Genomic DNA, 1153433 nt, shown 5'->3' with positions numbered 1-1153433 from the left:
AATACAGTTATGTTTTTAGCAGGAGTATCACATATGTGATTCTGTGTTTTTTGTTTGCATCCCATCAGGTGGTACATGATTCCAGTTTTTCCTTCACCACTTGATTAAGGTGTGTCTGTCAGGTTTCTCCACTGTGAGGTTAAACATTTTTCTCTTTATAGTCAGTATGGATTTTGTGGGGGAAGTACTTCGCATATAAACATCTTGTTCCTTGCGCCTTTTCCTCACTAATTTTAGCATTCATTGATGTTTCTTGACCTAATTTATGACTAGGATTGATGGCAAGTAGTGATTTTCTAATTTCACCTTTTCTTTCACATTCATCAGTTGACATTCCACTGTAAGGTGAAGCTTTCTTTACTCCCTGATTATTTGTATTAGTATGGACTTATGCTATTTTATTTTAATGGGTCATATTCCACTAATGTCATTTATTTTGATGTTCATACTGTCTCAGGTTTGCCTGGTGGGACCTCTTTAAGCCGGCTTCTGTGTCTTTTGACCTATCATTTCAGAGAAGCATTTCTCTACTCTGATGCAACAGTATAATCTAGGCTCATCTTATATTATTCCTGCTGTAGTTCTGAAATCACCATTTCTCTGAGGAGCCTTGATTCCTTTTAGGTGAGAATAATATTTAGAAGCCAAAGTGGGTGCTAGGTGTGGGTTATTGCTACTCTCAGTCAGCATGGCTAGGAAATTGTGTGTGTGTGTGTATTCCTACAGAGATACATATTTCTATTAATTCACATCTTATATTGTTTTTATATCTATGTAGAAAACTGTGGGCCAGGTGCGATGGCTCACACCTGTAATCCTAGCACTTTGGGAGGCCGAGGCCAGTGGGATGACTTGAGGTCCGGAGTTCGAAACCAGCCTGGCTAATGAAACCCTGTCTCTACTAAAAATACAAAAATTAGCCGGGCATAGTGGGGCACGCCGGTAATCCCAGCTGCTTGGGAGGCTGAGGCATGATGAGAATCACTTGAACCCTGGAGGCAGAGAGGGTGCAGTGAGCCAATATCACACCACTTCACTCCAGCCTGAATGACGGAGTGAGATTCTGTCTCAAAAAAAAAAAAAAAAAAATTGGCTGGGCCCAGTGGCTCACGCCTCTAGTCCCAGCATGTTGGGAGGCCGAGGCAGGTGGATCATGAGGTCAGGAGTTCAAGACCAGCCTGGCCAAGATGGCGAAACCCCGTCTCTACTAAAAAATACAAAAATTAGTCGGGTATGGTAGCGGGCACCTGTAATCCCAGCTACTCAGGAGGCTGAGGCAGGAGAATTGCTTGAACTCGGGAGGCAGAGGTTGCTGTGAGCCAAGATTGTGCCACTGCACCTCAGCCTGGGCAACAGAGCAAGACTCCGTCTCTCTCTCTCTCTCTCTCTCTCCTCTCTCTCTCTCTCTCTCTCTATATATATATATATATTAGCTGGGCATGGTGGTGGATGCCTGTAATCCCAGCTACTCGGGAGGCTGAGACAGGAGAATCGCTTGAACCTGGGAGTCGGAGGTTGCAGTGAACTGAGATTGTGCCACTGCACTCCAGCCCGGGTGACAGAATGAGACTCTGTCTCAAAAAAAAGAGAACAAACTGTGAGGTCACAATACTTTTGATTCATTATGTGAATACATGTACACACTTACATCTCTATTACTGTATCTATCTCTATATATTGAACTCCATATGCTCATAGTAACTTCTCCAAATCCAACCCAACAAAACAGGGTTCATTTTAATTTTTCCCCCATATTTATGATTCTCAGACAGAAACCTTACTCTCACTATTTTTAATAGTTTACTTATTTGATCAATCTCTCCTGTTTTGACGTACCTTCTGTTGCTGCTCCACTTAAGGCCGATGCTATTCTAACCCAGTTCAGGGTTGCTGCTACTTTCCTGCATGCCAGTCCTTTTCACTCCTCTTGGGATTTGATATTCAGCTTCAGTTCACTGCTTCCACTTTTGTTGATCTTTTCACCTTGCTCTGAGATTGTCCCCACCCCTATCCCCAACCCCTTAGGGGAGCCAACCTTACTCAGGCTCTTATACTAGTATTGGACTGCCCTCTCCTCCCCAGCATGGATAATTACTATGCTTGAACTCACCTCATGGCTTTTTTTTTTCTTTTTTTGAGACAGGGTCTCATTTTATCACCCAGGCTGAAGTGCAGTGGTGCAGTTTTGGCTCACTGCAGCCTCGACCTCTTGGGCTCAAGCAGTCCTTCCACTTTAGCCCTCTAAGTAGATGGGACTACAAGGCGCACCCATCCCACCCAGCTAAGTTTTCTGTATTTTTTGTAGAGTTGAGGTTTCATCATGTTGCTCAGGCTGGTCTTGAACTCCTGAGCTCAAGTGAACTGCCTGCTCTGGCCTCCCAAAGTGCTAGGATTACAGGCATGAGCCACTATGCCTAGCCCCATCTCATGGCTTTAAGACTAAAGTGTTGAAGGAGAAAAGGAGCGAGGGTGGACCAAAGAAGGAATTATTTAGATATAAATATTTTATTAGCCTAGAATTAATTTTAGAATATGGTAAGATTCGTGCCCAACTTTCCCCGCCACCTGGTTAGTCAACTTTTTCAACACTATTGCTGAATAATCTATGTTTTCCATTGTGATTTGAAATATTGTTTGAATCATTACTAAATTCTTGAATACGTGAGTATGTTTCTGGACTTTTTATGTGTTCCATTGGTGTGTCTATTTTTATCCTGGTGCCACACTATTTTAAATTATTATGGCTTTATATACATTTTAGTATATGGTAAGACAAATATTGTCATGTATTTTTCTAGATGAACATTAGGACTAATAAGAGCACAGTTTAGACTATATTAGAGTTACAGTGAAATACTGTTTTAGGGATGAATGTATTTTTACAGTGTTGAATCCTTCCTTCCAGAAGCATGGTGTATCTGTTTATCAAGTTTACTTTTTTCTTCTTTCTATTTCTTTCCTTTTTATAGCTTTTCTTTTTTTTTTTTTTTTTTTTTTTTTTTTTTTTGAGACAGAGTCTCGCTCTGTCGCCCAGGCTGGAGTGCAGTGGCGCGATCTCAGCTCACTGCAAGCTCCACCTTCCGGGTTCACGCCATTCTCCTGCCTCAGCCTCTCCGAGTAGCTCGGACTACAGGCACCCGCCACCACGCCCGGCTAATATTTTTTTTGTATTTTTAGTAGAGACGGGGTTTCACTGTGGTCTCAATCTCCTGACCTCGTGATCCGCCTGCCTCGGCCTCCCAAAGTGCTGGGATTACAAGCGTGAGCCACCGCACCCGGCCAAAATATTTATTTCTTTATTTCAGTAGGTTTTTGGGGAACAGGTGGTGCTTGCTTACATGACTAAGTTCTTTAGTGATTTCTGAGATTTCAGTGTACCCATCACCCAAGCAGTGTACACTGTGCCCAGTGTGTAGTCTTCTATCTCTCACCCCATTCCCATCCTTTCCCCCAAGTCCCCAAAGTTCATTGTATATCATTCTGATCCCTTTGTGTCCTCATAGCTTAACTTCTTTTTATTTATTTGTTTGTTTGGTTGGTTGGTTTTTTTTTTTTTCTTTTTTTTGAGACAGAGTCTTGCTCTGTCACCCATGCTGGAGTGCAGTGGTTCACTCTTGGCTCACTGCAACCTCTACCTCCTGGGTTTAAGCAATTCTCGTGCCTCGGCCTCCCAAGTAGCTGGGATTACAGGCATGCATCACCACTCCCGGCTAGTTTTTTGTATTTTTAGTAGAGACAGGTTTTTGCCACATTGATCAGGCTGGGCTTGAACTCCTGGCCTCAAGTGATCTGCCAGCCTTGGCTGCCTCCCAAAGTTCTGGGATTACAGGTGTGAACCAGTGCACCTGGTCTATTAATTTTTTATAGAGACAGGATCTCCCTATGTTGCCCAGGGTGGTCTCTAACTCTTGGTCTCAAGGAATCTTCCTATCTCAGCCTCTCAAAGTGCCGGGATTACAGTCGTGAGCCAGCATCCCTGGCCAGTGGCCAGTTTTTATACAATTTAAATCATTGTATCCTATTTTTATATTTTTGACTGCTAATATTTTCTTCTGTAACATGTGGTAACTCATCATTTCACTGACATGTTTTGTTAAAATTACCTTTTAATAAGTTCTCAGAAAAGTGAAGATTGTGGCAACAAAGGGATTTGTGAACTTTTTTGGGGTAGAAGCTTGTATTCTTCAGAGTCAAGGAAGCATTCATTTTAGAAAGCTACAGTTTCCATAGAGAGTAGTTAGCAGATGATGAGTATATCATACGTGTGTGTGTGTGTGTGTGTGTGTGTATATATATATATATACACAACATATATATATACACAACATATATATACAGCATATATATATACACAACATATATATACAACATATATATATATTTTTTTTTAATAGTCCTTCTTTATTGGATAGCCCTGAAGTAAAGAGTGTTTATAAGTATAGGAAGGATGATCATAGGCCAAAGAAACAAACAAAAACATCAAAAAACATGATGTCATCTAATTGTAAGATTAAACCTCATGGAAGTCTTAGAAATTGCTAACCTGTCTCCCCTTTATTTTTTTCCAAAAGTAATAGTAGTGGATAGCAATTAAGTTTTTATATTTAGCGTCTGTGTAAAAGATTTTTTTTGAGCCTTGCTCTGTGGCCCAGGCTGGAGTGCAGCAGCTCGATCTTGGCTCACTGCAATCTCCACCTCCCAGGTTCAAGCGATTCTCCTGCCTCAACCTCCCAAGTAGCTGGGACTACAGGCCAGGATGGTCTTGATCTCCTGACCTCGTGATCCACCCACCTTGGCCTCCCAAAGTGTTCGGATTACAGGCGTGAGCCACCGCGCCTGGCCAGGACTTTTTTTTTTTTTTTTTTTTTTTGAGATGGAGTCTCATTCTGTTACCCAGGCTGGAGTGTGGTGCTGAGATCTCGGCTTACTGCAACCTCCGCCTCCCAGGTTCAAGCGATTCTCCTGCCTCAGCCCCCCGAGTAGCTGGGATTACAGGCATCCACTACCACACCCAGCTAATTTTTTTTTTTTTAAGGCAGATTCTCACTCCATCACTCAGGTTGGAGTGCAGTGGTGTGATCTTGGCCCAGTGCACCCTCTCTGCCTCCCAGGTTTAAGCGATTCTCGTCATGCCTCAGCCTCCTGAGTAGCTGGGATTATAGGCGGGACCACCATGCCCAGCTAATTTTTGTATTTTTAGTAGAGATGGGGTTTTGCCATGTTGGCCAGGCTGGGCTCAAGCTCCTGACCTCAAGTGATCCAGTGGCCTTAGTCTCCCAAAATGCTGGGATTACAGGTGTAAGCCACTGTGCCTGGCCAAGTAAAAGATGTTTTTGAAAGCACTAAATATTCTTTATGGGTTTAGGACTCCCACAAATGAGGTTTCAGGTAAATAGGGAAGCTAAACATTTCATCTGTCTGCCCATTCATCTTGTCCTCATTTCTGGCATGTCTTCTTACATGTACCAGGTCTGTATGGTGGATAGACGTGCATCAATCGGTGATTGTTAAACAATAATATGTGCAAGGATTTTCGAGGTACAGTGGATGTCCACCTAACCTTTAACAGGACTGAGGAAAGAGGGAGGAGGTATCTTAGAAAAGGTCGCAGTTTTTCCTAAGAGTAAGAAACCTCCAGGTGCTGGCTGTGAAGAGAGGAGAAAGGAAGGAGCATGTGAGTGGCTGTTAATTTTACAGATTGAAGGAGCAAAAGCTTTGACGTGGGAAATAACAAGGAGAGTGGTGAGCAGGGGGAGGGATCTGGGATGGTGGCAGGGAGAAGGGTAGTATTGTTAGGACCCTGAATGTGCGAGGCAGAATGCTGAGAGGGACTGTCAAGGGTCAGATATTCAAGCACCTCATGCATCATGTTAAGGAGCCTAAAGTTTATCCCTATTGAAGGGTTTTTATGTTCAGGAAGGATATGCTTAGGTCTGTCATTCTAATGGATCGGGGGAAGGAGGATTGGGAGATGGAAGATAGAAGAGACAAGAGACCTAGAATCTATTTAGACTCTGACAGTGTCCCAGACACTGGAATGAGGATCTGAAGTAGTAGGAACAACGGGACAGAGACATTCGGTAATATGTAAGAGCTTCAGCTGACCAGCCTGGTGATCAGTTTAATGTGACAGAGAAGAGGGAGGAAGAAATATCAGAATGGGATTTCCATTTCAAGAATATAAGTACTAGGCGCATCACCACCACCTGAGATAGAACACACACACACACACACACACACACACAGAGACACACACACACACACACACACACAGTGAGTTAATTGAAACGTTTCTTAGAATGAAGAGATAGACACTAAGTTTTAAATTCCTGGCTTATGTTCATGGAACATATTACCCTGTTTGTAAAACAAATCTTGTGTCTACAAATTGTTCACTGGCATATATTAATAAGATGATAATAAGGCCCCCAGATATTCACATTTGTACGAAAGCATTGAATATATTTGCATTTGTCTATATCTAATAAATGTTTATTTTTGCTTGGCACTTTATACTAGTTACTTAGATGAGTGCTTAAATTAATTTTTCTTTTCTGGAGAATTGAATCATTTTGGAAAGCTAAATCTTGCAGTTCTATCGGTAAAAAAATTCTTTTTCTCTTTTTGATGCATCAGCTGATTCTCATTTTGAAATTTCCTATTTGACTTCTCTCTGTTGTCTTTGTGTGCTCTCTCTCTCCTGTCCCCTGTCCCCAACCCTAGTTACACATTCTCTCACACTTGGTATTCTCTTTTTCTCAGGAATAGTAAACTATTATTCATTATATTTGTTTCTTGTGGTCTCTCCTCCCCTTCCCCTCCCCTCTTCTTTTTTTCCAACATGGTCTCACTGTTCCCCAGGCTGGAGTGCAGTGGTGCAATTACAGCTCACTGTAGCTTCGACCTCCCAGCCTCAAGTGATCCTCAGCCTCTTGAGTAGCTGGGACTACAGGCATTCACCATCATGTCTGGCTACTTTTGTTTTCATTTTTTATAGAGATGGGATCTCACTATGCTGCCTAGGCTGGTCTTGAACTCCTGGATTCAGACAACCCCCCTGCCCTGGCCTCCCAAAGTGTTGGAATTACAAGCATGAGCCGCCACGCCTGGCCTCTTTGTGTCTTTTGTGCTTGTCAACTTTATATATTATTTGCTTTCTTGATCCCAACAATTCCAAGACTCAAAGGCCTGTTTATCTGATAAGGACTGTGGAAGAATGGCACTACAATATCCCTCAGTGTTATTTCTTTTCTCTTAGCTACCAAAGGCAGCAAACTAGCTACCAAAGGCAGCAAACATTCCAGTCTAAACTTTTGGAAATGGGAGTGTACAGTAGCTAACTTAAAATTGTTCATGAGATTGAAATCTATAATCTCACTGACCAACATTGCCTATCTCAGTGCTTTTCTTTTTGTAATATTTATTTATTTAGTGACAGAGTCTTAGTCCATCACCCCAGGGTGGACTGCAGTGGACAATTATGGCTCACGATAGCCTCAAACTCCTGGCCTCAATCAATCAGTCCTCCCACCTCAGCCTCCCAAGTAGCTAGGAGTACAGGTGCCACCACTACACCCAGTTTTTTTTTTTTAAATATTGGTAGAATTGGTAGAGAGACAGCGTCTTGCTCTATAGCCCAGGCTGGTCGTGAGCTCCTGGCCTCAAGTTATCCTTCCACCTCAGCCTCCCAAAATGCTGGGATTACACTCAACCACTATGCCTGGCCCTATCTCAGTATTTTTTTTTTTAATGTTCATTTAGCTTCTGGAGTACTCTAGAAGATAGGTATTTATATAATATAATCTGATAAGAAATTGATTAGGAGATTTTACAAAAACTGATACTTAAGGGGAGGTTACATTGCTGGGCAACATGGTATCAAAATAAGACAGGTCAAATTTGAGAAATCTCTGATTCTACAGGTTACCCTACAGGTAACTGACTCAATGTCTCAGTCCTAAATTTCCAGGAGAGCAATTCTGATGTAAGCACCTGGATTTAGAAGCTGTTTTCACCTAGACAGACATGAGTACCTAGGCACCATTCCATTATTAGAAATTGAGTATAGATGCTAATTTCTAGAAAAGAGAGCTGGGTTGTCCAGGTAAGCAAGAAGTTGCAGTTTTGATCAGGCTGCTGCTGCTGGTAATTTTTTTCCAGCTACAAAGTTCCAGGATACACAGTTTGCGTCTTTCTTCCCTACCCCCGGCTGGTCCCCCCATTATAGGTCAAATTTATTTTTTTTGAAAGTTGATAGCATTGATGTATCCTGGAATTGTGACCATTTAAATTCCCAGATAACACACCATGTGATCATCTTTTTATAGGGTTATGTCAAGAACCTTTTGTATGTACTGCCTCTTCCCCACAGTGATGAACAAACAAAGGAATGCATGTTAGTTGCAAAAGTATGATTGAAGTAGACTCCTAGATTAACGTGTCTTATGTGACACTAGGAGCATATAGATCATTTTCAAGGGCATATAAGTAACTGTGATGATTAATGTTTACAAATTGGTTTTAATTTTTTGAAGCTGTTGTTGTGCCATGAAATCCATTGTTTTTCTTCACATAAACATTTAAATGGAGTTTTTTCCTTTATCTAAACTCTTAACCAAAAAATTTTTTTCTTTTGTTTTGAGATGGAGTCTCACTCTGTTGCCCAGGCTGGAGTGCAGTGGTGCGATCTTGGCTCACTGCAACCTCCTTCTCCCGAGTTCAAGCCATGCTCCTGTCTCAGCTTCCTGAGTAGCTGGGATTATAGGTGTCCACCACCACGCTCAGCTAATTTTTTTTGTTGTATTTTTGGTAGAGGCGGGGTTTCACCATGTTGGCCAGGCTGGTCTCGAATTCCTGATATCAGGTGATTTGCCCACCTTGGCCTCTGAAAGTGCTGGGATTACAGGTGCGAGCCTCTGTGCTGGCCTTGATTGATTTCTTTTATGCCTGATATAAAGAACAGCTTTGGGGCCTATTTCCAATTTTATTCAACTGTTTTCTAATTTGTTTGCTTCTGCTTTTAAAGCTTTAATACTTACTCTACTTACTGTGACATTATTTTGTTTATTAAGAATTTATTTCTGGGCTGGGTGCAGTGGCTCACGCCTGTAATCCCAGCACTTTGAGAGGCCGAGATGGGTGGATCATGAGGTCAGGAGATCGAGACCATCCTGGCTAACACAGTGAAACTCTGTCTCTACTAAAAATACAAAAAAATTAGCCGGGCATAGTGGCAGGCGCCTATAGTCCCAGCTACTCGGGAGGCTGAGGCAGGAGAATGGCGTGAACCCAGGAGGCAGAGCTTGCAGTGAGCCGAGATCGCACTACTGCACTCCAGCCTGGGCCACAAAGTGAGACTCTGTCTCAAAAAAAAAAAAAAAAAGAATTTATTTCTGAAATTGTTAAATATATAAAACAGTAAGCAATAATATAACAAACACCCCGCATACATTCATCACCCGATGCTAAAACATGAACAGCTCATAGCCAGTTTTTCATACACCCCCTGTAGTAGTTTCCTAGGGCTGCTGTAACAAAATATCACAAACTTGGTGGCTTAAAGCAGCAGAAATTTCTTCTCACAATTAAGGAGGCTACAAGTCTGAAATCTAGATATCAGCTGGGTTGGATCCTTCTGAGAACCCTTAAGGGAAATCTGTTCCATGCCTCCTAGCTTCTGGTGATGGGTGTCAATGATTGACAGGTTTTTTTTTTTTTTTAATTGCCCTAACCTCTGCTTCTATCTTCACATTCCATCCTTCCTTTGTCTCTGTCTCCATATGGCCATCTTCTTATTAGGAGATCAGTCATATTGGCTTAGGGGCCTGCCCTACTCCATCACGTGACCTCATCCTAATTACATTTGCAATGATCCTTTTTCCAAATAAGGTTACTCTCTAAGATACTGGGGGTTAAGGACTTCACATGCATTTCTTGGGGACCACAATTCAACCCATAGCAGTCTGCCTTCTGGGCTCCCCAAAATTTATGTTCTTTCCACATACAAAATAGATGTGCTGTATCCCAGTATCCCCCAAAAGTGTTAATCCATTTTGATGTAAACTCTATAAGTAAGTCTCACATCTTACCTGAATAGAATAAACTCAGAAAGTCCCAAATCTCATCTTCTGAATCATCTGAATTGGCAATGGGTTAAGACGCTGGTTAATCCTGAAGCAAAATTTCTATCTCTGCTGGGCATGGTGGCTCACGCCTGTAATCTCAGCACTTCAGGAGGCTGAGGCGGGCAGCTTACCTGAGGTCAGGAGTTGAAGACCAGCCTGGCTAACACAATAAAACTCTGTCTCTACTAAAAATACAAAAATTAGCCAGGTGTGGTGGCATACGCCTGTAGTCCCAGCTACTCGGCAGGCTGAGGCAGGAGAGTTGCTTGAACCTGGGAGGCAGAGGTTGCAGTGAGCTGAGGTTGCGCCATTGCACTCCAGCCTGGGTGGCAAGAGTGAGACTCTGTCTTAAAAAACAAACAAACAAGCAAAAGCTTCTATTTCTAAACCTGTGATACATAGAAAACAAGTTATCTGTTTCTGAGATGCACTGGTGGGACAGGCAGAGAAGCAGTCCCATTCCAAAAGAGATAAATTGGAAGGAAAAAAGGGGCTTAAAGCAGGTTTGTAAGTCTGCAGGACAAATTCCATTCAGTTCTGAGACTTGAAAATAGTTCTCTGTGGCTTGATATTCTGTTCTCTAGGCCCATTGGCATGGCCTTACCCCTTGGTCCTGGGTTGGCAGCCTGCCCTTTTTTTTTTCTTATGACTACTTAGTTCCTGTTTTGTTTTCTACCTTTTTAATCTTAAGTACAGATGCTTCTTGAGTTATGATGAGCTTACATTCTGATAAGGCAGGAGGATTATTTGAGCCCAGGATTTTGAGGCTTTAGTGCATGATTATCACACCTGTGAACAGCCACTTCACTGCAGCCTAGGCAATATAGTGAGACCCCATCTCTTTAAAAAAAGAAAAGAAAGAAATATACCTTATTTATCTAACATCTTGGCTTAGCCTAGCCTACCTTAAACATGCTCAGAACACTTACATTAGCCTACAATTGGGAAAAAATCATCTGGCTACATGGTTCACTGGTCAAGCAAGCATTGGTTGTTTAGTCTCTGATGGCGTAGCTGACTGGGAGTTGTGGCTTGCTGCCACTGCCCAGCATCGCAAGAGAATATTGTACTAATGTGTATCAGGTTTGCATCATGGTGGTAAAGTTAAGAAACTGTAAGTAGAATGATTTTAAGTTGGATACCACCTATAGATACTTTCTAGTATACCATTTTCATTTCTTTTATTTTTCATTTTTATTTTATTTTATTTTTTTCAGATAGGGTCTTGCTCTGTCACCCTGTCTGGAGTGCAGTGGCACTGTCACGGTCAATCCAACATCAACCTCCCAGGTTCGAGTGATCCTCCCCGCTCAGCCTCGCAAGCAGCAGGGACTACTGCCACATTGTCGGGGGAAATTCAGCCCGTGATATTTCACGTGAGTTCTTTTCTATTTTCCCTAAATGTCAACCAGTCTGAGAAATAAAGGGAAACAGTACAAAAGAGAGAAATTTTAAAGCTGGGTGTCCAGGGGAGACATCACATGTCGGCAGGTTCTGTGATGCCCCCTAAGCCGCAAAACCAGCAAGTTTTTATTAGTGATTTTCAAAAGGGGAGGGAGTGTACGAATAGGGTGTGGGGCACAGAGATCACATGCTTCACAAGGTAATACAATATCACAAGGCAAATGGAGGCAGGGTGAGATCACAGGACCAGGGCGAAATTAAAATTGCTAATGAAGTTTCGGGCACGCGTTGTCATTGATAACATCTTATCAGGAGACAGGGTTTGAGAGCAGACAACCAGTCTGACCAAAATTTATAAGGCGGGAATTTCCTCATCCTAATAAGCCTGGGAGTGCTATAGGAGACCAGGGCTTATTTCATCCCTTATCAAAACCATAAAAGACAAACGTTCCCAAAGCGGCCATTTCAGAGACCCCCCCTTAGGAACGCATTCTCTTTCTCAGGGATGTTCCTTCCTGAGAAAAAGAATTCAGCAATATTTCTCCTATTTGCTTTTGAAAGAAGAGAAGTATGGCTCTCTTCCGCCTGGCCCACAGGCCGCCAGACTTTGAGGTTATCTCCTTTCTTCCCTGAACATCACTGTTATCCTGTTCTTTTTTCAAGGTGCCCAGATTTCATGCTGTTCAAACACACATGCTTTACCAACAATTTGTGCAGTTAACACAACCATCACAGGGTCCTGAGGCGACATTCATCCTCAGCTTACGAAGATGACAGGATTAAGAGATTAAAGACAAGACAGGCATAGGAAATCACAAGAGTATTGATTGGGGAAGTGATAAATGTCCATTAAATCTTCACAATTTATGTTCAGAGATTGCAGTAAAGACAGGCGTAAGAAATTATAAAAGTATTAATTTGGGGAACTAATAAATGTCCATGAAATCTTCACAATTTATGTTCTTCTGCCATGGCTTCAGCCGGTCCCTCCGTTCGGGGTCCCTGACTTGCCGCAACAACATGCCATCATGCCTAAGTTTTTTCTTGTTTGTAGTGATGGGCTATGTTGCCCAGGCTGGGCTCAAGCTATCCTCCTGCTTCAGTCTCCCAAAGTGCTGGGAAGTACAGGTGTTTGGCTCACTGGTCTGGCCTTCTTTATGATTTTTAAAACGATTTTTCTTGGGTTATTTTCTTAGTGGTTGTTGTAGGGCTTACTGTCTTTATCTTAACTTGCTAGACTGTACTTAATTTTAGTAAGATGTATAAGCATATCTGTTTTTTTTTCTTAAGCATATCTCATTTTATTGGGCTCCTATTTATTGTACTTCACAGGAATTGCATGTTTTTTTTCTTTTTTACCAAATTGAAGGTTTGTGGCAACCCTGGAGTAAGGAAGTCTATCAGTTTCATTTTTCCAACAGCATGTACTGACTTAGTGACTCTTTGTCCCTTTTTAAAATTCTCATAATATTTCACACATTTTCATTATTACATCTGTTATAGTTACGTGTGATCAGTGACCTTTGATGTTACTATGAGGTGAAGTTAATAAATGTTGTATGTGTTCTGACTGCTGTACCAGTTGGCTGTTCCCTCATCTCTCTCTACTCTCCTCAGGCCTCCCTATTCCTTAAGACACAGCAATATTGAATGTAAGCCAATTAGTAACACATATTACTTTGAAAATAAATAAATGGGTAATAGTAATTAAACAGAAAATGAGAAACAAAGTGATAATCACAAAATGTATAATTGGTGCCAACAATCCAATTAACTAAAGATGTTAAAAATATAAAGAGTTTCCTACAGATCAATTTTGACAATGCACATAGTCACCTAGGAGCTCTGATGAAGATATACAAGAAAATGTTCTTTTCATGCCTGCTAACACAACATCCATCCTGCAGTCTGGATCCAGGAGTCAATTTGATGTAAAAGTCTTATTATTTAAGAAATACATTTTGAAAGGCTATGGCTGCTATATAGAGGGTGATTCCTCTGATGGATCTGGGCAAAGTACATTGAAAACTTTCTGAAAAGAATTCACCATTCTAGGTACCATTAAGAACATTTGTGTTTTATGGGAGGAGGTCAAAATACCAACATGAACGGGATTTTGAAAAGAAGTTGATTCTGTCCTTCATGGATGACTGAGAGATTCAAGACTTTGATGGAGGCTGCAGATGTGGTGGCCAATAGCAAGAGAGCTAGAATTAGAAGTGGAGCCTGAAGATGTGACTGAATTGCTGCAATCTCATGGTCAAACTTGAAAAAATATCTTCTCATAGATGAACAAAGAAAGTGCTTTCCTGAAATGGAGTCTGTTTCCTGTGAAGATGGTGTAAACATTGTTGAAATGACAACAAAGGATGTAGAATATGCCCTATACTTAGTTGATAAAGTGGCAGCAAGGTTTGAGAGAATTGGCCCCAATTTTGAAGAAAGTTTTACTGTAGGTAAAATGCTGTCAAATGGCAGCACGTGCTATAGAGCAATGTTTTGTGAAAGGAAGAGTCAATTGATACAGCCAACTTCATTGTTACTTTAAAAAATGGCTGGATGTGGTAGTTCACACCTTTAATCACAACCTTTTCAAAGACAGTAGGATTGCTTGAAGCCAGGAATTTGAGACCACCCAGGGCAACAAAGCAAGACCTTGTCTCTACTAAAAAAAAAAGAAAAAAAAAAAGAGTGAAGTGAAAGTGCCACAACCACCACCTCAGTGAGTTAGAAGCCATCAACACTGAGGCAGGACTTTTTACCAGCAAAAAGATAGACTTGCAGAAAGCAGTTTTCTCCTGTAAAGCTCCATTGCCCTCTTCCCCCTTTTGCTGTTATTATAATAAACATTATATATGAGATCACACCACTGCACTCTAGCCTGGGCAGCAGAGTGAGACTCCTGTCTCAAAAAAAAAAAACAAAAAACAAAAAACCAGGCTGGGTGCAGTGGCTCATGCCTGTAATCCCAGCACTTTGGGAGGCCGAGACAGGCGGATTACCTGAGGTTGGGAATTGGAGACCAGCCTGACCAGCATGGAGAAACCTCGTCTCTACCAAAAGTACAAAATTAGCGGGGTGTGCTGGGGCATGCCTGTAGTCCCAGCTACTTGGGACGCTGAGGCAGGAGAATTGCTTGAACCCGGGAGGCAGAGGTTGTGGTGAGCTGAGATCATGCCATTGCCCTCCAGCCTGGGCGACAAGAGCAAAAACTCTGTCTCGAAAAAGAAAAAAAAGAATATATATTAATATTGGTAGTGAATGTTGGTATACATTTAGTCAAAAAAATTGATCTGTAGGAAACTCTTTATATTTTTAACATCTTTAGTTAATTGGATTGTTGGCACCAATTATACATTTTGTGATTATCACTTTGTTTCTCATTTTCTGTTTAATTACATTACCCATTTATTTATTTTCATTTTTATTTACTGAGAAATAGTAAAACTGAAGTAGGGCTGTTTTGTAACTCACCTAAAAACCTTCAGAAAAATATATTTAAATACAACTTTGGGAATTCTTTAGATTTGCTCACTACTTGCTGTCACACAGGATCATGGTGTTAGTACCATCTGATTGGCTGTTACATATCTGTATCCGTGTTCCTTTGAAGGGTCAGTATGTCTGATGTCCCGAGTGTCTGTTTCTCATTCTTTGTAATGGTAGATATGCATACACTGAAGGTTTAAGGCTTCTTTATTTTGCTTTTAGTTTCTAATTTTTAAATTATTATCTTTCCCTTGTGAATGGGGCTATTTCTTTTTAAAATAAATACTACAAGGGGCCCCTGTCTTATGAAATGAGCAGCTTAGGCCTCTAATATTCTGGTTCTTGTATATGAATTACCTAAGAGCGTGTGTCTGTATATCCTTTGATGCTGAATGCTTTGATTTATTTTAATGACTAACAAAAATTTTGAGATTATAAAATTGAAAATTTTTGTCAGGCGTGGTGGCTCACACCTGTAATCCCAGCACTTTGGGAGGCTGAGGCGGGTGGATCACAAGGTCAGGAGATCGAGACCATCTTGGCTAACACAGTGAAACCCCGTCTCTACTAAAAATACAAAAAATTAGCCGGGCATGGCGTGTGGCTGTAGTCCCAGCTGCTGGGGAGGCTGAGGCAAGAGAATGGTGTGAACCTGGGAGGTGGAGCTTGCAGTGAGCTGTGATCACACCACTGCACTCCAGCCTGGGCAACAGGGTGAGACTCTGTCTAAAAAAAAAAAATTGAAAATTTTTCTTCCTAGGTGTAATAAGCATATAGTAATGTTCATTTTTAAATGAGAGATGATGTATATAAAATTTTAAAAAAGGACTTCGAAGATCGTGCAAATAGGATTTTCTTATTGCTAATTACAGACATGATGTTATCCCATTTGATAGTTGGGAAAAAATGTCTGTTTAATAATTTAATAAGATTGTATAATCTTTACATTTGCATGGAATTTGAACTTTTTTATAGTCATTTTTATCCAGTCTACACCAGTTAGATGTGGTACCACCAACTTTTAAGCACCTCAAATAACTCTCACCTTCATACTTAATTATGCAATGGTACAAGTGTTTTAAACAGAAATGTGTGATGCTGTTTAGTAATGCTTTGAAAATGCATGAGTCTAATACTGACAGTTCCTTTAATTTTTAATTTTTTTTCTTTATTTGCTCTATCAAATATAATATGCAGGAATTTTTTCTTATTGAACTGCAGAGATAAATTTTTAGAAAACTGTATACCTTGGCCGGGCGCAGTGGCTCACGCCTGTAATCCCAGCACTTTGGAAGGCCGAGGCGGGCAGATCACGAGGTCAGGAGATCGAGACCATGGTGAAACCCCGTCTCTACTAAAAATACAAAAAATTAGCCGGGCGAGGTGGCAGGCGCCTGTAGTCCCAGCTACTCGGGAGGCTGAGGCAGGAGAATGGCGTGAACCCCGGGGGGCGGAGCCTGCAGTGAGCCGAGATCGCGCCACTGCACTCCAGCCTGGGCGACAGCGAGACTCCGTCTCAAAAAAAAGAAAACTGTATACCTTAATACTGATGGTATAAGATTAAAAGTCTTCTTGCTTTTCCTAGTGGCATAAAGTAACATTTCAAATATTTACCTTTCTATTCTTCAGTGGTGCAATCATGGCTCACTGCTTCCTGGAACTCATGGGCTCCAGCAGTCCTCCTGCCTCAGCCTCCTGACTAGGTTGGACTAGGCACACGCCACCATGCCTGGCTAATTTCTTTGACTTTTCTCTAGAGACAGGGTTCACCTGTTTCCCAGGCTGGTCTCAGACTTCTAGACTCAAGTGAACCTGAACCTCCTGCCTCAGCCTCTCAAATTGCTGGGATTAACAGGTGTGAGCCACCACACCCAGCATGAATTTCTTATGTGCCACGGTACTGCAAAATGTCATTATTAGGGGCAGCTGGATGGAAGGTGTAGGAGGACACCAGAGTGCCTTTTCAATATTTCTGTGTATCTAAAATCATTTCAACAGGAAACATTTATTTTAAAACATAAAGGGCGATTCTGGCGAGGGCTCAGAAGAGGAGAGCTGGACAGAATGTTGGTGGCATATGGAGTGGATCGGGCATGGTGTCTCATGCCTGGAATCTTAGCACTTTGGGAGGCCGAGATGGGAGGATTGCTTGAGGATGAGAGTTCAAGACCAACCTGGCCAATATAGGGAGACCCAGTCTCTTAAAAAAGTAAAAATATGGAAGGGAAAAGTCATTCAGATGAAGTCTCAGATGGCAATGAAGAACATGTTATTGGAAACTGGAGGAAAGGTGACGCTTGTCGTAAAGTGACAAAGAACTTGGCCACATTGTGCTCCTAAGTGTTTTCTGGAAGGCAGAACTTGCCGGCGATGAACCTGAAATTTGGCAGAAGAAATATCTAAGCAAAGTATTGAAGGAGCAGCTTCATTCTCTTGAATATTTCTAGGAAAATGAAAGAAAAGAGGAATGATTTAGAGACAGAGCTTATAATCAAAAGGGAAGCAGAACTTAAAAATTTGGGAAATTTTTAGCCGTCTCAGCCTGCCCATCTTGAACAGATAAGAAAGTGTGTTTGGGAGAGAACACGAGGGTGTGGGTCAGGAGGCCTGCATGGATCAGGGCTGTGCTCTTCACCAGGACAACGGAAGAGCGACCCTGAAGGCACTGTGTAGGTCGCTCAGGCTGCAGTCTCATCACAGGCCCATGGTGCCAGGGCACTGATGGCAGTATGGTTTCCAAGGAAGGCCCTGGGGTGCCCTGAGGACCTTGGGGCTTGCTGCCCAGCACTCCCTGAAGTCACTGGTCCCCACGTTCTGGTGTGGCACTCCTTGACTGCTCCAAGTGTTGCTTAATGGGCTCCAATCCAGGGGGGACGTGATGTCACCACTCCAGAGGACACAGGCAGAAAACCCTTCAGCAGCATCTATGTGGTGCTACTTCTGCAGGTGTACAGATTTTGCTTTTCCCTCATAGAAATGGTGAAGTCAATGAAGAAATTAGCAGGGATGGATGTGGAGCTGACAGCTGAAGAAAGAAACCTCCTATCTGTTACATATAAGAATGTGACTGGAGCTAGAAGAGCCTCCTAGAGAATAGTCAGCAGCCTTGAACAGAAAGAAGGAACAAGAGAGGAGAAGACAAGGGAAAATGATTCAAAAGTATGGCAAGTGGTGAGACTGTTGTACCACAGTCTCCTCTTATCCGCAGTTTGAGTTACCAGTGGTACAGTACAATAAGATATTTTGAGAGAAAGAGACACGATGTTCATATAATTTCTGTTAGAGCATGTTATAATTGTTGTGTTGATCTTTTACTGTGCCTAGTTTACAAATTAATCTTTACCATGAGTATGTATGTATAGAACAAAACACAGTATATGTAAGGTTTGGTATTATCCATGGTTTCAGCGTATCCACTGGGGAGTCTCAGAATGGATCCCTCTCAGATAAAAGGGAACTCCTGTATTTTCAAGAAAAATGATGAGTGTTTTTGGTTAAATTTGTTCCACTCTTCTTTTTATTGAAAGATCAGGTTTTTTTAAATCCAATTCCATAGTTTTTAATCTTTGGGTTTTATACAACATAAATTGTCTGGGGGAAGGAGGTTGTTGTCACCTGAATATGTCCTAATTTTGGCCTTTTATTTTTATAGTTTTAGAAAATGTCTCTGAAAAGGGAGGCTTGTTTCTTTTGAGCATCTGGCTTAGTTCTCAGGCTTATGTCTGTCAATAATTTGGCCATAGTCATTGGCATTTGAGGTCACAGCCTAGTAGCTCACTGGATTGTATATGTAGTACACATTTTATATCTTGGTAGATTTTTATCTTTTGCTCTTGTGGATTAGGCTACAGAATATTTCAGGGCGGAGGTGAATAACTTTTTCTCCTGGAAGCTGCAGTAGCGGGCAAAAAAAAGTGAGACCCTGTCCCTAAAAATAGAGTCGTAAGCTGGGGTTGATGTTACCATTTCCATGAAATACGTTGGGTCAAAGAATTTCAATGACCAATAGACAAGTTTTGTGTCCCAGAGGAATGAGGAAGTGAGAAAGTTGAAAGTGCTGAAGAAAGAAGTCCATGAGCTACACTGTGGGACTTGGGCTAGCTAGGATAGGGAAGCAGGACGCAAAGAGAGCAACTGATACACTGGGAGAAGATGTGGAAAGTTCCAGTCTGGATGTCTTGAGATGAAGGAAGGGAGGGAGGAGATGTCTTGATGAGTCCCTAAGTAGAAACAAGAAGAGAAAAGGAACTAAAAGAGGAAGCCACGGCCAAGAGTGGAGCATTGCAGTGTAAGACTTCTAGTATGGAGCAGCACAGTTAGCTGTATGGATAACTGCAAGTGTTGGAGTAGAAAGCAAAGAACTCTGTTGAATGGAACGTGGCCACACCATACCTTGGTGTGATCTCAGGTATTGGATAGCTTGGCTGTAGATAGTCAGTGGATGTGGGATAAGGACCTAGAGATCTATTGATGACAGAAACTGAGAAATGGAATGTAGAATATCGGCTTTTGAGGAGGAAGGATTTGGAGTAACAGGAGAGCAGTCATTGAGTATGTGAGGAGCTAGGAGAACATGGAAACCTTTAGTCTCCTACAGCAGTCTCTATTTGAAAAGTGATCAGGAAGACAGTTTATTCAGAAAATTGTTTTGCTTAGCTAAGATAAGAATGCTATTATGGAAGAAAGAGTGAGAGAATGTTTTACAGTGGAAAGGAGGTTCCAGGGGCATGAGAGGAACCTAGAAAGGTTCAACTGTAGTGCCATGAGCATGAGTTCATAGAAAATAGGAAGCAAGCGGCCGGGCACGGTGGCTCACGCCTGTAATCCCAGCACTTTGGGAGGCCGAGGCGGGAAGATCATGGGGACAGGAGATCGAGGCCATCCTGGCTAACACAGTGAAACCCTGTCTCTACTAAAAATACCAAAAAAAAAAAAAAAAAAAAAAAAAAAAATTAGCCGGGCATGGTGGTGGCTGCCTGTAGTCCCAGCTACTCAAGAGGCTGAGGCAGGAGAATGGTGTGAACCCAGGAGGCAGAGCTTGCAGTGAGCTGAGATGGTGCCACTGCACTCCAGCCTGAGGGACAAAGCAAGACTCCATCTCAAAAAAAAAAAAAAAAAGGAAGCAAGCTGGGTATGTGCGTTTAGAGGTGCTGTACGTTTTCAGTATTAGAAATGAATAGAGATGAGTGGCAATAGTTTCTTTGGTCCATAGATTTTTGGTATCTTAACTTGTTTTGGATCTCTTCCACTAAAGGGATTGCCTGTTGAACGTTGTTAGGAATGTAAGTACTGAAGCAAACTGCCTGGATTTGAATTTTGTTCTGTCCCTTGCACCCTGCCTGGCTTCAAATCCTAGCTCTGCTTATTAAGTTCTTTTTAGGATCTGCTTTCCCAAGTAAATGGACACAATAGTTGCTACCTTGTGAAAGATTAATGTAATTGACCAGCATTTACCAAGTAGCATCAGTGTTCAGTTTCAGTCACTGGTGATTCTGTAGTTCGATTGTGAGCGGGTGCTGGGGCGGGGGGTGGTGTGTGTGTCTAGCACTTAATTGCATGCAGAAAGGAAAAGATACTTTTGATAACCGAGAGGCAGCTTTTCTCTGACTTTGTGTCAAAAGGGAAGAAGGGAGTTTGGAGAGGGAAACGAATTCTCTGTAACACTAAGCTCTCTTCCACAAAAACAGAGGTAGATAGAATGTGTAATAAATTTGCAGAATTTCTAGACTGAAACAATCTGATTTTTTAAAATTTATTTTTATTTTTTCACGTTGAGACTGAGCTAAAGTTAATCTGTGGTGACGTTCTGGATGCACTTGACAAACACCTCATTCCAGCAGCTACCACTGGCAAGTCCAAGGTTTTCTATGATGAAATGTAGGTTCTATACTAGAAAGGAAAATGTAAGATTAAAAGTTGCCCTTTTTAGAATCATGACTTTCTTCTATGTAGGTTTCCAACTTTTATTTACAAATAATTGTTTAATGTTAGAAGGATAGTTGATGTTGGAATAAAAAGATGGTCAGGCTATTATAAAAATGCATTAGCTTTTGCTTTACTTACTCATATTCTTTTGCTTTCATGGGACCTATCTCATTCCCCTCCCCCAAACGGCCACATATTGCACAGTGCTGGCTGAATGTTTCATGTAGAAATTTTATTTTATGATTAATACACTTGTGCCATTTCTTGGAGCCACTTGCTTGTTTAGTTCTAGTCTATCAAGTGATAGTTTTGTTGATATTTAGAGGCTCCTCAGTTAATTTCTGTGGGAGTTTTGGTTATATTTAATAAGGAAGATAGTATGAAATGTCTAAGAAAAAAATGAAATGAAGCCAAATATTCCTGAAAGTGTTTAAAATTATTGAAGTACACTTGTTAGTTGTTACATATATTTTTGTCACATATTTATATTATATAGAACAATTTTAGCTATTTTACTTTGAAAATCATTGTTCCTGGTTTAATTTTTTTTTTTTATTTTGCTTTAGGAAAGGGGACTACCACAGGTATCTGGCAGAATTTGCCACAGGAAATGACAAGAAGGAGGCGGCGGAGAACAGCTTAGTGGCTTACAAAGCTGCTAGTGATATTGCAGTGAGAGAACTTTCACCAACGCATCCCATTCACTTATGTCTTGCTCTCAATTTTTCCATATTCTCCTGTGAAATTCTGAATTTCCCTGACCCTGCCTGCAGGTAAGTTGTGGGGAAGAACACAAGCTGTCAGTGTGAAAGTGAAGAAGGATAGCTATTTGAGTGTTCCGTCTTGTTTCTTGGGACTGCCTTTGTAGGCTTGGCTGCATAGTAATTCTTACGGCTCTTATTGAAGCTGCTTTGTATTAAAACAGACCTATCTCAACCCAGTAGCATAGCAGTCAGGATAATTATTTTGATGTGGCATATTGTTGTTGTTAGTAAACTGAAAAGAAATCTAACATGTTAATATAACTAGAGGAAGGAAATGAGAGAAAATTATAATAGAATTATCTTAATTTTTGTATATTAGTGTTCAGTCTTGTGGGCATGTTTTTAATAGAAGGTGAAAGACTCATACATTGAAAATGATAAAACCTTGCTGAAAGTAATTAAAGGAGACATAAGTAAATGAAAGACATCCTGTGTTTATGAAGGAAGACTTAATATTGTTATGATGTCAAGACTATCCAAAGCAACCTACAGATTCGATGTAATCCTTCTGAATATTCCAATGGCATGTCTGATTTTCTTTCTGAAATAGAAAAGTCATCCTAAACCTCATAGGGAATTTCAAGGCACCCTCCCTGAATAATCAAAACAATTGGGAAAAAGAAGAAAAAAGTTGGAGAACTTGGCCGGGCATGGTGGCTCACGCCTGTAATCCCAGCACTTTGGGAGGCAAAGGCAGGTGGATCACGAGGTCAGGAGATTGAGACCATCCTGGCTAACACAATGAAACCCTGTCTCTACTAAAAATACAAAAAAATTAGCCAGGCATGGTGGCGGGCACCTGTAGTCCCAGCTACTCGGGAGGCTGAGGCAGGAGAATGGCGTGAACCGGGGAGGCAGAGCTTGCAGTGAGCTGAGATCATGCCACTGCACTGTAGTCTGGGCAACAGAGTAAGATTCCTGTCTCAAAAAAAAAACAAAAAAAAAACAGGCCAGGTGCAGTGGCTCTCACACCTGTAATCCCAGCACTTTGGGAGGCCAAGGTGGGTGGATCTCTTGAGGTCAGGAGTTCAAGACCAGCCTGGCCAACATGGTGAAACCCGGTCTCTACAAGAAATACAAAATAGCTGGGCAGGGTGGCATGCACCTGTAATTCCAGCTACTCAGGAGGCTGAGGCAGGAGAATCACTTGAACCCAGAAGGCAGAGGTTGTAGTGAGCCAAGATAATGCCACTGCATTCCAGCCTGGGTGACAGAGTGAGACTCTTTTCAAAAAAAAAAAAAAAAGGAAAAGAAAAACCAAAAACTGTGATACTGGCATAAGGACAGACATCTAGATCAATGGGATGGAATAGAGGGCCCAGAAACAAACCCTCACGTCAGTGGTCAGTTGAGTTTTGAAAAGGGTGCCAAGATGTGCTGGGCACCGTGGCTCACACCAGTAATCCTAATACTTTGGGAGGCTGAGGCAGGAGGATCACTTGTGGTCAGGAGTTTGAGACCAGCCTGGCCAACATGGCAAAACCTTGTCTTTACCAAAAATACAAAAATTAGCCAGGTGTGGTGGCACATGCCTGTAATCCTAGATACTCGAGAAGCTGAGGCACGAGAATCACTTGAAGCCAGAAGGTTCAGGTTGCAGTGAGCCGGGATCACTCCACTGCACTCCAGCCTGGGTGACAGAGTGAGACTCTGAGAAAGAAAGAGAGAGAGAGTTGAGGTTGCAGTGAGCCAAGATCACTCCACTGTACTTGAGCCTGGGTGACAAAGTGAGACAAGAAAGAAAGAAAGAGAAAGAGAGAGAGAAAGAGAAAGAGAGAAGGAAAGAGGGAAGGAAGGGAGGGAGGGAGGAAATAGAGAAAAGAAAGAAAGGAAAGAGAGATGTGCCAAGACCATTTAATGGGGGAAAAACCAATCTTTTTAATAAACAGTGCTGAGAAAACTGAGTATATGTAAAAGAATGAAGTAGGATTCTTACCATATACCATATATAAATTTAACTCAAAATGGATCAAAAACATAAGAGCTAAAATCATGAAACTCAGAAGAAAACATAGGGGAAACCCTTGAAAACATGGGATTCAGCAATGTTTTCTTGGATATAACACTCAAAGCACAGGCAACACAAGAAAATAGATAAATTGATCTTCATCAATTGAAGAACTTTCATCAAACAACACTATGAAGAGAGTGAAAAGAGGCCAGGTGGGGTGGCTCATGCCTGTAAATCCCAGCATTTTGGGATGCTAAGGTGGGAAGATGAGTTGTGCCCAGGAGTTTGAGACCAGCCTGGGCAACACAGGGGGACCCCCATCTCTATAAATAAAAAAAATAAAAAATAAAAAATTAGCTGGGCATGGTGACATGTGCCTGTAGTCCCAGCTACTTGGGAGGCTGAGGTGGGAGGACTGCTTGAGCCCAAGAGGTCGAGGCTGCAGTGAGCCATGATTACACCACCGCACTCCAACATGGGTGGCAGAGTGAGACCGTATCTCAAAAGAAAAGACCAAAAAAAGTGCGAAAAGACAACTCACAGAATGCGAAAATATATTTGCAAATTGTGTGTCTGATAAGGGATTAATATCGAGAACATATTAAAAAAACTCCTACAACTCAACAATTACAAAAACAAGGAAGCCAATTCAAAACTGGGCAACAGGCTTATACATTTCCCCAAAGAATACAGGCACACATGAAAAGAAGCTCCACGTCGCTGATCACACCAGGGCGGTGGCTCATGGTGGAGGGAGGATGGTTTGAATCCAGGAATTTGAGACCAGCTTGGGCAACATAGTGAGATCCCATCTTTACAAAAAGTAAAATAAAACTCAGCCAGGCATGGTGGTGCACACTTGTGGTCCCAGCTACTCTGGGTGGGGCGCTGAGGCAGGAGGATTGCCTGAATCCAAAGAATTCAAGCTTGAAATAAACTATGATTGCACCACTGCACTCCAGCCTGGGCAGCAGAGCAAGACCTTGTCTCAAAGAAAAGAAAAAGAAAAAGAACTCAGTCTAAACTCAATTTTCATCCTTCTGTGTTCCCTACACATTTGCAAGATACCACACCATTATTCGTCATTAAACATAGCAATGGCTGCATAATTTTCTAGCCTTCAGATGGCCATAGTGGAATTTATTCACCCTTTCTTGGTCATGTAGGTCATTTCTCTTTTTTTTTTTTTAAGTGTCTTGCTATTGGCTGTTTATTATCTTTGCTTTCTGAATCATTTCTGCTTCAGGTCCTGTGGCCCTGCTTGGCTCCTGCCCCTTCTTTCCGTTGGCTGCCACCTCTCCCTCCTCCTCTCCCACTGGGTCAGGGACTTCCTGGGAAAGACACATCTGGCTTTGTGTGTCTTGCCTATAGCCATGGTTTTACCATGTGATGTCACCACATCACTGACACTTGACTTAAGGAGATGAGTCATAACTTGTGCTGTCATTTCTCTCCTGAGAAGCTAAACTAAGAGATACACGAAGTGCTCCTGAGCAGCCCTGGAGAGCCAGACTGGAAAGCCACTCACACTTGGGGCTGAGGCCACCGATTTCATTTTATTTTATTGTTTTTGAGACAGGATCTCACTCCGTCACCCAGGCTGGAGTACAGCGGTACTATCTCAGCTCACCGCAGCCTCTGTCTCCCAGACTCAAGCGGTCCTCCTACCTCAGCCTCCTGAGTAGCTGGTATCACAGGTGGATGCCACCATGCCTGGCTAGTTTTTTGTATTTTTCATAGAGACGGGGTTTTGCCATGTTGCCCAGGCTGGTCTTGAACTCCTGGGCTCAACTGCTCCACCTGCTTCAGTCTCCCAAAGTGCTGGGATCAAAGGTGTCAGCCATGGTGCCCGGAGGCTACCATTTTGGATCACCCATGTAGTGATGGATCAGCCTAGAAAGCGTGTTGTGGCAACTCAAGCGTCAGTTACAGATTAATGGGTAAAGAAATGGTGGTATAGACATACAAGACAGTAACATTCAGCCCTAAAAAAGAAGGGAATCTTGCCTTTTGCAACAACATGGATGGACCTGGAGGACATTATGCCAAGTGAAATAAGCCAGGCAAATAAGAAGGACAAATACTGCACGGTTCCTTTTTTTTTGGCAGGGGACAGAGTCTCGCTCTGTCGCCCAGGCTGGAGTGCAGTGGTGCAGTCTCGGCTCACTGCAAGCTCCGCTTCCCGGGTTCATGCCATTCTCCTGCCTCAGCCTCCTGAGTAGCTGGGACTACAGGCACCCGCCACCACGCCCGGCTAATTTTTTGTATTTTTAGTAGAGACGGGGTTTCATCGTGTTAGCCAGGGTGGTCTTGATCTCCTGACCTCGTGATCTGCCCACCTCGGCCTCCCAATCCCAAAGTGCTAGGATTATAGGCATGAGCCACTGCGCCTGGCCACATGGTTCCATTTTTATGAGGTATCTACAACAGTGAAACTCACAGAAGCAATGCATACAATAGTGGTTAGCAGGGGCTGGAGGGTGGGCAAAACGGGGTGTTGTTCCATGGGTGCAAAGTTTCAGTTATGCTAGAGGAATACGTTCTAGAGATGTGTTGTACAACACAGGGCCTATGAATAACAATACTGTACATTTCAAAATCTGTTAAGTGGGTAGGTCTCAGGTTGTGTTGTTACCACACCAAAAAACCCAAAACAAAAACAAAACCAAAGAGACACAAGGAAACTTGGGGAGGTGTTGGCTATGTCTATTCCCTCAGTGTAGTGATAGTATCATGGGTGTTTGCAAATGTCCAGACTTACCAAATTGTACACATTAACCATGTGCAGTTCTGTGCATATCAGTTATTCCTCAATAAGGCTGTTTCTTTTTTCTTTTTTTGAGACGGCGTCTCCTTCTATCTCCCAGGCTGGAGTGCAGTGGTGCGATCATAGCTCGCTGCAGCCTTGAATTCCCAGGCTCAAGTGATCCTCCCGCCTCAGCCTTCAGAGTAGCCACCACGCCCTGCTAATTTTTATTTTTTTAATTTTTTGTAGAGATGCAACCTCGATGTGTTGCCCAGGCTCTTGAACTCCTGGGCTCAAATTATTCTCCTGTCTCGGCCTCTTAAAGTGCTGGGATTATAGGCGTGAGCCACCGCGCCTGGCCTCCTCTCTCTCCCTTTTTCTGTTCAGGATAAACCAGTGGTCCCTGGGGTTGTTTCTCATCTGTACCCCAGGAGTCTTCTGGAGCTGAACCAAGGCTCTTGCACACACACATCTGGGCTTGGACACAACATCATCAGAACTGATGCTCTAGACACATGGCTTTGACTCTTTTCATAAAACGTCCACATCAGCAGCTTTTACCGATTTGTTCAACAAATACTCATTAGTGGGCTCCTGTTCCCTCAGCCTTGGTGTAGGCCCTGGAGTTACTGGGGGTAATGGTGGGTATGGCCCCTACTCTCATGAAGGTTAGTGGTGAGAGAAAGGAAGAAATAACTATACAAGATGCTTTTGGTGATGAACGCCCTGAAGGACAGAAAGCAGGGAGATGTGGAAGTGCCTGGGGTTGGCGGGGCAGGCCTCACAGGGCAATGGCACTTGAGTTGAGACCTGGACGATAGATTGCATCAGAGCACCAAGCGGGGCTCTTTGTCACAAACAACAGGATCCCACTCTGGTTAACATAAGCAGAAAAGGAACGCATGGGAAGGGGTGTCAGGTGGTTCAGAGAATGAGCTGGAGGCCTGGAGAGTTGGGCCAGCACACAGGGGCTTCCTAAGGGAGTTGGCAGCCAGAACCTTCAGCAGAGTCATGCCGCAGAGGGATCTGGTGGGGACCGAGCTGCTGCCACCCTGGATACTGGACGCCATTTGGGCCTTGAAGGCGGGACCCTCTGGCAAGCCCTCAACAGAGGGACCTTCAACCTGGGCCTGCTGACCTGCCCCAGATTACAGGTTTGTCTTCTACTGGACGTCTTTTAGAACTAAAGATGGCTTCCCATCTCACGCACAGTGAAAGCCACACTCTTTATAAAGTTCTACATGTAGCTGGTGCAGTGGTTCATGCCTGTAATCCCAGCACTCAGCACTTTAGGAGGCTGTGGCGGGATTGCATGAGCCCAGCAGTTCAAGACCAGCCTGGGCAACATAGCAAAACCCCATCTCTGCAAAATAAAAATTAAAAGAATAGCCAGGTCTCAGCTACTCAGGAGGCTAAAGCAGGAGGTCAAGGCTGCAGTGAGCCATGATCACGTCACTGCACTCCAGCCTGGGAGATACAATGAGAACCTGTCTCAAAAAAAAAAAAAGTTGCTACATGACTTGGGTCCAATCTTCTGCCCTCATCCACTGTTCTTCCCTTGCCCCATCCTGCTCTGGCCACATTGGCCACTTTGCTTTTTCTCAGTCATGCCAAGCATGGCTCTGCCTTCAGAACCTTTTCCCCAGATGTCTCCATTGCTCCCTTCCGCCCCTCCTCCAAGTCTTAGCTCAACACTTACCTCGAGGCCCGCCTGACCTCCCTATTAAGCACAACCTTGCCTGCCCACCCGGTTCCTTTATGCTCATAGTTTTTGCTACTGGTCACCTTCTAACATACCATTATTGTGTCTGCTGTTCATGGATGATCTCACTGATGACTGTCTCTCAGGGGCCCAGGCGGGGGCTGACGTTAGAGTCAATACTCCACAGCTGTTTGTTGAATGAGTAGGTAACAGCATGGCTGACTGGTCCTGGTGCAAACAGTCTTGGGAGGCCTCAGTTTGAATCGTGCTTCTGTCATCAACCAGCTGTGTGACTCTGCACAAGTATTTTAACCTCTCTGGGCCTCAGTTTCCCCATCTGTAACTTGGGGGCCTACCTCAAATGGTTCCTGGTGAAGAGTAACAAGACCATATCCTAAGTTCCAGTTGCCTTTTCCTCTGCCTTTCCACCTTCCCCTCCAGCCCCTCCAAATCTTTTTTGTTAAGACAGGGTCTCACTCTGTCACCCAGGCTGGAATGCCATGATCTCGGTTCACTGCAACCTCTATCTCCCATGCTCAAGTGAAACCCACCACAGCCTCCCAAAGTGCTGAGTGCTGGGATTATAGGCGTGAAACACTGCACCAGCTACACGTAGAACTTGATAAAGACTGGCTTTCACCGTGTGTGAGATGGGGAGCCATCTTCAGTTCTGTAGCTGGGACGACAAGTGCATGCCACTACGCCCTGGTTTTGTGTTTTTTTGTGTTTTCTGATTTTGTACAGACGGGTTTCTCCATGTTGGCCAGTCTGGGCTCGAACTCCTGGTTTCAAGCGAACCTCCCAACTTGGCTTCCCAAAGTGCTGGGATTACAGGTGTGAGCCACAGTCCGCGCCCCCTCGAAATGTTAGGACGAGAGTCTCGCCAAGGCAATGCAATCGCAATATGATGTTTCCATTTACTTTGAATTATACGTCATTATGAATATTAACAAGACTTAAAAAGGACACCTTCGGGTAGGTCAGACGAAAGCACAAAAATTGCGTTGTGGGGCTGCAGTTTGAGGACAGTGTCTGCAGCCGTCACATGGTAGCAAAACGGTGTTAAGCAGTGCAGGAGAGTCTGCATCGACGACAGCCAGAGTCCATACCTCGGGAGGTTTATTTGGTTTGAGAGGGAACAACAGGCAGGACGGGCACCGCCCGGGGCTCCACAGGCAGGCGGGCCAGGGTGTGGTTCCTCGCGCTGGCCACTAGAGGTGAGGCGTTTACCGCTTCAGGGCTGGAAGATGGGCCCTCGGGGATTGGCTAGTGCTGGCCCCGGGCGGAAACCCGGGCGGGGTTGGATGCGGCGCCTCGGGCGGCCCCCCTAGTTACCAACACCCGACTTTGGCATGACTTTATTTTTTTTTCCCCCATCAGATTTCCTGTCTTTGTGGGCTGATGGACTAAAGGAAAGATGCCCGTTGAGGGTCAAAGGCAGAGCCTCTTCTGCAGCTTCTCAAAGCGCCTTCTTTAACACAGACAATCTGCATGGGGTCTAGAACAGTTCTGAAATCCTGATGAAGGTTTCAAAACTTCCTGTGGGGGTCTCCTGCCGGAGCGCCTACGCTGCCCCTGGGCTGACTGGCCAGTGAGCCCCGCCTCCCAGCCTGACTGTCCCTGCATCAGCCTGGACCATCTTTCGGGACCAGCCCCGTTTGCACAGCCTGAGCTATAGGGGGCCCTGGAGTTCGGGGTTCTTGTCCCAACTGCCCTTGCAGGCCTGTTCCACCCACTGAGGCTCAGTTTCCCCATGTGCCTAATAAGGAAGTCATGCTAGGTGGGGCTTACAGCCTCTTGCAGCTTTGCCATTCATCACTTCCGCGTCTTCAGAGAGGCTGCCAAGTCTCCTCTGAATGAAGTTCCCCAAAAAGCAAACGTAAGAAAATACACAGAGCTTACCCAGACACAAGGCCCTTTAGAAATAGACCATTTCTTATCTTAGGCCCCCAGAAGGTCCTCGTTCTAGCTTTGTGGAGAAGAGAGGAGCCTTTGCCTCAGCCCCCAGAGGTTGGGGTGGGGTGGCTGAATTTTGAGGCCGGGATTGGCAACTCTGGGGAAGCCCAAAGTGACAGGAATGGTTTCAAAGCCACCTAGAGGATAAGGTGTCAGGACAGTGACAAGACCCCAGGTCCCTATCACACACCAGAGCTCACTGAGCCTCCACCTGGGGTCTCTGCTGAGTCTCTGACAGGCCAGGAGAGAAGAGACTAGGGGTACTGACCCCCAGAAAGTCAGAGAATGTGGCAGTTGGAGGACCTGGGTTTGAGTCCTGGATCACCCCTTCCCTGCCTTGGTAAACTACTCAGACTCTGGAAACCTGTTTCACCTGTAAGATGGGGATGACAATCAAACCCACCTTTCAGGACTGTGAAGATGCTTAAGACAAGTGCATGCAAAAACTTTCACACACCCAAAGCCTTCCTAAAGATGGGGAGACAAGGCCTCATGAGCAGCAGGTGGCCAGGCACTACGTGGGGGCTGGGGTCCTGTTTTCCCTGCAACCTGGGAAAGGACTGATGGGCACTTAGTGGGTTTCGAATCATGACCCTGGACCTCAGGTGGTGATGTGCTTTGTGTCTGCAGCAGAAGGCCCCAGCCTCGTGCCTGTGAGTCTTGCTACCAATGTTGAAGGGGTGGACAGCAGGCGGGTGAGCCCCAGGCTGGCAGCTAGCAAGACCTCTCCCGTGTGAGCCCAGCACCCCACTTCCCCTGAAATGTGATGTCCAGTGCTCCAGGCTGGGGGCTGTGGATCCTGGTTCCAGCTGTGTGAGGGCTGGAAGGCCCTGGGCAGGTCATCTGCCCTCTCTGGGCCTATTTCCATCACACACTGAGGGGGTTAGCACACTGGACTCTATAGCTGTACAACTCCTTGGCTCTGCTTTTGTTCCTGAGGGCCCCTTAGGCAGGGAAAGTTTGAGGGCCTCAGGGCTGGGCCCCAAGACTCAGATGCTTTCAACCCCTTCCTGGAGTGCCTAACTCAGGGGAGCAGACAGGGCCAGCGGACAGGGTGACTCTCTTGCTCAGCTCCTGGAGCTATATGGTTTTTTAGCCTACTATTTTACTTAAGAATACATCATGAGCGTTGACTATTCTAAAACATGATTTCATGACTATGTAGAAGTCCATTGTATCAATATACAATCACTTAACCAATTCTTTATTGAAAATGGTGGTGTGGCCGGGCACGGTGGCTCACGCCTGTAATCCCAGCACTTTGGGAGGCCGAGGTGGGTGGATCACGAGGTCAGGAGATCGAGACCATGCTGGCTAACACGGTGAAACCCCATCTCTACTAAAAAAAATACAAAAAATTAGCCGGGCGTGGTGGTGGGCGCCTGTAGTCCCAGCTACTCAGGAGGCTGAGGCAGGAGAATGGCGTGAACCCAGGAGGCGGAGCTTGGAGTGAGCCGAGATCGCGCCACTGCACTCCAGCCTGGGTGGAAGTGCAAGACTCTGTCTCAAAAAAAAAAAAAAAAAGAAAGAAAATGGTGGTGTATACATACAAGAAAATACCATTCAGCCCTAAAAAAAAAGGGAATCTTGCCGTTTGCAACCACATGGATGGGCCTGGAGGACATTATGCTAAGTGAAATAAGCCAGGCACTTGTTTTCCAATTTCTGGTTGATTGACGTGTAGCTCTTCAGACGTTGAATCTTATTTGGACATATGATGTGAGGCACAGACGGAACTTTATGCCTTTCCAAGTGCTTAGTCAGTCATCTCTGCACCATTGATTTAATAATCAAGACATCCTCTCCCCACGGCTTTGAAATGCCTCGGTGCCCATGTACTTCATTCGTACATTCCTGCAGGTCTGTGTGTGGGCTCCCTTGTCTACTCATCCCACTGCTGTTCTATTCTCATGCTAGTCCCAAACCTCTTTGACTTTGTAGCAGAAAGTTCAGTGGTCGGATGACCAACCACGCAAGGCTGGTTCTGCTTTGGTTCCTCTACTGGATAGGGCTTGACACCCGCTTTTGCTTGGGAATGTCATCTGCAGCCAGTTATTACTGAACATTTAGTACTGACATGGAAAACCAGCACTTTCTATTTAAGAGGGAAAAGCTGTTGTGATGATTGTGGAACTAGCTCTTCTTACTAACTACAGTCATCATCCTTAAGAATGCCCATCACCACAAATGTCCAAGAGACGGGGAAATCTCAAGAATTCTGACGGCACTGACTTCCTGCAGTACTGCAAAATGATCCCAAACTACTACTCTTTTGTTCTCCTGCTTTTTGAAATTATTGTCTCCTCCCTTGGTGTCAAGTCATCCGCAGTCACTTCTTGCCTCTAACAGCTCTCCTTCTTGTCATATTCTGTCCTGATCACCCACGGGTTGCAAGCTCCAGTAATTAAGCTTGGTGACGGTATTGGTTGCTGCTGTGTACTGACTGCCTCTTTGTGCCAGGCTCTGCTAAACAGTGTATTTAACCTTGAATCCTTACCACAACTCTGTTATGTACCTGTGATGATCCTTACATTTTGAGATGATAATTTTTTAGCAGTGAATGATAATAGACTTTCTGAAACAAGGTGGATAGACGTGTATCGGAAACTCGAGGAAGGATCCTTTGGGAAAAGCATCTCAGTAAAGCCCACAAGTCTCAGGCATGGGAGGGAGAAGGGGAAATGAAAGTCAGGTTGCAAAGTGTTATCAAGGAATGGGGACAGAGGGAGCGGGAGTAGAGAAAGGCAGGGGGCCTCTGGCGGAGCAAGGTTTTGGAGGGGTAGAAAGGGAGTAGATGAAGAGTTGAAGTGGAAGGGGATATCCGCTCCTCTGAGTTATCATAAAAGGAGGAGAAGCTATATACTGATGCAGAGAAACGTGGAGGTTGAGCCAAGTGTCTGGTCACAGACGTTTTGTGGGAAAGGAGAGAGAAGTCACTGGATAGAGCTGTTGAGCTCCTTGTTGGGATGAAGCTCAGTTGCCCATAATGGTAGCTGGCTTGAAATTGCAGTCTGCATTGACTGCTTTCACTTCCCTACCTGACTTCTCTCTCCGCCAGTGTTTCCGGGGATCACCTCCCAAATAAGCTAGCTAGCTGCCTGCCTGCCTGCCTTCCTTCCTTCCTTCCTTCCTTCCTTCCTTCCTCTTTCTTTTTTTGACATAGTCTTGCACTGTTGCCTGGGTTGGAGTGCATTGGCACAATCTTGGCTCACTGCAACCTCCACTTCCCAGGTTCAAGCAGTTCTCCTAAAGCAAAACCGAAATTTTGAAAAAAAATTAGGCTGGTGTGGTGGCTCACGCCTGTAATCCCAGCACTTTGGGAAGCCGAGGCAGGTGGATCACAGGGTCAGGAGATCGAGACCATCCTGGCTAATACGGTGAAACCCCATCTCTACTAAAAATACAAAAAAATTAGCCAGGCATGGTGGTGGGTGCCTGTAGTCCCAGCTACTTGGGAGGCTGAGGCAGGAGAATGGCGTGAACCCGGGAGGCAGATCTTGCAGTTAGCTGAGATCACGCCACTGCACTTCAGCCTGGGCGACAGAGCGAGACTCTGTCTCAAAAAAAAAAGCGAGTTAGGATCCTGTCTTATTCACCTGTCTCCCTACCTAGTACTGGACCAGGCACATGGCAAGCTCTCTGTAAGGCATTAAATATCCCCGTTTTACAGATCAGCAAACTGAGGCCTACAGAGGGAAAAATGACTCACCCCAATGACACTGCTAGTCAGGGGCAGGGCAGAATGGAATTAAGGATTTGGAGACTCTGTTGTCTGGTGCTGTTCCCTGCACTGCTCTGTTACTGTACAGTTACAGAAGCCGGATTTAGGAGAAATCAAAACACAAAGAGTCATTATTTTCAAGTTTGTTATTTTTTACTATGCTTGACTCTGGTCTTTCCAAACATGGTTCTCCTGATAATTCAGGATCTGAGAGGAAAACCTTCACACAGCTTTGCTCTCAAACGGGTCAGAAAGAGCAACTGGCACTCTGGGAGGCTGGGGCAGGTGGATCACTTGAGGGCAGGAGATCAAGACCAGCCTGGCCAACTTGGTGAAACCCCATCTCTACTAAAAATAGAAAAAATTATCTGGGCATGGTGGTGGACGCCTGTAATATCAGTTACTCAGGAGGCTGAGGCAGGAGAATCACTTGGACCCAGGAGGCAAAGGTTGCAGTGAGCCGAGATCGGGCCATTGCACTCCAGCTTGGCAACAGAGAGAGACTCTGTCTAAAAAAAACAGAAGGAGGCTGGGCACGGTGTCTCACACCTGTAATCCCAGCACTTTTGGAGGCCAAGGTGGGCAGATCACAAGGTCAGAAGATCTAGAAGATCAAGACCGTCCTGGCTAACATGGTGAAACCCCTTCTCTACTAAAAATACAAAAAATTAGCCAGACGTGGTGGCAGATGCCTGTAGTCCCAGCTACTCATGAGGCTGAGGCAGGAGAATGGCATGAACCCAAGAGGTGAAGCTTGCAGTGAGCCGAGATTGCACCACTGCACTCCAGCCTGGGCGACAGAGCGAGACTCCATCTCAATAACAACAACAACAACAAAAGACAACCAAAAACAGAAACAAACAAACAAAACAAAATTGATCCTATACTCATTGCTCCCAGTCTACTAAAGCAGAAAGAAAACTGGACCCGTGATCTTCAGCAGGAGGGACCTCATATGACTCATTCAGTCATATGCAGATCCTCTCTATCTCCTAGTGCTCCTGGTCCAGCCACCTCATTTTATAGAAGTGACTTGGTCCCAGAGAGGAAGCGTGACTTGCTTCAGATTACTTAGCTAGTAGATGGCAGTGTTAGGCTTAGAATGCAAGTCTTCTGGACCCAAAGCTATTTCTCATTAAAAAACAAAATTATTTTTCAATAAAATTCACTTCTCAGGCCAGACACAGTGGCTGACGCCTGTAATCCCAGCATATTGGGAGGCCAAGGCAGGCGGATCACTTGAGCCCAGGAGTTGAAGACCAGCCTAGGCAATGTGATGAAAACCCATCTCTACAAAATATACAAAAATTAGCCAAGAGTGGTGGCACGCACCTGTGGTCCCAGCTACTCAGGAGGCTGAGGTGGGAGGATCACTTCAGCCCAGGAGGTCAAGGCTGCAGTGAGCCATATTCCCGCTACTGCACTCTAGCCTGGATGACAGAGAGAGATCGTGTCTCAAAAACATAAAATAAAATTCACTTTTCATCCCATACTTATTCATCTCCATCACTTCCTTGCATATCCTCAACTCTCTCTTCCTTCACTTCACGCTGCTTTGCCAAAACCACAGCCCTGGTTAAATCCAACTCTGCTTACTTAGCACCTGACCCTGTGTAGCTGAACAAAATTTGTGAAGAAAGCACAACCATACCAGCTGCTCTTGCATTTACATTCACGTTTAATGATGCCAGGGAGTCATACTACACATTCCCAGTCAATAGACATTGGCACATCCCACTCAATATTTGTTGAATGAATGAGTTGAATGCATGAATTTTCATTAGGGTCCCATTAATGCTATAGTTCTGCTTGTCCAGCTTCAACCATTTCACAAAATGGATTTTGAAACCAGGTTCAGGCTGAAATGGTAACATTGTCATGTTTGTTTGGAAGCTGTCTTAATGGTGTTTGCCTGGGCTGGTTCAACCTATAGGCGAAGGAGGCTTTTACTTGATTTAAATTGTGGTTGGAGCCAGGGCTTGACCTGAGAGCCTCAGGACTTTTCTTCCTCCAGAAAGAGCCTTTTGAAACAAGTCTAGGGGTCGGTCCAAAGCTCAGGAGCTGCAACTCAACTTACAATGCCTTTTTATAGTATTACTTGCATAAGTAAGTAGTTGGCTTCCTATTTCAAGAAAAGATGTGTTTGTTCTCAAGGCTGTCTCCTGGCACCCATTAGGGATGCTGGAAAACACACCTCTGCCCTCCTGATGCTGTTTTGAAATAGCTGGCGCAGTTTGGATTCTTTGACCACAAAAACAATTGTACGCTGCAGCTGAAATACAAGCCACACTGCTTCCTCGGCTCCGCTTTGAATCCCATCTGTCCCCTACTTCGTCATAAAGCTTACTAAGAACCTGGCCTCCTCTCCACTCACTGTAGGTGCTCATGCCGATGACACACATTATTTATTTTTCATTGATGTCAGCAGTGCTAATGATTAAGTGAAACGCTCCACTCCATTCAAACGTCTCGCTTTCACCTGCCTATCCCATTGTGAAGAAAGGTGCAGCGTGCCTTCCAATATTTCTCCTAGAACAGCGCAAGTGAGGTGAAACAGTGGAAAGTCAGCCCTGTTGATTTGAATCATGCCACCCCACCTTACCAGCGCCCCAAATGTCGGCCTTCTTCCCACTCAGATGTGGTTGTCCTTGGAAAGACCCAGAACAGATATTTCATCACCAAGTGGTACTAGACAAAAATGGAAGGTATAAGCAAAGCAGACATAAGTACTTATCAAGGTAGGTACTTCAGTTGTGCACTCTTTATGTAACTGACAACCCAATTGAATTTTTTTTTTTTTTAGACTAAGTCTCGTTTGTCACCCAGGCTAGAGTGCAATGGCACAATCTCGGCTCACTGCAATATCTGCCTCCCAGGTTCAAGTGATTCTCCAGCCTCAGCCTCCCAAGTAGCTGTGACTACAGGCACGTGCCACCACACCTGGCTAGTTTTTGAATTTTTAGTAGAGACGGGGTTTCACTATGTTGGCCAGGCTGGTCTCGAACTCCTGACCTCATGATCTACCTGCCTTGGCTGAACTTGTTTTTCATGATGCAGAATTCTAGCTCATGTTCTGACTAAGGTAGGATTTAGGGGTGGGGGCAAGCGAGAATGCTATTACTCTGAGCTCTGGGTTGTCTTTAACAAGAGAACACTAAAACAGTGAAGAAAAATTGCCAATTGTTGTTTCAAAAAAAGAACAATAAAAGGCAAGCCCCCTGCCCCTGCCCCCTACTCTTTCCTCCTTAACACTCTCAATCTCTCCATGAGATTTAAAAAAGAAAAGCCCAGGAAATTCCAAGCATGAATGCCTCCCCAGATAAGACAGAAATGGAAGAAAACCAAACTTTGAAAAGTAAGCATTTTGATCTTCATGCAAACATGGAGTTAATCTGGGGACAGCTAGGCACAATTACACAGATGAATTCATTGTGTGAAATGGTCGCTGAGCGTAGAGAATGTCAGTGCCAGTTCAGAGTCCAAGCTCTGTAGGGGTCATACCTGAATCTGCTGAGCTGAGCACATGGAAACCTCAGTGTGCATTCAGCCTTGACCATTCTTTTTAATTTATTTCAGAGTGGCTCACTGGGGTGGCTTCAGGAAATACAAATCAAGTGCCCACCATGGTGTTAGAAAACATGCCGGGTTTTGATATGTGTTTGACTGAAAATAGAAATAAAAATCTTTGGGTCTCTATTTACATGTGTTAAAGTTGTTCTTAAGATAACGGTATGTTTTTTAGACTCTTTTACTCTTCAGGTCAGCTTGTATTCATCTGAGGAGGAAGCCCTCTCGAGTGGCAGCCTTAGGCTGATGGCAGCCAGGTACTGACTCTGGTTGTGTCAAATTCCCTAGGGGTCCTAGGGGACATCATTCCTTGACTCTGGGTCTCCACATCTGTCAACTGAGGAGTCCCAGAACTGGTGGCTACAGTGCAAGTGAGGTGAAACAGTGGAAAGTCAGCCCTGTTGATCTGAATCCTGTCACCCCACCCTTCCAGCACCCTGAATGTCGGCCTTCTCCCCACTTGGATGTGGTTGTCCTTGGAAAGACCCAGAACAGATATTTCACTACCAAGGGGTACTAGACAAAAATGGAAGGTATTAGCAAAGCAGAAGTATGTGCTGGACTAACTCCATATCCAGTTCTCTAGTTCTGAGGCTCCAACTCAGTGGAGTTCGGAAATACCCCTCCATCTTGAGGATCTGATTTTAAACAAATGGCTAGTATTTTGACAGGGTAAACTGCTTGTGACTCTCCAGCCTAATTGACTTACCAAACCCACAGACTCAGGGCCCCAGCTGGAAAGGACTCAAGTCTTTTGTTTTAAACAGCCATCCCTGTTCCAATCAAGAAAAAATTATAAACTCATCAGGTATCATAGGCCATGATACATGTGTGACATTTAGCATTACAAAGGAACTACATTATTGAGCGGATCTTCTCAGTGTTTATAATTATAAAATATTTGCACTGAAAGAGTCCTTAACAAGCATATAAACCCAGAATGATTAAGCAACTTGCCCAAGAGCACACAGGCAGCAGGGAGGGAGTCAGGACCAAAATGCAGGTCTCCTGGCTCCCAGCCGGGTTCAGGCTCCTGCACATGCCCTTCAGAGATAGGAAAGTTCACCTTTTGAATTTGCCTTTTCATATTCACCTGCACCCTTAACAAATAGGGAATGGAAATGTTGAATTTTGCATGTTGGAGTTAGATTATGTTGCAATTCATTAGAGAAATCAGGATTGATGAAAAATTCACAGTTGCCTAGTCTGTAGGACAGATGATGGTCTTCATTTGACGCTGCCCCTGTGTCGTCACCAGAAGTGGAGCAACCAGGAGACAACGGAAGGAAAGAGGCCCTGGTCTCCTCGGGAACTGTGTTACTGACAGAACAAGGAACAGCTTTGGCTGGAGATAATTTATGCTGACTTTGGAGTATGGATCAGAAGAGGGTCCTGGCTTGCTGATGGAGCTCAGGCCTATGGAAAACAGGATGATCTTAGAGTTAAAAACAAACAACCCTGGGTGTGGTCTCAGAACATCCCCTGATCTCACAGCTTTGGAAAAAGGACTGCCATTTCCAGCATTCTCAAATGCTTAAGCCACCAACACACTCGTCTCCCAAAGTCCAAGCTTACAGGCAAGGCGCCACACTTCTATTCCATGCACGTGAATTCAGGGATCGTGTCTGCCCCAGGTCCTCTGAGGAGGGAGGGCAGGGCCTGGGAGGAAAGGATGAATCAGCTGAAACTGATGGAAATTAACCGGAAGTCTAAGAGAAGCTAGCATGGCACTGCAAGGTGAAGTAGGGGGAACGGCCCAGAACCAGAAGAGCTGAGCTTTGCTGCCTTTGGGCTGTGTGACCTTGGGCAGGAAATTTGCCCTGTTTCCTTATCTGTGAGATAAGGAGAACCATACCTCCTGAAAGTATTAAAGGAGAAGACTTATATCTAGCTCCCTTCCTCCCCCACTTTCCTTAACAGAATCTCTCAAGAGATGCTGCCATTTCCTGAGCACCCGTGAGCTCATCTTATCCTCACAACTGAAAGTGCTTTTTCTGATGTCAGACATGGAAAAATATGGCACCTGAAAGAGGATGTCACTTTGACAACCAATCCTCCCCCAGCCCAAAACCAATTATTATAATCACTGATGAAACTGTGATATGGCCTGTGATTCACTTACGTACTCTTCTGTGTCCACAAGATCAGCTTCTGTCTTCCGCTTCCGCCATTCCCAGTTCTCACTCTATTCCTAGTGTTACCTCTTGAAGATGATGCCTGTCCCTTAAGTAGCAGAAGCAGCTTTCTGTATCTGGAAGAGGAGGGGCCACACCGGGCTTGAGGAGACACCATGATTTATGGTCCTGGATGATGTCCCCTTCTCACCATTCCGACACACAGTCACCTTTTGAGCTTGCACCATCCTCATAGGGGACCCTTTTGGCACCACTATGTGGGGGAACAGCGACCCTCAAGGTTCAGGTGCAGAAGCAAGCACCTGTCAGGTGTGATCCTGGCTCTGCCACTCACTGTGGGACCTAAGCCAATCCACTTCCTCTCTCTGAGCCTCAGTTTTCCCAAGGGTAAAAAGAAGGCTCTAGATGAGATACCTCTCAAGGGCCACTCCAGCTCAGATCCTCTGACTTGCTTAGTGTGTGATGAGAGTTATCATCTCCCAGAAAAGGCTTCTTTTTCTAAAGCCTTGTGTAGCAAGGACTCCTCTACCCTTTTTAGGCATTTCAGACTTTCTTTAAAAAGATCTTATTTTGGCCCAGCGCAGTGGCTCAAGCCTGTAATCCCAGCACTTTGGGAGGCCGAGGTGGGTGGATCACGAGGTCAGGAGTTCGAGACCAGCCTAACCAACATGGTGAAATCCCGTCTGTACTAAAGATACAAAAAAAAAAAAAAGAAAAAATTAGCCAAGCATGGTGGTGTGCGCCTGTAATCCCAGCTACTTAGGAGGCTGAGGCCGGAGAATCACTTGAACCTGGGAGGCAGAGGTTGCAGTGAGCCGAGATTGCACCATTGTGCTCCAGCCTGGACGACAGGGCAAGACTGTCTCAAAAAAAAAAAAAAAAAAAAGAAAGAAAGAAAGAAAAAAAGGATCTTATTTTACCAGGCTTTTTGGGGCCCACTGCCACTCAGAGGCCAAAATTCTCCCCATGTCAGTGGCTAGAAGAAAATCAGATCAAAAAGCATCCCTGTGCCTCATCTGAACCCAATTTCTGCTTTGAACCTTTTGCCAAGTCTAGGGCTTATCAGCCAGAGTGTGTGTGAATTACCATATGAAAGGACTCTCTTGGATCATATTTAAAAGAATCATCATTTCAATTTAGATCAGAAAAATACCCAGTCCTTCAGAAAATACATATAAATTCTTCTCTAAATGTCCAAACAGATTTATGGCATAGGAGATGTAATTATCTCCTTCTGGGATAAAGGAATCTTCTAGCTGTGAGGGTGAGCCAAAAAGTGAGAACTTTCTGCCTAAGAGGAGACTGCAGCAGGACCACTACAGAAGGTTGTCCAAGTTGTTCACTGCACAAGGGCACTGGGCCAAGAGCGGGTAGGGGAGGCAGGAGTAGCTGCTTAAATCCAGCCTGAGCTCCACCGGCCGAGTCATGTGTTCAGTGCAAGGTTAGGTCAGTTCAAATGGAGGTGCACCTCTTGGTAATTCAGTAGAGGCACTGCATGTGCTAGCAGGCAGCCACTCGGCATGGAAAAATGGGTCTTTCCTTTGTTAACAAACACAACAGCTCCCAAAGGCTCACAGCAAGAGCAGATGGCAGGAAAGCAGAAGTGAAGGCTGGGTGGCGGGGCAGGCGTGGGGAAAGTTGGGGAAACCATCTTGGGTGTCTGTAGAGGAGCTTACACCCTAATGCCTCCCAGCTGGCCTAAATGAACAGTTCTGAGAAGACCCCAGTAAGAGACTGTTTCCAGCCCCTCCCCTCCTTTACTGCCCCTCCTTTGGGGCTCTGCTCAGCCTTCCCTGACCTCCCAGCCTACATCAGAGCCCCCGTTGCAGGTTCTCTGAGCACCTTTGTTTTTCCTTTACAACACCCAAGCTGCACTTCGTAATTATGTGGGTGTAGGGAATTTCAGTCACCTCTCTTCTCCCCCCATTAGACTGGAAGCCGTGTGAAGGCAAACTATGTTGGGTTTTGCTCTTGTATCCCCAGGACCCAGCATAGTGTCTGGGGCATGAAGCAGGAACTATGAATGAATTAAAATGGTGTGAATTAAAGGTGTGGGCCTTGCACTCTGCATCCCTTTTTGCCAGGCCTAGGAGGCTGTTTGGGCACAGTGACATGTGGTCACCATGATGTAAGCTCTGTGCCCACCCCCAGGAGATACAGTCCAGAAAAGACATATCCAACCCTGGCTAGGCATTCAAAACACATATGAAGACCAATGAAAACAGCTTCCCAAAACCCATCCCAAGACATTGTGATTCAGGGCTAGGATTTGTGTATTTAACAAGGTGGCCCAGGTGACACGAATCTGCCTATCAGAACCAACAGATACTGTTGCAATAGATACAAAGAAGCACGGGGACCAAAGAGAAGGATCCTGAGGTCCCACATAAAGATCTGTGGAAGGCTTTCCAGCGCAAATGATGTCCCAGCCAGGTCTTGATGGCTGGGAAGGGCATTCTGGGTCAAGGGAATGACATAAAGACAGAGACAGAGACATTGGTGCACATAGGGTGAACAAATGGGGACAGGGTAGCAGGGTTGAATCCAAATGACAAGAATCCATTCCTGGGGGACAATCAAGCATAAGTCACCCACCACTCGGCTGGGCTCCCAGAGCCCTTTTAGGTAAGAAGCCCACATTTTGGCAGCCCCCAGAGGAGTTTCTCTGCACCCCCATTTTCCATGCAGCTTCCATCCTATTTTCAGTCCCATTTCCTGTCTCCCTCTTTCTCATGTTCTTTCTCCAGTTAGATTGTGGGCTCCTGGGGTCCCATGGCCATCAGGGTAGTATTGCCGTGGACTTCTTTGATAAATAGGCCTTATTTAAGAATTCTAAACTATCTTGGCTGGATATAGGAGACTGCTGAAGCTGGCAAAAATAGTAGTCCCTAAAGCCAATATCTACAGCCATGCATCTCCAGCGTGGCAGAGAAGGGTCATTTTACTTAATATAAAAGCAGTATCTGGAGCATGAAGGTCAGGCCCCAGAGGCCTACACATCATGCTGCACTTCCATCTTTTTTTCTTTTTTTTTTTTTGAGCCCAGAATGAGGAGGCTAACATTAGAAACAACAGAGAGGAAGCCTGTGGGATGGGAGGGCAGATCCTCAACGACCTGCCTGAGCCCTGCCTGAGCTGGAGGGGAGAATCCACATGCTGGGTGACTCAGGCTACAGGAATGAGCTCTCACCCCAGGCTCCCATCCATCGTTCCACATCTTTCCATGACTTCCTTTCTCCCCATCCCCTCCCACTTCCTCTCTCCCCATCCCCTCCCTCTTCCTCCAAGGGGCCTGGGCTGGGTTGGCATGCCGGTGCTCTCTCTTCACTGGACTTTTCTAACAGGTCTGCCTGTTGCCTGGACATGTTTTCTACAAGTAAATATGCTGGAGGGAGGAAACAGAAGTCCTCAGCACATGGTTCCTCTCTTTGGACCAAGTGGCCTCTGGGGAACCAGTGAGGATCTGAAGTTCCCAGCCTCTGCACCAAGCTGCAGACCCAGGTGTCTTTTGAGCAATGCCCCGCGCCACAGTTCAGTGCCACCCCGCCAAAGCCTGGACTATCTTGTCTGCTGTCCAGTTATAAATTAATCTCTTGTCATCAGTGATTAACTTATTCAAGCCACAGGAGCTGCTGAACCGAAACAGCCCCCTGGGGTGAAAGAGCCTCCAGCATGGTGTGGCGTGTAGGTCTGTCTGTGACCCTGGCCATGCTGGCTCTTGCGCTGTGTCAGCAGGGCTGCAGGGATGGCCAGGGCAGGGGTCCGGCTCTGGGCACTGCTGCCCTGAATGTTCACTGAGTCCCTTGAAGTGGAGATCCATGCTGCAAATATCTAGGGCTTGTTTTTGTGTGTGTGTTTGTCTGCAAGGAAGGCTTTGAAAAGGGGGTTGGGGTGGGCCATGTCCCTAGGGGCACATGTCACCTGAATATAAACCGCCTGGACTGATAGAGGAGCAAAGGGGAGCCCAACTTTGGAATTCACAGATGTTGAGGGGAGTTATGGGCCACCTATTAGAGCATAAGCCATCACAGTGGGAAGAGGCCTCCAATGTCATTAGTTCCAACTTCCTAATTCTATAGAGGCCATGGAAGAAGGCTTGACTCACCCAAGGCCACACTCTAGAGCCAACGGGGAGGAAAAGAACAAATGTCAAATCTTGTCTATATGTCAGATAAAGGCTCATTTAGTCATGACCATGATGATAGGCAACAAACAACTTCCTTAGGAAAACATTTCCAAGGAATCCTTCTATACCCCACCACTACCATTTAAAGATCTCAAAAGGAAGATTTCTTTGATTTTTTTCTGAATAGCCCTGGCAGATTTGGTCTCAATTCTTAGTTCAGGGCACCTCACAGCAATTTAAAAATGGTGCCTTTATTCACCTCTAGGGTGGTCCTCCCCCAGAAAACCGTAACCCCAGCCTAACCAGGAGAAAAACATCAGAACAACCCAAAGTGAGGGATGTTCTACAAAGAACTTCACCCCTACTCCTCAAAACTGTCACGGTCACCAAAGCCAAGGAAAGCCTGAGAAACTGTCACAGACTGGGGGGCTAAGGAGACAGGATGATTGAGTGCAATGTGGCACCGCGGATGGGATCCAGGAATAGGAAAAGGTCATTAGGAAAAATGAGTGGAATATGAATAAAGTATAGAGTTTAGTTAACAGTAGTGTAACAATGCTGGCTCCTTAGTTGCAACAAATGCACTACAGTAATGTAAGCCTATGGCCACACCACCCTGAACTTGTCTAGAGTAACGTAAAATGTTAACAATAGGGAAAACTGGGTATGAGATACACAAACTCTGTACTCCTGTTGCATCTTTTCTGTAAATCTCTTTTTTGAGACGGAGTCTTGCTCTGTCGCCCAGGCTGCAGTGCAGTGGCACAATCTCAGCTCACTGCAAGCTCTGCCTCCCAGGTTCAAGCAATTCTCTTGCCTCAGCCTCCCAAGTAGCTGGGACTACAGGTGCCCGCCACCACGCCCGGCTAATTTTTTGTATTTTTAGGAGAGACAGGGTTTCACCATGTTAGCCAGGATGGTCTTGATCTCCTGACCTCGTGATCCGCCTGCCTCGGCCTCCCAAAGTGCTGGGATTACAGGCGTGAGCCACCGTGCCCGGCCGAGAGTTTCTTAAAAAAGAGAGTTACTTTAAAAAGACAGAGTTTCATTCTTGTCACCCAGGCTGAAGTGCAATGGCACAATCTCATCTCACTGCAACCTCTGCTTCCCGGGTTCAAGCGATTCTCTTGCCTCAATCTCCCAAGTAGCTGGGATTATAGGTGCCTGCCACCACGCCTGGCTAATTTTTGTATTTTTAGTAAGGACGGGGTTTCACTATGTTGGCCAGGCTGGTCTCGAACTCCTGGCCTCAGTTGATCTACCCGCCTCAGCCTCCCAAAGTGCGGGGATTACAGGCATCAGCCACCATGCCCGGCCCTTTTCTGTAAATCTAAAACTATTTTAAAACAAAGCATTTATTTAAAACTTTTTTAAAATAGTGATTTTCATTTTCTTTAGACTGGAACCTTTATCAGAAGGTTCATTACAGTGTCCATAACATGGTAGATGTGGGATAACAAGTATTTGAAAGAGGAAAGAAAGAATGAGAGAGGGAAGGAAGGAGGACTAGAGAAGAGAGGAAGGAAAGAAGGAAGGGCAAGAGGGAGGGAGAAAGATATTAAGGGACAAAATACAGAAGTAAATAGACCCAGTCAGGTGTGGTGGCTCACGCCTGTAATCCCTTCACCGAGAGGCCTAGGCGGGTGGATTGCTTGATCCCAGGAATTGGAGACCAGACTAAGCAACATGACGAGACCCCATCTCTACTAAAAATACAAAAAATTAGCTGGGCATGGTGGTGTGTACTTGTAGTCCCCACTACTTGGGAGGCTGAGGTGGGAGGATCACCTGAGCCCGGGAAGTAGAGGCCACAGTGAGCTGTGATTGGACCACTGCACTCCTACCTTGGTGACAGAATGAGACCCTGCCTCAAAAAGAAAAAAGTAAGTAGAACCATTCATCAACTGATAAATAGATAACTGTAGTATCTCTATGCAATGGATTCAATGGGATATTGGGCCATAAAAAGAAATTAAGTAGGCCGGGCGCGGTGGCTCACACTTGTAATCCCAGCACTTTGGGAGGCTGAGGCGGGCAGATCACGAGGTCAGGAGATCGAGACCACGATGAAACCCCGTCTCTACTAAAAAATACAAAAAAATTAGCTGGCCGTGGTGGCGGGTGCCTGTAGTCCCAGCTACTCGGAGAGGCTGAGGCAGGAGAATGGCGTGAACCCGGGAGGCGGAGCTTGCAGTGAGCCGAGATTGCGCCACTGCACTCCAGCCTGGGCGACAGAGCAAGACTCCGTCTCAAAAAAAAAAAAAAAAGAAATTAAGTAGTAATACATGCTATAACATGGAAGAGCTTGGAGACATTATGCTAAGTTAAAGTAAGTTTGCCAAAGAGACCACATATTGCATGATTCCATTGATATGAAATGTCCATATGCAGATATGAAATGTCCAAAGGCAAATCCACAGAATAGCAAATAGATGAGTGATTACCATCTTACCCGTGGGGACTGGGGAGGAGAAACAGGAGCAGCTGCTTATGGTCATAGGGTTTCTTTTTGGGGCAATGAAAATGTCCCAGAATTAGATAGAAGTGATTGCACAACCTTGTGAATATATTAAAAGCACTGAATTGTACACTTTAAAATGGTGAATTTTATGGCATGTAAATTACATAATAAAGTTTAAAATAAAATAAATGAAAATTCGCAAAACTCAATACAACCCGATCTGTACCTTCAAGGAGCTCACAGTGTGCTGGGGGCACCATTTCAGTCCAGGTGACTATAAGCCTCTCCCCTTGTCTGTAAACTCTATGGGGGTAAGAGCCATGAGTGTTTTGTTCATTCTTGTGCCCAGCACCTGGTAGGATCTCAGTAAGCACTCACTGAATGAAGGAGTCAGTATGTGAAGTCTTGAGACAAGTATATGTGCAGGAGCTCTGGGGCCACAGAGGAGAGGCTAATTTTATTTATTTATTTATTTAGTTATTTAGTTATTTATTTTTGAGACAGAATCTTGCCCTGATGCCCAACCTGGAGTGCAGTTGTGCCTGCATAGCTTACTGCAGCCTCAAACTCAAGCATCCCCAGTAGTGGGGACTACGGACATCCACCACCGTGCCCAGCCTTTTTTATTTTTGTAGAGACGAGATCTGTCTACGCTGCCCAGGCTGGTCTCGAACTCTCAGCCTCAAGCAATCCTCCCACCTTGGCCTCCCAAAGTGCTTGGATTACAGGTATGAGCCACTGCACCTGGCCAGAGCGGCTAACTTTCTAAGGCATTCAGAAAAACCACAGGCTCTGATGTGGACAAGATTGAACAAATCATGACACCATAAAGATTTTGAAAACTCTCCCTAGTGACTAATCCAGGCAGTTCCAAGTCCCCAAGCAAAGCCCTGAAAAGGTGGCTTCTTCCAGCCCACCTCCCCACTCCCTGTGCTCGGCAACCACTTTCTCTTGAATACCCACAAACTCCTTGGGGGAAATGTGGTCTCCCCTATCCCAAGAACTCATAGTCTAGAGAAAGGGATGAGTCTGCACACCCCCTAATACCCTGCCTCTGCTGCTGCAGTATGCTGAGAAGGAGAGCAAAGGGATGTGCCCCAGGACCATGACTAGCAGGTCACAGCCCTGGAGCAGCTTTGGTGACATCATATCAGTATGAGGGGCCTTGAAGCACAAAGGAATGAATTTATTCTGAAATACAGTTTCTGGGTTGGTCTATCTCCACTATTCCTCCTACAAATGGTTGTGTGTATTCTTCCTCCTTTCAACAGGGAGTGCTTCATAGATCCTTAGCTCTAGCCTTTAATGTCATCAAGGCCCCAGTAAGATCCCCCGGTGACCTGACTACTCAAAGCTAAGTGCTATTACAAAAAAAAATGAAAACTGCTTTTTGACTTCTTGAGCCACCCAGAAGGAAGTGAATATTTTTTTTAATCTAGTTTCAAGTACCTCAAAATACTGGGCAGCTCTGGCTGGAAACTTTCACAGATATAGAAAGGACTCAGCAGAGAGCTCTTGATCACAAAAATGAGCTTAGCGGGGAAAGAAATCTACCCAACTAAGCACTGCAGTCTTGGCAGATCAGAAGTGGAAACGCAAAGGACTTGTAGGCACACAAGGCTGGATGTAATAACAGCCCAGCTATGTCAGCTTAGGAAGGTAAACTCTGAGCTTCATATGTAATATGAGGATCTAGTGCCCACCTCACTGTGTCATTTTTAGATTACAAAGATTATGTGTGTCAAAGCATCCTGATCAAGGTCTGGCAAATAAGAGACACGCAATAAACTGCAGGTCTTGTTTTTCATTGTTGCTATTACTATTGTAATTATACCTTGTAAATTTGGAAAGTATTTGAAAATAAATTTTTCATCAAAAAACTATCTCTAATCCTCCAGTGTATTCTAAAACCTATTCAAAGAACAATTGAGCCCTGGATTTTTATCCTGGACTAAACTGCAAATAGAGTTTCTATGCTGTTTTGTAATGAGTATGTTGTGATAAAATCACAGAACAACAGACACCGGATTTTAGACACCCACTCCCCTGCCTTTCAGCCTTGTCTGTAAAACAAAACAAAATACAACAAAGCACCAATCAGCCTCAGTGGATAGGCTGAGAAGATTTTGGCCCTAAAACATCTCAAGCTTCATGTGAAATCTGATTTCAATCTTTATTTCTTATTAAAATGTCAGCTTTGCAGGAATGCACTACTTTAACACCTGATAGAAGTAGCAACTCACATGGTTTAAACAGAAGAAGGAGGAAGAGGGGGAAGGAGGGGGAGGGAGAGTAAGTAATAGCAATAGCAACTGCTCTGCACCAAATAGCTCTGATCTTGGCTAGCTACTAACTTGAATTTCTCTGGAAAATCAAGGGCGATGCATTACACATAGGAGTTCTAGGAACCAGGTTTACCAAGTTTGATTTACCTAACTCATCAATTAGCACATGCTTCCCCACAACCCCGTCCCCCACCCCACCCCACCCCACCACCACCAGTGACCAAACACTATTTGGAGGTTGTCTTTTCCTTGTCTGCCTTCTAAATCCTGCCCACCCTTGAGGGTCCAATCCCCATTCCCATGAAGTCTCCAGAAATGATTCACCATTCTTTTGCTTTGATGAACTCAGACTGACAGAAACTTAAGGTTGAAGTGGACAGTAGAGTTTCTTACCCACCCTCAAATACTGCAAAATTCCCGAGCCATCACCACCTGTGCTGAAATATCTCTGGTAACAGAGAATACATCACTGAACATGGCATTCATAGGTTCTGTTACTGACTGCTAGAAACAGCAGAACCAAACTCAGTTTCCCTGCTACTTCCATTCATAGGGCCCCAGTCAGCCTCAGGGTCACAGAGGGTAGATGTCATTCCTCTTCCTCAGCAGGCTGGCTTCAGGACCCCAGACTCAGAAGGGCACTATGTGACAGGCTCTGCTTTAGCCACAGGACATTCAATTCAGGGGTGTTTAAGTCATGGTCCCTGCCCCCACCCCCTGCATTTGGAGTGGGTGGCAGACAAGGAAGCAGATTATAAACAAGAGGTTCTCAAAGTGATCCCTGGACGAACACCAGCAACAGCACCTGGGAACATGTCAGAGATGCCAAATCTCAGAGCCCCACTATTTGATACTGGAAATAAATACTATCAAATATTCATAGTGGCTCTCTCTGGAGCTAAATTGGTTTATATTTTCTTTCTTTTTTTTCTTTGAGACAGAGTCTCACTCTGTCGCCAGGCTGGAGTGCAGCGGCGCGATCTCGGCTCACTACAACCTCCACCTCCCAGGTTCAAGTGATTCTCCTGCCTCAGCCTCCTGAGTAGCTGGGATTACAGGCATGCGCCACCATGCCCAGCTAATTTTTTGTAGTTTTTAGTAGAGACAGAGTTTCACCATGTTGGCCAGGATAGTCTTCATCCTTGACTTCATGATCCAACCAACTTGGCCTCCCAAAGTGCTGGGATTACAGACATAAGCCACTGCTCCTGGCCTGTATTTTCTTTTTTATGTTGCTCCATGCTGTCTATATTTTCCACTTTTATAGGCAGAAGAACCTTACTATTACAATAGATGATTATAATTCACCAAGGCCCTGCCTTCCTTGTCAAGACTATGAAGCCCCATTCACACCTAGGCCTGGGTAGTTAGCAGAATTTCCATACCCCTTCTCTTTGTTATAACATTTGGCCCATATGACCAGATTGTAGCGCTCATCCCAGATCTGGATTGTCTCCTCCAGAGTGGTAGGAATCTACCCCTTTAGCCTCCTGTCTAGAAGAAGAAGAAGGTTTACTCAGTGCTAGTTACAGGCTAAATGCTTTGCATGTGTTACATTTACTCTCCCTAAGGATCCTAGCAGGTTGGTTAAATTCTCCCTATTTACCAATGAGAAAACTGAGACTCAGAGGAATTAAGTCACTTGTTCAAAGATCACACCTTTTTTCAGTCTCGGCCATTTCTGCTAATAGGCATTTTAACCCTGGCTTCATTTAAAAGTTTTCTGGGCCGGGCGTGGTGGCTCACTTCTGTAATCCCAGCACTTTGGGAGGCCAAGGCGGGTGGATCACCTGAGGTTAGGAATTCGAGACCAGCCTGGCCAACATGGTGAAACCCCATCTCTACTAAAAATACAAAAATTAGCAGGGTGTGGTGGTGTGCCTCTGTAATCCCAGCTACTTGGGAGGCTGAGGCAGGAGAATTGTTTGAATTAGGAGGCGGAGGTTGCAGTGAGTTGGGATTGCGCCATTGCACTCCAGACTGGGCGACAAGAGTGAGACTCCATCTCAAATTAAAAAAAAAAAAGTTTTCTGGAAAACTTAAAAAGAAAAGAACAACAAAAAAACAAGCCTGATTTCCACTACAAACCAATGACATCCACATCTCTGGGGGTAAGGTCCAGGTATCGGTATGTCTTACAAACACCCCAGGTAGTTCCAGTGTGCAGCCAGAGGGAGATCCATTAGGGGGTGCCAATTCCTTGAGCTCTTAACCATCCACCCAACCCCAGTAAAATAGTAAACAGGAAATACTTGCTTCTTGTGTCTTCCTCCAGGCCCAGTTGGGTTTAATAGAATTGCACCAACCCGACATTTATTGTACTTGACAGATACTGCTGCACACCATGTGCTTATTGTAAAATGATCACTTGGAGCACTAGGAACCACGATAGATCAAGGCCAACACTGTGCATTAGCATTTACGTGTTAATAGAGGAGCTCAAGGCCTCAGCCAGGTGGATGTGGCTGTTTAAACACTTGATGACTTAAGGGATTTCAAATATTCACTGGACAATCTAAGCTATTGGTCTCATCACAAACACCACATCCAAAGAAGAAAATTCGAAAATTTTTTTTTTTTTTTTTTGAGACAGAGTCTTGCTCTGTCACCCAGGCTGCAGTGCAGTGGCACAATCTCGGCTCACTGCAAGCCCCGCCTCCCAGGTTCACGCCATTCTCCTGCCTCAGCCTCCCGAGTAGCTACGCCCAGCTAACTTTTTTTTGTATTTTTAGTAGAACGGGGTTTCACCGTGTTAGCCAGGATGGTCTCGATCTCCTGACCTCATGATCCGCCCACCTCAGCCTCCCAAAGTGCTGGGATTACAGGCGTGAGCCACCGCGCCTGGCCGAAAAAAATTTTTAAATAATTTTTAAAATTATAGTTCTTTCTTTTCAGCTTTATCCCATCATGGTTTCAGGTTGTTTCTGAAGTTTCCTCCTGTTCATGTCACCACTAGATGGTGCACGTTACAAAACATTAGCCCAGGAGTGGAGCTGCATTTGTCACTTTGCAATAACTGGAAGGGAATCAGAGGTAGGGCTACCAGACTGACCAAATCAAAATAAAAGACTTCCAGGGGCCGGGTGCAGTGGCTCATGCCTGTAATCCCAGCACTTTGGGAGGCCCAGGTGGGTGGATCACGAGGTCAGGAGTTCGTGACCAGCATGGCCAATATGGTAAAACCCCGTCTCTACTAAAAATACAAAAATTAGCTGGGCGTGGTGGTGGGCACCTGTAGTCCCATCTGCTTGGGAGGCTGAGGCAGGAGAATTGTTCGAACCCAGGAGGTGGAGGTTGCAGTGAGCTGAGATCGCACCACTGCACTCCAGCCTGGGTGACAGAGTGAGACTCCGTCTCAAAAAAAAAAAAAGGCTTAAAGTTAAATTTGAATTTTAGCTAAAATATCGCATGGGACATACTTATGCTAAAAAATAAAAATAAAAAAAAACCTACTCATTGTTTATCTGAAATTCTAATTTAACTGGACATCCTAAATTCTACCTGGCAACTCTACTGGGAGGGACTTCAGGAAATAAGTAGATAACACGATAGCTGTCAGCTTTTTCAAACACTAGAATTTTTGCTGGCATGCTTGGAGGGATCAAAAGACTCAAAGCCACAGGAAACAAGCCAGCAATTATGACAACACAATCACAACTACAGCACAACAATGTCTTCAGGGTCCAAAAGCCTTAGCAAGGAACCCGCTACTCCCTGGTTTGCCCCAAGTCATTGTGTTCCTGCCCTGAACACATCTCTTATGTAATCAAGGCAAAGTTCTTGAATGCTCCAGCAAACTCCCTTGCTTTCCTTGGCAATGGCTTGATGGAACCTTGCCCTATGCCATCTAGATCTTAAAGTAAGTTGGACCTAAACTATTTTGAGGCATAGAACCTCAGTGTTCAATTTGACAGGGAAGAGAGTAATCATTTGTAAGAAAACTAATTTTTATATGTTGATCAAAACTTAGCGGCCTATATGTAAATGTGGGTATTGCACCTCCTGCCCATAGCTGGCAGCCCTTGGCCAGCCTCAAGTTTAATAACTCGTGGAGAAGAAAAGCTACTTAACCTGCCTTCGGAGCTCTTTCTTGACATGCATTGGCTTGACCTGCTTGACCATAAGCCCTCTACAAGAAGGGACCATCTTTACAGCATCCTGAATAGAGAACAGCTGAAACGCAACCTTGAATTCAGGGCATTGCACTCTGAATCAATGTTGCACTCAATATGTTTCTAGAAAATTGATTGTCCCCACTTTGTGATCCAAGCTGTGGTCCACAGATCTACCTGTGTGACAAAGGGGTCCCTGAGTATAGGATAGGGAGATGAAAAAAGAAAAAGAATTGGAGAAGCTCAGATTGGAAGCATTAAGCATCAAAGCTTCACAGTTGGAGCCTACTCTGATATCTGATTACTCTCTCTGTTGAGAGGGTGAGGAAGGCTTGATGGTCAGCTAGCTCAGTCTCAACTCCACTATTTCTTTCTCCTGGAAAATGATCACTTGCAGGAATAGGTAACATGGGAGAAAACATAGATGATACAATTCATTCTTGACTATGCTCCGAAACTTGTGAACACATTGAGAAGAATCGACTTTCTTGCTTCTAGAAACCCATTCCAAGTAGAGCAGCCCCACAGGAATGCTGCCTCCCCCATAAGACTAAAAACAGAATATTTGGCTGGGCACAGTGGCTCACGCCTGTAATCCCAGCACTTTGGGAGGCCAAGGTGGACAGATCACCTGAGGTCAGGAGTTCAAAACCAGCCTGGCCAACATGGCGAAACCCCGTCTCTAATAAAAATACAAAAAATTAGCCAGGCATGGTGGCATGGCGCCTGTAGTCCCAGCTACTTGGGAAGGCTGAGGCAGGAGAGTCACTTGAACCCGAAGGCAGAGGTTGCAGTAAGCCGAGATCGCGCCACTGCACGCCAGCCTGGGTGACAGAGCAAGACTCCATCTCAAAAAAAAAAAAAAAAAAAAGAATATTCATTTTCCTGGTGAAGAGGGGACATTTGGGGGCCGGGGACCTCCTCTTGGTAGATTCCTGACAAGTTGTGTAAGTTGTTAGGCCCAGGGGAGTTTAAAGAAGATCATGAGGTTTTTCATCTGCAGAATGGGTACATGATCCCTTCGCTTCCTCTCGGTAATCCTTAACTAACACACTCACACCTAGGAAAATTTAGGTCCTAAAGTAACATCCTATTTAGACAGCCACATAAGAATTGTCAGGCAGTGACATGATTTAGACATTTTTGCTCTGTGAGATATCCTGAATTCCTTAGGTTAACACATGGATAAACATGCAAAGGAAAAGACCCCACATTTTTCAGATTTTGCTCACAATCCTCAAAGCATAACGGTTCTGGAGGAAGCTGAGCATTCCTACTTGGGAAGGGAGGGTAGGAATCAAGAATGATTGAAGTGAGTCATCCTAACTCCCCTGCTGAGAGGTTCCCATCCCCAGGAACTGTGCCTGTCTGCAAGGATTCATTCCTCACACACTGTTGAGCATCTTGTGTGTGCCAGGTGCTGCAGATGAAAATATCGCATCGTTTTGCAAGTGAGAAAACCAAGACTCAGAGAGTTCCCAAGATAACATAGCAAGTGATGCAGCTGAGATTTTAACCCAGGCAGTCTGGCTGCAGAGAAGCTGGAGTACCTACCCATTATAGAAACTTCAACAACAATCAAAACGCAGTTCCTGGGCCGGGCATGGCGGCTCATGCCTGTATTCCCAGCACTTTGGGAGGCCGAGAAAGGTGGATCATGAGGTCAGGAGATCGAGACCATCCTGGCCAACATGGTGAAACCCCATCTCTACTAAAATACAAAAAATTAGCTGGGCGTGGTGGTGCTCACCTGTAGTCCCAGCTATTCGGGAGGCTGAGGCAGGGGAATCGCTTGAACCTGGGAGGCAGAGGTTGCAGTGAGCTGAGATTGCACCACTGCACTCCAGCCTGGTGACAGAGTGAGACTCCATCAAAAAAAAAAAAAAAAAGTGGTCCCTTTTCTCTAGGAGATTATCATTAAGTGAGGAGAGCAGATAAATAAATCAATAATTAAGTAGAGACAGAGTGGTATTAGAGGTGAATCATATAGGAAAGCCACAGAGGTACCAAACAAGGGAACTTAAACCAGTGGTGGGTGGAAGTGAGCACAAGGCGAGCACAAGGAGATTTCCTGAAATAATGAGTTTTTAAAAATAAGGAAGGATCTTCCAGGGAAAAGAGGGGAAGAATTGTTTCCTTGAAGAGAGAAAATAGCAGATGCAACGTTTCTGATGCAGTAAGTAGCTTTAAGAAAGCTGTAAAAATATCAGTGATTGGAGCAGAGGGCAGAAGTGGCCAAGAAGAGTAGTAAGAAGTGAGACAGAAGAGGCAGGCAGGGGCCAATAACAAACGGCCTTTTATACTACTTGAAAGTTGGATTTTATTCTGAAACTAACGGGATCCATTGAAGGATTTTCAACTGAGAGGGCAAGGTAATATAAAACTTTACCAAGTTTGCTTGAGCAATATTATGGAAAATGGATTGGAGGGGCACAAGAACAAGTTAAAATACTCAAAAATATCTTCCATACCTTCTCCAGTCTGAGCCAATTGTTCTCTAGAGAACATGCACAGCTTTCTTTGTTGCCCTTCACTCTATTGTCTTCCTACATTGGCTTTATCTTCCTCTTCCTGTCCACACCTTGTTGGAGTAGATTCTCATGTAAAAATACTAAGGAAATCTGCTTTATAGGTAAAATTTCTGAGTTCTTGTACATCTGAACTGCCTTTATTCTGCCCTCATTCTTGATAGATAATTTGACTGGGTATAGAATTCTAGGTTGAAGCTGCAAAAAAAAAAAAAAGAAAAAAAAAAAGAAATATACTTAACCAAAGAAGTGAAAGAGTTCTACAAGGAAAACTACGAAACACTGCTGAAAGAAATCATTGATGACACAAACAAATAAAAACACATCCCATACTCATGGATAGGTAGAATCAATATCATGAAAATGACCATACTGCCAAAAGCAATCTACAGATTTGTGCAGTTCCCCTCAAAATACCATATTGTTCTTCAGAGAACTAGAAAAAAAAATCCTAAAATTCATTTGAACCAAAAAAGAGCCCACATAGCCAAGGCAATACTAAGCAAGAAGAACAAATCTGGAGGCATCACATTACCTGACTTCAAATTATATTACAAGGTTAAAGTCATCAAAACAGCATGGCATTGGTATTAAAATAGGCATGTAGACCAATGGACAGAACCCATAAATCAAATCAAATACTTACAGCCAACTGATCTTCAACAAAGCGTACAAAATAAAAATTGGGAAAAGGAAACCCTATTCAATAAATGGTGCTGGGAAAACTGGCAAGCCAGATGTAGAAGAATGAAATTGGATCCTCATGTATTACTTTATGCAAAAATCAACTCAAGATGGATCAAAGACTTAAATCTAAGACCTGAAACCATAAAAAATTATAAAAGATAACATCAGAAAAACTCTTCTAGACACTGGCTTAGGCAAAGAATTCATAACTAAGACCCCAAAAGCAAATGCAACAAAAACAAAAATAAATAAATGGGACCTAATTAAATTGTATACCCCGTCAAAAATAAATAAATGGGGCCTAATTAAACTAAAAGTCTTTTGCACAGCAAAAGAGATAAGCAGCAGAGTAAACAGACAACCCACAGAGTGGGAGAAATATTCATAAACTATGTATCCGACGAAGGACTAATATCCAAAATCTACAAGGAACTCAAACAAATCAGCAAGAAAAAGATAAATAATCCCATCAAAAAGTGGGCAAAGGACATGAATAGAAAATTCTCAAAAGAAGACACACAAACATGAAAAAGCACTCAACATTGCTAAGTGTCAGGGAAATGTAAGCTTAAACCACAATGAGATACCACCTTACTCCTGCAAGAATAGTTATAATTAAAAAGTCAAAAAATAATAGATGTTGACGTGGATGTGGTGAAAAGGGAACACTTCTACACTGCTCATGGGAATGTAAACTAGTAAAACCACTATGGAAAACAGTATTGAGATTCCTTAAAGAACTAAAAGTAGAACTACCATTCGACCCAGAAATCCTGCTATTGGGTGTCCACCCAAAGGAAAAGAAGTCATTATATAAAAATGATACATGCATGTGTATGTTTATAGTGGCAGAATTCACAGTTGCAAAGATATGAAACCAACCTAAGTGCCCATCAACTAACAAGTGGATAAAGAAAATATGGTGTATATGTGCTATATTGGAATACTACTCAGCCATAAAAAGGAATGAAATAATGTCTTTTGCAGCAACTTGGATGGAGCTGGAGGCCATATTCTAAGTGAAGTAACTCAAGAATGGAAAACTAAATATCACATGTTTTCATTTATAAGTAGGAGCTAAGCTATGAGGATGCAAAGGCATAAGAATGACATAATGAACACTGGGGACTCAAGGGGAAAAGAGTGTGAGGAGGGTGAGGGATAAAAGACTATATGTAGGGTACAGCGTATACTGCTTGAGTGATGGGTGTACTAAAATTTCAGAAATTAACCACTAAAGAACTTATCTATGTAACCAAAAACACCTGTAACCAAGAAACTACTGAAATTTTTTAAAAAAGAATTCTAGGTTGAAAAAAACATTTTCCCTCAGGACTTTGAAAGCATTGCTCCATTATCTTCTGGTGATCCCAGTCTGGTTCTCTTTCCTTTGCTCTCCCATTCATAAGAATTATCTTGTATTTCACATCATCTTGGTCATTACACTTCAGCGGTGCTGGCCTTCTTGTTTTTCCTTGAACATATCAAACTTTACTTACCTACCTCTTGCCTCTTCCTGAAATGTTCTTCCCCCAATCCCCTTGTGGCTGGCTTCATTTCATCAATCAGGTCTGAGCTCAAATGTTGGCTCTCCGAGGACTTTCTTTACCAACCTAGCTAAACTGGCAAACACTAGATGTGTAAAAATACTGAGTTAATTTAAAATAATTAATTCATTCATTAAATCTAATTGGGCCAGGCACAGTAGCATGTAATCCCAGATCCTCAGGAGGCTGAGGTGGGAGGATTGCTTGAGCCCAGGAGTTTGAAACCAGCCTGGACAACATATTAAGACCCACATCTCAAAAAAAAAAAACTAATTGAGGTTCTGCAGAATATTTCAAAAAAGAGTTAGTATTATTTGAACTGTGCCAAATTCACAATTTTATTCATTTTCATGGCCATGCATGTGGGAAAAAAATGAATCCCAAATACCTACCTCATACCATACATAAAAAATAATTTAGGTGCCATATAGCTCTAAATGTAAAAGAAAAACTAATAAATATTCTAGAATAAGACATAACGGCCAGACGCGGTGGCTCACGCTTGTAATCCCTGCACTTTGGGAGGCCGAGGTGGGCGGATCACGAGGTCAGGAGATCGAGACCACAGTGAAACCCCGTCTCTACTAAAAATAGAAAAAATTAGCCGGGCGTGGTGGCGGGCGCCTGTAGTCCCAGCTACTCGGAGAGGCTGAGGCAGGAGAATGGAGTGAACCCGGGAGGCGGAGCTTGCAGTGAGCCGAGATTGTGCCACTGCACTCCAGCCTGGGCGACAGAGCGAGACTCCGTCTTAAAAAAAAAAAAAAAAGACATAACATATCTTTATGATCTTTGTAGGATGGCAGATTCTTAAGCGGGACATAAAAAGCCTTGACCAAAACTTAATAAATTGGACTAGATTAAAATTTAAAGCTTCTGTTCATCAAAAGACATCATGAAGTGAGTAAAAAGACAAATGAGAAAAGATATTTGCAATACACAATGCACAAAGAACCCATTTTCAGAATATATAAAGAAGGTTGACCATTAGTAAGAAGGCAGACAATGAAGACATACCAACAGAAAAATGAGCAAAATATTTGAACAAATACTACACAAAAGAAGATATCCAAGTGGCTGACAAAGATATGAACATAGTGCTCAACTTCACTACTCCTCAAAGAAATGCAATTTAAAAGCATAACATAATATCACTATACATTTACCAGAGTAGCTAAAATGAAAAAGACAAATGATATTAAATGCCAGCCAGTGTTTGGAGCTTCTAGGACTCATATTCAGTGCTGGATATGTATACTTATCAATTTCCTTTGGAAATCATCTTTAAAGCTAAACATATCCATGCACTGTGACTTGGCAATTCCACTTCTGGAAAAATTCCTGATAGAATTGTTCACGTATTTTCATCAAAAGGTATTTACCAAAAGAATGCTCACAGCAGAACTATTAGTAATAGCCTAAAACAGGAGGCTGGGCACGGTGGCTGACGCCTGTAATCCCAGCAATTTGGGAGGCCAAGACGGGTGGATCACCTGAGGATGGGAGTTCAAGACCAGCCTGACCAACATGGAGAAACCCCATCTCTACTGAAAATACAAAATTAGCTGGGTGTGGTGGCACGTGCCTGTAATCCCAGCTTCGCAGGAGGCTGAGGTTTCAGTGAGCCAAGATCATGCCATTGCACTCCAGCCTGGGCAACAAGAGCAAAACTCTGTCTCAAAAAAAAAAAAAAAAAAAAAACCAGGAAACTACCCAAATATCTCTGAAAAGTAGAATGGATACATTGTGCTGTTGCTGTAAAATGGAATATTATTTAGTATGAGAATAAATGAACTATTATATGCAACAACATGAATACACCTCATAAACATATACATAGTAAGAGAAGCAACATACCAAAGATTTTATGTTCTGTTCCGTTTATATAAAATTCAAAAATAGGCAAAAACAATCTACGGGTTTAAAGTTACTATCTTTGCTTTCTCTTGGAGTAGGTGGGTAGTGGGGGCTGAACAGAACTGAGAGAGGGCACCAGTGAGATTTCTGGGGCACTGGTAATGTTTTTAGCTTTTGATCTGGGTGCTGATTACATGGATATATTCACTTTGTGAAAATTCATCAATCTATACATTTATGATTTGTACACTTTTCTGTATGTATGTTATAGTTCAATAGAAAGGTTGCCAAAAAATGATGTTGTGGAAATTAAATAAGATAAAAAATTAAGGAACCCTATTCAGTGCATAGCAGATGACAAGTACCCATTAAATGTTAATTGTTAAATTTCATAGTATAGTAATCATAGTGAGCCAAAGTGAGACTTTTTTTTTTTACCACTGCAGAAAGTAAATTTGAAAAGCAGAATCTTACCCATTAGGATGGCCATTATTTGAAAAAACAAAAAGACAATAAAAAGTATTGGCAAAGATGTGGAGAAATTGGAAACCTGTACATTGCTGATAGGAATGTAAGACGGTGCAGCCACTGTGGAAAATAGTATGGCGGTTCCTCAAACAATTAAACATGGAATTACCACATGATCCAGCAATTCCACTTCTAGATATATACCCAAAAGAATGGAAAGCAGGGACTTGAAGAGATATTTGTACACCAAAGTTCATACCAGCAATATTCACGATAGCTATAAGGTAAAAACAACCCGATGTCCATCAACAGATGAATGTATAAACAAAATGTTGTATATTCATACAATTGAATAGTATTCAGCCTTAAATGCCAGGAAAGGTGACTCACGCTTGTAATCCCAGCACTTTGGGAGGCCAAGGTGGGTGGATCACAAGCTCAGGAGATCGAGACCATCCGGGCTAACATGGCGAAACTCCGTTTCTAAACTAAAAATACAAAAACTTAGCTGGGTGTAGTGGCGGATGCCTGTAGTCCCAGCTACTCGGCAGGCTGAAGCAGGAGAATGGCGTGAACCCAGGAGGTGGAGCTTGCAGTGAGCCAAGATTATGCCACTGTACTCCAGCCTGGGCGACAGAGCGAGACTCCATCTCAAAAAAAAAAAAAAAAAAAAAAAAAGGAATGAATTTCTGACACATGCTGCAACTTGGATAAACCTTGAAGACAGTATGCTAAGTGAAATAAGCCATACATAAAAGGACATTGTCTAAATAAATCTTTTCCACACTGCTCTGAAATATCAAGTGGGCTATATGTGTCAGTTCACTTCTAGACCCTCTATTCTATTTGTGCGTTTGTCTATTTTTGGTCCATAATACCATACTATCTTAGTTACTGTAACTTCCAATAAGGCATGATATGCAGTAGTATAATCCTTCCAGCTCTGTTGTGCGTCAGGATTATCATGGCTATTTGCATTTCTATGCATATTTTAGACTCCCACTGCTTATTGATTTCCATTAAAGCATATGCTGGGATTTTGAATGAAATTGCATTGAATTTATGAATCAACTTGATAAGAATACCGATGCTTTGAATTAGTAACTATCCCCATTATGGAGATGAGAAAACAGTTTTGAAGGGATTATGTAACTTGCTCAAAGTAACACAGCCAGAATTTGAACCCAGCACTGCACTCTTCTATGTCTGACTTCAGAGCCTTCACATTGAACTATGCCTTCTAAGCAGACTAAAATATCTCTACTACTGCTGTCACTCATTGCCATCTGAGGACAGAAATTATGTCATCTATGTTTGTATCTACTTAGCTGCTAGACATTGCCCAGGACTCAGAAACTGTTCAATAAGCGCTGAATCAGTGATCAATTAAATGGGTGGGTGAGTAAGGGAGTGAATAACTAGCTTCTGAGAACATAATGCCTTGCTGGCTGCTAGATGCATTTTCATTTGCCCCTCACAGACAAAGACCTAAATGAACAAACCAAACAGACTGGGTGTGGTGGCTGTCATCCCAGCACTTTGGGAGGCTGAGATGGGAGGATCGCTTGAGCCCAGGAGTTCAAGACCAGCCCGGGCAACATAGGGAGACCCTGTCTCTACAAAAAAAAGAAAAATGTTTAAAAGGTTTTTTTTTTGTTGTTTTTTTGTTTTTGAGACAGAGTCTCGCTCTGTCACCCAGGCTGGAGTGCAGTGGCACAATCTCAGCTCACTGCAAGCTCCACCTTCTGGGTTCATGCCATTCTCCTGCCTCAGCCTCTGGAGTAGCTGGGACTACAGGCGCCCGCCACTACACCCCGCTAATTTTTTGTATTTTTAGTAGAGATGGTGTTTCACCATGTTAGCCAGGATGATCTCGATCTCCTGACCTTGTGATCCGCCCACCTCGGCCTCCCAAAGTGCTGGGATTTTTAAAAACCAAAACTGACATTAATTAAATAAAAATTTTGTTCTGTTACTTTTTCCTTTTTTTTTTTTTTTTTTTTTTTGAGATGGAGTGTCGCCCAGGCTGGAGTGAAGGGCGTGATCTTGGCTCACTGCAACCTCCACCTCCCAGGTTCAAATGATTCTCCTGCCTCGGCCTCCCGAGTAGCTGGGATTACAGATGCGTGCCACCACGCCCAGCTAATTTTTGTATTTTTAGTAGAGATGGGGTTTCACCGTGTTGGCCAGGCTGGTCTCGAACTCCTGACCTCATGATCCTCCTATCTTGGCCTCCCAAAGTCCTGGGATTACAGAAGTGAGCCACTGAGCCACTGCACCTGTCCTGTTCTACTACATTTTAACCCCTAACAGCTTAAGTCTTACCACCTAACTACTATTTGACTTCCTGTAGAACTCTCCAACTCGTTCTCATTTTGATCCAACTGCCATGACTGAATGGAATAAAATCTACAGTGCCATGTAACCAACATCACTAGGTGTAAGGGAAGTCTGTTGGATTAGAGCTGCCCCACATTTACTCCCCATCCCTAACAGCATCCTAGTTTCCTTTATTGGAATCACCTCTTCTGCACCAGGCATAGGTTGGTGGTTCTACTAACTCCTAGCTGAGAGGTGGGCGGGTGGCCCAAGCTTGATCAATCTGATGTTCTTTCCCTGGCATTGGAATCTTGAGCAAAAAGAAAATAAGCAGGGATTGGCCACAGCACCACGCCACCCTGCCCCGCACTGGCCAGGCAGTTCCTCAAGAGGATGGTTGCTGAGGTTTTCCAGCTGTGCTCTCCAGTCTCCTGATGATTCTTTGAGCCTCTGGGAGCCTTCCAGCATATTTATTTTTTGCTTAAAATTTTTTGCTACCAAAAGTTTCCTCACTGACACAGAATCTAATACCAGAAGTGGGATGTTGCAGGGCTAAATGGAGGCATTTGAGTGAAAAGAAATAATTGATATCTGAGAATTTAGTAATTCTTTGTTAAGTTATAGTAAATGGCTGGTTAAACCATTGCCTAGTAAGTCCTGAGATTTAGACTGTATGCTTCCTGAGGCTTTAACATGAAAGGATATTGTAAAAAAATGAAAATAAAAAATAAAAAAATAAAAAAGTTTTGGATTTTGGAGTGCGCCGACAAGTTCTTCAGTAAGGTCTTCCAAGAAAGAGGTAAGATTAGACTGAAACTGTCAGAGGCGTTTGAGCCAGAGCAACTCCATCTTGAATAGGATCTCACAGAATGAGATACGAGGTCAGCACAAGATAAAAGTCACAAAGACCTCACTGATAAAACATCATGTGGTAAAGAAGCCTGCCAAATCCCACCAAAACCAAGACGGTGACAAAAGTGACCTCTGGTCATCCTCACTGCTGATTATACGCTAATTATAATGCATTGGCATGCTAAAAGACACTCCCACCAGTACCTTGACAGTTTACAAATGCCATGGCAACGTCAAGAAGTTACCCTATACTGCCTAAAAAGGGGAGAAACCCCCAGTTCCGGAAAGTGCCCACTCCTTTCCTGAAAAACTCATGAATAATTCATCCCTCGTTTAGCATATAATCAAGAAATAACCATAAAAATGGCCAACCAGCAGCTCATGCTGCTGCTCTGCCTATGGAGTAGCCATTCTTTATTCCTTTACTTTCTTAATAAACTTGCTTTCACTGTATGCACTCACCCTGAATTCTCTTGCACAAGATCCAAAGACCCTCCCTTGGGGTCTGGATTGGGACTCATTTCCAATAACAAAACTGGCCCATCTAAAAGCAAGAGACAAGAGAAAATAACAGGTTTGCTAAGAGTTGCCTTTTTTGCCAATGGCCTGCTGTTCCATTTGTCCGGGAGTACAGGAAAAGCTCCTTTCTTCACCCTCAAAGTTGGCAAAAGAGCTGGGCACGGTGGCTTGCGCCTATAATCCCAGTAGTTTGGGAAGCTAAGGCAGGTAGATAGTTGGAAGCCAGGAATTCAAGACCAGCCTGGGCAACATAGTGAGAGTCTACCTCTACAAAAAAAAAAAAAATTTTTTTAATTAGGGCATGGTGACATGTCTTCCCCCCTACTAGGGAGTCTGAGGCAAGAGGATCACTTGAGTGCAGAAATTCAAGGCTGCAGGAGCTACGATCACACCACTGCACTCCAGCCTGAGTGACAGAGGGAGACCCCATGTAAAATACAATACAATATAATATGAAACATAAAGTGAGCAAAAGAAAGGCGGGAACATGGGAACCAAACAGGAAATCAGATTGAGGCCTGGGAGGCAGCCCTCCCAAGCACCTCCTATTATGCCTTGAACAAAGAAGTCAACACTGCCCTTGGGAAGATGCAGCAAGACGCAGCCCGAGAGCAGCACGCAACAGGGATTATTGCTCCATGAGGACTGCCGGCCCAGGCCCCCTGGGGTTGAATCCCCACTCTGCCACTTACTAGCAGGTTACTTTATTGCTCCATGAATAGTTTTCCCAAATTGTGCATGGTAACAGTTCCTGTCTCACAGGGCTGCTTATGAAGATTAAGTGAGTTAATAATACATGTAAAGCCTTTACAACAGTGCCTGCCCCGTAGTAAGCAATCAATACATGTTACTCCTAATATTTTTGTTGTTATTATGAGGAACGAGTAGTTTGAGTCCTCCCCACCCACCCTATTATTTTGGCTTTTCTCCAGTTGAGGCCAAGACAAAAGCATCAAACTGAAGGGATCAGGGGATGGCCAGAGCACTGGGCCCCATGCTAGGAGATTGATATTCCCAGGGAGGGTTTTGTTTCAAAGAGTATGACATGGTAAGATCTCTGACTCTGGGTACTCTCCATGGCATTAGCCAGGAGCAAATAGACCAGGACCTCGTTGACTTTTTAAGGGTGTCATTTTGCCAAATAATCCTCAAGCCTGGCCTACAATGGCCTAGGATGGTGATTTCCAGACTTCCAAATTCACATCAACAGAGAGAGAGCTGCTGAAACAGTGCCGCTCCCAGAAAGGGGTACTCCTCCTCAATGTGCATGTCACAGGGTCCCATGAAGGACAGTCCATAGGAGAGATTTTCCCAGAGAGACAAGCAGGGGCCCCAGAGGCCAACGGACAAAGGGGAGCCTTGCACAGGGCAGAGCTGGGGGAAGTCACTTATCTGCTCCCAGGAGACCAAGTCCATGTGATTTCTGGCAGAGTCAGATACGGGCTATGGGCCAGAGACCACTGTGAGTTGTTTCCTATTCTTTCGTTTTCCAAAGGAGAGTTATTACGGCAATTTCCTTGTTCTCTCTCTGCCACTGTCTACTGAGTGTTGATTAAATTTACCATTTAACCTCAGTGGACCGCAGGGGACCAATAAGAGATCCATGTATGAGGACCACACATCACCCAGAGAACCAGAGCTAGATAAAATCATGGCTTGTCTCTTTGAGGGAAAGAGGTTGATTGGGTTTGGTGTGGAGGGTGGATATTTTTGAAGGCTTGTTTATGAAGATAGAGGTAAGTGTGGCTATTGGGAGCTAGAGGGGGTAGACTGTACTAGACGTATGTTGTTTTTGCAACCCAGCCTCCACTCAATCTTCTGATAAAATAGCCTCTTCCAAATGTGGTTGGGTTGGCATCCCAGTCCTATGCAAAAATCCAGGGATGGGCCTTGATTCCCTTAAGCCAATTGACTTGCCCTATCCTCCACCTATATAAAGAAAGCCAATGAAATTTGATACATGTGCTAAGTCTGGAAAAAGAAGAGTTTCTCACTCCTCTCTCCATCTGTCTTCAACAGAAGTTACTGGAAAGAGATCTCTCTTCCCCTGGATGGCATCATGTGAAGACGTGTGACTTGCAGTCACTGTGGACATTTTTGACCACAAAGACCCATGAAACTGGATCATGAAGCCAAATCTAATACTACAGAAGGCAGAGCAAGGAGAGGGGGAGAGGCCGGCCTTGGTGACATTGTTTGAATCTAGTCTTCTCTGAATCAGTCCCACCTTAGCCCTTCTCAATCACGTAAGTCAGAAAATCCCCTCGTTTAAGCCACAGCTTCTGTCATAGCATAAGGAGTTCTTGTAGGTTCATTAGTACAATTGGTGCTTTTTATCTTTTAATAAAACATGTTATTCATCAAGAGCTTTATAGTTTACAAAACATTTGCATAGACAGACCTCTTTTGATGTTGTTACCTCCTAAATAGGGCAGGCAGACCTTGCGTTATTATCCTCCCTTTACTAGATGAGGAAACTGGGCTTGGAGAGTCTACTGCCGAGGGACACTCAGCCAGTAATTAGAAGGGCTAGAGCTTGACTCAGGTCTTCTGGCTTTAAGAAAAATTCTCATGTTGCAGTAGGTGTTGCACAGACCCATAGCAGAACATAGCTTCTGTTCTAAATTCTGCAGTAGAACGGGATAGTCCTGCACCCAACCCAACTGATGTTCTCTCTCCATCAAATTCTCAACAGTTTTGCCTGGATTTCAAATCCTGAGCCCCGGAACAATTACTTCTGCAGGAGGGGAAAGGACTCTGAGATATCTCTGGGGCAGTCATGCAGGAGATCATTTTCCCTTGTGGTTTCATTGATTTTATGATGAGGGAGTCTGTGATCTTAGTTGGAAATATTTATGCTCTAACGGGAGAGACTCAGGATTCTCAGTCGTGTCTGTAGGCCACTCACCCCCAGGGACCTTCTTAATTTAGTGATTCCTCCCCTCCGGCCCCCCTTCCCCTGTCAGCCTGCCTTTACTCAGTTCGAGGCAGAGTGGGTGATGTATTTATGAGAGTGGAGTTCCAGAGCCCACGTGGAGGAGTAAATTACAAGTGAATGCACCTCCAGGATGGGGTGGCCTCCCTTGTCCTGGCGGCACTTCAAAGCTTCCTGAAAATTCCCCAAGGAGAACAGCCAGTCTCAGATGGCTTCAACCCTCTAATGGCTTTGTCAGACACCAGTCCAAGCGTCCTCCAAGATCTGCCAGCTTTAACTAACTTGTTTCCACACCTGCTCACACAGAGAGCAGTGCCCCTTTGCAGAAGGAGACACGGAGGTGCAGGGAGGCCCAGATTATAAAGTTAGAAGGCTCAGGGGCTAAATCCACCCTCCAGATGCCCTTCTGGAGTTCCGTATACCAGTGCTACCTTCCCTGAAGGGCCAGAACTGTGTCTCATCTGTCTTTAAAGCCCCATCTCTAGCACAAACTATGGCCAACAGATGGGGCTCAGTACATTTTTGTGGAAATCATTGGCAATTTTGCCATCCTTTTGATTAAAGTCCCACTTGGATTTCCCATTCCTTTAGGCCACAGAGAACAAAGACCTTAAGATGCTCATAGGCATTGGATAGTATCCCATCTGATTCCTCAGTAACTCTTCCAGGTACCAAAATAAAAATCATTTACATTAGTAAAATTTCTTTACAATTTACAAAGCACCTTTACTTATATCCTGCCATTCATTTCTACAACCACGAGGCTGGCACAGTTTCACCCATCTCAGAGATGAGGAAACGAAGACACAGAGAGTTTGGGTAATTTGCCAAAAGTCACATAGCTGATAAGTGACAAAGACAGGACTCACGCCCAGGTTTTTAAATTCTGAGTCCAGGGTTCTTTCCACTGTATCATAACAAGCAGCGTTTCTTGTTTTGTTTTGTTGTTGTTGTTGTTGTTGTTTTGAGACGGAGTCTCGCACTGTTGCCTGAGCTGGATGGAGTGCAATGGCGTGATCTTGGCTCACTGCAACCTCCACCTCCCAGGTTCATGCGATTCTCCTGCCTCAGCCTCCCTAGTAGCTGAGATTACAGGCGCCCACCACCACACCCGGGTAACTTTTTGTATTTTTAGTAGAGATGGGGTTTCACCATGTTGTCCAGGCTGGTCTCAAACTCCTGACCTCGTGAAACGCCCTCCTCGGCCTCCCAAAGTGCTGGGATTACAGGCGTGAGCCACCGCGTCCCGCCATGGTGTATTTTTATGACCACCTTCTCACAGGCCCTGATGGGCTCCTGGAGAAAGAGGAAGCTGGGTCCAGGGTGGGAAATCCCCTACTCCACCCGAGGCAATGGAGCAGGAAGATGAAGGTTGTCTCCAAGCTTCCTCCACTTCCTGTGCACCTACTGCAGGCCAGGTCCCTGCACACACTGACGTGCTTCCAGGAGAGGATTTACAGAGAAGCTGAAGCTTCAAGCCCCTCCTGTGGCCCCGGTTAATGGGTGCCACCAATTGACTACACAAAAACACCTGAAATACCCTGAGCTCATAAATAAAAGAAATCTCAGAGAGGTTTTCCCAAATTTGACAACAGTCCTAAAAATGTGCATGACATTACAAATAATGATTAGTGGCGCTGAATAATAAGCTCCCAGTCATCAAAACCAACTTTTGATGAACAGTGCTATTAAAAGACTGAATTATACTTCTCTTCTGGCTATGGACAATATTACAAAATCTTTGTCATTGTAGGGAGTGATCAAACAGCATTTAGTCAAAACATAGGAAAGAAAGTATTTCAATTTTATTTTATTTTTATTTTTATTTATTTATTTATTTGTTTTTGAGACGGAGTCTCGCTCTGTCCCTCAGACTGGAGTACAGTGGCACAATCTTGGCTCGCTGCAAGCTCCGCCTCCCGGGTTCACACCATTCTCCTGCCTCAGCCTCTCCAAGTAGCTGGGACTACAGGCGCCCACCACCACGCCCGGCTAATTTTTTGTGTTTTTACTAGAGACGGGGTTTCACCATGTTAGCCAGGATGGTCTCCATCTCCTGACCTCGTGATCCACCCGCCTCAGCCTCCCAAAGTGCTGGGATTCTAGGCGTGAGCCATCGCGCCCGGACAAGTATTTCTATTTTAGATTCGGGGTATGTGTGCAGGTTTGTTACAAGGATATATTGTGTAATGCTGGTGTTTGGGCTTCTCTTGAACCCCACCCAAATGGTGAACGTAGTGCCCAACAGGTAGTTTTTCTACCCACCCTCCTGTCCTTCCTCCCCCATTTTGGAGTCCCCAGTGTCTATTGTTTCCATCGTTACGTTCGTGCACACCTGTTGTTTAACTCCCACTTATAAGTAAGAACATGCAGGATTTGGTTTTCTGTTTCTGCATTAATTTGCTTAGGATTATGGCATCCAGCTGCATCTATGTCGCTGCAAAGGATATGATTTCATCAGAAAGAAAGTATCTGAAAGGGCTTTGTTCAGGTAGTTAATTTTTTCTTGGATTTGTGATGTTTATGCTGTTTGTTGGCTTTTAAAATGTATAATTTTTGTCAATTCTAATTATAAATAAATGCTCATTTTGTACCTAACTTATTATAATTTTCCATCCTGTTTCCTTAAAGAAAGCCCCATCAAATTGTAAAAGCCTCAGGTTGGATCCAACCCTGCAGGGCCATCTCATTTAGATATTATTAGCATAATAACTCTAGGAAAGAATTACTATTATTATCTTCATTTTACAGATGAAGAAACTAAGGTTCGGAGATGATCATTTTGTCCAGATCCCACAAACTAGTCAGGAGCAAGTCTTGGTTTCAAACTCAGATGTGACCCACAGTCCAAGTTTTTCCTACTATGTGATTACTAGAACCAACCTTTGTGGAAATTCATTTATGGTCCAGCCACTTGATATTTTGGGAAACTGTGGTTTTAAAATATGCCCACAAATTATTTGGTACTCTTTCCTCCAAGAGGTCATCCCTAACTCCGCTCCCATTGTGTGCAGGCTGGACTTAATGACTTGCTTTGAGCAAATAGAATATTGAGAATGATGGCAAGAGATTGGATCTTGAAAGATGCTGGGGCTTCCTTCTAGTTCTCTCTTCCTTGGACTACTCTTTCCAGGTCATGCTAACTATCATGTCATGAGGACACTCAGGCAGCCTATGGAGAGGTCCACATGGTGAGGAACTGAGACCTCTGGCCAACAGCTTTGTGAGTGTACCATCTTGAATCTCCAACCCCAATCCAGCCTTCAGATGATGGTAGCCCAACCAACATTGTGACTGCAATCTCATGAGAGACCACTCATTGCAAACCTGCTCCTGGATTCCTGACCCTCAGATACTATGAGATAATAAATGTTTTTAGCTGCTAAGTGTGGGGGTAATTTGTTATGCAGCAATAGATAATTAATATGGGAATTGCTTAATGTTGTTGTAATGGAGATGCTGGCTAGGTGTTTCTAAAATGTTTACACAGGAGATTGATTGGGAGGGTGCGATTGGCTCCCTGCAAATCCATCACTACTGGAAAACAATTTCATACACATGTTTTACCAAGGGTGGATCAATATTGTATTTTATTCTGCATTTGCAAATATCCTCTCAATTAATCAGACTAGCTGTGGTGGTGCAGATATTCCAGCTGCCCTCCCATCACCAAAATGATCTCTTTACATTGAGGACCCAAGCGAAGGTTAAGAGGGAAAATATCTCATTTTTTGTTACCTCTCTCACTTGACAAAGGATTTGAAACTTTTTATAATATTACATCCTTTTAGTATATAAATAAGACAATGAGAAACAAAAGTCAAAAGCAGAATGTTGAACAATCTGAAGATCAAGACTAGAGCAAAGTTGGAATGTGCTATGCAAGCTCCAGGTCCTCCACAGTTATTCAAAATAAGCCATTCATTTTGGCTCTGAGCGTCCCAGAGGAAGCACAGGAAGCAAATTCCCACTGTCAGGGCCAGCTTCATGTGTCTGCAGACAGTGCAGTTGCACAAGGCCCTGTACTCCAAAGGGCCCCATACTTGGGAGTAATGCTCTGAGGTTGCATTTTGAAATTCTTCAGTATTTTATCCTTGAATTTGTGTTTTGTAAGTGAAATCTGACATCCCAGTGGAGCATATATTGGGGATTTGGAGCCTCTGCTCACAGTCTCTTCCTGCTGCCTGCTGTCTGTCACCTCCCTGCCCCCTGGTGGGCTACGCTTGCCCCGCCTCCCCTTCCCCTCCCTGCTCTACAACAGCCACCACCCTCCACCCAGGGAGGTATCAGCAGAGGGAGGCCAGCACCCTGCCATCACTCTTTGCCCTGCCACAGGGACCTGGGCATAGATGTGGGTAGGGTAAGAGGTGTGTGCCCCAAGGTGTCTTGGTGCAGGACAAGGTGGTGGTCGTCCCCACCTCTGGCTGGCAGTGCCCCACGTGTCTAAAAGGAATCCTCCCTACAGCTCTCAGGAAAGGAGAGACTGAGGGATATTCTTTGCTGCTGTGGCCAGGCAGAGGCACTGGCACCAGGGTGAGGAGTGTGGCTGAGAGGCCGGCTGCCCAGGGACCCACCCATGCAAGGAGCTCTGCAGCCTCTGAATCCAACCCTGAAGCACCAAGTGTCTGCAGCCCCGCTGAGCTCTCGCAGCAGCCCACGAGGTGCAGAACAGGCTGTGCTGTATTCTCTGTGACTGGAAATTCACAGGCATTCGGTGAGCCAACTCCGTGTGGTTTGAAAATGCCACTAAAATGTCGTACAGGCTTGGCAGCCGGTCTGTGTGTCCTGGGGGGAGTCTCTATGCCAGGGGCTGCTCCTTTGCCTGGGAGCAAATCACAGTGTCCCACACAGGTAGGCTGACTTGGTAAAGGAGGGGACACAGGCCCACCCTGTGCAGGCAGCAGGGGTTTGTCATGGGGGTCTAGAGTCTGACCAAAATCAAGGGACTCTATGGGAAAGATGTGAAGACAGAGTTTACAGACTTGCCACATGGACCTATTTGCAGAAGTCCCCTCCTCTCTGCCCTCCCATTGCCTCCTTGTCAAATGAGGCATTTCCAGGCATCTCCCTCTGCAGGGTCTTCGGGGCCAGGCTTGCCAATCCTGAGCAGAGTACAGAAGGCACTGGGAGGAATTAATGTCATATTTTGTTACTAGATGGCAAGCTCTTCTGATTCCAAAGGAGTACATTTACTTTTCCATCCAAAACAAAAATCTCCAAACACTCCCTTGGGCCAGCAAGTCTACCTGAGATGTCACCGGCATTTAGGGTTTGTCCAGGACATTTAGAGCATTTTTGTTTGTCCAGGGCTGAGGGGTTTCAGTGCTAAAATGAGGCCACTCTCAGGCAAATAGGAAGGTTGGTCACCCAATTGCCATTTAGATAACTGAGAAGCCAGGTAAATCCAGATTATTTTTTCACTAAAAAATTAATGATCACATTTATCACTCACCTTCAGGAGGACATATCTTAATATGAAATAAAACTGTCTGTGCTGAATTTCCTCAGGAAAGCCCAGAGGTCTTTCATGAGGATACAGTAAGGGAAAGGAAGGACAGAGATCTGTTTCCTAGACTTGGCCTCTTTGCCTTAAAGTTGAGTTTTATCTAGCAGCACCTGCAAATGATAACTCCTCGGAGAACTGTGCTTTTCTAGAAAGGCGAGTAAGGTGAGAGGTCAGTTGTTCTCTGCGTACACACGCCTACGTGGAAGAAAACTGTTCAACTTAAAATGCTAGCAAGGGCCTCCCAGGGATGCCTACTTTTCAAAGGTTTGCGCTATTCTTGAATATGAAAATGAGCCTGCAACATCAACTGTGCAAGAAAATTAACTTTTTTTTTTTAAAGCTCTTAGCTTAAGTTATACCAGGAGTCTCCATTGTATTGTGGTGGCGGAAGCTTGATCTTAGCCTATTCCAGAGTCCCCATCTTTTCTTCAGGGTTAATATTGAAGTTAGGAGGGGTCAGGAGAGGGAGCACTTAGTGTAATGCCAAGGTGTAAGGCAAGAAGGCGGGGGAACTGTCATCTCATGAGACCAGGAGCAAATACTTAGCACTTCCACTGTGCCAGATGCTAAGAGCTTCACCTGTGTTCCATCTTTTGTTATCTTGGATCAGTAGTGATCCGTACGATTTTTACCCACATTTCATAGATGAGGCACAGAGAAGGTAACGGGCTTACAAAAGGATTATTTGGCTAGGAAGAGGCAGAGCTGAGATTTAAAACCAAAGGCCTGATTCCAGAGGTAGCACACCTAAGGTCATTCATTTAACAAATATTGACGGATCACCTATTTTCTGACCTAGGCCCACGGGATGGAGCCTAAACAGAAAGGAATCCCTGCCTCAAGGAGCTTCTACTCTGGCCTCTTCACTCCACGGTTTCTTGCAGCAGCTGTGAGGCATCCACTCCCCGTCCTGGTCCTGGGGCCTTATTTCCTCCAGGCTGCCTTTTTCCTCTCTCATTCTAGGGGACCCTTCAGGCCCTGTGACTCTCTTTTTATTTCCCCTCATCTCCTAGGAAGGTGGACATGCCTTCTGCTATCTGCACAGTGCTGGCTCGGATCTCTTCTACTTCCACCTGCTCACAAACTGAAAGCACTTCTAAACCCCAGGCACATCTGCTCACTCATCACGCGGAGGGCCATTTCAGACGGGCACATCGACCATGCACATGGGCCATTCCTGCTCTGGGGCCTGATCCCCAGAACTCTGAACATCTAGCTCAAATGGGGAACAGGGTGTCATAACTTCCTTTCTCAGGAAGATCTAGGCATGTCTCCTTTCTCTTCTTACTCCCCTCCTTCCCTGGTGGTGGGAAAACTGGTTCTAACTCACCCACTTTCTTCTAGGTCCTGGGTCACCTCACAGCCATGGATTTTAAGTTTCCAAACCCTAAAGCGTTCTCTGCTAGCTACAGAAAATCCCCTCCCTCCTACTCCGTGTGTGTGGCTGATCCTAAGTAGTGGAAGGGTCAAGCAGGGAATAGAGAAAAGACATGAGAACGAACCCACCAGTTAACACTACACAAGACCCCTTCATTTCAAACACCTGCCTGTTATGATGTCTACATTTCAGGCCCCATAGGTAAACACATTTCATGCACTATTAATGCTCACCATGCCCTTTTGACAAATCCCCCTTTGTGCTCCAATTTACTCACTTGTAAAGTAGGAATAATGATAGTGCCCACCTCATAAAATGGTTGGGAAGATTAAAATCAGTTAAAGAGTATGAAGTGCTCAGAACAGTTTCTGGCAAAGAGGGAGTGCCCTGTACATTGTTAGCTGTTATTATTACGATTATTATCATTTGTTGTTGTCATAGTTGTCTTTCTCATTACACATGTTTCAGGGTGGAGATAATGTTTTAAAAATTTATCTCCGTATCCGATTCAGCACATACCAGGGCCCAGCACACAGTAGGTATTCCGTACATGTTGATTTATTGTTTTTATTTATGTATGTATTTATTTATTTATTTTAGAGAAAGGGCCTCGCTCTGTCAGCCAGACTGTAGTGCAGTGACACAACCATAGCTCACTGCAACCTGGAACTCCTTGACTCAAGCGATCCTCCCACCTCAGCCTCCTGAGTAGCTAGGAAAACAGGCACACACCACCACACCTGGCTAATTTTTTAAAATTTTCTCTAGAGATGGGATCTCACTATGTTGCCCAGGCTTTGACTTTTAACTGAGGAAACAAACTGTTTTGTTTTGTTCTCTCTTAATAAAAATTCAGATTCAGATCTTTGATGTAAAGAAGTTACTTGACTCCTCCCCATTCACCACCCGCCCCTGCCACTTAAAAAAGATTACATTCCTTAGACTGTCAGAGCTGGAAGAGACCTGGGGGATCATCTGGTCTAACCTTAGTTCACAGAGAAGAATTACAAAGCCCAGGAAGAGGAAAATGAATGGCTCATGGTCACTTAGTGGGTAAAAGAAGAATTTATAAGCCAGCTGGTGGGAGTTTAATCATTTCCTTTACAGGACTGTTCTCGGAGAAACAAAGCTCATCCCTTCCTTGTGCTCATGACTCATTGACAACCTTTAATGAACACTCACCCTATGCCATGCTTAGGAGTGGGAAGACTGCAAGCCATGAGGCTAGAGCAGGGTTCAAATCCCAGTAACACCCCTCGGCAGCTCACACTCTTGAATAAACCGAGCCTCATTATCCTCACTTATAAAACAGGGACAAATAATAAAGAGATGGCAGGAGCTTTGTGGGGAGTCAATGAACTAATATGTTCATGTTTCTAGCATATAGTAGCAGTGTTTGTTCCCTTCCTCTCCACTCTGGTAGCAAGCCAAAGAAGTAGAAGATGGGCCCTTGTCCTCAAGGAGATTATGATCCTGTCCCTTTGCAAGATGAAGAAGCTTGAGCAGAGATGAGCTGAGCGGAAAGTCAAAGGACAAGGAGAGTTAACTGGGAATGTTCAATGGGAGAGGCAATTCTAGTTTTAAAAGAGGGAAAGAAGATCAATTGGCAGGGAGCATTAGAAAGATTTCCTAACGTGCTCTTCAGAGAGGCTTCCCCTGACCACCTGTGCGAAGTAGCCCCCCATCACTCTCTGCCCCCTTGCCCAGCATTGTGTATCACAGCATTTACAGCTCTGACACCCTTGCTTGTCTTTCTGTTTGTCATCTGTACCCCCAACTAGAATGTATGCTCCAAAGAACAGGAAATTCTTCATTTGCCATCTGCTCGGTGCTGTCACTCCTGTTCTAAACAATGTCCGGCATATCATAATCGCTCGAAAAATGTTTGTCATGTGAATATAGAGTGACAAATTACAAAAGTAGCTGAGTGATCTTGGGAAGAAAGCAATGATTTGCCTGGGAAGAGCATCTATGTTTAAAATATCAAGGAATTAGTGAATGGTGCTACGGTACTAACGGCTGGGATTTGACCATTTCCGAGGGCAGAAAGGAGGCCTCTTCTGTTGAGCTGGTGGAGTAGCTTCCCTCCCTGGAAGGCCCACATTCCCGACCTTTGACCAGCTCTTTTCACTCCTATACCAACGTAAGCTGAGAGAGATAACCCCACCTCCTCAAGACTCGGGGTGCCTTTAGGTTAGCGCTTTACATGGGATCATCTGAAGTCACAAGTAATTCTCGAGTGCGTCTGACTTTGTCGAGTGTTAGTCCAGCTAAGTGTTAGAGAGATGGATGCTCACAGCCCACAAACAGCATGGTTGAATCACCAAGCCTCTTGTTTGTGTTAGAGAGTGAGATAAACTCTAGGAGCCTTCACCCATAAAACTGTCTGCAGTATTGAAAACATGCTTCATAAAAACTCCCTGATGACCAGGAATGTATCCTTCTAACGTGGGATTGGCTGAAAACACTTTTGAAAACAAATTACTATGGGCTGTCCAGTTTTGCTCATATGCAGTAGGGGGCGCTGTTGATACAAATTCCATCAGTACTACATGGGCTCCATTACACTAACCACGGGTGCGCCCTGTTCACAGATTTACCCAGACACTTAGCCCTGGTTCTTAACACTGAAGAGTTAACAGGTGTGCCAGGAGAAGAGCGTGGCTAACTCAAACTGTTTGAAGGATATAATTTTCTTGGTTGGCATCCTATCAACTCTTAACTAGTTCTCTTCCTACAGAAATTTTTCACCTTTTTCAGTTCTTACCATATAATATTGACTTTTCTCCTAAAGAGATTATTTGTTGTTCATCCTAAGGATTAATGTTTGGTGTCCTGAGAATCACCATATTGGAGAAATGTCAAGATGTCTGAAGTGAGGAAGCCCAAGTCCTACCCACCAACTAGAAGAAAATTTAGACAAAGTCAAGTTGAACCCAACTCTCCCAAGAGATGAACTGACTAGGGCTGCAAAGGTACTTGTCTGGAAAACCACTCTTGGGTTTCCCCATAAGCAATATAGTCATTTAGGGAAGAAAGCTGCCCCTATAGAAGTCCCAAAGTGGGGTGCATGAGAGTTTCCAAATGCCAAATATTGTAGGGATATTCACCCACTTAGAAATTGGGCGATAGATTTGCATTTCTGGAAGCTCTGAGCTTATAGAATAAGGGATGAATAAAGGGTACCCTGGACCGTGAATAAAAGATGCCCTCCAATCCTTCACCCTCTCTTAAGCAGCAAGCTTCCAAGGCTGACTGGGCTTCACCAGATCCTGCTTTGGCCATCTTGGGATGACCAAATTACCACGTGGGTGAAGAAAGTACCGAGAACTGGGGGGCTATGAAGATACTTTGACCTTTTCTGGAGTCTAGGACCTTCACTGTCCTCGACGGTGCTTCTATTCTAGTTCTTCTAGCAGAGGAGGGCAGTGTTCCTATGAAATTCCTATGCTCCCTGTGGCTCAAAGCCTTTGAAACTGGGGATCCCGACTGAAGGCTGACTCAGTGTCTCAGGACCCAGCAAGCCCCTCAGCCCCTCAGCTCCTTCAGCCTCCCTCCACACAATGCAGTGGATGGAGGTGCCAGAGAGAGGCAGCGAAACAAAGGTGGCTTTCACCCAGAGCCAGCTGAGAGGTGCTGACTGTGGTGATGGGGTCTGCAGCCCTGAAGCTGGGTGCCGTCCTGTGACTCTGAGCTCAAAAATGTGTGAAATTTCTTTTTGCTGGGTATTCTACATCAAGCGGAACCTGTTCTCAGAGAAACATTCCATTTCACAGACCCTAATGGCTTTCCTCTGTGCTGATGCATTAATGAGGCTCCGACTCGTTCTAATCAGAAGGAAGCCATGCAGATAATTGCCTGAATTTTTAATTCAGGGTTATGATAGGGGAATCAAAGTCACACTGCAGTTGCTGAGGCTGCCTCTAGTTCCAGGCCATTGACTTTTGCAATTTTCTTTGATTTCCCCCTCCCTGTCACTTTCTCCCCTCTCCCTCTCTCTCTCTCTCTCTCTCAGGCTTGGTGGAGACTGACAGTCAGTTTCAGGTTGGGGTGGAGTAGAGAAATAGGGGCAGCCCTTGGGGTCTCCCACAGTCTGTCTTCCTCCTCCTCTTTTGCAATCCTTCCCCTCCCCCATGAAAGCGTGGATCCTGCCTGCACCTGTCACCCCAGGGCTGGTTCTGGGAGAGTGCCCTGCAACTGGCCTTCCCACTCAGGGTCTCCGTGCCCATAAGCAAGGACAGGAAATTTGCCCCAGGAGAGGATCTCCCTTGGCAATTTACTTCTCATTTCATCTCAGGTTTTAGGGCAAAGGAGAGAAATGATAAAGGGAAGCGAAAAAGAGATCAGGTGGGCAGACATCTTCCAATTCCTTGCAAAGGCAATTTGTTCTCCATTGTTGCTGAGACCAAGGGTAGGTGGGAAGTTGGAGGAACCTAACTAAGCCTGAGGTCCTTCCTGAATTTTCTCCCCTGACGTAATCATCACCGAGTGCTAGAACTTTAAAGAACTTACAGAACCCTGACAACTACAGGTGGTAGACAGAAGTAAATGCAAACTGGCTGTATGATAGGCCAGTAACCCACAAATTAAAAAAAGGACCCAGAGGGTGGTACAGAAAGAGCCTCCCTGACATTGGCCAGTTTGCCCAGAATGTCCAGGACCTTGGGCTGACACAGAATTTGCTAGGGTGAGACTTGGCAGCCTTTATGGCTCAATTCCAACCAATGGTCACTTTCCAGGAGAGTGACTATTCTTGCAAGGGAAGTTTCTTCTCCCAGTATGCTCCGGTGCTGGCTATAGCAACACTATCGGCACACATTTACACTTTAAGCCGGCATTCAGCAGAGGGATTCTTTCCCTTCCAGATTGGTCTCCGAATCACTGGGCACCACATACATGGCATCTAAGAGCAAAATGTATCTCCACATCTCTGGCTCTGTATATCGGTTCAGGATTTTTACTTTTAAGAGACAGAAGATAATTTTCACTGGGACTGACATCTCCTGGGTGCCAAGGACATTATATACCATCATTCCATTTAACCATTACCAGTATGTTGTGAAGAAGAGATGACTGTCTCTACTTTCGAGATCAGGAAACTTGGGTTCACCAAAAAAGAACAGAAATTTTACTGCCACCTGCACGTCACCTTCCAGGGGGAGTTTTGTTTTGTGGAATCCAGAAATCCCTTTAAAGGTGCATTTCTAGGGCTTAGCAATGCTACTGATAATGCAGTCTTTCCAATTGCAGGCTACAGCTTTCAGAAATCAAAAGAGGCAGTTACCTTTATTATGCTGGTGGAATTTGACCTCCACTGGGCTTTTGTTTCCTCAATAAAACATGGCCTCATATCTGAATAGCCCCCCTCTCCCAAGAATGCCAAAGCAACCTCACAAACTCTTCAGTCATCAACACGCTGACTCCTTAAGAACATCCCCAACAGAACTATCACTTGACCCAGCAATCCCATGACTGGGTATCTACCCAAAGGAAAATAAATCGTTCTACCAAAAAGACACATGCACTCGCATGTTCATCGCCATGTCATTCACAATAGCAAAGACGTGGAGTCACCTAGATGCCCATCCACGGTGGATTGGATAAAGCAAATGTGGTACATATACACCATAGAATACTATGCAGCAATAAAAAAGAATGAAATCACATCCTTTGCAGCAACATGGATGCAGCTGGAGGCCATTATCTCAAAGAAATTAATGCAGGAACAGAAAACCAAATACTACATGTTCTCACTTATAAGTGGGAGCTGACCACTGGGTACATACAGACACAAAGATAGGAGCAATAGACACTGGGGACTCCAAAAGGGGAGAGGGAGGGAGGAGGGCAAGGGCCGAAAAACTACCTATTGGGTACTATGCTCACTACTTGGGTGACAGGATCATTGATACCCCAAACCTTGTTGTCATACAATATACCCAGACAGCAAACCTGCACAGGTACCCCGAATCTAAAATAAAAGTTGAAGTTATTAAAAAAAAAAAAAAAAAGCAGTGCATCTCTTCCAGAAGAGTGGACCTCATCATGGTGCTAGACTATTTTATGATAGCACAGAGTATCTCCGGGGATTTTTGTGAACCTCTGTTGAAATTTTAAAGCAAAATCAGTTGCCATTTCTTTTTTTTTTTTTTTTCATTTTTATTTTCATAAGAGACGGAGTCTCACTTTGTTGTCCAGGTTGGTCTTGAACCCTGGGCTCAAGTGATTCTCTTGTCTCAGCTTCCAAAACTGCTGGGATTACAGGCATCAGCCACTGCACCCAGTCAGGTTTCTGTGTCTTTTAATGTTTTTTTTAAAGGCATGTGCTTTGGGACGCCTTTAGGCAGAGTTAGGGCCTCATTTATTCAATCAATCAGGGTATATTTAATGAGCACCAACTATGCACCAGATTGTTCCAAGCACTGAGTCCTGCCCTCCGAGGGGAGCATCACAGTTTAGTGGGGTAGATGAATGCAGGCTGAGGGATGTGGCAGAGGGAAGCACAATCTGCTATGAACGTTGAAAGGAAATCCTGAAATCAAGCTAACAACATGTTGTGTAAACTCCAACAAAATTGAGAGTAACAGCAAGCGCCCTTGTTCCTGAGCCCAGAGCATAGATCCATTCAGGGATGAAAAAACCCCATTTTAAACTTTGGTCCCCTCCCATCTCAAAAGCCACCTTTCTCTTAGCTCCCTGGAGACCCGGTCTGCTCCCCAGTTCCTGCGCATTCCAGCTCCAGCCCTGTGAACTTGGAGTTAATGATTAAACCAGGTGGTAGTGCCGTGGCTGGAGGCCGAGGCTTCCTTGGGGTGAGCTGGGTGGCTCAGCCCTGGAAACTGCCAAGTTCCTGGCTCGTTTCCAGCCAGGGATAGGCCGGAGACAGATCCAGCCCCCACACCCACATGCAGCTCATTTTCAAACTTGGCTGCAGTCTCAACAAGCTCTAGTCACAGAACCTCCTGCTACAAACCTAAGGCACTGTGGTATAGTGGAAAATCGAATGTAAAAGGAAACGCAAGTCTTGGGTGCAAATTCTGATCCTGCTACTAATTCACGGGGTGACCTTGGGGTAGTCTCCTCACCTTTTCTGGGCTTCAAGTTCCTCATCCATATGGAACAATGTTGGACCAGAACGTGCCATGTTCTCTTACAATTCTGTGCATTTGCACATGCTGTTACATTTGCCTGGTACACCCTTCCTATCTCTTTTGTCTTCTTACTCATCCTCCAAAGTGCAGCTGAGGGGTCACCATCTTCAGAAAGCTTTCCCTGACCCTCTCCCAACAGGCTAAGCTAGATGCCCCTTCTTTTAGTCCCATAGCACCCTGTATTTCCTTTATCATAACACTTAGCCTACTGTTTTTACAGGCATATTTTGGAGATATTGTGGGTTCAGTTCCAGACTACTGCGATAAAGCAAATATGGCAATACAGTGAGTCACACAAATGTTTTGGTTTCCCAGTGCATGTAAGAGTTATGATCACACTATACTGTAGTCTATTAAGCGTACCATAGCATCACATCTTTTAAAAAGTACATACCTTAATTTTAGAACACTTTGTTGCTAAAAAAAAAAAAAGGTAGCAATCATCTGAGCCCTCAGTGAGTAGTAATCTTTTTGCTGGTGCAGGGTCTTGCTTCACTGTTGGTGGATGCTGACTGATCAGGGTGGCGGTTGCTGAAGATTGAGTTTGTCGTGGCAATTTAAAAAAAATAAGACAATGGGCCGGGTGCGGTGGCTCACGCTTGTAATCCCAGCACTTTGGGAGGCTGAGGCGGGCGGATCATGAGGTCAGGAGATCGAGACCACGGTGAAACCCCGTCTCTACTAAAAATACAAAAAAAATTAGCTGGGTGTGGTGGCGGGCGCCTGTAGTCCCAGCTACTCGGAGAGGCTGAGGCAGGAGAATGGCGTGAACCCCGGGAGGCGGAGCTTGCAGTGAGCCGAGATTGCACCACTGCACTCCAGCCTGGGCGACAGAGCGAGACTCCGTCTCAAAAAAAAAAAAAAAAAATAAGACAATGAAGTTTGTGACATAGATGGACTTTTCCTTTTACAAAAGATTTCTCTGTAGCATGCAGTGCTTTTTAGTAGCATTTTGTCCACAATAGAAGTTCTTTCAAAATTGGTCTCAAATCCTGCCACCACTTTATCAACTAAGTTTATGTGGTATTCTCAATCCTTTGTTGTCATTTCAACAATGTTCACAGCATCTTCACCAGGAGTGGATTCCATCTCAAAAAACTACTTTCTTTGCTCATCTATAAGAACCAACTCCTCGTCTGTCAAAGTTACATCATGAGATTCCAGGAATTATGACACAAAGGTGGAATAGACATTAATTTTGTGCATTCTTTGGTAATTTTTTTTTGTTTTTTTGTAACTACAAAGCTTTGCTACAATTTTATGCATTTCATTCAAGTCAGTGATCTGTGTTTGTACAATTTCCAAAACATAATTGTGGATTATAAAAATGTAACATCATAATTACATTTCTAACTAGAATTAGTATGTCTAGTTTTGTATCTTTATGCCATATTTTTTATTTTATTGTATTGTAAGTTCCATAATACATGTGCAGGATGTGCAGGTTTGTTACATACATAAATGTGTGCCATGGTGATTTGCTACACCTATCAACCCATCACCTGAGTATTAAACCCTGCATGCATTAGCTGTTTTTCCTGATTCTCTCCCTCCCCCACCCCCCAACAGGCCCCAGTGTGTGTTGTTTCCCTCCCTGTGTCCATGTGTTCTCATTGTTCAGCTCCCACTTATAAGTGAAAATATGCAGTGTTTGGTTTTTTGTTCCTGTGTTAGTTTGCTAAGGATAATGGCTTCCAGCTCCATCCATGTCACTGCAAAGGACGTGATGTCATTCCTTCTTATGGCTGCATAATATTCCATGGTGTATATGTACCACATTTTCTTTATCCGGTCTACCATTGGGTTGGTTACATGCCTTTGCTATTGAGGAATAGTGCTGCAATGGACATATGTGTGCATGTATCTTTGTAATCGAATGATTTATATTCCTTTGGGTACATACCAAGTAATGGAATTGCTGGGTCAAATGGCATTTCTGGTTCTAGGTCTTTGAGGAATTGCCATACTGTCTTCTACAATGGTTGAACTAATTTACATTTCCACCAACAGTGTAAAAGTGTTCCTATTTCTCCACAGCCTCGCCAGCATCTGCTGTTTCTTGACTTTTTAATAATCACCATTCTGGCTGGTGTGAGATGGTATCTCACTGTGGTTTTGATTTGCATTTCTCTAATGATCAGTGATGTTGACCCTTTATTTTTATGTTTGTTGGTCATATAAATGTCTTCTTTTGGGAACTGTCTGTTCGTGTGCTTTGCTCACTTGTTAATGGGGTTTTTTTTCTTGTAAACTTAAGTTCCTTGTAGATTCTGAATATTGGACCTTTGTCAAATGGATAGATTGCAAAACTTTTCTCCCATTCTATAGGTTGTCTGTTCACTCTGATGATAGTTTCTTTTGCTGTGCAGAAGCTCTTTAGTTTAATTAGATCCCATTTGTCAATTTTTGCTTAGACTCCCACACAATAATAGTGGGAGACCTTAACACCTCACTGCCAATATTAGACAGATCATCAAGACAGAAAATTAACAAAGATATTCAGGACTTGAACTCAGCTCTGGATCAAGTGGACCTGACAGATATCTACAGAACTCTTCACCCAAAAGCAACAGAATATACATTCTTGGCACCACATGGCACTTACTATAAAATCGATCACATAATTGGAAGTAAAACACTCCTCAGCAAATGCAAGAGAGCTGAAATCATAACAAACAGTCTCTCAGAGCACAGCACAATCGAATTAGAACTGAAGATTAAGAAGCTCACTCAAAACCACACAACTACATGGAAATTGAACAGCCTGCTCCTGAATGATACCTGGGTAAATAATGAAATTAAGGCAGAAATCAAGAAGTTGTTTGAAACCAATGAGAACAAAGAGACAACATGCCAGAATCTCTGGGATGCAGCTAAAGCAGTGTTAACAGAGAAATTTATAGCACTAAATGCTATAACACAAAAAGGTAGAAAGATCTCAAATTGACAATCTAACATCACAACTAAAAGAACTAGAGAGCCAAGAGCAAACAAACCCCAAAGCTGGCAGAAGACAAGAAATAACCAAGATCAGAGCAGAACTGAAGGAGATAGAGATACAAAAAAACCCTTCAAAAAATCTACAAATCCAGGAGCTGATTTTTTGAGGAAAAAAAAAAAAAGACTGCTAGCTAGACTAATAAAGAAGAAAGGAGAGAAGAATCAAATAGACACAACAAAAAAATGATAAAGGGGATATCACCACTGACCCCACAGAAATACAACCATCAGATAACATTAAGAACACCACTATGCAAATAAACTAGAAAATCTACAAGAAATGGATAAGTTCCTGGACACATACACTCTCCCAAGACTGAACCAGGAAGAAGTTGAATCCCTGAGTAAACCAATAACAAGTTCTGAAATTGAGGCAATAATTAATAGCCTACCAACCAAAAAAAGCCCAGGACCAGACGGATTTACAACTGAATTTTACCAGAGGTACAAAGAGGAGCTGGTACCATTTCTTCTGAAACTATTCCAAACCATTGAAAAGGAGGGACTCCTCCCTAACTTATTTTATGAGGCCAGTGTCATTCTGATACCAAAAGCTGGCAGAGATACAACAAAAAAAGAAAACTTCAGGCCAATATCCCTCATAAACATTGATGCAAAAATCCTCAATAAAATACTGGCAAGCCGAATCCAGCAGCATATCAAAAAGTTTATCTACCACGATCAAGTCAGCTTCATCCCTAGGACGCAAGGCTGGTTCAACATATGCAAATCAATAAACACAATTCATCACATAAACAGAACTAAAGACAAAAACCACATGATTATCTCAATAGACACGGAAAAGGCCTTCCATAAAATTCAACATCCCTTCATGTTAAAAACTCTCAATAAACTACGTATTGATGGAACATACATCAAGACAATAAGAGACATTTCTAACAAACCCACAGCCAATATCATACTGAATGGGCACAAGTTGGAAGCATTCTCCTTGAAAACCAGCACAAGACAAGGATGCCCTCTCTCACCACTCCTATTCAACATAGTATTGGGAGTTCTAGCCAGGGCAGTCAGGCAAAAGAGAGAAAGAAAGCGTATTCGAATAGGAAAAGAGGAAGTCAAACTGTCTCTGTTCACAGATGACGTGATCCTATATCTAGAAAACCCCATCGTCTCAGCCCAAAAGCTCTTAAGCTGATAAGCAACTTCAGCAAAGTCTTAAGAAATCAATGTGCAAAAATCACAAGCATGCCTATACACCAAGAATAAACAAGCAGAGAGCCAAATCATGAAAGAACTCTCATTCACAATTGCTACGAAGAGAATAAAATACCTAAGAACACAGCTAACAAGGGAAGTGAAGGATCTCTTCAAGGAGAACTACAAACCACTGCTCAAGGAAATCACAGAGGACACAAAGAAATGGAAAAACATTCTATGTTCATCGATAGGCAGAATCAATATCATGAAAATGGCCATACTGCCCAAAGTAATTTATAGATTCAATGCTATTCCCATTAAATGACCATTGACATTCTTCACACAATTAGAAAAAAAAACTACTTTTTATGCTGCATTTTAACACTTTGTATTACTTAGGTTATTTTGTTTTGGTTAAAATGGCTCAAGTAGAAAAAGCAATCCAATTCATATTAAGACAATGTACAAAACTGTAAATAAAATGTGTAAAGAGGATTGTCTTTTAGGCAACTAGATTTGTCCTTTTATTTCTCCATCTCTATAGAAAGAATTTGTACCTCTTATTGCAAGGTACAGTTGCAAGGCAGTCTCTATTGTGTCTTCTTTTGTGGTGTCTTCCGTGGGAACAGCATAAGCTTGGAGCACCAGTTTGATTATTATGTTTATTACAATTTGTAATAAATTGAGAAGATAGTATCATATATATGGGGAAAAAAGCTATATCATGAGATTGCAGCAATTCAGTTGCATCTTCAGGCTCCACTGTTTTTTTTAGAAGCAGGGAGGAGGGAACAGGCTCCATTTCTAATTCTGGTTATCTTGCTATTTTCACCACATCTGCTGTGACTTCCCCCACTGAAGCCACGCATAAGGGTTGGAATCAACTTCTTCCAAATTCTTGTTAATGTTGATATCTTGACCCTGACCCATGAATCATGAATGTTCTTAATGACATGTAGAACGATGAATCCTTTCCAGAAGGTTTTCAATTTACTTTGCCCAGATCCATCAGAGAAACCACTATCTATGGCTGTATAGCCTTATGAATGTATTTCTTAAGTAATAAGATTTGAGAGTCAAAATTACTCCTTGATCCATAGACTACAGAATGGATGTTGTATTAGCAGGCATGAAAACAACATTCATCTCCTCGTACATCTCCATTAGAGTTATTGGGTGACCAGGTGCGTTGTCAGTGAGCAGTAATATTTTGAAAGGGATCTTTATTTCTAAGCAGTAGTTTTCAACAGTGGGCTTAAAATATTCAGGAAACCATGCTGTAAACAGATGTCCTGTCATCAGGCTTTGTTATTCTATTTCTAGAGCACAAGCAGAGTAGGGTTAGCATATTTCTTAAAAGTCCTAGGACTTTTGAAATAGTCAATGAGCTCGAATGCTCACGCCTGTAATCCCAGCACTTTGGGAGGCCAAGGTGGGTGGATCACGAGGTCTGGAGTTCAAGACCAGCCTGGCCAAGATGGTGAAACCCCGTCTCTACTAAGAACTACAAAAAATTACCCGGGTGTGGTGGCAGGGGCCTGTAATCCCAGCTACTCAGGAGCCTAAGGCAGGAGAATTGCTTGAACCTGGGTGGCAGAGGTTGCAGTGAGCCGAGATTGTGCCACTGCACTCCAGCCTAGGACAGAGTGAGACTCCATCAAAAAAAAAAAAGAAAGAAAGAAAAGGAAGGAAGAAAGAAAGAAGAAAAGAAAGAAAGAAAGAAAGAAAGAAGAAAGAAAGAAAGAAAGAAAGAAAGAAAGAAAGAAAGAAAGTCAATGAGCATTGGCTTCAACTTAAAGTCACCAACTCCATTAGCTTCTAACAAGAGAGTCAGCCTGTCCTTTGAAGCTTTGAGGCCAGGTATTGACTTCTTTCTAGCTATGAAAGTCCTAGGTAGCATCTTCTTCTAATAGAAGGCTGTTTGGTCTACACTGAAAATCTGTTGCTTAGTGTAGCCGCCTTCATCAGCGATCTTAGCTAAATCTCCTAGATAACTTGCTACAGCTTCTACATCAGCACTTACTGCTTCTTTTGCACTTTTATGTTATAGAGATGATTGCTTTCCTTAAATCTCATCAACCAAACTCTGCTAGCTTAAAAAAAATATTTTGCAGCCTCCTCACCTCTCTCTGCCTTCACAAATTTGAAGAGAATGAGGGCCTTTCTCTGGCCCTGGCTAAGGCTTTGGCTTAAGGGAATATAGTGGCTGGTTTGATCCTCTATTCCCACCACTCAAGCTTTCTGCATATCAGCAATAAAGCTGTTTCCCTTTCTAATCATGCATGTGTCCACTGGAGTAGCACTTTCCATTTCCTTCAAGAAATTTTCTTTGCCTTCACAACTCAGCTAACTGTTTGGTGCAAGAGGCCTAGCTTTCGGTTTAGTTCAGCTTTCACATGCCTTCCTCACTAAGCTTAAGCTTTTGATTTAAAAAGAGAGATGTGCAACTCTTCCTTTCACTTGAACACTGTGAGGCCACCGCAGGGATTATTAGTTGGCCTGTTTCAATATATTGTGTCCCAGGGAATAGGGAGGCCCAAGGAGTGGGAGAGAGATGGGGGGACAGCTGGTTGGTGGAGGAATCAGAACACACATATTTATCGAGTAAGTTTACTATCCTATATGGTGAGGTTTGTGGTGCGCCCCAAAACAATGACAGTGGTTAACATCAAAGATCACTGATCACAGATCAACATAATATATGTAATAATATGAAAAAGTTAGAAATATTGCAAGCATTACCAAAATGTGACCCTGAGACAAAAAATGAGCATATGCTGTTGGAAAATTGGCACCAATAGTATTGCTCAATGCAGGGTTGCCAAAAGTTGTGCATATGTTAAAAAAAACACAAAAACTCAGTATATGAGAAGCAGCACAATAGAATGAGGTATTGCTTTGCTTAGCCTCATTCTCAGCCCTGCCCCACCCACTACTGGACAATAAGCTTTTGAAGACAGAAGCTTTTGTTTATCTATTTTTGTATTGGGCACAGCATAGTACCTGGCATCAAGTGTGTGTTCAGAAATTTTAAGTTTCCTCCAATTAGAATCATTATGGTTAATGATATTTGTGAATTTACTTCTACCATTTTATTTTGTGTTTTCTTTTTATCTTTACTTCTTTTCTCCTCTCTCTTTTTTATTTTTATTTTTTGCAATCTACCAATTGATCATATTATTGTTCTTCATTGGTTTGAAAGTTTTACATTCCATTTCTACTCTTTTAGTGGGAACCCTTAAATTTTTAATATAAATACTTGTCTTAATTAGTCTAAAGTTAATCAATATCTCTAATGACTTTTCCCAAAATATAAAACCTTAGGAGACTTTAATTTGCCCTTGTCAAATGCCTACTGTGTCCTAGTAATTTAGTTTCATCTTATTTTTAAACCCACCAAAATTACTCTTTTAACAAATTTTTATAGGCCAGGTATAGTGGTGCATGCCTATAATCCCAGCACTTAGAGAGGCCAAGGTGGGAGGATTGCTTGAGCCCAAGATTTTGAGACCAGCCTGGGCAACATAGGGAGACCCCATCTCTACAAAAGATAAAAAAATTAGCCAGGCTTGGTGGCCCATGCCTCTTGTCCCAGCTACTCAGGAGGCTGAAGTAGGAGCACATCCCTACATATACATCTTGGGTGCCTGGGGTTCTGTTTTTTTTTTTTTTTTTTTTTTGAGACAGAGTCTCTCTCTGTTGCCCAGGCTGGAGTGCAGTGGCAAGATCTCGGCTCACTGCAACCTCCGCCTCCTGGATTCAAGCGATTCTCCTGCCTCAACCTCCTGAGTAGCTGGGATTACAGGCATCCGCCACCACACCCAGCTAATTTTTGTATTTTTAGTAGAGATGAGGTTTCGCCATGTTGGCCAGACTGGTCTCGAACTCCTGACCTCAGGTGATCCTCCTGCCTCAGCCTTCCAAAGTGCTGGGATTACAGGCATAAGCCACCGTGCCCAGCATGTGCCCGTTCTGCATTTCTAACAAGCTCCCAGATAATGCCAGTGCTGCTGGTGCATGGACCACGTTTGACCAGCAAGGGTCCAATACAACCAGACACTGTGCTATGAACATAGGCAATGAGGGGGTTGGAGATGGTGAGTTTAAAAAGAACAACAAGGTTTTAGAAAGGAACACCCAGACTCTCAAAGCTCAGCTTTAGTGACCACAGGAAAATACGCTACAGTTATCGTGAAGGTTTGCCTGTTCGTACATATTATTCTAGGTGCACAGGAAAAGGAAGAACAAATTATTTCCCTGTGTGAACCACAGAAAAGGACCCCCCTGATATACTTCTTTGCATTCCAGCCACTTCCCTCTTTAGTGACTAATGCCAACATTTTTTTTTCCTGAGTTCTGAAGCAAAACTACGCCAAGGCTACCTCCTTAAGTCACAACTCCTTCTGGGCAGGGGGAACCCCATCTTCTTATGTACCCACAAATGCCACTGCAGCATAACTACATCTGGTCATTTCATCAGATTACATTGCACAGATGTCAGCCTCACTGTTCCCTCTGAGCCCACCTGCTTGGAGAAACCATCCTAGAAAGGTTGAGAATTCCTGAATTGTTGGTATGGCGTTGAAAGAGGGAGAAATTGCAATGATAGGGGCTGGCCATCTGCCTATAAATTATCATACCTGTAGCTTGTGTTGTTCTAGAGAGCACCTTCACTACACTTCTCTGATGCTACCAACCTGCTGTTTTTATTTTTAAAGAGGAAAAAAAAACCCTATTCCAGTAATAATCCCATCTACATTTAATTATATTGCCCTGGGCACTTTTCTTTCATTGGCAATGAATGAGGCCTATGAAGTGTCTAGGGCCCTCAGGCCGTAGTCACTTCCTGCAAGAGAAACTGAGATGGGATCCCCCGAGCCTGCTTAGAGCTGCGTCGTGCCCAGGGTCTGCACTGCTCCCCAGTGTCATGGGCACACCAAAACTGACCCCAAACTCCCCAGAGTTCTTTGAAATATGCTAGGAAAGAGAGCAAAAATGAAGAAGGACATTCTCTGAAGGGGCCACTCAAATTCTGTTGCTCTCCAATTCTGTATATTCAATCTTTTTTTTTTTTGACAGAGTCTCGCTCTGTCGCCCAGGCTGGAGTGCAGTGGCGCGATCTCGGCTCACTGCAAGCTCCGCCTCCCGGGTTCACGCCATTCTCCTGCCTCAGCCTCCCGAGTAGCTGGGACTACAGGTGCCTGCCACCACACCCGGCTAATTTTGTTTTTGTATTTTTAGTAGAAACGGGGTTTCACCGTGTTAGCCAGGATGGTCTTGATCTGCTGACCTCCTGATCCGCCCACCTCGGCCTCCCAAAGTGTTGGGATTACAGGCGTGAGCCACCGCGCCGGGCCCAATCCTTTCTTTCTTGAAGATTGACAAGGAGAAAGCAGCTAAACTGAGTGGAGTTCTACAAAATCCACAGGCCCTAAGTGCACGATCAGAGGCAGAGCAGTGGCCCGCACAGAAGAGCTACAGTAACCCTCAACTTTAGCATGGGGTGGGGGTACTTTCAGAGAAGGAGGGACCATAACAGTTGCCTAAATCAACCCCTTGGTTTCCAGGGAAACCAAGGTCCAGGAAGGAGAAGAGAGGACTGGACTACAAATATCCATAGGGTATTTTTAATGCATTTAAAATACAGCAATGGGCCAGGCATGGTGGCTCACACCTGTAATCCCAGCACTTTGGGAGGCCAAGGTGGGCAGATCACCTGAGGTCAGGAGCTCAAGACCAGCCTGGCCAACATGGCAAAACCCCGTCTCTACTAAAAAATACAAAAATTAGCTGGGCATGGCGACAGGTACCAGTAATCCCAGCCACTCGGGAGGGTGAGGCAGGAGAATCACTTGAACCAGGGAGGCAGAGGTTGCAGTGAGCCAAGATTGTGCCACTGCACCCCAGCCTGGGCGATAGAGCAAGACTCTTTATCAAAAAATAATAATTAATTTAATTAAATACAGAAATTTTTTATTAAATCCCCTTGGCATATTGTCACAGAGAGCTTCAGAACTGATCTTTGAAAGCTCAAAAGCTATAAACCATCAGGCACCAGGAACATGGCTGCCACAGCAGTGAGTCTCACTGTGGAAGGCATAGGAATTTGGGGAATGAGTAGCGATTTTCCCCCAAATTACACTGTGATGTAATGAGAGAATCAGTCCCCAAATCCAAATCAAGCAATTCTCAACTCAGTGCTCTCTCCACCCCACTCAAGAGATGTGTTAGAAAACATAAAATATAAATGAAAAGATCATAGCACTGAACTTCGCCCCCACACAAATAGGAAAGTAGGACTTGTGCACTGAGGTTTACTGTTTGATCAAGTGAGCCAGTAGTTTCAATGTATTATAAAAGTCAAAATTAGAAAAACTTGTTTTTAATAGTTTAATGAATCCCCCAAGAAAAGAACTAGAGAGGCAGTGATCAGAGGGACAGGTTTAACCCTAAATGCAAGACTTAGGCAGAAATTCCATTTTAGGTGTTTTTTTTTTTTTTTTTTTTTTTGAGACGGAGTCTCACTCTGTCGCCCAGGCTGGAGTGCAGTGGCGCAATCTCGGCTCACTGCAAGCTCCGCCTCCCGGGTTCAAGCCATTCTCCTGCCTCAGCCTCTCCGAGTTTTAAACCAGAAATAAATTTGGGAAGAATCATGTTTTAATATCAAATACTTAAGCCCTGTAGGAGTACATGCGTTAACAAGCTCACAGATGGTAAATATCTGCCTTTTGCTGGTCTGCAACTATGCCCAGCCTAATTTCCATTACTTCCATACTGCCTTCAAATTTCTGGCTTCCAACATCAAAATTCCACAAACTGCATCCTCTTGGTTCCTAAAGAACCTACTTATTACTGACCTGAGTTACTAACGTCACTAGTTGCACACCTTCTTTTGCTACTAGCTTTGGATCAAATACTAATTACATTGCCAATGATTATGTGAAGTCGTATCAGCTTTCTAGAAGGCAAATTGGCAATACATGTCAAAAGCCACAAAAATGTCTATACCCTTGGGCTAAAAATCCCACTCCTGGAACTTTTCCTCTGAAGAGAAGTCAAAAAAAGAACAGATATTATAAAAGATGTCCATCATGGAGTCATCAAGAACTATCCAACAATACGGTCAACGACGGCACATCTCTAAGAACAGCTACCATTGGCTGAAGAAATTCTCTGCCAGGCCTCTACATGTTTTACTTCTAAACCTCACAGTAACCCTGCCACGTCTGTGTGACCTCCCACTTCACAGATTAGAAAATAGGCTCAAAGCACAAAGCAGTAACTGAGCCAAGGTCATATGAGTAGTAAGTGCCAGAAGCAAGGCTTGAACCCAAGGCTTTGTAACTCTGATACCTCTGCCTGTTCCATTCACCCCTGGGATTGCTTGCAACCAAGATGCTGGAGCACTGAGTCCCAAGAACAAGCCATGATGCAGTAGCTTCCGTGATAAGCAGGAAGAAGCAGCAGTGTCGAAAAAGCCCTCCTGGGCCGGGCATGGTGGCTCAGGCTTGTAATCCCAGCACTTTGGGAGGCTGAGGCAGGCGGATCACTTGAGGCCAAGAGTTTGAGACCAGCCTGGCCAACATGACGAAACTCTGTCTCTACTAAAAATACAAAAATTAGCTGAGCATGGTGGTACACACCTGTAATCCCAGCTACTTGGGAGGCTGAGGCAGGAGAATCGCTTGAACCAGGGAGGCAGAGGTTGCAGTGAGCCAAGACGGTGCCACTGAACTCCAGCATGGACAATGGAGCAAGACGCCATCTCAAAAAAAAAAAAACCTTCCTGAAATAACATTCAGGGAAAGAGAAGGAGATTAAATTAAATTAAACCTATAGTATAATTATAATTTTTATTAAAATATGTATTGCATTTAAAAGTGATCACTTTTAAATGGAAATAATAGGGCTAGCATTTGGTGGTGGGGAATGGGTGGGTGCTTTATTCTATTTATAGTTCCTTAAATGGTGTTATACTAATGTCTTAACAGCAAGCCTTAAAAAAATTAATAATAAAGACGGACTTGACCACTGTCTGAAGCTTAATAAAAGCATGTGAGTGTTTTTCTCTCTCTCTTACCTTTGGGTGAGTTCTCCACCCTGCCAGTTCTCTCTCGGTTTCATGATGCTTGCACCTTTCTGAAACCACAACTTCCCCCAGAGTGTTGCTGAGTACCCAGGAGACAGTCACTGGTAGGCCTTTTTCAGTAGAGGTGAGAGGACGTTGGAATAATGACATCACTATTCAAATGGGAAGGAGAAAGGGAGAGCACCAAACAAACTCACACACCAAGGAGAAAACCAGTGGGCTTTTATGGCTCTGTTTATGGGAAGTGCTTCACCAACTGAAAGGTCAGGAGCTGACGTGTCCAACGGCACTGGAGCATTACATGAAATTGCAAAAGTAGAACCTTATAAAAATTCATAAGCTCATGAAACACCCTATTGACTATAACAGTTACGGGTACAGTGCCCAGGATTCTGTCAGGCTCCAGAAAAAATGAAACATTAGCAGCCATGTCCCGAGCACCCCAGCATTGTCTTAGAACAATGTCCTCAGCATTGTTCTAGGTCCTTCTCCTAGTAAAAAACCTGCATTGGGTGCTTACTGTATCCTGTGCTTTGTGGAGCTCCTCCTGTGTTAACTGTTTTCATCCCCGTGTACAATCCTATAATAGACATTATCAGCTTACAGGTGAGAAAACCAAGGCTTAAACCTACAGTACGATTATAATTTTCAATAAAATGTGTGTAACAGCTAAAACATGATTACAGAGGGAAATAGTGGGACTGGCATTTTTGAATGGGGTTAAAAAAAAAAAAAAACTTGCCCAGCTGAGATTCAGGTCCAGGTCTGCCTGACACCAATTGCTGCACTCTGCAGCCTCTCACAACGCCACACCACCCAAAGTCTGTTTCAGCCTCTCAACACCCTGTGTGGCTCTAAGCACTGTCCTTTATATGGAGAGCACGGCCCTCTACCTGCATGATCAGAGCTGAGAGTTCACCAAGCTTCCTGTCTTCTCAGTAAAAGAAAAGTGTTCCATGATGGAAAGAATGTGGCCTTTGGCACTAGACGAATCCAGGTTTGCATCCTGACTTCTGCATTCAGTAACTTCAGTAAATCACCGAATGTCTCTGAGTCTCCATTTTCTCATCTGCAGAATGGGAGCCCCCCTCTCAGTGATGAGGACTGGAGTCCAGCACAGAGCCTGGTTAGAGTGGGAGTATTTTCATGTGGTTACCCATTGATTGTGAGGAACCACTAAGGTCCAGCTCTCCCCACTCCAGTGAAGCTGCTGTGAGACAATCATTGGTTGTTAGAAGTGCTCTCGAAATAATGAAGGATGAGCAAGAAGTTCAGTGGCCCCTCAATGAAAAAAACTAATTACCCAGGATGTTCCTCCAGCTGCTACCTTTGCCATTTCCTTCCGCTCCTTCCAACTGATGCCACCAGACTTTGCCCAATTCATCCACCAGTGGGATGCCTGTATCCTTTGATGAGACTATCCATTCCCCAATCTCCTAAGATGTTTATCTTCATCCTCATTGTGCCTAGTCATTGATTTTCTTGTTTTACCCCCGTTTCCAAGCTCACCAGATGCTCTGTGCCTCAACTGTTCCACATTGCTCTTTGCATCTCCTGTAGTTGGCACACAGAAAATTCTAGTAGGGTGCATGACACAAGGGCAGTGACCACATCCCCAGGCCCAAGCACCATGCCTACCATATAGGAGGTGTTCAATAAATGTGTGATATGTGGGTGAATGAAGGAAGGAATGAATCATTAACAAGTAGTATGTATGGCCTGAGTGGAGCGTGAGTTATCCAACAGTAGGTTCTTGCAGAGGGCCTGTTGTTGGCTGTGAGCAGAGACTCACAAGACAGGTCGGCCAGGCTCCCTGGGAGGCAGGGCGGATTACGTGCAGTCTTTCTGTTACATGTTTCATATATATCAAGCCTGTCCAACCCGTGGCCCATGGGCCACATGTGGCCTGGGACAGCTTTGAATGCGGTCCAACACAAATTTGTAAATTTTCTTAAAACATTATGAGATTTGCGATTTTTTTTAGCTCATCAGCTATCGTTAGTGTTAGTGTATTTTATATGTGGCCCCAAACAATTTTTATTCCAATGTGGCCCAGGCAAGCCAAAAGATTGGACATCCCGGTATATATCATCTCATTTAGTTCTCAAAAGAACCCTAGCCATGCAAGTGGAAACCCAATCTTACAAAGAAGACTCACTCGCCTGGTTACCCAGCAAGGTGGGGAGTCTAACCCAGGTCTCTCTGACTCCAAAGCCAGTGTCGCTTCCTCACGCTGGGGGTTAAGTGCATGGGCTCTGATGCCAGACAATTTGGGTTCATATCCTGATTTGCCTCTTACTGGCAGAAGGAACTATGACAATTCAAAGGACTCCCAAGTCCTGATTATCTTTTTTTTTTTTTTTTTGAGATGGTGTCTCGCTCTGTCACCCAGGCTGGAGTGCAGTGGCATGATCTCGGCTCACTACAAGCTCCGCCGCCTGGGTTCACGCCATTCTCCTGCCTCAGCCTCCTGAGTTAGCTGGGACTACAGGCGCGCACCACCAAGCCCGGCTAATTTTTTTGTATTTTTAGTAGAGACGGGGTTTCACTGTGCTAGCCAGGATGGTCTGGATCTCCTGACCTCGTGATCCCCACCCCGGCCTCCCAAAGTGCTGGGATTACAGGCGTGAGCCACCGTGCCTGGACCCCAAGTCCTGACTATCTTATCTGTAAAATGAGGATAGTTATATTTCCTACTTCAAGAGTTGCTGTGAGAATTACATGAGATAATATAAGAAAAAGATCACGAGCCAAGCACACAGCAAGTCTTCAGTAGCAGCGGTAACAGCAGCAACAATAGCAATAGTGGTAGTGGTGGTAGCGGTACTAGGAATGGTGTGAACGGTGGTAGCAGTGGCAGTGGTAGGGGTGGTATTCATAATGGTAGGAGTGTAATTAATAGTAATCATAGTGGCCAAGTGCTGTGGTTCACACCTGTAATCCCAGCACTTTGCAAGGCCAAGGCAGGAGGATTGCTTGAGGGCAGGAGTTCAAGACCCCATTTCTGGAAAAAATTTTTAAAAATTGGTCAGGTGTGCTGGCATGCACCTGTAGTCCAAGCTATTTGGGGGCTGAGACAGGAGGATTACTTGAGCCCAGGAGTTCAAGGCTGCAGTGAGCTATGATTGTACCACTGCATTCCAGCCTGGGCGACAGGGCGAGACACCAACTCTTAAAAAAAAAAAAAAAGTATATTGGTGGTGGTGGTATTAATAGTGGTAGTGGTAGTAGCAGTATTAATAGTGGTAAGAATGGTAATAGTAGTGGCATTAATGGTGGTTGTAGTGATAGTAACACTAGTGGTGGTGGTGGTAGTGGCAGTAGTAGTGGTATTAATGGTGGTAGTCGTGACCGTAGCACTGGTCATGTAGTGGTAGTAATTGTGGTATTAATAGAGGTTGTAATGGTCTTGGCAGTAGTGATATTAACAGTGATAGAAGTGGTGGTAGTAGTAGTAATGGTAGTGGTTGCAGAGTAGGGTATTAGTCGTGGTGGCAGGAATTGAGTGGTGGTAGTAAGTAGTGGTAGTACTGGGGTGATTTTAATGTGGACGTATCCTGAAGGCATGGTGCCATTTGAGGATGCCAGGTGGGCTTGTTAACTTAAGGTGCTTCCACTCTGGGAGACGGGGTGAGTATAGCAGTGGCAGAGGGATGCAATGGAAACCTATATTCTGGGGGCGCAGTTGTCCTTAGGAGCAGGAGAGCTGTAATTCCCAGGCACAGCCACAAGGCGGGGGCAATGATTTGGCACTCATGACATCTGAACAGGCCCAGGAAAAAATAACTGGCTCAGGAGCTGGGAGCACCCTGAGGACCCCAGGAGACTCCTGGGAAATGAAGGAGAGTTGGCTGGCTGAGCTTCAGAAACAATTTGATCCTTGGGGTTTAAGACAGACATCAGCAGAGCAGGGTCAGCCACAGGAAAGCAGGAAGGGAAAGTGCAAAATGGGACGAGAGCAACAGGGGTGACCCCAAAACTGTGGTTCTCAACTTGTTTCCACCTGAGCGACAACATTGGGACAGGGTGTGCGTGTGCGGCCCTCACTTCCAGGGGTGGGTGGACGCAAATGGGCCACAGATGACAAGCAGTTCCCCTTTCTCTCTCACTCATCAGGACCCTCTATTATGCGGTGGGTGTCCGAGAGTTTGAGGACCACTGATTTGGGCCAGAACATGGTGGCCAGAGGACGCAGAGAGAAAGTTTAAAAGATACAGTCATCTTTCAAGGAGCCACCTACACACAGAGGACTAGAGTGGCTGAGGGTGGGCTGTGGGTGTCAGTGCTAAAAACATGGCTTTAGGGTTAGGGTTTATAAAAGGGGCCCAGATTCCAATTCTGGCTCTACACTTTTAGCTACATGACCTTGGACAAAGAGATACTATTAGTACTGGTAGGTTTGTTGTCCAGAGTAAATGAGATGATATCTTTAAAGTGCTTCGCATGTGCCTGGTAGTAACTACAGTTAACTGCTCAAAAAAGGGCAGCTATGATTATTACTATCATTACTGTTACATGGGCGTGATGATGGAGAGCGATTGCTTTTAAATCCTGTCTCTACAATCCCACCAATGTTACAGGGTCTTATACAGGAACTGTCTTGTATTTTGCTCAAGGTGTGTTATGTGTGGTAGAACTGGCTTCCCAATGAGATTTCAAGGCCCCCCAGGGTAAAGATATATGTCTCTTGACTTTTGGACAATTCTGATTATAACTCTGGACATAGAGTAGTTGGGTGATCAATACACTTGTCCATTGGTCTGTTGTAAAATTGGTAGCCTGTAAGTTTTCTGGCGTGGCACCTAACAAAGCAATGCAACATTATTTGCTAAGCACCTGCTGTATGCTGAGAACACTGGGATAGTCTAATTTGGGGAGATTATCCTATGCATCTCTGTCTTCTCATTGCTAAGCTATGACTCTGGGGAAGTCCACTGAATCTCTCCTCTTCCCTCCACTCTGACCAAACTGACCCCATTTCTGGGCAGAAACACTGGCATGAAACAGAAGAGACAGTACTAGAAACTAACTTGGTTCAGTGAATTTAGGCATTTGTTTTTCAAGTTCACAAGACCATTTCCTGAGGGACTAGACAAAATTGATATAAAGTTGCTGTGACACTGAAGGAAAGGAAGAGAGAAAGAACTGAAAGTCCTGCTTAAATAAACTCAAAGGAAGCCAACGGGGTAAAGGTCCACATGAAATATCTTCTCTGGCCTCCTTGGCCTCGTTGCTCTTCTGCCTTACGGGTCTGTTTCCTCATCTGGAACATAAGGGTACAAAAGCAGTGGGTTGCCAAAGTCATTTAAGGACCCTGGACATAGCTCTTTGTGGAGACTCACGGTGACAGAATTATGGCTGCTTTTTAGTCACTACCTCCCTGTGTGGTCAGGGCCCTGGAGTCACTCATCCTGTCCGCACCTCAGCTTCCCCAAGTACAGGTGACCTCCAAGTTTGCCCTGGCTGACCTTTAAAGGCCATCCCAGCCGGGACACCAGTGCTAACGTTCTGCCCAGTTCTGCCCTGCTCTCACCCCTGACCCAACACTGTTTGGGGTTTGAGTAGTGGGTGAGTTTCACTTCTTTTTCTTTGTCTTGGTGGCAGGTAACTTTTGTGATGACATACTCCTGCAAAGACGGTGTGGGACACAATTCTCATGGATGGAGGTGACCATGACTGTCCCTTGATACAAGGGGTAGAATTGATTGGGTTGCTGTTGTCCTTTGAGAATCACCACCGGACTCTGTGTGGCTGTTTCTTCAATTGCAAAATGAGAGAGCATGTTTCCTTTTTAATCAGCAATATTACCCTTAAGGAAACCTTGAAGGGCAGTTCTATTATTAAATATCTCAAGCACAAACTTTGATAAATGGCTTCTTTTTTTTTTTTTGCAAATTACAAATTGAATAGCCTTCTCTCCTCCTGTGCTCCTGCACTCTCTTCAACCCCGAACCACAGGGGCTCTTTCAAGGGCAGTTACCCTTTGAGATGGGGAAAGAGGTGCCATTAATATGAACTTTCTCCCTCATCCTGATTCACTCTCCATTTCATTGCTGGCTGAAGGCCTCCTGTACAACCAGACACATTTGAATAATTAATACTCAGTAAATTGAATGGTTGACCTTCAACAGCTGTATGGCTCCTGAAACCGAGAGTGCTGTCTGTGAAAGCAGGGTCTTATGAAAAGGTCCAGGATGGCGCCTGAGGGAGGCTTCCTCATTAAACTCAAAGAATGTGGGATGAGAGCAGAAGCTGGCATGACTGCAGCCTCACCCAAGCCTCTGTGGAGAGCATCTTAGGTAGGAAGTGGACTTAAGTGAGAGTCAGTGATAAATGAGTGGCCATACCACATTTCAGAAGAGTGAACATGTGACTGAGATAAAAATGATCCGGTCTGCAGATCAGGAAGAGATGAGACCCTAAGACCTGTCAGGGGACAGGGAATGAATGTCCTTCATTCATCCACTCAAAAAACATGTATTGGGGCCAGGCACGGTGGCTCATGCCTATAATCCCAGCACTTTGGGAGGCCGAGGTGGGTGAATCACCTGAGGTCAGGAGTTCAAGACCAGCCTGGCCAACATGGCGAAACTCTGTCTCTACTAAAATACCAAAAAATTAGCCAGGCATTGTGGCGCATGCCTGTAGCTACTTGGGAGGCTGAGGCAGGAGAATGGCGTGAACCCCGGGGGACAGAGCCTGCAGTGAGCCGAGATCGCGCCACTGCACTCCAGCCTGGGTGAAAGAGTGAGACTCCTTCTCAAAAAAAAACAAAAAACAAAAAAAAACCACCACGTATTGAGAGCTACAAAGTGCCAGGCATTGTTGTAGACACCAGGGTTATATTAGTGAACAAACCAGAACCTCCCCTCCCAAAAGAGAAACCCTGCCTTTGTGGGGCTTACATTCTAGTTGGGGAGATAAATGACAAATAAAATGAACTGGTTCAATGCATCGTTTGCCAGATGGTGATAAGTGCTTAGAAGGAGAAAGGAGGCAGAGCATGGGGCTGGAGAACTTTGGGTAGGAGATGAGCTGCAGTTTTAATAAAGGTGGGCAAGGGAAGCCTCCCCGAGGAGATGGCAAATTAGCACACATTTGGGGGAGCTGAGGAGTGGGCTCTGCAGCCATTTGGGGAAGAGGGTCCCAGAGCAGGAAAACTGCAAGTGCAAAGGCCCTGGGGCAGAAATGTGTCCTGATGTGTTCCAGAAAGAGCCAGGAGACCCCATGGGGGGAGTCAAGTCTGTCTCATAGGGCTTTTGCTCCCAGTGAGACCGGAAGCCATTCCAGCGTTTATCAGCAGAGAAAGGCATGATGTGGCTTCTGACTTAACAAGATTCCTCTGGCTACTATGTGGAGAAGAGATTGTAGGGAGCAAGGGAAGATGCAGAGAGACCAAATGAGATGACAGGAAAGATGCCTGGTGTGACTGAAAGGAGACTGATGGAGGAGCCAAGAAGTGGTCAGATCCTGGGTTTATGTTGAAGGAAGTTTGGCAGATTTGCTGAAGGAGTAGATACTGGTGTAAGAGAAAAGGACAAGTCATTGGTTCTCGTTCTGGGGCCTGAGCAGCTAGAAAGATGAAATTCCCATGTGTGGAACCGAGAGAGATTGCAAGAGAGTTGAGCAAGAAAATAGGAAGCAGCATATGAACAATGCGGGGAGGGGATGTGTGGCATGCCTGCCCTACCTAGGAGAGTTCAAGGAATCTTACAAAACCATGTCAGCTGGGGCACGCTGCACAAGCGGTGCTGCAGGGTAAGAGAACATTTTCTTGAGTCAGAGCACCTGGCTTCATTCAGGTCCCCCGTCTGCCACTCTCTAGTGAAGGGATTTGGGACACATCATTTAAGCAACCTGTGTGTGCTTCAGTCTACTCATCTTCAAAATCCCAGAGTGTGTGTGTGCGGGAGTGTGTGTGTGTGTGTGTGTGTGTGAATATATATATAGCTTCGAAAATGCAAAACATGGCTGAGTGCGGTGGCTCATGCCTGTAATCCCAGCACTTTGGGAGGCTGAGGCGGGCGGATCATGAGGTCAGGAGATCGAGACCATCCTGGCTAACACGGTGAAACCCCGTCTCTACTGAAAATACAAAAAACTAGCCGGGTGTGGTGGCAGGTGCCTGTAGTCCCAGCTACTCGGGAGGCTGAGGCAGGAGAATGGCTTGAACCTGGGAGGCAGAGCTTGCAGTGAGCCGAGATTGCACCACCGCACTCCAGCCTAGGGGACAGAGTGAGACTCCATCTCAAAACAAAAAACAAAACAAAAAAAAATGCAAAACATTAAACCCAGAGGCAGAGGTACAGTGAAAGGAGATTAGACTTTGGAATCGAAAGAGCTGCAGCCCCTTCCTAGCTACATGATGTTGGGCAAGTTTCTTTTTTTTGGAGACGAAGTCTCACTCTGTCACCCGGGCTAGAGTGCAGTGGCGTGATCTCAGCGCACTGCAACCTCCGCCTCCTGGGCTCAAGCGATTCTCCTGCCTCAGCCTCCTGAGTAGCTGGGATTACAGGCGTATGCCACCGTGCCCATCTAATTTTTGTTGTTGTTGGTTCTTTTTTTTAGTAGAGACGGGGTTTTGCCATGTTGCCCAGGCTGGTCTCGAACTTCTGACCTCGGGTAATCCTCCTGCTTCGGCCTCCCAAAGTGCTGGGATTACAAGCATGAACCACCATGCCCGGCCAATGTTGGGCAAGTTTTTTAATCTCTCAAAGTCTTGGTTTCCTCATGTGTAAAACAGAGATAGCACTGCCTACCTTATAAGATTGTCATGAGGGTTTCAGAGATAAGGCTTTTAAAGCATCTAGCAGAGAGCTAGGTACATAGTAGGATCCCGATATAGCTGTTATTACACATAAAATAACAGTTATTATAGGTGTATTTATTTGTGTGTTGGCCACCTGGGTGGCCCCAAAGCCCGGCAACATAGATGATATTATTTTATCTTGTGATGTAACATTGATAAATGATTTATTATGTATTTGCCTGTGGCCACATATACTCTGTGAGATTACAAGCTTCCAAGAAACTCCTAGGAGCTGAGAAATAATAAAAGAGGCTTAAATATCCAATCACACTTTCTTGAGACAAGGGATCTCATTTTATATTTTTTTCTTTGTATCTTTTACTGCAGACCTGGTTCAATGACTACACTTGAAAGTTATTTAATAGATAGATAGGATCAAAGAAAGGGAGCTTAGACATTCTTTTACTTAACCACTTTCATTTAAATCTAAGAAAACCAGAGCCCTGAGAGGGCCAGTGACTTGCCAGATTGAACCAGCAAGTGAGTAGCTGATCTAGGGCTGGTATGAAGCTCACCTACCTCTTAGATCGATGGCTTTCCACTCTACTTCTCATCGCTGTGGAATGAATGAAACCAGGCATGGTGAAATCAAGATCCTTTATTGACTTGGACCCTCTTTGATGGGCTCATCCAGTCTGACAAAGATTCAGAAGATTTCCTTGTAATTCCTTGTAATGACAATAGGATAAAGCAAGGGTTCTTGAATGGCTCCTTGAGCTTCTTGGATTTCTCTGGGGCCTGCAGTGTTTGCACTGGTCTAGACATTTTCCACCGAACCTCCCAGCAAATATTTGAAGGCCTTGATACAATGCCATACAAATAAACATATCTAAAGCTCTCCCGCGTAAACAGCCTGAGGTCCTCAGTCAGTCAGCCGTGAGCGCAGGAAAAAAAAAAAAAAAAAAAAACAAAACTTGGCTCCTAGAAACAGTTCTTAAAAGGAAAACCTCAAAGACAACCTAGGAAGTAAAACATTTTTGTTGTGGTTAAAGTCACAATTGTTATTTATACCATTCATTGACAGCTGGGAAAGAGATGTGTGTGTGTGTGTGTGTGTGTGTGTGTGTATTTTAACAGCTTTTCAAAGATACAGAAGAAATTCCCTTAGCAAATGTTATTTTTTAAAAGTAACCTTTAAACTTTAAAAGATCCTGTGCCTCTTGTTCTGTTCCAAGTGTTGCATGTGTAACATTTAAATTTTAATAAGAGGTAGGGAAAAGACTTTGGAGTTAGATCAAATGGAGAAAAAAAATTGCTGTGGAATTTTGACATGGTTCATATAATAAGTTTCTTGTCATTGTCAGAGGAAAAAAGCAAGCACCATCTCCTCACATATTAGCAATCTGGCAGTAGGACTAAAGATTTATATAGGGAAATGCACATGAAATCTCAAGAACAGTAGTTAAGAGTTTATGACCAAACAAGCCACAGCCAGACACCACAGATCAGAAAGTCCCAGGCCATCATCTAGCCGGACGACCTACTTGTCCCCACTCACTGCTTCCAACCTCCACAATCTTCATGATTACTTCTGCACTACCTCCCTACCTCCCAACCTTGTAAATCAACAATCTTATTTCCTAAAACCTTCTACTTTATTTATCCCCAGTAATCACAGGTTAATCAGATAAACTACCCTGTGGTCATCAATAAGCAAGTCCTTTAGCAAAAGCAAGTAACAAAATAACCTAAATGTGCTATTATTGATAATCATAGCAACTAACATTTCTGATGCTTTATGAAAATACTGTGCATTATCTAATTTAATCTTCATTCAAACTATGAATTTGAACTTACATTATCTCCATTTTTACCAATGTAGAACCTAAATTCTAACTAGTACTCTATTCTAGTTTAAATACATAAAGGATCTTTAGCAATAATTGATAGAATTTGAGAATTATAAAAGTCTCTAAGAGATCATATAATCTTAATGTAGCCTACTGCATGTTTATTCTTGTCACTAATATTTGATTGACAGTAATTCCTAAGCCATAAATAGGACCATACTACAAAAATGTTTGAAACTTTTTTCAGTTAATATATTGAGATATCATTAAATAAATAAGAATTAGTGTCAGTAACAGTTGAGATTAAAGAAACTTGCACTTTCTCATTTTGCATTAATTTTTTACAATGATTGTATATTACCAAGAACTAAAAAAAAAAAGTTATTTCCATTTTTAAAAGTTAAAAGGGATTACAGTACTTTATAGCAGAACATTGACGTGAACCCATTGATATAAAAGTTCAGTCATTCGCAGGGAGGGGAACATCACACACCAGGGCCTGTCGGTGGGTAGGGGGCAAGGGGAGGGAGAGAATTAGGACAAATACCTAATGCACGCAGAGCTTAAAACCTAGAGGGCAAGTTGATAGGTACAGCAAACCACCATGGCACATGTATACCTATGTAACAAACCTGCACGCTCTGCACGTTGTATCCCAGAACTTAAAGTAAATTTTTTTTAAAAGTTCAGTTATTTATACCAACCTAGAGCTTTACGGTTTGCAAAGCACTTCTGCATGCACATTCCATTTTAATCTTCACAATAACCCTATAAGATATATAATTTTCTGGGGAAGGAAACTGAGGCTGGACATGGTGGCTGATGCCTGTAATCCCAACACTTTTGGAGGCTGAAGCAAGTGGATTGCTTGACCTCAAGAGTTTGAGACCAGGGTGGGCAACATGGTGAAACCCTGCCTATACAAAAAATACAAAAATTAGCCGGGCATGGTGGCTCACGCCTGTAGTCCCAGCTACTTGGGGCTGAGGTGAGAGGATTGCTTGAGCCCAGGAGGTGGAGGTTGCAGTGAGCCGAGATTGTACTACTGAACTCCAGCCTGGGTGAGAGAGTAAGACCCTGTCTCAAAAAAAAAAAAAAAAAAAAAAAAAAAAAAAAAAAAGAGGGTATAGTGTGTGTGACTCAAGGTTATATATATCCATAAGGTAGAACTTGAACTCAGACTTCTGGACCCCATGTGCTGCACATATTCCAAGACCCCAAGACCTTCCTATAATCACTTATCCATGTGTCCCGGGTCCTAAATGCTTTCCGGATTCTGCTCTGTCACCTGTACCTAGAAGTTTATATTATGAGTTTTCACTTCCAGGATCTACTAATTTGAAAAGGATATCCACCATGTACCAGCTGCTTCTCATCACTGGAAAGAACAGAATAATGCTGCTGCTGCTGCTGCTGCTTTTTTCAAAGAGTCTCACTCTGTTGCCCAGGCTGGAGTGAAGTGGTACGATCTCAGCTCACTGCAGCCTCAACCTCCCAGGCTCAAGCGATCCTCCTGCTATGGCCTCCTGAGTAGCTGGGACTATAGGTGTGCACCACCACACCAGGCTAATTTTTTTTATTTTTTGTAGAGAAGGCGTTCTCACTTGTTGCCCAGGCTGGTCTTGAACTCCTTGGCTCAAGTGATCCAGCTGCCTCGGCCTCCCAAAGTGCGGGATTATAGGCGTGAGCCACCTCACCTGGCCAATCACTCTTCTTAACTAGACCCTTTGGGTAAGATGATACGTGCATCCTAGGCACGAGCATAGCGCCTGCTAAGAGGTTCTCCCTTTCCCTCTCCTCTTCTTGCTACAGACTTCCTTGAGCCCTGACTGCACACAGAGCCCATGTTATGGAAGAAACTTCCAGAAGCGCATAACCAGTCAGCCCTGACTACATGTTTCCTATGTGCCAACATCTTCCACTGTTTTCTTCATTAAGTCTCAGCAATAATATTATCCCACCTTTCAGATGAGGAAACTGAGCTTTAGAGAAATTAAATCACTAGTGAATGGTCACAGTGAGTAAGGGGAGGAATGGAAATTCCAGTCAGCCTTCTGTTCCCACCACCCACATTCTTAAGTTCTCCTTTTGGCTCCCTTTGAGGAGTGTACAAGGGAGAAGAAGGAATCAATGATCTGTTTTGGCTTTTTTTTTTTTTTTGAGATGGGGTCTCCCTCTGTCGCCCAGGCTGGGGTGCAGTGGCGCGATCTCGGCTCACTGCAAGCTCTGCCTCCCGGGTTCACACCATTCTCCCGCCTCAGCCTCCCGAATAGCTGGGACTACAGATGCGCACCACCAGCCCATCTAATTTTTTTGTATTTTTTTAGTAGAGACGGGGTTTCACCATGTTAGCCAGGATGGTCTTGATCTCCTGACCTCATGATCCGCCCTCCTCGGCCTCCCAAAGTGCTGGGATCACGGGCATGAGCCACCGTGCTCGGCCCTGTTTTGGCTTTTAATAGCATATATGCATGCGTGCATGCACGTGTGTATGTATATCTGTGCAAGCAGGAAAAACAGTACAAAGGAAACAAACTGAATAGCAATTGCCTAGATAAAGAGAGGAGATTGGGAATAAATCTCAAGGAGGCGAGGTGACAAACAGGTGAGAAAGCAGACTTTCTCTTTTTGCTTTAGTAAGTTTTGATTATTGGAATTTATCATAATGTCTATTTGATCTTTTTAAATTATGATAAATGCACATAGCATAATATCTACTGTCTTGACCATTTTAAGTGTACAGTTCAATAGTATTTTAAGCACATCGTTATTATTGGGCAGCCATCAGCACCATCCGGCTCCATAACCTTCATCTTGCAAAACTGAAACTCTGTACCCGTTAAACAATAACTCCCCATCCCTCACCTCCCAGCCCCTGAAAACCACCATTCTACTTTCAGTCTCTATTAATTTGGCTACTCTAGAAATCTCATATAAGTGGAATCATAGAGTTTTCGTCTTTGCATGTCTGGCTTATTTCAGTAGCATAACGTTCTCAAGGTTCATCCCTGTTGAGATATGTGTCAGAATTTCCTTCCTTCTTTTTTTTTTTCTGAGATGGAGGTGTGAGCCACACGCCTGGCCAGAATTTCCTTCCTACTTAAGGCTTAATAATTTTCCATTGTATGTATACATATATACATGTATATATAAAATGTATATATGTATGTATATATGTTATATACATATATACATGTATATATAAAATGTATATATGTATGTATATATGTTATATACATACTATATGTGTATACATACAATGGAAAATTATTGTGTCTATTGAGAGATGAACGAATAAACAAATATATATATATATATATATATATATATATATATAAAATCTCTTAATAGACACTTGAAGCTGGGTGCAGTGGCTCACGCTTGTAATCCTAGCACTTTGGGAGGCGGAGATGGGCAGATCACTTGAGGTCAGGAGTTCAAGACCAGCCTGCACAACATGGTGAAACCTTGTCTCTACCAAAAATACAAAAATTCCCCGGGTGTGGTGGTGGGCGCCTGTAATCCCAGCTACTCAGGAGGCTGAGGCAGGAGGATCGCTTGAACCTGGGAGAAGGAGGCTGCAGTGAGCCAAGATTGTGCCATTGCACCCCAGCCTGGGTGACAAGAGTGAAACTCCGTCTCAAAAAAAAAAAAAAAAATAGACATTTGAGTTGCTTCCACCTTTTGGCTAGTGTGAATAATTCTGCTATGAACATAGGTGTATAAATATCTCTTCAAGACCCTGCTTTCAATTCTTTGGGGCATATACCCAGAAATAGAATTGCTAGATTATATGGTGATATTTATTAGTTTTGTAATTCAAAAACTAAAAGCCTTTTTAAAAAGTGAATGCTCACATAGATTACAATAATATTCAATAACAAGACAAGGAAGACAGCAGTGAAAATGACAGGCTTAAGGGTCACTGCAGTTGTCATGGGCTGTGAGCTTCCTGGGGGCAGGGGCCAGCTTTGCAGCTTTATACCCTACCCCACCACCCCATGCCCGACACATGCCTGTCTTCTTTAGGTGCTCAATATGTTTAAACTCAATCCCATTGCCCTAAAGCAATGACTTCACCAGAGTAGCTAGGCAAGTTACAAATCTTCCCAAAGGAAACAAAAGGCCTGCATGGAGGCAGTGCCCTGATGACAATGGAGGACAGGTCTTGATCACCTGCTCACTCACTGTATGACCTTGAGCCCTTAAGTTCTGGGGCCTCAGTCTCCTTGGTTCCATGAAGATCCTGTCCACCTTGCATTGTCACAGAATTATCGTGAAAATTCACCATTTATTCCTTCGACAAATTGCATGCCTCCTGGTGCAGGGCTAGATCAAATTTGAAAGTAAAAAATTTCATTCAAAAAGCATTGCTTGTGTTTTTATGTTTGTATTATTTGCATAGCATTTTTTTATTATTTTATTTTGTATTCCTTAATTCATTCTACACTGAATTGCCTTGTCTCATTCCTTTGTTTTTAATGCAAGAGTCTAAAAAGAAAAAGTGCTCAGGGTTCTTGAAGAGCTTGGAATATGACTTTCTTCTGATGGCCCCATAAACCAGATTATCTCCCATGCCCTACAGGTGAGAACTCCCAGGTCAGGAACTTCTGGGAAACTATGCATTCCTCTGCTCTCTGAAAAACCTGTCAGCTCTTCTACTCCATAATGGTCATCTCCAGCTGCAAGGAGAAGTTAATGAGGTGTGTGGGACAGTGATGGGAAAAGGTCAGCCTCCACGTCACCCCTGACACCACTGCCAAGTGAGGGCCACGAAGGGGAACTGGCCATCGGGTAAGAGAGCTGGACCAGAAAGCAATCTCCATTGCATTAGCTGGTGGCTCTGAACGTGTGGAAAGAGGCCAAGGTCCAGCCTATGGACTGTGACGGAACATTCTTAAAACACTGAGAGGTCTGAGCAAAGGCCGGGCAGATAGCACAGGCACTGCCTCTGTCCGGTGGCGTCTTGGGGGCATTTTTTCCTTACTTTTTGCCTTTCTCCCTCCCTCTCTCCCTCCCTCTCTCCCTCTCTCCTTCTCTCTCTCCCTCCCTTTCTTCCTTTCCCTCTCCCTTTCTTACCTTCCTTCTTTTCTTTTCTTTCTTCATTTCTTTCTTTTTCTTTCCTTCTCTCCTTCCCTTTTATCTTGCTTTCTTTTTTTTTAAAAAAAGCTTATTTCTTTTATTTCTTTTCTTCATTATCCTCCTTTTCTTTTCTTCCTCTCTGCCTTTCTCTCTCCTCCTATACCTCCAATCAATCTCCCTTATTATTTTCCAAATCGTAAAAAAGTCCTGAGAGGTGTCTGTCTGGTGACCTCTAGGCAAGTTTCTTCTTATCCAAAAATAAAATAGTATTTAGTACTTTTCTACCTTAGAACAGGGGTCCCCAAGTGGGGGAAGCACAAGCTGATATATTGAGGGTACAAGATGAAAATCTCGGGTTTTTTTTTTTTTTTTTTTTTTGAGTCAGAGTTTCATTCTTGTTGCCCAGGCTGGAGTGCAATGGTGCGGTCTCAGCTTACTGTAACCCCCGCCTGCTGGGTTCAAGCCATTCTCCTGCCTCAGCCACCCAAGTAGCTGGGATTACAGGTGCCCGCCACCACACCCAGCTATTACTTATTTATTTTTTTGTATTGGTAGCAGAGATGTGGTTTCGCCATTTTGGCCAGGCTGGTCTCAAACTCCTGACCTCAGGTGATCCGCCCACCTCAGCCTCCCAAGTACTGGGATTACAGGCGTGAACCACCACGCCCGGCCTTATTTTTATATTTATGTTAACTCCATACTTTTTATTCTTGTGTTAGTCTTATAATGAGCATAAAATATTAGTATGGTAGCACATGTAGCAAGTTAATTAATTCATTCATACAAACAGTGGAAATGAGGTGTTCAAACTTTTTTTTAATTGAGAGGAGTAACTTGGGAAAAATATTTTCACACAAATGCTTTAAAGAAAAGCCCTTTAAAAACTTAACAATACTTCATTCAACTCATTCCTACTTATAGTCAGTGTCTTTGCAACTCAGAAGGGATTTCTGGGCATGCATAGGGCCTGTAGGGTGGGTGGAGCACACCAACATCCCAAGAAGTCCAAGTTGATTTCCAGCCACACGTCACTTTTGAACCTCCTTCCCCAGGAAGATCCCTCACTTTCAACAGTGTCCCTCACACTTCCTTTTCACTGTCCCCTGCCCTTTCATTTTTCTCGATTATACATCCTCTTTTGTGATACACCATGGATTGACTTGCTGTCTGTCCCTGGCTCTTGCTGGCAGGTGAGCTCTGCGAGGACAGGGGCTTTGTCTGTTTCATTCACGGCTGCATCACCAGTACCCAGAATAGGGCCTGACACAGACACATACTTGTTGAACAAACAAACCAACTGCTGCAAAGGTCCGAGTTACAAACCCAAACGAAGCTTGAGAACTCTCTGTTACAAACAGAATTTTCTAATTCTGACGGAATTAAAATTCTACTGTATTTTCTCTCTTCTCTTGTTGATCATTAGTTTTCTGAAGGCTAATTTCACAGCAATTATGATGCTTAATTACATGGAGTTACAACACTTTCTGGCCAGGCACAGTGGCTCATGCCTGTAATCCCAACACTTTGGGAGGCCAAGGGGGGCGGATGACGAGGTCAGGAGTTTGAGACCAGCCTGGCCAATATGGTGAAACGCTGTCTCTACTAAAAATACAAATATTAGCTAGGCGTGGTGGTGCTCACGTGTAGTCCCAGCTACTTGGGAGGCTGAGGCAGAAGAATCACTTAAACCCAGGAGGCAGAGGTTTCAGTGAGCCGAGATCGTGCCACTGCACTCCAGCCTGGGCAACAGAGGGAGACTCCATCTCAAAAAAACAAAACAAAACAAAACAAATCAACAAACATCTTTCTAACTCCCTGGCCAGACTGAACTCCTTGAGAATAGAAATTGTATCTTTAAGCCGGGTGCAATGGCTCACACCTGTAATCCCAACACTTTGGGAGGCCGAGGTGGGTGGATCACCTGAGGTCAGGAGTTTGAGACCAGCCTGACTAACATGGAGAAACCCCATCTCTACTAAAAATACAAAATTATCCAGGCATGATGGCACATGCCTGTAATCCCAGCTACTCAGGAGGCTGAGGCAGGAGAATCGCTTGAACCCAGGATGCAGAGGTTGCGGTGAGCCGAGACCGCGCCATTGCACTTCAGTCTGGGCAACAAGAGCAAAACTCCATCTCAAAAAAAAAAAAAAAAAAAAGAAAGAAAAAGAAACAAAAGAAAAGAAATTGTACCTTTAACATCTTTAAATCTCCAGTGTTTTGCATATAGTAAATTCTGACTGGCTGTTTGTTGAATGAATAACAAATGTAATCTGGGCCTTGGACATGCACAAAGGTAGACACAGAACACAACAAAAGACGTTATTGCTTACAGAGCACCTGCTGCATACAGTGCACTGTTCTAAGCACAACTGAGCAACACAGACTACTTAGAAAGTTTATTTCCTGGCCAGGCATGGTGGCTGATGCCTGTAATTCCAGCACTTTGGGAGGCCGAGGCAGTTGGATCACTTGAGGTCAGGAGTGCAAGACCAGCCTGGCCAATATGGTGAAACCCTGTCTCTACTAAAAACACAAAAATTAGCCAGGTATGGTGGCACACGCCTGTAATTCCAGCTACTCAGGAGGCTGAAGCAGAAGAATCACTTGCACCTGGGAGGCGGAGGGTGCTGTGAGCCGAGATCGTGCCACTGCACTCCTGCCTGGGCTACAAGAGTGAGACCCCATCCCAAAAAAAAAAAAAAAGGAAAGAAAAAGAAAAAAAGTGTATTTCCTGTGCTTTAGGGATTTACAATCCACTTAGGAAAGACACAACAATCATGTAATACCTCAAGAACAACTGTAAATCATTTTAGACTTCCAACAAACACAAAACAATAGGTTAAAATATGATAAAGTAAGTTCACCAACTTGTCGGCCAGTATAGTCAGTGAATTACTATGCCCCATCACCACCTTAGGTCCTGGTGCTAAGGATCTGAGATTGATAAAAATTCAACCCTGTATTTGAAGAAACTTCTGGTCTAGACACATGATGAGGTCATTTCCACAACCTGAGCAAAGAGCCAGGACAGAAATCAGCCCAGAGGGCATGGGAACAGAAAGGAAGAATACAAAATCCCGTGTTTCTCAACCTCAGCCCCGTGGACATTTTTTTTTTTTAATTTTTAAAAATAGAGATGTGGTCTCACTATGTTGCTCAGGTTGGTCTCGAACTCCTGGGCTCAAGAGATCCTCCTGCCTCAGCCTCCCAAAGTGCTAGGATTATAGGCATGAGCCACCTCGCCCAGCCCCATGGACATTTTAGACCAGATAATTCGTTGTTGTGGGAGGCTGTCCCGTGCACTGTGGTATGTTCAGTGACATCCCTGGCCTCTACCCACTAGATGCCAGTAGCACCACCCTCAGCCATGACAACTAAAAACATCTCTAGACATTAGGACCAACTACATAATTTGCGAGGCCCAGTGCAAAAACAAAGTGTGGGACCCTTCGTTTATAAAGCAGAGGGAAAGTGCCATTGAAGATACTCAGATATAAAGTGTTTTCATTCCCTAGGGATAGGCACACTAGCAGGGTGAGTGCAAACCCTTATAGGTGTCTGGTGACCCCACTCCATGACTCAGCACACACACACATGCAACCCACCAGCTGCCATGTCCCTGCTCTGACCAGCCACTGGGCCATGCATTTGCCCTTCCGAGGGCATGGAAGTCAAACCAGGTCTCCCTTCCCACAACTCCCTGCTCCAACCCATGGCAGATGGACAACCCCCAAGGGCATTACAACCATGGCACAAGGACACCCTTGGTCCAGATGTGGGTAAAAAGCATGCCCCCATGTAGCCTATTGCCTAATGCTCCATGGCACTGCCAGCCTGGGTCAGGGATGGCCACTGCCATGCTTCACCCTGAGATGCCGTGCCACAAAAGCACCCTATCTCAGCCTCTCCATGCCCACATGAAGACGCCCTAAGGACAGAGAGGGCAGGGGCGGTTGCTGAGTGGGAGTAGGAAGAGAGAGGCCTGGCCAGGCCAGGGGCATCGGTGGATGGAGAGCTGGGACCTGAAACCCATGCCAGAAAGACAAGGAGGCAGCAGGAGGGGGGACCACATGAACTGAGACTCTAAGCCCCTGGCATACGCTCTGTTGTCCCATCAGTTTCACCTACAAAACAGAAAGTCAAAGATAAAACTATTAAGAATTTCAAGATGGCAACTACAGTGCATTAAACCCCAAGCACACTCATGAAGCTGGCCCTTCCAGACATTACCAAGGCCCCCTAGGAGTTAAAACCATGCCCAAGTGAGAACCACTGAGTAATAACTCAACCTAGGGTCAGGTGGGGCTTCTCAAGGACTCGAGCTCTCAGCTGATCCCAGAAGGTTACGGGGTGGGGTAGGGGGGATGATTAGAAGGAACAGAGCTAGTCGGGAAAGCTTCCAGCCGCTCATGAATTTTAAACCACATTCTCAGGGAAGTTGCAAAGTCTGGTTTGGCTGGAAGGAGCTCTTCCAGGTGGAGGAAGTGGCAGGTGAACAGGTATAGGAATGGAAATTAGCAAGGAGCTATAGGGGCTAATAGGGAGAATGGTTTGGCAGGGGAAATGTGGGGAGAGGGTGAATAAGAGAGGGGTCTTTTAACCTTACATAGATTATATCTGAACTTTCCTGTTGCCCCACTGTGGCTTCTGGTGAGTTGCTGAACTTCTAGGCCTCCTCCTGCATGTGGTGTGGGCTGTGACTCACTCTTCCTAAGGCCCTGGTACGTGAAAGCTGAGGGACACCCATCAGCAACCTCGAAGAGGCTCCTTCCATGGAGACCCTCATCTCCGCCCTGGTTTCTTCCCCTCTGTGCTGCCCCACAACACCTTCACTCACCTCCTGTCACTCATCTCCTGTGGACAAAGGCTCACTGGAGGGTCTCCATCAATGAACCCACTGGGACCGCTTCTCTCTAAGTGTGTCACCTTGGGCAATCATCATCTTTAAATAAGAGCTATTGAGAGCTTATTGACAGCCTCTCTTCTAATTGATTGATTTATTTATTTTTTGAGACGGAGTCTCGCTCTGTTGCCCAGGCTGGAGTGCAGTGGCGCGATCTCGACTCACTGCAAGCTCTGCCTCCCGGGTTCACGCCATTCTCCTGCCTCAGCCTCTCCGAGTAGCTGGGACTACACGCGCCCGCCACCACGCCCGGCTAATTTTTTGTATTTTTAGTAGAGACGGAGTTTCACCGTGGTCTCGATCTCCTGACCTCGTGTTCTGCCCGCCTCGGCCTCCCAAAGTGCTGGGATTACAAGCGTGAGCCACCGCGCCCGGCCCTAATTGATTTATATATGCATTGACCATTTACTCTTTACAACCTCCCTGTTAGGTAAATGCTATCTCCATCCCCATTTTAAAGGTGGGAATGGTGAGCCCCACAGAGGTTTAGTAAATTGCCCATACACAGTTAGTGAGCTGTGAGTCCAAAATCTGAATCCTGGCAATTTGGCTACACAGTCTTCATATTGAACCATTTCACTCAGTTTTGTAAAATGGAGATAATAAGAGTAACCTCAGGCCAGGCACAGTGGCTCATGTCTGTAATCCCGGCAGTTTGGGAGGTGGAGGTAGGAAGATCGCTGAGGTCAGGAGTTCAAGACCAGCCTGGCCAACATGGTGAAACCTTGTCTCTACTAAAAATACAAAAATTAGCCGGGTATGGTGGCACACGCCTGTAATCCCAGACACTCGGGAGGCTGAGGCACAAGAATCACTTGAACCCAAAAGGTGGAGTTTGCAGTGCACTGAGATCATGCCACTACACTCCAGCCTGGGCGACAGAATGAGGTTCCATCTCAAAAACAAAACAAAACAAAACAAAACAAAAACCGGTAACCTCAGATAATTTTAAGGATCAGATGAGATTACAGTGCAAATCTTCGCACAGTGATGTAGGTACACAATAAGTAGTCACTACTATCGTTATTGTTGTTACAAGCATGCTTAAAAAAAACACAAATTAAATAATGGCTCATATGCCATTGAAAACTTTGAGATGCCTCATTGCCTAAGGAGAGAGGATGAGACCCCCAGGCCTGGCATTCAGTGTTTGCTCACGACCAGCCCTGTCCTTACTTTCCAGTGTCATCGTTAGCAAGATTCCTCCGTGGTCCGGGCAGCCCAGCTTGCCCTCCTCCGCCGTCGCCTCATTACCTGCTTTCATGCTTGGCTCGGCTCTTCTTTCTGCCTGAAATGTTCTCTGGCTTCTCCTTGATGTCAAAATTCTATGTAATCTTCAAGGGCCCTGAGCCCCGACAGAATTTTGTTGGTTCCCCTATTATTATTGACATTTGCTTCTATTTATTAATTGTGTAGGGTGGTTTACATATACTATCTGGTCTGCCAATTTCTATACTGTCCTCCTTTTTACAGATAAAGAAACTGAAGTTCAGAGTGTCAGCTTACCCAAGGTCACATCTGAAAAGCAGCAGAGACAGGTTTCAACCCAGATTGGGCTGACTCCAAGCCCCATGCTGATTCCCTGTGGCACCTGCCTCTTGGCTGGTACAGAAAACCAGGGAGAGCTGCATTTGAATCTCAACCCAATCTGAGCAAGAACAAGCTCTGTGCAACTCCAACAGTTTAAGCGTCAGTTAGGAACACTAAAAAAAATAATAATAATACTGTCTCATGGGCAGTTATGAGGAGCAAATGAGATGCTTTGTGTAAAGCAATCAGCACGGTGCTATGATGAAGCCTGCTCCACTCTGTCTAGCAATAGAGGTGTGTGTCCGTGTCTGTCCCTCCCTCTGGATAACCAACTCCTTTAGAGCAGGAAGTGAATCTGGTTGCTGCAGCAGTGCCAGACACTGACTGCATGCCCAGCACATAGCGGATGCTCCATAAATGTTTGCTGCATTGACTCAGCAGCCCTGCATGGCTCTTCACCCCCAGGCCTGGAAACAGGGCATAGTCATCAGAGCACAAAAGGATACCTCGGTCATCCCTTAGTGTGAGGCTGAGTGGTAACTCTCATGCCCAAGGCATAGGTCATGGACAGCACTCCCGACCAGACACAATAGGGTGAGTGGAGGCAGAGTCCACTTCGCTCCTGCTCTGCAACCAGGACCTCTAGAATCAGAGAAGACTCATCAGTGGGGAGAAACAGGATAATATCAAGTGGGCAGAGGCTCTTGACTCACAGATCGAACTCTTTCCTGGAATCTTTACCAGAGAGGAAGGAAAAAGCCTTTGCCTCACTCAAGCAGGGCATCAGGAGCAGAAACTGGGGTGTCTTATTGTGTCTTCCTCTTAGGCCTGGTCCCTCTTCCTGGGCTGTGCTTTGTGCTGATCTTGTCATTATACAAACCCAATGTCATGGAGGAAACACTGGGTTCTAGATGTGGAAGTCTCAGGTGGTGATTCTGGCACCTTTTGGGGGTCGTTTTTCCTCTGGGCCTCAGTTTCCTCATCTGTGAAATGTGGGTAGTAGTGCCTGCCTTGCCTTCTTTGCAGGACTCTTGAAGATTAAATGAAAGAGGAAAGCTCTTTGCACACCATAAAATACTGTATAAATAGCATAGTTCTTTATGTGCCAGGTATCTCCTTTGACAGGAAAGACTATGATCTGTCTCACCCTGTCCCCTCTCTGTCTCCTTTCTCCCTCTCTCTCTCCCTCTCTAAAGCAATCACAAGATTTCTCTGTGTGCTGAGACTTTTCAGCGTGCTTCTCTGTGTGCCCCCACCTGTTTCGGGGCTCGGAAGGTGTCAAAGTGTCACAAACGAGGCACTTAACATGGGATCTGGAGGTCGTCCGTGCAAGTCCGGGGTTCTGCTCCTTAACCGTTTGTGGGTCCTTGGAGCCTCCATTTCCTCATCATTAAAGCAAGGATGGAGGATATTGCCTACTTCATAAGTCTGTGAGGGAGGAAAAAGGAGAGAGTGTAGCTAGGTCACCTCAATAACACTTGTTTATTTAAATATTAATCTGAAAACAGGTTCCAGAAAATTCTAGTAAAGATTATTGCTTTTTTTCCAAAACACCGCAGCCTAGCCATGATCATTTATTCAGTAAACATTTATGGAACACCTGCTGTGTGCTGGGCTCACCATTTACTCCATAAACACTCATGGGGCACCTTCTGTGTGCTGGGCCCACCGCCAATCTCATTTTTCACGGATGTTGTGGTAAAGAAAGAGAAGTAGATGGTTGCTGTGGAGTGAAGGCTCTCTATGGTAGGTGTAGTATTTATTAGTTTAATATCATACTAGGTTGCCGGTTTTAATTTAATCTTTTACAAGCTACTGGGAATACCCTATTTCTAAAAAATGACCCAGCAGAAGGACGTGGGTTGTTGAATCAAAATGAGAGAGAAATCTTCTTTACCTTTAGGAGTTTCCCTGGCAATGATCATCTAATAGCAGCATGTCTGGGAAATAAAAGCTCAGAGCCGAAAGGGATTTCTGGAAAGGAAGCTGATGGTGGGGATTGGTGGGATCTGGGATCTTCCTGTATCCATTTATTTCCTCAGAGTGCTCCCCAGAGTGCTCCACGCAGAGTAGACACTCGGTAGTGTTTGTCAGTGAACTCAGACCAGAAACTCTGCATTTTGAAGGAAGGGAGGGAGGACATGAGGGAGCCTCTGAGCCATGTGCTGTGACCAAGCAAGTACTCCATGTGTTCCCAGTTCGTGCCAACCCCACACAAGGTGTTTTTCTGTGTTCATTTAGTTCTTCCAACAACCTTATAAGGTATGAATTCCATTATTACCACTGTTTACCTTTGGTGACAATATAAGGCTGAAAGAAATTTAGTAACTTGCCCAAAGTTATGGCCACACACTCCCAGAAAGCAGGTGGCCCATCTGACTCCAGAACTGATTCTCCTAGGGTCCTGTGCTCTTGGGAAAGTCATTTATCCTCCCTGAATTTGCTTCCTTATCCCAAAGAGGAAGACGTGAAAGGGGATGATTTTAAGGTCCCTTTTGGATCTGTGGACTTCTAGTGGCATAAGTGCTTTATCCAGGGGTTGACAAACTGTGACACATGGGCCAAATGCAGCCAGCTAATTGTTTTTGTAAATAAGTTTTATTGGAACACAGCCACACATATTCATTTATGTATTGTCGATAACAGCAGAGTTGAGTAGTTGTAACAGAGACCGTCTGGCCCACAAAACCTAAAATATTTACTATTTTGCCCTTTATAGGTAAAGTTTGCTGACTCCTGGAATATACTAAGCTATAGACCTTAATGATGATTAACTATAATGATGAATAGGAAAAAATCTGGAGGACTGAACATCAACTGTGAACCGTTGAGGGGGGTAAGAAGATTATTTACACTGTTTACGTTTTTTTTTTTTTTTATTTTTTTTCAGATGGAGTCTCGCTCTGTCGCCCAGGCTGGCGTGCAGTGGTGCAATCTCGGCTCACTGCAACCTCTGCCTCCCGGGTTCACACCAGTCTCTTGTCTCAGCCTCCTGAGTAGCTGGGACTACAGGTGCCCGCCACCACACCCGGCTAATTTTGTATTTTTAGTAGAGATAGGGTTTCACCGTGTTAGCCAGGATGGTCTCGATTTTCTGACCTCGTGACCCACCCGCCTCAGCCTCCCAAAGTGCTGGGATTACAGGCGTGAGCCACCACGCCTGGCCCTACACTGTTTACGTTTTATACTTGGAATTACTTATTTAATTTACTTTATACGAATTTATAACTTATATATGGCAACATGCACAAATCCCACATGTATAGCCTGGTGATGGATCCACCATCCCAATCAAAATATAGAACCTTTTCTAGCACCCCAGAAACCTCTAGCACCATGGATTTGTTTTTCCACTTTTTAACTTTATATAAATGGAATCACACGGTATATACTTTTTTGTGTCTGGTAAAAGTAGTTATTTATTTATTTAGAGAATGGGGTCTCATTCTGTCACCCAGGCTGAAGTGCAGTGACATGATCATAGTTCAACGGAACCTCAGACTCCTGGGCTCAAGCCATCCTCCCACCTCAGTCTCCTGAGTAGCCAGGACTATAAGCATGCACTACCATGCCTGGCTAATTTTTTTATTTTTTATTTTTGTAGAGACAGGGTCTCACTATTTTGCTCGAACTCCTGGGCTCAAGCTATCCTCCCACCTCGACCTCCCAAAGCACTGGGATCACAGGTGTGAGCCACCACACCTGGCAAGTATTTAGTTTTAACAGTATTGTCCAGAGGCAATCACATGTTGGTTTGCTCAGTAAGCATTTTCTTGAGCATCTACCATGCACCAGCACTTCTCCAGGCACTGAGGAGTAAGACATGAGAAGATGCCTGCCCCTCATAGGGTTTACTCTCTGTGGTGTATTTTTTCGTGGCTAGTCAAGGCTTCATGTCCACTACTACATGGAGGTCTGGCCTGAGCCCTTGGCCCATCTGCCCAAAGGCCTGCAAGTAGACACCCTAATAATTTAAGACCTTTTATGAATTTCAAACTATAAAAAAATTTGGAGGACCTAAATGGTTATCCAAACCAATGGCCATTTTTCAAAGGTAGAATCAGAGACCCAGAGAAGGTGCTCACCAAAACTTTTGGGGAGATGAATCACCCAGAAAGGGGTATTGTAGCCAGAAGAAGAACCTCAGGCTCTTTCCAGACCCTGAAGTCTAGAATGTTCTCCAGGTTGCAACACTGCTCTCTAACAAGAAGGCCCCTGACCTCCTGCAGAACAGGTTAGGATGGTATTTATGTTTTACTCTAGAGATGATTTTATTTTGAGGCCTTCTAGATACTCTGTGAACCAATGAGAAAGCCTGGGAGAGTGGAGTGGCAGGGGGTAGAAATGACCAGAATCTCTTCTGTAAACAAAGAAGTGCAACCGTGAAAAGTAGGGGAAAGATTGCATACACAAATCGGAAAAGAAATATCACTTGTGCTGCTAAGTTCCAGGGGAGATGAGTTCGCAGAAGCCACATTTGCCAATCTGTGGAATGACCAGCATGGTGCTCAGAATGCCTTCATAGAGTGATGAGTCAACTGCATTTCAACTTATTTTATACCAGGGATTGCACCTCCCATAAAAAAACAAACAAACAAACAAACAAACAAACAAACAAAAAACCTTGGGATATGAACTGAAAATTCATCTAGTTTGAGTAGATGAAACTGATATGGTCTCTTCAAATTCAGTAGCTCTTAAAAACATGCTGGGACTATAAGAGCCTAAAGACATCAGTTGCCTCAGTTCTCAGCACATTTTCAAGATGTGTCTCTTCTTTCTAAATACATGACAGCCCACCATATTCTAGGAACCTGTAGTTGCTAACTCACCTAATCTTCACACAGGCACAGTAGAGTGTCATTATCATTTTGCACTGAGGAAACTAAGGATCAGAAAGATGATGTAACATGCCCAAAGTCACACAGCACGTGAAGCCGATCTTGGGTTCAAGTTTAGTTCTGTTTGACTACTCCAAAGCCTGCCCTCTATTCTCTGCTGGGTATCCTCCACCTCTCCCCCAGAGAATCCCCCTTTCAACTTCTCATCTCTCAAAACAATGACAGCTAGAGACCCTTCCCTTTCATCCTAAAACCCTGCTCAAAAGTTCTGAGCCCCAATCTCAACCCTTCCATTAATTTGCTGAGATGGCTACAAGCAACCTGAGACTCTCCCATATCTTATTTTTCCATTTTTAAAAATGGGGTTATTCTATCAGTCCATCACCACTTTATTCTGTGTGAAGCATAAACAGATGTTATTTCAATCCTACTCCATCTTCCTCTATTTGGGGGAAGTTTAACTGAAGAGTTTTATAACATAGCTCACTTAGCATTATGACCTGCATTCTGAAAGACTATCTGCTGGTCTACTTTACACATCTCTTTTTAAATTTCCATATGAAGGGATTGGTGAATCTGCTTGAAGATCTATAGTACAGAACAATTACTTGATGAGCGCTTATCTTGCACAAAGTGGCATATTACAAGGTAGGTCTAGGAAGCAGCATTACAGGAAGTTGCTGGATATGAATAGCCAGATTACCTGGAAAACATACCTGGACACTCATAGGAAGTTTGTCCTATCCTCTGTGTGAAATTGCCTGCACGTTCACGTAGTTAGCCGGGGTGTGGGGAAGAATGGGTTAGCTGACACCTGAATTTTGAGAGAGAATGAGGCTTGGGAATCAGATGGGGCACACAGCAGCTGGAACTGCCAATCAAAGTTTTGTTGTTACAACAGAAGTGATCGCTGTTTTTTAAATGGGTTTTCCCAGCTTAACGCAGAAACTGATCTTCATCACACTTAATGCTTCTAACCTGATAGCGAGTGAGAGACAGAAAAAGAGATTGTTCTTCAGGGACATTTACTCTGAACACTTCATTATCTCTGGGTAGGCAGAGAATGTTCTTCCATTGGGCAGAATTATGAGAGGCAAAGATTTACCACCTATTACAACAAACTAGAGGGAAAGAAGGCGAAATGAAAAGCCAACATTTTCATGAAGTTATGACTCCCTCTGGCACCCTGAGGAGTAATGGGTGTCTGGAGGCTGAAGGATGGAGAGGTTCCTGAATTTGGGGTTTGCTTGTCTCAGGGAAAGAGGGGCAGTGTAAACCTTCCCCAGGCTCCATGCACACAACCATCCTGCTTCCTTCTGGCTCTCATCACAAGTGGCCCAGGCACCTGTAGCAGACCCTGTATTTAAGAGGCATCTTAGCTCCTTAACAGCCTGACTTGATAAATTACACCATCAGCCCTTGCACACCTAGGAGATTAGATCCTGCCCCTAGGCAGATGAGAGCTGCTAGACTCTTCCTCCTCCTGCTGAAATTCCTCTCTATCCCTAACCTAACCTTACTTCCTCCTAGATATCTTTCAAGAGTGGGAGAGGAAGGAAAATGTGCTTAGAAACTCCTTTGCAATTTTTCTGCTGATTCTGAAACCCCAGTCCCCCAATCCCTCCAACCCCAGCACTGTATCACCAATTCTGAAAACCCTAAGTTTCCAGAGTAACTCAATTTTACTACTGGGAACTGGCTTCCCGTCTTCTCAGACCAGAAAGTGTTGAACTTTATTATTAGACCAAGAGGTTGCACAAGTGGCCTCAGTCAATATACACAACCCCCCAAAAAAGGTATCAGTGGTATCCTCTTTTTGCAGATGAGGAAACTGAGGCTCCCAGAAGGGAAGCGTTATGCTCCTCCCCAGAAGCTTTAGGTCTGTGTGTGGTGGAAGCAAGGAAACCCCTTTCCCTGTTCTACAGGTCAAGTCCCAGCTTGCAGGTTTGGGCGCGCTTCCGCCGCCCTCCCCTCCTGCCCATCACCAGAGGAGAAGCAGGTGAAACTCCAGTAGCGCTGCAAGGCCTATGGCTTCCTACCTGGCCCAGGCCAAAGTGGGGAAAAAAACTTCTTTCCCTCAATAGCTCTGTCAACACCTTCTCTACTATGAGCGCAAGATTCCTGCCACTGCTGCGGTGACCTCGTCTACAGAGCTCGTCCCAGGCCCAGGGAACCACAGATGTTCTGGAACTGCTAATAAACCAGAAATGAGTGGGCCGGGGGGACACTCGGCTGCAAATGTCTACCCAGTGCAGGTCAAGCTTTGCTTTCACTGCCTCACCATCCTAGTGCCTCACCATTATGCCTCACCATCCTTCCCCAAGGCGGAGGCGCCTTGACATCCGGGTTTAAACAGGAGAGTGAGGAGCCCCAGGGGTCCAGCTCCCCAGTGGCGTGGCCAGGCTGGGCGCCGGTGCAGCCTGGCTGCTGGGGGAGCTTCACTTTGGCTACTACCTCTGCCCATAAAGTGTTCTCTTTCCAAGAGTCCTCCCGGACTCCTTCACTCTCGCCTACGCTCTCTGGCGGGCAGTTCTGCAAACCCAAACCGCCAGACCAGGCCAGGGAGGTTCTGGGGCCTGGAGGTAGTAACCGAGGTTGAAACAAATGGAGTCCCTCCAGGGCGCGCTCACCTCACCTAACGCTGCCTTACCTCCCCCGTGGCCTCGGCTTCCCTTCCTAAGTGGTCAGTTTTTCTTCCGCCCTGCAGGCTCTCCTGGCCCACCACCTGCGTCGGCCGGGACGCGTCCAGGGTCTCTACTCTTCGCTTCCTCCTGCGTCCCCTTCTTCCACGAGCACCCCAGCTTCCTCCGGCTCTCACCTGAACCCCGAAGCGTAGTGTTTTCTCTCTGGACTAAAGCGGAACTGAGAACCGGTGGAAAAGCCCCGCGCCTAGGCTGCAAGGCACTGGCTTAACAAGTCCAAAGGTTAGCTGAAGTTTGGCTGATAAGCAGAACCAGAAAAAGAAGGTCTCCAGCCCCCCAGCGTGAGTACAGTGGACCCTGGCAAAGCCCCGCTCCCGGCCCGGGTCTTCTACTCTCCAGGTCTGCCCCTCCGGCTCTCCCTCTCTCCGGGTTTCCCCCTCCCCACCATCATTTGCATCCAGCCGAAAGCTGGGCCCTTCCCACTAATTTGCATATCTTATATGGCCTAATGGTGGCGATCATGGCAAGTTAGAAGTTTTCTGACTCCTCTCAGAGGAGCCTCCGGGACCCCGGGGAGTAACAGGTGTCTGGACGCTGAAGGGTGGAGGGGTTCCTGGATTTGGGGTTTGCTTGCGAAACTCCCCTCCACCCTCCTCTCTCGCACCCACCCACCCCCTCACCCCCTTCTTTTTCCGTCCTTGGAAAATGGTGTCCAAGCTCACGTCGCTCCAGCAAGAACTCCTGAGCGCCCTGCTGAGCTCCGGGGTCACCAAGGAGGTGTTGATTCAGGCCTTGGAGGAGTTGCTGCCATCCCCGAACTTCGGGGTGAAGCTGGAGACGCTGCCCCTGTCCCCTGGCAGCGGGGCAGAGCCCGACACCAAGCCGGTCTTCCATACTCTCACCAACGGCCACGCCAAGGGCCGCTTGTCCGGCGACGAGGGCTCCGAGGACGGCGACGACTATGACACACCTCCCATCCTCAAGGAGCTGCAGGCGCTCAACACCGAGGAGGCGGCGGAGCAGCGGGCGGAGGTGGACCGGATGCTCAGGTAGGCGCAGAGCGAGGTGGAGATGACCCACCCGAACCCCTGGAGCCCCGGCCCCGGGCCTGAGTGACACTGCGCCCGACCACACTCGCCAAGCCCGTTTCCCACCAGAGAAGTCCCCCGGGGGGCGCTCTGCTTCTCTCCCAACACCTGGACCCTTCCCAATCCCTTAGCCGGACGACCCTGCGGCCCACCGGGCTTCTTCTCCCTAGGCCCAGGCCAGCGTCCGAGACCCAAGGGCTTTTCCCCGCGGGGCTGGGGCTCGGCCGGGGAGAATTGGAGCTGCGGAGCCCTTTACCAGGAGGTTTGCCCACGCAACTGAAGTTGCGAGTGGGTGCAGTGAAACCGCTGCGACTTCCCGGGAGCAGAGGCTCGCGCCGCTACAAGCCCCAGGCCGCGCATTTTTCCTGCGCGCTGCCTCGGGCCTGGAAAGCCGCATGTCGGCCTCGGACACATTGACCTGCATGATGACCTGCAGTTCTTTGCCGAAGGACAGGCGGCATCCGGAGCCGGGATCTGGGAGGCGAGTTCCCTGGTGGGCACTCTTGTTAACCGCGCCCATGCAAGGCCCGGAATTCTCCGGGATCCCCAACGCGGGTTTAGATTCGCAAAGGGCATGTTGCATGTAGGGTCGGGGTGGACCCGCGCGGGGCCAAAGAAACCAAGCGCGGTGGTGTGGAGGCGAACGCGTCTCAGACCTCAGTTCGCAGAGGATCTGGTCTCAGTCTGAGAAAGGAGGGCGTTTCTAGACCTCGCTGCTCACCCCCGGCCTCTCCCCGGGAGGTCAGGCCGGCTGGCAGTGTATCCCCAGGGCCTGGATCGTTTGTGGGTCCTCCCTGACCGCCGTAGGCTTTGACAGCTGGTTACTAATTATCTAAGGAGCCGAGCGGTTCCCTGAGACAGCACGTCGCTCCCGGGCCACTCCGCTTTAGGACGGAGCCCATCGCGTGGCTTCGGACACTGAAGCGCCGCGATTTCGGGGCTGAGCCTCGGCCGCACGTCCGCAGCGGCGGTTTGGGGTGGGATATGACCTTGCATTTGAATTTGCGCTCCGAGGGCCTGGCGGTTTGCCCTCCAGGCAAAACAATCAGGGGAACTTGCAGATTTTTTTTTCCCCAAACACACTTGGTATAATTCATAGGTTTGAGGTTCTTCCCTCGTCGCTCCCCCGCCCGGAGGTGATTTCTCCCCTACCGGAGAGAACTCCTGCAAGAGAGTTCCGCGACGCGGAAGGTGTGAGTCGCAGAGGCTAAGAGGGGTCCAGAGAGTGGCCCCTAGGAGCGGCTGGGGCGCCAGGGCTGTCGGGGAGGTCGCTCAGGACCTGGCGGATGAACCAGGCTCCCACCGCCGGCCACCGGGGGCCACAGGGCCTAGGCCCTCCCGCCCGGCCGCAGGCGCCCGCTTTCTAGGGCGGCGCTGGAAGGACCTGGGGCGCCCCTCCGCACCCAGCCCCGCGCCGGGCTGGCTGCAACTGAGACGTAACATAAACTGCAGCACGTGGAGTTGGGGTGTTATTAATTTATTTCTATAAATCATCAACAGAAAGATACACAAAGAGCCGTGATTAGGTTGAAAAGAGAGGCGGGTTATTCATTGGTGAAGTTGTAAACGCGCCTTAGAGGGGGAAGGAAATCAAAACGCGGGCGCGGGGCTGCTCGCCGCTCCCAGCGCGCACCCAGCCAGGCGCCCGGCGCGGGACACTGGCTCTCTGAGCGCCGGAGCCGCCCGCGGAGCACCCGGGTCGCCGACACCCGCAAGCCCGGCCCAGGGTCCTTAGACCCCAGCCCCCCTCTTCCCTCTCCAAAGCCCCAGGCCCCAGCAGGGCAGGGAGGGGGACTGGGGAGCCGGAGACCCTCGCCGAGTTGGAGACGCGGGACAGACCTGGAGGCTTTTTTCTCCCGTCCCGAGCGGGTGCGGCCTTTCCTCCCCCTCTTCCGGGAGCGCCGGACTTGATTAAAGTAATTTTTCAAGAAATCGCTAGCGGTTCGTAGGTCACTGCGCAGGGGGCTCCCGAGCCTCCGGCACACGCACTCCCTTCTTTTGCCCACAGTGTTCCCTTAAGACGAAAAGCAAAGAGAAACCGAAGTCGCGTTTTGGAGTTCCTGGAGTTCTAGTGAACCTCCTAGAAGAGAAAGGCAGGGAAGGAAGGTCCGGACTGCGCGCTTCCCGGTCTCCGGCTCCCTGCCGGAGCTGGCCTTGCTCGCGGCCTCGAGGCAGGCGCGACGGGGGCGTCTAGAAAGTGGGCTGCGTTCTAAGAAGCCACAGTTGGGCTCCTTAACGAACGCGCTGCGGACTGCGCTGGGGTTCAGGCGTCTCTGCTCCTGGGCAGCAAAGTCATTGTTTGAGAAGGAGCGTGCGGGACGTACCCTGCGGGCGCCGCGGCCAGCGTTTGACACCTGCGCTTGGGACACAATGGCCGCTGGCGCTCTTCGGGACCCGTGCCTTTCTCCGTGTTAGGAACCCCTGAACCTGAGCTGTGATTTCAAATAAAAAAAATAACCAGCTCTCCCGGCTCTTCCCGGTGAACACACGTGAATTTTGGGGTCAGAGAGCTGTGAAGGTATAACTGCGCCATCTTACTCCTCACTCTCTTTTAAGTCGGACTTAAAAGGTTTTGCCATTATTTATAAGGTTTTGGGGGGCTTTTTTTCCCTCCCCAATTGTTGGGCTAATTCACTGTTTCCACAGAATCATTCCCACTTAGAACAGTACCCTATTTTTCTAGGTTTCTTAGGCATACAAAATGAGCACAGGTAAAGGCATTTAAACAAAAGAAAAATAGCCGAAGAATTTGCTAAAGCAATATTCACTTTTAAAATGCAATTTTTCCCCTAAGGTTCGAAGCGTCTTGTTCGTAACCGTTGAAAGTATTTTTCCACCCTAAAAATATCTGTGGAAATATTGACCAGAAATAAACTTTTAAATGATCTGTGATGTTTACAAGGATATGTCTAAAACGTTTATTACATTATTTTCCTCTTAATGTGAATTCTCCACGTTTGAAACTGTAACTCGTTTTCTCATTTTTTGTTCTTGTTGTTACTTCCTTATATTGTGTACTCGGAAAGTACCTTTGTAAATACTTGAGAAATTCGTTCTTATATATAATTAATATAAAAAGTTTGCATTTCTCAAAAACATCTCTATCAAAGCCTGTGTTCTCACGAGTTTAATATCAAAGTCTTGATAAAATAATCACAACTACCCAAATGCTTACAAAATATGTTCCATTACTGGATTTTTATTCATTAAACAAAATTAATTTTATTTGACATATTAAAGGCACCATTTAGAAATAAAATTGCTTATTATGTTGCAATGCTGTGTCTATTTCAGCCTCTACACCGTTTTCTTTTTTGTTTCACCTGAAACTAGTTTTCCCTTCTGTTTTTTTCATGTTCTATCAAACTGATATATGTATCAACATACAGTAATGGGATGCTGGTTTTTGTAAGTTAAATATGTACCTGCATTAAATAAATAGTAAACGTGTATATATTGCTTCTTTAGCACTTTTGTTCTGTGCTGCACACTATTTTCTTAATTTCTAGTTTTGAATTATATCTCTCTTTTCAAAGCATCTGTTCAATAAGCCAGAAAAGATATTGGCAAAGTTGAAACCATTCTAGACAAATAAAATTCAAAGGTGCTAAAACTAGCAGTTTACACACCTGTGTTTATGAGAAATGAAAAGTATAACCATGTTCTTATCCAGTATTTAAAATTTATGAGAAACACGATAATACAGGAAAACAAGCATCTAAAATTGTGAATGTCCAAAATTGAAGCTATTTGTCCCCATTAGCCCAGTAGATTTTGTCTGGAAGGTAGGGCTGTGGATTTTTTTTTTTTTTTTTTAACTACTTGCCTCACCTCAGTGGTGTGATCCTCCAGTCCCAAAGAGGTACAACATTGTATTTTGGAAAACTTTTCTAAAACTCTGAAAATTATTTACTGTTTGGCTAAGACACCCTCCTTGCTTCTTAGAAGGTGAACACATACATTTCACCCCTGTTTTATAAGAAATGGAGATACCCATTCAAAAGGAAAATAATGTAGGAGAGGTTGAAACTAAAATTGGGCAAATTCAGAAACTGATGCTATCCCTCCTTCATTGTAGGATCAGTGAGTCCAGCCCCAAGCTAAAGGCATCCCCACTTTACAGTGGGCCACCTGCCTTTTAAATCTCCCACATTCCAGGAAAATGAAGGAAAGCAAAATAAAACGGCCAGGTGCGGTGGCTCACGTCTGTAATCCCAGCACTTTGGGAGGCCGAGGCAGATGGATCACCTAAGGTTAGGAGTGTGAGACCAGCCTGGCCAACATGGCGAAACCCCATCTCTACTAAAAATACAAAATTTAGCTGGGTGTGGTGCTGGGCATCTATAATCCCAGTTACTCGGGAGGCTGAGGCAGGAGAATCGCTTGAACCCAGGAGGCGGAGGTTGCAGTGAGCCAAGATGCTGTTGCACTCCAGTCTGGGTGACAAGAGCAAAACTCCACATCAATCAATCAATAAATAAATAAATAAGCAAACAAACAAACAAGAGCTTTTCTTTTTGCTTAATAAGAGAGAGTGGTGGTGGTGCTTTTTTCTTCCTGAAGATGGGAAGTCCTCTTTTGCCCGCTAACCTCGGAAGAACGGGATGAGGTGTACCATACAGGGGCCGTCACCTTCTCTTCTGTTTAGCTTCCATTTTGGCCTCATGTCTATCCCAAAGTTGTAACTTAGATGGGTGGAAAATTCAGAATTTTGCATAGACCATAGGTAGCACACCCTCGAAAGAGAATATTTCTCCCCAGATGTCTCCCACTAGTAACCTAACCATCTGCTTGTCTGTCTAGTGAGGACCCTTGGAGGGCTGCTAAAATGATCAAGGGCTACATGCAGCAACACAACATCCCCCAGAGGGAGGTGGTCGATGTCACCGGCCTGAACCAATCGCACCTCTCCCAGCATCTCAACAAGGGCACCCCTATGAAGACCCAGAAGCGTGCCGCCCTGTACACTTGGTACGTCAGAAAGCAACGAGAGATCCTCCGACGTAAGTGTTTTCATCCTGCCTCTGCCTCAACCTGAAGTGACCTTTGCCCTCTCACCCCATGGGCTGCCCCAGTTTCCCTTTCATCGACAAGGCCTTGTGAGCACTTGGCAGATATGAGGAAGGTGGCAAGTAGATTTGGCCTTGGTGGCTGCTGTACAATGGATTGGCTTCTGTCATGTTCTTCAGTCACAGCCCCTTGCTACCCAGCCAGTTGCTCTGAGGAGCCTGTCAGTGTATGGCAGCGTGCCTTAAACTTTTTGGCTCCTCCTTCCAACATCCTTCTCTTTGAAACCAAGTAGGTGACAGAGTGAAATATCCTCCCCGAGAGAAAACCCAGCATCTCCCCTTGATACATGACCATCAGTCAATTTCCAAAGAAGACATTTCGTTGCAGTCAATAATATTGATTACTGTTACTGTTAATTTCCTCCTCTCTGGAAAAAGTATCAGCAATAGGAGACATTTGTATGGAAACATATATATTCAGAACTTCACCCTGTTCTTGGAGGATAGTGGGAGGGATTGAATCCTGAGGCAATTTAAGGTGTTTACCCACATTTTCCAACATTGGTAGACTGTGGGGACCTCAGCTGGTGGCCCTGCTCATGAAGAAGCTACTTCTGGCTAAGGCAGGGCACAGGAAAAGTGTCTGCATTTGGAACTCTGACCCATCAATTCTTGTCATTCCCATTCCCATCCCAAAGTTTTTTTTCTGTCCCAAGATTTCTCCCACGCAATAATTCTGAAAGGTTTTTGTTTTGAAGTACGTCTAGAGAAGTTTGAACTGCCTATGAATAACAAGAGTAGGAATGACATACTGTCTGTATTTTAGGAAAGTATTCTTTGACATTACACTTTCATTACTTTGAGCCAATCCTTTCCCTGGAAAATTTGTATAGGTTTTCACTCTCCCCACACACTCTCCTCTGGCTTTATCTAGCCTTCTCTGTCTTTATCAAGATGTTAATTTCCACCACTTTCTGGGTTGGGTTTTTTCCCTGTGGCTTTTTGAAATGACTCTTGTCTTCTGTTACGCACTGCTCTAAAGTGATTGTTTCAGTATTTATTGTCTCAATGTCCCTGGGCTGGTGAAAGGAAGGGTTTTAGGTGTTCATTTCATATTGTGGTGTTTGTGCTTTTGTTGGGAGCATTACATGAATAGATTGGAAGAAGCAACGTGAGAGCTGTTTGCTGCTTAGAGCGGGAGACCTTTCCAAGAATGGGTTGGCCCCCCATACTTGGTGACTAGCTCTTTAAGAATTTGTGTTCCTGACGTGAAGCAACTCTCTGTAGTTCCTGGAAAGCCTAAAAAAATTCTCAGGAGCCATTGTCTTCAAAGACCCAACAACCCTTGGGCCCTGCCCAATTTAAGCTTTATATAGCATCTCCAGTCTGTGCTGCCTGTCTGTATTCAATGAGAATTTCTTCAGAAAGGAGAAGGAGGCAGGAAAGGCAGACTGGAAACTTCTCAAAAGACAGAGGTCCAGAAAGTTTCTCAAGATGCTGAGGAAGGGGCATTTTACAGATACAACAGCCTCTTCAAGAGATTGTTGTTGTTGTTATTTTTGTTTTATTTATTTATTTATTTATTTAACTTTTTGAGACGGGGTCTCGCTCTGCCGCCCAGACTGGAGTGCAGTGGCACGATCTTGGCTCACTGCAAGCTCTGCCTCGCGGGTTCATGCCATTCTCCTGCCTCAGCCTCCTGGGTAGCTGGGACTACAGGTGCCCACCCCCACATCTGGCTAATTTTTTTTTTTTGTATTTTTAGTAGAGATGGGGTTTCACTATGTTGGCCATGCTGGTCTCAATCCCCTGACCTCGCGATCCACCCGCCTCAGCCTCCCAAAGTGCTGGGATTACAGGCGTGAGCCACCGCACCCAGCTGTTATTTTTGTTTTAAAGTCACATGAGACATAAAAGCTTAAGAAACATTCCTTCCTTCTGTAACTATTATACAGGCACCTACTATGTGCCAAACACGATGCTAAGCTATGGAATACATAGGTTCTTTTCTCCAGGGACTTACCTGCCATCCAGTGAGGAAGTGGAGATGTTTGAGTAAATAATGCTATTCACTTTCTAAGAGCTGTTATAAAGATATACACAAGGGGCAGGAGAGGAATTGCTAAATTGCCTGGAGACATCATGGAAGGCTTCCTAGAAGAGGTGACATTCAAATCATGTCTTGAAGGATGAATGTAAGACATGCAAGCATGATCTAAGAATTAGGAAGTAAGAGAAATAAAAGAGGGACACAAGTGAAGGGTGGGGAGAAGGAGGAAGAGAGGGGAGAGAATAAAAAATGATACATGATTACAAATTTCCTGGAAAAACTAAAAATAACAAATGGTAATATTCATGGGCCCCTCTACACACACAGAACCTCCTTGTCCAAGCAGCCCCCAAGCCTATAAAGAGGCTACTGAAGCCAACTTCTCCAAGATAATTTTCATGGGCAATGAACATTTTCTTCCCCAACCCCAATTAATCTGAAGGGAAGTAGAGAAGAGTTGTTGGTGGCTAGAGGGAGCAAATGTGGGAGTCTAGTTCTTCAAAAATTGGAAGAGGCTAGAGCCAAGCCCCTGAGGTCAGTGGAACCTGAATGGTTCTGAGCACCTACAGGCAAACCCACCGGCTGATTTGAGGACACACTGAGCTCTGAACACTGTTCAGGCTGCTACCTCCTCAAAGGGCAGATGAGAGACTGCGGCAGCCCCCACACTAGGGAGCAGCTGCAAGAGTGTCTCACACCCACCAGACACAAAGCTTCAGGAGTCGGTTTTGTCACCTCCACACAAGTCAGATCTGAAGCGTTTGCAGGGTACATGGCTTGGGTTTTTTTTTGTTTTGTTTTGTTTTGTTTTGTTTTTTTTGAGGCTGAGTCTCGCTTTCTTGCCCAGGCTGGAGTGCAGTGGCACGATCTCGTCTCACTGCAAGCTCTGCCTCCTGGGTTCACGCCATTCTCCTGCCTCAGCCTCCCGAGTAGCTGGGACCACAGGCGCCCACCACTGCGCCCAGCTAATTTTTTGTATTTTTAGTAGAGACGGGGTTTCACTGTGTTAGCCAGGATGGTCTCGATCTCCTGACCTTGTGATCCGCCCACCTTGGCCTCCCAAAGTGCTGGGATTACAGGCGTGAGCCACCGCGCCCGGCCCGGTTTTGTTTTTAGTGAGAGGTGATGGGCAGGCTGGTAGTTAGGAGCCTGCAAGCCTGCAGGCTGGGCTCATGTCCGGGCTCATGTCCAGGCTCCTGCCCCAAGTCCACATGACTTTGAGCAAGTCACTTAACCAGTCTGAACCTCAGTTTCTTCATCTGTAAAATGAAGTTGGCCATACTTCTCACATGGAGTGGTTGTAAGAATTAGATGAAGGAATATATGTAGAGGATTTGGCACAATACCTCACCATAGAAATGGTTCAATAAATGTGAACCATTATTGTGTCTGTTCACATTAAATGAAAAAATCTCACATTGCTCCCAGGCCCTTGGGATGATCCACAGTGGCTTTGGCCATTGGTGACTCCACCGGTGCCACACAGGGCCCACGGGGAGGAGAGAAGACACTGTGACAGACCTCACTGAGCAGGGGACATCTCCTTCTCCCCCTTTGATTTCCCCTCAAGTAACTGCATTTAGAGAGCTGCTGTGAAGCCAAATGCCATAGAAGGGCTAAAGCACTTTGAAAAGTATAATCAGGTGGGGCATGGTGGCTCACGCCTGTAACCCCAATGCTTTGGGAGGCTGAGGTGGCGGGAAGACTGCCTGAGGCCAGGAGTCTGAGACCAGCCTGGGCAACATAGCGAGACCCTGTCTCTACGAAAATAATTTTTTTTAATTAGTCAGGTGTGGTGGCTTGCACACCTGTAGTCCCAGCTACTTGGGAGGCTAAGGCGAGAGGATAGCTTGAGCCCAGGAGGTCAGCTGCAGTGAGCTATGATCGTACTACTGCATTCCAGCCTGGGTCACAGAGAAAGACCTTGTTCGAAAAAAAGAAAAAGTATAACCCCCAAAGGAATTTGGGCCAACATCACTATCATCCTGACTAGGGGCAGGTATTCTAAAAGACTAGTTAGTGTCCCTAAGCTTTCAGTCAGTCTCATTCCACAGCTGGGGAGATTAAGTGATGAGGGAATTAAGCTGGGGCCCCACATGATCCCACTAGCAGTGACTTCCTGCTAGTACGTTTGACAGGGACTCTCTCAGGTCTATAGTGGCATTGTTGGGCACCACTGAAAACAGAGCCCTAAGGTGGCCTAAGAATCCTCCAAGGTGAATGGGCTGAAATCAAAGGCCCCAGTGACATGGTCAGTCCACAGTTAAACAAAGCCCAACACCATCTGCAGTTGGGATCCCAAGTCCTGGCTGGCTAGGGGCCCTAACCATTCCTCCTGATGGAGCAAAATGGAAATGAGCCTTAGATAGGTGGTAAGTTCCCTGCTTCTGGAGGCATATACACTGGAGGGCCACTCCGTGGGGGGTTGTAGAGGGGATTCAAACGTTAAGTAGTAGCCTGACTTGAACTTTGAGGATTTTGGATCCAGTTGTCCAAAGGAACGAGAAGGATAGCATGTAAATGATGGGACATTTAGAGCTTATCACAAAGGGAGGTGGTCGCCTTCCACTCTCTGTGACCTGTGGGAGTAATTACAGGAACTGAGAAAGAAAGTCATCAAGGCCGGGCATGGTGGCTCATGCCTGTAATCCCTGCACTTCGGGAGGCCGAGGCAGGTGGATCACCTGAGGTCGGGAGTTTGAGACCAGCCTGCCCAACATGATGAAACTCCATCTCTATAAAAATTCAAAAAATTAGCTGGGCATGGTGCCGCACACCTATAATCCCAGCTACTCAGGAGGCTGAGGCAGGAGAATCGTTTGAACCCGGGAGGCGGAGATTGTAGTGAGCCGAGATCACACCACTGCACTCCAGCCTGGGCAACAAGAGCAAAACTTTGTCTCAAAAAAAAAAAAAAAGATATTAAGATCCAGAACATAGGGACCCAGAGCTAGGAAGGGAATGTGTTATGTGTCTGCTCAGCAGAGTGCTCAGCCTCTATGTTTATTCATCTGTAAAATGGAATTAATCACTCCTGATGAGCCCTGCTTCATGCAGATGTGAAGACGAGGACAGCAAAGCTTTCTTCTTCAGTAATGTAAATATCAAATCTCATTAAACCATGTAGGCTAAGGCATCACCACTGGGCCGAGCTGCTAGCTCTCATTCATTCCACAAAAATCTCCTGAGGGTCACAGAGTGCCTGGACCCAAGGAATTGGACAGACAAAGAGCATCATTTCCAGCTAATTAAACACCACTCCCAGACAGGTCCTGTGTTTGTAGTCTTTGAAATTATTTGAGATCTAAAGCACATTTTCTCTTTCCAATACAAAGCTCCAGTTATATTTATTTCAAAGCATGTTTCAAAAGGTTTGGGGTTTTTCTAAAAACCTGACTTTATAATGTAGATACCTAGGATATAGGAAGAGGGAGGAGAGGTGGGGAGTGCTATCTACAGCCTCTGAATATTTTGTGCAAGTGTCAGTTGTACCTTTGAGCAGTTCTCCCCTGGATCTGAGACTTGATTGAGCTCACCCACTTGATATCAAATACAAGAGTTCAGGATGCAGAGTGTTGCTTCATGTCTGAGGGCCAGTGAGCCAAAGGGGGAAAAAAATTTTTTTCTTAAAACAACGGCTGGCTATGTTTGAGCTCCTTCAAAGAAAGGAAAAGGGTGGCTTTGCTGGGGCAACTGAGGTGGGCAGTAAGGGCCTGTGCTGAGGCCTCCCTGTCTCCAGCTCCATATGCAGTGAGAACAGATTGCAAAGCTTAGATGAGGGGAATAAAGGTGTCTTCGTCCGTTGTCTGTCTGTGTCTGTCTGCTGAGTGAAGGCTACAGACCCTATCAAATCTACTCCTTTCTCTTTTCAGAATTCAACCAGACAGTCCAGAGTTCTGGAAATATGACAGACAAAAGCAGTCAGGATCAGCTGCTGTTTCTCTTTCCAGAGTTCAGTCAACAGAGCCAGGGGCCTGGGCAGTCCGATGATGCCTGCTCTGAGCCCACCAACAAGAAGATGCGCCGCAACCGATTCAAATGGGGGCCCGCGTCCCAGCAAATCTTGTACCAGGCCTACGATCGGCAAAAGAACCCCAGCAAGGAAGAGAGAGAGGCCTTAGTGGAGGAATGCAACAGGTAACACCACCAGAAGCTCACCTGGGCGCTGGGCACGCACACGGACCCAGGATCTCTCCCCCTCGGTCCTGGGATATTGAGACACTAGTTATACAGATAAGTGTGGCTAAATCAGAGCTTCTCAAAGTATGTTCCACAGAACCCCAATATCAATTCATTAATCAGTAAGTCTGAGAACCAGCATATGGATACTTCCCCTTAGAGAGTCACAACATATATTAAAGGCTCCGAGAAGCCCTGCAGTCAAGAAACCCACTTAGCTTTGTTGAATTGGTTGTTAACTATGGAATCTTTGGTGGAGTACAAACAACCCCATGAATTATTATTCTAGGGAAGATACTCTGGAGAATGCTAACGTAAAATATGATACTTGTAAAGTGAAAGTTGTGTGTTTGACCTCCCTACAGGCCAGGGTAAAACTTTCCCTTAGCCACAGACTCTAGATCTGGCCTCTACCAATTGTCAGACATGCAGTGGTCCAAAAGGAAACTTGACAGGAGAGTAAGAATTGGTCAGATCTGTTCAGTCACTCTGCCCCCGCTGACTCAACAGAGTTCTTTTTACGTGTTAACTACCAGCCAGGCACGGTGACTCACACTTATAATCCCAGCACTTTGGGAGGCCGAGGCAGGAGGATTGCTTGAGCCCAGGAGTTTGAGACCAGCCTGGGCAACATGGCGAGGCCCTATCTCTATTTAAACAAAACAAAAAAACTATGTGTTATTTTATGTATTTATTTTTAAGATGTGGTCTTGCTATGTTGCCCAGCAGATCTTGAACTGGGCTTAAGCGATCCTCCTGCCTTGGCCTCCTAAATAGCTGGGATTACAGGCTCTAGCCACAGGGCCCAGCTATTTTTTTTTTTTTAAACAATTGGAAAACCTTGGGAAATCTTTTTACTTCATTCCTGCCCTGTTCTCCTTGACTCCAGTATTGACTTTCTAAAACTTCAGCTCTTTGGTCTGGCCAAGACCTGTATGCGCTTTCTCTGTCTCTGGGCTGGGCTGGCCTTGGCCGTGGAAAGAATGCAGCCAGGGAGGTCAGGCTGGGAAGCAGGGAGGCCTGTATTGCCACTGAGTCCTCAGGCTGTGCTCCGTACCCCAACTAATGAAATGCCTTGCAGCACCCAGTAGTGTCTAAGAATCTCTCACACCTGGTTTTGAGGTTTCACCAGCCCTGATAAAGCTAGAGACTGGCCATCTCAATGCACCCTGCTTTGTACCCCACCCAGCCTGCCTTTTGGAGGGGATAAGGCATCTTGCTTCCTGGCACTCTTTCAGGGATTTCAAGCCCCAAAAGACCAGAAATCCTCTCGAAGTGCTTTGAAGCCACTCAAGACAGAGCCAGTGAAGGGCTTTGCCTTTTGTGTGGTGGGAAGAATGGCTAAATAAGGAGGTGTCAGGAAGCCCCATCTGGACCTTCCCCTGGACTGCCTGTCCCCGGCTCGCTCTCTTCTCCTCGGGAGCCACACCAGAGCCAAAGCCCCTGACTCCCAGGGTGGCATAGCCTTTTCTGTCCCTGTGTTCAGGCCCACTTCAGCCATCTTCATCAGATCACTCCATGGATTGGCCTTTTCTCTGCATAGGCCTCTCCTCCCCAGCCTTCCATTCTGCCCACAGCCCCTTCACACTCCCAATCAAGACTGCTGTGATTGTGTGTTTTTGACCAAGCACCAACAAGTCCCCCCGCCACCCTCACTCACCATCTCCCCTCCATCCATTCCCAGGGCAGAATGTTTGCAGCGAGGGGTGTCCCCCTCCAAAGCCCACGGCCTGGGCTCCAACTTGGTCACTGAAGTCCGTGTCTACAACTGGTTTGCGAACCGCAGGAAAGAGGAGGCATTCCGGCAAAAGCTGGCCATGGACGCCTATAGCTCCAACCAGACTCACAGCCTGAACCCTCTGCTCTCCCACAGCTCCCCCCACCACCAGCCCAGCTCCTCTCCTCCAAACAAGCTGTCAGGTAAGCAAAGGTTGGGCCTCACTGCCTTGGCAACCTGACCATCCTGGTTCTCCCCACGGATCTTATCTGGTTTAAGGGTTTTCAGAGGAGCAAATGTTTTGAGATGATCCTAGGGCCCCTCTCTCATTGCCAGAATATTCCCCTGGAAATATTATGTGGCTCTGATCAGTCTCCTCCAACTCCTGGCTCAGCCATTGCCCTGTGAAGGCTCACTCGGCTTCCAGGGAGCCCTTTACCCTATTTGTCTCCTTCCCTCTTCTTCTCCCTGTGTGGCTGCTGACTCAGCAGTCATTCTACACTGAGGAGGCTGCCTTATGGGTAGGCCAGATGCAAACCGCAGGCAAAGGGGTGGCGATGGCGCGGCATCCCTCACTGTGTTGGAGGATGGCACTCCGGCTACCGCCTCCATCCCTGGCCATATCCTGCCCCTCGCTCGGTCCTGGCTGCCTCAGGAGAAGCCCAGTGGCCTTTGGGGACAGCCACTCTGTTGGTGGCCTCTGCTTGTTGGCTTCCATGTGTCATCAGGGTTGGTGGGGGTCAGTCACTTGAAATCTTTGCAGCGATGAGTTGGGCAAAACTGACTAAGTACCTGCTCCATCATGCTTGATTGAGTGCTCCTGCGTGCTGGGCCCTGGCCTGGATTAGAATGCCTCTGCCGTGGGCTCTGAGTTTGTCAGGATGGAACACTACAGCCTTCTTGGGGGAAAGCACACCTACATGCTGCGTGCTGTGTTAGGCACAGGCTGGGATGGAGCACTTCTTCTGGTCCTTCATTCTCCTGGCACAGCTGCCTTCCTAGAACTGATGTGCTCACTGGGGTCTATGCAGTGCCCATGAGGACAAAGTGTAGCAGCCTCCTGCTGCTCCAAGAAAAGGGCTTGCGAAAGGAAAGCCAAACACTGTTTCTAACTCGGGGGTGATTCTGAAACCTGTTGCTCCCCTCACCTGTTGGTTGCCCTTCTGATGAGAAAGGCCTGAGGGCTGGGAGCTGACCCAAGTGTTGAGGGGAACCAAAGCCACCAAGACAGGCTCAGAGCCATCAGCTGGGTGGTGTACAAGCATTTGTTCCATGCCTGCTTTGCCCTCCCGTAGCACAGCCTCTTCCAGGGCCTCTGGGAGCCTGACAGTGCCCAGCATGAAGCTGGGGCCAGTGCTGGGGGTTTCTGTAGGTCCCACTCCCACAGAGGAGAGAGACTCAGCCACACAGGAAGAAAGTCTTGGTTACTTAAGAGGCAGAGAAGCCCCTAGGCAAAGACTGGCCTGATTGCAGAGTAACTTCGCCCCTTTAGGGAAATTCAAAGCAGGGTTCTGAGGGTTGTGGCAAATGGCACGTGGCTGGCACCGGGCAGGACCGGAGCGCTTGCCCGCCACAGCGATCCACGGTGCTGAAGCTGGGAGCTGCGGGGGGCGTGGTTGGGGCAAGGGGCATTATTGGGAAGACAATGGCCATTGTGCTGGGACCTGTGATCTCCACACCAAAGTCAGGGAGCCTGGAAGCCAAACAAAGGCCCAGCAGCCTTCTGACAAGCTGGGGCTGTGCTGAGGTCACCACGGGGTCGTTGGTTTAGGCATCCTGTGTGCTGACAGGAGACCCAGAGAGCTGGGGCTGGAGGGACGGGAAGCAGTTGCTGGAAACCCGGCAGGGTGGGCAGAAGACACAGCCTGTGTACTCCTCTGACTGCAGTCTAGGAAGGGCGTGTCCCACGGGAAGTGGATACTCTGGGGTGCCCCTGAAGTCTGGATCTTTCTTAAAAGCTTGTAATATTAGAATTTGGAGGGAATTTGAAGAAAGGAACTGAGGCCCAGAAAGAGGCAGTGATTTGCCAAAGTGACACAGAGTAATGGTAGCAAAACAAGGACTAGAGCTCAGGCCTGCTGGTTCCCACTCCATACTTTGCCACAGCACTGCGATGTGCTGAGTGCTTACCAAGTCCTGGGAATATGCTAGTGTTGTACGAGCTGCACGTCCTGCCTGGTAGGAAAGATATTGGGTCACTGTCGAGTCACCAGAACCAGCTGCAGATCGGGGTTTTGTTTGGGGGCTTTGTGGATCTTTCTGCGGTGTAATAGATCCTATTACTGTTTCTGGAGCAACAGTTATGGGACACTGAATATTATCAGTAGCTGCCTTTCTTCTGTGTTTTTTTTTTTTTTTTTTTTTTTTGAGAGACAGGGTCTCCCTCTGTCACCCGAGCTAGAGTGCAGTGGTGCAGTCTTGGCTCACTACAGCCGCGAACTCCTGATCTCAAGCAGTCCTCCTGCCTTAGCCTCCCAAAGTGCTGGGATTACAGTTGTGAGATTGTGCCCAGCCCTTCTGCCTTTTCACTCTGGGCTCCTCAACATGGTCCTTGTCCCAAGCCCAGGGACTGGCTTCTCTTTCTCTGAGTATAGTTATGCATCTGGGTTCTATCCAGTGAGGTTATAACTGTGGCTAATTCACATAACTTCTCTAAGTCTGAATTTCCTGCCTACAAAATGGAGAAATAGGACCTTCCACACAGGGCGCGTGTGAGAATGAAAGGAGTGAATGTATAAAGACACCTTTCCCGATAACTCATACTACCCTTATTATGACTCTTAACATTAGAGAGGGCTAAACAAGGGCAGTGAGAAGACTGGCATGCAGCAGAAATCATTTTCTTTTTGATCTCACACACCAGGGCATTCCCCCTAAGAGGCAGTGAGATGTGTCTTGGCCCTGGAACTAGAAACAGAGGTAGCTGCTGTGCTAGGGCCTGAGATGCAGGATGCTGGGGTCAAAGACTTGTGTCCCCATCTCAGGCTGCCAGGATGGCATGTGTGCCGTGACAGGGCTCCTGAGTAATGCACTCAGGCAGACAGCGGGCTGGAGCTCAGCATTCGGGGTGGCTTCTGTCTGTAGAGCCGCATGGCACTCTTCCCACCTCAGTGCCCACAGCCAAGGTATGGTCACTAACCAAGCCAGAAACGTAACTGTGTGCAGAATACCGAAAAAAAAAAGGCCAGGTACGGTGGCTCATGCCTGTAATCCCAGCACTTTGGGAGGCTGAGGCGGGCGGATCACGAGGTCAGGAGATCGAGACCATCCTGGCTAACACGGTGAAACCCCGTCTCTACTAAAAATACAAAAAATTAGCCGGGCGTGGTGGCAGGCGCCTGTAGTCCCAGCTACTTGGGAGGCTGAGACAGGAGAATGGTGTGAACCCAGGAGGCAGAGGTTGCAGTGAGCAGAGATCACGCCACTGCACTCCAGCCTGGGCAACAGAGCGAGACTCTGTCTCAAAAAAAAACAACAAAAAAACAAAAAAACACTCTGTGGGCTAGGTGTGGTGGCTCGTGCCTGAAATCCCAGAACTTTGGAAGGCCAAGGCAGGCAGATCACTTGAGGTCAGGAGTTTGAGACCAGCCTGACCAACATGGTGAAACCCCATCTCTACTAAAAACACAAAAATCAGCTGGGCATGGTGGCAGGCGCCTGTAATCCCAGCAACTCCGGAGGCTGAGGCAGGAGAATCGCTTGAACCCGGGAGGCGGGAGGCGGAGGTTGCAGTGAGCTGAGATGGGCCACTCCACTTCACTCCAACCTGGGCGACAGAGCAAGACTGTCTTAAAAAAAAAAAAAAAAAAAAATAGATCTCCATGTTGCTGAGGAGAGCCCAAATCCACAGTCAGCACTAGCAACCCCAAAGACTGAGCTGGGGGGAACAAGGCCCGAATCCCCCCACACCCACTCTCCACGCTCTCCCCTCTCCAAACACCGGCACCTGAGCTAGGAGGGCTGGCAGCACCTTGGAGATGAAGCTTCCCCAGAACCCTCTTCCTAGAGAGGAAGAGCAGCCTTTCTCTAACAGCACTTTCCCTCCCAGCTATGCTTACCACGCTGTGGCCCACTTGCCCACGATGACCACGGTGTGACCCTAGTCCTGGAATGTCCGGCACAATAGGGGTGGCAGGAGGAGCACTCTGCCTCTGTCAGCGGCTGATTGGTTACAAGATGCCCTACGAACACATTGTCAGCAGAGTCAGCTGTTTCCAGCGTTGCCCCTCCTCGGCTTTACAATCACACACCAGCATGCAGCCAAGGGTTGTCATGGCTTTGTCTCCCTTATGCATGCTTAATTGACAATTAAGTTGGGGCTTTGAACCAGCCTGGCTGCCGCTGCTGGGCCTTCATCTTTCCAGGGAGTGTCACAGGGCCACCCTTTGTTTGCTCTTCTTGGGGGCCTGAAGTTACTGTAGCAGGCTGCAGGCAGCCATTTATCTTCAGCCTGGAAGGCCTTTATCCGCCCCCACCCCCTATTCCAGCTCTTGGCCAGCAGGAGCTGTCCCTGGTTATAGGCCCCATGACAGCCCATTCTGAAGCCATTGAGCAGGTCCGGAATGATGGCCTCTACCTCCCTTCTGGAGATGAATCAAGAGAAAGGCCCCCAAAAGGTCAGAGGGCAGGGCGGCAGCAAGGAGAAGGACTGGTTGGAGCCTGGTGCTTGTATTGATTGGCTCGAGGAGGAGGAGGAGGAAGTTGGCGCGGGATGGAAACTCGGCTAGCCTTGGCCCAAGCCGTGGTATCTGCTGTGTGATCTGTGGCGACCTTGCTCCCTGTACCCTTTGCTCTAGTCGGCAGCAAGCTCACCTGGCCACTACCTCGAGGAGGAGAGGAGGGGTAAAAGGTCTTCATCAGCCTCCGCTCTCCCACGCTTGATGTCCTCACTCTTGTGTCACCTTTTGAGAGGGAAGTGGGGACTTATTCTCCTGGAAAGAAAGTGAGGCATGAAGAAAAAGAGAAGAGTCCCTGCCAGGAGGACTTTCAGGGGTCCCGAACCATAGCCCCATTACCAAAGAGGAGACACTTATTTCTGTGGCTGCTGCTCCTCCTTCTCACTGAACTCTATTCCTCCCTCTCCAAGCCCAGTGGACTTGACTTCCCTGACGTGGCTTAGAGCTTGAAAAACAGAGAATCCTGCCTCCTGCCTCTCGCTCATCCCCTTTCACAGCCCCTCCCAGGTTACCTGAGGGAATCTAACCCTGGGTCTCAGACCAGCCAAACTCTGGGCCAGGGTACCTATGTGAATGCTGTTGTTTTCCCTGGCACTGAATTCTGCAGGACCGGAGGAAATCTCCAAGTTTCCAGTGGCAAGGTAGTGACTCAGCGAGAGGAATTCTAATGGCCAGTGTTGATGGAGCACTTCCTTGGTCCCAGGCCCCACGCCGAGTTCCTCCGTGCATCGTCTTAAGTGACCCGCACAACAGCCCTGCAGAGTAGGAGCCATCTGTAGTGTCATCTTCATTTTACAATCAAGAGAAGTGACCTATTTAGAATGGAAGGAATGTGCCCAAGTTCATATTCTTAGTAAGTGGTGGGGAGAGGTTTTGAGCTGTTGCACACTGTCCATCTCTTTTTGCTTTATGCAGATGCTAAGAACTTTTCAGGCACAAAACCCAACACAGAGAGAGAGAGAGAAAGACACACACACACACACACACACAGCCCCCAGCAGTTCCTTTTCCCACATTCCTACCGTTCCCCTCTAAATAACACTGAGGCTTTGGGAGATCATGGCCAAAGGGTGGGGTAAGTGTGGGAGTCTCCCATTCTGGCTAGTTTACTGCTTCCTCCCCAACCACTGCTCCTGACCAAGGTGGATTCTGTGCCCTGCCCAGGCAAGAAATCAAAGCCCCCTCTTTCACGACCCCATCCCCATCTGCGTGGGGATTTGAACTGCCCTTGCAGTCAGCACTGTCTGGGTTACTAAATGCCTTAACAACTTAATGGGGCTTCTGAGACAGTGCAAGCACCTCAGCTCACCTCTGGGAGCTCCGCCCCCTCCCTGGGCAGCAGACAGTGGGAGGGGTTTATGAGGGTAGTTGTAAAAATATTCATCTCAGCAGCAAAGTTCCTCATGGTAAATAAGGCCCATTGTCCCTAAGTAGCAGATGATTTCAGTTCAGAAGAGAGACGAATCCTGCCTTGAAATGTCTGCAATTCTAGGAAACACATTCATATTGACTTGAGGTTTAGTGGTGGACATGGGTGGCTCCAGCGTTCTCCGTCTTAGGGACTTTATCTGAGTGCCATTTTATCTCTTGAATTTGAAGGTCATTTTATCTTGTGGGTACCACCCCATCGGCTGCCACTAGATTGGGGAAGACAATCAGGATATTAATGAGATTAAGAGGCCTAGCCTTCAGGGTGTTCTGCTGTCAGCCTCCCCCCTGATAGGGGACCAGCCCTGGTCTGCATACAAAGAAACCAGGCTGCTGTGCTGGTGGGGCTCCAAGCCTCTGCACAAAGGGGCCAGGAGATACTGGAGTCCTATCACCTAAGGGTCATGCCTAATCCCCATGAAGGATGCTTAGACGATTCAAGGACTCCTTGCTGCCTCCAGTGAGCTCTGAGGAGGCAGGAAGCTGCCTGCAAGCACACAGCCCTGGCCTGCAGCTTATGGGAGAAGTACTCTTGGAAACTGTTGAAGGTTTGATGAGAAGTGACAGGAACTTGGAGAGAATTAAGTATCGCAGGTGCAGAGAGAGGCAGAGATCTGTGCAAGGGCCTTTGAAGCTACCTGCTTAATGGAATGGAACAAGATCTGGCCTTATGCCTCTACCTATCTTTTAGGGGGAAGTACAAACGCAAATGAAGAGGAGAGAGAGAAATATACATACATATATATGTATTTTATATATATATATACACACACACACACATACATATAGAAGTTATATATATAAAAGGAATACAGCCCACAAATAAAGTCAGATCAATCAGTCAGTCATGGTTATCGTCCTAGCTATTCATAAATTCTCTAGAACAGGGATTGACAAACTTTTTCTGTAAAGAGCCAGAGAGTAAATATTAAGTATTTTAAACTATTCAGTTGTAATTACTCAACTGTGCCTTTATAGCACCAAAGCAGCCATAGACCATAGACATGGAAGTGAATGAACATCACTGTCTTCCAGTCAAACTTTATTTTATGGGGACTGAAATTTAAATTTCGTATAATTTTCACATATCATCCTATAGTCTTTAATTGATTTTTTCTCAACTATTTAAAAATGTAAAACCCATTCCTAGCTTGTGGGTCATACAAAAACAGACTGCTTTGGCCAACAGACCAGTTTGCTGACCCTGCTGTAGGACAATAGTTCTCAAATGTGGCCACACTTTAGAATCTCCCGAGGGAGTATCTAAAAATCCCAGTATCCAAGCTGCACCCTGGACCTGTCAGAACGCCTGGGGAGCAGGACTACACATCAGTAGTTAAAACTTTCTAAGTGATACCAATGTGCGGCTAAATTTGAGAACCAGTTCTAAGGTTCTCAAATTTAGCTTCTCAAATGTTAAAGTGCATGCTGATTCCCTGAGGCGGGGAGTGTTAGGATACAGATTCCCATTCTGTAGGCCTGGGGTAAGGCCTGAGTTTCTGCATTTTCAACAAGTTCCCAGGTGCTGTTGAAGAGGATGGTCTGGGACACACTTTTGAGTACTGGGGTTGGATTAGCAGCTAACTCCCCTTGGCCTCCCAACCTGTGTAATTTGCCTCACCATCACCAGCCTTGACATCTAATATGGGGAAATGCTCCTTTAAATCCAGCTGGCACAGCGACAAAATTACAGGCTATGGAGGCAGACCCAAATTCCAACCTTAACTTCGGCACTTACGGCTGTGTGACCCTGGGCAAGTCTCTGGAATCTCTGTGCTTGCCTCTTGAGGTGTGGAGATACCCACTCATGCAGATGCTGGAAGAATTAAATGAGATAATATATATATAAAACACTCTGGACATAACAGGCTCTCATAAATAGTGGCTGTTACCATTGCTTGCAGAGGCTTGTGGGTTGTTTCTTTGTTTTTTGTTTTTTTAGTTGTTTCCCTCTTTCCTTGTCCTTCTTGGAGGTTTCATTCAACCCTGATTTTTAAAGAATTTGAGTATCTCCAACTAGATATTCATCTTGGTGTTTGCAGCAAACTTAGGCTGGCTTCTTGCAGCACATTGGGTATGAGGCAGTCTCCCGCTCTTCCTAGGACTTCTCTGTGACATCCACAAGGCATGTTAAGTGCCGTAAGGCATTTAGTACAAATTCAGGAAACAGTGAGGGGAAGCTGGGAAGACCATGGATTGGTGGGGGCAGAGGGGAGGGTCATGACCATGTAGCAGGAGGTCAGGTTCACGATGTTCATGAAGTCGAGATGACCATGAATTTCCTGTAACTAACAGGGCATTTTTCTTTTTTCTTTTTCTTTTCCTTTTTTGAGACAGAGTCTCGCTGTCTCCCAGGCTGGAGTGCAGTGGCACGATTTCGGCTCACTGCAAGCTCCACCTCCCGGGTTCACGCCATTCTCCTGCCTCAGCCTCCCAAGTAGCTGGGACTACAGGCACCCGCCACCACGCCTGGCTAATTTTTGTATTTTTTTTTTTTTTTTAGTAGAGACGGGGTTTCACCTTGTTAGCCAGGATGGTCTTGATCTCCTGACCTCGTGATCCACCCACCTCAGCCTCCCAAAGTGCTGGGATTACAGGCATGAGCCACCACGCCTGGCCATTTTTCTTTTTTAATTAAAGGAGGTGTGAATACCACTCTCATGTGTATTGCTTGTTAGTAATTAGCCCTGGGAACCTACCAGGTAGAGGGGTGTGGGATGTTCCCAGTGGAGGCTGCATCTGGGAAGCTTAATGGCCTTTGTTCTTAGAAGGGAAGTTCCCCCAAACTTCAGGCGAAGGAGCATTTAAGAAAGAGAAGGTGCACACAGCCCCACGGTGAGCAAAGGGAAACCTCAGAAACTCCTAAGGGCTAATTTTCTGGAAACCTCTCCACTCAACCTGTGAGCATACATCTGCTTCAGGTATCTTGCCGTTACCCTACGCTCCGACTTCAGCAACCTCCGCAATAGCACACTTGTGTGAGTTCAGCCACTGAGGAATCAACTGGCAAGGGGGGACTCGATGCCTCTGACGCTTATGGAAAGTCAAGAGTCAGTTTTCTCAGGACTTGTACTCTGCATGTTCTTTCTAAGTTGGAGAAACACCGTGCAGATGGTCTTTAGCATATAGACTTTCCCAAGGGAAGTCTACCTGAGCCAAGGTGAGCTGGTTATGGCCAGTCCCTTCTCAGGACCAGATTCAGATGTGTGTGTCTGGGTAGCCAAGTATAGCACCCAAATCAGGCTTGGCTTGGGTTGTGGTTCTGTCACTATCTGGCAGTGTGGCCTCAAGTTATTAGCCTCTCTGTCCCAATACCTATCCCCTTAGGGGTGCTATGAGGCTTAAATATGATGAGACACACTCAGTGCCAAACACAGTGCCGCAAGGAAGGTTAGCTGCCATTACAGTATTATTGAATTGACTCAGAAACTTCAGGGTGTTGAGAGAACGGAAGAGCTTGGGTCCTCCCTGGGTTCTTGACAAGGGTCTTACCTTGTAGTTTCACTCTGGAAGGATTTTCCTTTCCATGAACCCTGCTTGTCATTTGAAACATCAGAAACAATGAACTAAGTATTGGCAAGATCTGTGGTTCTCAAATCTCTCTCCAGACCACACAAAAATCATCCAGGGAGCTCATTAAAAATACACATGGCTCCCTCCACCCACGCACACCTTTGGAATCAGAATTGAGAGATGAGGGGTTCACAGGCATAAGAACTTTCGACAAAAGCCCTAAGAGATTCCCCTAGAGTCCCAGCTACTTGTGAGGCTGGGGTAGCAGGGTCACTTGAGCCCAGGAGTTTGAGGCTGAAGTGAGCTATGGCAGTTGGGTTGTAGACAACAAGGAACACAGGCTGCTTATCTTTGTCTCCTTCCATAAAACACCTTGAGATAAATTAAGCACTTTTTTCCCATTGGCGCCACTGCAGTACAGCCCGGGTAACAGAGTGAGACCCTGTCTCTAAAAAAGAAAAAAGAGAGAGAGATTTGGATGCACAGTCAGGGTTGACATTACTAGGCCAGAGGGAGCAGGAGAGTTCTGAAGGGGTTGAAGGTAATCCTCATGACCTCTTGCTGAAATGGGAAAGGAGAAGCAGCCGGGGTGAGGGGCTTTGGACTAGGATTCAGGAGATCAGAGCCACCAATGAGCAAGGGTGACCTTGGGTGAATCATTTAACTTCCTGGGAATTCTGGCAAATGAGGGTGTGGGATGAGGGCCTTTCCACTATGACAGGCTATTATTTGGAGGCTGTGTGTTGCATGCAGTCTTGGGGCCCAGGACTCCGCAGCTTGAAGTGCAGAGGGAGGCCTGCCATTGTGGTATTTTATTGTGAAACTCATCATCTGTCTCTCTCTCCTTCTCTCCCTCACTCTCTTGCTCCTTCCCCATTTCAGGAACTGTGTGCTGTTAGAAGCCTTCCACCTTTATTAGGGATCATTAGAGCTTTACAACACCAGCAGATTGGGTGGGGCCAGTCACAATAAACAGATTTATAATGGGTATAAACGAGACACCTATAACTGCTAGAGGTTAACACTTTGAGGGCCTCTGAATAGCAGCCGGCATGCCCATGCCTTCTGGCCCTGTCACTGCAGAGTGCCTCTTCCTGCTTGGCACCCATTGGACTGGGTTGGCAATGAAGCCTAAGTGAGTTCTTGTTCAGCAAGAGTGGAAAACCCTTAAACAGCATCTCCTATTTGTGTAACATCAGTTTGCATGATGGGCACAAAAGTGCTTAATTTATCTCAAGGTGTTTTAGGGATGGAGACAGAAATGAGCGGCCTTTCTTCCTCATTGTCTACAACCCTACAGCCAGGGGAACTAGAGGGTTTGCATCCCTACCTATAAACTTTAATCTCACGGTGAAGAAGAAGGTCCCTGAAGTCTCTGAACACCTTGCTCTCTGTGTATGTATTCTGAGTGGCAGAATTGTGGGCTGTACCAACATCTGAGCCTGAGGTGGATTTCTTCACCGTTGTGTCTCTAGCCCATAGCCCCGTGCCTGGCACACGGTAGACACTCCATATATTTGTGAAATAAAGATATCTATCATAGAATGCTTCCTGTCAAAGCATATGCAGAAACCCCCTGTTTTACAAATTTGGTATTCAGTTTAAGAATTAAACTGAGCCTAGGATTAGTTTTGTTTTATATAGCATATATGTGCTATGTAATTATATATGTGTGTATATATAAAGGCATATTTTCTCTTCTCTAGAAACAATGTAACCCAGCTTCAACCCTATTAACACTGCTTAAGTATACAGTTCACAAATTAATGTCGACATTTAATGTTACCAGAAAGTTTTCAAAGAACGTATTATGAGTTTCTCCCTAATGTTCTACTAGTAAACTAGTCTACTCATTTAATTTAGTTCTACTAGTTAGTTTAATGTTCTACTACTTTCATTCGTTTTAAAATCTCTTACCAGGATCCCTAGGGCAAGAAAAGAGCAAGAACATCTCCTCTTGTGTTTCCATTGAGCAAAGCGAGGTCTAGAAAGGGGACTGGACTACTGCAAATCAATTATCTGGACAGACAGAAACAAAACTGCCCTGCTCTGGGCAGCCATCAGGTCTCTGGTGGTGCTCCCTGCGCACTTGGCTGGTGCTCCTATCTCAGTGCCCAACACCTGGTGTTGCTTGGGACGAGCCTCCTTGGGCCTGCTGGTGGTCGGCAGCTATCTGTCATGATGATGGTGATGATGGTGGTGATAATGATACTGATGGAGATGCCCTCTGTGGCAATGATGAAGAGGCTGGGATCTGGCCAGGCAAATCCCTAACACAAGGCAGCTCTGACACTTGCCAGACCTCAAAGGATCTTCTCCCTGGGTATCATCTCCCAGTATGGTCTTTGTTATGAATAGGCTGTGGTGGAAAACCTCTCTTTTCTAAGGCAATTTTATTAGCCGTTCACTCACAATACAGATGTCTGTTTATAGGACCTTACTTTTGTGTGGACACCCAGTGGCTCAGCCTGCTGATGGCTTTATAGCTTTTCTCCCTTTGCCCAGACCCACTGGGAGCATCACCATTCTCCTTGTCCGCCAGGCCTAGAGGCCTTTGTTGCAGCCCTATTATCTCTGCCGGCAAAGGCAGCTGCTCAGAAAATACCAGACCCCGGGAGCCAGACTGCAGAAGGGCTCTCTCTGTCCCCACAGCCTTTAGGCCTAATGATGTCCACCATTAACCCTTCTTAGTTTTACCCTAGTTTCTTTGGAGAAAGGGGCATTTAAGTTATTCATGTTGCCACAGTAAATTCCCATTAATTGACTCTTCTCCCTATCCCCAAATCAACCCAGTGGCCCCCAAACTCGGTTTTTCAAATGTGAAACTGCCCAAGTCTATCAATACTGTTTCTTCAATTTTGATTATATTTTAATCTCTCTCTCCTTTTCTCTTACTCCTCTTTCTTCCTCCTTAAAAAGAATGCCTGCCTCTCCTTGCCCACAGAAAAACAGGGAGAGGGAGGCCAAAGCGGAAGGACTACTTTAGCCCAGGAGTTTGAGACCACCCTGGGCAACATAGACCCCCCCCATCTCTACAAAATAATAACAATAATAATAATAATATTAATAAATTAGACAGGCATGGTGGCATGTGCCTGTAGTCTCAACTATTTGGGGGGGCTGAGGTGGGAGGATTCCTTGAGCCCAGGAGTTCAAGGCTGCAGTGAGCTGTGATTGCGCCACCACAGTCCAGCCTGGGCGACAGAGCTAGGGCTTGCCTCAAAAAAGAAAAGAAAAACTGGGAGATTTAGAGGATAAATGGATATACTCCAGTCACTTCACCACCACTCAACTCAACAGTCTAAAGGTGAAAGTGATGTGGAGTCATCAGTCAGAGTTTAAGCATAGGTTATTCATTCATCATTTACTCCTTCAACAGATGTTTACTGAATGCTTAGCATGACTCTGCCGAGAAGAAAATGGAGAATACAGACAAGGTCCTGCCCTCATGGGGCTTACATTCCAGTGAGGGATGCAGCCAAGGAACAAGTAAACAAACCTGCAAAATCATTTCAAGCTATTAGTGGGTCATGATGGGGAAGCTCTACATATCTGGAGCCCATTTGGGGCTTATGAGGAAGAGGGAGAAGGGTCAGCTTTGGAATACCACTGACTTGCTGGGAGACCCCCTAGCAAGGAGCAGTGCAAACAACCTTGTCCTCTCCGAACCTCAGTTTTCCACTCTGTCAAATGGGTGCTTGTGACCCACTGAGAAGCAGATGGGTGTAACATACTCTCAGATGTGAGGACTGCCCAAGTTCTCAAGTGCCAGTCTGGTTCCTTTTACCTACAGCAGCAATCTTCAGGCTGAAGTATTCGTTGCAAACCACCTGATGTGTGCCTGCAGAAACTGCCACTCTACTAAGGATGAGGTGTGGTGGCACAGGTAGACCTTGTGGGGGAGGACACACAGAGTTTCTGTTGCTCTTCTACCTCCCCATGTGTGCAGTTTTTTCAAGTGCACCCTGCACGTTAGCTTCTGTTCTCAGCCCAGGTGCTTTTGATGAAAGATTTTTTTTCTTTTCTTGGTTACGTTTGCTTTGATTTTTTTTTTTAAATAAGAAAACCAGTTTGTGGGCTTCCCTTAAGTATCACTCAACTTTTACTCCTTGAGTCAAGAATGTTTACTGTCCCCGCAGGCCTGTCTGTATTTCTCCTCTTATGAATTGAGCTCCTAACTAAGCCATGTTAGGTAGAAAGGGATCTGGAATTGAAACCAGCCCAGCATTTAGATTGCTTTCATCTTGCATCAGCTTTTTCTTCCACATTTGCAGATTTTTAATCTTCTAAACTCTTTGCAAACATGAATCTTTATCCTCGCAGAGAAGGAAATATTAATAAGAACTAGCAAAAGTCCTGTGCTACAAACAAGGAAACTGAGGCAGCAATGCTAACTCATTCGAAAGCTTTCATTTCTGGAGTTCTCAATTTCAAGCCAGGGAATTGTTCACATTCTTTTCTTCCAAATGGGCCTCTCAGAAGTTCACCAGATGGAATCATTTGTCTCTCTGCCTCTGTCCCTAAGAAAAGTAACGTGTTTAGGGAGAAGGTAGAGTTATCAGGACACAGTACTGGGTCCATCAAGCCTGGCCCAGTCTCTCCCTGTCATCTCCCCAATATAATGATTTGGCTTCATAGAAAAGATGGCTCTGTCTACTCATAATTTATGAACAATGAGCATAGTTATTACCTTTCGGAAGAGCTTTCTCCTTCGCATGCTCTCTCCTCCTGAGTTTAAATTCCCAGTTTCTAGACCCAACAGGGCTGGGCTGCACTCTGCATGAGGTTAGAAACACAGGGGAAGAATGTGTGTGACAGAGCCCCAGCCAGTTGAGTAATGTTTATTCTGTTGGTGGCTGGGACGCTCACTTACGCTGGCAGAGGTCCACCAGCCGGAGGAACATTCCTGCATTATCAGGGATGGGAGGTTGGCTCTGAAATGTCAAGGGTGAAAGGCATCCCACCAGATTCTGGGTGCAGCTCACAGACTTCAGTGAAAGGAACCCCCAGGCTTCAGCGCCAAAAGCCACATCACCGGCAAGCTGAGCCCCACATTGCCCAGGAATCCCCACTTTCCTCATTTCTTCTTACTAAAAGAGCAATTCTGGTCCTGTTTTCCTGGTTGACATTGCTCTTCTGTTTACCCAGCAGAACCAGTGCATCTCTGACATTATTTTATTCATTCATTATTCTGGCTTGTGAAGAAGGAATATCTGTATGCCCCTTTCACAGACAAAAATGCCAAGGCCCAAAAGTTAACTGACCCAGAATCATCAGAGAGTTAAGGCAGAGAGAGAGAGAGAGAGAGAGAGAGATTGTTAAAATGTTTAGAGGCTGGTGACTAGTTGATCTCTGGAATCGTGGAATTGGGGTTTCAGCTGTTTTTTTGAAGCTCTTAGAGCTGAATTAAATCGCCAGGGGCTCTATGAGCTGTAGCTCTAAGGCCCTGAAGCACAGGTTTCTGCAAAGTCTCTGGTGAATGGCACCCTGAGCAGCTCCTCTCTGGGGTCCTCCCGTAAGGCAGTCATGTTTGTCTTTGAACACACAGGCACAGTAGGGTCTATATAACCTCACATATGCAGCCTAAAAATCACCAGAGTTTGCTAAGCCATGTGATAAGAACCACAGGGCTTGTGGGAAAAACAGGATTAAAAACACAACACTTGAGGCCGGGCACGGTGGCTCATGCCTGCAATCCCAGCACTTTGGGAGGCTGAGGCGGGCGGATCACTTGAGGTCAGGAGTTTGAGACCAGCCTGGCCAACACGGTGAAACTCTGTCTCTACCAAAAATACAAAAATTTAGCTGAGCGTGGTGGTGGGTGCCTGTAGTTCTAGCTACTCAGGAGGCTGAGGCAGGAGAATCACTTGAGCCCAGGAGGCGAAGGTTGCCATGAGCCGAGATTACGCCACTGTACTCCAGACTAGGTGACAGAATGAGACTCTGTCTCTGAAATAAACTTTTTAAAAAGCACAACACTTGAAAACTTCCTCAGCGACACATTTTTTTTTGTTTTGAGATGGAGTCTTGCTCTGGTCACCCAGGCTGGAGTGCAGTGGCACGATCTCAGCTCACTGCAACCTCTGCCTCCCAGGTTCAAGCAATTCTCCTGCCTTAGCTTCCTGAGTAGCGAGGATTACACCACTATGCCTGGCTAATGCGTGTACCACCATACCCAGCTAATTTTTGTATTTTTAGTAGACAGGGTTTCACCATGTTGGCCAGGCTGGTCTCAAACTCCTGACCTCAAGTGATACACCCGCCTCGGCTTCCCAAAGTGCTGGGATTACAGGCATGAGCTACTGTGCCCGGCCAACACATTTTTAAAAGATAAGAATCCAATAAAAAGATTACCAGAGTTTTATACCCGTTAAATAGTTAAGAAATATATAAATGCTGTACAACAGCAAATATGGCAAGTTTGCCTAGGGAAGTGGGCATCAGAAGGGCTGCGGGTTGTGAGTTACTGTGAAGCAGTGGAGAAAGGGTTATCTGAAATGGGAAGGAAAAGATGTGACTCCATATTGCATGGATGTGTCTTACCAGTGCACACAGTGGACTGAGGCGGCTGGTGGATGTTTGAGGTGCGCATATGTACACACAGGAGCATTGTTAGTATTCTCCTATGTGGTTCCATTCAGCTGGATGCAGGTTTCTGAATTCACTAAGTGTTTTCCAAATGTGAAATTGACATTACACTAAATTATCCCCAATATGTCAATAGAATTGGAACAAATTTACACTTTCACTGCAATAAATACAGAACTGACTGTATTTTCTCCTTCTGCTAGACGTGATGCTCCTTGTCTGGGGCATGGGTGCTCAAAGCTGCTGGGGTTTCATTCCTTCAGTCAATAAATATTCACAGTACTAGGCAGTCTGCTAGGCTGTGAGGATACAACAAGTAAAAACTCATCTCTTTCTTTAAGAGGCAGAGAAAAGTAAACATATCCTCAGCGTGCATGCAGTGTGACTGACTCTTGCTGTAAGTCTCTGTCTAGTGCATGTAAAATACAAAGGATGGAGCAGCCATCTCCCAGGATGAATCAAGAAGAGCTTCACAGCGGGGCGACATGTGACACGAGATGCTTTCCAGGCAGAGGGAACAGCAAAGGTGCAGAGGCAGGAGACAGTCAGGCCGTTTGAGAAATGCATTAAGGTTGTGGCGAGAGATCATGCAAATAAAACAGACGAATCACAAAGGCCCAGTTCTGCCAGTCTCAGGTGTTGGGGCTTTTCTGGAAAGCAGTGAGGAGCCATCAGACGTTTCCAGGCAGGGCAGAGGCATGGTGTGACTTTGTTTTAGAAGGAAATCCCAGGCTGCGGCAGTGTGAAAGGCACCCTGGAGACGGTGCTGGTAGAGGAAGGCAGAGCAAGGATGCTGGCTTCTTGGAAACATGTACCTCTGCCATGCCTTTGGCACTTCTGAGCAGTCATATGGGATAGAAACCGAATGATCTGCGTCTGCCCCATATGCTGTTGGGAATCCAGGAATAACCCAACACCCATGATGCTGATGCCTAGGAACAGAGGAAAGTAGATGATCTACTCACCAGGGCCTCAGGGATGTCTCAACTCCACCTTGGATGGCTTTTGCTGCTGGACACACTTGCTGTGGTTCATAGAGCCAACAATGGGGACGGGGCCAATTAGTGGCTTGAGCTAGGAAGTAAGTGGAAGGTGAATGGCTACCATCTGCCACTGTCATTTCTCCTATGGGTACTCTGTGGCTATTAACCTGGCATCTTTGGTTAATCAATATTAAACCAGAGCTCTTGTCATATGTTCACTTTAAGAACTTGCATTGGTGAAGGAAGAAGGGAAGATGCCATTCCATTTCTTAATGCTCCCTAGCACAGTGCCTGGCACATGGTAGGTGCTCAATAGAGTGGCATGACCTCAGCCTTCCTAAAAATGTCTTTTAAACAAAGACAGTCCCAAAATAGGAGGAATTGACGTGTTTTCAGCAACTGTTATGTGCCCAGCATGGTCTGGATATTTGGACATCCATTAACTCATTCCGTTCTCTTCCCAATGACCTGACGGGTGGATATTGTTAACAGTAAGGAACTGAAGCTCAGGGAGGTTAAGTAACTTCCCAAGGTCACATAGGTCTTACGGGGTAGAGCCAAGATTTAAACCCAGGTCACCTGGCTCCAGAGCCTGCACACTTTGCACTTATTTTTGTTCTCACTTCAAGTGCTCTTCTGAGTTTTTGAAATATAGGAGGACTGGCCTCTCCTTCCTCTAACAAGAGCACCTATTTTTGGTGTACGCCTTGTGATGCGCCCCCACCCCGCCCCCTCATAAGATGGCTGGCTGATTACAGCCACCCTCTCAGGGGCCAGTGATTGCCACATTCTTGGTGAGAGGAGCATTGTGGGAACAGCTGCAGGTGGATCTGGGGCTGATGAGCAGCCTTGTGTCTGGCTCCCATCACTCTGCTGTGACAATGGCCCCCTCCCCACAGTGGGCAGTCCTCTGGCTTATAGATGAGGAAGCTGGTGCTCACCCAAGAAATTGATAGCAGAGCTGAGATTAAAACAGGGATCCCCCAGTTTCCAGCCAGGCCTCTATCACTTAACCAGAGGCTTTTAAAGGAACGTTCAAAGGTCTAGGCTCATCTGTCTTTTGACAGAGCAGCTTCACCATTATATTTCTTATATAATAAAGTTTTGTTGGGGAGAAAAACAAAGTGTAAAAACCACAGCAGCCTTGGAATAAGCTGCCTGGATTCTAACAAATGGCTCTTGAGTCTCTCCTGACATGCTCCCTTGTAAAGAAGCCTTTTGTTTCCTGCGGAAATCCTTGGTTAATTATTTTTAAATAAATAATTGCGTAGCCTTTGGTAGGGGAGAAGCCTCCCTGTGACCCATATTTGATCATCAGAGGGCTGGCCCTTTTCCGTCAGCCAAATTAAATAGGCTAAATCCAGAGACTGTTTGACTTGAGACTGAATCGATGATGGGGACAGGCTGGGAGGTGAAAACACACCTGACTCCCAGCGTTATCACCACTCTCTCAGGAGCAGAGCCTCTCGGGGAGGTAAATAGCTGGTTAGGGAGTCAGAGAAAGCAGGAGAAAAACAGGGTGAAGTCCAGTTCCTCCAAAAGAACAGAGCAAGAGGGCAGCGGCCAGACCTCTCTCCCAAGTTGCTTCCAGGGCAAAGCATCAGTGGTTCTGCCAGGGTAGGATTCTTTGGAAACTGTTCTCTATGGAAGGATAATTCCATTCAGTGTTTAGAATCTGTCCTAAGCCATCTAGAATTCTAGGATCTTAGGGCAAATATCTTGGGGTCCATTCCTATACCAGCTTCCTCCCCACAGCATCCCCACCCATAGTTGCCATTTATATGGCATTTTGCAAGAAACTGTATAGATGTTACCTCTAATCCCAAAAGAGCCCTGTTGAGGATGCATTATCTCCATTTTTCTAGAGGAAACAAAGGCACAGAGAGGGAAAGTAATTTTCCCATGATCCCAGATCTATTAAGAGCAGCATCAGAATTTGAACCCGAGTTGGTTTAGCTGCAGAGTCCATAGTCTTCCCACTGCCCCTCCTTGATAGAAAATTCTTCCTTTTATTTATTTGAAGTCTGCCTCCCTGTTTTCCATTGGACCTAGCTCTGCCTTCAGAGCTCATAAGGTTCAAATCTCTTTCTTCTTTCATGTAACAACACTTTGAACTGTTGGAAGCATCCTGCTGGGAACTGGGTGGCAAATGTGAGTGAAGAAAGAAGGCCTCATTTAATCCAACGGGATGGCATCGATGGCAAACAGGAGACGTGGGGGCTGCAAATAGGTGCACAGGAGGACAGGGGACTGGGCACGGGCTGTTGACTTGGGGAGCTGGACGCTGTTCCTCCTTTTAACTTCATGATTTCTGTTCTTCCCAAAAAATGTAGTGCCTTAAACCAATACACCAATTCCAGCACCATCCCACTGTCACCACCTCCCCCACTAGCAGCTCCTTGATTCAAAGAATGGGGAAAATGGCCAATAGAAAAGCTCATAGAGCAAGCATCAAGCCACTACATATTCAGACAAGTTGCTCTTGAAGGTTAGAACCCAGCTTTAGCATTTGTTTTGTTTTTTTCCCCAGCCCTCTTAAGCTCTAGGTCATATCAGCTTTGGGTAATGTCTTTAGGAAGATCCAGGGAAAACTGGCTTGGGGCTCATCTAGTCTCATCTTGGTAAGCTTCATCTTAGTGAATTAGAGGCAGATTATGACACTGATTATGGCAGTGTGCCTGGCCCCTGGGGGAACTTTGTAGCCTCCTCTGGAAGGTGGGGCTCTAGCTAGGGCAGGGGGTGGGTAGATGAAAGAGCAACAACAGAATCAGTATACAGGGATGGTTCATCTTGGGAAACTGGGCAAAGGAAGACGTGCAGCCAAAGAGTTGGTCCACTTATCCAGATGATTCCATGCCTAGAGCATTTGGTCTCTGCAGGACAGGGTCCTCCACACCTTTTTGTCAAATCCAAAGCAAAAAACAAGAACACTGTCTTTCTAAGCACTGAGCTTAGGGGTGAGATGCCCCATGTACCCTCAACCTTGTCCTTGACTGTTTCATGGGCACATCAAGCAGGTCTTCCATCTGCAAACTGGACCCAGGCGTTCTTTTGGCTTCCTTCAGTTGCCTGATCTCTGTCCAGTACTTTTCTTTCCTGAGAGCAGACCTCCATTTTGGTTCCCGAGCAAGAGGGAGGGTCAGAGCAGTGAGGCTGTAAACATGTTTGGTTCTACCCTTCCCCTGCAGAGCAAACTCCAGTGGTTTACTAAGCATCCACATCTGCCTGTGTGTGCTGCCTGCCCCACCTCCCGGCAGATGCACCTTTCCCTGTGCCCTGGAAGGCAGCCAAATGGGACCCCAGCAAAGGAATGTGAGTTCTACAGCCTAGCTCCCAGACACAGCCTCATCCCTGTCCTGCTCTGCCTGTGTCCATGCCCCTGACCTCTTGGGCCTGGCCACAAAGGTGGTACACAGAGACTGATGCCTAAGCTACGGTTCTTTCAAGGGTCACTGGACAAGGGCTTCTTCTTTGTCACATGGGTCTACTTATACTTTGCAGGACCACGAGAGATGCCAGGGAAACATTTCTAGAAGGCATTTTAAAGAATAAAAGAAATACTGCAGCCAGTAACAGAAGGCTAGTCTCAACCCCCAAATCCTCAAAGAGCTGTGCGGAAGCAATAACAAACAGAATCCATCCAGTCATTCATTTATTCATCAGAAGTTTACCGAGTGGCTATTCAGCGCCAAGGCACTGGGGATACATCAGTGAACAAAACAAAAGAGATAAAAATGTCCTGCCCTCATGGAGCTTACATTCTAGAATTAAATAGAGAACATGCCATATTTACCCTGGAGAAAAGCAGCCGATATTTCTTGTGGGTGGACGGGAGGAGAAGGCTACTTTATTTTCTTATTACCCACCCTTGAAAACAAGAGGTGCCGAGTCATTGTTCCAGGGCCCTGGTGGCACTAATGTTCCCTATTGGGTTTGTGTTGTTTTGCAGGAGTGCGCTACAGCCAGCAGGGAAACAATGAGGTCACTTCCTCCTCAACAATCAGTCACCATGGCAACAGCGCCATGGTGACCAGCCAGTCGGTTTTACAGCAAGTCTCCCCAGCCAGCCTGGACCCAGGCCACAATCTCCTCTCACCTGATGGTAAAATGGTGAGTACACCTGGGCCATTGTCGCTCTGGAGCTGATAAGATAAGAGGCAAAACAAACACAACTTCTCACAAGGCCTGCCTCAAACAATGAACCATTGTAGCCCCATAGGGGAAAATGAGGGCTGTCCAGAGTTGGAAAGGAGAGGTAGTGCTGGCGACCCAGCCTTCGGCGGGTAGAAGAGGTGTTCGGTTTGAACCCAGCCAATAAATCTGACAGAGTTCTGCTCTCATTTTATTGATTGAATGCCTCATAAAGGAGCAAGCCCGGTGGGACACTGTTTGTTTTGGGGCTTGCCAATGACATTTGTGTTGATAAAATGTTCATTCATCCCTCCCCCCAAGGCCTCCAAAGCCAATTTTTTAACTTAGAGAGCACCTCACTTTGACACAAGCCCCCTCTTCCTCTTTACCATCCCCTTGGTACTCACAAGAAGAGTCATTAGCAAGTCAGGATGTAGTGGATAGGAGGTGATGGGGAGAAGCTTCTTGAACTGGAACGGTGAAAGACATGGGATGCCACGACAGCGAAGATCACAGCACAAATGGTAGATGGGGTGGGGCGATGCTTAGGGAGGGAGAAACACCAACTTTGAAGTTACAATTGCCCAGGTTCAAAACCCAGCTCCGGCTCTTAATAGCTGTGTAGCCTGAGCAGGTTACTCGACTACTTATGATCTCTTCCTCATCTATCAAATGGGGGCGGTAACAAGAGACTTGGTGGGGGCATGAGCGTGATAACATTTGAGAAATACTCTGCAGTGTTTTTTGCCATAGGAAATAGTCAATAAATTGCAGTATTGTTGTTGTTGTCATGTTAATGTCAATATCATTCTCATTAAATGAAGTTTTCTATATCCGTAACCACAGCCCCATACCCAGATGGAAGTTTAGCACACTTGGTGAAGAATGGACAATTTGAATTTGAATTTTCTACATCAAACTAAATTCTAGGCCAGGTGCAGTGGCTCATACCTGTAATTCCAGCACTTGGGGAGACTGAGGCAGGTGGATCACTTGAGGCCAGAAAGTTTGAGACCAGCCTGGACAACATGATGAAACACCATCTCTATAAAAAAAAAATACAAAAATTAGCCAGGAATGGTGGCATGCACCTGTAATCCCAGCTACTCGGGAGGCTGAGGCGGGAGGCTCACTTGAGCCTGGGAGGCGGAGGTTGCAGTGAGCCGAGTTCACACCACTGCACTCCAGCCTGGGCAACAGAGTGAGACTCGGGTGTCTCAAAAAATAATAATTAATAATAATAATAAAACAAATAACTAGGATTAGGCTCTGATCCTGTAGCAACACAAGTGCAGGAGAGAGTGGCTTATGGGAGATCAGGAGCATTACGACACTGGCGAGGGGAGAGAATGGAAAGCTCTATTCTTTGGGTCATGCTCTGTTTTTCAGGGGAGGGAGGAGCCGCAGCTTCCTGACTTTCATGCTGAAGGTGTAGCTGCACACATTCCCATAGTGGGGGCCAGGGTGGGTGAGGGCAACAGGGTGCAGAGGCCATTTTAGATCTTGACGTGCGTGCTGTGTAGGCAACACAGAAACGGTGAGTCACAGGTGATCGAGTCCCTGGCTCCCTGGAGGAAAAACAAAGTGTGGTTTCTGAGGGGATCACTGACCCGGCCAATTCTGGTTTCAGAGGACCTGAGCCGCTCGCCCTGGTCGTGGTCTCTGAAAACAAAAATGAAAGGGCATTCCTGGGGGAGGCATTTCGCAGCCACCTTCTCCTACTCCCACCTATCCCTTAAGAAAGATTCTTCTCCATATGAAGAACCACTTGTGTCAGTTACCTGTGAGAGGCACAGACAAGTCTTTCTGACTTCTCAAGAGTGTCCCAAACAAGTTAGGGTTAAGGATTACCCAGGCTTCCATGGAGAAGGGGGCCTTATGGAAGAGGTCTTGACTTCTCAGTGTGGAAAAACCTTCCAGGTCTCAGCTCTTATTGCTTGAAGGTCCTTGGGGTTTCCTATTGAGCTCTGCCACTCCTCCTTCTAAGAGGCAAGCTGCCTCACCCAGGCCAGGGCCGCTCTGAATGCAGCCTGCGGACACGCTTTTTGCTTCCTGTTCTGCTCGGCAGTGCTTTAACTGGGCAGTGTGTTATTGGATTGATGATTGACCAAGACTGCACACCTCAACGTTAGCAAACACCTGGAAGCTTGTTTGCAGGGTATGGCTTTCCTCTTGTCTCCAACACCCTAGTGCATGTGCTGTTTCACTATCGTAAGAGACCCAAATTCGAGAGTCTGTTTTCTTGTTAATATAATAAGATGTCCATCACGGATCTTGGTCCCCCAAGGCAAGAGTGGAGTATGGTTAAAAAGGAATGCAGGGAAGGGAACCAGTATGTGCAAGTCTTGGCTCTGTCATTCACCAGCAGTAGTGTGGACAAATTGCTTAACCTCAGTTTCTTCATCTGTAAAATGGGGGATAATGATGCCTACGTCATAGGGTTGGTGTGAAGATTGCTTGTAGCGCCGTTGTTCTTTGGGTCAGCCCTGTTCTAGGAATGACAATCTCTGCATGCTGACTTTCAGTAGGACGTGCCTTGAAATCTTTCCCCAAGGACTGGTTTTGGAAATAAAGCCAATCCATTTGAACTCTCTGTTGTACTGTCTGCCCCTACCCACCCCCATACCCAAATGTCACGCATTGACAAAAAACTGGCTAGGTTCAGGGTTGTAGTCTGTGCGTGTCGAACCTTTAAAAAAAAAAAAAAAAAAAGAAGGAAAGAACAAAGAAAAGCACATACTGAATACTTTCACAGTATCAAGCAGTATGTCCTAATGGTGAAAAGCTCAGGCCGTGGTGGTAGAGAGCCTGCTTTCAACCCCAATTCTACCACTTGGGCACACTTCTTAACTTCTCTAAATTTCAGTATCCTTATCTATGAAATAGGGATAATAATACCAACCTTATAGATTATAGATATTTAAAGAACCTAGCATAGTGAAGAGACCGTTAATGACACCATTAATATAATTCAGGCTCTCCAAATTATCATGTAAGGATCACCACTGATATCCTTAGCAGTGCCCTAGCTTCCATCAGTCCAGGAGCCAAATAGAAAGTAATGGTTGTAGCCGGGCGCAGTGGCTCACACGTATAATTCCACTATTTTGGGAGGTGAGGAAAGGTAATTGCTTGAGCCCAGGAGTTTGAGACCAGCTTGGGTAACACAGCAAGACCCTGTCTCTACAAAAAATAAAAAAATTAGCCGGGCATGGTGGTGCATGCCTGTTGTCCCAGCTACTCCAGAGGTTGAGGTGACAAGATCGCTTAATTCCAGGAGTTCGAAGCTGCGGTGAGCTGCGATCATGCCACTGCACTCCAGCCTTGGCGATAGAGTAAGAACCTGTCTCAAAAAAAAAAAAAAAGTCAAAAAATAATGGTTGCATTTTAGAATGGGAAGTAACTTGATCAAGGTTGCCCAAACTTAGTAAGTGGATAAGATTTAAGCTCCAGCAAAACTGGATTTTAACTCTGGCTTTTTCACTTATGAGTCAAGTGACATAGAAATATTCTCAACTCTTTTGAAGATCAGTTTCTTAATCTGTAATATAGGGACTGATAGTAATAATGCCTGCCCTACTTGTGTCATTATCTATTAAGGACAATCAGTGAAAGCACTTTACAAATCCTAAAGTCACACACATTTAAATTATTTTTATCATTGGCCTCCACACTTCTCTTATACCATCAACCAAATGCTGAAATGTCAGAGAAATTACTGTCACTTGGTTGACTTTCTGTAAAGGAACTACATTACCCAAGAGATTCAGTCTGAGGGCAGGCTACGGATTTTTTTTTTTTTTTTTTTTTTTTTTTTTTTTTTTTTAATGACTGGCATTTTGAAAAACAAGTCCAGCAAACAGGCTGGTTCTCTCTTGTTTGATGTGGTCAGAATTCCTTCTTGGTCATGTGACCCCCTAACTCATTTCTTGATGCTTATTTTAAAAACACAAACAAACCTGTTTGGTTTTTGCTTTCTTTCTTTTTCAAATTAACCTTGGATGCTGTGGAGTTGACCAGAAGGGCAGGGTGGGAGACAGTATCTTACCTGGGTGCTGGTGGGAGACCTATAGTCTGAAAAGCTCTGGGAAGTGAAAGATGGAAGAAGGAAAGTTGAGTTACTCAGACATCTGGTGTATCCTAACCCCAAAGCACCTCTCAGTGTTCCTGATGCTCTCAAGCACGCCTGGGTTCAGAATAAGAGGGGCCAGTCCTTTCTTAATAATAACTTTAAAAATTATTTTGAGGCTGGGCACAGTGGCTCTCACCTGTAATCCCAGCACTTTGGGAGGCCTAGGTGGGCACATAACCTGAGGTCAGGAGTTCAAGACCAGCCTGGCCAACATAGTGAAATCCTGTCTCTACTAAAAATACAAAAATTAGCCAGGCGTGGTGGTGGGTGCCTGTAGTTCCATCCACTCGGGAGGCTGAGGCAGGAGAACTGCTTGAACCCACGAGGCAGAGGTTGCAGTGAGCAGAGATCACGCCACTGCACTCTAGCCTGGGCAACAGAGCTGGACTCCACCTCAAAAAAAGAAAAAAATTATTTTGAAACTATAAGTAGTAAACTAATTTATCATGGAAAAAGTGTAGGTGTGTATAAAACTGATCGCGCCCTTATAATTACAATTAGAGTTAATGGGAAAACATTGGAAACATTTCTGATAACATCAGAACCAAAATAAGCACATCTATTACAGCTGTTATTATTTAATACTATAAGTTCTAAGCAATACAATAGGACATGTAGACATATCAGTACTAGCAAGGAAAAGACCCTGTTACCATCAGATGCTTGTATTACAATTACATACTTGGAAAAAAATCAATGAGGAAAAGACACTAGTAGGATTCAGTGAAGTGGTCATGTACAAAGTAAATACACAAAAATCAGTAGCTTTCTCATACTAATCAGTCATTAAAATATAATGGTGATTACAATACAGGATCCTTGACCAAAAAAGAAAAAAGAAAAAATTTTCTAATGTGTACTGGAGATGTGGAAAAAGTAGAGAAACCTTATAATGGCTAATCTCCCCCAACCCTTAGTAATTTCTGAAGCTGGCTAGTAACTCAGACAGTCAACAATAGATGTACCATGGGGGCAGGGATCATTGTCTGTTTTACTTACTGCTGTATCCCCAGCATCTAGAATAGTGTCTGTCCCACAGTAGACACTTAATCATTGTGTTTTTTTCTTTTTTTGTAGAGATGGGATTTCACCATGTTGCCCAGGCTGGTCTTGAACTCCTGAGCTCAGGCAGTCCTCCTGTCTTGGCCTCCCAAAGTGCTGGGATTATAGGGGTGAAGCACCACGCCCAGCCAATAATTGTTATTGAGGGAATGAAGGAATGAATTTGAGAACTAGCCATGCCAAGGAATCACTAGTCACATCATGTTGGAAACTGCTCTTTGTGGTCCAAGTCCACCCATGTTTCTCTTGTTTTTTTCTCTCCATCAGATCTCAGTCTCGGGAGGAGGTTTGCCCCCAGTCAGCACCTTGACGAATATCCACAGCCTCTCCCACCATAATCCCCAGCAATCTCAAAACCTCATCATGACACCCCTCTCTGGAGTCATGGCAATTGCACAAAGTAAGTTCTGTTCTTGGTCGGAAAACTTGGGGGCAGGGAGAAGAAGAATGGGAAGCAAATTAATGTGGCGAAAAATAACTGTAGGTCTCCTTCAAACTCACCCACGACTAGTAGATTTGGTTTAACTTCTTTAGTTTCTCATCTGTCTCCTTAAATCCAATATTTGGATTGTTTAGCCTAAAACAAGAGAAAATTATGGAATGGATTTGGATCCCGGTCACAGTTTAGCAGCTGTGCATCCTGGGTCAAATCATTGAACCTTTAGGAGATTCAATGTCCTCATCTATAAAATAGGTTGTTGAAGTGATCAAATGACAGTGAATAGGAACATGCTTGTAAATCTCTAAAGCATGAATGTGTATAACATCGTAGCTTGCACTTTGTCTTGAGTTCATTCCTATCACTAAGTAGGTGGTAGATTTTTCAGGAGCTTCTTTCTGTTTGGTGATGATGAAGTAAGAATGACAGGTTTGCTTCTAAATGGGGAATTTTGTGTGGTATACGAAATCTCCTTGGCCAGCAGTGAGAATACACCGAGGGAGGACCCAGAGGGAAACTACCATTGTATCTGAGAGCTTTGAAAACTTTAAGGAGAAAGAGGTTGCTTTGGCACATCACATGCCTGAAGACACGGAGATGGATCAGGTCCCTCCAGCTCCAGGAGGCTCATATTCAACAGCAAGCCTGTGCCCTCCCATACATGGGCCATCTTGAGGCATGAGAAGGCTGAAGGGAACTGTGGTTGTGGATGTCTCTTTGAGAGTTTTAATGTTGATGAGTATTCAGCATATTTTCAGCTTCACCATGACAGCTCAGGTGTCATTGTTTCTCAAAACCATCCTTGTGACCCTTGGATGTATTGCTGGATGTCTTGGGAGAGATCTAAGGGTAGCACATTGGTCATCTTTCTTTCAACCTTGTATCACTCCATTGTCCTCTTACCTTCCTTGTGTCTAGGGCTCATGTTGGCCACCTCTTTGTTTTGTTTCTGCCTTTTTCTTTCTTCCCTCTTCTCTCCCTAAATCAGCTCTAGCTAGGGTCGGAACTTGGATTCTCACTTCTGAAGAGAATGACTTACACATCCTTTGAGGTCAGAACAGGGCTAGGCCCATTGGAGGCACACAAATTTATTGAATATGTGTGGCTCTCACTCTATCCTTAGCTGCTTGGAAATTGACACACAGTGCATTTATTTTGGCAGAAGGAAAATGGGAATGGGGAAGCATTTAGAGAACTCACAATATAAACGATCATTTTAAATGTACTGCCTTTTGACTGGGCCCTCTGGTATATGGAATATGGTAATTATACTAATACCAGAGTTTGGAATGAGTTAAGATACCTAAAACCAGCTTGTTTGCCATTTAGAAGATTTGATTAAAAGGCCCATGGGGAAGATAATCCACTTGTTTCTGCAACCAAAATAATAAACAAACTGTCCCACTTAACTTCTTTCTTTCCATTCCAAACTTTCACTGCCATACAGTTATATATATAAATATATTATATATATATCTGAATTAAAATTTTCCCTGGGGCTAGTCTGTATCTTTCAATTTTGTTCTTTCTAATTTCCTCTACTCATATTTCTCTATCATCTCACAATGCTCCTTAATCTCCTATTCAGATGGGCTACACCAGAGTGCACACTGACCTTAGAAGGGTGGCTGTGTGTGTACATATCTGTGAACACTTGGGGTAGACAGAGCATGAGAAATGGTGAGAATCACCAGAAAACTGCTGAGACCCAGAGGTCCTACACTGTGGAGTGTTAGGATGAGAAATTGGTTGCAGGCATCCTCATTTAACTGACTGATGTGTTGAGTACCACGGGCCCTGCCTCAGAATTGCAGAAGCCCGTGGAGAAGGTGGTAACAAATTATTTGGCAGGGCCAGTTCCTTATTCTCTACTCATTCTTACCTCTTCATCCTATTCTCTTCCTCATGTCTTCCCTGGACTGTATAGCATACTTCCCAAGCAAGAACCAGTGCCCAGAAACAAAAACAGATGAAAAGGTCAAGACTTACCCACTGAGGGAGCTGGAATGACATCAGAGGCTCTCGATCCTGGAATTGAGGCACATCAGGATCACAGACTACATTGAAAATAAGATTCCTGGGCCCCACCTCTGAAGGTTCTGACTCATTAGGTCTTGGGTGGGGCCCAGGAATGTCTATTTGTTAAAGAGCTCCCCCAGATGATTTCTGAAGCACACGCAGGTTTCAGAACTATGCTTTCAAATGTCGTCCACTCTAGACAGGATCATTTGCTTTGCTGGGCAGCAGTTTCCCAAAAAGAGCAGCAGTAGTGCTCTCAGAGATTTCTCAAAAACGGCACATTCATGGAGCTTCCTGGGAGACTGAGACCAAAAGCAGGAGGTAGGAAAGGGAAACACGGTCATCAGGGTATCTGGTGAGATGCTGGCTTGAGGAGACGCTGAGCCCCCTGGGGAACTGGAGACAGTGCTGTTCTGAGGGTGATCAGAGGGTCGCACCCCCACCCCCCACCCAGGAGAGCCAGAAGCAGGATTCTCCCCCTGTCCTTTCTGCTCAGGGGTCTCGCCTTTTAGGTTTCTGATAACAGTATCAGCTAAAGCTCTGAGTAGGCAATTGTTGAGGACTCTGTGTTATCTCCATTGATGACTTCCCACAAACCTGCTTATGAAACCCTCTCCATTTCAGGAAAGCCTCTCTAGGTGTCCCTTCCGCATCCACCTAAATCAGACCTTTTTCTGGATTCCTTCTTCATCCCATTCTTCCCCCAACTTCCCAGAAAGCAAGAACACAGGAACATAGTCGACCCCAGGAAGTAGGTCCAGGTATCTTGTCTCCTGATCGTCCTGTCCCCACTCCGATCCTACCTTAGCTGTCTTCCTCCGTGTCGCTTTCAGGGAGGAGATAGAGCATGGGTACCAGGGGCTCCCATCCTCAGAGGGCTGTCCCGGGTCCTAAAGAGGCCTCAGGATACACAGTTCCAAGTCACAGAGGCCCTGACATCCCCAGAACAGAAAGATGGGAAGACCCATTATAAATGCCAAGAGTCAACCTTTAATGTACTACTTCCTCTTTCTAAAACCTGGTCCTTTTAGTGCAAGGGTCTTCCATCTTCATACTCCCGGGACTATGGAAGTTGTTTTTAGTCGAAATTTGCGTCCCTGCACACTCCTGCCCTCTACTGGACAGACTGATCTGGGCAATAACCTGTGCCTCAGTGTGGACCTCTTTCACTCTGCCCTGCAGGCACCAGGGCAAGCCTCTCTCACAGCCTGGCATGGATGGAGTGGGCAAGTAGAGCCAGCTTTTCCAAAGCCCTGGTAACCTCAAGAGAGCTAAGTTTGGGAGGTCACCAGATGACTTTGGGAGACTCTCAGGCTTTAATCAGATCTGTTTAATGCCCATCTCCAACCCACAACTCATTGTGGAACTTGAGCAAGTAAATTAATATCTCCAAGTCTCCGTTTCTTTAAACTTGCCTCCCATGCAATCTCCTATGTAACAGGCTCAGCCCAGTGACTGGGACATTGAGCAGGGGCTCAAATGATGACATCCATCCACCTCTCCTTATCCCAGGAGCTGTCTCTGATCTTTTCCTCTTGCTCCCACAGGCCTCAACACCTCCCAAGCACAGAGTGTCCCTGTCATCAACAGTGTGGCCGGCAGCCTGGCAGCCCTGCAGCCCGTCCAGTTCTCCCAGCAGCTGCACAGCCCTCACCAGCAGCCCCTCATGCAGCAGAGCCCAGGCGGCCACATGGCCCAGCAGCCCTTCATGGCAGCTGTGACTCAGCTGCAGAACTCACACAGTAAGGACATGGGCATGTGGAGGGAGGGAGCACCGAGGACCCTCCGTGGCCAACCACTTTCCCTCTCTGGGTCTGAACTTTCTCGGAAGTGTATTGGCTTGGTCACTTTTCCCTGCCTGTGATCAACCGACCAAGACAATTTCTCAAGCATAACTCTTGAGTGTTGCTGTACCTTTTCTAGTCCTCTTCTCTACCCCTGGGACTCCCAGGGAAAGGTTTGAAGAGGACAGTTTAGGCCTACAGATGAAGGGGAATTGGAGCCAGACAGCATGTGGAACACACACCGCCAATTTCCCGTTCCAACACCTCTGGAAAAGATCGCGCCCATAAACCACCAGCACCTTTTCCCAGTGAACCTCAACTTAGCCTTTACAATCTACACTCCCAAGCAGCCATTATCAAATGATCACAGTTGGCATCTAATTTGCATCCTGTTTGCCTTCCCTAAGAGAGAAGAATCTTCTAGAGTCCCGTGTCCTCCAATTTATACACCCCAAACACCTCTAATCAAGAACCATGAACACAAGCAAAAAATACCAGTGGCACACCATCCTGGGCATTCGAGTTTCTTCCTCCCTGCCACCCCTGCATCCCTGCACACAGACTGTTTCTCATATCCAATTTCTATACCTACCCCAAGCCTACCTTTCGACCGCTTATTTCCCATCCAGTCGCAGCCTCTGTTTCTCTGCCTTTCATCCTGAGTCCCAGGCTTCCAATCCTCTGGCCAGGTCTGGCTATAGTCCCTGACACAGGAGTTTGGGGAGGAATCATGGCTTCTCTGCTTCAGAAACCCCAAGGAAGTGTTCAGTATAAAGCACTAGTCTTAGATCAGACAGACCCAGATTTAAATCCTGGCTGTGATACTTACCAGCTATGTAGCCTAATGCAAGTTACTTAGCCACTCTAAGCCCAATCTCTTTACCCATAAAATGGAAATAGTATGCATTTAGGCTCATTATGAATAGGAAATAAACATAGGGGTAAATGCGTTCGGTAAGCATAAAAGTTTATGAAGATTATTTATAAAGGGACTCCTAGAAGGCAATGATGGTCAAAGAGGTTTGTGTTTCTTCCCTAGCTGCATCAGATAAGCTGTGGGTTTTGGGGAGAACGGCCAAGTCCAGCCTTCTATCTTCAGGGCTCAATCCCCACTCAGGCCTGTGGAGCTGGTTTCTGAGCACCATCTCACATTCCAGTCACATTTTAGTGGCTTCTGAAAATCTGCCACAGCCTGTAGCAGAGTCTGAGACCACATGTGCCCCACTTCCCATCCTCCCAGAGCCTGGCAATGTTCTCCCCACTTACCCCTCTCCCTTCACCTGGCCAGGCTTCCTTAGTGGCGAGGCCTGGGTGGGACAGTTAGAGAGTGGTCACCAGCGACCTGTGGACTGCTGAGGCCCAGCAGGCCTGGCCACCCAAGAAGAGAGAGCCCATGGTGCCCTGGACCAGGAAATAACCTGCCTCCCTGCCTGAGAAGGGCAAGCTGAGGCAACGGCCAGTGACCTTCACTCCCGTTCCATACCGGAGGCCTCCCTGGTAGGCCCCGTGTTCTGAGAGCAGGCTGGTCTCTCTCTCCCAGCCAAGCATCCACATGCTTTCGGGAGTTGGTCACGTGACTTGGAATTTACATGAATCTTATGGATAACTAATATGAGAAATCCCCACTATAACCACCACCCCTTTTATCCACCTGAGGAGATGGGAGCTGTGGTGTGGGATGGGGGCTCTGTACCTGTGTATGTGCCTATGTATGCACCTTGATTCTGTCTTCACTCTGTCTCTCCAGTGTATGCACACAAGCAGGAGCCCCCCCAGTATTCCCACACCTCCCGGTTTCCATCTGCAATGGTGGTCACAGATACCAGCAGCATCAGTACACTCACCAACATGTCTTCAAGTAAACAGGTAATGCCAGCAGGACTTGCGGGGGTTGGGGTGTGGGCAGGGTGTGACTAAGGCTATTGATGTGCAGAGGTTGTGGCAAGCATGGACTTGGCCAGAAATTAGGTCCTTCTGAGGCTCCCTGTTATTTGCAAAGAGAATCCTTAAGGTCCCAGGGTGAAAAAAAAAGGGCCACAGGCTGAAAGGGCTTATTGCTCCCCCAGATTCCCCAGGAAGAGCACCAAACAAGGACAGAAGTTTGATAGGTTGCTGGAGACTGGATGACATAGAGCGCTTAGGCATTGAGATTGAGTGTTCCCTAATAGAATGATCAATGGTCCACGGAAAAGGTATTTCCAAGGAGGGCTCAGGAGGACAGATCCCCCGCTGAGGTTCATGCTTTGCAAGAGGGATCCCTGAGCATCCACAAAGTAGTCAGTGGAGACAGTGAGTAGGAAGTCAGAGGTCCTGAGGCTGATTCCCCTGGACCCAGAATGCTATAAGCTCTGGGAATGACCCAGTTATGTCAGCCCATGGGGACTCCCCAGTAGACAACCTGGCTTTTCCAGGGGTAAGCATCCACTTGGGGTTTTATCAACTTCCTGGTGCACTGAAAGTGGGGAATCCAGAGGCTTAGTCACTGTTTCAGTTGATGACTAAGTCCCACCTCCGAATAGAGGTGATGGAATAGTAAAGACAGGCAGCTGATGGCGAGGCTCATTGCTACAGCTTGGACAGCTGGACTGCAAGAAGACACCGAGAGTTAGAAAACAGGACAAGCTGTCTGAACACAGGTGATGATTCCAGAGTAACACAATGAGACCTTTTAGTAGCTGGGGTCTGTGCAGTGTGGGAACTGTTTGGCCTCTATCGATTACTAGATAAGTAGGTGACAACCTTGAACTTCATGTCAGAAGCTCTCAGAATTTGGTCTTGTTGATGGTCTTGTTTTCATCTGAGCCCTGCAAGTCACACTTCAGCCACTGCCATGGGCTTCCCAGGAGGTTCCTTCATGGGATCAGGGTTCTCTATCCTTTCCTCTGCCCCGATCTCCTCCCAGCCCTAGAGTGTAGTGGAGCAGGTGGGTTCTATTCCTGATTCTGCCATTTGCTTGGTGACCTTGACCTCCCTGAGCCTTCATTTCTTCATCTTTAAAGTGAGAGTTGTAACATCCGCTTTTTCTGAGGATTCAGCAAGGTTGCGTAGACTAAGTAACTGGTGTCTTGGGCACTGAAACACACACACGACCAAGGCAGCTGGGCTCTGGAGCCGGGGGTAGAGGGAGAGGTGTGTGGGACCTGCTTTGCCACTCTCCTCTCACCCAATAGAAGATGAAAGGACAACCCCTCGCTATCCTGCCCTTCGACTCCCGTGTGAGTTCCCACTCTTTGTAGTGAGCAGGGAAAACATTTATCTGTGCTCACAAATCTCAATCGGGGGGCAGCCAGGCGCAGCGGCCCTCCTTGGGAATACCTTCCCCTTTGAAAGGTTTATCAATCCATCTGCCGCTTGATCAGCCCCAGACAGGACCATGATTAATTATTCCTGTCCTTCCCAAGTTGACTTTGATGGTTGCTTGTTGAAACAAGCCCTCTGAATTCAGGAAATGGTCTCTTAATCAAAATACTTTAAGACGCTCCCTGAGACGCTGCACAAGCCCCCCACTGGCTTCTCCTCTCCATTGGACGGAGTGGCCAGCCGACCTTGAAGCTGCATGAGTGGCCTCCCAGAACGGCTGTGATGTTGTCTCCATGTCCCCAGACATTTCAGGAGTCTGGCAATAGACTCATTTCTGCGATCATGAGGATTGATTATTACACTCAGTAAGGATGAAAAATGCTCATGTGGCACGTTACAGTTTATACTTCTCATGAACTTTGTCTCATCCTTCTATTTTTACTGCAGCCTCCTAAGTACAAAGAAATAAACTAAAACCCAGAGATGAAGAGTGACCTGCCCAAGGTCACACAGATGATAAATTCTAGTGCTGGACCTTCAGGCTTTGGTCTTTGACTCCACATACTTACCTTCCACTACCCATCTTTAAAATTCTATGGTAACTGCTGCCACTCTTGTTGTCTTTGTGGCCAGGAACAAGAGTAAAAAATAAGTTCACTTCCCATATTCCACTCAGGAAACATTCTTCCAACAAGTTGAAAGAGAAGGAGGAATGGGAAAGGCGCAGTGAAGTAAAATGAGGGTAAAGGTGCTGCCTCCTGACAGCAGAAGGTACCCAAGGTGAAGACAGTTTGTACAAACTCTGTTCCTAAGGCAAAGGGTCAGAAGTGAGTTCTGAAAGAGACCTGATGGCAATTCTGCTTTTTTGGTTTTGTTTTAAGGTCTTATATTCCAACAGGAATTTCAAATTCATTTCTGGCATGTTCAGATTTATTGCTTATAGCGATGTCTGTTTGCGTCGCTATAAAGAAATATCTGAGGCTGGGTAAAAGAGGTTCAAAGGCTCATGGTTCTGCAGGCTGTACAGGAAGCATGATGCCAGCATCTGCCTCTGCTGAAGGCCTCAGAAGGTTTACAATCATGGCGGAAGGTGCAGGCAGGGCAGGTGCATCACATGGCAAGAGTGGCAGCAGGAGGGAGAAGGGGGAGGCCCTGCCCTGGGCTCTTATTTATTTATTTATTTATTTATTTATTTATTTATATTTTTATGTTTTGAGACAGGGTCCCGTTCTGTCACCCAGGCTGGAGTGCAGTGGCACGATCACAGCTCACTGCAGCTTTAACCTCCTGGGCTCAATCAATCCTCCCTCCTCAGCCTCCAGAGTAGCTGAGACTACAGGCGCACACCACCATGACAGGCTAAATTTTTGCATTTTTTTTTGTTTTGCCATGTTGCCCAGGCTGGTCTCAAACTCCTGCGCTCAAGTGAACCGCCTGCCTTGGCCTCCCAAAGTGCTGGGATTACAGGTGTGAGCCACCATGCCTAGCCCTCGACTCTTAAGCAGCCAGATCTCATGTGAACTAACTAAGCATGAATTCCTCACCCATCACCAAGGGGATGATGCTAAGCCATTTATGAGCGATCTGTCCCCATGATCCATTACCTCCCACTGAGCCCCACCTCCAACATTGGGAATCACATTTCAACATGAGATTTGGAGGGGACACACATCCAAACCATATCATTCCACCCCTGGCCTCCCAAATCTCATGTCCTTCTCACATTGAGAAATACAGTCATCCCTTCCCACTAGTCCCTTAAAGTCTTAACTCATTACAGCATTAACTCAAAGTCCAAAGTCTCATCTGAGACTCAAGAGCAAGTCCTTCCACCTATGAGCTTGTAAAATAAAAAACTATATACTTACTTCCAAAATACAGTGGTGGTACAGGCATTGGGTAGACATTCCCATCCCAAAAGAAATAAATTGGCCAAAAGAAAGGGGTAACACCCCATGCAAGTCTGAAACCCAACAGGGCAGGCATTAAATCTTAAAGCTCCAAAATAATCCTTGATTCCATGTCCCACATCCTGGGCACATTGGCGTGCCAGCTGGGCTCCCAAGGCCTTGGGCAGCTCTGTTCCTGTGGCTTTTCCATGCTGAGGTTGCAAGCTGCTAGTGGCCTTACCATTCTGAGGTCTAGAGGGTGGCCGGCCCATTCCCACAGCTCCATTAGGCAGTATCCTGGTGGGGACTCTGTGTGGGGGGGGGTGGGGCTCCAATCCCACATTTCCTCTCAGCACTGCCCTAGTGGAGGTTCTCTGTGGGGGCTCTGCCCCTGCAGCAGGCTTCTGCCTGGGCACCCAGGCTTTCTGATACATCCTCTGAAATCTAGGTGGAAGCTGCCAAGCCTCCTTCACTCTTGCATTCTGTGCATCTGCAGGCTTAACACCACATGAAACCCACCAAGGCTTACAGACTGCACTCTCTAGAGTGGTGGTCTGAGCTGTACCTGGGGCCCTTTGAGCCAGGGCTGAAGCTAGAGCAGCGGGTATGCAGGGAGCAGTGTCCCAAGGCTGTGCAGGGCAGCAGGGCCTTTGGTCTGGCCCCAAAACCATATTGTCTTCCTTGGCCTCTGGGCCTCTAATGGGAGGGGCTGCCCAGAAGATTTCTGAAATACTTCAATGCCTTTTTTCCATTGTCTTGGCTATTAGCATGCAGCCCTCTTTAGTCAAGCTAATCTCTCTAGCAAGTTGTTGCTCCATAGGCCACTTGAATTCCTTCTCTACCACAGGGTTAGGCTGCAAATTTTCTGAACATTTATGCTCTGCTTCCCTTTTTAAATGTAAATTCCAACATTCCAAATGTAAGTCATTCCTTTGCTTCCATAGCAAAGGAATGGATTGTTAGAAGCAGCCAGGCCACATCATGAATGTTTTACTGCTTAGAAATGTCTTCCGTTAGATACCCTAGGCTATCATTCTGAAGTTCAAACTTCCACAGATCCCTAGAATATGGACACAATGCAGCCAAGTTCTCTGCCTGGGCGTAAGGAGGGTGACCTTTGCTCTAGTTCCCAATCAGTACCTCATTTCCATCTGAGATTTCATCAGCCTGGCCTTCACTCTCCATATTTCTACCAGGATTTTGGTCACAACCACTTAACAGGTCTCTAAGAAATTCTAAACTTTCCTTCATCTTCCTGTCTTCTTCTGTTCCTCCAAATGCCCAATCTCTGCCTGTTACTCATTGCCAAAGCTGCTTCCACATCTTCAAGTATCTTTTTTTTTTCGGTGGGGGAGACAGAGTTTTGCTCTTGTTGCCCAAGCTGGAGTGCAATGGTGTGATCTCAGCTCACTGCAGCCTCCACCTCCCAGGTTCAAGTGATTCTGCCTCAGCATCCTGAGTAGCTAGGATTACAGGTGCAGGCCACCACGCCTGGCTAATTTTTTGTATTTTTAGTAGAAACAGGGATTCACCATGTTGGCCAGGCTGGTCTCGAACTCCTGACCTCAGGTGATCCACCCGCCTCAGCCTCCCAAAGTGCTGGGATTACAGGTGTGAGCCACTGCGCCTGGCCATCTTCAAGTATCTTTATAGTAATGCCCTCCTCCCAGGACCAGTTTTTTGTGTTAGTCCATTTGCATCACTATAAAGGAATGCCTGAGGCTGGGTAACTTAAAAAGAAAATATGTTTAATCGGCTCATGGCTCTGCAGGTTGTGGTGCCAGCGTCTGCTTCTGGTGAGGGCCTTAGGAAGCTTACAGTCAGGGCAGAAGGTAAAGGGGGAATAGGCATGTCACATGGTGAGATAAAGAGCAAGAGAGAGAAAGGGGACATCCCAGACTCTTAAACAACCAGATCTTGTGTGAATTAACTTGAGTCAGAGCTCACTTATCACCAAGGGGATGGCGCTGAGCCATTCATGAGGGATCTGCCCCCATGATCCAATATCTCCCACTAGGCCTTACCTCCAATACTGGGTATCATATTTCACCATGAGATTTGGAAGGGACACACATCTAAACCATATCACTAGGTATCAAGGACATACGAGTGAGGGGAGAGAAGGATTTCTTGGTCAAATGTGTTGGGGGAACTGCTGGATTACAGAAAGTTAAATGCCACTGGGCAGGGCTTCTCAGAGCATTTCACTTGCTGATGTGTGCACTGAACCGGGCAATTAGCGTGCACCCTGCTTGGGTCAAAGGGACACATCCTGAGCAGTCCTATTTTAGAGGCATTGTACAGTGGTAGGAAACGCCAGCTGACCTGAGCTACTTTCAGCTTCATCACCCCCTGGTATGTGACCTTGGGCGGTTAATTCCCTGTTGGGAGACTCAGTTTCTTCATCTATAAATGGGGAAAATCCCACCCCCATCTCACAAAATATTCAACGTGCCTAACAGAATGCCTAGTACCTAGTCAAGTACTCAAAGTGGTAGCCCCCTCCCTGTTTTCTCTCCCGTCCATGATCCTTTAGGAGATAGTTGTCTCCCCTTCCAGTGACTCTTTTTTTTTTTTTTTTTTTTTTTTTGAGATGGAATCTCACTCTGTCACCCAGGCTGGAGTGCAATGGCGTGGTCTCAGCTCACTGCAACCTCCACCTACTGGGTTCAAGCAATTCTCCTGCCTCAGCCTCCCAAGTAGCTGGAACTACAGGCACACGCCACCACACCTAGATAATTTTTTGTATTTGTAATAGAGACGGGGTTTCACTATGTTGGCCAGGCTGCTCTGAAACTCCTGACCTTGTGATCCGCCCGCCTCCTCCTCCCAAAGTGCTGGAATTACAGGTGTGAGCCACTGGGCCCAGCCTAGTGACTCTTTCAATATCCAACTCAGTAAATGCCTGGGCTATATTAGATGTTCAGTAAATAACAAAGCATGAATGAACGAACGAATGAATGAATGAATACAGAACCCGTGTTATTTGATGCCTCCATTTTCCAAGCAGCATCCCAGATGCCTTTCTAGCTTACATTTCCTGGAGAACGCTCTTACCCATTCTGCAGGGTCGTTATTTTTATGCCTGATTTACAAAACAGAAAACTGAGGTTCAAAGATGAGTATGGATCTGGTCAAGTTCAAACAGATCATAAATTCCGGAGCTGGACTTCCAGACTGGTTTTCTCACTCCAGACCCATTAAACAACGTTCATCTTCCAATATCCACTTTTAAGCACCCATAATAACAACCCAAGGTTATGCAGGTATAAGGCTAAAGCCAGGATTTGTACTTGTATCTGTCTGATCCCAGTACTTCCTGTTTTCAAGGCAGACAATCCCCAAGGGCCTTGGGGATTACAGGTCAGGAACCCCAGGCTGGGACTTCTCGCTGCCAAGAATCCTTCTGCGTCTACTGCCGTCTGTCCCTTCCAGAGCACATACCTCTCCCTCCTTCTTAACTCTTGGGTGCTGGCAAGTTATCTCTGAGTGGGTTTGTGCCTGAGTTCAACAATGCCCCGCTAGTCTGGAAACAAGACCACAGCAAGCACTGACCTCAGTTAGAACAAGTGTAGGCAGGTTGTGAGCCAACTCCTGTTTCCGCAGTGTTCTCTCCCCACTGCTTGACTTCCTAGTTTATGGGAAGGTGAAGAGAGGGCCCCCAGAGCAGTAACTAGTCAGGGAACTGACAACGGGGGAGGTGGGCGGCCTCATCATCTGTCCCCTTCGGCTGTTCCCTCCCTCCCAGCTTCTTCACTGGGTGGGGAAGCAGAGTGTTCTGATGGTTGGGAGCATCCACCTGGGAGTTAGGCAGATCTGGGCTCAAGATTCTACCACTTTCTACCTGTGTGACCTCAGAGAAATGTCTTAGCCTCTCTGAGCCTCTGTTTGCTCAGCTGTAAAATGAAGATAATGATACTTCTTTCATGGGATCACTGAAAGGACTAACTGCATGAAGACTTGTAAAATACTTTACTCAGTGCATGTCCCAAAGGAAACACCCAGCCCGTGGAAGCTGGGTCACTCTTGACTTCCCCTGCTAGCACCCCTGAGCGGCTCTGAGTTTGGAAAAAGGGTTTTACGTGGCAAAGGGCATTTATTTCCCTGTGTTGAGGGGGTTGAAAGAAGTGCTCTTACATAGGGGTGAAGAGCACAAGCCTTGCTGTTGTGAGACCCTGGCCAACTTACTTATCACCTCTCCAGGCCACACTTTCCTCATCTGTAAAACCGGAATTATAATCATGACTTTTAATTAATGGAGCTACAGTGAATCTCACGTAAGTTCATGGTCATAGAAGTGACTTATCTGCCCTCACTGTCTCCACTTCCTCACCCTCAATTCTCTCTTGAGATCACTGCAGACTGACTTTTGTCCTCACACCTCACTGTGTCCAGCTCACGATCCCCTCCATGCTGCTGAATCCAATGGTTACTTTTCAACCTCTGTGTTTGACACAACTGATCGCTCCCTCCTTTTTTCCATGGGAGTTTGGGATACTACCATTCCTGGTTCTTCTACGGCACTGGCCACTTCTCATCTCCTCGGCTGGCAACTCATCTTCCCAACATGTATGTGTTGGAGGGCCCCGGGCCTCATTCTTTGGCCTCTTCTCATCTATTCTCACGCCTGGATGATCTCTTCCAGTCCCATGGCTTCAGGACAAGTGTACGCGCTGATGGCTCCTGTAATTCTGTCTACAGTCCAGTCTTCCCTACTGAGTGCTCACTCACAAATCCAGTGCTGCTTTGGCAGGTCTAAAATATCTAATAAGCCTCTTGAATTCAGCGTGCCTAAGATAGGAACTCTTCATTTTGCCCTGATTTCATCGCATCAAAATTGCTTCCTCCGTGGGCTTCTCCATTTCCAAAACTGGTACCAGTTGTTCAAGTGAGAGAGCTGAGAGTATCCCTGATTCTTCTCTCCACATCACATCAGTCCATCAGTAAGTTCTACTAGGGGACCCTCAGCATACATCCTAAATCTGACCTCTTCTCACACTCCCCATCAGGACGTCCTAGTCCCAGCCCAGGCCCCCGTGTCTCTCCCTGATCTCTTTAGGTGGCCCTTGCCTGTCTCCCACCTCCACCTTTGCCCCTCTAGGGTCTGTTCGCCAGAGTGATCTCTTACAAGGAGACATCAAGCCTGTCAATCCCCTGTCAAAACTCTCCAATAGCTTTCCATTACAACCAAACCAAAACAGAGACATACAGGACCCTATGTGATTATGCCCCTGCCAGTGCCGCCGTTCTCACCTCCTTCCTCCCTCCATCACCCGCTCAGCCTCAGCTGTGCTAGGGCTGAAGAGATCCCAATCCAGGACTCCTGCATTTGGGGTGTCTGCCTGGAGCTCTTTTTTTCTGTGCATTTTTACATGCTCGCCCCTTCACTTCATTCAGCTCAAATGTTGCCATTTCAAAGAGGCCTCGCCTGATTCCGCTATCTAAGTTAATCTCTTTCCTCAAGCTGTCCTAACCTCTGTGCTTACTTTTCTATGGAGTGCTCATCTCCATCTAAAGTTGTATTGTGTGTGTGTGTCTGTGTGTGTGTGCATTTGTTTACTTGTTTATTATTTAAAGCCTTCACTAGGAGGTAAAGTCTGTGAAGAAGTGGGCAGGGTCTTGTTTACAGCTGCATCTCCAGCGTCTAAAAAAGTGCTAAATACACAGTAGGCACTCAAACGTGTTAAATGAATTCACGATAATCACCTACTTCAAAGGGTCGATATAAGAATTCAAGGCAGTGATGCTTGTGAAGCCCTTAGTATGGTGCCTGGCACACAGTAGGACGTCGATAAATGTTAGCTCTTACCATTATGTAACAAATCCTCTTAGAATGAGGTTGCCCTTCACATTTGCCACAGCTACCACACCTTTCAGACGGGGGGCCCTGCGGTCTCTCGGAGATCTTCTGGGCCAGGCCCCTGTGGGGCTGCATGTGCTGGGCCTCCAGTTCTAAGGGACCACAGTGCACCCCTTATCAGATGTTTGTGTTTAGACTCTGAAGGGGGCAAATAACTCTAGTTCTTTTGACAACATTTTGGGCTCTGCCACCATTTTATTATGTGAGCAAACATTTGATAGCTGGGAAGCCCATCCCTAATGACAGGCCATAGAATCTCACTGGCGTCTCCTTATCTGCCCTTCTTGTTTGCTCTTCTTTTGAAACCTGCAAGGTCACAAGCCGTTTTCTCTCTCCTCCACCTGAAATCTGAAAATTGGAAAAAGGCTGATAGTGGGAAGTAAAGAGACTTGAGAGTGGGGGTGGGCCAGGGGAGGAAGAGGAGGCAAAGGGTATCAGAGGACCCTGACCAACGTCTCAAGAATGTGGAAGGGTCAGAAGCCTGTATCCTCACATGCACGCACTGCTCAGCCCCCCTCTTTTTTTTTTTTTTTTTTTTTTTTTTTTGTGAGACCGAGTCTTGCTCTGTTGCCCAGGCTGGAGTGCAGTAGCGTAGTATTGGCTCACCACAACCTCCGCCTCCTGGGTTCAAGCAGTTCTCTTGCCTCAGCCTCCCAAGTAGCTGGGACTACAGGTGCGCACCACCATGCCCGGCTAATTTTTGTATTTTTAGTAGGGATGGGGTTTCACTATGTTAGCCAGGCTGGTCTCGATCTCCTGACCTCATAATCCGCCTGCCTCGGCCTCTCAAAGTGCTGGGATTACGGGCGTGAGCCACCGCGCCCGGCCTTCAGCCCCACTCTTAAGAGCACTGAGGAGCAGCATGGGCTTAGGCTGAAGAACCCCATGTTAATAAAATTGTGCCAAGGACCACGCTCAGGACTCCACTCATCTAATCACGCAACAACTCCCATTTTATAGGGGAAGAAACTGAGGCACAGAGAGAGTAGTAACTTGTCCAAGAGCACAAAGCTTAGTAGAAGTCTCCTCACCTCCAAGCATGATTGAAAGAGCACACGCTGAGTGGCCACCTAGACAGCTAGTTTGAAGCTGTGGCTCCACACTCTCCTAGTTCTTAAACCTCGGACAGTTCACTGACTCTCTTTTAGCCTTGTTTTCCTAATCTGTCAAATAGACATAATGGTATCCTCATATAGGGTTATGGTTGGAGCACTGATCAATGTGAGAACAGTGGCCTTCAGTAGTATTGGTAGGTGTAAGTGTGTGTGTGTGTGTGCGTGGTGTGTGTGTGTGTGTGTGTGTGTGTTTGGGGGGATCTTGAGAGAATAAGCCACTAAGTCAAAGGCAGAACCTTAGATGCCAACAAAAGCAAAAGGGAAGGAGGAGACACAGGGAGACAAAAAGAGACTCCCCAGAAGTGAAAAGGAAAGCAGTGACACTCCATGACAGTTCAAATGAATAAGGCCCGGGCACTGGAGGGCGAGGCTGCCCTGAGTTGGGTGAGGTGGCTTCTCTCGAGGGCTTCTCCAGCCATTGTGGGGTCTCCTGCCCTGGCCCACCCACAAGGATGGCATCAGAGGCCTTCAGCCTTTGGATCCTTTCCCTGGTCCTCTGAGTTTCTTATCCCAAAGTAAGAAACCCGTAGAAAGCACTTTGCAATTTGCAAAGCTCCTTCCTGATAAGTAGTTTGAGTGGTCATTTTCTTGTGTGCTTCCTGGCCTTGCTGCCCTAGGTGAGCAGCACTGGCACACCCTGGGAACTTGTTAGAAATGCAGACTCTTAGGTGCACCCCAGGCCTACAAGTCAGAATTAAACCAGAATCCACATTTTCACAGTCTGTCTGGTACTTGTGGGTCCATTAAAGTTTGAGAAGCATTAGTATAGGAGACCTCTGCTCTTAGAGGCCTTAGGAAGAGACCCTTGCTTCCACGAGAGGCAAGAGCTCACCATCTAGCTGCCTTTTCAAGTACACTGAGCACTCTATAAATGTCACTGTCACAGAAAGGCAAGCCCGGCTTCAAGATTAAGGTCAGCAAGTTAGGACTATTTCAAGGTCCCCAACAATTCACTTCTCTCTTCTGAAGTGGCCAGGAAAGCCGGCTGCCAGGTTTTCCTGCAGGAAGTGTGCCTCAGCATGAAAACTGCAGAACTGAGCAGACATGAGGCCCCCAGCCCTCCACCTGCTGCTCTTTGCTGGTTGAGTTGGGCATCAGCTCCCTTAGAGAAGCCAAACTAATGGCCCATGTCCCTGCCAAATGACACAGCTGAGCACTCTCCCTCCTCTCTCTCTGCAGTGTCCTCTACAAGCCTGGTGATGCCCACACACCACTTACTTTGCGTGCAGCAACAAGGACCCTGTTTTCCACACCATCACCCTCTGGGCAGCTGTCATGGAAAAGCCCAGTGACCTGACAAGCACCTGCGAGAGGTCCCTGCTTACCTGACGGACGTCCTGCTGGCACCTCAGACAATCCACTCTCAGGAGGCGCAGCCCGAAGCCCAGCTTCCCTTCTATGCAGTATTGCCACGATGCCTCTCCCACGATGTCAAGGACTCCTGTCTGTCCTGGAGGTGGGAGACAAGGAACCGCCGAAGAGGAAGCAAGAAAGCCGTACTGTCTACGTTGTGATCCTTCATCGAACAAACTGATGTGAAAACTTGAATCTGTTACTGAAACGAGGAGAGAAGGACACGTGCTATTGAACTGAGCCAAACACACTGTAAATATCCGCAGACTCCCTCTCCCGCCCCCATCCCAAATGATCTTGAGATTTCTTTTAAAGAAGTAAATTTGTCCAATGGCTGTAAACTATAAACTACTGTAATTAAGTGCAATTTCCCCTCTGTGTCCTCTCCCCTCTGTCCTGTATATAATACTAAAGTGTCTGTAAAGGTCAGAGTCAAAATTTCAAAAGTGATCTGTCCCCTCTCTCTTCCCTCATGGAGAAACATCCTAAGTGGGAAGTGAAGCCCCTTGTCCTCTCCCTCAGGCCTGGACATTTACGGGGACGGCATACCTTGGACTGACTACCAGCTAACTCCAGTCTCCTGACATTAAGACACACCTCTGGGCCGGGCGCGGTGGCTCACGCTTGTAATCTCAGCACTTTGGGAGGCCGAGGCGGGCGGATCACGAGGTCAGGAGATCGAGACCACGGTGAAACCCTGTCTCTACTAAAAATACAAAAAAATTAGCCGGGCGTGGTGGCGGGCGCCTGTAGTCCCAGCTACTCGGAGAGGCTGAGGCAGGAGAATGGCGTGAACCCGGGAGGCAGAGCTTGCAGTGAGCCGAGATTGCGCCACCGCACTCCAGCCTGGGCGACAGAGCGAGACTCCGTCTCGGAAAAAAAAAAAAAAAAGACACACCTCTCGATCCCTGGAGGGGCTGAACGTAGTGTGTCAGAGTAACGTGCCAGCTTCTTGTGGGCCAGGAGTTCAGCCGTGCACTCCCTAAGAAACCCCAGGGCAGGGAAACTGGCTGATAGCAGAAGAAAAAGTTGCAGTCTCAGAAAGCCTTCCATTAAAACAATTTATTTTATCACTACCCAGAGTCTCATATTTCTGTCTCTGATACTTTCCCTGCCGTGGTTCCACCAATAACCCCTGGCCCCTGGTCTCCTTGGAATTTTCTGTGTACTCCACTGGGATCACGTAGTGTGTCATCTAGGGGTGTAGAGAGGCGGGTGGCCTTCTCTTGCCGTCATGTTCCTGGTGTCTTTGTGTAGGCTTTACTGCTAATTGAGGTAAAGGAGAGTTGAATCCCCCAGTCAGATTCCACAAGTCGCTCAGAGGGAATCTGGCCAGAGCAGGAGTTAGCACTCTTTTCTTCCCTGCAACTCTCAGGGGTAAAGTCATAGAGTCAATTCTTGGTGGGTGACCTGTGTGATAGAAACAGACAAAAAGTAGGATGAATGAAAACCCTGCGGGTGAATTGTTTAGCCTCATTTAAAGCATTAATTCCAGCCTTTCTTCCTGCCCTCCTTTTCCTTCCCTTAGAGCTCTCAGTCACTAAGTGAATGGGCTCTTGTGGACGTCACCTCTTGCCCAAGATTCTCTCTCTGGTGGGGGTGCTAAGGAATACAAATAGTCCAAACAGTAAAAAGCCAAAGGCCCAGAGACTCCACCAGCAGGGACTTTACCACAAATAATTCAGTGCTGACTCCAGGAGAAAGGAAGATGGAGCTGTCTTCTTTGCTATTTCCTTTTTTGCCAAACAGCATAGGCCTACTGGCCTGTGGTTCTTCGCTTTTAGGCAGAGCATGTCCCAACGAAAGTGGAAGCAAAGATTGTGCTAACCAGGCCATGAGTGATGGATTTTTTCAAAATCCCATTGTAGTGGGAGACTCAATTCTCAGTGAGCTGGGCAAATTTACTGAGTACCTACTCTGTGGCCAGAGCAGGAATGGATGGATAAGGAAATACTGACTTTAATTGATTCCTAGCTCCCCCTAACAATGTAATTTGGATTGAAACAGTCAAGAGAAAAGTTCATGACTGGGTTGAGGAGGGCTGAGGACAAGGCCGAGCACTACATATGGAGAGAGGCCAAGATCCCCTTTCATTAGTTGAGCTGTCCTGTTGGATGGCTCCTGTGAGCTCCGGGAAGAGGAAAGGAACACAGGCCTCAAGCTCCAGCCCCAGTTGAAGCCCTATATCTGGACTTGGGTTGTTTCTGGAAAAGCAAGCATCTGCTTTTGGTAGATTTTAGATCTTGCATTTAGACCCTGAAAACCCAGAAGGTCACATTTGTCTAACAGGTCATCTGGGCAGAGGTGTAGATGGAAGAGAGGGAGGATGGCTGGGTTGGGGACAGTCTCTAGAGTTTTCCTAACGAAATCCTACTTGAACCAAGATATGTAGACAGCTGACCCTGGCAACTGACAGCCCCAAGGATGGTTAGCTTCACCTTTCTAAATCAAACAGGGACCTCCCTCCAATGGCTATACGAGGGCCAAGGGGAATCACACACTCTGAAGACTCATTGGCAAGCTTCAACCCCCACACCTTCCTCCCACCACCTGATGGACCAACAATCTCCAGGGTGTCTTTTCATACCCTGACCCCAGGCTCACAGACAGATGGTTCCATTTTTTTCAGAGCCAGCTGTCACTTTCTAGGGTGAGCCTGAGGAAGGCAAATTTCATTTTAACATCCATGGATAGGAAATAAAATCAGTACTGAAAACTCGCCTTAAACTGTATTAAACTTTTCCATGCTAACCAGTTATGGGGTATTCCACCAAAGGCAGAGATAATGCAGTGTTAGCTGCTGAATTCAGGTAGATAAGAAAGAATACAATGCAGACAGTCAGGGAATCTGGGCTCTTGGCCCACAGTTGGGGGCAAGTCTTTGAATTACCTTTGGAGCCAGAATTCCTTGATTAGAATCTCCAACTCCACCATTTAACCTCCCTGGTCCTCCTTAGTGTCCTGCTATGTGAAACTGGAATGATAATGGTACTACCTACTTTATAAGATTGTTTGAGAAGTAAGAGGGTTAATATATGTTAAACACTTAGAACTATGTATACAATGGGTATTGTATGTTAGTATCATCTCACCCCGGAGTGCCTTCTCCTGTAGTCTTGTGTAGTCTTCTGGGTTTGGTTGACATTTCCAGATAACTTCATCACCAAGTTGACGTTTGGTTAAAAAAAAAAAAACTGCCAATAATTGGTAACGTTTTTGTTCATCTGTGTGGTATATGGCAAATCTCAGTGGTAAACCAAGGCTGAGTCGGGAAGGAGAGGCCTGAGGAGAAGAGAAAGACTTCACTGCAGAGAGTCTTTGTCCTCCTTAGGAAAAGAAGAAGATAAAATGTGATGATCTTATATGAGTGGGAGGGCCACAGAGAGCACTGGGAAGATGGAACTAAAAGTGGCTTTGTGTTCTACAAAGCGGGTTGGGGATCATGGAGGATCCCAGTGAGCAAGGAAGAGTGAGGGTCAGGAAGGGGTGGGAGCTAACTTCTGTCCAAGGAAAATCAGGGTCGATGTGTCCCCTTTGACTTAGGAATTAATTCAAACACGCCATCCAAAGCTGCTCTGGAAAATGAGATGTGACATATCCATGTCTTCATGCTTCAGACACATCCCAACAGCATCACACAGGCTGAATATTTATGAGAAATTGCAATCAGCTGAACCAAGTGCCTGTTAGGCCCCTCCTCCCCACCCCCCTCCCTCCTCCTCTTCTTCTGGGTGCAGAGGTCATTCTAGCTGGACAAATACTGGATTGTGTGCCGAGATTTATAACATGACTATTTTACAAATGAATCTTTAGAGCGTGCAGGACTTTGCACGTGCCTGGATGAACATTCCTTTTTCCTGGGTGCATGCCTATAGAGAAAACACTTTCTAAGGGAGAACCCGCAAAGCAAATATGAGGGGGACAACATCAACAGCAGGAAACACCAAAGCAGGCTTCACGCGATCTGCATATGTACGTTTACACCAACAGATCACGCAACACAAAAACAAGATGTTTCTTTCCCCGTCTTTTATTTTTTCACCAGATACACACTGTTATATTCCCCAAAGAAAGATTTCTTTCCTGTGCCATATTGTCTTGACATCATTAATGAACTAATATATTAAATTATCCCCAATTAAGGCCGGGCGCTGTGGCTCACGCTTGTAATCCCAGCACTTTGGGAGGCCGAGGCAGGCGGATCACGAGGTCAGGAGATCAAGACCATCCTGGCTAACACGGTGAAACCCCGTCTCTACTAAAAATACAAAAAATTAGCCGGGCGTGGTGGCGGGCGCCTGTATTCCCAGCTATTCGGGAGGCTGAGGCAGGAGAATGGTGCAAACCCTGGAGGCAGAGCTTGCAGTGAGCCGAGATAGCGCCACTGCACTCCAGCCTGGGTGACAGAGCAAGACTCCGTCTCAAAAAAATAATAATAAAAATAAATAAATAAATAAATAAAATAATAATAAATTATCCCCAATTAATTATGAAGGTTGAAGGTAATAAATGGATAAAGCTAATTTTTTAAAAAGACCAAAAAATACCAGTATAAGGAAAACATGTCTGATTTCCCGAGCCATTACAAGATCTTCTGTGTATATCTTTGCTTTTGGAAATGTATAATTCAAAATAATATTTCCCCTTCATTTATTCAAGAAATACTTACTGGCACTTGCTGCATGTCAAGCACTATTGTTCTAGACACTGGAGATCTATCAGTAGACCAAATAGATAAAAATCCTTACCTTCATGAACCCTGCATTCTAGTCAGGGAGATAGCAAATAAATGTGTGAATATATGTATGTGTATGTGTGTGTGTCAGATGATTTTAAAAATCTATGCAAATTGGCCGGGTGCAGTGGCTCACGCCTGTAATCCCAGCACTTTGGGAGGCCGAGGCAGGCGGATCACCTGAGGTGGGGAGTTTGAGACCAGCCTGACCAATATGGGGAAACCCTATCTCTACTAAAAATACAAAATTAGCCAGGCATGGTGGCGCATGCCTGTAATCCCAGCTACTCGGGAGGCTGAGGCAGGAGAAGCGCTTGAACCCGGGAGGTGGAGGTTGCGGTGAGCTGAGATAGTGCCATTGCACTCCAGCCTGAGCAACAAGAGTGAACTCCATCTCAAAAAAAAAAAAAATCTATGCAAATTATAGCAGGTAAAGGAGATACTAGGGGTAGCCATTGATTTTTATTTATTTATTTTTAATTTTTTTTGAGACAGAGTCTCACTCTGTGGCCCAGGCTGGAGTACAGTGACATGATATCGGCTCACTGCAACCTTCACCTCCCGGGTTCAAGCAATTCTCCTGCCTCAGCCTCCTGAGTAGCTGGAACTACAGGCACACGCTACCATGCCCGGCTAATTTTTGTATTTTTTAGTAGAGACAGGGTTTTGCCATGTTGGCTGGTCTGGAACTCCTGACCTCAGGTGATCTGCCCACCTTGGCCTCCCTATGTGCTGGGATTACAGGCGTGAGCCACTGTGCCCAGCCTGGCAGCCATTTTAAACAGTATGGACAAGGAAGAAGAGAGTGGCCACTGAGAACGTGACGTCTGAGAGCCCTAAGGCTGCTGAGTGAGCCATGTGGACATCTAGGAGGAGAGCATTCCAGGCAGAGGTAACAGCAAGTGCGAAGGCCCTGGGGCAGGAACAGAAACATATAGCAGAGCAGCTAGAGCAGAGAGAGAGGGAAAGTTGTGGTTCACAGAGGTAAACAGGTGCAGGGGCACGATGACAAAGGGCCTTGTGACCATTCGTAAGGACTTCTGCCAACTGCTGTAAGAACTTTGGCTTTTACTTTGTGTGAGCTGGTAGCCAGCAGAGAATTTTGAATACAGCAAGGACAAGGTACGACTTCTGTTTTAAAAGGATCCCTCTGACTGCTGAGCTTTTGGGGAAGGGAGTGCCAACAGTGACAGCAAAGAGATTATCAGGAAGTTGTTGCCATAATCTAAGCATGGGTGATGAGAGGTGATCTGATTGTGTATTTTTAAGGTAGAGGATTTGAAGATACCAGGATTTTCTGATGGTTTAGATGTGGAATGTGAGAAAGAGTGATCCAAAATAATTCCAAGATTTGGGCCCTAAACGAAGTAGGAAATAGAAATTAGTGTTGTTGGCCAGGTGTGGTAGCTCACACCCATAATCCCAGCACTTTGGGAGGCCAAGGCAAGTGGATCTCTTGAACCCTGGAGTTTGTGACCAGCCTGGGCAGCACAGCAAGACTTTGTCTCCACTAAAAATTAAGAAAATCCAGGTATGGTGGCGTGCACCTGTGGTCCCAGCTACTCAGAAAGCTAAGGTGAGAGGATTGCTTGAGGAGGTCAAGGCTGCAGTGAGCCAAGATTGCACCACTGCCCTCCAGCCTGGGCAACAGAGCGAGACCCTGTCTCAGAAAAAATAATTTAAAAAATAAAAATAAACGCTGCTGCTGTAGAAAATGAAAAACAATGTTACACAAACATAGGCTGTGTCTTGGTTATTCTTTAAAGTGGTACCTTAGGAAGCATCTTAGTAGTATGTTATGCTGTAATGTGATATTATCATATCCCTAATACGATGTCAGGCTCTTCAGTAACATGACATTCACTTGGTTGATGTATTAGTCCGTTCTCACACTGCTATAAAGACATACCTGAGACTGGATAATTTATAAAGAAAAGAGGTTTAATCAGCTCACGGTTATGTGGGCTATACAGGCTTCTGCTTCTGGGGAGGCCTCAGGAAACTTACTATGATGGTGGAAGGCAAAGCGGAAGCAAGCACGTCTTACGTGGCAGGCAGGAGAAAGAGAGAGAAGGGGGAGGTGCTACACACTTCCTTTTTTTTTTTTTTTGAATGGTAGTTTTGTTTTATTTTATTTTTTATACATATATTTTTTATTATACTTTAAGTTCTAGGGTACATGTGCACAACGTGCAGGTTTGTTACATATGTATACATGTGCCATGTTGGTGTGCTGCACCCATTAACTCATCATTTAACAATAGGTATATCTCCTAATGCTATCCCTCCCCCCTCCCCCACCTCACAACAGGCCCCAGTGTGTGATGTTCCCCTTCCTGTGTCCATGTGTTCTCATTGTTCAATTCCCACCTATGAGTGAGAACATGTGGTGTTTGGTTTTTTGTCCTTGCGATAGTTTGCTGAGAATGATAGTTTCCAGCTTCATCCATGTCCCTACAAAGGACATGAACTCATCATTTTTTATGGCTGCATAGTATTCCATGGTGTACATGTGCCACATTTTCTTAATCCAGTCTATCATTGTTGGACATTTGGGTTGGTTCCAAGTCTTTGCTATTGTGAATAGTGCCACAATAAACATATGTGTGCATGTGTCTTTATAGCAGCATGATTTATAATCTTTTGGGTATATACCCAGTAATGGGATGGCTGGGTCAAATGGTATTTCTAGTTCTAGATCCCTGAGGAATCACCACACTGACTTCCACAATGGTTGAACTAGTTTACAGTCCTACCAACAGTGTAAAAGTGTTCCTATTTCTCCACATCCTCTCCAGCACCTGTTCTTTCCTGAGTTTTTAATGATGGCCATTCTAACTGGTGTGAGATGGTATCTCATTGTGGTTTTGATTTGCATTTCTCTGATGGCCAGTGATGATGAGCATTTATGCAGTCTGTTGGCTGCATAAATGTCTTCTTTTGAGAAGTGTCTGTTCATATCCTTCAACCACTTGTTGATGGGGTTGTTTTCTCGTAAATTTGTTTGAGTTCATTGTAGATTCTGGATATTAGGCCTTTGTCAGATGAGTAGATTGCAAAAATTTTCTCCCATTCTGTAGGTTGCCTGTTCACTCTGATGGTAGTTTCTTTTGCTGTGCAGAAGCTCTTTAGTTTAGTTAGATCCCATTTGTCAATTTTGGCTTTTGTTGCCATTGCTTTTGGTGTTTTAGACATGAAGTCCTTGCCCACGCCTATGTCCTGAATGGTATTGCCTAGGTTTTCTTGTAGGATTTTAATGGTTTTAGGTCTAACATTTAAGTCTTTAATCCATCTTGAATTAATTTTTGCATAAGGTGTAAGGAAGGGATCCAGTTTCAGCTTTCTACATATGGCTAGCCAGTTTTCCCAGCACCATTTGTTGAATAGGGAATCCTTTCCTCATTTCTTGTTTTTGTCAGGTTTGTCAAAGATCAGATAGTTGTAGATGTGTGGCATTATTTCTGAGGGCTCTGTTCTGTTCCATTGGTCTATATATCCGTTTTGGTACCAGTACCATGCTGTTTTGGTTACTGGATGCTACACACTTTCAAGTGACCAGATCTCATGAGAACTCTAGCAGGAGACAGCACTGGGGGATGGTGCTAAAACCATTAGAAACCACCCCCATGATCCAATCACCTCCCACTAGGCCCCACCTCCAACGTTGGGATTTACAATTTGACATGAGATTTGGGTGGAGACCCAGAGCCAAACCACATTAGTAAACAAGTGTTTATTGAGTGCTTACTATATGCTACATACTTCTCTAGGTGTGGGAAGGAAAGCAGTTTATAAAAGGTCACTTCCCCATGGGGTTTACATTCAACTGGGTGGGAGCCAACAAAAACTAAACAATATACTAAATATATACTAAATAAACAAATATACGAGTGTTGATACATACTAGAAAGAAGAACAAAGCAGAGAAAGGTGAAAAAGGAGGGTGGGGAAGGAGGTGGATTCATATGTGCATGGGTATCTTTGCTTTCCAAGATAGGATTTCTTTTGGGCATCCTGACCAAAAAGATAACTGAGTGAATATTTCTGAATCACCTGCACTGCCTGCTGAAGACTTCGTTTCCCTACTGCTTCCTCCTCTAGGAGATTCTGTCAGTTCCCCCTTGCTGCTGTAACAAATTACCAAAAATGTGGTGGCTTTAAATAACAGAAATTTGTTCTCTCACAGTTCTGGAGGCCGGAAGTCCAAAATCAGTGTCACTGGACCAAAATCAGGCTGTCAACAGGCTGTCACTCACTCGAAATTTAGGAGGATCTTACCTTGATTCTTCCAGCCTCTATTGGCTGTCAGCAGTTCTTGGCTTGTGGCCACATCACTCCTATCTCTGCCTCCGTGGTCACATCGCCTTCTCTTCTGTGTCAAGTCTCCCTCTTCCTCCCTCTTATAAGGATACATGTGATTGTATTCACAGCCCACTGTGTTGCTTAGGATAATCTTCCTTAATCACATCAGCAAAGACCCTTTTTCCTTTTAATGTGACATTTACAGGATGGAGGGTTAGGACCTGCTATCTTTGGGGGTCATTCATTCAGCCTAATACAGAGACTTTATCACAAACCCACACATTCAAAGCCAGAAAAGAGAACTTAAGGTGATACTTTCTTTTGTACAACTTTTTCCATTATAATTCATCATTATTTTCATAAAATAGGTTGTCTTGTCCAGGAAACACGGATAGTAACAAGAAAGACACTTGTTTCTTAATCATTACAAAATCTACTTTCAGGAACCACACTTTGGGGCACTCGAATCAATAAGTCAATGAAAAACTTAAGCATGTTGCTCATGTTTGTATCATGGAGACAAAACAATAGTTTGCCACTGTAGTTAGGGTTAACCATTTATCTACTCATTTGTTCGTCTAGTAAATATTTACTGCTGCCTTATAGAGTTGTGGTTAAGAGCTCAGAGTAAGGAGTAATTCAAATCTGATTTCAAATCCTGACTCTACCACTTACTAGCTGTGAGATATTTGGAAGGCAACTTAACCTCTCTGAATGTTTCCTTACCTGAAAATGGGGTTGTCCGGGGATTAAATGAGACAGAAGATGCATAAAGCCCTTTGCCTGGTACATAAGAAAGGGCTCAATAAATGTTCATCATTAGCGTCCAATTCAGGAATACAACATGAGATAGCACAGTGGGCCCCTTCCCTGCTGTCACTGTCTTCCTCCCACCAGAATATAGGTTTTGTGAGAGCAGGGATGTGGTGTTTTGTTCACTGGTTTGTCCCCGGCATCTGGTACCTGACACACATTGGCACTTGGTAGATATTCTTCGAATAAGTGAATGTGTGTATGTGTCTCATGGAGTTTACTAGTTTTCTGTTTGGAAAATGACCCCAATACACACCTCCCACCACCACCATCACCATCACTCTCTGGGGCCTCCCAAGATTCAAAGGAAGAAGCAAGTCATTGGTATTACTTCTATCGCTGGGGATAAGGAGAAAGAAGAGATGAAAATGGCAGTCCTGGGTGGTGTTTTATGGCTAGTGTATTACTATGGATAGTTGGAAGTGTGCCTTGTTTAGTACTAAACTAAAAGTGAAAGTTAAAACAATTGAGAGAGCTAAAGAAAAACAGGCCGCCTCTCAAACTCAGTTCAGCTTCGAGCTGGCACTAAAAGGGGGGAAAAAACCCAACACTCATGCCGTATACCACCTGCAAATACTCCTACTATTCACAGAAAGAAAATCAGATTGCAAACTTCTTAAGGACAAAGACCTTATGTTATGCCTACCAGCCTAACCCAGGTTCTTCATTCCTTTGACTATATTCTTTGTACATTTTCAATATGCAAAACACGTAAGTGTAGTGGGGAGACACTGCACTTGAGGGTGAGTGCTCATTCAACAAACCTCTTTTGCACACTGACTTTGAGTCAGGCATGGTAGTGGGTGGTGGGGATTCTAAAATGCCCTGAAGCAGTTACCAGCCTGGCTGGGGAGACAGACAACTTAGCAAGTGATTTCAATTACAGAGTGTAAGTGTTAGAAAGAATACTGACAGGACAACAGAGGAAATTCTGCTTGGATGGCAATCAGAGAAGTTTCCTTGGTAGATACGTAAACTGTGTCATGAAGAATGAGTGACAGTTCACCAGGTGAATGGGGAGCAGAGGACAGTGGAGGAGGCATTCCAGGCTAAAGACCCACAACGCAAAGTGAATGTCCAAATCAATGAATTCGTAGTGTTTCAGTCCAAATTCTCTGTCCTCATTGATTCCCCCAACCCAGCTCTGCATGCCTGAGACCACTGCCTGAACTTCTCTTGCCCTGGCTCTGTAAATCATGATCTGACAGAGTGAAATGTGTTCTCCAGGCTGCAGGGTGTCAGGTCAAGGTAATGGGTCACTGGTCAGCCGGTGCCCCAGCAGAGTGAACCAGGGCCTGAGAATCAAATATGTAGCCCCCACATCTCAGATGAGCAGAGGTGGGGCATGGGGTAAAGCATGTGATGTTTATGTTCAGAAACTGCAAAGCCACTAGCTTGCAAAGTGTCATTACATCGGCAGGTGGAGGGTAATTTTCCTGTTACTCAAGGTCTCCTAATCGGGCTCTGATTGGTTTCTGGGGAATTGTTTTATGACCCAGAGCCAGGCAGCGATAGATAGGAGATGTGGTTTGGTGGGCAGCAGTTTACAAGGCAGGAAATTGCTTCACTGGGCACAACCATTCATAAGAAACACCTCTGGGAAAAGGAGACCCGGGATCCTGGCAGGTCCACCCCTGGCCATCTGTTTACATCAGAAACAACCCACGTTCCTGGTTACACAATGTGGCAGCGTCATTTTGAGTGGGGGATCTTTGCCCCTTGGAAGAATAAACACATTCCTCACTCTCAATAGAATTAGCAGACCTCACAGACTTTTCAGTGACTCTCCTGGAGGCCTTAATGTCATAGGAAGGTGACTCTAAACATGATTAGCTGTACAACCTCACTCATTCCAAATTCAATTGAATTTTCCTTTAAGGGCAGTGAAGGCTCAGATGAAGATACTCCAAAGGCGAAGGGTGGAAGTGACAATCCTTTGTCACGATTGTCAGTTGCCAAGGCCATGCCAAGTTTCTTAGGAACAAACCATTAGGGCCAGGTATAGTGGCTCACGCCTGTAATCCCAGCACTTTGGGAGGCTGAGGCGGGCGGATCATTTGAGGTCAGGAGTTCGAGACCAGCCTGGACAACACGGCAAAACCCTGTCTCTACTGAAAATACGAAAAAAAAAAAAAAATTAGCTGGGCGCAGTGGCGTGCTCCTGTAATCCCAGCTACTCAGGAGGCTGAGGCAGGAGAATCCACTTGAACTCAGGCGGCAGTGGTTGCAGTGAGCCGAGATTGTGCCACTTGCATTCCAGCCTGGGCGACACAGCAAGACTGTATCTCAAAAAAAAAAGGAACAATGCATTCACTGGCTTAGGGGTCATTGGTCAGTCTGGGGCGGAGGAGGCAGGGCTGTGGGTTGTTCGGACACGTTGCACATATTTCCATTGTCCCATCAGCTCTGCAATTCCTTAGCTGAGTTCTAGAGTCCAGAGTTTTTAGCACCTAGAGCCATCAAATCCACGTGCGCCATGGGGAGAAAAGATAAGGGGCAGTGGCAGAGTCTCCAGAACCATCGGGATCTGTCTGGAGAGTCACTGGAAGCCTCCAGCCCAGCACTGGTCAGTAAAATCAAGAGACGCCAGGCATGGTGGCTCATGCCTGTAATCCTAGCACAAATTAGCTGAGTGTGGTGGCATGCACCTGTAGTCCCAGCTACTTGAGAGGCTGAGGTGGAAGGATCCCTTGAACCCAGGAGGCGGAGGTTGCAGTAAGCCAAGAGCCAAGATCATGCCACTGCACTCCAGCCTAGGTGACAAAGTGAGACTCTGTCTCAAAAGAGTCATGCCCCAAAGATTCCTCCTCCCCACCTATTTGTAAACTCCATCTTACTCCCATCCTGGCCAGGTGAGCTTCACCTCCCTAAGGTCTCAGGTTCTGTATCTTTGAAATGGAGAGAATCATGGCACTTAACTTCACAGCCCTAATGTGAGGACTAAATGAAATAATGAATTTCTTTACTCTTAAGTGTGTTTGCACACTTAAGGTTTGGTGCATTTTCTCTGGGGCAGTCGAGCAGGTGGAAGGACTTGGAGGTGAATTTCATTTTATGTTTGTTTTTACTTTCCATATGAGGAATAATAGACAATCTATTGCTATCCGTGACTTAGTCCAGGACCTACTAACTGTGTTCTTAGGCTATTGGGCAGAACATCCAGGAGCAGTCAGCAGGAGAAAGCCCTGGGCTTGCCCCGTCTCAACTTGCTTTGTTTGCTTCCATGGAGACCATTTGTTTAACTTCGTCTCCCACTTGCAAATTCTAAGGGGGCCCAGACCATGCCATTCTTGCTTACCACTATACCTCCAGGACTTCATACAGTGCCTGAAGCATAGTAGGTTCTCTATAAAGACTTTTTGAATGAATAAGAAAATGCATTAATGTGTGAGTGAAAAAATGAAGGCATCACACCTCTTTAAAAACTTAAAAAACACTAATACAGTGAATCCATAATAAACCTATATGGACTTGGGATCATAGAACTTCTCCATTACCAGATAAAATGTAGTCTTGACTCTGTTTCCTCGTACAGATAAAGCAATTGTGTCAGGGAACACTAAATGGGGTATTGTGCTAAAGCTACCAAGGCAGTTGTGAGAACAATCCCTAGACCAGGACCCTTTAGAGAGACAATTAGTTCAAGTATCTGCATTAGCTGTTAGTTGTTTTTGGTTTTTTTTTGAGACGGAGTCTCATTCTGTCGCCCAGGCTGGAGTGCGGTTGTGCAATCTCGGCTCACTGCAACCTCCGCCTCCTGGGTTCAAGCGATTCTCCTGCCTCAGCCTCCCAAGTAGCTGGGATTACAGGCATGTGCTGCCATGTCTCATTTTTGTATTTTTAGTAGAGACAGGGTTTCACCATGTTGGCCAGGCTGGTCTCCAACTCCTGACCTCAGGTGATCTGCCCGCCTTGACCTCCCAAAGTGCTCCGATTACAAGCGTGAGCCACCGCACCTGGCCGTGTGAGTTGTTGTGAACTCCCCTCAGGATCCCATGCTCACTGCTGCTTCTGCCTTACTCATTCTCTGTGAAGGAGACTCCAAAAAGATTGACGGCCATTGCCCCAGACATCTGGGGAATATGGTCACTGGCCACCTGATCTCCAAACCCTGCTGTAGGGACCAGGATAAGCCCAGAGGTGGAGGGATGGTCCTGTGGGGTCAGACTGAAGGAGTGTGTGACCAGGGCAGCATAGGCCAAATCCAGAAGAGTGTTTCCGGGTCAAGGGCATAGGCCATGCAAGTGTGTTAGAAATCCACTTTGGGGTGACACCCTGAATGTGGTACCTCTGGGCCTGATGTCCCAAAAGGCAAGCTTCTCAACCTAGGGTAATAGGGCTGTGAGCCAGAGGTTGCAAGAAGTCCCAGGAAAGATGGCTTATCTTCCTGGAGTGTCCATTTTATTCAGATATAAGAAATGTTAACTGCATTTTTCAATAAAAGCAAACTGATGGATTATGGTAGAAAATAGAAAATTTAAATGTACTTTTTTTTTTTTTTGAGACGGAGTCTCGCTGTGTTGCCCAGGCTAGAGTGCAATGGCACAATCTCGGCTCACTGCAAGCTCCGCCTCCCGGGTTCACGCCATTGTCCTGCCTCAGCCTCCCGAGTAGCTGGGACTACAGGCGCCCGCCACTATGCCCGGGTAGAGACGGGGTTTCACTGTGTTAGCCAGGATGGTCTCGGTCTCCTGACCTTGTGATCCACCTGCCTCGGCCTCCCAAAGTGCTGGATTACAGGCATGAGCCACCACGCCCGGCCTAAATGTACTTTTAAGACAAAACATGGGGCTTCAAAGAAAGTTTCTGTGTGCAGTGATCTAAAACCCCATGCCCCTTGTGAAGTGTGAATTCACTCTCTGCCACTAATGGTACTTCACATGAAAAGCTTCAAAAGCACTGACTGCAAAGAGCCACACAGAAAACGCCACCCATGGACACTGCACCACACTGCCCACACATACACTGCTAGGCCCCCACTCCACACAGTAAAGGTCCCCTCCATGAGACAATGGCATTGGGATGCAACAGCCTCTCATATCACGTGGGCTGACTCTCAGTCCCCTAGAGATCGACTGGCTGTCCTTCTTCCCGCAGGTTCTCAGAGATATCAGTCCCTGTCTGAAAGGAGGAGCTACAGCCATGATGTTAATTTCTCTATTTCCACTGTCCAGCATGCTTGGCACAGATGAGGCATTCAATTAATGTGTGTTGGGATGAACTGAACTCCAGACGGACGCCTCCACCTCCTCATTCCTTCCTCCTGAGGATGGAGGCAGCTGTGGCCTCAAATCCACAGGCAGCTCAAACCAAATAGTATGGGGCCCAGCTAACAAGCACAGCTCCAGCTAGGGCCCAGTGGGGGCCAGTTTCCCTTCTTCTGTTCCCAGAGCTAAAGGGCTGAAAAATCCATTCCAAGCGAGGATACTAGAAATTACTTTTCTTCCCATTGTTGAGAGGAGGATACAAGTCATAAAGGAAAAGCCTCCACATGCTGTTAGTTGGCAAGTTATCAGCTCCACTCTGGAATAGACCAAGACCAACGGTGAATAGGTATCTGAGTCTCTGGCATCTGTGGTAAGTTCACTCTGGGCAAACTTTCCCAAGACCCCAGGCCTCTGGTTGTCAAAGCAGCTTCCTGGGGTCCCCAGATCCAGCTCTTCCTCTGACCTCTAGGGAAGTGAAGCTTCAGTGGGTCTCCCCGACTCCAGCATAAGCCCCTGAGAGTGGGAATGGTGTCCAATTAATCTTTGTATCCCTACTGCTTAGCAGAGTCGCTGCACATAAGATACCCTGAAGAAATATGTGCTGGTAGGGATGACACCATTCACCTAGTCATTTAACAAATATTTATGTTCTATGCAGTCTTTGGGGCCTAGGAATTCAGTGATGAATCAGAAACGGTGTCTTCCCTTAAGGGACCCATAGCTTAGTAGGGAAGGCTAACAACTGCCAACTGCAATATGGTGTAAACACAATGACAGAGGCCTGTACAGAATAAAGAGGCAGCACGAGGGCCCTCCAGGCAGTGCAGGTGCTGCCTGCTCTCTAGTTGGTGGACTCAGTAGCTTCAAGTGGGGACTTTTAAAGCCATTGAGATGGGCTCAGTCTCCTGTAGCTGAAGTCATGGGAGGGTGGGGGAGAGGGAGGGTCATGTTCGAAGGTGGGCTTTCACAATCACAGGAATGCCCAGCGTGGGTGGGCCAGAGGGTGACCTTCTCATCACCCTGTAGGAAAGTGAGGCCCCGCTAACACCTGTTGGAACAGGTAACTCCCATTTGCCCATTGTCCTGTGTTTGCAGAGGAGGAGCAGGGAACTCCTCAGGGAGTAAGAGGGAATGGGTCACAACCAGGTGAGCCTCCTTTTGGCACCACAAGCATTAGCACAGAGATAGGGCAGCCGCCCTGGGCAGGATTTATAACTCCAGATTTCAAGGTCTTATCATAAACAAGCTCTTTCTGAATTGCAACATGTCAGGGGTAGGGGGAGCAGGCAGACAGAGACAGACTAGAGAGCGGTGTTGGGGGTGGGGGCGTTAGAATGTGGCTGATAGGGAAGTTGTGGGGGAGAGGTGGAGCTATTCATGGCTAATATTGTATGGGACATGGAACTGGTTAAAAATAATGCTTTGCTTCTTATCCCATTCCCATGGCCCAACCCTGAAAGGTAATAAACGTGATTTGGAACATAGTGAAATCCTGGGGCAAGGCAAGCCCAGAGAGGCAAGCATTGTTTTACGCAGGCTCCGGCTCTCTAGAACTTTCTTCCCCACTCCATGGATTCCTCATCAGTGCATTTTATTGAGTGTGAGTAGGGGGTGGGTGGGCAATGTCTCTGGTCATTACCTAAGGCTTCTGAGCTGTCGCTGGGAAATGGCAAATTGCCCACTCATGCTGCTTTGGTGGGGAGAAGGGGTGAAGCATGGGGCAGGAGTCAGGGAGGCACCTGGCAGAGGTGTGATTGGGGACCTCAGGGCAAAGTGGAGAGACCTGCTGTGGCCCTTAAGGCACCAGCGCTGCCTCTGGATGTCTCTTTCTCTCTTCAAGTCTTCCCTTGACTTTCATTCTCACCGGATGCCACCTGAATAAAGACAATGACCAAGGGAAGCAGCCTACTCTCCAACTGGCCCTGGACCACACTCCTGTAAACTACCTTGAAGGGAGGGGACTAGGTGTCCCCTTCACTACAGGCCTGTCACTAGCCCTTCTGGACCTGGGCCTGGTCTTCCTTCTGTTCAGACCAGGTGGGACGGGAGGCTCAGCAGGGGCTGAAAGATGTCTCTCAGAGGACCCCCAGAGCGTGCCTCCCTCCTCCTGCTTCTCCCGAGACATCAAACACACCAGGCCCGGGTAGGCAGGTGGAGTTAATAAACACAGCGAGGCTTCGGGGAGGCATGGAGGCCTCTCCTTCAGACTCCCAACTCCAGCCCGAGCAAATCCCCTGTGACTTCAAAGCCAGCAGCTTGTTTGCCTGGCCACAGGGCAGCAACAATGCTTTCCCTTATGACCTAAGAAAGCATCCCTGGGGATGGGAGTGGTGGCTCATGCCTGTAATCCCAGCACTTTCGGAAGCTGAGGTGGGCAGATCCCCTGAGATCAGGAGTTTGAGACCAGCCTGGGCAACATGGTGAAACCCCACCTCTACTAAAAATACAAAAATTAGCTGGGCATGGTGGTGCACACCTGTAATCTCAGCCACCTGGGAGGCTGAGGCAGGACAATCACTTGAACCTGGGAGGCGGATGTTGCAGTGAGCTGAGAACGCACCACTGCACTCCAGCCTGGGCGACAGAGTAAGACTCCATCTCAAAACAATAATAAATAAATAAATAAATAAATACACAAACAAATAAATAAGCATCCTTGGCATCGTTGCTGGAGGACTGCTGGCCAGGGTGGGGAGTGGAGAGGTCACTGACCTAAACCCTGCTTAGGGGCTCTGAGGTAAGCATTCCTGCCAGCCTGCCCTGCTGATCCAAGACCAGGGGGATGTGTTGGGCAGGCCTGATAGAAACCGTATCCCCACACTCCTGGAAAGAATGACCCAGCCAGGACTCAGGGCAGACAGAACAGGCCTACCTCAACCCAGCAGGGCATGGCAGGCCACATCAATGCACCCGGGAATGGAGACCACACCATGCACTTGCTGGCCCCCTGACGGCCACCCTTATTTCCGGGGATTCGCACCATGAATGTGGCAGTATGTGTGCTTGTCTGTGCCAGGTGCATGTGTATGCATAGAAGCGTACACATCCTGGCTGGGCACAGTGGTTCACGCCTGTAATCCCAGCACTTTGGGAGGCTGAGGTGGGTGGATCACCTGAGGTCAGGAGTTCAAGACCAGCCTGACCAACATGGCAAAACCCTGTCTCTACTAAAAATACAAAATTAGCTGGGTGTGGTGACGCATGCCTGTAATCCCAGCTACTTGGGAGGCTGAGGCAGGAAAATCACTTGAACCCAGGAGGCGGAGGTTGCAGTGAGCCAAGATCACGCCATTGCACTCCAGCCTGGGTGACAAAGTGAAACTCCGTCTCAAAAAAATAAAATAAATAAAATAAAATAAAATAAATAAAATAGAATAAAATAAAATAAAAGTGCACACTCCAGCGATCCCAGACATCGCCACACGGTTCTTTAGGAACTATGCCCTTGACTCGCATCCTGAAAAAAAATAAAGCTATGCTTGATCTAAAAGCAAGGGCCTCCTATTGCTGCTATCACCAGTTTAAAAAATAAAATAAAAGCGAAAGCCAGAGAGCTATATATGAGAAGCAGTAACTTAATTCAACCCGTCAGCTCAAGAAATGAAGAAACCTATCTTAGGACAGGAGGCTTAATTACCCTTCAGCTAACTTCTGCCAAGTTGATGATGAAACACTCATACTTTCAGGGATCCTCACATTGAAGTTTAAATAATCCCACATTATAGCATCCAGCACCCAGTGGATCTTCGACAAGATGTTTCAGTAATGATTATGATGATTTTTTCCCTGAACAAGGGCCCCCGTATATTCTCTATCCCATGCAAAAGAGGGTATGGAGAGTGTCTTAGCTCTTTCTGAAGATTTGACCTCACCATTGCGACTGTGTAGGTTAAGCGGAGGTGTCTGGACACTAAAATCACTCTGAGCTGGGTTCACATTCTTATTTCTGTCACTTATTCCCTATGTGACCCTGACTACACTAACTCTCCGAGCCTATGTTTCCTCATCCAGAAAGGAGCTAAAGCCTGCTGGCAGTTCCTGTCCTAAGAAAGTAATCATGTTCTTGGTGATTATAATAAGAAGTCATTTGGCAAAGAACAGCTCATGGACAAAAACCCAGGACTGGGGCTGCACACCCCACACAGAAATCCATTGCAGCTCCCTCCACAATTTAGTGAGACAACGTAAGATAGTGGTTAAGAGCACTGGAGCTGGACTGTATGAACTCCAGTCCCACTCTGCCACTTTTAGCTGTGTGACCTTGGACAAACAATCTCTGTGCCTCAGTTTCCTCAACTGTAAAACAAAGATAATAACATTATGTACCACACAGGACTGTTGTCCTTTGGATGAAATGAATTAACGTCATGAAATGAGTTCACATCTATAAAGTGCTTAGAACAATGGGTGGCACATCACAAGTGCCACATGTTTGCAGTTTTTATTATTGCATTGTCAATGCTAGATACACACAACACTGTCCTTGTGAATACTACACAGGTAAAGTTACAAGTATTTAGTGAAGATGACGAGCATGTGTTGGGGTGGAGGATGTTTATTGATTTGTAAGTATGAGTTTTTGAGCAGGATAGGCAGAAGGGAGATATGGGTAGCTAGGATTTCGGTCTCAAAAACATACCTTGAAGTTGATTTGTGCTAGTCAGATGGAAGGGTGGATGCCAATCTCACTAAACCAGGAGGTGTGAGACTGAGCTGAGGAGAGCACTCCTGCTGCCCCTTCCCTTCCTGTGGATCTTCCAACATCAAGTAAGGTTTTTAAAAATTCATGAAGTGGTTTCATGTAAGAAATTGAGGCTGGAAGTGGTGGCTCACGCCTGTAATCCCAGCACTTTGGGAGGCCGAGGCAGGTGGATCACTTGAGGCCAGGAGTTCAAGACCAGTTTGGCCAACATGGCAAAACACCGTCTCTACTAAAAATACAAAAATTAGCTCGGTGTGGTGGTGCACGCCTGTAATCCCAGCCACCTGGGAGGCTGAGGCATGAGAATCGCTTGAACCTGGGAGGCAGAGGTGCAGTGAGCCAAGATAGCGCCACTGCACTCCGGCCTGGGTGACAGAGCAAGGTTCCATCTCAAAAAAAAGAAATTGAATTTTAATTCTATAGTAAAAATCCCAATGTACCAGTATTCTGAAATTTGAGGACAGTGTTTTATTCTGTCCTGGGACAGCAGTCCTAATGACTTTCCCTACCCCTGACCAAGCAGGTGTTTCCTGGTAACCTACTGGCAGCCTCCAAGCTGCAGGTGCTGCCCCATTTGTCTCCAAAACAGAGTAGATTTCTGTCCTGGTTCCTTCCCCACAGACTTTGCTCTGTCTTGGAGAGCTCCAAAGTGCTGCAGGAAAGGGCATAGGGGATGAAAGATTAAAAACAAACAAATATACCTCCATGGCTTCTGGTCTGAATGATTAGGCAATGCAGGACAATTTGTCTTTGCATTCTGCAAGTGCAGGCCTCGCCTCTATACAGAAGGCATGCTTGATCACATTTATAGATGGCCAATTATGAAGTAACCACACAAATTATTAAATTTAGTGAGGATATATATAAATTCCTGTCTTCAGAAGCATTTTTCTTCTCTTTTTTAACATACAAATAGTATATTTTCAGAAATGCAGTTCAAATAAAAAACATATGGAGGGCTTAATTAACCCTAAACTCACCACAAATAAGCAGTGTGTCATAGCTACTAAAGACACAAATCTAGACAGCATCAATAGAAGTAACTGTGTCCAGATGATATGAGGCCCACTTTGTTTGCAATCCGAATACATCTTGAAAACCTAGCCATCATTTTCTTTACTTTTGTTTTCTTTTTTTTTTTTTCTTGAGACAGAGACTCACTCTGTCACCCAGGCTGGAGGCAGCAGTGCTATCTTAGCTCACTGCAATCTTCCCCTCCCCTGCTCAAGCAATCCTCCCACCTCAGCCTCCCAAGTAGCTGGGACTAAGGCGCATGCCACCATACCTGGCTAATTTTTGTATTTTTTTTAATAGAGATGGGGTTTCACCATGTTGCCCAGGCTGGTCTCGAACTCTTGGCCTCAAGCAATCCTCCCACGTTGGCCTCCCAAAGTGCTGAGATTACAGGCATGAGCCACCAAACCCAGCCCCATCTAATTTTTGTATTTTTTGTAGAGACAGGTTTTTGCCATGTTGCCCAGGCTGGTCTTGAACTCCTGAGCTCAAGGGATCCACCTATCCTGGCCTCCCAAAGTGCTGGGATTATAGGCGCGAGCCACTGCACCTGGCCTAGGCAACATTTTCAAGAGGGACATTGGCCAACTAGAAAGCACTGAGAGGAGAATGACCAGGATAGTGAGAAGTCTGGAAACTATCTCATTCAGACAATAACTAAACCTCCTAGAGACAAGTAGTCTGAGAAACTAACAAAGATGTGAAGAGCTATCATGTAGAGGAGAAAACATAACTCTCTAGATCAGTGGGCAGATTGTAGATTCACATGAGAATTTATTCAACAGCTTGCTGGTGAGGTGAACCCATCCCTGGCAGTTGGTAAATGCTGGAGGATGATCTGTCAGGGATGCAATACAGGGATAACTACATTACATAGTGGGTTGGATAAGACAAGAAGCCATTCAACTCTAAGAGTCAATGAATCTGTTTTTAAAAAATTATAAATAAGCAGAGTCTTCTGTTTAGGCAAAATAGGATACTTGCCTAAAACTCCCACTGTTAAAAAATCATTGAAATGGGCAAAAGCATTGTTTGTTCTAAAGTATCTCTTTTAAAATGCACTCTACGGCCAGGCGTGGTAGCTCATACCTATAATCCCAACACTTCGGGAGGCCATGGTGGGAGGACTGCTTGAGCCCAGGAGTTCACAGCTGCAGTGAGCCATGATCTGCACTCCAGCCTTCGCAACAGAGCAAGACTCTGCCTCAAAAAAATAAATAACTAAATAAATAATAAGATAAAATGCAATATGTTATCTGGGATGGGCAACATATTAGCACAGATAGATTTATCAGGTAACTAGCTGGAAGGAAGTGTGGAATCATGGAAATGGCATTCAACTGGAAATCGGAAGATCTGGGTGTGAATCTCCCACTTATAAACTGTGTGGTCTTTAGCAAGTTACTTACCTCTTTGAGTTTCTTTTGTTTTTTAAATTTTTTGTAGAGACAAGGTCTCCTTATATTGTGCAGGCTGGTTTCAATCTCCTGGCTTCAAACAATCCCTTCTGCCTCAGCCTCTCAAAGTGCTGGGTTTACAGACCTGGTTACCTCTTTGAGTTTCTGTTTCTTTATCTATTAAATGAGAATAGAAATACCTACTCTCAAACACCAAAGGTGTACACATTTTGAACACCAAAGATACATACATTTTGCTGGTACAGGTCTGGCAGGCACAGCATAGCTCTAAAGCCAATAGCTCTGGTGATATATCCCTGTTAAGGTGGCATGTCCCTTTAACTAACAGCTATCTGCTTTCACCACCTTCTTTCATTTCGTTGCATTTTACTGGCTATCCCAGCCAATGCAATAAGGCAGGGAAATAAACAGGCATAAGGATTGGAAAGGAAAAAGTAAAATTGTTGCTATTTGTTGACAATATGATTGTTTACATAGAGAATCCAAGATAATGTATAGACAAGCTATCAGAACGACTGAAAGGATTGCTCAAGGTTGCTGGATTCAGAATCAACATAGAAAAAGTCAGATGCGTTCCTATACACATGCAAAGCTAATTAGAAAATGTAGTCTTAAAGGGACCCTGTTACATATCTGCCAAAACTAAAAGGTATTAGCAATAGATCTAATAAAAGAAGTGTTAACCCAAATGAAGAAAATTATAAAACTTTATTGATGGACATAAAAGAAGCCCTAAATAAATAGAACAATATACCATGTTTGTGAACAGAAATACCCACTGTTATAAACACAGTCAATCGTCCCCCAAATTTATCTATAAATTCAATGCAATACCAAAAAAAGAATCCCAACTTGGCTATATTTATATTTATATACAGTATATAAAAAACTTACAAACTAATCTTCAAATATGAACTAGAAAAGAGTCAAGAATGGCTAAGACACTTGGGGGGTGGGTTGTTTTTGTTTTTATTTTGAAACAGGGTCTCTCTCTGTCACCCAGCCGGGAATGCAGTGGTGTGATTCTTGGTTTGCAGACAATTGCCTTTTTGCTATGTCCTCACATGGCCTTTCCTTGCTCATGGAGAGAGAACTCTCTCTCATCCTCTTCTTAAAAGGGCACTAATCCCACCAAGAGAGTCCTACCCTCATGACTTAATCTAAACCTAATTACTCATTACTCCCCAAAGGCCTCACCTTTAAATACCATCACACTGGGGACTAGGGATTCAGCATATTAATTTTGGGGAAACACAAACATTCCCTCCACAACAGTCTACCAGGTACCTCAGACAATAAGGATGAAGGTGGAGTGAAAAATATAAAGACCTATGAAAATCTTTTCTTTTTTTCTTTTTCTTTTGAGACAGAGTCTCACTCTGTTGCCCAGGCTGAAGGGCAGTGGTACGATGTCAGCTCACTGCAACCTCAGCCTCTCGGGTTCAAGTGATCCTCCCACCTCAGCCTCCTGAGTAGCTGGCACTACAGGCACGTGCCACCACACCTGGCTAATTTTTGTATTTTTAGTAGAGACAGGGTTTTGCCACATTGCTCAGGCTGGTCTTGAACTCTTGGCCTCAAGTGATCTGCCTGCCTTGACCTCCCAAAGTGCTGGGATTACAGCTGTGAGCCACCACACCTGGCCTGATGGAAATCTTTGAAAAACAATTAGGTTCCCAGCTTCCCTTCCTTGCTTCATGCAGCCAGACCTTTGAAGAGGGTAAAACAAAGAGTCTCTGGAAAGCAGAATAACAGACAAAGCTGAGCCCAGGTTACTCTGTCCAATCCATGAATCTACCTTAAACATTCCTGACAAAGGGTAAGCCAGCCTTATGCTTGAACCCGTGCAGTGACAAAGAACTCCCTCCTTACCAGTAATAATAACAATAACTAACCCTTACTGAGTGCTAACTACGTGCCTAGCCCTTTAAGCCCTTCCCATATATTGACTCTTTGAAAGTTGGCTCATTCCAAATTTGGACAGCTCTGTCTGTAAAAGGTTCAAACAGGCCTCTAAAGTTTCCCTCCTACCTTCATGGGTCTCTAAACTGAGGAAGAAGGAGGATTTTCATCTTGGGATGGCAGGCCCATAGAGATTATGTATGGCAAGAGAAATGTTCATTGTGTTACATGTTTATCATCAAAAGCACAGTCTATACTGGGCTCTAAAGTAATAGCAATAGTCATAGTTATTGTAAAGCATGTACTCACTCTACGTGCATTTAACTCTCTTGATTCACATAACAATTGTATTTTTCTACAAACTGATTCTTTGAAAGATTAAGTGTTCTAAGTTTATAGAGCTAGTTACTGGCATTCTGGCCCAGTCTGTTTGACCCAGAGGCTGAGCTGTTAATCACACCAGTCAACACAAGTTTTCATCTACTATGTTTCTGAGAAGTGTGTACCGGAAAAATCTCTGAATTTGGAGAAGATCTGAGCTCTGCTCCCTCCTCTGCTACTTTCCTGTGAGCTTGAGCAAATCGTTTTCTCTTTTCCTTAAGTATAAAACAAGAGGGCTGAACTAGATGATCTCAGAAGCCCAAATTTAACTCTAATCATCTATGTTCCAAGTTAAAGGTGTCTATAATCCTTCTCCATCTGGTAACATTTCTTGGAGCATCCAGTTAACATGTGGAGATGATGATGATGATGATGATGAATGAATGAATGAATGTATGAATGTATGAATGAATGTATGAATATATGAATGAATGAATGTATGAATGAATGGAGTGAAATCTTTCACATTTTCTTTTGCACAAGGCTGCCCCTGGCCAGATGTTCCTGCAGGAGGAAAGAGAGTTCTTGTCTCCCTTTTCAGTTCCGGTTGCTTTTCACCAGTTGGCCTCAAATCTATGGTGCAAATAAAGCCAGCTTCACCTCCAGGCCTTTCTCTCAAGGCCCAGCTGTAGGCTAGAAGCAGAAAGTGAATATGCAGAGTGGCCAATTAGTTCACTGTGTGCCCTCATGACCTCTGACCCCTGCTGGGCCACCCCATCCATTAGCTGTCCTCTTGCCCCTCCACCCTCTTCTCTCAGTTTGAGTCGTTGTCCTGCCATTCTCTTTCAGCAAAGAAACATGCTCAGGCATTTGGGCAGCAGCCTCCACTTTCTGCTCTTTTGTCTCCTCCCTCTGTTGCCCTTGTTGCTAACCTGGTCACCACTCCTTGACCCTACTGTTCTCGCCCCTCCTGGGGCTGGGGAGGGACAGTATTCCAAGACAGGGTTTGCAGGGAGGAAGAAGGCAAGCCCTTGCTTTTCCTTTTCACTTGGGTTTCATTCCACAAATGAATTTTGATACTACTCCTTATTGCAAGAAATTCCCTATAATGCTTCCTCTGGGATGATGATTTCTTTCAAAAGCAAGTGTTTTGAGAAGTCCATGTGGGTGAAGGCAGCAGTATGTTCCTTTGAGATGTTGGCTATTCCTTTATGAGGTTGGAAAATATATATACAGTATATAAACATATATTATAAATTATACATATTCTGTTGATTGAGGAGGGAAAAGCTGTTCAAGATTATGGGTATGTGAGTATATAGTTGTGAAATACAAAGCAATCATCAAAAGAGAAAATCAACCAATTAACTTTATTACACTTGAAAAAAACATTTTCAAGTGTTGACAGCATCTGCTAAGTCTTCAGAATCTCAGCTCGGACAGAAAAGGAGCTGGTGGTGAGTTTATCAGCAAAAGGCAAGTGCTTGAGAGTCAGACCCACTAGATTTAAATCTAAGTCCTGCCACTTGGCCACTAGGTGACTTCTGGTAATAATAGTAGCTTCTATTGTCTGACTGCATGCTAGATGCCAAGCACTTTACACATATCATCTCCTTTCATCCTCATAATAAGCATTGAGTGAGAGATGATCAGTCATCATCCTTATTTTATGAATAAAGAAATGAAAGCCTAGAGTAATTAAATTGGCTCAGGGCTGTATAAATAGTAAATGGCAGAAAAGGAAGGTGAACAAGGTAACATGGCTCCAGAGTTCTTAAATCCAATGTTATACTTCCTCCAAATTACAAAGTACAGTACTTAAGTTATTTAACCTTTATGAGCTTTGGTTTCCTTGCCTGTAAGATGATCATCTATAAAATACCTACTAGCAATGATTAACAACTGAATGCTTATTATAGTCCAGGCATTTTTCTAAATGCTGAATTCTTTACTTCATTTAATACTTATGAAGTCCCCCAAAATAGGAACTAGTATCCCCATGCCACAGAGGAGGAAACTGGGGCTTAGAGAGGTTAAGAAACTAACCCAGATCAGAGGAAAAGGAGTCATTATATGAAAAAGATACTTCCACATGCATGTTTATAGCAGCACAATTTGCAATTGCAAAAATGTGGAACCAACCCAAAGGCTCATCAATCAACGAGTGGGTAAAGAAACCGTGGTATACATAGACGATGAAATACTACTCAGTCATAAAAAGGAATGAATTAACAGCATTTGCAGCAACCTAGATGGGACTGGAGACTACAATTCTAAGTGAAGTAACTCAAGAATGGAAAACCATACATCATATATTCTCACTTATAAGTGAGAGCTAAACTATGAGGATGCAAAGGCATAAGAATGACTTTGGGGACTCAGGGGGAAGGAGTGGGAAGGGGATGAGGGATAAAGACTGCAAATCAGGTTCAGTGTACACTGCGTTGGTGATGGGTGCACCAAAATCTCACAAATCACCACTGAACTTACTTGTGTGACCACAAACCACGTTCTCCAAAAACCTATGGAAATAAATTTTTTTTTTAAAAAAAGAAACTAACCCAGATCACACACAACTATTAAGTGATAGAGCTGGAATTCTAATTTGAGCCTGTGTGGCTGCAGAGCCCATGCTCTTTCCACTTTCCACTCCGTGACAATTGCCTCAAATAGGCCTACTGAGGAAAATGGAGTGTATATACAGAGAAGGCTATGGGAACACAGGGATGGAGAAAAATTAATTCCAACTGAGGGTAGCAGGGACAGATTTATGAAGAATGTAGAGATTCACTTGATAGACATTCACTTTAATGCCAGAAAGGCTCAGAAATACATCTGTTTAATAAAGTTGGGCACACCCTAATTGTGTACTAATGTTAATGCTAAAGAAGCTAGGTCCTTGCCATAAAAATGCTTCATAAATAGTAAAGCAGGGACTGTATCCTACTCATCTAAGTAGTACTATCCCGCACCCTTATACTTTCCCAGTCTAATGGCAACTAGAATAGTGCCTTGCGCATAGTAGGCAATTGACAGATATTTCCAAAATGAATAAGTGAATGATACTTCAGGAAAGACTTGGTTTGGGACCTTGCTAAGTTGGGGGATGCTGTAGCCCCCCAAGCTGGAAGACCCTTTTCCCTCTCATCTTTCTCCCTGCAGTTCCTCTGACAAGCCCATAGGCTGAGTGATAGGGGATCCACTGTACCGGAGATGATTTATGGTTCTTTGTTATACAAATCCTTTCACATTCCTCCCCATCCTCTTTTCGCAGCCAATTCATCATGATATTTAAATGAAACTTTGGTTAGTGAACTATGGCTCACCACCCTGAAGACAATTATTCAAGATGCCAACTCTAAAAAAGTTTTTAAAAAGACCCGCACTCCATCAGGATTGCCTTAGATTTCCCTGCTTTTCCCAAGGACCCAGGGAAAGGCCTTTGCTTTTACCTTAGAGAATCCCAGGTACTTGGCTGGAGCAGTGAAAAGAAAGAAGGCAATGCTCTGTAATTGCTCCATAATTAAAATACTAGAAGCCCCAAGGAAGATATAACCACAGTATTTCAGCCTAGGTTACAGAATAACTTTGCAAAGATGCCTCAGAGATATTTTACTTAATGCTCTGGGAATCTCAGCTTTATTGAGTCAATCTGCTATCAAAATGATGATGGCAAAGTAAAGTGAAACTTTCTGATTCTTTATGCCATTAATGCATGCTGGTGTTACCCTAATCAAACTAAACCCCTTATCGTGACTATAGGAATGAAACAGAAGCAAGCATTTCCTCCATCTGTCATTAAGCTTATTTCAAGCATATCACTCATGGGATATGATATATGCTGCCATTATCTTGACTGTGTCAGTACAGTCAATAGAACTGAGACAAATTCTTGGGCAAAAAAAAAATCACATATGTTAATTCTAATACAAGATCGTGCAGAAATGGGTACTTTGATTTACTGATTTCACATAGCATCACTTTATTATGAAAATAATGGCTGTTAGATACTAATTACATGATATTTTATAATAAAGATGAGTAGCTGGTGCCTTTTAATTTCCTACTATGTGATGCTAAATAAACTCACTGCTTTTCTCTGTGCTTCATTTTCCCTTTATATATAGTAGAAGAATGTTTTGCGTCCCATACTTCCAAAAGACAGAAAACTCAAAATGCAACTGAACACAGTGAGGTATTTTATAAAATAATGTGTATTTTTAAAAGTTGGGCAGCTGGTCATGGTGGCACAGACCTATAATCCCAGTTACTAGAGAGGTTGAGGCAGGAGGATTACTTGACCCCAGGAGTTTCGGTCCAGCCTGGGAAACAGCAAAAACACCGGTCTAAAAATTTTTTTGTTAATAAAGAAATACAACCTATTTTCTAAAAAGTTGGGCATATATCTCAATTTCAGTAATTTTTTTAAAGTAGGGCACACATCTCAATTTCAGTGAACCACATCATACTTTAAATGTATCAAAGCAGCTTGGCGTGGTGGCTCACGCCTGTAATCTCAGCACTTTGGGAGACTGAGGCAGGAGGACTGCTTGAGGTCAGGAATTCGAGACCAGCCTGGGCAACATAGTGAGACCCCGTCTCTATTTTAAAATTTAAAAAACTTTAATTAATTAATTTATTTATTTTACTTTAAGTTCTAGGGTACACGTGCACAACGTGCAGGTTTGTTACATACGTATACATGTGCCATGTTGGTGTGCTGCACCCAGTAACTCGTCATTTACATTAGGTATATCTCCTAATGCTATCCCTTCCCCCTCCTCTCTGCCCCACTACAGGCCCCAGTGTGTGATGTTCCCCTTCCTGTGTCCATGTGTTCTTATTATTCAATTCCCACCTACGAGTGAGAACATGTGGTGTTTGGTTTTTTGTCCTTGTGATAGTTTGCTGAGAATGATGGTTTCCAGCTTCCTCCATGTCCCTACAAAGGACATGAACTCATCATTTTTTATGGCTGCATAGTATTCCATGGTGTACATGTGCCACATTTTCTTAATCCAGTCTGTCACTGTTGTACATTTGGGTTGGCTCCAAGTCTTTGCTATTGTGAATAGTACCCCAATAACATATGTGTGCATGTGTCTTTATAGCAGCATGATTTATAATCCTTTGGGTATACACCCAGTAATGGGATGGCGGGGTCAAATGGTATTTCTAGTTCTAGATCCCTGAGGAATTGCCACACTGAATTCCACAATGGTTGAACTAGTTTACAGTCCCACCAACAGTGTAAAAGTGTTCCTATTTCTCCACATCCTCTCCAGCACCTGTTGTTTCCTGACTTTTTAATGATCGCCATTCTAACTGGTGTGAGATGGTATCTGATTGTGGTTTTGATTTGCATTTCTCTGATGGCCAGTGATGATGAGCAATTTTTCATGTGTCTTTTGGCTGCATAAATGTCTTCTTTTGAGAAGTGTCTGTTCATATCCTTCAACCACTTGTTGATGGGGTTGTTTTTTTCTTGTAAATTTGTTTGAGTTCTTTGTAGATTCTGGATATTAGGCCTTTGTCAGATGAGTAGATTGTAAAAATTTTTTCCCATTCTGTAGGTTGCCTGTTCACTCTGATGGTAGTTTCTTTTGCTGTGTGGAAGCTCTTTAGTTTCATTAGATCCCATTTGTCAATTTTGACTTTTGTTGCCATTGCTTTTGGTGTTTAGACATGAAGTCCTTGCCCATGCCTATGTCCTGAATGGTATTGCCTAGGTTTTCTTCTAGGGTTTTTATGGTTTTAGGTCTAACATTTAAGTCTTTAATCCATCTTGAATTAATTTTTGCATAAGGTGTAAGGAAGGGATCCAGTTTCAGCTTTCTACATATGGCTAGCCAGTTTTCCCAGCACCATTTATTAAATAGGGAATCCTTTCCCTATTTTTTGTTTTTGTCAGGTTTGTCAAAGATCAGATAGTTGTAGATGTGTGGCATTATTTCTGAGGGCTCTGTTCTGTTCCTCTGGTCTATATCTCTGTTTTGGTAGCAGTACCATGCTGTTTTGGTTACTGTGGCCTTGTAGTACAGTTTGAAGTCAGGTAGTGTGATGCCTCCAGCTTTGTTCTTTTGGTTTAGGATTGACTTGGCAATGTGGGCTTTTTTTTGGTTCCATATGAACTTTAAAGTAGTTTTTTCCAATTCTGTGAGGAAAGTCATTGGTAGCTTGATGGGGATGGCATTGAATCTATAAATTACTTCGGGCAGTATGGCCATTTTTGCGACATTGATTCTTCCTATCCATGAGCATGAAATGTTCTTCCATTTGTTTGTATCCTCTTTTATTTCATTGAGCAGCAGTTTGTAGTTCTCCTTGAAGAGGTCCTTCACATCCCTTGTAAGTTGGATTCCTAGGTATCTTATTCTCTTTGAAGCAATTGTGAATGGGAGTTCACTCATGATTTGGCTCTCTGTTTGTCTGTTATTTGTGTATAAGAATGCTTGTGATTTTTGCACATTGATTTTGTATCCTGAGATTTTGCTGAAGTTGCTTATCAGCTTAAGGAGATTTTGGGCTGAGACGATGAGGTTTTCTAGATATACAATCATGTCATCTGTGAACAGGGACAATTTGACTTCCTCTTTTCCTAATTAAATACCCTTTATTTCCTTCTCCTGCCTGATTGCCCTGGCCAGAACTTCCAGCACTATGTTGAATAGGAGTGGTGAGAGAGGGCATCCCTGTCTTGTGCCAGTTTTCAATGGGAATGCTTCCAGTTTTTGCCCATTCAGTATGATATTGGCTGTGGGTTTGTCATAAATAGCTCTTATTATTTTGAGATACGTCCCATCAATACCTAATTTATTGAGAGTTTTTAGCATGAAGGGCTGTTGAATTTTGTCAAAGGCCTTTTCTGCATCTATTGAGATAATCATGTGGTTTTTGTCGTTGGTTCTGTTTATATGCTGGGTTACGTTTATTGGTTTGCGTATGTTGAACCAGCCTTGCAACCCAGGGATGAAGCCCACTTGATCATGGTGGATAAGCTTTTTGATGTGTTTTTTTTAAGTATCAAAGAAACTCACATAATATTATTTTGTAAAAATAATCAAGTCCTTTGTATACTAGTTTAGAACATTCAAAACTTCAAGTAACAAATCTGCTTAAAAGAGAGGTTCAATTAGGCCAGGCATGGTGGCTCACGCCTGTAATCCCAGCACTTTAGGAAGCCGAGGCGGGCGGACTGCCTGAGCTCAGGAGTTCGCGACCAGCCTGGGCAACATTGTGAAACCTCATCTCTACTAAAATACAAAAAATTAGCTGGGCATGGTGGCGTGTGCCTGTAGTCTCAGCTACTTGGGAGGCTGAGGCAGGAAATTGCTTGAACCCAGGAGGCTGAGGATGCAGTGAACCAAGAGAGCGCCACGGCACTGCAGCCTGGGCAGCCGAGCAAGACTCCGTCTAAAAAAAAAAAAAAAAAAAAAAAAGAGAGGTTCAACTAAACTTACGAAGTTCCTTGAGTTCATCCTATGTACTTGGTGGTATAAAATATTTTTATTACATATATTATCAGCTGAAACATTTATTATGTACTGTCCTTGCTTTCCACTCCTTGAATGCAAGCAGTTACCTTTGACCAAAAGATGTTAACAATTTATTATTCATTCCAAATGAGTCTGTTTCTATTTGTCTATAAAAGTCTATCCCAAGCAATTAGATAAAACAAAAAAGACATGAATTCATATGAAAAGCAAGATTTTTAAGATATTAACTCTTTATACAATTTGTTAATATTCACACTAATTATTAAGTAATATTAGAAATCACAATCTGATTTAGATTTTTCCCGAAGAATTTTTATTTCTTTTTTATTTTTTTGAGGCAAAGTCTTGCTCTGTCATCCAGGCTGGAGCGCAGTGGAACAATCATAGCTCACGGTAGCCTCAAACTCCTGGGCTCAAGCGATCCTCCTACCTCAACCTCCTGAGTAGCTGGGAATATGGGCACATACCACTATCCCCAGCTAATGTTTTAATTTTCTGTACAGACAAGGTCTTGATATGTTGCCCAGGCTGGTCTTGAACTCTGGGGCTCAAGCCATCCTCCTGCCTCGGCTTCCCAAAGTGCTAGGATTACAGGCGTGAACCACCACATATGACCTCCCCAAGAATTTTGTCCCCAAAACTGAAAAAAAATGCTGTGGTAGAACCACAGTTCCCAAACTGTGCCCCAAGGAACTCCAGCATGGAACAGTAGCAAGTCCATAGAGCGACACAGAATATTTCAAATATTCAAGGACAACACAATGATACTCAACATCTGTTGAAAACCACATGAACTACTAGTATGAGATAGTCATGGTTTCAACATTCAAATAGTACCCTTTTGGTAATGTCAGATCATTGCAAAGCTGAGTTTTCTGTGGTCGCTGGGATGAAAAACAAGTACTATGTGAATATCAACATGAATCAGGAAATGAGTGCATCAGTGTCCAATCTGAGCCCAAGGTTTGAGAAGACGTGCAGCATCCAATAAGCTTGTACTGCAACCTTATGTTATAGAGCCTTTTATTTATTTTTATTTATTTATTTTGAGAGAGGGAGTCTCACTCACTCTGTCACCCAGGCTGGAGGGCAGTGGCACAATCTCGGCTCACTGCTACCTCTGCTTCCTGGGTTCAAGCAATGCTCCTGCCTCAGTCTCCTGAGTAGCTGAGATTACAGGCATCCGCCACCACGCCCGGCTAATTTTTGTATTTTTAGTAGAGATGGGGTTTCACCATGTTGGCCAGGCTTGTCTCAAACTCCTGACCTCAAGTGATCTGCCCACCTTAACCTCCCAAAGTGCTGAGATAAGAGGCGTGAGCCACCGCACCGGCCTACATTATAGATACTATCATTAGACTCATTTTATAGTTGAAAAAAACAAGGTTCCCAAACTTTATTCATTACTTTGCTCTTAGTGTCTGGGTAATTTTTTTTTTTTTTTGCAACTCTCATTAGCAAGTACATGTAATTATTTTAAAATGAAATACAATTTTTTTCCTTTAAATTTATATGTATGGACCAGGGCGGTAGCTCATGCCTTTAATCCCAGCTCTTTCGGAGGCTGGGGCAGGAGCATCACTTGAGACCAGGAGTTTGAGATCAGCCTGGTCAACATAGCGAAACCCCGTCTCTACTAAAAATTCAAAAATTACCTGGGTGTGTTGGTGCACGCCTGTAATCCTAGCTACTTGGGAGGCTGATGCATGAGAATTGATTGAACCTAGGAGGCAGAGGTTACAGTGAGCTGCGATCACGTCACCACACTTCAACCTGGGCAACAGAGTGAGACTCTGTCTCAAAAATATAAAAATTTTTTAATATGTATTATTTTTTCAAATGGCTACTAAGTTGTAAAATCATAAGTATATATTAAGATATTTGGGCTTAACTTAATAAATGGAATTATTACATATTTCTTTGAGCCTGGAGTTGTGAAAAAATTACTGAGACTCTAGAAGCACAGTTATCAAGAAAGTTTGGGAACCTTGGTTTTATCAAGTATAAAATGAGTCTAATAATAGTATTTACAGCATAGGGTTGCAGTGAGATTAAATGAGTTAATCTACAAAAAGTATTCAGAATAGTACTAGGCACCTTGTAGTAGTAACAATATTACCACCTCATTACCTAGGACAGTTCTCTTCAATGATCTTACACTCATTTCTATGTGATCGATAATAAAAGAGTTTTGAAGTACATCTGCATGAGTAACATTAAAATTTTATAACTGCCATCATAATCAGAAGGGTTTTTTTTTTTTTTTTTGAGACAGAGTCTGTTGCCCAAGCTGGAGTGCAGTGGCGCAATCTCGGCTCACTGCAAGCTCCGCCTCCTGGGTTCACACCATTCTTCTGCCTCAGCCTCCCGAGTAGCTGGGACTACAGGCGCGCGCCACCGTGCCCGGCTAATTTTTTGTATTTTTAGTAGAGACGGGGTTTCACCATGTTATCCAGGATGGTCTCGGTTTCCTGATGTCGTGATCTGCCCACCTCAGCCTCCCAAAGTCCTGGGATTACAGGTGTGAGCCACCGCACCCAGCCATAATCGTAAGTTTTTATTTAAATTTACTATCTGGGAAGAGAACAGAAATTACTCTATTTCTTTATTTTTTGATTTCTTAAATTGTTAGGTCTTCTGGGATTAAAATTTTCATTCTATATTTTTTTAAATAACTAGAAACCCAGAATTTCTCTCTATTACAGAGTTTAAAAAAAAAAAACAAACTTCAAAATTCTTTTGTTTTAAAAAACAATTTTAGGTCAGGCACAGTGGCTCACACCTGTAATCCCAGCACTTTGGGAGGCCGAGGTGGGCAGATCACGAGGTCAGGAGATCGAGACCATCCTGGCTAACACGGTGAAAACCTGTCTCTACTAAAAATACAAAAAATGAGCCGGGCGTGGTGGCGGGCGCCTGTAGTCCCAGCTACTCGGGAGACTGAGGCAGGAGAATGGTGTGAACCCGGGAGGTGGAGCTTGCAGTGAGCCGAGATCACGCCACTGCACTCCAGCCTGGGCAACAGAGCGAGACTCCGTCTCAAAAAAAAAAAAACAAAATTAAAAAAATTGTGTTCATGCCAAGTGTGGTGGCTCACACTTGTAATTCCAGCATTTTGGGAGGTCGAGGTGGGAAGACTGCTTGAGGCCAGGAGTTCAAGACCAGCCTGGGCAACATAGAGAGACACCATCTCTACAAAATAAAAACAAAAGTAATTAGCCAGATGTAGTGCTGGGTGATGACAGTCCAAGCTACTTGATTGGCTGAGGTAGCAGGATTACTTGGGCCCAAGAGGTCGAGGCTGCAGTAAGCTACAATTTTAACACTGTACTCCAGCCTGGGCAACAGAGCAAGACCCTGTCTCGAAAATTAAAATAAAAATTGTGTTTAAAGAAGCATCCAATAAGGTATTTGCCCTCTTCCCACTCCCCCACAGCCCAACTAAGACCTTCTATAAGCTGTTCTGCTAGGAAGGTGAGCAGAATTTACTTGCTACACATTGATTACAGCCTTTGTCTTGCTACAGCTTAGTAATCCTCAAAAGTGTTTTACTTATCTCTTTTTATTTCTTAATTTCAGACTTACAGAAAAGGTACAGAAATTGTACAAAAAAATTCCCGTATACTCTTCACCCAATTTCCTAAATATTGCTATTTTACCACGTTTGCTTTATCATTTTGGTCATTTCACTAACTAGTATCTGACATATTTCTCCACTCTAAATTTACAATTTTTCTCCTTATAATTAATACATATCTTGTGGGGGGGACATACTTTGTGACTATGTAAATATCCCATTTCTCAACCAAACTTTACCTGCCAGTTTTCCTATCCATCGATGAGTCAATTATTACCACGATGGTTGCTAGATGGTGATTTCCTAATTCCATTATTCCTTCTACATTTATTAGTTGATATTCTACAATAAGGACTCACTTTTCCTTCTCCCACATTTATTTACTCTTATTTATATGCCCACATATGTTATTCGATGAGTTATAATACATTACTATCATTATTTATTTTTATGCTTAAATTTTCCAGATTTGGCCAGCAGGAATCCCTTCAGGATAACTCTTGGACATTTTGACATGCCTGATCCTACATTTTTAAAGCACTTTCTAACTTAACAGCTTAATAAGATGTGCAAGGCTCATCTTGTATCTCCCTAGCCCTAGCCTCCCTGGAAGAGGCCAATTCCTCAAGGAGCTCTGGTTCCTTTAAATAGTGAACAAAATTAGAAATCATGATCTAAGTGACAGGTGTGCTCATTGCTCTTGGGGTGTCACTGTCTCTGGGATTTCTCAGTGAATAGAGCCAGGGAATATATACATGCATATATATATATGATTATATGTACACAATAAAAACATTCTCATACCTTTCTTAAAAAACATGAGTTTTATACTGTCATTGCAAGTCTAATCCAACACTATAGGATTCATTCTACTTTTGTCCCGTTCTAATTTGTAACTCTCTTCTCTCTGTGAGGAAAATGAATTCCATTATCTGTAATAAATTTACTTATTTGCCCAATTCCAGAATACACAGAAGTAGTTTTAGAACTGCTACCAAAAGACATCCTCTAGTGCAAAAAAAAGTAACTAAAATTTAATATTCATTTGCAGTTTATTTAGTCTTTAGTCTGAGAGTATATAGTAAAAAAAAAAATTATATTCTACAGTTGCTTGGATTGGGTTAGTCCCCCCACCAACATACCTGCTCTTCAGGGTGATTCTATTATTCACTTGAAACTGTTAGGTTGATTTGTTTGTATTCCATTTTAGGATTTCCCTCCCCATTTGTGTGTGTGTGTGTGTATGTGTGTTTTAGTATATGAACATTAACATGGTTCCAAAAAATAGACCCATACAAAAAGAAATATTCAAGAAAACTGTCAGTCCCTATCCCCTCCACTCAGTCCCCAGCCTCCTCACCCTTTCGTCCTCATTTCCACCCACTTCCTGTAGGTAACCAATCCCATTACTTTCTAATTTATCCTTCTCGGTTTTCTTTTTTGGTCAAAAAAGCAGACACGTGTATGTTTTCTCACTTTTTTTTTTTTTTTACACAAAAAGTAGCATACTATAGATACTGTTTTGTACTCTACCTTTTTCACTAAATAATATATCCTAGAAATCATTCTCTATCGGTTCACAGATATCTTCCTCATTTTTTTTTCTTTTTTGAGACAGAGTCTTGCTCTATCGCCCAGGTTGGAGTGCAGTGGCGCACTCTCAGCTCTGCAACCTCTGTCTCCTGGGTTCAGGCAATTCTCCTGCCTCAGCCTCCCAAGTAGCTGGGATTACAGGCATGCACCACCATGCCCAGCTAATTTTTGTATTTTTAGTAGAGATGGGGTTTCACCATGTTAACCAGGCTGGTCTCAAACTCCTGACCTCAGGTGATCCACCTGCCTCAGCCTTCCAAAGTGCTGGGAATACAGGCGTGAGCCACTGCACCTGGCCCCTCACTTTTTTATAGATTTATAGTACTTTATTATGTACTTGTACTGTAGTTTATTCAACCACTCTCCTCCACAGGAGACTATTTTTTTCTGAGTTTGCTTGCTAGAGAACCATATGGGAATTTAGATTTTCTCAATTATTTCCCAAATACAAACAATGCTGCAATATATAAACTTATGCATATGTATTTTTACATTGCCGTAGGTGTATATTCAGGGTAAATTCTTAAAATGATTACTGGGCCAAAAGTAAACACATTTGAAGTGTTTTTGATACCTATAATGTTTTAATATAGAGATTTAAAGTAGTTTTGTAATAATATTATTTGTCTATATAGGTGTTTTGTTTTAGATTTTGAGTCACCAGACTTTGTCTTTTACACAGCACAATTATACCTTAACAAATATGTGCTGGTGACTATAAGCAATTGAATAACAAAATTATTCCTAAGTAGTATTAGATTTTGTATTTATTTATTTTTTGTTTTTTATTTTTGAGACGGAGTGTTGCTCTGTCACCCAGGCTGGAGTGCAGTGGCACAATCTCAGCTCACTGCAACCCCCACTTCCTGGGGTCCTGCCTCGGCCTCCCGAGTAGCTGGGATTACAGGCACGTGTCAAAACACCTGGCTAAATTTTGGATTTTTAGTAGAGACAGGGTTTTGCCATCTTGCCCAGGCTGGTCTCAAACTCCTGAGCTCAAAGTGATCCACCCGCCTCAGACTCTCATCAAGTGCTGGGATTACAGGTGTGAGCTACCGTGCCCGGCCTTATATTTATTTAATTAGTTTAGTTCTGAGAGTAATGCTGTATAAAAATAATGGGGTAGGGGGAAGAGCCCTTAGATATGAGAAATAGTAGATACATAAGGATAGATCACATTCTGCCTGTGGGAATGGTTGGGGATATATTTTCACATCTCTAAGAAGGATGTATTTCCTCCCAGCAGAGTTGATGATCTGAAGTTGCTGGAAACATGATAAATAGTGAAGGGAGCGGGTCTGCCTGTGCTACAGGGCCTGGTTAATTACACTGTAAATCATGCAAATACCGACATGTTAAACAAAAAGCTTCTCCAGACATCTTCTCCTTCTCACTAAAAGACAGTTCTTTTAAAAAATAGGCAGATTGGTAATTATCTCAAGCTGAGAATATACAAAATGCTGATATTAACCCCTAGAGATGCAGAAAAGTTTTAGGGCTTTGAAGTCTGTAAGGCATTAAAAAATGCTTCACAAATATGATTTACAAATCGTACACTCTTGATTAAGCATTTTATTAGTAGGACAACCAACTCCCACTCCCCATAGCCTACAATCAGTACTATAACATTATTCTAGAATTTTATTATTTGCATCTTTCTTTTGGGAGCCTTCCCTTGTATACAGTCTAGGATTCACGAATAATTCTCTACCCCTTAGAAAGGTAAATGTTTCATTTGGAAATCTTTGTGCAATCTGGGCTTTCACAGATGGAGATCAAAGATAGGAATTAGTCCTATACTCCACTCCTGACCAATGTCAGCAAATCCTCCCTTGTCCCTTTGTCTCTTCCACAATAAAAGCAAAAGAATATCACCATGGTGTACATATTGATATTTTACCACTTTTATGTTACCACTTATACTGTGACCATTTCATCACATGGTATCTTCCAGGTTGCTTCCCTGTAAATTTTCTATTTTTCTCTTTGTAATTAATCAATACCTTGTGGGACACACTTTGTGACTATGTAAATATCGTGTTTCTCATATGTGACAAAGAGTTTCATGAGGAGGCCACAAATTCACAATAGGGGCCCTCATTAGATCTCCTTAAATATGATATTATTTAAAACACCTCATGCCAAATAGTCTATACCTGAAGAAAACCAAGTTTCATTAATTGCTGCTTTTATCTTGGCATCAGTGATATGAGGCAATGCAGCCTTGTTTAAAGAGTGTAAGCTTGGGGATCACACAGATCGGGTTCAAAACCCAGTATGGCCACTTACTACCTATATGATGTGAGAGACAAGCTACTTAATGTCCCTGAGCCCTAGTTTCTTCTCAGAAAAATGAGAACACTGTAATATCAACCTCATAGAGCTGCTGTGAGTTCAATGAGCTCATATAATATGAAAAGTACCCTGAACCCAATGTAGCACAGAGCAGACATTCAATAAATGGTATCTATTAGTAAATAATAATAGTGAAATTATTTTGGTTACTTTTGAACCCTGATGACATTTTTATGGATGGAGACATTCTGGCATACTTTACACCTATTCTATTGATCCAGCCTTACGTCAGAGCTGATTTAAAAACAGAAAGGCAAATTCCTTGGTAGATTCTCTTCAGGAAATTAAACTGTGGGGTCTATGGGCCCAGAGTTCATGTCAACTCTTCACTTCAATGTCCATTTGGAGGTTAATAAGATGATTCCAGAGAGCCCTTTATTCCAAGACTGGAGTGCCACCGTGAGGTCAGCATTGGTCCTTGTGCTATTTACTTCGATTCGGTCCTGATTAAAAGAATATTTGAGTAGTTACACTTACATTGCATTGTAGCCTAAAAAGTACACTCTGTTGACTATTGGTAGCAAAAAAAAAAAAAAGTGTAAGAATTTGGATTTCTTGAGTACTTGATTTGGATTTCTAAAATACTAGACTATTGGTAAATCTTGAGAATTTGAAGCTGGAAACTCAGCCCCGGGGAAAGCAAGGTTTTTCTCACTGTGGGAATGGCTTCTGGATTTGTTATCTACAGCCAATCACCCTCTCCTCAACTCACTTTTAAATTAAGATCCTGAAGTTATAGTGCAAAAGTTCCTAGCTCCCGTTGCAAAGAAATAATAATTCCTACTTTCAAATAACCATTAGAAACTTCATTCAAATGTCCCACAAAAATCTCAAACTCAACGTATTCAGAATTAAACTTACTATTAATATATAGTCCTCACACAAACCTAGCCCTTCAGTATTCCCCCTTTCCGTGAAAAGGCTCACCCCTACTCAGTCACCAAAGTTTGAGACCTGGGAGTTATTTTAGGCTTCTCCCTCTCCTGCTATCCTCCCACATCCAATCACTTTACCTCCTTAATGTCCTTTAGATCTGCTCCTTTCTCCTCTTCCTTCCTACAGCCACTGCCTTCTTTCCTCACTAGACTGCTATTTCAATATTGTCCTGGTCTCCCTGACTCCAACTCGCCTCTCTTCTGTGTTGCTGCTAAAGTGATGTTTTAAAATTAAAAACTGCCAGGCACAGTGGCTCATGCCTGTCATCCCAGCACATTGGGAGGCCGAGGCAGGTGGATTGCTTGAGCCCAGGAGTTCAAGACCAGCCTAGGCAACATGGCAAAACCCCATCCCTACAAAAAATGTAAAAATTTGCAGGGCATGGTGGTGCATGCCTGTAGTCCCAGCTACTACGGAGGCTGAGGTGGGAGGATCACCTGAGCCTGGGGAGGGCAAGGCTGCAGTGAGCTACGAGTGTACCACTGCACTGCAGCCTGGATGACAGGGTGAGACCCTGTCTCTAAATAAATAAATATGAAATTAAAAACTGTTTATATCAGTGGCTTAACATCCTTTAATGGCTCTCAGTGCCTATAAGACCAGGTTCAAAGTCCTCAGTGTACACAAAAGGCCCGTCACAAGCTGGTCCCTACCTATCTGTCCAGCTCCGATTCTTGCTGCAGCATCCACTTCCAGCTTTGTTGAGCCACTAGTAGCTCCCCAAACACAACAGGGTGCTTCATCCCTCCTTACATTTGTCATGCTGCTCTTCTCTCTACTTAAATACTTTTACCTGTCTTGTCTAATTGGTCAACACTTTATTTGTTAAGGCTATGCCAGCTTTGTCTTCTCTATAAAGTCTTTTCTAACTTTCCACAAAGCCCACTCCATCCTGCCACCCTTACTCCCTCACTTCCTATAACTTATACTGCAGTGCCTAGAGAATTTCCTTGTTCTGTTTGCAAACAGTTCTCTGTCCCTTGCAGACTCAAAGCTACTTGAGACCAAGGACTGTGTCTAGTTCATTTTTGGATCCCTAAGCCCTAGTCCATGCCAGAAACACTGTAAAAACAACCACTACCAAGTCTGTTGAATGATAAACAAGGAGTGGAGAAAAAGTTTTCAAAAACATACTCTTAGGACATAGAGTGATCACTCTATTCACAACAAGTTATCCCAACTAGCTTTTCCACTGCAGTGTTATACAGACTTTGTGTTCTCACTTGCTACAGCTGAGAAACCATGTGTGTCTACCAGTCAGACCGTACTGGTTTTTAGAGAAATTCCAGTTATACAAAACCACGATTCAGTTTCCTCACCACTTTTGTTGACAATGCTTCTAAGTTGTTTTGTTTTGTTTTTTCCCCAGAAGGAAATGGTCCTTTAATGAGTCAGCTGGACATTGTGAGGGTATGAAATGGTCTAAGTCTAACACTTTCTATTTGTCTTCTTTCATTCATTCATCTAAAATTTATCACAAAGCACCAAGCGAAAAACATAAGGTCCATTCCAAAATTCACTGAGGTTGGCAATTTCAGGGGTCTTTGTCTATTTCATTTCACTTCATTAATTTGACAAGATTTACTGACCACTTACTGTGAAACAGACTCCATGAGAAGCAAACAATACAAAGATAAATGAGATGTAGGAACAGCCCTCAAAAAGCTCAAAGTCTGTGGACATACATGGAAATATCATTTCAATGCTATAGGAAAAGAGCTAAAACAGAGGTACTTATGAAGTGGCATGAGAACTCAAAGAAAGATGGACTATGTCAAAGAGGGGACATTCAGGGTAAGTTTCACTCAGGAGAGGACATGTAAACTGAGTATTGAAAAATATAAGGAGTTCTCCATGGAGGAAAGGAAGAGAGGACATTCCAAGAAGAAAAAAAAAATAAGTACAAAGGTTCTGAGTTGTAAGCAAAGCTGAAATGAGGTGAGAAAACTAAAGCTTAGAGAGGATACGTAACCACACAGCTGGTTAAGTGATAGGACTGAGAGTTGAACCCAAGCTGAAGCTGTTTATGGGAGGGAGTCATATTTCTTGAGAATGCTGAAGCAGATAAAATGTTGAGAACCACTGCTTAGGGCCTGACATACAAGTTATAGTCCAGACTACATTCAGTAGACAATGGGGAATCAAGAGAGGTTTTTAAGCAGTGAAGCAACATGGTCCACATTTGGGCTTCAGAAATATAATTCCAGCAGGTGGATTCTTAACGTTGACTACAATTAGAATCACTTGAGAAGCTTTCAAAAATTACAGGCTAGGGAACCAGTATAGAACAATTAAACCAGAATTTCTGGGGGTGGGAATCAGTTTTGTTTTGTTTGTTTGTTTTGAGGCAGGGTCTTGCTCTGTTGCCCAGGCTGGAGTGTAGTGGTGTGACCATGGCTCATTGCAACCTCGACCTCCCAGGCTCAATTGATCTTCCCAGCTCAGCCTCCCTAGTAGCTGGGACTACAGGTACACCACCACACTAATTTTTAAAAAATTGTTTGGTAGAAATGGGGTCTCCCCATGTTGCCTAGGCTGGTCTTGAATTCCTGGCCTGAAGCAATCCTCCTGCCTCGGCTTCCCAAAGTTCTGGGATTATAGGTGTGAGCCACTGCACTTGGTCACTTGTTTTGTAAGTTCTTCAGAAGATTCTAATGTGTGGTTAGGGTCAAGAACTATTGCTCTAGAAGGAAGAACTGAAAGATGGAAACGAACTACTATTGATTGAGAACCTACTATGTGTGAGATTTTGTTCCAAATGCTTTATACAATAACTACAGAATGTATACATATATATATACGTATATATGTATATATACGTGTATATATATACGTATATATGTATATATATACGTATATATATACACATATATATATAAGGATTTTATACATATCTAGTATTCTGACCCATCTCAACCATTTTGAGCCCTGTGTGGTGAAAAATTATGCTACTCCTAACCTCAAGGTAGGTATTATAATCCTATAATTGCTATTTTACCAACAAGGAAACTGAGGCACAGACCAGTGAAATAACTCATTTAAGATTATCAAATTACTAAATGACACATTGGACTCAAACATTAAGTCTTTCTGATGCCCCAAACCTACACTCCTTCCACTACACACCACTGCCTATGAGCCTAGCTTAATCTTCAGAACGATTCCAAAGTAGCTATCATGATCCTCATTTTACAAACAAAGAAATTAGTCCCAGAAAGATTAATGTGACAAAATCACAAATCACAGCTAATAGGTGAAGAGGCTGGGAGAATTTAAACTCAGCCCTATTTAACTCCCAGTCCATGCTTACGAAGGTAAATAATATAGTACATATTCAACACTCAATATAATTCTTCTTTTCTCTGATAGGAAAGCAGCAAGTTCAGTTATTAGTATAACACAGAGTATTATTCCTAGTGGCTTCCTCTTCCTTCTTCAGTCCTAGGTGGCTAAACTTCTATTGAACTATCAATCTCAGGCGCTTTTCTTGTTGGAGTGGGGAGGACAGAACTCTGCCATAACCTTCCATGATATTAACCTGGCAAAAGTTTAACCCTGGCCACATATAACACTATACACTTCACACCCTTGTTTAAGTGGCTGAATCATGCTAATTTGTCTCCTTTTAAATTAATTGCCCTGAACCTCAAATAGGCATTCATTGCCCAGAATTATTACCGCCTTTCTTCAGTAAGTTCATTTTCCCACTGTTAGAGAATATTATTTCACATCACTTCTCTTCTCAGCCCTCCAACACACCCTGACAAAGTTTCATCCCACCCCCATCCCATAATTATCCCTTCTCTGTTGCAGCAACAGTTCATACCTTTCCACTGGGTCATCCCATATAATTTACAAACATCTCCTAGCACCCATATTTAAAAACACCAAAAACCAAAAGCAAAACTCTCCTTTGAATCCACATCTGGCTATAGCTACCACCCCACTTCTCTGCTATTCTGCTCAGCTAAATCTTTGGAAGAGTTGGTTTCATCCATCTCCATTTCACCACCTTCACCAATCATCTCTGTTCACCAATGTCCCTGAAACTGACATTATCAGGGACTCTAGTGACCTCCACATTGCCAAATGCAGTGATCTTTTCTGTCTTCAGCCTCTCAACAGCCTTTGAAATAGCTGATCACTACCTTCTTAAAACTTCTGTCTGGCTTTGGTGACACCAAATTCCTGGTCTTCCTACCTCACTGCTTGCTTTCTGCTTCACTTGCTTCTTCTCAGACTCTTGTTTTACAGGGGTTTCCTCCTCCACCTCATCTCCAAGCATTAGAGTACCATAGGGTCAGTCCTGGGTCCCCTTCTCTTCTCTATTCACACATTTTCTCTAAGTGATCACATTCATGCTCATGCTTTTGGAGATGAGTTTGTTACCACTTACATAGGGATTAGGTTCTAAATCAGCTCATAAAGAAAAAAAATCTCATAAAGTTGAATTTTTTTAAAATTCCGTAAGCCATCCACAAACCATGGTAGTTGTCATTTCATACATGTTAACTTTATATATGGCTGTGGCCATATTTATGTGCCAAACTGAAGAACAACACACTAATATTGAGTTTTTCCTCTTATGTTGAAATAGATTAATTTTATTTATTTTTGAGACAAGGTCTCACTCTGTCACCCAGGTTGGAGTGCAATGGTGCCGTTACGAGTCACTGCAGCCTCAACCTCCCAAGCTCATGCAATCTTCCTGCCTCAGCCTCCCAAGTGGCTAGGACTGTAGGTGTGTGCCACTACACCCAGCTAATGTTTTAATTTTTGTAGAGATGGAGTTCCGCCACGTTGCCCAGGCTTGTTTCAAACTCTTGAGCTGAAGTAATCTGCCCACCTTGACCTCCTAAAGTGCTAGGATTACAGGTATAAGCCACTGCGCCTGGCCGAAGATAAACTATTTTTATTGAACAACAGATGAAGTACTTGGGAAATTCCTATTTTTAAAGAGTAGACACACTTGGGACAGGAAGACCACCACCCCCCACTGTAATAGGGAGTAAGGGACTGAATTCATCTGAGAAACGGCAGATTCACATCCCCCATCACATGCTCACCTCACACCTGCTTTCCTTGATTATAAAGGACTCACCCATACAATTTCAAGTATGTTTCATTCTCTTTGATCAAATACATATAACTGAATTTTTTAAGTTAAATGCTTATATGATGCAACTCCTTTGTATCATTTATATGTTGATGACTTCCAAATTAATTTATCTAGCCCTAATTTTTGTTCCTGAGCTTCAGACTCAGAACCAACTACCTACTTGGATGTCTCCACTTAAAGTAACCAGGCATCTTAACATGTCCAAAACATAACAATTGATTCACCCTCCATGTCTCACTTGTACCAGAAAGCCCTTCTTCTTTTAGGCTTTCTTAGCTCATTAAATGGCATGCCATCTACTCAGCCAAAAAACTAGGAGTGATCTTTGATTTCTCCCTTTCTCTCACCTCTGCATAAAATCCGTCAGGTACATTTAGCTCTACCTCCAAAATACATGCCAGATCTATCCATTTATCTCTCTCAGCACAGATACCAACTTAGACAAGCCGTGATCATCATTCTACTTTGACTAACCTGTTTCCACTCAGCTTTTCTATGGTCCACTCTCCAAATAGCCATGTAATCCTTTATGAAACATTCACTCATTCATTCACCAAAGTGCACCGGAACTGGGGATACACAGTGAAGCAAAGTATATCCCTGTGCTCAGGGACTTACATTCAAGAAGAGGGAGAGGCAATAAGCAGTAAATAATTTCGTACAGATGTAATAAATATAAAAAATTAAATGTGATAAACTAAATCACGTTCTCTCCACAAAACTTTTCAAATAGTTTCCCAAGGTGGAAGTCCAAATTCCTTACTATGACCTTGTTACAAGATTCTGTGAGATCTGGCTTCTGTTTGTCCCTCCAACCTTATCTGTACTACTCTATCACACTGCAACTTGGCTCCAGTCACACTGGCATTATTTCTATTCCCTCAAGGTTCCTATTTTTTTCCCTTCAGCCACGTGTTTCCCCTATCTGGAATGCTGTTCCCAGACCCTAAGAGGTTGCTTCCTCTTAGCTCAAGTTATCACTTCAACAGAGTGAATTTCACTAAGTCAGCTCCCCCATCATTTTCTCTATCAATTACACCTTTTTGTTTCATAGCACTTATTACTTTACAGAGATTTTGCTTATTTATTTGTTAACAATAGCTGTTGTCCCTACTAAAACGTAAGCTTCGTAAAAAGAGGAATCTTAAGATGTTGTTTACTATAGTATCCCTCAAAGTCTAGAACAGTGCCCAACATAAGAGGATACTGAGAAATATTTTTTAAAAGAATTTACACACGCCTGTAGTCCCAGCAGTTTGGGAGACTGAGGTGGGAGGATCACTTGAGCCCAGGAGTTCGAGGCTGCGATTGCGCCACTGCGCTCCAGCGCTTGGGCGACAGAGAGAGACCTTGTTTCAAAAAAAAAAAAAGATAAATAATGACGGAGTACACGATAATAAATTAGCCTCGTCTCTCTCCCAGCCAGGCTCCGCCTACAGGAGCCAATTACGCTCAAGCCTTCTTCCGACGCTGCCCGGGGCCCGGGAAGTAGTCTGCGCAGGCGCTGTAGCACCGCGGAGCTTTTTGGGTAAAGATGGACGTCCACGATCTCTTTCGCCGGCTCGGCGCGGGGGCCAAATTCGACACGAGACGCTTCTCGGCAGACGCAGCTCGATTCCAGGTACTGTGCCCAAGGGACCGAGGGCCGAGTAACTGAGAAGGAGCAGGACCCCGGGAATGAACCCGCTGCTGGGGTAGGCCGACGCACATGGACACCCGTGGCCTGGCTCTCACCACCATTGGGGTATTTTGCTTCCTTTTGTGTTCAGCTTGGCTGCACACCTACTCGGTTCAAGCCTTCTGAATAAGCTCTTTAACTGTCCTGTTGTAGACCTAGTTGGGCCTGGCACGGAAACGCTCTTTCCTCCCTCTTATTCAAAGCAAAGTTGGAATCCTCCTTTCAAAAGGAACTTTTTCTCCGAACCTAGAGGAAAGGAATTTCGAAAACAGAAACAACCAAAGATGGAGAAAACAGATTCTCTCACTATAGTCTCCCAAAGTTTGGCTTGGCATGCGTATAGTTGTACTGGGCGTGGTTCTTGTTATTGCTTCAACCCCATGGCTTAAGTAACCAATGAGAAGAGCGATTAAGAAATGAGGGATCTTACCTAGAGAAGTAGTGAGTGATACATCGGGGGAAGTCAATTGGGGCCCAATTCTGGAAAATCTTTAATGTCTACTTTGTTGTTTGGATGTGTATATGTGTGTGACATGTGTTTCTTCTTTCTCTAACTGGTGAGTATGAACTCTGGAGCCAGATTATCTGGGTATAAATGCTAAGTCTGCCAGTTACTAATTTTGAGACCTACCTCAAGTTAGTTAATTTCCGAATGCCTTGGTTTTCTCATTCGTAATACTGCTATTTACCTTATAGAGTTGTAAATATGAAGTAATTTAATATGTATAAACATGCTTAGAAATCTGCTTGACATTTAGTAAGCATATATGTGTTCATTGCTAATATTAATTTGTTACTATTATGACGTCAGGGAAGGTCTCTTCAGATTCCATTTGCCGAGACACCTGTTAGCTGGACAGATATTTGGTGAAAGGGTAGAAAAGATGAAGAGTCATTGAACAATCTTGCTTGAATGAAAGCAATGGTATTCTGTCAGGTTTCATTTTAAATTTTTTGGGTTTTAGATAGGAAAAAGGAAATATGACTTTGATTCTTCGGAGGTGCTTCAGGGACTGGACTTTCTTGGAAACAAGAAGTCTGTCCCAGGTGTGTGTGGAGCATCACAAACATATCAGAAGTCCCAAAATGAAGAGAAAAACGAGAGCATAACTGAAAGGAAGAGGGAGCAGAGCAAGAAAAAAAGGAAGACGATGACTTCAGGTTAGTGTTTGATTTCTGTTATGTTTTTTCCCTTTAACTTTTTTCAGTTATAAAAATAATACAGGCTTATGGCTACAAGTCAGACAATAAGGTCATTTATCAGCTGATGGCACTCAGGTTGTTTCCAGGTATTTGTCATTAGAAATATTGTTACAGCAAAGATAATTTTAAGTAAAGATACTTATACGTAAATCCTTTTGTACAGGTACTGTTATTTCTGCAGAATACCATCCCAAAAGTAGCATCATATGGTGAAAGGGTATGTACCCTTTCTCTGAAAAATGGCTGAAAAACTACAAAGTGACTTCCCAAGTCCTTGTCGGTGCTGAATATTATTGGTGTTAATTTTTTTCCCAAGCTAATGAATAAAACTTTTTTTTTTTGAGACGGAGTCTCGCTCTGTCGCCAGGCTGGAGTGCAGTGGCGCGATCTCGGCTCACTGCAACCTCTGTGCCCAGCTAATTTTTGTATTTTTAGTAGAGATGGGGTTTCACCATGTTGGCCAGGATGGCCTGGATCGCTTGACCTCGTGATCCGCCCGCCTCAGCCTCCCAAAGTGCTGGGATTATAGGCGTGAACCACTGCGCCCGGCCTGAAACTATTTTATATTTATATTTTATTGATAACTGGTGAGGTTGAGCATTTTTTTTTTTTTTTTGAGATGAGTCTCACTGTCGCCCAGTCTGTAGTGCAGTGGTGCAATCTCGGCTCACTGCAAGCTCCGTCTCCCAGGTTCACGCCATTCTGCTGCCTCAGCCTCCCGAGTAGCTGGGACTACAGGCGCCCGCAACCACACCTGGCTAATTTTTTGTATTTTTAGTAGAGACCGGGTTTTACTGTGTTAGCCAGGATAGTCTTGATCCCCTGACCTCGTGATCCACCTGCCTCCACCTCCCAAAGTGCTGGGATTACAGGCATGAGCCACCACACCTGGCTGGTGAGCATATTTTTGTATGCTTTACTGGACATTAACATTTCACCTTTTGTGAATTGTTTCTTCTTACTCTTTGCCCATTTTGACAGAGGTTTTTGTGTTTTTTTTTTTTTTTTTTTTTTTTTTTTTTTGAGACAGAGTCTCACTGTGTTGCCTAGGCTGGAGTGCAATGGCACGTTGTCTGCTCACTGCAACCTCCTCCGCTCACTGCAACCTCCTCTGCTCACTGCAACTTCTGCCTCCCGGATTCAAGTGATTCTTCTGCCTCAGCCTCCTGAGTAGCTGGGATTACAGGTGTGCCTCAACACGCCTGGCGAATTTTTGTATTTTTAAGTAGAGACGGGATTTCTCCACGTTGGTCGTGCTGGTCTTGAACTCCTGACCTCGTGATCCGCCCACCTCGGCCTCCCAAAGTGCTGGATTACAGGTGTGAGCCACCGTGCCTGGCCTTTTTTTTTTTTTCTTTTCTTTTCTCGTACTGTACTCTAGGGCTATTTATATTTTTTAAAAATCTATAATATTAAGTTTCCTAGTCATTTACCTTTTTTTGGTAAACACTTGAGTTATACAATGATGAAAAGTAAAGTTCTTTCCTATTGTTTATCTCCAGTCCCCTGTTTTTCCAGAGGCAGCCACTGTTAATCAATTTCTTTTGTAATTTTCTGGGGACACTCTATTCCTATGTATTTATGCCAGACTCAAAAAAAAGCAAATACTCCACATACTATGTTTATATACTTTGATTACTCTATATACACTCTGTTGGGAGCAACTCCTACTACCTTCCCCTTTTTTAAAAACAATGTATCTTGGAGGTTGTTTGGAATCAGTAGGAAGTACATTGCCTTGTTCATTTTAACACAGCATTGTATCCCATTGTGTATTGCATAATTGATTTAACAAGTTCCTGTGTGATGGATATTTATATATCATTTTTGCTGTTGTAGTTTTGCAGCATCATTCTACTTATGTTTGCATGTATATGTGAGTATATCTGTCCCATAAATTCTTAGAAGTGGAATTGCAGAGTTAACAAATAGATTTATCCACCAGAAACATTGCATCAGTAGGAAGTACTTCGCCTTCCTCATTGTAACACAGCATAGTAGCCCATCATACATTGTAGGGATGCCCCATGATCAATTTGGCATGTTACTGTGTGATGGACATTTAGTACATTGTTCGCATGCTTTTGCTGTTACAGTGCTGCAGTAAAAGTCATTCTTCCCTGGCTGCAAGGAAGTTTGATAAAACCTTTACCAGTAAGAAAGACATGCCAGAAACTTAGGAAAAGGATTCAAATGTTGGGCCACCAGAAATATACAGCTGTGTACTGTAACCATTGTGGCAACAAATGTATTTAGGCCGTAGATCTATGATAAATGTGTAGGCATGTATCAATTTTTTTTTTTTTCCAAGACTGAGTCTCACTCTGTCGCTCAGGCTGGAGTGCAGTGGCGAGAGCTCTGCTCACTGCAAGCTCCGCCTCCTGGGTTCACACCATTCTTCTGCCTCAGCCTCCCGAGTAGCTGGGACTACACGCGTCCACCACCACGCCCAGCTGATTTTGTTTTTGTATTTTTAGTAAAGACGGGGTTTCACCATGTTAGCCAGTATGGTCTCGATCTCCTGACCTCGTGATTCACCTTGGGCTCCCAGAGTGCTGGGATTACAGGTGTGAGCCACCACACCGGGCCAGGCATGTATCTATTTTTAACTGGAAAATTGAAGAGCTTGTGAATTAGTAATGATTTGGGTCATTTAGTACCAACTGTCTCATAAAGGGAACAAAACTTTTTTTAAAGTCATTCTACTTTGCGATGCCTTCCAGCAAGGTATGAGACTTTTCTCTTTTTGTAAATTTGTCTCTTCATGTACATTTTACCCTTATTGTATTACATTGTTCCCTTATCGGATTACATTGTTCATCTGTTTCTTCTTAATTTATTAAACCTCATATATTGAGGAAATTAGCTCTATGTCTGGCATATTATGTGTACAAATATGTTTTCCAGATTGTCATATGTCACTTGTCTTATTTATTTATTTACTTTTTGGCCTTCTGTGCATTACGTTTGTTTTTTTAAAATTCTAGGCTGGGTGCAGTGGCTCACTTCTGTAATCCCAACACTTTGGGAGGCTGAGGCGGGCTGATCACTTGAGGTCAGGAGTTTCAGACGAGCCTGGCCAACATGGTGAAACTCTGTCTCTACTAAAAATATAAAAAAATTAGCCAGATACGGTGGTGCACGCCTATAATCCCAGCTATGTGGGAGGCTGAGGCAGGAAAATCGCTTGAACCCAGGAGGTGGAGGTTGCAGTGAGCTGAGATCATGCCTCTGCATTCCAGCCTGGGTGACAGAGCAAGACTCTGTCTCAAAAAAAAGAAGAAAGAAAAAAAAACTTCCATGTCTTCTTAGTTGTAGTTTCAATTTGTTATATTAAAATCTTTGACCCTGTGAAATTTCATTTGGTATAAGGAGTGAATAGGGAACTAAAATTTTTTTCAGATGTCTGAGTAATTGTCTTAATAACATAATTGTCTTAATACCATATGTTGGTGTTTTGTCTTATGTTGACTAATTGTCTTAATACCATATGTTGATAATCCATGTTTTCTCTATTGGACTTTAATGCAACTTTAATTGTATACTTATTTTCCATATGTATTCAAGTCTGCCTCTGGACCTCTTCTATTCTGTTTCTGTATTTGTATACCAATACTAGCTTGTTTTAATTACTATGGCCTTATATGTTATAAAATCCAGTAGAGTGGAGAGGCATACCAATATTTTAGGCAACTCAATATTTTCTCCCCATAGTGATCTACAGAATCATTGCAATCCCAATTAGAATTCTAGCAGATTTTTTTTGTAGGAATTTCTGCTAAATCTTCGGCTAACTTTCTTCAAACACTCTCTTAATAAGCAGATACTACTCTTCGGCCTTCCAGAAAGTCAACAAGCAAAGTGCCTTGAGCATCCAAAAAACCTGTTGCTGTTGCCTTTGCTCTTGACTGGTCAACTTTTGTTTTGACTGGACCACTTCCACTTCTTGGTAGCCATTGGTTTAATTGTGCTTTGTCTTCATGATCAAACTGGTAAAACCATGTTTCATCTTCTGTTATAGTTCTTCAAAGAAATGCTTTAGGACCTTGATTCCACTTGTTTAAAATTTCTTTTGAAATCTCTGCTCTTGTCTGCAGCTGATTTGGAAGCAGTGGTTTTGGCACCCATCAAATGGAAAATTTGCTCAACTAATTTTTCATTAAGAATTGGTAGGTAGAAGGCTGGGCCTTCTTGGTGGCTCATGCTTGTAATCCCAGCACTTTGGGATGCCGAGGTGGGTGGATCACCTGAGGTTAGGAGTTTGAAACCAGCCTGGCCAACATGGTGAAATCCCGTCTCTACTAAAAATACAAAATTAACCGGGCGTGGTGGCACATGCCTATAATCTCAGCTACCTGGGAGGCTAAGGCAGGAGAATCACTTGAACCTGGGAGGCGGAGGTTGCAGTGAGCTGAGATCACGCCATTGCACTCCAGCCTGGGCAACAAGAGTGAAACTCCGTCTCAAAAACAAACAACAAAGAATTGGTAGGGAGGCCAGGAGCAGTGGCTCACCTATAATCCCAGTGCTTTGGGAAGCTGAGGTAGGAGGATCAGATGAGGCCAGGAATTTTGAGACCAGCTTGGGCAACATAGCAATACTCCATCTATACAGAAAATAGGGCCAGGAGCGGTGGCTCATGCCTATAATCCCAGCACTTTGGGAGGCTGAGGTGGGTGGATCACCTGAAGTTAGGAGTTCGAAACCAGCCTGGCCAACATGGTGAAATCCTGTCTCTACTAAAAATACAAAATTAGCTGGATGTGGTGGCGCATGCCTGTAATCTCAGCTACCTGGGAGGCTAAGGCAGGAGAATCGCTTGAACCTGGGGGGCGGAGGTTGCAGTGAGCCACAGCCGAGATCACACCACTGCACTCCAGCTTGGGTGACACAGTAAGACTCCAAAAAGAAAAAAAAAAATTAGCTGCACGTGGTAGCACATGTCTGTAGTCCCAGCTACTTGGGAGGCTGAGACAGGAGGATTGCTTTAGCCCAAGAGTGTGAGGTTACAGTGAGCTGTGATCATGCCTGTATACTCTAGCCTGGCTGACAGAACAAAACCCTATCTTGAAAAAAAAAAAAAAAAAAATATATATATATATATATATATATATATATATATGGTGTAAGCCAAATCATATATATATATATTTGGGATTACAAGCATAAGCTTGTAATTGGTTATGTACACTCAGATGTCTGTGGTGTTGGCTATTGTTTCTGCTGTTAATCAACAGTCCTCTTCAATTAGGGCATGAACAAGATGAATTTTTTCCTTATAAATTGATGTGGGTGGTCTGCTGCTACAGACTTCATCTTCAATATTATCTTATTCCTTCTTAAAACAGGTTATCCATTTGTAAACAGCTGATTTCTCTGGGGCCTTGTCCCCATAAACTTTTCATAAAGCATCAGTGATTTCACTATTCTTCTACCCAAGCTTCACTGTAAATTTGAAGTTTGTTCTTGCTTCAGTTTTAAGCAGAATTCGTGTTGCTTTTTTCAAACTGCTGTCTTATCCTTCTTAGTGTCTCAGACTAGATCCAGTTCACCCATATTATAACAAGTTGATATGAGTTTATTTTGGTGCAAAAAATTTTGAAATTTTTGCATAGTTTTTTCATAATATGGATTTTCCATGAACTTTTTGAAGACCCCCTTATATATAGATCAGTGAAACAGAATAGCTAGTCCACAAACCCATGCATATATGGTCAGTTAATTCTCAACAGAAGTAATAAGGTAATTCAGCTGGGAAAGGAAAGTCTTTTCGACAAACGGTGCTGGATCCATGGGGAAAAAAGTGAACATCAAACCTAACTTTACATTGTAAGCAAAAATTAACTTCAAATGACTCAGACTGAAGTTTACAACTATAAAAGTTCTAGAAGAAAACACAGGAAAAAAATCTTTGTGTCTTTGAGATATGTCAAGGTTCCTTAGCACAACAACAACAAAAATTTTTTAAAAAGAAAAAATTGATATATTGGACTTATCAAAACTAAAAATTTTCATTCTTCAAAAGATAACATTAAGAAAATGAAAAGGCAAGCCACAGATGGGAAAATATTTGCAAAATGTATATCAAAGGACTTGTATCTACTCACTAAAGAAGATAATACACATGGTGATAAGCACATAAAAAACATTCAACATCAGTAGCCATCAGGCAAATTAAAACCACAATACAATACTACTACATACCCATTAGAATGGCTAAAAATAAAAAAGGGTGGCCGTACCAAGTATGAGCAAGGATGTACAGAAACAAGCTCTCACAGTGTTGATGGTAAAATGGTACAACCACTTTGGAAGATAGTTGGGGATTTTTTTTTTTAAGTTAAACATATATTTACCATATTACCCAGCTATTCCACTTGTCAATATTTACCTTAGAGACAGGAAAATATACATCTTCAGGAAGACTTGTACACAAATTGTCATAGCAACATTACTTATAGCCAAAAGCTGGAAATGACCCAAATGTCCCTCAACAGGTGAATGATGAACTGTACATCCATACAATGGAATACTACCTAGTAATAAAATGGTAAGTTGTTGATACATGCTGCAACATAGATGAATTTCAAAATAACTATCTTGAGTGAAAGAAGCCAGGCAAAAATTAGTACATATGACATGATTCCGTTTATATAAAATTCCAGAAAAGGCAAACTAATCTATAGTGGCATAAATTAGATTGGTGGTTGCCTATGCATGGAGTGATGGATTATAAGGGGTCATGAGGAAATTTGGAGAAGTGATAGAAATAACCTTGAATGTGGTGATGGTTTTTTGGGTGTGTAGATATGTTAAAATTCAGCAAATTAGATACTTTAAATATATGCAGATTATTGTATATATTTATGCCTCAGTGAAGTTGAAAAAAAATTAAGAAATTAGAACTAGTCTTTGCTAGTTTTAGAACTAATTTAGAAATTAGAACTAGTCTTTGCTTTGTAGAACTAGTCTTTGCTTATTAAACTTAAAATTTTTTTAGGTTAGGCCAGGTGCGGTGGCTCACACCTGTAATCCCAAAACTTTGGGAAGCTGAGGTGGGCGGATCATGAGGTAGGAGTTTGAGACCAGCCTGGCCAACGTGGTGAAACCCCGTCTCTACTAAAAATACAAAAATTAGCTGGACATGGTGGCATGCCTCTGTAGTCTCAGCTACTCTGGAGGCTGAGAATCACCTGGGAGACAAAGGTTGCAGTGAGCCAAGATCATGCCACTGCACTCCAGCCTGGGTGACAGAGCAAGACTCCATCTCAAAAAAAAAAAAAAAAAATTAGGTTAGTCTTACATATTTATTCTCCCATAGAAACTGTTAAGTCAGCTGGTCTAGTCACCAAAACAGTTCTGCCATTACTTTTAATTGGCTAGTGTTCTTCATAGATCGAGGGATAATGGCTGTCTTTGTAATACTGAGTAGCTCAAAGTATTGTGTTATGTTCATTGCTATTTATTTATTTATTTAGAGACAGAGTCTTGCTCTGTTGCTGAGGCCGGAGTGCAGTGGCACAATCTCGGCTCACTACAACCTCCACCTCCTGGCTTCAAGTGATTCTCCTGCCTCAGCCTCCTGAGTAACTAGGATTACAGGCACCTGCCATCATGCCTGGCTAATTTTTGTGTTTTTGTAGGGACAGGGTTTCATCATGTTGTCCAGGCTGGTCTTAAACTCCTGACCTCAGGTGATCCACCCGCCTTGGCCTCCCAAAGTGCTGGGATTACAGGCATCAGCCACTGCGCCTGGCCGTTCATTGCTATTTTAAGTGAGATCTTTCATCATATTTATTTTTTAGTTGTTGGTTGTTTACATATAGAGAACCTGGCTGCCTTATTGAAATTTCTCGTTGTTTGGCCAGGCACGGTGGCTCACGCCTGTAATCCCAGCACTTTGAGAGGCCGAGGCGGGTGGATCACTTGAGGTCAGGTGTTTGAGACCAGCCTGGCCAAGATGGTGAAACTTCATCTCTACTAAAAATACAAAACAAAATTAGCCAGGCATGGTGGCGGATGCCTGTAATCCCAGCTATTTGGGAGGCTGAGGCAGAGAATTGTTTGAACCAGGGAGGCAGCAGTTTCAGTGAGCCGAGATCATGCCACTGCACTCCAGCCTGGGCAACAGAGCGAGACTCCATCTCAAGAAAAAAAAAAAAAGGAAAGAAATTTATCATTGTTTAAGTCGCTTTTCAATTAATCCCCTGTTGTTTTCAAGTATACTCAGTACACTGCTGAAACAGCCAACAAAGGGAAGATAGTAAGCTTCGGAGCTCTGATCATACCAACACAGAACTTGCCTTTTCATTTCCATTTTTATACATCCTATTACTTTCTCTTAACCTAGTTGCATCAGCTATACGTTTTCCTTTTTTAGTGTGAAGGTATGGCTCTCTTGCTACACATACACCCAAGATTAAAACCTTTTTTTCTTTTCTTTTTTTTTTTGTTTTTTTTTGTTGTTGTTGTTGTTTTTTGTTTTTTGAGACAAGGTTTTTCTCTGTTACCCAGGCTGGAATGCAGTGGTGTGATCACAGCTGTCTGCAGCCTCAACCTCCCAGGCTCAAATGATCCTACCCCCTCAGCCTCCTGAGTAGCTGGGACTACAGGCTTGCACCACCACCCACCCTTGACTAATTTTTAGTTTTTTTTTTTTTTTTTAAGAGACAGGTCCTCACTATGTTGCCTAGACTGTTAAAATCTTTTACTTTTTAAAAATATATTTTAGAAATTATTTCCCAAGAAGAAGGTGCTACTATACAGTGGATATCATCTGTAGAAGCAAAGATTGAAGACAAAAAAGTTCAGCGAGAAAGTAAACTAACTTCCGGAAAGTTGGAGAATCTCAGAAAAGAAAAGGTTAGAAAAATATTTTGGGGCCAAAAGTATATATATTTTCTGACCAAGTGACTTATTCGCTGGATTTGGGTTATTCTGTTGTTAACGTGAACATAGTTTTGTTAAGATAGAAGGTTAATTACATTCATTTAGATTTTACTTTAATGAAAACTTAAAGCAAAGTAGGCATTTGTGCTGTGGGTGAACATTTTAAAATTTAAATTACAGATATATATATAAAATTCTTGACCTGCTCAAGTTTCAAGATTGATAGTATGTTTAGAATTAAATTTTTAAAATTTTGTAACTGTTTTCGATAAACAAACAAAATTTGGCTCCCTTTCTTCTCTGTGTTGAGCTCACCAGTTTAGAGGGATTTCCTCTGACACAGATCAGAGGGTTAGAATTCTTAAGAAAGGTATTTTATGACTTGGGAATAAGAGGAGTAGGATATGGAAGAAACAACAAATACACCTTTTTTGTGTCTGCTGTACACCTGCCATATTCCTGATGGAGAGGTATATTCAGCTCACTTCAGGGATTACTATGGCAATGCTTCAGTAACCCAGAAACCAGAATTTGGCTGTCTCTGGTCCAGAGAATGGGGAAACAAACCAAATCAGCACTACTAGACTCCACTTTTTGGCACTCAGTTTTAATAAGCAGAGTTTTAGGGTAAATCATCAAAAAGCATTGATACTTGTATGGTAACCACCATATTAAAATGGTAGATGGGTTCAATGCCTGCCTTCTAAGAAGTTTATTTAAGGTTAGAAGTTATGACTATGACAGTAACACATTAATATGAAGAAAGCATAGACATTTTATGAAGGTTTTCTATGAAAGGGCATGAAATGTACCTAGTATCTGTGATGTTTTGGTTCTTGGATTTAACCAAAAAGTTTCATATGCTGCTAAGGGTTATCCCAGAAACTGTTAATGTTGCTTTATAACATCTGAGAATGTATTTATTTGGCCATATCCATGGTGGCCTGTTTACTTCACTTTTCAGATAAACTTCTTGCGGAATAAACACAAAATTCACGTCCAAGGAACCGATCTTCCTGACCCAATTGCTACATTTCAGCAACTTGACCAGGAATATAAAATCAATTCTCGACTACTTCAGAACATTCTAGATGCAGGTTTCCAAATGCCTACGCCAATCCAAATGCAAGCCATCCCAGTTATGCTGCATGTGAGTATGAAGATCTAGAATGCCTGTAACATTCCTTCCTCTGTGTGTTGGCTCATTCTCTTCCCTCTCCTCTTGAAATCTTTTTTTCCACCTTATTTCCCCTGTTAAAATCCTTCACTTCCTTTTAAGGTTCATCAAATGCCTGTGCCTCCATAAAAGTTGTCTTGATCACTCCACCTAGATGTGATCTTCTTCTTTTTCTAGTACCCTTTCTGGTATTTGGTGTGTTCTTTTCCTTACAACATTTATTTTACATTTTACACTACTTTGTATTTGCACCAATCATATTTATCTTTTTCATTTTACTAGTGTGTAACCCCTTGGAGAATGGGGATTATGTTCTATTCATTCATTCATTATTTAGTTTATAATGCCCAGGAACTACTCCAGAAATACAAATGCTTTCTAAAGTTCTTGTACATAACCTGACTTATTTTTCTGAATACTTTTTATTATTAAAGTATACTTTACATACAATAAAATGCATAGATTTTTAAGTGCCCAGTTTAGTGAGTTTCAGCAATGCATACCCTGTGTAACCACTATTCCAGTGAAGATAGAGAACATATGTATTACCCTGAACAATTTTCTTGTGCCCTTTCCATTCAGTCCTCACCCGGCCGCTGCTCAGAGGCAACTACTATTCTGATTTCTACTGCTGTATATTCCTTTTGCCTCTTCTAGAGTTTTATATGAGTGGAATCACACATTAATCTTTTATTTCTGGTTTCTTTCACTTTGTGTAATGCTTTGAGATTCTTCTATATTACATAGAGCAATAGTTTGTTACCGAGTAGTATTATGTTGTATGAATATACCACAATTTGTTATCCAGTCACTTGTTGATAGAGGTATGGATTAACTTAGGTTTTCGGACGTTAAGTTTTTCTGAGGTTTGTTTCTGTAGCGATGAGAGTTGGGTTTTTTCCCCATGTAACCGAGATGGCCTTCGGTTCTGGTTTCCAAAGGATATAAGATACCTTTTCATCTATACTAGTCCTTTTCGTTTTCTTTGAGAGCTGAAATGAGAATACAATCATACATTTAAATGATGCTGTTGACTCATGTTATAGTAAATTTGCTTTTAATTTTTGTTTAAGATTGTTTCTGTCATGGCTTTAGCTTAAAGCTTAAAAAATCACAGTGGGCTGGGTGCGGTGGCTCACGCCTGTAATCCCAGCACTTTGGGAGACCGAGGCGGGCAGATCACGAGGTCAGGAGTTCAAGACCAGCCTGGCCAATATGGTGAAACCCTGTCTCTACTAAAAATACAAAAACTAGCTGGGCGTGGTGGCGTGTGCCTGTAATCCCAGCTACTCAGGAGGCCAAGGCAGAAGAATCGCTTGAACCTGGGAGGCGGAGGTTGCAGTGAGCTGAGATCGCGCCACTGCACTCCAGCCTGGGTGACAGAGTGAGACTCCGTGTGAAGAAAAAAAAAAAAATCACAGCGAGTTTTTGAAAACCGTCTCCTGGAAATTACTCTGTCCCTCAGGTCATTGCCATTTTTTATTTCTTCAGCCATTCTGTTATTTAATAAAACCTTCCCTAGTGATTGAGCAATGTAGATACCAGGACAAAAAGTTGGTTTTATAATTTTATTTTGACAATAGTTTAGTGGAAAAGAAAAATTGAAATAATGGATATAACTTAGGTTATGGAATATCTTTGGGTTTTAGTTATCCGTATTCTTTTTTTTTTTTTTTTTTTGAGACGGAGTCTCGCTCTGTCACCCAGGCTGGAGTGCAGTGGTGCGATCTCGGCTCACTGGTTCACGCCATTCTCCTGCCTCAGCCTCTCCGAGTAGCTGGGACTATAGGCGCCCGCCACCATGCCTGGCAAATTTTTTGTATTTTTAGTAGAGACGGGCTTTCACCGTGGTCTCGATCTCCTGACCTCGTGATCCGCCTGCCTCGGCCTCCCAAAGTGCTGGGAATACAAGCGTGAGCCACCGCGCCTGGCCTAGTTATCCGTATTCTTTACACTCATTCAAAGGGAATTCAAGGGCAATGCTCAGAAACTTTGTTGGGGTGATAGTGGCATGGATGGATGATGTTAGGAAAGCAGATATGACTTGAATGATTAGATTCATTATGTAAAATTGTATTTGTTTTTTTCTATGGCTGGTAGCATTATTTGACCAGGCTCTGAAAAATTTATGTACTTTCTTTGTAGTATTTAATATACCCTATGTTTTTAGGGTCGGGAACTTCTGGCTTCTGCTCCAACTGGATCTGGAAAAACATTAGCTTTTAGCATTCCTATTTTAATGCAGCTGAAACAACCTGCAAATAAAGGCTTCAGAGCCCTGATTATATCACCAACACGAGAACTTGCCAGCCAGGTATGACTTGTAGCTTTTGAAGAGAATGCGATTGGTGTTTACTTCAGTGATCTTTCTTATTCGAAGGTAATAAAAAGGTCTTAAAAAAGCAAGGCCCATGTCTTCTGTCATGGTAAAGTATCCTCTACACAGCACAGTTCTCTGGATCTTACTCCATGTGGGCAAGTCTTTTAAGTCTTTCTATAAGTTTCTAAAACACAGTGATTTTAATATTTACACTTCTTTGGTAAATGCTTTAAGGTCTTTGAAGTTGAAAGGCTAATGAAATATAGTCCTTCTTGGACTTTTATTTTTCTCATCTTAAAAAAAAGGAATACTCATGTTAGTTTTGGTTTTTATTTATTTATTTGTTTGTTTTTAGCCACAGATTCTTACTCTGTTACCCAGGCTGGCATGCAGTGGTGTGATCATGGCTTACTGCAACCTTGATCTCCTGGCCTCAAGAGATCTCCCGCTTCAGCCTCTTGAGTAACTGGGACTACAGGCACATGCCACTGCGCCTGGTTATTTTTTTTCTTTTTGTAGAAACAAGGTCTCCCTATGTTACCCAGGCTGATCTTGAACTCCTGGGTTCAAGTGATCCTCCCACCTTGGCCTACTAAAGTACAGGGCTTACAGGCATGAGTCATTATGCCTGACTCATCTCTGTTGTTTTTTTTTTTTTGAGAAGGGAAAACTATACAGTGATCTGTTCTACCCTCCCAATGTGCTTAATATGAAACACCTATCAAGTAAGAAATACTCTTGTAATAGTACTATACGTGTGTGTGTGTGTGTGTGTATGTATATATATATATATATATATATATATGTATTTATTTTTTTTTTTTTTTTTTGGAACAGTCATGCTCTGTGGACCAGGCTGGAGTGCAGTGGCGCCATCTCGGCTCACTGCAACCTCTGCCTCCCAGGTTCAAGTGATTCTCCTGCCTCAGCCTCCCAAGTACCTGAGTTACAGGTGCGCACCATCACACCTGGCTAATTGTTTTTGTGTTTTTAGTAGAGATGGGGTTTTGCCACGTTGGCCAGGCTGGTCTCGAGCTCCTGGCCTCAAGTGATCCACCCACCTTGTCCTCCTAAATTGCTGGGATTACAGGCGTGAGCCCCTGCACCTGGCCGATAGTACTGTATTCTGAAAACAATACGTAATAGGTTAGTTTTATCTCTGGCAACTAGTTTATTCCACCTGAAGAAATTATTGAATCTTATTAGGCATCGAAGTTTCAAAATGCTAAGATTTCAGGTTAATCTCCAGATTGTTATGAGTGTAATTTCAGATATTCATGGGTTGGTAATAGATTTATTTCATTAATCATGTAAAAGAGAGTATACATCTTGTCCAAGTATATTAGCAGCTAATGTTTTTATCTTTTTTTTTTTTTTTTTTTTAGATTCACAGAGAGTTAATAAAAATTTCTGAGGGAACAGGATTCAGGATACACATGATCCACAAAGCAGCAGTGGCAGCCAAGAAATTTGGACCTAAATCATCTAAAAAGTTTGGTAAGGAATTCATACATGGGATGTAGAGCATGTAAGGAATCCGGAAATTATAAATATCCTAATTACTATGTAAGTGTTGTTAAAGTATAGTCATGTATGTATAAAATTTGAATTTTAGAGAACTAAAGAGATCCCCTTCTCACTCTACTGAGAAGTTATACATAAATATATACCGGTAGTTCTCAACTAGAGATAATCTTGCCCCCCACCTTTCACCACAGGGACATTTGGCAATAATCTGGAGACATTTGTAGTTGTCACAACTGGGGAGAAGTGCTACTAGCCTGTAGTTACAAGCCTATAGCCAAGGATGCTGTTAAACATTCTGCAGTACACAAGACAGTCTCCTGCAACCAACACTTAGCTGGCCCAAAGTGGTAACAGTGCTGAGGCTGAAAAATTCTGATTTATACCATTGATTTTTAATCTGCCATGGAAATACTCTGGCAGACAAGAATGGCATGCATAGCTGGGTGCAGTGGCTCACACCTGTATTCTTCTCCATACCTGTAGCTAAGGAGAAGCTGAGATGGGAGGATTGCTTGAGGCCAGGAGTTTGAGACCAGCCTTGGCAACATAGCGAGACTCGATCTCTAAAAGAAATTTTTTAAATAAAAAAAAATTAGCCAGGCATAGTGGTGCACGCCTGTAGACCTAGCTACTTGGGAGTATGAGGTGGGAAGATCACTTGAGCCCAGGAGTTCAAGGCTGCCATGAGTTATGATTGCACCACTGTACTTCAGCCTGAGCAACAGAGTGAGACTCCATCTTAAAAAAAAAACAAAAAGAACGGCTTACATCCTCACCCTTATATCAGTCAGAGAATCTGCTTTCATCTATTTTTCTTTCTTCTTGTTTTTTGACATTGTCCACTTGGAGATAAGCTTTCATCTGTTTTTTTTTTGTTTTTGTTTTTGTTTTTAACTCTTGGGCCTCTGCGTAAAATTCCATGTAAAAAAAATTGATTTTCCTGGGGGGAAAAAAAGGTGTGAAAATTAAATTGTTCTTTCCTCTTAGAAATTGAGAAGAGGCTGGGTGTTGTGGCTCATGCCTGTAATCCGGCATTTTGGGAGGCTGAGGCAGGGAGATTGCTTGAGCCCAGGAATTCGAGACCAGCCCGGACAGCATAGGGAGACCCTGTTTCTACAAAAATAAAAGTAAAAAAAAAATTTACCATCTCTACTAAAAATACAAAAAATTAGCCAGTCGTGATGGTGGGTGCTAGCAGTCCCAGCTAGTAGTAGTCCCAGCTAGTAGTAGTCCCGGCTACTCGGGAGTGAGAATGGCGTGAACCCGGGAGGCGGAGCTTGCAGTGAGCCAAGGTCGTGCCACTGCACTCCAGCCTGGGCGACAGAGCTAGACTCTGTCTCAAAAAAAAATAATAATAAAAATAAGCCAGGTTCAGTGGCATGTGCCTGTAGTCCCAGCTACTCAGAATGCTGATGCCAGAGGATCTCTTGAGCCCAGGTGTTTGAAGTTGCATGCAGTGAGCTATGATCACACCATTGTACTCTATCCAGCCTGGGTGACACAGCAAGACCCTGTCTCAAAAAAAAAGAAAAAGAGAAAGCTACTCAGATATAATAAAAAGAAAGTAAGGATATAATAGTTTTGTGTTGTTGGCTGTAACTACTTCCCACTTCAGGTTATCAACTGAAGTTGAGGAGGCTTAATTCCTAGTTCAAGAGGGATAAATCCTGTTTTTGCAATTTCTACCATTTGTTTTTCCTATAGATATTCTTGTGACTACTCCAAATCGACTAATCTATTTATTAAAGCAAGATCCCCCCGGAATCGACCTAACAAGGTATAGATGATATTTTCATGTCTTTCGTGTGTATTTTTAATTTAGTTGATTATATTTTGTCCTCCATTGCTTGTATTCTTTCGTCTTTGGAGCTTGCTGTTTGCTACCTTCAGTCAGTGTTGGCACTCAGAATAATGGTTTTTTAAAAAAATTCATAGAAAAGAAAACTATCTTGTCTGGAAGAAAGTTACACATTTTGATAAGCAGTTGGTACAGAATTCCCCTAGACCTTTTTGCATCTTTCAGCAATGGTGATGGGGTTAATGAAGTTTATGAAAATCTCTGTTGTCGTTAATGGAACCTCGTATCTTTGAGGCTATTGGAATAGGTACATTAAGCTATGTTTATCTTCCTTTTACCTTTTTCCTGCTGTGTTAGTCTGTTTTCATGCTGCTCTAAACAGCTACCTGAGACTGGGTAATTTATAAAGAATGGAAGGTTTAATTGACCCACAAGTCAGGGCATGACTGGGGAGGCCTTAGGAAACTTACGGTCATGGCAGAAGGGGAAGCAAGGCACATCTTACATGGTGGCAGATGGGGGAGAGAGAGAGAGAGAGTGCCCCCGTGAGCCAGTCACCTCCCACCAGGTCCCTCCCTCAACACGTGGGGATTACAATTCGAGATGAGATTTGGGTGGGGATACACAGCCAAACCATATCACCTGCTTGTTTTTCTTATTTTTTTTTTCTGGTATGATAAAGTGGATCTGAGAAGCAGCATCATAATTTGACTTCCTCATGTGTCCACTGCCCCCACGGTTTACTGAAGTGTCTTGGATCTTTCAGTTCAATATCCACAAGTTGTTTTGTTATTTCTTAGTGTTGAGTGGCTTGTAGTAGACGAATCAGATAAACTGTTTGAAGATGGCAAAACTGGGTTCAGAGACCAGCTGGCTTCCATTTTCCTGGCCTGCACGTCCCACAAGGTCCGAAGAGCTATGTTCAGTGCAACTTTTGCATATGATGTTGAACAGTGGTGCAAACTCAACCTGGACAATGTCATCAGTGTGTCCATTGGAGCAAGGTATTGAATTGTTTTTCAACATTATCACACTGATTTTTTTTTTAAATACAAGTCTTTTTTAAAGACTGAAGGAGATAGGTTTCTTGGCCTGAGACTAGCAAGGGAGAGAGTTTTACTGATTGAAACGTGTTCTTTTAAGCCAAGATTGTTTAAGGCTTTTTATTTTAGAGTAATCTAAAAGAAGGTTTTTATATTGTCATATTGACATTCCTGTCATTATGCTTTTAGGTGTTTTTTTCCATCCACAGAGTATAACATGAGCTCTGTGGCCACCTGGAAGATTTAGTTTCTTTGATGGCTTAAATAAGTGGACCACAGAGGAAGAACTTGATGTTACTGAGCCACTTGATATATATTTCCTTTTAAAAAATGTTTTGGGGAGCATTTTATGCTAAATAAATGCTCAGTGATAGAAAAAAGTTTAAAGAAATTATGATACTGCTACCTGATGGATTATGTAACCCCTGAAATGATGTAGGAAGACTGTAGCTATATGAAAAAGTGTTTGTAGTACCATATTAAGTGAAAAAGTAGCCAATGGAACAGTAAAGAATACCCTATTTTAAACCTAAAATTCCCGTTTATAAGAAGAAAGCAAGGTTGGGTACGGTGCCTCACACCTGTAATCACGGCACTTTGGGAGGCAGAGGCAGGTGGATCACTTGAGGTCAGGAGTTCAAGACGAGCCTGACCAACATGGTGAAACCCTGTCTCTTCCAAAAATACAAAAATTGGTGTGTGCCTGTAATCCCAGCTACTTGGGAGGCTGAGGCAGGAGTATTGCTTGAACTTGGGAGGTGGAGGTTGCAATGGGCCAAGATTGCCCCACTGCACTCCAGCCTGGATGACAGAGTGAGACTCCATCTTGAAAAAAAAAAAAAAGAGGAAAGCAGAGTGAGTTCACCATAAACATAATTTAAATGGGAAATTAAACATATTTAAATATAATTAATTTATATTTAAATATATTTAGATAAACATAATTAAATGGGAAAAATATGATACAACACAGTACATTGTAACATCTTACAGAGTATTAATAAAGTCTTCATATGTCTCAACCCTGTTGGTCTATAAATAAATCTTTGCTAATCATTATGAAAAATGTTTAACCATATGTAATAACAACCTTAAAAATGTTTTTATTATTTTACTCAATAATTTTACAGTCAGAAATTTTTTATAAATAATCAAATACATGAAAATTTATGACTGAAACATAAGTTTTAATGGGTGGCATTTCAAGATATTTTTAAAATTAGAAGAAAGCATTTAAAAATAATTTTGTCTTCAAGTTAAAGTATAAATAATTAAGTACTTATTAATATTGACAGTGGAAAAATTGATTTTATTGGAGTTGTGTGTAAATTTTTTCATTTATTTAGAGTTCAGGGGGAAAAAGCAAAAATTAACTCTTACAAACTACAAGGTATATTTCCTTCTCAGGAATTCTGCAGTAGAAACTGTAGAACAAGAGCTTCTCTTTGTTGGATCTGAGACTGGAAAACTTCTGGCCATGAGAGAACTTGTTAAAAAGGTATATTTGTATTACCTTCTTGAATTTTGGTAAAGTTTGCCAAGACACATATTACTGGTGTGAGGCTATTACAGTGGTAGCACTGTATCATCATCATCTTGCCTCGTATTCAGTAATCCACTGGTAAATTGATAAGAAAGTACATTGTGCTAACTATATGATCATCCTGCATCGTATTTAGTAATCTAGGAGTAAATTGTTAAGAAGCATGTTGTCCCAACTCTTATCCCAAGGGACAGAAGCTTGCCTCTCAGAATATGGTAAGTTGTCTTTTAGCAGCTCAGATTAGGCTAGGAAACGATCTGCTGCCCTGAGAATCTCATTTTTCCACATTTGCCTGCTCCATCCCTCTGCTGGTTTCTTATAGAAGAACTGGGGTGTAGGACACTGAGTGGGGTTTTCTGTTTTTATCCTTTCAGTAAGTACTGAGTAGAAGCCATAGTTAAAAAGTACTGAGGTGTCAGTGCTGAGCAATACAAGAAATCTCCTAAGCCCTGCCCCTGGAATTTAGTCTTATTTAGAGGGATAAAATAAATACACTTGTGTAACATAGTCTCTGGTAAAGTGTCCTAAAGGGCTAAAGAGTACTTTTTTAAGCATCCATATAGTCATAATGGGGCCACCAGGGTGAGCCAAATTGGTTGAGCCTTATAGAAGAAATGCTACTAAACTGATCCTTGAAAGATTTTCAGGATAAAACGTGGAGGGGAAGAGCATTGACGGCTGGGGGAGCAGCTTGAGTAAAGCCTTAAGAGGTGGAAGTGAACACCATGTGTTTGAAGACTAATGAAGCAGTTACCTGTCTAAGGCAAACAGTTTATAGTATGGAATTGAAAACCAGGTTGGACAGGAAAGCTGGGGTCAGGATATTTTTGAAGAATGTGACTACATAATTTTGTTTTTGAGACGGAATCTTGCTCTTTCACCCAGGCTGGAGTGCAGTGGTGTCATCTTGGCTCACTGCAAGCTCTGCCTCCTGGGTTCACGCCATTCTCCTACCTCAGTCTCCCGAGTACCTGGGACTACAGGCGCCTGCCACCACGCCCGGCTAATTGTGACTACATAATTTTTAAGGAAAATTAGTTAAACTGTAATATGTAAGGTGAATTGTAATGGGAAATATGGAAAGTAAGGAAACCAATCAGGCTTTTAAACTGGGGTAGGCAGAGATGAGGAAGAAATAAGGGCAGCAGCCTTAGTGGTGGGACATTAAGTATAGTTGGAGAATGAAAGGGAAAAGTTTGCAAGTACCTGGCGACTATAGAAATGGTTTGCTTTAGTGGTTAAGACCATGGACTCTGGAGCTAGGCTACTTGGGTAGAAGTTCTAGCTCCACCACGATAGCTTTGCACAACTTAACCTCTCTTCCACATTTTCCTTGTCTGTAAAATGGGATAATAATATCTACCTCATAGAGCTGTTTTACTATTAATTCATTAGTACGAGCATAGTACTTATTATATAATAGTGCTTGGCACATAGTAAATGCTAAATGTATTTTATTAATATTCTTAAGAGAATCATTTGGTACTAGGAAATTTAAGGTTTTCCAGGATATTCCTTGGAGATTATACACCAGAGATGTTTAGCCATGTATGAGCTTTGGGAGGTCTGCAAACCCTGTAAAATTATACGTAAGATTTTTGTGTGAATGAGTGGTTACTTATTAGAAAGTTTCTTAGCTTTCATTAGATTCTGAAAGAGATGTTTAAGCCATCATAAAAAGGCTAAGAAACTCGGCCAGGCGCGGTGGCTCACCTCTGTAATCCCAGCACTTTGGAGGCTGAAGCAGGCGGATCATTAGGTCAGCAGTTCGAGACCAGCCTGACCAACATGGTGAAACCCCGTCTCTACTAAAAATAAAAAAAAATTAGCCAGGCGTGGTGGTGCGTGCCTGTAATCCCAGCTACTCAGGAGGCTGAGGCAGGAGAATCGCTTGAACCTGGGAGGCAGAGGTTGCAGTGAGCCAAGATTGCATCACTGTATTCCAGCCTGGGCAATGGAGCGAGACTCCATCTCAAAAAAAAAAAAAAAAAAAAAAAAGGCTAAGAAACTCTAATATGAACAATTAAAAAGATAGAAAGCTGGTTTGAGAGAGAGAAAGGGTTTGATAGTGTAAATGTAAAAATAATTTGCTTAGATACGCAGACATCAGATGTAGTAAAAAAAAAAAGTTTACTTAGAGATAGTAGTAGAGATTCAACTCAGTAAAATAAAGATTATATTGAAAGAACTGAGAACCAAGGACTAAGCTTGGGGAGAGCACCAGAATTAGGACAAATAATGAGTTAATGAGGGATGAAATACCACCTGTGGGGTTCAGTATACACCTTTGGGGTGATGGGTACACTAAAAGCCCAGATTTCCCCAGTATGCAATATATCTGTGTAACACAATTGCACCTGTACCCCTAAATCCATAAGAATAAAAAAATTAATTTCACCCCAAAAAACCCAATGAATTAAAAATATAATTGTTTCATTTTAAGCAGAATAAAAAAAGTTTCGAGGCACAGAAGTCAAGAGATGATTATTTCAAAGTTTGGGCATCTGTTATCGTAGGCGGTGTAGGGGGATTGATTAGACAACATTATTGGAATTAGCAAGGTGGAAAATATAGTTCAAGTTGAGTGGAAATAACCAATTGGAGAGAATGGTGACGAAGATGGAGGCAGAGTTAGACCACTAGTCCAAGAAATTTAGCCAAGAAAGTACACTAAATTGAAATGGGTTCTTAGAAGCTACAATCAAATTATGAAATAATGACCAATTGTATTCTTGATTGAGTTATGTATGCCAATTTTTGCCTTCTTTTAGGGTTTCAATCCACCTGTTCTTGTTTTTGTTCAGTCCATTGAAAGGGCTAAAGAACTTTTTCATGAGCTCATATATGAAGGTATTAATGTGGATGTTATTCATGCAGAGAGAACACAACAACAGGTAAAATCAAATATATACTTTGAAACTCAGAAGAACTACTTGATTTTAAACTATTGACATTAAATTTATGAAGTACCTGTTTTCATTCTAAAACAATTTTAATATATATTCTGTTAACCAGAGAGATAACACAGTCCACAGTTTCAGAGCAGGAAAAATCTGGGTTCTGATTTGTACAGCTTTGCTAGCAAGAGGGATTGATTTTAAAGGTGTGAACTTGGTGATCAACTATGACTTTCCAACCAGCTCAGTGGAATATATCCACAGGATAGGTGAGTTGTCTTTTTTTCCTTCCCCTCTGTCACCCACTGATCTGTGTTAGGACCTCTGCTATTCCCTGTGCATATGCTCACTTCTTAGTGCTGTGAAAATCCAGTGACTTTTATAAATGAATTTTGAGAGCCTCCTTCCCCCCAAAATGTGTTTTTTAATGGTCTAATTTTTCTTAGGTCGAACTGGAAGAGCAGGGAATAAGGGAAAAGCAATTACATTTTTCACTGAAGATGATAAGCCATTATTAAGAAGGTAAATTAGAAAAAATAACCTAGTGTTATTGGCAAAATTGCTTCATTATTCTTATATGTATATTCAATTAAGAGATAATTACAAAATGGCTATGTCCCAAATTCTACTGATAATGGTGTTAGTTGACCAAATTTTAGCCATGGGAAAGGAAAAATGATCAAAAGGCCTTTTTGCCCTTCCATTATTAGAATTTGGAAATACATATTCAAAGTGGAATGTTCATTGTAAGTTTCAGACTCATAGGACTCTTTCAATGGTTGATGTTAGATTTTAATGTAGAAGATGAGTTTCCTGCAGTTTGACTGCCTACAGTAATTTTTGGTTGATGATGATTAACACTTCACATTTCTAGCTAATGAAATCTAGTTTTGGCCAAAGGGGGTTTGTACTTAGATCTGTTTATCAGTTTTGGTAAATATTTTAGTTGTGCTTTCTGAGCTTTGGCTCTGCCACCTGTCAGCCTTTGTATCGCTTTAAGCGGATTCAAATGTGCGTGTGTAGAGGGATATATTCCAACAACCTAGATCCACCATAGGCCTCAGCAACTCCAAGCATGTGAATCTCATGACCCAAATATTAGTGTAACTATGCACCTCAGTTTTCCATCTGTGAAATGAGGATAGTGATAGTATTTACAACACAGGCTTGTCGTGAAGAGTGAAGAAGTTACTATACACAAAAAACTTGGCAACAGTGCCAACCCCATAGTAGGCACTTTCACTTAATGAATTTAAGCTTGTCTCTGGCTTCAGTCAATGCTCCTCCAAGATTGAGTTTACCAGCTTTATAGGGCTTGATAAATGTTGAAATAGCTGCTATCTATAGTTATTCATCAGTGCATTAATTTCAGCCCAGTGGATAGTTCTCTCTGTAATCCAGTGTGCTTACATCAGGTAATAATTGAGAATATATCAGAACACTTTGTGGATTACTTTGTGTAGTTTTAGTTCCCTGGAAGGTTGTGCAGAGGGTTTACATTCATAAACATCAATTTAGCAAAGATACAAGTTTATGTTTATGGGTTTCTTTTTCAGCGTTGCCAATGTTATACAGCAGGCCGGGTGTCCTGTACCAGAATACATAAAAGGTTTTCAGAAACTACTAAGGTACAATCTTGAATTTACCTTTATCTTTGTCTCTTTGTATATACATTCTTTTTTTTTTTTTCTTGCTCTGTTGCCCAGACTGGAGTGCAGTGGCATGATCACAGCCCACTGTAGTCTTGATCTCCTAGGCTCAAGTGATCCTCCTGCCTCAGTCCCCTGAGTAGCTGGGACAACAGGAATGTACCACCATGCCTGGCTATAATATTTTTTAGATTTTTGGGGTGTAGGAATGGGGTCTTGCTGTGTTAACCAGGCTAGTCTTGAACTCCTGGCCTCAAGTGATCTTGCTATCTTATATCTTTGCCTCCCGAAGTACTAGGATTACAGACATGTGTCACTGCGCCCAGTCCAAAACTGCTTGTGAATATTACATGTTATTTCCTTGCCAGTTTTTTATCCTTTATTTATTTTTTTTATTTTTTTCCTTGAGATGAAGTCTCAGCTCATTGCAACCTCTGCCTCCCAGGTTTAAGCAGTTCTCCTGCCTCAGCCTCTCAAGTGGCTGGAATTACAGGTGTGCGCCACCACGCCCAGCTAATCTTTGTATTTTTAGTAGAGATGGGGTTTCACCATGTTGGCCAGGCTGGTCTCAAACTCCTGACCTCAAGTGATCTGCCCGCCTCGGCCTCCCAAAGTGCTGGGATTATAGGCATGAGCTACTGCACCTAGGCTGATCCTTGAAATTTTAAGTATTCTGATTCTTTTAAAAGTATTCAGTATAAGTAAAATATGCTGAGAATTATCTTAGTTCATAAAGCTGGTAAAAAACTTAATTGATCAAAATCAAACTCTGATGCTTGTTGACATAGGATATAAGGTTGGCACAGGACATATTTTAATCACAGTCAGTAGCTTTTTAAAAGGTTGATTGAATTTATCATCCCTTTGAGTTAGCTCTCTAAATGCTATTAGATGATCTCGTTTATTAGTTACAGCCCCACCTTAAGCCAGTAAATGGTTTTAAAAAATGAATTTTGTGGCCGAGCATGGTAGCTCACGCCTGTAATCCCGGCACTTTGGGAGGCCGAGGCGGGCGGATGACCTGAGGTCGGGAGTTTGAGACCAGCCTGACCAACATGGAGAAACCCCATCTCTACTTGAAATACAAAAAAAATTTAGCTGGGCATGGTGGTGCATGTCTGTAATCACAGCTACTCGGGAAGCTAAGGCAGGAGAATCGCCTGAACCCAGGAGGCAGAGGTTGCTGTGATCCGAGATTGCGCCATTGCACTCCAGCCTGGGAAACAAGAGAAAAACTCCGTCTCAAAGTAAAAAAAAATGAATTTTGTGATCAAGGATCAAAACTAATTTTAGCTTTAACTCGTCTAATTGAAGTTGCACTTAATTTGTTTCCTCTTTTACTTTGTAACTTTCAGCAAACAAAAGAAAAAGATGATTAAGAAACCATTGGAAAGGGAGAGCATTAGTACAACTCCAAAATGTTTCTTAGAAAAAGCTAAGGATAAACGGTAAGTATGTGGTAAGAAAAATGGCTGTTTGACACCATCATAAAGTTATAGTAGGCATTATTTTTCCTTAGGTAAATTTTTAAAAGTAGAATTGATACCACAGTCTGTTATAAAACGTGACAAAAATAATATATTTTTTAGGTTTGTTTGGTTGGCCTGTAATTGGTGGAAGTTTGGTTGGTTGATTTGTAGTTGATGTTGGGTATTTTGTTTTTAGTAGAGGGTTATGGTCTCGATCTACTGTCGCCGCCCCTAAGTGCTGGATCGTGCCCGCCCTTGTTTGTTTGTTTGAGATGGAGTCTCGCACTGTCGCCCAGGCTGGAGTGCAATGGCGTGATCTCGGCTCACTGCAACCTCTGCCTCCCGGGTTCAAGCCATTCTACTGCCTCATCATCCCAAATAGCTGGGATTACAGGCTCCTGCCACCGCACCCAGCTATTTTTTTTTTTTTTTTTTGTATTTTTATTAGACACGGAGTTTCACCATGTTGGCCAGGCTGACCTCAGGTGATCCACCTGCCTCAGCCTTCTGAAGTGCTGTGATTACAGGCGTGAGCCACCATGCCCGGCCAGGAATTTGTTTTAATATTGGAATTTTTCTGTATCAATATGTTGATGATCTGTTTTTTTTCCATCCTGGAAAATATTATTTCAGTTCTCTATAAATTAGAATTATACTGCCCACCTTCTCTACCCAGCCCACATTAGGACATGCTACTAAGGCCAATAGTTAGGACCATTGACTTACATGGATCTAGTCTTCTTTGAAGCTGCATATTCTGGGCAGGATTTCAATATGATCTCAGGCTTATGCAGATGCACATTGTAACACCTGTAAAAAGTATTACTTAGGTAAATTTGTGCTAGCTTAGCTGAGTTTTATGAGGATATTATAGTTTTTTAGCATACATATAGGCTACCTTATTTTGCCCAGTAATACTAGGAAGCTTTATATTTTGAAAAGGATAGGCCAAGATATTTTGAACAGTTATACTCTTTGCACTATTTAAGGAAAACGGCACTCTTCACATTCTACCAGAACCAGGTTATTATATACTCTTAATAGAATTGTTCAAGTCTGTAATTTATTGGTTTTTTTTTCCCCTGAGAGTGCTATCAGTGGCCTAGGATATTACCATTGTGAAATATGCTAATGCTTATTTCCAGTTACCTCACATCTGTTCTATGGAAGTCATTAGAAAGAAACTTTCCATCAACCAGTAGGCATTTACCAAGTTGTTCTGCAAGGTACCTGGTGGTGGTAGGGTATACAATTGAATATAAAATGCGACTCCTCTCCTGAAGTTAGGGAAAGAAGATTGGTGTACATGACAGAAAATTAGAGACTGGTTTTTAAATAAAATAGGAGTTAAGAGAAAGAAGATTGTGAATTGGTGTGGTTACAGAAGTTTCAACAAAGTAGAACTATCTTTAAGGATAGATAAAATTTAGGCATGGAGAAGGGAACAAGAAGAACAGAGGCATGAAAATTAGAGTGTGCTTTGTAAATAAGTGAACAAGAGTTTTCACATGTTGGTATTGACTATGAGGAATAAAAGTCAGTTCAAATATACAATGTATATATAGTGTCCCAAAATTTTATCATACTTTTAAGTTTTAATAACTTGGGAAGGGTAAGTGCTACAAACTGAAAAAAGTATATTTGAATGATCAGTCCTTTTAATTCCATTTGTACTTACTCAGTTTTGGGAATGCTTCACAATCACATTTACTTTTTTTTTTTTTTTTTTTTTGAGATGGAGTCTTGCTCTGGCACCCTGTCGCCCAAGCTGGAGTGCAGTGCAATCTCGGCTCACTGCAACCTCCACCTCCCAGATTCAAGTGATTCTCATGCCTCAGCCTCCTGGGTAGCTGGGATTACAGGCACCCGCCACCATGCCTGGCTAATTTTTTTGTATTTTTACTGGAGATGGGGTTTCACCATGTTGGCCAGGATGGTCTAGATCTCTTGAACTCCTGGCCTCATGTGATCTCCCACCTCAGCCTCAGCCTACCAAAGTGCTGGGATTACAAGTGTGAACCACTGCCCCTGGCCAACATTTTTAAATTTTAATTTTCTGTCACAACAGTTTCTGGGTGACACTTAGACCAGTGGATTGGTAGCGAACCTTGTTATGCTTGGCCACTTTGGTCACCTAATCTGTCTTAATAGATTTGTTGGTGGTAGAGGAGTGGGTCACATCAGAACTGTTGTGCATGCGTTACTCTTCGGATGGTCTTAAAGCCAAGATAACAAATGCAGTCCTTTCAGGCACTGAGCAGCAACTGATGAAAGTTTTTACAAAGGTCAAAAATCAACCAGAACATAAGATGGTGGCTATGTTGAATTTTAATAAGATACATCAGTATTTTAAATAATTACACTTTAAATGCTGATTTGTTTTTGTTTTGAGATGGAATCTCTGTCGTTAGGCGGGAGTGCAGTGGCGCAATCTCGGCTCACTGCAACCTCCACCTCCCGGGTTCAAGTGATTCTCCTGCCTCAGCCTCCTGAGTAGCTGGGATTACAGGCACGCACCACCATGCCCAGCTAATTTTTGCATTTTTAGTAGAGATGGGGTTTCACCACGTTGGCCAGGGTGGTCTTGATCTCCTGACCTTGTGATCTGCCCGCCTCGGCCTCCCAAAGTGCTGGGGTTACAGGCATGACCCACCGCGCCCAGTCTAAATGCTGATTTTTATAAGTTTATAGCATTTCTACTTCTGGGGTTTTTTGAGACAGGGTCTCAGTCTGTCACCCAGACTGGAGTGCAGTGGCACAATCAGGGCTCGCTGCAGCCTCGACCTCCTGGGCTCAAGCAGTCCTCCCACCTCAGCCCCCTGAGAAGCTGGGACTACAGGCTTATGCCACTGTGCCTGGCTAATATTTTTTATTTTTAGTAGAGATGGGGTTTCGCCATGTTGCCCAGGCTGGTCTCAAACTCCTGGACTCAAGCGATCTGCCTGCCTCTGCCTCCCAACATGGTGGGATTACAGGCATAAGCCACTGCACCTACCTTCTTCTGAGGTTATTAAAACTTAATTTGTACTAAGACTTCGAAGACACTTGATATAAATCTTGTCATATCAGCCCCCTGCTTAAGGTGCTTTGGTTGTGTCTCCATTTTTTTCATATGTAAAGGCCATACTACTAAACATAGCGTACAAGCAAGACCCATCATGATCCAACTCTGGCTTACCTCTACGCTATAGATGTTTCCTTAATGATCCCACCCATGCCTATAGGCTCAGCTCATACTTCTATGCTGATAGCTCTTAAGGTCTTATCTTCAGCCCCAACTTCCCCATTGAGCTACAAACCTGAATCCTTGTTGCCTAGTGGACCTTACTTCAGGCACCACAAACTCAGCCCCATGCAGTGAGTGGGGGAGGAACTGGATTTGGAGCCAGAAGAACTGGTTCTAATATCTGCTTCCCTGTGTAGAGTTGGGATTTGGGATTATATGAGTTAATATACACCAAAGAACTTTGTATTACTGTAATAATAGTGTGCAAACATTGATTATTTTCTCAAAACTTTTTTCCTTTATCTGTTACCACTTAATGACATTCAACCTTCACTAGGCTATAGGATCAGACTGATAGGATTCGTGTCTAACATGGATTGCCAGTGAGTGATGACTAGCAAGTGCCTCAACCACTCTATGCCTCATTTTCCTCGTCTGTAAACGGAGGATAATAATAGAATACTCCTCATAAGTTGTTAGGAAAATTACCCGAGTTAATACATGTAAAGCACTTAATAACCGTTTCTAGCATGTAGTAAGCACTGAATCAATGTGAACTCATTAGGTCAGGATCTGAATCTAACTGTCATACCATGTAGTAATGTAGTTTACTGTGATGGTTCTGCCTCACTTAGGTGATTGTGATTTTCTAAAGGGCAGAGACCATGTCTAATGCATCTTTGTGTTCCTAGTACCTCATTATTTGATACACAGTAGGTTTCAGTAAATGTTTATTAAACTGGTGGTAGGGTTATGGAAAGTAAATATATGTAGAATTTTTTATTCAATTTTCCTTACTTTGCTCTTTACAGGAAAAAGGTCACTGGTCAGAACAACAGGAAGAAAGTAGCTCTTGAAGATAAAAGTTAAAAACAGACTTTAAAAATACTGTCCCAGAAATGTAATTTTATGATCCCAGCATGAATGTTGTTTTCATGGAATACTTGAAGTCTTACAGTCACCTGTACCAAACATTTGAAATCAACTACAAGTACATGGGATTGGTGATAAATGATCCTAAACTATCAAGTCAATTTCAATTTGTAGGTGCCTTTTTTTTTTTCCTGTAGAGATGAGGGTCTCGCCATGTTGCCCAGGCTGGTCTTGAACTCCTGACCTCACACAATCCTCCTGCCTCAGCCTCCTGAGTAGCTGAGATTACAGGCACAAGCTCCTGCAGCCAACTCTGTAGGTGACTTTTAAATGATTATACAATGGAAATAACATTCATTAACATTTCTGTGGTTTGAATCCAGAGGGATACTTCTTATAGAAGAACAAATGTTTATGCTAAAAATAACACCAAAATGTGGTGAACTCTTAAGGACTTTTCCCTTCAAGTGTGAAGGAAGGTGTGATGAATGCTGTGGAGAGGCATCTGGAACAGAAATTCGAAATAAAGCCTTGACATTAAATACCCCTTCCACTGCTCACTTTGTGGATGGTAACATGGGCTGTCTACCAAGAAGAAACCTGCTGCTCTCTTAATTTTAATATTTCCTAATTTGTTGATGGCCTTTTGTGTTGTGAACCGCAACAAAGAGAGGCCTCTTCTGTGGCTGGTTGTTCCAGTTCCCTGGGATTTTAAATTCTTTGGTCTATTAAGTATCCTTGTATTGGATACTTAATACCTTAGCACTGTCATAATGTTGTACAAGATCATGATCAGCTTCTCCCTTTCTTCATTTTCTGTCATTTAACCATGTTCTTTCCTGTCTCTTTCCATTTAAGATATTTTATTTGAATACTGATAAACATTTTATCCTGATAAGGAAGAATGTTCTTGTTACTTGATATACCTCTGTCTTCATTCTCTTCACAGCTTATCTTTCCTTAGGTTGATGGTGCCTCATTTAGTAAGTAGATCTCTACCTAAGCTAAAGGATTATGATCATATGGTGTTGGAGACTATTAGCTATTAGATTTTTCTCAAATACGAGTTTTGTACAATGGAATGAAAAATTGACTTCATATACGTAAGACTGGTGCCTAAGAATGACTTGAATGTTACCAGTACTACCACAGAACTATAATATACATTACCTTTTCTCAGCAGCATTTGAATTCAACTTATTTATTTCCTCTATTCGTAGCTTTTTGTTCTAGAGTCAGAACAGGTGGACTTTGCTTTGAATATTTTAGATGGGACAAAAATTGTTCATCTTCAGAATTTATTTAAAGAAAGACCTACTGGTACAGGGTGTAAAAATACTTACAAGAATATGATTTTTTTGTTTGTTCATGCAAACAGATCCTTTACCCAATATGTATTCTGGAGGTAGGTATACTGATGCAACCCATTTGCCAGCTGTGTGACTTTGAGTAAGTTCTTAATTTCTCAGAGTTTCAGTGTTCTCATCTATGAAATTATGTCTCAAATTGTAAGTACCTAGCACTGTACCTGACACATAGTAAACTCACAATAAATATTTCTTTAACAAACATAGATGTTGTTAGGAATACAAGCTTGATAACACAGTCCTTACCCTTACAATGTAATGTTAGAGATAAAGGAGCAAATAGAGTCACGCATCACTTAATGACAGAGATATGTTCTGAGAAACGCATCGTTGGGTGATTTTGTCATTGTGCAAACATCATGTTGTATACTTCCACAAACCTAGATGGTATAGCCTACCAGTACACCTAGGCTATATGGCACAGTCTGTTGCTCCTAGGCTACAAGCCCGTATAGCATGTTACAGTCCTGAACGCTATAGACAGTTGGAACATGTAGACTTGTATAAACACTGCAACACTTAACCTATACGAAATTTATTGAAAATATTTTTCTTGGCCAGGCACGGTGGCTCATGCCTGTAATCCTAACACTTTGGGAGCCCTAGGCGGGCAGGTTGTCTGAGCTCAGGATTTTAGAGACGAGCCCGGGCAACATGGCAAAACCCCATCTCTACTAAAAAAATACCAAAAAAAGTTAGCCGGGTGTGGTGGCATAGTCCCAGCTAGTCAGGAGTCTGAGACAGGAGAATAGCTTGAACCTGTGAGGCGGAGGTTGCAGTAAGCCGAGATCGCGCTACTGCACTCCAGCCTGGGTGACAGGGCAAGACTGTCTTGAAAATATATTTATATACACGCACACACACACACATTATATATATTATGTGTTATATATATTAGATATATATTGTTTTCTTCAATAAATTAAACTTAGCTTACTGTAACTTTTTTACTGTATAAGATTTTTTTTTCTTTTTTTTTTTTGAGAAACAGGGTCTGTCACCTAATTTGGAGTTTAGTGGCACAATAATGGCCCACTGCAGCCTTGACCTCTTAGGCTCAAGTGATCCTCAAACCTCAGCCTCCCGAGTAGCTGGTACTATAGGTGCGGGCCACCAACACTCAGCTAATTTTTAAATTTTGTAGAGACGAGGTCTTGCTTGTTGTCCAGGTTGGGTTTTTTAGAATTTTTTTGTTTTTTTTTTTTTTGGAGATGGAGTCTTGCTCTGTCGCCCAGGCTGGAGTGCAGTGGCATGATCTTGGCTCACTGCAACCTCTGACTCCTGGGGTCAAGTGATTCTCCTGCCTCAGCCTCCCGAGTTGCTGGGACTACAGGCGTGCACCACCACACCCAGCTAATTTTTGTATTTTTAGTAGTGACAGGGTTTCACCATGTTGGCCAGGCTGGTCTCAAACTCCTGACCTTGGGTGAGCCACTATATCCGGCCTTTATAAACTTTTTGACTCTTGTAATAACACTTAGCCTAAAATGCAAATGTACAGCTGTAGAAAAATTCTTTGTTTATATCCTTACTCTAGAAGCTTTTTTTCTATTAAGTTTTTTGTTTGTTTTGTTTTACTATTTACTTTTAAAACTTTTTTGTTAAAAACCATGGCACAAACACACATTATGCTAGGCCTACAAAAGGTCAGGATCATCTGTCTCACTGTCTACCACCCCCACCTCTCATCCCACCATTGTATCTGCTGTCTGTGGCTGACCAAAACATCATCATGTAGCACATGACTAATGTGGCAAGTGCTCTGTTAGATGTAAGGCCATGTGATGCTAAAGCATCACGGGAGGGCATCTAACCCAGATTGGGGATGTCATGGAAGGCCGACAACCTGAGTTGAATCCTGCAAATGTAAAAACCAATAGGCAAAGAAGAGGAACAAAAGGGATTCCAGGACAAACTGAGGTCACATCTATAATCCTTGACTTTATTGTGTTTGTTTAAAGTATCTGCAGTAACCTGTATCAACCTAGTTTGTCAGTGTATTAATACTAAATTTAGCTCCTTCAAAGCAGCTGAACTATGTGCTACATAAATTTCAGCTTCACCCAAGGAAGGGAAGGAGTGAAATTAGTGAATAGACAGTTACAGCAAAAGAAACAAAAAACATAAAAATTGAATAGCTGGCACTGGTGAAATCAGCAAGGACTTTGGAGTCAAACTGGCCTGGATTTGAATCCTGATCCTATTGCTTGTAGCTGTATGATCTGGACAAATAACAGTAACTGTTTCTAACCTTGATTTTCTCATCTGTAAGATGCCAATTGTAACTCCTAAGGATACTGAGGATTTTTAAAAATGCCTGTACAGTTCCTGACCAGTGGTTTGTGCCTAATAACTTACTACAAATTATTACCCAGTAAAAACCCTGAGACGAGTGAAAACATAAAGCTAATTGATCCATTACTTGTTAGCAAGCAAACTACGTGCTTGAGAAAATTACTCAACTTTCATGTTTTACTTCCAGACAGTAGTTTGATTAAAAGAAAAAAAAAATCACAGTCCAGGCATGTGGCTCACACCCTGGCACTTACTTGGAGGCCGAGGTGGGAGCATAGCTTGAGCCCAGCAATTTGAAACCAGCCTGGGCAACATGGATCCTATCTACAAAAAAAAAAAAAAAAAAAAAAATTGGCCTGGTGTGGTGGTGCATGCCTGTGGTCCCAGCTACTCAGGAGGCTGAGGCGAGAGGATCGCTTGAGCCCGGGAGGTTGAGGCTGCTGTGAACCATGATCATGCCACTGCACTCCAGCCTGGACAACAGAGCAAGACCCTGTCTCAAAAAAAAAAAAAATCAGTAAAAAATAGCCGAAATAGCTGCAGAGTAATTTTGAACTGCCTTCCAAAAACCACTGTTTTGCACTTGCCTGCAAGAATAGGAAAAACAAAGGGACTGTAAGGTGGCAGGATGGCAGAACCAAACAAGAGTAGTACACCTTGGAGTTTTTTTGAAATATGGGTTGGGTTTTTGTGCTCTTGGTTGATTTAAAATAAAATTTAAATGCCTTCAGCGTCTGTGATAGGTGCCAACATGAAGCTACCGAGTTCCAGAGAAAGACGGGAGAGCTAATCAGTGCTGCGAGACTATCAAAGGGCCCTTCAGAACCTATCTGTTCTTTGTCTGTAAAGAGTAACAATAAAAGAACACCAGTGTACCCACCGTATAGTTTAAAAATCAGGACTCAGCCTACTCTTTCCACTAACCGCGATCATGGTTTTCAAACGGAGGACCAACGGCGCTTTGCCACTGGGTCGCCAGCTGCGCCCTGCAGAGGGCCTACCAGACAATGAATCAGCTCCCTTGGAGAGGCGCCCGCGACCGCCCCACCAGCCCGAGAGCTAGAATTGAACCTGGGGCACCCCTGCGGCGCTGGATCACGTGCCGTGGGCGCGCCACGCCTCCCCGAGGGCCGGGGGAGTCACGTGGGCGCACGGCCCCGCCCCATCGTCCGCGGCGAGGTGGGGCCTGGTGTTTGCCCCGGAAGTGGCTGTCTTCAGCTGACAGTGCTGATAAGGTGGCGGCGGCGAAGGCAGCGGCAGGTCGGGAGCAAGATGGCGCTGCGGCCAGGAGGTGGTTCTGGCGGCGGCGGGGCCGCGGGAGCCGGCGCGGGGTCCGCCGGGGGAGGCGGGTAGGTGTGAAGAGCCGGGCAGGAGCCCGCTGGCCTCCGCGGGGGCGGCGAGGGGCGCTTGGCAGTTATGGCAGTTTTCTCCAGCTCCGATCCTTTTCCTCGGAACTGGGCTGCGGGTGGAGGGTCATCCCCCAGGGACCCAGGCCGAAAGGGGCGTGTGGAGCCCGGGTGCCGGACGCTTGTGTTCCGGGATCAGTTGGGGGCGCCGGCCGCCTGGGGTCGAGCGGGGAGCGAGCGCGCGCCCAGTGTGGGAGGGGAGAGAAGATGAGGGTCCTCTTGGGGTGAGGGGGCGGGGTAAATCAAGAACCGCGACTCCGCTCCTAGTCCTGGCTGCCTCTGAAGCGACCAGGGTCTTCCCTTTCCCTGGGCTTTCTAGACTTAACTAGATGTATTGGAGGGAGGGCTTTAAAAATCTGTTCACAAAGCTGGAGGACTGTTTCCAAGGGGGGTGTGTGTGGACGATTTGTCTCTTTCCCTTTTAAAGTGTCCTGTCCTCTTTATTTCCTTAACCCGCGACAAACAGCAGGAACATCTAAAGACCTGAATTAGTAATGGTCTTGAGATAGAGTTCTTGTCTTGTACACTAACTCTTAAGACTTGTCTGTCTCCTTTTTAAAAAGGCATTTAAAAACAAAGAAAGTGCACTGTTAAACAGCAGTTGCGTATTTATTAGAACAAAGCTTCCAGACTCAGCCCTTAAACAAATGTGCCCTCTGCCACATTTCAGCCAAGAACTGCCGTGGTTCTTATACCCAGAATGGTAAGGGAGATGTACATTTTACAAGTTAACAGATTCGTTATCATTTAAGGAAATATTTTATTCTGGGAAGTTTTCACTCCACTTCTATAATGACCTAGTCTGCTTTTGTTTTACTAACCAACACATAACAGCACACACATTTGGAGGTAAAAGTAGCTTTGCATCTTCAGTATCCTAAATTATCTTTGGAAAACGAAGTGTTAGGTGTTTTTTTTTTTTTATATGTAGTGTTCCAATTTCGGAGTCGTGAACACTACAAAAGTGTAAGGTCCTTAAAGTTATCACCTCTTGCAGGTGCTTGTCAGTAAACGAGCAGTGGCTGTTCAATAAACCACCTGTGTGCAACCCCATTTTTCATTTCCTCTGCACATCTTTTAGATTTTTAAACCTTTTGTTTTCTCTTTTGTTCTCTTCGTTGTTTCATTAGAGGGTTTTTTAAAAAATAAATACTTCGTATAAGCCAGTTTCTGGCTGGAGAAGAAACATATGTAATAATTTCCCCTCTATTTGTTTTTTCTTTTTCTTTTTTCTTTTGTCTTGTTTGTTTTTTTCTGGTTTTTTTTTTTTTTTTTTTTTTTTCCCGAGAGGAAGTCTTGCTCTGTTGCCCAGGCCAGAGTGCAGCGGCGTGATCTTCACCCACTGCAGCCTCTGCCTCCTGGGTTCAAGCGATTCTCCTGCCTCAGCCTCGGAGCAGCTGGGATTACAGGTGCGCGCCACCATGCCCGGCTAATTTTGTTGATTGATCGATTGAGACAGAGTCTCGTTCTGTCACCCAGGCTAGAGTGCAGTGGCACGATGTTGGCTCACTGCAACCTCGACCTCCCGGGTTCAAGCGATTCTCCTGCCTCAGCCTCCCAAGTAGCTGGGATTACCGGCGTGCGCCACCACGCCCAGCTAATTTCTGTATTTTTAGTAGAGACGGGGTTTCACCATGTTAGCCAGGCTGGTCTCAAACTCCTGGCCTCAAGTGATCCGCCCACCTTGGCCTCCCAAAGTTCCAGAATTACAGGCGTGAGTCACCACGCCCGGCATCCTCTATTTATTTCCTATTATAGTTTCTAAAATGTCCCTGGATGGTATTAATTTGATCAAGTATATGATTAATCATGGCACCAAGTTCTGGGAAAATGTAAACTTAGAAGAATTGGTATCTAGACCCAAATTTTTATTTACTTAAAAAATGTTTTTGGGTGGGGAGGACCTCAGGTTCAGAAATTCAAGTGCATTATTCCCTTTAGTTTATAATATTTGAGTATCATTGGTCCATGGACACAAATTTTTAAAATAAATATGGGTTGAATTTTGATAGAAATTAGAATGATTTTAAAATTTCCCTCCTTTGTAAATGTAGTAACATCTGCATTCTAAAACTGTAAACGATATATGGGAGAGAAGGAAGTGGTTAAAATGATCCTTACCTTGAAAAATGTATGGTACGGATGTTACATATATTGGCAACTTTCTGAGGCTGAGAAGCTGTATCCTTAATAGAAAAAGGAATATTATGCATTTTTAGAGAGTAATGGTAAAGGCTGAAGTTATTTTATTTTATTTTTAATTTTCTTTTTGCCACCCACCCTCCCTAAAATTATTTTGTAAGGAAACTTAACATTATGGCAACCTAAGTATATTTGAAGAAAAAAAAAAGGCAACTTCTCTACACCTTTAATGGAGAAAATCCATGAACTATAACTGACCGTATTGTTTACATACTTCTCTCTATTCTAAGAGGCTACAATAACGTTTTCCAAATTTAATATTACCCTACTTTTGATTGGTGTCCTGAATGAGCTACTTTAGAATAAATGGTAGAGTTGTATAAAGGGCAAAATTTGCCTAAGAGATGAGAAGTAGATATATATATCTATATATAGATATATAGATATATTTTTTTTTAATCAAGGCAGGAAAAAAAAGAGTTGAAAGATCTGGATTAGTCTGTAGTCATTGAATGCCTACATGGGTAAGGTACTGTTCTTGATGCTGTAATGAATTAAAAAGACATCAAAACATGGTCCCTATCCTTGGAGAATGTACAAAATAACTGTGGTACAAAGTAAAGGAGAACAAAGAGGTCACGTTCTTCTGGGATGTTGTCATTTGTGAACTTGTCTGTTTTTTCCTGATCTTTTACAAGCTTTTAGAGGGCTTCCTCATCTTTTCTTCTTTCACTGCGTCTAGCACATTTTGCACATAAAAAAACATTCTGTAAATATTTGTGGATTCCAGCTATATCAAAGGCAAATAAGGGGTATTTCAGTTGGCCCACAGAGTTAGAGGAAGAGGAAGCGGTCAAGAGATCGTCATAGAGATGGGAAGGCCTAGTGAACACTAAGGAAATAATGTACCTGCAGCGCCAGATGACTGTGGCTCTGAGTGGCAGAGAAGAGTTTCGTGAGATGAAACTGCAAAGTAGAGTTGTGCCCAAACTAGAGAGGGCCTTGAGTGTAAACTAAGGAAATTCAGTTTCAGAGAAATCATTCCATAGTTTTAACTTCAGGAGTGCATCTTGCTAAAGGACCATTTAATTATTGCGTAATGGTCCATCATTTAGAAAGATGTCTCTCACTTGTGCTGCATCAGATGAATTAGAAACCAGAGTCTGGAGGTGGGGAGATCCATTAGGAAGTCTTTATGTAGGAGTCTAGGCCTAAGAAGTGAAGCCTAGTGTCAAATCTAGGTTAGTAACAAAGGTAACTGAAAAGGAGGGACAGATGAGATAGGTAAGTGACAGAGCTCTGCTTTCATACTGAGATGTCAGTAATATAAGAATTAGTGGTTTTACCTTTGAAATTAAATTGTTGGTCACCTTCCTGCCCAGTTTTTTGCCAAGCTTTTACTGTCTTATTAATGCCTTAACTGCTTATCTAACCAATCTTTAAGCATGTTGATACTAGTTGTCTAAACATTTCAGAGAAAAATACGAATTTTTCATAAGTCACTAAGCAGTTCGAGTTGCTAAATTCTTACTAGAGAAAGTCATGTTTGACAGTATTAATTTTGTTTTTATTTTGTTTTCCAAGTAACCTTTATACATCTGTTTATGTATTCATGTCTATGTGATTGTCTTAGCCGAGACTTTGGCAGACTTGATTCTACGTCCCCATTTGACAGAGGGGAAACCAGACAGGGGCTGAAGGAGATTGCACAGAGCTTCACAGTTAATTTATGGCAAGGCTGGAAGAAAGAAAATATAACACGAGTTTCCAATTCTTTTGAGCCACTAGGCCATATGACTAATTTAAATGTTTAAGCCTGATTTTTAAAAATCTTGACAGCTTGATTACTTAAATGTATTCATTGCTCCTAAATTTATCAATTTTAGGATATGAGTAATGTCTTTAAAAACTGAATACAGGCATACCTCATTGCAGTTAGCAGATACAGTGTTTTTTATAAATTGAAGGTTTGTGGCAACTCTGCATCGAGCAAGTTTATCCGCACAATTTTTCCACAGCCTGTGTTCACTTCATGTCTCTGTCACGTTTTGGTAATTCTCACAGTATTTCAAACTCTTTCATTATTATTATTTGTTATGGTGATCTGTGATCAGTGATCTTTGATGTTACTAGTGTAGTTGTTTTGGAGCACCACAAAGCCAGCTCGTGTAAGACAGCAAACGTAATTGATAAATGTTTTGTGTAGTCTGACTGCTCCACCTACCGGCTGTTCCCCTGTCTTCCTCTCCAAGGGCCTCCATATTCCCTGAGACATAAGAGTGTTGAAATTAGGGTGATTAACCCTACAATGGCCTCTAAGTGTTCAAGTGAAAGGAAGAGTCGCACATCTCTCCCTTTAAATCCGAAGCTAGAAATGATAAAGCTTAGTCATTAAGTGTTGAAAGCTGAGGTAGGTCAAAAGCAAGGCCTCTTACACCAGTTAACTAAGTTGTGAATGCAGAGGAGAAGTTCTTGAAGGAAATTAAAAGTCCTATTCCAGGAAACGCAAATGTTAAGAAAGTTAAACAGCTTTATTGCTGATATTGAGAAAGGGTGAGTGGTCTAGATAGAAGATTAAACCACCCTTAACATTCCCTTAAGCCAAAGCCTAATCTGAAGCAAGATCCTTAGTCTCTTCAATTCTGTGAAGGCTGAAGGCTGAGAGAGAGGTGAGGAAGCTGCAGAAGAAAAGTTGGAAGCTAACAGGTCAGTTTATGAGGTTTAAGCAAAGAAGCTATCTCCATAACAAAAAAGTGCAAGGTGAAGCAGCAAGTGCTGATGTAGAAGCTTTAGCAAGTTATTCAGAAGAGCTAAGATCATTGATGAAGGTGGCTATGCTAAACAATAGATTTTTCTTTTTTCTTTTTTTTTATAGACAGAGTGTCACTCTCACCCAGGCTGGAGTGCAGTGGCGTGATCTCAGCTCAGTGTAACCTCCGCCTCCTGGGTTCAAGTGATTCTTCTGCCTCAGCCTCCCCAGTAGCTGAGATTACAGGCACGCACCACCACGCCCGGCTAATTTTATATTTTTAGTAGAGATGGGGTTTCACTATGTTGGCCAGGCTGGTCACATACTCCTGACCTCAGGCACCCATCTCGGCCTCCCAAAGTGCTGGGATTACAGGCATGAGCCACCATACCTGGCCAGATTTTCAATGCAGATGAAGATGCGTTCTAAGACTTTCCTAGCTAGGGAGGAGAAGTCAATGCCTGGCGCCACAGGACAGGCTGACTGTCTTGTTAGGGCCTAATGCAGCAGGTGACTTTAAATTAAACCAGTACTCACTGACCACTATGAAAATATCAGGGCTTTTTAAAAGTATGCTAAATATACTCTGCCTATACTCCATAAATTGAACCACAAAGCCTGGGTGACAGCACATCTATTTACAGCATGGTTTACTGAGTATTTTAAGCCCATTGTTGAGACCTACTTCTCAGAAAAAAGATTCTTTTGAAAATGTTATTGCTTCTTGACAATGTGCCTGGTCACCCAAGAGCTCTGATGGCAGTGCATAAGAAGGTTAATGTTCTCATGTCTGCTAAAACAACATCCATTCTGCAGTCCATGAATCAAGGAGTAATTTCTTCTTTCATCTCTTATTATTTGAGAAATTCATTCTAAGGCTATATCTAAGGCTGTAACTCCCATAGATACTGATTCTTTTGATGGAAATGGGCACAGTAAATTGAAAACTTTCTGGAAAAGAATCACCATTATAATTTTTATGTTATTTATTGTTGTTTTTATTGTTGTTATTATTTTGGAGAGATGAGGTCTCACTATGTTGGCCCAGGCTGGTCTCAAACTCATGGGCTCAAGCAGTCCTCTCACTTTGGCCTCCCAAAGTGCTGGGATTATTATAGGCGTGAGCCACCAGCCCCAGCCATTCACTAGATTCTCTAAAGAGTATCTAGAAACCTCCTTTTCAGATCCTTGACTCCCAGATTAAGAGCCTTTCTCACTCAGAGGTCTTCCTTGATTTGTCCCTTTTTCTTTCTAGGCTCAGAGAAAGAAGTCCCACCTCCTTTTCAAAGCAGATCCGTTTTGCTACTTTGTTTGTTTGTTTTGTTTTGTTTTGAGACAGTCTCGTTCTGTCGTTCTGTCTGCTCAGGCTGGAGTGCAGTGGGGCAGTCTCAGCTCACTGCAACCTCTGCCTCCTGGGTTCAAGCAATTCTCATGTCTCAGCCTGCTGGATAGCTGGGATTACAGGCATATGCCACCACGCCTGGCTAATTTTTGTATTTTTAGTAAAGATGGGGTTTCGCCGTGTTGACCAGGCTGGTCTTGAACTCCTGGCCTCAAGTGATCCGCCTGCCTTGGCCTCCCAAAGTGCTGGGATTACAGGCATGCACCACCTCATCTGGCCCCCTTTTGCTCCTTTGCGTGTTAATCCCATTTCCTTAAAAACCTTATCAATCACTAGGTATGTATTTTGTCTCTTAAATTTTTTCTCCCTAGGGTCTCTTCCCCTTTCTCTGCTGAAACTAGCTCACTTAACGATCACCATTTTTGAAAGCAGTGATTTATTTTTTAATCTTCATTCTCACCGCTATTCTACAGCATTAGACACTGGTAACTACTTCCTTCTTGAAATGTGGTCCTTCTTCAGTTATAACTCTCAGTTATATGCACTCCCTTGGTTCTCTTTTTTTTTTTTTTTTTGAGACGGAGTCTCGCTCTGTAGTCCAGGCTGGAGTGCAGTGGCGCAATCTCGGCTCACTGCAAGCTCCACCTCCTGGGTTCACGCCATTCTCCTGCCTCAGCCTCTCCGAGTAGCTGGGACTACAGGCACCCGCCACCATGCCCGGCTAATTTTTTTGTATTTTTTTTTAGTAGAAACGGGGTTTCACCGTGGTCTCGATCTCCTGACCTCGTGATCCGTCCGCCTCGGCCTCCCAAAGTGCTGGGATTACAAGTGTGAGCCACCACGCCTGGCCTCCCTTGGTTCTCAATGACCATTTCCTACTCAGTTTTCACTGTAAGAATTCTCCAAGTTTGTCCTTAGTTGTTTTGTTACTGGATATATGCCCTTGGCTCTTTCATCTACAACCAGAGCTTCTTTTTTTTTTTTTTTTTTTTTTGAAACGGAGTTTCACTCTTGTTGCCCAGGCTAGAGTGCAATGGCGCGATCTTGGCTCACTGCAACCTCCACCTCCCGAGTTCATGTGATTCTTCTGCCTCAGCCTCCTGAGTAGCTGGGATTGCAGGCATGTGCCACCATGCCCAGCTAATTTTGTATTTTTAGTAGAGACGGAGTTTCTGCATGTTGGTCAGGCTGGTCTGGAACTCCCAACCTTAGGTTATCCACCTACCTTGGCCTCCCAAAGTGCTGGGATTACAGGCGTGAGCCACCGCACCTAGCCAGAGCTTAACTTTTTAACCCTTATTTATTTATTTGAGACGGAATCTCACTCTGTTGCCCAGGCTTAACCTTTATTTAAAAGAGCCTAGGCCAAGTGCCGTAGCTCACGCCTGTAACCCCAGCACTTTGGGAGGCCAAGGCAGGCAGATCATGAGGCCAGGAGTTCAAGACCAGCCTGGCCATCATGGTGAAACCCTGTCTCTACTGAAAATACAATAATTAGCCAGGTTTGGTAGTGCTTGCCTGTAGTCCCAGCTACATGGGAGGCTGAAGCAGGAGAATCACTTGAGCCTGGCAGGCGGAGGTTGCAGTGAGCTGAGATCATGCCATCACACTCCAGCCTGGACGACAAGAGCAAACTCCGTCTCAAAAAAATAAAAATAAAGTTGTCAGCTTAAAAAACCCTTAGAAGAGAGCTTTCTTATGCTCTAAAATGAGGACTTATTGTTTAATGGGTACAGAGTTTCTGTTTGGGATGATGGAAAAGTTCTGGAAATGGATAGTGGTAATGGTTGACAATATTGTGAATGTCGTTAATTATGCTGTGGAATTATACACTTAAAAATGGTTAAAATGATAGGATTTTATGTTATGTATATGTTACCACAATAACAATAAAACCTCTGACGACTTCATATAATATTCAAAATAAAATTAAACATTTTAAAGGCCCTTGACCAGGCACAGTGGCTCACGCCTGTAATCCCAGCACTTTGGGAGGCTGAGGTGGGTGGATCACCTGAGGTCAGGAGTTCGAGAGCAGCCTGGCCAACATGGTGAAACCCTGCCTCTACTAAAAATACAAAAAATTAGCCAGTCGTGGTGGTGGGCGCCTGTAATCCCAGCTACTCAGGAGGCTGAGGCAGGAGAATTGCTTGAACACAGGAGGCGGAGGCTGCAGTGAGCCGAGATCGTGCCATTGCACTCCAGCCTGGGCAACAAGAGCAAAACTCCATCTCACAAAAATAAATAAATAAAAATAAAAATAAAGGCCCTGTATAATCTGCTTGCTTTTAAATCATATAGTTAACATTTAACCTGCATTCATTTCTCCAAACATCCCTGCATCTCTGCCTCAGAGCTTTTGCTCAAAATATATAGTGTGCCTCTATTTTCCTTTAAGATTCAGCTCCAGAGCTACTTCCATAAAGCTTCTCAAGATATAGCCCATTAAAATTCATCTTTTTCTTCTCATCTCTATTAATAATTTGGACCTCGCTTATAGCAATTAGCACATTTACCCTGTGGTATAGTTATTTGCCTGCATATGTGTATTTTTGATTATAAGGTTCCATCATTTCATGTAGTTGACACTCAATAGATGTTGACTAAATTGAATCTAAACTCTCTCATTTTATAGATGGGGAAATTGGAATCCAGAGAGGACACACGGTGACAGAGCCAGGACTAGTTTCAGGGTCTTCTGTCTTTTGTTTCAACAAGTTTCCGTCTGCAGTAGCATGCTGACATGCATCCTATGGATGCTCAGTGTACTGATGTTGGGCAATTCAGTATTGTGGTGCAGAATAAACACCAGGTCCCATCTATGAGTCTTTTATCCATGTAAAAAAGTATATATGTTATTTGAAATCTTTGTACATATGAAGATTATAATGCATTTTTATTCTGTTTTCAGCTTCATGTTTCCTGTTGCAGGTGGGATAAGACCCCCTCAAGGTATGTGAGAGCTTAAGTTTTGAACTTTTATGTTTTACTCTTGTGTTTCTGAATCTGGGAATTAAATAAGTAAATAGAAAATAAGTTATGTTGCTGCTAAATAGAGTAAAATTTTCTACACTCTTAAACCTATATGACAGCTACTCTTAAAATTTCTCAAAAATTATATAATTTTGGGAGTAATAAGGATCACTCCTCGTTTCTCCCAAACTTATATAAACATTATGTTCATAGATTGTTTAACCTCAGAGGTGAAAGAGACTTTTAGGACAAGAATGTTAAAGAATAAGTGATAAAAATGAAACGAGCTGTAATTCACTTGATGTCTTTCTCCTTCTATCTAGTCTTCTGCTAGATTGTTAGTGCCAAGTCTGTCTAATGCTCATCTAGCATTATCTGTAGCACCCAGCATGTTGATTTAGCATAATAGGTTATCTGTAGATGTTTGTTGAATGAATAAATGAACATCTTTAGTTGTTTCACACTGCTATTTTTTCTCTATATGATAGTATCTTATTATAATCATGTTTTATAAACATATAATTTTGAAATTAAAAGAGATCACATAGTCTGATTCAGCTTAAGTATTTAAGTCTCAGGATTTTGTTTGGTTTTTTATTTTTATTTTTGAGATGGGGTCTCTTGCTCTGTCGCCCAGGCTGGAGTACAAGTGACACAGTCATAGCTTACTGCAGCCTCAGCCTCCTAGGCTCAAGCATTCCTCCCATGTCAGCTTCCCAGGTAGCTGGGACCACAGGTGCATACCACCACGCCTGGCTAATTTTTAAATATTCTGTAGAGACAAGGTCTCCTTATGTTGCCCAGGCTGGTATCAAATTCCTCGGTTTAAGCGATTCTTCTGCCTTGGCCTCCCAAAGCACTGGGATTACAGGCATGAGCCACCACATCCGGCCAAGTCTCAGTTCTATTCCCAGAAATTTCTCTACAAAGTATACCTCTTCTCTCTTGGTCTCAGACCAGGACCCACCAATATCAATTCTGGCTTTATCTTCAAGGAAATAGTAGTGAAGGAATATAATTTTGACCCATGCTGCCATGCAGTTGGGACACAACAGTGAAGAAGGAATAGATCTGCCTTTCTCTGGCTTCTTTCCGCTCATTTCTCGCACTCTGATGTCTTCTCTCTCCCCTCACACCAAGATGCTTCTGAAAACTGGCTCTTCTTAAAAAGCCAGCGTTGATTGTTTGTCATAGATTTGCTAAAGAAACAGAGACTCCTAGGTCAGCAGTAGAGATAAAAGATAAAGAGCAGCTCAGTAGCAGGTGGTCAGTGGCTCATCCTGACTTGGTCTTCATTTATAATCAGTGATGGCGGTTGAGTTTCGGGTAAGTTTTTCCAAGGGTCAGTTGTATTCTTTTCATCGTGTTCACGTTTATGCATTATTTAAGCTATCTGTAATTAGATGTGTCCCAGATTGAGATCAAATGGTTTGAGATCTTTTGTTCTTTAGGAAGGTATTACAGAATTATGTGTCCATTATCATGTTTGTTATTTTGCATTTCTATACACTTTCAAGTAAAAATATGCATATGGAGTGAAGGAACTGGACAAGAAGAGATCCCAAAGTGTTGCCTGATATTTTTTCTTAGGGAATTTGGAATTGGTTTGGAGATTTTTTTTTAACAATTGTTAGAATGGACTTTTTGATCATTTGAAGGCTTTAAATTATGCATAGATCATTTCTGAAAACATATGTAAGAAACCGACAGCAAGGATGGCCACAAGATCATGAGTACTTGAACAGGGGACAGAGGAGAGAAAGAGACCTGTTTTTTACTGTGTACACTTTTGTGCCTTGAAATATTATGCCAGATATCTGAGTTACCCATTCAGAAATAAAATAAAATCAATTAAAATGAATAAAACTTTTAAGTCCAAAGAAATAAGATGGAAAACATCTTACTGTGGCTATTTTCAATCTGTGTATTCTAATTCTCCCTGACACCTCATCATCTTTGTACTTGGTGTTCTTTGGTCTGGAATATTCTTCCCAAATATCTGCATGGCTTGATTCTTTATTTCCTTGAGGTCCTTGCTGAAATACTACCCTGTTGGTAAAACTTTTTCTGATTGCCCTATGTAAAATAGCAACCACTCCATTCCCCCTTGCCCTGCTTTATTTTTTGCCCTAGCTCTTATCACCACCTGACATGTACTTATTTTTTTGTTATCTACCTCTCCTAATTACAGTGTAAGTTCCATGAGAGTGAAGACCTGGTTTTGTTCATGGCTATGTCCCTAGAACAGTGCCTAATATGGAGTAGGCTTCAAATATTTGAATAAGTGGAAGGCCTACCTCCAATAACTGTTAGCCACAAATGTGGATGTCCATGCTTCTGAAATTAGGCTAGGTTATAAATAACCTGGGAGGTACACAAAAACCGTAAGATAAACATGGTATAATTTCCTAGATCTTTAATTTTTCAAATTGACAGTTTGATATAAAGTTCCTTATGATAGAACCAACATGGACGTAGTTTGAATGCAAAATTAGAATGAAATTTGTGCTCAGGCTATGTAGGGATTTTGTTTTATTCACTTCTGTGTACCAAGCACATAGAACTATGCCTAGCATATGGTAGGCATTTAGTATTTATTAAAATCCCAAAGGGATGTATATTCATTCACCTCTGCTCTTGGAAAAGTTTGGGAAACACTAGCCTAAATCATACTTTTGTGGTAGTTTTCTGCCATTGCACGTGCTGCTGGCTGTTTTGTGGTAACTGTTATATTACCTATTCATGTAAGAAAAAGGAAGAAGAATAACATTTCTTTGAGCATAGTAAGTATTAAACAGTTTTACAAATGAGAAACCAAGGCATAGAAAGAAGCAGATTGCCCAAGGTTCCAAAGTAGTATGTGTCATTTCTAGTTGGCTCCCAGAGTTCATGCTCCTAACTGTTATTTTGTTAGTTATCTGCTGCTGTGTAGCAAATTATCCCGAACTTTAAAAGGTAAACATTTTGTTATTTCATAATGTGTCTGTGGGTCAGGAATCTAGGAGTAGCTCTGCTGGGTGGTTCAGGCTCAAGACCTCTTACGAGATTGCAGTGAAGATGTCAGCCAGGCTTGCAGTCATCTGAAAGTTTCATGGAGATGCTGCCAAGGTGGCTGACTGAGATAGATGGCAAATTCATGCTGCCTTTTGGCAGAAGACCTCAGTACCTTACCACATGGATTCTCCATAGGTCTTATTGAGTATTTCATGACTTGGCAGTGGCTTGCTCCAGAGCAAGTGATCCAAAAGAACCAGGAGGAAACTATAGTGTCTTTTAAGAACTAGCCTTCAGGCCAGGCACAGTGGCTCACACCTGTAATCCCAGCACTTTGGGAGGCTGAGGCAGGTGTTGAGGTCAGGAGTTCAAGACCAGCCTGGCCAAGATGGCGAAACCCCATCTCTACTAAAAAATACAAAAATTAGCCAGGCGTGGTGGCAGGCACCTGTAGTCCCAGCTACTCGGGAGCCTTGAACCCAAGAGGTGGAAGTTGTAGTGAGCTGAGATCGTGCCACTGCACTCCAGCCTGGGTGACAGAGTGAGACTCTGTCTCAAAAGAAAAAAAAAAATAACTAGTCTTCGAAGTTACATGCTGTCATTTCCACAGTATCCTATTGGTTATACTGATCAGCCCTATTCAGTATGGAATGGAACAACACAAGGGTATGAATACCAGGAGACAGAGGTCATTGGAGGCCATCTTGAAGGCTGAGTACCCCAATTAGGCCATACTGTTTTTTAATATGCATACAAATTCCATAGAAGAGATATTATCTTCATTTTACAGATGAAGTTTTGTAACTTGTTCAAGATCACACAGCTAAGTAAATGATGGAGTTGGAATTCACATTCACATCTATCTCACTCAGGACCCTGTGCTTTTTCATTACACTCTGCTTCCTGCCAAGTAACAAGTCCTTTAGGTACTTATGGTTTTAAGAAAATAAACTTTAAAACACATTGACTTTAATAATGTCTTTATATTTTCAGCAGGCCTGATGCCGATGCAGCAACAAGGATTTCCTATGGTCTCTGTCATGCAGCCTAATATGCAAGGCATTATGGGAATGAATTACAGCTCTCAGATGTCCCAAGGACCTATTGCTATGCAGGTACTTGCTTCTTTAGTTGGTTTCTTACAAAGTTATTGTTTGTTGTTACGTTTATATATCAAGAGCTACAGGCGAAGAGCTTAATGTTACAATTAGAAATAAGCATAAATAAATGGCTTCCTTCAAACTAAAATGAAGATGTGTTCACCCTCCAAGAGTGAGGGAAAGGCTAGGCACAGTGGCTCATGCTTGTAATCCCAGCACTTTGGGAGGCCGAGGCAGGCAGATCACTTGAGGTCAGGAGCTTGAGACCAGCCTGGCCAACATGGCAAAACCCCATCTCTACTAAAACTACAAAAATTACCTGGGCGTGGTGGCATGTGCCTGTAGTCCCAGCTACTCGGGATGCTGAGGCAAGACAATCCCTTAAACCCCAGAGGCGGAGGTTGCAGTGAGCCGAGATCATGCCACTGTACTCCAGCCTGGGCAACAAAGTGAGACTCCCGTCTCAAAAAAAAAACAAAGGCCAGAGGAAAAAAAGGTTTTTGCTTTTGTACTATTAACAGCTGTCTTTAAGGCCATATACTGTATTTCTTTTTTACCTAATACTTTATTTATTTTTGCTTTTTTCAACTTATATTTTAGATTCAGGGGGCACGTGTGTAGGTTTGTTAAACTAATATGTTGTGTGATGCTGAGGGTTGGGGTATGATGGAACCCATCACCCGGGTAGTGAGCATAGTACCAACAAGTGGTTTTTCAACCCTTCCGCCACTCTTTCTCCCCTCTTGTAGTCTCCAGTGTCTGTCGAGCCTATCTTTATGTCCATGTGCACCCAGTGTTTAGCTCTCACTTCTAAGTGAGAACATGCAGTATTTGGTTTTTTGTTTCTGCGTTAGTTTCCTTATTCACCTAATACTTTAACATTTTCTATTTCTGTGTGTTTTGTTATACAGTGTATACTTTTATACAGTAACACATGTATATAACTTATAAATAAGTAATATTAGGAGTTCACGACCAGAATTTTAAGTTGAAACCATTGTTGTTTTGAAGTCGATTATGCAAATAAAGCTTCTGTTTTGTGTTTAAGGGTCAGGAAAACTTCCAGTGTCATTTTTTATCCGTCTCTAGAAAGAAGGGAATACATTGAGATTTTGTAGGTTTTTAATTCACGTTAAGCTAGCTTTCACTAGGCTGTGCTGCAGAAACAGTCCCCAGATCTCAGTGACTTACAAAAGTTTATTCCTCACTCGTGATACATATCCTTATGGGTTAGTGCTGACTCTGCTCCATGTTTTCTTTATCCTAGGACCCTCAGCCAGGACATCTTAGGCTCTTGGCATAGGAAAAAGAGATGGCCAAACCCTGTGATGTCTTTTAAAGCTAACACTTGGAGGTAGCATTTATTAGTCACTTCTGCTCACCAAAGTAATGTGGCCTTAACATCAATAGGGGAGGAATATACCAGGAGGAATGTAAACCACATAGGGATGTGTAGTTCTCTTAGAATAAAGGCAGCAAATGTCTGGGAGCAGTGGCTCACACCTGTAGTTCCAGCACTTTGGGAGGCTGAGGCGGGCAGATCATGAGGTCAGGAGATCGAGACCAGCCTGACCAACATGGTGAAACCTCGTCTCTACTAAAAATACAAAAATTAGCCAGGCGTGGTGGTGCGTGCCTGTAATCCCAGCTACTCAGGAGGCTGAAGCAGGAGAATCGCTTGAACCCGGGAGGCGGAGGTTGCGGTGAGCAGAGATCACACCACTGCACTCCAGCCTGGGTGACAGAGTGAGACTCCATCTCAAAAAAAAAGAATAAAGGCAGCAAATAACTAAAAACAATCTACCATAGAATACAATGTATTTTAAATTAAGACTTCCTAAGCTCAATACTGAATCTTAATAACAATTGATACAAATTTTAGATGATTAATTTTTACACTAAACATTATTTTATGACTTACACAATTATCTGAAAAATGTTTTTAGCGTTTGAAACAACCAAAAACAGTAAGAGTCTCTAATATGCAGAACAATAAGAAAAAAGTAAACTATGAGAGTTGTTAGTGCCTTAATAATGTCCCTGAATATCAGAAGCTTGAGTATTAGTGATTCTAAGACAAAGCAGCCAAAGTCTTTTTCTTTAACCTTTAATCTTGCTGACAGGCATTATACTGTTTGGAAGCTGCTTGCCACTTTTTTTTTTTTTTTTTTTTTTTTTGAGATGGAGTTTTGCTCTTGTTGCCCAGGCTGGAGTGCAATGGCATGATCTCGGCTCACTGCAACCTCCACCTCCCAGGTTCAAGCGATTCTGCTGCCTCACCCTCCCATGTAGCTGGGATTACAGGCGTGTGTCACCACGCCCGGCTAATTTTGTATTTTTAGTAGAGATGGGGTTTTGCCACGTTGACCAGGCTGGTTTCAAACCCCTGACCTCAGGTGATCAGCCCGCCTCGGCCTCCCAAAGTGCTGGGATTATAGGCAAGAGCCACCACACCCGGCCGCTGCTCACCATTTTTTAAGGAGAAAAACATCCAGATTTTATTTTCCTCCTCCGAAACTCAATAGCCCTAACCAGCCAGGGACATATATGAAGCAAACCCATTGTTCCTTTAGTTATCTCTTAAGTCTTTGGAGATAAAAGTGATGATTCGGATAAAAGTCAACATAAAAAAAAATTTAGTCTTTTTTTTGAGACAGAGTCTGGCTTTGTTGCCCAGGGTGGAGTGCAGTGGTACAGTCTCGGCTCACTGCAACTTTTGCCTCCTGGGTTCAAGTGATTCTCCTGCTTCAGCTTCCCAAGCAGCTGGGATTACAGGGGCATGCCACCACATCTGGCTAATTTTTGTATTTTTAGTAGAGACAGGATTTCATTGTGTTGGCCAGGCTGGTCTTGAACTCTTGACCTCAAGTGATCCACCTGCTTTGGCCTCCCAAAGTGCTGGGATTACAGGCGTGAGCCATCGCGCTGGCCAGAAATTTAGTCTTGATTATTATTATAGTATTACTGATTATTATAATCTCTCCCTTCCCCAAAACACATAAAAAGAAAACACTCCTCATGATGTACAATACATTTTAAAATTATTATTCTGAAGCATTTCAAACATCTAGGCAAGTGTAGAGCACATGATGGACATGTGTAAACCTGTTGCAAACTGTTGTGTTATCATAAGAAATAACAGAAATCCTTTGCCCAGTTCCCCTATTGGTAAAACTTGTAGAACTATAGTAACACAACCAGCATATGCACATTGGCACAGCTGAGATACAGAACATTTCCACCTCCCCAAGGATCTCCTCACCTTGCCCTTTTGTAGCTGTACTCACTTCCTTCCTGCCCCACCTTACCCCTTTTGCATTCACTAGTGTGTTCCCCATTTCTGTAATTTTGTGTTTTCAAAAATGTTATATAAATTGAATCATTAACCTTTTGGGTTTGGCGTTTGTCGCTTAGAATAATCCCTTCCGATTCATCCAAATTGTTGCATGTATCAGTAGTTCATTTTTTTTATAATTGATGAGTAATAGTCCATGGTGTGGATGTATGACAGTTTGTTTAACCTTTTGCTCACTGAAGGACATCAGAGTTGTTTACAATTTTTGGCTATCACAAATAAAGGTTTTTGTATGAACATAAGTCCTCATTTCTTTTTTTTTTTTTTTTTTTGAGACGGAGTCTTGCTCTGTCCCCCAGGCTGGAGTGCAGTGGCGCGATCTCGGCTCACTGCAAGCTCCGCCTCCCGGGGTTCACGCCATTCTCCTGCCTCAGCCTCCCGAGTAGCTGGGACTACAGGCGCCCGCCAACACGCCCGGCTAATTTTTTGTATTTTTAGTAGAGACGGGGTTTCACCCTGTTAGCCAGGATGGTCTCGATCTCCTGACCTCGTGATCCGCCCGCCTCGGCCTCCCAAAGTGCTGGGATTACAGGCGTGAGCCACCATGCCAGGCCCATAAGTCCTCATTTCTTGGGATAAATGCCCAAGAGTGCAATTACTGGGTTGCATGGTATTGCATTTTTAGTTTTTTAAGATGCTGCCAAACTTTTTTCCAGAGTAGCTGTGCATTCCCACCGGCAATGTATCAGAGGTTCAATTATACTGCATCCTTACCTGCATTTAGTGTCATTATTTTTTGTTTAGCCATTCTCACAGGTACGTTGTAATATCTCATGGTTTTAATTTGCATGGTTTTAATGTGCAGATGATGTTGAGCATCTTTTCATTTGTTTATTTACCATCATTACATTTTCTTCAGAGAAATGCCTTTTCATAACTTCTGACCATTTTCTAATTGCATTTTTTGGTATTTTACTATTGAATTTTGAGAGTTCTTTATATCTTGTAGGTACTACTCCTTTGTCAGATATGTGGTTTACAAGTATTTTCTTCTTGTCTTTAGCTTGTCTTTTCACCCTCTTAATGGGGTCTTTCACAGAGCAAAAGTTCAATTTTGATGAAATTTAATTTACCAACTTTTCCTGTTATGGATCATGCATTGGTATAAGTCTAAGAGTTCATTGCCTTGCCCTAGATTCTGAAGATTTTCTCCTATGTTTTTTTCTAAAAGTTTTATAGTTTTAATTTAAGTCCGTGATCCATTTTGAGTTAATTTTTGTGTAAGATCTAAGACTTAGATTGAGGTTGTTTTTTCTCTCTCTCTTTTTATCTATGCAAGTGCGATTGCCCCAGCAACATTTGTGGAAAAAGCTATTCTGCTTCCATTGAAATGCTTTCACGTTTTTGTCAGAAATCAGTTGAGCATGCTTGTATGGATCTTTCTCTAGGTTCTCTGTTCTGTTCTATTGTTTTACGTATATGCCTGTTCCTTCACCAATAACACAGTCTTCATGACGGTAGCTATACGATAAGGTTGATTCCTCCTACATTCTTCTTCTTTTCAAAATTTAACTATTCTGGTTCCTCTGTCTTTCCATATTAATTTTGGGATAGTCTTGTCTATCTTTGGAAAAACTCTTGCTGGAGTTTTGATAGGCATTGTGTTAAACCTCTGTATGAATTTAGGGAGAATTGATGTCTTCCAACATATCAATATGGGATGTCTTTTCATTTGTTTAGATCTTTGGTTTCTTCTATCAGAAGACTATGTAAACTATCATTTACATAGTTTTCAGCATAAAAGTCACATTCATGTTTGGTTAGATTTACATCTAAATATTTTGATTTTTTTGAGTAATTATAATGGTGTTTTTTAATATCAGTGTTCACGTATTCATTGCTAGTATATAGAAATATAATTGATTGTATATGTTTGTTTTATATCCTTCAACCTTACTGAACTCATTTTATTAGCTCTGGGAATTTTTTTGTGGATTCCATGGGATTTTTTATATAGGTAGTCATGTCCTACCTTTATCAAATTTTAACATGCTGCATTTGCTTTACATTTTTTTAAAGAATTAAAAAATACTTTCCGTCCTCTCCTTCCTCAGAGGTTGTTATCACTATCATGAATTCAGTGTTTATAGTTCTCGTATATATTTTTATACTACTCTGTCACCCAGGCTTGGAGTGCAGTGGCGTGATCTTGACTCACTGCAAACTCCACCTCCTGGGTTTAAGCAATTCTCCTGCCTCAGCATCCCTAGTACCGGGGATTACAGGTGCCTGCCACCTCACCCAGCTAATTTTTGTATTTTAGTAGAGATGGGGTTTCACCATGTTGGCCAGGCTGGTCTCGAGCTCCTGACCTCAAGCAATCCACCCACCTCCGCCTCCCAAAGTGCTGGGATTACAGGCATGAGCCACTGCGCCTGGCCATATTTTTATACTTTTATTATTTTATATATTTGTATACTCATGAACAATATATCATATTTTCTAGGTTTTAAATTTTACGTGTGTACCCTTCAAATTCTTGACTTTTTAATTTAACATTGTTTTCCCCCGAGATTTATCCCTGTTGTAAAATTATGCCAAGTTCATTCATAGTAGCTGCTGTGTGGTATTTCATAGAGTGAATATATGTTGTTCTATTGACAGACATTTAAATTGCTTCTAATGTTTTGCTGTTTTGATCTAATTGATTTCCGAGTGTTCATTATATATTCTAGATTCTAATCCTTTGTAGTTACATGTGTTGCCAGTATCTTCTCCTAGTCATTGGCATCTCTTTTAATTTTGTTTATAGTGTCATGTTGTGTCGAAATTAAGACAGATGGATAAATCATTTCTTTTTTTTTTTCTGACTTATCTAAGACATTCTTCCCTACCTATATCTTCTTATTTTAAAAAAGTTAAGTTTCTTTTCTTTTCTTTTTTTTTTTTTTTTGAGACAGAGTCTCGCCCTGTCGTCCAGGCTGGAGTGTGGCGCAATCTCAGCTCACTGCAACTGCTGCCTCCCGGCCTCAAGCAGTTCACCTGCCTTAGCCTCCAGAGTAGTTGGGACTACAGGCATGCATCATCATGCCTGGCTAGTTTTTGTATTTTTAGTAGAGATGGGATTTTACCATGTTGCCTAGGCTGATCTGGAACTCCTGGCCTCAAGTGATCTGCCTGCCCCAGCCTCCCAAAGTGCTGGGATTACATGTGTGAGCCAATGCGCCTGGCCTGTCTTTTCAAATTAAGTCTCTAACCTACCTAGAATTGTTCTTTAGAATCAGTGTGAGGTAGAAGGATGTAATTTTATTATGTTCCATTGTAGTCAGTTATTTCCAAATCATTTATAAATAGCCTTTTTTTTTTTCCTTTTTGAGTCAGAGTCGCACTCTGTCACCCAGGCTGGAGTGCAGTGACGTGATCTTGGCTCACTGCACGCCCCGCGTCCTGGGTTCATGCCATTCTCCTGCATCAGCCTCCCGAATAGCTAGGACTACAGGCACCTGCCACCACGCCTGGCTAATTTTTTGTATTTTTAGTAGAGATGGGATTTCATCGTGTTAGCCAGGATGGTCTCGATCTCCTGACCTCGTGATCCGCCCACCTCGGCCTCCCAAAGAGCTGGAATTACAGGCGTGAGCCACCTCACCCGGCCCTAAATAGCCCATTTTTAATTTATTGATTTCTATGATTATTCCTGTAATATCACATTTCTTTATATGCTTTGGATTAATTTCTGGGCTCATGTATTTGTCCCATTGCTGTATCTGTCTTTCCTTCCATCAGTAAATATCTTATGCCTTAATTATCTAGCCTGAAATAAGCATTGATATCTGGTAGTATGGATCAACCTTCTTTTACAGAATTGTAGCTGATTCGTGGTCCTTTGCCCTTCAGTATAATTTTAAGATCAACTTGTCAAAACAAAACTGTTGGGGCTCTGACTGAAATGGACACTTTTACTCTTTTAGTCTTAACTGTCACACTATACTTCTTAACTTATTGAAATCTTAAGTGCCATCAGTAGTTTATCAAATGTATCTCAGATTTCTGAGTTCTTTCTTTTGTTATGTCATCCATTCAGTATACAATTAAAGACTAGTATCTCTTAACCTTTTAGTTTATTTAGATTTCAAAAGTCTATTAAAAGTTAGATAGTCCCTCCTTTCCAGGTGTAGGGGAAACACAAAATGCTGTTTAGTAAATTTGAATTTTCCTCAAGAAAGGAGTCTGTATGTAAGAAGGCAATATGCATAACACCTTTCTTTCTTTCATTCTTTATTATTTTTGTAGAATACTTTGCCTTATTTTTAATCTCTATGATTTGGGTAGTTTCTTTTGTATTTTATATACTTTGGGTGAAATGAGTAAAAAAAAAAAGAAAAATTTAATTCTAGGACTGTGATACTAATTTTTAGCAGCAAGAGATCAATACTGTGATTTAAAATAAGTATACAAAGCTATCTCCACCCAAGATTTAGAATAGAGAATGTTAGCAATAAACCAATATTGTGTGTAACTCCGGTTGTAGAGTGCTAGAAACCCTCCAAAGGCATTCCAAGCTGGCTAGGCTTGGTGGCTCACGCCTGTAATCCCAGCACATTGGGAGGCCAAGGTGGGTGGATCACTTGAGGTCAGGAATTCGAGACCAGCCTAGCCAACCTGGTGAAACCCCATCTCTACTGAAAATACAAAAATTAGTTGGGCATGGTGGCACATGCCTGTAGTCTCAGCTACTTGGGAGGCTGAGGTGGGAGAATCACTTTAGCCTGGGAGGTGGAGGTTGCAGTGAGCTGAGATCGCACTACTGCATCCCAACTTTGGTGACAGAGTGAGACCCTGTCTCAAAAAAAAAAAAGAATTTAAAGTGAATCCTCAATGTTTTTCTCTCCAGCATGGTTCAGTGGTTTTTGTATAAGCATGGAGAAATCGATTAGTTGATTCTAATCGGGGTGAAGTTTCCCAGGAGACCATGTTAAGGAATTGACAATTAAGGGAATTAAGGATATTTACAAGGGCATTTAATATGGAACCCTAGAATCTAAGTCGAGCAAGAAGGGAAGTGAGGATATAATGAAGATGATTAATCATGAGAAAAGTGGCAAAATTAACAGGTGGAATCTACAAAATAAGCTCAGGGAAAAAAAATAAATTATTAGGTGGGAGATATTAATGAGATAGGAACATTACTGGTCTAGATGAGCTAGAAGGATAGGAGGTGGTGGTCAAGTGTCGGGATGCCTAACATCCAGATTTTGGACATGACACAGTCTTTGGTGCAGATAGATCATGGGTATTACCATGGAATGGGAAGCTGGATTTGTATGTTGGGCATGATTGTGATGAGGAGGCTAAAGACCTGGAAGACCACAGTGTTGGGTGAGTTACCCATGTGGGTGATTGTTGACGGTACCAAGAGCAGTTTTGGGGTAGAATGGAAGACAGCAAAGTCTGAAGTGTTCAACTGAAGAGTGAGGAAGTTGAGGGTCAGTAGATGACATGAACAAGATCAGACAGTAAATGATGAAGTCTGTTAGTGAGAAATTAAAATGTATTCAGGTTTTTGAAGGTAGAGAGAGGAGAAAAGGTTTAGAAGAAGCAAGGAGGAATATTCCCCACTTACAGGAAGTATAGAAGAGAAGTAGCAGTCTCCAAATGAGAGTGTTTCACGGACAGACTTTAGTTAGGGACAGAAGGGGAACTTTTCAGGGAGAAGGTTGAGTAGTAGAAGGGTTTTCACTCATTAAAAATTAGCCATTTAATTATTATCATTGTCGTCATTCTTAATATTAGATTTTGAGCCAGCTGCGATGGCACACGCCTATAGCCCAAGCTACTCTGGGGCTGAGGCGGGAGGATCTCTTGAGCCCAAGAGTTGGAGGCTGCAGTGAGTTGTGATTGCGCCTTTGCACTCCAGCCTGGGTGACACAATGAGACCCTGTCTCTAAAAACATAATATTATTAAATTTTGTGATTAGCTATTGGGTTATTCTTATTTCTGGACACTTTAACAAACTTTATTATATTGTATTATGTCATTTTTTATTGAATATGTGTCATTTTCTTTTTTTTTTTTTGAGACGGAGTCTCGCTCTGTCACCCAGGCTGGAGTGCTGTGGCGCAGTCTCCGCTCACTGCAAGCTCCGCCTCCCAGGTTCATGCCATTCTCCTGCCTCAGCCTCTCCGAGTAGCTGGGACTACAGGCGCCCGCCACCACGCCTGGCTAATTTTTTGTATTGTTTTAGTAGAGACGGGGTTTCACTGTGGTCTCGATCTCCTGACCTCGTGATCCGCCCGCCTCGGCCTCCCAAAGTGCTGGGATTACAAGCGTGAGCCACCGCGCCCAGCCTGAATATGTGTCATTTTCTATAAAAGTTTGGCTGTTAGGCCTTTGATAACATCAAAATATTCATTATCCTGTCATATATATTGGAAAATCAGATTTAATTTCATTTGTGGTATATTTACCATATGCCAGGCTCTTACCTATTATTGCAAATTGAAAATATGTAAGATATAATACCTCTTCTCAAAGAGGATTAGTGAGCTCACAAGAATATAACTTGTGGGCATATAGTTCCATAACACACCAATCAGACTGTTAGCAGTGGTCACCTCTGGGACAGTGAAGGGAATGGAGGGGTTAGATATTAAGAGGAGCCTTCCATTTTTAGCATCTTTTAATATAATATATTTCTTTGTATATTTGCATCTTTTATTTATTTGCATTTTTGCATCTTTTAATACAAGATATTTCTATTTTTTACAAATAAAAGTATTAAGATAGAATTTATGGAAGTCACATTTTTTGTGTGTGATAATTAAAGGGATAAATTGTGTTTTTTAAGCCTTTGTCTATTTCTTCTAGGCAGGAATACCAATGGGACCAATGCCAGCAGCGGGAATGCCTTATCTAGGACAAGCACCCTTTCTGGGCATGCGTCCTCCAGGCCCACAGTACACTCCAGACATGCAGAAGCAGTTTGCCGAAGAGCAGCAGTAAGAAATCACCAGAATTAAAGGATAACAAAGATAGATTATAGCATGTATCTTAAGAATTGTCTAATGATCTCTAGTGCAGATTTGAAACTAAAACAGTCAAAAGTTGTCTTTAAAACTCTTAAGGCCTGGCCCAGTGGTTCATGCCTATAATCCCAGCACTTCGGAAGGCTGAGGCGGGCAGATTGCTTGAGCCCAGGAGTTCGAGACCAGCCTGAGCAACATGGTGAAACCCTGCCTCTACAAAAAATACAAAATATTAGCCAGGTTTGATGGCTCATGCCTGTAGTCCCAGCTGCTCAGGAGGCTGAGGTGGGAGGATCACCTGGGCCCCGAGGTTGAGGCTGCAGTCAGCCGTGATCATGCCACGGTACTCCAGCTTGGGTGACAGAGTGAGACCCTGTTTAAAAACAAAAACAAAAACAAAAAAGCCTCTTTAAAATACCATTATTATAAGTTTAGAGTCAAAAAGGACCTTAGAGATCCTCTAATTCAACCCTCTTGTTTTATATCTAGTGAAAGTGAAGTCCAGGAAAATGAAACAACTTGTCAGTCCAGGTTACACAGTTACCAGCAAAGCCTGGACCTAAAGGCAGGCCTCCTGATTCCCAGATCATTACTCTTTCTGCTGTATGACACTGCCTTCCCAAGCAGGTTCTTTTTTAATATGCAGAGCAAAGTGTGTTCTTATGTTTGTCTGCCTGTTTTTTGAGAATACTTTTGTATGCAAAAGCTTGTTTCCTCCTCTTGCAAATTAGATGAGAAATAAATTCATATACATAATTTAGGTAAATCATTCTTTAGACTCATGTCAAATATTTTGGAATTAATATAGTGAGGAAACAGGATTGTCGTAAGAAAACTAGATATTTATCAATGAAATTTACACTTCTGGAAGTGCAACATGATATTGCTGAAACTGTTAGAAATCTGAATATAAAACACAGTGTATAATTCCGGGAGCTGGTTCTTTATTAGATCATTTTTCCTTCAGGAAACGATTTGAACAGCAGCAAAAACTCTTAGAAGAAGAAAGAAAAAGACGCCAGTTTGAAGAGCAGAAGCAAAAGCTCAGACTTTTGAGCAGTGTGAAACCCAAGGTAGTATTTCAATACTTCTCTTCACCCAGAACATACACACCCTGAATGTGCCTCTTCCCACTCATTGAGTGGATTTTGTCATTGGGGCACCAGCCCAAGCTGAGGCTTTGATTGATTCTTCTCATTTCGGTTTATCTAATTCTTAATGTGAAGGATTTTTCATTTTCTGCAAAGATACACTGCTGTCAATGAGAATAGGGTATCAGCCATTATCTTCTCAACTCTTTTTTAGTATCATGGCAATGTCTGTAATCTTTTTCTTGGGAAGCAGTAATCCTGAATTCAGTGATATTTCATGTTTCTCTTAGAGCCTTCACAGGACATTTAATATCAAACAGGTCTATCCTAAAGTATTTATACATTGGCCTTGCAATGTTTTTATTTTCTGTGGAGTGTCATTGTTTAATCATTTACCAATGTCTTTCTAACTTGGAGAATTCATTATCGGAAGTATGTGGTAAAAATATTGGAAATAGATGAATATCTATGCTTTTCTTAATTTGGGAGGGTTTAGGATACAGTGAAGGATAAGTAAAGAAATATACATATATTTGTTGTCTCTTAGACTGGAGAGAAGAGTAGAGATGATGCTTTGGAAGCCATAAAAGGAAATTTAGATGGGTTTTCCAGAGATGCAAAAATGCACCCTACTCCAGCATCGCACCCCAAGAAATCAGGTAGTTTTAAGAGGCATTACGTTTTTCTTTTCTGGGAAGGTGATTTATGTAGTCCCTGTTTCTTTACCTCGCCATTATATGTGTGTGTGAAAAGTCAATGTAGAACTCTTCCTTCAAGCTAAGTACAGCTTTGGATGTTCTCAAATATACAGTGGCTTAAGAGCTCTGGTCTGGATAACAACTGTCTTGGGAGGAAAAAACCTCTTTGTCTTCTAATTAAATGTCAGTATGACAATTTCACCTGTAAGTTTTCTGTATATAAATACGTTAACATTAGTAAAATCTGTTCACCCAGAGCAAATGCCTCATTTTAAAAAAATCATGGGTGTAATTATGCTCTTCTTGAAATTTTACTTTCCCTAATGCATTTCTTTGTAATTTTTGTCATCATTTATTGTCAGGTAAGCAAAAAGAAATGTGCCTGTTTTAGAGCAGGGCAAAGGGATTGCGGGGTGGGGTTTGGTTGTTCTTTTGAACATTTAGCAGTTGAAATGAGTCTTGTATTTGCATAATTGTTACCACATTATTTTTTAAAAATTCAACATTTCAAGCCAGGCGCCGTGGCTCATGCCTGTAATCCCAGCACTTTGGGAGGCCGAGGCGGGTGGGATCACTTGAGGTCAGGAGTTCGAGACCAGCCTGGCCAACATGGTGAAACCCTGTCTCTACTAAAAATAAAAAAATTAGCTGGGCATGGTGGTGCGTGCCTGTATTCCCAGCTACTCGGGAAGCTGAGGCAGGAGAATCACTTGAACCCGGGAGGTGGAGGTTACAGTGAGCCGAGATCATGCCACTGCCCGCTCCAGCTTAGGCATCAGAGCAAGACTCCATCTCAAAAAAAAAACAAAAACAAAAACAAAAAAACCAAATTCAACGTTTTGACATTTTATCAGCTGATTCCAAGAAAACATACCTAATAGGTGAACAGTTTTCATAAATCATTTAGCCAGCCAAGAAAGTACTATCTTCTGCTGGAAAATGTTGCATTGATAAATTTTATCTTGAACCCTTGTATTATAGTACCTTTCATGGGTGATATCAAGAGGGAATAATCACTGGCATAGTAACCAGTTCTTGATTTTTCCGGGACAACTTTGACTCTGTTCTGTTAATTTCACTTAAGATTCCCATTCCAAAAGTATGCCCCAAAATAAAATATACAAGATTGAAAAGAAAACAGATATTAGCAATCAGGCTGAGATTAGAAAGGAAAAACATATCTAAAAATGAAAATTATAAGCCAAATAAGCTAATCAAGAAGTAATTTAGGAATATATATTAGAAGTTAATACTAGAACTGGACCTAGGCTGGAGGTTAGGAAAAGTAGAGAAAGGCAGTCAGGAGTTCAAGACAAGCCTGGCCAACATGGTGAAACCCCATCTCTACTAAAAATACAAAAAATTAGCCAGGCGTGGTGGCGTGTCCCTATAATCCCAGTCACTTGGTAGGCTGAGGCAAGAGAATAGCTTGAACCTGGGAGATAGAGGCTGCAGTGAGTCGAGACTGCACCACTGCACTCCAGCCTGGACGACAGAGTGAGACTCCATCTCAAAAAAAAAAAAAAAAAAAACCAAAAACCTAGTCCTAAAGTATTTATAAAAAGAGTTTCCAGCCATTCTACCACGAAAGGCACCTTTTAAATTTCTCTTTATAGATTGTTTATCTTAAAATACTGAATACTGAATATACAAACTATATTGATCATGTAACTTTTTTTTTGAGACAGGGTCTCATTCTATTGCCCTAATGCGGTGACATGATCACAGTTCACTGCAGCCATGACCTCCCAGGCTCAGATGATCCTGCCACTTCAACCTCACGAGTAATCGGGACTACAGATGCACACCACCACGCCCAGCTAATTTTTGTGTCTTTTGTAGAGACAGGATTTCGCCATGTTGCCCAGGCTGGTCTCAAACTCCTGGACTCAAGCAGTCCACCTGCTTTAGCCTTCCAAAGTGCTAGGATTACAGGTGTGAGCAACTGTGCCTGGCCCATCATATAACTTTTATACTTCTTTTTAATCATATACATCGCTGCTAGAGTTGGTATGGGCCAAAATATATTCCACGTAGAATTCACACATTCCAGCCAAATGCAAAGAAACATTGGTTTGGTCTTTACAGTATATCCCAAGGAAATAGGGTCCATTTAAAAAATATTTTAAGTAGCTGGGAACCCAAATTGAGAACCTAAATCCAGTCTTGGTAATTGTTGGGAAGCTTGGAATACAATGTGGGAGGGCTTTTTCTTTTTTAAACAAACTTAATTAAGGCAATAATTTTACATCTTTCTTAGAACTTTCAGTGCATCCAGGTTTTATTGCATTGATCCTAAAGAGAGGAAAGAAGTATGCAGGGTCTCCATTTTTCAGATAAGAGCCATTTCTTAAAAAAAAGACTACTCCTGAGCTTCAAGTCAGTGACAAAAAAAAAAAAAGACTGCTTATTGTGACAATAGACTTTAGTCATATTAAAGCAATTCAAAGTAATTTAAAATGTGGGGAAGCCGGGTGCGGTGGCTCATGCCTGTAATCCCAGCACTTTGGGAGGCCGAGGTGGGCGGATCACCTGAGGTTGGGAGTTCAAGACCAGCCTGACCAACATGGCAAAACCCTGTCTCTACTAAAAATACAAAATTAGCCAGGTGTGGTGGTGCATGCCTGTAATCCCAGCCATTCAGGAGGCTGAGGCAGGAGAATCTCTTGAACCCAGAAGGCGGAGGTTGCTGTGAGCAGAGATCACGCCATTGCACTCCAGCCTGGGCAACAGAGCCAGACTCTGTCTCAAAAAAAAAAAAAAAAAAAAAATATGGGGCCAGGCGTGGTGGTGCACACCTGTAATCCCAGCTACTTGGGAGGCTGAGGCAGAAGAATTGCTTGAAGCTGGAAGGCAGAGGTTGCAGTGAGCTGAGATTGCGCCCCTGCACTCCAGCCTGGGCGACAGAGCTAGACTCCATCTCAAAAAAACAAAAACAAAGAAGGTGAGGCGTGGTGGCTCACGCCTATAATCCCAATACTTTGGGAGAGACCAAGGCAGGCAGATCACCTGAAGTCAGGAGTTTGAGACCAGCCTGGCCAACATGGTGAAACCCTATCTCTACTAAAAATACAAAAATTAGCCGGCCGTGGTGGTGGGCACCTGTAGTCCCAGCTGCTTGCGAGGCTGAGGCACGAGAATCGCTTGAACCTGGGAGGCAGAGGTTGCAGTGAGCTGAGATTGTGCCACTGTACTCTAGCCTGGATGACAGAGGGAGACCCAGTATCATAATAATAATAATAATAATAGTAATAAGAATAATAAATGTGAAGAAGCAACAATAAAATAGTATTGTTAATGAGCTTCATGTTAAATGTAGCCCCAGTAGAGGTTTATTACATAAGTGAATTTTACATTTAACAATAAAAAGCCACAGTGACATTTATATCCTTTAGTGCCAAAGGTCTTTTAAAGGTAGTCATAGTCTTTAGGCAGGGTTTACTTTCTTAAATTGACTATAGTTGTTTGATTCAGCTCTTTATGATATCCTAATGTTGATGCTTTTCACAAGAAAATATCACCTTAATAATGTGTTTAATGTTCTTGTCTTGGCCAGGCATGGTGGCTCATGCCTATAATCCCAGCGCTTTGGGAGGCCAAGGTGGGTGGATCACCTGAGGTCAGGAGTTCAAGACCAGCCTGGCCAATATGGTGAAACCCCCATCTCTACTAAAAATACAAAAATTTAGCTGGGCATGGGGACTCACACCTGTAATCCCAGCACTTTGGGAGGCCAAGGCAGGTAGGTCATGAAGTCAGGAGTTCGAGACCAGCCTGGCCAATATGGTGAAACCCCGTCTCTACTAAAAATACAAAGTTAGCTGGGTGTGGTGGCACGCACCTGTAGCCCCAGCTACTTGGGAGGTTGAGGCAGAAGAATCGCTTGAACCCAGGAGGCGGAGGTTGCAGTGAGCCGCGATCGTGCCACTGCACTCAAGTCTGGGCGACAGAGCAAGACTCCGTCTGTCACACACACACACACACACAAAAATACAAAGATTAACTGGGCATGGCGGTGCGTACCTGTAGTCCCAGCTACTTGAGAGGCTGAGGCAGAAAAATCTCTTGAACCCGGGGAACAAAGCAGAGGTTGCAGTGAGCTGAGCTCATGCCATCGCACTGTAGCCTGGGCATCGCAGCAAGATTCCATCTCAAAAAAAAAAAAAAAGTTCTTTTGTAATTTTTATTTCTCATATGGTAACTTTACTGAAATATGATCTATGCAAGTGTATGGATCAGGCATGATATTTCAAAAATTACAAGTTTGTATTGTGCATTATTTCTTACTGAATTTCTTAATAAATAATGAAATTTAGTCATCATGGTATATATCTGTCCAAAATGTATTCAGCACTATATAGGTAGGTTTTCTTATATCTGATGTATACTGGTTTGAGATAATATTATCTAGATAAACAGATCATTTTGACTTCAAAAATAATTATCACTTTGATGTAAATCATAATGGTCTCAGGGGAAAAATTATTAATCTAATAAAAGGAAGACAGTCAAGGCCGGGAGCTCGAGACCAGCTTGGGCAACATAGTGAGACACCATCTCTATGAAAAAAAAAAAAAAAGAAAGGAAGAATTAGCTGGGTATGCTGGCATGTGCCTATATTCCTAGCTATTCAGGAGGCTGAGGCTGAAGGATTGCTTGATCCCACGAGTTTGAGGCTGCTATGATCATGAGCTATGAGCATGCCACAGCACTCTAGCCTAGGTGACAGAGCAAGATCCTGTCTCTAAAATAAATGGATACATAGATTTTTAGTTTTACCTTTTTTGAACCAAATGCAAAATAGCTATTAAAACTCTCCTTTAAAAAGACATAAAATTGTGTATAAATAGACATCAAAGTGTTTTACATGCATCATGTAATTCCATTTGACTATTGTTACTTGTTATTTCTTGTTCACCTCCACTATTTATGTTTCAATATATTCTTTTGGAATTATACTACATCTTAATTCCTTTTTCTCTGTTGGTTTCCATTTTTGTGTGTTTCATTGCCATTTTCCATTTTGCAGATTGCCCCACATCATCTCATTCTACTAAAACTGTCTCCCCATCACCTGCCTTTCTTGATGAAGAAGAATTCAGTGACTTTATGCAGGGACCTGTTGAAGTTCCCCCATGTGGGCCTTCTTCCACATCCCAGCCCTTTCAGTCTTTCCACCCCTCCACCCCACTTGGCCAGTTGCATACACAGAAGGCTGGGACACAGCCTCTCCCTCCAAGTCAGAGTCCAGTGCCTTTTGCCTTACATGGTGTCCCTGGGCAAATTCCTTACTTCTCTACTGCTTCAGCCTCACACAGTGTACCAAAAGCAGGTAACTCTTAGCATTATTAATGAAAATATTCTTAAGATATCCTGGGATAACTTATTTTTGTTATATAAGTAGAATAATCCAGTGATGTTGGCAAGTAAACATGTACATGAATGCATAACTGCTGTTGAAATTCAACAAAACAAGTGTCTAGATTTTTAAGTTCTGGGGTCTTCACATTCCAGAAAGGTGATTTAAAACTTTTGCTCCTCAACTAGGAGCACTTTAAACTGCCTTATAACTTTAAAAGAAATCTTCTGATTTTTCCAGAAGATTGTTGTTTGGGAGATTCACCAATATCATTTTCTTAAGAATAAGGAGCTAGGAAAGGCTTCTTTAGAAAGTACTCTTTCAGCTTCAGTGACAGGGCACTTGGGGGCAGAAGCCCAGGTTGTTCATTTACTACCAATTTGTCCTTGGTGTGCCTTAGATTTTGTCATCTATAAAATGAATAGAGACAGCTACATATCCTGGCTTGAGACAGGGTGCTGGGAGGGATCTTGGCAGACATGTACTTAGTCCAGACTGTCTCATTTGATGGACGTGGAAACAGACCAAGAGATGACGATGATGTTACTGGCCAGAGGCCTCCCTAGGAGTTAGTGAAAGTGTTATCTTATGTAGATTGTCAGATTTCAAAGGTAGTGTTCCTTCCTTCCACTACACTCTTCCACCTACTATCTCATAGAATTCTTTAGAATCACAGTAGATAATTATGTTTACATTCTCTAAAATCTCAAGTCTCTCAAGTCCTATACAAATGTGCAGTGATTGAATTATTTCAACGTTTACTTTTTTTTTGTTTTTTTTTTTTTTGAGACAGAGTCTTGCACTGTCACCCAGGCTGGAGTGCAGTGGCGTGATCTCAGCTCACTGCAACCTCCGCCTCCTGGGTTCAAGTGATTCTCTTGCCTCAGCCTTCCGAGTAGCTGAAATTACAGGCGCCCGCCATCACGCCGGGCTAATTTTTTGTATTTTTAGTAGAGATGGGGTTTCACTATGTGGGTCAGGCTGGTCTTGAACTCCTGACCTCATGGTCTGCCTGCCTTGGCCTCCCAAAGTGCTGGGATTACAGGCTTGAGCCATGGCGCCTGGCCACAATGTTTACATTACATGTGGCAGGGCCTCCCTTTAGAATATGGGGGTGATGGCCGGACTCGGTGGCTCACGCTTGTAATCCCAGCACTTTGGGAGGTTGAGGCGGGCGGATCACGAGGTCAGGAGATCGAGACCATCCTGGCTAACACGGTGAAACCCCGTCTCTACTAAAAATACAAAAAATTAGCTGGGCGTGGTGGCGGGCGCCTGTAGTCCCAGCTACTCGGGAGGCTGAGGCAGGAGAATGGCGCAAACCCGGGAGGCGGAGCTTGCAGTGAGCCGAGATCGTGCCACTGCACTCCAGCCTGGGCAACAGAGCGAGACTCCGTCTCAAAAAAAAAAAAAGAATATGGGGGTGAGCTGGGCACCGTGGCTCACTTCTGTAATCCCAGCACTTTGGGAGGCTGAGGTGGGTAGATCACCTGAGGTCAGGAGTTCGAGACCAGCCTGTCCAACATGGCGAAACCCCGTCTCTACTAAAAATACAAAAATTAGCCAGGCTTGGTGGCGGGCGCCTATAATCTCAGCTACTAAGGAGGCTGAGGCAGGAGAATCGCTTGAACCTGGGAAGCAGAGGTTGCCGTGAGCCGAGATCATGCCAATTACAGCCTGGGCGACAGAGTGAGATTCCGTCTCAAAAAAAAAAAAAAAAAAGAATATGGGGGTGGAGATGAATGATTAAAAAGATTAGACATATACAGTTATGTACAAATAATCCTTCATGCTGTTTGTTTAGGCCCTTCCTTGGAGGAGAAGTTCCTAGTATCTTGTGATATAAGTACATCTGGGCAGGAACAAATTAAATTAAATACTTCTGAAGTTGGCCACAAAGCCTTAGGCCCAGGTTCCAGTAAGAAGTATCCCAGTTTAACGGCCAGTAACGGGGGTGCTGTAGATGGATGTGTAAGTGGTACCACCACTGCAGAGGCAGAAAAGACTTCAGATCAAAACCTGTCAATTGAAGAGAGTGGTGAGCTCGTGAAACATTCAGCAAAAAACTTGTTTAACCAAACGTTGCTCAAATGCTAACACCTTAAGCATTAATCTTCAAATGAATGCTGCTTCATTTTGCTAATTGAAATTTTGCTTGAAATATATTTAATGCATTCCTTTCTCCAATTAACCCCTAAGATTTTGCTCTGAATTCTTTCAACACACTGTTACTCCTTTTTAAAAATGATTTTGATAACTGGTTTTCTTAATTGGAATCATTTCTGATTTAAAATTTTCTTTCCTTTTATTTTATAAAAACTCTCTTTTTTTTCCCCCCTTATACTTTCTGTTCTTCCATAAAGGTTGAAAAGTTGAAATGTAACTGGAAAAGTCACCAATGAGAATATAGTTTTGGTTTCTCTAAAATAAATCATATGCAGCACTGCCTAAAAGATCTAAATTTTATAAATTCAACCCTCAGAAATGAATTAGAATGTGGGCAGCCTAGGAGGCAAACTTTTGGGAGGATATTTTACTGGACAAAAAGCCCCCAAAAGTCCTATATATTTAAGACAGCAGTATCATATGTAGATTAAAAAACAATGAAACTTTGCAGAGAAGCATTAGTAAAAACTGCAAGTAAAGCTTGGACAATTCAATATTTTTAGATACATAATTTTAAGCTATCATGTATCATGTTTTTTTCCTTAATTTGTAATACATGTTAAATGGTGCAAGGCTTATATGATTTAGAGTATTGATTTGATACATTTTAGTTTTTGTATAATTTACTCTTTAGAACATAGTTAACGTGCAAGAGTTGCTTAGAAACCAAATATTTTATTCTGAATCGGAGGCAGGGGGTACCAAATATTTTCATTGTATTGGTGACTTTTTTTAGTGTCTCCAGCCAGTGCTCTTTATAAAAAACCATGACTCAGTGTGATTTCGCTATCTTCTCCATGGACCACTATATACATTAATGTTTCTTATCTTCTAGGTGTGGGAGTATTTCCCTCACAGGATCCTGCTCAGCCCAGAATGCCTCCTTGGATTTACAATGAGAGTTTGGTTCCAGGTAAAAAAGCTTCTTTACCCAGGATTCCTATCTGGATATTTTGGTTTAAATATTGTAAATTGAGTTGTAAATATTTACTGTTGTAGTTACAAAATATGCAGGAGGAGTTGTCACTTTTCTTTTTTTCTGAAAGAGTACAGAAATTAAATAAATGTCGTGTTTCATAAGACTGCCTCATGTATGGAATAACTATATAAATAAAGGAGAATAGTTTTGTTTTAATGTTTTATCAACCGTCATACTTTTATTTCTAAAAGCTCTCTTAGATTTATTTTGCTTTAATGGACATTATCAAATATTTACTTCAGCGATTAATAACTTATCAAGAATTTTACTAAAATAATTAATTTTCTGAATTCTTAGTTTATATTTTTAAAAATATTCTTTCTATGACTTGTCATGTAATACTATATGAAATAAAAGACCATGTGGGATCTTTTTTTTCACATCAGAAGGTGTGAAGGATAGTGTTTACTTTTTGTTTGTTTGTTTTTTTGAGACAAGGTCTTACTCTGTCACCCAGGCTGGAGTGCAGTGGCAGGATCTTGGCTCACTGCAGCCTTGACCTCCCCAGGCTCAGGCAATCCTCCCACCTCAGCCTCTCAAGTAGCTGGGACTACAGGCGCGTGCCACTACACCCAGCTAATTTTTGTAGAGACGGGGTCTCGTCATGTTGCTCAGGCTGGTCTCAAACTCCTGGGCTCAAGTGATCTGCCTGCCTTGGTCTCCCAAAGTGCTGGAATTACAGGTGTGAGCCACTGCACCTGACCTACTTTTTCTTTACGTATATTTTTACTGCTGAGCCAAAAAGAAAAAAAAAAGAAAAGAAAATCCTTAAAGTGCATTTTCTTCTTTAAAGAAAAAAAAATTTATTTTTAATTTTTATGGCTACATAATAAGTGTATATTTTTATGGAGTACATGAGATACTTTGATACAGACATACATTGTGTAATAATCACATCAGGGTAGATACGGTATCCATTACCTCAAGCATGTATTACTTCTTTGTGTTATGAACATTCCAATTATACTCTAAGTTATTTTAAGTGTACAATAAATTATTGTTGACTGTAGCTACCTTGTAGTGCTATCAAATACTAGATCTTATTCCTCCTATCCAACTATATTTTTATGCCCACTAACCATCCCCATTATTCCCGCCCCCCCACTACCCTTCTCAGCCTCTGGAAACCATCATTCTATTCTCTGTCTCCATGAGTTCAGTTGTTTTAATTTTTAGCTTCCACAAATGAATGAAAATATATGAAATTTGTCTTTCTATGCCTGGCTTATTTCACTTAATATAGTGTCCTCCAATTCCAACCATGTTGTTGGAAATGACAGGATCTCAATTTTTTTTATGGCTGAATTGTGCTCTATTGTGTACATGTACCACATTTTCTTTTTTTCTTTTTTTTTTTTTTTTTTGAGACGGAGTCTCGCTCTGTCACCCAGGCTGGAGTGCAGTGGCGCGATCTCTGCTCACTGCAAGCTCCGCCTCCCGGGTTCACTCCATTCTTCTGCCTCAGCCTCTCCGAGTAGCTGGGACTACAGGCGCCCGCCACCATGCCCGGCTAATTTTTTGTATTTTTAGTAGAGACGGGGTTTCACCGTGGTCTCGATCTCCTGACCTTGTGATCCGCCCGCCTCGGCCTCCCACAGTGCTGGGATTACAAGCGTGAGCCACCGCGCTCGGCCCCACATTTTCTTTATCCATTCGTCTGTTGATGGACACTTAGGTTGCTTTTGAATCTTGGCTTATAAATTAGTACAGCCACTATGGAGAAACCTTTATACTGTTCTCCATAGTGACTATACTAATTTACATTCCTACCAACAGTGTACTAGGGTTCTCTTTTCTCCACATCCTCACCAGCATTCGTTATTGCCTGTCTTTTGGATAAAAGCCATTTTAAGTGGGGTGAGATGATATCTTATTGTAGTTTTGATTGACATTTCTCTGATGATCAATGATGTTGAGCCTCTTTTCATAAACTTGTTTGCCATTTGCATGTCTTCTTTTGAGAAATGCCTGTTCAGTTGTCTTGCCCATTTTAAAATCAGATTATTAGCTTTTTTTCTATTGAGTTGTTTGAGCTTCTTATATATTTTGGTTATTAATCCCTTGTCAGATGGATAGTTTGCAGATATTTTCTCCTGTTCTGTGGGTTGTCCATTTTGTTGATTGTTTCCTTTGCAGTGCAAAAGCTTTTTAACTTGATGTGATCCCATTTGTCCATTTTTGCTTTGATTGCCTTTACTTTTGGGTTATTACTCAAGACATCTTTGCCCAGACGAATGTCCTGGAGAGTTTCCCCCAGTTTTCTTTTAGTAGTTTCATAGTTTCTGGCCTTAGATTTAAATCTTTAATTCATTTCTATTTGATTTTTTTATTTGGTGTGGGATGGGGTCTAGTTTTATTCTTCCGCATATGGAGATCCAGTTTTTCCAGCACCGTTTATTGAAGAGACCCTCCCCAATGTATGTTCTTCGCACCTTTCTGAAAAATGAGTTCACTGTGGATGTGTGGATTTATTTCTGGGTTCTCTATTCTGTTGCATTGGTCTCTGTGTCTGTTTTTGTGTTATTACTATGCTGTTTTGGTTACTATAGCTTTGTAGTATAATTTGAAGTCAGGTAATATACAGTAATGTACTGTAATCCCTCCAGTTTTTTTCTTTTTGCCCAGAATGGCTTTGGCTATTCTGGGTCCTTTGTGGTACCATATAAATTTTAGGATTATGTTTTCTGTTTCTGTGAAGAATGTAATTGGTATTGATAGGGATTGCATTGAATCTGTACTACCCATTGCTTTGGGTATTATGGACATTTTAACAACATTGATTCTTCCAAAACATGAACATGGAATATTTCTCTAATTTTTATGTCCCCTTCAATTTCTTGCATTAATGTTTTATAGTTTTCATTCAAATGCATTTTCTCATACTACTCATAATGACAAAAGGCTATTACCAAAATAGTATGTACAATTCAAGTGTACATTAAAATAGTGGCTTTTCTTCCAAATGCCTATTAGACAGTTTGCATCTTTTCTTCTCTGTCCTCAAGCCAAACAAACGATATCTAGATCTTGGTATATTTTGGAGTTTTATCCATTTTCTGCCAGTTTGTATTACTTTACTTTCTCCCTCTTCCTTCCAAACATACATGCACGTATACTTTCTAGTCAAAATATGTTTTGTTTGTTTGTTTGTTTGTTTTTGAGACGGAGTCTCGCTCTGTCACCCAGGTTGGAGTGCAGTGGCACAATCTCGGCTCACTGCAACCTCTGCCTCCTGGGTTCAAGCAATTCTCCTGCCTCAGCCTCCCGAGTAGGTGGGGTTACAGGCGTGCACCACCACGCCTGGCTAATTTTTTTTTATTTTTAGTAGAGACAGGATTTCACCATATTGGCTAGGCTGGTCTCGAACTCCTGACCTTGTGACCCGCCCACCTCGGCATCCCAAAGCGCTGGGATTACAGGCGTGAGCCACCACATCTGGCCAAAAGTATGTGTTCTTATGGAGAGCCCACTAACCTGTAATCCATACTTATAATCCCAGATGTAAAATTTTTGTTTTAAACAGTTTCTCTGTCCCCCTTAGCCCTACTAACTTTCATTTCCCTAACTAAGCTTGCTACATTTAGTAAGTAACCATACAGGATGCCCAGTTAAATTTGAATTTCAAGTAAACAACAAATAATTTTTTAGTATAAGTATGTCCCATGCAATATTGGCATTCTTTATTTTAGCCCTATGTCTAACAACATTTCCCACTTGGTCCTTTGGAAAACCCATGTTATTGTCAAAAACTCACCGACTGTACCCCCCTTTTTAAGACACTTGTTCTGCCTCCTCACCTTAACAGAGACTGGATCTTTCCTTAAAGGCTGTATTTCCATAGCACCTTCTCCGATGGTGTTTTCTCTCGCAGCCTCTAATTTACTGGAGAAGAGTGATGTTGGTATAATTCTTACTTCCTGTTGCTCTTTTCAAACTGTTCCCACCATCATTACTCTACAGCTTCTCTTGTAAAGTCCAAAACATGCTGTCTTGTTACAATCTTCTACTGAATTATAAGACTTTGTCTTACCTCTAGCCCTAAATTTAATCTTTAGTACCAAGCTTCAGACTCTTAATTGTCTGCTGGACATTTCCACTTGAATATCTCAAATTTTTTTTTCTTTTTTTTGAAACGGAATGTCACTGTTGCCCAGGCTGGAGTGCAGAGTCGCGATCTTGGCTCACTGCAACCTTTGTCTCGGGGTTCAAGTGATTCTCCTGCCTCAGCCTCCCGAGTAGCTGGGCTTACAGGCACATGCCACCATGCGTGGCTAACTTTTGTATTTTTAGTAGAGATGGGGTTTCACTATGTTGGCCAGGCTGGTCTTGAACACCTGACCTCAGATGATCTGCTGGCCTTGGCCTCCCAAGTGCTGAGATTACAGACGTGAGCCACCACGCCCAGCTGCACTTGAATATGTTTAAAGCAATTTAAACCCTGACATGGCTTCGGTTCTATTAAAGCAGTTTGATTGAAGATTATTCTTGTATACCAACAATGGCACCCCAAAAAATAAATCACTTGGAATGTGTTTCCATTTGTAATCTGGTCTTTCCTTTAATAGATGCCTATAAGAAAATCTTAGAAACCACAATGACTCCAACTGGAATAGATACTGCCAAACTGTATCCCATTCTGATGTCATCTGGGCTTCCCAGGGAAACTCTTGGACAGATATGGGCCTTAGCTAATCGAACTACACCTGGCAAACTTACAAAAGAAGAACTTTATACCGTTCTAGCCATGATAGCAGTAACACAGGTAAACAATGTTTCTTAAGTTAGATCAAATAACTTTATTAATATAAATTGCAAGGATATGAAATCTTTTTTACTACATTGTGTAACTCCTGGTACATTAAAATTTAGATCATTTTCAGGATATAGTACTTCAAAAATGTAGAGTTTATATGATGTGCATAATAGCAAGTTATTCCTTTGTTTAAAGACTTTTTATTTTGGTTTGTTTTTGAGACTGAGTCTCATTCTGTTGCCCAGGCTGGAGTGCAGTGGCGCGATCTCAGCTCACTGCAACTTCCGCCTCCCGGGTTCAAGTGATTCTCGTGCCTCAGCCTCCCAAGTAGCTGAGATTACAGGCACCCACCACCATGCCCGGCTACTTTTTGTATTTTTAGTAGAGATGGGGTTTTACCATGTTGGCCAGGCTGGTCTCGAACTCCTGACCTCAAGTGATCCACCTGTCTTGGCCTCCCAAAGTGCTGGGATTACAGGTGTGAGCCACCATGCCTGGCCTAAAGACTTTTAATATATTAACATTCTCTGAACTTGAAAGTTAGTCAGTAATAGGTGAAATTACTCTGTGTTTTGAAATGCTCTAAAATTTCATAGATATAGATAAAGTATTCTCAGTCTGGTATAAATTTTTCTTTTATTGCAAAGTCATTTTAAATGATTTGATGATACAGAATTAACCAAACTTGTCAGAAAGTGAAAATGTCAGAACTGATATGTGTTGGCCATTTATTTGTTAAGTATTAGGTTTGCATTGACCTTGTAACTTTTTTTCTTAAATCAAATTCATGAGTTTTGAGAGCTGGAGTGGAAACATGCAAAGGCTACGGATTTTTACCTTTCGGTCTCTGCCAGATTTCGACCGTATGTGGTTTACAATCCCCTAATCCATTTTCTTTCTATCATTTGTAGAGGGGCGTTCCCGCAATGAGTCCTGATGCTTTAAACCAGTTCCCAGCAGCTCCTATTCCAACTTTAAGTGGCTTTTCTATGACTCTGCCTACGCCGGTGAGTCAGCCAACCGTGATACCTTCAGGCCCTGCGAGCTCCATGCCCCTCAGCCTTGGACAGCCAGTCATGGGCATTAACCTTGTTGGACCAGTGGGTGGAGCTGCAGCCCAGGCTTCCAGTGGTTTCATACCAACCTATCCTGCAAATCAGGTAAATGGCAAAGTTGTGCATATTTCAAATAATCACTGAAAGTGAATCTGGGCACCATTTTTTCCAGGGATACATAGAGTAGGTTACTGGATTATGGTGAGCACATTTAAATTCTTAGGTTGTATCTTTCAGGAAAACTGCTAAATCTGAAATTAAAATACTTTAGTTTTTCACTTCTCAGATTAGCAAAAATGTTTTAAATATATAATATTTGATGTCATTGAAAAAGTAGGGTAAAAGTGACTAATACACTCTAGGCTTATTGGTACAGCCTTGTTGAAAGGCAGGCTTGGCAATAGCTATCAAAATTCTACATGTTGAGCTGGGCGTGGTGATGTGTACCTGTAGTCCCAGCTACCCCGGAGGCTGAGGCAGGAGGATCACTTGATCCCAGGAGTTCAAGTCTGCAGTGAGCTATAATTATGATCACACCATTGCACTCCTGCTTGGCAACAGAAGGAGACTGAGTTTAAAAAAAAAAAAAGCCTCAGCATGTCTATATCTTCTATCCTAGTAGTCACATTATTAGAAATCTATCCCAAGAAATAGTGACTCAAATTAGCAAAGATATACAAGAATTTTTGTTGTAACATTCTTTGTTAGAGTAAAAAGTAGAAATAGCTAAATATCCAACAGGAGGAGAAAAGTTAAATAAATTTCAGTTCATTCACACAGTGGTAATCATTAAGCTGAATGAGATAGATCTACATGTACTGCATGGAAATGTGTCTTTGTTATATGGTTAAAGTATAGAGCAACATAGTGTAATCTCATTTTTCTTTAAAACAAATGAGCTGTTAACAGTACTTCTGGAGTGTGGGATTAGGAGTCAGTGTCCACTCTTTGTACATGTATGTGATTGGTTATGATGAGCTTGTGTCACTTAATTTGCAAACATGCATGATATATCTGTATGTCTTTTTTTTTTTTTTAGCATTTTGACCTTTCCTTTTTAATTTTTTTTTTTTTTTTTTTTTTTTTTTTTTGAGACACAGTTTCAGGCTGGAGTGCAGTGGCACGATCATGGCTCACTGCAACCTCTGCCTCCCAGATTCAAGCCATTCTCCTGCCTCAGCCTGCCAAGTAGCTGGGATTACAGGTGCCCGCCACCACACCTGGCTAGATATGTCTTTTAAAGATGGTAGGCGCTCAGTAACCCAATGAATGTCATTCAGCTATTTTACAAATGTATAGATTAGCTTTTTTTTTTTTTTCAGCCAGAGTCTTGCTCTGTTGCCCAGACTGGAGCGTAGTGGAAGGATCTCGGCTCACTGCAACCTCCGCCTCCTGGGTTCAAGTGATTCTCCTGCCTCAGCCACCCATGTAGCTGGGACCACAGGCACATGCCACCGTGCCCAGCTAATTTTTGTATTTTTAGTGGAGATGGCGTTTCGCCATGTTAGCCAGACTGGTCTCGAACTTCTGACCTCAGGAGATCTGCCCGCCTCGGCCTCCCAAAGGGCTGGGATTACAGGTGTGAACCACTGCTCCCAGCCTAGATTAGCTATTTAAACCAGTCTTTTACCATTTGTACCAGAGAGCATCTAAAAATACAAAACAGGATTCCTGCCGTAAGCACTTGAGTTAATGTATCTAAACTGAGAAATTTTAAAGGCAGTCTTTGAGATTGACTTTTGGAGGTTTGTTGTGTATTTATTTTGTCAGTCAGTGCTATTTATTTAAATGTCCTTTATAAACCTAGGTAGTAAAGCCAGAAGAAGACGACTTCCAGGATTTTCAAGATGCTTCTAAGTCAGGATCCCTTGATGACTCATTCAGTGATTTCCAAGAGTTGCCTGCTTCTTCAAAAACAAGTAACTCCCAGCATGGAAACAGGTAGCAAAGAGTTTAATATATTTAATATTGCATTTAACCATTAAGAAAGAGGCATCCATAATAGGAAGGCTAGGTGTGAGAAATTTAAAAATTAAGACTCCTTACTCTACTACTTTCTGTGATTATTCCCTCTGTATTAATACTTCTACTCTTCAAACTTCTCTCCCCTTTGTCCACCTTAAATTTCAGCTTCTACTGTTTCCTGTAAGTACACACCTGCCTGCCAATATTCTTTTTTACCTGTGCCAAACCTTTATTATAGCTAAGAGCACCTGTGCAGTGATGACTTCGTGTTCCTGTATTAAAGCAAGGTCTTCAACTGTTAAAAAGTTTTTTAGGCAGGAGCACATAATTGTACGTTTTTGTAATGTTACGTACTGTTGCTTTTCCACAGAATCATAATTCAGAACTCTAATCATATTCATTCACATTTCTTGTATATTTGACATTAGTGTCTTTTAAGCCTTCAGATTTCTGTTGCTGACGGCTGCATAAACATTTCTCTAAGGTTTTACACGCCACCTTAACCTTCAGGTACAGTAACTGATTCAGTATGTTGTCAGCATTTTTAATTTTTTTTTGAGATGGGGTCTTGCTCTGTCACCCAGGCTGGAGGGCAGTGGCGTGATCTCGGCTCACTGCAACCTCCACCTCCCAAGTTCTCCTGCCTCAGTCTCCCTAGTAGCTGGGATTACAGGTGTCCACCACCATGCCAAGCTTATTTTTTGTATTTTTAGTAGAGATGGGGTTTCACCATTTCACCATGTTGGCCAGGCTGGTCTCAAACTCCTGGCCTCAAGTGAGTCTCTCTACTTGGCCTCCTAAAGTGCTAGGATTACAGGCATGAGCCACCATGCCCAGCCGGCATTTTTAAGAAAGTATTTGGATATTTCTGCAAAGTGGAAGACATCAGACACCAGAGTAAGCGATATGAATTCCTTTGGTTTTATTTTTCAAATTGGTTTTTGTCAGAATACATATTCCATGTATCCTATGTTCCTGTTTATGCAGTTTCGCTCATCTCTTCCCCTTTAGCCAATTGATTATCTCTTAGCACTTTGCTGCATACACACTGTAACAAGAACTAAGGGATAGACATTATAGAGAATTACAAATTAGGAAAAGAGATTATTCTCCTGATTTTAAAAACATGTTAAATGTATGTACGTAACATATAGAAGAAACATATAAGGAATGTGACCATAGAGTGCTGGTATTTCCAGGACTGCTGCACCAACACAAGTTAAACCTTCTAGACACGTAAATTGTATTTCTACTCCAGATCTCTTCCTTTGAACAAAATTTATATGTACTACTGCTATCTAAGCATCCCTATCTGAATGACTCAAGGCATCTCAAATTCACTGCATGAAATTAACTGTATTGTTTTCCTACTCAAAGCCAAATAAAAATGTGTTAAATCGTTATTCCCTTCCTTGGTGAATGATGTCACCATATTCAGTCACCAAATTAAAAGCATGCTATTTACTTTGGCTCTGTCCTCTCTCCTTTACCACCATTAACTCTGTCAGCTCTGTGTGACAGTGTGTGATCTTAACTCCTGCCCACTCTCAACTCTTGCTATTCCCCATGACTTACACTCCAGCCTTGCCAGCATGACTCCAAACTGACCATGCTCTTCCAAGCTTTATCCGTTCTGTTTGCTTCAGTCTGAAATACCCTTACCTGATCTCCCTATAGTTATAGTTCCATTTCAGAAATCAGCTAAATATAGGAAGTTTTTCCTAACCAATTCCCACCTCCTTTGCTACTGCTATAGTACCTGATGAATATCTGTGCCCTAACTGTAATTGCTGGTTTACCTGACTGTTTCCCTCTCTAGGCTGTAAGTATCTGAAGACAGTCATTCATGTTTATATATGTAGTGCTTGGCCCCATCATATGTAATTAATAAAGATCTGTTGGATGACTATGTTATAGTATGTGGGTTATAAACCTGATTTATCAAATGGGTGGTTTATTTCTCTGAGCAAAACTGTTTGTAGATGAAATTAAAATTTGGGGGTAGAAAGTTTTAAGATGGTAGCCAGACCTGAGATATATGGGGTATTAGCAATCTCCATGTAATAGTTTACTTTCATATATGATACTTTGCAGCTATTCCTCTTACATACAGCTCTGACTTGACTACTTCCATACTTCCCTTGAATGAAACTTTTTTTTTTTTTTAAGATGGAGTCTTGCTCTGTCTCCAGGCTGAAGTGCAGTTGCGCAATCTCAGCTCACTGAAACTTCTGCCTCCCAGGTTCAAGTGATTCTCCTGCCTCAGCCTCCCTAGTAGCTGGGACTACAGGCACACGCCACTACACCCAGCTAATTTTTGTATTTTTAGTAGAGATGGGGTTTTACCATATTGTCCTGGCTGGTCTTGAACTCCTGACCTCAGGTGATCTGCCTGCCTCGGCCCCCCGAAGTGCTGGAATTACAGGCGTGAGCCACCATGCCCAGCTGAATGAAACTATTTTGGTTTTATCTAGAATTCATACTCATTATTCATTTATTCATCCAGCAAACATTTATTTGGCATTTGCTATATGCCAGACACTGGGATAGGCATGAGAAATACAGAAGCAAAAACCACAGTTCCTGCTCTAAAGACACTTAGTTTTATCTGGTATTTAAATTATCTGATAAAGTTGTCTTAGGATTAGTCCTTAAATGTATATATAAAATGTATTCTTTAGTTTATGATAATCTGTACTCCAAATTGTTTTAAAAAGAGATTTGTTAAATCATGATGTGAATAGCTAAGCCTAGGAAAGACCATTTTGGACAGAAAATGGGCATGGCTTGTTAGAGAAGATGAAAAGGCAAGTAAGGTTTTAGGAGTAGACCGGAATGGAGAGCATTGTTAGTCTGTGAGAAAATAACATTAGTTAGGGACAGCACCAGTTGTGGGATGGCTTATGACTTATGACAGTCTCTATTTTAAAGCATTTTAGGAGTAAGAAGTGGCACAATGAAAGTGATTCTTGCTACCGTGTATAGAATAAATTCAATTGCTGTGGTAATCCTGCTGTGAGATGATGAGAATTACTCAGGGTTTAGAGTTGTAGACACTGAACAGTTTATATCTGAGAAATTGGTTAGACTCAGTGTTAAACTAGATGAGTCAAAGGAGAGATGGCAGTTGAGCCTGCACATAAGACCTGAAGGACCTCTGGAAGGCAGCAACATCATCCAGTCATTCATTCAGAAAATACTATGTGCCAGGCACTCGGGAGCCTAATCAACAAAGCAGATATGGGACATTGATCATAGAAAAGTTAACAAGGGGGCCAGGGTTGGCCAGGCACAGTGGTTCACACCTGTAATCCCAGCACTTTGGGAGGCCGAGGCAGACGGATCATCCGAGGTCAGGAGTTTGAGACCAGCCTGGCCAACATGGTGAAACCCCGTCTCTACAAAAAAAAAAACATACCAAAATTACCCAGGCCTGGTGGCGTGTGCCTGTAATCCCAGCTACTTGGGAGGCTGAGGCAGGAGAATTGCTGAACTTGGGAGGTGGAGTTTGCAGTGAGCCAAGATCACACCACTGCACTCCTGCCTGGGAGACAGAGTAAGAATTTGTCTTAAAAAAAAAAAAAAAGCTGGCGGGGAAGGCTGGGTGCAGTGGCTCTTGCCTGTAAACCTAGCACTTTGGGAGGCCAAGGCGGGCAGATCACTTGAGCCCAGGAGTTCACTTGATCCTGGACAACCTATGGAGATGCCATCTCTACAAAAAATGCAAAAATTAGCTGGGCATGGTGGTGCATGCCTGTAGTACCAGCTGTCCCAGCTACTTGGGTTGCTGAGGCAGGAGAATCACTTGAACCCAGGAGGTCGAAACTGCAGTGTGCTATGATGGTGCCTCTGCACTCCAGCCTGGGCAACAGAGCAAGACAGTGTCTCAAAAAATAAATAAATAAAAGTTCACAAAGGGTTAACGTATAGGACTTCGGGGTTGGTTAGTTTATTCTACTGAGATCAAAATATTTCTTTTTAAATGTATATATTTAGCAGGGTAAGCAACTAAATAAAACTGTCTACCACAGTTATATGGAGTGATTGTAAAACACTAATAGATTCACTAGTGAAAATGTAAAATACTTTTTTGTGGCCGAATTTTTTAAGTCTTACCTTTTAGTAGAATACAGGTTCTTAAGTGTAAAATCATAGATGCCTTTCTCACTTGAGTATTTTCATTAGTGTGAAAGGGTAGAAATACTGTCTTCATGTTTGGAACGGATGATGACTACTATGTAACTGGCATAAACACTTTCATGGTGATTGCAGTGGTTTTTAAAAATAATAACTTCAGAGAAAGAACTGGAATAAAATACTCATTTGCAGTGTGCATAAAATTACAGTCTGAGTCATAACTTTTTTTGAATGGAATTTTGTTGACTTTAATCAGCAAGCAGTAGTTCATTACCCTAAAGATTCTGTTGGGTTTTTTTTCCAATTCTGTGAATATAATTTTAAAATTAATAATCAATTAAGTGTAACATTTAGTAGAAAGATTTTTACCAATGAGGCTTAAAAGGCCATAGCTAAAGCTGGAGGGTCATGAAAAATAAAGAAATCATTCAACTTTTGGGGTTTTTTTCCCTAAGATGTTAATTTCCTTTATTCCCATGTAACATTCTGTACAGTGAACTGTACTTTAATTACTTACGGAACTTTTAAAAAGTCAACTTACAGTGTATAGATGATGACTTATTTCATTTGTCAAGATCAGTTATGTAGCAGCTGTTTGGTGGTGATGTGAAATCATAATATTTGATGGCATTAAGCCCTAAAGGACTGTGTACCCCATTAGAATGCAGCTGCCAGAGCCTAGTTTTTACCTTGCTTGTAAGCCACTGATAAGAAGATTTAATGACTGTGGAAAGATTTTTGCTCCAGGGCAAAGAACTCAATAGAAATCAATTTATATAATTTGTGCATGGTATTGAATGACACAAACTAGTGGTGGAATGTAGTCATTCATATGTAAAAGTGTTCTTCCAGGGAGCTGCCTGGGTCTGATAAGGGAAGAAGAAGAAGAAAAAAAAAGTAATGCTTTTATAGTATGTGTTTAAGCCTGCTAAGAATTACCCACACAGGTATTACTCATTAACGCTATTTTTCCATCCAGCACGAAGTATGTCCACAGGCAAAAGTATCTTTATCTAATTTTGAAGTGATTGTTGTTTTGTTACAAAGATAGCTTCTGGAACTGCTGATGTGACCCTTGTAAAAATGCAAATTGTATTAACTCTATGGCAGCTTATCAGATGTATGCACTTCTGCCAGTAGGCAATGCAGTACAATCAGAAGAAAAACAATTTACATTTTAGCTTGAACAGCATTTCATAAATAGATTTTTATCTTAACTCTTCTACCTCTGCACTCTGAACCCATTGAAGATAATAATTTATATTAAGGTTAACATTTATTTTAAAACATTGAGTATACATATGTGGAACAGTTCACTTTTGCAGTTTTATGGACCTTAAGCTAAAATTGCAGGAAGTCATCATTCTTTAATAATCTACTTCCAACACCATTCCAGTTGTTGCTATGGCTTAAAGAGATGCTTAGACAGTCAGCATGGATCTGACCCCTCTTCATTTAATCAAGAAAAAAATGATTGGGTAATGTTTTTTGTTTTGTTTTGTTTTTTGAAAAAGGACATCTTTTTTTTTCTTTGTGGTATATATGTATACTATATAGTTTCTAACTTTTAAAGCAGAGAACCATGAGTTTTAATGAAATACCTGTTTGCCATTTTAATTTGAACTTCCTTTTAGATGATAAAGGAAGGATTCAATGTCATCAAAATATGTTTCTTTTTTCCTTCAGTGCCCCTTCTTTGTTGATGCCACTTCCTGGAACTAAAGCATTGCCTTCAATGGACAAATATGCTGTGTTTAAAGGAATTGCAGCTGACAAGTCCTCTGAAAATACTGTTCCACCTGGAGGTAAAAACAGTTGGTAAATTCATAAACTTGTGAATGCTAAATTGCATAATATTTAAATTGTATGAATCTTTAAGTGGTGGTCTTCTGTGCCAAATATGTAAAATGCCTATATACCACATGTTAATAGTGTTTGGTTAAACCAATCTGCCTCACTTCCTGGAGCTGTGATTTCAAGATTCCTAACATTAACTGAGCTTCTGTCCTTTCTATCATAGATTCTGGTGATAAATACAGTGCTTTCAGAGAACTCGAACAGACAGCAGAGAATAAACCTTTAGGTAAGTTTTTGAGTCCTCAGAAGGATAAATTATTTCCATTTTTAATAAAAAAGGGATTTTTGATGGTTCTTTCAGTGGCATTCCCTTTATTTGTGTGTGTGTGTGTGTGTGTGTGTGTGTGTGTGTGTGTGTGTGTGTGTTTAGGAGAAAAAAACTGAATGGATAAAACAATATGGTATAGTAGTGATGTTTATAATAGATACTCAAACTGTAAGTATTCTAATTCAAAAAACCTTAATAATAGCTACCGAGTTTAGGCTGGGTGCAGTGGCTCACGCCTGTAATCCCAGCAGTTTGGAAGGCCGAGGGGGGTGGATCACCTGAGGTCAGGAGTTTGAGACCAGCCTGGCCAACACGGCAAAACCCTGTCTTTACTAAAAATATGAAAATTAACCAGGTGTGGTGGTGCGCACCTGTAGTCCCGGGTACGCAGGAGGCTGAGGCAAAAGAATCACTTGAACCCAAGAGGCAGAGGTTGCAGTGAGCTGAGATTGCGCCACTGCACTCCAGCCTGAGTGACAGAGCAAGACTCCATCTCAAAAAAAAAAAAAAAATAGCTATTGTTTTTAAAAAATATCATGATAGGGTCGGGCACAGTAGCTCACACCTGTATTCCCAGCACTTTGGGAGGCTGATGTGGGCGGATCACCTGAGGTCAGGAGTTCCAGACCAGCCTGGCCAACATGGTAAAACCCCATCTCTACTAAAAATACAAAAAAGTTAGCCAGGCATGGGCACATGCCTGTAGTCCCAGCTACTCAGGAGGTTGAGGCACAAGAATCACTTGAACTCAGGGAGGCAGAGGTTGCAGTGAGCCGAGATCATGCCACTGCACTCCAGCCTGGGCACACAGCAAGATTCCATCTCAAAAAAAAAAAATGGTAGGTACTAAATGGGGGATTATCTAGTAGAAGGGGGATAAGATTACTTCTTGTGGTTCTGGAAATTACAAGGAGGTAAATGTGCTTCAGTTATCGAGAATTATTTATTTTCTAAAATTTAGGGCACACCAGGCACAGTGGCTCATGCCCGTAATTCCAGCACTTTGGGAGGCCAAAGTGGGAGGATGGCTTGAGCCCAGGAGTTTGAGACCAGCCTGGGCAACATAGTGAGACCTTGTCTCTACAAAAAAAATAAATAAATAAATAAAAAGCCAGATGTGGTGGTGCACACCTGTGGTCCCTGCTACTTGAGAGGCTGAGGTGGGAGGATTGCTTGATCCTGGGAGGTCGAGGCTGCAATGAGCCATGATTGTGCCACTGTACCCCAGCCTGGTCACAGTAAAAATAAAATTTAGGGCAAATTCCAAATCAGTGTAGTTTCCTCTGAAGATAGGACATTCCCTTTCATGGGAAGCTTGCATGACAAGTTAAATTCCCTTGTCAAATGAGAGCCGTGGTTACTCTGATTTATTACACTGCTCAACAATGTACTGCTAATACTCAAACTACACTGCTTGAAGTATTAGCAGTACAGCAATCTGCGGACTGTAAAGGCAGCAACTAGTCTTTTTTTTTTTTTGGAACAGAGTTTTATTCTTGTCAACCAGGCTGGAGTGCAGTGGCATGATCTCGGCTCACTGCAGCCTCCACCTCTTGGGTTCAAGCGATTCTTCTTTCTCAGCCTCTCAAGTAGCTGGGGTTACAGGTACCTGCCACCACGCCTGGCTAATTTTCATATTTTTAGTAGAGACAGGGTTTCACCATGTTGGCCAGGCTGGTCTCAAACTCCTGACCTCAGGTGATCTGCCCACCTCGGCCTCCCACAGTGCTGGGATTACAGGCATGAGCCACCACACTTGGCCAGTCTTTTCCTTTTCAAGATTTTTTTTTCTATTGCTGTTGCGGTACTTGGTACCATTATTATTTGTTATTTTTTAGCCTTTCAATCATGTTCTAGAGATAAAACATTCTAGAGTAACATTATTAAAAATGACTTGATTAAGGCATAGTCACTGCTACATATCATAATGCAGGTACAAGATACATTCACAGAGGTATATTACAGTACTGTCTTACATCTATAATACTAGAGCATACAATTAAAAAGGCACTATATAAGATTTGATTCTACTCTTCCAGCAGAGAGCCCAAAGGATGGTAATGACACAGCTCTCATACAGAAATGCACCTTCTTAGCTAGGATTTTCTTTCATTAGTAGCATGGTTATAGGTACTCACTTTTCTTCATGAACATCAGCTAAAAATAATTTAAAAACAAACCAATGAAACATTGGATTCCTACAAAGATGACCAAGTGGGGGTAAGCAGGACTCAACCAAACTCGTATTTTACCAAATCCTTCATGTTAGAACGGTGAGAGCTCTGTGAAAGAAAGGGAATGGCAAGTAGCACTTCAAAGCTCGGGCCACAACCAAAACACAGGATCATTTCAAACAGAAGCAGTAGCCAAACAATGCTCACTTAGTATGTTCAAGGATGCAGACGTTGATACTCAATCATCTGCACACTAATCCAGTAAGAATGAGTGATCAGTTACTATACTTTGCTTGTGTTAAACTCAATCACCACTTTACAAAATTTTCAAGATTGGCTGTAATTTAATGAGAAAGATGAAGAGAGAGGGGTTTATGTGCACGTGTGGTTACCATCTCTGATAGTAAGACCTAGAGTACAAGGGAATATAAAATGATTATTTGGGAGTCATATATGTAAAAACTGGATGTTATGTTTGTGGTTAAATCCTACTGTAAACATGATGGGTAGGGTTTAGTTAACCCATAGGTCAAAATATGTTCTCCAAAGCTTAACTATGCATGCTATGAAATGTGTATACTCAAATGAGAATTTCCTTCTGGGAACAATACCAATTCTATCTTTACGTATTGAATGCTCAAACTTGGGACATCCTTCAGCAATCTTTTATTTCCACCCTTCTGCTAGGGGTCGGGGAGAGAAGGTAGGTAGGTATGGTAGAAATTGTATTGCTTAATCATCTTTAAAGAAGGAAAGCCCAACTCTTATAAGAATATTCAGCCCCTTATAACTGTTAGGTTCTAGAAATATTTTCTTGTGTTTTATCCAAGCTTTTAGAATGTAATAGCCATTTCTTCCTCAGTGCCTGTATCAGATACACAGTGGGAGTAACAGAGATAAACCTGAGGGGAACTTTTGACTTGTTAGGTTTTTATTTACACCTAGCAATGCTTTCATCAACACTTGGGCCAAGACAAGTTTGGAGTAAAGAGCACATGGTTTAACATGAGGGTTCTTTGTGTAATATGGTATTAATGACCATAATGTGTATTCCTGTAATAGACAATAGGAAAAGACAGTGGTGTCACCAAAATGTAAGCAGTACCTTAGTCCTGCCTTTTCAATACTTTTTTTTTTTTTGAGAGACAGTGTCTTGCTCTGTCATCCAGCCTGGAGTGCAGTGGTGCAGTCATAGCTCACAGCAACTTCCAACTCCTGGACTCAAGCAGCCTCAGCCTCCCTCCCAAGTAGCTGGTACTGTAGATGTGCACCACCACAGTGGGGTCTTGCTGTGTTGCCCAGGCTAGTCTTGAACTCCTGACCTCAAGCAGTCTTTCCAGCCCAGCCTCCCAAAATGCTGGGATTACAAGTGTGAGCCACCATGGCCAGCCACATTTCAGTACTTTTTAAACAAAGTTCCAGATTGTTGTTATTTTCATTTACTTGCTTTCATTCCTATCTTAATTTTAATTCTAAGGTCTTCCAAGTAGCGTTGCCAACTTGATGCATTTTAGGAGAATAGATTTTATTTTCCTAAATGGTGTGATATCTTTTTTATACTCATTAAAAAATACATTGGCTTGACTTTGTCAAAGTACGTTAGTATCTTAGAATTTATGAAGAATCTTTATAGTATTGTGTTGTTCAGAGCTGTGGGTTTCTTAGGTTACTGAATGACAGAGTTTAATAATATTTCCTTTTTTCCATCTCCAGAGTTTAAGCCATAAATTAAAGTAAATGAGGAAATGTTCTATATAAAGAAATGACACATTTTTATTGAAGTTTTAGCAAAAAAATGGTCTTTTTTGAGATTTTTGGAGTCTAAAAAGTGACAGAGAGGGAAACTTGCAAGTATGTAGACATTAACCAAAAAGCTAACCATGAAATAATATGCTTAATATGCCTTCTGATAGACAAGCTTCCATTGACTGTGACTAATTTATTTGCCAACAAATTCCCTTTGTAAACCCACCCGCTTTTATTTCCTTTTAGCCCTTTCACCCAGCTTACATTTCCAATGGAAAAGTTTACAATTCATCAGTAAGTGTAGTTTGCTGTGGTGATTAAAACAAATAAACAAACAAAGCAATACTTGTCAATTTCACAGATATTTCAAAGCAACACATTAAAAATTTAGGCTGTGATAAAAATGGCTGCTTATCACCTCTACATTTTCAGAAATAATACAAGTATGATCAGTGATACTACTTATCTAAAAAATTCTAGGGTGATTTTTAAAAGTTTTACATCTTCTGTCAGTTTGTGAAATTGACTTGAATTTTACTAGTGGTATGTCTTACAAATATAAATTACAGGAAATCTGAATGCTGTTCCTCTCTTATTAGATGAATTCCTTGGTGTTGATGAATTATGCTGGTGAATTGGTTAACTATCTCAGGTTAGGAGGAAAAACAGCTTGTATTGTTTTTGGTGCTTTTTTTTTTCATCTGCTGTATCCAAGTATATATCTTGTTACAAGCACAGTATATTTTTTTTAATTTATTTTTATTTTTATTTTATTAATTTATTTATTTTGATACGGAGTTTTGCTCTTGTTGCCCAGGCTGGAGTGCAATGGCACAATCTCGGCTCACTGCAACCTCTGCCTCCAGGGTTCAAGCGATTCTCCTGCCTCAGCCTCCCAAGTAGCTAGGATTACAGGCACCTGCCACCACACCCAGCTAATTTTTTGTATTTTTAGTAGAGATGGGGTTTCACTATGTTGGCCAGGCTGGTCTCAAACTCAAGACCTCAGGTGACCCACCTGCCTTGACCTCCCAAAGTGCAGGGATTACAGGCGTGAGCCACTGTGCCTGGCCCAAGCACAGTATATTTTAAGCCTGCATTATTTTATATGCCAATTTAAGAATTGGATTTTGGTTCTCAATACATTTTTATTATTGATATGCTCTTACATGTCATTTTTAGGGGAAATGTAATTTTTTAAAATGGATGAGGAAATTAAAGCTTGTATTTTAATTTACTTAATTTTAATCTCCAGAAATGGCAGTCATTTTTTTAAATAATAAATGAGTTGGTTGGTATAGCTATATTTATTTGTTTTTTTATTTTTATTTTTGAGACAGAATCTCTCTCTGTCCTCCAGGCTGGAGTGCAGCGGTGGGATCTTGGCTTACTGCAACCTCCGCCTCCCAGGTTCAAACAATTCTTGTGCCTCAGCCTCCCGAGTAGCTGGGATTACAGGCATGTGCCTCCATGCCCAGCTAATTTTTCTGTATTTTAAGTAGAGATGGGGTTTCTCCATGTTGGCCAGGCCCGTCTTGAACTCCTCCTGGCCTCAAGTGATACGCCCGCCTCGGTCTTCCAAAGTGCTGGGATTACAGGTGTGAGTCACTGTGCCCGGCCTTGGCATAACTATATTTACATTTGGTTTATCTCTGGTTTTTATTACCTGGTATAGCCTAGTGGATTTTATGGTTGACCTTCAGATACTGTTAGAAAACTGAGATCATCTGCATCCTGATGCTGTACCTGAGTGATAACATTACTATGATAATAAAGAATATAGAAACCTTTTAAGAATCACAGGCCTTGAGCCAGGTGCTGTAGCTCACGCCTGTGATCCCAGTAGTTTGGGAGGCCGAGGCAGGTGGATCACCGGAGGTCAGGAGTTCGAGACCAGCCGAGCCGACATGGCGAAACCCCGTCTCTACTAAAATTACAAAAATTAGCTGGGCATGGTGGCAGGTGGCTGTAATCCCAGCTACTTGGGAGGCTGAGGCAGGAGAATCGCTTGAACCTGGGAGGTGGAGGTTGCAGTGAGCCGAGATCGCAGCATTGCACTCCAGCCTGGGTGACAATAATGAAACTCTGTCTCAAAAAAAAAAGAATCATAGGCCTAAATTTTTATCAATGTCTTAACTGAGTCTGTTTAATTATTTATGAGAAGTGTGTAAGTACCCGCTCTAACCAGAATATAAAAATAAACAATTCTGAGACACATGTTTCTCAGGATCTCTTGAGAGCTGTGTCATGGGCAAAAGAAATTTTATTTAAAATAAATAAAATAAATAAACAATTCCGTCAGTTACCCCATCCTCAGAGTAGCATAATGTAAACTAAAGTCGTCTAAGTCATACCCTCCAAAACTTTATATAACAGAGTTGGTATTTATTCAAATCCTTTTGAATTTTAATAAATAAAAATAAGTGCTCATTGATACAGTGAGACAGCTGATTTCTAGAAAAGCTCACGTGCTCATAGACTTTTTTTCTGTGAGATTCAGCTTATTAGAGACGATGGGGAGGAGCTGCTTTACAATGTGCCCCACCTAGAATGCTTTGCAAATAAATAGACACCTTTTCAAAAATGTTCATCAAAGTTCCCTTCCAATTAATGCCTTCATTTGCTTGAACAAGACCACATAGTATCTAATGTTATTCTTAAAGTGCCTGGCTGAACCAAGTGTTGTACATCCTGAATATCAGAGGTAGGATTTTTCATAATACTTTATTGGTGCCTCTAATTTTTTTAATGGGTAACATGTTTATCTTTAAAGGGCCACTATTTTAATATGCCTCTCTTCAAGAACCTCTAGCCCTATTTCTTATTGTATTGTCTGCTTGGCTGGCTAGCTGTGGGAACAAAAAGTGAGAGGAGTACTTTTAGCCAATTGTAGGATCTGGAGCTAAGAGAGATCCCACACTGAAAGCATGAGCAACTGAAAATGGTACTGTCAGGTACTTTCAGTTTGATGTCTATTTATTTCAGTATCACTAGACTTCAGTGTGGAAACAACTGTGTAGTTCCATAGGGTTTAAACTATGTAAACATTATTACGTAATGTCAAGTCAGTGGAGAAAAGTCAGTAAAATTATGCTTGCAGTTTAATATGCTGTGTATTATATGGTTTTCAGTTCAGCATTCCTATTTGTTTGGTGGTATTTTTTCTTTCAGGAGAAAGCTTTGCAGAATTCAGATCTGCGGGAACTGATGATGGTTTCACCGATTTTAAAACAGCTGATAGTGTGTCACCACTAGAGCCACCGACAAAAGACAAAACTTTTCCACCATCCTTCCCCTCAGGAACTATACAACAGAAACAACAAACACAAGCGAAAAACCCTCTGAACTTAGCAGACCTAGATATGTTTTCCTCAGTTAATTGCAGCAGCGAGAAACCATTGTCTTTTTCAGCTGCGTTTAGCACATCAAAATCAGTTTCCACACCACAGTCAACAGGTTCTGCTGCTACTACGACAGCATTGGCATCAACAAAAACTTCTAGTTTGGCTGATGATTTTGGAGAATTCAGCCTTTTTGGGGAATATTCTGGTCTAGCACCTGTTGGGGAGCAGGATGACTTTGCAGATTTTATGGCTTTCAGTAATAGCTCTATTTCATCTGAGCAAAAGCCAGATGACAAATATGTTGCCCTTAAAGAGGAACCCAGTCCTGTTCCTCTAACCAGCAACGTGGGCAGCACAGTGAAGGGTGGACAAAACTCAATTGCTGCGTCTACCAAGTATGATGTCTTCAGACAACTTTCTCTGGAAGGGTCTGGACTAGGTGTTGAAGACCTAAAAGATAACATTCCTTCAGGAAAAAGTGATGATGATTTTGCTGACTTCCACTCCAGTAAATTTTCTTCCATAAGCTCGGACAAATCCCTGGGAGAGAAAGCAGTGGCTTTCAGACACACCAAAGAAGACTCTGCATCAGTGAAGTCCTTGGATCTCCCTTCCATTGGTGGCAGCAGTGTTGGCAAGGAGGACTCTGAAGATGCACTCTCTGTTCAGTTTGACATGAAATTGGCTGATGTGGGAGGAGATCTTAAGCATGTCATGTCTGATAGCTCTTTGGATTTACCAACAGTTAGTGGCCAGCATCCTCCTGCTGCAGGTGAGGAATTGGTGAGATTGCTCTGGTGATGGTGTTGTAGATTTCAAAGATGATTCTGCAGGTGTTGATTTACATGAGTAAGGCTCTGGCCCTTTATCTTTATGAATCTCTAATAATCAACCTCTTTGTTGCCAGTCTCCTTAAAGCAGTGTTAAATTTGATGCTATGGATACTTGATATGGATACTATGACTACTGTGGAACTTAGATTGGGTAGCTAAGATATTTTTATTTTTGAAATCTAGCACCAGCTTGGTGTTAGAGGCACATAAAAAGTCACTGCTAAGTGAACCTCACATTGCCAGAAATTTGATAAAGACCTTTGCAGTGCCAGCAGTGTTCCTTCATTTCTGTGAGTAAAATCAGTGTTTCCCTCTCCTTTTTTCTTCTCTTGGATATACACAGCAACTGCCAGTATAGTATTCTGTTTGATTTACAGAAACTAACTCTTGTTAGGCCAAGAAAGTAAAAATTTCTAACCACTTGTAGTGCAGTTTGCCACATCCTTTTAAGAGAAGAAGAAGGAAAGAGTGTATATATGAATGTTCTGTGTGTCAGGGCCTGGCAAAGAGGAGGGTGTGTGTTGTCAGTGGAATCCAGGAGCTGTTTTCAGTGTTAACTCTGTTACGGGAAATATGAAGTTGTAGCAAATCTGTAGATGCTAGGATAGGGTAACTGCTAACTTTCTGATAAAATGTTTGAAAACATCTTATTAGGGAGCCCTCTTTAAATTCTGTGTGGATTTACATGTAGCAATTTACTCTCTAGTTCAACTTCTGTCATAAAAACTAGATTCCCAAGTGTCCTGGTTTTTCTTTTGTTTTGTTTTTTGATATGTATATAGAAAGATAAACCTATTTTGTGGCCTTTTAATAATGAGAAATATCTCAGTATCACTGTATTATTCTAGAATATGTATTATGCATATGAAGGGTTTGGTTTTGTCTAACTAGGGGGGACACGTGAGACACTTCCAAGCCTACAGATTCAGGCAGAAATTGTAAAGTCCTATAGCTTTTGCATATGTCAAATTGGCAAGTCGGAAAACAAAATTGCATCCATCCTTTGGTTATGGAAATTTTGTAGGTATTCCTAAACAGGGTGCTGAATCAGGAGCAAGTTAGCAGAGACATTGCATGTTTCATGTTGCTACTTGCTAAGGTATTTTTCAAATGCAGTGGGCAGTCTGAAGAGCTCCTGTGCCCTTGACTGTCTACTTTCTTTCTTTTTTTTTTTTTTTTTGTACTTTTCCTCAGAAATTTTCTTATTTTTTTGCTATTTGTTTGATAGAGTGATTGTGGGTTTTTGTTGTTGTTTTTTTTTTGTATGAGCTGCTTGAACCACAGCAGTTGGTTGCAAAGTGCTCTTCTGAACAATATTGGATTTTATTTAAAAATCTCATAACATGTATACTAGCCTTTTGGAATCTGAAGTTATTAATTAGAAACTATTTTTCTGAAGGTGAATCTATATTCTTTCACAGTGCCAAGCTAGATGTCTTTATGAAATGAGTCTAATCCGGGTTTGGGGTGTCTTTTTTTTTCCCCCATTTCATTTGGAGGTTGGTTTTTTTGACCAAGCTTGTTCTTACTGACCTGTTAAAATAATCTTCTGTGCTCATGTTCTTTTATGTATGTTTGGAACATCCCCAGCTTGGAGCCTGTAATGTTCAAGCTAACTCTCTTCAGTTGGAGGATATTCTTAAAAGCAGATGGTTTCCTCCCATTGATCTGTAAACCTCCTGTCAGAAAGGAGCAGTATCCCTTTAGAGCGGTTGTTAAAAGGGGTTGATGTCTGACCAATGCGCTATATTGCTGTTGTGCAAAATTGCTGCATAAATGTATTGTAGAGGGTAAATGGCAAGGACTTATTCAAAATAATATAGTTTTATTTTATCCTCATGTTCACCACAGTATCTCTTGCTCTCTTAGTTTGAGGGTTAAAGGTACTTCATGTTGGAGAAATAAGAAGTGAGCTGATGAAGAAAGAATAAAACCTGGTAGATTGCTATCTGTGGACCTTAATCCTGTTTAGAAGCCCTAACTTAACTCTGAAGGGGATACTGTCTCTTTTAACTCTTGCTATAATTCTTTGTATGGAAGGTAGATAATACTGATAACATTGCCTGATTTCTCTGCATATTATTACATTTAACCCTTTGAGCCCTTGCTGCATATAATTTCAACTAGGCTGCTTTTTCCCCCTGACTAAATTTAATCTGTGGCACTGAAGCATCTTGACATGCAGTCATTAAAATCATATGGTTTTATTGGCAGCAAGAGCTGACCCTCATCTGTGACATTTTCAAAGGGTTAGCAAGACTTCTGTAGCTACCTACCTACCTATCTGTAAAGTAGCTCTTCTTTGACATTGAAAATCTTTGTATTTTAATTAGCACCCTTTTTTTTTGGCTGCTTTTCTGATGTCTTTTTTTCAATTTAGACATTTTCTGTGTGAATGTGCCTTCGAATTTGCTTTAGTGTATTCCTCTGCAAATACTGATCTGCATGCATATTCTGATGACTTCTTTTCCAGCTCTTCTGTATCACTCTCTTTTGTGATCTGTAAGTCTTGTGTTAATAAATAATTCTTTGGCATATTTTGAAAGTGTGGGGATGTGTGTAATTTGTACTTTTTCAGGGTTAGACCAAAGAAATACCTGGCTGATACCAAGTTGAAAGCAATAGTATCCTGAGACTAGAGGGTTTTCCCCTTTTGTTTTGTTTCGTCAAACACTTGTCTCCTAAGAAACTATTGGTACATTTTAGCTTTTGTTTCTTATAATTCCATTAATGTAAGTTTTTAACATGGCATTGGATTGAAATATAACTTTAAACTTAAATAAGAGTAAACCTTACACTACTTTACATGATAGGGAGAAAGAACATTTATTGCAGTTTCTTCTCTTGAAGAAACTGATCATATTTTATTGTAGAGAATCTGTCTCTACCAGGCATTACATTGAAGAGAAGAGAAGGGGAAGGTGGGGAAAAAGACCTAAGAGTTGAGTGTTGTGGAAGGAGTTAACTATACCTATCTAGTTATCTAATAGCTAGTTATTAGATATATATCTAATATATATCTAATAACTAGCTATTAGATAGATATATATCATCAAATAATATTGAAATGGACTTCTGAGCACAGTAAATGTAAACTGTATTTAAATTGATAATCTGCATAATGGAAAGTGTTCTGTATTAGTAACAGGAAGTCTTCAGGATGGAATTTGATTTGAGTTTGAAATTGGGTACTCAGCCGGGCACGCTGGCTCACACCTGTAATACCAGTACTTTGGGAGGCCAAGGTGGGTGGATTGCTTGAGGCTAGTAGTTCATGACCAGCCTGGGCAACATGGCAAAACCCCATCTTTACCAAAAAATACAAAAATTAGCCGAGCACGGTTGTGTGCACCTGTAGTCCCAGCTACTCAGGAGGCTAAAGTGTGAGGATCAGTTGATCTGGGAGGTAGAGGCTGCAGTGAGCTGTGATCACATCACTGTACTCCAGCCTGGGTGACAGAGCAAGACCCTGTCTCAAAGAAAGAAAAATTGGGTACTCCATCCTCTAATTGCAGAGCATGTTAGGTTTGCAGTTATGTGTTCTGTATGATGAAGCAACCCTCAGCCCTTTTTTTTTTTTTTTTTTAACTCATAGTACATAAAGCAAATTCTTAAAACATGTTACTTTAGGGGGTGTGTCTAACAAAGTAAGGTTCGAACCATTCTTATTTTTAAGAAAACATTTTCTAGAAGGACCAATGAAATGTGGCAACAAGTGTAGGCCAAACATGGAAAATATTTTCTCCATTTTAGAGTATGGTAACCGTAAAAAAAAAACCTTGAGAATATTACTGTTTTTCAGATTAGAAACCCCAAAGCAATAAAATCCCTGGGAAAAGGGGATATTTCCATGGTTTACATTTTGTATTCTTATGTTTTGAGGCTTTAATTCTTTGTTCTTTTTTAGAATTTGAGGAAGGAAGGCAATTAAATCACTGAAGATGAAGACTTCTTTTTTTTTTTTTCTGAGACTGAGTTTCATTTCTTGTTGTCCAGGCTGGAGTGCAATGGCACGATCTCGGCTCACTGCAACCTCTGCCTCCCAGGTTCAAGTGATTCCTGCCTCGGCCTCCTGAGTAGCTGGGATTAAACGCACATGCCAACACACCCAGCTAATTTTGTATTTTTAGTAGAGATGGGGGTTTCTCCATGTTGGTCAGGCTGGTCTCAAACTCCTGACCTCAGGTAATCCACCCCCCTTGGCTTCCCAAAGTGCTGGGATTACAGGCATGAGCCACCGTGCCCATTTTTTTGTTGTTGTTGTTGTTTTTTAAAGACAGAGTTTCTCTCTTGTCACCCAGGCTGGAGTGCAATGGTGCGATCTTGGATCTCGGCTCACTGCAACCTCTGCCTCTGAGGTTCAAGTGACTCTGCTGCCTCAGCCTCCCAAGTAACTGGGATTCCAGGTGCCTGCCTCCATGCCCAGCTAATTTTTGTATTTTTAGTAGAAATGGGGTTTCACCATGTTGGCCAGGCTGGTGTCAAACTCCTGGCCTCAAGTGATCCACTTGCCTCGGCCTCCCAAAGTAGTGGGATTACAGGTGTGAGCCACCGCACCCGGCCTAGAAGAAGATGAAGATTTTGAATAGGATTCCTAAGAGATCACTTGTAGTGTCTTAAATATGCCATTTAAGAAAGAAAAGTTGCATATAGAGGTTTAGCTTAACTCTGAGGAAAGCCAGGCCTGCCATTCAAAATACAGCATTTTCCAGAGCATACTGCTTTAAAAAGCTGAATAATACTTGGTTTCAAAAACCTTGTGTAAATGCATTATATTTTATTTATGATACGTGCTCCTAACAAATTTGAAAGAAAGAGATCTTAGTGTAGCTTCCATGTAGTGATAATGCCAGCTGCCCTTTATTTTGGATTTTCCCGTGCTATTTATAAAACCAATCTCTTGATGGCTTTGGCTGAGGAATTTCTTTGTCAATGGAATTCTGTAATGCTAGATTAGTCCATGTAGGACTGCTTTATTTTAACTCTTTTCTGCATTTATCTGAGCAGGCTGCAGAAAATGACTGAATGTAACTGTGTGTAAAGCATACATTCACAAATTGAGTAATGAATATTTCCAAAGTAACATTACTTTTTAGGGAGGTAGTTTTAATATAATGACTTAAACTTCTTTTGCAAAAAAGACTGGAAGAATTCTATGCTATAGGTTTAAACAAACAAAAAAAATACTGTTTTGTTTACCCTAATGCCAAGTAACATGGTTAGTGCTTCACTTCATGTATCAGTGCCTGAGAAAGTATACCTATGTATCTGTTGTTCTGTAGTCACTCTGTTGTTCACATCAAAATCCCTGCTGATTTTTAGAAGTAGCAAATGACAGCCGGGCACAGTGGCTCACGCCTGTAATCCCAGCACTTTGGGAGGCGAAGGCGGGCGGATCACCTGAGGTCAGGAGTTGGAGACCAGCCTGGCTAACATGGTGAAACCCATCTCTACTAAAAATACAAAAATTAGCCAGGTGTGGTGGCTCGTGCCTGTAATCCCAGCTACTCGGAGGGCTGAGGCACGAGAATTGCTTGAACCTGTGAGGCGGAGGTTGCAGTAAGCCGAGATTGCGCCACTCATACTGCAGCCTAGGCGACAGAGCGAGACTCCGTCTCAAAAAAAAAGCAGCAAATGAACATGAAGGGAACACTGGCAATATCAAAAAACCTGTGCTAAATCCTAAAATAATGCAAAGAACCAAAAGGCCTCAGTTGCACTTCCTGTCTTCTGTATTCATTTGGTGTCTTTTTGATGAGATTTTTACTGATAACCAGGGGCAGTCCCACTGTGTATCCTGACACCATTCCTTGGCCTTCTGTCTTCGTCTAACTTAAAATATCCACAGGATTTCCAGTTTTCTTTTTTGAACTTAAAACACACAGAAACCCAAAGGTGCTTATAGATAGTGTGGATATAATTTATTCCATAGAGTTGTGTGAGTCAGTGCAAATGAAGAAGAGGAAATTTTCATACAGATTAGAAAACACTGGAAGGCAATTAAACAGCAGCATTTTTCAGCCTGTCACTTATACTGTGATCACTTTCATTCCTGTTTTCTTCGGTATTTGAGACTGATACGACACAAACCAGGTTTTTTAGTTAATAGAGAATATGAATATAACTGATCTCATACGTAGATCGAAGATAGAATAGGGACTAAGGGAGATTAGGGCCCCGGGTAGAGAGAAACTGAAATGTACAAGTATTTTACGGTTTGCTTTGGTAAATGAAGTTTAGAGTAAATCAGTGCTGTAAATTAAAATATATTTCTTTCTTAGTCCAATGAACATTTTTATTGCTATATAAAATGAGAATGGTGGAATTTGCACATATTTCTCCTTTCTTCTTTCTCCAAACTCCTTCAAAAGCCAGTAACTCTTCCTCACCTGGGCATATACTTAACAGCTTTAGCAAATGTCCCTGGGAATGAGCTTGGCTGTCTGTGTCCTGTAGTAGCAGCCAACATTCTTTGTTCCAAAAAACACCCTGATTTCATGTACAACATCCATTCAAAAGAGATTTGAATAGAGGTTATGGAAGAGACTGATAGGGTTACTTGCCAACATAAGCAAGAAATATGCGTTTTGATTTGAGATCCATGATGGAAAACAGATCGTATACATTTATTTATTTGGCCTTTGTAATAGGACATCCCTGATTGCAAACAGATGTATGCATTAAAACAACAATTTGGCATATTATCTGTGTGCAAATGCAGTCAACCTAGCACAGCCTAGGAGTTTTGCAGCAGAACTGGAAATACATAGTGATTTTCTGTTCATTTTATTGCATTCATTCTCCATTTTCTTTTTCCTTTTTCTCTTGCAATTTTCAGAATTCGGCTATCAAATTGAACATCCATCTATACTAGCTTCAGTGATTACAAACTAAAATGTGGGTTATTCCACATCATTTTTTCTATCACTTATGTTGTAGGTCTTACATAATCTTTAATATTTTTAAGACCATTATACAATAATACCTATAACTGGACTGCTTAGAAATGTAGAACTATTAACAGGGGAAATGAAGAATTTTCTTACTTTAAGCTACCTTCAATGAACTGATGTACCACATTTTTCTTAGAAAATGGTTTACATATATTTGCTATGCCAGAACATACTGCCCTGTAATTATATTGTTTATAAATTGTAAGTTTAGGGGCATGGTGTTCTGTCTCACATTCCTTATGTACCATCAGTACTTGTGTTCAAATGAATTACACTTTACGAAATTACTTTTTCACACTATAATAGCCAACAAATAAGCAAAAGTAAATTTAAAACTCAATTTTGAGGCTTGATTTTAGTGACTCTTATATATTTACTCTTCACTTTAAGTATAAAATATTTCTTTTTAAGTCTTTCATTTGCTTTTCTAGTCTTTCATTTAGTCTTTTCTGGGAGTTGCTCCAAAAGGCAAGATGTTACAGGCGTATCATTTTTAATAAAAATAAGATTTCCTGAAATTTTTAAAATGCTTAAAAATGCCTCAGCTTAGGCAATCCCTTATTCCCTGTAATGCCTTTTACCTGATTATATTAGTCATTTTAGTTTTTTAAAAGACATTTGCTTGTTGCATAATTGCACAGAAAGATCTTTTTATTACCATAGTAATATCTTGATTACAGTGTTTGAACTGGAGCTATCTTTTCATTAAATTTATCATTTGCTTCTAGGAAAATTGTCTCCTTTTTTTGAGACAGTCTCAAACTGTCTCCAGGCTGGAGTGCAGTGGTGCCATCTTGGCTTACTGCAATCTCTGATTCCCTGATTCAAGCGATTCTTCTGCCTCACCCTCCCAAGTAGCTGGAATTACAGGCACGCACCACCACGCCCAGCTAATTATTATTATTATTATTTTTTTTTTGAGACGGAGTTTCGCTCTTGTTGCCCAGGCTGGAGTCCAATGGCGTGATCTCAGCTCACCACAACCTCCGCCTCCCGGGTTCAAGTGATTCTCCTACCTCAGCCTCCTGAGTAGCCGGAATTACAGGCATGCGCCACCATGCCCAGCTAATTTTGTATTTTTAGTAGAAACAGGGTTTCTCCATGTTGGTCAGGCTGGTCTCGAACTCCCAAACTCTGGTGATCCACCCACCGCAGCCTCCCAAAGTGCTGGGATTACAGGTGTGAGCCACCATGCCCGGCCTGCTAACCTTTTAATAGGAAAGATTCTGGGAGCAGTTCCTAATATAGTTTCCCAAAACGCTTTCGTAGGGCCTAGTAATAAAAATATCTGTATTATGAAACATTTTTCTGAATGTATCCCTCCAAGAATAGTCCTGTATTTAACTGCATCACCCGCTGATTGAATTTCACCTCATTTGAGTCTGGACACCTTCTGGTCCCTTTAAATCGTGGGGAAAAAAAACAAAAACAAAAAATCACTACAGCAAAAGACCAAGAAAGCTTTAGGCTAAAGGCTTTTCCATTCATTCTAAACTATAAAGTTTTCACCTGAGGCCACGCACAATGGCTCACGCCTGTAATCCCAGCACTTTGGGAGGCCGAGATGGGTGGATCACCTGAGGTCAGGAGTTCAAGACCAGCCTGGCCAACATGGTGAAACCCCGTCTCTACTTAAAATACAAAAACTAGCCGGGCGTGGTGGCGGGTGCCTGTAATCCCAACTAATCGGGAGGCTGAGACAGGAGAATTACTTGAACCCAGGAGGCGGAGGTAGTAGTAAGCCGAGATCACGCCATTGCACTCCAGGCTGGGTGACAAGAATGAAACTCCATCTCAAAAAATGAATTAAAATAAAAAAACTTTTCACCTGAATCGTTTTTTCCTTGTTTTATAAACCACATTGAAGGGTACCATTGCACTACAGAATTTTTAAATATGCCATCATTTTGTGAAAGCTGTTTGCTTTTTGCTGGTTGGTTTTTTGTACGGCTAGTGTTTTTTGTTTTTATTATTAGTACCCCTTTCCTAAAAAGAGAGATTTGGATTATACCATTAGAAGAGCTATGGAAATGTCAGGAGCCTCTTACCCCTCATAAATTATGCAGTATTGCTGTGAATGAAAGAGAAGAATGACTCCATGTCGGTTCACTTATTGACTTAGTTCTGAAAATCTAGGTCATAAAGCTTTTGAGCACTTTCCTTGTAAATCATGTATATGGTTGTCAGAGGGAGAGTCTCGTATTTGGTTTTCTTGCCTCATGTACAGTGACTACAGTGAAACTAAATGCATATCAACCCACTTCTCCACACCAGCCTAATTCAGTCTCGGCTGGTTTTGCTTTTTGAAAATGAGCAAGAAACTTTTTCTCCTACTAACACCACTAAAATGCTGAGTTGACTTTTCATTTTTGCTTTGAAATTCCACTGTAGGCCCTAAAGCAGCAATTAACTGTCAAGTTGAGGCTGGTGGTACCTATGCTGAGCAGACACTAGCTATTATGTATTGCTCCCCAGGCGCCAACCTGGCCTTTCACATACATGATCATGGTTGATGGTCATAACACAGTCCTTCCAAGTACACGGTCTTCTCCTCATTTGACTGATAAGCAAACTGAGGTTCAGAAATGTTCAATCATTTGCCTAGTGTCATACAAATAGTAGGTAGCAGAGTTGAACTCAGGTCTTTCCAAATCAAAAACCTACATTCTTCATGCTGTTTTATGCTACCTCTTAAATTACTTAACTATATATTAAGAATGCTTTGTAAAATCAGTTGTCTGCCCCAGCAGTTCTTTCTTTTTCTTCTTTCCTTTTTTGTTTTAAATGGGGAGTAGATACATAGTTGAAGGAAAAAGTGGAGCCCAACAGGACCCAGATCTTTTTATTGTATTTTATAAGGGCTAAAGTAGATCAGATTGATTTTTCTTTCCTCATACTTCATCACAGCAATATGATGTCCAATTTGACCAAAATAACAACTAGGTAAGTAATTGCTTGATTAAAATCTCATATTTGGCATTGCCTGAGACAGAAATCCTAATAATTGATAATATTATGACAGAAACCCTAATAATTGATTAAAAGTTAGATGACATTATTTTCATTTTAGTTTTGAGAAACTGTCAACTTTTAATTATTTTGCCATGTGCATTTCACATGACCATGTTTTAAAGGCACATTTTCCAACAAAGTCAAGATCAAGGGAGACATGTTTTAGGCAAGGAATATCAGTACATTTTTAAGTTGATAAGGGAACAATTTATTAAATGGCCCTAATCTTATGTCAAACAGTGTATACATTGGTAGATGAACCTCCTGTCTTTTTTTAGTAATTTTTATAGCCAAAGAAAATGGTTCTTGGTAACTAAATGTAAATGCCAACTCAAGGCTAATGTGGGTTTTTTTAAGATCAGATTTTACAGCCCAACTCTTTTAATTTTAGTACAAACTCTAAATTTAGCTAATTTCAACATAGTATAAAACTAATAAATATGCTAGGCATTTTGCTTCTACAGAGTTTAGGGCATTTTGCCTAAATTGCTTGCCTCTAATTGTGGGGTCTTACTTCCCTTTCAGATATAGAGGACTTAAAATATGCTGCTTTTGGAAGCTACAGTAGCAATTTTGCAGTGAGCACACTTACAAGCTATGACTGGTCAGACAGGGATGATGCAACTCAGGGCAGAAAACTCTCTCCATTTGTCCTCTCAGCAGGAAGTGGATCCCCCTCAGCCACCTCAATTCTTCAAAAGAAAGAGACTTCATTTGGCAGTTCTGAAAACATCACCATGACATCTCTCTCCAAAGTAACGACCTTTGCAAGTGAAGATGCTCTTCCAGAGACCACCTTCCCAGCTTTTGCCAGTTTTAAAGACACGATGCCTCAGACCAGTGAGCAAAAGGAATATGAAAACAGAGACTATAAAGATTTCACAAGACAGGACCTGCCCACGGCTGAACGGAGCCAGGAGGCCACATGTCCCAGCCCAGCGTCAAGTGGCGCCTCTCAAGAAACCCCCAACGAATGTTCCGATGACTTTGGAGAGTTTCAAAGTGAAAAGCCCAAAATCAGCAAATTTGACTTCTTAGTAGCCACTTCACAAAGCAAAATGAAATCCAGTGAAGAAATGATCAAAAGTGAGCTGGCAACCTTTGACCTTTCTGTTCAAGGTGAGTAGCTTCCAAGGTAGATTTTACTATTGTGGTTTTTTTCCACTGAGATCTTAGATGTTCTTAAGAATAAAATGTTGCTCCCTGGTTTAGCAGGAAATAGATTCTTCTAATCTTTGAGATCAGGGTAAATTACAGATAGCTATAATAAAGATTTCCCTGAGACGGGAGTCAAAATCAGCATCCCTCAGATAACTGCTTTATGGGCTAAAAACAAGCACAGCATGCAGGTATTGCTCATTAGCTTGTTTAGTTAGAGGTGTGCTGTGTTCAAAGAGCCAGATAAATGGATTTGAGCCACTTGTGGGCACGTTAGCTCCGCTCATGTTCCCTGGGCACAGATAATGTCTTTTAATCCAAAGGTTGCAATGTGGGGGCCGGGGATCTGCATCCAGCCTGCATATCACATTGACCCGCATGAAAGATTTTTAAGTACGAAGTAATTGCCAGTATTTAAAAGACATGAGATTTCCCAATCTGGATTTCCATGTTTTCTTGAGAAGTCATAATATCTGGCACTAGTGGGTCTGCACTCCCGTATGTTGGCAGCTGGAGCCGAAGAGCACCACTCCCTATAGGTGGGTCATTCTCTCTCTCCTGCCATAATCCCCACCGCTTCCTGTCTCAGTGGACCTACTTAAGTTATTCACTTTACTTGCCTGGTCTCTGAAGGCATTTGAGTTTGCCTCTTCTGCTTTAATCTCATCCTGACAGAAGGGATTGTTGATTTCAGCTGGATTGAGAGCCTATGAAGGAACTTGGTTACAAATCCATAACAAATGACTGGAAAAGCCACACAACTCTTACATACTGATATTTAGAAAGGTGCTTTTGTTCTCCAGGCTCCAGTGATTCTGCACTGAGCATTATGGAAGACTTGTGATAGATCAGAGAAGAGTCATGTTGAAAACGAAACGCAGGGAAACCATGCAAGAGAGAACAGTAGGAAGGATTTAACATGTAGCTTCCCAGAAAGAATGAATGAGGAATGTGTTTGTGAATGCCTCATGACATAAGCATCTGAAGAGAGTCGTGGGCTGGGCGCAGTGGCTCACACCTGTAATCTCAACACTTTGGGTGGCGGAGGCAGGCAGATAACTTGAGGTCAGGAGTTCCAGACCAGCCTGGCCAACACAGTGAAACTGTGTATCTACTAAAAATACAAAAATTAGCCAGGTATGGTGGTGTGCACCTATGGTCCCAGCTACTCAGGAGGCTGAGGCAGGAGAATTGCTTGAACCCAGGAGGCGGAGGTTGCACTGAGCCAAGATCACACCACCATACTCCAGTCTGAGCGACAGAGCAAGACTGTCTCAAAAAAAAAAAAAAAAAAGAAGAAGAAGAGGGTTGTGGTAGCGAGGAAGAGCCTCTGCCTGAACTAAGGTGAGTAGCCAAAACCTTTGACTGTATTATCCCCTTCTCCCAGGATCACACAAGAGGAGTTTGAGCCTCGGTGATAAAGAAATAAGCCGTTCTTCTCCTTCTCCGGCTTTGGAGCAGCCTTTCAGAGACCGTTCCAATACTCTGAATGAGAAGCCCGCCCTGCCCGTCATCCGAGACAAGTACAAAGACCTGACGGGAGAGGTGGAGGTGAGAGGAGAGCTTTCTACAGGGGGTGGGTAACAGACCAGCAAGCACACAGGGCCCCAAGAAAGAATGCTGTCAGCTTTCACGTGGGGAAAATGAGGGGCAGAAAGACACAAAGCACCAGACATAAACTATGTAATTAAAGTGAGGCAAGGGTAACATTAGCCCTGGGTGAAAACATTTCCCAGGTGTGGCACCCACTGAAACTAGTCAGTGACCCTAAAACCAAAACTATTCATGGGACTTCACAAGGATGGCAGTGTTTGTGTCATTCTTCTCGAGCACTTAGACTTTATTGTCTTCATGAAACCTCAAAATAGAGGAGACGGAAAATATTCTGAATTTTTGGCCGGGCGCGGTTGCTCACACTTGTAATCCCAGCACTTTGGGAGGCCAAGGCGGGCGGATCATGAGGTCAGGAGATCGAGACCACAGTGAAACCCCGTCTCTACTAAAAATACAAAAAAACTAGCTGGGCGTGGTGGCAGGCGCCTGTAGTCCCAGCTACTCGGAGAGGCTGAGGCAGGAGATGGCGTGAACCCGGGAGGCGGAGCTGGCAGTGAGCCGAGATCGCGCCACTGCACTCCAGCCTGGGCGACAGAGCGAGACTCCATCTCAAAAAAAAAAAAAAAAAAAATAAGAAAATATTCTGAATTTTTTATTTCTGTCTGCTGCATCTTAGTGCCATGCTGTGTTCCTCCTATGGTCAACACACTTAACTTCCCACCTTTCCCTACGCCTTGTTACATGTGCACATGGGCCACGTCCTCACACACAGCATTATAACTGTGTGTGAGGATTGCTTGCATCCAGTGCAGTGAGCAGAAATCATGCCACTGCACTTCAGCCTGGGCAACAGAGCAAGACCTTATCTCAAAAAAAAAAAAAAAATATATATATATATATATATATATATATATAAACTGCTTGAACTAGAGTGATTGTAATAAAAAGGAAAGTCCTCCAAGCTCTTCGAATTGACAGTCATCAGTAGAAGATTCCAGATTTGCGTGTTTAACCCAGTTCTTTTTATCCAATTCACAGGAAAATGAGAGATATGCATATGAATGGCAGAGATGCCTGGGGAGCGCCCTGAATGTGAGTATGTCACTTTCGCGTTCACACGTATGTGAGTGCTCTCTTGTGCCTTTTTGCCTTCTTGGTTCATTTGAATTGACAGAGGCAAACTTCAGGAGAGCCTTACTTGGATGTCCCTGGGCAAAGTATAACTCTGTGGAAGTCATGCATCTTAGGTGAGGCTTCTTTCACACTTAAAATAGCAGACTGGCTCATGTGTCAGTCATCCCCTCATCTGTCATTGTGTTTAAGAAATAACAAAGTGATTTCATTAACTCTGACTAAATCAAAATAATATTTAAGCTAAAGAACCAGTCTTGGCCGGGTGCAGTGGCTCAACACATATAATCCTAGCACTTTGGTAGGCCAAGGCGGGTGGATCACGAGGTCAGGAGTTTGAGACCAGCCTGACCAACATGGTGAAACCCTGTCTCTACTAAAAATGCAAAAATTAGCCAGGCGTGGTGGCACGTGCCTGTAATCCCAGCTACTCAGGAAACTGAGGCAGGAGAATCACTTGAACCTGGGAGTCGGGGATTCAGTGAGCTGAGATCTTGCCACTGCACTCCAACCTGTGCTACAGAGCAAGACTCTGTCTCAAAACAAAAGAAAACAAAACAAAACAAAAGGAAAAAACCATATTTTCTCTTCCAAAGAAATGGAGGATTGTTTCTTCAAGGATAAAATGAGATTTTTTGACACCTCCTGGCTTTTCGGTTGGGTTTTCTACTAATAGTAAATTGATTTGCAATGACTTTTCTCAGTTATGTAAGGTGATGTGATTTCATTTCTTGTAGGTCATTAAGAAGGCAAATGATACCTTAAATGGAATCAGTAGTAGTTCTGTTTGCACAGAAGTAATTCAGTCAGCTCAAGGCATGGAATATTTATTAGGTATGTTCTTTCATATTTTACTATTGAAAATGATGGCACTTTGCATTATTTTCAGTTTTCCCTTTAATTATTTTAAGCTAGATCTCTCAAGTTACATATGACTTCAGTAAGAAGCATCGGCATTTGTGGGTAAGACACTCAAGCTACAGGCAGTAAACTATTGGACTTAAAAAGTCTCTATGGCTAAGTTTCCTCATCCTTGTTATATACGTAATAGCAAAAATGTAAAATTATATCTGTGTTACTGGTTTATCAAAGAATCTGAACTACTGATGCACTAAAATAAAATCATCTTGTCTCCCATCAATTCCTTACCATACTCTCTATTCTTTCTCTCGACCGCTTAATGACACCACAGAGTCCTTAACCTCCTGGCCATCTGCAGCAATTCGATGTGTCAGTCCAACGTGAAAGTGTAGTCTCTGTCCACTTCGGTGTTCCTCCCTTCCCCAAGATCAGGCTTGGCCCATGGCCAGAGCCACACACACTGGACCCTAATCTTTTTCAAATCTTTACTCAAATGTTAGCTTCTGAGTGAAATCTTTCCTAGCATCCATCTCTCCAAAGAGTATCCTCTCTCCCTACCCTGGCACTTCCCATCCCATTCTCTGCTGGATTTTCTCCTTAGCCCTATTACCTTTAATTTCTTACATATGTTACTTATTATTCTTTTCTTTTCTTTTCCTTTTTAAGACAGGGTCACACTCTCTCACCCTGGTTGGAGTGTAGTGATGTGATCATGACTCACTGCAGCGTCCACCTCCCAGGCACAAGCAATCCTCCCACCTCAGCCTCCCAAGTAGCTGGAACCACAGGTGCGCACCACCGCGTGCCCAGCTAAATTTTGTAGTTTTTGTAGAGACAGGTTTCCGCCATGTTGCCCAGGCTGGTCTCGAACTCCTGAGCTCAAGCGACCCACCCACCTTGGCCTGCCGAAGTGCTGGGATCACAGGCGTGAGCCTAGCTACTTGTTGTTGTTTTTACTCTCTGTCTCCCTTCACTAGAATGAACCTCCAAGAAGGCAAGGATTTTGGTCTGTTTTGTTCACTGGTGTGTCCCCAACACCTAATCCAGTGTCTTGCACATAGTTGACACTCAAAAATATTTGCTGGATGAGTGGAGAGTGCAGGGATGTAGCCTCTGCCTTACTCCTGCCACCTCACTCGGGGTCTTCTTTTCCTGCTCAGACAGGCACAGTTCTGCATAAGCAGATGTCCACCAGGAAATGCGGCAGCTGTCTTTTCTCCTAGTATCCTTGTATCTATGGAAGATTCTCTTAGAAGCCCCCGCACTTGGCTTAGGATGGGCAGTAGTTTCTGCCCCTCCCTTGGGGAAGGAAGAAGAAAAGCCATAGTGCTGTACACAGGGCTGCTGAGGCCCTGCTCTGAAGATCCCCTGGAGTTCCTCCAGTGTTCACTTAGAGAGGTCGGGGTCATGTCTTTGGTGACTGTCACATCGCAGGGGTTAGGGATGTGTCTGGTGGCTGTCCTTAGAATGTGGAGGTACTTAGCACCTCTCATCCTTGCTTCAAGAGTTCAACCACAATTTAGAGACCATAGGAAAAGAACTGTTCTGCATCCTGTTACGTGTATAAAGATAAGTGAAGTCAAAGTGTTTGTAAGACCTTCAGATTCAGAGGGGTGAGATGTTTCTTAATTACTTTGTGATGCTACTAACATTTAGATTCTTTTAAATTTTTACTATCCCCATTTTCAGCTAGTTTATTGGGATTTCCCAGATTCAAACAGATGGACTCATAAATAAACCTCCCAAAAAACAAAAGCTAATAACTTGCATAGTACCTGCCATTCTCCAAGCACTGTTGTAAGCCTTTTACCATATTAACCTATTTAACCCTCTCAACCATCCTTGGAGGAGCTACTGTTACCATCTTAACTTCACAGATGAGGAAACTGAGGTACAGAGAGGTTATGTGACTTGCCTAAGGTCATGTAGCCAGCAAGAGGCGTAGCTGGGGTTTGAACCCAAGCAGTGCAGCTTTAGAGTCTATGCTCTTACCAGTAAGCTATACAGCAGCATTGAGAAGTGGATTGGTCCCCAAGAATAGTAAGTACACCCCTGTCCAGATATACCCATCGTTTCTGACAGATATCAGCAAGCAATAATGCTCCCCTGTCTGGTTCCTCTGTGTCTCCACTGCCAACACCCTCTGTCTGCTCTCTCATCCCGTCAGGTGTTGTTGAAGTGTACAGGGTAACCAAGCGTGTGGAGCTGGGGATAAAAGCCACTGCAGTGTGCAGTGAGAAGCTACAGCAGTTGCTGAAGGACATCGATAAAGTATGGAATAACCTAATCGGCTTCATGTCACTCGCCACACTCACAGTAAGCCCATGAGACAACTCAGCAGTTGCTTTCCTTTCCAGAAACCTAAGTTGTAAAGCAGAGTGTATATTCCTATGATGGTACTTACTGGAGGCTGAAGGTGCCAACTGGAGCATGTTATATTAGAGGAGGGAGATCACAGGTGTGTGGTCAGTTGAACAGTACCAGGTGGGCTTCTGATCTCTCCAAGGCCCAGTGAACCTAAAAAAAAGAGTATAGGAAAACATTCACTCCGGCTACACGTTTCTTAATTCACATAATACATGGAAGTTTTGCAGAGCAGTGGTTTGAGATACTCCCTTTGCACTTCTAGTTATTTATGTCCCCATATGTGTCCTTTCAAAAAGCTATATGATACCTCATGTTGCCATCCTGTAGTTTGTTTAGCCCTTCTTTTTTTAGGTTCTTGGGTTATTTTCATTTTTCCCTGTTATGAGTAGTTCTCTGAATAGACAAATCACTCTTCCTTTGTGGGGATGTATTTCCTCCAGGTGGACTAGGAGGTCAGTGTGTGTGTCTGCACAGGTGCATGCATGCATATGTAGCTGTTGTTACATTTATTAGAAGGCTTTCCAAATAGCTTGTATTGGTTGCAATGCTACCAGAAATATATAAGTACATGCATACATTTCTCTACATTATGTCGTATCAATTTCTTAATTTAACAAGCATGCAATTATTCCCTAAGGTATTTTTTACTTTTTTTTTTTTAATTTCATGAGAGGCTTTGCAGTGTTCCAAATGACAATTTACTATTTCTGTTTCCTTTGTGTATAAACAGATTGGACTCTTTTGACCATTTGACCATTTATTCCTTGGAATATGGTTATTGACCTTATATATTTCATATTTGTAATAGGTTTATATACATATATATAAGCTTGTAAACTTTTATCAGCTTTTTTCCTCCTTTATTATTGTCCCTTTTTTACATTTCATTGGGCAAAACTACTTTATTTTTATATATTCATACCTATTCAATTTGTCTCTGATGATATCCTTTATTTCACAATAGTCAGAAGTTTATCTTCCTTCCACAGCTGGAATAAATATGCTATTCCAATTTTTTTTTTTCACATGGAACTCTGCGACCCATCTGAATGGGATTGCAGCTGTGTGGGAGGAAGCAGTTCTAATTTTCTGAACTGATAGCCAGGTGGATACCCAGCTACCCCAACAACGTGTCTTCAGCAGCACATCCTCTCACCATTGTCATGTTGCTTCTGGTTTGTAATATTAAAGTCTTTAAGAGTTTAAGTAATTTCCAAAACTTTTTCTTGTTCCCTTGAATCACTTCTCATTTTCTAACCTAAAATTGTATGTAGATAATTAAAAAAAAAAAAATACTGTTCTAGCAAGTGAAATAAGAAATGGAGTGTTAATATTTGAAAAAAGAGATAAAATTATGTTTACTGGTGATAATGAAATTCTTTTAAAAATGCAAATTCAAGCAGCCAGGTGCAGTGGCTCACCCCTGTCATCCCAGCACTTTGGGGAGGCTGAGGTGGGCGGATCACTTGAGCCCAGGAGTTTGAGACCAGCCTGGGCAACATGGCAAAACTCCGTCTCTACCAAAAATACAAAAATTAACCAGTCTCATAACCCGGTCTATAGATAGATAGATAGATTAAAAAATGTATTTTTTAATCTAAATTCAGGAGTTTAAATGTATTGCATTTGGCAAAAATTCATAACAATCCTACATATTATTAGTAGTTAGAAAATATGATGAAATTAGGCTGGGCGTGGTGGCTCATGCTTGAATCCCAGCACTTTGGGAGGCCAAGGCGGGCAGATCAATTGAGGCCAGGAGTTCGAGACCAGCCTGGCCAAAATGGTGAAACCCCGTCTCTACTAAAAATACAAAAAAAAAAAAAAAAAAAAATTTAGCTGACCATGGTAGCAGGTGCCTGTAATCCCCGCTACTCCGGAGGCTGAGGCAGGAGAATTGCTTGAACCCGGGAAATGGAGGTTGTAGTAAGCCAAGATCGTGCCACTGCACTCCAGCCTAGGTGACAGAGCAAGACTCTGTCTCAAAAAAAAAAAAAAAAAAAAAAAGAAAAGAAAAGAAAATGAAGTTAGAAACCTTATTTTTTTTTTGTTAGAAAATATAACAAAGGCCAGGCGCAGTGGCTCACGCCTGTAATCCCAGCACTTTGGGAGGCTGAGGTGGGTGGATCACCTGAGGTCGGGAGTTCGAAACCAGCCTGACCAACCCTGTCTGTACTAAAAATACAAAATTAGCTGGGTGTGGTGGTGCATGCCTGTAATCCCAGCTACTTGGGAGGCTGTGGCAGGAGAATTGCTTGAATCCAGGAGTCGGAGGTTGCAGTGAGCCGAGATCACGCCACTGCCCTCCAGCCTGGGCAACAGGAGTGAAACTGTCTCAAAAAAAAAAAAAAGAAGAAGAGAAAAGAAAGAAAGAAAGAAAATATAATGAAATTAGAAATCTTTTTTAAAAAAATCTATTAACTAATTCAAGCCCTTATCACTTTTGAACTTCTGACCTCATAGCTAGGGTTACTGGTTCCATTTTTTTTTAATCTCCTAGTAATCTATTCCACACACCTCTACCAGACTGTTTTTTTGTTTGTTTGTTTTGTTTTGTTTTCAGAGAGAGTCTCACTCTGTCACCCAGGCTGGAGGGCAGTGGTGTGATCTTGGCTCACTGCAACCTCCAATTCCTGGGTTCGAGCGATTCTCCCGCCTCAGCCTACTGAGTAGCTGGGATTACAGGCATGCGCCACCACACCCAGCCAATTTTTATATTTTTAGTAGAGACGGGGTCTTGACATTTTGGCCAGGCTGGTCTTGAACTCCTGGGCTCAAGTGATCCACCCACCTTGGCCTCCCAAAAGTGTTGGGATTAGAGGCATGAACCACTGTGCCTGGCCTTGGTACTAATATCAGGAAGAAATTTCTTCTTTGGGTTCTCATAAAGAGGAAACTAATATAATCAACATTGCCTTCAAAAAAAAGAAAAATCCTTTCAGTAAATAAAGCAACAGGTTTCATTGGGTAGTTTCTTATTACATTGCTCAATATAGGCCAAATGGCATAACTCCAAAGTATGAGTGGAAGTCATTTTAAGTGTGGAAGAAATAGGTTAAATTGTAAACTAGGAGGTGTAGTAGTGCATACAAATGGCAGGCTCATGTCTTTGCTCTGTAAAGGAAGCATACAAATCAATGAGAAATATACCAACATCCCAGTAACGTATGAGCAAAAACATGAAGTGATTCATAAAAGGGGAGGTACAATTAATCAGTAAACATTAATTCAAATTAAAACAAGGTTTCATTTTTTACCTACTAATTTTTTTCTTTTTTTTTTTTTTTTTTTTGAGACAGAGCTCACTCTGTCACCCAGGCTGGAGTGCAGTGGCGCGATCTCGGCTCACTGCAACCTCTGCCTCCCGGGTTCAAGCAATTCTCATGCCTCACCCTCCCAAGTAGTTGGGATTACAGGCGCGTGCCACCACGCCCAGCTAGTTTTTGTATTTTTAGTAGAGACGGGGTTTCACCCTGTTGGCCAGGCTGGTCTCAAACTCCTGGCCTCAAGTAATTCACCCACCTCTGCCTCCCAAAGTGCTAGAGGCATTACAGGCATGAGCCACCATGCCTGGCCTGCCTACTAATTAAGCCCAATTTTTGTATGGTCTGTTTGTTTGAATACTAATAGTGTTGATGTGGTAAAATGTGGACTATATACTGTAGGGTGGAATCACCTATGGAAAGAGAAGTTTGGCACCATGCTTTCGCCCTGACTGTCAACTTCTTGAAGACAGAGATCAAGACTGCGTTCTTCATCTTTTCTTCTTTATCTGAGCACAGTGCCAGGCACTATGTAAACATTCAGTAAACAAAGTTGAATGAATTAAAGGACTTAATATGCATTCAGAGTAGCTGACTCAGTAATTCCAATTCTGAGAAAATGTCCTAAGGCAGCGATTCTAAATGTGAATTCACAGAAAGAAGCAAGTTAAGTGTACAAAGTTGTTCTTTGTAAACGTGAAAAATTAGAGACAACCTGAAAGTCCAAACCTAGAGGATTGGTTAAGTAAGTTGTGGTGAATCTTTACCCCAGGGTCTCACGCAGCCATTTTGTAAAGGAGCACAAGGTTTGAATGACACAGAACTGTTACTACAGGGCTTGAAGGAAATCTGCCAAAATGATATTAGGGATGTGTTTGGGTGATGAGACACTGGGTGGTTTTTTTTTTTCTTTTTTAGACAGGGTCTCCCTCTGTCACCCATGCTGGAGTACGATGACGTGATCACAGTTCACAGCAGCCTTGACGTCCTGGGCTCTAGCAATTCTCCCACCTCAGCCTCCTGAGTAGCTGGGACCACGGTGCACACCACCAAGCCCAGCCAATGTTTCTGTATTTTTTGTAAAGACAGGGTTTTGCCATGTTGCTCAGGCTGGTCTCAAACTCCTTGGGCTCAAGGAATCCATTCATCTTGGCCTCCCAAAGTGCTGGGATTACAGGCATGAGCCACTGTGTCCAGCCAAAACACTGGATTTTTAAATATTCTTTTAGTTTTTTAATTTTTTCAACTTTCTTTTGATAGCATTTGTTGCGTTTATAATGGAAAAACAAGTGTTTTTACTCTAGTGGGAGAAATGTTTTTACTCTAGTGGGAGAAATTCACTTGCACAAACCCTCCCTGTAGATAGCCCTTGTTACCCTTGCCCACTTCTCCTTTCCATTGTAGTGATAGATTATCAAGTTCTCACAACTGGATTTTATTTACTTCCCTGTTTATTTATTGTTTAGAGACAGGGTCTCACACTGTCACCCAGGTTTGAGTGCAGCGGCACAATCACGGCTCACTACAGCCTTGAACTCCCAGGCTCAAGTGATCTTTCCATCCCAACCTCCCACAGCTGGGACTACAGGCATGCACCACCATGCCTGGCCTGCTAGGGACAGGGCCTCACTATATTGCCCAGGCTCGTCTCAAACTCTTGACCTCAAGCAGTCTTCTCACCTCAACCTCCCAAAGGGCTGGGATTACAGGTGTGAGCCACCACGCCCAGACTACTTTAGGGACTTTAATTGCAGTAAATCTGCATGGCAACCTGACATCTTTACCCTGCCGTCATCCTCTCCTGAAGCAGAGGAGAATCATGCCCAAGGTACCAGACATCTTTTGTCCTGACAGTCCACCTGACAAAGGAGGACTATAGTACCACACATCACTGCCTCTAAAAGGCAGCTGAATCAGAATACTGCGAACAGAAGCCGGGAAGAAGGAATGGGGGTAGTTTACTACTTATCCTCCATTTCTCTATTTACATTCAGAGAGGCAGAATTCTTGGGGTCTGAGTGAGAGTCTTCCAGTTCTGTCCTTAATGGATTGGTTAACTGTTATGATGACTAATCCAAGGAACTTGGAAAAAAAGCACGTGTTTACTGCAGTCTTCCAATTTTCTTTGAGCTTCTGGAATTCAGTTCATTATCCTCTGGATCAGAGAAATGCATTAAACTCTGCATTTACTTCCTGAGCTCCAGCTACTAATGAAATTGATTGGCTAGCGATACGTGCCGAGGGTGCCTGTGAAGCTGTGGGGTAGAGAAGGATATGTCACCATTTGTGAACCTGGAGATCAGTATGTGTCTGCGTCTTTCCTAATTCACCCACCTGCCGCTTCCTGACCTTGTCCTAATATGGAGCAGATTAAGCCTGAATATCATCATAGGAGTAAATACTTTTATTCTCCCCTTTTACAGATGAAGAAACTGAAGCACAGAGATACTGGTGAGGCCTGGGTTTATTCTGAAAGTCAGAAGTCAACTTTCTCAACCTCTATTCTTTGTGGCGTCCTTGAGATGGACAGGTTGGGTGGGTAAAACCAGAGAGGTACTAAAGTTTTTGTCGGGGGGAGTGGGTTGATTTTAGCATCAAGGTTAATGAGTTCAAACGCCAGGAGTCTTTTCTGGCAGCAACTTGTTATAAACAGTCGAGTTCTTTTCTGCACATTGCCCTTGTATATATATACCAGGACTGTAGAGTAACTTAAAAGCCTCCTTCTTTACATTTAGATTTTAAGGTTCTTTGTTTGGGTGACAGTCGGTTCTTATTGCAGTTAACACCTGAAAACTAGATTTCTATACAACCCCCAAATCAGCCACCCATCTCTTCTCTCCTAGTGCTGCTGGGAAAAGATGACTGTGATTACAGAGCATCTCTCTCCTTACCATGAGCTCTTAGAATAAAAGGTGTCACAGAGACCAGGCGTACTTGCCAAGCTTGAGAATTTGGGGAAAGGATAAATGGGGAGATTCCTGGGTTGCTGCTGTGCATTTACTTCTTGAGGTAGCTCGTCTCACCAGGTGAAGTGCAAGCCAGTTTCATTTTTGTACCTTTTCCCAAGCTCCTGTGGCTACAAGCTTGCTACAGCTGCACCTTCTAGACTCTGAACACCCCTCCACACCTTTTCTTTTCTTTTTTTGTTTTTTTTTTTTTTTTTGGTAAAGTATATATATATATACAATAAGATGCGGAAATCTTGGTTGTACCACTCCATGAGTTTTGAAAAATGCATACCCTCATATAACCCATGCCTCCATCAAGATACAGACTACTCCATCATTCCAGAAGTTTTCTTATGCACCTTCCTAATCATCACCCTACTCAGATATAATCCCTGGTGTGATTTTTTTTTTTATACCAAGGATTAGTTTTGTCCAGACCTTTTTAAAGAGACCTTGGAATTTGATTTTGTTATTTTGAAGAAAGCCTATTGGGTTTGGGGCCCATCTAACCTGGAGCATTGCCCTGTTCACATATGGTGGCTCTTACTCCTTTAGTATAAACAGATGTGAGGTAAATGGAGAAAAGGGCTGGGCATTTATGCCTTTCCCTCAGACTCCCCTTGTAAGCATCCTTTTCTAGCATCAGTGTCTAGATGCTAAAGAGTGGTTTTACCGACCTTTTGTTTTCTAAGACACCAGGTAAGGGTATAGAGATGAATTAATCTTCCAACTTGACAACACAGGAATGTATTGTAAACTGAACCTGAACACCAGAGTATTCATTTCTCTAATTACCCATGTGCTTTCCGTTATAATTGCTTTTTTCACTAGGTTAGCTGTGACAGAACAACAATCATTCTTTGCCCAGATTATACCATGTCATTGTACCCTTGATAACTGCTAGGTGTGTCCTCTGTCTGTAAAATTTGAGTTGCCCACTGCATGAGGAATAGCACACATTCCACAGAAATAGTGTAAGGTGTTACTTGTCATGAAGAAGCCATTACTCTAGCAGAACTGATAAGAATAGCTGCATAAATGTAAATGACATAAACCAACATCTATGTAGTTCAAATCATTTGTAACAAAACTATACAAACTCCCAGGACTCTGGATTAGACGCTCAAAGTGGAGAAATCATTATTAGAAAGAGGCATGATTGAGGTTTTATGGGAAGCTTTTAATGCTTAACACTATTGCTTCATTTCAGGTAAATGACTTCCTAAATGAACTATATTGCCACAGTGAGGCCCTTTGATTCCATACTATTACTATTACTATTAGTATTATTACTACTGGTTACCATTTATTAATATTTTGCACCTAGGGCCTGCCAGTCCTTGTGCTATATGCTTTACATTCATTCTAATTTAATCCTGGTAACCCCATGTCATCACATGATGAGTCCTTATAAGGGGAAGGTAGGAGGGTAAGAGTGGGAGAAAGTGATGTGACAACAGAAGCAGAGAGAAGAAGAGAGTGGCAGATGCTACCTGCTGGCTTTGAAGATAGGACCACGAGCCAAGAAGTGCAGAGGCCGTCTCTAGAAGCTAGATTATATTCTAGAAGTATAATTATCACTTTTACAGTTGAAGAAATTAGAGCTTTTGAGAAGATGAAACTTGATTGAAACTGACAAGTCTGTGATTTGAATCTATATCATTTCAGAATCCATTCTTCCTACTCTGTGTTACTTCTAGCTTTTAAGTTACTGAAAATGACTTATTTCTTCCCATGAGGACTCTGTGAGGCTGTTTCTATCGGAAGACAGCTGCATCACTTTCTCCAGTGAAAGTCACAGAATGTAGTGCGGCATCACAGTAGTCGTGCTTGGGCTAAGGAAGGCAGGGTACACAGTCTTAAACTCCAAATTGTGGCTCCTTGCTGTTTATTTAAGCTGGAAATGACACAGTCATTCCCCTATCCATGGGCTGGAATTGGTTCCAGGACATCCCCCATTTCTGGATATAAAAATCTGCAGACGTTCAAGTTCCTGATAAGAAATGGCATAGGATTTGCATATAACCTATGCACATCCTCCTGTGTATTTTAAATAATCTCTAGATTACTTATAATACCTAATACAATGTAAATGCTGTGTAAATAGTTATTATACTGTATTGGATTTTTTTATTTGTATCATTTTGTTTTTTTCTATTTTTTCCTCCAAATATTTTTGATCTGAGATTGGTTGAACCCACAGATGTGGAACCCATGGATACCGAGGGCTGACTGTACTGGCAGAGCTTTATGCTCTCTTTCTCTTTAATACGCTTTATCCATGGGCTAAGACTCCCTCTTGTGGTAGAAGCATGTCTCCTCCGGGCACAGACTGAAGACCTGCTTCTTTCTCAAGAGGTAAAACTCACCTGGTGTAGTGAGATGTGATGGTTGGCTCCCTGAGTGACTTGCCATCTAAGGTTTTATCTTGTGAAGTGGGTTGAAGTTCAGTAGGTTTGGAACAAACAGAGAATTCTGTCCTGGAAAATTAATCGATTTTTGCCATATAAAATCTAAGAGAAGAGAAAAGGTTGTTATTCGCCTGAATTTTAGTCAATTGGCAATCACACAGGCTCTCTGATTCCACTGTTCACCTCAGTGAAATGTGAATTCTTTATTACTTCCTTTCAATGTGAAATTGACCAGTGAATTTCAGAGTCCTTATTTCCTATTGCTATGACATATCAGGAGAACAGTTTATTTTCAATGGTGATAGCATTTTTGTCATCTTGCCAGTCTGCACAATGTTTTAGAGACAGGATCTTTACTGTGTCTCTGCATGGCTGTCCTCAGTTGACAGAAGGCGGCTGTGGTAGACAGAATGATGGCCCCCTCAAAGCTACCCGTGTCCCAGGAGCTTGTCAATATGTTACCTTTGCAAATGGGATTAAGTTAAAGGTCTTTCTTTGGGGAAGGTATCCTGGATTTTCCAGGTGGCCCCAGTGTCATCACATGGATCCTTAGAAGGGGAAGGTAGGAGGGGAAGAGTGAGAAAAAGTGATGTGACAACAGAAGCAGAGAGAAGAAGAGAGTGGCAGATGCTACCTGCTGGCTTTGAAGATGGGACCATAAGCCAGGGAATGCAGAGGCCGCCCCTAGAAGCTAGAAAAGGCAAGGAAACAGATTTTCCCCTAGAACTCCCAGAAGGAATGCAGTCCTGCTCACCCATTTTAGACTTCTGAAATCCACAAGTATAAGAGGATACAGTTATGTTGTTTTAAGCCATTAAGTTTGTGCTTTGTTACAGCAGCAATAGGAAAGATTATACAAGACATTGTAACCAAGCAAATATCAAAACCTTATAATTGCCTATGGAACCTGTGTCTAGATCACCCTTTGTATCAGTCAAATTAGACTAGGTTATGCTTCAGTAACAAACAGCTTCTTCCATCTTAGTAAAAGCAAAGCTTTATTTCTTGCTCAGGCTGTATGTCCATCTCAAGTTGGTGGGGGGCTTTATTTTGAGATGGCATCTTCCTCTGTCGCCCAGGCTGGAGTGCAGTGGTGCAATCTCAGCTCACTGCAGCCTCCACCTCTTGGGTTCAAGCTATTCTCCTGCCTCAGCCTCCCAAATAGCTGGGATTACAGGCACCCGCCACCACACCCGGCTAATTGCTTTGTTTTGTTTTGTTTTTGAGACGGAATCTCGCTCTGTCGCCCAGGCTGGAGTGCAATGGCGCGATCTTGGCTCACTTCAACCTCCACCTCCTGGGTTCAAGCAATTCTCCTGCCTCAGCCTCCTGAATAGCTGGGATTACAGGCAAGCGCCACCACACCTGGCTAATTTTTGTATTTTTAGTAGAGACGGGGTTTCATCATGTTGGCCAGGCTGGTCTCGAAGGCCTGACCTCGTGATCCGCCTGCCTTGGCCTCCCAAAGTGCTGAGATCACACGTGTGAGCCACCGTGCCCGGCATTTTTTTGTATTTTTAGTAGAGACGGGGCTTTGCCATGTTGGCCAGGCTGGTCTTAAACTCCTGACCTCAGGTGATCCACCCACCTCGGCCTCCCAAGGTGCTGGGGTTACAGGTGTGAGCCACCATGCACCCGGCCTACATGTGACTTTTGCTTAGTTATTGACTGTGGCAAGTTACAGGCCAATGCCTGATTGAAAAAGGGGCAGGGAAGGCCCATCCTGCCATTCCATAAAAAGGAGAAAGATTATTGGTGAAGAACACTAATTACTACCAAACTCTTCTTCCTTAATAAGGATCTTCTTGGACACCATTGTAGCAGTTTATTGGAGGCTAAAGATTCAGGATTATATATCTCAGTCTGACATTGGGACTTATCAGTGTCAGTAGGCCATATATAATATGTATATATTTTTTAAAATCTTTACTAAATGCATGAAATACTTGCCAAATAAGGAGATTATCAATTTAAGGTGACTTGTAAAGGGCATACCTTCTTATATGATGACACCCAAACTGTTATCTTAGACGATTGGTGCCAAACTGTTACTATTACACTACAATAAACACCCTGTTTATACATGTGTACTTAAGAAGGTTAATTTTATCAGCTGAAGGAGTAATTTGATCACAGGGTCATTTATGCAGAGCCTTATGGTTTTCATTGGCGATTACAGTATGATCTTTTCATTTGCTTTCCTTATGCCTTTGGTAAACAGATATTAAGGGGCGTCTATTAAGTTGATTGATTTCAGGATTCAGAGTTTTCCCAGATTCTAATTATTTCTCAAATAGCCCTGATTCAGTAACATGACGACTATCTATAATGTGGATTACAGAGGTGACACTATGTTTTAACCTCTTTTAAAAGCTTGCTAAGAGTTCGTCAAAGTGAATAATTGTGATAATCGTATAGACTATTTTTTCACTTCCAGAGCATGTTTTATGTCCATCTGAGATATATAGAAATGGGAGAGAGGTGTAGGGCAAGTGAAATAGTTACCATTTTACAGATGACTGACTGCAGAACAAACAAGTGTTAGCGCCAGCCTCTTCTACATTTGACCAGGGTGACCACGGTTGCACCACAAAAGAAAAGAGAGAAAAGAAAAAATATCCTGTGACTTGGCTAAGTCCATGTGAGTTTACTTTGATCACCTACACCAGAGTCCTTTTGCACACAGTTGAAACATACACCTCACCTTTTCTTCTTTGAAAACCACGTGTTCTTCCTTCCCCTGCTGTGATCTCAGTGGACCTCGTTCAAATGTGTTTAAGAAAGGTTTGTGGAGCTAGTTCATAGTTTATTATTTCAAATTAGAAAGGAACAGGGAACATCATACATAATCTACACATTTTTATAAGGAGAAATCTTTTTTTTTTCTGGTGAGGAAAAATGCGGATCATATAATTTTGCTTTGTTGCTCAAAAACAACGTGGAAACTCCTCAGTGGTTAAGACTGGAAGAACTATGGGAAATGTAGCTGTTAATTTGGCAGGAATTTGCCATCATCCTGGGTCACCTCAGTATCCATGAAGACAAACCAGCTGCCATGCCAGGCTCCCAGACGCTTGACTGCCTGGACCACAGAGCCCTCGCTTCCCCTGCACTTCAGCCACCCACTGTCATCACCACGATGGGCCGTGTTGGCAAACACTGTGCAGCGCCTGTGCAGTCTCGAACCCCGACATCGAACTTGCAGAATCCAGATTGGCAACCCCCCCGCTGTCTCACTCCACTGGCACTGCTCTTGTTTTTGGTTCTCAAGACAGGATATTGTCTCTTTTACTGTGTTCCTATCAGCCCTCTTCTGTCTTCACTTCTTTTCTCACCTCCTTACTCTCCACAGTGCATGGGGCATCCCTCCTCACTCACTTCAGTCATACTCATTAGACCGAACCCAACTGGAATCAGTGCAGCCATCCACCTTCTCCTCCCACCTTGACCCACTGTGTGCTGGTGGAGACAGTCACACCACCAGAGTTTGCTGCTTGGAGTTCGCAAGGCTATTTGTCATTTCAGACACAGCTGATGATCTCACCTCCTGCTTTAGAGTGAGGATAAGCCCTCTGAGAGGAACCCCTCAACTTCTAGCCTCCCAGCTGAGGTTCCCTTCTGTCGCACTAGTGTGTCACATCCCGTTCTTACTGGCTTGCAAGAGTTGATTGTTAAATGTTCAGGAATTTTATGAGCCAGTTGTTAAACACGGTTATTACTAAAAATTAAATGAAGACTGGGTGCAGTGGCTCATGCCTCTAATCCCAACACTTTGGGAGGCTGAGGTGGGAGGATTGCTTGAGGCCAGAAGTTCTAGACCAGCCTGGGCAACATAGCGAGACCTCATCTCTACTAAAAATAAAAAGTAGCCAGATGTAGTGGCACACACCTGTAGTCCCAGCTACTCAGGAGGCTGAGGCAAAAGGATTGCTTGATCCCAAGAGTTTGAGGCTGCAGTGAGCCATGATCACGCATGCCTCTGCACTCCACCCTGGGTGACAGTGAGACTCTATCTCAAAAGCAAGACAAACACAAATGATATAAACTTGCAGTTAAATATATTATATTAAAAATAGTGGTAATAAATACTTAAAACATTCTAGTTCTTAAATTTTACTGTTGTCTAGCTTTCAGGGTTATTTATGTCTATCACAGGGCAACCAACTGTCCCTGTTTGGTCAGGACTGAGGGATTTCCTCAGTGCTAAAAAGTGATGGAGAAAATGTTATTAGTGCAGATTAAACTTAAAAGTGTGTGGCCAGGCACAGTGGCTCACACCTGTAATCCCAGCCCTTTGGGAGGCCAAGGTGGACAGATCACGAGGTCAGGAGTTCAAGACCAGCCTGGCCAATATGGTGAAACCCCGTCTCTACTAAAAATACAAAAATTAGCCAGATGTGGTGGTGCACGCCTATAGTCCCAGCTACTTGGGAGGCTGAGGCAGAAGAATCCCTTGAACCCAGGAGGCGGAGGTTGCAGTGAGCCGAAATTGCACCACTGCACTCCAGCCTGGGCTATGGAGCAAGACGCCATCTCAAAAAAAAAAAAAAGTGTGTTAGCTGGGCATGGTGGTGCACACCTGTAGTCCCAGCTACTCAGGAGGCTGAGGCGGGAAGATTGCTTGAGCCTGGGAGGCGGAGGCTGCAGTAAGCCAAGGTGACACCACCGTACTCCAGTCTGGGCAACAGAGTGAGACCCTGTCTCAAAATAAAAATAAGAGTGCTGCGGGGCCGGGCACAGTGGCTCATGCCTGTAAAACCACCACTTTGGGAGGATCACTTGAGCCCAGGAGTTCAGGATCAGCCTGGGCAACATAGGGAGATAATCATCTTTACAAAAAATCAAAAAATTAGCTGGGCATGGTGGCATGCACATGTGGCCCCAGCTATTTGAGAGTCTGAGGTGGGAGGATCTCTTGAGCCCAGGAAGTCAAGGCTGCGGTGAGCTGTGATCACGCCACTGTACTCCAGCCTGAGCAACAGAGTGACTGGACAGCTTTCTAAGATTGAGACCTACCCTTTTAACCATTGTGTGTGTGTGTGTGTGTGAATTAGATAATGCGTGTAAAGAGCTTAGTATAGTGCTTGGCAAAGTAAGGGCATATTAGCTATTGTTCTATTTATGGTCTTCAGCTGGTGACTGTCAGATCTCTCCACAAGCAGTAGGCCTGTACGTGTATCCAACCACCTGCTTATATAGCATGTGGCCTTCGCTTCCCACAGGCAGCTCCAGCTCAGCTTGGACCAAACTAAACTCTTCTCAGCTTCCATCCTCAAACCTGGTCCTTCTCTCACGTGTCTTATTATGGTGAATCCTCTCAGCTGCCCGGGTCCCCCAACCTCTCCCATGCAGCAGGTCACCCAGGCCTGCTCATTCTCCTGCCTTGGCCGCTCTTTCACGTGCCCATTTCTCTCTGTTCCCCACCGCCGCTGCCTCCATTCTGACCATCGGTATCTGTCTCCAGGACTGCTACAGCAGACTTCTGGCTGAGGCCTATGCTCTGAGGATTGCCACCCCCAATTGATTGCCTATTACTGTAGCGAGAGGGATCTGTCAGTAATACGAACCTGGGCCTGTCGTGATCCAGAACCCTTAGTGGCTTTCAGGATGCTCCTTATCTTCCTTGAAGTCCTCATGCTGCGGCTTCATCTCCTCTTTTCCTGGGCTCTGTCCCCACCCTCTAGATTTCTTCCCATACCCCATCTTTAGCTCAGAGGCCTTTGCCTGTGCTGCTCGTTCTGCATAGAATATCCTTCCGTCCCCTACCTCACCCAACCCTGTCCCCTTCACCTAGCAGCTCCCATCTACACTCAGCCAAGGTGATTCTAAGTTCTAGGAAGCAGGCCAGGCGCGGTGGCTTATGCCTGTAATCCCACCACTTTGGGAGGCTGAGGCGGGTGGATCACCTGAAATCAGGAGTTCAAGACCAGCCTGACCAACATGGTGAAGCCCTGTCTCTACTAAAAATACAAAATTAACTGGGCGTGGTGGCACGCCTGTAATCCCAGCTACTCAGAAGGCTGAGACAGGAGAATCGCTTGAACCCGGGAGGCGGAGGTTGCCATGAGCCGAGATCACACCATTGCACTCCAGCCTGGGTGACAGAGTGAGACTCTGTCTCAAAAAAAAAAAAAAAAAAAAAAAAAAAAAAAAAGTTCTAGGAAGCAGTCTGTGGCTTCAGGCCCCATCCTCCTCGGGTTGGGCTAAGTGCCGCTCCCTTGTGCCTTGGCACTCAGGACTTCCCCCAAGTAAGCACACACGGCACTCATGGCACTGCACTGGCTCCCCTGGCGCCCACCCGAGACTGAGTTCTCAGAGGACAGAGGGCGTGTTGTACTGGTGCCGGCCTTCCTAACACCTGGAACCATGGCTGGTTCCCAGTGGATGTGTGGGAAGTTAGATTCGTGTAGTGGTGGTGTTAGAGTACTTAACTTGCCGCTAGTCCTACTGGGGGTGAGTGATGAGGGAGTGAAGCGAACAGCGTGTGGACTTGCTGGACTTCTTACCCATTTGTCTTGTCATCCTCACAGCCAGATGAAAACTCGCTGGATTTTTCCTCCTGTATGCTACGGCCTGGGATTAAAAATGCTCAGGAGCTTGCCTGTGGAGTGTGCCTCTTGAATGTGGACTCGAGGAGCCGGGTAAGTCACGCAGCCTCCTTGCAGACGGCAAAGGGCTTCCCTAACGTGACTCTGGACAACCTCATCTGGCCCACTTTACTGCAAAGTTTGTGACCAGAGGTGGGGATTTTCTCAAGTCCTAAAAGCTGATGGTAGGAGCAGACACATTCCCTCGAGAGGGCGGCGGGGGAGCTGTGGAGGGAATGGACGCGGCTCTCATGCCTGTGGCACCCTGTGCATAGTGGGGAGGTCAGGAGAAAAGGGTGAACCTGTAAGGATGTGTTTGGAGGCAAGAGGCCCTGTTCTGGGAATGTTGTTGACCTATGGTTTCAACGTTATTTCAGAAAGAAGAGAAGCCTGCAGAAGAACATCCTAAAAAAGTATGAACCAGTTACACCTTATCTTGGCGTCTCCATTTCAATTTTGAGTGTGCAGGGCAAATTGGATGAGTCCATCCGTTGCCATCCTGAACTGTTCTAATCGTGAATCCTTCACTGAGTCAGTTTTGTTCCCGTCATGTTTGATGGAGTCTCCTACTGTGTCTGTGTGGGTCACTGCTGGCTTATTTGCGTACTTGTTTCACATAATTGGCTTCTGGTGTTGCAGTTATTTTTCTCTGTGATGAATGGGGCGACAGAATGAGCAACTTCTGGAAGTCTGGAAGTTGTAGTGACACACAGATGGAGATCAAAGAGCTTCAGGATGTAGCCATTTAGCCATTTTAACAGACAAGCAGCAAATTGGGTTTGAGAGTTTTGTTTATTTGCAGTGCATATTAGAAAACTAACCCCAGGAAGTGGTTGAGGTTTGGACTCTACTTTTCCATGGCTGACTGTAGCTTACTGATAAGCCTGTTCACCTGGAAATAATTCTTACGTGTTTAATGCCCATTCATTTTGAGGCATTTTTTTTTTTAACTCTATTCCTGTTTGGACTTTTTGATAATGTAGATTCATTAGGCATTAGGGTCAATTCAAAGGCATTAAGGTCAATGCCATTAGACCCTAAGAGTTGTTATCTGTCGTTCTCTAACTCTCTGGTTTTGTAACTCTCTCGTTCTCTTAACTCTCTTGTAATTTTTTGTCACGATAGGCTTGTGGTCAGCTACAGGAGTGGAAAGGATTGCATGCTGTAGTCAGATGCCGGCCTTAGGAGGAGGGCTTCCTTCAGCACAGTGAGGGATGAAAGCTCTCCACAGCCCTTGGCTACTTTAGTTCCCCTTATCATGATTCCCCCCCTCCGCCCTATAACCTCTGTCTGCCTTTTCCATGGAAGATTTGGCCACCTTTTGCTGAAACTAGGTTTAGTGGTAACAATTTTATAGCTTTAATTAGCAGTAAAAAACCTTCTCTCTTGAATTCCTGTAGCTATCCGCTCAGCTTTTTTGTGTGTGCCATTTTGGCCTCAGCCTCTGTGACCCGGAGAGATGTACATGTTGGTTGCTGAAAAGCTCTGAGATGCAGAAAAAGCCTGACTTGCCCCACATCTCTGTTTATTTCTGGCAGGCATTCAACTCAGAAACAGACAGTTTCAAGCTGGCCTATGGAGGGCACCAGTATCACGCCAGCTGTGCCAACTTCTGGATCAACTGTGTCGAACCGAAGCCTCCTGGCCTCGTCCTGCCTGACCTGCTCTGAACAACTCCTCTGTGAAGCATTGACTTTTTTTTTTTTCTGTGACACCCCATGGGGTGACAGGGACCAATAAATAGAATGCGAGCACTGCACAGTTCGCTTCCCTGAATCGATACGAAGAACACCGCAAGGGACGGGGCCCACGTCATCCCCACGGCCAGTCTGCGGGACTTGAGGTAAAATTGTCCCACCCAAGCTACACGTGGCACCAGAAGCTTGCTCACTTATCACTTGTGAAGATTTTCTAAAATATGGACCACAGCTTTCTTGATCTAAGGAAGAACTTGCTGCTGCAGTATTGAAACTGTGAAGAACTGACATTTGAAGAAAAATAGATTACTGTTGCAGGACTAGAATGGGCGACTGCTTGGAGCCAGTGCTTGTTTTTATCTAGGACACTTACTGTCCTGTGAAATAGAATGCATTTATCTGCATTTAGTTTGTTAATGTCTGAAATGAATAAAAAGAAGAAATTGCGATTAAACTGATGTTCTGCTTTTTATGGAGAAGATTCTGCCCATCTCCCCTGGACAGTAGCAGGCAGGTGAGGGCAGATTTTACCCACGTGGTTGTCACAACTGAACCAGTTCTCTGCTCCTTTCCTTCACTTCTGTCAACTCTCAAGACTTTTTCCCAAAACATGCCTGGGCACTCTGCAGTCGTGAAGAATGCTCATTTTGACAGAGGCCCACATCCTGTGTATTAGGACAATATCCTTCCCCCCAGGAGCCTTCACTGCAGACCTGTTTTGCCGCATGCAAAGACTGTGACTGTGGAGTTTTCTCAGACGAGATTTGGAAAGGCAGTGGAATGAAATCTCTTTGCAGTGGCCTCTCTCCAAATTTCCAAAGATGACTGCATAGGGACCGACACTGCCTGACTTTGCAGTATCTGTGAGAAAAACCTGAAAATTAATTCAGGGTGAAAATGTGGAGCTCTCAGCCTAGTGTAAAGTATCAAGATGTATATTTATGGGGTAGATACATGACTTAGAAGAAGTAGAAGAAAATTGTCCAGAAACAGTACTGAATTTTAGAGGGAAAAGGCTGGTGCTTCCTGGAGTAGGGAATTGTCTTTGCCATTTAATCTGAATGCATAAAATTAGGGGAAAAAACCCAAGTGGCTAAGAGCTGTGTTATTCCTGGGAAGAACTACCAATCTAGGGCGCACGTCTCTCTGAGTTGTTGATTATGTGCTTTATGAAGAGATTTTTCAATCTCGTATGCTTTACTTTGTGTGGTTTAGGCCCTCTGACCTAGACTTTTATTTTTAAACTGAAAAAGTTGGTCTTGTCTATATAATTGCTGCTTTTACATAATTTATTTTCTCCGCTCAGGACAAATTCTATCTTGCTCCATCTTACAGCTTTTCCGTGTTCTCCAAGAAAGGTGTGGAACATTTTCATTAAACAGCTGTTGCTGAGGCTTCTGCTTGACCTTCTGCATGCCCGAATGCACACAGAGGCACCGAGGAGAGAAAGGCTTTTCTCACTTGCTCCCGATGATACCGTCTCTGGCCATTCCTGACTGAGGCAGCTCACTCTGAATGGGCACCTTTGGAGCTTTTGCCCACCACGAGGCTACTGAGGTGTTTCTAACAACACAGGTGGGACAGCTTTTGGCAGGCTTTTTCCGAGGCCTCAGCGCTGCCATCCTGGACAGCACCACTTCTGCGTGGAGCTGGAATGCAAGCAGGCTGCTAATTGGCCTTAAAAATTCTTTTTTTTTTTTTTTTTTTTTTTTTTGAGATGGAGTTTCACTCTTGTTGCCCAGGCTTGAGTGCAATGGCACAATCTCAGCTCAGTGCAACCTCCGCCTCCCAGGTTCAAGCGATTCTCCTGCCTCAGCCTTGTGAGTAGCTGGGATTACAGGTGTGCATCACCACGCCCAGCTAATTTTGTATTTTTAGTAGAGGCAAGGTTTCTCCATGTTGGCCAGGCTCGAACTCCGGACCTCAGGCGATCCGCCCGCCTCAGCCTCCCAAAGTACTGGGATTACAGGCATGAGCCACTGCGCCTGGCCTAAATTTCATAACAGAACGATGACAGCAGAATCTACCTTTGCAATAAGAATGTTTCCCAGGAGTCAGAGACCAGCCCTGGGCATGATGGCAAGACCCCAGCTAATTATACAAAAAATAATTAGCTGGGCGTGGTGGAGTGCATCTGCGGACATTTGTGGTCCCAGCTACTAGGTAAGCTGAGGCGGGAGGATCGCATTGAGTCCAGGAGTTTGAGGCTGCAGTGACAGCCTAGGTGATGACAGAGCGAGACACTGTCTCTTAAAAAAATGTTTCCCAGTGTGAATTTGTATTGCTGAAACATTTTTTTTTGAAATGCTGTATAGACGCCTGTCATGTCACAGTGGCCCAGTATCAACATTTTAAAAAGCTCACTTGGTAGCTGGGCTGGTTTCTATTCCTGAGAAATTCCAGAATGCCTCAGATAAAATTCCTTAGTATAATCCCCATTTTCCTTACCAAGGACGGTAGGCTTAATCACTCCTTGGGAGGTGCCACAGGAGATTCAGCAGATATCAACAGAAAAAAAGCCTTTGCTATGAAAAGTATTCACTATCTTTCATATCTCTTGAATACTTGAAATGTTTAATTAGATGCCACCAATAGGGATCCAAGGAGTGTGGGACACGGTTGCGCTGCTTTTCTTTATAAACGTTTATTAAAATGGCTCAACGCTGCATTCAGCTTCACCTCAGCTCTTGTTGTCAGCCAGGAGCCCCGTGTCCTTGGAAACCGTAGCCAAGGTTACTTATTTCCATACTGTGCATTGTGTCAGCCCGCTTCACCCCACTGCTTGAATGGCCATTAATAAGCACTTTTTTTGGTGGGATGTTTTGCCTTTAAAATTTTTATGGCTTTGTGTGTAATTTAATTTTTGTCTGGACACGCTTGAGATAGAAGAGGTACTGGATATATGAGGATATTTTCCATGCTTTATTTTTCCTGTGGCTACTAGTTAGCATTCCATAGGGGTTGTGAATTTTTAATTATTTGAATATTTTGTGTACATATACATATTTGAAGGGTTTGGGGAGGGGTCTTATTTGTTTAAAGGTGTCTGCTGTTTGCCTATTTAAAGTGTACTTCAGCTTTGCAAAGATTATAGGGCTGTATGTTACAGAAATAGGAAATGCTGGCCCTGGACTGGGGACCACTACCAAAATTCCCTTTAACACCTTCGAGGTCAAATGCCTGCCTTTGTGAACAGTTAATAAACTTTGACGTTTTCAGACATTTGCCATTCAGAAGGAAGCATTGTAGCCTGCTGTAGACCATTCCAGCAAATGTCAGAATGCAGGGCAAGATGTGTGTCGACTGTGTTTTTTATGTTTAAGTTACTTACTTATTTCTTCAGGTTAGTGTGTACCAAATAATAATACTGAAAAGGCTGCCCCTTGCCAGGCCGAGGAAATAAAGCTTAAGTGAAACAGCTCTTGGGGGAAAAATGCCACTTTACAAATACTTTTCTAACAAAATAGCATTATAATGAAGTTTTTACTTAATTCCATTATTTATGGATGTGAATATAAGTGGTTAAAAAAGTATTCATGTGGGACATCTCATTACTTTGTAGCTGTGGCTTTATTAACCAGTGAATGCTGTGGTCCTTAGTGAAATGCGTTGTCTTCTGTGTGATGTGGAATTCGCGCCTGTATTTTAAAAGATGGTGTGGTTTCTCCCTTGTTTGTATTTTAATACACAAACAACTGCTCTAATTGGTATGTTTAGACATTATAAAGCTTTACCTTTAAAGTATTTTCAGGGTCTGTTCTGAAATCACCCCTTGTTAAACTTCCCTAACCAAAATACAAGTGTAGAAGAATGTCAGGCTACTAAGCCTTTTCTTGGTCTTGTCTTTGTTGGGTTGATTTCGTGTAGATACAAGTCACTAGGATGAACAGGGGCCCATGCACTTAAGATTACAAAGGTGTTCAGCTTCCCATGTGCGAAGAACTCTTAGTTACAGCCCCGTAGTGCTGCTTGCCAGGAATTCTACAGGTAATTTTCATTTATTACCAAGAATATCTGTCACCAGGTGTCTTCTCGCCCTAGGACAATGATTATTTGGGGGCTCTTATTCAGAAACTCCCAGACTCAAAGCTGAGCCTCATACTAAAGCAGCCAGAGCCTCCCTGGATTTTTTTTTTTTTTTTTTTAATCATCTTTTGTAGCATTTGTTGGTTCCTCAGATTTCCCACAGAAACTATTAATAATTTTTTTCATTTTAATTTTTCTAGAGAATAATGATGCATGTTTATAACAGTGGGCAGCCACGGGTATAAAGCAATAAAAGGTAGGTAGAATTTAGATGGAAAAAAAACATTGCCACAAACCAGGTAAAATGTGGAGGATATTTGTCTAAATATGTAGCTACTGGCCTATGTATGGCTTCCTGCCAAAACTGACCCAAAAAATCTAGAAAACTATTCCTCTGGTGAGCAAGCTACAACCTCCCTGACAAATGAAGCCAAAGAGCAGTGCCACGGCGGGTTCCCATCGCACAGGCACACGCCCAGGACACCCTCCATCCAGAAGAAAGGCACGCCCTAGGACAGTGGTTACTTGGGGGCATGTGGAAAGTGCCCAGGAGTGTCCCAGGGGCGAGCTCATTCACCTTCTACCATGTATCTGATGATGAGCGGTGCTGCCCATTTTATCAGGAGCAGTGAACTGGGTGACATTCCCAAAGTTAACCAAAGGCAGCCATTGTTTGTTATTTGCTTATCGCTCATACTGAGGTTTGGTTTAGGGCATTTTCGTATGCGGTAATAGTCAAGCAGAGGCACCATTTATTGAAAACCAGTTTCTCTGACGGAGGACATGCTGCTTCGGGGCGCTCCGCTAACCAAGAGGAAACCAAAACCAGCACCCCTGATCAGAGCGTGCACGATTATCATCTCCCACCGGCCCAGCACTGGGGACGGTGTGTCTGCCCGTCCACCAGGATGTGATGTGCCGACAGGACTCCGCTGGGATGTGCATTTTAAGTAGTGTTCACAACTGTCTGTCACAGGAGCCACATTTCAGCAGTTACTGGAGAGCACCTTTTTTCCATCATCAACACACACACACCCTGAAATTATTAGTAAAAATTCTAATATGTTAAGCATATAGATTTATTAAAAATAATGCTAATAATATAATCCTGGGCACATGGATTCCAAGAGAGTTTTTGCAGCAGATTTCATTATAGTTACTTAACAGCTAAATAATAAGGGTGTATTTATTTTAACTTACAGAGTCACTAAATAATAGAGGGGAAAGGAAAGAGTAGGGCTAATCCAGTAGAGACTGAAGCTGGTATCAACCTTCCCTAAGCATCTGTCTGGTCAGCAGCCTGGGGCAAAGTTTGTCTCTAAAGGGTTAATGAGGCCCCAAAGTGATTTTTGCACTGAGCTCCTCCTGCACCTACCAAGGTGCCAAAGGCATGAGATTCAGAAGAGAGCAGAACCAGTTTATTAAACTGTTCAAATTGGTAAAAATGATTAAAAGCTAAAGATTTTCATAAACACTATTCCAAAATGTTAATTTTAAAAATGTGACTAGCAATGTATGCATTCCCTTTATGTCCCCTCCCTCCCTATCTCTTAAAATAAATTTGAACACCCAGTGTAAAAAACACTTGAGGGAGAACCAGAAGTCAGCCATTTGAGAAGAGAGTGGAGAGGGAGCAGACGGCGGGGAGCAGATGCCGGCCCCGCTCGGGCTGCTGACGCAGACTTCGGTGGCACTAAATCCCCCAGTAAGGCATCAGGTGTCGGGACTCCTTCTCATAGACGTCGGGAACTATGCCATAAGGTGTCTGTACCATTTTAACTGTCGACTTCCCAAAGAGCTGGCGCTCGTAGTCTATCAGTTGCCTCCAGAAGCCTACGTTGGGCCTGATGACAGGTCGCCGGGCTTTCACCCAGTTGTACGCCTCCAGCAGGCACACGTTGTGGAATTTCATCAGGTACGCGATACACAGCGTGGCTGAGCGGCTCACCCCTGCAGCACAGTGCACCAAGGTGGCCCCGTGCTTCCTGCTCACACTGTGGATCTTGTCAGCCACGGTGTCAAAGTACAGTCCAATGGGGGCGTGCGGCATGTCAGCCAGAGGCACTTTAACATACTCAAATTGGGGCCAGTTGAAATTAGGGATCTCAATGGTAGCATTAACAATGCAGGTGATGCCACGAGCCTGGAGGAGGTGCCGATTGGAGGCCACACTGCCTCTGCCCAGGAATAGAGAGGAGGTGATTTGAGCAATGCCTCCTATGTCTCCCTCGGAAATCATCCGAGGGGCCATGAGAGTCCTTGGTAGCGTGCTGTGACCTCTGGAGCTCATGAAGACACCAGCAGTCACACTTGCATCGTTGGGGGCAAGACCAGAGTGTTTTATTTTCCTCCACCAAGGAATCCAAAATTACAGTCTCCTTCCTGCAAAATACAGGTATGTGTCAATACTTTAAATGCTACTGATTCATCACAGCCTTCTGTCACGTTTGTCAAATGGGAAGATTAGAGGTTTTTTTTTTTATAATACAGTACAATCTTTCAAGGATACAGACAAATCATTTTCTATCAATTAACAGTTGGGAAAAGTCACCTAGGACACAAACATGTGAAATCAATGTAAAATTCAGCTCTCTGGTGATTGTCCAAAAAAAAAAAAAAAAAGTGGGGGGGGGGGTGGCTGGGCATGGTGGCTCACACCTGTAATCCCAGCACTTTGGGAGGCTGAGGTGGGAGGACTGCTTAAGCCCAGGAGTTCAAGACCAGAAGACCAGCCTGGGCAACACAGTGAGACCCCATCTCTAAAAAAAATAAATAAATAAATAAAAAAAATTTTTTTTTTTTTAATTAGCTGGGCGTGGTGGTGCATGCCTGCAGTCCCAGCTACTCAGGAGACTGAGGTGAGCAGATCACTTGAGCCCGGGAGGTCGAGGCTGCAGTGAGCTGTGGTTGCGCCACCACCACACTGCAACCTGGGCAACAGGGAGACCCGGTCTCAAAAAAAAAAAAAAAAGGCCAGGCAAGGTAGCTCATGCCTGTAATCCCAGTACTTTCGGAGGCTGAGGCGGGTGGATCACCTGAGGTCAGGAGTTCGAGACCAGCCTGGCCAACACTGGGCCTGTAATAGAGTAGAGACAGGGCCTGTCTCTACTAAAAATACAAAAATTAGCTGGGCATGGTGGCAAGCGCCTGTAATCCCAGCTACCCGGGAGGCTGAGGCAAGAGACTCGCTTGAGCCTGGGAGGTGGAGGTTGCAACTAGCTGAGATCATGCCACTACACTCCAGCCTGGGTGACAGACTCTGTCTCAAAACAAAAACAAAAAAAAAACCCAAACCAAAAACTATTTCCTATAATTTTGTGACAATGTGAACACAGTGGCATTTCCATGGAAATAATCCCAGGCAATTTGAAGGCCATGGTCTTCAAAGTTCATTCCTTTAAGTTAAATGAGCATTTTACCTGACCTGACCTTGGGTGTGGCTAAATAACTTCACCTTAATTCTGAGCTCCACGATGAATCCCACTGGCTTTTAATGTCTGAACGTCGCTATCCTCTCATTATTCCAGTGTTTGCTATTAAATGTCAATATATACATTTACATATATATTGATATATATATTACATATATTGACATTTAATAAGAGCAGAAAAGGAAGTTCTCAGTTTCCTGAGATCTTAGATACATCCGTTCCTCTCACCAAAAAAAAATCACAATGCTTTATCACCTGTGCCCAGTGGCAAGTGCGCCTGCCCACACCCAGGGGACCATCGGGAAGCCTGCAGTGACTTCAGTCAGACAAGAGCCTCCCCGAGTTCAACAGGCAGGCAGTGCTGGGGTACTCACTTCAACAGTCCAGTGTGCGCTGCCTGGGTCTGGATCCAGAAAGTCCTAAGTGAGCAGTGCTGGTGACAGTGGATACAAATCAAATCTGCGGGAAGACAAGGAGGCAAGGACACAGCCAATCAGGAAGTTCCAAAGAATTCCTCACGGACTTTCACTACGACCTCGGGTTTGACCGAAATAGAGCCAGGAAGTGGAAGGTGCGCTGAACATTTGCAGATGTGCATTTAAAGGCTGCACCAGTAAGAAACACCAGCCTAAGTCTCAGCTTTTTGTTACTGACACATAACCCGCGGTGTGACAAATAGAGTTTTGACAATAACACAGACAAAGCTCCTCCTCTTGAGAGGAGGAGACTCAGAGACCACAACCTATCCGCGAAATATCCAGCACTGCTGCCTGCTCGGTGGGCTGTGAGGACACAGCACGGACTCGAGTCTCTTCCATGCACCGTTAGCCAGCCCTGCAGTGAGAAGGCCTGGGTGGCACCGCGGTGGGAGGATGGACAGGCCAGGTGCAGTGAGGGTAAGCCAAGCAGCCCCATGCCTGAACACAAGGTGGAGGACAGTGCACCAGGAAGCTAAGGACAGGCGCGGCCGGGACATGGCAGGGAGGAGCTTCATGAGGAGCAGGACCGCAGATGTGGCTGCAGCCAGGAACGCTAACTACAGGCGGTGCTAGTGTTCAGGATGGCAGTTTGACATTTTCCTTCATTTTGTTTTCTTTTCCATGTTGGCCCTATTTTACTCATTTATGTTATGTAAGTACCATGAATATCATAAAAAATGTGTTCTTCTACCACCTGTTCCCCTGCCTTTCCCAGGTAACTGTCAGACCTGTCGTGGTTTTTTTTACAGCTCTGTTGAGGTGTACTTGACATATAAACTGCTATACAACTTGATCAAGTACATAACCTGATGAGTTCTGACATATGTACACAATGGAGACACCACGACATCATCATCATAAACACATCCATCATCCCCCTCGAAATTTCCTCATTTTTTTTATAATCCAACCCTTTCTTGTGCTTTACCCCATTCCCAAGCAACCACTGATCTTTCTTGTCACTATGGTTTGCACTCTAGACTTTTCTATCAATGGACTTTTATATATTTATAGCATATAAATATATATAGACCAAGCGTGGTGGCTCACGCCTGTAATCCCAGCACTTTGGGAGGCCGAGGCGGGTGGATCACTTGAGGCCAGGAGTTCGAGACCAGCCTTGCCAATGTGGAGAAACCCAGGTCTCTACTAAAAATACCAAAATTATCCAGGCACGTTGGCGCACACCTGTAATCCCAGCTACTTGGGTGGCTGAGGCAGGAGAATCACTAGAACCCAGGAGGAGATGGAAGTTGCAGTGGGGCCGAAATTGCACCACTGCACTCCAGCCTGGGCAACAGAGCAAGACTCTGCCTCAAAAACTAAACACACACACACACACACACACACACACACACAAAATATATATATATATGCACATTATATATATTCAGGGTTTTGTTTTTGGTCTGGCTTCTTTCACTCAGCATAACTTAAACATTCACCCATGACGTTGGGTTATCAACAGTTCACCTTCTTACTGCTGATAGTACTCTGCTGTATAGATACATCACAATCTGTTTATCCATTCACCTACTGATGAACCTGGGTTGTCTCTAGTTTAAAGCTATTGTGAGTACAGCTGCTATGAGCATCCACGTACAGGTCTTTGTGCATACATATGCCTTCCTCTCTCAGTTCAATACCCAGGAGTGAAGGGCTGGGTCCTATGACACGTATGTTTAACATTTTAAAATGGTTTTTTAAAAAGAAACATTTATAAATATATATTATATATATAAATAAATTATATATATATATATATATATATAAAATTTTGAGATGGAGTCTGGCTCTGTCACCCAGGCTGGAGTGCAGTGGCGCAATCTCAGCTCACTGCAACCTCCACCTCCCAGGTTCAAGAGATTCTCCTGCCTCAGCCTCCTGAGTAGCTGGGATTACAGGCGTGCACCACCACACACGGCTATTTTTTGTACTTTTAGTAGAGACGGGGTTTTGCCACATTGGCCAGGCTGGTCTCAAACTCCTGACCTCAAGTGATCCACCCACCTTGGCCTCCCAGGGTGCTGGGATTACAGGCATGAGGCATGAGCCACTGTGCCTGGCTCCATTTACAACTATTTCTATCATCATAATGCAGGGGCTGTCAAACCTGAGCATGCCTCAGAATCCCCCAGAGGGCTGTGCGCATAGACTGCTGGACCTTTCGCCAGCTTCTGATTCCATCCCTCTTAGAGTGGGGCTGGAAGAGTTGCCCTTCTGAGGTGAGGCTGTGGGTCGGGGGCACGCTCTGAGAACTGCTGCAGAGGTGAGTGCTGTGGCTCTGTCTGCATTCCCCCTGCAAGACTGAGACACCAAGCGTGCTGGTGCTAGCAGACCACAAGTCCCTCCTGGACACTGGCCTTCTCTGAAGGGAGCTGCCTCCTCACTCCAGGCTAGGCCCCGCTTTGGGAGCCCACATCCCATGACTGGTTAATGCTACGGGAGTACACAGAACAGTCCACAGGTGAAATCACAGCATGAGGAGGAACGAGGACGCAGTCACATAAGGAAACTGGGTGTGTGTGCATTGGATGTAAAAGATGAACAGGGCAGAAACTCTGAGAACATCCTTTCCTACAGCAGAGCAGGGTCTCCTGCCACTTCCAAGTCTTCCCTGGCAGAATCTTACTGGTCTAAAAAGCAAAGTCACTGTGGTAATAAACACAAAATTAGGACTTCAAGCTGCTGGGGATGGCGCTCCTCACTGTGGAAAATCTGGAAGATGCTAATCCAATTTCCAAGTAGGTTATCTAGTTGTCTAATTAAGAGAGGCTTGGCCATAGACATGGTGGCTCACGACTATAATCCCAGCACTTTGGGAGGCCGAGGCGGGCAGATCACCTGAGACCAGCCTGGGCAACACGGTGAAACCCCGTCTCTACTAAAAATACAAAAATTAGCCGGGCGCAGTGGTGCATGCCTATAATCCCAGCTAGTAGGGAGGCTGAGCCAAGAGAATCGCTTGAACCCGGGAGGTGGAGGCTGCAGTGAGCTGAGATCGCGCCATTGCACTCCAGCCTGGGTGGCAGAGCGATGCATCCTCCCAAATTATGCTGTCTGGGAAGCCACTTGCCTTCCTGAGGCAAACGAGCCCAGGTTCCCTGTGGAAGCCGGGCTGATTCTGTTAACTCACATTTGCTGAGTGGCGCTAGGGTACTTGGTGCTGTAGGGAAAACAGATTGTGAGCCCTCGGGGCAGAATCCAAGTGAGACAGACACATTGCTCCCTCCCTGATGCTGCCAGTCCATCTCTTTGCCAACAAACCTGCTTAAAACGCCAAAGCTGGTCCCAAATTTCAGGAAAACAACTTCCACCAGAGGGCATGTAGAGGGCACAGATGCTATAGATGCTTCTCTGACAAACACTCCTGACCCCGTTGACAGATTGGAAAATACACGGTTCAGAAAGGGTGAGAGATTTCAACTTGAGAAGTGAAACTAGGAAAAGATGCAAGGTGTCCGGATTTCTAGCTCAAGTCCACACGCTGCTTCTCTGCGGTGACTGCATCGTGGCTGTGTTCTCATTACCTGCCTCGCGGCGCTCCACACCACCAGCCAGCGCCTGCCACACACGAGGGGGGGTGCGGATCTGCCTAAGAAGGTGTTTCAGTGCTACTTACAGAAAGGCTAAGCCCAGATGGGCTGAGCTGCTCCAGTTTCCCCTAGTGCCAGAACAGGGAACTACTGCCACATCCTGGTACACCATTTGGTGCACAAAACATCCCCCTGGCTGCAGAGGGTGGACCTCGGCAAGGAGCAGCCCCAGAGTAGGCACTACAAGAAGCCCTAGAGTCATCCAGTTCTAAGATCAGTAGAACTGGATGGTAAAAAATAAAAAACCATGGGTATTACATCACAGGTGCATGAAAATCTACTAGTAAATGTGTCCTGAAAGACAGGGAAAGGAGACAGGGTAGCAGAGTTTGACCCGTATTTGAAGGATCACAGATTGCATGGTGCTCTCTGAGTGAACATGCCATCCCACTGCAGGACAATGGTCTCTGGGACGAAGATGACCACGGAGAATGCTGAAGAATGACCACATCACTGTCTGTGGTGTTCAACTTGGCCTTCCCAAGATGCTCTGGCAATGGCACGTGCTTCTTGGAGGAAAAAATGTTTTCCTGGCTGGGGGGATGGGGGTAGGGTAGAGTGAAAGACAGAAAGTAAGTGCTGTTCTAAACCAACCCCAGGGTTTTTTGGGTTTTTGTTTTTGTTTTTGTTTTTGCAGGGGGACGGGGGCGGGGGAGGAGATGGAGTCTCACTCTGTCACCGAGACTAGAGTGCAATGGCGCGATCTCGGCTCACTGCAACCTCCACCTCCTGGGTTCAAATGATCCTCCTGCCTCAGCCTCCCGAGTAGCTGGGATTACAGGTGCATGCCACCACGCCCAGCTAATTTTCTGTATTTTTTAGTAGAAACAGAGTTTTGCCATGTTGCTCAGACTGGTCTTGAACTCCTGACCTCAGGTGATCCACCTGCCTCAGCCTCCCAAAGTGCTGGGATTACAGGCTTGAACCACTGCGCCCGGCCTGGTTTGTTCTTAACCTGCTATAAGCAACATCTCAGAGACGATGCTGGTCTTTTTGGATAATAAGCATTGAACACTAAGTACTGAACAAAATACAATATTAGTGTCTTCCCAGCGGGCCTCTGATCTCAGTAATGCATACACTAATATTAATAACACCTGATTGCTCCCTGCACCACGGAGCTCCTGGGATGCGGGCATCAGCCTTGTGGCCTTGTGGTCAGCACTGGCATCTGTACCTGGAGCAGTGGTACCTGACACTTAGAATTGCTACATGGGGTCATGGCCTAATCAGAGACAGCATCCATCCTAATGCCATGGAGGTTACTTTTCTTCAAAAAAAAAAAAAGATGACAACCACCAGAATCAGCAGTTAACTGAAATTCTATCTACGGCTTTTCTTTTCATGTTCAGTCAACAGCAGAAAATGGCCACAACAGTACTTCAGATGACTGTGTAAAATGCTCTCACTAAAATACTTTTCAGTTTTAGGAATTTCAGAGGGCCAGAGTATATACTGGAGAGGCCTACACTGTTACCTTTTTATATTCAAAAAGCTTATGTAATCACATTTTCTCCTTCTAATAAAGTAAATGTCTGTCTAGTCCTTTTTGTTTTGAGACCGAGTCTCTCTCTTGCCCAGGCTAGAGTACAGTGGCACAATCTTAGGTCACTATAGCCTTGCTCTCCCAGGCTCAAGAGGTCCTGGGATTACAGGGGTGAGCCACCAGGTCCGGCCCACATTTCTGATTTAGCAACGAAAATGATAATCCTAGCACTTTGGGAGGCCAAGGTGGTTCCATCACTTTAGCTCAGGAGTTGGGGACCAGCCTGGGCAACATGGCGAAACTCCATTTCTACCAAAAAACTTCAAAAAACAGCTAAGCCAACATGGTGAAACCCTGTCTCTACTAAAAATACAAAAATCAGCCGGGCATAGTGGTGTGCACCTGGAATCCCAGCTACCTGGGAGGCTGAGGCACTAGAATCGCTTGAACCCGGGAGGCGGAGGCTGCAGTGAGCCAAGATCGTGCCGCTGCACTCCAGCCTGGTTAACAGAGCGAGACTCTGTCGCAAAAAATAAAAATAAAAAAGTAAAATTTCAGCCAGGCACAGTGGCTCACAACTGTAATCACAGCATTTTGGGAGGCTGCGGCAGGAGGACTCCTTAAACCCAAGAGTTTAAGACCAGCCGGGGTAACATGAGACCCTGTCTCTACAAAAACAATTTTAAAAATTAGCCGGGCATGGTGTCACGCGCCTATAATCCCAGCTACTCAGGAGGCCGAGATGAGGAGGTCACTTGAGTCTGGGAAGTCGAGGCTGCAGTGAGCCATGATTGTGCCACTGCACTCCAGCCAGGGTGACCCTGTCTTATATATACATATTAAAGTAAAATGAAGTAAAAGATATTCACAAATTGTTCTGTCACCTGGAAAGCTTTAGCAATTGTGGTAAAACATCTCAACATCTTCTACTTACTTTGGAGGAGGGATCGTTTTTGCTTTTCTCACTGTATTAATTAACTGATATGATGGGATAAATACATGAGGATATGTACACATGAGGAGGATATGAGGAGGATAAATACACATAAGATACATAAAGCCAAAGACTGAGAGTCACACTCCGGTTCAGCCACAGATAATCCCTCAGTGTGACACGCAGTCACAGAGCAGCTGCCTATGTAGGTGTGACCAGGCCAGCCATCTCGATGTCCGCAGATGGACCAGTGCCTGTTCACACTGCATTTGCTGAGGCTAAGAGAAGCCGATCATTGGTTTTTGTTTTTGTTTGAGATGGTGGCTTGCTCTGTCACTCAGGCTGGAGTGCAGTGATGCGATCTTGGCTCACTGCAACCTCCACCTCCCGGGTTCAAGTGATTCTCCTGCCTCAGCCTCCCAAGTAGCTGGGATTACAGGCATACACCACCACACCTGGCTAATTTTTGTATTTTTAGTAGAGACAGGGGGTTTCACCATGTTGGCTAGGCTGGTCTCAAACTCCTGACCTCAGGCGATCTGCCCACCTTGGCCTCCCAAAGTGCTGGGATTACAGGCATGGGCCACCACGCCCAGCCCGATCACTGTAAGATACTAGCCAGCTGCTGGGATATGCCACAGCCCAAGAAGGAGAGGGGCAATACACTAGATAAGCAGGAAAAACCATGCCAACATCGTGACACAAATGCAAAGATTTGAAGAAGTTCAGTTCCACGTGATCAATTCATAGATTCTCCATGTTGGAAACAGAAAGAGTAGAGATAGCAAGAAGAGACCATCAATAACTATAAAAGGTGGAAGGTCTGCATTTATCTCGGTACCATGGGGGTAATCTGTTCACATCTGGAATTGAATTCTTGTATTTGGTCCTCACCCACCTTGGTGCTTAAATTACCTACCACTCATTTACACAACAGTCTTTCACTGAGTTTATGCAATGCAGTGAACACCCTGCTGAGTGTTGTTGCGACTGCTGCAGAATGTATTCCCCAGAGATGGCCACAGCATCTCCCGTCTCACATGACATTCTTACAATGTAACCTTGTTTTTTATTGTTTTGTTTTTGACACAGGGTCTCCCTCTGTAGCCCAGACTGGAGTGCAGTGGTATGATTTTGGCTCACTGCCACTTCCACCTCCCAGATTCAAGTGATTCTCCCACCTCAGCCTCCTCATGTTGCTGGAACCACAGGTGTGCACCACCATGGCCAGCTAATGTTTGTATTTTTTATAGAGACAGGGTTTCCCCATGTTGCCCACGCTGGTCTCAAACTCCTGGGCTCAAGCAATCTGCCTACCTCAGCCTCCCAGAGTGCTGGGATTACAGGCGTAAGCCACTGTGGCCAGCCCTTACAGTGTAATCTTGACACTCCTCCCATCCAACAGTGGGGCTGATGTCCCCTCATTTGAACCCTGAGAAACCTTTGTGATGGCCTCAACCAAAAAAATACACTAACGGCTGGGCGTGGGGCTCATGCTTGTAATCCCAGCACTTTGGGAGGCTGAGGCAGGATGACCGCTTGAGCTCAGGAGTTCAAGGTTATAGGGGGCTATGATGGCACCACTGCACTCTAACCTAAGCGACAGAACGACGCTGTCTTTAAAGCAACAAACAAACAAAAAAATACAGTAGAAATGATGCTTCTGAGGCCAGAGCACAAACATGCCGCACACTGCTACCTTGTTCTCTTAGGACTTGCCCTTGGAACCCAGCTGCCATGCTGTGAGGAAGCCCAAACTAGCCCAACAGAGCTACCACACGGAGAGGCCATGGGTGTTTAGCTAACATGCCAACTGAGTCCCAGCTGATACCCAAGCTCAACCACTAGATATGTAAGTACAGATACTTTATTATGATTATAGCTCCCAGCCATCAAGTCACCCACAGGCTTTGAATCTCCTACCTAAGGCCTCAGATATTGTGAAGCAAAAGCAAGTTGCCCCTACTAGTGAGGTCCAAATTCCTGACCTACAGGAATCTGTGAGTACAATACAAACAGTCATTTTAGGCCAGGGGCAGTGGCTCAAGCCTGTAATTCCAGCACTTTAGGAGGCCGAAGCAGAAGGACTGCTTGAGCCCCGGAGTTTCGAGACCAACTGAGGCAACGTGAGAAGACTCTCTCTCTACTAAAAAAAAAAAAAAAAAAAAAAAAAAATAGCTGGGCGTGGTGATGTGCACCTGTGGTCCCAGCTACATGGCAGGCAGGGGCAGAAGCACTGCTTGAGTCCAGGAGGTCAAAGCTGCAGGGAGTTGTGATTGCATCACTACACTCCAGCCTGGGGAACAGAGCGAGTCCCTATCTTAAAAAAAAAACAGGGACTTGCAAACAAGTTTTGTTTGATAAGCAAACAAAACAAATAGTTATTTTACAACGAGTTTTAGAGCTGTGTTATGTAGCAGTAGTAACTAGAGCAGGGATATACAGGTAACATAAGGCATAACCCTGTGCTAGGATTTTATCATCTAACAGAAATGACACAAGATACACATATAAAAACAACTGAGTAACAGTAAGAGATGGACTACCATTGAGTGAACGAAACAACTGGTGCAAAAAAACTGGTGATCAAAGCAAAGTAAAAACAGCCCATAGTACTGAAAACCTGAGTTGTTTCTTGGGGAGTTGTTTTATAGATTGTATACCATGCTTTTTCTCCTCCCATTCTTGCCTTTCAAGAGCCCCCTTGGCCAGGCACGGTGGCTCATGCCTATAATCTCAGCACTTTGGGAGGCCGAGGCAGACAGACTGCCTGAGGTCAGGAGTTCATGACCAGCCTGGCAAACATGGTAAAACCCTGTCTCTACTAAAAAATATGAAAATTAGCCAGGCGTGGTGGTGGGCGCCTGTAATCCCAGCTATTTGGGAGGCTGAGGCAAGAGAATCACTTGAACCCGGGAGGCGGAGGTTGCAGTGAGCCGAGATGGCTCCATTGCACTCCAGCCTGGGTGATGAGAAACTCTATCTAAAAAAAAAAGGGCCTCCTGTTTTAGACTTGGAATGGGGGCTATTCTCCATTGGAATGGAGAATATAGCCCTTTTCTACAGCCCTCACCATTTAGCAAGTGTGATCCAAGCCCCAGCAGCATCAATACCACCTGGAGGCTTGAAAGAAATGCAGAACGCAGGCTCTATTCCAAGACCTACAGAATCGGCTCCAGCAGGTTAACAAGATCCCAGGTGATTTGTATACACAGTTTTTGAAAAGTGCAAACTGAAGATTAAACTCATTAAAAACTACCTTAATACAATGTGAAAATCTGCCTCATTCTGCCCCATCTGACCTGTGGCAGCACATTCGGGCACCTGTCCCACATAAGCCACATAAGCACTGCTCAGCCTCTCCCAGATCAGTATCATTCTGCTGTTGCGGTTTCCAGAGAATCAGAGATAAATAGAGGTTAAGAGGCTTTCCCAGACTCTACATAGAAAATTAGTAGCCCCACTGGGACCAGAACCATCCTTCCATGAGTTGTCCATTTGTGGCTCAGTCATACAATTGGACCACAACGGATCCATCCGTTCAAAGTCTACCAAAATGTACATTTCATTGGCCGGGGCAGGGGGCGGCGGGAAACTGCAGCAAGAAAAGAGTTAACATAAGGTCAGGTCGATGTGACTGTGCTTTACTTCTACAGTATGGGGAGTAATCTCTAAGAATCCTAAACTGTTGGTGGTACAAGATGGTCTTCGGGTGTGAAATATTCAATAAAAAGCTCGCAAAAGTCCACAACTGTATTTAAACTTGTTTAGTGGTAACTGGAAACCAATTTGAGCAACGGCTTATACAAATAACATTTTAAAATCTTCCAGGACTAAGTGGTAAAAATTAAATGTGAATCATATGTGCTTCGTTAAATGATAAACTGTTATTTATGTAAGTCAGAACATCTAGAGGCAAAGTGCTTAAAAAAATCACTAATCAGCAATAAAACCCAGGTAGGTATGAGTTTGCCTCAAAACTGTCAAAGTTACTACTGCCCTCTGAGAAGCAAGACCAGGACATCTCAGAAAATGCAGGTCTTTTCATAAATAAGATTTCAGTCCTTACAAGCTCATTATTACTTTAAGGGAAGATAAAGAACAGAATTTATAAATTAGAATAAAGTTCACAGGACTAAGAGCTCAGCAGTTAATAATCACCCTTTGATCATCTTTGATGTCTCATTAGACATATCAAAATCCTTAAAGCTCCAGTGGTGAGCTTCAACCTTCACCCTATGAGGACTTTATCATATACCTGGTCCAATTCCACATCTTTTAGTGATTTTATACCAAATTAACTTCATTTATAATGTATTCATAAATTAATTTCCCATTTTTCTTTACAAATCAAAGGCACCTATAATTACCACGCTTGAGTTTCCGAGCAGGGTGAGGTAAACAGCTGAGTCTTCTGCTTCAGCGGGATGGAGGCAATTGGCGAAGGCCATGCCCGCTCCCATGCTGAGAGCAGTCCGACTGCATTGTGAGGGCAACTGGGTGTCTGTGCCATCCTACAGCAAAGGGAGGGATGAAGTTTTCAGCTGAACGAGAGGGGTCCCAAGGCAGAGGATCCTGAAGTTATTCCCTTGGCTTTAACTGAAAAAATACTGTCTGGAAACACAATATGACAATGTAATAGTTCCCTTTAGAAGACTACATTACTAATTAGAGTAAAACATTTCTAGGCTGGGCATGGTGGCTCACGCCTGTAATCCTAGTACTTTGGGAGGCTGAGGTGAGTGGATCACCTGAGGTCAGGAGTTTGAGACAAGCCCGGCCAACATGGTGAAACCCCGTCTCTACTAAAAATATAACAATTAGCCAGGTGTGGTGGTGGGCGCCTATAATCCCAGCTACTCGGGAGGCTGAGGCAGGAGAATCGCTTGAACCCGGGGGGACGGAGGTTGCAGTGAGCCGAGATTGTGCCACTTCACTCCAGCCTGGGTGAAAGAGTGAACCTCTGTCTCAAAAAACAAAAAACAAACAAACAAACAAAAACACTTCTAGAGGGTTGGGTGTGGTGGCTCACACCTGTAATCCCAGTACTTTGGGAGGCCAAGGCAGGAGGATTGCTTGAGCCCAGCAATTCGAGGCTACAGTGAGCCAGGATCATGCCACTGTACTCCAGACTGAGCCAAACAGTGAGACCCCAACTCTTAAAATAAAAATATTAAAAAAAATTTTTTTTTAAAAGTTTGCCAACTGATATGGTTAGGCTCTGTGTCCCCACTCAAATCTCACCTTGAATTGTAATCCCCATAATCCCCATGTGTCAAGGGCAGGACCAGGTGGGGGCGGTTTCCCCCATGCTGTTCTGGTGATTGTGAGTGAGATCTGATGGTTTTATAAGCGTCTGGCATTTCCCCGGCCTGCACTGACTGTAAGTTTCCTGAGGCCTTCCCAGCAATGTGCAACTGTGAGTCAATTAAACCTCTTTCCTTTATAAATTACCCAGTCTCAGGCAGTTCTTCATAGCAGCGTGAGAATGGGCTACTACACCAATCCTTGGTTGAAATTAGTAAGTTATAAAACCATCACAGCATAGTAGACGCATTCTTCAAAGTGTGGTCCCAAGGAGTCCTACACGAGAATCACCTGGGCTGCCTGTTAGACTGCAGACTCCTAGACCCCACCCCAGACCTAATTAATCAGAATTTCTGGAAGTGAAGGCCTGGGAATTCATATTTCTAGCAAGTACCTTTTTAGAAGAAATCTAAAAATATTATTGAGTAATCTGATATTGTGGAAAAAATCATTATCTAGGAGGATAAATGGAATAAGAAACTCCATAAGTGTCATTTTTATAAAAAAAAAAAACTGATTACTTTCATATAATACAGTAGTCATTTGGATTTAAGATACAGTCTAGGCCGGGTGCGGTGGCTCACGCCTGTAATCCCAGCACTTTGGGAGGCTGAGGCAGGTGGATCACGAGATCAGGAGATCGAGACCATCCTGGCTAACACAGTGAAACCCCGTCTCTACTAAAAATACAAAAAATTAGCCGGGCGTGGTGGCGGGCGCCTGTAGTCCCAGCTACTGGGGAGGATGAGGCAGGAGAATGGCATGAACCCGGGAGGCAGAGCTTGCAGTGAGCCGAGACTGCGCCACTCCACTCCAGCCTGGGCGACAGAGCAAGACTCTGTCTCAAAAAAAAAAAAAAAAAAAAAAAAAAGAGATACAATCTAATACACAAAACAAGTTCCGCTCCATTTCCATTTTGGATCATCTTTGGCTGAAAGTTTACACCAAGTAATTGAAGCTCTGTAAAACACTAAATACATCTCCAATTTTTGTTAACAAGAAACATCATGTGACAAAAAGGAAAAAAAAGAAACATCATGTGAAATGTGAAATGCTCGGCCGGGCGCGGTGGCTCACGCTTGTAATCCCAGCACTTTGGGAGGCCAAGGAGGGTGGATCATGAGGTCAGGAGATCGAGATCACGGTGAAACCCCGTCCCTACTAAAAAATACAAAAAATTAGCAGGGGGGGTGGTGGCAGGCGCCTGTAGTCCCAGCTACTCGGAGAGGCTGAGGCAGGAGAATGGCGTGAACCCGGGAGGCGGAGCTTGCAGTGAGCCGAGATTGCGCCACCGCACTCCAGCCTGGGCGACAGAGCGAGACTCCGTCTCAAAAAAAAAAAAAAAAGAAAGAAATGTGAAATGCTCTAAGAGTTCCATGCCCTAAACATAGAATATATGTGACAGTACAAAATAAAGGCTAGTAAAGATTTCTGTCCTTTTTTTTTTTTTTTTTTGAGACAGGGTCTTGCTCCGTCACCCAGGCTGGAGTGCAGTGGCGCAACCTAGGCTCACTGCGGCCTCAACCTCTGGGACTCAAGACTCAAGCGATCCTCCCACCTCTGCCTCCTGAGTAGCTGGGGCTACAGGGGTGCACCACCACGCCTGGCTAATTTTTTGTAGAGACAGGGTTTTGCTATGTTGCCTAGGCTGGTCTTGAATTCTCGGACTCAAGTGATACTCTGGCTGGCCTCGGCTTCCCAAAGTGCTGGGATTGTAGGCGTGGGCCACCATGCCTAGTCTAGTCTTGTCTTTTTTTTTTGGAGCAAGAGTCCTGGAGCACAGTGGCACAATCATGGCTTACTGCAGCCCGACCTCCTAAGCTCAAGCAATCCCCCCACCTCAGCTTCCCAAGTAGCTGTAACGACAGCCATGAGCCACCACATCCAGTTAATTTTTGTGTTTTTTGTAGAGACAGGGCTTTGCCATGTTGCCCAGGCTGGACTCGAACTCCTGGGCTCAAGCCATCCACCTCCCTAGGCCTCCCAAAGTGCTGGGATTACAGGCATGAGCCACCACACCCGGCCTCTATGTCCTTTTGACATTCATCAAAAATGCAGTTTGAAGGCTGGGCGCGGTAGCTCACGCCTGTAATCCCAGCACTCTGGGAGGCCAAGGCAGGTGGATCACTTGAGGTCAGGGGTTTGAGACCAGCCTGGCCAACATGGTGAAACCCCATCTCTATTAAAAATACAAAAATTAGCTGGGCATGGTGGCACATGCCCGTAATCCCTGCTACTTGGGAGGCTGAGGTAAGAGAATCACTTGAACCTGGAGGGCGGAGGTTGCAGTGAGCCGAGATTGTGCCACAGCACTCCAGCCTGGGGAAGAGACTGTCTTTAAAAAAAAAAAAAAAAAAAAATGCAGTTTGAAGTAAAATTGATATTTAAATAGAGTTGGAAGGAAATGTACCAAATTCATGGGAGTGGTTGTCTCAGTGGGAAAGGAAGAGAAATGGCCCAAGGAAGCTTTGACTTGATAATGCTTAATTTTTAAGCATTACAAAAAATAAAGTATGACCAATGATCTTTGACTGGTGAGTTATGATGTTGGTTAATTTGCTTTCAATAATTTTCTTTTCTTTTTTTTTGAACCAGAGTCTTAACTCTGTTGCCCAGGCTGGAGTGCAGTGGCACAATCTCTGCTCACTGCAACTGCCGCGTCCTAGGTTCAAGCAATTCTCCTGCCTCAGTCTCCCAAGTAGCTGAGATTACAGGTGCATGCCACCACACCTGGCTAATTTTTTGTTTGTTTGTTTGCAGTGGAGTCTTGTTCTTTCACCCAAGCTGGATTGCAGTGTTGTGATCTTGGCTCACTTGAACCTCCGCCTCCCAGGTTCAAGCAATTCTGTCTCAGCCTCTGGAGTAGCTGGGATTACAGGCATGCACCACCATGCCCGGCTAACTTTGTATTTTTAGTAGAGACAGGGTTTCTCCATATTGGTCAGGCTGGTCTCGAACTTCCGACCTCAGGTGATCCGCCCGCCTCAGCCTCCCAAAGTGCTGGGATTACAGGCGTGAGCCACTGTGCCCAGCCTAATTTTTGTATCTTTAGTAGAGACGGGGGTTTCACTATGTTGGTCAGGCTGGTCTCGAACTCCTGACCTCATGATACACCCGCCTCAGCCTCCCAAAGTGCTGGGATTATAGGTGTGAGCCACTGTGCCCAGCATAATTTTCTATATGATTTCAATTTCTAAAAGTAAAAAATATTTTTAATAGAAGAAAATTAACAACACATAGTTGTCAGTCCAAGCCCCCTCTCCACTTCTGGCCTGAGCCTGCCAGTGCTCTTTATATAGGAGCCAAAATAACACCAAAGATTTATAATGATGACACAAAGTGTGTCTTCATTATAAATGTTTTGTGTTTTATAATGAAACACAAAGATTTAAAAGATTTAGTTAAATCTAAGATTTAGATTTTAGCTACATTGGCAAAATTCTTCATTATAAATCTTTAAATTTGTATGTAATTTGTATGTTGACAGTACTTCCAGATTTTATTTTTACAAGTGCTTCCTTAAAACTTAAAGCAGCCTGGGCACGGTGGCTCATGCCTGTAATCCCAGCACTTTGGGAGTCCGAGGCAGGTGGATCACGAGGTCATGAGATCGAGACCAGCCTGACCAACATGGTGAAACCCCGTCTCTACTAAAAATAGAAAAATTAGCTGGGCGTGGTGGCACACGCCTGTAATCCCAGCTACTCGGGAGGCTGAGGCAGGAGAATTGCTTGAACCTGGGAAGTGGAGGTTGCAGTGAGCCGAGATCGCGCCACTGCACTCCAGCCTGGTGACGGAGCAAGACTCCGTCTCAACAAAAACAAAAACAAAAAAACTTAAAGCAAGTTCACCTCCTGGTCACTCTCGCAGGTGGGGAAGGCTGGTGCTTTGAAGGCACTCTCTGCCACATAATGTTTACTAGTCAACAGAAGCAGCATGCTCTAGCTAAGGAGTTTTCTCATATGTACCCACACGCTCAAAGACATAAGGAGTCAAAAAACAAAACGAAACAAAACAAAAAAACTCGCCCTAGGCCACTGATGCTGAAACTGTTCTGGGGCAAAGACAGAAGTAAACCCAGCAGTTGCATATGAACTTCAAAAGAACCTTCTTGTCCACTGAGGTTTCAACATGGCATGGGGTGTGAAAAGCTGATCCAACTGGACCTCTGGTTGCTCTAGGTTGCTGCAAGAACAGAATGGGACGTGCCCAGGTGAGCTGGGTGGGCTGCACGTGAAAGGGCATGGCTGTGATCTCAGCCCTAGGCCTCCTCGCCCAGGCTGAGGCTGACCCTGCCCTGCAACAGGTGGAAAATGGAGCTCCTTTGTGAAAGCTGCCCGCCGGAAGGCCGATGGGGTGACAAAGAACACGACAGGGCTCCTCCCCCATCACTCAGATCAACAGGTTCCCATACTAACGACTTCTTACTCCTCCTCCTTTGGGTGTCTTTTCCTGAAAACTTCTAATTTATCCGCATGTGGTTTCTAAAATTATGATTATTTTGGAGAATCTGAAAAAAAATCTTTACTATAATGAGCAAAAAAGTCTTTGTGACTTATGTAAATAAAGACTGAAAATAGAGTGATTTAGCTATTTTCCAAGATGCTTCAGAGAAGAAATAAAAAGGATCTACAAATCTCAGTCTTTGTGCTACTGTTCTTCCATCATCCCTCCAGCTAAAAAGGATTCCCCTGAGGTATTTTGTAAACCTACAGAATTGCATAACATTCTGCTCTAAGGGCAGAAACACAGCACATAATACTAGGCACATGGTAAGTACTCAATGAACACCTGAATTTAACAGCTGCCCTCAGGTGAACTGCCCATCTCTCCCCACACCCTCCCTCCTGCTCCTTCTCTTTCTCACATTCTCTCACTCTCTCTCACACATACACTTTAAATCCAGCTGGCAAAACTAAAAACAGGCAATCAAAGTGAACCTGGCAACTGTCTGTTCAGAAAGCAGGAATTCAAGCTGGGTGTGGCACATGCTGCAGTCCCAGCTTTTAGGAGGCTGAGGTGGGAGGATCCCTTGAGCCCAGGAGTTCAAGGCTAGCCTGAGCCACATTGCTAGACTCCATCTCTTACAAAGAAAACGACAAAAACCCTGCTCTAAGCTACTACTTTCTCAGGCAAAGGAAAATTTGGAGAAAAATACATGTAAAAGATTTAAAGGCCGGGCATGGTGGCTCACGCCTGTAATTCCAGCACTTTGAGAGGCTGAGGCGGGTGGATCACGAGGTCAGGAGATTAAGACCATTCTGGCTAACACGGTGAAACCCCGTCTCTACTAAAAATACAAAAAATTAGCCGGGCGTGGTGGCGGGCACCTGTAGTCCCAGCTACTAGGGAGGCTGAGGCAGGAGAATGGCATGAACCCGGGAGGCGGAGCTTGCAGTGAGCCAAGATCACGCCACTGCACTCTGGGCGACAGAGTGAGACTCTGTCTCAAAAAAAAAAAAAAAAAAAAAAAGGTTTAAAAGAGTCATTGATTCCTGTAGCACAGAGTCTGTGGTTACTTTGGAATTGCCAAGAAGTATGAGTTAGGGTCTGTGCACAGTGCCTTTTAAGGATTCTCATCTACTTTAACAAGGATAGGCCTGGGTTCCTGCACAATACACTGTCCTACACGTTTAGGGCTGGGCACAGTAGAAGCATTCATCAGAGGCAGGATTCATTCAAGAGCCTTAAAAAACGTCTAGGTACTAGCCACTTATTTTTAGTACTTCATTTTGCATATTTAAAATTTCCTATAACTACTCATCTGTTCAAAAAAAAAAAGATTGATGAAAGGATTCCATTAGATATTTGTCAACCAAACAGTGGGAAAACCATTTCTGGTGTTTGGGTGGTTAGTCCAAACCATATAACTAAATAAAAATACGCTGGTACATGACAGGCCAAAAATCAGACTACCTGGGGACCTTTATTCATTCATTCAGAAAATATTCAAGCATAATTGTGGTTAAACAGCATATACAGTGACTTACAAACTCAAGGCTGACACCACTGAAGGAATGTAAATTGGTACAACCACTTTGGAAACCAGGTATCAACTAGTAAAGCTGAAGGTATGCACACCTGACTCAGGGCTGTTCATAATTGCCCCAGACCAGAAACAACCCAGATGTCCATCAACAGTGGACAGGTAATTTGTGGTATGTTCATAAGACAAAAATGTACTAACTGGGCTGGGTGTGGTGGCTCACACCTGTAATCTCAGCACTTTGGGAGGCCCAGGAAGGAGGATCCCTTGAGCCCAGGAGTTCAAGACCAGCCTGGGTAATATAGTGAGACCTTGTCTCTAAAAAAATTAAAAAACAAAAACAACTATAGGCATAGGCAACAATATGGATAAGTCTTTTAAAATAGCATGCTGCAGAAATTTTAAAAATTATATATGTGCGTGTGTATACACATACACACACATACATACATACGTACACATACACACACACGAGACTGACCAGAAGGAAGGATTCACAAGAGTATCTACTTTTAGTTTGCACTGAGGTTAAAAACAAGCAAAATAAAACTATGTCAATTAGGGATTTACATTTAGGGGATAAAAACTATAGAAAAGAAGGAAATGATTTCCATAAAAGTCAGGGTAGCTTCTGGCTAGGACCTCTGGGGGAGGGGGAGAGTGTGGAGTCAGATTCTTGACCTGCAAGACGGTTACACTTATGTTTTTGTTAAAATAATCCATCAAATTATCCATTTGTTTTAGACACTTTTTTACATAATTCACAATTCAATAAATCTAATGTTGATTTCTGGGAATTCAGAACCATGACAACAATTCTGGCCAACCCTCTCTGAATGTCACTATTTGCCTGTCAGCTTCATAAGGTCAGAGACCGACCTTACTTGCCTTCTTCCTCTGTATTCAGGCACAGCACCTTTAGCATGGTAAAAGTCCTTGGTAAATGTATAATATATAAATCCACAGACTCCTGACATGAATTTTGTTTTAACCCATCCATTTCCTGAAATTACTGATTTGAAGGGTGCCCACATTAACACTTTCCTTTGTCTTCACCTAGGTGAAGTGAAGCTTTCATAAATAATAAAGCCATCTTAAATGTTAGCTCTGTAAGTTTATACCCAGGCCTTGGTTGCTTTAGCAACTCTCCCTGCCTTCCACTCCCTTTGACGTTTCTTTATAAGCAATGACAAGACAATAGGCTAGTAGTCCTAGATTTTTTTTTTTAAATAGGAAAGTTTTATTCAGCACCTAAGAGTAAAACCTAGGATCGTAATGATTCTACTACTTTGAAGTTGTTTAAAAGTGGTAATTTGCCCCTTGCCCTGCCCTGAGAAGTAACACCGTCTATCAGGATTATTAAACCTTTACCAACAGTTGTACTTAAACACGTTACTTGTTCTTGACAGAAGCCAAATCTTTATAAACAGGACAAGTCAACTTTAAAATAATCAATTTCGGTTAAAAAACCACTTTGTGCAAACAGACATTTATAAAAATGCTTAGAAAAGTCTAAAAAGATACACACAAACCGATCAAGATGCACTCGGCAGTTACTTTTGAGAAAGAGGTTCAAAAGAAAGCTTTAACCTTATTAGTAAAGTTTAAATGTCACAGAGAATGGTTAATGTATTTCTTGTGATTTTGGGAAAAGCATTTTTAATCCATTTTGTCTTAAAATCCCAATTGCAAAGGAACCCATCAAACATAGCCCTCCCTAAAGCCCACCTTTTAAAAATGTTAAAGTCTTAAAGAATTTCCTGGACTTACATACTTGGCTAGTCTTTTATGATATGAATATACATTTATGCCATTCTATTAATTATTATTACAGAATTCATACCTGCAGTCAACCGATATGAAAGCTTTCAGATGAGAACTCAGGACACACACGTTCAACAGTGACATTAAAACGACTTGGAATGAAGGAAACTGTCTCCAGTTTTATGGGGGAAAGCCAAAAATACCAAGCAACTACCTCTCCTCCCCCAAGCGTCAGAAGATGAGTCAGAGCTGGAGGCAGGAATAGGGCCCATGTGTCAAGCCTCCTGTGCAGGGCTCCTTCCTACCTCCTCGTGGCAACCCTCGTCCCTCCCCCAGGTCAGGGTCTCTGCCCTGGCCTGTCCCTGATGTGAATTCTCAGGCGTCTCGGGCGAAGAAGAGGCGTTCACTGTGGAGGTGTCTCCTTCCCTGCATTTCTCAAGGGAACCAAGACTGGGGGCCTTTATGAGTCCACAACAACTAACAATAACCAAATCGCAGCTCAAGGGAGTGGAGCTTCCAGACACACGCACAGCTCTGCAAAGAATACAGCACCTTTGTTCCCCTGGTTTTAGAGAGCAGGAAGGAAATGAGCGGAGAGAAACTGTGACTTGTCCAGTGTGACTTAACTTTGTGGCAGAGCTGAGTCTCGGGCATGGAGCTGCCGGCTGGCCTCGGCCTCTCTGACTCTTAAGTGATCTGTAGAATGTCAGGGAGGACGGTCCAACATTCCATTATACTTCTGAGTGGCCTTAGGGACTAGGAATTCCAGGAGACTCTGGGTTAAATCTCTTGGTCCCTATTCCTTTAAGGTTACTAAGGATACCCGGAGTTTGCTCTTCGCCTCCGTTTTTACATCTGTAAAACGGGATGGTAACGCTCTCCACCCCCCTCTCTTATAAAACCATAATGAACAGCTAACGAGTTAACACACATTAAATGTCCGGAGGTCCTGCTGGATAGAAAGTACAAGGTGGTTTAAAAAAAAAATCCCTGCATAGTAAAACTGCATTTGTAAGTCGCTCCTCCTTCCCTAGCCTCTGGGATGCCCAGTTACCATAACACTGGCTGGTACCACTGGCAACATCCACCTAAATAAAATACAGTTATACAATCCACTTAAGGCGGCCACAGCACGCACCTCCTCTTTACAAACAACAACTCAACTTCGCTCCGGAGCAAGGGTACTTAGGAGAACTAAAAAGACAGAGCTGAGCACCGCGCACACCCATCTACCACCGCAGAGGAAGACTCAAGTTGGACACTTGGCATCGCTGAAAGTCAAGTTGCTTCTATCCACGCACCAGAAACCGCGGGGAGATGCAAAAAGCCGCGGCGCGCTCCAGAGCGGGTGGATGCCAGCGAGACTAGGCGGCCTCAGCGGGGTCGAAAGGCGACGAAGGAGAGGCGCGGCCGAGGATGCTGGAGCTCCGGGGCACAGGGACAGGGTCGCGGGGGCGGCGGGGGAGCGGCAGGGGGCGCACGCCCAGGGCCGGCGAGGGTGCGCTGCGGAGGGTCCCGGGCCTCTCCTCCCTGCGCCGCCCCGAAGAGTCAAGGACCGCCGGGGAGCAGGTGGGGGCGCCGGCACAAAGTTTCCAGAGGCGGGGTAGCGCGGGCCTCTGGGTCCCCCTGCGCCCAGGGACCCGAAGCGCGAAGTCCCGCCCTCCTGCCCCCACCCCAACACCTTCCCCACAACCCCCACCCCCGGGCCTGCGGGTCCCCTACCGGCGCGGCGCAGCGCGGCGCGGGTAGCTGCTGGGGATCCGTCCTCCTGCGCGGCCGCCGGCTTCTGCGGGCTGGGCGCCGCGCGCACCGCCTCCTCCTCCCTCCGCCCGCGCCCGGGGCGGGCCGCGCGCACGCTCCCTGCGCCTAGCCGCCCTCTCCCGAGGTGGGGGGACGCGGCGCGGGGCGGGGGGACGCGCGGGGCGGCAGGCGGCGCGCGTGCGCGTTGGGCTTCTGCGCCGTGCGGGGTGGCCCGGGCGCGCCCCGAGCTCCCAAGGCAGCCGCCGCCTCCCGGGCGCTCCCTCCGTGCAGGTTCCCTGGTCTCTTACCCTGCCTCACACACGGGCGACCCCTCGCTTCCCCAGTCAGCGTCTGCGTATGAGCAGGGCTCGAGGCAGGCTGCGGGGGCGCTCTGCTGGGGTGCTTTCGGGATTGGAGAGGATTAAAGGCGAGAAAGCAAATCCGATACAGGTGTGAAGCCGCCGCGGGTGGCTCGGGACGGCCTCGACCCCACCCCACCGCCTCCCCAGCCCGGAGAGCCCGGGAGTTGGGACCCAAGAGCGAAGGGAAAATCAGTAGCGCGGCAGTTCCTGGCTGACCCTTGCTGGAACAGGTACGGGCAGCCGTAGCGCCCGAGACCCGGAGGTGAACATGCAACCTACGTGCGCATCTCCGCCTGCTCCCGCCACGCCAAGGTGCCGTCCGAGTCTCGGAGCCCACACCCACCGCCCGAGTCCCCGAGGCAGGGCAGGGGTTCTCCGGAGCGCAGGCGGGACACAGGCATTTGAGGGCTCATTTGCTGTGTGACTCTGAGGGTCTTTTAAAATTCAGGTCTGCCCATCTGTAACCTAAGTGGGTGCTAAACGGACGTTTTCTAGCACAGCCCCGCCTCCCCTCCGCCTCTGGCAGGTGAGGGGAGACACGTGGGAGGCAAAGCGACTTCCTCAAGGCTCTGCCGTGAGTCAAGGCACCTAAGAGTCCTGACTCCATGCCCAGTCCTTGACTCACCAGCCCCTGCTCCTCGCCATGCAAATCGTTGGCCTCAGAATTGCTGAGCAGTCAAACGAGTAGGCATGGGTTTGCGGGGAGGGGTGGAGAGGAGAAGTAAAACCCGCGTTTGGGGTTTACATCTCCCGATGTCTTCAACCAAAAGCTTTGAAGCTTTTTCATGTTCTTCCTGATCTCCACTGCCCAACCGGCTTCAGAGTCATCTGGTGCGTGCTGGACTATCTAAAAGTTAGTGATAATTTTAATGATAATCCTGGGAAACGAAAAAGGCCCAGACTAGAGAGATTTATTTTCGTCTTCGTAAAAAGAGAATCAAAGCTTTAAAATTAGGCAAAATTAATCTAAGAGAAAACAAAGCAGCATACTTTGCTAGATTCAGGAAACAGTGAGTTCAAATCGTGCCTGGGAAAAGCATCTTCCTAACACTAAATTGTGACGTCAGTTGACTTAGTGACTTACTTATTTACATGCCAATACGAAAAGAGCAAATCTCTAACAGAAAGGATTGTGTGTTTTCATTTCTACGCAGCACCCCCTAGTCCTTGAAGCTTCAGTCAATTCAATGACTCAGCAGCACAGATAGATGCATCCCTCTTCACATTCCAGCTTGTTACACTGTAGGCAGGTTTCCAAAACAAGCTCTAGTGACAAGGAGCTAGGCATTTTCATGGATTATAGGAACTAAACCTACCATGAAGAGTCAGTGAAGAGGAGGGAGGTGGGCTAAAATAGAGTTTGTGTTGCGTGCGATGTGCGTGTCAAGATTTAGAGATTAAGTAGAAAGAAGTGCTGAAGTCACACCATTTAATGACTGTACAGACATGCCCCGGGGTAGGGAGGCGCTTTATGCCTTTACAGAATGTGGAAGTGCGGGCTTATACATGCCTCTACCAAAAATGCAATTTGAAGGTATTCTCTTCTGGACCAGCACTGTCCAGTAGAACTTTGTGTGATGATGGACATGTTCTGTATTTCCACTATCCCGTACAGTAGCCACTAGCCTCATGTGGCTACTGAACACTTGAAATGTGGCTAGTGTAACTAAGGAAGTGAATTTAAAATTTTATTTTAGTAAATTTAGATAGCCACATGTGGCTAGTGGCTACCTTACTGGACAGCACATTTCTAGACTATAAGTATGTGAGTTTTTTTATAGGTGCCAATTTTTCTTTTTTTTTTTTTTAGATAGGCTTCAGGATGGAGTGCAGTGGTGCCATCATGGCTCACTGAAGCCGCTACTTCCCGGGCTCAGGTGGTCCTCCCACTTCAGCTTCCCAAGTAGCTGGGACTACAGGCACGCCACCACGCCTGGCTAATTAATTACTGTTTTTATTATTTTTGGGGGGACGGAGTTTCGCTCTTGTTGCCTAGGGTGGAGTGCAATGGCACGATCTCGGCCCAGCGCAACGTCCGCCTCCCGGGTTCAAGTGAGTCTCCTGCCTCAGCCTCCCGAGTAGCTGGGATTACAGGCACGCGCCACTACGCCTGGCCAATTTTGTATTCTTAGTAGAGACAGGGTTTCTCCATGTTGGTCAGGCTGGTCTTGAATTCCCGACCTCAGGTGATGCCCCCTGAGGTTACAGACGTGAGCCACCGCACCTGGCCCTGTTATTACTATTTAAAGAGACCTGGTCTCTTTAAGTAATGTTGCCCAGGCTGGTCTCGAACTCCTAGGCTCAAGCAATCCTCCCGCCTCAGCCTCCCATAGTGCTGGGATTAGAGGCATGAGCCACTGCGCCTGGCAGTATCAACTATTGTGGATGTAGAAACATTTTAGAGGCTGTCTGCTATAAAATTACAATTTGTCTATGCCCAGGGAGGGTTTGGGTTCTCCTGACTCCCAGCTAAATAAGCAGTGCTTTCGAGCAGGGCAGCATCTACGAAGAGTGAGAGCTGATATGATTAACACAGTAAGTAGAGGGTGGAAATTTGTACTCTGCTTAGCTTCTGATGTCTGCCTTTCCAAAAATATTCTCCTTAACTGCTTGGGCAATGACTGCTCCTTAGATTAATCAGACTTTTATGGGTCCCTCAGTATGAATAGTTCCATCTTCCATTTGTATCAATGCCTCTGGTTAACAAATTAGCAGCAGCTTTGATCTGTCAGAATTGGGGAACAGCGGTCAACAAGGCTCCCAGTCTACAGAAGTTTGATTTCAGGGTGCCATCGGGTCTTGTGGCTCCAAGAGGTTCGGAAGGCCTGCTTGCCTGTGCCTCTAATTCCAAATTATATGCCACTGATGGCTATAAAAATGCAACTCCCCGAGATAAATAAATCTTTAAGCTACTGTCCTTTGGCAGATTTGAGAGGGACACTGGACACCAGGTTTCTGGGAGAAAAGATTTCTTAAAAACTAGCAGGATAGAAGTCTCAGAACACATTTCTTCTACTACAGAAGTTTGCCTAAGGCTTGTGCTATTTCATAAGATGTAAAGTAGCACCTTATCTAGATATCAAGGATTAGCTAGGTGTTATTAAATGTAAAATACTTTGAACTTCTGCTTTCCGAGTTTTCACAGTTCTCATAAAATGTACTTTCCAGGTAATAAAGAATTGTCACATTACAAATAAGAAAAAGAAAAAAAAAGCAAAAAGGAGAGAAAAAGCATTGCTTACCACAATTTTATTACTTAACAAAACAACAATTAGCATCTGGATTTCTTTCTGGTCTTGATTGTATGCAAGATTTTTTACTTTTGTTAACACAATTACAATCAAAGTATGAATACAGTCCTGTAACCTGACATCAAGCTTTTTGAGCCAGGCATTATAAAAGGGAACATTACAACATGTCTAGGATAATCAGGTAATTTCAAATCTGTCTCTGAAATGTTTTTCCCTTAATTCAACCCTTCGGCAGTAGCGATGCAGTGATGAGAATTTCAAGATAAACAACATCCTTGTATAATGCACATCTGTCTGTTTTAACATTTGTTCTTGCAGATCTTCATGTCCCTCTGTAAGATTTTTGCATGATGTGAATTGGGTGGTACAGGAAAATCATGTACTGCTCATACCTGACTGCAGTGAAACTAAATGTCAAAGGCTTAGTGGGAAAAGAAAAGGAAGGGAGGCACCAGGTGTGTTATATACCTTAACCCATTTAATCTTTTGTTTGTTTGTTTTTTGTTTTTTTGAGACGGAGTCTCACCCTGTAGCCCAAGTTGGAGTGCTGTGGTGCGAGTAACTCGGACCACAGGCGTGCACCACCAAGCCCAGCTAATTTTTTGTATTTTAGTAGAGACAAGGTTTCACCATGTTGCCCAGGGTGGTCTCAAACTCCTGAGCTCAGGCCGGGCGCGGTGGCTCACGCCTGTAATCCCAGCACTTTGGGAGGCCGAGGCGGGCAGATCACGAGGTCAGGAGGTAAGAGACCATCCTGGCGAACGTCAAACCCCGTCTCTACTAAAAATGCAAAAAAAAAAAATTATCCAGGCGTGGTGGCAGGCGCCTGTAGTCCCAGCTACTCGGGAGGCTGAGGCAGGAGAATGGCATGAACCCAGGAGGCGGAGCTTGCAGTGAGCAGAGAGCGCGCCACTGCACTCCAGCCTGGGCGACAGAGCGAGACTCCGTCTCAAAAAAAAAAAAAAAAAAAGAAAACTCCTGAGCTCAGGTGATTCACCCGCCTTGGCCTCCCAAAGTGCTGGGATTACAGGCGTAAGCCACCACACCCGGCCCATTTAATCTTCATCAACCCAGTCAGGTAGGTATTACCAACCACACTTTAGACATGAAGTATTAAGAAACTGCCCAAGGTTGCATTATTATTAAATACCGGAACAGGGATTAGTGCTCAGATCTTTTCAGTACACCAGGCAGGTAAACAAGAAAGCATTTAGCTGTAGAGGGCCAGTAATGTCAACAATCCCTACTTCTTCCTCAGTTATTTGCTCTATTTTTTTTTTTTTTGAGACGGAGTTTCACTCTTGTTGCCCAAGCCGGAGTGCAATGGCGCGATCTCGGCTCACTGCAGCCTCCAACTCGCGGGTTCAAGCGATTCTCCTGCCTCAGCCTCCCGAGTAGCCGGGATTACAGGCATGAGCCACTGTGCCCAGCCTGCTCTATAAACTCTTAATTTTAAAATGGGTGTTTTGGTGGGGCAAGGTGGCTCGCACCTGTAATCCTAGCACTCTGGGAGGCCAAAGTAGGTGGATCACTTGAGGTCAGGAGATGGAGACCAGCATGACCCTACATGGTGAAATCCCATCTCTACTAAAGATACAAAAATTAGCTGCGCCTGGTGGTGTGCGCCTGTAATCCCAGCTACTCGGGAAGTTGAGGCAGGAGAACTGCTTGAACCAGGGAGGCAGAGGTTTCAGTGAGCCGAGATCACACCACTGCAACTCCAGCCTGGGTGACACAGTGAGACTCCATCTCAAAAAATAAATGGCTGGGCGCAGTGGCTCACGCCTGTAATCCCAGCACTTTGGGAAGCCGAGGCGGGTGGATCTCCTGAGGTCAGGAGTTCGAGATCAGCCTGACCAACAAGGTGAAACCCCATCTCTACTAAAAATATAAAAATTAGCTGGGCATGGTGGCAGACGCTTGTAGTCCCAGCTACTCAGAAGGCTGAGACAGGAGAATTGCTTGAATCTGGGAGGCAGAGGTTACAGTGAGCCGAGATCGCGCCACTGCACTCCAGCCTGGGCGACAGAGTGAGATTCCGTCTCAAAAAAAATAAAAATAAAATGAGTGTTTAAAACGATTTTGTTTACAACTAGAATGTATTGGAAGAAAAGAAAATTTTAAAGAGACCTTTTTAAAAAGGGTAAATGAACTATTCTCCCCTCAGGAGTTAGTTATCTCTGGTAGTAAGTATACCAGAAATTATAACATACCTACCTTTAAAGACAAACAAGCTAATGAATGATGCTTTGCATAAGCTCATGGAACAAAGAAGAAAACCTGGACTTACTGAAGGGGAGTAAATTTCCAAACCAGCCCAAAAAACCTGGAGACTTCTCCTCTAGTTATAAACTACTACATGTATCATAACCAAACTACTGAATATGCAAATGAAGGTGTGCTGAATATGCTAAGAAACAGAATGTGAATGGAAAGGTAGCAGAGGTTCCCAGATTGGTTAAAAGGCAACATCTAACCTACAGTCTTGCTCATCTGCTCTTTGCTTTGCCAAATAATAGCAAATCTGTTACAGGAAGTCAGAAGACTCAAATTAATTCTTCACCAGACCCAAGATGTACATATTGTTGTAAACAAATCCTTGATGCAGTGTCTCCAGAGCCCTGGAGCAGTGTCTGGCCACATCCTGGACGCTAAATAGGGGTATCAACTTTCATCAGAGGGCCTCTAAGCTTCTGGTCCCTACATCCACCCCATCTTGCCACATGTGCTAGAAATCTGTAGCTTGTCTTCCCCCCACCCCCCAACACACACACTCCTAGTTTCCATGGAGACGCAACAGTTTACTCTTTTCCCCCAATTGTAAGCCATGGTTATTTTTAACTGGAAAACTCTGAGCCAGGTCACAGCTGGGATTTGGATGACGCAATGACGTCTATAGCCACCCTTCTCTCCCACAAACGCCTTCTTTTCCACTGTCGCTGGGGGCGGGCGGAGGCACCCCTGGGAGACTTTGCTCTCAAAAGCATTTTGCTTTGCATCTTCCATTTGTATCATTGGAAGTTGAAATTAAATGAAATTAAAACCCATGCCCATTTTAGATCTGACAGGTGTCCTGAATCTGAAGCTATGCATGCCCAGAACAAGGCCAAGATTTTCTTGTTGGGGTTGACAGCCAGGTGAGGTTGACATTCCTATCACCTGTCTGTGGCTAGAGCTTAGATAAATGCTTCTGCCTCCACTGGAGTGGCTTTATCAGCTGCAGTTTGCCCTTAAAAAGGCCAAAAAGAGGTTCCTACTAGGGATATTGTGTGGAAAAGCTGTTACCCCACCTCTCCAAAGCAAATAACCACGATCTCAGGGTCGGAATCCTGCTGTCTCATCTGCTACTAAAAAGTTCAAGTCAGTCCATCCATCTCAGCTAGAGTCTTCGAGGCATTTCTGAACTTTTTGTGCTTTTTCAATAATTTTTGGGAAAAGCTATTAAATTACCCCAAAAATTGGCCTTTTCATCTTTGACAACTTCCTAAAGATTAGAAACTGAAATAAAAACATCAGTTTTCTTATAGGGGACATCAATTGGGCAAATGCACTATTCTCTCCCTCAGTCCAGGAGTTAGTTATCTCTGGTAGTAACTATCAGAAATGGTAACAGCCCACAGCCCAGATTCCTTTTTTTTTTTTTTTTTTAGACAGAGTCTTACTCTGTCACCCAGGCTGTAGTGCAGTGGCACGATCTTGGCTCACTGCAACCTCCACCTCCTGGGTTCAAGCAATTCTCCTGCCTCAGCCGCCTCAGCCTCCCAAGTAGCTGGGATTACAGGCATGCACCACCACACCCGGCTAATTTTTGTATTTTTAGTAGAGACGGTGTTTCACCATGTTGGCGACGTTGGTCTCGAACTCCTGACCTCGAGTGATCCACCCACCTCAGCCTCTCAAAGTGCTGGGATTACAGGTGTGAGTCACCACGCCTGCCCTCCACTGATTTTTAACTTCTTAATATGTTTTTCTGTTTTAAAGGAATTCCCTAAATGATGATAATGAAAGGTGAGGGGTGAGGGAAGGATCCAAATCAATAGTTATATATTGTTCGATAGGAGGAAAGTCTTAGGTCATTGCAAACAATTTCAGAAATGGAGAGTATACTCGGCAGCTAGCTTTCCAACAAGAGGAGAGATATGTTAGAAGTGTCATGGGTTGGCACTTGGCTGTCAGTTCACTGAATAAGGGTAATTCGATGGCAGCATTTCAGCATTTCTGCATAAGAAAGTGCTGGTTTCTTAAAACAACTGTGAGGCCTTCTCCTTTCCATATTTCCTAAGATGCTGATTCTGTTCAACACAACTCTGGTCCAAGGCAGGATTATTATAAGCTACCTGGAAGATTTTTGCAATCCACGGCCTCAGGGGAGACCAGACCAAGATGAAAAAAGTGTTGCTTGGTTAAGAAGAGGGGGTTAATTCAACCAAATGATTAGTTTGGTGCCACAAAAATCCATTCCGGTGCTCTAACATAGAAAATAGGTGCATCAGACTCAATTATTCAGCCCAAGTCTGGGCTGGCAAAATTTAACTACAGGGTTTTCAAAGACAAGGGTAAGTACAGTGACCTTCAGGGCTACATCTATGAAATAAATTTTTTGTAGTTTTCAGGGGTTTGAACCTTTTAGTGGTAACTTCCTGTGCTAGCCCCATTTCCTTATTCCTACTGTCAACAGGGAAGGGCGCCTAGGACACGATGCATAACAAGCTACTCAAGTGACAAAGGAATTGTAATGGCAGATGCACGACATTCATCTTTCCCTTAAATAATGTCTCTGATTTGTAGCTTAGTCAATCAAATCAAAGGGCAGTTTGATTGCAGTACACCTTAACTGCTGGAAGCCAAGGCAACGAACAACAGAAAAAGAACTCCCTGCCATTAGACAAAGAAACTGGTTTTCCATACCTCTCAGAAACTGTTCATTTTTCCCTCCTCAAACACAGCATACTAACACATCAGTTCTGATGCATACTTCAAGGACTGGCTACTTAGGTTCCAAATTCCCAAGTTAAAAGCTCCTCACTTTTTTTTTTTTTTTGACAGTATTGTTCTGTTGCCCAGGCTGGAGTGCAGTGGCGCAATCTCGGCTCACTGCAGCCTCCGCCTCCTGGGTTCAAGTGATTCTACTGCCTCAGCCTCCCTGAGGCTGGGATTATAGGCGTGAACCAGCACGCCTGGGTAATTTTTGTATGTTTAGTAGAGACTGGGGTTCACTATGTTGGCCAGGCTGGTCTTGAGCTTCTGATCTCAAGTGATCCGCCCACCTTATCCTTCCAAAGTGCTGGGATTACAGGCATGAGCCACCGGCCTAAAAGCTCTTCACTGTTGTTCTCACTCCCAAATCAAGTGCCTATGCCAGCAAGACTTACTATTCAGGCTGCTCTGACCCTGCTCTTGTTCTGTTTCACTTACATTTGGCTCAAAAGGACTAGGTATCGTCTTTTTTTTTTTTTTTTTTTTTTTTTTTTTTTTTTGGTAGAGACAGGGTCTTGCCCTGTCACTCAAGCTACATTACAGTGGCACAATCATGGCTTACTGCAGCCTTGACTACCCAGGCCCAAGCAATCCTCCTGCCTTAGCCTTCCAAGTAGCTAGGACAAAAAGCGTGAGCCACCACACCCAGCATTCTTTCTTTTTTTTTTAATGTAGAGATGGGGGTCTTGCTGTGTTGCCCAGCCTGGTCTCAAACTCCTGGCTTCAAGTGATTCTCCCACTTCAGCCACACAAAGTGTTGGGATTACAGGCATGAGCCACTGCACCCAGCCTGTGTCTGATTAAATAGAAATCTTTTAGCTTGGCCAACTCTTCTATGCAAGACCACAGACATGGCCGTGTCCTGGTGTTCCAAAGATGGTCCTTTCTGGCAGATGTGGGAAAGGTTAGCTGAATTTGGCTAAGCACATTGGAAAGGAAAGCAAAGCTTCCAGATCAGCAGTACCTCTTGAATCAAACTTTTATTTAAATATAATTTTTAGAAATTCAAACAAAAAGCTAGGTGCATATAAGATACAGAAAACCCTGTGTTGTCAAGGATAATGCAATGTATATTTAGAAGGTGTCCACAAAGATATCCTTAAAAATGAATGGGTGAAGTTCCCCAGAATGCTGTTGAGAATACAGTACCACTGTTTGCTTAAAGATGGGTGAAAAAGTGTTTTTTGGAGGGATTCTAGGCGTAAAGCTTTGCAAAGTTGGGTTTACCAAAGAAATAATAAAACTCGTACATATTTATGAGTGAGTTTTCCCAAACTGCTGTGTAATGTGGCCTCTGATTCTTCAATGGAGATTTTTTCTCTTGTTACATACCTACATATTTCCTAAAGCTAGAATGACTTGCAAACTGGGATTTTGTTGTTATTCATGAATGCCATTGGTTTTCTCCCTTCTCCAGCTAACCCCCAGCTGAGGAAGATTTCAATGACTGGTTGCTTAACTGAGTTCAGATTTTTAAAAGCGGGGGAAGTGAAGACAGTTAACAATAAAAGGAAAGAAATTGGGACCTAGGAAAAGATAAACTGAATATTTCGTATTAATTGGTATCTCAAGAGACAGAGTCTTGGTCTTTGAGCACAGAGAAGAGTCATTACATGGAAAGAGATCTGTTCTTTGTTTCCCACCACTTAGAAAAATATGCATAAAACTCCAGGGGAAACTTTTAATGTTAAATTGCAGTAAAAATTTCAGTAAACAGGTCTTATTCATGTCATTAAGTTTCAGGGTAAACCCTCTCTCTTCTGAGACAATCTGGGGAGACCTCTATCAGGGTAGTTGGTTTATGGCCAACCCTGTCTAGAAGCAAAGAGGAAGGATGCAATGCTACGTATCTTTGCAAAGTTGGGTATACCAAAGAAATAATAATCCTACTTTTGAAAATCCAGTCATTTAAAACTTTGGTCTTATTTTTCTATTACTATTTTCAACCATGCCATTTTCCTCATGAAATCTACTGATTTCCCATCAGCTTTTCAGAGTTCAACTGGTTCCAAGGTTTCTGTCAGACTGTCCTACCATCCTCCCACTCCTAACTACCCAGCTGCCCCTTGTGTTCTAGCCAAATAAATCTCTTGGCACCATTGTCCTTACACCCACTGTTGCCTCCACATCATTCTCCACCCCCTGTGTGTGGAACTGTCTCCCACTTCCATCTGCCATTTTTCTCTCTTCTCTATCATATAATTGCCCCAAAAGCCCACCTCTCCCAGGAAGCCTTCCTTAATCAAGGTTAAGGACTCTTCAGACTACAACAGACATCACCTAACACTGATGTCTAATGCATCCCAACTTTTCAGAACAGGAGTTTCCTTTCAGGGATAAGAGGCAATCACTTCAAAACCAACTAGGGGTGATGGTAGTGGTAAAATGTTTTCTACGAGATATGACTATACAAGGGAAATAGATCATTTCCACGTCATTCTTTTTAAAAAATTGAAGTCCTCTATTTGAATTCCCTCAGGTCCTGAGAGTGTCTTTTTCATTTCTCATCCCTTAGATGAATCCCTTCCCAGCTGCATGCATATTTACAACAGTCAAAAGTTTGAGCAGATGCTTCCAACAAAGCACACAATATTTTAATTAGATATTTGAATGTAGAAGGAATTAAAGAGTCAACTATTTGATGTATTTGTGTAGATTCTGACGAAGTTATTTCTATATACAACTTTGTTTCTAACAGAAACAAGATAACCGTAAGTTTGGCTTCTTATTCTGCAGAAAGGTTTGAGGACCAAGTTTCACATGTGGTGGGCCTACTCACCCTCATATCTAGTGAGTCCCATATATAAAGCTGCTTTACTTCTGTTTTAAAAGCAGCTTTTATTGCAGCCTAGCCTTTCACCATTGAGAAATAGGGTTCAAGTCTCAATCCAAGCAAAGCTGAGGTTTGTTGCATCATCTCCATCCTCAGGGGCTTGGTATCCTGGGAAACCCAGGGCAAAAACAGGGTGAGTTCAGGACACATATGACAGCAAACAGTGCAGCGTGATGGGGTGGGCATCCAACACCTTAAGTGTGTTTCAGTTACCAGAATATTTGACACACCCACAAATTAAATAGCAAAACATTTTAATTAATTCTAAAAATAACAGAGACATGTTATATCCGGTGCCACCTCTTCAAAAGACTACTGCAGATTAGACAGGCAGACTGCAAAGTACAAAGCCAGACGTTAAAGTTTTTTTTTTTTTTTTTTTTTGAGACAGAGTCTCACTCTGTCGCCCAGGCTGGAGCACAGTGGCGCGATCTCGGCTCGCTGCAACCTCCGCCTCCTGGGTTCAAGCAGTTCTCCTGCCTCAGCCTCCTGAGTAGCTAGGATTACAGGCGTGTGCCACCACACCCAGCTAATTTTTGTATTTTTAGTAGAGACGGTTTCACCATGTTGGTCAGGCTGGTCTTGAACTCCTGACCTCGTGATCCGCCCACCTTAGCCTCCCAAAGTGCTGGGATTACAGGCGAGCCACCTTGCCCAGCCGAAGTTAAAGATGCAGTTTGGGATAAGACCATCATAAGGATATTTTCTTCCCCTTTACTCATAAAAGTTGTCAGCTTAGGCCAGGCGCAATGGCTCACGCCTGTAATCCCAATACTTTGGGAGGCCGAGGCGGGCAGATCACCTGAGGTGAGGAGTTTGCGACCAGACTGGCCAACATGACAAAACCCTGTCTCTACTAAAATACAAAATTAGCCAGGTGTGGTAGTAGTCCCAGCTACTCGGGAGGCTGAGGCAGGAGAATCACTTGAACCTGGGAGGCAGAGGTTGCACTGAGCTGAGATCTTGCCATCACACTCCAGCCTGGAGGACAAGAGCAAATTCTGTCTCAAAAAAAAAAAGTTGTCAGCTTAAAAAATCCTTCGAGGAGAGCTTTCTTACGCTCTAAAACCTTTCTCTTTATTTTAAATCTGTCTGCAGTGTTTGAAGGCAAGGCAGATAATCAGCAAACTTACCTCGCAATATAAGGATCTGAGCTGGACTCCTGGGACTACAGACTGTGGTTTAGTTCTATTTCTACCAGCACTGTGATGTGAGGTACTATGGTTCTTTTAGTTACAAGAGGTGTTAGGAATGAATGCCCACTCACATTTAATAATAGCTTATCTAGCACACAACTCTGCAGCACAATACCAACAACAGGAGTGTTTTAAAGCAGGATGGAGAAGAAAGCAGACTTAATACAACTTAAGGTTTCCTTTGTCCTTTCCCCTCTTTTCACTATGAGAATTCAGCTGAAAAACAACTCTCCAGAATGCCCACCCACACTGTCCTTTGACCCACCACATTCCAAACTTCTGACTTCTGATCCCAAGCCCTTGGAGCCTTAGCCTTTAGTGATGTATCCTTCTCGGATGAGGAAATCATAGATTTTCCGGGTTTTGTTCACATCTATCTTGATGAGTGCTCTTGCCTGCGCCAGTCTTAAGCCTCCTTGCTTGTTACATTCGTTCAATAGAGCAGATTTGTATTCTAAATAGGCTCCAGGGACCAACCTCACCATCTGACAGAGCTGCAAGACATGGCAAATTTAATAAACATTAACATCTGTCATTTTCGTAATTTAATCCAGCAGGTATAGCAAAAAATTTTTTTAAAGTGACATCAACCTCCAACTATTTATAGGAGCTGATGGGTGGCTGGACTACATTCCATTTAGTCTCTTCCTCTCTGGAGAGAACACTCCCTAAGGACACACACCCAGGAAGAGAAAGCCAGGGTGTGATGCTAGAAGAGGCTTTAGCACGTGCCAGCTGGCTCAGGGGCCTGGGTTTGTTAGGGATTACAAATATGTGCTCCTGAGGAGCAGCCTGGCTCTTTCAGGAGTCAAACACTAAATGCCCAGGTACAGTCCCAGCACCAATGGTCAGGGAAGAGCCATGGGGCACAGTGGGGGAAGGATGCACAGACACTTGGATTCTCAAGGCTGCATCACATTGTTTTTAGTGTCAGCATAAAGCAGTAGTCCCTGCTTTGGGGATTACATTTCCTACTTCAAAGGGAAAGGAGATAAAGAGACCTTGCTAAGAGGAGGTAACTTTAACTGCTAAAAATCTAGAAAATTGCCACATTATCCAGCAATGAGGAGTCTGAGGTCACTATTTTTGGGTAAGGATAAAAAAAGCTTGAAATTCCAGGCCATTCAATATTTGAATCAGGCTGAACTATGACCTTCTTCAGCAATACATAGATACTACATACATTTCCTTCCACTCCCAAACTAATCCTTACTGTTCCTGGTGGATAAAATAAGACTAACACTATCCCCTACATTATGACCCTTCCTTATTATCTGAACTGAACTAATGATATATGGTGGGAGATGGGGAACTGACCTTGGGAATTATGAAAGGAGCATATGAGGAGCAAAAGAGGAACTCCTCCAAAAGAGGAACAGACTTCAGAGATGTGACACAGTTTTCTGAAAACTCCTGATGATGACTCTTATGAGGCTGGCTTTAAATTTTAGAAACAGATAAAATCAATATGAAGACATGTCTGACGATTGCAATTGGAAAAAGTAGGTCACATAATTTTTTAAATCAGGCCGGGCGCAGTGGCTCACATCTATAATCCCAGCACTTTGAGAGCTGGTGTGAGTGGATCACCTGAAGTCAGGAGTTCAAGACCAGCCTGGCTAACAAGGTGAAACCCCGTCTCTACTAAAAATACAAAAATTAGCCGGGTGTGGTGGTGGGCGCCTGTAGTCCCAGCTACTCAGGGGCAGGAGAATCGTTTGAACGCGGGAGGCAGAGGTTGCAGTGAGCCGAGATCACACCACTGCACTCCAGCCTGGGTGACAGAGGGAGACTGTCTCAAAAAAATAAAAATAAAAAATAGGCTGGGCAAGGTGGCTCACACCTGTAATCCCAGCACTCTGGGAGGCTGAGGTGGATGGATCATGAGGTCAGGAGTTCAAGATCAGCCTGGCCAACATGGTGAAACTCCGTCTCTACTAAAAACTACAAAAATTAGCCAGGCGTGGTGGCACACGCCTGTAGTCCAGTCCCAGCTGCTCGGGAAGCTGAGACAGAAGAATCACTTGAACCTGGGAGGTGGAGGCTGCAGTGAGCTGTGATCGCGTCACTGCACTCCAGCCTGGGCGACAGGGCAAGTCTCTGTCTCAAAAAAATAAATAAATAAATAAAAATAAAAATAAAAAAATAATGATTTTTAAAATCAAAATTAACATGACTATGTATGATGTAAAAATCTTTTCCTTATGTTTATAAACATGCTCTGGAGACAATTTACAAAAATGTTTTAAATAATGATTATGTTGTTGGAATAAGTATAGAACTTTTCAAGGCAGCCATTCTAATAGGAAATACCTATTTCATGTAAAAGTTACTTTAGGTTTACAAAAAATTAATTTTATTTACATAAAGCACTTAGTAGAGAGCACATGGCAAGTGCTCAATAGATGATAGTTGCTATTATGATGTAATGTACATACCACATGTGCTTTCCCCAAAAGAGGGATGGTGGTAGGGTGACAAGGTAAGCAATTCTCTGAAATCTGCCACAAATGGCTCTTTAGCTCTTGGACTTCTAGGATTCACCAGAGCTGTGCATATATGTTAGATGAATGAAACAAAAGGGGTGTGACCCTGTAATGGATTTTTAATGACAACTCAATGAATAATCAGCCCCTATTCTCTTTCTCCCAGCCCCCTCCCTTTTGTTACCTCCTTTTCTTTTTCATTCAGCTTCTCTGTGCCAGGGAGGCCAGTGAGGTTCAAGGGTGGTGCACTCCGTCTACCTATAGACAGAGAAAGGAAACAGCATAGATTTAATAGGAGTGACAATTTCTCAGGTGTAAAGTATTAAAAAGTTCAGTGCAGCCAGGCCAGCTAGGTATAGGATCACTGTATCCAGCTTAGGAAATCCTGTCCCATTCCCTCAGGTCTGTTTAGCTAACAACATAGGCACCCGAACATTCACTTGAAAATAAAAATGAATTACATATTCAGGGCACATGAATTACCCACAATCTGCTAAAATACACATACAGTCACACATACCTTAGCATCAAATGTAACTACTCACCACAGTAGTTATCTCTTATTTTTTATTATTTTTGAGACAGGGTCTCACTCTGTTGCCCAGGCTGGAGTGCAGTGTTGCGATCATAGCTCACTATAGCCTCAATCTCCCTGGCTCAAGTGATCCTCCTGCCTCAGCCTCCCAACTACCTGGGAAGACAGGCATATGCCACCATGCCCGACTATCACGTATTTCTTCCTAACCATGTAGGAGACTCTAAAATCTGATGCCCAGATGTCATCCAGTTAAGAAAGGTCACACAATGCCTGCTTTGACAGCTGATGAATGGAAATAATAACTGCAGAACAGACATTCCCTAATCCTTGCCACTTGGCCAGCAGTACAAGGCAAACATGGTAATTAACCAAGTATTGTGTGCCTTCAGATCAAAGAAAGACTGTTAGGCCAGCAAAAGGCCCTTCTTTTTTATTATGTGAGGGAATATCTGTTCCTTCCAAAGTAGCCCTGTTTACCTGCAAGATCCACAAACAGGAACAATGAGGCATTATATGGCAAAGCAGGGGCTGAGGTCAACTCACACACCTGAGAAAGAAACCCAAGTAGGAGGTCACAGGCCATGAGAGGAAGCTTGATGAGCAAAACTTTTTTGGTTTTGTTTTGAATGTGTATTAGGGATTGGTATTCAGCTGGGAATGGATAGACTGAGTTAAGCAAAGAAAATGTTGAAGTTTTATAGAGGTTGCTTTTCAAGTGGGGCAGAGAAAGGGGAGGGACTGTTACAAGCTCCTCTGGTGGAAAACAGGCTTCTCTGCTATATCAACAAAAGGCATAAGGGATTACTCCAAATCCTCAAAAAGGGAGATAAAACCATTTGGTTCCTCACAAAAGTCACCAGAGGCTAGGCTACAATCAAAGATGCCAGGCTTCCAATACATAGATGCCTTAAGAACTCAGAACATAAAGGAGAGCAAGAGATCTCCTCAGCCTAAATATAAGGGGTGAGAAAGGCTAACACAGGCTAGGAACAAACAATGAACAAGAGGCTGGGTGCAGAGGCTCACACCTGTAATCTCAGCATTTTGGGAGGCTGAAGCAGGAGGATCCCTTGAGCCCAGGAGTTCAAGACCAACCTGGGTGATATAGTAAGATCTTGTCTCTACCAAAAAAAAAATCTCCAGGTTTGGTGGCATTCGCCTGTAGTCCCAGCTACTCAGGAGCTGAATTGGGAGGATCACTTAGGCCTGGGAGTTTGAGGCTGCAGTGAGCCATGATCACACACTGCACTCCAGCCTGGATAGTAGAGGGAGACCCTGTCTCACAAAAAAAGAAAAAAGAAACAATGAACAAGTCAGTGCAGATGGTACAGAGAACAAAAATCTATGATCATGTTAGCCAGTTCCTTCATTTAATTTAATTAATTAATTTATTTTTTGAGACAGTCTTACTCTGTCACCCCGGCTGGAGCGCAATGGCGCGATCTTGGCTTACTGAAACCTCTGCCTCCCGGATTCAAGCGATTCTCCTGCCTCAGCCTCTGGAGTAGCTGGGATTACAGATGTGTACCACTACACCCAGCTAATTTTTATATTTTTTTTTTCAGGAGAGATGGGGTTTCACCACGTTGGTCAGGCTGGTCTCGAACTCCCAACCTCAGGTGATCTGCCCACCTCAGCTTCCCAAAGTGCTGGGATTACAGGCATGAGCCACTGCACCTGGCCCAGTTCCTTCATTTTAATTAGCCAGTATTAACTTAGTTTTATTTAGATTTTAGGGGTAGAGTGTTGGCAATAAGAAACTTACAAAATAAAACTTTGATTTCACTGTCTTGGCTACTCCCCTAAAACACTACCTTTTTCTTCCTTCCATATTAAGAAAAAATTACTTGAAATAAAGGAATAAATGGGAAAAAAAAAAGTCCCTACAGTGACCAGGTGCAGTGGCTCACGCCTGTAATCCCAGCACTTTGGGAGGCTGACGCAGGCAGATCACCTGAGGTCAGGAGTTCGAGACCTGCCTGGCCAACCTGGTGAAACCCCATCTCTACTAAAAGTACAAAAATCAGCTGGGCATAGTGGCAGGTGCCTCTCATCCCAGCTACTTGGGAGGCTGAGGCAGGAGAATCACTTGAACCCAGAAGGCAGAGGTTGCAGTAAGCCAAGATTGCGTCACTGCACTCCAGCCTGGGTGACAGAGCAAGACTCCATCTCAACAAAAAAAAAAAGTCCCTAACGCAGACAAATCTGAGACCCAGATTCTGAATCTACTGAGACATACCTCCCCAAATTCCCAGTCATCGATTACCAATCACCAAGGATCATCAGATAGCACATGGCTTAATCTTGCTCTGTATACTAATCTCAAAATAGGACATACTCAAAGAGGTAAAACAAAGAAATAGAAATACTTTAGGTCTCCAACTTAAAAATCCTTATGTTTCTGGCAAGTAACATGCTTCTTTGCTCATGTTATATAAAAATAAAAAGCTTAGGCTGGGCATGGTGGCTCACGCCTGTAATTCCAGCACTTTGGGAGGCCGTGGTGGGTGGATCACTTGAGGTCAGGAGTTTGAGACCAGCCTGGCCAACATGGCAAAACCGTCTCTACCAAAAATACAAAAATTAGCCAGGCGTGGTGGTGCGTGCCTGTAATCCCAGTTATTCGGGAGGCTGGGGCAGGAGAATCACTTGAACCTGGGAGGCAGAGGTTGCAGTGAACTGAGATCACACCACTGCATTCCAGCCTGGGCAACAGACTGAGACTCTGTCTCAAAAAATAAGTAAATAAATAAAAAATAATACAAAGCTTTTAATGTATCTCCTGTGAAATAGGTCTCAAAATTAGTGGTAGACACAACTGCAGTAAACTAACTGCTCATAAACATTGGTAAAATAAAGAAGTTACCTCTCTGAAGTTCTTTTTTCCCCGTCTCTATACTCTCTATACTCTATACTCTCACTCTGAGGATAGTCTCTGTCTGGCCATGAAGATTCCGAAAACATACTGATGTTTATATATTGGGCTAACACTTGATTACTGTTACTCTGCCTAAGCACCCTGACACCACAGAGGAAGGAAGATTGCTGGGTCACTATAACCTCTACGATGCAAACTTCACAATTAAGACTTGTTCTGGCCTGAGAAATAATTACCTGAATTCGAAGCCATTGGAATGGAAGGACTCACGCCGGAATCACTACAATGAAGAAGAGGAATTTAAACTTAGGTCATATCAAACAAGGTGATTTCCAAAAGCTCCGGTGAGACTGGGTGCCACTTATCAGGTAGGTCACCTTGAAGAAGTGTAATGAGATAGACTGAACTATGTTTTACAGATATCTCACTGTATTGAGCAGGAAAGAAAATCTGTTCTGAGGAAGAAAAATTCCTCAGATTTCTTAAGAAGAGCTTGTAATCTAGAACACCACTAACACCACTCAAGGGGAAGGGATACAAACATGATTCTCCAGTGAAAATCTAGGTATGAAGAGAGAGTTGAAGTCATGGGTAGAAGGCTAGGGGAAAATACACTCATTTTAAAAAATAAGATCAAAGTAGTAAAGTATGATTCTAGGAGGTCAGTTGTTTCTCAAAACTGTCAGTATGGCACTGTTTCTGAGATGGACTGCTAAAATATTTCTGAATTCTTCTAGCTACTCAATTATTATTACTCTGCCATCTAGGGTGCCCAAAAATACATGTGAAGGCCAAGGCATCCCAGAAAGAATGCCTCCTTCACCCTGGAGTAATTACTCACATGTCAGCTTGCCGGCGGAGCCACTGCTGGCAAGCACTACTGTCCTGGATATACTGGAGAACTTCTGAGAGCATAGTGCGTTTAAGGCGCTCTTCTTCCCGTGTCTTCTTGAGGTGATCATAGGTTCTGGCACCTGGGGGTATAGAAAACACAATGACCACAATGACAATGCAGCAGAACTGAAGGGCTTCCTAACTGACCAAGAAACTGGTTTTGGGTTTTGTTCTTAAAGTCTGTTTCCTCTGCAAAACTGCTTTCACAATTATTTCTCCAAGACCCAAGCAGATTTTCCCTAGTCTGAAATCCTTTTCTTAATACTAAGTATTAAATATTAAATATTTGTATTCCTTTTCTATCTGTAAGAAATTTGGGAGAAAAAAACCAACAGAAAAGTACAAAGAAAGTAACAATTGCTCATATTTCCGCTCTCAAAAAGTAACCAACTTTTACTATAGTCATATTTTCTTCCTGTTTTTTCTATTTTTATAAATTTTTTCAAAGTCACGCAAGTGCTTTATAAGCATAAGCCTTTCCTTAAAAAACAATTAGAATTACAAAAAGAGTTCTCTTTGACATGTAGTACCTCTTCTCCATATTTCTCAGAGGCAGCCAATATCAGGAAACCAAAATTTGTTATCAGAGTCTCTATATGCATCTTACTAAACAGAAGAGCTGCATGGTGTTTTCTACATGTTAACAAAGGTTCACAGATTCCAAAATACTGCACCAGTGGGTTTCAAAATTCAAACTAGGTTCCACAGAGCCCCAGGATACCACAGGAGTATCTTAGAGGTTAATGTAAAGAGAAAGGGCACTGCCAGATACCGGCGGGTCCTGGGCTCTACACATAAATTGAACCATTAAAGTTCAACCAAAGTAATTCCACTTTTATCTTTTTTTTTTTTTTTTTGAGACGGAGTTTCGCTCTTGTTGCCCAGGCTGGAGTGCAATGGCGCGATCTCGGCTCACAGCAACCTCCGCCTCCTGGGTTCAAGCCATTCTCCTGCCTCAGCCTCCAGAGTAGCTGGGATTACAGGCATGCGCCACCATGCCCGGCTAATTTTGTATTTTTAGTAGACACGGGGTTTCTCCATGTTGGTCAGGCTGGTCTTGAACTCTGGACCTCAGGTGATCCGCCCGCCTCGGCCTCCCAAAGTGCTGGGATTACAGGCGTGAGCCACTGCACCCGGCCCACTTTTATCTTATTTGTAGATTGGGGCTCCACACAAAATTTAATTTCAAAAATGGTTTCCACTGTTAAAGAACCATTATACTAGGCTGAACTTACATCCATAAGGCTATGTTGCACCCACAGGGCTGTGTTAAGAAGCCAACTATTGCCAGGCGTGGTGGCTCACACCTGTAATCTCAGCACTTTGGGAGGCTGAGGCAGGCGGATCACCTGAGGTCAGGAGTTCGAGATCAGCCTGACCAACATGGAGAAACCCCATCTCTACTAAAAATACAGAAAAAAAATTAGCCGGGTATGGTGGCGCATGACTGTAGTCTCAGTTACTCAGGAGGCTGAGGCAGGAGAATCACCTGAACCTAGGAGGCGGAGGTTGTGGTGAGCCAAGATGGCACCACTGAACTCCAGCCTGTGCAACAGAGCCAGACTCCGTCTCAAAAAAAAAAAAAGATGCCAACTATTTCTTATAGATAGTAGGTGACAGCTGTCAATAATCACAAAAACTTCAAATAGGAAGAAGGAGGGAATGCTAAAGATCATTTCAACAATGACAGCAAAACAATAGAAACTGCCATTTATTGAGGAATTATTGTGTGCCAGATACTGTGCTATGCTTATATGCAGTATCTCTAATTAAATCTTTACACTAACTCTAAGAACCTTAGAAAATTAAAATGAATAGAGGCCAGGCACAGTTGCTCACACCTGTAATCCCAGCACTCTGACAGGCCAAGGCGGGAGGACTGCTTGAGGCCAGGAGTTTGAGACCAGCCTGGGCAACATAGCAAGACTCAGTCTCTAGGGAAAAAAAAAAAAAGGAAAGAAAAATAAATTTGGATAGAATCACATCACAGAGCTGGCAAGCTGGAGAGCCAAAATTTATACTCAAGCTTTTTAAGTCTAGACCCAAGCCCTTAACTACTATAATACACTATCTCTTATGACCTGGTTCTAGTACTAACTAGCTCTGTAACCTCTTTATACCTTAATTTCTTCACTAAATGGAAGTAATGGTACTTTATAAGTTTGTCATGAGAATTCAGTGACTTGATCCAGGTGAAATGGTTAGCATAGAGACTGGTACATGGTAAATATCTGATAGATGTTAGCTGCTAATAATATAATTATTGTCACTACCCCAAGTAACTGGGATGCAAGCACCTGGAGCCAGTTGAAGCTTCATTATTTTATAAAAATGCTAAGACCATGTATCATTAAATTTGAAAAGGGTGACACACCTAAAATATAAAATTCCTTTTTTTTTTTTTTTGAAATATAATCTCCTTCTGCTGCCCAGGCTGGAGTACAGTAGCACGATCTCGGCTCACTGCTTCTCAGGTTCAAGCGATTCTTGTGCCTCAGCCTCCCGAGTAGTTGGGATTAAACGTGTGCACCACAACGCCTGGCTAATTTTTTTATTTTTAGTAGAGATGGGGTTTCACCATGTTGGTCAGGCTTGTCTCGAACTCCTGGACTCAAGTGACTCACCTGCCTTGGCCTCCCAAAGTGCTGGGATTACAGGTGTGAGCCACTGCACCCAGCCCAAGATTCTCTTTTTTTAAAGAGCCTCGGCAGAATCCTAAATCTAAAGCAGCACCTCTCTTTCCTTTGTCTCACAACTTTTATTTTACCAAAGATAATCTATATAAAGGTATTTATAGGGATTAAATAGCCAAAACTTTACTGGAAAGATTTAAAGCATTCTGGTAAAGGAAAGCTTGTTTTTTTAACAAAAATTCACAACAACTCAGAGACTTCCTCTGTGTGTTTGGAAGACACCTGCCCTCAGGTACGGTATGTAGCTGAAGCATACTTACTACAAAAATTGGTAATGCCTGCTGTCCTGTATTCTTGGAGCCTCTTGATTTCCCTTCGGAGTTCAAATTCCACTGTTTTCCCCAAAAGGAATGAAGGAAAAAATTACAAAAACAAAAACATCAGTGAGCACTTTTGCTATTGAGCATTTTCATTAATTCTGCCTTATAAGACTAGGCAAGTTCATTTGGAGAATCCTACTTGTTGGTAACTTCTCATTAGAAATTTTACCCAAGAGCTGAGGAAAACCTACTCCAGCTGTCTTCCAGCTGCTGTCTCCAGAGGCAGCAGCTGGAACTGTCTTCTAGAAAACTTAGTGAAATGGTTGAATTCATTTGTCTACAAAAGTAACAATTTTTTTTTTTTTTTTTTTTTTTGAGACAGAGTCTCGCTCTGTCACCCAGGCTGGAGTGCAATGGCACAATCTCGGCTCACTGCAACCTCCGCCTCCCGGGTTCAAGCGATTCCCCCTGCCTCAGTGCCCTGAGTAGCTGGGATTACAGGCATCCACCACCACACCCGGCTAATTTTTGTATTTTTAGTAGAGACGGGGTTTTGCCATGTTGGCCAGGCTGGTCTCGAATTCCTGACCTCAGGTGATCCACCCGCCTAGGCCTCCCAAAGTGCTGGCATTATAGGAATGAGCCACTGCGCCAGGTAAAATATAATTTTTTTATCAACCAAGTTTCCCTGCTCTAACTATCTTCTGTTAAAAGTTCTACAAATCATTCTAATTTGGCTGCTTTTGAAACAGAGAATGAAGGAAGAGCCTGGACAATCCATGGGGTGTAGTTCTTTGGAGTGACACATAAACCAGGGGTGTGTCCCAAGCTGGGACAGGAAGTAAAGGATCAGTCACCTGGTACAAACCACATAAAGAATGCTAACCAAACAAGGTGTTTGGTGAGGACAACCAACCTGGCTCAGATAAATGTCTGCAATGCTACATAAGAAATATTTTCATGATGAGAATAAGGGCTTTAGTAGAGTACCTTCCCAGAACTAAACTTAGAGGCCACATACACAAATGTCATGATGAAAGGTACAAAATAAGCCAGAGTCTATATTATTTTAACAATCTAGGCCTTACTGCCATACCAACATATTTTTTGTTTTGAAACAGGGTCTCACTCTGTCGCTCAGGCTGGAGTGCAGTGGTGTGATCTCAGCTCACTGCAACCTCCGCTACCTAGGTTCAAGCAATCCTCCCACCTCAGCCTCCAACGCAGCTGAGACTACAGGTGTGCACTACCATGCCTGGCTAACTTTTGTATTTTTGTAGAGATGGAGTTTTACTATGTTGCCCAGATTGGTCTCGAACTTCTCGACTCAAGCAATCCTCTCGCCTCGGCCTCCCAAAGTGCTGGGATTACAGGTGTGAGCCACCATGCCCGGCCTCATAACAACTTTTAATTTTTTTATAGTGAAAAATCAAATGGTAACTAGGTAGATCTCTCACAGAAATACCACAGAAAGGCAAGAGATCGATGGAAGTACTATCTCCACAAGCTATCCATCTCTGTCCTCATTTTTAAAACTACTTTTAATACTAAAATATTTATGAACAAAATAAAATGATGTCTGGGATTTGCTTCAGAATAATCCAGTTGAGGGCAGGAGGGAAGAGTGAGTGGTAAAGATGAAACCAAACTGGCCATGTGTTGAAAACTGCTGAAGCTGGATGATGGATACACGGGAGTTTATCATATTATCATCTCTACTTCTATATATATTTGAAAGTTCCCATGATACAAAGTAGGGAGAAAAACTACTAAATTATTGTTTATCTGGGGCAATGGGGGAAGTCATTAGGGCTTTTTAACCTCTCTTCTGCCACCTCCACAGTCCCAAATTTGTCTCATGGTAATAAAGGGGAACAAAGAGAGAAATATCCATTTATTTATTTATAGCACTTCACATAAAACACATCATTATCTCTCCTATTTATACAAATATACACAAACAAATACCGCTCAAGGCTCAAAAACCACCTACATGCATGGCTTTCAATGAATTTGTCATGTTCCACTGGCCCCACAATTCTTGCAAATCGCCTCATTGTTTCATACAGGTCCTGGACCTCCTTGGGATACCGCCGTTCCATTACTACAGAGAAAATAAAACATAAATGTGCCATGGGAAATGTAAGGATCCCTGAGTTTTCAGCATTTTTTTTTTTTACAATTAGTAAAACGGAAGAACGTTATTCATAACCTCACATGACTAACTTATCCATGACAGGAAGCAAACAGGAAAGCCAAGAATGCAAAACACTAATCATAATGACAGCACCATAGCAACTATCCCACAGGGATGTTGTTATCACTGGAGATCGTCTCCACCACTGAGCACTACTCATCTCCCACATCTACTGTCTTTTTTTTTTGAGATGGAGTCTTGCTCTGTCTCCCAGGCTGGAGTGCATTGGCGCGATCTCGGTGCACTGCAACCTCCATCTCCTGGATTCAAGCAATTCTCCTACCTCAACCTCCCAAAGTAGCTGGGATTACAGGCACCCGCCACTACGCCCATCTAATTTTTGAATTTTTAGTAAAGATGGAGTTTCACCACGTTGGCCAGGCTGGTCTTGAACTCTTGACCTCAGGTGATCCACCCACCTTGGCCTCCCAAAGTGCTGAGATTACATGCATGAGCCACCGCGCCCAGCCACCTCACTGTCTTTTTTTTTTTTTTTTGAGATGGAGTCTTCCTCTGTGGCCCAGGCTGGAGAGCAGTGGTGTGATCTCAGCTCACTGCAACCTCTGCCTCCCCAGGTTCAAGCAATTTTCCTGTCTCAGCCTCCCAAGTAGCTGGGATTACAGGCATGCCGCCACGCTCGGCTAATTTTTTGTATTTTAGTAGAGACGGGGTTTCACCATGTTGGCCAAGCTGGTCTTGAACTCCTGAGCTCAGGCAGTCTACCCGCCTCAGCCTCCCAAAGTGCTAGGATTACAGGTGTGAGCCACCGCGCCCAGCCACCTCACTGTCTTTTAAACTACACAGGGGCAGGAACTGCTGGCAGTAATGGACGAGACAATTAAAGGCAGATCTTACATTCTTAGGAAGAATTATGGCCAAAATTTATGGTATTAACTCCCACAGGAAAACAAAGAAGCTACAGACAAAATAATCCATCCAGAAGATTTCCCATTAGCTGAGAAAAAGTGTGATTTCTTGCATGTCCCACCTACACATCCTCAAGCAAGTATTTTTTTCATCCTTCATATGGGTCATTTCGCCTTTCTCCAAACTAAATTAACTACTACAATGTAATTTACTGCAAATGAAGTTTTATTTGACAACTGTCATGCAAATATCATGCAGAGACACCAGAGCAGCAACTCTGGGGATCACTACTGACCAAACAACTAATCCAAAGATGTATCTGCAAAGAAGATGGAGAGTAAAACTGACTAACAATAACTGGTAGATTGGGGCAGTCAGGAACTCTCCAACTGCTACTTGGGTCATTTCAATCAGTAATTAGGTTAGTTCTATCTACTCTTGGACTAAAGATACAGACTTTCATTTATGACAGCTTTTTTTTTTCCTAGCTTACTTTTTAATTTATTTTATTTTTTTTGAGATGGAGTCTCGCTGTGTCGCCCAGGCTGGAGTGCAGTGGCACGATCTCGGCTCACTGCAACCTCCACCTCCCGGGTTCAAGTGATTCTCCTGCCTCAGCCTCCCGAGTAGTTGGGACTACAGGCGCACACCACCACACCTGGCTAATTTTTTTATTTTTTAGTAGAGACGGGGCTTCACCATGTTGACCAGGATGGTCTCGATCTCCTGACATCGTGATCCGCCTGCCTCAGCCTCCCAAAGTGCTGGGACTACAGGCGTGAGCCACTGCGACTGGCCTTTTTATTTTTTATTTTTGAGACAGGGTCTCACTCTGTTTCCCAGGCTGGAGTGCAGTGGCACAATCACAGTTCACTGTAGCCTCAACATCCCAGGCTCAAGAGATTCTCTCACCTTAGCCTCCCAAATACCTGGGACTACAGCCATATGCCACCATGCTTGGCTTTTTTATACAGAGGTGGGGGTCTCCCTATGTTGCCCAGGCTGGTCTTTAACTCCTAGGGTCAAAATCATTCCTCCCGCCTCAGCCTCCCAAAGTGCTGGGAGCCACCACGCCCAGACTATGACAGCTATTTAAATTAAGTCCTCTTTTTAGGTGAATCTCTTCTCTTGCAGGAGACATTTTTATCCAAAAATTCTAGAAGCTGATTTAAGTAGCAGCCATAGATCATTTAAAAAAGCAACCAACAACAAAAAACAAAGCAGAAGAAAATGGAGTAAAATTTTTAAATTTGAAGAAAAAAAAACCCTGCCTACCATATTAAGGTCAATCGTATATTCAGTATAATGGCAACTGAAAACCTCTGAAACCACATTGCACATGCTACTTCTACACTCTTAGAAGCAACAGAGCTTCCCCTCAGCCCTCTATTTGAAAAAATATAGATAACAGAATAATGAAGCCAAACTGACCTCTATCAGTTGAAAGAAGAATTTATCTAAGAGTCAATGTCTACAAGCAGTAAAGATAAAAAATTAACTGACCTATTATGGAAAACCCAGGAATTCAGATAGAGAACCTACTACTGTGGCTACTAGAACCTGACCAATTAATCTGATCCTGAATTATTTTTGCAAATCCACAGGTCTTGATAAGGATGGGGTTCACTAGGGAATCTCATACACTGCTAGAAGAAACAGAAATTAACACAACCATCTTTTGGAAAGCAACTTGGCAGCAGGCATAAATAATTTTTAGTGGTCATAATTTTAGATGTATTAATCCCACTTCTAAAAATCTACCTTTAAAAAAATCCTAAATAATGACAAAGCTTTATTCACAAGTTCAGCATAGCATTATTTATGTCATGACTAAAAGAACTGAAAACAAGCTAAACACCTAAAGAGAGAAGTTAAGCATATAATTATATCTCTTATATGTATATATACAACATATTCAACTAATAAAGTACATATTATGTAACCTATAAAAACTGATATCCTCAAAACACTACAGTAACTTGAAAAATATATAACATAAAGTAAAAAAAGGAAATAAGGCCGGCATGGTGGCTCACACTCTGGGAGGCCGAGGTGGGCAGATTGCTTGAGTCCAAGGAGCTCAAGACCGGCCTTGACAACATGGTGGCACATGCCTATAATCCCAGCTACTTGGGAGGCTGAGGTGGGAGAATCACCTGAGCCTGGGAGGTGGAGACTGCAGTGAGCTGAGCCACTGCACTCCAGCCTGGACAACTGGAGTGAGGCCCTGTCTCAAAAAATAAATAAATAATAAGGGACCTAAAATGTAACATACTTATGATCATAGCTATATTTTTAAAAAATAATATAGATTTTCTGTTGCCCAGGCTGGAGTGCAGTGACATGATTATAGCTCACTGCAGCCTTGAACTCCTGGGCTCAAGCGATCCACTGCCTCAGCCTCCCAAGTAGCTGGGATTATAGGCGCAAGCCACCATGCCTGGCTAGATATTTATTTAGACTAAAAAGACACTTAACCTTGTTGACTGAACCCTACGATGCTATGTATTATTAAATAAATACCCCTACAAGAATCTATCAATTGGGATATGTTTTACAATAACCATTAGGTTATTGTACAAACCTAACCATTAGGTTATTCTTTACAAAAAAAGAATATTATGACACACAACTATTACAAATATTTTAATACAAACATCGTGATTGTTATTATGACATCATCCTTCTTAGTTGTGGAAGCCTCTATGTTGTGGAAGAAGAAAAAGTACAGGGACTTTTTCTGCCCTGCTTAGGTATCTCTGATATTTAAAATAATAAAGGCCAGGCACGATAGCTGGAGCCTGTAATAAGGAGGCTGAAGTGGGAGGATCACTTGCACCAGGAGTTCAAGGCTGCAGCAAGATACCATCACGCCACTGCACTCCATCCTGGGCAATAGTGCAAGACCCTGTCTCTTAAAAAACAACAACAACAAAAAACCACAGTAAGGTCAAAGGTGGCATTTATTTTAAAAATCACTATATGTATTTTTATCACCATCATATAATATTAAATATCATTTATTTTGTCTGTCTACAACCATCCAAAATAAAGATCACTTTCTGTTATTTATCTAAAGTATTTTTACAACCTGAAGATTAAGGTTATGTTATGCTTAACACATACTTGCAAAACATGACTCTATCCAGAAAATTATTCATTAATAGTCACACTGTAATTACTATACAAATTTAAAAAAAAATTTTAATACAAGTTTTGTTGACTACAAATTAATACATTTATTTCTTAGCTTGTTTATTTATTTATTTTTGAGACCAAGTCTTGCTCTGTCACCCAGGCTGGAGTGCACTGGCGTGATCTTGCCTCACTGCAACCTTCACCTCCTGGGTTCAAGTGATCCTCCTGCCTCAGCCTCCCAAGTAGCTGGGATTGCAGGTGTATGCCACCACGCCTGGCTAATTTTTTTTTTTGTATTTTTAGTAGAGATGGGGTTTCACCATGTTAGCCAGGATGGTCTTGATCTCGTGACCTCGTGATCCACCCACCTCCGCCTCCCAAAGTGCTGGGATTACAGGCAAGAGCCACCGTGCCTGGCCCCAAATTAATACTTTTAAACTCTCACTATGGATCAGAATTGCCCCGAAGACTTTTTAAAATGCAGATGCTGTGCCTCCAACTCCACAGATTCTTACTTAATTAGTCTGGGGTGACAGCCAGGCTAATATGCAACTTGGATTAAGAACTACAATACATGATTTATTTAAAATTATTCAATAATATTGGAAAAAAATTGTAAAATAAAGAACACTGCTAATACTTACATTGAAACTTTCTAAGGTTGATTAATCCATGGTCTCTTATAATTCTAGAATGAAAAGCCACAATAATTTGTGCATTAGAATTATTTTCACATTTACTAATGCTTTACACATATAGCTGTCATCAGACATCTTAAACATGCTGAGGTGGAATACAATACAGAGGTCCAAAGAAGTCGCTCCCACAAACTTCTGCAGGTCAGTGAATCACTAACACAATTTTAGACTCTCAGGCAACACAGGTTTTTCCTCTTGTTGGGCATAGTAGACTCTCTATGACTATTTGCTGAACAAATGAATGAATCAATAACCACTCACGAATGCTGAAAAACGTGTCTGTCACTTAAGATGAAACTGAAAAGAATCTCTGTCCATGTCATAAAGTTAATCTATTCAGCTTGTGGAAATAACTGAGAACAGCCATTTTAGAGAAATCTGCTAAAGGGCACCATGATCACATATTCAACATTTACAACTGTGCATTCACACAACACTGGCGGTACTGGAAATAAACATTGTGCAAACAAAGGGCATTATAAAACAAAAGATTTGATAGCAACATCAACAACTGAGTTCTACAGTACTCTCTAGCTCAAATTGCGTGTTTTAAGCAAAAGAGAATTTAAACCAGGCAAAGTATGTGTCTTGAATCTGATTTATACCAGAGGTATTCATAACTAGCAATGAAGCTTCTCATAGGAGCAACTGGGTATGCTTCTTCAGCATTTCATGGAAGCTAACTCCAGACGTGCAGAAAGTTTTACTTTAGATCAGGAGTTTCCAAACCCTGGGCCATGGACCAGTTAGGAACCAGGCTGCACAGCAGGTGAGCAGCTTTACTGCCTGAGCTCTGCCTCCTGTCAGAGGAGCGGCAGCATTAGATTCTCATAGGAGCGCGATCCCTATTGTGAACTGCTCACGTGAAGGATCTAGGATGTGTGCTCCTTATGAGAATCTAACCAATACCTGATGATCTGAGGTGGAAGAGTTTCATCCCAAAACCATTCCTGCCCCCAGCCATCCATGGAAAAACTGTCTTCCATGAAACCACTCACTGATGCCAAAAAGGTTGAGGACTGCTGCTTTAGATCACGTCTTAGTTCCTCCAGAGTGAATCTCAAGTCCCTTTTTTTTCTTTTACTTTTAGAGATGGGGTTTTCCTATGTTGCCCAGACTGGGCTTGAATTCCTGGGCTCAAGTCATCCTCTCACCTTAGCCTCGCAAATAGCTAGGACTAGAGGTTCATGCTACCACACCTGGCTTCTTTCCTTTTTATTGCTGAGATATCACTGTGTCTACAGTTAGTAACACCACAGTAAATACATACCTACACATATATACACACACACATGCATACTTATACCCTCTGCATACTCTTCTCTGAAACCAACAGGGGGTCTGAGATCCATAATTTCTAAGTCTGAATGTATACTTTTTGATATGTTGCGAAGACAGGAATAACCAGTATGCCTGCAACTTGTTCAGAATTCCTTTGAAATCCTTTTAGATGAAAGACTTCTCATTAAAAAATGAACAGTTAGAATGAGACCATTAAAAAAGCACAATAGGGCTGGGGGCAGTGGCTCATGCCTGTAATCCCAGCATTTGGGAGGCTGAGGTGGGCGGATCACCTGAGGCCAGGAGTTTGAGACCAGCCTGGCCAACATGGCGAAACTGTGTCTCTACTAAAAATAAAAAATTAGCCAGGCATGATGGCACGTGCCTGTAGTCCCAGCTACTTGGGAGGCTGAGGCACGTTAATTGCTTGAACTCAGGAGGCAGACGCTACAGTGAGCTGAGATCACGCCATTACATTCCAGCCTGGGTGACAGAGCAAGACTGTCTCAAAAATAATAATAATAAAAGAAAAAATAAAATAAAAAAGCCTAACAGGCCGAGTGCAGTGGCTCACACCTGTAATTCCAGCACTCTGGGAGGCCAAGGCAGTAGGATGCCTTGAGTCTAGGAGTTCAGGACCAGACCAGGCAACATTGTGAGACCCCGTCCCAAAAAAAAAAAAAAAGTTGTTTTTTTTTTGTTTTTTGTTTTTTGAGATGGAGTCTCACCCTGTCGCCCAGGCTGGAGTGCAGTGGTGTGATCTTGGCTCACTGCAACCTCCGCCTCCTGGGTTCAAGCAATTCTCCTGCCTCAGCCTCCCGAGTAGCTTGGACTACAGGCGTGCACCACCACCCCTAGCTAATTTTTGTATTTTTAGTAGAGATGGGGTTTCACCATGTTGGCCAGGCTGGTCTTGAACTCCTGACCTCAGGTGATCCACCAGCCGCGGCCTCCCAAAGTGCTGGGATTACAGGTGTGAGCCACCGTGCCCGGCCTAAAAAAAGAAAAAGGTTTTAAAATTAGCCAACTGTGGTGGTGCACACCTGTAGTCCTAACTACTTGGGAGGCTGAGGTGGGAGGGCTGTTTGAGCCCAGGAGTTGGAGACTACAGTGAGCCATGATAGTGCCGCTGCACTCCAGCCTGGGTGACAGAGTTAAGTGTGAGACTCTGTCTTTTATTTAACAACAACAACAAAAAAGGTTGAACACGGTGGCTCACGCCTGTAATCCCAGCACTTTGGGAGGCAGAGGGGGATGGATCACTTAAGGTGGGGAGTTCGAGACCAGCCTGGACAACATGGCAAAATTCCATCTCTATTAAAAATGCAAAAATTAGCCAGGCGTGGTGGTGCACACCTATAGTCCCAGCCACTTGGGAGGCTGAGGCAGGAGAATCACATGAACCCAGGAGGCAGAGCTTGCAGTGAGCTGAGATCACACCACTGCACTCCAGCCTGGGTGACAGAATGAGACTCCATCTCAAAAAAAAAAAAAAAAAGAGAGAGAAAAGCAAAGAATGATTCACAAATATTAAAAAAAAAAGTGTAACAATAATGTCTTGATGCCTTTATTTTATCTTGTTCTTTTACTTCAAAGAGCTTAAAACAGTGCACCCATATTATTCATTGTCCATCATAACATCAATAAAGGATAAGGACAGAGGATATAAAAATAACACAGGAATTACTATCCTCAATTGAGAGAAGGAAAAATTGAGGTCTAAGGAGGGTAAGAGTATTCTCCAAGGTCAAAAGATGAGTCACAAGTGGAGCATTCTCTCATGGACTATATGTGGTCAATCACTCAAAGCTGAGGCCAGGCACAGTGCCTCATGCCTGCAATCCTAACACTTTGGGAACCGAGGAGGGAGGGTCACTTAAGTCCAGGAGTTTGAGACCAGCCTGGCCAACATAGCAAAACCCCGTATCTACAAAAAATACAAAAAATTAGCCAGGCATGGTGGCGCACTGCTGTAGTCCCACATGCTCAGGAGGCTGAGGTGGGAGAATCGACTGAGCCTGAGAGGTTGAGGCTGCAGTGAGCCATGATTGTGCTGCTGCTCTACAGCCTGGGCAACAGTGAGACCCTGTCTCTCTCACAGACACACACACACACACACACATACACACATACACACACAACAATAATCCACAGCTGAAAGGAGGCCAGGATGGTTTTTTATACTTACTTTTTTCGTCTTTGTCTCTCCTTTAACCTGGAATGATAGATATCTACCACAGCCATCTTCAGAGCTACAAATAAATTCATACATATACTATATGTATACACATCATATATATATTATATAATATAAATAAATAAAACCAAGACAAAAATAAATCTTTTACCCAAACTTTGAACCTCATATTGCTAATTACTCCACACTCACTAGTCTAGAAAACATAAAAATATTCCAGCATAATGAATTTCTCTATCAGTAAGTAAAGTTATTTTTCCCCTATTTATATATCTTATGGCATTACTCAGATTATAATTTCTGCTTTCTGCAGTCAGAAAAATGAATAAGATCATGTCCTTTGCCAGGACACGAATGGAGCTAGAGGCCATTATCCTTAGCAAACTAACACAGGAACAGAAAACCAAATACCACATGTTCTCACTTATAAGCGGGAGCTAAATGATGAGAACACATGGACACATAGAGGGGAACAACACACACTAGGGCCTATCAGAGGGTGGAGGGTGGAGGGTGGGAGGAGGGAGAGGATCAGGAAAAATAACTAATGGGTACTAGGCTTAATACCTGGATGATGCAATAATCTGTATAACAAACCCTATGACACAAGTTTACCTATCCAATATACCTGCATATGTACCCCTGAATTTAAAATAAAAGTCAAAAAAATTATTCTATTAAATACCTTATTTGGACATTGTTATGTATCTATTACTATATATAGTGAATATCTGATCTTTGGTAATACATGGGCTAGAAATTGCATCAGAGTACTCATAAGAATGAATATTGGGCTGGGTGTGGTGGTTCACACCTGTAATCCCAGCACTTTGGGAGGCTGAGACAGGCAAATCACCTGAGGTCAGGAGTTCAAGACCAGCCTGGCCAACATGGTGAAACCCCATCTCTATAAAAATACAAAAATTAGCCAGGCATGATAGCAGTTGCCTGTAATCCCAGCTACTCGGGAGACTGAGGTGGGAGAATCGCTCAAAGCCAGGAGGTGAGGTTGCAGTGAGCCGAGATCATGCCACTACACTCCAGCCTGGGGCAACAGAGCGAGACTCGTCTCAAAAAAAAAAGAATTGGCCGGGTGCGGTGGCTCACGCTTGTAATCCCAGCACTTTGGGAGGCCGAGGCGGGCGGATCACGAGGTCAGGAGATCGAGACCACGGTGAAACCCCGTCTCTATTAAAAATACAAAAAAATCAGCCGGGCGTGGTGGCGGGCGCCTGTAGTCCCAGCTACTCGGAGAAGCTGAGGCAGGAGAATGGCGTGAACCCGGGAGGCGGAGCTTGCAGTGAGCCCAGATTGCGCCACTGCACTCCAGCCTGGGCGACAGAGCAAGACTCCGTCTCAAAAAAAAAAAAAAAATTAATGTTGGTCGGGCGCAGTGGCTCACACCTGTAATCCCAGCACTTTGTAAGACTGAAGTGGATGGATCACTTGAGGTCAGGGGTTCAAGATCAGCCTGGCCAATATGGTGAAACCCAGTCTTTACTAAAAATACAAATATTGGCTGGGTGTGGTGGCAAGTGCCTGTAGTCCCAGCTACTTGGGAGGCTGAGGCAGGAGAATCCATTGAACCTGGGAAGCAGAGGTTACAGTGAGCCGAGATGGCGCCACTACATTCCAGCCGGGGTGTTGCTGCGAGACTCCGTCTCAAAAAAAAAGAATATTGATCGTAGTCATAACTGCACAGGAGTAAGAGACAACGTCAAGGCAAGACAAATGTGAATAAAGGTACTGTGTAGACATTTTCCCAGAGTAGGAGTTTTCAGTTGGGGAGCAGCAACTGTTTAGAGTGTAGAGTTTTGCATTCTGTAGTGAAAAGTTCCATCAAGTACCCTAACCAGTGTAAAAGCCTTGTTTGGTTTCCCAGGACCCAGTCCTTTCCTGGCTTTAGTCTCATGTTAAAGACACAGGGAATAAGGAGGAAAGAGGCTGTAAATAGTAAAAGTTTTAATCAGTGTAATAGTTCTGGTTCTTTCTTTCCCTAGCCACTCTTTCCATCTTCAGAGTTCCAAAGGTTCTGTTCTAATTTCTTTTTACCCCTCACCTTAGTCCTACAAATTCCTCTACTTCTATGGGTCCAAGTACCATCAAAATGCATAATTTCAAACTCGACATCTATTTTAAGCTCCATGTGCTACTGGATATCATTACTCACATGCCCTTCAGTTGCAAACTTATATTCTACCCCTTTCCTATCTTCTAAAACTCCTATATTGGATAACTGCATCACAGTAAAGATAGCTGTCCAAGACAGAACTCAATCTGGATTCTTCCTCCTTCTCCTCCAGTCGATGAGTCTTAGCAACACTGCACTTAACACTTACATCTCTCAAATTCATCCCTTCATCCCTAATCCTATTCCCTAGCTCAGGCATCTTGTCTCTCCTGTCATCTTCATGCTATCCTGTAGGAGAGGCATCATTACTTACTGACTCCATTCTTGCCTTACTCTAACTCACCCCTTCCAAATGGTACTCGAGAAATATTTTAAAGCACAATGTAATGGTGTAATTCCCTTGCTTATCATTCTTCAGTGGCTTCTCATCCACATACAGTTCAAACTCTTGCATGTTACACAAGACTATTTACTGTCTTGATTATGCTTACCTTTCCACTCTTTTTCTGAGATGGAGTCTCACTCTGTTGCCCAGGCTGGAGTGCAAGGGCGCTTGGCTCACTGCAACCTCTGCCTCCCGGGTTCAAGGGATTCTCCTGCCTCAGCCTCCCAAGCAGCTGGGATTACAGGTGTGCGCCACCATGCCTGGCTAATTTTGTACTTTTAGTAGAGACAGGGTTTCGCCATATTGGCCAGGCTGGGGGAACGGGGAACCCCTGACCTCAAGTAATCCACCCACTTCAGCCTCCTGAAGTGCTGGAATTACAGGCGTGAGCTACTGCACCCGGCCCCATTCTTGTTTCCTATCACTCCCACATATGCCCTATACACCATGCATACAAAACAAATGGCCCAAGATCACACAGCTGTTAAGTACAGAGCAGGGATCCAAACCTAAGCAGTCTGGTTCCAGAGTATTAAGTAGCAAAAACACTGAAATTGTCTAAATGTTTACTTTCTCTGTGTTCATGCTATATTCTAAATCTGCCTTAATTGAAAATTAAATGTGTATTTTAAAAAACCTCGTAAGCGGCCAGGCGCAGTGGCTCATGCCTGTGATCCTAGCACTTTGGGAGGCCGAGGCGGGTGGGTCACGAGGTCAGGAGCTCCAGACCATCCTGGCTAACATGGTGAAACCCCATCTCTACTAAAAATATAAAAAATTAGCTGGGCATGGTGGCAGGCGCCTGTAGACCCAGCTACTCGGGAGGCTGAGGCAGGAGAATGGCCTGAACCCGGGAGGCAGAGCTTGCAGTGAACCGAGATCACACTACTGCACTCCAGCCTGGGTGACAGAGTGAGACTCCGTCTCAAAAAAAAAAAAAAAAAATTCAGAAGCAAAAAACTCCCACAGTTTTTTTTTTTTTATAACCAGAAGACCTCTAGGGTTAAGAAATGAATGCCAGATAGTAACAACGCTAGAAGAAAATATGAGTAATGCAAAATTTGGCACTATGCTACATTAAACCTTTCTTCTCACTTATGGATCCTGAAAGCATCTTGAGATGGAATGATTGCAATAGAATCTGAAATTTTCTTAATAACTTATCAATTAAGCTTTGTGTAAGTTGAGAGTTTGGTGTTTTTTTGTTTTAATTACTGAATGTATTTGTGGAAGAGGCTCTATAGCACAATATAACCTGCCATGTGTCCTCTGAAAAACTAAAATACATTATTCAAATGTTAGGTAATATAATTTATATTTTTTTACAGTCCAATCTTTAAGAATCTGATGTGCCAACTTGGTGTTTTGAACCAACTCGGGGAGCTGACACTTTCACAGGCTTCACAATCTTTTGTGTAGATGCTGCCTTAGCAGTAGCCATTGAGGTCTTTTTAGATGCTAGCTTAGCCTTTTTTGCTTCCTTGGTAGCCCTGCTAGCTTTTCATTGAACCTTTTTAACTTAATGTTTCTCATTCCTCTTGGCCACTATATTAGCAAGAGATGCATCAGTAATGGCCCTCTGGAATTTGACTGCTCAGCAGTTTCTTTTCTTTCTAATTTCTTCCAAGTGTCCCTTTTTTATGCTTTCTTCTGTAGAGGACCAGTTTATCTGCTGCGGATTCCTTAGAAAGGAATGCCCTTGGCCAGGCACAGTGGCTCACGCCCGTAATCCCAGCACTTTGGGAGGCCGAGGCAGGTGGATCATGAGGTCAGGAGTTCAAGACCAGCCTGGCCAAGACGGCGAAACTCCATCTCTATTAAAAATACAAAATTTAGCTGGATGTGGTGGCAGGTACCTGTAATCCCAGCTACTCAGGAGGCTGAGGCAGAGAATTGCTTGAACCTGGGAGGTGGAGATGGCAGTGAGCCGAGATCATGCCACTGCACTCCAGCCTGGGTGACAGAGCAAGACTCCAAAAAAAAAAAAAAAAAAAAAAAAAGAAAGAAAGGAATGCCCTCGCATTTTGCACTAGAACTGGAAAACTTCCCATCAGTCCTGGCATAGCGCCTCTTGTGTCTGGGGTAGATCTTGTACCTGCTGAAACTGCATAGCTCAACTTTCAGGGCAGAAGCTCCAGAGGCTCAATGTTATGTAATTTCTAATAACATATCAACCTTTGTAACAAAGAATTTGGCCACATATTAGAATTTCTTTCATCCAGGCGCGGTGGCTCACGCCTGTAATCCCAGCACTTTGGGAGGCTGAGGCAGGTGGATCACCTGAGGTCAGGAGTTCAAGACCAGCCTGGCCAACATGGCGAAACCCTGTCTCTACTAAAAAATACAAAAAATTAGCTGGGTGTGGTAGCAGGCACCTGTAATCCCAGCTACTCAGGGGGCTGAGGCAGGAGAATCTCTTGAACCCGGGAGGCAGAGGTTGCAGTGAGCCGAGATCACACCACTGCACTCCAGTCTGGGCAACAAGAGTAAAACTCTGTCTCAAAAAAAAAAAAAAAAAAAAAAAAAAAAAAAAAGAATCAGTTATTTCAAGATACTAAGCTTCAATCCAAAATAGAGCCTAGAGCCTCTGGAATGCTGATTAACTCTGAAGAGTAACACAATCTCATTCCTCATCCAAAGAAAGTGAGATCCAAGTTCCAGTTTAGCCCATGAGGGCAATGAGTCAACACATTATTTACATGTTCTACTACAATAAGTTTTAAACTGTATGTTCAAATAAAATCTTATTTGGAACAGATAAGCCAAATCTGCTCTAGCTGAACCCCTTCTGCCTGTTCTAGCTCCAGCTGCCTTTCCCAGAAGTAGTCCCTGAAGGTGCCTCCATGGAACAACTGGAAGCCACACTTCTGCTGGATGTAGATGTTAGGGCAGAAAAAAAGTGGGACCAATCAAGTAAAAGAACAGAATACAATAGCTCATTAGAATCAACAATTTATTTTATTACATGAAAGCAAACAAAAATTGAGCAAGGTACAATGCTGATGCACTGTTAATAACCCTGATAAGATAATAGAGATAAATTCTGATACCACATACTGACTCATTACTGTGCATCTCACTGCTACCTGCCCTTAAGATACTCTTTTTCTTTTCTCTCTCTCTCTCTCTCTCTCTACATGTTCTCATCTGAAGGATATTCTTAGACTGGAAAGTTCAATACCAAAATCTTACATGCTGGGCTATGAGCAGATGTCCTATATATATGTATGTAACTTCAATCACTGGGAGATGTTCAGGAGTACTTTATCCAGGTCATTCTCCCTTGGGTCTGAGATAAAAATAACCTAAGCCCTATCTGGATAATCTGAAGAAGTGAGGAAATGCAGTATTTTTAAAAGTTTAGGGTAAAAAAAGAAAAAGTATCTACCACGGATTCTTTTTGTTCATTTCTAACAAGTTCAAATATTTAAACATTGGTTTACTTTTCCTTATCCTGCCCACAAACTAAAAATAATTCAATACTGTCAGGTCCAAGATTTAAGGCAATAGTTTTCAAACTCTTTTTTTTAGGTAGCAGAACTCTTTCTACAAATGAAATATTTCTTCATTTATAGGGTTATTACACATAAAAGTTCAGATATCATAGAATGCCTATACCTGTCACTGTTTTATAACACAGTTGCTGTGGAATGATGGGCTTTAGAATGTTATGCTGGTGGAGATGCACTTTACAAGCCTATGTGGTAGAAGTGGTGGGTAGAAACAAGGATAGGAAGTGCCTCTGACATACAGTATAACCAAATACAAGTTTTATAGTGGACTCTATCTCTTAAGAGAAAGGAAGGATTAGGAAGTCAACAGTTCAAGGCAGAAAGGGAAACAAATACAATAATGATAGCTAAAACACACTGAGTACTTACCATATTTCAGGATCTTTTTTTTTGAGGTGGAGTCTTGCTCTGTCTCCCAGGCTGGAGTGCAGTGGCATGATCTCAGCTCACTGCAACCTCCACCTCCCAGGTTCAAGCCATTCTCCTGCCTCAGTCTCCCAGGTAACTGGGATTACAGGTGCATGCCACCATACCCAGCTAATTTTTGTATTTTTAGTAGAGACCGGGTTTTGCCACGTTGGCCAGGCTGGTCTGCAACTCCTGACCTCAAGTGATCCACCACCTTGGCCTCCCAAAGTGCTGGGAATACAGGTGTGGCCATCGCGCCTGGCCATATTTCAAGATCTTTATAAGCCTTATCTCATTTACCTACTCAGTAAGATGAATTTAATAGGAAAGAAAACGTCTTGAAGAGCCAGTAAAATTACTGCTAATTTTAACAAAACATTTTTGTGATTTTTTATTTTCGAGACGGTTTCGCTCTTGTTACCCAGGCTGGAGTGCAACAGCACAGTCTTGGCTCACTGCAACCTCTGTCTCCCAGGCTCAAGCAATTCTCCTGCCCCTGCCTCCCAAGTAGCTGGGATTACAGGTGCCCACCACCACATCCGGCTAATTTTTGTATTTTTAGTAGAGACGGGGTTTCACTGTGTTGGCCAGGCTGAACTCAAACTCCTGACCTCAGGTGATCTGCCCATCTTAGCCTCCCAAAGTGCTGGGATTACAGGCATGAGCCACTGTGCCACGCCCTTTCTGTGATTTTTGTAAGACACAACATGCCATGTTGTTTCCTGAGATTTGTGTGGGAGTGATTTAATTTTTAAAAAAGGCCGGGCATGGTGGCTCACACCTGTAATCCCAGCACTTTGAGAAACCGAGGTGGGCAGATGGCTTGAGCTTAGGAGTTCAAGACCAGCCTGGGCAACATAATGAAGCCCTGTCCCTACAAAAATGTACCAAAAAATTAGCCAGACATGGTGGTATGTGCCTGTAGTCCCAGCTACTTGGGAGGCTGAGGTGGAAGCATCGCTACAGCCTGGGAGGCAGAGGCTGCAGTGAGCTAAGATTGCACCACTGCACTCCAACCTGGGCTACAGAGGGCGTCTCAAAAAAAAAAAAAAAAAAAAGCCAAAAAACAAAAAAACCTGTAATCCCAGACTTTGGGAGGCTGAGGTGGGAGGATCACTTGAGGCCAGGAGTTTTGAGACCAGCCTGGACAACACATTGAGATTCTGTCTCTACAAAAAATGTTTTCATAAATTAGCCAAGTGTGGTGGCGTGTGCCTGTTGTCCTAGCTACTTGCGAGGCTAAGGCGGGAGGATCATTTGAGCCCAGGAATTCAAAGCTACAGTGAGCTAAAGATTGTACCACTGCATTCCGTCCTGGGCAACAGAAGGAGACTCTGTTTCTTAAAAAAAAAAAAAAAAAAAAAGCCTCTAAATAAATACTGCTGATAATTGGTACTATAGTTTGATCATTTCAGTAGTTTAAACTTGTACAACTGGCTCTGGAGAACAAAAGGAATAAAAGAAACACATAGCAGCAAATGGGAAGGGAACTGGAATTCTCCCAGATAAAAATTCATATTTGAAGCTATCTCTGAGCATACTCAGCGGCAACTGAATACAAGATCTTAACTGTATGAATAACCTAGGGAAGACCACAGCACAGCAGGCAGAACAGAAATGAGAAGGCAGAATCTACAAGAATGAGAATCACTTGTTCACAGTCTACTTAAAGCGGCTGGAAGCTGCAGTATAAGCTAGCAAACAGAGAACCAGAGATCATCAAAAATAAACAAACAAACCAAAATCACCTGTAATTTGTCCATTGATACAAGGCCCCTGAAATCTCAGCTTTGGGGGAAGCAAAGTCTCCCTGTGATTACACTGGAGAATGATAAAGTTTCCAAACGGCTAGCCTTAAAATATTTCAAGTGGGCAGAAGTCAGAGGCAGCTCCTTCCCACTGCAATGTATTTCTAACATTGTTCAAAATAGCTAACAACATGTTTCTGTTTTCTTGACAGAAGGCACTTACTGCTTGCTTGGCAAGAAAACCAACTCAGAGGCCTTAACTGCAGGGAGGCCAATCAAAATCCCTACTGCAACCAAACAAGTAGAAACCTGTGACACAGGTATTCCCTAGAAGCAACACTTTTTAAAAGTCATTTCCCCCCAAGCTTTTGGCCAAGATGCACACAAATAATTTTGTGAAGGGAAGATCATGTGATCTAATGGCTAAAGTCAGCAACCAGGAAGCATTAGGCCAAGCTTATCCAACCTGTGGCTCGTGAGTCACATGCAGCCCAGGACGGCTTTGAATGCAGCCCAATACAAATTCGTAAACTTTCTTAAGACATTATGAGTTTGTTTGTTTTTTATTCCTTAGCTCATCAGCTATCGTTAATGTATTTTATGTGTGGCCCAGGACACTTCTTCCAATGTGGGCCAGGGAAGCCAAAAGACTGACACCCCTGGATTAGGCAAATTACTTAACTTCTTTGTCTGCTTCCCTGAATGTAAAACAGGAAAATATCTATTCCTCAGGAATGTGTTGAAGCTATAGAAGATAACAAATGTGAAACCTCACAAAAATGAAACAGCAACAAACATTCAAGGTTGAGCCTGGGCAACATAGTGAGACCCTGTCCCTACAAAAAAATTTTAAAAATTAGCCAGGTGTGATGGTGCACGTCTGGAGTCCCAGCTACTCAGGGGGCTGAGGTGGGAGGATAGTTTGAGCCCAGGAGGTTGAGGCTGCAGTGAGCCATGATTGTGCCACTATACTCCAGCATGGGCAATAGGGCATGACCCTGTCTAAAAAAAAAAAAAAAAAAAAAAAAAAAAAAAAAATCAAGATTGTAAAGACAGTTAAGTATTGTACAATATTAAGAACACAGACTTGGGGATGACTCTACCTCTTGCTGGCTGTATGATCTCAGGCAAGTTATCTAACCTTTCTATGCTTCAATGTCCTCATCCGTAAAAATGAGGATAATAATAATATGCAACTCATAAGGCTTTGAGGATTAAATTACTTAATATATATGAAGGGCTTAAAATGGTAACTAATAGTAAATGCTATATGTATTAGCAATTATTACTGATAGTATTCATGTCTAAAATATCCTATGTATAAAACAGTGAAATCAGGCCGGGCACGGTGGCTCACACCCGGCCAGCACTTTGGGAGGCTGAGGCGGGCAGATCACGAGGTCAGGAGATCGAGACCATCCTGGCTAACACGGTGAAACCCCATCTCTACTAAAAAATACAAAAAATTAGCCGGGCATGGTGGCGGGCGCCTGTAGTCCCAGCTACTCAGGAGGCTGAGGCAGGAGAATGGCGTGAACCAGGGAGGCAGAGCTTGCAGTGAGCTGAGATCGCGCCACTGCGCTCCAGCCTGGGAGATAGAGCGAGACTCTGTCTCAAAAAAAAAAAAACAAAAACAAACCAGGAAATCACTATAAAGTGAAAGGAACTGCCAGTAGGTGAATATACAGAGACCAGGCTGGACCTCTGCTCTACTAATTGTTAAAGGATTTAAAGGCTAATAACATGTGCCAAAGAAATACAATTTGAAAAATACAGTGGGAGGTGAAAGGGTCCACAGATCCACACCTAGGAGAGAAAACTTTCTGAAATTACCTTTCCAGACAGAGGGAGAAGAAATTGTGAACTGTACTAAGGTGCAACCCTGAGAAGTACTGGAAACACAGACCCAACACATAGGAGGAGCTCATCATATCTCTTGCTTGCCTGGGTTATGGGGCAACAATGACTTAGAAGACACTACAACCAGGACTTTAGGATCCTGAGAAACTCAGGGAAAGAGTACTCTAAAAATTTAGGAAGAATTTTTACAAATGAAAAGAGATGGGGAAAGAGATGGCAACAGGAAGGAACTACACTAAGCATGTGCATTGAGATCTCACAACATACATGAGACAAGACAGTTCTAAGATATGAGTCTTCTGTATCTCTCTTTCTGAACCAAGTATTTCTGCTTATTTCAATAAAATATGAGTAAGTACCAATTAGGGATCACGGAACTTCCTTATTTTTCCTTGGATACTGCTTCACTTGCAGTATACATTTGAAATACATTCTGAAAGCCTTCTGGTATGGTTGCAATACAATTATCCCTCCATTGTGTCCCAGGCCTCTATAATGAACCATGCAAACCAAATTTATTAAACAAATTCCAGGATTCAAGGCAAAAATCTTTGTGTGGGTGAGGAAAAGGTCTTGGTGGCATCAGCCAATATTCTGGATAGGTTCTAAATACAAAACCCAGCCAAACAGTCTGCAACCTTCCAGTAGTTCTAAATGAGGAACCATAAAAATAATGTTGTTAATTCTCAGTAATATTAAGAGCATAATGGTATAATGGAATGGTAATAACACAAATCTGAATTATGTACCATATTTCATTAAGACATTTACACACTGACTAATCAGTGTCACCTCTTCTTTAATGGCAGAGGACACAAAGAAACAGCAAGCAAGATTCCAAGGACTTACTCATGATTATACCGTGACTCAGAAGCCAGCCAGAGGCTGAATCAGTGTCCTGATTTCCACAAAATCTGTGCCCCTCTCTCTGTTCCAGGTGTGCTTATAAAGTCCCTTTTCATTCCTTATTGACTTTCCATGGGCTCCTAGTGCACTTCACTGAGTGTTCTGCGAGTGACAGCTCAGGGACAATATGCCCCTGGACATGGTCATGCTGCCACAGGAGCTACTGTAAGAACTCAGAGCTGTAAACAAAATACCTCTCTGTGGCATGAGCAAGTCATTCCTTTGGTCTGTAGGGCTGACAAGCTTCTTTAAAATGTTATCATCTTTTTTATTTTTTAGAGGTGGAGGTCTCACTTTGTTGTCTAGGCTGACCTTGAACTCCTGGGCTCAAGAAATCCTCCCGCTTTGGCCTCCCAAAGTGTTAGGATTACAGGTGTGAGCCAACCATACCCAAATCTAAAGTGTTATCATCTTTTTAAAAGCATTCATTTAGGGCCGGACGTGGTGGCTCACTCCTGTAATCCCAGCACTTTGGGAGGCAGAGGTGGGCAGATCAGTTGAGGCCAAGAGTTTGAGACCAGCCTTGCAAACCCTGGTCTCTACTAACAGGGCGAAACCCTGTCTCTACTAAAAATATAAAAATTAGCTGGGCATGGTGGCGCTAATGCCAGCTATGCCAGAGGCTGAGGCATGAGAATCACTTGAGCCTGGGAGCCAAGAAGTTGCAGTGAGCCAAGATCATGCTACTGCGCTCCAGCCTGGGTGACAGAGTGAGACTCTTCACAAAAAAAATAAAAAATAAAAGCACTTATCTAAACATCTTACAGTTTACTATGGGGCAGAGGGAAAGAATTATTATTTATGTTGTGTTAAAGCTACTATGTATAAAGATTAATAACATAAGTTCCAGTTATAGCTCAAATGAAAATCAATAATTTACAGGGCTATAGAAACTTCAGGGAGAGTACAAATACCTAAAGTATGTTATGGGTTTGAAAAGCTAACTGAACTATAAATTGCTGATCAATGAATTGTTTCTGTTTCTTTTTATCCCCACTTAATTACAAAAAGGACCCCAAGTGAACCAGAAGGAACTGCAAGTCCTGCTCCCATGAAGAATGAAGAATGAAATTAAATACCGACCATTACTACAGTTTTCTTAATAATGTTGAGAAGTACGAATGAAGACCTTGGATTAGGCTCTAGAGAAGTGATTCAGCAAGTCAAGCCATTATTAACTTTATAGATGTTGACTTTAAAATTCTGTAAAAAATAAATATATAAGTAAAAATAAAAAGCAGGGAGGAGGAGGAGAAGGAAAAACAATAATAATATTTTAAACATTTGTTTTAAAGGTTTTTTTTTTTTAGAGACAGGGTCTCACTGTGTTGCCCAGGCTGGTCTTGAACTCCTGGCCTCAAGTGATCATCCAACTTCAGCCTCCCAAAATGCTAGGATTATAGGTGTGAGCCACCATGCCCAGCCAAAAATTTGGTATTTTTTAGCAGAACCTAAAAGAATGGTATTTATGAAGCTGCCCCTTTTGCACAGAGTAGTCTGGCTTTCTATAAGAAAGATACAAGCCAGAAAACAATACCATTTTAATTAAAGCTGGTGTGTATGAGGAGAAATACTGAATGGCAGTCTGCATACTACCTTCAAAGGGAACACCACAAGAGGTGAGAAAAGATAACATGAGTCACTGGGATTGACGAGACTGACATGGAAGACTGAACAAATACAATGGATTTAGTTAATGCTAAAGTAGTTTGCTTTCAAGCTTTCCTCTTTTAGTTCAGTCTGCGTCACTTTGACTTTCCTTAAAGTTGTGTGGGATAAAAGGAGGAATAAAATTTTGCCAAAAAAAAAAAAAAACCACCGCTCAAGAAATGTGTAGGGAAAAATTTCTTGAGGTAAAATTTTTATGGAGACTATTTCTTTATCTTAGATCTGGTATAACAAATATCCAGGCAGCTCTTCTATGGACAGAAAAGAATCAAGTTCCCCTTCTAGGGACAGTGTACCAGTTCATGCAATATGAAAACTTGATTTATAATTTAACAAGTATACTCTACTTGTCTTTCCTGCCTGGGATGTAAATTTAACAGAAATCATGAAGATGCTGTTTGGGAAATACAGATTCCAATAGAGAATTACTGATCTACTGCATCATATTCAATTCTGAACTAAAATTTTAAAAAAAGGATTGGGTATTATTATGTAGTATTAGTATATATTAGTATGTAGTTCACTGAAAATGGAAAGAAGGGAAAAAGGGACTCAAAGTCTAACTATCTGCTCTTAACAGCTCTTTGGCATTCACCACTTAAGTTTTAGGAAAAGAGTTAACATAAACCCTTAGAGGGCTAATCAAAGATTAGAATTTAGCAGTGTTGGGGCAGGCGTGGTAATCCCAGCACTTTCGGAAGCTGAGACGGGCAGATCACTTGAGGTTAGGAGTTGCAGACCAGCCTGGCCAACATGGCGAAACCCCATCTCTAATAAAAAAACAAAAATTAGCTGGGCATGGTGGCAAACACCTGTAATCCCAGCTATTTGGGAGGCTGAGGTTGCAGTGAGCCGAGATCGCGCCACTGCACTCCAGCCTGGGCAACAGAGTGAGACCCCATCTCAAAAACAAACATAAAAAAGAATCCAGCAGTGCTGAAAATTCAACAGTCCTGAGAAACAAGAAATTCTCCACTTGGGCCTAAAAACTCTTGAGGAATTTCCATTCTTTTTCCTTGCTAGGGGAAATTTCGGGTAACAAAATACAGTGAACATTTAGTGTTAGCAGTTGCTAGTGAAGTCCCAAGAATTCAAACTGATTTCCTTCCTTCTAAGAATGCAAGTGAGGGCCATTTAACCAATTACCTTAGTGTAGACTTATCTCAGATAAAAGTAAAATCACACAGTCCAACAGATAGTTCCTACTACTATTATATAATCAATATTTTTACCCTCATCACAAGTCTTATTCACTGTGGTCAAAATCCAACAACAGAGTAAGTTCAGCAACTTAACCACTAGATTTTTGAATTTCATAAGGGCAGGGGACCATGTTCTATTCATCCTTCAATTCCTAGCACCCAACACAGTGTCATCACACAGTTGGCGCTCGATAAACATTTGACAAAATAAACTGTTACCATGTAAAATGTCCGAGTCATCTTCAACAAAATCAATGTCTCTCAAGTCCCATTCTGCGTAATTGTCAAATTCCTGTTTAGGGGAACAAAAAAATCCCCACCCCAAACCCATCGGCTTTGATTAATGTCTTTACAGCAGCCATGCTTTAGAAGTAAACAGAAAAAACACAAGCAAACAATTGTTTAAAAAGTCTAAATAGGGCAAAAGGCCACAATACTGGCACAGGTAATAGGAAGTCATGGGAAAAACCTAAGAGGCTTACAAGCAGTAGTGACAACAAAAAATTGGAATAGTTATGAGTTTAGGAATGAAGCTAAACATACTGCTCTAAAAACTAAAATTAGTCTGAGCTGGGCACAGTAGCATGCACCTGTAATCCCAGCAACTCAGGAGATTTAGGTGGAAAAATCACTTGAGACCAGGAGTTCAAGACTGCCTAGGAAACAGAGCAAGATCCTGTCTCTGAAATAAATAAATAAATAAAGTCAATTCATTCTTTTTTTTTTTGGAAACAGGGTCTCACTCTGTCACTCAGGCTGTAGTGCAGTGGTGTGATCTTGGCTCACTGCAGCCTCGAACCCCCAGGCTCAAGTGATTCTCTTGCCTCAGCCTCTCAAGCAGCTGGGTCTACAGGCATGTGCCACCACATTCAGCTAATTTTTGGTTTTGGGTTTTTTTTTTTGAAGAAACAGTGTTTTGCCATGTTGCCCAGGCTGGTCTCAAACTCCTGAACTCAAGCAATCCGCCTGCCTCAGCCTCCCAAAGTTCTGGGATTTATAGGTGTAAGCTACCACATTTGGCCAAATGATCTTTCAAGTTGTGAACTAGATGATAAATCAAAAGACTTGTGGCTACATTCACATGTCTTTCAATTCCACAGCTGAGCAAGGAACGCATAGTTTTTATACACATTCATCATTCTTTATATACTTGTGGACATAGTACAGGAATCAGTAAACTACTATTCAGCCTACTGTCTGTTTTTGTACATAAAGTTTTACTGGAACACAGGCATATTCATTTGTTCTTATATTATCCCATGCTGTTTTAGCACAATAATGACAAAGTATAGTTACAATATAAATTTTATAGCATACGAAACCTAAAATATTTACTATCTGGCCTTTAATACAGTAAGTTTGCCAACCCCTGATACAGTACAATCTTGAAAGCCCCTAGATGTACAGTAAGAACCAGACTACAGGCCGGGTACGGTGGCTCACGCCTGTAATCCCAGCACTTCGGGAGGCCGAGGCTGGCGGATTGCCTGAGGTCAGGAGTTTGAGACCAGCCTGGCCAACATGGTGAAACCCTATCTCTACTAAAAATAATAGCCGGGCATGGTGGCAGGCACCTGTAGTCTCAGCTACTTGGGAGGCTGAGACAGGAGAATCACTTGAACCCAGGAAGTGGAGGTTGCAATGGGCCAAGACCATGCCATTGCACTCCAGCCTGGGCAACAAGAGCAAAAACTCTGTCTCAAAAAAAAAAAAAAAAGAACCAGACTACAGGAATTTCATACCTAAGGAAGTGGAAGCCAGCACTGATGTAACTTAAGAAATGGGTTATCTGGGGTTTTTTTGTTTTTTGGAGACAGGGTCTCACTCTGTTGTCTAGGGTGCAGTTTAGTGGAATGATCACTACTCACTGCAGCCTTAACCTCCCAGGCTCAAATGATCCTCCCATATCAGCCTCCCAAGTAGTTGGGACTACAGGCATGCACCAGCACACCCAGCTAATTTTTTATTTTTTGTAGAAACAGGGTCTCACTATGTTGCCCAGGCTAGTCTCGAACACCTGGACTCAAGCAATCCTCCATTCTCAGCTCCCAAAGTGCTGGGATTACAGGTGTAAGCCACTGTGCCCGGCCAGAAATAGGTTGTTTGTTTAAAGAATTTTTACTGTTCCATATGTGAAAATGTTTACAAATGAGAAAAGGCACTCAAACGTAAGAAAATGTGGCTGCCTAAAGGTCCTACAAATTATAGTGCCTTGAAAAATCTCCTTTTAGTGGTATGGAATCTATGGGTGAGACAGAAGGTTCATGAGAAACAAAAACAAATTTTTCCTACTTTGTGCTAAAAACACATTTATCCTACCTCAATGAAATCTGCTCGAGCTGGCATGTACCCGGCCATGTCCCGAGAAAGCAAGGAGTCAAAGGTAGGTCGGGGAGGGTCATCTGTAGCTGGAAGAATTTAGAAGGTTTCTGAGTTAACTAATACAATATTGGCATGAAAAAATGACATAATAGTCCAAGAATAAATAAAATTTAAAATGGTTTTTATAAAAGGAAATGTGAAAAAGATAAAGTATTATGAAAACAGGTTTTTTAAAAAGAAAAACCAAGACTCAGGCAATCCTTTAAGTAAATATAGGGAAATTTCTTCTGATTTCTGCTTTCCTAAAATGAAAGGAAATCATGACTTTTTTCTTTTAATATTACAGAACCTAAATATTTACCGTTGGCTTCGGCTCCCTTATCCCTTAGGATGAACCTCAATTTACAAAACTCATCCAACTGAGAGGCAAAAAAAAAAAAAGACGGGAAAAAAACAAACACTGGAATTGGAAGTTAGCTGGAATTAAGTCCTAGCTCCAACACACACTAGTTCCATGACCCTGCACAAACTAACCTTTCTGCATCGGTCTCCTCGAATGTAAAACAAAAGCACTTGCTCTGCCTATCTCACTGGGTTGCTGTCAGGAAACAAATGGTCTAATGGATTTGAGAACAAAGTGCTAACATCAAAGTGCTATCCAAATAGGAGGTATCAACCAGGCACAGTGGCTCACACCTGTAATCCCAGCACTTTGGGAGGCCGAGGTGGGCAGATCATCTAAGGTCGGGAGTTCGAGACCAGTCTTGCCAACACAGCAAAACCTTGTCTCTACTAAAAATACAAAAAATTAGCCAGGTGTGGTGGCACACACCTGTGGTACCAGCTACTCGGGAGGCTGAGGCACGAGAATCGTTTGAACCCTGGAGGTGGAGGTTGCAGTGAGCTGAGGTTGTGCCACTGCACTCCAGCCTGGGAGACAGAGCAAGACTCTGTCTCAAAAAAAGAAAAAAAAAAAAGGAGGTATTACAACCTTTAAGTTAGTCAGCTATAAAACTGTTTCTAGAGAGTATGAGGAAAGAGAAAAGGGAAGGGAAAACATTCATATCTCATTACTTGTGCCCTGGGAGTCATTCAGGAAAGATGGTCATTTATAATTCATCATGTTTTTGGTTATATTTTATTAAGAGACCCACTGGTCCCACAGGTACATGAGATTAAAAAGTTCGCCATCACTGACACAACCAAGTGAACAAAAATAACAAACTTGGGCTTGACACCGAGGCAATTAATAATAATGAGTCAAATACTGTATTCTCTAAGCAACTCATATGTATAATCATAAGCTCTCCAAAGGGATTGAAAAAAAACTTGCACTTGTAACAGCATAGAAAAGGTTTTCCCTTTTTGACATCTTATTTTACAAAGGAAAGCACTGAAGTTAACTGATATGTTCAAAGGACTCAAGGTAGGTGGAACTACACATTGGCTTCAAGCACCTTGATGTCCTGTATAGAACTCTGACCCTTAGAGTATGTTCCTTCTTTGCCACATTATAATCCTGACTCTTTTTTTTTTTTTTTTTTTAAGAGACGAAGTCTCACTCTGTCACCCAGGTTGGAGTGCAGTGATGTGATCTTGGCTCACTGCAATCTCTGCCTACCTGGTTCAAGTGATTCTCCTGCCTCAGCCTCCCCAGTAGCTGGGATTACAGGTGTCTGCCACCACGTCCAGCTAATCTTTATATTTTTAGTTGAGACAGGGTTTTGCCATGTTGGCCAGGCTGGTCTTGAACTCCTGGCCTCAAGTGATTTACCCGCCTTGGCCTCCCAAAGTGCTGGGATTACAGGCACAAGCCACCATGCCAGGTCGATCCTGACTCAATAGCTGCCATACTAACTCCTCCTATCTTCCGTGATATCATTAGCTGTCCAAGTCATCAAATCACTGTTTATCTGCTACACAAACAGGGCCCAAGGATGAGCTAAGTATCTCTTAACAAGATAGGGAGGCACTTACAGTGAAATGGAATAGCTGTGTCGGCAGTTTTTGCTTCCTCTGCTTGTTTCAGGTTCAGCAGGGTAGATGCAAACAGAGGGTTATTGATGAAATGCTTCATATAGTGCTTCTCACACTCCTCCTTGGTCTTGGTGCACATTTGATTGGCTACATCCTGCCTAGAGGATTGTGGGAAAAAGAGAGAAGAAAGTGGTACTTGCATTTACACATAATAGTAAAAGCATCATTTGCTCTTTTGATATTTTAAGTCACATCCATATAATATACTCTGATATTTCCAAATTGATATCAAAAAGATATCAGCAGAAAAATGAGATAAATATAAGCCTAGATTGGTGTAATCTGGTGTTCCATATCTTGCTAGTCTAAAACACAGAAATAATGACTAAAAAGTCCTTTCTTTTCCACTTAAAGAAAGATGACTGAGGCCAGGCGCAGTGGCTCACGCCTGTAATCCCAGCACTTTGGGAGGTAGGTGGATCACCTGAGGTTGGGAGTTAGAGACCAGCCTGATCAACACGGAGAAACCCTGTCTCTACTAAAAATACAAAATTAGCCAGGCGTGGTGGTGCATGCCTGTAATCCCAGCTACTTGGGAGGCTGAGGCAGGAGAATTGCTTGAACCCAGGAGGCAGAGGTTGTGGTGAGCAGAGATCGTGCCATTGCACTCCAGCCTGGGCAACGAGAGCGAAACTCCATCTCAAAAAAATAAATAAATAAATAAAGATGACTGGAAAATTTGTAAATTTTCCTGTGAGCTAGGCCCTACAGAAATAATTGCCGTAAATAATAATAAGTGACTTCAGAACATTCAAAATATACAGAAATATAGTTTTATTTTGCATAATATTTTATGGTTTACCAAACACTTCACATAAACATTTCTTTACTAGAGCTGCTATGAGATGCCAGGCACTGAGCTAGAAACATTCACAACAGAATTTAAGTAAAACCTAGTGTTAAATTTGTGGTATGGGTATTGTTACTATCTCAATTTCAAAGAAGAAAAAATGAGGCCCAAAAGAATTAATAAACTTGCTTAAGAATCTGACCAGGCATGGTGGCGCACACCTGTTATTCCAGCACTTTGGGAGGCCAACGTGGGAGGATGGCTTGAACTCAGGAGTTAGAGACCAGCCTGGGCAACACAGTAAAATCCTATCTCAACAAAACATACAAAAATTAGGCAGCGGTGGTTGCACACGCCAGTAGTCCCAGCTACTAGGGAGCCTGAGCTGGGAGGATCACCTGAGCCTGGAAGGTCGAAGCTGAAATGATTCGAGCTCATGCCCCTGTACTCCACCCTGGGCGACAGAGCAAGATCCTGTTTCCAAATAATAATAATAATAAAATTTAAAAATTAGCTGAGTATGGTGGCGCACACCTGTTGTTCCAACTACTTGGGAGTCTGAGGAGGGAAAGATCCCTTGAGCCCAGGAGTTCGGGGTTACAGTGACTGTGATCATACCACTGCATTTCAGCCTGGGTGATAAAGTGAGACTGTCTCAATAAAAAAAAATCCCTGACCTGAGCCAAGGTAATGGAGAGGTAGAGGTGAAGTCCTCTCCTCAAGGTCTCTTTTCCACAGCATTTCACTTGTCTTCCCCTAAGGCATCACTGTGCTGTTTTGTGTACTTCAATCACTTGTATAGATATTTTAAGTCCCCTGCTACAACTATAAGCTTCCTGAAGACAGGATGCATCTCATAATTCTTAGCTCTAGCCCACTCACTGTCAAACTTAGTGCCTTACCCACAGCGGATAGAGAAGCTATGTCTTTTTTATGTTCTTTGTTAAGAGGGAAGGACAGAGAGGATTAGACTATTTTAGAGAGAATGGTAAGCAAAAAAAGCAAAAAATGAAAAACTAGGCCAAAGATGACTAGCAAACTCCTCACAAGTGATTACTTTTCTACCTCCTTTGATATTCCTCATTGTACACAGTATTTTATGATGCTTAATAAATACTGAATGAATGAATACAAGCAAAATGTGAACTAAATTCAGGTCTCCTTCTTCAGGTCCCTGGACATAAGGGAGGGAGCAGAGCTTATTCTAATGAACACCAAGAAAGGTTATATACACCAGCAAGTCAGGACAGGGAGGACCTAATTAAGAGTCCTTCAGTAATAAGCTATGTAATCAAAAGAAATCATTTCAACCCCCTAGGCTTCAGATAATTTGTGAACAAAATATATTCAATGCCTCTGCTATCTAGTTCATAAAATAAAAGCATCCATATGAAAGTGTTCCCAAAAGATAAAAACGAAAGTGGTAGTATTAAGTGGTGCTGCCCCCTAGGTCAACAGCAGTGAGTGCTATTCAGTTTGGCCGGTTTTGGACTAAGGCAGGTGTTTGAAAGCTAAAAACAGAGAATGCTATCGGGAAGTCTGTGAAACTTGAATCTTAGGTATGACCATCTAGCTAAAGTCTGATTCACTTAAATGACTAGGGCATCTACAACCAACCAAAATTCATAAAATCAGAAGGGAGTAATAACTAACGAAACTAAACTTCCCTACTATTCAGAAAGGAATAATAATCTTCCCACTGTTGATACATCCAAAGTGGCCTTTTAAAGCTGCTCAGTCATGGACCGCTAAACATTCCATATCCTTGTGACACATTTCGACACTGGAAAAATAATGTACAGAGGGGACTAACTTGTCTCTAAATCATGGGTTGATAGGAAAGCAACACATACTTTCTCTTCCTGAGGTTCCTTCCTTTACTCTTCAACAACTTCTTCTCTGAGCCCACTGGGGCAGGACAACTCTTAACACCAAGCTCTTACCAATTTCCAAAGCCACAGTCCATCACAGCTTCTAAAAGGGCCATTTCTTCTTGAGCAGTCCAGCTGGGATCAAGGACAGGAAAATCTGAAGTCTAAGGAGAAAAAAGTTTTGCTTAAGAAAAGAGATACTGGCTGGGCGTGGTGGCTCATGCCTGTAATCCCAGCACTTTGGGAGGCCGAGGAGGGTGGATCACGAGGTCAGGAGATCGAGACCATCTTGGCTAACATGGTGAAACCCTGTTTCTACTAAAAATACAAAAAATGAGCCGGGCACGGAGGCGGGCACCTGTAGTCCCAGCTACTCGGGAGGCTGAGGCAGGAGAATGGCGTGAACCCAGGAGGCGGAGGTTGCAGTGAGCTGAGATTGCGCCACTGCACTCCAGCCTGGGCAACAGAGCGAGACTCCGTCTCAAAAAAAAAAAAAAAAGAACAGAGATACAAATGGAATCTGGGGGCCAGGCACGGTGGCTCACGCCTATAATCCCAACACTTTGGAAGGCAGAGGCGGGTGGATCACTTGAGGTCAGGAGTTCAAGACCAGCCTGGCCAATATGGTGAAACTCCGTCTCTACTAAAAACACAAAAATTAGCTGGGCATGGTGGCACATGCCTGTAGTCCCAGCTACTCAGGAGGCTGAGGCAGGAGAATCACTTGAACTGCGGAAGTGGAGGTTGCAGTGAGCTGAGATCGCGCCACCGCACTTCAGCCTGGGCGTCGCAACAAGACTCCGTCTCAAAAATCAAAAATAGGCCGGGCACAGTGGCTCACACCTGTAATCCCAGCACTTTGGGAGGCCAAGGCGGGCAGATCACGAGGTCAGGAGATTGAGACCATCCTGGCTAACACAGTGAAACCCCATCTCTACTAAAAATATAAAAAATTAGCCGGGCCTGGTGGTGAGCGCCTGTAGTCCCAGCTACTCGGGAGGCTGAGGCAAAAGAATGGCATGAACCCGGGAGGCAGAGCTTGCAGTGAGCCGAGACTGCGCCACTGCACTCCAGCCTGGGCAACAAAGCAAGACTCCGTTTCAAAAAAAAAATTAAAAATTAAAAATAAATGGAATCTAGGAACTTCAACTGTAGTACTAGTTTATAGCTGAATGATGAGAGATACCTAGAGTACATTCTTATTAGTTGTCCACCTCTCCCACTGGTTTCCACCATTAGCTAGAAGGGCCTCCATATCACCTATAAATGCCAAACAATTCATGCCGATAGACATATATTTTTAAACTTAACACAGAGGTAGAGATAAATATTTTAGTATGCTCCCATTTAGCTAAGAAAGAGGAAAAGACAAGTATGTATGTATTTTTTTAAATGGAAGAATAAAACACATTTTAAAAAAAAAAAAGGTTACTATGGGGAGGAAAAAGAGAACAGGGTAGAGACGCCTATCCAGAAGCTAGACATCTCTGAATATTCCTTGCTTGTAGATTTAACTTTGAAACATAAAGAGTATAACATTAAACTTTAGGCTGGCCTCAGTGGCTCATGCCTATAATCCCAACACTTTGGGAGGCCAAGGCAGGTAGATCTCTTGAGGTCAGGAGTTCAAGACAAGGCTGGCCAACATGGTGAAACCTCGTCTACTAAAAACACAAAAATTAGCCGGGCATGGTGGCACGCACCTGTAGTCCCAGCTACTCGGGAGGCTGAGGCAGGATAATCGCTTGAACTGGAAGGTGGAGGCTGCAGTGAGCCGAGATCACACCACTGCACCCTAGTGTGGGCAACAGAGCAAGACTCCATCTCAAAAAATTAAAATAAAAATAAACTTCAAAATCTTAAGAATAAAATGCAAAATATAACGAACTTGGAAATCAATTTGAAGGCATAATCACACAGAAAGGAACTATTTCAAGTGATTTTGAAACACTTAATTTGACTAAATATCTCTAAGTAGGATATACCTTAAAAACAAAAGAAACTGCCAAATCTTAAATTGTTTCTTTAGTATTGACAGTTATTTTGAGATTAGTGTATATGCATATGTTACGAGGTAAAGCAAATAAATAATTACGTTGGTTAGTGTCATTGGGAAGTGTAATTTTTGGCTTGGGAAAAAAGAAAAGATACAGCTGTAAGATCTATGAGGTTATGTAAAAACCTCGTAGTTGGCCAAGCATGGTGGCTCATGCCTGCAATCTCAGCATTTTGGGAGGCCTGGGTGGGTGGATTTTTTGGGCTCAGGAGTTTGAGACCAGCCTGGGCAACATAGTGAAACCCCATCTCTACAAAAACTACAAAAATTAGCTGGGAGTGCTGGCATGCACCTGTAGTGTATGCCACTTTGGGAGACCTGGGTGCGTGGATTGCTTGAGCTCAGAAGTTTGAGACCAGCCTGGGCAACATGGCAAAACCCTGTCTCTACAAAAACTACAAAAATTAGCTGGGCATGGTGGCACGCACCTGTGGTTCCAGCTACTTGGCAGGCTGAGGCGGGAGGATCGCTTGAACCCAGGAGGTAGAGTCTGCAGTGAGTCGAGACTGCACCACTGCTCTCCAGCCTGGGCAAGAGACTCTGTCTCATAAAAACCAAAAACAGGCTGGGCGCCGTGGCTCACACCTGTAATCCCAGCACTTTGAGAGGCCGAGGTGGGTGGATCACGAGGTCAGGAGATCGAGACCATTCTGGCCAACACGGTGAAACCCCGTCTCTACTAAAAATGCAAAAAATTAGCCGGGTGTGGTGGCGGGTGCCTGTAGTCCGAGCTGCTCAGGAGGCTGAGGCAGGAGAATGGCGTGAACCCAGGAGGTGGAGCTTGCAGTGAGCCAAGATGGCGCCACTGCACTCCAGCCTGCGGGAAAGAGAGAGACTCCGTCTCAAAAACAAAGAAACAAACAGAAAACAAACAAACAAAACTCTTGTAGTCTCGTATTTAAATTGAAAGTTTTATTATGAACTCATGTGTTGTATCTTAAAAGAAAAATAATTTCCTAACACTGTTCACTGAAAAGGTCTAGAAAAAATGACCAACCCAGTAGCAATGAGTAGCTGGGATTACAAGCATGTGCCACCACACCTGGCTAATTTTGTATTTTTAGTAGAGACAGGGTTTCTCCACGTTGGTCAGGCTGGTCTCGAACTCCTGACCTCAGGTGATTCTCCTGCCTGGGCCTCCCAAAGTGCTGGGATTATAGGCATGAGCCACCGTGCCTGGCAGTAAAGAAGCTCTTAAAGACTATAAAGGTCATGTCAAAAAAATTCAGAAGTCAACTTCCAGAGACTCCTGTTAACTAAAAATGGAATATTTTGAGCATCAATAAGGATAATAACCACAAAGGATTGAAACATCAAATATTTTAAATATGTGGAGGATGCTAGGAAACCAATGCATATTCTCAAAACTGGTAAATAAAGGGAAGTAATCATCATTTCTCTTTCCTTTCCTGTATAAACGTTACTCCGAGGGACCACATAATAATAAGAAATTTCTAACTCATAAATTAAAATGAGTGATAGAATTAAAAGATTAATGTTTTGCAATCCTTGGTGAATTAGCAGATCCAGACAATGGAATGAATCTGAAGTAGTCATTAAATGTAACTACTAATTTATAGGAAACACAGAAGAGAGAGGAACACATTAGTCAACAAAATCCAGACTGTACTAACTTCTGTAAGACAAACAATCCAGTTTTTAAAAATCAAACAAATAATAAGAAATGAGAGCGAGGAGCTTTCGGGCTGCTGAACACATGGAGGTGGAGGGCAGTGTACCCAGGGAAGACAGGAAAACTCTGTACCCCTTCCCACATACACCCTGCCTCATGCATCTCTTATGGCTGGCTGCTCGTTTTTCACATCACCAGTGTTAAATTATGTATCGTCTGATATGATAAAATGAGAAGGCAATTCACCTCTGTGATCTTCCACCTAAACACCTATAATCCAAATCTAATCATGATAAAACATCAAACCTATGAAGACAAAATTGAGAGACACCGTACAAAATACACTTCGACCTGTCAAGGTCATGAACAAGGAAAATCTAAGAAACTGTCACAGATTGGAGAAAACATTATGACTAAATGCAGTGTGGGATCCCCAATTGGATCCTGCAACAGAAAAGGACATTTGTGGAAAATCTGGAGAAATCTGAATAAAATCTATAGTTACTAGTATTGTAGTAATGTTCATTTCTTTTTCCTTTTTTTTTTTGAGATCAAGTCTTGCTCCATAGCCCAGGCTGGAGTGAAGCTGCATGATCTCAGCTTACCGCAACCTCCACCTCCTGGGTTCAAGCGACTCTCCTGCCTCAGCCTCCAGAGCATCTGGGATTACAGGCACACACAACTATACCTGGCTAATTTTTTGTATTTTCAGTAGAGACAGGGTTTCACCATGTTGGCCAGGCTGGTCTTGAACTCCTGACCTCAAGTAATCCGCCCACCTCGGACTCCCAAAATGCTGGGATTACAGGCATGAGGCACCGAGCTCAGCCCTTTTTTCTCTTTGAGACAGGGTCTTGTGGCTGGAGTGCACTGGTGTGATCATGGCTCACCGTAGCTTCAAACTCCCGAACTCAAGCAATCCTCCTGCCTCCACCAGCCAAGCAGCTAAGAATATAAGCATGTGCAACCACCCCCACCTAATTTTCCAATTTTTCTGCAGCAATGGGGTCTTTCTAGATTGCCCAGGCTGGTATCAAACTCCTGGACTCAAACAATTCTCCTACCACAGCCTCTCAAAGTGCTGGGATTATAGGAAAAGAGCCACCGCACCCGGCCAATGTTCATTTCTCAACTTTGACAAATGTACTATAATGTAAGATGTTAACATTTGGGGAAGCAGGATGAAGGATATATGGGAACTCTCTGTACTACATCTGCAACTTCAGTAAACCCAAAAATGGCTGGGCACAGTGGCTCACACCTGTAATCCTAGCACTTTGGGAGGCCAAGGTGGGAGGATCCCTTGAGTCCAGGAGTTTAAGACCACCCTGGACAACATGGCAAAACTCTATTTCTATTTCTCTATATATTTAAGAAGATAAAATTTAAAAAATAATTACTCTAAAATAAGACAAAAAAAAAAAAAAGAAATGAGCGAAAGGGAAGGAAAACCCATACAGAATAGAAAATACGTAAAAGGCAACCAATTGGAAAATTGAAATGTGTGAATCTTATTTGTATCTGAATTAAACTGCAAAAAGTAAAAAAAAAAAAATTGTAATACCACACTACACTGACTAAAATAGCTAAAATGAATGAAACTGATAATGCCAAATGTTGGCAAGCACATGAAGCAATCAGAACTCTCATATATTGTTGACAGAGGTGTAAAATGATACAAATGCTTTGGAAAACTTGCCAATCGTTTCTTTAAAAGTTAAACAATCATTTACTCTATGACCCAGCAATTTCACTCCTAGGTATTTATCCAAAAAAAAAGTGAAAACGTATGTACATAGAAAGCTTTATTCACAAGAGCCCAAACCTGGGTAAGGCCCAGGTGTCCATCAAAGGGAGAATGGATAAAAAACTATATTATGTTCATACAACAGAATATTACTCAGTAATTAAAAGAAATGATTAGCAGCAAATGTACTAGTAACATACACAACATGACTAAAACTCAACAGCATGCTGAGTGAGGCCGGGCGCGGTGGCTCACATCTGTAATTCCAGCACTCTGGGAGGCCAAGGCAGGTGGACCACCTGAGGTCAGGGGTTCGAGGCCAACCTGGCCAACATGGTGAAACCCCGTCTCTACTAAAAATACAAAATTAGCTGGGCGTGGTGGTGGGCGCCTATAATCCCAGCTACTTGGGAGGCTGAGGCAGGAGAATTGCTTGAACCTGGGAGGCAGAGGTTGCAGTGAGCCGAGATTGTGCCACTGCACTCCAGCCTGGGAAATAGAGAGACTCTGTCTCAAAAAAAAAAAAAAAAAAAAAAAAAATGCTGAGTGAAGGAAACCAGAAACAACAGAAGTGTACATATAGTATGATTCCATATATATGCAGTTCTAGAATATGCAAACCGATCTATGCTGATAAAAAGAAAAATCAGAACAATGATTGTTTCAGGGGTAAAAAAGGCAGCAGGGTTTTAGATATTAAGCCTTTATGAAATGATGGGGAATGTGAAGTGACTAGAATTACGTAGAAGCCTAATGAAATACTAAAAGATGAAATGATATACTGTCTAGGTTATTTGCTTCAAAATAATCTAGAAAGGTGATGGTTTAGGCCAGGTGCGGTGGCTCACGCTTGTCATCCCAGCACTTTGGGAGGCCGAGGTGGGCAGATCACCTGAGGTCAGGAGTTCAAGACCAGCCTGGCCAACATGGCGAAACCCCGTCTCTACAAAAATACAAAAATTAGCCAGGCATGGTGGTGTGTGCCTATAATCCGAGCTACTCAGGAGGCTGAGGCGGGAGAATCACTTGGACCCAGGAGTCGGAGGTTGCAGTGAGCCTAAATCAACCCATTGCACTCCAGCCTGGGCAACAGGGCAGGATTCCGTCTCAAAAAAAAAAAAAAAAAGAAAAGATAAAAGAAAAGGTGGCTTCCTTCCTTCCTTCCTTCCTTCCTTCCTTCCTTCCTTCCTTCCTTCCTCCTCCCTCCCTCCCTCCCTTTCTTTCTTTCTTTCTTTCTTCTCCTCTGTGGCGCAGGCTGCAATCTCCTCAGCTCGCTGCTGCCCGCGCCGCGGACTCCCTGGGACTGCCGCCGCACGCCACCGCTGCCTGCTTTTTCTCCTTCGGCTGCAGGCGCGCGGTCGCCATGTTGGCCACGCTGCTCGCCAGCTCCTGACCCCGAGTGCTCTGCCCGCCTCAGCCTCCCGAGCCCCTGCCCGGCCACCGCCCCGTCTGGGACGTGAGGACCGCCTCTGCCCGGCCGCCCCGTCCGGGAAGAAGTGAGGAGCGCCTCTGCCCGGCCGCCCCGTCCGGGAAGAAGTGAGGAGCGCCTCTGCCCGGCCGCCCCGTCTGGGAAGAGGTGAGGGGTACCTCTGCCCGGCCGCCCCGTCTGGGAAGTGAGGAGCACCTCTGCCCGGCCGCCCCGTCTGGGAAGTGAGGAGCGCCTCTGCCCGGCCGCCGCGTCTGGGAAGTGAGGAGCGCCTCTGCCCGGCCGCCCCGTCTGGGAAGTGAGGAGCGCCTCTGCCCGGCCGCCCCGTCTGGGAAGTGAGGAGCGCCTCTGCCCGGCCGTCCTGTCTGGGAAGTGAGGAGCGCCTCTGCCCGGCCACCCACCGTCTGGGAGGAGCGCCTCTGCCCCCCCGTCTGGGAAGTGAGGAGCGCCTCTGCCCGGCCACCCACCGTCTGGGAAGTGAGGAGCGCCTCTGCCCGGCCACCCACCGTCTGGGAAGTGAGGAGCGCCTCTGCCCGGCCGCCCCGTCTAGGAAGTGAGGAGCGCCTCTGCCCGGCCACCCACCGTCTGGGAAGTGAGGAGCGCCTCTGCCCGGCCCCCCCGTCTGGGAAGTGAGGAGCGCCTCTGCCCGGCCACCCACCGTCTGGGAAGTGAGGAGCGCCTCTGCCCGGCCACCCACCGTCTGGGAAGTGAGGAGCGCCTCTGCCCGGCCGCCCCGTCTGGGAAGTGAGGAGCGCCTCTGCCCGGCCGCCCCGTCCGGGAAGAAGTGAGGAGCGCCTCTGCCCGGCCACCCACCGTCTGGGAAGTGAGGAGCGCCTCTGCCCGGCCACCCACCGTCTGGGAAGTGAGGAGCGCCTCTGCCCGGCCGCCCCGTCCGGGAAGAAGTGAGGAGCGCCTCTGCCCGGCCGCCCCGTCCGGGAAGAAGTGAGGAGTGCCTCTGCCCAGCCGCCCCGTCTGGGAAGTGAGGACCGCCTCTGCCCGGCCGCCCCGTCCGGGAAGAAGTGAGGAGCGCCTCTGCCCGGCCGCCCCATCCGGGAAGAAGTGAGGAGCGCCTCTGCCTGGCCGCCCCGTCCGTGAAGAAGTGAGGAGCGCCTCTGCCCGGCCGCCCCGTCTGGGAAGTGAGGAGTGCCTCGGCCCGGCCGCCCCGTCTGGGAAGTGAGGAGCGCCTCTGCCCGGCCGCCCCGTCTGGGAAGTGAGGAGCACCTCTGCCCGGCCACCCATCGTCTGGGAAGTGAGGAGCGCCTCTGCCCGGCCACCCATTGTCTGGGAAGTGAGGGGCGCCTCTGCCCGGCCACCTATCGTCTGGGAAGAAGTGAGGAGCGTCTCTGCCTGGCCGCCCCATCTGGGAAGTGAGGAGCGCCTCTGCCCGGCCGCCCCGTGTCTGGGAAGAAGTGAGGAGCGCCTCTGCCCGGCCGCCCCGTGTCTGGGAAGAAGTGAGGAGCGCCTCTGCCCGGCCGCTCCGTCTGGGAGGTCTACAATGGAGGCCAGAAGCAATGTGGGGGCTGGACGTGGTGGCTCACGCCTGTGGTCCCGGCACTCTGGGAGGCGAGGCGGGTTGATCACTTCGGGCTAGGAGTTCGAGACCAGTCTGGCCAACTTGGCGAAACATGAAAAATACAACAGACAAACCAACCAACCAACTCAGTGACAACAAAGCAGGTCTACCCTGGAGTCATACTCTAATTTTTTTTGTTTTCCTCCCTTTCCGATCCTTTGTCCCACTTTCTTTTTCTTCCTCTTCCTTCTCCCTCTTCTTTGTCAAATAGAGGATTGGGTTGTTATCACTGATCCACATAAAGTCCCTCTCTACCTTATTTTAACTCCCACCCCCCATTTCTATTCCCCGACTTCCCATGTGTAACCTTCCTAATATGTTTGATATGCATCTTTTTGTTTGTATGTATTTTTAGAAAATGTTTATTGTTTTTGTGTGCAAAAAAAAAATTAATTAAAAAAAAAAAAAAAAAGAAAAGGTGATGGTTTAGATAAAGTAAGATTGGCCACGAGTCAATAATTTTAAGAGCTAGTGATGGGTAAATGGAAATTTATTACCACTATGTGGTAGTTAGTTACAACGACGGACCACATTTTCATCTGTGCACGTACTATGAATATGCCTAGCACGATGATGACCACATTTTCATCTGAGCATGTACTATGAATATGCCTAGCACATGAGGTATTATGAGATCCAAGAGAGAAATTTTGGAGTCTATGTCTATACTAAATTCATAACCCTCTTGGGACTTTCAGCCTAAGTACATCATGTGGAGCCAAGAGCCACCCTCACTGTGCCTAATCTGAATGCCTGACCCACAAAACTGTGGGAGATAATAAAATGGTCATTTTTAAGCATGAGGTTTTGAGGTAGCTGTTACATAGCAATAGATAGCCAAACATCATTCTCTCTTGTGTATATCTGAACTTTTCCATAATAACAAGTAAAAAAAAATAATCTGAAGACCACACAAGAGGTCTTTAGATTACACAGGCACTTAGAACTTGTTATACCTTTTGTTAATGACAAAAAAAACCTGTCATGATTTGTGAGATTACACTACCAATAAGCAACACATTTTCATCTGAGCACGTACTATGAATATGTCTAGCACATGAGGTATTAGGAAATCCAACAGAGAAATTTCAGAGTCTGTATCTATACTAAATTCATAATCACTCTCAATTCAGCAAGTACCAAAAGACATATAAATATGACAATGCACACATTAGTTGAAGAGACTTATTTGTGAAACTGTATTTTAGAATATTAATTGTTTCTCAACCAACTTTACTGTGAGATAAACAATAAAAACTTTCTACATCACAGACACACCAAAGAAGGCACAAGGCAGTTTTACATAAAGTTTAATTAATATTATTCAACTCCTGGACCAAACCTCAGCACTTCTGAACCACAATCTCTCACAGAAGAGTCTAGAAATCTACATGTATAAGAAGCTCCCAGGCAATTCTCATGTACTGAAGTTTAAGAATCACTGGTATAAAAGGGTGTGGCAGAAAGAGCTGCCTTGACTTGTTCAAAGTTCTAAGAATTACAAGACAAAAATAGGCATAGAATTCAGAAATCCTGGTTAACACACCACCTACCACAGCATGAGTAACTCCCAAAAATACAGCTCTGTGACATGACAAAAGTACTGAAAACCATTTAAAGTTATCTGAGGCAAAAAAATCAAGTTTTGTGTAGAAAGCTAAAATTTGGTCATCATGCCTATAGAAGGAAAGATTCACTGGGAATAAATAAGGTGGGCCACAAAAAGGAAGTATTAGTAACCCCCAAAAGCTCCCCAAAGTAAAGGACAGTACTCTGAAATGTGATTGTATGGGTGTTGAATATGTGAGAAAAGGATGATGTAATCAGAATGAAGTGATGTGGAGTGAAACTTAGTCAGTACTTTCAGCATTATGAAGAAGACATGATGCCAGAATAGCTAAAGAAAGCTTGTGGTCAGCTTTCCTGCAGTGAATAAGCATGACTACCAACCTACCCAAGCTATACTGAATTATCCCTTAAGGAATTATTTCACAATGTGAATGAATAAATTTGTATTCTGGCTCTAGGTATTCTTGCATTAATTTGGGAAAAATAAACCAGCTTTCTGAAGACCTGATAACCTTGGTGAAATTAACTCAAATCCACAGCTACTTTGAACAGTCTCCTAACCCTTCATTTTTGCAATTAAAGGGGGAAAAAAATTTATTCCAAGTCTTACAATTACTGAAGCCATTAAAAGACTGAAATTGTTTAGAGATGGATAGAGGAAGGCTAGCTAGTTGGCTCCCAAGAACTCTAACTAGTTCTTTGATTAATTCATTGTGGCCTAGAATCTGACCCTGAATATTATAAGCCCAGAAACTCATTTTAATAGGACTCCACCAATAGTCAGGCTCAGAGATGCTGATTCACCCTTTCTAAACTTTTAAGAGACTGAAGTAAATATACTACAGTGCTGTAGGAGGCCCAGTTCTAAAGATGTTCTCTGGCTGGGCATGGTGGCTCATGTCTATAATTCCAGCACTTTGGGAGGCCAAAGTGGGAGGATCACTTGAACCCCAGAGTTCGAGACCTGCCTGGGCAACATGGAGAAACACTGTCTCTATTTTTTTTTTCAATAAATAAATAAAATAAAAATAAAGATGCTCCCCTCATCCTAAGATTCCTGTTTTCTGATTATTCCATCAAACACTAAAGAGGCATTGCTGGGAAAGGACTTTACAGATGGAATAAAGGTTACTAATCAGCTGACCTTAAAGTAGAGAGACTATCCTGGATTACCTAGACAGGCCGAATGTAATCCACGAGTCCTTATACACAGTTGAGGTGCCTGCTGTGGTGGCTCACACTTGTAATCCCAGCACTTTAGGAGGTTGAGGGTTGAGGTGGGAGGATCACTTGAGCCCAGGAGTTTGAGACCAGCCTGAATAACATAGAAAGACCCCTGTCTACAAAATTTTTCTTTTTTTTTTGAGACAGAGTCTCGCTCTGTTGCCCAGGCTGGAGTGCAGTGACACAATCTCAGCTCAATACAAGCTCTGCCTCCCCGGTTCACACCATTCTCCTGCCTCAGCCTCCTAAGTAGCGGGGACTATAGGCGCCCACCACCACACCCTGCTAATTTTTTGTGTTTTTAGTAGAGATGGGGTTTCACCATGTTAGCCAGGATGGTCTCGATCTCCTGACCTCATGATTCACCCGCCTTGGCCTCCCAAAGTGCTGGGATTACAGGCGTGCACCACCAAGCCCGGCCTACAAAAATATTTTTTAAATTAGCCAGGCATGGTGGCTTGTGCCTATAGTCCCAGCTAGTCAGGTGGCTGAGATAGAAGGATAGCTTAAGCCTGGGAGGTTGAGGCTACAGTGAGCTGTGATTGTGCCACTGCTCTTTAGCCTGGGTGATAGAGTGAGACCCTGTCTCAAAGTAGAAGAGGAAAGCAGAAGAATCACTCAAAGATTCAGCACAGGAAAGATAAGGCAGTAGGAGAGGTCATAGAGATTCCCTGGATTTCATCAACAACCTCAAAGACTTCCTGTGCTCCTGGCTTTGAGGATGGAGAAAGGGGGCCCAGAGCCAGGGAATGCAGACAGCCTGTGGAAATGGAGAACATGCCCTGATCAAAACAGTGGCATCCTTCCTAAAACCTTAAGGCAGTGAATTCTGCCAACAACCTGAAAGAATCTAGAAGTGGATTCTACCCCAGGGCCTCCAGGTGAGAGTCCAGGCTGGCCAACATCTTCATTTCAGCCTTATGGAACCTGGAGCAAACCAGTTGAGCCTAATGATCTTCTGATCCACAGAACTGTGAGACAAATTTGTGTTGTCTTAAGATATCTATTTTTTGGTAATTTGTTGCAGCATCAATAGAAAACTAATATAGATTAATCTACTATGTGAAATTTTAACTGTCAAGCCTGCCAGCATCCTTTCCTGTAAGAAAAACTACATGGGGGCCAAATGTCAGAAAACTGCTTGAAGCAGGAGATTTAGTTATATGCTTAATATGCTCTGATAACTGACAAAACTCTGAAAAAACTTTCTTTTTTTTTTTTTTTGAGACGGAGTCTCACTCTGTCACCCAGGCTGGAGTGCAGTGGTGCGATCTTGGCTCACTGCAACCTCTGCCTCCCGGGTTCAAGCGATTCTCCTGCCTCAGACGCCCAAGTAGCTGAGACTATAGGTGCACATCACCACACCCAGCTAATTTTTGTATTCTTAATAGAGACGGGGTTTCACCATATATTGGCTAGGCTGGTCTTGAAGTCCCGACCTCAAGTGATCTGCCCAACTCAGCCTCTGGAAGTGCTAGGATTACAGGCGTGAGCTACCGTGCCTGGCCGACAAAACTATCTTGACAAAGGTATATATACCCGTCAAGCAGACTGGATATTCACTTTGGCTTATTAAACCACCCACTCCCATGGCCAGGGCTTGGAAGGACACTACGAACACTCTTATTCCTTCTTTAAAGGTGGCAATAAAATTAATCTATAGCCAAGTCTTATTCAGGCTTATAAACCAGTCTGCCTCTTCAGTGATTTGATGTATTAAATCATTTGCTGTGTTCACTTTATAACTTGACTCTCAGAAGGTAACTAATTTCCCCAAGGCAAGGGAATGAACTGCTCAACAAAAACACCACTGTCCACATGAACCACATAAAAATACCATGAGCACACAGTGACAACGCATTGGCTGTGTTTATCAATGAGTTTAAAAAGCAGCATACCTGTTATCCTCATATCAAAAGTATTTCCTTTGAATACTTTCCAAATTTCAAACAAAAATCTGAGTATATAAAACTATTTTTGTGCTTAAAAACCTTGATAGATCCACAAAACCCTAAAAAACTTATTGGATAATAATTACCTATTTCCGAAGGGGAGAAAAGGTAAAGATACTCAGAGATTAAGAAAACTAATTCCCTGAAGTCTAAGAGAGCTTAAAGAAAAATGGAAGAAAAGAAAAACTACTTCCCAGTCTAATTCTTGAAAAAAGTGAACAGAAATTCCCAGCAACTTCATCATTACCATTATTTCATAAGTATGATCGCTTTGATGTTTCTTGTACTCAAAGCCTCGAGTGAAACACTGCAAAGAAAGAAAAATTAAGTTAGCAAAAGCTACTTTCTTAAAGGACAGAGGTGGTTTATGTTATTCTTCTGACAAGTTTGGGTTTTTAAAATTTTATTTTTGGAGACAGGGTCTCGCTCTGTCACCGAGGCCGAAGTGCAGTGGCACCATCATAGCTCACTGCAGCCTTAAACTCCTAGGCTCAAGGGATCCTTGTACCTCAGTTTCCCAAAGTGCTAAGATTACAGGTGTGGGCCACCACACCACTTCTTGACAAGTTTTTTTTTTTTTTGAGACAGAGTCTTGCTCTTTCACCCAGGCTGGAGTGGTGCCATCTTGGCTCACTGCAACCTCCGCCTCCCAGGTTCAAGTTGATTCTCCTGCTTCAGCCTCTGGAGTAGCTGGGATTACAGACACCCGGCACAACACTCAGCTAATTTTCATATTTTTAGTAGAGATGGGATTTCACCATCTTGGCCAGGCTGGCCTCGAACTCCTCATCTTGTGATTCACCTGTCTTGGCCTACCAAAGTGCTGGGATTACAGGCATGAGCCACCTAGCCCGGCCAACAATTTTTTAAGGATTCATTTAATCTTGTCTGCAGCTGCAACAGAATGGTGGAATCATGATCACAGCTTTTCAGTGGCCCTCACAGAGAAAAAACAAGTCTGAAAAAAATACTTTTTTCTAAGACAACTCTTTGAGAAGAGCATACACCCTGGAATCACAATCATACAGCCTAAATTTGAATCCTGGCTCTGTAACCGTATTTCAGCCATTCTAAGATAAATATTTTTTCATATTTTAAACTCTGGGCTGGGCATTGTGGCTTGTGCCCATAGACCTAGTTACCCAGGGCAGGCCGAGGGAGGAGGATCATTGAGCCCAGGAGGTCGAGGCTGCAGTGAGCTATGATTACACCACTGCACTCCAGGCTGAGCAGCAGAGCAAGACCCCATCTCTAAAAAAAATTCTTTAATTTTTTTTAAAGAAAAATAAAAAGTCCCTGAAGTAGGCCTGGAGTAATCCTAGCATTCTGGGAGGCTGAGGCGATAGGATTGCTTGAGCTCAAGAGTTCCAGACCAGCCTGAGCAACAAGGCGAGACCCTTTCTCCACAGAAAAGAAAAAAAAAAATTAGCTGGACATGGTGGCACAAGCATGTAGTCCCAGATACTTGGGAAGCTGAGGTGGAAGGATCACTTAAGCCTGGAAGATAGAGGTAGCATTGAGCCATGATCATGCCACTGCACTCCAGCCTAGAGGACACAGTGAAACCTTGTCTCAAAAAAATAAAAAAACTCTCTGAAATCAAGATTCATCTTATAATCGAAAGTACATCACAACTTTCGAGGCCGGGCGGGGTGGCTCACGCCTGTAATCCCAGCACTTTGGGAGGCCGAGGCAGGTGGATCACGCGGTCAGGAGATCGAGACCATCCTGGCTAACACGGTGAAACCCCGTCTCTACTAAAAAATACAAAAAATTAGCCGGGCGTGGTAGCGGAGCCTGTAATCCCAGCTACTCGGGAGGCTGAGGCAGGAGAATGGCATGAACCCGGGAGGCGGAACTTGCAGTGAGCCTAGATGGCGCCACTGAACTCCAGCCTGGGCGACAGAGTGAGATTGATTCCGTCTCAAAAAAAAAAAAAGAAAAAAAAAAAAAAAAGAAAGTACATCACAACTTTCAGCAGCCAATTTTACATTTTAACATTTCTGAAATTCAGGTGCTTCTTATAATCAATGGTGTCTTAGATCTGATAAAATATGGTATTTGCTGTGTGACCTTGAACAAGTTACTTAACCTCTCTTAGCCTAAATTTCTTCATCTGTAAAACGGGGATACTAATCATAGGTACTTCATAGGATTATAGTGATGATTTAAGGGTTAATTCATGTAAAGTACTCAAAGTGGTGCCTAGTAAAGAGTAGGTACTTATAATTAGTATTATTATTACCATTATCACCCACAAAAATTGTTTCTTCCCTTGTCATCTATACAGAGATCAGTCTTCAACAAGACAATAAACAGTGTCATCAAAAGGAATAATCTTCCAGTTGTTTCCTGTAATTTCAATACTTTAACTTAAAAAAACAGTGTTACGGCTGGGTGTGGTAGTTCACGTCTGCAATCCCAGCACTTCCGGGGCTGAGGCAGGAGGATCATTTGAGGTCAGGAGTTTGAGACCAGCCTGGCCAATGTGAGAAAACCCCGTCTCTACCAAAAATATAAAAAATTAGCTGGGAATGGTGGCATGCACCCGTAACCACAGCTACTCGGGAGGTTGAGGCAGGAGAATCCCTCGAACCCGGGAGGCAGAGCTTGCAGTGAACCGAGATCACGCCACTGCACTCCAGCCTGGGTGATAGAGCAAGACTCTGTCGTGGAAAAGAAAAAAAAAAAAAACAGCCGGGCATGGTGGCTCACGCCCTGTAATCCCAGCACTTTGGGAGACCGAGGCAGGCAGATCACCTGAGGTCTAGAGTTCAAGACCAGCCTGACCAACGTGGAGAAACCCCGTCTCTACTAAAAATACAAAATTAGCCGGAGGTGGTAGTGCATGCCTGTAATCCCAGCTACTCGGGAGGCTGAGGCAGGAGAATCGCTTGAACCCGGGAGGCAGAGGTTGCGGCAAGCCAAGATCACACCATTGCACTCCAGCCTGGGAAACAAGAGCGAAACTCCGTCTCAACAAAACAACAACAAAAAAAACAATGTTAACTATTAGGGTTTTGTTTGTTTTTTGATACAGAGTCTTGCTCTCTCGCCCAGGCTGGAGTGCAATGTGCGAGGCAGGAGAATCACTTGAACCCGGGAAGTGGAGGTTGCAGTGAGCCAAGATTGTGCCACTGCACTCCAGCCTGGTGACGCAGCGAGACTTCGTCTCAAAAAAAACAGAGATTCTCCTGCCTCGGCCTCCCAAGTAGCTGGGATTACAGGCACCCGCCATCATGCCCAGCTAATTTTTTTTTATTTTTGTGGAGACGGGATTTCACCACGTTGACTAGGCTGGTCTTGAACTCTTGACCTCAGGTGATCCACCTGCCTCGTCCTCCAAAACTGCTGCGACTACAGGCATGAGCCACTGTGCCTGGCCAAGTATTAGGTTTAAAAACAGATGTGGACTAATCAACAGTCTGTCTCACCTAACTGCTCTGTTTCTCAACTTTTCGCTGGTAAAACGTATAATGAAAAATTGGGGCCAGGCGCAGTGGTTCACACCTGTAATCCCAGAACTTTGGGAGGCTGAGGCAGGTGGATCATGAGGTTAGGAGTTCGAAACCACCCTGACCAACATGGTGAAACCCCGTCTCTACTAAAAATACAAAAATCAGCCGGGCGTAATGGTTGGTGTGTGCCTGTAATCTCAGCTACTCAGGAGGCTGAGGCAGGAGAATCGCTTGAACCTAAGAGGCAGAGATTGCAGTGAACAGAGATCACACCACTGCACTCCAGCCTGGGCGACAGAGTGAGACTCCATCTCAAAAAAAAAAAAAAAAGAAAAAGAAAAATTGGAAGGAATAGATTTAATAAGATATAGATCTCCTTAGCAGTTGACAGTAATCTCCGAAATATTACATCATAAAAAATAGCATAAAACTAGGCTAGGAGAGGCCAGCATTAGTGAGTTACCTGCAAGCAGAGGAAAAAAGGAGGCGGCCCACATTCAGCACACTTGATATAAGGCTCCATGAGGTAGGAGGAGCAGCCTCGGCAAGGTGGCTTATCAGAGGGATCATCTAGAACAAACAGAAAACAAATGCACATTTCAGACCACCTTATGGTTACCTTAAGTGCAAAAAGGTGAAAATCCCCAAATGACCACACAAGTAGTGAGCTGAGCTGAAAAGTTCATGGAGACAAGATGAGCTCATTACAAATAAAAAAAAGCAAAAATTATGCTCCTTTTAACTTCAGGGCAGCATTGTTCCTTTTCACACAGCATTTACGTAGATATGAACCCTGCAGAGAAATTTACAAGCATATGTTTGTTCATTTATTTATATACTTTTAGAGACAGGGTCTTGCTCTGCCACCCAGGCTGGAGTGCAGTGGCTTGACAATAGCTCACTGTAACCTGAAACCCCTGGGCTCAAGTGATCCTCCTGCCTCAGCCTCCCAAGTAGTTAGGACTACAGGCACATGCCACCACACCTGGTTAATTTTTTGTAGAGACGATGTCTCACCATGTTGCCCAGGCTGGTCTTGAACTTTTAGGTTCAAAGAATGTTCCTGCCTTGGCCTCTCAAAGCTCTGGAATTATAGGTATGAGCTACCATGCCCAGTCACAAACATATTTTTAACTGGAAGTTTCATAATATCCCAAACTTATTTTTCCGGGAGCATAAAATGGATACATACCTACATATACAATATAAAGAAAATCTGACAGAATGTTAACAATTGCTGAATCTAGGTAGCAAGCATATAAATAATCACTGTAGGCCGGCCACCTTAGCTTACTCTGTAATTCCAGCACTTTGGGAGGCCAAGGTGGGTGCATCACCTGAGGCCAGAAGTTTGGGACCAGCCTCGCCAACCTGGCGAAATCCTGTCTCTACTAAAAATAAAAACAGCCAGGGATGGGGGCGCAGCCTATAATCCCAGCTACTTGCGAAGTTGAGGCACAAGAATCACTTGAACCCAGAAGGTGAAGGTTGCCGTGAGCCAAGATTGTGCCACTGCACTCCAGCCTGGGCGACAGAGCTAGACCCTGTCTCAAATAATAATAATAATAATAACAACAATAATAATAATAATAATCAGCTGGGCATGGTGGCTCACGCCTGTAATCCCAGCACTTTGGGAGGCTGAGGCAGGCAGATTACCTGAGCTTAGGAGTTTGAGACCAGCCTGGGCAACACAGTGAAACCCTGTCTCTACTAAAAATACAAAAAAATTGGCTGGGCATGGTGGCTCATGCCTGTAATCCCAGCACTTTGGGGGGCCGAGGCGGGTGGATCATGAGGTGAGGAGTTCAAGACCAGCCTGGCCAAGATGGTGAAACCCCATCTCTACTAAAAATACAAAAATTAGCCGTGTGTGGTGGTGCACACCTGTAATCCCAGCTACTCAGGAGGCTGAGGCAGAGGAATCGCTTGAACCCAGGAGGCAGAGGTTGCAGTGAGTCGAGATCGCACCGCTGCACTCCAGCCTGGGCGACAGAGTAAGACTCCATCTCAAAAAAAAAACAAACAAACAATCAAACAAAAAAAAAATCAGCCAAGCATGGCGGCATGCACCTGTAGTCCCAGCTACACAGGAGGCTGAGGCAGAAGAACTGCTTGAACCCGGGAGGTGGAGGTTGCAGTGATCCAAGATCGTGCCACTGCACTCCAGTCTAGGCGACAGAGAGACTCCGTCTCCAAAAAAAAATGAAAAAATAAAAAAACACATCATCATCACTGTACTGTTCTTTTGACTTTTCTATTTAAGTTTAAAATTTTTCATAATAAAAAGTCGGGGCAAATAAGAGAAAACTCCTTTATTTTTTTGAGATAGGGTCTCACTCTGTCACCTAGGCTGAAGTGTGGTTGCACGATCATGCCTCAATGTAGCCTCAACCTCCCAGGCTCATGTGAGCCTCCCACCGCAGCCTCCTAACTAGCAGGGACTACAGGCACAAGCCACCACACCCGGGTACTTTTTTACAATTTATTTTCTGTAGAGACAGAGTTTCACTATGTTGCCTAGGCTGGTCTCGAATTCCTGGGCTCAAACGGTCCCAGGAATTTGAGCTGCCTCAGCTTCCTAAAGTGTTGGAATTACAGGTATGAGCCACCACACTCAGCTAGCCTCTAAATACATGTCTCCTCTAAATACGTATCTTGGAATATACTATTTTATATCTGAGTTCGGATTTTTTTTTTTTCTTGAGACAGGGTCTTCTTGAGACAGGGTCTTGGACTGTCGCCCAGGCTGGAGTGCAGTGGTGTGATCACGGCTCACTGTGGCTTCAATCTCCCCAGGCTCAGGTGATCCTCCCACCTCAGCCTCCCAAGAGGAGGGACAGACTTGCACCATCGCGCCTGGCTAAATTTTTAATTTTTGTAGAGACAGGGTCTCACTATGTTGCCCACACTGGTCTTAAGAAGTCCTCCTGCCTCAGCTTCCCAAAGTGGTGGAATTATAGGCATGAGCCACCGCACCTGGCTCTGAGTGGGAACTGAAACCCAGGAAGCTTCCTCCCTTTCTCTCATGGTAAGTACATAACACAGCAGATCTTCTACTCCAATGACAGTGGTATGTCTCCAAACTATGAAGACAAGGAGTACAATCCAAACTCTCAAAACTCATAAAAATGCTGATATATGTGTCCCTGGTTGCCCCAAATTTGGCCTCTAGTCACGGCAACCTAGCAAAATTGTTCTCTATGATCAATCACAAGAATCTAAGAAAAGAAAGCCTTTGAAAATAGATGAAGGAATTTAATTTGTTCAGCCTGGAACAGGATTTCTCACATTCTGTAATAGTATTTGCCTCCCTAAAGTCCAAGAAACATTCTTCAAGGTACCTTTCCCTCTTCCAAGTGATGATCACTGTTCTCTTTATTTGTTTTTAAGAAGATATAGAGGGTGGGTGCGGTGGCTCAAACCTATAATCCCAGCACTTTGGGAGGCCGAGGCGGGTTGATCACTTGAGCTCAGGGGTTCAAGACTAACCTGACCAGCATGGCGAAACCCCATCTCCACTAAAAATACAAAAATTAGCCAGGTGTGGTGGCGGGCACCTGTAATCTCAGCTACTCAGGAGGCTGAGGCAGGAGAATTGTTTGAACCCGGGAGGCAGAGGTTGCAGTAAGCTGAGATCATGCCATTGCACTCCAGCCTGGCTGACAAGAGCGAAACTCCATCTCAAAAAAAAAAAAAAAAAAAGACACAGAAGAAAATGATGAAAGAAAAAGATGTACTCCTGGCAGTAGCTTCAAATTCAGTATATGAAACTGCACAGCTACTCCATTTCCCCCGTTTTAAATTTTAATACAGAAGAACAAATCTTGCTATGTTGCACAGGCTGGTCTCAAACTCCCAGCCTCAAGTGATCCTTCTGCCCCAGCCTCCCAAAGTACTGTGATTATAGGAGTGAGCCACTGCGCTGAGCCAAAAATTGTTGTATATTAAGTGACAGATGCCAACTTCTATCAAGTTACCCTCTTCCTCACTTCCTGTTAGATAAGCTTGCTTCTCTCTTTCCTCCAACTATCCTATTTTTAAAAAAGGCATAGCCATTGAGCAAAGTAGTTTTTTGTTGTTGTTGTTTTTTGTTTTTTTTTGAGATGGAGTCTTGCTCTGTCGCCCAGGCTGGAGTGCAGTGGCACGATCTCAGCTCACTGCAACCTCCACCTCCTGGATTCAGGTGATTCTTCTCCCTCAGCCTCCCGAGTAGCTGGGACTACAAGCGCACACCACCATGACGGGCTAATTTTTGATATTTTTAGTAGAGACAGGGTTTCACCATATTGGCCAGGCTGGTCTCGAACTCCTGAAAAGTGGTCTTTTTTTTTTTGAGACAGTGTCTTACTCTGGTTACTCAGGCTGCAGTGCAGTGGCTTGATCTCAGCTCACTGAAACCTCAGCCTCCCACGTTCAAGCAATTCTCATGCCTCAGCCTCCCAAGTAGCTGGATTACATGTATGTGCACTATGCCCAGCTAAATTTTGTATTTTTAGTGGGGGGGGGGGGTTTCCATGTTGCCCAGGCTGGTCTTGAACTCCTGGATTCAAGAAATCTACCTGGCGTAGCCTCCCAAAGTGCTAGGATTGCAGGCCCAAAGTGATTTTTTAAATCCTTATGTCAAGAAGCAATTACTGGGCGGGCCACAGTGGCTCATGCATGTAATTCCAGCACTCTGGGAGATGAAGGTGGGTGGATCACTTGAGCTCAGGAGTTCGAGACCAGCCTGGGGAACATGGTGAAACCCTGTCTCTACAAAAAAAAAAACCTCACAAAATTAGGCAGGTGCAGTGGTGCATGCTTGGTGGTCCCAGCTATACAGAGGCCTGAGGTAGGAGGATCACTTGAGCTGAGGTCGAGGCTGCAGTAAGCCATGAGCACGCCATTACACTCCAGCCTGGGTAAGAAAGCAAGACCCTGTCTCAAAAAGAAAAAAAAAAAAGCAATTACTTTGTAAAAGTAAGTTCTTAACATTCCAGACTAAAATAAAACTGTAAAGTATGTCATCCACAATTAGCATTTTGAAAAATATTTTTCCAACCTTTCTTCTATATAATATAGTACATATATTCAACAAAAGTAGAGGCTGGGTTCGGTGGGTCATGCCTGTAACCCCAGCACTTTGGGAGGAAAAGGCAGGATGATCGCTTCAGCTTAGGAAGTCAAGACCACTCTGGGCAATACGGCGAGAGCCTGCTTCTACCAAAAATAATAAAAAGAAAAAATAGCCAGGCACAGTGGCTCATACCTATAATCCCAGCACTTTGGGAGGCTAAGCCAGGTGGATCACCAGAGGTTAGGAGTTCAAGACCAGCCTGGCCAACATGGCGAAACCCCCACGTCTACTAAAAATACAAAAATTAGCTGGATGTGGTGGTGGGCGCCTAATCCCAGCTACTCAGGAGGCTGAGGCAGGAGAATCACTTGAACCCAGGAGGCGGAGGTTGCAGTGAGCTGAGATCACGCCACTGCACTCCAGCCTGGGTGACAAGAGCGAAACTCCGTCTCAAAAAAAAAAAGAAAAAGAAAAAGAAAAAGTGGAATATCATACATGATGTTTTTTCACTTGACAATATATTGTGGACATCTTTTCATGACAATACACATTGACCTTCCTTGTTCTTTCTAATGGATAAATAACATTCCATTGTATCGATTATATTATATAACCTAATTGTACTCAACTCCCCCCTAGGGAGACATTTGGAAATCTTAGGAGGTACCTTTTTGTTGCCACAGTGACCAGAGAGCCCCACTGGCATTCTGCAGGCCCCTAAAACAGGGATTCTAGATATCCTGCAATGCTCAATACATTCTAATAAAAATTGACTTTTTTGTGTGTCCTGTGCAACTTTCAAATGTCCCACCAGACATTCAAGTGAATGAAAAACCTCATATGACCTAGAACCTAATTCCATGTTATATAAAAAGTGAAGTATTTTTGACAGTTTTAATATGCACTGAAATTTCCAGAAAGGCAATTGTATATAACTCTAAAGGGGAATGTATTTTGTTTTGTTCAGAACGTTTAGTTATTCTAGCTTGTGGTGTTTCTTAGTCACCAACATGACACACTTGAATCATTCTGCATTTGTATATGCACAGTGATTGAACATATGGGTTCAAGTATCTAGTACTTAAATCATGTCTTCTATCATAATCTAAACATATTGAAATACATATTGCTTTATTATAAATTGCATTGTTTTACCATAGATTACTTCTCTTGTATTTATCTCTTTTATTATAGTTAGGGCATTATTATTTTTACTTTTTGAAATTACGTATGCCAGGCATGGTGGCTCACGCCTGTAATCCCAGCACTTTGGGAGGCCAAGACAGGTGGACCACTTGAGGCCAGAAGTTCAAGACCACCTCTACTAAAAATACAAAAATTGTCCGGGCCTGGTGACGCACACCTGTAGTCCTAGCTACTCCGGAGGCTGCAGCATGAGAATCACTTGAACCTAGGAGGCAGAGGTGGCAATGAGCTGAGATTGTGCCACTGCACTCTAGCATGGGCAACAGAGCGAGACTATGTCTCAAGAAAAAAAGAAGAAATCATGTATGTAGACATATTGTCCATGTATTTTATTTCCTAATAGTAAACTTGGCTGATTGCAAACTCTGCCTCCCAGACTCAGTGATCCTCCCACCTCAGCCTCCCTAGTATCTGGGACTACAGGTGCATGCCACCACGCCCAGCTAATTTTTTTTTTTTTTTGAGATGGAGTCTTGCTCTGTCGCCCAGGCTGTAGTGCAGTGGTGTGATCTCAGCTCACTGCAGCCTCTGCCTATCAAGTTCAAGCGACTCTCCTGCCTCAGCCTCCCAAGTAGCTGGAATTACGCCCACCAACACACCCAGCTGATTTTTGTATTTTCAGTAGAGGTGGGGTGTCACCATGTTGGCCAGGCTGGTCTCGAACTCCTGACCTCAGGTGATCCGTCTGCCTCGGCCTCCCAGGGTGCTGGGATTACAGTCGTAAGCCACTGTGCCCGGTCTCTTGTATGTACATTTCACATTTGTTCCTCAGGATATGTATTTTCCTAGAACTAGAATTGCTGAGTGTACAGTTATTGAGCATTTTTTAGGTTTTTGATACAGAACCCAACTGTCCTTCAAAAGGTATTTCAAAATTTTTTAAAACCTAAAAGAAAGGCTTTTTTATTTATCTATTTTTTCACTGAGATAACAGGAAACAAGAAAGAGGTTTTTTTTTGTTTTTTTTTTTTTTGAGGCAGACTCTCATTCTGTTGCCAGGCTGGCAGGCTGGAGCGTAGTGGTGCGATCTTGGCTCACTCCAACCTCTGCCTGCAGGGTTCAAGCGATTCTCCTGCCTCAGCCTCTCAAGTAGTTGGGACTATAGGTGTGTGCCACCATGCCCAGCTAATTTTTGTATTTTCAGTAGAGACGGCGTTTCACCATGTTGGCCAGGATGGTCTCAATCTCCTGACCTCGTGATCCGCCTGCCTCGGCCTCCCAAAGAGCTGAGACTACAGGCATGAGCGACCATGCGTGGCCGAATGAGGCTTTTTAACCATCATTCAAAATCCAGGGGCAATAAAGGGTTAATAAACTTGACTACATTAATAAGAAGAAAACAAAAAACTTTTTTTGGCAAAAACTCCATAAGGAAAGTAAAAAAGCAAGTATACTGTAAGAAAATATTTGTAAACATATCAGAAAAAAGCACTGAAATCCCCAGTATGCAAACAACTTTAAAAAATTGAGAGGGAGGCCGAGGCAGGCAGATCACCTGAGGTTGGGAGTTCGAGACCAGCCCGGCCACCACGAAGGAAACCCCATCTCTACTAAAAATACAAAAATTATCTGGGCGTGGCTGCATGTGCCTGTAATCCCAGCTGCTTGGGAGGCTGAGGCAGGAGAATCGCTTGAACCTGGGAGACAGAGGTTACGGTGGGCCGAGACCGCACCATTGCACTCCAGCCTGGGTGACAAGAGCGAAACTCCATTTAAAAAAAAAAAAAATTGAGAGGGAGAATAAAAGACCAAAGATCCTGCTGTGAAAGACACAAAGATACTTTGAGGAAAAAAAAAGAGACAAAATGGCCTCAAACATACGAAAAAATGTTCAGCTTCACTCATAAGCAAGATAAAAATTAAAACTACCCTGACATACAGTTTCTCACCCATCAGATTGGCAAAAGTTTCAATGCCTGACAATATAATTAGTCAGGCTGTGGGAATATAGACACTTTTTTTTTTTTGTTTTTGAGAAGGAGTTTCATTCTTGTCGCCCAGGCTGGAGTGCAGTGGCACAATCTTGGCTCACTGCAACCTCTGCATCCCAGGTTCAAGCGATTCTCCTGCCTCAGCCTCCTGAGTAGCCGGGATTACAGGCACGTACCACCAAGCCTGGCTAATGTTTTGTATTTTTAGTAGAGGCTTCACCATGGTGGTCAGGCTAGTCTCGAACACCTGACCTCATGATCCACCTGCCTCGGCCTCCCAAAGTTCTGGGATTACATGCCTGAGCCACCGCGCCCAGCCCGGGCACTCTTACGTATCACTGGTGGGAATACAAAATAGTACAACTCATACAGAGGGGGATTATCTTTTAACCCAACAATCTCACTTCTAGGAATTTTTTACCATGAATATACATTTCCAATAATACAAAAATACTCATGTCCAAGGTTATATATTATAATATTAGATGTAATTACAAAATACTACTTAGATGTCCAAGTATAAGCAATTATTTGAATAATAATATATCCACACAATCAAGTATTATGCAACTATAAAAAACAGAATGAGGACAATCTCTACCAACTAATACAGTATTTCCAGGAGATACTATTAAGTGGGGGAAAAAAAGTACAATCCTGGTGCTGATTGAAGAATTTTTTTAAAAGTACAAAAGAACACATATATATAGTATGCTATCTTTCCTATAAGAAATTAGAGGCCGGGCACGGTGGCTTGTGCCTGTAATCCCAGTACTTTGGGAGGCCAAGGCGGGTGGATCACCTGAGATCAGGAGTTCAAGACCAGCCTGGCCAACATGGTGAAATCCCGTATACAAAAATTAGCCAGGCGTGGTGACAGACGCCTGTAATCCCAGCTACTCAGGAGGCTGAGGCAGGACAATCACCTGAATCCAGGAGGTGGAGATTGCAGTAAGCTGAGATTGTGGCACTGCACTCTAGCCTGGGTGACAAGAGCGAAACTCTGTCTCAGAAAAAAAAAAGAGAAAAGAAAAAGAAAAAAATTAGAGTAAAAAACAGTCCTCTTATCTTTGCAAAAAGGATTAAGGGACAGATTAAACCAGAAAACAATGAAGTTGGTAAGTACAAGGGGTTGAGGGCAGGGGATAGTGGAATTGTACTGATGTTGGGAGCCAGGGTTCTCACTGAGTAGAGACATGTGAATGAGGAATTAATGCAGATAAGAAAAAAGCCTATGATGACGAATTAGAGGTAAGAATGTGAACTCATGATTTCCTAAAAAGAAGTATATGTGTACGTAAATGTATATGTATACTGGCATATATGTATATAGCACATAACATGCATATATTTCCTAGTTCTGTCAGCCCAAAAGGGCCAAGATGCAAAAATATTCTAGTAGATGGAAAGATCTTGGTCTCTGATATCACTCCCTTGTAAAAGTACCAGGACTCCTTAGAGAAGTGGCTGATTCCAGGGTGGGGGGAGTACAGGATGCACTTGGAGTATTTAGTTATGCCAAAAAGGATGGAGATGCTAAAAAGAAAAAAAAATGATGAGGGTACACTATAAGGATGTAGAAGCCCATTTGAAGGGATGCCCAGTGGCCAAATTTGGAATAATCCATGAACCTAGCTAGTTATGTATGCTAATAAATCATAAATCATTGAAAAAATAGGAATTCCTGTGTCCATAATAAAAAATAAGTTAAAAAGTGAACAGATAAAGAAAACGTGGTACATATACACCACGGAATACTATGCAGCCATAAAAAAGTAATGAGATCACGTCCTTTGCAGCAACATGGATGGAGCTGGAGGTCATTATCCTAAGCAAACTAACACAGGAAAACTAAATACTCTCTGATCTCACAAGTATGAGCTAAAAAAACAAGAACACATGGACACAAAGAGGGGAACAGAAACCAGGGCCTTCTTGATGGTGAACAGTGGGAGGAGGGAGAGGATCCAAAAACTACCTCTCGAGTGCTATGCTTATCATCTTGGTGACAAAATAATTTGTACACAAAACTCCTGTGACAAGAAGTTTATCTATATAACAACCCTGCACATGTACCCCTGAACCTAAAATAAAAACTAAAAATGCTAACTAGTAAATGTGGAGAGAGCACTAGATTTTGGGAGGGGGACGGGAAATCATCTTTTTGCAATCTTAATAGTAAAGATTGGGCCAGGCATGGTAGCTTATGCCTATAATACCAACACACTGGGAGGCCAAGGTGGGGACATCGCTTGAGCCCAGGAATTCAAGGCTCCAGTGGGCTATGATTGTGCCACTGCACTCCAGCCTGGGTGATAGAGTGAGACCCCATCTCTTAAAAACAAAAAAAAATTAAAAAATAAAAAACATATATATACATACACAGAGAGAGAGAGAGAGAGCACGCATGCAAATGACAAAGCAGATGGAGTAAAGGGTTAACAATAGGTATGTGGGTATTGTTTGTATTCTTATTCTTGCAACTTAAGTTTGAAATTATTTCCAAAAAGAAGTTTAACACTATTTTGGATATTCCCAGCATTGGAGCAGTCCACTTAGATTTCTCTGTATGTAAAATGAAAGAGTTGAACTAGATGTGTCTAAAGACTCCATTCTCTCCTAAATTTATATTAGGAGTGTGATCAAAGAGTAAATTACAGCTCCTTTAAGAAACTGTTCTGTCAGGCCGGGAGTGGTGGCTCATCCCTGTAATCCTAGCACTTTGGGAGGCCGAGGCTGGTGGATCACCTGAGGTCAGGAGTTCAAGACCAGCCTGACCAACAAGGTGAAACCCTGTCTCTACTAAAAATACAAAAATTAGCCGGGCATGGTGGCAGACACCTATACTCCCAGCTACTCTGGAGGCTGAGATGGAGAATTGCTTGAACCCGGGAGGCGGAGGTTGCAGTAAGCCGAGATCATGCCACTGCACTCCAGCCTGGGTAACGCAGCAAGACTCCATCTCAAAAAAAAACAGGAATTGTTGAAGAGGAAACAACACCCAAAAAGTACCTTTCTGATTCTTCTCATTGGGATACTACTAAACATCTAACAATGGAATTTCTATTTCTGCCAAATCTCATATATTCAGAATCAGGGAAAAAGAGCAGTATAATTTTTTTTTTTTGAGACAGATTCTTGCTCTTGTCACCCAGGCTGGAGTGCAGTGGCATGATCTTGGTTTACTGTAGCCTCTGCCTCCCAGGTTCAAGCGATTCTCCTGCCTCAGCCTCCCGAGTAGCTGGGATTATAGTCACCCGCCATCACCCCCAGCTAATTTTTGTATAAAAATACAAAAAAGTAGAGACGGGGTTTCGCCTTGTTGGCCAGGCTGGTTTCAAACTCCTGACCTCATGATCCACCTGCCTAGACCTCCCAAAGTGCTGGGATTACAGGCGTGAGCCACGGTGCCTGGCCAGTACAATTTTTTTATCCATAGTTATGGCTACTTGAATTTACTTTACACATACCCCATAATTCTCTACATTATTCTACTGTGGTTTAGAAACAAGTTCCACATCATGGGGGAGGTGGAGTGATCTTTCCTTTATCTTACCACTGACACATTTCTTATCAAGGTGCCTGAAACATGTTATTGATCTAAACAGAAATCCCATGGCTTTTCTAGGTTTAACTACAGGTTAATCAGAATATGCCTGGTCCATCTCAGCCTCATTTTCTTTTTTTTTTTTTTTTCTTTTTTTGAGACAGAGTCTCACTCTGTCGCCCAAGCTGGAGTGCAGTGGCACAATCTCGGCTCACTGCAAGCTCCGCCTCCCGGGTTCACGCCATTCTCCTGCCTCAGCCTCCCGAGTAGCTGGGACTACAGGTGCCTGCCACCACGCCTGGCTAATTTTTTCTATTTTTTACTAGAGACGGGATTTCACTGTGTTAGCCAGGATGGTCTCCATCTCCTGACCTCGTGATCTGCCTGCCTCGGCCTCCCAAAGTGCTGGCATTACAGGCGTGAGCCACTGTGCCCGGCCGCTTCATTTTCTTCTAAGACCCAGGGTCCTATGTTTGTGTCATGTGTTCAATGGGTAATCAATATGTATTAATTGATTTTATTTTGATACTCATAATTCCCTTAGAATCAGAGTCAAAGGGCTTTATTGCCTAACTTCATTGTTTATTTTTCTTCCTTGATCAACTTCCACTCTAGTTTGCTATTAATAGTCACCTGAAGGCCAGGAGTGGTGACTCACACCTGTAATCCCAGCACTTTGGGACTCCGAGGTGGGCGGATCACCTGAGGTCGGGAGTTCAAGACCAGCCTGGCCAACATGGTGAAACCCTATCTCTACTAAAAATAAAAATAAAAAAAATTAGCTGTGTGTGGTGGCGCACACCTGTAGTCCCAGCTACTTGGGTGGCTGAGGCAGGAGAATCATTTAAAGCTGGGAGGCAGAAGTTGCAGTGAGCCAAGATCATGCCACTGCACCCCAGGCTGGGCAACAGAGGGAGAGTCCACCTCAAAAAATAGTAATAATAATAAGTCACCTGAGACTTGTTCCCACTGTACTTACTGCTAAAGGAACCCAAACGGTCCATTCCCTAATTGGCAATGAGTGCTGCTTTGGTCTTCCTCAGCACAGAGCTTCTTCAAGACTTCAGAACCGGCCAACACATACACCAAAGTTTGATGACTCCCTAGGAACAAACAAAAGTGGCACATGGATCAGAAAATCATTCAAAGGGACAAGATAAAGAGAAGATATGCAACACACTCAGCTATGCCACATCTTAGCTTTGTAATGTTGAAAAATTATTCTACCTCTGAAAACCTGTTTCTTCCTCTGTAGTGGGTATAACAGTGCCTACCTCGAAAGTTGTGAGAATTAAATGTCATAATCAAGTATCATAATCCATATAAGTAATGTAGCATGGTACCTGGTCCTCTATAAATGCTACATATTTCTTTTTCTTTTTTATGAGGAAGGATCTGGGTTTGTGGGGCAGGGAGGGTGGGAGGGGCAAATGATACATATTTCTAATAAACAACTGTTGGCTTTCTCTACTCAACTTCATTTCTCTCCTTAGCCGCCATCTTTATTTGGGAAACTGACCCTCCCACATTTCATGTGGTACTGGTGGGGCTGCCAATCACAATACCCCATTCCCCACCCCTGACAAAAGCTAAAGCAACCAGGTCTCTTCTTCCAGAAATCTGGATCTTGAGTAAGACACGAAAGGAGAGAAGGCAGTTGGAGCTTAGTTATTCACTAGAATTCACTCAAAGAATTCAGTCCATGTGCTCTGGCTGTTGAGATCCCTAGCCCCAGGTGGCTCAACTGTTTAACTCTTCTCTCATTTCTCTATCTTTAATAAACTTTAATAAACTCAACTTTAATAATAAGACTGAACGAGTTTCTGTAACTGGAAACCAAAAAAACCTATCTATTACAACATACATTTGTTCCTCACTCTTTCAACAAGTACGTAACAGGGCCAGGCACAGTGGCTCATGCCTGTAATCCCAGCACTCTGGGAGGCTGACGTGGGAGGATTACTGGGACCCAGGAGTTCAAGACCAGCCTGGGCAACATAGGGAGACCCCATCTCTTAAAAAAAAAAAAAGTTAGTTGGGTACAGTGGCCCATGCCTATGGTCCCAGCTACTCAGGAGGATGAGGTGGAACACTTGGGCCTGGGAGGTCAAGGATGCAGTGAGCCACCACTGCACTCCAGCTTGGAGGACAGACTAAGTCTCTTTTGCTTTTTTATTTTGGAGACACAGTCTGGCTCTGTTGCCCAGGCTGGAGTACTCACTGCAACCTCTGCCTCCCACGTTCAAGGGATTCTAATTCTCCATTTGGTTCTCATTTTTAATTCTCGTGTCTTGTGCCACCACCATACCTGGCTAATTGTTTTGTATTTTTAGGAGAGACAGGGTTTCACCATGTTGGCCAGGCTGGTCTCAAACGCTTAGCCTCAAGTGATCCGCCCACCTCGGCCTCCAAAAGTGCTGGAGTGCTGGGATTACAAGTGCGAGCCACCATGCCTGGCCCAAAGTATCTTCTTTGAAGCAGAATTGAAATAATATTTTACACTAAGTCAAAAAATAATCCTTCTGTAGACTCACAGCTTTTTGTTTGTTTGTTTTTGAGACTAAGTCTCACTCTCGTTGCCCAGGCTGGAGTGCAATGGCACCATCTTAGCTCACTGCAACCTCCGCCTCCCGGGTTCAAGCGATTCTCCTGCCTCTGCCTCCCAATTAGCTGGGATCACAGGCGCGGGCCACCAGGCCTGGCTAATTTTTGTATTTTTAGTAGAGACGGGGTTTCACCATGTTGGCCAGGCTGGTCTCGAACTCCTGACCTCAGGCGATCTGCCCACCTCAGCCTCCCCAAGTGCCAGGATTACAGGCATGAGCCACCGTGCTCGGCCCACTCACAGCTTTTTATCTGGCATTTTTCACATTCTACTTTGTGAGTATTACCTCTGAATGTATATTTTCCCCCACTTCTAAATTAAGTGAAAGCAGGCTGGGTGTGGTAGCTCATGCCTATAACTCCAGCACTTTGGGAGACTGAGGCAGGTCAATCTCCTGAAGTCAGGAGTTTCAGACCAGCCTGGGCAACACAGTTGAGAACCCCGTCTCTACCAAAAATACAAAAAAATTAGCTTGGCATGGTGGCAGGCGCCTATAATCCCAGCTACTCAGGAGGCTGAGGCATGACAGTTGCTTGAATCCGGCAGGTGGAGATTGCAGTGAGCTGAAAATGTGCCACTGCACTCCAGCCTGGGCGACAGTGTAAGATCCTGTCTCAAAAATAAATAATAAATAAATAAGTGAGGCCGGGCGCGGTGGCTCACGCTTGTAATCCCAGCACTTTGGGAGGCTGAGGCGGGCGGATCACGAGGTCAGGAGATCGAGACCACGGTGAAACCCCGTCTCTACTAAAAATACAAAAAATTAGCCGGGCGTGGTGGCGGGCGCCTGTAGTCCCAGCTACTCGGAGAGGCTGAGGCAGGAGAATGGCGTGAACCCGGGAGGCAGAGTTTGCAGTGAGCCGAGACCGTGCCACTGCACTCCAGCCTGGGTGCCTGGGTGACAGAGCGAGACTCCGTCTCAAAAAAAAAATAAAATAAAATAAAAAAAAAATAAATAAATAAATAAATAAGTGAAAGCAGAGACTATATTGGATACATATTCGTATGCTTTTAAAATGCCAAGCATACAGGAGGAATATAATAAACACATAGTAGTGGACTAATAAATGTTAATTCTACAAAAGGTTAATTCATCTTTAGCTTTTCTGAAGTGATTTTTTTCACCCTGGTAATTTTTAGCTTGGAGAATAATTCATCACTAAGTGTGGGCAACATTTCCGCTAACGCTGCCATCAAAGAACTTTCCCTTTTTGGGGTGGGGTAGGTCTCCCTTTGCTGTCGTCTCAGGAAAAGTTGAGCTCTGAAGAAAAATGAGTCTAGCAAGGGTGTATTACGAACACAGCAATCAAATAACAGCCAAATTTACTGAACTTTTTCCATTTGCTAGGCACCCATGGGTACCACGGTGTGGGGATTCTTTGAATCCTCACTCCCACACTTCTGGGGCAAGCTGCTTTTTCAAAACAAAGCAAGCTCCGAAAGAGTATGTTACTTGAGCAGTGTCTTACAAGGGATAGCTGTGTCATTTCAAACACAGATGTCAAGGCTGGACGCAGTGGCTCACGCCTGTAATCCCAGCACTTTAGCAGGCCCAGGCGGGCAGATCACCTGAAGTCGGGAGTCCGAGATCAGCCTGACCAACATGTAGAAACCCTGTCTCTACTAAAAATACAAAATTAGCTGGGCGTGGTGGCGTATGCCTGTAATCCAGCTACTTGGGAGGCTGAGGCAAGAGAACTGCTTGAACCCGGGAGGTGGAGGTTGCAGTGGGCTGAGAACACGCCGTTGCACTCTGGCCTGAGCAACAAGTGTGAAACTCCCTCTCAAAAAAAAAAAAAACAAAAACAGATGTCTAGTAAAGGATGCACAGTCAATAGGGACTGAACAACACTCAAAAAAGCACAGTAGGAGGCCGGGCGCAGTGGCTCACGCCTGTAATCCCAGCACTTCGGGAGTCCCAGGTGGGCAGATCACCTGAGGTCAGGAGTTCGAGATCAGCCTGGCCAACACAGCAAAACCCCATCTCTACTAAAAATACAAAAAATAGCCAGGCGTGGTGGCAGGCGCCTGTAATCCCAGGTACTCGGGAGGCTGAGGCAGGAGAATCACTTGAACCCAGGAAGCAGAGGTTGCAGTGAGTTAAGATGGCGCCACTGCACTCTAGCCTGGGCGAAAGAAACTCCATCTCAAAAAAAAAAAAAAAAAATTGTAGGGCCGGGCGCGGTGGCTCACGCCTGTAATCCCAGCACTTTGGGAGGCCGAGGCGGAAGGATCACTTGAGGTCAGGAGTTCGAGACCAGCCTGGCCAACATGGTGAAACCCCATCTCTACTAAAAATACAAATATTAGCCGGGCGTGGTGGCCCGCGCCTCAGGCACGAGAATCGCTTGAGCCTGGGAGGCAGATTGCAGTGAGCCGCGATCGTGCCACTGCACTGCACTACAGCCTAGGAGAAAAAAAAAAAGGCAAAAAAGCACAATATTGCAGTCGGCAGAATCTTCTTTCTCCTCCTTTCACAAGAGACCACATTCTGACACCAACTTCCGTGGAAGCACTGGCGCTAGCTCCAAACTAACAATCGCCAAATTCGAATCAGTTACCGGGAGAGGGAAGTGAGGCACTTCGCCGGGCAGGAGTCCACGTTGGGAGGAGGAAAGGCGCAGGCTCCCGAGTTGTGGAGCCAACGTTCAAATCCTTACGGGGTGGAACCGGCCTGGGCCAGTCATTTTACCTGCGCCTCAGCTCTAACAGGGTACCGAAATACCTACTTTGGAGGGCCTGCTAGGAAATTCAAATGGGTAACGCTGGTCAGGGGCATCAGGCACAGTGGCCATTCTTAGTAGAGCGACGCGCTCCAGGGCTGAGCGGGAAATGGCGAGGCCGGGCACTGGGGCACCGCCCAGACGCGGGGCGGACCCCAGGGGTCAGACCGGGCCCCGCACCGCCCTCCACCACAGAGCGGCGAGGCCCGGCACCGCCCGCCCGCCAGCCCGCCGCGTCGGGCCCGCAGCGCGCGCCTCCTCCCCCACCGCATCTCGTGGCCCCCGCTTCCCCCTAGTCCCGCTAGAAGGGCTCGCGCCCCGCCACCCGCCCGCCCAGCGCTGCCTGGCGCCTCACCTCGCCGAGTCCCCCTAATCCGCGCCAAAGAGTCGCCGGTCTCGCGCGCCTCCGGGCTTTGCGTGCGCGCCCCCGGGCGGCGCAGTGGCGAGCGCGCCGCGTGCGGCGCGCCCGCCGCCTCCGCCCCTCGGCCGTGGAGGCCCCCACCGGGTGCCGAGCGCCCGCCACCGCCCCCTTGGCTTTTTCCCGGTCCCCGCTGCGCGTCCGCTGCTGTCCCTGTGCCCGAGGACTGGGAGGATGGGGCTGAGCCGCTTGCCTGACTTTTGATCCGACCAGTAATCACTTTGCCCGTGTGGCGCGTGGCCCGTTGCCTGAGGCTTCCCGGCGCGTGGGGCTGTTTGGTCGCCTCCGGAGTGCGGTGAGGCGGGCCGAGCCGGGACTGCCTGGGTTTGGGGATAACGTTCCCACCTCCACCCCTGTTGCAGCAAGGGAAATTGAGGCTGAGGGAACTGGGCCCAGGGACGGCGAGCCGTGGCTGCCTCTCCAGTCCGGGCCCCGAAGGGCTGCTCGTGGATGAACCAGACTGATTTTAAGGGGTGAAGAGGGTGCGTTTCAATCAGATGCTTCTGGAACGTCGAAATTGTCTTCTTTGGAAAGAACCATCCCCTCTTTGGGCTTCAGAGGCCCAAATTGAGGCGCAATGATGAGAGGATGTGGTGGTCTACTCTGATGTCAATCTTGAGGGCTAGGTACGTCCCAACATCTCTTATTACTGCTGTTAATGATGATTCTAATAGCTACCATTTGTCGAGTACTTATTGCATGCCAGACATTGCACAAAGCAGGTTACACATACGGTCTCATTTAAAACTTGTGAGGTAGGCACCTGTTGTTATCCCCATTTTCCAGGTGAAGAAATCTAGGCACTGACACATAAATAACTTGGGATCACACTGCTAGGAAGTACTGGGGAAGAGAATTCAAGTCTTGGTTTATCTGAACTATATAACTGTTACATCTATTTAGAAGTCTGCCTTTGATAAATTTGCCCAACCTTTTTTTAGAATTCACTTACACTTTATGCCTGTGTGAACCCTGTCATTCTTTTTTGGTACATGCATAATACAAGTTCATTCTAAAAAAAAAAAAAAAAAAAAAAGCCCTGCCGGGTGCGGTGGCTCGCGCCTGTAATTCCAGCACTTTGGCAGGCCGAGGCGGGCGGATCACAGGGTCTGGAGTTCTAGACCAGCCTGACCAACATGGTGAAATCCCGTCTCTACTAAAAATACAAAAAATTATGCGGGCGTGGTGGCAGGCACCTGTAATCCCAGCTACTCGGGAGGCTGAGGCAGTAGAATCGCTTGAACCCTGGGGGCAGAGGTTGCAATGAGCCAAGATCCTGCCATTCCACTCCAGCCTGGGCAACAAGAGCGAAACTCTGTCTCAAAAAAAAAAAAAAGAAAAGAAAAACCACCTCCCACCAGGTTAAATAAATAATTAACATTTTGGTATGTACCCTTCCAGACATTTTCCTATGCATCACATCAATAAATATATGATAGGATATTTTACATTTGATGTATCCTGAAGATTGATTAATTCAACAAATGTTTAGTGAGTAGGCTTGTTGTAGGTGCTGGGAATTCAGCAGTGAAGAAAACAAAGTCTCTGCCTCATGGATCTCATATTATAGTAGGGAAGACTGTCAATAAGCAATATACACATTACTAAATAATAGATAATGCCCAGTAATGTGGCAAGTTTTATGGAAAAATAAATCAGGATAAGAGTGATGTGGGGATTCTCTTTTAGTTAGGGTAGATAAGGAAGGCCTCTTAGCTAAGGAGGCACATAAACAAATATCTGATCATTTAATGAGAGAAGGAGCTACATGGATTTCTAGAGGGAAACTATCCTAGAAGAGAAGCAGCAAGTGCAGTGGCCCTGAAATGGGGATTTGTTTGGCATGGAAAAAGGGCAAGACCAGTGTGGCTGGAGCACAGCAAATGAGAGCAATTAGATGGAAATCATAGGTGGATCATGTATCATCTGGTAAGGTTTGGATTTTATTGGGAAGTGACAGAATATGACAAAGGGTTGAGACCAAAGGAGTAGCTTTGCTGTAAAAGGATCACTGTGGGCTGGGAGCGGTGGCTCACACCTGTAATCCCATCACTTTGGGAGGCCGAGGCAGGCGGATCACTTGAGGTTAGAAGTTCGAGACCAGCCTGTTCAACATGGTGAGCCCTCATCTCTACTAAAAATACAAAAAAAATTAGATGGGCATGGTGACGGGTGCCTGTAATCCCAGCTACTCGGGAGGCTGAGGTAGGAGAATCACTTGAACCCGGGAGGTGGAGGTTGCAGTGAGCCAAGATCGTGCCACTACACTCAAGCCTGGACAACAGAGTGAAACTACATCTCAAAAAAAAAAAAAAAAAAAGGAACACCGTGGCAGCTGTGTGGAGAATGGATGGTAGAAATATTAAAATTGCCCTTTGCCTGGTGAAGTGGTGTGTACCTGTAATCCCAGCTACTCGAGAGACTGAGGCAAGAGGATGGATTGAGCCCAAGTTTGAGACCAGCGTAGGCAACGTATCGAGACCCCCATCTCTAAAAAAATTTTAAATTGCCCTCTAAGGCATAAATTGTCCTTTTACACGGTAGTTGTTCAGCAGATAGTTTATTAACATTAGTGTTTCACCTATAGCTGTACAGCTTTACAGCCACTCTCAACTTCACATAGTGGAAGTGGGGTCAGTCATTTAGGACATATCTGTGTCTTTTTCATTGAAAACTCAAATTTTGAAACTGGCTAAGGCAAATATCCAGATCTGGATGTCATGATTGTCAACAATGAATATCAGTAATTAGTGTTGTAATACTGTGGAAAAATTAGTCCCACATAATACTGAGATCTAGTCATTAAAAACATAGCATTCAGGGGCTAGGCACGGTGGCTCATGCCTGTAATCCCAGCAGTTTGGAAGGCCAAGGTGGGTGGATCATTTGAGGCCAGTATTTCAAGATCAGCCTGGGCAACATGGGAAAACCCATCTCTGCTAAAAATACAAAAATTAGCTGGGTGTGGTGGTGCATGCCTGTAATCCCAGCTTCTTGGGAGGCACAAGAATTGCTTGAACCCTGGATGTGGAGGTTGCAGTGAGCTGAAATCGCACCACTGCCCTCCAGCCTGTTCAACAGAGCAAGAGTCTGTCTCAAAAACAAAAAACAAAAATCATAGCATTCAAGTACCTGGAAATTACCCTCTCCCTTCAGTTGATGTTAGGCTCTACTTAGACCAATTTAGTCAGTGTGCTTAAGAAAGATGTGGAGAGGGCAGGACACAGTGCCTCACACCTGGGATCCCTGCATTTTGGGAAGCCAAGGTGGGCAGATCACTTGAGTTCAGGAGTTCAAGGAGGCACGAGAACTGGGCAACATGGTGAAACCTCGTCTCTACAAAAAATGCAAAAATTAGCCAGGTGTAGTGGCGTATGCCTATAGTCCCAGCTACTTAGGAGGCTGAGGTGAGAGGATCGCTTGAGCCCAGAGGGTTGAGGCTGCATTGAGCCAGTATCACACCACTGCAGTCCAGCCTAGGTAACAGAGTGAGACACTGTATCAAAAAAAAAAGATGTGGTGAAATTAAAATGCACAGTGAGAAGAAGGGTAACACTGATTAAGGCAGCGCTCCTCTGGGTTTTTGTCTTAAGTGGATGTGATAGTGGCATCACTTACACGACCAGCTGAATGAAGAAGAGATTTGGAGGAGAAATTGAAAGTTCTGTTTTGGATCTGTGTTTTGCATTCTGACTGGAAATGACAAATACAAGTCTACAGCTCATTGGAGGCGTCAGAACTAAAACTGTATAACTGTATTAGAATTGTTTATTTGGCTGTGTGTCTTACCTAGACAGACCTTGAGGACAGACACTGTTATCTTTATAACCTCAGTGCTCTGAAGTGTATCCTCAAATATTTGTGAAATGAGCAAGTAAAGGCAAAAGTAAAAATGAAGTCACTGGCTGGGTGCAGTGGCTCACGCCTGTAATCCCAGCACTTTGGGAGGCCGAGGCGGGCGGATCACGAGGTCAGGAGATCGAGACCATCCTGGCTAACACGGTGAAACCCCATCTCTACTAAAAATACAAAAAATTAGCCAGGCGTGGTAGCAGGCGCCTGTGGTCCCAGCTGCTCGGGAGGCTGAGGAAGAAGAATGGCGTGAACCCGGGAGGCGGAGCTTGCAGTGAGCTGAGATCGTGCCACTGCACTCCAGCCTGGGCAACAGAGCGAGACTGTGTCTCAAAAAAAAAAAAGAATGAAGTCACTTAGGCAAAATGTAGAAGATACATACTGTATGCTTTCACTGAAAGTCCAAGCACGTGAATGTGACTTACAAGTAGGGTGACCATAATTTCTGATTTGCTGAGAATAGCCTGGTTTACATCTGTTGTCCCTACATAAGTATTAATATTGCCTGGTTTCACTCTCAGTAGTGTCTCCGTTTGTACAATAAATTTATATTGTCATTCTTTTTAGAAGGCCCTTCCGGATCTAGCGTCTTCCTATATCTTTATCATCACTGCCCCATCTTAGACTCCATTTGCCAGCCAGGCGGACATACCTTCATTTCTCATATGCACTCTTAACTTCAAGATTTTTTTTGCCAAGGTACTGCCTACCTCACTTAGACATCACTTCCTTAGGAACACTTCTCCTGACCCCCCAATGGCTGAGTTAAGTGACCCTCTTACATGTTCCCAGTACACCTTGTATTTAACCTGTCATAGCAAAGATGACTAAGTGCCTTGTTCCCTCACTAAATATCTCTGTAAAGGAACCTGAAAAAACACCTTTTGTCCTCTTTAAGCCATAAATTTATATTAATAATATCCAAATCCATGTTGAACCAGTATTTCTGAAGATTGACCTTCAGGATAAACTAATAGCACAATCTTCATGCCCTTTCATTCATAACTAACTGAAAAGGTTGACTTTTGTACCAGGAACGCAACAAAGAAAACTTGTATCTTGTCAGGGTCGGTAACCTGGCTGCCATTGACTGAGACCAAAATATCCCAACAGTTTGTCCTCAGCTGCTAAGCTGCTGTGGTTAGAATCAAACGTAGAGTTTCTGGCCTGGTGCGGTGGCTCATGCCTGTAATCCCAATACTTTGACAGTCCTAGGTGGGAAGATTGCTTGAGCTCAGGAGTTCGAGACTAAACTGGGTGACTTAGTGAGAGTTCAACTCTACAAAAAAATAAAAAAATTAGCTGGGCATGGTAGCACACGCCTGTGGTCCCAGCTACTTGGGAGGCTGAGGTGGGAGAATCACTTGAGCTCAGACAGTTGAGGCTGTAGTGACACTTGATTGTGCCACTTTACTCCAGCCTGGGCAACAGAGTGAGACCTTGTCTGGGAAAAAAAAAAAAAAGGTAAGGAGACAACCTACGGAATGGGAGAAAATATTCATGAGCCCTACAGCATATAAGTGGACAAGGGCCTGAAAAGACATTGCTCAAAAGAAGACATGCAAGTAGCATGGGAGGCCGAAGCGGACGGATCACCTGAGGTTAGGAGTTCGAGACCAGCCGGGCCAACCTGGTGAAACCCTGTCTCTACTAAAAAAACAAAAATTAGCTGGGCGTGGTGGCGGGCGCTTGTATTCCCAGCTACTCAGGAGGCTGAGGCAGGAGAATCACTTGAACCCAGGAGGCAGAGGTTGCAGTGAGCCAAGATTGCACCCTTGCACTCCAGCCTGGGCAACAGCGAGACTCTATCTCAAAAATAAAAAAAAAAAAAGAGAGAAAAAAAAAGAAGACATGCAAATAGCTAGCTGGTATGTGAAAAAAATGTTCAGCATCACTAATCATCAGGGAAATGTGAATTAAAACTACCATGAGATATCACCTCACACCTGTCAGAATGATTATTATCAAAAAGCGAGATAAGCATTGGCAAGGATGTGGAGAAAAACCCTGTACACTGTCAGTGGGAATGTAAATTAGTACAGCCATTTTGGAAAATAGTATGGAGGTTCCTTAAAAATTTTTAAATGGAACTACCATATGATCCAATAATCCACTTCTGGGTATATATCTAAAAGAAATGAAATCCGCATGTCAAGGTATCTGTACTCCCATATCCATTGCAGCATTATTCACCATAGCCAAGACATGGAAACAGCCTACATGTACACCAATGGATGACTGAATAAACAAAATGTGAAATATATATATGTGTGTGTACACACACACACACACACACATGCACACACACAATGGAATACTGTTCAGCCTTAAAAAATAAGGAAATCCTGTCACTTGCAGCAACATAGATGAACCTGGAAGACATTATGCCAAGTGAAATAAGCCAGGCACAGAAAGACAAATACTGCTTAATCTCACTTATGTGTGGCATCTACAAAAGTCAAGCTTGTAGAAGTAGCAGCATGGTGGTTACCAGGGGATGGGAGAGAAAGAATTGGAGGATTTTGGCCAAAGGATACAAAATTTCAGTTAGACAGCAGGAATAAGTGCAGGAGATCTATTATACTACATGGTGACTATAGTTAAAAATATATACTTGAGGCCTGGCACTGTGGCTCACACCTGTAATCCCAGGACTTTGGGAGGCTGAGGTGGGTGGGTCATCTGAGGTCAGGGGTTTCAGACCAGCCTGGCCCACATGGTGAAACCCCATCTCTACTAAAAATACAAAAATTAGCCAGGCGTGGTGGTGCATGCCTGTAATCCCAACTACTCAGGAGGCTGAGGCATGAGAATCACTTGAACCTGGGAGGCAGAGGTTGCAGTGAGCCAAGATTGCATCACTGCACTCCAGCCTGGGCAACAGAGCAAGACCGTGTCTCAAAAACAAAAACAAACAAACAAACAAAATATATATATATATACTTGAAAATTGCTAAGAGAGTAGATTTTAGTTGTTCTTACCACACAAAAAAATAAGTATTTGCAGTAATCGGTATATATTTGCGGTAATGGATTTGTTAATTAACTTGATTTAGCCATTCCACAATGAGTATGTCTATCAACACATGTTGTACATCATGAATATACACAATTTTTATTTGCCGAAAAATGTTTAAATATGCCATAAGTAAGTTAAATAAAATATATTTCTTAGAACGTTATTTATAAAAATAAAGCAAAAAACCAGATCTGTCCAAATATAACTAATAAACTGACTCTTATTATTTAACACTCAAGAGTTGGCTGGTATCAGGATTTTCATAATGCCATGGCCATTAAACAGTTTTCGTGAATCCAGGCCTTCGTTACCTATCTCTTCTGCTTCTTCCTCACCTTACTGACTTCTTTCTCATGTACACAAAATGTGGAATATCTGTCTCATGAGTCACCAGCCTTTGGGCAGAACCCAAAAAATTAGGTGAACTAGAAATATATTGTTGCTAAGTGGCTCGGTTTATCAGACAATTCTAAAATGCCTACTAGGCTGCCTAGTTGCATACTTTACTTTTCTGCCTAATGTACAGGACCTCCACCTTGTGACTGTCAAAACAGGCTCCTAAATTATTTTGCATCATTTGGTGACAGGCAGTCTATACTCTTGTGCAACCAACAAGTGCCCAATAAATGTTTGGAATATGCAAGGAACTTGGCATGGTTTAATATAATTGAAAAAGCAAGCATGGACTTTGAGACTTTCCTGAATTTGAATTCTGTCTCCACTCCTTATCACCTTTAAGAATTTAGGGCCTGGTGCGGTGGCTCACGCCTATAATCCCAGCACTTTGGGAGGCCGAGGCGGGCAGATCACTTGAGATCAGGAGTTCGAGACCAGCCTAGCCAACATGGTGAAACCCCATCTCTACTAAAAATATAAAAAATTAGCCGGGCATGGTGCTGCATGCTTATAATCCCAACTACTTGGGAGGCTGAGGCAGGAGAGAATCGCTTGAACCCAGGAGGCAGCGGTTGCCGTGAGCCGAGATCCCACCATTGCACTCCAGCCTGGGCAACAAGAGTGAACAAGAGTGAAACTCCATCTAAAAAAAAAAAAAAAAAAAAAATTTTGGGAAGTTATTATCTTCCTGCATCTCTTTTCTCCTCCTGCGTAACATGAAAATAATAATGTCTAATTCGTAAGAGTTTCATAAGGATATGATGAAAGCCCGATGCAGTAGCTCACGCCTTGTAATCCCAGCACTTTGAGAGGCTGATGTGGGTGGGTCACTTGAAGTCAGTAGTTCGAGACTAGCCTGGCCAACATGGTGAAACCCTGTCTCTACTAAAAATACAAAAACTAGCTGGGCATGGTGGCATGCACCTGTAATCCCAGCTACCTGGGAGGCTGAGGCATGAGAATCACTTGAATCTGGGAGGCAGACGTTGCAGTGAGGCATGATCACTCTGTTCCCCACTCTAGCCTGGGGGACAGAGCGAGACTCAGTCTAAAAAAAAAAGGGGGGGTGGGATGATATATGTATGTGTACTACTACCTTGTTCATGGTGGGAGTCAAATATAATTTTATTTATAGAAGTGCTCCACAGGATGATCCTGGGGCTTAGTTAGAAGTTGTTCTATGTAGGTTAACTAGTGCTCAGCATAGAATTTTTCATTATTTAAATAAAAAACTCTTATCTACTGGAAACCTGTAGGTTTCAAGAACAACAGCCAATTAAACAGAATTTTTTTTACTGGCAGTTTCTTCAGCATTTTCCTCACTATAGAATATTACGGAAAGTGTATGTTATCTCACAGATCGCAGGACAAATGTGTAGTTGCAATATAGGATGGAGGATCCAGCCTTGCCTCAAATGGAGAGCAAACTCAGGAGCTATGTCTCATTTAATTAATGCAAATAGTGAACAAACTTACGCATTATTAGCAATTAACTATAAGACTGTTCCTTAGAGTACAGAGTACTTTTATTGTAATCAAAACTTACAACAAGGTTAATCTGATGTGTATTTAATAATATATGTAATTGTTATGGTGTTGCATGATAATTAGGCCCTACACGTTAAATTGTTTACATAAATGACTATAATTGGTTATTTTTACACAGCCAAACACATAAAGCGTTTGCCTGCTCATTTTATTAATTTTCTAGATTCTATAAGCATGCCAAAGACAACAGTTTATCTGAAATCCTTTACTACTTAATCATGCACTGACAAACACACTATTCAAAATGACACAGCAGGGTTTCCCCTGGTACTGAAAATAGCTACTATTCAAGGCTTTCTGTATATATTCTATCATTTAATGCCTAAGAAACCCTTTAAGGGAGGTGGTATTACTCCCATTTTACTGATGCAGAAAGTGATACTTAAGAGAATGTAAGTAGGCAGCATAGTGGAGATTGAGACTACTACCACAATCCCTGACACTATACCATCTCAGAAGGTAATGGATCACAGCAGAGATATGTAAAGTTAGTTTAGGAAACAAAGTGGCTCTGAAAAATACAGAATATATATAGCATATCCAAAGGGAGAATGAATCAACCTGAAAAAGAGAGAGGTTAGTCAGTAATGGAACAGTAATGGGAGGGCTGGAGCTGACTTAGTGCCCGTTCAAGGAAGAGAGCCTTGGCCAGTGCATTTCAGGCATTATTACCCCATTATAGCTCACTATATTATAGAGATACTTATCAGACTAATGCCATCTAATATTTAAACTTTAAAACTAACTCCTGCTACTCTAATTTCTTTTCTTTTTTTGAGATGGAGTCTCCCTCTTGTTGCCCAGGCTGGAGTGCAGTGGTGCCATCTCGGCTCACTGCAACCTCTGCCTCCTGGGTTCAAGCAATTCTCCTCCCTCAGCCCCCTAAATAGCTGGGATTACAGGCATGCGCCACCACACCCGGTTAATTTTTGTATTTTTAGTAGAGACAGGGTTTCACCTTGTTGGTCAGGCTGGTCTCTGACTCCTGACCTCAGATGATCACCTACCTCAGCCTCCCAAAGTGCTAGGATTACAGGCATGAGCCAACACCCCCAGCCTTATTTTTTCTTTTTTTTTTTTTTTTTTTTTGAGATGGAGTCTTGCTCTGTCGCCCAGGCTGGAGTGCAGTGGCGCAGTCTCGGCTCACTGCAACCTCCGCTTCCTGGGTTCACGCCATTATCCATTATGCTGCCTCAGCCTCCCGAGTAGCTGGGACTACAGGCGCCTGCCACCATGCCTGGCTAATTTTTTGTATTTTTAGTAGAGACGGGGTTTCACCGTGTTAGCCAGGATGGTCTTGATCTCCTGGGTCTCGTGATGCACCCCCCTCGGCCTCCCAAAGTGCTGGGATTATAGGCATGAGCCACCTCGCCCGGCCTTCTTTTTTTTTTTTTTTTTTTTTTTTTAGTTGGAGTTTCACTCTTGTTGCCCAGGCTGGAGTGCAATGGCGCAGTCTCAGCTCACCACAACCTCCGCCTCCTGAGTTCAAGCGATTCTCCTGCCTCAGCCTCCCAAGTACCTGGGATTATAGGCATCTGCCACCACGCCTGGCTAATTTTTATTTTTAGTAGAGACAGGTTTCTGCCTGTTGGCCAGTCTGGTCTTGAACTCCTGACTTCAGGTGATCTGCCCACCTTGGCTTCCCAAAGCGCTGGGATTACAGGCGTGAGCCGCCGTGCCTGGCCTCAAATTTCTTAAAAAGTAATTATTGTAAGGCTGGGTGGGGCAGCTCACCCCTGTAATCCCAGCACTTTGGGAGGCCGAGGTGGGCGGATCATCAGGTCAGGAGTTCGAGACCAGCCTTACCAACATGGTGAAACCCCATCTCTACTAAAAATACAAAAATTAGCCGGGTGTGGTGGCACGTGCCTGTAATCCCAGCTACTCGGGAGGCTGAGGCAGAAGAATCGCTTGAACCTGGGAGGCGGAGCTTGCAGTGAGCCGAGATGGTACCATTGCACTCCAGCCTGGGTGACAGAGCGAGACTCCTTCACAAAAAAAAAGAAAAAAAATTATTGTAGGCTGGGTGCAGTGGCTCATGCCTGTAATCCCAGCACTTTGGGAGGCTGAGGTGGGTGGATCACTTGTGGTCGGGAGTTCAAGACCAGCCTGGCCAACATGGTGAAACCCTGTCTCTATTAAAAATACAAAAATCAGCCAGGTGTGGTGCTGCACGCCTGTAATCCCAGCTACTAGGGAGGCTGAGGCAGGAGAATAGCTTGAACCTGGAGGCAGAGGTTGCAGTGAGCTGAGATCACGCCATTGCTCTCCAGCCTGGGCCACAGAGTGAGACTCCTTCTCAAAAAAAAATAATAATAATAGTAATTATTGTAGGGATTAAACTAATGTTTTTCAAGTTTTTTTAGTCATTATTAGCAGCCCTAAAGAACCTTTTTAGACATATACCTCTCCCCCACAAAGTTTTAATGCCATAAACTATATATATGTTTATGTACTATATATATATACTCTGTATATAAAAAGATTAAATTTTTTTGCCCCTTAGAATAAGACTTTTTTCCCCCCTTTTTGAGTGCATGGGTTACACAATGTTGCATGAATGATTCGGCTTCCCCCATAGAACTACCTTCAGATTCAGAACATGCGTTATGCAAAGGATAGTATTTCTGTACATATGACAATTATATTTCTCATTGTAAGTTAATAAATAATTTCTGTGCATATGACATAATTCTCATAAACTAATAAACTAATTGACAATTTTACTTTTGAGCTTGCTTAGTGTGATTCTGCTCCTTAATAAGGGGGTTATTCTCTATGTGTGGAAAATTTGGGTTTCTAAGCCTGTAAAATAGCATGAGAGGCCTTTTGATAGCCTGCTAGCTTTCACCAAGGCTTTTTGCTTGAAACTTCTAGAGCATTCTTAGTTGTTCATTTAGTAAGTATTGAGTCCTACTATAGGCCAAGGACTGTGCCAGGTACTAGGGATTCAAAGACTAATAAAATAGTGTTCCCTCCAGAAGCACTCACTGTCCAGTTGGGGAGACAGATATGCACACAAATATTACAATACAAAGTAATATGTGCTGTAACAGAGATATGCTAGAGATACTAAGAGCTCCAAGAAGAGATTACTTTATTTTAGGGAGAATTAAGTGGTAGAACTCTATAAAGTGATGAGTTAAATCTTGGAGAAGAATGAGGAGGAAATTCCAAGTGGAAAGAGCAAATTATATAAGGCCCAGAAATATGAAATAGCATGGCCAGTTTGGTCTTTGCGACTGGAGTGCAGGGAGTAAGAAACAGGAAGGCCCCTCCTAAAGTAGAGTAACTTGCACAGGTAAAGATTAGACTATAAAGGGCTTTATACTTTATTTATAAGGCTATGGGGAACCAGTGAAGCATTTTGAATTGCGGAGCGATGCTATCACTAATCTGGGCTTTATCTTTCCAACCAGTGGTGTGGATTGAGAAGTGGCAAGATACAAAGCCTGGAGTTATAGCAGTCCAAGTAAGAGATGGTGAGGGAACATAATTGGAATGGGAAGGAGGAAGAAGAAATTGATTAAAGGTATTTAAGAAGTAATTAATTAGAGGGAGAAGAGAGAGGAAGGTGATAGGATTAGAGATGGTCCTCAGATGTCCAGCTGAGGTGGATACTGATGCTACTCACCCAGAGAGAGACAGCAGAGGGCAAAGCACAGACATGAAGGGAAAAGGGGAGATTTTGTTCTGGATATGTTGAGTTTCAGGTGCCTGTACGATATACAGGCACTGTTCAATAGATGGATTCAAAAGCCAAGGGAGGCCGGGTGCTGTGGCTCACGCCTGTAATCCCAGCACTTTGGGAGGCCGAAGCAGGTGGATCACTTGAGGTCAGGAGTTCGAGACCAGCTTAGCCAACATGGTGAAACCCCGTCTCTACTAAAAATACAAAAATTAGCCAGGTATTGTGGCGAGCATCTGTAATCCCAGCTACTCAGGAGGCTGAGGCAGGAGAATTGCTTGAACCTGGGAGGCGGAGGTTGCAGTGACCCGAGATGGCGCCACTGCACTCCATCCAGCCTGGGCGACAGAGGGAGTCTCCGTCTAAAAAAATGGAAAAAAGCCAAGGGGGACATTCAGGTCAGAGTTAAATAGATGAGGGAGTGAGCAAGAGATTGATGGAAAATTGGAAGCCACAGAAGACAAGATTGCTTGAACTCATTGAATGGAAAAACACGAAGGAAGAGTGAAGAATAGAAACTTGGATGACAACAGGTAAGACAGAGAAGAGCCCAGTAATCCAGAAAGGGAGAAGTAGATTTAAGAGAAAGAAGTAGCAGTGAAGGTGGGAGGAGTAGTCAGCAGAGCATTATTAAGACCATTTAGGCCCTAAAAAAAGGAAATATTATGGTGCTTGCCATGTAATTTTAATTTCAAGTGGATTAAACATTTAAAGAAAAAAAAAAGGCCAGGCGCAGTGGCTCACGGCTGTAATCCCAGCACTTTGGGAGGCCGAGGCTGGTAGATCATCTGAGATCAAGAGTTTGAGACCAGCCTGATCAATATAGTGAAACCCCGTCTCTACTAAAAATACAAGAATTAGCCAGGTGTGGTGGCGTGCATCTGTAGTCCCAGCTACTAGGGAGACTGAGACAGGGGAATTGCTTGAACCCGGGCGACAGAGGTTGCAGTGAGCCGAGATCGCGCCACTGCACTCCAGCGTGGGCAACAGAGGAAGACTCTGTCTCAAAAAGAAAAAGAACTATAAAACTATTAGAAGAGAATATGAGAGAATTCCTACATAATTTTGACATGGGGAAGCAAAAATCTTCCTAACTATGGCTCAAAATACAGAAGGCATAGAAACAGAGGTTAATAATTTGACTATACAAAACTCAAAATTTCTGCACAGCAAAAAACAAAAATCCTATGTCAAAACATAAATTGGGCCGGGCGCGGTAGTTCACATTTGTAATCCCAGAACTTTGGGAGGCCGAGGTGGGCGAGTCATCTGAGGTCAGGAGTTCGAGACCAGCCTGGCTAACATGGTGAAAACCTGTCTCTATTAAAAATACAAAAATCAGCCAGGCGTGGTGGTGCATACCTGTAATCCCAGCTACTAGGGAGGCTGAGGCAGGAGAATTGCTTGAACCCAGGAGGCGTAGGTTGCAGTGAGCCAAGATTGTGCCACTGCACTTCAGCCTGGGTGACACAGCAAGACTCCATCTCTTAAAAAAAAAAAAAAAAAAAAAAAACCACATAAATGGAAAAATGTTTGCTACTCATATCACAAATGGCTAATCATCTAATATAAAGAGCTCCTAGAGCAGTGAGCCATGATCATGCCACTGCGCTCTAGCCTGCGCAACAGAGTGAGACCCCATCTCACACATACACACACACACACACACAAAAGCAGCTCCTAGAGTGAGACCCCGTCTCACACACACACACACACACACACACACAAAAGCAGCTCCTAGAGTGAGACCCCGTCTCACACACACACACACACACACACACACACACACAAAAGCAGCTCCTAGAGTGAGATCCCATCTCACGCACACACACACACAAAAGCAGCTCCTAGAGTGAGACCCCATCTCACACACACACACACACACGCAGAAGCAGCTCCTAGAAATAGATAAGTAAGAAATAGATCAGCCACTCAATAGAAACGTCAATGAAAGACATAAATAGAGGTTATGTGATGTGTAGTGGTTAAGAGTATGGAGATTTTGAAGTTACCTACCTATGTCGGAATCTTAGTTATGTCTCTTGCTAGCTCTATGACCTTGGGCAAGTTTCTGATCCTCAACTTCCTCTTCTATAAAATGCAGGTAGTAATTGTAACTACCTCAAGGGAGTAAGTGAGAAAAAGACCAGTAGTATTTAATAGTAAATGGGTGACTCATGGTAAAAGAAGAAAGGGCACCTAGAAAATGGCTTCTAAATTTCTGGTATCTGGAACTTTGAAACAAAAGAGATTCTGGGAAAAGGACCAACCCAATCCCCATCTGTCTTTTTTTCATTAAGGGCGCATATTTACTAAGTCGCTACAAAAATGTGAGACATAGCTCTGGGCCTTGAAATACAGTGTAAGATTCATTGTCTCTCTATAAGAGAACCAAGCATCAATGAAATACTGCGGAAACACATAATTACCAACAGGTGAATACCACGAAGGAAATTTACACTATAAAACAGTATAGAGGAATCTGATGGAGTTTAGAAGGTCAGACTGAGGAGGTGACTACTGAGCCAATATCTGAAGGAAGAGTGAAAAGTTAAACAGGCTAATAGTAGTGAAGAAGGGGAAAGGGGATGAGAGAGTAGAAACAATACTCCAGGCAGACAGAGCAGCACAGGACTTGAGGCAGGAAAGGAGCTAGTCCATTGCCACTGAAGCTAGAGAAGGGGAAGAGTGGGGCAGGGGAGACTGGAGAGAGGCAGATTATCTAGGGCCTTGGCAGTCGTCTTGAGGGTTTTGGACTTTATCCTGATAGCAGTGGGAATTCACTGAAAGTTTTTTAGCAAAAGAGTAACAAGATCAAATCTGTATTTTGAAAAGCTGTTTACAATGTGGAGAATTGTATGCAGATTAAACTGAGGCAAGAGAGTGTATGGGGAGACAGATTCTGAGAATATGGTAGTTCAGGCCAATGATATGCTCCCTAAACACACTTGTTTTCCTAACATTACTTTAGTAGAATGCAAAGACGTTAATTCTTACATAGTAAACGTGCATCGAATATTAGCTATTATTATTATCTATAGCTAGAGATAAAAGGCTTAAAATTAATCTACCAGGAAGAATGAATTCATTGGAGTGAAAGGATTTCATTGAAAGCATGGATATGCGAATCAAATTCTTTTCTTTCTAGAACAGAGGGAGGGAGTTAGAGGAGTTAAAAAGTGATATCACAGGCCGGCTGTGGTGGCTCATGCCTGTAATCTCAGAACTTTGGGAGGCTGAGGCAGGCGAATGACAAGGTCAGGAGTTTGAGACCAGCCTGGCCAACATGGTGAAACCCCATCTCTACTAAAAATACAAAAAATTAGCTGGGCATGGTGGCGGGCACCTGTAATCTCAGCTACTCAGGAGGCTGAGACAGGAGAATCACTTGAACCCAGGAGGCGGAGGTTGCAGTGAGCCGAGATTGTGCCACTGCACTCCAGCCTGGGCAACAGTGCGAGACTCTGTCTCAAAAAACAAAAAAAAAGTCCGGGCATGGTGGCTCACGCCTGTAATGCTAGCACTTTTGGAGGCCGAGGTGGGCGGATCACCTGAGGTCGGGAGTTCGAGACAGCCTGACCAATATGGAGAAACCACATCTCTACTAAAAATACAAAATTAGCAGGGCATGCGGCCACCCATCGTCTGGGAAGTGAGGAGCGCCTCTGCCCAGCCGCCCCATCTGGGAAGTGAGGAGCGCCTCTGCCCAGCCGCCCCGTCTGGGAAGTGAGGAGCGCCTCTGCCCGGCCACCCCGTCTGGGAAGTGAGGAGCGCCTCTGCCCGGCCACCCATCGTCTGGGAAGTGAGGAGCGCCTCTGCCCGGCCACCCATCGTCTGGGAAGTGAGGAGCGCCTCTGCCCGGCCGCCCCGTCTGGGAAGTGAGGAGCGCCTCTGCCCGGCCACCCATCGTCTGGGAAGTGAGGAGCGCCTCTGCCTGGCCACCCATCGTCTGGGAAGTGAGGAGCGCCTCTGCCCGGCCACCCATCGTCTGGGAAGTGGGGAGCGCCTCTGCCCGGCCGCCCCGTCTGGGAAGTGAGGAGCGCCTCTGCCCAGCCACCCATCGTCTGGGAAGTGAGGAGCGCCTCTGCCCGGCCGCCCCGTCCGGGAAGAAGTGAGGAGCGCCTCTGCCCGGCCACCCCGTCTGGGAAGTGAGGAGCGCCTCTGCCCGGCCGCCCCGTCTGGGAAGTGGGGAGCGCCTCTGCCCGGCCACCCTGTCTGGGATGTGGGGAGCGCCTCTGCCCGACCGCCCCGTCTGGGAGGTATACCACGGAGGCCAGAAGCAATCTGGGGGCTGGACGTGGTGGCTCACGCCTGTGGTCCCGGCACTCTGGGGGGCCGAGGCGGATTGATCACTTCGGGCTAGGAGTTCGAGACCAGTCTGGCCAACATGGCGAAACATATGAAAAATACAACAGACAAACCAACCAACCAACTCAGTGACAACAAAACAGGTCTATCCTGGAGTCATACTCTAATTTTTTCTATTTTCCTCCCTTTCTGATCCTTTATCCCACTTTCTTTTTCTTCCTTTTCCTTCTCCTTCTTCGTCAAATAGAGGATTGAGTTATTATCACTGATCCATATAAAGTCCCTCTCTCATTTATTTTGATTCCCACTCCCCATTTCTATTCCCCGTCTTCCCATGTGCAACCTTCCTAATATGTTTGATACGCATCTTTTTGTTTGTATGTATTTTTAGAAAATGTTTATTGTTTTTATGTGCAAAGAAAATTAATAAAAAAAAAAAATTAGCAGGGCATGGTGGCGCATGTCTGTAATCCCAGCTACTCAGGAGGCTGAGGCAGGAGAATCACCTGAACCCAGGAGGCAGAGGTTGCAGTGAGCTGAGATTGCACCGTTGCATTCCAGCCTGGGCAACAAGAATGAAACTTCATCTCAAAAAAAAAAGTGATACCACAGCAGCTAGAAGAGGAGGCCAGACTTTTTTTTTTTTTTTGAGATGGAGTCTCACCCTGTCACCCAGGCTGGAGTGCAATGGCGTGATCTCAGCTCACTGCAACCTCCGCCTCCCTGGTTCAAGTGATTCTCCTGCCTCAGGCTGAGTAGCTGGGAGTACAGGCACGCGCCACCGTGCCCAGCTAATTTTTTGTATTTTTAGTAGAGACGGGGTTTCACAGTGTTAGCCAGGATGGTCTCGATCTCTTGACCTTGTGATCCACCTGCCTCGGCCTCCCAAAATGCTGGGATTACAGGCATGAGCCACCGCGCCCAGCCCCCATTTTACATTTTTTTTGTTTGTGCCCACTGCCTTTTTTCAGAGGATGCAGTTAGCAATTTCAGCCACTGGATGGTGCAAATTCACAAGAGTCCAGTGAAAGTTCCTCAATTACGGTCCAAGGTGCACCTGTTGCTACACTGCACCAAGTGAAGGAGGGTGGGGTAAAGGACTTTTTGGATCTGAAATTTCAGTATAAACATGGATCGAAGTTCACTAGAAGTTCAGATTGAGGGAAATTTTTAGAATTTGATCACTGACAAGTCAGGTCATTGAATAAGGAAAGACAAAAGAAAAGTGTTGTAATAATGAAGAGGAAGAGAAAAAGGAACAGACGATGAAATATGAGGGAAAATAAGTCTAAAGAGATGAATTCAAGCGTTAGCAACAATTATAGTATGACCCTTTACTGGTTTGCATTTCCCTGGTAACTGATAGCAACTTTGATGTAAAAATAAAGCTTACTTCATTCTCTTCTAGAAAGTCAGCTATGCTACCCTTAGCTTATCCATTTGGTGGTGTGACATTATCAACAAATATTTTTAGTATCTACTATGAACATGGTGCTTTGTTGATACAAAGTAATATAGAGATATACAAATTAACACAGATACTGGGCTTCGAGCAGAAGAACCAGTAAGTACATATAAGAAGATAAGTAATTGACTGGATTAAGAAAATGTGGCACATATACACCATGGAATACTATGCAGCCATAGGAAAGGATGAGTTCATGTCCTTTGTAGGGACATGGATGAAGCTGGAAACCATCATCCTAAGCAAATATCGCAAGGATAGAAAACCAAACATCGCATGTTCTCACTCATAGGTGGAAACTGAACAATGAGAACACTTGGACACAGGGCTGGGAACATCACACACCAGTGCCTGTCGTGGGGTGGGGGGATGGGGGAGGGATAGCATTAGGAGAAATACCTAATGTAAATGACGAGTTAATGGGTGCAGCAAATCAACATGGCACATGTATACATATGTAACAAACCTGGACATTGCGCACATGTACCCTAGAATTTAAAGTATAATAATAATAATAATAATAATAAAGAAGATAAGTAATTCAAGGCAACCTGAGGGCCATTGTGTCAACTCAGAAAATGGAATACTTTTTGAGAGTGGGAGTGGAGTATCAGTGGGATGGGGAGGAAGGGATCATAGGACTCTCAACCTGTTCAGGGCAAACAAAAAATAAAAAGATTTCTTCTGGCCTTTAGTTATAAGTACATGCAGCAACTCTTCCTTGGTAAATGGCTAGTTATGGACATAGACATAGGAAAAGTGCTCTAGGTCAGAATCTGCTGGGCAGTGATTAAAAAGCATCCAAAATATTAATAGGAGGGGGTAGGAGATATGAGGAAATAATGGTTAAGGCCAGTACCACTCCTGAAACCACCGTTGCACTAGCCCGGGAGTACAGAAAAGGAAGGATGTTAATGGCTTGTTCAGGCCTTTCAGAGATCCAAAGTCCCAGGTCACTTTGATTTTTGAGATTATGGGTTTATCTAAAAAACGAAGAAATGGCAAAACAGATACAAAATATGTTTTATATTTTATTTATATTTATCTTTTTTTTTTTTTGAGATGGAGTCTCACTCTGTCACCCAGACTGGAGTGCAGTGTCGCCATCTCAGCTCACTGCAACCTCTGCCTCCTGGGTTCAAGTGATTCTCCTGCCTCAGCCTCCCGAGTAGGTGGGATTACAGGCATGTGCCACCACACCCAGCTAATTTTTGTATTTTTAGTAGAGACAGGGTTTCACCATCTTGGCCAGGCTGGCCTGAAACTCCTGACCCCAGATGATCCACCCGACTCGGCCCTCCAAAGTGCTGGGCTTACAGGCGTGAGCTACCGCGCCTGGCTGTTGTATATTTTAAGTGTTTCTGTTTAACAAAGTACTGCTTTTAATACACACGCAAATATGGCTGTTTACTTAATGTCATTCAGCAATAGCTTAAAAAGTTTAAATTGGAGGTTTTTGTGAATGTACCTTCTTTGCCCTAAGCAACTACCTATCTTAATTTTGGGGCCTATCAAAAAGTATTGGGGTGACATCAACCCTTTAAAAAGGTGGAACAGGCTGGGCACAGTGGCTCACGCTTGTAATCCCAGCACTTTGGGAGGCCAAGGTGGGCAGATCACCTGAGGTCGGGAGTTCGAGACCAGCCTGACCAACATGGTGAAACCTCGTCTCTACTAAAAATACAAAAATTAGCCGAGCATGGTGGTGCATGCCTGTAATCCCAGCTACTTGGGAGGCTGAGGCAGGAGAATTGGCTTGAACCCGGGAGGTGGAGGTTGCGGTGAGCCGAGATCACGCCATTGCACTCCAGCTTGGGCAACAAGAGCGAAACTCCATCTCAAAAAATTAAAATTTAAAAAAAGGTGGAACAGCTTCTAGTCACCTCTAAAACTTGAAAATAAACACAACTTCTTGAAATGTAGTAGTAATATATTAGCCAAGAAGAAGAGACAGATTTTTTTTTTTTTGAGATGGAGTCTTGCTTTGTCACCCAGGCTAGAGTGCAGTGACATGATCTCAGCTCACCACAACCTCAGCCTCCTGGGTTCAAGCGATTCTCCTGCCTTAGCCTCCTGAGTAGCTGGGATTACAGGCGCCTGCCACCACGCCCAACTAATTTTTTGTATTTTTAGTAAAGATGGTGTTTCACCATGTTGACCAGGCTGGTCTCAAACTCCTGACTCAAGTGATCCACCTGCCTTGGCCTCCCAAAGTACAAGGATTATAGGCATGAGCCACCACGCCCAGCCAAAGACACAGATTTAAAGTGGTGTGAAGAATATGAAGTTTTGTATGTGTCTTTTTATTATATGTGTATATATATTTATACTGTCCATAAAGAGATATATTAACCACTGATTACATATTAACCAGTGTTAATGATTATCTCTGGGAAGAGAGATTAGGTATTACTTTTATTCTTTATACTTTTGAGTATTTTCTAAAAGCTTTTATAATGAGAATGTACTTTATTTATTTTACTATATATTATATATATACATATTTTTTGAGACAGAGTCTCGCTGTGTCGCCCAGGCTGGAGTGCAGTGGCATGATCTCGGCTCACTGCAAGCTCCGCCTCCCAGGTTCATGCCATTCTCCTGCCTCAGCCTCCCGAGTAGCTAGGACTACAGATGCCTGCCACCACACCTAACTAATTTTTTTTTTTTTTTTTTAGTAGAGATGGGGTTTTGCCGTGTTAGCCAGGATGGTCTCGATCTCCTGACCTCGTGATCTGCCTGCCTCGGCCTCCCAAAGTGCTGGGATTACAGGCGTGAGCCACTGCGCCCGGCCGAGAATGCACTTTAATAATTATAAAAACAAAGTGTGGTAGCTTAATAAGAAAGAACTTGCAATAGAAACAGCTAATAAGGCTAGGCGCGGTGGCTCATGCCTAGCCTTTTTACTCCAGCACTTCGGGAGGCCGACGCGGGTGGATACCTTGAGGTCAGGAGTTGGAGACCAGCCTGACCAATATGGTGAAACCCCATCTCTACTAAAAATACAAAAATTAGCTGGGTGTGATGGCTTATGCCTGTAATCCCAGCTACTGGGAAGGCTGAGGCACGAGAATAGTTTGAACCCGGGAAGCAGAGGTTGCAGTGAGCTGAGATTGTGCCATTGCACTCCAGCCTGGGCAACAGAGCGAAACTCCATCTCAAAAAAAAAAAAACAAAAGAAAAAGAAGAAAAGAAACAGCGAATAATTCCACAGGAATAATTGGCACTTCCATAGAAACAGTGTTTTATCAAGTTTTGTATAACTTGGTCTATAATGGTGACACTAGAAATGGTGCCCAGGTCTGAAGTGATCTGCAGATCCACATCCCAAAGCCCACACAGGAGTTCTCCTTTCTCCTCTGCCATCTCTCCCATCTCTGTTTTTATAGATCTTCACTGGTAAGGAAATATAGGACTTGAAGTTACTAACTGATTAGGGAGTCAGAAAATCCTCAGAGGGGTCTATGCTTTGTCAGGGGAAACAAATTGTTCCCAAAGCAAAATAATTTTGATTCTGTCTGTGAATTTCTATAAAGTCAGTAGAAATGTTACCCAAATTATACTCTTTTTTTTTTTTTTTTTTTGAGACAGTCTCGCTCTGTTACCCAGGCTGGAGTGCAATGGTTCAATCTCAGGCTCAAGCAATTCTTGTGCCTCAGCCTCCAGAGTAGCTGAGATTACAGGTGCACACCAGCATGCCTGCCTAATTTTTGTATTTTTAGTAGAGATGGGTTTCACCATGTTGTCCAGGCTGGTCTCAAACTCCTGGCCTCAAGCCATCTACCCACCTCGGCCTCCCGAGGTGTTAGGATTACAGGCTTGAGCCACCATGCCCGGCCTCCAATTATACTCTTGCAGGAGAGTTGATGAGAGCAGATTTTGCCATAGGTTTTATCTCCTGGGAAATCTCATGTTTCAGGATTAAGGGACATTCAGTGGTGGGTGAGGCTGGGAAGGGTGAAGATGCATGTAGGCATTAGTTCTGGACCAAGAGCTTCTAATTATATAATGCTTTTAATCATCCTCACCAGTGGTCTTGGGAAAGAGCAGGCATTTTTTTTCTTCCTATTTTATTGTCGAACTAAGTCACAGATGGCAAAATAAACTTGAGGCAACATTGTGGATCAGTGGCAGGATGCAAATAATATACTCATTCATCCAAATGCCAACCTCAGTGTTCTTTCCTATCTACTATATTTTCAAGGTATGCTCTGTGGACATTTAGAGGTTCTTTTTTTTTTTTTTTTTTTTTTGAGATGGAGTTTTGCTCCTGTCGCTCAGGCTAGAGTGCAATGGTGAGATCTCGGCTCACTGCAACCTCCACCTCCCAGGTTCAAGTGATTCTCCTGCCTCAGCCTCCCCAGTAGCTGAGATTATAGGTGCCCTCCACCATGCCTGACTAATTTTTGTATGTTTAGTAGAGACGGGTTTCACCATGTTGTCCAGGCCGGTCTCAAACTCCTGGCCTCAAGCCATCTACCCACCTTGGCCTCCCAAAGTGCTGGTATTACAGGCGTGAGCCACCACGCCCGGCCCTAGAGGTTCTTTGCAGCTTCTTTGAAACATGTCCTCATTATCCATGCTTTATATCTGTTCTCTTTCAGGCTGGGCTTAAATATTAAATCGAGCCTTAGGGCGAGATTTTCCCCTGTTGGTATTGTTTTGATAATCACTTTTTGGACAGCACTTGAAGTGAAAGAAAGAAGGATACAGTTTATGTATTTTTTTTTTTAACCAGAGAACTAAGAAAACAGAATTACTTAGAAACAGACATATTTCACCAAAATGAAATGGAATGGTTTCAGACTCTTAGGAAAAGAAGCAGGGCCTCACCCTGTCTTATCCCTCCTGACGTTTCCTTTTTCACCTCAACGTTGATTCAAGATCAGGTGGTTTCACTTTCTCACCAAACTCTTATTTAAGCAGGTTAGATTTGACTCATAGCTATTCTCCTGTGAGAAACAGCATTATCATAATTATTTTGCTCTGGAATCTTTGTCCAAAAGGTATGCAGCTCTCTATTAAACTATGATATAATATCAGAGCCACCTTAGGAATTCTGGATCGTCAGAAGACTTCACTTGGGTACTAATGGTCTGTAGTCCCTGAACCCCTTGGGGATAACTTATGAGGAAGACTTTTGGAATGCGTACGGTCAAGTTCCCTTCAGCAGTGTGTGAATAGGTACATGTAGCACCAGAAACTAAATTACAAAACCTTATAAACGTCAACCAGGGAGATCAGGAGTCCCACTCTAAGCTATTGAGGGCCAGTGAGTGTGAAGTCAGCTGTGAAGATAACAGAGGAGTTGGAAGCTGTGTCACACTAACAGCTGCCTTGTTCCTTAGAGGCTGTGTTTGAGTCTTCTGTCAAAGAGAGCAGTAAGGTCCATTCATAGTGCTTGGAGGGAATGCTTTTTGTTCTCATTTGAGGGGATGGAAAGATATCAATTTAGATGGATGTATGAAGTGAATTACAGAAGGTTGTGGCTCAGGTAGGGGCATGAGGGTAACTCTGCTAAGCCCACACTTTCCCTTCATTAACCAGGAATTGGTGTTTGATTGTAATGTCCCTGCTGAAGATACGAGTGTGAAATTGGCAAGAATGTGCCCATGTTAATAGGGAGAAGACTGTGTAGTATCATTCAGTGTTTGAGATAGAGCATACTTTTCAGAAGTATGTCTGGTGGATAACAGTGATCCCTGAAGCTTTCTTTGGGTTTGATGAATTGGCAGCATCTTGTGCAACCTAGAGATTGAAAGGAAATATGAAAGTTAAAAAAGGATGCAAGTGTATAGTTCTTCATGTACCAAGAAAAGGGCTGGCTAAGTACAAAACCCCATGTAATTCCAAGTGCACTTCATTTTGCCTCTTTGTTAATCGATAATTACACTGAGCAAGTATGATCAAGGTGTACATAGGTATGAGAACCTATAATTGCTTGGAACCTATAACCCACTAGCAAAGTAATTATAAGATCTGGATCATAGTTCTGTTTCTACCAGCTGTGTAACTTTGGGAAGTCACATAACCTCTTCAAGCCTCAACTTAAGTATGAGTAAAATGTAGATACTTGCCCTGGCTACTTTCCAGGATTTCTGTAAGGCTCAAATGAGATAATGTATATAAGATTGCTATCTTAGTACTTTTTTTTTTTTTTTTTGAGACAGAGTCTCGCTCTGTCACCAAGGCTGCAGTGCAGTGGTGTGATCTCGGCTCACTGCAGCCTGTGCCTCCCGGGTTCAAGCGATTATCCTGCCTCAGCCTCCTGAGTAGCTGGGATTACTGGTGTGTGCCACCATGCCTGGGTAATTTTTTGTATTTTTAGTAGAGATGGAGTTTCACCATGTTGGTCAGGCTGGTCTCGAACTCCTGACCTCCTGATCCCTCCACCTCGGCCTCCCAAAGTGCTGGGATTACAGGCGTGAGCCACCGCGCCTGGCCGTATTTGTATTCCTTTTTTTTTTTTTTTTTTTGAGACGGAGTCTCGCTCTGTCGCCCAGGCTGGAGTGCAGTGGCGCAATCTCGGCTCACTGCAAGCTCCGCCTCCCGGGTTCACGCCATTCTCCTGCCTCAGCCTCTCCGAGTAGCTAGGACTACAGGCGCCCGCCACCACGCCCGGCTAATTTTTTGTATTTTTAGTAGAGACGGGGTTTCACCGTGGTCTTGATCTCCTGACCTCATGATCCGCCCGCTTCGGCCTCCCAAAGTGCTGGGATTACAAGCGTGAGCCACGGCGCCCGGCCTGTATTCCTTTATCATTTAGTAGCTTATTGTGTTCATAGAAGTTCAATCACAGTTGCAGCTACCTGGTTATCTCTAATTCTATTCTGGACTAGACTTTGTAGTCCCTTAAGGCCTATTTCTTCCAATGTTCAGGAGAAATGATAAATTTTTTTGTTTATTTGTTTGTTTTTTTTTTTGGAGACAGGGTCTCACTCTTTTTCCCAGGCTGGAGTGCAGTGGCTCGATCATAGCTCACTGCAGCCTTCAATTCCTGAGCCCAAGTGATCCTCCCACCTCAGCCTCCCAAGAAGCTAGGGCTACAGGCACATGCCACCAGCTGGCTTTTTTTTTTTCTTTTTTTTTGAGACAGAGTCTTGCTCTGTCACCCAGGCTGGAGTGCAGTGGCGCAATCTTGGCTCACCACAACCTCCGTCTCCTGGGTTCAAGCAATTCTCCTGCCTCAGCCTCCGGAGTAGCTGGGTCTACGGGTGCATGCCACCATGCCCCGCCAATTTTTGTATTTTTAGTAGAGACAGGGTTTCACCATTTTGGCTAGGATGGTCTCGATCTCTTGACCTCGTGATCCACCTGCCTCGGCCTCCCAAAGTGCTAGGATTACAGGCGTGAGCCACCATGCCTGGCCCAGCTGGCCATTTATTTTTTTTTTATGGAGACAGTGTCTCGCTGTGTTGCCTAGGCTGGTCTCAAACTCCTGGACTCTAGCAAGTCTCCTGCCTCTGCCTCCCAAAGCACTGGGATTACAGGCATGATGAATCAGGCTTGGCCTTAAAAATCTTAAAATAAGATTCTTGACTCCAATCTAAACGATCTGATTCAGTTTATATGTGGCCCAGAGGTATGTGTATTCAATAAGCACCCTATTGTGTCATGTCTGGACTGATGTTAGGAAAAGAGTAGGATAAAATCCTACCTATTTCCTGACATAAGAAGGATTGCCCACATTTGCTTCATAACTGAAGCAGCTCCCTGTTCCCAGCACATTAAAAAAATATTTTTTCACAGTCCTCTTAGGGACGAATCTCCTAGCACTTATATATTAACCCCATTTTCTTTTTTTCTTTTTTCTTTTCTTTTTTTTTTTTTTTTTTTTTTGAGACAGAGTCTTACTCTGTTGCCCAGGCTGGAGTACAATGGCACAATCACGGCTCACTGCAACCTCCACCTCCCAGGATCAAGCGATTCTCCTGCCTCAGCCTCCCGAGTAGCTGGGAGTACAGGCATGTGCCACCTGGCTAATTTTTGTATTTTTAGGAGAGACAGGGTTTCGTCATGTTGGTCAGGCTGGTCTCGATCACCTCAGGTGATCCACCTGCCTCGGCCTGTCAAAGTGCTGGGAATAGAGGTGTGAGCCACTGCGCCTGGCCTCTACCCCACCTTCTTTATGCAAATGACATAAACCACACAGAGAACACTTTCCTTCTGGGGCTGAGAGTCAGGCTTGGATTCAGCTGTCCCGGGTGGCTGGCCTCCCTTCTTTTGCCATCTCCACAACCACTGGCATTGGCACAGCTCCCTGGCTCCTAGGCATTGACACTGAAGGGAGAAAATGACTGGTATTAATATCAAGTGGTTGGTAAGCATTTGGTTTTCTTCCAAACCTCTTGTTGGGCAACTTAAAGGAAGTCATCTCTTCTAAATAAAATATTCAGTCCTATTGGACCTATCCTTTCTAGAAAATGTCTAAGTACAGCAGAGGAAAGGAACTTGCATTTAGCGAGCACCTATGTGCCAGGTGCCTTTCACACAGGATCTCAATCTTTATAACTGTCATGAGAGGCAAATATCATGAGACTTATTTTACACAAGGCCACTGAGGTTAGAACAGTCAAGCAATTTCCCAAAACCGCTCAGCTAGTGAGTGTGAGTGGCAGATCTCCTCAAATTCCAAAGTCTATGCTTTTCTCCTTATACCAGGCTGCCTCTGGAACAGGAGAAAGTCTTTATAGGTCAAGTTCAAGGATTCAGTACAACAGCAAACTTACAGGACATGGGACTTCAAAAATTACAAATACTATAATGGCGACTCCACTGAGCAACAGGGTGACAGCAATCAGAATTTTGACCACAATACTCCATTTCTGTCTCTTCTCTAAGTTCTCATCTGTGTCTAAAGGAGAGAGGGGAGCGAAAGAGGGAGAAAAGAAAATTTGAGAGAGGGAAGAGATTGATCCTTTGACCTGAAGTTCTTCTGGCTCTCAAGACTATTAGAGGCCCAGCCTAACCCAGAGGCAGAGGCAGAATTTCAAATTCAAACTCAGGGTTGGAGGGGGTGAGGGTGAGCTGAGCATCATGGGCTCTGCTCTTACTTCTTTTGCACTCTCTTCCCAGTGAGTCACCTTCCCTGGAATTGGGGATTTTCCATAATCACATAGGGCTGATTCTTAACACTGCTCACAGGAAGAAAAATCTCGGGGACACATGGAGCTCTAAACTTCTTTTACTGTCAGCTTTATCAGGGTTCCTACCATTTTGCTCTGACACATTTTATGGGATTAGAAAATCGCCTTTCCTATGTTTCTCCTGGCTTTCATAGAATATAAGAGGAAGAAATGTAAAAATTAGCACTGCTTCTGGGTCAGAAGCTCAATCTGGCAGCAAATGGCTAATATGCATTTTTTTCTCACTCTGTCACTCAAGACTGGCATGCAGTGGCACAATCTCGGCTCACTTCAGCCTCAATCTCCCAGGCTCAAACCATCCTCCCACCTTAGCCTCCTGAGTAGCTCAGACCAGAGGCGAACGCCACCATGCCCGGCTAATTTTTTAAAATTTTTTGTACAGACAGAGTCTCATTATATTTCCCGCTAAGCTTGAACTCCTGGCCTCAAGTGATCCTACAGTCTTGGCCTCCCAAAGTGCTGGAATATTACAGGTGTGAGCCAACTCACCTGGCCCTAATGTGCATCTTGTTATTACTAATATCACATTTTTTCCCCTGGTAGAAACTAGGATGTAACCCAAATTGGAATCTTACAGAATTTTAGTCCTGGCCAATTTAAGGAGGACTGTTGCTAAAAAACAGTGAAGAAGGCTGTGTGCGGTGGCTCACGCCTGTAATCCCAGCACTTTGGGAGGCCGAGGTGGGCAGATCACTTGAGGTCAGGAGTTTGAGACCAGCCTGGCCAACATGGTGAAACCCGTCTCTACTAAAAATACAAAAATTAGCCAGGCATGATGGTGCATGCCTGTCGTCCCAGCTACTCAGGAGACTGAGGCAGGAGAATTTCTTGGATCCGGGAGGCAGAGGTTGCAGTGAGCTGAGATTGCGCTACTGCACTCCAGCCTGGAGGACAGAGTGAGACTCCACCCTAAAGAACAAAAACCCAAAAAACAGTGAAGATGAAAACATGCTGTTGGAGGCCAGGCGCAGTGGCTCATGCCTGTAATCCCAGCACTTTGGGAGACTGAGGCAGGCGGATCACAAAGTCAGGAGTTCGAGACCAGCCTGGCAAACATAGTGAAATCTTGTCTCTGCTAAAAATACAAAAATTAGCCAGGCATGGTGGTGCATGCCTGTAATCTCAGCTACTCAGGAGGCTGAGGCAGGAGAACTGCTTGAACCCACGAGGCGGAGGTTGTGGTGAGCTGAGATCACACCACTGCACTCCAGCCTGGGTGACAGAGTGAGACTCCATATCAAAACAAATATATGCTCTTGGGGACGGGCGTGGTGGGCAATGCCTGTAATCCCAGCAGTTTGGGAGGCTGAGGCGGTAGGATCGCTTGAGCCCAGGAGTCTGAGACCAGCTTGGACAATGTGGCGAGACCCTGTTTCTACAAAAATTTAAAAATTAGCTGAACATGGTGGCACGCACCGGTAGTCCCAGCTACTCAGGAGGCTGAGGTGGGGGGATCACTTGAGCCCCAGAGGTCAAGGCTGCAGTGAGCCATGTTTGCACCACTGCACTCCAGTCTGGGCAACACAAGACCCTGTCTCAAAAAAAAAAAAAGAAAAAGAAAAGCACTTGGTTGGTGTCATCACTCTTATAATTGCTTAGTGTTTAAATATTGTCCATCTATACATACAGTGGCTAGAATTACCTACTACAGAAATACAGTTTTTTCTGTCCCTAATTCTGGCGACAGGGTGAGCTCATTTGTGTGGAGATAAATGATCATTGATGGTGTCAAATTACAAATATTTCTGGGACCTTCTTTATAGAGAAGCTAATTTTTGTTGTTGTTGTTGTTGTTGTTGTTGTTGAGACGAAGTCTCACTCTGTCGCCCCTGCTGGAGTGCAGTGGGACAATCTCGGCTCACTGCAACCTCCACCTCCCAGGTTCAAACAATTCTCCTGCCTCAGCCCTCCATCTAGCTGGGATTACAGGCGTGCGCCATCACATCTGGCTAATTTTTGTATTTTTGGTAGAGACGGGGTTTCACCATATTGGTCAGGCTGGTCTTGAACTCCTGACCTCAGGTGATCTGCCCACCTCGGCCTCCCAAAGTGCTAGGATTACAGATGTGAGCCACAGCACCCGGCCTAGAGAAGGTAATTTTTTAAAATGAAAAATTGAATGATTTTTCAGTGTACATTCAGTAACTTCTTAACCTTAAGGAAAATATCAGGCCGGGCACAGTGACTCACGCTTGTAATCCCAGCGCTTTGGGAGGCCGAGGTGGGCGGATCACGAGGTCAGGAGATCAAGACCACGGTGAAACCCCGTCTCTACTAAAAATACAAAAAATTAGCCGGGCGTGGTGGCGGGCGCCTGTAGTCCCAGCTACTCGGAGAGGCTGAGGCAGGAGAATGGCGTGAACCCGGGAGGCGGAGCTTGCAGTGAGCCGAGATTGCGCCACTGCACTCCAGCCTGGGCGACAGAGCGAGACTCCGTCTCAAAAAAAAGAAAAAAGAAAAATAACAGTAGATCCAGACTAAAGTTGGGGCTAAAAATGTTTCTTTTCTGTTCTTATTTTACTCCTACTTATTCTGTACTTTGGCATTTCAAAGCTAGAAAAATTACCAGTACTTGTAGTTTTCTCTCCTTCTTTATTCCCAGGAGTTATAGAAGGGGTAGTGGTGGAAAAAGTCTCTGATGAAGCCGCCATCACTGGATAGACTTTACATTGTGACATCCCTGGTAAAAAAGCTATAAAACAAAGTAGAAAACATGAAACTTTAGGGGAAAACTTTATCCTGCCTTTGATTTTACCTGATAAAACCCTACCTAGCTGATAGTAAACTTCCAATTGTGGTCCCATTAACCTGTCTGTCCATAGGTTTAGGGTGTGAGCACAAAATAATGCCAAGAGTAAATGAGGATAGAGGTACTAATAAGAGATATGGATTAAATGTCCATGGGACTTTTGACTAACATAGGATCAAAGTGAAGGAGTGATACCAATGATATCATTGCCTATCATTATTTAGGCCATAATAATAATAAAGATGAAGGTCATAAAAACTGTTGACAGTTTCCTTCTTTAAAAAGAGATGGCTCCAAAGTCCAAGGAAGAACATGAACTATCACAGTTAGCCTTAATGACTGCTGCAAGTGTGTCTAGTAGAATCTAGATCAACTACTCTGAGAGGGGACTGGGGAAAGCAGGAGGAGCTGGAAGAAGGAAAAGCCACCCAGCTTCATGTACTCCTCGATTTCATTCATTCAGCATTTTTTTTTTTTTTTTTTGAGACAGGGTCCCCCTCTGTCACCCAGGCTGGAAAGCAGTGGCATAATCTCGGCTCACTGCAACCTCTGCCTCCCAGATTAAAATGACTCTCGTGCCTCAGCCTCCCAAGTAGCTGAGACTACAGGTGCGCACCATCGTACCCAGCTAATTTTTGTATTTTTTGGTAGAGATGGGGTTTCACCACGCTGGCCAGGCTGGTCTTAAACTCCTGACCTCAAGTGATCCGCCCACCTTGGCCTCCCAAAGTGCTAGGATTACAGACATGAGCCACTGTGCCCAGCCTGGCCTTGCTTTCAAAGGATCTCTGGGCTACTGTGTTGGGAATGGGTTGGGGTGGGCAAGGGTAGAAGGAGGGTAACCTGTTGGGAGGCCATTGCAAAAGTCCAGATGAGAGATGATGTGATTCACACCAGCAGTGGAAGTGATGGGAGATGGATAGAGTCTAGCTGGAGTCTGGAAATAACCTCACTCATCTCCAGAATTGACATAATCCAATTCAGACAGTGTGGTTTCTGTTCTCTGTTTAGTGGTCTCATATCATTGCTTATTAAATTAAGGTCTATAAATTCTACTTGACTTTTCTAAATTACTCTTCCATGTCTTAAGTCCATAAGAAAATGATAGTTCTTTACCTCAGAGGCCAGTGGCCATAGTGCCAGGCACTGTACATGAAATCATAGGGGAAGAGGTAATCCCTGATTCCAGTTTAATCAGGAAGACATTGTTGGCAGACATTGGCAGAGACAGACATAAAGTCAACAAGTTCAAAAGGAAAAACAAGAACAGTTTCAGCATAGTGCTAGTCAGTTCTTGAAGTGATAACTTACGTGTTTATGAGTCATATTAGATAAAAATAAACAAATCTCACTTTGGACAGGTCACCACAAGTTCTCTGTGTTTTGTTTTTTTTAATCTGTGAGATGATAGTAGTAAAATAATACTTGCTCTACCTATTTCACAGGGGTGTTGTGAAGATCAGAAACAAATAACAATGAGAAAGCATGTGTGTAAACACTTTGCAAACTGAATGATATTATGATTGAAAGAGGGGGCAAAAGATGACCTAATGAGTCATCTGTCTCCACCAGAAGGAAATTTTGAAATATTGATAATAGCTGTCTTTTCCTTTTCCAAATTTCTTAAATAATAACAAATAGTCTCCATTTACCTCTTTCTACATTCCATGTTGACCCACATCTTCTGATGAGCATTCGTATTGCAATTGCAGAACATTCTCACCCTTACAGTTCCAAATTTCTATTTTACTTGAGGACATTTCCATGAACTGTCTTCTGACCGTTTCCGGGACATCCTTCTGTGCAGACTGTCTGGGACAACAGGCGCACACCACACCTGGCGAATTTTTGTATTTTTAGTAGAGACGGGGTTTCACTATGTTGGCCAGGCTGGTCTCGAACTCCTGACCTCATGTTCTGCCCGCCTCGGGCTCCCAAAGTGCTGTGATTACAGGCATGAGACACCGCGCCCGGCTCTTATTTTTATTTCTACCCTGTTTGAGGTTTATCACTCCTAGTACTGAGTGGAGATTTAAATTCAGAATAGAAAGTTTCAAACTTATAGAAGGGATTATGTTTCAAAAGTTCATACATAAATTGGTTGTTTTGGACCAAGTGAGGTGGCTCACGCCTATAATCCCAGCACTTTGGGTGGCTGAGGTGGGCAGATCACTTGAGGACAGGAGCTTGAGACCAGCCTGGCCAACATAGCAAAATCTTGTCTCTACTAAAAATACAAAAAATTAGCTGGGCATGGTGGTGCAGGCCTGTAATCCCAGCTACTTGAGAGGCTGAGGCACGAGAATTGCTTGAACCTGGGAGGCGGAGGTTGCAGTGAGCCGAGGTCACACCACTGCACCCCATCCTGGGGGACAAAGCGAGACTCTGTCTCAAATAAATAAATAGGTTGTTTGGGATTCATCATTATGGTTTCATAAAAATGTATCATGAGTGATGATTAGGTCCCCAGACTAATCTACAAATATCCATTTGATCTTTTTGCATAGCTCAAATAGTACAGAGTATTAGCTTAAATTCTAGATGTGGGAACCAACTACTATGTTATGAAGGAAGGAGGAAGAGTTTCTTTTTCTCTGGGAGGCTAACCAAATGCAAATTTTTGAATTAGGTCAGGTCGATCTTTGGCATCTCTCCTCCCCCTTAACCTCTCAGTTTTCCTTGTCCCCGTTTCTAAGAGCTGATGTCCTTAATTGCCCCGAGTCTTACAGTGCCTAGCACTATGTTCACTCCACCCAGAGCGCTCCAAACTCCAAAATGACTGAAGGCCACTATTCCCCAACACAGCTGCCACGGACAGCAAGGTGTCCCAAGTTAAGAGGGAAACAATTTGATTTAATTAATTTGCATTAATATTCAAAGTTCAAAACCCTGCCAGAGTCTTTTGAGTTTGTTTATTTTTTGAGATGGTGTCTCGCTCTATCGCCCAGGCTGGGGTGCAGTGGTGCGATCTCGGCTCACTGCAACCTCCGCCTCCCTGGTTCAAGTCAGTCTTCTGTCTCAGCCTCCCGAGTAGCTGAGACTACAGGAGCGTGCCTCCATGCCTGGCTAATTTTTTTTATTTTGTTTTGTTTTGTTTTTTGAGACAGAGTCTCGCTCTGTCACCAGGCTGGAGTGCAGTGGTGTGATCTCAGCTCACTGCAACCTCCGAATTCTGGGTTCAAGCCATTCTTCTGTCTCAGCCTCCCGAGTAGCTGGGACTACAGGCACACACCACCATGCCCAGCTAATTTTTGTATTTTTAGTAGAGATGAGGTTTCACTATGTTGGCCAGGATGGTCCTGATCTCTTGATCTCATGATCCGCCTGCCTCGGCCTTCCAAGGTGCTGGGGTTACAGGCGTGAGCCACCGCAGCTGACACTTTTGAGTTTTTAAGAGTTTTTCTGTAACATGTAAATTATACATGTTAGCATGTATAATTTACAGTACCTGAGTCACATCCTGACAGCCTATCCACTTATTTCCCAGTTTTAGTCTAGTGTTTAAAGTTTTTTCCATTATTCTGCTTGTGGATCCCCAATTTCTCTTAAAATGTCAAGTTTTATTTTATTTTTCCAGTAATGTAGCAATAGCATCTGGGGGATTGCCAGTTTATAACGAGGAACTGGCTACACTAAAAAAAAAAAAAAAAAAAAAAAAAAAAAAAAAAAAAAAAAAAAAAAAAAAAAAGACTGTATGGAAAAAAAGAAAGGGTGAGAAAAGGAAATGAGGGCAGAAGGAGAGAAACTTCAGGCTGAGGTTAAGAACCACTGCCTAGCAGCTGTGGTGAGAATAGGCATTCTCACCCAATGTGGGTATGCACAATGGAACCAACCTCTAGTGAGGGTAATTTAGCAGTAACTATCAACCTTTGATGCAACAATCCTGCTTCTTGGAATCTTATTGATAAATTGATAAATCTTATTGATAAATTGCAGGTATACAAGAAGAATATATATAGATCCTGAGTAATAGTGAAAGAGAGGAAAAGAATTTATTTAAAAAAAAGAAAAAAAGAAGAATATATACGGTCATTGTTTGCGGAATTGTTTGTATTTGCAAAAGATTGGAAATGACCAAAATATATATCAATAGGGGGCTAGTAGAATATAGAAGAGACATGGCCGGGTGCAGTGGCTCATGCCTGTAATCCCAGCACTTTGGGAGGCCAAGGCGGGCAGATCACAAGGTCAGGAGATCAAGAACATCCTGGCTAACACAGTGAAACCCCATCTCTACCAAAAATACAAAAAATTAACCGGGTGTGGTGGTGAGCACCTGTAGTTCCAGCTACTTGGGAGGCTGAGGCAGGAGAATGGCGTGAACCCGAGAGGCAGAGCTTGCAGTGAGCCGAGATCACACCACTGCACTCCAGCCTGGGCAACAGAGTGAGACTCCGTCTCAAAAAAAAAAAAAAAAAAGACTGTGGAAGAGACATACTATGGAATAATGTAAAACTGTTAAAAAAGAATGAGGCAAATATTAAAAAAAGTATGGGGTAAATATATACGTATTGCAATAGAACGACCTATAAGATATATTATTAAATGGAAAAGCAAGGGATTGGCCGGGCGCAGTGGCTAACGCTTGTAATCCTAGCACTTTGGGAGGCTGAGGTGGGTGAATCACTTGAAGTCAGGAGTTCAACACTAGCCTGGCCAACATGGTGAAACCTTGTCTCTACTAAAAATACAAAAATTCACTGGGTGTGGTGGCGGGCACCTGTAATCCCAGCTAATTGGAAAGCTGAGACAGGAGAATCACGTGAATCTGGGAGGAGGAGATTGCAGTGAGACGAGATCGTGCCACTGCACTCCAGCCTGGGTGACAGAGTGAGTCTCCATCTCCAAAGAAAACAACAACAACAACAACAACAACAAAAAATAACAACAAAAAATAACAACAACAAAAAAAACAAGCAAAAGCAAGGGGCAGAACAATGTATATAGTATGCTACCATTTATGTTTTTAAAATATGCACATTCATACATTCTTAGAGTATCTCTGGAAGGAAATATAATAAGTTGTTAATAGTGGTTCCATCAGGGATAGAGAACTGGAGAACTGAGAGACAGGAGTAGGAGACAGACTTACTTTTCACTATAAATCTATGCTGTTTGAATATTTTACTCTGTGCATGCAAAATGAAATTAAAAAAAAAAAAAAACCTGGCCAGGCACAGTGGCTCATGCCTGTAATCCCAGCAGTTTGGGAGGTCAAGGCAGGCAGATCACTTGAGGTCAGAGATCAGGACCAGCCTGGCCAACATGGTGAAATCCTGTCTCTACTAAAAATACAAAAATTAGCCAGTCATGGTGGCAGACACCTGTAATCCTAGCTACTTGGGAGGCTGAGGCAGGAGAATCACTTTAACCTGGGAGGCAGAGGTTGCAGTGGGCCAAGGTCGCACCACTGGACTCCAACCTGGGTGACAGAGCGAGACACCGTCTCAAAAACAAAACAAAACAAAACAAAAAATTTTTAAAAACTGTCAAAAGAAGACCCATCAGAAATGGGGATCACATGAAAATCACAGTGTATCAGGGCTAGAAGGGATCTTAGAGATTGTAAAACTGACTTTCAGAGAGCATGTAGATTTGCCCAAGGGGAGGATAATTCATTTTCTTGTAGCTTTTCCTGCTACTGAGTTCTGGCTGCCTTCAAGGATGTCAACTAAAAATTAAGCCTGCCCCCTTCCTCTTTTCCAATCTCACCTTTGCCTGTTAGAAGAGTCTGAAACTTGGATGTGGGGATTAGGTGACAGCTTGAGGAGGCAGAGCTGTTTCTGCGGGGAGCAGCAATGATTCTCAGGTTCTTCAGAATATGCTTGACCTTTGGCCTTCTCTCCAAATATACAAGGTTGACTTTTACTTTGCTGTCAGAGCCAAGGCACTGCAGGGTAGCTATAGTCCGATTTTGAATGAATGTTGTCCTTTTGGTTTCTGTGTGAGTTTCTGGAAGGAGAAGAACCAGATAGAAAAATGGAGCTGGTTTTGTTTTTTGTTTGGTTGGTTTTTTTGAGACAGGGCCTTGCTCTGTCACCCAAGCTGGAGTGCAGTGGCGCAATCATGGCTCACTCCAGCCTCAAACTCCCTCAATCTCCGAGCAATCCTCCCACCTCAGCCTCCTGAGTAGCTGGGACTATGGGGGCTATAGGTGTATGCCGCTATGCTCGGCTAATTTTTTAATTTTTTAAAAGACAGGGTCTTGCTGTGTTGCCCAAGCTGGTCTCGAACTCCTGGGCTCAAGCAATCCTCCCACCTTGGCCTCCCAAAGTGCTGGGATTACAGACGTGAGCCACGGCACCCGATCTTGAAGCTTTTGCTCTTGTTGTCCAGGCTAGAGTGCAATGGCACGATCTCTGAGTTTTGCTCTTGTTGCCCGGAGTTTTGCTCTTGTTGCCCGGAGTTTTGCTCTTGTTGCTCAGGCTGGAGTGCAATGGCGCGATCTCAGCTCACTGCAACCTCTGTCTCCCCAGTTCAAGTGATTCTCCTGCCTCAGCCTCCCAGGTAGCTGGGGTTACAGGTGTGCACCACCACACGCTAATTTTTGTGTCTTTAGTAGAGATGGGGTTTCACTATGTTGGTCAGGCTAGTCTCAAACTCGTGACCTCAGGTGATCCACCTGCCTTGGCCTCCCAAAGTGCTGGGATTACAGGCGTGAGCCACCATGCCTGGCCAAAGCTGGATTTTAATCTGAACAGTGCCAAGCTAACCCACTTCCATTCATGACCCCTGTTAAACTCCACTGCTGTACTGTCTCCTCCTTTTAGTTAACTTCTTCTTCAGTTTGTGTTCATAGTACTAATATACAAGTCCTGCCTTTCTTCCTGCCATGGTTCCCATGAAGGTTGGTGACAGCAGTAAATTTAGCACAGAGAGATGCTCATAGATTTTCTTTAATGCAGAGAGGGGTAGGTTCTGCCTCCGTCTCTTTTTTCATCTCCATCCGTTTGAGTAATATAGGCATGCTTTAGGTAATGACAGTTAATTTAAAGATTGGTTTCCAGAAAGCCTCCTGGGAGGATACAGATCCTTAAAATAGTATATTTGAGATATGGGCTAGGAAGTGGGAAGATGAGACATCTTTTAAAGGTAAAAATTTTTTGGAATGGCAATATCATTTTCCAGAAAGCACCCATTCCCTACCTTGCATTTGCAATTCTCTGATGCTTCTCACGTCCTTTGGGAAGATCCCAGGCAGCTGTTCCACTCGGCAACTGCTATCTCTGAGGTCTGGGGGTGAGCAGAGGGGGAGGAGGGAAACCGGGGGAGGTTTGGGGAAAATCAGAATTTACTGGTACTTACTTTTTAGAATTCTGGGCAATGGAGGAGAAGATATGAAAGAATGCAGTTCCTGCTCATAAAACTTGCAACTTGGGAGATCACTCTCTAAAAAGACTTTACTTTTATTTATTTATTTATTTATTTATTTACTGAGATGGAGTCTCGCTCTGTCGCCCAGGATGGAGTGCAGTGACGTGATCTGTGCTCATTGCAACCTCCACCTCCTGGGTTCAAGGGATTCTTCTGCCTTAGCCTCCCGAGTAGCTGGGATTACGGGCATGAGCCACCATGCCCAGCTGATTTTTGTATTTTTAGTAGAGATGGGGTTTCGCCATTTTGGCTATGCTGGTCTCAAACTCCTTACTTCAGGTGATCCACCTGCCTTGGCCTCCCAAAGTGCTAGGATTACAGGCGAGAGCCACCATGCCCGGCCCTCAAAAAAGAACACCCAGCCAAATACATACAAAGTAGTAGTTGACCTAGTATAAAGAATACTTAGTACCAATCTATTACCCTTAGGACAAAGAAAGGTGAAATAGAGTTAAGAAAACTTACTAAGTTAATGAAAGACTAACCAACCTATTTCCTTAAATACTGCTTATTTTCTCTTCTCCCTCCTATTCTATCTTCTTTCTTGTATTAAATAAAGCTTTTGGAGATTTATATTGTCTGACTTTGGTATCTCTATAGGTTTCCACAGAACCATAGGTCTTAGTTATTTATGCTTTTTGGCACATAATTCAAAGGGTTGTGACATTTTTATAATTTGTCAAATTTGTTACTGCTGCACTTTGTGCCATTTGGTCTTAATTCTGATTAGCTAATTTTTTTATTTTAATTTTTTATTTTTTGAGACAGAGTCTCATTCTGTTACCGAGGCTGGAGTTCAGTGGTACGATCTCAGCTCACTGCAACCTCACCTCCCAGGTTTAAGTGATTCTTGTGCCTCAGCCACCCGAGTAGCTGAGATTACAGGTGCATGCCACCATGCCTGGCTAATTTTCACATTTTTAGTAGAGATGGGGTTTCACCATGTTGGCCAGGCTGGTCTCGAACTCCTGACCTCAGGTGATCCACCAATCTCGGCCTCCCAAAGTGCTGGGATTACAGGCATGAGCTACCGTGCCCAGCCTTGATTAGCTAATTTTAGAGATGAAATGTTTATGAAACTTTGAAAACTCATGCTTTAAATAAGCAGTTACCAAAGAGCAGCAAATGATGCCATTCCACCCAATATCACCCTTTCCCTCAGCTCTCCCCACCCAAGAATGTCACCATCTAGCTACTTACATGTACCAACTTAAAAAAGGCAACATCTTATGAACAGTTATGAATTTGGGAATCTTAGGTGATGACAATACTGAAACTCTAAAGAAAGCCATCCAACAGTGAAAGGACTTTTAATGTTAATTACATGAACAAGACATAAGAATGCATCACATTCTCTGAAGACCTCTCATCATGAAACAGACAGCTATCTCTCTGGAATGAATAAGTTGCAGTCCTTCTTAGAGGCGAGTGGATACATGGGATTAACTCTGGAAAGTATTGCTTGCTGGATATCAGCTACATCTCTATCTGGTGGAAGAGACCCCGAAACTCTTTCTAGGCCTCTCTCTGTATTTTCCAGGAGATTAGGCTAGAGAATTACCTACCTTTCTTGTTGGCATCATAGGATACAATGATTAGGCTGAAGACCAAGATGGTATCCATGTTAGCTTGAGCACATGCTCATTGCAGACAGACCACTGCTCATCTGCCACAGCCCTTGATAGCTCTGCCTCTAGTTGCTTTCACCACACGCAGCTGGAACCAAGTTTGACCCTGAGAGACTCTGATTCCACCCTGATTATTTTGCCCCAATTTCCTGAAGACCCAGGAATAGATCTAATTGGAGAAAGGGCTAATTCTGCTTATTAATAATTCACTCAGAGTTCTTCTGACTTCGCTGCCGGTGCTGACATAGAGAACTGGATTACCTAGAGGTGTCTCGAGCAGGAAGGCCATAAACGCCCATTGATATGCTTTACAAATACTTGCAGATAGACACGTATACATTTACATGCATGCTCACTGACACAGGCACAGAGATTTATATACTTTCATGAAAAGATGTGGAGATTTCTAGTAAGGAATATAATTTCTAGAATAGAGCGGGAAACTAGGACTAGGAGTCAGTACAGTTGAGTTCTAGTACAGGCCCTGTTATTAGCTATCACCTTGAGAAAATTACTTGACTTCTTGGGATCTAAATGTTCTCTTCTATAAATTGAGAGTCCTGAACCATATGATCTCTTTTTTTTGTTGTTGCTGAGGCAGAGTCTCGCTCGGTCGCCCAGGCTGGAGTGCAGTGACATGATCTCGGCTCATGCAAGCTCTGTCTCCCAGGCTCACGCCATTCTCCTGCCTCAGCCTCCTGAGTAACTGGGACTACAGGCGCCCACCACCATGCCTGGCTGATGTTTTTGTGTTTTTAGTAGAGACAGGGTTTCACCGTGTTAGACAGGATGGTCTTAATCTCCTGAACTTGTGATCCACCCGCCTCGGCCTCCCAAAATGCTGGGATTACAGGCATGAGCCACCGTGCCTGGCCTTTTTTTTTTTTTTTTTTGGAAATGGAGTCTCGTTCTGTTGCCCAGGCTGGAGTGCAGTGGCATAATCTTGGCTCACTGCAACCTTCATCTCCTGGGTTCAAGTGATTCTCCTGCCTCAGTCTCCTGAATAGCTGGGATTACATGTGTGTGCCACCCTGCTGGCTAATTTTTATATTTTTAGTAGAGACAGGTTTCACCATGTTGGCCAGGCTGGTCTCGAACTCCTGACCTCAAGTGATCTGCCCCCATCGGCCTCCCAAAGTGCTGGGATTATAGCCGTGAGCCACCCTGGCCGGCCCTGAACCATATGATCTCTAGAATTAATCCACAGTTACATGCATAAACTCGCATTAGCACAGACATACCTATTGAGTTTTGCACATCTTCACCCTCCTGAATAGTGAAGCGAGTATTGGTGGACAACATTCCGATGACCATTGGGCTGAGAGGTTGTGAGGAAGAGCTAAATACAGTAGGTGAGTGGTACTGTCTGTGGCTTGGGAAGGTTTTCCTAGACAGATAACTGTTGTTGAAGATCTTTCCAAATTTGTATTTTTCAGTGTCTAGTGTAATAATCTGTAGACTTTGTGATGGCATAGATAGATAGAGCAAAAAAGAGAATGAAGGGCCAGGCGCGGTGGCTCGTGCCTGTAATCCCAGCACTTTGGGAGGCTGAGGCGGGTGGATCACCTGAGGTCGGGAGTTCAAGACCAGCCTGACCAACATGGAGAAACTCCATCTCTACTGAAAGTACAAAAATTAGCTGGGCATGGTGGCGCATGTTTGTAATCCCAGCTACTCGGGAGGCTGAGGTAGGAGAATCGCTTGAACCTGGGAGGTGGAGGTTGCAGTGAGCTGAGATTGCGCCATTGCACTCCAGCCTGGGCAACAAGAGCGAAACTCCATCTCAAAAAAAAAAAAAAAGAAAGAAAAAAGAGAATAAATATCTACTCTGTCTTTATCAAACTCTAGAGCTTCTTTGGTCTTGTTTTATTTTGGAGATGGGGTTATGTTTTGTAGAGACAGGGTCTGACTGTGTTGCCCAGGTTGGTCTCAAACTCCTGAGCTCCAGCAATCTGCCCCCCTTGGCCTTCCAAAGTGCTGGCGCACTTTGTGAGCCACTGCACCCGGCCTAGAAAAGTTTTTCAAAAAGTTTTGCTGTGAGAAAGAAAGCAGAGAAATGAGGCCACTGACTAGAGGGAACATAAATGCCTCACATCTTTATTGGCCCAAGCAAATCTTTATTCATCCTCCCCACCCTCTTGCCCCCGGCTGCCTGCTTCTCTTAGCAGAGGAGGTGGTTAGGGCAGAGGGGCTCCATTGCCTTCCTTGGGTTTTGTGATTTTTGCTTACTATTTCCTTAACATGATGACATGATTCTCTGCTCCCCTGAGGTATTATCACCTTCCCTCCTGTTGCTCTATTTGAAACTCTCTGTACATTAGTTCCTAGATGCCACGGTACAATGCTGCCACCTTGGAGCAGGAGTAGGAACTGATCTGAGGGCTTGCTGTTCTCATCCAGTGTCACAAGGTGGCAAAAGAGCTCACTTTTCCCAAAAGAGACCTTGTGCTTGGCCAAAGATGAAGTCTAAGAGTTTTCTTTGATCACCTCTCAGACCCTACCCTTTTCTTTTGTAACTTAAAGACTCTAAAGTCAGCCTGGGCCAGGCGCGGTAGTTCACACCTGTAATCTCAGCATGTTGGGAGGCCAAGGCGGGTGGAGTTCAAGACCAGCTTGACTAACATGGTGAAACCCTGTCTCTACTAAAAATACAAAATTAGCCAGGAGTGGTAGCGCACGTCTCTAATCCCAGCTACTTGGGAGGCTGAGGCAGGAGAATCGTTTGAACTCAGGAAGCAGAGGTTGTGGTGAGCTGACAGCACGCCGCTGCTCTCCATCCTAAGCAACGGAGCAAGACTCCACCTGAAAAAAAAAAAAAAAAAAAAAAAGCCTGCATATTGGAGTAGGCCATACTGTCAGGGACAGAGCGGTGGAAGAGCTACAGTCAAAATATCCAGGAGTAGGCCGGGCATTGTGGCTCACACCCATAATCCTAGCACTTTGGGAGGCTGAGTCAGATGGATCATGAGGTCAGGAGTTCAAAACCAGCCTGGCCAACATGGTGAAACCCCATCTCCACTAAAAATACAAAAATTATCTGGGCGTTGTGGCACATGCCTATAGTCCCAGCTACTTGGGAGGCTGAGGCAGGAGAATCACTTGAACCCGGGAGGCGGAGGTTGCAGTGAGCCGAGATTGCGCCACTGCACTCCAGCCTGTGTGACAGTGCTAGACTCCATCCCCCACACCAAAAAAAAAAAAAAAAAAAAAAAAAAAATCCAAGAGTAGACAAATAGATCCATGTTTCTATTATTTCTAATAGACGATTTCTCTACTCCTAGATATTTTGACTGACTTTCTAAGCATTTAGAATATCAGTGGAGCAGAGTATATCTCTTCTGATCTCCTTTTCCCACAACAAAAACATCAAATTTAGCAGGAAAAAAGTTATGAGTTTTATGACATATGCAATTCAGAGATATGACGTTGGAAGAGAGTAGGAACTAGGACCAAATGGATGAATCAGGATGGGTCTGCAGAAGGAGCACTTGACAGGAAGCCAGGAGGCCTACCCCAGGCTCTTTAATTGACTAAATCAATTTGAACAAGTCACTTGTCTTCTCTTGGCCTCTATTTTGGTTTCTGTAATGAGGTGGTTGGACAGAATGGCTTACAAGGCCTCTTCTGGCTTTAAAATTATTGTACCTGCACACTATGCAACTCTTTTTTCTTTTTTTTTTTTTTGAGACTGAGTCTCTCTCTGTCACCCAGGCTGGAGTGCAGTGGCGTGATCTCGGCTCACTGCAAGCTCTGCCTCCCGGGTTCACACCATTCTCCTGCCACAGCCTCCCAAGTAGCTGGGACTACAGGCACCCGCCACCACACTTGGCTAATTTTTTGTGTTTTTAGTAGAGATGGGGTTTCACCATGTTAGCCAGGATGGTCTCGATCTCCTGACCTCGTGATCTGCCTGACTTGGCCTCCCAAAGTGCTGGGATTGCAGGCACGAGCCATCGCGTCTGGCTTATGCTACTGCTTTTTAAAAGCTACATGCCATTTTGTTCATTTGGTTTGGTTTGGTTTTAAATTAAAAAAGAAATTAATAATGGAGGCAGGGTCTCAGTATGTTGCCAAAGCTGGTCTTGAACTCCTGGCTCAAGCAGTCCTCCCACCCCAGCCTCTCAAAGTGCTGGGATCATAGGGATGAGCCACCAGCATGGCCATTTTCTTTCTTTATTTCTTTTTTTTTTTTTTTTTTTTTTTTGTGACGTAGTCTCGCTGTGTCCCCCAGTCTGGAGTACGGTGGCGTGATCTCAGCTCACTGCAACCTCCGCCTCCCAGGTTCAAGCCATTCTCCTGCCTCAGCCTCCCAAATAGCTGGGATTACAAGCGCCCACCACCGCGCCTGGCTAATTTTTGTATTTTTAGTAGAGACGGGGTTTCACCATGTTGGTCAGGCTGGTCTCAAACTCCTGACCTCAAGTGATCCACCCGCCTCAGCCTCCCAAAGTGCTGGGATTACAGGCATGAGCTACTCGGTCTGGCCGTGGCCGTTTTTTAATTGTGGAATATACCATATATACAGGAGAGTATATAGAACATAAGTATATTTTCAATAATAACAATAATACTGAAAAGGTGAACATATGTTACCATCACCCAAATTAAGAAATTGAACATTGCCAACATCATGGATGCTCTTTACATGTCTGTGCCTCTGGTCCTCTGGTCTCTTTCCTCCTCCCAATTTTTATTTTTCCATGTTTTGTAAAATCATTGAACTATCAGCCGGGCGTGGTGGCTCATGCCTGTAATCCCAGCACTTTGGGAGGCTGAGTCAGGCGGATCACCTGAGATCAGGAGTTCAAGACCAGCCTGACCAACATGGAGAAACTCTGTCTCTACTAAAAATACAAAATTAGCCAGGCATGGTGGCAGAAGCCTGTAATCCCAGCTACTCGGGAGGCTGAGGCAGGAGAATCGCTTGAACGCGGGAGGTGGAGGTTGCAGTGAGCCGAGATCATGACATTGCACTCCAGCCTGGGCAACAAGAGTGAAATTCCATTTCAAAAACAAACAAAAAAATTGAACTCTCTATATATGTATCATTAAAAATATTTTGTTTACTTTTGCATATTATATAAATGGAATCAAACTCTATGTATTTTTTTTTTTTTTTTGAGATAGAGACTTCCTCTGTTGCCCAAGCTGGAGTGCAGTGGCATAATCTCAGTTCACTACAACCTCTGCCTCCCAGGTTCAGGCGATTCTCCTGCCTCAGCCTCCCAAGTAGCTGGGATTACAGGCATGTGCCACCAAGTCCGGCTAATTTTTGTATGTTTAGTAGAGACCGGGTTTCGCCATGTTGGCCGGCCTGGTCTCGAACTCCTGACCTCAGGGTGATCCGCCCACCTCAGCCTCCCAAAGTGCAGGGATTACAGGGATGAGCCACTGTACCCGACCTAATTTTTATTTATTTATTTATTATTATTTTTGGAGACAGAGTCTAGCTCTGTCACCCAGGCTGGAGTGCAGTGGCACAATCTCGGCTCACTGCAACGTCCACCTCCCGGGTTCAAGCAATTCTTCTGCCTCAGCCTCCCAAGTAGTTGAGACTACAGGCATACACCACCATGCCCAGCGAATTTTTTTTTTTTTTTTTTTTTTTTTTTTTTTTTCTGGTAGAGATGAGTTTTCACCGTGTTGCCCAGGCTGGTCTTAAACTACTGAGCTCAGGCAATCTGACTACCTTGGCCTCCCAAAGTGCTAGGATTACAGGCGTGAGCCACCACACCTGGCCAATTTTTGTATTTTTAATAGAGACAGGGTTTTAGCATGTTGGCCAGGCTGGTCTTGAACTTCTGACCTCAAGTGATCCGCCTGCCTTGGCCTCCTAAAGTGCTGGGATTACAGGCGTGAGCCGCCACGTGTGGGCTGGAAATTTCTTTTATGTGTTTTCCCAGTCACTACTCACCATCAGAAGTAAATATTATCAGCTGGACACTGGCTCACACCTGTATTCCCAGCACTTTGGGAAGCTGAGGCAAGTGGATCACCTGAGATCAGGAGTTCAAGATCAGCCTGGCCAACATGGTGAAACCCTGTCTCTACTAAATATACAAAAATTAGATGGGCATGGTGGCTCATGCCTGTAGTCCAGCTACTCAGGAGTCTGAGGCAGGAGAATCGCTTGAACCCAGGAGGCAGAGGTTGCAGAGCCAAGACTGGGCCACTGCATTCCAGCCTTGGTGACAGAGTAAGACTCTGTCTCAAAAAGAAAAAAAAAAAAAAAAAAAAAAAGGAGGGGCCAGGCACAGTGGTTCACGCCTGTAATCCCAGCACTTTGGGAGGCTGAGGCGGGCAGATCACCTGAGGTCAGGAGTTGGAGACCAGCCTAGCCAACATGGTGAAACCTCATCTCTACTAAAAATATAAAAATCAGATGGGTGTGGTGGTATGCACCTGTAATCTCAGCTACTCGGGAAGCTGAGGCAAGAGAATTGCTTGAACCTGGGAGGTGGAGGTTGCAGTGAGCTGAGATTGCACCACTGCCCTCCAGCCTGCAGTTACAGAGCAAGACTCCGTCTCAAAAAAAAAAAAAAAAAAAAAAAAAAAGAGTGTATTATCCAGATTCTTGCCATCACAAATGAGTTTTGCCTATTTTTTTTTTTTCTAGAAATGGGGTCTCTCTCTGTCTGTGTTGCCCAGGCCAGATTTGAACTCCTAGGCTCAAGCGATCCTACCACCTCAGCTTCCTGACTAACTGAGACTACAGGGGCATGTACCTGGCTTGTTTTGCCCATTTTTTTTTGTTGTTTTATTTTGACAGGGTCTTGCTATGTCACCCAGGCTGGAGTGGAATTGTGTGATCAAGACTCACTGAAGCCTCCAACTCCTGGGCTCAAGCAATCCTCCCACCTCAGCCTCCCAAGTAGCTGGGACTACAGGCGTGTATCACCTGCCCAGCTAAATTGTTTATAATTTTTATGAGACAGGGTCTCCCTATGTTGCCCAGGCTGGTCGCAATCTCCTGGCCTCAAGTGATCCTCCTGCTTTAGTCTCTCAAAGTGCTAGAATTACAGGCATGAGCCACTGGTACCTGGCCTGTTTTGCCTGTTTTTGTAGCAGGAAACATACATTTTTTGCTCAACATTATGTTGGTAAAATTCATCCATATTACTTCATGTAGCAATCATCTGTTCATTCTCATCGCTTTATAATATTTCATTGTATGAATGTATCACAATTTATATATTCATTCTGCTGTTGAGAGACATTTGTGTTGTTTCCAGTTTGTAGCCATAATGAGCAATATTTCTGGGGCAGTTTTGAAAGTTTCTCCAGGGTATAAATCCAGAAGTAGAAGCTGGTTATAGGGTATGCAGGGTATGTACAACTTTACCAATTAATGCCAAACTGTTTTCTAAGGGATCGTCCTCATTACACTCCTACTTGTAATATATGCAAGTTCCTACTATTACACATCCTTGCCAAAGGGGCCAAAGAATCTTTCCTGTGTGATGCAATAATAAGCCTGAGTGGGGCCAGGCATACTCACAGGTGCCAGCCCTTTGGTTGGTACTCAGAAGCTCAGGCCACAGTCATTTGCTCCCTCCAAGTAAGGGTAAAGGATTCATAATATCCCAAGGTCCCTGATCACATGCTCCATTAACCTGGAAATATTGGGGCGGATGGGTTGGTGAACTGAATTTTCATTTTATTATTATTAGTTTTTTAGATGGAGTCTTGCTCTTGTCACTCAGGCTGGAGTGCAATGGCGTAATTTTGGCTCACTGCAACCACCACCACCTGGGATCAAGTGATTATCCTCCTTCAGCTTCCCGAGTAGCTGAGATTACAGGTTCCTGCCACCACGCCCAGCTAATTTTTGTATTTTTAGTAGAGACAGGGTTTCAACATGTTGGCCAGGCTGGTCTTGAACTCCTGACCTCAGGTGATTCACCCACCTCGGCCTCCCAAAGTGCTGGGATTATAGGCGTGAACCACTGTGCCCAGCCACTGAATTTTTTATTTATTTATTTTTTATTTTTTGAGACAGAGTCTTGCTCTGTCACCCAGGCTGGAGTGCAGTGGTGCAAACACGGCTCACTGCAACCTCCGCCCCCCGGGTTCAAGTGATTCTCCCTCCTCGGCCTCCCTCATAGCTAAGACAGGGCCTCCACTCCGTTGCTCAAGGTGGGTGCAGGGGGCAGTGAATTTAGTAATGACACAATTTTTTTTTTTTTTTTTTTGAGGCAGAGTCTCACTCTGTCTTGCCCAGGCTGGAGTGCAGTGGTGTGATCTCGGCTCACTGCAACCTCCGCCTCCTGGGTTCAAGCAAGTCTCCTTTCTCAGCCTCCCAAGTAGCTAGGACTATAGGTGTGTGCCACCACACCCGGCTAATTTTGTATTTTTAGTAGAGACGGGGTTTCACCATGTTGGCCAGGTTCATCTTGAACTCCTGACCTCAGGTGATCCACCCATCTCGGCCTCTCAAAGTGTTGGGATTACAAGCATGAGCCACCGCGCCCAGCAATCACAATTTCTGAATCAAGTGAGGATCCATAAAGCACTCTGTTCTGTATTGATTACTAATAGGAAATGAAAGGAAAGGAACATGGAGAGAAAGGGGAAAGTAATATTTTCTGTGTGCCTACTATCTTACAAGCTCTGTGCCAGAAGCTTAACATGTTGGTTACATCATTTAATCCAAAACACCACCTTAGAAGGTAGGCTTTATATCCTGAATATAAGATAGATATATATAATATAGATAAGGAAACTGAGGCTCAGAAAGGTGTCACTTCCTCAAGGCCACAGAGCTAATTAGTGAGAGAGTCAGGATTTAAAGCATAGCCTATCTGATTAAAGAGCTCAAGCTGTTTACAATACAGAGCACAGAGAAGGTAGAGTTGCTGCTGCTCTTGAGACTGACACTGCCAATACCAATAATCGGTTCTTCTCAGTTTTGCTTGCCTGTATTCACCCCCAAAACTATGTTTTTCAACTGATTATGGCCATCTTGTTCATTGATTGAAGCTACATTTCCTTTTCATGGATTTTTTTGTTGTCTTTATTCTTTCTTCCTTTTTTTTTTCTTTTTCCAATAAGAAAATTGGGCACATCAGCACAATAGGTCCACTGATAAACAAGACTTGTGTTGGAAAATAACTTTCTACCTGCAGGTCTAGGAGTTAACCAGAGGTGAGATGATATATATATATATTTTTTTCTGAGACGCAGTCTTGCTCTGTCACTCAGGCTGGAGTGCGATGGCATGATCTCGGCTCACTGCAACTTCCGCCTCCCGGATTCAACGGATTCTCCTGCCTCAGCCTCCTGAGTAGCTGGGATTACAGGTGCCTGCCACGACACCCAGGTAATTTTTGTACTTTTAGTAGAGACAGGGTTTCTCTGTGTTAGTCATGCTGGTCTCAAACTCCTGACCTCAGGTAACCCTACTGCTTCGGCCTCCCAAAGTGCTAGGATTATAGGCATGAGCCACCACACCTGGCCCAGAGGTGAGATTTTTTAAAAAGACATGACATTGTGGCCAGGCGTGGTGGCTCATGCCTGTAATCCCAGCACTTTGGGAGGCTGAGGCGGGTGGATCATGAGGTTAGGAGTTCAAGACCAGCCTGGCCAAAATGGTGAAACCCTGTCTTTACTAAATATACAAAAATTAGCCAGGTGTGGTGGTGGGTGCCTGTAATCCCAGCTACTTGGGAGGCTGAGGCAGGAGAATCGCTTTAACCCGGGAGGCAGAGGTTGCAGACAGCCAATATCGTGCCACTGCATTCCAGCCTGGGTGACAGAGTGAGACTCCGTCTCAAAAAAAAAAAAAAAAAGACGTGACATTGTGAAATCTTCTGCTCTAAGATATGACATACAGGAAAATTTTAAGACAGAAGGTATTAAAAGGATAAAAAGAAATTGAATGATGACTCAATTTTTCTTGACGATAAAGGCTCTACAAAATTATTAATGTTATATTTTATTATGTATTGTGTTTCATATATAATAACAACAATAAAGAATGAAGGTAGAAGACAGGTAGAGGCCTAAATATGTAGCAGGAAAAACCTGAACCTGCCGGGCGCGGTGGCTCACGCTTGTAATCCCAGCACTTTGGGAGGCCGAGGCAGGCGGATCACGAGGTCAGGAGATCGAGACCACGGTGAAACCCCGTCTCTACTAAAAATACAAAAAATTAGCCGGGCGTGGTGGTGGGCGCCTGTAGTCCCAGCTACTCGGAGAGGCTGAGGCAGGAGAATGGCATGAACCCGGGAGGCGGAGCTTGCAGTGAGCCGAGATTGCGCCACTGCACTCCAGCCTGGGCGACAGAGCGAGACTCCGTCTCAAAAAAAAAAAAAAAAAAAAAAAAAGAAAAACCTGAACCTGATATAGGAATAATGGAGACACTAGGGAAGTCTAAAGAGAAGGTAGGGACGGGGCAGGAAATAAACTTACCAGGAGTACCGTCATGGCTTCAGAGGAAAGTGAAGTCAGGGATGGCTAGGCTATTAAGCTGATCAACATAAAATGTCAGAATCCTACGATTGGGCAAAATCCAAACAAGTCATCTTGTCCATTTTCCTGTCTTTAAAGAGCCCTTTAAAATTTCTCCAGGTATTTTAGTTGTGAGGTTTGTAGGACTTAGAAAGGGATTTTAAAAACGTATATATTGGAGGTGTCATGGAGGAAGAAGTTAAGATTTGGTAACTGGCTGAAGTATAGAGACTGGAAGTGTTTGCTATTGGATAAGGAAGGAGTGAGAGCAGAAATACACGTGAAAACCCTGTGTCCATGTGAAAACATCGTGGCGAGTCTCTACTATTCACGCTGTCCTTCATTGTGCAATTCTACCTTTCATCATTAGGACCAGACTTATGAAGTGGCCTCCCTGAGGACATTTTCTGATCTTATGGTATGAAGTTCCTTCAGGCTCTTAATTCTGGATAAACTGGAGTGATTAACAAGAGCAAAGAGACATAGTATTCTGATAAGGACTTTGTGTCTTATTTTTCTTTTATATCACAATTGGAGCCACAGTTGTGGGCAAGGCACTGACTTTCTTGATGAATTCTGTCCATCTGTAAAGCAGCTAAATATCCCACTGGAGGCTTTGCCTCTCAGAGACAACGTGAAGACAGATAAGCAGGCATCAGGAGCAGAGTGGCCTCTCAGGTACAGAGCTAATCTTTATTTCAGTCAATGAAGCACTTACTAATAGAAATACCTAGTCCTACTCGAAGAGCTATAAAAGGGGGTAGAAAACTGTAAGAGGTGGTCTCTGCCTTCAGGATTTAACTGGAGAGCTAAAACCAGTATGCAGACAAAAAATATATATATCCTAATTAAATTCTGAACTGTGGGCCAGGCATGGTGGCTCACACCTGTAATCCCAGCATTTTGGGAGGCAGAGGTGGGAGGATCATTTGAGGTCAGGTGTTTGAGACCAGCCTGGCCAACATAGTGAGACTCTGTCTCTGCTGGAAATACAAAAATTGGCTGGGCATGGTAGCACATACCTGTGATTCCAGCTACTCGGGAGGCTGAGGCAGGAGAATCACTTGAACCTGGGAGGCGGAAGTTGCAGTGAGCTGACAGTGCGCCACTGAACTACAGCCTGGGAGACAGAGCGAGACTGTCTCAAAAAAAAAAATTCTGAACTGTGTAGTATGACCATATTGCTACAAGAATTCAGAGGAGAGAGAGATCAGTGAAAGCTGGAGAAGTAAGAGAAATCTTGGAGAATATGGGACTTCCAAGGACTAGAAAGATTCAGAAAAATAGGAGAAAAGTTGGACAAGTCTGCCACCATAAACAAAGGTATAAGGATAAGAATAAGCATGGCAAGTGCCAGAAGCCAGATTAAAGTTTAACTATTGGTGGTCGGCAGGAAATAATATCCCAATAATTCCTCTATTCTCTGTCCTAAAGATTGATCACTGACCTTGTTATCTACGAATTTGGATTCATGGTCAGACAGCCCCAGGACAGGGGGCTCTTCATGGTTCTATTTTCTTTTTTTTTTTTTTTTTTGAGATGGAGTCTCTCTCTGTCTCCCAGGCTGGAGGTGCAGTGGCGCTGTTGGCTCACTACAACCTCTGCCTCTCGGGTTCAAGTGATTCTCCTGCCTCAGCCTCCTAAGTAGCTGGGATTATAGGTGCCCGCCACCATGCCAGGCTGGTTTTTGTACTTTTAGTAGACATGGGGTTTTGCCACATTGGCCAGCCTGGTCTCGAACTCCTGACTTCAGGTGATCTGCCCGTCTTGGCCTCCCAAAGTGTTGGGATTACAGGCATGAGCCACCATGCCTGGACTCTTTTCTTTTTTTTTTGAGATGGAGTCTTGCTTTGTTGCTCAGGCTGGAGTACAGTGGTGCAATCTTGGCTCACTGCAACCTCTGTCTCCTGGGTTCAAGTGATTCTCCTGCCTCAGTCTCCCAAGTAGCTGAGACTACAGGCACGTGCCACCATACCCAGCCATTTTTTTATTTTTTATTTTTATTTTTTTTGACAGAGTCTCACTCTGTCACCCAGGCTGGAGTGCAGTGGCATGATCTCGGCTCACTGCAACCTCTGCCTCCCGGGTTCAAACAATTCTCCTGCCTCAGCCTCCTGAGTAGCTGGGATTACAGGTGCCTGCCACCATGCCCAGCTAATTTTTTGTATTTTTAATACAGACAGGGTTTCGCCATATTGGCCAGGCTAGTCTTGAACTCCTGATCTCCGGTGATCCACCCGCCTCGCCCTCCCAAAGTGCTGGGTTTACAGGCATGAGCCACTGTGCCCTGCCGCAAATTTTGTATTTTTAGTAGAGACAGGGTTTCAGTATGTTGGCCAGGCTGGTCTAGAACTCCTGACCTCGGGTGATCCACCCGCCTTGTGCTCCCAAAGTGCTGGGATTACAGGCGTGAGCCGCCGTACCCAGCCCATGGTTCTATTTTCTATTAAGGCACTTTCTTTCCTCCCTTGATTCAACTCAAACCTGACTTGAGAGACTTTCTTGTCCTAAGAGTGACAGGTATTGAAGGCTTTGTTGTTCAACAGAGACTCCGGCAGCAAAGAGGGGAACAATAATGATAAATCTTAAACGACTGTTCTCAAACTTCAGGGTGATTAATTATTAGGGATGCTTTAAAAAAAGAAAAAGTCGGCCAGGTCCAGTGGCTCACGCCTGCAATCCCAGCACTTTGGGAGGCCAAGGCGGGTGGATCACAACGTCAGGAGTTTAAGACCAGCCTGACCAACATGGTGAAGCCGCGTCTCTCCTAAAAATACAAAAATTAGCTGGGCATGGTGGCATGCGCCAGTAATCCCAGCTACTTGGGAGGCTGAGGCAGAAGAATCACTTGAACCCGGGAGGTGGAGGTTGCAGTGAGCCGAGATTGTGCCACTGCACTCCAGCCTGGGTGACAGAGAGAGATTCCGTCTCAAAAAAAAAAAGAAAAAGAAAAAGAGAAACAGTCAACCAGGTGTGGTGGCATGTCCCTGTAGTCCCAGCTACTTGAGAGGCTGAGGTGGCAGGATCGCTTGAGCTCAGGAGTTGGGGCTGCAGTGAGTTATGATTGTGCTGCTGCACAAAAAAAAAAAAAAAAAAAGCTAGGAATCTGCATTTTTAACAAGCACCCTGGTGTTTTTTTTTTTTTTTGAGACGGATTCTCGCTCTGTCGCCAGGCTGGAGTGCAGTGGTGCGATCTCAGCTCACTGCAAGCTCTGCCTCCCGGGTTCACGCCTTCACGCCATTCTCCTGCCTCAGCCTCCGGAGTAGCAGGGACTACAGGCGCCTGCCACCACACTCGGCTAATTTTTTGTGTTTTTAGTAGAGACGGGTTTTCACCATGTTAGCCAGGATGGTCTCGATATCCTGACCTCGTGATCCACCCGCCTCGGCCTCCCGAAGTGCTGGGATTACAGGCATGAGCCACCGCGCCCGGTGCACCCTGTTTCATCAGGTGGTCAGTGGGACATACTTTGAGAAACGATGCCCTAATCTAAATATTTGACCGAAAAATGCCAAATGAAGCTGTCTGCACAGTGGCGCATATAATGTTTATATATATCTGGGTTTATCAATTTTTGAGAATTTATCTTTTCTCATCTATGGCTATTACAAATTCATATGGCTATCATCTAAAGAGTGTGACACAGACACTCTGTTTTAATGTGCTAGTTTTGTCTTCTTAAATAGACTATAATCACCTCGAAAACAGGGACCTCTCATACTTTTCTGACTTTACCCACAGGAAGATAAGAAAGCAACTTTAAGGTTGGAAGGTAGCTGGGATGCTCAGGATGAATCACTAATACCTTTACATCACCTTGAAAACCCTGGAAGTCATATATTTGGGATTTTGTATTCGTTTTCTAGGGCTGCTATAACAAAGTACCACAGACTGGTGGCTTAAACAACAGAAATGCATTTCCTCAGTTCTGAAGGCTAGAAGTCCAAGATTAAGGTGTCAGCAGTTAGTTTTTTTCTGATACTTTCTCCTTGGCTTGTAGATGGCCATGGATGCCCTATGTCTTCATATGTGTGTCTGTGTCCTCATCCCCTCGTCTTATAAGGACGCCAGTCATACTGGATTAGGGCCCACCCTTATGACCTCATTTTAATTTAATTACTTCTATAAAGACTTTGTCTCCAAATATACTCACATTCTGAGGTTCTAGGGGTTAGGACTTCAACATATGAATTTTGGGATACAATTCAGCCCATAACAGACCTCTAGTATTAACTTCTAGAAATGTACCACTCATCCTTCTCTTCCATTTGTTAGTCTCATATAGTAAGTTCTCTCCACCCTTTGGTTCTCCTCCTCCGCCTCTTACAGACGTAATAGCTTGTGTAGCAATAACTCATGGAGCAGCTCTAAAGAACCTACAGTAGGGATGGGCAGGTTGTGGCATGCACCAAACACCATAACACTCAGGGGTTGCTGAAATTCCAGTTGTACTGTCTTAAAGACATAGCTCTTTGCTCATTCTCTGCCCAGCTGTCTTAGCATTTGGTGATAAGAATTAGATTATTAGATCCTCTGTAAGTGACCTTGGTATCGTAACTCATCCTTCCTTAATTACTTTTTTTTTTTCACTGTAGCTTCTATTAGGCCTTTCTTTGGCCAGTTCTTTAGCAAGCTCAATTATTTAAAATAATCAGTGAGGTCAAAAGCAGGACATGCAGGGGCTGGCTGAAATTTCACATAAGGACAGTTTTTGAGGGTAAATCCCTGGTTTTGCAGAGCTCCTAAAGCTGGTAAACAGCAACACCATTAAAAATCCTGGAGAGACTTGGCGTGGTGGATCACGCCTGTGGCCAGCACTTTGGGAGGCCAAGGTGGGCGGATCACGAGGTCAAGAGATTGAGACCATCCTGGCCAACATGGTGAAATCCCGTCTCTACTAAAAATACAAAAATTAGCTGGACTTGGTGGTGTGTGCCTGGAGTCCCAGCTATTCAGGAGGCTGAGGCAGGAGAATCGCTTGAACCTGGGAGGCGGAGGTTGCAGTGAGCTGAGATTGCACCACGGCACTCCAGCCTGGGCGACAGAGCGAGACTCCATCTCAAAAAAAAAAAAAAAAAAAGAATCCTAGGGAAAGAATTCCTATTACTTAATAGGATCTAGGAAAGGTAAAAGAAAAATAAGAGGCAACCGCATGGTTTTTAGTTCTGTTAAAGTCACTCCCTTCATGTCAGCTTCAGAGACTGCTGTTATGGAAAGGCAAGGCTTCCCTCTTCCCAGGCCATTTTTTTCGGTGAGTCAAATCAAACATCTTACTAAACCAGGGAGTCTTGCTCAATTATCTTTTTCCCCCCACTACCTTTGTCCAACTGATTGATGCATCAGTGATACAATTATTGTGAAATATGAATCCCTGTTCTGTAGAGTCCACATCTTCTTTCCTAAGTTCTCTGCTTCCAATCCCTGTTATTTAATTAATTTATTTATATAGAGATGGGGTCTTTTTACGTTGCCAGTGCTGGGGTGCAGTGGCTATTCACAGGCGCAGGCGCAGTACACTACATACAGCCTTGAACTCCTCGCCTCAAGCCATCCACCCACCTCAACCTTCTGAGTAGGTGGGACTACAGTCCAGGTACATGCCACTGTGCTTGACCCTATTATTTTAAAAATGGGTTGATAAATTCTTCGGGAAGCCCCACTTAGTGGGATTATGAGGGCTCCTAGATAAATATTGTTCTTTGTTGACCAATCTTTCCCTCTTCCTGCCTCAGCTTCCGCCAAGAACTTCTTACCGGGGCATGTATTTCTATCCTATTCACTTTTTACCCTCTGGCGTAGAACTTCTTCCTACCAAACTGTCATCCTCTGCACCTCTCCTGGCCTTCCTCACAAGTTTGTAAGCATTAAGAAGGTGCGCCGCATGCTTCATTAAATTCCTCCTTGGAAGGGCTGAGTTCACCCTGTTCTTCTCAAGTGCAATTTTCTCGAAGTTTCTTCCCTACGCAATGTTTGTATTGTGTTGGGACCCCTTCCAGTTATTATTAATTTTCTTTTTTTTTTTTTTTTTTTGAGACGGAGTCTCGCTCTGTCGCCCAGGCTGGAGTGCAGTGGCGCAATCTCGGCTCACTGCAAGCTCCGCCTCCCGGGTTCATGCCATTCTCCTGCCTCAGCCTTTCCGAGTAGCTGGGACTACAGGCGCCCGCCACCGCGCCCGGCTAATTTTTTTTTTTGTATTTTTAGTAGAGACGGGGTTTCACCATGGTCTCGATCTCCTGACCTCGTGATCCGCCCGCCTCGGCCTCCCAAAGTGCTGGGATTACAGGCGTGAGCCACCGCGCCCGGCCTATTATTAATTTTCAACACACAGCTACGATTAAAGTCTTGCTATGAAGTAACCGGCAAAACTGGAGACACCGACTGGCTTCCTCTCAAAGGCTCGGCGTGCCCACAGTGGAGGACGGGAAGCATTCTCCAATCCGAAAAGTCTAGAACGCTTTGGCAACTATTTTGCTCAGGGCAGGCAGAAGACGGTGGTTCTTTGGTACAGTCCCCTTCTTACTGAGCTTCGTTTACTGAGGCTTCTCCTTAACACGCCAGGATCCAGCATGTATAACACCTTTCGAGTGGGCTGTCTCGGGGCTGAGGAGCGAAACGGGGGGCTGGTTATGGAGTTCCAGCATGGGGTTACTTAGCTCGCCCAGACTTGGAAACCAGCCAGCGTGATGAGGACAGGTAGTGGACGCGATTGCCCACCCCTTGTTAATGTGTTAGGATTAAATAGACAATTAAACGGGCCCGCACACCGCCTGCCCCATTCAGCCCGCCTTAATTCTGGGTTCCCTTTCCCCCCTCTACAGGCCGGTTAGTCCTGGCCCCTCACTTGGGACGCCTCTGTCCCTGCTGCGAGGCGCATGCGGGACCGCTTCCCCCACTCCCCTCTCCGCCAGGAGGAGGAGCCGAGGGGCTGGCCCGCACCCGGTTGTGGCAGAAGGGGCCGCGAAGGCCTGGCCAGGGGCGCCACGACTGCCCAGGGCCCGCCCGCGGCCCGCCCGCCCTCTAGCCGCTCGGCCCCGAATGGCAGATCCGCGCTCGGACCATCGACATCGCCTCACATCGCCCCGCCCCGCGCCGCCCTCTCATTGGCTGCCGCTGAGCCCTCGGGCCCGCGCCTCGCCCCCCGGCGGCCCTGGCCTCGCCGCAGCCCGGAGCGGGGTCGGAGGTGAACGGCCTGGAGTAACCCCGGACGTAGTCACCACTTGGGGCTCGCCGGCTGAGGTGGGAGGCAGGGGGTGGGGCGGGGCGGGGCGGGGCAGGGGCGGGTCAGGCCCCCTGAAGCCCCGCCCATTCTCCGTGTGCCGGGCCGGCCTGGTGCTGCGAGCCTGTCAGCCATCGCCGGAGCCGCCGGCGTCTTCTCCCGCCCAGCAGTTCCTCCACGCAGGGCCTCCGGAACCGCCCGACTGCACACGTTGCCACTCTGAGGTGAGGTGAGGGCCGGCCCAGAACCTGTGACCGGGGACGTGGAGAAATTGGGGCCAAGGGAGGGGCGGCGGCAGGCAGGGGGCCGCCTCCCAGCCTGCGCTCGCCCGCACGCGGCCTGGGCTTCACACTGTCCAGACCCGGTGCCGGGCAGCCCAGCCCTTCCTGCAGCTCTGAGGCCTTGAGGTCCCCTCCCTAGAGACATGGAGAGGTCTGGGGTCTCGGGAGGTGGGAATTCAGATCCCGGAACTGGGAGGCGTACAGTTCAGGGCTCCTCTAGGAAGGGGCTGGAGTTTCTGCCTGGAGCTCGCCCCCCACCCCTCCTGCCCAGCTCCAGCGTGGTCTGATTCCTTCCAGACCCCTCTCCAATCCGATTCTGGGCTCAGGAGAGGGAGAAGACCACGTGGGAAGGGGGCGTTGCGGGTTGGGTCTGATTGCATTGAAAGTCCTCTCTCTCTTGCAGAGTGAGGTGTGGGGTGCAGACCTCACTTGCTCTCTCCGTGCCTTTGTATCGTGGCGAGAGTCAGGGCCAGGCAGGTTGTCCCTGCCAGTCCCTGTTCCCAGGATTTTATTATGTTCTCTGCGAGGGACGTAGTAAATGTACATGCCTTTTGTTACTCTCTCCTCGTTTGCCATGCTGATCAAGGGAAGTTACTGGAAACAGGACGTAGGAAGCTGATGTGAAACTAATGATTTCACAGGAAAATGTGCGTGTCCTGCCCGGATCCGGGCCAACAATATTTTAGATTTGGGAGTGGGAGAGTGGACGCTAATGGACACTTGAAATCACCTCTAAAAATCAGGGACTTCGTGTAGGCCTTGTGGGTTTTATAGAGGCATTTAAGAATATAACTGCTCAGGAGAAATAGTTTAATTTCAGATATCTTTGTTTGGGGGTTTAAGACTGGAATAAAAAAAGACCCTAGGCCTTCCTGATTCCGTTTCTACTTAAGCGATGTTTCAGTAATTTCCTAATGTGTGGATAAACCTAGTAACCACATCTTCAGTCTCAGAAGTTTATTTCCTTGGATTTTCTCTCTTTCCATTCATTTTTTCCCTCCCGATTCGGTAGTATAGATTGAGAAGCATGCTTTCTTTGGTTACGTGGTCTCTTCTCCCTCAGCAGGGAGGAATACTCATATTTGTCTCTTCTGGAGGGGGATGCCCTGGATGTCTGTGATGAGAAGGATTTCTGTGCAGCTTATTTGACAGGCACTTTCCAGAAAAGCATTGTGGCCTAATAGAGCAGGACCACAGTTTACCTGTCCAGATAGATACCTGCTTGCTACAAATAGCAAGTTTCTTCCCACTTCTCTTGCCTCAGTTTCTTCATTTCTCAGTAAAACTGAATGCGTAACAGGAGGACTGATGTGAACCCAAGAATATTAAACATTTTAAAGTGGGCATATGAAAGATGCCAAAGGTAAAGTATTAATTTATGAAGCCATCTGTGTTTACTAGGATTGTAGAATTTTGTTGTTGTTGTTTTGTTTGTTTGTTTGAGATGGAGTCTTGCTCTGTCACCCAGACTGGAGTGCAATGGTGCGATCTCGGCTCACTGCAACTTTCATCTCCTGGTTTCAAGCGATTCTCCTGCCTCAGCCTCCCGAGTAGCTGGGATTACACACGTGCGCCACTACGCCTGGCTAATTTTTGTATTTTCAGTAGAGACAGGGTTTCACCATGTTGGCCAGGCTGGTCTCCAACTCCTGACCTCAGGTGATCCACCCTCCTCGGCCTCCCAAAGTGCTGGGATTATAGGCATGAGCCACCACGCCAGGCTTGTTTTGTTTGATTTACCAGTGCATAATAGAAGTACATCAAGCATAAGATTAAATTGCTTTTTAAAAAGGAAGTCTTGGGAAATGGTGGCATTTATCTTAGTGAATTTATAGTTCAATAACTAGGTAATGCTGAAGACCTGGTATTGTGAAAGCCAGCCTCAGAGAACACTCATCTGATGTTGACCTCTCTAAAGTGCTGTGAACAGGTTCAGGTGTAGATCACTATGTGACACTATTTCCTTTGCAGTCAATGACTGGGAAAATTTTTATACCTGTCACACGGACTGATTTAACAGGTCTAGGGCTAGTGTCTTTCTTTCTTTAAAATCTTTTTTTCCTTTAATTGGATGGCTAATATCCTAATAGTCTTAGTTGAGGAAAGAAGTAAATTAAAATAGAAACTGTGGAATAATACATTAGAAATTAGTATTTTCAATTGTTGGGGGAGAAGAGAATCCTTCTGTAATTCAGAAAAAAAAGTTATGTCATTATCTAACATGTTCTTAAAGATTAATAATTATAGGAGCTGCCGGGCGCGGTGGCTCACTCCTGTAATCCCAGCACTTTGGGAGGCAGAGGCGGGTGGATCATGAGGTCTGGAGATCGAGACCATCCTGGCGAACACAGTGAAACCCCGTCTCTACTAAAAATACAAAAAATTAGCAGGGCGTGGTGGTGGGCGCCTGCAGTCCCAGCTACTCGGGAGGCTGAGGCAGGAGAATGGCGTGAACCCGGGAGGCAGGAGAATGGCATGAACCCGGGAGGCAGAGCTTGCAGTGAGCCGAGATTGTACCACTGCACTCCAGCCTGTGTGACAGAGTGAGACTCCGTCTCAAAAACATAGAAAAAAATAAAAATAAAAATAATTATAGAAGCTATGTGTCAAGCATCTTTCCAAACCCGTAAAACAGTAAGATTACAAAAAAGCAAATAAACACTAGAGACTGATTGGCTAAAAAATTCCTATTAACTATTGAGATAATTACCATTAATCTTCTACTTTAACAGATTATTAACTGTTTTTTTGTTTGTTTCAGTTTAATTTAATTTTATTATTTTTTGGAGTCGGAGTCTCGCTTTTTTGCCCAGGCTGGAGTGCAGTGGCACAATCTTGGCTCACTGCAACCTCCACCTCTCAGGTTCTAGCAATCCTGCCTCAGCCCCCTAAGTAGCTGGGACTACAAGGTGTGTGCCACCATGCCCGGCTAATTTTTTGTATTTTTGGTAGAGACGGGGTTTCGTCATGTCGGCCAGGCTGCTCATAAACTCCTGACCTCAGGTGATCCGCCCGCCTCGTCCTCCCAAAGTGTTGGGATTACAGGCGTGAGCCACTGCATCCGGCCTCAATTTTATTTTATTTATTTATTTATTTATTTGAGACAGAGTTTCGCTCTTGTTGCCCAGGCTGGAGTGCAATGATGCAATCTCGGTTCACCGCAACCTCCACCTCCCGGGTTCAAGCGATTCTCCTGCCTCAGCCCCCCAAGCAGCTGGGGTTATAGGCATGTGCCACCACGTCTGGCTAATTTTTTTGTATTTTTGGTAGAGATGGGGTTTCTCCATGTTGGTCAGGCTGGTCTTGAACTCCCGACCTCAGATAATCTGCCTACCTCAGCCTCCCAAAGTGTTGGGATTACGGGCGTGAGCCACCGCACTTGGCTATTTTATTTTATTTTTTTGAGACAGAGTCTCACTCTGTCACCCAGGCTGGAGTGCAATGGTGTGATCTTGGCTCACTTTTACCTCCACCTCCCAGGTGCAAGCGAGTCTCCTGCCTCAGCCTCCCATGTAGCTCGGATTACAGATGCCTGCCAGCACGCCTGGCTAATTTTTGTATTTTTAGTAGAGACAGGGTTTCACCATGTTGGCCAGCCTGGTCTTGAACTCCTGACCTCGTGATCCATCCGCTTCGGCCTCCCAAAGTGCTGGGATTACAGGTGTGAGCCACTGCACCTGGCCACTTTATTTTTTATGTATTTATTTATTTTTTTTGGAGATAGAGTCTCACTTTGTCACCCAGGCTGGAGTGCAGTGGTGTGATCTCGGCTCACTGCAACCTCTACCACCTGGGTTCAAGCAATTCTCCTGCCTCAGCCTCCCAAGTAGCTGGGATTACAGGTGAATGCCACCATGCCCGGCTAATTTTTGTATATTAATAGAGATGGGGTTTCACCATATTGGCCAGGTTGTGCTCTGACATCAGGTAATCTGCCCGCCTCGGCCTCCCAAAGTGCTGGGATTACAGGCATGAGCCACTGTGCCTGGCCTTTATTTTTAAATGTTATTTATTTATTTTTTTTTTAGAGATTCTCTCGCTGTGTCACCCAGGCCGGATGGAGTGCAGTGACGTGATCATTGCTCACTGCAGCCTCAACCTGGGCTCAAGCAGTCCTCCACCTTACCTTCTGGAGTAGCTGGGACTGCAGGTGTACACCACTGCGCCCAGCTAATTTTAAATTTTTTTTGTGGGGTGGAGTGGGGGTCTCGCTTTATTGCCCAGACTGGTCTCGAACCCCTGGCTTCAAGTGATCCTCCGACTTCAGCCTCCCAAAGTGTTGGGATTACAGGCATGTGCCATTGCACTCAGCCTGTTTAATTTTAAAAAAACTGTAATGAGTACTATATTCGCTTGAAACTAATGGACTATTTGAAGGTGATGTTAAACAGGTAAGAAACTATGACAAATAGTATCATAAGGATGTTGCACTTACATGGTGTAAATCTGATTGAAATGGCATTAATTCTTATGAGTTTAGCTGGTGAATCTCAGTTAAGTGTTCTCTAATGATGCAGTTCTCTTACTAATTTGTTACTTTTTCAAGCTACCATTGGGCTGTCTAGTCTCAGGATATTTAAGGAGGCAAGTGAAAAGTGGCTTCAGCAAGAGCTATTCAGTGCCCTACCTGAAGATTGGTGGCCCCAGTTGGTCTTGCCTTCCGATGATGTTGAGACTTAGACTCATTGCATCCTTTTAGCATGCCATACTCATGCTGTTTTATATAAGGAACCACAATAACGTTTACCATTCCATGACATCAGGACTGGAAATTGCATGGCAGTACTATTTATGGAGTGGTTATTTCAGATAGAATAAAATTGTATAAATTATTTTCTTTATTTTGAGACAGGGTCTCTCTCTGTCATCCAGGCTGGAGTGCAGTGGTGCAAACATGGCTCACTACAACCTTGACCTGGACTCAAGCGATCCTCCCACCTCAGCCTCCTGAGTAGCTGGGATCACAGGCACATGTCACCATGCCTAGCTAATTTTTAAATTTTCTGTAGAGACGATGTCTCAGTGTAATGCTCAGGCTGGTTTCAAACTCCTAGGCTCAAGCAATCCTCCTGCCTTGGCCTCCCAGAGTTTTGGGATTACAAGCATGAGCCACCATGCCCAGCAAAGTTTGAAAATTCCGAATGAACTCATGAAGTTTGAAAAACAGACTCAGTTTTGGGGAATCTTTCTCAAGAAATATAAGGCCTCATTTATGAATATTTGGTTATCCTCTCTGATAGAAATAGAGTATAATACTCGTTAATGAAGTTCCTGTAAAATTATCTTCTTTTTGTTTTTTTTTTAGACAGAGTCTTGCTCTGTCGCCTAGGCTGGAGTGCAGTGACGTGATCTCAGCTCACTGCAATCTCCTTCTCCTGGGTTCAAGTGATTCTCCTGCCTCAGCCTCTTGATTAGCTGGGATTATAGGCGCACACCACCATGCCCAGCTAATTTTTGTATTTTTAGTAGACAGGGCTTCACCGTATTGGTAAGGCTGGTCTTGAACTCCTGACCTCAAGTGATCTGCCAGCCTTGGCCTCCCAAAGTGCTGGGATTACAGTTGTGAGCCACTGTGCCCAGCCTATCTTCTTTTTTTTATAAGCAGATCTCAAATCTATTCTTAGTTTTGTGTATATATTTTACACACATGCCAAGATTTGGAATAGTAGGTTGATAGGAGCTTGATTAGTTTTTAAGTTTATTAGGAGTAATATCGGTAGATTAGCAGCAAGAAAATGAATCACTGGGTCCTGTTTTATGCTTTAGCATTTAGTGGTATTCCTGGCCCTGGCAAGGCAAGCTGTTTAATTTTACTTTGATTCTATCTCAAAATTCAATAACTTAATAGAACATTTAGTACTGGAAAGTACCTAACGGATTTTCTTTTCCAGTTTTCCACTTAATGTGAGAGAATATTTTATCTGGTGTACGTTTGAAAGTTTCCAACTATAGGCACATCTGGCTTAAGGCATCATGGGGCAACTGATTTTTGGGAGTTCTTCATAATTTTCAACTTAAAACTGCCTCCCTAAAACTGCATAGGATGTTGTAGCTACAAAGGAATTAGGAATTTTTGCTTTAACCTGTAAATGTCTCCAGCATAGATCTCTGTTAGATAATATAAAGTATAATGCCTTAACACATCCATAGGACTTGAAGGCAAAAAAAAAAAAAAAAGCAGTATTTCCTTAAGGAAGAAATTTCTTTTCTTTTCTTTTCTTTTTTGATAGGGTCTCACTCTGTCGCCCTCGCTGGAGTGCGCTGGCACAATCATGGCTCACTGCAGCCTCAACCTCTCAGGCTCAAGTGATCCACTCACTTCAGCCTCCCAAGTAGCCGGGGCTACAGACACACCCCACCATACCTGGCTATTTTTTTTTTTTTTTTTTAAATTTTGATAGAGATGGGGTTGCATCATGTTGCCCAGGCTGGTCTCAAACTCCTGGGCTCAAGCAATCTTGCTGCCTTGGGCTCCCAAAGTGTTGAGATTATATAGCCATGAGCCAGTTCTTTTCCTTGAGACTCTGGTTTTCTCTAAATGCAGCTCTGTGAAATAAGATTATGAGCATAAATTGATTCATCCTAGAACTTCCTGAATTCACAAAACGGCATTTTACCTGGAGGCCTCTAAATGTTTCTAGAGGATAATGTCTGAAATAACGGCTTAGTTTATGTCTCCTAGTTTTGTAACTCAAATATTCGTTGCAATTCTGATAAAACATGAAGCCTGGCCAGGCACGGTGGCTCACCCCTGTAATCCCAGCACTTTGGGAGGCTGAGGCGGGCGGATCACAGGGTCAGGAGATCGAGACCATCCTGGGTAACGTGGTGAAGCCCTGTCTCTACTAAAAAGTTAGCCGAATGTGGTGGTGGGTGCCTGTAGTCCCAGCTACTCGGGAGGCTGAGGCAGGAGAATGGCATGAACCCGGGAGGTGGAGCTTGCAGTGAGCCGAGATCGCGCCACTGTACTCCAGCCTGGGTGACAGAGCGAGACTCCGTCTCAAAAAAAAAAAAGAAAATGCAGTCTGTGAAAGCCTGGTGTTTACACAGCATTGTGAGGCATTGAGGGTGGTGGATCTAAAACAATTAGAAGAGGCTGGGCATGGTGGCTCACATCTGTAATCCTAGCACTTGGGGAGGCCAAGATGGGAGGATTGCTTGAGGCCAGCAGTACAAGACCAGCCTCGTTAACATAGCAAGACCTCCATTTCTCTCTTTTTTGTTCTTTTTGGAAGAGAGAATAACTTTTCCCAGCCTCATCTAGGAGATAACCCAGAGTCAATTACATAGTAACCCATATTAAAGAAATAACTGAATAACATTTCAGTTGTCTGGCTAAATACTCTGACAGATATAAGGGATCAGAGTAGCATGGAATTAATTGAAAAGCTTCTTATTAAACTTCTTTATGAAAGCTTCTTATTAAACTTACTTAAAATCTTCAGTTGGCAATACATTCATGTGGTTCAACATTTTATTTTATTTATTTATTTTTTGAGACAGAGTCTCACTCTTTGTCACCCCAGGCTGGAGTGCAGTGGCAGGATCTTGACTCACTGCAACCTCTGCTTCCTGGGTTCAAGCAATTCTCGTGCCTCAGCCTCCCGAGTAGCTGGGATTACAGGTGTGTGCCACCAGGCCCAGCTAATTTTTTGTATTTTTAGTAGAGACGGGGTTTTACCATGTTGGCCAGGCTGGTCTTGAACCCCTGACATCAGGTGATCCTCTGGTCTCAGCCTCCCAAAGTGCTGAGATTACAGGCATGAGCCACCGTGCCCAGCCTGTTTCAACATTTTATTTTATATTTTATTTTATTTTTGAGGCAATCTTGCTTTGTTGCCCAGGCTGGAGTGCAGTGGTGCGATCTCAGCGCACTGCAATCCCTGCCTCCCAGGTTCAAGCAATTCTCCTGCCTCAGGTTTCCGAGTAGCTGGGATTACGGGCATACGCCACGCTCTACCACGCCCCTCTAATTTTTGTATTTTTAATGGAGACAGGGTTTTACCATGTTGGCCAGGCTGGTCCGGAACTCCTGACCTCAGGTGATCTGCCCACCTCGGCCTCCCAGAGTGTTGGGATTACAGGCATGGGCCACTGCACCTGGCCTGGTTCAACATTTTAAAAGCACAAAAGGGGGCCGTGTACATTGGAGTACAATGGCCTGATCTTGGCTCACCGCAACCTCCGCCTCCCAGCTTCAAGCGATTCTCCTGCCTCAGCCTCCCCAGTAGCTGGGATTACAGGCATGCGCCACCACGCCCAGATAATTTTGTATTTTTAGTAGAGACAGGGTTTCTCCATGTTGGTCAGGCTGGTCTCAAACTTCCAATCTCAGGTGATCTACCTGCCTCAGCCTCCCAAAGTGCTAGGATTACAGGTGCGAACCACCACGCCCAGCCCGAAACACATTTTTTTGTTTGTTCATTGTTTTGTTTTCGAGACAGGGTCTCGCTCTTTTGCCCATGCTGGAATGCAGTGGTACAGTCACGGCTTACTGCAGCCTCAACCTCCTGGGCTTAGGTGATCTTCCCACCTAAGGGTCCCAAGTAGCTGGGACTACAGGCATGTGCCACCACACCCAGCTAATTTTTTATGTTTTTTTTTGTTGTTGTTGAGACGGGTTCACTATATTGCCCAGACTGGAGTACAGTGGTGCAATTATGGCTCACTGCAGCCTCGACCTCCTGGAGTCAAGCAGTCCGCCCATATCAGCCTTCTGTGTAGCTGGGACCATAGGCATGTGCCACCATGCCTAGCTAATTTTTAATTTTTTTATTTTTTATAGAGACAGAGTCTCACTTTGTTGCCCAGGCTGGTCTTGAACTCCTGAGCAGTCCTAATGCCTCAGCCTCCGAAAGTGTTGGGATTACAGGCGTGAGCCACTGTGCCTAGCCTGTTGTATACTTCTATTGCATCACATCCAGTGGCATATGTCAGTTTTTCCTAATATTGATGATATTTAGTTTGAATACTTAGTTAAGATGGTATCCATCAGATTTCTCCATTGTAAAAATACTTTTCCCTTTTGTAATTAATATGTAAGAATATGGCCATGTGCAGTGGCTCACGCCTGTAATCCCAGCACTTTGGGAGGCTGAGGCAGGCGGATCACTTGAGGTCAGAAGTTCGAGACCAGCCTGGCCAACGTGGTGCAATACTGTCTCTATTAAAAATACAAAAAAACTAGCTGGGTGAAGTGGTGAGTACCTGTAATCCCAGCTACTTGGGAGGCTGAGGCAGAAGAATTGTTTGAACCTGGGAGGCGGAGGTTGAAGTGAGCTGAGATCTGGCCATTGCACTCCAGCCTGGGCCAGAGCGAGACTCTGTCTCAAAAAAAAAAAAAAGCTATATATATATATACACACACACATATGTAAGATATATATATGTAAGATATATCTTATATACGTATATATGTAAAATATATATGTAAGATATGTCTTATATAAGATGTATGTATATATAATATATATTATATATATATGTTTTTTATATATATATATATTATATATATATGTAAGAATATGTTGTTTTCACCGAGCATGGTGGCTCATGCCTGTAATCCCAGCGCTCTGGGAGGCCGAGGCAGATTGATCGCTTGAGGACAGGAGTTCGAGACCAGCCTGGCCAATGTGGCAAAACCTCATCTCTACTAAAAATATAAAAATTAGCCAGGTGTTGGGGCACATGCCTGTAATCCCAATTACTTGGGAGTCTGAGGCACGGTAATTGCTTGAGTCTGGGAGATGGAGGTTGCAGTGAGCGGAGATCATGCCACTGCACTCCCATCTGGGCAACAGAGCGAGACTCCATCTCAAAAAAAAAAAAAAAAAATAAAGAATATATTGTTTTCTGAAAACCCTTTATCCAATGGTTTTAACATATATTTACGATATTTGCCAACATCAATTATTTTATTGCATTGGTGTTTTTTTTTTTTTTTTTTTTTTATTTTGTTTTTTTTTTTTTTGAGACGGAGTCTCGCTCTGTCGCCCAGGCTGGAGTGCAGTGGCGCGATCTCGGCTCACTGCAACCTCTGCCTCATGGGTTCACGCCATTCTTCTGCCTCAGCCTCCCGAGTAGCTGGGACTACAGGCGCCCGCCACCACCCCTGGCTAATTTTTTGTATTTTTAGTAGAGACGGGGTTTCACCATGGTCTCAATCTCCTGATCTCGTGATCCGCCCGTCTCTGCCTCCCAAAGTGTGGAATTACCGCTCCTGTATGGCATTGGTGTTTGTAAAATGAATTATGTTTTCTAATTGCATCATTCTCGGAGGTAATTATTTTGAGATTTTGCTATCTGAAAATATGTCCTGTCCTCACAATTTGCCATCTGAAAATATGTCCTATTGTGTGTAAAATTCTAGATTGAAAATAATTTTTCTTCAGAATTTTGAAGGCATTGTTTAATAACCTTCAAGCTTCTGTTGTTATTTCTGATAAGTCTGAAAGGCATTCAAATTCTTGATCATTTGTATGTGAACTTTTTTCTCTTAGGAAGCTTGTAGAATCTTTTCTTGTGTTCAGTTTCTGAAATTTCAGTGATGTGCCTTGGTGTCTGTTTTTATTCATTATGGTAGGCAATTTTTGGGCCTTTTTAATCTGGCAATGACCATGGCAATCTGGCATGATTATCAGATTAAAATTTTTGCCCTTTGTTTTGTTCTTGCTTTTGGCAGCTTCCGTTACTTAGATATGGACCTTCTGAACAGGTTCTCTAATCTTCTTTTTCTCTCCTGTTGTTCATCACTTTGAATTTTTTTTTTTTTTTTTGAGAGACGGAGTCTCACTCTGTTGCCCAGGTTGGGTACTGCAACCTCTGCCTCCTGGGTACAAACAGTTCTGCTGCCTCAGCCTCCCAAGTAGCTGGGATTACAGGCATGCGGCACCACACCTGGCTAATTTTTGCATTTTTAGTACAGTTGGGGTTTCACCCTGTTGGCCAAGGCTGGTCTTGAACTCCCGACCTCAGGTGATCCACCCACCTTGGCCTCCCGAAGTGCTAGGATTACAGGCATGAGCCACTGTACCTGGCCCTCTTTGACTTTTTATTCTGATGTGTGAAAGCTTTTTTTTAACCTTATCTTCTGAGTTTTTTCATTGCTGTGATCATATTTTTAGCTTTTAAAAATTCTTTCTTGTTAAAAAATTTTTTTTCTTTTTTTTTTACGTAAATAGGGATGGCATTATGCTTTGTTGCTCAGGCTGGTCTGGAACTCCTGGACTCAAGTGGCCCTCCTGCCTCAGCCTCCCAAAGTGTTGGGATTACAGGTGCGAGCTGCTGCACCTGGCCTAAAATAGTTATTTTAAAAATATTTCAGACCAGCTGTCGTGACTCACACCTGCAGTCCTAACATTTTGGGAAGTTGAGGCTGGAGGATCACTTGAGCAGGAGGTTGAGATCAGCCTGGGCAACATAACAAAACCCCGTCTCCACAAAAATCACAAAAAAGCTAGCTGGGTGTGGTAGTGTGCGCCTAGTCCCAGCTACTCAGGAGGCTGAGGTAGGAGGATTACTTGAGCCTGTGTATTAGTCTGTTTTCACACTGCTGATAAAGACATACTCGAGACTGGACAATTTACAAAAGAAAGAGGTTTAATGGACTTACTGTGCTATATGGCCAGGGAGACCTCACAATCATGGCAGAAGGCAAGGAGGAGCACGTCATGTTTTACATGGATGGAAGCAGGCAAAGAGAGAGTTTGTGCAGGGAAATTCCCATTTTTAAAACCGTCAGAACTCATGAGACTTATTCACTAACACGAGAACAGCATGGGAAAGACCCACCCCCAGGATTCGATTACCTCCCACCAGGTCCCTCCCACAACACGTGGGAATTAAAGAGGAGGTTTGGGTGGGGACACAGCCAAACCATATCATTCAGCCCCTGGCCCCTCCCAAATCTCATGTTCTCACATTTCAAAACCAATCATGCCTTCCCAACAGTCCCTCAAAGTCTTAACTCATTTCAGCATTAACTCATTAGTCCACAGTCCAGAGTCTCATCTGAGACAAGGCAAGTCCCTTCTGCCTATGAGCCTGTAAAATCTAAAGCAAGTTATTTACTTCCTAGATACTATGGGAATACAGGCATTGGGTAAATGTAGCCATTCCAAATCGGAGAAATTGACCAAAACAAAGGGGCTACAGGCTCCATGCAATTCCATAATCTAGCAGGGCAATCAAATCTTTTTTTTTTTTTTTTTTTTTTTTTTTTTTTGAGATAGAGTCTTGCTCTGTCGCCTAGGCTGGAGTGCAGTGGCGTGATCTCGGCTCACTGCAAGCTCCACCTTTCAGGTTCATGCCATTCTCCTGCCTCAGCCTCCTGAGTAGCTGAGACTACAGGCGCCTGCCACCACGCCCAGCTAATTTTTCTGTATTTTTAGTAGAGACGGGGTTTCACCGTGTTAGCCAGGATGGTCTCGATCTCCTGACCTTGTGATCCACCTGCCTCGGCCTCCCAAAGTGCTGGGATTACAGGCGTGAGCCACCATGCCTGGTCTCAATAGATATTTTTTCTTATCGCTTCCCTCCTCCCATCTGCTACCCTCAAGTAGGCAATTGTTAATATCTTACATAGCCATAGTACTTTTTTTTTTTTTTTTTTTTTGAGATAGAGTCTTGCTCTGTTGGTCAGGCTGGAGTGCAGTGGCACGATCTCGGCTCACTGCAACCTCTGCCTCCTGGGTTCAAGTGATTCTCCCGCCTCAGCCTCCCAAGTAGCTGAGATTACAGGTGCATGCCTCCATGCCTGGCTAACCATAATACTTTAGTCAAAACTATGAAACTAACATTGGTACAATAGTAACTAAACTATAAAACTGTATTTCCTGGTTTTTTTTTCCTCTAGAGATAGGGTCCCTCTCTGTCACCCGGGCCGGAGTGCAGGGGCTCATTATAGCTCATTGTAATGTGAAACTCCTAACCTCAAGTGATCCTCCTGCCTAGGCTTCCGAAAGTGTTGAGATTACAGGTATGAACCACCATGCTGGCCTTCTGTAGCTTTTCTTTTTTAGTGATGTGTTTTTCTATTCCAGTATTTAATGTAGGATACCACACTGTATTTAGTGGTCATGTCTCATTAATCTCCCCTGATCTGTGATAGTTTCTTAGTCTTTCCTTTTTTGTAATGGCTTGATGATTTTGAATAGTACTCATCAAGTATTTTATAGAATGTCCCTCAATTCATATTTGTCTGATACTTTCTCATTAGACTAGGGTTATGGGTTTTTTGGGAAAATACCACAGAGGTGAAGTTGCTTTCCCCTCCCCTCGACCCCTGTAGTTTGTAATGGTTTCTTGTTCCCTGTAATCTCTTTTCTTCAAGTTGCATTTTTTTGATCTACAGGTAGTTATTTGTTTTTAGTCTTTCATGTTGAAGTTTTTCTCAGACATCTGGTAATCTTTATTGTCCATTTATATTTAAGAGGAAGTGTTGAAAGCTGATTAGAGGTGGTTAGCTTACTACAGTGTAATCTGGTTGGGCAACTCAATTAGGGACATTGATGTTAGTAACGTTAGTTATTTTTTTCTCCTTGAGCTGGTCAGATTCTCCAAAGAAGGATCCTCTAGGCTGGGCACGGTGGCTCACACCTATAATCCCGGCACTTTGGGAGGCCAAGGCAGGTGGATCATGAGGTCAGGAGTTCGAGACCAGCCTGGCCAATATGGTGAAACCCCGTCTCTGCTAAAAATACAAAAATTAGCCGGGCATGGTGGTGCGGGCCTGTAGTCCCAGCTACTCGGGAGGCTGAGGCAGAAGAATCTCTTGAACCTGGGAGGCAGAGGTTGCGGTGAGCCGAGATCATGCCACTGGACTCCAGCCTGGGCAACAGAGTGAGACACTGTCTCAAAAAAAAAAAAAAAAAAAAAAAGAAGAAGGATCCTCTAATCTCTCTCTGGGAGGGTGACGATTAGGGAAAGAGGACCGGAAAATCTTACTCAATATATTGACTTAATTTATTTATTTTCAGTATTGTACCCTGCCCCTTACTGTTGCTGGTATCCCCCAATCTAGAAACCCTCTGTTTAACCCTCTCTAGAGAATAAACCTAAAGTCTCAGGATGGTAGAGCAGCAGGCACCTGACTTCACTAGTCGGGGAGAAAATGTAATGATCTGAAGCTTCGGAACCAATTTCAACCAATCCTCCTTATTTTCTTTAGCTCTCTTTCACCTCCACTTTCTGAACATTTTGGGGAACCTATGATATAAATTGTGTTGATCGTAAGTTTACCACAGATGGGCTATGATTCAGTTTTCTTGGGCTTGCCTAGTCATTTATTGCTCTTCTATCTGCTTTCCAAGAAAATTGTCTTGTTGTCTACCCAGACTTTTTAATTTCTTTTTTGGTCTTTTTGTGGGTTATGCCTTTTTAGTTTATTTATTTATTTATTTATTTTTATTTTCTTGAGAAGGAGTCTCGCTCTGTCACCCAGGCTGGAATGCAATGCCATGATCTCAGCTCATTGCGGCCTCTGCCTTCTGGGTTCAAGCGATTCTCCTGCCTCAGCCTCCCAAGTAGCTGGGATTATAGGTGCACGCCACCACGCCCAGCTAATTTTTGTGTTTTTAGTAGAAACTGGGTTTCACCATGTTGGCCAGGCTGGTCTGGAACTCCTGACCTCAAGCAATCAGCCTGTCTCATCCTCCCAAAGTGCTGTGATTACAGGTGTGAGCTGCCATGCCCAGCCCAACCCATTGTCTTCAGACAGTTTTTGCCATGGTGTCCAGGCTGGTGTCAAACTCCTGGGCTCAAGCCATCCTCTTGCCTCAGCCTCCCAGAATGCTGGGATTACAGGTGTGAACCACCACACCTGGCCTAGAGGGCTTTTTTTCTTTTTAAAACAATTTTTAAATTTCTTTTTTCTTTTTTATCTTTTTTTCATTTATATTTTTTGTAAGTGTTTTCAGAGATTATTATACTACTGTAATTGTATATTTAGGTGTCAAGAGCCACTTAGCTAGGGACAAATCTTATTTATCTTTGAATAACCAGTATCTGTTTCACTATTTGGAACACAAGTTCTTGTTATTTTAAAATTTAAAACTTGTAAATTAAAATAGTTTTTAAAATAAAATTTTCTGTAATCCTTTTATGAATCACTGAATTAATAACCAAAATCCATTAAAAAATAAATGACAAAATGGAAAAGGCAAATTCACTTATTCTCTTTGAAAACTTTTTTTTTTTTTGAGACAGAGTCTCACTCTGTTGCCCAGGCTGGAGTACAGTGGTACAATCTCGGCTCACTGCAACATCTGCCTTCTGGGTTCAAGCAGTTCTCTGCCTCAACCTCCCAGGTAGCTGGGATTACAGGCACCCGCCACCAGGCCTGGCTAATTTTTACATTTTTAGTAGAGACAGGGTTTCACCATCTTGACCAGGCTGGTCTTGAACTCCTGACCTTGTGATCCACCTGTCTTGGCCTCACAAAGTGCTGGGATTACAGGCGTGAGCCGCTGCACCCGGCCTCTTTGAAAACATTTAAGTGAATTTACTATGACTTGAGAGGCAAGGACATGTTGTGCAAGCTTGGATACTTTTATCAGTGTCTACGAAAACTAATTGCTGCCTCTTTATTAGAATTGCTTGGAAAATACAGTGTAATTTGAGTTCAAGGAGAATATGCTAACTAAATTTGGCAAAATCTCTTGTATTTATTTAGAAAAAGATCTCTGGGCCGGCCACAGTGGCTCACGCCTGTAATCCCAGCACTTTGGGAGGCTGAGGCAGGTGGATCACCTGATATCAGGAGTTTCAGACCAGCCTGGCCAACATGGTGAAACGCCGTCTCTACTAAAAATACAAAAATCAGCCAGGTGTGGTGGCATGCATCTGTAATCCCAGCTACTCGGAAGGCTGAGGCAGGAGAATCGCTTGAACCCGGGAGGCAGAGGTTCCATTGAGCTGAGATCGTGCTACTGCACTCCAGCCTGGGTGACAGATTGAGACTCCGTTTCAATAAAAAGAAAAAAAAAAAATCTCTGAATGAAATGCAGGCTGACTTTTTTTGTTTTTGTTTTTGAGACAAGGTCTCATTCTGTTGGCCAGGCTGGAGTACAGTGGCACTTCAGCCTCGATCTTCTGGGCTCAAGTGTTCCTCCCACTTCAGCCTCCCAAGTAGCTGGGACCATGGGCATGTGCTACCACATCCAGCTTTTTTTTTTTTTTTTTTTTTTTTTTTTGGTAGAGATGGGGTTTCGTCATATTGCCCAGGCTGGTCTTGAACTCCTGGACTCAAGGGATTCTCCCACCTCAGCCTCCCAAATGGCTGAGATTACAGGCATGAGCCACCGCTCCTGGCCCAGGCTGACTCTTAAATACATTAGCTGTAATTAGCTTTACCACATTTTCAGGAACATAAGGCACAGTTTGGGAGCCTTCTGCAAAAATTTTCAAGAGTCTCCAAATAAAAGCTGAAGAATACATTATATATATAGTGTATATATAGGATATATATATGTATTTAAAAAGTACATATATATATTTAAAAATATATATGTATATATATATATATTTTTTTTTTTGAGAGACAGTCTTACTTTGTCCGCAGCCTAGAGTGCAGTGGTGCCTTCTCGACTCACTGCAACGTCTGCTTCCTGGGTTCGAGCTATTCTCCTTCCTCAGCCTCCCCAGTGGCTGGGATTACAGGTGCCTGCCAACATGCCTGGCTAATTTTTGTAGTTTTAGTAGAGGCGGGGTTTCACCATGTTGGCCAGCTGGTCTCGAACTCTGAACCTCAAGTGATCTGCCTGTCTTCATCTCCCAAAGTGCTGGGATTACAGGTGTGAGCCACTGCACCTGGCCCCATGATATATCTTTTAAATAAAAGAGAATTTGACATTATCAACAATTTTATATAATGAAGAAAATAATTTTTATTTGAGTAGGCAGACTGGATCTGGAAAAAGGCCCTGTTTTAGAACTAAGACAGCAATTATATGAGCCTTCCCCAAAGGTCGGCTTCTTTTTTAGTCCTCTTTCTGGAGAAAGAGGTCTTAACCTAATTCAGGGCAGGAGTTTAGGAATCCCAAACCTGTATGGAAGGAAAATTTTGTATGAGGGTACATTTTTGTCAAGAAAAGGTCCATAGCTTTCATCAAATTTCCAACAGTTGAGACACTTTTAAGAATCATTGGTTTATGTACTTAACTGGCTGTCTTTGCTGTCTAGTGAGGTTATAAAGTGGAGGGGGTGAGGGAGTAAGGATTAGTTGTGGCTTTAAGGCTTTTTTTTTTTTTTTTTTCTTGAGACAGAGTCTTGCTCTGCTGCCCAGGCTACAGTGCAGTGGGGTGATCTCGGCTCACTGCAACCTCTGCCTCTCGGGTTCAAGCGATTCTCCTGCCTCAGCCTCCCGAGTAGCTGGGATTACAGGCACACCACGCCCGGCTGATTTTTGTATTTTTAGTAAAGACGAGGTTTCACCATGTTGGCCCAGCTGGTTTTGACTCCTGATCTCAGGTGATCTGCCCATCTTGGCCTCCCAAAGTGCTGGGATTACAGGTGTGAGCCACCACATCTGGCTGCTTTAAGACTTTTTTGACACAACTCATAATAAAATGTCATTTACATCATGACCTATATATAACTGAAACAAAAATTTACAGAACTATGGATACTCTCATAAACTATGGTATATCTTAACATTTTCTATCTTATTTCATTTTCAAAATATTGGTTATAACTTGCTACATTGATTTCTTAATGTTTTGCTGGGTGGTAACCCATAATTTGAAAAACACTGGCCTATTGCATTATAGTTTACAAAATCCTTTCATATATTCTTAGTTTTCACAGCAGTCCCATGAGGTACATATGACCTTCTTTAAACTTAATTAAATTCGTTAATTTATTTATTTTTGAGATGGGGTCTTGCTATGTTGCCCAGGCTGGAGTGCATTGGCTTTTCACAGTGTGATCATAGCACTCTGCAGCCTCCAACTGCTGGACTCTAGCACACCTCTGCCTCAGCCTCCCAAGTAGCTGGGACTATAGGTGCACACCACTGCCCAGACTTTCTTTTTTATTTTTACAGATGAGGAGGCTTGTCTGTACCATATACAGAGACATTAAGTGACCTGTTCAAGTCTGCCGTCACTTGCAATACTTGACAGTCGGAGTTTGAGCTTGATTGGTCCTAGGTTTTAACTCCACCTTCACTGCATCTTTGGTTACATGATCCAAACTTTTTCCTTCCTCTTCTCAATTGTAGGGAATAATACTAGCTCAGACTGCATAACTGGATAAATCCTAATATCCTAAATCTTGTCTCTTGTCATTGAGGGGTCCTCTCTTGGAAGTTTTAGATTTCCCTATCAGTGTAATAGGTTCTTTCCTTCTGTTTCTTCTCTGTCCTGAACCAGTGGTTCTCAAGCGTGTATTTCCATCAGTGTCAATTAACTGTGGAACTTAAAGTTGATATCCCTGGGTCTCCAGCTGCAATTCTGATTCAGCAGATCTAGGGTGGAGTTTAGACTTTGTAAAATTTTTAAAAGCTCCGCAGGCGGCCGGGCACGGTGGCTCACGCCTGTAATCCCAGCACTTTGGGAGGCCGAGGCAGGCGGGCGGATCACGAGGTCAGGAGATCGAGACCATCCTGGCTAACACGGTGAAACCCTGTCTCTACTAAAAATACAAAAAATTAGCCGGGCGAGGTGGCGGGCGCCTGTAGTCCCAGCTACTCGGGAGGCTGAGGCAGGAGAATGGTGTGAATCCCAGGGGGCGGAGCCTGCAGTGAGCCGAGATAGCGACACTGCACTCCAGCCTGCACTCCAGCGACAGCAAGACTCCGTCTCAAACAAACAAAAAAGCTCCGCAGGTGATTCTTAAACATAATCAGAGTTGAGAATTTCTACCCTAGATACATTTAAATTGTCAGGCTTAAGAAGGAAACCGAGGATTTGGGGAGTTTGCTAGAGACTCTTTGATCCCTTACAGTTTAGGGACTTAGTATAATGGGCGCTCTGTCTTCCCCCTGGCTCCTAACTTTTGTGTGTAGGTGTAACCGCTTGGAAACATAATCAGAGCTTAAGTGAATTGTAGAGAATCTAGTGGTTCTCTTCTCCCCACTGCCTCTTTTTTGATGAAATATTAGAAATGAAAATGTTGAAATGTATTCATCGAGTATACAATTGGAAAAGCCACCTTGTGAAATGGTAAGCTTGTTATATTGTTTAATATTTTCTTAAACAATAAAGCCTTTATGTAATGTGTTTGATTTACAGAATTGAACAAATAATAAACTGCTAAACTTTGTGCTTTAAGTTAAATAATAGATTTGACCAGTAAAATAGATACTTTATATATTATTACCTTTGTATTATGCTGAGCAAGACAGGAATTGACAAAAGTTTGTTTCTTAAAAAAAAAAAACCTTAAAATCTTTCTCTCTTTTTCTCTCTAGTTCTTTTTGGAAGTGGATATCTACTCAGACAGTAAGAATTATAAGAGGTCAGTTACAAATAATACTCCTTGTTTACAATGTGATAAAAATTTTGTTCATGTTGTAAAATATCACACTGTAGGCTTTTGTGTTAAAAATTGACTTCCACAAAATAATATAGGCAGATTTAGGGTGGATAACCTGAAGTGAACAAAGAGTCTAACAATGGTACTCAACTGTGTTCTCTCTTTAATTCAGGACTAGAATCAGTGGAAATGGGACAGGCTGTGGAGTAGCTTCTAGAGTGTCTGGACAGCTACTCAGTAATTTTCCATACATGACCTCTCTTTTCTGTTGGTTTGTAGGCTCGTGCCTGGGAAATACTATTCAGTACAGTTGCTGGACAGGCTTTTTAGCTGTTCACACTGAGTTGCCTCCAATCTATGTAACCGTTTAGAGAAGGCTGCCTTCATGGTCTTCTTAGCTAGGAACTTGAAGTTGGCCTTATTGAGACTCTCACTTATTAGCCCAGGAACCCTGTTTTATTAACTCTCTTTTTCTTCTCCCATGGAATCAAAGAATTGTGCCTTGTGGATTTTCTCTTTTGTGTGTGGTCATCTAACTTCAGTCAGACTGCAAGCTAGAGTCTACACCTGCGTGTCTTGCTTTCTTACTTTGTGAAGAAGGCACCCATTATCTTCTGTTAGTTGGGATGGGATTTTGTTTTTTGGATCTACTGTTACTTTTAAACATAACTATTTACTGCTGTAAATGTGAAAGAAATAGGCTTTTTGCTGCTGTAACTTTTGGTGTTCTTCAGTGTGGTCAGTCTGTTGGAACTTTCCCTTCCCTCCTCCTTTCTTTCTTTTTCCCTCCCTTTTACCCCTTTTTCCTCCCTTTTCCCCTTTTCCCTCCCTCTCTGCCTTTTTTCTTCCTTTTTTTTTTTCTTTTGAGACGGAGGGAGTCTCTGTCACCCAGGCTAGAGTATAGTGGCGTGATCTCAGCACACTGCAACCTCTGCCTCCTGGGTTCAAGCGATTCTCATGCCTCAGCCTCCCAAGTAGCTGGGATTACAGGTGCCCACCGCCACGCCTGGCTAATTTTTTGTATTTTTAGTAAAGATGGGGTTTCACCATGTTGGCCAGGCTGGTCTTGAACTCCTGATCTCAGATGATCCACTTGCCTTGGCCTCCCAAAGTGCTGGGATTACAGGCATTAGCGACTGTGCCTGGCCAAAAATAATGGGAGCCCTTTAAAGGTTTTTTGTTTTTTTTCTGTTTTTTGAGACAGAGTCTTGCTCTGTCACCTCCCAGGTTCAAGCGATTCTCCTTACCTCAGCCTCCCAAGTAGATGGGATTACAGGCATGCGCCACGCCCGGCTAATTTTTGTATTTTTAGTAGAGATGGGGTTTCGCCATGTTGGCCAGACTAGTCTCAAACTCCTGACCTCAGGTGATCTACCTGCCTCAGCCTCCCAAAGTGCTGGGATTACAGGCATGAGCCACTGTGCCTGGCCTGTATTTTTAGTAGAGATGGGGTTTCCCCATGTTGGGCAGGCTGGTCTTGAACTTTTTTTAAGACCTAATATTTCAAGGGAGAAATGTATACTAAATTTAGACAGCAAATTTTTTCTGTTGCATGATACTTTTCTTTTTTTTTTTTGAGACGGAGTCTCGCTCTGTCACCAGGTTGGAGTGCAGTGGCGTGATCTCTGCTCACTGCAAGCTCCGCCCCCTGGGTTCACGCCATTCTCCTGCCTCAGCCTCCCGAGTAGCTGGGACTACAGGTGCCCGCCACTACGCCCGGCTAATTTTTTGTATATTTAGTAGAGACGTGGTTTCACCATGTTAGCCAGGATGGATGGTTTCGATCTCCTGACCTTGTGATCCACCCGCCTCGGCCTCCCAAAGTGCTGGGATTACAGCCGTGAGCCACTGTGCCCAGCTGATTCTAGTTTTAAAGATAAAAGTTAGCTAAAGTAATCTCCAGTTCACTTTCAGAAAATGTTAGGCTGGGCTCAGTGGCTCACACCTATAATCCCAACCCTTTGGGAGGCCAAGGTGGGAGGATCACTTGAGCTCAGGAGTTTGAGACTGGTCTGGGCAACATGTGGAGATGCTGTCTGTACAAAAAAACAAAAAGTAGCCAGGCATAGTGGTGCATGCCTGTAGTCCCAGCTATTTTGGAGGTTGAGGGTGGAGGATTGCTTGAGCCCAGGAGTTTGAGGCTGCAGTGAACGAGGATCATGCCACTGCACTCTAGCCTGAGTGACAGAGCAAGACCCTGCCTCTAAAAAAAAGGGAAATGTCTATAGTTTTCTTTACTTTTTTTTTTTTTTTTTTGAGACAGAGTCCTACTCTGTCACCAAGGCTGGAGTACAGTGGTGCTATCACAGCACACTGCAGTCTTGAACTCCTGGGCTCAAACGATTCTCCCACCTCAGCCTCCCCAGTAGCTGGGACTACAGGTGCATGCCACCACACGCAGCTAATTAAAAAAAAAATTTTTTTTAGAGATGGGATCTCACTATGGTGCCCAGGCTGGTATAGGTTTTCTTTAGTTTTGTTTTAGCAGTCTTGCCAATATGTTAATTACTGTTTTATTCTTGTACCACAGTGATTCTCAACCTTTAGGGCTTGTGAAAGCATAGATTAATGGATGCTGGCCTGTAGGTTCTGATACGGTTAGTTGGTCTGGGGTAGGGCCCAAGAATTTGCACTTCTAACAAGTTCCCAGGTGATGCCAATGGTCTAGGGACCACACTTTGAGAACCACACTATGCTAGCATTTATAAATGCTGTTTGTCTCTGTAAGTGAATAAACTGACTCACAAATTACACCAGAACAATCGTGCATATGTAATTTTCACATGTTGAGTGGTGATTCCCAGACATTTTAAAGTATTGACGGTTTCTCATCTGATGTCAAGGAATGCTGTTGTCCACTTACTTTCATACTTCACGGTGGGTTATAGCATACAGTTATTAATAATACATTTATTATCTATTAATGTACCATATCTTAGAGCACCTCAAAATCACAATTGGGAATTATTATTTTTCTATTTTTATTTTTGCAGTTGCAAGATTTAAGAGAGTGAAGACAGAGCTCCCATACAAAGGGAGGGGACCCAAAGAGGGTAGCTGTAGCTGGCTCGAATGCCTGGGTTTATATCCTGATCATTGTCCCTCCCGCTGTGCTCTCAGGCAACAGATGATTGACTATTTCTTTACCTCCTGTTTTTGCCTAATTAGCATTTTAGTGAGCTCTCTTTAGTATCCGATTGGTTGGGCGTGAGCTAAGTTGCAAGCCCCGTGTTTAAAGGTGGAAGCAGTCACCTTCCCAGCTGGCTTAGGGATTCTTAGTCGGCCTAGGAAATTCAGCTAGTCCTGTCTCTCAGTTCCCCCTCTCAACAGGAAAACCCAACTGCTGTTGGGGAGGTTGGCCAACAACCGCTCTAACTGCTTCTTGCTGAATTGGGGCATAGTAGGGGTTGTGCAGTTGAGATTTCCTCGGGAGGGGTGCCTTTGATGTCATTAACATCAGAGCATGGGCTAGCAGGCCGGTCCAGGGGTCCGTGGTAGATTTTACTCATGGACTGCATCTGGGGCTCCATTTGAAGAACCATTTGTAGCTTTACAGCTTCAATTCTGCAAAAGATAAACTTAACAAGGAGGTTAAACATACAGGGTCCAAAGAGGAGTAGCAATATTATAGCTGCTAGAGATCCTAAGAAGGGGAGAATCCAGGGCATCCATTGGCTGAGGAGGCCCCAGGGTCTAGTGTTTTGAAGCTCCTCTGCTCTACGTTGTATTCGATCTTGAATTTCTTTAACTTTCTCAGTGATGATTCCGGATTGATTAACATAACAACAGCATTTTTCCTCTAAAAATAAAAAGGTTCCCCTGCTTTCGGCGGTTAGCAAGTCTAAAGCTCTTCGATTTTGAAGGACTACTGATGCTAGGGAGTTAAGTTGATCTTGCAAGGTGACCAGGGTATCAGCAGCCCATTCCATGTCACCATTTAGTTCTTGAGATAGTTTGTAGTAGAACTGAGTAGAGGTTGTGATACCGCCAGTGCCAGTACCTAGTCCGCCTAGCACTCCTGCTCCGGTAACAAGAGGAGGAATGGGTACTCTTTTGTTGTGGGGCTTAGGTACGACATGATTGTATAAGTCTTGTTCAGTGTAGATGGTCATAGGGGGCACTAAGAATGAGAGGAAGCACATAGATTCTGAAGAGCCATTCAAACAACGATAGGCTGAGGTACCACAGACAAAAAATATTACTAACTCCTCCCAGACTATTCGTGTGGGAGGAGTTACCCACCTGATGTATTGGGAGTTGGTTGTGTATATAGTACTGCTAAATTTTACACAGGTGAGGTTTGAGGTATGGGTTATTTCCAGATTGGAAACAAGAGGACCTACTAAAACAGAAGTGGTGTTTATTTCTGTGCTGAAGTTGTTCCATTGTTCAGGTATAGGGATTGAAATGTATGGCCTAAAGTGCGGGGGGAGGCACATCCAACAGTTAGTAGGGTTTTGGGCCGAGACCTCATGGAGCCCAGTGAGGGTAGTATTAAATAGGCTTACCAGGCCAGTGTGGGTATGGAGGGTTTCATGTAGTTCTGAGAGATCTAGTCCTTTGTAGGGGCTAGGGGTGCTATGTACCCAGGTCAGTTGGGAGATTACTTCCTTTATGTGTTTTTCTCTTGCCTGATCTTGAACTCCATCCCCATCAGACATACCGGTATGAGTGAAGTAAGTCCAACAGACAGTGGCTCCAAGTCCTCCAGGACAACTGGGATTAATCATTTTTCCTGTCCAATAATGAGTATTTGCATGCATGCAAAGAGTGGCAGAGTTATAGCAGTTGTGGGGCGTATGGGTGTGGGCAGTGAAGATGGGGGTTCCCTTAGATAAACTCCTATACAATGGGGCATCAATATTTCCAGGACGCTGCATTCTCCATAGAAACTCTTGCTAAGGGGAGCTACTGGTCGTACAGCAGCATGGACAGGGTGCAGTGAGAATGAAAGGGGGTAAGAGAACAGTAAAGAGAAAAATATGATAAGGGAGGGCCATGGGGATTTACGATTTTAGTTACTTTCCTCCCGGTTGTCATTTGAAGAGCAGGCGCAGATCCTCTAGAGGTTCACAGGAATAGCTACCGTTGTCTTGTGGATTTTCGGGTTCCTTTGGCAATATCCAGGGTTTGACTCGAGTATGATGTATCCAAGACTCCACTCCAGCCACTTTAACCGCAGTTAGGGTAGATAAAATGACTGGATATGTTCCTTCCCAGGATGTATCCAGGGATGGGGAATTAGAGGGAAGGGACTTGACTAATACCATGTCACCAGGGTGGAATAGTTCCTTTCCCTCTTCTCGGGGAGAGGCTCCCTGTAATGTTTTTTTTTTTTTTTTTTTTTTTGAGACGGAGTCTCGCTCTGTCGCCCAGGCTGGAGTGCAGTGGCGCAATTTCGGCTCACTGCAAGCTCCGCCTCCTGGGTTCACGCCATTCTGCCTCAGCCTCTCCGAGTAGCTGGGACTACAGGCGCCTGCCACCACGCCCAGCTGATTTTTTGTATTTTTTAGTAGAGACGGGGTTTCACTGTGGTCTCGATCTCCTGACCTCGTGATCCGCCCGCCTCGGCCTCCCAAAGTGCTGGGATTACAAGCCCTGTAATGTTTTAAGAACCTGTTGATACTTGGCTAAGGAGGTGATGTCTGTAACTAAGTTGGCTATCTCTCGGTCAAGCACAAGGTCATTGGTTAGGAAGGGCCGTCCATACAGCATTTCGTATGGACTAAGTCCTGCTTTTTGGGGAGAGTTTCGGATTCTTAGTAAGGCTATAGGCAACAGAGCAGGCCATGCGAGGTGGGTTTCCTGGATTAGCTTTTTTAGATGTCGTTTGAGTGTTTCGTTCATTTTCTTGACCTTTCCTGAGGACTGTGGCCTCCAGGCACAGTGTGAGTGATATTGTATACCTAACACCTGGGATACTCCCTGGGTTACTGTAGCCTTGAAAGCAGGGCCATTGTCACTCTGTAAGCCTCGGGGAAGTCCGAATCTGGGAATTATTTCATGAACTAGTACCTTTATTACCTCTTGGGCCTTTTCTGTCCTACAGGGGAAGGCCTCTGCCCAACCAGTGAAAGTATCTACCCAAACTAGTAGATACTGAAATCCCTGAGATTTGGGCATGTGGGTAAAATCTAGTTGCCAGTCTTCTCTTGGGTAATGGCCTGTTCTTTGTTCTCCTGAAGGAGCTTGGCGATAAGGCAGGGGATTATTTCTTTGGCACACTTCACAGGCCCTGACTATCTGCTTGATAGTTTTGAAAAGGCCTGGTCCAATAAATAATGATTTGGCCATCTGATGGGTGCTATCAATGCCTAAGTGAAAGGTTTGGTGAAGGGTTTTAAGTAATTTCCATTGGTTAGCTGCAGGCAAAAGTATTTTTCCTTCTTTGGTGGCTAGCCATCCTGAGGGGAGGAAACTATGTCCTTGTGAGGTTCCCCATTCTATTTCTTCTTCTGAGTACTGGGGCTTGGTTTCCTGGAGGGGATTACCCCATACTAGGGGTCCTTCTATAAGCATTTCTAATGGAGGGTCCTGCTTTGCGGCTCTTTTGGCTTCAATATCTGCTTGGTGGTTCCCTTCTATTTCCCTTTCCTTTCCTTTCCTTTCTGATGATACCGGTAGTGTAAGACTGCCACCTCTTTAGGTTTCTGTATAGCCAAGAATAATCTCCTAATGGCTTCCTGATGTTTGATAGGTGTTCTTTTGAAGTTAGGAATTCCCTTTCTCTCCATACTGCTGCATAGCCATGGAGGACTAGGTAAGCATACTTAGAGTCTGTATATATATTTACCCTTTTTCCTTCTCCTAATTCTAGTGCCCGAGTGAGGGCTATGAGTTCTGCCAGCTGAGCACTAGTTCCTGGAGTGAGGGGATTACTTTCAAGTATTCCATTATCACTGACCACTGCATACCCTGATTTTCAAAGTCCTTTTTCTTTTCTTTTTTTTTTTTTTTTTTTGAGACGGAGTCTCGCTCTCTCACCCAGGCTGGAGTGCAGTGGCGCAATCTCGGCTCACTGCAAGCTCCGCCTCCCGGGTTCACGCCATTCTCCTGCCTCAGCCTCTCCGAGTAGCTGGGACTACAGGCGCCCGCCACCACGCCCGGCTAATTTTTTTGTATTTTTAGTAGAGACGGGGTTTCACCGTGGTCTCGATCTCCTGACCTCGTGATCCACCCGCCTCGGCCTCCCAAAGTGCTGGGATTACAAGCGTGAGCCACCGCGCCCGGCCTTCAAAGTCCTTTTTCTACAAAGGAACTTCCATCAGTATACAAGTTGAGGTCGGGATCAGTCAAGGGAACCTCTAAAAGGTCCACAATTGGGAATTATTAATCTTTTTTTTTTTCCTTTCTAGACGGAGTCTCGCTCTGTCACCCAGGCTGGAGTGCAGAGGCATGATCTCGGCTCACTGCAACCTCCGCCTCCTGGGTTCAAGCAATTCTTCTGCCTCAGCCTCCTGAGTAGCTGGGATTATACACGTGTTACCACACCCAGCTAATTTTTGTATTTTTAGTAGAGACGGTTTCACCATGTTGGCCAGGTTGGTCTTGAACTGCTGACCTCAGGTGATCCACCCGCCTCGGCCTACCAAAGTGCTGGTATTTACAGGTGTGAGCCACCGCGTCCGGCCAATCTTTTTTTTTTTGTACAGATGGGATCTCATTTTGATGCTCATGCTAGTCTTAAACTCCTGGACTCAAACAATCCTCCTGCCTCTGCCTCCCAAGTTGTTGGGATTATAGGCGTGAGCCACTGCGCCCAGGCTTATTTTCTGAATTAAAATAATTGATCTGGGTACAAATTATTTAATACTGAGTTGATCTGTAGTTTTGAAATTTTGAAATAGGATTTTTGAGATGACAGAATAACTATTGTTTCATTTAGTTTGGGTTTTTATTGTTGTGGGCTCTTATTTTGGTTTTTAAAAAATATTTTTAAATTTTTATGGGCAGCACTTCATTCCATAAAAGAGAATGAATGTTGCTGTTTTGGTCTTTATTAATTAGTTTCTTTTTCTTTCTTTTTTTTTTTTTTTATTATACTTTAAGTTCTGGGATACATGTGCAGAGCATGCAGGTTTGTTACGTAGGTAAACACGTGCCATGATGGTTTGCTGTTAATTAGTTTCTTAGTTAGCTATTGGCAGTATCTAATCCTAATTAGTAAGGCCCTACATTTAGAAAAATTATACTTACTTGAGATGATTATAGATTTTAAATTTGGTGATAGATTCACTTTCTCTTCATATGAATGTCAGCACATTAGAGCCAAAAGTAGTCATTTTGGGGTGAAATTTTAAAATGCATAATTTAAGAAAAAACTCATGAGGACAAGTAAAGTTTTTTTTTTTTTAAATTAAAAATTACCTATCTGGAGTTTGTTTTAAAAGTATACACATATGTAAAATTCATAGGCCAGGCACAGTGGCTCATGCCTGTAATCCCAGCAGTTTAGGAGCCTGAGGTGAGAGGATTGCTTGAGCCCAGGAGTTCAAGACCAGCCTAGGCAACATAGGGAGTCCCCATTTCTACAAAATATTTAAAAATTAGACCGGGCACAGTGGCTCACACCCATAATCCTAGCACTTTGAGAGGCTGAGGTGGGTGGATCACGAGATCAGGAGTTCAAGACCAGCCTAGCCAAGATAGTGAAACCCCGTGTCTACTAAAAATACAAAAATCAGCTGGGCATGGTGGTGGGTACCTGTAGTCCCAGCTACTTGGGAGGCTGAGGCAGAGAATTGCTTGAACCCGGGAGGCGGAAGTTGCAGTGAGCTGAGATCGCGCCATTGCACTCCAGCCTGGGCGACAGAGCGAGACTCCGTCTCAAAAAAGAAAAAAAAAAAAAAAAAAAAGGCCAGGCACGGTGGCTCACGCTTGTAATCCCAGCACTTTGGGAGGCCGAGGTGGGTGGATCACGAGGTCAGGAGATCGAGACCACGGTGAAACCCCGTCTCTACTAAAAATACAAAAAAATTAGCTGGGCGTGGTGGCGGGCGCCCGTAGTCCCAGCTACTCAGAGAGGCTGAGGCAGGAGAATGGCGTGAACCCGGGAGGCGGAGCTTGCAGTGAGCCGAGATTGCGCCAGAGCGAGACTCCGTCTCAAAAAAAAAAAAAAAAAAAAAAGAAAAAAAAAAAATAGGCCGGGTGCGGTGGCTCACACTTGGAATCCCAGCACTTTGGGAGGCCGAGGCGGAAGGTCAGGAGATTGAGACCATCTTGGCTACACAGTGAAACCCCATCTCTACTAAAAATACAAAAAATTAGCCGGGTGTTGTGGCGGGCACCTGTAGTCCCAGCTACTCGGGAGGCTGAGGCAGGAGAATGGCATGAACCCGGGAGGCGGAGCTTGCAGTGCGTGGAGACCGCACCACTGCGCTTCAGCCTGGGCGACAGAGCGAGACTCCGTCTCTAAATAGATAGATAAATAAATAAATAAAAAATAAAAATAGAATTAGCCGGGCATGGTGGCACGTGCCTGTAGTCCCAGCTACTGGGGAGGCTGAGGTAGGAGGATCACTTGAGCCCAAAGAGTTTGAGGCTGCAGTGAACCATGATTGTAGTACTGCATGCTGTGTGGGTGACAGAGTGAGACCCTGTCTCAAATAAATAAATAATAAAATAAAAGTTATAGCCTCTCAATATATAGTGTTTGAAGCCAGATGAGCATTATGCAGTTTAAATATCATTTCAAACAACCCTTACTCTATCTAAACCCTTACCATTTAGTCCCCCATTACTAACAACCAAAATAGCAATATCACAACAAGCAGCTTTTGCCTACTGCAAAGGTTTCCCCGTTGATCATAATTATTTCCTGGACACCACCAAATGATAATGAGATTAGGAATGGCTTATAGGTTTTTGAGAAAAATTTCTTTGAGGAAAAGGGAACTGGTTTTAATTTATGGGCATAGTTATCATGATCTCAATTTTCCTCCCTTGTAGAAATTAAAGGCCCTGAAATAGAATAGCCAAGGAAGTTAGTTCTCAAATTGCCTTGCTTCCAAGTCTCAGCTATGGTTTATTAGATATAACCTCTGGCTGACCTCAGATATAGATTATTATTCATAACCTGCCTTTCTCACTTTTCATTTTCTCCATAGCTCTAAGAGCTCATTTTGGAGGAATAATGGATGAACCATCTCACTTGGCCAAACCTCTGGAGCTGAACCAGCACTCTCGATTCATAATAGGTTCTGTGTCTGAAGATAACTCAGAGGATGAGATCAGCAATCTGGTAAAGCTGGACCTACTGGAGGAGAAGGAGGGCTCTTTGTCACCTGCTTCTGTTGGCTCAGATACACTCTCTGATTTGGGGATCTCTAGCCTACAGGATGGCTTGGCCTTGCACATAAGGTAAGAGAGAGTTTAATGGTCTACTTATTTAATCTGTCTTGTTAGTTTTGTTGATTATGTTCTGAAAAGAGCAAGAATGATTTCAGCCAAGACTGCTTTGCCTTTTCCTATGTCACTGAACTCAAAGCTTTGTTGAGGAAGTCAGAAATGATGTATTTTTCAGAAATCATGTATGTTCCCATCAAATTTTTCATGTCTTACTAGGTTTTTTTTTTTTTTTTTTTTTTTTTTTTTGAGACAGAGTCTTGCTCTGTTGCCCAAGCTGGAGTGCAGTGGTGCGGTCTCAGCTCACTGCAACCTCTGCCTCCTGGGTTCAAGCAATTCTTCTGCCTCAGCCTCCCAAGTAGCTGGGATTACAGGCGCCTGCCATCATGCCCAGCTAATTTTTTTGTATTTTAGTAGAGATGGAGTTTCACCATGTTGGCCAGGCTGGTCTTGAACTCCTGACCTCGTGATCCGCCCACCTCAGCTTCCCAAAGTGCTGGGATTAGAGGTGTGAGCCACCCCGCCCAGCCTTTTTTATTTTTTTTTTTGAGATAGAGTCTCGCTCTGTCGCCCAAATGGGAGTGCAGCGGTACAATCTCAGCTCATTGCAACCTCTGCCTCCCAGGTTCAAGAGATTCTCCTGCCTCAGCCTCCTGAATAGCTGGGACTACAAGTGCGTGCCCTCGTGCCTAGCTGATTTTTGTTGTTTTTGATAGACACCGGGTTTTGCCATGTTGGCCAGACTGGTCTTGAATTCCTGGCCTCAAGTGATCCGCCTGCCTCAGTCTCTCAAAGTGCAGGGATTAAAGATATGAACCACTACACCTGGCCACTTCTACCTGCTAGGTCTTTCAGTGAGACCTAGTGAGTAAGAGTTAGGTTGAGGAATTTCAGTTTTTGTACTACTTTGACTAACATTGTTTTAACTATCTTGATGATTGATAGGAATTCTCCAGGGGTTGTCAACTTCGTAGTAAGTTTTTTTGAACTAATTCATCAGATTGTCAGGAAGTTATATTCTGTTTCTTGCAGGGCCAGTCCCCAATCAAGGGCTGTTAATAGAGCTCTCCTTTTTCTCTAGAAACACAATTCTACCTAACTGAGAATGTCAGTACATAGTAACACTAGATTGTTTTTATTTATCGATGTTTGATTATATAACTAGCGTGTGAGATGCTAACCTTTGGTCATTTACTTTTCAGTTCTTGGATTAAAAGGTCTGGATCAGTGGTTCTTGGTTCTCACTGTTCATCAGAATCACCTCGGGGAGCCTTGGGAGATAAGCCCCATCCCCAGAGATTTTGATTCATTCGATACTGGCTTGGTGTGGAACTGGGGCTTTTTTTTAAGGTATCCTGGTGATTGTTGTGTACAGCCAGCACTCAGATTATAGGTGTACCCTAGATAAACATAAGTTAGGGTGGCTGTTGCTGCTGTTGTTATCTTGGCACCTTTATTATTAATGGGTCATAAAATAGTTCAGCTCTATTTTATACACTAAATATTACCGACTCTGTAATAAAATCCTATATGAGATCTGGCTGGATGTGATTGTTCTGTCTTACTGTTATCCCTGAGGCTTGGGATCAGGGCTTCTGAGAGACTAGGCAGTGTTTGTTAGTGGTCACCTTCATTTAGCTATGTAGAGGTCAAAAGAAAAGTGTAAAGCAAGTTAATTATGTTTTACTTCACAGGTTCCTAGAATTGTAATAAACCAGAGAGATAATTTAGCCTAACACTTTTATTTTATTTTTAAAAATTAATTTAAAACATTATTTAAATAGAGACAGAGGTCTTACTATGTTGCCCGGACTGGTCTTGAACTCCTGGCCTCAAGCGATCCTCCTATCATGGCCTGCCAAAATGCTGGGATTACAGGCATGAGCCACCATACCTGGTCGCAAAATACTTTTTAATAGTTGGGAAAACTAAGGCCCAATGAGGAGAAATAACTTGCCTAAGTTTGAATAGCCAGAGAACTTGGATTCAAACTCATATCCTGATTTTATTTCACTAACTTTTCTACTCTACTTCCCTGTCCATACAGGTGTCTTAATTATATAACTGGTTCAGACAAAGTTGGTTTTATGGAGTTAGTGAACAAAGCATTATCTCTGGGTTAAAAAGAGGAATAGAGAGCAGTATTTTAGTGGCAGGGAAAAGGGATTAGGTCTTTATGTAAACATTTTTTATTTTATAGTTCACTTAATGATTGGCTCTAAGGTTAATACTAGTGGTGGCATTCTTCTCTCCTGAGGTCATTTGGAAGTGTGTGTAGGGGGGTTGTGACTGGCAGGACTACTTGCATTTAGTGGACAAAGGACAAAGGACCAATGATACTAAACCTTCTGTGGTATAGTAGATAATCCTACACAACCAAGAAATCTCCTACTCAAAATGTCGTATTGCCCCTGTTGAGAAAGACTGGTTTAACTCTAAATCCATAAAACCACACAGCACCTTGAGAAATCTGTCCAGTTTGAGTCTATGTGAAACATAATATCCATTTGCTGGATTAGGAAACTGAGTTTGGCTATGGTGAGATAAACGCGTTATAAGAAACTCAGCTAGTGATATCACAAGGCAGTTTGTAGTTGCCAAGTCATTCCCAAAGTTGATGGTTCTTATGCAAAGTCTATGTGGTCAGTGGCATGAGTGTCTGGAATTTCTTTGCATGCCTTACTGTTGCAAAAATCATGTCCGTAGCTCGTGGAGGAGCCATGGATTGAAGTGTGATCAGCTGCATGGAGAGGAGACAATGCCATTTCCAACTCACTCCTCAGCTAGCTAATGTTCTAAAATAGAAAAAACATTTTCTGTTTATCCATTCCTTAAGTCACTTCTGGATATGGTGACCTTTGGGGTAATTTTAATTGAGTCAAATTCATTTGATAGGTGAAAGACCTCTGTTATGACATCTGCCACTAATTAGATGTGTGACCATGGGCAGTACATATTATCTCCTTGGAGTCATCTATAAAAATGAAGATATTGATTCAGATACTCCTTTTCACTCCTGAAACTCAAAGTTAAATAGAGACTAAGTTGAGTTTAGGATCAGCTCTTAGAACGAATAGCCTAATCCTTCACAGGTGACATAGATTAAGGGGGCAGGTGCATTCCTAGGAGATGTTAACTGGAAGTCATCTGAAACCAAATGAAGTAATTGCCATAATGTAAGATGGGACCGAGTCTCTCTCTCAAGTTTAGGTGCTGAGAAGTCTAGTGGTGTGATGGATGAGCCCAAATAGAAAATAGACTTTTCCTGAGATGGAGATGATTTGCCTCATGTATTTTCTAGAGTCCAGTGAAAGACTGGGTGAATCACTTTCTTTTTCTTTTTCTTTTTTTTTTTTTTTTTTTTTTAAGAGAGAGACTCGCTCTGTCACCCAGGCTGGAGTGCAGTGGCACCATCTCGGCTCACTGCAACCTTCACTTCCTAGGTTGAAGAGATTCTCCTGCCTCAGCCTCCCAAGTAGCTGAGATTACAGGCACCCGCTGCCATTCCTGGCTGTTTTGTATTTTTAGTAGAGACGGGGTTTCACCATGTTGGCCAGACTGGTCTCGAACTCCTGACCTCAGGTGATCTGCCCTCCTCAGCCTCCCAAAGTGCTGGGATTACAGGCGTGAGCCACCGCGCCCAGCCTTTTTTTTTTTTTCTTTTGAGATGGAGTTTCGCTCTTGTTACCCAGGCTGGAGTGTAATGGCGCAATCTCCACTCACCACAACCTCTGCCTCCCGCGTTCAAGAGATTCTCCTGCCTCAGCCTCCTGAGTAGCTGGGATTACAGGCATACGCCACCACGCCAGGCTGATTTTGTGTTTTTAGTAGAGACAGAGTTTCTCCATGTTAGGCTAGACTCTAACTCCCGACCTCAGGTGATCCACCCGCCTTGGCCTCCCAAAGTGCTGAGATTACAGGCATGAGCCTGTAATCTGTGCCTGTCAGCCTATGCCTGACCCTGGCCTTTTTTTTTTCTTCTTTTTTTTTTTGAGACGGTCTTGCTCTTTCGCCCAGGCTGCATTACAGTGGTGCAATCTCAGCCCACTGCAACCTCCACCTCCCAGGTTCAAGATATTCTTGTGCCTCAGTCTCCTGAGCAGCTAGTACTAGAGGTGTGTGCCACCACGCCCGGCTAATTTTTTTGTATTAGTAGAGATGGGGTTTCACCATATTGGCCAGGCTGGTCTTGAACTCCTGATCTCAGGCAATCCACCTGCCTCAGCCTTCCAAAGTGCTAGGATTACAGGTGTGAGCCACCATGCCCAGCTGGATGAATCACTTTCTAAGCTTTGTGACCCAAACATTTGAAAATAAGACCCTGGCTGGGCGTGGTGGCTCACGCCTGTAATCCCAGCACTTTAGGGAGCCAAGGTGGGTGGATCACCTGAAGTCAGCAGTTCAAGACCAGCCTGACCAATATGGAGAAACCCCATCTCTACTAAAAATACAAAATTAGCCGAGCATGATGGCACATGCCTGTAGTTCCAGCCTTCCAGCCAGTTGGAAGGCTGAGGCAGGAGAAGTGCTTGAATCCGGGGGTGCAGAGGTTGCGGTGAGCCGAGATCATGCCATTGCACTCCAGCCTGGGCAACAGAGCAAAAAAAAAAAAAAAAAAAAAAGAAAAGAAAAGAAAATAAGACCCTAAGTAAAAAGTAGTTATACAGACCTCATTGTAGACAACTGATTTGGGTTTTTATTTTTAGATAAGATCAGCTAGAGGTTGATATATCAGCCGGGTTGATATATTTCTGGAACTCACTAGTATTCAATTGAACATTTAAGAAGAAAGGCTGAAATGTGGACTTTTTTTTTTTTTTTTGAGACTGAGTTTCACTCTTGTACAGGCTGGAGTGCAATAGTGTGATCTTGGCTCACTGCAACCTCTGCTTCCTGGTTTCAAGCAATTCTCCTCCCTCAGCCTCCCAAGTAGCTGCGATTACAGGTGCTCTCCACCATGCCCCACTAATTTTTTTTTTTTTTTTTTATTGAGAGGGAGTCTCACTCTGTCCCCAGGCTAGAGTGCAGTGGCGCCATCTTGGCTCACTGCAACCTCTGCCTCCTGGGTTCAAGCGATTCTCCTGCCTCAGCCCCCTGAGTAGCTGGGATTAGAGGTGCGTGCCACCATTCCCGGCTAATTTTTATATTTTTAGCAGAGACAGGGTTTCACTGTGTTCATCAGGCAGGTCTCGAACTCCTGACTTTGTCATCTGCCTGCCTCGGCCTCCCAAAGTGCTGGATTACAGGTGTGAGCCACTGTGCCCAGCCCACCATGCCTGGCTAATTTTTTGTATTTTATTTTATTTTACTTATTCATTTATTTTTTTAATTAATTTTTTTTAATTGAGTCAGAGTTTCACTGTTGTTCCCCAGGCTGGAGTGCAATGGCACAATCTCAGCTCACCACAACCTCCACCTCCCAGGTTCAAGCAATTCTCCTCCCTCACCCTCTCAAGTAGCTGGGACTACAGGCATGCGCCACCATGCCTGGCTAATTTTTTTTTTTTTTTTTGAGACGGAGTTTCTCTCTTGTTGCCCAGGCTGGAGTGCAGTGGCATGGTCTCAGCTCACTGCCACCTCTGCCTCCTGGGTTCAAGTGATTCTCCTGCCTCGGCCTCCCGAGTAGCTGGGATTACAGGCATGAGCCACCATGCCCAGCTAATTTTGTATTTTTTAGTAGAGACGGGGTTTCTCCATGTTGGTCAGGCTGGTTTCAAACTCCCGACCTCACGTGATCTGCCCGCCTCAGCCTCCCAAAGTGCTAGGAGTATGGGTGGGCATGAGCCACCGCGCCTGGCTTATTTATTAATTTTTTTGAGACAGAGTTTCGCTCTTGTTGTCCAGGCTGGAGTGCAGTGGCGCAATCTCGGCTCACCGCAGCTTCTGCCTCCCAGGTTCATGTGATTCTCCTGCCTCAGCCTCCCGAGTAGCTGGGACTACAGGCATGCGCCACCAGGTCTGGCTAATTTTGTATTTGTAGTAGAGATGGGGTTTCTCCATGTAGGTCAGGCTGGTCTTGAATTCCCGACCTCAGGTGATCTGCCTACCTTGGCCTCCCAAAGTGCTGGGATTACAGGTGTGAGCCACTGTGCCCAGCTAATTTTTTGCATTTTTAATAGAGACGGGGTTTCACCATGTTGGCTAAGCTGGTCTTGAACCTCTGATCTCAGGTGATCCACCCACCTTGGCCTCCCAAAGTGCTGGGATTACAGGCGCCTGGCCAGTGGACATCTTAATTTTGATAACCAGTGTATGATTTGGTGGCATATAACAGAGCCATCTAGTTGTATGGATATTGGCAGTTTCTCTGCTCCTATGGGATGTCACTTGAGGTCAGATCGTTTTGCATACTTAAAATTCACCACATGCTATCAACCAAACAGAACTGTAAACAGTTTGTCAACTAATAAGCTGAATTTCTGGTTGAAGTTTTGCATACTTAAAATTCACTACATGCTATCAACCAAACAGAACTGTAAACAGTTTGTCAACTAATAAGCTGAATTTCTGGTTCAGTTGGAACAGGTTATCTCCACATTTGGGTCTTTTACCTCTTAACACAGTGTGATTTCTTTCCTCTTTTTTAAAAATCCACCTCCTTCCTCTCTAGCATAGTGTGATTTCTTTAAATCTTTTTTATCCTATGCTAAATGTATGGGTTTTTTGTTTGTTTGTTTATTTGGTCTCACTCTGTCACCCAGGCTGAAGTGTTCATTGGCGCAATCATAGCTCACTAACTTCCAGCTCCTGGGCTCAAACAATCCTCCCGCTTCAGCCTTCTGAGTAGTGGAGATTATAGGTGTGCACCACCGTGCTCAGCTAATTTTTAAATTTTTTTAGAGATGGGGTCTTGCTATGTTGCCCTGGCTGGTCTTGAATTCCTGGCCTCAAGTGATTGTCTGGCCTTGGCCTTCCCAAGTGCTGGGATGACAGGTGTGAGCTACCTTGCCCAGTGTATACTTCATGTTACAGTGAAACAGGAGAGTTCCCTCATCTCCCTTGCAGGATGTGCCACAGGAATGTGTCTCGCTCCTTCGGTTGCCCCACTGCTCAAACCCCTAAGGGGAGGATGCAGATAGGCAAATGCAGCAGCCATGGGAAGCACTTTTGGGCTCCAGCCCCACGGCACCATCTTGGGGTGGTGTCTGCGACTCCGGAAGCCCAAGTGAGCATGTGTTACGGTGTGCTCTTTCAGCTTTGCTGTCTGCAGACAGCTTGTGTTAACCAGCTCAATAGACCGTCTGCCTTATTGCAAGGGCAGAGGGCCAGTGTGACAGCTTTCTGTATCCTGAGCTCTTGCCCAGTGTACCAGAAAAATTGGATCACATGTGGGCTCGAAGGATGAGTGCAAGGTTTTATTGAGTGGTGGAAGTGGCTCTCAGCGACATGGATGGGTAGCTGGAAGGAGGGGCTGGAGTAGGGAGGTGGTCTTCCCCAGGAATCAGGGCTTCTGGCGGCTGGACTCTTCTCTGACTGCCCCGAGTTGAATTCCCTTCGGCGTCCAGACGTCCCTCCTCTCTTTCTCTGCCTTGTTGTTCCGCCATTGCAAGTCTGCTGGCCTGCTGGTGTCTGCTGGTCTGTTCCTCTGCTCCTCTTGATGTTCAATCACTTGTGTCTGTGCCTGCTAAGATCTCGGGTTTATATGGGCACAGGATTGGGGGTGTTGCAGGCCAGAGTGGTCTTGGAAAATGAAGCATTTGGATGGAAAAACAGGCATGCCTGTTCTCACTTAGGTCCATAGGCACAGGTCAAAGGTGGAGCCCTTGGCAGGGACTCTGCCCTTCTCTACCCAGTACTTCCCTGTCCCCTTCCCATATCAGTAGTATTTGAAACTCAATCTCCATTTTCTTTCATGTGTCTTAAAACATATGTTCAAGTCATTGAATGACCTTCATTTTATGGTTAACATAAAATGAAACATGTTTGGTTAACAACTTTATCTGAGAACAATCTGTATTTGCTGTTATCTGTGTATACCTGAAACCAGCAGAAGATGTCTATCACTGGGGTTCAAGACAATAGTTGTTGCTTTGGAAGGAGAAAGTGTATTCACTCAGGAAGGGCTCTGAAGTTGACTTATATTTCTATTTCTTTTCTGATCTAGAAAGAAAAGTTCTTTACCAATATTTTTGAAAATTGAGAATTCAGATGAGATTGCCTGTAAAGATGTTGGACTCTTCAGAATAATTTAACTAGAAAAGTTTGAGCTCTTTTGTAATTAGAAATAATTTGTAAAGTTTCTCCCATGATACTAGTCATAGTATGTTAATGAGTTTGGAATCAGCTCCTAGATACCACATTTCATTTTCTTTTCTTTTTTGAGATGGTGTCTTGCTCTGTCGCCCAGGCTAGAGTGCAGTGGCGCGATCTCGGCTTACTGCAACCTCCGCCTCCTGGGTTCAAGCGATTTCTCCTGCCTCAGCCTCCTGAGTAGCTGGGATAACAGGTGTGCACCACCATGCCCGGCTAATTTTTGTATTTGTATTTTTATTTTTTAATTATTTATTTATTTATTTTGAGATGGAGTCTTGCTCTGTCACCCAGGCTGGAAGGCAGTGGCGCAATCTTGGCTCACTGCAAGCTCCGCCTCCCGGGTTCACGCCATTCTCCTGCCTCAGCCTCCCCAGCAGCTGGGACTACAGGCACATGCCGCCACGCCTGGCTAATTTTTGTATTTTTAGTAGAGACACCATGTTGGTCAGGCTGGTCTTGAACTCCTGACCTCGTGATCCGCCTGCCTTGGCCTCCCAAAGTGCTGGGATTACAGGTGTGAGCTACCACGCTCAGCCACATTTCATTTTCATTCACAATTCATATAAAGCTGTGCAGACCTTTATCCATAGGAAATAATAGTGTCAAGGTCAGATTCTGGGAGGATCTGGGATTGACTTTCAACTTCTTCCATTGGGTCAAAAGAGAAGTTTAGGGGACAATAATGAGAGAAGGCCTATCTATTGTTCCTACATTCTATTTTTCACATTAACTTTAGGAAATATTAGTCAAGTTTTCTCAGTGGCTAATTAGAAAAATAATGGTAATAGTAGGTTACATTTAATAAGTGCTTTACTGTATGCCAGATACTCTGCTGTGCTTTTTGTGGAGTACCACACTGAATTGTCAAAATAATCCCGTGAGGTAGGTATTGTGCTATTATTTCCCACAATTTTTTTTTTCTTTTTTTTTTTTGAGATGGAGTCTCACTCTGTCACCCAGGCTGGAGTGCAATGGCGTGATCTTGGCTCACTGCAACCTCTGCCTCCCAGGTTCAAGCAATCCTCTAGCCTCAGCCTCCCAAGTAGCTGGGATTACAGGTGCCCGCCACCATGCCTGGCTAATTTTTGTATTTTTAGTAGAGACAGGGTTCCACCATATTGGTCAGGCTGGTCTCAAACCCCTGACCTCAGGTGATCCACCCACCTCGGCCTCCCAAAGTGCCGGGATTACAGTCAGGAGCCACCGTGCCCGGCCTATTGCCCACAATTTATGGATGGGGAATTGAGACATAAATTAAATAACATGCCCAAGGTGGCCAGCTTGGGTATTGAATCTAATCAGAGCTCATACTATAAACTACTACACTAAACTAAAACCTTTGGTGTAACAGATATGCTTTTTTTTTTTTGAGGTGAAGTCTGGGTCTGTTGCCCAGGCTGGAGTGCAGTGGTGTGATCTCAGCTCACTGCAACCTCTGCCTCCCAGGTTCAAGCTATTTTCCTGCCTCAGCCTCCTGTGTAGCTAGGACAACAGGTGTGTGCCACCATGCCTAGCTAATTTTTGTTTTTTTAGTAGAGACAGGGTTTCGCCATTTTGGCCAGCTGGTCTCGAACTCCTGACCTCAGGTGATCCACCCGCCTCAGCCTCCCAAAGTGCTAGGATTACAGGCGTGAGCCACTGCGCCCAGGCCTTATGTTCTGTTGAGCAGTTCTTCTCTAATTAAATGTTAGCCTTGTTAGAAAGGGATAGAAGTTAGAAAATATATATTTATATGTACTTAAAAAATTTTTTTTAGAGACAGAGTTTCTCTCTGTTGTCCAGGCTGGAGTGCAGTGGTGTGATCATGGTTCACTGTACCTTCAGACTCCTGGGCTCAAGCAGTCCTCTTGCTCAGTCCCTGAGTAGTTGGGACTATAGATATGTGCCACCATTCCCAGCTAACTTTATTTATTTATTTATTTATTTTTTGAGATGGAGTCTCACTCTGTTGCCAAGGCTGGAGTGCAGTGTCATGATCTTGGCTCACTGCAACCTCTGCCTCCCAGGTTCAAGCAATTCTCTGCCTCAGCCTCACAGGCGTGAGCCACAGCGCTTGGCCTAAAATTTTTTGTAGAGATGGGGTCTCACCACGTTGCCCAGGGTGGTCTCGAACTCCTGGGCTCAAGTGATCCTCCCACTTTGGCCTGTCAAAGTGCCGGGATTACAGGTGTGAGCTACCGTGCCCAGCCTAGAAAAAATATTTTTAAATCATGCTTTATTAAAGAAGCAGAATAGAAAATAAAAAACAACACAAGCAAGCAAACATAAACCCTTGTATATTTGCCACCCAAAGGTTACTCCCTACCATCTGTATCCTTTTCTATGCATATATGTATATATTCATATTTTTTTACTAAAATGAGGTCATACTGTACACAGTGTTTTATAATCTGCTTTTTTTAGTCAAAAAATTTTCACTTTCTATTTCAATAAATTTTAATCTAATTTAATATACACACTCTATTCATTTCTCCAAGGAACCTGAAAATTCTGGTTCCTTCATGCAAGTATCCAATCCACGTCTACAAATTGTATATTATGTTCTTTAAATTTCTTAATCTGTCACTTTCTATCACATTACCACCCCCTCACCTTTTTTTTTTATGACAGTGACTAGTGACTTGTTTAAGAGGAAGTTAGCAAATTATGAAAGTATATGATTGCTAGTGAAAATTTGGTAGCATATAGAGAAATAGAAGGAAAAATAAAGGAAGATTTACCATTCTACACTTTTTGTAGTTACAGAGCAACAATTGGTATTAATTGCATTAATGATGATATTTTAATTAATTTTATAATTATTTTATGTACCATTTATGACAGAGCTTTTTAGTTTTAGCTATATATGTTTGTGTTTGACTAGGAAAGACATACAGATTCTCATTTCTTTTTAGTCTCACTTTAAACTCCTTGAGTTTGAAATGACTTTATTTAAATCTAGTGGTAGAGATAGAGTTAAGTAATAGCTATGAAAGCTTTTGGAATAGTAAAATGTGCCATGCTGGTATAATATTTATTATCAAGGAGTTCTTTTGTAAGATAAAAATTTTTTACTGGAAAAACCTCTTTAAGTCTTTTGCATGTTAGTGCTTAAAACTTGGAAATGTAGGTCTGAAAGCCTTTTGATGATGGCAAATATATACTATCAATATTATAATTCACACGTTGAGAATAACCACTACTGAAAATGCAGGAGGCTAGGCGCGGTGGCTCACGCCTGTAATCCCAGCACTTTGGGAAGCCAAGGCAGGCAGATCACCTGAGGTCAGGAGTTCAAAACCAACCTGGCCAACATGGCGAAACCCTGTCTCTACTAAAAATACGAAAATTAGCCAGGTGGTGGCGAGCACCTGTAATCCCAACTACTCGGGAGGCTGAAGCATAAGAATTGCTTGAACCCGGGAGGTGGAGGTTGTAGTGAGCTCACACAGCACGCCACTGCACTGCACTCCAGCCTGAGCAACAGAGCAAGACTCCATCTCAAAAACAGCAAAAAAGAAAAGAAAGTGCAGGAAATTTTATTCCTGCTTCCTATCTATTGGCTCATCACTATCAAGCTTTGACATGGGAAATAAGGAAATTGGCTCTGTTTTTGTTTATACTAATGCTTTGCTTACGGATAGTTTGAGAGTGGTCTTACTTAGCATTTCTCATTTAGCTTCCCTGAGCTTCTTCCCTTCCCCTAATAGCTCTCCAAACTTTCTACTTTCAGTGCTCCTTCCTTGATATTCTGAGGTTCCCAGTTGCCATGGTGCCTTTGTAGTGAGTAGACAGAGAAGGTCATTATGAGATCTGCAACTTGGTACTCCTTTGCTGAGGGCACTAGTTTCCTCTCTCCATCTCCCATCCTCCCCTTCTTTCCATTCAGAAAACAGGATCTGTCTGTGGCCATGTGTGTATTTTAGTCTCTGGAGTGCATTCTATAAACTTAGCTAATTGTGGAAATGAAATTATGAATGTTATAAGTAAGGCTCGGTACAGCTGCTTGACAGTGTTTATTTTATTATTTCAAGTGTAATACATGCATTTCCCCCTCTTTTCTTTCTGTTAGCATAAATTTACAAGTGAAGTTTGCATTTACTACATTATATTGTTAAATTATTAGAAATAATGTAGGTTTATTATTAGAAAAGTAGGAAATCCAAGAAGTTTTTTTTTCCAGATAGAGTCTTGCCGTATTGCCCAGGCTGGAGTGCAGTGGCATGATCTTGGCTCACTGCCTTCACCTCCCGGGTTCAAGCGATTCTCATGCCTCAGCCTACTGAGTAGCTGAGATTACAGGTGCCCGCCACTATTCCCAGCTAATTTTTGTATTTTTAGTAGAGACGGGGTTTCGCCCTGTTGCCTAGGCAGGGCTGCCTGCCTTGGCCTCCCAAAGTGCTGGGATTGCAGGCGTGAGCCACCGTGCCCAGCCTCGAAAAGTATTTAAAACAATAGAAACACTGAGGAATACAATCATTCCATAATAATCACTATTCATATTTTATATATTTCCTTTCTGTATTTTTTACCACTTAAGGATAAATGTCATTAAAAATATACATATAGATGATATTATAATGAATATACAGCTCTGCTTTCTGCTTTTTTTCCCCATATAGCAACACTTTGTCATGTCATTGCAAATCTTTTTTCTTTTTTTTTTTTCTGTGACAGGGTCTCTGTCACCCAGGCTGGAGTGCAGTGGCATGATCACGGCTCACTGCAGCTTCGACCTCCCTGGGCTCAAGTGATCCTCCCACGTCACCCTCCCAAGTAGATGGGACTACAGACATACACCACCACACCCAGCTAATTTTTGTATTTTTTGTAGAGACACGGTTTCGCCATGTTGGCCAGGCTGGTCTCGAACTCCGGACCTTAGGTGGTCTACCCTCCTCGGCCTCCCAAAGTGCTGGGATTACAGGCATGAGCTACCTCGCCTGGCCTGAGTCTAAATTTTGGCTATTGTGAATAGTGCTGCAGTAAATATGGAGTGTAGATATCTCTTTGATATGTTGATTTCCTTTCTTTTGGATATATACCCAATAGTGGAATTGCTGGGTTATATGGAAGCTCTATTTTTAGTTTTTTGAAGAGGTTTCATACTGCTTTCCATGGTGGCAGTACTAATTTCTATTCCTACCAACAGTGTACGAGGTTTCCCCTTTCTCCACATCTTCATCTCATGATACTACTTCAGTGGGTTCTTGTTACCCATAGGATATGTTAGTGTCTAGCCAAACATTGTGTCACAGGTGCTTCACATTATTTCTAACACTCACAACAGTACTAATCATTATTATGGTGAGCTCATTGAGTTCTGTTAAGGGTCCAATAAGGTCTTGGAGATGTTTGAACTAGAATTTTGAAGGACGAACAGAAAAAAGGCTAGCAAAGCTAGGGGTGTGTGTGTGTGTGTGTGTGTGTAAGGGTAGAGCTGGTGGGGTAGACAACATGTGCAGAAGTGTCAGTGAAACGTCTAGCATTTTCAGGCAATTACAAGTCATTGACTATTACTGGAATGGAAGATGGGCAGCATGATCAATGCAGAAGAAGAGGCTGGTGAGACAGAGGTCAGGTCATTAAGGGTCTTTCATGTCATACTGTGATAATAAATAAGCATTTGGTCTCTATCCTTGGTTCCTGGCACACAGTTCCTAAAACCCTTGGGATTTCTTGACCGGTAAGTATCTTTTATGATAATGAGATGACTGGGGTCTGAGGGCCCCTGGATAGCTTCAGGCTGGGGTCTGGTAACCAGAAAGACCAAGGAATAATTAGAGAGTTGGAATTTTCACGTCTGCTCTCTAACCTCCAGGGAGGGGCAAGGGGCTGAAAATTGAGCTAATCACAAGTGGCCAGAGATTTAATCAGTCACGCCTACTTAATGAAACCTCCATAAAACCTCCTAAACAACAGAGTTCATAGAGCTTCTGGGATGGTCAACACATGGAGGTTCTGGTAGAGCTGTATGCCTGGAGGAAGGTTTGGAAGTTCTGTGCCCCTTCCCCCATACCTTGCCCTATGTGTCTCTTCCTGAGTTCTTGAGTTGTATCCTTTATAAACCAGTAATAGTAAGTAAACTCTTTTCCTCTGTTCTGTATGTCATTCTAGCAAATTATCAAACACGTGGAAGGGGTCATGGGAATCTCTGATTTATAGCTGGTTGGTCAGAAGTACAGGTGGCTGGGATTTGCAACTGGTATCTGAAGTAGGGGACAGTCTTGTGGGACTGAGCCCTTAACCTGTAGGATCTATGCTAACTCTGGGTAATTAATATAAGAATTCAATTGTGAGACTCCCAGTTGGTATCTGGACAGAACTGGTTGTTGATATGGAAAAAACCAGTACATTTGGTGTCAGAAGTGTTGTAAGTAAATACAGCTCAGACATAAGACATCTGTAAAATGCAAAACAATATTTAGGTTCTCCTTAACTGTGCAACAGACTTTATTAAAAATATAGATTCCGGCTGGGTACGGTGGCTCATGCCTGTAATCCCAGCACTTTGGGAGGCAGAGGCGGGTGGATCACCTGAGGTCAGGAGTTCGAGACCAGCCTGACCAACATGGAGAAACCCCATCTCTACTAAAAATACAAAATTAGCTGGGCGTGGTGGCACATTCTTGTAATCCCAGCTACTCGGGAGGCTGAGGCAGGAGAATGGCTTGAACCTGGGAGGTGGAGGTTGTGGTGAGCCGAGATTGTGCCGTTGCGCTCCAGCCTGGGCAACAAGAGCGAAACTCCATCTCAAAAAAAAAAAAAAAAAAAAAAAAGGATTCCTGGCCGGGTGCGGTAGCTCATGCCTGTAAATTCCCAGCACTTTGGGAGGCTGAGGCAGACAAATCACTTGAGGTCAGGAGTTTGAGAACAGCCTGGCCAACATAGTGAAACCACGTCTCTACTAGAGATAGAAAACTTACCTGGGCATGGGGATATGTACCTGTAGTCCCAGCTACTTGGGAGGCTGAGGCAGGAGAATCACTTGAACTCAGAAGGCGGAGGTTGCAGTGAGCCAAAATCGTGCCACTGTACTTCCAGCCTGGGAGACAGAGTGAGATACCATCTCAAAAAAAAAAAAAAAAAAAAAAAAAAGTGTGGATTCCTGAGTCCTATCCCGGATTTATTAGATTACAGCCTCTGGTCGTGGAGCCCAGGAATCGTTATTCTAATACTTTCCAGGAGAGTCTGGTATGAATCCTGAGCCAAGAAGCACTTTTTCGGAGCTTAGAACAATGCCTGGCACATTTCAGTGCCTAATAAATGTTACATTGAAATTAAAGTTGTACAAATGGAAATCTACTTACACAAGAATATATAGTAGAGTGGCCGGGTGCAGTGGCTCACGCCTGTAATCCCAGCACTTTGGGAGGCCGAGGCGGGCAGATCACGAGGTCAGGAGATCGAGACCATCCTGGCTAACATGGTGAAACCTCGTCTCTACTAAAAATACAAAAAATTAGCTGGGCGTGGTGGTGGGCATCTGTAGTCCCAGCTACTCGGGAGGCTGAGGCAGAATAGCGTGAACCCGTGAGGCGGAGCTTGCAGTGAGCCAAGATTTCGCCACTGCACTCCAGCCTGGGTGACAGAGCGAGACTCCATCTCAAAAAAAAAAAAAAAAAAGAAAAAAAAGAAGAATATATAGTAGAAAGGAAGTGTGTCTTAAGGAAATATCTACCTCATTTTTTTTTATGGCTCAATAGTACTCCATTGTGTATATAGAGTAGATGTACTCTATTTTATTACATATTTCTTTTTATCCATTCAGCTGTTGATGGACCCTTATGTTGATTCCAAATCTTGGCTGTTGTGAATAGTGCTGTAATAAACGTGGGAGTGCAGATATCCCTTCAATATACTGATTTCCTTTCTTTTTTGCATTTACCTAGCAGTGGGATTGCTGGGTTATATGGCAGTTCCATTTTTAGTTTTTTGAGGAACCTCCATACTGTTCTCCATAGTGGCTGTACTAATTTACATTCCCATTGTGTTTTAATTTATACAACCATCAAGGGAACCACCAATACAAGGGTTCCCTTTTCTCCACATCCTCTCAGCATTTGTTACTGCCTCTTTTGGGTAAAAGCCTTAACTGGAATGAGATTATATCTCATTGTAGTTTTGATTTGCTTTTCTCTGATGATCAGTGATGTTGAGCACCTTTTCATATAGCTGTTTGCTAATTGTATGTCTCCTTTTGAGAAATGTGTATTCAGAACTTTTGCCTATTTTAAAATTGGATTATTAGATATTTTCCTATTGAATTGTTTGAGCTCCTTATATATTCTGGCTATTAATCCTCTGTCAGATGGAGATACTGTTTATTGAAATGAAAATGAAGTTGTAATAACCATAGTTTGATATCTCATATTTTTCTGAGTATTCTTTCTCCCAATATTCATAGTTCTTTAGTTCTTTTTTTTTTCCCCTTCAACTTCTATTTTAAGTTATGGGGTACACCTGCAGGATGTGCAGGAGGTAAATGTATGCAATGGTGGTTTGCTGCGTAGATGAACCCATCACCTTGGTATTAAGCTCAGTATCCATTAGCTATTCTTCCTGATGCTCTCCCTCCTGCAACCCCCCAAAATTCTTATCTCAAAATGCTAAATTTAATAATTCTTCATAAGTCAAAATTCTAACCTCCTCCCTAGTAAAATCTAATGATAGTCATGAAACTGGGACTCCATTAGTCAGGAAAATGTCTAGGAGTTCATCAAGGAAAGATTCTTCAGAGTGTTCAGAATATTGAATTTGGGTTCCAGGATATCCTGATCCACTAAGTGTATCATGACCCACTAATTGTGTCATGTCATCTCTATATTTTTTTCCCTTTATATATTTTTTTTGTTTCTTTAAAAATTTTTTTTGTTGAGATAGGGTCTTTTTTTTTTTTTTTTTTGAGACAGAGTCTTGCTCTGTCACCCAGGCTAGAGTGCAGTGGCGTGATCTCCGCTCACTGCAAGCTGCGCCTCCTGGGTTCACGCCATTCTCCTGCCTCAGCCTCCCGAGTAGCTGGGACTACAGGCGCCCGCCACCACGCCCAGCTAATTTTTTTGTATTTTTAGTAGAGACGGGGTTTCACCGTGTTAGCCAGGATGGTCTCGATCTCCTGACCTTGTGATCTGCCCACCTCGGCCTCCCAAAGTGCTCGGATTACAGGCATGAGCCACCGTGCCCGGCGAGATAGGGTCTTGCTATGTTGTCCAGGCTGGTTTCAAACTCCTGGACTCCAGTGATTCTTCCGCCTCGGCCTTTCGAAGTGCTGACATTACAGGTGTGAGCCACCTGACCCAGCTGCCTTTATATCTATTATTTCAGTTCCCACCATCACTGACCTTATGTAGGTGTTCATTATCTCTAGCCTAGTCTATTGCAATAGCCTTTAACTATTTTCTCTTACTTTAGTCTCTCCCTGTTTCACATCTGTTCAAAAACATGTAATGTTTTCCCTCTGCTTTCAGAGTAAAGCCCAAGATAACAACCCCAACCTTTACTGCCATTTATTGAGCATTTACTGTGAGTTAAGCACTAAGTGCTTTCAATATTTATCTTATGTAAGCAAACAACAGTCAGTCCTGTAAAATAGGCATTAATTATCTCCATTTTCCAGAAGAGGAGGATACAGGCTCAGAGAGATTATGTAATTTACCTACCTAATAAGTGGTGGAGGCATTCAGTCATGGTATTCAAATTCTTCCACAATCAGGCCACAGCTGATTTTTCCAGTCTTGTTTCCACCCAGTGTTTTTTTCCTCTTTGCTTATTCCAGTTGCAGTAGACAATTGCCTGTTTCATTAAATTCCATATACTTTCCATCTTTATGCCCTTTGATCATTCTGTTTGTGTCTCAGTCTCTTTTCCTGTGTCTCTCTTTGTCATGTATCCTTATTGAAATGCAATTTCCCTGACTGTTGAAATTCCATTTACCCTTGGAGGTCATCACTCCTTCTTTTTTTTATGAGATGAAGTCTTGCTATGTTGTCCAGATGGGTCTCAAACTCCTGGCCTCAAGTGATCTCCTCACCTCAGTTTCCCAAATGCCAGGATTACAAGTGTGAGTCACCATGCCCATCTGAGGTCATCAATCTTTAAGGACCTTCTGAAATGCTGCCTGTGCTATGAAGCTTTTCTTTTTTCTCTTCTCCTTCTTTTTTTTTTTTTTGAGACAGGGTCTTGCTCTGTCACCCATGCTGGAGTGCAGTAGCATGATCTCGGCTCACTGCAAACTCCACCTCCTGGGTTCAAGCAGTTCTCCTGCCTCAGCCTCCTGAGTAGCTGGGATTACAGGTGTGCGCCACCATGCCCAACTAATATGAAGCTTTTCTTGTTCTTCCTCCTATATTGTTTTTCTCTTCTGGTAATTTGGCCTTCCATTTTCTGCAACAGTAATTTCATTTCTTCTCCATTGTGCTTAAACCAGCAGTTCCATTTGTGCCATTTCCTGCCTCTTCTAGACACTTTTAATTTATAGCTTTGCCACATTATTTTATTAAGAAAATAGAGACTATCTGGCTAGTAATTCTTCTTTCTTTTTTTTTTTTTTTTTTTTTTTTTTGAGACGGAGTCTTGCTCTGTGCCCCAGGCTGGAGTGCAGTGGCGCGATCTCGGCTCACTGCAAGCTCCGCCTCCCGGGTTCACGCCATTCTCCTGCCTCAGCCTCCCGAGTAGCTGGGACTACAGGCGCCCGCCAACACACCCGGCTAATTTTTTGTATTTTTAGTAGAGACGGGGTTTCACTGTGTTAGCCAGGATGGTCTCGATCTCCTGACCTCGTGATCCGCCCGCCTCGGCCTCCCAAAGTGCTGGGATTACAGGCTTGAGCCACCGCGCCCGGCCTAGTAATTCTTCTTTCTAACACCTCATTTCAGACTTACTTTTATCTGTATTCTCCTTCTCATTTTTCCTTCATGCATGTGTGTGTATGTGTGTGTGTATTTGTGTGTGTGTGTGTGTGTGTGTGCGTGTTTTGTTGTAACCCAGAACAATGCTGACAACATTTTTCCTTCTTTCCTGAGAAGTGTTCCATCTGCTTGGAACAGAGGATGACCAAAGGAGGGAGGGTCCTGAGAAGTGTTCCAAGCACTCTGATTTCTTCCATCTTTATAGAAGACCTTTTTTGATAGCTACATTCCCTTTGGATTATTGCCTTATCTCTCTGCCCCATTTTATGGTCAAGATTTTCAGAAGTGCTATCCCTACTTCCTCATCTCCCATTCATTCTTAAAGCTATTCTGTTCTGTCCTCTACCCAACTATGCTATTGAAACTGCTCTCGTAAAAACCACTAATGACTATTGTATTGCTAAATCAGTGGATGCTTTTCAGTTCTCATCCTTCTAGGTCTCTCAACAGTTCCGTACAAGTGACTACCTTTTTCTTGAAACACTTGCCTTCTTTTCTGCTAAAGACTACACTTTCATGACTCCTGTGTTACCTCCATTCTACTCTTACCAATCTCCAGTCTCCCTTGCAAGCCCTTCTGCTTTCATGCAACCTCTGAGTGTTGAATACTTTCATTGCTTGGTTTTGGTCCTTCTTATCTTTTTGCTTGATATACATTTTCTTCCCTTTTTTTTTTTTTTTGAGATGGAGTCTCGCTCTGTTGCCCAGGGTAGAGTGCAGTGTTGCAATCTTGGCTCTCTGCAACCTCTGCCTCTGGGTTCAAGTGATTCTCTTGCTTCAGCCTCCCAGGTAGCTGGGATTACAGGCGCCCACCATCATGCCTGGCTAATTTTTTGCATTTTTAGCAGAGACAGGGTTTCACCATGTTGGCCAGGCTGGTCTCCGACTCCTGACCTCAGGTGATCCACCTGCCTCTGCCTCCCAAAGTGCTGGGATTACAGGTGTGAGCCACTGTACCCAGCCACATTTTCTATATATAAAATTCATCCCTTTGCTACTGCTTATATGCTGATGATTCCCAAATTTATAATATCCATCCCAGACCTATCCTCTGAGATCACTTGTTATGTTCACCTATTTATATGACATTTTCATTTGAATGTCCTATAGACATTAAATTCTTGATTTCCCCTACCTTCTTCATAAATTTGATCCTCCTCCAATCTTTTACATCTCATTAAATAGCATCTCCAGCCACCCTGCTCAAACCAAAAAACCTGGGAATTGTACTTCAGTTTGGTTGATTCTATCTCCAGTATTGACCCCAGTACATTCACTTGCAATCACCTTAGTCCAAGCCTTAGCACGTCAACTCTTGCTTGGACTACTAGAATGATCACCTAACTAGATTTCCTGTCTGTATTATACTCTTGCCTCGTTATTTCTTGCTGCACATAGCATAAGATACAAAATTCTTGTTTTTCTGTTTTTTTGTTTTGAGACAGGGTCTTGCTCTGTCACCCAGGCTGGAGTAGTGCAAACAGGGCTCACTGCAGCCTCAACCTTCTGGGCTCAAGCCTCAGACTCCCAAGTAGCTGGGTCAATAGGTGCATGCCACCCTGCTTGGATAATTTTTTAATTTTTTTGTAGAGACGGGTTCTCACTATGTGGCCCAGGCTGGTCTCAAAGTCTTGGACTCAAGTGATCCTCTCGCCTCCACCTCCCAAAGTGCTGGGATTACAGGTGTAAGCCACCACACCTGGCCTAGATACAAAATTTTTAACTCAGCTCATGAGACCCTGAATGATCTGACCTCTGTCAACTTCCACTTACTGACAGGGCTTCAATCATATTGGCCTTTCAGTTCCCCTGAAAAGATAGTAGGCCAATATTTTTCCTATCTCAAGGCCACATGCACTGGTCCTTATGCCTAGAATTCACTTTCACTCTCTTTGATCACTTGAGGTCTTTATCCTTTAGCTTTCAGGTCAAATATCATTTCCCCAAAGAGGCTCTATTGTTACAGTGTTCCTTTTTTTCCCATTGCGATAGCATTTATCACAATTTGTAATATTTTTAGTAGTATATTTATTTGATTTCTTGTCGCCATTATACTGTAACATGAGCGCAGAAACCATATATTTTGTTTATAGCTGTATACTCATCATTTTCTGTAGCATATAATAGTCACTCAGTAAATACTTGTTGAAGCCAGGCATCGTGGCTCATGCCTGTAATCCCAGAGCTTTGGGAGACTAAAGCAGGAGGTTTGCTTGAGCCCAGGAATTTGGGACCAGCCTGGGCAACATAGAGAGACCCATACTCTACAAAAAAAAATTTTCTTTAAATAGCTGGGCATGGTGTTGCATGCCTGTATTCCTAGCTACTCGGAAGGCTGAGGCGAGAGGACTGTTTGAGCCCCCAAGAGTTTAAGGCCGCAGTGAACTATGATCGTGCTACTGTACTCCAGCCTAGGCAACAGAGCAAGACTGTCTCTACAAAGTAAATAAAAACATAAAATAAATACTTGTGAATAAGTGGTAGAGGTATAAAGATTGATTGGGAACAGTCACAAAAGATAATAGTAGTAGTTTTTGTTTTTCCATTTTCATTTTTATTTTATTTGAGGGCAGTAGCACAATCTTGGCTCACTGCAACCTCCGCCTCTCAGGTTCAAGCAGTTCTTGTGCCTCAGTCTCCCGAGTAGCTAGGATACAGGCGCACACCACTAAGCCAGCTAATTTTTGTATTTTTAGTAGAGGCAGGGTTTCACCATATTACCCAGGCTGATCTCAAACTCCTGACCTCAAATGATCCACCTGCCTTGGCCTCCCAACGTGCTGGGATTATAGGCGTGAGCCACCACACCTCGCTAGTAGTTTTTAAATTATACATATTATGTATTTGATTTCTGTAGTAGATTTAGGATTATTCAGATTTTCATGTCTTTCTGGGTGGAATGGAAAGTTTTTAAGAAATTTATTAATTTTTTTCTAACATTTCAAATTTATTGGCGTAAAGTTTGTAATAATATGCTTGTTTTTCATGTCTAAAGGATTTATAGTGATTCCCTCGTCCTCATTCCTGATATTGGCAATTAGCATTTTTTCTTTTATTTTTATCAGTCTTAGTAGAAATTTATCAATTCAGTTGGCCTTTTCAAAGAATTAACTTCTGGCTTTGTTGATATCCATCTCTTTATCTCTGTATTCACTCATAAATTCGTCTTATTATATTCCTCAAGCTTTGATATACATTTTCATTATTAGTCAATTAAAATATTTTCTTAATTTCCTAGTGATTTTTTGACTCATAAATTGTTTAGAAATATATCAAGACACTTGTGGATTTTATTACCTTTGTTATTGATTTTTAGTGTAATCCATTGTGTTCAGAGCATATACGCTATGTGATTTCAGACCTTTGAAATTTATTGATACTTTATGGCTTAGTATATGGTCTATTTTGATAAAGTTTCATAAACACTTGCAATGAATGTATATGTTGCAGTTGTGATTATAGGTTCTATCTATGTTCAGTTTTTCAGTTGTTCTTCTGTGTCTTTGATTTTTTTTTTCTACTTGTTATATCAGTTGCTGAAGAGGAATATTAAAATATCGTACTACAAGGATCTTATGACTGGGCACAGTGGCTCACACCTATAATCCTACCACCTTGGGAGGCCAAGGTGGATGGATTGCCTGAGCTCAGGAGTTTGAGGCCAGCTGGGGCAACATTATGAAACCCTATCTCTACTAAAAATATAAAAAATTAGCCAGGCATGGTGCCACACGCCTTTAGTCTCAGCTACTTGGGAGGCTGAGGCACGAGAACCACTTGAACCTAGGAGGCGGAGGTTGCAGTGAGCTGAGATTGCACTCCAGCCTGGGTGATAGAGTGAGACTCTGTCTCAAAAACAAAGCAAAACAAAACAATAAGAAAAAAGACATTCAACACAATAGAAATATGGGGAAAAGACTTCAACAGGCACTTCAAAAGAAGATACCAAATGTCAAGTAAGCATATGAAAAGTTGCTCAATACTACTAGTCATCAGGGATTTGCAAATTAAAATTACAATGAGTTAAACACATATCCCAACCAAAAAAGCTAAAATTAAAAAACCAGCAATATCAAGTGTTAGCAGGGAAATGGAACACACTGACTCTCACACATCACTGGTATTAATATGAATTGGTACAGCCATTTTAGAAAACTATTCAGCAGTATCATTTAAAGCTAAACATGCACATACCTCAGTAGTAAGCAATTTCATTTTAGTGTATATTCCCAGAGGAAATTAGTTCATTTTTCCATCAAAAATAAGCAAATATTGTCAAAACTCATAAACAACCCAAATGTCCATGAATAGTAGAATAGGTAAGTAAATCATGGTATATCATATGATGGAATCCCATACAGAAATGAAAATGAACAAACTACTGCTGTATCACAACATGGGTGAATTTTTTTTTCCATAAATTCAACCAAGTGGTAAGCGTAGATAAATTTTATACACATAAGGCCAGGCATGGTGGCTCACGCCTGTAATCCCAGCACTTTGGGAGGCCGAGGTGGGAGGATCAGTTGAGGCCAGGAGTTCGAGACCAGCCTGGCCAAAATGGTGAAACCTCATCTCTAGTAAAAATACAAAAAAAATTAGCTGGGTGTGGTGGTGCTCACCTCTAATCCCAGCTACTTGGAAGGCTGAGGCAGGAGAATCCCTTGATCCCAGGAGGCAGAGGTTGCAGTGAGCCGAGAGTGCGCTACTGCACTCCAGCCTGGGTGACAGAGCAAGACTCCATCGCAAAAAAAAAAAAGATTTTATACACATAATATTGATCAAAAGAAGTTAGACATTAAAGTACATACATTATGTAACACTATATATATGAAGTTCAAGAGTAAACAAGACTGATTAATGGTTATAAAAGGTCAGAGTAGTCTTTACCTTTAAGGGAGAATATTGACGAGGAAGGGACACAAGCCCTCTGGGACTCTGGAAATATTCTGTATCTTAATGAGGTGACTGGTTATATGGCTATATATATATTAATTTTACATATATATGTTTTATACTTAAGATTTTTCCACTTCATTGTATGAAGTTGTATCGGTCATTAAAAAGTAAATAAAACAGGGAGGACTTCCAGGTATAGCTGAATGAGGAGATTGGCAGATCTTCAACACAAAAACCAACTGTAAAGATTGACAAACTTGACAAAATTAACCATTTTAACACTCTTGAAATCAACCAAAAGGCATACAATAATTTGAGAAAATTTTATGATTAAAAAACTGCTGGCTGGGCGTGGTGGCTCACTCCTGTAATCCCAGCACTTTGGGAGGCCGAGGTGGGCGGATCGCAAGGTCATCCTGGCTAACACGGTGAAACCCCATCTCTACTAAAAATACAAAAAATTAGCTGGGCGTGGTGATGGGCACCTGTAGTCCCAGCTGCTCGGGAGGCTGAGGCAGGAGAATGGCGGGAACCTGGGAGGCGGAGCTTGCAGTGAGCAGAGATAGTGCCACTGCACTCCAGCCTAGGCGACAGAGCAAGACTCTGTCTCAAAAAAAAAAAAAAAAAGCTAAAATTCCGTAAAACAGCAGGAGTTTGTGGTATTCTTGTCTGGGATTGTTCCTATTCCCCTTTCCCCAGCTGATTCGTCATGGAAGTTTCACCAATGTGGGTAGACCATGAAGACCAGCTGCTTTGATGCTGTGGTTGAAGGGAGTTTACTCAGTTTGGGTGGTGGATGATGTCCATGCTCAATGGCATTGTTGGGAGAAGTGACCACTTGGGAGTGGGTGAGTGGCACAGGCCAGTGACTTTGCCAGACTGAGGCCTGTTTGTGGTTGGGGCAAGCATATTGCAGGCAGAGGCATGTACATGCACAGAAGAGACATGATAAGGCCCAACGGAAAGTAACAGCTAGGGCAGACTTGAAAAACCTGAACTTTGAATGCACTACTCTATATCCCCCATACTCCAGACCCATAAACAGAGGACAAAAGCCTTTCTAGCTTTAAGTATATGAGCATAAACTCTATCTAATCATTGGCTACACAGACATAGGGGTGACTCCTCAAAAGCCACATTTAAACATAAAACCAAGAAATAAAAAGAAAATGATCTGAGACATCAGTGGCTGCACACTGTTAGGGAAACAGAATTCACAGATTTAGCTCAGGCAAATGATTAAGCCAAGAAAGAAAGAAACAAACTGTAGTAACAACTTTCATGGGTGAAAGAAATCAGAATCCAAATTGTTCATATGTTCAATTTGTAAATTGTTCATATGCATAATTTGTTTTCTAATCCCATGACAGGTTATATTCAATTTTTAATTAAAAAGCCATGAAACATGTAAAGATACAGGAAAATGTGACCCATGTTTAGGAAAAAAAGAAGTCAATAGAAATTATCTACAAGTGTCCCTAGATACTGGATTTAACAAAGATTTCAAAGTAGCGACTGTAAATGTGTTCAAAGACCTAAAGGAAAACATGTTTTAATAATTTTTAAAAACATATTTTTTATTTTTATATATTATAGGGACAGAGTCTTACCATGTTGCCCAGGCTGGTTTCGAACTCCTGGCCTCAAACGACCTTCTTGCCTTGGCCTCCCAAATCTCTGGAATTACAGGTGTGAGCCACTGTGCCCCATCTTAAATACTATTTTTTTTTTTTTTTTTTTTGAGACAGTTTTGCTGTTGTTGCCCAGGCTGGAGTGCAATGGTGCGATCTTGGCTCACCGCAACCTCTGCCTCTCAGGTTCAAGCAATTCTCCTGCCTCAGCCTCCTGAGTAGCTGGTACAGGCATGCACCACCATGCCCAGCTAATTTTGTATTTTTAGTAGAGATGGGGTTTCTCCACGTTGGTCAGGCTGGTCTCGAACTCCTGACCTCAGGTTATTGCCCGCCTCTGCCTTCCAAAGTGCTGGGATTATAGGCGTGAGCCACCGCGCCTGGCCCCTTAAATACTGTTTTTTAAAGCATGACAACAATGAATCAATAAATAGAACTTCTCAGCTGAGTGCAGTGGCTCATGCTTGTAATCCCAGTGCTTTGGGGAGGTAAGCCGGGTGGATTTCCTGAGCCCAGGAATTTGAGACTCCATCTCTACAAAAATTTTAAAATTACTTGAGCATGGTGGCATATGTCTGTGGTCCCAGCTACTTGGGAGGCTGAGACAGGAGGATTGCTTGAGCATATTGAGTGTTTGCACCACTACATTCCAGCCTGGGCAAAAGAGCAAGACTGTCTAAAAAATTAAAAATAAAATAAAATAAATAGAAATTCTCAATAAGAAAAGAGAAATGATTTTTAAAAAGAAGCAAATGACCCAGCACTTTGGGAGGCCGAGGCGGGCGGATCACGAGGTCAGGAGATCGAGACCACGGTGAAACCCCGTCTCTACTAACAATACAAAAAACTAGCCGGGCGTGGTGGCGGGCGCCTGTAGTCCCAGCTACTCGGAGAGGCTGAGGCAGGAGAATGGCGCGAACCTGGGAGGCGGAGCTTGCAGTGAGCCGAGATCGCGCCACTGCACTCCAGCCTGGGCGACAGAGCGAGACTCCGTCTCAAAAAAAAAAAAAAAAAAAAAAAAAAGAAGCAAATGAAACCAAAGAGGATATACCTATGGCAAATAAGCACATGAAAAGGTGTTTTATAATTATCTAATAGTTATTAGGTATTAGGAAAATGCAAATATTAATTAGTATTAGGAAAACGCAAATGAAAATATCAATGAGATATCATTACATACTTATCAGAATGCCTAAAATAAGAAATAGACATAATACCAAAGGTTTGTGAGAATGCAGAAAAATTGGATTTTTTGTGCATTGCTGGTGGGAATGTAAAATGATACAGCCACTCTGGAAAATAATTTGACACTTTCTTTTTTTTTTTGAGATGGAGTCTTGCTCTGTTGCCCAGGCTGGAATGCAATGGCACGATCTTGGCTCGTTGCAGCCTCCGCCTCCTGGGTTCAAGCGATTCTCCTGCCTCAGCCTCTTGAGTAGCTGGTATTACAGGTGCCTGTCACCATGCCTAGGTAATTTTTGTATTTTTAGTAGAGATGGGGTTTCACCATGTTGGCCAGGCCGGTCTCGAACTCCTGATCTCAAGTGATCCGCTTGCCTCGGCCTCCCAAAGTGCTAGGATTACAGGCGTGAGCACTGTGCCTGGCTAATTCGACACTTTCTTATAAAACTAAACTCTCACCATATGAACCATATGATCTGGCAGCTTCACTCCTTATTGTATACCCAAGAGAAAGGAAAGCATATGTCCACATAAAAATTTATACATGAATGTTCATAACAACATTATTAATAAGAGCCATAAAATGGAAACAACCCAATATCCATTAACTGATAATGTATAAACAAAATATGATATGTCCACACATTGAAATATTATTCAACCATAAAAAAAACGAAGTACTGATACATGCTACAGCATTGAAAACATTATGCTAACTGAAAGAAGCCTGTCACAAAAGGCCACATATTATATTATTCCATTTATATGAAATGTCTGTAATAGGCAAATCTATAAAGACAGAAAGTAGATTAGTGGTTGGCTAGGATTGGGGAGCATACTGGAGAAATGAGGAGTGGCTGCTACTGGGCATGGGGTTTCTTTTGGGGGTAGTAAAAATGTTCTAAAATTGCCATGCGTGGTGCATGTGCCTGTAGTCCCAGCTACCTGGGAGGCTGAGGCAGGAGGATTGCTTGAGCCCAGGAGTTTAAGTCCAGCCTGTGCAACATAGCAAGACCTCATCTCTTTAAAAAAATGACACATATAATGAAATGAAAATGTCCTTAAATTTATTGTGATGATAGTTCATAACTATGTGAATATACTAAAAACTATTGAATTGTACCCTTTAAGTGGGTGAAACGTATGGTATGTGAATTGTATCTCAGTAAAGTTGTTAACAAAAAATTTCTAAATGAGTTTATCAAGATCACAGGATGGAAGATCTATATAGAAAAGTTGATTATATTTCTATATGCTAGCTAGAAATGAACAATCCAAAAATGAAATTAAGAAAATATTCTGTTCATGATAGCATCAAAAAGAATAAAATAGGAATAAATTGAGCAAAAAAGGTACAAGACTTATACACTAAAGCTTGTGGAACATTGCTGACAGAAATTAAATAAAATTGGCCAGGTGTGGTGGCTCACGCCTGTAATCCCAAACCCAGAGGCTGAGGCGGATGGATCACCTGAGGTCAAGAGTTCCAGACCGGCCGGGCGCGGTGACTCACGCCTGTAATCCCAGCACTTTGGGAGGCTGAGGTGGGTGGATCACCTGAGGTCAGGAGTTCGAGACCAGTCTAGCCAACATGGTTAAACCCCGTCTCTACTAAAAATACAAATATTAGCCTGGCATGGTGGCGGGCACCTGTAATCCCAGCTACTTGGGAGGCTGAAGCGGGAGAATCGCTTGAACCCGGGAGGTGGAGGTTGCAGATTGCAGTGAGCCAAGATCACGCCATTGCACTCCAGCCTGGGTCACAGGAGTGAAACCCTGTCTCAAAAAAAAAAAGAGTTCCAGACCAGCCTGTCCAACATGGTGAAACCCCGTCTCTAGTAAAAATACAAAAAATTAGCTGGGCGTGGTGGTGTTCTTTTAGTTCCAGTTACTCGGGAGGCTGAGAGGCAGGAGAATCGCTTGAACCCAGGAGGCAGAGGTTGTGAGTGGAGATCGTGCCACTGCACTCCAGCCTGGGAGACAGAGCGAGACTCCATCTCGAAAAATAAAAAAAAAAAAGAAATTAAATAAAATCTAAATAAATGGAGAGGCAGTCCATGTGCATGGATTAGAAGACTCAGTATTGTCAAGACAGCAGTTCTCCTTAAATTGATCATAAATTCACAGTCCATATCAAATTTCTAGCAGCCTTTTTCTTTCTAGAATTTGACAAGCCGATCCTAAAATTTACATGGAAACAAAGGACCTAGAATAGCCAAAACACTTTTGAAAAGGGAATGTGTAGTTGGAGGTCTTCATACTACCTGATTTCAAAACCTACTAAAAGTCACAGTTATCAAGACCATGTGGCATTGCTTCAAGGCTAGGCATATAGGTCAATGGATCAGAATTTAGAGTCCACAAAGAAACCTTTAAATATATGGTCACTTGATTTTTTGACAGAGACACATCCTTGATTGAAGATTTCTCTGCTTGTAAAAGCCCCAATGTAAAACAGTCTCTCACAGTGTGTGTGCTGCAGTATAACTCAGACTGCGTTGCAGTCAAGCTAGTGAATGCATCACTGTCTGCCGGGTAAACTGCTACGTCATCCTTGGTGTTTGGCATGTTACAATGCTGGGATCAGTGTGGGCTTCTAGTTGGATTTTGTGCCAGGTATGTGTCTACATTGGACACTGTTCATGGTAGACTAAAAGGGGGATGCTTTAAATTTGGAGAAATGAATGTGGCTTTTTATTTCTTGTATTCTAATATTAAAGAAAGATTGTGAGCAGCAGTGTCCATAAAAGATCTACATAGATCTCTAGCTTTGCTTTTGGACCTGGGTATGCTGTGTTAGTGTTTGGTTGTCGTAGAAAGATCCCTTTGGTGAAAGGAAGCGTAAACTCGATTATTGAGTGTGCCTCTTTAGTATATTTTTCTGATACAGTCGAGTGCAAAATAGTCTGTCTTATTTTTACACTTAGTGCTTTATTTGCATTTTTGAATGGTGAACTGGTATAACAAGTTTGTTTTGTAGACACTTAGGTGTGTGTAAAATTGAGCAGCTTCTCATCTGTGGCCACTGAACTGTCCTGAACAAAGGCTGCAGTGCTCTATTTTTGAGACAGGTTATTCTGAAGAGACATAAAGATAGAAGGGCTCCTCTGTGTCAGCTTGGTTCTTTAAAGGGAAAGTAAACTTGACTAACTTAATGGGCATTGACACATTGTGGAAGGGATGATGCAAAGTGCAGACCAGAGAACAACCAGGACTTCCATTTTTTATTATAGCTGGTTGTCATGTTGGGTGGCCTGATTGAGTTGCTTTCAAATTTGGGCAACTTGAGTCTTTACAACTTAAGTTGCCCGAATGTCCTTCAGATCAATGTTTATTTGTTGTAATCATGTATCTTTTATCTGATTATTTAACTTCTATCTATGCTCCAGGTCATTTGTGTACTTCTGTGTTCGAAGGTTTTTCTGGAAGCTTAATATATTCTCAGCGTGGTTGGCATCAGATTGTTAACTATTTCTATCCAGCATTTTGATGGGAATAAATTTTTTATGGTTCATGATTCAGGTTAGATTTGGTGTACAGGCCTGAGGACTTGCCTCAGGAAGTTGTCATTCTATAGATTCTAAGCCTTTAGGGTCTTTTGCCGTTGATTTTTCTCCTAATACACAGAATATCATGAGCATCTACTTAAGTAAAAGCTAAAAACAGGAAGATATTACAGTATAACATTCAGCTAGTGTTTATTTCTTTAAGAGATCCGTCTGTGGCAAATTTGCTTTCATAGTAATATATGTGTCTCAGTAAGTAGTTTTTCTAGGCAGGATTTTTCTTCCCTGCTTAAGGGGGTTAGACCTCCAAAATATTTGTCAGAGTCTCTTTTCCTTTTAAGAGTTTAACCCACAATCTTTTCTGTATCCCTTTTGTACCAGCTCCATTCTTATTCTCAAGCTTTGGTGCATAAAACCTTAGTTTAGGTGTCTATATGTACCACTACTTTGGTCTGAAAATTAGAATTGTGGCTCACACTTGATTCTAAGTTCCCTAGTAGTGCGTGGCGTGTTTCCTTTCTACGTGCTGTCTTTCCCACCTGACCTGCTTTTCCCCACCGTGCAGTCTGATAATTGGTATTATTTGTTTTGATTGGCTCTCAGAAATTACCTCTTTAGACCAAGCTGTGCTCCTCCCTCTGGATTTCATGAGCCCATTATTTTTTTGGCTTAATTGTCCTTGTAAATTTTGTCTTTTTGTCCTGGGCTTTCCCTGTCATGTGCTCCTGGCAGCCAGGAGAGGCAGTGGAGCTTTTCTCCGTTGACTGTCAGAAGAAAGTGACTGTTGTTGAAAATGTTTGCTGCAACTAGAGGAGAGCTGCTAAGATCTACTTTCTAGTTACACAAGCTTTTATATTTCTCCCTGGCTCCTCTCAGTTCCCTTGGGAAATCAACTAATTCTGTGTGTAGGCTAACCGTGTGGAGGAGAGAAGATGCAAAAAGGAAGAGAAAGGTGGGGAAGGAAGGAAATTGGGAACAATTAGACAAAAAGACTATGGTTTGAGGCCATCAGGAGTATTCTAGTCTGAATGAAGCCAGGCAGAAGGCACAGTATCTCTTGTCCTCCTGGGTTTTAAGCAGCTGCAACAGAAGGAGGAACTGCGGCTTGTGTTTACAAGGCCAAAATCTGAAGAAAAAGCTTCCATTCTTTTCCCATCTTGATATGGAGGGTTCTCCAGAGGAAAATAAGGAAATGAGATATTACATGCTTCAAAGGTAAGTGTTAGGCTACCACATTTGGGTAATATATATATCTTTAAAAAGAACGGTAAGGTACTGACAGCTAAGCCCTGAAATTTATTTGATCATTTTTTTTCTATCTTTAAAAAATGAAGGCTATTTTTTTAAGAAAATGAATAAAAATGGGCATATTGGCTCCTGAATTTCTAAACCTTTATTTTACATTGGGAATTTGAATAAAAGATCCCTGAGCCCATGTGTGATATTATAGCTACGTTGAAAACAAGCACCCCATGCAGACCCTGCTGTGCTATTATTGCCTGAAGGGAGCCTCAGATGTATCAAATTTACTCCCTGGATTTGGCTAGTATTTCCAGTGAAGTCTCTTCAACTGCTGTAAAGGAAAGATATTGTATAGTTTTGCAGAAAACTTTTTTAGAATGTGTGTCTGGGGCTAGGAAAGGTGCCTGCTGTGATTGTGACATGTAGTCAGAGTTGTTCAGGATGCCGAACTCCTTCACTTTGGGACCTTTCTTACTGCCATTAGAACTCAGGCTGAGGAGGAAATGAGTCAGGCCTTCTTGGGCCCTCTTCAGGCCTCTTGCAGGTCTGCACCTCCCTGCAGAGAATTGACATAAAAGACTTGAATGATTTGCTTGTGCAGTGGTGCAGTCATAGCTCACAGTAGCCTTGAACTCCTGGGCTCAAGTGATCCTCCCACCTCAGCCTCCTGGGTAGCTGGGACTACAGGCATGCACCATCAGGCCTGGCTAATTTTTTTTTCTTTTTAAGTTTTTTTGTAGAGATGGGGTCTCACTGTGTTGCCCAGGCTAGTCTCAAACTCCTATACTCAAGCAATTCTCCCACTTTGGCCTCCAGCAGTTGGTATTACAGGCCACTGTGCCTGGCATCCCTCCATTATCTTTTTTGTTTGCTTGTTTTTATAATGTAGAGTTTTTATTTTGAAGAAAATTACTGAAAGTTAAACTAAGGCAAAGACAGGAAATAAACAAAAAACACTGAGTTGGCAAAATCTGTCTTTAGATCATCCTTTTCCATTCCTTTTTCCCCCCCAACTGCCTCTGTAATTGCCCCTTTTTCTTTTTTACCACTTCTTCCACCCTTTGAGGGGATAACTAAGCAAAACTTCCACTGAGAGGCAAAGAGGTATAAAAGTAACTACAATATAGCTGGGTGCAGTGGCATGAGCCTGTAGTACCAGCTACTCTGGAGGCTGAGGCCAGAGAATTGCTTGAGCCCAGAAGTTTGAGGTTGCAGGGAGATATATTCCTGCCACTGCACTGCAGCCTGGTCAACAGTGAGAACCCATCTCTAAAAATTTTTTTTTCAAAGTAACTGAAATATATTATATATAATCTATGTTTGTGTATATATATATAAAAAATACAGTATCAAAATTTTTTATGTATATACTTGTATAAATATATATTTCAAAAATGTATATATAGGCTGGACATGGTGGTGGCTTATGCCTGTAATCCCAGTACTTTGCGAGGCCAAGGTGGGTGGATCATCTGAGGTCACGAGTACGAGACCAGCCTGGCCAACATGGTGAAACCCCGTCTCTACTAAAAATACAAAAATTAGCTGGGCGTGGTGGCAGGCACCTGTAGTCTCATCTACTTGGGAGGCCGAGGCAGGAGAATTGCTTGATCGATCGAACCCAGGAGGCAGAATTTGCAGTGAGCAGAGATCATGCCATCACACTTTGGGTGATAAGAGCGAAACTCCGTCTCAAAAAAAAAAAAAAATGTATATATATATATACGTACACACACACATATATATACATATATATAGGTACACACACGCATGTGTGTGAAAAATGTTTCACTTTTGTCGCCCAGGCTGGAGTGTGATGGCGCGATCTTGGCTCACCACAACCTCTGCCTCCCGGGTTCAAGCGATTCCCCTGCCTCAGCCTCCCAAGTAGCTGGGGTTACAGGCATGCACCACCATGCCCCGCTAATTTTGTATTTTTAGTAGAGATGGGGTTTCTCCATGTTGGTCAGACTGGTCTCGAACTCCCGACCTCAGGTGATATGCCCGCCTCGGCCTCTCAAAGTGCTGGGATTACAGGCGTGAGCCACCGTGCCCGGCCTTAAATGTGTTTTATATATAACATAGTTTTTATATAAAAACCTCATGCCTATACATATAGAAATAAAATGTGCATATATATCTCTATAAGTATATATTAATATATAGTGTCTGAATGTGTCTTTGCCAAAATTTATATGTTGAGGCTGGGCGCGGTGGCTCATGTCTGTAACCTCAGCACTTTGGGAGGCCGAGGCGGGCAGATACCTGAGGCCAGGAGTTCGAGACCAGCCTGGGCAACATGGCGAAACTCCATCTCTACTAAAAATACAAAAATTAGCCGGGTAGGATAATTTTTATAAAGATAAAAATTTTTATTTTTAAAAAGATAAAAATAAAGATGGTAGGATCCTGTAATCCCAGCTACTCAGGTGGTTGAGGCACAAGAATTGCTTGAAACTGGGACATGGAGGTTGCAGTGACCTGACATTGTGCTACTGCACTTCAGCCTGGACTACAGAGCGAGACTCTGCCTCACACACACAAAAAATGTATATGTTGAAATCTAATTACCACTATGTCAAGAAGTGGGGCCTTTGGGAGTTGAGTAGATCATGGGGCAGAGCCCTCATGAATGGGATTAGTGCCCTTATAAAATAGGCTCCAGGCCAGGCGCAGTGGCTCACGCCTGTAATCCCAGCACTTTGGGAGGCTGAGGCAGGCGGATCACGAGGTCAGGAGATCGAGACTATCCTGGCTAACATCGTGAAACTCCGTCTCTACTAAAAATACAAAAAATTAGCCGGGCGTGGTGGCGGGCGCATGTAGTCCCAGCTACTCTAGAGGCTGAGGGAGGAGAATGGTGTGAACCCAGGAGGCGGAGCTTGCAGTGAGCTGAGATCGCACCACTGCACTCCAGACTGGAAGAGAGAGCGAGACTCTGTCTCAAAAAAAAAAAAAAAAAAAAAATAGGCTCCAAATATCTGCCTTTCCCCTTCCACTCTGTGAGGACACAATGAGAATCATGCAAGCGAGTAGGACCTGGAGGCAGGGAACCCAAGAACTTCCTAGAACTAAATCAAATGGAAACAAACACTTCAGTTATGACAGGAAACATCCTCTTCCTTTACTTAGGATATACACTGAATAAATGACTTTGTAACTTTACTTCATTGTCTTTATTTACACAGGATGTACACCAAGTAACAATGGAAATCTCTAGAGGATATTTAAACCCCAGAAAATTCTGTAACCAGACCCTTGCGCGGCTTGCTTGAGCTAGCTCCCAACCTGTAGAGTGTGCTTCATTTTCTTTTTTTGTTGTTGTTCTAATTTTTTGATTTTTTGAAACGGAGTCTCGCTCTTTAGCCCAGGCTGGAGTGCAGTGGTGCGATCTTGGCTCATTGAGACCTTTGCCTCCCGGGTTCAAGCAATTCTCATGCCTCAGCCTCCCGAGTAGCTGGGACTACAGGCGCCTGCCACCACGCCCGGCTAAGCTAATTTTTTTGTATTTTTTAGTAGAGATGGGGTTTCACTGTGTTAGCCAGGATGGTCTTGATCTCCTGACCTCGTGATCCGCCCGCCTCAGCCTCCCAATGTGTTGGGATTACAGGTGTGAGCCACTGTGCCCGGCCTAATTTTTGTATTTTTAGTAGAGACAACGTTTCAACATGTTGGCTAGGCTGGTCTCGAACTCCTGACCTCGTGTTATCCCCCCACATCTACCTCCCAAAGTGCTGGAATTACAGACGTGAGCCACTGTGCCTGGCCGTGCGCTTTCATTTTCAGTTAAGTCTCTGCTTTTGTTGCTTTATTCTTTCCCTGCTTTGTTTGTGTTTTGTTCAATTCTTTGTTCAAAACACCAAGAACTTGTACACCCTCCACTGGTAACGTATTTTGGCAAGCCAGCCAGGAGGTCATCTCAAAGTTTGGGGTTTATTTTTCTCGTTTGTTTTTCCTGCACCATTTAGGGGAATCTCAGTCTCTCTCTCTCTTTTCCTTTCCAACTTGGGACCGTTGGTGGGCAGCACCTAAACACAGAGGCAACTTCAGGTTTCTGGCCAGGGCCACTCTGAAGGACTCCTTTCTATCTTTTCCAGCTGTGGTCCCTGATCCCTAGGTGTGGCACAGCTTGGGGTGAGCTGGCATTTGTTTCAGCGACTTAAACCTTGTTTTCTCATGCTAAATTCTTCCCTTCCCCTACTCTACTGGCTAAGGACAAAAGAAACCCACCCACCCTCCAGTTCCTATCATTACAGTTCATGGCTATCACTCTAGTGGAACAGGAAGCATGGGGAAGTGTGGCCTTATCAAATTATAAGGATGCCAGAAGTCCAGGCCTTCATCCAGGGACAGAAGGAAACCTCATCGTAGGCCATCGCCTCTGAAGGGAAAACATGCTAAGCAGCACCAGTGCCCACCTAAGGTCAGAGATGTCTGACACTCTAAGACTGGACCCCAAAGGGGGATGGCCCAGGGATCCTCCAGACCTCAACTTCTCTAAAGGGGACACCCTAGGCAGAGTTCTGAGGTCTAGTATTAAGCCCTCCTTAGAATTTTCTCTTGCAGTTGTAATACTGTTTGGCTCCAATATTGTTTGGAATCTGGAGCTTGCTGTTGAATGGGAAAGTGGGGTGGAGTTGCATATGTCAAACTATGCTTTATCTGAAATTTTGGTTCACAGCCTTCATTGGATTATCTATTGGGGCAAACAAAGTAAAACCCCCCAAGCTTGTATTGCTATCTCATGCCTTAAGATTCCAAGTTAAAAGTGATTGAATCTTCATTTGTGTGCATCTATACATGTCTACGTGTGTTTACTTGTATGCACACTTATTGTTACATGTCGTGTCTACCAAATTGGCTTATGAATAAAAGAGCACTTAAAAATTAAGTAAATAAGTCTAAGCAATTTTCAAGTTCATGTGACTTAAGTATAACTTTACTAAACAAGCTGGCTTTAAAGTTATTAGTAAAATAAAACTAGAAATGCCTTCAGAATTGTCAGAATACATTTTTTGTCTGGATTTTATATTTGTCTTTGCTAAATATTTTGAGATGTCAATGTTTGGCATAGAAGGTTATAAAACTACTAACTTAGCCCAAACAAAATGATCTTGGTTTGTGTGCCTTTTTTTTTTTCAACAAATGAGAGTAACTTAATGTTGTTAGCTAAGTCTTCTGAGTTACTGGCAAAAAAAAAAATACCAATGTATTTACCTTTAAGGCTGTTACTTAGGTTTAGGTGAGCAGCTTATGTTCACTGGCTATTAAAAACATGGTTAGCAAGGAAATAACTAACTTTAAATGATAGTGTCTGATATCTCCGTTTATAGAAGTTATCTAAATAAACTGTTAAACATGAAAGAATTGAGTACAGTGAATGGGATAAATGTTTTAGGTAATCTTTTTGCGTAAATTAAAATCTTGGCCAGGCGGGGTGGCTCATGCCTATAATCCCAGCACTTTGGAAGGCCAAGGAGGGTGGATCACCTGAGATCAGGAGTTCGAGACCAGCCTGGCCAGTGTGGCGAAACCCCATCCCTACTGAAAATACAAAAATTAGCTGGGCATAGTGGTGTGTGCCTGTAATCCCAGTTACTCGGGGGCTGAGGCTGGAGAATTGCTTGAATCTGGGAAGAGGAGGTTACAGTGAGTTGAGATTACACCACTGCACTCCAGCCTGGGGGACAGAGCAAGACTGTCTCAAAAAAAAAAAAAAAAAAAAAAAAATCCTAAAATTATTTTTGATGCTCATTGAATATCTGGGTCAGTTCCAATTAAGAAAAGGTTGTGACATGGGGAAATATGTTTCTAAAAATTGTGGAATTGTTCTTATCTATAATGCTTTTATCTCTGATGGTTCAGGATTCTTGCTTTTTCGGGTTTCACTAAAGTTTTAGGTTACTAAGGATAAGAATTCTAGTTAACACATGATTCTGTATACAAAATGTGCCAGAAAGTGTGTGATTAGTGAGAAAAAATAATAATTTTGTCTAATTCAGAAGTTATCTAAAAGTTAGTTCAATTATACAGATTTGAAAGGTTATTTATGAAACAATGTAGTAAGGAACCGGTAAGGAGGGGAGAAAGACATGGAAAAGTTTAGATAATAAAATATTTCTTAAAACCTGATAGAGAACTGGAGAAATTTGGCTAATTAACATTTTTATAGTTAAAGTTCTTAGTCTTGATTAAAGTAAAAATAAGTATTGTAAAAAAATGTTGGCAGTTTGCCAATTTTTTTAAATATCTAGTTAATCATAAAGCTGGATTTAGTGTGGAGCCAAATTTCACATATGTGCTTGCATTGCTTCACACTTTGTTTCCTGTTTTGTATGGATAGTGCCGGCACTGGAGTACTTATTGGTCATTTGCCTAGAGTCAATTTCTTTTTTTTTGAGACCAAGTCTTGCTCTGTCGCCCAGGCTGGAGTGCAGTGGTACGATCTCAGCTCACTGCAACCTCTGCCTCCCAGATTCAAGCGATTCTCCTGTCTCAGCTTCCCGAGTAGCTGGGACTACAGGCACACCACCATGCCCAGCTAATTTTTGTATTTTTTTTTTTTTTTAGTAGAGATGTGGTTTTGCCATGTTGGCAAGGCTGGCCTTGAATTCCTGGCTTCAAGCCATCCGCCCACCTTGGCCTCCCAAGGTGCTGAGATTACAGGTGTAAGCCACCACACCTGGCCTTTCTTATACTCTTTATCCTTTTTTATTCTCTTCTTTTCATTTTGAAATCTTCCAGGATGATGCACAGAAAAATGCTTATGTTTAAAGTCTGATCTTTCTTTTAACTTGCTTAAGTTAAAGAATGCCTTTTTTTGTTAACTTCTGGCTTTCGCTTGAGAGGACTTTATATACTTTGCCCTGTTCAGAAAGTTCCAAGGGGAATCAAAGCTTGTTTTTCTCAAGATGCTTTGAGAATTTCATAGCAGCATAATGGCAGCAAGGGTAAACCTTGAAAGACTATCATTACAAAGTCTGTTTAATGCTTTTTAAGTAGTAAGTTTAGTGTTTGCCCCTTATTGCTTTACTTAGCAAGTTGAAACTATATTCACAAAACAAAATCATACGAATTTACATGATGTTATACAGTTATACAGAGCTTTACAAATGCTCGTATCACCCTCTTTAAAATTACCTATTATCCCTTAGGCCATTGAACAGGTAATACATTTCTGCAAGGGTAGTTCAACTTTGCTTATTAGATGCATAAGCACATTTTTCATTGAATATATGAAATTCATACTACGTTTTGTGCAACATTAAAAAATTACTTCTTAGAGCAGTCACATTAACATTCTAGTATCTTCACATTTTTACAGTTTCAATGAAAAAAAAATTTCTCCTAAAAGGCATTGCCTTTTACTCTTGCCCTTTCCTTCATGTTTCATTTTATCTTAATTTTTTGATAACTTTAAGACTACATTTATTTAGTATATGTTGTCTCAGATTAGTATAATCGTATCAGTCATTTATTTAATAACATCATCAGGCGTTCTTTCAGTTCTTGAGAGAATTGAGATTTGTAATGGTTAATATGACCGGCATATATTTGGGGCTTATATGTAAACATTGGAAGACATGGGCAGCAAAGATCTAAGAAATTTGTTCTCCAAAAACTGTTTTAAAGAAACATCACCTGGTATTTGCTCTAAAGTAAGCTCGTCCAAACCACTGCCCATGGACTGCATGTAGCCCAGGACAGCTTTGGATGAGGCCCAACACAAATTCGTAAACTTGCTTAAAATATTACGAGATTTTTGACCAGGTGTGGTGGCTCATGCCTGTAATCCCAGCACTTTGGGAGGCCGAGGCGGGTGGATCACCTGAGGTTGGGAGCTCGAGACCAGCCTGACCAACACAGAGAAACCCCATCTCTACTAAAAACACAAAATTAGCCGGGCATGGTGGCGCATGCCTGTAATCCCAGCTACTCGGGAAGGCTGAGGCAGGAGAACCGCTTGAACCCAGGAGGGCGGAGGTTGCGGTGAGCCGAGATCGCACCATTGTACTCCAGCCTGGGCAACAAGAGCAAAACTCCATCTCAAAACAAAAACAAAAACAAATATGAGATGTGTGTGTGTGTGTGTGTGTGTATGTGTTTCTCATCAGCTATCATTAGTGTTAGTGTGTTTCTTTTTTTTTTTTTTTTTTAAGACGGAGTCTTGCTCTGTTGCCAGGCTGGAGTGTAGTGGCGTGATCTCGGCTCACTGCAACCTCCGCCTCCCGGGTTCAAGCGGTTCTCCTGCCTCCGCTTCCCAAGTAGCTGGGACTACAGGCACACACCACCACGCCCGGCTAATTTTTTGTATTTTTAGTAGAGATGGGGTTTCACCATGTTGGCCAGGATGGCCTTGATCTCTTGACCTCGTGGTCCACCTACCTCAGTTTCCCAAAGTGCTGGAATTCAGGCACAAGCCACTGTGCCCGCCAGTGTTAGCGTATTTTATATGTGGCCCAAGACAATTCTTCTTCTTCCAATGTGGCCCAGGGAAGCCAAAAGATTGGATACCCCTGCTCTAAAAACATAATTCTTTACATGGATATACAGTGAATAATTAACTGTGACTATATTCAGTGCAGGTTAACTTAAGGCAGTATTGTAGGATATCAAGTTCAAGGAGTTAGAGTCAGAAAGGTTGGATTCAGATGTGTTTTGTTACGTCTGGCTGTGTGAATGATCATGGGCAAGTTACCTAATCCCGCTGAGCCTCACTTGTAAAATGGTGCTCAAACATCATAGCATTATTGTGAGGATTAATACACCAATACATGTAAAGAGCTTAGCATAGTGTCTGTCCCATAGCGAGTACTCAGAAATAGTGTTACTTTGTGTAGTTGTCAATAATTAATAAATAATAATCACCATTCAAAAATGTTTGAGCAGGCTAGGTGTGGTGGCTCCCACTTGTAATCCCAGCATTTTGGAAGGCTGAGGTGGGCAGATAACTTGAGACCAGGAATCTGAGACCAGCCTGGCCAACATGGTGAAACCCCGTCCGTGCTAAAAATAGAAAAAATTAGTCGACCGTGGTGGCACATGCCTGTAATTCCAGCTACTTGGGAGGCTGAGGCACAAGAATCACTTGAACCTGGGAGGCGGAGGTTGCAATAAGCCGAGATTGGACCACTGCACTCCAGCCTGGGTGACAGAGTGAGACTGTCTAAAAAAAAAAAAACCCAAAGATGTTTGAGCAGTTTCTGTCTGTGCCAGGTACCCTTTGGTGCTGGAGATACAGCAATAGATAAGAATCTCTGACCTCAAGGGATGAATAAGAGTATCTGACCTCAAGGAACACACACTATTTATCAGGGAAAACAGATGTGTTAAACTCATGTAACAGTCCAGTGTGATTGGGAGGAAAGATGTAAGTGCATGTTCTGGTGTGGCACAGAGGAAGCTCAGTTATCTACCTCCTTAAGGGGTGAAGTTGGAAGGATCAGTATCAGCAAAGGCTCACTGGGAGCACTGACAGTTTAGTTGCATTTTGAAGAATGAATTGGAGTAGTACTGACAAAAATACTATAATGCAGTGGTGAATTCCTGTTGTTGAGAAAGCCAAGTTGTGATAGAGTAGATTATATTTCTGCCGGAGAGCACATGGTATTGGTTAGGTATCTAAATGTATATGGGGTAATGGAAAAATGGAAGTTCCTAAGAAGATCAGTCCTAGTTTGCATTTTGATTGACATTTTTGTATCCTCAGACTTTGAAATACTTGTGGGATATGAAGTGGAGGTGCCCAGAGGGTTGAAGATAATGAGGACAGATGAAGAAATGTTTGATTGTGCCATACTTATAGTTGCCGATTTTCAAGGTGTGGGTACTTCCTTAGCCTTATTCTCTGTGTTGCCTTTCCATACCATTAGTAACAGTTGTTTAAAAGCCAACTTTATTGAGGAATAATTTACAGCCAAATATACCTGTTTTATGTGGACAGTTAAATGATTTTTTTGTTTTTTTTTTTGAGATGGAGTCTAACTCTGTTGCCTAGGCTAGAGTGCAGTGGCGTGATCTCGGCTCACTGCAACCTCTGTCTCCCGGGTTCAAGCGATTTTCCTGCTCAGCCTCCCGAGTAGCTGGGACTACAGGCGCCTGCCACCACGCCCGGCTAATTTTTGTAATTTTAGTAGAGACGGGGTTTCACCATATTGGTCAGGCTGGTCTCGAACTCCTGACCTCAAGTGATCCATCTGCCTCAGCCTCCCAATGTGCTGGGATTACAGGTGGGAGCCACCATGCCTGGCAGTTAAATGAGTATTTTCAAAAGTCAGGTTTGTTGAGGTATAATTTAAGTATAGTAAAGTTTACCCTTTTTTTTTTTTGGTGGAGTGGGGTTGGGATCTCACTCTGTCACCTAGGCTGGAGTGCAGTGGTGTGATCATAGCTTACTGCAGCCTAGTCTTCCTGGCTCAAGTGATTCTCCCACCTCAGACTCCTAAGTAGCTGGGACTATAGGCGTGTGCCACCAAGGCCGGCTAATTTTTTGATTTTTTTTTTCATTTTCTTTTTATTTTTTTTTTGCATACAAAAACAATAAACATTTTCTAAAAATACATACAAACAAAAAGATACGTATCAAACATATTAGGAAGGTTACACATGGGAAGTCGGGGAATAGAAATGGGGGGTGGGAGTTAAAATAAATGAGAGAGGGACTTTATATGGATCAGTGATAATAACTCAATCCTCTATTTGACAAAGAAGAGGGAGAAGGAAGAGGAAGAAAAAGAAAGTGGGATAAAGGATCAGAAAGGGAGGAAAATAGAAAAAATTAGAGTATGACTCCAGGGTAGACCTGTTTTGTTGTCACTGAGTTGGTTGGTTGGTTTGTCTGTTGTATTTTTCATGTTTCGCCATGTTGGCCAGGCTGGTCTCGAACTCCTAGCCCGAAGTGATCAACCCGCCTCGCCCCCCAGAGTGCCGGGACCACAGGCGTGAGCCACCACGTCCAGCCCCCACATTGCTTCTGGCCTCCGTGGTAGACCTCCCAGATGGAGCGGCCGGGCAGAGGCGCTCCTCACTTCTTCCCAGACATGGGGCGGCAGGGCAGAGGCGCTCCTCACTTCTTCCCAGACGATAGGTGGCCGGGCAGAGGCGCTCCTCACTTCTTCCCAGACGATAGGTGGCCGGGCAGAGGCGCCCCTCACTTCCCAGACGATGGGTGGCCGGGCAGAGGCGCTCCTCACTTCCCAGACAATGGGTGGCCGGGCAGAGGCGCTCCTCACTTCCCAGACGGGGCGGCCGGGCAGAGGCGCTCCTCACTTCCCAGACAATGGGTGGCCGGGCAGAGGCGCTCCTCACTTCCCAGACGGGGCGGCCGGGCAGAGGCGCTCCTCACTTCCCAGACGGGGCGGCCGGGCAGAGGCGCTCCTCACTTCCCAGACGGTGGGTGGCCGGGCAGAGGCGCTCCTCACTTCCCAGACGATGGGTGGCCGGGCAGAGGCGCTCCTCACTTCCCAGACGATGGGTGGCCGGGCAGAGGCGCTCCTCACTTCCCAGACGATGGGTGGCCGGGCAGAGGCGCTCCTCACTTCCCAGACGATGGGTGGCCGGGCAGAGGCGCTCCTCACTTCCCAGACGATGGGTGGCCGGGCAGAGGCGCTCCTCACTTCCCAGACGGGGTGGCCAGGCAGAGGCGCTCCTCACTTCCCAGACGGTGGGTGGCCGGGCAGAGGCACTCCTCACTTCCCAGACGGGGCGGCCGGGCAGAGGCGCTCCTCACTTCCCAGACGGGGCGGCCGGGCAGAGGCGCTCCTCACTTCCCAGACGGTGGGTGGCCGGGCAGAGGCGCTCCTCACTTCCCAGACGGTGGGTGGCCGGGCAGAGGCGCTCCTCACCTCCCAGACGGTGGGTGGCCGGGCAGAGGCGCTCCTCACTTCCCAGACGGGGCGGCCGGGCAGAGGCGCTCCTCACTTCCCAGACGGTGGGTGGCCGGGCAGAGGCGCTCCTCACTTCCCAGACGGGGCGGCCGGGCAGAGGCGCTCCTCACTTCCCAGACGATGGGTGGCCGGGCAGAGGCGCTCCTCACTTCCCAGACGGGGCGGCCGGGCAGAGGCGCTCCTCACTTCCCAGACGGTGGGTGGCCAGGCAGAGGCGCTCCTCACTTCCCAGACGGGGCGGCCGGGCAGAGGCGCTCCTCACTTCCCAGACGGGGCGGCCGGGCAGAGGTGCTCCTCACTTCCCAGATGATGGGTGGCCGGGCAGAGGCGCTCCTCACTTCCCAGACGGGGTGGCCGGGCAGAGGCGCTCCTCACTTCCCAGACGATGGGTGGCCGGGCAGAGGCGCTCCTCACTTCCCAGACGGTGGGTGGCCGGGCAGAGGCTCTCCTCACTTCCCAGACGATGGGTGGCCGGGCAGAGGCGCTCCTCACTTCCCAGACGGGGCGGCCGGGCAGAGGCGCTTCTCACTTCCCAGACGGTGGGTGGCCGGGCAGAGGCGCTCCTCACTTCCCAGACGATAGGTGGCCGGGCAGAGGCTCTCCTCACTTCCCAGACGGGGCGGCCGGGCAGAGGCTCTCCTCACTTCCCAGACGGGGCGGCTGGGCAGAGGCGCTCCTCACTTCTTCCCGGACAGGGCGGCCGGGCAGAGACGCTCCTCACTTCTTCCCGGACGGGGCGGCCGGGCAGAGGCGCTCCTCACTTCCTCCCGGATGGGGCGGCCGGGCAGAGGCGCTCCTCACCTCCCAGACGGGGCGGCCGGGCAGAGGCGCTCCTCACCTCCCAGACGATAGGTGGCCGGGCAGAGGCGCTCCTCACTTCCCAGACGATAGGTGGCTGGGCAGAGGCGCTCCTCACTTCCCAGACGATGGGTGGCCGGGCTGAGGCGCTCCTCACTTCCCAGACGATGGGTGGCCGGGCAGAGGCGCTCCTCACTTCCCAGATGGGGCGGCCGGGCAGAGGCGCTCCTCACTTCCCAGACGGTGGGTGGCCGGGCAGAGGCGCTCCTCACTTCCCAGACGGGGCAGCCGGGCAGAGGCGCTCCTCACCTCCCAGACGATGGGTGGCCGGGCAGAGGCGCTCCTCACTTCCCAGGCGATGGGTGGCCGGGCAGAGGCGTTCCTCATTTCCCAGATGGGGAGGCCGGGCAGAGGGGCGGCCGGGCAGAGACGCTCCCCACCTCCCAGACGGGGCGGCGGCCGGGCAGGGGCTGCAATCCCAGCACCCTGGTAGGCCAAGGCAGGCTGCTGGGAGGCGGAGGCTACTGTGAGCCCAGACCACGCCACCGCACTCCAGCCCGGGCAACACCGAGCACCGGGTGAGCGAGACTCCGTCTGCAGTCCCAGCACCTCGGGAGGCTGAGGCGGGCAGAGCACTCGGCGTCAGGAGCTGGCAACCAGCGTGGCCAAGATGGCGAACGCGCGCCTGCAGCCAAAGGAGAAAAAGCAGGCAGCGGTGGTGCACGGCGGCAGTCCCAGGCAGTCCGCGGCGCGGGCAGCAGCTAGCCGAGTAGATTGCAGCCTGGGCCACAGAGAGAAAAGAAAGAAAGAAAGGAAGGAAGGGAGGGAGGGAGGGAGGGAGGGAGGAAGCTAATTTTTTGATTTTTTTGTATAGATGAGCTCTTTCTGTGTTACCCAGGCTGGTCTTGAACTCCTGGGCTCAAGTAATCCTTCTGCCTTGCCCTCCCAAAGTGCTGGGTTTACACGTGTGAACCAATGTACCAGGCCAAGTTCACCTTTTAAAATTATGTAGTTTGATGGTTTTAACACATATATCTACCCGTGTAACCATTACTACAAGATCAAGATATAGAACATTTCCATCATTCCCATACTCTCTTGCGTCGGTTCCTACAGCTCCAGCCCACTGATTCGTGTTCTGCACTGTAGATTAGTTATCCTTGTCATATAAATGGAGTCATATGGTATATACTTTTTTGTGTCTGGTTTCCTTCTCTGAACATGAGGTTTTTGAGATTCATTCGTGTTATTGCCCAGTCTGATACACTGATAATGATCCATGGACTTGGGGCCCAAAAGAAGTAGGTTCATGACAAAGTTAAGGACAGAAAGGTAATTTTTATTTATTTAAAAACATATGCAATAATAAAAAAATTAAAAAGAATGTATGAAAGAAGAATGAAACGATTAAAAAAGTGAAACAAAACATGTACACTGGCACTGTTTTTAGACCTCTGGTGTTTATTATCATTAGATATGTTGCATAGTGTAATTGGAAGAACATTGAAATGACCATGAAACCTGATTTTCTGGTCTATATATGCTACAGACTTCCTTTGTGACCTTAGACAAATCATTCTCCTTCTGGGCCTCTTTTTCTATAAGGTGCCTCTTAACTTTAAAGTTCCACTCCAGATGCAGTATAACTAAATACCTGGATAGAAAAGGATGAAGAAAATTTTAATAGATTGACTAGCTTGAAATGTCAGTCTCTAAGAAGGGTACAGAGCATTTTATATTGAGTGCCAACAGCAGAATGCATAGCCTTTTTTACGGCTATCCATAAGTCTAGTAGGCAAAGTAGCTGCTAGACTCTGAACTGTCCCTTCTTGTTTTTTTTTGTTTTTTTGTGGGTTTTTTTTGTCTTTTTGTTTTTGAGACAGAGTCTCGCTCTGTCGCCCAGGCTGGAGTGCAGTGGCTTGATCTCTGCTCACTGCAACCTCTGCCTCCTGGGTTCAAGTGATTCTCCCACCTCAGCCTCCTGAGTAGCTGGGATTACAGATGTGCACCACCATGCCTGGCTATTTTTTTTTTTTTTTTTTTTTTAGTAGAGACATGGTTTCGCCATGTTGGCCAAGCTGGTCTAGAACTCCTGGCCTCAAGTGATCCGCCTGCCTCGGCCTCCCAAAGTGCTGGGATTACAGGTGTGAGCCACCGTGCCTGGCCTTGTCCCTTCTTGTTATACTCCCGTAGGTGGTGGTTTTGCAAGTTAAGAGCCACACTAAGTCATGTGAAGTGTAGGGAAAATGCCCACTCATTGAGTTTTATGCATAGAGACACTCAGAGAAGAAAGAAAGACTGATCTCATTTATATGTGTATATGTAAAACTATGTATGTGCACAGAAATCTAGATATTTTGCTGCATGTAGGAAGATTTTAATCATACCTTCTTATTTTGAAAAGATACCTTACTGCCCCATCAAGTTTAAATTGTAAGGGAAAGGAAGAAAAGGTGGGAATAGGAAAAGAAAACAACTGTCTATCGAACAGTGTACAAAAGAGCTTATATCCACTATCTTATTTAATCCTCTGAACACTCTTTTGGGGGGTCTATCAGTCAAGGTGCAGTCAAAAGGAAAATAAATTGTACTAGGTGTTATAAACAGAGAACATTCAATAGTGAGAATTGCATAATTGGGTGTTAGAAGAATAAAAGAACAACAACAAAAAAGGCACTCTGAGGTACCCCAGAGTTAATAACTAGAGGAAGTGGCTATCACCCGTAAGTCTGGGAGAACAAAAGGGAGGTAGTGTTACCAGAACCTAGGAGCTTGGTGGAGGTCCCCTGGAGGGCTGGTGCCTGGACCTCTGGGCATAAGCTTTGAGTAGCTGGTACTCAGATCCTTGGCCTGACAGGTGATTGATAGGCCCAGGCAGTGAGGTCCAGAGGATGAGTGAGCATGGCAAGGTTGATATTCTGACTGCCAAAGAGCCACAACCCACTGTTGCTGGTACCTCTATGGCTTTTCACCAGACTGTTGAAAGAAGCTAGAGACTGGAATTAAGTCTCTGTTACAGCTGGAGCAATGCTGATAACAGCTGGGAAATAGGAAGGAAGGCCCTTTTCTTACCTTTCTGCCTTCCGGTTTGGTGAACAGAACAGGAAGGAGCTAGCAAAGGAGTCTTGGAAATGAAGTTTGCAGAATCTTGGCCCCGTTGTCACAGAGCACAGCATAAAAGGGTAGGTTTGGAGCTGAGAGACAATAGGTAAATAACCGGGACAGTGAATATTATGCATATTTTACAAAGAGAACACTGAAGCTGAGAAGGTTAAATTATTTGCAAAAGATCATTTAAGTGGACAGATCTGGAATGTAAACTCAGGCCTGTGCTGTTTCCACTATCATATTTTGTCTAATCCAAGGTGCCATTGATCGTTAGAAATGCTGTTATTTTATGTACCACTAAGGAAAAAATACAGTACTGCCGGCCAGGCACGGTGGCTCATGCCTGTAATCACAACACTTTGGAAGGCCGAGGTGGGCGGATCACCTGAGGTCAGGAGTTCGAGACCAGCCTGGTCAACATGGCGAAACCTTGTCTCTACTAAAAATACAAAAATTAGCCAGGTGTGGTGGCACGCGCCTACAGTCTCAGCTACTCTGCAGGCTGAGGCAGGAGAATCGCTTGAACCTGGGAGTTGAAGGTTATAGTGAGTCGAGATCTGGCCAGTGCATTCCAACCTGGGCGACAGAGCAAGACTCTGGCACAAAACAACAACAAAAACAGTACTGCCAATTTAATAAGGCATCAATTGTAAAATACATACCAATTTCAGTTTTTTTTTTTTTTTTTTTTTTTTTTTTTTTTTTTGAGACACCCATATCATTCTGTCACCCAGGCTGGAGTGCAGTAGCACGACTATGACTTACTGCAGCCTCGACCACCCATGCCCAAGCAATTCACCTGCCTCAGCTGCCCCCCACCCCACCCCAAGTAACTGGGGCTACAGGCACACACGACTGTGCCAGCTAATTTTTGTATTTGTTTTATAGACAGGGTTTTGCCATGTTGCCTAGGCTGGTCTTGAATTCCTGGTCTCAAGCCATCCTGTCATCTCAGCCTCCCAAAGTGCTGGGATTACAGGCATGAGCCACAGCACCTGGCCTAGGAGATTTTTTTAAAGTAAAAAGAAAAGAAGTAGAACCTTAAAACTGATTAAATATGGCATATTATGCTGCCTTGTAAAGAATTTTGTTTTGGAGTTGTTGATTTTGAAATACCTAGGGGATACCCAGGTAAAACGTTTAGTAGGCAGTTTTAAAATGTGGAGTTACAGGTCATAAGAAAGATAGAAGTCAGAGATACAGAGGTGAAGTTCATCTGCACACCAGAGTCACGATCCAGAAACAACCCTGGTAACTTGTTTTTTGGCTTTAACGGTCTCTGAGTCTATTATTTCTACCGTCTATCCTTTGCCTATCTCTTTGTGATGGCATCTGCTGGTAAACCTTGATACTATCTTTTATTATTCAGAAACGCTCTTTTTTTTCTTAAATTTCCACAAGCAAGAATCATTTTCTTTTCTTTTATTTGAAAAGTACGTGACCTGCCAGCATGCAGTCTTCACAGGATGCAGTTGTGAAAGTACTGTTATGGGTATGGTAGTGAAAAGCAGGTCTCCAGAAAATATAGGTGGTGTTTTTATGGCTTCTGTATTTTTATAGGTCCAGCATGTCTGGCTTGCACCTAGTAAAGCAGGGCCGAGACAGAAAGAAAATAGATTCTCAACGAGATTTCACTGTGGCTTCTCCAGCAGAATTTGTTACTCGCTTTGGGGGAAATAAAGTGATTGAGAAGGTAAGTTGTAACTTGCTGAATTATTTTGTCAGAAGCACATAGGATTCAATGCTTGCCTAGATTTGTTGTCTAGATTTGCTCCCAATTGATATTTAGATTCTCAGAGGCTTTGCCTCTTTATGTGAATTATAGCCTTTCTGCCTCCCTAGCATCCTATTAATATAATTTTACTGTTTTCTTATAATATGTATTTACCACAGATAATTTAATCATAGCTAATTAAGGAGTTAAAATGGTGCTCATAAAGTTATTTTTGAATCCTAGCAACTTGGGAGGCTGAAATGGAAGGATCACTTGAGCCCAGGAGTTCAAGGTTGCAGTGAGCTATGGATTGTGCCACTGCACTCCAACGTGGGCGACAGAGGGACCCTGTCTCAAAACAAAACACGTTTTTGAAAGATCTTGTGGTTTTACAGGGTGGGGCTGCACTGATCCGACAGAGTATGAAGAATTGATTAGCTTGTGGGTGCTGGTGGGGAGATAATATGCCACAGCATTGGATTGAAAGCTAAGGGAGTAGAGAGAGTTTCAGAAGAGAAGGCTTAAAGAGTTTGATACACTGTGACTTACTGGCTTCCACCAAGTATTTGAGATGTTTCAAGGGAATATACCACATGATATACTTAGAGATTCCAGGTATTTTGAAATGTAATTCCGTGTCACTTTTATCTAAACCATGTCAGAGCTGAGAGGATGACTTGGCTGAAATAGCTTCCAGTGATTAAACGATTAAAGGATGGGGACCTGTATTTCCACTCCTAAAAGTATTACTTCATCAGCATCCTTTTATTAGTCTTCCAATAAAGACAGAGTATGTGTCTATTAGTCTATGTTATCCTTAGAGGCATGACTGCAAGATAGGTAAGGAGATGAAAGGTTTGTTTACAGAAAGTCTCAGGATTATTAGATTTTTCTACAGCAGTGACCATTCTTTCTGAGGCATTCTCTACAATTCTAAGGTATTGGAGTTCAGCATTTTGGAGAAAAGTAACTAATACCAGGGTTTTTAAACATGCTCAGTGCTCTGTACCTCATTTTATTGCAACAGAAAAGAGTGCATGGCCCTGCACTGGTTGGCCTTTCCCCATTCCTGATTACATAATATATCATCCCTCTGAATTTCATTGTCTTCTGTTCCCTAGTAATTGATATGGTAGTATGGTAGAATAATTCACAAAGTCACAGGATTTAAGTAATTGTGAATTTTCCCTTCAAATAAATGAAGTTAGAAAGGAGTATGTTTTAGCTGGCACATACTCAAGTATTTGCTTAGTTAACATTTAAAGATACTGCTTGGCGATGGGGAAGCTAGTTTCTAACAGTCTGGACCATAACAAGAATTCTTGGTTGAAAGTATGACTTTTACACAGAAAGATAGATATGCAAAAATTCTCTCATCTCTTTTCCTCCATTAAAAAAGGCTTTTTTCTGCCTTTTCCTCCCCTTCCCATCTCCTTCCCCCTCCCAGGTTCTTATTGCTAACAATGGCATTGCAGCAGTGAAATGCATGCGGTCTATCCGTAGGTGGTCTTATGAAATGTTTCGAAATGAACGTGCAATTCGATTCGTTGTCATGGTCACACCTGAAGACCTTAAAGCCAATGCAGGTGAGTTATTAGCATTATGAAAGCATCACTCTCAAAACTAAAACATCGAACAGCACAGCCTTTAAGTAGGAGAATGTTAACTTAGGGGGATTCCCAAACACAGGACTTCCAAGTAAAATCCTTTTAAAATAATTTCTGTTTAAAATGTGTCAGTAATAGGCATATAAAAGTGATTGCACTATAGTCAACCTCAATACAGATTCCTGTGTTCTAGGGCTAAGTAGGAAGAAATTTAACAAAAGTGTTGATTTGGGCTTTCAAGTGTATGCCTTTTTCAGTGTTAAATATTTGCTATGCCACATTCTTTGGAATGTGTAAGTGGAAAGATTTAGAAGGAAATGCTGTTTTTTCCTTATGCATTATATTGAATTATAGAAAAACTTTGGGCTAAGATTTTTTTTTTTTCTCCTCCTGAGGGAGAGGCCTTTTGGGACTGAAGTGTGTTTCACTCTATAAATTCGTCTACATATTCTTTTTACTCAGATGGTTCTCGGTCTGATAGTTGTAGATAAAGACTATTGGTATAGCTGAAAGATGTGACTAGTCTTTCTTCTCCATACCTTCTATCAGTAAGGTATAATCTCTTAAGGTAGAGTACCCACAGATAATGTGAAGAGCTATCTTTTTTTACATTTTTTTATCTTTTACTCCTAGGAAGCTGCGAAAAAGAGCTATCCTTTTATACTTATTTTAGTCTGCGTATGTTTTTTCTTTGTTGAGACAATGGTATTATGATTATTCCTAAGAAAGAAAGGTTATTATATCATCTTATTTAGAAATTGAGAAGTCACCAATTTATTAGAAAGCAAATGTTATATATTAGGTCATTCTTGCATTGCCATAAAGAAATACCTGAGGCTGGGTAATTTGTAAAGAAAAGAGGATTAATTGGCTCACGATTCTGCAGGCTTTACAGGAAGCATGGTGCTGGCATCTGCTCTGCTTCTGGGGAGGCCTCAGGACACTTACTATCCTGGGGGAAGGTGAAGGGGGAGTAGGCACATCACATAGCCAGAGCAGGAACAAGACAGAGAATTGTGGGGAGGGTGCCACACACTTTTAAACAACCAGATCTCATATGAACTTAGAGTGAGAACTCACGTATCATCAAGGAGATGGCCCAAGCCATTCATGAGGGAGCTGCCCTCATGATCCAAACACCTCCTACCAGGCCCCATTTCCGAGACTGGGGATTACAATTCAACATGACATTTGGTGAGGGACATACATTCAAACTATATCATGTTATTATATGAAATCATTTAGATGCACACTTTCACATCTCTGAGCCACAAGTTTCATACTTATAAAAGGAAGATCCTAATGTCTATTTCACTGGGTAATTGTAAAGATGAGATCATCTATAATAAATACAGATTATCTTGCGTGGTTTTTTTTTTTCTTTTGAGAGGGAGTCTTGCTCTGTCGCCAGGCTGCAGTGCAGTGGTGCAAACTCAGCTCACTGCAACCTCTGCCTCCCGGGTTCATGCAATTCTTCTGCCTCAGCCTCCCAAGTAGCTGGGACTACAGGTGCGTGCCACCATGCCCAGCTAATTTTTGTATTTTTAGTAGAGACAGAGTTTCACCATGTTTGCGAGGATGGTCTGGGTCTCTTGACCTTGTGATCCACCTGCCTCGGCCTCCCAAAGTGCTAGGATTACAGGTGTAAGCCACGTGCCTGGCCCGGTTTCTTTTTCCTCATTCATTTCTACCTGGTACTCCAATTAATTCATTTATTCATTCACTTAACATGGAGACTGACAGTTGAATAAGATGTGATCTTGTTCTAGGAAACAAATGATTTCAATACAATGAGGTAAGTGCTATAAAAGACACATGCACAGGGTCCAGTGAGAACACAGAGATGAGACATCTAATTCTTGGGGGCAGGCTTAAGAGAAAGCTTTCTTAGGCTGAGTGTGGTTGCTCATGCCTGTAATCCTAGCACTTTGGGATGCTGAAGTGGGTGGATCACTTGAGGTCAGGAGTTTGGGACCAGCCTGGCCAACATGATGAAACCCCGTCTCCACTAAAAATACAAAAATTAGCTGGGCATGGTGCTGGCGCCTGTAAATCCAGCTACTTGGAAGCTGAGGTAGGAGAATCGCATGAACCCAGGAGGAGGAGGTTGTGGTGAGCTGAGATAGTGCCACCGCATTCCAGCCTGGGCCACAAAGCGAGACTCAGTCTCAACGAAAAAAAAAAAAGAGAGAGAAAGCTTTCTGAAAGAGATGATGTCTAACCAGGAATGAGTAAGAGTTAGTGAAGCAATTGAGGGGAGAGAAGGGTGTACCAGACAGAAAGAACAGCATATGCAAATGCATAAAGGTATGACACAAGTGGTTTTCTAGAAATTACGGATGGCTACAAGATGTGATATAGTATTTGCCAAGGGGGACCTTGTTTTCCATCCTCAAAAGCACGACTTTGTCTTTTAGGGAGAGTATGTGTGTGTGTTGGACATCTAAGGATTTGCATTTTAAATGAATGTGTTTTTTGGTGTGTGTGTGTGTGTGTGTGTGTGTGTGTGTGTGTTAACTATGTAAAAGTTGAAGAGTATAATGAATCCCTTCCCATCTACCTGTCATGCAATATCAATAATTATCATCTCATGGCTAATCTAGTTTCATCTATATTCTTAACCCCGTGCACAATTATTTTGATGCAAATCCTTGATATCATATTATTCTTCATATTATGTGTGAAGATACTCTACCTTAAGATTAAGAGATTATACCTTATTGATAAAATGTATGGAGGGCCAGGCATGTGGCTTACGCCTATAATCTCAGCACTTTGGGAGGCCAAGGCAGGCAGATCGCTTGAACCCAGGAGTTCAAGGTCAGCCTGGACAATGTGGTGAAACTTTGTCTCTACAAAAAATGCAAAAATTAGCCGGGCATAGAGGTGCATGCCTGTAGTCTCAGCTACTCCAGAGGCTGAGGTGGGAGAATCACCTGAGCCCGGGAGGTCAAGGTCGCAGTGAGCCATGATCATGCCACTGCATTCCAGTCTGGGTGTCAGAGTGAGATCCAGTCTCAAAAACAAACAAACAAACAAACAAAAAAGAAATCTAAACCAAAACAATACTAAAGATTTTTTTTAACTTACAAAACTGACAAAATTGAAAACATTGATAATACCTAACATAGGTAAGAGTATTTGGTACCCATGTTGCTAGTGAGAGTTTGAAAATATGAATACCTTTTGACCCAATAGTTTTATTGCTAGTAACATATCTGTGGATATAATTGGACAGCCGTACAGGGACACACATTATTTTATTATTTTTCAAATTATACATAATCTGTACTTCCATCGATAAGTTAGTAGTCAAATGAACTATATAGGCTATTGAAATATTAGGTATCCATAAAAAAATTAAACATATATATACCTATATATATACATATTTATATACAATAAAGCATAAACTGGTTGTCTTTGAGGTGGGACAATAGGTGAGAGTCTCACTCTGTCCCCCAGGCTGGAGTGCAGTGGCACAATCTCGGCTCACTGCAACCCCTGCCTCCTGGGTTCAAACAATTCACATGCCTCAGCCTCCTGAGTGGCTGGGATTACAGGTGCCCACCACCACGCCCAGCTAATTTTTTCTTTTTTTTTTTTTTTAGACAGAGTCTTGCTCTGTCACCCAGGTTGGTGCAGTGGCGTGATCTCAGCTTACTGCAACCTCTGCCTCCCAGGTTCAAGCAATTCTCCTGCCTCAGCCTCTGTCAGCCTCACTCTGTCTGTGGTGGGACTACAGGCATGTGCCACCATCCCCGGCTAATTTTTTGTATTTTTAGTAGAGACGGGGTTTCACCATGTTAGCCAGGATGGTGTCCATCTCCCGACCTCGTGATCCGCCCACCTCAGCCTCCCAAAATGCTAGGATTACTAGCGTGAGCCACTGCGCCTGGCCAATTTTCACTTTTAAAATATAGTATTGTTATATTCTGTTGTATTATCTAACATTATTTAATAATTCGCATGCTTTCCCTCCTATAATCAAAGAGAACAATAAGCCTATTTTAATTTTGAAGAAATTCTAGCGGAATTTTTTTTAGTAGAATTTTTTTTTAGAAAGGACTTAAAATCATTTAGAAATAAGAACAAGATAATCACCATTCTGACTGGCGTGAGATGATATCATTATGGTTTTGATTTGCATTTCTCTAATGATCACTGATGTTGAGGTTTTTTTTTAAATATGTTTGTTGGCCGCATAAATGTCTTCTTTTGAGAAGTGTCTGTCTGTTCCTGTCCTTTACCAGTGCATGTGGGGCTTAATACCTAGGTGATGGGCTGATAGGTGCAGCAAACCACCATGGCACACGTTTACCTATGTAACAAACCTGGATGTCCTGCACATGTATCCTGGAACTTACATTTTTAAAAAAGAACAAGATAAAATAAATTTATTATTAGTAAATAATGGTGGATGCTTGAGTTGAAATTTGAAAGCTAAAATAAATATATAAATGGTGGAAATGAACTTTGAGGAAGTTACTTAACTCCTCCAAGCCATCATTTTCTGTCACATATCATATATTGGGTTGATGAGAGAATTAAATGAGATAATGTATATATAAAGTGCTAGTTACAGTCCCTACATGTGGTAGCTCTTCTGTTACAATTGTCATTGCCAGAATAGGAAAATAGAGATGTTAGATAACAAATTTGAAAGGGAATACTGTATAACAAATATATATAAGACAGTGATTATCTTTCCAAAGTTTCTTTCAAATACCTGTTACCCTCAGTATTCCAGATAAACTCTTTCCAGACACTCTTGTAACTAACCTTTCTTGTTTAGCCAGTTTGCAAGCCATTCAGGCTCTGTATCAGGAAAAGGGCTTTCTCTAGGTCCAGTGCCAGTTAAAGACAAAGGATGTCAGGACTAGAACTTTTTCTCAGAATAGAGTAATTGCACTTGGGCCCCTAACTGACAGATACATCAGCCTTGATATAGAAGTCATAAAGATTCCTCAGAAAGATTACATAGTGAAATGTTGGAGAACTGCTGTTTTAGTATAAGAGCTTCTAAATATGGGATTAACTCGTATTAGTGCTTGTGACTTAACAAACTAAGAGCCTCGAACTAAATGGTCCTGGAAATTATCCTACTAATGCTGTTTGTCCTGTGGTTACTTATGATAGTCCCTGACCTTTACATAGTTTTGCTGTGCAATTAAATTTCTGGAAAAAAAACAATCATGTGTTCTCTATTAATTTGCTTGCATTTTCAGAATACATTAAGATGGCAGATCACTATGTGCCAGTGCCTGGAGGACCAAACAACAACAACTATGCAAATGTGGAATTAATTCTTGATATTGCTAAAAGGATCCCAGTACAAGTAAGAGATGCCAGTGTGTCCTTTAAAACCAAATTCAGCCATTTTATAGTTAGGCACAAGGGGATATCTAGAGAAGAACATTTTTGTAAAGCATCGTTTTTGAAAATTATTAAATGCCTGTGTATGGGGTAACTAAACCAAATAAGGAAAAGAAAGATGGAAATAATGGAATGGCTAAAAATAAAGTAAACGTAATACAAACAGAAGGTTTAGAAGCGTCTTTCAGAGATTATTTATTCTAGGTATCTCACCTTTGAGCCAGTAAAAATTACCTATTTATTGTGGAATATTAGCCTAAAGGATGGTGGTATATTAAAGAAGTAGGCTGTTTCTTCCCTGTCACATTGTGTTAGTAAGTTTAGGGTAGGTACCTTAAAGCCCAAAGAGGAAAAAACTCTAAACTTAGATGGCAGTGTAATCAATAAAGATGTAATGGAGTGGCCATAGTAATTGAATATGTGAAACATAGCCAGTTTTTCTAGAAAACGCCCTTTACAGCCTAGGCTGTGAATTGAGTTTCCTAAAGAGCAACAAGCATAACTGGACCTTAGTATCAATTTCAACTTGGTTTTGACCCCTTCAGAGCTCTTGCCACAATGGACTACTTATTGTTACTCTGTAAAGAGTTTGCCAACAATCAAGCATAGAAGCTGAATTAAGTATTAGGCTGCTGTGGAACTATTGTACCTCAAGAAACAGGGCCAGCCTGGATAGAGAGTCATGCAGTTTGTGGGGGTTTTGTATGAATTTTAAGAATGAATTATATTGTATTCCCTTGCAGGCAGTGTGGGCTGGCTGGGGTCATGCTTCTGAGAATCCCAAACTACCAGAACTTCTCTTGAAAAATGGCATTGCCTTCATGGGTAAGGCGTTCTGACATATTGCCCCTGTCTTTCTGTTTCTTTCTGTCAATTTTGCCCACATTTTACTCTATAGTCTGATTTTCTTCTGTTTAACATATGCTGGGCTCTCTCTCTCTCTTTTTTTTTTTTCCTCAATCTATTACTAACTCTCAGAGTAACCCTCTTCATTTCTTTCATTTTTTTCATATTTTGCTTATCTCACTTCATCTTGATTTTGTTTTCTGTCCCTGGGTCAGATATGGAGATGTGGAGAAGGCTTTGGTATCTAAAACACTGACCTTTTAAAACTTTGCAACTAACCTTAAGAAAGCATGTGGGAAATGACCTGTTTTTAGATAGTGAAGATAACTGAATACTCAGGATGCCCTGGAAGTGTGCCCTTAAATATGAATCAGCACCTTTGCATTTAAGCATATAGGTGATACTCCTACAAGTGAGAGACACTTCTTCTGACTTTTCTGCTGTCATTATTATCAGAGAGAAAAACAGAGGTTATATAGCTCAAAGTATTTTTCTCTCTGTCTCAGAGACCTTAAACAATGAAGATTATGTTTTGTAAACCTTTTTAAAGATGTCTCCTTTTTGGGTTCCCCTAAGACCAAAGAGGGTATACTATTTCAGACTTGAATCCTAAAACTTTAAAGTCCTTATTTCAGGATATTGACTTAAAAAAGGAGACTTTATTGATCTGGTAAAGTTGGATCATGAAGAATGATAACATTCTAGCTGGATTTGTCAAAAATTTAATTCAGCATATATTTATATATATTGAGCTCTCACTCTGCACAAAAAGCTTACTACATTAGGTTTTATAGATGGTACAAAGATAAGTCAAAGCATAATAGTCCCCATAATCAATTTATGATCTCCTTGATATGTGAGGGGTGGGGGGAGGACAAGACAAATACATAAATAGCTATAATACAAGGCAACTACATGTGCCAGAAATGAGGCCAAGGTGTTACAGTCAGGATTCTTTTCCTGTTTTGTTTTTAGGTCCTCCAAGCCAGGCCATGTGGGCTTTAGGGGATAAGATTGCATCTTCCATAGTGGCTCAAACTGCAGGTATCCCAACTCTTCCCTGGAGTGGCAGTGGTAAGAACTGAATTCTTGTTTGTATCTTGAAGTACAGAATAGCTCAGTAGGATATTTGGGACTTACCTCTTTTGAAAAAGTATTGGGATACTTGACAAGAAATAGAATACTGGTTGATTAATGGTACCTTGTAGCTCCTGGCTTAATTAATACACCTGTGATTCTTTTAGGAATATAAATTTAGTTCCAGGGACACAGATGCTAAATTGTGATCTGGAGTGATCTTGTGAGTTAACTTAGAAAAACCCTGGGAAAACAAATATATGGTTTTGTGGGTTTAGATGTACTCTGGGCAGGCTAGAATCTTCCTCAGAGGTGGGCTTCCCAGGTCTTCGGACCTGCCTGGGAGTAGCCTGGATCACTAGGAAAAACCTAAAACCTACTTACTCAAATGTTTCCTTGCCAATGTTTTCTTTCTTTTTTTTTTTTTTGAAATGGAGTCTCACTCTGTTGCCCAGGCTGGAGTGCAGTGGCATGATCTTGGCTCACTGCATCCTCCACCTCCTGGGTTCAAACAGTTCTCTGCTTCAGCCTCCTGAGTAGCTGGGATCACAGGCACCTGCCACCACACCCGGTAATTTTTGTATTTTTTTGTAGAGACAGGGTTTCACCATCTTGGCCAGGCTGGTCTTGAACTCCTGACCTTGTGATCCACCTGCCTCGGCCTCCCAAAGTGCTGGGATTACAGGCATGAGCCACCGCGCCTGGCGCCAGTGTTTTCTTGATATCAACCCACAATCTATTGATGATTTGCTTTGACTGTTTAAAAACCATTCAACCTCATTTGCCCTTGATGCAGAAAATGAGGTCAGTAATTAACCTTTCTTCCAGGCATGCCAGAGGGGCAAGAATTTTCAAAAAGTAATTTATTCTCAATACATCCCTTAAACAGTTCCATGTGAATTATTATAGCTGATAACAATATGAACTTTTTTTTTTTTTTAGTACTCAAGCACTGGGAACAGACATACACTAAAACCTCTTTTAAATGGGAATGACCACTGTCTTGAGGCTGAACAGATTTGAACCCTTGTTACTCTGGCTCTCCAGGGAGATTGCAATATCCTCTCCAGATCTGCTGGGTCAAATAGTTTAAAATAAAAGGTTAAATTTGTTCTTGTTTGAATGGAGAGGCTATAGTGTTCCCCTTGTGGCTGAGTGCAGGGACGTTTAGAGAGCATGGAATCATGACTCTGCTGAGGCCGATAAAACCGCCATTTCTATTTCCAAGGGCTCATAAAGATTGAATTATTTCCCAGACCTCTTGGCCCTGGAGCAGGCCTGAACACACAGTTTGAAGGTATTTTGCCTGCTGAGTTGCTGTGAGAAGTATGCCATGCTCTTTTTTTGTTTGTTTTGGTCTTGTACGTCTTTGCATTTTTATAAGTTGCTCCCTGTTAGCTCGGCTGGCTTTTGCCAGTGTAAGAACCCAAGTTGCCGGGTCATGCTGTGGCTAAATCCTGTTAACCCCAAGGACTGATCAGGGTTTTATGGCATCCTTCTTTCTCCCATACACTCTCAGTTTTGGATAAATATGATAGCATTTCAAAGAATGCAGAGCAGAAAATTGACAAGAGCAGAAGCTCTTGTAATTGCCCTAAGTTGCTATTGTCTGTTGCAGGTCTTCGTGTGGACTGGCAGGAAAATGATTTTTCAAAACGTATCTTAAATGTTCCCCAGGAGCTATATGAAAAAGGTTATGTGAAAGATGTGGATGATGGGCTACAGGTAGGTTACTAACTCCAGGGAGTGATACCTTTCAACTGACCAATTATAGTCACAAATGTGGAGATTGGGAGCCTGGCTCGTGATATACACCCAAGGTGGTGTTAGGGATGTAAGACCAGGAGGTGTAGTTTAAAAGTATAGAATACTCTGGTTTCTCTTTAGATTGCGTAAGTCTTTTGCCTTTAAAAAGTACAGATTGAGGAAGTGACTTTAAATGTAAACAATCTAAATTCATTTTGAAGCAGGCTGCTCATCTGGACAGAACATTTCTTAGGTGATTAAGTCAGAGTTTTAAGGAGGTGCTGATTCTCTCTCTCTCTACCACCTGTTAGTGTGTGAGGGCGGGGACAACAAACAACATACTTTTTCCACTGGTTGAATTCAGAACCAAGAAGCCAGGAAGCAGAGATCAAACAGTCAGCTTTATTACGAACAGAGATGTTGGTGAAAATGGCTTAAGTGCGTAGCAACATTCAGATTTGTAAACTGAACACCAGAGTTAAGCAGGCTCACTTACCCACTGGTTACTGGCAGTGCTGAATGACCACAGATTTCCCCCGACAGAGAGAGAGCTTAATTCAGCTTAGTGTATGGCTGAGAGCTGACAAAGAGCATATGTCCTGTGCAGTGGGCTGATCCCAAAGGGGAAGAGGCTGAGCTATGCATATTCAGTCCCTCCTTCCAAGTTGACCAATCACATAATTTATTATTTTTCCCTTGGGGAGGAGCAAGGGAGTGAACCCAGAAAGACTGAAAGTGTTACTCTTAATTATTGTCTATTCATGTAGAAATGTGAACCTAGGCAAAAGGAGATCCTTTCCCCAACATTACCTTTTCTTTCCTTATAGTTCCCTCCAATTTGTTCCCCTTTCACTTTTATAAATAAAGTGTTGGTTGTGCTTCCAGGTATAATGAAAGAGGCTAATGTAGAAAAATACGCTGCTTGAGTTTGACTTGTGTCATGTAAATTCAAGAGGGATGCTGAATGTTCAAATAATTTTGCTGTATTGTTTGCATTTTAAGTTAAACATCCTGTAATCTCCTTAATAAGAAGAATTAATATTTCTAATTGAATTGCAAATGCTTTATTTTGTTTGTTATAATTTGCAAAAGAGTAGAAGCTCTTTGTAAGGAACTAGCTATTCTAGCTATTTTGGTTATCGACTAACATTCTTTTTTATTTTTTCTGGTTATAATTATAAATAGCATTTTCTGGTAGAAAATTTGAAAAGCCAAAGATGATGATAAAGCCACATGCAAACACACCATCCAAAGATAATGCCCATTAACCTATTCATATTTTTTTATCCTTTTTCAACTCATAGATTTATATCATATAAAAATCTTTATTAATAGACTCCTATACTTATAATTATGATAATTATAAGTTTTGGGTCTTACTATATGTATTGTGTTGGTAATCATAATACTTTTTTCTACTTAATATTTTTTTGTCCTTCTACCTCCCCGCTCCTTACTTAACATTATATTAAAGTGTTAAAATTCTTCCAAAATATTTTTAATGGGCGACCTGTAACTAAAGCTTTCATATATTTTTAAAAGGCCTACCTTCTTACTTACTGACCTCCTGTGGGATACCTCCCTTTTTTTTAAGTCTTTTTCCACACTTGTGCTATCTCTTTGATCATCTATCACTCAGCAATTGAGTTCATCATACTAACTCTGTTTATATGAGCATAGAAAAGAATAGAGTTAAAGAAACATTAGAAAAGGTGAGACTGTGAGTAAAAGATTTTCATTCATTAAGTAATTGATTGACACAGATTAAAAATTGAAATGTTCTTTTTCTGGGTGATACTTTTTTTATTTTATTTTTTTGGGTTGGAGTCTCACTCTGTTGCCCAGGCTGGAGTACAGTGATGCCATCTTGGTTCACCGTAACCTCCACTTCCCAGATTCAAGTGATTCTCCTGCCTCAGCCTCCCGAGTAGCTGTGATTACAGGTGCCCGCCACCATGACCAGCTAATTTTTGTATTTTTAGTGCAGACAGGGTTTCACCAAGTTGGGCTGGCTGGTCTCCAACTCCTGACCTCAAGTGATCCACCCACTTTGGCCTCCCAAAGTGCTGGGATTACAGGTGTGAAGCACTGGGCTAGGCCTGGTGATACATTTTAAAGATATTCTTATAATGTAGCAAAACCTTAAAAGACTGGAATATTTTGACAAAGGAATGACTTGGTTATTTTATTGAGACAGGGTCTCACTTTGTTGCCCAAGCTGGAATGCATTGGCACGATCTTGGCTCATTGCAACCTTTGCCTCCCAGGTTCAAGCAATTCTCGTGCTGCAGCCTCTGGAATTATAGGCATGCAGTATACGCCCAGCTAATTTTTTGTATTTTTAATAGGGCCAGGGGTTTCACCATGTTGGCCAGGCTGATCTCGAACTCCTGACCTCAGGTGATCCACCTGCCTCAGCCTCTCAAAGTGTTGGGATTACAGGCATGAGCCACTGCAACCAACCCCATTTCAGCTTATTTTAAGTGAACTCCTTATGTCTTTTTTTTTTATTGTAATACATGGATACCTGCATACTATAAGCAAGAAATTCCAATAATGCAGAAATATATACAGTGAAAAAGGAAAGTTTATATCCACGCATCTTTCTTTGTTTTTTGTTTTTGTTTTTTTGAGATGGAGTTTCGCTCTTGTTGCCCAGGCTGGAGTGCAATGGCGTGATCTTGGCTCACTGCAACCTCCACCTCCCAGGTTCAAGCGATTCTCCTGCCTCAGCCTCCCGAGTAGCTGGGATTACAGGCATGCGCCATCACACCCAGCTAATTTTGTATTTTTAGTAGAGACGGGGTTTCTCCATGTTGGTCAGGCTGGTCTTGAACTCCCGACCTCAGGTGATCCACCCGCCTTGGCCTCCCAAAGTGCTGTGATTACAGGCGTTAGCCACTGTGCCTGGACCCATCTTTCTTTTCTAAATCATTGCCGGTATGTACTCTGGACTTCACTTCTTTGCACTTACATGTGTGGGTGTATGAATGCATATATAATTTTGTTTTTGACCCATGTGACATTACTTTAGATTGAACCATAAGAAATTGCCTATATTCAGTCATTTTTTTTAATCTATGAAAAAGGCAATTTCTTTTGGTTCAACCTGATACTACAAATATTGTTCTACTATTTATTTTTTCACCTAATAGTGTATCTTGGAGATCTTTCTATTTTACTGTATTTAGACTTACTAAATGACTGCATTCTTAAAGGGAGAAAAATGCCAGTTTTCTCCTTCCCTAGTAATAACACTGTATCTTCTATTTTTTTTTCTTCCTTCTTGAAGGCAGCTGAGGAAGTTGGATATCCAGTAATGATCAAGGCCTCAGAGGGAGGAGGAGGGAAGGGAATTAGAAAAGTCAACAATGCAGATGACTTCCCTAATCTCTTCAGACAGGTAGAGTATAAGCTGTTTTTGTTTGTTTGAACTAACATGTATATCAGAGATACATGATTTAACTCATACTATAATTTGGATGTCCAGAAAATATTTAATTTTTAATTTTATCTATAGCTAATGGTCTTTCTCTCTAGTTTCTACCTACATATTAGCAGAGAAAAAAGGTTAATGAAATGTCCAACTCAATTTTAAGTTTTATTTAATTAGGTAATTCAAACAGTAGAGTTATTCTGTCTTATGTAAACATCCTCAGTTTCTCAGATAGCTCTTCCCTACATGGTGCGTATGGCTTATAAGACCTCATAATGGCAAAGAAAAATCAATACCTTTCTATATTTTTGTGCCCCTGTTCTGCTGACTTTGTAGGTAATATGTGGTATGGTGGTATGATACTGATATGGTTGCTCTTGGCTTGGCCAGGCCCAGGCTCTCTGATTGACTTTTTCTCACTTTAGTTCACATTGCCTAGAGACCTCTGAGTTTCTATCATATGTCTCATCTACCTTGCTGTCCCAGCAGTCTATACCCTAGCCCGGGCTGCAAGGCCACCACACCCTGGCACAGGAACCCTATGGCAGGCCCACAGTATATAGGAACTGAGAGTGACTCAGGAAAGCTCGATGTAGGATCTATCTTTGCCTTACCCTCTGCTTTGTAGCCAAGTTGATGTGGCCATTCTATACATTGGTTGTAGAGATGACCAAAGAAGTGATGTCTTTTTAGAATCTTAAGCAGAATGAGAAAAGGGAGACAGGGGTCTCTTTTTGTTCTGCCCTCAGAGTTACCCTCACATATTTAACTCACTTTTTTTCCTCCCACCAATACATAGTAAAAGACTTGGCAAAAAATGGAAAATTGGTACAGAAGTCTGCTCTTTTCACTCTCCTAGCTTCCCTCTTTTTCATAGTTTCCTTATCATCTTCTACTTTGCACTTCTTTTACTAGTGTGCCATGCCACCTTTTATTTGGCTTTTTTTTTTTTCTTAAAACACTTAGCAGCAAACTCCTTGCTTCACTGTCAAGACTTAAAAGGAAAATCTTACGAGCTGGGTCTTCCATGATTTCATATACAGGTGGTCCCCCACTTAAAATTTCAACCTACAAAGTCAATCAACAAACAAACAACTTTACAATGGTGTGCAGGTGATAATGCATTCAGTATAAATCTTACTTTGAGTGCCCATACAGCTATTGTTTTTCACTTTCAGTACAACATTCAGTAAACTACATGAGATAGTCAACACTATATTATAATACAGGCTTTGTGTTAGAAGATTTTGCCCAACTGTAGGCTAATGTGTTTTAAGCACATTTGAGGTAGGCTAGACTAATCTATGATGTTCATTAGTTAGGTATATTAAATGCAATTTTGACTTAGAACATTTTCAACTTATGTTGGGTTTATTGGGACATAACCTTATTGTAAGTCAAAGAGCATCTGTACTAGATAAAGGAAGTGATAAAGGTGTTGTCTTGGCCGGGCTTGGTGGTTTATGCCTATAATCCTAGCACTTTGGGAGTCTAAAGCGGGGGCATTGCTTGAAGCCAGAAATTTGAGATCAGTCTGGAAGATAAAGTGAGACTCTATCTCTACAAAAAATTGTAAAATAAATAAATCAATAAATAAGGTATTGTTTTGCCACATTATCCTATTTTAAGTGTCAGAAATTGAATATTACCTTGGGTTGTTTTTTTTTTTTTACATTTTTTTCATTGAATTCTAATTTCATAGGTAGATCAGTGACTCAGAGGGTCTAGAGAAAAAGACTTTGCTCTTAGAAGCAAAAAGAAAAAAAAGGCATGTTAATTAATGTTAACTCTTACAGACATTTCAAAACTACTCATTACGTATGGAATCAAATAGTGGAAAAGTCTTAAAACACTAAGGGGAGGTTTTCTGTGAAAGTCGTTAAGTTTCAATACTAGTTGGCTGAATAAACCAATCCTCCCATTGGGAACAAACTAGAAAAGCTGAACCAGATTTCTTTATATATATATATATATATAAATATATATATTTATAAATAAATATATAATATATATATATTATATATATATATATATATATATGTATATTACATTTTATGGCATTAGAGACCATTCAAGACAGTGAAAAATTATGGGGCTAACATATAGGAGAAAAAGGAAACCCAGAGATGTGAGCCTGACATATGAGGCTACTTTTCCCCTAGATATATCTTCTAGTTCAAGAAGAAGCATCTGAAAGGCTGATAAGTTTTCAACAGTCTTAAAAGACTAAGAGGGCTTCCTGGGGAGGGGTGCCCTGGAAAACCTCCCACATTTTAGGTTAGGATCTTTAAGGACTGACTACATCATGGGAGAAAGGGTGAACTGGAAATAGACTAGCCCTCACAGGGACTAAATCTTGGCTTCAAAACATTCAACCTCTGATTTAAGCAAGATGTTTTAGGATTGCTAGTGCTTCTAGACACCTGCAGGAAGCAAATGCAAATCCTTTCCAGAGAAAGATAACATCCAGAACTTAAAATTATTTCTATTAATTTTTCTTACAGCATATCAACCACTCAGTTGAAAATAGGCATACAAAATTAGATGATTGAAAACCAAGAAGAACAAAACAGTAGAAACAGACCCACAGCAGGTTTAGATAATGAGCTTATCAGACAAGGACTTTAAAGTAATTCTGCTTAACATATTAAAGGAAATTAAAGGCAAGATTGAGAATTTTGGTAGAGAACTGGAAACCATAAAGAAGAAACAAAAGTTCTAGAACTGAAAATGCAACAACTAAAATTAAGAAGTCAATATCAGTAGCCGGGCATGGTGGCTCATGCCTATTATCCCAGCACTTTGGGAGGCTGAGGCAGGTAGATCACTTGAAGTCAGGGGTTCAAGATCAGCCTGGCCAACATGATGAAACCCCGTCTCTACTAAAAATATAAAAATTAGCTGGGCCTGGTGGCACATGCCTGTAATCCCAGCTACTTGGGTGGCTGAGGCGGGAGAATCACTTGAACCCAGGAGGCAGAGGCTGCAGTGAGCTGAGATTGTGCCACTGCACTCCAGTCTGGGTGACAGAGTGAGACCCTGTCTAAAAAAGAAGAAGAAGAAGAAGAAGAAGAAGAAGAAGAAGAAGAAGAAGAAGAAGAAGAGGAGGAGGAGGAAGAGGAAGAAGTCAATATAGGAGTTTAAAATTATAGCGTATTAGATGCAGTTGAAGAGAATCAGTAACTGGCACTGGAGACTGAGATAGGAGAATCCCCTGAGCCCAGGAGTTTGAGGCTGCCTTGAGCTATGGTCATGCCACTGCATTCCAGCCTGGGTGACAAAACAAAAAATCTAGAAAAAGATAAATAATTAATGACTGGTGAGTAGATCAGAAGGAAATTCAAACTGAAGCATGAAGAGAGACAAAAGGATGAAAAACATAGAGCAATGTGAGAAATTATTTGCAAAGATGATCATGATAACTCTTTCCATTTCTATGTACCTACTCTGCGCACCATTATTTTGCAGCTCCTCCTATCAAGAAGTAGAGTCTTTTTTCCCCAACCCTTGAATTTCAGCTGGGCTTGTGACTTGTTTTGGCCAATAGAATGTGTCAGAAATGGTATACAAGTTCTGAGGCCTAAACTTCAGATGGTTTTGTAGTTGTTGCTCTTGCTGTCTTGGAGCGAGCCCTCAGACTATCATGTGAAGAGCCTATTCTAGCCTACTGGAGAAGGAGAGGTCACATGAGCAGAGATGAGTTGTCCCAGCTAAGGCCTCGTAGTCCTACTAGCTGACAGTCAGCAGCACCACATTTGAGACATGTAAATGAGACCATATTTGACCATCTAACCCCAGTTGAGCTGCCAGATGACTATAGCTGCATGAGTTACACCAGGCAAGATCAGAACTGTCAGTTGTGCCCAGTTCACAATGCTGATCCACACACTCATGAGCAAATAAAATAAAATGGTTGCTATACCAAGTCACTAAGATTTTGGTAGTTTGTTAGGTATCAATGGATAATTGACACAGAAATTGATACCTAACGGTATGATGTTGCCATAACAGAAAAGTAAAACCTAAGACATTGACTTTAAAAGTGGCTCATAGGTGTAGGCTGGAAAATTGGTGAGGAGGATGTTAATGAAGACTGGAAGAATGATGAATTGTTAAGGGAGACTGGAAAAGCAGTGTAGTAATTGTTACTGGAGTCTGGAAAAAAGATCCACGTTCTGTAATAATGGAATAATTGGTAAAAAATGTTATCTGAGGTAACTTGGAAGACAAATAATATATTTAATGAAGTCATGGATCTGGTTAAGGAGCTCTCTACAAGTGTTTAAAGTATCTGTGGAGTGCTTCTAGTTGCTTATGCTAAGAAACTGTAAAAGAGAGGTAAGCTAGAGAAGATGTTTTGCTTGCAAGCAGAATTTACAGAATTTACAGAAATGTAAAGGACCCAGAACTTGTTGAAAATAGAATTGTTTCTCATCCTGAGTCTCTCCAGCTGGCAAAAGATTTGCAAAGTAAAAAATGCCTCGGAGTAAAGACCAAGTCAAGAGTGCCTGTGACTTTAAGGCCTCAGAAATCTTTAAGGTAGTAGCTAATAAATTACCCTTTCAGCTAGAAAGATGCTTCTAAGTATCTTTTTTTTTTTTAACCCTTTCAGCTGGAAACATGCTTCTAACTATCTTCTTTTTTTTCTTTTTTTGAGAGGGAGTCTCACTCTGTCACCCAGGCTGGAGTGCAGTGGCGCGATCTCGGCTCACTGCAACCTCCACCTCCCAGATTTAAGTGATTCTCCTGCCTCAGCCTCCCGAGTAGTTGGGATTACAGGTGCCCACCACAATGCCTGGCTAGTTTTTGTGTTTTGACTAGAGATGAGGTTTCACCATGTTGCTCAGGCTGGTCTCGAACTCCTGACATCAGATGATCCTCCCACCTTGGCCTCCCAAAGTGCTGGGATCACAGACATAAGCCACCACGCCTGGCCCTAAGTATCTTAAGGGTACTGTCTCACAGCATCCTGACATGCCCAAAGTATAGAGAGGTCTATGCAGACATGAGTTGTGGATGTGTCTCTTTGGGTGAGAGGTGAACCCCAATATGATTCATAGGAAACCCACAAAGTTGTCAAGAGACTTGTGTTGATGAATGCATCAAGGGACTGAAAGGGCCAGAAACAGTTCAAAATGAAAAGTGACCTCTGAGCCTTAAACTTTTTAATGGGCAGGAAGCAGACAGAAAGCTATTCAGCTGTAAACAGCTGTCATTTCAAATAAAAAGAGATTTCTCAGAGAGTGGAGTCAGGAGCCCAGAGGGCAGAGCTAGGAGCAGGGGATGCCATGGATTAAGGACCCACTCCCAGGGAACCAAACTAGACCCTGAAAAACAAAACAAAACAAAACAAAACGAAAAGCATTCCTGACCCTGGAGTAAGAGAATCTGACAGCATGTACCTATCTGGATTTCAGGATTGCTGTGGACCAATGACTACTATGTACCTCCTATTTCCTCCTCTTTGAACAGCAGTCTCATTTGCAGTTATCCTCTCCCAATATCGTCATAAATATTGGGAGTGTTGGGGCAGATAACTTGTCTTTTTAGTTCCCAGGTCTTTGGATCAAGAGAAACTGTACCTGAGGAGTTGCACCCAAGGAACCTCATTTTCTTCTGGACATGACTCATGAGAAAATAGACATCAAGCCCAATGCCATGATTGGATGAGACTTTGGGGGTCTTGGGAGGGGGTGAGCCTGTTTTGCATGAGGGAGGTATGTGAATTATTGTGGCCACAGGGTAGAGCATAGTAAGTTGTTTGCAAGAGATGGCCACAATAACTCCTCCCATTCCTGTATGTACACTCTTTGCAATGTGACTTTGCTGTTCCTCCCCTCCAGGGGTGGCATCTATTTTCCCTACCCCTTGAATCTTAGCTGGCTTTGTGGCTTGCTTAGACCATTAGAATGTGGCCAAAGTGATGTGTAAATTCTAGAGCCTAGACCTCAAGAGGCCTTACAGCTTCTTCCCCTCTTGGAATACATCACTGAAGAAGCCTAGTCTAGCCTGCTGGAGAATGAGAAGCCACCTGCATTGGAGATGAACGATTCCAGCTGAGGCTCCCTAGACCTACCAGCCAGCAGTCAGCACAAATCACCAGACATCTGAGTGAGACCATTCTACCCCACTCAAGCTACCAGATGATGATATGTATATAAGTGCAAGACCAGAAGAACTGCCCAGATGAGAACAGCATCATAAAAGGTTGATGTTCTAAGCAAGCCACTGAGTTTTGAGATGACTTGCTACATGGCAAAACAGAGCAAAAAAGATACAGAGCATAAAAGACATATGGGTTATGTGAAATGGTCTAACATCATGTACTTTAAGTCTCAGAGGAGAAGAGAAAGAGAATGGAGCAGAAGCAATATTTGAAGAAATGATGAAGCAGAAGCCATATTTGAAGAGAGAAAAGCTAAGAATTTCTTTGAACAGTTAAAAGATACCAAGGACAGATTCAAAAAGCACTATGAGCCTTAAGCAGGACAAATACAAAGAACCACATCTATGCTTATCAGCGTAAATCTACCACTCTCCCCACTATAAAAGACAGAAAGAGAGAAAATCTTAAACCAGCTGAGGAATAAAGATTACTTTCAAAAGAGTAACAATAAGATTGACAGTTGGCATCTCAGTAGAAACAGTGAAAGCCAAAAATCATTGGGATTATTTAAAGTGCTGAGAAAAAAAATAGTTACCATTTTAGAATTCTGTCCCCAACGGTAATATTCTTCAAAACTAAAGATGAAAGTCCTTTGGCTGCAACAATACCATATATGATGTAATGTGAACCAGGAAAGTATCTTGTCTGGAACAAGTTGTACGTTTGGTTGTACAGAGTACAGGATGGCAGTATTTTGCCCTGTTGTTGGATTTGTGTATGTGCCTATGTTTTCAAATATTTTGTTGTTTACCTTTGTGATGCACCAGATGTTCGTATGTTTTCATATTTATCAATTAATATTGATTATGTAAGAATGCAGCATCTTAAAGATATTAAAGACGACAGCATGGACTGTATTTTATTCAGTTTTGTATTTCTGCTGATTAACATGGTTCCTGACACTTCTGGACATCTGTTTGTTGAAATCACAGTAGCTTATCAAGATAGATAAAAAGTTTAAAATTTAAGAAATGTTTTTTTTTTCCCCCCTTTTCTAATACAGGTTCAAGCTGAAGTTCCTGGATCTCCCATATTTGTGATGAGACTAGCCAAACAATCTCGTCATCTGGAGGTGCAGATCTTAGCAGACCAATATGGCAATGCTATCTCTTTGTTTGGTCGTGATTGCTCTGTACAACGCAGGCATCAGAAGATTATTGAAGAAGCCCCTGCTACTATTGCTACTCCAGCAGTATTTGAACACATGGAACAGGTACATATATTAAAAGGCTTACTTTATGTTTTCTTACACAGAACATTTTTCATTCAGTTCATGTACCAATCTGAGAACAATGGGATTTTAAGCAACGATTCTGAATAATTAATAAAATTATATCCTTTTCTTAGAGAAAAAAATTCTACTGTTCTCCCACTAAGAGAATTGTCAAGGAACATGGCAAGCTCTAAAAGTAGTTAACGCTTTCTAAAAAAAATCAGTGTACCATTTCGGAATACAGGGATAAAGAAGAGAAATGTTTTGAAATTTTTAATTTTTAAGAGGCTCATAATCAGGTAGTTTTATTTGCTGGGTTGAGTATCATCAAGTCTTCAGCTGAATTTAATCAACTCTATTATCTTTTTTGGAAAGTCCTCTAAATATCTTCAGAGTTCACACATTCTATCTTTTTGTATAGAAAATAGTTTCTCAAAGTCATGAACGATGCCTTCGGAATAACTATAGTTTAGAGGCCTGAAGATAGTCTTTTCTGGAGTCCTAACCCAGTCTCTACATCAAAATATATTCTTCAAAATATATTTCATGTGTGTTAGAGGTCTATTTCCAATGTTGTGTATATATTATGATGTACTCTTGAACTGCTGTAATAAAGATGGCTTCAAAATATAGTGGCTTGGCCGAGCATGGTGGCTCTTGCCTGTAATCCTAGCACTTTAGGAGGCTAAGGCGGACAGATCACTTGAGCCCTGGAATTCGAGACTGGCCTGGGCAATATGGTGAAACCCTGTCTCTACTAAAAATACAAAAATTAGCTGAGTGTCATGGCACATGTCTGTACTCTCAGCTGCTTGGGAGGCTGAGGTGGGAGGATCACTTGACACTGGGAGGTCAAAGCTGCAGTGAGCCTTGATGATGCTACTGCACTCCAACCTGGGTGACAGAGCAAGACCCCATCTCAAAACAAATAAATAAATAAGCAAAATACAGTGGCTTAAACAAGGTATAAGTTTCTATTTCTCTTTCATCATAGTTCAGAGATGAGCTGTTACCAGAAACAGGTTTATTGCTCACCTGTTGCCTGTTTTTGTAAATAAAATTTTGTTGGAACACATGATGCTCATTTATTTATGTGTTATTTATGGCTGCTTTATCACTATAATGGTAGAATTGAATAGTTGTGACAGAGGCTATATGGCCCACAAAATTGAAAATAATTACTATCTGGCGCTTTACCAAAAAAGTTTGCCAAACTTTGCTCTTGGACATTGTCATCTTCATGATTCAGCTAACTCACACAAGATTATGTTCACATTGTGGCCTGTGGGAGGAAGAGACAGAGGATGTGGAGGGCAAGCATATGGAAGCATGATCTTGAAGTCACATACGTCACTTCTGCTCACATTCCACTGGACAAAATTCAGTTACACAATTATACCTAGCACAAAGGATGTTAGGAATTGTGGTCACTAACTGGGTGACCATGTGCTCAGCAAAAATTTCGATTTTATTCCTAAAATGATGAAGTAGGGAAAAGTCACTGGAGGGCATTTCATAATCTGTGCCTCAGTCTGTTCCTCTGGTTACCCATTATCCCTTTATCGTTTTTCCTACTTTTAGAAAACACATAGCCTTTGTCCAAGGAAGACAGCCCGAAGCCCCGTCTAGTTACTAGTAACTGGATGGGTTATTACTGGAGGTGATTCCGGATCTCTATATGATGTATATTCCTCTCCATTAGATATGTATTGTGGCTTTTCATGGGCCAGTGACTCAAAATACAAGTTATTTACCCGTTATCATAACTCCCTTGCCTTCACCATACACCCAATATACAATGATGGAATAGGAACAGGATAACTCTCATTTGGAAAAATGAAAAATACATAGCAATCATTGGTCCACAGCAGTTATCAAATCCTCCTCGTTAGGTAGGAATTGCAATGATTCCCTGCTATATAATAGAATACTACCTCAGTTAGACCTTCTGGCTGTCCCTGGTTCTGCTACTGCACACTCCAGAGAAGTGCAATAAGGGAGTAAATCCCTTGTTCATTGTCCTTCAAGACACCTGACATTGTTTTCTGGGAAGTTCTTCTTCATTCAGTTTTCTCTGTGAGTTGGGCTTTGGAGACTATGCCTTCTTTGGCATAACTTTCACCACCCACTTCCTGCTGGTGCAGGATTGAGGGCACAAATATCCCAATCATCAGTCACTGGCTTTTCAAGGCCAGGTTTGTGGTTTGTTTAGAAATACAATTCCTTCAAATACTTACTAAGCTTCTGAGCTATTTGCTTGCAATCAGCTTTGGGTTGGATTAATCATACTCATAGATTTCTTCTAGATATAGAAACTTTTCTTCTATTATTTACTGGCTTTTGTGCTTAGCCCATCTCTCTTGCCTCGATTTAATACTGGCTATCTTGGGGCCAGCTGAAACTAAAGCAGCACGTTTGGTCTTTGACACTGAGTTGCTTCAGGGTGATAATCTCATTTTCTGTTTGGGGGAATACAAAAGAAGTTGGCTTTTTCGACACTCTGACCCTTTCAGACCATCTTTTTTAAGGGTTAGTTGGTGTGTTGTCAGTATTCCAAGTTATTGTAGGAAACAGTTTACCAAATGTTGTGTTTCCAGCCTGCAGTATCTGTTTCTGTGCTACCCACTACCCTTTTGCTAAGCTAGCATCTCATATTTTAATATTTTTAAACAGCAACATTCTACCTGCACTTAATAATTCCTGTATCGATTAGGATACAGGTTAAACTGCTATAACAAAAAGGTCCAAAAAACACAGCGGACCCCCCCAAAATAGAAGTTTATTTTTCTCTCCCATCCTAGCCTGAGGTGAGCTTTTCAGGGCTGGTGGAAGTGTTTTATTCCACGAGGCCATCTTGGGATTCAGGTTCGTTCTTTTCTTTTCTTTTCTTTTCCTTTCTTTCTTTTCTTGCTGTTCTTAGTGTGTTCTCATTTGCATGATTGAAGCTGGCTTATACTATCATGACCATGTTCCAGTGAATAAGAAGGAAAAAGCCAGAAATAGAGAATGAGACATTTCCTTTTCAAAATATGACTTAGGGCCGGGTGCTGTGGCTCACGCCAATAATCCCAGCACTTTAGGAGGCTGAGGTGGGCGCATCACCTGAGATCAGGAGTTCGAGACCAGCCTGGCCAACATGACGAAAACCCATCTCTACTAAAGATACAAAAATTAGCCTGACATGGTGGCATGTGCCTGTGATCCCAGCTACTCAGGAGGCTGAGGTAGGAGAATCACTTGAACCCGAGAGGCGGAGGTTGCAGTGAGCAGAGATTGTGCCACTGTGCTCCATCCTGGGTGACAAAGCGAGACTCCATCTCCAAAAAAAAAAAATACATATGTATATATGACTTAGGAATTATGCATATCACTTACCAATGCTGATGTCCTGTTTGTCAAAACTTAGCCACTAACCAGGCCAGGCATGGTGGCTCATGCCTGTAATCCCAGCACTTTGGTAGGGCAAGGCGAGTAGATCACCTGAGGTCAGGAGTTTGAGACCAGGCTGGCCAACATGGGGAAACCCCATCTCTACTAAAAATACAAAAATTAGCCAGGCATGGTGGTGCATGCCTGTAATCTCAGCTACCTGGGGGGCTGAGGCAGGAGAATCACTTGAACCCGGGAGGCAGAGTTTGCAGTGAGCCACGAGATTGTGCCACTTCACTCCAGCCTGGGAGACAGAGTGAGACTCTGTCTCCAAAAAAAAAAAAGTCTCTAGCTAGTTAGCTATGTTTCTAGGAAGAAGAGGAGCATATTGGAAATACTGGAAACTGGACAAGAGTCTGTCCCCATGTTTTTTTGTCTGCATGCATTTATGTCTGATGAGGTGAGGTTGCTTTTGATGCAAAGTGAAAAATACTCTTTTCTCCCAATTTTTCACTGAGTTTTTCATCCTTGTCCAGGGATATTGTGTAATAATCAGAAATGTGCTCTCATGTGGCTAAAAGCTTTTGATGGCTCTTATACACACTGAACAGTTGAGTCTGAGAGGCTCTAGTGGTCTAGCAGTTGGATAAGGTGAGATACTTATGTTTGCTTATCTCTCTTCTTTGAGTGTGCGGTGAAACTTGCCAAAATGGTGGGTTATGTGAGTGCTGGGACTGTGGAATACCTGTACAGCCAGGATGGCAGCTTCTACTTTCTGGAATTGAATCCTCGGCTACAGGTAGAGCACCCTTGTACAGAGATGGTGGCTGATGTCAATCTCCCTGCAGCACAGCTCCAGGTGAGTCTCCCTGATCTGGGTTGCAGAGCCTAGAAAAGTCAGAGAGGCCTGGAAAATGGGTTTAACCAGTGTGTGATAAGAGAAAAGCACCTCCTATCTGAGTCACACCTAATGGTCATTTCTCTTTCACGCTGTATGGGTTATGCATGTGTGGTTTGGTTTTCCTGATGTAGTACAGACGTAGGAATGTTACTTTTTCTAGCCAGACACATCTGATATAATGTGTCATGTTTTAGAAATAAATGTTAATAACGTATGCTTTATTCAATTATTTAGCTATAGTAAACTTCACAACTTTGTATTATAATTATTCCCTACTCATTTTTTTTTTTTACTAGTGTTCTTTATTGAAATAATTCTGCATCAGAGATTAGTGGTTGAAGTTTTTCCTTACAAGAGTGTGGTAGCACACATATATTTTTATAATTTGTAAAGTGCTTGCTGTCAATATTATTGTCTTCTCTCAGCCCAGGAAACAAATATTATGGAAAGCAGTAATACTTAATGATAAGGCTTGATATTATTTTTATCTAACATTATTTGCCCACATCGAGAACACCTTCTGGGTTCCTATTAAAGATTAAAGATTTACTTACTTCCTCCAGTGGTTTGCAGGGATGGAAGAGATAATTATGACACAAGTAAGACTTTCTAGCTGTCTGTTTTTGGATAGCTATTAACATTTACTCCTCTGTTGGATATTTTCATTCTTATTTCGTGATGGAGAAATGACAAGAGGGGAACTTGTGTCTGTTGCATTAGGAATGTGGGGACTTCTTTAGAAGTGGAGAATATTCTAACTACTTATCTGTAGTGATATATTGTATTTCAAGCAACTTAGAGTTGATGATTTTAGAATACAGGTTATAAAAATAGAATGTTTTAGGGAGCGGCTCCAAAAATAAAAATATTTTAGGTTATCTGATAGCCTCTACACTTTAAGGGAAGTAACTGAAAAATTAAAGATGTGTGTTTTATTACCTTTCAGATTGCCATGGGGATTCCTCTATATAGAATCAAGGATATCCGTATGATGTACGGGGTATCTCCCTGGGGTGATTCTCCCATTGATTTTGAAGATTCTGCACACGTTCCTTGCCCAAGGGGCCATGTTATTGCTGCTCGGATCACTAGTGAAAATCCAGATGAGGTAACCCATCACTTAAAAGGTTTATACCGCTTTTTAATGAACTTTAATGTTAAGACAGTATCTGAGAGTATAATTCTGAAATATCTTGGGACTTCCTCTGGAGTGGGAAATATAGAGGTTTCTCAGAGCAGATAAGTAAATGGTCGTTGCTTTATTGGTTATTTAATCCCACTTAAGTCACTGTAGAGTCTTCAGTGGGTCTGTAGCACTGGGTCTTGGCCTTTATAATTTTCGTGTGTCTTCTCTGCTTCCATGTGTGATTAACACAGAACTTAAACAATATATAAATCTTCTCTTCCTTCGAAACATAATATGGTCTCTCATTCTTCATTCTCTAACAGGGTTTTAAGCCCAGCTCAGGAACAGTTCAGGAACTAAATTTCCGCAGCAATAAGAATGTTTGGGGATATTTCAGTGTTGCTGCTGCAGGGGGACTTCATGAATTTGCTGATTCTCAGTTTGGTCACTGCTTTTCTTGGGGAGAAAACAGAGAGGAGGCAATTTCGTGAGTATAATAGCATTTGATTGCATTTTACAAAATAAATTTGTGCTAATATTAAGTGAAGGTGTGAGCATGGGAATAGGAATCATCTGCTGTCAAAGTAATAATATAACCTTTTTGAAGAAATTTTGAATATCTTTAATTGTACTTGCATTCATGTTGTATTAAATTATGCAGTGCTTGGAGATGTTTTTCTGTTTGTTGTTCTGAGCCTTTTGAAGTATTTTTCCTTTCAAGTGTTTTTGATAAATATATAAAATTGATTGCTTTAAAGGTATCTTAGTTTTCCACAGGAACAGTACTGTTATTGAGGGGAGGTAGATTCTTGGCCAAGAACTAGGTATCAAATAAATCATAGACTTTTATTTTTTTCTTGTGAGAAGACTTAAAATCTATTAGCAATTTTCAAGTACACAATCTATTGTTATGAGCCATAGTCACCATGATGTACTCTTATAGTTATTTAAAATAATAAAATTATACTGCTCATATTATGAAAAGGACATAAAGAAACTGTCTACATTGCTAGTATAAGAGACCTTAGTGTGCTGTAAAATATATAACAGCTTATGCAAATATAACTGCTATATCATAAATGTTAGATAATATTCTATTAATCATAAACAATGAATATTAAATTAACAGCACTTTTGCTTGCCTAAAACATAGGGCTGAAGGAGGTAATTTTAACAGTTTAGGTCTTTTGGAATATCTATCCAAAATTGAAACTTGAACTAGTTCTTTTCTGTTTTTTAATGGTTTATTGCCTTGTATCAAACATTTAATACCATTCCCTTTACCTTTGAACTGTACACGGAGTAGGTAATTAATAAGTGTTTATTAGTATTAATTACTAGTAAATAGCATTTGTTTATTAGTAATTTCTTAATCCGAATATATGGTTATTTGTATTAATAAACACTTATTGATTAGTTTTATATTTTTATCAATTTCCTGCATTAATTTTAAGAGGCAGAGTCTTGCTCTGTCACCCAGGCTGGAATGCAGTGGTGCCGTCATAGCTCACTGAAACCTCGACCTCCTGGGCTCAAGCAGTCCTTTTGCCTCAGCCTCTTGAATTGCTGGGACTGCAGGTGTGCATCACCATGTCCGGCTAATTTTAAATTTTTTGTAGAGATGGGGTCTCCCATTGTTGCCCAGGCTAGTCTCAAACTCCTGGGCTCTAATGGCCCCACAAAGTGCTGGTATTATAGGCATGAGCCACTGCACCCAGCCTTGATTAGTTAGTTTTTAATATTATTTTTAGAAGTAGGGAAATCTCATTATTTCTCTATTTTGTCCTTGACATTTCTTCTCATTCTTCAAAACTATAAGTGGAATTTTTCAAAATTAAAACACTGCTACCAGAAAAAAAATTGGTATGAAGTTGCCTTTTAAGCATATTCACTGCCATATTATGCTCTGCAAAGTGAAAAAGGTTTACACTAGAGCTTGCACATTGTTGGCTTTCTGGTGAGTCTCAACGTACAGATGTGTTTTGATGGGCTCACAGAGTGTTAATTTTTTTAGTTTGACAATATTAAAAAATCAGGAGATTGAAATCAAAATATGGATTTCTGCTAGCTCTTAAAAGTAGGACTATAATGACAACATTGGTTTTACATTCTAGTTGTTAAAAGTTAGCTAATTTTGCCTGGGCACGGTGGCTCACACCTGTAATCACAGCACTTTGGGAGCCCGAGGTGGGCAGATCACTTAAGGTCAGGAGTTTGAGACCAACGTCGCCAATATGGTGAAACCCCGTCTCTGCTGAAAATACAAAAATTAGCCAGGCGTGATGGCAAGTGCCTGTAATCCCAGCTACTCGGGAAGCTGAGGCAGGAGAATCACTTGAACCCAGTAGGCTGAGGTTGCAGTGAGCCAAGATCACGCCATTGCACTCCAGCCTGGGCAACAAGAGCAAAACTCTGTCTCAAAAAAACAAAAAACAAACAAAAAACGGCTAGTTTTGTGTGGCTGCTTCTTTTCGATGGGACATAAACTTTGTAGTTAACACAGCTCCTATTCAGTCTGCCTCACTCATTTATGTTCCCAGACTGGCCTCTGTTGGCATTTACGTTTAAGTCCTGATTTGGCAGACCACTGTGTATTTTCTTCAGGGAATGTCCTACAACCCAATCCAGAAGCCTTGTTCCTTATTTCTGACCAGCTCTGTACATTTGTCTACAGTACAAAGCTAGCTAGCTTAATTTTTAGCATGTTAAAAATACGTTGTCTACAATAAGTCTCCTTCTTGACACTATGCCAAAAGTTCATTCTTCAGCTTAGAGCTTTCTTTGTTTCTTATTTCTTCATTACATTAGGTCTATATCTCAGCTTGGGGTTTGGACTCTTGTTTGCCAGAATGCCCCAACTCGTATATTCCAGTATAATTTCCCATGGGTCATAATCTAAATACCATGAGAAAAGGACTGTGTCTTGTTACTGCTATCTCCCCTGAACATAGTAGGCATTCAGTAAACATTGGTTGAATGGATTAGCCACTCATTCCTATTCTTATACCTCTGCTTCAATCATACCATTCCCTGAACTCAAGCTGTATTTTCCTTTTTTTTTGAGACAGAGTCTTGTTCTGTCGCCCAGGCTGGAGTGCAGTGGCACGATCTCAGCTCACTGTAGCCTCTTCCTCTTGGGTTCAAGTGATTCTCCTGCCTCAGCTTCCTGAGTAACTGGGATTACAGGCACGTGCCACCATGCCCGGCTGATTTTGTCAATCTGTATTTTCTTCCCTCTGCTTCTTTGTTCTTGCTATTTCTTCTGTTCATTCATTTATTCTTTTTTTTTTTTTTCTGACGTGGAGTGCCCACCACCACACCCAGCTAGTTTTTGTATTTGTAGTAGAGACGGGTTTCATCATGTCAGCCAGGCTGGTCTCGAATTCCTGACCTCAAGTGATCTGCCCACCTCGGCCTCCCAAAGTGCTGGGATTACAGGTGTGAGCCACTGTGCCAGGCCCATTCATTTGTTCTATTCAACAAATATTTACTGAGTATCTACTATCTACCGGTTCTGGCAATACAGTGACGTCCAAAATAGAATCTCTGTCCTCACAAAACTTTACAATCCAGAGGGTGTAAGACAATTGGCAGTTAAAATACAATGTATTAAGTATGATGATAGTCAGATTATTTAAGGGCATTATAGGATCATACAGATGAGTCAACTAACTCAGTCTAGAGGGGTTCTGGGAAGGTATCCCAGAAGACAGTGACGTCTAGATTGATAATTGAAGTTTGTAGAAGTAAGTCAGGTCAAAGGAGGACATAGAAAGGAGGACAGAGGTAGGCAACAGAATAATATTTTAGGCTGAGGGAATGCCTGGACCACCTGGGATATGATTCCTCTCACAGTTATAATTATCAGCTACACTTTAGCCCATGTCAGATTCCACATTTTTCATGAAACTGTAGGGAAATGAATTTCTCCCTTTTTACATCCTCTCCAGAACTTTGTGTAAGTATTCTGACTGGCATTGATGATATTCTGCCATATATTTTGAAAATGATTATTGTATTTATGTTCTTTCTTCCTTACAATCATAGTATGTGTCTTATTAATATGAGGTACATAATTAGTATTTGTTGAAGTAAGTACCTGTCCCATGTGGGATAGACACTAGGCATAAATATACAGAAAAGCCCCATAGTATTTGAAATTCTGCTAAAATTGGATCACTTTGCACTTAACTGGGAAGTAATAAAAGTAATGAGCAAATCATTGCATAGATATCCAAAATGCAGTTTAAAAAAAACACTGTCACATGCAGTGTCAGGCTGATATATGACTGCACCCAGAGAGTTGCTTCACTGTATGGAAATCTTTAAATTAAGCACTTGGGAAAATTCATTGAACTGTATACTTAAAATAAGCATATTTTATTGTATATAAATTATACATAAAATAAATAAGGTATAAGGATAGGGAGAATTAATGCCCTAATTCTTGTTAGCCAACAATAAATGAATGGAATAAGGGAAACTTAGTAAATAAAAGCTGAGGGTGGTTTGCATATAATTTGTTATAATTTGTTCTGTACTCATTATAATGAAATGTTTCTGATTTGCTGATGTTCTTATGGTAATATCAGTTAGAATTCATACGTTTTCTGACTTTTTGCAAATTTTCCTCTCTTGAATGCACATGAATGAGCACACTTAACATGTGCACCCTTATTTGTTTTTGGAACTGCCTCTCTCCCTCTCAAGATTCCAAAGGAATGAAACAGTTCTTTCTTTTATTTTTACTTTTATTTTTTTGTGGGGGACAGAGTCTCACTCAGTTGCCCAGGCTGGAGTGCAGTGGTGTGATCTCGGCTCACTGCAAGCTCCGCCTCCTGGGTTCACGCCATTCTCCTGCCTCAGCCTCCCGAGTAGCTGGGACTACAGGCGCCCGCCACCATGCCTGGCTAATTTTTTGTATTTTTAGTAGAGACAGGGTTTCACCATGTTAGCCAGGATGGTCTCGGTCTCCTGACTTCGTGATCCGCCTGTCTTGGCCTCCCAAAGTGTTAGGATTACGGGTGAGCCACCACGCCTGGCCAAACAGATCTTTAAAATGATTGAAAAACATTAAAAGTGTTTGTTGCTGAAACAGATTGACATCTGTTCTTCTCCCAGAAACATGGTGGTGGCTTTGAAGGAGCTGTCTATTCGGGGTGACTTTCGAACTACAGTTGAATACCTGATCAAATTGTTAGAGACTGAAAGCTTTCAGATGAACAGAATTGATACTGGCTGGCTGGACAGACTGATAGCAGAAAAAGTACAGGTGTGTATTTCTCCACTTGCACAAACAGATGCTGGGATTGGGTTTTTATAGACTTGTGTGCTCAATCCCTGTCACTAAATGAAATTTTTTGATTCTAATGTAAATTGTTCTTGATCTACCTGGAAAAATCTAGGAGTCAGTGTAATTTTAGCACTCTGATGGTTCCTGTGCTTGTGTAACACAGTCATTTTATGTTCTAGCATTACTTCCTGAGGTATATTTGAAGAGAGGCATGCAGAGATTGAATTACTTTCTTTTTCTTCATTTAATGTTAAATCTGGTCCATAGTTGCCAACTTCTGTATCTACCAGATGCTGAAGAGAGAGGCCTCATTTAGATCAAGAGTTATCACTTATTCCTTAATTCCTGGGGCTATGCTAAATTATCCAAGATTTTGTATAAAATCGTTAGATTCATATAATTTGGAGGTCCAAATTTTGGCTATACACCGTTTTTCTTTGAGATTATCAGTAGCCAAATCGCTGTGTCTTTTTAAATTTATTTCTGTCAGAAGCCTATTTTTGAGCTACTCAATGATTGGCTCAGTGGAAGTCTTAGGGAGAGAGAAGAAGAAAGTTGTTTTTCATTTCTCTTCAAATGGTGAAGTTGTTTTTCATTTCTCTTCAAATTCTAAAAGTGAATGTGTTCGTTTTTATCTAAAAAATCAGTCGGGCAGTGAGAATGGAGATTTTCATTGCTAGCTGTTTCATCACAACAAATTTGAGCCTGATTTCATTTGAGAGGCTGTGGTGCCAAGTGACCATGCATTCGATCTGCCCTCTTTTTCCTCCTTTCAGGCTGAGCGACCTGACACCATGTTGGGGGTTGTGTGTGGGGCCCTCCACGTGGCAGATGTGAGCCTGCGGAATAGCATCTCTAACTTCCTTCACTCCTTAGAAAGGTAGGCTTTGTTTCTTATAGGCCACACAAACTAATCAATGGTCCTGAGTACAGGGACTGAAGCTCAAAGACCCATTTATTCTTCTGTCCATTCCTGGCAGCTTATGAGTATGGTGGCAAGAAAGAGAGGGGATGTTGATGTTTATGGCAAATTATCTGGGGAGTCTAACTGCAGATTCTAGACGTTAACTTATACCACAGTTAGAACAGGTTGCCTCTTTAAAAACTGGAATCCAGCTGCAGTAGATATTCTGTCCTGTATAAGTATCAAATCTCTCCAAATCCTGGTGATAAAAATCTGGTATTTCTCCCTAGCACTGAACCCTAAATATTTCATGTATTACCTGCACCACCTTTCAGAAATAAATAATTAAGGCTGATATTCAGGATGACCTTATGAGTCTTTCAAGCAGAGGGTCAGACATCTATAGGGCTAAACTAATTTCTAATGCTGATTGAAGAGACTAAGCTCTGCCTTTGAGTCCCCAGAGGAATGTTCCAAGTGGCTAATCATTTTAAAGCACTTTAATCACAGGCACTTTTATTTCCTTCTGTGTTGTTAGACTTACATCAGTTCCCTTTTGAGGTATCTGAAAGAAAGAAAAGAAACAAAATTTAAAAATTGAACTGAGATTTCCGAGTTATTCAAGTCCTGTGATAAGTATCTTTCACTGTGTTACTCTCATGTTGTAAAACCTTCAGCAGCTTGGCGTTTCTCTTCTGTATCAAATCTAAATCCCTTGGCGTGACTTTTAACTCCCTGTATACATGGGCCGGTTTTTACCAATCCAGTCTTATTTATTTCTGTTCTGCAACGTATAATCTGTAACCTAGTTAAATAGTTTTATTTATTTATTTATTTATTTTTTTTACTGATTTTTTTTGCACACAAAAACAATAAACATTTTCTAAAAATACATACAAACAAAAAGATGCATATCAAACATATTAGGAAGGTTACACATGGAAAGTCGGGGAATAGAAATGGGGGGTGGGAGTTAAAATAAATGAGAGAGGGACTTTATATGGATCAGTGATAATAACTCAATCCTCTATTTGACAAAGAAGAGGGAGAAGGAAGAGGAAGAAAAAGAAAGTGGGATAAAGGATCAGAAAGGGAGGAAAATAGAAGAAATTAGAGTATGATTCCAGGGTAGACCTGTTTTGTTGTCACTGAGTTGGTTGGTTGGTTTGTCTGTTGTATTTTTCATGTTTCGCCAAGTTGGCCAGACTGGTCTCGAACTCCTAGCCCGAAGTGATCAACCCGCCTCGCCCCCCAGAGTGCCAGGACCACAGGCGTGAGCCACCACGTCCAGCCCCCACATTGCTTCTGGCCTCCGTGGTAGACCTCCCAGACGGAGCGGCCGGGCAGAGGCGCTCCTCACTTCTTCCCAGACATGGGGCGGCCGGGCAGAGGCGCTCCTCACTTCTTCCCAGACGATAGGTGGCCGGGCAGAGGCGCTCCTCACTTCCCAGACGATGGGTGGCCGGGCAGAGGCGCTCCTCACTTCCCAGACGATGGGTGGCCGGGCAGAGGCGCTCCTCACTTCCCAGACGGGGCGGCTGGGCAGAGGCGCTCCTCACTTCCCAGACGGGGCGGCCGGGCCGAGGCGCTCCTCACTTCCCAGACGATGGGTGGCCGGGCAGAGGCGCTCCTCACTTCCCAGACGATGGGTGGCCGGGCAGAGGCGCTCCTCATTTCCCAGATGGGGCGGCCGGGCAGAGGCGCTCCTCACTTCTTCCTGGACGGGGCGGCCGGGCAGAGGCGCTCCTCACTTCTTCCGGACGGGGCGGCCGGGCAGAGGCGCTCCTCACTTCTTCCCGGACGGGGCGGCCGGGCAGAGGCGCTCCTCACTTCTTCCCGGACGGGGCGGCCGGGCAGAGGCGCTCCTCACCTCCCAGACGGGGCGGCCGGGCAGAGGCGCTCCTCACCTCCCAGACGATAGGTGGCCGGGCAGAGGCGCTCCTCACTTCCCAGACGATGGGTGGCCGGGCAGAGGCGCTCCTCACTTCCCAGACGATGGGTGGCCGGGCAGAGGCGCTCCTCACTTCCCAGACGATGGGTGGCCGGGCAGAGGCGCTCCTCACTTCCCAGACGGGGGGGCCGGGCAGAGGCACCCCTCACCTCTTCCCGGACGGGGCGGCTGGGCAGAGGCACTCCTCACCTCTTCCCGGACGGGGCGGCCGGGCAGAGGCGCTCCTCACTTCTTCCCGGACGGGGCGCCCGGGCAGAGGCGCTCCTCACTTCTTCCCAGACGGGGCAGCCGGGCAGAGGCGCTCCTCACTTCTTCCCAGACGGGGCAGCCGGGCAGAGGCGCTCCTCACTTCTTCCCAGACGGGGCGGCCGGGCAGAGGCGCTCCTCACTTCCCAGACGATGGGTGGCCGGGCAGAGGCGCTCCTCACTTCCCAGACGATGGGTGGCCGGGCAGAGGTGCTCCTCACTTCCCAGACGATGGGTGGCCGGGCAGAGGCGCTCCTCACTTCCCAGACGATGGGTGGCCGGGCAGAGGCGCTCCTCACTTCCCAGACGGGGCGGCTGGGCAGAGGCGCTCCTCACTTCCCAGACGGGGCGGCCGGGCCGAGGCGCTCCTCACTTCCCAGACGATGGGTGGCCAGGCAGAGGCGCTCCTCACTTCTTCCCAGACATGGGGCGGCCGGGCAGAGGCGCTCCTCACTTCTTCCCAGACATGGGGCGGCCGGGCAGAGGCGCTCCTCACTTCTTCCGGACGGGGCGGCCGGGCAGAGGCGCTCCTCACTTCTTCCCGGATGGGGCGGCCTGGCAGAGGCGCTCCTCACCTCCCAGACGGGGCGGCCGGGCAGAGGCGCTCCTCACCTCCCAGACGATAGGTGGCCGGGCAGAGGCGCTCCTCACTTCCCAGACGATGGGTGGCCGGGCAGAGGCGCTCCTCACTTCCCAGACGATGGGTGGCCGGGCAGAGGCGCTCCTCACTTCCCAGACGATGGGTGGCCGGGCAGAGGCGCTCCTCACTTCCCAGACGATGGGTGGCCGGGCAGAGGCGCTCCTCACTTCCCAGACGGGGCGGCCGGGCAGAGGCACCCCTCACCTCTTCCCAGATGGGGCGGCCGGGCAGAGGCACTCCTCACCTCTTCCCGGACGGGGCGGCCGGGCAGAGGCGCTCCTCACCTCTTCCCGGACAGAGCGCCCGGGCAGAGGTGCTCCTCACTTCTTCCCAGATGGGGCGGCCGGGCAGAGGCGCTCCTCACTTCTTCCCAGACGGGGCGGCCGGGCAGAGGTGCTCCTCACTTCCCAGACGGGGCGGCCGGGCAGAGGCGCTCCTCACTTCCCAGATGATGGGTGGCCGGGCAGAGGTGCTCCTCACTTCCCAGACGATGCGTGGCCGGGCAGAGGTGCTCCTCACTTCCCAGACGATGGGTGGCCGGGCAGAGGCGCTCCTCATTTCCCAGACGGGGCGGCCGGGCAGAGGCGCTCCTCACTTCCCAGACGGGGCGGCCGGGCAGAGGGGCTCCTCACTTCTTCCCGGACAGGGCGGCCGGGCAGAGGCGCTCCTCACTTCTTCCCGGACAGGGCGGCAGGGCAGAGGCGCTCCTCACTTCTTCCCGGACGGGGCGGCCGGGCAGAGGCGCTCTTCACTTCCCAGATGGGGCGGCCGGGCAGAAGCGCTCCTCACTTCTTCCCAGACGGGGCGGCCGGGCAGAGGCGCTCCTCACTTCCCAGATGGGGCGGCCGGGCAGAGGTGCTCCTCACTTCTTCCCAGACGGGGCGGCCAGGTAGAGGCGCTCCTCACTTCCCAGACGATGGGTGGCCGGGCAGAAGCGCTCCTCACTTCCCAGACGATGGGTGGCCGGGCAGAGGCGCTCCTCACCTCCCAGACGATGGGTGGCCGGGCAGAGGCGCTCCTCACCTCCCAGACGATGGGTGGCCGGGCAGAGGCGCTCCTCACTTCCCAGATGGGGAGGCCGGGCAGAGGGGCGGCCGGGCAGAGACGCTCCCCACCTCCCAGACGGGGCGGCGGCCGGGCAGGGGCTGCAATCCCAGCACCCTGGTAGGCCAAGGCAGGCGGCTGGGAGGCGGAGGCTGCCTCGTGCCCAGACCACGCCACCGCACTCCAGCCCGGGCAACACCGAGCACCGGGTGAGCGAGACTCCGTCTGCAGTCCCAGTACCTCGGGAGGCTGAGGCGGGCAGAGCACTCGGCGTCAGGAGCTGGCGACCAGCGTGGCCAACATGGCGAACGCGCGCCTGCAGCCAAAGGAGAAAAAGCAGGCAGCGGTGGCGCGCGCCGGCAGTCCCAGGCAGTCCGTGGCGCGGGCAGCAGCGAGCCGAGTAGATTGCAGCCTGGGCCACAGAGGGAAAGAAGAAAAAAAGAAAGAAAGAAAGAAAGAAAGAAAGGAGGGAGGGAGGGAGGGAGGGAGGGAGGGAGGGAAGGAAGGAAGGAAGGAAGGATAGTTTTCTTATTGGTGTACAAATATGTCAAATGCATTTTCCTCTACAAGCCCCCCCCCACCTTTTAAAATGCTTTTGTTTTTAACTTATTTTATTTTATTATTATTATTATTATTTTTTGAGACAGAGTCTTGCACTGTTGCCCAGGCTGGAGTGCAGTGGCGCGATATTGGCTCACTGCAAGGTCCGCCTCCCGGGTTCACGCCATTCTCCTGCCTCAGCCTCTCGAGTAGCTGGGACTACAGGCACCTGCCACCACGCCCGGCTAATTTTTTTTGTATTTTTATTAGCGACAGGGTTTCACCATGTTAGCCAGGATGGTCTCAATCTCCTGACCTTGTGATCCACCCGCCTCGGCCTCCCAAAGTGCTGGGATTATAGGCGTGAGCCACCGTGCCCAGCCACCCGGCCTTTTTTAAGACTCTCAAAGTTTCAGTTGCTAGGAGTAGATATGCTTACACTGAAGTTTTATAATTTTTTTCGCGTTTAATCTTTATCTTTTTTTTTGAGATGGAGCCTTGCTCTGTCACCAGGCTGGAGTGCAGTGGCATGATCTCTGCTCACTCTAACCTCCGCCTCCCGGGTTCAAGGGATTCTCCTGCCTCAGCCACCTGAGTACCTGGGACTACAGGCACACGCCGCCACGCCCAGCTCATTTTCGTATTTTTAGTAGAGACGGAGTTTCAACATGTTGGCCAGGATGGTCTCGATCTCTTGACCTCGTGATCTGCCCGCTTTGGCCTCCCAAATAGCTGGAATTACAGGCGTGAGCCACTGCGCCCAACCTTAATCTTTATCTTTAAGAACAGTTAACACATTTATGTGGTTCAAAATTCAAAAGGCACAAAAAAGATAAGCAGTGAAAAGTCTCTCTCTTACGTCTGTTCCTTGGCCATCCAGTTTCCGTCCCCTAAAGTAAATTCATGTTACCAGTTTCTTTTCTAACCTTCCAAAGATATCCTAAACTTACATGAACATATACATGTGTATTAGTCTGTTCTCACACTGCTAATAAAGACATACCCAAGATTGTCTAATTTATAAAGGAAAGAAGTTTAATTGAGTCACAGTTCCAGATGGCTGGGGAGGCCTCACAATCATGGCAGAAGGCAAAGGAAGAGCAAAGTCACATCTTTCGTGGTGGCAGCCAAGAGAGAAAATGAGAGCCAAGTGAAAGGGGTTTCCTCTTATGAAATGATCAGATCTTGTGAGACTTATTCACTACCATGAGAACAGCATGGGGGAACCGCTTCCATGATTCAAGTATCTCCCACCGGGTCCATCCTACACCACATGAGAATTATGGGAGCTACAGTTCAAGATGAGATTTGAGTGGGAACACAGCCGTACCATATCAACATGTAATATTTGTTTCTTCCCACCTCCTGGTTTTTTAAAACTCAAATGGTAGCATGCTGTGAAGCTGTTCTTTACCTTGCTTTTTAATTCAACAGTATATTTTTTAAAGTGTTTTTTAGTTCACATCTTTTTAATGTCTGTATGTTTTGTTCCACATGTGAAAACATGCACAACATCACTAATCATTAAGTAAATAAAATCAAAACCATGATGAGATACCACCTCACACCCATTAGGATGCCCACTGTCAAAAAACAGAAAATAGCAAGTATTGGCAAGTACGTAGAGAAATTGGGACACTTGTGCACTCTTGATGGGAATGTAAAATGATGCAGCCACTATTGAATAATGGTATTGCAATTACTGAAAAAATTAAAAATAGAATTACCATATGATCTGGTAATACCCACTTCTGGGTATTCTGAAAGAACTGAAAGCAGGGTCTGAAAGATACTTGCACAGCCACATTCATAGGAGGATTATTCACAGTAGCTAAAAGATGGGAGCAGCTCAGATGTTGGTTGATGGATGACTGCATAAACAAAATGTGGCATATACATACAATAGAGTATTATTCAGCCTTAAAGAGGAAGGAAATTCTGACACATGCCAAAACATAGGTGAATCTTAAGGACATTAGGGCAAGTGAATTAAGCCTGTCACAAAAAGACAAATACTATATGGTTTTACTTATATGAAGTATGAAGACTAGTCAGACTTATAGAACTAGAAAGTAGAATGATGGTTACCAGGAACTGAGGGGAGGGGGAAATTGGGAGTTGTTAATGGGTATAGAGTTTCACTTTTGCCAGATGAAAAAGTCCTGCAGATCGGTTGCAGAATAGTGTTAATATCCCCAACACTATAGAACTGTGCATTTTGTAATGGTTAAGATGGCAAATTTAATGTAATGTATATTTTACCCTAATTTTAAAAAATCCATTATAAGATTCATAATTGATGTGATCAATTCCTTACAAATGATCATTTAAGTATTTAGGTTGTTTCTAGTCTTTTGTTATTCTAGGAAGTGCTACAATCAATAATCTTTTAGATTCTCTTATTAACTGTTAGAACTTTGTAGTAAGTTTCTCTCTCATTGTTGTTCTTTCAGGGGTCAAGTTCTTCCTGCTCATACACTTCTGAATACAGTAGATGTTGAACTTATCTATGAGGGAGTCAAGTATGTACTTAAGGTATGCAGAACCCCATTGGAGCTTGCACCTTACTTTTTTAGCTATCTTTCTTTAGGTTGAGAGGCAGGAGGAAAAGTTTGATTTAATGCAGGGATGGGGGTATTAGTGAAATTACCGTTATTATTTGTGTCAGTGTCCTGAAGCAGCATTTGTTGTTCTATGAAAATCTTTTTTGTTGTTCTTCAACTTCACATATACCGCCAAGAGATAAAGGAGAGAAAGGGAACAACCACAGTTGGGAAAAACAACTAAGGTTGCCCTCTTTGCTTATAGTAGGACTGAGCCATGTCCACAGACACTGTACAAATAGCATCGGTGTCATGAATTTTCTTCCTCCTGACAGATCTTTCTTACCTGTATTTTTGAAGCATTCAAATTTCGTTTGGAGCTGTACCTGGAAGGGACACACTGATCCTCATTCTCATTCCCTACAGGTGACTCGACAGTCCCCCAACTCCTATGTGGTGATCATGAATGGCTCATGTGTAGAAGTAGATGTACATCGGCTGAGTGACGGTGGACTGCTCTTGTCCTATGATGGCAGCAGTTATACTACGTATATGAAAGAGGAAGTGGATAGGTAAGTGGCTGAGGTCCATTTGCTGGTCATCCTATTAGTCTTTTCTCTTATTAGTTACTAGCTCTTGGGATTTTCCCAGGCTTTTTTTGGTACTCATTTGTAGTTAAAAAAAAAAAAAAAAAATAGTACATGCACTTAACAAAAATATCAAGAGTGTAAAAGTGTTTATAATTAAAAACATGTCTCCCTACCACTCCAGTGTATGTGGACAATGAAAAATAAGTTCCCCTTTTTATAAGTAACCATTGTTAAAAGTTTCTTATATATTTGAGTAGAAATTTTATATGCATATACAAGTTACACTCATGTACATACTGTTTTTCTTTAAATACATTCACAAATGTGGCTGGGCACGGTGGCTCGCGCCTGTAATCCCAGCACTTTGGGAGGTCGAGGCAGGTAGATCACCTGAGGTCGGGAGTTCAAGACTGGCGTGGCCAACATGGTGAAACCGTCTCTACTAAAAATACAAAATTAACCAGATGTGGTGGCTTATGCCTGTAGTCCCAGCTACTTGGGAGGCTGAGGCAGGAGAATCACATGAACCTGGGAGGTGGAGGTTGCAGTGAGCCGAGATCACGCCATTGCACTCCAGTCTGGGCAACAAGAGCAAAACTCCATCTCAAAAAAAAAAAAAAAAAGAAATTCACAAATGTTGAACACCAGTTATGGTGTTATGAGAATGAAATAAATTAACATGTTGAAAATGTGTAGAACATTGCCACAACACAGCTAGGCTTCAAGAAATGTTAGCGATTACGTCATCAATATCTTTGTGTGTGTGTTTTTAAATGGTGGTACCTGTTATTTTTAATAGTCATGTAGTATTCCATTATATGATTATACTATATTTAATCTGATCCTTATTGAAGGAAATTTTTGTTAATTGACATTATAAACAAAGATGCAGTGAATGTGTGTGTGTGTGTGTGTGTGTGTGTGTGTGTATAATAAAGTTTTCAGGATTTTTTTTTCTTTGAAGGTTGACATTCTCTACCATTCTCATTTACATCCTGAGGTGCTTTCTTAGCTTACATACTTCCACTTGTCTCCTAGATATCGCATCACGATTGGCAATAAAACCTGTGTGTTTGAGAAGGAAAATGACCCATCAGTGATGCGCTCACCTTCTGCTGGGAAGTTAATCCAGTACATTGTAGAAGATGGAGGTCATGTGTTTGCTGGCCAGTGCTATGCTGAGATTGAGGTCAGGGTGGTGAAAGGACTGTGGGATCATGGGAGGGGAAGGTAGGAAAAGGGTTGGCTGGGATGGACTAGGACTGAAAAGTTACAGAAAGGAGGCTGGGCACAGTGGCTTGTGCCTGTAATCCCACCACTTTGGGAGGCTGAGGCAGGAAGATCGCTTGAGCCCAGGAGTTCCAGACTAGCCTGGGCAAGATGGTGAGACCCTGTCTCTATGAAAAATTAAAAACTTAGCGGCGTACAGTGGCACATGCCTGTAGACCCAGCCACTCTGGCAGCTAAGGCGGGAGGATCCCTTGAGCCCAGGAATTCAAGGCGGCAGTGAATGGAGATTGTACCACTGTACTGGAGTGGTACAATTTGTGGCCTGTGCCACAAATCAAGACCGTATTTCTAAAAGATTAAAAAAAAAGTAACAGATTGGAAATAAGGATGAAAAAGAAATATCAGTTGGCTTAATTAGAAGTGCGAACCTTAAGATTTTTAAACACATAAAAACACTTTGGCAAATGAGGAATCTCTAGCTCTAAAAATAGATACTAGGCAATAGCACTTGTTGAATGTTAGGTGTCCTAACTGCTGGCTATCCAGAGAAAATACATGGAGGTGAGGCACAAAACAGACAAGTAATGTCATGTGATTAAGAGAGCTAAGCATAGAGTGCAGAGGGTCACCTAACCCAAATCAAGCTAAGCTTGTATGGGAAGATATTCTGAAAGGAGAGACATTTGATCTTAGTTTTGAAAGACAGATAGTGATAGAGCAGGTGAAGAAGGGCGGGGAAGAGTGCTTAAAGTTGAAGGAATAGCAGGTACAAAGAAGCAAGACAGCACAGTGTATTTAGGGAACTGCAAGTATGTGTTGGTGTGGCTTGAGAATAGAGTAAGGTTTAATGGGGAGGGACAAGCAAAGATGCTAAAGAAGTAATGTGAGATCTTGAATGTGAGGTTATGAAGGATCTTATAAGCCATACTAGTAAGTTTACACTATCCTGGAGGCAGTGGGTAATCTCTGAAAGATTTAAGTGGGAAAGTAGTATGATGAGATTTGGGGTCTAGAAAGATTGCTTTTCGTGACCTTGCGGGAGGTATGTAGCCAGTAGGGAGATCTCTTAGGGGGTCTTTGAAGTACTTTGGACCAGAAATGAAGAAGGCATAAACTAAAGAGATGGCAAGAGAGGAAGATTTTTGAGAAAGCTTTAGAACATATGCCTGGCTGGGTTGGTAATTGGTAGGTAAGGGAGAAAGAGGAGTGAAGAATAATCCTTAGGTTTCGGCCTGGATGTCTTACATTGGATTCACTGGTATGAGGATATTAAATTGTTCCTTACTTTCTAAGTACAAAGCAAATGTAATCACAAATTATGCCAAAATGGTTTTAAAAGTTAGAAATGTGAAATGTCAATAACTGTTAATAATTCCTAAAGTGAGGTACTGAGAGATTTTCTAATTGCCTGCCTTGATAGTCCCTAGGAGATGTTGGTAAATTCCCATTTTTTCTTGGTCAAATTAGGTGTGGTCCAACTTAGATGCTAAGGGAAAAATTTACCTCTTTTAAGCATTCACCTGTGTAAAGAGAGATAAATCTGAGTCTAATTTATTTTTCACTATAGGTGATGAAGATGGTAATGACCTTAACAGCTGTGGAGTCTGGCTGTATCCATTACGTCAAGCGACCTGGAGCAGCTCTTGACCCTGGCTGTGTACTAGCCAAAATGCAACTGGACAACCCTAGCAAGGTTCAGCAGGTGAGTAGGAAGGTGCTCCGAATATTGCTCTCTAAGAGCTAAAGAACTTGGTGGTTTGGAGAGGCAAGTGATTTCAATGCTTGGTTTGCCAGTGTTTTCTTTAGCTTTGTCCCCTATTAACCTTATGCCTTGTATTTGTACCTGTAGTATTATGGAACTAGAGTTTGCAAGAGTTACTGTAATACTAAGATTCTGTAATTTCCTTATGATGTTTCCTCCATTGACTTCTCTCCTGGTAGCTGGGTATGATGTCTCGATTTTGAATGATAACTCTTAAGTTGCAGTGGTGTGTTTATACCTTAGATCAAAAGTAGTAGATGACTTGATCTCTTGTTGGGGTTGACAGGCTGAACTTCACACAGGTAGTCTGCCACGGATCCAGAGCACGGCACTCAGAGGCGAGAAACTCCATCGAGTGTTCCATTATGTCCTGGATAATCTGGTCAACATAATGAATGGATACTGCCTTCCAGATCCTTTCTTTAGCAGCAAGGTATGAATCACGTCTCCTGGGGAAGGGATGTACAAATGGGATACATATTCTCCAAAATAGTTCCAAGTCTCATAATGATTGTTTAAGAGGGAGGAAAAGAAAGCTGTTTGGCCTAGAACTCTTTCACCTTCAGTTGTGGGACTTGAGGTCTTTAAATCCATGTTTCTTATCCTTGCCATGGACTTCACATTTAATTGTGATTACTCCTTTTTTTTTTTTCCTCAAGACGGTCTTGCTCTGTTGCCCAGGCTGGAGTGCAGTGGCGCAAACTCAGCTAACTGCAACCTCCACCTCCTGGGTTCAAGTGATTCTCCTGCCTCAACCTCCTGAGTAGTGGGGATTGTAGGCACGTGCCACCAGGCCCGGCTAATTTTTTTTTTTTTTTTTTTAGTAGAGTCGGGGTTTCACCATGTTGGCCAGACTGGTCTTGAACTCCTGACTTTGTGATCTGCCTGCCTTGGCCTCCCAAAGTGCTGGGATTATAGGCATGAGCCACTGTGCCCGCCCGTGATTAGTCCTTTTTAAACTGGAGAATAGGGGGATTATTAGATGCTTACGTTGCAATTTCAAAGTACTCTATGATAGTTGGCCCACACCTGTGATCCCACCACTTTGGGAAGCTGAGATGGAAAGATCGCTTGAGGCCAGGAGTTTGAGACCAGCCTGATCAACATAGTGAGACCCCATATCTATTGAAAATTATATAAATTTTTATTGAAAAGAAGTAGTATATGATAGTGAATTCAGATATAGTTGACTCTTGAACAATACAGGTTTCAACTGTGTGGGTCCACTTATATGTGGATTTTTTCAGCCAAACATGGATCAAAATTACAGTATTGATGAGATATGGAACCCACAACTATTTCTATACATGGGTTCCGTAGGGCTCAAGTATGTGCAGATTTTCATATATGAGTGGTGGTTCTGGAACCAATTTCCCACGTATACAGAATGACAACTATATATCTTTTTATTTGGGGGATTGTGTTAACTTGGGTCCTATTTTACCAATGCTTTTTTTTTAGGTAAAAGACTGGGTAGAGCGATTGATGAAAACCCTCAGAGATCCCTCCCTGCCTCTCCTAGAATTGCAAGATATCATGACCAGTGTGTCTGGCCGCATTCCCCCCAATGTGGAGAAGTCTATCAAGAAGGAAATGGCTCAGTATGCTAGCAACATCACATCAGTCCTCTGTCAGTTTCCCAGCCAGCAGGTATTTATAGGATAACACCGTATTTTTTTCTGGCTACCAATGCCGGAGTTTATGTTGTAGGATTCCTTCCTATTTGGATCCTCCTTACTTTTTGGATGTTGTGCTTATATACTTTTAAGCATTGTATTCCTCACAAAACTGCCTCAGGGTACAAACCCAACAGTGAAAGTACTGTATGTGAAGGATAAAGTATCCGTAGTTATGTGAAAAGCACACTTGGATCATGTATACCGTATAGCTTTGTTCCTGGGGCTATTCCCTAATTAGAGGTATTTTCATGAATTGAAAATAGAGTGATATTAGTTGATTGATTTATTGATTCATTCGTTCATTGATTTAGAGATGGAGTCTAGCTCTGTCACCAGGCTGGAGTGCAGTGGCTGATCTCGGCTCACTGCAACCTCTGCCTCCCGGGTTCAAGCAATTCTCCTGCCTCAGCCTCTTGAGTAGCTGGGATTACATTCACATGCCGCCATGCCAGCTAATTTTTGCATTTTTAGTAGCCACGGCGTTTCACCATGTTGGCCAGGATGGTCTCGATCTCCTGACCTCGTGATCCGCCCACCTTGGCCTCCCAAAGTGCTGGGATTACAGGCGTGAGCCACCGTGCCCAGCTGTTTATTTATTTATTTATTTATTTTTGAGACAGGGTCTTGCCCTGTCTCCCAGGCTGGAGTGCAGTGGTGTGGTCATGGCTCGCTGTAGCCTTGACCCCATAGGCCCAATGGCTCATCCCACCTCAGCCTCCAAAGTAGCTGGGACTACAGATGTGTATCACTATGCCCAGCTAATTTTTAAAAAATTTTTATAGAGATGGGGGTCTCGTTATGTTGCCTAGGTTGGTATTGAACTCATGGGCTCAAGCTATCCTCCCTCCTTGGCCTCCCAAAGTGCTGAGGTTACAGGTGTGAGCCACCACACATGGCCTATTGGTAGTTTTATTTTCAGAGACATTCTTACTACCTTGGCAGCATCTTTACTCTTTACCCATAAAGCAGAGGTACGTGTAGGGAATATAGATAGACAAGTGGGGAGTGAAGTTTGGATCTTGACCTTGAAGAGATCTTGGTAAGATGATAGTTTTTGTAATGTAGTCATTAATTCATCTGGGAAAGGGTGACAAGGGATGAAATCTGCTTGCTTATTTAGCATGATCCTCTATATAGACTATACCTAGTAACTTCCAGCTGCTGCCAACATGTGAGAGATAGGAATTGCCATGTTATAACAAGAAGATTCCTACTGGTTGTACTATAGAGGCTGATGCTTTGGGGCATTTTGTTGGGTTGGGCCTAATTTTTTTCCCTTTTTTATACCTTAGATTGCCAACATCCTAGATAGCCATGCAGCTACATTGAACCGGAAATCTGAACGAGAAGTCTTCTTTATGAATACTCAGAGCATTGTTCAGCTGGTACAGAGGTAGTAACTTGTAACTCCAGATTCCCAGACCTGTCCATACTCATGTCTTCCTTTCTTTCAAGTGGTCACAAAAAAATTTACCTTCGGATTTGACTTCAAGAAATTAGAAAGCACCTTATATCTTAGAAAGTACCTTGTCTTTTCTAAATATCTTAGAATTGTGAGCTAACTCTCATGCTCAATATTTCTGACTTCTTAATATTCTGTATTTTTTTCTGTCAATTATTTATTATTATTATTATTTTTTGAGACAGAGTCTCACTCTGTTGCCCCAGCTGGAGTGCATTGGCTCAATCATGGCTCATTGCAGCCTCAACTTCCCGAGGCTCAGGTGATCCTCCTGTTTCAACCCCTCTGAATAGCTGGGACTACAGCTGTGCACCACCATGTCCAGCTAATTTTTGTATTTTTAGAAGAGGTGGGGTTTTGCCATGTTGCCCAGGCTCATCTCAAACTCTTGGGCTCAAATGATCCACCTGCCTCGGCCTCCCAAACTATTGGGATTACAGGCATGAGCCACTGTGTCCAGCCTGTCAATTAATAAGGCACAGAAATTTTGTTGTTTTCTTTTTCCTTGCCATTTTGATGAAGCTCCTAATTTTTCTTCTGTCACAGGGCCCAGTATGACATTTTTTCTTCTTAGCTTATGGAGCCTATTATATTAGGTTGGTGCAAAAGTAATTGTGGTTGTTGCTATTAATACTAAAGGGATATTCACAGAGCATATTTATTTATTTATTTATTTATTTTTTTGGAGACAGGGTCTCACACTGTCATCCAGGTTGTAGTACAGTAGCACAATCTCAGCTCACTGCAACCTCTGCCTCCCAGGCTCAAGCAATCCTCCCACCTCAGCCTCTTGAGTAGCTGGGACTACAGTCACATGCTACCACGCTTGGCTAATTTTTTTGTATTTTTTGTAGATAAGAGGTTTTGCCATACTGCCTAGGCTGGTCTGGAGCTCCTAGACTCAAGTGATCCTCCTGCCTTGGCCTCCCAAAGTTCTGGGATTGCAGATGTGAGCTATGGCACCCAGCCTCACAGAACACTTTTAACTTTAAGATACTTATAAATTTTTCAGATATCTCAGCCATTTCAAGAGTACGGTAATAATTTCTACTTAGCAGTAGGAACTGAATCAAGGTGTTGGTAGGTGGGGCTATGCAGGGTTTTGTTGTCTTTTCTTCTTCATTAAAAAAGATCTTGTCTATAGTGAGATTTCTTTTAGGCTTAGAATTTAAGTTAATTTTGTAGTTCATTTTAGGCTGTTCTTTATTCAGAGGGAAAGCAGTTCAGTGAAATGTCGTGGAGGTAAATTTGGCCTTTGGGTTTATTGCTTAATCGTGTTGGATTGTCAGGTTTTTCAGTGGAGCCTTTCTATTTGCCTAGGTACCGAAGTGGCATCCGAGGCCACATGAAGGCTGTGGTGATGGATCTGCTCCGGCAGTACCTGCGAGTAGAGACGCAATTCCAGAATGGTAAGCCTCTTCCTGAGGACTCTCTAGCTAAGAAAGCCTTGATTCTGATAACCAACCCAAACTATCGCTATAGGACTGTGTAAGAGCTAAGCCCCCTCCTGTCAACAACACTTCCCATTAATAAACAGTCTCCTATCACCACTCCCTTAAAAACTAAACCTCTATATCCACTAGCTCTAAAGAAAGAACAACGAAACACAGCTTGATGAAATTAGGAATCCAGTGTGCTTCTGAGACAGGGCCGAAGTAATTTTTCTAATAGAGATTACCATTCCTGTTGATATCTTTTTGACCTTGTATAGTGTAAGTTGATTGAGTCATCACAGGCTGAAATTGAGAAACCCATATCTGAAGAGGATTCTTGGCAGCTAATCCATGAATTGAACCAGAGGCATCTAGGAAGAGCAAGTTCAGATTTTCCAGTACTTTTTAGTATATCATTTAGGTGGACTTTATCCCTGGCTTTCTCTGAAGAGCTTCACTAAATGATAAATTGTCTCTTAAGTGTGAAATAACCTTAGCTAAAATTTTAAAGCTGTGTACTGCTGACATTGCTTCCTGCCACAAGATGGCAGTGAAACATCACAGAATTTGAAACATCTGAAATTTGAAACATTTTCCTTTATCTGCTCCTTTTTACTTCCTTTAAAAGCAGCCTATGCCACTCATGACTAGCAAAAATCCTCATGTAGATATCAGCAAACCGCATCCAGTAACATACAAAATAATACATAACGACCAAGTTGGCTTTATCCCACGCATTCAAGGTTGATCAGTTTGGAGAAAGTCAATTAATATAATTTATCATGAAATAGATGAAAGGAGGAAAAACATGCTCATTATCTCAAGATAACAGGGTGTGGAGAGGGAGCATTTGACAGAATTTAACATCCATTCATGACAAACTCTTGGAAACTAGGAGTGAAATGGAACTTTTAAAATCTTGTAAAAGGGACCCACAAAAAAATCTGCAGGATATGCATTATGGTAAAACGTTGAAAACATTATCTTTAAGATTAGGAATAAGACAAGGATGCCTGCTGTCACTAGTTCTATTCAGCATTATGGTGGATGTCCTAGCCAGTGCAGTGAGACAAGGAAAAGAATTAAAGGGTATAAGAGCTAGAAAGTAATAAAGCAATATATCTGCCATTATTAAATATGATAGGGTGTCTCTTTAGAAAGCCTCAAAGGATTCACAAATTGATTATTAAATTATTTAAAATCTAACATGATTGCTAAATGCAAAAGTCAACATACAAAATTCAGTAGTATTTGTTTACAGTAGAGCAATTGTTTAGAAAAGCAGTTCAGGAAAAAAAAATTAAAATAGCAGGCTAGATGTAGTGGCTCACGCTTGTCATCTTAGTACTTTGGGAGGCCAGGACAGGAGGATTGCTTGAGGCCAGGAGTTTGAGACCAGCCTTGGCAACATAGTGAGACCCCATCTCTACAAAAAATTAAAAACAATTAGCCAGGCATGATGGCACATGCCTATAGTCCTACCTACTCAAGAGACTGAAACAAGAGGATTGCCTGAGCCCAGGGTTTCAAGGGTGCAGTGAGCTATGATTGTACCACTGCACTCAGCTCAGGCAACAGAGCAAGACCCTGTCTCTAAATAATTAATTAATTACTTGATAAAATAGCAACCCAAAAGATGAAATACTAAGGAGTAAATCTAACAAAAAATGTGCAAGCCTCTTTTTAAGAAAATTATAATCAAGAAGATTATAATAGTAAAGAAGATTTAAATAAATTATCAAGGTCTTAAATTGGAATGTACACTATTAGGTGCTGATTCTTCCTAAATTCATCTGTAGGTGTAATGCTAATTATAAAATTTCCATAAAAGACAAGTCTCACAATAACCAAGATACTTCCAAAGAAATACAAGGTGAAAAGATTTGCCTAATCAGATATCAAGATTTAATATAAAGCCATATTAATTAAGAAATTGTGAGATAGGTGTAGGGATAGATTTATAGATCAGTGGAACCTAATGACCCGGAAACAGATCCAGCCATATATGAAAACTTATTTTATGATAGAGGAGGCATTGTAGATCATGAGGAAAGGATAGATTTTTTTTTCAATAAATGATACCAGCACAATGGGTTATTCATTTAAAAAAAAAAAAGAGGAAAGAAAGAAATGGAATCCCTATCTTATACCTATACACAAAAATCAATTCCCGATAAATTAAAGACTTAAATATGTACTAACGAGGTGAAGCTGTTAAATGGTTAGGAGAATATCGTTAGAACCTCAGGATAGGAAGATTTTGTTGTATAAGACACAGCAAATACAAACTACAAAAGAAAAGATTGATTACTTAAACTCCACTCAAGAACTTCTGTTCATCAAAATACATCATAAGGAGACTGAAAAGCCTATAATCCTAGCACTTTCGGAGGCCAAAGCCGGCAGATTGCTTGAGCCCAGGAGTTCGAGACCAGCCTGGGCAACATAGCAAGACCCCGTCTCTAAAAAAATACAAAAATTAGCCAGGTGTAGTGGTATGTGCCTGTAGTCCTAGCTTCTTGGGAGGCTCAGATTGGAGGATCGCCTGAGCCTGGGGAGGTCGAGGCTGCAGTGAGCCATGATTGCATCACTGCCCTCCAGCCCCGTTGACAGAGCAGGACACTGTCTCCAAAAAAAGGGAGACTGAAAATATAAGCTACAAAGTGTGAGAAGATATTTACAAAATATATACCTAAAAAATAATTAGAAGTATCTAGAGAATTGGTATGAATCATCAAGTTAAAGACATCCTAATAGCGAAATGGGCAAAAGATATAAAAAGATATTTTACAGAAGAAGAAGTACAAATAATTTATAAACTTACACAAAGATGCTCAATCCCGTTAGTAATTAGAGTCATATGAACCAAAACCACAATGAGAGTGGCAAAAATTTAAAAGTCACATCATCATCTTCATTGCTTCTGTACATGGAAGTACAAATTGGTATACCACTTTGGTAACAGTTGGTCAGTACCTAATAAAGTTGGAACTTATTTGTATTCTTTAGTAATTTTACTCCTAGAAAATATACTCTAGAGAAACTATTACACATGTTTACTAGGAGACATATACAGGAGTATTTGTGACAGCACTGTTCATAATCTCAAAAAAGACAAGAAACAATCTAAATATACATAGGTAGAGTGGATCATTGAAGTCTGGTGTATTCTTACCATGGATTACTATGCAGCAGTGAAAATGAATGCACCAAGGCATACACTGAACAAAAGGATGAATCTCAAAAATACAATTTTAAGGAAAAGAAATGGTACAGTGATTCCATTTTTTTCAGGTTCAAAAACCAGGAAAATTAAGCTATACGTACATTGGTGATAAAAGTTAAGAAAAACAAAAGAATAATTAACATAAAATTCAGCTTAGTAGTTGTTTCTGAGGAGGGTTATGCAGGCATCTTCCAAGATACTAGAGATGTTCTGTTAAAATTTAATAGCTTTAAAATAACACATGAGTGTTTATTTCAACTGATATTGAATGATACCATATATTCTATATGTTCTTCTGTATATATATTTCATAATTAAACTGTTTTGTTTTTTGTTTTGTGTGTGTTGTTCTTTTTTTTTTTTTTTGAGATGGAGTCTCACTCTGACACCCAAGCTGGAGTGCAGTGGTGCAATCTCTGCTCACTGCAACTTCTGCCTCCTGGGTTCAAGTGATTCTTCTGTCTCAGCCTCCTGTGTAGCTGGGATTATAGGTGTGTACCACCATGCCTGGCTAATTTTTGTAGTTTTAGTAGAGATGGGGTTTCACCCTGTTGGCCAGGCTGGTCTCAAACACCTGACCTCAAGTGATCCACCTGCCTTGGCTGCCCAAAGTGCTGGGATTACAAGGGTGAGCCACTGCGCCCAGCCAATTAAATGTTTTAAAAAAAGAGTGTCTTGGTGTGCAGGATCTTCAAAGTAAAAAAAAAAAAACTATCATTGCTTTCTTTCTGTTAATGTCTCCCCTCACCCCGGGTAAATGTGTTCTTTTTATTTCCCCTGGTCCTATTGCCAAAGTTTATTTGTGTTGTCACTTCAAAGCTAAGTCTTGATGGAGAAAAATATTAATACAGAACAGCTAATTTTTAAACAGCTTCCCTTTTGGTCTAAATGTGTCTTTTATGAAATTGGCAGCTCTCTCGATATTGTAGTCCATTGTTTTTCAAATGTAATTTTATTTGGAAAAAAATTGCTTATGTCAATCTCTAATATTTAGAATAATTAAAAGCCCGGTTACACTGGTCCAGTGTACTCAGTGTTCTAGGAAACCACGATAATGCAGTTTGAACGTCACTGTTCTGGTTTGTAACTTAATGTGGAATCTGAACTGAGGTGATAATCCTTTACTGTTTTCATGATTTCACAAAATTCTGACCCTTGAGAATATTCAAACACTAATTCCTCTTTACTTGGAAATTTAATTCTGAGGTAGGCTGTTTTCTAAAGAACTGAATATTACTTATATCCCATGGCAGATATCACTACAGTGCACCAGAGGCTTATGCTTCTGTTGTAAAACATAACTTTCCTACTCAGAACTAACCTGCCCCTAGTGGCCTTATGGAAGGCAAGTGAAAATATGCATAACTTTAGTATCCCTACAGACCTTTTGACTTAATGCAAGATTCTCCTTGATCTATACCTTGGGTTGGATTTGGCGTTCCTAGGCGTTACTTAGCTGTTTCAAGGACTAACAGAAGAAAATGTTGATTCCAGGGGTAGCAGTCACACTTCTCATGGATATTGCTAAGTTTGGTGTGGTTTTATTTTTTGAGATAAAATTGTTCCTACTGGTTAGGGTCAACTATTTTCTGCAACTCAAACATGGAATCAGAATCTCAAGCTCTGGGGGAGACCTTAAAGATCATCAAGTTTAATGATATTTACATTTCTTTTTAAACAGCAGAAATTTCTCAAGAAATCATGAGAGAGTTTAGAGTAAGATTGGGGTTTGAGTTATTCCCAATCTTTCAGTCTTTAAGGCACACCCACCTCCCCAATTTTTAAAAAATTTAATAAAATTGAGGCCCAGAGAGGTAAAGTGATTTGCCCAGGAGCACACAGTAAATTGCTAACAGAACTAGGCCTTGAACCCAGATCTTATATCCAAATTGCCTGACTCCTAGTCCAGTGTTCCTTTTACTAAATCACATTGCCAGTTTCTGTACAAATCCATCAAAGAAAATCCTTACGATGTTTCTTCTCACTGCTCATCTCATAAATTATAGACAATACAAAACATATAGCATGTAAATGTGAACATTTATACATGGGTGAGAACCAGTTCTTTTCATGGCGTGCAGGTCACTATGACAAATGTGTATTCGCCCTCCGGGAAGAGAATAAAAGTGACATGAACACTGTACTGAACTACATCTTCTCTCACGCTCAAGTCACCAAGAAGAATCTTCTGGTCACAATGCTTATTGTGAGTACCATTTTTCAGAACTTGTAAGGACCGTCAATGATATACAAAAAGTATTTTTTCCTTTTGATGGCTATAGCCAGAGAAAAAAACTACTGCCTTTTATAATTATGGGATGAGTGGGGCTTGAGCTGTGGATTAACAGTTTCTCACATCTACCTTTGTCCTTGGTCTGAAGGAACCTGCTTTAGTGAGAAAATGACTCTTCTGGCCATTATGCATATACTCATTCACAGGAACTTATACCTCCTAACTCTGTTTAGAAATGCCCCGTGCTTCACCATTCCTGTGGTCATCATGACAGCAGCTTTAAAATTTCATCTTATTTAGCCAATATACTCTAATTTTAACTCTTGTTCTATAGATACAAGCAATGGCTTTTATGTCAAACTTGAAAAAAAAAATAGAAATCCAGCACTCCCCCTCCCTGACCAGAGAAATTTAAATGTATTCTGCATCTTCATTGGTCCGTTTTTATTTACATTGAAAATCTAAGCTTGGATTATTGTATTGGTAGTAAATATATGATTTTTTTCTCCCCATAACTTAGTAAAATAAGAATTAGTAGGAAGTGGGAATAGGGAGTGAGCCTGGTAAGTTTGATAAGAGCTAATGTGCATTTGGCCAGTGGGTGGAATTTTTGTGGGCTGAAGGATTTTTAAAGATGACTTGCAAGTCCTTCACTCCTAGCTCATTCTGGTTGAGTTAGTTGTAGGAATTAGTACAGTAGGACTATTCCTAGAGTCCCTCACCCCATGGTCCTGAGCATTTGCCTTGCTGCTGCATGCCTGTCTTTTTGGGGACTATAGTGCCTTTTCACTCCTAGAGTTTTCTTTTTTGTCTCTTTGTGGAATTGGGATTCTTGGTACGTTAATTACATCATTTTTTCATGGAGGAAAAAAACATACAACTTCATAGCTATTTTTTATTTCTTGCTTCAGAATGAAGGGAAACTATCTACCATACACCTCTGATTAGCAAGAGTGCCACTCATTCAGTTATCTGCCTAGCTGGTTAACTCTAAAGCATATAACATTTTTTAGAATAGCCACTTTAAAAAATATGTAATTATAGGGAGAGTTCATTGCCTTTGCTACCCTAGAATGGCTAGATGGTGGGGAAACGAGAAGATGCATTTGAGAGGGAAAAATATATATATTAGTACTATGTAATACTTCAGCTTCCCCCAAGTGACAGGTTTCAGCTAAGAAATGATATAATCTATGGCAACTTGCTAATTTTTTTTGTCAGTCAAAAGAAGGAAGAAAGACTATTTCGATTTTTTTTAAATTTAATGAAAGGATTGTTAAATCTCATTTGGATAAAGCCAAGACTTTCTGTCAGACAAGGGTAATGATGAGGAGGGTAGAAGAATCTGTCAGTTTGGACCTAGAATGGGGTGGAATTCACCTTTATAGGAAGCTAATTATGGTGAGTTTTTCTTTTTATTGTGATTACGTTTTTAAGAACTTAACAGTTTTCTGCACTAAAAATAGACCAAAGCCTAGAATCCTTGGAGCAGCAGAAGAGTAATGATCGTCCAAGACTGTCGCTGGGTTTCTTAAATTCTAATTTGTAAGATATAGGGGCTCAGCTCGCTCCTTTTGCGGAGTGATTGTAAGTAACGCTTGCCTTAAGAATCTCATTATTGGAACACGGAGCCATATTTCCTCTGAGAATTCTGGAGTAGCTTTGAGCCGGGGCTGTTCATTTCTCAAGTAATCACGCTGGTGTGATGGAGAGAGAAAATGGCAGCTGTTCGGAGCTCAGGCCTTCAATTTTCTTCAGAGTCCAGTCACTCAAGTGTGTAATTACACGGGGGGTGCTGCAGAGGCGTTGGGCCCTGTCAGAGAACTGGTTTGAGGCTTTGCTTTCTGCTTTTGCCAGTCAGGACAGGCAGAAGCCAATGGGACTCTGACTTTCCACACTGTTCTTTTTTTCTCCCACCTTGTCATCCTGATTACTTCTTACCTGCATGGATAGTACCCAAACTTTCTTTCCAACAGGCTGAGCTCTTTAGAGAAAAGAGCTGTTTCAGAGTTTGAGTTTGGGTGAATAGGATGGAGGAGGAGGAGGACAAGGGGGACAGGAAGAGGAGGAGGAGGAGGAGGAGAAGGACAGTTGAACATGTGAACCGGGAAGCCGGATTTGTCCTTTTCTTTATTTTGATGTCATTACATTTTTCTTTAAAAAAAACAAAAACAAAATGAGACCCAGTAAACATAAGAGGATCTGTAAGCTTTCATGTCATTAATTTCTTTTCAAATATCAGTTGTTTTCATTTCATCTTAGAGATTTGGAAATCAAGAAGTTAATGATATGATCAAGCTCAGGGCCAGCTAACAGTGACTTACAGAACATGGGTAAAAGCTCAAGACGGTGCTCTTTTCTGATCTGATGTTACTGAATGCCAGACATGTCTTCCGCTTTTCCTTTTTGACAACGCTTAGCTGCTCCCCCTTCCTTCTTCCTCTCCCTCCTCCTCTCCCACATCTGCATTAATGGTAGTAGCTGGTAAGAGCCATTTTGGTTGTTTGGATTATTCTTTCCTTGGATCTTAGTGTCTTTTACAGATGTCACCTGCACATGGTAGCACTTCGATTCCCCCAGCTTGTGTTCTCTGCTGGTTCCCCTTTCTTTGCATATCTTGGCTTCCTGATTGATGGTTATGTGCCCAGTGTTCCATTCTCTGCTTTCTAGAAGTAGGAATGTTGATAGTATGCTTTGCTGAGCTAGATGATGATTTCTGGGGCTTTTGAACCTGCAGGGAGGGAGGTATCAAGAAAATCAGGCTTCCGTCGTGAGTCAGTGTCATGGGATATGCCTTGTTCTAGTAAAGAGGTACCTTCATCCTCTCCATGTGTTAGCATAACTTGCCCAGTGGTGACTTGCCTCATGGGCTCTCAAGCAGATTTCTGGTAATCTTTCACTCTGTGTGGAAAGCAAAGTATCAGGTAAAAGGCTAAAGTCCTATCAGGTTTCCTCCATTTAAAGGGACATTGTAACATAATTTAACACAAAGTCTGGAAGACCAATAGTACATTTATTTTTTGAAAGCTCCTCTTATTTCTTAAATTTAACTTTATAGGAAAAAGCTTAGAACTCAGAACATTGTTTATGTTTGCTTAGAGATATTTAAGGAACTCTTTAATCTTTAGCCAGATTAAGCTAATTGGTACAAATACAAAGTATCAACATCTTCATAGCTATCTAGATGGCAATGTACATATCTTCTAGCCACCTTGATGGTAGGTAGTCTTCCCCTCACTGCTTGTAACTTATTTTTGATACGGTCCACATGAACATGCTATAAACCATGCTTCTGTATGAGTAATGCCATGCCTATGAACCCCTGATTTGGTTTAGATGGGGAGAATTTATAATGCTGATCAGCACCTTTCCTTCCTCCACTTAACCTGAGTGCAAATAATTTTGTCCAATGTGTAAATAAAGAAGAAAAGTCTTTCTTAGTGATTCCACATTCACTGAATAAGGGTGATATTAACAATTTATTGTTAAACTTACCCTATGACATTTCTTGGGATATCAAAAAGTGCAGATATGACTAGAAGAAGCTACCAGTTCATTGCTGATACTGGGTTTAGTGCCTACCCGGCTGAACAATAGTTAATGTCTTGAGGGCATTACACATAAGGTCACATTCTTTTTGTTTTGAATTGCCTTCTAAGATCAAGTTGGACTATGTTGGTTTCTTCTGTCAGTCAGCTGTGTAACTTTGGCTATGCCTTTTTTTTTGTTTTTTTGTTTTTTTTTTTTTAATTAAAGATGTGGTCTCACTGTGTTGCCTGGGCTGCTGTCAAACTTCTGTGCTTAAATGGTCTCGGCCTCCCATCTTGGCCTCCCAAAATGCTGGGACTACAGGCATGAGCCACTGTGCCCAGCCTTGGCTATGGGTTGAACATTTTATCATGTTTGTTGTATTTCTGCAAATTCAAACTATTTCCTATAGTTAGCTACCATCTAGGTCAAAAGTAAAAGCAAGAAATAACTATTTTGTACTAGTATGGCTGAATAATAATTTTCACTTTGTTTTATGACTCTGGACAGTTGGAACAGACCTTTGGTTGGTGGATTGGGACGCCAGATTTTTGCACGTAACTTGTAATCCCAAAATCATCTGGTTGGCTCTTTAAACAAACCTTTTTATGTTGACTAAACACATCCGCTGACATAGACACCATCTAAAGATATTGTTACAAAATGTTCACCAGGATTAGATGGTGATGTTGGTTTGTCCAGTTGCCCAAAAGAAGCCTGTCTCTAGGACAGAGGGTAATAAACTTCCTGTTGGATGTTAGTTGGCATTTTAAGATGGGTGGTTCTGAAAATTACGCTGATGTTTTCTTTCAGAACCTGAATGCTGTGTCTAGGTCAGGGACAAGACAGGGTTGAGAAAGTTATTCTACACATAATTTTCTGTTGCCAATTTTTTTTTAAGTATTAATGATGACAGTGGAGAAAATATTTGAATGGAAAACTTCCAAGTCAGAATAGACTAATGAAAATAGTGGTTAATTCATACTGTTTGATAATTACTTCACATTTATTTATTTATTTATTTATTTATATTTTTTTTGAGATGGAGTCTTGCTCTTGTTGCCCAGGCTGGAGTGCAATGGCGCGATCTTGGCTCACCACAACCTCTGCCTCCTAGGTTCAAGCGATTCTCCTGCCTCAGCCTCCTGAGTAGCTGGGATAACAGGCATGCACCACTGTGCCCAGTTAATTTTGTATTTTTAGTAGAGACTGGGTTTCTCCATGTTGGTCAGGCTGGTCTCGAACTCCTGACCTCAGGTGATCCGCCTACCTTGGCCTCCCAAAGTGCTGGGATTACAGGTGTGAGCCACCGCACCTATTTATTTATTTTTATTTTATTTTATTTTATTTTATTTTGAGACGGAATTTCACTCTTGTTGCCCAGGCTGGAGTGCAATGACGCAATCTCAGCTCACTGCAACCTCCACCTCCCAGGCGGTTCTCCGGCCTCAGCCTCTCAAGTAGCTGAGATTACAGGCATGCGCCACCACGCCTGGCTAATTTTTTTGTATTTAGTAGAGACGGGATTTCATCATGTTGGTCAGGCTGGTCTCTAACTGACCTCAGGTAATCCACCCGCCTCGGCCTCCCAAAGTGTTGGGATTACAGGCGTGAGCCACTACGCCTGGCCCACATTTATTTTTTCTAATCTCCATAGTTCGCTTTTCCTACACATACTGTTGCTTTTTCCTGAAGCCCTTTTTTACTCCCTTTCTCTCATAGTGGGAAGATAAAATTAAAAAGTGGTTTTTAAAAAAAGTGGTTTTGCGTGTTTTGCTTTGTTTTGTCTTTTAAGTTAGAACATGATCTGTAACTATGCAAGAGCATAACTCCATTTTTAAAAATTTTAGTGTAATCTCTAAAGGTAAACCTATATTTCCTTTAAAGGGAATGCATTCCGTATCAAATCTGATACAGGTTGCAGAGGTGATTAGTGTTCTTATTTTGTCATGTTGGCTTTTGTTTTTAATGTTGAGACTTTAGTCTGGCTTTGTACAGAGGAGGTGAGTTATGGCATTACCCAGTACACTTCTTATGTTTTTAGGCATTTTGGTGGGTCATTCCAATGCTTTTAGTAAGTACCTCGGAAAGATGTGTGTTTGCTCTATTAAGAACATTAGGAAAGGGACTTAGGTAGGAAAAAATGATGTTGGTTTCCCTACCTACTGTTATCTATCAATTCTTTCCTTCTGCCTTTTTATGGTCCTGTTTCTGGTAGTTTTACATATTCCTTTGAAATTCTGTTTCGCTCATTAGTTCTCAGTAAAAGGTGAGATTTACTTGCATTTTCTTTCTCCTGTTTGCTTTTATGCCTAGGAGAGGTAGAACAGATTCTCTAATCTGTGCTACCTGTTCAGTAGAACCTCTGGGTTTATCTTCACTTTAATAGCAGCTTTTATTTTTCTCACTCAGATGAGTGAATTATCTGGGTTAAATGGGTGAAAACAGTACTTTCACTTCCTTAATTATAAATCCCATCATGTGTTTTATGACTCTGGACAGTCAGATCAGACCTCTGATTGTTGGATTAGGGAACCAGAATCCCATCTCTACTAAAAATACAAAAAATTAGCCGGGCGAGGTGGCGGGCGCCTGTAGTCCCAGCTACTCGGGAGGCTGAGGCAGGAGAATGGCGTGAACCCTGGGGGGTGGAGCCTGCAGTGAGCCGAGATCACGCCACTGCACTCCAACCTGGGTGACAGCAAGACTCTGTCTCAAAAAAAAAAAATAAAAAAGGTTTGAGAAACCTTCCCAGCATGATGGCATTGAGTATTTCAAAAGTATTTACTTTGTGATGTGGAAGGTGGGGGTTTTGGAAAAAGTATGTCTTTTATTTATACTGCATTTATTTATACTGCTGTGATAAAGGTCCCTGAGATGGGGAAGGTTAAGTATGAAATAGAAATTCTTCAAGAAAAGAGTGGGGAGAAGATTAACATGCAGCAACAAGCAGGCCCTTTGGGTCTTCTCTCATGTCCCATTGGTAGTAGGGGGAGAATAAATATGTATTAAAATACAAAGGCAATTCTTTAAATTTTTTTTTTTTTTTTTTTTTTTTTTTTTTTTTTTGAGATGGAGTCTCGCTCTGTCACCCAGGCTGGAGTGCAGTGGCATGATCTCGGCTCACTGCAAGCTCTGCCTCCCGGGTTCACGCCATTCTCCTGCCTCAGCCTCCCAAGTAGCTGGGACTACAGGTGCCCGCCACCACGCCTGGCTAATTTTTTGTATTTTTAGTAGAGACGGGTTTTCACTGTGTTAGCCAGGATGGTCTCGATCTCCTGGCTTCGTGATCTGCCCGCCTTGGCCTCCCAAAGTGCTGAGATTACAGGTGTGAGCCACCGCGCCCAGCCTAAATTTTTTATTTTATTTATTTTTTATTTTTAGAGATGGGGGTCTCACCATGTTGCCCAGGCTGGTCTTGAACTCCTGGGCTCAAGCAGGAGTAATTCCTCAAGGGATTACAGGTGTGAGCCACCCTGCCCAGCCAAGGCAATTATTTAAAACTCCGAGTAGAGGTAGTGATATCTAAATGGATATATTTTATATGGTGTGGTGTTAATAATTACTACTACTAGTAGCTCTGTAAAATTCAAGAAGGACAGACATAAAAACTGCATTTACAGTTTTTTCAGCTTAGATGGAAATTGCATGGATAATGGATGAATTTAGGGAATGAACTGATATTCCACTGGACTCCAGTAATAATATTTCTCTCAGAATATGATTGGGATTATTTTCTTAACATTTTTGATTTCTTAGAAGAGGAAGGACCCAATACTGAATAAACCATGGATTCTATAGTAGGAGCCGGTTTTTTTCCTCTAATTCAGCTAAGGATTCACATGTTTAAGTATCATGGAATGATTCTTGGTACAGGAAGAAGAGAAATGATTTGGGATGCAGAATTGCCAGCATATGAGATGGTGTTTTTAGTTAGTGTGTGTTTATAAATAAGTAATTTATTCTTGTGTTTCCGTTTTGCATCCTCCTGGGTTGCTGAAAATTTGGTTTATGAGATGAAAACCACTGGGGTGGTTCTTTTTGCCTTGTATCTACCTTCTTTCCAAAAGTGGGAGGGGAAACAGGAAGGCCTTTAGTCCCTGTTATTTAAAACTTTCTCTTAAAACTTTGAGACATAATCTATTATTTCTTACTCAGAATCCCCTTAGCCCCTTTTAGTGGTCTGTAATGATTCCTTCTGCGTGTTTAAAGTATGGTGTTGATTTATAAGGAAATACATTAGGAATTTTGAGTGAAGGATTTGGGCTGCCTCTCCTTAGCCAAACTTCCTCTGGGATCTTCTTTACCACATTGTTTAGGGTAAAAATAATAGGAAGTTTGCATTTTCTTATTAATCCAGCTGCGTTTACTTTGTTTTCATTCCTTTTCTCTATTTTAAAATTCTATCCACCTGTTCTTTTTAATATGGCTATGTTCTTTTTTACATTAACAATTAGGATCAGTTGTGTGGCCGAGACCCTACTCTCACTGATGAGCTTCTGAATATTCTCACAGAGCTAACTCAACTCAGTAAGACCACCAATGCCAAAGTAGCACTTCGAGCACGCCAGGTAAGTACATTTGTTGGTTTTCTTAAAGGAGGGATGGCTTTCATAGATCAGGCAGTCCTAGACACAATGAACTTTTGCTTAATCACTTTACAAAGAACATGTTATTTTCTATGTATGTGTCACATTTTCCTCAGAACAAATGTTTTCATGTGGTATGTTTTTTAAAGAGAAAGGAAAAGATTAATGCTGCGTCTCTTTAAAATAGAAGCCCTTTCCCCCTTAAAAAATCCTGGTATCATTCCCTTCCCTCCCTAGTAGCCCTGTGATAGTAAACCAGGGTCAGGTGGAGGAAAGGACACTCAGGGAAGAAAATAGACTCAATATTTCTTACTTCCCAAAGGGAGCTTAGAAGCAGATGAAAACTTCCAAGTATACAGGAAATAATCAAGTGTGGAAAGCAGAAAGGTAATGAAATGAATCTTAGGCGGTAGCAATCAGAACAACCCCAGAGAAGTCCAGTTAGTTTCACCCTGCAGTCTTCATTTCCATTCCAAAAGGTTTCAGCAGGGAAGCCAAGAGTTGGCACTCCCTTTGTGTTTCAGTGCATGGGCATTGACAAGGAAGCAGCATTTGAAGCTGTTCAGTGACCTTCTGCTTTCTCTACAATTGTATCCATGTCACTGAACTACTCAAAGCTATTGAACCTCTCAGTGACCTGCTGAGGGTATTCAGATCCTACCGTGTCACTGTTTGTTTGTTTATGACACTGCTTTCACTCTCTCTGCCCCTCACACGCACTGGTGTTACTTCCTGACGCGTTCTCCTTGGTGCTGAGTACCTGGGGCTGTCAAAGCAGCTTTCCCTAGTCTGTCTTTCTACTTCAGAGTTGTAAAAGGCTAGCTCTGCTGCATCTACCTTCCCCACAGCTGCTCCCTGCCAGACCTGATTCCCAATTAACAGCTAGTCATGCAGTCCCTAGGACCAGCAGCTTTGCAATGGTAAATCACACACACTGATGGAACTTGATTGAAGCTGTTTTCTCTCCCTTCCCCCTACCCACCATGGGAAATTGGCCACAATGCAAATCATGGTGAGAGTCAACTGAGATTCAGTATTTGGTGGCATTGGCTTTATGTTACAGGACCTAGAAGTTGTTTTGCTTGGTCTCTGTTTTATCTGTGATGCCTGCACTTACAGATTTATATTTATTGCTTTTGTATCAGAGCTGCCTAATAGGAGTCTAGAATAATCACTCCCTGAGGAACGTGTGCCTCCTATTTTGTTCTCACTCTAGGTTCTTATTGCCTCCCATTTGCCATCATATGAGCTTCGCCATAACCAAGTAGAGTCTATCTTCCTATCAGCTATTGACATGTATGGACATCAATTTTGCATTGAGAACCTGCAGGTATATATATATATATATATATATATAGCCCTTTCCTGCCTATCTGGACTCTTACCTCCTTTATTTTCAAGCATAGTTTAAGTAATTAATTAATTAATTTTTATTTTCCGTGTAATGGAGTTTCATACCTTGACTTTCTAAAATGATTTATACTTATGAATTTTTTTCATACAAATGCTGTTAGAATTGTGGTTTAGCTTAAAAATCAAATAGGCCTGCCTTGGTAGAAGTGTCCTATTGAAGTCTTTATCTTTGTACTTTACCTAGAAAGTATTCTAGGCCAGAATTAAATGACGAGGCTGGTTGATTTCTGATATATATATACACACATTTCTCTAATGATTTATGATATTTGAATCAGATGTATACATAGGTAGTTGTTACTCTTCTGGAGACAAAGCTGTTTAAGTATCATTTAATTTTAATTTTATGTTAATGCTAACTATTGAGCTTTATAAAAAGCCCATTTTTAAGAGATTATTGGCTAATTTTACTACTAATCAGAAGGACCACTGCAATTATTTTTTAAACATTATCTTCTCAGGAATGACTTTATATTTTTCCACCTGGAAACAAGGATACCATTGTTATATCTGGCCCAGGGGTATCTTTAGACTTTCTGTAACATTTCTTCCTGGGGAACCTAGAGGGGGAAAAAGGATGTTTTCTGTTATTTGGTTAACAGCTGAAATCTAGGGTTTTCAGCTGGGGTTCAAATCTAGGGTTTACCATAGTGGAGTATTGAGACAATATTTATTTTATTTAATTTTTCTGAGACAGAGTCTCTGTTTCCCAGGCTGGAGTGCTGTAGCATAATCTCGGCTCACTGCAACCTCCACCTCCTGAGTTCAAGCAATTCTTGTGCCTCGGCCTCCAGAGTAGCTGGGATTACAGGCACTCACTACCATGCCCGGCTAATTTTTGTATTTTTAACAGAGACGGGGTTTCGCCATGTTGGCCAGGCTGGTCTCGAACTCCTGACCTCAAGTGATCTGCCTTCCTCGGCCTCCTAAAGTGCTGGGATTATAGGCGTGAGCCACCATTTCTGGTGAAGACAATATTTAGAGAGTACAGATAAATGTCAGAAAAGAATAATGTCATAAATACTTATATTAGCATACAAATAATGCATTGTTAATTCAGTATTCTAAGAATTTTACATGTATTTACTCATATAATAAAACAGCCCTACGAGGATAGGTATTTTATTTTCTCCATTTTGTAGCTCAGGAAGCTGAGGCACAGAGAGATTATGGCATTCAGAGACAAAATTCTTAGGTTTCACTAAATGCTTCAAATGCCAAATAGTGTCCATTGAAATTGTTTTCTTTTGATGTAAGGCTTAAGCCTTCTTTGTATCTTCTAGAAACTCATCCTATCAGAAACATCTATTTTTGATGTCCTACCAAACTTCTTCTATCACAGCAACCAAGTAGTGAGGATGGCAGCTCTGGAGGTAAGTATTTATGGTAATGGGACATGACCTTTTCCTTTGTTTGTAGCTGGTTTCTTCTATTTGGCTGCCATGTCAGTTCTAGTTCTGTGGCCTTAACGTTGGTTCTTAAGGGTAGTTAGTCTCTTTTCCTCTGAAACAGTACGTGCTTACTCAGATACTTTACTCAAGTGTTTCATCTGAACTCATCACCAGCTTCTAGGTTCCAATCACAGGAAAATAGCTGCCAGCATTTTTCAGTAGTTTCTATTTTCCAGGTATTTGAATTCTCCCATTTCATAATGAGTTAGGATTCCTTGTAACACAAAAAGCGAAAATATATGGCTGATCAGAGCATGTGTCATCTTACCATTGTGCAGTTTGAGCCAAATTAAAATTGATTTTAGTTATGTTTTGGATTGTCAAGCAGCTCTTATGAAATACTTCCTCAAAGGAAAGAAAGTAATAGCATTTAATGAACTGTGTTTTAGGTATTTTATTTTTCTCATTTAATCCTACTGTTACTTTAGGAAGTAAGAAGAAAGTGAGACTCTGAGAGGTTAAGTGATTTTCCAAAATCACATAGATGTAGTAAGTGGAAGAGTCTGCATGTGAACTCAGGCTAATCTGACTCCAAAGACTTTTGTTTCCACTACAGCACACTACCTCATTAAGCATAAAAATTGCAGGCCCTGAATACCACTGTAAAGTTGCCAAATAGATGTTTTTTGAAGATGGGGAAAAAGAGTGTTTTAGATGATTTTATGTAATGTAACATCACGGTAGTCTGTTGCCAGCTCTTTTGTGTTACTTTTTATTTGTACTCTGTGATAGAGTGTAAATTATCCTACTCAGTAAATGCCAAAAGTTTTAAAACATTTAAGTGTTTTGTAGTGTTTTCATCTCATTTAATGAGAAGCTTCCTTATATACTTCCTGTGCCATAGAATCTCAGGTAGCATTTTATGTGCATGGCAAATTTGCTGTGAAATGTGTGAGGTTGGACTGACAGTTTTTGCAGAGATGTAGCCTATTGCTGTTTCTTTTTTTAAATTTAAATTTATTTTTTTTTTATTTTATTGCTGTTCCTTTAACTCTTGAGTCAAGTTCGTGTATTTGAGATATTATATGTCAAATTATGTCTTACTTCTTATGCCTTACTGCTTTTGATCAGGATTTGCTGAAAACTGATTTTGAACGGGTGGGGTAGTCGGGGAGGACACAAAACAAAGACATGAGATAGTAAAAGAGTTGAACTGTACTGTGATTGCTTGTGTCTTCTATTTTCACTCCGTAAGTGGCTCAAAATCAGCACCTCTCATTTTTCTCACTGCTTAATCTTCTGTTGAAATGATCATGCTTAATAGATTAATAGTTGTAGTTCTATATGCTGTCTTTTGCTAAAGATTAAACCTTCTCCAGGGTTTAGGTTAGTGTGGAAGAAGGTTTACAGTGCACATAGGTGTCCAGCAGAGGCAGCCTACTTTTGTTTTCATTAGTAGTCATGGTTATAGCATTAAGACTCCAGCTTTATTAATTAAAGCAAGATATGTACATATACATAGGGCCTTGGGACTTCTCTCCCCCCAGAGCACCTTCTGCCTCAGATACCTCGTTTCAAGACTCTTTTTCTGGGCTATTTTCTTAATTTCTGTTTTTGAAATTTATTTACTGAGGGTTTCTTTTGAACCAGGTGTATGTTCGAAGGGCTTATATTGCCTACGAACTTAACAGCGTACAACACCGCCAGCTTAAGGACAACACCTGTGTGGTGGAATTCCAGTTCATGCTGCCCACATCTCATCCAAACAGGTGAGTTTGAGGTGGTATGTGCACCTGAGCCAGCCAGAGGTATACCATGAGAATCAAGGGGAGTAATATGTATGACAATTCCATGCTTTTTTAGTTAGAAATGTAGGGCAAAAAATGAACAATATGAACCATAAGAGAAGAGCGTTTTGGTGCGCACTTCTTTGATCTAAAGAGAAAAATTATGGTCTAAGTAAGATGAAAGTTTAGGATTACTCCATTCATTCTTGCTTGTATTAGGTCACTGAGGAAATAGTTTCTTTCTTTTTTAAAAAATTAGAAAGAATTTACTAGCATTTTACTTGCTAGAACTTTGCCAGAAAAATCACTTTTTTCAACAATTTAAATCAGCAATTAGACCAAAAAAATATTTTGGGTGGAATGCTTTTCTTTTCTATATGTTTGCTATGGGTTAAGGTTATACCTGAGCCAGTTTCATTATCTCCCTAAAACAGACAACCTGAATTTAGCAGTTGAAATTCAGTCAGTTTTTAAAAATTACATTTCAGAACCAAACTTCTTAATCTCAAATACATTACTGAATTAAGCCATGATAATTACATTATTTGTCCCTTCCTGTGTCTTTTAAAAAATAAAATGTACATATGGACACTTTTGTTTCAGAATTGCTTTTGTTTTAAAATGAAAATATTTTATCTTATAGACTATCTTTTAAAAAGTATTCTAAGGCAATGAAAATCTAGGAATTCCACCCACATATAGGTTCATCCCCTCCTGTACTTTCATTCTTTTTAGTAATACCACAGGAAATATAAATACCACAGCCAATCTTAACCTGCCCCTCTCCATTTCTTCTTTATGGCCTTTGGTTCTTCACTTGGTATTACAAAATACTGTGTCTTTGGGGAACCTTAGTTATAGACACCAGAAATGGTTTTGTTCTAAATTGCCACTTCACCCAAAGCAATAGAAACCCTTTCTGGAGACAAAGAAGTCTGTGCTGAGACTTTTGGCCACTGGATGCCACTGTTGATCCAGCAGAGGTCGGCAGATGAGCAGAGGCATCTTCAGATAAAGTACCCTCTTCTTTGTCTCAGAATATCCTTTCACTTCTCTACCTCAAAAATACCTTATGGCTGGCAGAGAAAAGCATATATCCTTGATTTTAGCAAGCATCTCTTGGTACATTTTTGCCTCCGTGGATTTCAGAATCTCATTTTCTAGAAACGAATGGTTGTCCTTCAGTGAGCGGCGAAGTACTCATGGCACACATGGGCACAGCACTCAGTCTTCTTTCTTTTCCTGCATTCCTTGAATAATTGTAGAGAACTACATGCTATACTTAATGCTCTTTGTAATTCTCAGGGCAGTTCTCCTTTTCTTCCTGCCTTCTCCTGCTTCCCTTTGGGCAGTGATTTGTAGTCAGGCTGCAGGGCTGCTTCTGATTTCCTTCCCTCCTCATCACTCTCCTTGTCTTTCTTAATTGTTCTCCCTGTCCTACTTTTTTTATTTGAGGATATGTCCAGTATGGTGAGGGAATGTTGGCTGAAAAATGAGAGAAATTCTTCTTGACTGCTTTGTTAAGAAATCTTATTCGCCTTTCTATGTCAAGAGTATGAATCTTGGTTAGTTCAATGTGGTTACAAAACTTATATGCCTGTCCCTCCCAACATCTGGACATGCCTGTGGATAAAGATCAGACTTGAACATAACAGTAATCCTGTAATCTCCCTGAAGTCTCCCTTGGTTGTCGGTGTAATTCTAAACCTGCTGGATTATTATTGTTATTGTCATCATTATTATTGGTATAACTGTGAAGGTGAAGATAATTGCAAAATAAAAAGGAAAAATAAAATCATCTTTGTGAAAACCAGAAAAATGTTAAAATTGCTTCAATTTTTTTTGGATCTAAGTTCTTTCGTTTAGGATCAAATGATCAGGTTTGATCATAAAATGATGTATTCAGTTCCAGAGTATAGCTTGTTCGGTTAGTGCAGATTTACTACTTGAATTTAGTTTTATAAGATTATATACATAATATATATAATATATATGAAAAATATATATTATATATATATAAAATATATTTTTCCCCCAAATGTTTTTGTTACAATTTGGATTTATAACCTTATTGTGACACCAGCTGGTGTACTGCAATTGAATTCTGACACTAGCCATCTGAAGTTAGATCAGATGCCACAGGCTAAGGGCTCAGTCCACCACCAAATTGTCCCTACTTCAGATGGGGCCATAAGTGGGGTCCCCTGGCCACTTGCACTTCTGACCAACTGGCTACAAATTTGAGGGTCCCCTCAATTTTCTCAGTTTGATAATTCCCTCAGAACAACTCACAGAGTTCAAGCACTACAGTTTTATTGTCAGGATCAGCCAAAAGCACGAGACGCTTAGGGTAAAGTGTGGGACGGTTTCAAACACGGAGCTTCCCTGTTTGTTCCCTGTGGAATCAGAGTTTATCAACCCTCTCAGCACATCCATGTGTTCACCAACCAAGAAGCTCCATTGACCTGCAGTGTCCAGAGTATTTTAAAATCAGGGCTTCATTACATAGGCATGCTTGATTAAATCATAGCCTACATGATTAAACTCAATCTCCCCTCCCAGAGGTCCGGCTGGCTGAAAGCCCTCAACCCTCTAATCATGTAGTTGGTCTTTCTAGTGACCAGCTCCCCTCCTGAGTCATCTCATTTGTTAGCATAAACTCAGGTGTGATCCAAGGGGCTTATAAATAACAATGACACTCCTATTACTTGGGAAATTATAAGGATTTAGTCTCTCTTCCAGGAACCAGAGACAATGGCCAAAGTCTTTATTATACAATAGGCCTGCTCATCTTAAACAGAAATCTAAGCTGTTTTAGATTTAGCTAGTTTTGAGCCAAGTACTTTTCTTTTTTTTCTAACTCCAGTACTTTTTTTGTGTGTTGTTGTTTTGATCAAGCAGGCAAAAAGCATATTGTTTCTCATTCTACAGAAAGAAGTTACAGAGGGCTACCAATATTTGTTCCACTGTCAGTCCTATAAGGCTCAGTTATGTCCACTAACCTCTAGATTAATGATTCTCAGAATAATCTGAGGGGTAATTTGAAAATACACATATTGGGGTCCTGACTTTCAAGACCCGATTCATTTTGGATTAGATTCCAGGTGACCACTTTGAAAAGCTCCTCTGAACTCTGATGAACAGCTATAATTGACCGTTACTACTTCTAAACCAGTACTGTCAAATAGAAATATAATACAAGCCACATGTTATTTAAATTTTTCTATTGGCCACATTTAAAAGAGTAAAAAGAAACAGATAAAATTCATTCAAATAACATCTTATTTAACCCATTATATCCAAAATACCATTTCAATATGTAATAACAATTGTTAATATTTTTTCTTTTATTCATACTGTATCAAACTAGCCATATTTCAAGTACTACCCTAGCTGCATGTGCTAATGGCTGCTATATTAGACAGTTCAACTTAGACCAAAAATTAATTAGGACAATCACACTGAGCCCTCTTTTTTGTTGTTGTTGTTGTTACTGGTAGTGCCCTTGGAGAGAGGAAAAATTATTATTCTTATGTTGCTTATTCTTAGTAGTTACAGGAATTATCCACACTTGATATTATAGATGTTACCCTACAATATTTTATGCATGCTTTAAAAATCAGTGAGAATAAAGAAAAGGTATATGAATCATACATATTTTACTTATCAATGCAAAACAGAATTTTATATTTTTCCCAATTGAGGTTAACAGACCAATTTTTTTTTTCCCCTCCTATAGAGATGGGGTCTTGCCATGTTCCCAGGCTGGTCTCAAATAATTCTCCTGCTTCAGTCTCTCAAGTAGCTGGGACTATAGGCATATGCCACCATACCTAGTACAGACCAAAAATTATTGGGGGAGAAAACAGGTATTTTTTTTTTTTTTTTTTTGAGACAGAGTCTCACTCTGTCACCCAGGCTAGAGTGCAGTGGCGTGATCTGGGCTTACTGCAAACTCCCCCTCCTGGGTTCAAGAGATTCTCCTGCCTCAGCCTCCTGAGTAGCTGGGACTACAGGTGCCCGCCATGATGCCTGGCTAATTTTTTGTATTTTTAACAGAGATGGGATTTCACCGTGTTAGCCAGGATAGTCTCGATCTCCTGACCTCGTGATCCGCCTGCCTCGGCCTCCCAAAGTGTTGGGATTACAGGCGTGAGCCACAGTATTTTGTTTAACCAATTTTTTGTGTTTTCTTTCCTTGCACTTGGTCTTCACATTCCTAGCTAGGTGTTTTTGAAGTAGACAAAATTTGTCCAGCACATCATTAGAAGTGTCTTAGTAAGCTGTAATATCAAAGCAAGACTGCAGTCTCATTGTGTATGGAATTCCATTCCTGCAGCTTTTTTTTTTTTTTTTTTTTGAGATAGAGTTTTGCTCTTGTTGCCCAGGCTGGAGTGCAGTGACGCTATCTTGGCTCAACGCAACCTCTGCCTTCCGGGTTCAAGCGATTCTTCTGCCTCAGCCTCCCGATTAGCTGGGATTACAGGCATGCGCCACCACACCCCGCTAATTTTGTATTTTTTAGTAGAGATGGGGTTGGCCGTGTTGGTCAGGCTGGTCTCCAACTCCCAACCTCAGGTGATCTACCTGCCTCGGCCTCCCAAAGTGCTGGGATTACAAGCGTGAGCCACTGCACCCGCCCTTGTTTTTGTTTTTTAACTTCTCTTACTATAATTCCGAGTCACGCAGTTTGTTTTTGACTGTGATTTAGCCTCCACAGGTTGGGGTGAAACATGGCACTCTGTCTGCAAACTGGCAGCAGAGTTTTTTTTTTTTTTTTTGAGGAAAATCCTTTACTTGCTGTTGGGATTGAAGACCTGTATCTTATTAGGACCTATTTTGATTTTTAGAGAAGTAGGCAAAATATATTGCAAATGACTAGGGGAGCTTCTGAAAAGGGAGAAGACACCCGTTTTTAGCACACTTGAACAGTTGCTATGTAGTAACATATTTGGTACATTTTTATTTTTGTTTTAATTCATCATAGGACTTTGCATTGTTTGACATGTGGTTACTCTGTTTTTTGGTATAATTTGACTATTTTTAGAAAAAAAATACTCCAATAATTTTTTTAAAAAGCAGATTACTAAATAGTTTATTCCTAATCTGTGTGACTTCCTGTTTCATCCTTCTTGCTAGGTGTGCATCAGTCGAGGTATATTATCTCCTTTTTGATCTTCTACCCAAGACTTCTAAATTTTTGTCTGGGGACTGTAGTTCCAACTTATTTGGCATCTGTAGGTCTTATTCACTAGAGGATCCAGTTATTAGAACTTCACTCAGGGAAGCTCCTGGTCTGGATTTACCCTTTACTTCTAAAATTTCCTTCAGTTGAACAGCAGCTAAAGAGATTTTTCTGATTTAAGCATAGTTAGAAACATATTTTATATATATACACACACACACACGTATATGTATATGTAACGCATGTGTATGTTGTGTGTGTGTGTGTGTGTGTGTGTGCGTTTCCTTTTTTACCTTCTTAGCATTTAAAGGCTGTGTGATTCTTTTTGAGGGGAGGGGATTTTTTTTTTTTAATTTGTCATTTTTTAACTGACTTGTGTTCTTGAAGGAGAAGTGACTATCTCAAGTTGTTTTCGTGGTGCAAGAATATTCAGGGCAGCTGGTCTATACTAAGGGAGCATCTTATGCAGACTTCTAGAACCTAATTCTCTCATTGAAGATTCTGTGAGCCCAGCCCTTTAGTGAGTTTTACATGAATTAACCCTGGAGTTCAAATTATAGCACTGAATATTCCTTTTTCTCCTTCTTTCCCTAGTGAGTCTTAGGGTTTAGAGCCTAAGTTTTGTATATGTCTGTCTTTTTTCCTATTCAGAAACTTAAGTATCACTCACTGGTGCTGGAGATGGGAAAGCTTGTTACACTGAAGCATCATCCTGAATGTCTGTATTTTGCACAATTCGTTGAATCATTTGACCCTCAGGATTTCACTAAGCTTTGGGCATATTAACTGCCTCAGAATAATCTGGAAACAAATTCTTCAGTCAACTAGTATTTGATCTTTTAAAATATAGCTATATTTATACAAACATATGTAAAGTATATTATCTCATAAATTGTGCCTATGCATATGACTCTATATAATATAATATGACAGTCTGGGAGTACACAATTTAAAACTCCAAATGATTTTTATAATTAATATACGCTAGTGAACATGAGTAATCTTTTTAACCTTTAATCTGTGATTCAAATAAGAAGCATCACATTTGATGCAGGAGATGGAAGTGTACTTTGTTATACGTTTCTATACATATATAATGGGTGAGGACCTATTGGTGTTTATTTCCACCTATTTCGTAGATGGAAATCCGTGCTTTAGTTAAGTCGGATTCCATTGAACCTTCTCTGCTATTTGCTACTTGTGAATTTGGCCTTCTGTGTTAATGTTTTAATTCAAATACTTCCCTTTTCTCATGTCTTACCTCCAGAAGAGGTCGGCTGTGTTTTCCCCTGATAGCATGTGTTTTGGTCATGGCTGAGTTTAGGCTGCTTGGCATCCATCCTCAATGTTCAGCTGTCAGTGGGTGGCCTCTGGACTTTTTATTCGTAAGGAAGGTTAGAAATCAGGAGCCTTCCATGTGACTAATTGGTAGCCAACTGCCATTCTCAAGAATTCTAATAATCTTTAACACCCAGAGATTAGACCTTTCTTTGGATAGTACTGAGATACTCAGAAGTCATCCAACTTGTAGCATTGTTTCTGCAGTGGGAGCACTTGTTGTAGTTAGCAAGCCAGAATGAGCTATAAATAAATGAAATCTTACAGTGCTTGCTTCCTTCATTCAGGGTAGTCTGCTGATAAGATGCAAGTATCTGGCAGAAGAGAAGATTCTCAGCAGGTTTAAGTGCTTACCAAAGTGCTTTCCTGTATCCATGGCTCAACTTCTAGTCTCTGCTGTGTTATTTTGGCACTCTAGACTTGTAAGATTGGAGAGTTGAGTTTAAAATTCTCAATATATCACTAAGGTAGCCCAAGGTCCTTCTTGTCAAGGAAGACTAGCTGAGTCCGGGGGGAAGGAAAAGCAGAATCCAGGACACCTGTAAATCCCTGTAGTTTTGTGCTGTGGGTTCGTAGCTAATTATACAGCAGGCAACAGTAATATGCTGTAGCTCTGTTGGTGTACTTGTTTCAGAAAGAGCAAAATCTTCCAACAGAGCAAAGAAGGGGCTTTGGAGGGACTGCAAATGAATGAAGTAATGATCATTTTATTGTAAACTAAAGCTCTGCAGTAGAATCAGCGCATCTGAACTGCAAGGAGGTGGTGGGGGAGATGCCAGTAGAAATACATGATTCACATGTGTTTTACAGTTCTTGATTTGGATTCTCCTGCAGAAATATAGTCATGCAAAGAGACCACCACTGGTCACAGCCAGTCAAATTGCTCTTTCTCCTATGGTACTGCTGTTAGTGGCTGCTAGTAGGTTATTCAGCCGACCTCTTCTGATTCTGCTTTGCTGCCTGATTTCAAAAGAGTTGCCCTATACTGGCTTTCAGTCACAGCTTGATGTAACCACTGCTTGTTTGCATGCATCCCCATCATTTTCATATAGGCTCTTTTTTTTTTCTTCTTCAAGTTAGGAAGCAAAAGAATCAGGAGCATTTTTATATGATAAAAGATTTATGTAGGGCCAGCTAGAATCAAGCCAAATGAAATTCAGCTGGAAGGGTTGGTGAAAAGGCTCACAGAACTTGTGGCTGCCAGAGAAGTCAGTGTTCCTTAAATTAAAGAGGGTTCAGCTAGCAGGCGGCAACTCTGACTTTGCATTCATGTTGAAGCAAGCTCTCCAGCCATTCTGGGAAGGCAGAGCAATAAAATCAGAGGTGACTTAGTGCCAGGAACCTCAGAATTCGTAGGATTTCTCTTGTCTTTCTTTAAAATCTGTATTGATGTGGAATGCTAACTTGGAGAGCGGAGATGAGAAAATGCCAGGTCTAGATTGTGGTTTATGACACTGTATTGAACAATGTCATTGGAAAGCATCCTCTTTGGTTTTTTGGTTATCACATCTGTAAAATGGAGCTAATCTACTAGAAAGAAAGTGGTTCTAATATTTATCAAATGTTGTAAATGAAGATTCATTATAATAAGTGTTTTGAATAGCCCAAATAGCAGATAAGAAGTGAATTTATATCCCATTTACATATTTGAAAATATTATTAATTGCCTTATGAAAGATTGAGCAATTTTACTTTCTTTCTTTTTTTTTTTTTTTTTTTTTGAGACTTACTTTGTCACCCAGGCTGGAGTGCAGTGGCATGATCTTGGCTCACTGCAACCTCTGCCTCCTGGCTCAAGCGATCCTCCCACCTCAACCTTCTGAGTAGCTGGGATTACAGGTGTACTGTGTGCCACCACACCTGGCTAACTTGTGTGTGTGTGTGTGTGTGTGTGTGTAAAGATGGATTTTGGAGATGTTGCCCAGGCTGGTTTTAAATTCCTGGCTCAAGTGATCCACCCACCTCAGTCTCCCAAAGTGCTGGGATTATAGGCATGAGCCACTGTGCCCCGCCTAATTTGACTATTTTTGCGTGATGAGTATGCAGTGGGATGTGGCAAATTTTATTTTCAGCTACATAAATGGAATATTTGACTCCTGTACAATCTCTTCCCTTAGTTGTGTGTGTGGCTTTTTTTTTTTTTTTTTTTTTTTTTTTTTTTTTTTTGGTACAGAGTGTTAATCTAGCTTTCTGGTGTATCACAGTAGTGTGCGATATGCCACATTTGTCATATTCTTAAATTGACCATATAGCCCTTGTATAGGATAAAAATATGTAGTGGCCAGGTTTGCTGGCTCATATCTATAATCCTAGCACTTTGGGAGGCTGAGATAGGAGGATCACTTGAGCTCAGGAGTTCAAGACTAGCCTGGGCAACATAGTGGGACCTTGTCTCTATTTCTTAAAAAAAGAAAAAGAAAAAAAAATGTAAATGATCATTATGGACATGACTAAGTATTTACCTGTTAATAGACAGTTTATCCTTCCTTCCTTCCTTGCTTAACTCCCTTATATCCCCACAGATTCTTATTCTACCAAAGTGGATAAGCTGGCTCTAAACCTACTTACATGATTGATTTGGGACCATTCCTTTAAAAATTAGAGATGTTGGGAGTTTTTGCTTTTTGCCCCATACTGTGTAGATGGTGCATAATTCTTATAACAAAGCAGCAGGGGGCTCTCTGTAGGAGCTTGAGAGTTGCTGATGGAGAAAGCCTGGCTTTTTGTTGTTATTGGTGTTCTTTTCAGTTCAGGCCTTTTTCTACTTAAAACGTGGCCGTCATCCTGTGAAGACTCCCAAAGGGATTAGAATGTAGCTACAGAAGCAGTTAGATTATTTTATTAGATTAGGAAATTTGTTAACAGTTGAGAGAGATTATACTGGTTTCTAAACTCTAGAAACCCGGATGAATGGAACCTGAGGTTTTTTTGGTTGTAGAGTTCTCTCTGAACTGAGATTCATGGTAAGAAACTGTGCAGGTGGCCCCTTTCTTTAGCATCCTTTATATCTTAAAAGAAGACTATTCTCATTAGCATCTGCAGTTAGCTTTCTGTTCAGCTGTACCTCCCTCTGTTCTAGAACCTGTGCATATTTTTTCTGTATTGTTGAGGCCCAAGTGCATTATAACTAAGGATCTCTTGTAAAAATCAAACCCACTCTCCTGAGAGGCTTAAGGAATCCAAACAGCAAAGGTTCAGGTTTTTGCACTCGGAGGTTGCTCTTGCTGCCTTATGAATTCACTCTGTGATACAGGTTTGATGCAAAGAGCATTTCTACTCACAAATCACATGAGGTATACAGTTTGTGTGCAGTGATATGTCACAGCTTTTTATTTATATGGCCTGCTCAGTCTATTCTGCTCCTTCCACTGCCATGGAAAGTGCATCATTTTCCTCCCTCTATCTTCCTTCCCACATATCATCAGCACCACCCACTATGTTCTGCCCATTAAGTCCTCTGCGTGCTAGAAAACCCTAACAGTGATTAAATGCTGATAAAAGAATGTTAGAAGGTTAAGATATCAACTGATCAGCCCCCTTACAATGCCCCTAAATTGTAGGTGGTAAGTATAACTTTGCCCATTTAACATTGAAAATAAAGGTTTTTATTTGTTTGATTATTTTTCAGTTGGGGAAATCTTTTAAAAGGAGTTAGTGGCAAAGGCCAAAGAGAATGTGGGAGATGTGCCTTGTAGTTTCCTTTTCTTATCGTGGTCTTTCTTTCATGATTTTGGCACATTCTCTATAAGGAAGTTCTATGGTAGTCAAATTTAGATAAGGTTTTATTTATGAGAGGCCTAGAGTTTTTAAGCTAACAGCAATTTTTAAAATCATTATGACCCTAAACTCATTTAATTAAAAAGTATTAATTAATTTTAACAACTTATACTGCTCTGATCATAGAATCATTTATCATTACTTTCCTGCATGATTTTCAGTTCTTTTAAGCGCCTAGAATACAGTACCCTCCCCACTGCTCTCCTTCATGGGAGGAAGAGTATGGTTAAAAAGACTTAGAACAGGTAGCTGGGAACCCAGATTCCTGGATACTTTTCTTTGGTGGAGAATTTGTAGGTCTGTCACATATCCTGGATAAGGGATTAAGGTAGGAGGAGCTGTGGAATCAACTTCCCTGGACCTCCTTATTACACCTTCAATAATAGGAACAAGAAAGAAGAGTCTCTAAGAATCCTGTGAAGAATTATATTTCTTATTGAAGCTTAAGTTAATATACCATATCATATAGCTTAAATTAATTTTCATCAGCCTGTGTTTTACCACTACTCTGCATTTTTTTTTTTTTTTTTTTTTTTTGTAATAGAGCTATTTTTAAAATCCATGGTAAATACATTTTGACCCTTTCCATCAACAGCTGCTGTGGTGAGGTAGGTTAGGAGCGTGCCTCTTTGGAGGCATCCTGGGGGCTGAAGGGTAATGAGCACTTAATTATGTCTGCTGAATGCCAGAGCTGCCAAACTGGAGCTCTTCATGACTGGTCTGTATCTGCTCTGACAATTCTTTTATTATGGCTTTCACTAACCTATCAGTAACTAACTGTGGTTGTTTAATTACAGAGGGAACATCCCTACGCTAAACAGGTACCGTATGTTTAGTTTCTTTTCCAATTAAAAGCACCTTTATGTAACTTAGAATAGTGAAACCAGGAAAAAAATAACACAACGCTTGACATGATAATGTGTTATCTGCTAGGGAGTCCTGAGCTCCCCTTTGGACATACTAAATTATTCTTTCTGTTTGGAAAACATGTCTTCAGCTTTTCTTCAGCTGTTCAAAAAGCACTACTTGAAAAGCCTCAGTATGGAGAAGCTCCCATCTAGCTGTATATGATAGGGGGTTTGTCTGCTTTATGTTCGGCCTTGCTAGCAATATCTTCTTTTGCTAAGTTCTCTGTGTAGTTTGGGGCTTTCAGTGGAGAAACCCTTAAGGTTACTCCTATCCTGGCAAATTATTCACAGTTTTTACAATTTTTAGTTTCTCTAATTTGCTTCTCCTTTTAGAGGAGTGCAGATCCAGAAATAGCTGATCTCATGTTTTATCAGTTTGTTAGTTAATTTTCTAACGTGTTAAAATGTTATAATGATAGTCAGTTTTTATTTCAGACCTATAATAAGATTAACATTGGAAAAGTATATTTAAGTTTTGATGTGTTTAACCCTGTGTGGAGGTTTCCAGGCTAATATAACATAAGTGATATTTTAGTATTTTGGGTTTCGCCTGTCTCTTGAACCAAGCAAGGCAACACAATGCAAGTTTGAGAGGATAACAATTCTGATTGGAATTGAATCCACAAAATGCAAAAGCAATAGTAAGTCGATGGCAAGTTCTTTGCAGATAATCAGCTACACATGGAACTATTTATAGATTTACATTTATTTTGTCCCTCTCCCTTTAAAATATTAAGTAATCAAAACTAATCATAGCTTTTAGATCCCAATTTGGATGTGGAGAGGAAAGGGAATGCTTTTAATTGGTCTTGTAATCTTCCCTTGATGAGTGGGCTTGGCTCATTCCTGCCTGTCTTTAGCCGCCCTGGTTCACAAGCATAGCAGTGAGGGGAAACTGAATAGTCCGTATTTCCCATGGGGTTCAGTTGAGTGAAAAAGCTACTTAACCCCATGGTTGCCACAAACATAGTTTGTGAGCTTCTTCAGAGGGAGTTCCCTTTAAATGTGGTCTGGAACCCTTTTATCTTTCCTGTCTAATGCCAAGCAAGTAGAAAAGATACAATGCCTCACAAACTTGCTCTTTTAGTACATATATTTGGTGATCCTAGAAAAGAGGAGGATGATAGCACTTCTGTGGTAATACAGCTCTGAATCCCAGTTTCTAGTGAGCACCATGTGTAAGACTTGCTTGATGTGTGTTTCATTTGTTTGTTTCATTCATTGTATCAATGGTTTCCTCTCCCACTTTGCCTTCTACTCCCGAGTGCTGTCAAAAGATGATGTACCTTTTCCATAGTCATCACTCGCCAAAGGAATAAAAACCTGGAGTGTCAGTCTCTATAGTCTGTGTGAGCAGCACTCCCGTCCTATAAAGAATTCCATTGCCTTGTAATTATGATTTGCAATAGGGTACAGTATGTACCCAGATATCCAGTCCACGTTGTCGTCTCTCTTCCCCCTGCAACACCACAGGTGGTGTACTTCAAGGAGATTTCTGGGGCAGTTCCCCAAATTCAAGTGCCATTGCCTTGCCCTGAACTTGCTTCAGATCGGTATGCTGGTAACATGTCAGGCAAGTCCTGGAGGCATCCTTTAGCTTGCTCCTTCCTAACAGGCTGTCCTGATTGAGCATTCAGAAACACTTTACAGTATTATTTATCAGTACATACTGTTAAGGTGCATCAAGAAATATAGAGATTCATTGTTTTTAGATTGAACAAATCAGTTCAGTTCTCTTCAGGCATCTCCATTTAGCAGCTGCTTGTCATGCTTACACATACTTTGAGACCCATGCTCTGCCCTTTTGTATCTTGCTGGAAATTATTAAGGGCTTTCAATGGAGATTTTTTTGTTTTGGTATAGAAGTGTTTAACTATGAAAAGAAAAACGTGCAATTTGGGGTTGAAAAATAGCTCTCTTTCAAAAAGGGAGAACTGTAACCCCAATAACTATCCCTACGAACCCATTAAAGGAAAAAGTAAATTCCTCAGTAAAGTTCCTTTTATAGACTGTGACCTGTTTCTATACCCTAATATTTTATATAATTATTTACTAAACCATTCCAGGCTACTTAAATACAATTGTTGTTTTACATGCATATATATACCTATCTCTTTATATATCTGTGAATACTTACTCTATTACAGTTCCTAGAAAACAAAATGCCTTAAGCATTGCATAGTTACAACTCACTTGGCTTGCTTACTTCCTTTTAAAGGAGGGAATGCTTTAGGGAGGGGGAAGATGCAGGATGGTTTTTAACCCCTATGTGCTGTTCATTCATTGGACATCTTATAATGTAATTGTATTAAAACTGCCTGGAAATTCCTAACAGTCCTTAGCTTTTTGTTTGAAGAAATTTTGGAATAATGAAAATATAGTTTATATGGGGAAATTCAAAAGAAAGGGTTAACATGAATCCAGCAAAACAACCTTATCCATAGCGGGTAAAAAAACCAAATCTGCTCTGCAACCTGACCCTACTTCAGAGTTTTTTCCTAGTTCCTTTTCCCTCCTGTTACTTTCCCAGTCCTTGCTCCTACCCTCCGTGTCTAATGAACGTGATTGAATTACCATTTAGAATGTCCTTCTCCTCCAACCTCAACCACTACGGCATGACCCATGTGGCTAGTGTCAGCGATGTACTGTTGGACAGCTCATTCACTCCACCTTGTCAGCGGATGGGCGGAATGGTCTCTTTTCGGACTTTTGAAGATTTTGTCAGGTAAGACATTGTGGAACTGTGTCTGTACAAGGGGAGCCATGGACATCTGTGTTTTGGGGTCTCAGCTTTCTGCAAAATGAATAAAGGTCTCCCAAATAGCCATGAGCCAGCTAAAAAGATGTAACCCTTGCTGTATATGCCCTTGGAGAGGTATATATCCTTGCATTTCTACCTGTCATTCAGATTCTACAAGCCTCTGCTTGTAGTATGGGCCTGGTCAGAAAAAAAGAAACAAACAAAAACCATCTTTTCCTGAGGAGCTAACAGAAGAAGCTGTCTGCTCTGTGATGAGTGAAATGTCAGGAGAAATTAAACATAACACTAGAGTGAGCCCCACAAGAGACGATACATCTTTTGATTAAATGCATTCAGCATCTATCTCTTGATGCATTACCCTAGGGGGAGGGGTAATTACATTGGTCTGTCACTACTCCAGTTCCAGGCACTTTCTGTTGCTTTAAGACCGATGATGACAGCAGTGCTCATATCTTACATATGAGGAAAACAAAACAAACAAAAAAGCTTTAGATCATTCTTTCTAAAAAAGAAAAAAATATATATGGTTTATTAAAGTTTAAACAATCCATCCTCCTAATTTCTGCCACTTGGTGAAATTTTGCATGTCACCTCTAGCCACTGGTGATTCTATTCAGTTAACTATTGAGTCCAGGCTAAGATAGATTATTCTTTTAGACTCAGCTGGCAATGGCAGTGTTAGTTTCCTGCCACTTGGGTTTTCATGGTGGGTGTTTCTCTTGTATTTTTTAGGATCTTTGATGAAGTGATGGGCTGCTTCTCTGACTCCCCACCCCAGAGTCCCACATTCCCTGAGGCGGGTCACACATCTCTTTATGATGAAGATAAGGTATAATGTCCCTTTTGGGAGACTGCTTTGTTCCCCTCAGACATGGGACTTGTACTGTATACTATCTTTCTGACTTTGAACTATTGTAGGAAAGAATTCATCCTCTTACCCCACTTTATAGTATTTAATTTTGTATGCCTCACCAAAGTATTTTCTGGAAACAAGTGGAATATAAATCCTAACTTAAAAAAACTGTATTAATTTTGGAGTCCATAGTATAGAATGGTCTCCGCTATGTCCATTGCAGCTGCCTCTGAACCTCTGAATGTTGTTTTAAGGATTTGGGCTTTGGTTGCTGGAATTCTTACTCAGCCATGGCTTATATTTTTGCATAGCGATGCAATCATAGTCCTCAGAGAATGGAGGACTTTAGATTACAGAAAAAAAGTAGGCATTTTGTTTAAAACTTTGTCTTTTTATTAAATCATTTCTTTTTACTTATCAGTAAATAAATTATTCTTTCTCTATGATGTTATTTTTTCATGATTTGATACTTCCATTGTTTGATAAATTGTAAGGAAATATATTATGTGGGAATATGTCCAGATGGCTTATATCACTCATTTTCCTTCACATTCTGTGAAGAGATGTGGCAAATAGTTTCACCCCCATTTTATTGGTGAAAAAGGTGAGACATAGTGATCTTCAACTTCATGCCAAGTGAAGATTGGGCCACCTGTTACTAATGCCTCTGCTGCGTTATCTTTTAAAAGTTATATTCTTTACCTTATTTAATCTCTCTGTGGCTATTGGGCAGTGGTTTCAATTTGCTCATTCCTACTGCTGGGCAAACCAAAATATCCTGTGGAGTGTGTCTCTTTTTCGGGTATTCTACCAAATATTATAACTTCTACCTGCATCTGTATTGGCCAGCCTCATAATTTCTTTGGCTTGTATTCTTGAGTTACAGGTTCCCAGGGATGAACCAATTCACATTCTCAATGTGGCTATCAAGACTGACTGTGATATTGAGGATGACAGGCTGGCAGCTATGTTCAGAGAATTTACCCAGCAAAATGTAAGTTCTTGATTGGGTGGAAGCTTGTGATGGCCCCTTTCCTACTGGCTGTGTATCATAGCTATCCTTTTATCAGTTGCTAGTTTATGGCTATGTCTTTTATCATAACTCTCAGAAATATGGCTAGTTCTGCATTTAGGGATAAAATCCCAAAGTAACTTAATAATATATAATGAATATCTTTGTGTGTCAACAGATATAGACCTCAAATATTTAAAATGTTTTTAAGGGAAGTTATCTTCCTAAATCTCTCCCAGAGCTCCAGTCTTGAACTTCGAATCACCTACCAAGTATTTTCCTTTGGTGACTTTCCACATGTCTAAGCCCAAACTCCCCTTAGGTCCCTTCTGTGTCTTCCCCTCCCCTCCTTTGAAAATATCAGTTATACACCTATCCTCTTTTCAATTTTATGTCACTTGGATATCTCCTGTTGACATCAAACGCCATAGTCTAAATGACATTTTCCATCATTTTCCTTCACCTCTTCTCGTCCCTCTCCAATCCCCTCATAAAACAAAACAAAAAACCTCACAACTCACTATACCTTTTACTCCCAATCATTCAGAAGTCATTGACTTTTTCCTTGATATTCCTTCATTCTACCCTTCTACCCACAATCTGTACATACTTATTTGTATCTGGTCAGTCACCAAGGTCTGTTAGTTTTTCTTTGCAGTCCTTTTTACCCTTTCTCTTTTTCTTCTTTCCAGTTTTAAAATTCCCACTGCCATTTCTAATTCAAACCCTTACTATCTTACGCCTGAGGCACCGCAGCAGGCTTACTTGTGATCTACTTATCTTCCTTCACTTTCTCCCTCCAAAGAGTTTCTATTCTGCTCACCACCACAAAATTAAACGTCCCAAATGTGCTCTTACCATGTTATTTTCCCACTTAACAGTGATTCTCTCTGACCTTCAGAATACCTCCTTAACTTTAGCTTCAACATCATCAGCCTATTGAAAGACTAACATGTAGCCTTTGCTATTTTGTGAAAAGACCTGTGTTCATTGTCTAATGTGCCTCATTTACTGTACTTCTTTGACTTCCTCTTACCTAGAAAGTTTTCTTTCACCTTTCTTTCTAAATCTTGCTTGTCTTAAGAACTGTCTCAAATTTCATCTCTTCAATGAGGACTTCTGAGTAGCCCTAACTAAAATGTATGTTCCTCCTTTGAATTCCTAATTGGTCAGCATACATTTATTAGCAATAATAATGCCTTTTATTTATAAAAAAATTCTACCTAAATTTTTTATTTGCATCTTACCACAGTTCCTTGGGGTTAGATAAGTCAGGAATTATTCCAGTTGTACACATGGGCAAAAGCTGGAACTCAGAGAAATTAAGACCCCTAGGTCACCAGCTAGAAGATGATAGAGCAAATACTAGAATTTAAGGATTTGATACCAGGTGTAGGGGGCACAGATCTAGGTACTTTAGTAAATAATACATTCTTAGCCCTGAAGATGCTTATAGTCTAGTTGAGGGGACAGGATAGGCATGCTTAAAATAATAATCTACAGCTATATTTCATTATGATATGTGATAGATGGCAAAGTGTCCTCTTAAACTGCCCTTGATGGCAAGACCCATATGTTCTCTTGGAGTGGACAGCACTTAGCCCATGGACCTGTTGCAGAGAAAGAACTCAGTAGATGTTTTCAAAATTTAATTCAGTGGTGTAGACAATTCGTACCATTGGCATTCACATCATGTAATGCCAATGGTAGATATCTAGGGGAAAAAATGGTAAATTTGTGATGACTATGAGTCTTAGTACTTATTCCATGACGCTGTTGTAGCACTTAAACTAACTGTGGGATTGCAGTGGCCAATATGAGGAAAAGGTGCTTCCAGAGAAGTGAAAGTAGGGGATATGCCTAGGGCTTTTTCTGTAGACAGAAATTTACCTTCCTTCTTGCCCTTGGCCAGTGACCACATAAAATTAACCTAAAGCTAGTGATCAAGGTAATCTTTGCTGGAAGAGGTTTTTTTTTTTTTTTTTTGAGATGGAGTTTCACTCTTATTGCCCAGGCTGGAGTGCGATGGTGCGATCTCAGCTTACAGCAACCTCTGCCTCCCGGGTTCAAGTGATTCTCCTGCCTCGGCCTCCTGAGTAGCTGGAATTACAGGCATGCGCCACCACACCCAGCTAATTTTTGTATTTTAGTAGAGATGGGGTTTCTGCATGGTGGTCAGGCTGATCTTAAACTCCCGACCTCAGGTGATCTGCCTGCCTCAGCCTCCCAAAGTGCTGGGATTACAGGCGTGAACCACTGTGCCCGGCCTGGAAGAGTCTTAATGTTATATGTGGCTGCTGCTGCTGCTTCATGAAATAATCTATGAAAGTTTCTTCCTAGGTTTTGAGGCACTAATTGCCCATGTTTGAGTATTTTTCCATAATTTGACCACAACTTGACACTTTTTGTTGCCCTCAAATCTAAGTGTCCTATTTATCAACACATGTTGATCTACAAAGACATTTTCAGCCAGGCGCAGTGGCTCACGCCTGTAATCTCAACACTTTGGGAGGCCGAGGTGGGCGGATCACAAGGTCAGGAGTTCAAGACACCAGCCTGGCCAATATGGGGAAACCCCGTCTCTACTAAAAATGCAAAAATTAGCCAGGTGTGGTGGCGGGCACCTGTAGTCCCAGCTACTCGGGAGGCTGAGGCAAGAGAATTGCTTGAACCTGGGGGCGGAGGTTGCTGTGAGCCGAGATTGCATCACTGCACTTCCAGCCTGGTGAAAGAGCGAGACTCCATCTCAATTAAAAAAAAAAAAAAAAAAAAAGCATTTTCTTCATATTCGCTACATATGTTTGTAACATTAATGAGAAATAAGAAATTACCCTTTTCCTTGACTAGGTGTGAAAACTAAGGCACAGAGAAATCCAATGTCTTTGCCTAAGGCTATTTAGAAAGGTAAGGGTAGACTGTGCTGACACTCTAAGCATAGAGAAGCTATTTACTGCATCAGGTACTGTGCTTATCCAGGGACATTTGGCATTTTCATCTCCTTGTTAAAATATATGTATATATATACTTTCATATATATATATATATATATATATATATATGAAAGAAAAGGAAAGAAAAGCAATTTAAGAAAAAAACAAAAGATGAAGTGGCAACTAGTTTTGTTTTTCACTTCATGACCATGCTCCTAGCAGTTTAGAAAAAGTTTTTTTTTTTAAAGCACACGTTAAACTATCAAATAGGTTGATCCAAATTGTCCATATAATCTTCTAGTCCCAGCATGTCTTTTTTTCTCTCATAGAAATTAGGATCATATATTTGTAAATGACTTGTGGAGGAGATTGAAGCAGTCAGTGTAAATGGAGTTTCTCCAGGTGCTGACGCCTAATCGCTGGGTAATAGCTGTGGACTTGCTGTGAGACCCGCATTATTACAATGTAATCAGAATCCTGTTGCTCTGCTGTTATTGTCAGCCACTTGTGGAATTTTAAAAGCAATAACAATTTTGATTTTAAATCATGGCATTATTAAAGTTATTTTCTTCCCTTGCCAGAACATAGCTACGGATGCTTGTCTTTGAAGGACTTGACTGTAGTGGAATCTTTGTTGATGTCAGAAGTATTTCTGTTCCTGGCCACACTGAGAAACCCCTCCTTTCTTTCGACACATTTTTTTCATATTGTTGTGTCAATACTTGGTTATTTACAGCAAGGCATGTGATGGCAGTACAAATAATTTTTTAATGCAGTTAAACCAAAATTTATTTATATTTGACCTGATAATTTATTATTTTATTATTTGCTTATAGAAAATTAATTTTTCCAGTTATCTTTTATTTATGCTGTTAATAAAATTAATTTTATTACTCAGCAATGCGATCACAGAATTGAAGAAATTAGAATAACCCAAGAATGTGCTTCCTTATAAGGGGAAGACAATTTAAATTTTAAAAAATATATAATATCATGAATGTTAAGAACTGACCTATAAACATATCTCTTGGTTAGAGTTATAGCAAGAAATGTGGTCAAACTAAAGTCTGGATATAGGCTGGGAAAGTCCACATTACTTTTCTATTTGTACTATTCATATGTTTTCTCAGGTCATTCAACTGGTGGGGTTGCTTTTCTGCTTGTTGTTATAATCCTTCTTTGTTAGGGACCTCTAAACACATGTCTTTTACTTAATTCATTAATTTGTTTCTTTGTCCCTGCCTTTTGAAGCAAGTGAGCAGTATAGGGAAGAGGAAGGCTTTAGGTCCAGATGCCCAAGACTCATATAAGTGGCTGTCTTGAAACTACTGGTGTCTGTTGACTTCTTCTATTTTATTTTATTTTATTTATTTATTTTTTTTTGAGGCTGTCTCACTCTGTCACCCAGGCTGGAGTACAGTGACGCGATCTCGGCAACCTCTGCCTCCTTGGTCCAAACGATTTTCTTGCTCATTCTCTCAAGTATCTGGGATTACAAGAATGTGCCACCACACTTGGCTCATTTTTTGCTATTTTTAGTAGAGACAGGGTTTTGCCATGTTGGCCAGGCTGGTCTCAAACTCCTGGCCTCAAGTGATCTGCCCATCTTGGCCCCACAAAGTGTTGGGATTACAGGCGTGAGCCACCACTCCCGGCCTTCTGTTGACTTCTAATATACTAGTCGCCTATGCCTAGTGGAGACGTGAATAATTCCTAAATTTAAAGGCCTATTAAATGTTGCTTTTAACAATTTTAAAAGAGAACCGTTTTTAAAAAATGCCTTCATGTAAGGTAAGGGGGAACTGTTGTATCAAAACTGAAAGGTTACAATTTGTTAGATTGAATTCTAGGGATGCTATATCTGATGGTAGGTAACATCTATAATCTAAACAGTTTAGGACCTGTGTTTTATGTTTTATGGAAAGTCCTTCTTTTCTCTCTACCTTATTTCATTTAGCATCTTTATCAATATTAATGTTTACATTTGAATACATGCCCAACAGTATGATTTCTATAATCATAAATTGTGTCGTGGCCTACCTTTATGTAAATCAGTTCTGAGGTAGTTTAGTTGATGTCATACCACCCTTTCTCCTCCACAAAGTTCTCTTTCAGTTTTGTCCAAATCAATATAAAATTTATTTCGTAAGACTTAGTCCTAGGAGCCAGGTTGAAATTTGTTCACTTGTAAGTTTAAAGGTACTAAGCTAAGATAAAGAGAACCAAAAAGCATATTTAACTCCACCAAAGCCTTACAAGGGCTGAATGGGATAAAATTTAGAATGAATGGAAATCTCATCTATCTTCTGTTTTACATGTTTTTGCTCCTAGAAAGCTACCCTGGTTGACCATGGGATCCGGCGCCTTACTTTCCTGGTTGCACAAAAGGTACTGACATGTGAATTGTACCTCTTTAATATTTCTTATGCTGCTGCTACAACTTAATAAAAAATGGGATTGTAATCTTATGCTTACTAGTAGAATTTATGCAGAGAAATCACCACTTTTCTATAAGTTTCATTTTTAAAAAACAGTTTAACTCATCATCTTTTACTCAATTTGTTTTTGATTTTGTTACTAATTGCCAACTTCTGCTGTCTTTCTTTCCTTTCTGTCTTTTTTGTTTGAAAGGATTTCAGAAAACAGGTCAACTATGAGGTGGATCGGAGATTTCATGTAAGTAAAATTAACAATAGTGAAAGATTACTTACCGTTTTGTCTGCCACTGATTGTTTAACCAGAATATATGTTAGAAGGGCTGGACTGATATTTGGTCCCTCTTCTTTTAGAAATTATTATAATAAATATTCAGTTCTCTGTAATCCCGGCACTTTGGGAGGCTGAGGCAGGAAAATTGCTTGAGCCCACAAGTTTGAGATGAGCCTGGGCCACATAATGAGACCCCGCCCTTTATTAATTAAAAAAAAATTTTTTTAAATTCTTATATCAAGTGTTCCAGCTAAAGGTTTTTCCTTTTTTTAACCCTATAATGTATTCTCAGTATATCTCTGAGAAATAGTTAAGAATGAACATAAGCATTTATCCAGATGAATAAGGTAGAAACAAGCTAACTAGTAATTTCTTCTGTGCTTATAGTGAATCAATAATCAGGAACAGCCAGTTGCATTTTGTGGTCTTGGCTTCTTTATTGAGAAGTCTCAATTCTAAAGAACAATGATTTGTTATTTAAAATGCCTTGACAGAGCCAAGTTGCTATTTTTTGTCTTATGTTAATCCTAGGAACAGGAAATAAGTAAAAATTAAACACTCTGTTGCTTATTCTCCATTTAACTGAATTAACTGTTAATATTCATGAGATTAAAATTTTTATTGAAAAGAGAATTAATGGCCTGGCATCTGAACTATGGTATACCCATATGATCATACCCAGTACAGTGACAGCAGTAAGGCCAGAAATCCAGTTTGGAATCAACATGTCGTTTTCAAAATGACTGATTATAATCAAAATATTTCATAAAAATTGATTCTAATGTAGCTAAACTAAGATTCTAGAGGATGTTAAGAAGTCTTTTTTTTTTCTTTTTTTTTTTTTTGAGAGGGTGTCTTGCTCAGTTGCCCAGGCTGGAGTGCAGTGGCGCAATCTCAGCTCACTGCAACCTCTGCCCCCCCGGGTTCCAGCGATTCTCCTGCCTCAGCCTCCCAAGTAGCTGGGATTACAGGCATGTGCCACCACACCTGGCTAATTTTTGTATTTTTAGTAGAGACAGGGGTTCACCATGTTAGCCAGGCTGGTCTCAAACTCCTGACCTCAGGTGATCTGCCCACCTCAGTCTCCCAAAGTGCTGGGATTACAGGCATGAGCCACTGTGCCCGGCCTGTTTGGTTTGGTTTTAGCAATTAAGGTAATTTGGTTGTTAAGCTTTGCTTGTTTGCAGCAATGAAGATAGCATTTGAGATTCTGGAATGGACTTTCTAAACTCAAGGACCTATGTGTGATTGCTTTTATTACCTTTTTGTTTACTAGGTTTTCAGGACTTGACATTTTGTTTTCCTTCATACAGTTCACCTTGTTGGTCTAGTCTATAGAGAAGCAAGAGAGCTAAGATTTTCTGAAATGCTTTAGGAAATGTTGTGGACTACATGACTCCCCTGTGTTATTGATGTCAGAAAATCAAGCAGAGTGTAGATATATATCAATCAATAACTTTAGATAGGAAACGTAGTCAGTGGAGAAGTATGAGGAGCTTAAAAAGAACCCTAGGGCTTTAGGAAGAAAAATCAGGAGCTTAGAGAATAAAATTGATACTTTGGGATAGAATATGAAAGCCCATGAACAAACACTGTGGCTGGTAGATGCTGATCAGAACTAACGTAGACATGCCAGAGCCAGGCCCTGGATTTTAGAAGAGTATTGTGCTAGATTCTTAAATATTACTGTGCTTTTTATCACCGACTTTAGAATAACAGCATATTCTAGGGAATAACACTAAATTTGTAAAATTGTTTTCCTTTTTGCTAATGGATTAGATAGAATCTTCACATCTATAGCACACTAACTGGTTTCTATAATAAATACACTGATCAACTAAAACTGTCCACTACAATTTTTAAAAAACCAAAGTGATTAGTTCTCACTGACATTTTCTCATATATGTAACACACATAAAAAAACCCTTTCTTGTCTCTGAATCTGTAGTGTATAGTTATAAATATGCCCTAGTATTAAGAGTATACTTAACAGCTTTAAAACATTTTTTTCTCTCTGCTCTCCTGATATTTCTGGATCTAGGTTTAATAGGGACATGTATAGGCAAAATCGGCTAGAAAATAAGGCCAGCAGGGGATCTTCCGTGACAATCATTGTCTGATTCCTATTTATAGTGGCATCAAGTGGGAAATCACTTAAATTATCAAGTGATTTGATTTGTCATGAGTGTAGGAAAAGCTGCTTTAGAGCATAGAGAACATTAAGGTTTAAGTGAGGACTAGATTTGCTCTGAAGAATTGAATGGCAGAGAAGTTGGGGTGTTTTTATGTTAGTCCCTTTAAAAATGATAAGTGATTTTGCAAGGTGCAAGGGCAACTATTAAACCGAACTCCATCCAGAATCTATTATACAATCCAGGATCTACACTAGCCAGGAAGCCTTGGCAGAAACTGTACAAATGTGGGGGTCACCGTCATGGTGCTGCTGTGAGTTCTTTTGCTGACGGTAGCTTGACATTCATGAAGGATGCTTAGCCTCTGTCATGTCATCTGATTGTGCTTGCCCCATAGTTAGTGTACTGTGAAAAAGAGGAAGCTTTCTGGAAGTGTCAGAGATGAATCCCTTGATCTCTCTGGCTTCTTGGTAGTCCACTGTGATGTATGCAGCCTCCCCTGTCCTATGCTGTGAAATCCCTATATTATTGAATGGAAGAGAGAATTTGCACTTGAGGGGGCAAGGAGAGGAGGAAGGTTACCAAGTTTGATTCAAGCCCATTGGTTAGTGGAATAAAGCAAGCTGTGCTGTTATATAGTTGTTGGTCTTTCAAATTGCCTCAGAACCAGAACAAGACAAATGAGGGCCAGAGTAGAGGTTGCTAGAGAGCTATGTATATTGCTAGGTGCTGATTTGGATGCCAGTGATTGCTATAAGCATTTACAATACTTCGTAGTTTAACCACAGTTGTCCCAGATAGCTGCCCACAGGTATGTCTGTTGCCGCCCTAGTCCCTTGACCCTGCATGGAGATTATTTCTGTGACAGCAGTCTTCACCAGTGTTAAGGAGGCTGGGAGTTGACTCTGTTTCCATAACCATCTAATTAAATCAAGTGCCCATAATGGAACTTGAATAACTGCCTAACATTGATATTTAAACAGAAACTTTGAGGAAAAACAAGTCTGTTTTTGTAAATATATCCTTGTTAAGAAAAAATAAAGTAGATCATGATGTTCATCTGAAAAGAAAAAATAAAAGAAAAAAATGGACAAGATGTTAAAAAAAAAAAGAAAAAAGATCAAAGCCTTGAATGGAAAAGAGGCTTCTTGAATTTCTGCAGCTATCTAAACTGCAGCTCCACAGTTTTCTGTTAGTTAAAACTTACTGACTCACTCTCTCTTAGTTTCACTCACATTTTAGGAATGGAATTCCAAAAGATTCAGCAGAAAGTGCTGTCTAATTGGGATATAATATTATGCTTTTTTTTTTTTTAAGCTTTCCATATTTTTTTCAGCAAAGTTTGGCTAAGGACATCGGAATACAAATTTTCAGGACTTCTTATCCCCCATTAGGTCCTAAAACCGTGGTAAGATTCTAAATCAAACAGTTTTACATCTGTTAATAAAATGTTACCTTTTGTTCTTGTAAAATTTCATGAGATTTAAAAAAAATGTCTACAAATCTCCCGGGAGAGAGTTGTTGTTTTATGACTATTGTGTGATTCCCACTTTAAAATGAAATGTTTTAGATTATTTGGACCTTGAAGGAAGAGCTCACTATATGAGCAGTTATCATAATTAGTAGTTCTTTTTTTCTTTTTTTTTAAGATAGTTGTTTGGTAGTGGACCGACTATTAGTTTTCAGAAGGGTTGGTTTGGGTTTTTGTTTTAATTACAGTCTATATAATTAGTTCTCAGCATGTTGAGGTAAAAGAGAATTGCACCAGCAAGCTCCCAATTTCTTCATCTCATTAGGTTTTTAACACGATTATTAGTATCATAATCAGCTATGATGTTTTTTGTTGCAGGTTTTCACATTCTCTGATTTGCAGGGTGTCTTGATTGGCTAATTTGGGCAAATTATTTTGATTGTCTTGATGATGGTTGGCTGATTAGAACACAGCAGGAGCATAATTTCTTCCTGTGAAACGTTGCATTCTTTTGTTTTTTTGGTACCAGAACACTAAGAGCGTTTTTCTTTGTGTACATTCAATTATGATATTTGCCCATGACACTAGTAGAATACTTGGAAAGCAAATACATTGATGATGGAATAAGCATGAATGCTTTCAGTGGAAAAACTGGCAGTATGAGGATGAGATAGGATAAAAGAATTTACTAAAACCCTAGGATCAGACTTTTAGATTTCTTCTTTTCTCTGTTTTCTGTGATTCTGTGGTTTTTGAGTGCCAAAAGAGGTTACTTTCTCTAAGAGTCTTCAGACTTCCAAGTCACTGAAGAATTGCTTAGTAGTTCCACTTTTCCATTGCACAGAGGTTCTTGCCGTCTCTTGTTCTGAATGTTTAATACTTAAATTAGGATTTTACCGGGGAGTTACAAATTTACTCAGAAGTTTTTTTAAAAAAAAGTTGTTTATATGATCTCATGACACCTTTTCTTAGCTAACCTTAATGAAAGTGGTTTTTCTAATTCGTAGTCATTGCCCACCTCTGCCAAGAATTAGTCAGTTTCTTCATTATTTGTATTAAAGGCATTTCCATTCAAACTGCTTTATATCCCTTTCAGTTACTACAAATTTTCTTAATTGGTGTAGTGGAAAAGAAAGCATTTTTTTATTACTATTGTTTTGTTTTTGAAAGGAAATGGTTTTGATCCTATAAATGTACATAATTAAATAAATGGCATCCTAAGCAAACATTTTAATTAATTAGCTAATAATAGTTCAGGCGGAATAGAAAAGTGTGTGCCTAAAATATCATATTATCACTTTCCTTGACTTTTCTTTCAGAGAGTTCCATGGAAAGATTTTGTCATTCTTCCTTTTTTGACATGTGTTACTTTTTAGGTAATGCTCTGAAAGCTGTACCTCACTAGAATAAAACCAAAACTAGGTTATATAAACCATGAGCATGATATTTACTGACACCTCAGCTGAATGCATCTTACTTAACCTTGAAGTCATTCCTATGTGCTTCACTCTCATGGCAGGGAGGAGAGGTCAGAGAATTATTTACAACAAAACTTCATTAGGAGAATTTCAGTCCTGTGTAAAATCCACTTTAAAAAGGCTTTTAAAAAGGGATTTCCCTGAGGTTGGTAAATGAGCTCCTAGGAACCTTTTAAATGCAGTCTTACAGTTAAAATACCAAGGAAAAGATAAAAAGATTTATTAACTGTGCAAGCTTTAGTTAAGGTGAGAGTGAGGTGTAACACTTAATGGAATGTATTCAGGAAATTTTCAGGAAATTCAAGAACCACAGGTTTACAGCATGAGTTTTGCTTTGTTTGCTTTCTGCTTTTTAAATTTAAAGTCTTAATTTCTGTGTTTTTGTCTCATCAAAGAGAAATCCTCTAAATGAGGAATTTAGACTATAATAAAAAGAGAAAGGTAATACTCTGCCCTTGAGAGATCAGAGGGCACGGGCTCTGGCACTAGAGAGACCCAAGTTTATCTTCTAGCTCTGTGATTCTGAGCATATACTTGAGCCAAGGCTTCTGTAAGATGAAGGTCACAATATCTATCCCTAGAGGTTGTTGAGAGCATCAGATGGGACAACACATGAGAGTACCTCTCACCAGAAGATTTTCAGTCCATGTTTCCTTCACAGTTCCTAAAGCTCATTGAGGATATGTAGGCAGCTAGTCCCAGCCTCTCTGCCTTGTACTGATAAGTGTTTGATTATATTGCACTCATAATGAAGAAGATGCCTAATGAAACCTCCTGTAGAGGCAGATAGTAATGATTTGATTCCAGCACTGCCAGTAGAGTTTCCCATCTGAGAAACAGGGGTATTTGGCATTAGTAAGTTAAATTTCAGAAACTAATGAACTCTGCTAATTGAATTCATCTTTGTTAATTAATAAGGTTCTAGTAAATTGGGTTTTTTTGTGTGTGTAATGCCCTACAAAAAAGCAGGAAGACCTAATGATTACAAGTTCACTAGTGCTAACCTCATTCTTTCCTATACATATAGTGGTAGTGACCAAGGTAGCATCTTATATTTTTCTTCATCTTCAAATGTTATCATTTAAACCCTTGACATTATTGACTTGAGAATGAATGTGAAAATCATGAACTGAGCACTCTATACTGTCTGACTAGTTTACATTTTAAGAGTTTCTTAAAGAGAAACTTGGGAAATCAGTCCAGTAACTACTATTGCAGTGACTGCGGCACAAGGGTATATTGGTTTTATTTGCCAGGTTGTGCCAAGAGTAATATCTAGCAAAAAAATTTTTTTCACTTGGGAGATTTAAAAAATACATACATTTTTTTCCCCCCTGGGAGAGGGTAGATACTAAAGTTAGGTTTATAATGTGGTGATTCTCAAATTTGGAAACGGGGTCAAAGTGATGGTTATGCGGAGGATCATTCATATTTCCTGGACTAAGCTTAGGTAAGAAGCTTGTTTTCTAGAAAACTGTCTTCTAAATGCTTAACTGTTTCTATACTGTTTGTTTCCAAAGAGCCATGTCTATGAACTACTGACACATTTTTCCCTCTTCTTTAATACAGAGAGAATTCCCTAAATTTTTTACATTCCGAGCAAGGGATAAGGTAAGGATTGATTTCTTTCCTATTTAAAAAAAAAAATTACTTTTTCTTAACAGCCCAAGAGTGGCTTATCTTTGCTGTATGTTCTTCTTGCCATTCTTTGTTCTCTTATTGAACTTGTGCTTCCTGTTGCCTTACATGAGTCTTAGAAGTAAAGCCGATTCCTTTCTGAAAGAGTTTAGTTTAGGAAACAACCAAATGTATTGAGCTACTCAAAGAAGGTGCTACCTTTCCAAATCATCCTTGTCCTGTAGATTGATCCTAATGATGTGATCTTAAAGGACCATTCTTGTTATCTACAAATAGTTAACTGATTCTCAACTCTATTTTATGTGAATTTGCTTTTCAATTTTAAAATACAAAACTTCAGACCATGTTGCTTTCTTCCTGTTACTGGCTTATATTTTTGACTCTCTCTCTCCATTCACTCAATTGACATGTATTCCAGAAAAATACTTTAGTTTCACTGAAACATACAGAACATATACAGTAAATACAGTAAAGTTATATACTAATACAACTTTTAAAAAACATATATAAGTAATTATATATCTATGGATATAGTGTTCCAAAGCCAAATATCTCTTTAATTAAAAAATTGTATGATGTTTGTTTGTTGAGTATTTATTATGTCCTTTGTACTTATCATAAGTGAGAAAATTTTTAGATTAGTTGAGTAAGCTCAAAACATTGGCATGTGAAGTAGATATTAATGTGAAGCAGTCTGTAATTAATATAAAAATGAATTATATAAAGACATTAAATGCTGTAGGAGTTCTAAGGAAATTGAGGATTTTTTGTTTGTTTTTAATGCATATCATCACCACTTGTAAAATCATAAATGATGAAAGTTTAGGAATATCATCCTATAAAGTACCTATATAATAGGTACTTTAGTGCCTAATCTTATGTAAGCTATAGCATTAGCCTTGAACGTAGCTCATTTTTGTTGCTCATTAGCACATCATAGCTTATGTCTCTATTTTCAGGCATCTCTTTTACATTCACATTCAAAGTATAGTTTTGTAACTGCCTCTTGTGAGCTGTTTTTTCTCTGATTCTTGTACTCAGTTTGAGGAGGATCGTATCTATCGTCACCTGGAACCTGCTCTGGCTTTCCAGTTAGAGCTGAACCGGATGAGAAATTTTGACCTCACTGCCATTCCATGTGCTAATCACAAGATGCACCTGTATCTCGGGGCAGCCAAGGTGGAAGTGGGTACAGAAGTGACAGACTACAGGTTCTTTGTTCGTGCAATCATCAGGCATTCTGATCTGGTCACCAAGGTGGGTGCTGTACTTTAATAGGATGTTATCCCTGAGGGAAGGGACAGAGTAATAGATATGATTCAAAATTAGGTTTTATGCTTCTGCTGAGAGAGAGCATAAAAAAAAATCAGGTTTTCATTTTTTGAATCAAGGTTCTTGTTCTATTTCAATGTTTACAAAAGTAAATATTTCATATAATAAAGGTTTTTTTTTTCTACAGAGCAGAAAGTGCATCTGAAAAAAAATAAAAAATGAAGGCTCTTTTTCCACTTTAATTTGATTTTTCTTGGTAGCAGAAGCATAATAGCACTCAAGAAAAGACAAAGCATACAAACAGAAAAATCACAGGAAGAATTGGGAGATGATAGAGCATAAGGAGATAAGTTAGGAAAGAGGTGATCCCATTGTACACCTGTCTAGAGGTATGAGTAGTGTCTGTATATAGCAAGGCACTTCCTGATGTGTTCATTATTATTATATCCCATAGCCGTACCCTTTCTTCAGCTTTTCCTTTCTAAATAGCTCTGTTTCGCATATGTGAAATATCATCCTATTGAACTTACAGCTATGGGGATGCCCAGTATTTCTACCTCTTGGAAAGGAATGATACACTAAGAGTAAGGAGAAAGGGCTGACATGGACTCTTTATCTGGCCCTTGCCTGCGCCTGCTCCCTGTGGTTACTGGACTGACTCTAGGGAGAAAGATAAACAATGTCTTCACCAAGTGCCTTATGATTCATGACATACTGCCGCTTAAGTGATTATAATAGCCATTTCTTTATTGCCTCTTTTAAACTACATTATTGTTGATTATTTTCTTCCTGTATAGGAAGCTTCTTTTGAATATCTGCAAAATGAAGGGGAGCGGCTACTCCTGGAAGCCATGGATGAGTTGGAAGTTGCTTTTAACAATACAAATGTCCGTACTGACTGTAACCACATCTTCCTCAACTTTGTGCCCACGGTTATCATGGACCCGTCAAAGGTACATTTCTCCTTAGCTTCTCTCCCGGCACTAGCAAGCATAAGCACAGAAGTTCATTCATATTTATCTCACTTGGACTTGGAAACAGGTACTGCTTGTTCAGGCTGTTGTGCCTTTAATCTGTAAAGTTTATAGAATGTTTATAAGATTGAGTTTCTGGGACAGTGTCAAAAATTTGATATAGCCATTGAAAAAACAGTTCTCAAAACTGAAGGTTTTGGTGTTAGCTTGCTGTATAAGCAGTACAAAAACGTGAAAACATTTTCTTTTGTTGGTACCTGTTTTATGATATTTGCCATAATAGTGGTCCTGTTTTGTATTATTCCCTACTATTTCTCATCCGGAATTATTAATTTTACTGTTACTAAGCATTTTGGCTAAATTACTGCTTCTGTGCACTAAATGTTAATTACCTGGTGACCTTAGTGAGATAATGCACCTTTTCAAAGTGTCTAACCCAGCTCTCTTTAGTGTTTTTCCACAGGGAGAGAATTTGGCTGATAAGGAATTTCACATGTATTATGTATATTTTCTTCCCTGAGGGTCTATTCTGAAATGCATTCTATATAATTTAAGGAAGAAAAACAAGGTGATTCTGTACTTGACCTTTTATCCCCGGTGTAATAAAGACAGGCTGCTCTCTGTTTCTGCTCCCTCTAATGCTTTCTTTCTTTTCTTTTCTTTTTTTTTTTTTTTTTGAGACAGAGTCTCACTCTATTACCCAGGCTGGAGCAATGGCACCATCTCAGCTCACTGCAACCTCCACCTCCCAGGTTCAAGAGACTGTCATGCTTCAGCCTCCCCGAGTAGCAGGGACTACAGGCATGTGCCACCACGCCTGGCTAATTTTTGTATTTTTAGTAGAAATGGGGTTTCACCATGTTAGTCAGGCTGGTCTCCAACTCCTGACCTCAAGTGATCTGCCTGCCTCAGCCTCCCAAAGTGCTGGGATTACAGGTGTGAGCCACCGTGCCTGGCCCCTTCTAACTCTTTCTATCATGATACTGTGGAATTTGGATAGGAGAACCAGTATCTCCCTTTTTCAAGATCAATTGTAGGCATGAATTTTTGATGCTGCTGCTGCTGCTTTTTTTTTTCTTTTTCTTTTTTTCTTATAGAGACAGGGTCTTGTTGCCCAGGCTAGTCTTGAACTCCTGGCCTCAAGCGATCCTCCTGCCTCAGACTCCCAAAGTGCTGGGATTACAGGCATGAGTCATCATGCCTGGTAGACTTTTGCTTCTTGAACTTAGTATCTGAGATCTGAGAAGTAGTTTTCTACCTTTTTCCCTTCAAAATTCCAAGCTAATGATGGGTTGCTTTAGCCTGTAAGGAATGCCAAGGTCAGGGCTACTCATTTGACTCAAATCTCATCATCTAGTTTAAGCAAAACTTCTCCTAAGCATTCTGGGACTAACAAGCTGGGAGACTTAAAACATGGCATGGACACTATACAGCTGTATTTTTTTTAGATTTGGCTTACCTTTTCTCTGAGTTTTTCAGATCAGCCTCTGCTTTCATTCTAACCACCCATATACACTGGCTCTGCTTTTCTAATGATAGATAGCTGCCAATTTTCTGTTGGCTTTTGTTCCCTCAAGAAAAGAATGGATAAATATCTCTTGATTAACAAACAAGTGTGATAATAGAGAGTTTAACTCTCTGAAATTCATTCTAACTTAAAATTTGTGGTGCAGAAACAAACTGCAAGGGTGGAACATGCTGCTAAAGAACCACAAGAGAAAGGGAACGTAAGATATTCTTGATTTTCTAAGAAATTGAGGAAGCATTTTAGAAAGATACTGCATTTAAGGAAACATTAATTTCGAATAGCATGTTCTAGCTGCATTATGTTCTATGCAGCCATGTTGGGGAAAAAGTTTTGCTTTAGCATGTAAATAACAAGAAATCATGTCTAAGGCCATTTAGTTAAAATAACTGTCCTACCCCTAAAAACTGAGAGCATTAAGCTGCCTTGGTATAAACTCAGAGAAACGTGGGAACATCTGCCCCATCTTCTTAAATCCTAGATGGACTTAGCAGTGGCCAAGCTTCAGAGCTCTGTTTAGAGAGAATGTTCTAGCGCCACCTACAAATTGCCTTTCTTTAATTTGTGCAATTTACCAAGAGACATATAAAGTTTAATAAAATTGTATGGAAAAACCTCATGGTGGTAATTGCTGTGTTGATTTAAAGTCCTGTAAGTGCAATGAAACATAGTTACCATGCATATAAATGCTACTTAATAGCTATTTAGCTAGAGATTTTATTCTTATTTGGAGCTTCCTCTTAAATCCCATGGCTTGTAATTTTAGATATTGCAGATCTTTGATATAGAATATGAATATAATTGGGAAAGAGGAAGGAGTTGAAGAGATTTGGGTGTTATTATCCAGAGAAAACCACTGAAATGCCAGGCCAGCATGAAATTGTCCCTGACTTGTTCCAAGAAAGAATAGTTTAGGGAGAAACTATCTGACCACTTTTTGTAAGGTGTGCATCTCCACAAACCAACCTGTTTTTTTTTTTAGCCTTTCCTTCTCAAATATGAGCAGACCTGAAACAGGTCTTAGTTACAAGATATTTAAGTTTTGTGCTTGGTGATGTGTCTGTGTCAGATTGAGGAATCTGTGCGGAGCATGGTAATGCGGTATGGAAGTCGCCTGTGGAAATTGCGTGTCCTGCAGGCAGAACTGAAAATCAACATTCGCCTGACGCCAACTGGAAAAGCAATTCCCATCCGCCTCTTCCTGACAAACGAGTCTGGCTATTACTTGGATATCAGCCTATACAAGGAAGTGACTGACTCCAGGACAGCACAGGTACAATACTCAAACAGGCTCCTCAGAGTTTTGATTTGGTCCTACAGATAAGACACTCGTCCTTGTTATAGAAGACCCAAACTCACAAATCCCATTGGTTCACCTGGTGGGGTTATCCTCTGTAAGATTAAATGATTGTATGAATTTGAAAAACTTCATCTGCCTTATAAGATTTGCCTATGTTCTCTATCATGGATGTTATAAAACCCTTAACCATTTGTCATATATTGGTAAGCACTAACAGATGCCAAGTGAACCTGACTCCAGAGGTTATTGTGCAATTTAGACTCTTTTTTTAGAGGGCTCGTGGGTTATTTCAGCAATCTAATCTTTGGTCTGATGCATCCTTTCCGTTTTCACCATAATTAAACTACTCATTGGCAAATGAGGAAAAGAGAATTATTGGATTTATGTCGCCAACTTCTATGTTAAAGAAGGAAAATTTCAACATAGTATAGTGGCATGAGCACTACCATCATCAGTGTCTATCATATTTATCTATTGTGTTCTGTTTCTGTTTTTATCATATTTATTGTGTTATCTATTATGTTGTTCCCTTTCCTTCAAAGATTTCAGGGTGTCATATATTATACAAGAGCAAAGTGGCAAATTTAAACCCGTTTTCAGGTAGGAAAATTGAGAATGTAAAAATAGAAAGTGAGTCAGTACACTAATTCTGTGAAACAGAGAATTCCCTTTTAATCTTTTTTACTACGTTGGTTTCTAAATATTTGGGCTCTTTACTATGATACTGAAATTAGGTTGGTTCACCATTGTTCACATTTTTGAAGAACTAGGATGTTTTATGGCTTTGGCCTGAATTCAAGAATTGCATTTCTTCTGATTAAAGGATGAACATGCTCCAGTATACATAAACAAGGGTTTCAGTCTATTCCGTGCTTTGGGTGCCAGGGAGAGATTATGTGTCTCTTGTTTTTATCTATATCCTTTTAAATCCAGGAATAGAGTCAGGAAAATATATTTTTCAGTCTTTTGAAGATGAATTTTAAAAAATCTCAGTTTGGACTGTTGTCAGAATGACCTTTCATTTTGTGCTTTGATTCCCAGTGAGGTGGCTAGAGAAATCTATCCTATGAGAAGTGAGCAGTTAAAAACAGAGAGAGAGAGTGCGCAAGAGCGTGAGTGGTGACCAAGAGAAAGAGTATTCAATACTTTTTGCTGTATTTGATGTTTTTTTAGTGCAACTTTAAAGACATTTTCAGTCAAAGCTTTCAATGGGTAGGGATGTTTTTAATTAACTTCTACAATAGCTTCAAGGCAGGTCTATTCTTGTGAAAAGTAAGATGGCCACTTGAGATTTTAATGTTTTTGATAAATATGTTTGTTCTTCATAACTACTTTCTTTCTTTCTTTTTTTTCCTTTCCTTTATTAGGAAACTCTGAGATTTCCCTCATGCTAGCTAATGGTGACACAGGAGTGTGAAAGGCACAGATGCCTTCAATCAGGGTTTAGTATTACACATGGTACAAAATAAGCACACAATAAGCATCTGAAAGAATGAACAAACCACCTTCAGCCTGAAGGAGAACACTTTTTACCTAGGGTCCTGCATATTTTAAAAGCCCAGAAGGAAGAGGTCTTCTACGGACTCTTCACTTGAGTGAGTTCAAGAGCTACTGCCACATGGGAACTAACTTTTGAGCCTGTGGCTAGAGGTGGGAACTGACAAAAGGAGCAGCCTCCAACCCAGTTCTGGTGCTCCTAATGCCTACATGGTGCTTATTGTCAAACTGTTTTTCCCTTTCTTTAATGAATCATTGTATGAAGTTAATACAGAACCATGTCTGTTATTCATTCATTTGTTTTTTAATTTAATATTGATTGACTACTTATAGTATGTCAGGCACTATGCATATAAAGACAAAAAGCAAACTGTACTCAAGAAATTTACATCACAATGGAAGAAGACAAATGATTTGTTTCTCTGTGGCAAATATGTGCTATTATAAATAAGTACAGGGTTCTAAGGGAGCAGACTATAGGTCAGAAATTATTTTCTAAAATCTTTTTGATGGCTTCTGGTGAAAGGTGTGTGATATATGAAATGTGTACATATTTTCATGAACTTCTAAAATACATACTTTACAGTTTTTAGTTACTGCGTTCATTATAGTAGAAAATGGAACTAACATAGATAGTTGAGTATTCAGGAACTGAATTCTCAATAAGGAACAAGTTTGATTGGCTTGAGTTTTATTTTGTTTCATTTTCCTCATACAGTCTTTGTAGTATAGGCTGTAATGAACACTGATGTCAGGCAGTCATAATGGGGAGAAGAGATTTGGGTAATCCATTGCATAAGTGAATTGATTTCCAAGGTGCAGTGTAAGAGAAAAATAACATTTTAGGCTGGGCGCAGTGACTCACGCCTGTAATCCCAGCACTTTGGGAGGCCAAGGCGGATGGATCACCTGAGGTCAGGAGTTTGAGACCAGCCTGACCAACAAGGTGAAAGCCTGTCTCTACTAAAAATACAAAAATTAGCCGAGCATAGTGGCAGGGGCCTGTAGTCCCAGCTACTCAGGAGGCTGAGACAGGAGAATTGCTTGAACCCGGGAGGCGGAGGTTGTAGTGGGCGGAGATCGTGCCACTGTGCTCTAACCTGGGCAATGGAGCAAGAATCCGTCTCAAAAAAAAGAAAAATAACATTTTAAAATCATCTTTGGGTGGGGCATGGTGGCTCATACCTGTAATCCCAGCACTTTGGGAGACCAAGGTGGGAGGATCACATGAGCCCAGGAGTTTGACAGTAGCCAGCACAGCAAGGCAAGACCCTGTCTCTACCAAAAAAAAAAAAAAAAAAAAAAAGCCAGGCATGGTGTCATGCACCTGTAGTACAAATTACTCAGGAGACTGAGGCAGAAGGATCACTTGGGCCCAGGAGTTTGAAGCTGCAATGAGCTATGATTGTGACACCACACTCCAGCCTGGGCGAGAGAGTGAGACACTGCCTCTAAAAATAATAAATAACACCTTTATTGAAGTGCAATTTACATATAATAAAATGGACTCGTTTTGTATGTACAGTTCAATTCATTCTGTCAAATGTATACACCATGTAAGTACTATCACAGTCGTGGTAGATAACATCTCATCACTGCAGAAAGTTCTCTTATTTGCCTTTGCAGTCAAAAGTAGAAGCACCATCCCCGGCCTTAGGCAACCACTGATCTGCTTTCTGTTACTATAGATTGGTTTTGCCTGTCCTAGAATTTAAATCAAACAGTGTGTACTATTTTGTGTCTAGCTTATTTTACTCAGCATAGTGTTTTTGAGGTTCAGCCATGTTGCATAGATTATGTGTATGTTCCTTTTCATTTTTGGATAGTATTCCGTTTCATGGAATTTTTTTTTTTTTGAGACAGGGTCTCACTATCTCGCCCAAGCTAGAGTGCAGTATTGTAATCATAGCTGACCACAGCCTCGACCTTCTGGGCTCAAGCAGTCCTCCCACCTCAGCCTCCTAAGTAGCTGGGACTAAAGGTGTGTACCACCATGCCCAGCTAGTTTTTAAATTTTTTTAGAGACAGGGTCCCACAATGTTGCCCAGGCTTGTTTCAAACTCCTGGATTCATAGGACCTTCCCACCTTGGCCTACCAAAGTGCTGGGATTACAGGTGTAAGCTGCCATACCCAGCCCCATTTAATGGATTTATTGAAATTTTTACATTCGTTTATCAAAATGTTTATATTCACAGATATTTTTTGGCAGGTAAGGTGACTAACTGGGAGCTCTGACATGTTCCAAGGAAACAAGGCTTTCTGAATTTCCATCAGATATAGCTTTGACTAGCAAGGGGCACCCCCAAAGGGCAGGCAATATCTTGACACTGTTTTCATTTCTATTTCATTTGGGGATTGGTGACTGCCAACTCAGATATTAGATGGTTCTTTATGAATTAATGGAAGGAATGATGAGAATAGAGGTCTCTATTGAGTAGGAGAGAGTAAACTAAGACCACATGCTTGTGATGATAGTTTACAACGATTTGTGCGAGGAGTTACATGTATATTTCCTAAGTCCATATTCAAATCATGGATATTAAAACTGGCTGGGCGTGGTGGCTCACACCTGTAATGCCAGCACTTTGGGAGGCCGAGGTGGGCAAATCAGCTGAGGTTGGGAGTTTGAGACCAGTCTGACCAATATGGAGAAACCCCATCTCTACTAAAAATACAAAATTAGCTGGGTGTGGCGGTGCATGCCTGTAATCCCAGCTACTCGGGAGGCTGAGACAGGAGAATTACTTGAACCCAGGGGGCAGAGGTTGTGGTGAGCCGAGATTGCACCATTGCACTCCAGCCTGGGCAACAAGAGTGAAACTCTAGTTCTCATTTTCTTTTCTTTCTTTTTTTTTTTTCTTTTGAGACGGAGTCTCGCTCCGTCGCCCAGGCTGGAGTGCGGTGGCATGATCTTGGCTCACTGCAAATTCCGCCTCCCAGGTTCATACCATTCTCCTGCCTCAGCCTCCCAAGTAGCTGGGACTACAGGCACCCCCCACTACACCTGACTAATTTTTTTTTTTTTTTTGTATTTTTAGTAGAGATGGGGTTTCACTGTGTTAGCCAGGATGGTCTCGATCTCCTGACCTCATGATCTGCCTGCTTTGGCCTCCCAAAGTGCTGGGATTGCAGGTGTGTGAGCCACTGCGCCCGGCCCTCTAGTTCTCATTTTCTTATTTTCCAAGATAACCTGTTGATGGACATTTGGGGTTTTATTTCCTAGTTTGAGCTATTAGTAGTAATAAAGCTGCTGTGAACATTCATTTACAAATCTTTGTGTAGATATATTTTTATTTCTCTTGGGTAAATATGTAAAAGTGTAATGGTGGGACACAGTAAGCATATGTTTAACTTTATAAGAAATTGACAAACTGCCAAAATATTTGTACCATTTAAATTTCTGCCAGCAATATACATATGTACCTAGATTGTTTTCTCCAATCCCCTTCCTCAGTGCACGATTATGTTGCTTGACTATGACCAGCCTGTCTTCATCCCAAAGCTTGGCCAAACCGAGTCTCAAGGTCTTGTCTCTCTTAACAGACGAGAAATGTAGTTCTAGGAACCTGCTGCGTTTACCCCATTTTCTTATTTTGATTCAGCTTACTTGCTCTGAGTACAGTTTTCTCATATCGTACCCTTGCCTTACTTAACACTTTGAATCTCTTAAAACATTATTGCTTTTACTGTCACATTCCTAAGACATTACTAATTCTGCTTCCCCCAGGGTGACTTTTCCTATTGACCTTGTGTAAGAGGACTGAGAGCTCTAGTCTCTGGGCCTTTAAAGCAGCCTGAGAATGTTTTCCCCAGAACAGGACCTGATTGACAAATTAGCAGAACACTCATTCCTCTGAGCTAAGGGGCTAAGGATTTACAGATGAACTGTACCCAGGATTTAGGAAAGTACCTAATTCTATTCCTGTGCATGTATGTCAGGTCCACAAATCTATTCATTAATGGTAGACTTGTGCTTATTTTGTAGGTCTGAATAGGTATGTAGGTATACACCTACCCTTACATCCCAATCTCCATTTGTATTCACTGCATTGAGAATTTACATTTTATGTATCCATGCATGAAGTGCCTAGTTTAGTGTTATACAACCTCTGGGCACTCAATAAATATTAATTGAATTTAAATAATGGCATCCCTTATAAATATTCATAAGCAAATAAAACTATCTAAATATATGGAGTATGAAGCACTCCTCTAGAAATATTTGAGTTAAAATGATTAAAAACCAGTGTAGTGATTTCATTATGTGACAATATAGGTATTGCAGGAGCTATTCACTAGTTGTAGACAGTATCTTGAGAAGTAAGTACGTGTATATATATATATATATATATATATATAATGTTTTTTAATATGCATAATTTAATATAATATGGTTATTTTACTGTATGTAAAATATGAGGCTATGTCTCATGGGCTAACAAGAATTAACTATCTAGATGGATGGATGAAATCCACTTCTGGCAGAAATCTTTGAAGCCTTTGCGTAGCTAGTAATACTTATGAAGTACTATCTAATCAAGTGAGTTAAAGGACTAAAGCACAGATGATATAGTAGAGTCTTGATCTGGCCTTCTGCCATTCTGCCATTGAGGAAAGAAGAGAATTATCTTTACTGCATAGCTGTTCTTCAACTTCAACACTAGGGCTGCTCAGACTGGTTAGTTGATGTACTTCATTTCTGAGTATATGAGATTCAACTCACTTCAGATGCCTAGCATGGTCAGTCTGCCTTTGAGATGTGAAATGTGCACCATGCTTTCTTGTTTATTTCCTTTTTTTTTTTTTTTTTTGGATATGGAGTCTTGCTCTGTCGCCCAGGCTGGAGTGCAGTGGCGCAATCTCGGCTCACTGCAAGCTCCACCTCCTGAGTTCATGCCATTCTCCTGCCTCAGCCTCCTAAGTAGCTGGGACTACAGGCACCCGCCACCACGCCCAGCTAATTTTTTTGTATTTTCAGTAGAGACGGGGTTTCACCATGTTAGCCAGGATGGTCTCGATCTCCTGACCTCATGATCCGCCCGCCTTGGCCTCCCAAAGTGCTGGGATTATAGTCATGAGCCACCGCACCTGGCCTGCTTTCTTGTTGATTTCAACTAATCTAAAAGTGAGAGCAGTTATGGTGTATGGCTGGTTATATATATATTTTTTGGAGTTGGTTAATCTGTGGAGAGGTGAGAGCACCAAGTACCCAATGTTAAGAGGCATATCTCAGCTACTCAACCTACCAAAAATGTTTTCGAAGAGATAACATTTGTGCAAAAAAGCCCCTCTAGGCAGCTCTCTGGTTTTTTTCTGTCTCTTAACTCCCCATTCCATTTTTTTTCCTGCAGATCATGTTTCAGGCATATGGAGACAAACAGGGACCACTGCATGGAATGTTAATCAATACTCCTTATGTGACCAAAGACCTGCTGCAATCAAAGAGGTTCCAGGCGCAATCCTTAGGGACAACATACATATATGATATCCCAGAGATGTTTCGGCAGGTAAGATGCCAAACTCTGGAGGGTCTGACATGTTCTAAGGAGGCAAGGTTTCCCTGAATTTCCATCAGATGCGGTTTTGGCTAGAAGGGGGCACTCCAAAGGGCAAGAAGTACCTTGACACTGTTTTCATTTCTCTTTCGTTTGAGGGTTGGTGACTGCCAATTCAGATATTGGATGGTTCTTTATGAATTAATGAGAGGAATGGTGAGAATAGAAGTCTCTATTGAGTAGGAGAGAGTAAACTAAGATTATATTCCTGTGGTGATAGTTTACAGTGACTTGTGTGAAGAGTTACATGTGTATTTCCTAAGTCTATATTCAAATTATGGATATTAAAAAAGAGATCTGATACTTTAGTTCTCATTTTCCAATATAACCCTGGTTCCTAGTTGATACCCTAGATTAATATGATGAGAATCAATATAGATAACATAGACAAATGGATATAGAGTTCATGGTACACAGTTTAGAGTCTAAGTTCTTTTGTGGGAGATTTGTTATAGCTGAATAAAAACTAGCATGAGAAATCTGACATTATGAATCTCAACCTCTATATGAAAATAAATTCCTTCAATCTGTATGGTGAATCATCTCTATGCTGCAGATTTTTCTTCTATCAATAGAAGGCAAGAAAAGTGTATCACCAGTAGAAAATGCAACCGGGCGCGGTGGCTCACGCCTGTAATCTGAGCACTTTGGGAGGCTGAGGCAGGCGGATCATGAGGTCAGGAGATTGAGACCATCCTGGCTAACACAGTGAAACCCCATCTCTACTAAAAATACAAAAACTTAGCTGGGTGAGGTGGCAGGCGCCTGTAGTCCCAGCTACTCAGGAGGCTGAGGCAGGAGAATGGCGTGAACCCCGGGGGGCAGAGCCTGCAGTGAGCCGAGATCGCGCCACTGCACTCCAGCCTGGGCGACAGCGAGACTCTGTCTCGGAAAAAAAAAAAAAAGAAAATGCAACCAATAAAGAATAAGGTATCAAAAGAATACTGAATTTGTCCTTTTTTAAAAAAATCTATGAATATAGGATTTTTCCAAGTCTCCTAGTCAATACTACCAGTATTACCACATTTGAATTTTAGTAAAGTAATATATGTGGCCTTAGTAAATAGTCTATGTAGAATTCCTGTGTTATTCACAAATACAAGAGATTACCTTTATGCAACCATTTGTTTACAAGTTCTGTCTCCTGAAAGATACCTTCATTTGGTATTTCCCTTTTATAGCATTGCTAGCCTAAAAGCTGAGTGTTACTTCTGTTTCCAATGCCAGTGCTATAAATATAATATAAATCACATTCTATATAAATATAATATAAATCACATTCTAAGTAATTCTTCCTATATAATAGGCATAAACACAGTGATTAGGACACATAGGTATGTATGAGTCATTTGGGATTCAAATGTTGCTTTGAGGCAAGCAAAGAAAGAGCTGAACTAGCTCCCACTTCACAAGGGATTTATTTATAGGAAGTTGGAAATGGAAATTGTAATATTTTTTAAATGAATTGGTATGTCTGTTTTTTTCAAAATTGAGCAGAATTGATCTGCACATTTACAAATAGTCACACACATCTAGTGAGCTAATTCCTGTGTGTGGTCCTATAGCTATGAAAAATATTAGAAAGAGGTTTCTTCCCTGGAATTTCTAGTAGAAACTTCATTCTGGCCTTCTTGGATTTTCTTTTTATTAGTTGAGCGTCATGTCATTTTCCTGGATATTTCTTTGTTGTCAAGTTTCTTTAGGATTTTCTTTTTCTTTAAGGAGTTGATGCTACTTATTTAGTTTTTTAATTTTAATATTCCTAGGATAGTGTTAGGTCTTTCCTGTTTGTTAATGCTCTGGTGCTGATTTGGAATCACTCAGTAGTTTGACGTTGTTGGAAAAGTGCCTGACTTTTGGCATGTAAAAAATAATTACAAATCTATTTTAACTGAGAACGGGAGCTGGAGAATTTAGTCTAATGTTTACACTCTGCAGAACACTTGGAAAAGAAGGCAAAACCAGATTGACTGAATCTTAATAATTATTTTTGTCTATATTGAAATTATTGTGACTGATCAGTCAAACTTCTTTTCTCCACTAGTCCCTGATCAAACTCTGGGAGTCTATGTCCACTCAAGCATTTCTTCCATCTCCCCCTCTGCCTTCTGACATGCTGACTTACACCGAACTGGTATTGGATGATCAAGGTCAGCTGGTCCACATGAACAGGCTTCCAGGAGGAAATGAGGCAAGTAGTTGAAACCCCCCTTCCCTTTCTTATCTCTGTGCCCACTAGTACCAGCTTTCTGTGAGATGGTCATTAAATAGCACTGCAGCATGGTAGTCTTGTTGGGAGAGTTCTTCAGAGAGAGCATTGACTGAGTATCAAGAAATTATTAATTTTTTAGGTGTGATAATGATATTGTGATTTTGCTTTTTAAAATAGTGTTGTTTTAACACAAAACTCAGTTATAAAAAAAATAAAAAGGAATATTGTTTTCTTTTAGAGATACAGACTAAAACATTTACAGATGCAATGATTTGCTTCTAAATAAAGAGGTGTGATGGTGGGTGTGTAGATGAAACAGGGTTGGTCGTGAGTTGATCATTGAAGCTAGGTGATAGGTACATGAAAATAGATTATTTTCCCTGTTTTAGTCTATGTGTGAAATTTGGGGATTTTCTTTTTTTGAGATGGTGTCTCACTCTGTCACACAGTCTGGAGTGCAGTGGCTCAATCTCAGCTCACTGCAGCCTTGACCTCCCTGTCTCAAGTGATCCTCTCACCTCAGCCTCCTGAGTAGCTGGTACTACAGGTGTGCACCACTACACTTGGCTAATTTTTGTATTTTTTTCTTGAGGTGGGGTTTCACCATGTTGGTCTCAAGCTCCTGAGCTCAAGCAATCTGCCTGCCTCAGCCCCGCAAAGTGCTGGGATTATAGTAGGTGTGCACCATTGTGCCCCACCGGGATTTTCTATAACGAAAACATTTAGAGTATTGTTTTGCCTAATGTTTTTTCTTATTTGGATTCGTATTAATAGATGCATTTTTCAGTGTCTTTTCCATACTCAATTCATTTGATCTGGTGCTGTTGTGAGCATGATAAATGTGTTCTTCAAGGGGCTCAATCAGAATTAGGGGTTCAAACATAAAAGAATGTAGCAAAGAGCCCATTTTTTGATAATTATCCCAAGAATGCATTTTCTAGCCTTGGCGTCCTTTCTCTCAGAGTGAAGTATGAATAGTGATATAAAGCCCTATTTTGCCCTGTACTCTTATACTCTTGTCCATGCATTATGATTCTTTCTGATTTTAACTGTGCTCTTAATGTACAGTTATAACAATGATAATACCAGTAACAAACCTAAAAAGAGAGATATTTTTATTTCAACCTTAAATATAATCCCTAGATAGATTTCATTCCATTGAAGGAGTAATCTTTACCTATGTGTTCACCACAAACAGGCTGGGTAGACCTTTGGAAATGATAAGCAGTTTGTTTCTATTTTGTTCAATCTTTTTCAAAAAATTTCACTATATATACAAGGTGTATGGCTATTTCAGTAATATGCCAGTGGATGCCAACAGTAGATGATTTGGTATCAAGATGGATGCAAGCATTGGACCAGATGGAGAGTATCAGACTTGTAGGAGTCTCAACAAATAGCAAAGTCAAGAGGATTGGGGTGGAAGGATGCAAAACATTTTGACAAGCATAGATATATACTCATCAGCACACAAAGTTGAAACAGAGGTTTGTGCCACTGTATGTAGCATCTGCCTAGTGAGCCCCTCAGCAACAAAGAAAAGCTTCATTGTGCTAGACTTAAATTCTGATTCATTGAACAGTGTAGTCTTCAGGAATGGAAGGCACCCTTGTGAACATGGGGCTGAGAGTAAAATGGTTTTAACTAATGTAATTAAAACACAGAATGAGATTTTTGGCCACGTGAAAGCTAGCTGCAGTGCTGTGTGAAACCCCTTGCCATGATCTTTCTCTCCTGCTTTCTTTCTGCCCTCATTCTGTGTTTGAGTGAATGGAGACTCAGGGAATAGTGAAGTCCCAGAGGGACAGAGCTCTGTTCTTGCTGAAATTACAAGCACAGAGCTGCCTGGGCATGAACATGTAGTGTTTACTCTGCCAGTATGAATACAAATAGTCTTATTATACGGGCCTCTGTACCCACAGACCACACACACACACACAGACACACACACACACACACACATGAATTTTTTAAAAATTAAAGGTTTTTTTTAACCCCTTTAAGACCTAACAAACCTTAGTGGAAAAGATATGTCTTAAACAGTTGCATAGGACTATAGCTATGACTAGTAGTAGATCTAGTATAGGAGCTACATGTTTTCCTTTGTCCAGTGCTTTAATGGTTTTGAAACCAGAAAGTGAATAGTATTTGTTCAAAAGATTTTGAGTTTTTGTCAGTTCTCACTTTCTTCTTCTACAGTTTTCCCTCCTTAGTTGCCTATTTTCTTTGTTCTCTTTTTCTTTTCAAATGATTGACTAGGATTGAGGCTGAGTGTTAGCTTGCTGTTTCTGAGCCTTTGAGCTCGGGAGGAGTTAGACTGATGTTCTTTTGTGAGCAGTTAGTGACTAATGCCCAGGATGGCTGGTGAAGTCAGTCATTGGCCTTAGCTAGATTATAGGGCACTGCACAACAGGAATGAGGTTGGGGTGTTAGTATCAAACTCTGCTACCAATAGCTTGAACATACAGTGGAGCATGTCCACTGAGAGACTGACCGATCTAAGGATGGAGTTTCAGCAGTCGGAACTCTGAGAGACAGCTGTGCCTAAGAGATGACGAGGTGTCAGTTGGATGTATTTCCTCGTGCTGAGCCCAGTTTTATCAGGGCAAGTTGACTTTCAGCTATTGCGGTTTAATTTTCTTTGGCCAAAGAGCAAGTTTGTCATGAGCCTGGCACTCTACATATTACCCCAAGAATGATGTGAAGGGAATGAAAAGAGCTCATGCTGATGAGATTTGGAGCAAATCTGTCCTGTCCCAAAGAGAATGGGCATCTGAACAGAGTCTTGATAAATAGTTTTATTAAAAAAGAATAAAAAATTGACCTGTTAATGTTCTGAAAGCCAAGGCTCAATGTAAATGCATTGGTGCTATGTAGACATTAAATCATCATAATGTGGTGTTCTCCAAAAGTGATGGCTCTACCAGGTCATCATTGTGGGTGGTATTGCATTACCTTGAAGGATTGGAGTTTCTGGGTTTGAAAACTAGCACATGGATGTAAGGAGTAAGGGTAAAATGAGAGATTCCTTCAGAGTTTTCCCATGAATTGAGGTGCTTTTCTCCATGATCGAAGGCAGAAAACCTGCACTTATCAGACCATTGGCTGTATGGGTGGCCAGTCTTTCTAATTTTTTTTTCCAGGACAGTAAATAGGTAAAAAGGTGATGGGACCAGGACTTGGACCAATTCAGTTCCATTTAGTTTTAGGTAACTTCTTCGCCATTTGAGGAGGAATATTGGCTGTTTCAGTAAAGATGTGACCTGCATTTTGAACATTTATGCCTGTGTTTACAGCAGGAGAAAGAGCTTTTCTGATGCAGTATTAGCTACTGTCTCCTTTCTATTTTCCTAGTTGTCCCTTCCCCATAAAGAAAGATGTAACTAAAGGAATACCACCTAATGCATGATGAAAGGTATAGGAGAACACATTTTTCTCATTGTCATATTTGAATGGTATTACATTTAGTATCAATTTAGAGTAGGAATAAAAAAGATGTAGACTAAATCTGTGAACTACGTTACTTGCAAATAGCTCCAAAGATGAGTTGTCCAAGATTTTTCTTAATAGTTTCAAGTAAAGATGAAAATTGAGGAAAATGTGATTGCAACATAGACTAAACTGATCTCACTTCTAGCTGCTATGATGCTACAGTGATGGGCACTGTATGTAAATACACAGCTAGATGAATGTGTGCTGTTGAGCCTGGATACAGAAGAAATGCAGCTATCCAACAGTTCTACTTTACCACTTCTCAATTTTGGAGGAATTGTTTTCATTTTCCTGCCAGTTTGCTAACCTGTTTTGATCCTTCGGTGGAAGCTATAATTGCAGGTGGGGACATTTTGAGTAACAGTTCGCAATCCAGTACAGCTGCTTTTCGCATTAAATCCTGTTATTAAAAAGCTCAGGCTAAGATCAAGCCAAGGGCTGTAACGGACTTGACAGAGAACAACTTAACTTTGCCTGGTAGGACAAAGAAAATCCTAGCCTTCTCGAGACTATGCTCTTGTTTATTCCGAAATAAGTTACTAGCATTCTTTTATTTCTTTTTGTCAGCTCTGCGAACTAGACCAATAATCTCTAAATTCGGCAATGCTGAAAGATATGTTAGAGAGTCAACTACCATAGTAACTTTAGTGCTAGTAGAAATTAGGATTCTGTTTTTCTTACCATATCAGAACATGGGCAGCTTTTTAACATTCTGTCTCATCATGCCTGTCATAATGAAAAACTGAGATGAGAAGACGATGTTGCGATGTTGTATTTGGAAGCAGCTATAATAATTAGGTACAAGATGTATACCCAAAAAAGGGTTGGTATTCAGAGACTGGAATTCTTTGCATAAAAGTTTTCTGGGAGGAAAGTATATTGAAAATTGAATGCAACTGGGGCCGGGCACGGTGGCTCATACCTGTAATCCCAGCACTTTAGGAGGCTGAGGCGGGCAGATCATGAGGTCAAGAGATCGAGACCATCCTGGCCCACATGGTGAAACCCTGTCTACTAAAAATACAAAAATTAGCCAGGCGTGGTGGTGGGTGCCTGTAGTCCCAGCTACTCGGGAGGCTGAGACAGGTGAATCGCTTGAACCTGGGAGGCAGAGGTTGCAGTGAGCCAGGATCGCGCCATTGTACTCCGGCCTGGTTACAGAGCAAGACTCTGTCTCAAAAAAAAAAAAAAAAAAGAAAGAAAAAAGAAAATTGAATGCAATTTGATGGTCACCTCTACACACACTACCACTCAAGAACTGTGGTAGCTCTAAGCCTTCATTTTTTCCGATGGGCACTAGGTGTCAGGGTTTTTCCTTCTCAGCAGCTTAGCATTCACATGAGCCTCTTGAATTGCCTTGTTTGTTGAGGCAGATTCACTGGTGTCCTTCTTTTTTCAGTTGGTATAGTAGCCTTTACCTAGTGTTCCTACAGTAAGCAATTGCAATTTTAACTCTTTGGTTGAAGATCCTTTGAACCTTGCATTAGGGATCTGCTTTTTTTTTTTTTTTTAAGGAAGAGGATGATTGAAGAGGAAATAAAGTAGTGTAAATTAAAGTTTAAAGACTAGCTGACAGCCAGGAGCGGTGGCGCACGCCTGTAATCCCAACACTTTGGGAGACCAGGGTTGGCGGATCACTTGAGGCCAGGAGTTTGAGACCAGCCTGGCCAACATGGTGAAACCCTATCTCTAAAAAAAATATATATATATATATTAGCCAGGCGTGTTGGCAGGCGCCTGTAATCCCAGCTACTCAGGAGGCTGAGGCACAGGAATCTCTTGAGCCCAGGAGGCGGAGGATGCAGTGAGCCAAGATTGCACCACTGCACTCCAGCCTGGGCGACACAGTGAGACTCTGGCTGAAAAAAAAAAAAAAGACTAGCTGCCATCATGACTGGTATTTTGGTTTTAGTCTTGCTTTATGCTCTCAGGGGTGAAATGGTAGGGACAGTGGGGATTAGGGGTTCAGTTTTGGAACTGCTCAGCCCAACTAATACCCATATTTAATTATTGTTTTAATTGTTGGCAATGTACTGATATCCTATATCTCCCAAAGTATAGCGTCTCATTAATTTTTTTATTTTAAACATATAAAAAAATACAGAGTGATATGACAAATACCCCTGCCTCTACTGACCAGCTTAAACAAATCTTACCATTTTGACTGGGCTCCTCACTTACAAGTTACTATAATCCTTTGAATCTCTAATTTGAGTATCAAAAACACAATTTAGAAGTTGGTAGGGAAAGGAAGTTGGTAAGCTTATATAAGCCTAAAAGATTAGAAGAAATTAATTAGTAGATCCATTTTGACAGTTCTTAGGCTGGACCTCTTAACCCAAAGGACCTCTTATTTTAGAAAAACCACCATAACCCTCTGTCTTAATTCACTTGGTTGACATTTTCCATACTCTCAAAGGAATTGCTTGGGTTATCCTGGACTCAGATTCTAGTGGAAAGCATTATGTTCTAAAACTCTGCCTGTAGAGAGTGTGTATATGCTTACGGGTTTTGGTGGTGAGAAAAGGGTAGGCTAGGCCATTTCTCATGAACACAGGACCCAAATATTTAACATTAGATTTTTTAAATTGTTTTACTCAATTTAACCTCAAAATAGCTCCATGAATGTGATGCTAATTTGGATGTACTTTACTGTGCTTTTGTTTCATTCTTTTTAAAACAGTTTGCCTTTTCATGCCGTGTATAGAAATTGAGTCAGTGTTAGTCTTTTAGATATGTGTTAGAAAAGAGGCATATTTAAATTGTACTATGCTGAAGGTGAGTTCTGAAATAGACCTAAGCGAAGCGGATCTGTAAAACAGGACCATGGTCTATGCATTGATTGTTCAACTTATAAAAAGGGTCTTTGCCATTAATCTGTCCCTAAAGATAGGAGAATGTTTATAAGTGCTTTGGGATCCTCAGCAGAAAAGGGTCAAATACATATGATTATGTATAATTATGATTATCCATAAATGATTATGATTATACATAAATATTCATGATTTGTGCTTGCCTTATTTTTCGTCAAGGCTTTGAAAAATCAATTTTGAATCCTTGAGATTAAGTATAGAGAAAGATATATTATGGCATATATGGTAAGATAGTTTTATGTTAATTCTGTGTTTTTGTTCTTTTATTCCCATTCTAAGTAAGTATATTTGGCTGCAAGTCTTTGTCTAAAATGATCTTCCAAACCAAATTTGGATCCCTCATTAGAAAAATATGGAGGCTAATTTTGAAAAATAAGTCTTCCTACCATGGAATTACTTCTAATGAATTTCTGACACTGTTCTTTTGGGATGTATATACTTTTCTCAGAATTTCTTCTGAATGACTATTATTGGTGTTGGAGATTTCTCATCAGGTTGAGTAGTTTTTACTCATTTTTGATAGCAAAATGAGGCTCAATAACCTTGATTGACTGAAAATCCTAATGCATCCACTGGCCCACTAAAGTAGCACTTGTGGAGGGCTCCTCAGTTTCTTTCAAAAATAAGTCTAGAGATAGCCTTCAAACAAAAGAATGTACTTGCCAGCATATTTATACCTGTCTTAAGTTGTAAGATTTTACTGAAAAAGAATGTGACATAGTACCCTATGTCAAGAAACTTTACAGCTCCAACCAGAGGCAATAATGAACATCAGGACAGCAACAGATGACACCAGAGAATGAGGTGTAGCGTGGAGCACCAGAGTTCAGCACTCATTCGTATGATTAATGGACAAGGCTTCTGGGACTATAGTAGGCCAACTTGGTTAATTTCCATACCAACCAATTAATCCTGGGCCCCATTTCTCAAATACCACTGGCTTCTATGTGCTCCACTGCATGTTTTTTTAAAAAATAATTCCTATGCTTATTAAATTACTGTGTGTACATGTGTAAAATTACTGTGATTTCATGTATATAAATGTTACAGGGAGAAATAATTCCCCTGTTCAAAATTATTATTTCTAATCTTTGATAACATTTTCAAAGAATTACCTCTGGGATGAAAATTTTTTGCTCTAAAAGTTATATTTTTCTTACCCTTTTATCGCTGTTTAGAGAGGTTGAGGTGAGTTTGTTCAGCCATTTTTGAATTAAGCCATAAGACTTAAAATACAATATTTGACTTAATTTGTGCCATTTGGAAAAGCCATGCTGAAAAGTATGTCAATGCCTTTCCATATTGTGTTATTTGTCAGATATCAATGTTTTATTGTTTAGTGTTCTGTGATCACATGAAAGAGCCCAAAATAATTTTCTTAAGAGCTGAAAAACTCTTTTTTTCATGCTTGGATACAAGATACAAAAGGGGGAAAGAGGTAACATTTTGTTATATATCTGAAAAGGGACTCAAGTTCAGATTCCTGCTCTCTGGGTCTTAGTTTTCTCATCTTTATGATGCAGATGATGCCCAAGTCTGGGTTAGCACTAACATGCCTGGATTCTTTGTATTGCTGCTCAAGGACCTTGCAGTAAGGTAGTCATCTTCCTGGCATTAGCAGAATTAGAACAATAGCTTTTACAGACTCTTCCAAAAAAAACTCAAGATCATTTTAGCATGAATATAACAAGGCTTTTAGCATGAATGTAACAAATACAGCTTCAACATCTCAGCCACAGCCTAACCTGTATTTAAATCTGTGTGTAAAGGTATTGTTACAGCTCAAGTCAAAGTGTGGAGATATGAGAAAGGCAACTGTGGCAAAGATATTCCCTTTCTGCTTCCCACAGCATAGCTAGAGTTGATGGATATGTCTTTCACCCTTAAAAAACAAAATGCCGGCATGTTTTGCCCCTTAGCTTTTCCTGCAGATTTCTTTGTTGAGCTTAATATTGTTGTTTTATTTTGTAGTAAAAACAGCAGCTTTGGGAAGTGCCTGTGTGCGCCTGCACATTCTGTTCACACTGATAGTACAATTAATGTTGATGTCAATTTTGGTGTTAATTTTGGGTCATGATTAGTGTTGACACTTTGTGTCAGACTAATGGCATTTATGGGCACCATCAGAATAAATGTTAATATTATCATGTTTTCATTATCTGTTATAGTAACATTAAACCAAGGTACTTTCAGGAGAAAAAATACATATATGGATAGATAGATAATGCCTTTCTGTATCGCTGGTGTTACTCAGCGAGAAAATGACATCTCAGGGCAGAATCCTAATCACTGTTTGGAGCATCAGAAATAATGATCACCTCTGATCGGAGGTTGTGAATAATTCATTTGGTTTGATTTTCACGTCCTGTCCAGTGATACTTTTCAAACCAAATGTGTTTCTACAGGAAAATAATGGTCCCACTTCTTATGGAAATACTGTGGCACAAATCATTTTACCCACATAAAAACAGTTAAATAAGACTGTTCTCTTCTGCTTGCTTTCTCCTTCCCATCCCTTCCTCCCTCACTTGAGCGTGTTCATTCCAGAATCAGAATGTAGCCAAAGAAATATGTTCTGCCTTAGAACTTGTACAAGGGAAACAAATATTTATTTCTGCTTGTCCTTAGCTTATTCACTGTAGCTCTTTTCATCCTCTTCCCTTTTTCACTTTAAGATAATTAGCTTAGGTTGATAACCCTAAACCTAATAAACCTGCTCATTGGAATGTTCTGTTATGAAAAATAATCTGAAATTAAATATTTTAAAACTTATTCATGGCTATAGTAATGAAAAAATAATTTGTAGTAAGTACCTAGGACCACTTGGTTAGTCAGTGCATGAGAGAGGCAGTGATCAGAGAAGATGACGCTGGCACTGCCCGTTTGAGTCTAAAACTCATTAGACCATAAACCCGCCCACTTACATGCAGGCTACAGGGTACCTTTTTGTTAATTTCTTAGCTCTTCCATCTTCCTTCAGCTCTTAGTCCTGGCATGTCATTTTCACTGGGTTTCACCTGGATAAAAATGTTGGAGAGAAAGAGAAGACCCCCAAAAAGAGGGATTCAATGATGGGGTCTCCTTTAGTCATTATTCTTCAGTTAACATACACGGCAGATTGGGCTTAGGTGAAATCAATGAATGTCACATTGCTAATCACATTGTCCCACTGTGTATACTTTTATAGTAATTGTAGAATTTTTGATATGAAATCTCCATTATGTATATAATATAGATAGACCCATCTATAGAAAGTAATTTGACTGAAAAACTTACAGTGTACTAATTAGAGAGTGAAATATGACTCTCTTCCAAAGCAATGACCTAATCCTTTGAGATGAAGCTATTCTTAGATAGAATATTTTGAACCATTTCTCCTGAATGTTGTAACACTTTTTTTTTTTCCTAAATCTAACAAGGGCAGGGGGAAGCATTTTTCAACCTAGTTTGCATCATCAGACAGAAAGTATTTTGCATTCAGAAACCATTTCCAGTATCAAATTCAATTTTATCAAGTGATTAGTTGAGTTTGGTAGAGAATAATTTAAAAACACAAGGCTGGAAATGGCTATGGTGCTTCTACACTGGAGGAGAGCAGTTGCTATTCTCAAGTTGCAAGCTTCCTCTCAGTGACTGTGCATCACAACTGGATTATTGTGTTGTATGTCTTTGCAGCTGTTACAGACCTGCATCTGTTGACACCGTGTGTTCCTACCCAGGACTGGTAGAAGAAATAGGGGAGTGGGTGAATGAGTACCTTCCCTGCCTATCAGTGCAAACGTCCTCTTTTGTACATATGTTTGTAAAGTTCTTTAGCCCTCTTCAGGATGAAAGGTTCTGTATAAATATAAGCTTTCGATTTTAGTACATGTTTGTAATACATGTGGTACAGTCCTAAATATGTATTTAGCTGATAGGCACTGTTCTTGTGTATTGTACAAATATTGACTTTAAAAATATAAATATGTATTTAACCATCAGACCAGAAAAACACTGAAGCAGTTACTTCTGAGGTAGAGACATTAATATTGTATAAACCTATATATACATATGTTTACACTCTACCACATCATTGTAGAGCATTTCTTTTTAGAAAATGAAATGATAACCCAACAAACTAACATAGTTCTTGATATTTCTTTCTCTTTAAAGTGAGTCTTGATTTTTAATTTTCATACATTTATCTCTTTCAAATTTTATATAAATAAGATCTGTTGTAGTATGACTAAAATCTAGAATTAGTTCCTCTAAAATATGGGAAATCGATTAGGCTGGTGAGATTTTCCCCCCCTTAAATTTTTTTTTTTGTTATGGAAATGCTCAAACGTACACTAAAGTAGGCATAAATAATATAAACTCCCACGTACCTATCGCCCATTGAAGAAGTATTTGGTAGTTTTCTTTTCTTAGTTATTTTTTATTTTATAAAAAGTTAAAGTTATCAATGCAATATAAAATAAAAAAAATTGGAGAATGGAAAAAAAAATACAATTTCATCATCCCAATAATTATCACCTCATTTTGCTGTTTCTTATTTTTTTGTTTTTACCCCCCAAAGTGCTTTTCAATTGATGAAGTTGTCATTCATACTATGCACTTACTGTATACCAGGCACTATCCTAGGACTTAACATGTATTTAATCCTTACAACAAACTTATGCAGTGGATTTTTTATTACCGTTGTTTCACCAGTGAAGGAACTGAGGTACAGGGAGGTTGATAACTTACCTATGGATATATGGCTAGAAAGCTGAGTCTCAGTTCTGTCAAATTATCTTAGATTCAGATTCAGAGTCTCAGAATGTGGCTCCTGAGTCTGAACCCTTTTCAAATTTAGTATTACATCATGGGTATTTTAAAATGCTATTCATAGTCTTCATAGTCATCATCTTGTAAGGCTGTACAGAACACTAACAGTGATCTTACTATCCAATTTACTTCCCTCCAAAATAATTTTAGATTTTCAGGAAAGTTACAAAGATAGTATTAGAGAGTTCTGGTATACCCTTTCCCAGCTTCTCTTAATGTTAAAACACTTTATGTAACCATGATATAATTACCAAACTAAGAAATAAATATTGATACAATTGTATTAAATAAACCACAGACTTTTTTTTTTTTTTGCCAGTTTTTCTACTAATATCTTTTTAATTAAGGAACATACTGCCTTAATTTCTCTAGTAAAGAAAATACCATTTCTTGGCTGGGTGCGGTGGTTCATGCCTGTTATCCCAGCACTTTGGGAGGCCGAGGCAAGTGGATCACCTGAGGTCAGGGGTTCGAGACCAGCCTGGCCAACATGGTGAAATCCCGTCTCTACTAAAAATACAAAAATTAGGCAGGCGTGGTGTTATGTGCCTGTAATCCTAGCTACTTGGGAGGCTGAGGCAGGATAATCACTTGAACCTGAGAGGCGGAGGTTGCAGCAAGCCAAGATTGCGTCACTGCACTCCAACCTAGGCAGAGGTTGTAGCAAGCCAAGATCGCGCCACTGTACTCCAGCCTGGGCAATGGCCTGAGACTCCGTCTCAGATTAAAAAAAAAAAAAAAGAAAGAAAATACCATTTTTGTGTATGTGAACCTCCTTTTAAAAAATAAGCACTTTGGGAGGCCAAGGTGGGCGGATCACAAGGTCAGGAGTTCAAGACCAGCCTGGCCAACATGGTGAAACCCCATCTCTACCAAAAAAAAAAAAAACAAAAAACAAAAATTAGCCAGGCCTGGTGGCGTGCGCCTGTAATCCCAGCTACTCAGGAGACTGAGGCAGGAGAATTGCTTGAACTCGGGAGGCAGAGGTTGCAGTGACCCAAGATTGCGCCACTGCACTCCAGCCTGGGTGACTGAGCAAGACTCCATCTCAAAAAAAAAAAATAAGTAAACAATTCACATTAGCTGTAAGGACAGGTTACTTAATTCCTCTGTGCCTTAATTTCCTCATGGCAATAATTACAGCTACCTTTGAGTTAATAGTAACTACCATTTGAGGGGTTTTGTATGCCAGGCTCTGTACTAGTTTAATATGGTGTTGCTCGCAACAATACCTCCAGAAAGGTGCTGTCATCCCCATTTTATAATTGGAAAAGTGAAACTGTAAAAGGTTAAGTGTCCAAGGTTATACAGCTAGCATAAAACTGAGATTTGAACCAAGACAGCTTGACTTTGCAGCTTAAGCTACTATCAGTAGTTGTCAACTTTTAGAACAGTACAGCAGATAGTAAATGTTCAATTAATGGTAGTTATTATGATAGCTATTGTTATTTTTAAAATAAAATAGTTTAAGAATATTCAGGACTCTTATTCTATGATTCCTAAAATATAAGTGGCAATGTTCTAAGCCCTTGGTGTTAACTATTTTTCAAGTATTATTTTTAAAAGTGAGGCAGGGTGCAGTGGCTCACACCTGTAATCCCAGCATTTTGGGAGGCCGAGACAGGAGGATCACTTGAGTCCAGGAGTTCAAGACCAGCCTGGGCAAGATGGTGAGACCCCATCTGTACAAAAAATAAAAAAAAATTAGCTGGGCATGGTGGTAACACACACGCCTGTGGTCCCAGCTACCTGACTGGGAGAATCACTTAAGCCCAGGAGGCCGAGGCCGCAGTGAGCTGTATTTGCACCACCACACTCCAGCCTAGGTGACATAGCAAGACCCTGTCTTAAAAAAAAATTACATTGAAAAAATAAAAAGACTCTGGAACTAGCAAGCATTTATTACTCTCAGACTATGTTTAGTGTTCCTGGGAAGCACTACAGGAGATGCTATAATGGTTCAAGATGGTAAGCCAAAAGCAATCCTAGGCAGCATATAATTAGTTATCAGAAGAATTCTTAGGCTGGGCAAGGTGGCTCACACCTGTAATCCCAGTAATTTGGGAGGCCTAAGCAGGAGAATGGCTTGAGGCCAGGAGTTTGAGACCAGCCTGGGCAACATGGTAAAATCCTATCTCTACAAAAAAATGCAAAAATTGGCCGAGTGTGGTGGCACATGCCTGTAGTCCCAGTTATTTGGGAGGCTGAGATGGGAGGATTGCCTTGAGCCCAGGAGTTGGAGGTTGCAGTGAGCCAAGATTGTGCCACTACACTCCAGCCTGGGTGACAGAGCGAGACTCTGTCTCAAAAAAAAAAAAATTTTTTTTTCTAAGACCTACAGAGGTCTTAGTAGGAGATCAGAAAAGAGAGAAATTACTTTAGGCTGGGAGAAGCTTTACTGAGGAAATGGAATTTGGATGAACCTTTTGGAATGGATAAGATTTGGACAGAGTGAGAGGAGAGGAGAGAGAAAGACAGTTTTTTACATAGAAGTTAATATAGTAGATTTCTGCTTCTAATAGTGTGTTTATCAAACCCATGGGTATTATTTTCTTAATTTCGCATGTGGGGACATTGAAGCTCAGTAAAATTAAATAATTTTCTTAAGATCACACAGTTAGTTAATATAAGTGATAGTGCCTGGATTTGGATCTAAGTTTGTTGGACTCCAAAGCCCATGTTCACCTTTATATGCCATATCCTTTGATTAGCAGTGATATCTAAATTTTAATGTAAATTGGATAATAGATGCTTTCTTAGATGTTTGTCCATCATGCTACCTCAAAACTGAATGTCTTTCAATCAGGAATTTTGCTGCACTGAGACTGGGATAACACTCTCCATTCTGTAATGGTACTTTTTAAGACGGGGGGTGGGGGGGCGGAGGCGGTCGATGAGCAACATACTTTGGAAAGACATTGATAAAGAATAGTGTGTTCTTGGTGCTGCTGTGTTGACACCTAATTAGAAGTCAATATTGCAAGCATAATGACCTAGCCAATTGCTGAACTCACTGCCCAAGTGACACAGTTAGTGTCCCCAGGTAGTAATGAAAGGTAAGAGTATTATTTGCCTGCCCAGTGCCACATGGTCACAATGTTTACATTAGCACACAAATGCTGAAGTAGATTCTTCAGGGCTTGTATCTAAGCTGCTTCTGGCCTATGTGGCTAAGGTTAATGTATCATAAAATTTGGTGTAAAACCCAATCTTTCTAACTACAAGTGCATTTAGAGGAAAATTGACAGAAAATAGCTTTTCATTCCTGAAAAACAAAAGGTTTGGGGTTAGAGGGGCATGTGCGAAGGCAGATAAAGCATTTCTCCTCATGCAGGAATTATATTAACTAGTTTCTTAGAAACCACAACCAAAATTATCCTGATATTTGAGTGTTCACTGTGCTATTTTTTGAATGATCTATTTTTCCTTCCTTTCTCTGTCTTTAATGAGTAGATAGAGAAATACCTTATCTTAGAAAGTGATTGGATTTTTTTTCTGTGTATTATATCCATTTTGACTTGTATTTGGCCAATGGTATGATATATTAAATAGCTTATATTTATCTGTGGGTGTTTCATATATATATTTCCTAATGCTGAGAATCACAAATAGCTGTGTAGAATGCTTCACCCAGCCTGATTACAGTGGATGTGCAATTGGATTGAGGAATGTGTACTCAGAGCTTATGATCACTGGCCCGGTTGAGTCTGGGTGATGCGTGTGGCTTTCCAGGGATGCTGCTATTTACATCTGTTAATGGCCCTTCTTGATAGCCAGCTCCCCAATGAGGTGATATGCAGCAGCCTGGGGATGAGGGACCAAGGCTGCAGATGTGGCTGGGCTCCATTAGGCAGGACCAGGGATGCTCATCTGGTAGGTAGGCTTTGTGTTTGGTGGCGAGTGGTGGGGGCAAGGAGGGGGGTGAGAGACAGGAAGAAAGGGTGAAAAAAAGAATGGAAAACATTACTTATCCAGGTATAGGGGAAGCAGACAGGCAGACATGAAAAACTACAGCTGTAACTAGAGTATGAGTGAATAGCATAGAAAAGAAATGGAACTAGCAAATATACAAGTAGAAGGATTGACTAGTTCTCATATAGAAGGGGATTAAAACAGGAGAGGGCTATGAGAGTTTGGGAAGAGACATGTCAGCTCTGCCTTTTAAGTCGATATCATTTATTTGTGTAGCTGGCCGGATGCTGCTGAACAGAGAGCAGAGATTTACATATAGTGCAGCAAGAGATTAGTTCTTTCCATCCTTTGGTTTTTCTGGTGCTAGGAGAAAGCAAGAGATGCTCATAAGGATGCAATGTTGAGCATTGGTAAATTCTAGCAGAAATGGAACATACCTGAAACAAATCAGTAAAGAGTGTTTCTGTTATTCCTATCAAATGCTAGAGGACAGTACAAGGAGCCTGGATCATGAAAGGTGTACAGTCCGTGAGAAGTGATTCTTTTTCTGCTTCCTTGTGTGTTAAAGATTTCTTGGAACAATTGTGACAAAAGATGGAAATAGTGTCTGTGATAGTCCATTTGTGTTGCTATAAAGGAATACCTGAGGCTGGATAATTCATAAAGAAAAAATGTTTATTTTTGGCTCATGGTTCTGCAGGCTCTATAAGCATGGCAACTGCATCTGTTGGGCTTCTGCTAAGGGTCTCAGGAAGCTTATGATCTTGGAGGAAGGTGAAGGGGGACCCAGCACATTACATGGTGAGAGAGGGAGCAAGAGAGAGGTGAGAGGGAGCAAGAGAGAGGTGGGGGGCAAGGTGCCACACTCTTTTTTTTTTTTTTTTTTTTTTTTTTTTTAGCACCGTGACATTCTTGAGTTAATTTAAGCCACACCTGGGTGAGAGGGCCCTGCACCTAGAAGAAGGTGTTGGGCCTCTTGGTGGTGAAGTATGGCTTATGCTAACCATGCAGGACCCCTTGGGGCAATGGGAACTTGATCTCGGAGTCATGGAACTGTTTGACCGCCAGCTGGCAGCACTTGCTGGCCACAGTCTCCACCTTCATGATCTGGGTGGAGTGGGCCTGTGTGTGATGCCAGGTGCCCATGTCTCACTAGCAATGGATGACAGCACCCCATGGTGGTCAAGTCCTGATATCCATGGGCAGGCAGCAACCCACCACCTTGTACTCTTGTAGTGTGCCCAAGGCATTCATAGCACTCTCTTTGTGCTTGCCTTCACCCACAAAAGGCCACACTCTTTCAAACAACCAGATCTAGCATGAACTCAGATCAGAGGGGAGCACCAAGCCATTCATGAGGGATCCACCCCATGACCCAAACACCCCACACCAGGCCCCACCTCTAATGTTAGGGATCATATATCAACATGAGATTTAGAGAGGACAGACATCCAAACCATATCAGTGTCTTAGTATATACGGCAGTGAAATGAGAAATCTAGATTTAATCAACAGTGCCATGGCATTCTTCCACATGTATCCTGAGTGCATTTAAATTTTGGCTTTTCTCTCTTCTTTGAGCAGGCCCAAAGAAGGAATTGAGACAGTTTTGAAATACACAGTAGACCAGCTGTTCTCAGCATGATCTAGCAGTATACTAGAATGTCTTTTGTAGTTTCCCACAGGGAGTTTGGCTCTTTAGCAATGTGTATCTTTACATAATGGCTGTGCCTAGGTATACTCTGATACCTTCAAGGAACCTGAAAAAAATTCTGCCTGTAAGAAACTTCTGTTCATTCATTTGTTTATGCCTTTCCAGATTGGCATGGTAGCTTGGAAAATGACCTTTAAAAGTCCTGAATATCCAGAAGGCCGAGATATCATTGTTATTGGCAATGACATCACATACCGAATTGGGTCCTTTGGGCCTCAAGAGGATTTGTTATTTCTCAGAGCTTCTGAACTTGCTAGGGCAGAAGGTATTCCACGCATCTATGTATCAGCCAACAGTGGAGCAAGAATCGGACTGGCAGAAGAAATTCGTCATATGTTTCATGTGGCCTGGATAGATCCTGAGGATCCTTACAAGGTACACACTAAGAACATGTAATACTTCAAGGTGCTATGTGGTTATGCTACATGTGTGGAGAGGTGGGGGAAGGGTAGAGGTTTAAGTTCAAAAATCACCACTTGTGGTAAAAATTAAATATAAACAAAATTATGAAAATTCCTTAAGACACCATATTAGAGACAAATTATTTCTCAATATGTTCACTTGGTTTTTCTTCCATCTATAAAACGGGTTGCTGTTTCTTTGGTTGAGCATGAGATGAAATAGTAGGTATGCATTTAGTGTGACATGCTAAATCAAAAATAGGTATCTTTAAACTATTTCATTGTGGCTTCCAGGACTTATGGTCAATCATCAACAAAATCCCTTACCTCCTCATCTTCTGCTCCAGCCTCCTTGTTCACCTTGAGATCTGTCTCTCCTCTAAAGATATTGCTTCCCCTGTAGCCCTCTGAAGTATTGACTGATTTCTGTCTTTCTTTTGTACCACTGAGCCTGGAAGGGGAATATTGTCCTCCTTGATCCTCATTGCTGCTTCCAGACACCTCTCGCTTCTCTCTGAAAAAATCCCGTCTTTGAATCTCATGTCATCAGACTGTGCCATACCCTCACTGCTCCTTGTGTTTCCTGATCCTTTGGTCACTCCCTCTCATTCTTTGCATCTTTTAATTCCTGGCACATTGTCACTCTGTCCATTACTACTAGTCATGTGGTAATTCTTGGTGATTGCTATATCCACATAGATGATCCTTCCCATAATCTGGCCTCTTGGATCCTTGACTTCTTTTCTTCTAGTGGTTCTATCCTATACCCTAGCTCAGCCTCTCATTCCCCATAATCTCAATTTCAAGTATCTCTTTCTTTGCTACCCCCTCCATCCTCTCTTTCCAGCTCCCTCTCTCTAGTCCAGCAATCCTTTGAAATCATCAGTACCATTGAGTTGAACTCACCTGTTTATCCTCCCACCTTTCTTCTGTTCTTCACTCCCTCCTTATACCTCATTTCATTCCTATCTGGCCTAAACTCCAAGGTCAGTCCTTGATTAATCATTATAATCACCATCTTTTCTGCACCTTCAACTTTCTCTCTGAACTTGCTTCAACTTGCTTCTCTCTTCACTCTGCTTACTCTGTGCTTTTACAGAGTGTTTAAATCCAACTCTTTCCATTCTGCTCCCATGCCTGCACCTGCCCAGCTGAACTTTGATGGAGAAAAAAACAGTTCTGTTGACTGATCTTACTTTAAATTCAAGCTTAGCAACCTCCTGGATGACGGTTTCACATCTCTCCCCTCAAACCTCTAACACCCACTTCCCTCTCCCCACTCTTAGCTGATATCATCAGACCTTGCTTCCCAATTTTCAAGAAAAGAGAAACAATGAGAAGAGAGCTTCTACAAGCTCCCATGTCCTGCATCTGTTGTGCCCTTACTCTTCACCTTTTCTTCTACACTTTGAACAGTTCCTATTTCTGTCTAAAGCCAATCCCTCCTCTTGTACACTTGATCTCCTTTCTTGCTAACTTAAGTGTATGATCAACACTTCTTCCTGCTCTTTTGTGCATCAGCACTTTTTCCCTCTGTACTGTATCAGCCCTTTTAGCATACAAACACCCCTCCAGTCACTATCCCTCCCCTCCTTCCCTTTACAGGAAAATTTTTTTAAAGGAGTTGTTCTTGCTGTCTCCAGATGTTCTTCTCCCATTCCCTCTTGAACCCACTTCACTTGAGCTTGCACCCTTACCATTCCACTGAAGCTGCTTTTGTCAGGGTCACCAGTGATTCCATATTACTGAATTCTATGGTGAATTCTCAGTCCTCACCTTAGTTATTTGACAATAGCATTAGCATTTGACACAGTTGGTAATTCCTTCATCTTTGAAATACTTTCTTGTGTTGGCTTCCAAGAGCCCAAAGTCTCCTTATTATCTTCCTGCATTCCTGGCTCCTCTTTCTCAGTTTCCTTTGCTGCCTTTCACATCTTTAAATGTAAGAGTATTTCAGGAGATTATGGAAATATTCTATATTTTGATTGTGGTGGTGGCTACCTAAGTACATACATTTGTCATAACTCATCAAATTATAACACTTAAAACTGATGAATTTTATTGCATGTAAATTATATTTCAATACAGTTCATAGAAAAACTTTATTAAAATATGGGAATTGATCCAGTACAGGGGTTTTTCTGGGACTGATGAAAATATTCTGGAATTAGTGGTAATGGTTGCACAACATCTGAATATACTAAAATCTACTGAGCTATACGTTTCAAAATGGTGAATTTTGGCTGGATTCAGTAACCCAGCACTTTGGGAGGCTGACGTAGGCAGATCACTTGAGTACAGGAGTTCGAGATCAGCCTGGCTAGCATAGCGAAATACCATCTCTACTAAAATATAAAAAATTCGCTGGTCATGGTAGCACACGTCTGTAATCTCAGCTATTCGGGAGGTAGAGAGGCATGAGAATTGCTTGAATGCAGGAGGCGGAGGTTGCAGTGAGCCGGGATTGCGCCATTGCACGCAGCCTGGGTGACAGAGTAAGACTCAAAAAAAACTTTAAAAACCAAAATGTTGAATTTTATGTTATATTAATTTTATCTCTTTTGTTTTTTTAAGAGACAGGGTCTAGCTCTGTCACCCAGGCTGGAGTGCAGTGGCACATTCATAGCCTACTGCATCTGCCAACTCCTGGGCTCAAGTGATCCTCCCACCTCCACCTCTCAAGTAGCTGGGACTACAGGCGCACACCACTACACCCACCTAATTTTTTTATTTTTCATAAAGACAAGGTTTTGCTATGTTGCCCAGACTTGTCTCAAACTCCTGGCCTCAAGTGATGCTCCCACCTGGGCCTCCCCAAGTGCTGAGATTATAGGCATTAGCCACTGTGCCTGGCCAGTTTTTTTAATTATAAAAAAATGTGAATGGAGACATGTCAGGAGCACAGAGGCTGCAGCAGGACCAAGAAGTTCTGGGCTCCCCATTCTCAACCCCACTAGGACCCAATGCCCTCTCACCTGGTGGTTTGGCAAGACAGCCAATATAGAAAGTAGGGTAGAAGGAAAAAAGTGATTCAAGGGCTTGGTCCCTGGACTACTCCTCTTTTCCTATTCACCTTCCCGTGGTGATCTCATCCTGTTTTTTTGTTTTGTTTTGTTTTTTTGAGACAAGGTCTCACTCTGTTGCCCAGGCTGGAGTGCAGTGGTGCAGTTATGGCTCACTGCAACCTCTGCCTCCTGGGTTGAAGCAATTTTCCAGCCTCACCCTCCTGAGTAACTGAGACTACAGCCATGCACTAGCATGCCCGGCTAATTTTTTTGTTTTTTGTAGAGATGGGGTTTCCCCACGTTGCCCAGGCTGGTCTCGAATTCCTGAGCTCAAAGTGATCCGCTCATCTTGCATCTTGGCCTCCCAAAGTGCAGGAATTAGAGGTGTGAACCACCACACCCAGCCTCATCCAGTCTTTTAAAGCTTAAAGTTTCATATACAAGCTGATAGACTTCCAAATTTATATCTTACCCCTGAACATAAGATTCATATATCCAGACTCAACATCTCTACTTACATCTGCCTAAATGTCTGACTAAATTGTAGCTTCTAATCTTCCTTTAATGTGTTCTTCCCACTGTCTTCCGTCTCAACAGATGGTACCTCTATTGTTTCATTTGTTCAAGTAAAAGACCTTGGAGTTATTCTTGACTTCTGTCTTTCTTGCACACCCCACATTCACTTCCACACCCCATTCATCTATCTAAACAGTAAATCATGTTTACATCCCTACCTTAAAATATATCCAGAATCTGAGTACTTCTAACCAATTCCACTGCTACTTACTAGCAGTAGCAGTAGTCCAGTAGTCTAACTCTTCTTACCTGCATATTGCAGTACCCTCCTAATTGGTCTTCCTGCCTCTGGCCTTGCTCCCAGCCCCACCCAAGGTCTGTTCTCAACAGAATGTAGAATGAGGCCATGTGTGGTAGCTCATGCTCATGCCTGTAATCCCAGCACTTTGGGAGGCTGAGGCAGACGGATCAACTTGAGGTCAGGAGCTTGAGAACAGCCTGGCCAACATGGTGAAACCCTCTCTCTGCTAAAAATATAAAAATTAGCTGAGCATTGTGACGGATGCCTGTAATCCCAGCTACTTGGGATGCTGAGGTGGGAGAATTACTTTAGCCCAGGAGGCAGAGGTTGCAGTGAGTCAAGATCGCACCACTGCACTCCTGCCTGGGTGACAGAAGGAGACTCTGCTCAAAAAAAAAAAAAAAAAGGTAGAATTATCTAGTTAAAACATAAATCAGATCACAAAATTTTTCTCTGCTTAAAACCCTTTAATAGCTTCCCAGTTCATTCAAGTAAAAGCCAAAGATCATATAGTTGCCTAGAAGGCCTTACATAGATTGGCTTTCCAGTACCACTCTGCCCTCATTTATTGCTACAGCCTCCCCCAACCATTCCACACATTGGCTCTACCCGACTCTGCTTTCTTAAACCTGCGAAGCACATCATGCCTCAGTGCATTTGTACTTGCTGTTCCTTCTACCTAGAATGCTTTTTCTTCAGATATCCTCATGTCTCATAGCCTCAGCTCCTTTAGGTCTTTACTCAAATGACACTTTTCAATGAGGCTTTCCTTGGCTATTTTTCCTAAAAGTTCAACTGTCTACCTTCTCTTTCATTTTGTTTTCCGTAAACATTATTCCCATTCACATTATACATTTTACTTATTTTGTGTATTTCCTGACTTTCCCAGTAGGAGGTATGTTTCATAAGGGTAGGAATTCTTGTCTATTTTTGTTAATTCCTGTTTTTCCAGTGCCTGGAATAACACCTTGTACATAATAGGCACTCAGTAAATGTGTACTGACTGACATACTAATGACACTCAGTGCTATCAGGCATTCTCGACACAAATCATGCAAGACCAATTGCAGATTTATGTCTTTTCCATGTTGTGCTCACTGTGGGACATACATTTATTGAATTAAATGGTGGGCATAATTTCTCATAGTATTTAAAATGCTTCCCTGTGTTTACTTATTTTTTTGACTGAGTGACTAATTCACTTAAGTTAAACACATATACCGTGTAACTCTACTTTGTATGTGGCTGTGTGTATAGATACATATAAATCAATTATGAAATGTTGATATAATTGTTTAAATGTAAATGGGCATTAGGAGTTGTTTATTGAAAAAACAAAAGATGAGTTCAGTGTTCACTATTAGCACTGTATAGACTTCTGATTTTAATATCGAATCTCCTAGATTTGCGGTTCTCTGTTATCTCTTGCTTATATTTATTTGATGATCCTGTGGATTTGAGAGAGTAAAAAATAGTAATTCACACAATTCTTTAATAACATGTTGATATCTTTAATAGAGATGTCACCAAAGATCAGAAAATGACCCTTTAACCCTGTTGAAAATGAAATGAGGCCAGGAGCAGTGGCTCACGCCTTTAATCCCAGCACTTTGGGAGGCCGAGGCGGGCGAATCGTGAGGTCAGGAGATTGAGACCATCCTGGCTAACACGGTGAAACCCTGTCTCTACTAAAAATACAAAAAATTAGCCAGGCGAGGTGGTGGGTGCCTGTAGTCCCAGCTACTTGGGAGGCTGAGGCAGGAGAATGGCGTGAACCCGGGAGGCGGAACTTGCAGTGAGCCGAGATCGCGCCACTGCACTCCAGTCTGGGCGACAGAGCGAGACTCCGTCTCAAAAAAAAAAAGAAAAGAAAAGAAAGAAAATGAAATGAATGGAATATACTTGGAATTGCAGCTATAAGGTATCTTGTTTCAAGGACAGTTAGTGACTGAAAAAATAGGCACTTCCATCTTTCAAAGGAGGACTGTCTGTGCTAGTGTTCTATTAGACAGTAAACCTAAGAAGTGATGTGGCAATTTAAAGCTAGCTGTGGAACGAGCTTCATTATGTATGCTTTGCTGTATCTTCTGATTATATGACAATGGCAAATAATGAGTTAAAAACTATTTGTGCTTCACAGGGATACAGATATTTATATCTGACCCCTCAAGATTATAAGAGAGTCAGTGCTCTCAACTCTGTCCATTGTGAACACGTGGAGGATGAAGGAGAATCCAGGTAGGTATATATATATATTGGAATAATTTGGTCATGACTAAAGAAAGGAGAATATGGTATTTTTTTCCATATTGTACAGCTGTTCAGAACCTTGAAGAACATTGAAGATGACATAATCTAGATATCTTAGGTTTATATCCAGCTCTACCACTTATTTGCTGAAGAACCTTGGGTTATTGATTGAAGTTTTTAAATGTCTAATACTTAATTCATTTTAGAAAAACTGAAACATGTAAACAATTATGAAGAAAAAAAAATTAGCCACAATCCCACCTTCATGCCACAATTATGAATTTATGTTATACTCTTGCTGTCTTTTCTATAGACATATCTTTTTTCTATGTGATTGAGATTATAATAAGAATTTCTTTTATAATTTATCCTTTTCACTAAAAACTTTTTGGGGAAATTTCATGTATTCTTAAAACATTATTTAAGAATATGATGCTTAATGGCTACATAGTATTTTATTATAATAAATATATTTGAACATTCAGACTGTTTCTAATTTTTCACATCCCTGGGCTGAACCCCCTTAAGGGACATTTATATAAGTTTCATATAAACTTTTAGGAATTAAAAGCTCTGATCATCCCTTTTTGGTTAATTTCTAGAAGTGAAATTGCAGGTCAAAAAGTCAATTTTTAAGGGTTTTAAAAAATAATTTTAAATTGCCTTCCCAAGGTTTGCATTTCTGTCAGCAGTGTAGAATAGGATTTGTTTCCCTCTTTAATTTTTCTTCACCCCTGCCAGCATTGATTATTGTCAATTAATAAAATGGAATAAAAATGGCAATTGTTATTTTAACTTGTATTTTTGACTCCCAGTGAAGTTGAACGTTTTTATATAATCTATCTGCAAGTATTTTTAAGAATGTTAATTGCTCGGCCGGGCGCGGTGTTTCACGCCCGTAATCCCAGCACTTTGGGAGGCCAAAGCAGGCAGATCACTTCAGGTCAAGAGTGCGAGATCAGCCTGGCCAACATGGAGAAACCCCATCCCTACTAAAAATACACAAATTAGCCAGGTGTGGTGGCGCATGCCTGTAGTCCCAGCTACTTGGGAGGCTGAGGCAGGAGAATCACTTGAACCCGGGAGGTGGAGGTTGCAGTGAGCCGAGATGACACCACTGCACTCCAGCCTGGGTGACAGAACAAGATTCTATCTCAAAAAAAAGAAAAAAATAAAAGTTAATTGCCCTAATACTATTTACTGAAAATTTACTCTTTTGTGTTTTTTTGTTCTGTCTGTCTACTCTTGGGCTAATACCACACTATTTAAACTATTCTAGTGAGGCAAATTTTCTCACATTTTTAATTTTTCCTCAAGTATTATTGGCTACTTTTGCTTTTTTTAATGTAGAGGGTTTTTGTTTTTAGAGACAGGGTTTCACTCTGTTGCCCAGGCTGGGATGCAGTGGTGTGATCATAGGTCACTAAACCCTCAAACTCCTGAGCTTCAGAGATTGTCCCACGTCAGCCTCCCCAGTAGTGGGACTATAGACAGGTGCCATCATGCCTAGCTAATTATTTTTTTAATTTTAGAGATAGAGTCTTGCTAGGTTCCCCAGGCTGGTCTCGAACTCCTGACCTCAAATAATTCTCCCACCTCAACCTCTCAAGTAGCTGGGATTACAGGGGCAAGCCACTGTGTTTGGCTAGAGGCTCATGTTTTTCTAATTCCAAAAAAGTTTCCATAATGATTTTGATTCAGATTGCATTGAGTTTACACATTAATTTAAGAACTGACATCTTCATAATACTAACTTTCCCCAAAAAGAAACAGGGTGTGTTTTTCCATTTGTATGAGTGTTTTTTTGTTGTTGTTGTTTTGTTTTTACGTTTTGTAGTTTTCTTCATATAGGTTTTGCCAGAGGTTCCCAAACTTTCTTCTTTCATGGCATCCTTAGTGTCTCAGTAATTTTTTCATAGCACCCCTAGGCCATAAGATATACTTAATATTTCTGCTTATTAGGTAGTTAAACAATAAGTATTTGTGTCCTAAGAACTTAATAATCATTTGAAAAAATTATATACATAAATTGAAAAAATTATTCTTAAATAATTACAGTTACTAATGAGATATTTGTATCTGCATAACATCTCAAACCTTGGAATCAGCTTGGATATAGCCACCCACATTTATTGTTCTTCATTGAGTTTTCACAGAATCTTCAAAAATCTAGCTTGCAAAGACAGGACATTTTCAAAAGGAATGTAGCACTATTCTAACGTTAAACTGTGAACTACTATGAACTATCTAAAGCTAATAGTTCACATAGGGTCACAGATACCACATATAATAGTGCTTCTCTCAAAAATTTAAAATATCTTGTAGTGCTTCTGGGAGTTCATCACGGTGCCCTGGGACACAATATAGTATTGGTAAGATTCTGCCAATTTCTTCATGCTTATTTCTAAATATTTTGCATTTTTTCTTGCTACTCTGAATGGGATATTCCCCTGTGATATTTTTTAACTCTTCATTTCTGGAATCTATGAATATTGAGTTTGTTACAGGCAAGTCTGGCTGGGTCCTTGAATATTTACAACTATATGGACCTTATACAAACAGGCACACACACACATATACAATTAATGTAGTTAATTAACCCCCTTAAGGGACAGTAGCTTCATTTCTGACATAACTTTAGGATAGAGTCTAGATACAGAACAAAAGGAAGAACTGGGAAATTATTGGATATTAGGAGAGGCTAAAAATAGAAAGGCAGCAGAATCTGGGAAGCAGAGATGCAAAGTCACAGACCAACAGCAAGGGCAAAGAAAAAGAATTGATGGAGGGCTGGAAATGAAGGGAGTGGGAAAATATGGGGGCAGGAGGAAGTATTTTAAGAGCCACTATGGGGTACTTATTTATTATTTCAATTTATAAAACTGTGCCCACTGCCAAGCCTTCTGGGTACACGTGGAACAATAAATAATATATGCCCATCTCTACTTCCAACTTTGTATTTTTCCTTTCTTTTATTAGTTTCATTCCCCATCTCCCATTTCCCATTATCAGCTATCACTCCTAATCCCCTGCCAGGAAGACAGATGAGTGACTCCCACTAGATCCACAGGATGCTTCCTGGACAACTTGGTCAGCATTTCATTTCTACACACATTCCACCTGCCCCTCCAGAGGACATATCCAGGGACCCTTGTGTATCTACTTGATATTTATGAAGGAGCACGAATGGGAGTTCAGTATTTTGACCTTTGCTTCATCCTACCTTAGAAGAGGATTTTTGACTTGAGAAACTAAGCTGAGCATTCTCACTACCGCTCTGTTTGGATATTCTCTTCCTACGTAAAATTGTCTAAAGTTGTTGATATGATGCCTATTGCTCATTATAGAGATATACATTGACCTTGCTTTTAAGAAACTTGTTCCAGAAAATAAGAGAGGGCATCTAAAATCTGAGGGCCATCTATAACGTCAAACCTTTTCCTTGTTTGGTTTAGTTTAACTTTCTTGTCAACCCTTAGAGGTAGATACTATTATTCCCATTTTGTAGAAGTTATTATTATTTCTAGAGTCACACTCCTGTGTGTATCAGAGCAAGGATTTAAATCTATCTGCTTGGCCGGGCGCGGTGGCTCACACCTGTAATCCCAGCTCTTTGGGAGGCCAAGGCGGGTGGATCACAAGGTCAAGAGATCGAGACCATCCTGGCCAACATGGTGAAACCCTGTCTCTACTAAAAATACAAAAATTAGCCGGGCGTGGTGGTGGGCGCCTGTAGTCCCAGCTACTCGGGAGGCTGAGGCAGGAGAATGACATGAACCCGGGAGACGGAGCTTGCAGTGAGCCGAGATTGCACCACTGCACTCCAGCCTGCCAATAGAGCGAGACTCCGCTTCAAAAAAAAAAAAAAAAAAAGTCTATCTGCTTAATTCCAGATTTTACTCTTTCTATTAAACCATGTTGCTTCCAGGTTAAAATAGGCACCAAGCTAAGAAGGAAAGACATATGAATGAAGAGTATAAAAGGAAGCACATAAGGCCCTGGTATTAAATATAAGCTTTCAATACACTTTTAGCAGCCTTTTAATGGTGATTATTCTTTTAATGGCTTGTTGTTACTGTGTTTAACATTCATAATTTGACATGGCCATATCCAATAGGTACAAGATAACAGATATTATTGGGAAAGAAGAGGGAATTGGACCCGAGAACCTTCGAGGTTCTGGAATGATTGCTGGAGAATCCTCATTGGCCTATAATGAGATCATTACCATCAGCCTGGTAAATCTTTCCAGAATGTGAAATTTTTGAAGATCTGGCTGTGTGGCTAGGTTTATTTTTTCTCTTATCACTGCTATGCAGTCCCAAATGAGAGCATTTCTTGAAGATTATATGTCTGTAATTTTATTTTAATCACACATGATAATAGGAAGATAGGATAATATAAATAACTGAATTTTTCAGATAAACCCAGCACTTTGTTTTAGCTTTTAGTTTAACTTCTTTTTATTTTCTTTCTTTCTTTTTTTTTTTTTTAGAGACGGAGTCTTGCCCTGTCACCAGGCTGGAGTGCAGTGGCACGATCTCAGCTCACTGCAACCTCCGCCTCCCACGTTCAAGCAATTTTCCTGCCTCAGCCTCCTGAGTAGCTGGGACTACAGGCATGCGCCACCATGCCCAGCTAATTTTCGTATTTTTCATAGAGACGGGGTTTCACCATGTTGGCCAGGATGGTCTCAATCTCTTGACCTCGTGATCCACCCGCCTCAGCCTCCAAAAGTGCTGGGATTACTGGCATGAGCCACCACACCTGGCCCCTCTTTCTTTTTTTTAAGAGACAGGGTCTTATTCTATCACCCAGGCTAGAGTACAGTGGTGCAATCATAGCTCACTGCAGCCTTTACCCCCTGGGCTCAAGTGATCCTCCTACCTCAGCTTCCAGGTAGCTAGGACTACAGGCATGTGCCACCACCTCCAACTAATTTTTAAATTTTTTGTAGTGATGGTAGTCTCGCTATGTTGCCCAAGTAGGTGTTTTTTTTTTTTTTGAGACAGAGTCTCACTCTGTTGCCCAGGATGGAATGCAGTGGCGTGATCTCCACCTCCCAGGTTCAAGTGGTTTTCCTGCCTTGGCCTTCCATGTAGCTGGGATTACAGGCACGTGCCACAACTCCCAGATAATTTTTGTATTTTTGCTAGAGACAGGGTTTCACCATGTTGGCCAGGCTGGTCTTGAACTCCTGACCTCAAGTAATTCGCTGGCCTCAGCCTTCCAAAGTGCCGGGATTACAGGTGTGAGCTGCCTCGCCCGGCCCCAAGGTAGTCTTGAACTCCTGGGCTCAAGCGATCTGCCCACCTCAGACTCCTAAAGTGCTAGGATGATAGGCATGAGCCATTGCACCCAGCCTGAATTTTGCATCACTGTATTTTCTTTTCTTTGACCACGAAATTTGTGTGTGTGTTGTTATCAATCAAACAGACTTCATAAAAAGCAATGTTTATTTCTGTTAATTTGGATTTTACTTATCTATGCCTTAGTTCTTATAGCTTCAGAGAGGACATAAATATGTGACATGTAGAATTTATTCTTTTTTAAGGTGACGTGCCGGGCCATTGGGATTGGGGCTTACCTTGTCCGGCTGGGACAGAGAACCATCCAGGTTGAGAATTCTCACTTAATTCTAACAGGAGCTGGAGCCCTCAACAAAGTAAGTTTCTAGGGTTTTGAAGAAGTATGCATAGCTGATTGAAGATTATTGTGTGAATTCTTAATTCAAGATCCTGATTGGAAGGAAGCAGTTCAATCCATGCCTTCCTCAGACTATCTCTTCCCCTCTCCCTCCATCTTTTCTGCCCATTGACTTGCTTGCCTTTTTATTCATTCATTCATTCATTTCATTTATCAACTATTTTGAGTACTTACTGTTTTCTAGGCACTGTTCCAAGCCCTGTGTATATGTTAGCGAACAAACCATATAAAACCGCTGCTCCACAGCACTTATGTTTTAGTGTCGTTGTAGAAAGACAGAATTAATTGAACGCTTCTGTTCTGTCCCACCTCTCCTCTCTTTTTCTTAATCTATTAGTAAAAGATGTGAGGAGATCTGTACTCACACATTGAGCTGTCTCTGATTCCAGCTGTGCTAGTTCCCATTTCAGGCCTACATCATGAATTAGGTACCGGCCTAGGTGTTGAGACTATTAAGTTTTAATGATTTTGTGAAATCTGAAATACACCTCTCGAAAAGGGCACTGATGGTGGTCTCTTGTACATAGAAGAAATATTTGGCAAATATTGTGTGGGAAGATGGGTGGATGGATGCATGGATGGATTACTGGGAAAGAGTATGCATAAAGATTTATCTTCCCTTCCAAAGAAAGGTTTGTGCCTTTTTAATCCAACTTCACAAGGGCTTTTCCAAAGGGGAAAAAAATGGATGGCAAGGTCACTGCTCGAAAGAGTGAAAACTATCTAAGAATACTTGAATATATCAAGGACAGTGCAGTTCTGACATCTTTGCAAGCATAGGAAAATTATTTTCTCTTCAGGGCCAGAAAAATGTAATGGAATGGTCTGAGACTGACTGCCCTTGTGCAACTTATATAACCTCTCAGCTCCTCAGCTTTCTTATCTGTCAAAGGGGGATAATAATCTAAATCTTTAAATAATGTGGAGCTCAAATGAGAAAACATAAGTAAAAGTACCTAGTTCTACTGGGCATGCCTAGATTCCCAGCTACTCAGGAGGCTGAAGCAGGAGGATAGCTTGAACCCAGGAGTTTGAATCCAGCCTGGACAACACAGTAAGACCCCATCTCTTAAAAAAAAAAAAAAAAAAGAGTACCTAGTTCTTGGCAAAAAGTGTTGGCCCACATTCAAATTTCAGTTTCCCATTCCTCTCTCTAACATGATTTGGTGATTGAGCTTATGGAGTTAATACACATACTAAATTGTATCAGATATTATGTTTACTCCACTTGCAGGAACTTTTTATCAAGTCTTGACTTTCAAGTGTAAGGGTAAGAATTAAGTGTTCTGTCATTCCCATTTAGGAAAAAGTTGATAATTCCATTGGTTTAATTAGATTTTGTGGACGTCAGAAATTAGAGGATTCATTTGATGCGATCAGCTTGCTCTGTGCATTCATATGAACTCTGTATCCTCCTCTGGGCCTGCTTTTCTCATCAAGGAAAGGCACAGCAGTGCTAACAGTGGTGAACTTGGCTGTCTTCCTCCCTTTTTGGAGAGTAGCCTGGAAATGAAGGTTGTGAGCCACTACTGCTGAAGATTATTATTGCAGTGGGAGAAACTGCTGAGAATCTTAAGGTTGTTGTTTTTTTTTAAGTTGCTCTTTTGGATACCTTCTTAGCATGAGATATTGATGAATGCTGAAGATAATTTTAGGTACCATTATCTATGAGAACAGAATTTTTGAAAGATTTTAAAAATTCTGTTCTCATAGATAATGGTACTTAAAAAACCTATATTTCCATGATGTTACCATACCCAGTCAGAGAGCTAATTTCTGAAATATATCTTCTTATATTGAGTTTCTTTCTCCCCCCGCCCCGATACTATATTATATACAAAGAATATTACAAAAAGCAGATGTTGGGTTTTTGGTTTTGTTTTGCTTGAAAACTTGCTAGTTGAATTTCATTTGTGCCATGAAGAAACATTAGAGATTGATTTCTTAAAATCTGATCGAATTGTTCTAATCAAATTCATTATATTCACCTTCATAGCTTACAGGGCTCCTTGTTAAAAGAAAAGCTTAGTTACGGGATGAAAGACAAATAAAGCTATAGCTTTAACTTACCAAACAATGCTCACTTCCAAAAGGACGTGATTGTTTTTAGCTGAAGGGGAGTGATCAGATACAGAGGTTACCTAATGTTGCTCTGCCTGCTTCACTATCTTCATGTCAGCTCCTCTTAAGTATAGAGCTGTGCTGCTGAAGACGCCTTGATTTCATGCAAATTCGTTCAGAATGTCCTATCAGCCTCTTTGCCTATAATGTATGAAAAAGGAAACTACTATGCTCAGATGGCTTCCTCTGACTCACTCCTTCTGCGTGTTGTCTTTTTGTGTGCTGGTGTTTTTCTTCATCTCTGTTTGCCTTTCTGTAGCTATCTCTCTGTATTGTGTACTCTGGGTGTGTGCAAGTCACCCTGAGTGCATGTCTCTTTCTGTGTGGGTGCTGATCTTTCTGTCTCTTTGTGTCTGTGTTTTGCGTATAGATCCCCCTCTTTCTCTGTCTGTGTGCCGCCCTGTGTGTCCATGTGTGAGAAAGTCTTTGTGTTTTTGAAACATTATGGAGCCTCCTTTCTTAAGCCTTGGCCATTTTGCTCATAGTACGTACCTATGTAAAGTGGAAATGTAGGAGACATATGCAGGCTTATATACAGTCTTAGACTGTAAATATTTGACCCCCACCTTTTTGAGTCTTCATCCTTTATGTTAAACATTGGGGTGAAGAATAAGGAGTGGGGGTGTTCAGAGGTTGTAGGGGAAAAAAATCTTGTGTGTGCAAGTGCCGATCCCGTTGACCCCTTTGAAAATTGAAATAATGATAATGCGCGTCTCCTGACTGCATCAAAGTATCAGCACATCAAAAGCCAGGAGGCATGAAATGCAAATGATAAAGTGAAAGCAGATGGATTGTGCATGATCGCCTGATGCCCAATGAATTTTAAAAGGTGCTGGTTTGCAGGAAGGGGGGGTTGGGGGGTTTTGGGGGGAACTGAAATAAACACGTTATCCCTGCAATTTTTTTTTTTGTTCTTGATGCTCACTCCTGACAGTATTTTTTCACACTTGAGTGAACACCCTCTCTCTCTCTCCCCCTCCCTCTCTCTCTCTCTCTTTCTCTCCCCTCTCCAACTCCCCTCCTCTGCCCCCCACCCCCACCTCTTACACGTCTCAGGTCATGTCGCTGCAGCTCCGGTGGAAATAATAAGATATAAACCACGAGGTTGTTATTTGCATAGAAATAGCATGGAGCCCCAGGCAGCAAGGGAGAAGGACACAGGGATCGTTTGTCTAAAATTTTAATGAAAACTTTTGCTGAGGCAGAGATTTTTAAAAACTTTCTTCCTCCCTGCTTTTCCCCTTCCTTCCCCTACCCCCCAAACCCCATCATTGATTTTACTTAACATGGTTCAGTTTGAAGAGAAAAGGTTGACACTCCACATATCATACTCCCATAATGCAGCAACCTGTAAATTGTTTCTTCTTTAATAGATATGAAGCTGAAGAGACATGCATTTTCAACTTAATACATTGCATGTGTGCGCCAGGCTTTTATGGCTATACTCCATCTCAGTGTACACATGATGTTGCCTGTCATTAGCCTGTTTTTAATTACTTTACACCTTCCTATCTTTTGCTTCCAAAGACTCTTACTTTTTAAAGGATTTCTTTTTATAGCCAACAGTAGTAACCTTCATATAAAATAAATATTTTCTGGTGTTTTCCTGTTTTTTTACTTTTGGTGGTTTTTCTCTATACTTACATGTTTTATTCATGGACGCCATCCTTTGCCACTGTGTCTTTTATTCCAAAACCAGGAAGTGCTTCCCACCTTTGTATTTTTATCCTTTTCCCCCTGTGAACTCACCATTTGTGTATCTTCTTTCCATGTCTGTCTTGCTTTGTTGCCTGCAGTTATTTGTAAAATATTCAAAATATTACCCAAATTGAGATGAGATGTAGTATCTGGATTTTATTGAGTGTTACTAAGCACATTTGACATTAGAACTAAAGGCAATAGGCTGGTGATTAGAAGCAGCCCAAGTGGGTTTACTTGAAATTCAGTCAAGAATATCTGTCTGGTTCCTTGCTGTCTTCTGGAATGGGCTAATGGTATCAGGGCTGTATTTCGTAGACAGGAAGACAAAAACAGTAGAAGGGAAAGTGACTTAGTTTCATTGACAGGGACTAGATCAGGGTGAGAACATGAACTTTCATGTCCCTAAGTTTCATTGAAGAAAGCTCAGTCCTCTTTGCTTAGTGGTCTGTAAAACCTAAGAGAAGGTGGTCCGGTCGTTTTCCTGTTTGTCCAAATGTCGTGAGAATGATGACATTAATAAGAGAAGTTTCTAGGGGCTTGCTATTTCATGTCACTCAAGGTAGTAGATCCTGACTCTAGGAACTGTAGGCTGTGGGTGACAGATTCCTCAAAATGCCTCATTGCGTGGCAGACCTGATGTGTGTGGCAAATTACCCTGCTTGAAGGGAGTCATGCTGGCCTGGCAAAGGCAGTAACCTGTGTACTTGGGGAACTGGTAAGATGCACCCTAAAGGAGCTGGGATGATTGCAGAGTCATAAGCTCTAAGTCTATGTGCCACTGGGCATTTGCAGAGATGTTCATATTTATTTTCCCTCCCCCCACCACTCTTCCTCTCAGTTTCCTTTTTACTTTATTTTTTCTCCCTTTCCTGGTAAAAGTATTAGTATGTTTAACATACTGTTAGGTGGCAGATAGGCTGGGAAGAACTAGTATTGTAAAGGAACACTGATGTGTACTGGAGCCTACTAGCTCTCAATCCATTGCCCCAGACTTGGGGAGAGAGAGCACATTCTCTATCCAGAGAAATAAGAATATGCAGTTTATGGTTGTCCTCTGGACATTAACTGCCTGTGAAGGTAAGTTATATGCCAAAGGCAGTGATATGCAGGTGATAGATTCACCAGGAGATGATATGTGACTTTTCTTGTATTTTAAAGCTCTGCTTCTTTTTTAGAAAAAAATATCCTATACTGTCATCCCCCTTAGCAAGATCAGGCCCCTATTTCCACTGAATCTGCCAAGAAAAAAGAAATTATATGATGGGTATGACTAGGGCCATTAGTTTGGTAGGGGGCTAATTCTGCTAATCTTGCTTTTGAGACTTGGTGCAAGTAAGTTACATTTCTCTCTGGTTCTCATATACGTATTTGTCTGCAGCTATGCAGTATGAAATGTGAAGTTGTCGTAGCTGACTCTGTTAGGCACAGTACCAGAGTTCCTCTCATGAGTGGGAATTGTCTGTTACACCAAGGACCTGCACTGTATAGTCTCCATGCTCACCCTTGACTCTGTGACACACAACGTGAAAGTCATGGAGGCTCAAGAAGGGAAGGAGGGATTACTTAGCTCTCACTGTGGGGCGGGCAGCATTGTAACTTTCACATAACTTAAAGAGGTTACGATAGAGACAGCGCCGGGGCAAGCGAGAGCCAGATGGGCACTGGGTGACTCTGTACCTCGCTGTGGAAAAATAAACATGGTCAAAGGAGATCCTAAGAAGCCTAGAGGCAAGATGTTGTCATACGCATTTTTTGTGCAAACTTGTTGGGAGGAGCATAAGAAGAAGCATCCAGATGCTTCAATCAACTTCTCAGTTTTCTAAGAAGTGCTCAGAGAGGTGGAAGACCATGTCTGCTAAACAGAAGGGAAAACTTAAAGATATGGCAAAAGCAGACAAGACCCATTATGAAAGAGAAATTAAAACCTATATCCCTCCTGAAGGGGAGACAAAAAAGAAGTTCAGGGATCCCAATGCACCCAAGAGGCCTCCTTCAGTGTTCTTCCTGTTGTATTCTGAGTATCGCCCAAAAATCAAAGGAGAACAGCCTGGCCTGTCCATTGGTGATGTTGCGAAGAAACTGGGAGAGATGTGGAATAACACTGCTGCAGATGACAAGCAGCCTTATGAAAAGAAGGCTGCGAAGCTGAAGGAAAAATACGAAAAGGATACTGCTGCATATTGAGCTAAAGGAAAGCCTGATGCAGCAAAAAAGGGAGTTGCCAAGGCTGAAAAAGCAAGAAAAAGAAGGAAGATGAGGAAGATGAAGAGGATGAGGAGGAGGAAAATGAAGAAGAAGATGATGATGAATAAGTTGGTTCTAGCACTGATTTTTTTCTTGTCTATAAAGCATTTAACCCCCCTGTATACAACTCACTCCTTTTGAAGAGAAAAATTGAAATGTAAGGCTATGTAAGAATTTTTTAAACATGTATGGTGTCTTTTTTTGTATAGTTAACACACTACCAAATGTGTCTTTAGATAGCCCTGTCCTGGTGGTATTTTCATAGCCACTAACCCTGCCTGGTACGGTATGGCGGTTGTAAATTGGCATAAAAATTTTAAGCAGGTTCTTGTTGGTGCACAGCACAAGTAAGATATATATGGGGATGGTAGTTTTTTCATTTTCAATTGTCTCTGATGCAGCTTATATGAAACAATTGTTCTGTTAACTGAATACCACTCTGTAATTGCAAAAAAAAAAAAAAAGTTTTAGCTGTTTTGTTGGCATTCTGAATGCTTCTAAGTAAATTACAATTTTTTTTTATTAGTTTAAAAAAAAAAAAAAGATGTTATGAGCATGGAGAGGCTAGAGCCAGGCTGCCTAGGTTTAATTCTTGGCTCTACCACCTACTTAGTTGTGTGACCTCGGGCAATTTATTTAACTTCTCTGGGTTACAGTTTTATTAACCGTAAAAGAGGGGATAATAATAGTATCTGTGTACCAGAGTCGTTGTGAGAATTAAATGACCCAAAATAGGTAAAACATTGGCACTGCCATAGTCTTCTCTAAGTTGCATTTAGGGTTCCTTCTCATTGCAATTTCTTATCCTGGTTCTGGAAAGGAAATACAAACACATTATTCTCTATACTTTCTGATTCTTTGAAGGCAAAAATTCCTTCAAGAAAATGTTAGATGACAGTCCTCACTGTGGCAGTACATTCATGTATTGACTTTCCCAATAGATGTATCTAACAACAATCAACGCACTTTGGAAAAGCCATTAATGTGAGAGGCACAATGTTCGGTCGTGACAGGGTAGTATATATGTCAGTCATCTGTCTACAAGAGTCCCCAAGGACTTGTTGATACAATAGCTCATAATCACTCTAAGGATCAGTCTAGCAATTTGCATTTTTAAAAGTCTCCAACTACCTATTTTCACAATAGACAGTCCCTGTACTCCCATAGCTCCAGATGGGATCACTCTCCTTTCTAAAGAGGGCATTTTAGCTTCCTTTATGAGTAATCCTTGCTTTCGCATTATGAATGAGTTCTCAGAAAGTATTGCACAATGGACAGATCTCCTAATTTTCAAGCGCTCCCTCCCCACACATAAAATATTGGTAAATCTGGCCCCATTTGGGGGGATTGTTTTGTTTGTTTTTCATTTGATATTCCTCAAGTTTGGTAGAAAACTATACCAGGTTATGTTTGACTCTATTAGTGTGCCTTAGTGACCTGCCAGCAATCCTGAGTGCTCTGGTTTGGAGATCTTGCAGGGTGGAATCGCCACACAGACCTCCACTACAGAAGTTGTCTCTGACTCTAAGAGAGCCCATGCATATATGGTGGCTTGGAGTCTAAGAATTTGGGAGACCCTACAGCAAGTACCAGTCCAGAGCTTCTAGATAAAGTGAAAGCTCTGAGACCCTGTTTGGGGCATTGAATACAGACTCAGAAATTATCATGTTTGACAACCTATTATGAATGTGCTCAAACTTTTTGGAGTTACAGAACCTTTAGATTAAAAAAAAAAAAAAAAACTTGGCCAGGCATGGTGGCTCACGCCTGTAATCCCAGCACTTTGGGAGGCAGAGGCAGGCGGATCACCTGAGGTCAGTGATTTGAGACCAGCCTGGCCAACATGGTAAAGCCCTGTCTCTACTAAAAATACAAAATTAGCCAGGCGTGGTGGCACACACCTGTAATCCCAGCTACTCAGGAGGCTGAGGCAGGAGAATCACTTGAACCTGGGAGGCAGAGGTGGCAGTGAGCCAAGATTGCACCATTGCATTCCAGCTTGGGCAAAAACAGCAAAACTCCATCTCAGAGAAAAAAAAAAAAAAAACTTTCAATTATTCTTCTCCCTGACATTTACTAGGTAAGCAACTTTGGGCTTTAATCTGTTTAGATGTTAGTTTCCTCTTTGTGAAATGGAAGGCATAATACATTTCCCATTTTAAAGTAGAAAATCAGGTTGGCGTGATAATCCTATAATCCAAGCAGTTTGGTAGGCCGAGGAAGGAGGATGGCTTGAGGCCAGGAGTTCAAGACCAGGCTGGGCAATATAGCAAGAAGCAAGACCCCGTCTACAAAATAATTAAAAAATTAGCCAGGTGTGGGGGTGCCTGAGATGGGGAACCGTGGAACCTTTGGCAGTGGCATCCAGGGCTGGGACCATGGCTGTGAACAGGGCCTGGGCCCCACAGAGCTCATGGAGGCAAGGCCGAGGGCAAGGAATGGATGACCAAGTTGGGCCACCTGGTCAAGCACATGAAGATCAAGTCCCTGGAGGAGATCTATCTCTTCTCCCTGCCCTTCAAGGAATCTGAGATCACTAACTTTTTCGTGGGGACCTCTCTCAAGGATGAGGTTTTGAAGATTATGCCAGTGTAGAAGCAGACCCATGCTTGCCAGCATGCCAGGTTCAAAATGTTTGTTGCCATCAGGGACTACAATGGCCATGTTGGTCTGGGTGTTAAGTACTCCAGGGAGGGGGCCACTGCCATCCATGGGGCCATCATCCCGGCCAAGCTCTTCATTGTCCCCATGCACAGAGGTTACTGGGAGAAGAAGGCCCATACCATCCCTTGCAAGGTGACAGGTGGCTGTGGCTCTGTGCTGGTGCGCCTCATCCCCGCGCCCAGGGCACTGGCATCGTCTCGGCCCTGGTGCCCAAGAAGCTGCTGATGATGGCCAGTATTGATGACTGCTACACCTCAGCCAGGGGCTGCACTGCCACCCTAGGGAACTTTCTCAAGGCCACCTTTGATGCCATCTCTAAAACCTACAGCTACCTGACCCCCGACCTCTGGAAGGAGACTGTATTCATCAAGTCTTCCTGTCAGGAATTCACTGACCACCTCGTCAAGACCCACACCAGAGTCTCCATGCAGGGGACCCAGGCTCCAACTGTGGCTACAACACAGAGTTTGTACTAAGAAAAATAAGGTGGATTAAGCCTGTTTTTGGTTTGTTTGTTTTTTTAAGTAGAAGACCAGAGGATCTCTTAATCTTAAATTTTCTTCAATGTCTAGTATTCTGTGACGCTATGAAGATGCATATTGATCTGTAGCCAGGGAACTGTTTTAGGCTGGGGAGTGAATAGATAGGAGGTGGGGAATTTTAAAAGTTATTGCATATTAGGGTATTATATATTAAATTACATATTAGTGATATGTAAAATTATTACATACTCGTGAGACCAGGAATGGAAGTTGAAGAGCACGATGATTTAAAATTTTTTTAATTTTGTTTCTTATCTGTATTACAGAAAAGCAAACACTATATGTTGTTCACAATCACAAGTGGCTGTAGAATTATAAATCTTGGGAGGATCCTCAAAAGTTGAGGGAGGGAGGATCCTCAAAAGTTCATCCACACAATTGTTGTGTGAATCTCCTCTGTGACACCATTGCTAAATATTCACCCAATTATGTGTGAAAAATTCAACTGAATGGGAGCTTAGTACTTTTGGAGCCAATCCCACTCATCTATGTATTCATCTGTGAGTTCTTTTTTATATTTGGCTAAAGTCTGTTTCCCTGTACAGAGAGACTGATCACTCTTTAAAGACAGTGTTCAAATTTAGTAAAGAAACTCCCAGTTTTATGATATGACCAATTGGAAATTGAATGGAACCAAAATCTTTCTTATGTACTTTTGTGTTCAGAGTCTGGTCTTGTCTCAAGAACAAATGTAGTGAAGATGAAAATGCTATTCCAAGATAGAAAAGAAATTGGATTCATAAATAACTGCCAGTTAAAAATGTGAAATAAGTAGAAGAAACAAGAGAAACAGTTAAAACTTAATTCCACTTGGAAGTACTCCTTGGAACCTTAGGGGTTTCCTGCAGTGCCATGCAGTACCTTCAGAGCCCGATTATCTTCTGCTGTCTCCTCCTCTGCTTTGTTGAAAGTCAAGATCCTGATATAAGGTTGGAGGATAGTTCTTTTTGACTGCTCTATTTGTAGATACCAGCTAAAACTCATTGGGTCTAAGGTTTGGTGGAATCAGTAAAGGTGATGTAGACTTAGATACTCAAACCCTAAGGGTACACAAACACAAGCTAAACTGCTAGAATGTATTACCCTCTTGCCTCAGTGAACACTCTCTGGCTCACTTCATCCATGTGGACCTTCATAATATCTCTACCCTATATCCATTGTCCATTTCCAACTCCAGGGTTCTGATGTGTTCTGAGTATTAGAATGAAGAAATGCCTCTACCTCACACTTTGGGTGGCATGTAGGGTCTCTGCACTGTCTGTCTCTAATAAAACATTGTCTCTGAACTCAAGCTAAGGGCCCACTTAGCTCTGTACACACGGTTCCTTAGGAAGATTGGTTTCTTCCTCTTCATTTTCTATTCAGTTGTATGTTACACCTTCATATGTTGAATTTTCTTCACCTGTCTCTCTTTCTACATATATTCATAGCTCTGTCTTTGCAGATCAGTGCTCACTTGAAGCTTTGCTACTCTGTCAGCCCCTCTCCTCTCTTCAGCCTTTCTTCTCCCCCAACCCCAGCCTGAAGCCCAAGTAAATTAGCTTCTCACCCCTGCCCCCTAGTTTTTAAAAAAATCCCATACTCCTCCAACAGTGTCTATTCTTGGATTTGCAGTCAGCAACCATCTCCAATAACCATCAGGCTGTCAGCTTTGCAGCTCCCTACCACCTCCCACCTCCCCCATCACTCACCAGAGGAAAAAGAGAGCCAGAGCAAGAGCTTGAAATATATCATGCAATAGTGTATCATGAATTTGTTGTGAATCACAGTGGTGAAGCAGGTTTATTTATTTCTGAGACCTTAAATCAATACAAAGTAGGTCTCTTAGTTCTGAAGCTGGGATGGAGTGTGAAAAAATGAGCCCACTGTACTCTTAAAACTTTGGGGAAAGGAGATGACAGCTATATAATTCCATTTACCAGGCACTAGGGGCTTTAATGTGAAGGTGACAGGGAGCTCTTTGTGCATTTAGAGCACCATATCTTCTAAATAAAAGATCTGTAGACTTGATAGTGGAGCATAGCTCCAAGTTTAATAATCTCCAAGCATTAGACTGAGCCAATATGTTCCCAAGTCAGAGAGGTCCCCCTAAACACTCATAAATTAAAAGTGCAAAGAACCGCACATGTTGGTAGATTAGAAATGCAAGGACTCCAGTCTTTTCTAGAAGGAAGACAGAGCTGGGCCCTGGCTGTACACAGACTGATCTATGAATATGGTAAAGAAGCAGAAACGAGACTGTTTAGAAACCTGACTCCTAGCTGTTCATCATTCTTGGGAATGTTCCCTGTGCATGGATCCAAATCTAGCTATGTCCCTTCTCATTCAGATTGGCCATCATCACACAGTCTAATCAGCTAGTGTACACGGTCAGAAATGTTGGATTATGAAAGAAGAAGCTTAAAGAGCTTTTTAGATTGAACTACAGATTACCATGCCTGGGCTTCAAGATTTCCTGGCTGATTTTTGACCGGTTCCTAATTTTAATAATGTCTCAGTGTCTGGGATTTAAGCCTTCTAAAATAGTATGCGCATCTAAGAAATTGAGAAATCAGTGTTGGTAAGGAAAAGAACCCACCCAAATTTAACCAACAGCATAAGATGCAAATATGAGAAGTCAAGACCATTGGAACATGTAATCAACTTTTGAGTATCTTCATTTTCTACCTGACCCATTGGTAAAATATGCCTTTCTCAATAGGTAAAGCAGGTTTATGCAGCTCAGAAGAGCATTCCTAACATAATATGACTTTATAGTACTTAGAATTACTAGTTTAATTTTAGCCCATGTAAAGAATTTTGACAGGGGGAGGGAGGGAAAGGAGCATCTACATTGGGGAAAACTAAAAAGGTAGGAAAATTGAACCACTCCTTTTGCTTCAGAGAGCCACTATGCATTATAACACTAATATGAAAGACTTATTTTGCTTATAGTGGTTAAACTTGCTGAACATACTAATCAGTTGAGTTTTTATAGAATACATAGAACTGTGGTAGATCACATGCATTTATTGCATGCCTGTTAGTTATAAAGCTGTTCTTATGCTGTGGCAATACAAAGATGATTCCTGCTTTCATGGAGCTGAAATTTAGATAAAAGACAATAATAGGCTTTTCATGTGTTCTAAAGAAAAAAATAAAATTGCTGCTCACCAGATGTCAATGAGAAAACACAAACCAAAAGGCCACAGAGATAATAAGTCAGTGCTACTCCCCTGCACTGGGGAGGCCCTGCAAACACCAGACTCTTGGGGCCTGGCACTGATGAGCAATGCAGTCAGTCACAGCCTATTCAGTAAAACCAGTAGGAGGCGACTGACAAACAGGGATTTTTAAAAAAGTTTTCCATCTTTAGAAAATACATAATCTGATAAAAGATTGGTATCCAAAAGAATTCTCAAACTCAACAAGAAAACAACCCAGTAATTAAAAACATGGGCAAGAAATTTGAACAGACATTTCACCAAAGAAAATATAAGGATGGTAAATAAGCACATGAAAAGATGCTTATCATTAGTCATTAGAGAAATGAAGATTAAACCACAGCTTGACACCACTAAATGGTGTTTTTTGTTTTGTTTTTTTGTTTTTTTTTTTGAGACGGAGTCTCGCTCTGTTGCCCAGGCTGGAGTACAGTGGCGCGATCTCGGCTCACTGCAACCTCCACCTCCCGGGTTCAAGCGATTCTCCTGCCTCAGCCTCCCAAGTAGCTGGGACTACAGGCACGTGCCACCACGCCCCGGCTAATTTTTTATATTTTTAGTAGAGATGGGGTTTCACCATGTTATCCAAGATGGTCTCAATCTCCTTACCTCATGATCCGCCTGCCTAGGCCTCCCAAAGTGCTGGGATTACAGGTGTGAGCCACTGCGCCTGGCCTAAATGGTTTTTTTTTTTAATGTTTGACAAATACCAAGTGTTGATGAGGATGCAGGACAGCTGGAACTCTCATAAATTGTTGGTGGCAATGCAAAATGGCACAGCCACTTTGAAAAAGGTTGGGCTTTTCTTAAAACCTGTACACAAATGTCTATAGCAGCATTATTTATAATCCTCCAAAAGTGAAAACAACCCAAGTGGACACCAACAGGCAAACGGGTGACCAAGTTGTGATACTTCCATAAAATGGAATATTACTCAGAAATAAAAATAAACTACTGATACCTGCATCAGCATGAATGAGGCTCACATGCAGTATGCTAACTGAAAGAAGCTAGATTCAAAAGGCTATATACTGTATGACTCCATTTATGTAACATTCTAGAAAAGGCAAAACTATTGGAACAAAAAGATCAATGGTTGTTAGGGGTGGAGGGAGGGAAGGGAACATGAGAAGACTTTGGGATGATGAAAATGCTCTCTATCTTGATTGTTGTGGTGGTTATATGACTATGTGTATTAAAATTCACAGACTTGTATACTTATGATGGACAGTTTTGCTGTATGTAAATTATACTTCAATAAACCAGACTTTATTTAAGATTTTTAAAAATTGGCTGGGCATGGTGGCTCATGTCTGTAATCCCAGCACTTTGGGAGACTGAGGTGAGAGGCTTGCTTGAGGCCAGGTCTTCGAGACCAGCCTAGACAACATAGCAAGACCTTGTCTCTACAAAAAAAAAAAAAAAAAAAAAAAAAAGAATTCCTGTTTGGAATTAACTTATCATCAGAAATCTCAAGTCCCTACCTACATGAGCAGTTGGGTGAGTGATTACTTTTGGCAGCTTTCTTTGCAGAAGCCTGTGCTTCTTCTCATACATTTAGCAAGCAAACTATTGTGTGGCTCCTCTCTACCTTTTACATTACAAATGAGTCTCTGTTCCTTACCCACTCCACCTTCAAATCCTTATTGTCTTTCTGCTGTCTAATTCATTCCTCTGTTCTCCAGTGAGCCCTGCACCTCAGTAAAGAGATGTCTTCCAGTGTTATTTCTGGCCTATATTCAGCCTCTTTTTGGCTGTTTCTTTTCCTTCCACTGGCAGCACCACCCCTTTGCCCCAGTTTATCCTTCAGCATACCTGATCACTTCATAATTTGCTGCTTATAGAGAGATTTTTGGCCTTATAGCAGATGGTCTTGAATCCAGCTGTGGCTCACGTCAGAGGCTTTTCTCTCCTCTGCCCACAGTATGTCACCAAGCCCCTTCTCTACCCCAACCCTAGCCTAGCACCTGCCAGCCAGCACTCCAGTTTGCCAGTGACAGTAGTGGCAATAAAGTGGGGAAAAAATTATAACCCTTTGCCTATGTATTAAGAAACTGTATTTTGGAACCCCCAAATAATCTTGGTGGTCACATAGGTCCTGGTTCCATCTCCCTAGAGATTTAATTCCATTCACCCTTGGATATATTCCTCAAGAAACATTGACACAGTGATATGTGCAGCACCACTTAAAATTGTTAATTGGAGATTGAATTACTTGTCAGATTTTTAAAATGTAGTCCTCTCAGGTCAGGGAGGAGGATATTAGCTGCACTGAGTAGATGAGCTATTGCATTTTTTTCTTCTCCTTCCTCTTTTCTCTCCCCCTCCCTTTTCCTCTCTCTCATCCTTCCTTGTTTCTTTTGTCCCTATTTTACCACTTTTCCCCTACTCCTGCTTATTCTTTCTCATATCTGTTCTCTTTCAGCTTTAGCCAACCTTTATCAATAACCTGACAGATCCCAGAGTGACTTTAATATCTAGAATCATGGATGAAGTCCAGTGATGACAATTACTCAGTAAATTTACAAAACCCCTCCTCAAATCCTCTTGAGAATGGAAATGTCCTAATAAGGAGGATTGCAGCGAGGACTCAGCTTTTGTGTAGCCTAATTCTTAGATGCAGGAGGAATTTTGTATTCCCTGCTTCCTTAAATAGATGTCCTGACCCACCAAGGATTGTTTAAAAAGGGGGAAAAGACTGAATAAAACGGGGAGAGAAGGAATAGATTTCATTTTTTATTCCATCATTGATATGCATCATAATTTTTCACATCTTCACCACATAATTGCAAATATTTGCCTGTAAGTCTAAGGGTCCCCAACATAATGTGTATGTCAGGACAAAAGCAATTTTTTAAAAATTAAGCTAAGTTGCATCTGTGAAACTTGGAAATCTCAATGCCCGTGCTGACAAATATCCTGACAAGTAAATACTGCACTCATTCAGTATTACATAGTGATTTCATTTGCACAAAACCTTACAATGCTCTGCCACTTCAGTCAAACGTCTGGAGCATGGGGGAAAGGAAGAACGTGTTTATCTTGATCTCCAAAAAGGGCTTTAAGGGAGAGAGCAGGCGGTATATTAGGCTGTTTTCATTGCCTGTCAGCTGTGGTAAACCTGAGCTGTCTGCAATGTCTCTAGATAAGCAGCAGCAGCAGCAGCAGCAGAGGCCTGAGCATGGACGTATGACTGCATTCATTTGTACTTCTTATGTATCTCAACATTTCTAAAGGCTACGTAGCATCTTTGGTGGAGCCTTTAACAATTGTGTCTCTGCTAATCACCAGCTTTTATGTGGTGCCCTTAATTCTTAGGTCCTCCAGCTGCAATGAATGAAGTGCTGGATGAGGCTTAAGTTTATATTGAGAATGAGTCAAGATCCTCTTTCCTCTCAGATTCAGCCCTTATTCAGTTCTGTCAGCATGCCACTCTTCAGCAGAGGACCCCGAGGGTGGAGCCTATTCCTAATATTGCATGGTACTGCTTTTCCACTTAGATCTGGAGGGCGAGAAAGTGAGGCCTGAGGAGAATCACCTCTGTTTGACTCACTCCTGTGTTTAAATGATTATTGATGCTTGCTGGACAGATAAATTAAAAGTTTGTATCATACAGTAAGTAGAATGTAAGAGGAATATATTTGGGAACTGAAACACGGCAAGAAATGCGTAGGTCAAAGTTTAAAAGAGTGTTGAACACAGCTGACCTGCTTCATGAAAATATGTTGATGAGAGTTGTTGACCCCAGGTTTTTCTGTAGAAGGTCAGTAGGGCAACCTTGAGGAAGAAAACAATGGTTCTGTCTATGTGGGCTCCATTCATCTTCCTAGATACCGATGAGGGTTTATGTAGCTGTTATAGCATGATCATTTCAGAGTTAGGCAGAATGGATTTTATCCTAACCCAGATACTGCTTCCTTGGTTGGAGCTTTTGTTGTGAAGTATTCTAAAATCATTAAAACCACTTGAGTCAGCAATGACCCCTATAAATCAGGAGCTATTGTGTGCGCTCTCATTCTACTGGTGCATACTCCAAACGTGGTCATTGAGGATGAACTGGAGGGTACTGCTTTCTCTTCACCGATTGTTAAGTAGTTACGATTGTTAGCATTTGTTTGTGATTAGTGGAGCAGTTTCATTTCTGTGCCCATCCCCACCCTACCCCCCATCTCCCAAGATGAGACTGGTCAGAGAGTGATATTGGGATACTCTTAGTCTATTCTGTAATTTTTCTCCTTAATTTCTGAATTAAATGAACTTTCTCACATGACAAACACTTCTTTAGCTCAGAAATAATGTTCTTGGTTATGTTAAGCCCTGGTTAGGTTTCTCCTAAACATAGGAAAGGAGAGATGTAGAAATACTGCTGCCTTTTCAGAACAATGCCAAAGCATCAGAACCCGAGTTTTAATTTAGCTTGTAAAGGGAAGAGTACTCAGTTACTGAGCCTACCAAGTTTGCCTCCCATTATTTTGTAAAAATACGAGGTAGAATGGATAAGTGGCAGAGGATCACTTTTAAATGAGGAGGCAAAGACATCAGAAGAAAGTATGTTTAAACAGCTGAGCAGTCCCTTTTCCTGAGTGTAGTTCTTCATTGGTCCATTATTAGTTTTGGAGATGTGTAAGATTCTAAGTGGCTGGACATTATCAGGTATTAGAGATAGGAAGAAAATAGTGTTTCTGAGTAGAAAATGGCCCCAGCTCTCTCTTCTGGGCAACAAGGAGTACTTGGCTCCTGACCTAGATTGTGAATATCAGATTTTCAGGGTCAGCACAGTGTCTCCTTTTTTATTCCTTTTCCCCCTTTCCAATTTTATTTTAATAATTAAAAATACTGCTGATCACACTGAATGCCTTCTAACAGAGAGGCAGTCTGTCCCAGAAGGACCAGTTGTGGGCCATCGGGTTTATGACGACCATAAAACCAGAGCCAGAGCGTGGCTTCCGTAAGTGACAGGGTTTCTGCCTCTACCAGGCTCCCGCATCAACAGACTGCTTTGGATATTTGCTTTGGTTTGGATTTTTTGTTCTGTTTTGTTTCCTGATGCATGTGTGAGTGTGCATGTGTGTGCACATTTAAAGATATAAATGAAACAGGTATGTAATGCCCTCTGCCTGTTAGAAAGACTAAAGTCATAAAAATAACAAACGGCGTGTATTTGCTAGAATGTCAAAGTTATGAGTTTATTTTGTAATGATGTGCTCCTGCCTTCATGAGGTAAACTGGCCGTGGCGGAGGTGTTATTAGTAATATGGACTCAGCGGAGCAGAAAGCCGAGTGACCGAGAGATCAGTGTATCAGTCAGAGAGAGGGCAAATGGAAAGAGACAGCAGGAGAATGAGAAAAGAGCCGCAGTGCCTGGGCTGAGATTAAAGACGGACTGAGAGGCGGATGGGAGCTCAGTGGTCAGATGCGGTCTCCCCTGTTCACAAGACTCCTTCAAAGGAGCTGCCAGCATGTTGCTCAGCTTGGGGCTGCCTGTAAAGGCTTGTTTCTGCGCTTCCTTATCAAGGAAAACAGTAATCTGAGAGCAATTTTGCTTTCCATATTCCTTTCAGAAAAGTATCTTATGCCCTTCCTAGCTGAAGTTAAATGGAATCAAGGCCAATTGGGTCACACTGAGGTTATTACTTTGGTCACCAACTTCCTCCACCTTTGGAGGGTCCTGATGGGGGTGCTGACCCAGCATGCAGGGGAACCTCTCAAAGCTCCTAACAAGAAGGGGCAAAATGGGAATATACAGGCAGACTTTGCTGGCCCTTAGTTAGTTAGATTCTCCCCAGAGACTGAAAATGAATACAAGTAGGGAAGAAATTTTGTATTGTCGTTATTTTTTAAAGAAGGAGAGGAAAGGAAAAAGAAAAGGTAAAATACAGTAAGTACTCTACAACTGTTTAGAGCTCTCCGGGGCTACCTTAGATGACTGGCAATTACTACACACTCAGCAGTTTGCAATAGTCAGTGATCAGGCTGCCCAGCTTCCATCTGCTGGGTCAGAAAACCTCCTTCCCTGAAAGAAATTATTAACCAGTCTTCAAGGGAAAAAGAAACCCTACAATTTCCAAGTCCAGGAATATCTTTTCTTCCTCTTTTTTTCTTCTTTAAAGGAAACTTTGTGGTTTCCAATTGCAGGTGCCCTTTGATCTTACAAGGATTAAACTCCTCCAAGGATATACAGGGATTGAGGCCCCGAACTCCTTGGAGCCTTGGAAGGAGGAGGGGAAGCGTGCTTGGGTATAAATCACAGCCCTGCACCCAGCACACACAAAAAAACTTGAGACTCAGGGGTTCATGTATGTATCATGAGTTGCTTCAGGATTTTGCTAGCTTTAGGGCTTGTGCGTGGAGGCCAGTGTTAGGTTGGTGCAAAAGTAATTGCGGTTTTGCCATTAAATGACAAAAACCACAATTACTTTTGCACCGACCTAATAAAAATCAAATATAAGGAAAAAATAATCCTTTTTAAAAATGAGGAACCTAAGCCCCCAGAGTTTCTTTAACTGAGACTTGTCACTAAATATTGTTGAAAGACAGGCATGTTACCTTTTTGTGTCTATGCGCAAAGAGACTTGCACGCAATGAGGTAGCCTATGCCTCTGGGTCTCAGCCTCACCCTCCACTGCAGTTTCAGCTGAGGGTGGAAGTATGCTTTGCCTATCTGTGGCAGCTGGTGGAGAGAAAGGGGCTTGCTGGTTTTAAAATTGCAACCATGAATGTGATTGTTAAAAGTATTTTTTGTTTTCTAAGTTTTCTTTTTAGGAAGAAGATTCAGATAGTCCCTCAGAACAACCCATGGAGACTGAAATCTCTGTTTTGTGGAGAAAAGAACCCATTTTAGTGTGACTTGTGAAATAGACCATGCCTTTATTTCTATAGAGACAAATGTCTTTTCTCTTGCTCATTTCAATAGGTTCTTGGGCGGGAAGTGTATACCTCCAATAACCAGCTGGGGGGCATCCAGATTATGCACAACAATGGGGTGACCCACTGCACTGTGTGTGATGACTTTGAAGGGGTTTTCACTGTCCTGCACTGGCTGTCTTACATGCCCAAGGTGAGCCCTTCCTACCCAGCACTGACATGGCCTGCAGAGCCTGTCATTTCCGCCACAGCTCACTGCCTCTGTGTTTAAGTTCTTGTCTTTATGGTGGAAGAATTTTTTTATAAAATATTTCTCTGAAAGCTATTGATTTCTCTTTTCCTTACAGCCATATTTTGCCTTCTACCTTTAAAATGTATTTGGATTTCATTAGTTGGGCCCCTTTCTAATGTCTTCCAGCCACGGAAGCCCTCATGGCCTACCTAAGGCTCAGATCCCAGTATATTAAGCTTCCTCCTCATTGTGGGTTTTCTCCTTTGTAATAGCCATTCATTCCTCAGAGGAGCATCCCAGAAAGCATGGGCACACTGAAATCAAGAGTCAAAACACACCACTTTGTGCCAGCCTCCTAAATGAGACTATTGACCTATACATGTTCCTTGGGGCCTGGCACATACCTAGGATTCTTTCAGCTGAAGACTGGGACTATTGGGTGTAATTCCATATGTGGGCCCTGCTCTCTTTGTCTATAGCTATTGTTGCTGAGTTGGAGTCTAGGGCTGTCGCCCACTGATTGCTGTGCTCTTTCTCTTCCAATCTCCTTTTAGAGCGTGCACAGTTCAGTTCCTTTTCTGAACTCAAAGGATCCTATAGACAGAATCATCGAGTTTGTTCCCACAAAGGCCCCATACGATCCTCGATGGATGCTAGCAGGCCGTCCTCACCCAAGTATGTATATGTTTGAGGACCCTATGGTACCTGGTTCTTAAGCTTTTAGCATTCTTTTCAATCACTATCCAATTCCTGAACAACCACATGTGACTAAGAAAACAGAGCTAAGTACCTAGAAATGAGAAAGACCTGAAAACCAGCCCTCTGAAGAAAAAGGTGGGAAATCCTTCATGAACAAATGAAAAATAAATAAAATGAGATTTCCCAATCACCCATTGAATCGAGCAGTGCAGTCACTAATACATTTCTTCTGTTTATTCTGTTATTAAAGCACTTATTACTTAATGGGTTCAAAGACTTTAAAACAGTTCAATATAAGCCATAAAGTCATAGAATTATAGGGCTAGAATCTTCAGTCATCTAATCCCTATAACCAAAAGAGATTAATCAGTTTCGTTTTAGCACACGTCTTTGAGACCCTTCAGTGTAGAATATGACTTCACTCTTCCCAGCAAGCTCTGAGCACCCACGCTGCATGTGCCCTTCTTTTCTTATGATATTGGTAATGGTATTGGTACTTGCTTCAGTAATTAATAGAAGGCTACTTTGTAAGCTCATTTATTCCTGAAGAGATTGTCCAGAACTTTTAATTATATAGATACATGAAGTGAGAATAAGCCCTCCCTCCAGATAGATCTAATCTATCACTTTGTCTTTTACCTAACTTAGAAACAGAACAGGAAAAAGAAGTAACTCTGTGTACATTCTCATTTGTCAGTCCATTTGGCTGTTCTAGCAAACCTTACTTACCAGGAGGTTCTTTTGTGGAGCACCAAATCCCTCTGCTGTATTTTGAATCCATTTTTTCAAACTATGTGAGGAAGCATTTGTTCTTTTTTGCATATTTATTGCAACCATTTCAAAGAAAGGCTATATATAAAAGTAGAAGAGATTGCAGAAGGTATTTTATTAAGTGTAAAAGTCATTGTGATTTTGCGGAAAGAGAGGTCTTCATAAGGAAGACCTAATAAACCTTTGTGGGTACCCACTGTAAGCCAGGTGGGACTGTAAAGCACTTCCATATACGTTATCTTATTTGCACTTACAACCTTAGGTAAAGAGAGATAACTATTTTACAAAAATCAGAGAAGTTGAGTGATTCGTACAAGGTCACATAGCTATTACATAGCTATTATATTGGTTTTCTACAATATCTACATTAGACTTTCTATTATATAAAAACATGAGAGAAGTGTTTATTTTAGTTTATAACTTTACCTGTTGTCTTCAGTGCCTCTTCTTGTTAATTTTAATAAAACGAAATAGTTTTTCTTACATAGCCTGGAAAATCACCATACTAACCTTCTCCCTGCTGTTTCTTTTTTTTTTTTTTTTTTTTTTTGAGAGGGAGTTTTGCTCTTGTCCTCCAGGCTGGAGTACAATGGCATGATCTCGGCTCACTGCAACCTCCACTTCCACTTACCCCTTCTTTCCCCTTCTTTTTGTGCCCTGATTATGATAAGAACTATGAGCCTAAGATTACCTGTCAGTCTTTTTTTTTTTTTTTTTTTTTTTTTTTTTTTTTTTTGAGACGGAGTCTCACTCTGTCGCCAGGCTGGAGTGCATTGGCGCAATCTCGGCTCACTGCAACCTCCGCCTCCCGGGTTCAATTGATTCTCCTGCTTCAGCCTCCCAAGCAGCTGGGACTAAAGGCGCATGCCACCACGCCCAGCTAATTTTTGTAATTTTAGTAGAGACGGGGTTTCACCATGTTGGCCAGGATGGTCTTCATCTCTTGACCTCGTGATCCACCCACCTCTCAAAGTGCTGGGATTACAGGTGTGAGCCACCGTGCCCGGCTACCTGTCAGTCTTAAAATGCAGGACTTTTCTGGGAATGAAGTGAGCCTCTTTACTTCTAGAATTTGGAACAAGACTTAGTGAATTTTTTTCCTGGGAAATACGGGACGCCATCTTAGCCGTCTTCTAAGGTTCTGCATCGGAACTGGGTAGGATCTACTCTCTGGGGACTGTGAAGCATAGCTACAATAGTCAGTGACTCCTCCTACCTTTAGCAAGAGAGTTTTTAAAGAAGAAAACATTTCCATCTTGAAGTTAATTCTATAGTTCCAAATCCCTGTTATTGAAGTAAGAATTAGAAAATGATCCAAAGATATAAAGTTAAAATTCAGTATTCTGATGAACCTAGAAATTTGGTTTAGAACCTTCACCAAAATTTGAGCCCTTCTTTCATGGGTGAACAGAAGTATGTGTGTGTAGGTGGGCATTATCCTGGCCATTATTAATGAGATCCACAGAATAAAATGAAATTTTTGATAAACTAAGTTTTCTGTTTTTTGGATAATATTTTTTCATTGACTCCCTAGTAATTCATCCTGCTGTCTATGTGCAGCTAACACTCGCTCCCAAATCGAGTGACTTCAGATTTTAATTTAGTGGAAGCGTTAAAGAAAGCAGATGATTCCCTGTGATAAGTTAAAGCAGATATCTTCTAGGTGAAAAGTTAAAGTCATTTATTAGAGGAGATAGTGCTGTGATATTCTTCAAACTGACGCCCAACCCAAGACCAGAATCTAAACGATCGGCTTTGAGCTCACGGATGGAGAGATAATTTTGAAATGGATGATCACATTTTACACTGGGGCCATAGAGGCAAGGAATGTAGAACACAGTAATTACAAGTTTAGTCTTGATAAAACACTCTCCATCCTGTTTAAGTCAGCAGAGGTTAGCTTGCTCAGATCTCCACTTTTAATTGGTTTTGGACTTGGGTTTTTAGGGGGTGGAGGGCCATGTTCAAATTAGAAGAATCACTGAAAACCGTGAGCTGAGAGGGCAAACTAGGAAACAGTTATTTGCAGAAGCTTTTATGGGGCTTTGGTCAAACATTCATACCTGTGGAACAAAAGTTTTTTTCTTAAACTAACATGTTGAAAATTTTGGTTCTTGCCAGTGAAGGAAATTCTATGTGCAAGGAAGATTAATGGCATTAAGTATGTGCATCTTAACCATTGTATTTTTACTATCTGTCAAGAATATGTGGCCCTTTTTTGTAGAAAGATTATACTTTATCAGCTGTTTAATAAAGTAGATATATCTTGTTGCTTTTGTAGCAGAGAAACTGAGTTCCTATTTTTCCCTCCAAATTTGGATCCTTATCTGATCATTAATACTTATTGTTTGGTTGTTTTCAGTCTTCAGTTAAAAGAAAGTCAGTGGAATCAAACAAAATTGTAAGGCAAGTTTTAAAATAGAAATAGACATTTTGAAAATATCTTTAATGACTTGGCAGCCTTTTGGCAAATGTTTGTAGTGTCTTGAAGAAAGTCAAGTTATTTATTTAAAAGCATGCAAACTGTCTCTGCTAGCTGAATCCTGTCGTTTAACAATAAATGATGCTTTTGCTGATAAATGATTCTTTTTATGCAGACTAGCAAATGAAATAAGAGATAATGTCTGAAGGCAGATGAACATTCAGCTGCCTAATGCTTCCATCTATTATAATTTGGTTAAAAAACAACAAACTCCCTAAAATAATCCCCAAACCACCTTAAATTTGTCAGTTCCAGCACATTGTCAATGGATTCACTGTCCTTATTCTCTGTTTTCTTTCTTTCCCTTCTATAGCCCAAAAAGGTCAATGGTTGAGTGGCTTTTTTGACTATGGATCTTTCTCAGAGATTATGCAGCCCTGGGCACAGACTGTGGTGGTTGGTAGAGCCAGGTAAGAGCTCTTTTGTTTTGGCAGCTCTTTTTCCTCCCAACTAAAAATAAGAAAGAAAAGAGCCATGGCTATATAGATATATACCAATAATGTTCTCTTTGTCTGAACTGTCTGAGAATATTGGATTACAGCCATGCCCAAGGCAGAATAATTGGAGTGCTGGTTCTCAGTTGCCATTTTGTGTGTCACTCCAATGATGCGTTTAATCTGAAGGCTAATTTTGACAACATTTCCTTTTTATAATGTTTCAGGAAAAACACTTTGGGAGCTATAAAGCCCAACTACAATAGCCAGAGCCCACCAATGACTTTCCCTCTCCCAAAGACAATTTTCTTTCAGGAATAGGTGACAAGTGATTCAGAGACTCATCTGCTTTTCTGTGTAACTGGAAAGAGGTTCTTCCTGGCACCAAGATTATTTAAGTGACAAATGTACTATATTGGATTATAATCAGATTTGAATTGCCAAAAAAAAAAATTTACCTGAAACAGGAGTAAAATAAGCTGAAATAGGTTGCCAAGATACCTATATTTTTCAAGTGGGAAATTGAAGTTTCTATTAAATTTTAATACCTACTCTAAGAAGTGCTTCACTCAACAGCAAGCTCTGCGCAGAATAATCTGTAGCGCTTGCTATAACGAGCTATAATGAGCACCTGCCACGACTGATCTTAATCTACTTCTGCACTGCAGAGACATGCTGCTGAGGGACCGCATCTGGAGCTCACCTTCCTCTGGGGGCAATCAGTTTTCCTTATCTTGGTGAAAAGTGGCACCTGCTCAAGATTCTCAAACATGCCACATTGGGTTGAGATTTAGATTCCAGCCTTGAAAATAATTCTAGGCTCTGTGGTTCTCTCAGTACAGCAGGTCAGCATGCTTCCATGCTGCATGTGATAAGAAGCCATCAGAGGGCAAATCCCACAGACAGGGTCTTCCTCTGTGACACTGAATAGGATTCTGGCCCGGAGTCAGCTCAGACTGAATGTCCCAAAGCCTACTTGTCTGTTTTCTTTAAAGTCTCAGGTCTTTTATCTCACCCCAGGCTTCTCAGTCCCAGTGAGAAGTATTCTCTGTGCCTGGTAAAATTCCCACTGGGGAGCTGGAAGTAGGAGATGCACTGGAGCAAGAACCCTGATACTCAACTCCTATATCAGCTTGTTAGATTCCTCACGGCACACTAAGACCAACTTCTTTGAGATCTGTCTCATCTATTCTGCTTCAGTTTTCCTGTCTGTGAAAAATCATGACAGATTTTAAGTCTCAGAAAGCCAAACCTTTGTTAAGTTCTTTAAGATCCTCCCATGGGAAATAAGAGAATAATACTTTACACTTATGATTAGAAGAATAGGGATTGCTTTGCGACCAAGATCAGTCAAGCTTGGCTTTGGTTAGCTCTGCCATTGTTTATTGCAACACTCACTCTGACTTCCTCCTTTCTTTCCATCTGATGAGTTCTGGGTTTCTTACTCCAAACATATACACATACTCACAAGTATATAAAACACAAATGGAGCTCTAGCTTCTTTCAAAAGCAATGGCATTTCAAGAAATAAATATAAATGTATTCTTCTGGGATTGTTACTGTAAGTGCTGCCAAAACTCATCTTTGGTATGTATGTTTGGAATATGTGTGCTATTGGCTGTAAATTGTCTTTTATTATTCCATGGCACCTTGTCCAGGGACACACTATAAAACAAGATGTAGCATCTTCATGTGCTAGCCTGATAAAATTTATATGAAGTATAATAGAAAACAGAAGTTGTTCTGAGCTGTTTTCAAGTTCAATAAATAACTGTAATACTCGGATAAAGATGTTCTTTATTAGGTCACATGGGCCCTAATATATAAGTTATAAGTTACCGATTTAGGGTGGCTTTTGCAATTACAAGTTTCCAGTTGGATTGTTAATCATTGTGAACAGAAATATTTCTAAACCCTCCTGTGTACCTCCTGCTCGTTGTCTGGTTGTCTAGAGGGCTTTTGATTCTGATTCAGTGCAGGCAAGTGACAAGGGGGTGGGTGGTCTCCATTCAGGCCCTTGTCAGGCCTCTTGTGATGACAGGAATCCATTTTCACTAGCCAATTTAACAACCAAAGGCCATCCATCATGGAAAAGTTTGTTATGGAGATGCTGTGAGAAATGAGATACTATAACCCATCCCAGCCCCGACCCCAAGGAATGCAACAGTGAGAATGAAGACTGCATCACATTTTCCAGAGTAAAGACTCACCCTGTACTTTGCCTTGCTCTCTGATTTTTCCTAGAAAATCTTTATGAGGACCAAACTGGGAAGTCATAGTGGAGTATAAGGTGCAGAGGCTTTGAGCTCCTAAACAGTTTTTTAAATTAACATAGCTTTGAGATTAAATATATACTTCTAATATAGACTTCACCAGGATTACTACTAAAAATTATCCTTGTCCCATTGGTCTTTTCCAAGGAAGGAGAAAGTTAAAGGCTTGTTGATCCACTTCCCTATTCTTGGCATGTATTTTTCATCATCATCATAACATGCCTACATACTCCCTATCCACACACCCAATAGTAAGACCTATTGTACCCTCAAATCTTATCTGGAACCACATTATTGGTATTCCATAGAAAACTACAGCTCCATTTCAGCAAGGTCAGCCCTCATTAAAAGTTACTGAAAGTCTCAGATTCCTACTGCCTTTCAGACCATTTCCTACCATCTTCACCAAGGAGATGCTCTAGAGTGAACTGAGAAATTTCATTTGGCAGCCACAGGGGTAGGGATGTGTATATGTGCTAGGCTGTTGAGTCTAAATGCAGAGGCTCCCCTAGAACAGCCCTTGGTTTGAATTTATCTTGTGTTGGGGCATTTCCGAATAGAAGTGATTCTGAGGGTGGTTTCCCACCATATTTAGAGAGTAAATATCAAATCCGTAGAGTTTCACATTTAACTCGTAGAAGAATCGTATTTCCCCTGCTCTCTGTGTTTGTTTCTAGTTTTTTCCCCAATGTCTTGATTTGGGATTGGAAAACAAATGGCTAGCTATAATGTTGACATACATTGGGTTCTTATGTGACTCATGTTTTATCAGGCTAGGAGGAATACCTGTGGGAGTTGTTGCTGTAGAAACCCGAACAGTAGAACTAAGTATCCCAGCTGATCCAGCAAACCTGGATTCTGAAGCCAAGGTAGGCCACCCCAAATACACTGGGGGCTGTGCTTGGAGGGTTTTTCTCTTCGCAGTGCCTGTGAATACATCGGGAGCATTGCAAACCATCAGTTTTAGAGGGAAGGCCATCAGCAGCCTTGAATGATTTTAGAACATCATGTGCTCACTTTTAAGATGAGTCTAAATGAACTAGAAGCTAAATTCTGCCTCAAAAATTAAATAAGTCTTTACAGTAGTCTTCTTGATGCTAGAAAACAGTATACTTTTGTTGGGGAGATGGTCTTATAGAAAGGAAGCTGAGATAATACTGAAGGCTCTTTGGTCCCCTATTCTCTGAGTATACACATGGAAGAGCTACAGCTAGAGTTAATGGTGAAGTCTGCCGTAATGCCAAGGATGAACATCACAGCCCTTTTTTTTGAGACATGGTTTATGGCCCAAGCTGGAGTGCAGTGGTGTGATTTTGACTCACTGCAGCCTTGACCTCCTGGGCTCAAGGGATCCTCCCGCCTCGGCCTCCCAAAGTGTTGGGATGAGCCACTGTGCCTGGCGCCATTTTTTTTTTTTAAAGGATGGATTATATTTTCACATCCTGACACCATTCAGAAAGTGAGGGGTCGGGGAGGCCAGGGAGGAGGCTATTCAGCAGTGTGACGTCAACTGTCTATTCGTTAGCCACGGTATAGGAAAATGCTATACTAAGCACAAAGGTGAAAGGACTGGGAGACTGTGTACAATTGACTTGCTTTAAAGGGTAGCACAATGGAGCCATTTTAAGTAGCTTTTGGGAAACCTAGAACAAGGGTTCTTAGGACTGCATTCTTCCCTTTTGACTACAGAGTTGTTATAATCAGGACTTAAAAAGAATAGTATTTGACAAGGTCAAAGATCGAGGATCCTTTCTTCTTTTTTACTCCAAACATGATGATCTTGATGAACAATAGTTTTTGTTGGTCTGATTTTTAGTTTTCAGTTTTAAATAAGTAAAATCTTGTTCACCTTGGAGAGATTTCCCCCTGGAGCTGTGTTGTTAATTGTGTCTTCTTTGACTTTTCCCAATAGATAATCCAGCAGGCTGGCCAGGTTTGGTTCCCAGATTCTGCGTTTAAGACATATCAGGCCATCAAGGACTTCAACAGGGAAGGGCTGCCTCTGATGGTCTTTGCCAACTGGAGAGGCTTCTCTGGTGGAATGAAAGGTGACTGGCCTGCCTGTGGGCTGGAGGGGCATCACTGATTACTGGGCACTCTGTGGCAGAGGGAGGGTGTAGATTCAGCAGAATCTGTGGGTGTCCTAATAGCCTAGGCTTTTTGGGGATTCTGCCCTCTCTGAGACATCTTTTGAGTTGCAACTTGAATGGAAAAAAGTACACTTTATAATTCCATACAGAATTTCAGAATAATCTACTACTAGTGTTACTGAGGTGACCTACTGTTGTAGATCTCGCTCTCACAGGTGGATGCTGGACCATTCTGATGGTGCTGGGGAAATATGATTGTGACTCTGTCCCTCTTTTCTGGGCATATACTTTGTTGGTGTTATTCCTAATATTCTACAGTGACCAAGACAGATACTGAAATTAGCATTTACTGGAAGAAAATGAACAAATTCAGTACCAGAGGCTGTTCTTTGTGGCAATTTGTGCTATGTTGTATTATTATCTAACAACAGCCCTGGGCCTGTGGCCCCAGCATATTAGACCATTATTATAAAGGCTCTACTCCATGCTATGGGAATTGCTAAGTAATTAGGCAGCCAGTATCACTATTTACAGAGAATCCTTAATGTGTAGAGCGACTGTGGACACTACAGGGAGAGCCAAAAAACACTACCTCTTACAGTAGTGAAGCCCTCTGTCCCATGGCCAGAGAATTCATGGCCATGCTAAGCCAGAGACTACATACCTGGACAGTATGAGAGTATGCTAAGTATAAATTCCATCTGTCTTGGGGAGAATTGGGGGTTCTAAAGCAATAGGATAGGGCCAGGCGGGGTGGCTCATGCCTGTAATCCCAGCACTTTGGGAGGCTGAGGCAGGTGGATCACTTGAGGTCAGGAGTTTGAGACCATCCTGGTCAACATGGTGAAACCTTGTCTCTACTAAAATACAAAACTTAGCTGGCGTGGTGGTGGGTACTTGTAGTCCCAGCTACTCGGGAGGCTGAGGCAGGAGAATCACTTGAACCTGGGAGGCAGAGATTGCAGTGAGCCAAGATCATGCCACTGCACTTTAGCCTGGGCAAAAGGGTAAGACTCCATCTCAAAAAAAAAAAAAAGGAAAAAACAGTAGGATAGGTTAGGAAGGAGGGAGGAGTAGAAACTGTTGGAGTAAATAGTGATTAGAAAATGCTTAGGATGGCCAGGCGCAGTGGCTCACGTCTGTAGTCCCAGCACTTTGGGAGGCCGAGGTGGGTGGATCACCTGAGGTCAGGAGTTCGAAACCAGCCTGTCCAACATAGTGAAAACCTGTCTCTACAAAAAATACAAAATTAGCCAGGTGTGGTGGCACATGCCTATAATCCCCAGCTACTTGGGAGGCTGAGGCAGGAGAATCACTTGAACCCAGGAGGCGGAGGTTGCAGTGAGCCAAGATTGCACCACTGCACTCCAGCCTGGGCGACCGAGCAAGACTCCATCTCAAAAAAAAAAAAAAAAAAAAAAAGAAAAAGAAAAGAAAATGCTTAAGACATACAAAATGTGAAACAATGAACTCTCAATAGGGCACTTAAAAATAGCTTAGGGCAGAAGCATCCCCAGCCTATGAGGGAGGAAATGCCTGGGGAAACTACCAGATGGTCAGTTATGTGGCAAGAGGGATTTGAAATTTTTGCCGACAATTTTTCCTTACTTGTCTAGGAAGAGCCCTGTATGGCCAGGCCTCCTTGGCAAAATGTAGACTAGGTTGATTGTGTGTGTGTGTGTGTGTGTGTATGTGTGTGTGTGTTTTGTTTGTTTGGTTGGTTGAAAAGTTTACCTTTGCCTATATTTACTGGAGAACTACCACATTTTATACTTTTCTTGGGGGAGACTTGGACTATATATCCAAATTAATGATTGTATATATTTTTTAGATTATCAAGGTGAATTATTTTTTGACCGAGATAATAAATTAGTGGAAATACCATGAGAAATTGAGAGTATACGATTAAGTCAATCCTACACATTTTTATTGAGTTCTGTGTGTTAGGAACTATGCTAGCCACTTCAGAGAACAAAAATAAGTCAAAATAAGTCAGAAACAATACATTGCCTCACAGAGACAAGAAAAATGTCTTGAGCAAAATGATAAAGCCATAATGTATAAAAAAAATACCAGGATATTCAAAAGAAGATGGTAGTAGTATATCAAAGGGTAGGGGGGCCTGAAACCCCCTCATTCATATATATGAGGTTCATTCCACATTAGATTTCACTTGATCCCAAATTCCTTGGCTCTAATATTTTTGTTGAGACCTGGGAGAGAATGCTATGCTATTACTCCTTACTTATCTCTTTGTGGGGGGCCCATTGAGAATGTACTCTTCCTGACATTACTTCATTGTCACCCTGGATATTTTATCCTAACTGGAGTTCAGAGTTCAAAAGTTTCCAATGTGCCACTTCTAGGAAAAGCTTCAATTCTGCTACATATTTTGGCTCAGGCCCAGATTGGCTGCCGCGCTGTAACACTGAGAACAACAACAATTAAGATTCATTGAGCTCTTTTCACCAGAAACTTGTGCTAACAATTTTACATGTATTATCTTACATAATCATCACAACAAGCACCTCTAAGGGGTAGGTTATATTGTTATCCACATTTTACATAAATTAAGATTTATGTAAATTAGGTTAAGTAAATTTCCCAAGCTCATTCAGCTAAAAAATGGCAGAGTTGGGAAAGGAAGGTGGATCTTTCTGACTCTCTGTAACACAGTTGGCTGATTTTAGAGCCTAAAACCAGAACTAGATCTACTAGAATATCCCTATAACAGAATGTCAAGGTTCCTGAAAAAGTTATTATCCACCTACTTCCCCTCTACTTTGGGGATGTCCTTGGTTATTGTGAAAAGAAATTTCAAGAGCTCAGAAATGAGTTCATTTTTTATTGTGGTAAAATATACATAATATTTATAACTTTAATTATTTGTAAGTGTACAATTCAGTGGCACTAAATACATTCACAGTGTTGTGTAACTATCAGTGGTATCTACACCCAAAACTTCATCATCCTCAACATAAACTCTATACCCCTTAAACAATAAGTACCCATTCCTTTCTCCCCACTGCCCTTGGTCTGAAATGAGTTTTTGGCCTGATATATAGACCAGGGCAAGTTCTGTCTTCTTAATTTTGGTGCTGATGCATCCTTTTACACCTCGCGTAAGACAAATAAGATTTAGGGAAGATAGAGATCCCTGTGAAGGTAGGAGGGGGAGGAACAGTGCCTTTCATATTTACATACAGGTCAGGGTGTTGTATTATCTCATGTAAAGGGACCTAAACTGAGGGCCTCTTGTCATTCTTCACATCCCTTGGGGAGATGTTTGCAGTTTTGGTTTCAATACTGGCTGGGGATTATGCAGGGAGGGAAAATAAACAATTATGCCATCCCTCAGTGCACACAAACACACAGCCAGGAGCCGACTGCACTGTGGGTAAAATGACTCCAAAATTGTGTGTAATGAGTAGGAAAAGATTAGAGACAGCTCTTGCTATGCTGAAAATTGACATTAGTGGAGGGAAAAAAAAAAAAACTCTTTACTAGTCGGCCTAGGAGGTCTAATTCGAGCAGTAAAAATATAAATAAATAAATAAAAGCATGTCAAGATGGTATTGGTGCTTTTTTTCCAATGAGCTCTATCTGGCCGGAAGGCTATTCAGCATAATGCAAAATTAAATTATAAAAACTGGCTGAATATTTAGATGGAAGAGCCATTTGGAAGCAGTTTATTTAGACGAACCGGCAATGACCCACAACAGGGAGACATCAAGCGTGAAATTTACTAGAAATTAGCACCAGGGTCCCAGCCTCAGCATGAATAGCTTGATAGGATGCAAATCCCAGTGATATTAAGCTGCCTCACTGCTGGTGCTACAGGGTCACTCTCAGTTGGCTTTTCATGTTATACTTATTATTTTTTCCTGGGACAGCTTATAAATAATAAAAAACATTTATTGAAAACTTTAACTGGAATGAAAGTCTATTTTAAAGTCTCTGATTACTTGGATGTTGAAATACAGTGTCAGCCGATCATAATGAACTAAGGAGAGACATTATGTATATGTAGCTTGTGTATGGCTAATGTTTACCTTCAGTTTCTAACAGATAATCTTGCCCAAGCCAATAGGATCCGTTTCATTTTCAAGAGTGTGGGACACTGTGGAAACACTCTGCCACCCTGTTCCCTTGTTTGATACACATGGCTCCCACGGTTTATCCATGTTTATAACAATAAAAGCCCTAGGCAGGGTTGGTGCCTAGGTGCTGAGAGCACACTGCAAAGGTTGTGGGTGATCACCATTCATGCAGATGTGCTTTGCCCAGCATGCTAGAAAACTCCAAGCTCCCGCCTCTCCAGTGAGGAACCTATCAGTATTTTCTATTCCCAGTTGCGTTTCTCAGGGCCTGAGAATTGACAGCATATGCATAGCTTTAAAATTCTGTAGACTGATTTCTAACCTAAACCCTTGGGGATTGCCCCTCCCCTGCTGCTATTGGCTGTGCTTTCGCTCTGTCTCTTAAATAGGAAGGGATTTCAGACAATTGTGTGTCAGATTGTTGCCAAGTGTTTCAACCTGCCTTTCAAAATAAGTGCTTTGGAGCAGCTGCAGTTCAGTCTGAGCATGTTGATTACAGAGTTTATTTTTGTGTTTGTTTATATTTTAATAGCCTGCTTTTTGGGTGTTTTGATGGTTGGGCTGTGGGTCTATAGGTGTTCCAAGTTAGATGGAGGCAATATATTAGTCCCAAACATGTCAGCTTTAACAAACCCTGATGCTCCTTTCCTACTCACAGTCTTGGGGCCGAAAAATATTTGTTTGGCAGTCCGATCCAAGCCTCACACAGGCTGGTAGTCTTATCAGTATAGTTTTGAACGTTTCTTAACACAGAGGAAATCCAGCAACAGTTGGGAATATTCAATCATGTATGCAAGTCTCTTTTTCTGGTTTTATTTTACTCATCGTATTAGATGTTGGAAAGCAGAGTACCTCAGTCTCATGCTGTCTCTCCTAGCAGTAAGAATGAAGTAGTAGAGGCTGGGCACAGAGGCTCACACCTGTAATCCCAACATTTTGGAAGGCCGAGGTGGGCGGATGGCTTGAGCTCAGTGAGACCAGTCTGGGCAACATGGTGAAACCCCGTCTCTACAAAAAATACAAAAATTAGCTGCGCATGGTGGCACGCACCTGTAGTCTCAGCTACTTGGGGTGTTGATGGAGGAGGATCGTCTGAACCCAGGAGGCAGAGGTTGCAGTGAGCCGAGGTTGTGCCACTGCACTCCAGCCTGGGCGACAGAGTGAGACCCTGGCGCCCCACTCCCCACCTCAAAAAAAAAAAAAAAAAAAAGAATGAAGTAGTAGAATGTGGACATTAGGGCCAACAAGATCTAGATTTGAGTCTTATCTCTGCCACTCACTCTTATTTAAGCCCCAGTTTACTCACCTGCAACTTGGATATATAAATAAGATAATGTTCTGATGATTAAATGATTTATATGTGTGTATATATAATCATGTTCCCTGGTACACAGTAAGCTAGCCATGATGATGACAAAAAGGAGCCCACGTCCCTTTCATAAAAGTAAAAATCGCACACACACACTCATCTTCATTCGAAACTGTTTGCATATACCATGAAATCTAGTATTTTTTTAAAATAGATGAATGAAAATACATTTTAAATAAAGTCTCCCCTTCTTTTTGGGATATCAATCTGTTAATTATAATACAGAGATAGATTTTGTTGTAGCTAAGTCTTTAACAAGAAGTGAGTAAAAGAGCTGGAAACTTTGTCTTCACTTACCTCTAACTTTTTTTTTCTTTTTCAGGTAGAATGACTTTTTATGCTGTCTTTTATTGCTTTATTTTCTCCTTTTATCTATACCTTCCATTTCTTCTCTTTGCATGATATCATTGAGGGACACTCTTTTCTGTTACTTGTTCTGAGACTGTACTCTTGGCAGCACTGAAAAATGTACTGCTAATTACACAATTATTTTATTATGTAGCACTGGTTGAAATATCCACTAAAGAATTAATTTAGTTAAAATAATTTGAACTGAGGAATTATTTTCATAACTACAGAATTAGCGTAAAGCGCTTAAAGTCCTTTATTCCCTGCTCTTCATATAGCAGTTGTGTAATTAGCAGTAAATTTTTTTGGTCTTAGCTTTTCTCCCAAAGGAATAAATGTCTTCACTCTGATCTTATACATGGAGTATATAATCATACACATTCCACATGGAGTAGGGAGTGTTTTCTGGGGCAACTTGGAATTTCTGAAGTATTCACAGACACACCAGGTTGGAGCAGTGGAGCATGTGCCTTGCAGTGAACTATGCTCACTGATGGTTTGTATATTAAGCCATTTTTACTTTAGAGAAGGTGGCAGTTTAATTTGCCAGTAACTACAATGAAAGCAATTTCTATTTGGTTTGCTCTTAACTTCCTGAAAAATGCTTCTTTGCCTTGGATTCCCAGAATTGATTTATTCCAAATTGAGATCCTCTCTTTGATAAGAAAGTTTGATTTCAGTTGAACCTGTTATTTGGTATTTAGAAAGGATCCATTGTGGCTCCACTGAAGTACTCATTAAACATCTGGACTCATAAACCTAAAGCTTTAGCAATGGACTTCAGTGAGCTGGGAAATGGGAAGTCCATAAAAAGTTGGGAAATAAATAACTGATCCAGTTTTCCAAGGACTCACTTTATGTGTACATCATGGGTCCTTTTCTTCAGGTGCTCCTGGCTTTGGAGGGATTACAAAATGTACTCTTTTTTTTTTTTTTAAGGCAGGGCCTCGCTCTGTTACCCAGACTGGAGTACAGCAGCATGATCACAGCTCACTGCGGTTCTCGGCCTCCTAGGCTCAGATCCTCCCACCTCACCCTCCCGGTTTGCTGGGACTATGGGAATGTGCCACCATGTTTTGCTAATTTTTTTGTTTTTTGTAGAGATAGGGTCTCTCTCTGTTAATCTTGAACTCCTGGGCTCAAGCGGTCCTCCCACCTCAGCCTCCCAAGGAGCTGTGATTATAGGTGTGAGCTACCATTCCCAGTCTACAAAGCGTACTCTTTAGCAGAATGAAGAGGTGGTTCCTCTTGTTTTTTGTTTATTTTGTTTTATGTTGTTTTTGAGACAGGGTCTTGTTCTGTCACCCAGGCTAGAGTGCAGTGGCAAGATCATGGCTCACTGCAGCCTCAACCTCTTGGGCTCAAGTGATCCTCCCACCTCAGCCAAGTGACTGGGACTATAGGCATGCACTACCATGCCCAGCTAATTTTTTATTATTTGTAGAGACAGGTTCTCACTATGTTGCCCTGGTTGGGTCTCTTCTTCTCATGTGGCTGTGTGGTATTTCCTAAGTATTTTTTAAATTTTTCTCTCATTGATACCCTATAAAAATGCAACTGTTAAAGAATTTGTTTTTCTTTCTCATTATATTCTTTCCAGAGTATAAAACTAATTTATTCAGCATTCATTCATTCAGGCACTGGGCAGGGCTATCGGGATACCAAGATAAAAAATAGTTTTTAAAGATAATTTCCATTAGCTGCACATTTGAAGAGCTCATCCTATGCTAAGCATCATGAGAATAACTGAAAAGAGGTAGAATAGTTCCTTCCTTTAGTAAACTTAATGTAGTGGGAGAGCACATATTGACATGAAAAATACTCAACGTTTGTAGAGCAAATGTGAATTAATGTGGTGAAACCTGAGTACAGAAATTCAGAGAGGACATAAAGTGGAAAGGCAATCTGGAAGACTTACACACTGTGTCTTGTGAAAGACAGTGCATCTCTCTGTTGCTGTCTTGTGCTTTTGAAGATCCTCTGGAGTCTTGAATGGGATATAGGTCGATACTCCCTTTAGTCTTTAGGGTGGCCAAACAGGAGGCTGTTCGTGGCCAGAGGTCCTGAACAGTGTTTAAAAGTACTGCTTTGAGGAAGAGAAATTTCATGATTTCTAATGTGTCTCATTCTCCGTAGACATGTACGACCAAGTGCTGAAGTTTGGTGCTTACATTGTGGACGGCTTGAGGGAGTGCTCCCAGCCTGTGCTGGTTTACATTCCTCCCCAGGCTGAGCTGCGGGGTGGCTCCTGGGTAGTGATTGACTCCTCCATCAACCCCCGGCACATGGAGATGTATGCTGACCGAGAAAGCAGGTAGCGTGCCTTCCACATTTCTTGTAGTGTCCTACAAGCAGACTGACAGCTGTGGTATAGGTGAGATAGATAGATAGATAGATAGATAGATAGATAGATAGATAGATAGATAGATAGAATTGATGAAGTATTGCCCTTCATCATTGTACATCCTACGTGATGGAGGTGGTTCCCCTGTCACTGTGCCTACAGCATTTTTTTTCCCTGGAAAATAAAGAGTGATTCCTGTTACTCTTATCAGCTGTAGGTGGTGGAATCTGTATTCTTCTCCCTTTGAAATGGAAGTCGACTGGTGTGGTAATGAGAATTATTTTAATTGCTTTTTGCCAGGCCTTTCTCATACCTCACTTAGACACTTCTCTGGTGCCTACTATTCTCCCTGGGGAGATGTCTGTTAACCATAGGTAGGCAAAACGATAATGAAGCTATTTCCTGGTCCACAAATTGTAACTGGCCTCATTCTGTTGTCTCCTTCCTTTAAAGTGCCTCTATTTCTGTTTTGTTTTCTTTCTTTCTGATCCAGGGGATCTGTTCTGGAGCCAGAAGGGACAGTAGAAATCAAATTCCGCAGAAAGGATCTGGTGAAAACCATGCGTCGGGTGGATCCAGTCTACATCCACTTGGCTGAGCGATTGGGTATGTCTGCTTGTCCTCCTGGCAAATCAATGAGCCATTCAGCTGATTTGTAATGAGTGCATTCATAGGCCAGGGGAGGAGGCACTGAAGCATTTGATCAAATTCATGATAATCTTTATTTACTGTCCTCTATATGGTAAGAACCCTGGTAGAATGAAATAGTGTGTATAATAGGGAAAGTGAGCCCTAAAAAAGCAAAAGTCACCTGATTTTTTTTCCTGATTATTTCCTTAGAGTACAAAAAGCCTGTCTTTCTAAGATGCCCTTGTAGAGAATGATTAGCTAGAGTTGCTGCTGGGGGCAGGCCTCACCAGAGAATATGCTAGATTTAAATATGTCCTGTTTCTGCTTGTTTCTTTGGACAGCTCACTTCATTTCTGAGAGATGGGATAGAAAAGCAGGAGTCTTTACCCAGGCAGTGTTCCGGGGTCATCCTGAGCTAGAGAAATAGAAGTAAAGATTGCGCACTGTGTGCTTCCAAATATTGTAGCTGCTGCCAGAATAGCCCTGAGAGCAGGCGTGCTTAATGCTTCCAGCCATTACTCTGTTGCTCATTTGTTTTCAGAGCTTTTGGAAGCCACTTGCAATTTGAACATAGGACTAAACCGTGGGAGTCCTGTGTTGAGTCCAGAGTATAAATGAGTTTCAGATTCTTTTAAAACACTGATTTTCTGCCCAGGTCTCCCATTGAGCCCCTTGCTATGTTAGTAAAGATAATTGCTCGAGGTTCTTTTGTCAGTTGGCTTGTCTTATTTTTGTTTTTTTCTAAAGGAACAGAGATTGCCTTTAAAAGGTAGTGAATGGAGAAGAGAGATGCTAGCTCATTTATGTTCCAAATGGTAATTTAATTAATAAAGTACCATTTGTGGACTGTATATCCCCACCATCCAGAGACAGAAAAATCCCGTTTGCCTACACTGTGGAGACTGTACATCCAGGCATTTGGAGCCGTGAGCCAGGTTGCCTGCCAAACATGGTGACTTGGGTTACAAGAAACCCTGTTGGTGTCCCATCGTTTGCCACTGGGTAACAGCCACCAATAACTCTTAACTCACCACAGTCTGATCCTTTTATGGGGAATGCACACATACAAGAAATGAGAGTTGTTTCTAAAATCTATTGCCACCCAGAATTGTTGAGGTGGTTTTTTTTCTCTTTCTTTTCCAAACAGAATAATTACTTCTGACCAATCCCATACACTTTAATTAAAGTAACTGCAGCTCAAGAGCAAGTTACTTACAACTGTACATAGAGAGAGCTCTAAAAGCTTCAGCCACTGATAAGCATCTCACTTAGATGGCTCATAATTGCTCCCAGCATCCCGCGATTGTTGCCGCTGTGTTTACGACTAATTCCATACAAAGGCAGCAGTGCCGCAATTGCAGGACACAGCAAATTGCATCATTTTCCTTTTTCTTTTTTTCTTCCTTTTTCTTTTCCTTTTTTTTTTTTCTTTTTCTTTTTTTTCTTTTTGCTGGTTTTCTTTCTGGCCAATTTAAAATTTGTCAAAGTCGGTCTTCTTCTGGATCACTGCCCTTTGATATTTCGCGCACTCCATTTGCCACAAAGAAGCCGCAGGGCCGCAGTTCATGCTGACTCTAGCAGAAGCAGAGAGAGCTCCATTTATCTTACACTGCCTGCTGAATTCCTACTCATTAACTGGGGGTTCACTGCCTCTTTTTAACCCCCCAATGGCTGTTATCATCCCTTCAGAGTAACTGGGTGGTAGGGAGAGGGATCCTTTCTCTGTTTGCAGAAGGACTGGATGGTGAAGAGCGTGGGGATGAAGCTTCTTTCTCTTCAAGGAAAGTGATGTCGCTCCCACCTTCAACCAGCACCTTTTAACTTTTGACGCACATGAAGGGGAGAGGGAGGAGACTCCCAAGTGATAGCCATTTAATCATTTGTTACAAATCATCTCATTATCAATTTCCTGTCCGCATTGGAGAAAACCATATTTATTTAACCTTGACCAAAATGGCACTTGAAAAAGGACCCTTAGTCTGCTAAATGTGAAGCAGGCTCTGGCCTAGGGCAGCTTGGGAACATGAGCAGTGGACTTGGAATAAGAATAACGAACTACGAGTCTTGTAAATTATTTCACTTCTCCGAACATCAGTTTTTTTCCAACCATAAAGTGGAGATCACACCTCTGCCTAGCTAATATGAGGAGCAGATGAGCATGCATTTACTTCATTGCATCATTATCTTTCCGTCTTAATCATTAGAAAAAGCAGATGGCCATGTTTGGTATCCAGTATTCTCTGTGGCTCAGTCCCACATGTGAAAATATGAAAGAAACAGAAGTATAGTCCTGTCTCTCAGGGATATCCTACACGGGCAGCTGTCTCTGCGACAAAGCAGGTCAGCCTGGATATAACAGGACATACTATGAACCCAGTTCCTTTGGGGTTCACAATGATTCTGGCTCTTTTAGCAATGCCTAGAACCAAACTACCAAAATTCTTTTTCACAAAGTGAGTGAAATGGTCTCATTTTTCAGACTGGGAAATTGAGGCCAAAAAAGTGAATCATCTAAGATACAAAATAAATAAATGCACATCAGAGTCCAGAATGGAATTCTCATTCTCTGTGTTCTCCTTTTCTCAGGATTTCTTCAGATTTTTCCTCAGCTGAATACTGAGCCTGAACTAAATTAAACAAGGATTCTTTCCCTTTGTGATCTAAAGCCAATTCCACAGAGAAAATCTGATTTAGGAGAAATCCTGTAGGAGTGGATCTTATCTTGTGTTCCCGTTCTCTCCCCAAATCTGCCTCTTTACTGGGGAGCGCGCTCACAGATCACTTAGACAAACCAGCGCACAACTGATTGACTGTGTTCAAAAACATAGTTACTCTGGGCACGGTGGCTCACGCCTGTAATCCCAGCACTTTGGGAGGAGGAGGTGGGCAGATCACCTGAGGTTGGGAGTTCAAGACCAGCCTGACCAACATGGAGAAACCCCATCTCTACTAAAAATACAAAATTAGCCGGGCATGGTGTTACATGTCTGTAGTCCCAGCTACTCAGGAGGCTGAGGCAGGAGAATTGCTTGAACCTGGGAGGTGGAGGTTGCAGTGAGCCGAGATTCGCCATTGCACTCCAGCCTGGGCAAGAAGAGCAAAACCCTGTCTTAAACAAAAAAAAAAATCATAATTACTATGTATTTTATAAGAATGAGTAATATTTGACTTCTGAGCAGCTAACTTTATCTCTTCTAGAATTTTTATTTTTTTAAGTGGCCTTTTGTCATCTTACATGGTTAATTTGGGTCGAAAGATGGTGAATTACTAATTTGCAGGTCTGTGATTATAACAGAAAATATGTAAGTAGTGCCTACACTGATTCCTAATAGAAGTAAAGGGAAGAATTACCTCAGAAAGAAAAGTGAACAAAGCCCAGGCCCCAGAGTCTTGCATTGCTGAATCAGTTCTGACCCTGATTCACAGAACCAGGGCTTGGTAGAGTCATTGCAAGGAGAATTACTTCCTACCATTTGGTTGCCTTAAGGAAATTAAATTTCTTCTCTGGAAATGGAGCCGCAGCCCTCCCAGGCCTTTTTGTCTCTCTCTGACATCCTTCTACTGCCTCACAAGGCCAGGAGCAGGGAGAGTGGCTGTGGAGCGGGACGGCCTTGCTAGCCTGGCCTCTTGAGTGCTGTGACCTGAGGTCCTCTCCTGGATCCTTCCCTTCCTCTTGTGTTCAGAGAGAAATGACAAATCAATTTAGATGGAGAGAGAACTGTCCAGCCCAAGTGTGAAGCAATTGTAAGCTCCCCACTGTCCCTCTCTCTCAAAACGAAGAGCACCTGGGCAAAGGAGCCGCTTAGGGGAACTTGTTCTTAGTTGTGGCCCTGTTCCCAGGCAGCCGGGCAGCCTGCCACGTAGCACTGCACTGCACCCACAGAGAACATGCCCTGACTGCCTGCCACAGGGAGTAGCAGCATGGACTGAGTGAGCACTGCTGCTGGCCCTCGCCTGGTCCTTCTAGGCCTGCCCACACCCACCATGCCTTCAGGGTCAAGGTTGCCCCAGGTGCAGATATGGAGCATTGTGGTGGCAGGTGAGGATACGCTTCTCTGTAAAAATCTTCAGGAATGCTTTCCTCCCGAGCTTTCTCTTTAGCAGCCAGAATGACAGGAAAAGGACTGTTCCCTGGGCTAAGGGGACTTAAGGGTTAAGCTGCTTTTCTGGCAGAGGTGATCAAAGTATCTGAGCTGTGTTTTTCCAACTCTTGTGTCCGTCTTCGAGAGGCTGAAAGCTGAAAAGAGCCAGAGTTGCTTGTTTGAGGCAGAAAGTATGTCTTTGCCTGGAAAGTTAAGACTAGGAAAGAAGTTCCGATATGCATACCTTAGTGAGTGGCCTTTCACCTCTCACTTGTTGAACTTGGAGTGTCCTCACTGACACTATGGCCACTGTGTCCTTTGCAGTAAGGAGGCTGATGAGAAATAACACGAGGCTTTCTATCACAAAGGTAGACATGGGATCTTGCCTCCTCTCTTTTGTTAGCAGTAGCTGAAAACCTACCTGTCACATTGATTCAGAAGCTATTTGGCTTGGTGAAGTTTAGTGCAATAGTGACAACATTTTCTGAGAAGAGAAAGGGGTCATTTTAGTTTGATCCTTTAATCTGATTGTATTTATAAAAGCACCTGGGCTTGCCTCCCCCAAGGAAGCAGTGTTTCACAATTCTGTTTGGCCAGAGGGACCTGGCAGGCATTTAGTTAGAGGGAACCCAAGAGAAAGCTGACATGAGAATGTGTCTTGGTCCCAAATGACCAGATCCCCGTATCCTGACCTGCCAGACATAGGGAGAGCAAATTAGGGAAGGAAAATAATGAAGACTGCAGAAGCATATTTCTACCAGAAGAATTCAGAGAATTCTGTGCTGTTTCCTGACCTTTTTTATATGGCTATGTCTGCATGGAAACACAGGGACGGGACTGATGGGGGAGCAGTGTTTTTTTAATTCCTGTTTGGAAATCTCTGGGTTTTCTATTAATATAATGATTTTTAAAAATATGAACAGTAGAGCACTAACACTATTGCAAGGAACTTTAGGGTTAAACATCCCCTGAGAGGATTGCTGTTAAAATCAATATGCAAATGTGGGTATATTTAGATAGGTATGGCCCCCATTGAAGAAAAGCAGATATATGAAAATGGGATTTTAAAAAAAGCTAGATACATTGGGAGAAATTATTCCCATTACAAAAGGATTATTTGCCTTACCAAAGGATTCACTGCAGGGTTCCTCATAAAATAGCTCCCTTAAGGCATTTAAAACAGGATCTGATTTACGCAGTTTTTCAAGAATGCTTTTGTGTAAAGAAAGTCTCACCTGTTACGGATATAGAAATCGTTTTGCAGGATTTTTTTTTTTACCTATCTTACTATCTTTATAGAAAAATTTCTTTCAACATAGAAAATGTGATTACATAGATCTTTTAAACAACTGCTTGTATTTGTACTTCTGAATCTTAATAAGATTCCAGGCTTTTTTATACTGATTTTTCAGTCTCAAGGTTGAGGGATGGGAGTATGTTTTAATATCTGAGATATTCAGGAGCTTTCTGGGGAGGATGGTCTTGTTCTTATCTCTAGCATCATAAGTATTGAACCAATCAAAGCAAATTGCTTGCTTGCTTGCTTGCTTGCTTTCTTCTTTCTTTCTTTCTTTCTTTCTCTCTCTCTCTTTCTTCCTTTTTTTTTTTGAGACAGAATTTCACTCTTGTTGCCCAGGCTGGAGTGCAATGGCACGATCACGGCTCACTGCAACCTCTGCCTCCCAAGTTCAAGCGATTCTCCTGCCTCAGCCTCCCAAGTAGCTGAGATTACAGGCGCCTGCCACCAAGTATAACTTTTTTAAAAGTTGAGAATGTTTTTAAAAACACTTTAATATCACATTCTTTTATAAAACATTTTCCCTGTTTGCCAGACTGGCATTGTTGTTACATAAATGAGGAACTCAACTCAGAAAAGGAAAAAGATTTCTACAAAGTCACCTAGAGCCTTTGGCTGAGCAGAGAATTTTTAGTTTACCAGTCTGATTTTTATTCCAAGCTTTGAAGATGTCACCTCCCCCAAATCCTACTTTTAGGATGTAGTTTGTTCATACACAGACTAGGGCTGGCCTTCTCCTGGCCTATTTAAGTGGTATGGCTGGGCAAAAAATTGCCTCCTGCTGCCGAAATCAGCCGTTTCCTCTGGGAGTTTCTCTTTAGCTTTTTTTTTTTTTTTGTCGGTCAGAGACAGATTCTCACTCTGTCTGCCAGCCTGGAGTGCAGTGTCATGATCACAGCTCACCACACCTCGACCTGTCAGGCTCAAGCAATTCTCCCACCTCAGTCTCGAGTAGCTAGGACTACAAGGCATGCGCCACCACATTCAGCTAATTTTTAAATATTTGTAGAGAGAGAATTTCCCTGTGTTGCCTGGGCTGGTCTCAAACTCCTGGCCTCAAGCAATCCTTCCCGCCTTGGCCTCTCAAAGTGCTGATATTACAGGCATGACCCACCGTGTCCAGCCTCTCTTCACCTTTGATACCATGGAGGAGAAATGTGGCTTTTCTTTGTATCCTGGCTCCAGGGAACACCTGATAGGCCACTGTGCTGCGGATACTTTCAAGTCAATTTGAACTGCTTTGTTTAAGGAGCATGGGCTCTTAAACCAGATTACTTAGTCCAAAATCACAACTCCGCTATTTCCTAGCTTTGTGGCCTTGGGTGAGTTACTTTTTTGTGCCTCAGTTTCCTCATCTTTTAGGATTGTTGTAAGGATTAAATGAGATAAAAAGTACTTTAACAGTACCAGCACACAGTAACATCTCAATGCTGTTAGCTCTTCTTATTTGATCAGTGATATTTCGTCTCTGTTTAACTCTTTAAAATTTTTCATTAGAAGTGTGCATTTTTAGGATTTCATGGGGACTTATTTTTTCAGAGACAAGGTCACCCTCTTTCACCTAAGCCAAACTTGTCCAACCGTGGCCTGCAGGCCACATGTGGCCCAACACAAATTTGTAAACTTTCTTAAAACGAGATTTTTTTACAATTTTTTTTTCCAGCTCATTGGCTATCGTTAGTGTTAGTGTATTTTATGTGTGGCCCAGGATAATTCTTCTTCTTCCAGTGTGGCCCAAGGAAGCCAAAAGATTGGACACTCCTGTCCTAGGCTGGAGTGCAGCAGCACGATCATAGTTCACCGCGGCTTGGACTCCTGGGCTCCAGCGATCCTCCTGCCTCAGCCACCAGAGTATCTCTGGGACTATAGGCATACTTCACCATGCCTGGCTAATTTTCGGGGGCATGCGGGAGGAAAGACAGGGTCTTGCTCTGTTGCCCAGGCTGGTATTGAACCCCTGGGCTCAAGCCATCCTCCCACGTTGGCCTCCCAAAGTTCTGAGATGACAGGTGTGAGCTACTACACTTGGCATTTTGTGTGTGTGTGTGTGTGTGTGTGTGTGTGCTTGTTTGTAGAGACAGGGTCTTGCTTTGTTGTCCAGGCTGATCTTGAAATCCTGGCTTCAGGCAGTCCTCCCAACTTGCATAGGGACTTTTTATTTTGGATAGGAAAGGATGGGAGCACCTACCTTTTTACTCCCGCTCAGCCATTTCCTAATGTAGAATTCTAGAAAAGAATGACTTTTCTCTCTGTAGCATATTCTTAAACACACTCACACACGTGTACACACCAACTTGCTTTCCTAAAAACCCCGAGGCCCTGCAATCTGGCTAGAAAAGAAAGAAAACCATTTCAAGATATTTAATTGTACAGGGAGCTTACAGCATTGATCGAGAGCTTAGCTTTTTACAATAGTCCAGTGAATAAGAAATGCTCCTGACAAACGATCAATGATAGGATAATCACTCTTTATCCCCCTCCTCATTCTTACCTTCTTTCTTTCAGGAGAACAGGGTTCAGAAGTCAAAAATCTTTATAGACGCCACTTTTAAATTAAGCAGAAAATAGACATTGACATATTTGTTAATCTCCCGTAAATCATTACCGGGGCTGGCTGCTTTGCTGTACAAGGAGAGAAGGGCCCTTGGTGTGCAACACATGATATAACTGGCTTAACAGCAGCCTTTTATTTTTAGAAAATAAAATTTTAAAAATCTTTTTTCCCCTAAAACAAAGCACACAAATCCTTGACCTTCACATGGGCATTTAAAAACACATATATTCTCCACTTCAGTCTTTTCCTTGTTTTGATGCTTTTTTGAGGTGGGTCTTGAACCATAATCAGAGGCATTACTGAAGGAATCAAACAAGGCAGGCTTTGGAGGAATGCCCTGCCATCTCGCTAGTCTCAGGAGGGCCAGAGCATTATAGGCGTTTATTTTGTTATTCTTTCAAAGCTCTAGAATAGCTTGATTGAGAGGGCAAGACCTTTGTTAGCCCAGAAGCCAGCATCCTCCGTCCTTCCAACTTGACGAAGCCAAAGCCTGGTTTCTGAAACACTGTCCTCGGCCCGTAGCGCCTCCCTCTTCTGCAGCCAGTGCTGAGCCTTGCTCTTAACTCCTTGCGAACAACAAACCAACTCTCCAGCTGGTTTCCCTGTAGTGGCCACTGCAGGATATCTGCTTGCCAGCCTTCAATACCATTTAATGTGGAAGAACACAGGCTTTGGAGAGAGCCAGACCCAAGTGTAAATCCTGACTTTCCCACTTAAGAGCTGGATGCAGCCAGGTGCGGTGGCTCATGCCTGTAATCCCAGCACTTTTGGAGGCCGAGGCAGGCAGATCACCTGAGGTCAGTTTGAGACCAGTCTGGCCAACATGGTGAAACCACATCTCTATGAAAAATTCAAAAATTAGCTGGGCTTGGTGACAGGCACCTGTAATCCCAGCTACTCGGGAGTCTGAGGCAGAAGAATTGCTTGAGTTCAGGGGGCAGAGGTTGCAGTGAGCCGAGATCGCGCCACTGCACTCCAGCCTGGGCGACAAAGCAAAACTCCGTCTCAAAAAAAAAAAAAAAAAAAAGGGCTGAATGCCATTGGGGAAGTCCCTTTACATTTCAGAGCTGTGGTTTTCTTACCTGTAAAATAGACAGCCTGGCGTAAAGTTGAGTTGTCCCAAGGATTAGAGATCATGTACCTGAAGCAACTGGGAAAGCACTCAGTAACGTTGAAGTATTCAGCTTGGCAGCAGTGTTACCAGCTGACCAGATGTAGGTGTGTAGATCTGAATTGTGCTTGGTGATTTATGAGATATGTGATCCTGAAAGATTTGAGAGCAGTGCCTGGTACACAGTAAATGCTCAATAAATGGTGTGTTAGATATGGTCCATGTATATGTGCATTCAGCCATGTCAGTGGTCTTGCCATCCCTTTGCTCCCTGCAGGGCTGTGACTTTACCTATTGTATTAGTTCTTGAACTCACAGTAACAAGAGACGCAACTCTTAAATCTTAGGCCTGCCTAGGAAATTGCATCTGAATGGGAACTATTGGAGACATTGTCCTGGTCTTAGTTATGGAATTGGGACTAAGATAGAACCTTTATCAGCCAGGAGCCCACCATCATCACTTAGCCTCTCAGAAATTAAAGAGACATTACTACTGAAGCACGGGTCTTCTGCCCAAGTAAGCAAGAAGAGACAGCTAACAGTGTTCAAAAGCTTTGGGACCCAAACTGCTGCATTGAGTCTTGGCTCTGTCACTTGCTAGCTTTGTGACCTTGGTAAGTCACGTAAATTCTCAGTGCCTCAGTCTCCTCACCTGTAAAATGGGAATAATAAGAATACCAGTCTCCTAAGGTTGTTGTGATAATAAATTTACAGATATAAAGCACTTAGAATGGTGCCAAGTACCCTATACATATTAGCTTTGATTATTGATTGTATGCATTGGATAGCCAGGAATAAGTTTTCTTTTCCAGCTTGCCTAATTTTTAAAACTTTTCAATTTCACAAAAAAGTTACAAGAATAATACAATGCTTTTTTCTCAAATTCACCTATTGTTAATATCCCATTGCTTTATTATTTCTGCATATTCACATGTGTACATGTATTTAGTCTCTCTTGCTCCATACACATATGCATTTTCTTTGAGCCATTTGAGAGTAATCTGTGGACCTCTTGCCTTTTTTTTTTTTTTTTTTTTGAGACAGAGTCTCACTCAGTCACCCAGGCTGGAGTGCAGTGGTGCCATCTTAACTCACTGCAAACTCCTGTTCCCGGGTTCAAGCAATTCTCATGCCTCAGCCTCCTGAGTAGCTGGGATGACAGGCATGTGCCACCATGCCTGGCTAATTTTTGTATTTTTAGTAGAGACAAGGTCTTGCCATGTTGGCCAGGCTGGTCTCAAACTCCTGGCCTCAAGTAACCCCCCTACCTCAGCCTCCCAAAGTGCTGGGATTACAGGTGTGAGCCACTCGCCTGGCCCTAATGCTTCTTTATTCATAAATATTAGTGTGTATTTCTAAGAACACAGACTTTCTCCTACATAACCACAATACATTTATCAAAATCAAGAACTGTAAACATTGATACTACTGTCTAATCCATGATTCATATTAAAATTTTACCAACTGTCTCAATGTCCTTTTTAGCTTTTTTTTTTTTTTTTTTTTGAGGGGGCGGTCTGAGATCTGATCTAATGAGCACACATTGAAATTCATTGTCAAGTATTTTTGGTCTCCTTTAATCTGGACTGATTCTTCGACCTTTCTTTGTTTTTCATGTTTTTCACATTTTTGAAGAGTGGGCCACTTTTTTGTAGCATGTTTCCTCAGTTTGGGTTTATGGTTAGATTCCGATTCTGCTTTTTGGGCAGGAATGTTGCAGAAGTCACGTTCTGTCCTTCTCAGGACATCATCAGGAGTCAGGGTATCAGTCTGTCCTATTGGTGATAATTTAATTACTTGTTTAAGGTGTTGTTCACTAGGTTAATCCACGATAAAGTTACCATTTTCCCCTTTGTAATTAATAAGTGATTTGTAAGGAATATTTTAAGACTTTGTGAATATTCTGTTTCTTATCAAACTTTCACCCACTGGCTTTGACATCCATTGATGATTCTTGGCAGAGTAATTTACTGTGATGCTTGTAAAACGGTGATTTTTCTAATTCCATCATTTCCTCTACACTTACTGTTCTTCTGCTGGAAGAGAGAGTGTTCCCTTTCCCTTCTCCCTCATTTAATTACTTATATGAGGGTGAATTGGTAGATTCTAGTTTCATTCCACAAATATTCTGTCTGTTAATAAATATCATTATTTATTTTAGTGCTCATTGTCCCAGATTTGGCCAGTGGGAATACATTCAAAACTGGCTCCTGCATTTTTCTAGCATGTCTCAATCGTTTTTTGAGGGCTTCCTTGTTTTTTGTCACAATATACCCCAGGTTCATCTGATGTTTTCCCTAACAAATCCCTAGAATCAGCTATTTCTCCAGGGAATCTTGGTTTCTTTCTGTGGAGAAGGGAAAACATTTGCTTCCCTAACAAGGGTGTTCTGAGAATGTCTCATCTCTGAAGACACCAGCCAGCCCTCCATCCCTCAGCCCTCCTCCCATCAGCCCTCCATCCCTCAGCCCTCCTCCCATCAGCCCTCCTGCCATCAGCCCTCCCACCATCAGCCCTCCTGCCATCAGCCCTCCCACCATCAGCCCTCCCGCCATCAGCCCTCCCACCATCAGCCCTCCCGCCATCAGCCCTCCCGCCATCAGCCCTCCTGCCATCAGCCCTCCCGCCATCAGCCCTCCTGCCATCAGTCCTTCAGGCAGATCTACACTAGAATGCATGGGCCTTTGTGTCATCCCTTAGTGTGGGGCCCGGTGCGTTCATGCTGTTCAGGTGTTTTGGAAGGAACACTGCTGAGGCGCCGGGGCCTAAAGCAGCAGATCAGTGGCACCTTCATCACAGTTTTAAAATGGTGATGAGCTTAAAAAAAGAGGTAGAGTTGGGCATCCAAAAAACTAATAAAAATGAAACTTAAGTACTATAGTTACATCCCTCCTCTCTTAACCTGTGTTTATGTATAATACTTACCGCTCAGTCAGCAGCCCAAGGCTGTTTATGGCATATGATTCATTGTGGTGTAAAAAACAAGGCCTGTTCCCAGACAGGCATGCTTGAAATAGACCTTCCTCTTCTGCATCCTATCACCTGTACTTATGTATTTATTTGTCAGCTTTGGTGACAAAGCACTTCAGGGTGTCCCTAACACCAGGGGCTGTCACCTATTGCTCTTTCAGCTAGACTTACTCCTCCTTACTAGGCAGGCAGCTAAATTTTCAGTATTGATTGCAGATCCCATAATTAGGAAGAAAGGGACACCATACCAACATCTCTACTGGGACACTATTGATTGGGGCAGGGGTCCCTCCTTGGTATAAGGGGTTCCAAACTCTTCTGTCTGTTGAGTCAGGGTACCGTGCACAGTGATCCAAATGAGGTTTGCTGACTGCCTTTCTCTTTTTACATCCTCCTTCTCCTTTAGCCCAAGAAGTAGAATGTCTTTGTCACTCTGGTCAGGGATTGGCTCTGGCAGTAGCAGCCCAGGCGGGAGAGCACAGGCTAACCCACCGAGCTGACACAAGACATGAGGATCTGGTTCTAATTAGATTGAGTTCTATTAATTAGAGGTTAAGCGTATATAAACCTGAGATTAGAAGCCATGAAGTACTATGGCTTGTAACTTTAGGAGTTATTCAAGTCCTTGCCAAGTTTGGCAGATAACTCGCATGTACACAGGGAAACAGGAGCTACTAGTTTGTGCTTGGAGTTTAGGGGTGCTATCACCACATCCCACGTGTGGAATAGCCCAGCTGCTTTGATGCTGGTCAGCAGGGATGGGCATGGTGTCAGTGTACAAGTACTGGCCTCAGGGGAAGGAGGAGCCTGGGTGGTGTCAGCAATATGCTGCGGGCCTCTAGGTCGCTACTTGCACCTTCTCAGGGAGAGGGATGGGAGAGGGGCTGCTATCTGCCTTCACACTTGTGACTGCCACAGGGAAAAAAGGGCATGTGGGCTTCCTGTGGCAAGGTAAAGACAGGTCTGGCATCTTGTAGGGCCCTGTTAATCAGCAAAGAGCAGAGAAGACAACGGAGAGCCAGGCCACAGAGGGAAGAGGGGGCAGGCTGATGTTGAGCTTCCTGTGATTGTGGCTGCTTTTGTGCAGAGAGATTCCTGGTCATTACAGAGTGTGACGGGCATGTTTATCTAATTGCAGGGACCCCAGAGCTAAGCACGGCTGAGCGGAAGGAGTTGGAGAACAAGTTGAAGGAGCGGGAGGAATTCCTAATTCCCATTTACCATCAGGTAGCCGTGCAGTTTGCTGACTTGCACGACACACCAGGCCGGATGCAGGAGAAGGGTGTTATTAGCGTAAGTACAAGAAGTGCCACTTCTTGTCAGAGGCCCACATGTGGGCAAGTGTGTGTGTGTGTTGCACACAGGCTCACAAGCAGGGAGCTATGAGGGCCAAATTAAAACAACTTCTGCAGATCAAAACATTTTCAATGTTTTTTAGATTTTCGCTTTTTCTGTAACTGTTGTCATCCTAAAACAATGTATAATTTAGGTTTCCATTAATTCCTCAGGAGGCAAGCTGCATTTTACTGGAGGGAAACTGAGTCACACGTGACTTCATTGGTGACGGGTCCTCAGGATGTGGGTTACTATAGGGTCAAGGCTCCCGCAGCAGCTAATTCATAATTGATCTGCAAGTTGTTTGATCCATCTTCTCAGAACCAATTTATCCTTGTCTGGTTATCGGGGAATTCACAGCCTCTTCCCCAGAACATCTCAGCCATGTGTGGGATCAGCATTAGCCAGGCCCATGGCTGTGCACAGTGCTGCAGACAGCAGGGCCTGTGGGCTGCATTTCTGCCCCGGGGGACATCTGGAAGTGCTAGGAGTTTACAGTCAGCTCTTGGGTCTGTGAAGGGCTTGCCTGGAGAATCAGTTTTTATGCCTGTGGGTTTCCCTCCAGACAGAGCATTAAGCAGGAATTAGGACTGGGCTGACTAAGCTTATTCTTCTCTGCATGTAGGATATCCTGGATTGGAAAACATCCCGTACCTTCTTCTACTGGCGGCTGAGGCGTCTTCTGCTGGAGGACCTGGTCAAGAAGAAAATCCACAATGCCAACCCTGAGCTGACTGACGGCCAGATTCAAGCCATGTTAAGGCGCTGGTTTGTGGAAGTGGAAGGAACAGTGAAGGTAGGTGGGACACTCAAAGAGAAGCCTTTTCGCTAAGTTCCTCACACCACCTGAGGGCTGCAAGGCTCGCCAGCAAAGAGTCCACAGGCCTCTAAGGGCAGGAGTGGAAGGGAAACATAGAGATCCAAGCTGTTTCCTCTCCCAGCTACTCCCCCTAACGTGTCATGTCATGATATCTTGTTAGAAGAGGTAGTAGGGCATATGTTGCAGCTTATGCAATCATTCAGCAGACCTTTTTGAACACTTACTGTGTACTAGACACTGCATTTGCTTCCGGGGGCATGGCAGTGAAAGAGGCAAATGTTGTTCCTATCCACATAGAGCTCACCATCTAGAGCAGGAAACAGATAAAGAGGTCATGCACAACAGTGGGGCCCATGTTAAACACAGCAAAGGGCACAGTCAGACCCTCTCTGGGAAGGATGGGGGAGAGTCTAAGAAGCCTTGTGGAGTAAGTGATGTCTCAACAGAGGCTGGAAAACAAAGCAGAAATGAACCAGAGGAAAAGGCTGGATTTGGGGGTGGTCAGGGCTTAGGAGGAATGTTCCTGCAGAAGGAACAGCATCATCCTAAGCCATGAGAGAGTAAGAGTAACATGCATCAAAGGAACATCCTGCAACTGTTTCAGGGCAGCTCAGAGACTGGGTGCCTGGTAGGAAGAAGGGGCAGGGGCATGATCACACAAGGCCATGTAAGCTGTCAAGGAGTTTGCACTTTGTCCTGAGGCCTGTGGGAAACCACTCAGGTATTTTAAGCAGTGGAGTGACATGCTCTGATTTCTATTTTAGAAAGACCACTCAGGGGGCTGTGTGGAGGAGGGAATTGGAGGGGCTAAGAGCAGAAGCCTAACAGGATATGATCGGCAGGAGATGCCATGACTACAACTAAAGAGCTGCCTACTTCCAGTCAGAGATGGAAGGAAGTATCCACCCTTATGCGGGGAAAGGGATCTATGAAGCTGGCATTTTCTTGGGGTGATCTCACAGAGAGGGCTCGTGACCTAGAGCAGTAACCCTACTGAGATGGTGTCCCTGGTGCTCTAGCCTCAGTGTGGGGGATGGGGTGGGTCTCAAGCCAGGATGACCTAGCAAGGGCACCAGCATTTGCCCCTGGAATAGTGGGCTGCATAAGACACTCCATGGGAGAGGATGGGAAGAAAAAGCTGGAACTTTTATTTCTGTTTATTTTTACTAACAAAAAGAAATTAACCTTTATTAGTAATTAATGTATGGATTAGTCATTTACATCATATATGCATTTTATCAGAATATTGGTAGTATGTGCTCAAAATATATTTGTCTGTCTTTCTCGTTGCTATGTGATCACAAACGTTTGGTGACTACCAGGTTAGAGTATTGATGGAGGGCTGGGTGGCTGGTGGTGGCTTGAAGGGTCCTGGCCCACTAAGAGGGGCACTCTGGCCTCTGCCTAGAAAGTGTTGCCTGAAGCCTCTGCTAATCGTTCTCAAGGAGGAACTCCAAGATTTGTTGTCAATTTTAAAGCCAGTGAATTGGGGTGCTTCTAGGATTCACTGTTGTATTAAGTCTGCCCATTTTTTTATGACCGAAAAGCTTCTTTGGATAAATATTTCAAATGTGCAGTGGGGGAGCACAGCCTTCTCCGACATTTGGTTCAGGTTAAGGTCAGTCTGTGGCATCATAATTGAGTGAGACAGTTTTGTCAGTGGCTACTGGCAGCTTCTAGTGGAAGTTGGCATTGAAAGTCACGCAAGTGTAAAATAAGAGGTTGTTCTCCAGTTAAGAGTGGCCGGCTAGGTAAATGGAGTGTGTGTGTATGTGTGTGGCCAGGAGAGGCCTGCACTGCCTCCCTACCACATTTAGTCACTAATGGACGTGTCTAGCCTCAGTAGGTACAAGGATGAGGAGAAGGAATAGTTTCCCCCCAAGCATGAAGCAAGTAGATAGGCCCTTCAGCTTTTCCCTAGCATCCTGCTCCCAAGCGGACAGAGCGTCTGAAGAAATAGGTCACTGCCGTCTTTTATCAATGGAGAGAACAGTTGACCACGTGGGTACAAGCTCCTGGCTGGAATTGAAGCACAGAAGAGAACCCCAACCCCATAGCTCAGGAAGAGGCTGCCTAGGCACTGGGAGCCAACTATGCTGAGCATTGAGACTATTTCCCTTGTGCCCACCTACAAAAGGCAGCATTCTCCTGAGTTCTCTGAGAGGAATGCCAAGGACTGAACGTGAGGATGGGTAATCCTATGATGTCAGGGCATGTGGCTTTGAAACCTCCTTCCATATTCTGCAGGCTCAGCAGGACCTAGTTTAGTGTGGGGTGGGGGATAAAATCTGCAGCGCCCTCGAGAGAAGAAAGGGTTGCAGTGTTCAAAAGCCATCTGTGTGCCTCCGAAGGAGTGATACACAATCTGCTTGCTGTTTGGAAATGGTTTTTTTTTTTGGAGGGGGTTCTTCAAAGAATGATAGATACTGTGTGTTGTGTTTCTCAAGTGCAAAGACTGGCTGAGTCTAGACCCTGGCTTTGCACCAGAAAGTGACCCTCTAATCCTTATTGTGGTTGGTTACTGGTAAGAAAAGACATTTCATGATAGGCATCTATTAGCCATTCTGTGTGTTCTTTTTGTTCCCAGAGAATTTGTTTTCTTAATCTTAATCCTGAAAACAGAGATTCTGGGACAGAAAATTGAAGACATGGTGATGTTATATAACTGAGCACTATAATTCTTTTGTTTCCCTTAGAGATATCTGTTACCATGAGTTATGGGAGTCTATTTGAATCCACTGGGACAATCCTACTGTAGGAAATAGTAGGATTTATGGTTCATAGTTTCACTGCAGGCAGAAGCAAAGCATCACTACAGCTCCTTGACGAAAATAACAAGAACAGTAGTTTAAATTGGGTCATAAGAACATGGCACACATTTGTATCCTGGGCATGGTTTCTCACTTGATTCTTAGATCCAAAATTTGAAGTATGTGGTTTTTCAAACAGGCTGATTTATTTTTTCCCAAACCCCAATAGTAGAAATTGAAATTAGGACTCTGCATGGAACAATGAGAATGTGGGTTTTGAAATCTCATAAACTTTGGGATCCCAGCTTTGTCATTTACTGGCATGGGCATATTATTTAAGCCTCCATTCCCTCATCTGTAAAATGGGGGTGGTGTTTATGTCATGGGGTTCAGTGAGTTTTAAATAACATGAGTAAAGTATAGAGCATAAGTCAGATGTGGTGGCTCACGCCTGTAATCCCAGTGCTTTGGGAAGCTGAAGTGGGAGGATCACTTGAGGCCAGGAGTTTGAGCAGCCTGGATAACAAAGCAAGACTCTGTCTTCACAAAAAATTTTAAAATTTGCTCAGTGTCGTGGCACACCATGTAGTCCTAGCTCCTCAGGGGGCTGAGGCAGGAGCATCGCTTGGGCCAAGGAATTTGAGGTTATAGTGAGCTATGATGGCATCACTGCACCCCAGCCTGGGCAACAGAGTGAGACCCTGTCTCCAAAAAGAAAAAGTATGGAACACAATATCTGGCTCAGTAGACATTCAGTTATGCTAGTTTCCCTTCCTCTATGTTAGAAGGTAAAAAAATAATAGCAACATAGACCAAGTCAAAAATGTACAGCTGATTGGCCTCGGCGGAAAGGGGGCTGACTCCTGAGCACAGTGGGTGCTCAGACGCTCTTTGGTTTGGCATGCTCTCATGTTCCCACAGCCTGATGCCGTGGTGCATTCTTATTGTTCACACAGCTACCCACTCGCTCTTATTCTGGATTTCCAAGTGAAATGAATGCTCAACGGAGGCCCCTGTGAGGATCACAGAGGGAAAAACACTATTGATAGGGTCACTTATTTCCACTGACCTCAAAACCTGGCCTCAGGCTGCTGATGAATAAGTCTCATACACCAAACTTCTCACACAGGGCCAGGCAGGGAGGAGGTAAGGTAGAACCTGGAAAGCATTGCTTGGCCCTGCTATGGGCCTGGAGCTGAGATGGGATTGGCTCACAGGAGCTTGGTTCACAGGGGTCTGATGGCCACCCTAGCCCACATGTCCTTTGGCTATTGTACTCTAAAGCCTCTGGAAAAAAAAATCACATCCTTTCTTGGGCTTCTGTTGGATAGGGCTTAGCCTTGTAAGTGCAGGTGTAGTGAAAATGTCTTTCCAAAATACGAGTGTACCTTGGGATGTGTATGCCATCCCTACACCCATCAGGCTGTGTGTTTCCCAGAAGTCTAGAAGGTCAGAAATGGGAGGAGCCTCCCTAGCTGGAGGTGTCTCCAAGCAGCTCCCAAGGTGAGTTATTAGTAGGGTATAGTAATCAGGGCTCACATCCATCAGGTTGTGCCCTGGTCACTCCCTGGCCTTGCTGAACCATTGTCTAAGGAGGACTTAACAGCTATCCAATATGTTAGAAATGAAACTTTCCAAACAGGTCATTTAGATGTTGTGAGATAGAGTAATTACTACATAAAATTAGTGAGGCTGACTAGTGCCTGAGATACTTATCCGCTGATGCAGAGAGAAAGTGTCTGTTGAACATTCATTTTAGGACAGGCCACTGTTGTGATGTAAAATTATTGATATTTTACTGGTAAAATGTTCTGATACAGATGGATATGCAGACAGGTGGCATACGGGCCCAGGCCTGTCATGATGTCAGCAGCCTAGCATATCACACTTATTTAAAGTCCACGCTGGAATACTAGGAATGACTGGCCACATTTTCTTTCCTTTTTTTTTTTTTTTTTTTTTTTTTTTTTTTTTTTTTTTTGGTCTCACTCTGTTGCCCAGGCTGCTGGAGTAGGTATGATGACTCACTTTCAGCCTCAACCTCCTGGGCTCAGGTGATCCTCCCCTCCCACCTCAGCCTCCCAAGTAGCTGGGACTATAGGCACACACCACCCCACCTGGCTGATTTTTTTGTAGAGATAGATAGGGTTTTACCATGTTGCCCAGGCTGGTCAGAAACTCCTGGACTCCAGCAATTCCCTGCCTCAGCCTCCCAAATTGCTGGGATAACAGGCGTGAGCCACTGTGCCAGGCCCATTTGCATAATTTTAAGGAGGGAAATAATAATGGCTTCTTCCTGGGAATAAGGTTGGCCTATCCTTCTGGATGACTGGAATTGAGTCTTCCAACTGTTCTAAGAGAGCAAACAAGAAACTGTAGGCTCTGTCTGGGCACAGTGGCGCATGCCTATAATCCCAGCACTTTGGGAGGCCAAGGCAGGGGAACTGCTTGAGCCCAGGAGTTCAAGACCAGCCTGGGCAACATAACGAGACCCTGTTTCTACCAAAAAAAGTTTTGCCAGGCATGGTGGGGCATGCCTGTAATCCTAGCTATTCAGGATGCTGATGCAAGAGAATCACATGAGCCCAGGAGTTTCGGGCTGCAATGAGCCGTGATCATGCCACTGTACTCCAGCCTGGGCAACAGGAGGAGACCCTGTCTGGGGGAAGAAAAACAAAAAAACTGTAAACTCTATAACCCATTGGAAGGGAGCTTGCTTTTCCCAGGTGGAGGAAATTAGCCCACAACAATATAGTAACGCTCCCAGGTCTGTTGAGAAAAACCAGTGGCACTATGCTTACATAAGTTTGTTATTTTTGCTAAACATGCAGTTGATTAGAACTTGAGACCCCTTTCCTTCATGTACTCTAGGCTATAATCCACTGGGGTTTGGCGTGGTCACTGTCATCCAGTTGTACTTTGCGTAAACAGCAGATCTTTTTATAGGGCCCATATTTTCAAGCAACTGTAAAACTTGGAATGCGTTGCCCTAATCCTGTCTAGGAACTTTTCGAAATGTTTAATTTAAACACCTAGCATACTCTGTGGCTGCAGGAGGGGAAGGCAGAAGAGTTTTCTCTAGAGGGTAGCTGGCTTTCCAGTGTAGCGTCTGAGCATCATTGGAAGCAGGCATCTTGTTAGCTAATACATTACACCAATCAAGGAGAGTTATCTTAAGCCACAATTAATCTGCTCCCTGGCATATGTTGATAGGAAAGCATCATGCTGTTTCTTAATTAAAAGCAAACGGATTAAAAATGATTAATAAGAGTATTAAATATTCTCCTAAACTAAAGGCTTTGGGATTCTTGGGTAAATCTAAAAATCTTGGGTTTTTTTTTTTTCCATTCTGAAATCCAAGAAGCATTTATTGTTTTATTTTTCCTCCCCTCCACCCCAGTCTTCATAAGTAGGGGTATGTGTAGAAGCCCTGAAACCATGGAGCAGAAGAGTAAATTGCCAATGATGGAAATGGAAATGTTGAAATTTAGGTGGCGACGTTTAGGAGTCCAGGGGGACCCATCCATATGTGGGGCGTGCAGCAAGTTGGGTCACAAGAGTGAGTTAAAACCATGTTATGGGAAAAGCAGTGCTACCTTCTCCCTGGTGGATAGGGGCTGATGTGACACTTCCTTTCCTTAGGCGCAAAACACTTTCTCAAGGCAGTTTGGCCTTGAGAGATGCTGGGAGTCCTAACCCAGGCACAGAGAGAAGAGGCTCACTCAGGTTTGCACTGACGGGGCCACACACCCCAGCTGAAGAATTGCTGATCTGCTTATCAGTGATTAGAAACAGAACTGGGCACATTTGAGTCAGAAAAAGAAATGGACAAAGAACTAAAAGAGACATACTGCTGATCCTTAGTCCCTGGAAGCCTTCATCTTTCCAATGTAAAGAACTTACTTTTTAGAAACAGATGTCGATGAAATGACATACATTAAATAACCAGTCACAACTAAGTCGGCAGCTAAGTTAGAGACAGGAAATGAGAGTCTGAAAAGAAACCATTATATTTGAAGGCACGAGATAGTTAGAAAATAGCCTAGTGCTCAGTTTTGTACTGTTTAAGGCCTCTTGTGATGAAAACATTTCCTCTGCAGCCCAGTAGTCACAGCTGTGGCTTTGGTGACCTTGCTTGTATACAGGCTTCCTGTAGCCACGTCTCAAACCTCAAAGCCTCAGAGTCCCTAATGCACCCACCTATTAAATTACAGCACCAAACTCATTGTCATTCTGACTTTGACTTCGTTAGTGATAACAGAGAAGGATAGCGCACCTTTAAATGACGAGCTTTGTGTTTAATTACCCAAACAAAATGACATAAATATGAATGAGCCCTAATTGTGGTACTTGGTTTTCCGGAAACCATTAACAAAACGATTCCTAAATGATTTGTAAAGAAAATGAGAGGAGAAAAGAGCAAGGAGAAGGCTATTAGGCTTCTAACACACTCCTGAATTATTATGTAGTCAACCACCTAGGAAATACTCAGCTAAATGATCTTGAAAAGGAGGTGAGAAGTGGTTTGTTGAGACTTTCAGGGTTATGGACGTCTTGATCCTTTTGAATACTCTCGTAGGTAATAAAATGGGGCTTAGGTTTCTGACCTGGTGGCTGTACCCTGGCAACAAGACTTCCCTCCCATCAGTTCCCTGTCCGTGCCTCATCAAAAGACAGTGAGCTCTATTTCAGGACTGCCAGGCCTCACTGGTTCTAGAGATTTATACTTTAGGCATTGTGTCTCAGCTCGTCTGAAAGCAAAACACCAAATAAACAGCCTCGCCTTCTCAATCACACTTTTACTAAGTAATTTGGGCTTTTAACTGGTTCTCTCAAATGTATCAGGTTATTGAATTCTCTTAGCCTTTGTCAAATAAATAGGTAGGTCCCTAGAGTCTGACAGGACAGAGTCAGGGTATGAGCACCAGAGTGCTCGGGAGAGCCCCATGGAGACTTCAGGTGTACACCTGTGTCCATAAAGGAAGAGAAGGAGAAGGGGCGCAGCTCCTGCCTCGAGGCCTACTTCCTCCTCCTGCACGATGCCGACAGTGAAGGAGAATCGTGGACGCGGAGCACACTTTCGGAGTAAGCACTCCAGATCCTGAACAGTCAGGGTGTCCCGGCCTGGCCTGACCCCTGGTGTTTGACCAAGAGTCATCTGTTTGCAGGCCTATGTTTGGGACAATAATAAGGATCTGGCGGAGTGGCTAGAGAAACAGCTGACAGAGGAGGATGGTGTTCACTCGGTAATAGAGGAAAACATCAAATGCATCAGCAGAGACTACGTCCTCAAGCAAATCCGCAGGTGAGACCAATGTGGGGAACTCCACTAGAGGAGGGCTAATTTCTTTGGAATAAAAAGTTTCCAAACAAATCATGAGATGATCGCAGAAACCTTGCGATCTCTGCAGTCTCTTGCTGTTTGAGACAGCTGTAGTTGACCCACAGGTACAGATATGGCCCGAAGCCCAATTCTTTTTCAGCTACTGCTCCCCAGGGGCACTTAGTAATCTCAGCTAGATGAGGGCTTAGTTCACTGTGCCCACCTCTTAGCTCTGAATGCTGATACTCAAACCGGATGAACGACTCTGGGAGGAAAGCTGATTGTGTGTCTCGTGGTCTCCTGGGAAACCACCTCCTCACCTCCTCCAGCCAAGAGTTAGCTGTATTCTTCTAGAGGCTTCCATCTCCTCCATAGGATCGGTGGTAGAGACTGCAGGGGCATTTTTATAAAACTTTATTTGGAAACATTTCACTTACAGAAAAGTTATAAAATTAAAAGCAGTACAGAGAACACCCCTATATATAATATCTTACTCAGATTTACCTGTTACATTTTCTCCCCCTTGCTTTATCACTTATGAGTCTGCCTGCCCTCCCATATGTGTATACATTTTTCCTGTTTCTGAACTACTTAAGGGTGTTACATATATCATGGCCTTTACCCCCAAATATTTTAGTGTGCATTTGCTGAGAATGTAACCATCATAAAATGATCCACTGTTGTAAATTTAACATTGATTAAAAACTTTTATCTGATACCTACCATCTGTAGAACATTGCTCATTTTGAGTTTGTCTGATGTCTCCCCATGATGAGATGCAGGTGAAGCGCTCTGGCCAGAACCTTCACAGGGCACCACATCTGGGGGCACATGCTGTTTATCTGCTCCTCCTCGTGTTAATTTCATCCCCTGGTCAAGATGTTGCTCCATTTCTCTACCGTATAATTACTGATTTCCCCCCCTTGCACCTAATAAGTAGTCTGTGGGAAGACATTTTAAGGCCATGCAAGTATCTTGCTTTCATCAAAATTTCCCTCTGGTGCAGTCTTTACAATGAGCTTGCAAAATGATAACTTTCCAACTCCAGCACACCCTCCACAATTACCAGTCACCACTCAGTCCTCACTCCTGCCGATTCGTTTATATATTCATTATTGGTATAGACTCATGAAGTTCTATTTTTTACTGATTTATAATTCATTACTGGGCTTCTTTTGATGCCCCAATTGCTGTCTTTGTGACATGCCCCCATTGTTTTTGTTTTGGGTTTAATTCCTTTTTCAACATAGCAAAATGTTTTGAGTTCGTCTTGCACTACCTTGGCTGGATGTTTGTAATATAGGGAAACAAATAAGGTGAGGCGTGACTAAAATGTCTGCAGTGGACGGTGCACGCATGTTTATTGGGCAGTTCTTTAGCTGTCCTGATCTAGACACTTCTGCCTCTCTTTTCTTCACCATTTTCAATCTTCCTTTCCAGCTTGGTCCAGGCCAATCCAGAGGTTGCCATGGATTCCATCATCCATATGACCCAGCATATATCACCCACTCAGCGAGCAGAAGTCGTACGGATCCTCTCCACAATGGATTCCCCTTCCACGTAGGAAGAGCTTCCTGCCTGTCCCTGCCCTGTCTGTGGAGAAAAGGACTAGAGCTGCCTTTTACAACTGCAACCACTGTAATGAGAAGGCACAGGAGACCCAGCACTGGAGTCAAAGTGGCATTTTACTTCCTCTCAAGTGTTTCAGGTTATGCATGACATCCTGGGATGTAAGATCACAGAATCCCCTCCAGCCCACCAGTCACATCTACCCCATTCAGTATTTATTACCCTGGTCAGGCCTAGTCCTCCACTCCCTGCACAGCACTGAGAAGGCAATGAAAGGTACAAACATGTACCATGAGGTCTTACTACCCAAAGCAGGGCTGCCCCTCCTGTCCTGACAGCCCCTTGGCCCCCCAGCATGGGGAAGCGTGAGGAGTTGCCAGGCAGTGAGCAGCCCCCCTCACCCCTGGCCCCATGAGCCACAGCCACAGGCAGCAGAGGAGGGCTAAGGAGAGGAGGACGCCTCAAGTCCATTGTTTATTACCCTGACTCTTAGCCCAGCACACAGTAGGCACTGGAGAGGAATGATTCCCAGTTTAACCACACCATGGTACCTTTTATGAAGAAAAATTGAGCATAAAATCTACTATAAGCTCCATAGGAACTCAAAGATGAGGGCAAAACTGTGAGACAAGAAGCAGAGAAAGAAAATAGACCCAGTTATTCTTGATTTAGGGGACCTCAACCTTGGGTTCAGTCTCTGAGGACAAAGGGAAAGGTAGTTGGCCTGCCTCTCGCCTGCACGTCACTGCTGGACTAGCTGTCGCATGTGGCTGGGAGCTGCAAGGCCAGTGCCTGAGGGGCCCCAGCAGTTCCACAGGCGGTGAAGCCTGAGTTGGCAGAGGAGGAGCCAGAAAACTGCCCTTTCTGCACTGGTGGAAACTAGGTATTTATGCCATGTGGAGAGCCAGCGAGATAGTCTGTTTTGAGGACTTGGAAAGTTGTTCCTATGAAGCCTGGAGCTTGGATGGTTTTGAGAGGTTAATGGCGTCTCCACAGTCACTCTTCCCTAGTTCCAGGATTACTGTCCTAGCAGCTAACAGTTCTACTCTCTTCCCCAGAATGTAGACAGGCAGCAGATGTAGCAGGTCTCCCCACAGCTCTGAAAGGACCCTGGTGACAGCTACGCCCTCAGCACCAGGATCTGGCCTTCCCAATGAGGGAGGCTTCCAGGAAACACAGAATCCACATGACCTTAAGATTATTTACAACTCAGTCATGGTGCTGCTGTCCTCCAGGCTTACTGGCCCCTCCTGACTGGCATCAGGGGCTTCCTCAGGTGGTGGAGAGAGTTTACTTTCAACAACTAGTTTATTCAAGAAAAGAACTTACTTACTGATTCCCCTGTACCTAAAGCAAGAGTGGCAGGTGATCAGGGCTGGTGTAGCATCCAGTTCCTTTAGTGCAGCTAATTACATTTGTCACTGATGACCAAGGAGGAAATCACTAAGACGTTTGAGAAGCAGTGGTATGAACGCTCTTGGACAAGCTACAGTTCTGAGCCTTAACCCTGTAGTTTGCACACAAGAACGAGCTCCACCTCCCCTTCTTCAGGAGGAATCTGTGCGGATGGATTGGCTGGACTTGTCAATGGTTCTGGGTTGCAGGTGGGCGTTGTATGGCTGGGTATGGAGCAGACAGCCCCCAGGAGTCAGAGCCTCAGCCCGGCTGCCCTGGTGGAAGGTGCGGGTGTTCAGCACCTTCAGAGAAGGGCATAAAGCGGTGGGGGACAATTCTCAGTCCAGGAAAATGCATTGACCATTGCTGGGTATTTGCTTACCTAGTAAGAATTGGATTCATTTTTGACCAGATTATTCTTCTATGCTTTTTTGCAATAAATCAAATCCCACATATCTACAAGTGGTATGAAGTCCTGCACCCCCCAGGAGGCCTGTCCAGGCATCTCTTCAGAGGCAGGGTGGGTTACACTCATTTACCTCCCCTCTTCCCACCAAATTATGACACAAACGAGTACGTTTCCTCTCTAGAACCCTGTAATGCCTCCTCCCCCATCCCCAGAGCTCCTCACTGTAGGTCTTATCCTGGACAAGGATTTTTCAAGTCGGAGGCGCAGAACATGAGCAATCTGACATTCCTACAGCCCCTCACACATGCAAGGCTACTAAGGCAGGAGGAGTATAAATGATGGATATTGACCAAGACCTGCTTGGACGGAGACTGCCATATTATCTGTTCTCTTCGTTCACAAAACAGCCTTCACTTGTCTCAGAATTTGATGGACACATACCGTGATGAGCAGGAGCTTCAGATGCACTCTTTACACATTTTGTTGAAATAAACCTCTACATTTGTAGAAGAGTTACAGTTTGTCATTTCACTCCATGCCCAGCCACCTCATCTCTTGTTCTGCTTTCAGCAGGGGCTCAGTGTGGGGCAAGCCCCTCCATGGCCCTGTAACACCTAAAGCCCTTTGTCTCCCGAACGTACATAAAGATGATGGGTAGGCAGTAAAAAGCTGGCCTTGGCCAGCCCTGTCTTATTGGCTGATTCAAGGTCAAATTCTGAAAGGCTACAAATGCTCGGGAACCCCATGGCAGAGAGTCAGTTTTTTAGTTTCTGTTGAGTTTTTCAGGATGGGCAACTTCTTCCTGCTGAGAGCTGGATGGGAGTCCTGGCAGGAATGTCCCCTCCAAAAGAGAATGTCTTTAGAGCAGGGACAAGAAAGACCGTAGCTGTTTAGTGAGGATAACAGCTCCAAGCCTTTGAAGCCCAGAGCCCACTGTCCTTCTCAGCATACAGGAAGTTGAGAGTGCTCTGATAACTCAGTGTAAACACTGGGGCCGCATGGCCCTTGTTAGAGATTTTAGAGGAAGGTTTTAGATTTTCTTTATTTAGCTATTCATGGATTTTTAACTCTGGGCACAAAAAGGCACTCGGGGCAGGAAGCTCATGATTGCGTGCCTTCAACCCTCTGCCTCAGTTTCTCTCTCTAAAAAAGCTTTCTATGGGCTGGGCATGGTAGCTCACCCCTATAATCCTAGCACTTTGGGAGGCTGAGGTGGGTGTATCATGAGATCAGGAGATTGAGGCCATCCTGGCTAACACGGTGAAACCCCCTAAAAATATATAAAAAATTAGGTGGGAGCAGTGGCACACACCTGTAGTCCCAGCTACTCAGGAGGCTGAGGCAGGAGAATGGCACGAACTTGGGAGGTGGAGGTTGCAGTGAGCTGAGATCACACCACTGCACTCCAGCCTGGTGACAGAGCAAGACTCCGTCTCAAAAAAAAAAAAAAAAAAAAAAAAAAAAAAAAAAAAGCTTTCTATGAATCCCTGTAATTAAGGCAGGAATAAGCACCAATTCCTGAATATCTGCAAAGATACAGGTTACAGGAGGCAAATCCCTGCCCTTTGCTGATTATTAAACTCAATGTTGTATCTGTCTCTCTCTTTGGGATATATTGCAAAGCAAAGGGTTGCTTTTTCTAAAATGAAATAGAGTGTTAAGAAAATATCAATTTGATTCACCCTGAGCCAGATGTTCCAGAAAGGGGAGTCAGAAGGGAGATACAGGATAAAGGATCCAGGGGGAAGATTGCTACTGTTTGCCTCCCACTGCTGCTCTTCATGGGCAAGGAAGCCCCGTCTGCGTGGCGGCCTGGGCCTCTTCCTTCTTCCCTCCTCCCTAAGCAGGCAGCTGAAGACAGGCCGCAGGTGTAAGCGCTCGGCCGGCACCTGTTGGTGGTTCTGAGGCGGGATTCTGCTGCTGCCTCTGGGAGCTTGCCCGATACAGTTTCTTCTGCTGGGGCGCTACACTTCCTTCACTCCTCTTTTCAACAAAAGGAAGTAAGTCCCCATTGGTCTTACTTTGGGGTAGTAAGGAAAAGACTGCACAGTGAGGGTTCTAGGATCCAGACCTAGGCCCACCTCTCTTTCCCCGGTGGAACAATAACACAGTGATGAACGCAAATGCCTAAGGACCATGGGGAGGACTGTTCACCCCTAGTACACAGGGCTCGGTGCCGGGCAGCAGGGAAAGGCCTGTAGAGAGGCACTGAGCTGAAAGACAAACCTTCCTTCAAACCACTGGCTCCTCAGGCCCTGGGTATAAGAAGGGTAACACCTGGGCGTGCCCTGTTCCACCTGGTGAGGCAGAAAGCATCATGGGCCAGAGGGAGTGGTATGGACAAATGAAGCTTATTGGCAGAGAGAGGCTACCAGCTGTGGCAGGGTGGAAGCCAGGGCATTCCAGGCCAGGGCACTGGGATTTACAAAGTTATTTGGGGGGCACTGGGAAGGTTGAAGGGGAGTAGAGCAGTCACTTGGGAGAGTAATAGACAATGAACTCCCAAAAAACAAGTCGGCACCAGATATAAAGATCCTTAAATGCCAGGCCAAGGAGCAAGGGTTTGTCCTTTGGTGGTTTATGGGCACGGGAAGGCTGTGTATAAAGCTTTCAAATGCAGCCAATTGAATGAAAAGAGCACAGTCTTGAGTGCCAAGAAAACTGGGTCCAAGCTCAGCTTGATCGTGTGCAGTCCCCATGCTGGAGGGACACCCAGGACAGTATGCCCGGGCCACCCACAGGAGTGAGGAACGATTGGCTATTTCCAGTGCTCTAGGAATCCTGCTGTGCCTCAGGCGGCAGTCTTCCCATGCCGTTGTCTTTGTGTTGTCTGGAGTTTTACCCAGGAAGTGCAGTCCTGGTCACCTCCTGCTGGCCAGTGGCTCTAATGGGTGTTGATAATAAGTGATGGGGGTAGGACATCTTTAGAAATGCAGTATCTTGCTAATAAGCAACATCTTCCAAAGCATGGGGTTTCCTGTGGTTGGCAAAGGGCAGAATGATAACGGAGCCTGAGACCTTAGGAGACTTGGAGCCACACAGTGGGCTCAGCCCACTAGGAACCGCACAGAGACAGGACAGAATAGCTCAGAAGGCGCTGAGTCTGATTGCCAACATTCTGTGTCATGACTGGCCGCCTAGAGTAATCAGGGAGGGCTGGGGGTGGGGAGAGGCAGAACCCACTGTACAAGTCCAGGCTCTGCGGCAGGAAGAAGCTCACAGAGCATTCCTGTCCATGCCAACAGCTCCTTCACAGCCACTTACGAGAACAGCGACTTTGGAATAAGCCTGAGCTGATTTCCAGTATCCAGCCCCACACTCTTGTCCTTGAGCAAGTTCCTGCCTCCTCATCTGTGAAATGTGGACCTCAGTGGGGCATTTTGAAAAATGACATTAAATTAGTTAATGTGAATCAAGTGCAGGGCATGAGCAGCAAACCCTCAATGCAGGTCAGGTTTCTCCATGCCCTGTCTCTTTCGCTCCCAAGACTGGGCGCCTGTCATCACTCAGGGGCACCTTCCTCATAGGGTATTGGTGGAGAACCATCCCCCTGGCGAGGGCAGGGTCTAGGAATTGTCTCTAGGTGTTGGGTGACATGGACACTAAGCGGAAGTGCCACTAAGGAGCTGTGCAACTGAGCCTGAAGGCCGATCTCTAAGCCTGGCTGCCCTCACTTAGGGCGGGCCTTGAGCAGCTCAAGGGCGTTCTAGAGTCCTGCCTTCCCTGGGATGTGAAAGTAGAGTGTGGAACGAGAAGATCCCTAAGACCCCTTCCAGCTCTAGGCAGATTTTCATCTGGGATCATGGGTAATGCTGAAGTCTGGATAAAAATACTCCATGCCCACTGGCATTGTCAGTAACAGCAGTAACTCAGTAGCAAACATCCAGGGAAGACCAGTGGCTCAGCTTGGCTCAAGCAATAGACCAGCAGCCTAGCTAGAGCTTTAACAGAAGCAGGAAATGAGACAGCCACAAGGGGCTTGATAAGCTCCCCGCACATCCACACAGGAGAGACCAGAGAAGGCCCAGCTAGTCACACAGCCCTAGCTGATAGAACCTGTGGGCACATGAAGAGGAAATGCCAGAGGGCCCAGCAGAAAGTAAAACTGCTGAAATGTTTTCATATGCAGCCCCCGCACACACACACAGACACACACACACACACACACACACATCAACTTATCAGCAGAAGATAGATGCCTTGCTGGCTCAAGATACATCTGCCTAAATCATTGGCTGACCATTAGGCACATGGGTGGGCCCTATGAAGCTAGGCTTAAAAAATAAGTTTTAAAAAGAAAAACTGAGCAGAGGCTGGGTATGGTGGCTCAATCCCTGCACTTGGGGAGGCTGAGGCGGGCAGATCACTTGAGGTCAGGAATTCGAGACCAGCCTGGCCAACATGGTGAAACCCTGTCTCTACTAAAAATAAATTAGCTGGGTGTGGTGGTGTGCGCCTGTAATCCCAGCTACTTGGGAGGCTGAGGCAGGAGAATCGCTTGAACCCAGGAGGTAGAGGTTGCAGTGAGCCAAGATCGTGCCACTGCACTCCAGCCTGGGTGACAGAATGAATGAGATTCCGTCTCAAAAAACAAATAAAAACAACTGGGCAGAAACTTAAAACACACACACACACACACACACATTTACAGAATTAAAGGGTCAGGTAGGACAACCTTGGGCCCTTATTTTAAAAAAAAGAATTGGCCAGGCATGGTGGCTCACACCTATAATCCTCAGCAATTTGGGAGGCCAAGGTGGGCAGTTCGCTTGAGTCCAAGAGTTTAAGACCAGCCTGGACAACATGACAAAACTCCATCTCTACAAAAAATGCAAAAAAAAAAATTAGCCAGGTGTGGTGGCACATGCTTGTCATCCCAGCTACTTGGGAGGCTGAGGTGGAAGGATGACCTGATCCCAGGGAGGTAGAGGCTGCAGTGAACCGTGATCACGCCACTGCACTCCAGCCTGGATGACAGAGCAAGACCCTGTCTCAAAACAAAAAAAAGCACATTCTGAATAAAATTCTGACACATGCTGCAACATGGATGAACCGTGAAGACATTACGCTAAGTGAAATAAGCCAGACACAAAAGCAGATATTGTTTGATTCCACTTATATGAGGTATCCGAAATTATCAAATTCACAGAGACAGAAAGTAAAACAGTGGTTACCAGGGGTTGTGGGGAGAGGAACTTGGGAATTACTGTTTTCGTTTTTAGAGACAGGGTCTCACTCTATTGCTCAGGCTAGAGTACAGTGGTATGATCATAGCTCACTACAGCCTCAAACTCCTGGGCTCAAGCAGTCCTCCCACCTCAGCCTCCTGAATAGCTGGGACTACAGGTGCAAGCCACCACACCCAGCCAATTTAAAAAAAAAAATTTTTTTTTTTTTTTTTTGTAGAGACAGGGTCTCACTGTGTTGCCCAAGCTGATCTTGAACTCCTGGGCTCAAGCGATCTTCCTGCCTCAGCCTCCCAAAGCACTGGAATTATAGGCATGAGCCACTGTAGCAGCTGGGAGTTATTGTTGAATGAGTACAGAGTTTCAGTATGGGATGATGAAATGCTCTGGAGGTGGATGGTGGTGATGGTTGCACAACAATGTGAATGTCCTTAATGTCACTCAACTATACACTTAGAAACTGTTAAAATGGTAAATCATATATTTATCCCAGTTTTTGAAAAGGAAATTCTGAAAAGTTGACCAGAGGGACTACACAGATTTGGGAAGACAGAACAATCAGTGAATATGAAGTCATAGAGCAATAGAATTATCCAATGTGAAGAACAGAGAGGAAAAAAAGAGTGAAAAATGAATACAGCCTCAGACTCCTGTGCAGCAACAGTGCGTTTACCAACATATGTGTACTGGGGGTGCCAGAAGAGAGAGAAAGGGAAAAAATATCTGAAGAAATAGTGGCTGAAAAATTCCCAAATTTGATGGAAAACATGAATCTGCAGATCCAAGAAGCTCAACCCCAAGTAGGATAAACGAAGAGACCTACACCTAGATACCTCATGGCCAAACTGTTGAAACATAAAGAAAAATCTTAAAGGAAGCTAGAGAAGAAAAAGTTATCACTTACAGAAGAAAAACAAAATAAATCACAGCTGCCTTCTAATCAGAAACAATGGACCCCAGGAGGCAGTGGGGCAGTATTGTCAGAGTGCCACAAGAAGAAAAATAATGCTGTCAAACAAGAATCCTATATCCAGCAACACTATCCTTAAAACAAGTACAGGTGAAATAAAGACACTCCACAAAAAAAGAGAATTCATTGTTAGCAGACCAGCTTTATAAGAAATACTAAAAGCAATAATTGAGGCTGAAAAGAAATAATTCCAGATAGTAATTCAAATCTACTCAAAGAAAAGAAAAGGCACTGGGAAAAGGTAAACAGTACCTAGGTAAATATAAAAAACTGTGTTCTCTGTAACTTCATTAAAAGACATAAAATTGCATTAAACAATAGTATACCACTGTATTTTGGGGTTTATAGCATATAGAACCGTAATATGTATGACAGTCACACAAAGAAGGGGGTAAAAATGGAACAACATGAAAACCAAGTCTCTGTGTTGCCAGTATTAAGGTAGTATTAATCTCAAGTATGTTGTTATATAACCTCTAGAACAACCACTAACAAAGTAACTTTATTTCTTTAGAGATGGAGTCTAGCTCCGTCATCCAGACTGGAGTGCAATGATGCAATCTCGGCTCACTGCAACCTCCACATCCCGGGTGCAAGCAATTCTCCTGCCTCAGCCTCCCGAGTAGCTGGGATTATAGGCGCCCACCACCATGCCCGGCTAATTTTTGTATTTTTAGTAGAGACAGAGTCTCATCATGTTGGCCGGGCTGCTCTCGAACTCCTGACCTCAGGTGATCCACCTGCCTCGGCTTCCCAAAGTGCTGGGATTACAGGCATGAGCCACCGCACCCAGCCGAAAATAACTTTAAAATGCATAGTAGGCTGGCAGCAGTGGCTCACACCTCTAATCCTAGCACTTTGGGAGGCTGAGGTGGGAGGATTGCATGAGTCCAGGAGTTTGAGATCAGGCTGGGCAATATAGTGAGACCCTATCTCTACAAAAAACTTTTTAAAAATTGGCCAGGCATGGTGGCACATGCCTGTAGTTCCAGCTACTTGAGAGGCTGAGGTGGGAGGAGCACTGGCCCAGGAGGTTGGCGTTGCAGTGAGCTGAGATCGTGCCACTGCACTCTAGCCTGGGCAACAGAGCAAGACCCTGTCTCAACAACAAAAGGCAAAGGGCTTAAACCCATTTTTTCAAAGATGATTTATGAATGGTCAAGAAGCATATAAGAACATGCTCAGCATCGTTAATTGTTGGGGAAATGCACATTAAAACCACAACGACACAACACTTCATACCCATTAGGACGTCTGCTATAAAAAACAAACAGAAAATAACATGTTGCAGACGATGTGGAAAAATTAGAACCCTTGTGCACTGTTGGCAGGAATAGAAAATGGTAAAGCTGCTGTGCAAAAATGGTTCCTCAAAAAATTAAAAGTAGGGCCGGGCGTGGTGGCTCACACCTGTAATCCCAACACTTTGAGAGGCTAAGGTGCCCAGGAGTTCGAGACCAGCTTGGGCAACACAGTGAGACCCTCATCTGTATAAAAAATTAAAAAATAAAAAATTAGCTGGGTGATGGCAAGTGGCTGTAGTCCCAGCTACTTGGGCGGCTGAGGTGGGCAATCTCGGCTTGAGCCTGGCTTGAGCCTGGGCAACATAGCGAGACTCTGCCCCCCGCAAAAAACAAAACTAAAACAAAAATGAAAAATAGGAGGCTGAGGTGGGAGGACTGCTTAAGCCCAGGAGTTTGAAGTTGCAGTGAGCTATGATCAAGCCACTACGCTCTAGCCTAGGCAACAGAGTGAGACCCTGTCTCAAAAAAAAAAAAAAAAAAAAGCACTACATATGATCCAGCAATCTCACTTCTGGGCAGATATCCAAAAGAACTGAAAGCAGAGCCTTGAATATATATTTGCACACCCATGTTCACAGCAGCATTATTCACGATAGCCAAGAGGTGAAAGCCACCCAAATGTCCATCAAAGAATAAATTGATAAACAAAATGTGGTCTATACTTACAATGGAATATTACACGGCCTTAAAAAGGAAAGCAATCCAATCACATGCTAGAATAGGAATAAACCTTGAGGACATTCTGCTAAGTGGAATAAGCCAGTTGCAAAAAGACAAATACTGTAGGATTCCACTTATATGAGGTATTTAAAGTGGTCAAATTCTGCTGGGAGCAGTGGCTCACGCCTGTAATCCCAGCACTTTGGGAGGCCAAGGTGGGTGGATCACTTGAGGTCAGGAGTTCGAGACCAGCCTGGCCAACATGGTGAAATCCCATCTCTACTAAAAATACAAATGTTAGCTGAGCATGGTGGTACACGCCTGTAATCCCAGCTACTCGGGAAGCTGAGGCAGGAGAATCGCTTGAACCCGGGACGCGGAGGTTGCAGTGAGCCAAGATCACATCATGCGCTCCAGTCTGGGTGACAGAAACTCTGTCTCAAAAAAATAAATAAATAAAAAATAAAGTAGTCAAATTCATAGAAACTGAAAGAAGAATGGTGGTTGCCGGGGGTTGGAGTGAGGGGTAAACTGGGAATTGTTAAATGGGTATAAAGTTTCAGTTTTGTGGGGTAAGAATTTCTGGAAATCCGTTGCAGGACAGTGTAAATATACTTAACACTATTGCATTGTACACTTAAACATGGTTAAGATAGTAAGTTTTATGTTTTTTTAGCCACAATTTAACATGTATGTATGTAAATATATATATATTAAAAACAACACTGGGGCTGGGTGTGGTGGCACACATCTGTAACCCCAGCATTCTCGAAGCCAGAAGTTTGAGACCAGCCTGAGCAACAAAGTGAGACCCCGTCTCCAGAAAAATAAAAAAAAAAAAAAATAGCCAGGCGTGGTGGCGTACACCTGTAGTCCCAGCTACTCAGGAGGGTCTCTTGAACCCAGGAGTTCAAGGCTGCAGGGAGCTGTAATTGCATCACTGCTCTGCAGCCTGCAGGATAGGGTAAGCCTTGTCTCTAAAAAACACAAAAGCAAGCAGTAAAGGAAAAACAAATGAACCCTTATCAATAATGACATTAAATTTGAAAGGACTGAACACTCCAAAAGATAGACTGTCAGATTAGGTGAAAAAATCTAGGCTGGGTGTGGTGGCTTTTGCCTGTAATCCCAGCACTTATGGGAGGCTGAGACAGGCAGATTTCTTGAGTCCAGGAGTTTGAGACCAGCCTGGGCAACATAGGGAGACCTCGTCTCTACAAAAAATTAAAATACAAAAAAATAGCCAGGCATGGTGGCGGGCACCTGTAGTCCCAGCTACTCAGGAGGCTGAGGAGGGACAATCACCGGAGCCCTGGAGGCTGAGGCTGCAGTGAGCCTAAATCACACGACTGCACTCCAGCCCGAGTGACAGAGTGAGACCCTATCTCAAAAATAATAATTAAAAATTTAAAAAAACAAAATGCCTGTTACTCCTGCCTCAGCCTCCCGAGTAGCTGGAACTACAGGTGTGTACCACCACACCTGGCTAATTTTTTTAATTTTGTGGAGGCTGGGTCTTAAGTCTTTAAGAAAAACACTTTAGATTCAAAGACACAAGTGGGTAAAAGTATAAAAACACCATCTACTATGCAAACAGTAACCATAAGAGTTGGAGTGGCTACATTAATATAAATATCTATCTATCTATCTATCTATCTATCTATCTATCTATCTATCATGTCATTAGAGACAAAAATAAACATTTATTATGCTAAAAGAATCAGTTTGTCAGGAAGCTATAACAATTATAAATGTATACATATTTAACAACAGAGCCCCAAAATACAGAAAGCAAAAATTGACAGAATAAAAAGGAGAAATAGACAATTCAACAATAACAGGTCTGGATCTGGATCAATAAACTTCCACCCCAAAAAAACAGAGAAGAAAAAAGAGGAGAATAAACTAAACCCAAAGCAAGAAGAATAAGGGAAAACATAAAAGTCACAGTGGAAACTAGTGAAACAGAAAACAGTAAACAACAGAGAAAAGTCAATAGAAACTTAAAGTTAGCTCTTTGAAAAAAATCAGGCTGGGCCCAGTGGCTCACACTTGTAATCCCAGCACTTTGGGAGGCCGAGGTGGGTGGATCACGAGATCAAGAGATCGAGACCATCCTGGCCAACATGGTGAAACCCTGTCTCTACTAAAAATACAAAAATTAGCTGGGTGTGTTGGTGGGCGCCTGTAATCCCAGCTACTCAGGAGGCTGAGGCAGGAGAATCACTTGAACCCGGGAGGCGGAGGTTGCAGTGAGCTGAGATCGCACCACTGTACTCCAGCCTGGGGATAGAGTAAGACTCCATCTAAAAAAAAAAAAAGAAAAGAAAAAAACCAATAAAATTGACAAGAAGAAAAGAGAAACAACACAAATTTCCAAAATCAGGAATCAAAGAGGGGACATTGCTAGTGGCTCTACCAAAATTAAGATTATAAAGAAATATTATGAGCAACTTTATGCCAAGAAATTAGACTTAGGTAAAATGAACACATTCCTAGAAAGACACAAATTTACCAAAACTGACTTGAGAAGGAACACACAATCCAAATAGACCTATAACAAATAAAGAAATTAGTCACTAAAAATCCTCCCACTGGCCAGGCACGGTGGTTCACACCTGTAATCCCAGCACATTGGGAGGCTGAGGTGGGGGAATCACCTGAGGTCAGGAGTTCAAGACCAGCCTGGCCAACATGGTGAATCCCCGTCTCTGCTAAAAATACAAAAATTAGCCAGGTGTGTTGGCGCACAACAGTAATCCCAGCTACTTGGGAGGCTCAGGCAGGAGAATGGCTTAAACCCGGGAGGCGGAGGTTGTGATGAGCCGAGATCATGCCACTGCACTCCAGCCTGGGCAAGAAAGCGAGACTCAGTCTTAAAAAAAAAAAATTCCCACAAAGTAAAGCCCCAGTCCCAGAAAGCTTCACTGGTAAATGCTCTGTCAAATATTTAAAGAATAAATAACATGGCCAGGTGCAGTGGCTCACGCCTGTAATCCCAGCACTTTGGGAGGCCAAGGAGGGTGGATCACGAGGTTAGGAGTTCGAGACCAGCCTGGCCAACAAGGGGAAACCCTGCCTCTACTAAAAATACAAAAATTAGCTGGGTGTGGTGGTGGGTGCCTGTAATCCCAGCTACTTGGGAGACTGAGGCAGGAGAATTGCTTGAACCCGGGAGGTGGAGGTTGTAGTGAGCTGAGATCACACCACTGCACTCCAGCCTGGGTGACAGAGCAAGACTTCATCTTGAAAAAAAAAAAAGAAAAAGAAAAAGAAACAATACTGGTCCTTCTCAAACTCTCTTAGAAAACAGAAGGAACACTTTCCAACTCATTCTACAAGGCCAGTATTATCCTGATACCAAAGCCAAAGACATCACAAGAAAACTACAGGCCAGTATCTCCTGTGAACACAGGATGCAAAAATCCTTGGCAAATATTAACTAACTGGGCCAGGTGCAGTGGCATGCATGTAGTCCCAGCTACTTGGGCAGCTGAGGCAGGAGGACTGTTTGAGCCCAGGATTTTGAGGCTGTAGTATGCCATGAGCATATCCTTAAATAGCCACTGCACCCCAGCCTGGGCAATGTGGCAAGACTCCATCTCTTAAAAAAAAGAATTAGCAAACTGAATCCAGCAACACACACCCACACTTTTTTTTTTTTTTTTGAGATGAGGTTCTCACTCTGTCATCCAGGCTGGAGTACAGTGGCATGATCACAGCTCACTGCAACCTCCGCCCCCAGGTTCAAGCAATCCTCCCACTTCAACCTCCCACCAGCCTCCCACCATCTGGGTGCGCACCACCACACCCAGCTAATTTTTGTATTTTTCAGTAGATATGGGGTTTCACCATGTTGGTCAGGCTGGTCTCGAACTCCTGACCTCAAGTGATCTACCCATCTTGGCCTCTCAAAGTGCTGGGATTATAGGCATGAGCCACTGTGCCCATCCTAGCAATATATAAGTATATATATGTATATATAAAAATTTTATTTCTTCTAAAAAAAAAAAACAGACCTGTGCAGAATGTGCAGAAAGTGCAGTTTGTTACATAGATACACCTGTGCCATGGTGGTTTGCTGCACCTATTGACCTGCCCTCTAAATTCCCTCCTCTCAACCCCCTCCACCTCCCAGCAGGCCCTGGTGTGTGTCGTTCTCCTGGGTCCATGTGTTCTCATTGTTCAACTCCCACTTATGAGTGAGAACATGTGGTGTTTGATTTCCTGTTCCTGGGTTAGTTTGCTGAGGATGATGGTTTCCAGCTTCATCCACGTCCCTGCAAAGGACATAATCTCATTCCTTTTTATGGCTGCATAGTATTCCATGCAACATTTTTTGTTTTTAAGTAGTTTCACAACTTTAATCCCAGCACTATGGGAGGCTGAGGAGGGAGGATTGCTTAAGCCCAGGACTTCGAGACCAGCCTGGGCAACATAGTGAGACCCTGTCCTACAAAATATTGTAAAAAGTAGCCAGGTGTGGGCCAGGCATGATGGCTCACGCCTGTAATTCCAGCATTTTGGGAGGCCCGGGCAGGCAGAACACATGAGGCTAGGAGTTTGAGACCAGTGGGGCCAATATGTTGAAACCCTGTCTCTACCAAAAAATGCAAAAATTAGCTGGGCGTGGAGCCACATGCCTGTAGTCTCAGCTACTTGGGAGACTGAGGCAGGAGAATCACTTGAACCTGGGAGGTAGAGGTTGCAGTGAGCCAAGATCATGCCATCACACTCCAGCCTGGGCAATAGAGCAAGACTGTCTCAAAAAAAAAAAAAAGAAAATTAGCCAGGTGTGGTGACACACACACGTGGTCCTAGCTACCCAAGAGGCTAAGGTGGGAGGATCACTTGAGCTCGGGAAGTTGAGGCTGCGGTGAGCCATGATCGCACCATTGCATTCCACCCAAGAGACCCTGTCTCGAAAGAAAAAAAAGTATACACCATAGCTAGGTGGGATTTGTCCCACGACTACAAAGTTAGTTTAACACCCAGAAATCAATTAACGTAGCACACCATCTTATAGAGTAAAAGACAGAAATCACACGACCCTCTCGGCAGACACATAAAAAGCATTTGGAAATACAATACCCATTCCAGATAAAAATTATCAACAAGCTATCAATAGAAAGAAATTTCCGCCAGGTGCAGTGCTCACGCCTGTAATCCCAGCACTTTGAGAGGCCGAGGCGGGTGGATCACTTGAGGTCAGCAGATTGAAACCAGCCTGGCCAACATGGCAAAACCCCGTCTCTACTAAAAATGCAAAAAAACTAGCCGGGTGTGGTGGCACGCACCTGTAATGCCAGCTGCTTGAGAGGCAGAGGCAGGAGAATTGCTTGAACCTGGGAGGCAGAGGTTGTGGTGAGCGTAGATCGTGCCACCACACTCCAGCCTGGGCGACCTGAGACTCTGTCTCAAAAAAAATAAAAATAAAAATAAATTTCCAAAACATGAGAAAGGGCGTCTGTGAAAAACCTCAAGTAACTTCATGTTTGATGGTGAAAGACTGAATGCTTTTCTCTCTAAGATGGAACAAGGCAAAAATATCTGCTCTTGCTACTTCTCAGCATTGCACTGGAGGTGCTGGCCAATGCAACAGGCTACATGAACATTAAAGGTTTATAGATTGGAAAGAAGAGATTAAAACTCATTATTCACAAATGGCATGATCCTATATGAGGAATCCATTTTTAAAAACTAGAACTAATAAATGCATTCAGCAAAGTCACTGGCTACAATATTAATTTAAAAACTGAATGATAGTATTTTTGTACGCTAGCAAGAAGAAATCTAAAAATGAAATTAAAATAATTTCATTGACAATAGCATCAAAACCAATAAGATACATAGGAATAATTTTGCAAAAGAATTAGACATGTACCCTGAAATTATAAAACACTGCTGAGAGAAATTAAATAAAAACAATTGAAGAGATATTCCATGTTTACGGATTAGAAGTCTCAATGTTGTTGGGATGGTAGTTCTCCCCAAATTGATCTACAGAGTCAGTGCAATCCCTATCAAAATTCCAGCAGACATTTTTCCAGAGATTAACAAATTTAGGCCAGGAAAAGTGGCTCATGCCTGTAATCCCAGCACTTTGAGAGTCTGAGGCGGGAGTATCACTTGAGCCCAGAAGTTCAGCATCAGCCTGGCCAAAATAAGGAGATCTTGTCTCTACAAAAAATAAAAAAAATTAGCCGGGTGTGGTGGCATGTGCCTGCAGTCCCAGCTACTCAGGAGGCTGAGGTTCCAGGAGGATGGCTTGAGCTCGGAAGGTTGAGGTTGCAGTGAGCCATGATTACAGCACTGCACTCCAGCCTGGGTGAAAGACAAGGTCCTGTCTCAGGCAGAAAAAAAAAAAAAAAAAAAAAAAGAAGAAGAAGAAGAAGGAGGAAAAGCAAAATAAATTAACAAACATATCCTAATTTTTTATCTCACTCTGTCACCCAGGCTGGAGTGCAGTGGTACAAATCTTGGCTCACTGCAAGCTCCGCCTCCCGGGTTCACGCCATTCTCCTGCCTCAGCCTCCTGAGTAGCTGGGACTACAGGCGCCCGCCACCACGCCCGGCTAATTTTTGTATTTTTTTAGTAGAGACGAGGTTTCACCATGTTAGCCAGGCTGATCTCGATCTCCTGACCTTGTGATCCACCCACCTCGGCCTCCCAAAGTGCGATTACAGGCGTGAGCCACTGCGCCCGGCCATGTATCCTAAAATTTATAAGGAAATGCAAAGGACTCAGAATACTCAAAACAATTTTGATAAAAATTTGGAAGACTTAAACTACCTGATTTCAAAATGTTCACAGATATAAACACAAGCAAATAGAATGGAATATAATTGAGAGTCTCGAAATAAATCCTAGCATTTAGGGTCAATTGATTTTCCACAAAGGAGTCAAGACAATTCAATGGCGGAAAGGCTAAGCCTTTTCAACAAATGGTGCCAAGACGTTCGGATATCCATACACAAAGTTGTATTTTTAGACTCTTACACCATGGACAAAAGTTTACCCAAATATCTTACAGACTTAAATATATAAGCTACGACTATAAAACATCCACAAGAAGACATGTAGGAGAAAATTTTTGTGACCTTGGATTGGGAAAAGATTTCTTAGATATGACATAATCCATAAAAGAAAAAAAGAAATTGATAAATTAGGCTTCATCAAAATTAAAACCTTTTGTGCTCCAGAAGATACCATTAAGAAAATGAAGACAGCTGGTGCGGTGGCTCACGCCTGTAATCCCAGCTCTTTGGGAGATCGAGGCGGGTGGATCATGAGATCAAGAGATCAAGACCATCCTGGCCAACATGGTGAAACCCCGTCTCTACTAAAAATACAAAATTAGCTGGGTGTGGTGGCGGGGGCCTGTAGTCCCAGCTACTTGGGACACTGAGGCAGGAAAATTGCTTGAACCCGGGAGGTGGAGACTGCGGTGAGCCGAGATCACGCCACTGTACTCCAGCCTGGCAACAGAGCGAGACTCCATCTCAAAAAAAAAAAAGAAAGAAAGGAAGAAAAAAGAAAATGAAGACAAGCCAGAGACTGGGAGAAAATATTTGCAGACCATATATCTGATAAGGGACTTGAATCCAGGACATATAAAGAATCCTTACAAGGCAACAAGGCAACTCAATTTAAATTAGACCAAAAGACGTGAATAGATGTCTCACCAAAGAAGATGATACATGAATAATGAACACATGAGAAGATGTTCAACATCATTCGTCACTAGGGAAGCAAATTAAAGCCACAATGGGAGTCCACTATTTGCCAGAAAGGCTATAATTGGAGTACAGACAATTACAAGTGTTGGTGTGGATGTGGAGAAACCGGAGCCCGCACACTTTGCTGGTGTAAATATAAAGTGATACAGGCACTTTGGAAAACGGTTTAGCAACTTCTGAAAAAGCTAAACATAAGCTTTCATACTCAGCAATTCCATGCCTAGGTATCTGCCCAAGGGAAATGAAAACATCTTTCACAAAGGTTTGTGATTGCTCATATCAGCTTCATACATAATCGCCCAAATCTGGAGACAATCCAAATGTTCATGACTAGGCACGTGGATAAACAAAATGTGGTCTATCCACACAATGGAAGACTAGTCAGCAATCAAAAGGAATGTACTGATATACGCTAGAATACAGATACAAACACCTCATGCCAAGCGAAAGAAGCCAGACACAAACACTCCAGATTGTACGATTCTTTTTAAATGAAATGTTCAGAAAAGAAGGCGAATTACCTGGGGCTGGGAGCAGGGAGTTCTGGCAAAGCTAGAGGAACTTGTGGGGTGATAAGAATGTGCTAAATATGGGCTGCGTGGGTGGCAGCACAACTCCACAGATGTAGTAAAAACTACGGAATTGTACATTTACAACGGGTGAGTTTTATGGTATGTAAATTCTACCTCAATAACAACACTGTACGAAAAAAATGGAGACTGGGCCTGGTGGCTCATGCCTGTAATCTCAGCACTTTGGGAGGCCAAAGCGGGTGGATCACCTGAGGTCAGGAGTGGGAGACCAGCCTGGGCAACATGGCAAAACTCTATCTCTACTAAAAATACAAAAATTAGCTGGGCGTGGTGGTGCGCACCTGAAATCCTGGCTTCTCAGGAGGCTGAGGCAGGAGAATCGCTTGAACTAGGGAGGTGGAAGTCGCAGTGAGCGGAGATCATACCACTGCACTCCAGCCTGGGTGACAGAGCGAGACTGTCTCAAATAATAATAATAATAACAACAACAACCATCACGGGGTAGAGGCTACACAGACCTTACCCTGCAGCCTGCCCTCCTGCCCTGCAGCTGTTTCCACAAACGCCTCCTCCTCCTTCCATCCCCGGCTGCTCTAGCTGCTTGCCAGTTTCTTTTCAGCTCCAGCCTGGCTGGTTCAATGGTCACCCTCCTGTCTGTCCTCGCACGGGACCCAGCCCCTTCTCAGGATCAGCAGCTGCGGCCATCAGCTGTCCTCGCCCAGCTCCTCCAGAACGGCTTGTTAAAAGGGATCCACCTGGGGCTGAGTTCCTGCAGTTGGTCCCGGTGAGCTCTCACGTAAGAGTAATGAAGTTTAAACTTCTCTTCAGCAGCTAAGCGTGGAAATTGACCCTGGCACCTTGCTAAGCTAATCGAGTTACAAAACGAATCCTTTAGGATCAAATTCATTACAACAGCCGCGTCTATGACCCATTTTATTATAACCTTTTCTCAAAATCTGCTCTGGTCTGCCACCCTCTGATCTTGCCCAACCAAGCCCTAGTTAGCCTGTGTCTGAGGACGCCTGGGGGGCCCAGCGGGATGCTGTGGAAGGTGAGGGCTTCCAGTCACCTGTAAGCCACCTCGGTCATACATGCCCAAGGCTCAAGTCCTGCAATCTATTTCTGTGACCTCAGGTCCCAGCAGAGCTCTGATTTCAAGCCACAGCCCTGGCCCAGGCCCAGACTGTGTTTATGACTCAGCATCCAATAGGCATGTAAACAAGATTACATCACAGATTTTCCCTGGCCATACCTCCCGGTCCAGACTCTGGCTGAAGAGGGACATTGGAGCTTGGCCCTCAAGGAGCTCCACAGAGTCACCGCCAGCCATGAGGGAACTTGTCACCTAGCCCTCCTGTCACCTGCACAGGCTCAAACCAACCAGGAGCAGGGGTCCCAAGGGGTGAGCTTTATGCAAATGCCCGGGGTGGGGTTCCTGGCCACCAACCTCTGCACGTGGCGCTGCCTGGAGGGAAGGTTCCCGGACTCTGCAATGGACTTCTGCCCAGTAGAAGTGGTGAACTTGTGGCTCTCACGGCTTTGTGTTATTTGTTACAGATACACCTCCACTACTTTACACACTACTAGAAAGTTGAGTACCCCAAATCACTTTTAGGCACACGCAGAAATGCAATTTTAGGAGGCAGAAACTACTCAACTCCAGCAATGCATCCAAACTCTACCCTAAAATATCTGCATATTAAACTACCAAGGACAGTTAAGCTTTCAAAGGGAGAAGATCAAAGCGCTGTCATCTTTTAATTTAATCCTTTTGTTGCATCAATGGTCTTAAGAGGGATGAGAGAGATCAAAATAAAAATGGAAACAAACTATATCTTTGTGGCTGTTGTGTTTTAGTCTTTTTTTTTCTCAATTTGGGCCACAAAATAGGTCAGCTCCATTACTGATCAGCCTTCCCACAAATATTTAAAACAAATTGAATTGCACACCCAATACCCATCACAATTACACCAGGCACAATAACTAAATTAGCAATTCAACAAAATAATTGGAAATGCGATTCTCTCTATTCCACCAGTCTCCCTCGAGGGTTGAGTGGATCTATGGGGGAAAGCTCAGCTTTCCTAATTCTGCAGCTAATTAGAGACACACTTGTAAATGAAGTTGTTTGTCTTAAAGTTGAAATTCTCTTCTGGGGGTGGGGGAGAGGCAAGGAGAGATGAGAAAGTCCTTCCGCTCCGGAGCAAGTGTATATAAACAGGTATAAAAACCCATGCCTGGGTTCTAATTAGCAGCCATACCCGCAATTAATAAAGCATCACTATTTTGCCTTCACTTATCTGGTAATGGACGACTTTGGAAGAGCCAGCCTGGCTGACAGCCTCGTAAATAAAGCGGCGCACATTTCTGATGGCACTTGCGACCAGTCACAATGGGCTGCCGTTTTGGGAGGGGCGGAAGTGCCAGGACAGCAGGAGCGGTCAGTGGTGGCCAGTGTGTGCTGCCGGCTCCCACGTGCCCCCCCCCCCCGCCCCCGTTTGGGACAGGAGAAACAAAGGCTCACCCTAAAAGAAAGCAAGGCAGAGGCTCCCCCGCCCAACAGACCCTCCCCTCCTGAGGACCCGCCGTCAGAACCGAGGCCCCGCTGGCTCGGGCCACCCCACCAGCCAGAGTTGCAAATCTACCTTGGCCCACTTGCTCAGGCCACTCTTGGAGAAGCAATCTTGAGGTTTCAATTAGGCTGTCCTTGGCCTCTTTTTGTTCCTTCAGGAAGGAAAATCTCTGTTTAATTATATACCCAAGAACTAGGACTTAAAGCCGGCCCCTCTCATCCTTCGAGGATGGAGATGTGACCTTAAAATGCAAACTCTCCCCAGGGCTCCAGAGGCTTGAGGAGCCTATCAGAGGGGCTTACTTCCCAGGCCCGGCCCCTCTCCCTGCCCTGCCCGGCAGGAGCCTCCCGGACACACACACCTGGGGCCCAAGCACTCCCGGGAACAAAGCCCTGGCCTTACCAGCAAGGTAAGCAGATGAAACGGTGGCCCCGCAGCCTGGGGAAGCCTCCAATTCCAAGATCCTCGTGGAACATCACAGCACCTCGGTGGTGGGTGCGGAGGGACAGGAGCCTGCGAAAACGCTGATAAGTGAATTCAAAGCACCTGCTCCTTTCTGCTTATCTCCTCAAACAATATGAACTCAGAGTTATCACATTTAAAGTGCTCTGTATTTGCCTTACATTTAGCTCTTAAAACCAAGTGCAGTGTGCTGCAACTTTAAAGGACACAAGAGTCAAACTGGAAAATAATTTTGTGGCATCGGGGATTCAGCTCCGAGCCCAGTCCCTCAGGAGGAGATGAGACTGAGTCAGCCTGGCGGGCTCCCCGGACCACCCCGGACACCAAGGCAGAAAACCGCCCGCCTCCCCACGCCCTCCACCTACCCCAGGTCTCAGGGCCAAGAAATCAGTGGAGACAGGTCACACCACCAGCCCCAGCTCAGGTCTAGAACAGGGCCTTCCACCCAGCCTGCTGGGGTGGGCACAGGTGTGTGAAGACAGAGCCCCTCAGCCCGGGGACAGCTGGAGCTCCTGCCACCCCATCTGCTGACCATTTGCCTCATCTTTAATTTTAGCACTTGCAGTGCCTTGCGAAAGGTTGGAAAATAGTCATACAGATCTGAACTGTCTAATACATTAGCTGCTAGCCATCCTGCAAGTGCACACGTGGCTGGTGGCTACCACGAGGGATAGCACAGAACAGCCGGATTACATTCCCATCATCCTAGAAAGTTCTATCGGACAGCTCTGGTCTAGATGCTCCGCACCACTCGTAGAGTTAGAACAGCTGGAGCCCCCAGGCCTCCCCACAGGAGAGAGGACGGTGCTGGCCATGCAGGCAAGGGAACCAAAACTTGAGCCACACTTGCTGGGGAGAGGCGGAAATTGCAGAGCAGCAGGCTAATTGCTTTGTGCTCTGTATCATCACACCTGCATACTAATGCACCTGCATTCCCGCAGGCGGTCGGTCTCTCAGAGCCAGACTTTGAAGGCCCAGGATGTAAGGGGCCTTGAGCACCGGGGCTACCGCCCTCCCCCGAGGCTGTGCTTTCACCTTGGAGAGCCAGAACCTTGGGAAAGTAAGTGATGCTAAGCCTGAAAATGGGTCCAGAGCCTGAGCTTCCAGGAGTTCCGGCCAAGATTAAGAGCCACTGCAGCGTGGGCAGCGGTTCTTGATGAGACCCGTCTAGAGAACCCTACAGAAGAAAAGAGGAGGGCAACAGAAACCACCTAGAGACTGGGTCACCTGCCAAAAGAACCCCTTGCTAAGCCTCCTCCAGTGCCTGTCACACAGTAGGAGGTCAGGAAATAACTGAAGGAATGGACTTGAACAGCATTCTCACGCCGCACTAACCCACGTCTGCGACGCTGCTTTTACTTACAAACAGCGGCTTCAGAATGGGAAAGTCCTTAGCAGCCATGAACTGACCCTCAGATCACTAATAAGGACCCTGAGGGAAGCGACTTCCTCAAGGTCAGACCAGCAGATTTGATTTCTAGTCCACGATTCTCTCCATGACTCCAGCCTTCAATCACACGTGTCCTCAACTCAAAACATCACACAAGCCAAAGCCAGCACTAGCCATGTGTTCTTAAGTCCCTCTTAGAACCTGGTGGCACGGGAGGCGCAGATCGCAGAAAAGAGAAGCGGCCAACTGCCGGTGCCAGGAACCTGCCTGCCCAGCACACATGGAGCTCGTTTCCAATCCAGTCGTAAAGACGCAGATGTCGGGGAGGGGTGGGCAGGAGTCTTCATGTGTTACCGTCAGGATGCCTATTGGGATCCTTATATTCTTTTTCTACCCGATCAGTGATGTGCGGCTGTTGCTTTTTTTTTTTTTTCCACATTCTTTAAAATTTTCTTTCCTGAGAACATGGTGTCCTTGACCTCAACAAATGAACTCTGAGAACCCGGAACCAGGGGAAATAAATGGAGTAAACTTCTCAGGGATATAAATGCAGCTGAGGCAACGATCCTATTGGCAGACCCCACACGAGGGGCAAGAAAGGCACGTAAAGGAAATCTATACATCTACGAGAAAAACAAAAGTTAGATAAGGCGCACTCAGGCTGCATTTACAACCTTCCTCCCCTCCACACATGAGGAGCGGATAATGAGGACTTCATCGATAGAACTGTTGGACAAATTGAATCCACACAAATCAGCAGGACGATGTGCAGCCTGGACTTAAGAGAGAATTAGTTAATGAACTTACCAAATTGCTGGTAATTATTTTTTAAATGTTATGAAGAAAGAGAAAGTAAGAAAAGAAAGTAAAAGAGGTAAACTTAAAAAGAGAATGGTTCTCTTCACGAAGGCAAGCTTTAATTCTAGCACAATGCCCTGATACACATGCACATACACACATTTATTATTATTTTTTGAGATAGGGTCTCGCTCTGTTGCCCAGGCTGGAGTGCAGTGGCACAATCATGGCTCACTGCAGCCTCAACCTCCTGGGCTCAAACTATCCTCCCACCTCAGCCTCCTGAGTAGCTGGGACTCCAGGTGCACACCACCAAACCTGGCTAATTTTTTTCTATTTTTTGTAGAGAGGGGGGGGGTCTCACTTTGTTGCCCAGGCTGATCTCGAGGTCGAACTCCTGGACTCGAGTGATCCTCCCACCTTAGCCTCCCAAAAGTGTTGAGATTACAGGCATGAGCCGCTGCGCCCAGCCACATACATAAAAATTAAAAACACAGGAGGCTGAGACAGGTGGATCACCTGAGGTCAGGAGTTCAAGAACAGCCTGGCCAACATGGTAAAACCCCATCTCTACTAAAAATACAAAATTAGTCAGGCGTGGTGGCGCATGCCTGTAATCCCATCTACTTGGGAGGCTGAGGCACGAGAATCACTTGAACCTGGGAAATGGAGGTTGCAGTGAGCCAAGGTCACGCCACTGCAGCCTGGGCAACAAGTGAGCCTCTGACTCAAAACAACAACAACAACAAAGGAAAAACACAGACTGAGATGCAGAAAACAAAGTTCATTCCTTTTAGGCCAGGCTCACTGTTGTGTCTGTTTATTAAACATGGGCAATAGAACAGCAAGGATAGAAAGTGGCACTATTCTGATGTCGCCAGAGGGGCAGGCAGTGGCCCAGGCATAAAACATCCATGCTTTTGCACCCAGCCTCGGGCCCTTCCCTGACACCCTTCACCTCTACCCACCTGCACAGTTGTGCTGAGGCACGCGCCTACCTCATTTGCGCGTCTGGATCCGGGGAGACGCGGATCTTGGCCTTAACACATTCCATGTACAGAGAGACTGCTTCATTCCTGGGGAATGGTACCAACCTTTATGACCAACATCACATTTGGATTCATTCTAAGCCTCAAACTCCGCTCTCTTTGGATTAAATGGTAAGACTGAGAGAGGCAATCACGTTGTAAGGGTTTTAGCAATGCATGTGGAGAGCAGGAAATCAACTTCTAAAAAGGAAACTGCATCCCTAAGCTGGCAATGCAGGGTCAGCTGCTGGAGTGAGCTGGGGGCTGGCTCTCCCATGTCTTCTCACACGCCCAGGGGTTCCAAATGATGCTCAATAGGGAGCCCCAGCCAGCGTTCCTGGAGAGAAATGGCTGCACACCAGAAGTCTAGAGGACAAGGAAAACCTGCCTGGGAGACCCCAGGGTGAAGGCTCTGAGAGTAGCAAGACCATGAAAACAAGAGGGGCTCGTGGAGAGCAGATTACATGCGATCCAGCAGCCAGGAAGAAATACGGTCGCCTGGGAGGGAGATGATGGTGTCACTTTCTATTTATCCACCATCTTTCACTGGAGCATCATTTCAAAGCACATTGTAGGAAGCAGCTCTTTAATCCTCCCAGCATGCTGATTTGAAGGGGTCCCTGGGGAGCAAGAAATAAATCCCAGGATCAAATTCCAGGGCCAGTGTCCTCCTGGCTCCTCCACGCCGTGGGTTACAGACGGCCTGGCCTAGGCAAGTGGGGGTGGACAAGGGCCCTGACGCCACCACGATATTCCAAGAGCCCTAAAAACACACAGACTCTTTCACTTGATTCCTTTTACTCCTAAAGATACACACCAAGGAAAACAAAAGTCTCAAAAACCACAATAAACAAGCTTGATGCACAAATATTCTCCTCTACTATTATCCTGTACATTAAGAGCAAAAACCTAGAAACAATGTAAATGTCCCCAAACAGGGGATTCGGTGAAATATTGATACAGGCCCCAAATGGAATGACTAGTTAGTAATGAAAGTGTGACATCTGCGAACACATGGGAATCATCTGACCGAACTATTAATATTAAAATGCAAAACACTGTGCGCCGTGCTTTTCAGCTGGTATACGTGTGTGCAGGGGGGTGGCAGACATGGCTGCATGAGGATTTTGTTTTTAAGGATAAGTAAAAAATATCAAACAGTCCAGAAGTAAAAACCAAGTCTTTCCCTGCAAACTGCTCCCTGGCTCCTCCCCTGCCTGAGAATCACTGGGGCTATTCTGTATGATTGTTTCTAGACACAGAAGAGGACCCCAAAATACTAAAGATGACAAGTGGTGCCAGGTGTGGTGGCACACGCCTGTAATCCTAGCACTTTGGGAGGCCGAGGTGGGCAGATCACTTGAGTTCAGGAGTTCGAGACCAGCCTGGGCAACATGGCAAAACCCCGTCCATACAAAAAACACAAAAACTAGCCAGCATGGTGGTGCGTGCCTGTGGCCCCAGCTACTCAGGAGGCTGAGGTGGGAGGATTACCTGAGCCCAGGAGGTCAAAGCTGCAGTGAGGCGAGATTGCATCACTACACTCCAGCCTGGGTGACAGAGCAAGACCCTGTCTCAAAAATAAAATAACAAGACAAAAAGCCAGCCTTAGCATTTCCTGTACCCTGAAGGGAGGCCCTCTGCCCTCTTTCCCAGCTCCCATCGCTGGTGCACACCTGGGCAGGGTGGAGCTGTGGCTGCAGCCACATTTCAGCGTGACCAGCTCACCACCTCGCCGTACTGGTGAGATCTTTAAGGTCTATGGTTTGTGAGTGTCTCGTGTGAAGCAGTCAGCTGGGCAAAAATAAAATAAACGCAAACTCCACACAAAAGAGAGGAATGCTTCAGTCAACACTGAAAAAGGGCTCTGGATTGAAACTCTTGATAACTGTTCTCAACTCATTTGAAAATCAGCATTAGCTACCAAAATGTAAAGTATTAGTTTTATTAAAATGCAAATCAATCAACTAATCTGTCTTTCTAGTAACAGTTGAATTGCAGTATCCGTGTCAATTAAAATAGTTTCCAATTTATTCTTGGCTGGAAGGAGGGTGGTCTTCTGAATTTTAAAATGCAAAGCCTCCCTTCAGTGAAAATTGTCAGTTCCTTCTTTCTCAGCTCTCATTTTTAACTCATTTTAATTAAACTTGCTGGACTCCAAATATTTTGAAGGACGTGTTTAAATCTTTTTCTTCATCAGAGTAACGATGACAAAGGTTCTGTTTAGGAAACTAGGGTTGGCGTCAGGCTCATAGAAACCTCAGTACTAAGAGGTCATTTCCTTGCTGTCCTACCAAGCATCATCTAGAACCCTCACGGCTAGATGGACAACGTTGGATGTTCTGTATTTTAAAAGGGGATCATTTTGAAAGCAGTGAATGTGGGGGAACTCTCCTATTTCGGTTGATTTTTTTGGTAACTGGAGACACATTGAAAAGTAAACATTTCCCTGACAGTCAAGCCAAAGAGGTGATTGTAGAGACAAGAAAAGTCACTGCATACCAAGGTCCAATTAATATGAGATGGAAAATCCCTCCTCCCTCCTATCCGCCCCATCCTGAGCTCAGCAGATTCATTTATGTTAAAACGCAACTGTGATGCAGATGACATCAGGCCTCGCTTCTTCTGCAGTCCAGCCCAAAGGCACTGTGCGGCTGTCCCTGACACCAAGGCAATGATATAGAGGATTCCTGGGGACAAAAATCTGTCCCTTGGTTTTGACATTTCAAAGCAATATCAAAACCCAACTTTGAAAGCAAGTAGTTAGGGCCAGGCACAGTGGCTCACGCCTGTAATCCCAGCACTTTGGGAGGCTGAGGCCAGAGGATCACTTGAGGTCAGGAGTTCGAGACTAGCCTGGCCAACATGGTAAAACCCCATCTCTACTAAAAATACAAAAATTAGCCAGGCGTGGTGGCACAAGCCTATAATCCCAGCTACTTGGGAGACTGAGGCATGAAAGACTTGCTTGAACCTGGGAGGTGGAAGTTGCAGTGAGCCAGTATCGCACTACTGCACTCCAGTTTGGGTGACAGAGCAAAACTCTGTCTCAAAAAACAAACAAACAAACAAAAAAAACAAGTAGTTATAGTAACTACAACTCAACTCAGTTGCCTGGATCCAACATGCCCTCTCTAATCCCATAGCTCTAAACAAAGAGCTGGGCAAAGGACCTATGAGATGCTCAGGCCAGCCTGCTGGCCACCCATATGCGCACATTACTTATGCAAGATAATCTTCACTGCATATTGACCACAGCAAGCCAATAAATTCCCCTTATGGGGATTTAATTTCCAGCTTTTGACCTTTGGATGAAAAACAAGTGAATCATCTTCTGCCAGATTTACACCAGAGCTAATATCAATAGTGATTTAGGAATGGTGAGCATGGAAAAGGACTCTGGAAGAATCTTTACAGGTGAAAAGGGGAGACAAAAAAAGTCAAACAACCGTATATTTGTGACAATAGGCAAATGCCTCCAAATTACAAAGTCCCCTGGGTTTTTGGGGGAGTCTCTGCTCCTCAAGAGCTGTGATAAACCACTAAACATTATCCACTCAGCAGCATCCTGGCCAGGTGTGGTGGCACACACCTGTAGTCCCAGCTACCTGAGAGGCTGAGGTGGGAGGGGATTGTTTGAGCCTGGGAGGTAGAGGCTGCAGTGAGCTATGATCACAGATCACACCACTGCACTCGAGCCTGGGAGACAGAGCAAGACCCTGTCTCACACACACACAAAACCTTTTTAAATTTATTTTTTTAAACAGCTTCTTGAAGAGCAGGGGTACCCCATAGGCAGAGTGTGCCCAGTGTAGCTGAAACCTTTTTTAAAAAAAATTAAAAGCAAGCAGCATCCTATCCCAGAATCATTCCTTTTAAGTGTTTTTTTTTTGTTTGTTTGTTTTCAGAAGGAGTCTCGCTCTGTCACCCAGGCTGTAGTGCAGTGGCGTGATCTTGGCTCACAGCAACCTCCACCTCCCGGGCTGAAATGATTCTCCTGCCTTAGCCTCCCAAGTAGCTGGGATTACAGCTATGTGCCACTACACCCGGCTGGTTTTTGTATTTTTAGTGGAGACTGGGTTTCACCATGTTGGCCAGGCTGGTCTCAACCTCAAGTGATCCATCCACCTCGGCCTCCCAAAGTGCTGGGATTACAGGCATGAGCCAAAGTGCCTGGCCTTAAGTGTTTTTAAAATTAATAGTTTAAGTTGACATAATTGTATCCACCTATGAGGTACAATGTGATGTCTTGATAGTGTATACAATGTAGAACGATTAGATCAAGCCTGTCCATGTATCCATCACCTCACGTGCTTATCATTTTTTATGGTGAAACATTTGAAATTTACTGAGTTACTCTGAAAAATACATTATTGACTATAGTGACCCTGCTGTATAACAGATCTCAAAACTTCCTCCTCTGGCTGGGAACAGTGGGTCAAGCCTGTAATCCCAGCACTTTGGGAGGCCGAGGTGGGCGGATCACTTGAGGTCAGGAGTTGGAAGCCAGCCTGGGCAATATGGTGAAACCCCATCTCTAATAAAAAAAAAAAAAAAAAAAAAAAATTAGCTGGGCATGTTGGCGGGCGTCTGTAATCCCAGCTACTCGGGAGGCTGAGTCAGAAGAATCGCTTGAATCTGGGAGGCAGAGGTTGCAGTGAGCCAAGATTGTGCCACTGCACTCCAGCCTGGGTTCCAGAACAAGACTCCATCTCAAAATAAATAAATAAATACTTCCTCTGATGTGAAACTGTAGCCTCTGACCAACATGTCGCATTCCCTGCTCCCCCACCCCCCTCAGCCTCCGGTAACCACCATTCTACTCTTTAGTTCCACGAGCTGGCCTTTTGTAGATTCCACATATAATTGAGATTAGGGGGTCTCTGTCTTTCTGTGCTTGAGTCATTTCACTTGGCATAATGTCTTCCAGTTCAACCACATCGTCGCGAGTGTCAGAATTTCCTTCTTTCTAAGGCCGAATAGTATTACACTGGGCACCTATACCCCTTATCCATATAAGAAACCCAAAAGCAAGAAAACAAATAACCCATTTCAAAAGTGGGCACAGAAACTGAACAGATATTTCTCAAAAGAAGACAGACAAATGGCCAACAGGCTTATTAAAAAATTATCAGCCTCACTAATCATTAGAGAAATGCATAGAAAAACCACAACGAGGCCGGGTGCGGTGGCTCACGCCTGTAATCCCATCACTTTGGGAGGCCGAGGCAGGCGGATCACCTGAGGTCAGGAATTCAAGACCAGTCTGGCCAATATGGTGAAACCCTGTCTCTACTAAAAATACAAAAATTAGCTGGGCGTGGTGTTGAGTGCCTGTAATCCCAGCTACTCAGGAGGCTGAGGCAGGAGAATTGCTTGAACCTGGGAGGTGGAGGTTGCAGTGAGCTGAGATCGCGCCACTGCACTCCAGCCCGGGAGACACAGCAAGACTCAGTCTCAAAAAAAAAAAAAAAAAAAAAAAAAATAAAAAAAAAAAAAAAAAGAAAAACCACAACGAGACATCACCTCAGACCTGTTATAATGGCTACTATCAAAAAGACGAACCCCTAAAATGTATACAACTATTATATGGCAATAAAAACTTTTTTTAAAAAAGACGAAAGTTAACAAGTGTTGGTAAAGACGCGGAAAAGGGGAGCTCTAGCACGCCGCTGGGGGGAACATGGACTGGTACAGCCGTTATGGAAAACTGTAAGGAGTTACTAAAAAAACTAAAAATTCAACTACCCTATGATCAAGCAATCCCATTTCTGGGTATATATACAGATCAATGGACATTACTGTGTTGAAGGGACACCTGCACTCCCACGTTCATTTCACCCACAACAGCCACGCTATGCAAACAATCTGCATGTCCGCCAGGGTGAATGGGTCAAGGAAACGTCAAGTCTGACACTGTATGAGGAGACCACTGGACTAGCAAAAAAAAAAGCTCAGTAAACGTGTCATCCACTAGAACCAAACCAGACTGACTCTCAGCCTCTTAAGAAATTACATGCGGGGGTGGCGGTAACAATGCGCTTTATTTGCGGCGTTTAAAGGCGGGGTTGGGCGGGGCAGCGCCCCTGCACGTATTAGGCACAGGTTCAGAAGGCAGCACCTTCCCAGGGGCTTCCCTACTAGCTTAGCCCCATAAAGTCACTGGTTTCTTCCATCTGGACCAGCAGCCGCACCAGCCAAGGCGCCCACTGGGTGTCGGAGGTGGGTGATGTCAATCCCCATGGCCTTCATCGGGAGGGTGGAGCTGGCCAAAAAGAGAGCGGTACAGTTCTGTCCTGAAAGACAAACACAGCAAACTGGTTAACACACTGGTTCACCATTCAAGGTTAAAAAGGAACGCAGAAGCTGGAAAATACCCCACTCTGTTTCTTCTGTTGAAAACACAGCCATGTAATTAAAAATGCATCCCACAGCTCTTACTCACAAACACAACAGAAGGAAGAAACCCAATCAAACAGTAAAATATGTAAATGGTCCAGTGCGGCTGGACACCCGTCTCCAGGGAATGAGTGTTCTGTAAGTTTGCCCTTTGCAGACAGGCTCTTCAAGTAAGAAAACAAGATTGAATATTTTAATAGGATGTAGGAGACCTCCACCCGATAAGGAGGATTCAATCAGACATGGGATGTAGGGGGATATAATTTAGTTTTCATACATTTTCTTGGACTTGGCAGTACTTGAAAAACAATGAGAATGAGCCAGCAACACGATTCCAATTACTATCATCTGTGCAGTTGTTCAGGAAGAGAACCACGCTTCTTCCGCACTCCCCAGCTGCCCTGTCTCTATTCTCAGTCTAATAAATAATATGATTGGCTAATTTATTTCTAAAGTTGGGTTTTGACATTAAAACAATAACATGCCAGGGTCTTGGGCCCCTAAAAAAAAAGTAAATGACCACTTTCAAACTCTTTTAAATGCAACACACACACAAACATCCGGCCAAAGCCATCTGCCAAGGCCTGGAAAACCTAAAAGGGGTTTGGGTGGGACAGGGATCTTTCCTATCATTGAGACAGAAGCTCCAGAACACTTTCCCCTGCGGATCCAGAGCAGATCCTCCCTGCAGAGACATGAGGGACCCATGTGAGGACGTCCCTGTCATCAGGGAGGTGGGCGTGTAGCACGTGGCCGCAGAGGCAGCCATCCATGTCCACGCTCTGCAGAAGGCCCAGCCAGTAGCCCTCACAGAGACAGGGCGGGCGCACACAGGGCTGAGGTCATGCGCCAGGAGCCCCAGAAGAAATCTACACCTGCTCGGATATTCTCAAGATGGAACTCAAATTCTAGCCTGCCATCTTGTTAGGAAAACAAGCTTTTAAAAGTGCTCTCATTATCTGAGGGTCAGCATCGGCACATCTGACTTTAAAAGCAAAACCAAAAAACCCCACCTTTCAAACAGCAAGGCTTCAACACAAAAAACTATTGGTCTTTTTTTGAAGTCACCCTACTATAGTTATGGATAGGAATAAAGGTACTACAATTAGGAAATCCAACAAAAGGAATAGAGTATCAAAGCTTTAAAAAAGTAAAAAGAAAAACATCTTAACGAAGAACTACAGAAGCCACAAATGTAAGCTAGCCTTATCATGTTGGGGACCGCGGGAGGGACAGGCAGTGAAAGTGCAGGCCAGAAAACAACAGGCCTCCAATTTTATTACAGGAATTTTATTCCAAGAATGTGCTGGTGCCTTTACCCTGAACCACCCAGCAGACCCCTAGGCCATAGACAAAGGACACAGCTTCCCCCTTGGCTCCACCCACCTCTTCTGCTCTTCGGTTACACACATCCATGTGACTAGCCTCAATCAGCCCAGACGAGGCCTGCCACGGTGGAAGGCAGCCCCAGACCAAATGCAAACCAACGCTTCCAAATCACCAGCTCCGTCACACGGATGCTGCAGTGCCCGGTGCAGGCTCCACTTCATCACACCATGGCCCGCCTATTTGCCAGTAAAGACAAGTCTCTCTAGCTGTTTCCACACAAAAAATTAAATGGCGTGAAAGGGAGAGTTGCCATAACAAAAGGACAGTGTGACTTTAAGATGACAACATCTGATGAGAAGGAAATGCAGAAGTGTGAGGCTATTTAGCCCTTCACAATCATACCCTTTCCAGCCTCGCCGTGCTTGCCTGCACCAGACCCCATCATTACCATTGAGCAAATGCTTCCACTCTGTGCGCAATATCAGTGCAATGCCTGGGCCGAAGGCAGCAGTTACTGTCCGCAGCAGGGTTCACGTGTCAGGAGCAGAGAGTGAAATGCTGAAACCCATGTTTTCATAGAACATCATTTCACACTCAGGTGGGCAAAGCTGACAAACATATGCAGCTGTTCATGGCAAAGCAACTTGGGAAGCTGAGTGGTCTGGGTTCTTAAAATATTTTCAGAGAGACAGAGAATATGAATAGGGGATTATTTCAATCTAGAAGTCCCCAAGCAATTTCAACTTTCACGTCTTCCTCACCCACTATCACCAGCTGGTGACCGTTTTTACCTTCAAAGCATCTCAAACTTCACAGCTCCTCCAGGCTTCCACTAGGTCAGATCTCACCGTTTCTCACGAAGCACATAGCAACAACCTCCTGGCTGATCTTCCACTCCCTTCTCTGAGACAGACAAAGCAGACCCTCCCTGGGGCCCAGGAGCAGCACGGGGATGAAGATCCCTGCCCCACTCGTCCCTCCCCGCCCCCCTGCCGTAGATTCCAGTGGTTCAGCTTGGCCTCAGCCCTTCCTCTTTCCAGGTCCTGGCTTTGGCTCCTGCCCTGAGCTGCTGGGCAGTACAGGGAGGCACAGCCCTTCCTGCCTCTTTACTAGGTTGGAGAAGGGAGGGGTGTGCATTTTTATAACGTTTTTCACAGTAAGTTTAAATAGTTACAAAATACATAATGACCAGGATGTTGTGAAAATTAACTTTTGTAATGCCTGCAATTGGAACCTACGTGCCATAATGATTTGATACTCATCGTTCATTCGAGTAACACATGAACTTTTTTTTTTTTTTTTTTTTGAGATGGAGTCTCGCTCTGTCGCCAGGCTGGAGTGCAGTGGCACGATCTCGGCTCACTGCAACCTCCGCCTCCCCGGTTCAATCGATTCTCCTGCCTCAGCCTCCCGAGTAGCTGGGACTACATGTACGTGCCAACACGCCCAGCTAATTTTTGTATTTTTAGTAGAGACGGGGTTTTACCATGTTGGCCAGGATGGTCTCCATCTCTTGACCTCATGATCTGCCCGCCTTGGCCTCCCAAAGTGCTGGGATTATAGGCGTGGGCCACACATAAACTCTTTAACTTGGACATTTTATAGCACCTTTTTCTTTTTAAATTTTATTTCCACCTGACTTTTCCCCTACAGAGTTTTGTCCTAATATAATGGTTTCATGCTTGAATGTCTTTTATTAATCACCCTTATCATACTTCTTGGCCACATCAGTCTGCAAATAAAAACACTTTTGAAATTTTTAAAATTCAAAAAATTGAAATGAAAATATTTTAATTGTTTGACATTATAAGGCTCTAAGTAGTTTAAAAATGTTCCTCTGGATTATTATTAGGATATAATCAATATATAATAACATGATACAATATATCCTAATTTTAGTGAAAATTTAGTATTCATACATGTGTAAAATGTTATTGGAAATGCATCCCTTAATGATATGGATGAGGCTTTTCCCTCCATTTGTTCATGGATCCATGGAGGAATATTATTTATTGCCAGAATGAACGAGGGTTCAGCATCAATTCTACTCTATTTTTTGTTTTTTGTAGACATTAAGCACTGAGAAACATTGTCATATAAACAAGCAGAAAGGAAAACAGAGTTCTGGCATAGCAATGCCACTTGATTCTTTTCGCTCTTTCTGAATTATATGGCACACACAAAAAATCATACAGTGACTCGTCACCAAACATTAGTCCTAACGGTCAACCAACTGCCAATTCAACTCAACTCCTGTTCTCTGGCGATTCTGCTGGAAGTGAAGACCCGGAAACCACCTGGCCTGCACAGGGCTTATCATCTAGTCCTTAAGCGTTTCCTTTCTCAATCTCTGTACCCACATTTCCAGCTGTCCTTGTGTTTGGGGCCCTGGAGGTTTTCCTGTGGCAGCCCGAAGTCCATGTCACTTTAAGGATAGGCTCGAAGGAGGCTTTTCAAGGCTGGAGAAGGACGAGGGTAAAAGGAGAACCTGGCCCTCCAGCACAGGCCTGCTCTGGGGCAGACAGCTTTAGGAAAGAACGTACGTCTGGAGACTGACTCCTTGACTATCCATGTCTACCTTCCCCTTGGGAAGTCTCTGCATACCCCAGTGTGAAGACTGAGCCGCAGGGTGCACTGAGCTCTTCTTCCCTCAAACCGAGGCAGGTGTCTAGGTGCTTAGGGAAAGGCAAAGACATCTGAAAAGAAACAAAACACGTCCATAGCCCGTACCCCCTCCCAAGAAAAACTGCAAGTAAAGATGAGGCTACAAAAAGGTGCCATGGGACCGAGGGCCAGACCGCCTTCCACTGCGTGAACATTTCCCCCCGGCTGCATCTTCCTAACTGGGATTTAGCCATGTGGAGAAGCTAAACTATCAATCCTCCAGGTTAACCTTGTTCCATCGGATTCTCCAGGGTAAGTGTATAGTTTCATACCTGAGGTCCCCTTAAGGCTATGCATAATCAACTTTTTTTAAAAATACGTAATTCCTGCTCCCCATCACATTAAGCATCAAGATGCGAATCACTGATCTGTAATCCCCCCACCCCCCCAGCACACACACACTCATGGTCAGTGGGAGTGTCCACTGCAGACAATGCGTTCATGCTGGTATCATGCAGGGGAGTGGCCTGCGGAGTAATTAACAGGACTTGGATCCGAGGTAGAAGGTCGATAGCAGGGGCTCTTCCTTGAATTAAAATTTAACTTACCCTTTATTGCAACCTACAAAAGCAAGTAATGAGCACTAACATTTTTATTTCTTTTAAACTGTCATTTAGGCTGTAGAGGGGATAATTACCTATCTCTAGTGCAGTAAGGTTTTATAACCCTTAGTGAGGCATTTTCTAATTTAATATTTTTACTATATTATCATAAAACCTGTTTCTAGGAAAAAAATGATCATGGATTAGCAGCCATTTTCCATAAAGACAGAATGTGCATGTGTGCGTGTGTGTGTGTGTGTGTGTGTGTCTGTCTTAGGATTCGGCTTATTATGTGATTCTTCTGAAGAGACTTAAAGTATGCACATTGTAACTAGCTGTGAACTGCAATCACTTGAGTGGCAGGTAAGGTTTTAAAAACTCTAAGTGAAATGGGGGTGTATGTGTATGAGAATGCAGCCCCTCACCGATGTGTGGACCCAAACATGTTCCCTTCAGTTCCACATGTGCACTCACCCCACCACAACACAGATCACTGTCTTTCACAACGTCATTTGGGCAAACAGTACAAAGGAGCATATTAAACCTGCAAATGATCTGTGTGGGGCTTTCAATTTGCTAGGTCAGTAGCTTGCAGCACTGGGGATTCTGAAGGAATTGTACCACCCACTCTACAGAAAACCACACTCCTCCTACACTGGCCCTGGAAGCCCCAGGCCTCCAAGACACTCCTGAGCTGTACCTACCCACCCTTGTGGACAAAGACAGGTGGACAGCGGAGAGAACACAGCCATTCCACCACTCCCCGAAAAAGCCCGTGCAGCCTCCCAAAGCGCATCATGGTCTCCGAGCAAGTATTACGCGCCAGTCTTCCAAAGGAGCTGGCAGAGACAATATTGCTGCTTTCCAGACTAAAAGTGACTCACAGGCCAGATATGGTGGCTCATGTAATCCCAGCACTTTGGGAGTTTGAGGTGGGAAGATCACTTGAGCCCAGGAGTTTGAGACCAGCCTGGGCAACACAGTGAGACCCTGTCTCTATTAAAAATAAATAAATACGTAAAGTGATACACATAATTTGCCTTTGACTAATTAAAAATTGTTCATCTGTTGCTTCTTAGGGGTGGGGGGTCTCCCTAAATACGTAAGACACATCCCAGAATGTCGTGGCCCTTCCTTCCTTTCTAATCCTCTACCTCTCCCACACTGCACACAAAAGTGCTGTAGCATTTGCTTCTGCCTTAACTCAATCCCATACATACACTGCAGAATCAAGGGAAAAGAAGAAAGCACACGGCAGGCAAGTCGGACAAAGGGTTCCGATCATAGCAGCGCTCACGGCTAGCAGGGTCTGGATCTGATCTGAAACCCTACAAGTAGAGTCCGCCCAGATATGGTCAGTCAGCGCAGAGATTCACACGCACGCCTGCTCTGCACTGACCAGCGCGGTCACCGATGACAGATGTGTGCTTTTAACATTATTGGTGATGTACTGATGCTGCCTTTTTTCACGCTTGTCTTTGAAAACAATTTGCTTAGTGTGGTGGAAGCTTAAACATGTACTAGATGTATATGATTCCTGGCCTCAAAACCTAACATACTACAGGTATAATCAATTAATTAAAAATATTTGAATGCCTATTTAAACTTTGTTAGATTTTGTGGAGGTTTACAAAGACATGAAAGGCACAGCAGAAGCTAGATCGGGAAGGTGAATACATGCAGTAAGTGTGTCTCAGACAAACCACTCTATTTGGGGAGACACACAAACATTCTTCCTCCTGCTGAACCCAATTCTGTCATTTTAGGACTTACAGCCATGGGCTCTTGTCCCTCTAAAGCCAGGAGAGAAGTAAGGCTGACTATTATTCCCTGTGGCAGCACTTCAACTATTTGATGTCTTCCTCTAACTAAATCTGTTCTTTTCCAGGTTCAGTGGCCTCAGTTCCCTGCATTCCTCCTGTGACTGAGTCTGCTTGCCATCCTGACTGCACTCCTATGAGCCCTCCGTTTGCTAAAGCTCCAAAGGCAAGGTTCTCCGAACCCGCAGCCCTCAAAAGCCCAAAGCAGGTGCAGCAGGACTCCATCTCTCCTGCATTCTGAACACATACTTCTCTCTGTCTTCCCAAGGCCTCCACTCTCTTCTGTTCTATCTGGGCCTCCCAAATGTCTGCGGAAAAAGATGTCTTGCCAATTATCACTTGGCACGTGCTAACAGCACCAAACAAAGGGATCCTTCTCCAATAAAGCACGTGCCTCCATTCTGATTGCCAGAAACCAAAGTAGGCCAAAGGGCAAAGGCTACTCACTCCTCCATTTTCCTCTTAAAAATGTCTACAGACCCCAGGACAGCAGCTTTCCTTTTGTTTTGTTTTTTGAGACAGAGTCTCGCTCTGTCGCCCAGGCTGGAGTGCAGTGGCGCCATCTCGGCTCACTGCAAGCTCCGCCTCCCAGGTTCAGGCCATTCTCCTGCCTCAGCTTCCTGAGTAGCTGGGACTACAGGCGCCTGCCACCACACCCGGCTAACTTTTTTTTGTATTTTTAGTACAGACAGGGTTTCACCGTGTTAGCAGGATGGTCTCGATCTCCTGACCTCGTGATCCGCCCGCCTCGGCCTCCCAAAGTGCTGGGATTACAGGCGTGAGCCGCCGCGCCCGGCTTGGACAGCAGCTTTCTTTTCTTATATACTTAGAGAAGCCAGCTTAATAGAAATCTTGAACAGTTAAATAGAACAAGGCGAATGCTTTTATATGGCATAGAGCATGGCATCACAAATGCAGAGGGGCTGGAAGGTGCTGTCAGAGCTGGTTCTGACTGGCTCAGATCCTTACTGGGTCTAGGACCTTAGGTAAATTGCTTAGCCCCCCTGAATCTTAGCTTCCTCATCAGTAAGATGGTGACAATATCTTCCTTAAACATACTGTTTTTATAGCACTAAGCAAAGTCCCCATTGTATAAATGGCATCGTCATCTATGATCATGAGAAACGGAATGAGACAGAGCAACATGCTGAGGACCTGTGTGCATGCATTACGGTTGCTCCCAACCAACATGAGGGATAAAATGGCACCCTCCTTTCATCATTCCTTTGCTTTCCCCGATCCAAATCCATCCTACTCTGTATCAGTGACTTTACAAATGACAGAAAGATATTTGAGAAGTGTCTCTATGACCTAAAAGGAGAAACACTGATCCAAATGGCAGGCAATCGCCCTGTGCTCTTTGGAGCTGTGTGGTAGGGGCAGCCCTGTGTATGTCATGGGAACGGGCTCAGACACAGGTGACATGCATTAGAACTTAGCTCCTCAAGGCTGGGGTCAGGGGTTTCAGACCAGCATGGCCAACATGGAGAAACCTCGTCTCTACTAAAAATACAAAAAATAGCCAGGCGTGGTGGTGTGTGCCCGTAATCCCAGGTACTTGGGAGGCTGAGCCAGGAAAATCACTTGAACCTGGGAGGCGGAGGTTGCAGTGAGCCGTGATTGTGCCACTGCACTCCAGCTGGGCAAAAGAGTGAGACTCCATCTAAAAAAAAAAAAAAAAAAAAAAAAAAAAAAAAAAAGAAAAACTTAGCTCCCCTCTTAAGAGGGTTGGATTGCTGGGAAAGTAATCCAAGTAAAAAGACACAGTGCTTATAAGGAGTTAGTATTTAGTCAGAATGACACAAAAATCACTATAGTAGAAAATTTAGGATTTCTGAATACAGCCAAAAAGTCAGTACTTACTCTCCCTCACTCTCCTCTTAACATCCCCCAACAACCAAAGGAGGATCACAGGCTTCTCTCCTGAAATCTCATAATTCCATACCAAAAAACAAACCAAAACTGAACAACAACAAAAACCCCCATAAAAAAACCACAAAGCAGAAGAAAGGAGGTAAAGGGGAAAGAAAGCAGCCTTCTTTCAGCGAAGACTTATTTCTTAACAGGATCAACTTAGCAAAATAAGAATGACTCAGAGACACCCCTTATCTATCACTAATTACCTAAATCTAGATACCAGGCAAATCATGCCCAATCCGACACTAGCTGAACTCTTCACAAGGTTCCAAAACAACAAAACCGCAGCCGCCAAATCTGCCACAAGGTGGCAGTACACGACTCATTTCTAAGTGGACCCAGCCGCCAGTCAGGGGAGCTCAGAAATTACCCGGTGTGTCTGCTCTCATCACCATCCTCCCCAGTGCTTGAAGGAGACTCTAGAAGGTCTGTTCCAATTCGTTCTTTTGGTCAGGTCAGAACTAGGTCCTTCAAACCTCTGCAAAAGCTTTTAGCCCTACAGCTCTAAATTACACATGGTGACACACGGCCTCTGGCCTGTCCCCTAAAGATCAGACAGACTCAAGATTTATAAATGTTCCAAGAAGCAGGTTCAGGTCCTAAACAAAGGAACTGAGAGGCTGGGGAACAGGGAGGAGAGGGGAGAGGGATGGGGGCGAGAAGGGGACTACACGTGGACAGGTTTTCTTCTCACTTGTGCTTCCTCCTTACTCAAGCCAGTTACAAATCCCCTGCACTTTAACAAAGGAAGAAAAATACTCAAAACTTCCACCATCCCTACTACTAGCTTCAAATCTTCCACATTATTTTAAAGAAAAATAATTTAACTTAGCGGACTTGCGAAAAAGCGGGGGGTGGGGGAGAAGCCACTCTTCAGACAAAAGGGGCGCCCCTCCTTCCACGCATCAACATTCCATATTCCTGGGATGATTTCCACTTTCACAGTTTGACTGTTTTATAACAGATTTGATGTGAGAGAAGACAAATGGCCTCACAAAGGAAAGACGACAAATCATCACACTGCTTTTAGCAGGGTTTCTCTTTATTTTTATTTATTTTTATTCCGGACCTGGGATGCAGAGCTCTCTGCCTTGCTGGAGATGTTTAATATTAACATCAAGCCACCACGGTCCCCGCAATAGAGTTGGCTGGTGTTGTGTTTACGGTTTTGTGACTGCTGGCTTCAGGAAGATGAAGCTCCTTGTTCAAACAGCAGCCCCTCTAACAGCTCCTGTTAAAAGCCAGGGGATGCTTCACTGCTTAGACGTGAATCACTTCCCCCAACCACACAGAAGGTGAGACTGACATTCCAGTTACATTTGTATCCGTATCAGATGCTGCCCAACAACTCAGGGCGTGTGTGTGTGTGTGTGTGTGTGTGTGTGTGTGTGTGTGTGTGTTGGGGGAGCACAGGATGCATCGCTCAGCTCTAGCTTAACCAACACGCAGGAATTAGTGAGGGTATTCAATGTCAACCCACAGAGTTTCGGCAAGGCACTCTGCTGTTACTTCTGGTAATAAGTTGGAGGATTTCTTTTGCTTAGAAATCCGGTACCAACCAAAACGCACAAGAAGCAACTACTAAGTGAGCAAATGCAAAGTGCCAGCTCTGCAATGCGAGTCAGGGGACACAGAGGGACCGCTGGGGCCTCGGGAGCAAGCCCTTCCAGCTGCTGGCCAGCTGCCCTGCCTGGAAGTCTCCCCCAGGGCGTTCAAGGAGCACGTGTTCTCCTGGCTCTCCTCTGCCTTCCTTCTCCCAGGTTCTGCTCTTGGCTTCCTCTCTTCTTTTGACACCCCCCCCACCCCGTGATCCCACATACACTCTAATGGTCTAATGGTCTCCTCCGCGCGAAGGACCCCAAAGCCCGAGTCCCCGCTCCCCGCCCTCCCCCTAAACTCATCTCCTGTCTTGCAAGGCTCTTCTGACACCCAAGCTACCATTTCTCCTAACAATGGCAGCAAATTATTTTTTATTCACATCCCACACTACTGTTTAATGGCAGTGAGCTGTAAGACAAAATTACAGATATCGATACCACATTTTCTGATGAAAAAATAAAATCCAGTCTGAGATGGGGTTCTTGTTCGGACTGTATGCCTATTAATTGATTTAAAAAAAAAAGGCTGCTCTCAATCTGTCCGTATTTTTTTGGTTTTTAATAGTATCCTTCAAAGAACTTCCTTCCTGCCTCTGCAAATCAGAAATTCAGCAAAAGGAGCATCTGTCCTAAACACCTGCCAGGTGAGCTTTCCCCAGCAGCACTGAGCAGGCCTGCAACAGGGCATCTCTCCCGCTCGTTTCACCAGCTAGCCCCTGAAGTCAGCAGTTTGATTACCTCAGCCAGTTATACGACTGGCTCTAAAAAGCCTGACTGCTAAGTGCAAAGTGAGCAGTTTGCATTTCTTCCCCTGAACCCTGAAGAGTCTGTCTGGCTGCATAGTTGTGCTTCCACCTGTAGGACCGAGCTGTGAAAGAGGAGGCAGAGTGCTGCCAAGTGTGTGTATGAGAAAATGTGTATTGATTTCTTCTTTCTTATAGGGGAGCACAAAGCATTGAAGAACAATTGCTCGTCTTTGCAGCATTTCACATTCCATACAAGAGACAAAAGGCCCAACCCCCACTACCCTCTGAGAAGCAGAAAGGGGAACGGAACAGGACTGTGTCTCCTGGGTGTCCGCAGCCACCAGTGCTGCTGCAGGTCAGCTACTGAGACTCCAAACACCCCAGGGCCCACGCCTGCTCGCCTGTCTCTCATCAAGTAATTTCCCTTCTGGGCTGATGTTTCCTCATCTATATTGTAGAAGAAAGGCCTTCAGTCTTATTTACCTTGTAAGTGGAGGTGCCCAGGGGGTCAAAGAATTAATGTTTATAAAGTGTTCTGCTCCCCAGGGAGACAGTGGTAAAGCGTAGGGTGTGGTTATGGCTCATTCAAGACCTCACTTCCAAGGGTGGCTGGTGAGAGCTTCCCATGACCAGGTGCTGCCAGCAACTTAACTCCAAGTCTAACGAGGTAAGGTCCTCGATCTAAATATTCTTTCTTAGCTTGACACTTAATACCAACACTAAAAATAACAAAGCAGCCAGGCCTTTATGCTTTGTTAATGCACTTACAGAATCCATTCCAGAACTGTTTTCTTCCTAAAGAAAAATCCTGAAAGCAGAGTCCAGAACACTGACCTAAAGCTATAAATCACTGCAGAGCCCTGCTGGGGTTCTTCATGCTCCATAGTAACTGCATGGTGAGCATCTCTAATCCAAGTATCTGAAACCTGAAATGCTCCAAAATCTAAAACTTTTTGACCACCGACACGAACTATGCTGTAAGAAAATGCTCACTGGAGCACTTCAGATTTCAGATTTTCAGATTAAGCATGCTGAACGGGGATAATACAAATATTTCCAAATCTTAGAAAATCTGAAATACGAAATTCCTCTGGACCCAAGAATTCCTGATAGGTGACACTTGACCTGTAATAATTTATAGGAAGGCCATCAGAACCAAACCTGGTTTAAATAGCACAGAAAACCTACAGTATGTAGTATATAGCAGGAGAAAACCTATAGTGTATACAAAGTTTAGGGTCTTGGAAGTGATGGAAATGTAAGAGTGTTCTTGAGAGAGCCTTTCCCAGGGTTCAATCCTAAGTAAAAATGACCCCAAAAACCCTCTAAGCAAAGGGCTGGGAATCAGAAGTCCCAGAGGAGAACCTTTCATTCTGGGTCTTTTCCAACATGGCCATGAGCTAAGAACAAAATAAGGAGCTGGCCCTCAAGCAGTGCAATGGTTTAGCATGGAGACCTAACCTATGAATAATTAGGAAACAACCTGGTGGTAGATGCTATATATAATATGGATCTATACAAAGTGACGTGGAAGCAGAGAAAGATATATTAAAGAAGTGAGATGATTTGGAGAGATTTCAGCAAAAGAGGCAAGAAACTCATCTTCATCTTATAGGACAGTTGCAAAAATAATCTTGTAAACGGCAAACTGTAAACAAACGTACAAGCTGGAGGCCTTTAAAAGCATCTCAGACAGGAAGCCTCTACCCAACTTTTTTTGGGGTTTGCACAGAAATGGCTATGTCTGTACTGCATGCTGAGGGACAGTGGCGTAATACACAGATGTGAAAACACAAAGTTTGTTTATTTAAATAATTATCTGTTAGGGGTTACATTTAAAATAGTCCTTCTCAGAAATTAAAAAATTAAAAAGAACATTTTATTCTCAAGAATCCAGTGAACAAGAGGCCTGTTTTCACTATGTAAAAGAAAGAAACCATGGCCCACAAAGAAAGCTTCCCAGGGTGGCACTGCATACGAGTGAGGGCATAAGGTGCTCAGGAATACTGAGTCAGCTGCCGAGCTCAGAGGAGGCCAATAACTGGAAAAAGACCTTAAGTGAAGTGTTTTGCAAATACTACAATTGAAATTAAAATATATTATTCCAAATATATGAACATAAAATCTCAATAATACCAAATACAAGATTACAGTACACACAGGCATACTTCTTTGACTTTTAAGTTAACATTCTTAGCAAGAAAAAACCCCCAATAAGTGCGTCTGTGAACTGTTATACAGTTAACAGTCTAACTGTTAGGGAAGAACAAACAGAATGGGTTCAAAGAAGAAAACGCCACCTGCTCGGTGGCGGTGGAGAATCTGAAGTCTCCCTAGAAAGGCTGGTGACCTCATGACTGAATATTTCAACAGGAAACAACAGTGAGACGGGGGTGGGAGATGCTGCAGGCTGTGAGCAGAACGAACAGACGTGCAGAATAGGGAGTGCGTCCCAGGGATTGCAGGTGTCTGCTCTGGACAGCACACGGGGTGAAATAGGTGATAAGGAGAGAAAGGTAGCAAGGCAACAAGTCATCGATGGCCTTGACTGGCAGGCTTGAGAGTCTGGGTTTTATGCTAGAGGAAAAGAGTAGCATGTGATATTGGAGGAAGGTGAATCTGGCAACGAAACACAGAACTGATGAGAATAGAGACTATTGGTTAATACGCTGTTAGTGTAATAGTCGATGTGGGAATTAAAAAAAAAAAATTGGCCAGGCACGGTGGCTCACACTTGTAATCCCAGCACTTTGGGAGGCCGAGGTGGGCGGATCATGATGTCAGGAGATCGAGACCAACCTGGCTAACACCGTGAAACCCCATCTCTACTAAAAATACAAAAAATTAGCCAGGTGTGGTGGCGGGTGCCTGTACTCCCAGCTACTCGGGAGGCTGAGGCAGAAGAATGGCGTGAACCCAGGAGGCGGAGCTTGCAATGAGCTGAGATGGTGCCACTGCACTCCAGCCTGGGTGACAGAGCAAGACTCCGCCTCAAAAAAAAATAAAAAAAAATAAAAAAATAAAAGGCCAGGTGCAGTGGTGGCTCATGTCTGTAATCCTAGCACTTTGGGAGGCCAAGGTGGGAGGACTGCTTGAGTCCAGGAGTTCAAGACCAGCTGGGGCAACATAGCAAGACCCTGTCTCTATGGAAAAAAAAAAAAAAAAAAAGCTGGTTGTGGTAGTGTGTGCCTGTAATCCCAGCTACTTGGGAGGCTGCAGCAGGAGAATCACTAGAGCACAGGAGTTCGAGGCTGCAGTGAGCTACAATTGTGCTACTGTACTCCAGCCTGGGCAACAGAGTAAAACCTTGTCTTTTGTTAAAAAAGAAAAAAAAAAAAAAAGACCTGGACTCAAAAAAAGAGGCAGTAGAAATAAAAAGTGAAGATCATTGAACAATATATTACTAAAATAATGCTCCAAGTAGATTAAAAGAAAAAAAATTCAGATGAAATTAAATATAGGTGAATAATTGTTCTGGGATACAGGAGAGATTGCCTAATCATAAAACAATGAAAAACACCCCCCACAAAAAGGTTCTTATATATTTATTTAGGTTAAAAAGTAAAACTTCTATGTGACCAATAAAAATCATTAATATTGACAGGTAAGCAAAATGCAAAAATCTACAAAAACCAGGAAATGTTATATAACCATAAATATAGCCATAATATAGAGAATTCATACAGGAAGAAAATTCATAAAGAAAAGTCAAAACTCAAAAAGAAAATGGGCAAAGGATAAAAACAACTACAAATGATACAAATACATGATTAATACTCTTCAAATTTACTATTACAAGAGAAAATAAACATTAGATTATAGCTCACTGCCTACCATATTATACGCCCTCAATAAGGTGTCATTTGTTATGAACTTAAAAACAATAAGTAACTTTTATATCTAAATAGGAAATATTTTTTAAAAGATAGCTCTCTCGGCCAGGTGCAATGGCTCACACCTGTAATCCCAACACTGTGGGAGGCCGAGGCGGGTGAATCACCTGAGGTCAGGAGTTCGCAACCAGCCTGGCCAACATGGCAAACCCCGTCTCTACTAAAAATACAAAATTAACTGGGTGTAATAGGACACGCCTGTAGTCCCATCTACTTGGGAGGCTGAGGCAGGAGAATCACTTGAACCCGGGAGGTGGAGACTGCAGTGAGCCAAGATTGTACCATTGCACTTCAGCCTGGGCAACAGGGCAAGACTCCGTCTCAAAAGAAAAAAAAAAAAGAAAAAAGATAGCTCTCCTGCTTAGCAAAGATAAAATGACATAAGCCTCAGCTGGAAAGAAAAGAGTCATGTAACATAGTAAAACTCATCAAGGGTCATTAGAAAGTTTAGATATTTGACCCAGAAATCTATTCTAAAGACACAGCAAAACCTAGAACATAGATTTCTGTATATATATGTTCACTGCAGCACTACTTGAAAAGAGGCAACTACAAACAACCTAAATGTCCAACAATAATAAATATTCCATAATAGATTATAAGGTTATTAAAATGCTTTTAAAAATACTTAAGGCATTAAAATGCTTATACTATAAGTTAATCTGAAAAAAGATTCAAACACATATGTATATATCTGTATAAAATACATACACAAAAAATTCTATAAGAAAACATGTAAAAGTATTAATAATGTTCTACCCTCAATAGCGGGATGACAAATTTTTCTTTGTCCTTTCTATATTTTTCAAATTTTCTTCCATAAGCATGCACTATTTTTATTACATGGGAAAAAGATACTGTCTCTAAGAAAAGCAGGTGATAGTTGTCTGACTGTGGCAGAGAATAGAATTACAAGCATAAACTGACTAAATATACTAGATCAGGATTCAAAGCTAATTATGAGGTCTAAGGTCTTTGTAACCAGAATGATGTAACATAAAACCAGGTTTGGGAATCCAGTGATTCACACTAACATATGAATGACTGACAGGCAAAACCTTCCTGTATAGAAAGCATCTCTCCTATAAAAGAAAGGGTGGGGGAGGAAGCATTTTAACCTAATGAAGTTTCCCCCCCCCCAATAAGTTTTTGAAAGAGTGGCTAGGGGTGGGGGTGGGGGGCTTCCCTGTGGCACATTATTCCCAAATATTTCTAAAAGCTTGTTAATTTCTTGGCAATAGCAGTGGGGGTTGGGGACCACACTCTTAGATGCACATACCTGTTCCACTACTTGTTGTTCAACTTAGGCAAGTTACTTAATTGTTCTATGCCTTAGTATTCTTATAAAATGCAGATAACATCAATCACTGGTTTTTTTTTTATGAGGAACAAATGAAAATATATGTGAAGGGCTTAGTGCAATGTCTGGCATATAGTAAACTCTCAGTAAGTGAAATATGATATGATTATTCTATGTTATTTCATTGCCCATCAGACACAGGGGACAGACTTACAGTGGATAAATCAGAGCGAAGGATAACTGCACTTAGAAACAGAAATGGTATCTTAGCAATCGACTGTTGGCTCAGTGATCACTGTGGGAAACATTAATAACATGGTTATGACTAAGTAAATCAAGGTGAAAAACTTAGCTATTGCCTACCCGCTTGCAAGTAACTGGCAAGTTACTTAGCTGTGATTAATACAATATCTATAAGATATTGCAATATATTTAGAAAGCCAATAATAATAAAAATTAAAAAACAAGTCCTTAAGAGAAACATTTACACACACTTTAAAGAATGTGAAATATCCCTTTGGGAAAAAAAGAGGATTTACAATCCTTTGAAGAAGCGATGAGAATATAAGTGCAGAAATGAGAACTATAGTCAAAAAGGCCCATTTTGAGGAAGGATTTATCTGTTCAGCATCTACAAATCTCTTTCTAGAAGATGTGCTTTTATCACTCTAGCTCCTGCTTGGAGCCAAGGCTTCATTTTGACAATGCAAATTCTCTAGAATAAGAGACTGAACAGTAGCAAATCAGGAAAAATAGAAGAAACAACAGCAGTGTTTTTTTTCCAACCCAGTTTTAAAACTCTGGCCCAAGCCTTAGGTTGAACTTGAGAGTGTTTCCTTTGTCCTTTCTGACATTGCTGGAGAAAGAAGGCCCCGTGCCCCTATCTCTGTGCTGGACGCCATCTTTAATGATGATATATTGGGGTCCTTTCCCCTCAGCACTGCTGGGGGGTCAAACGTGTGGTGCTACCCGCCTGAGAATCAACAAGCGAATTATAAACTGTGTCAATCCGAGTTAATGCAAAGCTGTAATCCTCTTTAACAAGAGATCAAATCACTGCCATGAGTTATGTTCATTCTGTAATCTGATAAGGAAGAGAGGGAACCTCTAATAAAAGAGTAATGGGAGCCTTTAATGACGCTGGTAAAAGGTAGCCCCAGTTAAAACATTGCTCTTGTTCCTGCTGATTAGATCAATGTTGCATATTTGCCCGGGCTTGTCTCACCTGTCAGAATAACCTGTGTCTTTTTAGGAGATAAGAAGCCTCAGAGAAAACATCTGTACTTTAGCCATTCTTGCTTGCAAGTTTTTAACCAACAGAAAATGCTCTATGGAGGGTATTTCAGGGGTTATTAGCTGATGTGTTCTCAAATGCTGAGCAAGCTACACCAGAATATCTCACCATGATTCAGTGCATATTCCTATTAAATATAGGTAGGGGGGAGCAAGAAATGGTTTAACTATCTTCTGGGTTACCAACTGGGGGAAAAGAATACCATCAGTAGAGTGGTAGAGTATGCCCATATTTAGGGTGCAGACCCATACACAAAAATGGCCAGCCGAAGATAAATTGCTGGTACAAATTCTATTATACCAAGGCATCTCAACAACAACGTGGCAGTGATGTTGACAAAGCACTTTACAAGGCTGGATTACATTTGTACATTTCTTTTCTAAAACTCCAGATGTAAAACAATAATGTATTTGGTGCTCAGTACTAACCATTAAAGGATCCTCTCCTTGCTCTTTTTTAATGCCAGCAGCTTTATAAAAGGAGTGGGAAAGGTGGTTTTTTATTTTTGGGGAGAGAATGGGGAGCTAAAATTGAAACTCTTGCTGTACATATTGAGAATTTCTTTAAGTTATTTGCAAAGGAATGGAGTACCTACAAAATGTTAATCTTGCTATCATTTTTGGAATGGGGGGGAATCTACTTAGAAAAATTCAATACCTACACTTTTAACAGACAGTACCAGCATCAAATCTATCTAATATCCTCTCCTTGAAGCAGCATTTAATGCAAGGCAAACACCTATTTTCTTTGACACACATCAAGCTGACTGCCGTCACCAGACCCTTTCCATCCTGACAGCCAAAACCAATGCCAACAGAGCAGGTTCACATGGATGCCCCTTCCCAAATCTGAGTCAGTGGCCAGTTTTGAGGAACACATCTCTTCCTGTCTCAGGGGTCTCAGTCAGTATTTGTCTTGTCACACTAGCATTTTACTGACTTACATCCACACAACAAATGACAATTAACTTAGTCTGCCTCAGAGGGTCTGTCAAAAACACAGGGAAAAAGCAGATGCTTATTTCCATAACCCCAAATTCTTCACTTTATTAGAACTATAGTGAGAGATCATCTGCGTTTATTTTATTTTATTTTCATTTTTGGAATGCACCTGTATTAGGCCATTCTTGCAGTGCAGTAAAGAAATATTTGAGGCTGGGTAATTTATTAAGACAGGAGGTTTAACTGGCTCACGGTTCTGCAGGCTGTACACCAGGCATCTGTCCAGCTTCTGATGAGGCCTCTGGAAGCTTACAATCATGGCAGAAGGAGAAGGGGGAGCAGACGCCTCACAAGGCCACAGCAGGAGCAAGAGAGAGAGTGGGGACAGGGGAGAAGCCACACACTGCTAAACAACCAGATCTCTCAAGAACTCACTGTTATGAGGACAGCACTAGGGGGATGGTGCTAAACTACTGATGAGAAATCCACCCTCATGATCCAATCACCTCCCACCAGGCCCCACCTCCAACACTGGGGATTACATTTCAACATGAGATTTGGCAGGGATGCCGATCCAAACCATATCAGTATCCAACACTGGTTTTTCTTTTTCTTTATTGATAGATTAGATGTGTATTTATTTATGGGGTGCATGTGACATTTTGATATATGCATGGCATGTTTAATGGTCACATCATACTCCCTCTGGTCTAATGGCATAGGGCAGGTGGGATTTCACATTATGCAATGTAAGCACTGTTTCTAAAAGGTCCTTGATGAGCTTAGAATAACTTCAATAGAGAAGTGAACAACAGCCCTGCAAATCATGCAAGTAAAGTACTGACCTGCTCTTGCTGGTGAACGCTTAGAGGATTCTCTACCAATGAGATGTCAAGCCTTTTCTTCTCCTTAGGCCACTGATAGCTCTGGCTCTACAAAAACAAGTGATCCTTTGCCTCTTAAAGATGACACTGTCAGCCAGGTGTGGTGGCTCACGCCTATAATCCCAGGACTTTGGGAGGCCGAAGCAGGTGGATCACGAGGTCAAGAGATCCAGACCATCCTGGCCAACATGGTGAAACCCCACCTCTACTAAAAATACAAAAATTAGCCGGGGGGGTGGAGGCGGGGGATGGGTGGCCTGTGCCTGTAGTCCCAGCTACTCGGCAGGCTGAGACAGGAGAATCACTTGAACCCGGGAGGCAGAGCTTGCAGTGAGCCGAGATTACCCCACTGCACTACAGCCTGGGTGAGAGAGCGAGACTCTGCCTCAAAAAAAAAAAAAAAAAAGATGCTGCTGTCCTGGGAGCTGAGCTGTCCCGTGTCAAGAGCATCAAGGGTTTAGCAAAGCCAGGGATCATTTTCAGGCTCATGGTAACCTCCTCCCTTGCAGGCAAACACGTAATACATGGACAAATTGGGCTTTCTTTTGTTTTCTTTCAACATTGGGAATGCTCATCAGGCATGCAATACAAACCACCTGTAAACCTCATACTGGAGAAGAGTAAAGATCTACTAGACCAGCACATAGAAAGTATCGGGGGTTGCATAAGATTTCCACTAACAAAAGAGATCCGAAATCATTAAATCAATATCCAACATCTACCTAGAAGGAAATGCCCCAAAGGGAAATTTGGTAACACAGGGACACAACTTGGCTACTTTGCATTTTAAAAGGTTTAAAAAAAAAATAGATTGCTTGAAGAGAAAAATTCTTAGCGTGAGAAAAGAATTTGTATCAGCAGAAATTAACTAAATAGATAACACTACTCAGACCACACAACAGGAGAAACAAAATGAAGATGCCACTATCCTTTCAAAGATAGCATTTCTTTCTCCACCAGGACACACCACCAGGATAATATCCTGTGTTAAAGATCTCTCTCTCTCTCCCTTAATGAGCTACGTTCCAGTTTCAATTTAAGTCAACCAAGGGCAAATTTACTGAGTTCAAACTGGAAAAGGGATATGGGGGGATTCAAGGATACGCAACTGGACACGCCACCCCCCACCAAAACCACTGAAGAGTAATCCAATTTAGGTGCGTGTGGAAGGATGAACTGGAACCAATGAGTAACTAAGGAAAAGAAGAGGGCTTCTACTTCCAGATGTGGGTAAGCTAAGAACCATAAGCGGAGGTGCCTCTGGGAACAAGAAGTCAAAAGGGTAGAACATTTTGTTTCATGTATTTTACCACAATTAAAATTAGTGGAGTGTGGTGGTGTGCACCTGTTAGTCCCAGCTACTCAAGAGGCTGAGGTGGGAGGATCACCTGAGCCCAGGAATTGGAGGTTGCAGGGAGCTATGACTGCACCACTGCATTCCTGCCCAGCAAATACAGTGAGACCCTGTCTCAAGAAAAAAAAAAATAATAAATTCATTGAATGATTTTACTGTGATTATTTAGTTTGGGTCATTTGGATTTTTTATTTTGCTACAAACAATACTGCAATAAAGATCCTTGACACAAATGTATTTGGCAACTATTAAAGGCTATCTCCTACAAGTAGATTTTTCTGTGTTAACAGACACATTTAAAAGTCAGAAACAGGGCCGGGCACGGTGGCTCACGCCAGTAATCCCAGCACTTTGGGAGGCTGAGGCAGGTAAATCACCTGAGGTCAGGAGTTAGAGACCAGCCTGACCAATGGGAGGCTGAGGCAGGAGAATTGCTGGAGGCAGGAGAATTGCTGAACCCAGGAGGCGGAGATTGCAGTAAGCCAAGATTCTACCACTGCACTCTTGCCTGGGCAACAGAGCAAGACTCCATCTCAAAAAAAAAAAAAAAAAAAAAGTTGGAAACACAATGTCAAATAGTCCTCCCAAAAGATTTTGCCAATTACATTTCCAAAAACAGTATGCAAAAGTGCGTTTTTCTTACACCATCAACACTGGGTATTACTAATCCTTTTAATATTTTCCAACTGAATAAGGACAACGAAAAGGAGGGGGGCTGTGCATGGTGGTGCATGCCTGTAGTCCCAGCTACTCGGGAAGCTGAGGCAGGAGAATCACTTGAACCCAGGAGGCGGAGGTTGCAGTGAGCCCAAATAGTGCCATGGCACTCCAGCCTGGGTGACAGAGCAAAACTCTCTCTCAAAAAAAAAAAAAAAATTAAAAGAAATCTCATTATATTAATTTGCATTTCTTTGATTAGGTTGAAAGTGCTTATGGTTTTTGGCCCTTGAAATTTTTCTTTTTTGATTTTTTTTTTTTTAAATGGAGTCTCACTCGGTCGCCCAGGCTGGAGTGCAGTGGCATGATCTCGGCTCACTGCAAGCTCTGCCTCCTGGGTTCACGCCATTCTCCTGCCTCAGCTTCCCAGCAGCTGGGACTACAGGCGCCTGCCACGACGCCCAGCTAATTTTTTGTATTTTTAGTAGAGACGGGGTTTCACCGTGTTAGCCAGGATGGTCTCGATCTCCTGACCTCGTGATCCGCCCGCCTCAGCCTCCCAAAGTGCTGAGATTACAGGTGTGAGTCACTGCGCCTGACCTTCTTTTTTGATTTTTAAGTCTGCTTGTTGACATGCTGTGTCCATTATTGTTATTGGGATATTCTTAGAGATTTGTAAAAACTCTTTACATAGTAGAAAAATATGTCATCCGCTGGAATTTTTTTGTTCAAGTTCATCATTTACCTATTAACGTTGTTTTTGATGTCTTTTTCAATGTGACTTTTATGTAGTCAGGTCTATTAATATTTTACCTTTTAGTTTCTGGCCTTGTGGTCAAGCTTATAAGGTCCTTCACTACCTTAAAATCATTAAAAAAAATTCTCTATGCCCCCAGCACACCAAGAATGACATATGTATAACTTAGGAAAACCAAAAGTATTTACTTGAGGAAAAGTAGCATGCAGTGATATTGATATTCTAACAATTATGAAAGCTTCCTATTTGTGGTGTACAAATGGGACACAGAATAGAATAGTACTAGATTACTTCCACTTTTGTTTTTCCACTGAAGAAAAACAAAGGAGGATAAGCTATTACTGCTTCCTTCTTACTTAAGATAAAGTTAACAATACCTACTGGCCCTAAAAATTTTGATACTAGGAGAGAGAGCCAGTGCCTATTTACTGTACCCATAGTTAATCTGGCCTATTCAAACCATAAAGCATGAGCAGCTGATATGGACACGTCTCCCTGTCCTTAGGAAACACAATGAGAATGGTGCGCACTTTGGTAAAAACAAATGTTCAGTTCAATACAAGACTATTATTACATTCCTTAAAGTAGCTAAACCAGCTGGAGAACAATGCTGGTAATTAGGAATCAGTCCACAAGCGATAACCCTTTTTCCTCATAAATGTCACAAGGACTGTCACCCAGCAAACACATTCCTAACCCCTTCTCCCTTGCCTGCTCTACCTGGAGTGGCAACGTAACACAGTTCTGGCCAATGAAATACAGAAAGTTTGCTGAAGGGAATTCTGGGGAAGCTTCTACTTTTCTGATTAAAAACAAACAGGTATGGCTGGCACAGCTCTTTCCGCTTCTTCCTGCCTTGAATGCATGTTTGATGGCGTAGTTGCAACAGCCATCTTAGGACCACAGGGGAAAGACCAAGAGATGTTGGCCCTAACACCACCGAGAAGCAAAAGCCATGGCCAACAATTGCCTACCACCCCTACAATTATCCTGTCAGAAAGATGAACTTCCATTTCCTTATGCCTCTGTAGTCAGGTTTTATATTTTTATACGCCATACCCAAATTAATCCTAATAGAGTCATTTTCAAATAATTTTTATGTCTAGCAAATAGTAGACCTTCAAAAATTAGGAGTTAATATTGGTAAGATTCTGGAAAAACTAAGTACTCCTCAAGGGATTCAAGTAAAATTCCAACTAAGAATGGCATAAAGTTGATTTCTGAATGATTTTATAGTACTATGATCAAAAGATACCACTAATATCTAAACCAGATTTCATTTTATGCCTGGGATAATAACGTAAACTTAAAGGGTTTGGTTTAATTTTCAAAATCCAGTTTTGCTTTCTTCTTGATGTAATTTTTTCACGGCATCCTGACAGGGAATCTAAGATGCACTCACTTTACTCTGCAATTTTTAAACAGACTGGATCCAGAAATGAACAAAAAACCACAGCCATATCTAGACACTCACTTGCAAAGCACAGGATAGCAGATGTGGTCACAAAGCCAGATATAAATGTACTCAGAACCATCCATAAGCTGTTTTGTGCTCAAAGTACTGAATAACCCAAATAAAAAATAATAATATTTGTCAAAATTTGCAGATCTCAAACTTTTTAGACAAGGAGGGGAAAATCTGATGGCATTTGGTAGCAAACAAAATACTCTAAAATAAAAAGGTTATATGTAGTTTGAGGGATAAAACTGGCAAAAACCACCTGTGCCTATATTATGACCAATAATTTCACTTGGTAAATATGTTTAAAAATGCTTCTCACAGCATTATTTACAACAATGACAATTAAAAGCCATTTAAATGTCCAACAATCAGTGAACGGCTAAATAAATATTATTAACAATATTACTTGGTCATTGAAAAATTTTAATTATTTTAATGATATGAAAATGCTCTCAGTATATAAAACATTTCCTGAATATAATTTCAATATAAAAAAGAAAAACAGGAACATACTGAAAGGGAACTTACAAAAACTGAAATGAAATGCTGTGAGATGTTAAAAGTGGCTGTCTTCTGTGTATGTGTGACTGTATACACATACACTTCCTATCTCTGCTGACAGGCCTAGAAATAGCAATACTCACTAACAAGGAGCACCCCTAGTACCTAGATCTTGGTTTCTAAATACCACAATCCACTAAAAAGAACCAGGGCTCCTTCAAGAAAGACTGATTTCAGGGCTGGAAGATGGAAAGTCTAAGATGAGCATTAAACATCTTGTGCCAGAAAGTAAGAAAGTACTCAAAGAATGACTGAAGACAACTTTGAAGGACACAAGCCAGTCTGAAGGCACTTCCACCATCTGGGACAATTTTAACATCAAAATAAATATAACTCATTGAATAAAATAGGAAAACATGAGTCCATATTGATATAAATAAATAAATAAATGGTAAATAAATGAGGGAGAAGAGGAAGTTCTTCATTATAGAATGCCAATTAATAGATACAGAAGAAATTGTTATTTTAAAAAGGTTATCCCTGAACAGTAATATTATGAGCATACATTTTTTTTTTCTGTATTTCTCTCGTTTTAGCTTTATAAAATAAGCATACACATCTTTTGTAAAAACATTCACAATCCCCAACAAATACAACATATGCACATCTCCAGAGCACTCACTAGAGCCACTAGTGAGAGCATATGCACAACAGCCCCAAGTACAAACGGCAAGAACATGGGCCACCTGCCCTGTCCTAGAGAGCTCAGATGTCCCGGGGAGCTGGGCTAAAGTTCAAAACAAAGAAGGAAAAATAAACCACCAAAGGCAGCACTGAGATTTATGGAAGTTTTTGGTTTGGTTTTATAGTAATTATGAGGGTGAAGAGATGTGACCCTTACTATGATGCCAATGACAAATGGTTAACTGATAAGAAGAAATGGAGAGGGCGAAGGCTGTAGAGCAGGTCAATATCAGGCTGTCATGAAGCCATTTGAGACACGTAATTAATCTATTACTCACCTGGCATCATCATTCATTGTAGTATGGTCAATAGGTGCCATGAAACTCAGTAGCTTGCTAAGGACATGAAACCTAAATAAAGCAGGAAGCAAACAGGCAGCAACATTAGTAACTATTAACCTAGGAGAGGAAACACATTCCATGAGTTAACAAACTCCAGAACTGATCACTGGAACATTTGGCTACAAAGTGGGATAGGGAAAAATTCATAGGCACTTACCACTGTCGTTGGGATGACCAACTATAGTCATCCCATGGTATCTGTGGGGTAATGGTTCCAGGACTCCCCATGGATACAAAAATCCACGGGTGCTCAAGTTCCTTATATAAAATGGCATAGTATTTGCATGTAATCTACACACATGCTCCCATATACTTAACTCATGTCTAGATTACTTAAAATACCTAATGCAATGTAAATGCTACGTAAATAGTTGTTATAATGTATTGTTTAGGGAATAATGATGAGAAAAAAGTCTGCACTTGTTCACAGGTACAGACACAACGCTCCTTTCCCCATGCCTGAATATTTTCAATCTGTGGTTGGTTGAATCCACTGATGTGGAACTCACAAATATGCAGGGCTGACTGCACATTTTTCCCTTTTTCCTTAATGCTACAGGAGAAAAGTCTGATAACAGCATACTGTAAATGACAGTTCAACACAGGATTCATTTATAGCACAGCCCCAAAAAAGAATAGGTACACTTGTGCTTTTGAGCAATATACAACCCTTAAACACTATTCCAGACTAAAGACAATGAGGAATTGACTACCTCATTTTCTTCCTCTACATATATCTTAAGCATTTTTCATTTTAATAGATGTCACAAAAGCCATCTACTGGCAGCAGCACAGGTAGTGGTATAGCATCTGAAGGCAACACCTCACCAACACCACCCACACTGCCACTGGTTCCCCAAGGCAGAAAAGGGGTCTGCAATTCCACGTCATCTCCATGCACTAGATCCAGGGGTTCTTTCATTTCCCCCACCTTTAAATGGAGAAACACAACTGAATTCACAGTAAGTTTGATTCCTGATCTTCAGTCTAGGTACTATGGAAGTTTAAGTTATATCACCTACATTTCCCACCAAATGGAAAAAAAAAATATTTTGTATGATGTGTTTGAGATGCTCTAGAAAATACATGACCTTATAGAGACCAAATCATACCAAAGATAATTCAAAGGGGTATCCTTTTCTACTCATTATAATGTGCCCTCTCTATATACATAAAATAAAATTCTAACCCAAAAAACTCTACTAGGGCAAAACACTATCCATAAAACAAAATGTGGTATTTTCATGTATTTAATACATAATATTTTAAAGTTTTAGGAACATTTTTACACATATCAAATAATTTATTTGTTATATCACCCACAGCTCAGCCTCCCAAAGGTAATTCTTTATTTCAACAAATGAATTTTACAAGAATAATACTGATAAGATTTTCCCTATTATACAAGTAATAGTGGCAGGGTGTGGTGGCTCACGCCTGTAATCCCAGCACTTTGGGAGGCTGAGGTAGAAGGATTGCTTGAGGCTAGGAGTTCAAAACCAGCCTGGACAACATAGTAAGACACTGTCTATACCCCCACACCAACCCAGAAAAAAAGTAATACAAAAGATATAAAATACAGAAAATTAAAAAAAAAAAAACCACACAGAAAACACATACAGTTGGCCTGGTGCAGTGGCTCATGCCTATAACCTGAGCACTTTGAAAGGCCAGGCAGAAGATCACCTGAGCCCAGGAGTTCAAGACCAGCCTGGGCAACACAGCAAGACCCTGTCTCTACAAGAAGTAAAAAAAACTGGCCAGGCACGGTGGCTCACGCCTGTAATCCCAGTGCTTCGGGAGGCCGAGGGGAGCAGATCGCCTGAGGTCAGGAGTTCAAGACCAACCTGGCCAACATGTTGAAACCCCATCTCTACTAAAAATACAAAAATTAGCCGGGTGTGGTGGCACATGCCTGTAATCCCAGTAAATAGGGAGGCTGAGGCAGGAGAAACCCTTGAACCCGGGAGATGGAAGATTCAGTGAATCGAGATAATGCCACTGCACTCCAGCCTGGGCAACAGAGAGAGATTTTCTTTCAAAAATAAAACAAACAAACAAAAACCAAAAAGTAAAAAAACTGGCTGGGTGCAGTGGCTCACGCCTGTAATCCCAATGCTTTAGAAGCCTGAGGTGGGTGGATCACCTGAGGTCAGGAGTTTAAGACCAGCCTGGCCAACACGGCAAAACCCTGTCTCTACTAAAAATACAAAAATTGGCCAGGCGTGGTGGTGTGTGCCTGTAATCCCAGCTACTTGGGAGGCTGAGGGAGGAGAATTGCTTGAACCCAGGAGGCAGATGGTGCAGTGAGCTGAGATCAGGCCACTGCACTCCAGCCTGGGTGACAGAGCAAGACTCTGTCTCAAAAAAATAAATAAGTAAAATAAAAAAGTAAGAAAACTAGCCAGGCATGGTGGCATGTGCCTGTAGTCCCAGCTACTCGGGAGGCTGAGGTGGAAGGATTGCTTAAGCCTAGGAGGTTGAGACTGCAGTGAGCCCTCCAGTCTGGGCTTTGTAGCTCAGGCTGGAGTGCAGTGGTGTGATCATGGCTCACTACAGAGTATGAGCTTATCTAAAAAACAAAAACAAAAACAAATCCCACACACAATCCTTCTACCTATAGACAATTGTTATGTTTGTTTCACATAATGATCGTTTTATATACATATATATATTCATACAATTTTGAATGAATTATTTTCTCACCTAGCCTTATAAGCAATGTCCCATAAACAATTTATAAATAGCTGCATATAACCGTAGGAACAGAAGTACCATATTTTCATATTTTTGAACACATACATTGCTTCTAATTCTTCACTTTTTGTTGTTGTTGTTGAGACAGGCTCTCACTGTCACCCAGGCTGGAATGCAGTGGTGCTATCTCGGCTCACTGCAACCTCTGACTCGCAGGTTCAGGCCATCCTCCCACCTCAGCCTCCTGAGTAGCTGGAACTACAGGAGTGTACCACCATGCCCAGCTAATATGTGTATTTTTAGTAGAGATGGGGTTTCACCATGTTGCCCAGGCTGGTCTAGAACTCTTGGACTCAAGTGATCCACCTGTGTTGGCCTCCAAAAGTGCTGGGATTACAGGCGTGAGCCACCACACCCAGTCTAATTCTTCACTTTTTATAAAATGAAAAAAGGCCTCTATGTAGGCCTTTTTTTGTTGGTGATGTTTTATTTTGTTTTTTGAGATAGGGTCTTGCTTTGTTGCTCAGGCTGGAGTGCAGCAATCATGGCTCACTATAGCTTTGACCTGCCGGGCTCAAGCCACCCCCCCACCTCTGCCTCCCGGTCCTGACCACCACCAAGGAGCTAGGACTAGAGGTGTGTGCCACCATGCCTGGCTAATTTTTAAAAATTTTTTTTTTTTTTTGTAGAGAGAGGGTCTTGCTATATTGTCCAGGATGGTCTCAAATTCCTAAACTCAAGTGATCCTCCCACCTCAGCCTCCCAAAGTGCTGGAATTACAAGCATAAGCCACTGAGCCTGGCCAATACATAACTCTTAGATGTGAAATTGCTGAGTTGAAAGGTATGTATATGTAAACTTGACAGTCAGAATGCCATCCCAAAAGTTATGTCAATGTATGAGCATAAATATTTATATGACCTTTTTATTTAAATATAAACCAAAAATACTGTTAATTAAATATATCTTTTAATGTCCTTAGGCCTCACTAAACTTCAGTGTCCATCTGAAAGTATGATTACTATTCTTGGCTGTGTCCACAGATGGGTTTAATTCACTTTCTGGACAAAGACTATCAACTGTACCCTACAGTTGTGTTATGCAATACAGTAGCTACTAGCCACACGTGGCTACTGTGCATTTGAAATGGGGCTAGTCTGAATTGAGATGTACTGTAATTAAGTATAATATATAAACCAGATTTTGAAGGCTTGGGACAAAAAAATATATATATCACTAATAATTCTTAAAATAGTAAATTGTTGAAATAATATTTTTATATATTGGGTTAAATGAAATGTTATTAAAATTAAGTTCACCTTTTTCTTTTTACTTTTTCAGTGTGGCTACTAGAACATTTAAAATTGCATATATAATACGTATTAATATTTTTATTAGATGGTACTGCTCTGTAGAATATTTTTACATTTAATACAACATAGTTAATAACTATTAACTACATGATGAAATACAGGCTTTAGGAAGAAATCAGATTAAAGACCATTTAGTAATCTGTACTTAGCATCTAATTTCAGTGCTACTGAAAATGGGTGTATGTTTTAATATTAAATCACCTTTTACCAACCATACTAAGAAAAGATAAATATTATTTTGTTGTGGAGGAACAGACCAACACAGTAAGACATCATATTATTAAAGGCTTGGGAGTTTGATCCATTTACATTATGATTTCTGATTAAATAATAACTAAATTCACTTATATGTAATGCTGAGTAGAATGCTGATAATCAATAATTATAATTACTGTATTTCCAAAAACCAAAATATTTGTTTTTTTAAAAAACGTTATTTTCTAGCATCCAATTAGCAAGTCTGACCAGGCTGTATCATTTAAGCTAATGAAGTGTTATTATTTAAACTGTTTCCAGAAGGTAATGTTAATCTTTGCTACAACATTCCTGGAAGTCTTACATATACAACCCTATCACAAACAAGGAGCGAAAAGTGCTCAATGGTGGGACTTAGTAATCAGTGATGACAGCTGGCATACACTGTCTGCTCTTGAAGTCTAACTCAAGAAAGTTGTTTATAATATTCTCATCTAGCCTGGGGGGCCACTTGGTTTAACCCCTTAGGAAAGGATGCTAAGGTAGCCAAGACGTCATTCTGGTGCCTGTATAGGGTTGGTCCTGCCAGTGAAACAACTTAATATCCAGAGATTAGAAGAACAGGCTCTGGAATCAGACCAATTAGTTCAAATCCCAGTTTGCTATTTACTAACTACGTAACACTGGGGATGTTACTTCACATGAATTAGCTCATTTAATCTGCAAAACAACCTATGAAATGTCACTTCTATGATTATACTCCTTTCGCAGATGAGGAAATTGAAGCACAGAGATGTAAGGTAATTTGTCCAAAGTCTCAAAGCCGGGAAATGGAAAAGTCAACTTTCAAACCTAGGTTTGGCTCCAGATCTTATGCTCTTTCTGCCTCTGCATGTAAACTGCTTAACAGTGCCTGACCTGGGATTTCTGGAGATGTTAGTTGTTACGCTATTGCTATGAGTAAAGACTACTCTCTGATTCTGACCACATCCTCACATTTATGGTCTCAAGATGAGCCAGGTGAGTATAGATGGCAAAACCAAAACCAATTCAACACACATGAACTTATATTAAAAACTTTTTGTTCTGTAATAACTTTAGGCTTCTGAGACCCCACATTACACCTTGCTGTGATGTCTCCTTAGTCTCCTGCAATCTGTGACAGTTCCTCAGTCCTTGTTTTATCATTACTTTGACACTTGATGAGTACTGGTCATTTATTTGGTAGAGTGTCTCACAATGTGGATTTGTATGCTATTTTATGATGAGATTAAGGTTAGGCATTTTTTGGTAAGAATACCACAGAAAATATGTTGTATCTTTCTACTGAAGACACAGGGGGTGTAGATATGTCTTTTTACTGGTGCTTCATCTTGAACACTTGGTTAAGATGGCATCTGCTAGATTATTGCAAAGCCACTATGTTTCACTTTGTAACGGACAAATATCTTGGAGGAGATACTTAGAGACCAAATAAATAGTTTCTCCTCAAATTTTTGCCCATTGATTTTAGCATCTATTGTGGACCTTGCCTGCAAAAATTATTACTGTGGGGTTTCCCTGGTGGTGGTTTTCTATTTCTCTCATTCCCTTTACAACTGGATTCCAAAAGGCTTTTATGAGACAAACCAATCAAGATAGTAAAAGTTTACACAGAAATTCTAGAGGCCTTTCAAGTATGGAAAGTTTTAGTTTGCGGTTTCTGGAATTCTTCAGTAACCGAAGGCATTTCATGTGAAGAAATGTGATCACAAATGAAACGATGCTACCCTTTGTGATTTCTCTGAGGCACCAGATGCTCCTGACCCCTTACTAAACACTCCTGTATTCACCGCTGTCGTAACCTCCTCCTGCCCTCCTCCCTCAATGGCCACTGTTCCTCAGCATTCTTTATGGGCTCCTCTTACCCTATCTCATGTATGTTGACATTTTTCAGGATTCTACTCTTGTCACTCTGTATTCTTGTCACACCATACCCTCCCTGGGTAAATAGCAATTAAGCTGTTGCCAAACTATCAACTAATAAATACCTATATCATCCTCACGAATGAAAAATATCTCAACTTGGATTTCTGAAGGTTGTGTAAAACTTCAACATATTCAGAAACTGAATCCACTCCCTCCCTCAAAAAACAACAACAAAAGATGTTCTTGCAGCCTCTCTCTTATACATATCAGTGATTACTACCAAGACCTATCTAGTTCCCGGAAACCCTGGGAGTCATTCCAACCTTCTCACTTTCCTTTACCTCTTCATGTGTGGCTACTCTTAAGTAAGAACTACTCACCTGTATAAATGTCTCTTGATCCGTCATCTCCTATTCCTTCCAGGCCTTGCTGTCATAACTTTCTAGTCCTTTACAGAAAATCTCCTACAATTATCTTTTTTTTTTTGAGACGGGGTCTCGCTCTGTCACTCAGGCTGGAGTGCGGAGGCATGATCTCTGCTCACTGAAACCTCTGCCTCCCTGGTTCAAACGATTCTCCTGCCTCAGCCTCCCAAGTAGCTGGGACTACAGGCACACGCTACCATACCTAGCTAATTTTTGTATTTTTAGTAGAGACGGGGTTTCACCATGTTGGCCAGGCTGGTCTCAAACTCCTGACCTCAAACCATCCACCTGCTCAGCCTCCCAAAGTGCTGCGATTATAGGCGTGAGCCACTGCGCCCAGCCAATTATCTTTCTAAAATGTGAATGTGATGACAATATTCCTCTGCCTAAAATCTTTCAATGACTCACTACAGTCTACAGAATAAAGTCCAAAATTCTTAACGTGGCCATGATCTAGCACTCACCCATGCATGCAGCCTTATCTCCTGCCATTCTCTCATATTCACTTTTGGTGCCTGTATAGGCCAGTTGGTCCTGCCAGTAAAACAACTCAACAGCCAGAGGTTAGAAGAACAGGCTCTGGAATCAGACCAATTAGTTCAAATTCCAGTTTGCTACAAAAGTCTGTGCCAAAACAAATTAATTACAGTTCCCAAAATGGGCCCCAGACTCTCTCAAGCTTACAAACCTTTTTGCACACATTCTCTTTGCTTTTCACTGGGCAAACACCTACTAATCTCTCAAGGCTCAGTGAGGAAGTCGTCTTGTGCAAGTCTTCCTGAGCAGTCTGCATCCCTCGAGGTGGAGCAGGATTATGTCTACTGCTGCACCTCCCACACAGCACTCAGTCGGCTAGGGTCTGCCATCCTCTCCAGACTAGTTGGCTCTCTGATTCTGTGGGCTCAGCATCCACAGATTTAATCAACCATGGATCAAAAATACTTAAGACATAAATGACTGTGTCTATATTGAATATGTCCCAATTTTTTTTCTTGTTATTATTCTAAACAGTGTAGTGTAACAATTATTTACATGGCACTCATATTGAACTAGGCATTATAAGTAATCTAGAGACGATTTAAAGTATAGGGAGGATGTGTGTAGTTTATATGCAAATACTATGCCATTTTATATAAGGAACTTGAGCATTGTGGATTTTGGTATCTGCAGGGGTGGGGGTGTGGGACTGTTTGTGCGTCCTGGAACCAATCCTCCAGATAGCACAGATGACTGTGTATGCTCCCTGAGGGCAGACTGGGTCTTAACTACCACCTAATGACCATCTTCTTAGAAGGTGAAGGACACTAAAACCACTTATTATGTTTTCATGTTTAACCCTGTTTAAAAAGAATGCCTCTTGCCAGAATGAGATTTTACTGCCTCTGGATATGAGAATGTGGGGATCTCCACTGCTATCAAAATGCTGCAAAAGCAAAGGTATCTAATTGCATTGACACATACCTGTAATGAACAGTTTAATGAAGCTAGTTGAATTCATTAATATAAAAAGCAGTTGCCATTAAAACAAAATCCTGGTTTTTTCCTTTCAAACTGATATATCGAACATTTTTGAATGCCTACTATGTACCAGATATTTACCCATGATTTCATTTAATTCCCATACCAAATCCCCAAAGCAGGGATTATTACCTCCACTTAGTAAATGAGAAAAGTGAGGCCCAGAGAATAAAGAACAACCAAAATCATATCACCAGACAGAGCCAGGGTTTGAATGCAAGTCTTGTGATTTGAAATCCTAAGCTCTTCCTTCTAGAGAAATTTATGTCCTCATAAAATTACAATTTTAAAAGTACAGTATTGGAGAAAAATTTGATCCCAAAAACAAAAAATAAGATAATCATTCAGCCTAGTCACCTATGAAGTACTATTAGTAACATTCTTCTTTAAATCCTTGAAGGGGGCTGGGGGGAGACGAGTATGGAAGAGACGTGTCAGTAAACAAATAAATGAACACTAGGAAAAGAGACTGACCCAACCTTGGAATACTAATAGCAATAATAATGACAGTAATAATGGCAACAAACACTTATACAGTGCTTACTATGTACCTGGCACCATTCTAAGAGCCATACATACCCTATTCATTTAATCGTCACGGCAACCATTCAAGGCTGATATATTATCATATCCATTTTACAGATGAAGAAACTAGCACAGAGTTTAAGGGTCTTGCCCAAAGTAACTACTAATCAATGTTAAAGCTGGGATTCAAACTCAGGCAGTCTGGGTCTTAAGTCCATGCTCTTCACCTCTAAAAATGAACCTAGAGAACTATGAAGGTTCGGAAATTTCAAGATATAAAAAGAGGTAAACAAATTATAACAATTTAACCTGAGATTTTAAAAAAGCGACCCTAAATCAAAGGATGATACTTTGCAAAGCCGATGATGTGTACTTCTGTAAAGTTAAAGAAAAATCAGCATTTCCTGATGAGTTGTGTTAAATACTAAAACAAGTTCATTAAAGTGATTGAGAAATCTACTTCTCCGAAGATCTTTAAAAATCAGATAGACCCACACTTGTCTAAAGGGAATTTAATGATAGCCAGGTTCTAATAAGGATGTGGGTTTAACTACCTGCCTAAAACTATCCTAACACAAGTTTAAGATTTTCTCTCAGTGTGCAGCTGAATTATAGGTAGTTTGACACTGAGACTTTGTGTGATGACACTGTGTTTCACACACACACACACACACACACACACACACACACACACACACACACACACGACAGTTACCAAGTCCAAAGGTATAACGAGGTGAGTGTCCACTCTTGCTCCTTCTTTTATCTGTACCCTTATAAAACTCCTTGAAGAGCTCACAGGGGAGGGTTTTCCTAAAGTCAGAAATTGCTCTATTTTCTCATAAACATTTTATTTCTCTTCTCATTTAATAACTTTGTTAACATTCCCTGTAGTCCTTCACTTATATCTTTTTAGCATGCTGTGTGCACATATGACATCATAAAAATGGACCAATAAGACAAGAACATTTTTATATTTATTATTATTATTTTTTTTTTAGATGGAGTCTCACTCTGTCACCCAGGCTGGAGTGCAGTGGCATGATCTTGGCTCACTGCAGCCTCCGCCTCCTGGGTTCAAGTGATTCTCCTGCCTCAGCCTCTTGAGTAGCTGGGACTATAGGCACCCGCCACCACACCCGGCTAATTTTTGTATTTTTAGTAGAGATGGGGTTTCACCATGTTGGCCAGGATGGTCTTGATCTTCTGACCTCAAGTGATCTGCCCACCTCAGCCTCCCAAAGTGCTGGGATTACAGGCGGGAGCCACCACGCCTGGCAATAACATTTTTATATTATTCTATAGAAATTAGTTGTTAAAATTAATATAATTTCAACTATCTTACTTTTGTTTTCTTATTTTTTCTCTTTCAAGGGAATGCATATATTATTTCACCCATCTATTCACAACAGCAGCACAAAAGTCAATGAAACTATATTTGCATTTTAGAATAAGAAAAACTGAGTTGCAACAAACCTTCAAATATTGTTCGTTTTTCTGATCCTTAAAAACAGAATCATCAGAAGAAAAAGAAAAATGACATAACAGCCAGAATGCAAGAGAAGAGATACATATACAGTATATGTTGACATTTTTTCCGAAAAGTAACTCACCGAAGTTTCCTGCCTTTGCTGGCTTTCCTATCTACTTTTTTGTGGATTTTGCTTCGTAACTTCTGGATTGCAAGCCACTGCCTGGAAAATTCACAAGCAATGTTATGCATCATCACTAACAGAAATAGTTATACATACTGACAAATTGGAATTATTCTAACAACTCTGCAGAAAGAAATCATCAACCTTCATCAAGTTCCTCAAGCTAGTTTGGGGCCAAACTGACTAATCAATTGAACAGGATTTGTGCAATGGTAAAAAACAAACGGCAGCTGGGAAATTCTACAGCAAATTTGGTTCACGATGCTCCTTAGTATTTGGAGTTGCTGTGACAAGCACTAAATCTACCAGTCTGCAGGCAAACTCATCACATTTAGTAGAGCTGCTTGGGTTTTCTTTTAATGTTTTAGCTATGCAGCATGTTCTGTTACTAATGTTGCAACTGCTGGTTGGTTTGAATGCATGAATTTTTAAAATCTAACTTTCCCTTTGGTAATCCTCCAGTGCTTTTTCTTGTGCTTTCCAATTTTTGCTAATTTTTAAATAATTACCCACTACTGATACTAGTTTTTAATTGTTTTACATTGTTTAAATTGTTTGTTTTAAATTGTTAATTTTCATTTCTTCTATAAATATTTCAGTACATGTTGCTATACAAGAGAAGAGATAAGGACTCTTCTCCTCTCAATATAATCTCAATACCATTACCACATCTAAAACAAAAAGTCAACAATAATTCTTTATTATCAAATATTCAGTCAGTCTTCACATTTCCTGGAATGTCTCAATTTTACAGTTGGCTTGTTTGGATCAGAATCCAAACAAGATTCACATATTCTGCAGTCATTTTATATAAGAAGGAATTAATTTTTCAATAAGGGATATTAGGCTAAGAAAATCTTCATAAATTGCTCATATGAACTAAAGTGAAAAAAAGAAAAAGAAGGAGAAACAGCAGCAGCAGCTAGTCATCCTACCTGATTTATACAACGAAAATTCAACACCAGAAAAAAAAATCTAGGGAAATCCAATTACTGTAATCTTAATATAATCTTAATTACCATAATCTATTTTATTGTAAAGTCAGATAAATGTATAATATAATCACCACTTAAATGCAATTTGCTCTATCACATTAAATTTATAGCGAACAGCTCTCTATAACATTCTAGAGATAAACGAAATATCAACATCCTACCCTAAAATTCAAATAATATTTTACTCAAATAAAATTATTTCATCAACACAAATTTTTCACTGCTTTCTCGAATGGCTGCTCTGCCTAGAATCCCATTCTGGCACTTGCGGCTTTTGTTTCCTTTCATGCTTTTGCAAATTATGGCTCATGGCTATTTAAATGTACACTATTCATTAGGTAGCACTCTAAATGCCCTTTTTATTTTCCAACCACAGGATGAAGCATACACACAAGGGCCTTCCTTCACTACTTTACATTCTGCCCTGACATCTGGGTAATGCTGCCACGTTCCATTTCTAATTGTGCTGAAGCTTTTACTGAAGGGGTGGAGGTCTAAATTAGGGCAGACTCTAACAAAGCAGATTCGACTGAGAGCAAGGAACCTGTTGTGCGCAGTGCCATGTTCTGACAGCTGAGAGCTCACATTTGGGTGGCTGCTTTGTATCCACTGGTCAACAGATTGATATGGATACAATCACAACGCAAACCAGGGAGCAAAGAGCATAAGAAAGACTGGAAAACAAACTCTAAAAACAAATACATAGGTGTTTTATAATTTCTTTACAAACTGCACTTTAGGCAATGGAGGGTAAACAATTAGTCACATTTTCTTTCTAGCTCTTATCTTGCTTAACTTCAATAATTATAGGACCAATCATTGCCCTGCAGGTAGAATTAAAGGGACTCAAGGGGAGAAACTATTACATAGGCTGCTTGCATGAACAGAAAGCTGTATCTAGATTACCTTCCCATGGCCACCTGATCGTTGGGATCCAAGGAGCTGGTCTTCCGTTCTATGAGTTCTCGAAGGAGCTAGGGGAAAAAGGAAAGCAACGAATTTATTTATCATCTTCCAGTACAACTGACTTTAAAAGGGCAGAGAAGGAATTCTGAATGGCATAGTGACAGCTCTAAAACTACAATCAATAAGGGACAACCCAATGGCAAGAGCATTACTGAATTCCCATTAACCCTTTCATAGTTATATATCTTTAAAAAGGTGGCTATAGCAGTAGCTGAGAACAGAAGTCCATTTGGAAGACTTATTGTACTGCAGTTCATTTCAAATAGATCAATGAGTGCAACATTCCCTTCATTATTTTTATGATTAGTTTTGTCCACTCCATTGATATCAATGGAGAATCTTTAAAAGGTCAGGTGGGAAGGGCCGTGTGGCAAAAAGGGAAATGCATCAGCTTCTCACCAACAGGATAATGGTGCAAGGTTAACTTGGGAACTATAACCTCCAACAGTCAGGAAGGTCTTCCTCAGGCAAAAAGACTTTACTGTATGTAATTAAAAGTGTGGGCATCATCCTCTTGTTTTCATAGCTGCTACTCTACCATGCTTGCTATTAAGTGATTTAGCCACACATGATACCAACACATTCATAGCCACACAAATTTTAAGAGGGAACCTAAAGAAAGTCATTTGTATACTGCAAATATACCACAGAGGATTAGTCTCTCATCCCATACAATTAACTCCATGGGAGTTATTCTAAATGACTCTCCCACTGTCATTTTAAGCCTGACTCCACTGCACCCAGTTGAAATCTACATCTGTACCTTTTGTACAGACTTAAGAATCTGCACTGAATCTTAAAGTCCTGGGTGAAGAGAAGCAATGGTTTTAAAAGTTAAACACTAAGGAAGAAAAACCCTAAATTATGATAATAGAACTACAAGTGCTATATGCAGAGAAAGAGAAACAGAGATTAAAATTCCAAAAATCTTCTGAGAGAAATTTAAGAGAAGACGCTAAGATAAACTAGTTCTGCTAATCATCTGTCAATAATCCAGGTTTGACCTTAAAACTTGTTTCTTCATAAAAATTAGCAATGATTTTGTAGGTGACGCACGGTGGCAATAGAGATGTTCCATCAAATCAAATAGCTGAAGCCTGTGGGCTTCAGTGGTTCAAATGAAGAAAGAGAAATAAATTCCTCTGAAAGAAGATCTCTTTCTAATTTCATGTTTATGTAAGTAGGCACTGGAAGAAGTAAAACAAATTTATTAAAAATATTCACTTCCAAAAGATGAATCTTTATTGCAAAAGGGAAAAGGATATCTCAATTGCAATTAGAAAACCTCCCATGATGTTTTTTCATTTGCTTATTTTGGACATTATTACCACAGCAATTATGTTTAAGAATGCAGGGACCAGAAGCCGCTGGTTTTATTATCACTAGAAAACAGCAAGCTATTTCTCTACCCTGTTTATCTGATTGATTCCCAACATCTTTCTGGCAGCCAATCTATCAGTTTATCTCTCCTACTTCATCACAGTCACTTCTGGCAGCTAAATACAAGATCCAAATCCAGTGTTACACAGACATACGACACAGTAAACCTGTGTAACACTGCTGCTGTGTAAACAGCTGCCCTTAAGGCTAAGCAGAAATGGGCTTCTGGTTCCTAGTCAATATTCTGTCAAAAGCAAGGAGTAGGGGGAGTGAGGGGGAGTGGTTAATAATAATACAGAAGAAGAAGTAAAAGAGAAAGAAAAATAAGAAGGAAGGAAAATAATGGAATAACTGCATTTCATTGCCCTTACCTCGTTCCAGCCATACAAAAGATTACAAGAACCATATTCCTGCTTTTCCTAATTTTCTCAGATGCCTTGAGACTGGGTAGTCAGGGTCACCGGGGAGCAAATGCTCATGGAAGGCTGCCCCAACACAACAGGGCGATCCTTGGGAAGAATATGCCCTTGCCGAAGGCTGGAAATGGAGCTCACGACTGCAGTGGTCTCTGTAATTCCAACACCAAGTGGGTGCAGCATTTACTTTCAAGCACTTTGTGTACTATACATATTTTGAGCTGCATTTTCGCACACAAGCGCTTTGCATGACTATTTTTACTCATTCATGACTTGGAAGATTGTTTTATTGGTCTATCTAGCTAGGTCTAGTTTATTCAGTCCAATATTTCAGAAGATTCTGTTGTGTCCACGGTAAGAAAAAGAAAGCAACAACAAAAAATACAGTTAAACAAATGGTTCCCGTGGCTATTACTATTTTCCCAAAGCTACCACTATCACTGGGTTTAAATTTAATTAGAAAATTGCCTTCAAAAAAGTCGCTAAAAAAAAAAAAAGATTTGAGGATATTGGCTGAAGAATTCAATTTTACTTTTGATTTTAATTTGTATAGCTTTAACTTTACAAACAAACCTTTCTACTAAAATTCAAGTTTCTGTTACAATTATTAGAGCTTTTTATTTCAACAATGATGATATAGTATTTGTAGTAATTTTCTATGTGATTTAGAAAATGGAGAGAGAGATAAAATGTTTTTGCTCTAGTCTGTTAAAATTCCTCCAGATAATCAATTCAGAAAGGCTTGATTATACCTCTAGTTCTAGGGGAAAATCATAGACACAGTTAGGTTTTCAGGTCGGCCACAGAAACCTATTTAACCCATACGAATATACATGAGGAACAGGACTAATAGTACTATTAAGCATCTGATCAACATTTATAATACTTTCACTAGAAAAAATGCATGCTAGAAACAGTTAAAAATGGCAGATTGAACACATTAGTTTATCTCTTCTCAACCCCTCTAAGAGACAGTTGAGGAATAAAATAAATATTAATACAAGAAAAAAGAGAAAGGGAGCGCTAATGCATGAATATTTTCATAAATTTTTCCGAGACAGTAAGGAGATGGAGAAGTTATCACCCAAATGCCCAGAGTGAATAAAGGTGAAGATGAAGCTAATTGTATTAGGCCGCAGAATTCCTGTGAGGATCAGCTCTCTGGCAGTTACCACGCAAGGTGGGAAAAAGGGAAGGAGCAGAACCACTTGGGCCTTCTCCATTATCCCACACAGCCAAGTGACGAAACCACCTCTACCACCCACCTCCTCTAGTGAGAGAAAAGAAATTTCATTCTTTGGAAAAACTGAACCACAGAAGCTCCAGAATAGAGGATACCAGGCAAAGAAGGCTGGAATGAGGTATAAGGGAAAAGCTCTATGTTAATCTCTGAAACCTCTCCCTTTCTCCCACCTTATTTGTAGAAAGCTAACAGCCCATTCTATAATTTCCTAGGCAGGAAAGCAGAGGAGTCTTTTCTGGAAGAAACTGACTGGCGTCTGCCCTCCCATACCCAAAATTAGATTTCAAAGTTGCTATGGTCTTCTGCATGTCTCCCAAAATCCATACGTTGAACACTTAATCCCCAGTGCAACAGTAGTGGAAGGAATGGCCTTTGGGAGGTGATTGAGTCACGCAGGCTCTGCCCTCGTGGATGGGATTAGGCGTCCCTCTACAAGGGCATGATGGAGGGAGTCTGTCCCTTTTGCCTTTCCACCTTCTGCCATGTGAATTCCCTCAGAAGAATTCAGCATCAAGGCACCATCTTGTAAGCAGACAGCAGCCCTCTCCAGACAACATAAACTGCCAGCTTCTTGTTCTTGGACTTTACAACCTCCAGAACTGTGAGAAATAAATTTCTGTTCTTTTAAAATTACCCAGTCTGTGGTATTTTACTATAGCAGCACAAACGAATAGATATATAGAAAACAAAGCAAACAAATACAAACTCTGACATCCAAGGCTACTCTAACAAAGAGGTCAGTTCACAGCATAATTATATTTAAAGAAGGCAAAAAGCTCTGCCCAGGTTTCAGAGATTCCAAATAATAAACTTTAATGCTTTACTCTTAAATATGAACAGACAGTTAAGGATCACCTGCATCTGAGGGAATCCTCATGCACAAACCAAACAAATAGAAAAGAGACTCAAGGAAGCAATGCAGAGAACAAAATAAATGCTTAAAAAGGAGGGAAAAAAAACCCCAAAACTTACAATGACTATCCCAGGAGTGGGTGAGGGCATACTTTGATAAGAGCAGGATGCTGTGAAAAAGACTAAAATGAGAAATTAAACACTAAACAGAAATTTTTTAAAAATCCAACAGAAGAACTTAAATGAATGAAAATCTCTGATATAAAACAAAAAGAAAGCCAAAAGGCAAAAAGATAATATTCCCTTGCTTATTTGCAAGACAAGACAAAAATTTAGAGGATAATCCAGAAAGTCAAACATCTAACTAACAAAGGCTGGGAGAAAATGTTTGAAGTAATACTGAAAATTTTCCCAAATCAAAGAAAGAACAGAAATACACCTGCAAAGACCTAGTGCAATGAATAAAAAAGAGCCTTTGTCGAGACACATCATCATGAAATGTAGAACACCAGAGGTAAAGAGAAGATCCTAAGCAGTTAAAGAAAAAACAGGTTACATATAAAGAGGGTGACCATATGTCCCAGTTTACCAAGCAAGTCCTGGTTTATACCTGTTGTCCTAATATGCTGTCAGGCTAGCACCTTACATGTCCCAGTTTTGATAATAAATTATACAGTCACCCTACATATTAAAGAATGGAAATCTGAATGGGAAAAGACATCTCAATAGCAAGAGCAGATAGGAGAGGACAGCAAGGTACCTTCGAAATTCTATGGAAAACGACTTCCAGACTCAAATTCCACATACAGCCGCCTTATTATTATTATTATTAAGACAGTCTTGCTCTGTCACCCAGGCTGGAGTGCAGTGGTGCAATCTCGGCTCATAGCAGCCTCTGCCTCCTCAGCCAAATTATTAACCAAGTATAATGAGAGTTACATAAATGCATTTTTCAAACACGTAAGGACTCAACAATTCACTTTTTGTGTACTCTTTCACAGGAAGATGTACTTCAGTAAATGAGTATACAAAAATCAAGACATAAGATATTAGGAAAGAGAGGTCTAACGGAAGAAACAAAGGCAAGTCCCAAGAATACAGCCAGCAGGCCTGGTGTGCAGCCACGCCAGAAGAGTCCAGAGAGCTCTAGGATGAGGTCTCCAAGAGGAAAAAGTAGAAGGGAGGTATAGAAGGATAGGTTATTTTATATATTCAAGGCATGTGGAATACATAGGGAAAAACAGCAATAGTTACATAGAAAACTAAGCAAATCTTTTAAAAACAGGCATTATGGCCGGGCGCGGTGGCTCACGCCTGTAATCCCAGCACTTTGGGAGGCCGAGGCGGGCGGATCACAAGGTCGGGAGATCGAGACCATCCTGGCTAAAACAGTGAAACCCCATCTCTACTAAAAATACAAAAAATTAGCCGGGTGTGGTGGCGGGCGCCTGTAGTCCCAGCTACTCGGGAGGCTGAGGCAGGAGAATGGCGTGAACCCGGGAGGCGGAGCTTGCAGTGAGCCAAGATTGTGCCACTGCACTCCAGCCTGGGCGACAGAGAGAGACTCTGTCTCGAAACAAACAAACAAACAAACAAAAATACAGGCATTATTAGCTCTAGGAAAAAACAAATTTGTAAGAAAAATGTAATCATAATATAGCGCTTGTTCCTATAGTTGGGATGTTTGTCCCCTCCAAACCTCATGCTGAAATTTGCTCTCAAAGTTGGAGGGGCCTAATGGAAAGTGTCTGGGCCATGGAGGTGGATCCCTCATGCATAGATGAAAGTCCTTCCTTGGTTGTGGGGAGTGAGTTCCCGCTCTATTAGAGCCCGGGAGCTGGCTATTGAAAAGAGCCTGGCATGCCTCAGTCCTCTAGCCTCCTCTCTTGCCACGTGATCTCTGCACATGCCAGCTCCCCTCTGCCTTCCTTCATGAACAGAAGCAGCCTGAGGCTTCCACTAGAAGCCCAATCTTTCCAGCAGCAGAAGAGTGAACCAAAGAAACCTTTTTTCCTCAAAAATTACCCACTCTCAGGTATTCCTTCATAGCAATGCAGAACAGACTAAGACATTTGAGAACAACATTTATTTAGTAATAATAATGTAAACACTGACTGACAGCCATCCTAGCAGGTATGATACATTCTCATTGCAGCTTTGATTTGCATTTCCCTAATGGCTAATGATGCAGAGCATCTTCCTGTGCTTACTGGCCATTTGTATATCTTCACTGGAGAAATGTCTATTTAGACCCTTTGCCCATTTTAAAATGAGGTTATTTGCCTTTTTGTTATTGAGCTGTAAGAGTTCTTTATATATTCTGGATACCAGTCCCTTATTCATTTTCCTTCTGTAATGTCTTTTCGCTTTCTTGATAGTATCATTTGAAGCAGAAAAGTTTTTAATTTTGATACAGTCCAATTTTTTCTTCTGTCATTTGTATTTTTGATTTGTATCTAAGAAACCATTGCCTAACCCAAGGTCATGAAGCTCTACTCCTACACTTTCTTCTAAAAGGTTTATAATTAATAGTGTAGCTCTTATATTTAGGTCTATGATCCATTTTGAGTTAATTTTTATATATAGTATAATATAGCGGTCCAACTTCATTCTTTCACATATGGATATCCAATTATACCATTTTTTGAAAAGACTACTTACCCTCCTGAGCTGTCTTGGCACCCTTGTTGAAAAACCAAGTAATTTTAAAAGCATTCTGGCTTTATGACCACATATTCCTTGGCTTTCTGAATTTGTGACCCAGAGTTATTGATTCCTACTTTTCAGGCTTCCACACTTCATAGCCATAGATGCTTGAGATGGAAAAAGCTTGGGGCAACCCTCTATCGAACTTACTTGGCCTAGCTGAGTCTGGGTTCCTCAAACTTCCTCACTGGGAGATACAAAAGCAGACTCAAAGGATTGGGTTTACGCTTCCTGTGAATTCCCTCTCTCTCCCACAAGACTTCTTAGTGAAAATGTATCTATTTTTGCTCTACCTCCTGCCTTACCTCCTTTTTTGGTTCTCAGCTCCCTAGTCTTTCAAATTATCCCCAAAAGGGCTGGGCGCGTTGGCTCACGCCTATAATCCTAGCACTCTGGGAGGCCAAGGCAGGCGGATCACTTGAGGCCAGAAGTTCGAGACCAGCCTGGCCAAGATGGTGAACCCCGTCTCTAGTAAAAATGCAAAAAAATTAACTAGGCATGGTGGCGCATGCCTGTAATCCCAGCTACTAGGGTGGCTGAGGCAGAAGAAATCGCTTGAACCCAGGAGATGGAAGTTGCAGTAAGCCAAGATTGCGCCATTGCACTCCAGCCTGAGCAACAGAGTAAGACTTCAACTTAAAAAGAAAAAAATTATCCCCAAAAGAAGTCTCTTGCAATTTTTATATACCATATTTGAGGCATACAAAAAATAAACTGCATATACTATAATTTCAAATAGTTGGGAAGGAATTACTATACATGCCTATAGTACAAAATTGGCACAAAATGACCCACTCCCCAACTATATGTTCCCACTCCACATTGCCCATTCACTCCTGAACCAACAACTCCACCACCTAATATTTCTGTTTCCATTATTCTATTCAAACAACCTGTGCTAAGGTCTCAAGATCTCCATGTCTAATGGGCATCTGGCACTACTCGTCCTATTAGACTTCTTGAAGCAGCAACTGACACTGGACGTTCTCACCTCACTGAAACACTCTTTTCTCGGTATCAGTGAGGCATCTCTCTGTCTTTACTCCACATTCAGCCAGCCCCTCTAGCCAGCCATTAAATACCGCCACTACTCATGACTCAGTTCCAATCTTTATTTTCTTTTCACTCCACAGGGTTTCCCCTAAGAACTTCCTTCTGTTCTCAAGGCTTCAACGACCTAAGAGTTACCCCTGGATATTCCTCTTCCCTTACACCCAATATCTCAACTATCTCAAGTCACGAATTTGTCCACTTTTCTCCAACTCCACTGCCTCCACCCAGTACAGGCTACTATCAGCTTCGTTCACCGTTTTTTTTTGAGGCAGAGTCTCACTCTGTTGCCCAGGCTGGAGTGCTGTGGTGCTATCTCTGCTCACTGCAACCTCCACCTCCTGGTTTCAAGCAATTCTCCTGCCTCAGCCTCCCGAGTAGCTGGGATTACAGGCGTGCACCACCACGCCGGGCTAATTTTTGTATAAATTTTTAGTAGAGGTGGGGTTTTTCCATGTTGGCCAGGCTGGTCTCGAACTCCTGAACTCAGGTAATCCACTTGTCTTGGCCTCCTGAAGTGCTGGGATTATAGGTGTAAGCCACCACACCCGGCCCTCATACATATTTTTTGAGTACACGGAGAAACAAGAATAAAACAGACATGGTCTCGCCTGAGGCAGTGTAATGATTTCCTCTCATTTACCCTTGTCCCTCCATTTTTGTCTCCTCATTGTACTCAGAGTAGTATTTTCAAAAAGCAAATGTGTCAGGACATTTAACAGGGTACCACTAGGGCCCTTGTTTACCTCTCCAACCTAAGCCACCTTCCACCTCTGTGCTGCAGTCCCACCAGGCTTCATTCTGTACATGAAATGCTCTGTGGGCCCTCACACCAGAGGCTGTTTCTGCATATGCACTGTGGGAACAGGCTTCCCTAGCCACTGACCTCCCACGCCTCCTCCTCTACTCATTTGTTAAATCTCCGCTTCATCATCTCTTCCTGAGGGAAACCTTTCTTAACCACAGCTGCACTCACACACAACGCACCATACCTTTGCTGTTCTTACTGTACACTGTACTCATGGACTCCTTGATAACGTCTAGCTCCTCCCCTTGCTGACTGTATGCTGTGTGAGAGCAGAGGCTCCATCTGAACACAATCACCACTCCATCCCCTTCAGGGGCCCCTTGAAAGAGCTCCATATATACACAGAGGGGAAAATAATAATAATAATTTTTTTTTTGAGATGGAGTCTTGCTCTGTCGCCCAGGCTGGAGTGCAGTGGTGCGATCTTGGCTCACTGCAAGCTCCGCCTCCTGGGTTCACGCCATTCTCCTGCCTCAGCCTCCCAAGTAGCTGGGACTACAGGCACCCGCCACCACACCTGGCTAATTTTGTTTTTGTATTTTTAGTAGGGACAGGGTTTCACCATGTTAGCCGGGATGGTCTCGAGCTCCTGACCTCGTGATCCGCCCGCCTCAGCCTCCCAAAGTGCTGGGATTACAGGTGTGAGCCACCGTGCCTGGCCAGAAAACAATTATTTCTGAGAGAAAACACCAAATCTGTGTTTGCTTTATCATTTCCCCCACCACACACATACCATTTCAGTGTTTTTACACAAAAGGAGTCAATATACAATAACCTGGCTCTAATCCAGGGCACCATTATCGACCTAGGAATAGAGAAACCTACCTGTTTTTTGTCAGTTGTTTTTGAACATATCTTTGTCATTGCCATTTTCAATGATACGACTTCCCCACACAATATTCTCCTTCTCACATGTCTTACATAGGCCAGATGACCTACACAACAAACACATAGACTGGTCTATTCGACAAACCTGGACGGTTTTAAGTGGATGAGAATTATCCTCCCTACCGGCCATTCCAAGAGTACTTGAATTTAAAATAAAAAAAACCATTTAACTGGGGCCAGGCATGGTGGTTCACACCTGTAATCCTAGCACTTTGGAAGGCCGAGGTGGGTGGATAACCTGAGGTCAGGAGTTCAAGACCAGCCTGGCCAACATGGTGAAACCCCATCTCTACTAAAAATACAAAAAAAAAAAAAAAATTAGCTGGGCATGATGGCAGATGCCTGTAATCCCAGCTACTCGGGAGCCTGAGGCAGAAGAATCACTTGAACTCAGGAGGTAGAGGTTGCAGTGAGCCGAGATCGCGCCACTGCACTCCAGCCTGGGCAACAAGAGTGAAATTCCATCTCAAAAACAACCAAAACCCAAAAACCAAACCAACACAAAAAAGCCATTTAACTATTTAAACTAATTCTTTGACTATTAAAATGATACAGATCTACACTCTGTCTTGTGTCTCATTTCCTAAAGGAAAAAGTTGGCTCTTCTCAGGAAATGAGAGCAAGCACATCTTTGGTGCTTCCTCTATACTCCCACAACCCTTAACCTTTCCTGTAGTCTCTTTAAGTTGGTCCTTTTACTGCAAGACAGATGTCTTGACATCTTTGTAATAAAGGTCTGAATTAATTTCAGTTACAGTGTGTGTGGTTTTGAGACAGGGCCTTGCTTTGTCGCTCACACTGGAGCGCAGTGGCATGATCACAGCTCACTGTGCCCTTGACCTCCCAAGCTCCCACCTTAGCCTTCTGAGTAGCTGGGACTACAGGCATGCATGCCCAGCTAATTTTTTCTAGTTCTTGTAGAGATGGGGTCTCTCTATGTTGCCGTGGCTGGTCTTGAACTCTTGGCCTCAAGTGATCTTCCTGCGTCAGCCTCCCACACTGCTGGGATTATAGGGATAAGCCACCATGCCCAGCCTAGTTACAGGGTTTTCTATTTAAATATCTTTTATCTATGAAATAGGATTGTCAAATACCAGTTACAGGTTTCCATCTCCCACTCTCTAAGAGCTAATGCTTCTAGGTATGAATTTTCACTTATGTGAAGTGTGTACTGCACAGTTCAATCTAAGTGTAACTATCTGCCAAAAAGTCTGACTTACCTGTCTTGAATTCCAGCTCTGCCCTTTACTACCTGTGTAGCTTAAGACAAGTTCCTTGAGCTCCCTGAGATTCAGTTTCCTCATCTTATAAAGTGGTAATTATACCTCACAAAGTTGTTTTGGGACTTAAAAAGATGATAAAAGTAAAGCACTCAGCAAAACATAAGCATTCAATAAACAGAAATACTGTGGAACATCAGATCATGCTCACAGATAATCCCTAAACCCCATTAGGTTAAAATAAATCATCTTCCACAGCTAAATCACCACAGCTGCTAACAATCAACAAGTACAGTAATTCAATTTTCCTTTCTACTGATTTTCAAACACAGGTAACAAATAAGATGTGTAACAAATAAGAGTGAAAGGATAAAAATGTAACAAGTATAGAAAATCCACAAAAATGGTAAGTCATACATTTAAAAAGTATGCTATGGGTTATAGGACTTTTCCAAACTAGACCATGAGAAACTGGAGCAAAAGTCATCCTCTCCTTTATCATTTATTCTGTTTGAACTATCTGCGATTCTCTTTCCCTGGCCTTCAGCGCCCCCACAATCCCCTGATTACACAATTCCTTTATGTAGAAGGCCTCCTCCCAACCTCAGAGTATCTAAAATCCTGGCTATCCTTCTTTGAAAGCCCAGATCAAATGCCATGTCCTCTTCCCTGGAGCCTTCTCTAATTCCCTGAAACTATTATTTTTCTCCCTCTTCTGAATTCTTCGATACACACTCACCAAGCGTTCTGGTTATTTATGTTTATGTCATCTTGCTTGCTTGACTATAAGCTTCTTGCAGGCAGGGGATACATCTGGATTGAAACTCTCACCCCTAATACCTGGAACTCCACCACTGCCTTTGCATACACTGATTATTCAATAATATTTCTAAGGGCTGGGCACAGTGGCTGATGCCTGTAATCCCAACACTTTGGAAGGCTGAGGCAGGGGGATCGCCTGAGGCCAGTAGTTTGAGACCAGCCTAGGCAACGCAGTGAGAACCTGCTGCTAAAACAAGACAAAACAAACAAACAAACAAACAAAATTTAAATTAGCCAGGTGTGGTGGCATACACCCATAGTCCTAGCTACTTATGAGGCTGAGGTGGAAAGACAGCTTGAACACAGGACTGTGAGGTTGCAGTGCGCTATGACTGCACCACTACGGTCCAGCCTGGGTGACAGAGTGAGACCCTATCTCAAAATAATATTCCTAAAATCAAAGAGTCAAGTAGCAAGCAGTCTTCTAGATTTTGTCAACAAGCATGAAAAGCAGCCACCTTTTGCAAGGGGAAGTGCAATATTTACAGAATAATACAGGGAAGAATGAAAGGAAATCAGGTTATGCGAATAAGGTCTAAGAAGCATCTTAATACTAAAGTTACAAATAGTCCACCTTTGGTTACTCAAATAAGAGAATGTATAGCTAGAGGCTACCACTGAAAAAGTCAGCCTAATTCTGCCTCACTGCCCTTGGTCTTTAAGGATTTGATTAGTTTTTCCGCTTTTTGATTCTGCATTGCAGCATGCCTCCACTCTGGAGCTAGCGCTAAGGCCTATGATTTGGAAGAAATGATAAATTCATTCATTGAATAAAGCAGTACTATTTTCTTAGCACAAGCCCTAAAATACTTCTAAGGCCATAATATTTCACTAAGCTTGGCCATTTGGGTTAAAATTTATTAGTCAACACAGAAAACTTTCTCATCAGACCCCATATATTTCCATTAGGCATGATATATAGTGTCTCCCAATGTCTAATTATTAACTAGAAGTGTAAGTAAATCACTATCAGTATTAGGCCCTGATGAGTGAAGACAGAGTAAGAAATAAAGCAATTCAAATGCTAAAAAAACTTGCCAATTTGCTTTTCTGTTTCCAACAAATAAAAGGAATTTTACAAGGACGAAGTGACTGATTTACGCAATTCTTTTTTTTGAGACGGAGTTTTGCTCTTATTGCCCAGGCTGGAGTGCAATGGTGTGATCTCAGCTCACTGAAATCTCAGCCTCCTGGGTTCAAGCGATTCTCCTGCCTCAGTCTCCCTAGTAGCTGGGATTACAGGCATGCACCACCAAGCCCAGTTAATTTTGTGTTTTTAGTAGAGATGAGGTTTCACCATGTTGGTCAGGCTGGTCTCGAACTCCTGACCTCAGCTGATCCACCCGCTTTGGCCTCTCAAAGTGCTGGGATTACAGGGAAGAGCCACCGCACCTGGCCCTCTTTTTTTTCTTTTTTAAATTTAAGGAAACCTCTTTTTTTTTTTGAGACAGGGTCTTGCTCTGTCACTCAGGCTGGAGTATAGCGGCACAATCATAGTTCACTGTACAGCCCTGAGGTCCTGTGCTCAAGCAATCTTCCTACTTCAGCCTCCTGAGTAGCTGGGACCACAGGCGCAAGCCACCATGCCTGGTTACTTTTTTTGCTGTTTATTTTTTATAGAGATGAGGTCTCACTATGTTGCCCAGGTTAGTCTCAAGCTCCTGGGTTCAAGCAATCTTCCCACCTTGACCTCCCAAAGTGTTGGGATTGCAGGAGTGAGCCACTGTACCCAGCAAGCCATGCTTTCTAATCCATACTAAAAGTAACAATGTACGGAAGGTGCTGTTGTTTAGATTTTCCAAGAGTTCCCACATAAAAAATTCTGCCCATTGGTCACTAGCTGGATGTCTTGGTGTGTACCTCCTCCTCCATTTATAATAAAGGCAGGAAGAAGGGTTTTAGATCCTCTCGGATACCAGCTCAGTTACTATTTTTTAGCATTCTTTATTTAGTAAGGTTTCTTTTACTATGTCATTTGTGTTTAACGAATAAAGAGGAAGTCATTCTGAACTAGAGAAGGATTCACAAGTAAGAAACTGAAAGGGTAGTACTAACTTGTATTCTGTGATTATGTCCCTTAAGAACCAAAAGCCCAGCTGAAATAAATCTCTCCCTGTATTTCCAGCATTCTCCCTCTAGCCTTCAGATGCCAATAGTTCTTCAGCCCCACCAGAATCAATAAACCATCAATCCTGCCATCTTTTCAGCATCCCTCTTCCTCTCCTCCTGTGCTTACTTCCCTCCTTACCCAGGTGAATGTGATTCCAGAATCCATCAGGATAATCACGCCTGATATACACCCTGAACTCCCCTGCAAGCTGTCCTTTTGTCGTACAGACCCACGGTCCCTTAGGGATAGATGTATCTTGGAATTCAGAATGTTTCATATTTTAGAAAGGTAATACACTGCATATGTTATAAATGTGTCAGCAGAGTCTGGGGCAGCACTCCAAAGTCAAACACAAAATTTCTGTAGCAAAATATATATTCCCACATATATGTGATAAATACAGCCTATAAAGAGCTTCATGCTCATTCAGATCAGGTGCTGCCACAATAGTTTGCCAAAGTTACCAAAACAAACAAAAACTACAAGTTTTCAGATTTTTAATCTCGGAATTGTTGGCAAGGGATTATTTACCTGTACTTCCGTGGCAAAACCCCAAGCCATGTTAAATCTCAGTACCTGCATCCACATGGATGAATGTTGTGAGAGAAAGATCAGATCTTGCAAACTGGCTTCACTTTCATATTACCAGTAACTTGTGGGTCTTTTAGGCTACCTGACAGTGCAACTACACTTTCCTAGTCCATTCACTCTCTGAGGTAACTTTTTCTTACCCTCTCTTTTCTCAAACCTCCATCTCCTCCTACATCTTATCACTCTCGGCTCCTTCATTCATAAAAAATACCATAAAATAACATAGAAGCACTCACATGAGGACTCTGCACATGTTCTCACCCCTTACCTCCCTGCAAATGTACTCATACGTCCTGCCTTCCCTCTATCCGTCACACCAAGCCCTCCCTACTTGTGTACTGACCAGCAATTCCTACCTCTTTCCTGCAACATCCATTTTTACCTCTCTACAGGATCATTTCCATCAACATACAAAATAAATCTCCTGTCTTAAAACTCTCTCTCAAACCTTCCAGCAGCTGTCCCATTTCTCTATTCCCATTACAGCAAACCTCCTCAAAGCTGTCTATACTCACTGTCTCCAATTTATTTCTTCTCACTCTCTTTTTTTTCAGATGGAGTTTAGCTCTTGTTGCCTAGGCTGGAGTGCAATGGTGCGATCTCAGCTCACTGCAACCTCTGCCTTCTGGGTTCAAGCAATTCTCCTGCCTCAGCCTCCCAAGTAGCTGGCATTACAGACGCCCGCCACCACGCCTGGCTAATTTTTTGTATTTTTAGTAGAGATGGGGTTTCACCACGTTGGCCAGGCTGGTCTTGAACTCCTGACCTCAAGTGATCCACCTGCCTCGGCCTCCCAAAGTGCTAGGATTACAGGCGGGAGCTACCAAAAAAAGATCTGCAAACTCTACCTCCTGGGTTCAAGCGATTCTCCTGCCTTGGCCTCCTGAGTAGCTGGGAGTACAGGCGCATGCCACCATGCCCTACTAATTTTTTGTCTTTTTAGTAGAGATGGGGTTTTGCCATGTTGCCCAAGGCTGTTCTCAAGCTCCTGATCTCCAGTGATCTGCTCACCTTGGCCTCCCAGAGCACTGGGATTACAGGTGTGAGCCACCATGCCCAGCCTCCTCCCATTCTCTCTTGAACCCCCTCCACCACTCTACTAAAAGAGTTCTTGTTGGTCAGACGTGGTGGCTCACACCTGTAATCCCAGTGCTTTGGGAGGCTGAGGCAGTCAGATCACTTGAGATCAGGAGTGTGAGACCAGCCTAGGCAACATGGCAAAACCTCATCTCTACTAAAAATACAAAAATCAGCCGGGTGTGGTGGCACACGCCTTTAGTTCCAGCTACTTGGGAGGCTGAGGTGGGAGGATCACTTGAGCCTGGGAGGCAGAAGTTTCAGTGAGCCCCACTGCACTCCAGCACTGGTGACATGAGACCCTGTCTCAAAAAAAAAAAAAAAAGTTCTTGTCAAGGTCACCAATGGCTTCCATATTGCTAAACCAAGATCAATTCTCTCTCAGCCCTCGTCTTACCTGATCTACCTGCAGCATGAAGATTTACTCCTGTTTTTTTCCTAAAAGTTTAACAGTTTTAGCTCTTATGTTTGGGTCTGTGATTCACTATAGTTAACTTTTGTGTAGGTGTGAGGGAAGGCTCCATCTTCGTTCTTTTGCATGTTTCAGTTGCTCCAACACCATTTGTTAAAAAACAAAACAAAAAACTGTTCTTCTGCCTACTGAATCATCTTGGTACTCCTGTTGAAAATCAATTAACTATAAATGTAAAGGTTAACTTCTGGACTCTCAATTACATTCCATTGATCTATATGCCTAGCCTTATGCCAGTACCACAATGTCTTGATTATTGGAGCTTTGTGGTAAGTTTTGAAACTGCAAAGTGTGAATGCTCCAACTTTGTTTTGTTTTGTTTCCAAGATAATTTTGGCTATTTTGGGTCCTTACATTTCCACACGAATTTTAGAATCAGCTTGTTAATTTCTGCAAAAAAAAAAAAAAAGGCAACAGGAATTTTGATAGGGATTGTTTTGAAGCTTTAGATCAATTTGGGGAGTACTGTCATCTTAACAATGTTAAGTCTTCTAATCCATGGACATGGGACAGCTTTCCATTTATTTAGGTCTTTAATTTCTTTCAGCAATATTTATAATGTTCAGTGTGTTAAATATCTCATCTTCTCAGTTAAGTTTATTCCTAGGTATTTTATTATTTTAGATGCTATTTTTTTTTTTTTTTTTTGAGATGGAGTCTCACTCTTTCACCCAGGCCAGACTGCAGTGGTGCACTATCTTGGCTCACTGCAAGCTCTGCCTCCCGGGTTCACGCCGTTCTCCTGCCTCAGCCTCCCAACTAGCTGGGACTACAGGCGCCCACCACCACGCCTAATTTTTTTTTTTTTTTGTATTTTTAGTAGAGACGGGGTTTCACCGTGTTAGTCAGGATGGTCTCGACCTCCTGACCTTGTGATCTGCCCGCCTTGGCCTCCCAAAGTGCTGGGATTACAGGTGTAAGGCACCACGCCAGGTCAGATGCTATTTTAAATGGAATTATTTTTCTAATTTCCTTTTTAGGTCATTCATTGCTGGTATACAGAAACACAACTGATTTTTGTGCATTCATTTTGTATCCTACAACTTTGCTGAATTCATTTATTAAGTAGCTCTAGTAGTTTTTTGGTGGCTTCTTTAGCATTTTTTTTTTTTTTTTTTTTTGAGACACAGCCTCCCTCTGTTGCCCAGACTGGAGTGCAGTGGTGCTATCATGGCTCACTGCAACCTCCATCTCCCAGGTTCAAGTGATTCTCCTGCCTCAGACTCGCAAGCGGCTGGGATTACAGGCGTACACCACCATGCCTGGCTAATTTTTGTATTTTTAGTAGAGGCAGGGTTTCACAATGCTGGCCAGGCTGGTCTTGACTCCTGGCCTCCAGTTGATCCGACCCACTCGGCCTCCCAATGTGCTGGGATTACAGACGTGAGCCACCGTGCCTAGCCGGTACTTTCTATATATAGGATCATATCATCTGCAAATAAAAGATAGTGTTACTTCACCCTTTCCAATTTGGATGTCTTTTCTTTTTCTTGCCTAACTGCCCTGGCTAGATAGTATGATGCTGAATAAGTGGCAAGAGCAGACATCCTTGTCTTGTTCCTAATCTCAGGAGAATGCATTCAGTCTCTGGTCACTGAGTATGATGTTATTTGTGGTTTTCACAGATGCTCTTTATCAGGTGAGGAAGTTTCCTTCTATCCCTAGTTGTTTTAAAAATGTTTTTATCATGCGAAGATGTTAAAGGCTTTTGCTGTCTCTATTGAGATGATCATGTGGTTTCTTTCCACATTCTATTGATATGTTATAGTACATTAATTGATTCTTGATGTTAAAGTAACCTTGCATTCCTGGGCTAAATCCTTCTCGGTCATGGTGTGCAATCCTTTTTATGTTCCTTTTTTTTTTTTCCTTCCTTCCTTCCTTCCTTTCCTTCCTTCCTTCCTTTCCTTCCCTCCTTCCTTCCTTTCCTTCCTTCCCTCCTTCCTTCCTTCCTCCTCCCTTCCCTTTTTCTCTCTCTCCCCTCTCTCTCCTTTCTCTCTCTCTCTCTTTTCTTGGTCTTGCTGTGTTGCCCAGGCTGGAGTACAGTGCCACAATCACAGTTCACTGCAGCCTCGACCCCCCAACCTCAAGCAGATCCTCCCGCCTCAGTCTCCTGAATAGCTGGGACTACAGGCATGGCCCACCATGCCTGGATAGTTTTTTTGCTTTTTATAGAGACGAGGTCTCCCTCTGTTGCCTAGACTGGTCTCAAACTCCTGGGCTCAAGCAATCCTCCCACCTTGGCCTCCCAAAGTACTGGGATTACAGGCGTGAGCCACTGTGCCCAGCCTGTAATTTCTTCTTTGTGATGTTTTAGTCTGGTTTGGGTATCAGGATAATACTGAATTCACCTTTTTTTTTTTTGTGGGAGGTGGGTAAGAGACAGTTTCCTTCTGTTAGCCAGGCTGGAGTGCAGTGGTATGATCATAGCTCACTGCAGCTTCAAACTCCTGGGCTCAAGCGATCTCCTCCTTCTTGAAACACTTTCTTCACATGCAACCTGGAAAATCACTCTTCCTTTATTCTCTCTTACATCACTGGTTGCTCCTTCTTCATCACTTTTGTTGCTCCTTCCCATCTCCCCAATCTATAAATGTTTGAATGTTCCAGGACGTGGGCTTCGAATCTCTTTTTCTCTCTACCTTCATTTTCTAGGTAATCTCATTCAGTCTCATGGTATTAAATACAACCTATTTGCTGATGGCTCACAAATTTATACCTTCAGCCTGGACCTTCCCATGAACTCCAAAAATATATATATAACTCTTCAACAACTCCACATGAATGTGGCAGAAGTATCATAAACAATATAACTAATCTGTAACCAAAATAAAGCCAACATAGGTCCTAGTAACCAAAATAAAGCCAACATAGGTCCACAGGGGTTGGGAGGAGGGGGCAATATAACCAAAACCGAGCTCCTGATTTATCTTCCAAACTAGCTCTCTCACTGTTTTTTCCCAACTCCGTAAATAGCAACTTAATCCCTCCAACTGCTCAGGCCAAAACCTTAATGGTCACTCTTGACTACTCTCTTTTGATATACCACATACAACCCATCAGCAAATCCTGTGTCAGCTCAACCTTCAACATAAATCCAGAATCCAACCAGTTCTCTCTTCCAAAACCACCCTAGTTTAAGCCACTGCCATCGCTTGCCTGGATTATCACTAGGGTCTTTTAACTGTTCCCCTGTCTGCCACCTTGCCCCCTATTCTCTCATGTCTACTCTTAACACAGCCATCAGTGATCCTTTTAAAATATGAGTCCAATCATATTTTACTCCTCTATATTCAAAATCCTCTGGTAGTTTCCCATCTCAGCCACATCAAACTGCTACAGTGGCCTACAAGGTCCCACAGTGTGTCCGGAATTGGTGGGTTCTTGGTCTCACTGACTTCAAGAATGAAGCCACGGACCCTCGCAGTTGAGTGTTACAGTTCTTAAAGGTGGCGTGTCCGGAGTTTGTTCCTTCTGATGTTCAGATGTGTTCGGAGTTTCTTCCATCTGGTGGGTTCGTGGTCTCGCTGGCTTCAGGAGTGAAGCTGCAGACCTTCGCGGTGAGTGTTACAGTTCATAAAAGCAGTGTGGACCCAAAGAGTGAGCAGTAGCAAGATTTACTGCAAAGAGCGAAAGAACAAAGCTTCCACAGTGTGGAAGGGGACCCGAGCTGGTTGCCACTGCTGGCTCGGGCAGCCTGCTTTTATTCTCTTATCTAGCCCCACCCACCTCCTGCTGATTGGTAGAGCTGAGTGGTCTGTTTTGACAGGGTGCTCATTGGTGCATTTACAATCCCTGAGCTAGACATAAAGGTTCTCCAAGGCCCCACCAGAGCAGCTAGATACAGAGTGTCGACTGGTGCACTCACAAACCTTGAGCTAGACACAGGGTGCTGATTGGTGTGTTTACAAACCTTGAGCTAGATACAGAGTGCCAATTGGTGTATTTACAATCCCTGAGCTAGACATAAAGGTTCTCCAAGGCCCCACCAGAGTAGCTAGATACAGAGTGTCGATTGGTGCATTCACAGACCCTGAGCTAGACACGGTGTGCTCATTGGTGTATTTACAATCCCTGAGCTAGACATAAAGGTTCTCCACATCTCCACCAGACTCAGGGGCCCAGCTGGCTTCACCCAGTGGATCCTGCACCAGGGCTGCAGGTGGAGCTGCCTGCTAGTCCTGCGCTGTGCGCTCGCACTCCTCAGCCCTTGGGTGGTCGATGGGACTGGGCACCGTGGAGCAGGGGGTGGTGCTCGTCAGGGAGGCTCCGGCCACACAGGAGCCCACGGAGGGGGTGGGAGGCTCAGGCACAGTGAGCTGCAGGTCCTGAGCCCTGCCCCGCGGGAAGGCAGCTAAGGCCTCGTGAGAAATCGAGTGCGGCGCCAGTGGGCTGGCACTGCTGGGGGACCCAGTACACCCTTCGCAGCCGCTGGCCTGGGTGCTAAGCCCCTCACTGCCTGGAGCCGGCAGGGCTGGCCAGCTGCTCTGAGTGAGGGTCCCGCGAAGCCCACGCCCACCCAGAACTCCAGCTGGCCTGCAAGCGCCGCGTGCAGCCCGGGTTCCCGCTTGCGCCTCTCCCTCCACACCTCCCTGCAAGCTGAGGGAGCCGGCTCCCGCCTTGGCCAGCCCAGAAAGGGGCTCCCACAGCGCAGCCGTGGGCTGAAGGGCTCCTCAAGTGCCACCAAAGTGGGAGCCCAGGCAGAGGAGGCGCCGAGAGCGAGTGAGGGCTGTGAGGACTGCCAGCACACTGTCACCTCTCAACAGGACCTGGCCTCCCATTACCTCTGACTTCCTCTCCTATCATCATCTTTCTTGCCTACTCCCCCACCGACCCCATGACTCTGGCCTCCCTGATCTTCCTGGAACACGCTAGCCTCTCTTTTGCCTCAGAGTCTGTGCACTTCCCATCCCCTTTGTCCCTAATGCTCTTCCCCCAGACAACTGCATGGCTCTGTTTGTCATTTCCTCAGGTCTCTGCTCAAATATCTTTATCTCCTAAACATCCTAAATTAAAACAGTAACCATCACTTCCCTATCCTAGGGCTCGCTTTCACCATAACCAGTTTCATCATTCTCTACTGCATTTGTCACAATGTAGTTCCCTGTTTCATCCTACCTCTAAGCTAGAATGAATGCTCATGAGGGCAGGAACTTTGTTTTCTTCCACCCTCTAACAGAGCTCCAAGAGAACTTTCTGTGGTAATGGAAATGTTCTACATTTGCACTATCCAATACAATAGCAACTAGCACATGTGGTTACTTAGCACTTGAAATATAACTAGTGTGACTGACGAGCTGAACCATTTATTTTATTCTATTTAAATTAATCAAAATTTAAATCTAAACAGCCACATGCGGTTACTACATTAGACAGCACAGCCTAGGACAGTAGTTACTCAATAAATACACAGTAGATACTCAAATATTTGTTGAATGAATGGAAGGAAAAAAGAAATATGACTTTTTTCCTCTTTAACTTCTTATTACAGAAATTTTCAAACATCCACAAAAGTAGACAATAGCAAAATGAACCCTCTTCTACCTATCACCAATCTGAAGGTTCTTCTACCCTGAAATAAGTAACAGTGGATACCAGCAACTCAATATGGCTTCCAACAACGATTACATTCTTGGAAAATATGGAATTTGTATTATCCAATGTTTATGTCAAATAGCGCCTCGTAAGGCCTTTTACAAGTTATAGAGAAATTACTGTAGAATTAGATCAGGTGTATGTTGAGGGGTAAACCAGTAGGCTAATGAATGCTTGAGGCATGTTTGTGAGAACCCTAGAGAACCACATGTGCATTTTTATATCAAATACCTGATTGCTCTTTTCAACATTTATTTTCTCCACCTTAATTTTATTAAAGTCACACTCTTAATTTTGTGACTACATAGATATTCACTCTTGTTAGGTAACACAAATTCTTTGGGCAGGGATTTTGGTCTTACTAGCCTTTATAAAACTAGCATCTGGCATAATAAATGTTTTTATTGTTGTTCTTAGAGACAGGGTCTCACTATATTGCCCAGGCTGGTCTTGAACTCCTGGACTCAGGCAATCCTCCTGCCTTGGCCTCCCAAAGAGCTGGGACCACAGATGTGAGCCACCATGCCCAGACTAATAAATGTTAACTGAATAAAGTTTATAACTGTATAAAAGTGATACTTGTGAATTGTCAGAGTGCTAAAAGATACAGTAGATCTCCAATTTCCTAAACAGATATAGATTTGAAAATAAAATTCTCAAAGGATTTTCAAACTTGTCCAATCAGAAGGGAGTATAATGTGTAAGAAAGAAAATCAAACTGGGAGCAAGAACACAGGTTTCAATGTCCTAATTCACTAAGTGGGTAAATCTTACAACAGTCATGTACTTCCTTCAGGCTCCATTTTCTGCACTTGTAAAAAGAGAGTTTGGACTTGAAGGTCTCCAAAGATGCTATCCAACTTTAAAATGATTATGTTTTTATCTAGATCAACAATACATATACTTTTTTTTCCCATAAGTTACTGGGGTACAGGTGGTATTTGGTTACATGTCTAAGTTCTTTAGTGGTGATTCGTGAGATTTTGGTGCACCCATCACCCAAGCAGTAGACACTGCACCATATTTGTAGCCTTCTATCCCTTGCCCCTCTCCCACTCTTACCCCCTGAGTCCCCAAAGTCCACTGTATCATTCTTATGCCTTTGTGTCCTCATAGCTTAGCTCCCACATATCCATGGGAACATATGATGTTTGTTTTCCATTCCTGAGTTACTTCACTTAGAGTAATAGTCTCCAATCTCATCCAGGTCACTGCAAATGCTGTTAATTCATTTCTTTTTATGGCTCTGTAGTATTCCATCATATAGATATACCACAGTTTCTTTATCCACTCGTTGATTGATGGGCATTTGGGTTGGCTCCATGATTTTACAATTGTGAATTGTTCTGCTATAAACATGCATCTGCAAGTAACTTTTTCAAATAATGACTTCTTTTCCTCTGGGTAGATACCCAGTAGTGAGATTGCTGGATCAAATGGTAGTTCTACTTTTAGTTCTTTAAGGAATCTCCACACTGTTTTCCACAGTGGCTGTACTAGTTAACATTCCCATCAGCAGCATAGAAGTGTTCCCTGTTCACTGCATCCACAGCAGCATCTACTGTTTTTTTGATTTTTTTATTATGGCCATTCTTGCAGGAGTAAAGTGGTATCGCATTGTGGTCCCTGATCATTAGCGATGCTGAGTATTTTTTCATGTTTGTTGGCCATTTGTATATCTTCTTTGGAGAATTTTCTATTCATGTCCTTAGCCCACTTTTTGATGGGATTGTTTTTTTCTTACTGATTTGAGTTTGCTGTAGATTCTGGCTATCAGTCCTTTGTCAGATGTATAGAGTGTGAAGATTTTCTCACAATACATATGCATATTTGAAGATGCCTATAAACTTCCCCTTTCTTTGCTAAATCGTTTTTCCGATATGTTACTTTTAAAGGAGCAACACATTAATACTAAGACCTCATGCCTACTTTAGTGAAGAGGTAATGTCTCCATTTCTTGAAGAGTGCCAAATTCTATACTTGAGGCTACTAAAATACTGCTGGGATCCTGTGTTTAATTTACACTCAGTTGGCTGACACTAGGCTTATTAGTACAAAAAGGGTAATTTTGGCCACATATTTGCCTAGCAAACTCTCCAGGTACCATTTGTGTTTGAAAAAGTTTCTTCAACACTTCTAAGCCAATTCTTATCTCTTTCCTAGCTGGCCCTGTAAAATGTACTGTTTTAGGCTTCATTCTGAGGTTTTACCTTTGTTTAAAAAAAGTAGTAGTACTCAAGTCATGCTCTGATGTTTTTTAAAGCAAGAAAGCTGAAAGAAATGAGGGCCAGTCATGTGCACCTTACCTTGACGCTCCTGTTTGATGAAATTTCTAGACTTCGCATTTAAAATGTGGCTTTTGCTTCCTGTTCTGTGCAGCTTCCACACTAGTGAGCCCAAGCTAGCAACCAAATGCTAATATTGATGACATACCTGGGTCTAAACACTGACAGATATACAATGGCAGCACTATTGGTGGAAAATGTCTTAAAGAAGCAGCAACTACCATGCAGTTCCAATAAAATTCTTATACGTGGTATATAAAATAATCTTGCAGTCATTAAAACTGAAATTTAATTGGGCCCTGGTATTTGCTTTGAGTTGTTTTTAATACCATTACTATGCCCCAAGAAACCTAATTCCATGCTGTATCTTCAATCATAAGTTCAATTTTTAATTTTTATTTCATTTATTTATTTATTTATTTGTTTATTTTTGAGACAGGGTCTCACTCTGTCGCCCAGGCTGGAGTGTAGTGATGCAATCTTGGCTCACCATAGCTTCGACCTCCTGGTCTCAGATGATTTTCCCACGTCAGCCCTCCAAGTAGCTGAGATTACAGGCAAGTGCCATTACATCTGACTCATTTTTTTTGCATTTTTTGTAGAGACGGGGTTTTGCCATGTTGCCCAGGCTAGTCTCAAACTCCTGGGCTCAAGTCATTCACCCACTTTGGCCTCCCAAAGTGCTGAGATTACAGGTGTGAGCCGCCATGCCTGGCCAATTTTAAAATTTATGTACTTCATACATATGTTCTCTCTAAAATAACCATAAATATCTATGTGTAATAAGTTTCATCAAACTTTTAAGAAACACTATCCACAGATCTCAAATAACAGCAACATTTTAAAGTAAAACTAAAAACAAAATACTGCCCTGAACAGAAGACATGAGTCCAACAACTCATTCACAGAGGCAGGTTCAAATCAGACTTAAAAACATGTTATTAACCATCAATTGAACCACCGGAAAAATATATGCCAATAGTAAGAATATCGTCCTGCCAGGCTGGGTGCCGTGGCTCACACCTGTAATCTTAGCACTTTGGGAGGCTAAGGTGGGCAAACTGCTTGAGCCCAAGAGTTCAAGACCAGCCTGGGCAACACAGCAAAACCCCGTCTCTACAAAAAATACGAAAATTAGCTGGGTGTGGTGATACCTGTCTATAGTCCCAGCTACTTGGGAGGCTGAGGTGGGAGGATTGCTTGAGCCCAGGAGGTCGAGGTTGCAGTGAGCTGAGATCACACCACTGCACTCCAGCCTGGGCAACAGAGTGAGATCCTGTCTCAAAAACAAACAAACAAAATAAATAAATAAATAAAAACAAGAAATATATAAAAAATATCGTATCACCTTTAACATAAGGGTAGCTTGGGACATCTCTTATTCACACTAAGATCTAAATGCATACAATTCCACCACATCACCTGTCCATATTAATCACTCACCAATTTAATTAAACTGTCATGTCAAACAGCCTGCCTCTTCTCTATTTCTCAACATTATCGACTTTTAATAGTTCACTGAATTAGTAATTACTTGTTTATGGCATTATCAAATGTCTTAGGCACAAAAGTTCAGCATGTGGCAAGGTCAGTTATAGACATGTCCTGATGGCAAATGAAAGAAGAAATTTAACCCATCAAAGTGGTCATCAAAAGAGCAAAACCTATTATGCCGTTCTCTAGATACTCTTGGCTAGATTCAAAGTGACAGGACAAACCAGATCAAAACTAAACAGAGCTAGAAGCAACATACAAAATCCTAACGAACTCTTAGAAATCCAGGTATTGATCTGTCGACATCTAAGCTCAATTAGTCCTTTCAGAACAAAATATCTCATGAAGTGACAAGAAACTAGTTTGCGATCTGGGATATGAAAAGAATAAAACCAGTCACTTTATATAGCTTATTGCTAAGTGCAGTTACATCACAATACGAGGATCTTGTGAGGATTAAATCAAGACACATGCCAAGTACCTATCTACTTAGTCCAAGGACTGGCATGCCACTAGTGTTTAGCAAATCCTGGTCCTTCCCTGATTCTTTAAAAACTTAGGCTTATCAAGTCAAAGATCATCTGATGGTTTAAAAAAATAAAACAAAACAAAAGCCTTAAATGGTGATGCAGACAACAGATCTGAAGAGGAACTGAATGTTATGAAGTAGCAGATAGGATCATGACAATAACAGACACTGAAAACATTTCTGAATGGCTCATCCTTCGTGGTCATTTACAACCTTCATGTTTTGTGAAACTGCCTTTAGGAATGCGCTTTCACAAGAAATAGGCCGACTGTAAAGTAATTCTGTTTGGAAGTAAAATCCCGCAATGCTTTTCTGAAGCAGGTGAACAGTTTCTCTCATAAAACCTTCACCACTGGCTATACTTCACGCTTTCAGCAATTCCAGTTTCCAAACAAACCGGTAACAAAACTATAAAGCTAATTTTTTCATTAGAATTGTTTAAGTAACATAAGTTCAATAAATCATTTGCCTTCTAAGGAAAAAAATTACTTTCTAACACAAAATACTTTTTCTGGTTCTATGAAAATAAAGCTTATTTATTTACAAACTGAAAACTGTAATACTACAGTGAAATCTCTTTATGGCTCAAGAATGAAATATTTAAGAAATAAAGGTATGGACAGAGCAAGACTTGGTCTAAGAAGTCCTCACATTAACTACCAGTGTTGCCATTTACTATACGATGTCAGATGGTTACTTAACTTCTCAGGGTCTCAGTTTATTCTAAGGTTCTTTTCAGCTCTAAAAATGATAAGATTATTTATGATATCAGACACTATCTTCTAGGGCCCACACACATACATATGTATGTATGTACACACACATATACATGTACCTTTATTAAATAACACAAATATATTTTGAAAGATATGGTAACTTAAAGCCCATTAAGAAACAACGAATGAAAGTGTGAATGAGTATGTGTGTGTAGAGGGGGAGTGTTCTGACCCCACACATCATTCTCAATAGTTAGGGCATTCACACAGCTTCAAGACACCTGAATTAACCAAGTAAGCCTTTAAACCTTTATAATGGAACATTAAAATTCAATGTGGCTATAATCTCTTCCTTACGAAACATGAACCCAAAGAGTCTGGCTTCAAGTATGGTTTTAAAAAAGGAGGAATGTATTATATTCACCACCCAGGTCTTCCATATAACCATGTTAAAAAAAAAACACACAAATGAAAACTCGCAGGCCCATTGTAATATATTGAACCACTTCTGAATGCAACACTTAGCTCAGGCTTACTACTCGGACAAATAAAGGAAAGCACTTTATGAAGCCAATTTAATTGGGAGGTGACAGAAAACATACAGCCATTTTCTTTAGCCTTATCACTGAATTGGCTTCAGCTCCAATCTCTGGCAAATCCCACTCAACAGAAGAAATTAACCAGGTCAGCAGAACAGGTGCTACCTTGTGTCTGTCAACGGCCTGGCATCACCACAATTACTTGCACACAATGAAGCAGTAATCTTTACAGATCATCTCTCCCAAGAAGCATATTGGGGAGGGGGAGGAAAACTGAAGGGTGAGGGGAGTGGGAAGAAGAAGGGGAATGGGAAGCAAAGAGAAAAGGCAAGAAAAGAAAATGAATGTGCAGCTGCCTTGCAGCTCAGCAGATGTCGGAACGTGATGTACGAGGCTAGGATAAGCTGTCGTAGCCTGCTGCCAAAGAGTGGTAAGTGATTAAAGCCTGCACAGTTCTAAGCACCATATTTAGAATCTGCAGGGTTTCAAGACTTGCACCCATTCCTTGCTGTGCTGCCAGATGTTGGCAACTGGTCCAGTTCCTACTGACTGCATGGATGGCAGCAGTTGGTATAGCAGCAAAGCAATCTGGAATGCTTCCGGAGATGCTGTACATTAACAAGTGTCACCCATCATTCACCTTTACAGAAGGCTGAAACAACTCCAATTTGCTGCCACTTCCCTCTTGGGAAACAGCCAAGATAAAGTTGTGCCTGGCAGCCCCATTTGTTTCACTCAGGTGTTTCAGCTGCCTTGCTGACCTCTATTAGTTTAAGTTTTAATTTAGATTAACCCCAGCACCCCAATTAACCAGCAAGGGGAAAAGCTAAGATGTGACTAGTCATAACTCTGAAATCAGAATTTATCGAAGTTAAAATTATTAATTGGGATGAAGGGCCAATCAAGTAGTGCTATTTCTTTTTAAACAGACCTCCAGGCCAAAAAAAAAAAAAAATTCAGACTAAGGATTGCCAACAGAGGCAACTTCTCCCCAGTAATTTCAGTTTATTTTATTAAGCCTATTTAATTTATGATGCACTTTCCATCGAACAATGTACACTTCAATTAATGAGGACTGGAACATTTTTGATTGTCTCCCGTGATCTCACACAATTATACAGCATTAATATCCCATATCAGGTACTTCCTTAGACACTCCAGAACAAAACAGAGTTCCTTACTCTTCTGACAAATGAATATAATAAGAGAAGAGGGAAAAAGAATCAGGACCTCTGACAGGGAACAGCTGCAGCCACACCAATCTTTTTTCCTACACCCTCTCGTCATTACTTTTAAGACTTACTTATGGCAATAATTTTATCAAACATTACAGAATGAATAAAAAAAATTAATAGAAAGTCTCTTTCTCTTTTTAGGGCAAAACCAGAGGTATCCCCAATATAAAATCACTTGTTCTATATTGACTTTACATGTAATTTTCCTAAGAAGTTCTTTTCTTCATATCCATATACACAGTACAGCAGTCATGGCTAAACCCTCAACAAGCAGTCCCAAATTACTTGGCAAAAGTTAACACATTAAAAATTTGACAGAGAAAAAATTATCTTGATAAACGATGGCTCAACAATAACTGGTATATCACTGCTAAACAGCATCTTCGATTCTACACTAAGCTAGAAAGGGTACAGCCTAACACACACTCTATTAAGAAGTATAATTTATCTGGCCGTGTGCAGTGGCTCAAGCCTGTAATCCCAGCACTTTGGGAGGCTGAGGCGGGCAGATCACGAGGTCAGGAGATCGAGACCCTCCTGGCTAACACAGTGAAACCCTGTCTCTACTAAAAATACAAAAAATTAGCCAGGTGTGGTGGCGGGCGCCTGTAGTCCCAGCTACTCAGGAGGCTGAGGCAGGAGAATGGCATGAACCCAGGAGGCAGAGCTTGCAGTGAGCCGAGATTGCGCCACTGCACTCCAGCCTGGGTGACAGAGCAAGACTCCATCTCAAAAAAAAAAAAAAAAAAAAAAAAAAAGTATAACTTATCAAGAGACTCAGGAATACAGGAAGTTATTTCAGTTCTCTAGAAGAGCCCACATGTTTAGTCTATCTTAACAGTCTCTGACATCATTAAAAAGAACAGCATGCCAGCAGAAAGTAATGTCAGGGAAAGAAGTTAGGGGAGTCTGTGAAAACATATTGAGAACTGGTCTATATTTCAACTTCTACCAATTCTGTCTTCAAAAGCACTATGCTATTATAATCAACAGTTGCAGACATTCTCAATACATACTTAACTGACTTCAACAGGCACAAAAAGACATTAAGAACAAGATTTAACAGACAATAGAATCAGTAGCGCAATTCAAGAACTCTGGGATCCCAGCCCTCCAGCTCCACATCCCATTCTAATAGTAATGAGACGAGAAACCAAATAACTAATAAATCCTCCATCATCAAAAATGGCTCAGAAAGAAGAACCCACTTGACTCAAAGAAAAAAACCTGAAACTGTTTTACAGATAATTTACACTCAAGCAACAACAAAGTAGCTATAGCTGTTTTCATTTCAAAAGGAAAACATAAAACAGAAGAAAAGCAAATAATCCACGATGACACTGTAAGTCAATTTTGAACGCGGGAGTTCTAACTCACTGTCTGACTATCCTTCCAAAATAAGCAACTTCTTTGTTCAGAGAATTCTATAAGCTGCTTTAAAATGCTAAAACCTGATTTGTAACAAGAGAGTGTAGAAGTCTCACCTGGTGGTAAAAGTCATCATCATCAAAGATTTCTTCATCCAAGTCCTTCAGATGAGCATTGGCAGGGGCTTGAGGAAGGATCTCCTATGTTAACAATGAGTAAGAAAAGAGTGAATCCCAATAAGGTTATCTAACTAATGTAGCTACTATAAATAATATGTAGAACCGTCAAAGCACTGTTTTCCTTAAGATATAAAAAATTCTTAAAATTAAAAAACAAAACAGTCCAATATGAAAACAGGCAAAAACATTAACAGGCAGTTGACAAAAAAACCCATAAATAATCATATGAAAATATGTTTACCCTCATTCAAATTAAATATGTGTAAATTATAATGAGAAGATACCATTTTTCACCTCTACGACTGAAATTAATGCAGCCTTTTTGGAGGCAATTTGGCAATAACTATCAGAATTTGGTGTATTTTCTTTAACACTTCCACTTCAAGAAATCTACCCATATATTTATACGAACACATAATAAATGTACAGGAATCTTTCCTGTAGCAGTGTTTCTAAAACTGGAGACAACATAATATCCATTGTTTGCATAAATGATAGTGCATATCCATACAATGGAATACTTTGTGGTCATTAGGAAAAATGAGGTAGATCTCTAGGTAATGAAATGGAAAGAGTATCTAGGACTTACTAGATTTTAAAAGTTGCAAGACTTTGGGCCGGGCACGGTGGCTCAGGCTTGTAATCCCAGCACTTTGGGAGGCCGAGGCGGGCGGATCACGAGGTCAGGAGATCGAGACCACGGTGAAACCCCGTCTCTACTAAAAATACAAAAAATTAGCCGGGCGTGGTGGCGGGCGCCTGTAGTCCCAGCTACTCGGAGAGGCTGAGGCAGGAGAATGGCGTGAACCCGGGAGGCAGAGCTTGCAGTGAGCCGAGATTGCGCCGCTGCACTCCAGCCTGGGCGACAGAGCGAGACTCCGTCTCAAAAAAAAAAAAAAAAAAAAAAGTTGCAAGACTTTAAATACAGTTGTAATATTTTACATATTTATACATACATAAATGTCTCTCATTTAGTACAAAAGGCAACCATATTTATACATATATATTTGTTATTTGCACACATAGTTACACAAATAGAAAAGACCCAAAAATTTGTTACAACTATTATTAACTGTAAACTTGTTACAACTATTAAATACTGAAAATTTCACCTCAGGAGTTAACACGCAACTGACAAAAAAAGAATAAAAAATTTCATCTCAGGAGTGAAATTTTCAGATTATTTTGCTTTTCATTTTAAGTTGCTATAAACTAAAAAAGCATTAAGTATATATTTCTTCTATAATTAAAAAATTTTAAATGTTTCCTTTAAACAAAAGAATTTGACTATTCCACTTCTGCACCCTTTCTAAAGTACCTAAATGGCAAACGTTGAGCCTAAAGTACACACTTGTTTCAATACTGACATTTCTACAGAAGTAGCTTTAAAACTGAATTTTGAAAATTGGATTATGAATGTTTCCACTACCAGACTCCGGCATCAAACTCAAAATTAAGAGAAGATGACACACAGGAGTTAATAGAAGCCCCATTTTTAAAAACTCTCTCCTCTCACATACACTCAAGTTTCTCTCAATAATCCAGTAGTGTTGCTTTCCTTTCTCTCACTAACCTCTTATATAAACAGGTAATAGCTACAAGTTTTTCAGCTAATAAGCCTCATAGAAACTATTCCCCATAATCACTCTGCATTACAGAGTTCTTACCGGTTCCCCTGGCAAACTCTCTGGGACAGGCTGAGCTGCTGGCTCAGGTTTGCCAAGAACTCGATAGACAGAGCGCTTGGTCTGTGTCCTGTGAAGTAATCTCTGTTTGTCCATCAGAATATGGTCGATCTGAGTCAAGATTGAGCGTTCAAAGGCACCAAAACCCTGCAACAACATTAAGCAGTGTCAGATAATGCAGAAAATCAGTGCTGAAGGCAAGCTACATTGGTTTCTCTTTCTGTGTCAGCAGAGAGACAGAAAATCGTCTTTTCAGGAGGGACTTTCTGTAAAGGACTGAGTTTGTGAGTGGCTATAATTGTTCTCAAAAAAAAAAAAAAAGTTGGTCTTAAGCAGGTCATATCATTTTTCTACACCCAGAGATTAGCTTCTGATACTTTAATAATTATTGCTTTGAAATCCACTCCTTTAAAGTATTTGGATTTTCAGCACTTGAACACTTACAAGGCATCAATTTTAAGAATAAAACATTCTTTCTAATAAAGTTAAAATCTCAAGTCTGAATCGTATAAACCCCAGTGCCAGAAGTTCAGTAGATTTTGCCATAGAAATGAATGATTACCATCACATCATGACAACATCCATATAAATGAGCTGTAGTTCCAATTTCTTAAAACTTCTTCAAGTTGCCACAACCTATCTTACACATAGATGCACGCATACACACACTTGCCTTCCCCAGTTTTCCAGAAGCCAGTTTGGTTTTATCATGCCATTTCTGAAGTGTGCGGTTCCTGTAGACTGTAAAGTCAGCAAAGCGCTTTGCCATGAAGCTGGGATAGTCCTCCATCTCTAGCTTCCTCTTTGCAGGGACCCTTCTTCGTTGCTGCTTCTTCTCTTCTACCAGCTCATCATCTTCACTAGAAATCTCCTCACTAGAAAACCAGTAAGAATATTACGTCCAGTGTAAATAAACATTACTTAAATTTTAAAAACTAGGCTCACATAAAAGACTGAGAATATTTAGGCCTTACCTGTTCTGTTTCCATTCAAAATAACACCAAAGATATGAGGATGGCTTTTGTTCTTTGAGAAGAATATTCACGAGATCAATCAAAAACTCGTGTAACTTTTTTTTTTTTGAGATAGTCTTGCTCTGTTGCCCAGGCCAGAGTGCAGTGGCGCGATCTTGGCTCACTGCAACCTCCACTTCTGGGTTCAAGCAATTCTCATGCCTCAGCCTCATAGGTAGCTGGGATTACAGGTGTGTGCAACTATGCCCGACTAATTTTTTTTGTATTTTTAGTAAAGATGGGGTTTCACTATGTTGGCCAAGCTGGTTTCAAACTCCTGGCCTCCAGTGATCCACCTGCCTCGGCCTCCCAAAGTGCTGGGATTACAGGGCATGAGCCACCACGCCCAGCCTCATGTAACTTTTAAAATAAATATAAAAAGAACTAGTTTCAAAATATTTTTTAAAAGGTAAGCAAACCATAAAAGTAAATGAGGTTTTAAAAGAATTATTAGAAATGTGTATGAACCAGGCCTGTAGTATCATAGGACAGTATTTAAAAATTAAACATATAATCATATTTCTACGACCTTAATCCTCAAATAAATAAGGGAAATGTGTCTCTCTGTAACCAACTGTTAAGGAAAGATGAATAATATTAGTTGAACCAAATAGAAGAGAAGCTGAATGTGAAGAAAACTCAAAGCAGTAGGCAACAGAATTAGCACTAACTAACCTGCAGTGCCATCTATGCAACTGCCATGGCAATGTAATACAACCTCCAACTATCTGCCAGTTGCACTCCCTGCATTACTGACCTCAACATATAATAGGTGCTCAATAAGTGTGAGCTTCCTTTTTGTCCTCCCAACTAGTTCAGTAGATAAAAAATGAAACAAAAAATAAGCTCGAGGGAAAAAAAGCAAGCAGGTATATACAGCAGGTGTAAACAAAAGGGGGAAAAATCTTCATCAAATGTAATAATTCAGGTGGAAAAAAATATTTTGCTGTTTTCTGAAATTTTTCCGTCCTTCATAATAACAGCTTTTATTCAAAGCAGATGGCTGTGACCAGTGATTCCAATATATGGTATGGGCACAGAATGTTTCATAAACATTAATTAAGCATTAATATTTTAAAAATGTGCTTTTGGCCAGGTGAAGTGGCCCATGCTTATAATCCCAGCACTTTAGGAGGCTGAGGTGGAAGGATGGCTCGAGCCCAGGAATTTGAGACCAGATAGGGAAACACAGCAAGACCCGGTCTCTACAAAAAAAAAAAAAAAAAAAAAAAAAAAAAAAAAGCCAGGCATGGTGGCAAGTGCCTGCAGTCCCAGCTATTTGGGAGGCTGAAGCAGGAGGAGCACTTGAGCCCAGGAGTTTGAGGCTGCAGTGAGCTGCGATCACATCACTGCACTCCAGCCTGGATGACAGTGTAAGACCCCATCTCTAAAAAACAAAGTGCTTTTTATCTTCTAATTCCATTAGATCTAAAGAGAAGGCAAGCCTTTGTCTAAGACCACAAAGCACATCAGGTACAACTAAATATAAAAATCCAAAATCTAATCGCCAACTTATGTGCCATCCTGACCACCAGGTAAATATGAGACTCTATTTTACTAACATTAATATCTGCCTGAAGAGAATTAGCTTTTCTTTCATAAATGATGGGAAACTATCCAAATAAAAAGAAAATAAGCAACTCCATGATTCTGTTCTCTTACCTTCCCGCATTGGGCTTTGTCCCATCTACTAGATATCTAGTGTCTGGGTACTGGAAAAGCAACTCTTCCTGAAGACCTACCAATGACCTCAACAATGCTTTAAGTGCCTTGTGACCTGGGAAATAAAGGGCAGAGAAAGGACAATTAATTATCTACAATTCTCCAAAGTAGGTGATGCCTATAACTCATGACTCCTGAGCAGTTCTGGCTGCGGGGAGTGAAGGGGAGGTGCAGGATACGCACAGGAACTAAATACTCTCTGAAATATTCCCAAATGGAAATAACAACGTTGCCTACCTCACAGGACTGTTGTGAGGAACAAGCAAGATCATGCATGTAAAGTGCTTAGAAAAGTGTCTGCAAAGAGTAAGAGTCCAATACATTGTCAGCTCTTAAATATATTAAGTTTGACAAACTCCTCCCCGGCCTCTCATCATAACCATTAACTTGTTCTGTTGGTGTTAAGTTTCTTAGGTATCTTCCTACAGGTTACCCGCTGACCTCCTGGACTATTCCTTGTCAGTTAGCTCCTTGAGCACTTCCTTCTCTTCTCCTAAAGAGTAGGACTTTGTCTAGGCATCCCCACCACCAACACCTTCCACCTTGCCCCCAGGAGATCTCATGTGCCTCTGGTTTGAGCTGCCACATCCTTCACTCCATCTCTCAACACATATCCTTATGGAAAAGTTCCTGTTCACATATGAAAACCCAAGCTAATGACTTTCTATTTGCAGTATTGAATTGTATATTAAAAATTTGGGCATTGAGAATATATTCTCACCTGGTTCTCCTTGGAGCCAATAAGATGCATCTGTAATAGAGCTGGTCAAGATGAAGTATATAGTCTATGGATAAAACTTTCAGAATAAAAACTGGTCGGCCAGGCGCCGTGGCTCACGCCTGTAATCCCAACACTTTGGGAGGCCGAGACGGGTGGATCACGAGGTCAGGAGTTTGAGACCAGCCTAGCCAACATGGTGAAACCCCGTCTCTACTAAAAAAAAAAAAATACAAAAAAATTAGCTGGTGGTGGTGGGTGGCTGTAATCCCAGCTACTCGGGAGGCTGAGGCTGGAGAATTGCTTGAACCCAGGAGTCGGAGGCTGCAGTGAGCCAAGATCATGCCACTGCACTCTGGCCTGGACGACACAGCAAGATTCTGTCTGGAAAAAACAAAACAAAACAAAAAAAACTGGTCTTCAGGGAGGACTGCTTGAGTCCAGGAGTTTCAAGACCAGCCTTGGCAACATAGTGAGACCCCGGCTCTAACCAAAAAAAAAAAAAAATTTAGCCAGGCATGGTGGCGCGTACCTGTAGTTCCAGCTACTTGGTGGAGGGGCCCTGAGGTGGGAGGATGGCTTGAGCCCAGGAGGTTGAGGCTGCAGTGAGCAGTGATTACTCCACGGCACTCCAGCCTGAGCAATAGAGTGAAGGTGAGACCCTATCTCCAAAAAAAACCACACACACAGAACAAACCTCATCCTCAGCCAGGGGCAGTGCTTGTGCCTATAATCTCAGAACTTTGGAGGCCAGGTGCAGTGGCTCATGCCTGTAATCCCAGCACTTTGGGAGGCGGAGGTGGGTGGATCACCTGAGGTCAGGAGATCGAGACCAGCCTGGCCAACATGGCGAAACCCCGTCTCTACCAAAAGTACAAAAATTAGCTGGGCATGGTGGTGTGCACCTGTAATCCCAGCTACTCAGGAGGCTGAGGCAGGAGAATCGCTTGAACCTGGGAGGCAGAGGTTGCAGTGAGCTGAGATCATGCCACTTTACTCCAGCCTGGGCGACAGAGTGAGACTCTGGCTCAAAAAAAAAAAAAAAAAAAAAAAACAAAAAAACTTTGGGAGGCCAGGACAGGATGATTGCTTGGGCACAGGAGTTTGAGTCCAGCCTGGTGAACACAGTAAGACCCCAGCACTACAAAAAATTTTTTAAAACTAGCTGGTTTTGAATGTGTGCACTGTAGTCCCAACTACTTGGGTGGCTGAGATGAGAGGATTGCTGGAGCCCAGGAGTTTGAAGTTACAGTGAACTATGATTATGCCAGTACACTCCAGCCTGGGCAACAGAGCGAGACGCTGTCTCCAAAATCTCCCCCAAAAAAACAAAACTGGTCCTCTGACAACAGAATTCTTACCTTCTCTATCAGAATAACTCTACTCAAGGGGCTAACTAGACACTGAGGGTCACCATTTATGTGTTGAAAGCACTCAGACACCTCTCCTATAATCAAACACTCACATTTCCAGTGACTGCTGGAAAATCTTCATGTGGTTGTTCCATCACTCCTTCACACATACTGTGTCAGAAACAGAACTCTTTTCTTCCTACCTAATACTTCTCTCTGCCTGAACCTCTCTGCCTTGTTTAATGTGTTTTCATAGATCACTCACATTTGAGTGCTCTTATTCTAGATGTTTAATTGGTTGCTGAATTCTGTGTTTTCCATTCTTACTGTCACTAATAATTGCCCATTTATCTCTGGCCATGCTTATATCACTCCTTCCGTCTTTCACTTACATAACTGTAGTCTCACAAGCATCCCTACTTCCGTTCAACAATCCCGACATTCATGTATTTACATTTCACACAAACTTTAGGTTAAATGATTTTTAGGTCTTATTCTTTCTTTTCTGCTTCTGCTCACTAGTTTATATCCCAACTTTTTCCATCAGTAGGACACCAACACATGAGTTAGACAAGTTCTCCATATATTTCATACTATAGCATTCTATTTCAATGTCAGGCCTGAGAGCCAACCTACCTGAGAGAGCCATCTCAGACTAGTCAGAAAGAACTCAATGGTCCAATAACTACTTTGCATTCCTTCAAATAATCTGCATATCAAACTATATAAATACAACTTCCTTGTTTAAAATAAGGTCTTTATTACATCATTTCTAAATTCTGCAATCCTTTATAATCTGCATATCATACCACTTGGGAGAATTTGTAATACATAACTATCAGCAAAAAAACTCAAAATACCTTTGTTCCAAACCAAGATTCTTAAGCAGTTGCTCTCTATCTTAAGAAAAAAATTGGCCAGGCGCGGTGGCTCACACTTGTAATCTCAGCACTTTGGGAGGCCGAGGCGGGCAGATCACGAGGTCAGGAGATCAAGACCACGGTGAAACCCCGTCTCTACTGAAAAAATACAAAAAAATTAGCCGGGCGCGGTGGCGGGCGCCTGTAGTCCCAGCTACTTGGAGAGGCTGAGGCAGGAGAATGGTGTGAACCCGGGAGGCGGAGCTTGCAGTGAGCCAAGATTGCGCCACTGCACTCCAGCCTGGGCGACAGAGCGAGACTCCGTCTCAAAAAAAAGAAAAAAAAAAAGAAAAAAATCAGTCTGGGCACAGTGGCTCACACCTGTAATCCCAGAACTTTGAGAGGACGAGGTGGGCAAATCACTTGAGGTCAGGAGTTCAAGACCTGCCTGGCTAACATGGTAAAACCCCGTCTCTACTAAAAATACAAAAAAATCAGCCGGGTATGGTGCCATGTGCCTGTAGTCTCAGCTACTCGGGAGGCTGAGGCAAGAGAATCACTTGGACCCGTGAGGTGGAGGTTGCAGTGAGCCAAGACTGCACCACTGCACTCCAGTCTGCGCGACAGAGTGAGACTTCCATCTCAAAAACAAAAACAAAAAAACTAAGGCCTGATGTGGTGGCTCACACCTGTAATCACAGCACTCTGGGAGGCTGAGGTGGACAAATTGCTTGAGACCAGGAGTTCAAGACCAGCCTGGACAATGTAGGGAGACCCTGTCTCTACAAAAAAAATACAAAAATTAGCCAGGTATGGCAGTGTACACCAGTAGTCCTAGCTACTTAGGAGGCTGAGGTGGGAGGATCCCTTGAGACTGGGTAGTTGAGACTGCAGTGAGCTGTGATCATGCCACTGTACTCCAGCTTAGGTGATAGAACAAGACGTTGTCTCTAACAATAAAATTTTTAAAAATTAAAAAAAAAAGAAACACTAAAAAAAATTTTCCCAGAAGGGACTTGGAAATAATTAGGCCAAGTGAAATAAGCCAGTTGCAAAAGGAAAAATATTGTATAATTCCAGTTACATGAGGTACGTAAAATCATTAAATTCATAGAGACAGAAAGTCCAATAGTAGTTACCAGGGGCTGAGAAGAGGGGAAATGGAGAATTACTGTTTAATGATACAGAGTTTCAGTTTGGGATCATGAAAAGGTTCTGGAGGTGGATGGTGGTGACGGTTGCACAACAATGTGAATGTCCTTAATGACAATGAACTGTCCACTTAAAATGATAAGCTTTATGTCATGTATATTTTACCACCATTTAAAAAAAAAAAACAAAACACCTGGGCCAGGCGTGGTGGCTCACGCCTGTAATCCCAGTACTTTGGGAGGCTGAGACGGGTGGTCACGAGGTCAGGAGATGGAGACCATCCTGGCTAACACCATGAAACCCCATCTCTACCAAAAATACAAAAAATTAGCTGGGCATGGTGGCACGTGCCTGTAGTCCCAGCTGCTCGGGAGGCTGAGGTGGAAGGATTGCTTGAACCCGGGACGGGGAGGTTGCAGTAAGCCAAGATCGTGCCACTGTACTCCAGCCTGGGCGACAGAGCAAGGGTCCATCTCAAGGGAAAAAAAAAAAAAAAAAAATCCCCAAACCAGAGTATAATAAATAATCCCACCATCCCAGTTCATCGTTGTATAGAAAAGAGTCATCTATAATGCTTCAAACTGAGCCTACTCAAAAACAAAAACAAAAACAAAAACAAAAACAGGAAAAAACAATGGAGTATTATTCAGACTTAAAAAGGAAGAAAACTTCTGACATGCTGCAACATGGATAAACCTTGGGGACATTATGCTAAGTAAAATAAGCCAGTTAGAAAAAGAAAATACTATTTCCAATACATGAAGTACCTACAGTAGTCAAAATCACAGACAGAAAAGCAGAATGGTGGCTACCAGGGGTTGGAGAAAGAGGGAAATGGGGAGCTGTTGTGTAATGGGTTGAGTTTGTTTTGCAAGATGAAAAAGTTCTGGAGATTGGTTGTACAACAGTGTGAATATATTTAACACTACTAAACTGTACACTTAAAAATGGTTAGGGTAGTAAATTTTGTTACATGTTGTGTACCACAATAAAAAATTTAGGCTAGTTATCGTGGCTCATGCCTGTAAACCCAACACTTTGCAAGGCCAAAGGGGAGGACCATTTGAGTCCAGGAGTTTGAGACCTGCCTATATAACACAGTGAGACCCTGACTGTCAAAAAAAGAAGAAGAAGAAGAAGAAGAAGAAGAAGAAAATCAGCCAGGCGTGGTGGCACACGCCTATAGTCCCTGATACTTGGGAGGCTGAGGTGGGAGGATCACTTGAGCCCAGGAGTTCGAGGCTGCAGTGACCCATGATCATCCCACTGCACTCAAGTCTGGGTAACGAAGCAAGACCCTGTCTCAAAAAAAAAAAAGAAAGAAAAATTAAAAGAACAAGAAGAGCAAAGTGTCTGGCCCTTAATTCCTGTAAGTACTATGTGTCCATGATCTAAAAAATAAAATCAACAACCACCCAGAGAATAAGCTGCAAAGCAGTCTATATTATTTATAGCTACTTGTCCCCAACATGCACGTCAGAATTTGACTCTAACATGTAGCATACCCAAGAATTGTGAAAATATCCAACAAAAGACTACAACTTTTAAGGGCCATTTTCAAGTAGCTATACGATCCTTTTTATTTTGTTCAAGTCAGTTTTAAAAAAATCCATTGCAGATATATTTAGGCAGCATATCAATCCAACAAGAAAGCAGAGAGCCAATATCAGTAAATCAAAGTGTGCCTTTCTGTTAATACTCTCTCATATGTTCTCATTTTATACACCCCTTCACCCAGTCAGAAAGTAGCCCTGAAGTATTTAGGCTCCATTCAGGGATAGCACTACCATGCATCAAAGTGTCAAGAGACCTACCAGAGATGAAATCTGCAAATCTGTGCTTCTAACCACCAAAAAAAGGAAAAAAAAAAAAAAAAAAAAAGTTTATCAAAGTAAATGTCACCAGTGGCCCAATACGTGGACAACTTCCTATAAAGAGATTTAGAAGACAGAACGCAATTCTTATTTCTTTGCAATATTAGGGCTGCATTTCCTTCTAGATGGCATGTAAAATCTGAGACAATGGGACAATCCTTTGCTGCAAGTGGTAGGCCTCCTCCAAGCCAGAGCTGACAAGAGTGAGGGAAAGACTCTCTCCCGGAAACTCAAATCCAACAGTGAATTCTTCCCAGCCAAAATAAACAAACACATTTTTAAAAAACCACTCTCTATTATTCATACAGGACTGAATTCTAGCTGTTCAACCCTGTGAATAATAAATAGAATGAATCAACAGTTTCTAATTCACCTCTAATTTTTCTCCCAATTATTACAAGAGTTAAAAGTTAAGAAAAGCAGCAAGGATTCATATACTTTCTTCCCTCTCCCTCTTGGCACATGGCCACAAAACAAATGGATACTGTCAAGAATATATATGTTTATTTTACCCTACATGGTCCATTTCCAAAGGTCTTTCCCTTAAGAGGAGATTAAGAAGGACATATGCCTCATCATATTACCAAGATTCAACCTAAGCATCTGGCCACCAGCTTTAGGAATAATTTTCAGTAGAGGATAAATGTAAACAGTACTTTACTGGGGGTTAGGGGCCCTGTATTTTAACCGAAACTGTCACTAACTAGTCATGTTATGCTGAATGGACCAATTTAATCTCTTTGAGTCTCAATTTTCTCATTTATAAAATGTGGACAAGCCTTTGCTTGTTGATCTCACAGAATAAGGTAAAAATAGTAACTGTGTTATTATATATTAAGGCATTTTAGAATTTTTAAAATGCTGTAAAAACAGAAGGCATATTACTATCAAAAATCACATTTCACATGGTAAAAATCTTAAGCTCTGCTTGTACTAGGATTGGACAGTATTCACAGACTCCTATATTAGGTATTCATTTATATGCTACCCATATGCAAGCATTCTATATATAAAATGTCACCAATCTAAAAACCATTTTCACCTAACAGCTTTATTTTTTTCCCTGATTCATCTAGACTGTCCAACATAAACAAAACTGTAAGCGAGGAATAAGTTTGGGCATGGACACGCAGTTCATTAATTAGATTATAAACCAATGAGTACAATTTCTGGCAATGGCGTGAAGCGACAACAGGAAGAGTAAGTGTATAAAGTAAATAAAGCTTACCTTATCAGTTTTTAAATATCTATAGTTGTTTTTGAATAAATATGCAAACATTACAATTATTTATGTACAAGTACACATAAACCCCCACATTCATATTACCCCAGATAAATACATTGAATTGGAATTTACAGATTACAAGAGCATTTTTTTCTCCTTCAAAAGTAACTCTAGAACTAGAGCTAAACTATAGGTCAAAATGACACACGATATATTGGCCTGAGAACAATACTTTTCATTCAAATCCACACAAGCCTGCCACTTGCACTAGTCATCCCCGGCAATTAATCCCCCAAGAAAGACGTTTGATTAAATCTTTTCAAGCAAATCCTTTGCTTTGCTTTTGTTAGTTCACTTCTTGTCAACATCTATTAAAATATGCCTTTAATTCTCCCACAATCTTAAAAAACACCGATTCCACTGTCTTCAACTTTAATCAACTGTATGGCCGGCATTTTTCATTTCATAATAATGTGCTGCTTGGAATTCAAGAGGCAGGCTCAGCATCAATCATCTGGTAAGAATTTTTCCACTGCAATAAATATGCAAATGAGGAGAGCCAGTCAGTCGTATTTCAGGCCCGACTTGCTAGTGTTTTAAAAAAGACACAAATTTATTAATTGCCGGTGGCCAGAGGAATCCTATTACTTTGGGCATTGATTACAAAGCTGTGTGAGTGATTATTGTGCAACTCGCAGGCTACCCAGGCATGAGGAAAAATTATTAAAGCAAGGCAGAGATTATCAACTCAGAATAACAATAAGCCTTAACATTTAGGCCCTAACTTCTTCAACTAAGAATTGCGTGAAGGCTCCACTGTATCATAATTCCGAATTCTGTCAGTATTACTGTTCGGGCTTGTTCTATATTCCCCAAGCAGAATGGCGTTACCAGTAAGACAGAGGACTGCAGGTTACAAATTCCTCAACATCAACCATTTGGATAAGTTGCTATCATTTCCAACATATGGCCAACTATAATTTTTAGATATCCAAATGTATATATACATATACAGGTATGTGTGTATATATATTCAGATTTAGATAAATATGTGTGCTATTAAGAGGACCATGGTTTTAACTGGAATAGCGTGAGGACTTCTGTCCCAGTATGTTAGTGAGTTCTGTGGACTAAAAGTAGAATTTTTTTTATGGTACAAAATAACCACAAGGATAACTTTTCAAAGCAGAGTGTAGAGACTTATATTCTAAAATCATGAAGGCTAAGCCAAAAGCAGACGTGGGTTTTCATATCTCAGAGGGCACCACAGTAGAAGGCGTGCGATCTGTGGAGGATTCTAGGGAGGAAACAACTTGATAGGCTAATTCTGAATGCAAAGTGTTTTTGTGAGAAACATTCAACCCAAGATATATTAAATCAAATAAGAAAGAGGACTCAGTGGACAAAACTTATTTTTTTCTCTTAAGAGAATGATGTGGGGAATTGGGGGAGTAAGTACAAGTTGAAATAAGGGAGAGCTGAAGAGACACATATAAAATATATGTTGGGTGAGTCTCCTCATAGAAAGAAACAAAAAGAAAAAAAAATTCTCACCATTTTACATTACTGCCATACTAAGTAACATGATAGATAGTGTGCATTTGAGTTCTGTGGAGGGACATCCCACTCAAGCTGTAATTTCTGACCAGGCGTGAATTTATAAGGAAGGGAAAAGAACTGCAGAATTTCTTAGGTTTCCCTGCATACTCTCCCAAATACCTTGATGAAGTATGTCAGTAAATCCTTAAAAAGCCCTATAGGACACAGCAATCTAGCTGATCAATGTACTTCCTGAAATCTACTACAGTTACCTTCCACTTCACAGTTCCTAGACAACCTCCATCGCTACTGAGCACTTTGCCAAAAAGGAAAATTTACTCTCCCCCTTTAAACAGAAAAGAGTAAATGTTCAGAATATGAGGTACTTAAAAACCAAGTTTATTTACAAGTACTGTAATTGTTTAAACTGTCTTACAGTAGTTACTCAGGGAGAGTGGGGATACTTTCATTTTTATTTGATATACTTTTGAACTGTTTGAATATTTTATAAGCATATATTACTTTTATAATTTAAAATTTTATTAAAATTTAAAATAAACTGTGAAGAAAGGAAACTTATTAAAAATAAAATTAGAACCACAATCCCAAGCAACCCCCTCTGATTTTTAAGAAGTCTCACTCTTTCATATTATAATGTCTTTAAAAAAAACAGCCTCTGCTGTGGTGAAACCGTGTCTAAACAAATGCCCAAATTCTCTCTATAGTATGGGTCTGGAAAAAACTGATGAAAATGGAGATTCAGAAAATACCTTTCTAAAACAGGGATTCCATGCAGAATTAATCACTCCTCTCTCAGGATCCTTCATATCGTTACAACACTTAACCATTTTGTGCTGTGAGTCTGATTTCACCACCTTAAAGCTGCTTCAGGGCAGCTTCAGCCTGTCATCCAGCATCCAACACGTCACCTGGGCCATAAAAGGTATTCTACAAATGTTTTCTTCATTTAGAGAGATGCTGCCTAAGTCGCATGGCAGAATATGATCACACTACCACTTCCAAATCTAAATGCTGACAAGCAAACAAAATGTAGACTACATACTTCCTAACTTTAATATCAAATATGTATCTTCAACAAACTGACCTTTTGTTAAGCAAGTGGTCAAACAACATTTCCTTTATTTTAATATACCAACTATAAGATAATCGGGCTACTCCTGATTATCTTAGAGTGTCTCAAAACCATTTTGCCAGACAGGAATTTAAAAACAAAAACAATTAGCAACTTTTGCTAGGCACATTACAATGCATTCTCCTGAAAATTTAGTAATTACCATCGCTTAAATTGAAACACTGAGACTCAGAAAATAAAAGATTGTTTTAATTGTGTTTCTTCTAATACTAGTAGGACTAAGGGTTGTTTATTCTCCAACTCAAAATGAAACACTTTGAGAGCTTGTGTTTATGTAAAAACACTTAAATGATGCTTTAAAAGCAGCTTCAGCTTACTATGAGCTCCTTGAGAGCAGAAACTGTTAACTATTCACTTGGGTGTATTTGGTGTTGGCAAATGTTATTGAATGAATAACTGAAAAAAAAATAACATCCCAATATCTTCCTTGGTATGTACTTTTTACATGTGCATTTCAAGTCTTCAAAGAACTAGCTGTATGTATAGTACTGTCTTTATTCACATAATCCTTTCAAGAAGAGGAAAACAAACACTGTGGCCCAAGAGCTATACCCTTAAAAGACTGTACCATCACTATTCAGATTAATAGTTAATACTCAGTAAGGACTGCTAAGTACCACACACTCGCCTAAGCACTTTATATGTACTAATTCATTTAAGTCCTCTAACAGTCCTTTGAGGTAGATACAGAAATTGAAACACTACTATAAGCTTAATAATTGCACAGTTTTCATTTTCTAGATCAATGTACCCTTGAGGGTTATGTATCAGAACTATCTGGGAAACAGAGTGTAATGAAATTTTCAATTACTAAAAAAATGACAAAACTTCCCTCCCCAATACCATCACATGATAAAAAACACAAGTGAGATTCTGTTAAAATGTCATGTCCAAATTTGATTCCCACACTTGAAAAAACAGTGGAGAAACTAAAGGAAGCCCACACCACATGGATGGAAAGCAGGTCCAGTAAAGCAAGATAAAGCAATACTTGCTGAATTTGAAAGAAGAATGTTAACAAATGGATTAATAGTCTCCAAAATTCAAAAGCCCACGTACATCAGGGAAGATGCTTAGCTTTACTAATAAAAATAATTTTTTAAAGAAAAACTTAAAACAGTGGGGTATTTTTCTGATAATGCTTGATGCTGGCAAAAACGTGCCGAAAGGGGCACTCTGCATACACAACTGATGAGTTTAGTTAGCATGACATAGCCAGAAAGCAATCTGGCAATATGTATCAAAGTTTTACACATGCCCAGCTCCTGACCTACTATTCTTCTAGAAACTAACCCTCAGGAAATAATTTTAAAGCAAAGAGGTAGGTACAAAAATGTTATTTTCAGCATTGTTTATAATAGGTAGAAACTGCAAACATCTTAAGTGTCCATTTATAGGGGACTACTTAATTTTAGTTTAGCCAGGTAACTTTTTGTGCAGCTGTTGAAAAGGATTAGTATAAAATGGAACTTGGCTTAAGTAAACCAAACCATAAAAAACTTTTTGAGATAAACGAAGTAATCTGAATATGAAGTACGCATACAGTATTAGGAATATTAATTTAGTTAGGTGAGATGACAGTGTTACTAAGAAACATCCTCATTTTTTATAGCTATTAACAGAAATATTTAGAGGCAAATGGCATGATGATTGTAATTTACTTTAAAAACACTTCAAAAAGAAAAAAAGCAAATATAACGAACATTAATTTTAACGAAAAAAAGTAGACCTGCAGGCATTGACATGGGAAGATGTAAAGCATAATTTCATTTATGTTTTGAAAAAAGTTTATATTGACACAAAGTATCTGGAAGACAGAGAAATTAAAATGGTTATCTCTAGAGGACACTTTTATGAGTGGGAAAAAGAATACTTTCACAATCTATGTTACATATTTCATTAAGTATTGTTGGGGGGGGAGAAATAGACTCAGTATTGTCTGAAAGAAAATAACATCTCACAACAAACAAGTTTTACTTTTATTATTTTTTTAAGGCAATTAAGATTAAATTTCAACAATACAAAGAGGTCTTCTGAGGTAGATATAATTCCAGAAAACCAAACAAGAAGAAACAGATTAAAGTAAAACTAGGAGAATTAGAGTGACGTTAAGGTTGACTGACAAGGAGATCATCTATCCCTAGAACTAGTTCAAAATTTTCCCTGTTTGATTCACAAAAGAAACAGCAAGGACCAATAAACGTAAGGGAGCAAAAATGTTTATCTTCATTAAACATTGGGAAATGTAAATTAAAATAACAGATACCATTTCCCAGATACCACTTGTCAAAGTGACAAAGATGAAACAAAATTATTGTATCCGATGTTGACAAGGATAAGGAAAACTGACACTCATATAAAAAGGTGAGAATGTACAAATACAACTAACTGTTCTGGAAGGCAACTTGGCCATATAGATAAAAAGCCTTAAAATTTTGCATATTCTTAGAAAATGTACTAATTCTACATTTAGAGATTTATGCAACAAAGTAAGCATGCATATGAGTAAAGATTTACTAATAATGATGTTTACTACATCATTTATAAAAATGAAAAGCTGGAAACAATCCAAATATCCAACAATAAAGAACTGGTTAAACTATCTACACAATAGAAACGCTATGCTATCATTAAAAATAATGCTATAGAACAATATTTAATGACAGGGAAAAATATTCATAATTTCTGTTAAGTAGAAAGAAATGGATTACAAAACAAATTACAGAATAGAGTCCCATTTTTGTTCTAAGTACACAGCCACTGAGAAAAAAACCTAGAAAAGATATTTACCATGTACCAAAATATTAAAAATATGTAACTCTTAGCTGCTAGGATTAGGGAAGAAATATTTCCTTAATTTTGCTTGGCTATTTTCTGTCTTTTCCTTTTTTTTTTTTGAGACGGACTCTCGCTCTGTCGCCCAGGCTGGAGTGCAGTGGCACGATTTTGGCTCACTGCAACCTCCACCTCCCAGGTTCAAGCGATTCTTCTGCCTCAGCCTCCTGAGGCAGGGATTACAGGCGTGTGCCACCACGCCCAGCTAATTTCTGTATTTTTAGTAGAGACAGGGTTTCACCATGTTGGCCAGGCTGGTCTTGAACTCTTAACCTCTAGTGATCCACCTGCCTCGGCCTCCCAAAGGTCTGGGATTATAGGTGTGAGCCACCGTCCCCAGCCTGCTTGGCTATTTTCTAAATTTTATACAAGGAATACATATTGTATTTTTATAATGTATCATGAGAAAAAAACATTATTTATCACCTAAAAAATGGTCTTATCTGCCTAAAGGAGAAGGAACTAGATCAGCTGACCCCCTGAAAGTCTAACTTTTAGTGAATGAAACAGTATCCAGGAAATAGCATCTTTAGAAAAACTGAAGGACATGTCTACTTCTTGTGTTCTAAGCCTTCTGTCCTATAACAAATTCATCTCTGTATTTCTCCTGCCTTCATTGCTTTAAGCTGTGACATTTATTCCATATCTCTGTTTCCTCATACTTTCTTTGAAAAGGGGAGAAAACCCTCAGAGGGAAGAGTTAAGTTAAACCATATGCATAGTAATTGGGCAGTGTGGCCAAGAGCAACGTTTGTGAGGCACAGCAGACCTCAGTTTCTACACTGGCTTTGCCTCTCACCAATCAAGTGACTGAAAAAAGCTACCTAACCTCTCTAAGCCTTGATTTCCTCATCTGTACAACACCGTTACTAGAGCCTACTGCACAGGCTGCTGTGAGAGCTAAATGAGACCTTTGTACAGGCTTAATACAGTACATGGGAAGTGGTGCACAATTAACAATAGGAGCTTTTTTGTTATTTTTGAGTATACTGGCATCTACCATTGTATTTGCACAATAAAAATACCAAGACAGAAGAAAATTAATTCCTATTCTCAAAATGTCATCCTTTTTTTATTTCTTTTTACTCATATTATTCTATCTTGTGTGTCTTACTAGGGACACACCAGAAATGCTCTTTAATTTGTTGAGTTAGCTGGGCGCGGTGGCTCACGCCTGTAATCCCAGCACTTTGGGAGGTGGGCAGATCACAAGGTTAGGAGTTCAAGACCAGCCTGGCCAATATGGCGAAACCCTGCCTCTACTAAAAATACAAAAATTAGCCGGGCGTGGTGGCGGGTGCCTGTAGTCCCAGCTACTCTGGAAGCTGAGGCAGGAGAATTGCTTGAACCTGGGGAGGCAGAGATTGTAGTGAGCCGAGATCATGCCACGGCACTCCAGCCCGGGCCACACAGTGAGACTCTGTCTCAAAAAAAAAAAAAAAAAAAAAAAAAAAAGAAAAAAAAAATTTGTTGAGTTAAATTAACTCACCCTTGCCCTCACCCTCAACCCTCACCACTGTTGACATCTGTGTAGCATACACTATGCCTCATCTTTAGCATGCAAGAATCCTTAAGAGAGTGTCTGAGCAGCTTCTCCACCTGTAAACATTTTCCTTGTTATGAAACTGGGAACAGCTGGTATAAATTTCTAAACATAGTAGCCTTTTGGATTTTTTTCAGAGGCAAATTTACTCAACTGTCCCAAGAAAAATAGGAACTGGTAGATTTGAGATTAAACACCAAGCAAAACAATCAATATTACATGAAAGGCATTAAAAATCACCAAAGAACTCAAGCTAAAGTTAAGTGTGTCCACGTATAACAAACTTTCAAAGCAGGTCATATAAGCAAACTTATTTGGGGACAGGTTAAAAATATAACAATTATATTATAATAATCAAGAGATAATTATGTCTTTAGGTGTCATGACATACAGACTTTCTCTAAGATAATTCTTTTTCTTAGGAAGCAGGGTCTCGCTCTGCTGCCCAGGCTGCAGTACAGTAGCACGATTATTGCTCACTCCAGCCTCCAATTCCTGGGTTCAAGCACTTACTCTCACCTCAGCCTCCCAAGTAGCTAGGGCTACAGGTGCATGTGTGCCACCTTGCCCGCCAGATAATTCAAAAGTAACATTATAGGTTATGTCCTTTTTTCCTCACCCCACCATCCCCAGCCTCCTCTCCTTGTCAAACTGCCATTCAAATTTCACAGAAGAAAACATAAGTGAAGGAAAGTATATATATATTAAAATATCTGGAAATTGTTAGTAATGTTTTCTCTGAGAAGTGGATGTGGGAATTTGGAAAACTAGGAGAGCTTTTACTTTTTCCTTTATATACATCTATACCACTTACATTTTTTTCACAGTGAAGATGTACTGCTGTATATACATTTCAACATAATTAATAGAAGAACATATGGACAAATTAAATCCCATAAAACCCTTAGCAAGTTTCATAAATACCAGGTGGAAAAAAATGTCTTCATTATTTTGGAAAATGCTTTGCAGCTTCTCGTGATACTTTCAGAGATAAACTAGCTAGTATTAGGAAAATATATTATGAGTAGATAAGCATTAGCGATGGTTAAAACTGGAAAGGAGAAACCTACTGAACCACTGATCTGATTTCATGTTTCTAACTGCTTTTTAGAAAAAGCAACTGAACAGGAATATTACCGGATATGTACACTCTCCTACATATCAAGATGAAGACCACCACTGGCTTAGACAAAGGCTTCCAAAAGAAATGATAACAACCCAAATACTCTTGAAAAGTCATTTCATACAAATGCAACTGAACAGGAATATTACAAAACAGCTGTTTGACATAAGCATAGGGTTATACTTGTCTCCATTTCTGGGATTATTTGGGTTATGAAAGGCAACTTCATTTATCAGTACAACTACTATTATCAAGGGGAGAAATCCACAAATTCAGAATAAAGAGAATTACAACTCAACATTATTATACCTTTTAAAATACATTTAGCCAAGTAGGGGCCACCCCATAAATGTTATATGTCTTCTAGGAAAATGTTTTCCTTTAAACAAAGGATTTACTTTCTACTTTTCCACCATAGCCCCCTCTTTCTAATAATTTGTTCCTATTTTGGTACAATGTATCCTTAAGGAGTTTCAATGAGTTGTGAAATAACTGTTACTCACAAGCAAAAAGAAAGGAAAAAAGAAAGAAAGAAAAAGCAGGATTAACTGCAATTGCCCCTACAACTGAGAAACTTGCATCTTGCACTTTCACCATGTAAATAATGCACAGATCCTGCGGGAACATGCCAAACACCAGGATTCTTAATTAATGGAGCTCTTTAATGTGCAAATCAGGAACAAATTGCAAGTTCTGACTTGCATTGATTATGAAAACATTAATTGAATGAGCAAGACCCTAAAAAAGACAGAATCTCAAGTCTTCCAAGAGACAGAAAGAATACAAAGCTCTGGAAAGCAGACAAGTCTGACCGATGTCTAAAATGTAAACCTAAAACTGAGTGTTCTCACTAGTAAACAATGAATTAAAAAATGAGAAACAAACAAAAAACCCCAACAGTTTCATCAGACAGCAATCACGATAAATGCATCTATTACACTATCATCTTGCATTAAGAAAAAAAAAAAAAAAAAAAAAAAAAGAATGTTTCCAGAAGCTTACAGACACTGCTTTAAGAGGGGGAAAAAAACACTTTCTATACACACACACTTACATGTATATAGGTGTTACAAAACAATGCTGTCTCTTTAAAAAAATTCATCCTATATAAATTATAGCCATAAACTTTTCCTGCAGTGCAGCCTAATTAATTCTTGTTCTATACACAAAGGGAAATGCTGGGTGACAAATGGGTGTGAAGCCAGAAAGCTGCCAGGTCTGCAAAACATTTTCTACTTCAATTTATAAGCAATTTTGCAGTAAATCATCAACCAGAACCTGGAATCTCAGGAATCTCTGAGTGTCCAAACCACATTATATCACTTATCAAAGAGAGAAGGAAAAAGAGTTTAAAGATATCTCATTTTTCAGTTCTAACCCACATCAAAATCTAGAAGCTCTGTGTAATCTATTATTCTCTTCTGGGTAAGGTTTTAGTACCAAGGATATATATTTCAAGCAAAAATGACACTATAGGTTGATGTAGCCCATTCCTCTATCCCTAGAAGTACTGTATCATGTATCCATTACCATAAGAAATATTCCCAGAGTTATCTGGGAATAAGCACACATATACCCCCTCCCTCAATCCAAGCAAAACGTACACAACAATCAAGCCAGGCTGAAGGGTTCAACAGAGAGCCACTGTGGAAAACAGGTGGAAAATACTCCAAGGAAACAAGATTAGTGGAGAGGAAAATAGAAACTCATAGAAAACAAAGAAGAAAGCTGGGCTGCCTCTTTGCACTCAGACCTTTCTCCCATTCCTAATCCATGGTAGCCACTGATCTGTCCCAATAATTTTACCTTTTCCAGAATGTCATATAAATGGAATTTCCAAGTATAAAACCTTTTGAGGCTGGCATATTTCACTTAGTATAATACCCTTGGGGTTCATCCACGTTTTTGCATGTATCAATAGTTTATTCCTTTTTATTGCTGACTAATGTACAATTTGTTGCACATTTGGACATTTGGGCTGTTTCCAGTTTTTGGTGATTATAAATAATGCTGCTATGAACGTGCATGTACAAGACTTTGTGTGAATGCATGTCTTCATTTCTCTAGGGCAGATATCTAAGACAGGGACTACTGGATCAGGCTCATATGATGAATATATGTTTAGCTTTACTTAAAAACTGCCAGACTGTTTTTCCAAGGTGGCTGTACTATTTTGCATTCCCATCAGCAATGTATGAAAGCTCCAGTTGCTCTACATTCTTCCCAGCACTTGGTGTTCTCAGGTGTGTATTTGTGTTTGGCCTAATAGGTATGTAGAGGTATCTCCTTGTGGTTTTAATTTGCATCTTGCTAAACATTAATGATTAAGTTAAATCTCTTTTCATGTGCTTATTTGCTATCACATATTGTCTTTGGTAAAGTGTCCAAATCTTTTGCCCATTTTTTTTTGAATGGGTATTTTTTATTGTTGAGTTTTGAGAATTCTTTATACACTCTGGACACAAGCTGATTGTTAATTATGTGATTTGTAACCATTTCCTCTTGGTCTATAGCTTATCTTTTCATTATTTTAACATATCTTTCACAGAACAAAAGATTTTAATTCTGATTTGGCCCAATTATCAATTTGTTCTTTTATGGATTATGTTTTTGATATTGTATTTAAAAACTCTTTGCCTAACCCAATGACATAAAGAGTTTTCTCCCATATGTTTTTCAAAACACTTTATGATTTATATTTAAGTTAATATAAATTGACTGTCTTGTGTTAATTTTTATATCAAGTATGATATACAGGTTGAAGTTTTTTTTTTTTTTTTGCAAATGAGTGCACAATTGCCCCAGCACCATTTGTTGAAAAGAGTATCCAGGCCAGGAATGGTGGCTCATGCTTGTAATCTCAGCACTTTGGGAGGCCGAGGCAGGAGGGCAGGAGTTCGAGACCAGCCTGGGAAACATAGCAAGACCTCATCTCTAAGAAAAATAAAGAAAATTTAGCAGGCCATGATGGCATACACCTACAGTCCCAGCTACTCAGGAGGTTAGGGTGGGAAGATTGCATGAGCCAGGAGCTCACTGCTGCAGTGAGCCATGATCGTGTCACTGCACTTCAGCCTCCACAAAAGAGGAAGACCCTGTCTCTCAAAAAAAAAAAAAAAAAAAAAGAGAAATAAAGAAACTATCCATTCTCCATTGACTTGACTTTGCACCTTTAAAAGTCAACTGCCCATTATTTGTATGAATTTGTTTCAGAACTCTCTATTCTATTCCACTGACTAAGGTAACTTTTTCAAAAAGTAACTTTTAAAAGGAGTAAACCCACAAAAGAAAGGCAAAGAATGAGAGACAGGATAGCAACTCAGTTCTGTAACCTACCTATACAATTATTAGAATGTTTAAAATTAAGAACATACCAAATGTTATGAGGAAGTGGAGCAACTAGAAATCTTATACACTGCTGGTGGGACTGCAAAATGGTATAACCACTTTGGAAAATAGCTTGGCAGTTTCGGAAGTTAAACATGCATTTACCGTGCGACTCAGCCATTCTATTCTTAGCTACCCAAGAGAAATGAAAGTCTATGTCCATATGAAAACATCTATACAAATGTTTGTAGCAGATTTATTTGTAATAGCCAAAAACTGGAAACAAAACAAATTGTGGTACATCCATACAATGGGATACTACTCAGCAATAAAAGGCAATGAACTACTGACACATGAAAAAATATGGAGGATGCTCAAAATAATTATGCTGAGTAAAAGCCAGACTGAAAAGGTTACAAACTGTATAATTCCACTTATATAGAATTCTACAAAATGCAAACTAACCCATAGTGATAGCAGATTTAGTGGTTGCCTAGGGACAAACAGGGAAGGCCAGGAGGGAAAGATTATAAAGAGGCTGAGGAAACTTCTGAGGATGAGGAATATGTTCCTTATCTTGACTGGTGATGGTTTCCCGAGTGTACACAAATGTCAAATTACACACTGGACATATGGGCAATTTATTATGTCAATTATATCTCAACAAACCAGTTTTTAAAAAAGCAAATGGACAAATAATAACTGACTTAGCTAACCTAAGCAAGATGACTGGGGTGCTAGCAATGAAGAATCAGAAGCAACCTCACTTACAGTCCAGAAACAGAATGCAGAGGATTCAGGAACTGGCAGTGCCCAGCACCTCTAGAAAAGGAGATCAAAGCAGGCCTAAAAACAAGTGGAGCAGTTAAAATATCGTACCTTCTTATTTATGCAAAATTTAGAGGTTTATCCTTGAAGAGAGCTAAAGAGAGGGTCTCTGGACAGGGAGATTCCAGATCATAGTTGAGGGCAAAGGCATAATATTGAAAACGGGGGGACTAAACTGAAGTTTACAGACTGAATGCCTAGATCCCCAAGCCTACCCACCTCCTAGAATGTTGGCCACCAGGCAGGAAACTGGAAGTCCTCTAGATTTTGATCTCATAAAGAGCAAAGATCTAAAGATACTGCCACTGGGAGTTCTTCCAAAATGGTAAAATGGCGCAGATAGATTGCTTTACAACGGAAACCATAGACAAAAAGCCCCATCCAACATACAAAGTTCCGAATCAACTTTTTGGTATGATACACTTAAAAATCAACAGAGAGCACAGAGGATCACCAAAAATCCAAGAAAAACATGTAACGTGTTACACAGGAGTTAAAGCAAAAGTAAAAAAAAAAAAAAAAAGCAGCTTAGAGGAAACAGACTATGCAGGAAGAACACATACAAAAATACATAGGCCAGGCGCTAGGGTTCACATGTGTAATGTCAGCGCTTTAAGAGGCTGAGAGAGAAGGATCACTTGATCACTCGAAGCCAGGAGTTCAAGACCAGCCTGGGCAACACAGCAAGACCTCATCTCTACTAAAAATAAAAAATAGCCAGGTGGGATGGCATGCACCTGTAGTCCTAGCTACTCAGGAGGCTAAGGCGGGAAGATAACCTGAGCCCAGGAGTTTGAGGCTGCAGTGAGCTATGATCACACCACTGTACTCCAGTCTAGGTGACAGAATGGGACCTTCTCTCAAAAAAAGAAAAAAACCCAAATAATAAATAAAATAAAATGAAAATATGATAGAAGAGGCCATGCACGGTAGCTTATGCCTATAATCCCAGTGCTTTGGGAAGCCAAGGCAGGTAGATCACCTGAGCTCAGGAATTCAAGACAAGCCTGGCCAACACAGCAAAACCTCATCTCTACAAAAACTACAAAGAATTAGCCAGGCATGGTGGCGTGCACCTGTAGTCCCAGCTACTTGTGGGGCTGATGCACGTGGATTGCTTGAGCCCAGGAGGCCAAGGCCACAGTGAGCCAAGATCAAGATCAAGCCTGGGTGACAAAGTGAGAGCCTATCTCAAAAAAAAAAAAAAAAAAAAGAAAAGAAAGAAAGAAAGAAAAAGAAAAAAGAAAAAATAGAAGAAAATTTTAAAAACTCAATAGAAAGTACTGAAAATAAAGCTGCGGAAATGTCTTAGAAGAGAGAGGGAGGGATGAAAAATTGAAAAGAAAAGAATCACAGAAACAGTCTGATGCCAAATAATAGGCCTTCCAGAAAGAGAGAGGACAGAGAGAAAGGAAACACAGGGGAGAAAGTAAAAAACAAAATAATTTCAAAAGGATTTTTCAGGACTGAAAGATATGAATTTCTAGATTGAGGCCGGGCGCGGTGGCTCACGCTTGTAATCCCAGCACTTTGGGAGGCCGAGGCGGGCGGATCACGAGGTCAGGAGATCGAGACCATGGTGAAACCCTGTCTCTACTAAAAATACAAAAAATTAGCCGGGCATGGTGGCGGGCGCCTGTAGTCCCAGCTACTCGGAGAGGCTGAGGCAGGAGAATGGCGTGAACCCGGGAGGCGGAGCTTGCAGTGAGCTGAGATTGCGCCACTGCACTCCAGCCTGGGCGACAGAGCAAGACTCTGTCTCAAAAAAAAAAAAAAAAAAAAAAATGAATTTCTAGATTGATAAGGCCCTCCAAGTGCTCCAGACAACAGACAAAAACAGATCTACGCCACGGTGCATCATTATGAAATTTCAGAATTCTGTGGACAAAGAAAAGTCTGTAGTTTCCAAAAAGGAAAAAAAAAGGCAAGATCTGGAATCAGAACAGCTTCTGACTTAGCAATTGCAACTTTAGAAGCTGAAATACAATGTAACATTCTATAGAATTCTATATACAAACGATCAATCAGTCGTGATGACAGAATAAAGGTATTTTCAGACAACTGAAGTCTAAAAAAATTTACCTCCCACACACCCCTTCTCAGCAAGCTATGAGAGGATGTGCAACAAAAACTGGAAGTAGCCAAGAAAGACTCTGGAATAGGAGATCCACAGAAGCAAGACGCTAAGGTAACCCCCAGGATGATGGTGAAGGCAGATCCCAGCATGACAGCTGGACACCTGAGAAGGTGAACAGGCCAGATGAGAGCAGGTCGAAAAGCTCTGGGAGAGACTTAAGGAACATCAACTGGCACAATATTTGATGCAACTTAAGACTTGAGAAGAGATTTAGCTAACTGGAGAAAAGTTTGGGCTTGAATTACTACACAGAAAACTCAAATAAAAAATGTAACAATTAACTCTAGAAAACAAAACAATGTGTGGGAAAGGAAAATAATCATAGTATATTTATTACACGGCTCAGCTGTGAAAAGTGTTTACAGACATAATAATGTAAATACTGAACACTGATCTAACCAAACTACAATATAACCACAAAGGGATAAATTAATAACATAACCAGAAAGTATGCATGAGTACAGTAGGAATAAGAGCTAAATCTTCATTTTTATAAAGGGGAGTCAACAGGTAATGCCTAAAACTGAGAAGTCAAGTAGAAACAAACCATATTAATTAGAGAAATCCATGGATTCAAAACAAAAAACAAAAAAAGATACAACAAAATAACTTAAAATATAATTGTTGCTTCAGGAGAAAGGGTTATGGCACAGAAGTGATACACCCAAGCAGCAGACTACTGGTTTTCATAACAAGCTTCCTAGAATTATCTGACTCTTTAAATTGTATATAGGTATTGGATACAAATTTTAAAAGGAGCGCACAGTGGCTCATGCCTGTAATCCCAGCACTTTGGGAGGCCAGGGCAGGAGGATCACTTGAGGCCAGGAGTTTGAGATCAGCCTGGGCAACATGGTGGGCAACCCCATCTCTACCTCCTCCCCTCCCCTACCAAGAAAGGAAAATGTCCAAGATAAACAAAAAATCTGGTTGAGACACGAACAATTCCAGGAATTAAAATGACTTTACAACAACAACAACAAAAACTTTAAATGTACATAATATACTCTTATTAATTATATAGAAAAGGAACACTCAGGAATCAAAAGACCCCTTAAAGATTAAAAATATGATTTAAAATGAAAACTTTAGGGTGGGCATGGCGGTTCACACCTGTAATCCCAGCATTTTGGGAGGCTGAGGCGGGAGGATCACTTGAGCCCAGGAGCTCAAGACCAGCTTGGGCAACATAATGAGACCTCATCTCTACTAAAAATTTTTTTTAAATTAGCCAGGCACAGTGGCACACACCTGTAGTCCCAGCTACTTGGGAGGCTGAGGCAGGGGCATCACTTGAGCCCAGGAGTTTGAGGCTGCAGTGAGTTATGATCACATCACTACACTCCAGCCTGGGCAACACAGCAAGACCCTGTCTTAATAAAATAATATAAAATAAAATATGAACTCAGCAGCTTAAAAATAACAACTTAAAAAATTGATTTTTTAAAAAAAATCTGGAAATCAGCTTCAAAAATCTTTCAGAACATAAATATGGTAAAATCACAAAAAGATGGAAAATGTTAAATAACACATAAGAGACACAACGCTAATTCACGCTTAAAATCTAAGAGAACAGAGAAAATGGAAGGAAGAAAATTATTAAGAAATATTAGAAAAGATTTTCCCAAAACTGAAGGACCCCAGTCTTCATACTTACTAAGGTAAATGTTTGGCATAATAAATAAAAAATGACCCATACTTAGACATCTCTTCAGGCAATTTCAGAAAATCAAGAATAAAAACAGCCTGGGGAACACTGCAAGACCCCATCTCTACAAAAAAGAAAAAAGAAAAAAATTAGCTGGACGTGGTGGCATGCACCTGAGGCCCAGCTACTTGGGAGGCTGAAGTGGGAGGGTCACTTGAGCCCAGGAGTTCGAGGCTGCAGTGAGCCATGATTGCACCACCATACTCCAGCCTGGGCAAGAGATGAAGGCCCTCTCTCAATAAAAAATAAAAATACAAGAAAAAATAATCAAGAGAAGATCCCAAACATGTCCAGAGGCCAAAAATAAGTCATCTACAAAGGAATGAGATTCATACCTTGTCACTGGAAAACACTGGGACGGTAGAAGACAATAAGGCACATAGTAGGCTGAATAATGGTCCCCCAAAGATATCTACATCCTAAACCCCAGAACATGTGAATGTGGCTTTGTCAGTAACATATCAAAAAGTCAAAAGGACTTTGCAGATATAATTAAGGATCTTGAGATTATCCTGGATAAGCCAGGTGGTCCACTGTGATCTCAAGGGTCCTTATAAGAGGAAGGCAATACGGTCAGAGTCAGGAAAGGAGAGGTTGGAGAGATGGAATTGCTGGTTTTAAAGATGGAAGAGGACCATGAGCAAAGAATGTGGCCACCTATAAAAGCTGGAAAAGGCAAGCAAACAGATTTCTCCCCTAGAGCCTCCAGGAACAAAGCTCTGCTGACACCTTGATTTTAGGACTTGTGACCTCCAGAACGATATGATAATCAATGTGTGCTGTTAAGTCACCAAGCTTGCGGTAATTTGTTACAGTAGCAAGAGGAAACCAGTAACAGGCAATACTTTCTAATTCTGAGGGAAAGTAATTTTCAATCTAGAAAGGTCTACCCAATCAAACAAGAATATATCAATGAGGAATGAGGGCACAGTATTTTCAAACCTACAAGAACTCAGATAACTTACTCTGGATGCATGTTTGGCAGCAAACTGACAGAGTAAACTGAGATAACAAAAGAGAGCCTGAAAACCCGAAAGCGGTAGCTCTCCCCAGAAGAGCAATGAAAGGCCCAAGAGCACAGCTGTGCACTACTCCTAGAGAACAACCAGCTCGAAATGGAAAATTTAACACAAGAGATGGCATGATGTAAAGTTTAGGAAAAAAAAGGATTGAGATGATAAAACTGAGCTACGGTGGGGTGGGGGGGGCAAAAGGGAAAAAATAAATTAATAGGAAGCAAACTGAAAATAGGACGATTTTAAGCAGGAATGGAGAGCAACTAAAAACTTGAACTAAACTAGGAACATTCTCCTTTGAGTGGCCTAGGAGCCATGACTGAAAAAACAGGGAAGAAAACACAATTTTCCAATTCTTCCCTGTCCTAGTAGTCTACCTTATTTACATGGTAATTATACTGTAAATGCAGTTTATTGGGTTTTTTGTTTTGTTTTGTTTTAAAGACAGTCTTGCTCTTTCACCCGGGCTGGAGTGCGGTGGCGCGATCTTGGCCCACCGCAACCTCCGCCTTCTGGGTTCAAGCAATTTTCCCGCCTCAGCCTCCTGAGTAGCTAGGATTACAGGCACCCACCACTATGAGATGGTCCACATTGCTATCTAAGGCACTCCTGTGCACTGGCCCATCTCCACTCCATCCCCACTCACCCACTATAGGACACTGTGACAACAGATGTCCCTCTCTCCTGCATCATCAATTTCCCCCTCTCTTCTGGGTCACTCCTATCAACATACAAACATGCTGGTATTTCACCTTAAAAAAAAAAAAAAAGCAAAACACCCCTCTCTTGACCACATCCTTCATCATCTAATGCCCCATTTCTCTGCTCCCCCTTAAAGCAATAACCCTTCAAAGAGTTGCCTATACTTTACTATTTCATTTTCCTCATTCTCTTTTTTTGTTTCTTTTTTAAAATTAATTTTTAAAAATTGAGACATGGTCTCACTGTGTTGCCCAGGCTGGTCCTGAACTCCTGGGCTCAAGTGATCTGCCCATCTTGGCCTCCCAAAGTGCTAGGGTTACAGGCGTGAGCCACTGTGCCCAGCCACTCCATTCTCTCTTAAACCCATTCCGGTCAAGCCTGTAAGCCTACCAGCCTGCCAAACTTCATCAAGGTCAAGGATGCCCACCACGTTGCTAGATAAGTCAGTTCTCAATCCCCATCTTACTTCCGTTAGCAGCAGTCTCACCTTTCATATCAGAGAATAAATAAATCAAGACAGAGATATAAACATATTATCTAAAATTACAGAAGTAAAACAAATAAAATGAGACTGAATGTCAGTCAAAGGAGTACTGTCTTCCTGAAGGCTTCTGTATATTTATCTTATTCCTGTGTGATTTAAAAAAAAACAATTTAAGACCAGGTTTTAAGACATAAACAATAGAGTATCATCTTATGCAGCAGTTGGGTTCTAAAGTCTGAGCATAAAGCAAAAAACCAAGTTTTGACAAAACCACTTAGAAAATCCCTTATATTGTACATAATGTATGGCATTGTGCTATCTTTCAGTAAGTTCAACACAGCCAGTCTTTCCCCTCGAACATTAGCCCATACAGCACTTTGTCAATTAAACACAGATGATTCCATTTAGGGACCGTCCTGTACAAAGACTGCATGCTGTAACTTTAAGCACTAGATTGATATTCTGTTGATCGATGCTCACTAAAGAGGTACCCAAGAACAAAAAATAACCAAGGCAATAAAAGAATCCACCTGCCATCTCATGCATACCCTACGCTCACTGAATAAAGTGGCAGACAGAATTATTGACACTATATAAACAGTTACTCTCTCCTTGGTTTTTGTTTTGTTTTGTTTTGTTTGAGACGGAGTTTTGCTCTTGTCAGGCTGGAGTGCAATGGTGCGATCTTGGCTCACTGCAATCTCCACCTCCTGGGTTCAAGCGATTCTCCTGCCTCAGCCTCCCGAATAGCTGGGATTACAAGTGTCCGCCACCACTCCCGGCTCATTTTTTGTATTTTTAATAGGGGATTTCACCATGTTGAACTGGTCTCAAACTCCTGACCTCAGGTGATTCGCCTGCCTCGGCCTCCCAAAGTACTGGGATTACAGGCATAAGCCACCGTGCCCAGCCTCTCCCTCTTTTTCTTTTGGCCAGGCACATATAGTTATGTTTGAGTTAATGAAATGTACATATAAAGAGGTTCCATCGTGCAATGATATGTACAACTTCACCATGAATATAGTGACACAGTGATCCTACTATGCAGCTACTGGCTACTCCAAGTCAGGGCTACTTTCTTATCTAACTCATTACTATTAAAAATTATTTTTCTGAGCTACTCTGGGCCACTCTGCCTACGGGATAGCCCTGCTCTGTCTATGGAGCAGTCAAAGAAAAAAAAAATTGTTTCTGGTGCTGAAGACAACTCTCACTCCTAAGAAACCCAACCCCAAAACAGTGAAATGCATTTTCTAGCTAGATTGTTATCAGTAGTTTTCAAGCTGCCCTTAGCTCCCATGGGTCTGTGACCCATTTAGGGCGTATACTCTCAGGGTAGGTAGAATCAGTGCATAAGAATCTGACACTCCCCTCCTCATTCCACTACTTGGTGACTTTGGAAAAGTTCTTGCTCTGTGATCCAGCTTTACTCTCTACATTATATAAATGCCTAATTAACTAAGTTGGACAAAGTAGTAGCTCAAAAGGGACAAAAAATCTTCCTACACAGAACTCACTCTCTAATAAATAGATAAAACATGGCATATGTTATTTCAATGCTAACAGGTATTATGTAAATATCAAACAGAAATTTATCAAGAAATGATTGCCTTCATTTCCCACCTACAGTTTAGCAAAAAGAAGATCAATAATACCTAGTGGAGGCAGGAGTGTAGGAAAACAACCGTTACAGATGAGAATTTAAATTATTACAATTCTTCCAGGGGCTAGTTAGGCAATATATTCCAAAAGCCTTTTTAAAAAAACAATGTACAAGGCCCAGCACCGTGGCTCACGCCTGTAATCCCAGCACTTTGGGAGGCTGAGGCAGGCAGATTACCTGAGGTCAGGAGTTCAAAACCAGCCTGGCCAACATAGAGAAACCCGGTCTCTACCAAAAATACAAAAATTAGCCAGGTGTGGTGGCGGATGCCTGTAATCCCAGCTACTCAGGAGGCTGAGGCAGGAGAATCGCTTAAACCTGGGGGGCAGAGGTTGCAGTGAGCCGAGATCCTGCCATTGCACTCCAGCCTGGGCAACAAGAGTGAAAACTCTGCCTCCAAAAACAACAACAACAACAACAACAACAACAAAAATCAATGTACAAGTCCTTTGTCCCAGCAACTACATCTCCAGGGAATATAGATCTGGGCAATACGATACAGTATCCACTAGCTACACGTGGCTACTAAGCACTCAAAATGTGTCTAGTACCAATTGAGATGAACTGTGATTATAGAATACACTCTGGATTTCAAAGACTTAACATGAAAAAAGGAATGTAAAATATCTCATTAAGATTTTTATATTGATCACATATTGAAATTACAATATCTTTGATATATTGGGTTAAATATGTCTAAAATTAATTTTACCTGTTTCTTTTTAAAAATGTGGTTATTAAAAAATTTTAAATTACATGCGGCTTGCATTATATTTCTACTGGACAGTGCTATTTTTAGACAAACTGCACAAATATGTATGTACAAGGATGTTTATTAAAGTATGTTTTATACAAGTGGAAAGCTAGAATAAACCTAAGCACCCATCAATACAGATTGGTTAACTAAATTGCAGTAAATCTATAAAAAGGAATACTTTAACTCCTAAAAATGCTGATGCACATCTAAATATACTGACATGAAATATTAAGTAGGAAAAATAAGCTTGAAAATAGTACATATTTATATGATTCCATTTTTTGTTTTAAAAAGTGTGTGGTGTGTGTGTGTGTGCACGCAAAAAGGTCTGGAAGGATATTCATCAAAATGACAACTATGGTTATCTCTGGGCAGTAGGATTACAGCTAATCCTTATTTTCTTCTTTATGCTTCTATGTATTTTCCGATCTTTGAAATAAGCATGACATACTTTTATAATTAGAACACTGAAGCTATTTTAAAAAATGATAGCCATCAGCTGAAGCAAAAAGATCAATCTTACATCATCTTGGCTAGATGAAGTCTGCAGCAATAAGGGTCCTTAAGCCTACACAATGTTATAATTAGAGGGGGTTGCAACTGCCTTTATCCCAAGCAATACTTAAACCCATCCCAAGTAATTAAAAATATTTCAAGGTTCTACAGAACATTGTGAGAACTTTGCCATGAACCCATAAAGTGTTAATTGAGAGAACTCTGAAACAAGTGTTTATGGATTTGTCACCTAAGGCAACTAAGTAATTTAAAAGGGGGGGATTTCAGTGATAAAATTGGTTGCCTGTGGGACAGGGTACTGGGCGGCAGGGATACAGGATTATCACTGTATACAGTCTTTAGTATTTTTGAATTTTGAACCATGTGAATGTACTGCCTACTTAAAAATAAGTAAAACTTTAAAAACAAAACATTATCAAGACTCCATGATTGCCCACAGCTTAACGCAAAATTTAAAACATTATTATTTAAGGTATCTATTATTGCTGAGGACAAATTACCATTAAAAATTTTAGTCTAGCCGCGTGCGGTGGCTCATGCCTGTAATCCCAGCACTTTGGGAGGCCGAGGCAGGCGGATCTTGAGGTCAGGAGTTCAAGACCAGCCTGGCCAATATGGTAAAACCCCGTCTCTACTAAAAATACAAAAATTAGCTGGGCATGGTGCAGCATGCCTGTACTCCCTGCTACTCCGGAGGCTGAGGCAGGAGACTCACTTAAACCCGGGAGGCGGAGGTTGCAGTGAGCCAAGGTCGCACCACTGCACTCCAGCCTAGGCGACAGAGCAAGACTCCATCTCGGGAAAAAAAGAAAATTTTAGTCTAGTCAAGTCAAAATAATTGGGGCTTTTGGGGAAGGACCACAAAGATATGAGAGTGTAAGTACGAAGTGGGAAGATAACAGGGTGCAAACAAAATATAATTTATTAATAGTGAAATTTGTTTTCATACTCTTAGTAAAGTAAAAAATCTTAATACTTCCTCTGTATTTATATTACATTATACTGTGTTCTTGGATGTTTTGCTTACAGGAAATATCAAAATGTCAACCATTGTTTCTATTAAAGGTCTCTAATGATACCGCATTTTAGACCTGTAATGAAACATGGTGCTCACTGCAGTTTGTAATGCATCTCATTAAATACATTAATAACATGCATTGCACTAAAAGGTCAACTTACTATGACTGAAGTTTAGCTTTCCTTTAATCACTTCATTTAAAACTATAGAGCAAACTCTGAAAAAGACAGCAGAGTACCTGTTACAGAAATACTCTCTAGGACCTTTCGCCTTAAAGAAAAGAAAAAAAACAAAAAAGACATGTACTCACAATTTTCCCACCCATCCAAATCAGTCATGTCTTTTGTTTGTTGGTTTGTTTGTTTTCTTGAGACAGACTCTCCCTCTGTCACCCAGGCTGGAGTGCAATGGCATGATCTCTGCTCACTGTAACCTCTGCCTCCTGGGTTCAAGCGATTCTCCCACCTCAGCCTCCTGAGTAGATGGGATTACAGGAACCCACCATCACGGCTGGCTAATTTTTGTATTTTTGTAGAGATGGGGTTTCATTATGTTGGCCAGGCTGGTCTTGAACTCCGGACCTCGGGTGATCCACCCACCTTGGCCTCCCGAAGTGCTGGGTGAGCCACCACACCCAGTCTGTATGTTTGTTTTTTTTTGAGACGGAGTTTTGCTCTTGTTGCCCGGGCTGGAGTGCAGTGACGCGATCTCACCTCACTGCGACCTCCACCTCCCAAGTTTAAGAGATTCTCCTGTTCAGCCTCCCGAATAGGTGGATTACAGGTGCTCACCACCACACCCAGCTAATTTTTTGTATTTTCAGTACAGACGGGGTTTCACAATGTTGGTCAGGTTGGCCTCGAACTCCTGACCTCAGGTGATCCACCTGTCTTGGCCTCCCAAAGTGCTAGGATTACAGGCATGAGCCACCACACCAGGCCAGTTATACTTATTAAGAAATTACTGTTAATGTTCTTTACGTGGGATTATGGTATAATTTTTTTAAATCCTTATCTTTTGAACATACATGCTGAAAATTTTACTGATGACAGGATGTGTATTATTTGCTTCAAAATAATCCAGAAGGTGAGCAGAGTTGGTATAGCTACAGATGAAATAAGATTGACCATGAATTGATTATTGCTTAAGCTGGTGAAGGCATGTGGGGGTTCACTGTGCTATTTTTCTACTTTTATATAAGTTTGATATATCCCATAATGAAAAGTTTTAAATAACTCATGGTGAGATTTCCTTAAGTAACTTCCCTTCTTCCTTACATATGATTGCCACCAACATAAAAGACGTATTTCCTAATACAGTAGAAAATTCTAAAAGAGAGAAGGCCAGGCGCGGTGGCTCATACCTGTAATCCCAGCACTTTGGGAGGCCAAGGTGGGTGGATCACGACATCAGGAGTTTAGGACCAGCCTGGCAAATACGGTGAAACCCCATCTCTACTAAAAAAAATTACAAAAATTAGCTGGGTGTGGTGGCATGCACCTGTAGTCCCAGCTACTCAGGAGGCAGAGACAGGAGAATTGTTTGAACCTGGGAGGCAGAAGTTGCAGTGAGTCGAGATCGCACCACTGCACTCCAGCCTGGGTGACAGAGACAGACTCCGTCTCAAAAAAAAGAAAAAAGAAAGAGAGAAAAAGCAAACTCTTTCAGAGAAATGGTTTTGTGCACAGAAAATCCCTTAATTTTGTTAAGATTATTCCATGACTTACCACTTATGCAGCCACTAAAATATCAGACGATGTCTTTGAAATCACTTCCACAGTTCAAGTTTAAATTACCAACATGTAACACCAAGGTGACTGGGGACTAAGTTCACGTGTTTGGGGTGGCATGTGGACAGGAAGGAGATATTCATTTAGTTTCTGAAAAGTAGAGTTTAGGGTGCTGAAGCTACAAAGGCACGGTACTCAGGAGTTTACTGGGGCTAGGATACAGCTGGAGGTCTGTTATTTTAGAGGCAATAGTTAGGGTTATCACAGTAAGTGACAGTGCCAAGGAGAGACTATATTGAGAAAACACAACCTGAGGACAGGGTTCTAAATGGAATGAAATTTACATTGAGAGGATACAAAAGGAACCAGAGAAGAGATCAGAAAGGTAGGAGAACCCAAACAGCACAGATAGTGTCACCAAACCAAAGAAAAGTATTTCAAGGAAAAGTTAAATGCTTCAAGGAGGTAGTAGCTGGGTATGGCAATAAGGAAATCTGTAGCCATCTTTCCATAGTGTCATAAGAGGCCAACACTGCATTGTAAGTATTAGTAAACTATAACACTTTCCAGAACAATTAGTTAATTTAAATTATATAAAGAATCCAAATACTAATAAAAAAGTAAAAAACACTGAAGACTAGTGATGCTCAGTTACACCGATAACTATTGAGTGATTGCTCACATGGTCAAACACTGCCAAATGCCTCTTTGGGCAGAAAAAGATAATACTAGTACCTAACATTCATGGTGAGATGTGTGCCAGACACTGTGCTAATGCTTTCTATTGATTATGTCCTTTAATCCTCGCAACCATATTATCCCCATTTTACTGTGAAGTTAAGTAACTTGCCCAAGGTCACATGGCTAATCCATTGCTGAGATGAAATCTAAACCAAGCTGGTCTGACTTTAACTACTCTGTAAGACCAAGCAAATTGAAAAGAGATTTAATTAAAGACAGTAAGTTCCAGTGTTTGTTCTGGGGTTGGTACAAATTCGGCCTATGTTCCACACCAGCTATATAGCACAGTATAAATTGGTCATCCAGAGTAATGTGCCCAAGAATTTTCTCTCTCTTTCTTTTTTTTGGGGGGGACAGTTTCGCTCTTGTCGCTCAGGCTAGAGTGCGCTGGCACGATCTCAGCTCACTATAACTTTGCCTCCCGGGTTCAAGCGATTCTCCTGCCTCAACCTCCCAAGTAGCTGGGACTACAAGTGTGCACCACCATACCTGGCTAATATTTGTATTTTTATTGGCAGGGCGCAGTGGCTCACGACTGTAATCCCAGCACTTTGGGAGGCAGAGACGGGCGGATCACAAGGTCAGGAGATCGAGCCCATCCTGGCTAACACGGTGAAACCCCGTCTCTACTAAAAATACAAAAAAAATTAGCAGGGCGTAGTGGCGGGCGCCTGTAGTCCCAGCTACTCAGGAGGCTGAGGCAGGAGATGGCGTGAACCCTGGAGGCGGAGCTTGCAGTGAGCCGAGATCGCGCCACTGCACTCCAGCCTGGGCGACAGAGCGAAACTCCGTCTCAAAAAAAAAAAAAAAATTTGTATTTTTATTAAAGATGGGATTTCACCACGTTGGCTAGGCTGGTCTCAAACTCCTGACCTAAAGTGATCCGCCTGCCTCGGCCTCCCAAAGCGCTGGGATTATAAGCGGGAGCCACGGTGTCCGGCCAAGAACTTTTTTTTTTTTTGAGACGGAGTTTCGCTCTTGTTGCCCAGGCTGGAGTGCAATGGCACAATCTTGGCTCACTGCAGCCTCTGCCTCCCAGGTTTAAGCAATTCTCCTGCCTCAGCCTCCCAAGTAGCTGAGATTACAGGCGCCCACCACCACACTTGGCTAATTTTTGTATTTTTAGTAGAGACGGGGTTTCACCACGTTGGCCAAGCTGGTCTCGAACTCCTGACCTCAGGTAATCAGCCCATCTCGGCCTCCCAAAGTGCTGGCATTACAGGTGTGAGCCACTGCACCCCGCCAATAATTTTTTCTTAAAGTCTGTTTATCAAGACAGGGGAGTATACAACATATTATGTCATATTGCCACAAGAAAAATTAGCTACTCTTCAAATGCACAGAAATTCTCATTATTTGAAAACTCCCTACCCTCCCATGTTAGAACACGTGATACCAAACTTCCTTTCTTCTCCCTCCTCCACCACAACCCACCCTGTCAGATTAATAGATGCTGTTAGATTAATTGAGGTTCATCAATGAGGTAAAGGCAATTGGTTAAGTACAAAAAAGAGTAAAAAGATCAGAACAAAATGAAAGTTAAATAACACTGCAGTGATTAAAGACACTAAATGGGTTGGGTATGGTGGCTCACACCTCTAATCCCAGCACTTTGGGGAGGCTGACAAGGAAGGATCATTTGAAACCAGGAGTTTTGAGACCAGCCTGGTCAACATAGTGAGACCCTATTTCTATAAAAAAAGAAAAAATTAGTCAGGCATGGTGGCTCATGCCACCATGGTACCAGCTACTCAGGAGGCTGAGGTGGGAAGATCACTTGAACCCAAGAGTTCGAAGCTGCAATGAGCTATGATCACGCTACTGCACTCCAGCCTGGGCAACAGAGCAAGACCCTGTCTCATAACAAAAAGAAATTAAATGGTATCCAAGAATATGTCCATAATACTGGACACTGACTAACCCCTAAAATATCTATATTTAAAGATTAATTTTTTAAAATGAAAAAGGCTCAAGCAAAAAGAATAATGAGTAACAAAATGAAAAAAGGCCTTATCGTGAAACATTTAAAACATTTAATCTAGAGCAGTCTAAGTCTCATTCCAAAGGCATACCAGGAATTAGGGTACTAGGGCACTAAAAATAGCAGAGAAGTGCTCCAAAAATCTCAAAAAACTTGAAAACCATCAATCTGTCATCTATTTGAGAGAGAAAGGAGATGAAGACAGGGGCGGGGATATAAACGGCCCACCTCACCCGCACAGGCCACATAAGGTTCCTGGAAGGACTGCCCAGACTTCCCACAGGGGAAGAAGCAGACTTCAAGTGTGGTAGGACACAAAACCCAAAAACTGGACTCTAGGAAGCCATTCCTAATTACATCAGGTATTTACCTACAAGAAACGTTCACTGAACTCCCTACCCGGGAAATCCTATACATTGATCTTGAATGGCTTAAGGCGGTTCTACCTACAGGCAGATGCCAAATTAGATATCCTCCTCAGGTCCCTTCCAACTCTAACTCCATGATACTAAAAAAATAAGTTTTAAAGAGCAAATGAAAACATGAAGTCTCAGCATGCAAGTAAGACATATTGATCCCAGGTGAGCGCAGAGGCTCATGCCTGTAATCCCAACACTTTGGGAGGCCAAGGCCTCCCAAATATATATATATATAGAGACATAAATCTATATAGATATCTATAGATACCTCTATAGATCTATACAGATATCTATAGATACCTCTATAGATCTATACAGATATAGATATCTCTTTCATGAGGACTCTGAGTATCTAGATATAGATATATACAGATCCCAAACACAGCACACTCACCCTAAATCTCCCTCTGCCCCAGTCCTTCAGTGCCACTGGGCACACAGGCAAGCAGCACACAGGAGGCAGTGTGAGAGGGAAGATTCCTACATCATAAGGTAGAAAAGTTGGAGCCTCATCTCCGCCATACACAAATAAGCTCTGCAACTTTGGGCAAGTCATTCTGGGCCTCAATTCTCTCGTGTAAAATGAAGACATTGGGAACCAAATAGTCTCTCAATTCCTTTTCCTCTTCTAGAATTCTTTATAGCTCAGTAATTCTCCTCTAAAATGTGTTCCTCCCTCGGCATATCATCTTTCCTCACTCTATGCCACTCAAAGAAAGATATACATAAGATCATCTTAGCACATTGTTCTAAAAACCTCTCAAACATAGGAAGCATCTTTTAAACATATGATACAACTAAGTTTAATGAGCTGAGTTAGACATTCTTTTTCTCCCTTTCTACATCAGTGGGTTTTCAACCAGCGTCCCCTGAGCTTTAAAGAATTAACTCAGGGCCAGGCTCAGTAGGTCACATCTGTAAACCCAGCACTTTGGGAAGCAAAGGTGGGAGGATTGCTTGAGGCCAGGAGTTTGAGACCAGCCTGGACAACACAGTGAGACCCTGTCTCTACAAAATATCCCTCTCTACAGGCAGGGTGGTGCATGCTTGTGGTCCCTGCTACTCAGGAGGCTAAGGTGGGAGGATCACTGAGGTGGGAGGATTGTTTGAGCCCAGGAGGACGAGGCTGCAGTAAGCTGTGATCGCGCCACTGTACTTGCGACTGAGCAACAGAGTGAGACTGTCTCAAAAAAAAAAAAAAAAAGCAACTCGGAAAGCCAACGGGGATGGGGAGGGGAGAGCAAGGGCAGATGACAAGAAAGCACAATAAACATGGCTCAAGCTCCCAGTCCACTTCAATCAAAGCTGTCTTCATTTGACAAAGTGGTTCTAAGTATCCCAACAGGACATAAGTATTCTTACTATTTTTTAGGGCGCTGGAAAATTCTGGGCCACCTTTGTCCTTAAACAATGGGAAAACATCTGGTTGAGGAAGCTGGTTGGTGGTCAACAGAGCTTTCTGTAGTTTGATCCTTCCTTCTAAGAGCTGGTCCCACAGTGCTGAAAAGAAGAAAAGAGAATCCCATTCCTCGATAATAAAACATTCTGGGGGTGAGGTGGCAGGGGCGGGGAAGAACAGGAAACCATGCCAGTCTCTAAGCACCACAGCTTTAGCAGTTTTTATGCCATGGAAACAAATATTCTCTATTATAGAAAATAAATTCAGTATCCATGAAGCAAGTATTTGCTACAGCAGAGTGGGAACGCTAAAACCCAAGGAGAGGAGAAAACACTCTTCTCTTCAATCTTCCCCAGTTGCAGGAAGTACCAGAGCAGAACCAGCTAAGCAGATCAGTGCAGAAATGGCTGGCTAAGCATACAGGAATAGGGCTTTAGGCCTCTGGGTAAGTGGGGCATGTCACAAACTAATTGAAAGGACACAGGAGATAGAGAATAGCCAAAAACAAACACATGAAAAGTAGACCAAATGCAGGTACTTTGAAAAACAGGCAATCAGCAAAACCATGTACAAACCTATCTGGTTCTTCACGGCTCTTCCTTTCTCCACTTCCTCAGAAACTTTGACACTGGAGAAGGTCATCACCACATTATCATCCTCACTGTTTCTATCGCCAGCCCTGTCTTCCTCACTCTCGCCTTGGGAGTCTTCCGCGTCATCCCCTTCTTCCATGCCACTCTCTTCGTCTTCCTCCTCCTCACTGCTCCCAAGGCCATCCATTCCCTCGGTAAACTTCTCAAAGTCAGTGATGCTCTGGACACTGAAGCCCAGTGTTTTTGCAGAGTGGCTTCTGCTCTTCTTGCTCTCCCTGTGATCACCACACTCCTGTTCCTCAGCAGCACCCCGGTCATCCTCATCAGACTCCTCCAGACCCAGTACCTCTGAATCTTCATCTCCAGACCCTTCCTCATCAGATATTTCCTCGTCTAAACAAGAAGAGGGGGAAGAAAGAGAAAAATGGGTGTTACCTGGAGAAAATACCAAGCCATAGAATTCATTTCAACTAAAGCACTGTGGCATCGGGGGGAAAATATCTTACTGTACTCAATTCAACAATATATTTATTACACATCTACAATCTCCAAAATGCTAAGGGAGAAGCAAAGATGAATAGAACATGGGTCCTACCCTAACAAAAGGAGCTAGTGGGAAAGACAGACTCACAAAATTACAACTCAAGGAAGAATCAGAAGTGCTTTGACAAAATTTCAATAACCCAGAAGAGTGAGAAATTTTAACTGTGGGGCAAGTAAATTTAAGCTAAGCTCTAAGGAAGAGCTAGCATTTGGTCTGGCCCTTGAAGAACAGTAAGATTTCAACTGGTGTTAGAGAATTACCAGTTTTCCTAAACCTGATCTGAAAAAATGTACAATCTATCACATCCGTGTGCCCTATTTACTAAATACTTATTAAGCACTCATTATGAGCCAGGGACTAAGGAAAGGCAAATAGAATGTAATACCTGCTGGGAGGAGTTCATGGTCTGGTGGGAGTGGTAGATATGCATGCCAATAATTATATTACGTCATTAGTACACAGCATATGGAGATGGAACCACCTAACTCTCCTGGAAAGGTGGGGGATGGTTTCATGTGGAGAAGGAGACATTACAATTTTCTTATGAAGCATAAGGCAACAGCTCATAGACAATGAAGGCGGAAGAAAAACAGGAAGCTGCACGGGAGTGCAGGATGCACAAGGAAGTGATGGGAGATGAGACTAGAAAGTTGCTCAGGGACCACATCAGGAAGGGTCTCGTCTTTCATGAGGACTCTGAACTTGATCCTATAGTAGACAGAGTGCTAGTTAAGGCTCTTTGTTTGACTTATGCTTAGAGTATCATCTGATATTTAGAGGTTTTTACAGTTTATCCAATCTGTTCCACAGTAGAACATAAAAGCCCCATGTGTTTCAAGTATGATTCTAAGATAGAGGGACCAGTTTCCAAAAACTTTCTTCAATAAAATAAGATTTTAGGAAAGCATGACAGGTCTTCAGCGCTTCTTGAAAGAGGTATATATAAACTTAAGACACCAAGCTGCCAAAAATATAAATACAAAAACTAAGTGTCAAAACAGTAAACAGAAATTATTTAAATTCTTTGAATGTATGCCATTTCTCAGATTAAGAAACATTCATACAGAGTTTACTAGAGTGTACATCTTGGAGTCAGACAGCCTTCATTTGAATCGTGTTTCTCCTGCTTACTAACTATATGACCTTGAGCAAACTTACGTAACCAATTTGCCCCTCAATTTCCTTATCTGTAAAATGGTGCTAAGTAGTAATAACAACTTCCTGGGCAATTGGGAGGATTAAATTAGGTGACACATGTAGTGATAATGGTGATAATTTTTTATAAAAATCTGTCTAATTCCAGGTAATTTTATAATATTTTTTTTGAGGACTTACTGTGTCCCAGGCTCTTAGAACTTGAATTATAGAGCTAAACTCAGTGCCTGATGCATGGTAAGAACTCAATAAATATTATCATATTTGTCTCATGATTGGTCCCTTTATCAGTCTCTAGGCAAAGAATATGAAATGAGCTTATCAGGAGCTCCCAGAACTACATCAAGAACTAAATCATAGATATCATAACCTAAATGATAGCTCCTTTTATATTATCTGTGGATTCTCAACATGATACCACTGACCTTTCTAAAGGAAAACAAATGACATTCTCCCAATAATCACCATATCTAGCCCCTTCTTCCACTCTGAGAAACTTACAATTCTTTAAAACTATAAGCGCACAGACTCCTAACTCTTTTGCAGGGAAGAGAAGGATTATGTGATTTTTTAGAATGGCAAAAAATGAGTTTCATAAATAACTAATATCACACAGTGCTTCAATGCAAGTCCTGGAAAACCAAAGGTCTGGGGTCACAATTCAAGGGTAACATGCTCATCAGACACAATGATTTTTCAGCTCATAACCCTCTCCAGTAGCCAAAATGCACTGCCTTCTCTGTCACTCCATTGTAGGGTGAGCCATTAGTCAGAACATAAGGAGTATAGCAACTTAGTAACTCTGGGCTTTAGATTCCTTATGAAGTGAAATGAAGTAACCTCTAAGACCCTTTCTAATACCAAATCAATGGTCTCTCCTAAGATAACAGATAGGGATGCCTGACCAACATGAACAAATCCCGTCTCTACTAAAAATACAAAATTAGCCGGGCGTGGTGGTGCATGCCTGTATTCCCAGCTACTCGGGAGGCTGAGGCAGGAGACTCGCTTGAACCCCAGAGGTGGAGGTTGCGGTGAGCCGAGATGGCACCATCGCACTCCAGCCTGGGCAACAAGAGCGAAACTCCGTCTCAAAAAAAAAAAGGATCCGCAGACTACTCTTGCAGAGATCATGGGGGGTGACGGGAGGACTTTAACCCTAAAAAAATTAGGGAAGAGAAAAGTTCCATTCAAAAATGTCTACTCACCAGACGATCCTGGCAGAGTCTGCTCCCAGTGGTCTTCATTCCATGCTTTTCTAGAGGTGGTTTTGCCGCAATACCTTTTGTCTGTTTCCAACAGGGAGGCTGATGCCAGTTTTCTAATGCTACCCACTGCTAGGAAATCACCTTCCCCATCTTCCCCTTCATCAAACCTGTCAATCACCCTGGCAGCAGTGGCTGTTGGGGGAAGAGGGAAAAGTAAACAGAATCTCCAGGTTAGCAGAAACTTTAACGGGAACCCTGGTCGACCCATTTATCTCATACTTGAACGTCCTTTACGAAATCCCCACCAACTTCCAGGAATAGGAAAGTCATTCTCTCCCAAAGTAGAACACTGTCTTATTGCTGTTTCTAAACAGAAAGTTGACTCCCGGCATCTACTAGTGGGATCTATTTCTATGACTTGGATCCTATCAAACTAGTTGAATTCCTCTTCAATGTGTGACAGTCGCTCCAATGTCTTAAATCAGCCATCACGTTCTCCCCTCACTCTGTCCCATTCTTTGGGGAGTTTTCTTTGCTTATTCTGGCTAAACAGCCCCGGGTTTCTTCAACTGATCTTCCTAAGATACGGTTCAGCACACGCATTTATCCCTCCTTACTATCCCCTTCTCACACTTCTCACTCAAGTCTAAAGCAGGATTACTCCCAGCTAGACTCTGAACATCAGCTTACAGAACAGGAGTCTCAGTTGTCAGCCACTGAACAAGTGTCTTGAGACTTCAAGAGGCTTAAACAGCACCAGAAAATCCTTCCATCAGTCTCCAACTTAGTTTTTAAGGGTAACCAGAGTTAAAAACATGCGACTTTCTTCTCCCCCTTTCTAACGCAATACCAGAAAGGGCATCCTCAAAGCTAACTTCCAACTTGCTAGCAGACTCTCTGGCTCCTTCCAACAGGCCTGGAGCAAGTAAACCTGAAGACCAGCTCCTCTCGGCCTGAGCCCTCGATCTGTTCCACCCATCCGGCCGAGCACCAAGTTCCGAGTGCGTGTGAAAACAAGCCGAAGCCCTCCTCCCGAGCCCGGGACCACCCTCGCGGGAGGCGACGTTCCTTTGAGCCAAGTGAAGGAGCGCAGGCCCGGCGGCCTCGCGCACGCCCCTCCCACGCCGCCCCCGGGCCCCACAGGGCCTGGCCCACCGCTCCGCACGTGGCCTGCCCCAGTCCGGTCTCACCTTCCTCGGGGTCCGCTTCGGGGTCCGCCTCGCTCGGTCGCGGGTTCAACAACTGTTCCAGTTGCAGCGACAGGGGCTGCGGCCCCGCCATCGTCACCAGCTCCCGGTCCACTCCGCTTCGTGCACGTAAATGTGCAGCCCAACCCCCGGCCCCGAAGGTCCCTCCCTGCCGGGTCCTCTCGCCTTGATCTGATTCCCCGACTCCGCCAGAGACCGCGCGGAGGCCACCCCACAGCTCGGGACCCGCAACTTCCGGGAGGCGCGCGGGAGGGGGCGGGGCCTGCGCGTCACTGCGGGCGTTGCTAGGATGAAGGCGGAAGCGCGCAGAAGGTTGAAGGGATTGGAGCCGTGAGGGCGCGTGTGCCCGTGCGCTTGCGCGGGAGGGGGCGGTGCGGAAGCGCGCCAAGGCACGTGACCGCTTCTGTCGCTGAGGGGATTGCGATGTGCGCGGCCAGTGTCCCCTTGTACAAAATATACCTCGAGATTTGTGCGAGATTCGCTTAGGAATAAAGCGTAGCGTAGCCGTGGCCCACGGTGGCTGATTTGGGAAGGAGGAGGGAGTAAATAAAGCTTAAGCTGCTCAAATCGCGGGTGCGCACTCGGGCACTCAAAGACTGGGACCCAAAACAGGTTTGGCATTTCGCAATTTAGAGTAGTCTGAGGTCAGGCACACGCCTCCCGCCCTTCAGCGGCCAGGATTTGGGAATCCTATGTCAGGGATATGCACGTGTAAGTGTGCGGCGGACTGCTGGCGTCTTTCTTAATGGGAATACTTAGGAATCGCTGTGGCTAAAGATAGTTTCTGTAGCGTCTCTAAGTATCCTTGCCTGAGCAAGGAAAAGGGGGTAGGGTGTGGATTTCTCCACTGCATACCCCTCAGTATTGATTATCTTTGCTGTTCGGAGATGAGGGCATGCTCAGACACCTTAAGCAGGTGCACAAATGCAGAAAAATACAGGTCTACTGTTAGAGGGGCAGACTCAAAATATAAAGACTTAATAGTATAAATGTAGTTGCACCCGGCACACGGAAAGACACAATCGCTTTACATCCTCTTTCCTTCATCAAGCATTCCCTGACTGCCCACTATGTGGCAGGCACTGCTAGATAAGATACAAGATAAGTAAGTTGGATTCTCTCCCCACGGTGATCAGCCTAGGAAGGTAGACAAACATGTAAACAGAAACTGCAATAAGGGATGATAAGTGTGACTACAAAGTGGTCTATTCTTATGGTATCTGTTGGAGGTTGCCTGTAGAAACCTAGAACCCTCTAAACAGAATCTGCCTCAAAAGGATCCAGAAAAGAGATGTTAGTGGTGCACTGTGGCAGTGCCCCTTGGGTACAGCCTGGGCCAGTTGGATCCCACAGCTGAACAAATGGGGAACCTCAGCTCTCTACTGTCTCCCATGGAAACCAAGGGAAGAGAGGATCTCTGACTTTCACAATCTTCATATGTCCTCAGGGTCAAGAGCAATAAGAGGACACCACTTTAGTGGAGACTGTTCCATGTCCCTGTAAAGTGGCTCTTGAAGAATGAAGACAACCAGGGCTGCAGAGGGGAAGGAGAACCTGTCTGAGGGTAAACCCCCTCAGACGTGGAAGGAAAAGAATGCCAAGCTGCCAGGCTAGGCAGGGGACTCAGGAGTAGAAAACTGCTTTTTACCGTCCATAAGAGAACTTGGCCTAAGAGAACAGGTTTTCGTTTTCCTCTATAATTGCAGTCTTGTGCCTGCGTCTGGGCCTCCCAAGCAAAAGTGTGTTCCTTGGTCCTTGGCAAGGTGCCATGGGGCTTCAAAGGACAAAAATGTTTCTCCCACCCCACATTTGAGAAACTACCTCCTGCAATCCTATTCCCTTGCTATGTCGGGTACTTAAAATGTTTAGAAACCTGGCCTTTGAGGTAAAGAGAAGGAAGAAAAGAGAAAGGGAGGTGAGTCAGTGCAGAGACCACCTCTAAGCTGTCATGCAAACAGAACACTGCTGGCCAATTTGGGGGCTGTGCTGGGCAAACACTCAGCAGAAAATGCCATAGACCTGTTTACTTACCCTCCCTTCTCTGTCCTGGTCCCTACTGACTTGGGAAGCCATTTTAGCAAGGAATCAAGACCGTTGTACTGTCACACACATCCCAGGGCCCCCCAAAATATTTGCCTCCCCTTATACTGAAGGTATAAAGAGTACTCCAGGAGTGGAGGGAAGAGGAAGTAATTCTAGGAATTAAGATGCAACTGAGAATAGTTGAGGCAAGGGATAGGGGAGCAAACTCTCAAATACTCCCTCTGGGGGCCTCTTCCTACCTGCATTCCAGTGTCTTGAGATGGTGGGGGAAGGGCTTCTTGGTGGGGTAGGGATGGAGATGGAGAGTGGACTGTGGTGAGGAGTTTCAACCTCTGACTACTGTAGAGATGAGAGCAGATGAGAGGAACAGGGAGAGGAGAATAAGAGTGAGCAGTTCCCTAACAGAATGGCCTTCTCCAGAGAAGGTGGAGGGGCACCCGGTCCACAATTCCTCTCCCTGCCCTCCGAGGGCTGCAAAGTGGCAGGCGATTAGGCACAGCAGAGGATGGGCAAGGGGTGACAGTTTCCAATTGTCCCAAACAACTGTCTGCTCACTTGACAAGGAGTTTCAAGAGTTTAGGAAAACCAAGTTCCCACTTGCCTCTCCTCAGGTGCTGTCCACCCTCAGGTCTCAGCCCTGGCAATGCCCATCCTGGCTCTCCACAGGTAATACTTCCCCAATAGCCTCACCCGGAGCAGCTCACCAGCGGCAGCCAGCCCAGAGAAGTTGGGTGGGTGAGCTTCAGCTCCCTCGCCAGAGCAGATGGTGGCTCCCTGCTGCTGGAACCCTGAAGGCAGGTGGCGACAGGCACAGAGGTGGTGGCTTTAAGATGGCCACGGGGAGAAACCAGGCTGCCCTCCCAGGCGAGAGGGGACCGCAGTGGCGCTTCCCTCCTGCTGCGCCTCCCGCGGGAGCTCCTCCTAGGGATGGTGTCGCGCGTCCCCGCACCTCGGGGCTAGAGGTGGGCGGCACAGCACTGATGGGAAGGAGAACAGGCCCTGACATTTCCAGGCCTCCTCCTTGGGGCCTTCGGCTCCAAATTTGACTGCTGAGCGTTGCCACCTGTTCGGGTTTTCGCCAGGATTCTGAATCCCGCGCCGAGGGGAGAGACTGCGCCACAGCCACGGAGTTAGAAGAATCGAATCCACATCGTGTGCCCAACTCGAAAACGCTTCTTATCAAATACCCCGATTCCACAATAAAGCTGCTAAATAATTCAGCAGCCTTGATAGGAAAATGCAGCTTCCCAATGAGCGCAGTTCATTTAAATGAATGTCTTTAAAGGGGGCTAGGGAGTAGAGGCTATAATGAATAAGTTAGCTAGGATTTAATGTGTATAAATGCTAAAAAGGTAAAAACAAGCCGATCCAGTGATTGCATATGAAGCAAATAAAGAAATGTGCTGCATGCAGAGGCTGGGAGTTTCAAAAGTCTCCTCTGTATTTCATACATTGTTATTTCTGAAAGAACACTGCCAGATTCCTCCCGGATAGCCTCCTCCCTCATTAGGTAAGCCATCATATGGATGCAGTGAAATATTGCTTATTTTAAAGCCTTCTCTGCAGGAAAGATAAACTTGGCTGTGTCTTAACAAAATTTGAAAACAGCACTGGAAATTATATACCATTTAATGTCAAACCTTTGACCTTTTAAATAAGGAAATAAATAATACAGAGTGAAATCTGGGTGATATGGAAAAGAAATCCTGGAACTCTAATAGCATCTGATACTGAAACACACACATCCACAAGAGTATTTCATAGTAGATAAAATATTCAAATTTCTTCCAAGTCTAATGAAGGACTGGAAAGAATCGAGCTAATTTTAGAACTTTTCAGTTGAAATTTGATTTCGATATTATTTTTGTTCATCTTTCAGAGAAACTTAATATGTATCTTGTGCCAGGCAAAATAGTTTTCCTTCTGGGGAACTTCAAAGGTAACAAATACTATAAAACAACAATTTCATATCAGTTCTGTGAAAGGGATTAAAGTATTTCATTTCTAGCTGTACTATACATTCATTTTACATTATCTTTCAAACCACCAAATTAGAAAGCCTTTACATTATCTTTCAAACCACCAAATTAGAAAGCCGGATTATCTATAGGAAATGAACTGAAATGGAAAAGGACCACCTCTAACTATGTATTACAAGTATCTGATACTCACAAGCCCAGTTTTGCATGTGCAGGGAGAGTGAAAGAGGGAATGCCTTGGATCTTATGCCTAATCACAGACCTGGACCACTCATTTTTTAGCCATAGATTTGATTTCTATTTCAAATTCTATATTAACTTATCAGCAAACATCTCTTCAACGGTATCAGTTAAATCCACAGGATGCAAATCTGTAGCTAATAACAGCAGGAAGCCACAAAGAAAAGCTTGGCTGGCATTAGCAAAAGGTTTCAGCCACAGCCAAGGCAAAAACAGATATATCACCCCAATCCTACCTCTCTTTTCCACTTGGCTTCTGAGGACCCATTCAGCTCCCCATCAGGGCTCCCCTTTGAAAACATCAAATAACACACCAATTATCTAAACATCAGATTTTCTATTTTTATTAAAAACTCACAAATTTATTCAACATGTTTTCTTTCATACAGTGAATGGTCTAATATGCACTGGAGGTCACACAAGCTTAGGTTTATTAGAACAATAAAAGACATATGAGAAATTTAATATATAAAGAAAAAGTAGCAGCTGTTGACTGCATATTTGACCATAAAATTTAAATATTTTGGAATTTTATTTTAAAGACACAAAAATAAAACCTGTGTGGGTCTATATAAGTCATATTAACAATTCCATGAATGTTCAACAGGACAAAAAATTAGCAAAGATGTTTTTTTTTAAACCTTGTAACACTTTTTTTTTTTTTTTAACACTTTCTCAGGTTGCTGGTGCCAGGCACCTTTACAGTATTTGTGCTATAATTATTCTATTTGGCAACTGTCTGAATAGCATGTTTTCTCTTTGCCGCGTGTAAACAACACCTTTTTACATACTAGCACAGTGAGCCGAAAGCCCTGCAAATCTGTCAGAACATCTACAGGAAAAGAAAAGGAACAATTTTGGTTGATTGCTCAAAACATTTTGTTTTTGAACAAGAGGTTTCAAAACAGGATATATTAGTAAAACACCGAACTCCTGAATTTAACATTATACGTAAACAGTTGACTGTTTTTAGTTCAATAGTCTTTTTTTTTTTTTTTTAACTTTTTGTGTGTGAAGGTAGAATACTTTTCTTGTACAGCTGATGTTCAAGTCATTTTACTGAGCGGTCTGGCTGGAGACCATCCTACCGAGTGTGTCCGTGTACGTGCGTTTGTGTGTATGTGTAGTTTTGCGAAGGTAGAAGAGTTGATACGGAGGGCTTTACATTTAGAATTTTGCAATTTTGGCAAAAACAAAAACCAAAAATCCAGATAGACAAAAAATATATATATAGTCCCACCTGATGCACGGCAGGTCGGCGTTTCTGAAGCTATAAGAGTTTGTTGTCGCTGCTGTTTAACTCTGAGACAACACTAATAAGGGATATCCCAGAGCTAGAATCCTCCTGGCTGGCCCGGGAGCGCCCTAGGCCGCTTCACTTCCTTCACCCGGCTGTGCTCACGGCCTCCCTCCCCAGGGCTCCTGGCATCGCCAATGGCTGTGCGCACCCGCGGCTGCCCTGGATGTCTTTTCGCCGCCCGCCTGCCAGGCGCACACGCCCGCGGGGTCTGTCTACGGATCCGGGTCCAGGTGGGAGTTGGGGAGAGTTCTGCATTTCCCTTTGGGAGCCCCAGTTCTGCACGTCGACAGCCAGTGCGCGGATCCCAGTCCCACCTCGAGGCCGATTTGGATCCTATTTCGTGTCCCCCTTTTCCATCCGGTCTCCCCAGAAGGAGAATGGTTCTCGAGGCTGGAGGAAGGGGGTGGGGACTTGCTTTTTATGTTTTTTTTTTTTCTTTTTTTCTGTTTTTCTTAAATAAAAGTTCATTTCTGTACAACCACGAACTCCGCAGACCGTGCGAGACCCCGCTACCACACGGCCGCCTCGTTCATTTCGGGGGGGTGGGACAGGTGGTTTCCGTAGGTCGCCCCACCGTTGACCGACAGCGACGAGAAGGGCGGGCTGGGCCCGAAGACCTCGGCCGACATGGAGTGCAGAGGCCCGGGCAGGCTGGGCTCGGGGCTGGGCGAGTCCCCGGGTGGATGCGCCAGGATGTCGGTGAACCGCTGCGCCTCGCTCGACGGGTGGTGGCCCGGCAGCGGGTGCTCCAGACCACCCAGGGGCGTTCCGGACGGCCCAGATGACGGCACGAAGGGTAGGTCCACTGGCGTCTGGGCCTGCGAGGACGGGGGACCTTGCGGGAAGAAGTCGTAGTTGCTCCCGGGCCCGTAGTACTCGCTCTGGTAATCTGCGGAGCGGCGGGGAGGGCGCACGACGTCAGGGCCCGGCCGGGGGCCGGCGGGACCGAAAGGGAGGGAAGACGCGACCTCGGCGGGCTGAGGAAGGCCACGCGGGGAACTCGCCGATCGCGGGGAGCCCTTGCGGGCCTGGGCGCAGGGAGGAGGCTGGGCGCAAGCCCGGGAGCTACCCCTTACCAGCCACCCCCGTCATTCAGGGCCGGGAATTGGGCCCTCGGTCTCGCCGCCTCCCCTTGATTTACTCCCAGACTTCTCCCTACTCGCCCCAACTCTCCAGTGGCTTACAGAGAGCGAGGCGTGCGTCCCCCGCGCTGCCACCCGCTTCCAACGAAGCCCGCCCCGACCTGGCCGCGCCCCGCCACTCGGCGCGCACCCACCTCCGTAGAAGGAGAAGGGGCCGTTGGGGATGAGCTCGCCCGGCTCCAGGCGGTCCACCAGCGGCCGCATCCGGCGCGGACTGCGGAAGAAGGCGTGGCGCCGGGCGCCCAGCGCGCTCAGCTGCTTCATCCTCCGCTCCTTGGAGCGCCGGTTCTGGAACCAGACCTGCAGCACATGGCGGCGGGGTGAGGCCACCGAGACTCCACCCCCGACCCCGAGGTGCTCCGGGCCTAGCCAGCACCCCTCCACCGCCCGGCTAGCCCATTCCGCGCGCGCGCGCGTGTGTGTGTGTGTGTGTGTATGTGTGTGTGTACGGTAGTGGTGACGGTGCGATCTCTGACTAGGACCACTCAGGGCGGACCCTGAGCCAATGGTGAGCAGGAATCCCACAGGAGGACCTGGACAGGCCGCCCTGTCTGGAGGGGTCAGTTGTGGTATAGCTGGAGTTTTTCTGACAGTCACACTATCACAGTTACAGCTTCTCTGGGGCTGTACACACGTGGAGACTACGCCTCTCCAAAATAATGTCAGACACACACCGCGTTTCCATTTCACGGTCTCTTGCAGCAACCCTCCTCCCAACCATGACAGAGACACAGAAACAGCCTGTGATACCAAAACCCACAATCTCCTTTTCACACCCATGCACAATCTCACAGTGCCAAACATACTTATCCACAGCCTCTTGTCAATAGTGACACAGACACACGACTTCTCATTCATGCGCACAGGTTCTCACAGTCTCCTGTAGGCCTCAGGGCCTTCCGTGTTGCACACATGTGCACATGCACAGCCAGCCTCCCAGGCAGGTACATCCACCCACACCCACGCAGGGCATCCAGGCCTGGTGAACCAGACACCTAGCACTGAGCCAGAGACTCCCCCTGGCCTGGAGCTTCAGCAGTCTCACCTCCTTTCCGCCCACAGGCCCAGCTGCCTCCAGGTAGCCTCCCATCCCCATTTCACTCCAACCCGCTGGAAGCAGAGCTGACTCCCGGGGGAACCACCTCTCTTTGGAGGGGAAGTCCCTGATCTGGGGCTTGTCTAATTGGAGCAAGCGATCACAAAGTTGGAGTTGCAGACTTAGGAGGAGTTCACTTTGTGCAGAAGGCAGAGGGACTGATTGACTCTGGGGGACACTGAGACTTCTCTGACCCTTCCGAACCCGAGGTGGGGGTGGGGTGTGTGCAGAAAGAGGGCTCCCCACCCTCTCTAGAGTGTTCAACATTTCTCCTTCTCCAGCCTCTGGCTGAACTCCTCTCCCTCCCCCTCCACTGCCACGATCACCTCTGTTGGGCTGGGAAGAGGACTTTCTAGATGCTGGAAGGCATCAGGCATTTCATAGGTCCCGCAGGCTGGGGATGTGTCTAGGCACCCCACCTCCCACTTCTCTCTGGATTCTGTGCTCTCCCGGGCTCGGCCTGGGTGCCCAAAGTGGCAGTGTGGGCCTCTGTGGGATGGAGAGGCGCGCCGGGGCCTGACCTGAATGACGCGCATGTTGAGGCCAGTCTCCTGCGCCAGCTGTTCGCGGATGTGGCGGGTGGGCTTGGGTGTAGCAGCGAAGGCGGCCTTCAGCGTCTCCAGCTGCTTGGCTTTGATGGTGGTGCGCGGTCCCCGCCGCTTGGCGCCCAGGTTCTGGTCGTCATTCTCGTTGCTACCCCCTTCCTTGTCCGACACGTTGGCGCTCTCCGAGTCCTTGGCGTCGTCCTGCGACGGGTCTTGGGAATCCGGAGACAAACTGGGGTCACTGCCCGTGGTGGCTGAGAAGAGGGAAGGGACAGATGAGCCGGGGCCTTGGCGAGCCTTCCTCCCCCAGGACCCGCTTGCACCTAGCCAGCCAGGAATTGGGGCCTCACCCGAGTGAAGGCTGTTCTCTTTGGCAACACTGCTGTTACTTAGGTAATCCTCTTTGCAGACGAACTTATTCTCGTCGATGATGTAGAGTTCCTCGCCAGTGGAAAGCTGCTTGTTACACATCATGCAGGTGAAGCAGTTCAGGTGAAACACTTTGCTCCGCGCTCTCCGCACCAGGTCGCTAGGGGAGATGCCCTGCGCGCAGCCTGCGCATTTGGTACCGAAACACCTGCGGGGGGTGGGGGGGGGGCGGGGGCGGGGATGGGTCAGCCAGGGGCAAGGGGAGACAGGCGGGGAGAAAGATGACAGCGAGAGAGGGGGAAGATGTAAAAAGTGGAGGAAGTAGGAGAGGAGGAATGGAGCACAGAAAGAAGGGAAGAGAGAGAGATAAAGAGAGGCAGAATTCCGGTTAAGCAGGTGAGGAGGCAGCAGGAGAGAGAGCGCGGCACCAGGGAAGAGCCAGGGAGGAGATACACGCGGTTAGAGCCAGGGGCCCAAGCTACCCCCCAAGCCCCAGCCTCACTCCCACCGTTATCCCAGAGGAAAGATGCGTCGTCTAAAGAAGGTGGCAAGGCAGTGACCTGTGTGGGCGGGGGGGAACAGGGGCACTTATTTTCCGATTAGATTCAGAAAAGTCGAATTATAATTAGAGCTCTATATAAACGTGCGCGGAGCGCCGCTTTTCTCTCCTTCATCGCAAAAGGACCCGCACATAGGCGTGGGGTTGGCGAGGTTAGTCCCGCTGTTGGTAAACAAACATAGCCGCGGAGAGTCCCCCGCAGCCTTAGCGGGGCCGCCGCCACGCTCTTGCCTAAAGCGGCGCAGGTTGGCAAAAGCGGGAGCTGCGGGAGCTGGCTCTGGGCGCTCTGCCGCGGGTTGTGGAAGCCAGGCTCAGGGACCCACTGGCAGCGGGTATGAGTACGGTTTGCCACCCTCCCTCTAGGATCCAGTCCTTGAGGAAAACCGAGCAGCCCGCGGAGGCTCAGAGGCTCAGCCTGCGCGTTCTCCCGAAATACCAGCGAGTACGGAGCTTTGCTTCATGGTTCCACGCAACTCAACCCCAGCCACGAGTCCTGGAGCGGCACTGGGGACAGCGCGTCTTGGCCCTCTGAGTGGCTTTGAATCCCTCTTCCTCCTGTTCCCTGGTTTGAACTATGACCACAAACTCAGAAAAGCAGAGACTAAGTCAGCCGAGTAAATTGCGAGATTTCACATCCGTAGGGTGGAATTACAATTCGCATTTGTGCCCGTTCTTCTCTGTTGACTTGTGTGTTTGTGTAGATGGAGCGGCAAAATTGTGAGTGTACGATAATATTATTAAAATGCTAAACGGATAAGCGGGGTAGGGAGAAGTCTCCCCACCAGCAAACTGGAGGTCTCGGCTTTCCCCCAGGTTTCAGCAAGGAGGTTGCTGGCTGTGGCTGGCAGTTTCCTAGGAGGACTACTGAGCAGAGCCCGTGGGAGTCGGAGTCGCCTGGGGCTGAAGCCGAACCACCAGACAACTTCGGCAGCCAGGGAAGCAGGAAAAAGCTCCGGGCACTTCACAGGCTACAGTGCAGCAGTTTGCCCAGGTCTGCACTCGGAGGCATGTCCGGGTTTGGGGAAGACCCCCGGGCGTGCAGGATCCGCCTTAAGGCCCAGGTCTTTCCTGCCGCTGACAGGGCAGGTGGCGCAGACACTCTACGCAAAAGGCTCGGAGCTTCCCGCCAAGACCTCTCGGGGTCGGAAAAGGTAGTGGCTGGGAGGGAGCCTGGGCTCAGCCTGGAGGGCAAACAACCCCGAAGGCCTGGAGAATGCAGTTGCTGCAGAGCTTGGCTCAGGGAAAGACAGCAGTCCGGGCTACAACGCCCGAGGCTGCCCTGTCTCTTCCAAGCTTGAAGGGGCTTCTGGGCCGAGTCAGGCTCAGATCCTTTCTTCCCAGGCACGTGCAGCCAAGCACAGACCCATAGTTTCCAGGATGCAAGCAGGGCCGCGTCCCGGGCTCCCAGCGCGCCAGCTGGCGGAGAGGCGGGCGCCCGCGGGACTTGGCTGCCCTCTCTAGAAGCAGTTCCTAACTGGGCAGCGAGGCCACGCTAACCTCTGATCCGAAGCTGGCCGGGAAGGGCCCACGGGGAGGGAGCAGCAGAGGCGTGGGAGGAAAGTACTCACCGGAAGAAGTCGTTCTTACAGTAGAGTTTGCCTTCCCTGGAGAAGCACTTCTCGGTCAGGTTGCATTTACATTCACAGCACTGGACGCACTTGACGTGCCAGGCTCTGTCCAGCACGTTCAAGAGAAAGCGGTCCAGGATGGGCCTTTTGCAGCCGGCACAGTGAACCATGGTCTTTGGTTTGGTCTGATGAGGCCCAGAGAGAGAGGGGCAAAGTAGAGCCCAGGGGATGACTCCTGAAGACAACCGGCGCGAGCTCCCCAGTCTCTCCAAAAAGAGGACACACACTCGGCCGTGCAAGCCAAAACTCGCACCAGGAAATCAAAGTAGGGTGGAGGAAACGAGGCTGATCGGGGCCTGGGGGCGTCTCAGTGAAGTGTGCAGCCGGGGAGTCCCGGCGCCCCGGGCTGGAGCGGCGCCGCCTTAGCTCCCGGGGCGAGGAAAAGAAGTCTCAGGCGGGAGAGAATGCGACCTTTCTGCTCAGAGCCCGCGGAGGAGTGAAGGTCAGCGAGAACGGCGGCAGGAACGGAAACAAATAAATAAAAACGGAGAAGAAGAAGAAGACGACGACGACTCGCCGAGCTCGGGTTGCGAGGAAAGCGCCGCTGAGTTCTCCCGGGCTTGAGGTAGAGCTGTCAGAAGTCAAAGTGCATCTGCTTTTGTCGGGGTATGAGGGCGAGTGTGTTCGTGCCAGGCTGCCCACCACTGGGATTTCCCCCCTCTTTTTAAAAAAAGGGAAGAAAAGAACAAAAGGAGCAGAGAAGCTTTGGATCCTAAACTGCCGGCATTGCGCCGCGGGTCTGGACGCGCCGAGCGCCCGCGCTGGGCCTGGGGGAGGGGGCGAGGGCCGACCGCGGGAGAAGGGAAAGAGGGGAGGGTAGGGGGAAGATCTTGGTGTTGATTGCTGTTATTGCTTAGGTTTCCCCGCTTTTGGAGAAGTGTTTGTGTCAATCGAAAACAGAGAGGGACAACTCCGGGTGGAGGCAGCCAGGCGCACTCGCTCCTTCCCTACCGCCCCAGCCCAGTCACCTCGGCCCTTGGCCTGCCTGGCGGCCTCCGTGTCCTCAGGGCGACCCTCCCTGCGCCCGGGCTCCTTCGGGAGGCACTACGGGCTGGCTTCTCACCGCGCCTGGCCGTGCATCGTGGCTCCAGTCACAACTCGCGGCCGCCTGGGCGCACAGCCCCGCATCGCTCGGCCCACGCTCTGTCTGCCTCCGTCTAACCCCACAGTCGCTCGACTTTCTCTCCTTTTCCTTTTCCCCTTCTTTTTTTCGTTGTGGTGGCAAATCTGGGTTTCCTTTCTAGCCTCCTTCCTTTTTTTGTGTGTTTTTCTTTTGCAGCAGGAGGAGTCGGGGAGGAGGGGGGCAGCTTGGAGAGCTTAAAAAAAAAAAATGTCCTGGCGCAGCGGCTACCCTAGGCGGGCGGCTGGAACGGCTCGGCGCGGGCCGCCGCTGTTGCCGCCGGGGCCGCGGCTGGTTGCTGGCCCTCCCTGGGCGCGTCCCTCAGTCCCTGGTCTCCTGGCCCAGTCGCCGCCCCGGTGCGTCTCTCCCCAGCTCCGGCGGCTCGGTCACTGCTCCTGGCTGTTGGCTGAGCTCTGGAAGCCCCCTCGCCTTAATGCAGCGCCCGCCGACGTCACTGCGGCCTGCGACCAATCAGCGCCTCGCGGTCCCTCTGTAAACCATTCTGCATCCCCCGGCCCGGGAGAGTGCGGGGAGACCGCGTTTAGAGGATCAGTGGCGGCGGCACCCGCGGCCCCGCGCGGCGCGGACGGCGGGCAGCACCGTGCCTGGGCCCCCTCCTGCTCTGGTAAGGCGTGGGTTTCGATGGGAGGGACAGAGAGAGAGAGCGGGAATAGGCGCAGGCGGAGGCCAGAGTTCTGCTGTAGAGTGAGGGTAGTCCAAGACCGAGCCTTGTGGAAGGTTGGGGTGCAGCCGGGTCCAGAATCCCAGGCGGCTCCGCTGCACTCCTGGGCTTTGCAGTTCAGCGGCTGTTGGCATTGTCCGCCCGTACTTTCTTGACCTGGAAGTTTGTCCCAAGCGCAGCGCACATCTTTGGAGGGGGAGGGGGCTCTTAGCAGCAGAATCTCCTTCCTCCCGTCCCTCTTTCTGTGCCCCCTCCCCCAAGCCATCCAAAGTCCACAGGGTCCGGGTCCTGGGCGAGCTGAGTGCCAGTCTCCCGCAGAGCACTCTCGCAAAGTTGATTCGGGAGGTTTCCTGATGGGGGCGGGGAGACCGGAGGTGCGGCGCCGGCGCGGGGGAAGGAGTGGACCAGGAAGCGCCTCGGGTGAGGAGTTGCAACCCTGGCGAGAAAGTTGTGAGAAAACTGTGATCCAGAGACACCTTTTACGTACAAAAACAAACGACTAGGCGGGAAACCGGGGGCTCCAACGGCGGCTGGGGGTGGTGGTCGTGGCGTTGGGAAGAGGGAAGGAGGAGGGGGGTGCCGGGATGCCAGGAAGAGGCTGCAGTAGATAGGCGTGCAGTGTATGAGCAGCGTGTGCCGGGATTCCAGTCCTCCCCTGTCCAGGTTTCGGGTTGGCACGGGCTTCCCCAGACAACAGCAGACCACACCCTCCATAGTTAACTAACTCCTCAGGGAACCCGTAACACCCTAATCCCGCTCTGGCTAGGAACTCGGGACCGCCGCCCCCAGGGGCTCATTTGCCTACACTTGGGGGACAGATCCTGGTCTAGAGTGCCTTCGTCTGGAAGGGTTACTCTAGTTTTTCCGAGCGCTCAAGTCAAACCCAAAATTCCGTTTCGACCACACCTGTTCTGGGTGGGCTTAACCAGGATTTCTCTTGAAGTGGAGTCTGAAGGTGGTTGGGCTGGGCGGTCCCACTTTTGCTCCCCGTTTTTGTGTTTCGGGGGAGGGGGTGCTAGGAAGGCTCATTTGGCCCGAGCATGGAAGGCAGTGATGGTGGGCGTCCCTCCGGAGCTGGCTGGTATTGTGGAATTGGCCTTTGGACCCCACTTGCGATGCGCAGACCAGACGGAAGCTGAAATGGGGGAAATGCTCGGGGAAGCGGAGTCGCAGTGAGCCTGGGCTGGCAGGGAATCCCGCTGTGCAGATGGAATACCCTCTTCGGACGAACGGAGAAGCTGCTACAGCGAATCTGGCTTGCGCTCCGTGGAACCGTGGGGTTTTAGGGCTCTGCCAACGCCCCTTTGCTGACTCCGCCCGCACCGCCCAGCAACCTCGAGGCCCACAGGCAGCCCCCGCCTTGCCGCCGGCGTCACCATGTCATGGAAACCTAAGCCGCGGAGACCCGCAGTGCGACTCGTTGGCGTTCTGCCCTGACCCTTGGGTACTGGGACCCTAACGCCTTCTCCACACTTTCTTGCACATACACATGTCGGCTCCCGGCTGCGGGCTGGAGGAGCGTAGGGGACTAGTCAGCTCCCGCGCGCCGCCGGCCTCCGCCGGTCGCTCCCAGACCCCGACGCGGGGCAGGGCAGAGGATGGAGAAGGCGGTTCTGCGATCTAGGGGGCGGGCTCCGCGGGCTCGGACTCGGCTTCGCGCTCCTCCTGCGGACCCGGCACTTCCTGGCGGAAGACGACCGGTACTCGGTAGGATTCTGGCACCCCCGGAAGCGCCAAGAGCCATGTGGCACGGGGTCCTCACTTCTTCCGCCCGGACCCCCAGGCGCCTCCCAGCCTGCTGCGCTGCGTGAGGACTGCGGGGAGGGGGCCAGTCCAGCCCTGCGGTCCTCACACTCCTCCCCTCCCCGCAGCTGTCCCGGTTCTCGCCGCCAGCGCCCTAGACCCAACCGCCCCTTTCTGGAATCTATAGTGGCCCCAGTCCCGGGTGGGTCGCCTCCGCCCCCGTCCCAGCTGGGCTCCTTCTCATGCAAAGCAGAGGGGTCACGGTGGAGTGTGCGGCCGTCAGTGGGACCTACCGGACGACAGCTGGACCTAGCTGCCGGCCCTTCCCCAACCCAAGGCCTGTCACCTCCCTCCGGTGGGCAGGAGGACGTTGCTCCATCCATTTGGAGGTGCAAGAACCTTGGGACCTAGGTATAGGGGAAAGAAGGCCCCTCCCCACAGACAGACCAGCGAGGCAGGGGAGTTGAGGGTGAGGACAGGACGCTCGCTCTAGGGCGTCGGGCTCCGCTCGTCCTGGTGTCCAGATGGCTCAGTAAACAGGTCCGCAGGAGCCAACCCTGGCGTCTCTACAAGGGAGGCCGGGAGCGCAACTCAAAGTGCGCCTCTTGGCTCCAGAGTCTATGTTTGGAGTCCAGATTTAACTCCTCCACAGGGACAGCACATTAGACTAATGATGGGTTTTGTTTTGTTTTCGTTTCCATTGAGCTTTGGTTTAAAACATAATCGGTCGCAGGGACATGGAGAGAAAACTGACCAGGCTTTCTAAATTCGCCATCTCCGAAGCCGCTCAGCTCAGCTCTGCATTTAAGCCAGTGTCCGTTCAGCGAAGAGCACCAACCTTCCCTCCTCACCTTCCCGGCCACATTTATTGTCTGCATCCTCAACTACGCAAGCGCTTTCCTACCCAACGTCCTCCACAGACCCACAGCCACTTACACCGCCCAGGACCTGTACATTCTGGACCAGGGTCCGCGGGGATCATTTTCGCCGATAGCTCGGTGACTGCAGATTCCTTTCCACTCTCCTCCCAGGCACCCCCGGATACGGCCCCAGAGGGCCTAGGAGGTGACTTTCACAGTCCAGGTTTCTTTTCTTGAGAAGCTCCTCGACGATCAGCCCCAGAGGGACCCTGGTCAGAACCCGGGTTGGAGAGGGTTCTGTCAGCCCTCCCCAGCTGCCATGCAGTTTGGGGAGCCTGAAGGTGCCCCTCTCAAACTTCCACCTCCCTTCCTTCCCCCGCCCCTGCCCCCGCCCCCTCCAGGTTCCAGAATGACGCTCGGCCCATGGACAGAGCCTGCCCGAGAGCCTGCAGCACTCTCGGCTGCTATTGATCCCGAGGATGGTGGCCGCCCCTGGCCATTTCCCTCCTCTCTCTTCGGCTCCAGAACAGCCCAAGGAGCAGAAAAGAGTGATAAGGCCGTAAAAGGAGGCGCCTGGGGCGTAGCCGGCTCTAGAAGGTTACCCCAGGCGGAGTACACACCCTGCTACACCCATCCCGGGGAAGGGAGGAAATAGCCAGCCCGGAGCACCCCTGGACTCTGCCGGTCCCAGAGGCCACGCAAACTCCGCCCAGACTCGGTGAGGCCGCGGTAATGCCACGCAGGGAACTGCGTGGATAAGGTCGCTCGGATCTGAGCGCCAAGGTCTCCCGCCTCTCCTTCCCGTCTAGTTCTCTCCGGACTCAAATTGCCTTAATCTCACCCATCACTCTCTCATGGAAATGATCTACTCGGTGCAGTACTTTACAGCTTGTATCACGGTCTCCCCTGAACCGTATAGCAAGAGGGTGATGGGGGGTGGAAGAGAAAGGTACTGTCTCCACTTTCCCGGCCAGGAAGCCCAAGTTAGGAGGCTTGTCCGAGATCCCTAGGTCAGAGCACTATTTAAGGTGAGAAGTTGGGTGGGGAGCTTAGCACCTTGCTCCAGTGTGCACTTTGCGCCTGGCCATGTTTTATAAGCAAGGGGGGCTTGGGCTGGTTAAGAGGGAGCAGGGACCGCAGGGCCAGGAAAGGGCAGCATCTGGCAGGCCGAGGCGTCACGGTGTGTGCCTGGCCTGGCTAAACAACTCGGGCCTCCCACGAGCGCTGGAGGGACCCTGGGCATGGGGCAGGGGCGTGGCGGGGGGAGGCAGGGAGCGGGTGGGACAGCGAGGTCAAGCGTGGAGATCCCAGTTGCGAGTCAGCTCCGCGCCGCGGAGCAAAGACAGGACGTGGATCATCTTGGGAGGGAGACGCTGAACTGAAGAACACAAAAGAGAGATAGAGGCAGAAGTGAGGAGAGAGGGACAGGAAAAGAAAATAAGGGCAGAAAACCAGAGAAAAGATGAGACGGAGTGCGGAAAAGCAGGCGGGGATAAAGGAAGGAAAGATCTGTCGCGGAAATGCGGGAAGAAGTGGAGGAAAAGAAACCGAAAAGAGACCCAGAGAGAGACCCAGCCACGAAGAAGGCCGCGGGGACGGGCGCGGAGCCGAGGGCCCTGCAGGCACGGAGGGGACGTCCCGCGGGTCTGGGGGTGTGCGGCTTTGGGACAGGCGAGTGCGTGCGGAGAGAAGGAGGCAGCGTGTTTGGTGCGAGACGCTGCGCCCGTGGAAAAGCGGCTCTGGGCAGGAATCCAACAAATAAATAAAACGTCTAAGACGGCGTGACAACAATGTGTATTTGGGTGCGTGCCCGTGTTCCTCTCTCTGAACACAGTCACACCCAGTAAGGAAGACAAACGGGGCTCGTGCCTCACAGTAATTAATCCTCACACTAACTGACTCTTTCCCCTTACCTAATGGCGGTGGTCACTGTCGATATCTGGAGAGATATCAAGTGGGGGAGATAGAGAGAACCCCAAAGCTAACGACCTTTGGGACTGGGATTGAGTTTTTTCTGGACTTGGCAGCTCTAAGCCCTGCCCCCCCCTCCACTTTTGGGCAGAGTTCCATAGATGTTGCTGCTTTCCTTCCCCCTCCAGGTTTTGAGCAGCATTAATAAAGATCTCCTCAGATTAGGGTGATGTGGTCACACACACTGAAGCCCTTCTACCGCCCGCCACCTGGGGAGATCAGTTTCAGAGGCTGAAAGCCACCCCTGTCCCTGGGACATTTCTTACCTCCCTGCAATACCAGCTCCCCCTCTCATGTTGTTCCCCCAGGGGCCCAGACCCTGCACCCCCTTCTTTCAGGCAGTACTAACGCTTCCAAGGACCTGGGCGGTGTCCTGCAGTCCCCTAGGGCAGGCGAGGTTTTGAATGGGCTGAGAAGCAGCCTGGGGTTGATGGAAGGAGAGCGGTGGGAAGTCAGGGCAAGGATGGGGAGAGGCTTCCAGAGACAACCCTCCTCAGACTTGGGTTTAGAGACACAGAGGCGCAGAGGGGCGCAGTTGCCACCAGGCAAGAGAGAGGCCTCTAGGGACAAAGGAGGGAAAGGTGGGCTCTATGCACTGTGGGAAGGAGCGCCAAATGTGTGAGAGGCAGGAAGGTGCTCATGTCTCTGTGACTGTGAGGGTGACAGTTGTGGTCTCTCTGTGTGAGCATGGGGAAGCCCCCTATGTTCCCTCACAGCACCCTCAGTTCTCAGACTGGGGAGAAGAGGCAGGGGACTGGTCAGGGACTTGATGGTCCCCTTGGTAGCTGAGTTGGCTGGAAGGGGTCCAACGCCCATGGTCTGTCTGGTAATGCAGCTTTGAGGCTTGGGTTTGGGAGGTGAATGTCAACTCTCACCCCTGTGAGGTGGCAGCTTTGCTCTGTTGGCCTCCTCAGAGGCTAAATAAAGAAATGCTGACATCTATAAACCACCCAGCCCAGAGAGAAAAAGGAGGGAGGAAGGGCAGCTCCCTAGAAAAAAATCCACCCCCCCAACCACTAAACACATTTTTAATTGTCCCTTGGGAACATTTGTACATTTGACCAAAGCAAATCTCAAAGCAGTGGCAGCAAAATGAGTCAGAGGGGCTGGTGGTCCAGAGAGAGCTGGGGATCGGAGATGAGGAGGCGAGGAGTGGTGGCAGGCATGTTTGGGAAGGTGAGAAACTTGGCTCCTTTCCCACCATCTCTGTCAAGCTTTAGAAAGAAAGTGAGCAGGAGAAATAAAGTTCCAGGGGAAAGAAAGAGAAGGGCATATAAAAGGCAAATCCAACCCAGAAAGGAAAGAAAGTGAAGAAGAAAGAAAAAGGCGGGGAGGGGGAAGAGACTATAATAAAAGAGGGTGAAGGCGGCCCCAGGAGGCTGGGCCTCGTCCCAAACCATCCGTCTTCATTGTCTCCGTGTGTGCAAAGGCAACTCCAGCATAAGGAAAACCCACTGTTGGAGCCGAGGCTTTATTTTATATCCTATACATCAGGAGGGAGGCAAAGCTTTATTTTCGCCAAGAGACAGATATTTTATTTCTCTCTTACGGTTTTATGTGTGAGAGATGTCAGGTTGCCACAATGGATGGCTAATGCATAGGCAAGAGGAAGCCGTGTTGGCATGCTGTGTGTCATGGGGTCTTGGGGGGGTGAGCGGGCCTGGGATTTAGGGCTGATGGGACACTCTGGGGGATTTCTGCTAAAACATCTCTCTTCATAAATCCAGAAGCGTGGTCAGCTCAACAGGGAGAAGAAGGAGTTTTAGAGGGAAAAGAGTTGGGCTTAGTAATAAACGAACACACAAAGGAACCGCTTACCTTCCAACAGGCTCGGGCAACGGGGGCACGACAGCCCCATGGAAATGCAGAGACCCATGTGCATGCACACAAGCGCCATTCACAGGGAAGTATTTTCCTGACACAAAATCCAATGTCAGTTTCCTTTCCTTTCCCCGTTTTATATTTTTCCACTCCCCTTCACCAGAAATCTTTTTTAACCTCCTCAGAGCCTTGGGGGAAAAGAGCCATTAATTTGCAAATCATCTGATCTGTGAAAGGATCAAGATGCCTGGTTTTCACTGCTAAATCCAATGTCTTGAGTGGACACAGAGGCACACACAAGCCCGTCATGCTGCCAACCCTTGGGAGCGTAGGTGCCAGATCTGAAGCCAAGAAAAGACTCCCTCTCCTCCCGGGACCTGCAGCTGAATTAAGCCTTAGATTCCAAACTGCATAATGTTCATATTTTTAAACCTGGAGAGAAGTGGAGAGATGAAGGGGGACAAAAAGAGGGGGAACTTTGTTAATTAACATGTTCCATTCAGGACTTAGACTAATTGTCTTCCCCACTTCCAGCCGCCCTCTGACCCAAGCCATTTCTTACAGGAGTTGCTTTTATTCATTCTCATGTCCTACTCTCCTCATTTTTGGATTAATATCTACGTGTTTAATATCTACTGTGGAGCAAAAACGTGACCACGCTCTTTCTTTTCAGAGGGTCAGAAGCAGCACAGGATTCCTAGACAAGGAGCGTGGAGACTTGGCTATACTGTCCCTGGCCATTGGGGAAGACATTTAGCCTTTCTGGGCCTCAGTTTTCGCATCTGTAACACGAGGGGATTCGGCTAAATGATTACTGAGGTCCCTTCCAGCTCCGACGTCCTCTGACCGAATAAGATAATGTGTGAAAACACTTTGTGAACACTAACACCGGATGAATGCCAGGGATCATTATTACGATTCTAATCAATCCTCTTTTCTCCACATGGATCTTGGCTGTTTAGTGCCAGCAAGCAGGCTAAAGGGGGCTGAAAGCAAGAAAGCTTAGCAGAGATGGAAAAGCTCTGTGCCATGGATGGGAAAAAAAAAAAAAAAACCTGCATCTCCAGAAACATTGTGTCTCTGTGTGCCCCCTGAGGCCTAGTGGGAAGCGTTGGGGAGGAGGAGGCCTGACTTGGTATGACCCATTTCGGTCTACATGGCGGCAGAGTGTATTTCTTCAAAAGCATTGTTGGTCTCCAAATGACTGACATGGGAACCTGATGGGAAGGCGATTTGCAATTGTTTTTTTCCAGGAAGAAAGAAAGAGCAAGGTGTAGCTGATTAGCAAGTTAATTATTTCAGTACCCCAAGGGTTCCAGTGTGGTGGTAAGTTGTCCAGCCCTGGTATAATTTCACAGTCTGTGCATTTCCTGGTGAGCACCTGGGGTGCCCGAGTCTGTCTCTTTCTCCTTCCACCTGCCTTGTGTCTTCCTGACGCACCTGGGGAGATGAGCAGGGGCTGGGGAGGTTGATGGTACAAGGTACACATTCGGCTTAGGCTGCGGGTGGGGGCCACACCGAGAACAGGGTGGAGGAAACCCAACTGATGCCATCTACCTCCGCTGAGTGTTTAATTATCTGGCCCTTTCTTCTTTAAAAAAATCTTTTGTTTAATAAATATTAATGAGGCTGGTTATCGGAAAGTGTAGTTGCCATGAGGTTATTTCCCCAGCCTTAGCATGGAAAGAAACTGGGTTTGAGGAGCCTTTCGGCCCCTCACCGCCTCCTACCCCCACCAGCTCTCCCATGCTCACGTTCCGCAGCAGCTCCTCCGGTCTCACTTCAAGATTTGATTTCCCCTTGGGGGAGGGTAGGGGAGGCAGGATCGTGTGGTCAAATGGACACTTCCCCTCGGAGAGATAAGTTGGACATGTGAACATTAGCCTCAAGAATTAACAGCTTCTGCCGCTCTCTGCTCTCAGGGCTGAGAGGGCCAGCCCGCTGCTGCTCCTTCGGAGATGGATGAAGGGAGGGCTCTACAGTTTACTTAAGAGTGGTCCCATCTGCTCAGACTGGCCTTTCATAAGGGGAGGGATTTATGCAGTGTCCTTGTGCACAGACCTGGGATTTGGCTGAAAACCTTGGGCCTCTGAGAATATTACTGAACGCTAAAACGTTCAGCCCTGGAGATGATTCATGATTTTGTCTGCATGGACAGGGTGTGTGTGTGTGCGCACGCGCACGTGTGTGTGTTTGTTGGGGTTGCACGCACAGTGATGATGGGTGCTATTCACCGTTCTCACTTTGAATCCAAATGTTAGGAAACTTTTTTTCCTTCTGTATTCACTCAGGAGACAGGCCCTGGCACCAGGCTCTGGAGAGCCCGCTTCCTGACTCCAGTGGTGCGAAGATGATACAATACTTTCTGGTGCTGACATTCAGCTGTCCCCCAAACAGGTTGGCTGATAACCCTGCTGGTCCTTGGAGAGGGACCGGGGGCTGTCTAAAAAGACAGTTCTGATGACTGCTTCATTGCTAGTGCAGAGGATTTGGGGTACAGGGGTGGAGTTAAGTCCAATTGCTGTTTAAATTGGACTTGGCCTCCTTTATTTTACAGTCCTAAGGGGTCTCCATAGGAGAAAAAGTAGTGAGAGAAACTTAGAACACAGGAAAGCAAGCATAGAGAAGAGTTTCTTGTCTCAATCTTGGTACTGCCGTGCCAAAATGAAGCCCAGGGATGGTTAAAAACAGATCCTAGGGGCCGGGCACCTTGGCTCAGGCCTGTAATCCCAGCACTTTGGGAGATCAAGATGGGAGGATTGCTTGAGGCTAGGAGTTCGAGACCAACCTGGCCAACATAGTGAGACCTCATCTCCAAAAATAAAAACTTAAAAAAAAATTTAAAAAACAAAAGCAAAAATACAGATCCTAGGGAACAGAGCTTTGAGGTTCCCTATGGGATCTTGGCCTGACTCTTGGGAGATGAAGAAGTCCTTGGTAAGTTTGAAAATATCTACAAGTGCCATCTATTCAGGGGACTAAATGTGATTTCTTTTCACTGCCCAGTGGCTGGATGGTTATTGGTGGTCCTACCATCTTGCTCATGTTCAAGTTTGGTCGTGTAGATGAAGACCCCAGCTTCCCAGCTCTTAGTGTTTCTTTTCCCTCAGGCCATTCATAATTTAGCTAACATTCTAGTCCATTGACCAGCACGCATTTTGAAAAGTGAGCTGGCAAGCCTGTAACTGTGTGCAAGGTTGTTCTCATTTAGGCTCCAGGAAGGATACAGTTTCCCCATAAGAAAGAAAAGTGGGCGAGAGGCTGAGGTGGGAGGTTGCTTGAGTCCGGGAGGCAAAGGTTGCAGTGAGGTGAGAACCATGCCACTCACTACCTTCCAGCTTGGGTGACAGAGTGAGACCCCATCCCCCCCCAAAAAAAAAGAAAAGAAAGAAAAAAATAAATGAAAGCAAGGAACTATTTATATGAATCTTTCCATGAAGGATTTACCAGTCTGATAAGTACGAAGTGCCTTTTCCTCCTGAATGAGTAACTATGTCAGTCAATGTTGAGGGTCTGCAGAACCTATAAAAAAATGCTTTCTTTGGTCTCTCAGTTTTAACATATGCTGGGGCTTGGGCCTGCCTCTGACAGACTGGGGAGGAGTAGACACATTCCAGAGACCAAGTCTTGGAGTGTTATCTCTTCCCCCACCTCAAATCCTCACCCTCCACTTTGTCTGTCTTTAGTACAAATGCAGAGACCTCCTAGGGAAGTGTGAAGGGATGGGTTTTCGTCAGGTTTGGGGAAGGAAGGGGAATAAGATGAGCCCCAAAGAAAGATGGGGGTCACTTGGAATTTTTAGATGACACACTTTTGTTATACTTTTTGTGTGTTGTGTATTATGTCCTACAAATCATGCATTTGTTACAGTAAGCCACAGTGTGTATGTGTGTTTGCCAAGTGCTGCTTGGCCAAAACAGTGTTAAATAAAATTGTAAGAAATGCTACCAGGGCCTTGCATGGGTTATTTAATTCTATCAATGATAAACAACGTTAATGTGTAGCATCTCAGTTGGCACAATATCATGTTTCATTTATATATGCTGAGATATATTTAAGCAGAAAGATACAGTTTTCCAACATATATATTTCTCAGTAATTACTCAGGGGAAGTGTGATAGAAACAGCAGAAACCTTTCTCTCTCAATAAACCTGCATCCTGCAAACACAGACTGCCAGTCACACTTAGCCACATGGCCAGCCAGCCATGTACATATTTTCGTATACATGCCTTCACGGGTAAGTGTAAATGTAGATTTTAGAAATGTAGATTCAGATTTCTGTACTGATACACGATTCTAGATACATGTAGCAGCACACACAGGCAGCTCTTCAAAGTCTTTGTTACATTTACACATTTTCTCACACACTTACCTACCCTGCTGCATAGATGGATGCTAACAGCAACATGCATATCATCCCACATGTGGATATGTATGTGTACACATGTTGGTACACTCACTGCCAAGTGCTGATGTGCCCGGAAGGATGTGTGCCCACATGCAGGAGACTGTTCTGCCCAGTCTCCTCCTGAAATGTGCATTTGTGTGCACGTGCACATTTGCACACACACATGCACACTCCTCCACCCCTGCTCTGGGGAGTACACTAAAATTCACTGACATGCTCCATATGGCCATGGAGCAGCAGCTGCCCTGTTACTCTTGGAGGCTCCAGACCTGGTGGACAGTTTTTTTGACCTGGGAACTGTGTGTTTGCCCTATGAACCCTGAGGCCTTCAGGATGGGAAGCCTGGAGGATCAGGGTCAAGATGCCAGCTTGTCTAGCCTCTGATGAAAATAATATGAAAACGCAGGAGTGGGACAGGGGGTTGGGTAGCTGGTCTCTGCAGACAGATGCCTCCAAAAGAGGATCGACCTTTTATTTGCTCATTTGACAAACATGTCAGAGAGGTATATAGGAGTCAGGATGCCTGATCAGCTTCTCTGATCCTGATTCTGCTGCCAGTTAGCTGTGTGGATCTAGGCAACCTGCTCTCTAGGCCTCAGTTTCCACATCTGTAAAGAACGGACCTCAGGCTGGACGTGGTGGCTCATGCCTGTAATCCAAGTACTTTGGGAGGCCAAGGGGGGTGGATCACCTGAGGTCAGGAGTTTGAAACCAGCCTGGCCAACATGGCGAAACCCCGTTTCTACTTAAAATACAAAAATTAACCAGGCATGGTGGCAGGCACCTGTAATCCCAGCCACTCAGGAGGCTGAGGCAGGAGAATTGCTTGAACTCGGAGGGCGGAGGTTGCAGTGAGCCAAGATCGCACCACTTCACTCTGTCCCCCCCCCGCCAAAAAAAAAAAGAATGTGCCTGGATGGGCAGTTCTCAACCTTGGATGCACGGAGGAATCATCTGGGGAGCTTTCAAAAAATACGGATATCTGGGCTCCACCCCAGACCAGTTAGATCAGCATCTCTGGGAGGTGAGTCCCTTGCATCTTTTTTTTTTTTTTAAAGCTCCCCAGGTGATTCTATGTTTAACCAAGGTTGAGATCCAGTGGCTGAGATGGTCTCCAAGGCTCTTCTAGACCAAAAGCTCTATGACATGGAGGACTTTCCATACAAAAAGCACTGTATTGGGTACCAGGGCACCCGCTGAAACATCTACATTTACTTGTATAAGGTCATTAAAAGTTATTAAAAATTATTCTTCTTTCAGTTTAGGCAAAGAATAATTTCAAACAAAGTATATTTATCCTGGAAACACTCATACTTGCATTTCCAGCTCTCTTTCTGTGTCTTTGTTTTCTTTCCAATTTATCTCTCTCTGACTCACTCATCAAACATTAATTATATGCCACATATACAAATACTATACGTGGGGATCTGATAAATGTGATAGATACTTTTGCTACCCACACATATTTCCTGGCTAGCTTCTCACCCAAGCTGTTGGATGGCATAATATTTTTAGCAGGGTAAATGATAAGGCACAGGCTCCAGGAGGAAAGTTTTCTCCCCCCACACCCCAAGCCCAGCTGTGAGTGAGAGAACACCAGCCCCCAGGCCTGTGCCCCAGTTCTGGAGGCTGGCATGGTGCTGAAGAACGCATTGAGCTGCGTGTCCTAGAAAGCTGCTCTCAGACCTGGGCCTTTGGGAATCCCACATTAATATTCTCCACTAACAGTTTCCCAGGCAGGGCCAGTCCCCCTTGAAAACAAACCTGCTCCGTGACCACACCTGCCAGAGAAGACTGCCTCTCATCCACCGTAGCGTGCAGAAGGCAAAACTGAGACAAGACAGCCTGAGCTGCCGCCTGCAGGCCCCTTCTCTGTTGGAGGATGTTTAGGAGAGTATGGGGGAGGACTTCTGCCTCTCATCTGCGGTGGGACGGAGGAGAGGGTTTTCATTCTGCATGGAGGGCCTCCACTTTTCCCTCCATGTAATCACTCACTCAGGCCTCCGAGAGAAACTCAGACGGGAGCCTGCTTCTCTTTCCCTCTCTCCCTTTAGCTCCACTGGCCTGCAGAGTTTTGGATGAGTTTTCTTTAGGAAAGTTGTCCCGATGTGGCCACGGTGGCGGCTCTTCTGTCCAGGCGAGTGCCAGAGTAGGGATCGAGGCTGAGACCCATGGGTTTGGTCTCTAACCCTCTCATTCACTCCTGTTTGCTGCCTGTGTCTTTGTTTATCTCTGTATTTTCCCCCCTCCCTTTCATATTGTCTTCTCCCCTGATGACATACGGAGTCAAGTCCTGGCCACCAAGGTGGCCTTGAACATAGCGTAGGAGAGGTTGTTGGACACAGCGGACCTCTCATGCCATGCCCAGTCCCTCTTCTCCCCTCCCCTCTCCTCTTGCATAGAGGATGAGTTTGGTGCTGAGGAGGGAGAGGCAGCAGGGGATCCTCAGATTCTAAACTCTGATCCAGGGCCCAGCTTCCTAGGCTTGAGTCCCTTCCCAGGGCCCACCTCCCCTTGGGCCTGGGGAACGTCACACCCCAGGAAGTGATGGATTCCCCAGGCACCTTCAAAGAGCTCTGCATTTGTTTGCAATGCAGACCTTGAATCTTGCTCTGGTCATAAATGTTGTTTATTTTGACTAGGACCTACTGAAAGGGACTGAGAGGTATAGAAGGCAAAGAGAGAATTCTGTGGGGAAGATCATAAAACCATTAGCAAGGCAGGGCTTCTAGGGGTCACAGGATCACAGACGTTTTCTGGCTGGAAGGAGCATAGGCCATCAGGAAGGTCAGAGATGACCACTTTGTCAGCAAAAGGCCTTCAGGGGCCACACAGGGCTAGGGTGGGGGTCTTTGGGCCTCTTGTGTGTGGACTTTTTCTAGAAAGTGGACCTAAGATATGGGGTCATGACCCCCCAGTAACCTTATGCCAGGCCGGGGAGGCCAATCTTGCTGCATCTGATGGATTTGCCCTCCTGGTGGGAAGAACCAGTTGCTTGGCTGTGTAGCAGAGCCTCCTATCCTAGGGAGCGGGCACAGCTCCTGGGTGGAAGATTCTGCTTCCAGCAGCTCCTGGGGAAAAGACTTTGCTTCCACTGTTATTGATGGAGCAGCTGTATGTGCCAGGGGGTGTGCCTGATGCTCTTCTAGTACCTTGTCTTATTCACCCTTTGAGACAATGCTTGAAAGAGATGTTTTCATCTCCATTTTGCAGATAAGAAAACTGAAGCTCAGAGAGGAGAGGTGGTTTGTCCAAGGTCACACAGCAAGTTAGTGATAAGGCTGGGAGTAGGCTTTAAGACTTGGGACTCTTTCAACCTAATCTTCTCCACATCTCTTCTCTTCTTCACCATCCACTGTGGTCTGGTCTCCTGCAGCCTGAGAGAACAAATGGGAGTAGGGTTCCCCTCCCTCTAAAGCATACGTTGGGCTGACAAAAAACTCAGGAACAAACTTCCTTCTTTTTTTTTTGAGACAAGGTGTTGCTCTGTCACCCAGGCTAGAGTGCAGTGGCATTATCATGGCTCCAACTCACGGGTCCAACCTATCCTCCCACCCAGCCTCCCAAGTAGCTGGGACCACAGGAACATGCCACCATGCCTGGCATAGAGATGTCTCCCTATGTCACCCAGGCTGGTCTTGAACTCCTGGGCTCAATCAATCCTCCTGCCTTAGACTCTCAAAGTGCTCGGATTACAGGCGTGAGCCACCATGCCCAGACTGCAAACTTACTTCTTGTAGGGGGAACAGCAGAGTCTTGGGCCCCTTCCAGTCCCTGGCATAGACCTGGCTCACTCTTCAGAGAACATGCTCCCATGAATCCAGTCCACAGTCAGGTAGCTATCCTGGTTGCCTTTCACTCGCGGTGTGACTCAGAGCAAGTCACTTCGCCATTCTGAATCACACCTTCCAGATCCACCTCCAGACCTGGGGGCTCTGTGGAAGGTGAGGCTTGGCGGAGGCGGTGGCAAGCGGAGCCCTCTTGGGCTCCTGTTTGGTGTAATAGCTCAGGCCTGGGCAGGAGGAGAGGAGACTTGGTTTTGCCCCTAAACCTGACCCAAGTTACATAAAGATTCTTCAAAAGCAGGCAAGGCAGGGCTTGGTAAGATCCCCGCTGAGCCCGTGAGAGGCAGAGAGCCAGGGCAGAGGCAGCTTAAGTAGCAGTTCTTCCCTGATCCCCTGACTGTGTAATCCAGTTGCTCAGAGAATGGAAAATCCCTTTCGCCTCCCCTGGCCCCCTCCCCCACAAAGGCCTCCTAATAGGCCTGCCAGCTTTGGGGTGCTAATCTGCCCAGACATCACTCTGTGAGCAGGTTGCCCAGGGTTCCAATCCCAGCCGCCCCACAGTGGGAGACGGGGAAGGCTGGGGGGGGAGGTGGTTCTGGGGAGTTGAGTTTGGGGGATTGCCTGCTCTCTGGCCTGCCCAGAAGATCAGAGAAACAAACAGGCTCTGTGCTGAAAGAAACTTTGGGGATGGAGACAGGGCACAGGATTGGAGGGAGGTGGGCAACAGGGCTGGGTCCTCTGGCAGAGGTGCCTTGGGCAGGGCTTATTATGAAACAGTCACTTCATCTGCCAAGCTCCTTTCATTTTTACTTAAAAAGGGCCCCCTCTCCAGCAACTTCACCTCCCCACCCCCTCCACTTTCACCCATCCATCCACTGAGCTGCTGACAGCTGCCCTGCGGGTGAACTCCTGATCGCCCCGCGGCTGGGGCTGGAGTGATACTGGAGGGGCTCAGGCCAGATCACTGCCCCCTCTAGCCCTCCACCCTCACCTCCCAACACACTCACTCCCTCCAGACAGGCCCACCTCCGTTCCCCTGAGTCAGCCAGAGGAGAAGAAAATGAAGGAGGCGACAAAGCAGAAAAAAGGACCTGGAGGAGGATGAAAAGAAATAAATGAAGAGTGGAGAAGAGGAAGAAAAAATCAAACAGAGAAGGAGGAAAAGGGAGGAACCCGAGAAGGAAGGAAAGAGAGGAGGAAATGAAGTACAAGGAGAAGATGGAAAAGCAAGAGGAGAAAGGAAAGAAGGAAGGACGAAGAGAGAGAGAGAGAGAGCAGAGGCTGGAAGGCTGGAGCCCAAGCCCAGGCTATCATCCTTAATAGCTGAAGATGCTGAAGGGAGGGGAAAAAACAGGGTTGGGGAGGACTGGCGGGAGGAGGAGACCGCACAGGCAGGAGGGGAAGTACGAGGTTGCTCCAGGTACAACGCATGAGCCTGGATGGAGCCTCACCCACCCAGCTCCCAGCTCTGGAAACACAGCCCTCCCTCTGGACGAAGGTCCCTCGGTGCAATGCCGCAGACTGTGTCCACGGCCATGCAGGCTGCAGGCAGAGGAATCTCTCACTTGGGGTGGTCAGAGTTGTGGGATTGGCTGGATGGAGCCCTACGGTCCCTTCCTAGGATGTCAACAGCATCTGCCCCAGGCTGCATGACCATGCCAGTCTCAGCTGGCTTCACCACCTGCAGCGTCTGGGTCCTGCCTGCTCCCTTTGGTTACAGTTAGAAATTTCTCCTGATTTGAGATTTTATCTTACAATGGACTGGGCCTTAAAGACCAAGTACTTTCCACCTCCTCATTTTATAGATGCGAAACAGGCCTGGATAGGGGAAGAAACTTGTTTAGAGTCACATTGTGAGTTAATGGGGCGCTCTGCCTTTCTAAGACCAAGGCTGAGACAATAGCCAGAGAGGACAAGGGAGTGTGGTGTCTCTGCAGAGGGCTCAGCATTTGATTCCCTCTGCTGGGAACACAGCCACAGCATTTTATATCCTAGATGAGAGAAAACGTTTGTGACTACGATAGTTCCCGTATTTTAAGTACCTACGATACACCAGCTTTGTATTATTCTCAATAACTCCTCATACGTATCCTGTCATGTAGATATTCCATGCCCTGCATTTACAGAGAAATAAACCAAGGCCCAGAGAGGTTGAGTAATTTGCCTGAGGTCACACAGCTAGGAATTTGAGCCGGGATTTGCTCAAAGCTCATGCTGAATCTCTTATGCCACGCTGTCTCTTGGGTATCCATAGCCAACACTCTTCTTCCCTACCTCATTCCTACCCCACCACCCCATACATAGCCCAGGGATTAAATCTGAGGCGTCTGCATGGCAGCTGGAACTGATATTGCCAGGGAGAATGCAGCTGGGTGGACCTGACCATGTCTCCTCATCTCCCCTCAAAGACCCCACAAAGACAAGGGGAAGGTCCCCTGAGACTCTGTATGATTTATCTGATGATATTGTTATTTTATGGGATGGGCCAAAGAGGTGTCAGGAAGCAAGTTCGCTGTAAATCTCTTTTCTCTGCTCCCTTTCCCTCTGCGCGTCCCCTCCTGGGATTTATGGTGAAATCTGTTCAGAGCTAGGGACTTGGGGCTTTGAGTTCAGGCTTGGGGTGGTACGGCAAGGGACCATACATCTTCCTTCTCTGGGATCTGCTAAAAGTGTGCTATCCACGCCCCATCACGAGCTGCAGCATTGAGTCCACAAAGCCCTTATTAAGATCTCCATGGCACTCGAATAGCTCTGCAGACAGAGCACATGACCTGCAGCGGAGATGTGTTATCTGGACCCACCCATAGGCTGGTGGCTCATGTGTGGCCCCCTCACTGGTGGGCATGAGTTTCTGAATCCAGCCAGGAACCTGGGAACAGAGCCCACTGGGAGCAGATGTGTGACCCCCACACAATAGCTGAGGCCAGGAAGAAGTGGCGGGGCTGGGGGTGCTCCTCATGGAGTGGCAGGTCAGGGGCTAGCTGGAAAGGAACCTGCTTCTGGGTCCTTTCTGAGATGGGGGTGCACAGGAAGGAAGGCAGCTTGAAATTTACTCCCTTCCCCCGGGCAGGCAGACTCAAAGTGACTGGCCCTGCTAACACTGCTATGGGCTCTGTCACTAGGGGTGAACACAAGGTCACACACTTGAGAGGGCAGATGAAGGCTGGGCACCCTATCCACCTTCACACTTCTCCCCTCCTCGGGGGCTTTCACGGCTGCAAATGCTGGGCTGATTGTCCTGAGCTGAGCTTGTCCAGTCAGAGGCCAGTATGTGCTGGTTGCCGCCAGAGGCCTAGAGACAGCTCAGTCCAGGGAGGGAAGAGACAGGAATGAGAGGAGGGCAGAGGAGGGGAAAAAGAGGGAAAGGAGGAGTTAAGAAGGGGAGGGGAGGAGCAGAGAGAAGAAAGGAGGAGATACTAGCAAAAGCCTTTGCTGACCTGCCCCCCACCCAGAGCTCTCCTCCACTGTGATGAGAAATCTTCTCTCTTCACAGCTCCTTAGAGGGTGCTAGTGTGGCCTCCCGCCCATGGTGGCTTCCAGTATTCATGAGCCAGTTGTTGCAGAGGAATTTCTTCAAACAGTCCACGGCCCCTGGATGATGCATCTTGAGCACCCATGACTCCCCACAGTCCCAAGTCCGGTGTGCAGAATCTTAGGGAGGGCTGGGTGAATCCTGGCTAAATGAATACAGAGAAAAGAAAAGGGGAGAAAAGAAAAGAGTGGATACCAGGTGTCTCCCCCACCCCGTCCTCACCCTGCTCATCTCCTGACTGCCTGAACCAGGGCTGTGCTGTGTCTCCGGTTAAATATGTGGAATTATCTATTACAATACTTCGATATTTATTACATTGATTTCGCTTTAAATGCTTTGTAAATCATAGCAAAAAATAATGGCCTTCCAACAGAGAGTCATATACCGTAATCAACTGGAAGAAAGTCGGCATTGTAATTTAAAATAAAAAAAAAAATCCTTATGTGAGTCTCTCGTTTAAATTAAGAGACAGGACGTGATTCAAATAATAAGACCCAAGTGAGGCTGGTTTTTCTTGGCAAATGAGTAGAGGTTTTAACTGGAACTGAAAAGGTGTTAAGGTGGAACACTGACCTTATTAGACCTTAATTATTTTCTGTTGTTACATTCCTGGAGCCGAGGTTTTTTTTTTTTTTTTTTCTTCCAAAGTGGCCATGTTAAACCTCATCTCAGGAACTTTGGCTTTAGAGGGATATCACTTCTCAAGAGGCATTAGTGGGATCAAAAGCAGACACTTCACCAGTGTCCCTTTTCTCCATCCTCGAGTTTCATGGGCACCCAGAATTGCTGGTTTGGAGGCAATGTTCTTGTCATTGAAAGCTGAGAATTTGCCCCACTCATGTCCCTGATTCCTTTAGTTTTTCACCTGTAGCCTTCCTAGTGGTAGCCTCCTCTCCCTGGATCTAGCTTCAGCCCAGGCTGATGGAGCCAGCATCCACCTGGCCAAGAGAGAGGAGAGGGATGCATGTGTGTGGGTGTGTGTGCGTGTGTGTGCATGTGCATGTGTGTGTGCCTGTGCATGTGTGTGTGCGTGTGTGCGTGTGTGTGTGCATGTGCATGTGTGTGCTGATTAGTGGGACACAGTGGGCAGCATTTTCCTCACCATGTACTGCAACCTTCCTATTCCATGGCCAGAATTGGCTGATATCAGTCCCAAAGCTGACCAGGCCCAGCCCAAGATGCCCACAGCACTTAGAGATAAAAAATGGAGCAAATGCCACCCCCTTAAATGGAAATCATGCAAGTCAACGGCCTAGCACTGTGCCTGGCCCAGGGAGGCCTCCAACCGTGGTAGTTTTATTTTTGCTGGGAGGAAGAGCACTCGGCAGAGGGTTCTTTTCACTTGCTTCCAGACTCCCTCCCACATGCCCTGCTGGCCCTGGGATGGAGTGCAGCAGTAGGGAAGAAACAGCGAGCCCCAAGAGTCCTCAGGACAGACATCCATTCTTCAGCCACACGCCCCTCCCTGAAGATAACCCACTTGAGCTCTTTTTACTAAACGCCATTGGCTCCCATCCCCCCCCTCGCCTCCAAATCGACTTTGGTCTGATTAGGGTGATGGAGAAATTTTTCCGAGGCTGGGTCTCTTGGGGACCATGTCTGGTGGTTCATCACTATCCCAGGGAAGGTCGGGGTGGGGGTGGAAGATGACGTTGAATCAGTGAGAAAGGTCTGAGGGTGAGCAGAACCTGTTAGGCCATCACAGGTGGGACAGCTCCCCCAAGGAGGAGGAAAACCAAGGCTTTCAATGGTTGCCTATCAGCGGAGAAGTGGGGCCAGCTCTCTGTAGAGGACCTCCAAAATCCTAGAACATCAGGTTGAAAGGGTTTTAGGGCCATCTCAGCCTACCCCCTTGCTTTGTGGAAGGGGATGCTGAGGCAATCTGAAATGATCAAACACCCTGTGTGAGTGTCCAAGAGTGGGGGCAGTGTTGAGATGGCAAAGGAGGGGACACAAGAGCTATGGGTGCTGTGGCCTCTGACCTGGAGGTAATCTTGCTCCAGCTGAAGGGGCCCTGGCGCCTCAACATGCAAAGACCCACCTTCAGTCTTGGCATAAGTGGGTGAATCCTTGCTTCTGGCCAGTTGGAGTGACCCTTTCTGGATCCCGGTGACATCTCTCATCACCCAGAAAGGCCACATGGATGAAGGAGGGCATGCCGGGAGGAGCCAGATGTCTAGGCTTCAGCCCTGCATGATGCAGGGAGCACTCCCCCTTTCTTTTATTATTATTATTATTATTATTATTATTATTATTGTTTATTATACTTTAAGTTCTGGGATACATGTGCAGAATGTGCAGCTTTGTTACATAGGTATACATGTGCCATTGTGGTTTGCTGCACCCATCAACCCATCATCTACATTAGGTATTTCTCCTAATGCTATCCCTCCCTTGGCCTTCTACCCCCCGACAGGCCCTGGTGTGGGTTGTTCCCCTCCCTGTGTCCATCTGTTCTCATTGTTCAACTCCCACTTATGAGTGAGAACATGCGGTGTTTGGTTTCCTGTTCCTGCGTGAGTTTGCTGAGAATGATGGTTTCCAGCTTCATCCATGTCCCTGCAAACGACATTTTTTTATGGCTGTGTAGTATTCCGTGGTGTATATGTGCCACATTTTCTTTATCCAGTCTATCATTGATGGTCATTTGGGTTGGTTCCAAGTCTTTGCTATTGCGAACAGGGCTGCAATAAACATACGTGTGCATGTGCCTTTATAGTAGAAACACTCCCCCTTTCTAAACCAGCTTCCTCCTGGACCCACTTTCCTGATGCAGCGTGTGGCTGATGAGAATTTGCTGGGAGGCTAGTCGCATAATAGCTTTGTAAACTGTGAAGTGCCGCACAGGTAGGAGGGACTGTCGTGGCCAGCCCGGATAGCCAACCCAGACATCGAGAGGAGACTTAATCAGACATTCATTTGCGGGCCCAGAGTGAGCTTCTGGCTTTTACCTCCCTCTTTTCTTTTCTTTTTTTTTTTCTGTTAATAGTTTTTTATTTTATTTTATTTTTTATTATTATACTTTAAGTTCTAGGGTACATGTGCACAACGTGCAGGTTTGTTACATATGTATACATGTGCCATGTTGGTTTGCTGCACCCTTACCTCCCTCTTTTCTACCTTCCTTGTGGCTTAACTCCAAACTCTGCCCCACCAGGGAATGGGACAAGGGAAGGAGCTTAATCCTCCCAATAATATGCCTCCGAGATAGGTATCAGCATACCCATGTTACAGATAAATAAACCGAGGCCAAGAGAGATTAAATAACCCTACCCTACAGCTGCTGAGAGGCAGCACTGGGATATGAACCCAAGTCACTCTGACTCTAGATACATCCGAATCCCAAGGTGGGAGGTAATAGCACATGGTGGAATGTGAGCTACATGAGGGCCGGGATTCATAGACAATTTGTTCACTCCTGTATCCCCCAGCCCCTGAAGCAGCACCTGACACTGTCAACAGTCAATATTTTAAAATAATACATATTGGCTGTGTGCGGTGGCTCACACTTGTAATCCCAGCACTATGGGAGGTCGAGGGGGGCGGATCACCTGAGGTCAAGAGTTCGAGACCAGCCTGGCCAATATGGTGAAACCCTGTCTCTACTAAAAATACAAAAGCTTAGCCAGGCATGGTGGCGGGCACCTGAAATCCCAGCTACTTGGGAGACTGAGGCAGGAGAATCACTTGAACCTGGGAGGGGGAGGTTGCAGTGAGCCAAGATCACGCCACTGCACTCCAGCCTGGGCATGACAGAGAGATACTGTGTCTCTAAAATAAAATAATGAACATCAACATTCATGTAAAAATTTGGTGTAGCCAAAGTGAGCTAGGAATAAAAAAGTTATTAGGAGCTATATCTTACATCACCGTTTTACAGAGGGTTCTGTGTGGTGGATAATTTGAGGTGGCATTTCTTTCTAAAGATAGAGATGGGGTCTTGCTACGTTGTCCAGGCTAGTCTCGATCTCTTGGCTTCAAGTGATTCTCCCGAATGGGCCTTACAAAGTGCTGGGATTACAGGTGTGAGCCACGGGGCTGGGATTACCTGCGTGAGCCTCTGGGCTGGCTAGGGGTAGCAGTTGACTGTTCACGGTAGTGGTTTCTCTGGCCATGACAGAGGTTTGGGCCTCAGAGAGTAGTTGAGTAAAAAAGAAATAGCATTAGCAGTGAAGTAAAATCTCTATGGACATATATAGATTATATTAAAATTACGTCCTAGCGGCAAATCCTACTTTGCCCCTTGGTAGGCCCCTTGGGAAGATCTTATGGAGAAGAGAACACTGCATGCTTTAAAAAAAAAAAAACCATTACAGCCTTTAATTTTATATACATAAAGATATAGGACCTTGATGCAAGGAAACCAACTTTTAATTCATCCTGTTTATTTATTTATTTTGAGACAGAGTCTCACTCTATCGCCCAGGCTGGAGTACAGTGGCATGATCTCGGCTCACTGCAACCTCCACCTCCCAGGTTCAAGTGATTCTCCTGCCTCAGCCTCCCGAGTAGCTGGGATTACAGGCACGCACCACCATGCCAGGCTAATTTTCGTATTTGTAGTAGAGATGGGGTTTCACCATGTTGGCCAAGCTGGTCTCGAACTCTTGACTTCGGGTGATCTGCCCACCTTGGCCTCCCAAAGTGCTGGGATTACAGGCATGAGCCACTGTGCCCAGCCCCCAATTTTATTTTTACTGAGCACCTACTACGTGCCATGCACTGGGTTAAGCCCTGGCAGGTTCAGAGATGTCCAAGGGATGGCCCTTAGCTCTAAAGAGCATCTCAAGGCCAGGGCCCTTAGGGAGCCCTCCCTAGGGAGAGCCAGGGGCAGCAAGGCATGCTCAGGGGCTTGCTCTGCCCAGTGTGGCTCTGTCTGCTCTCATTCCGGGTGGGTGGGAGGGTCAGCTTGCTGCAAGAGATCAGCCTCGGGGGGTCTCTCTTTCTCCTGTCTCTCCCTCACCTTCCACGCTCCACCCTCTCCTCTGGCTGATTGAAAAGGTGCAAGGGGGAATCTGAGAGATTCTGTGCTGTTTGTTTTGGGTTCAATGGAATCTCATTTACACGTGTTAATTGCAACTAATTGGCACTAATTGGATGAACAGGAAACCCTCTGGGAGCACTCATACCTTTAATTTGTAGTAAATATCATTAATTAACATATGTTAATTAGAGCCAATTAACATTGATTAAGAGTTGCCAGCTACTTGGAAAGTACAACTCTGTGTCCTCCTTCCTTTATTGTCTGAAGTCAGCACAAAATGTGATACATGAAGTCTGAGGAGAGGAGAGGACGGTGCATGGAGTCGGGTGGCATCTCCCAGTGGAGGGCATCACGGCCCCAGCAGTCCTCACCCAAGCTGGGCACTTAGAGGATGGCACCACCCTGACCTTCCCCAGGGAAAAGGGGTCTGCAGGGGAAGGGCCCTGCAAGATTAGCACTTCTCAGGGAGCGGGAAGGAGCAGATGGTGGGAGGTTCTGGGTGCTGAGATGTTCTCCCTTTTGCCTGGCCCCCAGATGGCAGACCCAGCCAGGGTGGGTTGAAGCAGGACTGGAGGTCAGCTGGTGGGGAGACTGGGGCCACTGAGAGCAAGGAATGTTTGGGACTCCTCCTCCAGAGATGAGGGGTGGTGAGCTACCCACTGCCCATTGACCCAGTACCATCTGGCATGGGGCGTATGTGTGTGGCCAATTGGAGTGACCCTTTCTGGATCCCAGTGACATCTCTCATCATCCAGAAAGGCCACGCAGATGAAGGAGGGCATGCCAGGAGGAGTCAGAGGGGCGTGTGTGTGTGTGTGTGTGTGTGTGTGTGTGCACAAAGCCTCCTCCATCTGACATGGATGTATGAATGGGGATATATCTCCTCCATCTGACACGAAGTGTATACATGATAGGACCACCTCTGTCAGACATCTCCTTTGAGAGTTTTGAGATATTTTTTACTGAAGACTAGGATGCTGTTCAAACTTCCCAGGGTATGGGTGTCAGTTAAAAAAAAAAAAGGCATTTGCTTGAGAGCCAGAAGGCTTTTAGTTTCCACTTTCAGTTCTGTTACTAATTATGGGACCCTTGGGATTCATTTAAAAAACATATACATTGTTTTATTTTAGTCTAATTACAAAAGAAATAAATGTTTATTGCAGACCTCACCCTCTCCATTGCTTCCTTCTGTAATGGGCTTCCGAGGCCCCGCCCTTCCTCTTCTATAATATTCACCTCGTCGTTTTGTGTTCAGTGTCCATCTTCATCAAGACGCTGTGAGTTTCCCGAAGACAGGGTTTAAGTCTGTTTTGTTCATTGTGCTATTTCATAGACACTAAAAATACTTGCTGGCTAGGTGCGGTGGCTCATGCCTGTAATCTGAGCACTTCGGGAGGCCGAGGTGGGAGGATTGCTTGTGTCCAGGAGCTCAAGACCAGCCTGGGCAACATAGAGAGACTTTGTCTCTATAAAAAATAAAAAATTAGCTGGGTCCAGTGGTGCATACCTGTGGTCCCAGCTACCAGGGAGGCTGAGGTGGGAGGACCACTTGAGCCTGGGAGGTCAAGGCTGCAGTGAGCTGAGATCATGCCACTGCACTCCAGCCTGAGCAACTGTGAGACCTTGTCTTCATAAAATTAAAAATAAATAAAAATAAAAATACTTGTTGCACGAATGAGTGAATGAATGAGTAAAACAAAAACCATCTGTAATTTCTATTACCACAGAGAAAAATGACATTTGGGATGTGTGTGTGTATGTGTATATAAATACCAATATCTACAAATAAAGCATGTCATATGTAAAGCGTGCACGCGCGCGCATACACACACACACACACACACACACACACACACACGGCTGTCCCAAAAGGCTTAGTGTAGTTTTTGTTTTAATAACTTCAAAAGTGTAAATGCTACAAACTTTAAAGAACAAAAAAAATCTAAAACCTTAATAATTTCAAATTATTATACACTTAGCATTGCGCCCTCCAGAAAGGCTGAACTTGTTTACAGTTCTATTAGCACTGGATAAGAATGGGGGTTCCTCAGATTCCAGGCAGCCCTGGGCACTGCTTCTCTCTTTGAGTCACCAGGTAAGTCATTAAGCCCTTTTACTCATCTGCGGAATGGGGCCAGTGACATCAGCACTACTTAATCCTCCTGGCCTCTCATGTGGGAGAATGGGGGTGATTTTGTGACCCAGAGACAGGAGTGTTTGTTCTTCAAGAGATTTGAGTGTTATAGCTCCCAGATTTGAGCTGCTGGCTCTGATGAAAAGAGATGGGGGCCTGGTGGGACAGAACTTGGAGAAACCTCACCTCCAAGGGAACCTCTGTGGGTAGATCTTCATTCACCTAACTCAGAGAAATAGGGCTTCCCTGGAGGGGTTTGGGGTTCAGGACAAGGCAAATCATAAAGGCTGGAAAAGTCCCCCCATAGCACCACACAGGGTAAAGTGAGTTAAGACCCCCTGCTGTGGGACAGGCCCCTCTTCTGTATTCTTACATGCTTTCATTCCTTTAATCTTCCCACAACCCAATGATGTAGGTTACTAGTATTAACCCATTTTGCAGATGAGGAAACTGAGGCTCAGACAGGTTAATTAACATGCCCTAGGTCACACAGCCACCAAGTGGCAGGGCTTCGATGTGAATGGAAGTTTAGAGCCTGTGCTGCCTTTTGTGTACTGCACCCTCCCTTACACCCACCTCTGGCTTGAGGAAGCTGTGGCTCCCGGGGTGGAAGCCCCAAGGCAGGGAGCCCCCTGCCCTGCCTAGGTCCCAGCAGCACTGCTGCCTGAGTCCAAGTCGACCACCGTTCCCAGCTCCTTCCCCATGGAAATCTGAGGTCTGAGGGAGAGCTGCTGGCGAGGTTTACAGCAGCTTAATTGCCAAAGTGATTTTAATTTGTTTTTGTTAATTGAAATCTCATTAAGCAAGTAATTTACTCCCACACAGCTTAGGAGTCCACAGTTCCATGGGTGAGGAGGCTAAAGGGGTTTTTAGAACTTGCCTTCATCTGGGGACTGTGCCTCTTACCTGATCCTGTGGCCTGTGTGCCTCTGAGTGTGTGTGCACACGGGCTTCCCACAGAAGGGTCCCCCGAGGGGACCAGGAGCACCCTTTCTCATTCTTTGCCCATGCCCCCCTGCCCCACTGCCACAGGGCTCTAGACCTTCCCTGCCTTGCCTGTTCCCCAGAGCGATGAGGAAAAAGTGAACCTGAGCTGTCCCTCTGCAGTGGATGTGTGTGCCCAGGTGTGTGGCATGCGGTGCAGACACACACAGATACCGTTTCGTATTCACTTATTTTCGTGCCAAGTGCTGTTCTAGGCACCAAAGGTGCTGGGAGAAAAATGGGTCTTCACTTCCTATAGTAAATAGCTCCTTTGCCCCAAATGGCCTTGGGGACAGAGGTCATCCAGGAAAGAGGCAGTTTCTGGGCTGGCTTCTCCCCTATCTCAGCCTATACAAGTGCCCCCACCTCTCAAGATCATGTTGTGGCCACTTTTCCAAAGAGCATTATCTCCCTGCGTCTTCCAGATGCACTGCCTTTCTCCTCGGTGTGTTTCTACTGAGTTGTGTGGGTCCCTCCTCTCGATTCATTCTTCTGTGTACGAGAGAGACGTGCTTCTCTTGCTAGCTGGACTGAAGCACTGTGAGGCAGAAACCTTGCTTTATTTATCCAACGTGAGATGCAGAAGACAGAAATTCTTCAAAACCTGTGCCTTACAGGTGCTGTTTAACTATTGTGCAGCAAATGAATGGATGAGTTGTGTCCTGCCCCTCCTTTAGAATGCAGCTGAAATGACACTTTTTTGGCAGGGGACGGCGGCGCACAACTAAGATTTGTAAACACTGTTTTTTTAAATTGTGGTAGAATACGCATAACATAAAATTTACCATTTTCCACCATTTTAAAGTGTTCAGTTCAGCAGCATTAAGTACATTCACATTGTTATGCAACCATCACCAATGTCCATCTCCAGAGCTTTCTCATCATCCCAAATTGAAACCCTGTACCCATTAAGCAGTAACTCCCCATCTTTCCTCCCTCAGCTTCTGGCAACCACCCTTTTACTTCTTTCTCCATGAATGTCGGTCCTCTTGTACCTCATGGAAGTGGAACCCTGCCATGTTAACCCTTTGGTGTCTAGCTTAGTTCTGAAATGGCACTTTTGTTTTTTTGAGATGGAGTTTCTCTTTGTCAGCCAGGCTGGAGTGCAGTGGTGAGATCTCGGCTCACTGCAACCTCCACCTCCCGGGTTCAAGCGATTCTCCTGCCTCGGCCTCCTGAGTAGCTGGGATTACAGGTGCCCACCACCATGCCTGGCTAATTTTTTGTATTTTTAGTAGAGATGGGGTTTTGCCATGTTGGGCAGGCTGGTCTCGAACTCCTGACCTTGTGCTCCACCGCCCTTAGCCTCCCAAAGTGTTGGAATTACAGGCGTGAGCCACCGTGTCCGGCCGTCACTTTTAAAGGGAGGTCTTTTCTGAACTCTGGACTCTGTCAGTTCACCTGTCACATGTTCCTGGGTCCCCTTCCATTACTCTCTCATGCAGCACAAGTCCTTGCCATTGTCTTCCTTCCCCAACTGTAATCTCCAATAGGGCAGAGGACACTTGGCTTCTTCCGGGCTGGGGTCCTGGCTTAGATGTGATGGTTTTCAACAGGGTGTTTCACACTGGGGCCACCACAGGCATTCGGGGAGGCCAATTCTTTTTTTTTTTTTAATTGAAACAGGGTCTCGCTCTGTAGCCCATGCTAGAGTGCAGTGGCAAGAACACAGCTCACTGCAGCCTTGACCTCCTGAACTCAAGGGGATCCTCCTGCTTCAGCCTCCTGAATAGCTGGGACTACAGGTGCACACCAACACGCCTGGCTAATTGGCTTATTATTATTATTTGTAGAAATGGAGTCTCACCATGTTGCCCAGGTTGGTCTCGAACTCTTGGGCTCAAGCAACAGGAAGGCCAATTCTTCATTGAACGGGACTGTGTGGGCCATTTAGCATTCCTGGCCTTGCTTATTCAGTGCCTGTAGCACCCCCCAAATAATTGCGACAACCCAAACATACCCTCCACATCTTCCTACCTTCCCTGGGTGGGGTGGGAGTTTGAAACTAGTGCAATTGCCTGTACACTGCCTGGCACATAGTAGGGGCTCAGTGAGCGTGTGTTGAAAAGGTGACTGAGAGTGTGTATGAGCCGTGCCTCTGACCTGGCTGGTGCTTCTCCGAGATGGGCACATGTGCATATGAGGCTGTGGCACGTGCCGCTCCTCTGGCCTGTGCCCCTGGGTGTCTTGTGCCAGCTGAGGATTCTGAGTCCTGCTGTAGACCAGGACCCTGCTTCTCTGGAGTTCTGTCTGCATTGGGTGTCCACAGTTTTTGTCTCTTCTCATGGCCCCTGGCTGCCTCCTCCCTTTGCCCCTGACTATGGCCGCTTGGTAGATTTCCAGGCCTGACATTTCGAACATGCAATGCCATATGTATTGCCACTCTCAGGTAATTATCACGTAAAATTAAGCTAGTCTTGTACATGAAACCAGCAATTAGCCAGGGATTGAAGGTCAGGGAGAGCTCGTTTATAGAGTCGCTAACAAAATGTTAAGTGGAAGTGTGTGTCAGATGGGCCAGGAGGCTGGATTAGCCAGGGTCACAGCAGTGGGACTGGAGAGCTGGTGGAGACTCCTAGCTCTGTAGTACTGGGCACAGAGGGAGGAGCCGGGGATTTATAGCTCACACTTTTCTCTTCCAGCTCTCAATCTGGGGCATGACTTTGAAGGGAAGGTTGCTAAGCCTCCTAAATCCCGATGCACACCAATGCCATTTCCCCACTCATCTGGAAACCTGGTGGGTCCTGCCTAAACGCCTGTATGTCAATTCCACCTCCTGCTTGGCTGCCCACCACACCAGGATTTTCCACTCAAGGCTTTCAGATCTGCTTTGGGCACCTGAAGACAGAGTGAATCATCTTTCAAGAGTCAGAAACTTTGCATGTGCCATTCCCTCTGCTTAGAATGCTTTTCCCTTTCTCCCAACCGCCTTATAATCAGCCTGGAAAAATATTTATTTCTGTTCCTAAAATCTCAGATATCACTTCTGCAGGAGCTTTCCCAGATGCCTCACTTTATTCCAGAAGGAGCTATCGCCACTTTTGCCTGGCGAGTACGTTTTCACGGTTACATTTATAGGCTATGGCAATTTATTGGTGATTTGTCTGTCTCCCCTACTCAATAGTGAATTATTCATCTATCCCTGGAAACCTGGAACTGCTCAATAAATGTTTGTGGTGTGAATATACATATTATTCTCTTCTGGGTTTTGTTTTTTTACATACCCTTCAAGGCCCTGCTCGGGCATCACCTCCTTTGTGTAGCTTTCCTGGATTCACTTCCCTGGTAGAATTAATTATGCCTTCTACATTCCCATGGCACTTTGTGTGTGATTTCATTACAACACTTGCCAAATTGCTTCATAGTTCCTTATCGGTCTATCTGGGGCTACCACATTGCACAACTCCAGGGGACACAATTTACATTAAATCAAGCAACACAGAGATGGCACCTGTACTTGCCCACTAGGCAGTGACCTTCTGCAGAGCAAAGACCCCATGACTTTATTAACACCCTGCATACAATGTGTTTTTCTTGTCCACGTTAGTGTCCGTTCAGAATAGGTATGCAATAAACATACAATGAACACATGTTTAATTATTCAACAGGGACAGGAGGTTCAGTGGAGAGAGCTGTAGAGTTGGAGACTGGGGACGTGGGTTCCAGTTCTAGATTGCTGTGCAGCCTTAGGTGAACCATTCAACCTTCCTGGTTCTCATCCTTTAAAATCAAGTCATATATGCTGAAGTGCCTAGGACAAAGTGGGTGCACAATGCGTGTCAGTTTTCCCCTCTTCTTCATCTGTAAAACGAGGAATTTTAATATTCCTTGTATTCTTCTTCTTCTTTTTTTTTTTTTTTTTTTTTGAGATGGAGACTTGCTCTGTCACCCAGGCTGGGGTGCAGTGGCACGATCTTGGCTCACTGCAACCTCCGCCTCCCGGGTTCAAGCGATTCTCCTGCCTCAGCCTCTTTAGTAGCTGGGACTACAGGCGCCCGCCACCGTGCCCCGCTAATTTTTGTATTTTAGTAGAGAAAGGGTTTCACCATATTGGCCAGGCTGGTCTTGAACTCCTGACCTTGTGATCCGCCCTCCTCAGCCTCCCAAAGTGCTGGGATTACAGGGGTGAGCTACCATGCCCGGCCTATTCCTTGTATTCTTGTAGAATGTTGAGGTCTCAGGATTGGAAGGAGTTTTGAAAGGGATGTGGCCTAACCCTTGTGGTCATCGAGTTCCGGTTCGTGCATCTCTGGTAATGAACTACTTCCTCACAAAATAGGCTATTCCACCTTCAGACAGCTCTGCCTTGAAAAGAGCTCTATTGTCTGACTCTTGGCTTCCCAGAATCTCCACCATACGGACTGGTTTTGTATCATCAGGCTAGTCCCACTGCCTCAGATGATAGTGATAGACAGCGATCTGCTCTAGGCTCAAAGATGCCAGTTCTATTGGCATTCCTTATGTGACTTGATTTAAAACCCAGTCACCATCTTGGTTACCCTCCTCTGAGCTTGCCCCTCTTTGTCCAAAGACCTCTTAAGATGGAGCACCAGAAAAGGACAGGACTGTCACCTTCCTTTTCTAGAACGTGTGCTTTTTTTTTTTTTTTTCTGAGATGGAGTTTCACTCTTCTCACCCAGGCTGGAGTGCAATGGCGCGATCTTGGCTCACTACAACTTCCGCCTGCTGGGTTCAAGTGATTCTCCTGCCTCAGCCTCCCTAGTAGCTGGGACTACAGGCGTGCATCACTATGCCCAGCTAATTTTGTAGTTTTAGTAGAGACAAGTTTTCACCATGTTGGCCAGAGTGGTCTCAAACTCTAACCTCAGATAATCCACCCGCCTCAGCCTCCCAAAGTGCTGGGATTACAGGTGTGAGACACCATGCCCAGCCAGAACATGTGCTTTTATTAATGGAACCCAAGATTATGTTGTTGGCATATATATACCTTGGTTTTTTCTTTTTTCTTTTTTTGTTTTTGAGACTGAGTCTCGCTCTGTTGCCCAGGCTGGAGTGCAGTGGCACAATCTGGGCTCACTGCAACCTCCGCCTCCCAGGTTCATGTGATTCTCATGCCTCAGCCTCCCAAGTAGCTGGGATTACAGGAGCGTGCCACCATGCCTGGCTAATTTTTGTATTTTTAGTAGAAGAGTTTTGCCATGTTGGCCAGGCTGATCTCGAACTCATGACCTCAAATGATCCACCCACCTCGGCCTCCCAAAGTCCTGGGATTACAGGTGTGAGCTACTGCACCAGCCTATATCTCTTTCAATCCTAACAAATATTTCACCATAAGGAGGCAAAGTGCATGAGCAGAATTTCTTTAAAATTTTATTTCACATTTTACAAGTCTGCATAAAAAAAAAAAAAAAAACCACCATATGCAAAGTCCAAAAACCAATGACAAACTAGGGGAAAAATATTTGCAACTCACACCACAGGCAAAGAGCTAATTTCTTTCATAGACAAAAAAAAAAAAAATCCACAGCTCAGTGTGAAAAATATCCACAATCTAATAAAAATATGAGCAAAGGATATCAGGAAGTTGACAGGAAAGGGCCTGAAATTGCTTTGTTTGTTTGAGACAGTCTTGCTCTGTCTCCCAGGTTGGAGTACAGTGGCATGATCATGGCTAACTGCAGTCTTGACCTCCCAGGCTCCAGTGATTCTCTTGCATCAGCCTCCTGAGGCGACTACAGGTGCACACCACCATGCCCAGCTAATTTTTGTATTTTTTTTTTTGTAGAGATGGGGACTCCGTAAGTTGCTCAGGCTGGGCTTGAACTCCTGGGCTCCATCGATCCTTCCACCTCTGCCTCCCAAACTGCAGAGATTACAGACATGAGCCACTATGCCCAGCCTTGAAATTGCTCTCAAATATATGAGAAGATGCTTAACCTCACTCATCATAAGATAAATGCAAATTAAAATCACAGTTGTTTTTCACCTGTCACCTTGGCAAACATAAAAATATTTGATAACATTTTGTTGGTAAAAGTGTGGGGAAATAGGCACTCTCATACATTGCAAGGGTAAATTGATAGACTCTGTCTTGGCAGGTATGGGGATTTGGCTTTATCTACTAAATTTTAAAAATGCACAGATGCTTTGTTTCAGCTGTTCCACCTCTAGGAATGTATCCTGAAGATGTACTCACACGTTCACAATAGAAGTCTTGTTCCATGAGGGCAGGGACTTCTGCCTGTTTTGTTTGCTGCTCTATCTCTAGCACCTGGAATGCTGCCCAGCACATAGTAGGTGCTCAATAAATGTCTGAACGAATGACTAAGCAAAATGACATATGTTCAAGATTTTTCATTGCAACATTTTTAGTAAGAGCAAAAGAGCGGAAATAATGTAAATGCCCCATTATTATGGAGGAGTATACTGCTGTTAAAAAGACCAGGACAGCCCTCTGTGCACTGATATGTAAAGATCTCCAAGGTATATTACATGAAAAAACCAAGGTGCAGAAAAACGTATGTAATAACAATGTAGCTGGGTATTTACTTGTCTAAACACAGAATGTCTCCAGAAGGAAGGTCTCAAACTGGCCACTGTACTTGCTTTTAGACAGAACGAATTGGGGCCCTGGAACATGGGGTGAGAAGTAGCTTAATTTTTCAGCATATTTGCATATGTATGTATGTATGTATGTATGTATGTATGTATTTATTTTTTTGAAAAGGAGTTTTGCTCTTGTTGCCCAGGCTGGAGTGCAATGGCATGATCTCGGCTCACTGCAGCCTCTGCCTCCTGGGTTCAAGCGATTCTCCTACCTCAGCCTCCCACGTAGCTGCAATTACAGGCTCCTGCCACCACGCCTGGCTAATTTTTTATATTTTTAGTAGAGACGGGGTTTTGCCATGTTGGCCAGGCTGGTCTGGAACTCTTGGCCTCAGGTGATCTGCCCACCTTGGCCTCCCAAAGTGCTGGGATTACAGGTGTGAGCCACCACACCTAGCCATTTCCTTATATTTCGTTTGGATTTTAGATACTGTGATGTATTACATTTATTTATTTATTTGTTTATGAGGCAGAGTCTCCCTCTGTCGCCCAGGCTGGAGTGCACTGGCACAATCTGGGCTTACTGCAACCTCTGCCTCCTATATTCAAGCGATTCTCCTGCCTCAGCCTCCCAAGTAGCTGGGACTAGGGACTCACCACCACGCCTGGCTGATTTTTGTATGTTTAGTTAGAGACAAGGTTTTACCATGTTGGCCAGGCTGGTCTCAAACTCCTGACCTCAGGTGATCCACCTGCCTTGGCCTCCCAAAGTGCTGGGATTACAGGCGTGAGCCACCTCACCCGGCCATGTTTAAATAAACAAATACAATTCAGAATTTTAAAATAGCTGGGTCCAGGAATTAATCCTTTGCTTTTGAAGTGTACATTCATATACATGTGTGTCTGTACATTTTTTTTTCTGAGGCAGGATCTTGCTCTGTCACCCAGGTGGGAGTGCAGTGGCATGATCATGGCTCACTGCAGCCTTGACCTCCTGGGCTCAAGAGATCCTCATTTTTTGTAGAGATAAGGTCTCACTGTGGGCTCAAGCAATCCCCCCACCTCGGCCTCCCAAAGTGCTGGGATTATAAGTGTGGGCCACTGGGTCCGCCACGTCTGCACATTTCTGAAGATGTGCATGTATGTGTATGTGTGCATGCATGTATATTTCCAATCTATTACTTTGTTCACAACTGCAGATTAGTCTAGACTAAATGAAACAGGTCCCAAGGATTTCCCCTGTTCAACAGTCTTTGATGGCTCCCTCTTAAATCTATAAAATTTTAAATCTATAAAATCCAAACTCTTAGTCCAGCATCTCAAGATCTTCTGTCATCTGACACTAACCTACTTCCTGCCACTCCCTTCACACAGTTTTGCCACAGACAAATGGAGCTACTTGCTTTCCCTATGTCCACCGGCCAATATCCCATCCTATGCCTTGAACGGTGCTCTTTCGAAAACCAAGAACTTCTTCACTTTCATTACTGCATCAAATCATACCCACTCTCCAAGACCCATCAGGAGCCTATTTCTCCAGGAGGGCTACCTTGATGTCCCCAGTGGGAAGTAGACTCTCATTTTTCATCTGCATTTCTTTTATAGCATTCAGGTTTTTTCAGCCTTGTAATGAAAGCTATTTCCACACCTGATCACTGTTCTCCTAAGCTATTGGAAGGAAGGCAGGGTCCAAGCTTGATTCCTATTTGCATGGTCCTCAGAGCCCAATAAATGCCAGGTACATAGTAGGTGCTTGAGAAATACTGAAGGAATGGATATGCCTGTGTCTATGTGGTGGTGATGAGTCTGTCTGTTCTTTGTATAGTCTGAGCCATCACTATCGTGTTCGTCATCGCTGAGGAAAAGCCTTTTTCATACCTCGCTGCACCCGGCCCTGTGTGGGGCCTTCTGTAGAGCAGCTCAGCGTGAGCCACCACAGCCCCTCCATACCCACCAGCCTGGCTGCAGAAGAGGGGCCCAGACGTGACCAGACGGTGAGGCAGCCACATTCCAGACGGATGAGGCATGCCTGGGAGGTCACATGTCTGGCTCACAACACACCTGCAGGCACTCAAGCTTTACCGACCCTTGAACTGCCCTGGGGTTCGAATCCTCACTCTCCCTGTGAGTCTGTGCAAATGGGAACTCGCTGTCTCAAGGTTCTTGTCTGTAAAATGGGGATGGCAAGCCCTGCCTCCTGGCTGCTGTGAGGCGTGGAGAGACTGTCTGGGTAGTGCCTAGCCGAGGGCCTGGCATCTGGCAGGTTCTCAGAGGTTGACATGCAGGAAGCCACATCAGCCTGAGCTAAACCTAGAAAGGTAAATGTATTGCCAAAAACCCCATATGCCAAGCAGCACTTTAGTACAAAGCCAAACAGACTTTTTTTGGCTCAACCATTGTTTGGGATTATTTTGCCTCAGTTAATGCTCTGTGGGTGAGAACTCAAGACCCACCCAGGGTGTGGTATGAATGGTGGCCTCACATGTGCGAATGGACCCCTGTGCATGTACACAGAAACATGGGTGTGCGCATTTGTTCTGTACAGATGTGTACATACATTCACATGTTGGTGGACTCCGCAGCAGTCGTGCATGTGTGTCCGTGTGTCCACGCGTCCACCCACGTGATGTGTTTGCTCCCAGCCATTCACGTCCTGGTGCTGGCCTAGAGGCCCAGGCAAACTGGGACACACCTCCAGAAGGAACAAGGGCTGGCTGGAGAAATGCTGAGAAAAGATGGGTAAGAAGAAAAAAATATTGAAACACTCAATGTGTGGGTGAGGGGCACGAAGGACAGGAGAGTGTAGTGGCTAAGACAGCAACCTCTGAACCTCTCCTAGGTTCAAACCCTCTTGCTGCTGATTCCCAGCTTGTCACTTGGGCAGGTCACTCAACCCCTATCTGCCTCAGTTTCTCATCTATGAAATGGGGATTAGAACAACAGCACCTATGAAATAGGACTGTTGGGAGGAGTAAATGAGTGAATACACATGAAGTACTCAGTGGGGCCTGGTACCAAGTAAGTGCTTGCTTCGAAAATACTGCTGGTGAGCGATGGCCTCTGCCAGGGCTCTCCTTTCCTTCCTCTTCCTCCCCTCTGAGTTGTCGCCTCCCAGCGTCTTTCCCTCCTCTTTCCTTCTCCCCTACATCACTCTCCAGCCCCCCAACAATGTCCTGGTCTTTGCCAGGGCCAGGTTGGGAGCATGCAGCACGTGCCACTGGCAGGGAAAGAAGGCCAACATGGAACAGGAGGAGGTGGAGACGCTGGCTCCGAAATGTTGCTGCTTTTTTTCTCCCTGCTTCCCCAGCAGGCTCCCAGAGGCAGGAGGTTTGGGGAACAGTGGGAGGGCTCCAAAGAACAGACAATCCCAGCCATTCCCCAGCGGGCCGTGGGTCAGGCCCCTCCTTGCTCCATCTGCCTCTGCCGCAGCCTGTGCCATCCGGTTTGCCAGCCCAGCCCAGCAGGCTGGGACCCCAGGCTGTGCCAGCCCTGGCCCCGCTGGGGGTGGGAGTGGGCCACGGCCTGGGGTCCTTGAGGGGTTCTCTTGCTTTGTTTTATTTTTCTTTATCTCTTCTTTGCTTTCTGAGCCCTGGTCTTTCCCAGCCCTTGTGGCTCTGACTCTGTCCTGCGCCAGCCTCTCTAGCTGTCTCACCCGTCCCTGCATCTCTGCCACCACCTGCCCCGGGTCTTCTGCCAGCTCTGGGCTCAGGGAGCATCAGGCCCTGTCAGCCTCAGCTCCTGCACACACCCCTCTCCGCCCCCTGGGCTGAAGGCTGGCAGCCCCGGCATCTGGAGGGGCTGGCTCTCTGCTCCGGCTGCCCTGGGCCGAGGGTCCTCCTCCTTGTTCCCCAGCCTGTCTTCCCCTGTTCCCCTCTCCCCAGTGACTAGAGTCCTCTTCCCACCCCTCTGCATCCTCCCAGCCCAGGACAGCTTGCTGCCCTCCAGGCCTTGGCTGGAGGCTCACAATGAAGCTGCCTCCCCCCACAGACTGGGAGGTGGAGAATCACCATGGCAACCAAGAAAGCCTCCCCTTCCTCCCCTCCTCTCCCCTTCCTCTCCCGGCTTCACAGAAGGGGCTAGAGGTCTGGGGTGGGGGGCAGTTCAAGCCCTCAGAGATACAGGTTGGAGAATGACAGAGGAACAGGAGTAGCTGATGGGACATTTGTGAGAGAAATGGGCCAGTCATGGGACCATAATTCTTGAGGAACTCGGTCCCACTGATTATGTGACTAGTGTGGTCCCAGCCACCAGCTGAGTTCCTATGGCTCTGGCTCATCTGGGCACATCCGAATGCAGAGCTTCAGCCCCCATCCTAGACCTACTGAATTCCATCTCCACAGTTGGGTCCTAGGGACCCATATTTTAGATTCTCTCTAGATGATTTCTTCTTTTTTCTTTTCTTTTTTCTTTTCTCTTTCTTTCTTTCTTTTTTTTCTTTCCTTCTTTCTTTCTTTCATTTTCTTTCTTTCTTTCTTTCTTTTTTTCTTTCCTTCTTTCTTTTCTTTCCTTCCTTCCTTTTTTTTTTTTTTTTTTTTGTCTTGCTCTGTCACCCAGGAGTGGGATCCCTTCAGTGGCGGGATCTCGGCTCACTGCAATCTCCGCCTCCTAGGTTCAAGTGATTCTCCTGTCTCAGCTTCCTGAGTAGCTGGGATTACAGGCACCCACCACCACGCCTGGCTAATTTTTGTATTTTTAGTAGAGATGGGGTTTCACCATATTGGCCAGGCTGGTCTTGAACTCCTGACCTTGTGATCGACCTGCCTCAGCCTCCTAAAGTGCTGGGATTACAGGCGTGAGCCACTGCACCTGGCTCTCTCTAGGTAATTTCTATATGTGCTAAAGTTGAAGACCCACCAACAGGCCTGTGTTTAAATCCTGGCTTGGTCACACAAGATCAGACGGCAAGTCTTGTGATTGTTCCAAGGCTCAGTTTTCACTTGTGTAAAATGGGATGATAGTACCAGCTCCCTAGGGTGTTGTTGAGAATTAGTGCTCGCAGATAACTTTGCACAGAGGTTGACGGCCTCCACTTTCTGCTCTAGGCTCTGCCATCTCCTGGAGACCAGTGGGGTCTGTGGGGGAGCATGACCCCTTCCCTCCATGCCTGCCATGGCCTGAGTCTTCTCTGCCATTATGTGTTACAAGACACTGAGAATTCTCTACACTGGAGCAACATGAAATCATTAAGGCAAAACAATAAATAAAGGCCTAAAAGTTATTACAGAGCTGACAGCGCACAACACCATCCTGCAAAGCAAATATGAATTATTTCAGAACATTTTAAAATGAAAAATCCTCTCTTCCTGCCCAGCCCTGTGATGCATTAACTCCTCTTTCCACCCTTCTTACCTGTGTGGAGAGTGGCCAGGCCAGGAGGGCTCCACCCAGCCCAGGGCTTCCAGGGAATCGGGCTGGAAGTCAGCCCATCGCTTCTTTGGCCTGAACGCATTTTGGTTTGCTCAAAGTGTCTCCTGGTTCCTTGTCTGCACCCAGGATCAGTGAGCAAGCATTATCGGGAGCCTTTCCTACTCCTAGCATTGTGTATCCCTTCACAGTTTCCAGGGAACCCTCCCTACGGCTCCAGGAAAATGGGCTGTATTCTTCCCATTTTACAGACGGGAGACAGGTTCAAAAGGTTTCAGTGACAAGCCCAGGGTCTGATAAATGGCAGAGCTGGGACTCAAACCTGCTCACTTCAAATTTAAATGAGATGAAATAAGACAATGTATGCAGAGTACTTGCATAGGATACTCTAAAAGCTATATTATTATTATTTTTGAGATGGAGTCTTGCTCTGTCACCCAGGCTGAAGTGCAGTGGTGCAATCTCAGCTCACTGCGAACTCCGCCTCCCGAGTTCAAGCAATTCTCCTGCCTCAGCCTCCCGAGTAGCTGGGATTACAGGCAGGTGCCACCATGCCCATCTAACTTTTGTAGAGATGGGGTTTCACCATGTCGGCCAGGCTGGTCTCGAACATCTGACCTCAGGTGATCTGCCCGCCTTGGCTTCCCAAAGTGCTGGGATTATAGGAGTGAATCACCGTGCCCGGCCTATTATTATTATTATATTCAAGGACTCATCCAGTTGCTGCCCTGTTATCCAGCACTGGAAGAGGACTGCTGTGGCCATCTGTCATTTTTGACTGCTCAGCATCCCTCCCTTGCTCTGAACAGCACCCCTTCCCTTTGAAGTAATGTCCTCTCCTTTCACTTGGTCTTAGCCAAAAGGCCGAGAAGCAATTGTCTTCTCCTTTCCATTCCAATGGATAAGCTGTCAATCACGGTACCATGCTCTCTCCTGGCCTCTAACACGGACATGAGATCCAGAAATTTAGGATTGCCGAATCATAGTGCCCAATTTTTCTAATCACAGGGACTGAACCTGAGCTGGAACCACTGGAAGATTTAGCTGGGATTTTATATACAGAGACAAGTTTTCCCTCGCTCTACCTTACCAGTGCCATGAGGTCATGCCATCTGTCCCCACCCATCCTTCTTACCCCAGATGAAGGAAGCCCATCAGGAGGAGAGGATGTAGCCAACACAAAGACAGACACAGAGTTGTAAGATTTGACAATATTGCTTGAGTGCCTGGACCCAGCTGCACCTGAAGTCAGCCACACCTGCCTTTCCCAGTTACACAGGCCAATGCTCCCCTTTTGGATGAAACTAGATTCAGTTGGGTTTCAGTCACGTGCTCTGATGGATACAGGTGCTGTGTGCATGGGAGCACAGCACATGGCCTTTGGCAGTATATCCAGAGAGGAAGGCCCAACCTAGGAGACCCACGAAAAATAATGGCATATCTTATCACATCTAATCCCTCCGGGGATATAGGAGGCTGAGCGTGCCATGGAAAGGGCCCTGGACCTGGAGCCCAAGCCCAGGGGTATAATCTTGGCGGAGCCATTGCTTCTGCCCTCTGGCGGATTCGTAGCAAGCCCCATTTATCTGGACCTCAGCTTCCTCATTTGTACAATGAAGGTATTGGGGATTAGAAAATGATACCCCACAGTTTGGCGCTTTGGCATGCCGAGTACTTTGAACTGGGGACACTGGTGGGACCTCAGAAACAAAGTCTCTCTCTGACCTTCTCCTGGTCTTTTTTCTCCTGCTCCCTCTTCTCCCCCAGGGCAGGCCATGGAAACTAGAATTCCTCTTCTCCAAGACGGGTCATAGAAACTAGAAATATTACTCTACCCTTCCCCTGCCTTTCTGTGTAGGAGTTGGCCATAAAGAAATTCTCTGACCTACCTTGTCTGATAGTAGGTCATAAGACTCTCATTCTAGAAGGGGTCCTGCCCTATACCAGCGAGGAAGGAACGCTACACAGAGAGGCCAAGAAGAATCTGAACAGACAGGCCTTGCTGGGCTCCCCCACTCAGTCTCTTACTGTAAGGTCATATCTTTTCTGTCTAATCACGTTTCTATATGGCTGTCCATTCTCCATTGAACCTAAATGTAAAAACAGACAGTTTTCTCTGAGTCTTAGGGTTTTCATTTCTGAAGGCTCCTGTGTCACATAAAACTTTGCTTAAAAACATTTAATACTTTTCTCTTATTAACTTGGTTTTTGTTACAGAAATTTTGGCTGTGACCCTTATGATGGGGAGGAAAGCTATTATATCCTTTCTACCCCTTCAAAGATGCTATTATCTCCAGAACATACTGCTAAGGTTCTAGGATTCACTTTGTATGTCAGTGTGTACTAGGCATGGCTACAGGACCTTCCACAATCCCACCCCTGGCAGACTCTTCAGTTTCATCTCCCATGATTCTACCACAGTTATCCCATTCCCTTGCACTCTACATATCTCTGCAGTTCTAATTTCTCTTTACTTTAGCTTCTTGAACAAACCATCCACCCATCCAACCATGCATCCATCCATGCATCCATCCATGCATCCATGCATCCATCCATCCATCCATCCATCCATCCATCCATCCATCCAGTCAACCAACCAACCAAACAACGAGCCAGCCAGCAAACCAACCAACCAGCGAGCTCTTGAAATATGTCAGGCACTGTCCTGGGTGTGGTAAGGTACAATATAGTCCTTGCCCTCATGGAGCAAACAAGCAAATACAAGTGTGTTAGAGTTAGAAAATGGAAGATGTAGGATGCTATGGCTGCCTCTAATTAGGGGGGCCATAGCTCTCTCTGAGGCGAGATAGTTCTTTAAGGTGAGCCTTGCAGATTGAATAGAGAATAGTCAGGGATGAAGGGAAAGAACATTGCAGGCAAGTGGAACAGCATAGAGGGTGTTGTGAGTGAAAGAAGCTCATAATGGAAAGTGCACAGGCAGCAAAAGGGAGGAGAGCCCAATGTGTGGCCAAATGTTGGTGGGAAGCAACATGATAACAATTCACTTTCACCATGTTTACCTGGCAAACTCCTGTTCATCCTTAGAAACCCTGCTGAGACAACTCCTGTGAGAAGTGCCATCCCCAACCCGAGTTGATCACTTCTTCCTCTATACACTGCTTGTACTTCTGTAGGTGCACCTTTCCCCCAGCCCTATGATGACCTCTTGTCACGTTTGTCTTTTCTCTTAGATGTATATTCCTTAGGGCATGAAGCTGTCTATAGTTGCAGCCTAGCACACATGGGTACTCAACAAATGCTCTCAGACGGAATTGGATCGCATGGCGTGTATGCAGCCATGAGAGAACTGTTTGTGTTTGAGGAAGGCGCAGGAGGAGAGGCAGGCATGTATATGGGTATCTCTGCATTGGGACTGAAATTCAACATTTCCAGAGGGCTGTTTAGACTCACTGGACTGTGACAAGCTGCTGACCATTTTCTCAACACCAAGAAAAACTGGCTCTGCTGGAGGGGCAGAGCTGGCTGGGGCTGGGGCTGGGTTGCCTGTTTGCTTCTCCCCGATCTCTCCTTGATTTTTTGTTTCCCCCTCTACAAAGTGCACTTGGGCATCCCAGGTTCTTCAGGACTCTTCAGCGGGGTAAGGTGGCGGACTGAGGCCATGGCCCCGACCTGAGTGTCCACTGGCCACTGGCCAAGCTGCCTTCCTTAGTGAAGATGCTGATCGATGGGAGCCCCAGGCTCCAGGCCAGGGGAGGTCCTTCCTTCTAATCCGTATCGACTGCCCTCCTCCTTTGCCTGCCAATTTGTATCAGGCTGTTGTCTGCAGTGGTGATGGAGAGCGTTGGGTCCATTTGCAGTGATCCGTGAGGGGGATCAGAGGCCTCTGCGAGGCTGGGCTGGGGTGTGGGTCGAGGGGCAGCCCTACCTAGGAAGAAAAAACCCTGAACCAGCTGGGCAGGGGCTGCTCCGCATTCTTTATCTGCTTAAGCTCTGAGGGGGCTGGTCCTTCCCCAGGGCAAGAGAGGACAGGCAGTGGGTAGGGGAAGAAGAAAAAAGGACTCCTCACTCACACCGTGTCACGTGCAGGCCAGGCGCAGAGCAGAGGTCCTGTGCAGTTCCAGCTACCTCAAGATGTGATGTCCTCCACCCAAGCATTTCCATCAATTAACAAGCACGTAGCCCACCCTCATGCTTCAGGGTAGGAGGAAGCTACGGGCATGTGTGGAGAGCCTGCACTGCTCAGGCTCCTGGCACAGTCACACTGGGTTCTCTCAACAATCCTGGACAGATACTATTTAATATTACTCGTACCATTGAGGAGATGAGAAAACTGGGGCTCCAAAAGTTTTGGAAGTGTGCCTGAGAGCCCGAGCCTCTGCTCTCTTCTCTCTTGTTCTACCTGACTGGAAGGAGCCACCCCCTTAAGAGAGACAGGACACTTGGCTGGGCACGGTGGCTCATGCCTGTAATTCCAGCACTTTGGGAGGCCGAGGCGGGCGGATCACCAGAGGTCAGGAGTTCGAGACTAGCCTGGCCAACATGGCAAAACCCTGTCTCTACTAAAAATACAAAAATTAGCTGGGCATGGTGGTGTGTGCCTGTAATCCCAGCTACTCAGGAGGCTGAGGCAGGAGAATCACTTGAACCTGGGAAGTGGAGGTTGCAGTGAGCTGAGATCGCACCACTGCACTTGAGCCTGGGCAACAGAGCCAGACTCTGTCTCAAAAAAAAGGCAGGACACTCACACCTGAAGATGTCAATGGCCATCGTGGCCAGGCCAGGCCTCCCTTTATGAACATGTGACCCACAGGCACCCCTTCCCCTGTGTCTGGTCCGTGGCAGGGCTCCCTGTCCCTACTCTTTGCTTCTGAGGATGCCTTGGTCCTCTTCTTCCTCTTTCTCACCTCTGACCACTGACCCCCAGAAACTTGTGCCTTCTTCTAAGCCTTGGTGCAAGAATGAGGAGAGGAGAGCCCCTGCTCTATGGTCATTGTGGGTGGGAGGGAAGAGAGGGGAATCAATTCTGTGCCTGGAGGCTTAGGTCTGTGCCAGAATGAGCTTTCCTGCAGCTTTCCTAAGGTCACAGATCGTTTAAGCTCTCAAGCCTCAGTTTTCTCATTTGTAAAATGAAGCTACATCTCCCAGACTTCTCTAGAGGAGACTTACAAGAGATAGTGCGTGTATGTTGCAGGTACTCATGGAGTGTTTGGAAATGAAAATGAAGAGTTGGAGTTTGGCTTGGGGAGAGGGTCAGGGTGGGGCAGGGGTGGGAGGGATAAGGGGACTGGTGTGTATAGGAGGGCTGGTGGGATGAGGGAGCAGGGGAGTGTTGAGGGCTGCAGAGAGACCCCTGGGCTGAGTCACAGGAGTAAGGGCAGATAGGGTGAAGTTTGGGGGTTGCTGAATGCCAAACTGCCTTTGGACTTTGTCCTATGGGTTGGCCCTTTTCCCACACTGAGTCCTTTGTACAAATGTAGTCCTGTTAGGAAGCCCAATAGGGCAAGTGGATGAAGGGCTGAACTGAGGCTGGGGTCCCGGAGTCCTGCTTTTCAACCCATCCTCATCACCCTCAATCCCAGGTGCTCCATGGAACTCGCAGAGCTACCCTGAGCACCTTTGAAAAGCCTCTGCATGGAGAATGAATAGGAGAAGACTTTGCTGAAACTCCGAGGACTTCCAGGAGGCCTGAGAGAAGAGGGCTGGGGAAGGGGGCTCGGTGCTTTTGTTCTCAGCGCCCCTCAGGGCTTCTGATCCTTGTTCCATTGACCAATGATGATGCCATCTGCTGGAGGCTGGGTCCAGCTATCAGTTCTCCCTTGGGTCAGGTTGTCTTTGCATGGAGAACAGGGTACAAGAGTCACCAGGGAAGCCCTGGGAGATGCAAGCTGGGTGTCCCCTGAGGGGTCCAGGTAAGGGAGTGTAGCGGTCTCACTGCTGGTTTCAAGGCTCACAGGTGGATGCCTTGTGGGGTGCCTCAGCACATGCCAAGGGCCATCCTATCACCTGCCTTCCTTACCTGCTGCCATGGACATTCTCTGGGAGGGTTGGGCACTTCCCTCTTTCACTGTGCTTCTCCACCTGGCTGGCTCCCACGTGTCAGGCCTCAGCTTGGGCATAGTTTCTTCCAGAATGCCTTCCTTGTCCCCCTCTGCCATGTCCTCACTGCCCTGAGCTAGCCTCACTTGCAGCAAGGATCCCCATGTGCCATAAGCATCTGCTCATTTGTCTCTTCTCTGCTAGGTTTTACATTTGAGGGTGGGGCATTCTATTGCCAGAGCCTCGTGCAGCGCCTAGTAGATGGCAGTGAATGAATGAAAGACGCTTACTCCAACACGGGTGCAGGGAGAGACCAAACTCCATCTTACTCCAGCATGGGTGCAGGGAGAGCTCTTCACATCTGAGGAATGATCTTCTAGAGAAAGGCTGGTGAATGGCATGAAGGCCCAGCCAGGGAGAGGTTGGGAGGAGAGCATAGTCACCGGGGTCCCAGGGCTGGGGTGGCCCAGTTCCACTCAGCACGTCTACCTCTTTTCATTCCTGCATCTTCCCGCTGGGGGATTTGCCCTCCAGTTCATACTAGCCCTGGGCGTCGGACAGTGTCTGCTCTCCACTCTCCATGCCCACCTGTGCATGGGCGCATCCACCCAGGTGCGTTAGGTAGATCTTTGTGTCCTTGGGTCTGAACGAACACGATGGGTACAGGGCTGCCTGGGAGTATGTGTCTGAACACATGCACACATGGCACTAGCAAGCATGTGTGTCTTTGTGTATCCAGGTATGGGTGTGACACCTCTGCGTGTGCAGCTTTGTATGCAGAACATGTCCCAGCATGCTTTTGTATCTGTGAGTGTGTATGTGCTTGCACAGACATAAGTGTGCCCACGGGGCAGGGTGGGGCCGGGTGTGTTCTGTCACCGTGCTCTGCTTAGCCTTCACTTGGAAGCATTTAGGTGACAATTTACAGCTGCTCCTGACCCTGGCCTCTGCCTCGTCCTGCGTGTGCTGCTACGGCTGCCCCCTGCCCCCTGGCCACATAACTGTGATTTATGGCTGGCCTGTGGGGAGCAGCCCCCTCCCTGCTGCCCACCTCTCTGCAGCTCCTACACCAGATGGGCTGCCTGCTGCTCCCTGGAGCAGCCTTCGCCAGGGAGGGTGAGGCAAGATGACCCACCGCCAGGCCTGGCTGGGACCCCTCCCTCACCCACTGCTCACTCCCTTTCAGACAGTCCCTGTCATCCTGTCTTGGACTTGTTCATGGCTGTTGGGATTGTGAACTGAGATGAGAGGTCACAGTCTGTGACATAGAACAGAAACCGCCCCCAGTCCCCCATTCACGTCCTCCCCAGACACAGACAGATGGACAGACACACAGATAAAGGTACCGACAGGTCCTCATGCAAGGACTGCATGTGCATCTGGGCGTGTGAGCACACACACACATACACACACACAGTGAGAGTTCGTGGGGGATCTGCATATGTGTGGGGGCTGGGAAGGAAGCCAGGCCCCCTGCAGCCAGGCCAAGCCTCCCCAGCTCCCCGCCGGGTCTCTGCCTCCTTTCTCCTGTGCCTACACTCCCTGATGCCAAAGGGGATCTTCTCCAGCTCGTGCCAATCCATTATGAAGGTCCACTCAACCAGCAAGGGCATTTCTGGGGGTGTCCCTGGGGTGGGCCCTTGGAGGCTGGGGCTCAACCTTGTACCCCCAGGCTGGCATTGCTGGAAGCGGGGAGTGGCGGAGGGGCTGTGTCAGGCTGAAGGTGAGTGCTGGAAACAAAAAGATTGGAGTAAATTATTATTCCCCCCATGGCTTTCCCAAGGAAAGTGGAAGCAGCAGCCTGAGGCCCGTTTTCCTATTTGATGGGGAATCAGATAAATGGCAGGCAGCTTGCTCTGATAAGGCCTTGCTCTGGGCACAACCTCTCTCTCTGAAACCCTCTTACTATGCATAGAGGAAGGCTATCTGTGCAGCTGCACCTTGACACAAATATATCTGCACCCGAGATGAAGCAATTCCCCCAGAAATTACAGCAGGGGGATTGCATCTGAGGAGGGGGCCCTGGGGAGGGGTGGGGGCTGCAAGGGAGGGAGGGAAGAAGAGGCCTGGGACAGGCAGGGAGGAGAAGAGGGAGGTGGCTGGGAGGTTGGGAATGGGAGCAAGAAGTCTAGAGGTTTGCACTGGGAAGGGGGCTCGGGAGCATCTTTGTATAAAATTTACATTTTTCCCCACCAAGCAGCTCGCACAGAAATATTCTTTTTCCCCTGTATCATCTTCTTAATAGGGACGTTCTCACCACCACCCTCATCTTCCTCCTCCTGGCTCCACTGCTGCCCTGACCATATTCTCCCTGCTCACAGAATTAAAAGGAAAATACATGTATGATCACAGATTTTACAATTAGTCACCTAAATGGAGGAGTCTCAGCTGCCTTAGACATTTTCTTTTTTTCTTCTTAAATGAAAATTTTACATTTCTTTTTAATTAAAAAATTTTTTTGCCTTAAGCTTTTCTTTACACGTTAAAAAGAAAATGGGGATGGGGTTGTAATGTGATTTTAATAAATACGTGAATAAATAAATATTTTTGAAAAGATGGAGAACACAGAGTGCTGATTGGGTATTTGAAACACTTTTCCAACTTGTCACCCGGCTTCATGAGAGTGCGTGTGTGCATGTGTGCACATGTACGCATGTGTGTCTGCAAAAATGTGCATGAATATCCCTGTGTGTGGGGGGATGTGTTCTCATGTTCTCTCACACATGCACCTAGTCTGACAATACCCCAGGATCTCTCTCTCCCCTTCCAGCAGTGTCTGCTCATCTCTGTGAGTTTGTATACCTCGCCTTTCCCCTTCCCAGGGTGAAGAACTGGAGGCTCCAGCCTCTCAGGAGGCCTGCAGAAAACTCTGGTCCCAGAAGAGAAGCTTGAGTAAAGAGACATCCCATCGGGCACAAGGGTGCCCTATCTCCTGCCAGGCATCCCCTCCCCCCAGCTCCTTCTTGGCTGGGCAAAGGTGCTCAAGGGCGATGGCAGCAGAATTTGGCAGGACAAGCCAAGGGGAAGGGGTAGTAGAGCCATGGGGAAGGTGGGTCTCATTCCCCAAACCCTAGGTCTTGGAGGGACAAGGTGGGCTTGTTGGGGTGGGGAAGGGTGGCGGGAGACATTGCATTTACATGTGAGGGTGAGGGGAAGAAGTGGAGTTTGAGTGCATGTTGAGGGTGCTCATGCCCCTCCCTCCCCAAACTGGCACCTGCCTTGAGTCTGACTGTCAGAGCAGCTGCAAGACACAAGAGTCGGCGACAGATGCCACAGCCCCAGCCTTTGTCTGAGCAAGAGAAAAATCGCACCCTCCCCTTAAGCCCCTGGGGCAGCTGAAGCTGGGAGGCTTTAGTCATCTCACCCCTCAACTCCATCGCCAACCCTGGAGAGCAACAGGGGCCTTTTTCTTGTCTCCCAACTTTGGGGAATTTGAGCGGTGATGGGAAAGATGCAGGAAAGTGAAGGTTTGGGGGAGAGATCCCTTGAACCTGTCTGCCTAAACTGCGTGATGCACTCCCAGAACCCACTTAGGCTGGGGGCGGGGTGTGTTCTGCCACATCAACCTAGATCAGCTGGAAAAGGGCTGAGCTGGCAGGTGGGGATCAGGCTTCTAGTTTCATCTCCGCCACTTCTCTGCGGCCACCTACTTACTCTTCTGGGCCTTGCTTTTCTCAGCTATAAAATGTGGGGAAGCAATCACTCAAATGACAGATGCAATGTTAAGTAACATGGATAACTGTGGATTTTAGACACATATCAAGCCAAGGGGTGAGAACGTGAGTGGTTGTGACTGTATCTCACTTGCTACTGGTTTGGGCTGAGTCTGGAAGAGCCAGAGGCCTGGTCTCCCTGCAGGAAATAATCCCTGGAAAGTAAGTAACCTCTTCCAGGCTGCTGGGATCTTTTGGACTCATTTGCAAGCTGTCTCTGGAGATTGGCTACAGAAGTCCAAGGGGAACTCCAAAAGGAACTACCGTGGATAACCAGGCTGGGGTGTGTTGGGGCAGACGCCCAAATTTTCTGCAGTGGAGGACTTAGCCAGAGTAGGGACCCTGGGAATTGTCACCCCTTTAGAGCAAATAGTAGAAAAGCTCCAAGGGAAGCCTAGAAGTCACAAATAGGTGTCCTATTGATCTTCATATTGGCAAGCTGGTGTCTACACTGGGACATGAACTCCCATCCATTTCTATAGTGGGACTTTGGCTATCATTGATATGACATTGGAACATTGTTACCACCACTTTTGTATATCATTGACTGCCATTGATCCGGATATTGGGACAGTGCTCCCTACATTGGGACATCGATTTTCCTTAACCAACTCTGAATTGGGGCATTGATCTCTACATTGAGATGTTGACTTTCTTACTCATCTCTATGGTGGGGGGCATCAATATCTCTCAACCAACTCTCCACTGGGACATTGATCCCCACATGAGATGCTGATGGCCTCAACCAAATCTTCATTGGGGTATTGATTTCAACACTGGAACTCCCTTTCCTGTCCAACTCTGGATTGGGACATTGATCCCACATTGGGACATTGATTTATTCCTCTCTCTCAGCATCTGCGCATTATCCCCCACCCAGCTGGGAACAAGGATGCTGATTTTTATATTAGGGCTTCGGTTCATTCATTCCACCAATCATTCATTTCTCACAGCTACTATGTGTCAGTTTTGTGCTAATGGTTGGGATCTCTGTTTTTCTTTTCTTTCCTATCATCCATCCCTATGTGAAGACCCCAATTCTCTTCAGTCTTCATATTTGAACACTGATACTCACCTTCTGCATCTATCACCCCCTTCAGCCTCCCTTAGTGACTTCAACTAAGGTCTGTGTTCATCAGTTGAAGTTGGGAGCCATATTGGAAAGTGCACAGTCTTTGGAGTCATGAGTTTGAATTTTGGGCTTTGCCACTTGCCAGCCTCACTTTCCTCTTCTTTCTTTCTCTCTCTCTTTCTCCTTCCTTCCTTCCTTTTCTTTCTTTCTCTTTCTTTCTTTTCTTTCTTTTCTTTCTTTCTTTCTTTCTTTCTTTCTTTCTTTCTTTTCTTCTTTCTTTTCCTTCCTTCCTTCCTTCCTTCTTTCCTTCTTTTCTTTTTCTTTCTTCTCTTTCTCTTTTCTTTTTTCTTTCTCTTTCTTTCTTTCGTCCTTTCTTTTCTTTCTTTTTTTCTTTCGAGACAGAGTCTCAATTTGTCACCTATGATGGAGTGCAGTGGCTTGATCTCTGCTCACTGCAACCTCTGTCTCCCAGGTTCAAGCGATTTTGTGCCTCAGCCTCCTGAGTAGCTGGGATTATAGGCGTGCACCACCACGCCCAGATAATTTTGTATTTTTAGTAGAGATGGGGTATCACCATGTTGGCCAGGCTGGTCTTGAACTCCTGGCCTCAAGTGATCCAGCCACGTCAGCCTCCCAAAGTGTCTTCATCTTTCAGGTAAAGACAAGGATACCTACTTTTCAGGTTTCCTGTGCAGATTGGAGGAGGGAATGTAAATGAGAGCACTGAATGAGAGCACCATCCTTCATAGCAAGGCTTTCCCTTCCTTGTTCTCTTCCCCCAGCCCGGGGAGATGGCTCTGAACTTGGCATATCCACGTGTCTCCCCATCACATACTGCTGAGGGGGTGAGACCTTCCCTCTCCTCAAATGCCATGGGCAGCATACCTCATGAAGTAATTCCCTCACAACATTTCAGACCTAGCTCTCATTTTTAAAAATCCATATTATATAGATAGCAATGAGGAGAGCAACTTTTCTACCCCGAGCCTGTGTGTAATTACATATTTTGGCCACGTGCTGGGCCTGGGATAAATCTGTATGGTAATGCAGGCCAGGGGCTTATGATGTAGGCACACATGCTAATTTTTAAACCACAAAATCGCGGCTGTTTTTCATTTTCATTTCCGACAACACTGGCGGAGATTAGGTCCTATTAAGCACCATGGGGCCTGTCCTCCCCTTGGCCACCTGCAGAGCTCCTTGTGGCTTTCATGGGCTCACTGGGCCTGGCACTGAGGCAAACACATCCTTCTTAATTGTGGGACAAAGCTCTGCCCAGCGGGAGGTGCCCAGGTTGGTAGACCAAGGCTGTCTTCTCCTGTCATCCCCACCCAGGCTGGGGCTAGGTCCTACTCCCGCCCGGGGAGGAACTCGGAGCCTGCGGTGCCCAGGAGAATTGAAATTCCAGGCTGTGCCTCTCCTCATGGACAAGTAAAGTAGGCCCTCGCCCACCAGCAGAGCCCCGAGATGTCCTTAGGGGCCTGCAGAGCAAGGACTCAGGTCACTGAGCTGTCTGTCCAGTCCTAGCCCAGCTCAAGTGACCTTGTGCAAGTCACTTTTCTTCCCTGGGCCTTCGTCTTCTGTCTGTCAAGTCCGTGAAATGTAAACTGGGTGATCTGAAAACACTCTGCATTTGAGCTACCTGTCCCCTGCCGAGAGGCAGACAGAGCAGTGATGACAGCAGCTCTCATTTGTTACACACGCACCGTGGGTAAACTATACATGTTCATTATCTCATTTAATCTTCCCCTCGACTCCCCGAGGTGACAGCGTGTTAAACAAAAATCCCATTTTCACCACTCACTGGCCGGATGATCTGTTTTCTCATCTGTAAAATGGGGGAGTAACTGATAAGTGCTACCGGATAAAGTATTATCACGATGGAATGAATTGCTGCAGAGTACACAAGACACTTAGAACAACACCAGGCCCAGGGTTGCTATCATTATTATTACAGATAAGGAGATGGAGGCTGAGGAAAGGATAAGGAACTCACTCAAAGCCACCCGGTTAGAACCCGAACCGGAACCCACAAGCCTCATATCTCCCACTGGAGGCTTTGCCGCCTCCAACTCTTCCGGGCACAAAAGCTTCTCTATCCATCCAGAGAAGCAGCGTCAGGCCCTGCTTCTCTTTAGTCGTCGTTTCTCAGTACTGAGCAAAAATGGCAGCAGAGAGACGCAGAGATAAGCAGAGAGATGCTGAGGGGCCCCCCGAATGGGTGTCTGGTCGGGCTGCCACCCGAGCCTTGACTCCTAGGGGTGCTTGGGCGCAAGGGAGCCAGTCCAGGCTAGCCCATCGCTGGGGTCCGGCAGGCCCTCTGCTTGGAGGAGGAGAGCTGAGGGTGAGGAGGGGCCCGGGAGGAGGAGCTGAGCCCCTCCCCCTTCCATTCTCTCTCCATCTGCACCCAGAAGCAGCTGAGCGTGCAGCGGGGCCACCCCTCCCGCTCCCGCCCCCATGCCTTCTCCCCTCCTGGGCGGGGGCTGCCCCGTCTCTGGGGGGGGGAGCCTGGTCTGTGCTCAATTTCATGCCACTTAATTCACAAGTCTGCCCGTGAAAATGGCGACAAATCGGCCCCAACTGCCCAAATGTCCTGTCCCATCTCGGACGTCTCTCCTGCAGCTCCCCCTGCTCCTCCGTCTGACAACCCGTCACCCATCAGACGGGAGGGGGAGCGGGCTGTGGTGGCAGCCAGCCGAGGGCCCTGCCGCTGACTTAGACGCCACACATATCCCTTCTGCAGCGGAACCAGGCCCCAACGGGGGCTACAGCCGAGACTCCGGGTGACCCTCCAGTGCATGGTCAGCGGCTGGGGACTGTTTTAGTTTGGATTTTAATGTGACTGTGTAATGTTTATTTTTAAATTTACTTTCTTTTAAGAACAATTTAGTTTATTTTTTTTTGAATACGTAGCACATTCACATGATTCAAATTTCAAAAAGTGGCCAGGCACGGTGGCTCATGCCTGTAATCCCAGCACTTTGGGAGGCTGAGGCGGGTGAATCACTTCAGGTCGGGAGTTCAGGACCAGCCTGGCCAACATGGTGAAACCCCGTCTCTACTAAAAACACAAAAATTAGCCACACGTGGTGGCGGGCACCTGTAATCCCAGCTACTCGGGAGGTTGAGGCAGGAGAATTGCATGAACCTGGGAGACGGAGGTTGCAGTGAACCGAGACCATGACACTACACTCCAGCCTGAGCGACAGAGCAAGACTCTATCTCAAAACAGCAACAACAACAAATTTCAAAAAGCATAAAAGGGAGGGTGGAATGTCTCCCTCTACCTCTACCCCAGTATCCTGGTTCTCCCTTTCAACTCCCAGTTCCTATCCCAAGGGGAACCAGTGTCCTCAGATTCTTGGGTGTCCTTCCAGAGACCTTATATCCAAGAATAAACAAATATGTGTAGTCTTTCCTGCCTCTGCCACAAATGGTGACGTGCTGTACACACTGACTGTACCTCACTGGTCTCACCTGTATGTCCCGGTGACCGGAGCCTCCTCACTCCACCCCCACCCTCCCACCACAGAGGCTATTTGAAGTTCTCTCTCCTCTCCCTTCACCTGCCCACCAAAAGGGCTTTGAAGACACAGAGTCCAGAATTCAAGTCCTACCAGCTCCAACTATTCTCTGGGTGACCTCGACGAGTTCATTTCTTCTTGGGCCTCAGTCTCCAACTCAGTAAAATGGGAATATTCATGTATACCCACCTTGCAAGACTATTGGTGGGAGGGTGGGTAGTAAAGAAGATACTGGGCAAGGTGCGGTGGCTCATGCCTGTAATTCTAGCACTTTGGGAGGCTGAGGCGGACAGATCACCTGAGGTCAGGAGTTCGAGACCAGCCTGGCCAACATGGAGAAACCTCATCTCTACTAAAAATACAAAATTAGCTGGGCGTGGTGGCGCATGCCTGTAACTCTAGCTACTTGGGAGGCTGAGGCAGGAGAATCACTTGAACCCGGGAAGCAGAGGTTGTGGTGAGCCAAGATCGCGCCATTGCACTCCAGCCTGGGGAACAAGAGTGAAACTCTGTCTCAAAAATAAAAGAAGATACTGGATACAAAGTGAGGAGGTGAAGTGTAGCTGCTCCCTCCTCTCCCCGTTCCTCTCTGTCCCTCCATCAGGGGAATAACTACTCATTCTTCAAGCCCCAGTTCAATGTCGCCTCCTCCTGATGCCCACCTGCTGCAGGAATTGAACCTCCGCTTTGCATCTATAGTGCTTCAGACCAGCCTTGAGGAGAATGTCACTGTGGTGTGGTGTAGCCATATATACTTGTCCTCCTCCTACAAGGCTGTGAGCCACTTGAAGGCTTCTGATGAAGCAGGAGCAAAAATATTAAGATGTGAATATTTACAGCCTTTTTTCTCCTGCCATGTTCCCACATCTGAGCCGATCAAGGTGATAGATACGGATACAAAGTGGAAGATGCTTCACTGAAGAAAGAGCATAAAGTTAGCAGCAAAAGCTGGATCAGAATAGAATCGATCCAGTCAGCTAGAGGTGGAGGCAAGAGAGAGCAGAGCTGGAGTTTTAGGAGAGACAAAGGAAAAAGAAAAAAGGGGGTGGGGAGTGTAGCGACCTATGACACTTTGGGGAAAGGCAGGCCTGAAGAGGATTTGGAGAGAGTTTTGCTGTCTGTTCTATGACATAGTTTCTTTTCCCACCTTGCCGCTTGTTCGGGAGTTTTGCAAAGGCTTCGTTGCCAATCAATGCACTTGGAGACTATCAGGGTTTCTTCTGGATGTGACCCAGGCTTCAAATGGCTTAAGATTTGTTCAGGTTGCATTGTACATTTTGGGCCCAGCTCAGCAGGTATGCAGAATAATACAAAGATGAGACAAAAGAGCAGGTGGAGGGACAGGAGGAGGAGTGCACACAGGTTGTGGCTCTCTGTCCCTCTCTGGGCAGACCACCATGGTGGACAATTCTCATGTGTTCATGACAACATGTTCTCCAGGGAGCCCCAGATTTTGATGAACCTTCTCCCCAGGTCCTGCCTCTCCCAAATTGTGGATAAATAAAGCCCTAAGATTTGTAATAGGCACAACCATTGAGGATGCATCAGAAATACTCCCTCTCTGTGGTTTTGGTGCAGACAGGAGGGGATGGGTGTTGGGTGTGATTCTCTTTCAGCCTTTCTTTCTTCCCCTCTCAAGAAAGCTTACCAGGAAGCACACAAGCAAAATACTTCTAGATAAATATTACTTCATTTGACTCCTTCTAGGAATCTTGTGAGGTGGGATTAATGTTCTTAATTTCAACTTCCAATTGTTTATTATTAGCACATAGAGGTATAATTGATTTTTGTATATTGACCTATTATGAAATTTTACTGAACTTAATAGTTCTAGTTTTATTTTTTATTGATTCTTAGAGTTTTCTATGAAGACAATCATGTTGTCTGTGAATAAAGATGGTTTCTATTTTTCCTTTCCAATCTGTATGTCTTTTATTTCTTTTTCTTGTCTTATTGCACTGGGCAGGATCTCCAGGTCAGTGTGAAATAGGAGTGATAAGAGCAGACATACTTGCCCTTTTTCTGATCTTTGGGGGAAATATGTCTCCATTTTATAGTTGAGAGAATTGAGCCACAGAGATGTTCAGCCACATGCCCAGGGGACCCCAGCTAGTAAGTGCCAGTGCCAAAATCAGAACTCAGATCTGCCTGTCTCCAAAGCCTGTGCTCTTTCTACTGCTTCAAGCTTTGTTGTACAAAAGTATGGAGTTAAAATAATTTCCTCTTTGAAGCCCTCAGTTCTCCAACCAGGTCCAGGAATATAAATGGCTGCTTGGTGAACACTTGGCTATTTGATTGGAAGTGGTGAGCTAGAGTGGAAGGCATGAGCTAGAGAGCAAGATGGGGTAATCTCCTGCGTTGATGTGGGGGTGCACAGTGAGGTTGGGGATGGAGGGATTTCCATTCCACTCTGCAGCCTGATGTCGGGAGGAATGGTCCCTTGGGTACAGAGAGGACAGCTCTTAGAGACAAACATGGGATTCAGTTTAGAAGTCATTGAGGGGCAAAAGTGAGTATGGGGCACAGCTGGATCTTTAAGAGGAAGGACAAATGATAGATCAAAATGAGGACCGTGGAGACTGACTTTCCAGGCTTGAAGCCCAATTCTACCACCTATGAACCACGTGACCTTTGGGAGAGTTACTTAGCCTCCCTGTGCTTCAGTCTTCTGATCTGTAAAACAGGGATAATTGTGTTTCTACCTCATAAACTCCTTGTGTGAGTTACATGAGTTAATACACAGTAAGTGCCCCTGGCAACTGCTATCTCAAGGTGAGTGATTATGATTTTTAATGAGTCACAGGACTGTCAGGGGGACTTCTAGAAGTTATAAGGGACTGTTCCTCCTCCTTCTTAGAAAGCACACATACATCCTGATCAAGCCCCTGCAATTGTAGGTAGAGAAAGATGTGTCTCTCCCAAGTGGCCAAGTTACTTAATTTCTCTGAGCCTCTGTTTCTTCAGAAATAAAATGGGATAATGAGCCTTATCTCACACTGTGAAGAGACAAGCAGATAACGCATGGGAAGGCACTGTCAATACTTGGTAACAGTAAAAATTATGACAACTTCCAAGTGCCTCCTCTCTGCAAGGCAACTGAGGGTGCTTAATCTGTGTTTATGTCCCTGTGAGGTAGACTGGCTGTTCTACTTTCTACATGAGGACACTAAGCCCCAGAAATCAAATGGCATACGGGCTATCAGCCAGGGTTGAGCCCAGGTAGGCCGATCTCCAAAGCCTGGATCTTTATTATTTTTGTACAATTCTCCTTCCGGTACCAAGGGGCCTGAGCTGCAGCATCTGGGTACAGGTGCCCCCTCCCCCAGGCATTCCCTCCCAGGCCTTCCCCTGGGTGAGGGGCTGCCCTTCAGTCACTCCCTTGTCCAGCCAAATGTGGGCGGGCGGCTGGCGGCTTTGGTGCACGAGGCAGATGGGACCTTCACAAAAGCCCCCGCACCTCTCCAAGCTGGTCCCCCCCACACGCCTGATTACCCCCCAATACCCAAGTTACCATTGATACAGTGGTGCTGGGTGATTCAATTAGTGCAGCCGGCATGAAGGCAACAGCACAAAGAGCTGGGGTAGTTAGAAACTCATTTTCTTTTGATTATTATAGCATCTCACACGTGGAAGCAGAAAATTATAGGCTCATGTGTCTTTGCTTAATATCCTCTGGGGCCAGATTTGTCGTCATGTTGAAGTTAGCTGTCAGAATTGACAAAATCATGTGGAGTTGATGGATTTACAGTGCCGGGGCCCAGCCAAGCTGGAGAGGTACAGACTTACACAGATACACAGACAGAGACACACACACAGACACAGCCGCACACTCCCATACACCCTGTGCAGACACACATCGGCCCTACTTTAAGATACTGATAGACACGCTCACAGTGATTTGTGCACAGATATGCACACTCCTGAAATGCTGAAACACACCCATTCAGACCTACACAGAGATACACACACATACTCCACACACTGACACCCCCGTACAGACACGCACATACTCATACCCAGCACACTAATATACGCTCACAAGTCTCACATGGGATACACATCCTCCCTGCACCAACACACTCCTCCCAGACACAGACACACAAACACACCCTACATCCCATATACTGAGAAGATAGACACGGTCATATGCACACACTCACCCTCCATGCTGATAACCCCTCTCTCCCAGATGCTGATACACCTAGACACCCACACACACTGTCACACACCCACACAGGTGCATGCAGATACACATACACACTTCTGACTCATCCCTTCTCAGGCACTCACCCCTCCACACTGATGCACACTAACCTAGACACACTCAGATCTTCATACACCATTGATATGCACCCACACAGACACACACTCAGATACACCCATAGATGCTATCATACACACGTTCAAACATACACACCCTGATAGACTCCAGTCCAGACACGTATGTACACAGACACAACCCCTTGCTTCACACACACACATTCAGACCTATACACACATCCATGCAGAGACAGGGGTACACAAACCCACACACACACGGAGCAGGAGACATACACAACTACAGCATGCACAGGCACAAAGTTACAGTGATACACTTCGACACACATGCAGATGCCCAGACAAGTACACCAACACATCCATGGACAGAGAGAGAGGGAGGGAGGGAGGGAGGGAGGGAGGGACGGACGGAAACGGGACAGAGTCACAGATACAGAAACAGAGAAACGCATTCACGGAGACATGGCGGCATGGGTGCAGCTCCCAGCTTCCACCACTGTAGCCCCCTTTTCTTTTCCCTTCTTTCTTTCCTCATCTTCATCCTCCATTGGCCTGGCTAGGAGGGGAAGATTATGGTGGACAATATAGAAATAGAAACACAGGGTGAGGACTGGGGCGCCCCCCACCTCTGAGTCAGTACACCCCAGCCCCTGGTTTCTGTTTGTTTGAGTGAATGGTAGCCAGAAGGGTGCTGGGGGTGGGGCTGATGGTGAGGAGAGGTTGTGTGTTCAGAGGGAGAAGGCCTTGAACCTTCACTGAGCACCCATTACTGTCCCCATTTTACAGAGCTGGAGACTGAGGCCCTCAGAAGGCAAGTTCCTCCCCGATGCCACACAGGGTGCTTTCATGGCAATTAACTAAAGAAGCCCCTTCCAGGCAGAGTGCACACTTTGGTGAGTGGACAAGGGCCAAGTGGGTGGGGCACACCCTTACTCAGCAGCCATGGAGACAGGATGGTTCTCCAAGGGGAATTCCTGGGAGAGGACAGGAAGACTGGCTAGTGCTGGAAGGTTCCAAGCCCACTGCCTTTCTTTACGGAGCTCCCCACCCCTGCCCACCAACAGGTAATGGGGCATCTGCTATGGGAGAGATGCTGGGGCCCGCGCCCCAGGGTCTCCCAGGCAGAGGGGCCACACTCAATGCTGTCTGTATGGAGGGATATTGCTGATGAGCCAGACCAGACTCAGACAGGCTTGGACCCAGGCCTGGCGCGTCATTTGGAAAGCCCTAGGTTACCACTGGTGTCGCATCAGAGTAGAGGAGGAGCGTGTGGCAACCCTGCCAAAGCCCCAGAGAGGTGGGCTCTGATGAGTCCTAGAGCCTTTGAGCCTTGGCTCATCCAACTTCCATTCCCTCAAAAGAAGAAAACCCTGCCCAAACTGCATGGCACACGCATGAGACACCTGACCTCATCTCCTTCTCTCAGCAAGCCTGTGAAGTTGGTCCTATCATCCCTATCGGCCAAGGAGGAGCCCGTCAGATGCTCAGGGAGGGCAATGACTTGCTTGAGGTTACATGGCTCATAAAAGCCAGGATTTGAACCCAAGGCTGTTTGACTTCCTAGCTCTTGCTCACTCCCCTCCATCATGTGAGGCCGGCCTTCCTCTGGCATAGCCGGCCAGAGGGACCCCCTAGCTCAGTCAGGCCTTAGGGTCCAGGGCCAGCCACTGACTTCCTTGGATAAGCTTACCCCCAAGGCACCTCCCCAGTGGGTGGGAGGCAATGGCCTGAGCTTTGGGGGTTAGACCCAGCTGGATTCAAATCCCAACTCTACAACCTTGGGAAAATCACCTTGCCTCTCTGAGCCTAACTTCCTCATCTGTCAAACTGGGATTAAAAATAACTCCATTTAAGAGTCACAGAGAATACATGTGCAGGGCTTAGTCCACAGCGGGTATTTCATACACCATAGCTGGTTTTTGTGGTTCAAGGCTCCCCAGCACACCCAGTGCGGTGTCTTCAGTCCATTCCCAAGCTGGGTTACTCACTCCATTTTTTTGCTCTTTCCTGCCTCTTCCATAGCCGTTGCCCTGGCCCTGGCCCAGGCCTCTGGCTTCTGAGGGTCTTAGGGCCTGAGCGTCCCTGGAGACTTGGAATAGATCCATAGACTTCTCAGGATTCCAGGCGCCATTCAAGTCAGGGGCTCTCAATCCTGGCTGTATATTAGAATCATTGTATTTTTTACACTTGATCTTAGCCAAAAGGCCGAGAAGCGATGAATCATTGTATTTTTTTACAAAAAAAAAAAAAAAATTCCAGTGTTCAGGCTGTTCTTGCAGAGGTTCTAATTGAACTGGTTTGGAGTGAGCCCCAGGCATTGGTCCACTTTTTATGCTCCCCAGGCGACTAGGATGCAACCAGAGGTGAGAACCACAGAGCCAGGACCTCTAAAGTGTGGCCTGTGGACTGGCAGCATTGGCATCAGCTGGGAGCTTCTTAGAAATGCAGCACCTGGCCAGGCGCGGTGGCTCATGCCTGTAATCCCAGCACTTTGGGAGGCCAAGGCGGGTAGATCACGAGGTCAGGAGATTGAGACCATCCTGGCTAACATGTGAAACCCCGTCTCTACTAAAAATACAAAAAATTAGCCGGGTATGGTTGCGGACACCTGTAGTCCCAGCTACTTGGGAGGCTGAGGCAGGAGAGTTGCTCGAACCTGAGAGGTGGAGGTTGCAGTGAGCCGAGATTGCGCCACTGCACTCCAACCTGGGCGACAGAGCGAGACTCCGTCTCAAAAAAAAAAAAAAAACAAAAAAACAAAAACAGGCGCAGTGGCTCATGCCTGTAATCCCAGCACTTTGGGTGGATGACCTGAGGTCAGGATTCGAGACCAGCCTGGCCAACATGGTGAAAAACCATCTCTACTAAAAATACAAAAATTAGCCGAGTGTGGTGGCGGGCACCTGTAATCCCAGCTACTTGGGAGGCTGAGGCACGAGAATCGCTTGAACCTGGGAGGCAGAGGTTGCAGTGAGCCAAGACTGTGCCATTACACTCTAGCCGGGGCAACAATAGCGAAACTTCGTCTCAAAAAAAAAAAAAGGCAGAATCTCACCCAGACCCCCCAGTTCAAAGCCTGCGTCTGAGGAGGTTCTCCAGGGCTTCATACTCATATTAAAGCTTGACCGGCCCTGCTCTGGCCCAAGCAGCTTCGATGGACACTGTGGGAAGAAGGCTCCAGTTCTTCTTTACTGACGGTGGCGACGTGTCCTCTTCTCCAAAGACGACCATTAGGGGCTGGGACATCTCCAACCCACCTCTCCGAGGGGGATTCCTGGTGACCTCTGCTCCTCCTGCCTCCTCCATCTGGGTCTGGTCTTGGAGATATGCTAATCAGTGTGGGAGTCCACCCTTCACATAATTATCATATACGAGAGGCTCCTCATCTCAGGGTAATTTTCTCATCTGCATAATCGTCTTCGACTTCCTTACAGATGGAAAAACCCCCTTACCTTGGGCGAGTTAATCTTCATTGATTGAATATCAAATTCATTCGAATGAGGGAGAAGAGGCTTTGCTTTCTCAGCAGCAGACCCCTCTGAGGCTGAAAGCCGTGCTCAGCTGGGGGCCGAGGGGCCTTCACTTTGTCCCTGTCCTTGCCCGGCTGGTCAACGGCTCCTTCCCCTTCCCCTCTGACTCACTTTCTCCATGGCTGCACCTTTCCACTTCTGCTTCTCTCTTTCTTGCTCTTTCTCTGTTTTGTCTTCATCTTTCTGTCTCTGTTGCGTTCCTTAGTGTCTTGGTCTTTGGTTCTGTTTGTTGTTGTTGCTGTTGTTTTGAGACAGGGTCTTGCTCTATCGCCCAGGCTGGAGTGCAGTGGCATGATCACAACTCACTGTAGCCTCAACCTCCTGGGCTCAAGCAATCTTCCCACCTTAGCTGGGAGTAGCTGGGACTACAGGCATGTGCCGCCATGCCCGGCTAAATGTTTGTACTTTTTGGACAGATGGGGTTTCACCGTGTTGCCTAGGCTGGTCTCAAACGCCTGGGCTCAAGCAGTCTGCCCTCCATGGCCTGCCAAAGTGCTGGGTTTACAGGTGTGAGCCACCCTGCCCGGCTGGCTCTGTTTTAAAATTTCCTGTCTTACTTTTGTTTCCTTTCTTTCTTTGTCATCTCCTCCCTTCCCTGTCTCTCCAAGTCTCAGACTCTTTCTTTACTTGAAACCCCAAGTGTCTCAGCTATGTCCCCACTCACAACTTGGTGAAAAAAAAAAAAATCCAGCGTGAACTCATTGCAGAAGCAGCTGAGATTCTTGGGGAGACAGAGAGCCTCAGCAGCAGTGGAGGTGGGGATAGGAGGGAGGACAGGACGTCCTGGGACTGTGATGCCCTGGATCCCAGGTCCTGGCTGGGAGGCCCATCGTTAGGTTAGAAAATGTAAGACCTAACCAATAAGAAATGTAGGTCTTCACAACAACCCTGAGAGTGGTATTTTCCTGTTTTCAAACAGGGATATGATCAACATGTCCAAGTTCCATGAGTAATGGCAAGACCAGGACTCGAACCCAGGCCTGTTTAACCCTGGAGACAGCCCACGATTATTCAGGAGGAGGCTGAGGCCAGGCCTTCTGCTCTCAGTAGGCCTTGAAGCAGGTGAATGAATCAGCTTAAGTCTAGAACCTGTCATTTCTCCTCAATCCTCTCCCCTGTCTTAAGAATGAGCTCTAAGGGGTCATCTGGGTTCAGGCCATGGGAGGAATTTTCAGGGACTTTAGACAAGAGAGGCCCCTCTGGGGCCCTGGGCTTGTATTACTTTGTTTTTGTTTGTTTGTTTGTTTTTTGTTTGTTTGAGACAGAGTCTTGCTCTGTCACCCAGGCTGGAGTGCAGTGGCACAATCTTGGCTCACTGCAACTTCCGCCTCCTGGGTTCAAGCGATTCTTGTGCCTTAGCCTCCCAAGTAGCTGGGATTACATGCACACATCACCATGCCTGACTAATTTTTGTAATTTTTTTTTTAGTACAGACAGGGTTTCACCATGTCAAGACCATGCCAGGCTGGTCTTGAACTCCTGGCCTCAAGTGATCCACCTATCTTGGCCTCCCAAAGTGCTGGGATTACAGGCGTGAGCCACTGCGCCAGGACTCACTTTGTCTTTGAAGGGCAGGAAACAGACTTCCCAGTTTCATCTCTGTGGAGGGATTTATGCCTGAGGCTAAGCCCTGCAGAACTTGGGGCATACACTTTAGACTTTGTGGTTGTTTACCAGTTTATCCATAAATCCAGGTCTTTGCTGAGCACCTTCTATGTTGTAAGGCACTGGTGATACAAAAATTGATGGGCCACAAGTCCAGCCCCAGAGGAGTCCACAGTCTGGTCAGACAATCAGATATAGGAACGAATAATTACAATGCACTCTGATAAGTGCATCTGTGGAGGTTTCTGTGGGTGCAATGTCCTCTGCTACAGAAAGGGAAGATTTCAATGAGGAGGTAATATGGAAAACGGGTCTTGAAAGGTGAATCAACATTTTCTAAAGTGAAGAGCGGGATAGTGTTCCAGACAGAGGGTCAGCTGTGTAAACACCCATGAGTATGAAGACCATGCTGTGTCAGGGAATAGAGCAGTTCTGTGATTGAACACATTTTCTTTTTAAAGGTGGGGGTGGGAGATGGGACTGGAAAGGTGGTGGAACCCAGATTGTGAAAGGTCTTATAGACCATGGCCAGGAGTTTAGGCTTTATTCTTCAGATGGAGGAAACCATTTACAAGTATGAACCCACTTAGAAGTATGAACCAGGGCCGTGCGCAGTGGCTCATGCCTGTAATCCCAGCACTTTGGGAGGCCGAAGAGGGTTGATCACCTGAGGTCAGGAGTTTGAGATCAGCCTGGACAACATGGCAAAACCCTGTCTCTACTAAAAATAGAAAGAATTAGCTGGGTGTGATGATGCATGCCTGTTAGTCCCAGCAACTTGGGAGGCTGAGGCATGAGAATCACTTGAACCCAGGACATGGAGGTTGCAGTGAGCCAAGATTGCCACTGCATTCCATCCTGGGTGACACGGTGAGACTCTGTCTCAAAAAAAAAGAAAAAAAGTTATGAACCAGGAGTGAATATATTATTCTTTAGGTAAGCCTGGCTGCTGTAATAAGTAAACCCCCAAATTTCAGTGGCTTCCCCCAAAAAGTGTCCTTACTTACATAGCAGTCCAATATGGGTGCTCCAGATTGCTGGGTCATTTCTTCCACATGGTGATTCAGGACCCACCAGCCTCCTTACACCCCTGTCTTAGTCAATTTGGGCTGTGATAACAACCAACCATGGATAGATTGGGTGACTTAAACAACAAACATTTATTTCTGATAGTTCTGGGGGCTGGGAAGTCCAAGATCAAGCTGCTGTGGATCTGGTGTCTGGTGAGGGCCCATTTCCTGGTTTGCAGACAGCTGTCTTCTCATTGTACCCTCACATAGCAGAGAGCAGAGTGGGTCAGGGAAGACTGTGTCTCCTCTTTTCATAAGGGCAATAATGAGGGCCCCACCCTCATGACCTGATATCTACTCGTAATTACCTCTGAAAGGGCCCACCTCCAGATATTATCACATTGGGTTAGGATTTCAACATATGAATTTTGAATTTGATTATGAATATGAATTATAAATATCAATTTTTTGGGGGGGTCCCAAGCTTCAGTCCACAACAACCCCTAAGAGTGAGGAATCTTGGAAGGTCTTGGAATCTCCCACTTCCAGCTGGTGGACAAGGCAAAGAGAGGGTGGAGAAGGTACAGTTGCTTCTTAATCACTCGGCCCAGAAGCAACACACATCACTTCTGCCTGCATTCCACCCATGAGAAGTAATTACATGGCCTCAAGCAGTTGCAAAGGGCTCTGGGAAATGCAGGACCTGGCAGGGTGGTGCCCTCCAGTGACATATACCCCCTTTGAAAGGTGCAGCATGAACTTTTGGTGGACAGTTAGCTGCCTCTGCCACCGGTTGAGTTTTAGGACAGTACCTCTGTCAGTAGAGTAACAACTATGAACGAAGGTTTGGGGGAGAAGCAACTAGAGAAGTCCCAGTAGGAGGCTGTTGCATTAGCCCAGAAGAGAGAGAATAAAGTCCTTGTACTTAAACTGCTTACTCTAGACAGCCCTCTACTTGAGGGGCATTGTGGGGAAATAGAAGGCACACAGGTTGGTGGACCTGGCTCCAAATCCTGGCTGCACTGTGTCCTCAGTCCATTACCTTGAGCAGTTTACTTGACCTCCAAGCCACAGTTTCCTCATCACTAAGATGGAGATGATAACGACACCTGGCTTACATGATCATTTTGAGTGCTTAGCAGACTTCTGGAAAGTATCCAATAAATGCTAGACAGTCTCATGAGTGTTGTTGTTGTTGTTATTCAAAGACAGTCTGGGGGTTCAAATTCTCGCTCAGATGCTTGAAATCTAAGTGAATTTAGACACAGGCTCTCTGAGCCTCAGTGGACTCATCTATAAAGTGGCGATAATAATAATAATAACTGTCTTGCAGGGCTGCTGTAAGGATTAGAGTCTGCAACAGAAGACCTAGCACAGTGCCGAACACATTGTAGGAGCTCAGAAGATGTCAGCAATAGTTTTTATCTTACCACTATCACTAATGTTACTACCATTGATGTTATTCTCATCATCATTATAATTATCTCTGAGTGCTCAGCGTCTAGTAGATGCTTGGTAAATATCAAATCAGTGAATGAATGACTATCTCTAGAAGCTCCTTTTATTCCTTCATTACAGGTCCTGGCTCCCTGACTTCATTTCTCCTATATATTTTATGCAAGGTCTGCTTCATGGCAGGACAGAGTAATGGTTAAGAGCTGGGCTCTGGAGGGAGCAAGATGTGATTGTGTGTCTGTGTCCCAGCTCTGCCACCCGCTAGAGGTATGTAACCTCTCTGAGTCTCAGTCCCTCCATCTGTAGAATGGGATTCTCAACAGTACATACCTCATGGAGTTGTAGAAGGTGTATCCAAGCTGATGCTTATAATAGAGCGCCCAGTGCTGTAAGCACCTGTAAGCACTCAACAAAGATCATCTACCTTCCCTACATTAGTATAGGACGTAGGCTGAGCCTATGGAGAAGGGTGTGGGGTGGGTGGTAGGGGATGGGGATGGACATGGGAGCAGAGAGAGAAGGTGAGGCCAGGCAGTGAAGGCCTTGAATGCCAAGCTAGGTGGCTCTAACTGGGCCTTGCCTACTCTCTCAGGATCCTGGAAAGGGGCCCTGGTCTGAGGGCTCCGCCTGCAGACCCTTTGAGACAGAGCAAGGCTAAGGCGCCCTACAGGGGCAGGGACAGATCTTCTTTGGACTCAGCTGTCTCCAGCTGGAGTGGTGGGGAAACGAAGGTCATTTGCAATTCAGATCTGGGGCAGATGGGAGGATGCCATAGATTGGTGGGGGGCGAGGGGGACACGAGTCGAGTCAGCTGCCTTACTTCTCACGCACATCCTCCACCAGCCCTTCCTAGCCTGGCTGCAGCCCCTCAGAGCACAACCCAGGCTCAGGCCTGTCCCAACCCACTTAGACACATGCTCTAAGTGCTTTACATAAGTGAACTGATAACCATATGAGGAAGATTATTTTACAGATAGCGAAAGTGAAGTCCAGAGAGGCAAAGCAACTCACCCAGGGTCACACAGTAGAGCTGTGACTCATGTCAGGCTGCCGGGCTCCAGAGCCCATGCTGACTCATGCATTGCACCATCAGAAAATTCCTCCCAGTTACAGCGCCTCCACCTTGTGGCCCAAAGACCCCGGCGGATGTTGTGTGAAGCGTGTTGGACACACATAGCTGAGTTTCTCCTGTGAACCTGCAGCTGGCCTGGGGGTATCTCCCACCTTCTTTACAGTCCATGCAGCTCCCCTGGGGCTGCTAGGCCACTTTAGCAGGGAAATCACAGACCCAGGCCCCTCCCGCTCTCTGGGTCCTGAGTCTCTTGCCCCTCCTCTCCCCACCTCCCTTGGGGCTGCTCCAGAATTGAGACCGTGCTGGCTGTGCCAGGTCAGCCACTGTGGGTCCCACTCATCTTGCCCCTCCCAGCTCACCCTCCCTGGGGCCGATCAGGGCACTCTCTGCCCACAAGCTGATGGCCTGGGTGTCAGAGAAAGGCTGAGTCTTAGGAGAGAGCTGTGTCCTGAGGTAAGGGGACCTCTGGACCATCAAAGGGGACCCAGGTGATAGATCAGGACAGGCAGGTGCAGGGACTCAGGGGCAGATTGACCCCCGGAGATGGTTAACCTAGGACAAAGCAGGTCAAATATCTGGGGACGACTGCTTTGCTTCTCTCTTTCGACAGAGAGGAAGTAGCGGGCATGAAGCACCCTCACACACATGCCCATCACCCCCTCTCCAGCCACCATGTGGTCCTGGGAGGCAGGGACTGTTGGCTCCATCTTACAGCAGAGAAAATGGCAATTCCAACAAGGCCCTACTTGGCGAGTCTTTGTTCCTTAATGGACAACACGGTCCATTCCCCATCCCCTGAACCCTCTCCTTTTCCAGTCCCCTAGGGAGAAAGGACAGGTAGGCTGGCAGCTTCCCTACTGGATGGTCCTTTCCCATCCATGGGACTTCCGTGCTGATGAAGTCATTCATCCAGGCGGGACGCCATGCTGTGAGTGACTGACCGGGAAAGAGCCAGCAAGGGCCCTGGCCAGCCTCTCCTCCCTGCTGAAGCTGGGCGTTGGCCCTCACTTGCTGTGTGACCTTGTGCCAGCCATTTTCTCCCAAGTGCCCCCATTGTCTCATCTGTGAAGTGGGTAGCACATTCACCTCTTCACCAGATTAGTTTGTGAATGCACTCAGTCAGCACCTATGTAAGCCCCAGCCCGCCATCCACTTAATGACTGAATGCTCTAATCACTGCCCCCACCAAGATCTTGGTTCCCCAGTGGAGCCCATCCTCCTCCCTCTGTGACCTCTGACCCCTTCTCCTCCTCCCCTGATTCCTCCTCAGCAGGGGCTGTGAGTCCCTTCCCCCCATGAGGCCCAAGGGGCCCAGAGAAATTAGACTGAATCAAAGCAGAAAATGAGTTTTCATTCATCTTGGAATGATGCGAGAGGTTACGGGCAAGACAAATAGCAGCCTCCCCCTCTTCCTTTATCACTGTCACCGCAATTAATAGGCTGTGGCCTTCGTTATCCAGGCCTTTGCTAAGGAGAGAGCAGGCCCCCGGGCAACGCTAACGAGGGAGAGGAAGCAGGCTCCACTCCATGCAAGTCCTGCCATGTGGCCATATGCTCACCTGGCCCTTCAAACTCACAAAGGAGGGGTGCAGCCACCCACAGGGCAGGCCGGGTGAAAGGGGAACAGTCTCCCAACACCCCTGAGAGTGCCTAGCCAGTCTGTGGTCTGATGATCATCACAGCTGCCTCATCACAAGGACAAGCTATGTGTTATTTCCTCTTCATACGATAGCCTGGGAGTCAGGCGTCTCTTCTCCAATTTTTCTGATGAGGAAACTGAGATTCAGAGTATACTTATTTGAAGCTACTTGTTTGAGGAGGTCACATAGATTGGGAAGAGGAGGAGCCAGGCTTTGAACACAGACCTGCTTGACCCCAAAGCCTGGGTTCCTCACTATCACATTCCATTGACCAACCATATGGAAGGAGCAAGGACTGGCAGACAGGTCCCTGAAAGTCTCTGAGTCCAGGGTTTTTGTATAAAAAGAGCCTTAGAAGTCAACTGAGTCAACATTAGTTCCACACTCTGGCCCAAACTTGGGGCCTCAGATCCTGCAGGGACCTTGGAGTTATTGCCAGTCCTTAGCCTGAACCATGTCTTTGTCAAAAGGACCAAAATGAAAGTCCTTTATTCAAGTGTGAGTTGATACTATTCAGATAATTTTAAAAATGAATTCCTTTAAAGGCTGACTGAACATCAAAGGGGCTTCGTTCATTGAGTATTGCTCAATCAATGAATACTGTATTACTTATCTATTACTGTGTAGCAAATTATCCCAAAACTTGGTAGCTTAAAACAACAATAAATAGTTACTATTTCTCACAGTTTCCATGGGTCTGGAATTCAGGAGTAGCTTGGCCAGCGGCTCTGGCTTAGGGTCTCCTGTGACGTTACAGTCACATGTTGGCGGAAACTGCAGTCATCTGAAGGCCTGACCGGGGCTGGAAGATCTGCTTCCGAGATGACGCACTTGTGTGGTTGGCATGTTGCCACCTGCTGCCAGTGGGAGGCTTCAGTTCCTTTTTATGTGGAGCACTCCATAGGATGGCTCATAACAGGGCACCCAGCTCCCCAAGAGCTGTGATCCAATAGAGCAAGGCAGAGGCCACCTGCCATTGATGACTTAGCCTCAGAAGCCATATAGTGTCACCTCTGCCATACTTGTCACAAAGATCACCCTGATTCGATGTGGGAGGGAATTAACATGGGCATGAACTCCAGCTGGTGAGCATCATCTTGGGGGCTAAAATCAAAAGAACATTTTGTAGAGTTACGAAGGGAGCCTCAAGGTTCAGAAAACAGGGGAAACTATCTAGTGTTAACAATCAGGACAATCTTTGCCTTTTGGGGAAGTAGGGACTGGGAAGGGCCATAAGGGGACTTCTTGGGGATGAGTAATGTTTCATTTCTTGGTCAAGATGCTGATGAACTTTGTGAAAAATCACCGTGTATGTTTATGATGCTTCAGTAAAAAATTCTAAAGAGGGGTCCTTATCCTTGAAAAGGTTTGGAGCCATGTGTGTAGGTTGTTGTTGTTGTTGTGTTGTTGTTGTTGTTGTTGTTTTGGAGACAGAGTCTAGCTCTGTCGCCCAGACTGCAGTGCAGTGGCATGATCTCGGCTCACTGCAACCGCCACCTCCTGGGTTCAAGTGACTTTCCTGCCTTAGCCTCCCAAGTAGCTGGGATTACAGGCACCTGCCATCATGCCTGGCTAATTTTTGTATTTTTGTAGAGATGGGGTTTCACCATGTTGGCCAGGTTGGTCTTGAACTCCTGACCTCAGGTGATCTGCCCACCTCCCAAAGCGCTGGGTTTTCAGACGTGAGCCACCTTGCCCAGCCAGTTCTAATCCATAGGGGAGAAAACACTGGGACTGAGGGAGGGAAGGTGACTTGCTCAAGGTCCCTTGGTGGGTCAGGTGTGGAGTTTCAGACTGGCATTTGGGACTCCTGGGTCCCAAGGAATGGCCCTTTACAGGCACTGTGGGGACAGGAGCCGATGCCATCAGCAGGCTGGGGCTGGGGCTGGGGCTCTGTTTCCTGCACTCTGCTTGACGCTCCTCTCCCTAGCTCGCCCCAGGGCTGCTCCAGAACTGAGACCGTGCCGGCTGTGCCAGGTCAGCCACTGTGGGTCCCGCTCACGCCACCCCTCCCAGCTCACCCTCCCTGGGGCCGATCGGGGCACTCTCTGCCCACAGACTGACAATCTGAGTGCCAGAGAAAGGCTGAGTCTTGGGAGAGGGCTGTGTCCTGAGGTGGTATGGGGACAAGGATAGGAGGAAGTTTGCTGTGTTAGAACATGATTCACTCAGATGACAATGACTGTCCCCCTTGGCCAGACTCAGGCCTTTCAAGGCAGGGACCAAGCCTGATTCAGCTCTGTTTCTTGTGTCCATCAGTTCACCCAGCAAATATTTACTGAGCACCTATGATAGGCACTGGTGATATGACAACAAACAAAAGACAAAAGCTCTGCCCTTAGGGAACCAACGCTCTAGTGAAGGTAGACACAACAAAACAGGTAACATATAGGATATGAGGCGCATAGGAGCGTGTGTGTGGAATTGTGTCAGGGAGACTTTATTAAGAAAATGACATTTGAGCAAAGACTTGAAGGAGACCGGGGGGAGCCTAAGGTTGTCAGCAGGAAGAGTATTCCAGGCAGAGGGAAACGTGTTCAAAGGCTTGGACGAGAGAGCACGCGTGGCATGTTAGGAATAGCAAAGGGGCCAGTGAGGCCAGGCAGGCTGAGCAAGGAGGAAGCTCAAGCTAGGGGGCCCATCTGGCCTTGGTTTGAACCCTGGTCCTGCTATTCCCTAGCCAGTGACCTGAGGGCTCTCTGTTGCACAGGGAGGATAATCCCACCTACCTCAAAAGTCCTTTTCAGGCTTTTTTTTGAGACTGGGTCTCCCTCTGTCACTCAGGTTGGAGTGCAGTGGTGCAATCTCTGCAGCCTCCGCTTTGCAAGCTCCAGCCACCCTCCCACCTCGGCATCCTGAGTAGCTGGGACCACAGGCATGCACCACCGTGCCTGGCTACTTTTTGTATTTTTGGTAGAGACGGGATTTCGCTATGTTGCCCAGGCTGGTGTTGAACTCCTGAGCTCAAGTGATCGCTTGCCTTGGCCTCCCAAAGTGCTGGGATTACAGGCATGAGGCACCGTGCCTGGCCTTTTTAAAATTTTTTTTGAGACAGGGTCTTGCTCTTTGTCCAGGCTGCAGTGCAGTGGCACGATCTCAACTCACTGTAGTCTCAACCTCCCAGGCTCAAGCGATCCTCCCCTCTCAGCCTCCTGAGTAGCTGGGACTATGGGCTCATGCCACCATGCCCAGCTAATTTTTTTTTTTGTATTTTTTTTTGTAGAGATGGAGTTTCATCATGTTGCACAGGCTGGTCTGGGCTCAAGTGATCCACCTGCCTTGGCCTCCCAAAGAGCTGGGATTACAGGTGTGAGCCACTGCACCTGGCCCCTTTTCAGGTTTAAACTCAGCCATACCTTTAGTGACATGTCCACAAAGGTTGAAAGAGACAGATGGTCCTTGTCTGCCCACCTTCACTGGGATATAAGCTTCATGATGGCCAGGGATTTTGTCTGTTTTGTTCATTGCTAAATTCCCAGACCCAGAATAGTGTCCTCAACAGGGGCCTTCACATGCCTTACAATTAAACCAACAGTGACAATATACTGTGATGAAATGTACAACAAAGGGGAGATGCAGGGAGTTCTTGGCAAGGGGGCTGATTGGAGAGTCAGGGAGGGCTTCCTGGAGGAAGCTGTGGCTTTGACCTGCTAGTGAGTAGGAGTTAGCCAGATGGGGGTTCCAGGCAGAGGGAACAGCATGCGTGAAAGCGCAGAGGCTGGAGAGAGCAAATTATTTTGAATGTTTCAATACAGCTGGAATAGAGCATTGGGAGGGTCGAGTGGGCAGAGTGGTATGGGGTCATGGGACAGGAGGGGCTGGGGTGGGGAGACATGGCTAGAAATTAGGTAAGCAGAGTGCTGCATTCTAAGAGCAATGAGAATATTCAGGTGACAATCACGTAGGTAACACAGTACCTGGCACATAAAGTGAGATGGAGGGAGGGAAGGGAGGAAGAAAAGGAGGGAAGGGGAGGGAGGAAAGAAAAGAGGGAGGGGGGAGGGAGGAAGGAAGGAAGGGAGGGAGGGAGGGAGGGAGGGAGGGAGGGAGGAAGGAAGGAAGGAAGGAAGGAAGGAAGGAAGGAAGGAAGGAAGGGTAAATGGAAGGAAGGAAGGGTAAATGGAAGGAAGGAAGGGTAAATGGAAGGAAGGAAGATTCTAGCCAACCACAGTCTAGCCCCATGCTGTTTTCAGTAGCCCTGTGGCTGGAGCTCCTCTGTAACCCTGCACCTCAGCAACACTCCTGGGGTATCCAGCCCTACGGCCCCTTTTCCAGGCCCAAGGCCTCCTAGGACAGAGTCTGCCCTGCTCCCTCCCGTTCTCTGTGCTCTGCACCATGCAGGGTGGGGTGGGCAGACAGCCCCAGGCTCCCTACCGTGGACACATGTTCTGGTTCAGTGGAAGGACCTTAAATGCACAGACAAGGACACAGCAGTAAAGGATGATGTGGCCGAACCCCCTGGTTCCACGGCGAGCAGACCCCAGGTGTGTGATCGGGAGCAGTTAAATTTCATCATTACCCTTTCTCCGATGGTGTTTTTTATAGTCTTTTTTACTACTGGCACTAAAGGTTCTGGACTCATCCTGGCGGACTGGAGGACATCACTCGTCAAGCTGACTGCTCTGTGATATAAAAAAATGACAAGTCCTGGCTTAATCTTTCTGATAACTGTGTTCCGCGCCTCCATCCATCTCCACCAAGGGGTTTGGGCGAAGCTGGAAGACAAGAGCATCCCAGCATTTAAGAATGAAAAATTAAGTGCCCTTTTTAAGCACAGCGTGGAGCTCCCTGGCTTGGTGCTGTTCTAGAGGTGGGGGGAGAGGGGGAGGGGAGGGGACAGCACGTCCAGCTGGGTCTCCTTCAGGTCCTAGGGTGGGGGGGATGGACAGCGGGTCCCACACAGTGTCGTGGGAGTGCCAGGTGTGAGCACGTATACTTGGAAGTGGGCACATGTCTTGTGCCCCCCGGGTGGCCCCTTGTGCCTCAGCCTCTGTGGCTGTGGTTTTCTGTGTCTGTATCTGGTGGTGTGTGGCTAATATGGGAGAGTGAAAATAGCCCTGCACTGCAACTCAAGATGCCTGGGTTGGATTCCTAGCTCAACTTTATTTTAATTTTTTTTTAAAGAGAGCCTCCCATGTTGGCCTCAAACGTCTGGGCTCAAGCGATCCTCCTGCCTCAGCCTCCCGAGTGTCAGCTCTACTGACTTTAGCTATGTAGCTTTTTGGCAAGTCATTTTCCTGCTCCGGGCCTCAGTTTCCTCATCTGTAAAATCAGTGAGCTGGGATCGCCTGGAGCCAAGGTCTTCAAGCAGCACCCACTGGCTGGCTGATCCCAGGCCTGTCGCATGTCTATTTTCATCTCCGTTTCCTTGTCTGTCCCAGGAGACCTTTGCTCCAGATGACCTCCAAGGCCACCCAGGATGTGACAACCCTAGAGCCAGGGAGCCAGCAAGATCCCTCTGGGCCCAGGTTCCCAGCCCAGCATCCCAGCTCTGGCCCAAAGCCAGCTTCCAGGTGTGGCTCAGACTTTTCTGTGCCTAGGAGAGCAGCCACCTGTTTCCTTTCCATGCCCTAGAAATGGCCAGGAGCAGGGGCAGCCCCCGGGAACAGGGTGCAGAGGGCAAGAGCAGAGGCTTTGCTTCAAACCTGGCCTTTGATTCTAGTCTTTCTTACCAGTGGTATCGTGACCTTCTGAACCTCAGTTGTCTTGCCTGTAAAATGGAAACAAAGGGGATGGTTAGCGCTCCCACTGGATCCAATAAGCTGCACCTCATACATAGTAAGTGCTCAATAAATGTTGGTTAGTATCAGGTGTCCTTGAAGGAGGAACCCTCCCTCCCAAGCTTTTTATAATCACCAAAAGCTCTGAACAGAATTTGCCTGTCTGTCACCCGCTAATCCCATCTCCAATGCCTTCCTCTCCCTCCCTTGGAAATCCGTCAGGGGGGACAAATGGCCGTCTGGCTTTTGATGAGAGAGGGAGGGGGAGCTAGTTGGGAGACCCTGGCTGCCAGAGGACTGGCTTGTCCCTGAAGGGGCCAAACATTTGTTGTAAATAATAGCAAGAGGAAGAAAAACAAAAACCAAAAAACCTGCAAAAAGCTCCCACCTGGGCCCCAGCAGATGCAGCCCCCTACACAATCCCTTTATCACCAGCGCCTGTGGTTTGGAGAACAAGATGCCAAGCTGATAGGGCCTCGGTTATCTGAGGCAGGCAGTGTTTATCTGGGCAGTTTCCACAGGCCAGGGTCCCCATTGGTGTGTGTGTTATCTGGGCCAGCGGGGGAGCGGCGGGAGATTTGGCCCCACTCCCCGACTCGGCAGAGTCAGTGGGAAGCTTTAGGATGGGGAGGGAGGTGGGCAATGAAGACCCTCTTGTGCAGCTGGGAAGATTTGTGGTGAAGAATGGCCAAGGTCCCCGCAGGCCTCAGGCCCAGGCTTCCGTACCCTGGGACATTTGGGGCTGGTGTGAACTTGCCCTAGAGATTCAGTGTCATGCCCATGCCAATGGGGGTCAGTAATCTTATTCACCCTGTGTGCGAGGGGAGCCATCCCATTCTACAGACAACGAGTCCTGGACAGGTCGTGTCACTTGGCTAAAGGCACCCAGCCAGTAAATGGTAGAGCCAGGATTTGAACTCTGGTCTGCCTAACTCCAAAAACACTGGCCTTCCAAAACAAATCCTATGACCTTGGCAGAGCGGACCCCAGCCCCTTTCAAAGGAGTGGCACATACATTCTCAGAGACTGTTTAGGTCCATTCACTCTACAATCCCATGCCAGACTGGGAGACTCGGAGTTTAATTAAGCTTTATCTTTTCCCCCATTTTACAGATGAGGAAACAGAGACCTGGAGAGATACAGTCCTTGGCCACAGTCAGCCAAGTTGGAGCATAGCTGAGACTTTGAACCCAGTCTCCCAGCTCCCAACCTGCCTGCAGCCCTGTCCCTCTCCACCCCCAAGCCCTGGCCAGAATTCTCTTCTGTACATCCAGAAGGGCCTTCCCATTCCTCAGACTCTCTGAGGTAATTATAGTCCGTACCACTCATGTGGCCCTTCATCATTTACTGCCCTTGCAAACAGCCTGTGGTCAAAAGCAATAAAGTTCGGACTTGGACAGATCAGACCTCGTGTGGCTGTCGTTTGTGCACACGGCCCACCTCCTCTACTGACTGGAAGAGCTCAGAGGGCAAGAACCAGGTGGCTAGAGGTTTCCATGTTCTCCCTGCACTGCTGCCGCGCTGAGGGGGTTTGGCGAGCGAATGCACACACTGGGACCTGGTGCTTGTCACATCGGCCGGGGAGGAGCCACAGGGGCAGGGACACGGGAGGAGCTGGCTCCTCACACTCTAGAGGACCAAGGTTAGACCCAAGGCCTGGCCCAGCCCCACTGGCCAACCCTGGCATCCTATATGTTGGTGACTGGCACCACAGCCACTTGGCACCTCCTCCTCTCTCACTCCACCAACCGGTCATTCCCAGCTCCCATCACTTCTGTATCTGAAATACTTTTCAGTCAGGCCACCAGCTGTGCACCCTGGACTACTGCACCAGCCTCCTGATTGGCCTCCCTGCCTCCTGATTGGCCTCCCTGCCTCCTGATTGGCCTCCCTGCCTTCTGATTGGCCTCCCTGCCTCTTGATTGGCCTCCTTGCCTCTGGTCTACTCTCCAGTTGCAATAAGAGTGATCTGAAAATGCAAACTTGAGCTTGTTCCTCCACTACTTAAATGTTCCTGGGTCGGCCAGGCACGGTAGTGTGAGCCTGTAATGCCAGCGCTTTGGGAGGCTGAGGCGGGTTGATAATTTGAGGCCAGGAGCTCGAGACCAGCCTGGGCAACATGGTGAAACCCCATCTCTACTTAAAATACAAAAAAATTAGCTGGGTGTGGTGGTGCATGCATGTAATCCCAGCTACCCTGGAGGCTGAGGCACAAGACTCACTTGAACCTGGGAAGCGGGGGTTGCAGTGAGCTGAGATTGCACCACTGCACTCCAGCCTGGGCGACGAAGCAAGACTCTGTCTCAAAAATAAATAAATAAATAAATAAATGCTCCTAGGTCATAACTCTCCTATGACCTGGTTCTAGCCCACCTCTCCAGCCTTACTGCTGGTGCTCTTGGCCACTCTGAACTCTGGGTTCTTCAAAATGACCCCCACACCTTGCCCTGGGTCATGGCACGTGCTGTTCTGTCAGTGAAAGGAACAGTCCTCCCTGCCCGGGATCCCCTCAGTGGCCGGCTCCTCCTCCTCTTCCTGGTCTCGCTTGGCGTCACCTCCTCCAGGAAGCCTCCCCTATCCCCTACTGAGGTAGGTGCCCACTGGTCCAAGCCAGCTTTTGCATGAACCTATTATGGCCCTGAAAACACGGACGGGGAAGTGCCTGTGAACTTGTCCTCTGTCTCTTCCATTGAACTCCAGATTTCATGCAGGCAAGGGCTGTGCTCCTGTTCACTGAGGCTGCTTTTCAGTTAGTGTTTGGGAAGGAGCAAGTGCTTGACATCACCTCTCTTTCCTGATTCCTTTAACCCCTCAAAGGAACTCAAACAGAGAGTCCTTGGTGCTGGGGAACAGAAGGGCATGGAGCCCACCCCTCTGCCCCTGGGTTTCCTGGGTTGTTCGGAACGATGATCTTTCCCTCCCAGTCCTGGGGCCTGTGGCTACCCTGTCGACTCCTACCACCCTCCTACGATCACAGTGCAGCCCGCTCCCCAGAGATGGAGTGGCTCCAGCTTGGGTCTGCCTCTACAGAAACCCTAAAGTTACTCCACCTCCTGGTGGAGTCGGGGTGAGGAGTACCAGAGGCCTCCTGGGGGAAACCTGGGGCCCTGGGGCCAGCTGAGCGTTCCCCAGGCCTCCCCTTCTTCCCACCCCCCTCCTGGGAGCCTCAGCAGCCACTTCACTGCCTTCCCTGGCCTCCCTCTCCCCTGACTGCTGGGCCCTGGCAGAGGGCGTGGGACTGTGCATCCTGGTGTGTGTATCCAGCTGCTGCTCGCCACAGCTGGCTGCATCGGCCTCAGCAGAGCCAGGGAGGGCATGCTCTGTCCCCGACCATCCCACCTCCCTCATTCCTCCACCCCCAACCCCACTCCCAGACCCTGACCCCCCTGCTCCATTGAATGCCCAAGATTGGAAGAGGGTCAACAGAATGTGGGGCCATTCATGGGTGGGGGCAGGACGTAGGTGTTCAGTGCCAGCCCCTGGCTTACATGGTCCCTTCCTTGTTGGACACCCCGAGCCCCGGCTCTCCTGGCTGCTCCCCTCAGGACTGTGAGAGGCAGCACCGTTCTCCCTTCTGGGGCCTCAGCTTTCTCTTCTGTACAATGGAAGATAGGCTGCTTTGGGAACGCCCTCACCTTGCGGGGAAGAGCCTAGAAAGTACAGCGAGGATATATGCACTTCGCTGAGCAGCTCAGGGAGTTGTGGGAGAGGCTCCAGGTGGGGGAGGCGGGATCAAAGCCCTGCTTGGGGGAGATTAGGCCTGAATTGGGAAAGGGAGCAGTCAGAGGCAGGGCAGGCTTCGATCTGTGGGTACAGTGCAGAGGAGGGAGGCTCAGAGCACCCGGCCCAGGGCTGCAGGGATAGCATGGGATTGCCTGTGGCTGCAGACGGTACCATTCTAGATGAAGCGGCAGGGCGGAGGGCCTCCGAGGGTTGGCTGGGGGAGCTTTCCAGCAACCTGCCCACCCTAGCAGGCCGGGACCCCCCGCACAGGACACCCATCCTGCCAACAAGCCAAGAAGCATTTGCTGAATGCTACCATGTGCCGGGGAAGAGACAAGTCCCCACACTTGGCCATCAGAGAGGCCAGCACAGCAACAGGAACTGCCGCTGGGCAGCAGTCATGAAGTGGCCCAGGGAGAGGGCACGCCTGCGGTGCCAGGCCCCGTTTCCACGCCCCGTTTCCTGAACTCATGGCATTAGCTCCTTTCTAACCCTCATGACACCCCTCTGAGGTATGTGCTATTGTCTTCATCCCCATTTTATGGATAATGAAAGTGAGACACGGAGAGGTGAAGTTATTTGCCCAAAGGCACACAGTTGAATCCCCAGGAGAAAAGCCTAAATCCAAATTTGGCCAGCTGGCTCCAGGGTGCTCTTCTCAGGCCGATGCCACTGACCTCCTCCCCAGGAGACAGGGAAGCTGGCTCTACATTTTGCGGATGAGGTAAGTAAAGCTCGGAGTGGGAGTGGTGTAAGTGCCTCCTGTAACCTGTGGCACGCTCTAGCGTTCGTGACCTAGAGGTCAGGGCGCAAGGTTTCTTTAGGAATGGTGAGTTTCCTTTGGACAAAGGTGCCTGAGCCAGCTGAGTCAAGGTTGCTGGAAACACGCCGTACATTTTTGTGCGTGGGTGTGTGTAAATGTATGAATGTTTGTGTGCGCTGTATCTTATAGGCCTCAGCCAGCTCCCAAAAGCCTCATGGGGCTGCCTCCGCCCTGCCCCAGGCATGCTATTCTCGGGACAGACACAAGCCCATCTGTCCCAAGACCCCTGTGCCCAGCTCCTGCAGCCTGGCCTAACGCTCCCCACCCACCCCCACGCCCCAGCCTCTGCTAGTGCCATCTGGCGGGTGGCAAGATGCCCACCCCTGGGGAGTGGGTGGCAGGGGCCAAGAGGGGAGCAGCTGGGAGGTTGAGCTGACCCCATGAGCAGCAGCACAGCCCCAGGCTCTGTCTGGGGAGCTGTAGCAGGGTCACTGCACCTCCTAACCCACAAGAGACACACTGTGAGGGTCTTTCGCTGGCCTCAAGACACAAGGAACCAGCTCGAACTGTTTACCATTGGGAATTCCCATCTCTGGGGACTCTGCCCCATAACTCACTCCAGAGAAGGAACGCGGGGTGCAAAGTCTTCCCGAGCACCCCCACCCAGAGCACTTAGCTCCTGCCACTGCCACTGTCTGTTTAGCAACAACGGTTCATGCTTTTGCAGCTCTTACTTCATGGCAGGCTCTGTTCTCAATCCCTTTCTGTTGATTGACTCCTTTAATCTTCATGCAACTCTATGAGATAGATGTAATCACTATCCCCATTTCACAGATGGGAAAACGGAGCTACAAAGTGCTTAAGTAACGTGCCCAAGGCACACAGCTGCTAAGTGGCAGAGCTGGGATTAGAACCCAAGCAGTCCAAGTCTTTCACATTGATTTTGTGCCTCCTATGGACCAAGAATTGTTCTGAGTGTTTTCCATGAAGTAGCTCATTTAATCCTCACAACAGTGTTGCTATCATTCCCATTTTACAGGTGAGGAAACTGGGGCACAGAGAGGTTGCATGACTTGCCTAAGGTGACATCAGTAAGAGGAGGAAATAAGGGGTGGGATTTGAACCCAGGCAGTCTGGCCATTCACAGGATCCCAAGGTTCATGGGTGAAAGGTTCACTCAGTAAAATGCTGTAAGAATAGATGGAGATGGGCTCATTTGGCCTCCGCTCTTGTCTCTCCTCTCTGCATCATCCCGTTCTTGGTAGCCACAGCCAGGGAGACAAGGCGGAGGGAGGAGAGAGCATCTGTGAGCTGGGCAGGCGGGCAGGCAGGCAGGCGTGGGCAGAGGCTGCACATGCTCACGACGTCTCTTCTGTGGCCAATTAAACAAATTGCAGCAAAACAGCATTTTATTAGTATTTGCCCATAGCAGTCTGGAGCTGCAATAAATTTCCTCCCGGCTGCGGCACTGGAGAGGCAGGCGGAGGGGTGTGTGTGAATGGGGGAAGAGATCAGTGCCATTAGAGGGGTGTGGGGAGCAGGGTGGGGGAGGGAGAGTTGGCATGTTAAGCAGTGGATGGTGGAAGAGAAACATCAGGAACGGCCCTGGGGGCTGTTGGGTATCAGAGTGGCTGTCTTCCTAAACAACCGCTCCGCTTCATCATAAGCACAGTGAGTTATGAGGCGGTGTTGTGTGCTGCACATGAGCAGCGGGGACCACGAAGCTGCCTGTCCTGGTTAGGCGGGGGGTGGGCAGGTGGGGGTGGGCAGGGAAGCCCAGTGCTTGGCTGAGGGTCCCCCCAAAACTCATGGCAGCTGCCCTGGGTTCAGCCCTCATGATGGGATACCTGGGTCGCTGAAGTGGCCGCCTAATTGATCTCTCCTCCTCCAATCTCGATTCATTCATTCATTCAAGAGGTATTTATTAAATGCCTGCTGTTTGCCAGGTCCTGGAGTAAACTGTCTGTAAAGTGTATCATTCTTCTATTTAAAAAACGTTTCCCTGCTGCTTTCAGTATCAACCCCAAGCTTCTGAGCCCCGTGTTCAAGGCCCTTCCTATGAAGGCTTCCTCCTGCCTTTCTAGCTTGTTCTGTGGCCACTCCCCTCCACCTCTCTGATAATAATAATAACGATAGCAGCTAACACTGATCAAATGCTCACTATATGCCAGGCACTGCTCTACGTGCTTTATCATGTACAGTCGTGGGTTGATTAACGATGGGGCTATGTTCTGAGAAATGCATTGTTAGGCGATTTCATCACTCTATGAGCATCAGACAGTGTGTTTACACAAACCTACCTGGTAGAGCCTATGACATACCTTGGCTGTATGGCATAGCCTATGCTCCTAGGCTACAAATCCGTACAGCACATTACCGTACTGAATACTGTAGGCAGTTGTAATACAATAGTAAGTATTTGTGTATCTAAAGATAGCTACGCAGGCTGGGTGCGGTGGCTCACACCTGTAATCCCAGCACTTTGGGAGGCTGAGGTGGGTGGATCATGAGGTCAGGAGATCGAGACCCTCCTGGCCAACATGGTGAAACTCTGTCTCTACTAAAAATACAAAAATTAGCCGGGCGTGGTGGTACATGCCTGTAATCCCAGCTACTCGGGAGGCTGAGGCAGGAGAATCGCTTGAATTTGGGAGGTGCAGGTTGGAGTGAGTGGAGATTGTACCACTGCACTCCAGCCTGGGAGACAGAGTGAGACTTCATCTCAAAAATAAAATAAATAAATAAATAAATAAATAAATAAATAAATAAATATTTAAAAAAAGAAAAAGAAAGAAAGAGGGTGAGAAAGGGAGAAAAGAGAAAGAAAGAGAGGAACTGGAATGCTGGATGCAAACCAGGCATTCTGGCTCCACTCCCCCACAGCAGCCCGCTGTTTCTTACACCCAGCCTTCCTCACCCCTGCGTGCTCTGCTCATGCTTTGCTTCTGCTGAAAACGTCCTCCAACCACTTCTCTGTCTGGCAAACTCCTACTCAACCATCAAGACCCCCCTCAGTACCCTCTCTTCTCTCTGGTTCCAGGTAAAGGGAGCTGTTTGCATTTCTGTGCCTGCATAGCACCTGGAAATGTCACCGCTATGGCACTAATTGCACCCCCTTGAGGGGTTCTTGTGCCCTGCTGAGCTCCCTCAGAGCAGAACCTTCTTTGCATCCTTGGTGCCTCGCCCTGGCATCGGACCAGGATGGGCTGCCTGGCGGGGGTTAGGGGCAGTAGGCATTGAGGCTTAGCTGTAGAGTGAACCCTCACCTCCTCTCCATTCTGGAAGTCCTTGGGCCTAGGCCCTCCCTCCCTTCAGACCCCAAACTAAGGATCCTGATGGAAGATGAGGCTGGAGGAAGATAGGAAAAGGCAGGGCTCTGGAGGGTGGCCTGGGGAGGAAGTGGTATTAACCCCTCAACCCCCCAGGGCCTTCCCAAGGGCATGGCGGTGTCACCTGATCCCGGGGCCTGTCTTCTGGCTTTGGGCCCAGCCAGTCAGGATGTTCCAGTTGAGAGCTCTCAGCCACAAACGTTTTTTGGCTTTGTTTTGTTTTAACTTAAACTACATTCCCTCCTCTCCCTACCTACCTCCAGGCCCACCATGGGTAACTTAAATCAAACCAGTCCCCGCCAATTGCTTAGGGGTATGGGGGGACTAGTCTGATCTAAGTTTGATCTAAGATGATGGCATTTACAGGTGCTGTGCAGGCACAGAGCAGAAACAGCTTCCTTTACCTGGAGTAGGATGCTGAGGGATCCCCTGGCCAGCCCTCCTCCCATTGCTAGGGCGGTTTCCATATGTAGGAGACCAGCAAAGGGCATGGGAGGCAGGACACCCCCTACACTCACTGTGGACTGCCAGGGCATCTAGGACTCAGGCCACACTGTTCTCCCAACCTCCTGGAAACAGGCAGCCTCTCAGCTCCCTCCTCCTCTTCTCACCTCCCCCCTTCCCCTCCCTGCCTCCCCCACCTCCAGTCCTTTTCCCCCAGGAAAACGTCCTTCTTTTCCCCCAGTTTTAGTAAGATGCATTGGCAATTAAAAATTGCATATATTTGGCTGGGCACAGTGGCTTACACCTGTAATCCCAGCACTTTGGGAGGCCGAGGGGGGCAGATCACTTGAGGTCAGGAGTTTGAGACCAGCCTGGCCATCATGTTGAAATCCCTGTTTCTACTAAAAATACAAAAATTAGCCAGGTACGGTGGCACGTACCTATAGTCCCAGCTACTCGGGAGGCTGAGGCAGGAGATTTGCCTGAACCCGGGAGGCGGAGGTTACCGTAAGCCAAGATCGCACCACTGCACTCCAGCCTGGACAACAGAGCGAGATTGTCTGAAAAAAAAAAAAAAAAAAAGCATATATTTTAGGTGTCTGATTTGATGATTTGATAGATGTATACATTGTGAAATATTCACCATAATCAAGCTAACACATCCATCGCCTCACAGGTACCATTTTCTTCTCTTTTCTTTTGGCGGTAAGAACACTTAAGACCTATCCTCTTAGCAAATTTGAAGTATACAATACAATATTGTTCACTGGAGTCACGTTGTTGTACCTTAGATCTTCAGAACTTATTCATCTGATGTAACTGAAACCTTATACCCCAAGACCGACATCTCCCATTTCCCCCTTCCTCTAGTTCCTGGTAACCACCATTCCACCTACCTCCATTTCCATGAGTTTGATTATTGCAGATTTCACACGTAAGAGAGGTCGTGCAGTATTTTGTCTTTCTGTGTCTGGCTTATTTCACCTAGCATAACCTCCTCTGCGTTTACTCGTGTTGCTGCAAAGGGAGGATTCTCTTCTTTTTGAAGGCTAATTAATATTTTCTATATCTATATCTCACATTTCTTTTTCCATTCATCCATCGACAGACAAAATGTTCTTACTTTTTCTTTGGGTGCCTTCCTTGCTCATGTCTGAGCCCAGAGGCTGACACACAGAAGGAATTCAGTGAGTAATAGCTGACTGCATGAATGAATGAAAAAAAATTCCATTCAAAGGAGACATTGCTTTCCACCCCATAGCAGAGAAACAGAGCCTTAGAGTTCCCATCTTCATCTTGTCATTAAAAGGATCATTATTTTGCTGATATCTAGCCATTCTGCCCCAAATCTTAATTTCTGAACCCCTAATGTTATGTAAATCTTCCTGGCCTCACAAGAACCAGGCAACCAACTACCTCCTCTTGCTCTCAACAAGACTGTACTAACATCCCAGGAAATATACCCTCACCTGGTCAACCAAGCAACATTTATTGAGCACCCACTGAATACAGGGCTTGTTGCTAGCAGGGCCACAGACAAGGAGGTCCTATCACTATCACTGCCCTGACTGCCTACAAGCCTGGAGGGGCTGAGCCACATGGGCTCCAGTAGGGGCAAGTCCACAGGGTTTCCTAAAGAAGGGCACAGACACAGAGGAAAGGAAGGCCAAGAGTGAGTCTCTCTATTCCTTCCTTCCTTCCTTCCTTCCTTCCTTCCTTCCTTCCTTCCATCCCTTCCTTTCTCTTTCTCTTTCTTTCTTTCTCTTTCTTTCTTTCGTTCGTTCGTTCGTTCTTTCTGTCTTTCGTTCTTTCTTTCTTCTCTTTCGTCTCTCTCTCTATTTCATTTTATTTTTATTTTACTTCAAGTTCTGGGATACATGTACAGGACATGCAGGTTTGTTACATAGGTATACATGTGCCATGGTGGTTTGCTGCACCTATTGACCCATCTTCTAAGTTCTCTCCCCTCATCCCCCACCCCCTAACACGCCCTGGTGTGTGATGTTCCCCTCCCTGTGTCCATGTGTTCTGATTGTTCAACTCCCACTTATGAGTGAGAACATGTGGTGTTTGGTTTTCTGTTCCTGTGTTAGTTTGCTGAGGATGATGGGTTCCAGCTTCATCCATGTCCCTGCAAAGGACATGATAATCTCATTCCTTTTTATGGCTGTGTAGTATTCCATGGTGTATATGTACCACATTTTCTTTATCCAGTCTATCATTGATGGGGATTTGGGTTGGTTCTATGCCTTTGCTATTGTAAATAGTGCTGCAGTAAACACAGGTGTGCATGTGTCTTTATAGTAGAAGGATTTATATTCCTTTGAGTATATACCTAGGAATGGAATTGTTGAATCAAATGGTATTTCTGGTTCTAGATCCTTGAGGAATCTAAAAACTGTCTTCCACAATGTTTGAACTGATTTACACTCCCACCAACTGTGTAAAAGTGTTCCTATTTCTCCACAGCCTCACCAGCATCTATCGTTTCTTGACTTTTTAATGATTGCCATTCTAACTGGTGAGAGATGGTATCTCATTATGCTTTTGATTTGCATTTCTCTAATGATCAGTGATGTTGAGCTTTTTTTCATATGTTTGTTGGCTGCATAAATGTCTTTTTTTGAGAAGTGTTTGTTCATATCCTTTGCCCACTTTTTGATGGGTTTTTTTTCTTGTAAATTTGTTTAAGTTCCTTGTAAATTCTGGATATTAGACCACATTTCTTTCTTCCTTTTCTTTTTCCTATATATTCCTGTATTTAAGTGTCTTCTAAGGAGCATATTCTGCTCTTATAATTTTTCAAACAATACTGGGTTGTTTTTACAGAGAAGGCATGGCACCCATACATGGGAGAAGGTGGGGTAGAAGCGCTCCCCTTCTCAGTCATCTTGGGAGGTGTGGGACCATTGATTCTCAGACAGCAAGGCAGGGAGGCCAGGTTCAAGGCCTTGGATGATTTGGGTGGGAGCAGAGGAGATAGACCAGGGCCAAGGGGCCCAGAGAGCATGGCTAGGAGGCCACATCCCAGCCTGGCTCAGCTACCCAGGGTGTGGGGACCCAGCCAGGGCTGGTTGAAGCAAATGGGAATGAAAGCCCCATTCTCCAATAAATCAAGTCTAGGAGTCCAGCATTGCAGCTTCCAGCATTGACAAATCAGGGGGTGGGGATGGGGCAGGGTGTCAACAGAGTCCTTGCCCACTCTGGTTCTACCTCTGCAGCATGGCTGGGATGGCATTAGAGCATAGTGAGACCCCTGTGACTGGCTGTGAGTAGAGGGAAAAATGTAAATAGGTATCAGGTGTGGCCCGATGGCACTAGAGCATAGTGAGACCCCTGTGACTGGCTGTGAGTAGAGGGAAAAATGTAAATAGGTATCAGGTGTGGCCTGTTATTTTTACAAAGCACTTTCACATTCCTAAGACAACTTGTCACCACAGCCCAATGAGATGTTGTTAGACTCATTTTATAGGTGAGAACCCCAAAGTTCAGAGAGGTCATTTGCCAGCGATCACATGACTGGTGATGAGCTGAGTCTTAACCTAAGTCTTCTGATTACAAAAAGTGTCTTTTCCTGTGGAGTTTTTGGGGGCAAGGAGGACAAAGAAACAGGTCAGCTCAGCTTCTAGGCCCCCAGACTGCTGCTGTGGGGGAGAGCAAGGAAAGAACAGGGTGCCATGGGTTCAGTGGTCCTACTGCAGAACACACTGCATCCAGGCTGTCTTCCGGGACACACTGACTTTCAGTCTTGCACAGGAATGACACTCGGGGTCTACAAGATGCTCTCTTGGGCTTCCTGTGGGCCTTAAACTGTACAGGCTTGAGATGGGCCAAAGCTGGTAAGACTGTCCATGTTGGGGACATTTAAACTCAGAGAGACAAAGCAATTGGCCCAAGGTCACACAGCAAGTCAAGGTCTGGACTGAGATTAGGAATCTGAGTATGTGACTCAGAGGCCCTTCCTTTCTGGGTCTTCTCTGAGTCCATCTTCCTGCCTTCTTTCCCATCTCTCCCTGCAGGGGCTGGGGCTGGCAGTTTTGTTGCATGTTTTTCTGTTTTTTCTTTAGAGATGGAGTCTCACTCTAGCCTGGGATGGAGTGCAGTGGTGCAATCTTAGCTCACTGCAGCCTTGACCTCCTGGGCTCAAGTGATCCTCCTGCTTTAGCCTCCTGAGTAGCAGGGACTAAAGGCATATGCCACCACGTTGGCTAATTTTTTATGTTTTTTGTAGAGACGGGATCTCATTATATTGCCCAGGCTGGTCTCAAACTCCTGGGTCCAAGCAATCCTCCTGCCTCGGCCTCCCAGAGTGCTGGGATTACAGATGTGAGCCACAGTGCAACGCCTGAAGCTGGCAGTTTCTGAGCATCAGACTCCGCTATTTTCCTTCCTCTCTAGATAACTGGGCCTTTGTAGAGTATTCCCAACCCTTTTCCAGAGAGAACCTCCAAGAGTCTAGCCTAGGCCCTAAGTGGCAAGACTGTGGCTAGAAGTTTGGGCCAGAAGTGGCAGGTTCCTCTAAAGACCTGGCTGGGTAAGTCCTCCCTCAGGGGCCCATAATCTCACCTCCCTCCTTGTTGGAATAACCAGTGGTATCTTGGACCCGTTACTGGATACCTCCCCCTGCTGGGGTGTGCATGCCCCCACAGGCACGGGGTGGGGGTGAATGACAGACAGTAGCAGGCCCCAGTGGCACGCTGAAGATAACTGCTCTTGACAGATGAAGACGCAGCCCAGGCAAAAGCTACATCCTATTTGGCTTTTAATTTGGAGGCCCCGAGAGTGGATTCGGAAGCTCCCACTCCTGTCCTCACGTGCAAAGTGGATCTGACTTTCAGGAAATGACCTGAAGTGAAACCACATTACTTATCAGCACGTCTCTCAAATTCACAGCCTTCACACTCCCGCCCCCATCCCTGGAGGGATCAGGATTTCCGCTCACTTGTTCCAGTCCCTTCACACACATACCTTTATCTTATCGAGGGGCAGCCGGTGTGGCCCAGGTCCCTGGTAACCTCAGGAGTGAGTGGGGGTGGAGGGGACGGGGGAGAGCAGAGCTGGGCCACAAGCCTGGAATTGGGAACTTCACCTAATCCAGGAATCTGCAAATGATGGCCCATTGGCCTATTCCAGGTGGCCTGGCCCTGTTTGTATATGGCCACGAGTGAAGGATGACTTTTTTAAAGGTTGAAAAAAATCAACAGGAGAAATGTTGTGACATGTGAAACTTATATGAAATTCAGATTTCAGCATCCGTAAATAAAGTGTTTATGGAGCACAGCCATGCCCACTCATTTATGTTATGTCTCTGGCTGTTTTCGAACAACCGCAGCAGAGTTGAGTAGTTGAGACAAAGAGCTTATGGCCCATCAATCCTAAAATATTTACTACCCTGGCTCTTTTATTTTTATATGGAGTCTCACTCTGTCGCCCAGGCTGGAGTGCAGTGGCACAATCTTGACTCACTGCAACCTCCACCTGCCGGGTTCAAGCGATTCTCCTATCTCAGCCCCCCGAGTGGCTGGGATTACAGGTGTGTGCCACCACACCCGGCTAGTTTTGGTATTTTCAGTAGAGACAGGGTTTCGCCATGTTTGCCAGGCTAGTCTTGAACTCCTGACCTTAGGTGATCCAGCTGCCTTGGCCTCCCAAAGTGTTAGGATTACAGGTGTGAGCCACCATGCCCGGCCTACCCTGGCTCTTTGCAGAAAAAGTTTGCTGATCTCTGATCTGAACTCTCATCTCCCCATGTTGAAAGCATTTAAAAATCAGTGGGTGGGCCGGGCACAGTGGCTCATGTCTATAATCTCAGCATTTTGGGAGGCCAAGGCGGGAGGATCACTTGAGGTCAGGAGTTCGAGACCTGGCTGGCCAACATGGTGAAACCCCGTCTCTACTAAAACTACAAAAATTAACCGGGCATGGTGATGCTCACCCGTAATCCCAGCTACTTGGGAGCCTGAGGCACGAGAAGGGAATCACTTGAACCCGGGAGGTGGAGGTTGCAGTGAGCCAAGATTGCACCATTGCACTCCAGCCTGGGTGACAGAGCGAGACTCCAACTCAAAAAAAAAAAAAAAAAAAAAAAAAAGTCAGTGGGTGGCTGAGTGCGGTTGCTCACTCCTGTATTTCCAGAGCTTTGGGAGGCTGAGCCTGGAGTTCCGAGGCTGCAGTGAGCTATGATTGCATCATCTCACTGCAGTCTGGATGACAGAGTGAGACCCTGTCTCTAAAAACAAAAACTAAAATTAAAAAAATCAAAGGCTTTGGGGTGGGGACAGGGGAGGAGTTGTCCTGAAACCCCATTTGCACCCCCACTAGGCAAGATGAGGGGACCTCTGCTAACTCTCCTCCCATCCCCACATCTCAGAGGGTGAAATGAAATGCGATCATCACACATTCAATGTGCACACCAGGACCAGCTCTACGCAGCCTCTGCTGCAGGTAGAGGAGATGGGAAGATGACTTAAGACTTGTTCTCATTCCCAACCTCCGCAGCCCACCAAGTGCAGGGTTAAGCCCAGGGGGCAATGGTGAGTGCCCCTGGCCCTAAGTTCAGGGCGTTCACTGTCTGGGGTGGGAGGTCTAGACAGAAAGGTAAACAGAAAACTACCCTGTCCTGTGATAGGTGTGACCTGTGCAGATCTGCCTCAGGAGCTGAGGCAATAGAGGGGGTGGGTCTCTAACAGCCTGAGGCATTAGGGAAAGCCTGCTGGGGCACCTGTAAGAGGGCTTTGAAGACCCTGCCCAGAGCCCCCAGAGATTCCGGCTGCATCTTCTGCAGTGGGTCCTAGCTTGGGAAAGTGTGTAGAGTTTCCCAGGGGATCTGAACATTCAGCCAGGGCTGCGAAGTGTCTAAAGAATCAGCAGGAATTGGCCAGGCTCGGTGGCTCACGCCTGTGATCACAGCACTTTGGGAGGCCGAGGCGGGCGGATCACCTGAGGTCAGGAGTCCGAGACAAGTCTGGCCAACATGGCGAGACCCTGTCTCTACTAAAAATACAAAAATTAGCTGGGCATGGTGACGCACACCTGTAATCCCAGCTACTTGGGAGGCTGAGGCAGGAGAATTGCTCGAACCTGGTGGAGGTGGAGGTTGCAGTGAGATCGCACCACTGCACTCCAGCCTGGGTGACAGAGCGAGACTCAAAAATAAATAAATAAATATAAAGAATGAGCAAGAATTGGCTGAGTGAAGTGGGCAGGAAGCAGTCCAGACAGAGGAGGGACAACGAGGGGGAACGGCCAGGGGTCCCGGTATAGATGGGTGAGCTACCCAGTTGGTAGGTCACTTGGACCCTCCCCACGGCATGCCGCCCACCCCCAGGTCCTTCTCTCCGCTGCTCCTCCCAGAGGAAGACCTCCCTCCACCCTGATAACCCCCTTATCTCTCCAGGAAAAGTGCTGATCCCATCAGACTCATTCACAAACTGAGCCAATTCCGGGGCTCAGGGAAAAGAATGTCCCTTGGTGTTAAGATAAGGAAGGAAATGGTAATCTACACATCATTAGGTCAAATGCCCTCCCATCTCCCTCCCCATGCCCAAATCGTGCTGTGATTTAATCCCAGGGCCAGGAGCTCCCCAGGCACAGGTAAGCGGAAGCTTTGAGCCTCCATTTCCCCTGACCCCTCAGGAATGAGGCCTGAGAGGTGGCAGTGGGGCTAGTCCAGGCCTCATCTTCCTGCCTGGCCCTGCTCTTGGTCCTCCAGGCACTGTCAGAACTCTCCGGACTCACACACCCTATCTTTGATCGCTCAGGTAATGGCTTGTCCTGCTCTCTGTGGAGACAGGGAATAGAGTTAGCACCCACGCTCTGGGAGCCCTGACAGCCCGTTTAACAAGGTGTCCAACATCCCATTTCCTCTGCACTTCCTCTCGCTTTAATCCTTTTATGTGAAACCCACTCAGGAGCAAGCCCTGTGAAATTGATGCCTCTCTGTACACACGGCCTGGCTCGCTCCCTGTTTCTCACGGAGCACAGACCCCTCCCATTCCAGACACTAGGAATAGCAGGGCCTGGAGTGGGGAGGGAGCCTGGTGCCCCGGAGGGTCACCCCCAAGCTCTGGAGGGTGGGGTGCTGATGAGGCACCCCAGAAATGGCTTAGAGTTGCTGGCCCCAGTTTAGGGCTTCTTGGAGCTGCAGCTCAGGCCTCACACCCAGGCCACCAATGGACTCCCCTCCTCCCTATCTCACAGCCCCTCCTGGACTAGAAAGAAAGAAGGAAGCTCCTGGTGGCTCCAAGGAAACCTGTGACCCCATGCCTGCCCCCCAGCCCTATCCCATGCAAGAAAAACAAATCATTAACTTTTCAGCTTGAACACCCAGGGGCGGGAAATGAGAGTCCTCCAGGCCATCCCAGCCAGGGCAGGAGATGAGATAAGGCCCAGGCTATCTCCGTTGATGGTGGGGAACATAAAATGCTAATGAGAAAGGAGAGGGACTGGAAAAGGAGGGTGGCCCAGCCCCCCAATTTTCAGGCTTGGCTTCCTTCTGACCTTTGAGCCAGCCCCCACCTTGCCATCAGTTCCATCTGCACTTCCCTCACTTGCCTCATGGGATGCCTCAGTTTCCCCTGGGGAAAATGAGGCCCAGACTCCTCTCTGGCTGACATGGGAGAGAGCCCGACACCCTGTAAGCACCAGCCTCTCTCCCTCAGCTCCTCGAACCTGGCTCTGCTGTGGACATGTGACAGGTGAGGGCCATACCTGGGCAGTTGGCTGTGATGAGCAAAGGTACTTTGGCTTGGAGAGGGGGGCTGTGGCGGGGGCAAGGGACCCCAAGGCCTGCAGCTCTCCCCACCCCTTTTCCTCCTTGGGGCCCAGGGCCTCACAGCCCAGCCCAGATCACAGACTGGTGGCTCTGTCAGTCTTGCCCCTGCCCTCTCCCCTCTCTGTCCCCACGACCACCTGGAGACACGGAGCAGGGCCTGACCTGTTGTCAGCGAGCAGTGAGGCAGAAGAAGAGGGCAAGGGATTTCCAGGAGCAGAAAACCACACAGACAAATGCGGGGCCGGAAAAGGGACCGTGAGATGCGAAGGGAGACAGAGGGACCAGGAGAAGGAGGGAATGCGAGAGAGAAACAGCGAGAGAGGAAGATGGAGCGGCCTCTAAGGAATGCTGATCTTTAAAGCTGACTGATAAAAAGCTTGTTCCAAAGACAAATTCTTTCAAAACAACAGCTCCAATGAGACTTTCCGTCATTCTCCCTATCACGGCCTGGCCCCTTCTTGCCAGGAAGAAGATGAAAGAACATCTTCATCTGCCCTCCGCCTCCAGAGTCCCCACCACCTTCCTCCTCCCAGCACTGCTATAGCCGAGCTCTGAACCTCCCTCCCTGGGAGGCGCTCCCCTGTCCCCCAGTATTCTGCACCCCTGCCCTGCTGTCCCAACACCCATTTCCCACTCCCCCCACCCTAACTTCCTGTTTCTCTGGGTCAAGGGGTCCTTTGGTCCCTGATTCTCTTTCCTTCTCCCCACTCTTGTTTTCCCTTCTGCACTGTCATTGCTTCTGACATCACCACCGCTCCCCACCATGGCCCCTGAGTGATGGCTCTAGGCTGTCCCCCTTGGATTTCTGAAGCAATCCTATCAGCCCAAGCTTCTTGCTGGGGAAATCGAGGCCAGGAGGGTACTTTCATCTCATCTCCTCCTCCATCCTTACTATCCCAGCCCCTCAGAGGCTCTGGGAACCGGGCCTGGTCCCTGCCTGGCTGTGAGCACCTAAGCTGGGTCTCCTTTCAGGGATAAGGGGTGGGCATTCTCTCCTTACTCTCTCTCCCACTTCCCAGCTACAGCTGAGGCCAGACACCTCCCCACCGCACTGCTCCAGCCTCTCCCTGCTCCCCACAATTAGCTCTACCTGTGCCCACATTTGAACACATCCCATCCCGAATTGCTTAACAATAGCATCCTGGCCCAAGATCCAGGAAATAATTCTTCTCTTGGTGTTCCCATTCAGGGTCTCTCCCCTGTCAAAATCTCCACTCTGCTCAACATCTCTCCCTCTTCCTCTGGAACAATCCCTACTTATTCTTCAAGACCCTACTGACCTGCCGCCTCCTCTAGGAAGTCCTCCTGACTCTCCCAGCTGCTCCTTCTGAGCTCCATTTGCACAAAATAGCAGCATGTGCATTGATCCCTGATAAGACTGTGAACTCCTTGAAAGCATCAACTTCATCGTTTTATTTAACAAACACGTATTGAGCACCCAGTGTGTGCTAGGTGTTGGTTTGGTTATACAAGAGATTCATTCATTAAACAAGCATGTATTGAGCACCTAATATCTGCCAGGCTGGGGATATAAAGGTGACCAAAACAGACACAATTCCTCTTCTCCTGGGGCTTGGACTTTAGTAGGAGATACAGACGTACCAGTTACCATGTAGGATGGTAAGCGGCGTGATGGGAGGAAGTAATGGGCACTCCAGACCCTCAGGGAGGGCACCTGACCCAGCTCGGAGGGTCGGAGAGGCTTCCTGGAATGGGGCTGAATGGGATCTATTCAGGTGAAGCAGAGGGGAGAGGAGGTCCTGGGCTTAGGGCATGGAAAGTATGAGAGAGCATGGCTTAGATGGAGGCCACCAGGAGGTGGGTAAGACCTGCCTTTGGCAGGAGTGGCAAGTGGGTAGAGGTGAGGAACCATATCTGTATCATCATCTTCCTCCAGCCCATGGTAGGAGCTGTGTTAATGTCTTTCTTTCTTTCTTTTTTTCTTTTTTAGAGATAGGGTCTCGCTCTGTCATCCGGGCTGAGTGCAGTGGCATGATCACAGCTCACGGTAGTCTTGAGCTCCTGGGCTCAAGCAATCCTCCCACCTCAGCCTCCAAATAACTGAGATTATAGGTGTATGCCACTGCACCAGGCTCAGGTAAATTTCTTGCTATTGAATGAAGGGAGTCCAGCGTATACACACTAATCAAGTGTCTGCCATGTGCGGGGCACCAGCGCTTGGGATAGAAGACAAGATTTACAAGGAAAATAATAACGAACAAAAGCCAACATGAATAAAGCTGCTCACACGTTGTGGGTCAAGCACTGTGCTAGGGTTTCCTGGGTGTCACTTCACTTATTCCTCATGGCCACTCTGTATGGGATGATTTCTATGATCCCTTGGCCTGGTGGGCTCAGAGAGGTGAAGGGAACTTCCCAAAGCCACACTGGAGTCGATTTTTTTTGAGACAGAGTTTCACTCTTGTGGCCCAGGCTGGAGTGCAATGGCGCCATCTTGACTCACTGCAACCCCCACCTCCTGGATTCAAGCGATTCTCCTGTCTCAGCCTCCTGAGTAGCTGGGATTATAGGCGCCCACCACCAGGCTCGGCTAATATTTAAAATATTTTTAGTAGAGATGGGGTTTCACCATGTTGGCCAGGCTAGTTTGGAACTCCTGACATCAAGTGATCCACCTGCCTCTGCCTCCCACTCCCAAAGTGCTAGGATTACAGGCGTGAGCCACCGTGCCTGACCTGGAGCCAATATTGGAACACTGGCTCAATCGCAGTGCAGTAGCCTCTCCCCAGACAAAGCAGGGACTGGCCTTGCCTCTTGCAGAGACCCTGGCCCCCCAGCCCTCTGAACTGCTGCCTTCTGTCCCCTGGGAACTGCAGCCTTCCCAGGAAACCCAGCACACCCTCCCTCCTCTTTCTTTCCTCTGCCCCCACAGCCTGAATACCTCAGTTCCTCCCTGGCCTGTCCCCTCCCCTCAAAGAAAGAAAAAATGGAGAGGAAATGGATCTTTAAAGATACATGTATCCATCACTATTATTTACATTCTAATGTGTATCTGTGGCTCGGCTCCAATGGGGGAAATGTAAATCAGGTGGACACCGCTCCGAAAGCCCTAAAGAGCTTGGCTCCCCCAAATTAGAATAGAAAATGTTCTTTTAAAATGCACCTTTAATATGTAAAAGCCCGCCGACCTGGGCTCTAAATAAACCAAACTTGAACCAGATGCCAAATAGAGTAGATGAAGGACAGGTGCACAGAGGGTCCCAGGCTGGGGAATGAGGCCTAAACAGCTATTTATATTAATGCAAAGAAAGTTCAACATTCTTTCCCTTGATATATGCTGCAGTGGGAGGTGGTTTTTGTCCCACCAGCAAGAATAAAATGCACAGCTCATGATGGGCAGGGTCACATGTGCGAGATAAAAAGCTCTGGGTATAATATATGTCTCCAGCGCACATTCTCCAGGCTTTGCGTTAGATCTGCGGATGACAACAAGAAAACACTTACTCAAGGTTAGACTCCATTCGCCAGGCTTCCAATCACAGCTGTCTGTCCTGAGGGAATGCAGCTGCCTCCAGGCTGGGCTCCTGGGGCACCCGCCTGCCTTGGCGTTGAGATTGCGAGTGGGTCCTGGTTGGGGCTGGAAGGGGGCTGTTGGCCAGGGCCAGGGAATGCCTGCATGTGCCAGCAAGAGGGGGAATGTGTGTCCTTTTCACTGGGGACACCCTGACCGTCCAGACTCCCTGAAGACAGGCTCACAGCTGCCTAGGCAGTTTACAAAGCAGGCCTATGTGAATGAGGGAGGAGGTAATCTTTAGCTTTTTTCTGGTTGTGTTACATGAATTCCTGGTCTCTTCTTTGCGGATAAGTCAGAATTCATTTATTCATTTAGTAATTTCATGAAGGCAACATTCATTCATTCAACAGAGTATTACTAAGACCCTCTGCAAGACCATAGGGAGGCAATCGGATATAGAGGTTCTGGAGGATCTACAATAGGGCAGTAATAGTGATTGTTGGAAGAGATCAGCTCTGAATGGTGTTTCGCCCAGTGCAGGGCAGTGGTAGGCAGTCAATAAATATTGGCCTTCTCATCACCATTGTTGTTAGGCAACGTGTTGGGGTGAGGAGAGAGATGGAAAGATGACAGAGGTGCTGCTCATCTCATGAGATCCTTACAGTCTTGGAAAGACCAGGCGGGCAGACAGATAAGCAAATAATCTCAAGTGCACGTGGTAAGTCTACACTAGCCATATGTGCAGAGTGCTGTGCGGGCACAGATTAGGGTTGACCACGGACAGCTAGAAAGAGCAGGTAATATTTGGCCTGGGACTTTTTAATTTAATCAACTTTTATTTTACGTTCTGGGGTACGTGTGCAGGATGTGCAGGTTTGTTACATAGGTAAACCTGTGCCATGGTGATTTGCTGCACAGATCAACCCATCACCCGGCACCTATTAGCTGTTCTTCTTGATGCGCTCCCTCCCCCCGCACCCCCTGACAGGCCCCAGTGTGTGTTGTTCTCCCCCATGTGCCCATGTGTTCTCATCGCTCAGCTCCCCCTTATAAGTGAGAACATGTAGTGTTTTGACCTGGGACTTTAAAAAACAGAAGAGTAGATTGGTGCAGCCATTATGGAAAACAGTATGGCGGTTCCTAAAGAAATGAAACATAGAACAAGCATATAACCCAGCCATTCCTCTTCCAGGTACATACTTAAAGGAAATGAGATCACCATAGAACAAGCATATAATCCAGCCATTCCTCTTCCGGGTATATACTTAAAGGAAATGAGATCACCATAGAACAAGCATATAACCCAGCCATTCCTCTTCCGGGTACATACTTAAAGGAAATGAGATCACCATAGAACAAGCATATAACCCAGCCATTCCTCTTCCGGGTATATACTTAAAGGAAATGAGATCATCACCTCGTAAAGACATCTGCACTCCCATGCTCACTGCAGCAGCACTATTCACAGTAGCCAAGATTTGGAAACAACCAGCGTCCTTCAATGAATGGATGAATAAATAAACCATGGTGTATATATATATGTGTGTGTGTGTGTATACATATGTATATAAACACACATATATATACAGAAAGCAAAAAGTAGATTTTTTTGTGTTAAGCCACTGTGTATTTCTATATATGATGATGTTCATATACATATATATATATACACACACACATACACACACAATTGGAACCTCATTCAACCTTAATGAGGAAGAGATCCTGCCATTTGTCACAACATGGATAGACCTGGAGGACATTATGTAAGTGAAATAAGCCAGACACAGAAAGACAAATATTGCACGATCTCACTTATATGTGGAATCTAAAAAAAAAAAAAGGTGAAATATATACAGACAGAATAAAAGACTGGTTACCAGGGTCAGGACCGGGGAAGGAAATGGGAGATGTAAGTCAAAGGAGAGGAAGTAGCAAATTTGTAGAATGAACAAGTTGAAAGATCTAATAAACAGCATGAAGACTAATAATAGTGTATTCAGGAATTTTGTTAGATGAGTAGATTATAGCTGCGCTTACCATGGCAGGGAGGGGAGGAATGGGTAACTATGTGAGATGATAGATATGTTAATTGGTCCACCGTAGTAACCATTTTACTATCTATATCTACATCTGGATAGATAGATAATGCATCTTTTTTTTTTTTTTTTTTTTTTTGAGATGAAGTCTGGCTCTGTTGCCGAGGGTGGAGTGCAGTGGTGCAATCTCAGCTCACTGCAACCTCCGCCTCCCGGGTTCAAGCAGTTCTCCTGCCTCAGCCTCCTGAGTAGCTGGGATTATAGGCGTGCGCCACCACACCCGGCTAATTTTTGTATTATTAGTAGAGATGGGGTTTCACCATGTTGGCCAGGCTGGTCTTGAACTCCTGACCTCAGGTGATCTGCCCGCCTTGGCCTCCCAAAGTGCTGGGATTACAGGTATGAGCCCCATTGCCCGGCCAGATAATGTATCTTATAACATCATGATGTAGGTCTTAAATATACACAATAACATTTTTAAACATTTTAAAATCAGTATCTCCTCAGGAGGAGACGTGAGTGGAACAGCGTTTTAGACAAAGGGAACAGCGATGGCTTGTGACAGAGCTGATGTGATAAGGGAATGAAGAGAAGCTCAGTGTCTCTGGGGCCTGAGATGTGAAAGAGGGTTGGGAGAAGAGGAAAATGTGGTTGAGGAGAGGTAGACAGAGAGCGTAAGCTCACTGAGGGCCTTGTAGGCCAACCTAAGAAATTATATTGCATTTAAGAAGAAGTTAAGTTACATTTATTCTGGTGAGTAGGGGAAGCTTACACATTGAAGAACTGTTTTCCCTAATTGGGGTAGTGTAGGCATCTGACCTAAAGGCAACTAATCCGCACACTGGCTCAGTGAATGGTCGAGGAGAAAATAAACAAGCAAACAAACAAACAAGTTCACATGATAAGCCTGGGCAAAAAGATCAGCTGGACCAATCAGAGGCTCTTTCTTGGTGAATTAGTCAGGACAGGACAGATTATGTTGTGGTAACAAACATCATCAAAATCTCAGTGGCTTAACACAACAAAAGTCTACTTTTTGCTTATAAAAAATCTTCTGTGAGTGTGGGCAGCTTTCTAGGGAAGCTGCCACCATGTGATGACGGAGATTCCAGGCCACCTCCACCGTGATATCTTCATATCAACATGTGCTTCCATGGTAGCTGGGAGAAGACATGGAGAATTGTGCCTCGGCTCTTCAATACTTCCACTGGAATGACACACACCACTTCTGCTCACATTTCATTGGTTCACACATAACACAAAGGCCATGACGAACCTCAGTGGGGTGGAGAAGACAATCTTGCTGTGTGAGCAGAAGGCAAGTAGAACTCAAAATAGAATCCAGTGCTTGCAATGCCTATCACCATTGGGAAGTATACAGAAAGAGCTGGTTTTCACAGGGAGAAGAAGCTGAGAAGAGACTGAGAAGAAGAGTTTCCATAGACACCTACTCAGGAGGCTGAGGCAGGAGGATGGCTTGAACCCGGGAGTTCAAGGCTACAGTGACCTGTGATTGCACCACTACACTCTTTTGTAATGTTCCTCCTGGCTCTAAAACTTGGAGATTCTAAGATTTCACAGATGTCTTGTGACCTCCAGGAATGGGGTGGAATACTGGTGGTACCAAGGAAGGGGACAGGGGCCCAGACAGAAGTCAGTCCTTCTCTAACCAAAATTTCAGTACACCTTGGAAAACGGTTTGATTGGCCAATGGGGCTGGTAGAGGGGGACAGGGGTGCTATTCCAGGCTCAGGTCAACATCTTCCAGTAGATCTTGATTCATGTTAGAAACCTCTGGATGGGGCCAGGCACGGTGGCTCACGCCTGTAATCCCAGAACTTTGGGAGGCTGAGGTGGGCGGATTACCTGAGGTCAGGATTTCGAGACCAGCCTGGCCAACATGGTGAAACCCCATCTCTATTAAAAAAAAATACAAAAATTAGCTTGGCATGGTGGCACATGCTTGTAATCCTAGCTACTCAGGAGGCTGAGGTAGGAGAATCGCTTGAGCCTGGGAGGCAGAGGTTGCAGTGAGCAGAGATCGTGCCACTGCACTCCAGCCTGGCCAACAGAGCGAGACTCTGTCTCAAAAGAAAAGAAAAGAAAAGAAACCTCTGGATGGTAGAAAAGGGAGATGTGGGTGGAAGAGGCAAGGGCAGGGCGGGGTTTAGAAGGCCTGAGCCCAAAGACTTAATTCCCCTGAGGCCTGAAGCCAGTGGCAACAGGCTTGGAAGGGCCACAAATAGCAGTTAGGGCCAGGATTCTCCCACTCCCATGGGTGCCAGGGCCCTGGCAGATGAGTGCAAGGCAGACATAGATCCTTTCTAGGGCATTTGGCCAGCAAGGCAAATACCACAGTCCTCTGCTTGGCCCGCAGAGGAGGAAGGGTGGTGGGAGCAGGGGTCATCACCCTGACCCCTCATCCCCTCAGACACCTCCAGATTGCTTCAGGGTTTGCCTCCCTAGGGATGTAACTGATGCCACAAATCACAGGGTGGCAGGTCAGGGTGGCAGGTCAGGCTAGTTCTTTACAATGCGGATGGGAATCGAGGAGCCAGGAGCGGGGTCTGGTGGGAGGGTGAGGGAGGGGAAGCAGCCCCTGTGCCCGGCTCACTCCTGAGGGGTCACAGGGAGGGCAAGGAGGAGCCTTGGGGGTGGGGGAAGCAGGGAAAGAAGAGGGGATGGAGGAGGAAGAGAGACAAAAAAACAGTGAAGGAGGGCCAGGTGCGGTGGCTCATGCCTGTCATCCCAGTGCTTTGGGAGGCCAAGGCGGGTGGATCACCTGAGGCCAGGAGTTCAAGTAACACAGCTGGGCAACACAGTGAGACTTTGTCTCTAAAAAATAATTTTTATTTTTTGTTTATTTACTTTTTTTTTGAGACAGAGTCTTGCTCTGTTGCCCAGGCTGGAGTGCAGTGATGTGATCTCGGCTCACCGCAACCTCCATCTCTTTGTTTCAAGCAATTCTCATGCCTCAGCCTCTCAATGAGCTGGGACTACAGGCACCTGCCACCATGCCTGGCTAATTTTTGTAGTTTGTTTGTTTGTTTATTTGTTTATTTATTTATTTATTTTTGAGACAGAGTCACGCTCTGTCACCTAGGCTGGAGTGCAATGGCACAATCTCGGCTCACCGCAACCTCCACTTCCCAGGTTCAGGCGATTCTCCTGCCTCAGCCTCCTGAATAGCTGGGATTACAGGTGCCTGCCAGCACGCCTGGCTAATTTTTTGTAGAGACGGGGTTTCACTATGTTGGGCAGGCTGGTCTTGAACATCTGACCTCGTGATCTGCCCGCCTCAGCCTCCCAAAGTGCTGGGATTACAGGCCTGAGCCACTGTGCCTGGCCTAATTTTTGTAGTTTTAGTAGAGACAGGGTTTCACCATGTTGCCCAGGCTGGTCTCCAACTCCTCGCCTCAAGTGATCTGCCCACCTCAGCCTCCCAAATTGCTGCGATTACAGGTGTGAGCCACCGTGCCTGGCCTACAAGACAATTTTTAAAAATTTGCCAGGCGTTGTGGAGCACATCTATGGTCCCAGCTACTCAGGAGGCTCAGGCAGGAGGATGGCTTGAACCCAGGAGTTTGAGGCTCCAGTGAGCGGTGATTGCACCACTGCACTCCAGCCTGGGCAACAGAGTGAGACCCTGTCTCAAACAAAGAAAAGAAAACAGTGGAGGAGAAGGAAAAAGAGCAGTGAGGAAAAAAGGAGAAATAAAGGAAAGATAGAAAAAAAAAGAGGAAGTAAAAACAAAGACGAGCAAGTCAAGGGGCAAGAAAGGAAGAAGGCAGGAGGAAGAGTGTGATGGGGAAGGAGGAAGCTGAGAAAAGAAGGGAAGAAAAACGAAAGAGTGGAGGATGAATTAAAGGAGGAGGAAGAAGCGGAGGAAAAGGAGAATAAAAATAAAGGTGAAAGGAGACAGAGAAAAGCACAAGGAAAGAGGAAGAGGAGGAATTGAAGCGGGAGAGAGAGACAGAAGAGAGAAGCAAAGCTGCCAGGCACTTCCTGGGCCCTGGGAGCTGAAATGCGGGCACCGGAGCTGCCAGGAGGGGAGCCGGGGCAGGGCTGTTACGAAGAGCACAGTAGGCGCTATGAAGATCTATTGGGCCCCGCAGTGCCATTGTCTTCAGAAGGAATTAAAAACAAATTGCTGAGGGCCAGCACATAATTTAAAGACTCACGGCAATTTTATGACTTGCTAATGTTCCTAATTACATGCCCGTGAAAGGCTTAATTAATTGGGGGATGTAGCAAAAAGTGGAGCCTGTGTTTGTTATCATGGTTCCACTGCATTGATTTTAGTGCCTATGGAGAATTTAGGGCCCCTTTATTTGCACAAAGAAAATGCAAGTCTCTCGAAAAAATGCACATTAAGATCAACCCCTCGCTGCTATCTAATATACTTTCCTCTACTTAACCAAAGCGCTTGTAATCATATTTTGTAAATGTTGGTGCCGTTAATTGCATTGTGAGGGAAAATAGGTTCTGCTTGGCTGGTTGTGGAGAATTTTATAAAGTTCGTTCCCGGTGCCCCATTCCAGGGGACTCTTCCCAGGAAACTTGCGGAGAAGTTGGGAAGCCCAGCCTGGAAAGCTGGCACGGCTGCCCTGAGATTCTCTGCTCCTGGCTGTGTCTTGACTGCCACTCCCTCTGCTGCCAGGGCCCTGATGGCCAAGGGGAGTTGAGCCTGTGCAGGAGTGGGATTGAGGGCAGTGGGCACGGGAGGAAGGCTGCAGATGGATGTTCCTCTCAACAGCACTGGAACAGAGAACATTTCTGGTGTGGGCCCAGCCACACCTTATCTGTGAGGCCTTAGGTAAGGTCTTTAGCTTCGCTGATCCTCAGTTTCTTCATCTGTGACATGGGGTGGTGGTGCCCACCCTGCTGACACCCTCAGATTGCTGTGATGATCAAACAAGAGAATGGAAGTGAAGGGAGGTCCTGATGTCAGGCTTGTGGCTGTTTCCATCAGCTGCTGTCTCTGCTCTTGCTTCCTCAGGGCACCACAGAGAAGGTCTCCTTCCAGCTGGGAGCTCTGTGTGACAGGGGCGACCACCCACACTCTGCCTTTCTTTTTTTTTAAGATGGAGTCTCACTCTGTCACCCAGGCTGGAGTGCAATGGGGCAATCTTGGCTCACTGCAACCTCTGCTTTCCGGGTTCAAGAGATTCTCCTGCCTCAGCCTCCTGAGTAGCTGGGACTACAGGTACGTGCCACCACACCCGGCTAATTTTTTATTTTTTATTTTTTTTAGTAGAGATGGGGTTTTACCATGTGGGCCAGGCTGGTCTCAAACTCCTGACCTCAGGTGATCCACCCACCTTGGCCTCCCAAAGCGCTGGGATTACAGGCGTGAGCCACAGCGCCCAGCCCACACTCTGCCTTTCTATAGGGAGGGGCACAAGGAGGTTCAGCTGGAGATGGGCTGGGTCCCCGAGATCCAGGGGAGGAGCAGTTCCTGTCACCATCTGAGAAGCTGTTCCTGACGCTGCTCCCTCCCTGAGAACGGGCACTCACCTTTCCTTTCGGCTCCCACTGGCCCAGAACTTTCCCCACGGGTTGTCATTGTCAGTGACTGCAAATCCCTTCAGGACAGGGACCAGGCCTCTCACCCTCCAGCCCCAGTGCATCCCTAGAATCTGGCACCTTGGGCGACACTCAATAGCATTTTACTGAATGAATCAGTGAATCAATGAAATCATTAATTTGGGCAATGGGGCTGAGTCACAGTGGGCTAACCAGGCTCAGCTTCTTATTTCTTCCTCTCTGGCTGAGTTCGCTGATCAATGGTTTCTTCCCGTCTACCAATCCCCACCTCACACACACACTCCTCAGGGACCCCTCTCTGGGCAAAGAGGGTCTTCTTCCAGAGAAGATTGGAAGAGTTGGAATCTTAGATCCTAACAGGGACCCTGCCACCATGCTTCCTCCCTACAATCCATCCCTACATGGTGACCAAAGGGACCCTTTAAAAAATGCAGATTAATGGCTGGGCGCAGTGGCTCATGCCTGTAATCCCATCACTTTGGGAGGCTGAGGTGGGCAGATCACTTGAGGTCAGGAGTTCGAGAACAGCCTGGCCAGTGCAGTGAAACCCCATCTCAACTAAAAATACAAAAATAGGTCGGGTGTGGTGGCAGGTGCCTGTAATCCCAGCTACTTGGGAGGCTGAGGCACGGGAATCACTTGAACCTGAGAGGTGGAGGTTGCAATGAGCCGAGATCACGTCACTGCACTCCAGCCTGGGTGGCAGAGACAGACTCTGTCTCAAAATAATAATAAAAAAATACATAAAAAAGCAGATCAACTTATGTCAAGTTCCTGATTAAAGTCCCCCACACCACTTCCCATAAAAGCCTCTCATGGGGCCTACAGGGCCTATCACTGTGGTCAGGCCCCTTCCTATGTCTGGCATCTCATCCTGTATTGCCCTCCCTTAAAGTCACCCACACTGCCCAGAACACTGTTTTCCTTTTGTTCCCCAACAGGCCAAATTCAGTCCGGCATTGGCCTTTGCACTTGCTGTGTCCTCTGCCTGGGATACTCTTCTCCGTCTCTTTGCATGGCTGGCTCCGTCTCCTCATTCAAGTCCTATCTCAAGAGTCTTCCTCCAAACCTCTTCCCTGACCACCAGTCTCATGTCATTTCTTTTTTAAACATGAGAGATAGACACATTTTTGGGGTTCTCTGTTTGATGACTCCACAATATGAAATCCACAGGGCTCCCCATCGGGTGCTCACTGTTTTGGCAGACGCGCACTCATGGTTGTGTATTTCCTTGGGTGCTGTGTGGTTTTGAAATGTGGGCTCAGGCTCAAAGAGCTTTATGTAGGAGAGTTGTAGATGCCTGTATTGAAGGTTTGTCTCTCCAGAGAGGATCTGTATTTATCTCAACCCTACGGCTGTTACCAATATAGGTCTGCTTTAGTTCATTTATTGCCTTGGGTTTTTCTGCTCTCCATGGGTGGTGTACAGCTAAGACCCACCCCATATGAAGACAGATCGATGGTTATAGAATTCCCAGGAGAGGCTTTTTTATATTTTCTATTTATTTATTTATTTATTTATTTATTTTGAGATGGAGTTTCACTCTTTCACCCAGGCTGGAGTAAAGTGGCACGATCTTGGCTCACTGAAACATCCGCCCCCCAGATTCAGGTGATTCTCCTGCCTCAGCCTCCCGAGTAGCTGGGACTACAGGTGCCCACCACCATGCCCAGATAATTTTTGTATTTTTAGTAGAGACGGGGTTTCACCATGTTGGCCAGGCTGGTCTCGAACTCCTCACTCTTCGTGATCCACCCGCCTCGGGCTCCCAAAGGGCTGGGATTACAGGCATGAGCCACCGCACCCAGCTACAGTTTCTTTTTCTTCATATGTGTGGGGTTTTTTTTTTTTTTTTTTTTTTTGAGACAGAGTCTTGCTGTGTTGCTCAGGCTACAGTGCAGTGGTGCGATCTCGGCTCACTGCAACCTCCACCTCCCGGGTTCAAGCGATTCTCCTGCCTCAGCCTCCCGAGTAGCTGGGACTATGGGCACCCACCACTATGCCTGGCTAATTTTTGCATTTTTAGTGGAGACATGGTTTCACCATGTTGGCCAGGCTGGTCTCGAACTCCTGACCTCGTGATCCATCCGCCTCTGTCTCCCAAAGTGCTGGGATTACAGGTGTGAGCCACTGCGCCTGGCCTACATTTTCTTAAAAGAAATTTCATTTTAGGGATGTGGTCTAGCTGTGTCATCCAGGCTGGAGTGCAGTGGTGCGATCATAACTCACTGCAGCCTTGAACTGGGATCAAAAGACCCTCCTGGCCAGGCACAGTGGTTTGCGCTTGTAATCTCAACACTTTGGCAGGCCAAGGTAGGAGGATTGCTTAGGGAGGCCAAGGTAGGAAGATTGCTTAAGTCCAGGTGTTGGAGACTAGTCTGGGAAACATAGTGAGACTCCATCTCTACAATTTCTTTTTTTAATAAAAAGAGAGAGAGATCCTCCCGCCTCAGCCTCCTCAGTATCTGGAACTATAGGCACATGCCACCACGCCTGGTGGCTTTTTCATTTTCACTCGAGTCCAGGTGAAGACAGGAGCAGCCTTCTTTGGTTTTGACTCCTGGAGATTTCCCTCAATTTTTTTGCCACCTTGACTGTACCTGTGGTGAGATATTTGTTGTTGGATAAATCAAAGATGCCATCTTAGGCATCGGTTCCGGGTTCTTCCCCCTCCACTTGGCGCCCCCTAAACCCGCCAAGCACAGCCCGCCAAATAAGCACCCAATCAAAGGAAACACCTCCTGCTAGCCCCGAGGTCCCGCCCTCTGACCAATCACCAATCACCACATCACCCCAAAGGACATAAATACTCAGCCCCAGCAGCTCTCTCTCTCTCTTCTCCGCACGACCTGACCTCTACCTCTCCAATAAAGATCTCTTGGCTGCCACCAGTGTCGTCTCTGACTAGCCTGTCACCCTTCATTTGTTATATTTTTTTACCCAGCATTTCTAGGTGTTTTGTATTGGAAGGTTGTCTGCAGAGTGTCCAGTCCATCGTATTGCTAAGGAATGGAAGTCTCTCAGGCATTCTCAATCATAAGTCCCACTTCTATTGTCTTCATAACACTTGTCATACTTGAGATGATGATTGTCATTTGTTAACTTGTTTACTCCCTGCGTCCTCCCACTGGAATGGAAGCTCCATGAGGGCAGGAACCTTGCTGCCTTGCTCACTGCTGTCCTCAGCACCTAGAACAGCACCTGGCTCCCGCAAATATTAACATTAGTTGAGTGATGAAATAAGTTAAAAAACCTGGGTTCAAATTTCAGCTTAGCAACTTGGGCAAATTACCTAGCCTCTCTAAACTCAGTTTTCTCATCTATAAAATGGGAGTAGTAATGTTTACCCTTACTTTAAGGGAGTTTTATGAAGATTAAATGAGATATTTGTCAAGAACTCCCTTGAATCAGTGCTGGACACTCAATAAGTGGTAGTTACTATGACTGATGACTTCTGGGTCTTACGTGGTCCCATCCCACCCACCTCCCAGGACTCCCACCAGGATCAATTGGAAATCATGGTTCTGCCCTTCCGTCTCCTTGCAAGAGCTGAGTGGCCGTCTCTAACTTCACAAACATGAGGGACCACGTTCTTTCCCTCCAGCACGTAGTGGGCCCACCTGGCTCCTGTGTGGTTCACAGTCCCTCCTCCCTGCCACAAGGAAAGGCCTTGGCTTGGTGGGAGGTGGAGGTAGCAGATGACAGAAAGGCCTATATCTGCACAGATAGCTGTGGGGGAGAAGGCCCGGGAAGAGAAGCCTGAAGCGTGGACAGCTGCCTGCAGAGGGCTTAGCCGTGTGGGAACTTGTGGTTCCTAGCCTGGCTGTGCAACTTACTCTGGTGGTCTTGAACAAGATATTTAACCATTCTGTGCCTCAGTTACCCCATCTGTAACACAGATGGCTACTTATAGAGTGGCTACTTTTTTATTTATTTATTTGAGATGGGGTCTCACTCTGTCACCCAGGCTAGAGTGCAGTGGCATGATCGTGACTCACTGTAGCCTCCATCTCCTGGGTTCAAGCATTTCTCATTCCTTAGTCTCCCGAGTAGCTGGAATTACAGGTGTGCACTACCACATCCAGCTGATTTTTTGTATTTTTGATAGAGATGGGGTTTTACCATGTTGCCCAGGTTGGTCTTGGACTCCTGAGCTCAGACGATCTGCCCCCTTGACCTCCCAAAGTGCTGGGATTACAGGCATGAGCCACTGTACCCAGCATTAGAGTGGTTACTTTATGTAACTGTTTTCAGAATAAATAAGTAAAGTGCTTAGAAGTGAGCCTGAGATTAATGTGTTAATTATTATTACATCTATTTTGTTCGCTGTACTTTACACAGTACCTGCCTATAGTAGGCACTCAATAAATGTTTCCTGAATGGATGGATGGATGGATGGATGATGGATGGCTGCATGGATGGACAGATGGATGGTGGATGGAGGGGTGGATGGATGGATGGATGGGTGGATGCATGAATGGGTGGATGGATGGATGGACTGGCTAGCCTGAGAGGCAGGGAGAGTGTGTCCATCAGATCCCTCAGATATGTTCTATTAATTTTGCTAACAATGTTAACAGAATTTAGGTAGACCCCGCCATATCATGGATTCCTAGAATGCTGGGAGTGGAGGGTCCTGAGAGATCATCTCAGCCAGGTGTGGGTAGCACAATCCCCAGGGGCTTCTTCAAATGCCTGCTCTCCCTTCCCTTATGGAGATGAAGTCACCTTCGCTGGGTGTGGAGGAGTTCCTTGTTGGCTCTGATAGCTCTGTCTGTCAACTCTTCCTTCATCTAATCCACCAGCCTCAGATTTCAGAGGAGGAAATGGAGGGTCAGAGAGAGACAGCAATTTGCAAAAGGTCCTGCAGAGAGTTGTGAAGGAGTTGACTCACACTCAGGTCTTCTAAATCCTGGTTGCATGCTCTAGTACCACTCCGCTTCTCTGCACCCTCTCCACCAGGCTGAAGCAACTTGACTATTTACAGTCTTTTTAAAAATTTATTTATTTACTTATTTAGAGATGGAGCCTCTCTCTGCTGCCCAGGCTGGAGTGCAGTGGCATGATCACAGCTCACTGCAGCCTCGAACTCCCTGGCTCAAGTGATCCTCCCACCTCAGACTCCCAAGTAGCTCAGACTACAGGTGTGCACCACCATGCCCAGCTAATTTTATCTTTTTTTGTAAAGACCGGTTCTCACTATGTCACCCAGACTGGTCTGGAACTGCTGAGTTCAAGTGATCCTTCCACCTCGGCCTCCCAAAGTGCTGGGACTACAGGCGTGAGCCACTGAGCCCCGCCTTAAAAAATTAAAAAAAAAATTTTTTTTAAATAAAAGAGGGGTTTCTATGATAAGGATACACAGAATACTTAAGAAACCATGGGCGGGAATGCAGCTGGCCTGGGGAGGTGGTGCCTGGGTCCAGGCCTAGGAGGCATCAGAACCTTCTCTCCATTTCTATCTCTCTCTCTTTTTTGGGGGGGACATGGTCTGGTGCTGTTCTCTGTTGCCCAGGCTGTAGTGCAGTGGTGCAGTCATAGGTCACTGCAGCCTTGACCTTCCAGGCTCAAGGGATCCTCCTGCCTCAGCATCCTGAGTAGCTGGGACTACGGGTATACACCACTGCGCCCAGCAAATATTTTTTAAGATGGGGTCTCACTATGTTGCCCAGGCTGCTCTCAAACTCCTGGCCTCAAGCAATTCTCCTGCCTTGACCCCCTAAAGCACTGGGATTACAGGCATGAGCCACCACACCCGGTCTCTATATCTTCTTAAATTGTCTGTCACCATTCAGAGCCTCCCACCCCGTTCTTATTTTCTAAATTAGCTTTTTTATTATGAAATATTTCTCATACGAAGAAAAATAAACAATAATATAATGATCACCTATGTATCTTCTACTCAGCTTTGTTAAATCTTAGCATTTTGCTATATTTGCTTCAGATATATATCTTTTTAAAGAAACAAAACATTATAAGTATAATGGAAACCCCCTGTATGTTTCCCCCAAGACTCATTCTCCTCCCTCCCTTCCCAGAGGTAGTCACCTTCCTGAATTTAGGATTTATTCTTTTGATGCAAGTTTTAACTATAGATTATAAATACGTAAGCATTATATTGTATGAGTTTGCATACTTCTAAACTTTATATAAGTGGCATCCCATATATAAACTTCTGCACCTTGGGTGTTTTGTTCAGTATGTTTTTGGGTTTTATTCTTGTTCCTACAAGTAGCTCTGTGCCATATTTATTGAATGAAGAAATATACCTCAATTTGTCCTTCATTTATTGATAGGCTATAATAAGCATCCTTGTATATTTCTCCTTGTGCACACATACAGATGTTTCTCTGGAGCATATAACTAGGAATAGAATGGCTGGGTGACAGGTCTATCAGTTATCTATTGCTGCATCATAAACCTCCCCCAAACTTAGTGGCTTAAAACAACATCCCTTCTATTTGCTCACAATTCTATGCATTAGAAATTTGGCAGGGCACAGTGAGAACAGCTTGTCTCTTTCCACAGTGTCTGGGGTTGCATCCTGGGTGACTTAAACATCTGAAGCAGCTCAACGGGACCGTATGCGTGGGCCTGTGGTTCTAGCTGTCAGGTGTGTTCCTCAGTTTTCTTTTCGATAGCCTCTCCATGCCGCTAGCTTGGGCTTTCTCACAGCGCGGTGGCCTCAGGATTCAAGAGGTCGGGTCCCAGAGAACAAGCCACCCTGTGCGAAGTGCTCATTAAGCCTCTGCTTGCCTTACTCTTGCTAATAACCCATTGGCCAGAGCAAGTCAATGGCCAGCCCTAGAGTTAATGTGTGAGGATGTGGATACTGGAAGGTGTGAGTCACTGGGAACTATCAATACAACCATAGGTACAAACATTAACAGTTTCTGAGATATTGCCAAATGGCTCTCCAAAGAGGGTGTATCCATTTATAATTTCCCAACTCTTTTTTTTTTTTGAGATGGAGTCTGACTCTGTTGCCTAGGCTGGAGTGCAATGGCACGATCGTGGCTCACTGCAACCTCTGCCTCCCGGGTTCAAGCAATTCTCCTGCCTCAATCTCCCAAGTAGTTGGGATTACAGGGGCACACCACCATAATAAAAATAATTTTTTTTTTATTTTTAGTAGAGATGGAGCTTCGCCTTTTTGGCCAGGCTGGTCTCGAACTCCTGACCTCAGGTGATCCACCTGCCTCAGCCTCCCAAAGTGCTGGGATTACAGGCGTGAGCCATTTCACCTGGCCTAATCTCCCAACTCTTGAATAATCTCCTTCCAACAGTGTTAGATTGTTCTACGTCCACACCAATACATGGGTATCGTCAGACTTTCATTTTTGCCAGTCTAATGGATCTGAAATGATGTCGCACTGTTGTTTGTCGTTCTTGTGTTGCTATCTGTTTCTTGGGTTTTTTTTTTTGTTTTTTTTTTTTTTTTTTGAGCCAGGATCTTACTCTGTCACCCAGGAAGGAGTACAGTGGTGCCATCATGGCTCACTGCAGCCTCCATCTTCTGGGCTCGAGTGGTCCTCCTGCCTCAGCCTCCTGTGTAGCTGGGACCACAGGTGCATGCCACCACGCCCAGCTAATTTTTTGAGTTTTTGTAGAGATGGAATCTCTCTTTGTTGCCTAGGCTGGTCTCAAACTCGGGTTCAAGTGATCCTCCTGCCTCGGCCTCCCAAAGTCCTGGGATTACAAGCACAAGCCACCGTGCCTGGCCTCACACTGCTGTTTTAATTGCACTGTCCTGAACTAATGGAGTGGATCATCTTTCTCTGTTTGTTGATCATTTATTTGGGTTTCCTCTTTTTTGAATTGCCTGTTCCTATCTTTTGCCCATATTGCAGTCACTATTTTTTCTTTCTTATATTAACGTATAGTTTGTGTTTTTTGGATCCCTAATTTATAAATGTTTAACCTGACCATGGAGGGGATATCTTCTCACTCCCAACCACCTGGAACAGGATACTGTTACTGAGGACCTTGGGGCACAGACTTAGGTGGGGAGTTCGGGGCTCAAAGGTCCTTTGGGTTCTGATTCTACCTGGCCTTAGCATCTGTCCTACCCTCCGGGTGTCTCTGCCAGAGTTAGAATGTGGATGGGGAGACCCAGAGCCCCTCCATCACCATGGCCCATTGACACTGGCTGCCTTCCTTGCTTGCCCCTTCCCTTCCCATGGCTTCAGATGGGTCTTCTCTTCCTTCAGCAGAGATGGCCACCATTGGTCCTCTGGGAAAACTGGACAATGTTCTGAGCACAAGGTGAAAGAAAACTGGGAAATCTTTGTAGCTCAGAAAACTGGGAAATCTTCATGTCCTGCTGATCCTACATACATCCTGTGCACTAGACATTGACCCTGAGCATACTCTGCCTTTCCTGCCTCTGTGCCTTTGCTTATGCTGTTTCCACTGCCTGGATGCCCCTACCTCTCACTAACCTCCCCTGCACGGATCCGCCAAGGTCTACTTCACTGCCCTCTCTATGAAAGTCCCCCTTAGGTGGCCCTCCCATGCCCGCCACGATGTAATCTCTCTCTCTTTTGGGATCATCCCGTAGGATTTTTCTTTGTATTTGTTCCTTTTTACAGGCCCAAATTTGGGTTCTAGACGGGACACGTTTTCTCAATAGTTAGACTTAGCGGCTTAGGGTCCCTCCCCCGCAAAAAAAACAAAACCCAAACCAAAAAGTTCAGTTTTGATAAACTTAACCAGAATTTTGCAAGCAAAAAATCTAGAAAGAAGTGATGTCGACTTAGCATGATCACATATCATGCGGCTATATAAATGTCAATTAAAGTGAAATGAAATTAAGTTTATCTCCTGAGTCACACTGGGCATGATTCAAGTGCTTCATAGCCACACGTGGCTAGTTACTATCGTATTGGACAGTACAAACAGAGAATAGTTCCATCATTGCAGAGCGTTCTATTGGGCCAGGAGCAGTGGCATTCATGCCTGTAGTCCCAGCGATTTGGGAGGCCAGGAGTTTGAGAACAGCCTGGGCAACATGGTTAAACCCTGTCTACACACACACACACACACACACACACACACACACGAAAAATTTAGAAAGTTCTATTGGACAGAGCTGATATTTATTAGCTCTGTTTCACAGCTTCATATTGTTTCTATTTTGAAACACCTATATCAGCGGGAGAAAACAAAATTTCTTCATTGTTTAGGCTTCCAAAGGTCTAAATATTACCCTGGTCCCAGCTCAGCCACTAATTTGTTATGTGGCCATAAGAAAGTCATCATCTCTCTGGGCCTCAGCTTGCTCATCTATAAAATGAGGGAACTGATGTAGAAGGGTCCTTCCGCCTCTGCCCAGCCTGTTCCGCCCGGGGGAATTGCTTATTTATGTCCTGGCAGGAAGAGCAGGGGAAGGGGTGGAGAGGGGAGAGAGGCGGAGGAGGAGAGGAGGAGATCATTAATGGCTCCCAGGTTCTTGCCTTTGATCAGGTTGTCTGGAGCGAGGTAAGCGGCCAGGAGATGGGGTGCTGAGAGGAAGCAGAGGGCCAGGTGAGGGGTTAGGTGAGAGAGGCATCGGCCTGCGCTGGAATGGGGGAGGTCTTCCGCTCTGCCTCTCTCCACCTGGGAAGGAGCGCATGGGGGCTGGCCCCTGCCACCGCTCCATTATTCTAAGGGGGAACTCAGCGTTGAGACAGGGATATTCCTGTTCTGCGGGTTCTCCAGTCCTTGTTGCCAGAAATTCAAAGGCAAAGTGAGGGTTGATGTGCCTGGAGGAGAAGAAAAACTGGGCTCCCCTGGCAGACACCTGGGCCATCCTACCTGTGAAGAGGAGGGGAGAAAGGAAATTAGCGCACGTTGAAATAAGAAAGGGGCAGCCTTTTATGAGAAGCTGGCTTTGCGGACTGAAGCATATCACTGAATTAGTGGCCAGGAATTGGGAATTGTCCTCTCTTTAGGGTGGTAGGACTCTCCAGTGGGGAGACAGCCCTGGATATGGGATCAGAAGGTTTCCAATCCTAACTGCTGGGATATGTTATTTAACTTCTCGAAGCCTCGGTGTCCTCATCTGTAAAAGGAGACCCAGGACACAATGATGACTGTGAGGAAGAATGAGGCCATCCCTATGTGTGAAGACATCTGGCAGATAATAGATGCCCGATGCATGTTTAGGAGCCCTCTGAAACCTGTGTTTGTGCCCTGGTCCTGACAGTTGTCCTCAACCCAGGGTCCTAGACTTCAGGCGAGGAGGGGGCCAGGACCCTTTGATCTCCCGACAGCAGCATCAATGGAGGGCTGAGTGGGCTGGGCGAGGTTGGGGCACTGGCGTCTGAGCCTGATTGGCACAGACCCAGGAGTCCAGATTTCAAAGGCAAGCTTCAAAGGCAGGGTTACGTGAATGTGGCTTCTTTTGTACCTGCTCAAGGAAGGAAAACAAGCCAGTGCCCCCTCCTGCCCCAGGATGGCAGCTCAGATCCTGGGAGATACTCCCTACCCCGCCTTCCTGCCCCAGGACGGTTAGTTTGATCTCTTCATCCATCCGCAGGGTTTTTGTCTCATCAAAGCAGTGATAAAGGAGCCAATTGTGGTGGGCCCTGCCTGGTCTCACCTGTGGCCCAGGGCACCCCACGGTGGGGAGCCAGCACCAGCATCGGAGGTTATGGTGACATGGGGTGGGGGGAGGAATGAGAGAAGGAAGTCCAGGAGGTGCAGCTTTCACGGAAAGGGGAGCGGCAGCGGCGGTGAAGCAGAGCTAGCAGGGAGAAGTTTGAGGTTCAGGAAATTGACTGGGAATGTGGTGTGGGCAGTGCCTGTGGGTGCTGCTGGAGCCTGTAGGCAGGGGGGAGGTTGAGAGGGACTCCCCTCACCCTCTTCCTTCCTCCAGCTCTCAGAGTAGGCCAATTACCTGTCACCAGTCTGAGAGGGTCCCACCTCCCTCTGCTGGCTAGACTCACCCCTGCTGGCCCAGGATGGGGGGCCCTGCCAGTTCCTGCACCCCAGGGGTCAGCCGCCCCAGCATCTCTGTGATCTCAGCACAGCTCAACACTGCATCTAGGTGACCCCCCCGCCCACCCCCTCCCGTGCCTTGGCTGGGCCCCAGCAGGGGAGAGGGGTGAAGGGAAGGAGAGTAGTCCAGCCCCTCCCACAGTGGAGCTAAAGCTCTTCCAGTGGAACAGGCCAGGGCAGGAGGCCGCTGGAAGATGAATGACACACTTATTCTTGTCAAGTTGCCCACGCCTTGGCCTGAAATCCTGGGGCCTCAACCATGTGGATAAACTCTGCCCTTTGAAGAAAAGCCTCCACCGCCTCACCTGCCTCCACCCTTCCCAGAAGTTTCAAAAGCCCAGGAAACTTGGATGATCAGGACTCTCTTGGGTTTGGTTTCCCGATCTTAGGTGTCAAAGTAGAGCATCGGGTGTAAATTCATTCACTCATTCATTCATTCATTCACTCATTCACTCATTCATTCACTCATTCATTCATTCATTCAGCAACATTTTACTGAGCACCTCCATGTGTTAGGCATCTTTACTGAAAGTCTGCAATTTAGGCTTTTTTTTTTTTTTAATTTTTAACTTTTTTTTTTAATGAGGCCTCACCATGTTGACCAGGCTGGTCTTGAACTCTTGAGGCTCAAGCGATCCATCTGCCTCAGCCTCCCAATGTGATGGGTTACAAGCGTGAGTCACCGTGCCCAGTCTAGGCATTTTTAAATACTTGAGGAAATGGAGAGTCCGAGAGGTTAAGCAGCTTGGCCGAGGTCACACAGCAGCTGAGGGGCAGAGCTCTTTGCACCAGTTTTTGCCCCTGCCCCACCAACTCCCAGCTGGAGGGTGAGGGAGGAGGGCTCTCCCAGCCCAGCTGGGAAGGGGCCTTTGTACTCCCTCTGCACCTGCACCTGAGCTTGGTAGACCTGTTAGTGCCTGGAGTCTGTTGCACTGCCTAGGCAGGTGGTAGTCTGGGCTGTGCTGTGAGACACTGAGTGAGCCCTTCTTATGGGGTGCAGCTGTGTGTCGTTGTTACCTGGGCCACACTTCCTCATCGGCAGTGAGGTGGGTAGACTGGCTAGGTGGCTGCACTTGAGTATTTAAAAAATACGAATGCCTCTTCCCCTACCACTCCCACCTTTCCCAAGAAATTCTGATTCTATTGGTCTGGGCTGGGCCGCATGCCTCTGCACTTTCGAAAGTTTCTCTAAATGAGTTAAGTGTGCAGCCAGGATTGAGAACCTCTTGAACTAGATGATGTCTACTTCTGTGAGCTAAAAGTGGCAGCCCAGCCCCTTCCCCAGGCTTGAGGCCATGGGCACAACTCTTCGCCATCGCAGCCACCCATGGCCTCTGAGTCTCTGTTCTCAGGGTCTCTTTAAGGAGTTGTGTGCTGGGAGCCAGCCGAGGGCCACACCTGCTGGGTTCTGATGGTCAGAGGGACTGGCCCTGTGAGCCAGGTGGCCTGGAGGAGGCTGTGGGGAGCAGGCGCTTTAGTAGGAGTCGGGGGAGGAAGGAGGAAGGGAAGCTGTCTCAGGCCTGGGGCAGGGAGCAGAGGGACTGAGGTCCTCCTTATTCTGGAGAGAAGCAGCTCCTTGGTCCGACCCCTTGGGGCCAGCAGGGGCAGGGACGGGTGTCAAGACCATGGTGCCTCTGGGGAAGGTGAACCTGGTGCCCTTGGCCACCTGCCTTCCATCCCTGCACACAGCATTCTCACACTCACGTGGGAGGGGAGGGAACTAGGGGCACCTTGACTCTCCTTCCAGAAAGATCTGCTGACAAAGACAAACCCCCACCCCCACCCTCTCTGGCTGAGGCTGGCAGGCGCCTCAAGCGGTTCAGGTGAGGGAGGGCCCCTCCCTCCCGCCTTCCCCGTACCCACAGCCACAGCCTGTCAGGCCTCAGCTCTCCCAGAGTCTGTGTGCGCTGCTCAGATTTGGGGGCCCCAGGCAGCGGGAGGAAGGGGCCTTTGAGACCTGGGCCTGTCCTTCCTCTTCTCAGATTTCAGCTAGAGCAGGGTTTCTCAAACTGTGATGGGTAGACACATCACTCCCAGCTCCTGTTCAAGCAAATTCTGATTCAGAAGGCAGGGCCTGACACTCTGCATCCCTAGCAGGCTCCCCTGGGGTGCTGTACTGCCGGTCTGTGGACCACACTTTGGGCAGCAAGGAGCTAGAACACCCACACAGATGTTCTCTGAGCCTAACCCTCTCATGGGCCTGGCAAGCAGCTGGCACCCACCAGGGTAGGGCCAGGCTGGGCCAGGCTGGGCAGACAGCCACCATCCCATGGTACCCCTAATGAACAAGTGGTCCTCACCAGCGTGGCATGTGGCACCATTGACGGCTCAGTGCCCAGAATGGGGAAAACAAAAAATCTCATTTCAAGCCCCAATGATGGTTTGGTTCAGCTTTCCTAGCTTTTTAGGAACTTAATTCCATGCGTTTTTCTTAAATGCAAGGCTGCAAGGCACCTGCTTAAAATGATGTTTTCCCCTCTACATTTGAGTAGAGACAGGCAGAGGGAGGGAAATGCTTTTTCTCCCTTTTTCAGGGCTGTGCGTCACTCTGTCTCTGCTGTGTCTGTTTTGATGTCTGTCCATGTGGGCTTCTCTTATCTCTGTTTCTATTTTTCTCTGAAATAGTGCAGGGTTTTGCATCTGTACAGACCTGAGTTGGAGTCCTTCTTTTGCCACAGTTGATTAGCTCTGTGACTTTGGGCAAGTCTCTTAACTTCTTTGAGTCTCAGTTTCTTAATCTCTAAAATGGGCTCATTGTTAGATGGTTGTTGGCGTGGCCGTGAATATTTTTATTTGAAATCATACACACGAATGTCCTTTGTAATGTGAAAAGGATTGGCCAAGGATACAGGATCATTATAAGGCCATGATTAAGAGCACATGTGAATCCTGACTTTACCAAGTATTAGCTGTGTTGAGTGAGTGACCTAACTGCACTGAGCCTCAGTTTCCCCATTTATAAAAAGAGGATAATTATACTGTCACCCCACAGGATTACGAACAGGGGTACACAAGATTACCCGTGGCTACTGCTCAGCACAGGGCCTCACACACACACACACACACACACACACTCCAAGTTGGGCTCATACTGCTTTTCCCCTTTAACACTATATTACGGACATGTCCCCATGCTTTTATGTATTGTTGACACATATATCCTATCAGATGAATGGATGAAAATTAGTGGAGTGCATGCTTCATTGTTGGTCATTATGGTTGTTAGGCTGAGAGTCTGGAGTAAATATTTACAAAAAGAAAGAGGGCCTTATAACCATTTCCTTTCCCTTCTTTTTGGCCAAACAGATAAAAGGCCACCTCCCTGGCCCAAGAGCCCCTCACCCAAGGCTTTGGCCAGTTGGCCTCTTCAATCAGTACATCCTGCTAGTTAGGAGCACAGAATCCTTTTCCTTCAGGGGGTTCCTTGAAGGAAACTGGCTGCAGCGCTGGCATTGGATGTTACAATTTGCCCATTGCTGTCAGAACTGGATAAGTGACCCAACAGGAATTCTTGGGATACTGAGGCAGACATGCTAGCAAGAAGGCCTCCTTGACATTGAGAAAAAAAGTGCAGGTAAGGATGAGTGACCAGGGTGCCCCAGGTGCTGGCAAGCCCTCACTTCTGTTTCTGCTGGAGAGGGGCTGCCCAAAGGTGGAGGAGGTCCTTGGGGCATTAGGGTGAGCCCCAGCTGAGCAAGGAAGGCAGGTTCCCTTTCCACTCTTCCTCTCAGGAGGTCCCACCACTTACTAGGTTGGAGGAGACCTTAACTCATCTATCCCTCAGTTTTCTTATCTGCTCTAGGAGCATAAAAGAGCATCTATTTCATCGGGCAGTTGGAAGAATTTCATGAACCCACATCTTAAAACAGCACTTGCTGGCTGGGCGTGGTGGCTCACGCCTATAATCCCAGCATTTTGGGAGGCCGAGGTGGTGGGTCACTTTAGGTCAGGAGTTCGAGATCAGCCTGGTCAACATGGTGAAACCCCAACTCTACCAAAAATACAAAAATTATCTGGGTAGGGTGGCGCATGCCTGTAGTCCCAGCTACTGGCTGAGGCAGGAGAATCGCTTGAACCCGGGAGGTGGAGGTTGCAGTGAGCCAAGATCCCGCCATTGTACTCCAGCCTGGGCAACAAGAGCAAAACTCCATCTCAAAAAACAAACAGACAAATAAGAAGCACATGTCCTTCAGTGAACGTTCAAATAATACAATATTAGAAAATTTCGTGGTTCCCAGTCAGTCTATCTGTGTCTTCTCTTTGCCTCTTCAGCCTTCCCAGCATCTCATGGTCACCCACACCCCTACAGCCTTCCGCTCCAGGAAACCTAACCTCTCCAGGGAAGCTTCCTGAGCAGCAGGGCTTACTCTGGAATTATGTAAAGAGTCGCCACAAACCTACAAAATGCCACCCCACCCCTGCTGGAACAATGTGTCCAGAGGCCACAGGGACACAGGATGGGGTGACAGAAAGAAATATGTCACGGTGGGCAGAGTCCCAGAAATTGGAGGTTCCCCAGCTTCAAGAACACAACCTTTGTTGTTGGGCATGTTGTTTCCTGAAGGGCCATATGAAACAGCCTTCTACATCCCTAAAAGACCCAATAAGAGTCGGTGGATTAAATTAAAGCAGCAGAGATTTGAGTGGGATACAGAGAAGGCTCTCTTGATAGCCAGGGATAACACCCAGGAGAAGCTAGGGGAAGATGGCTGTGTTGCCCTGTCCCAGGAAGGGGGCCTGGAGAGGATTAGGTCTCAGAGCTAGCGTGGGTGCTCAAGAAATGCTGGTCAAATGAAGAAACTGGTGCAGGAGGGTGTGCGATCTTGTCTCTCCTGGTCTAGAACTCAATAATTTAATTTTGATGTGATTCCTAAATTTCCTTTAAGCTTAAAGAAAAAATAATCCATATGAGCTTGAAGGTGGCATTTGGCAAAGGGCTTCACTGACAGGGGCCCCCACCTGGACTCTCCAAGCTTCCCAAAGGCACGTTTGGCTAAGAGACAAGGTTCGAGGTGGGAAACCTGGCTGTCGATACAGTCAGTCTCTGCAATCAGGCAGAATTAATTGTGTGAACACCATTGATCAAACCACTTAATACTTACAGGGGCTGAGAAAGAGCTGAAATGTAATTTCATTACCAACCTGCTCACCCCTAATCAAACTCCTAATAACTCTCTAATTTTTCTTTTAGATAAGGGCTGATAGGTGGAAATGGGAGTGGGGCGGGGGATAGACATGGAAACTTATTTTCTCTTCTTTGCTAGACTCTGTCTAGCTAGATCCAAGTTAAATGCCTACTTCCAGAGCACCTTGTCGAAAGTCGCTATAAGGGTTGTAGCCAACTTTGAGATTTATGCCTGGGATGGGGTGTGGGTGGGTGGCAGGGTGGAGGATGGGTGCAGATATCCTGAACTGCGAGTGAAGTTCACAAAAATCAGTTCTTTTTTCTTTCTCTCTTTTTTGAGATGGGGTCTCACTCAGTCATTCAGGCTGGAGTGCAATGGTGTGATCTTAGCTCACTGCAGCCTCCACCTCCCAGGCTCAAGTGATCCTCCCACTTCAGCCTCCTGGGTAGCTGGGAACACAGGCATGCACCACCAAGCCTGGCTGCTTTTTTTGTATTTCTGGTAGAGATGGGATTTCACCATGCTACCCTGGCTGGTCTTGAACTCCTGAGCTCAAGCGATCCACCCACCCCAGCCTAACAAAACTCAATTCTAATCTGACTTAGGGTGATTATTCAGTGACTCAAGATCAGCAGATACCTTTTTAGGCAGGAAACAAAACACATATAGGCTCCCTTGGCCCACAGCAAGGGGTGGAGGTGGGGAGTGGAAGCAGAAGCAGTCACAGGTTCAAAAATATCCAAGGATAGTAATTCCAGGAGAATGATTGCAAGGTAGGAGACTTGGCTCAAGTCCTGAGTGGGCTGGCGAAAGCTCCATTGCAGGGCCCTGCACAGGCACACACAGACGCATGTGCACACTACACAGACATGTATCACACGCCCACACACATGTACACAGGTGAATGTCATGCTTGCTGTTTTGTCCTGTGTCCATAGGGTGTTTGAAATGTAGCAGACCCTCAATTGATATTTGGAAAATATGCTCAGAGCACATAGGCATACATACATATGACCTGCACACATACAGGTGTGTAGACACATGCGTGCACGTGTGGTCTCCCACTCTTTGCTCTCTGGGAGGGCAGGGAACCCGGCAGTTTTATTTGCCCCTTGTCTCTGGCACATATTGGGCACTTGGAGGCACCTGTGCAAAGAAGAGCTGGAAGCAACAGGCCTGGGGCAAAGCTGCCTCCTCCGCTGCCACGGTTGGATCATCCCTTAATTTAAAGCTCTGCTCAAGGTTCTCGTCTCCTCAGAGGCCCTGCCTGCTCTGTGGCATTCTCCGGGACCATCCACACACTTGCATGATGCCTGTTCACACCGGTGCTGTGGGCGTCTTTAGTGTGTACCTCCGTCATCAGACTCCTGTCTTCCCAGACCACCTCCCGTCCCTCACTCTATGTCAGGAATTTCTTTAGAGGAGGGACCCTCTTCCCTATCAAAGTGGGAGCCCCTGGATGGCCCTCCCATCCCCTGTCAGATCAGAAGTCCCCCTATTTGAGAGTTCCAAAGGCCACAAGCCTCCCTCATCAATTCTTATGAGAGGTAGGTGCCTCCCTTCATTTTTCTGGGTTGGTGAGATGACAGCTCCTTCTTGTTTAGTTTCTGCCTGACCCCCTGAAGTCCCCCTGTGCCCAACAGATGCCAGAAAGCCTGCCCAGTGCCCAGGTGCCAGGGCTGAGCTCACAGGGTGTGTATGTAGGCAGGTGAGGGGAAAACAGCATAAATAACTCGATCTGGAGAAGTGTACATGTGTACATTTGTGTGTCCGTGTTTGTTCCTGCGTGCAAGAGTGCGTGTGTGGAGGTAGGTCCTGCCTTTCTGGACTCAGCCAGTTTGGGCAGTAAAATCATTTTTTATGACCCAGCCCACTATGCTCTGCCCAGGGCTCCCCCAGCCCAGCCCCAGCCCACCCCAGGGAATTGTGGCCTTGCAAGGATGTAGGAGGGGCATCCTCCGCCAGCCTGGTTTCACTCTCACCTCTCCACAGCCTTCTTTCCTGTCCCAGCTACTTTACCTGGCTTCTGAGACCTGTGAAGGAGGAAAGTAGGCAGAGAGGGGTGGGGTGAAAGATGGGGGCAGTGGAGGGTAGTTATTTACAAAGCCTGTGCCCTGGGGACCCTTGTCCTGGACAACAATTACAGCCCCTTAATTAACTGAAATGCAGTCCGCCTGTCGATGGAGGCCTGTCCCCCACTGAAGTTAGCTGTGCCTGCCGCTGTCTAGTACTGGTTAATGAATATAAATCAGATAGTTTATAGTTAGCGAGCACGGAACAGGCTGGCAAGGGCCTGAATTCCAATGCAGAATGCCCGAGGATAGGAACATGGCCTCTGTGGGCATGGGGGCCTGGACACCCACGGGGGTGGCACCGGGTGGGGAGGGGAGTGGGCAGTAAGCCAGCCTACCTTGCACTTGGGCTGTGAGTGCACACACAAGTATGCGGTGCACACATGAGGCACACAGCACAGGCTTTCTTTGCATATACAACATTACATACCCACAAAAGTGAACAACACGGGCCCTCTACAAGATACACGGAAACACGGAGGAAGTACAGCTCCCAGAAAACCCTGGCTCCTGCCTCTTCTGAAATCCGCAGAGCCTTGGCTCTGAGCAGCTTCTCTCTCGCATGCTAGAGCCTATGCTCACTGCCCCCCGCAAGAGACAGATGCAGTCTGACCCCCAGGCCAGCTCCCCACCTGATTCTGGGGATCAGCCCAGGTCCAGAATGCTGACTCAGTTTCCCCTCCCCAGGCTGGAGTCACTGGGCTGACTGCCGTGGTGGGGGTGGCAGTGGCTATGGAACCCTGGTACCAGGCAGGGAGGCTTCTAGACTGTGTGTGGGGATTTTACCCGGGGTCTTCACAGCTGCAGAGGAAACAGATTGACAAGGTCCCAGCCCAGGGCCAGGTTCATGGGCTGGTGATCCGTGTACAGAGCCCTGTGGTTAGAGGTTTAATGGTTTAATGCTCTTCTGTCACTATCTTGAAAGCCTTAATAATGTCTGAACAAGGGGCCTGCACTTTCATTTTGCATTGGGAACTACAAGTAGTGTAGCTGGTCCCATTCTCACCCCAGACAAAGGGCCAATGGGAGAAGGCTGTGTGAAAAGTGTGGGTGTGGGGTTGTGGTGTTTATAGGGTCTCTGAACAGAGATCTAGCAATAGAGGTCACTTGTGGAAAGCACACTTTACCCAGACCTGAGGGTTCCTCCTGCTGGCTTTGTCACCTGGGGAAGGTCCCTCATCTCCCTGGGCCCCAGGTTCAGGCTTCCAAGGAGATGGCCTTTCAGCTCCCTTCTAGCTCAGCCTCTCCTCCCTGGGAAGAGTCCAGACCTCCTTGGAACCTTGGTTCACACACACACACATGCACACACGCACACACACGTACACACGCACACACATGCACACACCCGCACGCGCACACACGTGCACACACACACACGCACATGCACGCACACGCACACACACGGGTAGACACGCACACACACACGCACACACGCACACACACATGCACACACACGCACGACGGAGCCAAATCTGCAACATAGAGTTGCATTATTCCCTCTGGAGAGATGGAGTGGGGGTGTCCCCACCCCCAGACAAGTCCTCACAAGCAGCTTCTAAAATCCAGAGACCAGCCAACACCTCTCCCTGGGTGGGTTTGTTTACTCCTCTACTATCGGAGAGGGAGGGGATGGGGGTCCAGCAGCGGGGTGGGGTGGGGTGGGGGGGAGGTAATGGCTTGGTGGGGGCAGATAAATAATTGTCATCCAGGGCTCACTGACACCCCTGCGTTCTGCCTGGCTAGTCTGGGCTGGGAGGGGCGACAATTATTTGCTTCTCCTGGGCTCCCCTGCTGGTAGAGCTATGGGGAGGAGGGGAGGGTGTGCGGGTTCTGGAGACAAAGGAAAATGATCCTATGACCATGGTGTGAGTGGTGGCGAGTGGGGCAGGGCCGAGGATGAGACAGTGTGGCCTGGATACCAGGCAGGGTGGCTGGGGGCGAGGGGCGGGGGGGCGGCATGCACAGGCAGAGCCCCCAAGTGGCTGAGGCTGGATCCTGGTGCTGCGGACACAAATGAAGGCACCTGTCATGTGGTGGGGGGCGCTGAAGGTCTGTCGCCAAGGGGGCCTCTCACACCTTGGGTGGCAGCAAGGGCCCCGCAGCAGGCTAGCTCAAGGCTGCCCACAGCAGAGGTCTCTGGGCGGTGGCATAGGGCACTTCAGCCTCTCTTCTTGTCTGACAGCCCAGGAGAGGAGCAGTCACTTGGTCAGGCAGCTCTTCCATCTTGATGGCGCCAAAGCAGGAGGAGGGAGGTGGTGGATGCTCAGCTAGGCCAGAGCCTCAAGCCTCATGGAGTGGGTCCTTCACAGAAGCATCTCTCAGTCCTGGCTAAGTTACTGTGAATACACCCATTCCATAGACGGAGAAGTAAAGAAAGAAGGCACTCACTCCCTGGAGACCTACAGTAAAATGAAGGTTAAAACCCAAGTGACTCCTCCCTGACTCCAGATTGGGGCCCTGCTAAGAAAGTAAACACCCCAAATCATGCCCAGTCTTCCCCAACAGACTCATCACATACACATCACATACACATACACACATACACTCATCACATACACCCAAAAGGTGGACAGGAACTCCTTGTTCCTATTAGACTTGAGAGAGGAGCCTGGGAGCTCCAATTCTTTGACAAGATTCCCCCTAACAATGTGTCCTGACAAACCCTTTCCTGGGCGCGGAACATCTGCTGATCTTCACAGCCCCTGGGTGAGGAAGACTGGGAGGATGTCAGGAACTGAATTCACAAAGATTGCAGCCAGAGAAGGGGCCTGAAGGGGTTTGCGCTGTGACTTCATTGGAGGTGAAATCCACCTTGACTCCCAGCCCAGAGCACTCCCATACCTGAGACACCCAGAGGATGCCCCAGCTTAGGAAGCTCAGCTCCCCAAGTTGGGAGTGGGGACAGGCACAGGCAGGAGAGGTTTTTGTTTGTTTCAGCGAGGATCTGGCCTCCCTCCCTTCTGTGATAGAAAGGCCCAGTCCTCAATTTAGGGACACCACCTAAGATCAATCTCTAAGACACTCCCAGATGCTAAGGACTCTGTGGTCTTAATCAGGGAAGGCTTCTCGGAGGAGGCAAAATTGTAGGACGCTTTGATCAGGGCAAGGACAAGCCTGGGCAGAGACAGAAGATGTGTGCACAAGTGGCCAGCCCCTTGCTTTCCGCAGTCTCTGGGCTCAAGGGCAGCAGGCATGAAGCAGCCTCTTACCTTGATGTGAAATGAGGAATTGGGAGCTCAAGAAACCCGTGATCCTGTTGAGGATCACTGACAACCGCCCATCAGACAGCAAGATGGATAGCATGGGAGGCCCGTTCAGGCTCATCCCTGGCTCAGACTAGCAGACACAGGATGCCTTGGACAGGCTCCACCCAGGGCATCTGTGGGCACTGCTCCCTGGCTGAGGGCAAGCCAGCTTCGGTTCAGGCCCTTCCATTCTTCTTGGGAGCGTGGCTTGGTGCTCACTTCTTCCCCAAGGCCTCCTAAGACAACCCCAGAATCCGCCCCCCACCCAAGCTTCCACTTCGTCTCCTCCTCCCAGGATGCAGGGAGGCCGGAGGTACCACCAAGACTCCCAGGCCATACGTGAATTCATCATCTTCTTCGTGTCCTCTGTAGAACGTGGGCGAGAGGCGAGGGAGAGAGAATGAGAAAGAGGAAGGCGCTCGTCCACCCAGGTGTGCTGGGTAGAACTTGACGAGCCAAATTCTCCACCTGTGGGCTGGACAGAGCAGGACAAGCAGGACTGGAGAGCAGAAAGCCTAGGCTGATGTCCAGCCCAGCCACCCTGTCACCCGGAAAAAGCACCATGACCTCAGAGGCTCTCAGTTCGCCCCACTGTGCTGAAGCCCCCTGGGCAGGGATGTTGGGAACCACAGAGATAATATAGGGGAAGAGCCCGGCCATGGCCCTGGTTTATTATTAATTAGTTCTAATCGTAGAAGCGTCTGCTTACACATGGCGGGAGGGAGGCCCTTCTTCGGGCCATGCAGGTCCACAGTGCGATGCCAGCCCAGCCCAGCCCACGCTGCGGAATGTGTGTTTGGAGAGAGGCAAGGGAAGGGAGGGAAAGGTTGACTGCTTTTTTTCCCCTCCCTCCTTTAGCATGGGTGACACTGGCGAGAAGCGAGCAGCTGACCCGGGTTTGAATTTAGAGTGTTCATTAATACGATATTATGCCATATGCTCCGCACACTGTCTCCCTCGAATGCAGCCGCCAATTTGCTGAGCAGCCCTAATTAGTAATGGTATAATGAGAGTATTCAGAGGGTAATGTGGTGGGTGGGGATGGAGGGACGGGATTGAGCCTGGCCACTGGGGGAGGGGCAGGTCTGGCTGCAGAGGGCTGGGGGACACTGCAGGAAGGGGTCAACTTGATCCAGGGCTGGCTGAGGCCCAGGAGATGAGATACCGCCCCTTCCTTCCCAACACCCACTCCGTTCCTCGGGGAACAGAGGCTCAAGGTTGTGGAATGGGGTGTGTGGTGAGGGGGTGGACAGGGTAGAGGGAGAGGTGAGAGAGCCTGGGTGAAGGAGGAGGCAATGGGTGGTCCTTTGTTTTCAAACCAGAGGTGGATGACAGAGGAGAGGTGATGGTGGGGCATGTGTGTGCCTGTGTGCGTGTGTATGTGGTGTAGACTCTAAATCCCCTGAGTCTTTATCATGTGCCAGGCATTCTGCTGGCCCTTCAGAATTACCCAGCCAGGTGGTATAACTAATGCTATTTTTCAAATGAGGAAACTGAGGTTTAGGTAGGTTCAAAGGTCAGTCAACTGGTGAGGGAGCAGAGGACTGGCAACAGGACTGGCAGCTTCCAGAGCTGGCTAAGCTTGCCTTGGCCGTCACTGGCTGCTGTGGCCACGGAGGGGAAGGGCGGAGAGCACAGCGTGGGGCTGGGGATGGGCATGGGGCAGGAGCGAAGTGAGCCTCATGCTCCTCATCCCTCCCTCTTCCTCTGTGCTTACTTGTCCCTCCCTTCCCTTCTCAGGCTGTAGCTTCCCAGCCCCCGTCCCCAGGGGGAGACAGTTCCCAGGACTCCTATTTGAGAGGCCACTATATGTGAGGACCAGGACGTGTTCCACACCTTCAGCCATGTCATGCCAGTGGCACCTTCGGCCTGGACATCTGAGTGTGGGTTCGTGGGTGCGCAAACCTCGGAACCTCAGAACCCTGGTATAGTTCTCTCCCCTCTCCCTCTCAACCTCCCTAAGCCTCATTTTCCCCATTTTTCTTGCATCTCTGGGCTCAGGAAAATGTCTACGCCTCGCCACAGGTGAACCCCAACGAAGGACTGGGAGCCCCACGGGGCACAAAGTATTCGTGCCTCAGATTCGGGCTGCCCCGACACCTCTGAGCCTCCCAAGGCCAAAGGTGTCGGCAGGAGCAGGTGGGTGGACCCTAAAACCTGCCTCCTTCAGAGCCTATTGCCAGTGCCCCTCTCAGCCCCCCTTCTTTCCAGGCACAGCTGGGCAGCGCTCCCTCCCCGGGGGATCACAGCTCTCCCGCAAACCCATGCTCAGGAGATGAAATATTCATCACATACATATTGGCTCCTCCAGCGGCTTTTAGGGAAAGCAAATGAGACTGACTCCCGGAAGGAAATGAGTGTAAAGCGTGGGGGTTGTGGGGGGTGCGGCTAGGACAAGGATGGGCAGCGCCTCCTAGCCTCCCTTCTCTGGAATCCAGCTTCTGGGACTGGGCTGCACCTTGCATTCCTGGTGCCCCCAACCTACCACATCCCTGCCTTCCAACCACCCCATCTCTTCTCCTGGAAGACAGGAGGTTCATAGTTTTCCTCTCTAACACACCCAGGCAGAGCTGCAAGGCATGGATCCATCCATCCAATAGTCACTCTCAGCCAGGTCATTCTAGAGACCTGGCTTATAGGGCCAGACAGGCAGCCAGGAACCCCTCAGGGAGGACACAGGCAACCAACAGGCCACAGACATATGAGACCGTGTCAGGTGGTGTCTGAGGGAAACGAAATATCTATTTTAGCTTGGTGGGCAAGGAAGGCCTCTGAAAAGGTGGCATGGGAGCTGAGATCTGGATGGCGAAGACAAACTTTCCTGGCGGAGGAAATAGCAGTGCAAAGGCCTGGAGGAGGGAATGAGCTTACAGGGTTCAAGGGGCAGCCAGAGTCCAGTGTGGCTCTGATCCAGGGGGGCGAGTGAGTTTGAACAAGATCTCAGGGGCATGATCACACAGTCTCACAGGCCACAAAAGGCTTGGGGTCTATTCTAAGAGCAAATGAAAGCATTTGGGGGCAGCAGAAAGAGCACCGGATTTGAAGCCAAGGACCTTGGTGTGAGCTTGATCAGGTCACTTAACCTTCTAGCCTCAGTTTCCTCATCTGTGAAATGGTGATGGGGAAGTGCAGGCCACAGGGCTGTTGCGAGGATTAAATAACGTCATTTATGTGAAAGTCTGTCACTCTTCAATGTTAGTAGTGAAGCAGTTCCTTCTGCCTGTCCCTGGGTAATCCCCCAAATGTCTGCCTGGACAATATCAAGTTGCAGAATCTCAGAACCCTGACACAGAGCAGGACTTTAGAAGTCTGTCATTCAGTGAGTATTTATTGAGGAACTATGTGCCTTGTGCTATGCTTGGTGCAAGATGCAGCGTGAACACGATAGATTCAGAATGTGGACTGGAGAGATCTGGACCAGCCCATTTCATAGACAGGCAAGGTCAAGGCCACATAGTACTGACCAGAAAGAGAAGCCAGGCCCCCCTGATCACCAGTCCAGTGTTCTCCCCAAGATGCAGACAATGGGTGCCCTTCCTTTCCTTTGCCTGACATTTTCTCCTACACTAGGGCTTGCCTGGGAGAGAAGGCACCTCCCTGTCCCCCGTGGCTTTGCTTGGATGAGGAGGAATTCTGAAGGGCCCAGGATCGGCTGTGATGGGCCTTGAAGGATAGATGTGATTTGGCTGTGAGTAATAGAAGGACACTAGGCAGAAGGGACAGCAAAGCCCTGGAGACAGACAAGTGTTGACCTGCATGTTAAATAGCAGGCGGGTCTCTCAGAGAGGAAGAAGAGGCCAGTATGCCAGATCTGGAAGGGCAGGTGGGCGCCATTTCTCCAGCAGTGGGGGCCGCTGGAGCGGTAAGTCAGGGAGTGGTGCTGGCAGGATGCTCCTGAGAGAGCGCTGGCAGCTCAGGGCGACTGCATCAGAGGCAGGAAATGGAGGTAGAGGGACCTCTGAGCAGCCTAGTGCAGTGGCCCACGTAAGTGCTAGCAAGGACTCCACTAGAGCAGCAGCAGGGGCAAAGAAGAGAAAGGAGCCATTCGAGAGGCTTTCCAGAGGAGAAGGCCACCAGCCGCCCTGATGGAGTGTGGGGAGCAGGAGGGAGGGAGGAGACAAAGAGCTTTCAGAAGATGGGAGATTTAGCCGTCCTTTATTGATTCCACGAACATTTCCTGAGCACCTGCAGAGGGTCAGGCCCTGTGCCATTCAGGCAGGAAATTGAGCAAAATTGTGCAAAACCTGAAGGCTCGTGATTTGTGCTCTTGTTGGGATGGGGGAAGGGGAAGTGGGGACGAGGGGTTGTTAGGCAGCTGGCACCACTCTCAGAGCCTTGATTTTGCTCTCTGTGAAATGGACAGCTCTGAGGGCCAGGGAAACACCAGCAGGGCTGGGCGCTTCAGGAAGCTGCTTCTGGATAGATACTACCGTGGAATTCTGGGGATTCAGCCTATGGAAATGAGAAGGGAGTGGGTGAGGAGAATGGGGCTCCCCTTTGAGGCTGGGGAAGCAGACCCACGTAGGGGAGGGAGGAGGCTTGTTGGGGGTTGTGTTCCTCTCAGGATTGTGGGGATGGGGTCTCAGGGCCTCTCACTTCCCACCTGGGGAAAAAGACCCAGAAAAAGAACACCCCAGGAGCAGGGAATCTGGCAGTGATTCCTTCAGTGACAGCAGCAGCAGCAGTAGCTAATGTTTCCTGGATCCGTTACATGCATTAGGTCAGCCAATCCTCACTGTGTCTCTGGAAGCAGGTGCTGATAGCGTTCCCATGTTCCAGACGAGGACACTGAGACCCAGACTGCTGAGAATATTCACAGAGCCAGAACTACAACTCAGGCCGCCTGACTCCACGTTAGGCACATTAGCTCTTCTCAGATCCCCTCTTCTTGTTTTTTTTTTTTTTTTTTTTGAGATGGAGTCTCCCTCTCTCACCCAGGTTGGAGTGGAGTGGCGTGATCTCGGCTCACTGCAACCTCTTCCTCCCAGGTTCAAGCAATTCTCCTGCCTCAGCTTCCTGAGTAGCTGGGATTACAGGTGCCCGCCACCATGCCTGGCTAATTTTTGTATTTTTAGTATTTCACCATGTTGGTGGGACTGCTCTCGAACTCCTGACCTCAAGTCATCCCCCTGCCTTGGCCTCCCAAAGCACTGGGATTACAGGCATGAGCCACTATGCCCGGCCTCAGGTCCCCTCTTCTGATAACCCATCCAGGACCTGCAGCCCACCTGCCCTGCCAACCTCTCTAGTAACCATCGAGCCAGTAACCGCACCTTCTCACTGCAGTGAGAGGGCAACAGAATCCAAGGCGCCTTTCTGGGAGCAGATAGCTTTGAGGAGAATGCTGCAGGAGAGGTCAAATGTGAACTGGCCACGATGGGGGCCCGGAGGGGATCCCAGGAGTGCCTTTGCACCACCTGAGAAAAAGTGAGGTGTTCCCTCCCTGTACTCTGGGGCTGGGGGGCTGAGCCTGAGGGGCCCCCTTTCTTCTCATCCTGTTACCAGTTTTCCAGGAAGTTGGGAGTCTCCCCCTGCCCTCCCCCACCTACCAGGGTGAAGGTTTGTGGGGAATGTTCTCCCGCAGAACTCGGCATGAAATAAATTCCATTCTTACTCTGCAAATGACACTGCACATAAATATTCAGTAAATTAGCAGCATGCTTTTATAGATTTATCAGTCATTGCAGGCACAAAATGACAGGCAATGTTGTAGCTGAAATATTAATGCTGACAAATTAATGATTTCTGAGTAAATGATGTCATTTTTGCACCGTTTCATTAAAATTTACTCACTTCTGCTTCATTTCTGGACCTAAAAAAATTAAAATCATTTCCTTCTCTCTTTCTTCTTTCTTTTTAGTGTGGGATTGGTTCCCAAACCTGAGAGGGATATAAATTTTCCCCAGCAGCACCCCAAAACAAAGGTGGGGAGCCAGGCAGGGCTAGCATTCCTTACCCCAAGCTCTAGGGAGGGGCTGGGGAGAGACCCCCCTGGGTCCCAGAGATGGTTCTTGGGCCTCCACCACTGGTCTAGCTGGAACATAGCAAAACAGTGTCTTTGGGTCAAGCCTGGATTGGGGTGGGGGGTTGTAGGGGGAAGTGGGGAGGAAGCTTGGGAGGGAGTGTGTCCTGGGAGGGCACCTGGGGGAAGAGGATGTGGAAGGAAGTCATGCTCCTGTCTTTGGAAGCTCTAAGTGCCTCCATCATCCTCATCATACTTGGCCTCCTTCTTGCAATAAATGTGGGGAATAATCAATTCTCGCAACTTCCCATAGTAGGTAAAGGGGAAGTGCCAATTGTGTAAATATGCCCGACAACCCCCCTCACCGAGGCTCTAGGGAATGGACAGATGACCACTTACTCGCAGTGTGACCTTGGGCGAGTACTGTCACCTCTCTGAGCCTCAGTTTCCCCTTCTCTGACGATCTCATTTCTCGGGGTTCTTGGGAGGATGAATGTAATGGCATGGACAAGGCACAGGACAAGTTCCCCAGTCGAACAGCCCCTCCAGACGCAGCTCCCAGCTGCTCCCCGCACACGGTCCCCGGGAGGGCGAGAGGGGCTGCTCGGGAGGAGCAGCGAGGCCCCTGCGCGCCAGGATCGGCCCAGGTGACCCGGCCGGACCCTGGGGAGCTGGGGGCACCAGGAGCAGACGGGTCCTGGAGCCCTGCGCCCCCGGCCGCCTCGGTGAGCTCAACGTGGCCAAAGGCAAAGCACTTCGCTCGGCCCGGGCCAGCGCCGGGGGAACGGAGCGCTGCGAGGCCGAGAGGCGAGGCGGACACAAAGGAGAGGCGAGGGAGGCGAGCGCACGGCGCCGGCGCCGGCGCCCGGGCCGAGGCGTATCGGGGCAATCTCCGGGCTAATTCGTGTCAGGGCCGGCCTCCTGTCTCCCGCCCGGCTCCCCGGCCGCTGATAAAATTGAAGTGGAAATGAAGTTGGATGCTCTGGAGCACCCGCGCGGCGGTGGGGGTGGCGAGGGCTCCGTCCGGGGCAGCTGCGCCCTCCGCGGGCGCCCTTGGCGCTGCCCTTGGCCAGGCCGCGGGGATGGAGCGGGAGAGCCGGGCGGGGAGGGGAGGACGCCGCATCGCAGACCCTCTACTCGGCGGTTCCCGATCCTGTCCCCGTCCAGATGAACATTTACCCAGCAGCGGGAGCGGGGTGCAAATGCGGGGAGCGGCCCGAATGCGGGAGACGGCAAGGCAAGGACACCCTCGTTTAATGAGCGCTTATTAAGTGCCAGGCTCGGCGCCAGGTGTTTAAAGTGAGTTATGCGCTCAGTTACCCCTCCCCCCACCATATGAGGTGGATCGAGTGATTACTTCCGTTTTTACGGGTGCTGACTTGGAGACCCAGAGTCTCAGGCGGCCCAGGGACAGCTTGCAGAATGGCTGCATTCGCACCCAGGCTCTGGCACACTGCAGCTGCGGCGCGTCACCACCACACTAGCCCGCACGTTGCAGCGCCCCAAATAGGCAGAGAGATGACACAGAAGCGGGGCGGGGCGCTGGCTGTTCTGCAAGCCCGTTAGGACGCAGGCCTTGCAGCCATTAGGTCCGTGCCCTGAGCTCAGAACCGCCTGAGGGGTGGATCTTACTCCCAAGTGAGGAACCTGGGGCTGAGAGGTGGTGGAGGGAATCGAGCTGGGAACCAGGGGAGGCGGACTGCACTGGCCCGCTGAGTTATCGTTCTGACCCCCAAAGTCCAAATCAGCTCGGGATGAAGTCTCTGCTGCGCTGTACTTTCTTGAGGGAGGCCAGTGGGGGTCTGGAGGTGATGACGGGCTCTTGTAATGCTATTCGGTTATTATTCACGTATATTATTTTCCATTTTATTTATAAATTGGCCCCTGCCTACTTCACCCCTATCAGTGTCTGCCCGCTCCTGCCTCTTTCTGGCTACAGCCTCACCTCCAGTCTAGGCGTTCAATGGCTCCTTTCTGCCTCAAAGCCTTCACACGTTTTCTTCCTTCAGCTTCTCTCCTGGGCAGCTTTTTCATCTCTTTATTCTCACGTCTTTTTAATAATCCTTTTAATGGCATTGATATACATTGATATACCAAAATGCATAGACTTTATTTTTATTTAGTTGGACGTGGAATGGTAGCCCAGTGTGGACAATTATTAGGTCACAAGAGACGTCTTAAAAACATTCCAGAGAATTACCATATACAGAACGTTATGGTTCTCAGCCCATAATGCAATAAAATTAGAAATCAACCACCAAAAGAGAGTTACCAAAACCCTACATGTTTTGAAATGAAAAACTTCACCTCCGCCAGGCGCTGTGGCTCACGCCTGTAATCCCAGCACTTCGGGAGGCCAAGGTGGGCGGATCACGAGGTCAGGAGATGGAGACCATCCTGGCCAACATGGTGAAACCTGTCTCTACTAAAAATGCAAAAATTAGCTGGGCGTGGTGGTGGGAGCCTGTAATCTCAGCTACTCGGGAGGTCGAGGCAGGAGAATCACTTGAACCCGGGAGGCGGAGGTTGCAGTGAGCCGAGACCGCGCCACTGTACTCCAGCCTGGTGACGCAGCAAGACTCTGTCTCAAACAAACAAACAAACAAACAAAACTTCACCTCAACATTACCTGTGGGTTAAAAAGAAATCAACAAAAATTATTAAATATTTAGATTTGAATGATAATGAATGCACTTAATGTCAACATTTACAGGGTGCAGTTAAAGCAGTGCTTACAGGGAAATGTATAGACTTAAGTGCATGTGTTGTGATCATTAGAGCTGTTACTAACTCTGCGTTCTGTGCAAATCTAGAGTAGCCTTCTTCTGTTATTTTTTTTTCTTTCAAAGCTCTTGTCACACGTACAATTCCCCTTGGTATCTGTGAGAGGTTGGTTCTAGGACTCCCCTCGGATACCAAAATTCAAGGATGCTCAAGTCCCTTGTATAAAATGGTGTAGTATAATATTTACATATAATCTATGCATAACCTCCCTTAGACTTTAAATCAAGTCTGACTACTTATAACACCCAATACAATGTAAATGCTATGTAAATAGTTGTTATATTACATTTTTTTTAATTGCTGTATTATTTTTATTTACTTATTTATTTTTGAGACAGAGTTTCACTCTGTCGCCCAGGCTGGAGTGCAGTGGTGTGATCTTGGCTCACTGCAGCCTACGCCTCCCAGGTTCAAGTGATTCTCCTGCTTCAACCACCCCAGTAGTTGGGATTACAGGTGCATACCACCATGCCTAGCTAATTTTTTTGCATTTTTACTAGAGACAGGGTTCTACCATGTTGGCCAGGTTGATTTTGGACTCCTGACCTCAGGTGATCTGCCTACCTCGGCCTCCCAAAGTGCTGCGATTACAGGCGTGAAACATTGTGCCCGGCCTATTCTTTTTTTTTTTCTTTAAGAATATTTTTGATCCATGGTTGATTGAATCTGTGGATGCAGAACTTGCAGGTACAGAGGAGCAACTGTATGTATTTATTTATAAGCATACTTCTTAGTGTCTGCCCCCTGATTAGACTGTACACTCTGTAAGGGTAGGAACTGTAGCCGTTTTGCTTGTGACTGTATTGCCAGCATTTAACACAAAGCTACACACATAATAGGTGTTCAATAAATATTTGTTAAATATGTGTTTGTCTAAGAAATATGTTTATTATTAATGAAGTCACACCCTATTCTCTTTAAAAATGGATTTGAGATTGTCTGTAATAAATACATATAACATGTTAGGCCAGGCACGGTGGCTCACACCTGTAATCCCAGCACTTTGGGAGGCTGAGGCAGGCAGATCACCTAAGGTTAGGAGTTCAAAACCAACCTGGCCAACATGGCAAAACCCTGTCTCTACTAAAAATGCAAAAATTAGCCAGGCATGGTGGCAGGTGCCTGTAATCCTGGCTACTTGGGAGACTGAGGCAGGAGAATCACTTGAACTCGGGAGGTGGAGGCTGCAGTGAGCTGAGATCGCACCATTACACTCCAGCCTGGGTGACAGAGCAGGACTCCATCTCAAAAGAAAAAAAAAGCCATATAGGATGTCAGTTAAAAGGACAGCTTAGCAGCAGGATGAGAAAATTGGGAGAAGAAGTGGGAGAGTCTGTAATTGAGTGTGGATTGTGGGGCGGGGGGGGGGGGGCAGCATTGGGAATGCTAGTTCCCAGGTAACCTTCACTCCTCCCAGGGCCAGGCTTGGGGGCAGCTGAGAAGGTGGCAGGAGGAGGGGGATAAGATACTGGTTGAGAAGTCAGACTGAAGAGGTTGAGTAGATTCCCTGCAGATAGTAGAGGAGGGATGTTGGGGGTTGACCTTTGGGAGTGGAGAACCAAGTAGGTGGGTGGTGGGGAGAAAGGTGGAGGTGAGCAGCAGAACATTTTTGTTCATTAATCAATTCATTAATTCATTCCACAGTCTGAGGGACTATGTGAATAGAGGCTGCAGAGCTGGGTTAGAATGGACCAGTGGCTGCACTGGCTTTGAGCTCCCAGCACCAAGGTCTGGTGCCCTCTGTGGTGGCTGGATGGGCCCCTTCTGTGCTCAGTAAAGGACAAGAGTCTAGTTCCACAAAACACCCAATTCAGTTTTAGCTCAGCTCAACCGTCCACCTAGCTTGACTTTCTGGTCCTCAATTTCTGTGTTCATAATAGCTCCTTCTTGAGAGGACACTTGATACTATTCTTCTCACTGAGCGGGACAGCTTTGATGAGCCATTTTTATGGCTCTTTTTAAGTGCATTGCCAAAGAGTTATTTTCAAAGAGGGGTTTACATGAAGAAACCTCCACCTGGAGTGAGAAAACTAGTATTGGAGTCCTGGCTCTGTCACTTTACAGTTGTGTAACTTCGGACAAGTTCCTTTCCCTCTCTGAACCTCCGTTTTCAACTGTAAAAATGGGTATAAAAAGAGTAATGTCTGCCTCACAGGGTAAATAGCATAAATATAGGTAAAAAACAATGAACTCGTGTGTGTGTGTGTGCTAGGAGGGTGTGTAAACTATAAAATCTTACACAAATATCAAATTTTAGTATTATTCAAGGTCTCCCCTTTGCCTGTAGTTCCTCCCTGTGTCCACCCCCTTGAGATCCTTTATGAATCCCACCATAAACTTTGCATACCCTCTTCTCCCCTGGCTGAGTCTAAATTAATTTCTCCCAATGGTGTCTTCCAGCCGCACCATGTATGGACCTCTCTGGGGCCCTCTCACTAGGTGCCTTGTATAGGAATTCCTTGTGCTTGGTCTGCCCTTTCTGAACTACATATCCATGACATTTAGAGTTAGAAACTGAAGAAAGTGACCTTGACTTAGCATTTCTGGATCCCTAAGATCTAGCATGGTGCCCTACACATAGCAATCAGAAAGTGTCTGTTGGCCGAGTGTGGTGGCTCGAGTCTGTAATCCTTGCACTTTGGGAGGCCGAGGCAAGAGGATTGCTTGAGGCCAGGACTTCAAGACCAACCTGGGAAACATAGTGAGATCTCATCTCTACAAAAAAGTATAAAAAATTGGCCAGGTATGGTGGCATACATCAATAGTCCTAGCTACTTAGGAGGCTGAGGCAGGAGGATTACTTGAGCTCAGAAACTTGAGGCTGCAGTGAGCTGTGATCATGCCATTGCACTCCAGCCTGGGCAATAGAGTGAGACCATGTCTCAAAAAAAAAAAAAAAAAAAGGCTGTATTACTAAATGCTCTTAAGCCTTTGTTAATTTATCCAAACCAATATTTTCCAGGATAAACATTTTTTAGAGTTTTGTGAATTACAGAAACAGTAAAACACATTAAATACAATTTTGAGGTGAGAAAAAAATTATCTAGAATCCTACCACTAGTAGTCAATGCTTATTTTCATTTTTGTTTATTCTTTTCCAGTCTTTGTTTTTGTGCCTGAAGATTTTACATTGCTGCTAATATCACATGTGTTTCGTGTTCTTTTTTCCATTTCACATTATCTCAAACATTTGTGTACTTTCTACATTTTCATAATGATGTTTTTAATGGCATAGAGTAGATGTACCAAAATTTATATGTTTTTCCCCAATCACACATGGAACTGTTACTGGAATTATATATTAGATCGCAGAGGAACTCTCAAAACATTCCAGAGAATCAACATTATACAGAACATGTTTTCAGACCACAATGCAATAAAATTAGAAATCAGCCACAGAGAAAGCAAGCTAACAAAACCTTCTACGTTATGAAACAAAAAATCCCCCAAACTTCTAAATAATTCATAGTTAAAGAGTAAACCAATGACAATTAATTAAATATTTAGAATTAAATGATAATGAGGCCAGCAGTGGTGGCTCACGACTGTAATCCCAGTACTTTGAGAGGCTGAGGTGGGTGGATAACCTGAGGCCAGGGGTTCAAGACCAGCCTGGCCAACATGGAGAAACCTCATCTCTTCTAATATTACAAAAATTAGCCAGGCGTGGTGGTGTGCACCTGTAATTCTAGCTACTCGGGAGGCTGAAGCAGGAGAATTGCTTGAACCTGGGAGGCAGAGGTTGCAGTGACCTGAGATTGCACCATTGGGCTTCAGCCTGGGTGACAGAGCGAGACCCTGTCTCAAATAATAATAATAATAATGAAAATGTTAGAAATTCGAAACCACTATATATGTATACTGGAATTGAACTTTTTTTTAACCTTTATTTTAGGTTCGGGGTACATGTGCAGGTTTGTTATATAGGGAAACCCATGTTACGGGGGTTTGTTGAACATTTAAGTGAATGGATGGGACCCAGAGTTTCACTGCTCCCAGCAAGTGGTTGTAATGGGAGGTTATACATAAGCAAAGCACTGAACTTGAACTTGAATGATCCATGTGGTAATGGATGAGAGTTGGAGACATCAGATGAACTTATGCTTAGCTTAATAGAAATACAGATGATTACATATAGAATTTTGTATAGATACGTGTGGATAAATGGTCAATATACACACATATATTTCTTCGCCTTGCCAACTGAGGGCCTAGAAGCAATGACCACCAGTAGCAACAATCACACCTAGTGCTCAGATCTTGGTTTCTAATACCATTCTCCAGTGAAAAGAACCAGGGTTCTTGGAAAAACGTCTGATTCTAGGACTAGACAGGAAATATACAAGATGAGACTGGAGCATCTTTTAGTGCCAAAAAATAAGGAAATGTTCAGATATAAAACAACTCACATTGATGAGGGTATGTCTAAGACACACAGGAGCCCACTGAAAGTGCTCCCAGTGGCCAAGGCTGGAATAATTTGAGCAACAAAATAAATAACACAGTATTGGATTATAATCCAAAGTAAATAAATATCCATGAATCCATACTGATATAAATACATGGTTGAATAAATAAATTAATGGGGAGAATAGACAAGCCTCCTGTGCAGAGGAATTTCAATTATGTAGAGGCTCTGCCTTCCAGAAGGTGGAACATAACTTCCTATTCCTTATGTGTGGGCTTAGCATAGTGATTTTCTTCCAAAAATTACATTACGGGCGGGGCGTGGTGGCTCATGCCTGTAATCCTAACACTTTGGGAGGCCGAGGTGGGCGGATCACCTGAGGATCACCTGAGGTCAGGAGTTCAAAACCAGCCTAGCCAACATGGTGAAACCCCATCTCTACAAAAATACAAAAATTAGCTGGGCTTGGTGGCCAGCACCTGTAATTCCAGCTACTTGGGAGGCTGAGGCAGGAGAATCACTTGAACCTGGGAGGCAGAGGTTGTAGTGAGCCGAGATCATGCCATTGCACTCCAGCCTGGGTGACAGAGCAAGACTCCATCTCAAAAAAATAAACAAACAAATATAACCTCAGTGTAAACATGAGAAGAATATCAGATGAATCCCAGTTGAGGAACATTCTACAAAATACCTGACCAGTACTCCTTAAAACTGTTAAGGTCATGAAAAACAAGGAACACCAGAGATACTGTCACAGACAAAAGGGGCCGAAGGAGACATGATGATTAAATGTAATGCAGCATCCTGGATGGGATCCTGGAATCGAGAAAGGACATTAGGTTCCTTCAATTCCATCCATGTTGTTGCAATTGACAGGATCTTGCTGAGGCAGGAGGATCATTCTTTTTTGTGGCTGAATAATGTTCCATTGTGTATATATAATACATTTTCTTTATCCATTCATCTGTTGATAGACACTTAGGTTGATTCCATGTCTTGGCTATTGCAAATGGTGCCACAATAAACATGCAGCTGTGGATGTCTCTTCGAAATACTGATTTTCTTTCTTTTGGATATATACCACTAGGGATTGCTGGATTTTACATTGCTCCTTTCCCTCCTGGATCTCATATAATAAATAAAATAATAAATATTCCAAAAAGAAAAAGGAAAAGGACATCAGGTAAAAACAGAGGAAATCTGAATTAAAGTATGGGTTTTAATTAATAATAATGTATTGCAGCTGGGTGTGGTGGCTCACGCCTGTAATCCCAACACTTTGAGAGGCTGAGGTAGAAGAATCACTTCAGTGTAGGAGTTCAAGACCAGCCTGGGAAACATAAAGAGACCCCATCTCTTAGCCAGGTGTGGTTGCATGTGCCTGTGGTCCCAGCTACTCAGGAGGCTGAGGCAGGAGGATCACTTGGGCCCAGGAGGTCAAGGCTGCAGTGAGACATGATTGCACCACTGCACTTTAGCCTGGGTAACAGAGTAATGATAATCATCATAATAATAATAATGTATTGTGGTTCATTAATAATGATGAATATATCATACTAATATAAGATGTTAAGTAAGGGAAATTGAGAGGGATTATATGGAAACTTTCCAGTTCCTATCTTCACAATTTTTCTTTAAATCTAAAACTATTACAAAATTAGATGCTTATTTTAAAATGATAATGAAAGCCTTGGGTAAAATTTCTAAGGAGCAGTTAAAGCCATATTTCGAGGGAAATTTATAAACTTACAATGCATGTGTGTTATAGTCATTAGTGCTGTTCCCCAAACATTCCCAGCTCTTTGCCTTCTGGCACATGATAGGCCCGCATTTCCTGGTCTCTTTCAGTTACATGGGGCCAATGAGTTGTGAGCTGAAGTGATGTGTGTCACTTCTAGGAGGACACATTTAATGATTGGTACAAGACCATCTAGCGCTCTCTTTCTCTCTGCCATGGCAATCACCAACATTTCAGATAGTGGCTGCTCCATTAGCTGAGGTCCTAGCATGGACATGACAAAGAGCACAGCCCCTGGTCAACCTATGATGGGCCAGCAGCATGAAGGAGAGGCTCCACGGAGCAGAGCTCACCTTGCAAGGTTATATGCATAAAATATAAAATACAAACTTTGTCTCCTAAGTCACACGATTGTTGGAACTCTCATAATAGCAGCTTGAGTTCTTAACATCCTAATTAACACAGGAATAGATAAATAAACCAATAAAACAGATCAGAAAACCTAAGAACAGATTCCTATCTATCTATAAGAACATAGCATATGTTAGAGATGTCACCACTAATCATTAGGGAAAAGAAAGACTATTTAATAACAGAGCTGTGACATGTCATTAACAAATGTAAAATATAGATGTTTTAGTGACCTAAACATGAAAAATAGTCAGAAGAAATTATAGGAAAATATTTTTCATGACCCAGGATAGAGAATGATTTCTCAAACAAGAAAGACACAGTAAGAACATCCTGTAAAATAAAAAAAAAAAATAGATTACTTAACTTTGCTAAAATTAAGTCTTGTCTCAGGCAAAATATACCATGTGCAAGATTAAAAGGTGAACAATTTACTGGGAGATATTTGCAATATATAATGTATCTATCAGAATATATAAAGAATTTCTATAATCTGTAAGAAAAAGACAACCCAACAGAAAAATGAGAAACATATGAACAGACAATTCATACAAAGGAATATTCAAATAGCCACTAAAGCCATGAAAAGAAAAGTGAGGTATTATTTTTTACCCATCAGATTGGGAAAACTTAAAAGGCCTAACAATATAAAGTGTTGCCAGATGCAGGGGTTCATACCTGTAATCCCAGCACTTTGGGAGCCCAAGATGGGAGGATTGCTTGACCCAGGTGGTCAAGGCTGCAGTGAGCTATGATTGATTGCACCATTGTACTCCAGGCTGGGCAACAGAGCAAGACCCTGTCTCTAAACAATAAATAAATAAAGTGTTGATGAGGGTACGAAGAAAATGATAGCATTATTACAAATAAGCACCATCTAATAATATTTAAAAATGTACATCCTTGCCATGATCATGCCACTGCATTCCTGCCTGTGTGACAGAGTAAGACTCTGTCTCTAAAAAAAAAAAAAAAAAAAAAGAAAGCAAGCACATCCTCTATGAGCTATTCAGAAAATCCCATTTCTAAATATATTCCCTGGAGGAATTCTGTCATACACATACGCAGGATGTATACTGCGTCATTGTTTGCAACTGGCCAAATATTGAAAACAATCCAAATGACCATTTATAGGGGAATGAATTAATAACATATGATATGTTTATATGATGGGATATTATACAGCAGTTTAAGAGAAATTAACTAGATCTATACATATCCACATGTATAGTTTCAAGTTATATAATGTTTGGTAGATAGAAAAAAGATTCAGAATGATATGAAAAGCATATCACTCATATACATTTTAAAATGTAAAAACAGCATGTGTTATTTGTAGATACATATGAATGGATGGAAATATTTTTAAAATATAAGGATTTACCTCAAACTCATAATAATGGTTCCCTCTTGGAGAAAGGGTATAGAACCAGGGATGGCCATTAGAAGGGACTTTAGCTATATCTGTAATGTGTAATTTCCTTAAAAGAAAAAAAAACAAACAGCAAGCATATGTGACAAAAATATTAACTTTGTTAAATATATCAGTCAAGGTCCAGTCAGGAGACAGAAACTACACAGAAAAAAAGTAATATAAAAAGCAATTAACTGAAAAAATTAACTAATAAAAGGTGGTTACCAACTAAGAGGGGAAAAGGTACCTTTAAAGAAGGGTAGCAGACATCGGGGGCAGTTACTACCTCTAGGGCTCAGGAAGCACACCCAAGGAACCATGGCACTTGGGAGAAACCCCCAACCCATGCCTGGGAGTCAGACCTTAGAGAGAGTGGGGCTGTGGGCTGTGTGGAGAGGTTCACCGAGGTGCTTCAAGCCAAAGCTGGGCCACAGCTGACAGGCCAGGGCTGGCAAGCAGAAAGCCAACCACAGGGGTGCCAGTGTAAATTGCCAGAGGGTAAGCACCACTGGGCCTCCCATACGCTGCCGGCAGCTGTGTCCCGGGAGCAGGAATTGAACTCAGGAACCAGGAAGAGAAGCCCATTCTTCTGCTGTGCCTCATGATGTTCCTCTAGAGCCCTCTATCCACAAAACCAGTGTGTGTGGAGGAGAAGTGTTTACAGGGTCCAGCTGCAGTAGCATGAAGCAGGCAAATGATCGCAGGTTTGGTGCGATTGCTGGCACATTAATGATAAATGGTAAGAATATAGGTGTTGCTTGTATTATTCTTTATTTCTTTAGAGCTCAAGACTCTCAAAATAAAATGTTAAATGATTACAAGTTAAAGAATATTTTTTAAAAATATTCTTACTGGTTAAAAAGTTAACCAGTAATGGAATAAAAACTTCTTCCAGGCTGGGCATGGTGGCTCACACCTGTAATCCCAACACTTTAAGAGGCCAAGGCGGGTGAAACACTTGAGGTCAGGAGTTCAAGGCCAGCCCAGCCAACATGGTGAAACCTTGTCTCTACTAGAAATACAAAAATTAACCAAGCGTGGTGGTGCACGCCTGTACTCCCAGCTACTTGGGAGGCTGAGGCAGGAGAATCACTTGAACCTGGGAGGCAGAGGTTGCAGTGAGCCAAGATTGTATCACTGCACTCCTGCCTGGGCGACAGAGCAAGACTCTGTCTCAAAAACAAAACAAAACAAAAACTTCTTCCAAAACACTAGGGAAGAAAGGTAGAAGGGACAGCAAAGATTAGAAGATCAGAATCATTGAAAGCAAGATTAAAAGTCAACCAGGAGGTAAAACTAAGGGTCGTTTGTTTCTGCCAAAGGAATTCTTTCTCTCTGTCTATCAATAAGGCAAAACCAGTTAAATGCAGAAAAAAATGTAAATGGACAAAACTTACATATTAAAAAAACAAAGACTTAAAGATTGAGACAAAAAACTAAAGTCAAATCTTGTGATGTTTGTAAGAGACACCCCTAAAACAGCGACAGAAAAAATTTATCCTAGTAGGATGAATCGCCCCATGACAAGTCTATCCTCTTTGGTGCCCTTTCTTTCTTCCCTTCTCCACCTATCGAAACCCTTCCAATAGATAGATGTATTTGTACATGCCTGGAATCTCTCTTGAAGAATAAGCAAGAAGCTGATAACATTGGTTGACTCCAGGGAGGTGAACTGGGTGACTGACTGGAGGATAGAGGTGGGAGGGAGATTTCACCTTTTGAATTGTGAGTTATGTATGTGTATTACTTTTTTTTTTAAAGAACAAGCCAAACAAACTAAAAATAAAACCAAACTGTATGATCCTTAAGTGAAAGCCATCCCCTTTCCTCAAAAAATTAAAAATAGAATTATCATGTGCTGCAGCAATTCTGCTTCTGGGTATATGCTCAAAAGAATTGAAAGCAGAATCTTGAAAAGATACTTGTGGCAGGGCGCGGTGGCTCATGCCGGTAATCCCAGCACTTTGGGAGGCCGACGGGGGCAGACAACTTGAGGCCAGGAGTTAGAGACCAGCCTGGCCAACATGGTAAAACTCCGTCTCTACTCAAAACACAAAAATTAGCCGTGCATGGTGGCAGGCACCTGTAGTCCCAGCTACTCGGGAGGCTGAGGCAGGAGAATGGCTTGAATCTGGGAGGTGGAGTTTGCAGTGAGTTGAGATCACGCCACTGCACTCCAGCCTGGGTGACAGAACAAAGCTCCATCTTGAAAAAAAAAGAAGAAAAAGAAAAGATATTTGTACACCCATGTTCATGGCGGCATTAGTCACAATAGCTAAAACGGGGAAGCAATGCAGGTATCTATCAAAAGACGAATGGATAAGCAAAATGTGGTAGGTGCATATGATGGAATACTATTCAGCCTGAAAAAGGAAGGAAATCCTGACACATGCTACAACATGGATGAGACTTGAGGATAGTGAAGTAACTCTGTCCCAAAAGGACAAATACTGTATGATTCCATTCATATGAGGTACTTAGAGTAGTCAAATTCATAGAGACAGAAAGTAGAATGAGTTGCCAGGGCCTGCGAGGAGGGTGGGGAATGGGGAGTTGTTTAATGGGTACAAAGTTGCAGTTTGGGAAGATGAAAAGAGTTCTGTGGGTGGATGATAATGATGGTTTTACCTAATATGAATTTACTTAGTACCACTGAATTATAAGCTTAAAAATGGTTAAGATGGTAAATTTTATGTTATGTGTAATTTTGCCACAACAAAAAAATTGAAAAAGAGGCCAGGAGTGGTGGCTCACACCTGCAATCCCAGCACTTTGGGAGGCTGAGGCAGGCAGATCACTTGAGGTCAGGAGTTTGAGACCAGCCTGGCCAACATGATGAAACTCCATCTCTACTAAAAATAAAAAATTAGCGAGGCATGGTGGTGGGCGCCTGTAATCCTAGCTACTTGGGAGGTTGAGGCAGGAGAATCACTTGAGCTGGGAGGTGGAGGTTGCAGTGAGCCAGATCATACCACTGCACTCCAGCCTTGGTGACAGAGTGAGGCTCCGTCTCAAAGCAAGAAAAAAAAAAAAAGGAAAAGAAAGAGGCATAGTTGCCACCTTCCAAGAGGACCCCTTCCCACACATCTCCCTCTTCTCTGACCCTGTGTTGCTCTTAGGAAAGTTCAGCCCGTCTCTAGGCATGTTAATTTCCTGGCAAAACCACAGACTCAGATCCTTGAGGACAGGCCTCTTTTATTCTTTTTTTTTAAACAAACAAACAAACAATCAAACAAACAAACAAACAAACAAAAAACTACCCCTCCATACTCCTGGACAGCAAAGTATTTAATGAATGCTTGATGGAATTGGCATATTTAGCTTCCTAGGCTAAATCTACCCTTGGAAAGCATACTTTCTGGGGCTCTGGAAATAGGAACACTGCCAACTTGACCACTGTGCTGTGGTGGAAAGAGCTCAGGCTTTGGAGTCAGCTGACTGGGATTGAAATGCCAGCTCAGCCACTGTGGCTTCTGGCAAATAAGTACACCACCCCGGCCTCAGTTTTCTTCACCAAATAATGGGATAATAATGTGTGCATAAATACAATGTGGTTCTTCAGAAGGATGGGTTTGGTGAAAAATACACATAATGCAGACCATTCTTATCTGTTTTCTACATGGAGAGAGCTTGTGGATTGAGCGCTTATTCCTCTCCTGACTGTGCCTTTTCCTATTTCTATGTCAGGAGGCAGAGAGAACTCTGCTGAGGGAACAAAATGGTTTTTTGTTTATTTTTCCTTTTTATAACTTTTGTCTTTGGAGGTCATTGTAAACTCACATGCAGTTGTAAGAAGTAACAGAGAGAGATCCCATATACCCTTCATCCAGTTTCCCCCAATGGTAACATCTTGCATAGCTATAGTACAATGGCACAAGCCAGAGATTGACATGGGTACAACCCATTGACCATATTCAGGTTTCACCAGTTTTACATTCACATGTGTTTGTGCGTATGTGTTGAGTTCTATGCAGTTTTATCCCACGTGCAGATGTGTAGATCCTCAGGCTACCCTTTTATAGCCACAGGTCTTAGTTCTGTTTAAGGGCTCCTGTTTCAGAAGGATATTTATCCTACATGCATCATTGAGGTTTCCTTCAAAGACTCCAATCTTCACAGCTCCACGACTGCCTTTATCTTTCTTTTTCTTCCACATCTTAAAGGTTCCTTAGAGAGTTGGAACAGGTCGGGAGTGGTGGCTCATGCCTGTAATCCCAGGACGTTGGGAGGCCAGGGTAGGAGGATCACTTGAGCCCAGGAGTTTAAAATCAGCCTGGGCAAAATAGTGAGACCCCACCTCTTAGAAAAAAGAGAGAGAGAGAGAGTTGGAACAAGTAACGGGTGCATCAGAGAATTCCCAACTCGTCTTCATTAAAATGTGTCCTACATCCCCTGGAGGCCCCTAGACTTGAGAAGGGCCCCTATTCCAATAGAGGCCTTTGGGTGGCAGGCCACCCATATGTTTTCGGACATGCACTAAACTTGCCCCCTCCCGTTTCACCGTGACCCAGTGGCACTGAAGAGAAGCCATCATTCCTGTTAACTTATTTGAGAGCCAGTAGGCTCCTGAGAGCTGGATTTACCACCTGATTAGTGGGTGAGGTCCTGCCTTCCAGCCTGGGCCAGTGTGGGCTCAGTGTTCCCACCTTGGTGAGCTCCAAACCTCCTGAATTACCTTTCTCTCCCTTCGCGGGGGTCTTCCTTGGAGCTGCAAGTTCCAATTCTGGGTCTTTTCATCCTTATAAGGCAATACAGTCCTTGGGTGCTTGGGGGTGTGCCAAAGGAGCAGCTGGCGAGGTCAGGGACCCAGAACTCTCAACATGTTCCCATCAGTTGGACTTGTGCTCATTGAAAAGTGAAAAGTGGATCCTATCAAAGGTGCCCCTTTCTTTGTTCCCTGGGATCCACTTTTCAGATATGTGCTTTGTGGCCTCAATGATACTGGTGATCTAATCTCTCTGGGCCTCAGTCTTCCCATCTGTGAAATGGAACCAATAGGCCCTCCCAGGGCTCTCATTGATGCTTCAGTGAGATAATGGCTGCAGCAGGCCCAGAGCCTTGAAGGCAAGTGCTCAGTGAAAAGAGCTGTCAGATGCCATCCTATTTGTCATGCTTCTCCTCTCCCCAGTCACCTGCCGTACGTGTCACTCCACAGGGCTGGATATGCCACCCTCATCCTTCAATATCTTTGTCTAGATTAATTGTCCTAAGAATTGAGTCTCATCTCGAGGGTGGGAGGAGAAACCAAAACAGGCGATGTGTAATCAGGGACTTAACGTGACTCAACTGTACCCTGGCTGCATCCCCTGTTTCCCAGGCTTAAGCCACTTCCAATTATACAAGATTAACTTGCTTGCTAGGACTCCCAGAGAAACCTGAGGTCCCAGTCTCTGTCTCTCTCTCAGTCTCTCTCTCTCTCTCTCTCTCTCTCTCCTCTTTCTCTCTCTTTTTCACGGCCCAGGACAGAATAACTCAGAGCTTCCCTTGGGAGGGTGCTCAGCACACACAGCGAGAGGCAGAGCTCAGATCTTGCTTCTTTTCTTCCTTGGCCTCTCACACCCCTGCCGCCAACCCATGCAATCCTGCACCCCGGGGCGTCCCTGGGGGGGCAGTGGCCCATCTTTCTTTGCAGGGAGGCAGGATTGGCAGGATTTGGCTAATAAGAACCAGCTGTGTTGTTGGTGGGTTTTATTCTGCCCCTCCCTTGCCCTTGCTCTGATAGCTGTGAGAAACTGATGACAACCTGTTTGACCTCTGATCTCCGAACTTGACCCACTGCTAATACCTCCAGCTGCTGATTGCTGGCCGAGCCCTTTGTCTCGGGTTGTTTGGGAGCCAAGACAGACAAATGATTTCTATTTGTCCTCTGGTGCCGCGGACAGAGCTGATCGATAGGAACCGCCAATGATGTCAAGGATTTGTCACCATGGCTTATGAATGACAAAAACGCTCCTCGACTCCCCCCTCTACCTTTTCTCCCTCCCCAAAGAAACACCTTTTGGGGGAAAAAGAATGAAAGCCAGAGAAGGCATATTGATTTTTTTTTTTTTTTTTTTGCTTTCTTAAATAGCAGCTCGAGCCACAAAAGAAAGACAACACTTTTCTGTGCTAAAATGCAGCAAAAAGCTTCCCAGAGAACGAGACTAGTGATTAGATCAGCTATTGCATTTAAGTACCACAGCCCGCCTCACAGCACAACTGCTCAATTTCGTCTGCTGAAGGCTGTACCATTTCTCCCCGATTTCTGATCATTCCAGACACAAGGGAGGCTCCCAGCAAGAAGGCACTTTGCTCTCTCCCACTTCTTCATCTGCCTTCAGCATGGTGACCATCTCTCTCCCTTTTTCTCCTTCAATCTCTTTCTTTTTTCCTGGTTGGGCATGGGTTGGACACCCCGGCATGTGAGTCTGAGCTGTTTCCAGCCTTTAGCTAGAGCTTATCACAGCCTTTGAATTTGGATGCTTATTTGGAAAAGAAAAGACAGAAAGTGGGGAGGCAGCCCATTCCTCTGGAAAGGTGGAAAGCCCCAAAGCAGGGAGGGCAGCAGGGCGCCCCCTCCTCCCACTTCAACATCTGATGCCTTCAGTGAGAGCCTCTCTGTGCTGGCAGGGGACCACAGGGAGAGTGAGATCTGTCTGCTCGTCCTTGGGGAGCTCACCCTCTAGGACAGATGAGCAAACCATGGCAGGGCAGCCAGATGGATGCATGCTGGGGCAGAGGGGAGCAGGGAGTGGGGAAACCTGATGTGGCAGCAAGGGTTTGTGGGTGGGGGTTGGGATCACTAGAGGAGGGGACACTCTTGTTGAGCTTGGACAAATAAGCAGCAGTAGAAAGAGGGCCACTGCATTCCGGGCTGTAGAGACCAAGGACCTCATCCAGCCTGTGGTGTGGACTCTAGGCTATGCCTTTTCGGAGGCCCCAGAGTGAGCAGCCATTGCATGAATGACTCAGAGACTCCATTTTCTCATCTGTGAAATGGACACGGCAATGACATCCGCCTCATAAGGTTGCCAAGAGTATTACATGGGATAATCCATGCAAAGTGTTGATACTGTCTTGCCATACATGTGGCTGTTCCTGTTTTTATTCTTTTTAGCCGTTAATATTTGAAGACTTGCTTCCAATCTGGAGATTCCTCAGTCAGGCTGACTAAATGAGGGTGGAGAGAGACAGCTCCTACTTCCCACACACGCTAAGTAGAACCACGACCTGGGTGTAGCGGGGAAGCCAAATAAATGGGGCTCTGGCAGGACGAGGCCGCTGACCAAGGTCAGAGCATGGCTCTGGAGAAGACCAGAATGACCTCTCTCCTCAAGCACAGGCTCTGGGCATAGAGAGCAGAGAATGCCTGCTCCCAGATGAGGCTTAGACAGAGTAACTACAAGGGTGCAAGGCTATGTAGGACTCAGTACTGATTGCTTGGACGATTGCAGTAGCCACCTACCTGGCCTTGGGTCTCTCCCATCCACTGTCTACACCACCATCAGGTTGACCGTCCCACCTCAAACCTGATCATGACACTTCTCTGTTTGGATCCCTCCAGTGGCTCCTCATTCTCTCTAGGATAAAGCAAAAACGTCTAATACCAGCATTCAAGGCCACCCTGTAGTCACCTGTTTTGCATCATGCTAACCACATGAATCATACATCCTGTGTGGCTCTACTACCTGGCCTTTGATCAAGCTAGTTCCTCTACCTGAAACGCCTCCTTCGCCTCCATTTTAGTAGGAATTCTCCTTTCTTTCTCCATTTCTTCCCACAACACACTGTTCTTCCATTCTAGTACTTACAGCCCTTGATCAGAACCATTCTGTTCACTTCTGTCTCCTGCCTAGATTGAGGGCTCTGAAGGCCAGGAACCATGCTGTGCAGAGGCCATCACACCAGATAACTGTGTACTGAACGGAATATTTGGAAAGTGCTTGAATCTTAGAGAAAACTTAGGAAGTGGTGAGGGGTGGTGGCATGGGAGCAGGAGGTGCTGCGCTTTAACAAAAGACAATGGTAGGCAAAGTATTTACTTTTCAGATTGATAAATGTGAGGTGATTAAAGTCAGGGTGTTTGCCATTGGTGACTCACTAATAGCTGCTCAATTAAAATGTTTGCTGGGTCCAGTGGCTCACGCCACTCAACACTTTTTTGGGAGGCTGAGATGGGAGGATTGTTTGAGCCCAGGAATTCAAGACCAGCCTGGGCAACATAGTGAGACTCCATCTCAACAAAAAATTTAAAAATTAGCCAGCCTTGGTGGTGCACGCCTGTGGTCCCAGCTACTCAGGAGGCTGAGGTGCAAGGATGGCTTGAGCCTGAGAGGTCAAGGCTGCTGTGAGCTGAGATCGTGCCACTGCACTCCAGCCTGAGTGACAGGGCAAGACTCTGTCTCAAAATAATTTTTTTGTAACACTGAAAATACAACATACTTATTATGGAATAGTCAAGCAATATGGAAAAGTAGGTCAAGTTCAGTGGCTCATGCCTGTAATCTAGCACTTTGAGAGGCCGAGGCCAGAGGATCACTTGAGGCCAGGAGTTCAAAACCAGCCTGGACAACACAGTGAGACCCTGGTCTCTAGAAAAAATAAAATAAATATTAGCTGGGTGTGATGGCATGCACCTGTAGTCCTAGCTACTTGGGTGGCTGAGGTTGGAGGATCACTTGAGCCCTGAGTTTGAGGCTACAGTGAGCTATAATTGGTTATGCCACTGTATTCAAGCCTGGTCAACAGAGTAAGACTGTCAAGCAAGCAAGCAAGCAAGCAAGAAAGAAAGAAAGAAGGAAAAAAAGAGAAAGAAAGAAAGAAAAAAAGAAAAAGAAAGAAAGAAAAAAATTTTTAAATGAAAAAGTATAAAAAGGTAGTAAAATCCTCTTAAAATCCTCTTGTATTGATTAGAACTATTTCTTCTACCCATGGTAGAAAACAGCTCAAAACTAGCTTAAGTATAAGGGGATTATTGGCTCTTGGGACAAAGGAGCGTGGTCAGGCTCAAATGATGCCCTCTGGATCTGCTCTCTCTCACACTGTCTCGCTCTCACTCTCTGGCATTCCTTGGCTCTCCTCCATGCTGGCTTTATAGGCAGGCTTCCCCTTCGTGATTCCAGGGCAGCTACAGCTATTCCAAATCTCACATCTCTAAGCTTTGGGTCCAGCAGGGAAAAAAGACTGTCTATGACAGATTGTCTTTTCTGTAGAAGGCCACATGATATCTCCATCTTACATGCCCTTCTGCAATGTGACCTTGTAACTTCCCCATCAAGAGGTGGGGTCTAATTCCCCTCCTCTTGGATCTGAGCTGGCTTTAGTGACTCATTTGCAACCAAGAGAATGTGGCAAAGTGGTGCTGACATGGTTTCTGAGGCTAAGTCAGAAGCCTTGTCCCTTTTGCCTTGGCCTCTTAAAATACCCTCCAGAGTCTTCCCTCTTAAAGATGCCACCCATGGGAACTGGATGCCAAGCTGTTAGAAGTCCAAGCTACATTCAGCCCGCGCGTAGGTGCTCCAGTCGACAGCTCCAGCTAAGCCCAGCCTTCCAGTGACTCCAGGTCTGAAGAGCTCTCCAGCTGATTCCTGGTCAAGTCATCTGTAGCTGGAAGTTGTAACTTCCCAGCTGAGGCCCTGGATATCATGGGGCAGAGATAAGGCATTCCAGTTGTGCCTTCTCCAAATTCCTGACAACAGAATTGGTTATAAAATGGTTGTTGTTTTACACCATGTACTTTTTAGACACCTTTGCTATGCAACACAGTCTTTCTCAGGATCTCTAGAATAATCCATGCTGATGTCCCCTGGTCAATCCCCTTGAGCCTATCCAAGAGCACAGTCAGTCATCCTAATCCCAGGGCAAGTCAGCTCCATCAGAATGAGAACTGGGACCACGGGGCACACCCAGATGGTCACTGGGCACTGGTTACCTATAGAAGGCACAAACCACAGAATCCACTTCCTACCACCTAAAAATTTTGGAGACTACTCTTCCAGACTCCTTCCTGGGAGTACCCACTTAGGTATACAATTCAACACAAATGAAGCATACTCTACATGATCTTTTGTAACCTTTTTAAAATTTAATGGATTATGGGGCTCTGTTGACGTCAATGGATACATACATCTTTTTTGTTTGTTTTTTTGAGACAGGGTCTTGCTCTATTGCCCAGGCTGGAGGGCAGTGGTGCAATCATAGCTCACTGCAGCCTCAAACTCCTGGGCTCAAACGATCCTCCCACCTTAGCCTCCTGAGGAGCTGGGACTCCAGGCATGTACCACTACGCCTGGCTAATTTTTCTATTTTTATTTTTTGCAGATACAGGGTCTCACTATATTGCCCAAGCTGGTCTTGAACTCCTGGCCTCAAATGATCCTCCTGCTTCAGCTTCCCAAAGCTCTGGGATTACAGGTGTGAGCCACTATGCCCCAGGCATCATTTTTAATGGCTGCATATGATTTCATTATATGAGTGAAGCATAATTGATTCAACCAGTTCTCTATTTATGGGTTATTAAGTCATTTTCATTTTTTCCTATTATAAATAGTACTGAGATAAACATCATTGCACATATACCCTTGGGCACATCCTTCAGTGTTTCCTTAGGATAAATTCCAAGAAGTTGAATTGTAGATTCTAAGGTTATACACATTTTCCAGGCTTGCCAAGGGTTTCCAAATTGCCTTCCAGAAATGTCTTTCTTTCCTTCCTTTCCTTTCCCTTCTTTCTTTCTTTTCCTTCCTTCCTGTCTTCTTTCCTTCCATCCTTCTTTTCTTCTTTCTTTCTCTTTCTTTCCTTTCTTTCTTTCTTCTTTCTTGCTCTTTCTTCTTTCTTTTCTTTCTTTCCTTTCTTCTTTCTCTTTCTTTCATTTTCTTTCTTTCTTCTTTCTTCTTTCTTGCTCTTTCTTTCTTCTTTCTTTTCTTTCTTTCTTTCCTTTCTTCTTTCTTTTTTTCTTTCCTTCTTTCTTTTCTTTCTTTCTTCTTCCCTCCCTCTCTTCCTTCCTTCCCTCCTTCCTTCTTTCTTCCCTCCCTCCCTCTCTCCCTTCCTTCCTTCCTTCCTTCCTTCCTTCCTTCCTTCCTTCCTTCCTTCCTTCCCTCATCTCTCTTTTTCTTTCTTTTTGAGACAGGGTCTCACTCTGTTGCTCAGGCTGGAATACAGTGGTGTAATCATGGCTCAGTGAAGCCTCAGCCTCCTGGGCTAAAGTGATCCTCCCACAACAGCCTCCTAAGTAGCTGGAATTACAGGCATGTATTACCATGCCTGGCTAATTTTTAAATGTTTTGTAGAGATGGGGTCTCACTGTGTTGCCCAGGCTGGTCTCAAACTCCTGGCCTCAAATGATCCTCCCACCTCTGCCTCCTAAAGTGTTGGGATTACAGGCGTGATTCACTGTGCCTGGCCCAGAAGTGTACTTCTTTACACTGCTGTTGTCCCACCATCAAAGCACAAGACTGGCCATTTCTCCTCATCCTCGGTAACATGAAATATTTGCCAATGGGAAAAGTGAACAAATGATTCCTCATTGCTGCTTTAATTTGAATTTATTTGATTACTAGTGAGGTCAAGTACCTTCTCATATCTATTTCTTCTTTTGTAATATTGCCTGTTCATGTCCTTTGACCAACTTTGTTGTTGCAGTGTTCATATATTTTATTGTTGATTCATAAAAACTTTTTGCATATTAGAATGTTAACTTCTGTTGCTTATATGTCTTAGAAACATTTGTTTGTCCTATAAGTTTGTATGGGGGAGGCACTTTTTTTTCTTTTTGAGACGACATTTTGCTCTGTTGCCCAGGCTAGAGTGCAGTGGCATGATCTCGGCTCACTGCAACCTCCACCTCCCGGGTTCAAGCGATTCTCCTGCCTCAGCCTCCTGAGTAGCTGGGACTGCAGGCATGCGCCACCACACCCAGCTAATTTTTGTATTTTTAGTAGAGACAGTGTTTCACCATGTTGCCCAGGCTGGTCTTGAACTCCTGACCTGATGATCCACCCACCTTGGCCTCCCAAAGTGCTGGGATTACAGGTGTGAGCTACCACGCCCAGCCCGGCACTCTTAAACGAATAAGCAAAGCCCTCAAACAAGACAGAATCTAAGCCTTCAAAAGCAGTTGGCACCTGGCAAGAGACTTAAACCATTCTTGTCAGAGGGCATCAGCCGCCTAGAGAAGAATCCAGGGTGGGGGAACTGGAAAGGCCAACAGAATTGACCATCCTGAGAAGAGGCTCCAATATGTACACCAGAAGGAGGCAGATGTCCCAGGAAGCTCAATGCCAAAGTAGCAGACAAAAGTCAGAACTGGGGAGGAGTGAGGCAGAGGAAACCAGGAGTCCAGGGACTCTGCCATTGTCCAAGACAGCCCCAGGCTCCATCCCAGTGCAAGGCAGCTCTCTCTGGTTGGCTCCTGCTTTAGGGGCCCTGTGGGAACAGGGGTACCCTTGGGAACAGTGCTAGAAGTAGGAGGCCCTTAGGGTCCCCCAAGCTTGGAGAGGCATTGCTAAGCAGCCAGAGGGGTATAAAGATGATTTAGCCCTGGGATCATGGAGGGAGTCAGGCCATTGCCAAGGAAACAATGGAACTGAGTATTCAATCTGAAGGGCAAGGCAAGGAGCCGGTAGCTGACATTCTGCCCAAACCCTCCTTGCTGCTGGGCATGTTAGCCGTAATGGCTCTCAGCTGCCCCCATCTCTGGAGAATTGCACTGGCTGAATAGGAGCTGCCTACCTGGAAAGGTTACACATTCCTGGGAAGCCCATAACCAATGACTGATTGACATGAGGGGAGGAGAGTGCAAAAGGCTGGCCCCCTTGCCTCAAGGAAGGACCAACTCTCTGGTGCAGCTGATGCTCCAGAGTGCCCCGTGATATCAGGCTGAATCTGGCTGAGGCTGCATCCTCGCTCATCTCTGCCCTTGCCTAATTCTGCTTCTTTCATACCCTTTCTCCTGGGACCACACCCCTGATGAATCACATGTGCCCTAATCCTTGTCTCAGACTATGCTTCTAGGGACCCTGTCCTATGATGGAGCCCAAGCTGCAAGTTCAGGAGCAGGATGGGATGAGATGAAAGGAGAGGGGCAGAGAGGGTGACTCGGAGCCAGAGCTGGGCTATTTGAATGGGGACTGGGGCTCTCCTTGTTGGGGTGGGAGGGATATTGTTGTTGATTGCCCAGCACTCACTGCCCCGTCTACTAAAAACTGAAGCCCAAATTCCTTTTGGGAAACTACTCCTTCTCCATTCCCTAGGTGATCTGGTGGGATTATACCACCCACAGCTCCAGGGATGGGCTCTGGGTTTATTCAATCTTCATGTCCTCCACCCTCTCCTCCAGTCATAGTGAGAGCTCCAGAGCATAAAAACCAATCACAGCCAGTGAAATGCTGGGGCTTCTGGGAAGGGAAATTCCCTCTTTTCCACTGGAGTAGGCGAGTATGTATCTTAGTGTGGCACAGCTATTTCTGCCAGTCACAGAGCTGAAGAATAGAGATAAACATAAGCAACTGAGCTGAGAGATGGATTCTGGTGATGTCATTTGGGCCCTGTATCAAACTTTACCCGAAGCCAGACTTACCCCTGAACTATTCCATTATGAGAATCAATAAACCCTCCCTGCTTTCTGAAGCTGAGGAAGGTTTTCTGTCACTTGCAACCAAAAGTCCTAATAGACATGTGTGGTGTGCACTGAATGGTTCTTGCAGGGATCTAAAGGAACCCAGAAAGCCCATGCAAGTTAAAGCCAGGAGAGTGACCCCTAGTCTGTCTTTCTTCACTCCTATTCCAGGCAGCCTGCTCCCTCCCCAGGGCCATGTTGATTAGGGAAAATTGGCCAGAGTGAGGCCAAGTCAGGACAAGCCCAACACTGTTGTCATCATTCAGCATCCGTGGCCAATTCCTTCCACAGTGGCCTTCAGATTCTTTCTGCAGAACTGCCTCCCCCAGGCAGTTCATTGCTTCTTCTTCCCTCTCTGGAATGGAGCAAAGGGAGTCTATTCTAGGTGAGGAAGAACGAGGCTGTTTCCAATGCCACATCAATTGGGTGGTGAGGGAGCTTTCTTTGTTGAGTGTTTCCGCTTCAGACTAGGAGGCAGGGAGGTAAGTGGGTATGGGAGAAAGACCATGTGCTTTGGAGCTGGATAAACTTGGGCCCTGGTCCTGGTGCTTCCAGCTGTGTGGCCTGTTTGACGTCTCTGTGCTTCAGGTTATCCATCTGTAAAGCATGGAGAAGCATGTCACCCTTACAGGAGCTCTAGAGCACAGAGCTGATGAAGCAGCTGACTAGGTCTGGGCCAGGCCTCCCTGAGGTGTACCATCAGGGGTCGGGAGAGGGGATGCAGATCCCTAGACCCGAGAGAGGCAAGGATAAGTTCAGTTCCTGGGATTCGCAGTGGGAATGCCTGGAATTTGGCCAAGAGATAAGACAAATTGGGGCCCAGTGCACCCTCTCCCCAAGCCAGTGCAGGGTCCGGGGCTCATGGCACCTGCAGCGGGAGTTGAATGGCACCCTCTGGGGATGGGAAAGTGGTCCAGGCAGGCTAGGCACTACTCTTTACCCTCCTTCTTGATCAAACCAGTCTCCCAGTCACCTCTGATCCCAGCAGCTATAGTATCAAGTCAGAAGGAACAAGGCCCCAGGGCTGGAGGCAGGGCAAAGTCCTCCCTCCACCCCATACCTAGAGGGAGAGCCCAAAGTGGCCAGGACCTCAGCTGGAAGAAGGGGCCCAGTACAGCCTCCCTGAGTAGTTTCTGCTGCCCTGTGTGGAGTAGGTGGACGCTTTCAAGCAGATCTCCTGAAAAACATAAGAGAAGGTCCTCAAAGGACAGTCCCAAGGGAGAGGGGGAGGATGTGGAGGAAGCAGGAAACTAGTGTTTACTGAGCATCTAGCAAGCACCAGGCCTGGAGCTTTAAGTCTGCAATCTTAACTAATGCTCATGGCAAGCTGGGGAATAGAGATTATTCCCCTTTTGCATATGGGGAAACTGAGTCCCTTTGTCCTGAAGTATCTTGCCTGAGACCAGCTGAGGGGTGCCAAGGCCAGGATCCCAGAATCAGTGGGTTAGGCTCCCCGGAGCTCCTGCTTTCCCAAGTGGCACAGCGGCACCTCCATGGTGGCCCCTGGAGGAAGCACACTGCCCTTCCTGGAGGAACCCCCTGCAGCCTTCTGAAAGCCAACGCCTGATGTGACATCTGGAATTGGCCTGGAGCCAACTGGACTGAACCCAAGAGACAGCCCTGGCTCAGCTGCTGCAGGAGAGGAAGAGGGGAGGATCCATGGGAAGTCAGGAAAGGCTCTCAACCTCGGTAACCTCCCTCAACTTCAGCACCAGCGCCCCTACTCCCTGGAGAGCTGGGCCTTGTGAGGGACTGGGTAGGGGAGCTGGCCTGTGAGGAGATGGAGGTGTGCCTCCTTCCAGGGACCACTTTCTAGGGATCTCCCTCTGAATTCCTGAGTCAGTCAGGTTGAATGGAAAGAGAGCACAGAGATGGAGTCACACAGATCTGGGTTGACCCTCAGTCCCACCATTTTCCATCTGTGTCCACAGGCCCACCACACAAACCTCTCTGGGCCTCAGATTCTTCAGATGAAAAATGGGAATGATGCCTACCTCCTGGCATCCTTGTGAGGACTGAATGAGGAGAAGCACATGGAGATGCCGAGCACCCTGCCTGGAACAGAGCGGCTGCTCAATAAATGTTAGTTCTTCATGGAACCAGCCATGGTGGCTCACTTCTGTAACCTCAGTGCTTTGGGAGGCAAAGGCAGGTGGACCGCTTGAGGCCAGGAGTTTGAGAACAGCCTGGGCAAAAAATGTTTTAATTAGCCAGCTATGGTGGTACATGCCTGTAGTCCCAGCTACTCAAGAGGCTGAGGCAGGAGGATTGCTTGAGCCCAGGAATTAGAGGCTGCAGTGAGCTGTGATTGCACCACTGTACTTCAGCCTGGGTGACAGGTGAGACCTGGTTTCAAAAAAATAAAATAAGAAATAAATGTTGGTTCTCACTCTCCATCTGAAATTCTCATGACAATGAAATCTCATCTCGCCCATTTATGTAACTAAATTATAAATAATATCTAACATTTATTGAATACATACCATGTGCCAGACATTGCTCTGAATGTTTTAATCTGTTACCTCATTTAATCCTCAAAGAGTCCCATGAGGCAAATATTATCCCTATTTGACAGAAGGAAACTGAGGCACAGATGTTAAAGCAACTTGCCCAAAGTCACACGGCTAATGAGCGGTGGAGTCAGGATTTGAATTCAGCTCAGCTTGGCTCTGGATCTTGGACTGAGAGCATGCCCCCTCCTGCCTTCCCTCTTCCCATGCCCACTGCATGCTCCTAAGCCCCTTCCATGAGTAAATGACATGCTGGGGGGCAAGGGGAATTAAATGAGATACTCAAGGAGTTCCTGGTCTAGGGCAGGAGATAAAAGGCACAGAAACTCAAGGTAGGAAGGGGGCAAATGTCACAAGAGGAAAACTGAGTTGCAAGTTGAGACGAAGGAGGGATCAATGTCAGAGACCAACAGGGTGTGAGGTAGGCATCCCAGGCAAGGGCAATCTTCTCCCCCCACCCCTGAGATGGAGTTGCACTCTTGTTGCCCAGGCTGCAGTGCAATGGCACGATCTCGGCTCACTGAAATCTCCGTCTCCCGGGTTCAAGTGATTCTCCTGCCTCAGCCTCCTGAGTAGCTGGGATTACAGGTGCATGCCACCATGCCTGGCTAATTATCTTATTATTAGTAGAGACAGGGTTTTGCCATGTTGGGCAGGCTGGTCTCGAACTCCTGACCTCAGGTGATCTGCCCACCTTGGCCTCCCAAAGTGCTGGGATTACAGGTGTGAGCCACCATGCCCAGTGGCAATATTTCATTTTTTAAAATAGAGATAAGGTCTTGCTCTATTTCTCAGGCTGGTCTCGAACTCCTGGCCTCATGTGATCTTCCCACCTCAGCCTTCAAAATGCTGGGATTACAGGCACAAGTCACTGTACCTGACCATCCCAGGCAAAGGGAACAGCAAGAACAATGGAGTCGAGGTGGGAAACGTCTTTGAGGTATGGGTGCTTAAAGGGGAGTTTTGTGGTCAGATTTAGGAGGGTAAGTTGGGGACAAATAGTGAGCGCCTGCTTGGGAGTTTAGGCTGTGTACCAGCGGGGAGAGGATTGAAGGCTTCTCTGAAGATAAGTGACACCAACAAATTTGTGCCATATAAACACAGCTCTGCCAGCAGTGAGAAGCTGGCATGGGACTGGATGAAGTTAGGTACAGAGGCAGTTTGGGAGGCAGTTGTAATGGTTTGGTTGAGCACTGATGGGGGTCTGCACTAAGGTGGAGACCATGGATGAGATACTCCATATCTCTCTCCCTGGGGGAGCTGTGGCTAAGAAAGTTCATTTTTATCTGGACAGCAGCTGGTGCCTCCTAGCTCCCACTGGTCAGCTCAGTCTTGGCCACCTGTTCCCACCACCCAGTGATGTGGGTGGCAAGGATCATTAACACAAGCCGTGGACTCACCCTCCCTCCCAAAACATCTGGCCAGATAGATGTCCCTCCTCTACTTCCATCCCCCACTCAAGGGTAGGAAGAAATGGCTTTCAGACCAGCTGAGCATTTCCCTCCCTGCAGAAAGGCCAGAGAAACACACCTGCCACCATCATTATATTAATACTGCCCACTAGAACCACATACATGTACGTCAGCCATGTGGCGTCACGGAAGAAGCGCTGGACTAGGAGTTAGGAGGTCTAGGTATGGATCTCAACATGGCTGCCCATGAGCTCTGTGACCCTCAGCAACCTATTTATGCATTCTGAGCCTTGATTTTCCCACCTGTGGCATGGGGATAAAGTGCCTGCCTTCCAGGATTGCTTTGTGGACTGAAAGAGCGTACATGAACATCTTCTGTAAACCTCTGGAGTGCCATTTAAATGTTGAATTTTGTGTATATTCATTCATCCCACCAATCTCTGTTGGGCTCTGACTCTTTATAGGTGCCAGAGTGTGAACACACCTTTGTACTGCCACATTCATGATCCATTCCAACCTTGTTGCCTTCTTGTGATGAGGAAGAACTTTGCTTGAAACACAAGCTGTCTTCACATCCTGTGTATGACAAATGGGAAAATGGCTTAAATTAAAGGAGGAAAGATTTGATCAGGACTAACTTCCCAATGCAGGAGGCTAGTTGGTTCCTGGAAATCTTCCCAGAAGAAGAGAATCAATTAAGTATTTTGCCCAAAGTAGACACCAAATCAATTGTTGAGTGGAATTGACTCTGTCATATCATTTGCCAGGAGACAAGAAAGTTGATCCAATGACTTAGGACACACTTTTCTGTCTGACTTTCCATACACCATATATACATGCTTGCATGTTTGGTGCAGTGGAAAGAGGCTTAGGCTGACACTTAGCAGACCTGCCTCAAACCAGCTGTGTGACCTTGGAAAGATCTCATGCCCTCTTTGAGTCTCTATTGTCTCTCCTGAATGCCAACCAGAATAAGAAATACATCGAACCTCCTAGGATAGTGGTGGTGTCTGCCCTTGACATTCCACCACAAGTGTTTGCTAAATGAATGAGTGAATGATGAGTGAATGAATGAATGAATGGCACTCAGGAAGGTACATGATTCATGAAAGCTCCTCTTTCTTCTCCTAGGCTGAGTGTGCCCACCTGGCAGATGTGGGCATTTGGTTGCCTGTTTCCAGGTTCCTTAACAGTTCAGGCTTCTGTGATCTGCCTCTGTGCTGGAGGAGGGCAGCTGGGGGATTTGGGATCTACATCTTCACGCCCAGCAGCTCAGGCTGCCCTCCCGTTTCAGGGCATGGACAGCAGGTATGTGCTTCTGTTCCCACGGGGCTGCCTGGCTTAGCCCGACGCTGCCTTTGCTGGGAGAGTAGCCTGGGCTGCAGCCCTGCACTGACCTGCTCTTAACCTCCAGGAAAGTTACACAAATTCCTCCACGCTCCACTGAGAGCTGGGTTGCACAAGGTGGGGGCATGAACAATGCTTCCCCTTGTGCCCTCCGCCTATTCCACTTCAGCACACATGGAGGAGGAACACAGGAGGCAAGCTGGTGGGGGCACCCAGCTCCGGTTTCAACCATGCCTGGAAATTGGATATTCCTCCCTGGCTGGAGCTCTCTGGGCCATGAAGTGGGGCTGGAGCTCAGGTCTCAAGAGAAACCCACTCTTTCCTCCCTGTGGTTTTCCCTCCAAGACCAGTCCTGTGCCTCAGTCTGTGCAGATCTGTGCAACTACTTAGCACTGCTTATCCCTTCGGTAAACACACCCCAGTTCTGAGATGTACTGCATGAAGATGGTAGGAAGGAAAGGGTCTACCCTGGGAACCAGGAAGCCTATGTCTGGTTCTGCTGTGGCCCAGTAAGATACCAAGAATTGGACTAGCCAGGGGCTGAAAATACGGGATGTGGAGCCAGGCTACCTTGGACCAGGTATCTACTACTTTGACACTCCATTTCCTCATCTACTATGATGGCACCTATCTACCTATCTACCTGGGTTTGTTGTGGGGAATAAATGAGTTCTTATGCACAACATGCTTGCTTAGAGCAGAGTTCAACAAATGTCAGCTGTATGGTTTGCTCTCCACACAGGTTTAGTGGGAATTAAAGGCATGTGCAGTCTTTCCTCAACTTCCAAGGGAAAAGCAAATTGTTCAAATTGTCTAAAACAGAATAGAACTACTTGAAGTACATGAAACTAGCTGTCAAAATTGTGAACCATAATCACAGTTTTGATTGCTTTCTGACAGTGTAAAAATTGCAAATTTTTCATCAGGCAAGAAAAGAAAAACAAAGAATAACTACAGTCAACCCCATCCCCCCTCCCATTTGTGTTCTCCGTGCCCATCTGAATTAGTTTGCTCATGTTGACACATGCACAGCTTTGTATCATTTGAGACACACGTTTCTTATTCTTCCTCAGTCATTTAATATTTAGGCTATAGTTGTAGAGTGGTTGGTTTCTTTCCAGGCAACCGCCATTGTTTGAAAACAATGTCAAAACAAAAGCCTCTCTTCTTCTCCCTGACAACTTGTCACAGCTATGCCTCTGGACAGCTTCTGCCGCTGTGCCCCTCTCTGTCAGTGACCTGTCTTCTGCCCCATGACTCCCTCTCCTCTTCCTTGATTCAGAATTCCTGGAAGAGAACAAACAGGAATCATCAAGGTCCCTGATAATGGGTGCAGGAAATCAACATGGCACATGGATACATATGTAGCAAACCTGCGCATTGTGCACATGTACCCTAAAACCTAAAGTATAATAATAAATAAATAAATAAATAAATAAATAAATAAAAAGAAAAATAATGACTTGGAGTGTGAGAAGTTTCAGGACCATGGACAACAGCACACACGCCCTCAACTTCTTGTTTCCCCAACCCCCAAACATTTCGTTTATGTTATGACAATACCTCTCTGAAACTTGTTTTCCTCTTCTATAAAAAGGGCAGGGTGAGGGCTGGGCACGGCGGCTCACGCTTGTAATCCCAGCACTTTGGGAGGCCGAGGTGGGTGGATCACTTGAGGTCAGGAGTTTGAGTCCAGCCTGGCCAACACGGTGAAACCCCATCTCTACTAAAAAAAAATACAAAAGAAGAGGGGACAGGGGAGGTAACTGGGAGGGTTGGAGGTGGACAAGGTCACCTCTAAGACTTCCTACAGCTCTGTGACCCTAGGGATCTTTCTTTGGCTTTATGCTTGCCTTCCCTTACCTTTCTCCCTTTCTCCCTCCCTTCCTCTCTTCCTTCTTTCCTTCCTTTTTCTTTTTTTAAAATAGGGACCTTCCATGCATTTTAATGGGCTGATAGCCATCACCCAGGGAGAATAGTGAGAGACAGAGCTTCTTGTGAGAGGAACAGCAAGCTGGCCCTCAGAAACCCTCAAAACTCGACATTGAGGAGTCACTTGATTTTCCCCTTGTGTTCGTTATGGCAAAAGGCTGAGCTGTTGTAAGAAAGGGTCCACTGGCAGAAAGAACAGAAAGGTTTACCATGTTCTTATGTAACAGGGTGGGTATGAGGGCTGCTCCACCCCACACAACCAAACAAGAGCCTGGCTCCCTCCATGAGCTTTCCCCTATTACCCCTTGGTGATGCTCTTGTCTACATGGTCACACCGGGTCACAGGCCTGCCCATGTCATGTCTTCAGAAAGAATCAAAAGTGGGATGAGCATATGAGTTGTGTTTTAAGAGCCAGGCCTGGAAGTTGCAACACATCACTTCTGCTCCCATTCCGTTCGTGAGGACTTTGTAATGTGGCCACCCCGAGCCGCAGAGTGGCTGGAACATTTATTTCTTTATTTAATTTTGACTTTTAGGTTCGGGGGTACATGTGCAGGTTTGTTATCTAGGTAAATTGCATGGCATGCGAGTTTGGTGTACAGATTATTTCATCGCCCAGGTAATAAGCATAGTACCTGATGGAGAGTTTTTCAATGCTTTCCCTCCTCCCAACCTCCACCCTCCAGCAGGCCCTGGTGTTTGTTGTTCCCTTCTTTGTGTTCATATCTATGCAATGTTTAGCTCCCTCTTATGAGTGAGAACATGCAGTATTTGGTTTTCTGCTCCTGCGTTAGTTCACTTAGGATAACGGCCTTTAGCTCTATCCATGTTGCTGCAAAGGACATGATCTCTTTCTTTTTTATGGCTGAGTAGTATTCCATGGTGTATATGTACCAGGCTGGAGTGCAATGGTGTGATCTCGGCTCACGGCAACCTCTGCCTCCTGGGCTCAAGCAATTCTCATGCCTCAGCCTCCCGAATAGCTGGAACTACAGGCATCTGCCACCATATCCGGCTAATTTTTCTGTATTTTTAGTAGAGATGGGGTTTTGCCATGTTGGTCAGGCTGGTCTCGAACTCCTGACCTCAAGTAATCTGCCTGCCTCGGCCTCCAAAGTGCTGGGATTACAGGTGAGCCACTGTGCCTGGTCTATATTTTCTTTATCCAGTCTACTGTTGATGGTTGTTTAGGTTGATTCCATGTCTTTGCTATTGTGAACAGTGCTGGAATAAACATATGTGTGCATGTGTCTTTGTGATAGAATGATTTATTTTCCTTTGGGTGTATACTTAATAATGAGATTGCTGGGTTGAATGGTAATTCTGTTTTAATTTCTTTGAGAAATCGCTAAACTGCTTTCCACAATGGCCAAACTAAATTTATATTCTCACCAGCTGTGTGTAAGTGTTTCCTTTTCTCCACAACCTCACCAGCATCTCTTACTTTTTGACTTTTAATAATAGCCATCTGACTGGTGTGAGATGGTATTTCATTGTGGTATAGATTTGCATTTCTCTAATGACTAGTGATGTTGAGTAGTTTTTTGTATGCTTGTTGGCTATGTGTATGTCTTCTTTTGAAAAGTGTCTGGGGCTGGGAAATCTAGTTCCTAGCTGGGCAGCCTCTTGCTGGGCTATGACTTCACTACTTGGGTTCAGCATTCCACCACAAACATTATCCTCCATTTAATGGATGAGGTAGAGACGTGGAAGTGGGAAATTTTGCTCAGGGAAAGAGAATTTATTGAGTCAGATACCATGCTAAGTACTTTTCTGTACACTTAAAACACCCTGGGGTCTCATCGCCCAGATGCCCAATCTAATCCAGTTACTTCCCAGCCTTTGCTTGTGCTGTGTCTTCTGCCTGGAATGCCTTTGTCTTTGGATGAGTTGGTCCCACCTTTTCCTCAAGCTCAAGAACTACCTCCTTGATCATAGAATTTTAGAGCCAGAAAGAGCCTCAAAAACATTTAGGTCAGTTGGGTGCCGTGACTCATGCTTGTAATCCCAGCACTTTGGGAGGCAGAGGCAGGAGGAATCCTTAAGGCCAGGAGTTCAAGACCAGCCTGGGCAACATAGCAAGACCCTGTCTCTATACAACAAACAAAAAACACATTTAGGTCAATGATTCATTTTGTAAGTGAAGAAACTGAGGCCCAGAGGGAAAAATACTTGCCCAAGGCCACATGGTACGGTATCTATATATTAATAGCTGCATGGCCCATAGCTAGGGCTCAGGACTTCAGATCTGGTGCTCCTTTCAGCCCTAAGAAACCACTGCCTGCCCCACAGGTCTCTGCTCTGCCTTTGTGCCTCTTGCTCTGTGACTTTGGACACATCTCTCAGCCCCTCTAACCTCCAGATTCTTAAGCTATGAAATGAAGAGCTTGGATCAGATTATCCCTAGGGGTCCATCAGAACATAGACCCAGTTCTTTCCTAGACTTTCAAATCTTGGCCCCTCTCAACGATGCTGAGACATCACCCAGAAAAAATGGTGCAGACCCATGTCCACTTCCTCCTGTGGGCAAGTTCACAGTTGAATCAACAAAAGGCCTCCTTTTTTCTCACCCCCCGGGAAGCAGGCATAGGGCTGAGCACCTTACATGCTGTATCTTGTTTCATCACAAAGATCTCCCTGGAAAGTGGGTATTAATATCCCCCATTTTTTTAGATGAAGAAACTGAGGCTGTAAAAGGTTAATGACTCTTTGGAACAAACAGATGAGCCTTGATCCTGGGATCCCCAAAGTGGGGAGGTAGGACAAGTAGGGGAGGATGCAGGGAGACTTGGCTTGATGCAATAAAGAACTTCCTGCTAGAACTTCCTCCAGAGAGACAGGCTGTCTTGGAAAGGGGTGATTTCCTGGTCACTGGAGGTGCGCACACACTGGGTGAAAGATCAAAGGATTTTAGCACCAAGGTAGAGGCAAGGGTGAGGGAGTGGACTAGATCAGTGATTCCCAAAGTTTCTTTCAGGTGCTACGTTGACCAGCATTCAGTAAGATTGCTTACACGGAAAAAAAGTTACTCCTTGAATTATTTTTCAAGCTTTCTGATTTTGACTAGGAGAAGGTCTTGGTTTGAGGCTGGTACAGCTTGCATACCTCTCTGCCACTTGTTAGTTCTTTTTCTAACAACAGATATTAAGCCTCAGGCTCAGAGCTCAGAAGCAGGTGGCAGGACTCAGCTAGGATGGAGTAACACTGGGCTTTTTTTTTTTTTTTTTTTTTTTTTGTCAGAGCAGAAGAACTTGAAACATTGGGCACCTTATTTTTAAATTTTTATGGTTACCTTCTGCTTTCCCCATTACCGTTGTGATATAAAGTTTCATTTTAACGTGAATACAGTATATTTTAAGAGAATGAACAGACAAGCCACAGACTGGGAGAAAGTACTTGCAAAACACTTATCTGCTAAAGGGCTTGTTTCCAAAATGTACCATGAACAACTCTTAAAACTCAACAATAAGAAAACAAACAACCCAATTAAAAAGTGGGCAAAAGATTTGAACAGTTACCTCTTCAGAGAAGATATCCAGATGGCAAATAAGCATATGAAAAGATGCTTGACACCCCATGTCATTAAGGAACTGCAAATTAAAACAACAATGAGATGGCACACCCCTATTAGAATGTCTAAAACCCCAAATACCAACAACACTAAATGCTGGCGAGGATGGAGAGCAACAACAACTCTTGTTCATTGCTGGTGGGAATGTGGAATGGTATGGCCACTTTGGAATACAGTTTGGGAGTTTCTTACAAAGGGAAACATAATCTCACCATATGATCTAGTAATTGCACTCCTAGGTATTTACTCAACTCAGCTGAAACCTTATGTCCTCACAAAAAAAAAAACTGCACACAAATGTTTATAGCAGCTTTATTCGTAATTGCCAAAACCTGGAGCTAGACAAGATGCCCTTCAATAGGTGAATGGATAAACAAACTGTTGTAAGTCCACACAATGCAATATTATTTGGTGTTAAAAAGAAAGGAGCTATCAAGCTATGAGAGGACATGCAGGATAGGGTAGAGAGGACATGGTAGGGCATGGTAGGCAAACTAAGATGATATTGTTAAGTGAAAGAAGCCAGTCTAAAAGACAACATGCTATATTCCAATTATATGGCATTTTGCAAAAAGCAAAACTATTGAGATAGTAAAAAGATCAGTAGTGGCTAGGGGTTTGGAGAGGTGGGGAGAGGGAAGAACAGGGGATTTTTAAGGCAGTGAAACTATTCTGTGTGATATTATAATGGTGGACTCATGAAATTATACATTCATCAAAATGTATTCCCAACAGAAATGTGGTCATGTGTCAACCAAAATACATGAACAGGACTGTCCACGGTGGCACTGTTTTTAATAGCCTCAAACCAGAAATAATTCAAATGCCTACCAACAGCAGAATGGATAAATATATTGTGGTGTACCCATACCACTGAGTACTAGGCAGCATGAATGAGGAAAAACTATTGCCTTGCCCAACAACATGGGTGAAGCTCACAGATACGATGTTGAGTGAGGGAAGCAAGATAAAGAAGAGGACCTTCTGGATGAGTCAATTTATGGGAAGTTCAAACACATAAAACTAATCTATGGTTACTTTTGGGGGGCACTGAGTGGGAGGGGCTATGCGGGAGGCTTCTGGGTGCTGAAAATATTTCGTATCGTGATGGGGCAGACTGCACGGGTGAATACACAAGTGAAAACTCATGAAACTGTGCACTTAAGGTACATGCAGCTTATTTTAAGTTTAACAATACAAAGAAACTTAGAAATGGCCAACATTATGAAAGCAGAATGCAAGCTTGGAAAATAGTGCGTGAGAAGTTCTTTCGAGGGTTTACTGTCCTGAGAATGGGATCCTCTAACTGAAGCACCACCACCCACTCCCTGCCCTGGGCCTCAAGGCCCTAAGGTCAGGGGGTGACCTGTCCCTTATCTGGCCTGTTGATCAGTAGAGGCACCAGGTTTAGGGGGTCAGACACCAGTTGCCACCTCCTGTCCCCAGGGCCAGCTTTGAGCCCTGAAACATGAGGCCTCAGGATCACGAGGGCAGATTCCTGCCTGAGCCTTTACAAACAAACTGGAGGCCTTTGGGGGATGCACATGCTGCTGTCCCCCCAGCTGCGCACCCCCACGGCGTGGTGAGTTCTCTTCTGGGCCTCTCCCGGCCTGTTGCCATCCTGCACTCAAGCATCGTCCAACATCTCCCCATGGGCACGGCCCCAGCCTCATTTTCATCCACCTGGTCTTCACTGGCTCTTCTGCAGATTCACTGTGGGACAGGTCACTTCCTTTTACCTCCCCACACCTCATTTCTATCTCTGCAAAGTACAGGGACAGAGAGGATTCAGGAACCACTTGGCTAGAAACACAGACCAGCCCTTCCAACGGTGGGTTCCCTTCTGCAACACCCCAGGCAGTTACTCAATCTCTGTCTAAACGCCTCCTGTCACAGGGAGCTCACCTCTGGCTGATGGAAAGTTCTTCCTAAAAATAAGTGCAGCTAGTATGGACCTCTTTTTGCAAAAAAAAATTTAAATGATCTATCATCTACCAATCTAAGAATCTAAATATGTATATAAATATATAAACACATATATGCCTACTATGCATAGATAAGTTCTCTCTGGAAGGCTATACAATAAAAGAAGCAAGATGTACTCTCCACTCTGACCCATTTGCACCGTTTGAATTTTGTACTAGGTGAGAACATTACCTAGTAAAAGTAGATAGAAGATGTCTGAAAAAAAGCTCTGGCCAGGCATGGTGGCTCACACCTGTAGTCCCAGCAGTTTGGGAGGCTGAAGCCAGATGATCACTTGAGCCCAGGAATTCAAGGTTACAGTAAGCTGTGATCATGCCACTGCACTCCAACCTGGGTGACAGATCGAGAGACCCTGCCAAATAAAAAAGAAAGAGAGAGAGAGAAAGAGGAAGGAAAGGGAGGGGAAGGGAGGGGAAGGTTGAAGGGGAAGGGGAAGGGGAAGCGAAGGGAGGCAAAAGTTCTAGTTCTTACCCTCCTTGGCCACACCTCAACCACCAGTCCACCCGCTTGACTTGGGTGAGATTAAGGCTTTGAAGACAGATGTTTGAGCCTCCATCCCCCTCTGTCAGTACTTGTGAGACAGTGGCAAATTGCATACCTTCTCTGCACCAAGGTTTCTTTGCTTATAAGATGTGAGACTAACAATGTCTGCCTGCTAGGTTACTGTGAGCTTTCAGTAAGGCAATGTCTGGCTCAGAATAGGTGCTTGCTTAATAAAGTTTAATTATTGTTATTTAATCTTGTCCCCTTATTTTGCTTGCGTATGTATACCTTTTGATTTACAAACTATTCTATTTAACTCTCATGAAAGGCAATGTTGGGAGTTGTTTGTTTGTTTTTTTCTTAGACAGGGTCTCACTCTGTCACCCAGCTGGAGTACAGTGGCACAATCACAGCTCACTTCAGCCTCAAACTCCTGGGCTCAAGTGATCCTCCTGCCTCAGCCTTCCAAGTAGCTGGGACTATAGACATGTGCCACCATGCCCAGCTAATTTTTTTTTTAATTTTTTTGAGACACAGTCTCACTCTGTCACCCAGACTGGAGGGCAGTGGCACAATCTTGGCTGGCTGCAACCTCCGCCCTGCAGGTTCAAGCGATTCAGCCTCTGGAGTAGCTGGGATTACAGGCGTGCTTTACCATGACCCGGAAATTTTTGTATTTTCAGTAGAGAAGGGGTTTCGCCATGTTGGCCAGGCTGGTCTCAAACTCCTGACCTTAAGTGATCCATCTTCCTTGGCCTCCCAAAGTGCTGGGATTACAGGCATGAGCCACCGCATCTGGCCTTTTTATCTTTTTTATGGAGACAAGGTCTCACTCTGTCACCCAGGCTGGAATGCAATGGCACAATCTCGGCTCTCTGCAGCCTCCACACCCCTGGATCAAGTGATCCTCCCACCTCAGCCTCCCTGGCAGCTGAGACTATAGGCATGCACCACCAGACCCAGCTAATTCTTTTTTAAATTTTTTGTACAGACGGGGGTCTCACGATGTTGCCCAGGCTGGCCTCAAACTCCTGAGCTCAAGTAATCCTCCTGCCTTGGCCTCCCAAAGTGCTGGGATTACAGGCCTGAGTCACCGCACCTGGCCACAATGTTGGGTGTTTTTAACCCCATTTTACAGATAAGAAACCGAGGCTCCGTGACTTGCCCAAAGTTACACAGCTGATAGGTTGCCAAGCCAAGAATCAGGCCTCCAGATGTCTATGGCACTCTTTCTTCCTCCCCAGGCTACCTCTGGGTCTGGAATCTTTGTTCGGCATCTTAAATTATTCTCTGAGTGCCACAGAGGTGCCTCTGCCCCTTTCCCTTCTCCCCTCACCTCTGTTGCTCCAGTAGCATCTTTCCTGAGCCCTTGCCCTGGAAACCTGGGTATTCTGAGAAGTCAGGGAGGAGAGGGGGATAGGGCTTTCTCCATGTCCAGACGGGGCCAGGCTTTACCCTAGAGAAAGCTGGGGCCCCTGAGACTTGGTTGGAAAAGACCAGGAGAAGAGATCAGGAAACTCGATGGTCCCAGAGCCGTATGAAGATGTCACCATGAGAGGCCGGAACGGGAAAGGCAGCTGTAATTAAGACCTCGATGGAGGTCAGCATGGGCCAGGAAGGCAGCTCCCGGGCCTCACACCTGGCCCAGACACTGGAGGGCAGTGATTCTCCCAGATTCCCTCCGGCCATAAGGAATCAGCAAGGAGGCTCGCCATCCCCAGGGAGGATGTGTTTGCAGTTTATTCCATTAAAGTCCATCTTGCCCCTGGGCTCCAGAGGGTTTGGCTCACATCTGTCATGCTCGGCAGCACCTGGCACAGGCAAAGTTGGCACACGCAAGGCGCCTGCTATTTGTCAAACGGCTAAGTGGTACCCTATAGGCTATCCCATTCACCCCGGCCTCTGCACATTGCTGCCTCCATCACTCACCCATTTCTGTATACTCAGACCATCCCAGTGTCTGGGACCTTCTGGCTGAAGTCTCTCCTGCATCCTCCCTGTGATAACCTCACCCCTGCTCCTGTGAGGTCAATGGAGCCTCCGGAGGGGGGCATGGGTGATATGGACAAGGAGCCGTGGCAGAGTTACTACAGCTCCCTCAGCCCCCAGCCTAAAGGAGAAAATCACCACTGTAAATTTCCCCAACAGCGCCCCGCCCAGCTCCTCCTCCCTGATTCCAGACCCTTAGCTCATGATTTATAGCAGGAGCCTCGGTGGCCACCTCTGCAGGAGGAAAGCAGGCACCTGCAGCCCACACAGAGGAGTCGTCTCACCCCAGGCCTGGGGCAGGGACCCCAGACGTTCACCAACACCCCCATCCCCTGCCCCCAGGCAGGGCTCTTCTGCCTCCCAGCGGGCATCCTCTGCTACAGTCCCCATCACCCTGCCCACCACAGTGTGGCTTCCCTGAACCCTGAGACCTCCGGAAGGAGAAGCCAGGAAGCTGCACCTCCCACAGCGGCTCATTCCACAGCCACTCGCCTTAACCTCCAGTTTTGTCCAATGGGACGCTGGGGGATGACTGAAATGGCCATGGCGACCCAGACTGCACAGAAAGGAGGCTGTGGAGTCCTGGCCTTATTCCACCACGTGGTGATGGGGAAAGAGCACTGGGCTACGAGCCCAGAAGTCTGGATTCTGGTCTCGGCTCTGGGTAACTGTCTGGCCCTTTCCAGGTGTCAGTTCCTTCATCTGTAAAATGGGGGCTTGGGTCAGGTGGCACCTAAGGGTTTAGGAGGAACCTAAGGGGGCACCTCTCCACACCTGTGCCCCCTGGACTTGGCTTCACATCCAGGCTGGCACTCATTGTCTGGCTCCACAAGTAGCACTCTGCATTCGAGTCATGTTAGGCTTCCCCTCTCCTACTCCCCACTTCTGGAGGAGGCCAAGAATGGGGCTTGCTATCCTAGACCCATTCATTCATAAGGTAGAGGGGGTGGGTGGTGGCTGACACAGTGTCCCTGTCCCTCCTGGGGCTGTCCCACAGCAAAGGCCCCCTCCCCACCTCAGCCTGAAAGCACAGACTCCTGGAAGGCCTCCTACCACCAGGAGCAGTAAGACTTTGCCTCTGCCTCCTTGTTCCCTCCCAGATTTACCCCAAGGCTGAGGCCACCCCCCTCCCCAGGAACCATTGCCCAAACCAGGCTAGGTTTCCTCCAGCTCCGGCAGGAACCTGGGAGCCAGGCAGCTTCTGAGAGGTTTGGGCTGGGGGCATATCTCTTCTGCCCACCCCCAGCAGCAGGTAGGCATCAAGGTTACTCCCTAGATCAGGGTCCCAGGGATCAGAAAGAGGACTGGGTGATAAAATGACCGAGGTGGGGGGACAAGACCTGAAGTTCCTGTAAACATTCAGTGAGCTGAAAGCAGTTCCTCCAGCACACGGCTCGGGACAGCACACTGGGCCTGCTGGCCCCCGTGAGCCAAGGGTTCTCTAAGGCCCTTGTTTACAAGTAATGTTATCAGTAACAGGACACAGAGGATCCAAATGTACTTCAGCCAAGTGATGCATGGATTTTTGCCTGCAAATATCTTATTCTTTCAATGCCCAAACTCCCTAGGACAGGGTCTGTCCTTTTCCATCAGATTGAGGAGTTTCCAAGGCAGAGCTGTATCTCTGCCATCTGATTGTGGGTTCTCCTAAATAATAAGAATGACAGCCACACCTACTGAGCCCGGCCCTGCTGTACGCACCTTACCCACAATATCACAACAACCTTAAAAACTGTGTGCTGCTGTCATCTCCAATGTATAGATAAAGAAATGAAGTTCGAACGGGTTGAGCTACTTGGCCAAAGCAATAGATCACAACCAAGCTCAAATCCCTGGTGGCATGGAAGCCCGAGCTCCACCCATGCTGCTTCTGAGAGTTGGAGGTGGGGGTCCCACACCTTTGATCTACTCCTTTTGCAATACAGAGACCCAGAGACAGGGGAAAAAATCCCCAAGTTTGCACAGCAAGATAGAAGCAATCTTGATGCCCAAACCAGGTTTCCTGAGGGCCTATCCTGGATTCTAGTCCACGTGCAGCCAGACCCTACTCAGTCTCAGGACAGAGTGGCTCTCAGCACCCAGAAAACTGACAGCATGTCCTCCCCTCCCCACCCCCAAGCTTCCTTTTGCATAGAGAAGCCAGGTCTCCTTCATGTATGTGGCCACTCCATGGCTGTTTGTCAGTGGTCTGTAAGCTCTTCCCGTAACACATACCCATTTGCAGTTCAAGTCATCAAAAGCCAAGTAGACAATTTTTCATTTTTATATCAATGCGTGTTCTTAGGCATCAGTTTTACCCTCCTGAAACTCAGCTCAGCTGATGGTGAAATCATTTCCCTTCCCTGAGATCTTATCTTGCATGAGAGGCAGGGGGATGGCCTGGATTCCCTCAGCGTAGGGGACCCGCTGGCTCAGGGAGTGGTTTGCCTCAGGTATCAGGATATAGAGGATCCAAATCCACTTAAGTCAAGTTATGAGTGAACTTTTGCCTGCAAATATCTTATTTTCTCAATGCCTATAAGCGCCCAAGGACAGGGTCTGGTTGTTTTCCGTCAGACTAGAGGGTTCCCAAGGCAGACTTGTACCTCTCCCATCGGATTATGGGTTCTCCTAAAACAGGAATTCAGTCTGCCCTATTAGACTGAGGGCTCTCCCAAGCCAGAGCTGTGACTCCTTCATCAGACCGGTTATTCCCCAAGGATAACACTGTCTCCCCCCTCAGACTAGCTAATCCCTGAGGATAATGCTATCTCCCCCATCAGACTGAGTAGAGTCTATATCCCCTCCAGCAAGTCCCCATCCTGGGCATGGCTGAATCTATACCATTTGGCACAGGGCAGCTTCTCACAGAAGAAAGCTTTAGATGGCAGGAAAACTCCCCTCTCCCTCCCACCCCATCCCCAGGGAGCCAAGCCAATAGAGGCTGCTGTGAAGGCTCCTGGGGGCCTGTCCCAGACTAGCGAGATCCAGCCAGGCCCACAAGCTCCTCTCACTGCCTGCCACCCCCACTGGGCAGCCCAGCACCCCCTGACCTCATGGCCTTCCATCATGGGAGATCTATAACATTTACAATCCCAAAACAAAAGACCCTGAGAGCCGAGGACAGAATTCATCTTCCCAGCTGACAAGCCCCGTTAATTAACGACTTAGAAATCGATGACGAGAAGGGACAGGCGGCAAATGACACCTCATCGTGGGCCAGGAAGAGGGAGGGAATGTCCGGGGACTGGTGGACATGCACCGTGGGGCTGGCCGGGCGCCTGGGAGAGCCACCCTCCCATCTGTCACTGTCACTTCAAACGCAGTCGACTACCTCCCAAACCAGAAATTCTCATTTCCCACCATGGCAGACCCCCAAGAAAAGTGGGGAGAGATTGTGCTAAAAGAGTGAAGGGAAAGTAATTTACGGAGCACCTTCCATGTGCCGGGCACTGAGCTAGGTGCTTCTCATTCCTTATAACCTCTCACAGCAACTGGGGGAGGTAGGTTTCTTGATTCCCATTTTAGGGGTGAGAAAACTCAGGGGCAGAGGAAAGTCAACCTAAGGTTGACTAAGGTTGGGGTTGTGTTTTTAAATGCCTGCTGCAGGTTGATGAAAACAGCTCTGCTTCTAAGGAGGCAACTTGATTAAAGCAAAGAGCTCTGGATTTGAGAGCAGAAGATCTGAGACTAAGCCCTATCTCCATCCCCACTGTCTGTGTAACATCAGACAAGTTGCTCAATGTCTCCGAGTCTCGGTTCCTTCATCTGTAGCAGAGGAAGAAGAATCCCTCACCCTTTCCTTACCACATAGAGGAGTCACACACTCTTGTGGAGGAGCTTGGGCTACCTAAGGCCTACACTTGGGTAAGGGGGCAGATGTTATTTTCTGTTCATCACCCCTACCCAACTTGGGGGCAAGATGTGGGATGAAATGGTATGAAAATCCGGAAGGGAAGGCTTGGGAGGGCCCAAGAGTGTCCATCAAAGACAGGAGGGCAGGGGCCAGGTGCGGTGGTTCACACCTATAATCCCAGCACTTTGGGAGGCTGAGGCAGGCGGATCACTTGAGATCAGGAGTTCCAGACCAGCCTGGCCAACATGGTGAAACTTGTCTCTACTAAAAATACAAAATTAGCTGGGCATGGTGGTGCGCACCTGTAATCCCAGTCACTTGGGAGGCTGAGGCAGGAGAATTGCTTAATCCCAGTCACTTGGGAGGCTGAGGCAGGAGAATTGCTTGAATCTGGGAGGCGGAGGTTGCAGTGAGCCAAGATCACACCACTGCACCCCAGCCTGGGCGACAGAGTGAGATTCCATCTGAAAAAACAAACAAAAAAACAAAACAAAACAAACAAACAGATGGGAGGGTGGGGCTGGAAAACAGGCCCCTTGGGCCCACCTGTGAGTTCAGTCTTTCTATAAAAAAAAGAGACAACAGGGCAGGCACTGTGGTTCACACCTGTAATCCCAGCACTTTGGGAGGCTCAGGTGAGTGAATCACCTGAGGTCAGGAGTTCGAGACCAGCCTGGCCCACATGGTGAAACCCCATCTCCACAAAAATACAAAAATTAGCCAGGCATGATGGCAGGTGTCTGTAATCCCAGCTACTTGGGAGGCTGATGCAGGAGAACTGCTTGAACCTGGGAGGTGGAGGTTGCAGTGAGTGGAGATCACACCACTGCACTCCAATCTGGGTGACAGAATGAGACCATCTCAAAAAAAAAAAAAAAAAAAAAAAAAAAAAAAAAAAAAAAAAAACCAGAAGATAACAAAGGTGCGTACTTTGTGGAAGTTACTGTGAAGTTGAGACAGACAATGCCAGCAAAGGGCTTAGCATGGCCTGGGACATAGTAAGTGCCCAATACATGTCAGCAAGGGTCAGTGTTCTCCCATCCCTTCTCACTCTCCCAAACCAATGTTTACAGAGATGTGGCAGAGTGAGGATCAAAGAAAATGCAAGGAGCACCTGCCTGACCCAGGGCTCCTTGCTGAGGGCCCCTGGGGAGGGAGGGAGCACAGCTCCTGCTCTTGGAGAAGACCCTGACAATGGAGCTCACAGTTACTATCCATTATGAGGAACTCAATGCTGGGACATGGACTGGTTCTCAGGGAGCCCACGGTGGGCGCTGTCTGGCCTGGAAGAATGAGTAGAAGAAATCGTGGCAGGATGTGAGAAAAGGGACTCAGCGAGGTGGGCTGAGGGAGTCCTGGTGCCCCACACATAGCAGATGCCTCCCCTTCGTCTACCCAGTCCAGAGTCAGTAGAGTCCAGGAGATGTCTGGGAAATGTGGGAGTCGCAGAGGCTGCTGGGAGTGTGAGGGTGGGGGCGGGGCAGGATAAAAGCCTAGAGGGGCTGGGGCCAAATGGAGAAGGGCGCAGGATACCACAGCACGCTGGGGAGTGACAGCCTCAGCTTCTGGGTGTATCAAATGGGGCCAGGTTCCAAAGAAGAGGCACACATGGCAAACAAACACAGGAAACGAAGCTCCGCCTCCCTAAGCACAGGCAAATGCAAATCAAAACCACAGGAAGGTGGGCCGGGCACGGTGGTTCACGCCTGTAATCCCAGCACTTTGGGAGGCCGGGGCAGGCGGATCACTTGAGATCAGGAGTTGGAGAACAGCCTGGCCAACATGGCAAAACCCCATCTCTACTAAAAACACAAAAATTAGCAAACAGGCATGTGATCCCAGCTACTCAGGAGGCTGAGGCAGGAGAATCGCTTGAACCCAGGAGGCAGAAGTTGCCTTGAGCCAGGATCGTGCCACTGCACTCCAGCCTGGGCGATAGAGAGAGACTCTGTCTCAAAACAAACAAACCACAGGAAGCTATCACTCCATCGTACTGGGATGGCTATAATTAAAACAGAAACACACAGAAAATAAGCATTGGAGAGGATGTGGCACTATTGGAACCCTTGTGTATTGCTGGTGTGACTGTAACACGGTGCAGCCACCGTGGAAAACAGTCTGGAGATTCCTCAGAAAGTGAAACCTAAAATTACCATATGATAGCAAGTCTATTCCTAGGTATAGAGCCAAAGGAACTGAAAACAGGGACTCAAACAGATACTTGTACACCCGTGTTCATTGCAGCATTATGAAGTGTCCATCAACCAGTGAATGGAAACACAAAATGTGAAACACAAAATGTGGCATAGACATAGGATGGAATCCTACGCACCATTAAGAAGAATTAAGTTATGACACATGCTACAACGTGGATAAAGCTTGAGGACACAATGCTAAGTGAAATAAGCCAGGCACAAAAGGGCACATATTGTATAATTCCACTTACAGGAAATACCTAGAAAAGGCAAATTCATAGAGACAGAAAGTAGACATTACCAGGGGCTATGGGAAGAAGAGAATAGAAAGTTATTGCTCAATAGGTACGGGGTTTCTGTTTGGGGTGGTGAAAAGTTTTAGAAACAGAGTGGTCGTGGTTGTACAACACTGTGAAATGTAATTAATGCCACTGAATTGTACCCTTAAAAATGATTGAAATGGTGTAAGGTATATATGTTTTACCACAATGTTTTAAAAAAAACTTTAAAAATCCAACAGAAAAAAAAATGGGGCTAAAGATCTTTTTGGCAAGAATTTGGCTTTGTCTTCTTAGGGACTCCTCCCTAGGGATCAGGGAGCCCTATGCTAGGGGGACCCTCTGAATTGAGGCTGCGAGGATGAATGATGCCACCCCCTTCTTCTTCCCATCTGCCCCCAAAACTCCCACCCCACCCCTTTCCCCCAGTCCAAGCCATGGGGGGAAAGTTGGCCAGGCCTGGACGAGCCTGGGCCTTCCTCTCAGAGCAGATGGCTTCACTCTCCTCCCCTCCCCCTGCCTTCTCCTCCACCCCCAGCCCCCTTAAAGAAGAAGAGACCTTTCCAGAATACGTCATCTCACCGGAGCCGTAAATGTCAAATTTAAATTCATACTTTGTACCACCTTTGATTTCAAAGCGGATTACACCTCAGTGGTGAAAGGCGGCCACAGCGCGGGGCCTGAGAGGTCTCCTGGGCCTCCGCTGGCCCCAAGCATTGTTAACTCCTTCCAACTCATTAGCTCTAATCCCGATGGCACTGAGTAAGGGGCCCTGGGCCGCACTGGGCACTCAGGACCATATGTGCCATTGTATCGCTCCTTGGCTAATCCAGCACCCGTCGCAGGCACTGGCCCAGGGGAAAGGGACTGTGGCCACCCGCTCCGGCCGGGAGTGTATCCTGGCCCTCAGTGGGGGAAGGGGAGGAGGCAGGCAGGCGTTCAGCCCCAGAACCCCTACAGAGCCTTTGAGGATCAGGACGAAGGGACCACAGGGTGGGGAGGAGGGGACGAGGGTGCTGGGAGAGGTGGAAGGACAGACAGACGTCAATCGGTGCTGCGCCACGTTTTCTCTCTCCCAATATACACTCACTCACTATACACACGTATTCACACATCCACACTCACACTCCATCACACACCGGCACACTCACTATACACACCTACTCACACATCCACACTCACACTTCGTCACACACAAGCACACTCACCACACACACCTACTCACACATCCACACTCACTCTGTCACACACTGGCACACTCACTATACACACCTACTCACACATCCACACTCACACTCCATCACACACCAACACACTCACCATACACACCTATTCACACATCCACTCACACTGCATCACACACCAACACACTCACTATACACACCTACACACATCCACACTCACACTCCATCACACACGAGCACACTCACCATACACACCTACTCACACATCCACACACACTCTGTCACACGCCAACACACTCACTATACACACCTACTCACATCCACACTCCATCACACACGAGCACACTCACCATACACACCTATTCACACATCCACTCACACTGTCACACACCAACACACTCACTATACACACCTACACACATCCACACTCACTCCATCACACACGAGCACACTCACCATACACATCTACTCACACATCCACTCACACTGTCACACACCAACACACTCACTATACACACCTACTCACATCCACACTCCATCACACACGAGCACACTCACCATACACACCTATTCACACATCCACTCACACTGTCACACACCAACACACTCACTATACACACCTACTCACATCCACACTCACTCCATCACACACGAGCACACTCACCATACACACCTACTCACACATCCACTCACACTGTCACACACCAACACACTCACTATACACACCTACTCACATCCACACTCACTCCATCACACACGAGCACACTCACCATACACACCTACTCACACATCCACACTCACACTGTCACACACCAACACACTCACTATACACACCTACTCACATCCACACTCACTCCATCACACACGAGCACACTCACCATACACACCTACTCACACATCCACACTCACACTCGGTCACACACCAACACACTCACCATACACACCTACTCACACATCCACTCACACTGCGTCACACACCAACACACTCACTATACACACCTACACACATCCACACTCACACTCCATCACACACGAGCACACTCACCATACACACCTACTCACACATCCACACTCACACTCCATCACACACTGGCACACTCACTATACACCTACTCATACATCCACACTCCATCACACCAGCACATTCACTGTACAAACCTATTCACACATCCACACTCATATACACACCTACTCACACATCCACATTCACACTCCATCACACACCGGCACACTCACTATGCACACCTCACATCCACACTCACATTCCACCACACACTGGCACACTCACTATACACACCTATTCACACATCCACACTCACACTCTTGTCACACACCACTGCAGTCACTATACACACCTATTCACACATCCACACTCACACTCCATCACACACTGGCACACTCACTATACACCTACTCATACATCCACACTCCATCACACCAGCACATTCACTGTACAAACCTATTCACACATCCACACTCATATACACACCTACTCACACATCCACATTCACACTCCATCACACACCGGCACACTCACTATGCACACCTCACACATCCACACTCACATTCCACCACACACTGGCACACTCACTATACACACCTATTCACACATCCACACTCACACTCTTGTCACACACCACTGCAGTCACTATACACACCTATTCACACATCCACACTCACACTCCATCACACACTGGTACATTCACTATACATACCTATTCACACATCCACGCTCACATATACACACCTACCCACACATCCACATTCACACTGCATCACACACTGGCACACTCACTATACACACCTATTCACACATGCACACTCACATTCCATCACACACTGGCACACTCACTATACACACCTATTCACACATGCACATTCACACTCCATTACACACCGGCACAGTCACTATACACACCTACTCACACATCCACACACCACACACCAGCACAGTCACCATACACACCTATTCACACATCCACACACTCCATCACACATTGGCACACTCACTATACACACCTATTCACACATCCACACATCCACACTCATGCTCCATCACAGAATGGCACACTCACTATACACACCTATTCAAATATCCACACTCACATATACACACCTATTCACACATCCACATTCACACTGCATCACACACCAGCAAGTCGCTATACACACCTATTCACACATCCACACTCACACTCCATCACACACTGCCACACTATACACACCTATTCACACATCCACACTCACACTCCATCACATACTGGCACACTCACATATACACACCTATTCACATATCCACACTCACGCTGTCACACACCAGCACAGTCACTATACACACCTATTGACACATCCACACTCACACTTCGTCACCCACCAGCACACTCACTATAACTCACTATACATACCTATTCACACATCCACACTCACACTCCGTTGCACACTGGTACACTCATCTAAACACACCTATTCACATATCCACACACACTCCATCACACACTGGCACACTCACTGTCATACAGCACCCTGCACCCACAGCAACATCTATGCACCTACACACCTTACACACACACATGCAACCACACCTGTACACACAATACCAACACCCAGAGGCACACCTTGGCACCTACACACACATTCATGTACCCTCAATACAGCCGCATTCTCACACACTCATGTCTACCCATCCACACACATGCACACACATATCCATGCACTTGCAGACACCCAGTCCCCTCTGCAGAATGTCCCTGTTTAAAAAAATAAAAGAGCTCCTGGCATTTTTTCCCCTGACCTTTCCAATGTCCAGAATGTCAGAGCTGGAAGGGACTTTAAAGAGAACTGAGCCTGCCCATCTCGCTTACCGGTGGGTAAACTGAACCTCAGCTGCAGTGCAGCCCGGCCCGTCCCAGCCTGGTGACGTCACACAATTCTCTTAATGCCATGAAGGCCCTGCTTCCTCTGCTAACTAAAAAAGTTCAATATTCTAATGAATTTGAAAAGAAAAAATAGAGTATAATAGCACCTGCCCTGCAAGATTCTTATCAGGATGAAATAAGACAATGTACATCCAAGCGTTTTATGAATGCAAAAACACCCTAAACAAGTGTGTAAATGTCATAAATGGGTTCCTAGGACCACTCGTGAATAAGCAGCAATGGAAGACTAGAAGCTTAGAGCTTTGAGCTCTGTGCAGGTGTCCCATGGTCCTCAACTTTCCAAAAGAAAGACGGGGCAGCAGCCCAGACCCGGAAGGCTCTGGGTAATACAGGAAGAACAGGCTACAGCTGGGGCTGGTCGTGGCACCAGGCTGCTTACTCAGGCCCCACCCACACAGTGGTCTCAGGCTTAGGAGAAATCAAGTTGCCAGCTGAAAAAAGTAAACTAGGCATGTCTGACCACTGGTATCTACCCAGGCCTGGGCTCCAAGCTCCCAGCGCTCACTCTCTGAGGAGAACCTGCTGGAACAGTCTGGCTGAAGGTGACATTTAGTTAGGATAGGGGGCAGGGGCCAACATGTCACTGATCCTATCCCCAAGAAAGGGGACAGACACATGCAACACCGTAGGCTAATCATATGCAGAGGTACTAGCACAGCACCATCCGTCTGCCAGTCTTTCTGTCTGTCTGTCCACATTTAGGGGTGTGGAGGGAGTGAACAGAGGTTAAAGCTGGTAGGGGAAGGGTTGAATCTGTTTCTTCGGATTTTTCTCTTAAGCTAAGAAAATACATGTACACATATAGATCCCAAATGAGTTGGGACTCATTTGAGGGAGAGGGTGGCCGAGACACAATACAGACCAGGCAGGCAAGAGCCTTTGGACTTCAAGCTAGAGATGGGAGGCACCACACCTACTCAAGGTTGGGGAGAAAAACTGCCATTGACCTCCATGAATAGGGGCTGGAGGGGTGCGGGCCCAGCTTGGGGGATAGAATCAGAGAAGCAGCAAGCTCCCACCACCTAGGGAAGATGTTCCTGGTGAACGTCTGGTGGTGTATTGGAGCCAATCATGGTTGTCTCTTTCCAAGGCCATGTTCAGTGACACCAGGTTAGTAATTTGAAATTCACCATGGTGGGAGTAGTTACACCATGGAAATTGGCAAACACTTCAAATCAGGACTCCCCCCCATTCCTCAAATCAATTGTTAAACATTTACTAGGACAGCACTGCACAACATATGTTCCCTGCTCCCCACTGGGAAACTTACGCCCCTTGAACTTTAAACCCAGGTACTTTAAGTACCTGAACTCTCCCCTCCAGCCAATGCCTCGCCATCTTCTTCACCATCAGAAGCTCAGCTTCCTCAACCATAAAATTAGGAGAATAATGATAGCATCTGGAGCAGAGCCTCTTGAACTTCAATGTGCACACGAATCACTGGAGGACCCTGTTAAGATGCAGAATCTGATTAGTCCGTGTCTTAGTCCACTTGTACTGCTATAATGAAAATATCACAGACTGGGTAATACATAAATAATAGAAATTTGTTTCTTGCAGTTCTAGAGGCTGGGAAGCCCAAGATCAAGGCACCGGCAAATTCTGTGCCTGAGAGGGCTGCTCTCTGCTTCCAGCACAGCACATTGTTACTGTGTCCTCACATGGCAGAAAAGAAGAGGGGCAAAAAGGGCCTAGTTAGTTCCTTCAAGCCCTTTTATAAGGATGCTAATCTGTTCATGAGGGTGGAGGCCTTGTGACTTAATCATCTCCTACGGGCCCCACCTCCTAATCCTGTTGCATTGGGGATCTAGTTTCAACATGCATTTTGGAGGGGACACAGACATTGAAACCATAGCAGTCAGTTCAGGATGGGACCCAAGATGAGATTCTACAAACTCTCAAGTGGTGTTGATGCTGCTGTTCCATAGACCACACACAGAAGAATAGGGACATCTTTATTAGCATCTCATTAGTGCCAGGTAAAGGTGTTAGGCTGCCTTGAATCTTTAACCTCTGGCCTGACCGCTTTCCTCAGCCCCAGACCCCCGCCTGATAGCTGGTCATCTCTATGTGAATGCCCCTCTGGGACCTTTAAAAAAGCTAAAGCAAAATGGAAAATACTTATCCCTTCATCCCAAACACCTCGCTCCAGACTGTGATTCTCCCCAGCCTCTTTTTCTTGCTCATGGCCAGTTGGTAGCAATGACGTCACCAGGAACATCTTCCCTAGGTGGTGGGAGCTTGCTGCTTCTCTGATTCTATCCCCCAAGCTGGGCCCGCACCCCTCCAGCCCCTATTCATGGAGGTCAATGGCAGTTTTTCTCCCCAACCTTGAGTAGGTGCGGTGCCCCCCATCTCTAGCTTGAAGTCCAAAGGCTCTTGCCTGCCTGGTCTGTACTGTGCCTCGGCCACCCTCTCCCTCAAATGAGTCCCAACTCAGTGCTGCCGCTCACTGTTTCCAGGAAGCTCAAGGGCATCCCGCTGAGATCTGCCCTCTACTCCTTCAAGGTCAGCGGGACAGCTCCTCCCCCTAGGACCCGCCCTCCCTTCTCTGGACATCCTCCTTCGGCACTTAATCTCTGTGTTACTCAAAGAGCCCAGGGACTGTTTTCTCAAATTTGTGTCCCTTCTTTTTTTTTTTTTCTCTTGAGACAGAGTCACTCTGTCACCCAGGCTGGAGTGCAGTGACACGACCTTGGCTCACTGCAACCTCTGCCTTCTGCGTTCAAGCAATTCTCCTGCCTCAGCCTCTGAGTAGCTGGGGTTACAGGTGTGCACCACCACACCCAGCTAATCATTTTTGTATTTTTAGTGGAGACAGATTTCACCATGTTGGTCAGGCTGGTCTCAAACTCCTGACCTCAAGTGATCCACTCGCCTTGGCCTCCCAAAGTGCTGGGATTACAGGTGTGAGCTGCTGCGCCCAGCCTCAAATTTGTGTCTTCTACTTAATTCCCCAATCTGACCAGGAGCTCCCCCAGGGCAGTGATTGTATCTGCAAAATCAGACTGGGGACATCTCCCAGGACAGGGGCTGTATCTCCTGCAGGGCTCAGGGGATCTTCTGGCAGAGCCCAGGTTTCCTGCAACAACCCGGAATAGGTGACACCGTGTTTCCTATTCCTTCTGCAGCTCTGGCTGTGGGACTTGGGCCTCCTCCCTTTATCCCACCATTTCCCAGGCATGGCTTTCCTGGGCCCAGCCAGACAGAAGAGAGAAAAGCCACTGCAATCACTCTTGGGCAGGGGGCTCTCTGTCCAGGGAAGGGTCAGCCTACAGTCTATCTCCTTCGCTGACCCCCATAACTCCCCTGACACCTGTTTGCAGTACTGTTCCAGCGTGCCAAAGGAGCTCAGGACTCCCAGAGCCATGAAGCCAGTTGCTAATTAATTGCACTAATTAGCAGGGATGAGGCTGGACATCTGGACCCTCTCATGGGTGAGTTCAGACCCTCGGCAATCTCAGGTTGAGGACAGCTGCCCGGCAGGGACATCGTCTCCAGCCTGCCAGACCTGGGGCCCCCTCCTGAGGCACAGAGCACCCCACATACACTCTGAGCACCCCATATACACTCCAGGCACCCCAAAGGGAGAGGATAAGCCAAAGCAGGCCAGGGGCAGGGAGCCTGAGACTGGATTCCTGCAAAAGACTTCCCGCCCCAGGCTCCTCTGGAGTGAGGAAGGGAGGGTGGAGGTGCTCTGCCCGGGGCAGGAAGGAACCCCTTTCGGGGAGACCAGCTGTATCCCCTCTTCATACCCTTGTTCACACACCATTTACCCCTCAGCCCCCTTTCTCCACAACACCCAGGGGCACTTATTGTTATCTCTATGCAAACACTTCTCTAGGATCTTAAACGTGATGGTTCTAAAACAAAAACAAAACCATAAAGATTCGTCACCCCTTCCACTCATTCATTCATTGATTTACTGAGTCATTCATTCATTCACTCAGTCATTCCTTCATTCACTCAGTCATTCAACAAATATTTACTGAGCACTGACCATGAGTCAGGCACTATGCCAGGCACAGAGCATGCAGTTGTAGCCAAAATATTGTGTGTACAGGCGATGGAATATTATTCAGCCATAAAAAGTAATGGAATTTTGATATATAGTACAACATAGATCGAACTTGAAAATATTATGCTAAGTACAGTTAGCCAAACACAAAAGGACAAATATTGTAGGATTCCACTTATATAAGGTACCTAGAATAGGTAAATTCAGAGACAGAAAATAGAATAGAGTTTACCAGGAGCTGGGGGGAGGACGGATGGGGAAGTTATTGTTTAATGGGCTCAAAGTTTATTTTGGAGATGATGAAAAAATATAGGGTATAGACAGGGATGCTTACACAACAGTGAGAATGCATTTAATGCCACTGAATTGTACTCTTACAAATGATTGAAATAATAAGTACTGTATCTACATTTTACCACTGTTAAAAACCAACAGCCCAGGTGCGGTGGCTCACTCCTGTAATCCCAGCACCTTGGGAGGCCAAGATGGGCAGATCACTTGAGGTCAGGAGTTCAAAACCAGCCTGGCCAACATGGTGAAACCCAGTCTCTACTAAAAATACAAAAAACTAGCTGGGCATGGTGTTGTACACCTGTAACCCCAACTACTCAGGAGGCTGAGGCATGAGAATTGCTTGAACCCCGGAGGCGGAGGTTGCAGTGAGCTGAGATCGTGCCACTGCACTCCAGCCTGTGCAACAGAGCATCACTCTGTCTCAAAAACAATACAAAACAAAACAAACAAACAAAAAAACCAGAAGTCCCTACCCACATGGAGCTTAGCTTCTAGAGGAAGGAGATAATAAGCAAAATCAGTGAAATAGATGAAAGATGGTGGCACACGCTATGGAAAGAAATGAAGTCAGAGAAGGGAAGAGGGAGCGCTGGGTGGGGCTGCAGATTGGATAGGGTCAGGGAAGGCCTGGCTGGGGAGGACCTGTGAGCAGAGCTGTGGAGAAGCCAAGAGAGCACATGGACATCCAGGATAAGCAATCCTGGCAGAGGGAACAGAATGCCAAGGCCCCGGGGAGGACTCACTTCTGGTGCACACGAGGCACTGCCAGGGGGCAGCGTGGAGCTGGCAAAGGGGACAGGAGTAGGAAAGGAGGTAAACAAGGTGATGTGCGTTCACCAGAGAGCCCTGAACACCTAGAGGGCTCATCACTCACCCAGCATATATGCTGCAGTGCCCAGCGCCTCGCCAGAGTACCTGCTGTGCCCTCTACCAAGTACTTACCAAGCACCTCATCCCTCCCAGACCCGTCCCTCAGCTCTTCCCAGGGCCCACCTCTCACACCCCGCCCTCCAACCCCACACCCTTTACTCATGCCTCATACCTTGACCCCACTCCCTCTGCACCCCCTCCCCCAACCCAGGTATCTAGAAACCTTCTTGAACCTCCAGCCCTCTCCTAGCTTCATGGCAACAATATCCAGGCATTCTAGCTCCTACCCGCCTAGCCCTTAGCCCAGCCCAGGGTTCTTCCACAATCCTCACGCCCATTTCTCAGATGAATACACCGAGGCTCAGACATATGGAAGGGCTTCAGCTTCTTTTCTTTTCTTTTCTTTTCTTTTCTTTTCTTTTCTTTCTTACTTTCTTTCTCTTTCTTTCTTTCCTTTCTTTCTTTCTTTCCTTTGCTTTCTTTCTTTCTTTCTTTCTTTTTTTCTTTCTTTCTTTTTTTTTTTGACAGAGTTTTGCTCTGTCATCCAGGCTGGAGTGCAGTGGTGTGATCTCGGCTCACTGCAAGCTCCGCCTCCCAGGTTCAAGCGATTCTCCTGCCTCAGCCTCCCGAGTAGCTGGGACTACAGGCACACACCACCATGCCCGGCTAATTTTTGTATTTTTAGTAGAGACGGGGTTTTGCCATGCTGGCCAGGCTGGTCTCGAACTCCTAACCTCAAGTGATCCGCCCGCCTTGGCCTCTCAAAGTGCTGGGATTACAGGCGTGAGCCACGACACCTGGCCTCCTTAACAATTCTTCATCAGAGGAGGGAGGCCTTCATGCAATCACACAAAACGGGATCGAAGCTCTTGGAGGCAGCCCATGCACACACGCACATGTGAGTGTGCGTGTGTGTGCACATGCCTCCCTTACAGCTCCCATGCAAGGCCCATGCTGTAGTAGAAATGGCTGCCACAGAGCTCCAGGGAGCAGGAGAGAAGGGAACTGGAGGGTATAGGCTATTGGAGACAGCAGTCCAGACATGTTCTGTACAAGAGAAAGGCACTGGCTCACAGCACACTCAGAAGCAGCCCATCCTAACCCCTCCGAGCCTCATCGCCCTTGACTCCTTTCTTTCTCACTCAACCCCACAGCCAATCCATCAGCTAACCTGGGTAGCTCTCCCTGCAAAATTCATCCGGAATCTGACCACTGCTCTCCACCACTGCCTCTCACCTGGGTGACTGCAGTAGCCTCCAAATGGGCTTCCACCCTTGTTCCCCCACAGCCTGCTCTTGACCAGTAGCCAGAGGAACCTCGTTCTAAGTCATACTATGTCCCTGACCTGATCAAACCCTGCCTGGCTCTCAGCTTCCTTCAGAGTCAAAGCCCTTGCAATGGTCTGTGAGCACCACCCCATCTGGCTCCCTTGGCCTCCTCCCCGTGACCTCACCTCCTACCATGCCAGCCTCCCTCCTTCCACTGGCCTCTCTGGCCTCCTCGTCTCTCCCTGAACTGGCCAGGCCAATCCTTCCTCAGGGCCTTTGTGCTGGCTGTTCCCTCTGCCCAGGAGTTCTTTCCCCCAAAATCAGCAGAGTTTGCCTCAGTCAGGTCTTTGCTCAAATGTCACCTTCTCAATGAGGCCCTCCTTGACTACTCTCTTTAAAATTGAATCCATTCCCACAACACCCTCTATGTCCCCTTTCTGCTTCATTCTGTATAGCACTTATACAAGCACTCAAACACTTACATAACTGATGTAATTTGCTGTCTGTCTCCCTCCACTAGAGTGTAAACCCCCCGAGGGTAGATGCTTTTGTCTGTTCACTCCTTATCTCCAGTGCTTAGAACAGTACCTGGTACTAAATGGGTCCCCTGTCGAATGAATGAATGAGTCCACCAGGAACTACAGTGAGGGTGAAGCTCCCAGGGAGGGGGCAAGTAGCGAAAGGAAAAAGAAGAAAATGGACATTTGTCTTAGCCTTTCTGAGAACTAAACACTTCACATTCAGCAGACTGACGCCCAGAGAGGTGAAGTAACTTGCCTGTAGTCGCACAGCTTGAGAAGGGGCGGGTCAGTAAGATGTGTGTGTTTGCTTCAAAATCTGTTTAATTTACCCTGTGCTGCCTACAAAATTTTGGCACCCTGACCTTCTGGATACTGTTTCCACCCTGATTGTTCCCCCAAATGCTGTTTCTGACAGCTCTCCCCCTACCTTCATATGGCAGCAATCACAGCCCTCCCTTTCCCCAGCCACACCACACCCACTGGGAATCCTGTTCTGGAAAACCCTGGTGCCCAGTGGTCTGGGTTCTATTACTAAGAACCCCTGTGACCTTGAGCAAGGCTGGTTCCCCTCCCTCCACACCTCTTCACTCCTCACCGCCCCATGCCCACCCTACACCACACACTCACTGGGAGCATGGAACTGCATTGAAAGATCCCAAAGATTCCTATGAGCCTGCTTTAAGTCCCAGACACCTTCTGTAGGCAGTACGAACCCCTACCCTCCACCTAGGCTCCCACCAGTGTACCTTTCTCACAGAGCACCTAGGGTGGCTGAACTCCGGCGGAGAGGAGCTGCTGAGATGAGATGGGGCTGGGCTTACTGAACTCCCCACTACACGGCACAAGATCAATGAAGCTTCCTTAAACTAGTGAATGAAGTGAATAAACCTGAGCACCCCAGGCCTCCTGGGGTCTTGCCAGGAGTCTGAGGGCCAGTCATTTGCTTTTTCGGACGGGACCGCCCCTCTTTGGCCACACCCACTTTTCAAACCCAAAGTCTCTGCAGCTCCAGAGGAAGCCTACCTGGATTTATCCTTCTGGTCTGTCTCCCTTAGGTTCTGGGTCAGCCTTGACAACTGTTCCGTGGAGCTGTTGTGTGGATTCAATTAGATTAATCTAAGCAGAACACCCGCCTAGTGCCTGGAAACAGTAAACAGCAAATGTTAGCTAAGGTTGGTGATGATAGGAGGGGCTCCCCAAGGGGCCCGTCTTCTATCCCTCCTTCCAGATTTTGCAGGCTCAGCAGAAAGGACAGAGATTGGGGTTCTGAGGTGGAAAGCAGCTGAGTCTAAAAAGTTAGGCTATGTGGAGAGAGTAAGGCTGGACAAGAGAAAAGATGTTTACTGAGCAACTATTATGTGTGGAGTCATCTTTCTGCACTCTGAGCCCGTGATACCATTGCCTGCCTCCTGCTGAATGTCTGTGCACCTCTGTCATAGCTCACACCGAATTTGCAAGTATTTCTTTCCCCTTCTGTCTTTCCTGTCATGGAACTCCTTGGAGGAAGGGCTGGGCTACATCCTCGTGTGTGTGCCAGAGCCTTGGAAGCATGCAGGCAGGGCAGCTTTACCGTTTTCTAAATCAGGAAATGCAGATGTAAGGAAAGTAAGCACCTTGCCCAGGGTCATGCAGCAGGTGAGTGCAGCAGCTGCGTTGGGCTGTGTGACTCTGCACAGAGGAGTGGGTGAGGAGGAAGAGCCACTAAAGACAACAGAGCTGGGGGGGCAAGGGACCTAGCTGGGCAATGGGGACGAGGAGTCTGGCCTTATAGCCTCCGTGATGTAGCAGCAGCAGCCACACTGTTGCTGCGTCCTCTGCACTTGCTGTGTCCCCTGTGCCATGCTAAGAGCTTCACACACGTGATCTCATTTCATCCTCCCAGGTGTCCTGGGAGGTAGGTCCTATTTGCTCATCCCCATTGTATAGGTGAGGACACTGAGGCCCCACAAGGCAAAGTGACCTGCCATCGGCCACACGGCTGGAAAGAGAAAGAGACAGGATTAGAACTCAGTTCCTCCTGACTCCAAAGCCCATGTTCTTAACTGCTACCCTGTTTTGCAGACTTTAGAATAGGCAGGAGCCACCCCACCTCTCCCAGAATGGCCTAGTTCTCACCATCTCTATTTGAGACTCATTGATTGATTATTGATGGATGTATTTGTGGTCTGGCTCTGGGGCCTCTTGGCCAGGCCCTGGGCAAGGACAAGAATGGGGATGAGGTGGGGGTCTTCCAACCCCAGGAAAGGCCCTCAGGCTGCCTCCGCCAACCCCCAGCATCCCTGCTTCTGGCCTCCACCACTGCCAACTTCCCTCCGCCCCTGGATTTAAAGTCACAGTGACGATTAATCACCCAGTGACATGGAGGGCAAGCTGCAGAGGAGTTAATTAATTAGGGAAATTTCTCCCGGCCCTTTGAAGGTGAAATGTGTGGGGAGGGGACAGGGCCAGGGACAGTTATTATTCAAGCTGAACAAGCTGACTCTGAGAGGCTTCGAGAACAACTCCAGGGGAGCTTTGAAAGGATGGAGACCTCACCAGGGTAGCCTGGAGTCCACCCAAGACTGCCCCTCTTAGCCCATCTCGAGGTTTCAGACACAGTGGGATGGGGTCCTCCTGCGCCAATGGGCTGGGGCAGACCTAGAGGCAGAAGGGCCTCTAGGAACCCAGGGTAATAAGAAGCCAAAGCTGTTACCTACATTCCCTCATCAAATTAAAATAGCCAATAACACTGCATACGCCAAAACCCCTGGAGAATGATTTGGGTGTCCTTTGTACAGCTTGGATGCTCCAGACACACAGGCAACTGGGAGAGGACCCTATGAGACCAGCGCAGGCTGCAGCGGGGGAGGGAAGGGAAGGTGTGGGCTTTTCAATGTCCTCCTTCCTCCTTCTGTCACCATAGCTTGGAGGGGTTGATCCTCTTGCGCTGGCTGGGGTTCCCTGTTACCTGCCAGGTGGCCAGCTGCCCATTCTCTCCCACAGCTGGAGCAGGCAGTTGACTTGGTCATGAGATTTAGAAACAGTAGGACGCTCCCCCCGACCATGCACAGGGTATCATCCTTCTGCAGTGCCAAGACTCGGAAACTAGAGAGGTATTGAGGTGACAGAGATGCTTAGGCCCTGGACTCCACCTTGAAAGCACCCACAGACCCTCCTACACCATTGACAGATGAGGCAAAGGTCTGAGTCCCAAACGTGGTAGATGTGAAGCTCCATGGGATCACAAAGGAGGGCTTTAAGGAGGTGGTGTCATCGGGGGTGAACACCTGGGAAGAAAGCTGAAATTTCAACAGGCATCCATTCCAAGCAGAGGGAGCAAAGAAGAGGAGGTAGCAGTTTGCACAGCAGTGGGGAAGGGTGAGGCAGTGGACGAGGTGGGCTCAGTCTACAGTGGGTGGACAGGAAGCCTGAGGACGGGGCATGAGGCAGGAGAATTGAGGTGGACGGTGGTGGAGGGCCATAGAGGATGGGGCTGGACACTACTCAAACATGGTGGGACGTCAGCTGGAGTTCTGAGACAGGGCCTGTCTCAACGGAGGGCTCTGGGCTTAGAAAGAGCCTATGGCAGCTGGGGACAATGGGTTCTTTGGAGAGGGGTGAGGTGAGGTGGAAAACAGTGGGAAGCCAGGTTTCACAGTCCAGGAGAGAGATGAGGATGGCTTCAGCCAGGAGACAGAGCAAGGGGGAAGGGAGCTCTGGTTCACAGTCCACCACCTCCATGCTGGGCACCGCACCAGAAGCTGCACATTCACCTTCTCCCTCAGATCTCAGAACCTTTATTATCTCCAGGGTTCCTGGGCACCTAGGGGGACTATTGAAGCTGGGCGAGCAGGTTCTGTACACCTGTGCAGGTATCTTTTCTCCATTCCCTCCTCCCCACTGCCTCTTGACATCTCCTTCCCACCCTGAACAAGGGCGAGGTGCCTGGACATACTGCCGGTGCCCAGCTCAGGGCTCCTCACAGCGAAATCGTGGAAAGCAAGGCCATGCGGCCCACGCCACCCCAGCCTCCTCCCCCATCCCTGCCCCCTCCAATCATTTATGACAGGAAGAGAACCTAATCCCGAATCTGAAAAACTATGTGATGGAGGATTTACAGTATTAGAAGGCAAACAGTGGCAGGTGTAATTAGGAGAAAAATTTGTCATGCTCTCGACTCGGGGAAGAGAAGGGAAGGTCTGGCATCACAATCTCCCCGGTGTTTACCCAGCGTGCGCACACACGCGGGGGAGCGGGCGCTGGCCACGGGCAGATTAATATTTGATGCAAGGAAGAGAAACGCATGCTGTTCATGTTTATTTAGGATATTGTGAAATACAGTGAAATTTGCAATTTTATTGGATTTGGGGGGACGGTGTTTTGGAGAAGTCTTAAGCCGCATGGTAGGACACGCACATCTCTCTGGAGCATAGAGGCACCAGCTTTGGTGGTGACCCCCCTCTACCCCCCTTCCCAAATCCAAACTCTGACTTCCATTCCCCTCCTGAAATGAGAGAGGATTGGCCCCAGGAGTACGGGTGGAATAAGACAGAAATCTCAGCTGGGCCTCTTAATTTGGAGTTTAGTGGCATGTGGCTGGCACAGAGAGAGGCCATCTCTTAGGGAGGGGGGGAATTCTTGTCAATTACACAAGGGCTGGAAGCCAAGGCTGGGCGGCTTTAAACACTGGTGACCCTGGCCCAGCTTGTGGGGCGCTGGGAGGGAGTGGGGAGAAATGGGAAGAACGCAAGATAAAGAGAGCTATTCTCTTCGTATCCAAGAAACTGGTTCATGGAAAGGGCCTTAGACGGCATGAGTGTAACCTTCCTCCTGCAAGGAAGGGCCCAACTCTCCCATTTTTCTTTCCCTAAGTGGTCATCTAGCCTGTGCCTCCACATCCCCAGTGTTGAGAGCTCGTTAGCCCATTTCATTGTCAGATATTGCCCAATGGAGAACTTTTCCTCAGAAACAGCTTCCAAGCTACGTAGTTAGGTTGGGATGAGGGGAGGGGAGGGGAAGCAAGGATTGGGGCACATGGTATGCTCACATTTGTGTTAAATAAAGGACAGATCAACAGACAGAGAGAGATGCTTGCACACACAGTATATTTCTGAAAAAACACATAACAATTGGTAACAGTGGTTGTTTCTGGAGAAGGAAGCTGGATGATGATGAGCTGGAGGAGCCTGGGCAGCCAGAGAGAGAGAGAGACCTACTTTTCACGGTACACCCTTTGACCAATTTAAATTTTTCATCATGTGAACTTAGTATTTTTCCTCAATAAAAATCTGATGTTCGTTTTTAAAAAGAACATATTTTCTACTCCAAGAACAAGCTGAGATAAAGAGAAAATAGTATGGTATGAAAAGCCATAGGATGAGCTATAGGGAGTAGAGGAAAGAAAGGGCTGCAAGGAGACGGAAGACACAGCAGCAGAATGTACGCCACCCATGCTGGTAGGCAGGCGCACGCACGGAGAAATCACACTGATTGCTATATTCAACCAAAAGCTGTCTGTCTCCTTGCAACTTCCACCACTTTCCCACTGTCCTAGCTCTACCAACTGGGTCATGCAGAGGAAGTCCTTTCCCTCTGCCCCATGGCAGCCCTTCAGGTTTTTGAAGATAGAATGAAATTCCCCTAGAACTGTGGCTGGCACCTATAAATATCCAAGCTGGCCTTCTTGCACCGAGACTTCTCTCCCCTACCACATCTTGCCGCTCCTTTTCTCCAGCACATGACTTCTCCTGCCCTCATGAGGCCTGCCCCTGAGGTCAAACGCTTCTCTTAGGCTGGGAGCTCAGAGCGGGGCCGAGATGCCTCCAGATTGGGGGCGTCTCTGCAGTTGCCTCATACTCTCTGACTTGGACTGAGGCGCCACCTTCTTCAGCACAAACTGTGGACATCTGGAGCCTGATGGCGTCAGAGACCATCCAATTCCCACATTTTACAAATGGGTAGGCCGGGCATGCAGTGGCTTACGCCTGTAATCCCAGCACTTTGGGAGGCCAATGCGGATGGATCACCTGAGGTCAGGAGTTGGAGATCAATCTGGCAAACATGGCGAAACCCTGTCTCTACTAAAAATACAAAAAAGCAGCTAGATGTAGTGATGCGTACCTGTAGTTCCAGCTACTCGGGAGGCTGAGGCACTAGAATTGCTTGAACCTGGGAGGCAGAGGTTGCAGTGAGCAGAGATCGCACCACTGCACTCCAGCCTGAGTGACAGAGTCAGACTCCGTCTCAAAAAAAAAAAAAAAGAAAAAAAGAAAAAGAAAAGGAGTAAACTGAGGCCTGGGACAGGCCACGGACTGGCCTGAGGTCATGGAAATGAGATCTTCCTGTGTCTACTTCTCCTTCCTCTCGTGAGCCTGCGGAAGCTCCCAGCAAGACAGAACCTTGGGCAGGCCCCTGGGAGAACTGGGAGCAACACTAGCCAGCCTGCTGTTGGAAGTGGCTCTGCTTCCAGGATAGACAGAGAGCAACAGAACCCAAGAGAGGGCAAGCCAGACAGGGCGTGAGGTTAACTTGGGCTTGCAGGAAAGACAGAGGTGAGGCAGGCACCAGCAGGCGGTGTCAGTGGGAGGGTGGCTATGCTGATGCTTGAGTGTACCGGTGTGTGTATGTGTGTGTTGTGTGTGCACACGTGAGTCCATGTGGTGTGAGGTATGTGCCTGTGTAAGTGCAGGGACTCTGTGTGCCTGTGTGTGTGCACATATGAGTACTGGAAAATATGCACACTGACAATGACCAGGGTGTGAGTGAGTGTACCTCTATGCTCTCTGCCTCTGCTACAGCCCTCAGCACACTGACTTGTCTGCATTTGTTCCTAAAGCTACCTCTTCCCCTGAGCTATAAGCTGAGATTCTGTCTTTTCAAAAAAAATCTCAGTAGTCCCAATGCCAAGTACAGCACATGGCATATAATAGGTGCTCAGTCAGTGTTTGCTGGACTGACCTGGATTGAATTGAATTGAACTAAACTGAACTGAATTTCCCCAGTGTGTCTCTGTGCATAGGAGTCGGTACCGGGGAGAGGGAATGAATCTGTGCCATGTGGGCAAATGCTCATGGAGTGTCTGTGCATGCGTGTCTGGGGTGAGTCTTCACATTTACATGTAGGTCTGTGTGCATGCTGTGAACATGCCCTGGCACAAGCGAATTCAAACCACATGGAGGGAATATGCATATGTGTGTGTGTGAGTGTGTGCATGCACCTGCCCACTCCCACAGCCTTCTCATACATGCAGGCGGCCCGCTGGCACCCCAGCTTCAGCTCAGCTAGGCTTCCTCCCCGTAAACCCGGAGTAGCTAAAATTAGTATGAAAATGGTAGTGTTCGGTTAAAAGGAAGGGGGGTGGGAAGAGATGAGGGTGCCCATGAGTGCTATTTTATTTCTCAGTGAGAGGATAAAGTGATTTCTCCTACATAATTTTTGATGTAGAGGCTAAATTAGGCCAGAGAAGAGGGACAAAGCAACTTTCGCCCTCATTAGTATTCTGGCCGCGTTGGCCCAGGCACGGCAGTTATGTATTTTTGCAAGTATGCATATAATTTATTGTGGAGAACACAATTTACATGGTAGTCGATGCCTGTTTTATAGCCTCACAAATAGATGTATGAACTCAAGCATATAATGGCCCAACCAGCAGGCGCAAATACGTTCTAAATCTTCTAAATGTGCTTCACAAAAATGTAACTGAGGAATATAAAACAGATCAATTCTTGCATGTTATATATTGGTTTTTGATTTACAAATCTAATCTGGGACATTTCTTCAGAAATGAGGGGATTTTTCCCCCACTCTTTCCCCTCCTCTTCTTCCACTAACTTCTCCGTGCACAGACCTCGCCTGCTGGTCAGGTGCCAGCAGGCATCGCCACTTCTGGGATAGGCATAGGTGCCCGTGTGTGTGCTCATGTGTGGGGGGCACACTCTTTCCTGTCTGCCTGGGTGTGCACTCATATGCGTGTCAGGAATCTGCAGACCTCAGGTGGAAGGGAGAGAGTGGTTTCTCTCCATCTCTATGACCTCCCCCATTTAAGACTGAAAATTTGGGGAGAAGGGCTGACGAGAGGACCCCATGGGGGTGTGGGCATCTCTCAGATGTGTTCCCTCTGGGCTCCTGCTTAAATGGCCTATTTTCTTCTGAGACCCAAGCTGTCTTCATGACTTATTGGAGCAGAAAAGGGAATGAGGGTCCTAGGGATGAAATTAAACTAACGTGTTGAGTTGCATTTTAAATGTGCATTTTATCAGAAATATTTTAGTCAACCTATCTTTAGGTACATGGCTTTTTAAAAAGCCCATTCCATCAATAGTTGAACGGACACGTAAATGATGGTGTACTCATAAAATGGAATATGATACAGCTCAGAAAATTTGAGCCAACGGTTGCTTCCTACAACAGCATGGGGAATCTCACAAACAGAATGTAAAATGCAAGAAGCCAGACCCAAAAGAGGACCTGCTACATGATTGGATTTATCAAGTCCAGAGCATGAACTGAACCCAACTATTGTGTGTAGAGATGGCAAAACTATCAAGGAGAGCAAGAGTATTTGCCATAAAAGTCAGAATGGTGGTTTTCTTTGGGGAGGAGGATTGGATAGAGTAGAGGAGGGGCTTCTGGGGAGGTGGTAATGTTCCCCTTGACCAAGTGGTGGTTTCATGGATATTCACTTGGTGATAAATTACTGAGCGGTACTTTTTAAAAATCCACTTTTTTGTATGTGTCTTATATTTTGCAATCAAAGCATTTACAAAAATAGCCCTTAAGGACTTATAATAAAAAGCAGGCACCCCAGCTCCACCCTCCCCAGCCCTGTTTCTCTGAAGGCAACTACTGGCAACCATTTCCAGATGTTCTCTCCAATCTCTAGGAATGTCGTGGAGCTTCTTTCAAATCTCTCTATCAGTGAAATTGTATAATCCTTTTTATTTCTGTAAGGTCAGTAGCAAGGTCTCCACTTCCATTACTGACTTTAGTAATTTCGGTTTTCTCTCTCTTTTTTTTTTCTCGGTCAGTTTAGCTAAAAGTTTGTCAATTCTGCAGATCATTTCAGACAACCAACTTTTAGTTTTGCTGATTTTTCTCTATCGTTTTTCTGTTCTCTGTTTCATTTATCTCTGCTCTAATTTTTTTATTTGCTTGCTTTGGATTTAGTTTGCTTTTGTTTTTTTAGTAAGGTGGAAGGTTATTAATTTGAGATCTTCTATTTTAATGTAGGTGTTTACAGCTATACATTTCCCTCTGAGCACTGCTTTTACTGCATCCCGTAAGTTTTAGTATGTTGTGTTTTTGTTTTCATTCATCTCAAAGTATTTTCTAATTTCCCTTGTGATTTATTTTTTGACCCTTTGGTTAGTTAGGAGTGTATTGTTTAATTTTTACATATTTGTGAATTTTCAAATTTCCTTCTGTTTTTGACCTTCTAATTTCATTCCTCTGTTGTCAGAGAACATATTTTGTGTAATTTCAATTTTTCTAAATTTATTGAGATTTGATTTGTGGCCTAAGATACGATCTATGCTAGAGAATGGTCCATGTGCCCTTGAGAAGAATGTGTATTCTGCTGTTGCTGGGTGGAATGTGCTCTTCAATCGCCGTTAGAAAGCAGTGTCTGTTAGGTCTAGCTGGTTTACAGTGTTTTTAAAGTCTTCTATTTCCTTACTGATCTCCTATCTAGTGTTCTATCCATTACATCGATGAAATTTTTTATCTCATCTATGTGATCCT

At 44.1% G+C, this 1153433-nt stretch overlaps 10 protein-coding genes and 2 pseudogenes across 26 annotated transcripts; 6 read left to right on the top strand and 6 right to left on the bottom strand.

Annotated features, from left to right (window-relative positions):
• The first annotated feature begins 122552 nt into the window (after nucleotides 1–122552).
• Nucleotides 122553–180705, top strand: HNF1B (HNF1 homeobox B). 3 transcript variants are annotated; one of them, XM_012503608.2, is made up of 9 exons: nucleotides 122553–123111; nucleotides 127954–128153; nucleotides 134160–134346; nucleotides 136073–136308; nucleotides 157243–157403; nucleotides 162886–163018; nucleotides 166624–166818; nucleotides 168608–168726; nucleotides 180204–180705. In XM_012503608.2, exons 1-9 carry the CDS (start codon nucleotides 122768–122770, stop codon nucleotides 180222–180224), a joined length of 1596 nt encoding a protein of 531 aa, XP_012359062.2. In that variant the 5' UTR covers nucleotides 122553–122767; the 3' UTR covers nucleotides 180225–180705. The 3 variants fall into 3 exon arrangements, with proteins under 3 accessions (XP_012359062.2, XP_003278446.3, XP_012359063.1); XM_003278398.4 differs by having other exon boundaries at nucleotides 134082–134346; XM_012503609.2 differs by lacking the exons at nucleotides 166624–166818; nucleotides 168608–168726 and having other exon boundaries at nucleotides 180204–180362.
• A 46652-nt stretch (nucleotides 180706–227357) lies between these two features.
• Nucleotides 227358–261147, top strand: DDX52 (DExD-box helicase 52). Its single transcript, XM_003278397.4, has 15 exons — nucleotides 227358–227488; nucleotides 228511–228706; nucleotides 237480–237610; nucleotides 238602–238787; nucleotides 240985–241128; nucleotides 242520–242631; nucleotides 244366–244438; nucleotides 245260–245463; nucleotides 246910–247000; nucleotides 249817–249939; nucleotides 250061–250211; nucleotides 250389–250464; nucleotides 251499–251570; nucleotides 252947–253039; nucleotides 257099–261147. Exons 1-15 carry the CDS (start codon nucleotides 227402–227404, stop codon nucleotides 257154–257156), a joined length of 1797 nt encoding a protein of 598 aa, XP_003278445.2. The 5' UTR covers nucleotides 227358–227401; the 3' UTR covers nucleotides 257157–261147.
• Nucleotides 261148–261964: 817 nt separating this feature from the next.
• SYNRG (synergin gamma) lies at nucleotides 261965–353298 on the top strand. 8 transcript variants are annotated; one of them, XM_030807979.1, is made up of 23 exons: nucleotides 261965–262170; nucleotides 271372–271412; nucleotides 275421–275542; nucleotides 285691–285821; nucleotides 286816–286921; nucleotides 287487–287598; nucleotides 292667–292969; nucleotides 294801–295034; nucleotides 295998–296075; nucleotides 300707–300903; nucleotides 301806–302054; nucleotides 303757–303890; nucleotides 309738–309856; nucleotides 310072–310134; nucleotides 317268–318212; nucleotides 328764–329357; nucleotides 330784–330947; nucleotides 331989–332042; nucleotides 332819–332915; nucleotides 335110–335258; nucleotides 350462–350572; nucleotides 350896–350931; nucleotides 352057–353297. In XM_030807979.1, exons 1-23 carry the CDS (start codon nucleotides 262094–262096, stop codon nucleotides 352186–352188), a joined length of 4248 nt encoding a protein of 1415 aa, XP_030663839.1. In that variant the 5' UTR covers nucleotides 261965–262093; the 3' UTR covers nucleotides 352189–353297. The 8 variants fall into 8 exon arrangements, with proteins under 8 accessions (XP_030663839.1, XP_030663840.1, XP_030663847.1 ...); XM_030807980.1 differs by lacking the exon at nucleotides 292667–292969; XM_030807981.1 differs by lacking the exon at nucleotides 292667–292969 and having other exon boundaries at nucleotides 262031–262170; nucleotides 275424–275542.
• A 4001-nt stretch (nucleotides 353299–357299) lies between these two features.
• On the bottom strand, nucleotides 357300–381083 carry DUSP14 (dual specificity phosphatase 14). Its single transcript, XM_003278392.3, has 3 exons — nucleotides 380947–381083; nucleotides 360047–360131; nucleotides 357300–358623 (listed from the first exon to the last, which is right to left on the bottom strand). The coding sequence occupies exon 3, from the start codon at nucleotides 358529–358531 to the stop codon at nucleotides 357935–357937; it is 597 nt and encodes a 198-aa protein (XP_003278440.1). The 5' UTR covers nucleotides 358532–358623; nucleotides 360047–360131; nucleotides 380947–381083; the 3' UTR covers nucleotides 357300–357934.
• A 10085-nt stretch (nucleotides 381084–391168) lies between these two features.
• TADA2A (transcriptional adaptor 2A) lies at nucleotides 391169–468690 on the bottom strand. The gene is made up of 16 exons (XM_003278389.4): nucleotides 468615–468690; nucleotides 463911–464034; nucleotides 451652–451758; nucleotides 447978–448037; nucleotides 434623–434714; nucleotides 431830–431987; nucleotides 429850–429938; nucleotides 427750–427822; nucleotides 413702–413765; nucleotides 410179–410222; nucleotides 405326–405436; nucleotides 403333–403404; nucleotides 400327–400459; nucleotides 399722–399765; nucleotides 396254–396327; nucleotides 391169–394077 (listed from the first exon to the last, which is right to left on the bottom strand). Exons 2-16 carry the CDS (start codon nucleotides 463933–463935, stop codon nucleotides 393892–393894), a joined length of 1332 nt encoding a protein of 443 aa, XP_003278437.1. The 5' UTR covers nucleotides 463936–464034; nucleotides 468615–468690; the 3' UTR covers nucleotides 391169–393891.
• LOC115833579 lies at nucleotides 417201–424607 on the bottom strand (annotated as a pseudogene).
• A 93-nt stretch (nucleotides 468691–468783) lies between the features above and the next one.
• ACACA (acetyl-CoA carboxylase alpha) lies at nucleotides 468784–805810 on the top strand. Of its 5 annotated transcripts, XM_030808066.1 has the most exons (60): nucleotides 468784–469303; nucleotides 514620–514737; nucleotides 517052–517169; nucleotides 518670–518977; nucleotides 539341–539470; nucleotides 545206–545252; nucleotides 555377–555629; nucleotides 604565–604697; nucleotides 606166–606304; nucleotides 611554–611663; nucleotides 612445–612526; nucleotides 613523–613621; nucleotides 615243–615349; nucleotides 618663–618773; nucleotides 625976–626185; nucleotides 630243–630413; nucleotides 631402–631563; nucleotides 631905–632068; nucleotides 636703–636853; nucleotides 637651–637754; nucleotides 644653–644734; nucleotides 645169–645314; nucleotides 646371–646521; nucleotides 648130–648264; nucleotides 648611–648757; nucleotides 649786–649974; nucleotides 651296–651396; nucleotides 652786–652874; nucleotides 658206–658330; nucleotides 666343–666456; nucleotides 667691–667804; nucleotides 669171–669260; nucleotides 670929–671047; nucleotides 682163–682186; nucleotides 684855–684998; nucleotides 685767–685863; nucleotides 686774–686881; nucleotides 692161–692217; nucleotides 692461–692505; nucleotides 699189–699230; nucleotides 700299–700514; nucleotides 701327–701482; nucleotides 704098–704301; nucleotides 711178–711333; nucleotides 713426–713572; nucleotides 730499–730768; nucleotides 736757–736854; nucleotides 740984–741104; nucleotides 742421–742531; nucleotides 761961–762104; nucleotides 762698–762818; nucleotides 766409–766505; nucleotides 769575–769671; nucleotides 770715–770850; nucleotides 778846–779023; nucleotides 779547–779659; nucleotides 792836–792990; nucleotides 793658–793828; nucleotides 801771–801907; nucleotides 803366–805810. In XM_030808066.1, the coding sequence occupies exons 7-60, from the start codon at nucleotides 555403–555405 to the stop codon at nucleotides 803487–803489; spliced, it is 7041 nt and encodes a 2346-aa protein (XP_030663926.1). In that variant the 5' UTR covers nucleotides 468784–469303; nucleotides 514620–514737; nucleotides 517052–517169; nucleotides 518670–518977; nucleotides 539341–539470; nucleotides 545206–545252; nucleotides 555377–555402; the 3' UTR covers nucleotides 803490–805810. The 5 variants fall into 5 exon arrangements, with proteins under 5 accessions (XP_030663926.1, XP_030663930.1, XP_030663927.1 ...); XM_030808070.1 differs by lacking the exons at nucleotides 468784–469303; nucleotides 514620–514737; nucleotides 517052–517169; nucleotides 518670–518977; nucleotides 539341–539470 and adding an exon at nucleotides 525624–525740; XM_030808067.1 differs by lacking the exons at nucleotides 468784–469303; nucleotides 514620–514737; nucleotides 517052–517169; ... (1 more) ...; nucleotides 539341–539470; nucleotides 682163–682186 and adding an exon at nucleotides 525645–525740.
• CUNH17orf78 (chromosome unknown C17orf78 homolog) lies at nucleotides 492624–507887 on the bottom strand. 2 transcript variants are annotated; one of them, XM_003278388.3, is made up of 7 exons: nucleotides 507788–507887; nucleotides 505995–506081; nucleotides 504561–504800; nucleotides 498666–498791; nucleotides 495683–495807; nucleotides 495111–495233; nucleotides 492624–492701 (listed from the first exon to the last, which is right to left on the bottom strand). In XM_003278388.3, the coding sequence occupies exons 1-7, from the start codon at nucleotides 507843–507845 to the stop codon at nucleotides 492624–492626; spliced, it is 837 nt and encodes a 278-aa protein (XP_003278436.2). In that variant the 5' UTR covers nucleotides 507846–507887. The 2 variants fall into 2 exon arrangements, with proteins under 2 accessions (XP_003278436.2, XP_030663932.1); XM_030808072.1 differs by lacking the exons at nucleotides 492624–492701; nucleotides 495683–495807; nucleotides 498666–498791 and having other exon boundaries at nucleotides 495072–495233.
• On the top strand, nucleotides 748092–748706 carry LOC100581782 (annotated as a pseudogene).
• Nucleotides 805811–833967: 28157 nt separating the features above from the next.
• AATF (apoptosis antagonizing transcription factor) lies at nucleotides 833968–946163 on the bottom strand. Its single transcript, XM_003278386.3, has 12 exons — nucleotides 945828–946163; nucleotides 944638–944829; nucleotides 941713–942123; nucleotides 941101–941238; nucleotides 905278–905392; nucleotides 903276–903477; nucleotides 902585–902749; nucleotides 900855–900938; nucleotides 871283–871350; nucleotides 869340–869420; nucleotides 859023–859094; nucleotides 833968–834238 (listed from the first exon to the last, which is right to left on the bottom strand). Exons 1-12 carry the CDS (start codon nucleotides 945916–945918, stop codon nucleotides 834175–834177), a joined length of 1683 nt encoding a protein of 560 aa, XP_003278434.1. The 5' UTR covers nucleotides 945919–946163; the 3' UTR covers nucleotides 833968–834174.
• A 4266-nt stretch (nucleotides 946164–950429) lies between these two features.
• On the bottom strand, nucleotides 950430–957580 carry LHX1 (LIM homeobox 1). Its single transcript, XM_030808008.1, has 5 exons — nucleotides 956687–957580; nucleotides 954541–954767; nucleotides 954167–954444; nucleotides 952684–952849; nucleotides 950430–952296 (listed from the first exon to the last, which is right to left on the bottom strand). The coding sequence occupies exons 1-5, from the start codon at nucleotides 956854–956856 to the stop codon at nucleotides 951917–951919; spliced, it is 1221 nt and encodes a 406-aa protein (XP_030663868.1). The 5' UTR covers nucleotides 956857–957580; the 3' UTR covers nucleotides 950430–951916.
• A 470-nt stretch (nucleotides 957581–958050) lies between these two features.
• On the top strand, nucleotides 958051–987959 carry LOC101179317. 3 transcript variants are annotated; one of them, XM_030808010.1, is made up of 3 exons: nucleotides 958051–958491; nucleotides 967235–967340; nucleotides 987415–987959. In XM_030808010.1, exons 1-3 carry the CDS (start codon nucleotides 958077–958079, stop codon nucleotides 987431–987433), a joined length of 540 nt encoding a protein of 179 aa, XP_030663870.1. In that variant the 5' UTR covers nucleotides 958051–958076; the 3' UTR covers nucleotides 987434–987959. The 3 variants fall into 3 exon arrangements, with proteins under 3 accessions (XP_030663870.1, XP_030663871.1, XP_030663869.1); XM_030808011.1 differs by lacking the exon at nucleotides 967235–967340; XM_030808009.1 differs by lacking the exon at nucleotides 987415–987959 and having other exon boundaries at nucleotides 967235–968245.
• Nucleotides 987960–1153433: the final 165474 nt, after the last annotated feature.

This window comes from Nomascus leucogenys, unplaced genomic scaffold (assembly GCF_006542625.1).
Source record: "Nomascus leucogenys isolate Asia unplaced genomic scaffold, Asia_NLE_v1 Super-Scaffold_258, whole genome shotgun sequence".
NCBI classification, from domain to species: domain Eukaryota; kingdom Metazoa; phylum Chordata; class Mammalia; order Primates; family Hylobatidae; genus Nomascus; species Nomascus leucogenys.
This window is presented reverse-complemented; position numbering and strand designations above follow the sequence as displayed.

What these genes read in the sequence shown, in the direction of transcription:
- SYNRG (XM_030807979.1), top strand. Translation starts at nt 262,094, where the DNA reads ATGGCGCTGCGGCCAGGAGGTGGTTCTGGCGGCGGCGGGGCCGCGGGA. An exon ending in AACTCCCAGCATGGAAACAG is followed by an intron (nt 303,891 to 309,737) that starts GTAGCAAAGAGT and finishes TTTTTCCTTCAG; the next exon opens with TGCCCCTTCTTTGTTGATGC. An exon ending in AGCAGAGAATAAACCTTTAG is followed by an intron (nt 310,135 to 317,267) that starts GTAAGTTTTTGA and finishes TTTTTCTTTCAG; the next exon opens with GAGAAAGCTTTGCAGAATTC.
- TADA2A (XM_003278389.4), bottom strand. Translation starts at nt 463,935, where the DNA reads ATGGACCGTTTGGGTTCCTTTAGCA. An exon ending in CTTTTTTCCTCTGCTTGCAG is followed by an intron (nt 448,038 to 451,651) that starts GTAACTCACTAA and finishes CTTTCTTTGCAG; the next exon opens with TGTTTCACTCGAGGCTTTGA. An exon ending in CACAGCTATTCCATTTCACT is followed by an intron (nt 429,939 to 431,829) that starts GTAAGTGCCTCC and finishes AAATTCTTCCAG; the next exon opens with CTACAGATGACCCTCCCCGA.
- AATF (XM_003278386.3), bottom strand. Translation starts at nt 945,918, where the DNA reads ATGGCGGGGCCGCAGCCCCTGTCGCTGCAACTGGAACAGTTGTTGAAC. An exon ending in CGAAGCGGACCCCGAGGAAG is followed by an intron (nt 944,830 to 945,827) that starts GTGAGACCGGAC and finishes TTCCCCCAACAG; the next exon opens with CCACTGCTGCCAGGGTGATT. An exon ending in CTTCTGGAAAACTGGGGAAG is followed by an intron (nt 902,750 to 903,275) that starts GCAAGTGTGTGT and finishes ATGTTGTTGCAG; the next exon opens with GGTTTTGGTGCCTTTGAACG.
- HNF1B (XM_003278398.4), top strand. Translation starts at nt 122,768, where the DNA reads ATGGTGTCCAAGCTCACGTCGCTCCAGCAAGAACTCCTGAGCGCCCTG. An exon ending in AGTCATGGCAATTGCACAAA is followed by an intron (nt 163,019 to 166,623) that starts GTAAGTTCTGTT and finishes TTGCTCCCACAG; the next exon opens with GCCTCAACACCTCCCAAGCA. An exon ending in ACATGTCTTCAAGTAAACAG is followed by an intron (nt 168,727 to 180,203) that starts GTAATGCCAGCA and finishes CTCTCTCTGCAG; the next exon opens with TGTCCTCTACAAGCCTGGTG.
- DUSP14 (XM_003278392.3), bottom strand. Translation starts at nt 358,531, where the DNA reads ATGAGCTCCAGAGGTCACAGCACGCTACCAAGGACTCTCATGGCCCCT.
- LHX1 (XM_030808008.1), bottom strand. Translation starts at nt 956,856, where the DNA reads ATGGTTCACTGTGCCGGCTGCAAAAGGCCCATCCTGGACCGCTTTCTC. An exon ending in TGTAAGAACGACTTCTTCCG is followed by an intron (nt 954,768 to 956,686) that starts GTGAGTACTTTC and finishes CACCCCCCGCAG; the next exon opens with GTGTTTCGGTACCAAATGCG. An exon ending in CCCCTTCTCCTTCTACGGAG is followed by an intron (nt 952,297 to 952,683) that starts GTGGGTGCGCGC and finishes GCCGCTCCGCAG; the next exon opens with ATTACCAGAGCGAGTACTAC.
- DDX52 (XM_003278397.4), top strand. Translation starts at nt 227,402, where the DNA reads ATGGACGTCCACGATCTCTTTCGCCGGCTCGGCGCGGGGGCCAAATTC. An exon ending in CAGACGCAGCTCGATTCCAG is followed by an intron (nt 227,489 to 228,510) that starts GTACTGTGCCCA and finishes TTTGGGTTTTAG; the next exon opens with ATAGGAAAAAGGAAATATGA. An exon ending in AGTGTGTCCATTGGAGCAAG is followed by an intron (nt 245,464 to 246,909) that starts GTATTGAATTGT and finishes TTTCCTTCTCAG; the next exon opens with GAATTCTGCAGTAGAAACTG.
- LOC101179317 (XM_030808009.1), top strand. Translation starts at nt 958,077, where the DNA reads ATGTCCTGGCGCAGCGGCTACCCTAGGCGGGCGGCTGGAACGGCTCGG. An exon ending in CTGGGCCCCCTCCTGCTCTG is followed by an intron (nt 958,492 to 967,234) that starts GTAAGGCGTGGG and finishes GTATTCACTCAG; the next exon opens with GAGACAGGCCCTGGCACCAG.
- CUNH17orf78 (XM_003278388.3), bottom strand. Translation starts at nt 507,845, where the DNA reads ATGGATACCATCTTGGTCTTCAGCCTAATCATTGTATCCTATGATGCC. An exon ending in TTTTTGAAGTCCCATGTCCT is followed by an intron (nt 495,234 to 495,682) that starts GTAAGTTTGCTG and finishes TTCTCCCTTCAG; the next exon opens with TGTCAATGCCTAGGAGCCAG. An exon ending in CTCAGCCCCAGAAGGAAAGT is followed by an intron (nt 492,702 to 495,110) that starts GTTCTCTGTGTG and finishes TTCAATCTCTAG; the next exon opens with GTTGCACAAGATGCTGCCAA.
- ACACA (XM_030808066.1), top strand. Translation starts at nt 555,403, where the DNA reads ATGGATGAACCATCTCACTTGGCCAAACCTCTGGAGCTGAACCAGCAC. An exon ending in AGGTGGATCGGAGATTTCAT is followed by an intron (nt 692,506 to 699,188) that starts GTAAGTAAAATT and finishes TCTTTAATACAG; the next exon opens with AGAGAATTCCCTAAATTTTT. An exon ending in CATTCCGAGCAAGGGATAAG is followed by an intron (nt 699,231 to 700,298) that starts GTAAGGATTGAT and finishes TCTTGTACTCAG; the next exon opens with TTTGAGGAGGATCGTATCTA.